Source organism: Panthera leo, chromosome F3 (genome assembly GCF_018350215.1).
Source record: "Panthera leo isolate Ple1 chromosome F3, P.leo_Ple1_pat1.1, whole genome shotgun sequence".
NCBI classification, from domain to species: Eukaryota; Metazoa; Chordata; class Mammalia; order Carnivora; family Felidae; genus Panthera; species Panthera leo.
This window is the reverse complement of record NC_056696.1, coordinates 4,069,057-5,029,681: the sequence shown is the minus strand read 5'-3', so window position 1 is coordinate 5,029,681 and position 960,625 is coordinate 4,069,057. Positions and strand designations below refer to the sequence as shown.

The window sequence follows — 960,625 nt, the reverse complement described above, 5'->3', positions numbered from 1 at the left end:
GGGCCCAGGGCTTTTGTCCAGGTCTTAGGTCCCAGCGACGTAGGACCTAAGCCTCAGATTGAGATGTTCATTCTACCACGACCCCCCCCCCCTTAGGGACTCTCATACCCACTGTAGTGATGGAACCCCAAGGCACCGAGTGGTCAGCGGATTATCTGAGACCAGCTGTGGAGGAGCAGCAGCCTCCTCTTACCTCCCAGGTCAGGGCCCTCGCCTGCTCGTGGTTAAGAGGGCTCAGCCTCTCAGAGAATACTACTCACATTTGCCCTCAAATGCAGCATAGCATCAGGAGCCTATTTCTAGGCTAGACAGCCCCTGCTTCCCAGCACCTCAGCCCCAGCTGCCCCCCAAGGAAACAGACCTGTGCGCATCTGTGCCGGCGAAACTCAGCCGAACTCGGTACATAGGAACCGAGGTCTCGTGAGCCCGGCTACCTGACCCTTTACTGGCCAGGACAGGCACAGATGGCGCTAGCGGCTCGAGGGTTTGGAAGTCAGCCCCCTAGACTGGAAGCCAGTCTCATGGATGACATGTCGAGCTCCACATTGTCAGAGCCTGCTCCTACACAGAGGGACACGCAGGATACGGTCTCATCGGAGAGCCTGATGGGCAGAAACATGGTGGAAGTGTTCAGGAATGGACCGATCTCCCTAGTTTAACAAGTCTGTCTGTCACGTGGGGAAGCAGGGCCTCCCCACCCCACTCCTCAGCCTTAACCCCAGCCTGTGGGGCAGTGCAAGGCTCTGGCCACGCCTCTGGTCTCACAGCACCTGTACGAACAGACTTGTTCAATGGCAATGTTGTGGAAGCTTCTGGATCTTGGCCAAAGGATGCCCATCTTCTGAGCCTTGAGTTTGCATCCCCTTGGGTTTCTGCTCTGAAATATACTGCTTCGTGCAAAGCCTTTAATTGGGGAGTTGTCAAAGGTGAGTATTCTGGTCTTCATTGGAAACAAATCACTTGACGAGCACCCCGCGTACTCAGCATTTTCCCCGGTGCGTCACCCCCAGCTTCCAGGTCACCACACTGCGCAGGCTTCCCCAGGCAAGGGGGTGCTGATGCTTTCCCTGGAGTGAGGCCAAGTGGAAACATCTACAGAAACTTAAAATCTCAATTAGTGGAATCTTTCCTCCTACCGAAGCCTGCTTTCGTACACTGGTAGCAACTCCACAAGAGAGCAAAAGCATTGAGTGAAACCAAGAGCTATCTTACTGAGTCCAGTTGGCTTCCCCAAGATGCCACGCCATGGAACGTCTCGTGGGATGTCGTCAGCCAGGCTGAGGACTACAACTTTGTGTGGAGGTTGTCCATTCTGGCTTTTTCTTTTCTTTTTCTTTCATTCTTTTAAACCTGCGTAAGCTGCAAACATCTTCATGTACCTAGTATTGATTAACTATGTGAAGACGTCATGAATTTCATGCTGTCACGTGCTGGTTCCTGGTTCTACCTGTGAGTTGACTATAGAGGATGCTGTTCGGGCACAAAAGAAAGCAGGTGTGACCAACTATCCCACTAACTGAAGAATGCCTTGCTGAATGACCAGATAAGTGGTTCCACATTTTGGTCTTGGTGACAGATAACCCAAGAAGGCAAGGAGAATGGCACAGAACTCCCATTATCCACACATAGAAGGACCGGAAATTTCTTATTTGAAATTAACATTTCGATGCATAAAGCCTTAATTCCTCGTCTGAAATCTGCCCTCCACCCTCCAAATAGTTTAGCGTGAGGTGTAGCATTAAGCAGAACAAAACGCAGGCAGACAAAGACAAAAGGGAAGTAGTGATATTGTTTCCCGCGGAGTAAATCCATCTTGCTTTTCATGATGCTGCTTTGTGCTGTGACAGAGTGACAGTTGGCTTTATCCCAGGCTTCTGGTCCCCACCTGAGAGCTGCAACCTTTGATCTTCTTGCCCTTGAATTCCTCCCTCCATCACGGAGAAGCTGTCGCTAACTTTCATCTCTTCCAGATTCGAAATCAGAACACCGCGTTCGTTGTTTTATCTTGTGTTGCTATTCTGAACACGGGGAAGTTGGTGCAGATGCGGGGAGGGGGGAGGGTCATACAAGGGACCCTGAGCTGGGGGGTGGGGAAGGGGGAGAAGATGGCAGCCCAGCGCAGGGAACCCTGCAGGCAAGAATCTGGCCAGTTGTCAGAAATTAGTCTTGAGCTTGAAGTCTGTGCTCCTGGAAGATGGCAGTGGCTTCACCGTGGCCACAAATACCATCCGGGAAGGTGGTTCCAAAGGTCCGACACACGCATTCGCATCTTGTGCCTGTTCTTGGATTTCTGTTCGTGAAGGGCAAGGGGCCCTTCTTCTCTGGACTTCAGATTCTAAAGCTGATGGTGAATTTGGATTAATCCGTAACCCTTAAGTGTCACCGTATGAAAGCAGTTCACTGACCTGGGCTTCATGGGACCGAGAGCCAGTCTTCCAAGAGCCGACCGACTGGTCACTGCAGACACAGGGGCCAGTCTCATTAGCCAGGGCTGATGTGTGGTTGAGGCACCGCAAAAACTATGCAGTGAATGTTTTAAAGTTCCTTATTCCCAAAAGGATTTCAGGCTGCAAAAGAAATTACTAAAGATGAGTCCGTGTCACAATTGAAACCAGAAGAAATCAAGGAGAATATACTCATTTTTCTTTCCTTCTGGAACATTCGTGCACTCTGAGCATATCCTAAAGGATTTCCTCACTTTTAAAGGCAACATCTTTTCAACCCTGAAACCATGTCAAGTAAGAAAGAGGTTGAAAGTCTTGTCACAACTAGTTGATGCTAAATAAACTGCCCGGTCCCGCCGTCCCCGGGGTCTCCCTGCCACTGCCTGGTGTCCCGCGACGAAGGGACGCTCCTCACCACTGCCACATGAGAGACCTGGCTGCACCGAGAAAGCCCAGCAGAGCCCACTGTCTGTCCCACATGAAACAAAGCCAGATGCCCAATTCCACGGACACTGCCAACAAATGGTCTAAAGGGGTTTTGGAGCTGGGGGGTGGGAGGTGGTCAAGAAACAGGCGGTAGAAAAACTATGTTTCTCTGGACTATAATATCTCTTTCCCCCTCCTTCAGCAGATATCCATCAACACTTGGGGGTAAGAACTCACAAATTTGTGTCACTTAGCAATTTTCCCGACAAAAATACATATATATATATTTTTAAATTACAAACTGTTCATTTCCAGATAAAAGCCCAATTCCAACCCAGGAGAAGCCTGTGTAGCTCAAGCCCTTCTTGTCAAAAAAGTTTTTTGTCCATTCTTAGAAGCTAGTTGATTCATTCCGGAACAAACACATTCTGCTTTTGGGTGGCCCTCCTCAGAACCGGAAATGATGTCATAATGTCGGACCCAGAATGGCGCTCGAGGCGGTAGAGAGCCTTCAGTGCACCCGGTGAACACTCTCCAGACGGACTTGTGCCCGTGCGTGGAGGGGTGAGTTCTCCAATACAGGCACTCACACGTCTGCTTCACGCAGACACAGCTAAGAAGGCTCATGCCTTCATTCCCCCCACGGCTAACCAACAGCCCACGGTCATGCTCAACCTAGGAGGAAGTTTAATTTCTTTGCAAACTCAGGATATTGTTTTATAGCATCACTTGTGTTTTATCCTTTACTTATACATCACACTTGGAAACGCTATCCAAGTGCTATGCATTAAAGTGTAAGTCGGGGGCATTGGCTGTTCTTTCCCCGCCCTCTAGTGAGGTCTGCTGATGGAGACACGGGCCCTGGGGAGGAAAGATAGATAAATCTGGAGAGCAGGGATTAGGGTCCAATCCTCAAAGTACAGGGCTAAGTTCAAAATCTAAGCTGTTTCTATAGCGAATAGCTGAGGGGGGGAAGGTCCCTTCAGTTTGAATTTGATGATAATGGGCTTGGAAATTGGCCTCCACAGGCCTGGACGGAATACCTGAGAATTCTGAGGAAAGTGTGGACGGTAGTAGGTTGACGCCGTCCCCAGAGAGCCCCACCTACCCGTCAGGCGCTACGGAAGGGGGTTTGGGAAAGCGACCAGATCTCCTTCCCCCGGATGTGGATAGTACCTGTTTTTCCTGGAGAAACCAAAGCACTTTACTGAGTCTTACAGCCCGTAATACTTAAGGCATCTTGTCCCCTCCCTGGGTCCCTGAGAGGCAGGGTGGGGCTGGGGTCAGTAGTCTCATTTGAGAGGCAGCTATACCTAGGAGAAAAGCCGTGAGCCAGGAGTAAGGAAGCCGGGGGCCAGGCCCCGTTCCCTCCCTCGCTATGCAACCTTGGGCCAGTGACTCCACTTGGCCGGGCCTCGGGCTCCCCAGCGGGAGATCGGGGGTCACCATAGCTGCCCTTCTGGGATAGTGTGGAGAGAAAATGGTACCATCGATGGGAAGTGCTTTGAAGACATTCAAGCTCTGTGTTAGGAGCTGGGGATAATCATTTATACATGAGGAAACTGAAGTCAAGAGTCCGTGAGCGGCCCAAGTCCACAGAGTAGTTTTATAGCGGGACGTGACTTGAGTCCGGCATCTTGGGCTCTTCCTGTGAGGTGTGTGAATACGTGAACGTCCGTCATGCCTCCGTGCTGGCGCTCATGCGTGCACGGGGTGTAGATGGGGGCATGTGTACAGAAGGGATGTGACGCAATGGAACAGCATAGGACCGAAAACCGGAGTTCTGAGTCCAGTTTTGTCGAAAGTCCTATGGCCTCGGCCACACTCCCTAACTCCGTTTTCTAATCTGTAACACGAGGACATTGTGCTAAACGATCGTCGTGGTTCCTGCCGCTCTCATCATGTATGTATGTATATAGAGATATGCTTATCTGTAGAAATGGGCCGGTTTGGAAATTGGAGACAAGGCCTGCCAAGTCATTTATTGTATCAGAAACAGCCAGTTCTCGGACGCGTCCACCAAATCTTGTTTCCAAATTCGATGGTAGTATTTAACGTCGTCGTTTTAAATTCACTGTTTGGATAAAAGATTGGTGCCGTTTGAAAAAATCAAGTTCTTCAGCTTACGAGTGTTTGCCGTTAAAACTTTTTAATAAAGGTCACTTGTTAAAGTCTGAAATTCACCGATTCTGTACTTGGGCAGGTCCCAGCAACCTATTTGCAGACAGGCTGGGTTTTGTGTATGGGCCCTCACGTAGCTATATACAAGTTAGCTGCTGGCTTGATCGTGATGAATATGAGCAGTCTACCCGGAGAACAGTCTGGAAAAGGAGGTTCTAGTTCTCAAAAACTGATGACATGAATCCATGAAGCTGTGTGCCGTTTGCAATGTGAAGATAGTGTTTGCCGGCTATGATCTCGGACCTTTTGTGGCATATGAGGTGTAAAATGTTGTCAAAAAAAGAATCTGGTGTTTAAAAAGAATCAAACTATAGTGGCATTAAATGTTCACTTCTCTTCTACTCAGAGTCCTGGATGCCTCTCTATCCAATGTATCCTGTTGAGAGGGGAAAACAGTTCAGGGTCTGGGATGTGGGTTCTGCACACTAGAGCAACCCCTTGGCTGGGGGTTTTCTCCCGGTCCCCTAGGGAGCTCCCGGGATGGGGCCTGCCTTATTCCGCTGTGGGGCTGGCCTCCAAGTTCAGATGCTCGGCCGGGGCCAGGTGCACGTGGGGGCTGAGTCACAGAGCTCCCCCCCACCCCCTCACTGTTCGGCCTCCCTGAGGGTCAGCCGCCGGGCTGGGGTCACACGTGTGAGTGTGGAGAGGCGTGGTCTTGATGTGGTATTTTCGTTGGCACGGTGCCTCTCCGCGGCCCGGTGTCGGAGGCTTGCACAGGGCAGAGACGCTCTCAGTCCGGCCTGGGCTGGACACACAACCCCTTGTCACAACCGTGCTGGTGTGAGCTGCAACCAGGTGCACTCAGGTAAGAAAGCAAAACGAGATCAGAGCCTAAGAAAAGGTCTCCGAGAGTACCCCTCCCCGGCAAGGACAGTCTCGTCCCGTCCCGACCCCTGAGGAGCAGCGAGGCACTTGCCAAGATGTTGGTACCACATCCGTGCACACATCCGCGTGCTCCTCCCCCCTCCCGCGAGAGAGGGCAGCCGGCCGCTCAGAGCAAACACACGCGGCCCTGCTCTGACTCCGGGTCTCCTACCCGGCAGTGTGGGCCTGGCACCCCCACCTCCCAGGCTCCCCGCCGTTCTCCCCGAATCACACACCAGACCTTCCTGGGCCCCCCTTGGGCCACTCCAGGCAGAAGCCATAAGTTCTTGAGAAGGTCTAAGCCATAAGCCATAAGGGTTTTCTAGAAATGATGCCTTCAATAGAAGGACAGTGGAGGTGTTGCCTGACCCTGAGCACCGCCCCACCCCTCCCCGAGAGAAGAGAGCATCCAGAACTGGTTCCAACCCCCTCACTCCTAACTTTGGGAAGAAATGGTCCAAATGTATGATCTTACTGTATTTGTCTCTAAAACCATTAAACTCTCAAAATTGTTCCTAGTGTTACTCTTATTCTTTTTCCCTCTTGATCCTGCGTTTTCATCTCAGAACATGAACACTCTGTCCACCATGGCACCCTCGTCCAGATGCCCCTGGACACTGGAAGGCCATAGAAATGGAGCAAGGCAACACCATTTATGGCAATAGGAGATTGGGCCGTCCTTGCACCTGCATGGAGAACAGTGTCTCTGTGGCTGACGCTTCCACTTGCTCTTCCAGGTGAAGGCTTAGTTTCTAGAAAACTCTTATATAGAGCACTTGGAGTGTAAATGCTTTGGCCTGTCAGCAGCTGGTGTGTTCCCAGCACCCATGGGAGCCTCTCGTTCTTCTATATCTTCATCTAGAACAGAGTCTGGGATGTAGTGGGTACTCAAGCAATATTAATTGGATGGATGGATGGATGGATGGAAGGAAGGAAAGGGAAGGAAGGATGGATGGAAGGTTGGAAGGACAGATGGATGGATGGATGGATGGCTAAATGGGTGGATGGATGGATAAATGGGTGGGTGGATGGTTGGATGAATGGATGGATGGATGGACGGGTGGGCAGATGGATGGATGGATGACCTTTGGGAGAAGAAGGCAGAACAGAAAACACCTGGGCAGAAGTCTGCTGAGATTTCCAACACCCTTAACAAAAGGACCCGAGGTCTGCATTTGCAAATGCCCAGTTGGGATTAAGTCCCCAATTCACGGTGCAGTAGAAGCACCAGGCCCAACACTGGGTCAAACCCATGCCCTTGGTTCAATACGTACATAGCCTTGACCTCCCAACCACTTACCAGCCTTGGCTTCTGGCCTCCTGAAGCCTTTCTCTCCAAGACTGCTCAAGCACTTGGATCCCTGCTGAACATTCATAAAGCAATCACTGAACAAACCCTTATTGGGCACTTGCTCTGTCCCTGCTTTGGCACTGCTGGCTGCTGATGAATTAAACACACTCCGGGCTTCAAGAACTCGGTTGGTTAAGCTGGCAAGATTGGCTGGCAAACGGAAACCCATTACAAACAGACAGTCCCCCTCAATGCAGGGTGAAGGCCCCACCAACCCCAACACATACCCGCTTTCCTCTGTTAGGCCCTTAGCCAGGCCTCACATGCAGAAGAATCTTAGGCCTTGGGGTTGGGAGGGCAAGGAGAGGGAGAGTGAGGGCGAGGGAACGAGTGCAGGTCAGCTGCAGGTCAATGCATCTCTGCTCTGGAAGTTCTCTCTCCATGGAGCCCCCAGGCAGGCCCCCGGCCCTGGGGCCCTCTGCTGGGACAGAGGAGAGGCCCCAGGCTGAGCGTGCCCCGTGCCTTCCCCAAACCACCCCCCCCCCCAACCAGATCTCCCAGCCACTGCTTGGGAGCCTCCCCCTGCGTTTGCCAAGAGTTCAAGAAGGATGTAGAAGGCAGAAGGGCTTAGAGGATGAGGCATAGCTGTCCCCCAGGGCCACCAGGCTTCTCCAGCAGGGGAGGTGACCCGGAGGCCACCCTAAGAAACTGCTTCGGTGCTCAGTGTCTACCTGCACGCTGGGTAAACACTGTGCTGTTGGGTTTTCATTCCCAAATCATCGAGGTGCCCTCCATCAGCCCATCCTTTGTGCCTCCTTCCCTCCCCGGAGGTCTTGGCTCCAGAGGTGTGCGTATACCTTGCGTGTGCTCAGAAGAAAAACTCAAAGTAAAGGCCACAGAAATCCACGAAGCAGCAGGGCCCCCGAGAGGAAGGCCTTTCGCTCTTTAACTGGACTTTTGAAAAGCTGGTAATAGAAAATAAAAATGGCCTTTAATCTCACTCCGGAGAGAATCGCTGTCATTATTTTATAAACACACACAGACACCAACCCTTTCGGAATCCGCTTTCTTCCCCCCTTAACAATCCTACCACGCACATTTACTCCCGGTCAGTTCATGTGCTCCTGCAATTGGCTTTTAAAAGCTGCAGAATATTCCATTGGGTAGACAGACCATCATTTCGGTACAATTCCCTGCTGTTAGACCTTAAAATTGTTTCTACTTTTTAGCTAGAATAAATTACACTATAACAAACATGTTGAACAGAAATCTCTTCTCCACTCTCTGACAAGTCCCTTAGGATAAACTCCTAGAAGAGAAATAGCTGTACCAAGAGGGATAAAACAGCATAAAGCATTTTATACACTGAGAGTGGCGTGTTTTGAATTGTCCACCCTGAGCAATGTTTGGAAGCTGTGATGGGCGATGGTCCCATCACAGTCACCTCTTCCTCTCTGAAAACTTCCACTTCCCTGATTCTGCTATGTGTTCACTCCACAGGTATGTGCCAAGGTTCCAAAGTGGTTCCAAGTTCTCTGTATACATGTACAGAATGTGTGTGTCTGTCCCCAAACAACAGGCTTGTGGAGGTGTAGGGCAGGCAAAATGTTACCTCTGTCCAACTAGGGTCATGGCTGAGCCTGGGAATTTAATTGACATAAGACGGATAAACGGGGTAAAAGCATATACACTTCAGTATAAGTTTGACATGACACTGAGCTTTCGTACAGAAATGAAAACCCAAAGGAGTGGCAAAATCAAAATGCTTTTTTGTTTTAAATAGTTTATTTATTGAGAGAGAGAGAGACAGAGCGAGACAGAGAGAAACAGACAGAATCCCAAGCAGACTCCGCACTGTCAGTGCAGAGCCCGGACTCACGGACCACGAGATCATGACCTGAGCCGAAATCAAGAGTCAGACGCTCAACCGTCAGCCACGCAGGCGCCCCTCGAAATGCTTTTCTGCTAGATTGAACCAAGAGAGGCAGTTGTGGAAACAAATACATGGAGAGACTGAGGAAGAGGAGTTATTTTTCTCAGGTCTGCTTGCTGGTTCCTCTCAGCCTCCACTCCCCCTGCCCTCACTTGATGATGAGAGTTCTTTTCTCTGGGTTCTGGAAGGGCATCTTTCACATGGGAGACTCACCTCCTGTTTTCAGGAAGAAAAGGAGAGATGAGAGCACGCTTCTTGCATTTGCTGTTTTTCAAGCACAGAATTTTCAAGCTCAAAATAGTCCTTACAGTCTGGTGGCATGTTGGGGGCGGGGCAGCTCTTCCCAGGGCAGAAAGAAGCCCTTCCTGCGGCCCCTGGTGTCTAAGCACGGGGCCGGCACAAAATAAGTGTTACGATACAGAGGGTTTGGGTAATCACTCTCAGAAAGGGCGTTTTAGGTACATAAAAAATATGCTTGTTCTGGGAAAGCTCCCCTGAGGATTCTGACATGCGTCTCAACTCCCGGCCAAGGAGTCGGGAAGCCTGGGTGCTGATTGGAGAACTGCATCTGGCCCTTGACTTTGAGGGAGATGCCGAGGGTAGGAGCCGCAGCTGTCTGCCCAGGGCCCCTGGGCTTGTGCGGAGGTTGAACAAACCCACCGTGCGAAGGATGTCAGATTCTGCGAAGTGCTCAGCGGATAGGAGGTAGCAGACCGACACATGTTGGTCCCTCCACAGACCACATGCTGCCGGACGCCGTGGGCCACTTCTCTCATTCAGCGCTTGTCCGTTCATTGCAAACGTCCGTGGCCCCCATCTGTCAGAGGTAGACAGGGCTGTACGGTCCCCTCTCCCTAAACCTCACTCCCAGGGGTATGGTTAACGAAGACACCGCAGGTGGGTCGCTGCCACATGTCTGTGGTTGTGAGTCAAGGAGCCCACAGTGGCACCGCCGACCTTGCCCTTGGGCACCCTGAGGACACCCTAGCAGGAAAGGCTCACGCAGGCCAGTCCTGGTGGCCGGGGTGGCCAGTCCTTCATCCGGCGGAGGGCACGTGCGATTGCGTGCAGTGCTAGACCCAGAGCCTCGCTCGGGAGGGGACATGCTGGGTCCCACACCCTCACCCAAGCGAGGAGGGTGGAGCGCATAGTTTTCGGGGCCGCCACGGATCTTCAGTGCCTCCTAGTTTACCAAAAAATATATAGTTTCTAAGACGTTAATTCACGAGCCTCCTGGTTCGATTTTGGTAATGAGATTGAACGCGCTTATGGAAGGGACGCCTGGAGGGTGATTCCCGGTCAGAGTCCTTCACAGGCTAACTGAGCAGGCCCCGCCGCAGGCTCCACACGGTCACTCCGAAGCCACCACCTACCGACTCGTGACGCGAACGTTAGCGTGCACACACACACACACGCATGCACGCACGCACACACGCACGCGCACACACGCAAGCGCACGCATGCCCCCCGGGCGCACACGCACACGCACAGACACGCGCACGCACGCGCACACCACCGCCGCGCTGACTGAGCCGAGAGGACGTCCGTCCGTCCACGTAACGCCGCAGGCCTCGCTCTGCAGCTGCCGCGGGGCAGCGTCCCCGGACCACGCGGCACACGCTGTCCGGGGCGTAAGGCGGAGCAGCTGGGGGTCGCCGTCCCTCCCACCCCGCGGCCACCACGTCCCCCTCCCCCTCGCACCAGAGCTGAGCAGGTAATAGCCTCTGCCTGATACGGTTCCTCTGAGCAGTAGAGACCTAGCTCTAGCCCACGCCGGGTGCGCGCACAGGCCCGTGGGGACCGGCAGGGACCCCCGGGAGCGCGCATCCCTCGTGGGGGCGGCTGCACGGCCCTGTCCCCTCCCGGCCGCCGGTGGGCGGCGCCGGGCGTCCCGGCGTCCACCCCGGGCACGAGGCGGCGCAGAGCCGGGCTAACGGGCCGAGAGGTGTTGGCCCAGTGCTCCCAGGGGCCCCTCACAGCCGGGATCCGCCCTCCCCCAGGGGCGCCCCCCTCAACGCGGCACCCCTTCCTCTGCACACAAGTGTCTGGGGAGCCAGGGATGAAGGCTATTTCTTCACCAAGGCCCCCTTCTCCCAACCCACCAGCAGCGCGTGACTTCGGGTAGGAACACCTGGGCAAGCCGCCCTCTCCCGTCTGCGCGCGGCTGTGTTCCTCTACCAGGACAACTGACGGAGAACCTTCCAGCTCGGGGTCCCCGGGGGTTGGGAAGCCCCTCCCTGTCCCACCACCCAGGCAAGTACTAAGTCACTCAGGCACAAACCAGACAAGGGACTTGCTCCAGGAGCTGCAGCTTCCTGAGCCGGCTCAGGCTGCACCCCCAGACACACACACACACACACACACACACACACACACACACACACACACACACACACGGCTCGTTATTTAAGCCTGGTCAGCCCCCTCCATATCCCGCGTGACCCAGTTGATGTGTCGGGGACCCGCATCCTCTTTCCATATGTGCGCACATCCTATTGCTTCTGTTTCTCTGGAGGGCCCTGCCTGACACGGCCTACCTCCCGCTGTGACCGCGGGTCTCCTCTTCCTCTAATAAGAGCCCCCTTGGGGAGCACGCAGCAAGAAAAAAAGAAAATCCCTCATTAGGACCGTCCCCAAGAGCGGTGAGTGCATGGAACCTAATTAGCGCACCTGAATTATTCCTTCCTGGTTGCAAAGGAAGGAATCTCTAAGGTCCTTATTAAAACCTACAAAACATCTAAAGAATGGTAAATCGAGAATTCTTGGGTCTGTTTTGCATTGACAGGAGCGTAAGTAGGTCCTGAGGGCATCTGAACCCCAAGCAGGTCAGCTCAGCACGACTTCAGCCGACGTATCCCCTCCAAGGGAAGACGCAGTGAGTACAAACTCCTGTTTATAGAGCGCTGCATACTATACTAAGTGCTTTCATATTTATTACTGCTTTTGATCTTCAGCACCACCTCCACTGAGGTAAGGATTAGCTCACACCTTTGGACAAGGACGAGTCAGAAAGTGAGGGGAAAGGCGTTTGAAAAACACAGGAAGGCCTTGGCTGTTAGTTCACGCGTGTGTTCACCGTGCAGATATTTACTGCTCACCACAATGTGTCAGCTCTGCTAGAGGTTGGGGAGACAGCAGTGAATGGGGCAGACGTGGTCCAAACCCGTGCAAACATTTCTTCAGTGCTTGCCCTGGCAAGGCACCATTGACAAAGTCCAAGGGCGTGTCGAGCCCAGTTTAATGGAAGGCTCTCCGATTGTGAAAGGCACCCTCCTGTGAGCTCCCTTGCCACCTCAAACTCACACCCTTCAGCCTCTTTTCTCATGTCTCTCCCCTCTCGCCTGAGAGCTCCCCGAGGGAAGGATCATTCTCCACCCAGCCAGCAAGGCACCTGGCCCTCAGTTCTTAGGACAGATTTGTCCAGCGCTGACCTACCATGAGCCAAACACGATGTCAGAGGCTGCGGGTACAAAGAGAGATGAAACCTAGGTCGCGTTCTCCAGAGACGTAGAGTCTGGTGGGGAGACAGATAAATAAGTGGCAGTTATTTCGATGTGATTAGTTTTCAGAGGAATGATAGATGATCCAACAGCACGGGGAAGAAAATGCTTGGCAAGGTCAGGAAGAATGAGCAGAAAGGAGCACGTCAACAACTTACTGTCAAATGGTTCAGGATTTAAAAAAAAAAAAAAAGTTTTTCTGGCTCGTACTTGCAACTTTTCTGGGATTTTTCAGTTTTTTGGGTTTTTTTAATCTCAGTAGAAATAACACTTAAGAAAGAATGCAGGTTTGCTCGGCCTGCGGTAACAGAACACCACAGCCTGGGGGGCGGAAACCACAGAGATGGATTTTCTCTCAGTGCGGGGGGCTGGAGGTCTAATCAGGGTCCTGCTGGGCTGGTTTCCTTGGGGACCTCTTTCCTTGGCCTGCAGATGGCCAAACTGTATGTCCAAACTTCCTCTTCTTCTTTTTTTAAAATTTTTTTTTTCAACGTTTTTTATTTATTTTTGGGACAGAGAGAGACAGAGCATGAACGGGGGAGGGGCAGAGAGAGAGGGAGACACAGAATCGGAAACAGGCTCCAGGCTCCGAGCCATCAGCCCAGAGCCTGACGCGGGGCTCGAACTCACGGACCGCGAGATCGTGACCTGGCTGAAGTCGGACGCTTAACCGACTGCGCCACCCAGGCACCCCGAAACTTCCTCTTCTTCTAAGGACACCAGTCAGATTGGATTAGGGCCCACCCTACTAACCTCATTCAGCTTAATTGCCTCTGTAAATGCCCTCTGTCCACATACAGTTACATTCTGAGCTATTAGGGTTTTTAGGAGTTCACACATTAACTTGCAGGGAGACAGAATTCAGTCTGTTACAGTTAATTTCTTCACTTTCCCACATCCTCTCTTTCGAGAGTTACATATGTGCTATTTTCTGGGAAATGCCACTGGAGAGTCTCTCGAAGGTCTGTCTTGTCTTCAGCACCCAGGAGATGGGTACTCGGTAACTGAAAAAGCCCCCTTTATCACATATTACTGTTTTGTATGCTCGCTGTGTCCTCACTGCTGGACAGTAAGTCCTGAGAGGATACAACAGTGTCTGGTTCCCCCAGGATCTAGCACAACACCTTGCAAAAGATAGATATCCAATATATTTACAGTGTGTGAATGAGTTCATTAGTCACATGACAAGGACTCTGAAGTCTTTAAGAAAACTGAGAAAGCAGAGAGCTAGAAAATACTTAATCTTTTGTATTAATTAGAAATGCGTACGCTACACATAGGACGTAGAAACCCAGAGTGAAGTCCCAGAGTACAGTTTCGTGTGTACTTGAGATGTACCGAGTCAGTGTTCTCTGAAACCTCATAAGAATTCAGAAATAGTCCGGTATTCAGGGTATGAAAAAGCTACCTTGGATCCCAGGGTGGTGTTGCTTACTAGGGCACAATTTTCTTTCTAATTCTTGTTTTTCCTTCACACTCACGATCGTAAGTGGATGTGCGTCTGCATGAACATCAGCCTTGATATCTGGTTTCTGGAGTAGATTCTTAAAAGAGAGGAAACCTATCTGCTTTCCGAGCATCTTCCAAACCTTAGCACGTTGCTCTGCACAGGTGCATGAGGATCCTGAAATCGCTCAGAAATTAAAGTATTCTGTGGGTGATGCTTATTACTTTTATGGGTTTTGCTTAATAATTACCCAGTCAGACTTCCTCCCTCTCTGTTATGCTAGAAGCACTGGTTTCTCATTTCTAAGAAGTAAAATGCCCACAGGAGAAAGAGAACAATCAGAGTGTTTGATCCTTTTTTTTTTTTAAGAATAAAAGAAAGAAAAAGGAATTCCAATTCACTCAGAGTGGGTCATGCTTCTTCACTTAGCTACAGGGAAATCCCAACTCATGCAAAAATAATTCTGTCTTCACTATTCCATAATCCAAGGGTGTCTACAGTAATTTCGCCACTCCTTTTATGAAAGGAGATCAGTGTATGTGTCTTGATAATACATTCTTCTCGGTCTTACCATAGTGTCGCGTTAGTAACTGCATTCGATTGTGGCATGACCCGGCTCAGGCCCCTGCTGTGCTCTTACAGACCATTATTAATGCGGACCCCTTCCAGGGCTGTAATTTGGGATTCAATTTGCCATAAAATTGTCCTAAGTGTCACCTTAGTAATCGGAGATCATGTGACCCATGAAACACATTGAACGGAGAGATGGCATCTCTTAGAAATTAATGTTAAATTGTCCCCAGTCGTAAAAAGGCACTAGCCATTACATCCCAAGTAAATTTCGCTGTGCTTTAGAGATAGCGGGGGGTTAAGAGGAAGGAGGATGCTCTACCCACACTCCTGAACTGGGCCTCCGAGGCCTCAGAGTGGACCTGCCTCAGCAAATATCCCAAGGCTTAGCACACAGACAGGTCGATCCAGTAACCCCTCTGGTTGATTTTGATGATTTTGATGGTACTTTTGATGGTATTTGCACACATTTCTCCTCTTTTTAACCAAAAGTCCTTATGTGGTCTAGCAAAGGAGTTTTAATCTAATTCCAGATAGAAAAGGCAGTTTAGATGTTAAGTCTGGCCAAACAGAAGGCAGTTGGGCTAATCACTAGGGAAATGCAAATCAAACCACAATGAGATACCACTTCTCACCCATTGGGACGGTTACCATTAACAAGCAAAACAAAATCAAGCAGAAAATAGCAAGTCCGTCAAGGATGTGGCACCTGCCATGGAAAACAGTATGGCAGCTGCTCAAAACCTTAAATGTAGGATTGCCGTGTGATCCAGTAATTCTACTCCTGGCTGTGTGTGCGCAAAAGAATTGGAGGCAGAAACCTGACCGGATATTTGAACGCCAGTGTTCATAACAACATTATTCACAAGAGCCCAAACATGGCAACAGCCCAAATCTCCAGTGATGGGTGAACGGATAAACAAAATGCAGCATATGTGGTACACACACTGGAATATTATTCAGCCTTAAAAAGGAATGAAATGCTGACACTTGCTACAGCGTGGAGGAAACCTAAGGACGTTACAAGGTAAATACGCCACACACAGGGGTGCTGGGTGGCTCAGTCGGTTAAGCTTCTGACTCTTGATTTCGGAGCAGGCCATGGGATCAAGCCCTGTATCGGGCTCTACGCCGAGCGTGGAGCCTGCTTGGGATTCTGTCTCGCCCTGCCTCTCTGCCCCTCCCCTGCTTGCACACACTGTCTCTCTCTCAAAATAAATAAATAAGCATTTAAAAAAATAAAAATAAATAAGCCACGCACAAAAGAACAAATCCTGGATGATTCTGCTCATATGAAGTACCTAGAGTAATCAGATTCATGGACACAGAGTAAAATGGTGGTTTCCGGGGCCTGAAAGGAGACAGGAATGGAGGGTTGTTGTTTAATGGGCAGAGAGTTTCAGATTTATCAATAAGATGCAAGAGTCCTGGAGATGGGTCGCACAGCAACGTTGAACGTATGCAGTGCCATGGAACTGCACATTTAAAAATGGTTAAAAGGGGGGCGCCTGGGTGGCTCGTTGGTTGAGCGGCCGACTTCGGCTCAGGTCACGATCTCGCGGTCCGTGAGTTCGAGCCCCGCATCAGGCTCTGTGCTGACAGCTCGGAGCCTGGAGCCTGTTCCTGATTCTGTGTCTCCCTCTCTCTCTGACCCTCCCCCGTTCATGCTCTGTCACTCTCTGTCTCAAAAATAAATAAATGTTAAAAAAAAAAAAAATGGTTAAAAGGCTATGGGGCGCCTGAGTGGCTCAGTCAGTTGAGCATCCGACTTCGGCTCAGGTCAGGATCTCATGGTTTGTGAGTTCAAGCCCCGCATCAGGCTCTGTGCTGACAGCTCAGAGCCTGGAGCCTGCTTCGGATTCTGTGTCTCCTTCTCTCTGCCCCTCCCCCACTTGTGCGCTCGCTCTCTCTCTCTCTCTCTGTCTCTCAAAAATAAATAAATGTAAAAAATATTTTTTTGTAAATTTAAAAAATGGTTAAAATGCTTAACTGTATGTTTTATCACAATTTCTTTTTTGGACATAACCCGAAATGTGTGCAATCTGGGAATGTGCTAGAAAAATCTAGGCATCGGGGCGGCTCTCTTGTAACTGCTGTAGGTAAGACAGGTCAAGCCCCGGACACCCCGGGATATGTAGGCAGAGCCATGGAGACGGAGAAAAGGGAGGTGTCTGCCTCTGTCCCTGCAGGTGGGCGCAGCTCACTGTCAGCCCCCCGGCTCTGCCTGCAGGGGCGGCCAGCACCACACCTTTGTCTAGCACGCTTGCTCTTCCGGAATTTTCAGACAAATCCACTACTTTGCAGCCTTATTTTACAGCGTGTGTTTTTTGTTTCTTCTTTCCTGGTGACTCTCTTGATTCTGAATTTGGGCGGGCAGAGTGAGGTGGCCTGAACAGGGGCCCTTCAATACATTGCATATACCCTTCTATAGCCTCACATATGTCTTCCCCCATCTCTCACCCCCAGTTACAAGGCACATGCTCCAACATTCCTTTATGTTCTGTAGCAGAGATCAGAGTCCATATAAACTGACGGTAATAGGACGTACGGGCCGCTACACACAAGGCACTCTTTGATGATTCTACTATAAAAAAAATTCCCGTGATTTATCTGGTCACCTGGAGGGACCGGACACAGTATGATCATGATGCTCTTAATAAACGCGAGAGTACTTTTAGAAGCAAAATCTTCCTGACATAAGATTAATATTCTTTATCACATTATTGAAGGCATGCTATATTTGGGCATTATCTGTCTCCATTATGCCTACCTCAAAACAGGCTATGAGAAACCAAAAAGATGAATGGCACTTTTGACAGCTTCTTGGGACTATGGGGCAAAAATTAGAGTCCAGGGCTCGGTAACAAGGGCCTGATAATCCCTTCTACTTAGGTTTTAGACAACAAAGGGTTATACCCTAGGAGGGAGGCTGAATTGGGGTAGACTGAAACAGCTTCACATCATCTCAGTTCTTGAAATTGCACTAAGGTAATCCAAGATTGCTAGTTTGCCTAGCCAAAGTAACGTTTTCCCACATATTAATTATTTCTGTAACTTTATATACAATGAGGATATGCAGTATTATATACTTAAGTAAAAAGAAGACGATCAGGCATACAAAGATAAAAACAACACAAAGGAAAACCAAAAGAAACTACAGATACTTCAAACAGTTACATAGAGGCCCAGATAATGGCATGATACAGATTTTCAAATAGGTAAGCTTAATATATTCAATAAGAAGAAAGACAAAATTGAGAATTTGTTGTAGAACCTGGCTATTAGAAAAACAAACCTTTGTAAGTAAAAAAACAAAGTACGTGAAATTTAGAACTATTAAAAAATAAACCTTTATGAGTAAAAAACAAAATAGTTGAAATTTAGAACTAAGTGGTTAGGTCTAACGGCAAATTAGACTTGCCTGAAAACAGAATTAATAAACTGGATGAAAATTCAGAAGAAAATATCCACTATGAAGTGAGAGCCAAAAAAAAAAGGACAATAGAAGAGAGGGTGGGAGACAAGGGGGCACAGAGAAAGGTCTAACACATATGGAATTGGAGTCTCTGAAGAGGCAATGAATGGGTCAGAAGCAATATTCAAATAGATATTTGCTGAGAATTTTCCATAACAGTGAATGACCTCAAGCCACCACTGGTTCAAGGAGAGCTACAAAGTCCAATCAGGATAAATGGAAGGAAATCCCAAATTGGACACATCAGAGTAAACCTGCGGAAGGAGGAGAAGAAAACAAGCTACATGGAGAAGTAAAGCCAATTATCGTCATAGGAGCAGTAATAGAACAATATGTGACTTCTCCACAGAAACTGTAGCAGTCGAAGGCAATAGAAGGAAATCCTCAAAGTGCTGAAAGACCGCATCTGCCCATCTAGAATTCCAGTGAAAATATACTTCAAATTTGAAGGGGGAACTGAAGCCATTTTCAGACAAATGACAGCTGAGAGAATTCAGCAACAGATCCTCCATTAAGAAAAGACCAAGTGGCATTCTTTAGGCAGAAGGAAAGTGACCTCAGACAGAAGTTCAGAAATGCAGAGAGAAACAAGCAACAAAAAGGTAAATGTGTCGGCAAATCTAAATGAACATCGATTCTGTAAAACAATCTCATGGGATTTAAACTGTATATGATACGATACAAATACACAGCAAAGCTAGCATGCAAATCAGGAGAGACAGAATGAAGTTAAGAAATGCTAAGAGGGGTGCCTGGGTGGCCGATTCTTGGTTAAGTGTCTGACTTCGGCTAAGGTCATGATCTCAGGGTTTGAGTTTGAGCCCTGCTTTGGGGCTCCATGCTGACAGGGAGGAGCCTGCTTGGGATTCTCTCTCTCTCTCTCTCTCTCTCTCTCTGTCTCTGTCTCTCTCTGTCTCTTCCCCTCCCTCTCTCCCTCTCTCCCTCTCCCCGTCTCTTCCTCTCTCCCTCTCTCCCTCTCTCCCTCTCTCCCTCTCTCCCTCTCTCCCTCCTTGCCCCACCCCCCACTCATGTGCATGCTCGTTCTCTCTCTCTCTCTCTCTCAAAATAAATTATAAAAAATACTAAGAGTTTTGCATTTTCTAGGAGGAGTGTGAAAGCACATGAAATGTTAGATTTTGATGTCAAAGATGCATGTTGAAATTTTGCAATCACCACTAAAAACAGTACGAGAGTGTCATCTCCAGCTGATAGAATAAAAAATGTAAAAAGACTAAAAGAAGACATGAAAGGATTATAGATCAGTTGATATAAATGGTAAGCAATAACAAAAAAGGTAAATTTAAACCCAAATAAATGAGTAATCATAATATTAAACTGCTTCAATTAAAAAAACAAAGTTTGTAAGCCTAGATATTTTAATGTTTATTTATTTTTGAGACAGAGAGAGACACAGCATGAGCAGGGAAGGGGCAGAGAGAGAGAGGGAGACACAGAATGTGAAGCAGGCTCCAGGCTCTGAGCTGCCAGCACAGAGCCCGATGCGGGGCTGGAACTCACGAACTGTGAGATCATGACCTGAGCCGAAGTCGGACGCTTAACCAGCCTAGATATTTTAAAAACAATAAACAATGCATGCTAAAAGAGACCTATCTAAATGATAAAAATACAAAAAGTTTGAGATTAAAAAGCTGGAAAAAGTTGACCTTCATTAGGTAAAGTTATCAAAGTGGTTGTATAAATTTTACTCCCTTGTATGGGTGTTTTAGTCCCTTCACATCCTGCCAACACTTGTACTATCAGATTTTTTTTAATGTTTATTTATATTTGAGAGAGAGAAACAGAGCATGAGCAAGGGAGGGACAGAGTGAGAGGGGACACAGAATCTGAAGCAGGCTCCAGGCTCTGAGCTGCCAGCACAGAGCCTGATGCCGGCTTGAACCCACGAACTGTGAGATCTTGACCTGAGCTGAAATCAAGACGTGGACACTCAACTGACTGAGCCACCCGGGCATCCCTGTACTGTCAGATTTCTAAAAACCTATCCAGTCTGACAAGCGTGTTGTTTAAATTTCCATGTCTAGGGGCTCCTGGGTAGCTCAGTCGGTTCAGTGTCCGACTCTTGATCTCAGCGCAGGTCATGATTTCCCGGTTCGTGAGATCAAGCCCCACATTGGGCTCTGTGCTGGGTGTGAAGCCTGCTTGGGATTCTCTCTCTCCCTCTCCCTCTCCCTCTCCCTCTCCCTCTCCCTCTCCCTCTCCCTCTCCCTCTCCCTCTCCTTCTCCCTCTCCTTCTCCCTCTCCTTCTCCCTCTCCCTCTCCCTCTCCCTCTCCCTCCCTCACTCCCTCCCTCCCTCTCCCTCCCTCTCCCTCTCTCTCCCTCCCTCTCCCTCTCTCTCTGCCCCTCCTCCTCTCTCGTTCTCTCTCAAAATAAATAGATTTTAAAACCCATTAAATTTACATGTCTAATTAGTAATATAGTTCAGCACAAGGTGATGTGCTTTCACTGGCCATTTAGATTTCCTTCTTGCCTCTTTTTGTGTAGGTTTTCTGCCATTTGAGTTACTTGCCTTTCTTCATTAATATGTATAAATGAGTTTGTTAAACCTTCTGGTCACTAGTCTTTTGTAATTTTGTGGCTATTTACATGTTTGAAGTGCGCTTTTTCACAAGTTCTTCTGTAAGAGATGTATATACTGGTCACTGATTCAAAGTACAGAAAACAGTCATAGCACAGGGCCAAGCTCCTGGGCTTGTGTCTAAGTCGGTGATTTAACTGAAAGCCCGTTGGATTGTATTGCTGTTCTGTCCGCTCAGTTACTTCTGGATGATGGGGTACCTAAGACTGTTGTGTTCCTTGGATTTGAGCACATGGGCACATTACCACGTTTGGTTTACTGTAAAATGAGTTAGGATTAACTCTAAGAAGTTAGAAGCAATGTTGTGGAGGATACTAAGCAAGTAAATAAGGCATTCTGCAAATACATGGTCAGTGGTTCTGGAAGGAAAACTAATCATACAAATACGTAAATACATATAAACATAAGTTATAGTTGTATATGTACGTATACATATATGTATATGTATAGTATATAGTTGTATATGTACGTGTACACGCACACTGCAATATATACATACGTACGTAGCCAGTAAGGGCAGATCATTTTCCCTTGCATGATGAAATGTATCCAGTATAACCAACTTCAGTCTGTCTCCAGATGACTGGCTGGTCTGTCTAGGAAATGGTGGTTTTTGCGGTCTCTGGACATCCCGCAGTGGCAGCAGCCAGGTCACCCTTAATAAGAGGCATTCTGTCTTATTCAGTCCATAAATGGTCTCCGTTCCTGTCTACACAGTCACTCTATACATAAGTTTATTGATCGCACGCCAGGGTGGCTGGGAAGAGACGCTGAGATGCCGAATAGGTCATTTTGTCCACCCGCCTACCGAGAACCACCTTTGTGGTAGATGTGTTTTATAGAGCTATCGAGCATAAGAGAGATACCTTCGTGTTCCCAGATTTAAGAGGTATATCCACGTCTCTTCCCTGTAACTCCTTGTTACCAATCTTCTTATTTAATATTTCTTACGAAGCACCTGATTACACGGCCTGGCCACTAGCCACTTCCATATGCATTAATGACTACAGCTCTGGACCGCAAGCTGTGTTTTCAGCCAGATAAGATGGAAAACTGGATGCACTTCTTGAAGTTCTGCCCATTGGGAGGATTTACTTTCATCGTCTTTCGGGAACACTCTTCATGCTGTCATACTGCACCAGTCTACCTCTGGCTAAGGCCAGCCCATCATGAAGAACAGTCTATACACCAGGCGCGTTTTTTCCTTCCTCTGCCCACTGATCATAAAGAATCCCTGTGAGGCCAAAAGTGTGACCTAATGGAGGCAGTAGTGCATCAAGAGTCCGTGTCATGAAAACCTGAGCCACCTGCTCATGGAACTTCCTTGTGCTTTCATGACTTACTTGTTCCTGATGCCTATTGTGGACCACTTCTGCTTGGTGAAGGATTGAATCTTCATGTGCCACATCTGATGTCTTGATGAATTAGATAATGCCCAGTGCATGTTGGGCAAGCCAGGTGCCGATTATCAAAAGAAAAATTCTCTGAAGAGGAAGCGTCTTTGCTCCTAAACTCGAGAGATCTTCACTGCGATCTTCCTCTTGGTGAATGGCGGAGGGTCTGTGCAGTATCTCTGTTTTCCATAAAGACTTCAAATACCCAGGTGAAGAGAATCCCCAAAATTCTCTACACTGTTATAACTTAGAAACTTCGCTTTTGTTGTGAGGTCCTAAATTTGGGGGAGGGCTTATCTCCTGTTTCTGGCACGTATGGACTCACTAAGTCAGTGACAGTACTTTGCATTTACTGTTCACCAACTTAACTTGGCGTGACATCATCATCATGGACCATTGTGATGCTCCAAGGGATGTCAGAATAATCAAGATCAGCAAAGGCTAGATTTTGGCAGGAGAATGGCACAGCCCAGAAGCAAAATGGTGAAGGCCTTTCAACACTAGCACCTCTCACCATTCTCCCTGGGTCTGAAGAGCACAGCCACCACAGAGTTTTTCTAAGGCTGTTGATACTTCTGTCACAACCGCATCTTTCAGTGATTAATAAAGGGGGTGTTCTCTCAAGGGTATTCTGGAGACTGGGTGGTCATGGGAATGTGGTAGCACATGATAAATCATTCCAATATTTTTTATCTCCTTAACTCTTTGGATTCTTTCTGCATTATACCAGGGAGGTTCTGACGTCCCAACCTCATTGAATGAGGCAGTTGAACCTACGTTTCAGTCAACCGAGCAGGCAGATTGTTAGAGTCACTCTCAGCTCTCAGGTTAAAACATTAAATCCATGATCTCTGCTTTCTACACCCATATCGATAACTGCAGCCTAATCCAGGATTATGTTTTGTTTTCCTTGCCCTAATATCTTTAGACTCAATTCCTACACTTATTCCTCAGGATATATAAGCTATCTCTTCCTGAGGCCCTCCCCATATGGTGTTTTGAGAGCTGATTCTAGTTATGGGTCTGGAGATAATGAAGGGTACTTAGGTTTTTTTCTCGATGAAAGAAAAAATCATTGTTTCTTCCCCTTCGATTCTTAAATCTTTTCTTTTCCTTGCCTTGCTACACTGATTAGGACCTCCCATACAATGCTGCGAAAAGTCTTGATACCAAAAGCAAACTTTCTATTTTTTAACTGAAATATATTTGACATATAACATGTGTAAGTTTAAGGTATCAGGGTGTTGATTTGATACATTTATATATTGTATATATTATATATTTATATATTGTAACATTGCCATTGTAGCATTTAGCTCCTTTATCACATCACATAATTATCACTTCTTTTCTGTGATAGGAATTATTAAGATCTAGTCTCTTAGCAAGTTTGATGATGATAATTTCTGCATTCATTATACTGTGTATTATTACATCTTCGGGACTTATTTTCTATCAAAAAAAGGCACACTGTAAACATCCACCATTAACTATGATGTTTGTTACATGTAGGCATTTATAGGTATCCTTCACCCTTTAAAAACTTTCCATCTGGGGCAACTGGCTGGCTCAGTCAGAAGAGTGTGCAACTCTTGATCTCAGGGTCATGGGTTTGAGCCCCACGTTGGATGTAGAGATTACTTAAACAAATTTAAAAACTTTAACAAAACAGCTTCCTCCAGTTCTTAGTTTGCCGTGTTTTTTTTTTTTTTTTTATCATGAAAAGGTGTTGAATTTTATCAAATGCTTCTGCACATCTGAGATGTTCACATGGTAATATCTTTCTAATGTAGTGAATTAGTGGATATATTATAGTTTTATATGTTGCTAACATTGGCTTAGCAACATACTATGCGTTGCTAACTTCTGTTTGCTATTATTTCTTTAGAATTCTTACACCTATATTATTGAGTGAAATTGGTTTGCACTTTTCCATTCTGTCAGATTTTGGTATTAAGGTAAAATGAATAAATTAGTTGGGAAATATTTCTTACTATTCTGTTCCCTGGGAAAAAAACTGTAAAGAATTGAATTATTTTCTTCCTTAACGGTTTTGGTAGACTATACTAATGAAACCAAATGAGCCTGTCATTTTCTTTGTGGAAAGAGTATTAAAGAGTATAAATTCTTCATCGTTTTCATTAATGGTTTTATGGTGTTTCAGATTTTTTAAAAATTTTCTTGAGTCATCTTTGATGATAAATTATATAGTTATTAAGGAATTTGTTCATTTTACCTGTCTTTTCAAAAATTTGGCATGAAGTTGTTAATATGCTCTTATCATCTTTAATGCCAAGGCATCTGGAGTGATGTTCCCTTCCATTCCTGATTCTAGACATACGTACCCTCTTTTTCTCTCCATTAATTTTACCAGAGGTTTTATTGGTCTTCAGAAAACTCACTTTAGTTTTGTGGTTTTTGTTGTTGATGCACTCTACTTTGAGCTTGCTTTATATTTCGAGTTCTGCTCTGATGTTTATCATTTCCTTTCTTGTATTTTTTTGGGGGGTGCATATTTGCTGAACTTTTTCTAGTCTCTTGAGATAGGGTCTTAGCTTATTTATTTTTAGCCTATTCTTGTATTTGTACAATACAAGGACCGTAGAACGTTTTTAGCATATGTATTTATAACTATCTATATGTAAGTTAGTATTCCTACAATTTTTTTGTTATCAGTTAGAATATGCTCATATTTCCGTTGTGATTTCTTCTCTGATTCATGAGTTGATATCCCATTATGATTGTTGATATTTCTTTTTTAAAAAAAAAATATTTATTTATTTTGAGAGAGAAAGAAAGAGAGAATGAGCAGGGCAAGGGCAGAGGAAGAGGGAGAGAGAGAATCCCAAGCAGGCTCTGTGCTGTCAGTGCAGGCCCCAATATGGGGCTTGATCTTATGAACCATAAGATCATGACCTGAGCCAAAATCAAGAGTTGGATGCTTAACTGACTGAGCCACCCAGGCACCCCTGATTTGTTGCTACTTCTGTTTGTTTTAATAATTCTGTTCATTTCTGCTTTTTATATACTAATACTATACTACTACATGCCCACAAATTTTAGAATTGTACCTTCCTGGTAGACTGAACTATTTACCATGATTAATATCTCTATTTCTAGTAATAATTATTGTCTTAAAATGTATATGTTATGTTGTTATTATATTATTAGTAGCCACACCAGATTGCTTTTGGTTAGTATTTGCATATTATACTTTTACTTTAAACATTCTGTATCCTTACGTTTTAGATGTATCTTATTAACAGCACATAGGTGGGCTTTTAAACTCCAGTCTGATACTGTTTTACTGGAAATACCTGCTCTGTTTATATTTACTTTTCTTAATAAAATACATTTAGTGTGATTAGTAATATATTTTGATTTAAATCTGATACCTTATTTTGTGCTTAAAAGTTCCCTACCTCTTATTTTTTTTAAGTTTTGCTCCCTCCCCTTCTCACCCCTTCCCCCCCCCACCCTATTTTTTTTAATGAGAGGAGATCTCTGAGTATTCTTAAAATCATTCCCTTTTGGGGTACCTGGGTGGCTCACTTGGTTGAGCGTCCAGCTTCTGCTCAGGTCATGATCTAATGATTCACGAGTTCAAGCCCTGCATCGGGCTTACTGCTGTCAGCACAGAGCCTGCTTCAGATCCTCTGTCTTCTTCTCTCTGCCCCTCCCCTGCTCATGCTCTCTCTCAAAAAATAAATGAAACATTAAAAATAAAAATAAAATCATTCCTTTTTTTCTTTAAGAGTTTGTAAGTTATACACTCTGACTCTCTTTTGGTACTTATCCTAGAAATTAAAACATGCATAATGAGCCTATCAAAGTCTCAAGTTAATCAAAATATTTCCCTCAATTTGGACGATAAAAAGACATTAGAACATCTCAAATTTATTTACTTCTTTATGTACTGTTATCATACTCTAGAGCTTATGTCTTATTTTTAACCCTAGTGATGTTATTATTGCTGTTTTGTAAAAATAAACTTCACATGTACTTGTCCAAGTATTCACTGTTTTCTTTCATTTCCATTTCTTCTTGCAACTCTGACCTTCCATTTGCGATTACTTTCCTTCTGCATCATCTCCTTTAGCATTTTTTTCAGCCCTCTTGGTTTTTGTTTTTAAATGTCTTCATTCCACATTCATAATTGATGGATCCCTTTGCAGGATATAATATTCTAGGGTAACAGTTACCTTGTTTCATCAACTGAAAACACCATTCCATTGTTTCTGACTTCTATTTTTTTTAATATAATTTATTGTCAAATTGGCTTCCATACAACACCCAGTGCTCATCCCAACAAGTGCCCTCCTCAGTTCCCATCACCCACTTTCCCCTCTCCCCCCACCCACCCATCAACCCTCAGTTTGTTCTCTGTATTTAAGAGTCTCTTATGGTTTGCCTCCCTCCCTCTCTGTTTGTAACTTTTTTTTTTACCCTTCCCTTCCCCCATGGTCTACTGTTAAGTTTCTCAAGATTTACATATGAGTGAAAACATACGGTATCTGTCTTTCTCTGACTGACTTACTTTACTTACCATGACACCCTCCAGTTCCATCCACATTGCTGCAAATGGCGTGATTTCATTCTTTCTCATTGTCAAGTAGTATTCCATTGTATACGTAAACCACAACTTCTTTATCCACTCATCGGTTGATGGACATTTAGGCTCTTTCCATAATTTGGCTATTGTTGAAAGTGCTGCCGTAAACATTGGGGTACAAGTGCCCCTATGCATCAGCACTCCTGTATCCCTTGGGTAAATTCCTAGCAGTGCTGTTGCTGGGTCATAGGGTAGATCTGTGTTTAATTTTTTGAGGAACCTCCACACTTTTCCAGAGCGGCTGCACCAGTTTGCATTCCCACCAACAGTACAAGAGGCTTCCCGTTTCTCCACATCCTTGCCAGCATCTGTAGTTTCCTGATTTGTTCATTTTAGCCACTCTAACAGGTGTGAGGTGGAATCTCAGTATGGCTTTGTTTTGTATTTCCCTGATGATGAGTGACATTGAGCATCGTTTAATGTGTCTCTTGGCCATCAGGATGTCTTCTTTGGAAGAATGTCTATTCATGTCTTCTACCCATTTCTTCACTGGATTATTTGTTTTTTGGGTGTGGAGTTTGGTGAGTTCTTTATAGATTTTGGATACTAGCCCTTTATCTGATACATCATTTGCAAATATCTTTTCCCATTCCGTCGGTTACCTTTTAGTTTGGTTTGTTTCCTTTGCAGTGCAGAAGCTTTTAATCTTGACGAGGTCCCAGTAGTTCATTTTTGCTTTTAATCCCCTTGCCTTTGGAGATGTGTAGAGTAAGAAATTACTGCGGCTGAGGTCAAAGAGGTTGTTGCCTATTTTCTCCTCTAGGGTTTTGATGGTTTCCTGTCTCACATTCAGGTCTTTCATCCGTTTTGAGTTTATCTTTGTGTATGGTGTAAGAAAGTGGTCTAGTTTCAGTCTTCCGCATGTTGCTATCTAGTTCTCCCAGCACCATTTGCTAAAGAGACTGTCTTTTTTCCATTGGATGTTCTTTCCTGCTTTGTCAAAGATTAGTTGGTCATACATTTCTGGGTTCTCTATTCCATTGGTTTATGTGTCTGTTTTTGTACCAATTCCATACTGTCTTTATGATTACAACTTTGTAGTAGAGGCTTAAGTCAGGGATTGTGATGCCTCCTGCTTTGGTTTTCTTCTTCAACATTGCTTTGGCTATTCAGGGTCTTTTCTGGTTCCATACAAATTTTAGGATTGTTTGTTCAAGTTTGAGAAGAATGCCTGTGCAATTTTGATTGGAATTGCATTGAATGTGTAGATTGCTTTGGGTGGTATTGACATTTTAACAATATTTATTCTTCCAGTCTATGAGCATGGAATGTTTTTCCATTTCTTTGTGTCTTCAATCTCCTTCATAAGTTTTCTATAGTTTTCAGCATACGCATCTTTTACATCTTCAGTTAGGTTTATTCCTAGGTATTTTATGGTTCTTGGTGCAATTGTATATGGGATCATTTCTTTATTTCTCTTTCTGTTGCTTCATGATTAGTGTATAAAAATGCGACAGATTTCTGTACATTGATTTTGTACCCTGAAACTTTGCTGAATTCATCTGTCAGTTCTAGCAGTCTTTTGGTGGATTCTGTTGGGTTTTCCATGTAGAGTAACATGTGTCTGCGAAAAGTGAAAGTTTGAATTCATCTTTGCCAATTTTGATGCCTTTGATTTCACTTTGTTGTCTGATTGCTGATGCTAGGACTTCCGACACTATGTTAAACAATAGTGGTGAGAGTGGACATCCCTGTCGTATTCCTGATCTCAGGGGGAAAGCTCTCAGTTTTTCCCCATTGAGGATGATATTAACTGTGGGATTTTAATATATAGCTTTTATGATGTTTAACTATGTTTCTTCTATTCCGACTTTCTTGAGGGTTTTTATTAAGAAAGGATGCTGTACTTTGTCAAATGCTTTTTCTTCATCTATTGACAGAATCATATGGTTATTATCCTTTTATGAATATGATGTATCACGTTGATTTGCAAATATTGAACCAGCCCTGCAGCCCAGGAATAAATCCCACTTGATCATGATGAATAATTCTTTCTATATGCTCTTGAATTTGATCTGCTAGTATCTTGTTGAAAATTTTTGCATCATTGTTCATCAGGGATATTGGCCTATAGTGCTCTTTTTTTGTTGGGTCTCTGCCTGCTTTGGGAATCAAAGTAATACTGGCTTCATAGAATGAGTCTGGAAGTTTTCCTTCCATTTCTATGTTTTAGAACAGCTTGAGAAGGATAGGTATTAACTCTGCTTTACGTGTCTGGTAAAATTTCCCAGAGAAGCAGTCTGGTCCAGGACTCTTTAGTTGTTGGAGATTTTTGATAACTGATTCAATTTCTTCACTAGTTTTGGGTCTGTTCAAATTTTCTATTTCTTTCCGTTTGAGTTTTGGTAGTGTGTGGGTATTTAGGAATTTGTCCAATTCTTCCAGGTTGTCCAGTTTGTTGGCATATAATTTTTCTTAGTATTCCATGATAAATGCTTGTATTTCTGAAGGATTGGTTGTAATAAGTCCATTTTCATTCATGATTTTATCTATTTGGGTCCTCTTTCTTTTCTTTTTGAGAAGCCTGGCTAGAGGTTTATCAATTTTGTTTATTTTTTTCAAAAAACCAACTCTTAGTTTCATTGATCTGTTCTGACTTTTTTTTGTTTTTTGGATTCTATATTGTTTATTTCTGCTCTGATTTTTATTATTTCTCTTCTTCTGCTGGGTTTGGGGTGTCTTTGCTATTCTGCTCCTGTTTCCTTTAGGTGTGCTGTTAGATTTTGTATTTCGGATTTTTCTTGTTTCTTGAGATAGGCCTGGATTGCAATGTATTTTCCTCCCAGGACTGCCTTCGCTGCATCCCAAAGGGGTTGGATTGTTGTGTTTTCATTTTCATTTGTTTTGATGTATTTTTTTATTTCTTCTTTAATTGCCTGGTTGACCCATTCGTTCTTTAGTAGGATGTTCTTTAACCTCCATGGATTTGGAGGTTTTCTAAACTTTTTCCTGTGGTTGATTTCATGTTTCATAACATTGTGATATGAAAGTGTGCATAGTATGATCTCAGTTCTTTTATATTTATTGAGGGCTGTTTTGTGACCCAGTATATGATCTATCTTGGAGAATGTTCCATGTGCACTCCAGAAGAAAGTATATTCTGCTGCTTTAGGATGCAAAGTTCTAAATATATCTGTTAAGTCCATCTGGTCCAGTGTATCATTCACAGCTATTGTTTCTTTACTGGTTTTCTGTCTAGATGATCTGTCCATTGATGTAAGTGGAGTATTAAGGTCCCCTGTAGTTACCACATTCTTACCAATAAGATTGCTTACATTTGTGATTGTTTTATATATTTGGGTGCTTCCAAATTCAGTGCATAGACATTTATAATTGTTAGCTCTTCCTGGTGGATAGACCCCATAATTATTATATAATGCCCTTCTCCATCCCTTGTTACAACCTTTCATTTAAAGTCTAGTTTGTCTGATACAAGTATGGCTACTCCAGCTTTCTTTTGACTTCCAGTAGCATGATAGATAGTTCTCCGTCCCCTCACTTTCAATCTGAAGGTGTCTTCAGGTCTAAAATTGGTCTCTTGTAGACAGCAAATAGATGGGTCTTGTTTTTTAATCTATTCTGATGCCCTGTGTCTTTTGATTGGAGCATTTAGTCCATTTACATTCAGTGTATTATTGAAATATATGGGTTTAGAGTCATTGTGTTATCTGTAGGTTTCATGCTTGTAGTGATATTTCTGGTACTTTATGGCCCTTGCAACATTTCACTCATAGAGTAGGATCTCTTGTAGGGCTGGTTTAATGGTGACGAATTCCTTCAGTTTTTGTTTGTTTGGGAAAACCTTTATCTCTCCCTCTATTCTAAATTACAGGCTTGCTGGATAAAGGATTCTTGGCTGCATATTTTTCCTGTTCTTCACATTGAAGATTTCCTGCCACTCCTTTTTGGCCTGCCAAGTTTCAGTAGATAGGTCTGCTACTACCCTTATGTGTGGACCCTTGTAGGATAAGGCCCATTTGTCCCTAGCTGCTTTCAGAATTCTCTCTTTATCCTTGTATTTTGCCAGTTTCACTATGATGAGATGTGCAAAAGATCAGTTCAAGTTACGTCTGAAGGGAGTTCTCTGTGCCTCTTGGATTTCAATGTCTGTTTCCTTCCCCAGATTGGGGAAGTTCTCAGCTATGATTTGTTCAAGTACACCTTCAGCCCCTTTCTCTCTTCTTCTGGAATTCCTGTGATACGGATATTGTTCTGTTTGATTGAATCACTTAGTTCTCTAATTCTCCCCGTGTGATCCAGGATTTTTTTCTCTCTTTTTTTCAGCTTCCTCTTTTTACATAATTTTATCTTCTAATTTACCTTTTCTCCCCTCTGCCTCTTCAATCTGTCTGTGGCTACCTCTATTTTATTTTGCACCTCATTTATACCATTTTTTAATTCATCATTACTATTTTTTAGTTCCTTGATCTCTGTAGCAATAGATTCTCTGCTGTCTTCTATGCTTTTTCAAGCCCAGCGATTAATTTTATGACTGTTATTCTAAATTCTTATTTAGTTATATTGCTTATATCTGTTTTGATCATTTCTTTAGCTGTCATTTCTTCCTGGAATTTCTTTTGAGAAGAACTCTTCTGTTTCGTCATTTTTGCTAGTTCTCTGTCCCTTATGTATTTTATTTTTTTTTATTTAAAAAAAAATTTTTTTTTTTAACGTTTATTTATTTTTCAGACAGAGAGAGACACAGCATGAACGGGGGAGGGGCAGAGAGAGAGGGAAACACAGAATCGGAAGCAGGCTCCAGGCTCCGAGCCATCAGCCCAGAGCCCGAAGCGGGGCTCAGACTCACAGAAGTCGGACGCTTAACCGACTGAGCCACCCAGGCGCCCCTGTCCCTTATGTATTTTAAATGCTTGTTATGTGCTCTGCACCTGGGAGCACTGCTATATTAAAGGGAGGTCATACACTGTCCAAAGCCTGACCCTTCAGGAGATGTTTATTAGAGAGGGTTACTTGCTGTCTGTTGTTGTGATTTGGTTATTTTATTTCCCTAATCATAGTGATGTTTTGGACCTCCCAGCAGGCGTGCTTTGATTTGTTCCTTGAAGTAGCCCTGGAAAGGAAGAAAAACAGACACACATAAAACAAAAACACGCAGACACACAAACAAAAAAAAAAAAAAGGAAAAAAAAAACCAACAAGAAACAAAAGCGAGAAAACAGAAACACCAGCTACATGTAAAGAACAGGATGGAGGTGGTGCTGATGGGAAGAGCACATACAAAGAGAGAAATGACAGGAACGGGGGCGGGGGGTGGGGGGAGAAAAAATAAACACTGACAAGGCAGAGAGACTAAACGGCTTAATCCAGAGAGAGAGAAAGGAAAATAAAGGAGATGGGGAAAAAGAAAAGAAGATAAAGTTGTCCAGACAGAGAAACTATATGGCTTAATTCTTCCAGCGAGAGAGAGAGGAAAGGAGGTGTAGAACATGTATCAAGAGAATGGATTAAATGTGTCTGCTTAAACAAACCAACAACCAGAGTAACCAGACTAGTGGAGGAAAGAGATAAGAAGGAGAAATGGAGGGCAGACTACATCTACATAACAAGAAGTGTCCTAGAATGAATCCAAGCAGTGCACCAGCGCTGGTCTGGGGGAGGGGGCTGTCTGGTCCCTCAGTATCTATCCCCCTCCAGTGGATTCGCCGTTACCCTGAGCGGAGGGGCGTGGTTTGGTGTAGGCTGGTCCCGCCTCCACTGTGGGCCCCCGCCTTGGTGGTGGTGGTGGTGGGGAGAAAAATGGCGACCCCCCCAGTCTCTTCTCCACGATCCGGTGGACTCTGTTCCAGCCGTCCTCACTGTGCTGTGGGTGCAGATGGGGTGGTCTGTCTCACTCTGCTGACTCCCGCATCCTGGAGCTTCCCTGGGATTCAAACTCCCACTCCGTGCCCCCCCCCCCCCCCCCCCCCCCCCCCCCCCCCCCCGGTACTGGGGAAGCACAGCTCCGGGCCACCTGATAGGTGGTCCCCAGGGAGGGGATCGCTTTCTCCTACTGCCGACTGCGCCCCTGACTAGCCCCCGAGCCCAGATCTGGCTCCCCTCCTGCCCAGGTGTGCAAACAGGGCAGCCGACCCCAGTCTGGACAAAGCTCCACAGTTAGAGATTGGATCTTTTTCTGTCCTGGTCCGAGGTTTTTCTCTTGTCCAGATACAATCCTATGCTTCCCCAACAGCTCTTTCTCTTCCCTTTGTCTCTCTGCAGAAGGGGATCCCTTCCCTACATTCGTTTTCTCTCTCCCAGTTCACAGTCATGCACCAGTGGCCAGTCAGGTTGTCCCGGTGTATCCCTGGTAGCGACTCAGTCTCTTTTCCTCCCAGATTCTTGGGGTTCAAAGTCCTTTGGCTTCAACCTTCTTTGTTTAAGAGACACGGGAAGTTCAGATACCCCTACTTCTCTGCCGTGTTGGCCCCTCCTCCTCTGTTTGACTTCTACTAGCGCTGATGAGAAGTCATCTGTTACTCCAACTCATATTCTTTTGAAAGTAATTTGTCCTTTTACTCTGGTTGCTTGTAGGATTTTGTCTTTTTCTGTAGTTTGCTTTTAGTTCCCAAGGTTCTATCTGTTGTGAATTTCTTTTTATTTATCGTGCTTGGGATTTACCGAACCTTAAATCTGTGGATTAGTGCTTTTATCGATTTTGGAAAATTTTCAACTATTGTTTGCTCAACTCTGTCCTGCGTGTTCTCACTCTTCTCACCTGTGGCCTTAGATCAAATGGACAGTAGACCTTCTTACTATTTCCTCCTCATTGCTTGACTTATTTATTATGTTTTGTGTATTTTTTTCCATGCTGAATTATGGGTTATTTCTTCTGGTTTATTTGCCAGTCCACTAACTTTCTCTTCTGTGATGACCAGTCTGCTGTGAAAGATGACCACTGCAGCTTTCATTTCAATTATTGTATTTTTCATCTTTAGCATCAATATGATGATTTTGTCAAATGTTACTTTTTTATAATTCTTTATTCATTGTAGTTTAAAAAAGTCTAACTTGTATTTATTTAAATAGTGAACTTAATTGTTTTAAAATATGGTTATGGTATTTCCAGTGTTCAGAATGTAAGTTTGTTGCTGTTGCCTGTTGTTTTTCTGGAACTCATGTTGTTTTTGTTCTTTGATGATTGATTACCATTGGCTGGTCATTCACTGACCTTCAAAAATGATCTCTAGGCTTTCCTAGAAACCTAGGATGAATGTATCCTTCTGCAGTGAAGTTTTTCATTTGTTTGTACACAAATTTGAGGGAACTACCAGTTGAGAACCACCTCAAGTCAGTTCACAACGAGATGTCCCCTCGTCAACCCAGGCTTCAACTACTTGGATGGCAAACTCATATAAAGGCTGGTCTTTAGTCACTAGTGTTATGGGGTCTTCTTTATCCTCTCCTTTCTTTTAACTTTTCATTTACTGCTCTTCTCATCACCAAGACATCCCTGAGTCTATTTCTCCTTCCAAAACTATTTAGTTTTTTGAGGTCCCTGCTCAGTATTGACAGAATTGCTTTTAAGTTTTACCACCTAGAATTTCACGAGCCTTAACTTTTGTTCTCTTTCTCCCATAAAGCCTCTGAAGTCCAAGTATGTAGCACTGACAAATGCCTTTAGTAGGCAAGCAGCTTTGATCCTGATACCTAAAACTCTGTTACAGACTTTTATCCAAAAAGTAGCCTGGAAGCTCCCCAGGGTTTGTTTTTTTGTTCTTTGTTTTTGGTTTTTTGTCTCCTCAGTGATTTAAGTTATTTTTCTGTGTTTTTCCCTTGACATTTTTTATTGTTTTTGATGGGAGAGTTGTGCCACAAAACTCAGCATTCCAGATAAGAAACCATAAACTTTTCTACCCTTCTAATGGAATCTTGCTCCAAAATATGAGCAAATAGCCAATGACCACCAGGAAAAATATGAAATGATACAGAGAATATGAAAGATAGAGACCAATATAAACAATAAGAAAAAGTAGAAACAAATTATGCAATGAAAAAAAAAATCACCTTTCTCCTGCTGTCATTACCAGACAGAGAGATAAGATAACCCATAAAACAAAAACCATGCTATTTAAAAAGAATATTTAGGGGAACCTGGGTGCCTCAGTTGGTCAAGCATCCAACTTCAGCTCAGGTCATGCTGTTGCAGTTCATGAGTTCAAGCCCCACATCAGGCTGTGTGCTGACAGTATTGAGCCTGGAACCTGCTTCAGATTCTGTGTCTCCCTCTCTCTCTGCCCCTCCCACTTCACGCTGTATCTCTCTCAAAAATAAACATAAAATTTTTCTTAAATAAAAAGAATATTTAAAGATAAAAATGTGCTTATGAGTACTAAAAATACTACTAATGAAAGTGAAAAAGTCCTATAAAAAATTCAGAAGTAAAATGGAGAAAACCTTTCATAAAGTAAAGCAAAAATACAAAAGATAGAAAATAGGAGACAGAGACAAGATAAGAAAATTAGAGAATTGGAGAGGGTCTAAGATAGCAATGTAGGAAGACCCTGAATTCACTTCCTCTGTGGACACACCAAATCTGTACCTATTTACATAGCAATTCTTTCTGAAGAACTGAGAGCTGATTGAACAGCTTCTACACAATAAAAAATGGAAAGACCACATAGAAAAAGGCAAAAGGGATGGAAACACAGTGGTGAAGGGAATACTCACCCCCGGTACTGTGAACTGCATTTGGAAGAGACAGAACTGAGGCACCAGGAGCAAATTCATTTGCCCTGGTGCGTAGATAAAAGCCATGATTTAAAGGGCAAGTGGACTATAAAGGAACTAGACCTAGAACCTTGATAAACAGCAGGGAAGCTGCTGAAACTCCCTGGGCTGCAGGGGCTGGTGAACACCACTACTTACATTCACCTTCCACCTTGACTGTGCAAATGGGAGCAGGGTCTGGGTGCCACAGCTGGCTGCCATTTCAGTGAGCCTGGGGCTCCTGCCCATACCAGCACTAAACACTCTGGGCACAGAAAAAAAATTTGTGGTTTAAAAGAGCAAGTAGAATATAAAGGATCCGTTACCCATTGAGAGATGTCCAGAGAGCTGCTGGAACTCTCTCCAGTTAGAGAGTTGGTGAGCACCACGGTTGATGTTCCCCTTCCACCTTGATAGCTTGGATGGGAACAGAGACCAGGTGACTCAGCTGGCCTACCACCTCAGTAATCCTAAGCCCCTAGTTCACACCAGCTTCAGCCATCCCATCAAGATGGTCTCAGCACAGCACACACCAGGACACCCCTGGTCAGCACTCACTAAAGCTCCAGCCTTTGTGTCAAGGTGACAAAGGTGCAAACCATTCTGGAACATTACAGGCCAACTTCAGTTCCAGATACATGCCAGGGCCCTCCCTGCATGGAGTGCACCAGAATCCCTCAGACTGCACCCACCTCAGCACCAGCCATCATTGGACACCCCAGCTTGCACCCACTTTAGCTTCACCTGTCCTGTCAGGGTACCCTCCGTATGGAGAGCCCTGGGACCATCCAGCTTGCACCTACTTCAGCTTCATCTGTCCTGCCAAGGGACTCTCTTGGTGGAAAACCCTGGAACTCCTTTCACCCATGCTTACCCTGGGCTATCCTACCATGGCAACCCCAGCATGGAGTGCACCAGGACCCCCAACCCAAGCCAACCAGCCAGCCAACATCACTGGGCACATACAGTCTACATAAGGAACAACCACACACAAAATCAGTCCCTCAAGTTTAAAGGAGGTAAGAATCCGTTCCATCTGATTCATAGAAACAGAGTCAAGCAAAATGAGACAGAAGCATATGCTCCAAACAAAAGAATAAGACAAAACCTCTGTGGGTGGGGAGGAATTGAAAGAAATACAGATATGCAATGTACCTAATAGATCGCAGAGTAAAGGTGCTCACCTGACTGAAGAGAACAGTGGATGATTCAGTGAGAACTTCATAAAACAGAAGATACAAAAAATCATTCAGAGTTGAAACAGTAACTGAAATGAAAAATACAGTATGGGAAATCAGCAGGACATTAGCAGATGGAGAAGAATACATCAGTGCTCTAGAAGAAAGGGTGAAGTGACTGAGCTGAACAGAAAAAAAAAAAAATTAGAAATTAGGTTGAAAACAATGAGGATAGATAAGAGGATCTCTGGGACAACATCAAACATATCAACATTCACATTATAAGGTTCCAGATGAAAAGAAAGGGGCAGAAAACATACTTGAAGAAAAATAGCTGAGAACTTCCTTAATCTGGTGAACAAAACAGACATTCAGGTTCAGGAAACAGGTCCAAACAAGTTGAACCCGAGAAAGTCCATAGCAAGATATATAATCATGAAAATGTCAAAGATGAAACATAAAGAGATAATTTTAAAAGCAGCAAGAGAGAAGCAACTAGTTGCATACATGGGAAACCCCATAAGGTTGTAAACTGATTTATCAGCAAAAACTTGGCAGGTAGGAAGGGACTGATACATTTGAAGTGCTTAAAGGAAAAAAAAACCTACAACCAAGAATGTCTGGCAAGTTTAATGTTCAGAGTTAAAGAGGGTAAAGAGTTTCTCAAACAAAAATTAAAAGTGTTCATCCCATTAAGTGAGCCTTACAAAAAATGTTAAAGAGACTTCTGTAAGCAGAAATGGCCATAATTAGAATAAAATTATGAAAGGAAAAAATTTCATGAGTAAAGCAATCATATAGTAAAGGTAATACAGTACTCATTTCCAAAGCTAGTATTAAAATTAAAATAAAAAAGTAGTAAATTCAATTACATCTAAAATTAGAGGACTCACATGCAGAAAGATGAAACATCCAACAACCCATATATGAAATGTGGAGGGAGGAGTAAAAATAAAATTCTTTTAAAATATGTTCAGGGGCATCGGACTGGCTCAGTCAGTTGAGCATCTGACTCTTGATTTTGGCTCAGGTCATGATTCCAGGGTCATGGGAACGAGCCCCATGTCGGGCTCTGTGCTGAGCATGGAGCCTGATTAAGATTCTCATTCTCTCTTTTTCTTTCCCTCCCTCCTTCTCCCTCTGCCCCACCCCTATTCACATCTCTCTCTCTAAAATAGAAAGAAAAAAAGAAAAGAAAGAAAAGAAAGAAGTATTCAAACTTAAGTGACCATCAATTTAACATAGACTGTATATGCTTAAGATGTATGTATGAGTGTGTTGGTAACCACAAACCAAAAACCTATAACAGATGCAAGAAAAGTAAAGAGAAAGGAAGCCAAGCATAACATGAAAGAAATTAATCACAAGGAAAGAGAGCAGGAAAAGGGAACACAGAAGAACTACAAAAGCAACCAGACTCCATTTTTTTTAATGGAAATAAGCACATATATGCCTATCAATAATTACTTTAAATGTAAATTGACTAAATGCTCTAACCAAAAGGTGTGGGGTGATGGAATGGATGGAAAACAACATCTATCTATATGTTGCCTATAAGAGACTCACTTTGGACCTAAAGATACGTACACGTTGAAAGGAATTGGGATGGAAAAAGATATTCTATGGAATGCAAGTGAAAACAAAAGCCAGGCATACTTTTATCAGACAAAATAGACCTTGAAATAAAACTGTAACAGACAAATAAGGGCATTAACTAATGATAAAGTGATTAATTCAGCAAGAAGATGTCACAATTGTAAATATCTTGGCGCCCAACACTGAAGTACCTAAATGCATAAAGCAAATATCACAGACACAGAGAAGGAAGCTGAAAGTCATACAATAATAGTAGAGAACTTTAACACCCATTTATATCAATGAACAGATCATCTGAGCAAAGAATCAGTAAAGAAACAGTGTCTTTAAATGACATATTAGACCGGATGAATTTAACAGATATCTACAGAACATTCTGTCCTCAAACAGCAGAATACACATTTTTTTTCACGTGCACATGGAAGAGTCTCCATGATAGATTACATGTTAAGACACAAAAGAAGTCTCAATAAACTTAAGAAGATTGAAATTATATCAAGCATCTTTTCTGACCACAATGGTATGAAAGCAGAAATAAGTCACAAGAAAAAAAGTGCATAATAATGTGGAGGGTAAACAACATGCTACTAAACAACCAGTAGTTCAATAAAGAAATCAAAGGGGTATTTTAAAAATACATGGAGATAAATGAAAATGAAAACACCATGGTCCCAAATCTTTGAGAACCAGCAAAAATTTTGAAGAGGAAAATTTATAAGAATACATGTCTACATCAAGAAACAAAAAGATTCTGAAACAATCTAATCTTACATGTAAAGTAACTATAAAAAGAGCAAAGAAATCCCAAAGTCAGTAGAAGAAAAGAAATAATAAAGATTAGAGCAGACATAAATGAGAAACGAAAAATACTATAGAAAAGATCAATGAAACCAAGAACTGGTTCTTTGAAAAGATAAACAAGGTTGATAAACTTTTAGCCAGACTCATCAAAAGAGAGAGAGAGAGGGAATGAACCCATATAAATAAAATCTGAAATGAAAGAGGGGAATCTATAACAAATGATACCACAGAAATACAAAAGATTATAAGAGACTGGGATGAAAAATTATATGCCAACAAACTGGACAGCCTGGAAGAAGTGGATAAATTCCTGTAAATATACAATCTTTCAAAACTAAACAGGAAGAAATAGAAAATCTGAACAGACTGATTACTAGTAATGAAACTGAATCAGTAATCAAAAATCTCCCAACAAAAAAAGTCTAGGACCAGATAGATTCACAGATGAATTCTAGCGAATATTTAAAGAAGAGTTAATACTTATTCTTTTCTTTTCATTCATTCTGTAGATTTATCACCATAAGTGGGATTTCTTCTGGGGATGCAAGAATGGCTCAATATGCACAAAACAATGTGACACACCACATTAACAAATTGAAAGATAAAAACCGTATGATCTCAATAGATGTAGGAAAAGGTGTTGACAAAATTTAATACCCATTTATGATTTAAAAAAAAAAACCCTCTAAATGAAGTGAGTTTAGGGGGAATAACCTCAACATAAAAAAGACCATATAGGATAAACACACAGCTAACAGTATAGTCAATGGTGAAAAACTGAGAGCTTTTCCTCTAAGATTAGTAACAAGACAAGGATGTCCATTCTTCCCCACTTTTTTTTGGGACTTAATATATATTTTTTATTAAAAAATTTTTTTTTAACGTTTATTTTTGAGACAGAGAGACTGAGCATGAACGGGGGAGGGTCAGAGAGAGAGGGAGACACAGAATCTGAAACAGGCTCCAGGCTCTGAGCGGTCAGCACAGAGCCCGACGCGGGGCTCGAACTCATGGACCGCGAGATCGTGACCTGAGCCGAAGTCGGCCACTTAACCGACTGAGCCACCCGGTGCCCCTATATATATGTTTTAAAATTTACATCTAAGTTAGCATATAGTGCAACAGTGATCTCAGGAGTAGATTCCTTAATACACTTACCCATTTAGCCCATACCCCCTCCAACAACCCCTCCAGTAACCCTCTGTTATCCATATTTAAGAGTCTATTATGTTTTATCCCCCTCCCTATTATGTTTTATAATATTTTTATATTATTTTTGCTTCCTTTCCCTTTGTTCATCTGTTCTGTGTCTTAAAGTACTCCTATGAGTAGAGACATATATTTGTCTTTCTCTAATTTCGCTTAGCATAATACCCTCTAGTTCCATCCATGTAGTTGCAAATGGCAAGATTTCATTCTTTTTGAATGTCGAGTAATATTCCATTGTATATATACACCACATCTTCTTTATCCATTCATCCATCGATGGACATTTGGGCTCTTCCCATACTTTGGCTATTGTTGATAGTGCTTCTGTAAACATTGGGGTGCATGTGCCCCTTCAAAACAGCATACCTGTATCCCTTGGATAAATACCTAGTAGTGCAATTGCTGGGTCATAGGGTAGTTCTATTTATAATTTTTTGAGGAACCTCCATACTGTTTTCCAGAGTGGCTGCATCAGTTTGCATTCCCACCAGCAGTGTGAAAGAGATCCTCTTTCTCTGCATCCTTGCCAACATCTTTGTTGCCTGAGTTGTTAATGTTAGCCATTCTGACAGGTGTAAGGTGGTATCTCGTTGTGGTTTTGATTTGTATTTCCCTGCTGATGAGTGACATTGAGCATTTTCTCATGTGTTGGTTGGCCATCTGGATGTCTTCTTTGGAGAAGTATCTATTCATGTCTTTTGCCCATTTCTTCACTGGGTTATTTTTTGGGTGTTGAGTTTGATGAGTTCTTTATAGATTTTGGATACTAACCCTTTATCTGATATGTCATTTGCAAATATCTTCTCCCATTCCATTGGTTGCCTTCTGGTTTAGCTAATTGTTTCCTTTGCTGTGCAGAAGCTTTTTATTTTTATGAAGTCCCAATAGTTCACTTTTGCTTTTGTTTCCCTTGCCTCTGGAGACATGTTGAGTAAGGAGTTGATGTGGCTGAGGTCAAAGAGGTTTTTGTCTGCTTTCTCCTCCAGGATTTTGATGGTTTCCTGTTTCACATTCAGGTCCTTCATCCATTTTATTTTTGTGTATGGTGTAAGAACGTGGTCCAGGTTCATTTTTCTGCATGTTGCTGTCCAGTTTTCCCAGCACTGCTTGCTAAAGAGACTGTCTTTATTCCATTGGATATTCTTTCCTGCTTTGCCAAAGATTAGTTGGCTATACATTTGTGGGCCTTTGTGGCCATTGATTTGAGTGTCTGTTTTTGTGCCAGTACCATACTGTCTTGATGATTACAGCTTTTGTAATACAGCTTAAAGTCCGGGATTGTGATGCCTCCTGCTTTAGTTTTCTTTTTCAAGATTGCTTTGGCTATTCAGGGGCTTTTCTGGTTCCATACAAATTTTGGGATTGTTTGTTCTAGCTCTGTGAAGAATGCGGGTGTTATTTTGATTGGTGTTGCATTGAATATGTAGATTGCTTTGGGTAGTATTGACATTTTAACAATATTCGTTCTTCCTATCCAGGAGCATGGAGTATTTTTCCATTCTTTTGTGTCTTCAATTTCTTTCATAAGCTTTCTCTAGTTTTCAGTGTATAGATTCTTCACCTCTTTGGTTAGATTTATTCCTAGGTATTTTATGGTTTTTTGGTGCAATTGTAAATGGGATTGATTCATTGATTTCTTCTTCTGTTGCTTCATTGTTGGTGTATAGGAATGCAACCAATTTCTGTGCATTAATTTTATATCTTGAGACTTTCATGTCGTGTGAAGAGTGAAAGTTTGACTTCCTCCTGGCCAACTTAAATGCCTTTTATTTCTTTGTGTTGTATGATTGCTGAGGCTAAGACTTCCAATATTATGTTGAATAACAGTGGTGAGAGTGGACATCCCTGTCTTGTTCCTGACTTTAGGGGGAAAGCTCTCGGTTTTTCCCCATTGAGGATGAAATTAGCATTGGGTCTTTCATATATGGCTTTTATGATCCTGAGATATGATCCTTCTATCCTTACTTTCTTGAGGGTTTTTATCAAGAAAGGATGCTGTATTTTGTCAAATGCTTTCTTTGCATCTATTGAGAGGATCATGTGGTTCTTGTCCTTTCTTTTGTTGATGTGATGAATCACATTGTTTTGCGGACATTGAACCAGCCCTGCATTCTAGGTACAAATCGCACTTGGTCATGGTGAATAATTGTTTAAATGTATTGTTGGCGCCGGTTGGCTAATATCTTGTTGAGGATTTTTGCATCCATGTTCATCAGGGAAATTGGTCTATCTATAGTTCCCCTTTTTAGTGGAGTCTTTGCCTGGTTTTGGAATCAAGGTAATGTGGGCTTCACAGAGTTTGGAAGTTTTCCTTCCATTTCTATTTTTTGGAACAGCTTCAAGAGAATAGGTGTTAACTCTTCCTTAAATGTTTGGTAGAATCCCCCTGGAAAGCCATCTGGCCTGGAGTCTTGTTTTATGGGAGATTTTTGATTACTATTTTGATTGCTTTACTGGTTATGGGTCTATTCAAATTTTCTATTTATTCCTGTTTCAGTTTTGTTAGTTTATATATTTCTAGGAATTTGTCCATTTCTTCCAGATTGCCCATTTTATTGGTGTATAATTTCTCATAATATTCTCTTATTGTTTTTATTTCTGCTGTGTTGGTTGTGAGCTCTCCTCTTTCATTCTTGATTTTATTTATTTGGGTCCTTTACTTTTTCCTTTTGATCAAACTGGCTAGTGGTTTTTATCAATTTTGTTAATTCTTTCAAAAGAATTAACAACCAGCTTCTGGTTTCATTGAGCTGTTCTACTGGTTTTTTTTTTTTTTTTTTTGGTTTTGATAGCATTTATTTCTGCTCGGATCTTTATTATTTCCTGTCTTCTGATGGTTTGGGGTTTATTTGCTGTTCTTTTTCCAGCTCTTTAAGGTGTAAGGTTAGGTTGTGTATCTGAGACCTTTCTTCCTTCTTTAGGAAGGCCTGGATTGCTATATACTTGCCTCTTACGACTGCCTTTGATGCATCCCAGAGGTTTGGGGCTATGGCATTATCATTTTCATTGGCTTCCATGTACTTTTAATTTCCTCTTTAACTTCTTGGTTAGCCCATTCATTCTTTAGTAGGATGTTCTTAGTCTCCAAGTATTTGTTACATTCCAAATTTTTTCTTGTGGTTGATTTCCAGTTTCATAAGTGTTGTGGTCTCAAAATATGCATGGTATGATCTCGATCTTTTTGTACTTGTTGAGGGCAGATTTTTGTCCCAGGATGTGATCTGTTCTGGAGAATGTTCCATGTGCACTAGAGAAGAATGTATATTCTGCTGCTTTAGGATGAAGTGTTCTGAATATATCTGTTAAGTCTATCTGATCCAGTGTGTCATTCAAAGCCATTGTTTCCTTGTTGATTTTCTGATTATATGATCTGTCCATTGCTCTAAGTGGGGTGTTGAAGTCGCCAACTATGATGGTATTATTATCAATGAGTTCCTTGATGTTTGTGATTAATTGATTTATATACTTGGGTTCCACCACATTTGGAGCATAAATGTTTACAATTGTTAGGTCTTCTTGGTGGATAGACCCCTTAATTATGATATAATGCCCTTAGTCATCTCTTGTTACAGTCTTTAAAGTCTAGATTGTCTGATATAATTATGGCTACTCCGGCTTTCTTTTGTCAACCATTAGCATGATAGATGGTTCTCTATCCCCTTACTTTCAATCTGAAGGTGTCTTTAGGTCTAAAGTGGGTCTCTTGTAAACAGTATATAGATGGATCTTGTTTTCTTATCCATTCTTTTACCCTTTGTCTTTTGATTGGAGCACTTAGTCCATTGATGTTTAAAATGAGTACTGAAAGATAAGAATTTATTGCCATTATGTTTCTTGTAGAGCTGGAGTGTCTCGTGGTGTTCTCTGGTCCTTTCTGGTCTTTGTTCCTTTTGGTATCCTATCTATCTATCTATCTATCTATCTATATTTATTTTTTCATCTTTTCTCCCCTCAGAGAGTCCCCCTTAAAATTTCTTGCAGGGCTGGTTTAGTGGTCATGAACTCCTTTAATTTTTGTCTGGGAAACTTCTAATCTCTCCTATTTTGAGTGACATCCTTGCTGGATAAAGAATTCTTGGCTGCATATTTTTCCAAAATCAGCACATTGGATATATCCTGCCACTCCTTTCTGGCCTGCCAAGTTTCTGTGGATAGGTCTGCTGCAAACCTGATCTGTCTTTCCTTGTAGGTTAAGTAATGTTTTTCCCTTGCGGCTTTCATGATTCTTTCCTTGCCCGAGTAAATGTGAATTTGACTCTGATATTTGTTGGTGGTCAGTTTTTGTTGAATCTAATGGGAGTCCTCTGTGCTTCCTGGATTCTGATTTCTGTGTCTTTTCCTAGATTAGGAAAGTTTTCCACTATGATTTGCTCATATAACCCTCCTACCCCTTTTCCCTCTCTTCATCTTCTGGGACCCCTATGATTCTGATGTTACTCCTTTTTAATGAGTCACTGATTTCTCGAATTCTTAAATTGTGCTCTTTTACCTTAGTCTTCCTCTTTTCTCCTGCTTCATTATTCTCTGTAAGTTTGTCCTCTATATAGCTGATTCGCTGTTCTGCCCCATCCATCCTTCCTGCCGTGGCATCCATTCGAGATTGCAGCTCAATTATAGCATTTTTTATTTCATCCTGACTAGCTGTTACTTCTTTTATCATGCAGAAAGGGATTCTATTCTATTTACGACCCCAGCTAGTATTCTTATTATCGTGATTCTAAATTCTGGTCCAGACATCTTGCTTGTACCTGTGTTGGTTAAATCCCTGGCTGTCGTTTCTTCCTGCTCATTCTTTTGGGGTAAATTCCTTTGTTTTGTCATTTTGAAGGCAGAAAAGGAATTAATGAGGTCAAAAAAATTAAAATTGAAAAATTAAAAACAACACACACACGAATCAAATAAATGATACTAGATCTTATGTGTGTTTTGGTCTGGATGTTGAAAGGGACTTGATAGATTAGAGAAAAAAGGGGGGGGGGAGGAAAACGTTTGAAGATTTGAAAAAATGAATACAGTGAAATAGAGTAAAATGAAATGATGAAAGTACAATAGAATTTGAAAAATTTACAAAAGTAAAAAATATAGTAGAAAAAATTAAAAATACTTTAATGAAAATCAAAAATAAAAATAAATTTTTTCTTTCTGTATTCAAGAAAAAGAAAAGAGAAAATTGAATAGATGTACCAGCGAACAGACTGAAATATGATTGAAATTATATTATTTTCCCCTAGAAGTCAGACTGTGAAGCACTTTATGGTCCATAAACTAAGCAGGCAGAAGGACTTGTGGTGTTCCTGAAGAGCAAGGTTGGCCCAGTTGGGCGGGGCTTAGTATAATGGCTCTGTTCCCTACTGGATGGTGCTGCTTAGCTTACTGGGGTGTATTGTTGTGGTGCTTGTAGATGTGTATGTGCATGCATGGGAGGGGTTAAAATGGCGTCACCCAGCTACCCAGTCTCTAGTATCGGAACTCTGTTCTCCCCGATCACCAATCACGCACCCATCCTTTGTCTCTGGCTTCTGGCTGCTCCCCGCTTTTACACTGTCTGTGACCAAGCCGTCAGGTTGACAGGTGGCACCTACCTCTTAACTTCATCTCAGATGAGGCTGTTTTTCCCAACCCCTTACTTCTGAGGGACTGCAACTTTGACCTGTTCTGCCCCTCTACAGTAGGGTCTCACCAAGCAATGGCTGGGTGCCAGGTGTACCCAGGAACGTTCACGGGACTGTGCTGCTGCTGATTCCCAGAGACTGTGGCTGGGTGCCAGCCCGCCCTAGAAGTAGTTCATGCGATCGTATAGCAGCCAGCAGTGTTTCAGGGATTATGGAAAATCACAACATACATCTGGCACCAGCCTTCACCCTTAATGACCTTGTTCCAGCACCAGCAAATGTGCTTGTTCTCTGGGCTCCACTGGGGCCTTTGCCTGTGGGGGGCACTATACAGCCTCTACCAGATGTCCTCCCAGCAGGGGAACCACCTCTCCCCGTGTGGCCCGAGGACCCCCGGACTTCACTCTGCTCCTGGGGATTCTCCCTTCTCACCAGAGCACCACCAGGTATCGAGCTACAGAGTTTTAGACTCTGTGCTCCCCCTGTTTATAGAGTCTTAATGGAATTTAAACCCTCTCCTTTCTCCCTTTTTAGTTCAGTCCCTGGGGATGTTTCCACTTTTCCAATTTGTCTCCAGCTGCTTTTGGGGGGTTCTCTTCCCATACTATCCCCTTGTCTCTGTCCTCTCTCCACAAGCAAAAATAGCTCCCTGCCCTCTGCAGCTTCTCTCTCCCCCAGTGCACCTCTCTGTGCTGTGTACCTGCTGACTTCTGTGGTTCAGGTTGTGCAGATTGTTGTGTTAATCCTCAAGTCAGTTTTCTAGGTGTGCAGGATGGCTTAGTGTTGATCTGGCTGTATTTCATGGACACGAGACACACAAAAACGTTCATGCTGTTCTGCCATCTTGGATCCTCCTCTCCACTCTTCCCATTTTTAATCGACATAGTATTGGGAGTCATAGCCATAACAGTCAGACAAGAAAAAGAAATAAAAAGAATCCAAAATGCTAACAAAGAAGTAAAATTGTCATCATTTGCAGATGACAATGCTATACACAGAAAACCCTAAAGACTCCACCAGAAAACTATTAGATTAGAAGTAATAAATGAATTCAGTAAAGTTACAGGATACAAAATTAATATACAGAAATTGGTTGTGTTTCTATATACTAATAAAGACATAGCAGAAAGAGACATTAAGAAAAATTTCCATTTATAATTGCGCCCAAAAGAATATCTAGGATAAACTTAACCAAGGAGGTGAAAGATCTGTACTCTGAAAACTACAAAACACTGATGAAAGCAATTGAAGACAACACAAATGGAAAGATATACAATGTTCATGGATTGGAATTAATATTGCTATAATATTCATATTACCCAAAGCAATCTACACATTCAGTGAAATCCCTAGCAAAACACCAATAGTGTTTTTCTTAGAACTAGAACAAATAATCCTACAATTTGTATGGAACAACAAAAGACCCCAAATAGTCAAAGCAATCTTGAGGAAGAGGAACAAAGGTGGAGGTGTCATAATCCCAGATTTTGAAATATATATAGAATCTATAATAATCAAAACAGTATGATACTGGCACAAACACAGACACATAGATCAATAGAACAGAACAGAGAGCTCAGAAATCATGCTTATATGGGCAATTAATATACAGCAAAGGAGGAAAAACTATACAATGGGGAAAAGACACTCTTCAGTAAATGGTTCTGGGAAAACTGGACAGCTACATGCTAAGAATGAAACTAGATCATCTTTTAACACCACACATAAAGATAAGCTCCAAATGTATTAAACACCTAAATGCGAGATCTGAAACCATGAAACTCTTAGAATAAAACATTAATCTCTGTGACATCAGCCTTAGCAATATTTTTTTACAGGTCTCTGCAGGCAAAGGAGAGAAAAGCAAAATTAGTTTCTAATGGCACTACACCAAAATAAAAAGCTTTCATACAGCAAAGGAAACCATTAACAAAACAAAAAGAGAACCTAATGAATAGGAGATATTTGCAAATGATATATCTGGTAAGGAGATAACATCCAAACTATATAAAGAATTTCTACAACTGAACACCTACAAATAATCCAACCAAAAATAGGCAGAGGACCTGGACTACCATTTTTTCCAAAGAATACAGACAAATAACCAAAAGATACATGAAAAGACACTCAACATGTCTCATCATCAGGGAAATGCAAATCAAAGCCACACTGGGGTGTCACCTCAAACCAGTCAGAATGGCCATTATCAAAACAAAACAAACAAACAAACAAAAAAAAAAACAAATAACAAGCATTGGTAAGGGTGTGGGTAAGAGGGAACCCTTACACAGTATTGATGGGATAGTAAATTGGTCCAACCACTGTGGAAAACAGTATAGAATTTCCCAAAAAAACTTAAAAGTAGAAACACCATATGATCCAGCAATTTTACTCCTGGGTAATTACCCAAAGAAAATGAATACAGTAATTCAAAAGATACATGCACCCCTATGTTTACTGCAGCATCATTCACAATAACCAAGATATGGAAGCAACCTAAGTATTCAGTGATAGATGAATGGGTAAAGAGGAATGGCATGTGCGTGCCCATACACATGGAATATGACTTAGCCATGAAAAAGAATGAGATCTTTTCATATTATCCTAAGTGAAATAATTTATACCAAAAACCCAAATACCACCATATGATTTCACTTAATATGTGGAATGTAAAAAACAAAACAAATAAACAAAAAGCAGAAATGCCCATAAATACAGATAATAAATGGGTGGCTTTTAGGGGGGTAGGTGGGGAGATGAGCAGAATGGTAAAGTGGAGTGGGAGGTACAGGCTTCCAGTTATGTAATTAATAAGTCACAGAGATGAAAGGTATGGGATAAGTAATAGAGGCAATGGTATTGTTATAGCATGTGGTGACAGATGGTATCTATACTTGTGGTGAGCATAGCAGATGTATAGAGTTGTTAAATCACTTTGTATACCTCTGATTGTATACCTCTGATGTAACATTGCATGTCAACTACAAAAAAATATATAAATATACTTAAAAAAGAAAATTAGAGAAGTCAGTCATCCAGTAGGTCCTATGAAAGTATTCATGGGAAGCACAATTGGGAGAGTTCCAGTCTTTATATTTACTTATTTTTTTTAAATTTTTAATGTTTATTTTTGAGAGAGAGAGAGAGCATGAGCAGGGAAGGGGCAGAGAGCGAGGGAGACACAGAATCTGAAGCAGGCTCCCGGCTCTGAGCTATCTGCACAGAGCCCAATGCAGAGCTCGAACCCATGAACTGTGAGATCATGACCTGAACCCAAGTCGGGCACTTAACTGACTGAGCCACCCAGGTGCCCCTCTATCTATATTTACTTTTAATATGCTATGTTGGCACATATTTTTAAAAAGGGTTGTAAGTCATTTTCTCTCACAATTACAGTTAATAATGCACTTGTGGAATTTTTGCTTCCTAGCCCTGTGACTTTTCGATCTGCTAGTTTATATGTCTAGGTTTCTAAAGGAGAAATGATTCCTCCGGGGAATACAACAATGGCTCCGTAATCACGGACAGTCTGCCTTATGGCCATTTGGACTCATCATGCCTCTGAATCAAAAGCCAAAGAAGCAGATTACTATTCTGGTTGAATTGACTGAATCCCAGTCTCTAATTGCTGCTATATAGTGGGGTGGAGCAAGTCTGAGCCAGGGGATTCTCTAACAAGTATATCAGTTTAATGGAAGATTGAGGCATCCCAACGTGGCAAGACCATTAAGTGTCAAGAGAGTTCAGGAGTGATAAACTGAACTTCCACCAGGTGAAGAACTTTGACCAGGCAAGGTGCTGGCTGAAGACAGGAGGATGCCAGAATGTTGGAGAAGAATGATTTTTTAAAATATCAACTTAACTCAGGAACAGCTAAGAATCAGGAACCATTTGAGGAGGATTCATGATGCTTAACTTTACAATAGGACCCCGGCTTACCCTAGAGTAGATTTCTTATGAAATGCCTTTTTGAAAATGCTATCCAAAGGAACTCAGGGCAAAATATTAAAGAAAAGTCAAAAAACAAGTGACAAACTGAGAGATGAAATACTACAGATAAAGGGGAAATCTTCCTAATATAGGAACGACCAAAGATGAGGGAAAAAAGACGAAAAGGAAAAAAAAAACCACAACAGCCTGATAGAAAATTGGACAAAAGACAGGCAAATAGCATTCACAGAAAGTTAGACAAAAGGCTTTTAAATATTTGAAGACATCAAACTTCGCCAATAAGAAAATTAAAAGTACACTGAGATACCATTTCTCACCCATGAGCTTAGCACAAATTCAAAAGCTGAAAAACCCACCCTGTTGTCAAGACTGGGGGGAGGCAGGCATTGTCATACAACCGGCTCAAGGTAAATGCCACAGTATTTCGCATATGCGTTTACCCTTGACTCAGGAATTTCGCTTGTGGGCTACTCTGAGTGTCACATCGTTTCCTGATTGGGCCAGAATTCTCGAGACAGAGCTCAGGGGAGAGCCCCCACGCAGGACTGTCTCTTTCATTCCCGCTGTGAAGCTTGACGGAGGGACCTCTGTGGTTTGTGGCTGTCTGGCCTCGACACACTGTGGCCGCCCTCTCTGCTGCCTGCATTCCTGCCCGGCTAGAGGAAGGCCGCCTTGAGCTCCCAGGGTGAGCAGGCCTTCCAGGCAGCCGTCCTGCCTGTACTCTTGGCATTCATATGGCATGGCCATAAATTATGCTCAGTGTGTTCATTTTCAGTTTAAATGTGTTCTTATCCCAGAGGAACAACTAATGGCGTCAAGTTACTGATGTGAAAAAAGCCTGCCGCTACAATCTATGGATTAATGGAATAGCAGTCCTGGAGGCTGGGGCGGCAATAAATCGTCAGCCACCGGTGACACAGATTTTAAATTATGTTCTCCATCCCCTTCCCCCTTCTCCAAAGTTATTTTGCTGTAAAGATGTTGGGTAAACATTTACCATTGCTTAAATGTTTGCTTTCTATTAAAGTTGATGCAAGCAGGGCCCCTCCCTCTTAGGGGCCCTTCTCGCAGACAACGGGAAGCGAGCTGAGAGGGATTTAAAAGCTTGTCATGCTTTCTCGAGGAGGCGTGAGGGCAAATCTCCTTAACCAGGATCATCACTGATAAATTTCAGAAAATTGGCAAACACAGGGTTCTATCAGCGAACTCTGCTCATTTGGCACGTGAGTTCCTACCCCGACCTTCTGTTACGGCTTTTTTCTTTCCCTAATGAATTTAAAATGACGAGCCAACGTAATTCCCATCAGTGCTTTTGAAAGGTAGCAAATCTACTTCTCATTAGGCGAAGGACTCCAGGGAGTCTGCTGATGGACCACAGGGAGCTCAAGAGTCCCTGATCCTAAAAGCAAATTGTTCATATGTACATGGGTTTCTGGAAAGGTCTATGAATTTCATCCAATTCACTCAAAGTTCTATAACATGGATTGCATAGATGGCCACAATACCTCCCTCTCTTTCCACACCTTGCGATTGGATGACTGAGAGAAGAGGCTCTCCCCACCCCAGACTCTGGACCGGCCTTGCGAATGGCTTTGGCCCGTGGGATATTGGCAAATGCAACACAAGCAGTTACGAGAAGTGCTTGCACATTGGGGCTTGCCTGCTTGCCTTTCCTGGAACCCTGCTGCCCCGCGAACAAGGCTGGGCTAACCCCGGGAGCTACAAGCCTCAGTCACCCCCGTTTCCCCAGCCGACCCACCTGCAACTGCAGACGGTGGTGTAGGCAGCCAAGATCAGCCACGCCTGGGCCAGACCAGAACTGTCTAGCTCAACTGCTAACGTACAGAATCGTGAATAAGTGTTATCTTGAGCCACTAAGCGTGTCACACAGTAAAAGCTAACGGACACAAATACTACACCAGAGAGTGTGCATTTTGAGAACAAGGGGCATAACTTATTCAGTCTTTGTATTGCCTTTTCCTAAACACACAGTAACTATCCAATATATATTTGCTGAATTGGGTAGAGTTGGTTGTTCATAAAGACTGAGATGAAGCCACTTTCTCAAGGTGACTTAGTAAATTAGGAGGGATTCCAGAGCACTGACGCTGGGCCTCTGTTTTCTTATAAAATGGGCTTCAGAATACCTACTGTGTTATGCTACTGTGGTTATTGGAGATCCTGTGTGCCCCGGAGATAAGGCTTGATACTTGCCTGCGGCTGGGGCAGAGGCCAGCTGACAGAAAGGTGCAGAGTGCACCAGCAAGCCCGATACTGAGCACATTTCCATGGTCAGAGTAACTGCCAGGCATTGGGCAAGTGGATTCCGGCTCCAGTGGCCAGCTTTTTCTGCCGCAGAGTGAGATTGGTTCCTTCCAGCCTGATCAGACGTCCCTGTGTCACTCTGGCACTGCCTGTGCCTGCCGTGGCCATGTGGCTGGAAGCCTTGTCTCTCCCTGTGTGAGGGGCCATGCCACAACTCCCAGTAAGTAGCTCCTTTCCTGGCTTGTAAAATAAGGTGTGGCTGACCGGGGCCTCCCTAAGAACGCCTGCAGCCGCCGGAACCAAGGGCTGCAACTCCTGCCCGAGCCCCATCCAACCAGGAGGGACTGAACTGCTCACAGGGTCACGGAGCCATAAAACAAACCACCTTTTTTCTGAATTTGTCTAATGCAGAAAGGTGGAAAAGCAGCCATGGGATTGGGAAATAGGAGGAAGCAAAAACAAACCTGATGTGAGCTGGGGTGCAGGGTGAGGGAGCTTCGTGGCACGCACGTCACATGGTCAAGCCACAGATGGAGGGAATTACAGAAAAAAATTCCAAGTTAAAAAAACATGATATATACAAAGAGTTACAGAATGCACAGAAGAATTATACAAAGAACCCAAGACATTTGAAAAAACATTTTTTTTCCCATTAAGACTTCCTATGCTTTTCTAATAGCACCTAAAATGACTTCTTTCTAGGACGTAGGATAAAACTTTCTGTGTTAGAGATGTATTGGGGTGTAAATAATGGATACATATTATTTACTACAAACAGTAAAGAAAACATTCTGTTTTTTTGACAAAATGGACATTAAGTTTTTGCTTGTAAAAACATTGATTTTTATCCAATTATACCCCCAAATATTCAAGGAGAAGATTCAACGTACTCTGCTATGCTTTTACTAGAACTTTCTAGCCTTCATGTTGAGATGTGGAACATTAAAGTCACCAATGAGTAAACAAAACAATTAGCAGATGACATTTTCAACCAATTTTTTGTATTTATTATTGTGCTTCTCTACAACTAATGATTCTTGTGGTTTGCACATGGTATGCCTGCTTATTTACCTACATAAACACAGCCTAGCATTCCCAGAGGGGAGGCCCACAAACAGTGCGGCACATGTGACCTCCACCAGGCATTCAATATGGATATAAGCCATCTTTGCCTGCGCCCATTAGGATGCTCTTATGTGGGCGTCACATTCTTCTAAGAGGAGAATCAAGTCTTCAATCAGGCTGTGCTCTCTGCCGTGTGTCACTCTCATAATATCAAAAGCCTATTGGAAAAAGAAAGAAGACAGATTATGTCAGAGTAGACAGTTAGTTAGGTTTCAACAGGACACCTGGAGACCCACAAAAGGGAGTCATGGCCAGCTCTTGGGGGCAGCGGTTAGAGACCTGTCGGCACCACTCCAAAACAAAGCCACAAGAAGCCAGATCTAACCAGATAGGCCCAAGACAAAGAAGGCTGGAAACCCTGACTAAGGGAGAAAAGGCATGAAATCCTGCTCCCAAGAGATCCCCCCCTCAAGTAAAAAGTATTCCACGTCTAGTTAACAACGGTCAATAAAGATGGAGACCCAAACTCCAGGGCACGCGGCTCTCTCTTGAGCTCACTTGCACTCACATCTTGAGAGCAAACACTCCCTTTAACAAACTTTCCTACTTGCACCTCTCAACCACTGTGTCTGGTATATCCTTGAATTCTTTCTTGTGATGAGACCCAGAGCCTTTGGCAACACTGTGCGGATGGGCCGGGTGGAGGCCTCAGGGCTCGGTGTCTCCCCAGTCCACCCGATAGCATCTTGATCCAAAAGTAGGTGGGCCCCTGCCTGCTCATCTCTTTCGCACGATGCTTTGGTGTGGAGAACCCGTGGTCTGCAGCGTGAGCAGTACTGTGATTCTCCAAGCCACACAGTAAGGGGCAGGGTGAATTTTTCCTGTGTTTGTAGACCGCACGCTCCCAATGAGTGGTGCCAGGTGTGGTGTCCAACAGTGATCTTCAGGGCTTGTTAGTGCAGGGGGTTGTGGGTGGTTAGGTTTAAGAATAAAAACTAAAACTAATTAAGTGGTATTAAAGACGAGATTCTATGCTGCCATCACCTTAAAATTTCAGTTTTGCATGCTGCGTTCAGTTCTCATCTGTACGCACTGGGCTTATGATGTGCACATATTTTTGTATTCATGTCATATTACAGTGTCAGCATTTGGACAATCGCTTCTTTCACTCCCCGTGTTCAATTCAGCCTCCATAATATTTCTGAAATCTGGGTGGGCTTGTGACCACTTCAGTGAGAACAGTATAAGGAATGCTGTTGACTTCCAGGGCTAGGTTAAAGAGGCCGTGCAGCCTCTGCCTCGTCCACCAGTGTGTTTGCTCCTGGGGCCGTGAGTCGCCATGCTGTGAGGAGGCCCACGGAGAGGCCATGTGTACGTGCTCTGGTAGACGGTCCTCGCCGAGCCCATCTTGCAGGTCCTCCGGGCCTAGACACCAGAAATTGGCATAAAGAAGTGTTCAGGGGTGCCTGGCAGGCTCAGCTAGAAGAGCATGCAACTCTTGGTCTCAGGGTCGTGAGTTTGAGCCCCATGTTGGGTGAAAGCATCCAGGTGACTCCAGCCGCTAGCCAGAAGACCTCCAGGTTCCTGTCTTCCTTGCTGAAACCCCAGACGTTGAAAGAAAAGGGCCAGCTGCTCCTGTTGTCATCTGTTTGAATTCCTGACCCACAGAATCTGTGATCATGGTAACGTTGTGGTTGGAACTTTGGAATAGTTTTGGAGTATTTGCTCAGCTTTGGAATGGTTTGTTACAGAGCAATGATATTTGTGCAGTAAATAAATTAGAAACCCTGTCCTCGTGCACCACCCGGTAGGGGGCTGGCAGGAAAGGGGAGGGGGGCACAGGTCCATTGTACTGAATGTGGACGTGTCTTCACACAGGCTCTAAGCCTTGGTTGCAAAGTATTATCAACCAGGGAGCCTCACAAGAGACCCTAATGCCCAGACCCCACACAAAGGATTAACCAAAACCTGACCTCTGGTGGGGGGAGGGTGAGGCTGGGGGTTCAGGGGATTGTGATGTGCCCTTGGGGTTGAGAATGACATACAGTGCGCTCTTAACAAACACTAGCAGCGTTTTATTATTCAATGTTAATTTATAGCCAGCATAATTACCATTTTAATGGTTGTGTGCAATTAATTCTATCATGTTTACAGACCATCAGTCACTAAGCTACTCTTGGAAATTCAGAAAAATTTCAATTTTTGACAAAAAAATGATATGATACAGATCTTCCAACTCAGGACACTTTTTGCCTTTGCTGAATATTTGCTTAAGATCAATTCCTAGGGATTCCTGAGTAGGAAGACCTTTGCAGCTAGAGACATAAAAACTGGAAGCAAAGTGGTCGCATCCTCAGACCGCTTCGTTCTGTGGGGGAGGAAACCTAGACCCAGAGAAGCAAAGCGGCCAGGGCCGGAAATGCTTTCAGCCTGTGTTCCTGGCTTCTCATTCCGGCCTCTTTAAAAATGTCTCCTGCACAGTAATAAAGGAAAACAGGCAGGCAGAAGGGTCTGGATGTAGCTGCTGGGAGAGAGAGGAAAGAGACAGCAAGAGGAGGACCCGCCAGCTTGGGCTCTGGTCTCCAGCCTGAAGGAGAGCAGTGCTCATCACAGAGTCCAGACACGACCCTGCCGACAGGCAGTCCTGTCACCCGGTGACATCCCAGCTGGGAAACCCAGAAGGTTCTGATTAACTTGAGTGGGTCTGGCCTGGGGGGGAGGGTGGTGGAGGCAGCCCCACCTTGCCGGCAGCCAAGCTCTGTGAGATCCCTCTGGACGGAGGATCAAAAACAAATGTTTGAAACCATTCTGGGAACAAAGGTGTCCCATTTCATCCTCCTCCCTTCCCCCCACTGGGGCTCCTCTCTGGGTCCTCAGTCAGTCTAGACACCTTAAGGTCTGAGGTAGAAAGCGGCCTGAAAGCAGGACTGCAATGAGAGATCACAGAGATGCTTCAAGTCTTTGACGGGAAAGCCTCTTACTTGAAAGCTCTGGGATGTTCTCGTCCCTTCTACTTGGCGGAGGAAGGTGAGTGGGCCAGAAGCACTGCCTGAACACCTCTCTGCTTAAAGGGAAATGACCCTCTGCCCTGCCCCACTAACCTGTGGCCCAGAGAAAGGTCAGGCCTAGCCTGGGATGGCTCACTTCCTTCCTGGCACCTCATGGAGGCCCTCTGCCAGACGAGGCCCTGGCCTTATTGCCCAGGAGGACGCCCCAATGGGCTGTGCGTTTGACTCTGGCTAAATGACAAATGTCATCTTCGTATTCCTCTGACAAGGTGAGGTTGATGTGCATGTCTTCACACACTATGGGCTGCAATCTTCCCTCCAGCCATCATTTGCACTTTCTTCCCCCTTCCAGCTTTAGAAATAAGGTCTGTTCCTCAAGAGCTGAGGTTAACTGTGGCTGATCCAGTGTCTTCCTGTTCATGAGAGGGACAGAGCTGCTTAGGACACGTGCCCAAGCGCCAGTAGGAGGCTTGCAGCCGTCCTGGAATCACAGAGCCCCAGGAAGGAAGGGGAAGCTGCCTGGCTTTCCCCAGGCCTCACTGCCACACCTCTGTGCCTGCTTCCTTACGGAAGGGCCGTGAGGACCCTCTGGTCCAGTCACATCGTGGCCTGACTCGTGCGCGCAGGGTGAGCGCCAGCTCTCAGGACGCGAGCCGGTGTTCACTCCATGGCTGCATTGTGCAGCCTCCACCTGAAGCCAGTCTTCATGACCGAGGGGGGGACCAGAGGTTCCCCTGTACCCAGACATGGCTTCTGAGACATCTAGAGGGATCTCCCAGTCAAGATGCTCTTGGTGGTGAACGCAGCAAGGGAAGCAAAGGCAGGGGCAGGGGGCAACCCCCGGACATTATGTACAAGATTTGAGACACTAAGATTAGAAGATTTTGTCCACGGGGGGCTGGAAGCAGAGAGCAAACAGGTATAGCTGGGGCACTGGACCGACTGGAAGACATTGAAAGAGCGTCTGCATCACTTGTCTAGAAGGTGAAACTGAGTAGAAGTACAATAAACAAGTAGGCGTTACAATTTATGAGGGACGGCTGGAGTGGAAGAGAACCAGAGAGAAAGGAAAGAAAGAAATAGCATTCAGTATGTGCAAAGTATGTCAGAGCCCGTCCTCTGTATTTGTGTGAAGGACCGGTCACTCTGGGTGGACAGAGAGTGAGTGGGGACTCAGACCTGGTGATAGAAGAGATCTGGTCCTAGTCTTGGGCGTCAGCCCTCATTGACGTAAGACAGGAGCACCGTGTGGCTGGGGCCCAGATCTCTACGGGGGCCACAAACCTTCAGCCCAGTGGGCGAGGAGGGCTTTGCCCTCCCAAATAAAGTTACAGTAAATCCCTGACAGACCGGAGCAGCCGTTTCCTGTAGCTCTGCGTGTCCCCTCAGCCCCTCCCACACATGCGCACATCAGACAGAAAGGACAATTTTAGTTTAATTTCCTGCAGCAGTATATAAAACAGATTAAGGAAATATAAAATTGGAGCCGGCTTGCGCTGGGAAAAGCTTATCTCTTTCCATTAAATTTTATTTTTATAATAGTAGCATTTAAAAAGAGCCTCCACATCATCTTCCACAGAGGACTCGTTTGGAGCCTCCAAGGGGGGCTGCTGGGCCATGTATGGACTCTAAATGTCACACGAGAAATGGCAGCACTGATTGTCTGCCACAGGACATGCGTGGTTCATTCAGGAATAAAGGCAGGGGCCCAGGACTGATTTAAATCTCATCACGTCTTTTTTTTTTTTTTTTTTTTTTTTGAGTAATTTTAAAATTGTGGTCTTATATTAAATAGGTTGAATCAAATTATGATTTAAAGTTGCAAACAATAGCTTTCTTATTAATTTTTAATACAAATATATTAAGCTTATCAAGGATCTCATATACTCTCTACCCGGAGCCTGAGGGAATCCAATAAATGACTTCCCCAAGCATGATTTAAATATGGATTTAAAATCAGAGGGAGGGGCTCCTGGGTGGCTCAATGGGTTAAGCGTCCGGCTCTTGACTTTGGCTCAGGTTGTGATCTCCCTGTTTATGAGTTCGAGCCCCACATCCTGCTTGGGATTCTCCCTCCCTCCTTCCCTCTCTGTCAGGATAAATAAACGAAAAAAATCAGAGGGAAAAGAAATGTGTGCCTGATAAGAAGCTCTGGAATCACATCACATCACACCCAGTGTACAGATGTGTGTATGTAGGTTTTTCTCTAGCAAGTCAGTGGTTCTTACGAGATTCATAAATAACATGAGCAAAGAGGTTAGCGGGTTAAGGAACAGGAGCAAGAGAACCCCGAGCTCCGAATCAGCCACGTCGGGGCTTACGTTTGGGGTGTAGGCAGGAGTGGGAGGTGCATTCAGCTTTCTCTGGCTGTGCCTGAATAGCTCATAGCTGTGTGGGGTAGACGGGGGGGTCCGGGGCTCGTGGCCTGTGCTAAAGGGATCCTCAAAACGTAAGATGCTTCAACAGAATGAAATGAGAAGGGAAACAAACAATATGGTGTAATGTAAAAAATTTACATCTAAATAACAAATGATTACCGAGGGGGAAGAAGTCTGTTTTCTTCCAGCCTGCTTACAGCTAACAGGGCACTAACAAAGCGGTTAGTCTAGCCCAGGGTAGGGGGATCAGCAGCTCGGAGAGCGAGCTTACGGGACAGAAACAGGCTCACTGAAGGACAGCCCAGCCGAGGGCGGCCGGAGGGGAGCTCCGAGAAGTCAAGTTAGATGCTAACAAAATCCTTCCAAGGAGTAAGTGGCAGGGAATGGAAACAGATTAGAGACAGGAGAAAGCAGCAGAGCAGCATAGCGAGGGGACCCCAGGACTCTCCTGCAGCAGCAGTCACAAGGATTTCAGCAGGGCCTGGTGATGAAAGCTTAAACCAAATCTGTGTTGGGCTAAGGGGATCCCTTTCCTGGAGGAGGCTGGCCTAATGGAATCTGTAGCAAATTTATGTTTCTGAAGCCGCACTCATTTCTGCTCCAGAGTCGGCCTTTGAAACCCAAAAGGGTTTCAAGCCCTTTCGTCCTATCGTTTCCAGAGTCTCTAAGAAAGAATATGTAGGGGTGCTAGCCTAAAGAGAACATCAGCTTCGGAAGGCAGAGAGCTTCCCTTTCCCCTCTCCGGGTTCCCTGAGCCAGGAGAAGACTCAGGAAAGGAGGCTTTCTGCAGGATGAAACTGGCCCGCTCCTGTTCCTAGACCCCCAGGTCCTATGAGCTGGCAAAGAAATGGACATGTGGCCTGTGTGATCCGGTACTTTGTAATACGGAGACATGGATAGATAGCTAATATCCTAGCTTCTCACAGAGATTCTAAAACCCTTTGGAATTTCCTAAGTGCTGAAAGCAATAAAGGGGTCTCATGTTAACAAGGTGACTTTCAGAAAGCGCCTAAGGATGGGGGCTGGTTGCCAGGAGAACCAAGCGCGTGACTGACCTTTAGGAGAAGGGAGAGGTTGGAGGCTGAATCACTTGCCAACAGCCAGCGATTTAATCAATCATACCTAGGTAATGAAGTCTCTGTAAAAACCGCTATAAAGGATGGGGTCTGAAGAGCTTCCGCATTGGTGAACACGTGGAGATTTGGGGAGAGTGGTGAGCTCTGAGAGCACAGAAGCTCTGGGCCGTTTCCCCAGACCCTGCCCTATGCCTCTCTTCTGTCCGGTTTATCCTGATTTATAGAATTCTACAACACACTGGTGAGCAAACTGTTCCTCTGAGTTCTGTGAGCCACCCTAGCAGATCAGTTGAACCTAAGGAGAGGGGGTCCTTGGAGTCTCCAGTGTGTATAGCTGGTCAGTCAGAAGCTCAGGTGACAACCTGGCGTGCCCTCAGCATCTGCAGTGGAGGGTGGCCCTGTGGGGCTGAGCCCCTAACCTGTGGGATCCGGTGCTGTCTCTGGGTAGACGGTGTCAGAATTGAACTGAACTTAGGACACTCAGCTGGTGTGGGAAAACCCTTGCCACACACTGGGATTGGGTGATCAGACCCTCACTCTGCCAGTAGGTGGTCAGGAAAGGTCCAGACAAGATCTGGTCCACTAGCCACAGACACACTACATATGCACACTAGCTAAAGGGACAGGACCAGGGTGGGACTTTTAAAGATCTCAGTTCATTAAAAAAATCTATTCATTCAAGTACGTGTTGAACAGAACTTGCTGTGACTGGGGCATGTGTGTCTATGTTAGGCAGCACCAGGAGATACACAAGGTAAAGTCGGGGCCCCTTGTGGAATCCTACACAACTTGGGGAAACAGAACATGTCCCTGTGGAATGCTGGGGAGCAGTTACGTGACATAATTGTCAGCAATGGAAACACCGTATTATCCCAAGCTACAAACATCAGTGCTGAAGGGACGGCAGGAATAGCGGCGGGAACGATCGGCACGAGGGTTCCTATAACCATAAACATCCTTGATCGTCTCAAAATACTTGGGACTTGGCAGAACAGTCTCACATACTACCTCATTTACTTCTCAGAACCACTCTGTGGAGTAGGTATTATCCCCGTTTTAAAACTAAGAAAGCTAGATTCGGAGCGATTAAGAGACTCGCGTCAAGGCATGGGACTGCCACGTGAACCTCCTCCCTCGAAAGCTGAGCGCTCTCGACCAGGCTACACTGCCAGGCACACGTCTGTCTGCATTCTGGTTGACGATAAAACCTGGTGAGACACTCAGTGACTTCCAGAGCCAAATGGGAAGTCTGGGGTCAGGCCATGGTGTAACACACGCCTCGGGGCAGACTTGCTGATCCTGCTCTGAGAATCTCATTCGTAGCTCTCAGGGTCCTTGCAGGGGTTCACCTTTGGTACCAGGGGAAGGAGATGCGAAATAAGACCGTTAACAGAGGAAACTTCTGGAGGTGAGGTTAACATCGCGAGAACGTGAGGAAGGCCGTATGGAATGGGGGCCTGAGGGATACAGAAGGGCAGAAAGTATGAGATGGGTGGGGATGGCCACAGCAGCCACCCAGCCCATGTGACCCCGGAAATCGACATGTAAATGTCTGCTTGGGCTCCTGTGTCTGCAGCTGAGGGTATCAGAGGTCCCCTTCCAGAGTTCTGCACACACAGGCGACATCAAGCCTCACTCGATGAATGAAGAGCTCCAAACCGCCCCCGGGGCTGGCATCGGGGGCTTGCAGATCAGAAGGGGTTTCTGCACACAGGGTCTTACTAGAGAGTCCCATCTATTTCACTGGGCCAGTGTAGGAGAAAAGAGAGCCTTGGACTCCAGCCTGGACTTAGTGACCTATTTGTTTACACGTTTGCCCCCTCCCCTAAATTGGAAGGACAACGCTGGGCCTTACTCAGATTCATACAAGAATTCCATCAATCTCCTAGTTGAAGAACCTAGAGCGGGCTCCACGTCAGTATGACTCTAGACAGGCTCCTGCATGCCTCCGTGCCATGACTCCTTTGTTTCTCTTCTTTTTCTTTCTTTTTAAATATTTATTTTTGGAAGAGTGTAAGTGGGGAGGGGCAGAGGATTGGAACTGGGCTCTGCACTGACAGGCTGACGGCACAGAGCCCAAGGTGGGGCTTGAACTCATGAACCCAACCGCGAGATCATGACCTGAGCTGACGTCAGACGCTCAATGGACTGTTCGGAAGCCATGGTTTGGGGGAGAGGAGCTCTCTGCTGGGGTGGAAAGGCCAGGACCAGAGAGCCAGCGGCACAGGAGCCTCATCAAGAGGGTGAAAATAAACCTCACCCTTTCCTGTCTTCCAACACAGACCCAGTTCTCCCATGTAGTTTCTCGGCACTTACTGCCACCGTCGTGCTGACCTCTCTCCCTCCACCCCCCCTCCCCCAACAGGGAATCCCTCCTAAGTTCCAGGTACCTTGTCTGCCCCTGAACTGGTTACAGAGGTAACTGCAAAGACCTCACGGTCACCTGGGCATCAGGTATTCTGTTTACAGGATACCTCATTTTAGTGCTTTACTGTGCCTCTCGGGTGCCGTGGTGGTGTTTTTTTAACTGAGGGTCTGTGGCCGTGCTGTGAAGCAAGTCTGTGGGTGCCCGTCTTCCGAGAGCATTTGCTCACTTCCTGCCTCCGTGTCACATTTTGGTAATTCTCACAGTATTTCAACTTTATTATTGCATTTGGTATGTGATCTGTGATCAGACATCTTTGATGGCACCATTGTGTAATTGGTTTGGGGCCCCACAAACCATGCCCATATAAGACACATATAATAAATATGTATATAATAAATATTGTGTGCTCTGCTCCACCAACTGGCTGCCCCCACCCCAGCCTCCCCGTTCCCTGAGACAGGGAATTAGGCCGTATTATATTGAATATACTGATTAATAGTCCTACAGTGGCCTCTGTGTGCTCAGGTGAAAGGAAGAGTTATACATCTCTCACCTTAAAAGCTAGAAATGGTGAAGCTGAGTGAGGAAGGCACGTTGAAGCTGATAGAAAGCCAGGCCTCGTGCACCAAGCAGCGAGCCAAGCTGTGGATGCAAAGGGAAAGTTCTTGAAGGAAATTACAACTGCTACTCCGGGGAACACACGAATGACAAGACAGCGAAACAGCCGTACCGCCGACGTGGACGAAGCGTCCGTGGTCCGGACGGAAGAGCCAACAGCCACGACATTCCCTTAAGCCACAGCCTGACCCAGAGCAGGGCCCTGGCTCCCTTCAAGTCTGTGAAGGTTCAGAGAGGGGAGGAAGCCGCAGAAGAGAAGTCTGAGCTGGCAGAGGCTGGGTCACGAGGTTGAAGGGAAGAAGCCGTCTCCGTAAAAGTACAAGGTGAGGAAGCAAGTCCGATGGAGAAGCTGCACCAAGTTCTCCAGAAGGTCCAGCCGAGACAATTGATGAGGAGGCTACACTCAACAACAGGTCTCAGTGTAGACAGAACAGCCTCACATTGGAAGGCGCCATCTAGGACTTTCATGGCTGGAGAGGAGTCCGTGCCTGGCTTCAAAGCCTCAAAGGACAGGCTGATTCTCTTGTGAGGGGCTAATGCAGCTGGTGACTTGAAATTCTGACCTACTACTTAGAAAAAAAAGATTCCTTTCAAAACATGACTGCTCATTGACAATGTACCTGGGCACCCAAGAGCGCTGATGGAGACGGACAATGAGATTAGTGCTGTTTCATGTCTGTTAACACGACATCCATTCTGTAGCCCAAGGATCAAATAGTGAATTTCCTTTCAAGTCTTATTACGGAAGAAATACATTTCATTAGGCTACAGCTGCCACAGATAGTGATTCTTCTGATGGATCTGGGCAGAGTAAATCAAACACCTTCTGGAAAGGATTCACCTTTCTATTTCATCTATTCTAGATGCCACTAGGAACATTTGTGATCTAGTGTGTGTGGGAAGAAATCAAAGTACCAGCATTCACAGGGGTTTGGAAGAAGTTGGTTCCAGCCCTCAAGATGCCCCTTCAAGACGTCAGGGGAGGGAGTCCCTGCAGCTGTGGTGGAAACAGCAAGGGAACCGGGGTCAGAAGTGGGGGCTGCAGACGGGACCGAAGGCCTGCCATCTCCTCGTCAAACCTGATCGGATGCGCACATGGTTTCTGGAGGTGGAAGGTCCTCCCGGTGAAGACGCTGGGCAGATCGTTGAAATGACAACGGAGGATTCGGAACAGGACATCAGCTGAGCCGATAAGGCAGCGGCAGGGTCTGAGGCAGGACTCCAGTCCCGAAAGAAGTTCCGCCAGGGGTCAGATGCGATCAGGCCGCGTCGCGTGTTCCAGAGAATTCGCTCATGAAGGCAAGAGTCGATCGATGAGGCGACCTTGTCTTATTTTCAGAAACTGCCCCAACCTTCAGCCCCACCACCCTGACCAGTCAGCAGCCGCCAACAGGGAGGCAAGACCCTCCAGCAGCAGGCAAATCACAACTCACTGGAAGCTCAGATGGTTAGGAGTGTTTAGCAATAAAGTATTTTTAAATAAGGTATGTATATATATTTAGACATAATGCTGTTGTATTCCTCATACACTATAGTATCATGTAAACATAACTTTTATATACACTGGGTAACAGTCCACTGGACCCTCTTTATTGCAATATTGGCTTTACTGTGGTGGTTTGGAAGCAGGCCCGCGGTGCGTCCGAGATGTGCCTGTACCGTGGGGTGAACACTCTGCTGGCAGGGTCGGCATGCGGAGAGGAGCACATGGGGAAAACCAGGTTGCAGCTGGGCCAGCCCAGGGAGTGGTTGGGGGGAGAGGGGGTGGGGGGGGCAGCATTTGAGGCACAGGAATTGTCTTGGTAAAGACCTAAGTGTGACCGGTTCAAGGTGTCCTGGGCAACCCCGGGGGGCCCAGTGAACGCTGGCCGTATGGAGAGGCAGGGGCGGCTGGAGGGGGTGCAGGCTGCAAAGGTGGACTGCAGACAGGTGGTCCAGAGGCCAGCCTGACAGGGGCTTACGGACAGTGTCCTGTGGGGACTGGGTGGGGAGGCGTGGAGAAGGGTGGGGCCCGAGTGCAGGGGTCCTCTGAAGGCCAGTTTGCACCAGTTGGCAAAAGCCGACCGTTAAACCGTCCTGATTTCTGGGGGCTGATTTTCCGTGGGGAGTCTGAATCAGCCACGGTAGGCACATTTCTACCATGGAAAGGGGCGAGCAGCACAAATCACGTGTTTTCGCAGCCGGCTGTGAAACACGTACAGGCACGTGCCTATGTGCACTCGGCAAGTGGCCCAGCGCACCGCACCACCAGGCCTCCCTCTCCACGTGCACACTCACCAGCCTCAGGTTCTTCATGGCCTGCGGGAACATGCCCTGGTGCAGCTGCAGCTTGCCGACCTTCATGACCTGCACACCTCTGACCGGGTGGCTTCCTGGGAAGAAGATCCTGGAAGAAAGAGAAGGGCATACGGCGTGAGTAGCTCTCACCTTTGCAGCCAGCATGCCATCAGGAGCCCAGGAGAGGGCGGCCGACCCTGGCTGGACACACTGGGGCCACCGAGAAAGTCAGCTGTGCGAGCAGGTGGAGGGTGCGGGGCTGGGGGAACAGACTCCCGGGATGACGGGGCTGGAATGTCGAATAAACACTGCAGAAGAGACACAAGGTGGCACCTGTGCGTTTCCAGCCGGGTAGGGGTGGGGGGTGGAGAGACCAGGTACGATTTCACCGTCCACCTCTCAGGATGCTGCAGCACCTGGAACATTGGAGCAGAAGATGGCCACTTGGTTCAAGCTGAGTCAACAAATCAACGAACGTTCACGGCTCCCCACAGAGATGCTCCCGTGCCCTCCTTTTCCCTGCAAAGCCCTTGGAATCCCAGTTGTAAGGTTCATCATGGCCCATCTCTCGTGTGGGACCTGTGTATTTATCACCTCACTGGATGACAGAGCTGGATCGCGGGGCCCCATCTGCGTTTGCCACAATGTCCTGCCAGAGGACCTCCATACACACTGACCTCTTTGCCGCATAAAAGAAGAGGGTGTGTGGCAGACTGAAGAATGGAACCTCAGGGCTACGTTCCAGACCTCGTACTAGGTCAGTATGATTCAACAGTTTATAGTATCAATAAAACGTGCTCACCATTTCTGCACACTGCACCCCCCCCCCCCATATCCTCTATCCTTAGAGTCTACTGAACCCCTGCTGTATGTACAGGCCTGTTCCTGGAGATGGGGGCTGTACAGGTCTGAGCTGTTCCACCAAGGCCCAATAATCCCACCAGACAAAGATTCCTACCACAGTTACAAAATATCACAGGAGAAGGCGAGATCTAGTGCCAGGATGAGACCTACCTTAGTACATGGCAATGCTCAGCTCAAGATGGCTGAATTGAATTGAGAGAATAATACGGTAGTTATGAAGAGAGACTGGTGGATGACGGCTGGTTGGACCAGGAAGGTTTCCCAGAGGAAGGAGACAGGATGTAAACCGGCTCCCAAGGATTTGGGCAAGCTTGGCTGGGTCCGGAGAAAGGAGGCACATTCTGACCCTTAGCAGAAGCGAGGGCGCACTCCCAATGCTGCTCGTCCAGAGACCATGGATTCTGCCCTGAGGGCCATGACTCACACAGGGCTTTCCCTGTGCCAAGCACTATGTAACCACTTTTTGCTTGTGAACTCATGGAACCCACGTTTAAGCTCTACTGTGTAACAGAGATGAGCTACATTTACCAGGAGACACAGATACTCTCTGATAGGTGTGCACATGTCTACAAACCATCCCTCCTCCTTGAACCTCAACTCTTCCCCACATTAAATGTAACACAAACTCCTCTCATTCATGCTCTTAAAAAAGCATAAAGCAGTACCTGAGAGGGAGGTATTTAAATCAACAGAAGGCCAGCCATGCTTCATTTAAAGAACCGCGAAGGGAGGGAAGGAGAAAAACAAAGGAGACACCTGGGTCTTGGATTTTTCTTTACCCCTTGAGGATGCCCGGACATCAACCACTTTACCTCTCACCCCCTACAAAAGGAACATCAGTATCTACTTGTGTGGAAAAGATTTTAAGATCCCCAGACAAAAGGCTTATGCACAGGACACCATTATCAGAAGGTGACTGCCCTGGACACTTTCCTCAAAAACACAGCTGGACTTGGGATTTTATTTTATTGCTATGAATGTGGACTAATTAAATTTAGAAGCCAAAAAGTAATTTTATACTAAAAATCATTCCACTAAGTGGATGTCTGTCATGTCTGTTAGGAGAAGGAAAGAAATCTCTGGTTCCGTGATGGTAGAGAAAGTGGCCCATAATTACGCCACGACAGGTACCTGGTCTGGTTGCTTAAAGGTATTAAAAAACCAAGCAAAGTTTCATCTGGAGAGGATGAGGAGAACGGGACTATGAGGGGACTTCCACGTGGCAGTGTGGGGGCCAAAGCAGGAGTCTGAGCGGGAGAGGGAAGGAACGGGGTGCCCGTGAGATGCCACATTCTGTGCCACATCCAAGGGCAGTCCCTGCCCTGGTGGGGACACTGGCCAGTTGCAGAAATAAGGCCAATAAAGTCATGACACAGGAGTATGAGAGCTGCCTTGGCACAGACATGGGATTCCAGAAGCGGCGGGGCCCTCGGTGACCAGGGAGCGGCTTGAGCTGGTCCAGATGGGAAGGGGTGACAGGCTCCCGGGACAGGCACGCGGGGCATGGGGAGACCCCGGCAGCCCGGGAGATGCCAAATACAAAGGGCCAGTGAGCGCACCGGTCCGGCCAGGCTGTGCAGAGACAGAAACGCAAAGCCAGGAAGTTCGGCCTTCAGCTTGTCGGCAGCTGGGCACGACCCAGCGGGGCCAGGAGTATTTCACCAGGACGGAAAACAAAACTGGATGAGAGACACTAGAGGCAGCCGGACCTGAGGTGGGACCACGTGAGGGGGACAGAAAAGAAAGCTCTGACACGGCTGGCGTAGCAGGGCTTGGGGGCTCGCCGGGTGCGCAGGGCTGCGGCAGACCGCGACACAACAGAAATGCCGCGGTGGAAACACAAAGTGTATCCACGGGAACAAAATCCACAGGCATTCTACTTGTCCGGCCTTATGAATGCCCTCTTCCGAAGTACACGCTAGCGATCACACGCTCCAGGATGCTGGGCCCAGAACGGAAAAACCGCCTTTGGGGTTTCCGTGGTGAGTGGGTGCATAGGCAGGAACGTGTTTAAACGAGCAGACAACCGCGGCAGCACGCGAACCAGCTTCACTCAGACCCACGAGCACCAAGGTTTTGCTGCCATATTTTGCGCAGAGGCCGAGAGTCAGGCAACTGAAAGGTCTCGAGTTAAAAGGCTGCAGAGAAGACCTGGGGGCAGGACCTGCGTTCCTGGTCTCACCGAAGTTTTCCTACATGATGTGATTACCAACTATGCTGTTCCACGACAGGTAGTTCTGGCATCGAAAGCAGGAGAAAAGATTTACTGCTCAGGATGATTTTTTTTTTTTTTTGTTTTAGAACTGATGCAAAAGACATTACCGGATTTAAAAGAAGAGCTTAATTATATTTCAGAGTAATCAAATAGCTCTAGTGTATGATTTTTGGCTGATAAATGTGAAATGGTGGTGGAATAAGAAAAATCATTAGTTTGCAACTCCTGGTAAAATAATTGATGCAGGAAAAACGTATCACTAGATGAAACCAGGAGGACAAGGAAGGATGGAGAATTTTACAATGGATGGATGACTCTGTCACCGTCAGAACCCACTGATCAACGTCAGCGTCATTAAAGTGTAAAAACCAGACGCCGCGTGCTATCTGATGCCATGCAACAGGAATCATTCTGCGCTACCTATAAAAGCATCCTTGCCAAAACCAACCAACCCACCAACCAACCAGCCCCGAATTTCATCAAGCCCATACAGTTAGATTCCGTTTCACAGGAAAAACAAGTGATAGAGGATCAAATAAAAGCAACCAGACATCTGAGATACGGGAAATTCTATAGGACCTCGACCCAGAATTTCAGCAGGTCTATGGCATGAAAAGAAAAAGATGGCAGGGAAGGAGAACACTCTAGATTAAAAGATACTCAAAAGATACAACAACCAAATGTAATATATAGACCTTGTGCATCTGAACTCAAACAAAATAACTATTTAAAAAAACGTTTCTGGGGCTCCTAGGTGGCTTAGTAGGTTAAGCATCTGACTCTTGATTTCGGTCATGGTCTCAGGGTTCGTGAGTTCAAGCTCCACGTTGGGCTCCACATGGATAGTACAGAGTCCACTTGGGATTTCCTCTCTCTCTCTCTCTCTCTCTCTCTCTCTCTCTGACCCTCTTCCCTGCTCTCCCTCTCTCTCAAAATAAGTAAGTTAAATAAAAAAAAAAAAAACATTTGAGAAAATCTAGGAAATCTGAACATGAAATGACACTGTAAGAAATGGCATGTAAGAAAATGTCCGTGTTTTTCCAAGATGCAAACTAAAGTATGAGTGGATGATGTGATATAATGTCCAAGATTTGATTCAAATTTCTTCAGCAGAATGTCTCCTTTCAGCAATGGTGGATGAGCTGATTTCAGACCAAAGTCCTTGCTAAAAACAAGAAAAGTTAGACAAAAATTACAAAAAAAAAAAAAATTGCTTGAAGGTATCACCCACTGAGGCAGGGGGATCTGGAAGAGTAAAATGGCAAAAAGAACAGAGGCTCAAGAAGGTGATCCTTGTATTTGTTGCTACTTTTCCCTCCACTGAATTGAAACCAGAGGCAAAACAAGCTCCACAGCCGAGCAGAGGTTCAGGCAGTCTCAGGGATATAGACACACAGAAATCGGGGCTCAGGGTGCAACAGTCTAAGAATACTGCTAAGCCAGAAACAGACCAGCCCTCACAAAGACTGAACCAGTTTGAACCCTGATTGGATTTGTGATCTGTTCCTACAGACTTGCAGAAGCAAAAGTGAATTCCCTTTGAAGTAAGATGTCATCCTGAACCTAAAATAGTCCCCCCAATTTTTTTGACAATGTCCTGCAGTCAGTAAAATTATAACCAGGCATACAAAAAGAGAAGAGCCATCTGAAAACCAAGAGAAAAAAAAAACACTGACAATGAAACACAGACCTATAGGTACTCAAACATTTAGGTTCTCATACATAGCCTTTAAAGTAAATGTACAAAGTACGTTTGAGAACACACAATGAAACACAGACCTATAGGTACTCAAATATTTAGGTTCTCATACATAGCCTTTAAAGTAAATGTACAAAGTACGTTTGAGAACACACAATGAAACACAGACCTATAGGTACTCAAACATTTAGGTTCTCATACATAGCCTTTAAAGTAAATGTACAAAGTACGTTTGAGAACACACAATGAAACACAGACCTATAGGTACTCAAATATTTAGGTTCTCATAGACTTTAAAATAAATGTACAAAGTACGTTTGAGAACATAAATAATCAAAAAGAACTTTCCAGAAAATCAGAAAAAAGAAAATCCTTAATGAAATTTCTGGAACTGAAAAATAGAAAACTGGAGTCAAGAACTCAATAGCTTAACATCAGATATGTCACAGCCAAAGAAAGAATTAGTAAACTGGAAGGCAGGTCAAAAGAATATATCCATTGCAAAACACAGAGAGGCAATAAAATGGAAACTAAAGGGCACGGGTCTCACATGTTAACTGGGATTTCAAATCAGAGAAGAAAGGATTGGGGCAGAAGATATGAAGCCATAATGGTCGAAAATTTCCAAAAGTAACAAGACAGCAAGGAACAGATTCAGAAATGCTAAAAACTGCAAAATAGAATAAAATAATTCAACAAAAAGGAGGGGGCTGAGAAATAAGGGTTGCAAAATTTTGCTAATTATTGAATCTGGATGATGGATAGAAGAAGGTTCATTATATTGTTCTATTTTGGGGTATGTTTGACAATTTTCATGATAAAAAACAGGACACTGGGTTTTAATTTTTCATTTTCAGGAATTATGGATTCTGGTAGGTAACTGCCTCAAGTTTCAAAAGAGTTTAGACTTTTCATGAATTCTTTTTTTTTTTTTTTAATTTTTTTTTTGTTTAAAAAAAATTTTTTTTTAACCTTTATTCATTTTTGAGAGACAGAGAGAGACAAAGTATGAGCAGGGAAGGGGCAGAGAGAGAGGGAGACACAGAATCTGAACCAGGCTCCAGGCTCTGAGCTGTCAGCAGAGAGCCCGACGCGGGGCTCGAACTCACAAACTGTGAGATCATGACCTGAGCCGAAGTCGGACGCTCAACCGACTGAACCACCCAGGCGCCCCTAGACTTTTCATGAATTCTAAGCCTTATATAGAAATGACGTGGAAACTCACGGGGAGCCGGAACAAGGAAGCGTGAAGAGGCAGAGAAGAAGGAAAGTGTGTGATGTTCCTCGGGGTCTGCTTACGTTAAACCAGCTGCTGTATGAGAGTTATGCTTCTGTGGTGGGGTAGCTTCATTTGTGATATAACACTTTTGTGTTGTTCTTAGTCCTTGTTTTTTTTTAAAAAGAGATCAAAACATTGGGAAACAAAACCAAAGAAAGAAAAGACCGACCATACTGTCCAAGAAATCACTTCAGAACGAGAACTATTTCTCACCATGACCTTAACTAATTACACAGGTAGTCTGGGTAAGCGCTGTTCCCCAACAGGGTGATAAATCCTTACTTCTCCATCACCTCTACTGGTCAGCTTTGTGGGTGACAGGAAGATCAGAGCCATGAGTTCTTATTTGTGTCCAAAAAAAGGAAGATCCTGAGTTCTCACCTCAACTGAACCCTCCCCTCCTACTTTGTCTATTATACATCCCGTTGGCTCCACACCACTGACAGGTGCATCTGCCACACACCCCTACCACCTACCACCTGAGTCTGAGAAAACAAAACTCATGTGCCCCTCATAATTCCACCACACAACAGCATTTTTTAACATTATAGTGAGATTTTGTCTCATTGCCATTTGATTTTTCTTGGGTTTATTTCATCACACAAATGAGTAAGCAGAATCACTTCCTTATGCAAAGAATGTATTTCTAGTTCTAAATAAGTCTTCCACCCCAAAGGGCAAGACTTTCTTACTCTTGGAAGTTTAAAAATTTATATAGTTCTTTGTACGTGACCTATTTATAGTATACGTTGTATTGTTAGAATCTCTAACTCAGGTTAAGAGCAAAAGAGCTTTTTGTTTATTTTAAATGTTCATGTAGTTCAGGCTCAGGACCACAGGTTTTACTGTGGATAAATTCGAATGAAGGGGTTATGATAATGAGGTTTAAGATCTTGCTTCTTCCAAGTAGTTTTGGTTGAGTGACCACTTCACATCACAATTAACCTGGTGCTGAGACAAGAGACGGGAGAACACTTGGAAATGTTCACAACTACGTACAAACACAGGCTAGTATCATTAAGTGTCGGGCTAGTGAATGTATGAGAATGCCCTGTTTACATCCACATTGAGGTAAACAAGGTGAAAAAAATTGCCTGATTTTATTGCAAAGCTTAAAAAAAAAAAAGCCCAGTAGCATAAAAAGTGATTTCCCAACAGCCAAAGACCCACCTGGCTCACCTGTATGTTTGCGTGTAGTTTTTTGTGTGTGTGTGTGTGTGTGTGTGTGTTTAATGCAAACTGAATGTAGCAATGCCAAAAAGCCTGGCAGGCACCGCAGTAGTTGAGAAGGTACCACCGTGTGAGTGGTTTGGAGCTGCCTTTGCTAAGGAAATACTTAGTTGCAGATGGGTTGAGTGTCCAATTTTGAACCTGAAAGTTTGTGTTTTCGTCTTCTTCTTGAAAAGTGAACCAAGAAGACACTGCCCACATCTTATTTGTAACTTTCTTTAAATTTTTTTTTTTTTTTTTTACGTTTTTATTCATTTTTGGGACAGAGAGAGACAGAGCATGAATGGGGGAGGGTCAGAGAGAGGGAGACACAGAATCTGAAACAGGCTCCGGGCTCTGAGCTGTCAGCACAGGGGCCCGATGCGGGGCTCGAACTCACGGACCGCGAGATCGTGACCTGAGCCGAAGTCGGCGCTCAACCGACTGAGCCACCCAGGCGCCCCTATTTGTAACTTTCAAATTGTGTTCAACTATTTTCGTTTAATTCTGGATCTGTGCATCGATTTTCTCACCCACTGGCCAGACCCGCTCACGCGCAGCCTGGAGCCCTTGGTGGTTTGGCCAGCAGCAGGGAGACCTCCTGGGCCTGTCCCCAGAGCTGGCGCTGCATGTGGCACAGTGGTCTGGACTGGCGGGAGTCCTCCAGGCCGGCAGGGCGGTCCTCTGTTGTATGTGAATAATGTCCTTTAGTGCTCATAATGGTGACAGTGCTGCCCTTCGCCTGGCCTTTGCACACTTCATATCACCCTCTTGTAGGGTGTGAAATATTTACAAATATTTTGAAATATTTCAAAAAGGCCAGCCAGCATGACTGAATTATACTATAACTGAGTTATCAAGCCCTTCAGAAAAAATGACCACGAGATGTTTATTACCGAAGTTGTACTTGTCCTGCATAAGCTCTATTTATACACTTACGTGCGCAGTAAAACACACCTGCAAAGTTCCAGATGCATACCCTAAGCCCCCAAATATCTGAGTACGTAGATGGTCACATCATTGTGAGATCACTGCCCAGGAAAAAACTTGTGAGCAGAAATGTTAACACTTATTTTCAGGGGTGCTGGAGTGGCTCAGTCAGTTAAGTGCCCAGCTCTTAATTTCAGCTCAGGTCATGGTCTCGCGGTTCATGGGGTCAGGCCCCTCATCAGGTTGTACGCGGACAGCACGGAGCCTGCTTGGGATTCTCTGTCTCCCTCTCTCTCTGCCCCTCCCCCCTTCAAAATAAATATTTAAAAAAATTTATTTTCATAAATTGATTTGTTTGATCCTGTTCAAATTTATGAAAGTTAGTTTGGATCCTGTTTCTGATAATATGGCAGGCTTAGTAGCCATTCTCATTCTGTCACAGAAAACAATGTAAAATGCTAGATAAGATACTCTCAAAAGTAATGTAATGCTGGCAAGATAGTAAAGAATTGTCAGGCCAAAACCTAAGTGAAGAGGGAGCCCTGAGAAGTAAGTAGAATGGCAGAACTATGGCACGTGAGAGCCTCTGGCTTCACCTGCTTTGGGGAGCTCGGGGGACATAGTGTCAACCCGACACTGCAGGGTCCAACAGAGAATCCTCCCTTCTTGCCAAATGCAGGAGACAGACTACATTCAAAAGAGTCACAGTAAGGCAACACAAAGCCACAAGCCAGTAGAATAGTATCTCCAATGTGCCTAGGACAAAGAATTCCTAATCTAGTGTATTTCCTCAAAAATACCTTTCCTGAATCTATATATACAGCTAAAGGGTTCAGGGTTACTTTCTGAGGTGATGAAAATGTTCTAAAATTTAATGTGGTGACAGCTGCACATATCTTTGAATATTCTGAACCGTATGCTTTTGATGGGCAAATTGTATGGTTCTATGAATTATATGTCAATAAAGTTATTTAAAAAAGAATGAGACATTAGCACTGAAAATAAAATACTAAGGTACAGATCTAATGACATATGTATAAGCTCTATTAAAGGAAAGCTACAAATCTCTGATGAATGAAATCAAATAACTAAATAAATGGAAAAGTTTTCCATGTTGATAAGAAGACTCAATATTGTCAAGATGTCAGTTTTTCCCAACTTGCTCTATAGAGTCAATGTGATCCCAATCAAAGTCCCAGCAAGTTATTCTGTGGATATCAATAAACTGATTCCAAGTTTATATGGAGGCAAAAAGACGCAGAATACCACAGCACTGGAGAAGAACAAAGCTAGAGGATTGATACTACCCAACTTCAAGGCTTACTGTAAAGCTATAGTGATCATGATGGTGTGGTACTGAAGAAAGAGCAGATCAACAGAACAGAATAGGGAACTCAGAAAGACCCACATGAATACAGTCCACTGATTTTTGACGAAGGAGAAAAGGTCACACAGTGGAACAAAGTCAGGTTTTTTCAACAAATGGTGCAGAAACAGCTGAACACACACATTGCAAAAAGTGAATGCAAACACGGGTCTTATGTCCTTCACAAAAATGAACTTAAAATGGATCACAGACCTACATGTAAAATGCAAGGGGCACCTGGGTGACTCAGCCGGTGGAGCATCTGACTTTTGATTTTGGCTCAGGTCATGATCTCATGCTTCATGAGATAGAGCCCGGCATCAGGCTCAGCACAGAGTGAGGAGCCTCCTTGGGATTTTCTCTCTCTCCCTCTCTCTCTGCTCCTCACCTGCTCACTTGCATGCGCGGTCTCTCTCTCAATAAATAAACAAACAAGAATGAATGAATGGATGGATGGATGGATGGATGGACGGATGGATGGAAAATCCAAGCCGTGAAACTGCTAGAAGATAGGCTTGTGCTATATTTTCAGATACAACACTGAAGACACAATCCAAGAAAGAATTAACTGATAATCTGGAAAACTGAAAACTTGTGCTCTGCAAACACAGTGTCAAGAGAATGGATAGGTAAGCCACACAGACTAAGAGAAAATATTTACAAAAGACACATCTGATAAAGGACTATTATCCTAAATATACAAAGAACTCTTAAAATTCAACAACAACAACAACAAAAACTACAAAAATGGGCCAAAGACCTGAACAGACACCTTACTGAAAAAGAGATACAGATGGCAACTAAGCACATGAAAAGATGCTTTCATTACGTCAGCAGGGAAATGCAAACTAAAACAACAGGGAGATACCACTGCACACATTTTAGAAGGGCCCAAATCCAGAACACTGACACCACCAAATGCTGGCGAGGATGTGGAGCAACAGGAACTCTCCTTCACTGCTGGTGGGAATGCAACATGGTGCGGCCACTCTGGAAGACAGTGTGGTGGTTTCTTCTAAAACTAAACATACCAAATAAACTCAACCATAGGATCTAGGAATCAGGTTCCTTGGTATTTACTCAAAGTGGTGGAAAACTTATGTGCACACAAACACATACATAAACTTACAGCAGCTTTATTCATCACTGCCAAAACGCAGAAGCAAGCAAGGTGTCTGTCAGTAGATGAATGGATAAATAAACAGTGGTCCATTCAGATAAGGGACTATTATCTGTTACTGAAAACAAATGACCTGTTACTTTCTGAAAAGACATGGACAACTTTAAATGAGTATTACTAAGGGAAAGAAACCAATCTGAAAAGGCTACATTTCAATGGTAGGACATTCTGGAAAAGGCAAAACTATGGAGACAATTAAAAAAAAAAAATCGGTGACTTCCAGGGTTAGGGAGTTGGAGAAGGACAAACAGGTGGAGAACAGAGGCTTTTTAGAGCAGTGAAAATACTCTATAGGATACCATCGTGATGGACACATGTCATTATACATTTGTCCATATTCATAAAATGTATGCCACCAAGGGTGAACCCTAATGTAAAGTATGGACTTTGGGTGACAATGCTGTGTCAGTGTTGTAACAAATGAACCACTCTGGTGGGAAATGTCCATAATGCAGGAGGCTGTGCAAATGTGGGGGTAGGGAATATATGGGAAATCTCTGTACCTTCCACTCAATTTTGCTTTGAACCTAAAACTGCTATAAAAATAAAGTCTCGGGGCACTTGGGTGGCTCAGTCAGTTAAGCATCCGACTTTGGCTAAGGTCATGATCTCACAGTTCATGAGTTCGAGCCTCATGTCAGGCTCTGTGATGACAGCTCAGAGCCTGGAACCTGCTTCAGCTTCTGTGTCTCCCTCTCTCTCTGTCCCTCCCCGCCCTCTCAAAAACAAACACTAAAAAAATAAAGTCTTAACAAAACAAAAGGAAGATGAAATAGAGACATTTTTGGAAAAAGAAAAACTGAGACTGTCACCAGATCTTAAAAGGAGTCTCTAAAGGATATACTTCTGGAGAAGTAAAAGTGAAGAAAGAAGTAAAAAGTAAAAAGAAAAGTGAGCCACGATGAAAGGTCTGAAGTGCAAGTAGGAATGAAGAACAAAAAGAATGTCTAATGTGGGCAAACCTTGGAATACCGACAAATGAAACAGTAATTGTGTGGGAGCTAAAAACATGGTAACAAAAATATACAATAATCAGGGCATACATCTCAGTAGTAAAGAAAACAGGATTCAAGTGCTCTGAAGTCCTTCTATATCCAAGAAGAACACACAGTGGTTACATGCCTATTTATGATTCTTTAAACAGTTCATGCATGCTTTATATAACCTTTGGAATGTATGATATATTTAACTCAAAAGTCTTGGGGGCGCCTGGATGGCTCAGCCAACTTTAGCTCAGGTCATGATCTCACAGTTTGTGGGTTCGAGCCCCGCATCTGGCTCTGCCTTGGGCAGGGGTCTGCTTGGGAGTCTCTGTCTCTCCCCCTCTCTCACTATCCCTCCTCTGCTCACGTGTGCAAGCTCTCTCTCAAAATAAATAAATAAACAAATTTTTTTAAAAAGAAGGGAGCACTGTGGTTTAAAAGATGTACGTGTCTTACCCTTGTCTGGAGGGAAAAATGGTACTTAGAAAAATTAAAACCTCATAAAAAAGCTGCATAATCTAGTGTTGAATAGTAGATGAAACACAGTTTGCCACTGATAATATTCCAAGTTGTGTGTCCGTGTCTCTAACCCCGCGTGTCTGTATCTAACAACACCAGAAGTGTTGTGGACGTGAATTCCGGAAACGTGACTGATACTTCTGTTGAAAAGAGCTGATACTGATGCCAAGCACTCAAGAGCCCGAGGCCCAGAAGGCTCAAGCTCCCGCAGCACAGGTGTTGGGAGGTGCTGGAGTGTGATGCTGGGAAGCAGAGACGTTCTCTTGTCTGGTTAATTAAAAAAATAAAATAAAATAGAAAAAAGTCTGTTAGGGCATAAAAGCTGACACTGCTTAGATACGGAATCGTGAGAAAATTGAGTCTATAGTGGGGATTGGCAAACTCTGGTGCCAAGGCCAGACCCCACCTATGCTATGTTTTCCCAGTTCTACTGGCACGCAGCCACACCCGTTCCTTCATGTGCCGTTGAAGGCTGCTTTCGTGACGCATCAGCAGAACTGGGTAGTTGACTGTTTTGCTTGCAAAGCCTCAAATACTTACCACCTAGCCTTTTATAGAAAAAGCTTGCTGACACCTTGTCTACAGTAAAGGACTTTCTAGAAGTTAAGAGGCTAGAGAGAAGATCTCAGACCAAAAAAAAAAAAAAAAACAACCCTCTATAATGGATATATATAATACCATTATAATGGATATAATGGATGTACTGGAAATGTGACTGTCTAGTTGTCTTTGTCACTAATGACAATAAGATGATTTTAACAAATCCAGTTAGAGCCCTTGCTACTTATCAGGCCCTGATCTAAGGACTGTACCTGCTTAAGCTCAATTTATTCTAAAACAACCGTATGCACGTAAACTTTGGTAATGATGATATGAAGTCATCAGAGAGTCTTCTCTGCAAAAAAAAACATTATAAAACTGGACACAATTGCCAACAAAACCCAAAAAACAAAAAACAACTCAGGGCATGAGAAATTGACCAAAGGGAGACAATAAATTATGAAAATTGTTCATTCTTAAGAAAAAAAAAATACAGCTAGAGCTTAGGGTTAGAAAAGGATCTAAGGCCTGCTTGCCTGGGGTTATGCCCACCCACCATCCTCCCCACGCCCACGATGTACCCAGAAGAACAGACACGCGCTCTCCACATCATCTATAGCTGGGAAACTGCACACACCTTAAGGGACATGCAAGAAAGCCTGGCAAAAAGTAGCAGCTAAGGGAGACAAGGGCCAGCTATATCTTTGAATGCATATACTTGCCCACACACAGAGGAGCGGGGACCCTTTTAGGTTGAAGGTGTTTGAGCAACACCTGTGTCCACATCGCTGGCTGACGCTAGACTATGTGGTCACAGAGGAGACCTCTAGGGAGCTAGGAAGAAAAAACAAAGAACTGAGCCAAGACCATGAACAAGGTCTACTGCCCGCTCCACAGTTTCTGTCCAGGCAAGTTACAAAACATTGCACGACAAAACCACCACCACCAGCCTTCAGGACAATAAAACGGAATGCAGAATGCGTCATCTTAAATGTTCGATTTTCAGTGAAAACATTTTTCCAGACTGGCTGTGGTAGGAAGCAAAGTGGCCCCCAGATAAAGCTACTATCTAATCTCCACAGCTCGTGAATGTGTTACCTTCCACAGCAAAGCAAACTTTGCACATGTGATTAAGGTTATAAAAAATTTGCGAGGGGAGAATAGCCGAGGTTATCCAGGTGGGTCCAGTCTCATCTCACGAATGTGTAAAAGCGGAGACCCGTTCCCAGCTGTAGGCAGAGAAGGATGTGATGGCAAAAGCAGGGTCAGAGAGTTGGTACGTTGTTGGCTTTGAAGATTCAGAAAGGAAACCATGAATCCAGGAATGTGAGCAGCCTCCAAAAGCCAGACAAGGTAAGGAAACAGGTTTTCCCATAAAACCCCAGGAAGGAGCACAGCCCTGATGACCTCTTGATTTTAGCCCAGTGAGACCCGGGTCTGGCTTCTGACCGACAGAACTGTAAGATAATAAATTCGGGTTGTTATAAGCCACTGAGCTAGTAATAATTTGTGACAGCAGCAAAAGAAAACTTGTAATGTGCATGTAAAAGACAGGGAACCATACTTAGGAACACAGCTGTCAAAAGAAACAGACTCCAGGTGGGCTCAGATACTAGATTTAGAAAGAAAAATCATTAAAGCAACTATGACAAATATTTCCAAGGAATGAAATTATATTCAAAGAATTAAGGGAAAATAGTAAAACAAAAACAAAAACAAAGCAGTGGGAGGAAGTTTTGATGGAAAAAAAAATGTAAAAAAGAGCCAACTATAAATTCTAGAGTTGAAATGAAAAGTTCGCTAGAGGGGCTCGATGGCGGAGCTGATATGAGAGAAGAAATAATCAGTAAACTAGATCAACAAAATATCAAATCTGCAGAACAGAGAGAAAAATAATTGAAAAAAGATAAAAAGAACACTCAACTATCTAGGAGAAAAGGTCAGGTATTTCAATGCGTGTGTAATGGGTATCCCAAAAACAGAAGAAAGAGAATGGGGCAGGAAAAATAGAAACAATTATGTTCAAAACCTTCCCAAATGTAATTAACACAAAATTTAATTAATACAAATTTAAAATTTAATTAATACAAAGTGTTAGCCTATAGATCCACGAAGCTCAACTATCTCCAAGTAAAATAAATGCAAAGAAAATCTCATCTAAACATATTGCAATTAAACTTTTCAAAGTTAAAGAGAAAATACTCAAAGGAGCAAAAAAAAACAAAACAAAAGCACCTCATCACATATAGGAAAACAGCTGACTTATCACAAACAATGGATAGAAAATGCAAAAGAATAATGCTGGAAGAAATACAAAGTCAACCAAAACATCTATACTTCAAACTATCTTTCAAAAGCAAAGGTGAATGTAGTAAAGATGTTGATTCTCCTCAAACTGAGGAGAAATAAAAATTATTCTCAATAAAAATTAGTGTAATAAAAAACTAGAGTTGTAATAAAAAATCCCAACATGATATTTGTAGATATAGACAAGCCGGTTCTGAAATGTACATAAAAACTTAAAGACACCAGAATAGTCTAAACAACTCTGAAAAAGAATAAAATTGGGGGACTCACATAACCCAGTTTTTAGATTTACTATAAAGCTACAGTAATTGAAACTGTGTGGTACTAACAAAGAGACACATAGATAAATGAAACACAACAGATATTTCAAAAATAGAATTACACACATACACATGGCCGATGTATTTTGGACAAAGACACAAAACAAAGTAGTAAGGATAGTTTTTTCAGTCATCCATCGGAAGAAAAATGAACCTGGACCTGAACTTCATACCTTTTACAAAGATCCTTTATGAGTCCATTAATTCAAAATGAATTATCAATCTAAGTGTAAAATATACAATTATGGAACTAAAAACAAAACAAACAAAAAAGCCAGAAGAGAAAATCTTCATGATCTTGTCTTGTGTTAGGCAAGTATTTCTTATATATGACACTAAAACACGATCCAAATAAGTAAACACTGACAAACTGGATTTCATAAAAATTAAAAGTATGTCTTCTCTAAAAGATACAGAGAATAATAATAAGCTACAGAGTGGGTGAAATTATTTGTGAAATATAGGTCTAAGACCTCTAACCAACATATATGAAGAACTCTTACAACTCAGTAATAATAAGACCTAAACAAAAAAGGTGGCAAAATGGGCAAAATATTTGATAGTATTTCATAAAGAAAATATGAATGGCAAGTCAGCACCTGAAGAGGTGCTCAAAATAATCAGTCACCAGAGAAGTGTTTTACAGTACCACTATATACCCACTAGAATGGCTAGAACCAAAAGCAACTGACAAAATTATTTGGTGTGTGTGTGGGCAAGGATACAGAGGAACCAGAACTCCTGTATATTGTTAGGGGAATGTCAAATGGGACACACTCTTTGGAAAACACTTCGGTAACTCCTTAAAAAGCTACACAGGAGACAAATAACCTGATTGAAATGGACAAAGGATGTGAAGAGACATTTCTTCCAAGAAGATATACGAATGGCAATAAACACTTGAAAAGATGTTCAAGATCATTAGTCATTAGACAAATGCAGATCAAAACCATAGTGATTTATCCCTCACACCTATGATTCTATTTATGTGAAATGTCTAGAAAAAGCAAAACTCTAGACACAAAGTAGTACTGTGGTGGCCTGGGGCTGGGTGTGGAGGTAGGAACCAACTGCAAACAGGTGCAAGGGAATCTCTGGAAATGACAGAAATTAAAAGAGAATTTTTAATGCTTATTTAGTTTTGAGAGAGAGAGGGAGCGAGAGAACATGAGCAGGGGAGGAGCAGAGAAAGAAGAGAGGGAGACACAGAATCCGAAGCAGGCTCTGGGCTCTGAATTGTCAGCACAGAGCCTGACGCAGGGATCAAACCCACCAACTGTGGGATCATGACCTGAGCGGAATCAGATGCTTAACTGATGAGCTGCCCAGGTGCCCCTGGAGATGACAGAAATATTTAAAAATTGGACTGTGGTGCTCACTGCACAACTGCACAAAATTTCTAACACTCCTAGAGCTGTATACACTTAGAGTTGTTGAATTTATGGTATGTAAATCATGCGTCAAAAAAAGCTGTTAAAAAGTCAAACTACCTATGAGCCTGGAACTACTATCATGGTTTCACCACAGAGGACACTGCAGCAGAGAGATTAGGGGACTAGCTAGAAAACAGTGGCACTGTGAACTGATCCCAGGCAAAACTGCTGAGTCCTTACCCACAGATCAGATCTGCGTCATCTGCTAAGTACAGACGGTACTGGGGACATGCAGAAAAGTCCTGCCCCCCTCCCCATAGGCAGTCGTTCGACATGACACAGAGGAAACTATCACACGGGGAGCTTTACCCTATAAGCCTCACTCGGCTCAAGGAACCTTCCTTGCTTCCATGCTCTGGAATTGGCACAACGATCTGCCAGGTACTTGCTATTATCCTCTAATGTACAAATTAGGAAAGTGGGCACAAAAATTTAAATAATTTGTTGAAAGTCACACAGCTAGTATGTCATGTGAGTGGAATTTAAATCAGGGACTGACTCTAAAATCTTTGTACAATACCCCAGTTTCTCAAAAAAAAAAAAAAAAATGGATTCCTCTTTTAAACATGTTATTTCCTCATGTGATAACAAACTATCTGGCCTTTTTACATTAAAATACATCATTTTTTAAAAAAGTAATGTACCAATTTTTTTCAGGGTGCCTGGGTGGCTCAATTGGTTGAATATCTGTCTTTGGTTCAGGTCATAATCTTGTGGTTCATGAGTTCGAGCCCTGCATCAGGTTCTGTGCTGACAGCTCGGAGCCTGGAGCCTGCTTCAGATTCTGTGTCTCCCTCTCTCTGCCCCTCCCCCGCTCACACTCTGTCTCTCTCTCTCTCCCTCAAAAATAAACATTATAAAATTTTTTTTTAAGTATTATGCAAATTTTCAATGTTTTCCCTGAATTCCACAGTGTCTGTAAGAGAAAATACATTTTTCTGATACCTGTGTATGCAAAGCTTTCTTTGCTAACGGAGGGATCCTGTAAACAGTCACAGGAGGCTACTTCTCTACCCCTCCCTCTGAACCCAAATATAGATCACTCCCTTTAAATTACAGAAATACACAGACATTTTATATACTTAACTATATTATCAAATCCCTACTTAAGAGGCCAAAATTACTTCAGTTCCTTTAATCTTGTTTCTAGATGAGCCACTGCAGCCATGACTAATCTTTTTTCATGCTTATCAACTTGTAAGATTTTGACATTTTTCAGTAATGCAGACATTATACACAGACATAAATAGTGCATACACAGAAGTTTTTCAAAGGGAGGAAGAAGGGAGAGGAGATCAGGAGGAGTAGATGTCCACAAAAAGAAGGATCCCTCTTCTGTGGATCTTGTTTATTCTGCCATTGTTGAAGGGGAAGTGAATCAAGAATTCAAACACAGTACAGAAAGAGCAAAACCATTTGGATTTAACCTGATGGCTGCAAGAAACGTCTAGCAATACTTTTCTTCTGAGGGAATAATTAATGATCTGCTTGCTATTTAATGCAGGGAGTATGCCTGCCTGTGACAAAATCGGTCAGGGTACTCACAGTCCAAAGAGCATCTAAAAAGTTACCTCTGATAGAATGCTCCCAATTTACTATCAAAATGCCTATTAGATACACATATAGATAAAAAATCACAATACAACTTAAAGCTAGTACTAACAGCCAACCTGATGCCAGAGTCTAGGAAGCGTACTTAGCCACAACTTGGCTCTAAACATGCATAGTGAAGCCTCACGTAGGTAAGCCTGTTTGCTGGAAGGTGTTGGAAGGTTCCTTCCTACTGCTTCAATCATAGACCAGAAATGCAAGTCTGGACCAAGCAGGAACTTGTGCGGTTGTCCATTCATTATTGGGGGGGGGGGGGGGGCGGGTTGTAGTAAAGTCAGTCATTCTGGATCCCTCTTTCTCCCTAACCAATTCAGACCTGTATTCCATGTACAGACTAGAGCTCCTAAGGGGAAAAATAGGGTAGAGAATGGGGTTAGGGGACAAGAGAGGAGGAGGAGGTGTGCTAACCTGAATACTGACAACAGCAGGTGCCCTAAATAACAACTGGTAAGTGGAGGCTGAGATATGAGGAACCCTGATAAAAGTGCATTGTGAGGTGTTCAGTTTTCACTACACTTTATCTGGTTCATGTCCCAGAGAGCCAGGATAAGGAAAGATGCCATTTAAGTCCACCTATTTTCAATTGAGGAAAATCCACTAGATTATGAGAACCAGCTGCACACTGAGCCTGTCAATCTGCCATCCAGTTTTAGATCTGATGAGATTCAAAGAGCCCTGGGCCAAGGGCAATTTATATACTATGTCCGTATAGTATATATGGCAAACACAAAATATATAGTGTTGGCAAACACTAATACTGAATACTTTCTCACTAAAATTGGGGAAAAGGCAAGGAAGTCTACTGTTGAATTCAACATAGTACTAGAAGTACTAGCCAGTGCAAGAAGAAAAGAAAAACAGGTTTGCAGAGACATAATCACCTATGTAGAAAATCCCAAGGAGGGGCGCCTGGGTGGCTCAGTCGGTTGAGCGTCCGACTTCAGCTCAGGTCACGATCTCACGGTTCGTGAGTTCGAGCCCCGCGTCGGGCTCTGGGCTGATGGCTCAGAGCCTGGAGCCTGCTTCCGATTCTGTGTCTCCCTCTCTCTCTGCCCCTCCCCCATTCATGCTCTGTCTCTCTCTCTCTCAAAAATAAATAAACATTAAAAAAAAAAAAAGGAAATCCCAAGGAATTTACAAAATCATTCCCAGAACTAATACATAAAATCAGTAAAGTCACAGGATATAAACTCAACACACAAAAATTAATCACATACGTACATACTAGCAATGAACACACAAAAACCAAAATTAAAGATACAATACCACTTATAATCCTCTTCCCTATAAACAATGAAATACTTAGGTATAAATCTATTAATATCATCTATAGCATCTATAGGCTGAAAATTATAAAACAATGGTGAAAGAAATCAAAGAAGATCTAAAAAAAAAAAAATGCTGTGTTCATGGTCTAGATCACTCAATACAGCAAAGCTGTCAATTCTCCTCAAATTGATCTATACATTAAATGCAATTCCTATAAAAATCCCAGTAAGAGTTTTTGTAGATATAGCCAAGGTTATTCTAAAACTTAAACAAAAGGTAAAGAAGCTGGAATAGCTAACATGATTGTGAAAAAAGAAGAAAATTGGCGGATTCACACCATCTGATTTCAAGCATGTCTGTGGAAGAACGGTAATAAAGACTCAGTAGCAAACCCTAGTTCTCTTCCTCGCTCTTGGCATGATCACGTACCACTTGTCCTCCTTGATCCCAGGTTTCCACTGTACCCTGGCAAAGCTCGTATGGAAGTAACCTAGGAAGAGTATCTAAGTGTCTATGGATGACACATTTGTTCAACATTCGAACTGTCTACTGCTGTATAATAAACCATTCCAAAATGTAATGGTATAAAAATAACCATTTTGTTATGCTCACATATTTTGTGCATGAGAAATTAAGAAAGGGCATAACAGGGAGGTCTCTGCTTATAATATGTGGGGCTGGGATGACTGAATGGCCAGAGGTGTCTCTGAACAGCTGGGGGCTGGAACGACTGGGTCAGAGGATATACCTGATGACACCAAGATACTAAGTTGGTTTCCTCATTCTCCTTCTGGCACCTGAACTGGAATGGCTGACGGAGAAGCTCAAGCAGGGACTTGTGACCAGAGTACTTATGTGGCTTCTCCACACAGCTTCTCAAAGCATGACAGCTTGGTGCTGAGAGGGAACATCCCAAGAGTGAGCATCTAGATGGCGAGTGTTCTAAGGGCCCAAGGCAGAGGCTGCCAAGGTTTGTGTTATCTGTAGAGAAAAGAACTCTGTAAGAATAAGCATCGAGTTGAGATTGGTGTTGGTGTTGGGGCCAATAGTGGCAACAGAGCTCTAAGATGCAAAGAAGGCTATGGAAGGGTGTCAGGGAACAAGGCAACAAAGACTATACTCACAACTCCTTGTGTACAACAAAGCAATTTCACATCTACAATTTCATCGATAAATAATTACAACTGTGCAGTTTATGATCTTTATACAGATGTACGGATGTAGATGCCAAGGTTCTGAGAGGCTGTGTGAGTTTCTCAAAGTGGTGTAGCCAGTAAATGGAGGCGCTGAGATCAGAGCCCGGCAACTGTTTCCTGAATCTAGTCTCGTTCCAGTCTATCTCAGTAAGCCTCACCACCAAACGATTAGATACCGTTTTGCCTTAGATTAGCTCTGTGCACTTTGTTAACTTCTTAGAGTATGACTAAAACATCTCCAATCAGTTCCCAACAGCCCTTAATACACAACTGATTCCACTGGGTACAAACTTGCCTGCAGGCTGGCATTACCACTCACCACCGGGACCCCACAGGTGAAACCAGATTCATCACTTAACTGGAAAGAACAGTGTTGGAAAAATGTGAAGCCAACGGATGTGCCAGCATGGTTGTCTTACATGGAAAACCTGAAATCCAGCATCCAAATAAATGGCAGAATACTGCTGCTACCAGCTGTTTCCATTTCAGATGCCATTTGTAGAAAATATTTATCACAGGCTTCCATTTTCTCTGTGAAAAATCAAAGAAAATTGAGAAATGCCAAATTACGTTGTCTTCAAAAATCCCATCACTGAGTAACTCCACTCTTACAAGCTATTTTCTGAAGACATTATCAATGTCCTACCAAGAGTAATATAATTTGCTGGCCGGAAAAAAGGCTGCCAAACAGAACTGTGTTCATTAGAGCAATGTCTTTACAATGCCTTATTCCACTTCCATTACTTTTCACGATCACACATCATATCACAGGGCAGAATGGTCGCCTTGCTATGCCCTGGATATTTCAGTACTTTTATAGCTGGAAGTAGGTTTTTAACACTTCTACAAATTATAGCTATTCTTGCTAGAAAAGGCTCATTTATGCTGGGGTAGAGAACTCTCTCTGAAGACCGAGTTTACAGGCAGCTACTCTTGCTTCAGACTCCTAAGTTCTGGTGGGGGCCATCTCTTCCATAATCACTTCATAAGTCCACTCCTAGCACTGGACCAGCTCACATCAAAGTTTTGAAAGAAGTATCATTTTTCTTGTCTCTCTTTTCCTCTCTCCTACTTTCTAGAAACTTCCCTCTCTCTTCCAAGCTGAAGGACTTCCCAGCTGGTCTTCCCAGTGGTGCCTCACACATGCCACCTTCCCCAGTACAGCTCCCCACCAAAGATCCCTCCTCACCCAATCAAAATGCCCAAGCTTCCTTTAGAAAAGTCTCATTTCATCAAGGTGTTAAGAGAAAGCAATCCTATTAAATAAAATTATAGCTGTGAATGATTGATAATTTCATAGAAGCATTTGCATTTAGAAGGGGAAATTCTTACCAGCTCAAAAGAATTTCCAATGGACAAAAATGAAAACAATGTAACCAAATGATGAGTTTCCATCAGGGGGAAGGAAGAACATTTTCCGGCGCAGGTACCTCCCAGGATTTTGCAAAACCATGGTGAGCCGAGGTTCACGTGTGTGGTACTCGACAATGAAGCACGGTATGGTCGAGGAGAGCAATGCTCGTCACACCCTCAGCCTTGCTGCTGAGATGTCCATGTGAGGAAACTGTGACTTGCCTGGAAGGGCTTGAAAGCACCTGAGCAGACGCCACCACAGTGAAGAAGGAAGAGAGGATGGGGCCTAGGGCACACTCTGGGGACTTCTTCTACTTCCTAAGCTGTTAGCATTTGCAAAGATTTTATACTATGGGCTCTGTTGTCTGAGTTCCTCTCCTTCTTACCAACCTTTCGTGTGACTGGAATGGCCAGATGGTATTCCCGGCACGTGTCTGGTAGTGTTAAGGGGTGGGAGGTGCTTTGCTTACAATGGTTACAATGAATAATAGATTGTTCAGAGCTAGAAAAAGTCAGGGATCACCTACTTCAATCCCTTCAATTTAAAGATAATATAAGAGCCTACAGAAGTTGCTCCTGGTCCACTGACTTGCTGTAGGTCACGCAACAGGATAATATGGCATCTTTTGGGAACTGAATGCCTAGTAGGATATAACTCCTTCTAGAGAGATTTTCATAGGCAATGAAGCAAATGTCCCCATCATTATGAGTACCTGTACACAGAAAGCTGTTGCATAGAGGGGATGAGGGCCTTTTTGACCGAAGCAGGGCAGGAATGGCACTAGAACCCAGTGCAATTCAGCACAGACCTGGAATTATCAATAGTTTGCAACACTGCAAGCTATGAGCAAACAAGGAGTCCAATTTAAAAAAAGCTTAAACCAATCAAAGAGCTGTAGTCAATATTTGATTACATTAAAGTCAATGGAGAGAGAACACATGGCTGGGTAATACAAAGAGGAAATGACCCTAAATCTTTTATGCTGGCTCCAGAATATTATTTTTCACTTTGAGTAGAATTGTGTGGTCTGTGTTCTGGAAATTTCCTTCAAACTAAACACTTGTGTCAGACAAGTGAGTTCCAAAGTAAAGAGAATTTCATAAGCTCTCCGTTTTACCTATTTCCACCATTTTCCAACTCCACTCAACACAGACAGCTAACTTCTCTTCACTGCTCTCAAAGGTTGTGGCGCAAGGAGTGTCCGTGGGTAAGTGGGTTTCCCTACTCAGGAGTCTAAACTTTCCAGCTAGAAAGCAAAGCTCCTTAATATATTCTTGATCAAAGAAAAAAATCTCATCTTTGATGTGGCATACATCTTGAAGGAGACCCACCAGGAGAATCCATTTACCTGGTCTTTCGTTCATTCATTCACTCAGTCATTCGCTCATATATATTCAACTCTGCTGAGCATCCATCAAGTGACAGGAGCTATGAAGTAGGAAGTGGTTCCATCCTTGTGAAGCTCACATCACTGTGGACACCGAGAAGCATTACCAAGTCTGGTAAATATGGGGTAGGCTTCTGTAGGAGTCTATAGCAGGGGGACCTGCTCTAAACTGGAGGGTCAGGAAAACTTCCCAACATTTTAGTTGGGGGCCGAGAAGAACATTCTGGGAGAAGGGACAGTTGGTGCAAAGGTCCTTGGGCACAGAGCACCACTAAGCATTTGAGAAACTGACACAACGTCCAGAGCATCCTGAGTATAAAGTGAGGGTTGTACAGAGAATACTGATTTGCAGTGAGGAAAGAAGGACAACTGCCTACCTGCCAGATCAGCTGAATGAACCCTAGCGACAAATGAACGGGGCACCACCAGACAGAGCCTGCCCTCATCCACCCCCTTATGTGGCAGGCAGGTCTCCGCAAGGGAGACTCGCCTGAGTTAGGGCCAACAGAGCTCTTCAAGGACAGGGCCTGGGACTTGATGGCACTCATACCTTGCACCCTTCACTCCACATGAAGCTGGTGCCCATCACTTGTGAATGCATTCAAAGAAGGGAGAGTCACAAGGCCGCCATTAAAGGAAGCGCCTTCAGGCAGAGCAGCAGCCAAGTTTGAGGCAGTAATCGCCACCGAGAAGCTCTACCCAGAGAGGAGTGTGCTCCACGACTCTCTGGCATCATCTGCATGTTTGCACCAAAACAGCTGAACATCGTCATGGGTCCACAAAATTTGAACCTTTAGGGGGATGGCTGAAATAGAATCCCAGACTCTGGACGGCTCTCTTCTCCATCCAAGCAGACCCATTAGTTTCCACTGTGAAATAATAAATTCTTTGCTTAATTCACTCTATATTCCTGAGTAAACTGTTTTTCAGTGGAAAAAGTAGAATATCTACCTCAAGAGCCCATGGAAAACGAAGGTGGGTGATACAGATGGACCCTTTCTGTAATCACGGACGTGAAGTTGGTGTTTGTCATAAGAAACAAAGCCCGGGAGACAGAAGGAGTGGGCAGCACTGGAGCTGATGTGGCCACAGGTCTTCAATAAGCTGTGCTGTTGAAATTCAGATGTCGCTATCAGAGAGGCAATTCCTCCCTGGCATCGAAGGACTCTGTCGTGTTCTCCAACCGGTGGCTTTCTTTCTCATCCACCAGGGATGTCTTTACTAAACTGCTCTGGGCATTTTGTAGAGGACGGTATCAGCTGGGAAAAAGAGAGCCTGCGATTTCACTGAGACAGAGGGGTCTGCCAAGCACAGCAAGAGTCTTTCCAAATCCCTCCCGGGTGCCGAAGTGCTTCTTGCCACACTTATTACTGCAATAGACTGGTTTATCCCGTGAACTCTGTGATGCTGAGAAATAGCATATGGAAGCGGCAGGAGTCCTAAACGCGGGGCATCGTGACACCGCGTCTCTGCTGGTCACCAAGGCTTCTGTGCTCGCTGTCTGTGTTTTTCTCGAGTAGGGCTGTGGAGCAGGGCTCTGCCAGACGGATTAGCATTTTCTCTAGTTAATGAGTTTATCTGTCTCTTAGGAAAGAAATGGAGAGAGAGGGAAGGAGGGAGGGAGAAAGGGCGGGACAGAGAAACAGGATGCGAGCACGCTCCCGTGAGCATCAGTGGACATTTGTTCTGTAGAAATTCAATTTATTGAACGGAAATTCTGGCCTTTCGTGGCCTCCGGCCAGATTGCTCCTGGTACCCAGAGGTCACATGTATTTGGGAGCCGGTGAAGAGGCGACAGTGAACAGCTTCGGCAGGATGGCCAGCCTCCTCCCTTCCTCCCTGGTTCTCTCTCCAGAATTGCTGCCTGCTGCCCTCTCCCTGCAGATCACTCTCAGGCTCTCTCGTTCCTTCATTAGTCCTCACGGCCAGGCCCAATGCCAAGAACCACCGCTCCATGCCTTTTAAACACTCTAATCTTACACGTGTACATGTGTACGTGTTAGCAGCATATGTAAATTTCCTCCTCAAAGGCTGCTCTATGGAATTCTGTTTCTGTCATGGTCCTTGGCTCCCTCCCTTCCGTCCGTATTTCTTGAGTACCTGCCATCGGCTGAGCACTGTTCTAGGAGCTGAGTACTGCTCTAGGGGAGTGTTGCCTCTGTGGATCCTCACGGCAAACACCGCTCTTCCCGATTTCTGTGCGAGAAGACACAGCTTGCAGAAGTTACAGAACTGTCTGTCACGTAACTGGTACAGTGCAAGACCGGCCTGCCTCTAACTCCTAATATGCTTTTGTGATGCTACACGCTGCTAGCAGACAGGGACTTTCCTGGGAGTCCGATTTGGTGAATTAACATGCCTCGTTCTTCATGCCACAGTCGACTCCAGAAACGGATCTGTTAATGATGGCAACCAATGAGCAAGATCCTGACCCCTTTGAGAACAAGTCGAGGGAACGGATTTCTGTCCCTCTTCGTTTCTCAGTAAGCATGGAATTTTGGCATTCTAACTTTTTTCATTTTAGGGGGGTACAGGACTAATGGGGAGCACTATCAAAAGTGCCTGCTGGCCAAGACTTCAGCAATATCTGAAAATGGTCTACAGTGAAGCTTCTAGATTGTCTAAACTGTCTAGAGTTGTAGCTTCTTTACAAACGGTGGCCCTAACAAGCAGCTGAGAGTGCAGGAGCCACCTGAGGGTTGGGCTGGGGGGGATGTGGGGAGGTCATGGGTGGATGGGGGGTCAGAGTTCAAAGAGCATGGAACCCTCTCGGGGTTCCACACAGGCTCGGCTCATTCATCTTGGGGGCCGCTGCCATCGGCACCATAAAAATGACAAAACATGTGCTGTAAAATACTGAGTTAAAAATAACACTCTCTGATAAAGACTGGAGTTTCAGAAGAGTTGTCTCACGTCCTGTGCTGAATTTCTCATCGGAAATTGTCTTCCATGTAAAACCTCACTGCACATCTCCAGGGGATGGCCCACACCCCACGGTGCTAATTTGGCCACGCTTTCCAGACCAGACGCAGGTGGGCGTCAAGACTGGGGCTACTTGCTTCCTTCTGGCCCAGCGCAGCGCCTCCTGGACCTGCACGCCCCACACCGCCACGCTGCACTGATCGCCACCCAGGGGCCCCCTGCCCTCCTCACCCCTCAGCAGCACGCCGGCTCGCCCCTTCTTTCCTCCTAACAGGCCCTCCTGGCATCGCTGAGATGCACCTCTTACTCCCCCTGCCCTCCAAACCACTATTTTCGGAAGTGACTGTCCACGTAGGAGGACGCACAGCCCCCTCACCAAGCCCCCAATGACCTGCTTCTGCTGACCCCTCTCCTTTGTAATTATAGAGAATTTTATCTTTGCTAATGCTTTTGTTTTTCCCTAAAGCCTACACTGTCTGATGATGATGATGACAACCAGCCTTCTTCTGGTTCATGCTGTCTTGTTACATCTGTCTCCATCTTACTCTTTTTAACCATTTGGTGTCCTTTTCTCCTGAGGCAGCATGCAGGGTGGCTTATTTCTTTTTAATTTCTCTGATAGCCCCCTTTTTAAAATGTTTATTTATTTTTGAGAGAGACAGAGCATGAGTGGTGGGGGTAGAGAGAGGGGCACAGAATCCGAAGCAGGCTCCAGGCTCCGAGCTGTCAGCACAGAGCCTGACGTGGGGCTTGAACTCACAAACCATGAGATTATAACCCGAGCCAAAACTGGACGCTTAACTGACTTGAGCCACCCAGGCGTCCTTTCTTTTAATATTTAAATTAATCTTAATCCATTTGTATTTATGGTGATACATATGAATTTATAACCTTCTTGTCATTGTTAACCAGAATGTTCAGTTTCCCCTTTTGATCTAAATACGGAGGAAATAGTTACTTTTGCAGTCAGTGTTAGTTATATTTATGGACATCTCAGTAAATTCTATGCAACCTACAACTTCCGTCTGGGATTACTTTTCTTCTTGTAACATGCATTGTTTTACCGAGATTCTTGGTGCTTCTTAAAATATCTTTATTTCATTCTTACTCTTGAAAGACCAGTAAACTACAGACTAAATTCTTTCTTGACAGTTATTTTCCTTACCACACTGAAGGTATCATGTCATGTGTCCTGGGATCAATGGCTGTTGATAAGAGCTGTTCTGTCAACCTCACTAAGATCCTTTGTCCTTCATGTTTTCTTTGAAGTTTCACTACAACTTGTCCAAATTGGGATTTCTTTTATTGATCCTACTTAGTACTTGAGAGTATGCTTTGTATTTGAGGACTCCTGTCTTTTTTAAATTCTGTCAAATTAACAATTTGCTGGCCACTGGTTCTGTTCTTTTGTTTATAACCTCTTATTAGAAGTTTATTGGAGAGTCTCAAAATAGCCCTCATGCCTCTTAGCTGTTTTTTTCATATTAAAAAAAAAATTCTTTTTTCTTTCTGAGCTGCATGCTGAACAAATTCCTAAGAACTTTTTTTTACACAAATTCCTAAGAACTTTTTTTACACTTGATCTGAGCCAAAAGGCCGAGAAGTGATGTAAGTACTATTTTTAAATGCAGTGTATCTGTACTGGTTTTTTATTTCAGTGACTACAGTTTTCATTTCTAAGATTTCTAATTGGTTCTGTTCCTATTCTCCAATCTAATTTCTTTATGTCTGCTCCCCACCATGGTAGATATTATTTTTCTCTTTAAGGCTTAAAATATATTTAAAACTTTTATTCTATAATTTTACTTCCATCTAGAATTTATCTCCTGACTTCAGATTTCACTGGTCCACTTCCTTGATGTTATATTTTCTTGTGTGTTTTGGAATTCCGGTGTGCAAGTCATTTTTGGTGGGACATTCTCCCATCTGTCTGTCTCTGTCTCTAGCTGTACCCTGTCCCCACAAGCATCTGGGCCCCCATCTTGAGCAGTATCTTCAAGTGATGGCTCAGGGACCCTACCCTCAGTGACAGGGGGTGTTGCAAATCCAGTCACTGAGCCAGCAGGTGGTTTCCCTCAGGTCCTGGTCAAGGTCCTGTGTCCAGGATGCACAGATACACAGACTTCATATAAGCCATCACTTCAGGCTGTGGGCAGCAGTCAGGAGAATGATGAAAGTGGGGGCGCCTCCTTCACTTATAAACTACCCCGGTTTTACGCAGGGAGCCGGACTCCATTGCCCAGTTCACAGAGTACATATCTAGTCCCCAGATCACCAGCCATTCTGCTGCTTCATCCCAGATCCGGGCAGCCATCCCTGCTTTGCATTTCACTTCTTTCCCTGGAGCATAGAGATGTCTGCCTTGCTTTGAGCCCAGCTAGATCTTTTTGTTTCCTCTTGTTATACTTCGTCTCTTGTGGCTTCAAATATGATCCACCAATGCCATGTCACCAAGAAATCCACTGCCTACCTTTATAACCTCATCTCGGGCCACTGAGCCATGTCACCTACCATGGCTTCTCCTCAGCTATCTGGTCAACCAAGACTTCTTCCAATCTTAGGAGACAGACTCATTCCTGGAGAAGAACAGCCAGGCACTGCAATCGCCGTGTTCCTCCTCTACCCAGATGCCAACCTCAGCCCTTCCATTTCAGCTTCAATATGTCTTCTCCGAGATTCCATGGCTGAGCACTCTATCTCAGCGGTGCACCCCCTACTATTTCTTATGGTGTCCGGTTAATTTTCAATTACAGTTGAAAATTACAAAGTTACAAGTTATCAAGCCAAGTAACAAATAGCCACAAGATCTCCAAAATAGCAGCCACAGCCCCATTTATGTCTTTTCAGCAAAACCTACCCCTATAGCTTACTCTGACAGCAGTGAGAGTACCTCACAGAGACAGTATCTACACAAATAAGGTCAAGAGTATGTACAGGAACGCCCTGATGTGAAAGGAAGCTTGCCTCCTGGATGAGGAAGTCTGATTTACTTTCAGGACTGAGATGACAGAATTATTTGGTATTATGTCCAATAAACAACAGTTTGCTATTTCAGCATTTTATCGAACAGAAAATAATAACACCTTATTAGTTAGGATTAACTGGGATGGTGAAACATCTCATTTGAAGGGTTATCAAATTCTAGATTCTTTCAGTAAAATAGAGTTTGATTTTTTTTTTTTTTGAGCCTGTACAATAACACAGAGTACTGGCTTACCGAACATTGCCACATAGACACTCTGCTGGGACCTGCTTTAATGAATAGTGAGGGACTGTCTGTGATTAATAATTTTTATTTGGGATTGCATACTGTAAAGGCAGTGCACAGATGGGTTAGTATTTCCCCTATAATTTCCTATGGATTCATCATTTGCTAAAAAACATGGTTTTTTCTTCCACAGACACCAGAAATGTGAACATCACCAAAACCCTTACTAAAGTGCCATAAATTCAAAACCAGTGAAGCCAGATCAGTGGGATTTGACATGCACACATGTCTTGCAGAGTTTGATCTGAATGTGGGAGCGCAGTGAAGGCACATCCCGGTCCCAGCCAGTCTCTGCGTGTGCAGCGTGCCCTTGGACCAAACTAGATCAGTCCACCTATCAGTTTCAGACACGCAGCAAATATCTGAAGTGAGGAGTCTCAGGGTTTCTCTCTCACACTCTCTCTGCGGAAGGCATCAGTGTTCTAGTAAGTGTGTCAAATATGAGAGGTGCAAGGTCCCCGACAATAATGATGCATTTGGACGGAAAGGAGGAGACGTCTGTACCAGCTGGTGTGCTCAGGAACAGAGCCAGTAGAAGGGAAAGGTTTTCAAAAACACTCACTACGGGAACTTTCTAGTCAAGTACCAAATTGCAGGACTCAGAACACGAGAAGATTTGGAGCATGTTTTCTTAGGAATGGGGCTTTACTTCAGACATCTGCTAGTGTCCGTGTAGGAAATGGCCGATTCTAAAGAGATTACGGGTCTGCTGTAAACACCCCCTACTGGCAGGTGTTCAAAACCGGGCCAAGATGTGTTCCTGCCATCGCTTCTGGGTTCCCAAAGAGAGCTGGACCAAGAGACTGTCAAGGCTCATTACCGGTGGTCTGTTTCCTGTATGTTCCAGGAAACTCCATTTTCAAAAGCTGCAGGGCTTTTCATGGTATGGGTTCAAGGATGCTCAGTATCTGAGATTAGTCGCTTGGCACACAGAAACCAGATGAAGATTAGGCATAAATGTTCCATGTCTCCCAATGTAAATGAATCTCAGTCTAGAAAGTAGGAACATTCTTACTTTAAAAATATATATAACTCTTGGCTGTTACCGGCTATTTCAAATTGTAAGAACCCACGGAGGACTCTCACTTCAAGCAGTTGTCCCCAGATCCCCCCATGCCTGCCCCACCACCCAGCCCGGCCTGTTACCTCACTGGGTGGGGCCCGTGCTGTGCTTGGAGGGAGTTCCAATGTCAGCAGGGGGTGGGGAGCCACTGGCAGGAACTGCGGTCCCAGGAGCCTCTGAGTGAGGAACCTTGACTACTCATCACGCGCCCCAACACACACATATACACCCTAACACACGCACGCATATGTACCCCCACACACATACACATCCCAGCACCCCCCAACACACACATACCCTAACACACACGCCCACACCCTTATACCCCCACATACACATCTCAACATAGACACCCTAACACACACACTCACACCCCGGAACACATGTTCACACCCCAGCACGCACATACACATGCTACACTCACACTCCTGAGTCTTCTCCAGGTGTGAGAGTCACTCAGCTTCTCAGACTGCCCCCTCCAGAGCAAGGACAAGAGGAACGTCTCAGAGGTCATGGGCTAAGTTCTCTCTGACCCCCAGAAGTGTCCCCTCTGGGCTAGGCTGTCCCAAGTGAGGCCAGGGGACAGCATGGCAGCCATCCCGACTCTTGCCATTGGTACATTTCCCACGTGCCCTGGTTTTCCTCACTCACGCCATCTGAACCTCTTCAGATCGCACTGCCTGCCTTCACTCCCCATTTTCCTCCTTGCTCCGAGGATGTGTCTCTTTCACTCCCCCAGGAGCAGACAGCCCTGTGCCCAGTGTCCTCACTCCCCTCTGACTGGTCTTGGCGTCCCCATCATGTCCCCCGCCCTCCACTGCCAGCCTCACTCCCTACAGCCTGACCATGTCCTTGTTAGGCTTTCTCCCTTTTTGTTGAGATGTAACTGACACACAGTGCCATGTGAGTTTAAGGTGTGCTGCACAATGTCCTGACATCTGCTGTGAAATGACCACAGTGCACAGTGCATTAACAACACACATCTCTCACACACACACACACACACACACACACACACACGGAGTGGTTTCCTCAGGATGAGAACCCTTAGGACCTACTCTCTTCACAGCTTCCTTGCACATCATAGGGCAGCGTCAGCCACTGTCACTGTGCTGTTGGTGATATCCCGGTGCTTATTTATCTTGAATTCTGTACCTCGGACCCCCTTCCTGCACCTCCCCCTCCCCACCTCTGGGAGCCACAAATCTCATCTCTTTCAGTGAGCTTTTTTAAAGCCTCCACCTCCAAGAAAGATCATACAGTGTCTTTCTCTTAGTTCACTTAGCATAGTGCCCTCAAGATCCATCCATGTTGTCAAAAACGGCAGGATTTCCTTCTTTTTATGGCTGAGTAATACTTCAGTGTGTGTGTGTGTGTGTGTGTGTGTGTGTGTGTGTGTGTGTGTGTGTACGTACACCCACCCCATCTCCTTTCTCCTTTCTCCATTCATCTGTCGATGCTCATTTGGGGCTTCCTTTCATGTCTTGACTGTTGTTACTTCCTCACAACCCTCATGTCCATCCATCTGACACCATTCTTCCCCCGTCCTCACACCCTCCATACTCCTCACAGAACAGCCTTCAGCCCTTCCCACACCCAGAGAACCTGCTACTCTGGGAAACGAGCATTCCCAGGGGAACCAAAAATGCCCGTGAAAGCTTCCCAACTACACTGGGTGCAGAGAGCACAACAGGAGGGGCTGAGCACCTAAGTCCGTGCTCCTCTGACACAGGCGTGCAGGGGCAGGGCAAGGAGGTCAACAGCACAGAGAGGGACGGGCAGCAGGGGTGGGGACGAGCCTTGATGACTCGGTAGGAAAGTCCACCCTGTGCACCACATCTGAAGACCCAGTCCCGCGAATTCTGACTCCTACACCCTGATGCAACTCAACTGCTAGGACCCCCAAACCTGGTCTCCGTGAAGCATCTGCAAACCGCTCATTCATCAGCATCACCGGCGCATGCTGTTCTAGGCGGGAAGCACTACCTTCCATTCTAGAAGTCCCTCTCCTCTCCTTTCTAATTAAACGAAAGCTTTATGGGTTTGGATGCATGGAGTCTGGGGTATTTATGACAAGAAGTAGGCTTAGCTGCCCTGGAGCAGACTAGATGATGAGTGAGTTTATGCAAATGAGCATTCTGATGCTTTGCTATAAAGCATAAATCACGTTAATCACGGGAGCGAACCGCTCGGCACATCGTTCCCTTTGCACGCGGGCTGCGGAGCCGACACAGGAGGCGTCCTTCCTGCCCTAGATGAAGTTCTCTGTGACGGCTGCTAGTGAAGCAGCGAGCCAGGGAGCATTTCTGTGGCATCTGCAGGCCCCAGCTGCACCTGCCCACCCACCTACCTCGTGGTGCAGTGCCGGAAGTCACGCCAGCCGCGGGGGCAGAGGGCATCACCTCCCAGACAGCCCAAGGTGGCACCCGCATTTACTAACAAAACCCCTGAGAAACCCACCATACAGCAGTTGACCCAAGCACGTGCCTCCCTCACCAGCCTCTTCTGGGGCCGCCCCTCCTGCCCTGTCCTTCATCCCCCCCTTGCCCCTGACCACACTGCCTCTGTGCAGGTTGAGGGTGACATACCCCTGCAGCCTCAGGGCCCCTGGACGAGTTTTGCTCTGAGGCTGTGGCTCGGCCCCCGGGTTAATCCCGATCATCCTCTCGGAACATCGGTCCCTCCCAAACACACCCCAGACCGTGGCAAGTCCTTCCATCTCAAGCTTTCGTAACAGCAGATCTTTCCTTCAAGCTCTTAACGCTGTTCGTCACCATACGCAGTGGTTTTATAATTATGTTAAGGTATGCCTCTCATGCTAGGGCGTATGCTACCTGGTGGCAGGATTCATACAACACTGTATACTGTATCTAATAGTGCTTGGCACGTGGGAGATACTCAATAAAGATGTAAATATTTGAGAAGTTAATATACAGATGGTAGCAAAAGTGCAGTCAGGGGGACCTCAGCAAGACAGCACGGCCCCATCGTGCAGCCATGCCTATAGAAACAAGCAGCGAACGTTTGTAGAGCATCTTGGCTGAGAAAAAGGAAATCTACGGATAACAACTGATACCCAAACTCTGTTCTTAAAAGACTGTATGTACAGCTGACCCTTGAGAAACACAGGGGTAAAGGGCACTGACCCCCTCCACAGAGTTGAAAATCCATGTCCAACTTCTGACTCCCTGAAATCTTAACCACTAATAGTGTATCGCTGACCAAAAGCCCCATTGATAACGTCAGTAGTTGATTAACACAATTTTCTGTGTTCTACATATTATACACCGTATTCTTATAACAAAGTAAGCTAAGAAAATTCTCAGGGGTAAGTGGTAAGCCACCTGGGTGGCTCAGTTGGCTGAGTGTCCAGCTTCGGCTCAGGTCGTGATCTCACGGTTAGTAGCCCCGCATCAGGCTCGCTGCTGCTGGTGCAGAGCTCGCTTCGGATCCTCTGCCTCCCTCTCTCTCTCTGCCCCTCCCCCACTCACACTCGCTGTCTTTCAAAAATAAAGTAAAACATTTTTTAAAAAGAAAATCATAAGGAAGAGAAAATACATTATAGCACTATACTGTATATATATAAAAAAAAAAATCCGTGTATAAGTGGATGTGTGCAGTCCAAACCCATGTTGTTCGAGGGTCTACTGTTTTCTCGTACGGAAGCTTAAAAAAGGCTGCCTTTTTTGGGTAATTAGTTATGGCCCTAAAGCAAGTACTGGACAAGCCAAACCACCCACAGGAGAATGAAAGACACCCGGGGGCAGGTCCCCAGGCCCTGGGAGAAGGATCCAGGGTAGCTGATGATAGAAACCCTTTTCTTGGACCCTGTGGCTAAAGACTGGCACTACGTTCCCGATGGGGAAAGAATAGAAACCAACACAGCAGGGCATATTTGTGCTATGATTGTGTACAATGAGATTTACATGGTTCTCATTGCAGAGCACAAGGAGTAGTGATTCTCAACAAATTCTCTCCTCATCACAGAACATCCTGAGTTGAAGAAGCCCTCTGGATATTCCTAGGTCGGGGTGCCAGAACTCACGGAGTCCGAGCTGGCTTTTAAAATCGAGTCTCTGATGGACAAACCAAAGAAAAAGCCCCGCTCAGAGAATTAATATTAAAGAAGTTTATTTGTGTCCGGGCATGCTATGTATTACCAGAGCCAGTGACAAATGTTTAAAATGGCGAAACTTTAAAAAATGTGTTTGATGCTTTTCTATGTGAAAGCGTTTTCAAAAACAATAATAATGCCAATAAAAAGAGTATCAGATTTGACAAGGTGGATTACTAAGTGGTTGGAAAACTGTTCCCAGAGGATGCTGATTAACGTTTCCCTCCGGCCCTGGAGGGCACTGGAAGCAGGCCATCGTAGGGCTGGATTTATTCAGCATTTTTAGCTACAATCTGGACGAAGATATTTGAAACCTGCTTATCAAGCCTGCAGCTGCTACGAATCAGAGGGAGGGGTAATAGCTCTCCAGTCTTGGCCACACCACCTAATCCCCTGGACTTGCCATTTCCTCATCTGTGAAATGGGGATGCTGATGCCTACCTCATAGGTTTCTGTGAGGAATTAGCTGAACGCATGCAAAGTGAACCAGTAAAACAGTTGGTTTTCATCCTTCACACACAGTGGTGGAATCAGGATTTTAAAAGAGCCTCAAGTTGGGAAAATGGGTTGAAACTAACAATCATTAATACTAGAATAAAAGGGGAATCCTGCATTTAATGAAAGAAAGAAAAAGACTCTCAAAAAGGATCTACACAGAATCCATAACACAGGCAGAAAACAAATGAATGGCAAAAACAAAACAAAAAACAAAAAAACCAAAATATCCCAAAATAAAACATCGAAAAATAAACTTGGAATGATGTCACCAAATCTGTTCTTCCAAAAGACAACAGTGCCATTTGCAGAACCTTGATTAAGGCTTTGCTGTGAGTCAAGCAATCCTAGGAGTTAAAGGAAGGGGCGTGGTCCACAACCTCAGCACCATTCCCCATGAACCGACTTCAGCAGGCATAAATGTCACTGCAAATGTATTCTGTGGTGTTCTATCTCATCACCATTGGATTTGTCTAAAGTAATCTGAGTTGCCTTCAGAGTAAACCTGTATATAGGCAAAGGTTACTGAAAACTCAGAATGGGAGAGATCAGACTTGGCAGTGCGCCAGAGATGGGCTTCTGGAAGTTTCTACCGGCCACTGCACCCTCATCCAGCACGAGTCCTGCAGTCAGGCCAGATACTAACCTCCCTTTCTCACCAGTTCACAAGGGGTGTCTTCTTCTTTTACTGTAAATTATGAAAATAGATTCTTGGTATGAAGATCTAAATGAATTCTATTTTATTTACTTGATCTCTTCCAAAAATGATTGGTTGTTTTCTTTTGTTTACCTCTTCTGCCTCTCCAGAGCAGAAGGACTGCTACCCTCAAGATGGGATTCAGTCACGGCTCATCCATCCCGGGTCAGGGGCTGCAGGAGGGAGTCTAGCACCTGGCTCTGGGCTCTGCCGGTTTCTGACTTCTAAGATGGTTCCAGTTTCCAACACTCCCTCCTGGGCCTGTCTGAGACCTCAAGCTCTGAAGCTCCTTTAACACAACAAAAGCCAAACCATGAAGGGAGTGGAGAATGAGCCCAACCCCCGACTCCGGAAGGCCAGCACTGTTCTCTGAAATGATGGACCAGGAGGGACAGGACCAGGAAATGGGGCCTTGAGCCCTATCCTTGCTGTGACCCTAAGCACGTTTCTTAACCCATTGAGACCTCACGGTCTCGTCTGTAACACGAGAGGCTGTAGCTAGCTCAATTTTATGGTTCTCTCTAGTTCTGAAAACCTATCATCTGTTGACTGCTTGGCACACAGTAGGTTAGCCTCCTGGGGATTTATGGACATCCACCCCCTACCCCAGCCCCACCAATGGTGGCAGAGACGAGTTAAAAAGCACGAAATGTTCAAGACTAGGACTGTCAGGGAAGCTTTATAGCTTCTAAAAACGTCTTCTATCTTTCTTCATTATCTGATTCACAGAACCTAATTTAATGGTGAAATTCCGGCACGGCATGCCAGAACCTCCGACTGTGACATGAAAGATGGTCATCTTGGGCACAGGGCTCAGTTATGAATGACTCTCCATATGTTTAAGCGCTCTGTCATTTGCCTCCAGCTGTTTATACATCACACCGAGGCACAGGAGAGGTACCAGGAACAAACCGTCAACAACAAAACAATACCAGTTCATGCAAGGGTTTTCAAGACAAAATCGCTACCCCTGCCGCATAACATTCCCCACTGCAAACCTGCTATCTTGGGTGGAACCACAGGGACTTGCCAATCTTGTAGATCAAAAGTGGCAGCCTGTTAATAGTTTCGTAAAGTTACATCCACAAAGATCCCTGAAGGCAGGGAAAGTGGGGCTGTAGAGGTCTTCCTCTGAGTGTGGTGACAAGAGGAAGGAGATAGCCACCCAACACAAAGCCCGGACACACAGATCATAAACGCCTCTTACGTGACGAGAGGACAATTATGGAAGAGCCTTCTGGAAGTGTTAGAATTAGGTGAGAATTCCTAAGGAAAAACACAAATTCCTTACTTCTAAGAGTTAACAAAGATGAATAAAGAAAATGACAAAGTCACACAAACCCATCAGTTTAAAAAGTTTGTAAACATTTGATGTGCTTCTGGTGCGGCCACTCTGGAAAACAGTGAGGGGGTTCCTCAAGAAATTAAAAACAGAACTACTCTACGACCCAGCAATTGCACTACTAGGTATTATCCAAAGGAGATTCGAAGGGGTACAGTCACCTCAATGTTTATAGCAGCACTATCCACAATAGCCAAATTATGGAAAGAGCCCAAATGTCCATCGACTGATGAATGGATAAAGAAGATGTGGCTTATATATACAATGGACTACTACTTGGCAATGAGAAAGAATGAAGTCTGGCCATTTGTAGCAACGTGGATGGAACTGGAGGGTATTATGCTAAGCGAAGTAAGTCAGAAAAAGATAAATATCATATGATTCCACTCATATACGGAACTTAAGATACCAAACAGATGAACATAGGGGAAGGAAAGCAAAAATAAGATAAAAACAGAGAGAAGACAAACTGTAAAAAACTCTTAAATACAGAGAACTGAGGGTGGATGTTGGAGGGGGGATGGGCTAAATGGATGATGGGCATTAAGGAGGACACTTGTTGGGATGAACACTGGGCATTGTATGTAAGTAATGAATCCCTAAATTCTGTTCCTGAAATCATTATTACACTCTATGTTAACTAACTTGGATTTAAATAAAAATAAAGAAACAAATAAATATTTATAGGCAGAAAAAAATTTTGATGTGCTTGATTATGAAGCCAGCAGACAGGTAAACAGAGAGATGGAGAGAGACAGTGTCCTATTATATCCTTTGAACCCTGTATCCAGCTATGCCTGAAGCCTGACACCCTAGATTTTCCAGTTACATGCAGTAAATCCCTTCCTATTAAAACATATTCACACACATACACCACATAAACAGCGACTATGATACAGATAAAAGCTTCTGATGCTAGACCAAAGTGTCTTAAACTTACTGAGCTGAATCCCAAGAGGTAGGACCCACTTCCCATCAAAAATTCAAGCAAGCTTAAGCTTCCAGTCTGATTCACAAACCCATGAGGTGAAGACCCAGGCAGCTGCAGAGATGAGCTGTTTATCTAAGATTCTGGGTGAAAGAAGAAAATAAATCTGTGTCCTGTCAGAACAGGAGAAATGACAGGGAAGCTTGTCACCTCCAGAGACTGGGCCAGCACCCTGGTGTCCAACGGAGAGCCGAGAAGGGCAGAGTCAGGCTATTCCATAATCGGGTCTCCAGAATGTGAGACAGGAGCAAGCTTGTTATGCCCTCCTCACAGGCACGAAGCTGGAGGTTGGGCGGGGTGTGTAAAACCGCCCAGGCTGAGAACGAAGGCTGGATTAAAATGATCAAGCTGCCATCAAGTTAAAGCTATTAGAACATTCCCATGTTATTTTAATAATGAAAATATCAGACTACAAACAAGTTTGCTCTTTCCTGAGCCGGTCAAACACGTGCAGCTGTGTGACACACGAAGCAGGCCACCTGCTCGTCGTGGCCTCGGCCCCCCTGCCTGCGTTCTGCTATTATAATTTATCTCCTTTGGCAAATAAAGGCTGATTTTAATTTACAGCCAAAATCGGCGGCACGGGCAAAGGGCATATTGGAACCAAAAAATGGTTTGCTTTTTTGCCACCTATTAGTCACCACTTGCAAATCAATATTCAGTGTTCACCTCATCCGTGGCTGCCGACAACCAGAAGAAAATTGTGAACCGCTCCCCATCCAGACCGATGATGCATCGTGCCATTATCCCGCGAGTTCATATGAGATTCAGTGGCTGCTGTCTTACCTGACAAATATGCCTTCAGAATCCAGGCGCGGGCACGTTACTTTCAGAATCTGTGGCTAGGACCTTAACATAATTTATACTCCCAAGTCCCTCACTGCCACTTCTGTGTGTGCAGCTTGTGAGTTGGGCTAGAACGATAAAGAAACCAGAGTGGTTCCCTTCTTTCCCAGCCCGTCGCAGAACTGGCTTTGCACCTTCCTCCCCTCCCAAAGCCATCTCTTACATACAAAGTGCCTCCTCTGTGCCCTGCGACAAGTCAGCCGCTGGGAAGATGGAGATGAATTCGACACAGCGTCTTTTGAGTTGTTTGACTTCTTTGCTATTCACAGGAAAGATCAGGAAGAGAATGAGAAGAGGTGCTAGGAAGTATTCTAAAATGACTGAAAGTGCGGATGTGGAATTAAAACCTACCGAACAAAGAACGCGGATGCCGGAAGCCCGTGGATCAGTCATGGAAACGTCAGCTGCTAATATCTGCTGAGCGCTCATTTTGTGCCATGCGCTTTGCTAAGATTTATCTCATTTGGGGCGCCTGGGTGGCTCAGTCGGTTGAGCGTCCGACTTCAGCTCAGGTCACGATCTCGCGGTCCGTGAGTTCGAGCCCCGCGTCGGGCTCTGGGCTGACGGCTCGGAGCCTGGAGCCTGCTTCCGATTCTGTGTCCCCCTCTCTCTCTGCCCCTCCCCCGTTCATGCTCTGTCTCTGTCTGTCTCAAAAATAAATAAACGTAAAAAAAAAAAATTTATAAAGATTTATCTCATTTAATCCTTCTTACAACCCTATGTGGCAGGTAGTGTTACTACACCCACTTCAGAGATGGGAAAGCTGGTGCTCAGGAAAGTTTAAAAATCCCGTGTCTCAAACAAGAGACCTCAAAGCGATGCAGTCGCAGCACAGCCCCGTTTGACTCCAGAATCCGAACTCTCACCTGCTACGCGATATTGTACTCACTGTACTCCCAAACTTACACGCTGCCAACTGGGGACATGCGGTGTTCCTCAAGATGAATTTTCAAAATGAGTTTCAAAACAGGTAAGCGGTATCTTTCCTGAAGTGACAAACAAGCAAAGAGAAACGAATCTGATGGAGGCCGGGGCGCGCAGGAGGGCCTCTGAATGCAGACCTGTGAGGCTGCCGTCACCAGCGGCATCAGGCCCGGCCCGCAGTGCAGGCAGTCGGGTCCCTGGCAAGCGGGGTGATCTGCGCAGGTGCACCGCGGTGGGCAGCCCTCACCCCTGCCCCTGACCACACCGGCCGGGGTTTCTCCCCTCAGCACGGAGACAGAAGAGCTGCCCGGGTCTCTGTGGGGCCACTAGCCTCAGATCAAAAGTCAAGAAATTACTTCCTGGCGTGGCTCCGCCACGCAAAAACGTTTTTACCAACAAAGAAACGGGAGAGCCGTGAGGACAGGGAAAGGAAAAAAGCATCTGGCCGAGGCCGCAAAGCGTCACCCAACCGAGCCCAACTTCTGGCCAAATGTTGCTACCCTTCCTGGTGACAACTCAGGACGGTACCCTAAGTTACACAAAGCTACCAGAGGGAAGCAGGCCTGGCGGCAGAGACAGAATTAGTAATGGTACCCATTAGAGGGAGCGATGGCAGCCAATTCAAAACCGGCCTTTTGTTCCTGCACTGGTAGTTATTTTCTGGTCTCTGAGAAGCCAAATAAAATTAAAATGCACCATTAATAACAAAACAATACTTTACAATCCCTCTTTCCCTTCCAGAGACCCATCAGTGACTGCATCTGATCAAAGCCGAATTATTAAATGTCTATAGATTAATCCCATAACTCTCAAGGGCCTGGAGTTTGTAATTTCCCTGAAAAAAAACAGACACAATCTCCACCGTGAAAAATTTAATTGCACTTTAATTACCAGTTAAGCTGAATAGCATGAGATATGGGTGCCTTCAATTTTTAATAGTCATTATGATTCCAAGAGAATTTTGAAGGGAAATAATTGAATCTCTTGGGAGTATTCTCTTCTTCTGCACTGCCAAAATCAAAATGAGAATGGGGGAAAAAAAAAAAAAAGGAAAGGGTGATTCAAATTCTTCCAGATCATAACCCAGGACGGCCCCCAGCAATAATAAACTGGCCGCTCCCAGACAGCTGCAGCGTACGTTTTCGTGATATGCTAATACCGAGATGCGTCTCCCGCAGTTGAGTTCTGCTACATTAAACAGATGAAGGCTCTTGGCTGGGGTGTTTCTTGGCTTTCTGCAAATCAGGTCCAAAGATGCCATACTTGTTTCTTTGTTTCTCAGAGGGAGACACCAGTGTGGGCAGGTCCCCCTGAGCCCCACAACACACGCATCCACGCTCACACGGTGCTCGCACAGATACACACACATTCTCCCACCTGTTTCCACGAGGCTTCCAAAATATCAGGCTAAAGGGAAACGGGAAGGAGGTGACCGCACTGGGCGAGTCTCAAGCAAAATGGAACTTGAAGGCCTTGGCGAGAACTCAAAAGAATAGAAGAGGCTTGGCCTTTGACCACTTCCATTTTCTCAGGGAGCTGACTGACTCAGGAGAGAGCAGGTCTCCTGAGAGCTGGTGCAGGAACAGGACGGGAAGAGACCACTTCTCCCTTTCCTCAAGTGCATGCAGGCCTTTAAAGCTTCCTGAGGTTCTTGAAGTATTCGATGGCTGTGTGTCTGTGTCCGTCTGTCTCCGTCTACACTGCAGGCTGCCTCACCCTCTTTTTGGGGATGCTGTCCCACCCCAGTACAGGGCTTTCCATATGGAGAGAAATCAGGCTGTGTTTACAAAAAGTCAGGCTGGGGGGCACCTGGGGGGCTCAGTCGGTTGAGCATCTGACTTCGGCCCAGGTCACGATCTTGTGGTTCACAAGTTCAAGCCCCACGTCAGGCTCTGTGCTGACAGCTCAGAGCCTGGAGCCTGCTTCTGATTCTGTGTCTCCCTCTCTTGCTCTCTTTCAAAAATAAATAAAAACATTAATTTTTTTTTAACGTTTATTTATTTTTGGGACAGAGAGAGACAGAGCATGAACGGGGGAGGGGCAGAGAGAGAGGGAGACACAGAATCGGAAGCAGGCTCCAGGCTCTGAGCCATCAGCCCAGAGCCCGACGCGGGGCTCGAACTCACAGACTGCGAGATCGTGACCTGAGCTGAAGTCGGATGCTTAACCGACTGAGCCACCCAGGCGCCCCAATGTTTTTTTTAATTTGAAAAAAATAATAAAAAGTCAGGCTGGGGTCACATGAAGACCCTTCATGAGGCTCCAAACAACTGAGCTCTGTCTTGCCACTGTGGTCGTTACGAGCAGATTCATCACAAGCGCACTCCTCAGTATTAGTGAACGTCTGATAATTGGATTGCAAGTTCATCTGTCAGGCGAATAGGAACAAAACACTGTGCAAAGCCATCTGCCACTTTTCTCCTCTCCAACTGTGCACCCATTTCCTTTCTCCCACCACCTCCAACCCTCGGTCAGACCCGTGCCAACATGCAATGCTGGACTGACTGGGCTTTGCGGTGATCTGCACGCATTTCTCGCGGGGACCCGACACCGGGTGGATCTGCAACCATCCTGCCGCGTGGTTCCCAGTCCACAGGGGAGCGGTGCAGGCCCCTGCTTCTGGAGCCCAGCGGGTTCAGGAGAAAAGAGTAGTGTTCTTCTAACTCTGTGCACCAGTCCTTAGAGGTCGCCCTTGTCGAGGCACCTGCTGCTGACTCCCTCGCGGCGACAGCTAGTCCCACAGACACAAAATACCCAGGCTGGCGAGACAGAGGGGGATCTTCAGGCCGCTGTTCTCCGGGTTACCAAGTGAAGCCTGCAAGTTGGCAGTGGTCCGGAAGCAAGACTCGGCACACGTCCCGGCTCAGGCACATCTGGCTCACAGGACAACGGGGCACCCAGAGGCCGGTCCCAGAGCCACACGGCTCAGTTTGATTCCCTGGGGACAAGGGCCTGACACCTGGCAGCAGAAGTGCCTCTGTACGCTAACAGTGTATCATGTGCGAGCACTGGGAGGAAGCTGTGTGGATGGTGAGCCCTCTCCCTCTCAACTTCACAAAGCCTGACGGTAAGGAGAACCTCTAGGTAGCTGACAGGGAGGTGCCCCACTCGCCACGGAAGCCAGGACTGGGTCTCCGAGGGGCAGACCTAGGTCATCAATGCTTCGTGGACACTATGCATGTCACCAGCCAGAGGCCAGTCTCACGAAGGTTAAGCCTTCTCCCTGCTCCCTGGGCAGAAGGAGGCCCGGCCTCCCCGGATTCATGCTCTTCGGGTTCATGCCAGGAGAGCACAGCTTCCGAGCACACCTTTTTTTAAAGTCTATTTATTTATTTTGAGAGAAAGAGAGTTGCAGAAGAGTGAAGGCTGCATTTCAGCGGTCACCCTCGGGCACATCACCGAGGCTCGCCCCTGCGGCCCCTCTGCTTTCCTGGTGTGACGCAAACGAACACTGCGGCAGGTAAACAGAGTGTGTGTATCCATGCACGCACACGGGGGAGGGGTGGAGAGAAAGGGAGAGAGAGAGAACCCCAGGCAGGCCCCACACTGTCAGCACAGAGTCCGACGCGGGGCTCCATCTCACGGACCACGAGCTCATGACCTGAGCTGAAACCCAGAGTCAGACCGTCAGGCTACCGAGCCACCCAGGTGCCGCCAGAGCCGCATTTTGGGGGCCAGCACTACCTCCCCTGCTGGGTGCCAAGGAGAGGCCCCTCGCCCAGCAGGCTAGGAGGGGCTGTGGTGGTCCTGCGCTCACAGAACCGAGAATCCAGAACTTCGAGAGCCCCTCGAGCACGAGAAGCGCTCACGGCACAGCAGCCTGTCCCGAAGACCTCTCCCCGGGGGAATCACCGCCCACAACCACGGTGCCGTGGGGCTTCCATTCTGAGTCTCCCCAGACGCTCCTCACTCCGTTCCCAGAAACGGGAGCGGGTTGACGCAACGACGGACCAGCCGCCGTGCTGCTGACGGCCCGTGTTTTCAGGAGCACCGAGGGGGTGTGTGCTGACAGAGCAGAATTTAGGTCCGGGAGGATGGAAACCAGAGGCCTGTTACAGCTGGTGCGTGTGCAGCTGTGTAAGCCCTGGGGTCAGCGTCCAAATGCGGGCACCCGAGTGGCTCCGCCGGGAACGCGGAGGGGGCACACTGGAGCGGAAAGCAGGCATGGTGGCAACAGGGTGCTGCAGAGGGGCTCAGCTGCCACAGCCGAGGGAGACGGAGGGAATGCAGACTGGAGACGACGACGTAAGCACCGGAGCAGGCGGTTCAGCAGCTACCGAGGCTACCAGACATTCCGGCCGAGGCCCCAGTGCAGATTCTCTGGACAGTGGTTTCTCACTTCCCTTGGGCTGGTCTCTGAAAAGAGGGCTCGTCCCTCCCAGAGTTGCAGAAGAGTGAAGGCTGCATTTCAGCGGTCACCCTCGGGCACATCACCGAGGCTCACCCCTGCGGCCCCTCCGCTTTCCTGGTGTGACGCAAACGAACACTGCGGCAGGTAAACAGAGTGCCGCCGCGCTGAGTACGGTGTTTATTTATAGACCAAACACCTGCCATCAATTTAAACAGTAGTTATCTAACTTGAAAGTTGAGCAAGAGACTGAATGCACCCTTGAAGCAAGTAATTTCCAAGCAGCAGTTCATGTATACAGATGTGTTTAAAGCCTACTTCGGGATGCTGTAATTATCATCAAAAAGACAGATTCCATTAAATATCTGTTATGCTTTTAGTATCTGTACTCCCAGACAGATCTGCAACACTGGGGTTTCTTAACATTATACTTTTAAACATTATTTCTTTAAAGGACCGGGGGCTTAGGATATGCAGAATTTGGAGAACTGACCGGTCAGAGGTTTCTGCAACAGTGAATGAGACAATTTGGTTGTTCCTGTCATGTTGTCTTTGCAACCACAGTTCTGTTCCCAGCCTCTCCCCCTACCAGATACACAACAAACTCAGTATCTGGAGAAAGCCATCTTCCTAAACACAAAGAATGAAGAGTAAACAAATCTCTAACCACAAGCAACTAATAAGCACAATGCCCCGAATGTTAAAAATTAGGGGACGTGCAGTATAGGTGCTCTATGGGCATTATTCCGTTAGCACTTTCGATGAACTGTGGGAGGCTCGGGTTGTTGTCTTCATTTTGCACATAAGGGAAACTGAGGTTAAGTACGCTGCCTGAGATCACTCAGCTCCTAAGTGGAAGGATTTGGATTTGAGTGTGCATTGGCCTGGCTCCGAAGCACCGTTCTTTCCACTATGTCATACGAGCTTAGAAAATGCCCCTTCTTCTTGGCACACGTTGTTTCAAAATTGATTTTCTATTTACAGGGGTAAGGAAGGTCATTCTGGAAGCAGGCGATGACTACTTTCCATGGCTCGAGACTGGCTTGACTTTGGGACGTGACGCAGACCACAGACACAATTCAGCTGCAAGTGACATCAGTCAGTCACGTGTGTGGGCAAGTCGTTTACTTTTGTGGATCTTCTTCTCTTCCAGAACATTGTAAAATGTGTTAGAGGACTTTTAGAGTCCCTTTTAATTCTAAAATTCTGTTTACCTCTGAGTCAATACGCTCTGCACCGATGAGGACCGACTGGTACTCAGAAGGGCCTAGACCAGTTCAGTTGCCAAACGTGCCATCCGTCCTCATGCAGGAGACGTTCCGTGGTCTCCCCCTCCACCAGGCACCACGACTGCCGTTCGACGAGCGGATGGGCACCGAGCGAGCACAGTTGTGCACACACTGGTACCACGCTCTGTGGGAGGGTGTGCTGAGCGCCTGGTCGGCGCCTTCCTTTATGACCAACATAACACCTACAGCCTCATTCAACCCCAAGTGAGGGACGTGTGTTTTCTGGGAGGACGTGCTCTGGGTCAGTCTAGGGGACCATCACCTTGTCGGAGTAACTGGACAGAGAACATTTCTCGTCGTTCGGCATGAATGAGAAACTCCCCTAGTGGGAGGAGCAAACAAGGAAAGAGGTGCTCACCCGGAAGAGCGGGGTGAGAGGGCAGCGCATGGTCATTCATCAAGATATCATCTTTTCTGTGCTGCAAAAACTGCTGCAAGTGAGCGAATCCCATCCGATGGGCACGGCAGAGTTCGATCGGAGCAAGGAACAGAGACCAGACCTGGCTGGGGTGAGGAAGAGGAGGAGTGGTAACCAGCCTTCTCCCTTGACAAGGTCCCCTCAGGTGAGATGTACCAGGGTCCACACACAACCTGAGAGGCAGACCCCCCTCCCAGGTGAAAGGTCAGCAGCAGCCTCAAGAGGAGAGTTAAATGAATCCAACCCTTGAATGAGGGAGGCTGCCAGGCCGAAGAATCACATCTTATAGATGGCAAGGAAGGAAGCCGTTCCCTAGCCTAAGGGGATTTGGGACAAGTACAGGAGTAGTAATGAGCTGAAAAGAGATAACCAACAAAGATTCAACCAAAGAGATGACCAACAAAGGGCAAGTCCCATCATAAGTAATCTATTCACCTTTACAGCAAGGCTAAGGACTGGGTGGGTATGGGCCAGCCCATCAGAGTTTCCTGGGATTTTTAAAAGCCCCACAGAAGCCTGGCCAGGAAGACCAGGAAGCCAGGGAAGCTTCCGGAAACCACAAGAACCCGACCGGTGGAGGAGTTGTCCCATGAAAAAGGCATGACTTAGCATTTACGTTGTCCTTTCATTAGGGTGACTCCATGGACACTTAGCTATGGGCAGATGAATCACTGGTATGAAATGAGCTGACATATTACTCGTTGCTTTTCGGTGATGGGATTGATTGTGGGTTTCTTCACAGCTTTCCCTTGCACATTAAAAGAAACCTGTAGGAATTTGACAGCGTTAACTTTTATAATCAGAAAAAAAAAGGGTGGGGAGAAATAAACAGGAGGCCCACTGTTGTCCTTACACACTGTGCGAGCTACAAAAATGAACAGAAGTCAATGTCAGTGCAAAGCCTGTCTTGCGAAGAAGTGAAACACGATTATTCAGTGAACTATTGACTACGGGTTGAACTGCAGTTCTGAGGGAATTCACTCGTGTTTCTGGTAGCCTCCTGCTCGGAGTAAGAACAATTTAATAATGTCATTTGTAGCTCTGTCCAATTATCCCAGCCACTGTCTTCACAGGAATATGAGAAAGTTATGGTGGAAAAATCTGTGAGGCAGCAACAAGTGTAAGCACAGACAGAGCTCGGCTCTAAAAAAGAAAAAAATTTCCTTCTTTCTTGATCTTTTCATTTAATTGGGGGCAAGGAGAGAACTCATCTGAAAGCCTTGTCCTTCTGGTACTGAAGGCAGGCAGCCCCAGGGACCGGAGAATGGATGCTGCTGCAGGATTTCATGTAAATGTTTGATTTACATGTTTGATCTCCTGTGCTGTGTGACTGGCACCGGGGAGGAGCTGCTCTTTCTAAGGGATCTGAGGTCACCTCGCTGGTGCCAGGTCTGGCAGGGATATGGACGAGGGAGACTTCAAGACCTTGCACCCGACAGAACTGTCAAATTCCCAGCCCGTGTGTTTTCACAGCCTCCAGATCTTCAGGAGCGACCTTACAGCACGGACGTGATCACACGCAAAGTCTCCTCACTGCTCCCAAGGCGCGTTCCTCACAAAAGGGCCTTCGGTCAGCGCTCGAGATGAATGGAGGGTGAACTAAGCTCACAGAGGTCATCGGGTTGAAGAAGGCCAGTGCAGGACGGGGGCCTGGATCCCTGTCCACATCTCCAGATTCAACCTCTAAGGAAGACGACTCTGAGGCAGGCCAGGCAACTTCCATGCGAGAGACAGGAGCTGCTCCTGCCCGTGACCCCCGCCGGGCCCAGGGCCTCGCGGGCGCAGACGCTCGGAAACCCCGTGGACTTCCCAGTTGTGGAAACTGTAGTTTGGGATGTGCTCCAGCCTGCGGTCCAAAGTCATAAATGGATTCAGAACTTGGTGGCAGAAACCTGCGAGCCCAGCGTTGCTTGTTGCCCATGACTGCAAGAAGCCAAGCGTCTCGGCCGGAGAAAAACAGGAGCCCGCACAGGAAGCTCTCGTAAACAAACAGGACACTGTGGTGGCTGAGCCAGGATCACTGCTGGCTAACTCAGCTCGAAGTGGTCCCCACCTGCACCCCAAGGGTGCCTCTGGACACTGCAGTAGACCCGCTCTTGTCCTGCACGCCCCATCCGCGGCCACGCAGTCCCTCTCTTTGCTCTGATTTTTCTCGAAGTATAACTTGGGGACAACCCACATTAGGACGGTTGGGAGCTAGTTACACACACATGGATCCCAGGCCAAGTGAGGTTTTCCAGCCGTGGGGCCTAGACGGTCTGCGTGCTTGATCCCCAAGTGATCCTGGTGCATCCCCCCCGGAAGTACTCTCAGCCCACTGTCATGGCATCCAGGTGAGTGTGAGAGAAGCGAGTCTGTCCCTGCAGTCCCTCCTCGGTGTCACTGCTGTCCTGCTCGACGGCGTGACAACACCCTCCATAGAGGAGGGTGGTGACAAAAGGGATTTCTTTAGCTCTTTACAGTTTACAAAGTTTGTCACTGCATCAACCCCCCTGACAGGGAAGTAAGAATCCCCATTTTCACAAACTCAGAAATTACAGGCCCTAAAAGTGTCACGCAGCCTGCTGGGAAACAGCGGGGGTTGAGGCCTTGGGCCCGGGCTTGTGATTCCTTATCTGACGGCTCTTCCATTCCCCAGAGCTGCCTCCGAGCACCTGGGTGCCTGCCCCGCAGCGCGTGCCTTCTCTGGGCGGCTGCGTAAGTGGCAGCCGCGATTCTCGTAAAGGGGCAGCGCAACTCCGTGGAAGAAGGTGGGCCGGAGCACCTCTGACACTGTGGTCGCGGCCTGGGGGTGTCGGGGAGGAAGGAGTCAGTGTGTCCCGTGAGGCTCAGAGAGCAACAACGGTTCCCGGAGCTCCCGCCACAGTCAGCCTCTCGCACGCATCTGTCGCAGGAAAGCCAGAATTTTCTCCAGATGGGTTATAACTGAGCATCTATCGACACAGAAGGGAAAATCGAGGCTGTCTCAGTGCAGACAGCCGTGCTACAGACAGCGCTCCTTGGAGGCACGGCACCGTCACCGTCAGCCCAGGCCGTGGGGCTCGCGCTCCTGCTGGCCGTAACCAAGCTGGCTGACAGGGCGCTCAGACACCCTTCAGAACGGGAAGATGGAAGCAGCGAGCCCCTGCAAGGCCAGATGTAACCCTTCCAAGGTGACCTCTGCCATGAGGGCTCCTCTTCAGCCAGGCAGAAAAAGCCGGAGCCTGCTGCCTCGGTCCCGGGGGCTCAGGGCTTCACCGCTGACACTGCGCTGTCGTGGCATCCTCTGCATGGCGCTCGCTTCCCCAGCTGAGGACCAGGACTCACCAGCAATCGTTCTCTACTGCGATCCGGCCGGCCTCCAGGCCACCGCCACCCACCGCCCCCCCAGCGTGGCTCCTGTACGGGCCCCCCTTGCACTTGGCCCTCTATGCCTCCCCTGACTCTTCAATCGGAAGACATCTTCACACGTGTGGCATAGAGCTCATTTGTATAAAACCCTCCAGCAAAAGCCTGCCTTTAAGTCTCTACTGGAACAGCGTGGAGTCAAAGTGAGGGCCTGACAGACACAACTGGACAATGGTGACGACAGGCTCCCTGCTGCGGTTCCTGTCAGTCCAGGGTGGGTGGTGCAGAGCGCTCAGACGCCACGAGAGCGACCGGGGGGGGTGGGGGGGGTCTTCATTCCCTGCCTCCTCCATCGCCACGTCCTCTGCCTGCCGCCCCACAGGCACGAGAGCCGGATGAGGGAGACCGCGGTTCCCTGGTGCGAAATACAGAGTGATGGAGGCTTTAGGAGAATGGGGCTGGATAAGGAAGCAGGAAAGGGAACACAGCTAGTTAGACGAATGGCATTTATCTTCTTTCCCTTTAAGATAATCTTATTTTTTACATTTTTAATCGAAGTATGGTTGACATACAATATTAAATGTCATAGTGATTCAACAATTATATGTGTCACAATATGTTCACCACAGTACGTGCACTGCAGTATTATTGACTGTATTCCCTATGCTGTAGACGTTGCATCCCCATGATTTATTTACTTTATAACTGGAAGTTTTTATCTTTTTAAGTGTATTTATTTTTTCAGAGAAAGAGAGAGAGAGCATGAGCAAGGAGGGACAGAGAGATACAGGAAGAGAAAGAATCCCAAGTAGGCTCTGGCCTGTCCGTGCAGGGCCTGATGTGGGGCTTGAATTCATGAACCATGAAATCATGACCTGAGCTGAACCAACGGTCAGACACTTAACCGAATGAACCGCCCAGGCGTCCCGGAAGTTTGTGTTTCTTAATTCCCTTCAGCCAGTTCAACTGTGCCCCCCCGCCCACTCCTTTGGCAGACACCCGTTGGTTCTCTATATTTATGAGTCCATTTCTCTCTTTTTATTGTTGTTGTTCATTTGTTTTGTGTTTTAAATGCCACATATAAGTGAAATGATATGGTATCTATCCTTCTTTGGTGTATTTACTTAGGTCCATCCATGTTGTCATAAATGGAAGATTTCATTCTTTTTTATGGCTGAGAAATATTCCCTTGTGTGTGTGTGTGTGTGTGTGTGTGTGTGTGTGTGTGTGTGTATGGCACCCTTATTATATCTATCGTTCTCTACTGCGATCCGGCCAATACACACACACACACACACACACACACACACACACACACACACACACCACATCTTCTTTATCTTAGCATAACAGTGAGAGGAAAAAGAAATAAAAGACATCCAAACTGGTAAGGAAGAATTAAAATTGTCTACAGATGACATGACACTCTATATAGAAAACTATACAGATTTCACCAAAAAACGATTTGATTTAATAAAGAAATTCAGTAAAACTACAGGATACAAAATCAACATAGAGAAATCTGTTGCATTTCTGTACACTACTAATGAAATAGCAGAAAGGGAAATAAATCAAACAATCCCATTTATAGTTGTATCAAAGCAAATAAAACACCCAGAAATAAATGTAACTAAAGACCTGTAAACTGAAAACTGTAAGTCATTGATGGAAGAAATCAGAGGTGACACAATAAATGCAAAGATATACCATGCTCATGGATCAGCAAAATTAGTATCGTTAAAATGTCCATAGTACCCAAAACAATGTAATTCTATCAAAATACCAACAGTGTTTTTCACAGAACTAGAACAAAACATCCTAAAATTTGTATGGAATCACAGAAGACCCTGAATAGTCAAAGGACAATTTAAAAATCCTTATTTTTTCTCTTGCCCTTTATCTCTGCTTCTTTCCTAAGCTTGTTTGTGCTTGAGTCCTCCCTCCCTCACTGGCACAGGCTGGCACTGTCTGTCTGTCTGTCTCTCTCTCTCTCTCTCTCTCTCACACACACACACACACACACACACCTTCTTCTGAAGCTGTAAGCATCTGTGCATGGACAAGCACACCTTAGGAAGGCATGAAGGGGAAATAAAAGCATGTATCCTTCAAAACGAACATCTAAGTTTGGGCTGCACAGTACTGCAATTTCTTGGGCCAACTGCTTCATCCAGGCAAAGCTCCCGTCCATGTCAACAGTCTCGGCGCGATTTACCAACTTTGGCCACGTGGACAATTTTCATAGATGTGCATTCAAGAAGCTCTCGCTATTCCTCCTTCCACTTCTCTCCTCTGTGACTTTCTCTCCTCTGTTTCCTCCCCAAGCCATTCACTTCCATTGTTGAGGGACCTTGAAGAGAAGCCTGTGACACAGGGAACTCTGCTCTCCTACTCTGCTGACAAGAGGACCAGCAAAATAATCAGGGTGCCAGCTGAGCAAAGAAACTGGATGAACCTCCCCGACTCTGTACCAAACTCGTTCCGGGATGAGACTGCACTCTACCACACACTCTGGCAGGGCGCCGGGCGCTGTGGGGGAGGCGAGGCTCCCGGGTTCAGCCTGTCACAGCTGACTGCGTGAGGGAGAGCAGCGTGCTGCCAGAAACGCATGGTGTGGGGGACGCGTGGCCAAGAGGATGGCAAGGCATCGGCTCCTCACACCCAGGGACCCAAAGGGCCCGGAGAGCACATGAGCCTCCTCTCCCACGCAGGGTGACAAGGAGCTGTGGCTTCTGCCCCTGGCATCACGGCAAGCCTGGGAGCAGTGTCTGGAGGGCATGGCGCCCACTGCTCCCGAGGTGGGCGGACACGGGCAGCAGCACCTGGCACAGGCCTGGCACGGTCTCCTCGCAGCTCCCTGGCACTTTACATAGTTGGCAGTTGGTCCGGACAGCAGTCACCGTTTGGGCCCAGAGTGTGGAAGAAGGGGCGGGCTGCGGCAGAGCATCTCGTCCACACTGGGCACCGTCTACATGCCGGCTGTAGAGATGGATGTGGAGACGAATGAGCGAAAGGGCAAACAAAAGGAGGCATTGTTCTCTCGTGCGAGCTGAGCACTAACCGGCTTGAAAATGAAGACCAGCAGGTGACGAGCAGGGACCTGGATACATCACCCTTAGGGAGACACCGTAAAAGACACGCCCACACACGAGAATACAGCTTTGCCTCCGGCCAGACATCGCAGGAAATTCTACCTTCTCTCTCAGCAACCCGTGCCACCATTTGGTATCCATCACCCTCGGGAAGCTTCTTCCATTTTCCTGCTTTCTCCCAGACTCAGCGGCCCCCAGCAGCTCCCAACAACCTCCTCCAGAAGGCTCCACACCTTCTGTCCGCAGTTTAGGGGCCTCATCAGTCATTCTTGCCTCTCCCTGTCCCGGATCTAGGAGATTCGACCACTGGTAAGTCCCTGGGACGGGTCCTCTTCCCGGCCGGCCGGCCGGCAGCCGGCTGCCTGCACACGGCAGAGAGCTGGCTCTCTGGTCTCTCTTTAAAATCTCACCACGAGGACCCCACTCTCATGACCTCTTCTAAACCTATCACCTGCAAAGGCCCCACCTCCAGATACTATCACACGGGGGGTCAGGCGTCAACATATGAAATCGACGGGGGCGGGCACACAGTCCGCCCATAACAGAGGCCCCTTCATCTGGCCCGCTTCCCTACGTCCAGCTAGAAAGGGCTCGTAAGGCGGATGGGGCCGGACTTGGCCCTCCCTGAGCGTTCACTTCTCACAATGCCTTCGTGGTCTGTCTTGTGGACATGCCTTTGTCTTGCCCGGCCCCCGAGACCGCGAGCCCCGTTGAGAGAGGAGTCAACGCCAAGCGCCAGAATGAGATAGATGGTGGCAACTGTGCTCACCGGGCACGCGGAGCACGTGCTCACGCCAAACACATTTTCATCCCGTGCCTCTGACGGTCCGGGAGATGGATCTGAATTATTCATACTTTTATCCACAAGAATGTAAAATTCAGCAAAGTTAGGTAACTTGCCCAAGATCACAGCCCCACCAGTGGCGCCTCTGGGATCTGAACGGAGGGATCTACGACCCTCTCCATTCCTTTCTCCCCTGCAGGCAGGGGCTTCCTCTGCGTTACTTACCTTTGTGTCTCTGCTCCCACATCTAGCACCTAGCACGGAGCCTCACATGTTGTATTTGAGTATTTATTAAATAAAAGTTAAGGAATATGCATCCTATATTCACTCCAGATATCTTTTTCTCCACCACAGTTCAGTGGTGTTGAGTATATCTACATCGTTGTGCCACAGATTTCCAGAACTTCTGCATCCTGCAAAACCAAAACTTTATACCCATCGAACAGCTCTCCATTTCCCCCTGCCCCCAGCTCCTGGCAACACCATTCTACTCTGTTTCTAGGAGTTTCACTACTCTACATAGCTCACCTAAGTGGAATCATACAGTTGTTTTTTTTTTTTTTTTACCATCTTATTTCACTCAGCATAACGTCTTCAAGGTTCATCCACGTACAGCACGTGACAACATTTCCTCCTTTCCCAAGACTGAATAAATTCCACTGCACGCTCCCACAGGTGTCTTTATGCCCTCAAGTTGTCTCCTTAGAACCCCCTTTTAATTCAGATTCAATAATATGGCAATCACCACTGCCATCTGCTGAACACTCACATTGTCCTAATCGGTCCTTCTCACACCATCCTCAGAATGCCCCTTGAAGGTCATGATTCCGCTCTGCAGGGGAGAAAACTGAGGCCCAAGGAGGTGAAATAATATATTCAAGGTCACACAGCTTCAAAATGCAGCCATCTAGACGACGTTCTCCCAGGCCCCTCTGACTCTCCAGCCTGCTGTCCACCATTATCTTTCAAGGAGTGACAGGACAGAGAGGGAGCCCGAGGCCCAGACACGAGGTGACACGACACACTGCCCGTTACTGTGCGCCTTTGAACCCTGAGCTCACAACTCCCGCCCACGGCTCTCTGCCCTGTTCAATTGCCTCCCACCTCACCAGGCCATTCCCTGGCTGGGTGACCTGTGCACGTGACTTCTCACTCAGTCCCCAGACTACCACTCACTTCCTCGGGATCATCAAAACCTCCCACTGACACTCCGTGTACTCTCCTCCTGGGCTCTGCACAGCTGAATCCAGGTGGCATTACCCACTGACGCAAGGGCCTCGGGAAGGGGTGTGCGTGCCCCTTCCCACCACCCCACCAGACTGCGCCATGGGGATGTGGCCCGGATAATTGAGCAGACACACCCCAGAACTATGTAATTTAAGAGCTGGACGGACCCTGAGGGAGCATCTGCCTTAAGATTCTTTTCCAGATGAGAAACTAGGACCCAGAGATGCAAAGTGACTTGTACGGTTAGAGAGCTAATTAATGAAGACCGGGGTCCAGAACCCAGTCTTCTGCCTCCTGGTGCTGGGCTCCATTTAATCAGGATTCTTTAGGATTTCTCTGCATCAGAATTTTGCCTTAAGGCCCTAAGTTGGCAGACACAAAGAACGAGAGGTTAAATCCGACATTCAGTCATTTTGGGAGGATATGAAAGTACTACTTTTTTATTTCTACAGGGAAAAACATATAAAAAGAAATATTGAACAGAAAGAAATGAATAATGAGCAATGCAAATTCTCAATCCTTATCCAGATATTAAATGGCTGGAAGACGAGACAGTGTCTCTCCCCATACTTTTCCCATTCCAATATTGCTTGCTCTTAAGGCTGGCCAGAGAAAATCCAATTCTCTCCAGGATGAAGTGTGAAAATCTAGAGGAGGGTGTTACGTTCGATGACCTAGAAATTCCTCAATAAATTAACTTTATTAAAGGATCGCTGGTTCTTTAGTACCTTGAAAATGAAATTACACCTTCTAGAAAACACATATTCACCTCATTTGCAGGTTTGCTATATTGTTATAGCTACCCACATCCCTCTTCCCGCTACAAAGAAAGGAAATCATGCATTTCAGTAGCATTTTATAGTTTATAAAATACTTGAACACATTATTTAAAAATTTTTTAAGGTATACTTATTTTTGAAACAGAGAGAGAGAGAGAGAGAGAGAGAGAAGCAGAAAGAGAGGGAGACACTGAATTTGAGGCAGGCTCCAGGCTAATAGCACAGACCTGACATGGGGCTTGATTCCATGAACCGTGAGATCATGACCTGAGTCCAAATCAAGAGTTGGCTGCTTGACTGAGCTGCCCGCATGCCCCGTGGGTTCAGATTCCAATTAGCTCCCCTTTCACGGGTGAGGCAAGCGAGCCCTAGATAGGGATTCAGTGATCTGCCCAAGGCTGCTCGGTGTGTGAGCAGGAGGGCCGTGGCTCCGGCCAGGGGTTCAGACGCCAGCCCCAGCGTGCTCTTGCTTCGGGTATGCAGGTGTTTGTTTTCCCCGAAATCAAGAGTCTTTATGTCCTTCTGACACCCGCTCCTCAACTGCGGGACACAGCTGTGCAGGGCGGGTAGTCCCTGATAAACCCACAGTGACTAGGTATGAATGTAAGGTAGGGCTAGACCCCTAGCTCATTCCATAGACAAAAGTTAACTCAAAATCAGTCGAAGACCTAAATGTAAAAGATAAACCCACAGAACCCTTAGAAGAAAACATACATCTTCACGGCCTTCTGTGAGGCAATGTTGTCTTAGATACGGCACCAAAAACACAAGCAACAAAAGAAAACATAAATAAATTGGACACCATTAAAATTAAAAACTTTTGTGCTTCAAAGAAAAAAGCAAAAATATAACCCACAGTATGGAAGAAAATAGGTGCAAATCATATACGTGTCCCTTGAATATATAAAGAACTGTATCAACTCAATAATGTAAAGACAAATAACCCAATTAACATACGGGCAATGATCTGAACAGGCCCTCCTCTAAAGGAGAAATTTGTGACAAATGGCCAATAAGGCAAATCAAAACTCCAGTGAGATGCCACTACACACCCACTAGGATCAGCAGAATTAACAGACAGACAATTATAAGTGCTGGTGAGGAGACGGAAGGACTAGAACCTTTATGTACTGCTAGCGGGGACATACATCTACTTTGGAAACCAGTTTTGCAGATCCTGAAAGCTTTAAATATAGTGTTAACAGAGGATCTAGCCATCCCACTCCTATGAATACCCCAGAGAGAAATTAAAACTTATGACCACAACACACGCAAAGATGCTCAACGTCACTGATCGTCAGGGAAATGCAAATCAAACCACAATGTCCCATCCCCTTACGCTTTTCAGAATGGCTGCTATCCAAAAGGCACAATAAGTGTTGGCGAAGATATGGAGAAAAAGATCCCTCGTGTGCTGTCGGAGGGAATGGAAATTGGTGCAGCCACTGTGCAAGAGTATGCAGGCTCCTCAAAAAATTAAAAATAGAACTACCACAAATCTCATAATTCCACTACTATTTATCCAAAGAAAACAAAAACATTGATTTGAAAAGATATATGCACCCCTCTGTTTATTGCAGCATTATTTACAATAGCCAAGATATGGAAGTAACCTAAGTGTTCATCAATAGATGAATGGATAAAGATGTGGTCTGTACACACACACACACACACACACACACACACACACACACACACACACACAGTGAAATATTAGTCAGCAATAAAGAAGGATGAGATCTTGCCATTTGGGAAAATATGGATGGACCGTATTGTGCTGAGTGAAATAAGTCAGAGAAAGACAAATACCAAATGAATTCACTTACATGGAGAATCTAAAAAAAAGGAGACAGACAAAAGCAGAAACAGAAACACAAGTACAGAGAACCGGTCGCTGCCAGAGCAGAGCGGGCGGGGAATGGGCAAAACAGGTGAAGGAAAGTAAGAGGCACAGGCTTCCCATTACAGAAGAAATAATTCACGAGAATAAAAGGCACAGCACACAGAATACAGTCAAGGGTATTATAATAGGTTGGGTGATGACAGATGATAGCCACACCTGTGGGGAGCACAGCAGAAGGTAGGGAGTTGTTGAATCACCATGCTGTACACCCTGAAACTAATTCAACATTACTAATTCAACTGCACTTCAATAGATAAATAGGTAGATAAAGTCATGCATATTTAGTTTCCAAAACAAACTTATGTCCACAAAAAATTTGTACACAAATGTTCCTAACAGTATTATTCTTAATAGCCCAAAGGTAGAAAGAGCCCAAATGTCCACCAACTAATGAATGGATACATGAAATGTGGTATATCCATAAAAAGGCATACCATTTTTCTTTTTTTTAAATTTTTTTTATTTTTACTTTTTTAACATTTATTTTTGAGACAGAGACAGAGCATGAACAGGGGACGGGCAGAGAGAGAGGGAGACACAGAATCTGAAACAGGCTCCAGGCTGTGAGCGGTCAGCACAGAGCCCGACGCAGGGCTCGAACTCACGGACCGTGAGATCATGACCTGAGCTGAAGTCGGCCGCTTAACCGACCGAGCCACCCAGGCGCCCCAAGGCATACCATTTTTCAATAAAAAATATGAAGTACTTATCTATGCTACAAAATGGGTGAATGTTGAAAATATGCAAAGTGAAGGAAGCCAGTCACAAGGACCACATGCTGTATGATTCCATTTACAGAAATGTCCAGAATAGGCAAATCTAGAGAAGAAAGCAGACTGCTAGTTGCCTAGAGCTCAGAGAGCCAGGGAGATTGGGATGTGAAAGCTAAGGGGTACAGGGTTTCTTCTGGAGTAATGAGAATGTTCTAAATCAACTGCATTAAAAAGATGGTTATATAATTCTGTAAATATACAAAAAGCCATTGAGTTGTACATTTTAAATGAGTGAAGGGCGTCTGGGTGGCTTGGTCGGTTGAGCGTCCGACTTTGGCTCGGGTCATGACCTCACGGTTCACGAGTGCGAGCCCTGCATCAGGCTTGTGCTTCGGATCTTCCGTGTCCCTCTCTCTCTGCCCCTCCCTTGCTCACGCTTTCTCTCAAAAAATAAACATTAAAACAAATAACAAATGAGTGATAATTGTATGCTGTGTGGATTACATCGCAATAAAACTCTGCTTAAAAAGCAAAGGCGATGCACGGCCTAGTATGAAGCTACGTTGAACACTAGTGAAAGCCCCAGTAGCTACGAGTGCGTGAGCAGGTGACTGGCCCGGGCACCGACTTGTCCTTCAACTTCTGAAGCCTGCAGACAGGGCTCCTCCAGGGAACTTTCTAGACCGAAGAAATGTGACACACAGGAATCAAGAAATATTTCCCAGACTATCGTAGGAGGAGAAAGCTTAGCGATGACTGCTTTTGCATGCAACACCCAGCCGCTGGTGACATTTGCAGTTCACCAGGGCGGCACAAGGTGTATGCGGGCCCGCTCATCTCTCCCTTGAGATAGCGAGCGTGCCTTCAGCCCAGAAGAGATAGATCTGTCTTCCTCCTCTCCAAATGTCCCTGACCCCACCCCCACAAGGCCTGCATTGAGCTCCAGAACTATCATCTGGAGGAAGACGCAGATTCCTGGTGGGTGGCCTGTGGGCCTGGCCCCCCTTCCCTCTGCACCTCAAAAGCCCTGGCCTGGTTTCTCTCACCACAAACAGCAGGATCGACAGCCTCGTCCAAATTCCGCACACCTCTTAACCAAACCTGCACTGATCCCAAGTAAACAGTACTTGAACTTCAGAGGTCTGGGTCCATACGTGTGTGTGAATGCCACACTGCTCAATATCTTGGCCTGGGCCCGCCCTCAGGTACCGTTTACCTACACAGTTCTGTGCAGTTCTCGACCTTGCAGAGGCTAAGGAGTGGCGGGCCTCCACGAGAGAGCTACACGTAGGAGCTCGGACAGCCGACTGGCTAACCTCTAGCTGCTCCAACGACACTGATGGAGCTCTCCCCTGACAGACGCAGAGCGGGAAACCGCCGTCTGTCATCTGCACCAGCGGGAAGGTGGGGCTAAGCATTCGGCCGAGACGTCAGTCTGAGAAGTGCTTCTGGGACCTCTCAGACCCGCCATCCGCGGCTGTGCCGGGGAAAGCATGTGCCTCAGTAGCATTCTCTCTCGTTTGCTATTCTGCCACGGCAGGGGTTGACGCTGCCCTTACAGCCTTCTCTCCGAAGAGCCGTTAATAACTCGAAGTTTCCATCAACTACAAACATTCTCGTCACACAGCCCACTTGACTGCATTGCTCACACAAAGGTTGCCAACATTTGGACCGAGTCCGACGGGATTTTTCATTTGGTTGAAGTGGTTTCCAATGTTTTCTTGTTTTCCAGTGACTGAAGGTCAAGTCTGGAGCAGGGGATTGTATTAATAGAGCCCTTGTGAGGCAACTGCTGAAGGGACATATTAACCCCTCACTGACCAGAAAACACCGCCAAGCGAGGCTCTGTGGGCGAACAACCTTCACATTGGCTGATTCTGAACAAGGTCAAGGATTATAAGTGTGTGTGTGTGTGTGTGTGTGTGTGTGTGTGCGCGCGCGCGCGCACGCGTGCACGCACGCGTGAAGGAGGAGAATCTTGGCTCACAATTAGGGAGGAGTTTTGAACTGGAAATCTTTCCAGACATCACCCAAGCCAGTGTTAAAGGAATACTTGCTTTCTCCTGTCAGTGACAGACCTGAGTTTCTACAGCTCACCGCCTTTCTCGCAGGAGGGAGGGAAGGCTTTTGCAAACCACGTGACTGCCGTGATTTGCAGGCATATTTTCTAATGAGTGGGTGGATTCGGGGCTTGCTTACCACACATGGGCGGTTAAGTTTGGAAAAACATACTCTACCCCTGCCTTACTCTGGGATTCTAAGACATCATCAGTTTTAAGCTCCTCATTGATTTCCTAGCAGGTTTTATTTTGAGGGGGAAATGGGAGAAACACTGATTACAGGTATATAATTTTGTTTTTAAATTACAGGAGCCTACATTCTTCTATACAGGCACTTAAGAGACTTTCTTCTTCAATAGTTCAATTATACATTGTAGCTAGTCATTCTCTGCCTTCAGAGTCTAAAGGTTTTCTGAGTCACTTTGACCTTCAGAAGTTAGGTTCAGTATCACTGTGCCTTCTATAAACTCTGCATGATCGTGATCTCTTTGCACCTTTAAGATAAACAACATAATTCTGAATCCTATAAAGGAATATTCGCTTAATGTGTCTTCTCTTTTCGTCAAGGTTACAGTTCCACATTTTCCTTAATTGAACACATCACTGGAAGGTGTCCACCTTCCAAGGGTCCTCATAAAGAGGGGATCATCATTCCAAGAATGGTCACTCCATCTTACTCGGAAGTTTCTGTGATCCATTCCTAGAAATCTGGCCATGTCGGTCACCTTTAACTACACTGCCCGGGCTGTGGCAAAATTTTCCTTGACAATGCTGATGCACAACAATCTTTTCTTTTTAAATACATATTTTGGGGCACCTTGGTGGCTCAGTGGGTTAAGCGTCCAACTTTGGCTCAGGGCATGATCTCACTGCTCATGAGTTCAAGCCCTGCGTTGGGCTCTGTGCTGACAGCTGACAGCTCGCAGCTCGGAACCTGCTTCAGATTCTGTCTCAGTCTCTCTGCCCCTCCCCTGCTTGTGCTCTCTTTCTCTTTCAAGTATAAATAAACATTAACAACATTTTTAAAAAAACATTATTTTGCTTGGGGACAATTATAGGTTCATTCACAGGAGAGTTGCAAAGATAGCAGAGTTCCCATAAACCATTCTCCAATCACCCCCATTAAGATTACCAAGGAACACTGGTCAGAACCAAGAGACCAGTGTTGGCATATCACTACTAAACAAACTGAAGACTTTATTTGGATTTTACTCATCTCTCTACCGATGTCCTCTTTTTGCTCGGGAATCCAATTCAGGGACAACAGTGCATTCAGTTGTTACATGTCCCCAGTCCCCTCTGCTTGGTGGCAGCTTCTCAATCTCTCCTTGCCAATGTGGAAGGGCACCAGCCAAGAACTCTGTACGTTGTGCCTCGACATGGGGTCTTCTCATGTTTATCTCATGTAAATGGGAGTTACGGGTTTTTGGAAAGAATATCAGAGGGGACATGACAGACTCACGGCATCACTGACATTGTGAACCTGACCCCTTGGTTAAGGTGGTAACTCACCAGGTGTTTTCACTGCAACCCAACAATCTTTTTATTTTTTTTTTAACATAACAATTTTTTTCAAAGAGGCAATGGAAGGATCTAAGTTAAAACTTACCCTTGGCAGCCTCTCTGTGTTAATAATTCACCGGAGGGGCCATGAGATGAACAGGCCCCCAGGAGGACGGCTGAGGCTTCACTGGGGGCAGGCGGGCACCTGCGCACATCCACACCCTCTGCTGGGGGCCAGGAGGGCTCATTCTGACAGGTGGGAGCGACAGGCAAGGGAGGAGCCGGGCACATGCCCTGCGTGACCCCGAGAGGGAGCGCCTCCTGAAACCCCTGTACCCCGCACACCCAGGCCCAGCCTGCTTCGGACACGGGTCCTAAGTCTCCAGGTTTAGAAAGAGCAGGTGTAAAAGGATGTGCTCTTTGTTTCCGAATGACGTTTACTGTCAGGCCCTGGGACATCCCACGGTACCTCATTTACCCCACTGTTTCTCAAATCAGCTTGATCGCAGAACCCTGATTTTCACTTACAAGCCCTTCTTCACCTAAACCGATTCCTGCTCTCCGAGGAAAGAAGGGAGGGAGGGCAGCGGCGAGGGTCCAGCCACTGGGGTTGTGGGCCTGAATCTGCCTCTCGCCCCAGCTGCCTGATGTGGCTGTGTTTCCGCATAAAAGAATGCTCTTCAGAGCCACGTTTGTGATGCAGTTAAGTGGATTTCCCTGACCTCTCACCGCCCCCTACACCCGGGAGGGCTGTGCCTGCACTCGCGTGAGCTGTGGACGGCCGACTCCGTCGCCACGTCGGGGAGTAAACGCCATCTGACAGGCAGTCCCGCACTCCAACACGACCCCCTTGGGACCAGGTCAGGACCGCTCAGGGCTCCGCCATGAAGGAGGGGGCACGGGGGCTCAGCACCCCACTAACCTGCCAGCCGCACACGCGGGCGGCTTTAGCGCAGCGGACTTCGGTCTCTGATACGGGGCTTTCACGTCCCCTGGAGAACACGGCGCTGGCAGGCTGGCAAGCGGAAAATTTAGGAAGCGAATCACGATAGACATCCTAGCCCACCTGACCGCACAGTGGGAAGGAGCCCCGATGCAGCCATCTGCGGGCTGGGAAGATGGCCACACGAGCTGAGTCATCAACCTTTCACCCGTGAGCAAGAGACCGAGGAGGGAGAGCCTGATGCCATTTACACCCAGGCTCCGTCTTGGCTACTGACAAGGTCCTTCAGGACACGAGGCTGGAGTGCCCCACGCTAAATGGCGGTAGCATTTGGCAGAGAGCATGCACACACAGGTGTGGAGGGCCATCCATCAAATGAAGGGCTCACGAGCGGGAGTTTCTGGGGGCAAATTCCACATGACGAGAATGGGGCCTTTTCAATTACAGGACAAGAAATGCGGATAATACCTATTTATGAGGATATTGTAAAGGATCAAATGAGATAATCTGCCTAAAGCTTTTTAGCCAGTGCCTGGCATAGAGATGATGACTAGCCTACACGAATCCCCTCTCGCACAAGCTTCCTTTTCACGGCAGACTGTTTTGTGGTTCGTACCATATGGTATGGACTGAATTCTGCAGAAGCGTGGTACTCTAATACCCCGGCCTTGGGAAGGCCTCAAGTTCGAACAATCGAGTGAGGCAGGAGACCTTTCAAAGCAGTCCCAGGATTCTATGGCACCATCCGGTAAAACACAGACGTCAATGTCCCGATGTGAGTCCATCTGGGCAATGCAAATGTTACCCGGGAGGCCACGGTGTCTTCTCTCTGGATGTGGTCAGAGTGGTCTTTCTCCCTCCCTCTCCCGATCTTCCTGCTCTCATGGCTTGTCAGCATTTACACTGCTCACGGGCAAGAATCAAGAGGGCAGCTAACACTTATTTTGCCATTGTAATCATGTCCACTCTGCTCTGAGTCGGAGAGGTGAGAAAAGTCAACCCCCAGGTGGGTTTCCAGCACAAGTGGGTCGATTTACATATACAGGTTTCAAGGCTTGAGATGGCCCCCAGACCACTGCTTGGCTGGTGCCTGGTGACAAGACTGTGGTTTTGCCATAGTCTTTGATTCCCTAGAACACGCAAGTGTCCTTGGGAAAGCCAGCTTAATGCTAGCCTGCCAGTTGAGATCCCACTGGGACAGGAGGATCTCCGAGTGCGTTTAGAAGGGGTATAGGGAGACCAGAGCGAGGCCTGGAGCCCCGAGGGTCTGGAGGGGCCACTGCTGTTGGGAGGCAGGAAGGGGTATGAGAAGAATGGCACCAAATAAGAGGGTGGACGCCATAGACCAAGCTTGTACCACAGACTCGCCAAGCACAGGATCAATGAAACTGGTTCCAACACTGACCTTCGGGACAAGTGACAGATCTCAGTCCTTCGTCCTGTTCCATTCCTCCCTCTCCCTGAGCACAGCTGCAGGAGGGCCTTCATTAGGTACCAGTTCCCTATTCCCAGTGGTCCTGGGAGGTGGCTTGGGAGCACAGCCCCTGAGCCCCTGGCACCTGCCTCCTTCCAGCCAGAACCCGGAGCCCGCCCCCCCGCCCCCCCCCACTGCAGGGCGTGACCCTCACAGCAATCTCTCAGGGAAAATGCCATCAGGCAAAAACAAATTCTGGCCAGTTTGGTTAGTTTTAAATACTTCTGTGGCCAGAAAGCAAGGATGACACCATTTGGGCTGGATATAAACCCAAGCGGGAGATTGAAGAAGAGGTGGGAGGCAGCCAAAGTCAGGAGTCAGCCCAGGATGGTCTGCCGCTCGCTGAGCTGGCCCTAGACTGCCGCGCACGACTGCGGCTTTGGGGGCCAGCCGCGGGGAACGCTCCTTTCGTGCAAGACATCTTCCTGAGAGAGGAGTCTGTGTTTACAAAGGTTAACCCCAGGCCCAACCAAAGGCCACCTAAGGCGCAAACGCTCTGAGTCAGTCAGACTTTACAAGTCCCATCTGGTGCCGAGCACCGCGCCGTGGCACACATTCCCAGTCAGCGGACCGTCCTAAACATCTTAAGCTGCTGACAGATGAGAGCTGGCCTCGCTCGTGGCACACATTCCTTAGTTCTCACGCATGTTCATATAAGGAAGTGGAATCCACTCGCTCCGGCTGGGGGACTACTCCTGCTCACAGCGGTGATCTGACCTGGACCTAGGGATGGCTCCAGCGCCTTTCTGTGTCTTTATCGTCATCACTGTTGGCGACACCTTAACGAAGCAAAGCTGGAAGCCGAGTGCACCCCGAGAGGAGCCTGAGAATTGACCCTGGACGGACAACTTTGCTTCTGATCTGCCAAGGAACGGGGGCGTCAGACAGGAGCCTCTTTTCCACTTCAACACCCCCAAGTTATCAAATTGCGTCAAGAGGAGGTGTGATGTTTCAAACTGTTTAATAACCTACAATATGGTACGGTCACAGACCAATCAGAAGAGATGCCGGTCACAGCAATGGAGCAGGGCCCCAGGGGTCACCTCTAGTGCATCCCTCTTCAGTTCCTGGGTTGTGGGAAGGTCACCAGAGGGGGGCCTGAGTAGCTGGCAGAGGGGCAGCAAGTATCCCAGTGCTAAAACGAGCAGTGGTCAGCACCCAGTCTTGTGGAGGGTCGGGCACAGAGGAGGAAGCAGAGAAGGAAGGCTCTGTAACCCTCGCTCTTCTGATCGTCCCATGTTAATACTCAAGAGAGTTTGGTTGCCTTAAATTGCTAGTGATCGATAACTTCGGAATAAAGAAGTCTAGTAAGAACGAAACTCTTCCCAGAGCCAAGTTCCACACTGGCCTGGGGGCCGGTGAGCCTCCCGAGATGCAGACCTGAGACTCCGGGAGATCTCTGGTCCATCTCGAGGGAGTGGAGTTCTGTCCTCCAACAGACTGAGAACATCTCCAGGCACCACCGGCTCATATTTCCACTCAGAACACATCCACTTGTGTCTGGGGAAAGGCAAGCATGAAATATACCTCATTGCAAAGTTGAAAAGCATGGAGGGTAAGTTAATTTCCAAAGAAGAAAGTCAGCGGCACAACACAATGGGCTGATTGATTTTCCCACCTGGGAGAGTCGCCGAATGGGCTGGCAGTTGAAAATACGATCTCTGACTTTTTTTTTTTTTCATTCCCTTTAGATCGTACATTTTATTTTAAGACCATGAAACAACATGAGATTAAAAGTCTCATTCAGAAACAGAAGTGGAAAGGAGGATTCAGTATTTCTCTTTGTTCAGAGAAAATACTTTCAAAGGTATTTCGTAACTAAAACTTAAATGTGCGGGTGAGGGTGTGTGTGGCCCTTCTCGCGTGGTTTGTGCTAGAGAGGCAGCCCGAGCTTCAGAGGGAACAGAAACCCCCCACCTACGGTCACTGCCAGGGCAGCGCTTGCTGACAGACGTCTGCAGAAACCCCAGGTCCTGCCCTGCTCCCGGCGGCTGGTGTTCTCGTCAATCAGAGGTTGTACCATCTTCTTGCAGGGGTGGGGAAAATAAGTAGGAGAAACCAGTCAGGTATGAAATGTTCTGCCACTTACTACGTGTGACTGTAGACAAGGCACCCAATTCTCAGAACCACGGCTCTTACGGTTCGAAATAGACAGATATCTTCTGCTGCTATCCAGAAAGACCCAAGTTCAGGTTTTCTGACAAAATGTGTTTTGTAGGCCTTCTCTAAGAAAAAGAATTCAGGGGCTCTTGGGTGACTCCGTCAGTTGAACATCAGACTCTTGATTTTGGCTCAGGTCACGATCCCAGGGTGGTGGGATCGAGCCCCATGAAGGGCTCTGTGCCGAGTGTGCAGCCTGCTTAAGATTCTCTCTCTCCCTCTGCCCCTGTCCCCAGCTTGTGTGCACACACGCACACGCACACACACACACTCTCTCTCTCTCTCTCAAAACAAAATGAAACAAAACAAAGAATTCCAAGTTGACAAATACAGAATTGAGAATAGGGTCTTGGAAGGGACTCATGCAAGTGAAGGGTCTACAGTCTAAGCCTCCTTAGCTCCACAGTGAATCCACTTTTGCTCATGGGCCTAGTCGAATGACATATAAGGATCCAAAGACAAAAGTGCTTTGCAAATCGTAAGGCATAACACTGAATTACTCTATGAATATATAATACCTACTGTGCGCCGAGTACAGTTGCGAACAAGCCAGCAGTGATCCCCCCTCGTGAAACCTAAGGTCTAGTGGCACAGTGTCATCACCTGTGGCCAAATATCCTCCTCTGGGTCCTGAATGCAGAAGTGAGGCTCCCCAACATGGCGCAGTCTGACTGCTCACCTGCCACACCAGCCCCTCTCGGGGCCCTCTGAGGCCCGGATGCCCGCACCTGACTTTCCGGAACTTGGGTCCTACTCAGTCTCAACCTCGGCCTTTTCCTCCCTCCCGGCCATTGTTTTCTTCTTGGCTTCCATTTTGAAACCCCCAGAGCAACAAGCCAGTCCTTCTAACCCCTTTTTTCAAAATATGAATAAGCAGTGGTTGCCTAGTGCAGAGGGGATGGGGAGAAGGTTAGAGGGCTAACAGGTAAGGAGCATTGGGTTTTGTTAGGGGGAGATAATAAAAATGTTCTACAGTTGATTGTGGTGACAGGTGCATAGATCTGTGAAGATACTAAAGCCCCAAATTATGAACTTTAAATGGGTAAATGGTATGGTACGTGAATTATATCTCAATAAAGATGTTTAAAATATGAATGGACAACTAAGAAGCCTCTAAAATTCAAGGAAAGCATACAGCAAGAAAAAGACCAGAATAAATAGAAAAAACTTGAAAGAAACCAAGATCATTCAGAAAATGGAAAAAAGAATTATTTTATTTATTTTTTAAAAATATTTTTTAATGTTTATTTCTTTTTGAGAGAGAGACACACACACACAGAGTGTGAGTGGGGGAGAGGCAGAGAGAGGAGACACAGAATCCAAAGCAGGCTCCAGGCTCTGAGCTGTCAGCACAGAGCCCAACGCAGGGCTTGAACCCATGAGGTGTGAGATCGTGACCTTAGCCTAAGTCAGATACTTAACCGACTGAGCCACCCAGGTGCCCTGGAAGAGAATTTTTAAAAGGCAAATTACCCTTAGAGAAGTTCAAGAAGATGTTGTGTCCACAAGATAACAGGGAGCTATGAAAAAGAAACCATTCAAGAACAAGAAAGAGTCTTGTAAATTTAAAAAACAAAAATTTGCTGAGATATAAAAATTCTATTAAAGATCTGGAAGAGAAAGTCAAGGATAACTCCCAGAATATAAAGCAGAAGGCCCAAGACATTGGGTACATAGAAGTTGAACATCTGACTACCAGGACTTTGAGAATGAAAGAACAGAGAAAAGAGAGCGACTGAAATCAAAAAGAAAAAAAAAAATAAAGAAAAATTTCCCCAGAGATAAAGAAAGTCTTTAATACAAAAGGGTCTAGCGTCAATGAAAAGTGCCTACGCCCAGACATATCCTACGAACTTTCAGAACATCAAAGAAGAACAAAACCTAAAAACTTACAGAAATATAGAATGGGTGATTGACAAACGGACATCAGAAATAACAGATCTTAGAAAAGACTGCGACAGGCTTTTAAAATTGTCATTGAACATGATTTTGAACTGAGAATTTCATATTCTAATTCTCCATCCAGAACGAGAGTAACTAAGCCTCTAATGCAGCAGGAGATCAAGGGACACTGCCTGAAGTCGATGACACAGGAAAGAGAAATTTCAGGATACTGTTTGAAGTTTTGCAGGGAGCCATTCAAAGAATGAAAGAATCACCATTTTTAATGGAAAAGGAAATGAAGGATAGAGAAAAAAAGAATAGTTTAAGCTAGATCTTTATTTTCTTATAGTTAGGAGTACGTAACTTCTTTAGCTAATATATAAGACACATAAATCCGAAGTTATTTAGAGGTACCAAAATAACCAACAGAAGTGCTGAAAACAAAGGTTTTTGGAAGTCACCGTTAAGAAGCAGGCCTGAAAGTTGGGAGGAGCGAAGCAGGAGTCAACCGCTTTTTATTTTAAAAATGAGATTAAGGTGGGGAAAAAAAAAGTTTAAAACTAATTAATGGGACTTTCAAACAGAGCCCGGAAGCATCTAAGCGGTTTCCAAAGTGAAGCGAACTCCTTCACAATCCATGGCTTTTACAGGCGTTTGAGCTCGGGAAATGTCATCTGAGAAGCCTCTTCACATTCGAAATACACCTTAGTTTACTAGAAATTGTGAGAAGTTCTGCAGCCAAGAAACCAGTTTAACTTCACTGGAAAACCAGGTTGATTCACTGGAAGATCAATTTGGTGAATTATTTGCTGATTTTCATAAATTTACCAACGGTCACTCAGACTTATGGCTTATGGGAACGTTTTCAGAGCTGCGACAGGAATGTGCGAATGGCCGAAGACTAGGAAAGAGGGAAAGAGTTTGTAAAACAAATTAATATAAATGGATAATTTGCTACGAATGAGATTGCTTAGGCTGTCTCTGGTTTCTTTTGGATGTTTCTGAATGTCGTTTTTAACTTGGTTTAAAATGTTACGCATTTGAAGTTTTTCTTTTCCTCAATTCCTCCAGTGGCCTGTCAGCTTTAATTTAGTATCTCTAGCAATTAACATTTAAATTAAACATAAATTCAAAAGCATCCCTGCAATATCAGAATTTTAAATCAATCTAAATCTAATTAAATTCTAAATAGACAGAAATGAAAAATTAGGGCTAATAAGTTACTTAGGAATTGGTGAGAGAACATTATAAGCGCTTAAAAACCGAAAGAAAATTACATTTCAAAAGCACAGAAAAGAAGCCAAATATAGCTGAAACAATCCTGACACATAAAAAGTGCCAAACCTGAATACAGAAAAAAATGTATCTCACAGAGGAAATTTTCAAACACTACTGAGTTTTGTTTTGCCAACCTTCCAGATTTTTTTTCTAGTGATGTCTCAGGAAGCATCTCAAGGTTAGTTTACTCCGAAAAGCATCTTTCAGTGTCCGTAAATCCAGACTGAACATTTCTGAAAAAGCTGCTAAGTAACCATTGGTAAATTTGGCATATCTCACAAATGGATCTTTCATGGAATTTGTATTTGGTGAACTGACTTTTAGTGAATTGGCTACTGGTGACCGATTTTCAGCAAACTGACCTGAAGCTATTTTATTTAACCTAGCTTTGCCTGAACTCATTTGACCAGGATCCTTTTTTCATATCGTATCAGTGGAACAGTTATCCCCAGGGAACAGACTTTGGAAAACACTACTTAACAGGAATGGAGTCAGATGCTTGCCGGGGGCCCTAAAGAATAGCAGATTTCGAGCATATTAATGAGAAACCGATAATGGGGGAGCTAATGAGAAAAGGAACTTGGCTTTTACCCAGATGTTCTACTTCTACAAACCTGCAGCCTCTACGTTCTATTCGGCCATCTGTGAGAGTGAATAATCCATATTTTGTATTAATTTAAGTTTATTTATCTGTTTTGACAAAGAGAACGAGAGAGCGAGAGAGAGAGAGAGGCAGAGACAGGAGAGAATCCCAAACAGGCTCTGCACCATCAACACAGAGCCCGATGCGGGGCTCCAACTTGTGAGATCGTGACCTGAGCCGAAGTCAAGAGTCGGACACTTAACCGACAGCCATCCCTGCATTTTGTATTAATTTTAAAATTAAAACGTTATACTTTCACAGCAAACTCATGAGTGAGAATGCAGTATTTGCTTTCTTCTCCTCCCTCTATGGCCTTTGGGTCTGAGAAGCAGACCGTCCTCACGTTTTACTACTCTCCTGCTCACACAGGCCAATGTGGTAGCTGCCAGCAGAGTGCCCAGCAGGGAACAAAGCAACATTTAGGGCACGGACACAGACTTGCAACCCCACCAGGACAGAGAGGAAGCGGACACTTGAAGCTTGCCTGGTAGGGAGTAGCAGGGACCTAACACCCTGCTGCTGCTGCTGCTGTTTGGGGATAGGAGTCCATTGTCACCAGACTTCCCATTTCCCAAGCAAAGATAGAAGCCTGGTCTTCCTAAAAAGTGTAAACATCTCCTACTCTTAGAGATTAGCAACTATTTCTTTTCTTAAAGTTTATTTACTACTTTAGAAACAGAGAGCGAGTCGGGGAGGGACAGAGAGAGAGGGGGACAGAGAGAGAATCCCAAGCAGGTTCTGCACCACCAGCACAGAGCCCAACGCGGGCTCGAACTCACAAACCATGAGATCATGACCTGAGCCGAAACCAAGAGTCCGACGCTAAACCGACTGAGCCACCCAGGCACCCCAGAGATCAACAACTATTTCAATTTAAAAAAATACCATGCAACTGGTTGGAAATACATACTTTTCAATACATACGAATGTATCCACGTGTGTGTATACAGGTAGATGTATATGTGCATAGCTATGTGATACTACTTTGTGAGATATCTACGTCTCACTTATCTTATTCCACCACCTCCTAAGTCACAGAAAAAAATGATGAGCTATCGAAGCTCTAATTGTCCCTCAGGATGTTCTCTTAGAGGCAGGCAGAGGAAGGAAAGGGCACACAGAACCAGAACTTAATGGTAATTGAAGCAACAGAGAGGTAGAACTGAGCTGGTTTGTTTCTATACTCCATTTGTAACTGAAACTGAAGAGGTTTTGGAGGGTTCTGGAACTCAGAATCTCAGCCAGAAGGGGCGATGAAGTTCATGTGGACAACCCTCCCACCCCGTACAGGAATTACTTCTAAAAAATCCAACAGATTGTATGAACACTTTCAAAATTGGGGAATTACTACTCTTCAAAACTCAACAATCCATTTATGGGCACCTGAACTATTATAAGCTATTCATGTCAATATCCCACCTGAAATGGGTCTCCCTCTGATTCCAGGTCCCACGGCCTGGCCCCTCCTCCTCTATCATGGGGGATCTACTTCCTTCCTGCTCGACAGCCCTTCAAATATCTGAAAGTTGATAGGACGTCTACTTGTCCTTCACAACGTCTTTTCACCTTGTGATGAAACATCCCCATTTCTAATATAATGTGGCTACAGAATTCTCATCCTGGTCACTCTCTGTCAGAAACTCTAGACACACTGTGATGGATGCATGCATCCAATTCCCGGAAGTTGACACTATCCATGCAACAATGCAGCCTAAGGCTGATTAGCTTTCCTGGCCACAGCACTGGCTGCCCTTGACACCCCAGATGTATTGGTTAGGATTTTTTATGTCGTATGAACCAAGAAATCCAACTGAAACTGGCTGACAAAAGAAAGAAAGAAAGAAAGAAAGAAAGAAAGAAAGAAAGAAAGAAAGAAAGAAAGAAAGAAAGAGAAAGAAAGAAAAAACTATCAGCCTAAGTGTTCATGTAGCTGCACAGTTACAGGGGTAAACTTGGTTTCAGGCAATGTGCGAATAAAGTGACCAGAATCTCTCCATCCCTCACCTCTGCTTCCTGGATTTGATCTTTCTCTCTCTTTGAGGTCGAGAGACCAAATAGCCTACATGTCCTGTGGCTGCATGCTTCCTCAGTTACGAGCAACAGGAAAGGGAAGTCTTTCTTAGTATCTCAAATAAAGTCCAAGAATGGACCATCATTGGCTCTAACTGGTCTGACTTTGGTCAGGTGACCAAGGAAATGTCCAGCTTAAGCTAATCGTAGGCTGCCCCCGTGGCCAGTAACATACAAACCACACAGCTAGGACATTTGAGGTCCTCTTGAAAAAGAGAGTAGAGGGATTAATACTAGTGTGGTGACCAGAAACAATCCGCTACAATATACTAGAAGAATTCTCCAGCCCGTTACTAAATTTTTAATCAGAAATTTTAAGGTCATCTTTTTGGTAACGACTAAATGTTTCTAATTAAGGAGGTAAGTTTCGAAGTTTGGATTAGTCCGCCAAAGCATTAGTTATTCTTCTCAGGTTCACAACCCTTACAAATTTGATATACACAACTTCTATCCTTTCATTCCATTAAGTCTTTGATAAAAATGTTGACTTAGGACCAAAAAAGAAAAAAGAAAAGAGCTTTGAGGCATCCGTTATGTTTCCCCAAAGGGGTCTATCAATCTGTTCATGACTCCTGCTCAGAAACAGCTCTCTGAAAGGTATCAGTAACCCTCGCTAGCTCACTAGCCCACATGTTTCCATCCACAGAAACCGTACCAGGAGACCCCCAATACCTTGCTGAGATCAAAGTGCACTCTTTCTGTCGCATTTCCAAAATGAATGCCGACCTCCGCCACGTGCCTCAGTGCCTCCAGGCAGCAATGAGCGACATACGCTGGGACTGAGGAGCCCTCACAGAACATGGCGCACACGGCCGCCAGGTACAGCGGGTCCCCCCGCCACTCCTCTGCCTCAGGTGGGCCTCACCGGCCTCCCGCTCCATCTTCTCCTCCTGTGGCCAAAAGACTTGTCCCAAGCTTCTAGCCCATGTCCTGGCACGAGAGGGTCCTGGCGCTCCCTCGGGGATCCTAGCCACCCGCTCTCACAGATCTCTGTTCCGACGTAGAGCTTGGACCGTGCGGGCTTGCTGCTTTTCTCTCTCTGCGTCACAGTGTTATCAGCCTTTGGGTGCTCTTTGCCACCTTTGATGAGTCTCCTGACATTTTTACTAGACCGTTTCGAAGCGAAACAGTACAGCGGACATCTGTTCTGTTTGTCTATTATCCCCACGCCTGCCAAGCTTGTGAACAACTTCTGTCCCTTGGGAAACGTGTGCTCCTGGTAAGGCTGCCAGCACCCCACCTCTCCTGGTTCAGGCCGGGGTGGGCGTGAGACCCAAACGTGCTACCAAAGGCCACCCCAAATGCTTATTTTAAAATCTGAAGCTAGTGGGAACAGACCTTTCCTTTTGCCACAGGGCCAGAAGATGCAGGCTGGGGCTGCCTGACACGATCTTCACTACCACACTGTGCAGAAGACTGTGTGGGAAAGAATAGGGCAAGACAGAGGAGAGAAGAACCGAGAGAGAGCGAGGAAAAGAGTGCACCATCTGATGACCCAGACCGTACCCCTGAATTCTGTCACCAGATCTGTCTACGTAGGACATGCACACAGCCGTGCGGGCAGCAAACTCCCTTCTCAGTCAGGCCGTCCGAGGCGGATTTCTGTCACTTGCGACAAGAAAAGAATCTTGACGGATTCATGTAGGAAGAAGGCGGGTGGCGTAGTGGGAAAGACCACTCAGCCCTCTAGAGTGTTGTATGGTCTGGACTCTTACGACCAAGCAAATCTGGGTTCAAGCTGATTCCAATGCCTTCTGTGTAAATGCAACAAAAATATGATACATGAACCTAAAGCCAGAGTTTGAAGCCTCGCAGGCAAGTCACATAGGCCTCGGCCTCCTTGCGTGGAAGGTAGGACTAGGCAAACTCCCTCCGCACCATGGCCGTGAAGGCTAACGGGCAAGCTGCTGGGTCTGCAGCAGGCTCTGAATAAGTAACAGCAATTCCTTTCCAATCTGAGAAAGCTGGAAGGCAGAGGAGAGTTCGTAAAGTCCTCTCACTGACTCCTCTGGAAAGATGCTGCAGATACTTTCACGATTGTGGTGCCCAATCTATCTCACTTTGGGAGGATACTGCGGTGATATTTCCCATTACAAGTGAAAGCAGATTTGTTCCTCTTTAACTCTGAAGGGCAGTGGATAGTATGATCGGTGTTCTTTGTTTGGAAAGAGAGATTTCCATCATCTGTTCCCTGGTGGTAGAGCGGGAGCTGTCTACACCCGCTCCCCGCCCCGCCACTGTCCCCAGGCCCTGCCCTCTGTTTGTTCAAGGGCCCAAGCTCACTGTTCCCCTGCATTTGTTTCCTAGAACCTGGCCAGGGCCACCCCCTTTGAATCTATGTAGCAGTAAGAATATTAGACATTTTTTCCAGCCAGTATGCTGTCATGAGCTCAAGAGCTTTGTACTATCTAGCCCAAAGGATTTTTGTGCTCACAATAACCTGGCTATCTAAAACACTGGGAACTATCATTTGTGGGCCATTACTCCCCATCTCTCATTTCTTTCAAGGACCTCTTACTGTTCCTTACAAATGCTCTCACCATCCTCTATCAGTGATTGGACTCAGGAGGGTTGACGAAACACGTTTACCTACAGTTTAATGGATAGCTCATTCATTTTATCCTTAGAGAATTTCTGAAAACTCAGGATAGAACTCCCTTAAAATACACAAATAGCATGTGTGTGGGCTGACGTTTTTTTAGATCACAAAACATGTACTTTACAGGAAGTTAAAATTGATTTCAATCAATTCTTTCTGAGCCTTTCAAAGTTATATGCATCCCTTCCCAATTCTCAGGCCTACCTGATTTTCTGCTGGCTCTCTACAGGGGAAAATGGGTTCCCCCCCCCCCACTTTCTCTTCTAAGAGCTGAGAAAAAGGAAAAGAGATAGCAGCTAGTTAGCGGCAGGGGCAGCCAAGCAAGAGATTGATTCAACAGGAGAAATTCAATGCATCCCAAAAGATTCTCTAGGATTGGATATCCTGCTGCTTAGGGTACAATTGGTTGTAATAAGGAACTGAAGATTTTCTGTTAGGAGAGTCAAAGTGCTCAGTGATGGCTTGTGAAAGTTAAAAAAAACAACAACAGTGAACCCCATGGGAAATGTTTTTATTTTGGAAATCCTTTCATGAGTAGGACGACCACAGACCATTTCTCAGAGTGCATGCTGTTCACATACGCTGGTGACCACAGAAGACTAAATGTTTTCCTGTGCAGGTGAGCTCGCCCCAGGGGTTAGAATATGGCTTTCATCCTGCTCTAAAAGGAGGCTGCTGACTGGGAATCAGGCAAAGGCAACAGAGGAAAAGTATTTCCTGTGTCCTGTCCTCGTCCTAGATCTCAGGAGTCACGGTAGGTACAGGTGTGGGAATGGATGGGGTTGGTCCGTGGCTGTGGGATATTTGAGCAAAGAGGAACTGGTATTCTTGTCCCAGATAGGAGGGGAAGCAAGGGAGGGTCTGCGATGGGCAGAGACAAAGTACGTGAGCCAGAATGAGGATGTCCTAGGAGGAAGGCCCAGGCAGGAGAACAGCAGGGACTTGGACACAGACCCTGGAATCAGCACTGGAAGCGTCAGAGGAGAGGAAAGGGAAGACTTCCACGGAGCATGAGCGTCCGCAGACTGGGTGAAAGCTACGAGTGGAAGCTTATGCCTTCCTTGGACACTGCCACCAAGGGGACACAGGGCTTGGGTCCCTTCAGGTTTGCTTGGAGAAAAACTCGAAGCAGGGAGTTACCCAAAGGTGGGACGCAGATGCCAGTGGCCCTTCTCCTGGTTTGAAGCCTTCCCAGTAGGCTAAATGCTAGAATGAGTCGTGCTGTCCGGAAGAGCCTGGAACCTTCACAGGACACGGTCCCGACTGGGAGCTTGAGTGTTGAAGGAGGGGCTCAGAGTATAACACGGAGCAGGATTTGGTGAAGGCCACACGGGAAAAAGTGGTGTCAGACGGGTATGCTACACGTTGCTTTAAAATAAAGGTTTGAGGGGCGCCTGGGTGGCTCGGTCGGATAAGCGTCCGACTTCGCCTCGGGTCACGATCTCACGGTATGTGGGTTCGAGCCCCGCGTCGGGCTCTGTGCTGACTGCTCAGAGCCTGGAGCCTGTTTCGGATTCTGTGTCTCCCTCTCTCTCTGACCCTCCCCCGTTCATGCTCTGTCTCTCTCCGTCTCAAAAATAAAATTTAAAAAAACGTTAAAAAAAAATTAAAAAAAAAAATAAAGGTTTGAGGACTACCGATGACTTTAAAGAGACCCAGGGGTTATGTTCTCCAACTGCCAGCAGGGGTCTGCAATGCATACAGACTAGAAGTTGAGTCTGATCACATGGCCACTTGGGTGATTTCTCTAGAACCTGGGGCTGATCAGGGAACTACTTACCAGACCTCAGACCTCTGTTGGCCCAGGTACTTCCCAGCAGATAAGTGAATATGAATCTGGAAGTGTCTTTAATAATGCAATTCAATGCAAAAATCCAAGCAGGTAGCCAAAGCTGGCAACTGAGTGGCTGGGTAACCCATGGGGACAAAACACTTTTTTTTTTTTCTTTTATTGGTCAGATGAACTGGACAGAAACGGTGTGGACAGGGAGTTCCGTTCAGAAATGTTACCACTACAAGGGTGGCATCATTTATGTGCAAAGGTAACTACAACCCACAAATGTGCCATGGGAAGAAGGGGATGTTTCTAGGCATGAGGCCCTGGTCAGCCGCTGGCCTGGGTTCAAGTTCAATGGAAGGTGAAAGTAAGGCAGGATTATTGGTCCTAATTTGAAAGTAGAAGTTCTGATATTCACTCTCTGATGATGACAGGGAAAAGGTACATGCTTCTTGGGTCCTGGCCTACCCTGGGGGCTCAAAAGGCAGGGAAGATTGTAGCAATGGAGAAGTCTGACTCATGGCTGTCGGGTTTTGGAGCAAAGAGGAATTGATATTCTTGCCCCAAGTAAGGACGGGAAATGAGGGAAGATTTAAAACGTAAAATGCAAGCAGTGTCATGCTGTCACAGATCACCCAGGCCAGAATGTATAGAGCCACCTAACTTGAACTACAGGCTTTCTTAACACCACCACCCACATGGTCCCCGGGTGCTCAGAAATGCCACTGCACTATTATGTACAATTTTTGTTAATATCTAACCACCTGGTCAGTTTCTGATGGGGCTGAAGAACCTGAAAGTGTCCCAGGCAAATTATCTCACAGGGAAGAACCTCTATTGTACACATTATCTTATAACAAAGGTAGCTGGGAGTTTAAGCATTTGGTTTTAAGGCTGTGTCAAAATGGTTGCATGAAAAATGCCAAGTCCAATCACTACCTTCTCTCATGAGTGTCCCCTGGAAGGCCAGCCTCTGGAAGAAGGATCCTCTAGTGACCCACTAGCACCCACTATTCGTACCAGCACTGGGTCGGTCGTGAGCTGAGAGTCGAGGTTTACCCTAGTTACTCCTAGAGACTCATGCATGCTGGCCCTTAGAGTTCCTGAGCTCAACTGGAAGCCCAAGAGGCAGGAAGTTCCTTTTCCGAGGCAGACGGGTGACTTCCAGTAGGTCCAAATACACCACGCAAGATAAGCGTGGGGGAGTGGTCCTTGGAACTGGTATTCTCCCAGAGTGGAGAATCAGGAGGCAGTGGCTGAGGCAGATACAGCCGGTGTTAGGAGCTGAACTCCGTCCCTCCAGAATTCAGACGTTAAAGCCCCAACCCCCAGTACCTCAGATTGTGTTTTTGGAGATAAGACTTTTAAAGAGGTGCTAAAGTCAAAGAAGGCCCTTGGGGTGGGCCCTAATCCAGTAGGACTGGTTGCTTATAAGAAGAAGAAATTTGGACACATAGAGACACCAGGGCAGTACGCGTGCTGAGGAGAGATCACAGGCGGACAGGGAGAAGATGGCCTAGTGCAAGCCAAGAAGAGAGGCCTCAGAAGGAGCCAAACCTGCTGGAACCCCGAACTTGGACTTCGGAAAACAAATTTCTGTCGTTAAGCCACTCAGTCTGTGGTATTCTGTTATGGAAGCCCGAGCAAACTCATACAGCCAGGGCCGGCTGGAGTGGGGCACGGCCGACCTACACGGGATGCGAGCTCCCAGAACGGGGTAGCGAGGGCTTTGGGAAACCAGAGCCACCAACTCTTCTTTCCACGCGAGGCTTCAACACAGGAGGCCGGTGAGTGAAGTCTTGAAATTGGCCAATAAACTCCACAAGGTACAGGTACTCGATCCACTGAAGGTACTCCTCCTCCAGCACTGCTAAAATCTCATTCAGGCCTGTCCAATCAGGCCAGCCTTGATTTGGCTCAAGAATTCCTCTCAGGTTCTCAAATGCCTGGATTTCTGGAAAGACCCAAGTGGGGCACACAGCTGGCTTCTGAGCACTGTCCACAAGCTCCACCGGAGTCAGGACTCTGCTTTGGTTTGCCAATATCTATCACAGTGCACGTAGTAGGTCTCGGTAAATCCTTCCCTTGAGGAAACGAGTATGTGCCTGAGCCAGGAGCTTGAGATATCCCCATTCAAATGATCCTATGTATCCAGAAGGCCATGCAGGATGCTGTTCAGCAAGTGTGGAGGGTGGGTAAAATATCCCACTCCGGCTCCTACTACCAGGCATAACGAAAAGACCGTCTTCTACTCATGCAGTCGGGGAAGGTGGGCTTCCTACAGATGTCTGACTTCCTACAGGCTCCCACTCACGGCGTCCACGTGGACAGACACGCACAGCGTCCGTGTGGACAGACACGCCCAGCGTCCATGTGGACGCACATGCACAGAAGGGCGGGGGCGTAGGGGTGCTCACGCGGGGGAGGGGCAGGAATGAACAGCTTCTTAATTTTCTCGTCTGAGAAGAAAGTGGTTGTGGACAATATGTGGATCTAATCCTCGTGGCACAGGGGGAGTCGGTGGGAAAAAGCTCAGCAGAGGATTTCAAAAATATGACCCAAAAGAAAACAGATAAGAGGCAGGGCCTCAGAAAGACGGTCAGGCGGTGGCCCTCCAGGAGCCAGGAGACACCGTGTGGAATTGTGTGGCCAGAAGCTGACAGCACAGGTTTTATCCGTGTTCTGCCACGTGCAGCACGCTGGAGGTGACGCGTGGGTCACCTTCCCCGCCCCAGTCAGGGCCTTACGAGTATCAGCAGCGCCCGATCACTTTGTGTCAGCCTGAAGTCAGGTGGGAAAGAGCCAAGTCGGATTAGGGCTTGGTCTGAGAAACTGCCAGATGTCCCAAGCGTGTCTGCCATCACCCGGGGCTCTGTCAGAACCTGGAACATTCCTTCCAGTGCCGGGGGCCTGGGGTCAGGGCTGCGGCCTACAGGAGAGTCGGGGGGCGGGGCACGGCCACCCACTCCTCTCGTTCAGAGGCACTGGGGGGTCAGAGCCCCATGCCAGGGCCCGGCACAGGCTGTCCCTGATTCCTCTTCCGGAACTGTCACGAGATTGTCACTACTGCTGTGCCCTGTTTTTCTTTTCTTCTTCCTCCTTCTCTTTTGTGTTTCCTTTATTGTATTTCTAGACTCTGGAGGAGGAGAGCCCTTGGGGACTGAATTAAAAGGCCTGATATTAAAAAGTTTAAACTGGAAGTTCTTGGGCCCCGACAGACCGGGTTGCCCACTGCCACGCAGGTGGTCACCACCCCAGTGTCCAGACGGCAGCCGAGGCTAAGAAACCAATGTGAAGAAACTGGCGGCAAAGAAAAGGAGGTCCTGGTTAGATGTTATCAGGCAACTCAGTATTTTACACACACACACACGTAGAGCTCAAAATCTTGGACACGGTTCTGGCCACCAAAGACACTCTAATTAAAAATTATAGTGTGGAAAAAATGACTCAGTGGCCAAAGGATTACTGTCCCCGTCAGCGGGCAGAGAATAAAACATCTGTTCACTCGCCGGGTGAGACAATTCTCACTTGTGAGACAAAGAAGGCGAGTGAGCAGGACACTGGGGGAAGTCCAGACGCTCATCTCCCCTCCTGGGTGGGGACCGGGCCCCAGCTTGGTCTCCAGGTGCCACTCTGTGGGTGCGGCTGAGGAAAGTTCCACGCCAGATACCCCGGCCAAGGCCCCTGCCCTCCAGGAAGGAGCTTCCGGACAGGGACACAGACACAAGCATCGTCAGAGGGCAAGCTAATGGCACCTGTGCGACGCAGGGATGAGGGGCTGCGAGGGCAGGCCCAGGTCAGGGCCGGGTGGGTGACGGCACCCACCGTTCTCCCAGCCCCAGCCGTGCCCACTCGCTCTGCTGGCTCCTGGACCACCACGTCACAGTGACTGATGACAAAAACCCACCAAAGAGCCAGCGCAGGCCTTGAGAAGAAAAGCCAGCTTGAGAACAGCAGCGGCAGGCGTCGCTGTGATGAAACCTTACATTTCATCAGCTGACCAAAGCTTCCGAGGAAAAGTTAAAAAATTGCTGGCAGAATGAAAATGGTGGGGCTGCTGTGTAATCGCTGGCGGTCTCGAGGTTACAGGCACCTGACCCATGAGCACGTCGTGTCCCCAAACCACCAGCTCCCTTCACTTCTGCGCTCCCACCATTTCTTCTGACAACAGGGCACAGGAAACTATGGGGGCTGAAGTCACTCTTCTCAGCCTTGGCTTCCACAAGGCGGGTTTCACGCCGCTCCCGTCTCGGATCCCGCGCCCGCTTGTTCAAATCCCTTCGTGGTTCATGTTCTGCGCTTTCCCAGGATGCTCACAAAATGTCCTTCCCGCCACCACAAAACACTGTTTGTCAGGTCAATGGCAGCAAATCTCACCCTGTAAGAGCAGGCTTTGGTCAAGGGAAAGGAGAAGACTCATATATTTTGAAGTGAATTTAGAGCAGATATATAAAAATCATGTCACCCATTCTCCGTTCTTTGGAGGAAACTGACATCTGGGTGGATGGGGGACACAGTTTGGTGACTGTTACCTCCATTTAAAATGAACGTACATTTTGGGACGCCTGGGTGGCTCAGTCAGGTAAGCATCCGACTCTTGATTTCAGGGCAGGTCATGATCTTGTGGTTGATGAGTTCAAGCCCTGAGCTGGGATCTGTGCTGATGGTGCAGAGCCTGCTTGGGACTCTCTCTCCCTCTCTGTGGGCCCCTCATGTGCACGCTCTCTCTCAAAATAAGTAAACTTGAAAAAAATTAAATGAATGCACGTTTTGATGCGGCAAGTTAGCATTTAGGAATTTACCATATGGATTTGTCCTATATATCTTTACACAAAGATCCAAGTACGTGGACGTTAATGGCAGCATTTCTTCAAATAGTAAACATAAATGGAAACAATAGGGACTAGTCTGCAAATTACGGTACAGGAATGTACATGAGAGGACACTGTATATATCTGTTAAAAAGAACAAGGCAGACATACAGAAGCTGATCTGCACCATGTCCTCACTCTGTAGTGAAGTGAAAACAACCACTAGTAGAACATGGGATTTTCTCTTCTCTGACCACTAAGAAGACTGCTTGGCTCCTCCCTCGCTTCTCTGGCTCCTCCCCCCTTCCCCACCCACCGCCTTGCGGGGCGCAGGTAACAGATCAAGACTGGGGCTGAGTCCCTCCACGACAAAGACAAGAAGAGGCAAGACAGAAAGAAAGGAGAGGAAGGAGAGGTACAAGAGTCCGACGGAGCAGTTTCAAGGGGAGAGTGGGGGGGAAATCAGGGTCTCCGAGGGTGTGAGAATCACTGGGAAACCGAGAGAAAGAACGGAGGCCTTAGAGAACCCCGTAAGTGTCCTGTGGACGCAGGTTTATGTATGTGTACTGAAAATTTCAGGGAAGAAACTCATCCTGCTTATCTCCAGGGAGTGGGACCTGACTTTGAAAAATGAGGGTGATCTTTATCTCGTGTTCCTTTGAAAGCACCCTTTCCTGGAAGTAATGCTATTCTCCCAACAAAAGTTATGTTACCAGAACACGTGTGAATGTACTGAAGTCCTCCTCAAAGCCTTAAAAAGCCTCTGCATCTCTAGCTCTTTCTCCGGGTCCTAAAGAAAATCAAGTCTAATTTATAGCCATCATGATTTAAATCTTAAGTTTAAGGTAATGCTCAGTTTTGTTTTTGTATTAGTTTCTCCTTTTTTATCTTTTTAAACTGTATGGTAAACACTGGTGATATCTGGGGCTGAGCAGACTTTCAAGGGCTAGTCTCGTGATAGCACCATAATCATGAACACCTTCTTCAACAGGAAAATGTTTCCCAAACTCTGAACTACCACCAGCAAACTGACTTTCGGAACTCAATTCATCTTGTGGTTAAGATTTTATTTAGGGGCGTCTGGGTGGCTCAGTCGTTGAGCGACTGACTTCGGCTCGGGTCACGATCTCACGGGTTCATGAGTTCAAGCCCCACGTTGGGCTCTGTGCTGACAGCTCAGATTCTGTGTCCTGCTTCAGATTCTGTGTCTCCCTCTCTCTCTGCCCCTCCCCCACTCATGCTCTGCCTCTCTGTCTCAGAAATAAACAAAAAAAAAAATCTTTTTAAGATTTTATTTAATCATTTTTTATTAAAATTTATGAAATACCTTTAAATTGCTTTCATTCTGCTTAATGTTCATAGTGCTACAGGACAGATGACCATGCATGTATAATCACAGAACGTCTCAAGAGGAAACAGTATGAGCTAAAGATGATAAATTCTGTTGGACGTGAATTAACGCCAACCTACTTTATGAAACATAAAGATTTTCATGCTGCGTTGCAACATAAAGGGAACTTATTTCTACTGAGTAAAAATAAATGACAGACGGGCAAGAAGGGAGCTGAAGGCAACGTGGTGATTTGGACAAAACCAGAATGTGGACACCTTCTCCTCTGCGGTCAGTAGTTGTTAAAATTTAGCCAAGGTCAGGAGTGAGAAAAACCACCCCTGGTGTCCTGACCTCAATCTAGCTGTTACAAACAGTATATTAACATTGTAAAACTGTTGGAGCAGGTGGCAATCCGGTCACCTCTCAGTAACTCCTGCCGAGCTAACTGCCCACGTCCTCGGCCAAAGGTGAACCCAAAGTCTACCTGGATCACCTGTGGGGAGACCGGGTAGGTGTTTGACGGCCCACAGCGTAAACTCCCTCGTGTACAGGCAGGGGGCAAAAAGCGTCACCAACTTCCAGATGCCCACCTCACAGTTAAGATCGCTGAAGGGCTTGCACCGCACCTGACCCTGTGTCCCTTATTTTCACTCTTGCTGCGCTAAAGCGAAGAAAGGCCAAGTATGACAGCGTCCACCTGACTTCTCTCTGTCGGTTCTCGGTTACTCATAGCATCTTCCTCTACGATACCGCTGCAAACTGTTCAGATCCCACTCGTTTGAAGTGGATCGATGCAGACTGGATTTCTGGAAATACAGAACACCACAGGGCAAGTTCCTAACAAGCTCCAGGGGAGGGAAAGTGAGGGAGGCTTTAGAAATCTGCCACCCAGCACGAGAACAGAGCGTCTACTTACGGAGAAACTGTGACCTGCCAAACACCAGGAAAAGAGAACCAAACGTATCCCCGATATACGGAGTCCATTCTGGTGGGCTTGGCCTCACTTCCAAGAAAGGCTTCTTTGTCTGACTCAAGTCAGTAAAACTGCCAGTTAATTAAGGAGTTAAGCAGTCCTTCAGAGAAGCCTTGATAGGTGGGGAGAGAAGATTCAAGAACACGCGGAGGAGCGCCCTTGAAGTGGGGTCCTCCTGCGTCTGTGCTGAGCGGCCCGCAGGGCAGCCCGGTGGGGGTAAGCATGGAGGGAGGGCAGGAGGAGAAGTGGGCGCATGTCCCGCAGCAGCCGGAGTGGGGGGAGGGGCAGCGGAGGGACCGCAGGCAGGATTTTCCCAGCCGGCGTCTCCTGGCCTCAGTCCATCCGCTCAGCCTGTGGTTTGGCTTCCTCACACCGAGCCCCGGAGTTCAGAGCGAGGTGACACCGACCGTCGCGGACCCGCCTCTCGTTGCAACACTGAGGCTCAGAGAAGGAAGCCTTATCTCTCTGTGCTCGGCTCATATGCTCTGCAAACCCACAAGATTCATCATACCAAACAGACGTTTCCCGCTCATGGGAAAGTCGACAGTCTCAGCCCTCAAGGCGATCTCTCTCAAGTTTGATTAGCGCTGACTCACAGTCTGGATTCCAGAGCTGTTCCACCACAAGCAGTGGAAGAAGCCACCTACGGAAGCTCTGAAAACACCCTCGGGCACCCCAGGGCCACGGCCGGCCTGCACACCCCTGCCGCCCACCCGGCCGGCGGGGTCTTCAGGCTCCTCTCTGCCGGCACCGCGCTCCAGGCCCAGGCCCGGCCTCCCGGCCTCGTGTCTCACTTCCTCGTGTCTCAGTTCCCACCTGAACGGATATCCTAGACCCTGGGCTTGCTTCCGTTCTCACGTGGAATCTCGTCACCTCCCCTCTCGGTCCTCTCCCGAGGCTCTCCTCGAGGCGGGACAGGCAGTACCCGGGACTCTGCCCCCCTCTTCACGTACAGCCCCTCCCCGGCCCGTTGACCCACGTGGCCTAGGTGGAGACCTGGTTCTCCCTCTGCTTAGCCCCTCGGGGCTGACGTCGTGTCCCCATGGTCTTCAGAGCTACCCGGAATGGAGCCTCCGCTCTCCAGGGACCTCCCCCCCTCCCCCACGCTCCCCAGGCTTCAGGGCACCTTCTCAGCAGTGGGTGATCTGATCCAACCTCAGACGGTGGTACGAACGGCTGTGCCCCCTCCCTTGGGCCGATCTATCCCAACTTCCACACTTGTGTCCTCAGCCCCACCGGCACCAAAGCGCAGCACTGGATGTCAATTCTGCCAAAGCTCCTCTGAGTTACCGCAACATCCACGGACAGAACGCCCACTGGTCCGAGGGAGCTGAAGTCAGTCAAGGAGCAATCAATCGCCAACAGCTCCTTCGCCTGGCTCGATGACACGTTTGAGCCTGGGTCATAAGGGGGCCGTGAGGCTAAACGGCTCCAGCGAAGGCACCCCGGGAGCCATCAAGGTGGAAGAGATGGTCACTTGTCGGCCGGACCGAGGGCCCCAGACGGGCCACCCTCACCTGGATCAGCAGAGGCTAATGCCGCGGCCTCCCCCGGCTGGTACGGGCCACGTGGCCCCGCGGCCGCCCTCAGCACTCCGCCTCCACCCCGTCGCCGCAAGCAGGACACCGCACTGTAACCACCGGCTCCACACCCACGGCGCCTGACACGCGCAGGAACGACGAGTGTACGAACGACGAGTGTATGCACAGGAGCCAACGCACAAAGGAGTGGACGAAACAAGGTCTGGTTTTGCACGCTGACCGAGAAGCGGATGGGAACGGAAGCGAACACTCGGGAAAGCAGAGTAAGCCGAGTGACTGGGGGATGTCGATCCCACGCCCACAGAAGACACCGCGGCCCTTCCTCCGGCCCTCTCGCTGGCACTCACCTGTACGGCTCCATGGTCCGAATTCCGTAGAACAAGGCCTCCTCCAGCAGACCCAGGTTGATGCAGGCGTCCATGGCGCAGTCGAGCACCTTCAGCTGGTAGATGTTGATATCGGGAAGCCGTTCCGAGTTGCTGCTGATGATCGCCTGGCACATGGCCAGAACCTGCTCCCACTCTGTTATTAACCTTAGTTAAGGATTCATTGTCTTCAGCCAGAAAACAAGCAAAGTGCGATTCTCTAACAGGCTGAAGAGCTCCCAGGCACAGGAGGGAAGGAAGAGCCCATTATTTTGCACAGATGAGCTGCCTGCAAACACACTCGAGAAACAAAAACATGTAAGTGGCGTCTCAGACAAGTAAATTCTGTTTTTACATCAACAAGCCGTCTTCCACGCAAGCCTGTACTTTGGGGGATTAAGATACCCAAAGAACCGTTCTTTCTTCCGACTCCTGTAAGCGTTCTCTTTACATCCAGGCACGGAGTGAATACAGCTGTTTATTAAACTGGACTACCAGTTAGGTCCAGTTGAAATTATGCATGCCGTCAGCTTCCGTTACAAAACTGGTCTGAAATTAAAGAAGCTTCAGGCAGATTCCGTGTCTAAGAGGAGGAGCTCATTTCTGCTTCTGTGTCGTTTGAACCTCGGGCATACGTGAAACCAAGCCCACAGCCACTCACTGGCCCACGGGAGGGGAAGCAGGTTGAACAAGTACATCCCCACTGGGCCTCATATTGAAGTTTCTTTTTTTTTTTTTTTTTTTAATTTTTTTTTTTTAACATTTATTTATTTTTGAGACAGAGACAGAGCATGAACGGGGGAGGGGCAGAGAGAGAGGGAGACACAGAATCCGAAGCAGGCTCCAGGCTCTGAGCCATCAGCCCAGAGCCTGACGCGGGGCTCGAACTCACGGAGCGCGAGATCGTGACCTGAGCTGAAGTCGGACGCTCAACCGACTGAGCCACCCAGGCGCCCCTGAAGTTTCTTGATTATAAAGCAAAAGTGATCCAAGCCTATACTTAACCAAAAAAAACCAATTCATATTTTGAGCCCCCAAAGCACAAGATAATATTAAGAACATGGCTCCTGCATGTAAACTGTGGGCAGGGCGAATGATGCTTTAAAAAGGGCAGGGAGAAGACCCGATACCCACTTAGGAGCAGCTCTGACTTTCTGACTCGTTGTGAACCCAAAACTCACTCCCGCGGGACTTCGGTGTGATCGCGCTTTTGACAACGGCTATTACTCCCCGTGCTGTTCCAGAGGGAGTCGGAGGACTGAGCGCACGGTGTATGGAGCGTGCTCTGAATCCCTCCCAGGTGGATCACTCCGGAAGCACGGCGGAAGGCAGCTCCCTTCCTGCACAGCCTCCACTGCTGGTGTCAGATGAGGGGAGGCCACGAGGATGCCGGCCCGGGGCTGGCCCTCCCCGCCTTCAACCTGTGTGGCTCCAATCCATCTGCTTTCATGTGCAGAATTCCACTGGGGCGAAATCTGCACTCGGTTTGCAGATTTCAGACGCGACAGAAATGGCATAGCCTTTGCAGATAAAGCTGGATGTCAGTGTGAGCTACTTCTGTCATTTGTCAGATCTGAGGCTCTGAGGATGTCACCCAGGTGAGCACCTAGGGGACAGGAGCCCTGATCGTGACCAGGCGTAAGGAAAACGGCTCAGCGGACCGAACCCCCTCCTACCCACGCCCCTCACCTCCAGCACACAAGCCAGTCTCTTCGCGATCAGTGCCCCTGACCGAAGCCCCCTCCATCCTCCATTGGGCTCTCACACCGCACGCCCGCCCTGAACGGTGCACTTCAGCGCCCCTTTATCCCACCCTCCAGCAACATCTACCGCTCCCAGCCTCCATGCCGGCCAGGCGGTGCGGCCTTCCAGAACGTCAGCAACACTTGTAATAAACCAATCAAGCTGCCTGTGTGAGTGGGAACTAATGTCTTCATTAACCCTCCAGGAAATACGCTTCTCTTCGCCTAGAGGCAGAATACTTCACCCCAAAGGCACGACTTCCTTACTTAGAATCACAAGTGCCGCAATGCACAGGTTTTACTTCAGCCTTCTGCACACTACGCTCTGTAATTTCAGCATGAGTCCTGTCTCTGAGGGGTCGACTCTGCTCTCAGAAGAGGTACATTCATTGAAGAAAAGTGAGTCGGTGCCTTTCTTTCGTACCCATCTGACACACATGTTTAAAGTGTGCCGAGTGTATCCCCAGAGGTTGGGGGTAGGCGGTAGCTTAGGCAGGGCACTGATTTTGTAACAGATTGCCGGGCTAACCTCTGTGGCTTTTCATTCCAGGATTAGATATATGACGAACGGTCAGGAGGAATGACTGTCTCTTACACAACGCTAGACATTTCTGTGGCAAGACTGTGCACCTTATTTTAACACTGTGTTGCTTGACCTCCGTTGCTATTTGCCTATTCGTTTGTATACACTCCGACTCATTTCAAAGAGGTTTGAGGTGACAAGCCTTAGAAATAAAAACCAGATGTGATATTCTGCAGCCACTGATAGGAACACATCCACTTTATCCCCCAGCAGGCTGGAAGGGAGCGCGTGCCAATTTCCCTTCGTAACATTGGCAACTGTCTCCTGGCAAACAAGGCCAGCCTTTCCTGTAAAACACCCCAGTGAGCAAAAAAATGGAATAATTTTAACTAAGAGGCTTTTCCCCCAAGCTAATGTTGACATTGTATTTGCTCGAAAATGCAGTCACCGGCATTTGCTTGGTGTCGAGTACGATCCGTTCTGTTCCAGTGAGGAATTGAGCTCTAGACCGGAGCAGCGTGGAGGGCCTACCCGAAGCGGACAGAACGGTCCCTCGGATACCCTTTTTCCTGCACGCTTTTCAATGACAGTAAGAGGAATGGGGGGGAGGAAAAGGGGATTAAAGGGAAATTAGTCAACTCCTTGGAACCACCGAGCTTTTACTCACTTAGTATCATATTATTCTGCCTAAGTCCTCCACGGGCCCCTCTCCCCTAGAAAGCATCATCTCCATGCACGGCCTGTAAGGCCTTGCCGGGATGCCCCCCCATACTGAACAAGCATGATCTGAGAACAGCACGTGATTTCACATTCTGCCCGTCTACACAGGCTCCCCGCTCTGGCGGGTGCCCTTCTTCACGGCGTCGGCCTGGAGAATTCCCACTGTGCCTCCCAGACACAACTCAGTGGTCACCTCCTCTCTGGAACCTTCTTTAACCTCCCAGAGCTGACTATTCTGCCTTTGATGCCTCTCAAATACATATTTACCAAAACAGGTATTCATTTACGTGTGAGAGTTGTGAGTGCAGGGTTGTGTCCTCTTAATAGACCCTCCGATCTATTCCACGATTAAGGGTGGACCAAAGGCTGGGTTGTGACTGGCAAGGTGGCAGGCACAGAGTCAGTTTGCAGTGAAACCCAACTGTAGCAGGGTCATCAGGGCCCTAATTCTACCGCATGGGACAACAGAGAATGACCCTACTTCTCTAACTGTAACGGTTCTCTGAGCCCAAGGAGGACCCCCTCTCATTCCCAGATTTGACTGTTTTCCTAATAATGCCAATCCTTCCTATGGACAGGGTTTCAAATTCCACTGGGATCCTGGCTCCATTCTTCAAAACCGATTCCAATTTTCCTACACCTTTCTTAACATGTCCTACCCTAAAGTGAACAGAAAACTACAGATAGGATCACACAAAAAGCATCACCTTTCTTACTTTCTATTCTCTATTAATACAGCCTAAGATCACAGTAGTTTTTTGAGGGGTTATATCATCCTTGTAAACTTTATTAAACTTTGCTGTTTACTAAAACCCTAAAATTGTTCCACATGTTTTGCTATTGCTAAGCTTTATGTATATTTACAGACTTAAGCTTTTTGACCCAGATAGAAGATTTTATATACGTTCTTGTTGCATTTCATCTTTTTGGATTCAGGCATCATTCAAACCTTCAGGGATCATATCAGCCCCCCTCTGCCATCCTCCCCACTATAACCTTTGGGAATGTGATGACCCTGTGCTCCATGTGTTCATTCAAGGTACAGAGTCAAAGGTGGAAGAGAACTGGAGGCGGGGGCGACAGAGAACTCCAGAGTGACAGGGACCCGGGTGGCAGCATTTTCTCATATGGCTGTTCAGCCATTTAGGAAGACGTCCGGCCAGGCTAGCATCCAGCATCAATTTCTTGGCCACTTCTAACTGAATCTCCTTCTGGAATCTACGTACAAACTTTGCCAAAGAAAGCTGGGACTCCCTTGTTCTTGGCAAACCCTGCAGCCTCGGGCTGATCACAGCTTCCTTTTTCCTTCCTTTAGTAACCAATTAGATTCCTTACCCAACCTGCAACAACAAACAAACAAACAAACAAACAAAACCCACCCACTGGGTACAAGATTTCAGAAATTACTTATTTCACCTTTGAAGGTAAGAACATCTATCTATCCACCTCTCCTATTCTTTACATTGCTTTCAAGAACACCTCGTCTGCAGATTTTCTTACTGATGGGGGTAAGAATTTCCCCGCGGCACCTGAATGACATTTCGATCTTTTTCATCTTGGTCTATTTCTTCTTACCGGGTGGTTTCCCTCTGTTGCATTTTTGCTCAGGTGACCTCCCCTACTGGAAGCGACCCCCTCCTCAGCCTCTGCCCATCCAAACCCTGTCCCTGATTTGGGCCACCTTTCACTCGGCATAACGTCAGCGTAGCCTCCCCACATGGCCTCCAGCATAAGTGCTCTCTCCTACTCTCTGAACTCTGACCCACTCATGGTCCTTACTGTTTATGCCAAGAAAATTTATTATGTGGTGACTCCCACTGCCATTCTAGTTGTGGTTAATTTAATATGAAGCTTCTAGATCTGAGGGTCAATGACATTAAGTTATAAGGATTCTGAGTTATTCTTTCCCAGAGATGTAGGTTATAGGCAAAGGGAATTTAGAAATTTGTTACCTTGTATACAGACTACTATTTACTGTCCAATTACTGGTCATGACTTTTGATTACTATTGAATGGTGGTGAGGTACTCACACTGACCCGGCCGGCCATGGCCTTCCCTAGCCATTACCCAAACTGTTGGCAGGGATTGGGATGCAGCCTGTGACCATGACACAGAATGAAGCTCACTGGCTCACACAGAGGTCAAACCGTGGACTTGGGTTTCATTAACACCAAGCTCCAACCAATAAAGAAGCAATCCCAAGGGTACAGCTCAATCCACAGGTAAAAGGATACTCCAATGTGCCTTCAGTTCCTCAATTTTTTTCAGCGATTCTTGAACTTCCTTCCATACTTGCTCATCACCAGTAAGCATATCAGCATCCTGCCCAGGCCAAATTAAGAGAACAGAAAGAAAGACAAATTATTTAATTAAAAAACAGGCAAAGGAAAAAAAATGGACAAAGGATCTGAACAGACATTTTTCCAAAAAAGATATACAAACGGCCAATAAGCACATGGAAAGATGCTCAACATCATTAGCCATTAGGGAAATACACATGAAAACCACACGGAGGTATCACTTGATACCCATCAGCTTGGCTATAAGGATGTCAAGAAAAAACATAATACCAATGTTGGTGAGGATGTAGAGATACTGAAACTCTCATGTATTACTGGCAGCAATGTGAAATGATGCAGGCACTTTGGAAACTAGCCTGGCAGTTTCTCAAAAGGTTGAGCAGAGCTTCCATATCATTTAACAATTCCACTCTAGATACCCGAGAGAAAGGAGAACCTGGGTTCACACACACAGTTGTGCGTCAATATTCATAGCAGCATAATTCTAGCAAATAAGGTGGAAACGACCCAAATGTCCCTTAGCCAATGAATGGATATATATATATATATATATATATATATATATATATATATATATATATATATGTAATATATATTACTAATTGGCTAGGGAGGGGGACGGGGTTGGGGAGAACTGGGCAAGGACCACTAATGAGGATGGAGTTTCTTCTTGGGACAATGAAAATGTAAAATCCACTGTATTAATGGTTCTACAACTCTGTAAAAATACTAAAAGCCACTGAATTGTATACTTTACATGACTGAATTGTATGCTATGTGCATTATATCTCAATAAAGCTGATATATATCAGGAAGAGTAAGAGGGGCAAGAGAAAGAATCATTTGTTTGGAGACCAAAGATAACTTAAATCAAAAATGTTGTTATCAATCAAAACGGGTCTAGGTAAGAGTAAGATGAGTACAATTACACCCATGTGAACGAATTTTGACTTCTGCAAAAACTAGAAAAAAGAAAAGGGAAAAAAGATACCCAACATTTTAAAAAGTAATTCAAAACAAAATAAAAGTGTAGGTTACCATTTATTAAATGTTTGTCCTCTGGGTTAGTAAGCAAGTCCTTTACTCTTCCTGTATGTCCACATTTTAGGAGTTCAGTAGCCACATGTGGCTGTGACCACCATACTGGGCAGCGCAGATACAGAATAGTTCTGGCATCACAGAAAGTTCTGTTGGACAGAGCTGCTTTAAGGAGGCTACTCAAAGCTTAAGAAATTGTCATCAGACACCATTCAAAACCAGGTATTCGATATTCATTAAACTCTCGATGGGTGTCAGGGAGAAGAACCATCTCAGGAAGTTATATCAAATCATGGCCAAATCACGGCAAAGGTGCGGGAGGCAGACATTTTCAAACAATGGAGGTCTCCCTGGAGATTTCTGCATGCCTACTAGAGGAGGTTTATACAATGACCCTTGTGAGAACCACCATCAGAGTAAGCCTGTGTTACCGGCAGGAAGATACACAGCACACAGGTCTGCCAGGGCAGAGAACAAATGAGGGCCACAGAGAGCCACAGAAAAGAGATCCCACGAACAGGGCGAGGCAGCAGGTACACATGTGAGGAAATATGTGAGCTTGTGTGATGTGTCTGTGTAGGAGGGCTTCATGGGTCTCTGTGTAGACATGTCGTGCATATGAATAATAATATTGGGTGGTTTTTAAAAGGAATCCAGTGTTTGCTTCGACAGTACACATACTAAAATTGGAACAATACAGAGAAGATTCGCATGGCTCCTGTGGAAGGAGGTGATGCAAATTTGTCAAATGTTCCATACTTTTTTGATTTCAGTTCAGGTCACGATCTCCTGGTTTGTGGGTTTGAGCCCCACATCAGGCTCCATGCTGGCAGTGTGGAGCCTGGATGGAATTCTCTCTGCCCCTTCCCACTCCTTCTCTCTCTCTTCTTCTCTTTCTCTCTCTCTCAAAGTAAATAAATAAACTTAAAAAAAAAAAAAAAGAAACCATAAGTGGACCCTGCTTTTTTGGGTAAATTCTTTTTCTTTTTTTAATATTAAAAAAATTTTTTTAACGTTTATTTATTTTTGAGACACAAAGAGAGCACAAACAGGGGAGGGGCAGAGAGAGAGGGAGACGCAGAATCTGAAGCAGGCTCCAGGCTCCGAGCTGTCAGCACAGAGCCCGATGCAGGGCTGGAACTCACGAACCGCGAGATCATGACCTGAGCCGAAGTTGGACACTTAACCGACTGAGCCACCCAGGCACCCCTTAGGGATATTCTGAGTAAGAACCTAGCTTTCTATACATAGGAGAGGAAACAAAAATGAATTGCTTTAAAAAAGGTAAACATCAATCTCCTTCTAAATACCTGCCCTAAGTCCACATTTAGCTCCTAAAGCCTCAGTCCCACCACTTCATTCCGAAGCAACTTGCTAGCACCTTCCAGATAAAGCCCACGTGTTAAATCTCAACAACCATGGCGGTTTAGGATGACATTTTCCTGTTTGATATTTTGCTACTGGCAGCTCAAGCCTTAGGCTCTAGGCAAAACGTCTTGCTTCTTAGACTCTCCGGTAGGCGGCACAGATGCCCCCAAAGATGTCCACATCCCGATCCCCGGAACCTGCACACAGGTTTGGGTACACAGCAAAGGGGAATTAAGCTGCAAGTGAGATTAAGGCGAGTGCCCTGGACTCCCCAGGTGGGCCCAAGGGAATCACAAGGGTCTTGCAGAGTGGAAGAGGCAGGCAGAGTAAGAGGTCAGAGCGATGTGACGGGAGGGCCCAACCTCACTGTTGGCTAAGAAGGCGGAGGAAGGGACCCACAGACCACAGAGCACAGGCCACCTGCAGAAGCCAGCAAAGACAAGGATACAAATTCCCCCTGGAGACTCTGCAAAGGAAGGCAGCCCTGCCAAGACCTTCATTTTAGCCCAGGGACACCGGTGTCAGGCTTCTGACCCGCAGAACTGCAAGACAATAAATCTGTGTTGTTTCAAGCCACTGAGTGTGTGATCGTCTGTTACGGCAGTCATAGGAAACTAACACAGTCCCACATACCTGCTGTTCTTCTGGTCACTGGACCTTGGCACATGCACCTCCCTGCAGCTGAAATTAATTTTTTTTTTTAATTTTAGAGAGAGTGGGGGGCGGGCAGTGAGGGGCAGAAAGGGAAAAAGAGACAGAATCTTAAGCAGGCTCCACGCTCAGTCTGGAGACCAACACAGGGCTCAATCCCACGACCATTTATCTATTCAGTCAGCACCTACTGAGGACCTACCTAGCACAATGCTCTAGGCACTGAGAATAAAGCGGTAAAGAAATCCTAGTGTTTTCGCTGAAGAGGTGGGAGGAGCGTGGAATGACCGAAAAAACACACACGTAAAATACTATTTGTCGGAGGGAGAGGGACAGGGAGCACTGGCCCCAGGGAGTTCCATTTAAGCAGGGTTATCCAGGAAGGCCTCGCTGATAAGATAAAGGTCTGGGAGAGGTAGAGGGGTGGGAGATAAGAACTCCCTGAAGAGGAGCCAGCAGCTAGTGCCAGGATGCCGAGGCAGGGCTGGCCCGATGTTTCAGAGATAGCAAGAAGGCCGGTGTGGATAGAGGTCCTCAGCTGCAGTGTGTGTGCATGTCATATCTTTCCCATAAAAATTTTTTAAATGTTTATTTATTTTTGAGAGGGACAGAGTGCAAACAGGGGAGGGGCAGAGAGAGAGGGGGACACAGAATCTGAAGCAGGCTCCAGGCTCCAAGCCATCAGCACAAAGCCCGACGTGGGGCTCGAACTCACGGACCGCGAGATCGTGACCTGAGCCGAAGTTGGACGCTTAACCGACTGAGCCACCTAGGCGCCCCGCATCTTTCCCATTTTAGAGTTAAATATAGGTCTTATTCTTCTTTGATCCTGCCTCTCCCAAATACCAGCACAGAGCATGGTATGTAACCAATGCCCAGTTTAATGTCTCTAGGATGGGTCTGGAAGATAAAAATTCACATTTATTTGGCAATGACCTGGATGTCTTGTGTATGTATTTCAATTGTTCGTCACAACATCCTCATAGGGCATCAACACCTATAACGCACAAATGAGGCACAAGATAGCCCTAATGCTTAATTAACTGCTACAAATGTCCTTCTGTCCCTAATTGCCAGAGGTGAGATTCAAATCCAAGTCTGTCTGGCCTCAGAGCTCAAGCTCTGAAAGATGCAACAGGTCTTTGAGGGGGTAGCTTCAAAATTCTCTTCAACCCGTGGTCCCAGGATCTTCCTAACAGCAGCACTTGGAAAAGGGCAATCAATCCACCAACATGGAACCTGTAGTGGATCTTGTTGTCTTCCACAAAACGGGGAGAGACCATGGCCCTCATGACCTCAGGGTGAGACAGAATAATTTCATATGGGAACTGTACTCACAACTAAACCTGCTCAATAATCTGACTAGCTATTCTTTGGGTTGAGCCTAAGACTTCATCACCTACCAGAGGAGAAGGCAAGCTTTGAATCTGTTTCCAAACACTCAGAAATCGCTCCTGAGAGCACTCTATATTGGAGTGAGACAAGCGGCATTCACTAATGGCTAACCATCAGTTCCCTGGAATGTTCCACGATGATGAGAGCGTGTGTTCACTACATGCTCAGGTTCCCAATTCCCCCCACTCCCACAGACTTTGTTATATTCTGTGACTTCTCCTGTGACTGTCCCCACAATAGGGTCTGTCTCTCCTCTCTCCACACCAAGGAGGGATACATTCAATAATGTGTGTACATATGCATATACACACGTGTTCATATATATAGGAAATATATGTGCATAGAAACTACTTAGGGAAGCATAATTTACATCTATTTCTTCAATTTGCAAATATAAGAGTAAATTATCATGTTCTTTTTCAAGGTCCCTGAGGTATAAAACCAGTAAACTTATATCCTTATTTCACTATTTCTTATCCGAACATTTCACTATTTCTTATCCGAACACATCCAAGATACTTGCTATCATTCAAGATAGAGTTATTTAGGGGGAAAAAAATCCTTTTTGAATTTTAGCTTTACTATGTAAACAGGGCTTGAATGGGTAAGTCCTGAAATTTGTTTCCAGTAGGTGGAAACATTCATTTTATGCATATATATATATATATATATATATATATATATATATATATGTGTGTGTGTGTGTGTATATATATATGTATGTATATATATATATATACATACATATATGTATATGTGTATATATATACGTATATATATACACATATACATATATACGTGTATATATGTGTGTGTGTGTGTGCATATATATATATATTTTTTTTTCTTCTTTTAAATCAAACGTACCATTGTTGAGTTTTCTATAAATGATAACAATAATTCAGACTATAAGCAGAAGGGCTTCTGAGAAGCTCACTCTGCTGGGAGATGATGTAGATAATTCAGGACATGTCGGTTCCAGGACCGGTAATAGCACCTCTGCCCTGACTGGCTAGACGTCCCTAAGCAAGCCTTCCTCTTCCTGGGCCTCAGCTCCCTCACCCAGAAAATAGGAAGTTGGCTTGGATAACCACCACTGTTCCTTCCACCTGACCACTCTAGAGGCTGAAGTAAAACACAGCCCGGTCAGCTCTACCTCTGGACCGCTCTCTTGCACAGTTCCAGAAAAGCCCTTAAAGAGCGTGTCTTCACTTGAACTAGTAAAAACATGGCAAGAATTCCTTGGAGGCAGAAGTATGGCGGCTGCTCCCAGGATGTGGTAAGAATGAGTCTCCCAAGTGTCTCCCTTCTGTGGCCTCCCAAGCTCCTCTACTCATCACCCCCATTTCCCCGCCGGGGGTCAGGTGCAAACTACTCCCCACAGTTCAAGAGTCCATTCTCTAGATACCTGGTTCCTTCTTACCCCCATTCTTTCCTCTCACAGCCCCACCCCAATCTGACACGCCCCGGGCTCTATCTTACTGCCACGATACCAACACCTACTCTTCAACTGCAATCCTTCCCTCTGGACTCTGGAAGGACCTGGACTGCAGTGCCTGTCCGTCCCCTGGGTCACCACTTCCATTCACTTCTTTGGTTTTCTTCCCATTTGTCCCTGAAGGACCGGCCCCAAACGTCCTCATCAGGAAATCTTGTTCTACTTCCGCCCTCTGAGTTAGTCCAGCCCCCCCTGGACAACTGCAGCTACCCAGTCACACTCTGCACACCTCTCTCAGCACTGAGCTGTCATTCGGGCTCGGCCTTACTGTGTCCCCCGCAAGCCTCAGAACTGCTCGAGGGACCACGACCCAATCACGTGTGTTCCCAGTGCCAGCATGGGACGTTACTTGGTACGTGTTTGGTGACAGAGTAAACGAATGAAGAGAGACACATGATCTTCGATCCACGGGGACCAGTATTACAAGAAAACACCTCGACTCCACAACAACAGGAAAGAGAATCTCAACCAAGGAAACGGAGGCTGGTTTGTTTCACACCATACTTGTATCCTGACCTGTTTCTCATATTACTATGTCACGACTCTGTGGGAAAAGGCTACGTTTCCACTGTAGCTGCCGGTATTTGCCGGAGGCCCAGAGACCAGTCTAGAACATAGCTGTGAACTCTCCCCCGGCATAAGAAATCCCTCACTGGCTCCGGAACCAGGCTCTCTGACAACCGCATCCCAGCCATCTGGGGGCAGACTGTGTTGATTCCTGGCTCCTCCCTCCGACCTCCTCCTGAGAACCCTGTTGCTCACTTGGCCCAGAGGCCCCTGCCTCCATCTGACCCTGAATGGATCAGTGAGGCCATTTAAGTTCCCTCAAACACAGCTGCTAAATCAATACCCTAGCATCATTCCCTTCGCTGTGGAAAAAAAAAAATAGGTGCCAGATGATATGAGATAATCTCACCGCTACATAAAAGGGTGCCACTCAACACAATTACATTCAATCGGCCAAGTGCTTCCTTTGGGTTTCAGAGTAGGAAGCATACCTGCCAGGCGCCAGTGGGGGATTAGAAATTCAAGTTTCTTCAACTGGATAAGGTTGGAATTCAGCAAGGCTGTCCGTCCTTGGGAAAAACCATGGGCTCTATCAGGCTCAAACATCGGATGCAGCCATCCAGATCTACTCTGTACCTGAAACACTTAAACAGATGTGCTCACTCGGCTCACGAGTGCTGGGTGCCGGAGCTCCGGCACTGGGCTGATTTCAGATGGTTCCCATTAAAAGGAAAAGGAGAAAAGCAATCTGCTTCCAGTACTTCCTGTTATCCAATCCTCCTGCAAAGCCTAATTAGATTGGATTGGAGGGAGATGAGTAGAGGATGGGAAATAAAATTACCGAATACTTACAAACTCTTCCAGTAATTCAATAATTCTAGTGTCTCAAAAGAAGGAGAGGCTTTCTTCATGTGTTTTGTTTTTAAAGCAAAGAGAGATTCAAACATAGTGTCTGCACTTAGGGGAGAGATGGAAAATCTTAAAGTTCAAAATCTCGAGGGGAACAAAGTTCAACCTGAAGAGCCTTGACTGAGGTACCCTGGTTCGTGGATAATGTACTGGGACTAACAGATTAATATACAACATCATTCAAAACCTTTGTGATTCACAGGAAACATCTCTGCTGGAACCAATTTCCACCTCCTCTGGCAAAAACAACTGAAAGCAATTCAGATTTAACTTGAGGGGGAAAGTGGCTCTTTCGTAAAGTGGAAAAAAGAGTGGTTAAAAATAGAGCGTTCATTCTCCTATCAACGGCCCACAAGTCAATGGGCATTATGGATTCGGGAAGAACGTGAAGGAAGGAATGTTCTCCGCCCGAAGCACGTTCAACTTGCAGCACGTTCTAATCAGCAGTTAACAAGCGATTGTACACAACAGTTAGAACGTGGCGAGAGGGGACACTGGATTTAGGGTCCTAAAACGTAGAGCCGAGTCCGTGTTCCACACGTGTGTGACCTTGGCAGGGCAGTTGTCCTTCCTGAAGCTAATCTTCAGTGTAGTAATTCTCTAGCAGCTGCGCCTTCTAACCCTTTCTTGTGCACCCTCTAGAAGTACCAAGGTCACGAATGGCACCGTGGTCTGAGTTTTCAATTCCCACCCGAGCAGGCAGGGGTCCCTGGAGGTCTGACTGGAGTCTGCTCTGTTTGGTGGGAGGGAGAAAAGTGGTCTTGTTCTACCAGAGGATGTGCCATCGAGCTCTGACTGCCGTGCCCCACATCTCTGCACGTCCCACTCCCTCTCCCCGGAAGATTCTTGCTCAACTTCGTCAACAAGCTTCTCCCGTTCACCAAGAACTACACCGAACGGCCCCTGACCTCCGCGGTCACAATCCCTCGTCATTTTCCAAGGGGTTCCATGATAACTGGAGCATCAGGAATGACTGATGCAGGTGAAAAGGTCCTCCAGGGGCTGTTAAGAGACCCCAGGTGAAATGACACGGCCTTACAAAGGTTATTTTCTCACGTGCTTTGTGAAATGGCGAGGTCTCGGAGCCTGCACGCGACTTGCACAAGCAGGATGCCGCAAGGCTCTAAGCCCTGTGTCCTCAACTGGAGCCCGAAGCTCCGGCCTCCCGCCCCTCACACCCTCCAGGCAAGCTGGGTGAGCCGGGAGCGAATGTCCTGTCGCCGGGGTGGTATGCCATCTCCAACCAGCCGGTCCCACCACTAGCCGGCATCCAGCCCAGGAGTATTCGGGCACCGAGGGGCACTGAGCCCAGTCCAAATAAATGCTGCTGTTGAAGAGGGCTCATGAAACACCCCGGGCCTTTAGCAGCAGCACTCCGTTCAACTGTCACCTGGTTTTATGTTCTCATTGTCACTGTCAGCATCGGCCAACGCCCATCTCACCCATTTATTTCTCAGATAGAAACAGGACTCTACTGGGGCGCCCGGGTGGCTCAGTCGGTTGAGCGTCCGACTCTTGATTTCAGCCCAGGTCACGATCCCAGGGTTGTGGGATCAAGCCCTGCATCGGGCTCTGTGCTGAGCATGGAGACTGCCTGAAATTCTTCCTCTCTCTCCCTCTCTCTCTCCCTCAGTCCCTCCCCCGCTTGCACTCTCTCTCTCTAAAATTAAAAAAAAAAAAAGAGAAAAAAAAAAGAAATGGGATTCTACAGCAACTACACATTTCCACAAGACCACAACATGGGAACCAACTGCAAGTTCAAGGTCAAGTCTCCAGGTACACAGAATTGCCGGAAGGGGAATGTCCCCTTCACCACTTCTAGGAAAGTGACAGCAGCCTTGTGAGGGTGAAGTTAGACCATCTAGAACCACTGTAGGCCTTTTCCAGCTCCCATCTCAACAGCTCCCCTCCCTCTGTCCCACGCATTCTTATCCCAGTGACTAAACCCCGTTCTCGGAGAAATCAGCTCATTGCTTGTAAAATCAGGTCACTCAGGGGAAATGAAAAGCACTTGGCAGTCACACACTTGGGGCAATTTGAGAGCCCACCCGGGTCAGTGATGCCTGCTGAAAATCTGCCTTGGGTGCAACATTTGGTGGAAAACGAGCACGACTGGCTGATACAGAAACGCAGCTCGACATGACACTCAGACATTTAGGGAGGAGGCCCTTCCCTGCACTCTCCTTCCAGCTGGAAAGATGTGTTCCTGAGAATGTATATCAGGGACTACGTGAGGCAGAAGGCTACTGGCTCAGCTTGCAAAAGCACATTCAAGCAAATTCTTTTCACATTTGTACAGAGATGATCAAACGGTGGCCGTGTAGCTGTAAACCCGCAAACCCCTCGAGGGGCCCTGCCAGCCCCGTGGGGGGAACCCCACAAGGTGGGAGGGTTGGGACTGGGGAAAAAAGGCAACGATTTTACGGGAACAATCGTTCTAATCGCAACAGTCACTAAGATCAAATACACCCCCAAGTTTCAGGGCGGGTTTTGTTTTAATGGAGACCCAATCCACGGCCCTCGGCTCCTCCAGCCCGCCACACCGCCATCTCTCGCGTTCCTTCTTTGGGAACAGATGCGAGCGTCTGCCACAGCAGCAGGGCAGAATCCCGCCGGGGAGAAGGGGCAATGTTCTGATAGCCAAGGTCAGGGTAACCCAGACGTGGTGTCTCCAGAGACATTTGAAACGGGAGGAACAACAGCAAGATCCCGGCTCGGCGCTCCTGGCGTACGTGAGGGCGTGACGGGCAGACCGGGGAAAATGGAAACAGGCAGGCTGCAGCCCCCGTCCAGCCTCTGCCGCCGGCCGCTGGGGGACCAGAGGCTAACAACGCCTCCCGGCTCAGCCTCCCCAGGTGAGCACCTGACGGAGGTTACCATGGAGATGGAAACTAATCATTCCGCTCCACCAGTCCCCTACGTATATGGTGTGTGTATTGCGCGTGAGGAGAGACCTGAAATTAGGGAAGGGGAGAGACTTTGGAATCGGCGGCTGGACAATAAATTGCAAATATCTCCCTGCTCTAGATTTTTCCTTCATTCTGTTTTAGGCTGAGTTTTCTCACGTGTGAAACACACCAGTCAGAGCCTGGAGAGTGTGCAGAGGACTGAACAAAGACGGCACCTAACCCAGCAGTGCTCTCTGCCAACCCAAGGATTTGACAATGATTATTTAATTCACACGTTCCCTCCAACATTTGTATGTAGAATGATTACAGCGGGAGACATTCCGGACTCACGCGAGAACACGGTATTCGTTCATCCGCTAAAGCAAACACATCCATCCGGTTATTTAATCTGTGCTCCCAAACCAAGGGGACGGTGTAGTTGGGGTCCACGCTAACAATTTCAGACGATGAGTCCAGGACAGAGGTCTAGACATGCTTTTTTAGGAGGTAATCGTAAGGGCGACCAAAGGAAAGTATTTAATGTCACATCAGGATCTGTCCCTTTACATTGGTTAATGCGATTTCTGACAGCCCCCCCTACCTTCTCAGAGCTGGCCTGCACAAATTCACCAGTTCTTATGACCGCCTTGTAAGGCAGCAATGACATCCTCAGACCATGTACCAAACAAGCAAAAAGTTCAAAGGGAGTATGTTCCAATTTGAGAGGAAGAATTAGTCCCAGAAAGGAAAGAGCCCAGAATTGCACTGGTCTCTCAGTAGACAAAAGCCAGTGTACCTCCAATTATTCAAAATCTGTCGTCCCTGGATTAGTCTGTGCCGAGTTCCGTTCCTGGAAGCTCAGGGGTGGGTCATTCCAAAGGGCAATCACTCATGGGCTGAGGGTCTGGCAGAGAAAACACTCTTTCTGAGGTCTGGGTGGAGGGCTGGGGGGTGAGAGGGGACAGAAGGGACCAGGTTCCGTGGCTCAGCTCTCCTTTCGCCCCACCCCATACCCGTCAGAGACCCTGCATAAAACTGCCAGGGCTCAGATGCTCTGCCTGGCAACCTTGCATCCTGTGGAAATGAAGTGCTGGTGGAATGCAAGGGGAGCACTCGCCCTGGCGCCCCACCAACAGGAGACCGCACGCGTCTGCATTCTATATCCCAGTAAACCCCAGGCTGGCCCTTGGCCAGGGGACCTCTTTATAACGTCAAAGATAAAAGCGCTGGCCACGTTTGGCACCCTGCCCTCACCTCCATTCTCTCGTAACCATCTCTCACAACGGGCACGCATTACTGTCGACAGGGCCTTTCAGACAAAGGTCTGGTGGGGCTTCATAAACATCACCAGATGATGACCAGAGGTGTCCCGGCTGCACAGGAAGAGAAAGGGGTACAGAGAGGGGCCAGTGACTTCACAGAGGGCATGCCGGAAAGCATGGGGAGACCTTGAAATATGTGCCTGTGTACTCAGAATACCCCTGCTCCTAAGGGGCCGAGTCACAGGCACCGTTCCTCAGGGCAGGCTGGCAACGGCTAATTTCAAATCTGCCCCAAACGGCGTAGGTATAGATAAAATCTGTGTATTGCTGTCTGACAAGGCCCTTATCCCAAGTCTGGATGTCCAAAATGGCATTTTGGGTGTACAAGGTGGTGTAGTTCTCTCTTCTCGTACCCCTTGCCTCCGGGAATGCCACGATGCCAGTCACGGAGAGTTTATGACATCAGTCTCTTTTTGAGTCATACGTTGTGGGTCAAAAGCATAGAGCCCAGCTGTTTTCCTTTAACATTTCTGTTTTACAATCTGTTTGACTTTCTAGACTAGGTGAGAATAAGATTCTAGTATCAGTCAATGCTTATCATCAATTAGAGTAGGCAAGGACTTCTTGAAGTAAACAAATAAGAAAATTCCTCCTGTTCCATGCAGGAGTAGACAGAACTTCATTCAGAGAGTTTAACCTAGGGGAAAACCTGGTTTTCATCACCACGGGGAGCTGAGCTATTCAGGATATGCCCTTTTTTTATAGATCTCGGAGGCTTGAATTCGCCCTAGGGCACTGGACTGGTCTGACTTGCTGCCCTACCCTACCAATCACAGACCCACCCCAATCCGTGCCAGGAATGTGCTTTATGGGGTCCTGAGGTCTCTGACTTCCCTTCAAACTCACACCTGTTCGTTCCTGCAGCTTTGATCCTGTTGTCAGGTGTGATGCCCTGGGTATATATTTACAGTCACCTGGAGAGCTTTTAAAAATACAGAGGCCCAGGCCCCACCTCGGCAAGTGACAGCAGAACCCCTGCCAGCGCGGGGGGGGGGGGGGGGGGGGCGCGGGAGGCAGAGATCTGTGTCTTTCACAAGCTCACCAGGTGATTGTGATGCACAGTCAGGAACAGGGACCCCAGCCTGGTGTGTGCTGCCTCACCCCCCCCCACCCCACTTCTAATCTCTGTGATCACACCTGTGTCCACAGCATCAAGATTTGCCACAAGCACGTAACGGTTTAGGCTTTTTCCTGGTCTCCTCAATCTACGACGGCATCTCCCATTGGCACAAATTAGTTTATTCATAACAGACACAAACAGTGATCAAGTTCACAGCACTGTCATACCGGGCCCTTGAGACTATCTTTAGTTCAATACACACATTTCCTCCCCACATACACGGGCCAGGTGCTGGAAACGCAAAGACATACATGGGAGGTGGCCTAGCCCTGAAGGGCTCACAGTCCTGTGGCTGACATACACGCATCATTTCTGAATGTCGTGCCATAAGAGATGAGTCCTGGGGATCTGGGGACACAGAGCTGGGGCATCCTTTACCCAATTAGGGCTCACCAAAGTATCCCAGGGAAGACAACAGTTGAGTTCAATCCTGAAGGCTCCAGCAGTATTAGCCAAGAGTCAAGAGAAGGAGGAAGCAGCATGAGAGAGGGGCAGAAGACGGCAGGAGGCGGAGATGGGGGGCAGGGGGGCAGGGGTGGTGACTCAGAGCATGGGGGGTGCACCTACCAGGTCTGCAGCAACTGCTGTTTTGAAGGCTGCTTTTTCATAGGTAGATGCTTAAAAAAATTTTTTTTAATGTTTATTTATTTTTGAGAGAGACAGAGCGCGAGTAGAGGAGGGGCAGTGAGAGGGAGACACAGAATCCGAAGCAGGCTCCAGGCTCTGAGCTGTCGGCACAAAGCTCGATGCGGGGCTCGAACCCACGAACTGTGAGATCATGACCTGAGTCAAAGTTGGACGCTCAACTTACCGAGCCAGCCAGGCATCCCAGTAGATGCTTTTTTTTTTAGGGGGGGGTGCTAACTGGGGATCTACTTCAGGATACGTCCACAGACCTGAAAACAAAAGGTCAGTTAATAGAGGGACAGGGGAGAAAGCAAGGGTCTCAAGATGAGGTTGAAGAGCAGGGCGGAGGCCCCAGGAAAGGATGAACTTGATTCTGTGTGGGCAACAGAGACATGGAAGGATTCTAGATATAATCTATGTTGTTCAAATATCTACGTGGAAATACACGGAAAGGTAGAGGGAGTGCGGGTGGGAAGAGTTAGGTAGATGTTGCAAGAGTCCAGAACGAGATGACATGAACCTGAAGAAGGCAATGGCCTTGGGGACAGGGTTGGGAGTAAGGAGCTAATTTAAGAAAGATGGTGATGGCTCTGGAGGGAGTGGCCCATGGAGGGGACACTAGAGTAACTAGTGAGCATTGACTCCATGATGAGGGCTGCAGGGGAGCCCAGGGTGTGGAAAGAAGGCGTTTAGGACACTTTTGGACCTTGAGCATGAGGTGTACAGGAGCACATGGCTGAATTCATCCATGGGTGGGACCACGGGGGCCAGGATGGCAGAAAAGAGGGAGTTGGGGGCGCCTGGGTGGCGCAGTCGGTTAAGCGTCCGACTTCAGCCAGGTCACGATCTCGCGGTCCGTGAGTTCGAGCCCCGCGTCAGGCTCTGGGCTGATGGCTCGGAGCCTGGAGCCTGTTTCCGATTCTGTGTCTCCCTCTCTCTCTGCCCCTCCCCCGTTCATGCTCTGTCTCTCTCTGTCCCAAAAATAAATAAAATACGTTGAGAAAAAAAAATTTAAAAAAATTTAAAAAAAGAAAAGAGGGAGTTGAAGCAAACATGAGCTTGGACGGAGAAGTAGGGGAAGCCAGACAAATGAGCGAATCACCTTTCTTCTCTCCAACTATGAAGCCAATGCATGCTCGCCTAACCTCCAGGAAGACCGCCAATGTTTCCCGGTCTCGCAACGCCGATGACAGATTTTTAGAACGGCTTGCCCATCTCTTTGCTCCTGCTTCTAATGCATTTTTGCATTTGAAGTTTTACATTTGTAACAAAGCAGCTGTGGTTTCGATAACGAGGACATAGTCATCACTAATCCATTTTGAGCTTGTATAAGGGCACTAGTCCACCTTCTAGAACAAAACCTGAGAACACTGATGACAAATGCCTGTTAAGCTCTCTAGTGGGAAGCAGGACTAGAGGACCAACCTCACAGGGCTGGTATCAGGACAGAATGAGACAGCAGCCCACGCATTACGCTCACTGCTAAACACACAAGCTCTATCATCACAGGAGGTGAGACCAAGGGCAGACGACCCCAGGACATTCACAGAAAAAAAGCAGTGATTTATGAGAATAGCGTGCACTTACCGCCTGGGACAAGTGGTCGAAGATCAACAGAGATGCTCGATTCTTAGTTTTTTTCCCTTTCCATTCTCCCCAAATTATCCCAAAATAAGACAGAATAGAACAAGGTATTTTAGAAAAGGTCACACATTTAATTCCAGATGAACTATATCCCAGAGAGGTCAAAGAACTTTGGGAAGACACCAGTGAAAGCACTATCATTCCTTCTGCTGAGCTGGGAGGAAGCAGTGACAGCGGAAGCCCAAAGTGGTAGCAAACAGAATCGCAAGAGAACGGTGAAAACGAAAGTCTGCATGATGGCAGCCTGTAGTCAGATAACCGACTGTCCATCTCTGACTCAAGCGTACTGTGACCTAAACTCGAAACAGCACGGCACCATCAAGAACAAATCTTGGCAATATGCACTCATTGTTACGTAAACAGATCAGGTGAATATTACCAACACCATACAGTTTTACTTCAACACGTATTAACAAGGTCTTTCCTAATATTCTCTGTCGGCGAGATGATGAAATCTAATGTCTACTCCACAACACGGTGCCTACAGTTGACAACAGTGTATTGTATTGTATTCGCTAAGAGGGTAGGTCTTAGAGAATCTTTTTGTGACAAGATTCAAGTGTTCTTGTCACCAAAAAATAAAATAATAAAAAAGTAGAAGAAACCTTTTGGAAGTGATGGATATATTTATAGCATAGAGTGTGGTGATGGTTTCCAGGGTGTGTGCTTACCTCCAAACTCCTCAAATTACCTACATTAAATGCACACAGCTCTTGGTGTGTCCATCGTACCTCAATTCAGTGGTTTAAAAAAAAAAAAAAAAAAAGACAACACAATCTGGTTAGGATGGGAATGCGTGTGTAGATTCCCGGCTGGCTGAACACCCAACCGTGTCTTAGGACTGACTGATGTCCACCCAGGACCATGCTTGGTAGGAATCTGTCTCCTTATTTTGCAAGTGGGGTGGAGTCTCGGAGAACCGGCCAGCTACAGGTGAAGTAACAGTAATAGTGTTTATTGAGGGTCCGCTGTGCTAACTGCTAAAACTGCTTTATCTCACGTAATCTTCTCAATAAGAGAATGAGAGAAGATCTATAGAGGACAGCCGCAGCTGGGGAAGACGATGGAACATCCTCAAGGTCAAGTAGCGAGGAAGTGGGGGCGACGGATCCCAGCCCCCGGTTGTGTGATCCGAAAGCCACCATGAATATTCAAGCGCTTGAAGACTGGAACAAGGAGCAGATTTACACTGCTCCACGGGGCACACAGAGCACTCCGACGTGAGTTACAAGAGGCAGTTTTTAGTTCGTGAGGTTAATTAACTTTACAATCGCGGCTGCCCAAGAGTCGAACGGCCCGACAAAGAGAGCGCATGGAGATCTCCGTTAAAATGTTCACACAGAGCAGGGACACCGGCCTGGCAGGCCCTGGAGAGGAGGGTCCTGCCCTGGCTGGTGCGGCTCCCATGGGCCCCTACGAAATACACAGACATCCAACAGGATAATGGGAGTAAGATGCTCCTGACCAGATCAGAAAACTCACAAACGTAGGTACACCACCAAGCCTGTGTTACCGAGGTCTAGTTTCACAAACGCCAGGAGTGTGTGCTCTCTTGGGGGAGATACAAATGTTAGGAGCACGAACTACAGACCGGAGGGAACCTTCCAAGCTGATAACCTGTCTTTCCATGGGGTGATTTACTTCTAGGTTTGTAAATCTTGGTGTGGGGAGCCGGGGTAGGTCATGTTCGGAGCTGAAAACTGTTGGAAGAAAGGACAAGAATATTCCTTCCTGATGGCCTACTACTGTTAGAGCTATTATAAAATTGCTTATGGACAAAAGTCATTTACAAGCTTCAAGTAATACAGTTACTTGGCACACCCTATAGAGCTTAGCTCAATGCTAGGTAAGTAACAGTATTTATTGACTTATCCATTCATGCAACACAAATTTGTTAAGCACTGTAATCGTTATGGAAACACTTTGTGGCCATTGAAGACACAACAGAAAACAAGACTGATAAGGTCATTCTTACTTTCTTCACAAGCAAGCCGACAGGCAACTACAAAGAGACAGACTCAGGACATGCTTGCCACAGCTCAGACAAGGGAAAATGGGGCTAAAGAAACACCTGTGGAATTACAGCTGTCACTGGAAAGAAAGAGAGACGATGGTCGGCCGTCCGTCATAAGGTCTTGAATTAACCTCAGCTGGTTGGCAAACACTGGTTTGGTTTACTGACCCAGCCCTGCTGCCCCAAACATCTGCTAAACCTTCCCCAAGGGTTCAACAACAAAGGTCCCTGTGTGTCTTCTGTATTCTTGACTCTAGGTCATCAGACCTTTCCCTCCTCTGAAAGAGAGCCCATCCACAGCTTGAAGTTCCCACAATAAGCCAAAAATGAGTTTATAATTCTGGATGATGGTTCTAAACCTATTTTCAACCCCAGTTCGGGGAATGGAAAAGAGAACCAAGTTTGGAAAACTTGCAATGAGGGGTCTGAGTCAACAATCTAACAACTCAAAATAAATAAATAAATAAATAAATAAATGTGCTCAGCGCCCTTGGGTGCCAGTTATTCCGTTACACATCTGTTCGGCAGTAGAATGAGGAAGTTAATTACTTTTCTGTGACATGTATGGATTTTGTGAGACACCGCATTGCACCAGTTAATAATGATCTACCTTCTGTTGACACAAAATGTTTAAATTAATAAAAATCTAAATGATACATCTCATAGCAAAGCAAACTTAATTGAAAGGCTGGATGGCAGGAGCAGTAATTTTCCTGGGTAAAAATTACTGAGATGCGCTTATGGTAGCGTGAAAAGCTCCATCAATAAAGGGACTTGTGTAGGCAAACTGCTTTCTAGAACACATACTTCATAGGAAGGGCCGGCTGTGCATCTCTCACTGCTAACGTAGTGGCAGTGGGACTGTCAGAGAAAGAAATGGAGGTAGATATCCAGTAATTGCCCATAATTGACAATATTAGTGATTTTACACTTAAACTTGTCTGTTCAATCTTTAGGGTCTGAAATGACAAATGCAAAAAGGGTAGAAACTATCCCTTGAAGCTCTGCTATTAATATTAAAAATCTGCCTGTTCTCCCCTGACTGTACCCTTGGTAACCGGATACTAAGCCAACAGCATTATGGAAACAGTTTATTCTTCCCAAACGATACAGTGATATTAGATTACCTCAGAAAACTCCAGATAGCATCTAAAGTAGGCTCCCAGCACAAAGATGGAGGGGCGCACTCTGAATAAACTTGGCAGGGGTGTCTCGTGTAAGCTCTGGAACTGCCGAAAGGGAAGTCTGAAACCCAAGACACCCTGTGAGAATTCTGCTTCCCACTGATTTGGGGTGAGGAACAAAACAGTACCACCACCTTTCTTTCATTTGTAAACTACTGCCCCTCACTTCTCTCTGCCACTTTCTCTTGCTTTAAACACTGAACAGAATACAAACTGAAACAAAACAAAATACTGGGGCTGAGGTCAAGAAGTAAATTTTATTTCCTGCATAACATAACTTATTTCTTTTTGGGGTGCTGATGCTCTAGGACCTGGGGAGGATGCTACCTCTTTGCACTGGCCTTTGCAATGGCCATTCCACATCCTGTACAGCACTGTCCTTGTTACTTAAAGCAGGCTTTGTCCATGGAGACCAAGAGACTATCACGACGTGCAGGCGGGCCTGATACAGTACGAATTTAGGCACAGACCTCACAGGCCTAACCCTTTACTCCTCATTTCCCTTTTTTGGCTTGCTCTTTGAGGGGTTCTGTTAACAGTGTCTTCTTTTAGGTCTTTGTTTTTTTTTTAATTTTTTTTTAAACATTTATTTATTTTTGAGACAGAGAGAGACAGAGCATGAGCAGGGGAGGGTCACAGAGAGAAGGAGACACAGAATCCGAAACAGGCTCCAGGCTCTGAGCTGTCAGCACAGAGCCCAATGCAGGGCTCGAACTCACGGACCGCAAGATCATGACCCAAGCCAAAGTCAGATGCCCAACTGACTGAGCCACCCAGGTGCCCCTCTTTTAGGTCTTTGAGTCACAGCAGGTACTCAGCAAATGCTTGCTGGTTGTCGGTCATGAGAATAGACCGATAAAGGTGAAACTGACCCAAACCCAGAGTGGGTGAATTTTTATAAAATATAATTAGATAGGTAAAATTTTTTAGTGGTAAAATATGTGATTTTTCTTTTTCTAAAGATTTTTTTTTCAATATATGAAATTTGTTGTCAAATTGGTTTCCATACAACACCCAGTGCTCATCCTAAAAGGTGTCCTCCCCAATACCCATCACCCACCCTCCCCTCCCTCCCACCCCCCATCAACCCTCAGTTTGTTCTCAGTTTTTAAGAGTCTCTTATGCTTTGGCTCTCTCCCGCTCTAACCTCTTTTTTTTTTTCCTTCCCCTCCCCCATGGGTTTCTGTTAAGTTTCTCAGGATCCACATAAGAGTGAAAACATACGGTATCTGTCTTTCTCTGTATGGCTTATTTCACTTAGCATCACACTCTCCAGTTCCATCCACGTTGCTAAAAGGGCCATATTTCGTTCTTTCTCATTGCCATGTGGTACTCCATTGTGTATATAAACCACAATTTCTTTATCCATTCATCAGTTGATGGACATTTAGGCTCTTTCCATAATTTGGCTATTGTTGAGAGTGCCGCTATAAACATTGGGGTACAAGTGCCCCTATGCATCAGTACTCCTGTATCCCTTGGGTAAATTCCTAGCAGTGCTACTGCTGGGTCATAGGGTAGGTCTATTTTTAATTTTCTGAGGAACCTCCACACTGCTTTCCAGAGCGGCTGCACCAATTTGCATTCCCACCAACAGTGCAAGAGGGTTTCCGTTTCTCCACATCCTCTCCAGCATCTATAGTCTCCTGATTTGTTCATTTTGGCCACTCTGACTGGCATGAGGTGATATCTGAGTGTGGTTTTGATTTGTATTTCCCTGATAAGGAGCGATGTTGAGCATCTTTTCATGTGCCTATTGGCCATCCGGATGTCTTCTTTAGAGAAGTGTCTATTCATGTTTTCTGCCCATTTCTTCACTGGGTTATTTGTTTTTCGGGTGTGGAGTTTGGTGAGCTCTTTACAGATTTTAGATACTAGCCCTTTGTCCGATATGTCATTTGCAAATATCTTTTCCCATTCCGTTGGTTGCCTTTTAGTTTTGTTGGTTGTTTCCTTTGCTGTGCAGAAGCTTTTAATCTTCATAAGGTCCCAGTAATTCATTTTTGCTTTTAATTCCCTTGACTTTGGGGATGTGTCGAGTAAGAGATTGCTACGGCTGAGGACAGAGAGGTCTTTTCCTGCTTTCTCCTCTAAGGTTTGGATGGTTTCCTGTCTCACATTCAGGTCCTTTATCCATTTTGAGTTTATTTTTGTGAATGGTGTGAGAAAGTGGTCTAGTTTCAACCTTCTGCATGTTGCTGTCCAGTTCTCCCAGCACCATTTGTTAAAGAGACTGTCTTTTTTCCATTGGATGTTCTTTCCTGCTTTGTCAAAGATTAGTTGGCCATACGTTTGTGGGTCTAGTTCTGAGGTTTCTATTCTATTCCATTGGTCTATGTGTCTGTTTTTGTGCCAATACCATGCTGTCTTGATGATTACAGCTTTGTAGTAGAGGCTAAAGACTGGGATTGTGATGTCTCCCGCTTTGATCTTCTTCTTCAAAATTACTTTGGCTATTTGGGGCCTTTTGTGGTTCCATAGGAATTTTAGGATTGCTTGTTCTAGCTTCAAGAAGAATGCTGGTGCAATTTTGATTGGGATTGCATTGAATGTGTAGATAGCTTTGGGTAGTGTTGACATTTTGACAATAGTTATTCTTCCAACCCATGAGCATGGAATGTTTTTCCATTTCTTTATATCTTCTTCAATTTCCTTCATAAGCTTTCTATAGTTTTCAGCATACAGATCTTTTACATCTTCGGTTAGATTTATTCCTAGGTATTTTATGCTTCTTGGTGCAATTGTGAATGGGATCAGTTTCTTCATTTGTCTTTCTGTTGCTTCATTGTTAGTGTATAAGAATGCAACTGATTTCTGTACATTGATTTTGTATCCTGCAACTTTGCTGAATTCATGTATCAGTTCTAGCACACTTTTGGTGGAGTCTATCGGATTTTCCATGTATAGTATCATGTCGTCTGCAAAAAGCGAAAGCTTGACTTCATCTTTGCCAATTTGGATGCCTTTGATTTCATTTTGTTGTCTGATTGCTGATGCTAGAACTTCCGACACTATGTTAAACAACAGCAGTGAGAGTGGACATCCCTGTCGTGTTCCTGATCTCAGGGAAAAAGCTGTCAGTTTTTCCCCATTGAGGATGATGTTAGCTGTGGGCTTTTCATAAATGGCTTTTATGATGTTTAAGTATGTTCCTTCTATCCCGACTTTCTCAAGGGTTTTTATTAAGAAAGGGTGCTGGATTTTGTCAAAGGCCTTTTCTGCATCGATTGACAGGATCATATGGTTCTTATCTTTTCTTTTATTAATGTGATGTATCACGTTGATTGATTTGCGAATGTTGAACCAACCCTGCATCCCAGGAATGAATCCCACTTGATCATGGTGAATAATTCTTTTTATATGCTGTTGAATTCGATTTGCTAGTATCTTACTGAGAATTTTTGCATCCATATTCATCAGGGATATTGGCCTGTAGTTCTCTTTTTTTACTGGGTCTCTGTCTGGTTTAGGAATCAAAGTAATACTGGCTTCATAGAATGAGTCTGGAAGTTTTCCTTCCTTTTCTATTTCTTGGAATAGCTTGAGAAGGATAGGTATTATCTCTGCTTTAAACGTCTGGTAGAACTGCCCTGGGAAGCCATCTGGTCCTGGACTCTTATTTGTTGGGAGATTTTTGATAACCGATTCAATTTCTTCACTGGTTATGGGTCTGTTCAAGCTTTCTATTTCCTCCTGTTTGAGTTTTGGAAGAGTGTGGGTGTTTAGGAATTTGCCCATTTCTTCCAGGTTGTCCAATTTTTTGGCATATAATTTTTCATAGTATTCCCTGATAATTGTTTGTATCTCTGAGGGATTGGTTGTAATCATTCCATTTTCATTCATGATTTTATCTATTTGGGTCATCTCCCTTTTCTTTTTGAGAAGCCTGGCTAGAGGTTTGTCAATTTTGTTTATTTTTTCAAAAAACCAACTCTTGGTTTCGTTGATCTGCTCTACAGTTTTTTTAGATTCTATATTGTTTATTTCTGCTCTGATCTTTATTATTTCTCTTCTTCTGCTGGATTTAGGCTGCCTTTGCTGTCTGCTTCTATTTCCTTTAGGTGTGCTGTTAGATTTTGTATTTGGGATTTTTCTTGTTTCTTGAGATAGGCCTGGATTGCAATGTATTTTCCTCTCAGGACTGCCTTCGCTGCGTCCCAAAGCGTTTGGATTGTTGTATTTTCATTTTCGTTTGTTTCCATATATTTTTTAATTTCTTCTCTAATTGCCTGGTTGACCCACTCATTCTTTAGTAGGGTGTTCTTTAACCTCCATGCTTTTGGAGGTTTTCCAGACTTTTTCCTGTGGTTGATTTCAAGCTTCATAGCATTGTGGTCTGAAAGTATGCAAGGTATAATTTCAATTCTTGTATACTTATGAAGAGCTGTTTTGTGACCCAGTATATGATCTATCTTGGAGAATGTTCTATGTGCACTCGAGAAGAAAGTATATTCTGTTGCTTTGGGATGCAGAGTTCTAAATATATCTGTCAAGTCCATCTGATCCAATGTGTCATTCAGGGCCCTTGTTTCTTTATTGACTGTGTGTCTAGATGATCTATCCATTTCTGTAAGTGGAGTGTTAAAGTCCCCTGCAACTACCACATTCTTATCAATAAGGTTGCTTATGTTTGTGAGTAATTGTTTTATATATTTGGGGGCTCCGGTATTCAGCACATAGACATTTATAATTGTTACCTCTTCCTGATGGATAGACCCTGTAATTATTATATAATGCCCTTCTTCATCTCTTATTACAGCCTTTAATTTAAAGTCTAGTTTGTCTGATATAAGTATGGCTACTCCAGCTTTCTTTTGGCTTCCAGTAGCATGATAAATAGTTCTCCATCCCCTCACTCTCAATCTAAAGGTGTCCTCAGATCTAAAATCAGTCTCTTGTAGACAGCAAATAGATGGGTCTTGTTTTTTTATCCATTCTGATACCCTATGTCTTTTGGTTGGCGCATTTAATCCATTTACATTCAGTGTTATATAGAAAGATACGGGTTTAGAGTCATTGTGATGTCTGTATGTTTTATGCTTGTAGCAATGTCTCTGGTAAAATATGTGATTTTTCTTTTTTTAAAGATTTTTAAGTAACTTCTACACCCAATGTGGGGATCGAACTTACATCTCCGAGATCAAGAGTCGCACACTCCACCGACTGAGCCAGCCGGATGCCCCGAAATGTGTGATTAAAAAAAAAGAAATCCCCAAATATCTAACTTATCTGGGGATTTATCCAAGTCAAAGGATTTCAGAACTTGAGGACTGGGAAGCTTCTAGGGAATTCGAGAGATCAGACAAATGGGAAAGGCTGTTCTTAGAAGACCCGCAAGAGAAAATGCTACCATGTCTTTAAAAAAAAAAGTTGAGAAAATCATAAGGTTCAGAAGATTCAAAAACCTGTAGTTTAAGTGTATTTCCCCAAGCTTTGCGAAGGCAAACACAAGCTGAAAGTTCCTGTTCACTCTGTCTTTCCTTAGGAGTCTCTGGTCCCCCCCCTTTTTTAAAAAAATATTTATTTTTGAGAGAGAGAGAGCACGAGTGGGGAAGGTTTAGAGAGAGAGTGGGGCAGAGGATCTGTTAGCACAAAGCCTGATGAGGGGCTTGAACTCACGAACCATGAGAGCCAACGTTGGAGGCTCAATCGACTGAGCCAAGCAGGCGCCCCTTTCCTGGTCCCTTTTTAAGTTACGGGGCTGCTGGACAGAGTGAATGGATGCTTCAGGAAACAGCTCATGAAGGACATTGTTCTGGGTCTTTTGCTGAGTAAGGAGGCAACAATAGGAAACTAAAGAGGTGAGTATTCATGATTTTTACAGTGATTTTAATGGACCTTCTTCATACCATGAAGCAGTTTTAAAAAGTAGCTATTCACTGACAGGATGCCAAACATGGGCAATTTTTCTCACCTTCTGAGGCTGCATTTGTTAATCCTACCAAGGAATTTCCCCACACTGAATGCGGCCTCACTGTTTAGAAATAATTAACGTGTTTTTATTTCAGTCGTAGAAAACATAATTTATTAATTGGCTGCTCCTTTATGTGTTCCATTTTAAGAGGCACAATAAATCGAGAAATTAGCATAAGAAGGTATTGAAAAAATGCCAAGATTGGCTAAACTGTGAAGAAAGGCAAGATGATTCTAGGTGAAGGATGAGTAAATGTACTGCATAGTGGGGATTCGTGACAAATGTTCAGACAGCTGTTTTTATGGGCGGTGAGCTGCAGCCTTCGAATTCTCATATTAGAGACGGAAAGGCATTATCAATGCTTTTTTTTTTTTTTTTTTAATTTTTTTTTTTTCAACGTTTTTTATTTATTTTTGGGACAGAGAGAGACAGAGCATGAACGGGGGAGGGGCAGAGAGAGAGGGAGACACAGAATCGGAAACAGGCTCCAGGCTCCGAGCCATCAGCCCAGAGCCCGACGCGGGGCTCGAACTCACGGACCGCGAGATCGTGACCTGGCTGAAGTCGGACGCTTAACCGACTGCGCCACCCAGGTGCCCCTATCAATGCTTTTAATAATTCCAGGATTCTATTCACGTATCGAAACAAGAGACAGAGGAAGCCCAGGTCTCTCTTTACTTTTTAGAGTTCTAGGGCCTTGAAAATGCCTTGGCAGCCAAGGTGGAAAGAAAAGAGAGCAGAAGATATGCTGATGTCCACAAATGAAGCACGATGGGGAAGTACAGTCCGATCGGAGAACCATCACCCCCCCCACCTGGGCAACGAATACTCCGTGCAGCCGGTAAACATCCTGAGCTTTAACTGAAGCTCCCAGAAAGAGTAATTCGCCACATCCCCGGGTATTAACTGGATGCAGTAACTTCGCATTCTTAGTGGGGAAGGGAGGAAGGCTGCCAGGACGGGGGTGGGGAGGCCGCTCTCTGAAAGCCCTCCTTCTGGGGGTAATGGTGTGAGGGCCATGCTAGTGTCCTGGCCTGTTTTCAGGATCTTTGAGTCTCCTTCCTTGTGCCACAGTTTCTGACTTTTTGTTCCTACGTGTGCCCCCGTGTTCTTTTGGCTGTTACCGGCCAAAAGCCCGCCCTCACTGTCCTTCACTGGCTTCCCAGCCTTCCTCCGCGATGGATATCCAAACTCTCTGCCTGGCATATCCGCCTCTCACCCCGGATCACCGGCCTTCCGGCCTGTATCCTTATGGACACTGAACACACGCAGTTCTTGGATCCACCGCCCTCTCCGGACCTCCGGGACATTTCACCGCGTGTGTCCCCAGTCTGAAACACTCCCTCTGAACCTACTGCATGGGAAACTCCTACACAGCCGTCGCACCCCTCTGTGCACCCTGCTCTCCTCCCCGACCGACGTGGGAGCCATCTCTTCCCCCTCTGCTCCCGCCGCACTTCGCACAGGCTGACGGTGAGATAACCCCACGCGGCGGGTGCTCTGTCTCTGTGCTAGAACGGAAGCCACCTGCAGGAAGGGGTGCCCTGCTCCTCTTAGAGTCCCACAGGCGGTATACTGTCAGTCACTCCTAAATATCGAGGAAAGAAGGAGGAAAGAGGGGAAAAAAGGACGGAGAGAAGAAACACTCAAGCAGGCTTGCTGAGAGACTGGAGACAAATGTAACTGCAGATGAGTAAAAAGCCCGAACAGGGACACTTGAGTCTTAACTTGTAAGCAACAGCAGAAGCCTGATTTCCAGACGGCTTATGCTCCGCCCGGGGACAGAACAGACTGCTGCAAATCACAGCCCTTGTTGGGAGCGTGAGTCCCCACTCCGTGGACGCCCCACGGTGGCTACCGGAGTAGTCTCCTCTTACAAGACCAACCGGGTCTCGCCCTCCCAGCTGGGCAGTGGAGGCTTTAGCGAATGTTCGTCCAGCGGCTTGGACAGACGTTATCATCAAAATGTGCTAACTTACCCAGTACCAAAACCAATCTAAAAACACATTTTTTCCTGATTTATTTCTGTAGTTCAATTATCCAAAGGGCTTGAGAGAGTGGATAAAGGTCAGAGTTCAAGCCCTCTAAAACGAGGAACAAACAAATGGAAGTGCTCTTTCAGGAAAAAAAGGGGGACTTTCTAGATCAATTGACTGTCTTCCCTTTCCCTGTGCCTCTGCACCCAGGGGCAATACCCACACTGCCTCATCAGGAGGGCCTTGCCGCAGGAGTAGGAGGCCCGGATTGCCTGGTCCTGACTCTCCAAGGTCACTCAGTTAGTGAGTGCCACAAGTTCCTTCTCCTCTGTGTAAAAAGAAAGTATTGAACCAGACACCTACTATTTCTTCCAGCCGTTCAAATTTAATTGACGCTTTCTGATACACCTCGTAGCCTCTGTATGGGTGCGAGCAAAAACCCTGCTCTCTCCTTTCCACCTTTGAGGCTCTGCAGCTTGCCATCAACAACACGGAGGAAGAGCCCAATCTGACTCTCACATCAGCAGGCTTCGGGGAGAGGATGCGGAGAAATGCGTGTGCTCGATCCGCCATATTGAAAAGGAGCCCAACGGCCACTTTTCATAGTGGGGGCGTACGTCTGTGGAACCACACTTGGTAGGGCATCGCTGAATCCACAGAGCTGCACCGTATATTCTCCTGGAGCTCACCCATGGCACCAAGTCCCCACTTTCACACGTCCGAGGAGGCAGTGTCACTGTAGGTAGCTGTCTATGACTAGGAAACAGTGACCCTAATAGTTCCAACATTCACTACTGAGTTTGCCTCCTCTGGAAGTCTGTGTGGCAGAGCCTCAGGAGTCCAAAGTTTTATGAAGTGAAGCATGTCATGTTGTCATATTTTAGGGTCTTTGGGCAGGGACCGTAGACCAGAAGTGTCCAGCTTCAAGTTCACTGTTGAGCCCAGCGAATAGGTTAGGGGGAAAATGCAGTTTTCAGGCAGAAGAAACCAAAGTTATTTTTGAATGGCAGCATATGTCCTCCATCTGTACACAAAGGAAGATGATTGAAGGGATGAGAACACTCCATATCCCAACTCCTGACCTCTGGGACATCCTTCCCGTGGTCGCTGCAGGGAAGCCACAGGTCTTGGACCCTCTGCTGCCACGCCCCCTGCAGAGTGAGGGCTTTCCACTTGTCCAGGAGCCCTAAAGCTGCTGTGGCCCGCAGGCGACCTGTTTTCCAGCTCAGGGCACGGAAGTGTGGGTGACTCTCCTGAACTGTAATGAGTAGGGAAAAAATGGCCAGGGAAGCCTCGTCCGGTCTCTGCCCCACATTGTTCCAGTATTTGTTTCATTGTGAGCAAGAGATTCCAAGTGTGGCCTCACTCAGAAAGGGACAAGAGTTCCTACATGGCAAATCTTCAAAGAGGCATCACCTCCACTTGGGAGAGAACTAGGGGAGACACAGGGTCCAGGATGACTTCTACTTTGTCCGGGGACGGGGGAAGGAGGGGTGGTCTGGCACGTGACTCTGTGCGGTGCCACTCAGGTGGGCCCTGTTGCCTTCTTAATCTGCCTGAGGGCCCCCCCAGTGCACCTCCCCCACACATACGCTCCCCCCGCCACGCCTCTACACTCAGCCCCTGCACACCATCAGCACGAGCAGTGTCCACAACAGCAGCTGCGAGCTGGCGTGACCACGTGAGTGGAGACGAATGGCAGTGACTCGCCCCCAAAGTGTGGACAAAGGTCAGCCTGCGTCTCAGGAAGGAGAGCCCAGGCTAGGGAGAGGGGCTATGCCAAGGACAACACAAGAGAGAAGAGCACCCACCACCCAACACGGTGCCCACAGAAACCACACAGAAAGCACTAGAGACAGAAATGGGGGAGGAAGCAGAGAATACAACAAGTTGGAGCAGGAAGACTTGAAAAGCTGCCAAGAAGATTATGTAAGAAGTTCAGAGACCCTGACTAGCAGATGATGGGAACTGAGGAGGCTATAATTCCTGGAACTTTTCGTATAGACTATGTCCTGAGAACATTCAATAACAGTAATGACAGCCATTATTAAGTGTTTACCAACTTCCAACCTATACTTAGATTGTCTTACTGAACCCCCAAAGCAGCTTTTGCTAGATACAGTGTTCTCATTTTATAAAAGAGAAAACAAAGACGAAGAAAGGGAAACTGGCCAATGTGAGATGGTGAGTAAGCAGCGGAACCGAGGACCATCAGACTCGAGAGCACGTGTTCTTTCCACCGTACAAGCTGTCCTGTTACCCACCACCCAGATTTGATCTCTCAGGCCAATGCCACTGATGTTACAAGTACAAGCTTAAGGACTAGGACCAAACTCTTCCAATATCTAATTCTGTACACTCTCTATAATATCCTACTGCCTTAAGTAAGATGTTGGTTCAACAAACGGTACTGGGAAAATGGGACCTCCACATGCAAAAAATGAACCCTGTACAAAAATTAACTCAAAATGGATCGAAGACCTAAATGCAAAACCGAAAAACTATAAAATAGCTAATAGAAAACATAGGAGAAAGATCTTCTCTTAGATTTGGCAGAGATTTCTTAGATATGGCATCAAAAGACTGATGCATAAAAAAATACTAAAAAGTGGACTACATTAAAATTTAAAACTTCTGCTGTTCAGAAGACTGTCAAGAGAATGAAAAGCCAAAAACACAGATAGAAAAAATAATTTACGAAGCACATATCTGATTTAAAAAAACCAAAAACAATCTTGTGTACAGAATAAAAAATTCCAGACTTTAGGAAGATGACAGAGTAGGAGGATCCTAAACTCACGGGTCCTTAGATACAACTAGATTACACCCACATCGGTGTAACTGAGAACACGACCCAAAGACTGGCAGGAAAGACTCTCCACAATTAAATGTAGAGAAAAGGCCAGGAAAAGGGTAGGAAGGGCAGAGACGTGGTTGGGAGCAAAACAGACCCACTAGACTTCACGAGAGGAAGGGACCCGTAGTCGCAGAGAGGGAGGAGGAGCAGACCCCCACACAAGGCACCCAGGCACAGGGGACCTCCCGTGCGGGAGATGAATCCCCAAAACATTAGGCTTTGAAAACCAGAGGGGCCTCACTTCTTACAATCAGTGGGGATTAACACCTGGAACTTTAAAAGCAGGGGGCGTGGCTCTGGGAGAGCTGGGAGGGCAACAGAAAACTGAATCCCTGCCTTTAAGAGAGAGCACAAGGAACAGCCAGCGTAGAAGCAGCAGTTTGGAAAACGCCTGGGGGATACAGGATGGACATTTATTTGCTAACCTCAGAGCTTGTGCTGGAGGGGCAGGGATCTTTGGAGACTTCTCCAAGAAAAGAGCTGGTGGGTGCCATTTCCCTCCCCTGCCCACCTGTCTAGATACACAGACACTCACAGAAGCCAGCGCAGCACCAACACTGTCCTTCCACCTAGCTTGCTAACAGCACACCCTGCCCCTGCGTGCTTCTGCGGATCTGCCCCTCCAGCCCAGCGGGGCTGAACAGGAGTCATCCCTGGATGCTGGAAGTGCCCCCCTGCCGCGGGCCAGCACTGACATTGCTGACACGGCACACCAGCATTCTCTGGAGGTCCTCCCCCTCCAATGCACCCCTGTGGAGCTCATCCAAAGCAGTACCACAAGTGTGGCAGTGTGCAAGCAGCTCCAACAGGGGTCAGCGCCACTCAAAGTGAGTCCTGCCCAGGGGAGCGGGGACGATAACCACACACCAGTCCCCTTGCCATCCCAAAAGTGGGCTGGGGGCAGACATCTGGTCTGACTGTAGGTCCCGCCCATCAACCCAAGCTTCTCAGGGGAAACACAAGGAAAGCCCCCTGCAGTTTGGTGCTACTGCACCTCTGGTAAACATCTGGTCTGACTCGACTCAAGCCCGAGGCGGCCCCATACTGACCCACTCATAACACAGGGACGAAACCCTCCCACAACAGCAAAGAGAGTCATTGCAGAAAACCGGGCTGAAGGCAAACGAGGCTCAGCCACAAAGGGGCACATGCATCACACAGGAGACACCCCTGAAAAGTCAGGGTCTGGTGAACGGGGGACGCTGCACTGCAAGGCACTGCGGGACCTCTTCTTCATCAGGCCACTATTTTCAAGAGCAGGAGATGTAGCTGACTAATACACAGAAACAGACGCAGAGAGTTAGACAAAATGAGGGGACAAAGGAATATGTCCCAAGTGAAGGAACAGGACAAAAATCGCATCAAGAGATTTAAACAAAACAAAGATGAGTGATGTATCTGATAGAGAATTTAAAGTAATGGTCATAAAGATACTCACTGGACTTGAGAAAAGAGTGGAGGATCTCGGTGAGGCCTTCGACAAACAGACAAAACATAAAAAAGAACCAATGAGAGATGAAGAACTCAATAAATGAAATAATAAAATACATTGCGGGAATACACAGTAGATGAGAGGAAGCAGAAGAATGGATCAGTGACCTGCAGGACACAGTAATGGAAGTAATCAAGCTGAACAGGAGAGAGAAAAAATGATAAAAAATGAAAATAGACGAAGGAAACTCAGTGACACCATTAAGCATAGTAAGAGTCGCATTAGAAGGATCCCAGAATAAGAAGAGGGAGAAAAGGGGTCAGAAAATTTTTCTGAAAAAGTAATAACTGAAAACTTCCCGAATCTGGGCAAGGGAACAGAAATCCGGATCCAGGAGGCACAGAGAGCCCCCAACAAAATCAACACAAGGAGGATCATATCAAGACACTTAGAAATTAAAATGGTCAAAAGTGGTGATAAAGAGAGGATTTTAAAAATAGAAAGAGAGGGGCGCCTGGGTGGCTCAGTCAGTTGAGCGTCCGACTTCGGCTCAGGTCATGATCTCACGGTTCGTGGGTTCCAGCCCTGCGTCGGGCTCTGTGCTGACAGCTCAGAGCCTGGAGCCTGCTTCGGATTCTGTGTCTCCCTCTCTCTCTGACCCTCCCCTGTTCATGCTCTGTCTCTCTCTGTCTCAAAAATAAATAAAAAACATTAAAAAAAAATAGAAAGAGAAAACAGTTATATACCAAGGAAACCACAGAACGCCTATCAGCTGATTTTTCAGTAAAAATTTTCCAAGCCAGAAGGGAGTAGCATGATACATTCAAAGTACAGAAAGAAAAAAACCTGAAGCCAAGAATATTCTATTCAGCAAGGCTATCATTCAGAATAGAAGGAGAGATAAGGAGTTTCCTAGACAAAAAAAAAGTTAAAGGACTTCATCACCACTAAACCAGCCCTACAAGAAACGTTAAAGGGGACTCTGAGTGGAAAAACCAGAAGCAAGAGTAAGAAAAGTAGAAAGCACATAGGGCGCCTGGCTGGCTCAGTCGGTTAAGCGGCCGACTTCGGCTCAGGTCATGATCTCGTGGTCCGTGAGTTCAAGCCCCACGTCAGGCTCTGTCCTGACAGCTCAGAGCCTGGAGCCTGTTTCAGATTCTATGTCTTCCTCTCTCTGACCCTCCCCCGTTCATGCTGTGTCTCTCTCTGTCTCAAAAATAAATAAACGTTAAAAAAAAAAAAAGAAAGCACAAAAGCAGTAAAACGAAGTGTATCTATAAAAATTAGTCAAGGGATTCAGAAAATAAAAGGATGTAAAGTATGATATCTAAAATGTCGGGCAGGGGGAAGAGAAGTAAAGAACGGGTTCAAATTTAAGTGACCATCAACTTAATACAGACTGCTATGGGGCTCCCTGGGTGGCCCAGTCAGTTAGCTGCCAGCTCTTGATTTTGGCTCAGGTCGTGATCTTACAGCTCGTGGGTTTGAGCCCCACATCGGGCTCTGTGCTGACAGTGTGGAGTCTGCTTGGGATTCTGTCTCCCTCTCTCTCTGCCCCTCCCCGGCTTGTGCTCTGTCTCTCTCTCTCTCTCTTAAAACAAATAAATAAACATAAAAAATATAGACTGCTATATACATGAGATGTTATATACAAACCTAATGGTAACTACAAATCAAAAACTGATAACTGATATGCAAAAAATAAACAGAAAGAAATCTAAGAATATCACTAAAGAAAGTCAGCAAACTGAGAGAAGAAAGGAAGAGAGGAGAGATACAAAACAACCATAAAACAAATAAAAGAATGGCAATAAGTAAATACCTGTCAATAATTACCTTGAATGTAAATGAACTCAATGCTCCAATCAAAGGAAATAGGGTGACAGAATGGATAAAAAAGCAAGACCCATCTATATGCTGCCTGCAAGAGACGCATTTCAGACCTAAAGACAGATGCAGACTGAAAGTCAAGGAATGCATTTACCATGCAAATTGAAGTGAAAAGAAAGCTGGGGTAGCAATACTTATATTGGACAAAATAGACTTTAAAACAAAGACTGTAACATGAGACAAAGAAGGACACTACATAAACATAAAGAGAATAACCGAACAAGAAGATTTAACAATTGTAAATATTTATGCACCCAACATGGAGGAACCCAAATACATAAAGCAACTAATAACAAACAGGAAGGAAGTAATAGATAGTTATACAATAACAATGGGGGACTTGAACACCCCACTTGGATAGATCATCCAAACAGAAAATCAACAAGGAAATAGTGGCTTTGAATCACACACTGGACCACATGGATTTAATAGATATATTCAGAACATTCCATCCTAAAACAGCAGAAACACGTTGTTTTCAAGGGTACACAGAACATTCTCCACAATGGATCACATGTTAGGCCACAAAGCAAGCCTCAACAAATTCAAAAAGACTGAAGTCACACCATGCATCTTTTCCAACCACAATGCTATGAAATTAGAAATCAACCACAAGAAAAAATCTGTGAAGAGCACAAATACATGGGGCTTAAATAACATGCTATTAACCAACAAATGGGCAACCAAGAAATCAAAGAAGAAATAAAAAATTACATGGATACAAATGAAAATGAAAACATGATAGCTGAAAACCTCTGGGATGCAGCAAAAGCTGTTGAAGGAGGGAAGTTTATAGCAATACAGGCCTACCTCAAGAAGCAAGAAAAAGCTCAAACACACAACCTAACCTGGTACCTAAAGAAGCCACAAAAAGAACAAACCAAACCTCAAACCAGTAAAAGGAAGGAAATAATAAAGATTAGAACAGAAATGAATAAAATAGAAAAATAGAAACTAAAAAAGGAATAAAACAAATAAATGAAATCAGGAGCTGGTTTTTTTGAAAAGATAAATAAAATTGATAAACCTCTAGGTAGACTCATGAGAGAGAGAAAGAGAGAGAGAGAGAGAGAGAGAGAACTCAAACAAAATCAGAAAGGAGAGAAAAAATATAAAAATGACATCACAGAAATTCAAAGCATTAGAAGAGAATTATGAAAACTTATATGCCAACAAATTGGACAACCTAGAAGAAATGGATAAATTCCTAGAAACATACAACCTCCCAAAACTGAATCAGGAAAAATAGAAAATTTGAACAGACTGATTACCAGCAATGAAACTTAATCAGTAAATAAAATACTCTGAACAAACCAAAGTCCAGGACCAGACAGCTTCACGTGTGAATTCTACCAAACATTTAAAGATGAATTAATACCAATTTTTCTCAAACTATTCCAAAAATTAGAAGGGGAAGGAAAGCTTCGAAATTCATTCTATGAGGCCATCACTTGCCTGATACCAAAACCAGATAAGAGACACTACAAAAAAAGAGAACTATGGGCTAGTATCTCTCATGAACATAGATGTAAAAATCCTTAACAGAACACTAGCAAACCAAATCCAACAATACATTAAAAAAATCATTCACCACAATCAAGTGGGATTCATTCCTGGGATGCAAGTGCGGTTCAATGTTTGCAAATCAATCAATGTGATACAACACATTAACAAGAGAAAGGATAAAAACTATATGATCATGGACAACAGATGCAGCAAAAGCATTTGAGAAAGTACAACATCCATTCATGACCAAAACCCTCAATACAGTAAGTTAAGAGGGAACGTACCTCAACATAATAAAAACCATATATGAAAAACACACAGCTAACATCATACTCAATGGTGAAAAACCGAGGAACAAGACAAGGATGTCCAATCTTGCCACTTTATGCAATAGTACTGGAAGTCCTAGTCACAGCAATCAGACAAGAAAAAGAAATAAAAGGCATCAAACGTGGTAAGGAAGAGGTAAAATTTTCACTATTTGCAGATGACATGATAGTATATATAGAAAACCCCGAAGACTCCACCAAACAACTACTAGAACTGATAAATGAATCCAGTAAGATTAGAGGATACAAAATCAATATACAGAAATCTGTTGCATTTCTATATACTAATCATGAAGTAGCAAAAAAAGAAATTAAGAAAACAATCTCGTTTATAATTGCACCAAAAGTTTATGCTTAGCAATAAACTTAACCAAAGAGGTGAAAGACCTTTACTCTGAAAGTTACAAGACACTGATGAAAGGAACTGAAGGTGACACAAACAAATGAAAAGCTATACCATGCTCATGGATTGGTAGAACAAATATTGTTAAAATGTGTATACTACCCAAAGCAATCTACAGCTTTAATGCAATCCCTATCAAAATACCAACAGCACTTTTCTGATATCACTACACTCTATTGGAATGATCACAACAGAAGAAAAACTGACAAAAAAATCAAGTGATGGCAAGCATGTAGAGTAACTGAAATGCTGCCTCACTGCCTGTGGGAATTCAAAATGATACAGCTACATTGGAAAACAGTCTGGCAGTTTCTTATAAAGTTAAACATATACTGACCATGCAAGCCAACAAGCGTACTCCTGGGTATTTACACAGATGAAACGCAAGCTTATGTTCCCCCAATAACCTGTGCGTGAATATTTACAGTGGCTCTACTGATAACCACCAACAACTGGAAAAGAACCGAAAGTCCTTCAACTGATGAATGGATAACCTGTGGAGTAGCCACATAATAGAATACTATTTGGCAATAAAAAGGTACCAAGTACTGAGATTCCATAGTCATACGTGTGTGTAAAATAACATAGCTAAATAGCAAATGCATTATGCTAAGTGAAGGAAGACAGAATCAAATGGCTTTTAGGATCGATTTATGTGATGTTCTGAGAAAGGTAAAGCTACAGTGACAGGAAGCAGATCAGAGGTTAGCAGGGCTGCAAGGGGGGGCAGGGGTGGGCTAGAAAGCGGTATGAGGGAATGCAGTGGGGGTGGGGCTGTTTCACATCTTAGTGGTGGTGGCTGCAGACGATATGCATTTGTCAAAACGCACAGCACTGTATGCTAAAAAGAGTGAATTCTACGGAATGAAAATACCTGAATTTTAAAAAGATAGGAAAAGTATACTTGTTATTCATAAAATGCTAGAGACAGTGAGGAGAGGTTAGGAATACAGCCTCTGCAGCTGACAGCTTCTACTTCATCTGCAAAAATGGGAAGAGGAGTGACCACCACCCTCATAAAGTCACGGGGACGAAGTGAGAGGAGGCAGCACCCAGCACGTGGGCAGTGCCCCCAAAGCTCCAGCAGGCATCGTAATGTAGAACATTCTCTGAGAATGAGCACTTCTTGAACACCGTGTGCCGCGTGTGGGGTGGGGACCACGCCCGGTGCACACGAACACACGCCGTGTGTCACAACAGCTGCTGTCCCTTCAGTCTGTTCCCCGAGTCAGAGCTTTTGTGGACCAAAAGCCAGAAGAAGAAAAGCATTTCTGCGCAAGAACTGGGAAGGTCGTGAGACAGAATTACGTCACCACAACCTGTGGAGCCACCCTCTCCTTACCCCGGGGTGGACTGTGGACAAACCGGAGCCACCTGCAAGGGCTCGGGGGCACAGCTGCCCGCTCTCCGGGGAGAAGGCAGAGCTGAGGCGCGACGTCCTGTCATGCGGCTGGCGGCATATTCCGAGGAGACACAATAGCTCCATTGTTCGGTTCCCGGGCCAACTTCAGAGCCTGTGGTACCCAGCCCAGAAGCCTCTCCCTTATTTCAGGGCAGCATCGCAGATGGGATTATGTGGTCATGAAGTCAATAAGCTGCTTTCCTACCTGAACATTAGTGACAGCCAGCACGGTGCTCACTCCGGGGAGAGCCTTTCTCCTGTGGTTTGCAGAAGGAGACGGTGCTGCGCCCTGGCCACTTAAAATCTGTCTCTGTCTCTGTCTCTGTCTCTGTCTCTCTCTCTCTCTCTCTCTCTCACACACACACACACACACACACACACACACACACACACACACAGTTCTTCAATCTCCTGCCAAACCTTCCTAATCTTCCCGAAGATAATGGAACTCCGTTACAATGCAAACATGAGAGACACAGGAACACTTCTGCTTAGGCTGTTAAAACCTGTGATAGAAAACAAGTCGGAGCCGGTGGAGTTCACGGTCGCACCACGAGGCATTTCTGCTTACAACTAATTTAGCAAAACAGAGGAAGGCAGCAGAAAAAAATCTTGGTTTAACTGATGACCTTTTAGTAAACGCTCATATTCGAAATAGACTCAAGTTACCATAGAGTTTGTCTTGGGCAGAGAACTCTCATTTCCTTTGACTATGGCTTTAATTCCAACATTCCCTTTATTGCTCCTTCAGTCTCCGTTTCGTCCTTGCCTCGCTCCTACCTCTTGTGCCCGGTTATCACAGCTTGGTCACGCTCTCGCTGGGGTGCAGTGCCTACGGAAGGTGCTCTGGGGAGGACGTCGGGCCACTTCGGGCTCCATGATGCACACGTGTTGCAGAGGGCCTCAGAAGGGACCAAAGAAGGGAAATTCCATGCTACAGGACAGGATCTTCAAAGAGGGGCTGAAATATTTACCCAGGACAGTAATTGACAGCGCTTTATGTCTACAGAAGAAAAGAAGAGGAATTGGGCTTAGCACTGGAGCATCAAGGGATGAGAAGCTTACTGGGGCTTCTCCCCTCCACAGAGCCATTTATTAAACTATTTTCAGAGGGCATATGTTTTCAGCACGACTACTCACGTCTCTGTCCTCAGAAGGCCCTGTGATACGAGATCTAGATCCCTTCTCACAGACAGGCTGGTGTTGGGTAAAAGGCTCACACACACTTGGGAGCCCTCAGGAGAATGAGATTGTTGTCTATCCTCACGGTTTCCCTTGCCTCCAAAGACCTGAATTCGTACCTATGTACTTGGAAAGCAAACTGCAGACGTCCAGTCAACATGCTATAAGGTCAGACTTTGGGGTGCTCCCCTTTAGCCCAAATCCTAGTAAGAGTGGGTAAAATAGAAAAAGAGAAATCAAAAATAGCTTTACTAATTCAAAGACAAGAGAAACTCTCCTTGGACCCAAAACAGAACAGAAAGGCAAAGGAATAAACCAAGCGGGAACTAGGGCCTCGGGTCTGGGAGCAGGCAGTAGCTGTGGTTGAAAGGGACGAGAAATGCTTCATGTGAGAAGGGTGAGTAGAGGGGCGCCTGGGTGGCTCAGTCAGTTAAGAGTCTGACTCTTGATTCTGGCTCAGGTCATGGTCTCACAGTCCGTGAGTTCGAGCCCTGCATCAGGCTCTGCCCTGGCAGCGCGTGGAGCATGCCTGGGATTCCTTCTCCCCCTCTCTCTGCTCTTCCCTTGCTCGCACTTGCTCTTTCTCCAAATAAATAAAAAATTAAAACAAAAAAGTAAAGGGGAATAGAGTCAGCTTTAAGGCTTAAAGCCAGGGGATGAGGTAAGGCTCCCTTGTAAAAAGAGGTTGAAGACACAGGGCTGATGACCTGGTCCCTTAAGCTAAATATGTTCCGGAAGCGCTGGGCCTGCACAGATCAGAAGACACAGACAGTCCTTCTGTCACCCATCACCTAAGTAACCAGATCTATAGTAGCCTCGATATCACTGTGGTGATTACATACCCCCTGTCCGGGGTAGGCAAGGGCAAGGTTAGCAGACAGAGGGGCTGAGCACAGAAGGAGAGAAAGGAACAAAACCAAAATACTTTCCCCTAAAAACAAGCCTGCAGTAGAAAATTCCAAGCCACTTCGTGAAATGCAACGCTAAGGAAGGTAACTGACCAAAGTCAACAACCGGAACATGATTTCAATCCAGTGAATAGGCTACAGCACTGACTGACTGCGACTCTTTGGGTGCGACTGAGATGTTCAAATACAGAAGTAACAGAGGAGTACTCAGTGGAGGTGAATAGGAAACTATGAAGCAGAAACAGGTGGAAAGATCTAAAACATAAACTGGGAGATATGGGGAAAAAAGCAAATATGAAATCCTAAGAATAAAAAAAAAAATAGTCATTAAACCAACTGAATAGCAAACAACAACCCTAGGGTGTGATTTAAGGGAGCTTCAGTTTAAAAACACGGAGTAAGGGGCGCTTGGGTGGCGCAGTCGGTTAAGCGTCCGACTTCAGCCAGGTCACGATCTCGCGGTCCGTGAGTTCGAGCCCCGCGTCAGGCTCTGGGCTGATGGCTCGGAGCCTGGAGCCTGTTTCCGATTCTGTGTCTCCCTCTCTCTCTGCCCCTCCCCCGTTCATGCTCTGTCTCTCTCTGTCCCAAAAATAAATTAAAAAAAAAAAAAAAAAAAAAAAAAAACGTTGAAAAAAAAAAATTAAAAACACGGAGTAAATCCCAGAAGCCAAAAGGGGGTTATCTCGGGAGTAGGATGTGGGCAGGAGCAAGGAAGGAAAGTGTACTAGTGTTCTGAACTGGGTTCTAGTACTCTGGCTTTTCAAACTATATGCATGTATCACTTTAATACAAATTACAATAACGAACTGAAAAGACTGTAAGAAATACCATTAACGGAGGATCGTCTAAGGATGCACAATCCTTGCTTTCCTCTGTACAGCCTAAATTTTATTTTTGGGATGAAGCAAACCATCAGAGAGAGAGGACACAAGAGCGTATGAGTTTTAACCCTTCTTGTTACTTCTTTTATTACGTTACAATGTGAAATGTCTATCAGCCACATTGGAGAATAGTATAAAAATCAGCTATTTAAATAACTGTGGCAGTCTGACAGAAAGCTGATCACTGAGTCTTGTGGGACCCTTTGGAGTGGCTCTGGCCTCAGGGCCAGGAAAAATTGCTTCGGCAGAGCAACAGGTGTGTGTCTGACCTCGCAGCCACTGTAACTTCTGAAACTACTCATTCAGATTTGGCCGCTGGGAAATTTAATTTGTGATTTATTTCCAGTCACTTTACAGGATCATATGGATTGCTTTTTGGACACTGACTTGCTTTCCTCTTATTTCCTGTCACTCTTATTTCACAAATCAATATAAGATTGACAGCTGTTAGAGCCTACATACACGTCTACCTATATTTATATACTTACATTTATATATAAACAGATGCGTGTGGATATGTGCCTGAAAGCCAGGTTGCAGGCTTCTGAGAGGTGAAAGGATGTGATCAGATAGAATGAGTTGGGGAAAGAAGAGAAAGGAAGGGAAAAAAGGGCAGGTTGGGCTGTGGGGTCATCACTTTGGAGGACACTGAATGCTAAGAGTCTGACATTTACCCTGAACATTAGAGACAGTGGTAAATGCTTTGAAAATTCTGAGCAAAGCAATGACATGGAAACAGCAGTAGCTCAGAAAACTTGCTGTGCTACAGGGTCGAGGCTGGGTGAACGAGGACATTGAGGGCCAGATGACGAGTTAAGGGCTATTTTGATCATGAAGGAGCGAGGCACGGATGTTGTTAGTAAGCTGACAGACACTGTATTTTAGGAGAAGGATTGGATGTAACAGGCTTTAGGAAAGAAAAGGTGACATGGCCAGTAAATGTAGCTTTTTCTTGCAACAAAGCGCGTGACATCCAAGGAAGCAAGCTCTGTACGACCCACAAACTTATGGAAACAATCAATCCCATTTGGTCTATTCTGCTTCCACTGCTGAGCATTCTGACCTGGGCAAGCCACAGGAGAAGCCAAATCATTCCAAAACCTCTCTTAGAAGGTACGTTTTATTCCTTCCAGAAATTAGGCTGCTGCTGATTATAAATGACAGCTAACTCCGCACATGCAAATTACACCCGCTATTAAAGGCCTCCTGCCTTCCTGAAACATGATACCATGTGAGCCCAGCACCTCGCAGATGGAGACCCCGTAATAAATACTTCTCGACACAGAAACCTGGCGAGATGAATTTCTTCGGCTCCAAGAAAAGCAGAAAAATAATCTCGAACACTTTGAATCTAGGAACTGAAGTAAATTGAATTTTGACCGAAGTAGTTTTGAATTTATAATCTCTGGGGAATGCACTAAGCTGGATTTACCTGTGCATGATTTTTTCAAAGCAAATCAGCAATACAGAGATTTCAGGAAGGACGTTTACATTACAAACAGAACAAAATTCTCAGATAAATAGAAGCCTGAAATATAACTGATGAGCTAATTGAAATCAAGTTTATATTCTCACATGAATACACACCCCACTCATTTCTACGGGGAAATATTTCAGAGAAACATGGTACAACAGAGGAGGAAGGGGCTTTATGACCACCTAGTTTAGTTCTCTCGTGTTACACACGGAGAGAACTTGTTTATCTTCCTCTGACTTATTTCCGTTAGCATCGTGCCCCTGCGGTCCATCCACGTTATTGCAAATGGCAAGATTCCCTTGTTTTCAATGGCTGAATAATATTTCACCACACACACACACACACACACACACACACACACACACACACACACCACGTTTTCTTTATTCATTCATCTGTCAGTGGACATTTAAGGTCATTCCCTGTCGTGGCTATTGTAAATAATGCTGCAAATGAGGGTGCAAATAACTTTTCAAGTTAGTGTTTTCATTTCCTTTAAATACCCAGCAGTGGAATTGCTGGATCATGTGGTTTTTCTATTTTTTTAAGGTTACTTATTTATTATGAGAGAAAGAGAGAGGGGTAAAGAGAGACAGAGAGAGAGAGAGAGAGCGCGCGCGCACACGTCTGTGTCTGAGAGCAGGAGGGTCAGAGACAGAGCACCCCAAGCAGGCTCCTGCCCAGCAAGGAGCCTGATGCGGGGCTTGACCTCACGACCCTCAGATCATGACCTGAGCCAAAATCAAGACTTGGACGCTTAACCAACTGAGCCACCCAGGCACCCCCTATTTTTAATTTTTTGAGGCACATCCATACTGTTGTCCACAGAGGCCGCACCAGTTTGTGTTCCCACCAACACTGCCCACGGCTTCACTTTTCTACAACCTCATCCACACTTGTTATTCCACGTCTTTTTGATTCTAGCCACTCTAACAGGTGTGAAGAGACACTGATGGCTAGGAGGTACATGAAAAGACGCTCAACATAGTGATCATTAGAAAAATGCAAATCAAAACCACAGTGAGATAGGAGTCCCTTGGCTACAGATGACAGGATAAATCAGAGAGCTTGAATGGCTTTCCCAAGGCCACCCGGGGTGTCAGATACAGAATGGAATAGAGTCCAGCAGAACAAGCAAGTATGTTTTCCATTTTACCACTTGGCCTGTCTCTAGCCCATCTGTGATGGTTAATGTTGTGTGTCCATTTGACTGGGCTACAGGGTGCCCAGATATTTCATTAAACATTATTCTGGGTATGTGTGAGAGGCTGCTTTTGGATGAGATTAACATTTGAATCAGTAGACTGCCCTCCCCAGTGTGTTAGTTGTTATCGTTGTTACCCAATCAGTTGAAGGCCTGACTAAAACAGAGACTGACCCTACCGCAAGAGGGAAGTCTTCCTGCTCAACTGCCTTTGGGCCGGGACACTGTTTTTGCCCTGCCTTTGGACTCAAATGGAAGTCTGGCTCTTCCTGGGTCAGACCGGAACTTCCCTGTTAGCTCTCCTGGGTCTCCCACTCACCAACTGCAGGTCTTGGGACTTCCAAGCCTCCACAATCACATGAACCAAATCCTTTTCATAAATACCCCCCGTCCCAGCTACTTTTCAGACACACACCCTGTCGGCGCTCTTTCTCTGGAGATTCCTAATATAGTATTAGACAAACTTTTAGCTCAAAGAAAAGTCTCGATGAATATGGCGGATACCGTGGATAGGCTACCCAAAAACCATTCCCAACCTTCTTCTCCCGTCTTCCTCTAATTTAAAGGCTGAAAACCTAAAGTGTAGTTTCCTCACCTCTTTCACAGTAAAGGTGATCATACGACACAGTTCTGAACAATAACATGCAGGTGGAAATCCCCAGGAGCCTTTTCCTTGGTTCTCTGCCTTCTTTTTCGGGTCCAGAGGCTGGACACACTGACTCAGCGTTGAGGGTGCCAGTCACCCTGGGGCCATGAGGACAACTGACACATGTAGGGATGGGTACGGAGGAAGGTAGAAGGATTCTGGGTCTGTGATGAGGCCTGTGAGCGGCTGCTCTGGTCTTAGACTGCTTCTCCAGAAGTCTGGAGACAAATGTACCGTACCGACCAAAGCCAGTTTTAGTTGGGTTATCTGTTATTTGCAGCTCAACCTTTCCCTAATATACTATTCTAGCCGGGTTTCAACCAGAACAAAAACCAAAAGGGAACATGACCCCAATTCTGGAAATAAATAAATAAATAAGTACTTAATCAAATTCTTTGTAGGTCTACACAACACAGATGGCATGGGAGAGGCACTAAGTCCAAGACTTCCCATCCAAGGGTGCTGGCGGGAAGGAAGCTCGCTTCCCGCTACTCCTGATTAGGGTCTGGTCTGGGGAGAAATCCCAAGGGATCCTCTAGAACTCCAGCATGCTTGGTTGTGGCAAAAGGCTAACACCGAGGTAGAATGAATCTTGGGGAGCTATGAGCAGGGGTTCCAACTTTTCCCATGTAGCTCATTTATTTCTAAAAGTTCTTGTTAATGAAAAACTAATCATGTTCATGGATTCCTGCATCATTAGAATGAGCTCAGGTCCTCTCTCCATCAATGCTGCCACCAGAGACCACACATGGCTGCGGCAGTGGAAGGAACGCTAGATTTAGTCAAACGATCCGGGTTTGAGACTGGGTTCTGCCACGTCTTGCTTCGTCCTTTCCCACAGGCAGATCTGTGAACGTTCTGAGTTCCACTTCCTAATTTACAATTAGTGAGTTAAACGACACTGGGATTACAAAAGAATTCCAGCAAATGCAGAATACTCTACCAAAGTAAGATTTAATCAGGTCACTCGACTGTGTGCAAACTCAAAGCAGATAGGTCTGATGTGAGGGAAGTACAGGAGAAAAGCTCATTCTTTATCTTTATGGCATTTTTTTGGCCCTTCTTCCTTTCTCAGAGAGACAAAGGTGCTGGATAAGTGATCTCTGTCTGACGAAGTGCTACAGCAAAAAGCCTTACAGAACAAACCCGAGGAAATAAAACACAGGCTACAACTTGGAATGCTTATTACCGAGAAGTAGCGGTTACCAGTCGTTAAGGTCACCTGACCCTCTCGTTGTGTGCTCTAACAGCACCCTGGCCTCAGTGTCCTAATGACCCGTTTAATGCCTCTCTGCCCTCTAGAACCTGAGCTCTCTAGATCCTTACCTGGCAGTAAACCTCTCACTGCTTCGTGGGGGATAAAAGTTCAAGAGGCTAAAATACATGCAGCACGATGCATCTTTTTAGTTTCCCCCTCCGCGCTGAGAGTCCTTCTGGATTCACGCAATAAAAGCAGAGTTCTCTGAAAGACCACAGGAGTCTTTCCGGGGAGATGTCCCGAGCTGGTTCCACACACATACCTTGTCTTGGGTTTGGCATCGAATACAGTCACATTCAAAACAGTACTGGTCCCTCAGCTGCTTCCGGCGCTCCTCGCTGGTCATCAGCATGTCCAGGTAGCAGATGGTGAGCTGGGGGGGCCAGAGAGAAGAGGGTCACGTGGCTGTGGTGCTCATTTTCTTTAGCAAATGGTTATTGTCACTGATTATTTAAGCAACACTTTTTTTTTTTTTTTTTTTAATGTTTACTTATTCCTGAGAGAGAGAGAGAGAGAGACATAGCATGACCGGGGAGGGGAAGACAGAGAGGGAGACACAGAACCCCAAGCAGGATCCAGGCTCCAAGTTCTCAGTACACAGCCCGATGTGGGGCTCGAACCCACAAACCGCGAGATCGTGACCTGAGCCAAAGTTGAACTCTCAACTGACTGAGCCATCCACGTGCCCTTCAGCAACACATGTCTTTATTACACACCAAAAAGTGCAAGAGGAAAGACACTACTAACAATCTCGCTACGCAAATAATCACATGTAAAATGTTAACGCCATTACCTTCCAGCATCCGTTGCGTGGTGAGCGCACGTATATTATATCTTTATTATAAAGAACTGGACTCGTGACCTCTCTACACTTGTACACCTCACTTTTTATTCACCAAATAAGAGACTACCGAGAGCTGTTGTGTTTGGTAGTACTAAGGTTGGGCAGTAAAATCGATCACCGCCAGCGATGGGAGAAGGTGGATCAATCCTGGCCCCCGAGCGGGTGGCGGACTGATGCACCCAGGCGCTCTTAAATCCTGACCAGTCCTGCAGCTGCCTCATGGAACGAAACGTCAACCAAATTTGGTGCCTCTGAAGTTGGAGACTCTTTTCTTACTTGTGATGAGATAGGGAAAGAAAGAAACCACTTCCAAGTAAGGAGAATTAATGTCAGCATGTGATCTTGGGGGGAGGCTCTCAAACTGACTTCCTTGGACACTTTCGAACACAGTAATTACACCATCTAGGATGAGGTTTCTCTGTAGCCCTCAGGTTCCCCTTCTAGTCACAGGTCTTCCGGCAACGTCACGATGTCCACGCATGCCTCACTCGACTGCATCTATGTGCTCAAAGTCTAATTCAAAATAAACAAAACGGAACCCCTGAGTCCCCTGGCCTGTTCCACCTGGGCTGGAGCCGTCCCAGTCCCCGCTGACAGGAATGCATCTTTTGTGTCTTTCAAGCAGAAACCCAAAGTCACCCTTGACCTCTCTCTCCCTCTCATGCCCTCACCTGATCCGCCAGGAAATTCTGTGGGCTCAATCTTAAAAACAAAACCAGGAACCCACCACTTTCTACCTTTCCCAATGTGACCACCCAGGTCTGAGTCGCCCTCCTCTCTGGCCCGTAAAACGCATGTCTCTGCCAGTCTCCCTGCTCCCCCCACAGACCCCGATGCCCCCTGTGCTCCACCCTCCAGGGCTCCCCGTGTCCCCTGCACTCTACCCTCCAGGCGTGATTCTCAGTGATCCTCTTCAAACAGAAGACAGATAGGCTCTTCCCTGTGCTCAAAACACTCCAACGGCCCCCGCTCTTGCTTACAGGCCAAGTCCTGATGAGGGATTCCTACAGCACAGCTCAGCCTGTGCTTCTGTGCTAAAGTCAGGAAATAATCACAAGCTAACATTTAGAAACTTCTACAGGAACCTGGTAAGAGAAACTTTACGGGACTCTAATAATAAAACATTAGACTTTTATTTCCTATGATTTTAAAATTTCATTTTTCTAGCAATTTTTGTCATTAAGTTCTACAAAAACATTAGTCTGCAATGGATAAGAACTAGCCCCACTCCCTCTGAACTCCTTCCACCGCCAGCCCCACTCCCTCTGAACTCCTTCCCCCGCCAGCCCTCACTCCTCCTGTCCCCATGCACTCACACGTGCCAGACCGACACAGGATGTGTCCCGGGGCGCTGCCCCCAGAACCCTCTATGGGGCCTCCCTCACCGAGGTCTAACCTGGACCCTCCCTTGCTTAAAAGAACACTCTGACTCCGGCCCCACCCAGGGTCCCTCATTCCCTCACCCTTTTCTAGTTTTTCCTTTTCAGTGTCATATGTCAGCTTGTGACATGTTGTGTAAAATACTTCTTTATTTGCTTTTACATGTAGAAAGTAATCATGGGGGCAGGTGCGGCAGGCAGGAGTGGAAGAAGGCAGGACCGTCCGCTGAAGGAGGTAACTAAAGCTCCCAAGAGCCAAAAAAAATCCCACGTGCTTTTTCTTAGACTCAATAGAAAGCATCTCACATCTACCAAGCCAGATCTTACATGCTGGAAAGTACGGCAGGGCTCTTGACAGAAAACATAACTTTGGGTGGGCCTCAGTCTGCCAGCCCTTGTCCCACCCGCCGTGGCCATCACCAGGGTGACAGAAGCCAGGGCCAGGTCCGGCCGGCTGGCTCTCTCTCTAGATCCTCTCGACGGTGTTACCGAGGATCCGCTATGTGCTAGGCACTCCCAGAGAGAGGCAGCGTGAGACTGTGGAAATCAGCAAAGGTCTGGGATCCATCTGGGATTTGCACCCACAGCCCTTGACTCAAGCCTGACACTCTTTTTCCAACACAGCCGCTTCTCATACTTCAGTGGGCCCAAGGGGAGGTTCGCTTCTTGGGGGGCTGTGCCAGCATCAACCCTAAAACGCGTAGGTCTGCACTCGGCAGTGTCCTGTGACCACTGGGCTCCTTTAGCCGGGACCACGGCCACTTTTTCATTCCCTGAGTCCTTTTCCTTGCTTTGTGATGTGCACCCAGGGCTGCCCGGGAGATGCAAGTGGCCATGATATCAGGCGAGTTCTTCCTGTTTACACACAACACTGTGTTCCAAATTCCAAGTAACCCATTTCCGACCACAGTTTTGAAACCGCCCGTTAGTAAGTCTGGGGCAGTACACGTATCCATCGGGTCTCAACAGGCTCTGAGGGTCCCGGGTTCCTTAAATGAGGTGATGGTAAAACGAACTGAACTCCGTGCTCCCTCTTGGGTTAACCCTGGGGCTCGAAGTCTCCATCTGCCCCGACGGCTCTCAGTCATCGCCCCCCCCCCCCCCCCCCAGCAGATCAGATCAACTCGCAGTAGTTCCTGGGAGACTACCACGTGCCCAGTGGGAAGCCAGTGAATCCAGGGCCGGAGAAATAACCTCGACTAACCCAAGACTAAACTGCGAGGGCCAAAACTCTGAGTGATCGCGCCAGGAGGCAAACGGGCAACAGGAGACTACTTGCTTCATTGAACCCCAACGAACAGACTCGGACAGCCTCCCGCACTACGCCGGAACTGCCTGCCACCGCTACCGCTATCGGGACACTGGCTTTCCAACGGGCCTCCCTGCTGCCCGCCGTCCACCTCTCGTCTTCCAGACCGCTCTGAAAGAGCTTCCTCAAACTCACATCTGATCACGTCTCTACACGAAGACTGGCGACGGCCTCTCGCTGCCGGCGGGGATAAGGCACACAAGGGCTTCTCCGCTGCTCTTCGGTCTGCCTTTCTGCCTCAGTATCTCTCCGCACACCCTCCCATCTTCAGGCACGCACACCACTAGGCCTCTGGAACAAGGCACACGGTGCCAGCGGGCGCTGCGCCTCCCTGCCCTGGCTAGCCAGTGCCTTCCCTACACTACCCACTTTTTCAGAGCATTCTCATCCCGCAAGCTTGGCTCCAAAACACTTCTCCAGGGAAGACTGCCCCGCTCCCCGCCTCCGTGCCTCCTCTGTGCCCTCTATGTCACCAAATACACCGTGTGAAAACTGAAGGTCTCAATGGCAAAACATTGTTATTCCTATTTTGGGGGAGAAAACACAGATTACTAGCTGGTAATGACAGTTAAATCATTTTATCAGCCAAAGATAAAAACCTTTATTGAAGACTGACTGATTCACTGTTCTCAATGAAGAATCTGCTCACTAAATGTTGGGCTCATTTAGCAGGAACGTATTTGTGAAACTCTGCCATTGATCAGTGGATGCCTTAATGGCACAGAACAAAATCGCATTAAAATATTAATGCCACTGACCATTGCTCTGCCATTTGAGAGCAGTTTTTATGGGAAAGGCAGTAAATCATCCCAACGTTAGAGTAATAACATGAAAGATATTTGCTGGATATCGGACCTGCTGCTTACTTGAAAATTTCAAGGCAAAATGAACGCTTTTTCCATGAAGCCCATCTTTTCATTATGTACAACAGAAAGGGTAAAAAGATCAAATTAAAATTAGACTTTGCTTCCATTTCTGGAATTACACTGTCACAATTATAAATTTTTCTGCTAATACGGGCTCTGAACTGAAAGATGGCAAATCTCACTTCTTTTTTAAAATCAAACCTGAGTGTTATTCTTTCTCTTCTCATTGTCACACCCTTGTACTCAGCCATTATCAAATCCTGCCAGTTTTAGCTTCCAGCATTATTCTCTTCAGATCCCCCATCACGAGCCCCCAGGTGAATGCCTCCCGACCTCAGGACACCACTGTCACCTCGCGCCTGGATTACTGCATCCACCTGACCCTCATGCTCCCACACTTGCTTACGCGTGCAAGGTCCGATCACACAACCCCTCTGCTTCCGCGGTGCCCCACTTTCCGTCCCCATCCCTTTGACAAGTATCTAATGAGGACCTCCTATAGGCCAGACGCCATAACGGGCCCCACGGGTCCCTATGATAATGTCTGGTCCCTGCATATTCCCTCATCTGCCAGTCACATTTGAAGTCTTCAGTCTATTGAGAAGAATGCTTCCTGTTCCTTGAAGCCACCATTCCGTCTCTTGCCTCTGTGCATTTGTCTAGGACGCCTTCCCTGTCTCAGCCAACCTGAGCTCTATGGGTCCTTCGAGAGTCTAGGAGTTACTTCTCTGGAAGTTTTTTTTTTTTTTTTTTACCTTAACTGGAAAAAGCAGGAATATTTTAATAGCCTTCACAGATAATTATCACGGATATTCTTCTATGGTATTACACCAACATTTTACAAGAGGTAGTTTCTTAAAGATTAGTAGAAATGTGGAATCTAAAATCACATAGGTAAATGTCTTGAACTCAGTTATGTTCAAATCCACTGGTCGAACTTGGCACGGATCTTCTATTCAAGCGTGATCTGGCAACATCACGCATCGGTCCACTGAACCATGGCAACCTTCCAGATATCGACACATTTCATCATCCAATATGAAAAAATCCAGTCACTGCCATTGCCACCAGTATCGCAGGGAAAGTCTTTCGAGGTCTGAGGGGCTGTCGTGCTACTGGTGGTGGATACAGGTCTTCCAAAATACTGACTTGTAGTTGAAAACTTCAGTTTTTTTCATTAGCAACAAGTACTGGCAGTTGTCATCCTTCAAGTGACAGGCTCACTTCAACCTCTTCTTCTCTCCCTCTTTTGTATTTACTTATTTTTTTTATTTAAATTCATGTTAGTTAACAGACAGGGTGGTCTTGGCTTCAGGAATAGAACCCAGTGATTCATCGTTTACATACGACACCCAGTGCGCATCCCAACAAGTGCCCTCCTCGAGGCCCATCACCCATTTAACCTACCCCATCTCCCCTCCAGCCACCCTCAGTTTGTTCTACGGAAGCCTTTTTCAACCGCTCCCCGCTACTGCCCCTTACCACCGCCTGGGTGCCCCCAGTCTGAATGTCTACAAAGCCCTATGTGTATTTATACCATTGTCCTCTTTATATTGTTATTGTTCGCTCTTTTCTGTTCTGTGTCCGTTTCCTCCATTATACCTCGAGCTCCCGAAAGCATGGGTGGGTCTTACTCGTCTTTGTGTTCCCAGTGCCCCCCACGGTACATGACACCCAGTTAAGTATGGAGTGAATCTGTCAAGTGACTTAGCACCTAAGCAAAGATGACTGAGAGGAGAAACACACTGCCTGAAACCCACAACGCTTTAGATCAAACGTTTTAGATCAAAACTAGTATTACAGATACTGATATACTCAGCTCATGCAAATCACGTTTGTCCTGAAAATGCTGGCAGCCAGAGGCATTATTCATAACAGCTACAGCCTCTTCTAACGAGGAATTCCCACAAGGGTGCCCCGGACTGTCCAGCTTTCTTCCCTGATCCATATTTTGGAAGACTGCCAGCCGATATATACATTTCATAGCGTAACACAACCCTGAAGCAGCCATCAGCAATCCAGCACGCGAACCATGCCTTAAACCCTACTTAAACATCACTGCTGGATGAGGAGACAAAAAACCCAAAAGCAAAACCAAAGCAAACCAAACCAAACAGACCTAACAACTCAACATCACAATGAAAATCCTTAAGTAGCAAAGTGTTGTAAATGGTGCTGGTTTGAAGGGAAATGGTCCAAAAGTGGTCGGAAGGGTGGCTTTATGTGAGGAGATGTCACGGGTAAGAAATTTCCATGGTGACCTTTGTTATTGTGGAGACTGTGCAAATTCCCAACTCTCCTCATTTGGGTCTAAGATGCTCTTATCTCAAACTGGCAGTGCCTGGCTTTCATGTTACTTTCCTCGTGGGGCCCATGGGATATACCTGAAAATTAGCAATAGTTTCAAAATGGCTCTAAGATTCTATCCCACTTCTGGTTGTCTTTAACAAGCTTTATTCATTCACTCAACAAACAGAGATTAAGAATCTTCCCTATTATAGACACTATATAGTCTTCCTCGTGGAGCCTACATTCTGGTACTTATATCCCACTGAGCACATAATAAAACTGGGGTGCCCACATGGGCAATAAAGCCAAAATGCAAAGTTGATGCTATGAAATTACCAAAATTCTTTTTTTTTTTTTTTTTTTTAACATTTATTCATTTTTGAGAGAGAGAGACAGAGGCGAGCAGAGGAGGGGCAGAGAGAGAGACACACACAGAATCCGAAGTAGGTTTCAGGCTCTGAGCTGCCAGCACAGAGCCCAATGTGGGGCTCGAACCCACAAATCATGAGATCATGACCTGAGCCAAAGTCGGACGCTTAACTGAGCCATCCAGGCACCCCAAAATTACCAAAATTCTTAAATTTGCTTCCTCACCCAACTTACCAAAAGCAACTATTTGCACAATAAAAAGGAATTACCTCTCTTAATCCACCTCAAAATAGCTCTTCTCCTGGTTCTCCCTCTGGCCCACCTCTGCCAGTTTTAAATGTGCAGGATGTATGTTAGTTCTTCGAGGCAGGTGGCTACAGGCATTGGCTGAGCAGGGACTCAGGACACCAGCCTTCAGTGACCCAAAAGTGAATGATGAACAGCGGATCCATCTAGAATGTCAACAGTGCCCTTGGTGAGAAGCACTCCTGGTCTTTACGGTAAGGGCCATTTAATAGGAAGTCAAATCAACAACGAGTAACGAAATGCCTCCTGGGTGCAAGGCCAAGTGCTGGGTGATAAAGGAGATAGAGAAGTATGGCAAACAGAGAAGTCACCAAAAGAGCCAGAATAACTGCACAGAAATATAAATAACCACCGTAAAGGAGATCTCAAAGTGAAAGACCTTCCTTTAATTTGGGACATCGGGAAAAGCTTTATTGACAAGATGATGTTTGAAAGGTCCTGGAAGGGTATGTAAAATGGGGGCGGGGGACAACTGTGCAGAGAAATGTCACCCACCAAGGCATGCGCGATGAGGTGGGGAAATTTTTATTTTCTGAAAAAAAGAAATCCAGCTCATTGACAGACAGAGAAAACAGACTGGTAGTTGCCAGAGGTGGGGTAAAGCGGGTCAAAAGGTGGAAAGTTCCAGTTATAAAGGTGGAAAGTTCCGGTTATAAAGGAAGTCCTAAGGCTGTGATGCCCAGCACGGCAACTATAGTTAACGATCCTGCGAAGCACATTTGAAAGTCACTATGAGAGTAAATCTTAAAAGTTCTCATCACAAGAAAAAAACGTTCTGTGACTATGTGTGGTGACGGACGTTAACCGGACGTACAACGGTGATCATTTCGCACTAGATGCAAACGGCGCATCGTCGCGTCGTCCACCTGAAGCTTACATCACGTGGTACGTGAATTATGCCTCAGTTACACCACATCATCTTCCGAACAGGATGGTAGAAAAGGCCTTGTAGGGAGAATCCTGCCTCTCTGGTAGGAGAAGCCTCTCTGGTAAGTGCCCGGCGGGAAAATACCCGAGTCTGCAGGGCCCGATGCTGAGCACAACTGTTCTGGGTGAAGCCGGAGGAGGGATCTGCTCGTTGCTCCAGAGATGTACGTGAAAAAAAGTGAAATAAGCACCAAAACATAAGACGCTTTTTCAACTAAATGAAAACCAACCCAGGAAAATAATTGGCAGCCACGCCTAGAAAACAAGACAGGAGAAAATCTCTTTGTCCTTCCTGAGAATTGCAACGGTTTCTAATGGTTTTTCTGTTTGCTTCTCATGTGGCCGATTTATTTTAATTCAGTAAAATCATCATGATATCGGCAGCAGCGTCGTCAGCAGCAGCCGGCCTTCAGCTCTGTTACTAACGCTGTCAAAAATGCACAGATCCCTTTCTCAGGCGCCCTGAAGTCACATGTGTCCCCAGGAAAAACCATGAGATTCTCCACATCACTGACAGATACCCCAGTGTACTGAGTACACCGTTCCTAAAAGCTGGAAATTCGGCAAGTGGCTGCATAACAGCTCATTTGGTTGAAAATCCCTTTGGAGGGAGTCTTATCAAAGCCAATTCCCTGTCTACGTAAAATCTGGTGCCTCTGAGTTCAGATTTTATTGGCTGGTTTTATTTATTTATTACCTGCATATATGCAATAAAAGAGTATGATACTCTGCTTTCCTTGCAATAAATATCCACTTTAGCAAATTGGAAGGTAGAAGGAAAGTGGGTTCTCACAAGCGTAGACACCGATAACCCCGCATTCAGGGTGGTGCTTGTGCCAACCTTGTGTGGGCCCCCGTTCACCCTCAGCTGCCTCCTGAGACCTCGGGCTTCTGCAAACGAGGCCGGTGCGGCAGGCTACAAACCCAAAGGGTCAAGGCTTAGTCACTGCTGAAGGTTCTACGCCCTGGCCTCTCTTCCCCGTCACATCTTTGCTTGAACAATCACGCAGAGAGGCTTTGTAAAGGCCCAATGACTACTTGAAAGAGTGCAATTTGCTTACTTTCTTAGCATGAAGGGGAAAATGAGTCACCTTCAAAATGTGAGGAGTGGCCTTGGGAGTAAGTAAGCCCTTGGGATCCATTCACAAGCCGGCTGCCCTCCTGCCCGTGGAGGGATGACGACTGGCAGAGAGTGAGGGGGCAGGGAGCGTCACACACGGGACACGTACGCTCGTCACACACTCTCTCTCTCTCTCTGGCACACGAACAACAGGAGCTACTGATACCCAGAGACAGTCCATCTGTCATCCTGGACAAGTACTGATGGGCACACGGGTCGCTGGGTGGACCGTTACGGCTCCTCTCCCCAGCAGGGGGATGATGAGGAGCTGCCCCTCAGGCACAACCGGTTTCCGGAAGGGCCGTGTGGAGAGCGAGAGGGTCTCTGATGCGAGGGCAAGCCAGGCGCCGGGAAATCTTACCTCCTCTCCCGCCTCGATGTCTCGGACCGCTCGCAGCAAGAGGTGGGGCCCGTTGAACACAATGGAGCAGTTGGGGTCACAGCTGTGATTGAGCAAAGACATACTGCAGGAAGGAAAAACGGGGTACCGTCACTCAGCAGATACAGTCCAACATGTAAATTTCATGACTATAATGATAATAAGAAGGCACTTCAGCCCGGGGTGCGGGGACAGGGGAGGCTGACAGTGCACCAGGGGCTGAGTGCTCTGGGGGAAGGCCCAGAGCTGTCACCAGCCCATGTCACGGTGAAATGCTCCCCGACACAACACGGAGGCTACTTAGGGAAGCGTGCTCTGAGTCCTTTCTGCGGGTGAACGCGGGGGACGGCTGTCTCATTAGACAGCAGCCGGGGACCCAACCACACGGCATCTGGTCCACGCGGCCCCTTTGCAGGACGCGCACAGCCACGCTGGGGCATGAGGAGAGTCCTCCCTCTTACACAGAACGCTGGCGGCGTCCTGCTGTCTAGATCCCGGCGTGTGCGGGGCCACGACACAGGCGTCTTAGTGCCGGTGACCATCCGGGAAGGGGACTGGGTTTAAGCCGCACCATATCCGATAGTACTCAGAGCAGGTGCGAGTGAGCATTTACTGAGCAGGGAGCACCCTCCTGGCCCTTGCACGTGCTTTCCAAATGTAGTCACCACGCTTATCTCATGAGGGTCATTTACAGATGAGACAGACACGGGAAGCACACGGCACACGCCAGCATGTGGGGGCCGAGCCGGAACCAGGCGGTGCCAACCCAGCCAACCCAACCGGCACGCCTGTGCCAGTGCTTTCGGACGACCCTCACCAACAGACCTGTGATTTTTCAGGCTTGTGAGAAATACGAAAGGAAGCCGACTTCTCAGGCTCACGATTAGTTACAAGAAGGGCTATATTTGCATCCGGACCTTCCCAGCATGCAAACAAACGGAAGCGAGGCGGGACTGCGCTCGCGGAACGAGAACTGTGCGCTTCCGCCCAGGGGGCTGCGGCGTCAGACCCGGGCAGGGACCAAATCCCGGGCTGTCGTTTGTCAGCAGCCACGATCCCCAACTTCTCAGGTTCCTGAGGGCAAGAATTTAGGTCTGAGCTCTGCCTAAAGCTCTTTGTTGACACCACAGCATATAAAACGGGGTTATACAATTCTTCCCTGTAAAGTTCACATTCTCCATTTTCTTATCGTTTATCATCAGGTTTCAAGCGTTGCTTTTGAACCCGCCGCAGCGATAGCCTTTCTAACACCTTCCGCAGGGCTGGGGAGCTGGCGGGAATTACGGTCGCTCCTCCCAGTAAAGGAGTAAGGGAGATACGTTCGCCTTACCTCGGATACAGGCCAACGCCAACTTCCTGCATCTCCGCATTACAGACGGTGAAGGAGTTGCAGATCACCTGCAAAAACAAGGGGGAACACCACCAGGATTACCAGAGTCACCTAAGGAAAGTGGCAGGCGAGAGAACAGAAATTTCCAAAAGAAAATGCAGGAGTTTAATGCTTTTAGTAGCTGCTTTGGAAAGATCCAAGCCAAACGTGGATGCTCTTTCACTTGCAAAAGAATGTACCTGGAACACACTTTCCACAGGAAGGTCAGGTGGGTAAGTGCAGAAATGTCAACAACCTGCACAAAAATTCAGGCTTAAACCAGCACAGGGCCTATTAATTTCAGTCTAATCCTCTCCCCCGAAGTTACACAGTTACATGAAAGGTTCAAATTTCAGAATACACATAATCTATTTACTGAGAACCAGACTCCTACCACATTGGATTTTTTCCCTCAAACTGCCTGCAGTTTCCAGATACTGTGTATCTGATGAGTAACAGCAGCCTGTCTTTCTCCTACAAAGAGGGAAGTACACCCCGAGAGAGCCTGTGATCTGAGCGGACGGGCCACAATGCGCTCAGAAAGTCCTTCCGTCAAGCCACAGCATTTTCTAGGCATGCGGGATGCCTCAGAGTAGATAGCATGGTCTTATACCCAACGGGGGTGGTGGGGCAAAAGGAATAAAAGGTGGAATCACTGTGCTCAAGGGACCTCAAAACCTATGGACAGCCACCCAGAATCATGAGAAGAGCCTTGACTTAGAATCAGAAAATCTAGATCCTGGCCACACATTGCTGTCTCAGGCAGGTGCTGGGGATGAGGAGTGAAGAAATTAAACAAAGATCCTGCCTTCATGAAGCTTAAATCCTAGTGGGGGAGACAGATAAAAACTCAGATAGAAAAATGGCACAGGTGAATAAAAGCTAAGGAAGAAACAAGGCCAAGGGACAGAGGAAAAAGTGCTCAGGAAAGCTCTTTAGCATAAGGTGACATTTAAACAGAGACCTAAGAAGCTGTGGAAATGAAATGTGCATATTGGAGTGGTGAAGGTTCGTGTCAGGAGAAAGAGCAAGTGCAAAGGCCCTGAGGTGTGAATATCCTTAGGTATAGAGTAACAGCAAGAAAGCTGGCATGGGCAAAGCAGAGTGAGGGAGAAGAAGAGGGGGTAAGATATGAGATCAGAGAGGCAGCTAGATCTTGTATGGATTTAGAGCCACATCTAAATTTTATTCTAAATGAGTCAGAAAGCCACTGGGCTGCTTCTGAGCCAAGGCATGAATGGATCTGATTTCTGTTTGGAAAGGATCACTCTCCTGTGATGTAGAGAATGGGGCTATAGGAAGACAAGGCCGGAAGGAGAGGAAATGAGCAGCCCCGTGAGACTGGAGGCCGGGGGTGCCGGTGGCAGAAGCGGGGGGCTGTGAGTGGTGCTGCTAACAGGATTTGCTCACGGGCAGCCTACATGGGAGCAGCAAGAGCCACGGATCGGGTTCGAGCGTGGGCCGGAAGGAGATTACAGTTGCCATTCGTTAACGCGAGGAAGGCTGTAGAAGAAACAGGTGCGACTGCGGGAGGCCGGGGGCGAGTCCAGTGGCTCTGTTTCAGCCGCTCAGTCTGACACGGCCCGTCACACGTCCCAGCCACGGCTGCGTATGCACGAGCACCCAGAGTTCAGGGCACCAGCGGGGCCGGAGATGGACATTTAGGACAAAACAGAGCAAAGCCCATCAAGGAGAGTGTAGACTCGAGAGGAAGCGGGGACTACAAAGAGACGCTGACTTCCTGTTATAGTTTCTGTAAAGGGCAAAACAAGTGACGACGAATTTCTCTAAATCAGGTTTATATGAAAGATGTCATGTACGAAAGAGCGTTCGGTCCTTTGAGACCCTTCCAACTGCTCTAAAGAGCTCTTCCGTGAAATGTAGAGCAACCTATGGCTTGGCGTTTGCTCTAAAAATCTGATCAAACTGCAGTTTCCAATCAGGAAATAAACTGGTTGGTGCACACGTACATATTTTGAACACATACTGGTTAAGTGGCTTTAAGGGCATGTGTTTCACATTAAATTGCAAGAGAGTACCGTCTGTACATATTTATGCATAAAATGGAGGGTGGAAAGACGGGACAAAAGATCCTGTGTTTTCTTTTTGAAACTTTAAACATTAAATGGGTGTGAATTTGGGGGTGGGGAACAGGAACTTTAACACTTATGTTTAAAGCATAATCAGGACTTTACCGAAAGTAATCCACCAATGAAAAACCAGATCAGACAGATCTAATTTGTTAACTTGGATCAAACCAAAATGTAAACATCTTTTCTGCACCATACAGCACATGAGAGGCTCTTTTAAAATCAGTTTACTCTGACGGAATTTTTAAAAAGAAAGAGCTAACAAGGGGAAATGTCAGCTTGCTGTGTCTTCCTCCAGGAAACTTCCCGATCCCTCGGACTTAGCCACTTACTCATCTCTTTGTGGCATTTCTCACACGGGGTCATCACGCACCCATTTACTCAGCACCACACACACCTATGGGTGTAAAATACACACAGGGCAGTGTTGGTGGTTCCTGACGTGCAAGACACTTCTAAAGGGTTTTCTGATGGATGGATGGTTGTGTGGGTGTGGTCCTCAGTGTCCCCAGAGGATCACTGTCTAGAACGAGGGTTGGAGAAGATGCCAGAAATCACAGGCACCCGGTAGGTGAGGAAGAGAGATGGATGTCTGTGCTCTGACAAGGAGTAAGAAGTTAACCTTCCATTTCTCTTGTCTTTAGCCATCCAATCTCTTGACATCCCTTTGTGCATTCTCTCTCTCCACTCTAGCTCATCTTCTGTTTTATGCTCTTTTCCATTAGTCTAGTCGATGACAGGCTTACACATCAGAAGAGCACAAGGGGCTGTTTGATCCTCTGCTTAAAATGCCAAGGGCCTGAGGGGCACCCGGGTGGCTCAGTAGGTTAAGCGTCTGACTTCGACTCAGGTCATGATCTCACGGCTCATTAGTTCGAGCTCTGCACTGGGCTCTGGGCTGACAGCTCAGAGCCTGGAGGCTGCTTCGGATTCTGTGTCTCCTGCTCTCTCTGCCCCTCCCCCGCTCATGCTCACTCTTTCTCTCTCTCTCAAAAATAAACATTAAAAAAAAATGCTAGGGGCCTGGTACACAGGGCACAAAATAACTGTGCAAAATGAATGAATGAATGATAGTCCCCACATCTCTTGCATTATCTTTTCCTTTGTTTACTTTCCTCCCTTCTTTTCCTTTTCCTGTCTTCACTGGTACCAGTCGGCTACCCTCCTCTCTCATTTCGCCTCACTCCACAATAGAGGTAGGAGATTTTAAATTTCTACTGAACAAATTCCAGACAAGTTCCTCATTCATATTATTCTGAGAGGCGCTGAGTGCTAGTGTTCCTGAGCTAAAACAGTTTAACTTTTTGCCCACTCTCACTTTTTTTAAATATATATTTTTAAATATTTATTTATTTTGAGAGAGGGAGGGAGAGAGAGAGAGAGAGAAGCAAAAAGAGGGAGAGAGAGAGAATCCCAAGCAGGATCCTTGCTGTCAGTAAGGAGCCCAACACACAGCTCGAGCCCATGAACTCTGAGATCATGACCTGAGCCAAAATCAAGAGTCAGATGCTCAACAGACTGAGCTACCTGCCTAAGCATGCCTGCCTACTCCCACTTTTATTAAAAATATTGATTTCACTCACTAGTATATCCTTATGTGCTCAAGTGAAAATCTGAGAATGAAGGAATTCATTCTTCAAATAAAAGGATGGAAATAAAGTCCAGAAATAAAAGTTTAACCACTTTTCAAAGCATTTCTTTGTATAAACTGTTTTCTTGGGGAATTACACAGGTTAAATAACCAATGAATGAATACTTCACACAAAGATGCCTTTCAAAAAGCATAGTATAGGGTGCCTGGATGGCTCAGTTGTTTAAGTGTCCAACTCTTGGTTTCAATTCAGGTCATGATTTCACGGTTCACAGGTTGGAGTCCCATGTCAGCTCTGTACTGGCAGCACGGAGCACACTTGGGATTCTCCCTGTCTCCCTCTCTCTCTGCCCCTCCCTCCCCGCTCTAAATAAATAAACTTAAAAAAAAAAGCATATTACTGGGATTATTTCAATAAAAAAGCAATTAAGTTAAAAAAAACTCTAAAACCTGTTGGATTATTACTTTAAAATATTTACTATGACATAAAATTACAACACACGTTTAAGTTATCTTCTAATTATCAAATATAGCTATGTATACTCTTCACAATATTTCTTTTGAAATATTCAGAAGCCTTCATAACATAACACTGTAGCCTTTCTATATAGTAAAGTTCTAGTGAGCTAGCACAAATGATCGCTGAACCTCTGTATTTTGTAAAAACAACTAAAGTAAAACTTTAAATGTTCTATGAACCATGATAAAAACTCTCAACAAAGTAGGTTTAGAGGAATGTACTTCAACATGATAAAGACCATATAGGAGATACACACAGCTAACATCTTACTCAATGGTGAAAAACTGATAGCTTTTCCCCTAAGATAGGGAGCAAGACAAGGATGTCTACTCTCACCACTTTCATTTGTCATAGTACAGAAGTCCTGGCCACAGCAACAGACAAGAAAAAGAGATTAAAGGCATCAAAATTGGTAAAAAAGTAAACCTTCACTATTTCTAGATGACATAATACTATTTACAGAAAACTCTCAAGATTTCACCTAAAACCTACTAGAACTTATAAATGAATTCAGAAAGGTTGCATGATACAAAATCAACATATGGAAATCCATTAACCTTCTCTTCATTATTAGTGTACAGAAAGAGAAATTAAGAAAACAATCCCATTTACAATCACACTAAAAAGAATAAAATACCTAGGAATAAACTTAAAAAGATAAAAGACACATACTCTGAAAACTATAGAACACGGATGAAGGAAATTGAAGACAACACAAACAAAGTTATTATATGTTCATCGATCTGAAGAACAAATACTGTTCAAATGTCCACACTACCCAAAGCAATCTACAGATTTAATGCAATACCTATCAAAATTCCAACAGCATTTTTCAGAGAATTAGAACCAACAATCCTGTAATTTGTACGGAAAGACAAAAAACCCAAATAACCAAAGCAATCATGGAAAAGAAGAACAAAACTGGAGGTATCACAATCCACAGTCCCAGATTTAAAGATATTCTACAAAGCCGCAGTTATCAAAACAGTATGGTAGTGCCACAAAAATCGACACATAGAGCAATAGAAAAGAACAGAGAACCCAGAGACGAATCCACAATTATATGGTCAAGTGATCTTCAGCAAAGCAGGAAAGAATATCCAATGGGAAAAAGACAGTCTCTTCAAAAAATGGTGGTGGGAAAATTGAACAGTTACATGCAAAAGAATGAAACTGGAGCACCTAGTTACACCGTACAAAAATAGAAGTTCAAAATGGATTAAGGACCTAAATGTGAAACCTGACACCATAAAAATCCTAGAAGAGAGTGTGGCCAGTAATTTATCTGGCATCGGCTGTAGCAACATTTTTCTAGATATGTCTCCTAAGGCAAGGGAAACAAAAGCAAAAATAAACTATTGGGACTACATCAAAATAAAAAGCCTCTGCACAGTAAAGGAAACAATCAACAAGACTAAAAAGCAAGCTACTGAGTGGGAGAAGTATTTGCAAATGACATAGCAGATAAAGGGTTAGTATCCAACATATACAAAGAATTGATACAACTCAACACCCAAAAAACAAATAATCCAGTTAAAAAATGGGCAGAAGACATGAATAGGCATTTCTCCAAAGAAGACATCCAGGTGGCAAACAGATACACGAAAAGACGCTCAACATCACTCACTGGCAGGAAAATACAAATCAAAACTACAATGAGCTATCACCTCACACCTGTCAGAATGGCTGAAATTAAAACACAAGAGACAAGCGTTGGTGAGGATGTGGAGAAAAAGGAAAGGAAACCTCGCGTGCTGTTTGTGGGAATGTGAACTGGTGCAGCCAATGTGGAAAAGTAAAAGTATGCTCAAAAAAAATATGGAGTTTCCTCAAAAAAATTAAAAATAGAACGACCACATGATCCAGTATTTCCACTGCTGGGTATATACCCACAGAATATGAAAACACTAACTCAAAAACCTATGTGCATCCCTATGTTTATTGCAGCATTATCTATGGTAGCCAAATTATGGAAGCAGCCCAAGCGTTCGCTGGTTGGTGAATGGATAAAGAAGCAGTGGTATGTATATAATGGAATATTACTCAGCCATCAGAAAGAACGAAATCCTGCCGTTTGCAATAACACGGATGGATCATGGAGAAATAATGCTAAGTCAAATGAATCAGTCAGAGAAAGACAAATACCATATGACTTCACTCATATCTGGAACTTAAGAAACAAGGCAAATGAGCAAAGGAGGAAAAAAAAGAGACAAACCAAGAAGGGGAGGTGGGCAGGGGGCTAAGAGAAGTAGGTGAAGGGTATGCAGTTCTCAGGATGAACACTGGGTAACGTACAGAAGTGTTGAATCACCATGTTGTACATCTGCAGCTAATATGATACTGTGTGTTAACTACGCTGGAATACATATATGTATGTATATTCATTCTACAAACCAAATTCTTATGTCATGTGGTTCAGGTTCTAGGTCCAGAACCTGACGTTTGTGTTCTGGGATTAAAAGTTCCCCTGCAGCAATCATACCAACACGCAGGTGAACACTTCAGAGAGTTATCTTATACACATGTTTAAAGTTCACATTTTTCCTTACATTTTCTGAATTAGAAGCTTTTTACTGTAGCAGAAGATAAATGAAGGCATTTGAGACACTAGGGAAAATCGCCGACATACCATTACCTCTTGACGGCGAAGCTGAACAGCCGTAAGAAAACGAACAGCCCGTTGCAAACAGAGTAATTCGACCCCATAGCAGAAGGAGACATCCACTTCCCAGCACCCCCTCGCCCTAATTACTCACTTCTACAAAGAACTTGGTCTGTGTGCAAGTAGCTATAGCTGGCTTCTAGCCTACTCTAAAGAATGCTTTCAATTTCAAAAAATATTAACTTTAAAACATTTGTAACAAAAGGGAACTCAGTTTCTAAACACAAACATAAGGCAGTTTCCTCAAAGACCATCTGCAACTCCTTTATAATTTCTCTATTTAAGGCATAAGTACAGTGTTCAGGACACAGAAGTCTGACACACAGAGTTCATTAATTAGAGAGGCTAAGGTAAATTTTCAAAAGAGAGCTTACTGTATTTATTTTATTGGGGCCTGTGCATAGAAGGAAAGGAAGGCGGGAGAGCTGGCAGAGATGAAAACCAAAAGCAGAGGTTTTTGTATAAAATAACCACCACCACCCCCAACCCCCCCCCCCCAGCACTATTAATTCTCTGCCTTTAGAAGCATGCTAAGTGTTTCAGTCAGGGTACCTTTTTCTCCTCCACGGCAATTGACATTTTACTAAACACGGAATTATTTTTTTAAGTCTTCTTATAAACCGCAAGAGACTTAAAATTGTACCCCCCCCCCCCCCCCGCCCCCGATCCCTCCTATCTGCGTGGCAGACACTGAACCATCTTCCATGATTCAACCCAGGCCTTCCCTGATATCCTGCTCCTGCCTTTGGTCACTGGCTTACACTCTTTCCCTGGGCCTGAAAATGGGCGGTCTGCAGTCCACACACCAGCGTGGGAAGGAGGTGCGCTCAGGCATGAAGAGGCAGCACTTCTCAGAGGACAAAAAAATCACAAATCCCCAAATTCACAAAAGCGTTCCAGGTTTACAACAGTAAGGATCGTTATGGCATCTTCTCGATTTCAGACTTTAAAAATGAATCCCTGGGGGCATCCGGGTGGCTCAGTGGGTTGAGCGTCCGGCTCTCGATCTTGGCTCAGGTCATGATTTCATGGTTCATAGGATCAAGTCCCGCATCAGGCTCTAAGCTGACATCATGGGGCCTGCTTGGGATTCTCTTTCTGTCTGCCCTTTCCCTGCTTGCTCTCTCGTGCTCTCTCTCAAAATAAACACTTAAAAAAAATCAATCAATAAAACCATTAATGCAATATATCTTCCCTTTGTTGGGAAATAGCTGGAGAGCCTCCACATTTCATCCATGGAGGCTGTGAGCAGGTGTGCTCAGGGCCCGTCGCTGTGCTGCACAGCCAGCCTCATGGAGTCTGATCTCACGGAGTTTCTTCTGGTTTCTGTCGTAGGCTATCCCGTTTGCAAACGTAATGGACCACTGGCTGAAGACAGCAAGTGAAGATGTTGGAAAAATGATGGCAAGCGAGGAGGAACATAAAAATGATAATTTTATAAACTTGACTCAAGGTGTTCCGTTATAATGACTTTTATCTGGTAGAAATTCTTACAAACCACCTCAAGATGTTTCTAGTATTTAGAAAATGCTAGAAGGAGAACGTATAATCTTATTTTTAGCAGATGGCATGAAAACTATTGATGTCTCCCATGTGTTATTTGAAATGTGCTTGCACCTCGCCACCTAGAACCTTCCCTTACCTCGTCACTTAGAAACAGACATGAAAATTATAAAATTTAATACCCTATCTAGTTTTCTAAATAGTAGACAGAATGGTAAACATCAACCTATAAAAGCACAATGCTAAGGCCCAAACCAAAAATATTCACTTAAACATTTATATAGCATTATAAATGATGCTTTTTCGAACAAAACTAATTTAAAGCAAATTAAACCACGTATGCCTCTTGTTAAGTGGGAAAAGTAAAAATTTGCCCTTATATTATGCGAATATCATTAAAGATTTTGAAAACAATGCAAGCCAAGTAAAAAATAAAATGATCTAGCTTGAGAACGCTTCTTACCACGTCCTGTATCACAACATACTTGGACATGTGTCCCAGACCCTCTATATTCAAGTACTAACTGTTCCCACAACTGTGATGGTGTTGGTCAGATTTCCAGCTGTGGTCACAAACAGCACACGCTAGACACACGAAATACTCAACAACGACTTGCAAAAGCTAAAATCAACATCGAGGCCAGTATCATAAGCGAGGGAAGAACAGTCATATGATTGCGTTTCCTGCTTTAAATCCTTCCCGAGGTCAAGCGACCCAATGTCAGCAAGTGAGGATTCACAAAATGAAGCCCTCTTGGACGACAGGTCTTCCAAAACCCACCCACGCTCTCCTATTTCTAAGGGCTTTCCTCACAGCAGAACCCATTATATCTTAAACAACTGTCCTTGAGAACAGACAGCAAAAACAGGAATGATATTCACTAATTTGTCCATTTTCTTCATGCTCCCCCTCAGGATATTCCCTGGCATCCTACGTCCTTAGAACTCGGCTGATGAAAACAGCACTTGCAAAAGAGGTCTGTCAAGTATGTATAAAAGTATAAAAAGCTCTTAACATGGTTTCCATTGTTTAATTTTCCTCCCACATCCCGAGGCTCAGAAATACTGATACTCTTAAATAATTTATTACAGGATATTGTTATAGTTTCCATAGCTCTGCCATAAGCATCCTTCCTGTCAAACATTTCGTGCAGCCACGCTCCTGTCCAGAAAGTTTATTATCGCAACGAACCCAACTTTCCCCCCCAGATAACACTTAAAGATTCGTTTGTTCAGCTTGAGTCTCTGAAAACGTTCTCTTACGTGATAATCTAGTTTTGTTATTCTTTTTCCACGTAATTGAACCAAAAACCTACCCCCAGGCGTGCCAGCACTCTCCACTGTAATTTTTGTTAGTTCTAGTGCTAAAATGCTAAACTAAGTATGCTGGGTGAACCACCTGACGAAGGCTGAACTGGATACGGCAGAGGGCGGCTCAAATCATCTGTGTTTCCCTCAAGTTAATGGAGAAAAAAAACGACAGGAAACACGTTCCATGTGGAAGAGAAAACTGAACACGAACCAGTGAAAGATAAGTTCTAGTGTGAGCTGAGGTTACGCTACACACAAATTAAGGCGGGCACTCTCCCCAGGAGCAGTTGTGCCCGGCAAGGGTTTGTCACCCTAGTCATACCTGACATCTCAGGGAGCGCAGCCCCAGGAGCACGTACATCACGTCACACGAAGTGTGCGTGACTCATCTACAAGCCGCATGGGCACGAGGTGTCTGGGGGGCTGGTACCCAGGCCTGTTTCCGGCCGGCAGTGGCAGTAGACAAGGGGGCACCTCAGTGGGTCAGTCCTTCTGGGGTGGCCCACGCACACCCAATCCCTGACGGTGCACACACGGGCAGGAGACAGGGAAGGATGGACAGGGGCCGGACAATGGTCACAACTCTATGCAGGGCAGAGTCTACAAGAAATTAGCCTCTGAGGTCAGACAGCCCCACTTATGATCTCCCAGGGGGACTCCTCTGTTCTGAGGAACACAGAAGGAAGGAAAGCAGAACATGAATCGTGGCTTCAGTCCCACCTCCCAGCCCCCATTTCTCTAGAGGTAGCTCATAATCAGCAGCCCCCCTTGCTTCCTTCCAGCCACTCTTACAGCCAGCCAGGCACACAAAACAAACGGGTGGGATTTCTAGTTGACTGTCCGCCTCTTTGGGCAGCACAGTCAATACACAGATGGCACTCTCCCCAGCCTCTCTCCAGACTAGATTCCTGAGCCAGCTGCTGGAGAAAACACTGTCACACCGCCCCTGCACCATTTCAGGGGTGACCTACAGAGATTCCTAAGGGAGGACGCCTCCCCCTGTTCAGAGTTCATCAGAACATGGAGAGGAGGGAATTTGGAAAAGCAGATTCAATGCATCTTTTCTTTTTTAATATCCACCGCAGAAAGTAAAGGTTGACAAACTCTTTTTTGGTGAGTGTGTATTTTTTTTATGTTTATTTATTTTTGAGAGAGAGAGAGCAAGCGCACACAAGTGGGGTAGGGGCAGAGAAAGAGGGAGACAGAGGATCCAGAGCAGGCTCTGCACTGACAGCAGCAATCCCGATGCGGGGCTCGAACTTGCAAACTGTGAGATCATGACCTGAGCCGAAGTCAGATGCTTACCCGACTGAGCCACCCAGGTGCCCTGACAAACTCTTATTAACTAGTTCGTGGGGCTCCCGAGTAAGAGCAAAAGAAAAGCACGGGTTTTAAAAAACACAGGCAAACCCTGACCTAGGTGGAGGCTGACCGCTGAGTTTGGATCTGGTCCCGACCTAATCTTCTCGTTTTCGTCTCTTCTCTTGCCTGCTCGTGCTGTCCTCTGCACTTTTCGCTCTTCCCACCTCGTGTCTCTGCAGGGCAGGCCAGCCCCTGTGCCTCGATGTCCCCCACTTTCTTCATCTACTGAATCCCCATGACCCTCTGAGGCCCAGCTCAAAACCCTCCTCTTGGGGGAGGCCTTCCGACTCGCTGGGGGAGGGAGGCTCTGCGGCCTGTGCTCCTGAGCTTGCCCACGAATCCACTCCCACATCCCGCACCATATGAACAGCCATTTCTTCGCATTCGAGTTCCCAGAGGGTCGGAATTCTGTTTCATTACTTTCCCCCGCCACCTGGACTCACACTGGCCTGACACGCTGAGTGTGCTCAAAGTATCTTTGCTCAGTAAACGGCTGCAGACAGAGTACGTTCAATACCAGTGACTTTGTGAGCCTTTGCGACGTCTCTATAGCATTGTTAATAAACCAAGGCAATCGCTATTCTGCAGCAGAAAGAGAGATCTCTTCTTGTTCTCTTTCCCTCCTTCCTCTCTCTCCCCTTCTCCATTCCTCCCTACAACAAGCACTCACTCAGTGACCTACACAGACCGGATTCTGGAGCTACAGGAAGGTGCCAGTAAGAACCAAACCATGCCCTCAGGGACTCTGATGCCAGCAGGGCAGACAGAGGCACGAGGCAATAAATCACGTGCAAACTGCACCAGAGCCCAGCACGGGGGTCAGTAGCTCAGCTGGGACAAGTCAGGGAAGGCTCCTTGAAGAGGGGACGCCAAACGAGGTACTTGCAATCTGGAATCGCAAGGATAACCCTTATGTGACACAGTGGGGAAATGTCAACCTAATTACATATCCTGGAAAATGTTTTCCTTAGATCAAAGAAAGTTGGCATAAACTTACTACCCATATAGATTACACTCTGGCTCCCAAAAGTTGAAGGTGGTGACATCTGATAATAGCAGACGTTACAAAAGTAAACAGTGAGAAGTAAAAGGAATAGAGACGCCGGGTTTGGCCACGGCTTGTGGAACAAAATGTCTGCCGCGCTCCTTGGTTTAAGAAAATCTTACAAACGTCTAAAATGTGTCCTGTTCTGGGGCGCCTGGGTGGCTCTGTCGGTTAGGCGTCCGACTTCGGCTCAGGTCATGATCTCGCACTCCGTGAGTTCGAGCCTCGTGTGGGGCTCTGTGCCCACAGCTCAGAGCCTGGAGCCTGCTTGGGATTCTGTGTCTCCCCCTCTCTCTGCCCTTCCCCCGCTCAGGCTCTGTCTCTTTCTCTCCCCAAAATAAATGAAGATTAAAAAACAAAACGTGTCCTGTTCTTATTCCACGTCACTGGAAGTGGAGAGGAGGGAACAGGCAGAGTGATGCTGAAGACAGTAGTGCCCCAAAAGCCACGATGCACCTCTTTGTGTGAAGAGCCAGGGCAGGTTGGGGGCAACCTGGTGGGGAGCGCCGTCTGGACCGGGTGTCAGGGGCGCCGGGACCCACGGCCCTCAGAGCTTTCCTCCCCCACCTGCTGAGGCCCTAGAAGTCACGCCACAGGACCCACCCTTTCCAACGAGGGGAAGCCCCCGAGGGCACCCGCCCCGCCTGGCCCTCCCCTGCGCTCATCCTGAAGCACTTCTGGTTCATGGCGTCTCGGGGTCTCCAGCCTCCTCACGAGGGAGCTCCGAGAACAGTCCTCACTTCGGACGAGGAAGGGAGGGCGAAGGGAAATCAACACGCTCTTTGTTCCAGGGCTCGGTCTTCACCTGCTCTCACCCAGCAGTGAAATTCAGTCGGTCAAAATAACCCTTGCAGCAGAGCACTCCGCCCTGCGCTGGAGGAATTCTACACGTCAGGCCGGGAGAAGGGGGGGAGCGCCAGGCGAGGTCTGGAACGGGCCGTACCCGGCCCTCAGAACAGAGCTCTGTGCATTCATTTCTTCAGGGCCCGTTTACGTAGCCCGCAGAGTCTAGGCACTGGGAAGGAAGGAGGAAAGACCACCCCTTCCACCAGTTTGCCTAGTGAAATGAGAAAAACAAGTCACGTTTTTCTGTAATTCAGACAAATTTTAGCCTTTCTCGGCCAAGATTGTTTTCCTATTGGCCATATTTCTCTGTAAGTCGACCTGTCAAGAAGCAGGCTGCGGGAACACAGGAGGCCCTCTAAACGGTCAGATCAATTCAGAAGCGCAGGATTCTGCTGCTCGTCCGCGGCCCTGGGGGGCACGCTGGCCGCCCGCACCCCGATCGCCCGCACGAGGCCCTGATGGCGATTCCCGAGGCCAGCTGGAGACGTGCAGGAAGATGGATGGCCTTGGAATTTTCCACTCTCCCGCTGTCTGACTGCGGCCAGCCACCATTACCGAATTAGTGCCACAAAGGAGGGGTATTCCCTCCCGGGGCAGGCGGGAAAGATAGATCAGCGACCCACAAGCAAGTGGCTAAAAAGGAAGAAAGAGACAATGAGACCCCGACGCTGTGGCACGTGAACGTCACGGGATTTACAGGTAGTCACACACGGAGCGATCAGAGAGAACTGAAAAGAATCCCTCCTCCCATCCCACCCCCCAAATAAGTTGTTTTCTCTCATTGTTCACCAAATGCCTTCTGCAGTCCCACTCGGCCACGTTTAAAGGCATCAGGGAGGATTTTTATGTGGGGTGCAACGTGCTAAGTTACACATGCGTCTGCACTTCTACATTACGGGCCAGTTAATTTTGATTAGGAAGAACCAGAAATAAGGAACGAGAATTTACCAGAAAGCTATGAAGCAGAAAAGCTGGGAGAACTCAGTGAGACGCCAATGCACGCAGGCCCTGATAGGACGCTTGGTAAAGAGCAGCGAGAGTGTCATTACCAACGTCCATCGCCTGGAAGATGCACTAGAGAAACAGAGGCACCATTTTATTGTGTTTTGCTAAGAAAAAGCATTAGCAAACTATGTCAGGCTATCGGCTATGCAACGGATTCCAACTCCAGAAATATAAAATTGTGAAAAAAATACACACTTTGGGATTCATGAAACCCGGTATGACCGTGTCTACCTCCATGTTTTGACAGAACATAAGCCATGCTCTGCGTAACTGACACCTGAGTGCAGGACGTCTGCGTCACCACAGCCACATCAGACTCCGAGCTCCCGACCAGCCCCCTGTCTCTCCGAGCTTCTCCCACTACACAGACTGGGCTGCTCTCCTCGACCCCTGGTATCGCCCAAACTCACTCACCACCGCTTCCAGTTCTCCCCTTCAGCGTCCTCTGAGTCGGCTGTCAGAAAGCAGACAATCGTAAGTCACTCCAAACCCAAACTACAACCTTGCTCTAATGTTACGTTGCTTATGCCAAGCTAATGGCCTTGCCAAATTTGGCTGCACGCAGGAGGTGACTTAATGCACATGTGTTCCCAGCATCTTCTTTCAATCCTGAGTTAAGCAGTGCAATTTCCCTTGGAACGGAATTTAAATTAGTTACTTTAAAGCCCACGTTCACATTTCTTCTTCCACCTACCACACAGCTCTCTCTAATTATCCAAGTGAAAGCACTTAGCAGGATAGTTTGGGTAGAGACGTGACAGATGGATTTCAAAGCCAGTGACAAACCGTACAGACAGGTACTGAATGCTCTGGAACCTGAGTTGGCTACTTTTCACAGGGAGCACTGGCCTTGAGACGATCTAACATATAAGGGAATGGAAGAGAGATCTGTAAAGACATACCAAGAAACTATATACGGCAATCAAACAAACACGGGGCACAAGTTTTCTGCATCACATTTATTACCTTCTATTCCAAGAAGGGGACACTCCCCTAAAACACCAGCCAGAGTCCTTGGTGGTCAAGAGTCCACTGCATTCCTTGACTAGAACAAAGATCTGAGAGTGACGTGTTCACTCAGTGATCATTTTTCCATGATGCAAAAACACTCTTCAGATTTTTTTTTTGAGAGAGAGAGCGAGAGAAAGAGAGAGGGAGAGAGAGGGACAGCATGAGCAGGAGAGAGGGGCCGAGGGAGAGGAAGAGAGAGAATTTTAAGCAGGCTACATGCCCAGCACAGAGCGAGGGGCTCAATCCTATTACCCTGGGATAATGAACTGAGCTGAAATCAAGAGTCAGATGCTCAACTGACTAAGCCACTAAGATGCTCCTTTTCAGATCGTTTAAAAAAATACTTTTTCATGACTATAGAAAAATCATAACTATGCTGGTCTGGTCGTGAAAACTCCCCACTTCCTGTGCACTGTCCTTCATAATGACTGTTCCCGGTATTGCCTCCATGAAGGAAAAAAACACCTGAACTTCCTAACTTGTGAGATTCAACAGTTATACTACTGCTCACCATCACAAATAAAAGAGGCAAGTTTTCCTTCTCTTGGGTTGTACGCAGATTTAATTAGTTACTTAAATAAAAAAGTGAAACTCCAAGTGATTCTTTCACTCCAGTCTTCTTTTGTTCCCCCAACATCTACATGCAAAATAGAACATATCTGCTAAAGGAATCAGGGTTTGATAATTACAGGAAGCATCACTGAATTTACACATGTGAAGTCTCCAACTTTGAATTCGGAGACAATGAAGAACGTAACAGTCCAAACAAGAATTAATCTGTTTATGAAAAAACTTTAGTAAGTTATCAATGGGGAGAAAAGAAATGCTGGTTTTAAAGAAAACAATAGAAATGCTCCCAAGAAAAGATTATTATGGGAAAGCCTGTTTGGAGGAGAAAAAGAAACCAGAGCATTATCTATAAAAGGTAAGCCTAAAAGAAGTGAGATGCATTTTTTCTCCATTTCCCAATCACCTTGAGAAGTGGAGAAAAAATGAAACCGAAGGAAACCAGGCACAACAAGAAGAGGCTTAAGAGAACAATGAGTTGACAACAAAAAAGTTACAAAGACTCACAGGAGTGAGAATTACTGACGGTCAGTATGTATTTGGATTATCGTGAAGAAAAAGAGATTGACAAGAATTGAAAAGACACAATGATGTCACATGGCAGTCTTGTGACCTAGTTCAGCCCAAGGAATCAGAAAGCTGATTTTCCCAAGCAAATGAATGAAGCTGCAGCGGCAGCTTAGAGATAAATGGGGAGGGAGCTGGTGATGGGGATCGCTGTCACCATCGTCCTAATCAAACTATGGAGAAGACTGTGATATTAGCTTCAGAGAAGCTCCTGTTAGTGACTGAGGCAAGGTGCCCTCCCGCTCCTAGCACAGCTAGAATTCTGGGCCCAAGAGACACCGAAAGTTGACATGTGCCAACAACAGGTTTTGCAGGATGGTGTAAACACTCCAGGTTTTAACTGGGCTAAAGGAGACACGACACTGGCTACGCACTGCAGCAGAGAATTGCAAAAACACTTCCTCAAATGGTGAGCCTCAACTCTCCAAATGTCCTCAACGGCACATAGAGTGTCCTGGCCCAAGAAAAGCCTTTGAACACATCCCACTGCCCTTCCTTATTCAGGGGTCAGTGCATACCTAGATGCTGTATCAAGATGAAGGTACTAAAAGTATCTTTAGTTTTCATAAGCCACTGGATTCCAAATGGAAAGGTAGTCATCAGATGGGGCAGGTAGCAATTAGAGGCTGAGCAGAAGGCTGTAAGAATCTAAAACAAAGGAACTCCATAGGCATGTAATCACAAAATCCCCAAAACATCCCAGAAAGTGATAAAAATACATACCTCTGGGTAAAGTGTTGTTATTTCCCCAAAGAGGAAGATAGACCTCTTTGGTCATAATATAAACTATTATCAGTGTATTCCGGAGAAAGAAATGAGGCAAGATGATATTCTTCTCTTCTTCCACATTTAAATTTATTTACCACATTGGGAACTTACTCACTACATTGTCTGCACATGGACAGACCGGACTCCAACTATGAGAAATCTTTAAATCAACTAACAATATTTTCCAGGATATTACTCTGAACAGAATAAGCAAAAGCAGCAAATCTCAAGATAACACGCTTACATATAGGGTTCAAAGCCAAAGAATGAATGGCAGCAGTAACAAAAACTGCTTGTACTTTCCCAAAGCACATTCTGTGATTAGCTCTTTGTCCGTTCTTCAACCATAGCATTATATATCACAAATGAAGCCCAGAAGTCTAACACCAAGTAAGATTAAAATGTGTTTAGTTGGGGCACCTGGTTGGCTCAGTCGGTTAAGCATCCGACTTCGGCTCAGGTGATGATCTCACGGTTCGTGGGTTCGAGCCCCGCGTCAGGCTCTGCGCTGACAGTTCGGAGCCTGGAGGCTGCTTCAGATTCTGTGTCTCCCTCCCTCTCTCTGCCCCTCCCCTGCTCGTACTCTGTCTCTCTCTTTATCTCTCAAGAATAAACATTTTTAAAAAATGTTTTTTAAACATTTAAACATTACAAAAACCTTTTTTTAAAAAAGGTTAAAACGTGTTTAGCAAATTGTACCTTAAAAGCACAATAGAGCTTTAGAAAGATTTTCAATAATGATTTTTGTTGAAATAAAAAAAGCACTTCCTGTTTAACTTTTTGAGCCCAATAATCCTTTTCACCTTGAATAATCAGAAATAAAATAGCTCATGAATGTAAAACTTTTATGTGAAAAGAAACTGACGTGTGCATAACAGGCACCTTTCCACACTAACTCATTGCTGTGATTAAACCACAGATAAGTAGTCAGCGTCCTGAGGGATCAATGGTGTAATAAGGAAAAATATATTTCTCCCTTTCCTCTCCCTGTCATTGGCCCCAGCATAAACATAGTATAAATATTTGTAGTGGTCAAACACTACTCATCTTTACCAGACAAGTGCTTAAAAAAATGGCGGCTAAAATGCAGTTGGAAAGCCCTTTCCTGGGGTGCCTGGGTGGCTCAGTAGATTAAATGTCTGACTCTTGATTTCAGCTCAGGTCGTGATCTCCCGGTTCGTGGGATCAAGCCCCAGGTCGGGCTCCTCGCTGACAGTTCAGAGCCTGCTTGGGATTCTCTCTGTCCCTCTCTCTCAAAATAAATAAAATAAACAAACAAAAACAAAAACAAACCCTCCCTTCCGGAGTTGCTTGCTACATGGCAATTACATAAATCAAGGACACAGATGGACATGAGACAGACATGGGAGTCAGTGTGGAACCAAGGCCACACGACAAGGTAAAGAAAGCGGAAGATCCTTCCGAGCTCACTTGCCCATCAGGTCATGGCTCTGTGTCACTCTCACATTCCCTCCTTTCTGTTCATTTCTGTCACCGTCACCTGTCTTGGAGCTTCATGATTTCTTGCTTGCAATTTTCCAAGGTAGGCTCTCTGCCTGCCCATCCCACGGTCTTTTGTCAATCCACTCTTTAAACTGCCACCAGAAAAGAGAGATAGGAGATCTACCCTGTGGCCGCAGCATAAAGACAAAATTCTTCAGCAGGACATCAAAGGTCCTCCACAATGTGCCCTCGAACTACCTTTCCACCACACCCAACGCTCGCTGTGTGTTTCCGTTACACTGGCTTCTTTGCCATTCCTCTGTCATGCCCTGTACTCAGTTTTATAGCTCTGTCCATATGCTTCCTATGTAAAAACTACTTTGAGGGGCGCCTGGGTGGCTCAGTCAGTTAAGCGTCTGACTTCCCCTCAGGTCATGATCTCAATGTTTGTGGGTGTGAGCCCCACCTTGGGCTCTGTGCTGACAGTTCGGAGCCTGGAGCCTGCTTCGGATTCTGTGTCTCCCTCCCTCTCTGCCCCTCCCTTACTCGCACTCTGTCTCTCAAAAATAAATAAGCATTAAAAATTTTTTTAAATACCTTGATCACTGTCTACGCTGCTCATAATTCTGTTCATCCCTCACGATACAACTGAAATGACACCTCCTTCAGGAAGATTTCCTACACCCTATGAATTTTACTTCTCTATACTCTCATGGTACTTTATGCACGTGTTAGCTACAGCATTTACCACATTCTACTCCAAACTGAAGCTAATTATGTAAAAGTGAATCTCTACGGCTACACTGTAAGTGCTGAACACCACACATCACACCTCATAAGCACTTTATGGCATTTATTTGCTTCTATGTCTTTTCTTTTCCAACAAACCATAAATTCCTGAGGTCATGATCTGTATCTCCCTTTAAAAAGTATTTCAAATGGGGGTGCCTGGGTGGCTCAGTCAGTTAAGCATCCAACTTCAGCTCGGGTCATGATCTCACAGTTCACTCTTATCAGCACAGAGCCTGCTTCAGATCCTCTGTCCTCCTCTCTGTCCCTCTTATGTCCCTCTGCTTATGTGTTCTTCCCCCACCCCCCCCCAAAAATAAATAAATAAACTTAAAAATGTTTTAAATGAAAACTTAAATACATATTTACATGATATAAATATAATGCTTAATATAAATACATAATACGTAAATGTATAAGCACACGTATACTCTGCTTTTTGAAATTTCACATTACGCCACTTTGCTTTTACAAAAAAACCTATGTTAAAATTAGTGTCTGTTTTCACTAACCAGAAGAAATCTGAAGAAGATCTCCACTTTCACTGAAAAAGGCAAAAAGCGAAAATAGGGGTCAGGTGTTTATTTTTCAGGGAGCCGTTACAAGCCCCCCACACCCCACCCGGGCCCCCAGCTGAGACAGCGCCCGCCCATCTCCCTCCCTGGGAGCTCACTACACTCAGCATCCCACCACCAGGATGGGCTGTCTGGGAGCATCTTTCTCTCTCTCTCTCTCTCTCTCCCTGTGTGTGTGTGTGTGTGTGTGTGTGTGTGTGTGTGTGTGTGTGTGTGTTTAACATTTATTTTGTGCATTTATTAGCAAGATGTGTCTTAAGATTATCAGAAAAGCCCGAGAGGGTGTTTTTTGGCTCAGAGAATGCTCGAATTTTTTTCCATATAAATTAACTATAATTGCTTCTCCGTTTTACACCATTTCGGATTAGTAAAGGTTTCATTAAAAAACGCTCTACTTTCAGATAGTGGGGAAAACCAGTATATTATACATGGAAGTATTTATAATGTACATCAAGGTTCCATTTACCTAGTACCCAATGAATAAACAGGATCACCCACACCTTGAGTATTGGTAGAACAAGACAATATCCCTTATGCTCCCGCCCACCTCATTCCTTCCTCATCTTCCGGAAGTAATCGCTATCTTAATTCTGTGTTTCTTATTCCCTTGTTTTTATAAAGTCTTATCCCATATGCATGTATCCCTAAACAACATATTGTTTAGTTTTGCATGCTTTTGGTTTCTTATAAACGGAATCATATCACATTTATTATTTTGCAAATTTTTTGTGTTTGTTTTTGCTTTTTAGCTCAACATTATGTTCATAAGATTCACATATGTTGATGCATGTAGCTATAGTTCATTCGTTTTCACTATCTAAGAGAACCTCTTGCAAATGAGCTCTGGGAGGCACACAGGAGAATGTCCACAGTAACACTGTTAACACAAAACACTGCAAATGACCCAAATGTTTATTATCAGGAGGCTACATAAATAAATCATGGTATTTTCTACACTTGCACCTGCTAATGTGTCTGGCATGTAGTAGGCCCTCCATAAATATTTTTTGGAATAGATAGACTTGAGGAAGAAAATATAAGTGACTTATCATGGCCTCCTCCTCTGAGCCCAGAACATGCTCAGATGCTCAGTAAACATCTGAGACATCCATCCACAAAATGTTGGCCCCTCAGGCTTGCAGTGGACAGATTGGCAGATAAACTGACAACACAGGCCATCTGAGTCGAGACAAGTAAGAGGACAAAATGGCAACTGTGACACGTCTGCCTGCAAGAAACTCTACAGAGTGAAATTTCCGAGGGTATTAATTCTGCCTGCTCACTTCTGAGTTCCTATGCACCACTGTGGCTCACAGGCACCCCTCCCCCCCCACTCCATCTTCTTTGCTATCCCCTCTTCAGATGAGTCTGCTCTGGTACACCTGGGAAGGATTTAGGGATGGGGCAAGCACTGACTTTTGATGTCCCATCGCTGCCCAGCTATATCAAGCTCTCAGTCCCATGATAATTACATTTTGTTAGACAATGATTTGTCTCTCACTGGGTCCCACCTGAACGTCGTGTATCCATTGTAAGGCAGTCAAGCCACCCTGCTTGTCACTTTTTCACCATATTTGATGTCAGCTCTTCGGCAGAAACAACCCCCTAGAAAAATGATCACCATCCCAGTATGCTATTAGTCTCTCTTGCACTTTACTGAAATAGAAACTAATTCTCAGGATAACACTGATGGTGAAGATTCAGGGAAGACAAATTAGACCAAACCAAATGAGTATGTGTTTATCTGCAGCGTTGGCCAATCACTTTCAAAAGAACTGGGTGCAGAACATAATGAAAAGGCACTGAATCCAAAGGTAAAGAAAAGACTGCCAACGACAGACAAGTTTCCCCATGAAAGTGAGTATTATTCACATAAGTTCATCTCACTTTGACTTGACTTCATCCTTTTATCATGGTCGTAATTCAGACCTGAATATTTAGCTCCCAAAAATGAAAAAGGAAGGAAAGAAGGCAGGCAGGGAAAAAGCCATGATTCTGATGCAGCAGATGTAATAAAAATACAAATAAAGCCCACCCATCATCCTTCCCTTCATTTCTGTTTCCACAACTGAGTCTTCCTCCTTCCCCTTTCCCATCACCCCACCCCCCACCCTCCGGCTTGCTCTCTCTTCTGTTTCTCTTGCTTCTCTTGGCAAAGACCCTGGGAAAGGATTAAAGCGGCCAGTCCTCACTCCTTAGATTCAACTTTTCTTTGGGCTTTTCCTTTCAAACGTGAACTACCATTGCACTGCAAATAACTAAACTCTTCCTTTTACACTCTGCATCTTTCCCAGGGTTGCTGCATTTCTGATACACGCTTGGGCTAGAGGACGACCTCTGCTCGCATATATCGCTACTATATTTGAGTAGACGCAAACCCGACTTCAAGCAAAATGTTTCTGTGCTACCAGTAGAGTCTCCTCCACACACTTCAGCCCAATCCAGCAGCTTCCCTCACCTTTTGTCTACCTCTTCCCAAAGACCCTCACCAGCTTACTCGTTAGCTAGCCTGCTTCAAAGCAGGAGACCTGGAAAAGCCGTAACTTACCCTCTGCTAATTACTTTCCCTCTCAAGCCTTAGGAAGTAATGATGGAGATCTTTACTTCAAACTTGATTTCATTCCAAAGTGTAGAATTGTGTTTGTGGGTAAGAAGGACAGTATCCTTGCGAGAAAATGCCAGTCTAACGTTAGGGCCCATAACAGCCAAGGTAGGAACTCTGCATGTAATTATTACAGAGACTTTAGGAAGAGAAGGGAAACCGACGTTTTTTTTTAACAGCTACACTGAGCCAGGGACCAAATGAGGTGTTTTCACACATTCCCTTATCTCTATAAAAGTTGCGAGGAGTTACTATCACCTTCATTTTGTAGATGAGACAGGCTCAGAGGGGCCTGCCGGTGGTGTCAGATTCCGAATCCAGGTTTTTCTGATCCTCAGGCTCCAAAGCAGGGAAAGTTAAATCCGAAGGCACCTTCAGAGGGCTGAAGGCCACAAAACACCGTTCTGACAGCACACCCTGCATGATGCACTCTGTCTACCAAGCAAGGCCCTCCATGCCCCAACCCCTGCTTCTTTCCTCACCTCCCCACCCTTTGCCATAAATCGCCCTTCCTCCAGCCACACAGGACACCGTGAGGCTCCCCGAGTGCCGTGCCGTGTTGATGAATGGTTCTGTGCCTTTCCCCAGGCTCCTCCCTTTTTCTGAGATGCCCCTCCCCCTTGCTTCATCCATCTACCTCCTTCTCTGCGATTCAGCTCAAGGGTGGCCGCCTTCAGGGAGCCTTCCTCACCGCTGCCCTGATTTAGATGCTCCTCATACCCCTCCGTAGTACTTATTCTACTGACCACAGCTGCTCCTATATTTGTAGGTTTCTCCTACTAAGCTACAAAGTTACCCTTTTTAACTTTAGCATATAATACAATGCTTGGTCCACCAAGAAAGAAAATGGATGAATGACCAGAAACCACAGGGTAGCACACTGGAATTAAAAACCAGCGTGGTGGAGTTCATGCCAGTACTTAAGCAGAAACCAGACAGTCACCTGCCGGGACCGTAAGGATCGGCTGACAGTACTCGAGGGTCAGGGCTCCATGAGCCCTAACATCCATTCGGGCTCTGATGGTCTGGGGCTGCAGACTGCTGCCGATTGTGGTTTTCTGATGAGGACGAGCCAACATCTCGGAAGTAAGTGAGGCAGGAGGGTGAGAGCACAGGTACAGGAGGCAGAAAACCTGGGAAACAGTCCTGACTACAGGCCTGACTCGGCCAGGTGTGACTTTAAGGGAGAGGAGTTTCCCCATTTGTAGAATGAAAGGGGAAGAGGTGAGTGGAGGTGACCAACTAGATGGCCTGTTACCCTATGTCTGAGAAATGTTCCCCGTTTTCCCGCCGTTCACGGTGTCCCCACGCGGCATGCCGATGCCCAAAGCCCTCTGCCTGCGCATCCCACACCTACGCTCCCTATGGCCTCATGGTTCCTCTTCTAAACAATAAGGTATAAGATGCAAAGAAAAAAATGAGTAAAATCTACCTATTTTATTGACTGCAGTGGACAGGATACTTTTGAAAAAAAAAAAAATAACGAAACGAATGAATGCAGGGAAAATGCGAGTCCAAAGGGAAATCGGTATCGACAGAAATTTTAATCAGCCACATGTCCCGCAGACACTCAGAGTTCATGGATGTAACGCTTGCATGTTTGACTATGAAGCTGACGGTACAAGATATGTAATCACTTGTAATTTTATTGGAAAAGGTATTTGCATCCTCCTTGTTGTAAGGTAGAAGTCCACAGGAAGATGTCCATTAACTAAGGACTGTGATTCACAGGCCTGGTTATTCTTGGCTGTTTGTATTAAAAGCAGAAACCATGGGGGTGCCTGGGTGGCTGAAGAGGCTGACTTCGGCTCAGGTCATGATCTCGCGGTTCATGAGTTCGAGCCCCGCGTCGGGTTCTGTGCTGACAGCTCGGAGCCTGGAGCCTGGAGCCTGCTTCGGGTTCTGTGCCTCTGTCTCTCTCTGCCCCTCCCCCACTCACACTCTGTCTCTCAAAAATGAATAAATGTTAAAAAAAAAAAAAAAAGCAGTAACCTGGCCGACATGGCAAGAATCTTTTCTCTGCCTGAACATGATCCTGAAATGAAAACCACCTGACAGTGTTGGTGACAGAAGTGAGTAGAAAGACCAGACAGAAATTAGCTGTGTGACTGGGTTTAGTACTGAATTTATAAAATCATTACATACTTGGATTACGTAATTTTTTTCATTATATTTTACATCTTTCAGGGAGAGAGAAAGACTTAGGTTATATGGCATTGTTACATTTGGAAATTCATAACTTGTCTTGGGACAGATTCCACCAATGCTAAAGGTCTCCTGTATGGTATTTAGCCCCTTAAAATGGCAACATAAAAAAACAAACAACAACAACAACAAAAAAAACCTAACCCCCTTCCCTCCAAAAATCAACTCAGTGTGTTAAAATTCTACCGGATTCCTGAGGGAAGGCACCATTAGGTAAGGTTCAAATGTTCATAGGCGACTGAAAAGAACTGTAGATAATCACAAAATTGTGTTCATTACGTGCTGCTCTTAATTCCCTCTCGGGTGCTACAACAAAGCCGTTTCTCTGATACCCTGCTCAGCAGAGCTGCGCACGCCCGTGCTTCTCAAATCAGAGTCAACCCTGATTTTCAGAAACCTCATTTTCAAGCCAACAATTTTCTGAAGTTCTCCTCTTCCCCCACATCAGCTGGCTGAGAGAAGATGTCTGGGTTATAATTTCATTTTTAAGGGTTAAGGGAATGAGTCTTTAGAGAATACACTTTGTCTTGCAGCATTTGGGATCCAAATTTCCTTCCCACCCTTTCCCTGGAAGGATCGGCTTGCAGAGGACGCAGAATGAGAACAGAGTTGCGAGTGCTCAAGACGGCTAAGGGAGGAAAAACAGACAAGTCGCTAATTTAGCTCTCCAAACTGGACCCTCAAACACACGGAGCATCCTCCTCTCCTACCTGGTGTTTCTGGAAGAGTTTATGTCAGTAATGGAAAATTTAAACACTGTCATAAAATCCCAATTTTTTTTCCACTGCAGCTCTGAACACCCTCCTGGATATTTAGCCGCGAGGCCTAGCGCTGGGGTTTCACACAGGGCCGGCAGGAGGCCTGGGGGCTGAGAAGAGAGGGGGGCACTGAAGGAGGCGCCTCATGTCTCCTACACCCAGTTTCCCAGGATTCATGTTTATGAGAACATAAGCTCCATGAAAGCAAGGATTTCTGTCCGTTCTGTTCAGCAGCACAGCCCCGTGCTTGGAACGGCCTGGACACGGGCAGGTGCTCAGTGAGAACTTTCCCAATAAAGCCGCAAGAGAATGGAGGGACTGCATCTGCCCCAGGCAGGCCCACTCTGGTTGACCTTAACAGCACAGCTCTGAGGAAGGTTTCAGAGGTCCCAGGGCTTGGCTCCCTTGACAGGCTGAGGGCAGCTTGGCTGCAGGGTCGCTCCTGGGACTCTGTGGCCCCCAGCACCTCCCACAGGGGCCAGCAGCCTCTCTCGCCACACCCCAGCACTTGACAAAGGAAAGGGTCAGTGGTGGAGAAAGAAAATATGCTTAAAAACCACTGACTTCGGGGTGAGATCCAAAGGCTGCAGGTAACAAATCTCGCTTCTCGCCATGTTTAGCACTCCCCTTGGGACTTCAAGCAAGTGGCTTAATTTCTTCCATTTCACTTTATCATTCATCATGCAGGGCGACGCTACATGAAATGACTAGAGAATCTGATGCTGTCGGAAACATAACTTTACTGATGCCGATTCCAGAACTGTAAAGGGCTAGGTGGCCGCTACACTCCTTCCGAAGTCCGATGCCTCTGCGACCAAAAACCTTGTGCAGGGCTGTCCGTGGGGTTGTGTTATTCCTGAACATCCTTTCTGACTGAACAAGCCATATGGCTTTCGGTTTAGTTGCCAGGCAGCCTGGCCAAGCTCCTATCAACATGTCAACCAGATGAGGTGGGGGGGGGGGGGGAGGAGAAACAGAACGCAGGATGCTGGTTGTGCTGAACAGTAAAGAGAAAACAGGGACCCCAGACCGTGGGCCAAGGTTTGACCTCAGCAGCTGCAAAACCAATCGCTTCTGAGTTTCACTGTGTTTCAAGGAACATCCACAGAGGAAAAATCACAGTAGCCCATAATATATGATAATGCCTCTTCTGGGCTTTGGTATGATATTTTAAATACATGACTAAACCCAAAAAGCTACAGTTTCAGATCTTGCCAGAAATTGGGGTTTTACTTGAACTATAAAAGAGTCAAGGGAAGTTCACTGGGCAAGATACAAGGTTCTTCTTTATAAGTTCTTATAAAACTAGAAACCACTGGGGCACCTGGGTGGCTCTGACTTCAGCTCAGGTCATGTATTCGTGGTCTGAGTGTTCGAGCCCCACATCAGGCTCTCCGCTCTCAATGCAGAGCCTGGAGCCTGCTTTGGATTCTGTTGTCTCCCTCTCTCTCTTGCTCTCTGCCCCTCCCCTGCTCTCACATGCTCGCTCTCTTTCTCTGAAAAACAAACATTAACTAACACACACACACACACACACACACACACACACACACACACACACCCAGGATGAGACTTTGGTCTCCAGTCTAGCATGTGAGGGGTGTAGAAGTCACCACTCCATCCTAACAAGTAACAAGCTAACAAACTGAAAATTCCACAATTCTCCTCAGAACTGTTAGACAAGGGAGGTCACGGGCAGACTGCTGCCTCCAAACTGGAGAGACGCACACAGAGAGCCACAGCTTGTGGAAGCGGAACCCTCTGCAGGACCAGGGCTGGGGCAGGAAAACCTGAACTCAGTAGCCAGACTGCTGGGGACTTAGTGTGCCCGAGTCAGAGAGTCAAGACATCCAGGGGGACCCAGTCTGAGGGGCCCCCACACTGTTGTGAGTTTTCACCTCCAACAGCTCCATCAGACGTTCACAGTTAATGCCAGAGAAAAACCGTCTCACGTTTCTAGCAGAGGGAGGGGAAAAGCAACCACCTTGAGAAACACCACAGAATTCAGTTCTTCACCAGGGCTGGCCTTGGGAGAAACTATTTTACCCTAGCCTACCCCCTGGGGTTTCACCTGAGCCTAACTGACCTGGGGGAAGGGAAATACCCGATTCCAGCTCACTTCAGACATCCTGTCCCGCCCAAGAGGGGAAAAAACCGAGAAGCACTGGTAAAGTTCACAGGACCTAACTAACCACTGCTGATGATTCCCAGTCCCTCAGACATTACCATTATGCTATTAAAGGCCGGTCGACAGCAGTTCTTTGACCCACTACCTCACATCCGCCTTTCAAAAAAAAGTACAAGGCATACTAAAAGGCAAAAACAGAATCTGAAGACTGAACAAGCATCAGAACCAGAGTCAGATACGGCAGCAATGCCGGAATTATCAGGCCAGGAATTTAAAAATACTGATTAATACGCTAAAGGCTTTAATGGGGAAAAAAGGAAACAATATGCAAGAATAGGTGGACAGTGTAAGCAGAGGAATGAAAATACTAAGAAATAATAAAGAATGCTGGAGATGAAAAACAATGTAACAGAAATGAAGAATGTTTTAATGGACTCCTTATTAGACTGGATGCAGTGAGGGGAAAAAACACAATCGCTAAACTTGAGGCTATAACAATAGAAACTTCCAAAATAGAAAACAAAGAGAAAAAAGGCTAGGAAAAAAAACCCCCAAAACAAAACCCAGAACAGAATTTCCAAGAACTGTGGGGCAACTACAAAAGGTGTAACATATGTGTTATCAGACTATCAGAAGAAGAGAAAGGAACAGAAGCAGTATTTGAAGCAATGATCTCAATGACGGCTGAGATTTTTCCCCCAAATAAATGTCAGACACCAAACCACAGGTCCAGAAAGATCAGAGAACACCAAGATCATGATACACGCCAAAAAACTACACCCAGATATACCATATTTAAACTTCAGACAATAAAAGATAAAATACTTCAAAGAAAATCCTCCTGTAGAGACACAAGAATAAAAATGACATCTGACTTCTTGGAGGCACTGCTTCAGGAGGTTTTTTTTAAGGTTTTTTTTTAAAAGTAGGCTCCAGGCCCAGCATGGAGCCCAATGTGGGTCTTGACCTCAAGACCCTGAGATCAAGACCTGAGCTGAGATCAAGAGTCAGACGCTCAACTGACCACGCCAGCCAGGCACCCTGATTTTCAGGAGCATATTAACTAAGCCTTGATAACCATTTTTTCCTCCTCTCTTCATCACAACTACTACTTTTCTGAATTATTTTGCTATTTTTAGCACGTAAGCAAAACATACACGGTACATAAAATGTGAAAAACAGAGGGAAAAAAGAAAAACAAATCGCCAAAAGTCGTCTAACCAAAACTAAAATTATGGAATATTTCCTTCCAAGCCTTTTTCTAACCATAGATCTTTTTTTTATAAATCTGTTTTAATCAACAGAAAGTATCATCCTGCCTGCTAATGGTCTAGCCCTTGGAGAGACAGACTTTCAGATAATCCATGGCCTTATTTCCTCCTTATCCTCAACCTCTGCCCTGCCTGAGGTGGGACCCTGCCCTAGGAGCCTGAAACAGTGAGGGTGAGACAGCACCCTCCCCCCAGTTGGAGGGATTAGAGGGACGACCTTCTGCATCTAACACCCCTTCCAGCTCCGGGCATCAACTCACCCTCTTCAGTAGCTGGCTGCTTTAGTTTCTGAGCCTTCCGGGGCGTTTTGCAGTAAATCTGCTGGCTTCTCCCTGACAGCCGCTGGTGTAGACACTTAGGTCTTGCCCGGCTCTACCCTGCTCTGCAGCCATCAGACCTCCAGGGACTTGCCGGCCTCACTGTTGGTGGACGAACATTTCAGCTGACTCTAGACCTCATTGAAAGTGGAATGTGTGTTTCTGTTCCTCGTTCTGTCACTGCAGGGTGATCAGTGAGTTCTGAGAGAGGAAAGGCTGCACCATAATTCTTGTTCTTACACGGTATCCTAGCACTGTATGATCTTCATTATTACAGCTTTTTATAGATTTCGCTGTCGAGTAAGGAATATACCAGTTTCAAATATGACTGAATGCCTCTGCAAGTTTTTTTGTTTGTTGGTTTTAAAAATTATAAACAAGTTACCAGCTCAATGAACTGGAAAAGAAGTTCAATATTCCAAACTCCAAAAATAATGCCAGGCACATAGCTGGTGATGAATACCTGTTGAGCGATTATGAACAATCTGTCTGGGAAAAGTCAATAGCACAGGGCCACTTATGGAAACCTGGGATTGTTCCTGAAAATCGGTTGTACTGTGAATCTGTTTCAGTCTGAGAAGAAATGTTGACCTGTGACCACATCTGGTGGCTATACCTAGTGCAATGTGTGTTGGGCCAAAAAAAAAAAACCAAAAACCAAACAACAACAAACCAAACCAAAAGAAAACGGAAGCATCTGTAACCCATACTTGGTTCATCTGGAAAGCTTACAACTGGGCTGCTGACTGCGTGACACAAACTTCCTGGGGCCCTTAGATGAGGGCAGGCATAACTCAAAATTTTCTTCTTAATTAAAGCAACAGGGATCAAAGACCTAAACAGAGGGATAATGGCAGAGCATTAAATGCAAAGTAAATGTATCATTCCTTGAATAATTCCATTTGTGACCAATTTACCCAAACAGCCACAGGAGAACTCAGGTTTCAGTGGGATGGCTGGTGTGAGGCAATACACGGGAGAGTGGCATGAATTACGTTTTCCTATTTCCACTGCTTACTCACCACTTCTAAGGAATATTTAATTTTTGAACATCTACCTCATGGCTTACAGGTGCCCCTTAACTTCCCCAAGCCTTGCCTCCTTGACCAGTGTGATACCGTGTTAATTCACAGCTCTGGGAAATACATGCAGAAAAGTTCACGGTTCCTGAACCAAGATAAATGAAAATCCAGATCCCGCTACCCCGGTAGCTTGTATGGATAATGTTACTTCTCCCTCAGTGTACGTCCACACTGCTTCAACCTACTCTTCTGTGGGAACGACCTCAGGACACGGCTCTCAGCACTGGCACCCCCTTCAAAATGGCGCCCCTCTCTTACCAGCTCCTGGCCGAGGTTTTCAGTCTCGTCAGGATGAAACCCGCCCCCACTGACACACACAGATCTCCTCAGGCTGAACTGCTTCATTCCCTGACTAACCCTGCAACTTTCTCACTCCCATGGCCATTGCCCATGCTGTGCCTTCTGCCTGAAATGCCTTTTATCAGACAATAGAAACGGCCACGGAGTTCAAGACCCGAACTCCTTTCTTCAGTTAGGACTTCTCGTTGCAACAAAATGATTCAGAATTTGCATTACATTAAAAAAAAAAAGTGCTATCCAAAGCAGGGGGTGAAAGAAGGTCGAGGCCAAATTAATTTTGTTATCAATATGTGGTTTTTTTTTTTTAATTTTTTAAAATGTCGATTTATTTTTGAGAGAGAGAGGGAGACACAGAATCCAAAGCAGGCTCCAGGCTCCGAGCTGTCAGCACAGAGCCCAACATGGGGCCCAAAGTCCCGGACCGAGAGGTCATGACCTGGGCCAAAGTCTGACACCCAACCCACTGGGCTACCCAGGCTCCCCTCCAGTACATGTTTTTTATTTTTTTTTTTAATTTTTTTTTCAACGTTTTTTATTTATTTTTGGGACAGAGAGAGACAGAGCATGAACGGGGGAGGGGCAGAGAGAGAGGGAGACACAGAATCGGAAACAGGCTCCAGGCTCCGAGCCATCAGCCCAGAGCCTGACGCGGGGCTCGAACTCACGGACCGGACCTCGAGATCGTGACCTGGCTGAAGTCGGACGCTTAACCGACTGCGCCCCCCAGGCGCCCCCAGTACATGTTTTTTAAACCACTGTGAGGCAAAGCAGAGAGTATGGACTTCGAAGTCACATACTTGTGGGTTTACACCCTGGCTCTGACGTATTTTAGTCTCATGACCATGTGCAAGCATTCACCCTTTCTAAAATGGAGTTTTCCATACCAGAAGACGGATATAACACAAATTTCCCATATTCCACTTAATAATTCTGTGCTGCCTACGTCCTTTCCGTGCTGTAAAATAGGACGGCTGGTGGGAGACAGCTCCACAGACTGCTGAGGAAATGTGCCCCCTTCCCATCCCTGATCACGAGAGAAGCTGATGATGTTCCGCACCAGGAAACTGGGAGACTTCTGGACTTGAGAGGTTGCTGCTGTGTTCCGTGAAAGCACCCTCCAAAATGTGTGATGCTGACGTTTTTCTCAGTTAATAATGTGTTACCTTGGTAATACTATTTAAACTGAACTTCTTCCAAAAAAAAAAATAAAGTGTTTGTGAATTCTCTTTGTTAAGTGAGAACAGAAGGCAAAATATAATAAAAATAACTGTGCTAGATTTTCTGTTTAAATTAAGAAGTTGAGAGCCTTGGATGAATTAAAATTAACTTAGGGTCAGTGTGAGAATTCGTCACGAGAATTAATTAAGGACTAGTCAGTAGACGGCACCTAGCAAAAGGCAGCTAGGAGTGACGTGACCATCTTTAACAATGTAACGAGTACAGCCACGGTGACAATGACGCTGACCCAGAGCTTACGCAGAGCACCCTGCGTCCAGACCTCAGCCTCTCTCTGCTGCAGGGGGAGAAAAAAAAATTTAAAAAAAAGCTCTCTGTCTGAATCAGCCGAGTCTCTGAGCCAGGGTACTTGTCTGACCCTGTTTTCTGGGATAAATTTGCCATCCTGTTATAAATCAGTCAGCGGGAACCCAGAAGCAGACTCTGTTCATTTACTTAAGAGCACACAACCCTTCAAAGGGCAAGGGGTTTTGAGGAAATCGCAACTAACTGACAGGGAAAAAGGCCAAGAGTATGGGTTCCTCCGTTGGGAGATAAATGGTATCTATCAAATGCACACACAAATCCCTGAATAAACACCCGCAGCATTCCTCTGTGTTGTTTTAAAATTCAGATCCCATTAGGAAAAGAGCGAGGTGACTTACTTTTTGCCACACCACTGAGTCTCTCCTCTGTCACAATCCTACTGGCATTAATGGGAGATTTTATTACCTCTCAAAGTGTGTGCAAAAACGAGTGTCTCTAAAAAGTACACTCTGTTGACGTTTATCATAAGGACTATTAAAACAACACATAAAAATGTCAATGTTTCATCTGAATACCTAGTTGCACCCAAGCTAGCTATTGTCCAATTTCGCCTTACGCCGTCTATTAACAGAACACACACTCTGGTATGATTAGACCGAGTTATTCTTCCTCAGGGAGAAAACCTGTCGCTAGTCCGTGGTGGGCCCTTTGCTGAGCAGATCACTGATCCTTAAAACAATGCCATGAAGTAGGTTCAACGGACCTTACCTTACAGATGAGAAATCGCAGGCTCGGGAAGATTGAGAACTTGTCCAAGGTTACACACTTGCTAAGTGACCGAAAGGACGCTGACCCCAAAGTCCAACTGAAGGCAAGTCGGAAGTGTGCCGTCCTAAGGGCAGACACGCATCACCGACCTGCCTCCTCCGAGACGACCGCCGGTCTTGCGGTGCCTCGGGGCGCCTCTGACCCACCCCTCAGTGTAACTGTACCACGTGAGTAGGGGGCACCAATCGCATGCACTCAGACCCCACGGCATCCCTAGAATATTTTAGTAGGACTGTGACAACCAGGCCGTCCTCTTGTCCTCACCTGGATCCCCGAAAGCAGAGGTCAGGGAAGCCAGATTCTGATGCATCAGGATCGCACTACATTTCGACGCCGATACTTGGCCATGAAAACACCGCGGCTGCAGAGGGAAGTCTGGCGGTCGGAGATGTGCTCCTTGAAGCCACAAGCGAACAGATATGCACGCGGTTCCACCGTAAACTCGGGGTCCGCGGCGAGGGCGTGAAAAGAACCCAAGCTTTGGAATGAGACCCAGCAGAGGACCTTCCCACTTCCAACCTGGTGATCTCGGGCAAACCAAGTTGATTAAGCTCTCCAAGTTCAATGTCCTCATCTGCAAAATGTGCAGAGGAACGTGCACCGTGGGACGTGCGGGACGCCAGCTGTCCGACGGCCCGTGGCCCCCCTGCTCCCGGGCTCAGGCCGGAACTAGGCTTCAAGGCTCCTCCCCACGCCTGGCCACGTGACTGAGTTCTCTCCAGTGGCACCTGAGCGAGAGCGTTCGCAGCTGCTTCTGGCCGAGGCCCTGAGACCGGGGGCTGGCCCCTCTTTGCTTCCTTTTCTCCTCCTTGGAGAGAGCCGATGAGGACGAGCCCCCGAGGGATGGCAGAGAAACACCATGGAAGGATTCACCTGGGCCCTCACAGCATGGAGCAGGGCCACTCGCCAACTGGGAACACTCCCAGGGTACCACCACCGGTGAGAAAGAAAAAATACCTATCTCTCTTGAGCCGCTTAATTATTGTCATGTCCCTTTGGTACAGGAGCCTGACGGTGCCTTAACCAACACAGTGTATCGCCAGCCATCACAACGCCGGGCACAAAGTAGACAGTCGGTACATAAACGGGGCACCAGGCTACTGTAGCCCCCACACAGAGCGCCCCACTGCCCACACAGGCTGGTGGCTCCATGGGCACAGACCCCGCTGCTGCCCTCAGCGACGGAAAGGAAAAGGGGTGAAATGAGGGTGCCTCACCGGAAAGACAAAACTTCCAACTGCAGAGGAAACGCCTTCGGGCGGTTTTCAAAGTGCACAGCCTTTGACAAAATAGCCATCATCTCCGCTGCTTTTGCTGGGTTTCTAATCATGTTTCTGAGGCTCCACCAGGAAAGTTTACAGACACAGCACTGGAAGGAATTTCAGGAGGCCCCAGAACTCGGGGCATCTGTGTCGTGCACAGGTGTTCCAATCTACGAATACTTGTTAAACACCAGCTAAGTCCCACGTTATCTGCTAAACGATGGAGGTGCAGACATTAGCTCCTCCCTCCTACTTCCACGAGACTCTTATCCAAATAAAGTCAGGTGAAAAGACTGTGTACATCTGGGAGGGGAAGGAAGAGGGGCAACAGGCACCCTCTTTGTAAGGCCGAGAGAGAGGGAACAAAAATACCAAAGAATCCTATTTATTTTCTCAGTAAGAGCCACATTCCGCCCATCAGCTGCTCATGTAAACAAACACTGTCCAAGGAGCCTGGGACCATCCTAATGCAACTAGCCACGCCTGATAAATCCTTCCCTCAATAACATCCTTTGATCTGCAGGAGGAACTCTACTTATATTAGTGCGTTTTTGGCTCACAGAATTGGCTACAGGCCTGTTTGTTACCAAATGATTCTGCAATTGAGTGCCCAGACACATCAATTTTCAATACTACAGAACTTTCTGGGTGTCAGCTTAACTCAGCTTCAGAATACTTTCCCACATGACAGTCACTCTGTAAAACAGATTCTGGCACCCTCACAAAATTGTCAGGAATACCTGTGCTTATCAGTCAGTTTCAGTCATGTTGCAGACCCACCCCAGGCCCCTCCTCCAGACTCTGGCTTCTGCTAAAGGCATCACTTCCCGGCACACGTCGTCTTCATCGCCCACATCTCTCAAGCTGTGTGTCCCACGGGGAGCGTCCTGGCTGTGACACTCATTTTCTTCAAAACTGGTTTGCGGTGACCATAAGCCTCTCTTCAAGGGACGTTTTTCAAATTTAACATGACTGCGTTCTGCCCCCAAACCTATTCTTCCCTCACTCCTTCCCATCTCATCGACTCAAACGTTCAGGTCAGAAACCTGACGTTTTAAAACCTTCCTCTTTCTCTCACCCACCACATCCAGTTCATCAGAGTCCAGACGATTCTGTCTTCGGAAAGCACCCTGAGTCTGTTCCCTTCTTTTCATCCCCCTAGCGCAAGCCAGTCTGTCTCCTGAGCTCCTGTAACAGCCTTGTGCTCAGCCTACACTCTTGACCCCTCAGACCCATTCTCTGCATCGTATCGGAATCATCTTCTCAAAACATGAATTAGATCTGGCCACGCTCATGTTCCAAACCTTTCAACGGCTTTCCGCTGTTTTGGATTAAAATGCAAACTTTTCCAAATGGCCGCTCTGCTGCTTGATCCAGCCCTGCCTGCTACCCAGTGTTCATTCCTGGTCTCTCTCCTCTTCACACACGCTCCCTCAGGCAGCTTACATACCACCTTTGTAGGGAGCCCACCGCTGGTCACAGAATCTAAAATAGTTCCTTTTTTAACATTCTCTCCATTGCATGATAATACTGTCTTTCATTTGCTCCCCCACTTAGCCCATTTCATACCTAGTTCTTTCTTTCTTTTTGACTTGTCATTAATAGCTCTGAAGTCAGGCTCCAGGAAGGCGGGGCTCATACTACTTTTGTAGCATGTGCCTGCCCTCACCCTCAGCTTGTCCACGTATGCTGATTTTCTCCTCACCCAGACCCCGCGTGGTAGGGACCAGTATCACCCTCACTTTGAAGATGAAGAAATCCGATTCAAAGAGAAGTTACACATGCCCTCCAGGTCAAGCAGCCAGGGAGAAGCGGAAGCACGCAGGAGCCGAGGGAGTCACGCCCCCGAGCCTGTGTCCCTCGTCACCGCACCATTTATGCCCACTCAAACAGGCCTGGTTCACGGTAGGAGCTCAATGACCAGTGCAGTAAACTTCTCTAAGTCTGAACATCCAGAGACACTTGGTATCTTTATACGTTCCTTTACCCACTCCTTGTTCTATCATTTATGTTCATATGCATACAGTCACCCTGATATATAATTTATATTATAGTTTATATTCCAGCTCCTCCATTTTTTTAAAACATATATACAGTGTACACATATGTAGAGAAAGAGAGAGTGTGCACGTGAACAGTGAAGGGCCAGAGGGAGAGAGAGAAAGACAGAATCCCAAGCAGGCTCCACACTCAGCCCAGGGCCCGACGTGGGGCTCGATCCCACAACCTGGGGATCATGAGCCAAAATCACGGGTCGGACACTCAACCGACTGAGCCATGCAGGCACCGCCACCCCTCCATCCTCATGTCTCTCGTGGTGCCCAGCATAATGGTGGGTGCTCTGAAGGTTGGCCTAAGGATGCTGGCATTTAAAGGTTAGTAGAAATTAACAAGAATCACAATAAACTAAAAGTCGGCTAAGTGTTCCTGTGAAAAATAAGTACAACAGTCGCCATTTATCACTGTAGTCACTTAGAGTTAATTCGATCCTACAGGAAACCCTTCTGGGGTTCTAAACTTAAATTTTACAGAGCCTGGCTTTCTACCCTGTGAGTGAGTAGGGATGGTCTTTATTAGCAAAACTTAAGCGGGGGGGGGGAGGAGGAGAGGGAGAACTCTTCCCAAAGCTTTCCTGTGGTCTGTCCTGAATCCTCCAGTGCAGGCAGGAAGCATCCTAGTTGGGGTGCTGACCCCTGTGAGGGGTCAGGACGGTGGGCTGCTCCCGGCCCCACCCCTGCCCAGGGTGCCCGTATCCTCTCCATCCTGGAGCTTCCCTCCACCTCCACCAACCCACACGGTGCTCAGGGCTGAAGAGTCTTTGCCCATATTAATACAGACCTCCTTTCCCGGGAAACACTTGGGAAGGGGACTAAAACTTCAGGGCGGTACAGCCTCGCCTCAAATATGCATCGTCTCACGGTGGGCGTGTACCTTCTAAGGTACGTGGGCGGAAACGGTCTTTAGTGAAGAGAATAAACTCAGCTTCATAGAGAAGCACATCAGATGACCGGAAGTCTGTCGTTCAATCCTTCTCTCTAACCGCCACCGCACTACCAGACAGAAACTTGTGGAAGGCAGGAGGAGTCGATTCATGGAGTGGACTCACGGAGACTTGTGAATCTGTTCCAGAGTAAAATAGCGGGAGGGGGGCGGGGAACAGGGCACTCTACCCCGTCTACAGGCTTCTGCTGACAAAAGATGTGAGGAAGCTCCAGCCCCCGCTATCTCGGAATGCGACCCAGCAGTAGGGTCACTGCGGAGGTGAGTCACAATGAGGTCATGCTGGAGCATGGGGCCCATACGCCAGTGGGACTGGTGATCCTTGGAAGAAGGACGTGTGAGGAGAGACACAGAACTCCACGGGAAGGTGGAGGCAGAGATCGGAGTGACACATCTATGCAGCAAGAGACAGCGAGGATGGCCTGCTGTCACCTGTACCGAGAGAGGGGACCAGAGCAGACTCTCCCCCAACCCTCACACGGGGCTCACTCTGCTGACACCCTGATAAGTTTTTGTTGTTTTCGGCTGCACGGTTTGTGGCACTTCGTGACGGCAACGCTGGGAAACTAATACAGTGTCCGAATTCAGATTTCTAAGAAAACCTGTGTCGGTCCAACAACATGTCTGTGGGCTGGATCCAGGCCCCGGCAGCCAGGCCGCCTCGAATTTCAGTGATCACTCTTCAAGGGCTAGTGAGCACTTTTGCTGAAAAACAAAAATGCTGTTAACAAACTTTTTTTTTTTTTTTTTTTTTTGGTAAAAGGATTGCAATGTGTCATATGTTACACGTTCACACACACACAAAGAGCAGAATTACCTTCTAGCGCCTGGAGGTGAGAAGCACGGGTGCTATAGTCAGACTGCCTGGGTTCGTATGCTAGCCCTGCCCCTCATTAGCTATGGGGTCTGAGCACTCTGGGCCTCAGTTTCCTCCTCAGAAGTGGGAATGACTCCCTGCTTCACAGGTGAGCACACGGCATGCTGGGAAGCCATGAGAATGACACAGAGCAGCGAGGACTCCACGATCCAAGCCATGCGGTCTCTACCACCGCACATTATTATTAGATTTATTGTGAACTCATCTAGGACCACGCTTAGGGCTTGGTCATTCTCACCCGGTTCACCTCGTTTGCACGTGACAGGTGGTCAGACACACCTGGGGAGGGAAGGCAGCACTTACTTCATCTAACTCCTGTAACTGTGAACTTCCCCAGGGCAAAACCCAAGTCTTGAATCATCCATGGCGCCCAGTTGAAAGGTTATGCTCAGAGTAAATGGAAGTCTTTCCACTGGAGGGAGGTCTGCGGCTGTACTGTTCCACCCAGCGGGAACGGGAGCGGGAATTAAATGCTTCATTCCAAGTTCAGGGTCTGGATCTGCGTTTGCCTGTTTCTTTTCTGCTTATCATACACACATGACAGGTAGAGCAAATCAGGCTGATACACCCTCACCGAGGAGTCTGAGAAAACCTATTAACCCAAGGCAGAGGAAATAATATCAAGCACATGACAAATGCAGCAGTCAGTAATTTTGCAATAACCAGCAAATGCTGAGAAATGCACTTAGTCTCTGTGGCTGCCTGATGCTGACTGGAGAGAGGCTCAGAGTACAGAAAACAAGATCCTAGTCCGAACTGCGTGATATGCAAGCTTCCCACTGGGTAGTGCCCACCGCCCACTGGCCTGCTGGCATTATCTTGACAAAGCCCATGATACGTCAGCCAGCTATTCTGTCAATAAAGTTTTATTGATGCTCAGCCCTGACCATTCACTTACATACTGCCTATGGCTGCTTTTGTGCTCAAGTACAGAGTAGAACTGTGGTAACAAAGACCCAGAAAGCCCAAAAAGCCTAAAGTATTTACTGTGTGGTCCTTCACAAAAAAGACTCTGAACCCCTAATCCGAACCATCCCACTGTGATTATATGAAAAATCAAGCTCTGAGGGAACAGAAACCTTGTTTGTCTGGCTCAGTCCTCTGTCTCTGATGCCTAGAAGACCTGATTTACAAAGGTGCTCAAAAACCCTTAAGTACAGAGTGAGTACATAGCCAAATAAATGTGGAATTTCTACAACAGGTCATACCAACAGCATCCACGGTGCTAGAAGATGCCCACTGGGCTGGGCCAGTGCCCATAAGCTCTGCCCTCTCTCTGAGAGGTCCAACCAGAAGTACCTAGGTCCTGCCACCAGATGTCCCTTGGTTGACTAACGAGGAGGCATCTGTGAGCACCAGCTTGGACAAACGAGTGGGACACAGTCATTACAAGAATTCAGTCATGCTGATGTGTCAGGGCAGATTAAACCTAACTACGAAGAACCTTTCCGAGTCCCTTTTGTCTCTACATAATCGTTTACGTTAGAAACGTCTGAAGGGAGTAAACACGGGCAAAACAGTACAGACTTCAGGTTTCCCTTACACACATGAACTCCAAACAGCTGCCAGAAGGCAAACATATACAAACACAAATGCTCCAGGTACTGAGCAAACAAAAAGATTTTCAGATCTGAAAGAAAAGGCCTGATCTATCCTGCCATAACAAAAGCAAAGAAAGAAACAGAGAAGCCAGACGTTTCTGAGAAAGATCCTTCAGTGTTAATATTAAAAGCATGTGCAAGTTCTGGCTCCAGTAAAATTGTTTATGGTTAGATTTATAGTAAGAAAGGGTCCTTTAACTTGGAAACTGATCACATAGAACGTGCTGCATAAAGAAAGAATTCACTATTATTTTTCTCTATTTTTTTTCCGCTCACTCGAAGAACTATTGCTTCCATACATGTCTTCAAGGCAGGCATGAGCAGGACACTCTTCCCAGTCTGTCCACCAGTCTGCTCTGGAAATATCCATGGTCACTGGCAGGTTTGTAGAGCTGTGACTCTCCCACAGAATCCAGGCATAATCTCCCAGGAGGTTTTTTTGGATAATGCTGAAGTACCATCTTTAAAGGCAGTAGGGGGTTTAATTACATTTATGATAAGATCTCATTTAGATTTGAATAAAAGAGGCATTTATGGTCTCGGTTTCTGACGAAACATGAAAAAAATCAAAATGCCGGTCTGAAGGCTGACCTAATATAACAGTAAAAAGTTCAATACTGTATCAAAGAGATCCCAATATAACAAGTTTTCTTTAATTAATTCCCTCTTAAACCCACTTAATTCATACTTAATTCATATCCCCCATAACAAAAACTCCAGGTACTAGGAAAAACGTGCATGGTCCATATAAACTGCTTATGCCATACTAAGAGAGTTCATTTATTCCATAGGATGAGCAAAACGAAATCAGACAAGGACTGACTCCGTGGACCTGATTTGAAGCGTGTTGCACTCCATTTAGAGAGGATTTCCCTACTGCTCTTGTAGTCACACCGCAAGACGTGGTTGAGCATTTCCTAAAAGACTCTCCAAGGCCCTGCGTCTCTGTGTGGCAGTAGATGATGTACCAACTTGACCTTGCTCCCCCGCTCCAGCTCAGAGCATCTGACACTGAAGGTCTCCCAGACACAGTGTGTCCCACTTCCTCGCCTTATCTTATTTTGCCACAGCCTCCAGGATATTGTTTTCAATTGTAACTTTTCGGACCCTTTCACCCTTGAGGGACAGTGTGCCTATATTAGGATGGACATAAATGCATTTTCATCAAAAGGAAACAAAATAAGAAAAGAAAGTTAATGGCTAATTACAGCAGATTCATTGCTTTTCTATGAGAACCAGACAGGCCCTTCACAGTACTGCGATCCAAGAATAAAATGACAACCACCTTTTCACAACCAGCTAAGAAACACGTTGGATGAGATCAGAAGTCCAGCAGAGATGGGCCACGGGGCCCCCTGACCAGATGCCCACAGCAGATTTTTTAATGGTTTGACTTTTGTTCTTAAACTATATGTCCGGCTTTCCCCTTATTTGTTTCAAACCCTCCGTGTGGGAGTGTTAATAAAATCTAACATCTGTAAGTCTCTCATATTGGTATGATGGATCCCTGCTTAAGTTTTCTTCTTTGTTCTAGTTCTCGATGATGGGATCTCAACAATCTCCCGAAAGTTTCCAAAGATGAAGGAAATGATGTAAAAGCCCCCACTGAAACCACAAACAAAAAGCCAAAACATGTGAAGACTAAGTCTCCAAATACAAACCATGATGGGATAGTTTGGGTTCGGAGGAATCAGAAACCAGTACATAAGAGGTGCCTGGGTGGCTCAGTCGATTGGGCGTCTGACTTTGACTTTGGCTCAGGTCATGATCTCAAGGCTCATGAGTTTGAGCCCCGTGTCGGGCTCTGTGCTGACAGCTTGGAGCCTGGAGCCTGCTTTGGATTCTGTGTCTCCGTCTCTCTCTGGCCCTCCCCTGCTCGTGCTCGCTCTCTCGCTCTCTCTCTCTCTCTCAAAACTAAGTAAACATTAAAAACAATTTTTTCTAAGTACGTAAAATGTATTGCTGCTGGTGAGAAGGGCCAGCAGAAATAAAGAACAGAATGAAAGAATAAGGTATATTTCAGCTTAAAACGAATCATATTCTAGTTCAACCAGAAGGCAGTATTTCCCAAACCCAAATGTGTATGCTTGTGAATGGACTCGACCAACCCTACTCTTATCCCAGGATCTTTCATAGTGGACAAAGCTGTTTCCTGTTTCTAAAAGAAAAATTACATAATCAGGAGCAAACTCCACCAGCTTCACAAAAAACCTACCACGAAGCCATTTGCACCTCGTGCCCTGCTAAGTGTCTCCCCTTCCTGTGCAAGGTGTGTGCACCCCCTGTGCTCTGGGCCCCACCTGCACCTCCCCTAGGACAGGGCTTCTCAAACAAGCGAGCATCAGAATCACCTGGAGGGCTTGTTAAACGTACTCTGGCCCAAACCCAGAGTTTCTGATTCAGTAGATCTGAGGAGGGTATTGATGATTTACTTTTCTAATGAATTTCCAGATACTGCTGATCCCAGACCAAACTTGGAGAAACACTATTCTAAGAACTGCTACACTGATTTTTCTCTTTTATCCCAGATTCTTTTTTTTTTTTTTAAGTTTATTTATTTATTTTGCAGGAGACAGAGACAGTGTACAAGCAGAGGAGGGCAGAGAGAGGGAGGGAGGGAGAGAGAGAGAATCCCAAGCAGGCTCTGTGCTGTCATGACCTAAGCTGAGATCAGGAGTCAGACACTTAACTGACTGAGCCACCCAGGAGCTCAAATCTCTCTCATCTTAAAAAATACAGCAAAAATTGGGGCACCCGGGTGGCTCAGTCAGTTAAGCATCTGACTTTGGCTCAGGTTATGATCTCGTGATTTGTTGAGTTCGAGCCCCATGTCCAGCTCAATGCTGACAGCTCAGATTCTGTGTCTCCATCTCTCTCTGTCTGCCCCTCCCTGGCTCATGCTCTGTCTGTCTCTCTCTCTCTCTCTCTCTCTCTCAAAGAAGAAAATAAAAATAGATATTAAAAAAATTTTTTTAAATACAGCAAAAATTTCCTTTGACCTCATCGGGACTGGACGAAGTATATTTCTCTCTTCTTTACATACACAAATTATTAAAAGAATGTTCTCCAGGGGCACCTGGGTGGCTCAGTCGGTTGAGCGTCCGACTTCGGCTCAGGTCACCATCTCACAGCCTGTGAGTTCGAGCCCTGTGTCGGGCTCTGTGCTGACAGCTCCGAGCCTGGAGCCTGCTTCTGCTTCTGTCTCCCTCTCTCTCTGCCCCTAACCCACTCGCATTCTGTCTCTGTCTCTCTCAAAAATAAAGAAACATTAAAAAAAATTTTTAAACAAAATGAGAATGAAAAAAAAGAAAAAGAATGTTCTCCACACACCACTTTCCTCCTTGCTGCTCTGCAACCTGATGTCTGCCCTCTCAAGGCCACTGCACACACCTGCAGGGTCCAATGGATACTTCAGCCCTGATCTTACTCACTCTGCTGTACCTGGCATCGCTCACCTGCCCAAATGGCATCCCTCCTCCCCAGGGTTTTGTAACATCTATCATGGGTCCCCTGCCACCTCTCTCCCTGTCCCTTTTTGGCCTCCTTTTTAGGAAAGCCTACTTTCACCATCCCCTTAAGATTGATAACCCTTCGGGCCCTGTCCCAGGTCTCTTCTTTTAGGGAAAAGACCTAAAAGGTCTTTTAGGGGAAAGACCTGTTTTGCCCGAGGATGCTCATCTGTGCCTGTATCTCAGCCCGATCCACATCCCGATGACCTCAACTCTAGACCTCTCTCCTAAACTTGCGTCCTAAGCAATTCAATCTGTCCAAAAGACACCTCGAGGACATCAACGCCTACAAGCAAACCCATTATCTTCTACCTCAGTCGTGTTCTCCCTCCTTCATTTTCTGCCTAACGAAATGGCTCCCCTAACTACTCAGTCATGTAAAGTGTGTCTTTCAGGACTTAAGGACAAGCACGTCCTCATGTCTCGTGCCCCATCTCAGTCTGTCCAATCTACCTCCTAAGTGGATCTTAAATCTGTCCCTTTGTTCCCATCTCTATGACCTCTGCCCCAACTTAGGTCAACATCAACTCATCTGGATGGGTGTGATGTTCACCGTTCAGGACTCCTGACTTCTAGCTCTCCTTCCTAATCTCCATATTGCAGAGACAGTAACCTTTGAATCACACCTGACGATCCTCTTTCCAAAATTACTCAGTGGCTGAAGTAAAGTTTTTACAACTTCTGCATGGCATTCAGAGCCTTCGATGTTTGCATCTTCCCTATCTCTCTAACCTCATTTCTAGTCACCCCTTCCTATTTTGAGCTCTAGCAGTACCAAACTATGTAATTACGCTTCTGGACATGTCACATTTTCTCACATCTAAAACCTTCTGTGTATCCTATTCCCCCTGCCTGGAAGACTACCTATAAAACCCCTGCACCAGCATTCTCTTCTTTCCAAAACCTTCCCCAGTCCGCTCGGATTTAGGTCCCTTTCCTGTTTCCACTCCACCTGGAACCTGCCTCCATTAAAGCAATCATCTGGAGGCCCCTGGGTAGCTCAGTTGGTTAAGTGTCTGACCCGTGATCTCAGCTCAGGTCTTGATCTCAGGGTTGTGAGTTCAAACCCCACTCTGGGCTCCATGCTGGGCTTGAATCCAACTTAAAAAAAAAAAAAAAAAAAAGCAATCATCTGCTCATAAGCCTATCACTGCACTAGACTGTAAGGTTCTCGTAAGTAAGTCTTTGAATCACCAATGCTGAGAATACATGGCTCAAAATATGAGCCCCACTAAAAATAATTTTTAAATAACATCTCAGCGACTGAACAAGGGAACACACACGTTTTAGGGTTACCTGAAATACTAAGTTTCAGACGGCCAATGTCATATATGTATTTCCCTTCAATTAGAACATGTTAAATCCCTTGTTCATGTCACCTCCTCCAGGAATTGGAGGAGACACAGACATTAGATTTGGGGATGCTTAGGAATCTGTTAAAATTGTTTTTGAAGAAGTTTTCTGGTTACAACAGTTTTCTCCTCTAGTCATTAGAAGAATGAGGGGAGCTGAGGGAAGCTGGAATTTGGGAATTTTCTCTTCTCTGTAAGTACCTGAGTTTGTTTTTCTGACGTTTTAATCAAAGACAGTCACCTCAAAATACATGTGTGCTACATAAAGCTGCACTGTCTCCCCACAGCTGAGCCCAGCTTTTCATACCACTTACACAGCCCCTTAGAGAGCCCTCCCTGCTCTTATTACAATACCATAAACAAAATTATATGAAATATTTTTTAATGTTTATTTTATTTTTGAGAGAGAGAGTGTGTGAGCAGGGAAGGGGCAAAGAGAGAGGGAGACACAGAATCCGAAGCAGGCTCCAGGCTCCGAGCTGTCCGCACAGAGCCCGACACGGGGCTTGAACTCACGAATCGCGAGATCATGACCTGAGCTGAAGTCGGACACTTAACCGACTGAGTCACCCAGGTGCCCCAAAATTATATGAAATCTTAAAGCCAGTAGTAAATGTCTCAATTAGCTGACCGAAACAGGTAGCATTTGGGCATTTTCAGGGTCTTTGGTAAAGGCTTTCCTGCTCCTGAACAGCCCGTCCTGCACAGACACCATAAGAGAAGAACAGAACTTCATTTCTTCACTCCCAGTCCCTCCGGTGCAAAGATACCCCACCCACACCCAAGGTGGCAAAGCCTCCTCATCGAGGGGCGCGTGCTAAGTGCCACGCGGCAGGCTGTCCGTGGCCTTCACTGAGCTTAAGTCAGTCTCGCCTCACAGATAATTTAAAGACAACCAGTTCGGACGGACACAGCAAATAAACGTGCATTTGGGGACCAAGAAAAAAGCTAAGTGGAACTAAGTGACCACACTTGCATTTTATGTCAATGTCACTGCACATGTGTGGCAGGCTGGAGAGAACACCTCATTTTGAATTACTCATCACTTGTAGCTGGATGGGGAAATGCTGACAGATCTGTGCTAGATGAAACAGATTGCCGCACTCTTGGAAACAGTCTACTTTTATGATGAAACCAACTCTGACATCCATGCCTCCAAACACAGCTTAGGCCTGAACCCAAGTTGAAGAATGTCCAAAACGTCTTGAAGAATCCAGATGTTCCTGTAATCATCACTGATAAATTTCCCAAGAGAGAAGAACTTAAACAGAGACGGGAAATTCCAAGATTTAATACCCAGAGAATATCTGCATGCAGAGAACTTTGCATTCAGACCACGGGAAGTCACGGTCCTACTGTTGGCTGACGTGGTCGGACGTCTGGGGTTTCGTGCTAAGGTATACCCTCCTGGAACACCACCCTTTCAGAAAGCGGAGGGGAATCACACAGGGGTAAAAGATACAGATGTAGAAAATACACTATTAAAAAGGACGGAAGGAACCAAGGAAGTTTTAACGATTATTAATAACAAGTGACATAAACGGGACCCTTTCTGTGCGCCGACATCGTGCTGAGATGCTTAACTTTTATTCCTCACAACAACTTACCTTCTACAGGCTACGTTATTTTTCCTACTTTACAAAGGAGGAAACTAAGGCTTGGAATTATTAAGAAACCTGCTGAAGATATAGAACATAGAAACCATGGGGAAGGCAGGTGAACTCTTTGGACTCCAAAGCCCCAGCTCTTAAGACAGAAGAGACTGGTTACGTTCCAAAGTAAGCGTTCCCAAACCCACTTGTGCTAGAGAACCACCTCGGGAGCTTTTTCAAGAAAACAGAATTTCCAAGGTCCCACCGCCAGATTCTGGTTCAGTTGAACTGGCATAAAGGCCAGGGAACTGTGTTTTTATAATGGTCTCTCTCAATGCTCTGCTGGGTCTGAGAACCACAGCTCCAGACTCCAGAACTGGAATAAACGCAGAGGAGACACCAGGAGGCACGTCTGACTCCACCTTATTATACAGACAAACCAAACCAAATTACACACAGACACACAGATGCACAGCCCACAGCCCTAACAATCAGAACTTCTCAAATATGGTTGCAGCTGTTATTAGAAAAGAGCTCAATCCTTGGAAATCGAGGCTGCCGGTCCCACTCCTGGTGTGGCCACTTCCTGGGCAGGCAGCCCTGGTCATGCCGTTTTCTCTGGGAGTCTCCGTTTCCTCAACTGGCAATGACAGATTGCTTCCCTCAAAACAGTGTCATTAAGAACTGGACACAATTAGGTGAAACTCCAAGCGTTGTGCTTGGTAGGAGATGGACCTTCAGCAACCACACTCCATCACTGTCATGAGCAAGTGATCCCTGCCCACCCACCCAGAATTCAACCGCCCAGCCAGGCTCCCATGGCAGGCCTTGGTGAGTGTTCCCCTCCCAGGAAGGGGCCTGTCCTATGAGGGAACCTGCTCCAAGCCCCAGTTTAGCACTGGGCCCTGACTGGCCTGATCTCCTCAGCCGACACCTGGCTCCCTTGCCCCAGGGACAGGCAATAACCAGGGCCTGAAGTAGGCAGCAGAGGGCGCTCATCCAGCCACAGAGACTGGTTTGGAAGAAAGGCTGATGGATGTGCCCTAAATTGGGTCAATCAGAATGAACCCAATGTCTTTGGTTGAGAGTTGGAGGGAGAGAGAATGGTTCCTCTTCCAGGTCGTGGGGTATGTCATGACACCTGACACTCAGCAACCCCTTGCCACCAAACGCCTTAATCAAACTGTATCTGAAGCCTGATCTCACTCTATGTTTTTTGAGATGTGTGCACCAATAAATCCCTTTTTTTTTTTTTTTTTTGTAGTTTAATAGTGGTTTGAGGTGGTTTTTCTATTACAGAGACTGAAAACATTCTAACGTAAAGAGAATCACCTGGATGGCAGAGGTGAGACATAACCACCAGATCACGTCTAACTTGGGTTCTGTGACTTCTTAGATTATTTCTACCAGTGCCTGTCGGAAGGTTCACAACACTTACGGTGATGAGTTTCTTCAGCCTGGAATGCCCTGCCTTCTTTCTCCTCCCTAAAAATCTTCCTCACCTTTTAGAGCCCAACTTAAATGCCACCATCACTGCAAGAAGAAGCGGTTAATCAATCTTCCCCTGCACTCCCACAAAGCTTTACTGTCCCTCTTTTATCCCTCATTTCCCTGTGAATTGTTCTCATGCTTACCTCCCCTTAAATGTAGGCTGGGAGCACCCTGTGTAGCAAAGAGCACGAATCTAGCTCATTGTGCATGCCCAATGCCTGATGTGGGGCCAGACACGCAGTAGGCATGCAGTCAACTTCCACTGATTCATTAAATGCCAGGTGACCAGTAAGTTGAATAAACGGGATGAAAATAACACTGCCATAGGTTCCTGGACGTCTTGCCTTGTCCCCTGAAGGAATCAAGGAGAAATACATCCTCCAACTGTCATGGTTGATCGTCAATGACAAGTGGAGTTTTTTTTTTTTTTCTTTTTTCCTCTCTCAAAGTTCAACTCAGGTGTGATAGGGTTTGTGGTGAGGTAGGTGGCTATAGTCTTTCCCAACCTTATTAAACCTACTCAGAGCTTTACATGTACAATCAAGGTGGAAAACTCAGGTCCTGCAGATGCCCTGCCTTAAAGTGTCTTCAGTGGCCTCTGGAAAGATATAAGGACACCATCATCTCTTCTGTAATACCTCACAGCTCTAAATTCTAACATCATCCTATATCGCCTATGTTGGCAGGTTATTTCTCCTACATTTGTTGCATTTCACTTTTTCTCCCCCCTTAAGTGAGAAAAGTGGTAAGACAGAGGAACACTTCCCTAGTCCTAATTCCCTGCTCCTAAATCTGGACCTTAAGTGAAATTTTTGGATCTGTCATGGTTTCATATGAAACATTCCCTCAAAGGAAGGAAATATTCAACCCGAACAGGAGTGGATTTGCTCTCACATTCCCACAATCACATTCTCAGCAACCAGGAGATTTCCTGCAACTCCCAATTCCTCACTAACATGGATCATCTTAGCCTGGAAGAATGGGATACGAGGGGCCTTTAGAAGCTGGAAGCAGATTCCCCCCCCCCTGAGTTTCCAAAAAGAAACGTAGCCAAGTCAATACCTTGATTTTTATAACCCAGTGGGACTTGTAGCGAACTTCTGACCTAGAGAACCCTAAGGTAGTAAAGGCGTGGTTTTTAAAGCCACAGAGTTTCCAGTAATTTGTTATGACAGTAATAGAAAACTAACATACCCGCCTTCCTCTACAGGTGACTGACTGCTAGCTCTTTGGTATCCATAGCTGCCACCTTCCAGATTGAGTGGGGCTGTTTACAAGAAATGGGTAAGCTTATCAAATATGAAGCATGATTATAAATCATGGTCATAAGTTGAGGTCAAGTTAGGAAAAAGAAAATACTACTTAAATTTATCAAGGATCCAAAGAGGAGGAAAGTTCAGATAGATAACTACTCAAATATGAATATGAAACATCTCTCTCATATTCACAAAAGACATGAATGGATAGATGCCTTCCTTTAACTAAAATGCTTTCTTTTCTTTGTGTGGGTAAAGTGAATTTATTCACTACTTCAACACATAATCACAAGCCCCTTCCATGTGCCAGACACCGTGGAGAGGCCTGAGAAGGTTCTATCTTCAGGATGCTTACAACCTATGTGAGCAAAGGCTGGCACAGAAATGAATTCTTTCATCCAGGCTCAATGGAAAACAGGAGTAGAATCACGGCTCACAAGTTGTATCCTAATAGACAGGTGTACAGACTAAGAGCTGAGCCGTGTGTATTTGTCACCTAGTGTTACCGGCTCAGAGCATCTCACGAAGCTCCAGTCAAGCTGACGTCAGCAGGGACCACAGCCCACTCGTGGATGGACCAAGCCTGAAGGAGGCATTCCCAAGCTCACTCGTGGGGTTGCTGGCACACCTCAGTTTCTCACCGGCTGTGTGCCCAAGGCTTAGTGACCGCCCCCCCCCCCAACCTGGGCTTCTCCATAGGGCTATTAACAAGAAGGAAGACTGACCAAAACAGAAGCCAATGTCCGTTACAATCTCATCTCAGAAACGATATACCGTCACTTCTGCCATATTGTATTGGCCACACAGACCAACTCTGGTCCAAGGTGGGAGAAGATACCCACGGATGTGAGGATCTGGAGGCGGGAATCCCTGGAGGCCATGACGGAGGCTGGCTATCACACCCTGTTCTTCCACAACAGCTCAACAAGGGAAGCCGTGTAGAATAAACATAGCTCTAGACTGGTGCTCATGAGGTCTGGAGGAGTCATGCATCTCTGGCTCTCTAGTCTGTATCAGTCTGTATCATCTATCAAGGCCCTCGTTTCGACAACTAGTCCTAATGCCGATGGCACCGCTGCTCCTGCTACTCAATGTCACTGAGTGCCTCCCACGTGCCAGACCCCGTTTGAAGCATCACGTCCTCGCCGACTCATTTAGTCCTCACTACACCCCTACGACGTGGGTACACTTTTCACCCCCGTGGGACAGCTGAGGAAACTGAAACACAGAGAAGTTCATCCATTTGCCTGAAGTTGCATCACTGGGAACAGGCAGTCAGGATTTAGGCGGTTTAGCACCTGAATCCCTGTCCTAAGCCACTGTGCTCACCTGGCTCTCGAGCAGAGTATGGAAACAAGGCAAATAAATAAACCAGTTATAAGAACATTAACAGTCCTACAATTTAAAAGGAAAAACCACATTGAAAATTCTGCCTCAAAAATAGTATAATTCTATGAGGGACCGAGAGCAGTCGCACTTGTAAAGACACCAAGTAGAACAGTGGAGGCCACGGCTGGGGGGAATGGGGAGTTACGGTTTAATGGGTACGGGGTTTCGGTCTGCAGATGAAACAGTACTGGGCTTGGGTGGTGGTGACGGCTGCACAATACTGTGAATGTGCTTAACGGCACTGGCCGTACGCTTCAAAATTGTGAAAGTGGTAAATTCTGTGCTAGGTATATTCTACCACAATAAAAACAACTCAGTTATCTGATCCTGCATCCAGAGGCTCACTCAAAATGAAAAATCCACACATCTCATCACTTTAGCGGCTTAGAAAATAGTTTAGTTGTACAGCGTAGAAAGCAATCCGGAAGGAGTTGCCCGTTCTGGTTGGTGCAACATCTTTCTCTCTTCTTCCGGCTGCTCCTTCCCTTGAAAGACATAAAATGTTAGAACAGCTTCCTTCACGCTTGTATCTCCAAGTCATGTAAGCAGCAATTTTCAAGTGGAAATTGCACTGGGTCCCAAACCCAGGGAAAACCTACCCACACTACTGAGTGCTCCACAGCCCGCACGTTAGGAGCTACTCTGTGATCACCATTATTTGCACCCTTCCCCAGGTGCATTTCAAGAGGCAGAGAGCGGCCCAACTAATTGAAGGCAGTGGAGTCAGCTGACAGGGAGCCGGGACTCTGGAGTAACGGCACATGATGGGGGGGCAAGGGGGTGGGGAGAGAGAATCCCAAGAAGGCTCTGCACTGTCAGCGTAGAGCCTGACGCGGGGCCTGAACTCACGAAAAGGGAGATCAAGACCTGAGCTGAAACCAAGAGTGGGACGCTTAACGGACTGAGCCACCCAGGCGCCCTGACACCTGGGCTTCTTGTTAAACTGCTGTCTTGGATGTGCTGGATGACGAGCGGAGAGATGGGAAGGTTACTCTCGCTCTAGATCAGCCCTCTGGTTTAATGCTCTTTCCGTCACTGAGCGGCTCCCTCACCACCGTGGCCATCTTTCCTCCTGCTTGGGGCAGGAGTTGTACTTCCCTGAGGCACTTCTGGTCTCATTTCAGAAACAGGAAGACCCGTCATAAAAAATGAGACATTATGCCCTTAGTCGAGAACACGTGTTGTTTAATTCACCCATCACTTCCCCTTCTCCACAGGCACGATCACAAACCGGGTCGTATGGAGTGACATAAAGTAAAAGGTACAGAAATTAAAAAAAAAAAAGATACTGTAAAAGGACACAGGTAAAAGCTAACTTTCACTAAACATTCTTTAAAACTATATAAGGACAGGGGCGCCTGGGTGGCTCAGTCGGTTAAGCGTCCGACTTCGGCTCAGGTCACGATCTCGCGGTCTGTGAGTTCGAGCCCCGCGTCAGGCTCTGGGCTGATGGCTCGGAGCCTGGAGCCTGTTTCCGATTCTGTGTCTCCCTCTCTCTCTGCCCCTCCCCCGTTCATGCTCTGTCTCTCTCTGTCCCAAAAATAAATAAAAAACGTTGAAAAAAAAATTTAAAAAAAAAAAACAAAAAAAAAAACTATATAAGGACAGATACCATGTTTTTACTCACATGTGGAACTTGAGAAACTCAACAGAAGACCATGGGGGAGGGGAACAGGAAAAAAATAGTTACAAACAGAGACGGAGGGAGGCGAACCATAAGAGACCCTTAAATACAGAAAACAAACTGAGGGTGGATGGGGGGGAGGGGAAAGTGGGTGATGGGCCTTGAGGAGGGCACCTCTTGGGATGAGCACTGGGTGTTGTGCGTAAGTGATAAACCACGGAGTCTACCCCAAAAATCAAGAGCATGCTTTACACACGGTATGTTAGCCAATTTGACAATAAATTATATTTTTTAAAAAACCAAAGAAATAAAACTACAAATAAATGAAATAAAAGACCTCCTTTACCAGGATGCTCCCGGTGCCCACTTACTGAGCAAACTGTCGTGATTGTTGACGCTGCCTGTCAGAGGGGCTCCACAGACCTGGGGGCCACCCGGGAGCACCCGGGGAGCACCGTGTGGCACAGACGGCGACCACGGGGAAGACAAGGTCCACACTAAATCGACTGCCACTTTGTGTGCTGTCCGTATGACAAGTGTCGAGCCTAAGCCTGCTTGTGCACCTGAACGATGGAGGGAACAGTAACGCACTTGCAGCGGCTGTGAGCAGTTATCAAACATAATTTACGCCAAATGTTTGATAAATCTTTACAGGCGATACAGATAAGAACCGTGGGGCTGGACGGCACTGAGACATTACTCTGTAATTCTTCTCTTGCTTTGGTTCCCGAGGGGGACTTCTCAGCACCTCAGGGGAGGCAGCAGGGCGGTCCGAAAGCCCAGATGAGTAGGGGGTGGGCCCTGACACCACCCAGGAGCACAACTAACCGGGGAGGAGGAGGTGGGTGAACAGAGCCACGTGCACCTTCACAGACACCCACGTCCTCTGTGTGACAAGGGGACATTGGGGAGCCACCAGGCCTGCAGAGGCTGAGAGCCCCAAGCCCCTCCTGGCTTGGTTCTGGGCGTGACCCCAGAAACTCCAGAGGGAGGTGAGGTTTTCCACACCCCAGGGTTAAGAGGAATCTGCCACAAATTGGACAGCTTCAGAGAAAAGATTTTAAACGTGATTTCTTGCACAATGCCATCTCTGGACTAAGATTTCTCCCCATTACCACGTCTAATCTTCCGACACCTAATACCTTTCTGGCTGTTAACGACGCTCGATGCATTGAATGTCTAATTAATTTTCTCATTTTACGTTAAAAATACATACATGAAAGCCATCTTCTCTGACCAGAAACACACACACACGGAGGGGCTTTAATGAAAAGGGCGTTTGCAGGCACATTCTGAAATGATTCCTCCACCCTGCTGGACACATGAAGGATGCTCGATGAAAACCTGTTGGCTGACCGGTGACGAACGGCCCAGAGCAGCTCCCCACCGCCCCGGACTCCAGCAATCAACAGCATCCACCTGCCAGCTCGCTGGCCAGGACCGGGAGTGCACTGTGTTGTGACGGATGGACCTCTTCTCTATGCAAAGTCAACGTGTTGGCACAGAATAGAATTCACGATGCGGGTGTGACTTCAGACGCTGTGAGCTAACCGGCTGAGGATGACACAGATAAACACGAGGACAGGGCCTCTGTGTATCTGGTTCCAGACACCGGAGGAATTCAGCAGGTATCTGACAACTGTGGTCAGTCAGAAGGCACAAGACCTCTACCTCCAAGTATGAAATACAAAAGACGGGGAGCTGCAACACATGCGGCCAAGCCCAGGATTCAGGAGCCCGACCAAACCCAGAACAGCGTGCAGAACGAGGGCTGGCTGGCTTTCCAGGGTCCCCACCCCAACTGGAGCTGCCTCTCCAGACACAAAAAGCTCAAAGCCTGCAGGAGGGAGGCAGAGAGGAGAGGAAAGAGCTGTTTCTCAGTCCCAGGCTTGAACGTCCCTCAGCTCCTTCCTCTTGTTTAGCAAGATGTTTCTGCGCTTCCGAAGGAGTCGGCCCCACATTCTGAAGTGCCAACACGACCTACGGTCCAGGAAAGTGCTGATTTATGAACCGGCGCTGAGACGACATCGGCTGGCGCGGAATGCCACGGCATCTGTTTTGGGGGGGGATGTGCATATGGAGTGACTTTCCAGGGGAACGCCACAGTCAGCTCCGGCGCTCTCAGGCCCTGTGAACTCGGTTCGGGGCGCGGGCTTTCATCAGAGAAATGACAGACTGGCCCTGAACGAGACACCGAATGAATTTATTTAGTGATGCCAAATATGGGGAGCCCCCTTTAAAAGGAGAAGCAAAACGAACAGGAAGAGAAAGACCCATCTGTTAAAAGACCTCTCAGGGCAACTGAGTCACCCAGTAGTTAATCAGAGGCCAGACCGGGAATGTCACTGGGGGGCGGGTCCCTGCAGCACAGACCTCACTGCGCAATCAGAGGTGTGAACATCTTTCTTTCGGCTGGAATTTCTGGAGCTTCTACGCTGCACACACTTGGTGCTGTAAGACGCAGGCGGCTCCCTCTCTCCTCAAGAAGCCTTGATAGATGTTAACGACTAGCATCTCGATTAGCAATGCGCTTTTCATCCCATGTGATCTCATTTCACCTCAGCCGTGAATCAGCACTGGCGGGGATTCCTGTCCCTGAGAGAAACTGAACGTGGGCTGGTGCGGGCGTGCCGTGCAGTAAGGGACCCGCTCGGGTCACTCGGCATTGCAAATGACATGGCCCCGCAGCCCCTGTTCGCGGTTCCCAGCCCTCCCCCAGAAGCTCAGAGCACCCAACGGCACCCGGGGAGCAAGGCCGCAGGGACTGTGTGAGGGCAGAGGAGGAAGTACAAGGGTGAGGCTAAGAGGGGGGCGGGGTGGCTCGCAAGCTGGGGAACGATCAGAACTGCTGGGAACGGGACCAGCCGCTATCTGGGGCATCTTCACGCCCTGAACTGCCGTGAAGAGATAACAGCTTTCTTTGGCGGCCGCTCAGACAGCAGGTCGTGCGTGGGCCCTTTTCTGGCAACGTCCGTCCAGACAAACCTCTCCCCATCTGAGCTGAGAGGTTTGACAATAGCGTAGTCTGTAGACAAGGAAATCCTCCGCGTGGCATCCCTCCAGGGAAAACGTTAGGCTGAGCCTGGGCCAGGGCTGCCGGCACCTGCCAGCAAGTGAATTCCCAAGTGAGGGCTCACAGGTAGGCCCCCCGGGCCCGGCGGCCGGCGTTTCATCAGAGAAGAGAAATGGAGACCCGGGGGGTATGTTTCTGCCGACAGCCCCGCTTGGGTGACCTCCCTCCCATCCCTCAATGGCCTTTTGGGAGGGCAAACATCATTCACCCTGCACACGAAGTACGATGAAACTTCATTTTCTGAACCCCCGGGGTTTTGAAACCTGATGCTCTTATCAAGACGCGCTTCTTGCTGAATAAATAATTCTAAGTCAGTGACCTAGGGACTCATGCCTGAACTACAGCCTGACGTCTTCAGTTTTTATTACTGCTTTATTTAATAGCTATGATTCTCCTAAGAGCCTCTGTGACCTCACAGCCATCAGGATGGCTGTTCACAAAAAAAACAAGTAACGAATGTTGGTGAAGATGTGCAGTGACTAGAGTCCTTCTGCACTGCCGAGGAGAACGTGAACGAGCACGACCGCCGTGGGAAACAGTTCGGTGGGTCCCCAGGGAACTGAACGTAGACCTACCGTACGATCCAGGGATCCCACGGGGATCTAGGTATACACCCAAGGGAATTAAAAGCAGAAACTCAAAACCTACTTATACGCCAATATTCATGGCAGCAATCTTCACAACAGCCCAAAGGTGGAAACAACCCAAATGTCCATGGATGGATGGATGGATGGATAAGATGTGCCGTACACGTACAGTGGGCTATTGTTCGGTCACAAAAAGAGGTGCAGTTCCGACACCTGCTACACCATGGGTGACGCTTGAAGACATGACGCTGAGTGACAGAAGCCAGACACAAAAGGATAAACAGAATCCTCCAATTAGAAAGTAGATGAGAGATTAGCAGGGCTGGGGGAGTGCGGGTGGGGGGATTACTGCTTCGTGGGGCGCAGTTTCTGTTTGGGGTGGTAAGAACGTTTGGGAAATAAATAGTGGCAGTGGTTGTGCAACACGGTAAATGGAATGAACTGTACGCGTAAAGACAGTTAAAACGGCAAATTTTACGTGACGTACACGCTACAATAAAAACAAATACACAACCAAACATGAAAGCAAAACGTAAGAGAAAACAGTGTGGAAATTTAAAAACAACAACATATAAAGAGCTTGCTCAAGAAACAGTTTTTAAAAGACTGTGCTAATGACACACGCTGTTGTCACACAGTTTACTTCCAAAGGCAGATAAAACGGGAAAGCGATAATCCTTGCCACAATGCCAAGTTAACCACATTTACATGGTATCTATTCTACACCAGGAATTCTTTCACGGGCCATACACATTCTAAGTCCTGCAATCCTCCCCATAACCCTTTGATGGAGGTTCTATTATTACCCCATCTCAACGTTGATGATTCTGAGAGCCCTACAGGTTAAGTAACTTCCCTAAGGTCACACAACTAGGACGTGGCAGAGACTGGATTTAAACCTGAGCCTGGACCCAGAGTCTACATTCTTTTTTTCAAAAAAATTTTTTTAGTGTTTATTTTTTCATTTTTGAGAGAGAGAGAGAAAGAGAGAGAGAGAGGGCGAGCAGGAGAGGGGCAGAGAGAGAAGGAGACACAGAATCTGAAGCAGGCTCCAGGCTCCGAGCTGTCAGCACAGAGCCAGACGTGGGGCTTGAACCCACGAACCGTGAGATCATGACGTGAGCCCAAGTCAGATGCTTAACCGACTAAGCCACCCAGGCACCTCCAGAGTCTACATTCTTTTTTTTTTTTCAGAGTCTACATTCTAACAAGGCTCCTCTTGTCAGGATAGGAGAATATAAACGTGAGTGAAACAAAAACCAAAAACCAAAAACCAAAAATGATAGGGATGTATAAATAATTACTGGCTAATTCAAGTTAAGGAGACAGATACAGGGTAATGAGGCCAACATACTCCTCTTCTTCCAAAATCAAACATTAACTGCTAAATAAACAGCACAGGACACGATGGATCTTCTGGGCTCAAGCAAGTCCCTTCGGGAAGATGAAGAAAAAAGCAGGAAGCGCGCTGAACTTGAGGTGACAGAATCTGGTTTTAATTCCTGGCTCTGTCGCTTACATCATCTGCTTATTCACTCAGCAAGCATTTACAGTCTGTCTGTCCGCTGGGCACGGACAACGGCCAGCTAGTGCGCTCAGCGTTTCAAATCCTAGTCCCTCCGCTGTAACATGGGCATTACACTGACCTCACAAGGTTGTGGTGAGAGTCAAATAAGATAGGCTGTGACTGTCCCCGACCCCCATTTGCACTGAATAATAGTCCATTGAAGACGTTTTCTCTTGCCTAATTCCTCAGAATGCAGATTCTTGATAATGATCAGATGTATAAATCTTGGTGCTGGTTTTTGCAATGAAAGCACCGCGCCTGCCAGACGAGGACAGATGCACAAACAGCTACCTTGTTGTCTCTGCCCCTCCCTGTTTCCTACCCTGCAGCCAGCCAGGTGATGACACACGGAGAGGCCCAGGTAAGTGTCAGTTCCTTTCTCTTCTTCCCAGAAGAGGTGGGAAGAGGAGAGTAGAGAAAGAAGAAAGGGAAAAAAGAGTGTGGAAGAAGAAAAGGAAACGGGATGTGAAGGCAGAGGTCGGGGAGAGGGGCTGCGGTCTGCAGGGGGCTCGCAACTTCTGTTTCTCTCTACAGTGTCCCACAGGATCAACCAGACCCCCACACTGGAAAGGCCCGGAAACTGCTTGGGACACAGGCCTGGGTCCAGAGGACTCATCCCTGTTTCCCAACCACTGCCTCCCCACCCCCGGCCTTCGACTACCACCAGACACACATTTAAATTACCATCCTTTAGTTTGGCAACAAGGCCAAAACAGTCATTAAGGAGTGTCACCTCCACAGTGTTCACCAATCAAGATAAAAGGGAACTCAAATCATTGGTTATTCATGGAGTGCATCTTGTCTAGTAAACTGCAGGATTCTGGAAGGCAGAGAGCTTGCTTTGATATAACATAACATCAGTGAGTATTTGTTAAATTCATCCTTGGTTTATGCAAGGATGTTCTGTTTTCCAACATAAAGATAATGTTTCTTTCAAAATATCTTCTGTACAGACTGAATGTCTAGGTAACTCAGAGACTGATCTATTTCAATGAAGCAATATTTTACTTAATTTTTAAAGTCCTGTGGTGTCAAGGGGAAAAAGTCACCAACAGACAACATGTGTACATTATTTACTCATGTCCTGTGCAATGGGGCCATTGGCCTTCACCTCTGACATGGGAGTGTGGCAAGGTTAACGCAAATGATACTCCTTCAGCCACCAGACAGAACCACATTCAGGATCATTTTAGGCCAGTTCCAAATATTGCCTTCCAACCTATTCACCTGAACTTCACTGTAATTTGTTAGTGTGAACGACACCTTGGAAAGTGTTGCTTCTGACTGGTGAGGAAGTTATATTTCAATAGAAGATGAATTACACCAAAGAGAAAATACGCAGGCCAGTCCAGACATGCCTGCCCACCTACCAGCTTGATTCCCATGAGACAGCCTCCTCTTGCCAACCCACCTTCAACCTTATAGACTGCAGATGTTTTGGAAGTTTCTCTCTGCCCTGGGTGCTATGAAGAGACCATGTCTATCCTCCTTCTAGAAACCAAAGGATATGAGGAATTCATCATGTTTTGAAGATGGGGAATTTTTACTTTAGACACCCTTGCCAAAATCAAAGAAACGCGCCTTTTCCCCAAAACATGATCCATGGTTTTGCAAAGGTGTGGTTTGAAGACAGGAACGATAGTAATCCCATCAGCAATGACAAACACTTTTTGGGGAAGACTGAAATACTTTAAATGATTTTCATGATCCTCTTTTGAACTACAAATGGTAGTCAGACATAGGTCACTTCTCTGAGAAATCTTCAGAATTGCAGGCCCTACAATAAGGAACATTCACAAACGGCTCCTTTCTTTGCCTACCAAGACTCTTCCTCTCTGGAGCTGGCAGCTACTCAGAATACAGTGGCAAACTGACCAGGAGGAGACCTGGGATCTTCTGGATCTTTCCTTCCCCACCTCAAAATAAGGCATTTAGACCAAGGCTCTGGCAGCTCCCTTTCAAGTCTTGTTCTGGATCATGGCCAAGAAGATCAAGGTATTTGGTTACACGCCTCACACTCTGTATCCATGTCAGAGTCCTTATCCTTCTTCTGATTGAATCTGCTAGAACCAAACCCATGATTTTTGAGAAAGCACCAAATCTATCATAGGGAAAAGCAGCAAGGCGAGCCCACAAGGAGACCATGCCAGGTGTGAGGAAAGATTCCCATCTGAAGGGCAAGATGATCATGTCCTTGCAAAGTAGCCCCCATGGTTGGTCCCATGTATGGCTTGCAGAGAAATGTCTCAGTTTACCACTGTACAATGTAAGGGTGTTGTGCACCAACCCGTCAAAGAGAACACACGTGTGAAGGGTAAGGGAGAGGAGAGGGAAAGTTCTAGGTAAAGAGGATTGGTGGGCAGGTCACAGGAAGACATACAGGGGAAGGTGGGAAAGGGGGCGAGGAAATAGGAGGTGAGGATGTGCAGGCACACAGAAAGAAATGGAACCAGAACCAGAAATGTGAAAAAAGGACATTGGCCCGTGGGCTCTAATTAGCACTTGGTTAGGCTTTGGGGCTATCCCAACAGAACGCAAAGTTCTCTGCTTCTCAAACCCATCCAGGGGGCATCAGGCAGATCCATGCTACCACAGCGCCATCTAGTGGTGTGGTGGGACTTGGCGTGACCTAACCAGAATTGTCTGAAAGTCAGTCTATATGGAAACAACCCAGTCAAAAAATACAGGTGACAAAACCTATCACCAAGGAATATGTGCCATTTTTCTGTCCTATGGATTGTCTCCTCTCAGAACAAGTGGAACATAACTTTACCCTCCGTACTCTGAAAGAACTACTCCCCATCCCAGCTACCAAGAAAATTTTTCATGAAAAAAACCATTGCCCTTGAGGAGATGTACTTTTTCTAGCAATATAAAGCCACTTTTCCTATTTTTCTAAGGATACTGATTTTAAGCATCTCTTAAAATTAGACAGGAAGATGGATGTCATGAAATACACGTGTGTCATACGTGACAGGAGCACTTCACACATACTGTTCTTCCTCCACGGTTTCCCATAAAATTCCCGTAAGAAGTTGTAACAGTGTAAATCTCAGTGATTTTCTGGACAACTGATTATGCTAGGAGTATCAGGACCCAGGACATGGGGCTCCATCAGTACTCTTGGTTTCTCTGTGGCTTCAGGTATGAGCTCTGGGAGGCAACCTAGCGTGGGGGCGAAGCACGCACTCTGGCTCTCATCTCAGCTGGAATTCAGGCACTATCACCTATTGAGTGACCTTGAACTTGTTTAATTTATTGGGCCTGCCTCATTCCCATCTATACAATGGGAATGCTAACAGTGACTTCACAGGACTGTCGAGAGGGTTCAGTGAAAACAGATTCGCAAAATGGCGGCACAACGCTGACACGTAGGAAGCACTAGGTAATATTCCGTCTTTTTCTGCTGCCCTTTCCTGAAGGGAGCCAGTAGACAAAGAACAACTCTCATGTTTATTCGAGGTATCAGAGTCAGACTGTTTCTCAAACCTGCAAAGATGAGGGAGAAGCAAAAGCCTTCCAAGGTTCTGATACCCTCCACCCCACGTTCTGTTGAAAGTCAACCGATTAACGAGCACTAGGGTGAAGGCGAAATTCTGCCAGCCGTGGTACCTGGGAGAGTTCATAACACACTTGACTTTAATTCATGTGTACTATAATCCTGTGGGTTAAAGGGCCATAAAAGTTGTTCTGGTTCTTCTTATACTTCAAAGGAAGCAATTTAATGGCCATGAATTACAGTCTCCTGATTACACTGTAACTATGAAACACAACTGTTCTGGTATGATTTCCAGCCCAGCTTCTTTGCCAAAGGAACTTCAAGGAAAGAATTTAAACAAAATAACCTTTCCAGGCTTCTATCCAGCTTCCTCATGCAGGAGACTCTATCCTTGGGAGCCCAAGGATACATGCGCACATAAGGAGTTACGTGGGGTTTGGGGTAAGAACAGGGTGGACCACAGTGTTGAGTTGGGGTGAGGCCAACCCATTAAATGGGAAGCAAGTAAACACCATTCTCTGGAAAGACCCATGAGATGACAGATGTTACCAGAAAAAAAATAATAATAATGGGATAACAATTAAAACATACAAAGGGAGGAGGGTCACATTAAGAATGTGAAAAAAGGAAAGAAGAGAAAGGCTTCCCAAATATGGGCTCTTCCTATCTTTCTACCATTTCTGAATCAGCCTGATAGGGCAGGTCTAAGATATTCCCCCTGGTCCTGAGACTCAGTAGAAGTATACATTTTTTGCACAGTAGCAAAGCAAATGCTTATAGCTGGGAAGTATCACATACAGTAGAAGAAAAGACTGTACTCGGAACTGGACTTAAATCTTGGTTTCTCAACTAACTAGCTTTCTGACCTTGGACCACTTCCCTGTACATTGGTTTGCTTATCCAAAACGGGCAGCCAGGGAAAATTAGCTAGTTTGTGCTGTCGGGGAGGCTGCTAATGTTTGGTCAATGCCAAAGGACAGCAGGTTAAGTCAATGAGGTCTGTTCCCAAGATATCTCAAAAATATATATGTCAAAACTAACCCGGATTCAGCTTCAGCATTCCTGGTATGTGAATCAACGAACACTGAAGTCCGCCACAGGTACCAAATGCTGACCTGTCTCCCGTAACAAGACACCTGTCTCTCCCGCCCACTGAGAACCCAGATGGAACACATACAACAGAAGTGAGTGGTCTGTGAAGGAACCTTCCATGCAGACCCCCTACTAAACTAATTGTACTGAACGTCATAAGCACAATGAACACATGATGGCGGGGCTACCGATGACCTGGCAATGAACCAAACAAGGAAGTCTGCAATCTCTGGACCCTGAAAGCAATTCACATCATGAGGTTCAAGAACAGAAACAGCCAGAGCTTAAGGAAAGACGCAGTGGGGTGTGTGGCCCAGAGAAGAGACGAGAAAAGAGTCTTTCCTGCTCCAGAACAAAAGAACACAAGGTCTGTCCCCTCCCCCGTCCCTCCCATGTCACTGGTAGGGGCTGAGGCATGAGCGGGGCTTTCCCTCCTGCTCCGGAACTGAGGCCCAGCCCCAAGTGAGGACAGAGTGCCAAACTCCCCACAGCCTAGAGAGCCCGTTAGCGAAGCTGCCAACAGTGGGCGCCCGACACCCTGCCCCAGGCTCCCTGAGCAGAACTGTGCTATCGAGTCTCCTGGCCACGTTGTCTTTCCCAGTCTGTAGAAAGCAACAATTTGAATGGCGTGTCTGTCTTTGGCCTTGTGGAAGGTTTATGTTCAAGATGAAAAGTGATTCCATGGGGGATGGGAGAGGGTGTTCAATGATCTGGGGTGCCTACCGGAAGGGACTCTGGGGTCGGTTCCCTGCTTAGAGCTACTTGGGCAGCCAATGTTCTGGTCTCCCCCCTGCCTTCCTGCGCAGGGACTAAGAGAACGAGAGAGCTGACAAGGAGGCAGTGGCACATCCCGTAAGCCACCAACTGTTCTTCCATGTGTGTCCCACGGGACAAGTGGATACTGCAGAGGCTGCTCTTACGCCACCTGCTACATACATCCCAACCCCAGAGGTGGCCACGGACCTGGGGCCAGAAATTCCCACATCTAGCACCTTCACAACAGAGGTAGGGGGAGGGGGAGGAAGGGGGGGCAGGGCACACCAAATTATCCACATTCACATGCAGCATTTGGACACCCGTTAGACAGCATGTTAGAGAAACAGGACAACCAGCACCTTCCTCGTGAAGAAAACACCACTGTTCCTGAATCGTCCCTCCTACTCACCCACAGCACAGGTTTCAGAAATATGGAAATATGAAATATGGAAAAGACTGGAGTTTTAAGTCTAATCTGTGATGGGGAGAAAGAGGTCTGAATCAGGCATTAAATTGGGAGGCTTATACTGGACTGGACTAATTTTAATAACCAAACTATGATGAGAAAAGATAACTGCCCAAGGTCTCATTAAGGCTCACAAAAGGGGATTAAACACAGAACAACTGGCAGCAAGAACTAACTAAGTAAATAACTAAATGCTCTAGGGAATATGAAGCTTCCTAAAAAAACAGATTCACAAGTCTAGCACTTTGGGTTTCCTATAGGCGGACAGATGGAAAAGTCAGAGGACGAGAGTGAGATAAGGAAAGAATGGAAGATTCTACTTCGTGGGTATTTACCCCAAACGACTGCAACCAGGATCTTGAAGAGATGCTAGCATTCCCACGGTCACTGACGCCTCATTCACAGTAGCTACAATGTGGGAACAATCTACATTTCCACCGAAGGATTAATGGATTAAATGAATGTGTACATACGTACAATGGAATATTACTCAGCTTTTTAAAAAAAGGAAATCTGCAATATCGACAATGTGGATGAACCCCGAGGGCATCATGCTAAGTGAAATAAGACAGTCACAGAAAGACAAACTGCATAATTCTGCTTACACGAGGCATCGAAGATAGTCAAACTCGTAAAAGCAAAGAATGGAATGGTGGACGGCAGGGGCTAGAAGGACTTGCTAATCAATGGATATAAAGTCTCAGATAATAATACTGCCCCGTACACTTCAAAATCCCTTTTTACCACAATAAAAGTTTTAAAGCAAAAAAGAATGGAAGAAAAGGCAGAAGGGTAAGACAAGAGATACACTCTAGGGCAATTTGTACTCAGAAGTCAGAAACTGAATTGTAGGAAAGAACCAAACGGAAACTTTGAAAAATAACAGTAATCAGTCAGTTAACAAGCTATTCCCCACATGCAATGGGTTGATTTTATAGAAGGAAAGAACAAAAAAGAAAAAAAGATATACATAAGTCATGGTCACGGCTCGCAGGAGCTTAGAATAACAGCGGGCCACTGAGTGGCTGGAGCTCTATGGTGCGGGGCGTCCGGAAAGGGAATCAATGACATCGCAGCTGTGAGACAGGAATAAAGTCCCTTCGCTTCCCTCAGTCTTTTCTTATCTGTAAACAGGGCAAGGGAGGAAGGTCAAAATACTCAGGGCTTCTACCTCTATGGCAATGAAGAACCACAGGCTGCATTGGTAGCTTGTCCAACCGACCTCAGACAAACAGTGGAGATCATGCCCTCACCCACACACGCTCGGAGCCCGTCTCGGGAAAACGTCTGTTACCACTAGGCTGCATGATGACCAAGAACTCCTACCTTCTACGACTCTACACGAATATGAAGTGAGGCTGGCCTCCGTGAAAGCCGGCGTGCCTCTGAGCTTAGCCTGAGTTTCTGGGGACGAGGTGGCCCATTACCATCCCTGCGCTTGGAAGTCCAGGGGGGGTCCTGCAGCCTGTAAGGGCTGGAGGAATGCCAGCGCTATTTTTCAAATGCTGAAAAGTAAATACTAGAAGCTCTGGCAAGGGAGGTGCTTTGGGAGGGGCTGTGCCTCTGAAGTTGTGCTGTCCTTTCTCCAGCGACACGGGGAGAGGTTCAATGAGAAGCCGCAAGCCAGGGACACAAAGCAGCAGTGTCTGCTCACAACGCGAGGTGCTGGCAGTTCTCGCTGCTTCTTTTTTTTTATGAATGCCAGAGTCATTTGTTTTGAAAATAAGAGCCTCTCCTTTGCCCTCAGCATGCCTGTTGAGAAATTCAACCACAGGACTGATTCTGTTTAGGCCTGCGGAGCACGGGCAAATCCTGAGATACCGCAGCAGCTTTTCCAGGAGAGACGGGAAATACAGGGGTGAAACGTTTAGACTCTGGAGTCCAAGAGACCCAAGTTCAGGTACCAGCCAAGCCACGTGCTGGCAGTGTGACCTTGGGCAAGTCATTTAGTCTCGTGTCCCGTCCTCACCTGAAAGCTGGGGAAAACGTGGATGCTGTGGAAGGCCTGACCCCTACACAGTCACCACTCAATAAACGTTAACTACAGACACAGTAGCAAAACCAACAACAAATCTCCAGGAGACGTAATTGTGGGCTGCGATGGGGCATTAGTCGCTCAGTGTTTAACGTGGCGGCATCTGTCCTAATGCTCGTGATGCTCCAGACTGTAGGGGGCCAGTTATAATGCCCAACAGATCCCTGCAATGTGGAAAATACAACATACAGAAAGTTTATGCAGTTCATCTAGTTTGCTTCTGGGGCAGAACCGCTAGAGGACTTAATGAATCTATACTGAAGTGTCCTTTCCATGCCTGGGAAGAGTCTACAAATCCTGATTTTCCCGCATTCTCAACTAAACAGGGAGTTTTCACACTATTTGAAGTCACAGAAATATTTATGAACCCTTACAGTTCACCGGAATGCTGATTACTCTCTAACATGTATATGTGTATATTTAGATGCAAGTACGAAAGGGTAACGAAGCAGAAAATAATACTGGTTTGTATATATAATAGAGTGGGAAAAATAAGAGATTCCAAGTTCAACGACCTGCTTCCAGCACTGAAGAAACAGGAGTCTTCTGACAAGTCCCAACCTCTCTGATCAGGTCTTGGTCTTCTCATTTTTTAAAAAAGGAAAGAAACATTGAAACATACCTTCAAAATACTGTTGTGACTCCCAGAAGAATAACTAGAACAAAGGGGAAGAAGCTATTGACAGGTGACACTGTCTCGTACAAGCCCATGTATGTCATAAAGTTGGCTGTGAAGCAATCTTGGTATTACCCCCCTCTAAGAACGAGCTTGAGATAATAATAGTAATTTTAAAAATAACATTACAGATGCTATTTGTGACTATTATAAGATGCTTCTCTCTGTTTTTCTGGATTTCTGATGAAAAACAGACCATAGAGTCACATTTTCTATTTGGAACAATGATTTGGTTGCAGTAAAAATGCATAAAATGAATGAAAAGGAACCTTTACAAATGGACCTCCGCTCTTCTCCCTCTTCTTCACCAGTTTGCTACCAGACTTCACACCAGGGATGAAGCTTCTCTACCCAGAGGAGTAAGGTTGGACCTTAAAGTCTTGGCCTGTCACCAGAAGGAGTTGCGTCTAGCATGTGACCCTGGATAGAAATGTCCACTAACTAAACATTTATCAACATGAATCAGAGCCCAACAATGTCGAAAGGAGAGTGTGTGCTGACAGCTCGGAGCCTGGAGCTGCTTCAGATTCAGCGTGTGTCTCTCTCTGCCCCTCCCTTGCTCACGCTCTGTCTCTCTCTCTCAGCGATAAACATGAAAAAAAAAATTTTTTTTTTTAAGGAGAGCCTAAATACAATTTAATCAGCCCCCCCCCTCTGTTTTCTTCATTTCCTATTATTTTGGTTTGCTTAAAGATTAGTTCTTGTAGAGAAATGAGTGCATTTTTGGCAAGGAGTTAACAGTATTATCTTTGTTGATTCATAGAATGAGTAGTTATGATGGAGAAAATCCAAATAGGAAAGAGAAAAGGAGATGAGGAAAGTTAATTTCTCCATCTTTAAATGTCCAGCATGAAATATTTCCTAGATTAAAGATAGTCTGATCCATGTTTAAGGTTTGGAGGTCTAAAGTAAGTGCTCCTTACTTTAGCTGGTTAGAAGGCGTCAGATATTAAGTATGGTATATTCTTTATGAACATAAAATTTGTGTCATCTATTTAGACATTCTGTATTGAAGATCAAAAATATCAGGGCTGAAGAGAGTTAAGGGAAAATGGTGTTTTTCCCAAAGAAAGTTATGTTTATCCTAGTTTATCTTTGAGTCTTCTAGGAAAACACAGAATGTTTATCATGGAAAGAGCATGTAACCTTCTCCCAGAATCGTGAGGCCAGGCAAGGACCGGAGAGGTCATCCTGTCACCACATGGGAACCAGGGGAAGGACAGTACTGCACTAACATTAGAAGCTTGCTGTTTTTCCTTTTTTAAGTTTCTTTATTTATTTTGAGGTTGGGGGAAGAGAGAGAGAGAGGAAGAGAGAGAATCCCAAGCAGGCTCTGCATTGTTGGTGCAGAGCCTGATGCCGGGCTCTGTCTCACAAACAGTGAGATCATGATCTGAGCCAAAACCAAGAGTCATGTGCTTAACACACCAAGCCACCCCGGCGCCCCTAGAAACCCGCATGTTAAGCAGGATTATACATTTAGAAGTGTAACCGCGTGTTAGCAGGACAAACTCCAAATAAACACACCGACAGGCACACCTTGTCCTGTTGTTCTTCACTTTATTACACTTGCCAGATACTGGGCTTTTTTTTTTTCTTTCTTTCTTACAAACTGAAGGTTTGTGGCAACCCGGGACCAAGCAGGTCCGCCGGCACCAATTTTCCAACAGCATTTGTGGATTTGGTGCCTCTGTGTCACATTTTGGCAATTCTCGCAACATTTCAAACTTTTCCATCATTACGATATTTGTTACAGTGATCTGTGATCGGTAATCTGTGGTGTAATTGTTGTAATTGTTTTGGGGGCTGCACAAACCACAGCCACAGAAGACGGGAAAACTTAGTAAGTGCATGTGTTCTGATGGCTCCACCAAAGGGCCGTTTCTCATCTCTCTGCTCTCCTCGGGCCTGTTCCCCGAGACACATTAATATCGAAAGTAAGCCAGTTAATAACCCTACGGTGGCCTCTGTGTGTTCAAGTGAAGGGAAGGGTCACACGTCTCTCGCCTTAAATCAAAAGCTAGAAATGGTGAAGCTGAGAGCTGATAGAGAGAAAGCCAGGCCTCGTGCACCAAGCAGCGAGCCAAGCTGTGGATGCAAAGGGAAAGTTCTTGAAGGAAATTACAACTGCTACTCCGGGGAACACACGAATGACAAGACAGCGAAACAGCCGTACCGCCGACGTGGACGAAGCGTCCGTGGTCCGGACGGAAGAGCCAACAGCCACGACATTCCCTTAAGCCACAGCCTGACCCAGAGCAGGGCCCTGGCTCCCTTCAAGTCTGTGAAGGTTCAGAGAGGGAGGAAGCCGCAGAAGAGAAGTCTGAGCTGGCAGAGGCTGGGTCACGAGGTTGAAGGGAAGAAGCCGTCTCCGTAAAAGTACAAGGTGAGGAAGCAAGTCTGATGGAGAAGCTGCAGCAAGTTCTCCAGAAGGTCCAGCCGAGAGAATTAATGAGGGGGCTACACTCAACAACAGGTCTCAATGTAGACAGAACAGCCTCGCACTGGAAGACGCCATCTAGGACTTTCATGGCTGGAGAGGAGTCCATGCCTGGCTTCAAAGCCTCAAAGGACAGGCTGACTCTCTTGTGAGGGGCTAATGCAGCTGGTGAGGACTTTAACTTGAACCCTACGTCCATGTGGCATTCCAAAAATCCCAGGGCCCTTACGAACTATGCTACATCTACTCTGCCTGTGCTCTAGAAATGGACCAAGGCCTGGATGACAGCACATCTGTTTACAGCATGGTTTACTGAATATTTCAAGCCCACTGTTGAGACCTACTGCTCAGAAAAAAGAATGCTTTTAAAACATGACTGCTCAGGGGCGCCTGGGTGGCTCAGTCGGTTAAGCGTCCGACTTCAGCTCAGGTCATGATCTCATGGTCCGTGAGTTTGAGCCCCGCGTCGGGCTCTGTGCTGAGGCTCAGAGCCTGTGCTCAGAGCCTGGACCCTGCTTCAGATTCTGTGTCTCCCTCTCTCTCTGACCCTCCCCCGTTCATGCTCTGTCTCTCTCTGTCTCAAAAATAAATAAACATTAAAAAAAATAAAAAAAAAAAAAAACATGATTGCTCATTGACAGACAATGCACCAGTTCACCCAAGAGCTCTGATGGACACGGACGAGATTCAGGTTGAATTCATGACTGTTGACACGACATCCATTCTAAGCCCATGGATCAAAGTTTCAGGTCTTGAAAACACACATTTTGTAGCACCACAGCTGCCGTCGACAGTGATTCCTCTGCTGGATCTGGGCAAAGTAAACTGAAAGCCTTCTGGGAAGGATTCACCATCCTAGACACCATTAAGAATACTTGTGATTTGTGGAAAGAAGTCAAAGTACCAGCATTCACAGGGCTTTGGAAGAAGTTGGTTCCAGCCCTCAAGATGCCCCTTCAAGACGTCAGGGGAGGGAGCCCCTGCAGCTGTGGTAGAAACAGCAAGGGAACTGGGGTCAGAAGTGGGGGCTGCAGACGGGACCGAAGGCCTGCGATCTCCTAGTCAAACCTGACCGGATGCGCACTTGGTTTCTGGAGGTGGAAGGTCCTCCCGGTGAAGACGCTGGGCAGATCGTTGAAATGACAACGGAGGATTCGGAATAGGACATCAGCTGAGCCGATAAGGCAGCGGCAGGGTCTGAGGCAGGACTCCAGTCCCGAAAGAAGTTCCGCCAGGGGTCAGATGCGATCAGGCCGCGTCGCGTGTTCCAGAGACTTTGCTCATGAAAGCAGGAGTCCAGCGATGAGGCCAACTTGTCTTATTTTCAGAAACTGCCCCAACCCCAACCTTCAGCCCCACCACCCTGACCAGTCAGCAGCCGCCAACAGGGAGGCAAGACCCTCCAGCAACAAGATCACGACTCACTGGAAGCTCAGATGGTTACCGTTTTTTAGCAATAAAGTATTTTCCAATTAAGATATATATGCTGTTTTTTTTAAACATAATGCTGTTGCAAACTTAATAGACCAAAGAAGAGTTTAAACATAACTTTCGTATGTACTAGGAAACGCCAAAAAATTCATTTGATCAAATTCAATGAGATAATCACTTTATTTAGGGGGTCTGGAGGTTTACCTGTAATTATAGGTAGCAAAAACCTCAAACTCTTCTGATCTGATCTGATCTGAATTTCCCATTTTATAAATGGGGAAATTAAGGCCCTAAGAGCTTAAAAATGTGTCTGAAGTTGAGAACCAGCCCTCAAATGTCTCCTGGCTCCCTTCTATTATTTCATACTATTTCTAACCTTTTCTTTTACTACTCTGCCTGAGCTTGGACTTTCTTGAACCTAAAAGGTCAATATGAACACCACTGGTTGGTGTTGGTCCTCAGCAAGACAACTTTAAGTTTATTGGTAGTGGTGTAGCAGAGTCATAAAGTGAGCTCCAGGTCTATCCTAGGAGTATCAGAAATTGAGAAAGAGGATGTAAGGAAAGGGGAGAACTGAGAAAAGTCACAGGCCCCCTGTCTATGCTACGGTTAGGAGTCCCTACCAACCATCTAGTGCAAGCTCCCTAAAAACCAGAAAGTTGAAAAATCATCTAAAAAAAAAAACAGCTATGGCTTCAGAGACTAGAATCCAATAAGGCTTGTGTTCACTTGGCCTTGTGTTTCCTTCTGGTCTGTTTCTAAATACAGACTACTTTAACTGAGTGAAAGCTAATGAATTACACCATGGTAACTGGTACTGAGGGCACTGATCTCTGGCCATCACAGTCTGATAATTCACAAGACTCCATGAAACCTACATGACCACACATCACCCGTCAGAAACCCCTCCTCCCATGAAGTTCACATCTGCTCCACTATATAAACTTAACACCAGCTCTGAAAGTTCTCAAGAGCTATCCTTTCCTCCCTACAGGACCCAGGAACAGAGCAAGACATCTGATACCCAAAGGAATCAATGCACGGACAGCAATAAAAGCAACTGATATTGGCTACCTGAGCTGTGGATGAACTGTTTGCTGGGAGAGAAAAATATGACTCTAGTCCCAGGCACTTTCCTACGTTTTCATCCATCATTAGCAGCTCTAGGGAAGAGAATTTCTTCTTTTGCCTTTGCTTTGTTTTCTTGAGAGAAAAAGCACCCAAAATCAAGAGCCCTAAGCCACACTGTGTGTAAGAAAGTACTGAAAATCACACACAGTGTAAACAAGGACCCAGTGTTTTCAACGTAAATACCTTCCTCTACGCTGCGGAAACCCACATTTGATAGCTCACTTCATAACACACACGTGACATTATAGATAAGAAGCTGGGGCTTCCCTGTGAGGGAGAAGAGATACGCTCACGGGGGTGCTTACTCCTAGGCTTTGCCCTTGACATTCCTGCAACAGAACTTGGAGCTATTCTCTGGTTTAAACAACAGGTGGCAGTGCCATTTCTACATTTTCCCTGGCAGGAAACCTTGGCAGTTTGGGGTTCCACCTTCCAGGAGGCATTGACAGTTGCTGTAATCACCTCCACTGATAGCATGTACATATGCTCCCATGTGGAAACTGCAAACACGAGCGGGAAACGAGTTTGCGTGATGGCAGTTTTACAACTGCCACCCCCTCCCCATACCCACGCCCCTCCCCACAGGGAAACACGGCAGCAGGAAAAGAGCAGAAGGGAAACAGAGTCTGTCACATTTGTTCTGATCTTCCATTACGATACACACGTATATCCCCCACCCAGCCCCCTGACACACACAAGAGAAGAACAACATCACAAGGTCCTGGGGCACATATCTGGCAAATCTGGGACCTGAGAAGTATGTTGTGTTTTTAATCCACATGGAGAAAAAAACACTCCACTGTCCATTTTTCATAAGCATGGTCTTCACTCTCTGCACCAAAAGCGCATGGCTTCATATTTGGAAAGAACGAATAGGTACACGAATTACATTTCCACAAGGAAAACACAGAATTCAGGACTGTTTTCAAATGTGCCAAGAAGACAGATTACCTTTCATAGGCTTCTTGTGTATGCTTAAAATACGAGAAAATTGTCATGTCAAAAACCTCTCATTTCACACCTACCGCTCATTTTTTTATACACGTGCATAATTTTATTATGTAGCAGCAGTTATTATATGATTTCTAGACTATAATGTAACAGTTATTGGTTTGACATATTAAATTTATTTAATTTTGAATTTGTGGGGTTTTTTTTTTTTTATTAGGACAACTTAACAATGGACATCTTGCCAATACAGCACAGCAGAGATAAAAGTGACTGCTGGGTGAATCACAAGCCAGAAGGGACGTGCCAGGTATGAGACAGGCTGGCACGCTTCACTGCAGAAGTACTCAAAAATATATTTGTGTAAAGATGGATGAATGGATATGAGGAAAATTACACTGAAAATCATAGCCCATACTACAAAGAGACGATACACTTTTCTTGTACTTTCTCTGTTATATAGCATCAAATGTCCATACTCTTGACTTCTGAGAACAGAGAGCTGAAAATTCTACCCGAGAGGCCTTCTGGCATAGAGTTCATGCTATCTTAATAGTATTATCTTATAAATGGAGAAAAAAAGAGAGAAGGATACAGAAAAATAAAAATAAAAATACATGACCGAGAACTCAAAGGCATTGAAGAAATCCAGCTTTCATTAGGGGTTTTGTCGTTAAGGCAAAGTACGTGTCCTAAGCAATAAATTGTGTAGCCCACACGATTCCCTGGTGATCAGATAACATTGCATTCATGCTCTCTGGATGAACAGGGTTTCACATGCAGCAAAGTTTGGTGAATTTTGAACTAAGAAATGAGGGCTCAATCCTGACTCTACTACTTACACTAGCTGGTTAACCAGTCTCATTACCAACCTTTCCAAACCCTATTTTCCCAGCGTATGACACGACAACATACCAAATCCTTCGTAGGGTTACCGAGAGTATTTTAAAGGATTATTTATTTATAGGTGATGCTTTTAGAAACAACCTCCTTCAAGGCTTTGTGGACGAGCAGTAATCTTTTTAATTTCCCACTGAAACATCCACAGAGATCTACAGAATTTAGTTAGAGTACTATAAACTAAAGAGAAGATCCCATACTCAACAGTCAGACGAGGGTTTCCTTGCTGCGGTGTACCGATGAATGAGTGCTCTAGCTCCTAACAACTGGCCAGAATTTTGAAATCAAAGATCCAGAAACCCAAGCGATCATCCCTGCTACCATCAGAGTGGGCATCCCGCATTGCTCTGACCCTGTCTGTCTACTGGCAGATTAGAAACAGTACAAGGGCAAGGGCATGTAACGTGACAGCACATGTTTGAAAATGTTTCCACACAGGAAACAGAGGAAATCCTGTCCTCAGGGAGATGCAAGGAGGCTGAGCCTCTCAGGAGGAGGGGCAGGGACAGGCTGAGACAAGGCAGAGTGAGGGAGCTGGGAAGCTAGTTCAGGTAAACGAAAAAGAAAACAGGGAAACTGGAACTACCTTAATGGAAATAAAATATATACTGAAAACCAGTAATGGGAAAATAGTTTAGCCAATGTGTGACCAATCAGAGCCCTCCTGCCTTGAAGGGCCAAGAATGGTGGGGGGAGGGGATGTCCAGTCTTTTCTGGTTATTTTTATAAATAATCAAGAATCCCCTGGATGGACAGTTTATTAAGATGCCTTATCCACGTAACACTATAATACAATTATCTTTCCAACATATTCTTTGTTCACTTAGGACAGAATACCAGATATCAGTCAGGATATGATGATTTTTTTTTCAAGATTTTATTTTTAAGTAATCTCTACAACGAATGTGGGGCTCAAACTCACAACGCCGAGATCAAGAGTCCTGTACTCCACTGACTGAGCCAGCTGGGCGCCCCTGGGTCTGATGGTTTTTAGGGCTTTGATACATATTGTTAGTTTGCTATTCAGAGGCTATATCAGGAAGACGACTGGCATTGCCATTATTAATTCTGGTAATCTTTTTTATGTTGAAAGAATCTCAAACTTAAGAGAAAAGATGCAAAACCAGTACACCTTATTCTTTCTGAACCATGAGAGTTGCCCCATCACCTCCAGACTGTGTGTTTCCCATACACAATGACACTGTCCTGCACACGACACGAAAATCAGGTAACTGACACTGACACATCAGTGCCATGTAATCCTTAGGCTCGATTTAAAGTTCACCAATCATTCCATAATCACCTCCTTAGCTAATGGATCCAGTTCAAAGCTTACAGTTTCCTTCATTTTCGTGACTTTGACACTTTTGCAGATTAAGGACCAGTTATTTTGCATGCTGTCCCTCAATTTGGGTTTACTTGATGTTTCCTCATGATTAGATTCAGGTTATGCATTTTTGGCAGGAATATCAGAGTAAAGACGCTGTGTTCTCATTATATTCTATCATGTGGTACATAATTTCAATCAGTCTTACCAGCGATGCTGTTAACTTTGATCACTTGGTTAAGGTGGCGCCTGCCCGGCCTCTCCACTGTGAAGTCACTCATCTTCCCTTTGAAATTAGTAAGTATTGGGGGATGGGGGAGTTACTCTGAGTCCATGCAAATGTCGCGTTTCTCATCAAACTTAGACTTCAAGCACTGTATTCGGATCAGTATGGACTCATGAGTTCCTGTCTTATTTAATGGGTTATAACCTATCACCATCATTTTGATGCTTGCCTTGCCCCAGATTCCGTTAGTGAGAGCCCCTTCAAGTTGGCTCCTAAGTCCTTTTGACGAATCCCCCATGTTTCCTTGAATATTTCCATGAGTTACAGAGCAAGAGACTCTAGGCTTATCTTCTGCTTCCTCTATCTCAGCCCTAGTGTCAGTCATTTCTCCAAGGAGCGCTTCAAGTGGAGACAGTATTTAGAGAACAACACGCTACACTAAGTGTATACCAGCTACTTCTGCCCCCATGGTAGAGAGCCAGGAAATACAGGCGTGTGCAACATATACACACAGGTTTACGTCTATGGTTAACTGTGCACATCTCTCTCTTGCTCTAGAGAATATAAGCTCACACCAGTACTGCCAATGAATCGCGTTCATTCTTGCTTCCTCCCTTCCGAGCCATGTCTGTGTGGCTCCCCCATGCAGCTCCAACATGAACTTGTGAATGTCCTCCTCTCTGCCCCTGAGTTCTGACACTTTCCTCCAGGCCTTTGTGGCTCTTTCCTCTCCTGACCCCTTCCCAAAGCACCTAATTTGCTCTACCTCATCTAATGACTTATCAACTGAATTGTAGAGAAAGAGTAAGAACAAGAGAAATGATCAGTTTTTTAGATGAGTTTGAACGTTTCACACTTGCCATTACATTTCTATTTTTGCTTATTTGTGTGGATTTCTGACAATTGCTTCGTGATTAGTATGATCTCGGTATGGTCAGTGTATTAATACTTTGGCTTAACTGTTGCAAATAATTTCCCAATGTCTTCTTTGGTTCTTAATTTCTTCTTATTTTTTTTTAAAGTTTTATTTATTTAATTAATCTCCACACCTGACATGGGCCTGGAACTCACGACCCCAAGATCAAGCGTCACATGCTCCTCCGATTGAGCCAACAGGCGCCCCTCTTTGTTTTAATAGAAACATTTGTTTTGTTGACTGAATCCCTTGCTGCTTCTCTACTGCCTCTTAGCCATACTTTTTTCTGACGTTTTTTGCACATCTCCCTTATTCTCTACCTCCAGTGGTTCTCCGTTGGGTTCATTGTGCCTCACAGTGGACATATGGCAATGTCTGGAGACACTTTTGATTGTTGTGATTGTGGGAGAAGGTGTATGACCGGCACCCAGGAGGCATAAGCTGGGGACGCTGCAAACATCCTACAATGCACAGGATAGCCCTCATGACAAAGAATTAAATGTCACTACTGCCAAGGTTGAAAGACTCTGCTCTGTACTCTGTCTGCTACTTTAGAGGCAGCCTCAGTTTCTTCCCAAACAAGACACTGAGTAGAAAGGCTAAGAAGGGAAATATCTTTATGCAGACAGTGACTTTCTCCAAATGCTGGTTTTATTTACAAGTGCTGGTTGTAGAACCTTCTATAATCCAAAGTCATTGTCAAATAAGAAAGAAAGAAAAGAAAAGGGAAAAGAAATCCTTTATTTCCACAAAGGATTCTCTCAGTTGAGGTCGTGACATAAAGACACTTATCTGCTCCATGAAATCTTGAATCTGTGTTTGTTATGTTGTCAAGAATTCCTCTCTGGATTATCTGGATGTGCTCTATCTTGAATGCTAATAAAAAGGGCAGGCAATAAATAATTTAATTTTTTCACATCCTATAAAGCCAATACAAAGGACCACAGCAGTAACAAAATACTAATACATATTTCTTTTTTTTTTAGAAAATAAAGATGGTATTCAAAATAAAATCTCGCTTTCTTGGAATTCAGGTCTTTGAGAGAAATTATTTATATAACAGAACAATGTGAAGAAATATAATAAGAGTCAATCATACCTCAATACAGCTGAGGGGAAAAATTTAACAGGATATATGAGATACATTACAAAGAAAGGAGATTTTAAAACATTTTTCTCTTTACATAGACAGCGTGCCTCTTCCGCTTACAGAATTGTTACTGACCCGCCAGAATAGTTTACTGTCATTTTCGCAAGCATTCAATTCTTTGAACCAAGGGATTTGGTGATCTCCTCTAGCCAATCGGAGCAGCCCTTTGTTCTGGATCCGTCTGGGCATAATCCTATCCCGCTGTCAGTTCTGACATCTACTCAGTCACCATGGCGCAGGAACAGAGTGCAGTGCTAAATCCAATAAGACTTCTCCAGGGGCTAACAGGCACACAAAAATCAATGCCAGCTCCCTTTTCTCCAGCACAATACCTTAAAAAGGACCGTAAATAAAATAATGTTCTCAGAAACTGTGACTTTCGGTGAGAAACTGCTAAACTCATTAGAGAGGCTTCTTGCGGTCCGGGTTCCCTAATGAACCTTGAGAACCTGTGCACTCAGAACCCTTGGCCTACTCAGATTTCACGAGCTACAAGTTTTGTAAATGGTGTGCTTTCCTACAAGCACTAAACCTAGCTTTGCGTTCAAACTCTTGACCAGTTTACTTCAAATGCCTTTGTATCCTTCCTGACTTGTTATAAGAAAGCAGCCTGTTAGAATGACAAAACAATCATTACTATATTGTAACACCATTAATAAAAATAACAATAATAGTAGCTGACATTTATTAAATTGAGGGCTTAATAGGTGCTTGATTCTGTTCTAAATGTTCCGCAGGTGTTAATTCACATAATCCGATGCCAATTTACAAAACAGACACTGTTATTATAATTGTGTTAGTCCCATTTTATAGATATGGAAACTGATGCCATGGGGGTTAAGTAAGTTTTTCTAGGTCAGAACCAGGAATGAAATCAGAGCATCTGACGATAAGATCCGTGGTCGTGACCACAATTATCCCTCTCTGTCCACTCTCCTCAAAGCATTATAGTCTCTCTTTCAGGTTCTTTTAAGTTATATGCTATAAGAAACGTTACTTTTTAATGGGAGAAAAGCAAGCTCTCTTCAGCTTTTATATCTGATTTAATCTGAAGCTTAAACATTATAGCATGAAACCCATAGCTCTTTTTTTTTTTTTTTTTTCCACGTGGCCTAACTGCACGAGCACGTACCCAACTCAGGTGCATACGGTCAGTTGTCTGCACAAATCTTTATAGGTTTGTCTAAGTCAATGGTCAATTTTATTGCAAAAGTAAAAACTAAAAAGGACAATGTTTGCTCTGTTAAGGTGATGGGCAACTATTCTCAATGCCAATGCCAGAAACCTGTGACTGTCACATGACGGTCATCAAATTAACTGAGAAAAGGAGAAATCAGAGGACATCTGTCCAACTTCAGACGAAAGCTCATCTCTTCACCTTGGGTGAAGGTCAGGAGGACCCTTCTGCAGCCAGCCCTTGCTGCCACTAGCAGAGATCAGGGAAGACAGACGAGCTCTGAGGTCTCATGACATGGGTGCAGAATTCCTTTATGTCTTTCTATTTCAGCACGGAACAGAACCCTGCCGTGATGAGGAACACTCAGAGGCAGCCTCCTGTGGTGGGCAAGGTATGATTTCTGTCCCACCCACTGCACCACCGGGCCTGGGCCACAGGGCAGGCCGCGGTCAGGCAGTGACAGAGTGTGAACTGGCCCCACACTCAGAAGGACTGAAGCCCACGGATTTGGATCCCGCAGCCACAAAGACACCTGGCTGGCCAACCAGCCACCCAAATCCAGTAAAAGGATCTGTTGTGGAGATACAAGGAAAGAAAGAGGTACAGGAGGAGCTCCTTGAGGGGGCAGGAAATTCGCTTATCTATCATTATATTATTGATCCGCCTCCACACTCTGCGAGGTAGTAATTAATCACTCCATTGATGAAAAGCCATCTCAGCTTCACAGCTCTGCTGCTTTCTCAGCAATACAGGCGAAAATTTCACAAATGGAATTTCTGGTTTGCATATTCTTATTCCTTTTTTAGCAAATCAAGGCCATTCAAATGGAAAAGTGAGAAGTAAGAGTGCACGCTTCGGTGTGAAACTGTGCATAAGATATCAGCACCCCACTTTGCGAATGCCGGGTTGCTTCGATACTCTGTGAAATCTCTGAAAGTGTGACTCCTGGGGAGTACCCCAAGTTGCTACACGATCAGGGTTTCCTCTCCGAGGCTCTGAATGACACTGATAGTAGAAAACATGGGGTTCCAGGAGGAACTGAGAGCACGTACTGCTGAATACAGCCCAAGACTGGTAGCTCTTGTGTTAAATAAATAAAAGCCTAATCAAATGACAAAAGAACTGAAATTCGTTGTCGGTATCCAGATGATATATTGCTATGCTTACTGCATAAGCTTCTCCGTAGATAAGCTGTAACCTTTCCACACAAGCCCACATAAGCTAAAATCATTTTTTAAAAGTAGGTCGGCTCTCAAAGATACACACCAGAAAAACATTTTCACAAGCATCTATGTAACAAAGATGTTCATTAAAGAAATACGTGTTATGGTAAAAAGTGAGAGAGCCATGGCCATCAGTAGAGGTCGGTCACATGAATTATAATGCACACATGGGTTCTGGTGCCACATGGCCTTGCTTTAAATCCCAGTTCTGCCACATACGGACCATGTAACCTTGGGCAAGTTATTTCACCTCTCTGAATCTTGGTTTCCTCATTTGTATATAAACGGTTTAGTACAACACCTGACACAGAATAAGAACTCAACAAATGTTAGCAATTATTATTATGCTATATTACTATTAGGCTATGTATGTGACCATTAAAAAAAGATGAATTATATTTGTACCTATTAAATACAGAAAGATGACTTTGAGTCACTGTTAAACAAAAACAAGTAAGTTGCAAGCTACAGATGAGGGTAAGAAACATAACTGCTTGTGTGTACACACCCATGTGTATATGTGTGCGTGCCCCTGTGTGTGTACACGCCCCTGTGTGTGTGCCCGTGCCCGTGTGTGTGCCCATGCCGCTCTGTGTGCCCATGCCCGTGTGTGTGTGCACGCTCATGACTGTGTGTGCACACGTGCCCCTGCATGTGTGCCTGTGCTGCTGTGTGTGCGTGTGCCCCTGTGTGTGTGTGCACGTGTGCCCCTGTGTGCACATGCCCGTGTGTGTGCCCATGCCGCTGTGTGCCCATGCCTGTGTGTGTCTGTGTGTGCACACAAGCCCCCGTGTGTGTGCTCGTGCCCCTGTGTGTGTGCCTGTGCCTGTGTGTGTGTGCACGTGTGCCCCTGTGTGCACATGCCCGTGTGTGTGCCCATGCCGCTGTGTGCCCATGCCTGTGTGTGTGTGTGTCTGTGTGTGCACACAAGCCCCCGTGTGTGTGCTCGTGCCCCTGTGTGTGTGTGTGCCCATGTGTGTACACATGCCCCTGTATGTGCTCATGCCCCTGTGTGTGTGCACATGCCCGTGTGTGCCCATGCCGCTGTGTGTGCGTGTGCCCCTGTGTGTGTGTGTGTGCGTGTGCCCCTGTGTGCACGTGCCCCTGTGTGTGTGTGAATGTACCCCTGTGTGTGTGCACAGGTGTAAGGTCTGCAGGGGTACGAATCAGATTGTTACAGTGGAGATCAGCAGACAGAAGGCTTTACTTTCATACTTTCTAGGGTGTTAGGGTAATCCCACATCACAACAGTAAATAGCAATAATACATCATCTTTACATTTTTCATCTAAATTTGAATTTTGTGAAGAATTTTCTGTTTTCCTTTTTCATACCAGAATGGTAAGATGTAATGTAGGAAGAGTAAAATCATCTGTTAGCCTGTGGATTTTTTTTAAATTTTTTTTTAACGTTTATTTATTTTTGAGACAGAGAGAGACAGAGCATGAATGGGGGAGGGTCAGAGAGAGAGGGAGACACAGAATCTGAAACAGGCTCCAGGCTCTGGGCAGTCAGCACAGAGCCCGACGCGGGGCTCGAACTCACGGACCGCGAGATCATGACCTGAGCCGAAGTCGGACGCTTAACCGACTGAGCCACCCAGGCGCCCCAGCCTGTGGATTTTTAAAGCAGCAATAAAGTATACCACTCTGCCTTTCTACCAACCCACTGTCTACACGGCCCAACCAAGTGTGCCTCGCCATTTAGGACACAGGCATGGTTTTGTTCCTCTCAGGCTCAATGGGTAACTGTCCCAGACTGAGTATCCACAGCGAATAAAAACAGCTAAGAGGCACAAGTGTTGAGGCGCCCGGGTGGCTCAGCCACTTAGGTCTCCAACTCTTGGGTTTCAGCTCAGGTCACGATCTCACGGTTCGTGGGATGGAGCCCCGCACTGGGCTCCACACTGACAGCACAGAGCCTGCTTGGGATTCTCTCTCCCCCTCTCTCTCTCTGCCCCTCCCCTGCTCTCTCTTTCTCAAAATAAATAAACTTAAAAAAAAAGAAGCACAAGTGCTGAGAATTAAAGCTGCATGTACTTAAAAAGCGAACTCTTGCTACTCAGTGGGAAGAGTCTCAAGAAAGGCTATGGGAGGACACTGATGGAAGGCTTTGTTGGAATGTGTGTCCACGCACATTCAACGCCAGCCATTAGAAAGCACAGGATTAGGTAAGACACCGGGCTCTGGCTGATAAATCCACGCATCTTGCTGCTAGATTACGGAATTCAAAGACAGGACAGAGAAAACTAGATGTCTGAAAGTGACCAAGGGACACTGCTGGCGTCATCTTCTCTCTTTTTTTTCTTCCCTTCCACGGTTTTCACTAGAAAAGGGTCATTCCTTGTCATCTTCCAAAGTCAATACTATTTTAGGATTGTCAAGAAAAGATGGTACATGTTTTATTCTTCCCACTGTACAGGATCATGCGGAGAGAACTGCTTCACCTGGGGTCACAGCCTTGCTTGGGAGATGAAGCCATGGGTTTCAACTTGGGACAAAGAGAGTCAGATAGCAAGGAACAGAGAGGGCATGCACAGGCTCCCCACCGTGTAGCTATGTGTGTTGGGCGAGTTATTTAACTTCTCTGGAGCTCAGTTTCTTCATCAGTTAAATGAGGGCACTACTAAAATCCTCTTCATGGGGTTGTTCTACAAATCATGTGAATATATATATATATATATATATATATATATATATATATATATATATGTAAATAAAGTGCTTAAAAGCAGCGCCTGGTGCACACTTTGCATCTGTCAGCTACTGTTTCCAAGAGACATGTGTCGATGGCAAATACCACTGAGTGAAAATCAACAAAGAATACTATCATTATAGGATGGCTACTATTAGAGATATTAGAGAGGAGGGGCAAAATAAGGGATGACGGAGACCATCGAATTTACAGTCAAATGTAGTGGCCTCGTCATCTAGGAGTAAGGGGATGAGAATCAGGTCTCATACCACAGTCCAGTATTTTCCAATCACACCACGTTAGATTCCACTTTCTAAGGAGTTCTAAGATACAGACATAGATACACAAGATAGCTTACACTTTATCTTTTGCCTGAAAAAGAACCTCAGTCTAATCTCTGTCTGAACAATGACAGGTTAAAAAGTCTGTACAGGTGGACAGCTTCTAGAAAGGAAGTTATGACAAATCTGATCCAGGAGGAAAAAAAGAAATAAAATATAATAGATCACCCTGAACTTAAAAGCACCCATCAAAAAAAATGTTCCCCTTCCACCCAGATATGTGCCAAAAACAGAGACACTGAACATGCCTCTAGAAACAGAAAAGAGGCAGGTGACTGGGGAGGTCAGGTCTTGGGACTGAATTGATTGAATCATGAAGAGAATACCCTTAGGTCAGAGAGCTCATCACCCAGGTGGGCCAGGAGTCCTGCACACTCTACTGGCCTAAACCACAAAGAAGGCTCAGACTTTCTTTTTTTTTTTTTTTTAAGTTTATTTATTTATTTTGAGAGGGAGAGAAAGCACGAGTGAGGGAGAGGCAGAGAGACAGGGAGAGAATCCCCAGCAGGTTCTGCACTGTCAATGCAGAGACCAACGTGGGGCTCGAACCCACAAACCGCCAGATCATGACCTGAGCTGAAGTCAGACACTTAACCGACTGAGTCACCCAGGTGCCGAGAAGACTCAGACTTTCGAAGACTCAGCACATTCACAGAGGGGGACTTGGGCCTAAGCTCAGCAACACACCATCTTGATAAAGACAGGGAGTATCATTTCTCCACTTGACCTCTGAGTAAATCTGCGCTTAAATTAGAGGGAGGGAGGTGGGGGGAGAGAGGGAGAGCAAGAGAAACAAAAGTAGAGATAGGGACGCGACAGTCATGGTGACATCACTGAGAGGGAGCACTAGGATTTTCAGTGACCTAAGGACACAAGTGCTCTAACAGGAGCCTTACCTCAGGAAGAAGGCTGCCTTTTCTTCAAAATAAAAAAAAAACAAAACAACACCAAAGCCATGTAGTCCTTTTAACCTTCCCTCAGTCCTGCAGAAGAGATCATGAGAACTGTGGGACTGAGTGTTCTCATTTAAATCAGTGCCTTTATTTATTGCCTGTTGGTCTCTAGGATATATACAGCTTCATCAGAGAACCTGAAACAAACTTAGAGTTTTCCAGTTTGTCTCTGGGACAAGACAGGTTGGAGGTTTTGTTTTGTTTTTGTTTTAGTACATTTATTAATCATACAGATAAAACTCAGAATTCCCTGGGACAAATACAATCAAGCAGATACTGGAGGCATTCTACGTCATATTCTAGGTAGCCAATCTGTGTAAGTAGCCTTAAAACAAACCCTATAATAAGCTTCTCCAAAATTCTGTTGTTGCCAAACTTGTCACACAGAAGATTATAAATATACCCTCACACAAATGATATGTCATTTACTATGTATCATTGATGACAGAGCCCGAGGAAGCCTTTTAAACATTCTATGGTTTTCAAACTTTTTTTGCAATGGAAACTTTGTATCAAACAATATATTACATAAACCATAAAATATAGAATCCCCCACCCCCAAAAAAAAACCTGACCCAATGTGACAGAAGGAAGACATGTGTGTGTTTTGGGGACAGGCAGGGACACTTCCCCAGAACATTGTTTGAAAAATCACTGATGCAATATAAGCGTTTTGTTCTCAGACAAAACGATTCCCCGCCAGGTAAGGAACGTCCTTCTACATAAAACGAGGACTTTTCTCTAGTATTTTTTCCCTATATGCTCCTAGCTATATTTTTTGACCCCATTATGCAAGGTCCTCACAGGAAATCACACAAACAAAGAAAGGATCACTGACATGATAATCTTTACAGTGGAGCATATAAACAATCCTGGTAGCAAATTATCTACCTGTCAAGAAAAGAGGGACAGCTTACTCAGACCAAGTTCTGGAATCAAAATATTGAGAGCAGAAACTGAGTTAAGTATATACTAGGAAAATCCATTACTATAACAGAAATAATATTAACCTCTGGAAATAAACGTTATTTCAGGTTAAAAAGATGTTAAGCTATGGAAGAAGCTGATTTCAAAAGGCTTTGCTATGAACATAAAATTAGGTCGTTTTCATTCTGGCTTCATCACTGTCTGCAGGGACTAAACTGAAATCAGCCATTTTAATTCAGAAACGATATTTAGTCTACTGAAAGCAATAATAACCTGCCTTTGTTTAAAATGTCTGAAACAGAAGGGATATTTCCGGTAACGGCATAAATCACACAGGCTCCGAAGTTATACGGAAAAGACTCTCTCACTCTTGCAGCAATGTGCAATTTTGTGGTTGCAATTTTCTCAAGCTGCTTCATAAAACCTTCTCCTTTTTATCGGAAAAAAGAGTTAGCAAAAACCAATCGCTCCATGATAGATGCCCAGGTAACATCACTTCATTTATCAGGGCATGAAGAATATTAATAATTAACTGCTGGTCAGACACACTGAGTGAGCACTCTTCTCCCCAAGGACAGCCTGCTGTCAAGATATCACCCAGAAATAGCCCTTTAGATTACAAGAAGGTCCAACAACCCCAACAGTGCATCTAATAACCATAAACACTGTCAGGGTTTCAGTACCTGCCGTGATCAGATCATCCACCACCTAGGACTGTCTCACTCTCCTGCTTCCCCACCACCACCCCACATCTTCCCCACAAACACAACAATAATTGATAGCATTGCTGGTCATCAGCTGCCTGCCCCAGCCCTGAAAGCTGTCCAAGCTGAAGGGTAAAGGGCAACCAGATGGGACAGGGCCAGACAGCTTATATCCATCCAAGTCCTGGCTCTGCCCTCGATTCACTGGGCAAGTAGTTCTACCCCTTGGACTCAGCAAAGGGGCAGATCATAAAACTTGCTTTGTACCAATATGCCAGGATCCCAATCTGATCACATCTATCATGGACTCTGGTGCCTTTGGTACTGATATTTGCTTCCACTCCTTGAGATAAAAACACATACAGTACTTTGACCATGAAATGACCACCTCATTTGTGAGTGTTCCGAGGGCAGGTGGAAACAGCACCCACAGTCACCCATTCCAAACACCATTACTTGTCAAGGCTACATACTCTGAGATTCCTTGACTGGGAAAGGTATGGCAATAACAGAGGCTCGCTAAATGTACATTTCTTTCCTCTAGTAAGTTGCTCATGGATAGAATGTGTTCCACTGGATTTCTGTTTGTGGATCAAAAGAAAATGTAACTCCATGAAAAGGGAACATAATACAAATGCTTCTTGGCCCACTTAGCCTTTTTCCTCCTATAAATCTGGCCTTTTGGGAAAACCTGTATTATTTCATACTAAATAGCATCAGCCCAATTCCCATAGCAAAACTGTGCAATTCAGCTACCACCAAATTTCTTCACTGAAAATGTGAATAGTGAGGAAGGCTGCAGTGGACTGTAATTCAGTTGGCCAAGAGCCATAGTCAAAAGAGAAAAATCATGGCCCCAAATTAATTAGTATTTTTGTTATAGACAATGAAGAAAGAAAACAGATAGGATAAAACCTAGTTTTATGTGTTCAAGAGTTCACACCTAGTTAAGAGAGGGAAATCTATGATGAGTCAGAGACCAACGAAGTGGAGAACAGACCCATCAGTACGACAAACCCGCAGAGAAGGGAGAGGTGAGCATGGGCTGGAGATCTGGGCATATGGCTGGAGTGGGGGGGTGGGCATATCTAAGCAGGATGCTAACTCCGCGTAGTACCACTGCTGTGCCATGGTACTGTTGGCTGGTACACGGCCTTGGCCTTCCGAAGGACTCTGCTGATGCTGCCCAGATCCCACCCTTCCCAGGGATCTCTACCCCCAACTGACCGCTGATGCTTAAACCAGCTTGTACGAAGCTCCTGGTTACAATCTGGGCGAGGGAAGAGAAAACATGCACACGTGGGCAGAGGAAAAAGCATCAGAGTGTTCTGGACTCAAAAATAAAGGAGCAAAGTCTTTGGCAGGGCAAACACTACCATGCCTTTCCTCCAGGTCAATCAGGCAGGTTAGATAATTACCACGTGGCCCTGCTTAAACCCATCAATTCTAAATTAAGCTTCAAATGGTCCACATGCTGTCCAAATCATTTTTAGCCAAAATTAAGACGGTAGGTGTGTCTTTCTTTCAGTGATCAGAACCTAGCAATTTGCTATGTTACACCCCTACCCCACTGTCATATATTTGAGGGACTCAGACTTCCAGAGTGACATTTACTGCATAAATGCCATCTTGTCACAAGCCTCCCAGCGAGGAGAGTTCCCTGTAAGCTGCTGAGTAAGTTCCCGAGTTGATGTAAATGGAAAGGAATGAGGGTCACAGCCCCTTAGTAAAGTTCTTGGGAGAACTCCTGTGACGCTCACTGAGCCTTTTGACTGACTCCAACATGAGGACACTATTGTCATTTCACGAAGTGAGCTACTGGCAGACAGATGCATCTGGATCCCATTAGTTGGAACTTCTTGTCACAAGATAGCAGCTTTTCAATTTCTCTATGAATGCTGCTGTGCTACACATGCTATCTGGCAGGTGTAAGAATCTCCTCTCTGATTGCCTATATTCCCAATCTACTTCCTCCGCCTAATTCGTAGTGCAAAGCAATTACGGTTGAAAATCAGTTTGCAACATGCGCTCATCCATATTCAGTTCTTTCTACTCCAGGCAAATATTGCCCAGAAAAAAAAAATAAATAAAAAATAAAAAGAGAGAGATTTGAGAAATCCAGATTTGTTCCTATATTTTGATCCTCTGTCCAAATGTTGACTTGTTGGTAAGCCACAATTTGCTCCGTATCAAAATAAATATTCAAGAGACACAGCTCCAAATAACTAAAACATATCTCTACCTGAAATAAAAAAGGAGAGGTTACACACACACAGAAGTGTCAAAAAACCAGACCAATAGATGGGGGCAGACTGAATTAGCTGGAAACCCAAATGATAAAGAACATTTAAAAAACAAATAGCGTTGCTGATTTCAAGTATACTGAGACAAAAGGCGACTTAAGAGGTGGTAACCGGGATCAATACCAACTGGCCAAGGTTGAAACTGGGATGAGGAAGAGATGAAGCTTCCTCTCCGAAGCTGCCAGAGTCACCACTGATGTGGATTTGCTGACCAACCTCTCAGATCTTGTTTGTGAAATTATTAGAAGTCACAAGCCAGAGGCTAGAATTTTGAAATCCTCCTAACGGGTCCACAAGATTATTCTTTTCTTTTTAAAAAAACAGATAAAATACTGCCATGAATCAAAATTTAAAAGATTCAGAAAGATGAGATAAATCTCCCTGCCCCTGGCCCCGGCTCCAAAGGCATCCCATTTTATCATTCCACAGGTTTTCTCTTTCATGCACACCGAAGAAAATGTGTATGTATTCTTTCCCTCCTATTTCGTACACAAATGGCTATACACTACACACCCTATTCTTATTTTCTTTGTACTCTCAACAACATTAAACTTAGAGTTCACTTCGTATAAGAACATAAACAGCTTCCTCATTCTTTTTTATGACTTCACAGTATTCCATTGAGTGGATGTAGCATAATTTACATGACCAGTCCCCTGCTGATGGACATTGATGCGATTTCCATTCTTTTCATATTATAAACAAGGCTACCGTGAATAGCCTTACTCATATGCCACTTCACGCACTTGCTAAAGTATCTGTAGGATAAATTCCTACCAGTGCAATTACTAAGTCAAAGGGTACACGCATTTATAACTTGGAGAGATAACTGCATTCATTCACACGCACACGCGCACAGCCCGTTTCCCTGGACGCTTGCTAACACAGGGTGCTATCAACCATCTTTGTTCTTTTCCCATTTGGTTTTGGTAAAAGGTAACATTTCAGTGTAGTTTTCATAAGGTTCAGGATCTTTTCATCTACGTCCCAGGAGGCTGACCCGCGAGGACAGCTTTATGTAGGTTCCCTTGCTTGGTAGTATCTGGTTAGGTCAGTGCCTGGGATGCACCAGCGAGAGACTGGAAGGCGGCAGGAGAGACATGTTTCTATTTCTCTCTTTCCAATGCCTCTTTCTCACAGTGGTCCCTCCATCCCTGAGAACAGCCCTCCTTTGGCAATCTACCGTGCCCTGCCCCAGCTCTCACTGAGGTCCGGTAACACTGTTTGCTCTTTGGCCTTCAATCCAGGGATGGTAATGGCTTCCCACTCTTGCGTGTCCCTGAGAGTCTCCCCATGCCTTGTCAATCCACTAATCCTACTCTTTCATTTGAACCATCTGGAAGAAATCTGTCTGCTGTTGTTTTGTTTTGCCGAGACACTAATGTACGTGCCTCTTGCCTATTCTTCTTTGGGGTTGTTGGGTCTTTTTCATATTGATTTGCAGTTATAGGAGCTCACTATTCATTAGAGCAAGGACTGCCAAACTTTCTCTGTACAGGGCTGAGAGTCTCCGTGGGCCATATGGTCTGTTTCAACTACTCAACTCTGCCACCGTAAGGTGAGAACAGCCACAAATGCTGTGCAAACGAGTGAGTGTGGCTGTGTTGTAATAAAACTTGACTTACCAGAATAGGAAGCTTGTCACGTTTGGCCCTGGGGCTGTAGCTGCTGACCCCAGAATTAAGAAAATTATCCCTTCTCTGTCATCTGAGCTGCAAATATTTTTCTCCCAATTTGGTTTCTTACTTTCCTTATAAGGCTGCTGCTGTGCAAAAATTTTTAAATTTTATTGTAACAAAGTAGAATTTATCTGCTATTTATGGCTTCAGGTTTTTGTGTGACACTTAGAAAAGGAAGAGAGTTGTAAAACCACAAGAAAGTCAAGGTGGAAAGACCTATACCTTAAGCTGGGTCAGTAGCCTATGCTATTATCCAGATTCTTATTACGGAGGCCACTACTTAGCCAGCTGAGGCCAGGCTGTTCCCAACATGTCCTAATTAGCGGAACCTATTTCTCCAGTAAAATCTCCCGTGGAAGGCAGAAATATGAAACAGTAGGAGCAAAGGTACATACCCCCAGTGAGTGGAGTGCTTGTGGGCCACTGGATTCTAGACCTTGAAAACCACTTCTCTAACGTGAACACTAGGGTCTCCAGAAATGAGAAAAGAGTTTTTTGCATTATATTCAAGTAAAAATTCCAAGAATTTCCCATTCCATCGGGTACAGAGCCAGACCGACTTGCCCACCCCAACATCTTTCTGTCAGTGGTGACACGGTGACATTTGCCACAATGCTCATCATTAAGGGGTCTCCCAGCATGTCCATTTCAGACCTACACCTTCATTCCTATACGATTTTGCTCCAGGGTATAAAGACTCTTAGGCTTAATTTGTAGTGAATTTATTTTCTGCCTTCTACAAATTAAAAAATAAATACCTTCAGGCAAATTTTGTAAGTAGAAACAGAGGGGAAGTAAAACACTGCTGATTTAAATACTTACTTTGCATACAGGCTAGGTTTTTCTCTTAGGAAAAAACACTGGACATTCAAGTCTCTAGTGGAGTTTAATATTTTAAAACCACAATTAGCTTTGCTTACTTTTTCCTACCATGAAGAGGCAAACAGTTATAGGTGAAGGAAGAAAACACAGACCATGGCAATATGGGGGTTTTGGCACAGATTTGCATCTTTTTTTAAAATGTTTATTTATTTATTTTGAGAGAGAGAGAGAGAGAGAGAGAGAGAGAGAGAGAGAATCCCAAGCAGGCTCCGTGCTGTCAGCACAGAGCCCTACACGGGGCTCAATCCCATGAACTGTGAAATCATGACCTGAGCCAAAAGCAAGAGTTGGACGCTTAACTGACTGAGTCAGCCAGGCGTCCCTCAAGGATTATTTTTATAACTAACTGAGAAACTTCAAATTGTTATTACCCATTGCTAGTATTATCATTTAAGATGCAAATCAAGGAGGGCCTGGATGGCTCAGTCAGTTAAGCATCCGACTCTTGCTTTTGGCTCAGGTCATGATCTCACAGTTCATGGGATTGAGCCCTGCATTGGGCTCTGTGCTGACAGCTCAGACCCTGGAGCCTGCTTCAGATTCTGTCTCCCTCTCTCTGCCCCTCCCACTCTCACACTCTGTCTCTCTCTCTCTCAAAAATAAATGAACATTAAAAAATTTTTCAAAAAAATAATTAAAAAAATCTCTCAGTAAGAGCCAGACAAATCCTTTTCCATTTTAATCTGTGCATGTTAATAATATTTAGATTGTGCATATGATGCAGCAAATATCCAGAATAGCCCAAATTAATTATAAACCAAAATATTAGAGTATATCCATTTGAAAGGTGAATTCTTTCGCATTATAGGATCTTGTAAGATTGATTGAATAAATTCAGTTTAATACTATCCAAGAGAAATGGTGTTCTTAATTTTACATAGCCACAGATTATGCTGGACATTAACTATAATTTATACTAAGGCAATGTGCCGATCCACTCTGAATTAATGTAAGTTAATTTTCTAACACTTGAAGTGAATTTGGGCTCAGCCACTCTCTTTTCTTCCCAAATCTCTTTACATCTTGTAAGATGTTGAGTACTCTCAGGCCAGGTCCATGTCTTTGAAATACAATAAAGGTGATTGGTAAAGAGAGGCTTGAACCTGCGGCCTCGCCTCCATTACAACATGACCTACTCAACTGAGAAAACTCCTACCACAGCTTTTCTGTGGAGGGTTCTCCTCTCTTTACTGCCATACGACTTGTAACTTAACTAAACTGTCACCAGTTCTGCCTACCTCTTAACCTCTCATGGTATTCTTACGTATTAGGGGCTTGGTAAAATTTATTGAGTCAATTAGTAAATGGAGACATGAGGTCTCTGACCAGTTTGCAAGCATGAGTAATTCCTTTGAGGAACACAGCAATATTATGATCACATTCCAAAGGCTGCCTCAGCTCATCCTCAATATTGTACTTATAATTGAACTTTGTCTTTCTTGTTCCCCAAAGTTTGCCTTGGTCACATTGATTTTATATGTCAACCTTTTATATATTTTGTAGGCAACAGAATGAGATGAAGCGGGTTATATTTGCATATACCTATGCTTACATCTGAATGAACATATATATAAAATGTACGTGTGTGTATGCACATATGTGTGTACACGGACATCGCAATATGAATCAATCTGTTCTGCCAAGGAAAGAGCAACAAATTATAGTTTCAAGGATTTTTTTTTATCTTTTTAAAAAAGTTTATTTATTTATTTATTCATTTTCTAGGCAATAAAGACATTTTATTCAATACACAAATGTTCCTCAAGCACCTACTATGGACACGTGGTAATTGGCAAAGGAGCAAAAGGAACTCAGGGAATGTAGTAAAAGTTTATGTATTTTGAGTGAGAGAGAGAGAGAGAGAATGCGTGAGCAGGGGAGGGACAGAGAAAGAGGGAGAAAGGGAATCCCAAGCAGACTCCGTGCTGTCAGCAGAGTCCAACACGGGGCTCAATCCCATGAACTGTGAGATCATGACCTGAGCCAAAAGCAAGAGTCAGATGCTTAACTGATAGAGCCATCCAGGCCCGCCTTGGTTTGCATCTTAAATGATGCAAACTGCTGAACAGCAGTTCCTCGACCTGGGAACAGCGAGATCATGACCTAAGCAGAAGTCAGATGCTTAACCAACTGAGCCACCCAGCTGCCCTTTAACGCTGTATTTTTTTGAGAAAGAGCTCACGTGTGTACAAGCGGGGGAGGGGCAGAGAAAGAGTAGGACAGAGGATCCAAAGCAGGCTCTGTGTTGACAGCAAAGAGCCCAAGGCGGGGCTCGATCTCAGGATCCATGAGATCATGACCTGAGCCGAAGTTGGACACTTAACCAACAGAACCACCTGGGTGCCCCATGTTTGCCTGCTACTGAGAGATGAAAGAAACAGTAAAACCACCAGGATTACAACGTCTGGCATGACACCCCACCATCACAAGTGGCCAACTGCTTGTGCTTCGTGACCACAAGCTGCTGTTGCTTATCTTTTCTTTTACACAAATATGAACTTGGGCTTCAAATGCCTCTGACACAGTGTTTTGCTCCTCTCAGATGAAATATCCCAATAAAGCTGACACTGCCTTCTGAACATTGCTTTCTGATGGGAATTTGACAAATCATTTCAAAATGCAGCCCAAAACAATCTGACTTTAGCCACACTGGGACAAATCCCTCTGGGTGTCCAAGTTCTCAACTAGGAGTTGCTTTCCAGAACCTCCTCAGAGTCCAACAGGCTGAGCGGCGGGCAACCAAGGAGCAGGCACCAGGCTCGCCCGCACTCTTCTCAGCAAGCATCTATGTACTCTCACCAAAATGGCTCCCAGGATCTCCTTCACTTGGAAAAATAGTGTTGTGCTAAAATATTTTGACAACTCCTCTACTGGCTCATTCCTAGTCCTGATAGGGCATTAACAGTTTGTGGTCTACACCTCACTGATTCTACTGCATCTTAACATCTTCTGCTGAGAATTTTGTTTGAAAATTGTTAAATATTGCATAAATGGCAAATAGCTGTAAGACAGATGGTTGTGCTTTTTTCATTTCTGACACATAAATGGGGAAGAACTACTTGCTAGGAACTACCTCCTAATTAGGACATACCCATCGTGAGAGGGGAAATAAAACCTTTACAGTCCTCCTGCAGTGAAAACACGTGGTACTCCTCACCCTCTTGCCTGAATATGGATGCAAGATAAAAACAATACGAAACATCAAAAGACAAAATGTTGCAGAAGTTGAAATTAACATTTCTCTAGAGTTTCTAATAACAAATTTCTGGTTACATTGTCCAGAGACTAGTATTTTTGTCAAAGAAAAGCATGTACACATGTATGCGCCTGTGCAGGTATCCCGGTGTTGCTGGGGGTCTAAGCACGAACACAGTAAGTCCCAAATCTGCCCTGTGGACGATTATGCAATGACTGTACAAGAAAGTAATCTTAAAGCCTGAGAAGCAAAATATTCACAGAGTGATTAAATACACTGGATATATCAGAAAAATCTTGGGGGACGTGGGTGGCTCAGTCGGTTAAGCATCGGACTTCGGCTCAGGTCATGATCTTGTGGTTCGTGAGTCTGATCCCCGCATCAGGCTCTGTGCTGACAGCTCAGAGCCTGGAGACTGCTTCAGATTCTGTGTCTCCCTCTCTCTCTGCCTCTTCCCCACTTGCACTCTGTCTCTCTGTCTTAAAAATAAACATTAAATTTGTTTTTAAAAACAAGAAAAATAAATGTGTGATCAAATACATATGCTTTAGTCAAAATTCATATTCCTAGATGAAACTACCAATTGAATAGCTACTATTTCTTGAGTCCTTATGAGTTCTTTTAAAACATTTTCTCTAACACCGTCCCCCCACAAAGTTGGCTTTAGTGTGTGTTTACTTCATGAGGAAATTGAGGGTCAAAAAGATTAAAAAATGTGTTGTAGGTCATATGACTGGTAGGTGACATTTTGAGATTGTGACCCCAGGTCTATCTGATGCCAATGCCATGTTCTTCCCATGACAGTAGGTTGCTCGGATAGGTTGTCGGTATGTTCTAGAATGCAAGGCTGAAAAAAAACCAATGGAGAGCTAACTATTTCCCTCCAAATTCTATCCATAGGTAGATCATTCTTTTAATTTCTGATACTCTTCAATGCTAAGTAATATTCATTAAAGGTTCCTCTGGAGCTACAGATATATATTACATATTGTAAGGATGAAGGAAAATTAAGGTTAGAAACAAATTTATACGACAAGAAAAAGGTGGGGGAAAAATTCATAGGGAAGTTATAGGAAAGTAATCATAATTCAAGAACTATATACTCGGACTCTCTGTAAGTTCCTAATTGCAAATTAACAGTGAGGAGCATGGTGGCTTTACACGGTACACACTCCAAACCGCAGAACATTCAATGGCAAGAGTTTGCTCTTGGAGGATATTATTCGATTACAGACTCATATGAAAGGATTTAACATGATTAATAAACCAATTCTAAAATAGGGACCTAGAGTGACATCTGAGGTTCAAAAGGTTTCTTCCCATGCCCCCAAGAAGAAACTAAAGCTGTATTCTTCAGTCACTGATATTGGCTGCTTCCTCTGCCCCCTTCTCCCTTTCTAGCAAGTTACTCCTCCTTAATCTTCAAGACTAAACCCAAGATTCACTTCTTGAAAGCCTTCTCAGACTCCATTCTCATGCGGATGCTCCATTCTACACCCCCACCCCAAACCCTAAAGTTACCTTAATCAAAGCCTTGACCACACGGTTCTCTGCTACTCCTCCTCTGGACCAAGTTCTTTGAAGCTGTCTCCAGGGCTCTGTGTAGTACCTGCTCTTAGTACATGCTTACTAAATGGATCTTGAGGGATCCATGAAAAATCAAATGGTCCAAATGGCCTAAAGCAATTTCCAGAACACAGTGAGATATTTTTGTCTCTTTTTTCTGCCATTCTCACTACTGCTTTGTCCTCACTCTTGCCTCCATACGAATAAATACATGCCAATGGACGCACATAAGCACACATACACACTCATCATCATCATCATCATCACCATCCCTTCTAACCTCCCTGTGGACTTACAATGCCTCACTTACTACTGTCAACATTAAAAACAGGCAAAGAGGAATTAAGAAATCTAAGAATTTCTGATAACTGACACAAAACTTCATAGTCCACCAAAGTCTTACCACGCATTCCTGCCATGTGATTGAACAAAAATTCACGGAGTACACACTACTATGTAAAGCACTAAAGGCAAATCGAATCAACGAAGGACACTCACATATTCTGAACAAAAAATGTTTAAACATCACGGATATTCAGAAAGGTCCGGAAAAGCAAAACTTTAATCACTGCACATTATTAAAACATACCCTGGGAGAGCACCAACACTACCCAAACGAGATGCCTGTTTCAATGCTGGGGATGGCCAGAAACTCAAGGGACAACTCAAAGGGACATGGGTGTAGCTCCCAGCTTGTGGACCTCTAACAAGACAAAAAAAGGAAACACGTGTCTCCTACGGGGCAGAGGTTTGGGGTGAAGACTCAGGGTGACTTGGAGTGGGATACCTGATGATACTCTGGATACACAGTTTGCCTTTAAAATGTAATTACGGGGGCGCCTGGGTGGCGCAGTCGGTTAAGCGTCCGACTTCAGCCAGGTCACGATCTCGCGGTCCGTGAGTTCGAGCCCCGCGTCAGGCTCTGGGCTGATGGCTCGGAGCCTGGAGCCTGTTTCAGATTCTGTGTCTCCCTCTCTCTCTGCCCCTCCCCCGTTCATGCTCTGTCTCTCTCTGTCCCAAAAATAAATAAAAAAAAAATTGAAAAAAATAAAATAAAATAAAAAAAAAAATAAAATGTAATTACGTAGCATTTATAATGAGCATGCTTGGAGAAGGATGAACAATGAACGTATCACAAGTGCCGTAAAGGATAATATAAAATAACTGTCTGAGGGGGTAGTTCTCCCCCCTCAGCTTCCCAGAGCTAATAGGGTACGTTTCCACCTTTCTCAGAAACACTGGGGTTAGCCCTGCCGCCAGAGGCAACAATCCTGAACACCAAGAGTGGACCAAATAATGCTTCTTGCCAACAATTTCTGGCAGCCGCAGGTAAAGGAAAACCTGTTAGAACACTCAACTTAGGAGGGGTTGCCTAAAGCTGCCGCGGGATCCTCATGTGGTTCCTGGTGAGAAAGGGCACACTTGTCAATGACGTCCTTTTGCAGCCTCTTTCATCCAAGACTTGTATTTAAAAAAATGGAAATAAACCATTCCACAGAATAATATGCATTACAATTTTCTTCCAATGCAGTTTTGTAAGTAATTAAACACAGATCTAACGTGAACTGACTCACAGTATATTTTTCTAAACTAGGGGGAGTTCATTGGACAATAAAAATTCACTACTTCTGGGTCCAGTTCTTTATGAAAATTGTAACGATTCATGGTTCAGTTTGCAAGAAATAGTTTAAATCAGTCCATGTCCATACACACGAAAATAACACGTTCTGGATGAGTACATTACTATTCATTAAAAACTAGAACTCTAAGTAAAAAGCAGATATTATATGATGTCCATTTTACCTTGAGAGAAACGTGCACAAACCTGTTAATGATTCTGCCACTATACAGAATGTCATATAAATGGATGGTTTGGGGTACAAATTATGTAGGTACACAAAGACGGAACTAATTTAGAGTTGACACAGCCTCTGTCTCTCGTTTCACAGATTGGCTAGAGGTCATAGGTCACTGAGATGAAATACGTCAAGTAAACAGATTCCCAGCCCTCTTCAGCAGGCATATAATTTTATGATGAAGAATTCTTGACTCTGATCAAATCTGCAGAACAGATAATAAGACCCCTTATGGCTCCCAGGATGTATATAACAAATTAGGTCAATAAATGTGTTAAAAACACTTAAACAGGAAAGATGAAAACTACCTAAATATGATAAAAACAAAGATATATTTCAGCAAAATTCAAGAGCAAACGATGCTAAATGCTGAAGTACATTTATTAAAATGAGAAATCCAACAAGGATGACTATCATTAATTCTTTTAAAATAATTGCTTTGATGACCAATGTAAGAAGAAACTACATATATATGCAAATAGTAGCAGATGATAACATTATAGGCTTTGAAAATGCAGACAAGATTATATACTTTGAAAATTCAACTCTAATTAAACATTTAAACTAATAAAAGAATTTACTAAGATGCACAGATGCAAGATAAATGTACCAAAAAAATGTCATTAAATTTATGCTCCACTAGAAATTTAATAAAAAAATATTATACAAGAAAGTAGCAATACATATTATATGATACGCAGGACAAATTTATACAAAGAAGTACCCATACATATCATATGATACACAGGACAAATTTAACAACAAAATATAAACACTATATGAAGAAATATCAATAAGGAATACGACTTAGAGAGTAGTAAGCAGCCTTTTACAAAATGCACTGGAAATGAAGGCCCACAAATTGTAAGCCAATGTTCTTTTACTTCAAAATGAAAGATTAGAGGTTTTCTATAGGCCACTCGACCCATAATTATGTCTAGACTTCTTATCTCTTTCTCCAATTAAAAGGAACATCAAAAAGCCTTAGCCCCCATGATGATCTCCAGTCAGGTAGTCTGAGTCCAAAACACAAACAAATTTAATAGACATAATCCTAGCCAACTATAAAGTCAAAGAGCCTCAACGTACACTGTATTTCTTAAGTGAGAGCTTCCAGACAAACTAAGAGGAGAGCAATATACACAGGGAGCAAATGAGGAGGGTCTCAAGGCCAGGTCAGACAGGGAATGCCATTCATGGAGCAAAACCAAAAGCAGCCAGGCTGGAGGGACAATCTTAGTCACTGCTGAGAGAGGAAGCGGAAACATATAAAAGAAGAAGTGGTTCTGCGTGTCAGGTCCAACATACAAGGTGACGTTGTAAAAAGGAAAAAGAATTACTAGGCCAGACACAAGGAAAATCAGGAGTTAAAGGGTATGGAGAAAAGAAATCAGGTGCCTGTAAACAGTTTGGAACTACAGTAGTGACTACTGAGAGGTTGTTGGGGGGTTTCTGCTATGTCACACCATTTACACAATGTGCTGTAGGAGTATGCAGAACGCGGGCCCGCAAGTGTATACAGCCAAACCAGGAGACAAGAAGAAAAGTACAGGTTTCATGCCTTAAGGAGTGAGCAAGACCAACATTCCATTTAAATATTAACCATCACTCAACACCCAAAAAACAAACAATCCAGTGAAGAAATGGGCAAAAGACATGAATAGACACTTCTCCAAAGAAGACATCCAGATGGCTAACAGACACATGAGAAAATACTCAACATCACTCATCATCAGGGAAATACAAATCAAAACCACACTGAGATACCACCTCACACCTGTAAGAATGGCTAACATTAACAACTAAAGCAACAAAAGATGTTGCCGAGGATCTCTTTTGCTGGTGAGAATGCAAACTGGTGCAGCCGCTCTGGAAAACAGTATAGAGGTTCCTCAAAAATTTAAAAATGGAACTACCCTACAACCCAGGAATTGCACTACTAGGTATTTACCCAAGGGATACGGGTGTGCTGTTTCGAAGGGGCACATGCATCCAATGTTTATAGCAGTGCCATCGACAATAGCCAAAGCATGGAAAGAACCCAAATATCTACTGACAGGTGAATGGATAAAGAAGATGTGGTATATATACACAATAGAGTATTACTTGGTAATCAAAAGGAAAGAAATCTTGCCGTTTGTAACTACATGGACGGAACAGGCAGGTATTATGCTAAGCAAAATTAGTCAGAGAAAGACAAATATCATATGACTTCACTCATATCAGGAATTTAAGACACTAAACCAATGAACATAAGGGAAGCAAAAATAATATAAAAACAGGGAAGGGGACAAAACATAAGAGACTGTTAAATATAGGGAAGAGAGGGTTGCTAGAGGGTTGTGGGGGATGGGCTAAATGGGTAAGGGGCATTAAGGAATCTACTCCCGAAATCATTGTTACACTATATGCTAACTTGGATGTAAACAATAAATTAATTAAAGTTAAAAATAAATAAATAAATATTAACTATCAAATCATATTTTCACATCGTCCCTTACTGAATGACAACTGAGAGTTGCTTGGGACCAGCTACAGTTAAACAGAGAGAAAAAATTATACAAGGAGGGAAACGCTATAAATGTCATTAGGATTACATGATCAGAGCTGAAAGGATGGGCAAATTCAAGGCCACAGACACACGTTGATTGAGAAAATATAAAATTATTAAGAAGCCATTCCAAGTACAATTCTTTGGGAAGATAAAATTTTGGGTAAGCACAGCTTAATATTAATTTATTTTTTACCATGACAGACTAGGGAGTCACATAGAAGCTGGTCATTATATCTATTTTTTTTAATGTTTATTTATCTTTGAGAGAGAGACAGAGCACGAGCAGGAGAGGGGCACAGAGAGAGGGAGACACAGAATCCAAAGCAGGCTCCAGACTCTGAGCTCTCAGCACAGAGCCCGATGTGGGGCTCGAACTCACAAACCACAAGATCATGACCTGACCTGAAGTCAGCCACTTAACTGACTAAGCCACCCAGATGCCCCCAGTCATTATATCTAAAACAGAGAGTAAAAATACCCTCAAATCTCTATATACAAATTACGTAACTAAGGCTAACATGAGTCACTTTCCCTTTTCAAATCAATTTCTAGCTTAGATATTTCTCCCTGACACTGAAAAAAGTTAGCAATTAAACTGAAGACCACAGAACTAATTTCTTCTCCAGCACAAAAACACAGCAAGCAAAATGTAATTTCATCTTTCTTTGACCTAGATTATGCCAATTACTTTAGATGTTTTATTTCCCAAATGTGCCAGGATGTTCAAATGATATATAGGCTTCTAAAAAGACTATACATCATTCCCAAATAGTACTCTCACTGAAAAAACAAACTTCACTTATTAATCATTCTGAAAACTGTATGTTCACAAAAAAGTGAACAAAATTGGAAGCAAGAACTTTCCAAAAATGAATGACCAAGTGAATCAGATAGGCAGATTTGCATTTTTTTTTCATCAGGCACTGCTGGCATGATTGCAGAATTTAAAAGACCCAGATGATTCTGTATAAATCTAACTCATCATCTTTCTTATAAAAAGTCCAGCTCTAATGAAGTCCATAATGATCTGGATAAAATACATTTAATTAGATTATAAACTGCAACATAAAACAGCTGCACCATGACTTTCAACATTTTCCCCTCTGAAGATCAGAGGATTGAAAGGGGGTTATAAAACAGCCCATTCATTTTTGTCTTTTAAAAGGAGGAAGAAAGAACCATTAGGCACAATTAAAGTTCCAGACAACTTTTAACAAGATAAATCCAAGTGTGCCACATTCTGAGACCTCACATGCAGGATATGATAATGGTGTCAGGTGACCAACACATCAATGGGATTGTATGCAATTAGACAACTTTGGGGAATTCTAATGATTTCCTATGTGATACTGATAGCCCAAGACTTATTTTCCATTTGATGGTATCTGGATGATAGAGACAGGACAAAAAATTTCAGGCCAATAACAATGCATTTCAGAGATAATCTTGACATGACTTTCTAAGGATAAGCAAGCCCACCATGAGTCTGTGATGGTGGCCTACAGATTTGCCTGTCCTTCCACAGGTATACCCATCTACTCATATAGTTTACATATCTGAGGGAGACAGGAGGTGGGGACAGCCATGCAACAAGAGTTAAGACTTTCTTTAAATAAAGTATCTGTAATTCCTAAACATATTATCTTGACTACTAGTAACTAAGAGCATGGCCTACCAGAGTCAGCAGATCTCTTTTAGATCCAAGTTCCAGCATTTATTAGCTCTGTGACTCCGGGCAAGTAACTTACCCTCTCTCAGTTATAGCTGTCCCATTGAACACAGTAAAAACAACACAATCTTCATAGGGTAATTATGGGGGATAAAGTATAAAGCACTTCATACTTTGCCTGGCCTAGAGTAGGTGTTCAATAAATTAAGTCACAACCAAAAGACAAAAGCACATTTGAAAAAAATTTAAAACCACTAAATAAATAAAGAGATATACCATGTTCACAGACTGGAAGATTCAATATTAAGATGTCAAATCTTACCCCAAGTAATCTACATCCAATGCCAATTCAAGAATCAGCAATCTTAAAAAAATCTAATGAGGGGCACCTGAGTGGCTCAGTCGATTAAGCGTCCGACTTGGGCTCAGGTTATGATCTCACAGTCTGTGAGTTCAAGCCCCACGTCAGGGTCTGTGCTGACAGCTCAGAGCCCGGAGCCTGCTTCGGATTCTATGTCTCCCTCTCTCTCTGCCCCTGCCCAGCTCATGCTCTGTCTCTCTCTCAAAAATAAATAAAATATCAAAAACAAATTTCAGAGGAGAGAGGGGAAATCATTATGACAACTTATGAGTTAAAAAAAAAGAAAAAATCTAATGAAATTATTCTGAAATTTACATGAAAAGGCAAACAATTTATAATAGCCAAATTGATTTTTAAAAAAGAAATAAAAAGTTCAAGAGCATACACTACCTGATTTCAAGACTCACTGAAGAGCCACACTATTCAAGATGGTATGTTATTGAAGAAGGGATAGACAAAGTCGAGAATCTAGAAACAGAGCCATACTTATGTGATCAACTGATTTCCAACAAAGATGACAAGGTAACTCAATGGGGAAAGGAAGTCTCTTCAACAAATGCTAGAACAACTGCAAAAATGAGCATTTATCTCACACCATATGCAAAAACTAAGAAGGATTATAAATTTAAATGTAAAAGCTAAATTATAAAACCTCTAGAAGAAAGTCTTTGTGACTTTCTATAGGCAAACATTTCATAAAAGAAATATAACCCATAAAAAGTTGATACGCTGGGGGCACTTGGGTGATTAAGTCCGGTAAGCATCCAACTCTTGATATCCACTCAGGTCATGATCTCATGGTTCATGAGATTAAGCCCACATAGGGCTCTGTGCTGACAGCATGAAGCCTGCTTGAGATTCTCTCTCCCACTCTCTCTGCCCCTCTCCTGCTCACACTCTCTCGTTCTCTCTCAAAATAAATAAAATAAACTTTAACAAATTGATAAGCTGAACTTAATCAAAATTAAAGAACTTTTGCTCTTCAAAGATACCATTAAGAAAACAGACAAATCACAGATAGGGAAAAAATGTCTGTAATGCGTATCTGAGAAAGAACTTGTATCCATGCTATACAAAGAATGCTTACAACTCAATAATATAAAGAAAAACAAAACACAATATAAAATAGGCAAAAGATATCAATACTGCTCAAAAGAAAATATACAAGTGGCAAAAAGCACATCAAAAGATGACCAACATCATTATCTAAGCAAAGAAATGCAAATTAAGGCCACAATGAGTTACCAATGCACACCTGTTACAATGGTTGTTAAAATTAAAAAGATTAGCAATGCCAAGTGTTGATAAGGACATAAAGCAACTAAAACTCTCATTTACTGCTAGTAAGAACATAAAATGGTATAACTGTTTTGAAAGGTGGTTTGGCAGTTTTTCACAAAGTGAAACATAAACATCTAGCATAAAACCTCGCCACTATTCCCCTTGGTATTTACCTAAGAAAACTGAAAACTTATGTCCGTCCATATGAATATTTTTATATGAATATTCATAGTAGCTTTATTCAAATTAAATGCCCATCAATCGGTGAGTAGATAAACAAAATCTGGTATGTCTACTCAATGAAACAGTAATCAGCAAGAAAAAGGAGTAAATACACCCAACAACAGGTATATCTCAAAACCATCATGCTAAGTGAAAGAAGTCAGATATAAGGGTGCACAGTGAATGAGTTCACTTACGTAAAATGCAATCTAATATACAGTAACATAAAGGAGATCAGTGGTTGCCTGGGGTAGGGGATGGAGGGAGTAAGGGCTGGACTGAAAAAGGTACACATGCAAAGAAGTTCTACAGACGACCATTATTACACACATGAAAAGATGCTCACATTCCTAATCATTAGGAAAATGCATATTAAAACCACAGTAAGATACCACTTCACACCCATTATAACTATCAAAAAAAAAAAAAAACCCAAAAAATAAAAACAGAAAATAATAGCTGCTGGTAGGATGTGAAGAGACTGGAATGCTTATAGAGAATGTAAGAAAGTGCAGCTGCTGCAGAAAACAGTAGGATGCTTCCTCAAAACATGAAACATAGAATAACTATATGACCCGGCAATTTTACTTCTGGGTATATCGCCCAAAGTACTGAAAGCAGAGACTCCAACAGGTCTTCGTATACCAATGTCACAGAAGCATTATTCATAATAGACACAAAGTATTAACAGCCCAAATATCCATCAACAGATGAATGGATAAACTAACTGAGGTATGTCCATGTGATGGAATATTATTCAGCCATAAAAAAGGAATGAAGCTGTGACAGATGCTACAGCATGGAAGAGCCTTGAAAACATCCGGCTAAGCGAAATAAGACAAAACACCAAAGGACAAATATTGTGTGACTCCACTTGTATGAAATATCTAAAAGGGGCAAATTCATAGAGAAGTAGATTAGAGGTCACTGTGGAGAATGAGAAAATATTGCTTTATGGGCACAGAGTTTCTGTTTGGAGCAATGGAAACTGTTGGCAACAGACAGTGGTGGTGGTTACACAACACTGTGAAGGTAACTGTGAATGTAAGGACATCGAATTATACACTTTAAAACAGTTAAGATGGCCAATTTCTTGTTAGGTATATTTTACTTCAATAACAAAAACAGTATAAAGGGTAAAGCAGCAGAGGGAATCTTTTGAGACTAGTGGAAATGTGTCCTGTATCTTGAGTGTGACTGTGGTCTCACCAGGGTAGAAAACTGTCAAAACCCATCCAGTTAAACAGATTCATTTAACTGTATAAAATTATTACTCAATAAAGTTGATAAGGGGAAAGACACCAACAAATTAACAAGAATGTAATTATGTCTCTCCTCTCTCTGCCTTCCTCCACTTCATCCTGCCATGCCTACTGGGGTTTTGGTTTTTTTCCTTCCCATGGGAAGCCGGAGGAGAAGGGAGTAAAGGGGAAAAACAATTCACTTATTCACAAATTATTTGGGGAGCATCTCTGTCATCTCTTACTCCAGTGCCACTGAGCACTGCAGCTTTAAGGATGAGGACACAGCTAAGTACTCTATTGAGGTCACACAGAGTCAACAGTAGAGATCAATTTGCAACCATTGTCTATGTTTGCGGTCATCACAGACGTGCACTGCACAAGCTTTCTCCCTATCTGCGACCACACCAGGCCTACACACAAGGGGGGAAAGAGGCACCAGCAGGATCTCACACAGGAGGGGAAGTGGTAAGAAGGATGACATCTTAAGATGCCATGACAGTCGTGCATAACCGATCAAAATAACACGTGTGCATGTACGGACCTCTCGTGAAGCGTTTAAAACCTTCTTTGGCAGTTTCTCCTTACTTATCAGTTCAGCGCAGAGGTTAAGAGCGTTAAGTTCCAGAGTCACACTTCGCAGGTCCCACACCTGGTGCCGTGACCCAATGTGATCTGTTCTTGTCTTGTCTCCCTCCGCTGCAAAATGGAAATTATAACGGTATCTACCACAAAGGGCTTATGGTGATGCATTTAGTATAATGTGGGGAACAAAATAAACTCTCAGTACATATTAGTCTTCTTCTTCCATAAACTCCACCTGTAAAATCCAGGCATAGAAAGTACAGAGTTGCATGAAACAATGAAAAGGAAACAGTGGCTTCTTGTCTTCCTTCCTTGGTCCCTCCAGTCCTTCCTCTCTTCCTTCTCTCCTTCCCTCGCCTCCTTCTAATGCACTGCTGTTCATCAAATAGAGTTTTTGCATTAAAAATGCATGATGGCAACTAGGAATGATAGAATCAAACCTCCGTCAGTAACCTAAAGTAGCACATTATCTTATGAAAGAATAAATGATTCATTTCTCTCGGGCAGAATTGGGTCTTTTCCCTGCATTTCTCTTTCTGGGAAAATAAAAATTTTATTCTTTCTCAAAAACAGGGAAGATTACTTTTGAAAAGCCAGTATTTGGAAGCTTGAGGAAGTCTTTTTATAGCCAAGTATTACAGCTGGCTCTAGGAAGAGCCGTGTGAACACATTTCGCTGTTCAGTACAGACACAGCAGCTCTCAGAGCAAAACCACTTTTACTGCGGAAACAAAAAAACTTGTTGGAAATTTTCAAAATTATATAGTAAACAACATTTGTATAATAAAAATAATGCATAAAGAATGCTTCTCATAGTTAACAAAGGTGTCCATTTGCCTACGCAAATCCACATCTCTGAGGAAGTCCAAATTCACTCATGGTCAAAGTCCATGAGAAGGGGAACAGATCCTTTGGGTCTGATGTGATATTCAAGTTGGGGAGCAAACAATCATCAGGTCTTCCAAACTGGCAGAGTCAGAGATAGTAAAGGAAAGAAAAATAAAAGAAAGAATTATTCAAATTAAACTGACTGCAAAGATTCTATAATAATAGAAGACCTTTGAAATTAAAAGTAGTCAAGTTTAGGGGTGCCGGCGTGGCTCAGTCAGTTAAGCATCCTGATTTCGGCTCAGGTGATGATTTTATGGGTTCATGGGTTTGAGCCCCGTGTTGGGCTCTGCACTCACAGTGCTAAGCCCTGCTTGGGATTCTCTCTCTTTCTGCCCCTCCAGCACATGTGTGCACACTCTCTCTCAATCTGTGTGTGTGTGTGTGTGTGTGTGTGTGTGTGTGTGTGTATAAATAAGTAAGTAAGTAAGTAAATTCATTGCTCTGAAAACTGAACAGGTCTCTGACCAACTGGAGGTGTCTCCTCTCCTGCTACCCCACCAGCATATCACTCATATTTTATTCTCAGGTAATGTTGAGCTGACCTGTATCATATCATAATGTTGCAGCATCTTAAAAACCAAAACTGAAAGCAATATCTTTCAGAAGTTATAAAAAGTAATTTCAGACTCGAGGCTGAGGGGATAAATGGGTTTAAGGAAAAGAAAAAAAAAAATCCTATCCCTCCGCTTTTTTTTTAAAGGTCTTACACTTTCTTAAGAAACTTCAGAAAAAGGCAAATAAGACAATTATCCTGTGGCATAATAATATTTCATTTTATGGAACTCAATTAGGAGAACTAATGAAGAAGAAATGTGTCTCTTGCTCACAAAAGCCAGCTTAAGCTGGTAAGAACCTAATTACTACCAATATTTGTGAAGCAAAATCCATTTCTGTTAGAAGAAAAAATATTTAAGCATTAATATGAAAGTTAAAATAGAGAAAACAGTGCAGAAAACTTAAGTTATATTTTCAAATTTGACACTGTTAACAAATGGAGCTACTTCAGAGATCACTAAATAGATTGCTTTTTAAACACAACATAGCTGACACAATCTGCCAAATATAAATATTTCATTCAAACAGATGGTTTAAGCGTTCTTTACATTTACATGAGGAACATATCGTAAAGCTATACCCTATCATTATCATATCTCAACTCTAAACATTTTTATTTAACAACACAAATGACATGACATTCCCCAAGGCAGCAGAATATCCTCCTTGATTTCTGGAGATAACAAAGGAAGAAATAAAAAGAAAAAGCAGAGAAGAAACAAACTGACTCTTGTTTCATTCTAAATAAATTTTTATGGTGCCTCAGTCACTCCTAGGTTGGAGCACATAATAATTTCTCTTTCAGGCATCATTTATATTGATAATTTTTAGTTGCTGGTGTTGTTTCCATTTGCTGAGTGAGTCCTAGACCTGAGCTCTGACATGAGGACTCGGTTCCCACCAAGAAAGACATCCAGGCAATCTTGTTACTTTGCTAAGCCAGGCAATCAGAAGCCGGGGAAGACGGTCCCAGTCAAATACCTATGGCCTTGGTGAACATTACTATTGATGTACTTAGCTTCTATTCCTTTTTTCTTCATTTTAACATAAACCTGATTTTATTCAGGTACCCCCTCCCCCATCATTAGAAAGAGACGTTTAGGGGCACCTGGGTGACTGAGTGGGTTAAGTGTTCGACTTCGGCTCAGGTCATGATCCTGAAGTTTGTGAGTTTGAGCCCCGTGTCAGGCTCTGGGTTGACAGCTCAGAGTCTGGAGCCTATTTCAGATTCTGTCTCCCTCTCCCTTTGCCCCTCTCCCACTCATACTCTGTCTCTCTCTCTCTCTCTCTCTCTCTCTCTCTCAAAAATAAACACTTTTTAAAAATTTTTAAAAAGGAAGTAGATGTTTTAAACTCTTATCAATGTTTAATGGCTAAATAACAGGGAAGGAGAGTTGCAACAAGATATGTAATGGGGGTTGGGTAACGTGTGAGTGTTTAAGCACATACGTATCAAAAAACATGCTGATTCATTCTCTTTTAGGATCATGAAAAAAATGTGTATGATTTTAACATTTATTTAGAATATGAACAAAACAAGAAAAAGTTAAACCACAGAGAAGAAGGCAGAGAGTACTGAAGTTGGCTTAATGGCCATCCAATATAAACAAGCAAAACCAAAGTTTCTTTCATGCATATGAGCATTCAGAATCACTCTTTTAGGATCAAGTGTGTGGTATGATAATCCACATCAAGGCCAACAGGTAGTAAAAAAAAAAAGTTATATTTAGTAAAATACACAAAAAACCCACCCAAAACCAGTGGTGTGAATATTACCTTGTGATCCACTTGTAATGAAAGAAAAACTGAGCTGACAGACTGGCCCTGAGCAACAGGCAGCACTGCTCAGTATGTGAAACAACGACTGAGTTATTTTTCTTTGAGGAGTGGAAAAAAGATCATAATATTAGAGTCTAAAGATCTGAATAAGGAACACGAGTTGATTTTTCATCTCTTTGATAAAATGGCTTATTGGCTGATATTTCTTTAGGATCTCAACAACCACAAGCCAGAACTCTTCATGGTTTCTCAGTGCAACAAAAAGGAATCCTGCAAGTTAAGTGAGGAACTGCTCGTTAGGACTGAGAGCCAGGCAAGATTCCTAGTGCATTTACACGTGTTTCTCACCAGTGACAGTGGCACCATCCACTGTTCTTAAGTGAAAAAAAACCATCTGAAGATTTCTCCAGGACAACGAAGTGGCTCATCCCTGATTTAGAGGTCCTTTGAGCCTACCTGATCTATCTTCAAAAAAATACCCATCAGAAGTAGTTCAAAACACTGTGCTGAATATGGGGCACCTGTCTCAACGGATGACCACTATACAACTCCTAGTAACAGCAAAGCCCGGAGTCTTAGCTGTAAACACATTGTGACATCAAAAGAGGAGAAAGATGACCCAAGTAATAATGAACCTGATAGGTGGCACATCCATTCTAAATTAAGTACAAATTTCCCAACTTCATATACTAGTCCTCTTGCCCATGAACTGACACAGGACCACTTAGGGTATTTGTTTTTCTCAACAGCCAAAACACTGAAATAGTTCAGTCCTTCATTTCTGAAATGAATGCTATGTTATTTTTCAAAGGCAAATGTCTTACCTTCCCAGTGAAATGACAATGTCTTTCAACACTCAACCCGTATTCCTAAGCACCATTACGGCCTGCAAAATGTCTACCCGGTTCCAAACACTGGTTTTCAACAAATATCTGCTGAAACAATTAATGAATAAATGTATGTCGCAAAAAATTAGATTTTCCCAGTAAATTAATTCTGAAGAGGCAACAAGAGTCAGTAGCTACATGCTAGCTCAGAACGGCTCTGCTAAAGCAACACAAGAACTAAAGTGGCACACTGGCAGGGTAGCTTCCCGCCCCCTCACCCCCGAAGCTTTCCTCCTCCATCTCTGGGCGATGTGCCACCATGTGGAGAGACGGCTGTTGTCGCGGGGAACCAAGAACACTCTGAGTCTTTTTTTTAAATTTTTTTTTTTTTCAACGTTTATTTATTTGTGGGACAGAGAGAGACAGAGCATGAACGGGGGAGGGACAGAGAGAGAGGGAGACACAGAATCGGAAACAGGCTCCAGGCTCTGAGCCATCAGCCCAGAGCCTGACGCGGGGCTCGAACTCACGGACCGTGAGATCGTGACCTGGCTGAAGTCGGACGCTTAACCGACTGCGCCACCCAGGCGCCCCAAGAACACTCTGAGTCTTGATGATTCACGGGAAGGACTCGCAAGACTCAGCAGAGTCATACTCACAGCTCTGTGATCTATCACAGTGAAAGGAGAGCAAATCGGCAACGGGAAGAGGCACATGGGTGAAGTCGGGGGTGGGGGGTGGGGAGCAGGAGTACAAGTGTTCTGAGGTCCTCTCCCTGTGGAGTCAGGTGGAGGGCGCTTCGCTCCTCCAGCAGGGAGTCAGGATAACCTGTGTGGATGCCATCAACCCGGGGAACTTGCAGGGATTCGGCGCCCAGGGTTTTCAGTGGGGACTGCTTACTAGCGCGGGGCAGCCTCTGACTTCGGTCGCGCAGCAGCAGGACAGCAGGTGTTCCGCAAGGACCACAGCGTCCACCAGCAGCCTGGGCGCCAAGAACCACCCGTGCTAGATGCGGGGAAAGGCCTCCCGGATCTACGCTCCCACCGTCAGCCGAGAACCAACCTTACCAGCAGGCCTTTGCACGCACGGTGGCGAGGCCTCTTGGGATACTCTGGTGTGCACACAGACCACACCGAAAACCAGAGCAACCTCAGGGCCTACTCCCTCTGCGTCCCTCTTCTATTCAAGGCCAAGCCCGCCCATCTGCCTCCTGACCTGCTCTCACACGACTCCCATCTGCAGACGGGAGGCCAGGCCTCTGTGTCCCTGCCCCGAGTCACTGCGGGTTCTTCCCTTCCTCGCCGCTGTGAGGTCTTACTGCTGTCGCACAAGGTGACAGAGCCGTTTCTCGTGTCCCCTAGTTACCTGTCTTGCTTCTCCACACCGTCTCTCCCCTGCACACGCTCTAGCCAGCCACACGGAACCATTGCAAGCCTCCGAAGGCATCACACTTCCTTGCCTCTTCGCCTTCCACAGGCTACTTGTCCTTTCCACCTGGACCATATTCTACTTTAGCCAGGGTTAAGTACCTATCCTTTAGAGCTCAGCCCAGGTTTCAACTCCTCCAGAAACCCTCCGCACAGATCCTCTCCCAGCCTGGATTAAGTCGCGATACCCTGAGCCCACTTCCCTCCACGGGATGTGTTGCACTGCCCTGCACTTTCCCAGTCCATCTGACTGATCTGAGGGGATGGTCCGTGCGTCCCGGTGTCCAGCTCGGGAACTGACAAACTGTGCGAGTTGAGTAAGTAGTTGTTGACTGACTGACAGGATGTCCCAAATTTAGCAGGGTATTCCTGGGTCAGCCCCATCCCTCCCCTTCAGGAGAGAACTACGCTTATTTCGGGCACAGACACGGGGAGTGTTGCATTCTCCTTGTTACCCTCTTTGCACTGGCTTTGTTCAAAAGCTAACAGCCAAAAGTGTGATCTACCTCTTTGACTCACAGTTTGCAACTTGTATACTCATCCCACTTCTGATTTCAACTTATTTTCCTTAACTTCTTATCCTAATTACTTACATTTTTTAATCTTGCTTTTTTTTTCATTAATTTATTAATTTTGAGAGACAGAGACAGAGAGAGCGAGCAGCATGAGCAGGGAAGGGGCCATGAGAGAGGGAGACAGAGAATCTCAAAGGCTCTAATCTGTCAGTGCAGCCGCACTGAGCCCAATACGGGGTTTGAACCCACGAACCATGAGATTGTGACCTGAGCCAAAATCAAGACTTGGACCCCCAACTGACTGAGCCACACAGGTGCCCCTAATTTGCATTTTTTAATGTTTATTTTATTTATTTTGTGTTTTTTAATGCTTATTTTATTTATTTTTTTAGGGAGAGAGAGAGAACAAGCAGTGGAGGGGCAAAGATAGAGAAGGAGACACAGAATCTGAAGCAGGCTCCAGGCTCCGAACTGTAAGCACAGAGCCCAAGGCAGGGCACGAACCCACAAACCATGAGATCGTGACCTGAGCCAAAGTCGGATGCTTGGAACCGACTGAGACACTGAGGCGCCCCTCTATCTGGCATTTTTGAACTTAAATTCTTTCTGGAACAAGGCAGAATAAACTAATATGTATACAGTCCCAGAGATGAAAACATTATCCTATTTTTCTCTAGAGAAGATATATCCTCAGTGTTTCCCAGTAACCCATTCCTGGCTGAGTCCAAAGTACCACAAAGCGCAGCTTACAAAAGGAAATATGTTCCTTCTGGTTCTTCAGCTCAACTTCATGCAATTCAGTCAAGTCAAATAAAAGCATGCACAGGTGTGCCTGTATTTTCCTCCCAGGATTTAGGAACAAGGCTCAAAGAAGCAAGTCCAGATGTGTGCCTTGCTTTATTCAGTCAATGTGCTACTGAAAAGCTACGTGTAAAATGAGTCATGTAAACAGAATCAAAATTTAAATTTACTTGAGATGCTCGCTATTTACAGGAACATGGCAAATCAATGAAGTAATTTGGGGGTAAAGGAAGCAATCATTCCAAAATTTATCTACACCGTAATCCTAGATTTATCAACGGAGGCTATTCAAAAGCGTGCCATTAGAAAACCCTTCTCAGATTCTACTGCACATAAATACAACATCTTCTTAATTTGTTTCAGCACCTCTAAACGGAACTCAAGTTCAAAACCAGCCAGAAAGATCAAATGAATATTAAATGCCAAAACACTGTTCTCATCAAATTTACACCAGAAATTATTAGCACCTCAAATGTGAGGATGTTCGCAAAGCCTTGTCAATTCCCTGCCAGCCCTCCTTCCCTGACAGCACAGGGTATCAAGTGGGATTCAAGGAGATTAAGGCAAGGATCCTGCTCTTGTCCTCAAAGAACTTCCTGCCTACTTAATGAGGGACTTCCTTCTGTTCCTTTTCCCATTTTTTCATTATTACAAGAATATCTATTACTGACACGACATGTTTTTCTTCTTCGATCCAGGTTTTTATTTTTTTTTTTTTTTCCTCTTTACATCTGCTTTTGTTTTATAAATTCCCAGGCAAGTGATAATTTTCACTAATTTGTTTTATAAAATTCCTAACATATAACTACAAAGAAAAGGGAACATAGAAGAAATATATGCAGAGATGGAAAAAGAAAACAAACTCTGAAGAAGATTTAAGGCTCATCACCATACAAATATCTACATTTAATACTAAATATTATTAATCTGAAATGCTGGATGAAAACTCCTTCTGAATTAATTACAGATCTGTATTTTTAAGCAATTCAGTTTACCTCAAGTGCAAAGACAGTACGTCAAACTGGGCTAATCAAAGGTCGCTTACTGGACATCCTAGGAGATTTAATTTTAACGAATTAATAGATTTGTAATTTGCTTCTCAACAATTTGAAGATAAACAAGATACTTCAGAAAGCTGTTTTCATGGAGGTTATGCCTCAGTTTTCCAGTATTTCTTACATTACTATTTTTTTCTTCAAATCATTTCTTACAAACACTGAAAATGTAAATGTTAGCTAATTTATACCCTAAAATTATCACAATCTCTACATAAGTATGATCAGACTGAAACTACCTTATGAATGAATTAGCAATGAACCATGACTTTGAGCAAAAATAAGACAGTACTGTTTAAGCTATTCAACAAAATGTGAGCTAAGCTCTACATTTATAAGCAAATACTTTCTAGAACATCTGATAGATCAATTTTTTAATGTTTATTTATTTTTAAGAGAGAGAGAAAGAGAGAGAGCAAGAGAGCACAAGTGGGGGAGGGGCAGAAAGAAAGGGAGACACAGAATCCAAAGCAGGCTCCAGGCTCCGAGCTGTCAGCACAGAGCCCGACGTATGGCTGGAACCCACGAATCATGAGATCGTGACCTGAGCCAAAGTTGGAAGCTTAACTGACTGAGCCACCCAGGCGCCCCTGGTAGATCAATGTTTTAAATGGTCCATTGTTTGGTTTTCCTTATTTATTATCTGTCACATCCTGTGTACTTAACCTGCTCACAGGTATTTATGCTAATCCATTAGCTCCCACAGGGTGGGAAGGGCAGCCTTGATCATCTTAAAGCACTGATGCATAGCTTCCTGGGTCAGAGACAAATAAATCTTTTAGTATAATTGCATGTTGCTTTATGTGCTGCTGTCTTCCTGCTGGGAAAGTGTTAAAATATTTAAGGTTTATTTTCTGGTGTGACACTGGTTTTATAATTAAAGTCTGGGGTGAGAGGAGAGAATGGCAGAATTTAGTACTTCATTTTAGTAGAACAATCTTTCTTCAAATTAGTAAACTTTTAGAGAGAGAGAGAGTCAGTAAACGTAAAAGTTCTGGGTGGATCAGAGCTGGCTGAGTCCTTTTGAGACCACTCGTAACAGCCATCTAAAGACAGTATAGTTTAATTAAGATAGAGCTAGAAGAATAAGGGAGATTGTATAGATCACAGAGATCAGGATTGCCATCGGTGAGAAAAGAAACTAAACCGATCATCAGCCCTAAATACATCGCCGCTAAATACGCTATGCTCCAATGCAACGACTTTTTGGCTCTCTCCATACTTGTCTACATACCCGACGGCCGGTGAGGAGAACAGTTTTGTTCCTAATTAGTGCTCTATCTGCAGCTGGAACTGTCTGACTGGCAAGCAAGCTGAGCGTTCCTTCCCCCCATTCCTCTAGCACACACACTCCCCTACCATTCTCCTCCTCCTCTGCATGAAATGAGAAAACGCTAGCCAGTGTGGGGAGCTGGGGAGGGAAGGGTGTGGGTTGGGGAGAACATCTGGGTTTTATCACCTGATGTGACAGGATCTGCATTTGCTTTGAATTCCAAATCTTAATGTTGTTCTGCAGACTTGCGTTTCCTGGTACAAACGACGGATACTCTCGCACTAACACTCTCCATGGCCCACAGCCCCGGGGCTCTCCAAGGAAAGAGGAGCTCGGTACCGTCGCTAAGGACAAATTATTCCTGAACATGAATCTAGCCAGCGACATCATTTTGATGAGACACGTAATTTAGAACTTGATTGAAATCGACTCGATTATCGTGTTTGAACGGAGAGCGTATGTAGAGCAGCAGAGCCTGGCAGACAAAGTAAAGACGTGGATGCACGTTGCTGTATGTGCCCATGCCCAGGAGAGGCCTGGCTCAGTCAGCATCGTGTGGCAGGAAAACCACAAGCAGCTATAAAGGCCACACACTCCGGGGCCGACCGGGCTGTGAAGCTGGAAGACAAGCAAATGGTCCTTAGCAAGATCCTACTCGGGGGGCACAGGAGACTGTGCGGAGGGTCTAGGAGAATGGATCTGTGGTTTGCAACGGGCCAGTCAGGTCTCAGTGTAAGTGAATCCACTGCCAGCGACTGTTTAGAAAACGAATTAAGGACGGTTAAATCTCTTGGCTATTTAAGTGATTCTCATCTGGAGGTGTGGTTCGGGGAAGGCGTCCCCTGGAAACTATGATCGGAAAGAAGTGTTTAGTGTGAAAAAAATCAGTTCCAGATGATTTTGTTTGTATGTTTTGTGTTTAAATCCAGACTATTAAGTCTAGACACTGGAAATTAAACTACAGGTCAGCAAAAAAAAAAAGAACACCCAAGCAGGAAAAAGCTGTCCTGTCCCTTTGCCTTTATTAAATGGGTACAATCCACTTTTTTCAAATCTATGTTTTACAGTGATTTTCTCCACAACAAAACCTCTTATGATACAAACAACTGAAAAAGAAAAATCAAATGTAATAACAAAGCAATTAAATGTGTAAGCTTAACACGTCTGTGCTGACACACGCAAGGCTCAGGAGGAGATGACTGGGAAGGCCGCAGAAAGGCTGAGCATGAGCAGAGACAGAAACTTGCTACCTAGCCAAATCCCAAGCCACCGTTTCCGCATCTCTCCCCAAAGTGTGATACTGTATATAGCACAGAGCCAATGGTACTGAACTACAGGAGCATTTGCTACTGCCACACTAGTAAAAACCACAGTAATTACCACTCTTACTAGTAACCAATCAAAGAATCTCCTTCATACCAAAGCAGTGTAAATGGCTCTTGACAGGAAGCCAGTTTTGCAGGCAAAACAGCCATACATTTGCAGTAATTCAGCCAGAAGTACACACATAGAGACAGCGGGGAAAGGGCCAATGCCTTCCATGCAGAAATTAAACATAAGATAAGTTCATAAATGCATGTATTATTTTTCATAATTATTTTAACGTTAATTAGCCAAACAAATCCAAACTCAAATCAAGATACAAAGCCAATGTAAAAGAGAAAGATGGCATCTTTAATCCCAAAAGATATGACCTCAAGCTTTTTCGTCAGGCAGCTTTCAAACGCCTCTCTCTATCCAACCCCAAAAGCGTGTAGACCAGTTTTGTTCCTTCTTCTGAACAAGGATTCAACATTCCCAGCAGGCTCATTCCTGAGCCAGAAGAAGGAGTATTCTCTCACTGCTCTAGTCACCTTTCAAGGCCTGAATTCCACTTGGGAGGAACTGGTCTAATTCTTCCCCCGGATGCTTAAGTAGGCAGTGGGCTATGGAAGTGCCTCAGACGCCATCACCCCCCAACATCCTCACCCCGAGTAGCCCTGGTTGTGAGAAGTGAATCACAACACTCTCCTCTTTGCTCTTCTGCAGTGAAGCATGCCCATGGACATAGCGGTCATTTGTTTGGCCTGGGTCTGTGCTCAGAGGGAGGACTTGTGCTTTTAGAGAAGCTCACCTTCCCTTCCTAACCCATTTTTAAGGCAGAGAGGCAGTGAGGACCCAGGGAGTCACAAAGACAACCAAAGAGGCATAGAAAACCAGCAAGGTGGGAACCAGCAATTCCTAAATCCATGGCAACAGCACGTCTCTCAGGCCCTCTGCCTTCTTTTCCCCTCCGTTCCGAGGGCTGGACTGATAGCATCCACCTTGACTCTTCGTGAAAGATGAGAAAGGATGCCACAAGTGAGTTCAGTTCTCATAGAAGGAGAGGGAGAAAGGAGTATTTAATACTGATCAGGTAGAATCATACATTTTTGGTGTTGAGCCAGAAATACATGCAGGCATTTCTGTAGCAATCCGTAAGAAGCTTTATAAATGTATCTATTTCAAAATAATGAGCTTTAAGTTATTAGTTCTCTGACATAGCCTTTATTCATTCCATTTCATCTTTTGAAAATGATATCCAAAAATGACAAAACCTTCAGGCTATCAGAACACCAAAACACAAAGTCCCTGGATTCCGTTCCCTACTACCCAGGAATCAGCTCCAAAGGGAGAAGTCCTCACCAAGAGGTGAACTCCTTACCCAGGGATCTGTCGGAACTCTAATCTGAAAGTAACAGAACCAAGTGAAGTGGTGTGATAAAATGGGAAGGTAATGATTATGTTTAAATTTACAAAGGCAGAGTACTAATTAGTGACAAATCTGACTGTGGAATTATTTTAATGGCATGCACCTTTTATTGCTTTCAAATGCACGGAGTAAACTGAACAAGCTACGACTTTGTTAGATAATGAAACACAGCTAAAAATTTATGTGTAATTGGTACATTTTAAACTAGTATTTAAAAGCTATTTACCTCTCAGAAAAAATATTCTTTTAAGTCATTAAGTGGCAACCATCCATTTTAATTCTGTTCTTGGTCTAATGATCACAAATTTCAAGTAAGTAGGCTCCAAAACAATGAAGCTTTACTGGTTCAATTAGAAACACCAGTCTGAGGGTTTCCTGAGAAGATTACAATAGGATAAATTAAATCTATCTATAGAAACACTGGAGTATAGAATATCCTATGTAGTATATTTGTACATAGGAAACATGGAAAGATTTCTAAGTCATATTAGTAAGTAAAAACAAGGATGTTAAAGATAGACAGACTGAAAGATAGATAGATGATAGATAGATGATAGATAGATAGATAGATAGATAGATATAATACTATGCTACTCATCAGAACAGCACAAAACAATTCTCAGTTTTTTCTTACTGGGTGTGTGTGGGTATGTGTGTGTCCACAAATGTGTGTATAATCTTATTTATTTACCTACATACTTACTTATTCACTTATTTATCTTAACTAAGCTCTATGCCCAATGTGGAGCTTGAACTCAAAACCTGGAGATTAAGAGTCGCACACTCTACCAACTGAGACAGACAGGTGCCTGTGTGTGTAATCTTTAAGGTCACATGCCAGAAAGCTACTGGCAATGGTTACTTCTGGGTGGGTGGGCAAGACAGGTAGGAGGAGAGGAAATAGCGATTGGGAACAACAACAATGATCAAGTGGGATTTCAGCTTTGTATGGATTTATTTTTAATAAAGTGATTGTGTTTATGTATTATTTTTGCAATTAAAAACTAATTTTTAAACTTCAGGTTATTGATAGCCCTCTGTACCTAATCACAAACAGGAACTGCTGAGTATTATAGAAACCTCACACCTAAAGGTGCTAGGAAAACACTGTGGTAGATGCTGTAGAAGTTCCTCAGTATTTCCATTTGTGTTCAGTCTCATAAGATCCATGTCTCAGCCACAATTTCTCAAGAAGAAATCAAGTGTCATGATTGGCAAACTGACCATGGTATAGGCCATTAACACCAGAGGGACGGATATCTAGAAAGAATCACACTAAATTAAGAAGTAGTCTGCAGCTCTTAAAACTTACTTGGATACTTCTGAGAGTCAAGCTAATTCTGAGTAAAATACTTTTTGCAAATAAAACAGGAGAAAATCTTGCCTTTCTTTTTTAGTGGCTTGATAAAAAGGCTGGAAACATATACTAGAAGGAATAGCTATTAAAAGTTACAATAAGGCTTCTGGCAATAGTGAAGCACCTCCTATCATAAGAACGGTCTACATGTAACAACTATAAACTCTACATAAATATGAAAACAACTATCTGAAGGCACTGGACAGTAATGAAAAGCAGAGAGAAGTTGGAAGGGAGTCGACACCTAAAATAAATGAACACCAACCACTAGGTGACATTCTTGTTCTTAAGGCCTTTTGGCTGAACAGTCTGTGCCACCTGGGACAACTAAACTTGAAGAAACAGAAGAAAGTATAAAGTATCCCAGTGAGAACCATAGAATGGAAAGCCTAAATTTACTGCATAAATAGTACCTGAATCTCTGGCTGATCCCTGAAATCCTCATGCATCAGGTCACGCCAAGGCTAAAGTCAAAGTAGCCAAGTTAAGGCTAAAGGGACTGAATGACTGCCCTTCACGTTAGTAACAAAATTAGAGCATGAGTTCAGCCACGTTAATAGCTTCCTAAAACAAACAAAAGTCAGTAGCCTTCAGAGGAATATAACAGAATCCAGCATCCTATAACACATGAAAAATGTTCAGGATAAAATCCAAAATTACTAGACATATTAAAAAAAGATGAAAGTGACCTGTTCTCAAAAACAAAAACAAAAACAAAAACAAAAACAAAAAACAAAACAAAAAACAAAAAAAACCCAAAAAAACAAAAACAGAAAAACCATGCAGTCAATGGAGACCAACCCAAGATGATCCAGATGTTGTAATAACTAAATAAGGATATTTTTAATCAGGCTTCATAACTATACCCAAGGAAGGAAAGTATAATATGCTTGTAAAAAAAATAAATAGGAAATATCGCCAGAGAATTATGTTTTAAAAAAAAACAAAAAGAGGGGCTCCTGGGTGGCTCAGTCAGTTAAGCATCTAACTCTTGACTTCAGCTCAGGTCATGATCTCACAGTTCATGCGTTCAAACCCAGCATCAAGCTCTTTGCTGACAGAGCAGAACCTGCTTGGAAATTCTGTCTCCCTCTCTTTATGTCCCTCCCTCACTTGCCCTCTATCTCTCTCTCAACATAAATTTTAAAAAATAATAAACTTTAAAAAAAAAAGAATGAACTGGAAATTCTAAAACTAAAAACTATAATATCTGTAATAATAAATTCACTGGATGGCTCAACAGCAGATTATAAACATTCGGAAAATTCCAATCTAAAAAACCATCTAATCTAAAGAACAGAGAGAATACTGAATAAAACTTCAGAAAGCCTGAGAGACTTATGAAAAAACATCAAAAGGTCAAACATATTTGTAATTGGAGTCCCAAAGAAAGAACACAAAGAGAAAGAAAATACAACAAAAAAATTCCTTGAAAATACATTACCAAAACTTTCCTAAATTTGGCAAAAGATATAAAAATATATAGTCAAGAAGTTCAGCAAACCTCAAGTAGTGGAAACAAAGAAAACAACATTTACGTATCACACTCAATCTGGTGGAAAACAAAGATGAGAAGACCTTGAAAGCAGCCAGGGGAAAATATACTGTGCCCACACATGGCAACACAGAGGAAAATTACTCTGAGTTCTTCTCAGGAACTATGGAGGCTGGAAGACAGTGGAACAATATCTTTAAAGTGCTATCATAGGCAGAATAATGATTCCCCCAAACACCTTCAAGTCCTAAACAGACCCAATGACTACGTTAAATTAAGTGGCAAAAGGCAATTACGAGTTCAGATAGAAGTGAGGGTACTAATAATCAGCGGACCTTGAGATGGGAGACTCCCTGGATTATCTAGCCAGCTGGCCCCATATTACCACAAGGGTCCTCTTAAGTAAAGAGGAAGGCAGAAAAGAGAGAGCAAGAGAAATGAAAACAGCAAAGACCCAGCCTGATGTTGCTGGCTTTGATGATGGGCCCAGGCTTCTAGGCAGCCTCTAGAAGCTGGAGAGGTAAGGAAGCAGATTTTCTCCTAGAATCTCTGGAAGGAACATAACACTGCCAGCTCCTTGATTTTAGGCTGCTGAGATCAATTTTGGACTTCTGACTTCCAGAAATTAAAAAAAAAAAAAAAATGCATTGCTTTATGTCACTAAGTTTATGGTAATTTGGTACAGCGACAATAGAAAACTAAAAGGGAAAAAAGAGGATGGGGGGAACTGTCAGCCTATAATTCTCTACCTAGCAAAACTATTCTTCAAGAACAAAGGCAAAATACATTTTCATATAAAAGAAAAGAGAATTCACTGCCAGCAGACCTGCACACCGCAAGACCTAAAGATGTTCTTTAGGATGAAGGAAAAATGATCCCAGATGGGAACTTGGAACTTCATGGAAGAATGAACAGCACTGGCAACAATAACTGTGTAGGTAAACATAAAAGACACTTTCCACCCTCTGCATTTCTTCAAAACACACAAGACTATTTAAACAAAATGCTAAAACACTGTATTGTAAGTTTCTAAAGTATGCAAATGTAATACATACAACATTATAAAGACTATAAAGATGGAAGAAGGATTCTACATTTTACACGAATTGGTAACATTTTACTCTAAGTAGACGGTGAAACTTTAACTATGTGTATTGTAATCCCTAGAGAAACCACTAAAAAAGAATACAAAGAGGTACAGCCAGAAAGTCAAAAGTTAATATCTAATTAAAAAAAAAAAAAAAAACAAAAAAACAAAAAAAACCTTTCAATTGACCCAGGGAAGGCAAGAAAGGAGGAAAAGAGGAACAAAAAACAAACAACAAACGAAATATAAAATGGCAGACCCAAAAGGTACAATAACCACAGTAAAATTAAGCAGCATTTCCCAAAATAAGTGACTACAGACTAAATACTTGTTCCTCCATAAAATTCATACGTTGAAGCTTTAATTCCCATCATGATGATATTTGGAAGTGGGGCTTTTGGGAGGTGATTAGGTCATAAGGGTGGAGCCTTCATGGACAAGATTAGTGCCTTTCTAAGAAGAGAGAGGATTCCCTTTCTCCAGCACAGGAGGACACAGGAAGAAGGCTGCCATCTGCAAGGCAGGAAGGGGGCCCTCACCACACGCTGAGCCCACTAGCATCCAGGGTTTTGATTTCCCACGCTCCAGAACTATGATACAAATATCCACAGCTTAAGACATGCGGTCTAGCATAATTGTCATCGTGGCCCAGACTGACTAAGACGGGAGTACTCTTTGAAAAAAAGTGCTCTGCCATCGTGTAAGAAACACTGAGATAAACAAAGTTACACAAGAGGTTTTTTTTTTTAGAGCAGAATTTCTCCTCCTTTACTACACGAATGTACACTGGGACCCTCGGGGGCTTACACCAGACAGCATCTCCCAAAGCCCTCGTCTTAACACCATCACATAGGGTTTCCATGGAAAATACTATCAGAAACGCTACTGTGACGTCTCAGCAAGGATCTCATCCGTTCCTTGCCAATATGTTCATTTGCATAAGAGGCAGATTCAAACATGTACAAAAATACCTGACTCCATTAAAATGTCTCAGCTTTCTATTTTTTTATTCAATTAAATAAGAATGGAACCATAAAAAGAAGACACCAAAAGGCAAGGTAACAAATCCATCTCTGGTTCTGCCATCGGCTCTGTTCCTAATTCTCACTGAGGGAAAAAAGAAAAAATGCCTGAGCTGGGACTTCATTGTCTACATATTCAGGCAAGCAATGATTCCTCAGTGTCTCCTACCTGCTCACCTACACTGAAACGTGTTGCCAATAGAAACACCAGAGGCAGAGAAATGCTAAGTTATGTTTCAGTGTCTTTCTAAAATACCTCATTTTATTCAGGGCAGAATCAAATTTGATTCGATGTCACTTGTCTGGGTCCTAAAAAACAGTTCAAAATATTAGACTTTACTGTATGGTTGATTAACCAACGTATAAGCTAGTAATTTAAGAACAGTAATGGTATTGGCTGAAATATTAAAAACAAAACAAAACAAACAAACAAAAAAGCCAGGGCACCTGGGAGGCTCAGTCGGTTAAGCGTCCGAGTCTTGAGGCTGGCTCAGGTCATGATCTCGCAGTTCGTGGGATGGAGTCTCGCATCAGGCTCTGCACTGACCATGCAGCCTGCTCAGAATTCTGTCTCTCCCTCTTTCTCTGCCCCTTCCCCACTCTCACACACACTCTCACTCTCTCAAGACAAATGAATAAATATTTTTTAAAAATAAATCAAAGGTATGTCGGACACCTGCCCTTTTTGGCTCATTTATTTCAACTGCTTCCACCAGCATCCTATAATTTTTTGCCATGGTCAAGCTAGATAAATTATTCAATTATCTTCCCTTCAGTTAACGTAAAATGCAGAAAAAAAGGCTTTGCTTTATAGTGAGTCTGCATTTATGGAATATATTTATGAGAGACTATCATTTGGCAGATCTAGATGGATATAAAGATGAGTAAGATAACCCGTATCCTCTCACACTTAAGTACAAGATACAGGCTATAAACAAAAATAGACAGAAAACAGGGCTGTCCGATGGAGCAGGAAGGAAGGAACTTTTTTTTTTTTTTTTTTCAGTTGGAGAATCAGGAGAAGCTGGGTAGAGAATCAAAAGCAGAAACAGGAGGCCGGGGAAGCACAGGGCTCTGGAAGGAAAGGCGGGAAGCCCGGTGTGGCTGCTGCTAAGCCAGGGGAGAAATGGGGGCCATGGAATCTGGGGTCTGGAAGCCAAGCTGGAGAGTGTGGACCCTACCTCAGAGGCAGCAGGGTTCACCGGAGATTTCTTCAAACTGTGGATTAACATGCTTCATCACTTACCAACAATATTCTTTGAGTTTTTATTATGTGCCAGCAACTATGCCCACAAGGAGTACAAAGCTGAACCCCACCAAGCCCCTGCTCAGGAAGACCACAGCTGAGCATGGCAGCTAAAAGCACCCACAGAAACAGCTTCCAAAGCAGCAGTGCGGTTCTGTCGGGCACAGCCGCTGGGCTGGGCCTGTCCTGCCGAATCCCAGCCCTCGGGTCTGCATGCGATGATGTTCACAGAAGAACAAATGATTCAAAATAGTAAGAAGAGAGAAAGGAGAGATTGGAGGAATCAATTTTTGCTGTAATCAGAATCCCCATAATCTAATAAAAGGCCGTAAAATAGTGCCAAACGACACCATTAGCCTGAGGCAAAAAAGATTTTTTTTTTTTTTGAGCAGAAATTACTGCAGAACCTCTTTTGCAAACAATGTAGTGTTCCTTTCCTGTTCTGGTGATATCATTTAAAAAAGAAAACAACAGTTTGTCAAATGAAAAAAACTAGTACCTTCTAACTTCTTTAAAGTTTCAAAATTAGTTCAAATAAAAATCTATGACTGTCAATGTTCAATAAAAGTACATTTTAGCAGCTTCTTTTAAAGTGTCTTCCATAAAGCAACACACACACTTAAAAAAAAAAAACTTTCAGGGGCGCCTGGGTGGCTCAGTCGGTTATGTGTCCAACTCTTAATTTTGGCTCAGGTCACGATCTTATAGTTCACGAGACCGAGCTCTGAGTCTGGCTCTCATGCTGACAGTGAGGAGCCTGCTTGGGATTCTCTCTCTCTCTCTCTCTCTCTCTCTCTCTCTCTCTCTGCCCCTTGCCTGCTTATGTGTGCTCTCTCTCTCCTTCTCTCTCAATAAATAAATAAAAGTTAAAAAAATTAAAAAAAAACTGAGACAATGTACGCTTTCTCACTGTAAAACATGTTTATCTGCGCCATTAAAACATGTTTCCCCCCAAACTCCTTATTGGACTACTGCTACCTCAATGTCACTCTCAGACTAAAGAAAAAAGGGAATGAAGTTCACTGATGATTCAAACGATACATACCACCCAGGGACCCTCCACCACAGTGTTCCCTAAGACAGAGCGCATTTCTAACAGCAACAGCTAAGCAAGCTGTCTCAGCTGGCTGTCCTCTCTCTACCCTGCATCTACGACTCTCCTGTCTCTAACAACACTCACTTCATGCTAGTCTTGAGAGTATGTGAAGGGAATCCATCTTTCAAGGGCATATTCAAGTCCCAGTGAATTAGTCTTCCACTTACATTCAATATTTACTGCACGTGTATACCTTAGGTCAGACCTATGTTAGTTTCTAGAGCTACAAAAAAATTTATAAGACACACAGAAATAACAAAATACCAGAGGGCGCAGATAAAGAAAAGGCAATGAAATACCACAGGAGAAGTAACCTAATTATAGGGACAGAGAATCAGGACACTATGGGAGCATAAAGGTGTGGCATCTTTCCCAGACCGGAGAGCCCAGGGAAAGCTTCACAGGTACGGCCCTGAAGAACGAAGGCAGAGAGTGGGAGGGAGGCAGTCCGGGCATGCAGCACGAGTTATAGCAATTACCCCAAGGACACAAATCATGGCGGGGTTGGAGAACTTCAGTAAGGCAGGAACAGGGGATGCAAAGTGAGGACACATCGTCAAAAAGACTGGAGTGATAAGAGGGGACAGATTAGGAAGGGTTTTATATTTATGCCAAGTTAAGGAGTCTGGCTTTTATTAGAAGCCAATGGAGAGTGATCAAAGGGTCTAAAGAAGGCTAGTTTTTCAATCCATTTGCTATAGAAAGATCTTTGGGTGAAAAGGGGCAGACGAGACTGGATGTATGGAAACCAATCAGGGGGTTGACTCGGTGACCAATGTAGTGGTGGCCCGAACTCAGGTGTTTGCAGTAGGGATGGAGAGAAGTGCAAGATTCAAAGAGAGTAAGTAGGTAGACCTGACACAAAGGCTTGATTGACTGGATGTGGAGATAAGGAGGAGGAAGAAGAATCAATGATGACCTTCAGGTTTCCTCTACTCAGTCATTCTAGAATGTATTTACTAAAAGCACCTAGTATTTTCTGCGGTTCTAGCTACCAGAGACACAGCAATGCACAAAAGAACGTCTTGTGCTCATGGAAATTATGTTCTAGCAAGAGAGGACAGACAAGAAACGAAGGCCCCCAAGAAGCCATCTCTGATCGTCCTATCCGATAATGGGTTCTGTCCTCTTACATATGCCAAAGTACACCTTACATTTTGAGTCCAGGTGAAACAGAAGACGATCACGTCATATATACACTGGCGGTTTAATGAGCTCAGCTAGGAATCCTACAACACTTACAGCAAAGAGATGATGGGCTGGTCAAGTCTGAAAAATGGCGTCTGTGTAGAAAGAATGCATGAATGATTTTAAGATTTTTCTGGCTTTTGGCAAAGAAGTAAGATATTGTCTGTACCTTTTGGACAATTTAAGGAATTTTCAAGAGAATTTTGACCTTTTCTTACATTATGGGATAAATTTAAAACCTAATTTACTTCCCATCCCCACTTCCCAAGCAGATGCCAAGTATATTATTTGTTATTTTTCTCTAATTGCTTCACGTGGGTAAGTAAGCAAAACCACTTATGTAAGTTTCCAAGTAGTTTTACACTCAATGGAAGACAGAAGCAGCGCCTTGGATGTCTTCACACTCCCCACGGCCACTGGCGGAGTCCCAGGCACATATAAAATGCTCAATAAACATGAGCTGAGTGGAAACTGATGGGGCTCAGGGTATAACTTTATTGAAATTCTGGTCTCCAGTGCAAAAGGAAAAAAAGAAAAAGAAAAAGAAAGGAAAGAAAACATACAATGGAAAAAAACCCAGATGTTAGCAACAGAGCTAATGAAATCTGTCTCATAAGAGCAGAGAATTTAATAAACATATCACATAAAATCATAAATGCTGATTTTAATTTCAAATGACCCTTGTCAGTCATAGAATGTGATCTCTAATGACTCACCTTGGAGCAGTTCAAGACCTGAATGATAACAAAAGAATGGGAGAGGTAGAATGAGGGAGGGAACATCAAGTAAGGAGATCTAACACAATTTGTAGGGGGCAAAAGGCCTTAATTTCAGATGCTGTGGGGCAATTTGGGACACTGGTGCAGCACAAGCAGGTTCGACTTGACCCCTAAATGTATCTTTTACTTTGTCAACTCAGCCTTCAATGCCTTGAAGGAGCCTTGAGGACAAGTCCTTACAGAAAGCAGGGAGCCCGAAGCACTATTACTGAAATAAAGACAGAGATGACCAAGGAGTCTTTTCCTCTCTTCACACAAGAAACCTTGAACTTTACATGTGGGTCTGAATTCAGTGTGCTCTTTTGTTATGTAATACACAACATCTTACTTATTTTGTTTGTTGTCTATCTCCCTGATTAGAATGTGAACTCTATAAGGGCAGATATTTTTTCCTGTTTTTCACTGTTACCTCCCCAATACCTGGAACAAAGCTAGATGAACAATAGGTGGTCAGCAGCAGCAGCTGAACGGATGAAAGATCAACACTTAGATGACTGAACAGCCCACTTGTGAATTGCATGTATATTTTCAAAAGGATAATTAGTGTGTCACTGAGAAACAAAACTACTCTGAGAGAAGTCCATCACCAATGCAAATAAGTTACCAATTTGTTTGATTAGTACACACGACAAAACAATGGGATCCACTAGGGGAAAAACTCCCATGACCTAATCTTTGAAGGAAGAGAAATGCCATCTAAGCAGAGTCAGTTGGATTCCACTAGAGAAGAGTACATTCCCCTTAAAAGCTGAAGTCAAAACTAAAACCTATGATCTAAAAGACTTCTCTGCATTTAAGAAGGCATTTTCCCCCCACTTGGTAGGTATCTGCATATAAGCTACAAAACATTCTATTTCTTATAAGCTATAAGTGCAGTTAAATATAGGACTATTTTCTTCTTTTCCTAGCTTCCTCTTTTATTTACTAGTGTGCCAGCTCAGAATTGAATACATCTTTTCCTCTGCTAGCAAAAATTTACAATAGACATAACTTCTCCTCTCCCAGGTTGGCCTAAAGGCCAAACAGCTCCAATATATTTTTTTTTAATTTTTTTTTTTTTTTTTTTTTAGAGAGAGACAGCAAGAGCATGTGTAAGCAGGAAAGGGGGGCAGAAGGAGGCAGAGAGAATCCAAAGCAGGCCCCAAGCTCAGCACAGAGCCTAATGCGGGGCTCAATCCCATGACCCTGGGATCACAACCTGAGCTGAAATCAAGAGTCAGACGCTCAACCCTCAACCAACTGAGCCACCCAGGTGCCCTTCGAGCTCCCGGATTTTAAAGAACTCCCTTCACACAGAATGAAAGCTCCAAACCAACACACAGCCGGTCCAGCTTACATTTTAGGTAAGTCACAACTATTAGCCCCTTCCTTTTACGGGGTCCTGAGTCCGACTTCTTGATTCAAACAAATAAAACAGCACACAAAACACATACAAATATCACAATTTGGTTATCTGTTTAAGAGCCATACAATTCATATAAACGAAAGCCAAACTAAAAAATAACCTTTGTTAGGAAAAATTATGAAAAACTTGGAAATAAGTCAAAAGGATAATTTCATGTCCTTTCAATGTCAGACTATATCACTAACATGCCCACCCAAGGGATTATTTAATAGGTTAGGATAATGTACCTTTGTTCAGCTTATATTTATTATCTACGAGGGTGACGTCTGTTAAATTACTTGTTAACTTGTAGATTTTTATCCACAGAGACACAAATGATTTTTCTGTTAGAAAGATAACCTCAAAGATTACAGTTTTATTGACTGAAAGATAATAATCAATTTACTAATCTTACAACCTTATTATAGCATTCTACAAGTGCCTATATATACACGCATACACACACACACACACACACACACACACACACACACATGGGGGAATTTGGGGGGAACTAGCTTTACTTCTGTTGATTCCCACGCTCATTAAGCAAATGAATTTATGACACATGCTCAGCTCTGTGTGTGAGAATCATACTTTTATATATTTTTTGGAAAATATAGTTTGAGGGGCGCCTGAGTGGCTCAGTCGGTTAAGCATTCAACTTCGGCTCAGGTCATGATCTCGTTGTCCACGAGTTCAAGCCCCACGTCAGGCTCTGTGCTGACAGCTCTTCTTAGACGCCTATGGAATAAAGGTAAATTGTTCTTGCTCTATCAGCTGCAACAAAAGAATGTAAACGACTGCATTATTTATTCTTCAGCACGCTGATTAGTGATCATCTTATTGTGCTACTATTGAATTATTTACTTTAAAAATCTAGTAAATAAATATAAATTATCAGGGATTATCTATATTCTTTAGAGCAGACTATATTATCCCCAAAGATGTACATTAATATTTTGTGATTAGTGTACCCAGAAGAATACGGAAACAAGAGTAAAGCTGTTGCTGAATGCTTCCTATACCTGTTATTTTCCTCTTAGTGCAGCTTTAAAGCTGAGCATACTGAAGAATACTGCATTTTCTCTTTAACAATCACTGGATTTCCTCCTCCAGCAAAGGCACTGCTCTACGTCTGTAGTAACTTTTAAGTACTTTAATACAGAGGTTTAAAGTGTGATTTATGTGTTTTAGTTGAGTTTCCATTCACATCCTAATGGCATTAGATAACATCTCAAGTACCCTGACGAGGAATTACTCCAGGAGTGGTTATTTATTATTTGACATGCTCTAATCATATGCCACAAAGCCAGAAATAGCTACGAAAATTAAAATATCTTTGTCTCTGCCCAACCTTAAGGATTTGTTAATCTGCACTATAGAGGATAGAAATGATTTTTTCCTTGGTGAAACAATGAATATTTAAGATTTGTGCATGGAAGAAACAGTATCTAGGTATCTTTGCTTTGCGTGAACAGAGTATAAGAATCCAGCATGCCCACTGCTCGGGTGACCATAGGTTCCATCATCTGGTAGAGTCCCAGTTTACACCACACATCCCAGCGTGATTATTAATAGCTCCCTCTTTAATTCTCAAAAATATTCTGACTTGAACAATATATTATATAGACACCCTACACTAGCAAACCCTACTTAAAGGCCCTCTATATTTAACAGTACAATGGAAACTATATGAACTTCAGTCAGTCGACTACAACTACGCTATCGCCGAATCCTATACTGAAATACTAGGCCGAAAGAGCATCACATCTGCTTCAAGTGAATGGCTCCTTGTGACGTACTTGTTGGGATACCTAAAAGGACAAAGAGCTAGGGGCTTTAAGAAGTTCACAGAATGGATCGTGACAGTTTTTGTGCCTGCTTGATAGGAAGTGTTTGCATTTGTGTGTGATACAGTCTGAGCCTTGCTTTCATCATGATGCACAGCCTGGAACTGGGGCTGCACATACCTCTAACTATTGGAGGCCAAAAAAGTATTTCCCAACAATCAGGAATGAATAAATAAATGCACTCAGGTCAGTTTGCAAAGGATGTACACTTTGAGGACATCTTGAAGTTTGTCACCGTGCACATACCTCCGAAAGCCACGGGGAAAAAGCTGGGTGGCAAAAATAGTGACATGCAGGGGCTGTGCATTTCCAAAACCGTATAGTGAGGAAGCCAGTAAAATGCTTCAGTATCTGAGACAACAATATGACAAGGACAAACAAAATGAATGAAATGCAGCTGACCCCTGAACAATACGGGGGTTGGGGTGCTGGCCCCCAAGGGCAGTCAGAAATCCCCGTGTAACTTTGGATTCCCCAAAAACTTAACTGCAAATTGCCTACTGTTGACCATAAGCCTTACCAATATCGTAAACAGTCAATTAACACACATCTTGTACGTTGCATGCATCGTATACTGTGTTCTTACAATAAAGTAAGCTACAGACAAGTAAATGTTATGAAAAAAATAATCAGGAAGAGAAAATACACTTACAGTACTATCATGTATTTACTGAATAAAATCTGCATATAAGTGACCTGGGCAGTTCACTCCCATGTTGTTCAAGGGTAACTTCAACTCTTGGAATGAAATCAACCTCTCTCTAAGTTGAAAATCTTGTGATGATCTGAATAATGACAGAATTAAATACACCATAACTGATCTACGGCAGCTACCAAGAACGTTCATCAGAGCTCTTCAAAGGAAACGTGGGTTTATTCCACAAAGGCCCCGAGCAGGTTCCTCTCTCCTTCCCTCATCCGGCTGAAGAACAAGACAACAGCAGAGCCAATGACACGAATGCAGCCCCTGGCTCACTTTTCTTTCTCCTCTTTCTCATGGTTATTACCTACAAACATGAGGCAGATCATGTTTGTGTTTAAAGCACATGTTTGTGTTTAAAACATGTTTAAAACACGGCAAAGGTAACGAAGTACTTTTATATCCATCCTGCCACCTCATTCTCTAATGACTATCTTGGGTCTTTCAGATTGTCCTCAAATCCAAACTCCCCGTTTCCCCAGTGTCCGCCAGATGAATGCTCTTCCCAGACCTCAAGAGTAAACAGAGCTTTTGGCCGGAAGTGATGTCAAATTCTTGCCACCAAATCTACAAATCTGTGTGCTTATTCCCAGATCCACCGTCACTCTTGTTTTAAGAGAAAACACTAGGCGATGGGCTATAACCTCAGAGATACTACATGTTCAGTTCCAGACCACTGCAATAAAGCACATATTCCCACAAAGCAAGTCAAATGAATTTGTGGCTATCCCATCGCATATACAAGTTATGTTTGCACTCGACTGTGGTCTATTAAGTGTGCAATACCATCGTGTCTAAAAAACAATGTGCATACCTTAATTATAAAAAAGTTCACTGCTAAAAAGTGCTAACCATCATCTGAGCTTTCAGAGAATCATTATCACTGATCAGATTACCATAAAAAAATAATAATGAAAAAGTTTGAAATACTGAGGGAGGGGCAGTTAAGCATCTGACTTGGGCTCAGGTCATGATCTCACGGTTTGTGGGTTCGAGCCTCACATCGGGCTCCGTGCTGACAGCTCAGAGCCTGGAGCCTGCTTCGGATTCTAGGTCTCCCTCTCTCTCTGCCCCTCCCTTGCTTGTACTCTGCCTCTCTCAAAAATAAACAAACATTGAAAAGAAGAAAAAAAATACTTTGAAATACTGAGAGAACTACCAAAATGTGACACAGAGATATGAAGTGAGAAGATGCTGTTAGAAAAATGGCAGCAGTGGACTTGGTCAATGCTGCGTTGCCACAAACCTTCAATCTGTAAAAAACAGCATCAGCAAAGCACAGTACAGAGAAGCACAATGAAACGAGGTGTGCCTGTGTAAGCTCCATGAAGTCTGGATCACCGTCTTTCTTAATCATCTCTGGATCCTTGGGTTCTGGCATATTCAGCATGTACTCTTACAGCCAGTAAATACTTGTTAAATGAGTAAATGAAAGAAAGATCTCCTAGCTTCTCCTCTGGACTCCACCAGTTGCTTTTCTCCTTTTGAAACACTGGAAAAGCAATGACAAGAAGAAAATCTCACGAGTAGAGGCTCTCGTAACAGCTGCAAGAGGAAACAGTTTGTCCTCTGAGGCACCCATGGTATTTTTCTAGAAACAGGCAATGTCCTATAGGAAATACTTTTCACCTACTGACACATCAACTCTACCTGCAAACAGGACATGACTGTACCTCCTGATTTTAATTTTTAATATAAATAACTCTCCATCTGGCAAAGTAGGGTTTCAACACTGCCATGATTAAAGATTAGATAAATAGCCATGATAAGATCCACCCTGGATCCCGCACGAACATTTAAACTCAAGTCCACCCCTCAGCACTTGCCACCTGTTAACCCAAACAGTCTTCATTTCTAATGGACCAGACTTACAGCAAGTCAAGGTTTAAATTTAAACTTAGAAAATAAAGTATCATCTCCAACCCGTTTCATACAATGTTCATCGGAAAAGAGAAGTTAGAATAACCACTGTCACTGTCCTAACAATAAATGGCGTGCACTTGCTCCTTTATGGACCCCTTTGATACATGTGTTGATTAACGTCTGTCATGTCCGGTGCAGACTGTCCCCATCTAAGGGAGGAGCCAGACAGATTTTCAGGAGGAAATACGCATCTGACAAGCCCAGAACTGCCACAGAAACGTAACCCATGTAACAAACACAAAGACATGCACGCACATAACACACTCCTCAGGATTTCTCAATTTCTTGTTCCTTCTGACTTACAAGTTGAGAGGAATGAGAAAAATTCCCAAAGGAGTTTATTTAAAATTTTGTTTTACTCAAGATGTAGGTCTGAGGAGACTGGTAACTGCTCATTTTTATTTTCAATACACCCCAAAATATTTTCAAAAAGTATCTTTGCATAGACCATAATACACTTCCTACGTTGCGTACCATTTTAATAACTTCAGGAAAGCTTGTAACTTCTATAGGAGGAAGTCACATATTTATTTACTTTATGAATATACATGTGTGTGCACACATACACGTGTACACGTGCACTATAGCCAGAAGGATCTTAACCATGCTGTCAGTTTTAGAGTCTTTGCACTCTTTGACTATTCTACGGGTAAGTACTAACCTACTTGAAATTTCAATGCATAAAGATTACACTTCCCTAGTACACTCCTTCTCCTGTAATTAAAACATTAGGCATCAGGAGTCAGTTTTGTTTCCATATCCATAAATAATATCTTATGATACTATATTTCCTAATATCTGTTTTAATTATAAATTTTAGATCCAGAGAATTATTATTTTAGAAAGGATGCATATCCAACCTTTCATATTTCTAGCCAGTATCTCTTAAACTGCCCCAAATCACTTAGACGAATCCTTTAAGACCTGTAGAAAGGAACATTTCCAGTCCCCATAAAACCTTCACAGAAGCTCACTGAAGTTAATCAGCTTCCAAAAATATTTGTTTCATCTGATCATGATTTTATATCTTAGATATCTTTTGTACATCCATGAAAACAAGGGAAGGAAGGAAAGAAGGGAAGGGAAGGGAAGGGAAGGGAAGGGAAGGAAGGAAGGAAGGAAGGAAGGAAGGAAGGAAGGAAGAAATAAAGAAAAGAAAAGAAAAGAAAAGAAAAGAAAAGAAAAGAAAAGAAAAGAAAAAAGAAAAGAAGCTTTGTGACTATTCAACCAAGGCCTCTTGCAGAAAACTGCCCCTTCACTTTACAGCGGGATGAGTAATAAAGGAGATGAGCAAACACAATGACAGACCTGTTCCCACTCCCAAAGCCAGCCACACACACACACACACATACACACACACACACACACACACACACACACACACACACACAGAGTACTGCGTCATCCTCCAAACTGCTCAGTTTCCATGATGCTGTTATCTAAGAGCTACTTCTTAGCATTTTTTTTGAGGGGAGGGGGTGTTTCTATAGAGGAGTTTGGGGGAAATGTGAGTAGGGAGAAAGTTTCTTCCCAATTCCCAGTGGCCAAGACATGAAAAATGTAGTCAGTTTTTTTCCTGCTCTTTTCCCCCTTGGTCCTGTAGGAGTTGCCCTCACCATCCAGTTTTCAATCTACTATCGTGAGGTAAGAAAGAAATCAAAGAAAAGGTGAAATTATTTCAAATCCAGGCCTAAAGCAGCTGATAAAATATTAAACTATTAAAGTAAACAATGGCAGAAAAATTCTACAGACGTATATGCAAATGGCTAACCTGACCGACATCTAAGCTTTCTCGTGAGCACTCTATGTGTCCTGAAAGAGAGAGAAACTACTTCTAGAAAAAAAGTTCCTGTCCTCACACACAAGAGCTCTTCTCTTCTATCTAGCCCCACAGTGACAGTGAAGTTGGTCATTAGATGGCACCGGGGAAACAGAGTATGGCATGCTCTTTCTGAACAAAACCCTGATGTCAGCCAAGAACTGAAATCAGTTCTGGGCTCATGCTGTGGAAATGTGCTTTAAATTTGGCTGTGGCTGTTTTCTCCAATGGTCAAGGAGAATATGCTACTGATTTGTGCTTTGGCATTTCCACTGCACACTGACAGGCAGCTTTGTTTGAACACATACTTGAGTGATTTAGACAAAGTTCTCTGTGTGACTACAGCCTCACTAGAAATCCTAATAGTTCTGGGAAAAGTATGTGCTCACTAAGTTAAATATAAGGCCAACAGGCATGAGTAATTAGCGTGGTGCTAACTCCACATCAGGAAAATTAATTTTGTACTTCAAATACTACTTTTATCTTTAATCCCAAAGGATATTTACATAAACATCAATCTTCCTAATACCTGTAACCTTTCTACTGGCCAAGGAAGACAAAGCCAAGAAGAAAATACGCGTCTTAACCAAGTTATTATCACTGTTCACCACCAGCAAAGCTGGTAATAATCACAGTAACAAAAACATCTGGATGCTTCCTCTAATCATTTAACAAAATTTTTTCTTTAAAAGCACATGTAGCTTTTTCTCAACTATATTATACAAAAGTCTGTCCTAATTATGCATGTTATCCATTCAAACATTACTTCAAGCATAAAAAGTCAATTTAGATTAAAGGCCATGTGTGTGGTATTATACCTATGATAAAACGGGACTAATTAAAAATGCATGACTGCGGTTAATCTTACTTTTGGGGGGTTGGGATCATTGTAAATGTTTGTTTTTTTCCAAAAGAAAAAATGCTGAAATCGCTTCAAAATTCTGACTTGGCACAGTGTGCCAACTTACACTGCTGTTTAAAATTACCCAAGACCTATCAGATAAGAGGAAACCACTGGAGAACCAGGAATAAACACATTTCTACTTCTTGGAAAACAACCCTATACATTAAAAATTTGAAGTTTCCACGCTAGAAAACAGTTACCTTTGAGCAATAATTTTCCACTTTATTTTTTAACTCCAACAGAAATTATATTAGTATGAGGACAAAATCCTAAAACTTTATCACAGGACCCTCTGCTTATTTGGATACACTTAAAATATAAGTGAATCTCATTTATTGGCACTCCCCCCTGGGCCCCCACCAACTTTTTAAAAAAGAAGAAACACATAATCTCTACAAATAGCCAGTTTATGTGCGGTGTGTGCCTTACCATCCCACATACGTTCCCCATCAGGACAGGGGCAGGCCTATGACAAACACCAAAACCCACTTGACCAGTGGGAAGGGAGGTGCCAACATGTCAGCATGGAAAGAACATGCTGGGGAAGGTGTTGAATTCTCACTACAGCGACGTCTCCAGCTCCCCTCACAGGAGCATCCGCCTGGGGAAGACCCCAGGATCATGCAGTGGTTTTAACATTCATGTTGTTTCTGGCCACAGGGAAGTGCCACCATAAAGCTGATGACAATCTTTTACTGCAACTGACAAAGAGAAAGAGACCTTGTGTGCCAAGCTCCTAGCTGGAGGTTTTCCATACTCTGCGCCCTTTAATCCCCGCACGCCCCCCACCAACTCTGAGAAGGAGCCCTAGCCATCCTAGGTAGACTTCAATAGGGTAAGTGACTTCTGCGGCTCGCATGGTAAGAAATGACACAGCGAGGACCAGAAGACAGGCCTGTCCTTGCATTTCTGCTCACCTGTCAATGCTACATCACTGACACGTTGCATAATTACGACTCAGAGTGGATGTCTCGATGCTTTGTGCTTCCCCACCCTGATCCTCTAGAGGGTGTTTTCCCTCCCACAGTCTCTAACTTTCCACACTTTCAAAGACCTTTGGGTTGTGGGGATCCAAAGAGTCATCCTTCATGGCCCAGGCAGGTACACAAAGGTCTACTAGCCTAACTGTTTTTTCTTCTCTTACTGGGGTATTTCTGGCTGTCCCTCAGGGCTTTAAAGCCATATACCACACCAGTCACACCTGGTTTCTCCAGAAATACCAGAAGTTGTGTCATAACAAACCTAACACACTTCATGGTTCCCATTTTTCATATCTAATCAGCCTGAAAATCTGTTGACTCTCTCTCTCACATTCTCCGACGTGGCTCTTCCTTGCCATGTTCACCTCCCTGCCCTGCTTAGACCCTCCTCTTCCTCGGCCTTGGGTATTTGCAGGAAGTGCCCGGCCGCTATGTCTCCACCTCTTCCGGCCAGTGGCTTCTCCGCACCACAGCCCATGATCCTCTTCCCCTCAGGCACTGTCTGCTCCCAACAGCCTTCTCTGGCCCCTCAGGCTGGACCGGGCGCTCCTCCTCTTGCCCTTCCCGAGGCCCTTGCACACATCATCATACCACTGGGGGACAGCACCATTACTTGTTTCCTTGGCTGTCTCTTTCTCCCACGGGCTTCCTGGTGGCCAGCACAAATACAACTTTATATGTCTTCCCTTAACAGGAAGGAAAAATTAAAAATAAAAAAACAGGGGTGAGAATGTTGGGGGAGAAGAAGGAAGGACCCCATAATCACCTCATATCTCTTAGACTCTCAGGGGCTTTAGCTATTTAATAGTTCATTTAACAAATGCTTAGTGAACTTACACTCTGCTAAGCACAAAAAGCACAGAAATGATTAAGCCACAGTGGCTTACAGTACAGTAAGAAGGCCCATCAAGCAAACATTACACTAAAATGATGATGTAAGCACAGGTTCCATGAGAACACAGACTGGGAAGGCAAATCATGTCTAAAGATTTGGAGGAGACTGCCAAGACGCCTGAGATGAAGCCTGGGGCCGCGGTAGGAGTCCAGCAGCAGGAGACGGAAGGGAAGGGCAGTCCAGGCACCAAAGTCACCAGTCAAATCAAGTGAACCAGTCCCGGAGCCCTGATGACTGCGCTCTTCGGGAGAAACAACCTGAAATGTCACCTCCACTCCCATCATTACAGTACCGCCATACACAGAACCATCGACACTCCTTTTACATGAGCTCTTCACACGAAGATCGCTTCTATCAGACCATGACTGAGACAGTGTCTCCCCAATACTCAGTGGAAACTATATAAAATATTTTTCCATATAAATACCGGAAAGGCAATTCCATGGGGACTGAGTAAGTCAACACCAAACACTGGTGGATACCAAACACTACCTTCCTACAATTGAGATACAAGCAGAAACAACTTTTCTTCAATGGACATGAAAACGTTAAGAAGGAATGCAGAATAGCTTGCTGAGAGCACGTATGTGTTCACGCTTACTCCTACTGGCTCAAGGGTCTGGACCCTGCTTTGTGTCTGAAGCTCGCTTTCTTCCATCAGCGAACTCAGAGCAAGCAGAACGGACAACCTGAAACGCTCTGTCCTTAACTGCCCTTGCCAGGGGGCAGCTGAGGGCTTAGCGGCGGCTCTGTGTAGACAGTCTCTTATTACCCTCTTGTCCAGGCCTCTTTGCTGGCAAAAAGCACAACTGAATAAACAGACAGACAAGATCTGCAATGCATCAGCACTAAGTAAATTACGACAGTGGGAAGAATGGCGATCTGAGGTCTAAATATTTTAAACAGCAATAATCTTTGCTCCACATAAGAAATCTGGCAACCACTGTATTTATGGGAATGCTTTTTAGATTCTCTGATTAACACAAGTACTCTGGAGCAGGACCACAAAGACCCAATCAGAGTGCACCGTGATCCTGAGCCTCGGTCTCCAAGTGGGTTATCGAGAGACTACCAGCCTAGGAAAATAACGTATATGAAAAAGATACCAGAACCAGCTTGCCCTGAACAAAAGGATTCATGGCTCTTGCGAGTGTTTATCACCTTCGCTCTATTTCCAATTACATGACAACAAGCACAGTTTATGAGAAGAGACGCTTACAATAACGGCCGAATGATCTGCCCATCTTATCAAAGGCAAGCAAACGATGGGCTCTGTGCTGGTGCATGAACAATTTCTTATCCAAGTCTTTGGTTTGGAGTGTTCAATCCACTTCCTCATACAGAATCCAGGAATCAAAGGAGTTTCCAAGTACTGGGCAGAGACACACGATTTAAAGTTGCCCCACAGGACCAGTTAGTGTTCTTTCCTTACAAAGTATTCATTTCTTGAGTTCTTAAGTATTTAGAAAATGGATAAAACGTACGAAAAGGTAGTTTTTCAAACAAAGATCCATCACGCTGATCTTATAGTTTCTAACCCCAGAAACAGAATTCGCTTCAACCCGTTCCCTTTAAATGCATTATTTTCCTGATTTGTGGCAAGCACTGAGCAGAAGTTGGGAGGGGGTTATAAACCATGCTGATACCCAGCTGTCCACCTCACTCTGGGCGAACCCAGCCCTCTGAAGGGGGAGCAAAGGCAGGAAGCGAACGGCACACAGCAGGCGCCTGCGTGATTCCAAGTCAGCTCCCACTGGGCCCCGGGGGGCCCCTCCACTGTTCCCCAGCCACGGTTGTCTCCAAGCCCCTCATGCTTCCCAACAAGCATATGCAAACTACACAGCTAACCCGAGTTAGCTGGAAAAGCAAAGGCTTTTGGTGCTCCAGTGTTCTCAAGCAGACGGGTCTAAAGACCCCTTGTTCCTCAGTCCCAACCTTTGAATCTGACTCCCTACCTCTGCTCCCATTTCACCTCAGATCCCAACCAGTGCTTCCCACTGGGAGGGCTGTACAGACATGGGCAGTCACACATCCCTCCCGCTCTCTGCCGAAATCAGATTTGACCACTCACCTCCTGACCTACAGTACCAATACGACGTGGAGACATATTTGGGGTCTGACACCTGGATTACCTTGTTCGGCACCTGCATTACCTTTCTTAGTGACAAGCCTGATTTGAGCTGGTTTTCTTCAAGACTTTTATTGCTTTTTCTAGTATGCTTCTGTGACTGGAGAGTGAGAAGTTTAGTTTCTGCTACCCTTAATAGACAGCAGTGGGCACAAGGTTTTTTTTACCTACTCGCTTTCCTATAGGCCTTACACTTCCTGTTGTAGCATTTGTTTTTGTTACAATCTCGTTTTTCCTTCCTGTGTCTACTGATTCTCAGTTACGATTAGACTCGTCGTATCTTACTTCCATCGGAAATTAGAGACACAAATACATGCCCTCAAAAAATAAGCAGTTGGTGGGGGGGTGGGGGAGGGGGGGATACTGTATCTACACATGTACCCAAACAGACACTGCCATTCAGTGCAAAGGTGTAAATTAAGAACAAGAAAGAAGATGGGATTCATTCTCAAACTACTGACCCTCACATTCATCTAGCTCTGGCAAGCCGATAAAGATATTTCAAATATTAGATCAACATCAACCTAAGAGAGCCTTATGTTAGAAGCCCTGTGTGCATTTGAGTTTTTCCAGGTATCCTACGTACTCAAGAACCTACTATGTACAGAGAGTTCACAAAGGTCCGGAAACACCAACCACAGACTTTAGGAGAAAATATTTTATATCTTTAATATTTAAATTTTTTAATGTTTATTTATTTTTGAAACAGAGAGCATAAGCAGGGGTGGGGCGGAGAGGGAGGGGGACACAGAAGCTGAAGCAGGCTCCAGGCTCTGAGCTATCAGCACAGAGCCCGACGTGGGGCTTGAAACCATGAGATCATGACCTGAGCCAAAGTCAGATGCTCAACCGACTGAGCCACCTAGGCGCCCCATTATATCTTTAATATTTAAAAAGAGCTCATTGAACATTTCACTGAGGAGCTATGGTTTTCTTTAAAAATATACCTTTCCAAAACTGTCCTGTAATGTTTTATTTCATTTGCAAAATAAATACATAACAAAACATTAGAAAAGTTTTCATGTCACATGACTTATTTTACCATTACTGCCCTGAATTTTACATTAAAAAATGAAATTATGTTCATCATTTACAATAAGGCATTGTAAGTCTTTAGGCAATAAGGCTTCCTTACTCTATTAAAATAGTTTTCAAATTATAAAATTTTTATACTCAACTTTTCAGAAACATTATATATAGACAGGTACGTCTATCTGTATATGTGTGTGTATATATACCCACACACTTTAATCCTTTGATTAAAACATAAATACATAACATAAACCTTACACATAAATACATGTTAAAATAGTGAAAAGAAGTTCCAGGGACGCCTGGGTGGCTCGGTCAGTTAAGTGTATGACCTCGGCTCAGGTCATGATCTCATGATTTGTGGGTTCAATCCCTGTGTTGGGCTCTGTGCTGACAGTTCAGAGCCTGGAGCCTGCTTCGGAATCTGTGTCTCTCTCTCTCTCTCTGCTTCTCCCCCACTCGTGCTCTGTCTGTGTCTCTCTGTCTCTCTCAAAAATAAGTATTAAAAAATTTTTTTAAATAAAGGAAGTTCCAAAAATAACTAGAACATCATTTGCCAAACTATTGTCAGGCTCTCTGTAAGCAAAGAAAAGTGGAATTTCAGTCAACCCTCCCAACCAGACTAAATCTTTACTATAGGAGACCTACAACAATTTTTAACTAACAGATTTGATCAGCGTGGTTCTGTGGGACTGGTGAGTGGAGAACAAAAGACTGTAGCCAGACAGCTTGCCCACTGTGATCCTTATGGGCACTGCTGTCGAACCTTCATTTGGCCAACAATTTTCAATTAAAAAGTGGCACCAAGTCTATGCTTACCGAAATGTCTGATAAACTGTTTTTCAGTATCTTTATTGATTTGAAAGAGAATCCATATTCACCATTCACTGCTTGATGGTGTCTTAAAAAGTATTGATGGAGGGGTGTCTCGGTGGCTCGGTCACAAGAGCACGCAGCTCTTGATGTCGGGGTTGTGGATACAAGTCCCACGTTGGGTGTGGAGATTACTTAAGAAAATAAAATCTTAAAAAAAAAAAAATGTACTGATGGAGTCTTTGAATCTAGGTCCAAAACAAGTACTTGAGACTTCAACAGAAAGTAGTTCTTATAAATTAATATCCTTGGGCCTAACAGGCAAGTTATTTCTTCAAAACAATATTCAACTTGATTTATTTTGATGTAAACAATTAGTCTGTGCCATGACTGGCTGTGAAATAAACAGCCTTTTCTCAGTTAGCAGTAAAGAAGCAGGAGAATTCGAGCACATTATCCACTGTTCTGCTTCTCTGTGGCAGCAAAGGGGTTTCTGTGCAGGCAGGACTACAGCAAAGCGGTCTGTTCAAAGGAAGTGAAACGGTGCCTTCAAGAGGCAATGGACCAATTATTAAAACTGAGCACTAAAGACAGTCACCAACGTCCAGAATAATAAAGGATGTAAAGAAAATCCAAGACTGATTCTGGTTTAGTCCCGGTGGAATGAAAAAAGCTATTGTCTTCTATCAAACACTGATTCACTGACAATTGGAGGGAAAAATACAAATTCCAACAATTATAACGTTAATAATCATTTCATCGGCAGCAATATTCAGAAGTTGATTAGATGATCCTAACGGGTGATTTGAAGGGTAAGGAAAAACACCCTTAGCATAATTTAATAAGATCTTCAGACTGAAGCATATTCAAGAGTTTCATGAAAGGCCTTCTCATGGCCTTTTAATAGCTCTTTCCAATTCCAATTAACTTGTAAAATGCCAACTCTCATTACTTCATCAGAAATCTAAAGCCAGCCCTTTCTGATTAAATCATTAAATTACCATTACTAGCACAATGCCTGGTAAGAATTTATGGACAGGCCAGCACACATAAGCAGATGACAATTCTCCACACCAACAGAAAAGAAAACGTGGAGTAGGTAATTAAAAATAATAAATTGTATTCATCTTTGGGGTGTGTTAGGTTATGTTTACCTACTATATCCCCCTTCCTAATTGTTTCACTGGGGTTAATATTTAAATTAGCATAATCTTTCTGTAGACCCTCAAAAGAGCAGAAACGTTGATCAAGAAAACCCATTTATATGAAAAAGCCAGGTTGGTACTGAAGGGATCAGAAAGCACAAGTCAACTGGGAGCTGGGCCGCCTGCCGGCTTCAGGAGTTAAATCACCCTGTTCCTGAGTCATTCAAACCTCTGCAGACTCCTCCTGGGGCACCAATCACACATGCAGGTGCTGCCTCATCAGTCCTGTGCTAACACCGAACTGCTCCCACGAATCTATCTGCCTGTAAGCTCCGCACCCCACCTTCCAGACGGCGTGCTGCCCCCCACCGCTGCACAAGCCTGGCTCAAGAGACCCATAAGCAAGCACATCCAGGGGTCTGGTTCAAAGTTCAAGGTTGCCCCACCCTCCCGGGTCAGAGGACACCCACCCACTGAGCTGTGAACAGGGGTCAGCTCTGCCACATCTTTCCTGAGACTTTAATCTCTTGTCATCCTGAGTGTCTTCAGACAGCAGCCCTCTGAGCAGGTGGGTATGATCCCCAAGGGAAGGTCCCTAACACCCTCAACACTGCCTGTGCTTACAACGTTATACAGGGACTCCTATGAATATTATAGCCTCTCTGTACCCCTCTTTTTTTCATGCAGTCTTACAAATATTATCATGAGAGAAAAGAGGCTTGGAAGATAGAAGACAAAATAAAATAAGATTGATAACAACAACCACTTAATTTACATTCTAGGTCACTATGTGAAAGCAAAGGCATTATTATTAAGTTCAGTCTCTTCCAGAAACCAGATAAATTGCTAAAACTTATTTCTTTTTGTTTACTATAAATATATTTAAAATACATAGGGGCGCCTGGGTGGCTCAGTCGGTTGAGGGTCCAAGTTTGGCTCAGGTCATGATCTCACGGTTGGTGGGTTCAAGCCCTGCGTCAGGCTCTGTGCTGACAGCTCAGAGCCTGGAGCCTGCTTCGGATTCTATGTCTCCCTCTCTCTCTGCCCCTTCCCTGCTCACACGGTCTCTCAAAAATGAATAAACACTAAAAAAATTTTTAGTAAAACATATATATGTTTTTAATTTTTAGAGAGAAAGAGAAAGAGAGAGAGAGCACAGGTAGGGGCAGAGAGACAGGGAGAGAGAGAATCCCAAGCACACTGTCAGCACAGAGCCAGATATGGGGCTTGAACCTACGAACCATGAGATCATAACCTGAGCTGAAATCAAGAGTCAGACGCTTAACTGACTGAGCCACCCAGGCGCCTGGCTAGAACTTATTTCGATGAATGTGTTACTAGTAACATTTTTGTTATTTTATGGATTAAGGAGCTTGACATATGCAAGGCTCTGTCAACGACTCCTTGAGATGCCAGGATTGGTTGTGCTTAGAATTATACTTCTAGTCAGAGGCAGCCAAACATGCCATTTGACTGTGAAACAAGTAATTGCAATGCTAGTGTAATTCTGCACATTCCAGTTGAGGACTAAAGTCAGCAAACAAGAACAAATGTAACGGCGTCACATTCGTTATCAATGATTTGGTGAAGACGGTATTATCCTAAAAAAAACTGTTAAAAATGTTACCAGACGTTGGCTATTTACCCTCCCTGTCCCAGACAGCATCTGGCAAAAGGGGGTGCTCCTAAAACGTGCCGATCCCCACCCACACATCCTTGAAACTGGCAGGAAATGTCCCTGATTAAATGCCACTTGCAGGATTTTTACCTTCCTCTACATCATCACGGTACTTAAAGGCTTACTCTATAACTAACTGTATCACGCTTTTAAAAATATGGCTTACATAAATTTTATAAACATTATGTAATCATATGCTGAAAATGCTATTTTTATGCGTAGATTATGTTAATATGTTGTTCCTCTTCTCACATTAGTTGGTGCTCACATTTTTTTTTTTTTTTTAGTTTCTTCAACTAAACAACCCAAGGAAAGGAAAGGTTTCCCCGTTTTCTCCTTTAGCGCCATCACACTCTTCCAGTAGATGATCCAAAGATAAACACCAGCCAGTTACACGTATACTGGCTTCTTTTGCCTTTTGAGATCAATTCCCTGAAATGAGACCTGCTTCCTATCTTTCAGGGTTATTGGGAAATTTTAGCTACAGAAGGGAACAGGATGAAGTTGTTTGAAATTCTCTCTGTTCCCCCTGTGGCAGCTCCTCCACGGTCAGTCTGAAGGATCGCCTCCTACCTAATGACACCAGACAGTCCTCTCTGGCCTTGACTTCCCCATAGTACTTCGCACCATGAACACCTGCCCACCGGCTGGACATCTCCAGGGGCCTGGTTCAGTGTCTGCGGCCGAAGTCCTCGTCTGTCTGCCTGACGTGGCAGCCCAGGATCTGAGTGACGACCCCACCACTCAAGTAGCTCAAGCTTGACCTGTGTCATATCGCACGTCCCACTCTCTCACCTCTGACCTGAATCGGAGTCACTGTTCCCCATTTCCAGTACTGACTCCCTAGTCTGTGCCCAATATTGCTCACCTGGTTCAGACCCTAGTTGTTTCTCACTGGAACCTTCGCAGTGTCTCCCAGCCGGGCTCCCTAATTCTGTCCTTTTGGGGAAGAACTTACGCCCACTCTCACACCATGGCCAGCACGATCTATCTAAACCTAAAGTTGTTCCCTTACTGCCTCTATTTAAGCCTTTCCTGGGTTTCCTCGCTCAACCACAAATTCTCACATGCAACACTGGGCCCTCAAGAACCTGGCCCCAACCTACCTCTCCCCCTACCCTCCATATTCCCTACTTCTTGGAAAGTCCCTCTTTTCTTCACTTACCATGTACTCATCTCCTGAGACTCACCTCAGGAGACTCAGGAGACCTAACACTCACCTCCTCCAGCGTCTTTCGTGGCCCCACAGACATGTTAGCGAGCTTCGCCTTCGCCCTGTGAGCCTACCTACCCAGACCATATACTCCACGGATGTCTCCATCCTCCTTTTGTAGCCTGTGAGCTCCTTGCTCATAATCCAATGCTTCTCGAATGGCAAGCCTTCAATAAATACTGAAGAATGACTGAATATGTGGAGTTCGAAAGTGAGAGCCAATGATCTACACCAGAAAATAAGTCAGAGATCTGAGCTACTAAAATAAAGAAAACCCCATTACGTCCCCCGAGGCAATTTTATATTTTTTCCTTTGTCACCAATTTCAGTGTTTATGCTACTTCTCACATTCCTGAAATAACTTCAATTATTTTGAGAATATCGAGGCCATTGAAAGCAATACTTCTTTTCTCTCTCCTCTTTGTAGCAAAAATTCTCTGTATCTTCATCCACAGGAAAACATGTCCCTCTGTGACTCAGTTTTCCATGTTAATGAGCCCCCGACCCTCCCCCAGCCCCTCTCCTCCTGCATTCCACTCCACTTCCACAAATGGTCCTTAGATTGATCCCCTGCTGTAAATTCTCAGAGCCAGGTCTTCAGCTTGGATTATTTTAACAGCCTCCTTAACTAGCTTCCCCTCTGTAGCCTCTCCCCTTATTAATCCACCCTTCATACTACCTGAGCCCTAACCACAAATCTGATAGTGCCTTGAAATCTCCTCACAGGAACAAGAAAAAGTTTAAACTTCTTAGCCTGAAATTCAAGGCCCTATAACATCTTGCCCTATCCTATCTTTCTAAACTCACCTTCCTTGGTGCATTCTAGAATCACCCTGATCTGCTGATTACTGATCACTTCTTATGAAGCTATGGCCTACCACATCTCTCCAATCTTGCTCATGATGCCCTTTGACTGTATTCCTTTGCCAGTTTGAAATCCCCACTCATCCTTCCAGAAGACCCAGTTCAAATAAGCTTCTCCTCGGTAAAAACTTTCAAACTGCTCAGTTACAAATCATGACTATTTTCAGGGTTTCCATAACATTTAGTTTATATACCTAGTATGGTACGTGAGATATTGGATCTATCTCCATTATAAAATGGAAACTCTTTGAAAGAAAAGTCTGTGAATTATTCTTTGAATATTCATGGCTTAAGGTAAAGCCTTAAGGCAAATCAAATGCTCAAAAAAAAAAAAAAAAAGTTTGCTGAATTATGTTGTCTTCATTACATAACAAACTCTCAAAGGCAGGAACAATACCTTATTCATCTCTGCATTTTTAGGAGCACCTACCATAACTCCAAGATCAACACAATTTGTGGAATAAAAGAATGACCCATTTTGGGGGCAAATACACAGAACAGGTGAATGAGCTAATGTGAAATATTTTCAAAATGTAAGGATTTCCAAAATGATTTAAACACTTCAATTATGGATTTCTTCTGGCATACAAAGACCAGAGCAGGGGTACTCAGAGTATCCCATCGGCCAGGAATTCTGTTGCGGGTCCAGTATGAGATAAGACCTACAATGAAGAACAAGCATTTAGAAACTTTTATGACCACCTGACAAGGCCGAGACACCCATACATTCCAGCTGGGGCCTGTCTCACCGAACAAAGTGTTGGCTGGTGTTGGTTTTGGTGGAATGCACGTGCTAAGCGGCATGGGGGGCAAGAGCTGCAGGAACAGTCACGGCACAAGGACCACGTGTCAGTCTGCGATAGATTGGAAATGAAAAACGAAAGGTCTTTCACCAGAGACAGTCTGAAAAATCCAAGCAAGGAGAATGATATAACAAACTCCCAATTTCTCTCCATGTACCTTCCATATTTGCTTGAGACCTTTCTCCCCATGACATAAACATTACATATGGAGCTAGAGCCACCTTTGTGTCCTTCCCCAGTCCTTGTGTCCTCCTTCCCCCTCAAGAGACGGCCTCCAATGTGACTTTTTAAAAAGGCTACGAAATCCTGTTCAGCAGTGTGAAATTTTCCTGCTGCGGTTTTAGAGCAATTAGAATTCCTTTCACACATACAAAAATTAAAATTTAACAATGCTAAGTGTTATTTTGAAAACTCCTCTCTATTAATATTATGTGAGAACCTCTCTCTGTGACCCTTCAGCAATGACTGACAGACCCGAACTCCAAGTAAAGGGACGTCTGCTACCTCGGCCTTCAGAGGGAGAAAGACCTTCAAAAGCCAGTAACTTGAAAAGAAAGATGAAAGCGCATGTTGCCAGGGCGTAGAAAGAAAAAGATTCCCACTGACTTCCACTAATAAAACAGGCTTTCCAAGAACACTGGGCCGGTGAGACTTAACTATGAGAGATGCTTACTGATGTCAGGGGTTAGCGCGGAGAAGACACAGGAGGGAAGAAATTCCGGAAGTGGTGGGTGGAAATCACGGGCTCTCCCCGCTTCATCAGATGGGCACGGCAGAGCCACCCTGCCCCCTGAAATTCACACCTTCTTTTTCTGCATCACTGCCAACTCATTTCCAAAACATCCACTGCTAATCAAACTTGTTTGGCTGCCTCCTTATCGAAACTTTACAAAACTTTAATTTTCAGCCTCATGAGCCCTGCAGCTGTAAATTAACTGAATAAAATTTACAAACATTATGCAGTGAGATAAAGCACTTTCAAAGTCTTTCCCCTGTTCAGTTGACTTAGCTGCCTAGCACACCAGTTTTGCTTGACATGAGTTCAGAGGCCCTGGAAACCTTCCTAATCCTACTCCCTAGGCCTTGTGCCATTCATGGAACCATGTTAACCCATATCCGGAAAATTAATAAACCTCACATGGGCTTAGGCACTCGAAATACTCCTGATACTTCTTGTCATTTATTATATTTAGGCACCCTTTGCAATGGGAGAATCCTCCTCAAAAGACCACAACAGCCGCAGATAAAATCCCCAAGGTTATTGGCATGCAACAAAATATCTCATTTAAGACTTCTGCGGCCTTGGGGCGCCTGGGTGGCGCAGTCGGTTAAGCGTCCGACTTCAGCCAGGTCACGATCTCGCAGTCTGAGTTCGAGCCCCGCATCAGGCTCTGGGCTGATGGCTCGGAGCCTGGAGCCTGTTTCCGATTCTGTGTCTCCCTCTCTCTCTGCCCCTCCCCCGTTCATGCTCTGTCTCTCTCTGTCCCAAAAATAAATAAAAAATGTTGAAAAAAAAAAATTTAAAAAAAAAAAAAAAAAAAAAAAAGACTTCTGCGGCCTCAAGCCAAAGCCAGGAATTAAATTCACTGAAGGTGAAATCACCTGTGCTTTGATTTAATACAGATATTCCCAAAATGGTTTTCTGAACTCCTCCATTTCCCAATTATCACAATTTTTAAACAGCAAGGGGAGTAAAACTAACTGCTCCCGGGGAATGCCAGCTGAGTTGGTTAATCAGCGCTGATGTGTCCCTACATCACACAGAAGACAAAAGACTAGTAAGTTCTCAAAATGGTAAGTCCTGATACACTGAGGTGCCATAATTCGTTTATGATTTCCATGGTTACCAAGAAAGAACTGAAAGGCCCCCTCTGGTTGGTTTTCACAGAACAACAGTCACCCCTTCCAACTGGGGTCAAGTCTATCAGTAGCTATGTCAGCAGACGGAGGCCCTCGAGCCAGGTGGGTCTCGGGGCAAAGGCATCTCTCCTACACGCGTGGGAGCCTTTGCTGGACTCAAAGACCTGGCTTTGGTGCAACTGACTGCAGGGCGAGTTCTGGGGACTTCTTCAGCTCTCTGAAACACTGTTCTCAACGGTAAAGATAACAAAATACAGCTCAAGGAGGGGTGGTGTGAGTGTGATATGAGAGAAAGTATCCCAAAAGCTAGGCACATAATAGCCTATCAATGAAAAGATCTTTGCAATGTAGATACGTCTATCTTTTCCTCCTTTAGAAAACAAACTTGAAAAGTACACCCAACATGTCCCACTGTCAACTGGTGTTTTTATACATGGCCTTACACCAGAACTAAGCAAGATCACAAAGAGATTTTATAATTTAATGTCAGAAAAGATCAGAACATCAGTGCTTGATGGCTAAGAAAGTGATCGATCTCCCTGCCCTGTCCAACCAGGCAAGAAAGGGATACAGCCCCTGAAATAAATGCTCATTTTCCTCAGTAATTCTTCATAGTGGGAAAATAAGCTAATTCAAACAAAGTCCATTAAATAAATAAAATCCCAACACTTGTCTCTTTAGACAAAAAGCAGATGGTAGCAATACAAAAGATCGCTAATGCTTTGGCAAACGAATCTTTCTTCCAAATACCATTTACAAAAGGCCACCAGACCGCCAGCCGTAAGGATGCCATGGGAAACCCCTGTGGCAATTAGAAGTGTATTTAACTCAAGACCAGAACCACAGAGTATAAAAATAAATACATAAATAAAACTCCCAAATAAATAAATCTAGAAAGAAATTATTTACATCACATAGGTTCAAACAGCCAAAGTTAAAGAAGAAAAAAATATATATACATCTATCTCCACTTTATTGCGGAATCTCAAAACAGTAAGAGCTTTAGTGAGTTGTCACCAATGAAACAGTCAAGTCTGAGCCTGGGCAGTTTCTGGAAAAGGGAAGTCCAGAGAAACTTGCTCACAATGAAAATCACAACTGGCCTGTAGAGCTGGGTGGTCTTATTTCTGACAAGAAACAAACACCTTTTTGGACAAAGGAAGAAGTCAACAGAGGAAATCCTGATGCATTCACCCAACACCAAGGTGCTCACCAAGCATCTACTACATTCCACACACGGTGCCAGGGTCTGGAATAGGGCAGCAGCAATACTGAAGTAAAACTAGTGCCCGACCATAGCAGATTACAGTCCAGGGAAGTCACTGGCAGCTACTATACAGAGTGCAACAGGTGTGTTAGGGCCCGGGTTAGCTATGAACACAGGTGTCCCGGGAAATAGCCCCACTTACAATTTCACAATCAGAGATGATGCCTTCCCATAGCTAATGCTATCGACATTCACCTGGTCCCTAAAGTTCACCCTCCAAATTCCGTGCTTGACTGAGTTCTTGATGTGCCTCTAGAATGTCATCCAAAGTGACTCTCACCACACAGTCAGGACCTGCTTCTTACCACCTACCTGACCCCTTGTATTATATGCTTCCTGATCAGATCAGCGTTCTCCCTGCCAGGGGCCACGGCCACACCCTTCAGTATTTACTAGTCAGCTTCTACAGTATTTTCCACAAACAAGAGTCTGATGTCAGTCCCTTATTTAAAAGCCTCCAATAGTTCCTGTTGGATAGAGGATGAAGTTCAAACTACTTAGCACAGCTCAGCCCGACCAGCAAAGCAAATACTAGCTTTACGTCCCGCCCCCAAGCAAGCTAAGACCGACAATCACACTGGATTAGTATCAGAGGAGGCCACGCTGTGATCTCTCAGGCCCCCACTGCTTTGCAGGTGACGTCTCTGTTCACCAAGGCCCTTTCCCCTCGGTCTTGCCCAGACGGTTCTTTGTCTTTCTTCGGGTGTACCGCCTTCCCCATACCTCCTCTGGCTGCAGAGATGTCTGCATCTTGGCCCTGTGTGGCTACAACACTGCGTGAGCCATACAACTGTACTCAGCACACTGTTGTGACTTTGTTGGCCATTTCTCTTCCTAGACAAGGACCATGTCTCAATCATCCCCCAGAACCTAGCACAATGCATGACACGAAAAATATATTTGATAAAAATCTGATGAACTAGGAAAATTACTCATCCACTCTAAATACAAGTCTAACAAAGGAAATTACTACCTATTAGGCTGGTACTATACCATCTTACAAAGATGAAATTATTCTGGGCCTGATAAAAAACTACGGTTAATAGTCCTGGAAACAGCTTGAATGAAAGGTTTTGTACAAATGGACTCCTTACCATTCGGCAGTGCCCGCCTGCTAAGGGGCGGCCCCACAGCACTCACTCTGTAGCCTGCAATGCATTCAGGGTCCGACTTCCCTCAAGGGAAAACAAGATTGGTATCTGACACACTTATTTTTAGGCTTGAGGCCAGAATTTATTAGAAAAAAATAAACGCTATGTGTCCTAATAATCAGGAAGATTTTTTTTGTTTGTTTTAATTTCTCTCTGCAGCTGAAATCTCTGTATGGTCAAGAAAACCTTAATTTCTTGCTTGCTTCCGGCACAGTCATTAACCTGCACTTAAAAATTCTGGCTTCATCAACAGCCTTGCACATCCAGCTGTCATGGGTAAGAGAACAGAAGCCTCGGACCAAGTTCTGACTTACTACCAAACCACTGATTGTAGGTCTCCTGGTCTCCAGCTTGATTTGTTTCACTAAAACAAATTCCTCCTGGGGCAGCAGGTGGACACGAGGGGCTGCTCAGTGGAAAGCAGAGGCCAACTTTACTGTGAGGATGTCTGTCTGCCATCTTGGAGCATGGAGAAGAAGCAGAGACTCTGGCAAGGGCTCAGGAGGGAGGGCCTTCCTTGCAGGCTCCCAGTTACCACCATCATAAGCTACTGGAAGGCCAGATCCTGGGGCTAAGAGTAGGAGTCGAGACAGGCCATGGTGATGCTGGTTAATATCGTCAAAGCTCCAGCTCCAGCCACAGTGGCCCACACAACCAAGCTATTTCTCAGTCAGCAACATACACCTCCCCCAGGGTAGACAAAGTCTTAGGAGTGGCAGACCTTGCCAACAAGTGAGTGGAAACTGCAAATTACATGCCTGGTAACAAGGGCCACAGGTGTAGAAATCACAAATCAGGTTCTGTCTTGGCTTAGTCTCCAGCTAGATGTGTGACCCTGGACAAGTCAGTTAACTACTTGGGGACTCAGTCTTTTTGTCTATAAAGAATCCAATTAGATCACCTTTTAAGTCCCTTTTAATTCTAAACTTCTATAATTCCATGTTCTAACTTGTAAAAATGAAGACACTAGGATGTTAGGTATTTTTCAAATACAGATTTCAGGGAGAAGGCTTCATTAGGATGTTGCCCACAAGATAAATCACCAAATCCCCTCCAAAGAGAAACAAATATAAAATACAACAGAAATTACAATTAGTCCTTACCAAAGGCCCTGACCCAGGCCCAGTGAACACAGCATGACATTCAAACATGGTATTCACACGACAGAAACATGCCTGGGCTTTCATAATCTCCCTGAACAGTTCAGCAAGAATTTCATCCTCAAAGAAGACAGCTCACACACTTATGTTTCTCTTAGTTAAGAGAATCCAGGTGTTTTTACCACTGATATACTCCACGGGATCCCACAGTAACCAGTTCTACCAGTGTTACACTTACTTCAAAGTCTACTAAGTGTCATGCCTTCCTGTTATGACTCAGCACCAAGTATCTCAAAGGTAACCCAGAGGGCCAGTGAGGCCCTCTCCATGCTATACCACCAATAAATTCCTATGGTGACAGAATTCAGGGCAGTCTGAAAAATCTTTTGTTTTGCCTAACACTATTCTGGATATCTGTGCTCAAGAAGAAGTCTACCCGAAGTATACATCTATCGTTCTTCCATATAAGCTCCTCTGTATCACCAGGAGTGGTTTTACTCATGTGGTCATATCTCCACACATGACTACATTGTATGAACCTTTCCTCTGGGCTACTCTTGACAGGAGGAGTGCCCGATGTTCACCAAAACAGTGGACATCCACTTTGCATCCCTCAGCATTCTGCTAATTTATGCAGTATCACAGTCATATACACCTATCTGAAGTGGACCCATGACAGTACTTTTTCCCATGGTACTTTCCCACATGTGGTAAACAGAACAGTGGGCAATAGGTATGTTCAGTTTAAGGCCAGTACGAGACCCGGCTTATGACAGATCTTCAGGAACTGTTCATTAACCAGGTCTTATTGACCAGTTAATTCATACAAATACTGCTTATATTACATGGTGTTTAACCTCCCAAAACATTGTTTTTTAAATGAGGCCTGTTCACCCTGGATAGAGTAGGCTGCATACTCTCTGCAAACTTAAAACTGTTAATTGCTAAGTCACCCTGGGATTAAGAACGGATTGCATGTCAGAAGCACCCTGAAATTTACAATCATGAGTTATATCTTCAAAAGATAAGATAGGGGCACCTGGGTGGCTCAGTTGATTAAGCGTCCAACTCTGGATTTCAGCTCAGGTCATAATCTCACGGTTTGTGAGATCAAGCCCTCTGTCGGGCTCTGCACTGTCAGTGCGGAGCCTGCTTGGGATTCTCTCTCCCTCTCTCTCTCTGACCCTCCTCCGCTCTCTCTCTCTCTCTCTCAAAATAAATAAATAAAACTTAAAAAGGAAAGATACGATAATTTATCAGGCAGAAAGAAAAGCCAATTCCCATTTTCTTGTTGTTGCCAAAATCTAAGCTGTTTCTCTAGGGTTTCCATTGACTATTCTGAAAAAATTTCAATTTTTGTCAATTTTGGAAGAAATATGAAAGTGACCAAATATTCTAATAAGTTCTAGGTTATATTTTTGGTTCTATAATGATTGTATTACTTTGGCTTACCCCAAAGCAATTCTTTTCTAAAGACTCCTTAATTGGTTTAATAATGAGTTTTCTTTAAGACAAGTCAATAACAATACACATAGATTTCTACCAAAAAAAAGAATAAGAAATACCAAACATTTAAAAAGAGTTAAGGGACACCTGGGGGCTCAGTCAGTTGAGCATCCAACCCTGCCTTAGGTGATGATCTCGCAGTTCATGAGTTCCAGCCCTGCTTCGGGCTCTCTGCTGTTAGTGCAGAGCCCCCTTGGGATCCTCTGTCTCCCTCTCTCTCTGCCCCTCGTGCACACATGCTCTCTCTCACTCTCTCTCAAAAATAAATAAACATTAAAAAAAAATTCCCGAAACAAATTCAATAATATATCTAAAAAATCATTCACCACAATCAAGTGGGATTTATTCCCAGGATGCAAGAGTGGTTCAGTGTTCACATATAAATCAACAATATACACCAGGTTAACAAGAGGAAGAATAAAACCATATGATCATTCCAATAAATGTAGCAAAAGCGTTTGACAAAATACAATATCCATTTATGATAAAAGCCCTCAACAAAGTAGGTTTAGAGGGAACATACCTCAACATAATAAAGACCATATGTGAAAAAACACACAGCTAACATCATACTCAATGGTGAAAAACTGAGAGGTTTTCCACTAAGGTGAAAACAAGACAAAAATGTCCACTCTCACTAGTTTTATCCAACATAGTACTGGAAGTCCCAGCCAAAGCAATCAGACAAGAAACAGAAATGAAAGGCATTCAAATTGGTAAGGAAGAAGTAAAACTTCCATTTGCAGAGGACATGATGCTACATATATACAGAAAAGCCGGAAGACTCCACCAAAAAACTATGAAAACTGATAAATGAATTCAGTAAAGTTGTAGAATACAAAATTAACATACAGAAATCTGTTGCATTTCTATACATTAATAAAGAAGTAGCAAAAAAAGAAATTAAGAAAACAATCCCATTTACAATTGCACAAAAAGAATAAAATATCTAGGAATACACTTAACCAAGGAGGTGAAAGAAGTATACTCTGAAAACTATAAAACACCAATGAAGAAAATTATAGATGACACAAATGAAAAGATATTCCATGTTCAAGGACTAGAAGAACAAGTATTATCAAAATGTCCATACTACCCAAAGCAATCTACAGATTCAAAGCAGTCCCTATCAAAACACCAACAGCATTTTTCATATAATAAGATGAAATAATCCTAATATTGGTATGGAACCACAAAAGACCCCAAATAATGAAAGTCATCTTAAGAAATAAGAACAAAGCTGGAGTTATCACCATCCCAGATATCAAGACACACTACGAAGCTGCCAGTATCATACTGGCACAAAAATAGACATATAGATCAATAGAACCGAATAGAGAGAGCAGAAATAAACACATGATTATATGGTCAGTTAATCTACAACAAGGGAGGCAAGAACAGACAATGGGGAAAAGACAGTCTCTCAAACAACAGTGCTGGGAGAACTGGACAGCTACATGCAAAAGAATAAAACTGGACCACTTTCCTACACCATACACAAAAATAAACTCAAAATGGATGAAAGTCTAAATGTGAGGGGTATCTGGGTGACTCAGTCGGTTAAGCATCTAACTTTGGCTCAGGCCATGACATTATGGTCTATGAGTTTGAACCCTGCATCAGGTTGTCTACTATCCATGCAGAGCCCCCTTCAGATCCTCTGTCTCTCTCTTTCTCTGCCCCTCCCTCTCTCTCTCAAAAAATAACTAAAAAAAAAAAAAAAAAAGACCGAAATGTGAGACCTAAAACCATAAAACTCCTAGAATAAACCACAGGCAGTGATTTCTTAGATATCAGCCACAGAAACATATATGTAGATATGTCTCCTCAGGCAAGGGGAACAAAGGCAAAAATAAACTTTTGGGACTACATCAAAATAAAAAGCTTTTGCACAGCAAAGGAAACCATCAACAGAATGAAAAAGCTACCTACTGAATGGGGGAAGATATTTGTAGATGATATCTGATAAGGGGTTAATATCAAAAATTAATATAAAGAAATTACACAACAAATCAATTGCAAAAACACAAATAATTCAATTGAAAATAGGCAGAGGACTTGAATAGACATCTTTCCAAAGATGGCCTACAGATGGCAAACAGATGCATGAAAAGATGCTCAACATCACTAATCATCAGGAAAATACGAATCAAAACTACAATTAGATATCACCTTACACCTGCTAAAATGGCTTGAAGCAAAAAGATAAGAAAGAAGTATTGGCAAGGATGTGGAGAAAAAGGAACCCTCGTGCACTGTTGGTGGGAATGCAAATTGGTGCAGCCATCACAGAAAACAGTATGGAGGTTCTTCAAAAAATTAAAAACAGAATTACCATAGGATCAAATAATTCCACTATTGGGAATTTACCCAAAGAAAACAAAAACACTAATTCAAAAAGCTACATGCACCCCAATTATTACTGCAGCATTACTTACAACAGCCAATATACAGAAGCAACCCAAGAGTTGCAACCCAAGAGTCCATCCATAGATGAATGGATAAGGAACATCCATAGATGAATGGATAAGGAACATGTGGTGTGCACGCGCGCGCGCGCACACACACACACACAGAGTGAAATATCACTCAGCTATAAAAAGGAGTGAGATCTTGCCATCTGGGACAACATGATGGACCAGAAAGTATAATGCTAAGTGAAGTAAGTCAAACAGAGAAAGACTAATTTTATATGATTTCATTCACGTGTGGAATTTAGGAAACAAAATAAATAAACAAAGATGCAAACAGAGACAAAAAAAAAAACCCAACAAACTCTTAAATACAGACAATAAACAACTGGTGATTGCCAGGGGGAAGGGGGGGGGTGAAATAGATCAAAGACATTAAGAATATACTTATCATGATGAACAGTGAGTAATGATTAGAAGTGTTGAATTATTATATTGCACACCTGAAACTAATATAACATTGTATGTTAATTGTATTTCAATTAAAAGAAAAAAAAGGATCAGAGCTAAATGGGTCCAGTTGTTCTTCCGCATGCTACTTAAGACAAGGCTACTAAAAGATTTGTACTGTGAATTATGTATGATTTGAAAACTCAAATTTTGAGAAGTTTTGTGTTTGTGTGTTTCTTTTGGTAACCAAATACAAAACCGGGAAAATTAAAAGCCAGGTATAGTAATGTTCTTTTTAAAATATACCAAAAACTATTTCATTTAATGCTACCTGGGAGAATAGTGGGCTTCAGTAATGCATTTTTACAGAAATAATTCTCCTGAAAGCATAATAAAGATACTAATGAAGACCAAACTTTTTCACAGTTGCTTTAAAAAAAAATGAAGAAATTTAATAAAAACAGTCCATCCAATTTTCCACTAAAACAGCTCCCAAGAAAAATACATATTTTAAAAATCAGAGTTTAAAACTGCTTTCCATGCGTCAAACAGAATAAAACCCATCGCCAGTCTGAAAAATTATATAAACAAACAACAGATTCTATTTAGGTGGCTATGAACTAGATACATTAATAAAAAATGTCACTTGGAGACGAACTCGGTCTCAGTAGGAAGAAATGTGTAAGATATTTTTTTGTTCAGGGCGCCTGTGTGGCTCAGTCAGTTGAGCGTTGGACTTTGGCTCAGGCCGTGATCTCGCGGTTCGTGAGTTCGAGCCCCGCATCGGGCTCTGTGCTGACAGCTCAGGGCCTGGAGCCTGCTTTGGATTCTGTGTCTCCCTCTCTCTGCCCCTCCTCTGTTTGTGCTCTCTCTCTCAAAAATAAATAAACATTAAAACAAATTTAAAAAAAAAACTTTTAAAATATTTTTTTGCTCTTTGATGATTTGTTGAGAGTTCATAAAATAGACAGCTTTGTTTTCACCAAGAAATCCAGAGTACGAAAAACTACCAGGATGGTATTGTTCTGCTTTTGCTAAAAACAGTATAAGGAGTGACAGGGAACGTCTGTGGCTCCTAAAAGTCTCAAAGTGGGAAAGCCGTAGCCTGTCACATCACATTACAGTTTTCTACTGACACATTTCTTTCCCCTGAGGACAGCGAGCTTCCTGTGGGCTGGGATTTTGCCTTCTCGTCCGTCCTCATCTTCGGCACCTGCCTGGTCATGATGGACAGAGAGACTTTAAAAGTACGGCCACTCATAATCTCGTCCTTGGACCTTTTCAGAAGGTGTGGGGAACAATAAACGTATTTTCTTAGAAAACAGCCACGTTATTCTGCTCTTCTTCCAACTGCCCTCTCTGTGCTAAGTCACCATCAAGAGGCATAGATGTGGTCACCCTCCTAATGCCCCCTGTGAACCTGTTTAGGAATCCACAAAGGGATGAGAAGCCCCCAGACAGCGTGGAGGTGGCATTTCCTGGGGATGCTATGTCCCTTTTCATGGCAGGGCCTACAGCCAGAACTTACACCACTGCTAACGGAACTCCGGCACCAAAAGGAAGGACAAGCACCAAGGTCACAAGGGCTCTGAGAGGGGACAGTTTTAAGAAGTTAGACGGAGACACTTGAGCTACTAGCCGAGATGGAGTAACAGTACCTGAAGTTACCCTTCCATGTGAAACAACCAAAAACCTGACAAAATACATGAAAAAACAGCTTTTGTGACACCGAACATCAGGAAACAAAAAGCAGTGATCACCGAGAGAAATGAACAAAAAGACTGCTCCCGCTTCCTAACCTAAGAAACATTCCAGACGGCACAGTACAGGGAGGGGGAGGCCCGGTGAAGCCTGGTGGATTCCCCAAGTTAAGGAGATGCTGTTGAGAGTACGGGGAGACCAAGAAGGTCAGAGTTCACAGGTCAGAACAACAGAAAGGAAAGAACTACGCAGAGACAAAACTCCAAAAATCTGCCAATGTCACCCTTACATATTAAACAGAGTACTGGTCAGCACCTGCACAGCAGGGCACTAATCGGGCCTGAGGACAGAACCAAGTGAAATGGTCAGAGGTAACAGTGCCAGGTACTCAGACAAGGCCAAGAATTGTGCCTCTTCCCACCCACCAGAGTAGAAAGCGTCCAGATTCGCAGGACATTGAACAGAAGTCTTGACTCAGTAGCTCACCCTAGACTAACACTGCTCGAGTGACGCCTAACAAATCTTAAGAAAGCAAGACTCCCTCAAATCACACTCTTCCCAAGTAACTTAACCATGTTCCAGAACAAAGCTCACTAATAATTTTAGGGAATACAAAACTATCCAACACCCATGAAAGTAAAGTAATAATGTCTAGCATTCAATCAAATATTATAAGGCAGAAACAGCACTGGGGAGCCTAGATGGCTCAGTCAGTTAGGCGTCTGACTTAATTTCTGCTCAGGTCAGGATCTCACAGTTTGTGGGATAGAGCCCCACATCAGGATCTGTCTGCACTGATAGCATGGGGCCTGCTTGGGATTCTATCTCTCCCTCTCTCTCTCTGCCCCTCTCCCCCTCAAAAATAAATAAATAAACATTAAAAAAAAAAAAAGAAATAGAGCAGGAAAATACACTATATTATAAACAAACCCAGAACCGACACAGATATTAGAATGAACAGACAAGGACAATTAACAGTGATTATAATTGCATTCCACAGGTCCCCCAAATTAAGTAGATACAAAAAAGACCCAAACTTCTAACGATGAAAACCACAGTATCTAAGATGAAAAGGAATTGGATGGTGGAGGTAAGATGGTGCAGAAAAAGAGATCAGTGAGCTGGAAGACACAGCAATGGAAAACGTCCAAAAAAAAAACCACACCAAAAAAAAATTTTTTTTAAATTTTTTTAAAGGGAAAGAGCATCAGTGAACTGTGGTACCGCTTCAAAGAGCAAATACACCTGCAGGGAAAGAGCAGTACATTTCAGCACACTCTCTCTAGACAGTGGTCCCACAGTGTAGACAGGGATGTGGTCTGGGGTCACAGATGACAGCAAAGGTGACTGTTTCTAGATGAGAGCACACCCGCAGTTCTGTACAATTAGCACTTACCGACCAACACCTCCCACAAAGGGAGAGAACGGAAAGGGCCAGGGTCAAGAGGAGATGGAAAACATGAGCCACTAAGTGCCCTGAGTCAGAATGAACCACAGGCCTGTGTGTAGAGCACCGTGAGACACACACACACACACACACACACACACACACACACACACACGTTCTGCTAAACCTAGGCCATGCTACCCATCCCCACCATCAGAGTACAACCAACACTTCTCACTTTGTAAATCACATTGAGGCCATTTATTTCACAGCTTCCCTTATAAAATAGGACTGTAACAAAGAAATCAATAGGTTAAATTTACCGCAATATAAAACAACACACATGATGGATTTAGAACAGAAATGTAGCTTTATCCTCATTGGTTTGGTTGCAGAGAAAGACACCTTGTGACTTCAAGATTCTTCTTTTCACGTGTAAAGCGGTGAAAAGACGCATTAGTGACCCGTTAAGCACTACACATTGATCTTTACCTTAAACACAGAATATATCGAAATACCAGATTGGGTTTCATAGTGAAGCCCTTAGTTATGCTAATCTACTATCCTGAATCACAGAGAAAGAAATATTGAACATTAATGAGAAACAGAATAGCTTTCACACAAGTAAATAAAATCAGTTAGCCAGGCCCATCAACAGGATTTAAACCATCCTTTACAGAAAAACAGTATTGCTTCAATTAATTAGGTAACACATGTTCAAAGGTCAAGAGCATGAAACCAATCGACTTCCTTAGATTTCATTCCTCTCAACAAATAGGAAAAAGAGTTTACAAAGGCGGTATTTTAAAAATAAAACAACAAAAAAATGAGACCATTAACTCCAAAACAAAAATTTAGTTGGAAGGCATTAAGTTCCCTTTGTTTTACGAAGTGGAATGGTTTTCCTCAGAAACTCTAACTCTGATGGATAAACATATGACAAGAAACCGCAAAAACCCACTGCAACATCTGCTGTTCTATAAACAACAGGGTATCTTCTGGAAAACAAGCCACATCGAAAGCTGAACTCCATTAAATAATCCACTCCACGTTCGCTTTTCAGATCTTAGAAGAACAACAAAACCCACAAACGTTACAGCCATTTTGCAACATCTTGTGTAACTAAGCCAAAACTAACAAGCAGAAATCCAGATCACGTTATTTTAACTTTTTTCTAGTAGTTTTTAGGTTTAAATAAATTTAAAAATATTAATTTCAGCTTTCATTTCCTTTTCGTACGGAGTGCACAATCGCTTCTATTGGAAGGAAGCAGCAGCCCTGGACATCGGCTCTTTCTGACTGGTTTCTCTGCTGCCCCCTTCTGCATAAACAAGACACAGGAAGCGTGTTCCCCCGATGTCAAAAATACCTCAAAGCCAAGCTAACACAAGGCAAAATCCAGACTGGCACGGAGACTTGATTATTTTTAAAGAAGCTTTTCATTTTGCAACAGAAATCATTTCACGTGCATCCTGGAATCTGCTCCACGCGTCAGGTTTTACAAACACGGGGATGACAAGGGGAGGTCCCCCCGCCCCCACACTTACTGGGCTCAAGTAGGAAGCAACTTAGGAATCCATTTTGTGCTGCCTGCAGCCAGCAATCTCACACTTACAGTAAAAATATCACTACTTTAAAAACTGGGTTCCTTTATTCCTAGAACACAGAGGAACAATATTCCTCATCACAGGTCAAATACATATTCTCCTTATGACAGGATTCCTTTCTGTGAGGCACATATAAACTGATAGTTAAAAAAATGTCATGATAGGGGCGCCTGGGTGGCTCAGTCGGTTAAGCGTCCGACTTTGGCTCAGGTCATGATCTCACGGTCCGTGAGTTCGAGCCCCGTGTCGGGCTCTGTGCTGACAGCTCAGAGCCCGGAGCCTGTTTCAGATTCTGTGTCTCCCTCTCTCTCTGCTCCTCCCCTGTTCATGCTCCATCTCTCTCTGTCTCAAAAATAAATAAACGTTTAAAAAAAAAATGTCATGATATGCACCTCACTATCACCACAAACTCATACGTTCCTGGGAGGCAAATAACAGTAACTGTCAATGCTGACACTGAACTTGTAAAAGAATGGGACTATAGGAAAAATAAGTGGTTCTAAAAATGCCTGTATATTATCAGTAACCACGTATATAAGAACCAAAGCACCATAAAATTTTACAAATAATTATTTTCAATATACAATAGAGAATAAATTTAAGGGACAAAAAGGAGCTGAACACAACTATGCCTTCTGGTTTATTTTTCCCAAAAGTCAAATATTTGACAAAAATTCAAAATAAAAGAAGCGGGAGACCTCATAAGTGCTATCCTGAAGGCCATTCAAAGGGAAAAAATTCAAAGACCTACGAGAGACAGCCTGGCTGGCTCAGTCGGAGGAGAATGTGACTCTTGATCTAGGGGTCGTGAGTTCAAGCCCCATGCTGAGTGTAGAGATTACTTAAATAAATAAACTTTAAAGAAATTTTCAAAGCAGCCTATAAGATTTTTCCAAGGATCCAACAAAACATACAACCACAGGAAATACAACTCAATTCCACCCTTCACCTCAAATACCCTGAAGACTCACGGAGACAGCCTACAACAGCTGCACTAAATCCCACGGGCAGTTACACGAGTAGGTCTACAAAGAATATGGCACATCTTCAGCCAATGACCAAACTAACGAGGCTAGAACTCTCACTTCTGCCCGCTCTGGAATGTCAGCGATGGGAACCATCAATAAAGAACAAACTGTGGAGTACCTGTTTCTGCTCTTCATGTCTGTCCTAACAAATCCTTCACTCCATCCCCTCCCGGGGAGACCAGTACAAATTAAAATCTGAAGGCACTCCACCTGGTGAGAGAGTACACCATTTACTTTCAGACACCCACTCTCCCTTCCTTAATAAGAGACCTTTGCCTTTAAATGTGTGTGTGTGTGTGTGTGTGTGTGTGTGTGTGTGTGTGTGTGTGTGTGTGTGAGATAGGGCGCCTGGGTGGCTCAGCTGGTTGAGCATCAGACTCTTGATATCGGCTCAGGTCGTGATCTTGCTGTCATGGGACTGAGCCCTGCGTGGGGCTCTGCACTGAGCGTGGAGCCTGGCTGGGATTCTCTTTCTCCCTCTCTCCCCCTCTCCCTCATGTGCATGCATGTGCTCTCTCTCTCACCCTTTCTCTCTCTCTCTCTCAAAATAAATAAACTTTGTGTGTGTGTGTGTGTGTGTGTGTGTGTGTGTGTGTGTGTGCGCGCGCGCGCGTGTGTGTGTCTTTGCGTGTTAAATAGAACTATTGTGTGAAACTTAAGAGAAGCTCACTTAAAAGACATAAGACATGTACCTTCTTTGGCTTTTCCACCTTTCTGCCTTCTTCCTCAAGGCAGGAATAATGGGTGATGTTCCATAGCCTCTTTCAACCATGAGGACCTTAAAGGTGAAAGCGAGGCACTGCACAGCCAGAAGACAGACCGAGCCAGAACCCCTGAGGACTTTTTAAAGCTGCTAGTCTAGCCTCGGAATCCTCATCTCCAGGCTTCTTCACATGATGGCATAAACTCCTGTGTGTTCACCACTGTAGTCTGGGCTCTGTTTCTTGCAATCAAATATTAGTCCTAATAGTGCACTAGTTTTCAGCAATTCTCTACCAATTCTCTACATCTATCAGATGTTCCCAACCCTGTGCCTTTCCAGCTTCATTTCCTGTCACCTTACTGTATCACCTTTCTTAGTATGTGCCCTAAATGTTCCCGATCGTGCCCTAAACGTTCACAGATAAGGTTCCTCTGCCTGAAACCAGACCCAACCCACCCACTCCGGGCTTACTGAATTCCTGGCCCCACCATCCTAAACTCAAGGGTCATTCCTGTGTGGTCTTTGCTGACCCTCCCTCTCCCAGCCCAAGTGAGGGTCTCCTGTGCTGTCTCTCTTCTCACCCTCCACCAGCATCCCATTCTCAGCTCTACTTGCCAGATTTTAATCATCTGTACCTGTGTCTGTCCTCCACAAATCCCTGTGCTTGAGAGAAGGAAGTATGTCATGTTCGTCTCTATTTTCTTAGCATTTGATACAGTGCCTTGCTCATGACCTTGATGGGATGGCCAATATTTTGATTTACAGATAACGGGTCACAGGCCAGCCAGCTTTGAATGTGATTTGTTCTGTGAAATCATTACCCCTAACCCAACCTCTCCCTCCTGTGTGACTCCAGAACACTCTGTACCTACCACTGAATCATGCGCTGGGACTAGCTATCCAGACATGTGCTTCTCTGCTAGACTGTGAGGGCCAGATGGACAGGGACCACATTATCATCCAAGCTGGTATCCCAACACTGCACCTGACTCACAACAGCTGCTCGATAAATACCCAGCGTGGACCACACATGACTGAATGATGTTCATTGCTACATTGGGGACACCGATGAATAAGATGTGGTCCTTGCTTTGAGAAGGCTGTGTCTAATACTAGTCAGAAAGTATGAATATACCTTCTAAGACAGAGCATCGGACTGGATCTGCGATCTTATATAGCCTGTTTTATGGACTAGTCTCTAAATATTTTGAAATACTCAAGACAAAAATAATCTTTTACTACAGCGTAATACTAATACATGATATTTCTTCTTCTATGAGTATTTAAAAAACCCACCTAGTAAATGTGTAGCAACAAAGAACCACTTGGATATTATTCTTGATGTTACAGATAAGAGTCAGACCATGGCTAACTGAGGTTCTTCCCTTGTGTTTGTTTTACTTTACTTTCCAGCATTAAGGTGAATTTTGAAACCCCACCCATTTTGTCAAGGACACCACTTTCCTAATTACTGGTCATTTTAATCATAATCTTTTAAAAATGAAAGGGCACAAAATTCTTTAAAATATGCCTGTTAGCATAAATAGGGGTTAATTTGAGATACTTTTGGTCTAGATATATTCTTTGGCCTAGATATTTAATTTTCAGTTTGTTCCCAGACAACTAACAATGTTGACTATTTTTCTTTCCTGTCCTAAAATTAATAGCAGCTAATGCCAGAATCTTTTAATGAAGAATAAAGACTTGCCCTATAGCACAGTAACCACAAAAAATGACTGCTGTAGTAAGTAGGAAGAATGTACTGTTCTGGGAACCAGCCCTAAAATGAGTACTCAGTGATTTCATTCTGGGATAAAAAAAACACAGTGTTAATGACAGCATCTGGGAGTATATCACCCATGACAGTAGTATCACAACACAACAAAGAGTTTTACTAAGAGATTTCTAATCAAACAAAATATCATGAGCTAATTAGAATTTTCCATGTTCAGAATAAAACCCCAGCACACACATACCTGTATCTTCTTTTATAGTAACCTACATCACCTCCAGGGAGCTATTGTGATATTCAAAAATATTTCCATTTTCAAGGGAAAATCCCCTTTTATTTTCTCAGATTTCAAAAATAAACATACTCTGTAGAATGCCTGAGAAGGAAGGACTGATCCTATAGAAAGAAAGAATGAAAAAAGGGAATTTCCAACATTTTACTGAGTCAAGTAGACACAGTATCAAGAATATATACTAGTTTTAACTACGTACATCTATACATCCTTATGGAAGTGTATTCACACATGGTGGTACTAAAAATTTTGAAAACTACTACTCGCTGCTAAAAGACAAATTGCTAATGCTCCAAACACCTGTCATGTATTTCAAAAATAATTCACTCAACATTAATCCTATTAAACGTTAATGAAGTATCTCCAGTTGCCAAGTAATTTTTAAAAATGTACCAACTCATCAAAGAAATCAATCACATACTTAACAAAAGGGCATGTCAGTTAACTTGTGGCTGAATATGTTCATTGAACTCTGGGTGGTTATTCCGGTCAGCCCACGTTTATGACATGGCTGCAGCTCAGTAACCAAATGCAAGATGGCAGCACGGGTGGTGAGTAGGCCAAACCCAGCTGATGCCCTAAAAGGAAACCAGGCAAATGTACCCCCACTGTCCAGGACTATTTCCGTATCTGTACTAGAAAACACAATGCAGGGGTGCCTGGGTGGCTCAGTCAGTTAAATGTCTGACTCTTGATCTCGGCTCAGGTCAGGAGCTCAGGATTCATGAGTTCAAGCCCTGCATCAGGCTCTGTGCTGGCAGCATGGAGCCTGCTTAGGAATCTGTCTCTCTCTCCATCTCTCTGCCCCTTACCCCCTCTTTCTCCCAAAATAAATAAATAAACTTTAAAAAATAAAAAATAAAAAATAAAAAACACAGGGCACCTGGGTGGCTCAGTCAATGAAGCGTCCGACTTTGGCTCAAGTCATGATCTCATGGTTCCTGAGTTTGAGCCCCGCGTTGGGCTCTGTGCTGACAGCTCAGAGCCTGGAGCCTGCTTTGGATTCTGTGTCTCCCTCACTCTCTGCCCCTCCCCCACTCATGCTCTGTTTCTCTCTCAAAAATAAACAAACATTTTTTTAATTAAAAAAATAAATAAAAATAAAAAACACAATGCAAAGCACAGCAATGACCAACTTCAGGCAAATCCTGTGGTTCCCAAAAGAGGCATAATTTAAACCTACAGACCATGGAATTTATTCACAGAAGTTTCTGACATGAGAAAACACACTTTTTTTTTTGTCTTTTATTTTGATTTTCAGGGAACATTATATCTTTAATATTCAGTGAAGTACTGTTAAAGAGAAAGATTAAAGGGGAGATAAGATTCTGTCCTTTACAGTGAATTCTCCTCCTTTCCTACCCTGTTCACTCACCAAACACTGAATAGCTTCAGTCAACTGTAGAGTTCAAAACCACCGAAATCCAGAATTTTAAAGGGTCAGAACAACTGTCAGATGATAACTGGAGCTGAGTATGTTCAAAGCAATCCAGGAGTAAAGAGAACCTTATGGTGCAGGCATCTGAGGGCCCAGGGGAAGAAAATCAACTGTATGCGACAGGCCAGACCATCCTGTGTTGTAAACTTAACGCATTTGCTAATGGCGGGAGTTCTTGGTTGGCTTCTTTCTGTTTTTGTTCCTAGTCAAACTGAGGCCATTGGGATTGTCTTCCATGCTTTCATTGTTTTATACAGGTAGGATGTTAAGTCCAAAGACCTAGTAAAACCAACACACAAAAATGCATGCTGTCTTGGGGCGCTTGACTGGTTCAGTCAGTGGAGCATCTGACTCTTGGTCTCAGGGTCGTGACTTCGAGCCGTATGTTGGGTGCAGAGATGACTTTAAAAAAAAAACCAACAAAACTCTTTAAAAATGCACGGCTAGCAAATGTTCCCAGTTTGTTTTCTCCTGAGATGTAGGATGTTATATAGGAACTGTCACAGCCATACACCTCCAGCACCAAAGGTTGGAGCTAATTCTCCATCTGGTCCCATCAGCTTTTCTTCCTATCAGTGCCTCACACCTATCAGGTCATCGCCATCCCTGTCACTGTCCTCGGTCACTGTGTTCATCTATAAATACGTTACATCTTCTTTATTTTTCAATCTCTCAGCTCAAAATCCTTTTCAGAATAAAATTTTTATTTGTATATACCTCACTGCTTAATATCACACCTTGTGCATAACAGTCAAGAAATATTTGTTGAATTAGTGATAAATTCCTCTACTATCATGATGAAAGCAGCACTCAGTTTCAGTAAGTGAAAAACAATCTCTTTCTAAGGTATTTAACCTCTATTCTGGTCTTAGTACTGTTACAAACTGGCTACTGATTTGGGGCAAGTCACCAACTTCTCCAGGTTTCGGTTTCCTTATCTGTTAAATGTGAAGTTCGCCAAGGTGACTTTTAGAAAACTTCTTTCTGCAATGAGAGTCCGTAACTACATGTATGGTTTTTTTTAAAAAAAAGATACATAACTGAATCAGTGTCTAAAATTATCTGAAGGTAATTAAAGAAATTGCATAATACTGAAAAATGCTGAGGGGCGCCTGGGTGGCTCAGTCAATTAAGCGTCCAACTTCCATTCAGGTCATGATCTCATGGTTCCTGGGTTCAAACCCCGCGTCGGGCTCTGTGCTGACAGCTCAGAGCCTGGAGCCTGCTTCGGATTCTGTGTCTCCCTCTCTCTCTGCCCCTCCGCTGCTCATGCTCTGTCCTCTCTCTCAAAAATAAATAAACATTAAGAAGTGGTGACGGGGACCCCGAACAATAGACAAATACCAGTATGTGGTCTGAAACTTAGATGACCAGAGAAAAGAAAACAACAAGAAACAGATCTGTGATCTGAAAGGTAGGGACTGGTACCTGGGGCTGGCTCAGCCAGAAAAGCATGTGACACTTGATACTGGGGGCCTGCAGCTTAGGGAGGACACAGGTCCCCCAGGACGGCTTTCGATCAGCAGTTCTCAGTGGGAGTGTGACTGTTCCTAAAGGCAATTTTGGGAGTTGTTAGTTATCACAACGGCATTGGTCAGGCTGGAGCCAGGCACGCCGGAGAGAACAGTCTTGGGAAATAAAGAATTATTCTGCATCCTGCAAGTCTTTCAAATGTCCCAACAAGCTCTCCCATAGATGAAAAATCCATGTTTATAATTATCTAAATTTAGAACCCAGCTCCTCTTTACTTATAGACACAAAGTATTGCCTGTACATTTTAATACATATTGAATTTCCAAACTACAACTTCCTTGAATGTAAATGGAAGAAGGATTATACTTTGTTTTGTTTGGAACTATACCAAGGCTCGTTCACCGTTGTGGAAAAACATGTCACCAACTCCTGGTGTTTAAGTTACTAATATAACACACCTGTATCAATGTACAGATGTTACGTTTACGTAATAGGGATGGAGATTACACAGTAGATGTAGATGTTACATTCAAGGTGATCCTGTGTGCTGGTGTCTACTTAGACTTTATTTCAAAGTTTCAAATATAAAGAACTTTTGCCAATACTTAGTTGAACATTGTCTTATTTCCTTTAACCCAAACTTCCTTATTGTAAGTAGGTTCAAACATCCGATTACTTCATTACGTTTCCTAGAACAGTCATTAGCAAGGATTTGCACAAATAAGTTCAAAATTATCTTTATTTTTTATTTACATTGCAATTTCAGCATTCTTTTAAGTTCAAAATTATGTATATATTTATATAATCTACAGATTTCCTTTCAGAACTAAAGGCGGACATTCTAAAATATGGTGTAAAGGGGGGAAACTATCTCCTAGGGTTGGTAACTACGACGGTAGCTACATCAGAGGAAAGCTACAGTGCATTCTGATATTCCCATAGAGAAAGGCAAAGGGCAAAACTATCAAACGGTGATGCAAGCACTGAAAGAGAAAACGCGGCCTGGTCCCAACCAGCAGAGGGAAATGCTAACAGATTAGCGCAGCACCAGGAACTGAACAGTAGCTTTCCTGCTCGTTCAGGTGCAGCCAGTCTGCATCCGAGGCCGGCCGCCTCTCACCTGCAGAAAAGGCATGAGCTCCTCTGTCAACATCCGAAGCTTACATGAGCCCAAGTATGTCCAGAAACACTGCTGTTGCGGGCCAATGATTCTCTGTCGGAAAGCATTTGACAAAAGACAGTTGGGAAATCCTCGAGCTGTAGAACGGTTCTCTATTTTCTGCTTTATTTTGTTTTTAAAGAACTAATTTCTTTTTTTTTTTTAATTTTTTTAATGTTTATTTATTTCTGAGACAGAGAGAGACACAGCATGAGCAGGGAAGGGGCAGAGAGAGAGAGGGAGACACAGAATGTGAAGCAGGCTCCAGGCTCCGAGCTGTCAGCACTAGAGCCCGACGTGGGGCTCGAACTCACGAACCGTGAGATCATGACCTTAGCCGAAGTCGGACGCTCAACCGACTGAGCCACCCAGGCACCCCTAAAGAACTAATTTCTAACTAGTCTAATCCGTAAACTCACTGCACTGGCCAGAGACACAGGAGAGACACGAGTCGGGAGGAGAAGAGGTAGCTAAAGTGGATGTATATACAGTGTACTGTAATTTCTATGATCAGGGTTACATTTTTTTTAATGTTTATTTTTTGAGAAAGTGAGACAGAGAACAAGTGGGGAGGTTCAGAGAGCGAGGGAGACACAGAATCCGAAGCAGGCTCCAGGCTCTGAGCTGTCAGCACAGAGCGCAATGCGGGGCTCGAACTCACAGAGAGATCATGACCTGAGCCAAAGTCAACCACTTAGCCAACTGAGCCACCCAAGCACCCCAAATGAGCGTTACATCTTATTAGTATTAGTATTAAGTATTGATTTTTTTATTATTACCAAGTTGCACTATACATGGCAAGGGCAGAAATGTAGACACAAAGCAAAACCCTATTTGGTAGCATTAATAATATTAATAATCAAATACCTTCAACTCTTTGCTCAAATGTCATTTCAGGGAGACCTAAGGTGACTCGCTATTTAAAACTACAATCTAGGGGCACCTGGGTGGCTCAGCTGGTTAAACATCTGACTTCAGCTCAGGTCGTGATATCACAGTTCGTGAGTTCGAGCCCCACATCAGGCTCTGTGCTGTTGGCACAGAGCCCGCTTCAGGTCCTGTTTCCTTCTCTCTCTGCCCCTCCCCCACTCACGCGCACATGCACATTTTCTCTCTCTCTCCCTCTCTCTCAAAATAAACATACAAAAAAATAAAACTACAATCTATTCCAGAATCCTTCACTCCTTAACCCCTATAATGATGCTCAATTTCGTCCCACAGATCTGCTCAATTTCTACCATGCTACATAATTTACTTTATTTATTACGGTTGTTGCTTCCTTGTTACTAGAATATAAGCTCCATGAGGGAAGGAACCTTTGCCTGTTTTGTTCACCTTATGTCCAAGAACAGCGCCTGGAACATGGTTGGTATCCAATACATATCTGTGGAATGAAAAACATCACCTGCCATTTACTGAGTGCTTCCTATGTGTTGGACTCATTAAGTGCTTTACACAGAGGAATCTTATTTAATCCTTACTAAAAAAAAAAAAAAAAGATAAGTGAATTGGAATTTAGAGGAATGGAGAAAGTTGTTCAATACAGTACAGCCAGTGGAGCCAGTATTCAAGTCAAGGCCAGGCAGTCTAACCTGAAATCCTATCTTACAATCAACCAAATGGATGTTAATAGAGCTCAGACAGTGTCCTTCTCCCCTCAGGAGATGAAAGAGTTCTCTGAATTAGTGAAGGCCTCAATGTCTATCCCATGTTCATTCACCGAGGCCCCTGGTAAAACACACAACATGAATAACAGCATCTTAATTTATCGGGATTTCTAAATACCTCAATTTGGGGGTCATGAAAGGTTTCATAGATAATTGCTGACATAACACCTTTAAAACAAAGAAAGACCTGCACCTAAACATTCCAGGAGACAAAAGAAAATTTATTCACCATGCAGTAAAAATGGAAATGAGGAACAGAGCAGAGCTCGGTTGATCTTGACATCCCAAATTGACATTTTATATTTTCTCATTTGGTCAAAGTGTCTTTGAGGGACTCACCTTTTGACACTCAGTGCCGTTTCCTTCCAACCCCCAGCATCTCCTGCTGCACGCTCGCTATTCACACTAGACCACAGGGAACAATGACGGTCTGCAGCTATTATTTTGCCATTTAATCAAAACCGAACAAAGCGCTTGTGCACATAAGGAAAGAGAAAGGTGTCAAGGGGCTCAGTGGAGGTTACGTGAAGAGGCTGTCAGGAGAGGACTCATCTGTTCATGTAAGACGAGTCACTTCTCTGCCAGGATTGAGGAACTTCTGAACACGTTTCTTTCTCCGTTTTTTAGGACCAGAAGTGGAGACAACAATTCCGCAGCACCCGTTAGCCCGCTTCATAGCCTCTGTCTCCCTCTCTCTCTTCCCCTCGCTGGTGGGGGGCACACGGTGAATTCTCGACATGTAAATAACCATGAAGCCACAGCAGAAAATAATTCTCTAGCACGCCCTTCCCCAAACTGTCTCAGGTATGTTCAAACGTACGGTTCTGATAAGTCAAACATACCACTGTGGCTACAGCTACTCCAATTTAAAGGCAGAGACAGTGAGAACATACAGCAGAGCCACAACTCTGGCAACAAGAGCATTTCCAGAGCAGAGGTTCTTCAGCGGCAGGTACCGTTCAGTTTTTCTAGCGCCACAGGATTCATCCAAGTTACCAATGGATGGAGTCCATCACCTGGGGAGGCTACAGTTTAGGACTAAAGCTTGAATACTTGACATATAGACAAAATTTATCCCCAAATCCTTAGGCTTCTGGGCTCTTCCATGTACTATTTCCCAGACCCCTATATCTTCAGTGTTACGAACACCAAAGAATTTTCTCAAATGGAACTTACCATTCACATGTACTGTACCAAACTGAGGGGTGCCTGGGTGGCTCAGCTGGTCACGCGTCTGACTTTGGCTCAGGTCATGATCTCATGCTTCCTGAGTTCAAGCCCCACATCGGGCTCTGCACTGACAGTGAGAAGCCTGCTTGGGATTCTCTCTGTCTCCTTCTCTCTCTGCCCTTCTCCTATTTGTTCTCTCTCTCTCTCAAAATAAATAAATAAATAAAAACCGTGAAAAATTAGAATTACAAAACACATAATGCACAGTGACTGCATCCCATAAGAAAACCAATCGATGCTAAAGTGGTACTGATTCTTACAGAGTGACTGCCCTTTTAAAATACATCACTCAAAAAAAAAATTACAACCTATATTTGTTATTTGAAAAGAAGTTATAAACTTTAAGTGAAAATAGTGCATTTTTGGTTTTGAAATCCAATTTTTACTCTGCTTGGATAACACAGAATTTTGATCTCTTCCCAATCACAAGAAGAAAAGGCTACTTGGATTAAAAGCAGTAGTTATGTGCTACTCGCTGCACTTCAGATGGTTCTGACCTTTCTGAAGGAGACCAACTTTGCATTTCCGTTTCTCCTGCCTTAACTGTTGCAATGGCCTGATAGATGGGCTCCTTCCCTCTGGTGCCTTGACTTTCTTATCTATCACTGACACTATTACCAGAATTATCTTATGAAATCATCATAATCATGATATTCTCCTGCTTACAAACTTTAAATTACTCCCTGTTTACTACAGAATAAAGTCCAATTTACATACCAGAACATTCGAGAAAACCCACAAAGCCTGCCTCACCTTTCCAATCCCTCATCTCACAACAAAGTTCCACATACCCAGGCTCCAAAGACCAGGAAGAACCAAGTCCTCTCTACGGGTCTAGGACTTCACTCACATGGCTCCCCCAGTCCCTCCACTTATCTGCCACTGACGTGTAAAGTCAACCTTACTGCAAACATAACCTATTTTTTTCACGAAGACATCCTCGATACTCATACTCAATTGTTCCTTTCTTTGCATGTCCAGCACACACGGGTTTTGCCTCCAGAATGATGCTGATTTTATTATGATCAGTATTATAGGTGGTTCTCGGCACTGTCCTTTTTCCTGCGACTATATGAGATCAAAGACCCTATCTTGTTTAACTCCAGATGACCGGAAGTACCTAACAAAGACCTACGTACATGATGGGTTCACAGTGAAAGTGTGCCGAATCAAAGAACGAATGAATCATGCAATCAACCATTCAATCTGTAAGAAGGGGAAAAGGCAAAGCTTTGAGTCAAAGACAGGGTTTTGAGCACCTGCACCTAACATATGTCATCACCACCATGGGTTTTCAGGATACAAGACAAACATACCAAAATTGTGGCGGGGGGGGGGGGGGGGGAGGGGGCTAAGCATGTGCACACAGACATATATATACAAAAACACATGGACACCCCAAATCTAATATTGAGTATTTATAATTGCTCAAAAAATGAAATACTTCATTATAAATCTGACAAAATGTGAACAGAACTTGTAGGGTGAAAAGTACAAAATACTGATGAAAGAAATCATAGAAGGTCTAAATAAATAGAGCAACACACCATGTTCATGGATTGGAAGACTCAATATAGTAAAAACATAAACTCTCCCCAAATTAATACATAAGTTTAACGGGGGCGCCTTGGTGGCTCAGTCACTTGAGCATCTGACTCTTGATTTTGGCTCAGATCATGGTCCCAGGGTTGTGGGATGGAGCCCCGCACTAGGCTCTGCAGTGAGCGTGGACCCTGCTTGGGATTTTCTCTTTCTCTGTTTCTTTTTTTATTTTATGTATTCATTATATTTTTAATGTTTATTTTTGAGAGACTGGGAGAGAGAGAGAGAGAGAGAGAGAGCGAGCAGTAGAGGGGCAGAGAGAGAGGGAGACAGAATCCGAAGCAGGCTCCAGCCTCTGAGCTGTCAGCGCAGAGCCCGATGTGGGGCTTGAACTCACAAACCGTGAGATTGTGACCCGGGCAGAAGTCAGATGCCCAACCCACTGAGCCACCCAGGCATCCTTGTCTCTCTCTCTCTCTCTCTCTCTCTCTTTCTCTCTCTCTCCTCTGCCCCTCCCCCACTCGCACACACACATTCTCTAAAAATTAAAAATTAAAAAATTAAATTAAAGGGGAACCTGGGTGGCTTAGTTAGTTAAGTGTCCAACTTCGGCTCAGGTCATGATCTCAAGGTTCGTGAGTTTGAGCCCCACATCGGGCTTTCTGCTGTCAGTGCAGAGCCTGCTTTGTATCCTGTCTTCCTCTCTCTCTGCCCTATCCCCCACAATCTCTCTCTCTCTCTCTCTCTCTCTCTCTCTCTCTCTCTCTCTCTCTGTCTCAAAAGTAAGTATTTTTTAATAAATTAAATTTTTTTAACGTTTTATTTATTCTTGAGACAGGGAGAGACAGAGCATGAACAGGGGAGGGTCAGAGAGAGGGAGACACAGAATCTGAAACAGGCTCCAGGCTCTGAGCAGTCAGCACAGAGCCCGACGCGGGGCTCAAACTCACAAACCACGAGATCATGACCTGAGCCGAAGTCGGCCGCTTAACCGACTGAGCCACCCAGGCGCCCCATTAATAAATTAAATTTAATTTAAAAAAATTAAAATATTTATAGATACAGGTTTAATGTAATTACCATCAGAATCCCAGCCAACAATTGTTTTAGATATACACAAGATTATTCTAAAATTTATTTGGCAATAAAAAGGAACCAGAATAGCGAATTGTGGAAAAAGAATAAAGGGAGAGGCATCAGTCTACTTGATTTCAAGACATTACATAAGAACAGTGATGAAGACTGTACGGTACGAGGACAGACACACAACAAAACAGAACACAGAATCCAGACATAATGATAAAATCCTTGGCTCCAGGACTGGGCAAAGAGCTAGCAGGCTCAACATGAAAAGCACTGTCCAGAAAAAGAAAATATTGATGAACTGGACTCCAATAAAATCTAAAACTTCTGGTCTGCATAAGACTAGCTAAGAGGATGAAAAGGCAAATTATGGACTACACACACCATTTGCAAACCATACACCTGATAAAGGACTAGGATCTAGGATATATAAAGAACTCTCAGCAGTTTGAACAACTCAAACAACTGATTTAAAGCATAAATGGTAACTTTCCCAAAGCATGTCATTTAAATCAACTCTGATGGCGTGACTGAGGAAAAGGCAGAATATCATGGGCCTTGCACCCCGAGGCTCTTGGAGCTCTTGAAAAGGACAGTTGGTCCGATTCTCACCAAGTCAGAAAAGGATGAGAATGTTTTCCCAGCAAACCTCTATACTTCAGTAAATGGAGAAGCCAAAAAGAAGTATTTTTTAAACCATAATAAACCTTTTCCAAAGGCTGAATGTTATTAAGCTTGCTATCTGATGATAATATCTCATTGTCCTTTCAGTGATTTTCAATTTTTTCTTACTGGAGAATGTATATGAAAAGGAAAGCCTGTTACAACTGCTTACCTCATCTAAACTAAACCCATGATTCTTGGTTCACATCATCACTATTGGCAGTGACTAATGAGGAGGGCTGTGGCTTTATCAGGAGAAGCAAGGAAATCTCTTTAAAAAATTAAAACCTTCTCTCTTTCATGAACATCTTTAAAAAAAAACAAACAAAGAGAATGAGAGGGAACAATAAAATCAACTGCTATCAAAATAATGCTTGAAAATGTTTCACTATCCTAATTACAGCCAAGTGAAGTTAGCGATTGCTGCTGTAGCCATTACTGTTATAATTAAAATTATACCCTAACTTAAGTTTTCATTTTAAAGTCTACAATTAAACTACGGCCATCGATAAGCTAATGGTACTTCAAAAAGAACATACTATTTTTACGATCAGCTATTTTAAAATGCATGATATTTGGACCAAAAGAACCCATTTCCATTTACAGGCAAAGATGGCCCCGAGGAAGGGCGTAGTGAACCTTCAGATAAAATGACATTTTAATCTTCTTTACAAACCACATTTCCTACCTAGCTTCATAAGCACGTCAGCTCACTTTGTCACTTGCTGTATTACATTAAGAAAAATGTTTTTATTTTCCCATCTTTCCTGCTGGAAGTGGCATAAGACTGACATTTCAAGAGGAATAGCCTTTACTTGAAAATACTTTCTTTTAGAAGTAATAACTCCAAAGGTATATTCCAACCTAAACTCCACTCTTATTATTTTAAATTGGGGATTGTCATGTAAAACATTTCATAAACATACATGTATTCACCTCAGCTATGTCATTTATGTAATTTATACATAATCTAGATAATTTATAAATTTTGTAAGCCAACTTTAAATTACACATCAATAACATAATTTTCATAAGATAAATTAACACATACTATTTATACGCCCCTCTCAGATCCACTAACATGCTTCGGGATCCATTAATCCTTTGAAATTACATGCAAATTATGTATGGGTGCGTATATGTGCTTAGCTTTTAACAGTTTCTCAAAAGTATCTATGAGCCCAAAAAGATAAGAACCACTGGCTTTTTCCCCAATGGCCATTATATTATTTACCTATGTAAGTAGCAATCTGAAAAGGAGACATAGTGTCTAACTTTTCAAGGGCTTAGGTAACTCTGTAGCTTTCCATTCATCCTTTGGAACTGAAATGGGTTTACCAGACATTCTTTTTTCCCCCACTCCTTTTTATGGACTCATTTTAAATTTCCATTCAAGCACCAAATAACAAAGGATGCTTGTTTGCATGTTAATCCAATCTAAAGATTATATCCCCTAGAAAATGTTCAGTCAAACCACACACACACACACACACACACACACGCACGCACAAAAGCGGGCATATCTGCCAGAGGGGCTGCTGTCTGGTCCCCTGGTTAGTGTTCAAGTGGGCAGGAAGAGCTAGAGAGGTAAGAGAGCTTCTCTGACTTAAAACTGTATCAGTATTTCAGTGCACAGAAACTACTAGGGTTTAGAACTCTAACATGCTCATACAAATTCAAAAAAGCAAACCTTCTGCCTTGATAGGCTGAAGAGCTACAGTGGTTCAGTGGGCTTTTCAATCCGAACCTGTTTAACAAGGTCCGTCTACACTGCTCCTCTGTATGCAATCTAGAGTGGGGCCTTCATCCCATTCATTCTTCGGTATCTAGTATTGAAAGGGCGGGCCTACGCCGGCCGACTCCATCTTGTTCTGTGTTCTCCACCTTGAGTGACTATGTCCCCGACATGACCCCTTTTCCGGGAAATTCACAGAAACCTCAGACTGCGCCTCCTCCCCTTGAGTAACCTCCCGCTCACCCGTTCAAACTTTCTGATCAAAACACGCCCAGCGACCTGCGTAACAGGACTCCGACCCTTCCCCAACCAATCGGCTGAGGCCACGACCCTTCCCCAGCCAATCGGCTGAGGCCACAGCCATTACCTCACCAACTGCCCCTAGACCCCTATAAAACCTTTGTGCTTTTGAAACTCGCGCTCTCTCCCTGGTATCTCACCGCTGCGTCGGTGCAGGTAGGGGATTGAGCTCGAGCTAGCTCGAATAAAGGTTCTTTTGCTTTTGCATCGGACTCGGCTCCCTAGTGGTCTTTGGGGATCACGAATTCTGGGCATAACAGTATCAGACATGTTAGTTCTAATAGCTTTGACTAATTAATACTGTATGACCTGATTAAATTCTATAATTTGAACTGTCAAAAGAGATCCTAATCCGTATAGCTTTAGTGTGCTCTAAAAATGATGGGGGGTCATAAATAAAACAAGCCATCTTAGGGACATGTGGCAAAATCTTCCAGAGAACCATCATTTTCAGTCACATTCCTTAAGTCATTTCATAACAAATCATTGCTAATAAACACAGGAGTAATTGGGCAAAGAACATAAACTTGCTTGAAATATAGAGAGAGTGATTCCAGTATCAATCATCCTAAAGCTTCTTAATGAAAATGAATGTGGCAATCGTCACCAAATATATAGAGAGATATAGAAACAGATCCAGAAACAGAATAGGAATACAGTTGAAATTCTTTGCATGTTGAAGCCAAAATGAAATTTAAAAATTGGTTTTTTAACGTTTATTTTTGAGAGAGAGGGAAAGAGACAGAGAGAGACAGAGTGTGAGAGGGGAGGAGCAGACAGAGAGGGAGACACAGAACCCGACACAGGGCCTGAACTCATGAGACGTGAGATCGAGACCTGGGCCGACCAACTGAGCCATGCAGGTGCCCCCAAGCCAAAATGAAATTTCAAATAAAAGAGAAGCATATAAGGTCATACAAACAGAAGAAATTTCTAGGGGTCATCTACTCGTCACTCTAAGTAAGTGTCTTAAAGGCCCCTAGGATTGTAAAACGCGTTATTAGGTGCAAAGCTTTCCAAAATGATCCTCTGTTCCATGCAAACAGGGAAGAAAATTGGGAAAAGAAGAGGGTCTTCAAGTCTGCACTGAGAACAGCACTTGGGTGAGTCACGTCAGAGGCGCAGGTCCTGGTTTCTTGAACACCTACTTGCTCTGAAATCCTCTCAGATATGTGAGGAGCTGCACATGTTCCCAAACGACCAGGGCAACAGTCCCAACAGACCGGGTGCGGTTACCACCCACATATGGAAGCTTAAGACTCGGGCCAAGTCTTACGAATATGTAGCTCTTCTTGATCTACATGTAGTTTCTATCCTGCAATAGCGTAAAAACTAGCCATCCAGGTGAGAAGTGGATCAGATATCACTTTGATAGCCATTGTTCATCATCAATTCCAAAAGCATAGGTTCCTCGTGCTCAGATCTGAACATTGAAAGAAAGGCACACACTTTAGACACCGTGGGGCAGAGCCCAGAGACAGTCCAGAAGAATGAATCTCGTGTCGTCTCCATTCCGGCTTTGAGATAGTATCTTCATTATTTTTGGACACTTTAAAGAGAGGACACGGTGGCTCTGCAATGGTGCTAAATAAAAACATAAATACAAAAGTGGCAAAGAAAAGGAGGCATGCAAGCAGGGTCTTCAAAGTACCTGGGGGTTGAAGGGAAGAGACAGGAAGGAGGCTGGGATGGAGAACTCGAGCTCTGCAGATCAGATAGAATGAACATAACAACCGGTGGGCAATTTTAAGATAAGGAATTCAGTTTATTGAATGAATGAGTTAATGAAAGAATGAGCCAACAGAGGAACCAGTGAACAAATACACAAATAAGTAAGTGAAGAGTGAGCCTGTAAAAGAATGAGGCAGACGAAAGGTAGGTTGGAACCAAGATGCAGATAGGTCTAGTTCCAAGCAATGAGTCTGAATCCATCCTAAAGAACAGGATGAGAAAGGCATACCTTACAGTTGTGCAGTACACAGTCTGACCTACTGTACACACAGACTTGCCTAAAAGCGGTGCGCGTTCATTGAAAGTCTTTGTAACTAGGAAGTAGGTGCTTGAGGAAGATTAATCAAGAAGCAGTAGGTGAAATGTAAGCCACAGAAGCCTTCTATAGAACACAGGAAATTATAGCTAAGCTACAAGCTATCCAGGAACCACAAGCTAAAACCACTGTTCTGACTACAGAAGACCAATGTCAGGGGGCACCTGGGTGGCTCAGTCGATTGAGCATCCGACTTCAGCTCGGGTCATGATCTCTCAGTCTGTGAGTTCGAGCCCCGCGTTGGGCTCTGTGCTGACAGCTCAGAGCCTGGAGCCTGCTTTGGATTCTGTCTCTGTCTCTCTCTCTCTCTCTGCCCCTCCCCACTCATACTCTACCTCTCTCTCAAAAATAAATAAACATTAAAAAAAAAAAAAAAAAGATGACCAATGTCAGATATGCACATAATAACTAAAATTTTGGAATTAATGATCTTTTTAAGAACTGAGATATAATTCGCATACCAAAACATCTATGCTTTTATAATATATAATTCAGTGGTTCTTAGTATATTCACAAAGCAGTACAAACAAAGCCACTAATTCCAGAACACTCCATCACCCCCATCAAAAAAGACCACGTACCTATCAGTTCTCACTCCCCACACTTCCTCCCTCCATCCCATGAAATTAACATACTTTAATCTTAATATGGGTTTCTGTTTTTCTAGATCTCCCCAAAGTGCATATATGGAGATTTGCACACAGCATAGTCTCAGTAGAAGATAAATGATTATTTACTGAAAACACACACACACACACACACACACACATTCAACTGCAACAACAAAAAAATAATAAACTTCCAAACTCAGGAAGTATAAAAGAAGACAATTTTCTTTTCTACCTACTTGATGTGGCATTTTTATTCTCCCTTGGTAAGTAGCAATTTTCAAGGTTCATTAAGTTTTTTAAAGTATCACCTAGTTTTTCAATTACAAAAGTTTGAGGGTTTTTCCTCCCCTTTGGATATCATAACAACTTAAATATAGTGGCCAGACCCAAAGATGGTTAAAGTAGATGGTGCACGACTAATCACCCACTTTAGCACCGACAGCCTTAGATCATAATCGATTTGCTCTCAAGCCACAGAGTGGAACTGTCCAGAGATACACAGGTATTTCTCTGCAGGTCCCCACATGGAAGCAGCAGCTTGTAAGGTTCAGTTGATTTCTTTTCTGTTTTAATTCCAATTAAGAACTTAACACCATTAAATTCTGTATATAACTCTACCATAGGGTTTGGGATTCTTCTTTGGCATTTGACAGCACATTTTATTTTTATTTTTAATTTTTGTTTAATGTTGATTTATTCTTGAGAGACAGAGACAGAGACAGAGACAGAATGCGAGCAGGGTAGGGGCAGAGAGAGAGGGAGACACAGACTCTGAAGCAGGCTTCAGGCTCCAAGCTGTCAGCCCAGAGCCGGATGTGGGGCTTGAATTCACAAACCACAAAAGATCATGACCTGAGCCGAAGTCAGACACTCAACCGACTGAGCCCTGAAACCTGCTTCAGATTCTGTGTGTGTGTGTGTGTGTGTGTGTGTGTGTGTGTGTGTGTGCGCGCCCCTCCTTTGCTCATGCGCATTTCGCTCTTAAACATTAAAATTTTTTAAAAAAAAAAGCAAATTTCCACATTTCTCTGAGATTATTATTGCTCTGAACTTTAGAAGAAATCTCATTTGGATTTATAGGCCTCTCTACCCCGACACACACACGCTTTCTTTTTCTCCCCGTATTCTTCTAAAAATGCAAAATACCTTTGTTAAAAAAGAAGCTATTCCTCAAGTTAATGAGATCATTCTGAACAAAAATGATTGCGACTCTTATTTTCCCCTTTCTATGAATACGACCCAAGAGACTACATTTACAAATAGGACAGATGTGGTACATGGCCCTCATCTCTCACACCCCTCACCCCTCAGCACGCATTCAGAGGACCAAAACAGTCACACTCCACCTACAAAGGACATCGGTATGAACACAGTTGTTTTAATGATATTTGGCTTCTGGGATGTAAAAACAAAGAAACCAACCCCAAATTAAAAAAAATATAAAGAATATGTTTAGGCCAATTCACCTTTTCCTATCAACTATTTTATTTTTTATTTTATTTTTTTTTTAACGTTTATTTATTTTTGAGACAGAGAGAGACAGAGCATGATCGGGGGAGGGTCAGAGAGAGAGGGAGACAATCCGAAACAGGCTCCAGGCTCTGAGCAGTCAGCACAGAGCCCGACTCGGGGCTCGAACTCACGGACTGCGAGATCGTGACCTGAGCCAAAGTTGGACGCTTAACCGACTGAGCCACCCAGGCGCCCCTCCTATCAACTATTTTAAAAAAAGGTTTTCTTTTTTAAAAGTTTAAATGCTTAAATTTCTTTGAACTGCTCTCCATAGACAAGTACAGGTGAAAACTCTTTTCTGAAGCGTTCAGGCCTTTCAAGTTTGCTGGGCACATGATCCCTTTTGTGTCTCCCCTAGGCAACCGAGGACCTTGCAGGGTGGGCAGACAAGGACCCAGGATGGGGGCCTTTACAAGCACGGCAGTCACCAAGCCCCAGCCTGAGCCCTTGCAGATGCAGCTTCCTCTTCCTCCCTCCCAATGCCTGCTCACCCTGAGGGGATCTGCCATCAATAATTCAGGATCAGCTGAAGGAGCAGGCTCTAATCAATACGGAAAATGGCAAAACTCACAGCAGGTTCTAGAGGACCGACTGGGTGTTATATTAATATCTGACTTAACTACCTCAGAAAATTTAATTCTTCATAGACCAAACACCTAAAATTAACCTTTTAACCTCAGGTTTAGAAAGGATCTTTCCCAAAAGAACAAAAAGTATTTAAGAAGCACTTTTAATAAAAGCAGGAGGCTAAAATGAGTATTTTAGTACCTAGGAGATTTGCTACGATCACACAGAAAAACAGAATTAGAACTTAGTTTACCTCCCACCTACCTAAAAATTCTTAAATATTTTTCGCACCTTTAATGATTATTCTCAAGATCACATTATAGGGGCTTTAAAACATACTTTCATTTTTCAACTGCCGATTCCCCATATTCAAGAAAATGAATTTTGAGTATTCTGCACCGGATTTCCCCTTTCTAGCATTTCCCCTTGTCCATTAAGAGCGAAACAAGCAAACTGCATCAGAGTGGCTGATTATGAAACATTTGTTAAACAAAAATGATAAATTCTGATTTTCTGATTACCTATCTATGCCTTTAAATTCAAAATTCTTGTTAGGTGTTGATGTTGCATAGAAAATCTGAAATGGTTAACAATGGTGAGTTGTAGAAGACCTTCATGATAGGTTTATTTCCCCAGTTCTGTTTTATTCAAGCTGATGTTCCACGGAATTTGAATTTTTCTGCATACCCTGAGGGGTGAAGCAGCCAAGAATCTTGCTAGAAAGTAAGGAGTGGCTGATCAAGGCTTTTAGGACAATCCTCATAAAGATAGGGGAGAGTCAGCTTTAATTCTTTGTTCAGTGAAGTACCTCTCCCCCTCGTTAAGCCCTGAGACCCTTTCCATTACTTACTGGTTGATCAGAAGACAAATAAACATAAGAATGGATAAATCATTCTTTAATTACATACAAATAATATCTAACGCCAACATCTCTTTGAAACGGAAGAACGAAGAATGCACGTACATACAAAATAGGAAGACATGCCAGCCATGGCCAATGAGGCACAAATATGGGATTCTTCCTGAAATGCTTGCAAGCATTACCTGTAAACAGGTAAGAGGGTGGGCTCTGGAGACTGGGAGCAGGGGATTCAACTTCAGCTCCACTGCTCTGACATGTATCATTCTGGGAAAGAAACTTTGCTCTTAGCCTCAGTTTCCCCATCTGGAAAATTATTAAAGGCACTCATCTTGTCCAACTGTTCTGTGAGACTAAGGAAGAATGTAACTCACGCACAAGACTTCACACATTGTCTAGCAGACAATGCAGCTCAATAAATGGTATTTGTCCTTATGAGTGCTAGTGCTGGGAGCAGCTGCACAGCAGAGAACCGAGTGGTGATGACCAGAATCCATGCACGCCCATCACCTTCAGCGAACAGATGTTCCACGGAGGGTCATTTCCCTGTTAACCAAAGCTTATGCTTTCAAGCATCTTTTTTTTTTTTTTTTTTTTTTTTTTTATTCCAACAACTTGGAAGAAAATGCTTTTTAAATGCACATCATGGTGCCTGGTTTAACAGGGTGGAGAGCCCTTCCTTGGTAATTCAGCGCCATGTTTAAGACCAACAGTTACTGTCCTGTGTCACTTATGACAGTATAGAGGGGCTTCCAGGGTCCACATGAGAAGCCTTCAGGTGGCCCATCCATTCAACTGCCGGGCTCGTCTTGAAGCTGGTGACTTTTCTGGAAAACGAAATCTTGAACCTTTGTTTGGGAGAAAAACTAAATTCTCCCAGGGCCACATGTAGCTAATATGCCAGGGAACAGTCACTTGAACCCCAGGGTGTCTGGCTTGGGAATCAGTGCTTCTCCCACATTCCACACTGTCCTCAGTGGTTTCCCCGTTCAGACTACAGCACTGGGAACTCTGCAAAGAGCTATCCAGATTTAAATTCCACTTGACTAAATGTTTGACAAGGTCACAGGACACAGCTACAAAAAAAAAAAAAAAAAAAAAACCAACGCTATATTAAAATGAAGACAAATGATCATTCCTCCAATTTTGTCTTCTTTGGGTTGATATTCAAAGGAATTTGAATTTCTTATGCATACCTTGACTGGAGGGGGGAATGTGATATACCACATAAACACATGGTTTTTCATGGTTATATAATGGCCCTCCATTAAGCATCCGGAAAGCCTGCTGCCTATTGGAGAGAAGCTGAGCAGGTGGGACATTTCTGTACTACCTCGCTGTCGCTATCTGTCCTCAGTCCTCCTTCACAGTTGTGGTGGCTAAGAGCAGCACAATGGCTTATGCTTATCAAACACGTCCAGCAAGCCAGGAACTGTGATGAGTCCTCTACACTGCCTTCCTGAATGTCCTCAGAATTTACGAAGCGAACGATTAACATGCCAATATAAATACATGCTTTTAGAAATCCTCATTTAAATGTACTAAACCATCCAGAATTTCTGAACCAATGTAAGAACACTGAAAATCTACATTTATGATTAGTAGTTTTATCTCCTGGATTCAAAGGCAAAGAATACCCTACCAGTTCCTGTTTAAATCCTGGTCACTGAGCTGTGCATCCCGTAGAGGCACCACTCAGAGGGACGCAGTAGAGGACTTATTTGGGAACAAAGTCAAGTTTCTTGTAAAGAAGAAAAATTACACTTATGTCTGGTTTTTTTTTTTTTCCAAAGTTTTCTTTTTAAATTACTTTCTCATTATGAATTTACCTTTAAGCAAGAAAGAAATGCTTAAAGTCAGTAGTCACCAATGACCAGACACTGCTACCGTGAAATCTAAGTGCAACGGTATTCTTCCTTCTTGCCTTAAGTCCCAGAAGGACAGGGCTCGCTCTCTTAATACTAAAACTGATTTTACTCCACCTTCCATCAGTGCTGGCAGGCCCAGGTCTTAGTGGGCAAGCAGGAGAAGCCTATTCTCAGAAGACAGTCTTGTAAGTATACTGTTCTTTTCTGAACATCTACAAACGCAAACTGGTCAGAACATCAGAGAGAACTGAAAGCAAAGACCAAGGACGGGGCTTAAAGACTGTAGTTCTAACCTTTGGGAGCTTCTCATGGAGACAAACACAAGGACAGGAAGTTCCGTACAAGTCACACTGTTTGCACCCAGCCTCTGGTAGTTGAGGGAGACCCAGCGGAAACCTTTGAGAAGAAACCACTGCCCTCACAAAGTCCAAGAAAGTCTTGCTACCATGTATTAGCAGGGCAAGAAGTCAGCCTGGACCGTAGTGTGCTTTTTAAAGGAAATATAACTGTGGTACATTTAATACACACACACACACACACACACACACACACACACACCCTTAACCAGACTGACAGTGTAGAGGGACTTGGGACCTACTTAAACAATAGGGACCGTTTCTAAGTCACATATTATTGCATGAAATATATCCTCCTAAAAGGCTTAAAAATAGTTGCCTTCCTAAGCATGTTTAAATGGTCTACTCTCAGTCTTGGTTATATAATGGCACTCCAAGTAAGATTCCCTTTATATTTTCGGGGAAGAAAAAAAGCCAACACAGTCATATATGAATCGTCATATAGGTCAAATTAGTAAAGTCTAAATATTCCCAAAATGTTGCATATTTCTGATTGGGACTCCGTAAGAACTCCCCTGGCCACTCTACCTCTCCAATTTGCCCTGGGCCCACCCTCCCCCCGCCCCCCAGCTGATAAGTCAGTAAACATCATTTATCTACATGTCTGGAGGAACGCCCAACTCTTCAACTCCGCAGAAGGGCACTGGATGAAGATATTGGAAATGCAATTTAATGCAGAAAAGGGAACTTTCCCAAAGCGTTTACACTTTCCAGTCAGGCATTTTCTTCCTCACAGAGCGGCAGCATGGTTAACAAACTGCTTCTAGAAGCTCCTAGAAAGATTTATAACTTCAGCAGGAAAAAAAGCTGCAGATTTTCTTTTCCACCGCCTGACTGTACTTATAAGCTACTTACTGCAGCCCAGCAAGGTTCTCCCTGCCTGATCGACAGGCTCTCGGCACAGCTGACAAGTGGGGATACACCCCCGCCCAGAGTATTACTGAGGATTTGGGAGGCTGCTACTGCTGTATCCTGGGTGCTTCCCAGGGCGGTCCTGGGGACTACACCGTTTCCCCTCAGATGCAGCAAAATTCCGAGATGCAACCAGCTTTGAAATTCTAACCGAGCACCTCTCAATTCAATTTCTTCTCTAAGTAATACTGAAGAGGAAGCAATGTATTTTTGGTAGTTGAAGCTCATTTTTATGTTTGCAATAGTGTCAGTTTGATTGACCCATTATTATTAAACGACAGTTTTTAATGAAACTCCATTTCACCGTAACATCTAAAATACTACAGCTGAAATTGATTAATTATACCCAAGAATAAAGTAATAACAGACTTCCCTATTTCAAATACATAATGGGAAGCTGTTTTATTCTTCTAATTATATAAGAATGGACAGAGTAATATGCCCTCTCTATCAACAAATTTCGAGAATCTGCTTTTATCTTTTTCTTTTCTCAAGTCAGTCATTGTTAATGGCAGGAGAATATCATGATTTAATTAGCTGACACTGGCTGGCAATCTATCCACTTGCTTTTAATTGGAACCCTCGCATCGAACCATCCATAAAGGCAGGCTCTGCATAACTAACAACCTTCATAAATAAGACCTTTGGAAATCTCATGAAGATACAAAACATTTAGACTTAGTCACTATGTTCCCACTTCACTAACGACCAGGGACACGGAATGTAGCCCGCTGTCTACATACACAGCTAATTCTGAAATCATGAAGCAGGTGCCCTGGGTAGCACAAAACTGCCAAAAAGTCAACTTGGCCTCTGCTTCACAGTAAGCATCACTTCCTGACGTCGAGTGATTCAGAGATGAGGCTCTGTCTGTGAGTGCCATGGAAAGCACCGCAGGAGACGGTCTTTCACTAACATATCAAACATAATTAAAGGGGAATAACTGCTTCTTAAAAACATGATGGGGGGGGGCACCTGAGGGGCTCATTCGGTTAAGCATCCAACTCTTGATTTCACAGCTCAAGTCACAATCTCACGGTTCGTGAGACTGAGCCCTGCATTGGGCTCTGAGCCTGCTGGGGATTCTCTCTCTCCACCCCCTCCTGTCTCTGCCCCTCCCCCCTCTCAAAAATAAATAAACATTTTTAAAAAACACGATGGGAAATGTACTTACAACCACATGTCATTCTCACAGCCTTAAGATAAAAATATATACTGAATCTTCCTGAAAATAGTTTGTAGTCTCTAAAACCCAGTTGTTATTCTGGAAACAGGAATAAGGAAAGCATGGGTGTGTGGTGTTGTGTGAGGAAGTAGGACTCCTGAAAACTGTACATGTCTCCTCTATTCGGAAACAAAGGCCCGTGGAACTGAAAATTGTAAAATAACTTTTAGGAAGGCTTATTCCTTCCTTACAATGTTAAGCTCCTTGGGATTAGATTTTCCTAAACAGAAATAGCAATAAAATAATTATTTAAACTATGACTCCATTCTCAATTCACAAGTCAATCTCCATCCATGCACAACTTCATAGGAACTAGACTAGTCAAACTGGAGTTACCCTAGGCAGCCGGTTCTTTCGGCTTTAGAGGACACCGATATTATGGCGGTTTCACTGAGAAAGCGCCAGCAGCCTGGGCTCTCCGGCTGCAGTGCTAATTATCAGTGTGCACACTGGAATGAACACAGGCTCGAGAATCAGATCTGAGCTTCCATCCGAGCTCCGCCACTGTGCCTACAACGTGACCTTGACCAAGTTCATTACCTTTTCTGAGCTAGCAGTTCTTGTTTGTACAATGAAAGCATGATATTAACACCTAACTAGCAAGGGTGTCTTGAAAATTAGTTACAAAGTATATAAAGTGCTTAGCTGCTCAATAAATAGCAACTTTTATTCTCCTAATGATTACACATTAATTTTGGCTAATAATACTCACTGAGTTGTCAGGATCAAATTAAATAATTTCAGGCAAGTGCTTGGACAATTAAAGGCACCATAGGCATCTCAGTTTCACTGGATCAAAGAAAACTTTTAAAGTGCACTTTATGCCCTTCATTTGTTTGGACCATCAAAGTGTGGTTATCACATAAGTACTATATTCTCTCCCAACATTCCTACCTTCAAGGAACCCACAAGCTAACACACACACAGGCTCTGGAGTTGGATGACTGGTGTTCACTTCAAGCTCGCTCACCTCCTAGCTGTGTCACCTTGAGTAAGCAGCTTAGCCTCCTGGGAGCCTTGACTTTCTCATCCAAAAAAGCAGGTGATAATAACAGTACTCACCTCACAGGCAAGATGAGGATTAAATGACACAACTCCATGTAGATTTCTTAGCACAAGGCCTGGCACTAGTAAGCAGCCAGTGTGATGGCTGCTATCACTAATCGGTGACAAGACAAGATCATTTCTGCTGCAGAAGGAACTGAGGCTTCGGTCACAGGGGCTTCCTGCTGCTGCCAACCAGGAGAGGCAGGAATCCTACCCCAGGTCTGTCTGACTTCAAAGCTCATGCTCAACTCTCACGCTAGTGAACCGCTCTTAAGCAGGTTCAATCTTTGTGGTTTTTTTTTTTTCCCCTCAATAACTTCTGTTTACTATCTTCCAAAAACACATATAGGAGAGAAAAACATACTTTTTAAATGGTATAATGAAACAGAGGAACTCCCTAGCCCACAGGCATGGCATCTCCCACAATCAGCCCTCCCACCAGAACGGTTCCTTTGGTACAACGGATGAACCAGCACAGGCACATCATTACCCAAATCCACAGTTTATAGTGCACTCTTGGTGTTGTACGTTCTGAGTTTGGGCAAATGTATACTTACACATACCCATCATTACAGTGTCACACAGAGTGTGTCCGCTGTCCTGAAAGTCCTCGATGCTATGCCTTTTCATCCTTCCCCAATGTCCTCCAGCCTCTGGCAGCTGCTGATACTTTTATTGCCTTCAGAGTTTTGCCTTTTCCAGAATATCATAGAGTTGGAATCATGCAGGACTCAGCCTTTTCAGATTTGCTCCTTATTATTAAGCGAACTTCGTAATATGTATCTAGGGCTCTTTCGAGTCTTTTCTTGGCTTGATAGCTCCTATATTTTTAATGCTGAATAATATTTCATTATAGGATGCACCCCAGTGTCTTACCCATTCAATTAGAGAAAGCATCTTGATTCCTTCACGATTTGGCAATTATGAATAAAGCTGCTTATAAATATCCATGTGCAGATTTTTGAAAACATCAATTTTCAACTCCTTTGGGTAAATTCCAAGAAGTACGTCCATCATTGTTTACTAATAAATACTTGAGTATTTGCAATGTCCTAATCAAAGTGCTAGTTGTGGAAGATATAATAACCAACAAGGTCGAGGGTACCCCTGGCCTCAGGGAACTTCTGTGTCTGGAAGATACAGACAAGAGAAAGGACAGTACAAGATGGTGTGCCGCCTGATGGCATGTGATCTGACAGGAAAAATACCCAGGGCCAAGGGGGCACCATGTGGGAGGAACAGGGACATGAATAAACAGAACATGTTAGAAGCCAAGAATACAGGTAATAAAACTGCTGACAGATATTACCTCACACTCGGCCTTTCCCTAAAATCAAAATTTCCAGAGACATCCAGCAGCTCAGACATTTGGGTGTCAAGGATTTGAACACCAAAAAGAAGGAAAATGCTTCTGGACTGAACTCAGCAGAGCAGGCACACGTAGGGTGACATCACGGGTCCAAGAAAGAGCCCCCTGTGCAAACGAACCTTTGTCTTCCCACCAAGTGCCAACCTTTTTAAACGAGGGGCAAAACTCCTTCCACAACCAAAGAGGAGACTTTAAAAGCAAGTGGTTTTCTTAGGACCGACCACACGTGGATCTGAGGAGCAGTAAGGCATGAATGACGGACAGGAAACCCTTCCTGCAGGTGGGCTTTGAGGAGGACAAAATAAGCAGGACTGGAAAGGAAGCAGAGAGAACAGATTGGAGATAAACTGGGGAGGAACCTAAACAATGGAGCCTATATGCGGTGCTGTCCAGAGCCAGGTACATAGAACTGACCTGTAATTAGCAAGGCAGAAAACGCATTCTGAGAGAGGGGAGAGGCGGACGGCAGAGGAAAGAGAAAGCAGCGGCTTGACATTTCCAGCATTCCCCAAACTGCTCCTAATCCAGGGAAGGCTAACGGCGTTGTCCACCGAATCGCTGAAGCAAACTGACAAAGACCCACCAATGGCCCTGTGTGGTTTCTGGAGTGAGACTCAGGCCGTTACTTGTTAATTTGCACAGGGGGATGACAGTGCTTGACAGAGGACAATCTGTTCAAGAATAATGAGATTCTTCCTGTGCCTTCCTGGCAAGAAGCACCCAATGTATTTACAATATCTCATTTTGCTTCCAGCCGCATCCATATGTTCCCCGATCAGGTTAAAGTGGGAGATACACGGCACATTCTTCACTGTAAACAAACTGCCTCGGCAAACCCTAAGGGAAAGGAGGGGATCTGGCTGTCTTAATTTCCCAGGCCTGGGAAAGGCTTGCCTTCAGGAACAGCAGCAGCTCTGATGATTTATTGCTAGAGAAAGGCCATACCTCAGAGGGTTTGTGGCATGAGCCGCAGGTACACCCCAGGAGCGGCCCTCATTTAGTGTGAGACAGGAGAGCTGGAAAAGAGCCTGGTGAAGAATATGACTTTATTACATGCTGAAAGCAATGTGAACGAGGACGTGCTCTGTGGCTATAATTCCACACAATGCTTTAGAGACCAAGACTGAAGGGTGGAGGAAAGACGGAAGGGGAAGAAGAGAAGAAAAATCTTACAGGTAGAGAGCACCTGCCAGTCAACAAGCACAGTGCTGGGCACCATCTCAAAGAAAAGGTTACTTGGTGACATCTGAAATTAAAGCACAATTCTCATTCCTAGCCACCCTCCCCGCTCCCCACTACAACCTGCTGGGATCAGCCCTTCACCTGTGTAACAAGGTAACAATGCATCTGTCACAAGCCTGCCACATGAATGACACTGGGGCACAGTTCCTGCACCACCTGACCACCCAAGGGCATGTGAAGGACTGGTCTGGGGCTCTCGGGTGGGGAGCAAGGGAACCTGACACCCCAGGGAGAGTCCTAGGACAAATGCACTGGGTTTAGCAATACGGTACCTTGGCAGGGAGTCTGAGTACTGTGCTAGGGACCAAGGGGTGATGACCTGAGTTGCAGAAAAAAAATGGGAGGAGCCAAGAAGTAAAACCAAGGAGAGAGACACTTCCTTTCAGAAGCTTCTGTAAAGGGAACTGGGTGGCTCAGTCCATGAAGACTCCAACTTCAGCTCAGGTCATGATCTCAGTCTGTGAGTTCGAACTCAGCGTCGGGCTCTGTGCTGACAGCTGGGAGCCTGGAGCCTGCTTCGGATTCTGTGTGTGTGTGTCTCTCTCTGCCCCTCCCCTGCTTGCGCTGTCCCTCTGTCTCTCTAAAAAACAAATAAACATTTAAAAAAAAAAAAAAGCTTCTGTAAAGAGAATTGGAGAAATGAGGCACTAGCCAGTCGGTCAAGGGTAGTGCCTGATTTAAAAGGATCTCCTGCTGCATTCTGATTAAATGATAAAAACACTTAGCACTAAAATGAACCCAGGAGATCTGAATTCCAGCCCTTAATTTCTGTATGAAGAATCGGACTCAGAGGTTAAGGGACTTCTTGCCCAAACCCCAGAGCTAATGAAGAGCAGGACTAGATTCTGAACTCAGGAGTTCGTCAACATCACGAAGCCTCTACTCCGTTCGACACCACCCCTTGCCTGGTCTCTCCCTTCACTGCGACCGGTACCCAATTTTACTTGTGGTTTTGCTTTCACTAAGATATTTCAAAAGACCTTAAGATGAGGTATCAGATTAACCAGAAGTGATTTTTTTTCCTTTCAGAAGGGAAATTTTAACTATCTTCACCAACAAAGGGATTAAGTCTGTTCTGTGACAGAACTGCATTAAAAATAATGAGGCAGATAAAGAAAAGCTTTTTTTATTTTAATGAATTCAAAAGCTGGAAGCATTATTGAGATGAACAATGTGTTCACTGCCCTAATCCAATATAATCATGTTTAAAAAATTATTCTGTTTAGGAATTTTCTGCTGTATCAGACAAAATCCAAAATGTGCCAAGTAGAATATTAAAATTAACTTCAAATCTTGAGTGCCTTTCAGATAGAGACCAATATTCTAAAGACCATCTTTTGAAAGTACCACATATAAGACATGAAGTTCTGTGATATACAAAGATGTCTTTCTGCCTAAAATTTAACCTGAAGATTTCTCTGTCTACCATTTAACCCACATCCTAAAGAAATTCATGATTCTACACATTTTTTTTAAGTTCACTCTATGCCCCGGGGCACCTGGGTGGCTCAGATGGTTAAGTGTCCAATTCCTGATCTCAGCTCAGGTCATGATCTCACCATTTTGAGATTTCAAGCCCCATGTCAGGCTGTGCATTGATAGTGCAGCCTTTCTCTCTCTTTCCCGCCTTCTCTGCCCCTCTCAAAATGAATGAATGAGTGAATGAATGAATGAGTGAATGATAAAAAAAAAACTTTAAAAAGGACGTTCTCTGCCCAACGTGGGGCTCAAACTCACAACCCCAAGATCAAGAGTCACATGCTCTACTGACTGAGCCAGCCAGGTGCCCCAACACAGTTTTTAAAATTCTGAATCAATCATTTACTTCTGTGTATAAGGAAGCCCAGTTAACCTGTTATTTTTTATCTGCAGCTATAGAAAAAGAAATTTCATTTCTGACTCATCTCACTGGGGTTGATTCTAGAGAAGAAAATACAATAGCAACTTTGGCATGAACCTACATTTGCTACACAAATGTTTGAATCTTTCAACTCTTCTTCAGAAGAAAACATCATTATCTGTTCTTCCCCACATAATTTGAATGCAAAGAAAAAAACATTACCCAAAGAAAACATAACATACAGAACACCCATAATAACATTTCTTTCTTTCTCAAAATAGATCACATTTCTTAGCTATTACATTCTCACCATTCTGCTACCACCTTGACACATTAGGCTTAGATATTCGTATTCCTGTAACTGTGGCAGCAAAAAACTACCATGGGGAAGCGAAGTTAATTGCATTTCACTCATTCACTCATTTTGTGTTTCTTACTATGGCTCACTCACGCTGAACACATTATTCAACAACAAAAATAAGCCGCCGATGTCAGGTTCAACTTTAATTTCAACAAGAGCACAGCAGTAGTAGGGTGCCTAGGTGGCTCAGTCAGCTGAGTGTCCAGGTTCCACTCAGGTCATGATGTTGCAGTTCATGAGTTTGAGCCCCAACATCGGGCTCACTGCGATCAGCACAAAGCCGGCTTCAGACCTTCTGTCCCCCGCCTCCCCCTCCCCAGCTCATACTCTTTCTCTCACAGAAAGAAAGAAAGAAAGAAAGAAAGAAAGAAAGAAAGAAAGAAAGAAAAGAAAGAAGAGAGAAAGCAAGCAAGCAAGCATAGCAGTGGTTACAATTAACGTTGGAGGAAGACTTCAATTCCTCTCTTCCTACAGATTTGTGACTAAAACCACTTATTCCAAATTACTCCAAAATCTCGTCCCAGCTATCAACAAATGATTATGCCATGTTCAACAACCCCCAAAATCTCACTAAAACTCTAGTCTAGAATACAGAACATTAATCATGTAAAATCTTTTATATCCCAAATTTGTCACAGAAGAATAGAGCATAAATTTCAAAATTAATATAAATATTAAAGGAATGAATGAATTGGTAATTAAGCCTTTTGTAATCAGGGGTCAACTACCTGATTTATCATTTTCTAGACTCTCCCATTATTATCTTACTGTCTGTAGTCTGTTAATGCTGCTGTTCTGAGTTTTCATAGGAATAAGGGAAAGAAAGCATCCCTATCCTCTAAGGAGGTCTAGTTTTACATCTACCGGTTAACGTGATTTATTACTATATTGATAACTCTAGACATACTAATGTTTCTGTCTGCATAAAGCATAAGAGTAACCCATGTGGACAAAGTAAGACCCCAACCAAGGATTTTTCCTCTGCAGCAATGGAGGGCCAAACCAAGTAGCTTGTCTAAGAAAAAAGAAAGCCTGACCCAACCAACAAAGGCAGCAGAGGTGGTGACACAGGGAAGAGACCACAGGGAGACAGAACCAAAAGAATACCGTCCATGTTACCATGGTTATGCCCCAATGGCTATTTCCCTGTCTAGAGCTCTGCCCCACAATGAAGATTTTGAAAGTAATGCCTCCAGTTTACCATCCTGAAAGGTACTAGAAGAATCAGGCTCATTTAGAAGCATGGCTCCAGGTTGAAATGATACTCTACAGAAGTCTCTTTATTATTTGAGGGGAAAAAATTAGTCCTACAACCTCCCGCTTCTTATATGTCATTATGTCCTCCTCCTACAGGATACAATTTCTATTAGGTAGTCAGTCTTTGTAATATAGCAGAAAAAGTACAGGATTTAAGCCCAAGCAGTTTAAAATCCTGGCTCTGTTACTTCTTTTTTTTTTTTTTTAATTTATTTATTTTTGAGAGAGAGTGCGTGCACATGAGCGAGCAGGGGAGGGGCAAAGAGAGAAGAACAGAGAGAATCCCAAGCAGGCTCCTCACTGTCACCAAGCACCCCTCTGTCACTTCTTAAATATAGTGCAGTGAATAAGTAACTTTAATTTCTGACCTTCAGTTTTCCTACTTGTGAAATGCAGATAATAAACCCACCTCGAAAGGCTACTCAAAGAATGAAAAGTATGACTTGAAAGGAACCCAGCCTAGAGCCTAGCACTGAGTAGACAGTAATTATTTCTTCATCTTTCCCCCATAATCCCCATCCCACCAGCAGATGGGTGCAAACACCACTTAATTAGATAAACACTTGGTTAGTTTAGAAAAATTTTCTTTGGTGCACCTGGGTGGCTCAGTCTGTTGAGCATCTGACTCTTGATTTCGGCTCAGGTTGTGATCTCACAGTTTGTGGGCTCGAGCTCCGCACTGCTAGTGTGGAACCTGCTTGGGATTCTCCTCTCCCCAGCCCCCCCCCCCCCCGCCCCGCCTCAAAATATATAAATAAACTTAAAAAAAAAGAGAGAGAGAGAAAAATTTTCTTTATGGTCCATTTCAACCCTGAAGGTATATTCGTCACTACATAGAGGTATTTTAAGCGCCTGCACTGTGTATACCCAGACACTAAGACACATTTAGGCAAGTTTGGTATTCCAGGAGACCTGCCCTCCAACGATTTTTATGTGAGAGGAACAGAGAACCTTCTGGAGGAAATAGTCATCCTGAGGGAAGAAGCAGATGCTTGTCAAGGGACAAAGCAGGAATAAAGAGAAGAGGTAAGTTTCCAGCAGGCCACCCCGACCCCCAGGTCTGAGGTTGGCATCCTTGGGTAGGGTTGGGGGAATAACGATAAGTGGGGGAACAACGATACTAAAATCGCAGTTTCTGGGAGCACAAGGCAGCACTACATCCTGTGGAGCCTATGACTCACCGGAGGTGAAGGATGAGCCTATGGGATGCTGGAGCAGGAGGCAAGACAGTGAGCCTGGACAAGAGACAGAAGCTCCCAGCAGGTAGCCCACAGCCTGGAAAGAGAAAAGGCAGCCGAGGACCTTATACCCGGAGAACAGGAGTGACGATGCTGGAGAAGTGGGAGGGAAGAAGGGAGGTCTGTGAACATACCGGAGGCAATGGTTGCATACTCTACTGGCTGGCCACAACCCTCCTGGAGGAAATAACAATCGGATGTGGGAAGACAGGGCATGACAAGAACCATCTTGTTACTGTTTTCATCCTAAACGAGTGAAACCTAAATGAGTGTAACTGCAAGAATTCTGTGTCTTTAGACTAACGTCACCTCAGAGTAGATGCTTATAAGAGGGAAGGGGAAGGGAATCAATATTAATATTTTCTGTGCACTTCCTATGTTTTAGGCAATGAGTAAGGCTCTCATTTCATGTTTGCAATCTCATTCTGAAGAAAAAATTAACCATTTTATTTGATCAAATATACTTCCCTCAATAATGGCTTTTGAAGGAAAGCAGATTCAATTTTTTTAAAATTTTAATGTTTATTTATTTTTGAGAGACAGGAAGACAGAACACAAGCAGGGGAGGGAGAGAGAGAGAGAGAGAGAAAGAGACACAGAATCGGAAGCAGGTTCCAGGCTCTGGGCTGTCAGCCAGAGCCCAACGCGGGGCTTAAACTCAGGAACCGTGAGATCGTCACCTGAGCCGAAGTCGGACGCTTCACCAACTGAGCCACCTAGGTGCCCTCAATTTTGGATCAGGCTATATTCTTTGCGCGTATCACCAAAGACATAAATTACCCTGGAGTTCACATCAGATATTTTTACTGATTTATTTGGAAAACATCACTGTGTAAACCAGGAGCTCTCAGAGACCCTTTCAGAGGACATGAGAAGTCAACATTATTTTTGTAGTAGTGCAAAAATATTATCTGCCCTTTTCACTCTCATCATCTCATGAGTGGACAGAGTTTTACAGAGGCTACACATTACACGGTATCACAAGAGACTGGATGAGCAAGCAGAGAAGAAGTAAGTTGTCATCTATTAAGCCATGTATTAAAGAGATTTGTAAAACAATGCCAGTTTTTCTCACTAATTTGTTATTGTTTTTGAAAACGGTTATTTTCCATCAAAATACTTACTATTAAAGGTTAATGCATTTATTACTTTAAATCAATTACTTCAAATTTCTCAGTTTTCATTTCTAACATGGTAAAAATTGACAGATACCCCTTTAAAAATGTATCTTTGGATCCTCAATAATTCTGAAGAGTATAAAAAGATCCTGAGACCAAGAAGTTCCGGACTCTGTGTAGACCACAGCCCATATTTCTCCTCCCAGTGAGAACTACAGGACATCAAGAAAACGGTCTGTCTCAATCCCAAGTCACCCCGATCTTGCCTGAAATGATGTGAAATCCAATCTTCTACAAAGATCAAGGAACGTATCTCTTCTTGGCCCTTCCCAACTGAGGTGTGTTTTTTCCCAATTGTGTAGGAAAGCATTTTTTAAATTAACAGGTTGTTAAAGTGGGTGTGGGGGGGGGGGCAGATTTTTGCTATTGTTTTTGGTTTTTCTTCTGTGCTGTTGTGTATTCTTGCTCTACGGATGCAATGTTTTCCTGAATCACACCGAGAACACCAATGAAACCAGTTTCGAAGTTTTCTCCTATTTCCTCAATTGTCAGGAGTGAGTTGCTGATCCTGGCAGCTGCCAAATCTGTTCACATGTGAAGTGACTGCTTTACTCTATACCTTGGCCTATATCCTTCAGACTGATCTGCCCTCCCAACCCACCATGCTGTGCCTCAAGGAGGCCTCCCTGTGAACAACCAGTGGATGAAGAAGGTGGCCCGTGAGTTTCCCAAAAGTGTTAATAAATTCATCACCCGTCCAGTGTGCCACAGACAACGTGAAGCAGTGTTCCTGCCTCCAGTCTTTCCTCCCCAACACCTCCTCCCTTATATTCTGTCCCTGGTCCAATGACCTAGTGGAACTTGAAAAATCTTAAGTATTTACTTAGTGCTTCTTCTATTCTTCTATGGGTAACAAAAGGGGTATATAGATTGAGCAGTCAAACACCATACCCTAAAGAATACCTAATAAGGCCAGAAGTTTTTAAAGAAAATAGGACAGCTCAGGAAAAGTAAACTCACAATCATGCATTTTGGATGAAAAACCTTGCCCACCCCCTCCAGAGGCACTGTGACCTTCCTCCTATCATGTAACCACCCCCTTGCACTCAAGTCCCCTGATACTCAGTTCTCCAAGGACACCAAACCCGTGACCCCTGTCCCCGCCCCGGTTTACCTCCCTTTCCCACCCAGTGGGTGGGAACCTTCTATTATCAACATCATCAACTCCCTTGATCTTTGTATTCGGGTCTTGACTCCACGTAACTCAACAGCCGCCCACTGTGTACTTCTGCTCTAAACCAGCAAAGCACAAGTGAGCGCAGGCTCTGGACGGCCAGCTGCTTATTAACTGGAACAGTGAACGGCACAGCTAACCTTCCAGCCCCCTCTGCAAAATGGGGATGGTAATAACGGGGGCTCACTTCAGAGAGCTGGTGTGCAGACTGAGCGAGTTACGACACGTAAGGTGCCTGGCACAGAGTAAGCACTTGACAAATGTTTGCTACTTTTATTTGTTTAACATCTGGCCACCAAACTCTGATGCAGAAAATCACAGAGCTCCGTGCCTGTGCCGCTACACATCTGAGGCCCAATTTATCCTTGTGACTGCGTATGACCCGGGAACCCGATCACACGGTCCAGATTCGTCCCCTAAGTTCCCTCACCCTCCACCTCCGCTCAAGCCCCAACCTCCTGTGAGTGCTCTTCTCCCTGAGCAGACGGTCTTGATTCTGGTTTCACAGAGGAACAGAGCCAGCTGTCAACCTTCTACCCAAACCCCGTGAACAACACGTTGCCCATCTTCCACCTTCTCCCCCTACTGAGAACAGACGTTCCCCCTCCTGGGGTTGCCGTCGGTGTAAGTCCTACATTTCACCCTCCTGCCTTCTTTCCAGATGGTTCTCCAGCGACCACCATGTCTGCCTCCCCGTCTTCGGTCCCTTTCTCTCCCAGTGACTAGTTTCCCTCAGCCTGAAACCTGGCTCCAAGTCTTCCAATCCTGAGACAAAGTTAAAGAAACCCACCTCTAATCCCAATCATCTGTAGCTACCTTCTTTCTCCCTTCACAGCCAGGGTGACAGAAAAATTCTCTGCACTCGGTGTCTCCATTTCCCAAATACCCAACACTATATAAATACATGCTGTGACCGCGGCAGGCGCTGCCGCTATGCTTTGGTTTCCAGTGACCGCTCACACCCGAAGTCCACAAGAACGGAGGTTTGTGCTTTTCGCTGCTCCCCCACCTTGGATCATTCTCTCACCCACAAGCTGTGCCTTCACTACACAGCAAGTTCACTAACAGCTGAGCACTGGCCTGGTTTGGTCGCTGTACCCAAGCACGTAACACCGAGCCTGTGCTCGCTGAAGGGCTCAGTGGAAATCATCAGTCTTGGTGCTTCGGAAGCCTCCAGTGTGCAATCCGCTCTGAGTCCCTCTCCACCAACAGCTTGAAAGTTACTCAGTCAAGGACTTTGGCACAGTAAGGTATCAAGGAGCCAAGGTTCCCCATTCCGCTCCATGCTTTGCGCAGGTGGGAAATCTGTTTATACGGAGGCTTCAACCTTCAAAGCCTCGCCCCTGCACAAGAGGGTGCACGGTAGGCACTCCAGGGCCATGCAACTTCATCGGTGCTGTTGCAGAAGCCAGTAGCCCTCCTGGTTATCTTTCCTTTAACACAATCTCAGACCACTGTCTTCTCCACTCTTTTCTTTTAAAAATAACAGGAAAGTACTTCATATTTTATAATTACCAAAGTAGCTATGCAGAAAGATTTCCTGAACCTCAGAGCCAAAAATTTTGCAAGAAACACCACAACAAAGAAGGAGCTCTTTCTTGCTCTATTGTTTCTACATAATTAATTTACGATGACAGTGTATTAAAGAAATGAAGTTTCTACAAAATGAACACTATATTGAACCAGCTTAATGACCTTGTTTTCTTCCCTCCCAAATTCCTTCACCCTAAATGAGCCATGCATCTCATGAAGAGTCTGAAAGTAACTAAGATATCTAATAATGATAAAAATAATAATAATAATTTCTGGCAATTAGTCTAGTATTACTCTAAAAAAGAAAGATTACTGCTTGATCTTTAGTTTCTTCTCCATGGCAAAGTCCAATTCTTTAAGGACATAAACTTTTCATCCCTTTCGTTCCACATTGTTCTCAATTCAAAGCAGCCACCTGGTAGGAACAGTCCACTGATTAAATAAATATATAAAATTTTGATTAAATAAATACATAAAAATTTGAGCCAGTCAACCAACTCTTCTCTATAGTAATCAAAAACTACCTTCACCATACAGAAAAAGTTAATCAACCAAATACCTTGATCAAATAATTTCTCATAAAAGCTGAAAAGGAAATATAATCATTCATTTACAAATCGTCTCTCACATTTATTGTGCCAGATGCTGACAATATCATAGTGAGTAAGGTCCACTTCCCGCCCTCCACATTTTCCATCAGTACTCAAACTACAACGTGGCAACAACCTTATCTATCCTCAGCGATCGTAGTTCTAAGGAGAAAAATGTTTTAATTAATGTTAAGATCTGGGAGGTTTGCCTTGGCCTTGAACTTCAAATACCTAATTTTATTTTTACATGCTTACCCCATGTAGACTTTCTTGTGCCTTCTCATCATTTCAAGTCAATGTAACTAATAATACCCTTTCATCAGATAGCTGTTAGTCCCAGGAATCTGAGAAATGGGTAACAAAACAGTGAAAGGAAATAAAAAAACAACATGAAAAGGATTTTATAAATCCTGCCACTGGGGCAAGGGCAGAAGACAAGCAATTCATCAGTACACAAAATTAAATTGTTCCAAGAGTTTAAACTCTAACCTTAACAAAGGAACCTGCAGAATACCATCTGCTAATACTCTAAAGCTTATAACAGTAAGTTATGCAAGAGATGAGACCTGTTTTCCAATGAAAATAAACTCTACATCACAGGTATGATGCAAGGCAAAGTCACAAAGACCCACTTCTCTGGTTCCTTCAATAAATATTGCAGTCCTATAAGGCACTGTGCCAAGAATTAGGGATATAAAGTCAAATAAGACCCAATCTCTGCCCAAAGGAGTTTTGAATCTAGTAGAGGAACCTAAATTAATGTTTACAGAAGGGTACTCTAAATATGCTCTAGAATATTTGCAAGGTGCCTTGGAGAGCAAAGAAATGGGGTGCCTGAATCAGACTAAAGAGGGAGAGTCACAGAATGCTTCCCTGTAAGAGGTCACCTCTGACCTGAATTTTGCATGACTAACTATCTAAAGTATTCTTTTAGCAGTGGAATGACTAATGGAGTTGAGTGGAATCAGCTATGCCTAAAAGGAAGACAAAAGGTACTTGGATAGCTGAACAGAAGATGGAGGTGGTCAGCTGACGTAGGTGGCGGCACACTGATCAGATGATAGATGTGGGCGTTCATTGCACTGTTCAGATGATGGAGGTGGTCAGATGACAGAGTGGTGGCACACTGATCAGACGATGGAGGTGGCGTCGCAATGATTGGATGATGGAGGTGGCGGTGCACTGATCGATGATGGAGGAGGTCGGATGATGGAGGTGGTCGGATGATGGAGGTGGTCGGATGATGGAGGTGGTCGGATGATGGAGGTGGCTGGATGACGGAAGTGGTGGCACAAAGGGGCCCAAATGAGTCAGGTGTCTGGTCTGGGTAACTGATTCAACGTGAGCACCAGCCATGGAGGAAGGAGTCTCAGGAGATATGAGGGCAGAGTTGGAGAGTGAAACCTCTGTCTTCCATCTGTCTGGAAAAGCAGGGGATTTTTATTGAGGACTTCTGTCGGCAAACCTGAGGAGCCACGTGCTGCGAGACAAAGGACAGGTACGGCCCCAGGCACCACCATAGTAAAGGGGCACAGGTGTCACTGCCCCTCCTCATGCTCCACACAGAATCACAATCTCCACTTTTCCTCGTTTGCAGCTTGAGCTTTGGTCTCATCGGCAAAATGGGCCTCAGGAAGCTCTGATTACTGAGCCGCCATGGTCTACAGATGAGAAGACTGAGGCACAGAGATGGTAAATCACTTGCCCACAGCGACACGACAGGCACATGGCCCTCACTCGGCACCAGTGCCCCTCACCACATGGTACTGCCTGGTTTACGCAGAAGCAATGATCCCTTTTCTTACAAACTCAAGCTTTCCAGAGACAGGCTCTCGGTCCCGAGATGTGTTCTCTTCTGGCAGATCATGAAGGAAACAGATGCTGAGAGATGCTCCCTCCCCAGCTGCTCTGCTTAGTCACACTCCTGCTCCGGGAAGGAGGCCTACTTTCACACGAGGATCCCTCTGCAGCCACCCCAGGCGCACCTGGGCAGCCCGTCTTAAAAGACTGGCGTCTCCTCTCACCACGAGCTTGGCCTTCTTTTCATGGGCTGGCTCCCGTTACTGCACCTGCTGCAAACGGGTGTTGTGGCTAATCACGCAGGAGACAAGCGGGACTACATCACCTCCGAGGGAAACTGCTTGGAGAATCTGCAAACCAGGCCGTGTATTATGGGGCTTCTAAAGTCTGATGTCAAAGAACCGCATGCTTCTGGTCACCACACCGGGGTCTGGGCCTACAGTCCAGATGGAAGAGGAGCTTTACGAAGAAGTATGTGGCCAGTGAGATCCCAGTGCAAGGTTGAAGGGTGCAAGAAGCTGAGATGCTTACATTATTCAAGGAAAGGGGCCTATTCTCCACTGGTTATGCACAGACTGAAGGGACAGTTGTACGTGCAAACCAAGAGGTAAACAGACCTCTAAATAAGTGAAGAGGCAGGGAAGCACAGGTTGCAGAATGAATTATTAAAGCCTGCAATGGTCTGTACTCGAGGGTCTGACTGATTTCTGAGCGAAACATCCTCTCCTGAATGCTGCTACTTAAAGGTAAAAATAGACTCGTCATTCCCCCGACTCTCTTTCTCCATCATTGATGAAAAATGAAGTCGCTCCATTGGTTTGTAATTGATGTGCCTGACACTAAAATTTCATCCTATGTTCTGCCATCCTTTGAAACGCACGGTAAGAAGAGAAGATCGTCTTGACGTGCAAAATAGCACATTGTGACACAAAGCCACTGAGATACGTGTGAAAAAGCATTTCTACTGGAGCAGAAATGCAGTTCTGTTTGAAAGTTTACCCACATTTCAAATTTCACTTTGAGCAAATGCTTTAGGATAAATAAACAAAAATACAGGGCTTAAAAGAGGAAACTGTTTATTTCTTAATTTTTTTTAGAAATAGTAAAAGCAGGTGAGATGTAAATTTTTACCTTTTCTTTTTCTATACAAACTATTGAAAAATACGAAAAGCTAGTAGGTGCTTAGAGTTCTCAACACATTGTAATATATGCTCAATTTACTGATCTGAATTATATAAATGTACAAACAAGCACAGAATATATAAATACACAGATGTATAAACACTCCAGTACCATTAATTCCACTTCAATTTTTTTCTTTACCCAACAAACTACTGACTAAATAAAAAAAGCTGCTTTAATTTAGATAATACATTTTCTATTTATTTGAAGAAATACTTACTGAGCACCTACTTTGAGTCAGACACCGCACGCAGAGCCACGAACAGAGCATGACACATGCAGTTCCAGAGGTAAAAAGACAAGGTCATTTCAGAGCATGTGAACATCGTGGTGACCATGAAACCACGCTGTCACAGGCATGGGAAAGGCGGAGCTATTTTAGGTGGGATGGCCCGGGAAGGCCTCTTTGTGGACACCATTTTCAACGGGGTTCTGAATAATGAGGGGCCAGTCATAAAATCTTTTTTTTATATTTAAAAAATTATAGGGGAAGATATATAACAGTCAGGCTTAAATTCAGCTGCTTGCTTCAGAATATATACCAAATAAAATGGCTTAGGCTAACAGGTGGCTCTTTTTCTCCCAGAGGCTCCACACTACCATGGGGGCGCCCAAACTCCTCATGACCTTTCCTTTGCCTCCCTGACATCCTGCTTTCCCTCTTTCTGCTCACCCAGAGCAGTAAACAGTATTAATGAAAAATGAGAAGGGCACAAGCCCCAGCCAGCCGAGTCAGTCCTTCCACATCAGAAAATAGTAGCTTTTCCAGAAGCCCTGACCATAAAGCCCTACTTACATCTGCTCTGAACACTGTCCCACACCTACTATAAAGTGGCTTCAAAAGGCGCATGCTTTGGGGCGCCTGGGTGGCTCAGTCGGTTAAGCGTCCGACTTCAGCTCAGGTCGTGATCTCACAGTCTGTGAGTTCGAGCCCCATGTCAGGCTCTGTGCTGACAGCTCAGAGCCTGGAGCTGCTTGGGATTCTGTGTCTCCCTCTCTCTCTGTCCCTCCCCTGCTCATGCTCTGTCTCTCTCTGTCTCAAAAATAAATAAACATTAAAAAAAAAAAAAAAAAAAAAAAAAAAAGGCGCATGCTTTGAACTCGCATGGGCTTTTGCAGAACTCCCCCCCTCCAACCCCGCAATTCTGTTAGTAGGAAGAAAGCATAAATGGGTGTTGACCTGTGACAAGCAGTGTCTGCTGAAGCGTTCTAGAGAGGGTGATGGCAAGTGCAAAGTCCCCGATGTGACAACCAACAGGTTTGGCTTGTAGAACAGAAGACCAGCCTGTACCCCGTGTCAGGATCACAGAGAGCACAGCTCAGAATTCGGTTAGTGAAATGAGAGCCACTGGTCTGGAGGGCTCCTTAGGTCCTACATACGGTGAACTCACTTAAATCTCCCCCACAACTCCATGGGGTGGGTACAACCTTTATTTTACAAATAAGGAAGCAAGCGCTTAGGTTAAGTGACTTGCCCAAATTCGGAAAGTGAGGAGGGAGAAGAGACACAATTACAACCCAGGGTGATCTGATTCTTAAATCCATGTTCCTAACCCTGCTGCCTTCACTTCCCTGCTTCGAGGATATGCCTCTGAATAGTGAGCTGACAGAATTCATTCTTCCGGATCCATTCCTGTCATTACCTGCTCTCCTATTCACTAACACTTAAGAGAAGTGCTTCTTTATTCTTTTAATATTTTCATTTATTTGGAAGTCTAGATAGAGGGATTTCCTTGTGATTCTTTACCTATCTAATATGCATGAGAAGGAAAAAATTCTAAAAATTGAAACTGACTATCTCTTTCTGACACTGAGGTTTAGAGGTGTGAACCTCACATTAGTGGGAAAATAAATTTCTACACGGCTGCTTTTCACACTGGGGAGGAAGAAAAGAAGGCAGGAGTTTCAAAGCTCCTGCCAGTTCTTCAGTGCTGGGAAACATTAATGAGCTTCTGGATCTGCAAAGGTGGGCCCAGAGCCTAAGGATGTTTGAGAGTTAAATTGCTCTGCATAATGAAGTAAAGGTAATTGAGTTTCCTGAAGAATCAGAGAATAAAGAGGCCGAGGAAAATGGAGGAGGCAGGGAGCTCTGAAGGCGTGTGGATCTCCGGCGACAGGTTCCCATGTGAGGGCAGCAGGGGAGGGCTCTGCAGCTGACCCCAGGGGGCAGGCAACGCCCAGGAGCAAGCCATCATTCTACAATCTGGGAAGATTAAAAGGGCGCAGTGAGTCCAGAAGAACCCCACGAGGGCTGGCAGAGCTCCCCCGAATTCTCCAGGCTGCAGGGGACAGGGGCAGGGCTGTTGGCTTAGGACCCTACCCTCACCCCCACGGGTACTGCCCTGCACACGGAGACAAAACAGCATCAGAGGATCCCAGAGTTCCAGCACTTGCTTTAGGGAAACTCTTCCCTCCATCACTTCTCTGCACCCCACACCCAGCACCTCACAACAGAGTCACTTGCAAAGGCAAACCAGCCGCCCTGGGCACACATGGTGCCCTTCCCCTTGGCCGAAAGGTCTGTGTCCCCACACAGCCTCTGCTCGGGCCCAGTGGCTTTCTGTGTGAACTTCAAATTCCTGTGTGTATCCCAGCACTTGTGACTGGCCCCTGCCTAGAGCCCAGCCTCACCTGTGACCCTGAGCACCAGTAAGACAGAGCTACGTTCAGTGTCCTCTGTGCTCCACGCTGCCACTCTCGCTGCCCGCACACAGCTGCTCTCTTACACGCCTCACCTACTTTCATAAAACCATCTTCTAGGAGGGCTTCAAAAACCAACTGAGGCATCATTGCCTCCAGAAGCCTCCCCGCCTCCACCTGCAATTCGGATGGCCTCCTTTCTCCCTGCCACCCCACCCGAGGACTCCCCTTCCACACCTGGCTGAGGTGTCATCACCGAGTGACTGGTCTCCCCAACACGCATCCACAGAGCCTAGCACTGTGCCTACAGGGTAATTATTCAATAAATCCTTGACTATAATAAGTGTATGACCTAAAAGCTTTTATTATCTATTTATTATCTAAAAAGATAATAAAACCCAGATCTGCCCAGGAAGAGAATATTTGAAATGACTGTCAGGACAGAATGCGTCTTCCCACACCTTGATTTTTCCTTCAATACAGCGCTGTAACTCTTCTGGCCTCTATCCAAACCCTCATGTTACTCTCACCCAGTTAAGCCAACAGCAGCCTTCAAAAAAACAGGAACACTAATTGTGAAAAGTTCATATTCTTTCATTCAACAAATAGACATCTTGTGCTTCATCACGACATGTGGTGCTTCACGAATGGACAAGACCGACGTTACTCGTATCCTACTAGAATTCAACCAATGAATAAACATCTAACGTCATGGTAGTGATAAGTGCTCTGTGATGAAAAATGAGAGTGCAATAGTTTATTAGACCTAATCTAACCAGGGTCAGGGACGGAAGGGGGGCTTGCCAGTTACCAGTGTATACGGACTAAGGTGGGCTCCCTTTGCAAGCAGGAGTTTGCCAGCAACTGTGTGTGTGTGTGTGTGCGCACGTGCGCGTGCACATGTTGGTTAGGGAAACATGAAAAGATGCCTATTACAAGGAGAGATAACAGCCTGCGGGCAGCCTGAAGGAGCTTGGAGAGTTTCAGGAACAGCAAAGGGGGCCGTGTGGAGGTCCTGTGAGCTCCCAGTGCGAGTGAGGGTGAATCTGGCTGGCGAAGCTAAGTTAGTTTTTCCTTGGTGAATCTGTCAGAGAACAGGCTACATGTGCGGAAGCAATGTTTCTAAGTGAAAAAGCAGCGTGATAGCGAAGCAATGCTAGGCAGAGATGATCATGGACTGAGGAGGAAGCATCTCCAAGTTGGCTAAATGAAGGAAGATTCTTACCTGGGTTATGCTAATGAGAATAAGCATGATGGGGGGAGGGGGGCTCAGGAAAGGAGCCTGTCAGAGCCTGGCACAAGGGACACTGGGAGGTGCCTCAGATATAGCCTGGGCTGAAGCCAGACAGACAAGTAATGCTGAACACTGTCGCCAACCGATCTGAACACAACAGCCACTCAAGACACGTTAATTCTTTCTAAACAACAGAATGGCTGTGAATGCCACGGAGTTATTTTAAATCCGCATCTCCTGTTTATAAGGGTCTGCAATCTTCATGTTATCTCTGAATCCACGTTTACATGAGGAGCCCTTTGTTTTCAGTCATCATTACAAAGTAACTAAGCACTTCCTAACGGCTGGTGGCAGCAAAAATCTCAATCTCGAGATCAGATTTCTTACTTATAACGCCTAGCTCAGGATCACCTCAAGCTCTCACACACAATCAAGTACGAGGGTTATTCCGGGGGTGCAGAGATTCCTGGTGTGTTAGGGTTCCCAGAAAAAGCCATGAACTACACCATACACCTGCATAATAAGCAACTTAGCCTTACTACTTCAATGCTACAATTGTCACTGTTATTGAAGACGTTCTGTTTACTAGGTATGCGTGTTGTGCGAGGAAAACTTATTTTCCTTGGTAGGGTGCAAGCAGCTTACTTCATATATACCTTAAGTGGCTTAGTGGCTAAAGTACATAATCTCTTCGGCTGTGTGCCTCAATTACATTTATTTTATTGTAGGTGCCTAATGCACAGTTAATCACCTTCATCCGTATTGTTAACCTGATCCTTGAAATATTTATACTTCCAGCACACATCGATTATTTTTTTGCCATTCTTTCATTTGAAAAGAACATTAATGGTTAGAGAAATAATGGATGCCATGTTCTTCATATCACAAATTATTGTGACTTTTATACTCAATGACTAGTTGTAACAAAAACTCAAAACCACAACTGTAAGTGACTAAAAAAGGACAATGAAAACAGAGTTCGTTCTACGGTTGCAGGCTGTTTGACATTTCCCAGCCTGCCCAGAATTTTATAAAAAGAAATGACCTTGAAAATAATTAAGCATATCAAGTGGTAAGGCTGCAGCTCACTGAAATATGACAATATATTCATATCTTTATAATGCTGCTGAGCTTTCATGAACTAGAAAGAAGTTTCATTGCTCTTTAACCAATTTGTACTTGTATTTTTATAGGCTGGTACATACTCACTACAAGGCCATTCTAATCTTTGTTTCCCTATATCCCTATGAACTTGGAAATAAAGGCAATCAGGTCTCAGCCCACTAGACTGGGAAAAAGATCAAGTATTGCAAGAAGCAAAAGAGGCTGGCTTATTTTTTTTCAGTCTGTTTAATTAGAGTGCTCTTAGTAAAACTACAAATTCAAAATAGCTTTCTCTGTTCAATGCTTATTAATTTAAATGCTCTTTAAAAGGGAACATGTAAGCATCTTAATAAATAAATTTAGCTGCAGGGCGCCTGGGTGGCTCAGTTGGTTGAGCTGGGTTGAGCATCCGACTCTCGATTTCAGCTCAGGTCATGATCTCACGATTTGTGAGATCGAGCCCCATGTCAGGCTCTGTGTTGACAGTGCAGAGATTCTCTTCAGAGGGATTCAGAGCCTACTTGGGATTCTCTGGATTCAGAGCCTACTTGGGATTCTCTCTCTCTCTCTCTCTCTCTCTCTCCCCCTCCCACCCTTCCTCCCTCCCTGCCCCTCCACCGTTCTCCCTCCCCCTCTCTCAAAATAAAAAAACTTTAAAGTAAATTTACCTGCTGTCACTTTATAAAAGGAGTAAATGCAACTAAAACAAAAACAAAAACACAACAATCACAAGTGAGGGGATGGACAGAAAACACTTCCAAGACACCATGGGACAGACCCATGATGCCCCAATGCCCTGTGCACTGCTGGGAAGGGCTGAAGGAAGTCCTATTCAGCCACACAGTAGGACCTCAGGACACAGGAGGACTGACAGGTCCTAGGAAAATCAGAATCTCCAAGGTGGAAACCAATCCGTCAGAGGAATAAAGAAGCAGACCCCCTAGTCCAACTTCTTGGCTGGGTCTCCTCCCTCCTCCTGCCCCAGCACAGTCATACCACAAAGTTTAAATGTGTATGAAGTGTTGAGCTGATTTCTCCCAACAGGTCCCTTTGAAAAGGGCTCGAAGGAGGAGGTTGTAAAAGCAAGGCTGCTCTCAGAAGGTGATGGAATGCCCTGGAAATCTGACATTTACAAGTGCTATCCGGTCCAGCCCCAGTGAGCTGAACCCTTTACACTTCATCCTTTCCTCTTTCTGTGCCAAAAACAGGGCAGGAGGTGGGGGAGAAGATTTCTTACAAAAGATTCTAACTTTCTACTTAGCACATGCAGGAGCAGCACTGCTGGGACTGGCATGAAATAAGAGTTTGACAGCCCTGGGGCCCCTCAGTGGCTCAGTTGATTACGCATCCAACTCGAGCTCAGGTCATGATTGCGTGGCTTGTGAGTACGAGCCCCGCATCGGGCTCTGTGCTGATGGCTTGGAGCCTGGAGCCTGCTTTGGATTCTGTGTCTCCCACTCTCTCTCCCCGTCCCCCGCTCACACTCTGTCTCTCCCTCTCTCAAAAATAAATAAACATTAAAAAATTTTTTTTTTCAATAAAACAAAAAGAATTCGACAACCCTGATTCCCAAGGATGTCCACGGGGAGTGCATATGGATGGGGAAAAGTTAGTAACGGAAGAGGTCAGGCCCATAGAAGGGCTGTTCCTAGAACCAGAATCTTAACAAATGAGCGGGGGACCCAACTGCTCATATTAAGTAAGTACCTGCCATGTGCAGGTGCAAGGTCCTTGCAGAAACAAGACTGACATTGTCTCTGCTCACGTGAAGTTTATATTCTTGTAAACAGTGGCGAGTAGTAACAATAGAATCTTTGGGAATGATTAGAAAAACATCTACCCACCAGTCATTCATTCACTCACAACAGACTGAAAGCATCATGCGCACCAGGCTCTGTGCTTGCTGCTGGGAGTATACCATGGTAAGTAACACATCAGCAGAATCTGGGAATCAGTCACACACAGATGGTAAATGGACCCACAGGAATTAATGAGGAGACCCAGAGCAAAGAAAGAGGGGAAAGGAGCCCACAAATATGGAAGGTGGTGGTGTAGGAAGAAATGTGGGAGAGTATGGTGTCACTCAAGCCAGTGTTAAGCACTTTAAGCAAAGTGTTATGAGAAGGGAGTCATCCACAGTACAGTTACAAAGTCAAATTCAAAGAGGAATCAGCACTCGCTGGGTTTTGCAGCTCTGAAGACCAGAACAGTTCTGAGTGACTTATGCACCTGAACACCAGACCACAGGCAGACGAGCCAACGACAAGGAAGTGAAGACTAAAAGTCTGGACAGTTTCATAGTCTTAACTGTGCAAAAAGACAAGATTCAAAGATAAGCAGAGAAAGAGGTCAGGCAGAGGAGTTCTTATTTTTTCCTCCTCTTCCTCCATTTCTCTCTTCTTCCCTTTCTAAAATAAAACAGACTTAACCACATGTAAAGGCTGAAAAGAGAAAATAATGGAGAATAGATAACTGGTGTTAAGTGAGGTCCCTAAAAGAATAAAAAAAATAATGGGATCTAGAAAGCAAAAGGAGATTCCCACTGAGTATTGAGGCACAGAAGGAAGAAAGATACTGCTGAAGGCAGGGCTAGGGTGGGTGGCACAAGTGGGGGTGGGGGGCGGGCAGGAGGCTGGGGGGTATGCAGGCCTGAGGGAAGGAGCACAGCTGGAGTGGGGAGCACAGGTAAGGTGGGGAGCAGGGCTGGGGTGGGAGGCATGGGTGGGGTGGGGAGCCAGGCTGGGGTGGGGGGCACAGCTGGAGTGGGGAGCATGGGTGGGAAGCACAGGAGAGGTGGGTAGCAGGGCTGGGGTGGGGAGCAGGGCTGGGGAGCAGGAGGAAATTAAAACTCTGAAGACTCTCTGACATAATGACTGCAGGCCAGGAAAATTCTCAGGCAACTTTCAGTGTAAGCGAAGAGGCCCCCAGAGACCGATAACCGATATTTTGGGTTAGCTTAGTGGACAACTGGTACAAGTGGTGGTCCGGGACGGGCACAGGTAGAACAGCTCTGATTACTAAACGTGCCTCACACAGGAATTTATAAAATTTGTCCAACTAGGCAGTGAAGAAACTCCCCGGGAGCACAGAGTCTCACACATTTTTAAGTAAATGCTTCCGCCTGTGGGAAACCCTGTCAATGGGGACACTGCCAAATCAGCATCGAGCTCAGTAACCTAAGAGGGCCGCACGAGAGCAAATGCATGCTGGCGTGCGTGTCTGAACTTCACCGCTGAGGAATCCCGGCCATGAGGACCACCCTCCAACACCCTCACCAGAGTCACGGGGCTCCAGGCGAACTGCTTCACCTCGCCGTGTCCCAAGCTTTCCTTTCGCTTCTTTAATTTTTTTTTAATTTTACATTTATTTATTTTTGAGAGACAGAGAGAGACAGAGCACAAATGGGGGAGGGGCAGAGAGCGGGAGACCCAGAATCCGAGGCAGGCTCCAGGCTCTAAGTTGTCAGCACAGAGCCCGACGCGGGGCTCGAACTCACAAACTGTGAGATCATGACCTGATCAACCGACTGAGCCACCCAGGCGCCCCTCCTTTCACTTCTGTAAAGAAAGTCCTATGTACTTTTCCTTCAGTCCTCAGGGTGCTGCAGGGATGAATGTGCATCTGTCTAAAGCTCTGGCCGTCCGAGAAAGGAGCCCACTCCGACCTGGAAGTCCCTTCCAGGCCACACGCTGGCATGGCCCCTTTGTATTCATGAAGAGAAAAGGCACAGATTGTACAGGGTTTTTCACAAGCGTGGCTCTCACCTGGCTCGTGTGTCCCTGCACGCGTGCCGGGACTTGCCCTAATCACGAGAAAGACAACACAGCGCTGCCTGAACACGCGGGGAGTCCGGCGACCCCCTGCTCGCGATTCGCTGGGTGAGAAGGCCTATTATCCTTCTGCTCACCCAGGACGTAAGCCCTTTATTTACCAAGTGTCTGCTCAATCAGCACAGAGCCTTCGTGTTCTGTCCCCTCTGCTCTGTTGACTCTTGGATCCGGCAGGGTGCTGGAGTCTAGGAACCACGTCGACCACAGCACCCTGTCCACGTTACGTACTCAGCATAATGTTAGCTGCTCCTGGTGCTTGCCAGAGTGCTACCTGCCCGCGGACTGCTACTTCTGTGTTTGGATGGAGTGAGTGCCATCACTTGTAGACACTCTATTCTAGCAGCTAATGGAGCACCTGGCACAGAAAAGAGTCAGCGATTATGAAGTTGTTCATTGTACCACATCTGTCTTTCTCCATCATACATGTATCTGGTAAGCATAGGTGCTTAATAAGATTTTCTCTGATCACTAAGCCATGGTTCTCTGCTACTCTTAAAATTTGGGATACTATAATACTATAAATTAAAATATCATAATACTTTCTCAGAAAGTATAGAAATAGGTTATGGACTGATGGGAGTGTGGGGTTACATGAATATCAATACTCAAATATCATCAAATTATATCTAAATATACACATTTTATTGTCTGTAAATTATAATTCAATTTAAAAAGGAGATTAGAGTGAAAAAACAGAAGTATGGTTTCAAGGAGTAGCTTTACTATGCCCCATGAAGATTATTGGCGATACAGACACAAACATAAATTTTATTTATAAAATCATATTTGTGTACCAACACTATCTCATGGTATTTTGTGACAGGGGAACTATCCCTTCATTGCACCAAAAACTAAAGATAGGTTGCAAGATTATTTTTACATAAATTCTGATGATAAACTTAGTGTTTTCCTAATAGAAAAAACAAAACAAAACAAAAAGTATCCCTGAGTTTACAAGTCAAGTAAAATACCTGCTTTGGTCTTTGAGATTTAGCATAACAATTGCCCACACAGTAAACAAACAGACAAAGGGTTTTTTTTCTGCAATAACTTTTATACTACAGAGATACCCTAACCTTTAAAACTCCCTCCTTGAAAATATTTCCAAAAGACATGTCTGATAAAGGCTTAGTATCCCAAATATATAAAGAACTTATCAAACTCAACACCCAAAGAACAAATAATCCAGTGAAGAAACGGACAAAAGACATGAATAGAGACTTTTCCAAAGAAGACATCCAGATGGCTAAAAGACACATAAAAAGATACTCAACATCCCTCATCATCAGGGAAATACAAATCAAAACCACGATGAGATACCACCTCACTCCGGTCAGAATGGCTAAAATTAATAACTCAGGAAACAACAGATGTTGGTGAGGATGCAGAGAAAGGGAAACACTTCTGCACTTTTGGTAGGAAAGCAAACTGGTGCAGCCACTCTGGAAAACAGTGTGGAGGTTCCTCAAAAAATTAAAAATACAGCTATCCTCTGACCCAGCCATTGCACTACTAGGTATCTATCCAACGGATACAAAAATGCTGATTTGAAGGGGCACATGCACCCCAATGTTTATAGCAGTGCTATCAACAATAGCTGAATTATGGAAAGAGCCCAAAGGTCCAATGACTGATGACTGGATAAAGAAGATATGGGGTGTGTATACAAACACACATACACACACACATACATACTATGGAATATTACTTGGTGATCAAAAAGAATGAAATCTTGCTATTTACAACAACGTGGATGGAAATAGAATGGATTACACTAAACAAAATAAGTCAGGGAGAGAAAGACAAATATATGATTTCACTCATATGTGGAATTTAAGAAACATAACAGATGAACATAGGAGAAGGGAAGGAAAAATAAGATAAAAACAGAGAAGGAGGCATATCATAAGAGACTCTTAAATATAGAGAACAAACTGAGGATTGCTGGAGGGGTATTGGGTGGGGGGGGTGCTAAATGGGTGATGTGCACTGCGGAGGGCACTTGCTGCGATGAGCACTGGGTGCTGTATGAAAGTGGTGAATCACTGGGCTCTACATTATTACACTGTATGTTAACTAACCTAAATTAAAAAAAAAAATCCCTCCCTACCCAAGGGTTAAAATTCATATTCAACTACTTAAGTTGAACCACACTTTCCATCAAAATCTGGAAGTACTTCACTTATGAAAAAAGACTGGGGCATTCCAGCACGAGCATTCATTCAACTTGCGGAAATAAAGTATCCTTCAGTCCCTTACAATTCTGCTCAACAACATTCGCTAGGGAAAGTTTCAAACATTTATGGGAGATACTCCTGGAAAGAGAGGGCAATTTACTGGTGTGTGAGATTGTCAAGTGGGAGAATCTGTCAATCACCTAATTACCAACTATTCATTGAGGAGGGCTTTTAAATACACTGTAAATGAAACATGTAAAATTAGCCATGATTCCAAATGTATTATACTGTATGAAACAAGAATAAAAGCCTTTTTCAAAATATGTAATTTATTCAAAGGAGTTCCCTACTTTAAATACATTCTCCACGAAAAGCAACTTGTATTGACCTGAGTCACTACATCTTCCACGGACCTTTCAGAACAACAAGATATTTGGGAATTTATTCAAAAGCAACAAGAGAATGGGAAACAAGTCTTCCAGTCTGAGCTAAAGTTACACAAAATCACTAAGGAGATCATTTTTTATTCCATTCTTTTACATTTCTTTGTCTCCTCCAGGCCACAACACAAGCCCCCGTACTGGGAACCACAAGATAATTCTTACTTTTTACATGACACTTAGTCTCAGAAACAAATTGTGGAGTTGCAAAGTTGAAGATCAGTAAACAACCAGTGTCCATCAACCACACTGATGAGTACCAGTGTATAAAAGACCATTCCTACTCGCTGCCATGCTCCAGATCCGAAAAGGGAACCAAAATTCAGGGCTGTATTTGTCCCCTCAGAGCCCTTGGCAGAGAGAAAAAACATGAAAATAACAGCAAAAACAACACATCACTTAAAATCGAACTGATACTATAATGAGAAAGCAATATTTTGTTTTTTAAAACAAAAATGACAGGACACTTGGGTGGCTCAGTCGGTTAAGCACCCGCCTTAAGCTCAGGTCATGATCTTGTGGTTTCTGGGTTCGAGCCCCATATCGGGCACTGGGCTGCCAGCTCAGAGCCTGGAGCCTGCTTCGGATTCTTAGTCTCCCTCTCTCTGCCCCTCCCCTACTTGCACTCTGTCTCTCTCAAAAACAAATAAACATTTTAAAAAATGACATATATGATCTAACCATCAGCAACAACAACAAAAAAAACCATTTTCAAAGCAATGAGAATAACACTTATATTTGCCTTTGTCCATGATACTGGTAAAGGCCGGCTCTTCCCTTGAGGCGGTGAGGTTAGCCACTCTTGAGTTAAAAGAACACATGAATAACAGACAAACATAATGCACGAATCCCCACACTACACACTTTCACCAAACTGGTGAAGTATATTTCTATTTAAAGTAAAATATATTTCTATATAAAGTAAAAGAAAGAGAAATTTAAAAATTTTTAAGCTTGTGATCTGAATATTACAGGCCACTGTGATTCATATTTGACCTGATGTTACAAAGATCTATGCTTATCTCCATGACATGGTCAAATATTTTCATAACAGCAGAGTCACCTATTTATGATATTAAGAAGAAAGTGATTTAAACCTTCACACACTCTGCTGATGTGCTGTGGTGTTGTATATTAAGGGCCATCTCTGGGTTAAGAGCAAAATTTATAACTTCACTGCTTTCTTAAATAAGATCCTATCGCTTACAATCCTCACATCATTTGAGAGTTTGTAAATTAAAAAAAAAAGAAAATCAAAACAATCCATCATTATCAAGGGCAGAATGGACCCACAGTTGCCATGGCAATTGTCTAAATTCTAGACTTAATTTATTACTGAATAAGTTTTAAAAATTCATAACCCCAACCACCAAGAGCAGACGAATATGATCTTCCCAAAGCTTGCTGAGTTTTAATTGCCCACACACTACTCACCAAATGAGGTAAAAGTAGCTAAATATCATTTATTACTAGTTCTGGGTACCATTACTCTATAATTTGAAAGGCATTTCTCCTTCTGAGTTTATCACTTTGAGTTAATCACTTTGGTACTGCCATTAAAAATTGGGTGTTTACATGTAAGTGATGAATCACTGAATTCTACTCCTGAAACCAATATTGTACTGTGCGTTAACCAAAATTTAATAAAAAAGGAAAAAAGAGAGACAGAACAAAAAAAATTACTAAATACTATACATGACAATGCCAGGCTAGAAGTTATACTGAGCAAGAAAAGTGTGCTCACTCTAAGGGACAGCTCAAAAAGACAACACAAAATCAGGAGACCACAGAGGAGAAGAAACATCTTTGTGGCAGAAGAGCACTGAATGGGCAAAGAATGAGCATGAAATTGTTGAAAAGTACAATCTGTAAAGGCTGCGAGCCTCTTTCCAAGAAAAGCCTAGGGCACAAAATGTCTCCTGACCAGATTGGTGTGAGTCCTACTTGAAATACGGAGAAAATGAGATACGAGAAACATGTGTGGCCACGGAGGGACAGTGGATGATGATAAGTGCACAGTGAAGCCACTATTTCTAAGGATTGAGATAAAAATGGTGCAACTCAAAAATTGATCTCTACAATGATGTCAATCTCATCCAGGCAGATTTTCTAAACACTCAACCCAGCAACTCTCCCGGACCATCCTTATACCAGTCTTGGGGACAGAGCCCCGTCTGGCTTTCCGCTTTCAGAAGGGGTGCTGCCTCCATTTAGCGATGTTTATAAAAATGGCAGCAGCTTCCTATTTGAATGTTAATTACTGTTGTGATACACAAGATAATTTAACTTGCTTCAGTAATTTATTCTTCCTTTTAATTAGATGCAGTAATTGGAAAATCTTCCAGAATGTAACAACAGTTCCAAAGGTGAAATGGAAAGGAAAGAGAGCTTTCCCAGAGCATCTCAACTATAAATCTGGGGCTGGCTGTTCAACTGGCCACCACCTGGATGAACCATGCCAGGAATCACAGATGGTCCTTCTAGAATCAAGTAGGTGGCACCCACCACCTTTAGAGTTGATGGATTCAAGAAGAAGGCAAAGCCCCAGCAGACAGTTCATAGCTAAACTGAGAAGAATCTGAAAGACAAACCTTGAATGAATCCAGGAACGATAAGACACAGTGCCGCTTTAAACCCTCTTTTCTGGGAGCTATTCACACACAGTTCAAAGACACTGTAGGAGTACTGGCCAAAAACACCACTGGGGTGTGACGGGTTCTATTCATATTACTTCATTTATGGAAGTATTCTGGTGCTTGCCACATCATACATGCACATAAATATTTACTGAAACAAGCAAATGAATGATTGGATAAGTAAATGAATGGGTGCATGCATGGCTTGGAAAAAATTATAGCCGATAAGTATTCAATACAGAGAACATATCAGATCCCATGCTAAGCACTGTTTCCTCCTCTCCTAATTTCCTTTTCATTGTACCCAAAGCTTTACTCCCTCTCTTTACCTCAAATCCTTTTTAAAAAACATTCTATGACAGATTATTTCAATCATATACATAAATAGTGAGAATACAACATATAACCATCTTACAGATTCAGTAATGATGGCCAATCTTCCTTCATTTCCACCCTGTAATATCAGCCTTCCTATAGTATTTTAAAGGAAATCCCAGGTATCATATTTCACCTGTCAATATTTACAGGACTCACTTTTTAAAAATATTTATTTTTGAGAAAGAGAGAGAGAGAGAGAGAGAGAGAGAGTATGAGCAGGGGAGGAACAGAGAGAGAGGGAGACACAGAATCCAAAGCAGGCTCCAGGCTCTGAGCTGTCAGCACAGAGCCCGACGCAGGACTCAAACTCACGAACCGTGAGATCATGACCTGAGCCGAAGTCGGACGCTCAACTGACTGAGCCACCCAGAAGCCCTTACAGGACTCATTTTTTTAAATCTCAATGTAATAATTCCTTAAATATATCAATAAGAATTCCTAAAAATCACTAAATATTCAGGTACTATACCTTTTCCCCAAATGTATTATAATATTTTACAGTTTGTATAAATTGGTATCCAGAAGAGGTCCAGACCTTAAGATTAGTTGATATATCTCCTAATCATTTTAACATACAGATTTGTCCTCCATCTGTTTTTTTCCTTCAGTTGCATTTTTTGTTACTATTATTATTATATTATTTTAGTGAGAAAGGAAATGCAAGTGGAAGAGAGAGGGAGGAAGGGAGGGAGAGAGAGAGAGGAGGAGGAGGAAGACGAGAGGGAGACGGACGAGTGGGGAGGGGAGAGAGAGAGAGAGACTGAGAGAGAGAAACAGAGACAGAGAGAGAGAGAGAATCTCACGCAGGCTCCACACTCAGGGCAGAGCCTGACACAGGGCTCAATCCCATGACCCTGAGATCATGATCTGAGCCAAACTCAAGAGTTGGATGCTCAAATGACTGAGCCCCTCAGGTGCCCTGCAATTTTTGTTATTATTATTGAAAAAAGTCATTAGCCCTGTAGAGTTGCCCAGTCTAGATTTTTAAAACGTTGTATCTCTATGATGTTTAACTCCCTCTGCTCCCCTCTCCTCTGGACTTACTGTTAATTGGTACTCAGAGGCCAGACCAGACTACACTTTGAACACTTTGAAATTTAGGAAGAATATTTCACAGCCTGTGTACTTCACCAGGAGACGTGTGGTCTCGGGCTAGCTCTCTACGGCCAGCAGTGCTCACCGCCTGGACCCACTAATTCACTGGGGTTGCAAAATAATGGATTCTGACTTTTCTGAATCCTTCCTCATCTGTTTGCTATGCTACTTCTCTAAAAAGACACCCTCTCTTCAACTAGTTGGTTAATCTGAGGTATAATATGTAAAGGAAAGCAAGTTAAACACTTGATTCTTTGCTTTTTGTTTGCCAGTTTTTCATAGCAATGAGAATATTCCCCAATATCATTAAAAAAATAGATAATGTGAATTTTATTTTTAACTCTGAGATTTCCTTAAGGGGAATATTCTGTGTCATAAATCCAAAACTTTCCATTATCACAGTATTTTGGGGGGCTTGGGGTAAATAAAGATATAACGTACTCTAGAAGTATCTGTCTCAAAAAACAAAACAAAAGAAAAAAAAAAAAACAACCCTACCTGTCTCATTAGGGCCTCTTCAATAAACAGACTTTTTTTAAATTTGAACATCCCCAAGTAAGGAAGTTTTAATAAACAAAAAATCCTGTGTATTTATTTAAGAACATTAATTATCTAACACCTTCCTCTCAAAATCATGATGCAGATGCTTGCCACCTGATTCTGGAACACAGAAGGACAGAATGGGTAGCAATCACTATACAAGTTTCCAGCAAGAGATGCTTCCCTTTGCAAACAATCCCCCAAACTGACCAACAGAGCATGTGATGTAAGGAGCCATAAAGAGATGTGATAAAAACAACCAAATATCATGCAAGAAACATATTCTACTAGAATGTGTACATCATATGGGTTCTATTTCCCCTAGAGATAAAGTAATCACTTAAGCTACAAAAATAAAAACAGAGACCCTACTCTCCACTTTAGGGGAGAACAGAGACACGTGTCCTCGAAATTACATGTAGCTGCAATGTAAGAAACCTGTCTGTTTACAAAATTAATGAGCAACTCACATCCTCTCGAGCCCCCAAAGCTGAGACCGCTCAGCGAGAGCAGTGCATCTGACGTCCTCTTTGCCACATAAAGGACGCAGGAAATTCAAGGGCAGTATGAAGTATGTCACTTCGTGAATGGCACTTTGGGCAACCAAAGATCCCCTCTACACACAAACCCACAGGAAATCTCAGAATTTCTGCTTCCCATGGGTATGGATGTTTTCTTCATTTGCATGGGTCTATTTGTAAGAGACGGAATTCAAGTTACCGACTTACGAAACACGTGTTTCATAGACCACCTGGGTGGTCTGGTTTGGAATCCCCTCCGCAGTAAGCGGGATGGACACCTACCTGTGAGACACAGTACGACTGTGCTAGCTGTGGGCCAAGCGTGTGTCCACACGAGGTGTCCTCCATACACCTACACACACACAGAAGCAGAAAAGTCAAACGAGAGACTTGAAAAACTGGATTCTAACACCAGCACATTGATTTCCTATGTAAATAGCTTAACCACCTCGTACCTTCGCTTCTACATTTTACAGACAGAATTATCTTTGCTTATACTGCAGGGCCATCGTGAGTAACAAAAATAACTCTTAAAATCTTCACAGAAAGTACAATTTGAACCTACAAATGAAGGAAACAAAGACAAACCTGAACAAATGGTCTCACCTATTTGTTCCAACTAAAAAGGGTTAATCCAAATAAAAAGAGAGGACACCTCCATGACTGGGGCTCCACTAACCGTCCTCCTCAGCTCCTCCCTACCGCTCCCTTTCACCTCCTTCCTTCCCCCTTTCCCCCACCACCAGGGCCTGCCTCCACCCGCCTCCGGCTCTTCTATCACTTCCACCTCCCCCATTGCAGCCTCTCCCTCCTGCACAATTAAAGCTCAGGACCTTAGAACTCTTCTAATCAAGCTCCTGCATTGTAAACCGAAAGGTGAGGCCTGCAGGGACAGAAACCACAGGCTCAGGGACAGCCCATTATTTGCAAAGCTGGCTCCTGGTGGAAGTGGGACTCCCGGTAGAAAGCTCTTGTGTGCTGCAATCACACCGTCTTCTACCTGGGACTATTCACCACTCTTAACGCAAGAAAGGGGCTTCAGGAACTGGTAAATGCATCTCATTGTTCTCCAACCATTATGAAGGGCTTCCAGTCATAAGCAGACAAACAAGGTGAAACCGACCGCATCAATCAGATTCAAATCCTTTGTCTGGAAGACACCTCCAAAGTTCAACTGTCTTCACCCTTAATCCATCTCACCCAGGAAGGAAGATTCAAGAGGCTGATCCCACAGCGACCCTCTCCCAGTTACTCCCTTCAGAGTTCAGCATCATATAGTCCATGGGTCAAATCCAAATCCTTCCTAAAGTAAGAAACAGCTCTTGATTCCTGGATGCAACACCCAAGCACAAGCAACACTACAAGGCAGCAAAGGCACCCCCCACCCCCCTCCCCCGCATGAGCACCATGATGCAGGGAGCCACAATTAGCACAGAGAATACAGGAGCTTGTGTTAAGAGCCCATTGCTCAATGTCTCCACAGCCTTACTCTTTAGCAAGTTAAATAATCTTAGCCTGTTTAACTTTATCAATCTTTTCATGATACTTTTGGCTCTTAAGACCCCTTGAAATTGTCCATGTTGCTTTTTGGAGAGAGTCTAGAACCAAGAGCAAGTAGATAAATTCCTTAGTACAAGAGAAAAGCCATCAACAAAAGTTATTAGAAAGTTTATATAAGTCCAGGACAATTAAGGAAATTTCCATGAAAAAAAGAGGCAGTAATCAAGGCAATAGTACTTTACAGATAGGCTAACTTGTCAACTTCCGGAACACCAGAAACTGAGGAGAAAACATCAAACACGGTCTCCCGAACATCATCTAACTTGATAGCTCTCACCATGGCTAAACACAAGAAGGCCTAAAACCCAGAGATGTCCAAGCTAAATCCTTCAAATATTGACAAAGTCAGGAAAAAGCAAGGTGAAGGAATTAGGGAAAAGGCAAATTCCTCTTCCTATAAAGTAAAGGAAGAAAATTAAATGAAAATCCTGACTGAGCTAGTAAAGTATGTGCAGGAGAAAAAACAGTAGTTGGGGGTGCGTTCTCGGTATAAAGTCTTGGAAATAATAAGACTGCTAAATTGTGAGCACCGGGGAGGTGAAGTACTAGCTCAAAAGATGATGGAAATTGAGCTTTCCAAGCTGAATTTGAAAAGGAGAGGTAAAAAGAGGTCAGCTCTTCATAGGCAAAGGGGAAGTTTGTATTATTAGGCTGGCTGTTTTAAATTAATATCCTGGAACATTAGCAGGTGAAAGAGCCCTGTAAAAACGACAGAGAGAGAAGCAAATGGAGTAGAAACAACAGTGTTTACACCTTACTAGTACAAAGGTATTTATTACTAGAAGGATTTACAAGGTGCTAACATGACATACATCAAAGTCAAAAGTCTAGCTTTAATAAATGATGAGGCATATGGCATAGAAGTGAAGCCAGAGGGCTTGAAATAACTCCATCTATGTGCATACTAGATTATTCTAAACCAAGTAAGCTACTCCAAGATCCACAAAATATCATGTTTTGTGATTCCCTAAGAGTCAGTATTCCCACTGTGTCAAACCAGTACAGGCGCTTGGGTGGAAAAACTAAGAGTGAGAAGAATATACGACACTGGTCTTTTCTGAGACACTATAAAGCATGCTCAAAGAATCTGAAGACACACCCTGACCCAGAGAGGTCTCAGCCTTCATATTCAAAATGACCAAAAAGCAAATGCATTGCCTTTTTTCCCTCCTATCCGGAAATATATGGAGGTAACAGTTGAGAAATCAGAGCAGATGAGGAACAAGGGGTCAGTATAACTGACATCTAAGTCAGCACACACGTCGGCAGCATGGCGGATGTCCTCAACACTCACCTGGCCTCCTCTGGGGACAGCATTTCCTGTCATCCCCCAATCTGTACCAAAGATGTGTGATTTCCACTTCTAACACATCACACCTTGTCACAGACTGAATGTCTGTGTCTCTACACACTTCCTATGTCAAAGCCCTAACTCCCAGTGTGGCTACACTTAGAAAAGGTGCCTCTGAGGAAATGATTAAGGTTAAATGAAGTCATAATGGTGGGGTCCTGATCTGATGGGGTTAGTGTCCTTTTAAGAAGAGCCATCAGAGAGCTTCTTCTCTCTCACCACGAGTATCCACGAAGGAAAGGCCACGTGAGGACATATCAAGAAGGCAGCTGTCTGCAAGCCATAAAGAGTCCTCACCAGAAATCAAATCAGCTGAAACCTTGAGCTTGGATTTCTAAGTCCCAGAACTGTGAGAAAATACATTTCTGTTGTTTAAGCCACCCAATCTGTGGTATTCTGTTATAGCGGCCTGAGCTAAGACACACATATTCCATCAATGTTTAATAACGACTTCCCAAACAGCAGGAACGGGATTTTTAATTTTGTTTTTTACATTTCCTAATGCAATGCTCCATGAGGGAGGGTGTTTCACAAATGGCTTTGACTATACTAATGGTTGAAAACTGCCACTGACTACAGTAACACCCACAACAGTCCAGCAGCAATGACAGTGTTATCAGCCAGATTACCGTTTTTACAGGCAAACACAGTTTTCTCCTTATTAAACAGCAGACTGTGGAATGCTCACCTTTTCTTCACTCACTACCAAAAACTATCAGTAACAATTCAAGTACTATAAGTCCTTTCTGAGAAATAAACACCAAAATAAAATACCATCTGTAATGCTAATTTATGTGCACATGTGCGCTAAAAATACTACCAAAAATTTCTATCATGATTTTTATGTAAGATACTTAAATTCCTTGGTTTTATGGCAATTCATCTTGATAATAATAAACTTGGTCACTATATGGTACACCTGAAACTAATTTAACACTGCATGTTAACCAACCGGAATTAAAATAAAAAGTTAAAAAAAATAAACTTAGGACAATACACTTTAGGCTTATAGAACACTAAAACATGGAATCATAGGATCACAAATTCAGAGAATCACAGTCTAGAGATAATTTAGGTCAACCTTTTTTTTTTTCTTTTGAATGAGGAAACCAAACTCAGAGATATGAGTAACAAAGAGATCCCTTAATTCCCAGAATCATGTTTTTCTACTGTATTGCTAAGGAATACATTTTTGGAAGTTAAATTCATAAATCTCAAAAAACAAAAAGCATAAATGTTTTTGTTAAACTCATTGATTAGGGAACCAGCAATAAGATGTTATAACCTGTTCAAAGGAGAATCCAAAGAGCAAACAAATATATAAGCCTCAGGAATGCTAAAAGAGGCAAAAATTGGCGAAGCTGGTCAGGATACAAAAGGCAATCATCTACTGCATTCTCTCATCATAATTAGCTGTCCATGGATGAGATCATTTCCTTCACTCTGATTACTACAACAGGGAGAGTTGTACAACTACTCAAAGATGATGACAGGCAGAGAGAATCTGGTTGGTTGAGCTACACAGAACATCTACTAATTTTTTTTTATAATTTCTAAGTCTTCCACAATTTCCCCTCCTGGTCTCTCCCCATATATAAATACTATAAAAATAGAGAACAGCACAGTCCGTAAGCCAAGAGACAGAATTCAGAATTCTTGGTTGGCTGTTCAGTCGGGAAGAAGTCCAACTTCATTTCACGCCCGCACAGAAATTCAGAGACACTGAAATCTCACCATGTTGGGCCAACACAGTCATCACTACAACTCTTTCCCCAGGATGACTCCTCGTCATACAACAATCTCACCAGGGTGACCGATTCAGGACAACAGTTCCTTAATCCGGGTGGGGGTAAAGCCCGTATTTTAACTCATCTTCCGACTCTACGTCCCATACCCTTTCCACAACATCACTGGTCTAGTTAGCCCACAAAAGAATGTCTCTGATGCTCCTTGACATTTATGAAGAAAAGGTCTACAAGAACAAACTTTCACTGTTATTCGGATAAAATGTAAAATGAGAAAAGACGGGAGAAGAAATAATCTGCTCCACAAACACAGGAAGAGCATAGAGTGGGACAAGGAGCTGACAGGTTGATCAAATGACCCCAGTTGTGCAGCGCTGCTCAGAGCATTTACCCTGAAGAAAGGAGAAGAACACGGGGTGAAGAGTAGAAAAGAGGGAGGAAAAGCACTCGAAAGCACAACGACGAACAAGAAGGTCTTGTCCTCACATACTGAGCGTAGGGAAAGAATCACAGGATGTGCACACGGGGAGAACAAGAATCGAGGACTGAAATGAACATTTTGTCCAATTCTTTTTCCTCAAAATGCTCAGGAGGATCACTACAGACAACATTCAGAAAACCAACAATAACATAAGTAGCTGAAGCGATTTTTCAATAGCTCCACTGTGAAAAAAGACAAAACACATCTCAAAATTACAAGCTTTGAAACTTAAATATTTTAATTAAGATGTTTCTGAATTCAGTTCATTCTTAAGTAAGACTGAAGCTCTAAAGGGACCAGCAGGTTTTGATCTATCTTTCTTAAGAAATGAACATGCTTATACTCATTGTTTAAGTAGGAAAGTATGAGTTAAACCAAGCAAACAAACACGACACAGTAATGGAACCCATTCCTTGGGAATAACAACGATACAAAGTGGAGGGGAAGAACGAAAGAATATTCAATTACCGAGTACCTACTGACGGAAATATTGTAGGCAAGTCTTAAGAATAGCTCTTTTTATTGCAGCACCAAGAAGGAAAAATACTGCATGGTCTCTGGCACACATTCTTCAACTGTACTCAGGATGGCCCTGCTGCAAAGTATCTAGCAGACCTCTTGGAGTTCAGTTGTAAAACTTTAACTCATTTGAGTATTTGAAAGAATGTTTCATAAATAACAATTTATTCATTTTTACAGTGAACAGCTAATGAGTGAAAAGATCAGACAGGCATCTTCTGACCAGACTGTTCTCTCCGTGCACCAGAAACCAAATTACAATCAGAATATCATTTTATCTGGCATCACAGTGGGTGCAGGAAGCTGCATCCATAAAATATCAAATAATGCCGGGACATTCATTCATTCACTCGGCAGGTGCTGGCCTTGTGCAGCTTGGTCTCTGGCGTGAAGTTCAAGCTCACAAAGGGATCTACTTGCTCCTGGCTCTGTACAGGGAGGACCCGGCTCCATGCAGGGAGGACCCCGCTCCGTGCAGGGAGATCTTGGCTCCGTGCAGGGAGGACCCAACTCCACGCAGGGAGGTCCCGGCTGGGCACAGGGGTCGAGGTCCCGGCTCCGCGCAGGGAGGACCCAGTTCTGCGCAGGGAGGACCCCTATCCACGCAGGGAGGTCCCGGCTCTGCGCAAGGAGGTCCCAGCTCTTCGTCACTCAGCCTAGACAATGCCCAAGAGAGCACTGTGACTCTGTATCTCACGGAGCCTGGTTTCTTTTTTCTTTTTGTCATTTTTTCATAACAAAATTTGCCATTTCAACCATTTTCAAGATCACAATTCAGTAGCATTAAATTCACAATACTGTGTGACCATTACCACTACTCCCAGGACTTTTTCATCACTCCAAACAGAAACTCTGTAATAAGTTTGCTTTTTTAATAAATTATATTTAGAAATTTTTTCACCCCCAGCAAGACAAAAGGTAACTTGGCCTCATTTCACTTCCCTCCTAGCCTACTCAGCACCTAGCCTACTCAGCACAAATCAACAGTCTGTGATTTGAATTTCACATTGTTATTATTTTGTAACACACACACCAATTATTTAGACTTTATTAGTTTTACCAGTATTTTTGCTCTCGTTGTTATCTGTATCCCCTGTCTTCCTCTTTTACTTCCTTTTGTTTCTACCAGAATACAGTCTCAAGTAATTCTTTCAAATGCAGTCAGTAGGTAAAAAATTTCTAAGCATGTTCAAAAATATCCTTAGCTTTCACTCGTGATTGTCACTTTGAGAACAGAATTCTAAGTTTAAAATAAGTTTGTCTCAAAAATAAATAAATCATTGATAAATAAATAAATAAGTTTGTCTCAGAATTTTAAAGATCTATTTCACTGTTTACTATAACCCAATATTGCTTAAGTAAAGCCTGATGACAATCTAATTATCAAAAAAAAAAATTGCTTTTTAAAAGGGGCACAGGTTGCTAACATTTCTGGTTCACAAAGCCCTTCTAAACACATCTCTCTTATCAGTCAGATTATAGGTCTGCCTGTAATCTGTTCCTTCGGCCTATATGTTCCTTTGCTATTGTGTTTTGATTTTGTAACTGTTTTCCAGAAGGCACACCTATGTATTGAGAAGAGGGACACAGTACTGACGTGCTGTTGCACCCACCCAGACGCTGCACAGAGGTGCTTTCTTGTATGGTGCACACTATCTCATCCAAGACTTACAAATACCTAGAAAGACAATACCATCAGCGTTTTATAGATAAGGAAGCTGAGGCTCAAATGAATGAATGATTTTTCTCAAGGCTACTCAGCTAGTAAGGGGAATATCCAGGAGTCAACCTGTTATTCTATATTGGAGCAACAGAGAAAGGGAGGGGGAGAAGGAGGAAAAAGGGAGACAGGAAGGAAGGAAAAAGGGAGGGAACATCTAAGTTTGGTTCTGTATACAATTACCATTAATAATATTCACTTATCCCTGGTTCTAAATCTGAATGCTGTATCAAATCTATTATTAAAATACATACTCCTACAACAAGAAGAGAAACATAAGAAGAAAGAACATAAGGATCTTTAAACATAAGAAAAACATAAGAAGAGGTGCCTGAGTGGCTCAGTCGGTTAAGTACCCGACTCCTGATTTTAGCTCAGATCGTGATCTCACGATTCATGAGGTTCCTGAGATTGAGCCCCGTGTTGGGCTCCATGCTGACCATGTGGAGTCTGCTTAGGGTTCTCTGTCTCCCTTTCTCTCTATCCCTCCCCTGCTCACAGTCTCCCTCCCTCTCTCTCTCTCTCTCTCTCTCTCTCTCTCGTTCTCCCTCCTTTCTCTCTCTCAAAAATAAATAAACATCAAAAAAAATAATAAATAAAAATAAATTAAAAAAATTAAAAAATAATAAAAAAATAAAAAAATAAACATCAAAAAAATAATAAATAAAAACAAAATAAAGAGAAAGAGCCCGATGTACACACTGCAAATTATTGTTTGTATCACAGTAGCATTCTGGTTTTAAATGGAAACTCCATCATAGACTGCTTTCAAAGACCAAGTGACTAGAATAAAAACTCCCACGTCCAGCAAAGTAACACACTGTCAGTGGGGTATGTTTAGGGGAGGCACATACTGCTGAAAACAGTGTAATTCCTTCCTTCTCTTATATACGATACTTTTTTAAGAACTGAAAAGGTAACAAGGAAATGGAGACAAGTTTAAAGCCAGGATCTTGTTTTAATGTACAGCCTACTTTATTTCAAGAAATCCAGGTTATTAAATGCAACCTCCATCTGAGTAATGGCCTCACAGGGGAGGTAATATAGCCTAGTCCTTAAATGCATAAGCTTTAGAGTCTGAAAGGCCTGAATTCGAGTCCCAGCTCCATCATGTACTAGGCGTGAGACCTTGGCCAAGCTCACAACCTCTCTGAATCTATTTCCTCAAAATAATACCTTATTAGTCTGATGAGAAGGTTAAGTAAGATACTGTATAGCATCACACACAGAGCCTAGTGCATATCAAAAGCTTAATATAAAATATAAAAAGAGTAGGAAGAGGAGGGGAGTAGATGAGCCCAGAATTAGTTTCCAGTGTGAAAGCATATTAAGATTAATAGTGTCCACAAAATGAATTAAAAAAACAAAAAACAAATCCAAAAAAAGAAAAAAAAAAAAAAAAAACAAGATTAAGTAAAATGTACCAAGGCTTTCCTTCTCCTACCAAATAGGGCGGATAAAAGACGACAATAAAATAATAAATAATAGGACATTGTGAAGGTCATGATTTTCAGTTTGTTCTCCAGACATTACTTTCCTCTGACTCCTTTTTTTTAATTTAAGTATTTCAAGGTCAAAGTTGAACAGAAGGAGGAAAGCCAGAGAACAGGACGAAGGAGCTAGGAAACAAATCAGAAATGCATAGCACCACCTTCATCACAGCATCAGTGAGGACCAGCACGAAGTGCACAAGCTCCTGGGTGGGGCTGGGATGTCCTGCCAAGGACACCGTATGGAACACATTGGACGAGTTCAGAGAGGCGTGGTGGGGGAGGGGAAGCAGACCCCACAGTTCGCTTTTGGAAGCCACTGCTCCCACACGGGGGTGGTTGGGTGCCCATGACAGAATCACAAACCATCAGTTTTCCGTGGAGGCTGGAACGGATAATATTATCCTTGGAATGAATCGGTTCAGGGCCCTCTGTCATGGGCTGTTCTTGTGATTTTCAGACCCCTTGTCCTGGATCATTCGTGGTCCATGTCATGTTCTGGGCCCGTAAGTCATGGTTCTGCCTGGAGCTACCGCCACAAGACAGAGTGGAAAATTGCCAGACACCAGGCAGGTGGGTAAAACCAACATCTGTCCTCGCGATTAGCCGCGGTGGCCTTACCAAGTTCTATAAGGCTTTCTGTTTCTAGAGGATGCTGCATTTGTAGACCACGGAGGTGCAAAAATCATTATATCTTTAAAAGGAAAGAAAATTTCGAAGATACGTTTATTAAATGTGAAAACTGGGGGGGGGGGGGAGGACCACCTAAATACAAAAATGGCTCTGGAAAAAAAAAAAGGGGGGAAAATTACCAAACATTTAAAATGAAGAGAGACGTTTTGGGGAACTGAAGCCTTACCCTGTGCAGGAGGAAACCTGAAAGGTCTTCGTGGGTCTGGTCTCTGTTCAACCACCAATTCACTATGTGCAACCAGAAAACTCATGAGTTTCTCCACGCCTAAAGCCTCTCGTGTCTATCTGCCCGAGACCACACCGAGTTCTTGTGAGGGGCCGTATATGACAACACCATCATTCCTCAAGTGTGGTGCCCACACCGACAGCATCAGCAACCTGAGAACTTCTTCACAGTGCAAAGCCTTGAACCCCTCGCCAAACCTACCAAATCAGAAACTCCAAAAACGGGTAATTCAGACACACCCTAAAGTCTCAGAACCACTGCAAAAACAGATACAAAAACAACCAGAAAACCTTCAAACACTAAATATGAAGTTGTTATTATGGAAAAATTAAGGATGTTACATTTGTTTGAAGATTTTAAGGACTTCTGTTAACACATAATTGGATATAGACAAGGGTGCGTGTGTGCACGTGTCTGTTACACCCAGACTCACATTCCATCAATTTCTTTAGTAAATGGTACTACAAAATAAAATGAAATATAAAACTATGGCATCTATCAACATTAAAATGTATTATTATTTAGTCACAACTTTAAAGGGGGGAAAGAAATCAAACTAATAATCATTATTCTTTGAAAGAGCAAATATTAGATTAAATTGATTTAAATCCAGTTATTAGTAAATAGAAGAGTAAATTTCAGATTCTCCTTTCTCTTGGGGAAAGGAGCAGAATAAATCTTACTGGGATCTTTACATTTTCTTGGCAAGAGTAATGCATTGTGCTTTTCAAAAGGTAAAATGTGGGGGTGCTCAGTCAGTTGGGCGACTGACTCGATTTCGGCTCAGGTCATGATCTCAAGGTTTGTGAGACTGAAATCCCACATCAGGCTCCGCACTGACTACATGGAGCCTGCTTCAAATTCTCTGTCTCCCCCCTACCTATCCTCTGCTTGTGCACACGTGTGCTTTCTCTCCCTCTCTCTCGCTCTGAGAAAGAAGAGAAGAGAAGAGAAGAGAAGAGAAGAGAAGAGAAGAGAAGAGAAGAGAAGAGAAGAGAAGAGAAGAGAAGAGAAAAAAGAGAAACACTTGAAGAAAAAAATAAAAAGGCAAAATGTGGGCGCCCAGCTGGCCCAGTCGGTGGAGCACGTGGCTCTTGATCTCGGGGATGCGAGTTCAAGCCCCACATTGAGTGCAGAGATCACTTTAAAAAATCAACAAACTGAGGACTGCTGGACGGGGGATGGGTGGAGGGATGGGCTAAATGGGTGATGGGCATTGAGGAGGGCACTTTTCATGTCATAGGCAAGAGATGAAATCACTGGGTTCTGCTCCTGAAGCCAAGACTACGCTATATGTTAACTAACTTTTGAGTTTAAGAAGAAAAAAAGGCCCCCCAAAAAAATATATCTTAAAAAAAAAAGTAAAATGCGAAATCAAAATAAAAAGAACATGGTTGCAATGTATGCATTTCAACAGCCAATGCAGGGCTTTAATGAAATAATTATAGGAAGTCTTCGAGTTCTAATAAGTATAACTAAATTAAGAAGAAAATATGCTAAGAAAACTGAGAGGTGGTGTTCAGATTATTTTTTCATTCTACATTCTAGGTAAGCCCAATGCAACATGTTAAACAAAAATATCCCTTATTAGAAATATTCTCAGCTTATTTTTAAGTTCCTATCTCATTTATTACCTCTAACTAAGGGAATCCACATTGAGGCCCCTGACTCGCTGGGGATGACATGAGAGTCACTTTGCTAACGTTATATACACGTCTGATGGAAAAGTGAGGAAGAAGAGATATGAAGAACAAATTAACACTCAAAATACAGGAAGATCATACAGGAATAGGAATAACTAATGAAATGTTTTGTTCAAAAGAGTTAGACTGCCAACTCTTTAGAGCTTAAAATTGGACTAAACTGATTTTTATACCATCAGAACATGTTTATTTTAACGTGCCCTCAGGTAAGAATCTAAGCTCTGCAATATACTGGCCAGGGAACCTGACAAGAAGAGCAGCCCCAGCAGGGAGTGAGTGGCCCTGTGGTTTGACCTGCTGTATAGATAGCAAAGCCCCGCCCTCCACTATTATCCCGGAGTTTCTCTCCAGGCCTCTTTCCCACAGTATAAACCATCCAAGTCAACTAAGACCATGGTCAGCAGGGAGGACCTACACTTTCATCAGACACGCCCCAGTCACCTTCTCCAACCTCCTCAGGGAGCTTCCAGAAGAACTGCCAGAAACCCAGCACAGCCAGCTCTCCCCTGCCGCAAAGAGCAGTCATGGAAGCAGGTACCTCCCTTTCTTTTTCTCCATCCTTCCTGGAATTCCAGGCCTTTTCTTTCCTTCTTACCTCTGTGTCCCTTTCAAACTTTCCCTGTTACTCAAGGAGGGAGGATACATACCAAAATGGCAAAGGAGCGAAAGCATCCTAACTCGTGCTCCTCCAATCTCAGACCAGCAGTGAGTTGTCAGAAACAGTGGCACATCTGGACTCTATTCCAGTGACCGACAAGGTGCCATGTCATGTCAGATGCACAGGCACATTCACAACATACCCTCCAAACCCCAAATGGCCAGGAATTCCTAGACCACAGGACATACTGCTCAAAAACACACACAACCCAAATGTTATAACAGCTCGCTTCTCTTCTAAATTTTACCTTCTGTGTTTCCCTATCCTGACCAAGTACACCCCTCAGTACGTTATTACTCTGCGGCCACTGGAATACACGATCACCTAGCTCAGCAGCAGGTTGGAAAGCTGTAGGAAAGCTCTAATTAGGCTGACTTTTTAAACAAAGGATTCAGAGACCTTGTCGACCTCAGCTGTGGTGGTGCCTGTGCTAACAGGCCACTTTTTTATCTTTAAAAAATGAAGGTTTTTTAGAGTAATATGTCACCTTACCAAGGACAACACTGTCTTAAAAGGTAGCAAAGAGACAGAGAGAGACAGAGACAGAGACAGAGAGAGAGGATCCAAGCAGGCTACACCCTCAGCGCAGAGCCCAACGAGGGGCTCGAACCCACAAACTGTGAGATCATGGCCTAAGCTGAGATCAAGAGTCTGATGCTCAACTGACTGAGCCACCCAGGGGCCCCAATCTTATTGTCACTTCTGTATTTTAAAAAAGCTTCCCTTTTAGAAATACCACAAATACTTTAAAAGACATTTACTTCCCACCACTTATAAGCCAAGAGTTCGCGTATCTTTGGCAGTTCTGTAGGCCTGGACGGAGTGCTGTTTGTCCAGAATGCACCTGACATGATCTCCTGGTGTTCTGGCTATCCTGCTTTGATGGAGCAACATCAACAATTCTGAAAATCACTCCTGGGTACAGATAAGAAAGCTTGTCTTTTTTTTTTTTTTTTCCATCGTGTAACTAAGAATAATAAATATCCAGCTTCCAAGTGCAAACCTCAATTGCCGACCTGTTTGCATTTCTAACTCTAATAATGAATTAGATGAACGGAAAATCCACTGTAAAAGAAAAACACAAATGGCACTCTTCAGAGTCACCATCCAGGGAATCACTGCTTTGTGTAAAACTTATTAAAAATTACCTTGAAAAAGGATAAAGGCAAATTTATGGAGACAATTATGCACTTCTAAGAGAAGTTCTTACAAAGTATATATTCTTGTTAAATTTCTGAGAGCTTGTTTGGAGGGTCTCCCAGGGGAGCACAGCTACTCATACAACCTTGACCAACGAATGGTTCTTGTCGGGGTGCCTGGGTGGCTCAGTCGGTTAAGCACTCAACTTCGGCTCAGGTCATGATCGCACAGCTCGTGAGTTTGCGCTCCACATTGGGCTCTGTGCTGACAGCTCAGAGCCTGGAACCTGGAGCCTGCTTCAGATTCTATGTCTCCCTCTCTCTCTGCCCCTCCCCCACTCGTGCTCTGTCTCTCTCTCTCTCCCCAAAATAAACAAACATAAAAAAAAAGAATGGTCCTTCTCTATTGGGGAAGGTTGTCCTCTTCAACAGAGCACACAGCTTTGGGAGGAGCACACTGGAACAGGGAGGGAAGCAGGGGACACCCATGTAGCCCAAGCAGCCAGACCAGCCAAATCAATCCTGCTAACCAACAGTGTGGCAGGTGTCACAGCCAGATCTCCCTTATATCCTACTGTTGGCAATTCTTGATCGTAACTACAATAAAACATTTTTTATCCAGGGAAAAACAAATTAAGGACAGAAACTCAGGAGGCTTTGAGAATGAGAGTTAAAGCTTTTATAGAAGGTCTGTTAGCAAAGACCCCCCAGCAGCAACCAGGACAGCGTTCAGCTCCTGGTTTCCAGCACCACTCTCTAATGAAAGAAACCAGGCTCCTGCAGGAGTGGGTGATTCTAGGATCAGAGCAGGAAACACACAAGGCAAGCCTGGAGTATTCTTTAGTGACAGAATAGAAGGACATGCTAAACACAAACAAACTCCACAAAGACGGGGATGTGTCACAGGCACACAGGAGCCACCTGAAGGAGCTCCCAACAGCCAAAGCTAGAACAGCTTGGCAACAACATAAACAAAGCGGTGTTGGAGTACAACTCAGAATGTAAAATAAACATCCACGAGACCATACTGATATAATTAAATGACTAAAAGAGAGGACACCGATCTCCTGTGCAGAAGAATTGCAAATAATTTATGTAAATACTCCTCCTTCAAGAAGGAGGACTATTCTCCCCACTCTTTAAGTGTGGGCTGTATAGAGCCACTTCCATCCAAAGGGGACCATGAGGAAGGGGGAAGGAGAAACTACACAAACACCTGAGCAGGTGACCAAGGTCAACACCAACAAGAAGTCACGTGACAAAGCACACCCTTGCCATAATGTGATGAAAATGGCACCTTACCTCTGTGGTCTTCCTCTCCAAAACCCAAATCTCCACTCTAACCATGAGACAACTTCGGACAAGTATTAGTTCCTTTTTCCACGTAAGGGACATTCTATAAAATACCTGACCAGTACAGTACTCTTCAAAACTGTCAAGATCATCAAAAACAAAGTCACAGAACAGCCTAAGGCAATATGATGACTACGAGTAAGGTAGTGTCCTGTGAGGGACAGGACATTAGGTGGAAAAAAGAATGAGGGGGTGCCTGGGGTGGGGGACGGCTCAGTCGGTTAAGCATCTGACTCTTGATTTGGGCTCGGGTCATGATCTCACAGTTCGTGAGGCTGAGCTCCAAGTTGGGCTCTGTGCTGACAGTGCAAAGCCTGCTTGGGATTCTCTCTCTACCTCTCTACCCTCCCCCCTCAAAATAAATAAATAAATAAATACACTTAAAAAATAAAATAATAAAACGGACATTAGGTATAAACTAAGGAAATCTGAATGGAGTACAGACTCCCATTAATATCAATGTATCAACACTGATAAGTGAGTCACTGATTATGACAAATGTACCACACTAAAGTTTTCATAATAGGGAAAAACTGTGCCCCAGGTATATGAAGGAACTATATTATCATCACATTTCTGCTGTAAATCTAAACTTTTCTAAAATTAAAAATTTAGTATAAAAATATATACAGGGGCTCCTCGGTGGCTCAATTAACCATCTGACTCTTGAATTTGGCTCAGGTCATGATCTTGCGACCCTGAAATCGAAACCCAAGTTGTGCTCTGCGCTGAGCATGAAGCCTGCCTAGGATTCATTCCCTTTCTCTCTTTCTCTCTCTCTCTCTCTCTGCCCCTTTTCCCACTCCTGTGAACATGCATACATAGACACTCACTTTCTCTCTCTCTCTCCTGCCCCCCCAAAAATATTTTACACAATCTTTCCAACACTAAATCATATTACATATTTTGGTTTGTTTTAAAACTATTTGTTTGGGTGCGCCTGGGTGGCTCAGTTGGTTAAGTGCCCAACTCTTGATTTTGGCTCAGGTCATGATCTCAAGTTTCAGGGGTTCGAGCCCTGCATTGGGTTCCACACTGACAGCATGGATTCTCTCTTTCTCCCTCTTTTTGCCCCTCCCCTTCATCCCCTCTCTCCAAATAAATAAATAAACTTTAAAAAAATGTTGTCTGTTTGACATTATAATTGTGGTAAAGAGTGTAGACTGATCAAATTGTCTGGATTTGGATCCAGCTCCGCTGCCCACATCAATTTTTACTACTGACGTGCCTGCCTGTACACAGTATACTGCTAACACGGGCCCAAGCCTTCAGTTACATTCAGCGCATCTGCTTTCCCAGCAAGAGAAAAGATGACAAATAAGTCCGAAACAGCATGACTTTCCTGTCACACAGCAGCCCCTGGAGTAATGACCAGGCCACTGTGCTGCACTGAATAACAGTGAGAAGGGGCCTTTGGCAACCTGGTCCCCATACACAGGCAGGCAGGCTCTCCTTCCCAAGAACAGATGTGCCCAGATGTGGTTAATGCCTCTGAGCAACGTGCAGCTCTGATTTTAATTTTTCGTGATATGAACACTACCTGTTTACTTCTGTTATTCAAAGGAGGCCAATGAAATCCTATTCTTTCCACAGGTAAAAAAATCATTCAAAAAAGGAGCAAAATGGATTTGATGAAAATATCAGAAGATGCTTTTAATAAAAACTGGCCAGGGTTTATAGTGTTATTTGTTGAAAAAAGAAAGAGTTTACATGTTATAAGACTTACAACTTCCCTACCAACGAAGGCTTCACAAATGAATCTTCAAGCGGCAACTGCAGTGACTTTTACCAGCTAAGTCAGTCATTAAAGGCTCCTCATCTTGGTCAACAATGCCTCAGGCTCTTCTAAATCAGTAGGTCCTAGTCTACAGCTTTGAATGCTGTAATGGCAACATAACAGAGAGAAATTAACGACCAGTGTGAGTAATCAAAGGCCACAATTTTCCACAAAAGCTCAGAATTTTCTAGTTTCATCTACGTCTTGATATAAAAGTACAAGGCACTTTCTTGACCGGGCTGAAGAACAAAAAAGACAAAATTAAGAGAAATAAATAAAAAGGCTGAGAGAAGCGGTGTTTCTTTAAAAAGACTATGATTAACCAATGGGCATTACAGGGTTTGGTTTCTTTAACATAAAACATCTTAATTAACTTTTTTCAGAGTTGGATGAACTGTCACTAGGCCTAACACCACACTTAATTTGGGATTTGGCCCTAAGCTGCACTCCGTGTGAGCAGCTGTGCGGAGAGAGCACCACCCCCACCCAAGCCCAGATGGGAGCTCCGTGAGCACCGCAAGGAGGGGGCAGGAGACCCACCTCTCCGCTCTGAACGCACCCCTGCACCACCCCTGCACCGAGCACTGGATGCGTAATAGAAAGGTAATCAGTAAACAGATGAACGGATCTGTGTGTGAAATTATTCCCACTCAGTCAGGGGACCGTGGATATGAGCAATAGAACCAACCCAGTTAATTTAAGTTTTGAAAAAAAGAAAAAAGCATTTACTGTCAGGGACCAGAGCAGCTGCAGGGCTCTGAATGGCAGAAAGTACCAGATTCAGAAGAACACATCTGACGGGCCAGCTTGGGTTGCACGTTCACCAGGGGATTTCGAACAACATCTATCCACGCTTCTATCCTGAGACAGGGGAGTCTCCAAAGCAGACGTAGGGTGCTATTTCTAGAAGAGAGCAGTGTGGTTGCCAGGCAGGCGTGAACTCACATGCGCGTCCTGACGGGGAAGGAGCAGGGCGTGGGAATAACAAACCAACCCCCAGGGACTGTAACAGGCATTTTGCTTTTCATAGACCTGATCCTCTTTTCCACACAATCCCGGGAGGTGCCTATTACAGCCTCGTTTCACTTGAGTTGAAAGTGAAGTTCATGGGAGAGGTCAGAAAGATGGCGGCGTAGGAGGACGCGGGGCTCACAGCGCGTCCTGCCGATCACTTAGATTCCACCTACACCTGCCTAAAGAACCCAGAAAACCGCCAGAGGATTAGCAGAAGGGAGTCTCCGGAGTCAAGCGCAGACTAGAGGCCCACGGAAGAGGGTAGGAAGGGCAGCGAGGCGGTGCGCGCTCCACGGACTGGCGGGAGGGAGCCGGGGCGGAGGGGCGGCTCGCCGGCCAAGCAGAGCCCCCGAGTCTGGCTGGCAAAAGCGGAGGGGCCGGACAGACTGTGTTCCGACAGCAAGCGCGACTTAGCGTCTGGGAGGTCATAAGTTAACAGCTCTGCTCGGAAAGCGGGAAGGCTGGAGGACAAAGGGAGGGAGAGCTGCTGAGCCACCGGACGGCAGAGCTCAGCTTGGCGGGGAACAAAGGCGCCAGCGCCATCTCCCCCGCCCATCCCCCAGCCAAAATCCCAAAGGGAACCAGTTCCTGCCAGAGAACTTGCTCGCTCCGCGCAACCACCCAACTCTGTGCTTCTGCGGAGCCAAACCTCCGGCAGCGGATCTGACTCCCTCCCGCTGCCACAGGGCTCCTCCTGAAGTGGATCACCTAAGGAGAAGCGAGCTAAGCCTGCCCCTCCAGCCCCCGTGCACCTTGCCTACCCACCCCAGCTAATACGCCAGATCCCCAGCAACACAAGCCTGGCAGTGTGCAAGTAGCCCAGACGGGACACGCCTCCCCACAGTGAATCCCGCCCCTACGAGAGGGGAAGAGAAGGCACACACCAGTCTGACTGTGGCCCCAGCAGTGGGCTGGGGGCAGACATCGGGTCGGACTGCGGCCCCGCCCACCAACTCCAGTTTTACACCACAGCACAGGGGAAGTGCACTGCAGGTCCTCACCACGCCAGGGACTCTCCAAAATGACCAAACGGAAGAATTCCCCTCAGAAGAATCTCCAGGAAATAACAACAGCTAATGAACTGATCAAAAAGGATTTAAATAATATAACAGAAAGTGAATTTAGAATAATAGTCATAAAATTAATCGCTGGGCTTGAAAACAGTATACAGGACAGCAGAGAATCTCTTGCCACAAAGATCGAGGGACTAAGGAACAGTCACGAGGAGTTGAAAAACGCTTTAAACGAATTGCAAAACAAAATGGAATCCACAATGGCTCGGCTTGAAGAGGCAGAGGAGAGAATAGGTGAACTAGAAGATAAAGTTATGGAGAAAGAGGAAGCTGAAAGAAAGAGAGATAAAAAAATCCAGGAGTATGAGGGGAAAATTAGAGAACTAAGTGATACACTAAAAAAAAATAATATACGCATAATTGGTATCCCAGAGGAGGAAGAGAGAGGGAAGGGTGCTGAAGGGGTACTTGAACAAATTATAGCTGAGAACTTCCCTGAACTGGGGAAGGAAAAAGGCATTGAAATCCAAGAGGCACAGAGAACTCCCTTCAGACGTAACTTGAATCGATCTTCTGCACGACATATCATAGTGAAACTGGCAAAATACAAGGATAAAGAGAAAATTCTGAAAGCAGCAAGGGATAAACGTGCCCTCACATATAAAGGGAGACCTATAAGACTCGTGACTGATCTCTCCTTTGAAACTTGGCAGGCCAGAAAGGCTTGGCACGATATCTACAGTGTGCTAAACAGCAAAAATATGCAGCCGAGAATCCTTTATCCAGCAAGTCTGTCATTTAGAATAGAAGGAGAGATAAAGGTCTTCCCAAACAAACAAAAACTGAAGGAATTTGTCACCACGAAACCAGCCCTACAAGAGATCCTAAGGGGGATCCTGTGAGACAAAGTACCAGAGACATCACTACAAGCATAAAACATACAGACATCACAATGACTCTAAACCCGTATCTTTCTATAATAACACTGAATGTAAATGGATTAAATGCGCCAACTAAAAGACATAGGGTATCAGAATGGATAAAAAAACAAGACCCATCTATTTGCTGTCTACAAGAGACTCATTTTAGATCTGAGGACACCTTTAGATTGAAAGTGAGGGGATGGAGAACTATTTATCATGCTCCTGGAAGCCAAAAGAAAGCTGGAGTAGCCATACTTATATCAGACAAACTAGACTTTAAATTAAAGGCTGTAACAAGAGATGAAGAAGGGCATTATATAATAATCACAGGGTCTATCCACCAGGAAGAGCTAACTATTATAAATGTCTATGCACCAAATACCCGAGCCCCCAGATATATAAAACAATTACTCATAAACATAAGCAACCTTATTGATAAGAATGTGGTCATTGCAGGGGACTTTAACACCCCACTTACAGAAATGGATAGATCATCTAGACACACAGTCAATAAAGAAACAAGGGCCCTGAATGATACATTGGATCAGATGGACTTGACAGATATATTTAGAACTCTGCATCCCAAAGCAACAGAATATACTTTCTTCTCGAGTGCACATGGAACATTCTCCAAGATAGATCATATACTGGGTCACAAAACAGCCCTTCATAAGTTTACAAGAATTGAAATTATACCATGCATACTTTCAGACCACAATGCTATGAAGCTTGAAATCAACCACAGGAAAAAGTCTGGAAAACCTCCAAAAGCATGGAGGTTAAAGAACACCCTACTAACGAATGAGTGGGTCAACCAGGCAATTAGAGAAGAAATTAAAACATATATGGAAACAAACGAAAATGAAAATACAACAATCCAAACGCTTTGGGATGCAGCGAAGGCAGTCCTGAGAGGAAAATACATTGCAATCCAGGCCTATCTCAAGAAACAAGAAAAATCCCAAATACAAAATCTAACAGCACACCTAAAGGAAATAGAAGCAGAACAGCAAAGGCAGCCTAAACCCAGCAGAAGAAGAGAAATAATAAAGATCAGAGCAGAAATAAACAATATAGAATCTAAAAAAACTGTAGAGCAGATCAACGAAACCAAGAGTTGGTTTTTTGAAAAAATAAACAAAATTGACAAACCTCTAGCCAGGCTTCTCAAAAAGAAAAGGGAGATGACCCAAATAGATAAAATCGTGAATGAAAATGGAATGATTACAACCAATCCCTCAGAGATACAAACAATTATCAGGGAATACTATGAAAAATTATATGCCAGCAAATTGGACAACCTGGAAGAAATGGACAAATTTCTAAACACCCACACTCTTCCAAAACTCAATCAGGAGGAAATAGAAAGCTTGAACAGACCCATAACCAGCGAAGAAATTGAATCGGTTATCAAAAATCTCCCAACAAATAAGAGTCCAGGACCAGATGGCTTCCCAGGGGAGTTCTACCAGACATTTAAAGCAGAGATAATACCTATCCTTCTCAAGCTATTCCAAGAAATAGAAAGGGAAGGAAAACTTCCAGACTCATTCTATGAAGCCAGTATTACTTTGATTCCTAAACCAGACAGAGACCCAGTAAAAAAAGAGAACTACAGGCCAATATCCCTGATGAATATGGATGCAAAAATTCTTAATAAGATACTAGCAAATCGAATTCAACAGCATATAAAAAGAATTATTCACCATGATCAAGTGGGATTCATTCCTGGGATGCAGGGCTGGTTCAACATTCGCAAATCGATCAACGTGATACATCACATTAACAAAAAAAAAGAGAAGAACCATATGATCCTGTCAATCGATGCAGAAAAGGCCTTTGACAAAATCCAGCACCCTTTCTTAATAAAAACCCTTGAGAAAGTCGGGATAGAAGGAACATACTTAAAGATCATAAAGGCCATTTATGAAAAGCCCACAGCTAACATCATCCTCAACGGGGAAAAACTGAGAGCTTTTTCCCTGAGATCAGGAACACGACAGGGATGCCCACTGTCACCGCTGCTGTTCAATATAGTGCTGGAAGTTCTAGCATCAGCAATCAGACAACAAAAGGAAATCAAAGGCATCAAAATTGGCAAAGATGAAGTCAAGCTTTCGCTTTTTGCAGATGACATGATATTATACATGGAAAATCCGATAGACTCCACCAAAAGTCTGCTAGAACTGATACATGAATTCAGCAAAGTTGCAGGATACAAAATCAATGTGCAGAAATCAGTTGCATTCTTATACACTAACAATGAAGCAACAGAAAGACAAATGAAGAAACTGATCCCATTCACAATTGCACCAAGAAGCATAAAATACCTAGGAATAAATCTAACCAAAGATGTAAAAGATCTGTATGCTGAAAACTATAGAAAGCTTATGCAGGTAATTGAAGAAGATATAAAGAAATGGAAAGACATTCCCTGCTCATGGATTGGAAGAATAAATATTGTCAAAATGTCAATACTACCCAAAGCTATCTACACATTCAATGCAATCCCAATCAAAATTGCACCAGCATTCTTCTCGAAACTAGAACAAGCAATCCTAAAATTCATATGGAACCACAAAAGGCCCCGAATAGCCAAAGTAATTTTGAAGAAGAAGACCAAAGCAGGAGGCATCACAATCCCAGACTTTAGCCTCTACTACAAAGCTGTCATCATCAAGACAGCATGGTATTGGCATAAAAACAGACACATAGACCAATGGAATAGAATAGAAACCCCAGAACTAGACCCACAAACGTATGGCCAACTCATCTTTGACAAAGCAGGAAAGAACATCCAATGGAAAAAAGACAGTCTCTTTAACAAATGGTGCTGGGAGAACTGGACAGCAACATGCAGAAGGTTGAAACTAGACCACTTTCTCACACCATTCACAAAAATAAACTCAAAATGGATAAAGGACCTGAATGTGAGACAGAAAACCATCAAAACCTTAGAGGAGAAAGCAGGAAAAGACCTCTCTGACCTCAGCCGTAGCAATCTCTTACTCGGCACATCCCCAAAGGCAAGGGAATTAAAAGCAAAAGTGAATTACTGGGACCTTATGAAGATAAAAAGCTTCTGCACAGCAAAGGAAACAACCAACAAAACTAAAAGGCAACCAACGGAATGGGAAAAGATATTTGCAAATGACACATCGGACAAAGGGCTAGTATCCAAAATCTATAAAGAGCTCATCAAACTCCACACCCAAAAAACAAATAACCCAGTGAAGAAATGGGCAGAAAACATGAATAGACACTTCTCTAAAGAAGACATCCGGATGGCCAACAGGCACATGAAAAGATGTTCAACGTCGCTCCTTATCAGGGAAATACAAATCAAAACCACACTCAGATACCACCTCACGCCAGTCAGAGTGGCCAAAATGAAGAAATCAGGAGACTATAGATGCTGGAGAGGATGTGGAGAAACAGGAACCCTCTTGCACTGTTGGTGGGAATGCAAATTGGTGCAGCCGCTCTGGAAAGCAGTGTGGAGGTTCCTCAGAAAATTAAAAATAGACCTACCCTATGACCCAGCAATAGCACTGCTAGGAATTTATCCAAGGGATACAGGAGTACTGATGCATAGGGGCACCTGTACCCCAATGTTTATAGCGGCACTCTCAACAATAGCCAAATTATGGAAAGAGCCTAAATGTCCATCAACTGATGAATGGATAAAGAAATTGTGGTTTATATACACAATGGAATACTACGTGGCAATGAGAAAAAATGAAATATGGCCTTTTGTAGCAACATGGATGGAACTGGAGAGTGTGATGCTAAGTGAAATAAGCCATACAGAGAAAGACAGATACCATATGGTTTCACTCTTATGTGGATCCTGAGAAACATAACAGAAACCCATGGGGGAGGGGAAGGAAAAAAAAAAAAAGAGGTTAGAGTGGGAGAGAGCCAAAGCATTAGAGACTGTTAAAAACTGAGAACAAACTGAGGGTTGATGGGGGGTGGGAGGGAGGGCAGGGTGGGAGGGAGGGCAGGGTGGGTGATGGGTATTGAGGAGGGCACCTTTTGGGATGAGCACTGGGTGTTGTATGGAAACCAATTTGACAGTAAATTTCATATATTAAAAAATAAAAAAAAATAAAAAAATAAATAAATAAAAAAAAAAAAAAATTCAAAATTAAAAAGCATACACTGAGGGAAAAAATTAAAAAAAAAAAAAAAAAAAAAAAAAAAAAAAAGAAAGTGAAGTTCATGGAGTTTCAGTTACTCAGCTAAAGTCACAGGGAATCAGACCCAGGCCTCCCATTCTCTTCTACCTCTCCACAGAAACAGAAGGTTCTTATCAGAGTGTCAAGATGCGAGACGTTAAATCCAGGCACAGTCTCAGAAATAGGAACTTTTCCTTGTAATCAGCGGTGCCTGAAGATAAGGACTTCTCGCCCTCATATTATCCAAGTTTTTTCACAGAATATATACAGAATCCCTTTCATTCAGTAAAAATGTTATTTGCTTAGGGGAGCCTGGGTGGCCCAATTGGTGAAGCGTGTGACTCTTGATTCGGTTCAGATCATGATCTCAGAGTCGTGACATCGAGCCCCGTGTCAGGCTCTGCAATGAGCACGGAGCCTGCTTGGGATTCTCTCTCTCCCTCTCCCTCTCTGCTCCTCTCCCACTCGCTCACTCTCTTTCTCAAAAAAAATAAAAATAAATTCAAAAAAAATTTTTTGAAATATTATTCGCTTATACATAAACCTGCAGTTTCCACGGCTAATGACAGAATATGCAGATACCAAGGTGACAAATACAATTCTAAAACAGGTTAACAAAATTGCTCGTCTCTCTACGCTCAGTATGCCCACTCACTAGCTCTGTCAGGACACATATCTGGTACTGGTAACAAGGGATAGCACGTGAGAACAAGGACACATTAAGCAAAAATCACTAATCCCTAATGGCGAATGGTCAGCCCTACTAGCAGGGGGCTGGAGCAGGAGCATTTTTTAAACCAGTGCAAGCCTAGCATTTTTCCACATGTAGAAAATGTGGCTTCATCTCTAGAGCAGCTGAAGCACAAACATGCAATTCACCGTATTATTTGGGTCACTAGTAACCTAAGCAGATGGTATATGCATTATATGTGAAATATTTAATTAGGCCATCGGGAATGTGGTGGTACCAGCTGTTATGGCCTGCTGACCTTGGTAAAGGAGGAGATATCAGCAAAATGAGGACGACAATGTTCAGACGAGTCCCAGACATGGAGCCTGTTTATGACAATATCAGCTACCCTGACTGTGTCACACTGCAAGGCAAGAAATGTCGGCCCAAGCACAGAGATCTGGCTCCCATCACTCACCTTCAAGTCCTCCGGAGTTATTAAAAACTGTTCTTAACTGATTTATACTAATATATACATAGGAAGAACTCTGGAAATACATACTTCAAAATAATAATGGTTCTTACTTATAGATGACGAACTTAGGGGTGATTTTTATTTTCTTTTTCTATGTGTTTTTATGATTTGAAGTATTTAATTTAAAATACCAATGACTTATACCCATATAATTCCTTTATATAGTACATGCATCCCTGAAACACTGCCTTATGAATCCATGTTTTGTTATAAATTTAAAAAACTCTATTCTTTCTCATTTACACTTAAGCAATTTTTCATTTTTCATAGCTGACTTCCCTAACTGGCCTATGAAGCCCTCCAGTATCTTAGTGCTGGGTTCTTCCTCCAGCTCAGTCAGGGGACCCCAGGCTGGGCCTCCAAGCTGCCCCAAGAGTTCTGCCAGAACCACATCAACTCCTCCCTTTTTCTCAGAGGCTCCTCCACAGATGTCCCCTTCCCCAATTCCTGTAACCCCTCATGTCTCTTCAATCAAACCATCCAGACGCGAATCCTTAAATCCACACAGTCTCTGAAATGCAAACCTTCCTTAAAAACAACAGCTCTTAAACAAGGACTTACTGCCCTCATCTAACAAAATAGAGTTCAAATCCTCTTCCACTCTCTCTGTATAATATAAATACAAAAATTTGCTTACATATAAATGTAAACTTTCTGTGGCTATTGACACACAATATGGTGACAAATCTGGTCCAATCTCTCCTCAACCTCTTCACAATGAAAAGAAAGGCTAGAAACTAATAACACCCTCAATTTCCTGCCCTTTTCCAGAGTGAATCCCATGGGGCTGGTTCAACAAGCATTCACTGAACCTTGAAACAGATAGACACAAGATGCTGGGGACTTTTCTAGACAACAGAGTTCCCTGCCCTCATGGAGCCAATGGTCTCTGCTGCCTCAATTACCCTGTCCTCCTCCTTGTCAAGACTCCCCTGTATTAATCAGCCTGGGTGGCCATAACAAAGAACCCCGAACTGGGTGGCTTCGACAACAGAACATATTTTCTCTCCCTTCTGGGTCTGAAAGGCTGAGATCATGGTGTGGGTAGGATTGGTTTCCACTGAGGCCTTTCTGCTTGGCTTGGACACTAACGTCTTGTCACTTCCTTACACGGCCCTCCCTGTGAGTGTGCACATCTCTAATGTCTGTCCCTCTTTCATAAGGACACTGGATTAGCATTCCACCCTAAAGGCCTCCTTTTAACTCAATCACTTCTTTAAAGACCTTATCTCCAAACAGATTTACATTCTGAGGTAAATGGAGATTGAGACTTCGACACAAGAATTTTGGAAGAACACAAGGTACCCATGACAAAGCCCCCCTCCCCTGGGTCCCTCTGGAAACACCATTCTCCAATAGCGCCCCCCTCCTCTGGGTCCCTCTGGAAACACCATTCTCAAATAGCGCCCCCCTCCTCTGGGTCCCTCTGGAAACACCAATTCTCAAATAGCCACCCCCTCCTCTGGGTCCCTCTGGAAACACCATTCTCAAATAGCCCCCCTCCCCTGGGTCCCTCTGGAAACACCATTCTCAAATAGCGCCCCCCTCCTCTGGGTCCCTCTGGAAACACCATTCTCAAATAGCCCCCCCTCCCCTGGGTCCCTCTGGAAACACCATTCTCAAATCCTTTTCATATTTAAAACACCAACAAGCCTCCCTAGGCCTTATCTTCCCCTAGTCCACCCAGCTGCTGTCCTTCACTGTAAGATATGAAAACAGCCTGAACTAGGAGTCTCCAACTCAAATTAGGAGAGCAGATCAGGGGTGGGCGGCCAGGTGGAGGACCGGAGAGGCCAGTCCCATCCACAGGGGGAAGCCGTGGGCCCACTGCCATCCTAACTTTACTCACGTGTGAAAACAGGAAGAAGGACATCAACCACCTCCATTCTGACCTCAATCCTTCCAGCTGATTAAGTTCTTTCCAGTTTACCCCTTAACTCAGGCAAAATGCCCTGAAGCAGGCAAAGCATCCCCTGTGGGAACCTTCAGTACTCCCTCAGGCCCTGAGCCAGCAAGACCCCAGACCCCAGTGACTGATCCCAAGACAATGATCGACCGGACATTCACCGCCCACCGTGTGGACCCACTGACCTTTGTCCCACATTTTCCTTAAATAAACATGGAAGTATTTCAGTACTTTGGAGACCGTCTTTGAGGCCTTAGTTGACTGTCCTCCTGGTGTTGGACTCACTGAAATAAATTCCTTTTCTGTTTCACCTCCACTTACTGGATTTTGTCAGCTGCTAGTGGCTGAACCTGATGTGTCTGGGACCCTTAGAGCTGGGTGCTCTTGCCCCCTGTGCCCCAGCGACAGAGCCCAGTGTACCCTGTTCTGACTTTCGAGAGAACCTAGAAATTGAATTGTGTGAAATTTCCCAAGTTTTATATGTTGGTGACAAAAATAAGAAAACAACTCTGGGGGGCGGGGGGGGGGGGGAGGCAAATGAGATAGGCCTGTTCTCCCAATTTTTTCCATTTTTTCGCCCCTATAATCTCTTACTTTCCTCGTTTCCTACCTGTCCTTCATTTCCAACGTTTCTGAAATCAGGTTTCTTTGCACCAAGTCCTTTCCCCGCACTCCAGTGAAACAGCTACAGCTCAAGTCCCCACTGGCTTTTCATTTTTAAACATCATTTTATTTGGAGGGGAAATCTATCTGGCCAGAACTACCCACTATATTAGCCTGAAAGACAGACTCCATTCCTGAGATGTCAGGTTGCTGTTCTGTGGGGATCTTTGAGCCCACTCTGCACTAGCGTGGAGTTATTAGCCCCCTCACCTGCCTCTGTGTTTGTGACAGTCTAAGTACTCCAGGAGGGCGGGGTCTATGAACTACAACAAAGAGGCTGTTGTACTTCAATGGGGGTGGCGACTTGAGCAGACATCCAGCCCACACCCAGCCGCAGCACACGTCTCTGCCGGAAAAGGGGGGTGTGAACAAAAGACACATCCTCACACAGCTCTGCGGGTTTTCCACTCCCATGTAACAGGAATCAGACAAAAATGGATGAAAATAGCCCTCGCTCCACCACCGTGAGGCCAAATTACTGAGCTTTTCCACACCTCAGCTTCTTCAACTGTAAAATGGGAATCATAATGTTAAATTAAAACCTACAAATAATGTTGGGAAAATATTCAATGTAAATGATACAACGAGTTTACCTGTGAAAGAATTTCAACCTAAAATGGAACTGGCGGGCGTAAGAGGGAAAGTCTCACGCGTGTGTCCTCTGGAAAACAAAAACTTAAGGACTGGAAGACTAATTTCCCTTAAATGTCCTATTTACAGAAAATGGAAAATATCAGAATTTTCTTAAGTGACAGTGAGTTGGTGACGGGCTGCCTCCTACTGACCTTCACAAGTTTTACTTATGGTGTCCAGAGGCATGAACGAGACATGACCAGGGCGGGCTGGCCTCACCAAGTAAGCTGCACTGAGCTGTTGTTTGTGACCGGTTTTGTCTCCAAGGGAATTTTCAGAATTGACTCTCATTTGTTTTTGAATTTGATGGATTCCAACTGGACTGTCTCCTCATTACATTCCCTGCCCATGAACCCCGCAGACCCAAACCCTCAGTGCACCTCCTGTAGTCTGCCGTGGTGTGCGTGTCCTGAATTGCAACTCCTATCCTATTCCTGAACAGACTCATCCTTTTGACAATTTGGAGCTTTCCTTGGTTTACCTCTTTATTTAGGTTGACATACCTAACATCTTATCTTCACTTTCATTTCAAAAGGAAAACCATGGCTCCCACATATTAGAACTACTATTTCAGCTATGGTTTTCATATCACACTTGGAAAATGGTCCTCATTCATCTCTGGTGTCACATTCATGGTAGGATTTCTACTTTTCTATGAAAATTTTACACGAAATAATATTCTTTAACTATTCTTAGGATAATTTCAACTACATGTGAAAATAATAAAATAGAACTCTGTAAAAATATATTTTATTAAAAAACTAGAAATGATTTAAAACTTAAATGAAAAGAAAAAAAATGTTATAAAATAGGAAAAAAAAACACACCTAATTTTATTTATCCCCTTTTAAAATTTTTATGTTGGGCCTTCCTGGAAATCTGAATTATGTATCCTCAAATGCTTAGATACTCTCAAAGAAATCAATAAACTATTGTTGACCCAAACTACTATTAAAACAACTATCATACATTAAAAAATAAAAACAGTCCAGAGGGTACATAACTAAACATCAGAACAGTGGAGAAAATCTACACTGAAATCAATATTCTTCCATAAACCAACATGAATTTTTCTTGTAAGAAGAAATTAAAAAGAGCTCTGGAATATCTTTTAAGAAAAAGATCACCTGAATTCTGTGGGTAAATGAACTAGCTAAATAAATTAAACAGATATTTGGGTATGCTGAATGTCCCATTCACAAAATAAATTGAGTTAGCATCATTCAGAAAGTTCCAGTGGTTCAAAAAGCCGCACAAAACCAAGGGAGAAAAACTCTGCACAGAATCTGTATGCTTCGAAAAAAGAAATTCAAGTAATGTTTATCTCTTGCTACAAATGCAAATCCAAATCAATAACCAACTTTATTCTAGATTTTTATCCACTGTAGTACATAAAGGTGATTTGGACACTGCCTGAACACAGCCCTTGACTCAGCATCTTCTCAGGCACGTAAATTTGTCATTCTGACCAATACGTAACTAATCATATAGTGGTAAAGACAGTAGTTTTTATTTAATCCTTTAATAAAACTCAGGAAGACTGGGAGTACCTTAAAACCTTAGCTATTTTAGAACAAATATATTACATTTTAATGCAGTTTTAGAACTACATCATTTCAGCTGACTTAACAACTATAAAAAGTCAAATTTATAGTAATTGAATCCATATTAATTTTTCAGAAATAGTGATTTGCCAAAAGTGCTATCAGACTCAGAAGCTGTCTAAAGAAACAAAACTGAATTTCCCAAACATTCCATTCCTGGGCATTACTGGCATGCACCACCATCCAACAGCAGCACAGCCTGTGGGCAGGTATCGTTAGGACTTCAAATCTCCTAAAATGAACACAATGAGGGCCCACTCCTGTACCAATGATGGATACTGGAAATAAAATTACATTTGAATTGTTTGCCTTACCCAGGTTATATGAATAAATGTTTTACCTGAAACATCACAAAATCCAAATCCTGGGTATAAGTTACTCATACATGTACTTCTCTCTTTTAAATTACAGACTTTCCCCAGTTTATGATATGGTTACACTCCAATAATCCCAGCACACATTGAACATTTTGGAAGTCAGAAATGCATTCAGGGCACCGAACTACCAAACAACATATCTTACTTAGCCTAGCCTACCGTTAACGTGCTCGCAACACTTCTGTGAGCCTATAGTACAGACGGGCAAAATAAAACAGCACACAGAGCCCATTTTATAAGAATACTGTAACGAAAGCAAAACAGGAATGCTTCTAGGAGTATCGAATGGTTGTTGTGTGTTGGTTGTCTACCATCATGATCGCGTGGCTGACGAGAGCTGCAGCTCATGGACCCTGCCCAGCGTTACAAGAGAGCATCCAAAGGCCTATATCGCTAGTCCAGGAAAAGATCCAAATTCAAAATTCCAAGTATGGTTTCTAATAGAATGTGTATCACTTTCGCACCATCGTAATGCCAAAAAATCCCAAGCCAAACCGTCATAAAACCGGGCCAGCTGTACTCTTCACCACCGTCAGATTCTCATTACCTGTTATCTGCATGTATGCTTCTCTTTCTCTTTATTTACACTGTCTCTTCTTCCACATCTTAGTCTTGTTTTGTAAATCTCAAGATCTCTCAGAGCTTCAAGATGTATCCTCTTATTTCCATCTAAAATTCACAGTACGGAGTGGAAAAGGACAAGGAATTGGGTGCTACTAACTAAAGCTGACAGGAAAACAAATCATATCCTAGGAATGTGACCCACGGGAAAGGGCCATTTATGGTAACATTTATCAAGAACACTTATATGAAGAGCAAAAGCTGAAAGTGCATCCAAAGAATCGTTGAAGAATATAAAAAGTTTAAAAAGAAAGAAAAAACATACATTCCAATGCCTACAAATTTGTAACTCTGGGACATGAAACACATTATTCATTTCTAAGCAAAAGAAAGACAAATACATCACATGTACCTGGTAGGGGTTGGGTTTGCTTAAGAAAACTTCTGAGATTTGCCTTTTCGGGTTCACATGCACTTCTTAACTACATGTACTATTCAATCTCGAGTTTTCACAGGAGCCCCATTAATAAGACAGACAAGGCCTGGAGACTACAGAGCAGGAAGCAGTCCACTGTGGGGGTTACTGGTTTACATTAACTGGTCTAGTTAAATAGGATGTGCAGACTACCTCTGGCAATACAGAAGTAGATTTGCATTCTCAAAATTTTAAACAACGAGAAGTGACAGGAAAGAATCAGCTTAATTTTGACAAAGTCACACCAGGAGAAAGGGTTGGAGACATGAGTGGGAAGTGAGGTGGAACCACACACTCTTGGCTTAAAATACGGGAAGGAAGGTAATGGGTGAGGGGATGAAAGGGAAGCCACGTATCTGTCTAATTGTTGACAGACTGCTTAAATCTGTCTTCACGGGAACAGGGCTATAAAGAGGACTTCACACGAGCCTATGAAAATCACAAGTTTCAGGACAAGGTGCACACTCCCCTGCAGGCACTCAGGGCATCATCTGAAAAAGACTTAAAACATGACTATTTTAAGGAGACTTCTGCTTTGTATTCCCAATGAAATCTAAAAAAACACGGGTCCAAAATGAACAAAAGCCAGGGATGAATATGATATGAAAAGTCAATAGGTTGAGTTTTAAAGGAAAACGGCTATGATTTTAAAAGAATAAATGGAAGTTTAAAACTCAGATCCAAAGCAATAAAAAGCAAAAAAGACAATACAGAAAATCAATCCTGAAAGGTAGAAGACAAATCGGAGAAATTCTCCAAGGCATTAGAACAGAGGTCGGCAAACTACAGCCTGAAACCCAAATCCGGCCCGTCGTCTGTTTTGCTATGTCCTGTGAGCTAAGGATGGTTTTTACAAATGAACATTTGTAATCAATTAATGATAAGGAACTTTGAACCCCAATTAAGCAAAAAGTTATCTCTCCCCAAAAGAATCATATTCTGCTCATTAGATCAGTATTACCAAAACAAAACAAAACACTACTCAATTATTATATTTTAAATTGCATCAATAAAAAATTTATAGAAATTTGCTTTCTCTTGTTATATAAATAGCTACATAATATCCTCGATTTTGCCTCATTCTACAAAGCATAAAATATTAACTATCTGGCTCTTTACAGAAAAAGTTTTTTGACCTCTGCTTTAGAGGAAAGAGGCAGATCTAAATGCTAGGGAAAAGATAATGGCCAAGGGGTCAAGGAGAAGAAATCCAACCAAAGAATAATGGGTGTTTCAAAGAGGCACCAACATGAATGGGAGTTATAAGCAAAGATATAATTCAAAAACTTTTTTCTGACATAAAGAAATATTTAAATTTGATATCAAAGGGGTTTTCAGAACTTTAGGCAAAAATAATTCAAAATGACTCACACCTGGACAGCCCTTAGCAAAATGTTTGAATTTTCAGGTTAAAGAAGAAAGTTCTAACAACATACGGGCAGGGTTGGGGCAGGGAGGAAAGGACAGGTTGCCCCTGAAGAAATAAACACCAGGCTGGCCTTAGACTTTCCCTCTGTAACAGTAAAACCACATGGCATGGCAGGGATTGTTTTACTTTACTCTTGAAGAAAAAAAAATTGTGACACAGGAAAAGACTCAAAAAAATCTAACATCTACCCTAAGTTTCTTAATATGTGTGAGTGTGTTTTTTCCCAGGCAACAGAGGGGAGGCAGTAGGAGCGAAAGTTTCAGAGCAGGGACTCTGGATGGAGACCTGAACATATCCGGAGTCCTGGCTCTGCATGGACAAATTATTTCAGCTCTCGGTGCCTCCATTTCTTCATCTGCCCAGTGGACTAATTAATGGACTCTACCTCAAAACGACACAGAGAAGATTAAACGTGAGTTAGCTCACATTTAAGTGCCTATACTCGCACTTTGTAAATACTTAATAAATATTGTATGTTGTTGTTGCTACTATTATCCTGCGTACTACGGATGAAAAGAAATCAGGAACCAGGAAAATTGGGGATTTAAAGTATTATAGCACTGATGATCAAAATGACAGTTAAATAGTCAAGTCTGGATATGATTATAAACATGGTAAAAGTAAAAAACAACTCTTGAAAAAGAAAAACATAACAAAATATTGAAATTCACTAATGATACAGTTCTAGAAGACTACATTTTAGAAACTGGGGGGGGGGAACATTAGAGTCTAAATATATTGTTTTTTTTTTAATATACTGAAAAATAAGCTTAGTTTGTAGGTTTTGAAATTAAATTTAAGTTCCAAACACATAAGAGCATAAGAGCAAACAAAACAAAGTTCACGATACAATATATAGCAAGGAAGCATTGAATGCAGAATACACGAAACACCTATCAGTTGCTAAAATAAATGTAAACCAGGGGCGCCTGAGTGGCTTAGTTGGTTAAGTGCGATTTTGGCTCAGGTCATGATCTCATAGTTCATGGGTTCGAGCCCCATGTCAGGATCTGTGCTGACAGCTCAGAACCTGGAGCCTGCTTCAGATTCTCTGTCTTCCTCTCTCTCTGCCCCTCCCCAACTCGTGCTCTGTCTCTCTCTCTCAAAAATAAACACTTAAAAAAAATCTTTTAATAAATGTAAATTATTTAAACTCTCTTTAACCAGGGCAAAGAACTTAAAATAGAGTCAAGAAACAAAATGGAACAGAAAGATTAAAAATTAGAGAGAAGGCAAAGATATGTAAAACATAATGAGAACAAAAGCAGAGTTAACAAATTAAAATTAGGTAACATAAAATCTGAGCAAAAACCAAGACCTTAGGTCAATTTGCATGGATACTGATCCTATAATTAAACATCCACGAACCTTTCATCTTTCAGGAATAGAACACCAAAACATGAAAATCAAAAGCTGTGAGAAATGAGGAAGAACAAAACACACTGGAACAGAAGACTGTAAGACACAGCATTTGATCCACAAAATACGGTTGTGGAAGATTTCGTCTACAGGGTTGGGTCATGAACCACACCAACTCCGTACCCACCAAACAGTATTTCACTTATGAAAAAAATGTCCATGAAAGAGTCTGAACGACTGTTCATCTGTGAAACAAAACAGCATAAATATATTGAAAACATTCCAAACGCTAGAAACTACTGAACTTTAATAAATACAAAATGCCATCTGCCTGAAAACTCAAAAAGCATCTTTATAATAACGTATTTCTTACAAAATAACAAAAAGGAACTTATAGATTGCAGCCAACACTGTGCTTATAATTAAATTCGTACACTTAAAGGTTTCATTATAAAGTTGTTTTTTTTTTTTAAAGCAAGGCAAATATACTAAACAAACAAGTTATCAAGAGGAGGGGGCCTTAAGGAAATCTATTCATGAATAAGGAGATGTTAGAACATACATTAAATAATGGACAGGAAGCTCAAAAACCTCAATGGTATTTATATTAGTGAAAAACTAGATGTAATCTAAACAACAGAAAACTGTATTGATTTTAGTGAGAATTTCCAGTTAGATTTCTTCTGTGATTAAAAATCATATTTACACATATTTTAACGAAATGCTACAAAGTCTTTAAATAAAAGGTGGCATATAAAATTTTATACATTAAGTAATACCAACCGTGTGAAAACAAAAAGAAAAAACACTTAAACATAGAAAAACCACAGTTACATCTACAGGTTAAAACATGGATAACGTTTCTTAACATTTTTCTAGATTTTCCCTATTTTGTAAAACGGGTAATTCATTACTTCGATAATCAAGGAGAAAATCACACTATTTTTAAACTGAGTGCCCAGTATGAGAATGCAGCTCTCACCTTTTCTTTTTTAAACTGAAGTATAAATGACATATAACATTATGTTGGTTTCAGGAGCAGAACAACAATTTGACATTTGTATACATTACAAAGTGATCACCACAGTGAAGTCTCATTAAACATCCATTACCACACACGGTGACAAAATATTTTTTCTTATAATGAAGACTTTTAAGATCTATTCTCTTAACAACTTTCAAATATGCAGTACAATATTATTACCTACAGTTCACCAGGCTGTACGTTAAATCTTCAGGACTTATTTATGACTGAAGTTTATATTTTCTGACCCTCTTCACCCATTTCAACCACCCTCCAACCCCCACTTCTGGCCACCACCAAGCTGTTCCTTGTATCTATGCAGCTCTTGCCATTCATATTAACACTATTCAAGCTCCTACTTCTGCTTTAAGTACTATTAATTATGCCTGGACATTTAGGGGAAAAATTGAGCTTGTTACTCAGATTGTTAAAAACAGAAAACTGAACTTGAATAATTTACAGAACAAGAAACATGTTATTTTCAAGTTTGCTGAGATCAGTGATCAGTAACTGTCCTGTGCCTACTAAGTCAGTGCTACATTTCAAACCACTCCCACTGAAACCCAGTTAAACCTACACATCCCTCCGTGACAATGGCTCTCACAAAGAGCTACACAATCAGGACTTCCCAGGTGACTCTTCAATACAGCTTATGGAGCTATTTTTCCGTCAAGATGCCAAATGTAAAAATAAGCCCAGCTATTTGGAAGCTGTCATGTTTTATTCGAAAAATTACGATTTCCCTATAAATCTGTGATTTCTAAAGTCTGAGGAGACTTGAGGCATTCTTAAATGTAATATTGCCTGTATCTTGGTGTAATGGCTTTTCATCTAGATGAGTATCTCTCTGCGTTTATAAAGAAAATATAAATGAAAATCAATTCAGTATCCAAAAATTCAGGTGACACGGAATTTCGAGGATGCATCTATTCTATAAAGTAAGATTATGCCTTTTTGTTTTGGGTCTCTATGATGAAAGAATTCTAGAACAATAGTTATCCTTGCCTCATACACTAATTGAAAGCACAGGGATCTCTCAGAGGGTACTTTCTGTTTCTGCACCAGAGCTCCTCCAAAAACCGTCACAACGGCAGCAAATTAAACCAGGGGAGTTTGAGAAGCCGGGGCATCGTGAACAGGGCCAAGACTGTCCCAAGCTGACTTCATGTGGTGAGGTGCGTGACAGGGAACTGAGATAACCACAAAATGTGCACGGATACTATTACGCTGAAGTACACTGATAACAGAGTTAAATATTCTAAATAGTTCATTTCTAAGGGATTACTACACTTCTCCAGACTCAAAGTCATTTATGCCTTTCAACTTATTTGAAAGCTTTTGGTAATAACTCCTCAAATATTCATTGCTTGTCATATTCTAAATAGTGAATTCCTGGATGCAAATACACAAGCCGTATTAGCACTAATGGACTTATGTATTTGCACCAAGGAAAGAACATACATCTAGAAACCTGTTCTCTGCTGCTCATAGGCAATCATGGTACATTTTCTCTTGTGGACAAAATAAAAATGCATTGCTATTTATGTGGAACCATTCAGGTGTTACAGGCATTTCTATAACGTCCAAGAATGCATTGGCCATGACCAACTAAAGTCGTTTTTGGCTTATCATCATTCAAGCTGAATTAATAATATTAAACAGCATGTGGGATGAGGGAAAACACAGTGCAGAGCAACATTAAAATCCCTTTCTACCCAAGCATAATTCATTTTGATCTTTACTACTTGATTCAGCTAAAGGTCAAACCATATATGATGGTTTAGATCCAGAAAATATATTATTTCGCTGTGCAGTATGGTCTGAAATGAGGGCAACTAATTTAAAAATGGATGCAATTTGGAAAATATAAATGTAATGAAAAATGCATCCACTATGAAGTATATAAATTAAGTTCTACTATTGATTACTGCCAACATTTAAAATCTCCCCACTCATACTGGTAATGCCTTTAGTGTAACTTAATTTTCTTCCTATTGTGTTGATGCCTCAATGAACATCACTCTGGTGAGGGACCAAACACAGGTCAGAAATGTTAGTGATGATAAATTACAGACCTTAATAACTTTTGAACAGTTTTAAATGTACAAGTCATCTAGGAGTCATTTAGCTCGATAGATGAATGGTTAACGAACTACATACACTAATAAGAACCATGTGTTAGTCTGTACCACTACATGGCATAAGCCCAAGATCTAATAAAGAATAAAACTGGGCTTTGGAGCATATACAACTGGAGAAAGAAAAAAAGTGAATTATCTTATTAAAAGACTGTATGAGCAAAAATCGCTCATGAATTTATACAAATAATTTATGAGCACAAAGGCTTTATTAAAAGACTGGCCAGATTCATAACTGACAGACGGCTGAAATGTGACCAGGTTTGGGATAGGGAAAAAACAGGCAATGAGTAGATTCAGGTGTTTGCTTGGTCATTTGGTATTTTTGCTTTCAATGAAAGGGGGTGTGAAAATCTTCATCTTTCTTGCAGACTGTTTGGACTGGGGCTTTTATACTTTACGTGTTACTCCCATTTTTTGCTCTTGGGTGAGTCACAAGCAACATGGGCTGCCCTCCAACATCCTCCTGAGGGACATCCACAGAGCAGGTTCTGGAAGGAACCCAAATCAGTCCAACTCCAAGAAGTCTAAAGCAGTTCTAATATGGAGAGACTTAAGAATCAAGCTAAAAGAGGCACAGATTGAACAAGTGATAGTTTCCCCATTACTGAATTAAAACTGACAGGTGACATCTTGCCTGGTGTAACAGTGAAGAAATCTTCACTAACCCACCCACTTCAGTCATTTCTCAAGAGTCATCTGCCTGCCGCCATATCACAATCGCCAAGGCAGCTTGTTTAAAATCTGTACTCCTACTAAATTACCTGCCAGGCCTCTGGTAATAAGATCGCCAGTCTTTTACAAGCAGCCCTGGAGATCCTCGGGAGCCCTGAAGCTTACAAGCTCCGGTGCTGGGAGGCAGGCCCAGGTGGTTCTTCTTTCCACCACACGTGCACGGCTCCCACGGCTCCTCTCACTTCCCACCATCACACCTACGGTGCACACGTCAGCAATACAAGACGCACCAGACTCTTTAAGAGCAGTATGAATGAACGGATAAATGCGCGAATGAGAAAGTTAATAGTATTTCTGAAACAAAACAGGAATTCTGATTCCATTAGAGTTGGCTCTACAAATCCATTCACAGCCTTCTAAAAATCCCCACAGTGCTCCAAACTACTCACTCTATATATTTGGCAGTATGATCTGAGCTTCTCAAATACTGATCACAGTAAACTGTGGGAAAAAGAAAGAAGAGGAAATGAAAAGCAGTGATTCTGAATTCTCAGAAACGTCATGATGCTGTGCTGCTCTCTACCCTGCATAGCTGGCTGGCAGACACCACCGTGGTCCCAAAGCACATCTGCTGCGAAAGCTGTTGCTTAGCAACAGCAATCAATGCTGTATTTCCTCTTCACCATTTGCCTAAAGATTGAGACACTGCTTCAAGGTATTATTTTCAAATACCTTCTGTTTCACTGACCAAACATGTTTGTTAATTTTTCTATTATGCGAAAAGAAATCGGGAACCAAATCAGCCTAGGAATTCAAGAAAAAAGAGAGAAGGTCAGTGTAACACAGGGTGCTTTGGGATTTGTTTGATGAAGAAAAATTCTTTGACAGCTCATTGACTTTATTTGCTATACCCTTTCATTCTGCCATTTTAGAATTGATTTCTGCTAGCTCATGGGATATGAAAGCCATTAGCATGAATTATCATTCTAAATGCAGATCCACAAGGTACTGCCATAAAACACAAAAAGCAAATGATTTTCAGAAACTGGTTTAATATACATCTCACATCTCCGTTAAAGCTCATGTCTTGGTTACATTCTTACTAACCACCAGCAGCATTTTCCAACATCTTTTCACTGATAGTACAAATCTTTCAGATAAGCAAGGCTTATAATCTAAATTACTTGGTGCTTCTGATATATTTACAAGGTAAATATATACACACCATACAACACCGACTTTGAAGAAGCAGATATGAAATTTTATTTTAAATACACCAATATGTCCTACCAATGAATGGGTTCTTCATACAAAAACACGAATGAGACCCAGGAACTTCATGTGATACTTTCTAATAAAAAGAGTTGATATTTGCTTAAAGTATGTGCACAATCAGTGGTGGACCCATCTGGGTGGGTATAATGTGATAATTATTTTCCACATTTATTGACTGCCTACTATGTATAAATCTCTATGGGCAGCATAAAGATGAGTAAAATGTGATCCCTGTACAAATCTTGTGCTAGAAACAGTCACATCAAGAAGTAATACAGAAGAACATAGATTTTACCTCAAGTATTTGTTTAGTTGCAACAAGTGTCCCAATTAATATGGATTATATCTGCAACACAGACTAGATGAATAAATCATAGTCCGAGACCTTTATTTTTTATGATAACATTCAGCATTGGTAAGGATGTATAGTGAAATAAAAATGTCATAGTTAACTATAAAAGACATCAGGCCAGGAAACTAAATCAACCTTTCTGAAATACTGGCAAAATGTAATAAAACTATTTAAAATATGCACATTTTAAACTTTAACATGATAATTATGTATCTAAGAAACTAGTTTAGGAAATAAAAATGCCAACAAGAGATATCTATTTCAGCTATATTTAAAACAGTAAATAAATACCCAATATTAGAATGAGTAAATGAATAATGATATAGCTATATGATGAGTATTACTAAAATATTTTTCAAGAATATTTTACGAGAGCATAAGTCAGTCAGAAAGACAAATACCGCATAATCTCACTCATACGTGGAATTTAAGAAACAAAACACATGAGCAAAGGAAAAAAAGAGACAAACCAAGAAACAGACTCTTAACTATAGCGAACACAATGATGGTCACCAGAAGGGGGTGAGGGATGGGTGAACTAGGTGATGGGAATTAAGGAGTGCGCCTGTCGTGATGAGCACTGGGTGATGTATAAAGTTGCTGAATCACTCTATTGCACACCAGAAACTAATATAATACCATATGTTAACTATACTAGAATTAAAATTTAAAACTTAATTTTAAAAGGAAGAGTATTTTGGGGCTCCTGGGTGGCTCAGTTGGTTAAGCGTCCAACTTTGGCTCAGGTCATGATCTCACGGTTTGTGAGTTCAAGCCCCGCATCAGGCTCTGTGCTGACAGCTTACAGCCTGGAGCCTGCTTCAAATACTGTGTCTCCCTCTCTCTCTGCTCCTCCACTGCTCATGCTCTGTCTCTCTCCTTCAAAAATAAATAAAAACATTAAAAAATATATTTTTGAAAAGGAAGAGTATTTTATGAAATCATTGCTATAATGTCGAGAGGAAAACCAATGAAAGAAAATAATCCATACTAAATGCACAGAAAACACAGTAAAGGAAAATGTATCATAATATTAATAATCAGAGGTGGTATTTATTTCTTGGCTTTGCTTTTCTATGCCTTCCTAGGTTTTTTATATTGACTATGACATATTTTGTAATCAGAAAAATATCCTAATAAATACATCAGAATCTTATTTCAACTTCTATTTACAGATTTTTAAATTTCATCACAGAATTTCAGCCCTCACTGGTCTCCTAAGCACTGGCAACTTGAATGATAAAGTACTTAAGCTTCACAAGTATTTTTGGATTAGCAATTTCATATTTCCATAAATGTCTGATAAACTTAGTCAATATTTTCCCAGAGGACAGTGATAATAAAAGCATATAATTTAGTCTAAACAAAATTATCTTTTATTTAACAATTCAACAAATATGCACCAAGCACAGGACATACAAATAAAATGACAGGATACTCTTGGGATGCTACGGATACATTTCAGGGGCTTGCTCTCTTCTGATGACCTTCCAGAAGATATAGGGCCCCAAGGCACAGCATTTGTCTTGTATCAGAATATACTGTGTGTCCACAAAAGAAGTTTCTACTACTGTCTGAAGCAGGTGATTCTGCAATCTACAACTGCTAACCCCCCTACCACCAGAGAGACTGAAGGGTCAGGGATGCAGACAAATAAAATTAAGAGAACTCTGTCAACAGAAATTAGTATTTCTGTAAATCTTCCTTCCATTCATATTATATAAATACACACACAATATTCTTTTTCTCAGTGACTAGAGGGGCCAAAAACAGCAGTTTTCTAAGCCCAATAACTGAAGTGCAGACTTTCTGATCTTTATACCAGCAGAGAATATGTTAATACTTCCAATATCAAAGAAGGAAACTGGAGTTTTAAATCATGAAGTAAGTTGACCAGGATCACCAGCTAACCAGCAAGGAGATAAAACTCAAGCCTAGGTCCGTTTACCCCCTGAAGTCAGTGCTCCTTCCCTTACAGAACATGTGACACTCAAGCAAATGGATCGGAGAGAGGTAACCACTTCCAAGGAGCAACAGACAAGAATGGGAGGCAGAAATAAGCAAGACGTCCTGAGGTCCCCACTCCCAGCCGGCTAGAATAGGGGCAGGGGGACACGGCTTGTGCCAGACGGCCCATCTCCTGCATTTCCAAGATGGAAGGGTGGCCCTGTTCAAAGGTCAAGATTGGTTGCACCTGATGCTCCTCTCCCTGGCTCCACACTCCCTTCCAACTTGATGATCTCCCCTTGACCCCTGGGACCGCTGAAATGTTTGTGGTGGCCATGAGCTCTGAGTACACCCCAGTTTTAAATCTGCCTATGAATAAGAAAAATTCCTCCTGTCCTGTTCCTTTCTCTTACTCAATATAGTTGCTCTCCCTTCAAGAAGTGCCTTTCGGTGACATCCTGGATTTCCTATAATCTGATCTGAACTCCTGCTATCAAGAGCTCCACAGAGCTCGCTCCCATAACCTGCCCTATTTGCTGGCTCTCTTGTACCAACAAAATGCCCCCTCAACAACAGGCGGCAAAGATATATTAACCTTTAGTTAATCTAAAGATACAGTTAATACTGCACTGAACACATGACCTCTGTCTCCCCACCCATGATCACCCAGACTTTCTTTTTTTCAAAAGAAGTGATGGTATTGGCCTAAAGGGAACATGGTCTTCCAAATGCCCAGTTGGGAATGATGATGTGGAAAATAACGAGGGAGGAGTCTTGAACTCCAGAGATAGATTTCACATCCAAGTTTACTAATCAGTAGAAGGTGAAATACTTTAAATAGACTTCTTTGGTAAAAGCATGCAGGATGAACTGAAGAGGACAGACACAAGTGTCCAATGTCAAATCTGTCCATTTCGTGCTAGAATGTTAAACTGAGCATGGCAAGAAATCTCAAAGGAAAAACAGGCAGGACTCTTACTTAACTGTACATGGTATAAAATAAAGAGAAAACCCAAAGAGGGGAGATCTGACACCAACATATCAGCTTATTATGGGATGAATGAACTACATTAAGGAGTTCTTCAAGATAAAACCCAAGAAAGTTAAAAATTAGCGTGCTGAAATAAATAAGCAAACACGCAATAAGTATGTTCCTAAAATTTAGGGCTAAGATAGAAACTGTTTTAGACCACTGGGTCCTGCCATGCAAAGAGATGTTTCCATTCTATCCAATGCTTTCCATAACGGTCACCGAAAATAATTTTAAAACTTTCCAAAGAGAGCTACCAGGATATTTAGGTATAAAAAATTAAGAAACAGAACCTTCTGATTACTGAAGAATGACAGTTAAAAAACACACAGAGAGATGCAGAAGTCACTTTGCAGCTAAGTTAGCTGAACCCCCAAACGTACATGCTCGTGTTTATGCTAAGAGCACCATACAATCACATATATATATATATATATATATATATATATATATATATATATATTCTATTATCAAAATCACTTTCTACTGTGTAGTAAGTTAAAATTCATGGATAGACCTTATTTTCTCTTTCTGTTTTCTTTTTTGTTTTTTAGGTTTCTACCTTGCTAAAGAACGTTTCTGCTGAGCTTTCTATTCTTCATTCACTCCAATTAAACTGCAGTGATTCACCAGTTATTACCACCACAGCCATACACGTGTTGAAGAGAAGATCATGATTATAATCTGCACAATTACCGACGGCTAGATAGCATGCCTACACACGGTGTTTTGAAAAACAGCTTCATTTCCGATGGAGATCAGGACAGCAATAAAAGAGTTCCACAGTCTCTTCACTAAATACATCTTTGTTTGCATGGTCTGTGTATACTGTCATGGGGCAGGTGCGGGAAAATGTAAAATATAAATATTTAAAATCCAACTGAGCTGCTGTGAAGTCAATGACAAAGAAAAATACAAACATGGGGGCTTCATGCACACGGCTAAATACATAAATAACTATGAAATCACCAAAACAAAGCAACACATCCCTATTTCTTACTGGTGCTTATTATAATTCAACAGCAATATATTTTCATTAATCCGGAGCCATCTGAAAAATATGTCAAGCAACACTTAACTTCATTGAGTCTGAGGCCCCAAATAAAGTTACCAATAGTGAGCAACATCATTAGATGTGCTTTGTATTTAAGAAGAAATCGTTCATTAGACTTGGTTTGTATTTAAGAAGAAATGGTTACCCAGCTCTCGTCACCCCACACAGTCACTTGAATCCTCCTTAGTCTTCATGCAGCCAGGCTGACGAGCAGCAGGACACAGTAGGGGTGAGCAGAATTCAGCTGCCCAAAGAAAAGTCAAAGGACAAACTGATTTTATTAAATGTCTTTTTTTTTTTTTTTAAGGCTACCCAGAGGTGGAATCCTGGGTGATGTCAGTCCAACTTATCTGACAAAACTTAAAATTGTATCTACTTGGATGAAAGTCAATGAGCTAACCACCTTTGTATCTTCCACTTGGGAAGTTACGACTCGTAAGGACATAAAAATAGTTTTTTAACCAAATTATAGTCCTTTAGCTACAAACCCAAATAATCAGCAATTCACAAGGAAAGTGAAGAGAAAGCAAAAGATGGAGGCATTCTGGCTACTAGAAGAAACAAAGAGCAGACTTCAGAAAAGCCAAACAATAAAGCATATTTCCATATCTGAAAATATGCTGAACCAAATAACCCAAAGAGCCCTCCTGAAACACATATTTTAAAATGCATCACTACATTATTTGTATTCTTACTTGGGGGTAAAAACACATAGAAGATATTTAGGGACAACGGGGGAATGTGAATACAGATTAGGTAGTAGATAAATATTAGAGAACTCTTACTCATGTGATACAGTAGAGTCGTTCTATAGCAGAATGTCCTTATTTTGACAAGATACACAGCAAAACATCCAGGGCAAGTTTCATGATACCTGCAACTGACTTCCAAATGGCTCAAGAAACACACACACACACACACACACACACACACACACACACACACACACAGCTGATATGGCAAAAAAATTAATAATTAGCGACTTTAGGTGATATCCTTCCTGTCTTATCCTTTTACCTTTTCTTCATGATTGAAAGTTTTTACAATAAAAGATGAAGAAAGGGGCCCCTGGGTGGCTCAGTCAGTTAAGTGTCTGACTTCGGCTCAGGTCACGATCTCACGGTTCGTGGGTTCGAGCCAGACATCAGGCTCTGTGCTGAACGCTTGCTCAGAGTCTGGAGCCTGTTTCAAATTCTGTGTCTCCTTCTCTCTCTGCCCCTCCTCCACTTGCACTCTGTCTCAGTCTGTCTCTCAAAAATAAATAAATGTAAAAAATAAAAAAGTGTTTTAAAGATGAAGAAAAGTTAAGGCATTTAAGAAGGTCTATTTAAAAACAGAAAATTGAAAAATAAAATAAAATTCATCATTGAGATGATAAAAAAAGAAAAGTATCCTTAGAGAACGACACTGAAGCAAAAGCAGTAAACCTGAGAGATTAGGTAACTTCTCCAGCTAGCTTTCTCCCTGGGTAAATCTGGCTAAGCCAGGGAACCCTGAACTTGCACCTGAGAGCCACCTGGGCCACACCCAGAGTGGGAACTCTAAAACCAGACTCCTGAACAGACCTGGGCTCCAGAGGATGACACCCTTAGAACAAATTATAACAAACCCATTCCACATTAGGAACAGTAGGGAAACTGCCAGTCTAGACCTAAGCACTAGATAGAGTGGATACTTTTTTCTAGAGAAATTATAACCGTAACTTGGCAATTGGCCAAGCTTGCACCCTAAATTAACATTAACTTTCTGGTCCAGGAAGCCTCAAGCACAAAAATTAACCTTCGAGAGATCTAGGGCTGTTAAAGCCCTCGTTAGCCACCAGAAGAAGGGCAAATTCATTCTGGATGAATACACTTCCAATACAAACTTCAACAAATTTCAAAAGAGCCTGAGCTTATGGTTTAAACACACACACACACACACACACACACACACACACACACACACAAAACAAGGAAACAAAGACTTATGAGAAAGTCTCAGCAGAAATACCACATAGCTGAATTAAACAGATCTCATAATTTGGATTGTCAGAATTTAAAGTAAGTGTTTAATATGTTTAAAGATACAAGAAATGGAAAATATGAGAAAGGATAAAAAACGTTATAATGTCTAAGCCAAAAAAACTTCCAGAACTGAAAAACACAGTTACAATTTAAAATGCTAATTTGAAAATTGGCAATAATCCTTAAATCCTACAATGTCAAACGTTGGTGAAGATTTGAAACAATGCAAACTCTGATACACAGATGGTTAGGTATAAATGTATACAGTCCCTTTGGAAAAGAATTTGATGTTATCTAGAGAAGCTGTGAAAAGCATACTTATGACCCAACAATTCCATTACAAGTTATACATCCTACAAAAACTCCTGTATACATTCAACAGAGGTAGGTTCATGAATGTTATGGCAATGAAGTAACAGTTAAAAGGAAAGCAAATTAAACTATGATACATTTACATAATAGAAAACTATACAGCAGTGAAACTGAATGAGCTACAGCTACATTCATCATGGATAAATTTCAGAATACTCAACTAAAAAAAGGAAGAAAAGGAAGTAGAAAACCAACAAGTAGAATCTGACTTCACTTATTTTTTTCAATGTTTATTTATTTGAGAGAAAGCACGTGTTCAAAGGGGAGAGGGGCAGAGAAAGGGGGAGAGACGCAGAGCTTGATCCCATGAACCTGAGATCATGACCTGAGTTGAAATCAAGAGTCGGATGTTTAACTGATTGAGCCTCCTAGGCATCCCTATATGTTTTTAACTTTGTTTAAATGAACTCAGATTGGAGCACCATAATGAAAAAAATTATTTAACAAAATCAGAAAACAACAAAATGCTTCAGTATCCTAGCCAAAAGCATAAAGTTATTACACTCCATAGCAAAAAAAAAAGAAAAAAAAAAAAAAGCCTTAGAAAAAAGAAAACCAGTTGACATTCAGGATGATCACAGCAAAACATCCATGTGCTTCAAGAATATATAAGATACTGCAGTGAGTAAAAGACCAATTTTCTCAAGGAGACATCCATCCCAAGAGCATCAACAGCCGTCCACGAATGCCTGGGAGGCAAGCCTGTGTGCAGTAGAAGCTGGCTTACACCAGCTAATCAGTGACTTTTCTTCTCCCGCTATTTCTGTTCATCCAATTCCAGCTCTAATGATACCTTGTAAGTGCAATTTGGGGCATCTGTTATGTTCTTCTAAACCCAGCCTTAACTTTATATGGTGAAAATCTTAAATTTTCCCCAACTGATACCACCTCTTTCCACATCTATTGACTAGGATATGACTTGTATTCTGGGTTGTACTGTCTCATCATAATTCACGTTAGAGCCAAATCTGCTATTTTGACTGTGATGTTTTGGCTAGAAGCTGAACAGATGGATAGTTTTTCTCTGGTATGAATATTTGCCAACAATTGGAAGGGTGTAAAACTTATTCTCAAAGAAACCCAAACATAACCACAAGGAGTCTAACAAATAATTAAAATATCTACTGTTACAGACAAGGCTCCACAGGAACACAATGCGTATTCAGAAATCTTGATATGAAATGACAGTTAATTAAAAGAACTTAGGTAATGTTGCTGAAGTAATGATCATAATAGAACCTGGAATCATATTAATGATCATAATAGAACCTGGAATTATACAGGTATTGTGTTCATATTCATCTGGTTCTTACAATTCTGTGAAATAGATATTGAGGTATTATTACCCTGACTCTATACAGACAAGGAATAAAGCATGGGAGGAACCTGTGTTACCCTAGAAAATGGACTTATCTCAGAAAACAGACCTGCAGTGGGAGCTTGTCTGTGCCTCGTCAGCTGTGTACCTCTGAGCAAACAACTTAATTTCTAAGAGCCTCCACCTTATTTGTAAACAGGCCGAGGAACACCTAGGGAGAATTATGTAAGATTTATAGAAGTTCCTAACAAGAGCACCTGTCACAGAGTAGGTTCTTAAAAACTATATCCTTCCTTAAATAGTAACTCGATAAAGAAGTCCCAGTTGACAAGAAAAATTCAAACTTTTCATCTTTACTCCCTTCAGAGTCAGAGGTGACTGAGACTTAGGGCGAGAGAAAAGTCCACACCTGAAACATCAGTATAAACTGGAGGTAGCCAGCAGCTCCACACTCTACAGTCCCACTTCCGTGGCTTCTCACAGACATCCTGAGGACTGGACAGAGTCTAACGAGTGGGTCATTAAGTAGTCGGAAAAGACAGAACTGCCCTAGCAGTAATGCTCATGAGTCATTTGATACTAAAGCACATATCCTCTAATATTGTTATCTGACATCTAAGGCAAGCATACATTCTCTACACAGTGCGGCAGTCACACTGTGTCAATCCAAACAGCCCTCGACTCACAGATTCCCAGTTCTGTTATGGGTGACCTGTGACTGACAGATACTCCCTGGAGCTTCGAGCAGATGCCCTTTGGCCCAACTCCTGTGGCTCCTGGGGGGAGGGGGGGGTGGGCAGCAGGGGTCTCACCAGGAACAACCATCTACCTTAGCCAGGGACGAGGACAGAGTGGGCAGGGGAAGCCAACGGCTGCAGAGGCACACATCTACCCACAGCTGCCTCATCAGACAAAAGACACAGAAGTCTCCAGGGAGCAGAAGTGGTGGCGTTCTCAGATCAACTACACAGCCTGAATGAAAATCTCAGAAACCTTCCCACCTTCATGATTTTAGTTTCTTGTCCTTGTGTCTCCTGCTTGGGGGTGACACACAGCCCTTCGCAGAGTATTATTTGTTCATTCCACCATTTTGAAGAAATACCAAACAATGGAGTCACGGTCACTAGGAAGGAGGCCTAGTACCCCCTTGTTTCTCTTAGGGACCCAATACCAGGCTGTCGCTATTGAAGGCACTCAAAGATTTGACCTAACCTTGATGTCACTTCAGTAGGCCTGCCCCTCCCAGGGTCCCCATCTCCACCACACAGCATGTACTACCCGACAAGCACAGTGCATTGGAATCGTGTCTCTCGAATGGGCCTTTAGGATATGGAAAACTTCAGTAATTATTCAGTAAATAAGCTGGAATTGCTAAAATCTGTTATTTCATTAGGTAAACATAATCACATTGTAACATTCGGTTTGACTTGCTTCCAACATCAGCTTTCATTATAACCTGAAAAGAACTGAAAAATTCTTTTGGTTGTCAAGACCTCCTTCTCACTTATAAGAGGATTTTAATCCTTTTATGTAAGAGCATCATGCAAGCATCATGCATTGAACTCACGGGCTGGGTTTTTTTGCACAAGGCTACCAGATGAAAAAGATTTGCAAGCTCTCTGTCCTCATGCAGCAGAAAAATAATAAACAACTGAACGATAACGATAACATTTTAGACAATGCTAATGCTCAAAGAGAACACAATTCAGCTTTAATGGGGGAGCCCCTTTAGATTGAGTGGTCAAGAAAGCCCTTTCTGAGGGGCTATCATATTTAATGAGACCTGTACACCTAAGACATTCCTATCAGAGGAGCCAACAATTGTAAGGATCTTCTGTTGAAAACAGACTTGGCATGTTAGAGGGACAGAAAGAAATCCAGTGGGGCTCGAATTCACAACCCCAAGATGAAGACTCACATGCTCTTTCAATTTTTTAACCTATGTTTGCAATGAAGAATAGAAACTCTCTTATAAGAATACCAAACTAACCTTTGAATAGACTGAAGATATAAAAATACTCCACTAGGCAACAAACCAAATATATCTTCTATGAATCGCAGTAAAATAAAAAGTGTCTATTAATCATCACTGAATTTTAATTTTTTTAATTTATTTGTTTTGAGAGAGACAGAGAGAGAGAGTGCAAACGGGGGAGGGGCAGAGAGAGAGGGACAAAGGATCTTCATGAAGCAGGCTCTGCATTGAAAGCAGAGCCCGATGTGAGACTTGAACTCCTGAACTGTGAGATCACGACCTGAGTTGAAGTCAGATGCCTAACCGAGTGCACCAGCCAGATGCCCCAATCATCGCTGAATTTTAAAGCTCAGGAAAACCTTATGAATCATATAGTTCAACCAAGATAAAAGGCACAGCATAGGAAACATAATCAACGGCGGTGTAATAGCATTGTATGGTGACATATGGTAGCTACGCTCATGGTGAACACAGCATTAGTGTATAGATTTGCTGAATCACTATGTTGTACACCTGAAACTAATGCAACATTGTGTGTCAATTATACTTACAAAAAAATCATATAGTTCATCCTCCTTGATTTCAAAACACATTATTGAATTTGTTTAGCATCTACTATAAGGGGACGTTATTTGCTCTCCCTAATTTTCTTTAATATTAATGATTAACACTTAATAACTACTTGTGATAATAACATTAAGTCCTATTCCTCAACAATTCACATAATCTTAGCTCATGGGAAATATGAGCCAAGTCCCATCTCCCTTACACTCCTTGGTAAACTGGTAGACCCAGAGAAGGACTAGGGTGATACTTTCTTTGGAACATATCACAATACATGATTAGATGCACTTTTCCCTTTTTCTACTACTAGAGGACAAAGTTTCTCTTTTAGGAAATGTTGATTATATATTCTACACTTCTCTGCTTCGTCTCCAGCTCATGTGTTTAAGAGCCTTTCAAAGGACTAAATAACACAACTTTGATAGTGGTAGAAACTCCACCTTAAGACAACAGGTTGGAGGACTGGGTTCCTTTACCAACAGTCTGAATTTGAGCAGATGACCTTTCGAGCCCCTTTACTTTTAAGCAGGAGATGAAAATAATACAAGTTTACACATAATCATTCAAATAATTTTCTAAGGTCCCATCTGCCTCTAAAAACTATGATAAATATATTTACAAACTAGATTTGGCAGGACGTCGTTATTTACACTTATATAATATATTTTATTGTTTCAAAGTTTACTTCAGGGCAATGAAGTTGCCTTTAACTTACCTCAAGTAGGGCAATTCAACTGGCTTCCCTGATTAATTCCCATGAAATAGCTTATTAGAGGACTCTTGAGTTTATAACATTATTAGGGGAGGGTAAAGTTGATAGAATACTAGACTCCAACATTTTGAGGCATAAGAAAATCGAGTATTACAACAAAAAGAATTAGAAGACATCCAAATCAGTAAGGAAGAAGTAAAACTTTCAATATATGCAAATGACTTAATAGTGTATATAGAAAACCCGAAAGACTCTACCAAAAAGCTACCAAAACTGATAAATGCATTCGGTAAAGTTGCAGGATACAAAATCAATGTACAGGAATCTGTTGCATTCCTGTACACTAATAATGAAGCAACAGAAACAGTAATTAAGAAAACAATCTCATTTACAAATGCACCAAAAGTAATTAAATATCTACGCATAAACCTAACCAAAGAGGTTAAAGAACTGTACTCTGAAAACTACAAAACACTGATTAAAGAAACTGAAGACAAAGGACTGCCTGGCTGGCTCAGCTGGTAGAGCACATAATGTGTAATCTCAGGGTCATGAGTTCAAGCCCCATGTTGGGTGTGAAGAAAGAAAAGAAAGAGAGAAAGAAAAAGAGAGAAAGAGGGACAGAGAAAGAAAGAAAGAAAGAAAGAAAGAAAGAAAGAAAGAAAGAAAGAAAGAAAGAAAGAAAGAAAGAAAGAAAGAAAGAAATTGAAGACAACACAAAGAAATGGAAAGACATTCCATGCTCATGGATTGGAAGAACATTGTTAAAATGTCTGTATCACCCAAAGCAATCTATACATTTAATTCATTCCCCATCAAAATACCAACAGCATTCTTCACAGAACCAGAAAAAACAATCCTAAGATTTATATGGAACCACAGAAGACCCCAAATAGCCAAAGCAATCCTGACAAAGAAAAACAAAACTGGAGGTATCACAATTCCAGACTTCAAGTTATATTACAAAGCTGTAGTAATCAAAACAGTATAGTACTGGCAGAAAAATAGATACATAGATCAATAGAACAGAATAGTGAGCTCAGAAATAAACCCACAATTATATGGTTAGTTATTCTTTGACAAAGGAGAAAAGAATATGCAACGGAAAAAAGTCTCTTCAAGAAATGTTGTTGGTAAAACTGGACAGCTACATACTATGTAATGGAACTGGACCACTTTCTTACACCATACACAAAAATAAACTCAAAACGGATTAAAGACATAAATGTGAAACCTGAAACCATAAAAATCCAAGAAGAGAACATAGGCAATAATGTCTCTAACATCAGTCATAACAACATTTTTCTAGATATGTCTCCTGAGACAAGAGAAATGAAAGCAAAGGTAACTACTGGGACTACATCAATATTAAAAGCTTCTGCACAGCTAGGAAAGAGTCAATAAAACCAAAAGGTAACATAAGGAATGGGAGAAGATAATTGCAAATGACCTATCCAATAAAGGGTTAGTATCCAAAATATATAAAGAACTGATACAATTCACCACCCAAAAAACAAATAATCTAACTAAAAATGGGAAGAAGACATGAACAGTTCTCCAAAGAAGACATACATATGGCCAACAGACATAAAAAGATGCTCAACATCACTCATCATCAGAGAAATACAAATCAAAACCACAGTGAGATATCACCTCACACCTGTCAGAACAGCTAAAATCAAAAACACAAGAAACAACAGGTGTTGGCGAGGATGTGGAGAGAAAAGAACCCTCATGTACTGTTGGTGGGAATGTCAACTGGTGCAGCCACTGTGGAAAACAGTATGGAGGTCCCTCAAAAAGTTAAAAATAGAACTACCCTATGATCCAGTAATCACACCACTGGGTATTTACCCAAGAAATACACAAACACTAATTCAAAGGGATACATGCACCTCTATGTTTATTCCAATGTTATTTACAATAGCCAAATTATGGAAGCAGCTCAAGTGTCCATCAATAGATAAATGGGTAAAGAAGATGTGGTGTGTGTGTACATATATATGTGTATAAATATATGTGGAGTATTATTCAGCCATAAAAAAGAATAAAATCTTATCATTTGCAATAACATGGATAGATCTAGAGAGCATAATGCTAAGTGAAAGAAGTCACAGAAAGACAAATACTGTATGATTTCATTCTTACGTGGACTTTAAGGAAAAACAAACACAGGGGAAAAAAGACAGAGAGAGACAAATCAAGAAACAGACCCTTAACTACAGAGAACACACGACAGTCACCAGAGGATGAGGTCGGGGTTGGGGCGGGGAGGGGAACAGGTGACGGGCATTAGAGAGCACACTTGTGCTTAGCACTGGGTAATGTGTGGAAGTGTTGAATCACTGTATTATACCCCTGAAACTAATATATAACACTGTTAACGGTACTGGGCTTAACCTAAAAATTAATAATAAAAAAAAAACAGAAAAAGAAAAAGAAAGTCAAGTATCTGATTGTGATTTCCACACGCCCTTTCCTGCACGTCTAGTCCCAGCCGCTGACACCTGACCTCTGTCACCCCGTCTCAGGACCTTCCTGTACCTTCAGGTGAATGGCAGCATAAAATCCAAAATGGCCATAAATCTTAATATCAAGATCACATTTTTTATAGTAGCTGAAGGGCAATTTAGGTTCCAATGGTTTAAAAGTTCAAAAACCTCCATTCTACTGATATCCCTTTATGTATGTGTTTCTCAGAGAAAAACAAAGGTGTCTGTTTTCTTGGATATAGTCACCTCATTTTATGAAGAGAATTAGAATTATCTAGACTCAATGTTTCTTCTAAAAGAATGACTTTTTTAATCATATATTATTTTGGATACTCTTAGAAGTTTTTAGAAATTCCCATTATCCTAGGAAATACCCATGTAAAAATGAATGAATTGATGAAATGGGATTTTTGAGCCAGATTTCAATTTGTTTCCAGATAAATTTATAAACTACATTAATATGATTTAGACCAAGGACAGCAATTTAGTGGCCTGAAATATTTTCTCAAATAAAGCTCCAATTTTCTTTTTACATTCATTAATGATAACTATTATTCTAAATCTTCAATTAGTAGCTCATTAATCTAAAACTTAAATTCATTACAGGAATAAATGACGTTAGAACATCTCCTAATAAATTATCTTGCTTATATACAAAAATTCTACACTATCATCCTCCTGAGAAACTCTGCGTTTGGTTTTGTTCATCTTATCATCCCGCTAAAATTCTTTGAAATCAATTTGTCTTACTAATTAAAAAGAAAAAAGATTAGTGTCAATTTAAATGAAATAATTAGCTATAACCTGTTGAATAATGAGTTTAGTGTTAATAATAGGTGTTACATTGTTTCAATCTGCCTGTCACAGAACAAAGTAACACAAATAATTTATTCAATCCTAAAAATTTTTTAACTTTTTATAGAATAATTATTATAACTGGCCCTTATCCATCTCATAGAGATGTTGTAAAATTAAATAACACACCATTCAAGTATTTTCAGCTTTTGAGAAAATGACATGACTAGAACTATTTCAATACCACGAAAACCTACAACAAACTTATATGTATCTTCAGCCCGAAAACTCTGGGCCTTATAGATTTCCCCAGATGAACCTCAAAAATGAGGCACTAACTTCACAGAATTTTTCAGACACATAAAACATTTCAATATCATAGTATTTAAACACTAATTTGAGGAAGGATTTTTTAATGTGATAATTCACCAAACTTTAAGTCACTGCTTTTGTCTCATCCAGATATCTCTGCTACAGTATATAAGGTTTAACATTTTTCCAATTGTTCCCTGTGATATAATCGATTCATTACTTCTCACACTGCCATGATCTGTGGGTTAGTAATATCAATACTGTTTTGTTTTGTTTTGATCAGGTAGGGAAAACAAGGTTGAAAGAGAAAGAATAGATTTCTCTCTATATTCCACATCCACCCCCAAAAAGATGTAGTTTGCATGGACACATTCAATGTAATAAAGCTAATACAGATATTTTGAGGAGTACATAAACATATCAAAAGTTAAGGAAAATGAGGGGCTGAGTGGCTCAGTTAGGCATCCGACTTCAGCTCAGGTCATTATCTTTTGGTTCGTGAGTTCAAGCCCTGCGTCGGGCTCTGTGCTGACAGCTCAGAGCCTGGAGCCTGCTTCGGATTCTGTGTCTCCCTCTCTCTGTGCCCCTTCTGGCTTGCACTCTCTCTCTGTGTCTCAAAACTAAATAAAGATTAAAAAAAAAAGTTAAGGAAAATGAGAAAGGAAGCAGGGAGCCAGGAGTTAGACTGGTGTCTAGGCAGTCTAACCAGGCAGGTCACAAGCTTGGAGAGATCCAAAATAGATCTCAGATGTCACTGAGGGGTTCTAGAGCAGAGCTGGGGACAGGTTCACTGTTTATGACTCTCAGGTTACCATTATGTATGTCCTCAGGCAAAGTTAGGTGCAAAATATAGCTACTATTACACTCTTCAGCTTGTTTTTTATAAGTAAGGAATACTATCACCCTTGTGTCTCTCCTGATTAAGAAATTATTTTCGGGCGCCTGAGTGGCTAAGTCGGTTGAGTGTCCGACTTCAGCTCAGGTCACGATCTCACGGTTCATGAGTTCAAGCCCCATGTTGGGCTCTGTGCTGACAGCTCAGATTCTGTGTCCTGCTTCAGATTCTGTGTCTCCCTCTCTCTCTGCCCCCCCCCCCACTCATGCTCTGTCTCAAAATTAAATACACACTAAAAAAAAAAAAAAAGAAAGAAAGAAATTACAGCAGACTTTATGTAATGACAGAAATGTTCTATATCTGCACCATTAAATGTGGCACTAGTTACATGTGGCTATTAAACACTTGAAATATGATTAGTACAACCAAAAAACTGATCATTAATTTGATTTTTTTAATTTTAATTAATTTAAATTTAAGTAGCCAACTATGGCTAGTGGCTGTATTTGACAGTGAAGTTCTAACGCGTGTGTGTGTGTGTATAAATTTCACTCTTATGGTGGTATTTTTCTCAGTTACTCTGCTTCCTAATTAAGACAGAAATGTTTTTCACATGTGGTATATTCTCAGCTAAACACTTCAGTCAAGTTTCTAATTAATGCATTTTATTCCACAGAATTTTTCAAATTATAGACTCAGTATTCTTAGTGAGGTACCTGAGTTGTTGGTAAGCATGATGTTTGATATGCTCAGATTCTGGTCTTCCTTCATTCCTGAAAGCAATCTGACTTTCTCAAACTATGAATCATTTTTACCTCCCTCTCACTCCAACCGACATTGCACGTTCAAAGAGGTATGTCTGCTCTCCTGTTTCCTGCTTTTGTGATATAGCTTGTGGATACATGCAGAGTACAATAAAGATGCTGTCCAAAAAGCAACTTGTGTAATCACTGGGCAGTTAACAGCAGCACTAGCAATACACGGATTTAATAAACTAAGTAAACATCTGTCCCTGTTACAGGGAACAACGTATCAAAATGTGGCTGGAACATTTTTAAAGACTCAGACAAGCACTGACATAATAATTCTAAACGCATTAAAAGCTAGCTTTTTGGAGTTACTAAAATGCACACACCCACACTCACACACTCACACTGACATACAGGGAAAAAAAGTGCTGCTTTAAATCGCAAGGGAAAATATCAAAATAAGATCATAAGACATTTCATAATATCCTAGAGATAATATCCCTATCCGGGAGCCTGTTGTTCATCAGATATGGCACTGGACACAGAAGGGCATGGCATGAATGACAATTACATATTTTGGGTACAAATCTGTACAGATCACAACCAACATCCAATACCGGTCAACTCCCCACAGCTAATCAATTTTTCAAAATGAAGGGTGTGCTCGGTGTCTACTTTGTGTTAAGGATGGGAAATCAAATGAAAGGGGACCAAGTGACATTAAAATCCTTATGCCCTAGTTTAGCTTTTCCGTGGGAGCAATGAGCAGGTTTTATTAAATTTCACCTGATTTTGCTATGGCAACAGTTGTATTACTTGAGAGCATCCTATAGGAAAAACATAGCATTTGCTCTCCTAGTCTAGCACTTTGCTCTTCTCCTAGTTTGACTTAAAAGCCATAGTTTTTAATTCCAATGAGAATACGTATATTGGGATTAGAAATGATTGGGACGTTCACATTTATAATAAACCCACGCATGTCTCCTCCTTCGGAAGCTCTTTTCCGACACGAAGCTTACTCAGTGGTTAGGGGGTTAATGAGCGAAATGGATCACTGGACTGAAAATAAAAATCACTATTAAAAAAACCGCAACGCCAAGAGAATTAGGCACTACATAACACTGTAACCACTGAGAATTCTCAACAGTAAAATAAAGCCTGGTAGCCCCAGCATTTTCATTAGTTTCCAGTAGCGCTGGATGCAGGGTGAATTACAATGAGGTCTGGGAAAGCGATGGCCGCTACCTTAAAAGCACATACACTGTGCAGAGGAAAGCACCCCTTCGATCCACACTGGGCTGCTCACTGGCCAATCATACCACTATGTGAAATTTTAGTACCTTAAAATAGCTCATGTAACAGAATGCTGCATTTAACCTGCAAGACGGTAAATGCTAAATAGCTGATAGAGGGAACTACATTGAACTACGCTGCATTGTAAATGCTAGCTCGAAAATGCAGAATTCTATAAATCAGTTAAAACTTGTGCAAGAAACCGGGGCGCCTGAGTGGCTTAGTCAGCTAAGTGTCGACTCTCGGTTTCGACTCGGGTCTCGATCTCAGGGTTCGTGAGTGAGTCCCAGGACGGGCTCTCCTGTACTAACAGCACACGGCCTGCTTGGGATTCTCTCACTCTTCCTCTCTCTCTGCCTTCCCCTGCTTGTGCTCTCTCTTAAAATGAATACACTTGGGGGGGGGGGGAGGAGGGAACTTGTGCAAGAAACCATTATAACTACACAATTTGGGTTTTAAATTATGTTTAAATTATGTGTCTATTTAACCAGATGTAAAGTAAAAAGAGTGATTAAAGCCCACACAAAGGAAGGAAAATCACCTATGGGGAAGGCACAGAGATGCACAGAGTCCCACAAAGTGAAAGGTGACATGAAATCAGATTTTGCAACAGAGGTTTCTATTTCACTTTGCATGAGACTCCTATTCTCCCAGTTCTCAAAATAGGAGGTGCTGTGAACAACTAACTTGGGGCGGGGGGGGGGGGGGGTCACACATCTTATTAACACATCTTCTCTTACCTGTAAGGCTGTGTACAATCACAGAAAACAAGAGATAACACTGTTTTTATCCACCGTAGTTGGCAAGTGTCATAAGCCTACACTGGTTTCTGTCCTTATCCAACATGTAATCCCTTCCAGTTCACTGAAAGTGAAGAGTTGTTCTCAATTTCTACTGGAAAAGGAACAACACTTTGTCTTTGAGCCAGATAATGATGTCCTCCCCGTGGATGTGCTTCACGGAGGAAGACGCAGAATTATAAAACACAATAGCTACTCTCTAGTTACTTACAACCCGGTTAGGAACAAATAACATCCAAAACTATACAGGCTAATGAAGTCCAGCTGTGGTCCCCGGGGGGGTGGGGGGGGGCAACGGGAAGGTTCTGGGGGAACATTTATTCCCAGTGAGGCTCAGGGTACTGCCTCTTCCTACCACAGCTTCCCCTGCCAGGCTCCAAATTCCTGACACTGCCCTAGAGCCTCTGCGTGGACTTTTCTGGAGCCAAGTTCTAACCCCTCCACAGAGAAACACGGGGAAAAGAGTGCTTGGTCCTGACCAGGGGTTCACGGATCCCACCTCTCTCTATAGATGCACCTCCCGGCACAGGAGCCCTGAGGCTGCTGGCCTGTGCAACTGAGGAACTGAGTATTTAATTTAATGAACTTAAAATTAAACAGCCACAGTGGCTACCAGCCGCAGCAGTAGAAGCAAGACATAAAACCTTTCTATCCCAGAAAGTTCTGTTGGATAGCCCTGCTCTCTAAGCTAAACCGGGGGTTTATGATACTTGCATATAGGCATTCATAAATACCTCGTGTCTGTAAAGTCTTACACCATGAGGAATTATAAGGGAGAACACTCAAAACCTACACAATATTGTAACCAGAGTCCTAAAGAAATCCTAATGTTAAAAAAACTAGCACCATTTTAAAAAGACATTAAATTCTTACTAAAGAAATACAACACTAACTGCACAACAAAACTTTTAAGGTAAAGTTACCTTGAAAAAAAGCTGTCAGGGGTGCCTGGGGGACTCAGTTGGTTGAGTGTCTGACTTGATTTTGGCTCAGGTCATGATCTCATGGTTTGTGGGTTCGAGCCCCACCTTGGGCTCCAAGCTGATAACATGGAGCCTGCTTGGGATTCTCTCTCTCCCTCTTTCTCAGCCTCTCCCTCCCCCTCTAAGTAATTAAATAAACATGAAAGGAAGGAAGGAAGGAAGGAAGGAAGGAAGGAAGGAAGGAAGGAAGGAAGAAAGCTGTAAAAAAAAAAAAAAAAGTTGTCTATGCTACAGAAACGCAGAAAAATGCCACAAGTGAAGGAGAACAGGTCACGACCGTAGGCTACTGCACTTTGGGTTCAGCGGCTATGCTTGGGGACAAAACCCATTATCATGCCAACAAAAAATTACCTGTAAACCAAAGAGACTGCCACATTCAGTGTCACTGCCCTACCTGTCAAATGTATATGAATTAATTCTGGGATAGAAGCACGAATAGTAACAGAACAGGCTTCATTTGAACAACGCCCATTGTTCATGGCTTTTCTCAATTGCAATGACTAATTTCTCAATTACGAAGCCTTTCCTGATCATCCCGACCCCCCCACCAAAATGTCAGGAATGTATATTTTTTCCTGAAGATACTTTTATTCACACTTTACATAAAATTTAATACATATATTATAGTCACAACTACTGTTACAGTTATGGTTATTGACAGGGATGGCTTCGGAGAGCTGCCAGAAATGTGGACAGGAGGCCAACCTTCCCAAGTCCTGGAAACACCGCTACCCACAGGATTCCAGTTCCGATCCTGCTCCTTGCTTCCAGGGTGATCTGGGGTCGATCATTCCCTTCTCTGGGCTTCAAACACTCTCACTTATCAAAATCTCTTTGCTGAGTGTTATAGCTGCAAAAGCGGCAAGAAGCCCCTGAAAACATACATGCACAGAACTGAAGAAAGAAGTGAGGGCAGCTACATAGCCTTCCACACTTTTTTCCCACGTGAACACGTATACACATAAAAGCATTCTAAATCAAATTACAGTGTGCCGTCCATTTCATACTGCAGGTTAGTTTATTTTATTCACTTAAAAATCTCCACTTCAGGGGCGCCTGGGTGGCTCAGTCGGTTAAGCGTCCGACTTTGGCTCAGGTCATGATCTCGCAGTTCGAGAGTTCGAGCCCCACATTGGGCTCTGTGCTGACAGCTCAGAGCCTGGAGCCTGCTTTGGATTCTGTGTCTCCCTCTTTCTGCTCCTCCCCGACTCATGCTCGCTCTCTCTTGCGCTCTGTCTCTCTCTCTCTCAGAAATAAAGAAACTTTAAAAAAAATTTTTTTTAAATCTCGACTTCAGAACATATGGTTTCATATGCTGCATTATAAGGAAGAACTATAATTTAACAATCTCCTACTGATAAAAGTGACCTTTAAGTTTTTTAAGCTTTTCTTAAAACTCGGAAAGTAATATATGCACATAAGTTGTTTTTTAAGTATAAAATGAAATTTTTCCTTTCTCCAAAACCATTCTGGGGGGGGGGGTTTAAAATGCACATTTTTTTCGTTCTTCTAATGGTTACTATTTCTTTTTAAATAAGAGAGAGAGGGAGAGAGAGAGACCAAGAAACAGACTCTTAACTGTAGAGAACACACGATGGTCAGCAGAAGGGAGGTGGCAGGGGATGGGAGATAGGTGATGGGGATTAAGGAGGGCATTTGTTGTGATGAGCACTGGGTGATGTACAGAAGTGTTGAATCACTATACTGTATGTCTGAAACTAATATGACACTGTATGTTCACTAACTGGAATTAAAATAAAATAATGAAAAGATAAAATACTGAAGCAACAATAAAAAATTTTTTTTAGTTTTTTAAAAATAAAAAATATGGTCATCCTGTATTTCTGGATTTTTGTTAAAGTATTATTTTACACTGTCAGGGTTTATTTACAAACCATTAAATTAAACCATGTTTATTTACAAAACATCTTCTGTAACTCGAACTCAGTCCTCTGTACTTTCTCAGTAGTTGATTTTAGGAGACTAAAAACCAACAAACAGCACTTAAGTAAACAATAATTATATAAATATTACCAGCCATAAAACTACTGTGGACAGACCCACCGAGGAAAATTTAAAGAAAAGTGTCCCAAGAATCATGGTTGCATAGATTCCATCTTTTGTTGTTGTTTCTTTGCTTCAATTCACCCACATCTCTTTCTTATGTCTCAGGTTATCTGCTTTCTTGGATTCCTTTATCATGTTGTTGAAGTAATTCCTCAAATATATTTCCTCATATAGAAGCCTGGATAAATACATAGCTTACATCCCTGCATAAATGAGTACATTTTATTGTTGCCTCCTTAACTAACAGATAGCCCGGCTATATAGATTTTTGGTTCAAGTTATTATTTTCCCCGAGAAATAGCCTCGCTGGATTCTAGAAGATAATGAAGCAATACTTTGAGAAATACTGGAAATCCTAAGAGAGAGGTGTTGATCTGCCAAGATGTTAAGCCTCTTACTTCTCCAATGATCCACTACTTAGTCTCTTATTCTTCCCTATCCTGGGAGTTTTCCCGAACTTCCCTTTCAAAATCAGTCTTTGGCTATATATATTCCAGTAGTTGGTCCATACACTGCCTTTATTTTTGAGATCATACTGCCCTTCTTGAGAAAATGTTTGACTCTGTTAACACTGCTCTGATTCCTACTCTGAAAGATGGGTATATTCCTAAACCAATTCTTAGATCATGGACAAAGAACACAACACACTGAGTTAAGTCACAAAGAAACATTTTAGAGGTTTAAAAAAAATTTTTCCTCTTATTTGGAGGTAGAAGATGATTTTTTTAACTATAAAAGTCAACCAACCTCCCCATCTAATGTGACAGATACCTAAAATATAACCTTTATCAATAAAACCCTCATACTCTGTACCTGCATACTTTTGAGCAGTCAAATTTGAAACATGTATCCAGGCAACCACGGATCTGACCAGAGTGACAGACATTGCCTAGTCCTGTGGTTTAGAAGAAGGATAATCATAGGAGGAAAACAGGACAAAACAAAACACACATACACACACACACACACACCTTGCTAAATTTCCATGTAAAAAAATGTATTTCGTTATCATCTCTTACACACAGGAAACATTAACACAAAACACTTTCCTCTTTTTTTATTGGACTCTACAATACACGATGAAAGGGGTTCATGAATCAGCTGTTTGTCATTCACCTCCCATACCTGAAAGAGTCCAAACATACTCACATGTGAATAAATTCGTTGCACTTTTCACTTTCTTAAATGACCCCATTTTAAAGTGCACCTTGGGATTATTTCATCTACATATCAGCATTTTCAATTCTGAAGTGCTGACTCACTCCACTGGAGAAAATGAGGCTTCCACTTGTGAATGTGAAAAAGTCCTGATTTTCTGGATCATTTTCTCCCATTCACTTTGGATAATGCCACCCTAAAAACAGAATTCATGCAAAAGAGCAAGCTGAAAGCTTCAGTGGTGTGTACCGTATCATTTATTTATATATTTTTAAATGCCTTGCTTTTAATGTAAAAATAGCTTTAGAGCCCTCCGTGATCTGTACCACAGCTAACTCAATTTGACAGTGGAAGATGTCATGCTGGTCCGTAAGAGCAGAGAGAAAACACGCGCCATAAGAGTAGATCTCCATTTAAATCAAAATTCTTTTTGCTTCACATTTTTTAGTACTATAAAAAAAAGCCAGGAAACACTACTAATACTAGATTTTTCCAGTGTTATCTGTTGCCCAATATAAACATTTAAATATGCTTTTGTTTACTATTTAGTTACAATAGCTTTCTGTACAGAAAAAAAAGTATTTCAGTTCTAATGCACATTGGGTTTATATGGAGCCTATCTAAACATTATTCATGAAATATTCTGAACACATACAAAAACAGTATCTCAGTGATCTTCGAAATGCTGAGGTTTTAAGTTTCTAGAATTCTGCTCTCAGGGCAGGCAGTGCGTTCATCTCTGGGTGGCAGGCTGCCGTTTGGGCATCATTAATGTTTTAGATTTTCATAAGTTCATCTATGGCCAAACAGACCAAGAACCTGGATTCTGCAGAGTTCCTGAAGGAATTAAACAGTTAATAGATTTTATTTTTCCTTGTAGTTTCATGTCCAAACAAAATAAAAATAAATAAATAAAAATTGGGAACAAAATTACTGTAGAACATGCTGGAATATATAGTTTCTATCATATTAAGGAAAGAGCAGACACTTAATGCTCTCAGGATAAGCTCCACCCCCAAAAGGGAGAGATACTTGAAAGAGATATTGTATAAATAAGAAAAAAATGTTTAAAATATTTATCAAAATAATACAGACTTTTATCTAAGAAATTAAAACTTTAAAGTAGAGAATGTTTGAAAAATGCTATGATTCTGAGTCTTTTTTTAAGATTTTATTTTTAAGTAATCTGCATACCTAACATGGGACTTGAACTCACAGCCCCCAGATCAGGAGTTGCACACTCCACCTACTGAGCCAGCCGGCTCCCCCAGGATTCTGCCTAAGTTTTATGACATTTCCACATCACTGTTGGCTAAATTAACATTAACTGATTAACATTCACTCTATACCAACAAACCACAGGGGGTCTTATTCCTCAAGATTACAACGGTGATTCATTCTTGCTCACACTTGCTATGAATATTCCAAACTGGGTGAAAATCTACAGCTACATTTTCTTCAACTTCTCTAAGTTTAGTAAGAATGCAACCATGGAAACACAGAAGGTTAAGGTCTCCATCAATTACTAACTTAGCCATGTTTTCCTCCCCAGGAAATTCATTTGTTTTTTTGGAGATGGTGATAATGAAATTATTTCTTAACTTACTCGTTTATCTGTTTTTCATTTGTTACTTAATCATATTTGTTCTCCAGTTTGTTCCATACAATGTTTGAGAAAGCCTGCAGCAAAATCACATATGATGCATTAAAAACGTCCAGGATAAGGAAAATAGAATTTAAAAAGGAAACCAAGACCAGAGGAACCTCAAACTCAAAAACAGGATCTTAAGTTCGGCAAGTATTTTCTTCTTTTGAGAAACTGGGATGCTAGCAATGACTTCATTTCTTTTCTAGCTTCTGGGAACATTGAATTATTATGGCTTTCTCCTTAGTCAAAAGAAATTTCAATGTAATTATTCTCTCCCCTCCCCTTTACTACCTGGCTTCTGTCTTTGTCCTTGTGGTATGATCCCTGATCATCCTGGCCCTGCAGTTGCACTGTAAGTTAGAAGTGAGGACTCTAAGCACAGCACTCACACTCTCCAGGGTCACCCCACGGCTGGGAGCTGTGGCACCTGTGGGAGAGTGGCACGGCAGGAGATGCTAAGGATCCGACAGAAGAGGCCGAGCCGTGTGAAAAGGTGCTAAAGCCCAGGAACCAATGCTTCCACCCATAACCACATCTCAGGGTCCCTGCTCTATCTCCCTTTTCCTGAAATCAGTAATGCAAAGTCCCCAAACTGGTGTCACTCTTTTGAATTCTTAAAGTTATCTGAGTGTTTTCTTGCAGGTAGCATACAAGCAGTCCAGCTATAGTCCTTGACAATTCTAGGGCACAAGCAAACCAGTAAATGATTGTCGTCACCTGATTCCATTCTCAGTTCAACGCAGCATTTCTCGCCATCTCAGTACAAGCTTGACGGGGTAGGTTGGAGTAAAGCCAAGACACAAACATACAAAGCTAGGTATATAATGCAGAACAGTGTTCTAAATTAAAGGCTTAAGTAATATGCCGTGCGAAAGCGCAAGAATGGTGTAATTGTGACCAAACGGTCAGGAAAAGCATCACAGACGTGGGTAGATGACGGGCTGCCCTGAGAAGATTTTGAGTGCCAGAAGGAATAAAAGCAGGAGGAACATACAAACACAGAGATGAAGACTGGACAGCATCCGGCATATACATAAAAAAGTCAGGACAAGAGGTAACTGCCTCAAGTTTAACAATCTCCCCTTTTCGAGATACGCTCACCAATGGTCGTTTCTGGGCTACATGGCCCTGGTGACTGGTGCCTAACCCAAATGGGTCCAGATTCCTATTCTGGGTGGAAAGGTCTGAAGCAGAGACACCGAGAGACGAAACTGGTGGAGTAGTCGCATCTCTGGTAGCATTGTGGGCAATGAGCAGGTCCACAAGTTCTGCCTTGGCTGCCACGGAACTCCTTTGATCTTACAAATTTTTCCAGGGTCCAGCTAACTAATTCCCCTTCTACAGAAGCTCCCCAGAGCTGGTTTCCACTGCTTTCAACACAAGGTCTCTTAATAAGCATACCCTCCAGAGGAAATGGTTGTGGCTGGGTTAGAAGACAGCAGTCCTGAGGCCTTGCATGTGGGACCAAGATGAGTCATTACAGTCCAAAGGACAGAAATTAGCTCTGGTTTTCTGACTTTAAAGCAAGATGTATCCACGAACACACAAGCTTTCGGTGTTGCTGAGCCTAGGGCACGTATCTTGACTACAAAGAAAAATACCTCGTATCTCTTTTTTAACCAAACTTGCAGGGTGCCAGACAAGAGCAGCAGCTCAGGGATGAGCCCCATCAAACCGAACTGTAAGCCAGGTATGTTCAAGCTTCCCTTCCCCTCTCCTTTTCCCTCTACTGGTTGAAACACCTCCTAAGTTCAGTAAGGTTTCTGATTTAAATGAATACAATGGTGCCTCCTCCTATATCACAAATAATCACTTTCTTAATTTATTTTATAAGTCAAGGATGTTTGTGAATGAGAATCTTCTCTAGTCAGACATACACATGACAATTTATATACACCAAAGTCCTAGGTAATGAACTCATTACTGGGACCATGCTGTTAGAAAATAAATAAGTAAAATAAATAATGGCCACTTCTCTCACTGATTATGTTTGGTTATCACAAGATCTATAATTTGTAACAATGGTTTTACCCCAGGGAACTCGGTGGCCGTGGAGCCTGGATGACCCAGGTCACATGGGAATCAACCACTGATACGGCATGTAAAACAACAACAAGCAATTCAAGGGGTGATAAAGCCTGGGAGATTACCAAAAAATTAAATCAGAGAACGGGAGGTGACAGCTAGATTCTTTGCCTCACATACCAATTCAGCACCCGAATGAGCAGAGTCAAAGGTACAGCTTCATCCATGACAAGATAACTGGGTGAGAAGCTTATGATCAAATGTAAGGGACCAGACTGAATTGAAGAGCAATCTTTTTCACTATGCAGGTAACAAATGGCTAAATAATTAGGGAATGAAGGCGTTTCTCTTAATAACCTAAGGGATTTAGGGCCCTCACCTTCTTATCATGTCACCACCTGTGCCCAGTTTGAATTACACACCAGTATAGCATCCTCGTTCAAGGTGCAGCATTAATATTGATGAGATGTTCTGACCCAAGAGAGAAACAGGATACGGAATGAAAGGAATTTCTTTCCCAATTGCTTAAATGCACGTGCACGCACACACACGCACACCAAATCAGGGTACGGTACTCATTTGAGACAGTTTGGGTGGGAACTAAAGTGGCTAAATAGGTACTTTTATTTCTTTCTGATAAAACTACTTTCTTGATGTAGGCACCCAGGGTGGTAGCAGGCTACGAGTAGGTATAACGAAAATGAACAAGCCAAGAACACAACAGCCACCACCAAAGAATAAGAGCCAAGACCAAGATTCCAATCAGGCAGGAGGAGGGCACCTTGAAGGAGACTCACTGATTGAGTGAAAAAAAGCTGATTCCTTGCTAACCATGGTATGTGGCTCAAAAATGTATCTCCAGCTCACAAGCCCCAGCCTAAACAACAACCTTGTTTATACCAACAAAAAGAGAAACAAAAAACACCGAAACACTCAACATGATAAAGGTATTCAAATATCCTTATTATATATGATGCACAAAAAAAGGAAAATAGAGAATTCTAAATATAATCAATAGAATTTCTGGCTCAAGAGTATTCTTTACATTGAAAAAAGTTTATTAATATAAACGGCTGCCAGGGAAATGTGCTTATTATATTGAACTAGTCATTGTTATTCAAATCGGAGTCTACCTGGAGTGTAAACGTATTTATTTTTCTACTAGACAGTCCAATGAGGAGTCTGAGTAGCGAGGGTTCCTGTCATAGTGGAAAGGGCACTCATCCCAAGAAATAAGGTTTCCAAAGTGGAGTCATTATCATAAATGAAGTTCAGTTGATGCTTTGCATTATTTCAGAACAAGTGGCCCCACTGAGCCACCCAGGTGTCCCAGAACAAGTGCAACTTATGAAAAGAGAATTGCTCATATTTTTATATATGCATTTGTCATAATCAAAGAAGTTTTGAAGCTTCATATTTGTGAATGAGTTATATCAAATGCAAACAGACTATCACTTTTAGGAATTTTATAATGTGCATCAATAGCATATCTATGATTTTATCCAATCCCCACAAAGAGTCCTATGAAGTTACTATTCTTTGCATCCTCATTTTACAGATGTGAAAAATGAGGCATGGAGAAGATGCCCAAATGACACAATGTTTCCACAATGTGGTTGTGTTTCCACCAACACAAATGTTCAAGCCAATTTGCCTGATTCCAACATTCACACTGCTGAATATGATTACGGTACTTCAAAAGGGGGTGAAAATATCTAAATTCCAATTTTCCAGACAATTAAAACATTTTTAAGAAGAAAATAACATGCAGCATATTTCTTGGTTAGTTACAGATGTTAAAATACCCAGATTCCACCTCAAACTACTAAATGGATTAACAAAACGAATGCTTGGTAGTTCAGTAAACAACTTCCTTCTCAGGCCTAAAGGTCACAGAATTATAACTCACTTGGATCTGATCTGAATTCAGGCTGCTACTCCTCTGTGCCACTTGTGCTGTGTGACTTTGCACTAAGCCCCAGAGGAACCGCACTGAAAAATCAGCTGCTTAGTACAACAAATTGCTAGACGCTGGACTGAAGCAGGTGATGGCATTTCAAAGTATGTGTGAGGTTTAGGAGGAAATAGCTCAGGCCCCAAATATTGAACTTCATGTGTTACAAGTACAATGCTAAAAACTCAAATTTCATTTATTTTTTTATTTTTAATGTTTATTTTTGAGAGAGAGAGAGAGCACAAACAGGGGAGGGGCAGAGAGCGACGGAGACAGAGAATCTGAAGCAGGCTCCAGGCTCTGAGCCGTCAGCACAGAGCCCGACGTGGGGCTCAAACCCACAAACTGTGAGATCATGACCTGAGCCAAAATGAAGAGTCAGACACTTAACCAACTGAGCCACTCAGGCGCCCCTCAGTTCTTTGATTAAATACATGACCTTTTGTTTAACAAAACGCTTCTTAAAGAAAGCAAAAGCTATGGTAACACTTTCTAGCTAAGCATTACCTATTTTCTTCAAAAACGTAAGTTCTTTTAGTGGGTTACAATGTTTGCTCTGAAGAATTCTGGTAGTCTTTTCCTCCTGCAAGAAGGAATCTGGATACCGACAAGATACCTACAAGAATCCGGATAATTAAGGCCTGGACTGGGTAGCTGGTATGGGTAAAGGCTACCTCAGAACTACACTGTGTCTTCACAGGCAATGGGAACACACCGTTTCCTGCATTTACTGTCCCTCATCACCAAAATCCCTCACACCTGGTTAACATAAGGTTTGGGACTCAATTGAAATAGTTCATGGGAAGTGAGGGGATCTCTTTTGAGAATAGATTTTAAAGTAAAAGATTAGGACACTGAGCCACTGATGAGGTGTTTGTGAATATACATTGTTTCACAGAACTGAAAAACAACCCTAAGAAAGTGAGGCTGTGGCCACTAAGACAGAAACTAATGATTTAACAGTTCTGCCCAACTGTCCTTGACCACATAATCACATCAGGCACTCGTACCGAGTAATATAATACACAAAAAGTCTGGTCACAAAACAGATGCTGGGCTCTGACACACTGATTGTGGATGTTGAAGATTTCACAAGATTTAATTACAATCCTCCTGCCTCTTCTTTCCAACTTGAAACTTCTCTGGAAGTGGAAATGGTCAAATCAGTATCCATACGCCAAATTCTTTAAGTCTGGAAACCTCAGTTCAGATCTAGGTGTATGCTCTCGCTGGTTCACAAAGACTGCTACTCTGCATGATCTCCCCTGATGAAGCTTAGCCAGACTCATCCGTCCCAACATCAACTACCGATCAACATTTAAAGACTTATCTTCCAGGAGCGCCTGGGAGGCTCAGTCAGTTCCTTTTGGCTCCGGTGATGATCTCACGGTTTGTGAGACTGACAGCAGGAAGCCTGCCTGGGAATCTCTGTCTCCCTCCCTCTCTGTCTTTTCCCCCACTCACGCATACGCTCACTCTCCCTCAAAATAAATAAACATTTAAAAAACAAAACTTATTTTCCAAAATCAAAGCTGTTGCAGTGCTCCCCCTGTGCCCCTGTTCTCCACTTTACACAATCACTCTGCAGTCAGGCTCTGAAGGCCTGGGCTGTGGACTCACACCTACTACTCCCCGGGGCAGGCCATGCAACCAATGTGGCCTTGGTCCTCATCTGAAGAATGAGGAAGCCACCTACCTGATTCATGGTGTTGCTCTGAGGACGGACTGAAATCATGAAGAAGATGTGAAAATTGTGACATATAATAAAAAATATAGGATAAATAAAAATTTATTTGAAGGCATGTCTGAGAATCAATTGTGCAGCATGAGAAAAGTTTTACCCAAAACAACATCAAAACTACAGAAATACATATATATGTATATCTGTGTGTCTCATGTACATGTGTGTACGTGTATGTATTTACGTATTTCCAAAACTAGATTTTCTTATCAGTTAATAAGACAAGATCATGTTAAGTCTACTGTCCTTACTTTTCATTGTAATATCTGTTTTGGCAACTGTTTCTTAGATACAATGTTCTACGACCTCTCAAGTTATATCCCCCTCAGATAAGGGATCTTGTCCTTTTTATATTAAACTGTGTCTCTTATTCTGCTGAGAGCAGCACCCCCCCCACCCCCCGCCCCAGGCAGTCATGTCTGCTCCAAGCTAGCTCGCTTTCAAACTAAGTCACCTTTGGCACAATGCATTATGGATCTGTTAATAATTTTAAGTACTTGCAGGATAAATTCAAAGCGTTTTCCTTCCCCTTCTCCTTTTTTCTCCATTCTCCCCCATCAACCCTGCTTTCCCCTTTCTCTTTTGATACATACCTGCAAAACTGGCTCAAAAATCTTATGAAATCTAAGATGCAAAGCAGACTTGTCTATATTCGCATGTTCCTCCTCACAGACTCCCCAACATAACACCATCTTCTCCACAACTTCAGCGGTCCTATCTGATCTGCCCTCACTCTTGGTCGACTGTCACTCCTTTGAAATCTCATTTTCATAGTTCAATACTCACATCTTCGACTGTTTCTTGACAAATTTGGCTGTCACGGTATATCTACTTAAAGAAAAGCAACTAAGCTCACAATACTACTTTTAGCGACTGAAACTATAGCACACAAAGCAGACAATTTTTCACATAAGCTAGGTGTAAAGGCAGATAATGTTCACACTCCACAAGAGAATATTTTCTCTCAAAAAATATATCTTCACCAAACCAAACACGTAAGTTTACAGAAGTCCAGAAAGACATCATTACATTAAATAGCACCTTGAATATCCCCAGAGCAGCACACTTAGAACACCAGAAATAGTCAATCCACTTATAACACTACCAAAATGGTAGCAAAGTATCATGTGTTTATTGAGTTGGAAATGAAATTACTGCTGAAGTTCCATTTTTTTTTTATTTATTTTGAGAGAGAGCGAGCATCTGCAAGGTGGGTAGAGGGGCAGATGGGGGGGGGGGGGGCGGTGACGCTGAGAGAGAGAGGGAGAGAGCAGGAGAAGAGAGAATCCAGGCAGGGTCCGTGCTCAGTGTGGAGCCTGACACAGGGCTCAATCCCAGGACACTGGGATCATGACCTGAGGTGAAATCAAGGGTCAGATGCTTAACCGACTGAGCCATCCAGGCGCCCCTCAAGTTCCATTTCTTAAAGCTATTTTCATGCATTTAGAATTCTACCAAACAAAAAAAAAACTAATTTGACAGTCACTTTTAAAGATGATTATACAACTTTGGACTGTAAATACAATCCTCCTAAATCAAACTTTTAAAAGGCAGCCATCCGACACCAAAGGCAAAGGCAGCAAAAGCAGGGACGCCTGAGTGGCTCAGTCAGTTAAGCATCTGACTTCAGCTCAGGTCATGATCTCACAGTTCGTGGGTTTGAGCCCCATGTCAGGCTCTGTACTAACAGTTCAGAGCCTGGAGCCTGCTTCAGATTCTGTGTCTCTCTCTTCCTCTGCCCTCCCCAACTTGTACTCTGTCTCTCTTTCTCTCTCTCTCAAAGATAAATAAACATTGAAAAAAAAAAAAGGCAGCAAAAGCAAAAATAAACACTGGAATGGCATCAAACCAAAAAGCTTCTGCACAGCAAAGGAAACCATCAATAAAATGAAAAGGCAACCTACAGAATAGGAGAAAATATTTGCAAATTGTATACTTGACAAGGGGTTAACATCCAAAATATATAAAGACCTCATGTAACACAATAGTGCATGCACACACACAGGATCTGAGCAGATATCTTCCCAAGAAGACATCCAGATGGCCAGCAGGTACATGAAAAGGTGCTCAACATCACTCATTATTAGGAAAGTACAAATCAAAGCCACAATGAGCTATCACCTCACACCTGTGAGTGTAGATAATAGAATGGGTCTTATCAAAAATACAAGAAATAAGCACTGGTGAGGATGTGGAGAAAAGGAAACTCTTGTGACTATTGGTGGGAATGTAAACTTGGTGCAGCCACTATGGAAAACAGTATGGAGATTCCTCAAAAATTAAAAAGAAAACTACAGCAATTTCACTTCTGGGAATTTATTTGAAGAAACACTAACTTGAAAAGATATCTGTACCCCCATGTTCATTGCAGCATTACCAACAACAGCCAAAATATGGAAACAAACCAAGTGTCCATCCATGGCTGAATGGATGAAGAAGATGTGACACATACATACACACACACACACACACACACACACACACAGTGGTATATTATTCAGCCATAAAAATGCAAATCTTTCCATTTGCAACAACATGGATGGTCCTTGAGGGCACTATGCTAAGTGAAATAAGTCAGACAGAGAAAGACAAACACTGTATGATCTCACTTATTTGTGAAATCCAAAATAAAAACAAAAACAAAAGCCAAAGCTCACAGATACAAAGAATAGATTGGCTGTTGCCAAAGGCAAGGGTCAGGGGGAAAGGGTGAAATGGGTGACACAGGTCAAAAGGGACAAACTTTCAGTTGTAAAATAAGTAAGTCATGGTGATATAAGGTACAGCATACAATATATAGCATGAGAGACTACAGTTAATAATACCATATTGCATATTTGAAAGTTGCTAACAGAATGCATCTCAAAAGTTCTAATCACAAGAAAAAAAAATTTTGTAACTAAATACGGTATCAGATGTTAACTAGACTTAGACTGTGGTGATCAATCTATACAACATACACAAAGGTTGAATCTTACGTTGTACATCTGAAACTAATATGTCAATTATACCTCAATAAAAAAGCATTCACCTTTCAATGATAGTTAATAGTTTATGAGATCAATAACCTAAAATGAAAGCCTAAAAGCCAACTACCTTAAGCTCTTGTAGAAATTCAATACACCTTATGTATATAGATTTTGAAGTTTGTTTCAGATGTTATTTTTGAACAGAAAATCAATTGGTATAACCAATATAGATTTGAGTGAGGGGTAGTCTCTTTGAGTTTGAGGTAAGGACTGCACTGACTAGATCTGGGTTTTGGGGGTGGGGTGAAGGGGCTGATTTCAAATGGTAGCATCTTCCCTGAGATATTTACAGGTAAGCTGTAGATATAAAATACCTTCAACAACACGATATCATTTTGTGACTGGGGCTCCTCTCAAGTGCAACAACATCCAGCCGGCGTCCCTAGGCAGGTCCCTCAAACAGCGGGCTATTTTAGTTGATCCTTCTGTTCCCAGTTCTGTATCCTACTGTCACATGCATTAATAATAAAATATAACACTTGTACATATCACATGTATTAATGATAAAATAACACACTTCAGTAGTGTTTACTAGGTGCCAGGCACAATTCCAGGTATACCATATCAGGCAGGAAATACTGCCATCTCCATTGTTTCAGATGAAGAAACTAAAACCCAGAGAGCTTATTAACTTGCCAAGGTCACATGGTTGGTCGTGTGAGTACGTCATACGTCAAACCACATCGACCCTAAAATATAATGAAATAGGTTCATTCCTGTTAAACGTTTCTGTTTAATTCTGCTCCAAATAGTATATTCTATTGTTTTAGATTCATTCCCTTTACTGCAAGCAGCTTTCTTTTCGGATTCCTTTATAGCAAGATTTGACTTCAGATATTAACTCCTCACCGGGCACAAAGCACCTGCTTTTCATGCAGCCTGCCTTGGTTACTGTAAGCAATGCAGTATACGAGGCAGAGACATTGTTTTATAAAAATCTCCTTAATAAAAGAAACAAAGACAAATTTTCCAAAAGTTACAGAATTTGTGGATTTCAGTTACAGACTGTGTGTGAAGCAGGCATATTCATACGTGACTTATAAATTATATTTAAGTATGCACTAGCAGAACAAAGCCTATTAATCTGTAGTAAATAAACACACACAGTTCTATCACAATACATAGAAGTCATCAAGCAGACAATCTTTTTTTCATTAAACATTGAATCATTGTGACCTGCCAGCAGCATGGAATAAATTAATGTTTAATATTTAATACCATGTGATGGCAATACTAAACCAAATGTGTGTCTTAAATTTTATGTTATTTGACATTTCAATTTTAACTGAAAAGTATTGCTAAAGGGTTGCAAATGTGCCCGAAAGTAGCAATTTAAATTTAATAAATATTTCTGGCTTTTTAACGTCACCATATAGTCATAGCATTTTACCCTTTAATGATGATTCAATTCCAATTTCAGAAAATGAGGGGGGGGACAATTAAAGATATGACAATTTTTGAAGACATTCAAAAAATATAGAAAGCTCATCAATATGACCTACAGCATTTAAGCAATTATATATAAAATGATTGGCTGAGAGATCAAATTTTTTAAATGATAAACTCTGAAAACAGACAAAACACAAAACACATTATTAAAATATAAATTGACCAAGTAAGTAAACACATAGCTTTGCACCTAGTATAATTCACACAAGCGATTTTTCACAAAAACAGTGATAGGGACCAAAACAAATCAGCTCACTGTTTTCTGGAAGGAAAAAACAGATCATTTTCTTTTCTGGTTGGAAAGAGAGGAAAAGAGGTCTTTAAAATGAGTGGCATTTGTACAGATGGGCACAAACAGCAGTCTACGTCACAGGTACATCATACCCCTTTGGTATTACTCAGATTCATGTCTGTCAATTTTCAATTAGGACAGAAAAATGCAATAAGTGTGTTTATAGGAACCACACTGTAGAAGTGAGTGAAAAATTAGCTACTGAAATTTGAATGCCTACACACCTCTTTCTGTATCCAAAGTTTTACCCAGTAGTATAATTCTGCTGTGGCTGCTCACTTCCCATGTTCTCGTGTTATTACAGAGGGCATCTAAATGCAAAAATATTTGATGGTATGAAGCAGTAAGTGCGTGAGCTCACAGAACAGAAGAATTAGATATGAGTGCAGATGCTGGGGGGTGTCTGGGTCTGTGTGTTTGTATATGTGCATTTTCTTCTTGGAGCCCAAAAACCTTTGGATTATCAGTGAAGCGCAAACAGAATTTGAAAGCAAATACAGGGATATAACAACTAAAGTCCAACCTCACAACACAGAAGAGTCACCAGTGCTAAACCTTGACACTCTTCGAGAATAATAATGTGTTATTTATTTTACTATTTACTATTTGACGAACAATGATTAACCATCTATTATGTGCCAGCCACAGTCCCTGGCATATTCCCATATTTTAGCTCATTTAATCTTGACAACATCTCTCTGATGTGGATTTTAATACCCTTTATCTCAGATGAAGAAACAAACTTGGAGACATTAACCAATGTGCCCAGTTTAAATAGACCACAGTTTCAACTTGGGTCTTCCTTTCAGTTAATAAACACTTGTTAAGTGCTTTCTGTATGTAGCAGGCCCTATGCTCAGCATTGTCCACCCAGCATGTATCTTTCTCTTTACTGCACACACAGCCAGTCCCTGACTCCAGCATGGAGCCTGGCCCACAGCAGGTTCTTGGTGAAGGTTCACTGAATTTTTTGGTTAAGTTAGTTATTGTCTCTACAAAATAAACTTTTAAATAGGCATCTGGCTCCAGGTTTACGTTATCTTAAAACATACTGCTATTCAACACTAAGACATATTTTTAAAAATTATTTCTTAATGTTTATTAAGTTTATTAAGTGAGACGGGGGACGGGTAGAGAGAGAGGGGACAGAGGATCTGAAGCGGGCTCTGTGCTGACAGCAGAGAGCCTGACGTGGGGCTCGAACTCACAAACTGTGAGATCGTAACCTGAGCTGAAGTCGGACACTTAACCGACTGAGCCACCCAGGCGGCCCTAAAATTATTTTTAAAAAGGGATGTAAGTTCACTGACTAAGGGTACCCAGAAAGCCCACATCAGGTGGCAAAGACCTGCACTTTACTACTACCGCAGGGAGGAAGTGTGCAGACTGGCACATGCACCTGCATATTTCACTCAACCTAATGTGCAAATAAACCGCCACGCGTTATTTCAAGAGTGTGTGATCTGAATACCCATTCAATTATAAACATCACATGGGTATGGTCTTTGAATGATATTTCAAGCCTCAAGGCATAATGCATAGTGTTGGCCAAAACCACAACATAAGGGAGCTACGTAACGTAAAGACTAATGCACGCATTACTTGTGGTCAGACAGAGAAGCCTTTGGATGCCCCTCTGCCGTTTCTTTTTTTTTTTTTTTGGATGCCCCTCTGCCATTTCTAAGGTGTCTTATCATAGGCAAGTGCTTCACTTCTCTGAACCTCACGTTCTGTATCATAAAATGCAGATAATTACAATCACTTCTAGCCCACACTTCAGAGATTATTGTAAGGGCTAAATGACACAATGCATGTAAAATACTTGGCTCATTAAATATTAGCTTTGCATTGGAGGAGGAAGCAGGGAGGCTAGGAAATAAATTTTCTGGTAGGCATGGGGTAGAGCAGATGAGACCCTGGTCACCATCTTTCTCTTCTCTAACCTTCAAATCTTCTCAGTCCGCGACAAAATGCCTGCTCCTGAATCAGCTGATCTCCATAATGTGGGGTTCCAAAAAACCCACCTTATTTGTTTTTCTTCATTTAACAACATTCCGCTTCTCACACACACACACACATTTTTCATAGTACCATTCAAAATAACTGCTGATGATAGAATAGTAAAAATGGTAAAATTACTGATTTCCTTCTATAGGAATCTATATTCCCTCAACAAATTTTGCCTTTTCCTTCCGAAAAGAAAAAAACCATTCCTTCAAAAGGCATGAGTAAATCCCAAATATAGTTATCAATCCGAACTTTTTTTTTTTTTAATGTTTCAAGGCACCTGGGTGGCTCAGTCAGTTAGGTGTCCAACTCTTGATTCTGGCTCCAGTCATGATCTTACAGCTCATGAGTTCAAGCCCCACATCGGGCTCTGTGCTGACAGCTCAGAGCCTGCTTGGGATTCTCCCTCCTTTTCTCTTTCAATAGCTCTCTCTCTCTGTCTCAAAATAAATAAACTTAAAAAAATTAATAAACTTTAAAATAAATAAATACATGCCTGTATACATACATACATACATACATACATACATACATACAGGCTTCTGAGGGAAACCAAACAGATGGAAACTTTTCCTTTTAGAAACAAAATCTATTTACCATAACCAATAGGTCTATTTGAATCTATCACTTGAACATTCATCTCCCTTTTAATTAGCATACCAATTGTTTTGAGTACAATCATTCAACACCAGGGCCCATTTCAGTGTCTTTCCCAGCAGGCCACAGTAGACAGGAACAAAGCACAAGCTACAGCACGGCTAAAAACTAACCCTGTGACCTATTTAAAGACTTGCCAAATGTGGCCCAGGTACACTAAGTCGCACAAGTGCCAGGTCCTGCCAGCCTGGAGTATTTAGTTAGTCGTCAGACATCCAGATATCCCGCTAGTAGCACAGGCCAGCAAAACAGAAACAAGAACTGTGGAAGAAGGTGGGAGGGCAGGCAGCCAGGAAAACCGTTCAGCGGGACTATCCTTGAACAGTGGCAACGGTTCTGAGGAAGTCCAAAAGAAAGTCAAGGAATTAAAAAAGAAACCGCACACCCCCTCCAACCTCTCTGTCCCGTGGCTGCTCGATGTGAGACAGCTGTCACCGAGTTATTCTCCCGCACAGAAGGTTGATGCTGGACCTGGGGCTCACAGATTTTCAAACCTTGCTTCATGGAACCCCAGCCATTCTGCCCAGGTGCCAAAGCAATGGTAACGGGAAACAGGGAGCACTCAGGGCAGGTGGGAAACCAGTGTCTCCACCAACCAAAGCAACTCGGTCTCTACCTTTCTGATGCACTGTGCTCTGGGTGTAAAACTGGGAGAAGAAAACTCTGCTGGTACATAAGAACTGAAAACGGTTGTCCTGACACGATGGGTTCCAACTTCTCTGGCTGCCGAAAGGGGCTTCGTAACCAGATGCTACTCCACCTCTCAAAACACATTTCCCCCAACTTTCCCAAACACACTGGCCATTTCTGCCAAACAACCAGACACTCTAAGTTCCCATCTTTGCCACCATCAACCCCAACGTCAGAAACGTCATTTTGCTTGCCTTCATGCACTCTGTTCAATTCAACACATTCTACACAACTTATGTGGACAAAATGCTTTGTTAAATTAGACATGTTACTACCTTTGAGTAGCCTTCAACTTAATGGATAAGAAAACAGATAAAACGACTACCACAATATAAATCAGAATAAAATCAACATTAAAGAGAAGGCCAAACACCTACAACTTCTGGGAAGAAACGGGAAAAAGCAATTTTTTCTAGTGTAATCGGAAAAGGCAAGGATATTGGAACTGGGTCTTGCTGAATGTGGACAGAGAATACAGTGAAAAGTCAAGTCCCTACAGCACAAAGATACAAAAGCAAAACCTGCCCAAGTACGTGGCACATGCTGGAGATAAACAGGCAGGTATGCGGCTGGAGCAAATGGAGAACTATGGCACACCACTCGAAGAAAACCCTGGAATCAGTTCATTAAAGCTCTAGCAGGCTTCAATAAAAATAACCCCGAGGGACGCGTGGGTGGCTCAGTTGGCTAAGCATCTGACTTCAGCTCAGGTCCTGATCTCACGGTTCGTGGGTTCAAGCCCTGCACTGGGTTCTCTGCTATGAGCACAGATATCCTCTGTCCCCCCCTTCTCTGTCCCTCCCCTGCTCATGCTTTCTCTCTCTCAAAAATAAAACATGTAAAAATAAAATAAAAATTAAAAATTGCCTAGTTAAGAAAAAAAACCCTAATTTGACAGAGCACTTTACAGTTTATCAAATAGATAAAAACAGTAACTTTAAAACAATTTTTAAGTCATTTCCATCAGTCATCACAACAACCCTACGAAGTTAAGGAGAGCAAAGATTATCAAGGCCATTTGACAGATGAGGAAATAGAGGTAGGCAAAACATCCACTATGTACCAAGGCCTTTGCAAAGCGGCTGGCAAACATTATGACCTCCTGAGATGAAGTGGTATCATTACACCAACTTTACAAACAGGAAAACAAGTTCAGAGAGGTTGAGAACCGTGTCCAGAGACATATAACCAGTAGTGGTAGATTCAGGACTGGAACCAGATCAGCTTCCAAATCACACTGTGCTCTGACAACACAGTGTCCCTTTTATTGTGGAGGCAAAAGGGGGGGGGGCAATTTTCAGAGGCCTTTAAGAGCAGTAACAAGATCTGAACTGTTTTTAAACGTTTTTTTTTAAGGTTATTCATTTTCGAGAGACGGATGGACACAGCAGGAGTGGGGGAGGGGCACAGAGAGAGGGAGACACAGAATCTGAGGCAGGCTTCAGGCTCCTGGCTCTGAGCTGTCAGCACAAGAGCCCAACACAGGGCTCGAACCCACGAACCGTGAGATCATGACCTGAGCCGAAGTCAGATGCTTAACCAACTGAGCCACCCAGGTGCCCCTGATCTGAATTGTTTTTAAAAGGGACTCTTAGCAGATTACCAAAGTAATCCTGGTGAGATACCCAGACTGGAAATAAAACAGAAGCAGTTAGGATGATGCAGCATGAGCCACAGAGTGGAAATGACCCCAGGGGGTTAGACCACAGTCAGAAACACAAATTATAGCCAAGTCCCGCGACTCTGTCATAAGGTCTTCTCCTGACCCTTTTCTGGACACTTGCTGTGCTTCCTGGGAGTACCACACAGTTAAGCATTGACCAGATTTCATCAAACCTTAAATGCCATGATTATAAGACACATTTTTTAAAATGTTTATTTATTTATTTTGAAACAGAGAGCAAGTGGGGGAGAGGCAGAGAGAGAGAAAGGAAGGGAGAGAGAGAGAAAGAAAGAGAGAAAGAGAGAGACAGAGAGAGACAGAGACAGCAAGGACCCCAAGCAGGCTTCCGAGCTGTCAGTGCAGAGCCGGTCACGGGGCTCGATCTCACAGACCACGAGATCATGACCTGAACTGAAAACAAGAGTCAGACGCTTAACTGACTGGGCCATTCAGTTGCCCATGTAAGACCACACTTATTTATGACCTACAAAGAAAAAAAAAAAATGTTAACGTGTCACTGACTTCAAAACACCTGCTGACTTCAGATATAAAAAATACATACAAAGAAATCTGCAGTTGGAATTGATGAAATATGGTAAGTTTTCTATATATTTTTTCAATGTGATTTTATTCTCACCCTCAACAAGATTCTGAGACCTTGTCTTTCAAGGAATAACCGTTTAATGCCATGGCCTCCGACGGAAGGCAGTGCAGCATAATTCATCATTCTGCGAGGATACATGCACTGTCTTTCCAGACTAAGAACTTGTGGCCTGGACCAAATCCTTCTCTGTCCAAAACTTGAAGGGATTCGTAAGTGCCTGAGATCTGGCACCTACGTGTCTACTCTTCTACATTACCTGTCAGCGACCCCGCTGTAAATGAGAAAGAGAAATAAGCATTTAGCAAGAAAGGTGATGGCGGTGACATGGATGGCAGTGGTAAGAATGACAACTGGTGTTTACCGAGTGTTCATGACGTTGTACACATTTTACATGGATGCTTCATCCTCATGATTTTATTGCCAGCACTCTTATTACTAGATGAGCAAAATCAGGTTCCAACTGATAATTTGGAAGAAAGGAAAACCTAGAGGAGAGTGAATTTGAAATCAAAGATCCCCGTGGGGAGAAATCTGTCCAAAAAGTAATCCTCCTAGCTTTTGTTTCTCTTGACTTTATGAAACATTAACTTAACCCTTAACCACCACCCCCCCGCCCCCCCTGCCACCCAATTGCTCTTGGACAGTTCTTTATTGACAATGAATCAAACTGAGGCATCAGATGGCCAGCATACATTTATTTTTAACTTTTTAGAAAACATTTTGTTTCACAAATACAAGCCAGCAGAAAGAGACAAGGCCCCGAGAGCCCACAGTCCTCATTCTTAAAAAATGTATCTTTCAGTAAGGATGGCTCTTGGGGTATGTGCATGTCCACAAGCCTCAATGGAAACATGAGACGACAATGAAAAGCCAGCAAATCAGCAGGAGGAATAAACATGTCAGAAACATGGTGGCATTCAGTGACCAGCACCTATCTTAATAAATAAAGCTCTCGTCCAGCTTATACAAGCCTTCTCCTGTGGGGACAGCTTGACAAACCAAAGAATCAACAGAAAATACTCCCATAATGCCTGCTTTTTAAAGAAGCAATTCGTGAAAGTACCTCAGAATTACTCCCATGCCCTTACATTGGCAATCTTACAGTTCACCAGAAAATAGATGTTTTCTCCCCAAGGTACTGGATTTGAGAATCTTCTGTTCTGCATCAGCTAGTCTCACAAATGTCTACACTCAAGGTCCGCATATTTGCTATTCATAGAAAAAGTACATGGAACTGACTACCTCCTCAGAACTTTGAGCTTGTTCCTCAAGACACCGCAAACTTCTTCAGTCCTTCTGTGCCCTGAACATCTCATTTCCAAAGGGGATCACATAAACCCCCTTTAACAACCGTTCCATTTAGGTCCATCCCTAACAGGCACCTAATCAACTTTTCTGCTCGCCACATATCAAAGCTTATGAGCTCTAAAAAGCTCAGTTTTGTGTTTTTTTTTTTAAAGGACAGGGCAAGAACTCCACCAGGAAAGCCATGCCTTACTCTTCCTACCCATCTTCTCCCTCCTGCCAGGCAACTTTACATTCGTCCTGCAAGGACCAGTGCAAAGGTCATTTCCAAACCATCCTGAAAGAATTAACAGTCCCTTCCACCACATCCCCAAACTATCTTGTTCACACTACCACTGGAGAACTAGTATCTTTATTACAGTAAATTCATACGCCAGATAATGAAGTCTATGAAGACAGAAAACAGCATTTATTCACCTTTATCTTTCTAAAAAGTATCTGACACAGGGTAGTTATTCAATAAGTTTTTGTTAAATAATTTTACTAATGTGACTCAAAATCTTTACTAATAACTTTATTTCATTTAAGGAAAATATTATAATAGCAGTCTTTGAAATAGTAATGAGAAAGAAATTATCTTTTTAAGTGAAAAATCGAAATGGAGTAAAATCCCCCAAGTAAACAAAATAAATTGCAGAAAATAATATTTTCCCTTTTTTATCCATTTTCTATGGTTTCTTAATTCTCTTCCATGAAACGACTCTTGAGGCAATTTTATTTATGAATAGTAATATCCAGTTTTATGAATCTGACAAATGTTTTGCCCCAAAGTATAGAAATATGTATTCAGTACTAAATAATACAAAATTCACTTTGGAACTTTTTATCAGAATATTTGCCTGCCTTTGGAAGACAGAACAGAACAGTATTAAAATGAATCTGCATAGCGTCAATACAAGCCAGCCTGGAGACTGCTGAGTGAATGCGTGGCCAAAGGGAGAAGACGGACCACAGTTATAAAAATACCTAAATAATTTACAAAGCTAGTAATCATGTGTTAACATATGAACTGAAGCCGATGAACTGACATTTTATCAGGTGATAAAACATCAGTGAATCTATATTCTGGACCTACTTCTAAAAATACAAAAAAAAAAAAAAAGATAAAACATCTGTAAATCTATATTCTGGACCTATTTCTAAAAATAGAAAAAGAAAACGTGCTTTATGTTATTTGGCTACTTCCAGTCCACACGAATAATGCTTCAGAGAAAGTTTCAAATTTTCACTGAGCATACTCCTTGTATTCCTCAAGTGCCAACAAACTGTTCCTGGTATATAGGAGCGGGGAGCTCTCATCAAAGAAAGAACTCACTGTTTACATGAGGAAGCCTCCCACCTCCTCTCCTGTCTGTCCAAATCTCACTCACTTGTTAAAAACCAGCTCCAACGTCACAGGCTTGTAAGCCAGCCCTAATTCCTCTCACTATCCAACTGGAAATCATGTCCATATGTCACCAGACCACTTTTTCTACATCTCTCTTACAACCCGTGAAATATTCTTCCTGGAATGTAACCCCAAGGCAGAGACAGCACCATAGGAGCTGAGCACAGACTCACATGCTCAACAACACTTGTGGAGATGAAACAGGCTTTCAGTCAACCTCAACTCCAGCTCCTCAGGTCAAGAGACTATCCCCAGACCAAGCCCAAGGTCCTTCTCTGTTCTGAAAGTCCCTAAAGAAGTAAGGTCCTTTCTGTCTTTTTCTAGAGCATAAGCGAGGATAGGCCTGGGATACGATATTCACCATTCCCAGGTGTGAGGTTATATAACATGATACACACGCAGATTTCTCTCCAGATATCTTTTTTGAAGGTTCTCTTTCTCTACCATTTCTCACAGAATGTATCACTGTTAATAAAATGGTCCAAGTTGTAAGTAATATCACCATTAACGTAACAACTTGGTTAATTTGAAGTAGCTGAAGAATAAAAATTTACAAGTTCTCTTTACTAAATTAGAATCAATAAAAAAAAAAGTCTATGGTTGTCTGGACCTAATTAATAAAATCTTCCCTTTGTCCATCCTGTTACATTCCAGTAATCCCACTGTGTCCCACTGTGTACCAGTCTAACACACACCTTTCCAGGACCAGGGCTAAGCCCTATTTCACTGGACAAATCTCACAGTTTCCTCTCTTCCCTCTGGGAGTGACATCACCCCTCAGATCTGCCTTTACACTTAGTAGATATACTTAATAACATGACAATGGCCTACATCGACAACTCAAAGAATATTAATGACTTCTATGTTATCACCATAAAACTTTAATCCTCGTAATATTGTGATATTAATGTCATATTCCTATTTTCTAGATGAAGAAACTGAGTCTCAGAAGCTAAATCATTGGTGGTAAGTGATGGAGTCAGAAATGGAATCCAGATCTAATTTATAAATTCATATTCTTTCTCCCATACCACAGTATGACTCTTGAATTTATTCTGTCAAGTATTATTCTTGAATGACTCTAACAGTGTTGGCTTACCATTTCTAGTGCATTACTTGTTTTGTTTTGTTTTGTTAACTTAAATAATCTGAATGCTTACATTTAGTTAATCTGTTCCATTAAAAAGTTAGTTCAGGGCAAGTAGCCCGGTCCTTTGAGGAGTGGCATCTGTAAGTCAGTCATTTGGAAGCTGGAACATACTCCCCATGGGAACAATATCCCATACGGTAATTAAGTCAGGGAGCCCACGGATCACTCCAGGCCACGCCACCCACCTTTCCATCAAGGCCGGTGCTCCCGGGGCCTGTCTGTGATCCACAGAATGGTTTTAACACCATCCACCAGACTACTTGCCATGAATGTGGGACTGGCCAGTCACTGGCCAATCATCAATACCCTCCCATGAGTGTAGACCCTTGGTTTCATATCAATCGTTGTTAACATAAGAGAGTCTGTTCTAGTGCATTACTTGTAAAACTAAGTTCTGACTGAGCAAAGAGCAGGAAGGCAAGGCTGAGACCACAGTTACCAGCTCTCTGTGTTGTGGCCCCATGGGACCTGATTGACTTCCAGAAGGCCCGCATCTGTGACGAGGCATTTTGTTTCAAGGGTTTACAAGCTAGTCTGTAAAATTTGGATAGATTTGGACTGGATGGAAGGGACTCACAGCTAGAATTAGTGAAAATCCTGAGTTAAAGAATGTTTTAAAAGTCACTATATTGCTTTCAATTACGGAGAGTAATAGCTATTTTATTTTTTTATTTTATCTTTTAAGTTAACTCCATTTTAAGTACAGTTGACACACATGTTACATTAGCTTCAGGTATACAACACAGTGGTTCCACAACTCTATACATTATGCTGTGTTCATCACGAGCATAGCCGCCACCTGTCCCGATACATGACTATCACATCACTGATGGTATTCCTGGTTCTGTCCCTTTTATTCCCGGGATTTATTCATTCCATTACTGGAAGCCTGCATCTCCCACTTCTCTCTGCCTACTTTGCTCATTCCCTACACCCTCTCCCCTTTGGCAACCATCAGTTTGTTCTCTGTATTTATAGGTCTGACTCTGCTTTTCGTTTGTTCATGTAGGTTTTTTAAAGATTCTACCAGAAGTGAAATCATATGGTATTTGTCTTTCTCAGTCTGACTTACTACACTTAGCATAGGGTGCATCCGTGTTGTCTCAAATGGCACAATCTCATCCTATTTTATGTGTAATATGTCATTATGTGTATACATACTTACATATAGAGGAACCTCCATACTGACTTGCAACTTACATTCCCACCAAGAGTGTATGAGAGAGTCTTTTCTTCCACATCCTCACCAACCCTTGCTGTTTCTCACCTTTTTCATTTTAGCCATCCTGACAGGTGTGAGCTGATACCTTATTGTGGTTTTGATCTGCATTTCCCTGATGATGAGTGATGCTGAACATTTTTTCATGTGTCTGCCCGTCATCTGAATGTCTTCATTGGAAAACTGTCTATTCAGGTCTTCTAACCATTTTGTAATCAGGCTGTGTTTGCTGTTGAGTTGTAGGAGTTCTTGGTATATTTTGGAAACTAACTCCTTATTGGATATATCACTTGCAAGTATCTTCTCCCATTCAGTAGGTTATCTTTTTGTTTTGGTGATGGTTTCCTTTTCTGTGCAAAAGCTTTTATTTTCAGACAACATGATACTATACATAGACAATGCTAAAGATGGCACCAAAAAACTACTAGATGTAATAAATGAATACAGTAAAGTTGCAAGAAACAAAAATTAATACCCAGAAATTGGTAGCCTTTCTATACACTAATGATAAAGTAGCAGAAAAAGAAATTAGGAAAATAACACAATTTACAATTGCACCAAAAAATAAATAAATAAAATACCTAGGAAAAAACTTAATGAAAGAAGTGAAAGATCCATATTCCAGAAACTATAAAACACTAATGAAAAAAACTGAAGATGATGCAAACAAATGGAAAGGTATTCCATGCTCGTGAACTGGAAGAATTAATATTGTTAAAATGTCAATATTATTCAAAGCAGTCCACATATTTAATGCAATCCCTAACAAAATCCTAACAGCATTTTTCACAAAGTAGAAGAAATGATACTAAAATGTGTAAGGAGTCACAAAAGACCCTGAACAGCCAAAGCAATCTGAAGAAGAACAAAGCTGGAAATGTCACAGTCCCAGATTTCAAGACATACAACAAAGCTATAGTAATCAAAATAGTACGGTACTGGCACAAAAATGACACATAGATTAATGGAACTGAACAGAGAGACCAGAAATAAACCAACAATTATATGTTCAATTAATCTATGACAATCAATATATACATCAATAAATGGTTCTGAGAAAAGTGGACAGCTACATGTAAAAAAATGAAACCGGACCACTGTCTTACAACCATACACAAAAATAAGCTCAAAATGGATGAAAGACCTAAATGTGAGACCTGAAACCATAAAACTCCTAGAAGGGAACCCAGGCAGTAATTTCTCTGACATTGGCCATAGCAATACTCTTCTAGATAGGTCTCCTAAGGCAAGGAAAACAAAAGCAAAAATAAACTTTTGGGACTAAGGGAGCTATTTTAAAGCAAGATATAAACATGCACATTTGGAGAATGGAGTCCTCACCATCTGGTAACAGTGGCTTCAAACAGGAGCCCCAGGATAAAACACTGGGTTGAATGTTAATGTGCTCACATCAGTGGTTTATTTATTTATTTATTATTATTAATTATTATTATTATTATTATTATTATTATTATTACTATTTTCTTTCTAGAAAAGTCAGGCATTATAAGAAGCCCAGATGTGAAACTTAGAATAAAAACCAGAGGAAGAATAAACAGAGGTCTGTAAAACTTAGATAATATGTAAGTAATTAACTATTAGAATCACAGAAACTATAAGAATCAATAAATATGTACTATTTTAAGCCAGTAAGTTGGTGGCAGTTTGTCACTCAAAACAGAAAGTTAATACGGACAGAGGAAATACTTTGGTTGAAAAGAAAAAACTTAATGCACCCAACAAAGCTGGCTTTTTCAGAACACAAGTGCTAGGCACGCTGCCTGTCTGTGGTCCAGGCCATATAACCAACCACCTCTTTGTTGAACCCTTCCTAACGCCGTGTTAGCCCAGCATCTCCAGGCCCTGAAGTGTTGCTGCATGTGGATCACAGGCTTCACGAACGTCCCCCTAAGAGCACTCCAGGAAGTAAGTTACTGTACTTTCAAGCCAGAGCCCTATTCCCTCCTCAGGAGACACACACTCTTCTCGGCTCTAGAGGCTCCAGCAGACCCAGTTCACAACAATCCCAAAAAGAGGTTAAAACCCAGATGGGAGACCATAGTAACCAGTCCTTACGTGCATGGAGCTCTAGTCTACACCTAAAGAAGTGTGCTGCAAAACAGAGGCAGGTTCTCAACTTCTGCATTACATTCAACATTAAACTCAAATATGCAGAAGAGTGAGCAAACATGCACTATGGAGAGAAAAAAGGGTGGTATCATGGAAAAAGAACAATGCAGGAAGTAGGAAGCGTTTTGTTGGCAACAGCCCTGGCCACAACGCATCACACAGCCTCCCATCAAACGAGGGGCTTATGACCCTTCAGACATCTTCCAGGTGTAACAGTCCATTATTCTCCAGTCTCAGCATAACAATCTTTAATTCAATAGTTACAACAAGTAACAAGGAGCCGCTATCTTGGGAGGCGGTGGGGGAAGGGGGGAGATAAACTAAGGCATCAAGGAAACAACTTATTCTATCTGCTAAGAATACTTATTCTCAGTAACCAAGATTAGCCTGCAGGACTCCGAGTTTTAACACACACTGTTGTTTTTAGCATTTGGGAGCCTAGTTTTATAAATGTCAACCGCATACATCTAGGTTGCAAAGAAAAGTCCATTCCAATTCTCTAAGATAACCTGCAGCTATTCTATATATATTCCTTTGTTATTCTACTCATAGTGCCCAGAAGTAATCATTCCATGCCCAGTTTCTTATTATAAATATAACTCTGTGAAATATGGACATTTTATATGCAAGCTATGACTAGCAGTAGTTTATCTTTATGGCTAGCCAGCAAAAAAAAAAAAGGGGGGGGGGGGGATAAATTAAAATACTCTGTTATAAAAAGCTTACCAAGTAAGTAAGATCAAAGAAAGGCACACCATATTTCCAGGCTGCTTCTAGCCTTTGCCAACACAAAATCATCGGTAAGGAAAAGAAGTTTGGCTGAAAGTCCTACGCTGCCATGTCAGAGAACAGGCAGCTAAACCGCCTCCTTTTCTTCGTTTACCTTCTGTCACTGACAGTCTTTATCATCCAGTAACAATGGTTACAGATTGTTACCCAAACTTTTGGCAATTCTTTTCTATAGCTTGAAATAAAAATGATCACATTCGGACTACACATTTCAGTTTCTCTTCTCATTGTACTTTACAGAGAAGCAAAATCTAGCATGCTTGCAATTTAAGCTGGTCTTGAACTGACCCCTGCTGGCCTCCTCTCTTCTGTTTCTGCATTTATCACAGAGCACAACACCTAATCGCATCCTATAGTTGAACCTGTACTTGATCAGTCTGTCATAGCAAAAACATGACATAGGAAAGAGACAGTTTGTCCTACCATTGGAAATGGAAGGATGCCTCCCTCCCTCAGAGCTTTGGCTATTACATTTGCAAAACCTAGCAAGTAAAATCACACTAATATTCCACAGAAGTGTTTCCTAGAGGCTACCTATATATTCTACAAATGAATTCAATCAACAAAGATTTCTGAAAGACCACAGAGAAGCAAAGATACTCAGAATTACATCACCTGCCCTCCAAGAATTCCCAGGCACTCACAAGTCCTTGAAAAAGATACATTTCAGAATTCAACTCTGGCTCACGACTGGGGACTGGAAAGGTCAGAAGGAAACAGGGCTACCATAAAAAGTGATGGCATATCCTGCCTCCTGGGCCTCAATTCACTTGAGATTCTTTAATAAACCAGCACGGAAATTTGATCTATTTTTTTTTTTAATATATTTTTTAAAGTTTATTTTTCAGAGAGAAAGTATAAGCAGGGGAGGGGCAGAGAGAGAGGGAGAGAGAGAATCTTAAGCAGGCTCCGAGTTGTCAGCACAGGGCCCAACACGGGGCTTGAACTCATCGACCATGAGATCATGGCCTGAGCCGAAGTCAGACACTTAACCAACTGAGCCACCCCAGTGCCCTGTATCTCTTCCATTTTTATGAACCCACTGTACTTCATGAATAATAACAGCGGCCATTTATTGATGATCTACTATGTATCTGGCACTATGGCTTGGTGCTTTCCAGACACGATCATATTTACCCCACTTGATAATTCTAGGAGATAGGTATTTTTTTTTGCTTAGTTCATGGATCAGGAAAGCTCTATTCTAACACTGATCATAGCACACTCCAATGTTTTTCTTCTAAACAGACGTTTCTCCTCTATAAGAGAGTGAGTGTCTTAGGAATAGGGGATTACACCATTGCCATCTTTATATCCCTAAAACCCAGCACATCCCCAGGAACTGGCCCATATCAGGCACTCAAAACCTGCCAGCAGAATACATGAATGGACATATTATTGAGTGAACATGCCTTCTAACTGCATACGATGTGCACGATCTGTGCTCAAGCACTGAGAAAGGAGTGGAGGGAAAAAAAGACAGAGGTTTGATTCCCGAACACAGACATTCATATTTAACTATGTCAAGAAAAGAAGCCTCCAGATATGAGTAAACAGAATGCTATGGAAATGTGACTTAACATTAGTCAGTTAAAAAGCAAATAGGAAGAGGACTTCTACATCAGAGGATGATGACACACACAGGTCCTGGACTTTACTAGAACCTGAAACCAATTAAGAGAAAAAGAAGAAAAGCAAAGAAAATCATGAAAACAAACACAGGGTAGAAATCCAAAAAATTTTTTATGTTCCCAAAAAAGCTAATGCATTTTTTCTCTTCCTTCCTTCTCCTCATTTCTCAGCATCTCTTTCCTTCCTTACCACTCCAGACAGATGAAGATAAATGATGTACAGTAGTTAAACTTCTTTGTTTGGTTACAAATGATCTTTTGTATCAACATTACTGTTATGTAAGCACTTTTAATATTGCTTCTAGCAGATGAGACTTCTGCTTCAACATATGTTATGGGGAAATGGTAAAAATGTATACATGACTGAAATAACTAAACAGTCCACACAAAAAAAAATGCCTAGAAAATATTGTAAATAAATCTGATTCACTGTGGTTGTTAAATAAGGTAAAACTGAAGATCCAACCCCTCTCCCCAAACCAGAATGAATAACCCCTGAGTCTCAGGACTATCAATACTTTCCATGGCTTCCTACCCTACACACCACTGCTCCAAATCATTCCTTAAAAGAGACTGGAGTGAACCTCCTCTTTCGGCATCATCCCCGGCACAGGAGAGCAGGAATCAGGCGAAATCGGGTTCCCCTGTTCAACAATGGTCACCTGAAAAACCTGAAGTTTACCGAGGAAACATGTAGAAAATAAAGCAATGGTCGTTTCTGGGCTCTGGGTTCAGACTGCAATAGTAATCTTAGCCAAGCCGCCTACCTTTCTAAATCAAATAGAGTAAGATAGACTGGATTGTAAAACCAAGCTCTCCCATGCAAAGGGCTTAGCATGCTGCCTGGAACATCAGTGTTGAATAAATACAACCCCATATGACCTCCCTCCTAAAGTCTTGTCCTCAACCCTCAGTCTCAACAGATAGGCGCTCAGAACACTTACTCTAGCAGGACTTGAACTTTCCATATGTTAAATGAGTCCATCCTGCCTTCTCTCCTTCCTTTCCCTTTCCTGCCAATAATCAACACGACAGGAAAGTTCCCTTGCTCATGTATAAAGGAAGCTCCTGTTCATATATGCTTGTGTACTTGGATATGTCTTATTTTGGTAACTGGCCAATACGGGTCAAATCTCAAATACTCTCGTCCACTGGTCCCTTAATGACACCTGCTTCTATGGACCAGAAAAAATCTAAGTGCCATACCCATAACGTCAAAAGCACAAGACTGTGCACAGAAGTTACAGCCCTCACGGAAATCTTCCAGGATCCCTGCTTGCTGCATCTTTAGAATTTATACCTCCCACTCTTCACATCACCCCGTCATAAACAAAGACCACAGCCCATTGCAGATTTCAGACCCCATACCAGTTGTGACCTACACGCAACCTGCAGACATGCCGTCTGGAACAGTCCAGCTTCCAACAACTGATTAAATAAATAACAAAAGGAGGTGTTTGCATCCAATTAAGTTTACATTTCACACATCAATATTTGAGTAAAACAGCAAACCAACTGATGTAAAAATTAAACATTATAAATTGCTCTGGGAAAAAAAAAAGACTACGAATATTTCTTAGAAATGAAATTTTGCTACGAGATGTGTCCCGCGTCCCCCCCCCAGCCCCACGCACATCCTGGCAGCCAGTGTGCAATGGCGGTGAGCGCTGCACAGGGCTCCGCGGGCTGTTACACTCGGATTTCCCAGCAGGCCAGCACTGCAGCACTTCTGCATCTGGCATCTGGCTCCGTGTGGCAGAGCAGAACAAAGGAAGCGGCAGGTTCGGGGCGGGGTCTTTGAGCTTTCCTGTGACCACCTGCGACACTTAGACACTTACCTTCCCGGGGCCACGTGGTCTACAAGGTGAATTCTCCCCATATCAGGAGAAATTTCCGTCCTCTGAGGTCTCGGCATCTAAAGCTGAGCCTCCACCCCACGAGAAGCTTCATGAAGGACGACAGATAATAAAACCTTGCCTTCTGGCACTTGCCAGAACTTGTCTTTAACGTGACAATCACAAACCCTGCTCCCATCAATGCCTCCTGCAAGCAAATATTTTCCACAGGTTTGGGAAGTCCAAGTGTATATAAAAGTTGCCTTACAAATTAAACTAATCTCCCAAGTTGCCACTCTGGGTGACTTCTGAGGACGGCACCGGGCTGACAAACGTTCAGGGCTCACGTTCTGAGAGAATTAGTGCCCATTTTCTATCAACTCCTTGAACGTCTGAAACAAAATCTTTATTTCAGAAATTCGTATGTAGTACTTAATAGTTTACCAATACAACTGGGAATACAAGACCCCACTTTTGTTCATCTTTTGCCTCTTAAATGTTTGATAATCAGACTTTTTGAATTCCAAATCCAAATGGAAACATTTTCTCCCATTGACTTTCTTTATAAAATTGGAGTTGTATATCTTTACAAAATATTTGACCCTAAGACATAGATAATAAAATCTATGGTAACAATCATTTTAGAACTTCATGAATATTAACTGGTTAGAAAATATTAATAAAGGCAATTTCCAAAAGTCTGATATTTAAAGTCCAAAGCTGTTCTGAACTTAAGATATATTTTCTCATATAAATGGTGTTTTGAATAATGATTAGGTCAGATGAGCTAAAGATTTCATTTTACAGTTTCATTACAAGTTTAAAAGCTTTTCTAGTAGAAGCTCATGACTCTCATCACTATTTAATAGTTTGTATTTTCTAAAAATACATTTGCCATTTTATCTCTTAAGTCAAGATGCCAGAAGAACTTAGCTTCATATGCAAACAGGGCTAAGTGAAATAGACTGGTTCAAATTCCAGTCCCATCATTTGCTAAGCGACCTTGGGCAAGTTGTACTAAACCTTTCTGCCTCAGTTATCACCCCTCTAAGATGGGGACAACAGGAAGTTGGGGGACTATCATTCTTGAAATATATTAATTAGATTTGCTTTTGCGTGTTTCCTTATACTTGACTCTGCCTCTGTTGTCAAAGGCATCCATTTGCCCAAGGGATTTTTAAGTTTGTTGAAAGACAACTACAAAGGGAAAGGATTGATACTAAGTTTTGACACTCGGAAATCATTGTTTTAAAGCAACAGCAAGACAACATTCTTAAAAGCCAAGTCTTATAAGAGAAAATGTGTTTTCTAAATCCCTTAAGCATTTGTTTTAACAATTAAGGATGAGGTAGTTATAAAAACCTCAGCACTGGCAGTGACCTGCCTCTCTGAGCCTACCTGAACACCAGGAATACCAGGATCACCTGGGAAGCCTCTGGAGCCTTCTACTGCCTGACCCCACCCCCAGACATTTTGATTGGTCTGGGATGAGGTAACTTTTTAAAAGCACCATTAGGTGATTATAATGTATAGCCTGGATTTAGAATAAGCTCTAAGAGAAGCCTCCCATTTGGTTCAAAACCTTGACCAACACAGAACAGGAAGCAAAACTCAGCGAAGGCCTCCTCTAGCCCCCTACAGCCATGCACGTACAGTGTAACGTGCCCGGGACCCTGAACTTCTCTGCAACCCAGTGGGTCATGTGGACACAGGGACAGGATGGATGGAAGCAGAAGACCAAGGCCAGGGTGGAGTGATCACAAGAGCAGAGGCTTAGGCCAGTTCAGGGACCAGACTAGATAAACCACCTGGCACGGAAATAAGAAAGGACCAGAGGACAGATTTGTTCCCAGAGAAAATGCAAAGGGTTGAGCATTTACCTAAAAGAAGCTGAGCTACACAAGAGAAACAGTTGAAACCAGAAGGAAGAGAGGCACCATCAGTTGGCAAGTCTGTCCCAGTGCTGCACATTCTTTCCCTTAACCCACCCCCAGTCCCGACCGAGGTGGAGGCTTAGGAGGAAAAGTAACTCAGTTATAGAATATGAAGAAGTCACTGTTACAAAGAACAAACTGATGGGGGCGCCTGGGTGGCTCAGTTGGTTAAGTATCCGACCTTCAGCTCAGGTCATGATCTCACCGTCTGTGAGTCTGAGCCCTACATCGGGCTCTGTGCCGAAAGCTTGGAGCCTGCTTCAGATTCTGTGTCTCCCTCTCTCTCTGCCCTTCCCCTGCTCACGCTCTGTCTCTGTCTCTCAAAAATAAATAAACGTTAAAAATTTTTTTTTTAAATCAAAGAATAAACTGATGGTCACCAGAGGGGACAGGGTTGGGGGGATGGGCAGAGTGGGTGAAGGGGAGTGGGTGAAGCAGACTTCCAGTTACGGGAAGAACAAGTCATGAGGACAGAAGGCACAGCATAGGGAATACAATCGATGGTATCATAACAGCATTGTGTGGTGACACCGTAGCTGCACTCGTGGTGAGAACAGCGTAATACAGGGTTGTTGAATCCCTATGTCGTATATACCTGAAACCGATCTAACACCTTGTGTCAACGATATTTCAACTAAAAAAAATTTTTAAACAAGCCATTGTTATGAAAACTATCCAAAACATGGAAAAAGCCACATGCCCTTGCAATGTCATATGAGGTACCATTTAACAGGCTTGCCCAAGGTTTAATTCTCTAGAGCAATGTCCCTGGTTTGACTGTGTTATTTATTATCCCATTAGAGTGTAGACATGTAGAACCACAGGTTAACTTGTAGGTTCCTGGCCCACAGAAAGGATAACCCTAAAAGTTGTGGATTTACTGCCTGCAGAACATTGCCAGCTTTGCCTCTCCAACCTAGCGGTCTTACTCCAACATTGTTTTTTAATGCCGAAACACTCTTGGAGCCATCATTAATCCTTACCAGTTTCCTTGTTAATAAGTTAATAAATCACGGACACATTACAGTCTGTATTTCTATGAAAGCCAAGTTCTAACATTCGGAAAATTATATTTTAATAGTATATTTTCTTTGCAGACTTAATAGTGCATATAAATCTGTCACCCACTGACAATGATCACAAGTGGATATTTTACAAGATAATTCAAGTAAAGTACTTAGCACAGTGCACAGTACATAGTACATGCTCAGTCAACATGTTATTATTCATAGCTGCTGATGGCAAAAGGAGATTTTACCCAAGCCCTGGCAGTAGCCCTGAATTCACCAACAGGGGTCCACAGCAGTAACTGACGGCAACCCAGATCAGTAGTCACACACATTTGCAAATATTACGAATACAGGGAGCCACTCTGCTCAAAATAATTCCCAAATGATTGGTGCAGATGGTGACAGTCACTTGTTTATTTATCACAATGTGTGTGATTTCTCTCCTGTGTGGAGAAAACAACCCTAACTCAGCAATGCTAAGTACAAGGCTCTGAAAGAAGCCATCTCCTCAGTGACCGAGTGTGGTCCTCCACAGCTTAAGGCATGTCTGGATGATGACATTCAAAACTCAGTGACTGATCCGGATTATGGGAGAAAAAGCAATGCAGCAAACTTAACTATATTAGCATGTGAGCAGAGAGGAAAGTAGTCAAGGGAGGGAGCCAAAGCTATCAAGAAAGAAAACATATGATTAATTTCTTAAGTTATCAGCTCCATGGGTATGATTCTTCTACAGGAAGTTTCTTTACAAATGAAGTGCTCCTGGAAAAACAGTAACTTGTCCAACCTTAAAACTGGGCTTATAGGAAACTTCACGGCTTGACTTTGACTCTAATTTAGAGCGTGAGAGTCTCAGACACATCAACACACTGCCAAGGCCATCACTACCTGGTGATCTTTCATTCAACTGCTTTTCTTTCAGTATCTGGAGGTCTGATTTCCTAGTATCAATAACAATACCATGATCGGCCAAAAAAAAGTAAAAGCGCAAACGCCTCACAAAATGAAGAGAAAAAAGTATTTCTTCTTTTTCTCACTCTCTCTCCCCTTGCACAGAGAAGAAAAATCTAGCTTTATTCTGAAGCAAATACACATAATTATACACAGTTATCATAATCTCCTTCATCTCACCCACTCTATCACCTGTCTACTACAAAGCAGTTCAAAGTAATAATTAATAAACGAATCTGAGGTTATGTACTTCTTTTAAAACAGGCAATTTTAGACACTGTAAAATAAAGACCATTTGCTATCTTGTGATGGTACAATTAAATGAGATTTTAATTTGGGGCACCTGGGTGGCTCAGTCGGTTGAGCGTCCGACTTCAGCTCAGGTCATGATCTTGTGGTTCGTGAGTTCAAGCCCCGCATTGGGCTCTGTGCTGACAGCTTAGAGCCTGGAGCCTGCTTCAGATTCTGTCTCCCTCTCTCTCTCTTCCCCTCCCCTGCTCATGCTCTGTCTCTCTCTGTCTCAAAAATAAATAAAAACATTAAAAAAAAGTTTTTTTAATGAGATTTTAATTTAAGAAAAACAGAAAACACATAGGTTAATAAAGTGACTTCAATAAAAAGAAAAGAAAGATTCGAGAATACTGGCATCTCCATTACCTGCAGAATGCTGATGACTATATGGTCAAGATGAGCATCAGTTACAAATTATGTGTACAGCTTGCTAACAAATTAGGGAAATGTTCCCCTTTGGTTTCTTTCCTGACTACTTGTAAAATAATATTCACACACAAATTTGCAATTCAAATTTGATGTCTTATGAGTACATTTTGCAGATCATGCTCTGAGAAGGGAGAGAGTGTGCTAACAGTTGCACAGAAAGTATAATTTGCTGCTGGCTTTTAGCCAGAAACACGAAAGCAAATGTTTAGAGACCAGGAGGCATGTAAGCAAGCCCAGGGCATCTGGACTCCTCAGAACTGGTCACTGCTGTTTATATGTGGATCTCCAAGTACAGGGGCACATAAATTTGAAATTCATGCATTTAAAAATGTATTAATTTTATTTACAGAGGACAAAAAGGAAAGCAATTTGAAGGCCCTTTGAGAACATCTGTAACAACGCTGACAAAAAGTCCCAGTGATTTAAGCAACACTAATAACCATATGTCTGGACCTATGTTCAGCTGTAATTTACACATTAAGTATAAGCTTTTATTTTCATACTTGAGAAAACATGCCAAGTATTCAGTATTTATTATCATAGTTAACTTGCAGAATGAGAAAACTAATTACAATAGAAAGAAGAAAATATTGGTCTTGGGAAAAAAATAAATGTGATTTTCACACAGGTCGGTGGGTAAAGGAGTCACTGTTACCTCCCCAAACCAATCCAGAATGGCTGTATCTTAAACTTACTGTAAGTGTCACATATTAAAGGAGATATGATCACTATATGGGGCAAATATATTGCTCATAAAAATCCACTCCAACATACTAAGTCACTCCAGCACAGCACAATATAATTTTTGTAGGTCTACACTGCAATAAACCAGGTGACATAATGAAGGGCCTGACACAGTACAAGGTTTCCTCAAAGTACTGTCAGCAGGTACCATCAACCTACGACTTAAGAGCTTTCAGGGGGAAAAAGGCCATGCTGAAATAAAAGTCTTTGCAACATGGGCACCTGGGTGGCTCAGTCAGTTAAGCATCCGGCTTCAACTCAGGTCATGATCTCGCGGTTTGTGAGTTCGATCCTCGTGTCGAGCTCTATGCTGACAGCTCAGAGCCTGGAGCCTGCCTCAGATTCTGTCTCCCTCTTTCTCTGCCCCTCGCCTGCTCATGCTGTCTCTGTCTCTCAGAAATAAACGTTAAATAAAAAAGATTAAAGTCTTTGCAACAGAAAGCAACATAAGTTGCTGAGCAAATGGTGGAGGGAAATGCCTATTTTAAAAAAACATAAGGAAAAAAGTCAATAGCTAACTAGCTTCAAGAAAACAATTTTAGCTGACAGTAAGAGTTATGACTGAAAACGGAAGCACAAATTGAGAAAACCTGTAGAAAAAACCAAGGAGGACCACAAAGAGCAAGCATCAGAAGCTGCCACACCTGGGGGTCAACGCCTGTCCTTTTTACCGTATCTGTACCGCGGGAGCACTGAGGACAAACTAGATCATACGTGACGTCATTCTATGCATGCTGGGAATTATGAGGACAATTTGCAGGTCCCCATCAAGAGAGGACCATGAAGCATATCACCCCCTACAGAAAATTAATGGGTCTACAATCTGGTGGACAGTCTTCTCATGAGGGCCTGGCATCGGCAGGCCACTTCTGAGTGGTGTGCGTTGTGCAGTCTGTACAACAAATGGTTCCCTTCTTCTACCTTGTCTACGTGTACCTACGTAAACACCCGAGGGCACGTGGAGCTTTTAGAAGGCTATGCTTTAATGTAATGGTCAGTCTGCTTTTTATTAAGTTGTGATTTCTTTTAAGGCATTATCAGAAGGTGAGTGAAAAAACTAGGGGACTGTGACCTCAGAGTAGTGTTACACACACATCGTCACAGGCACGTGTGCATTCCAGGCCCTCCGACTGGTGAGACCACTGCACTAGCTTCTGCGGTTGGCCCCATGGGACAACCCACAACAGGCTCAACGGGCCATCGGGGGATTCAGGGTTACAGTCCTCTGCTCTCACCTTCTCGGACATCTTACTTCATCACTAACAACCCGGACCCCAACTTGTCTTTAAATTTGCATTACTGGCTCCCAAGCTTCTAACACATTACAACAACCAGTCAACCATCAACTTCCATTCCCCTTTCTAACTGCCATCCTACTCTGCTCACTCACAGCCGAATTTCCTTAGACGACCCAGCACTCCCCACTCTAACTAAGGTGACCTAGCAAAGCTCACTATAGAATTCTTTACTGAAAATGATGAGCACTTCAGTCCTCATCATAACTGACCTCTCCACAGCGGGAAACTGTTGACTTGCTTCTGGAAAGGTTTTCTCCCTTGGTTTCTACAACATCTTTCTCTCCACGGTGTCCTCCGACTTCGCTCCCTCTCAGTCGCCTTAGCTGGCTGCTTCTTCAGCCAGCTTCCTCCCCAGCCCTGTTCCACAGGGTTCCCTCCACATGCCCACCGTCTCCATTTCCACCCTCTCCCTGTATTATTCCCACTTCTGCAGTACCAGCTAGCCGCCAGCAATTCTGAGTCCTCACGTCTCGATTTCCTCCCCGCCAAATCTCTCTTGAGACTCAGTCTCAAATGTCCAGCTCCCTTCTGATTGCATCACCTGATGTCCCACCAGCACGAGTTCAGAACAGAACTTAGGATCCACACCAGCACTCCCTCTCCTCCGTTCCCCCTGCTGTCAGCGACTCTTGCTGGACCTGCTGTCTTTTTGAAGGGCGCTACCACCCCCTGCCTGGGTCTGCCAGGTTAGAGACATCCTCTCGGCCTCCGTTCTTCTGCCATCCACGTGGGCAGTCTCCAAGCACTAGCTATCCTGCCTCTCCACTGTCCTCACCCCCTTCCTCCTCCTATGGCTGCCCACCGCGGCCACCACGGCCACAGCCGCAAGCCCCAGGCCACACAGTTCCTCGATCCGATTGCTGCAGCAGCTTCCCAGCCTTAGCCTTAGTCCTGCTTTCTTCCAACCATCCTCCAGGCCTCTGTAGAAAGAGATTTCTAAAGTGCACATCAAACTCCCCAAATCCCACGGCTCTTGTCAAATTAAAAACCTGCAAATGGTTCTCCTTCAAGACAAGGTCCAACTCCTTGGCTCCTGCCTATCGTTCGCCTCTTTTCTAAGCAATTTCCTGCCTCCTGGCCATGTTCTGGCCATGCTCTGGCCGTACTGAATCGCTCAGTAGTTTCTCAGAGGCAACATCTTTTCTATCTGTGTGATGGCATATGCTGTCTCCTCTACTTAACAGCCCTTCTCCCAACCCTGTCGAGCTGCAAAGACTTACAGACTTGGCTAAGAGGCCCTGCCCCACCAATCACCATCCTAGACACTCACAGCCTGGGGGTGATGCCCTTCTGGTACACTGTGAGGGCAGGAGCCCCCTGTGTACAGTACACTTCATGTGACTGTGACAATCTTATTAGAGGAAATGAACCAACAGCAATAATCTTTATACGAAGATTGTAACCAAATATAAGTGGCTAGCACAAGAAGCACTCAACAACTGGACAATGAACAAATAACAATTTGCCTTGAAGTTTGCCCCTGAGATGCTAAGGTGTCTATGTCAAACTGTATTTATTCAGAGCTTCAGAGTAGTATGCCTCTTGCGGTCTCTTAATTACTAATAAAGTAGCAAAGAGTGGAATAGTCTCTAGGTCTTAATAACAAAGTTATTTGGTGATGACGTAAATGCTTAACAAAATATTATATATACTTGAACACATTCATGCACCTTCAAAAGAGCCTGACTACAAAAACTGCCAACCAGGCTGTCAGCTACAGAGACGGTCTTAGTCATCTCTGTGTGTACAGGGCCCTGGCACATAGTATTGGTTCAGTAAGGTCTGATGAAAGCCTGATGGATGAGTGACTATGAAGAAAATTATAGGGGCACCTGGGTGGCTCGGTCAGCTGAGCATCCAATTCTTGATTTCAGCTCAGGTCATGATCCCAGGGTCGTGGAATTGAGCCCCATGTCAGGCTCCGTGCTGAGTGTGGAGCCTGCTTACAATTCTCTCTCCTTCAGCCCCTCCCCTGCTTGCTCGCTCTCAAATTAAAATATATATATATATATATATATATATATATATATATATATATATATATATATATAAACAACTAGAGCCTACCTTCTGCAGAATTAGTGATTTCTCCTTTCTTGGCTAGTCTAGATCCAGCTCGTCTACAAATGAAATGGTCAGCCTTATCAAGGGCAAGCTACCACTTCCCAGAAGTATTCACTGCAGTATTCATTTATTCAACAAATATCCAGCGCCTACTATGTGCCAGCTACCATGGCAGGCACAAGAATTAGTGAGAAAGCACTGGAAACAGAGACAGACAACTCTGGTTCCAAGTCCACCTAGATATTTAGTAAGTTGTGTGATCTGAGCAAGCCAATTAAGCTCTCTGCCTATAAACATCTTCCTACATAAATTGAGAATAATATATTTATTTCACAGAGTTATTGTGGGGGCTAAATGAGGTAATACACAAACCCAATACAATGCATACATGTTATGTATGCATTTAACCTTCCTTCTCCACTGTAAATAAAAAGGAGTAATAAATATTTTACGTATTACTTTATTAAAACACGCTCATGAGACAAATAAGACAGGGACTAATACTCCCACCTACAATTTTTAGAAACAGTCCCAAAGACTAAGCAGTTTTCCCAAGACCACTCGTGCCGTTAGTAAATGGCAAAGTTCTTTGATGTCAGATACAAAACTGTGATTCTCTTTAGTGTTTCTTACAAATCTCACTGGCATCTACCTGTAAAAGACACCACAGCAAAGAAGGACTGGAGTTGAGAAAACATAGGTCTTCCTATCATAGAAGCAAAGAAATTTTGAGCAAATGTTTAAAATTAACTGTTTTCTTATTAAAGAACAATAATGTTGTTACTGGACACAGGGTAATACCAACTATAAGAGGCAGCATAAAGTTTTCACAGTCAGGGAAAGGTCCCCAGTGTCATAAGTTCTGCTTTAACAAGAAAATTCTAATATTAAAAACTGTCAGGTTGCCACGGTAACAATCTATTTGCGATCATGATGCTGGTAGTATTCTGTTATATTTCTCTCAAGGAAAAGTAAACTAGATGTGGCCAAGGAATTTAATAAAAATATTGCTGGACCAAAAGCCAAGATATGACTGTTTTTAGGCAATATGACAGGATTAAAATATACAGCAGGAGACCCTCAGGTTACAATACCAGTTCTATCAATAAAATTAAAAGATTTTGACCTTGACAACAATACAAGGTATAGCCATATGATCTGGAAAACTCCATTCTCTGAGCAAGAAAAATAAATCGTTCAACAACTGAGATGGCAGCCACAGAACAAGAAAGTCAGAATTCATCAAAAGGAGAACAAGATCACTTCTCAAAGGAAGCAGGAATCATGAAGACCGAATTTCTCACAGAAAGCTCAAAGGTTCCAGTTTAGTGTTTTGTTTTCTGTGTGTGTGTGTGTGTGTGTGTGTGTGTGTGTGTGTGTGCACGCGCGCGTGTATGTCTGTGTGAAGGGCTGGGTTTTGAACTCCACGATATCCTTGGATAATTTAACCTTCTACTTTTCTCTAGAAAATGTCAGAGGACATATTCAAAACAAATTGATTCCAAACAAAAAAGGAAGGAAGTTATTGTTATTAATTAGAACATTCTGAAGTCTGAACACACAGACTGTTGCTGCACACAGGGGCAACTTCTATGTAATCAGCACAGCCTTGGTCATGATCATGAAAATCACACAGATCTTCCCCTCCTGGGAAGCTTTTCTAGTACTTGTTTCTCAACTATCCAAGAAATGGTAACAATGTCCCCAAATATGATTTCTTTCCTATTTGTAATGATTTTACAGAATAGCATATACATGCTCAATGCCCTCAAAGACAGCCAGAATAAAAACTGCACGCCCTTTACTTCAACAATAAATTAGCTTTGTAAGAAAATATCAACATCTGTGCTGGAAGAAATTTTTTTCCTCGCTGGCCAGCTCTGAACTTACACGTGGTAAGTACAAATGTGTGTGTGTGTGTGTATAGCTTTATTTTAATAATGTATATTTATTTTATTTATAACACATTTACATCATATACAACATATTTTACAAATGAATATTTATATATAAAAATAAAAAACTAGGGGCGCCTGGGTGGCTCAGTCGGTTAAGCGTCCGACTTTGGCTCAGGTCATGATCTCACGGTCCGTGAGTTCGAGCCCCGCGTCGGGCTCTGTGCTGACGGCTCAGAGCCTGGAGCCTGTTTCAGATTCTGTGTCTCCCTCTCTCTCTGACCCTCCCCCGTTCATGCTCTGTCTCTCTCTGTCTCAAAAATAAATAAACATTAAAAAAAAAATTAAAAAAAAAAAAACTAAATACATTTACATTTAAACATAGTTAATTTACTGAAATACAGTCCAGAAAACAACATGAAATCAAATCTCCCATGTAATAAGTCATGAGTATAAAATTAGAGAACTGTTGTTCCCAAAAAGGAACTATTGTTCCTGAAAAGGATCAGCTGAAGATACACATTTTTTTAATTACAATTAAGTTTACAGCCAACTTCATAAGATCAAATTATTTTAAATTTTATTAAATCTAGGCAAAATATTCACAAGTTACCTAATGATATCTACAGCTAGCAAAGGCAACACACTTTTGCCCGTTTGCCTTAAAGATCATGGAGATATTAGAAATATTAAGACCAAAAGTCTCTATGTTGAGGAACTCAGAATGGAGGACAACATTAAATGGTAAAGGAAATACATGAGTGAGTACAGACTTGAGCGGAAGGAGAAATAATCATCCACACTTTAAGCAGACTGAATAGTGAGACGGGGATGTGTTGTAATTAGGCAGCAGATGGAAACAGGGTTGGCACTCAGGACGGGGTCCTGAAACAAAGATTCACTCTCATTGGTGAAAAAGCAATAACTCAATCTACAAAAGAGGATGACCCCCACCCCTTGGAAAACAACGTAAAGACAGTAATAAAGAGGAACGAGGCTAATGCTTGGGGGAGATCAACATGTAAAGGTCTTAACAAGCAAGGCGACAAGCATGTCTTGAAAGTCTGGGGAGAAGGGTCTCAGGAAGGGACCATCAACAATGCAGGCCTCAGGGAGCTCTCCCAGAATGCAGGAACAGAAAAGATACTGGAATCCGCATTAGGATGTAACTACTTACATCAGTGTAGTAGTGGAGGCAGAAACTAGCCCACCAAGGCTGGATGAGTGAGAAAGTGCAAACAGTGCATCAAACACAGTTATCCTGGGGTGCCTGGGAGGCTCAGTCGGTTAAGTGTCTGACTTCAGCTCAGGTCATGGTCTCATGGTTCGTGGGTTCGAGCCAGGCTCTGTGCTGACAGGTCGGAGCCTGTAGCCTGCTTCGGATTCTGTGTCTCCTTCTTTCTCCCTCCCTCCCCCACTTGTCTGTCTCTGTCTGTCTGTCTGTCTGTCTGTCTCTCTCTCTCTCTCTCTCTCAAAAATAAACAAACAGGGGCGCCTGGGTGGCTCAGTCGGTTAAGCGGCCGACTTGGGCTCAGGTCATGATCTCGCGGTCCGTGAGTTCGAGCCCCACATCAGGCTCTGTGCTGACAGCTCAGAGCCTGGAGCCTGTTTCAGATTCTGTGTCTCCCTCTCTCTGACCCTCCCCCGTTCATGCTCTGTATCTCTCTGTCTCAAAAACAAATAAACGTTAAAAAAAAATTTTTTTTAAATAAACAAACATTAAAAAAAATTTTTTTTAAACATGGTTATACTAAGCTCACTAAAATCAGGAATCCTCAAAAAATAAAGGTTAGGGATTCTGATTACACAATAACCTTTCTTGTAAGAAAGAAATAGCGGCAGCGTTTGTTTCTGAAATCAGGAACTTGAAATTACTGACTTATAATGGGAAGCAGCAACCCATCCTTTTTTCCCCCTTGCAGCATTAATAAATTTCTTGGCAAAAAGGAGAATATTTTCTCATGCATCAAGTGTCAAAAGTTCATTTATTTTATTCTGATGTGTAAATACCATAGATCCACTGCATCGATCAGAGGATGCCGTGAATCTGTCTGGAATCTGTAATGCTGTTTAATTAAATTAAAAGATTTTTCCTTCCAAGACTTCCATTTTAGTCCTAAATATGTGTTACATCCATTCATCCTTGTCTCAGAGGACAATGCTCTCCATATTTTAGAGGTAGACAGTTTTACTTTTTGCTTCCTGTTAACAGGACATCTTGGATTTAATTGCCAATATTATTTATTAATTCATAAATAATGGAAGTGGCTTTCTAGTATGATGAATATTCCATCATTTTTAATTTTTAAGAGATGCTTAATATGAAGAGGGATGGGACAATGTACTTGTTCTTTCCCTTTCTTGCTACACCCTCTTCTGGAAAGACAACAAACAACATAGGCTTTTTCCTTTGTCTGTTTAAACCTGCAGGTTCAGAGACAGTTTTATTAATAGCCAAACAAAAATAGGAAGGAACTTCTAAGAAGAGATGTATCCACAAAAGGCAAGAAAGCACTTACTGAGACAAAATAACAATAATTAGCAGCTATTACAGCAGGAATAAAATGTAACTGCATAGTAATATCAAGCACTACAAAGACAGCAAATTGAAAAAAATCCGAATACTAAATATTAACCTTTTTCTATAACAAAAAGCACAGTTAAGCTTACAAACTCATCTAATGTCTAATGAACTGCTTTAAATTTAAAGTCTTCGAATATAAAAAAGAAAGCTGTGAACAATACAGGGGGTTCTCCTGTGTTTGCAATACAATTTCAGATACCCTACTAAGTATTCCTTCATAAAATAACAGAGGCAAATTGGGAAGTTTGGCTCTAAAAGTAAAAGATATACCTCCACCAGATGAAAACTTTCTAGACCTAAAGCTTTAAAAATAAAGCTGTACAGAGGCGCCTGGGTGGCTCAATCGGTTAAGCGTCCGACTCTGGCTCAGGTCATGATCTCGCGGTCCGTGAGTTCGAGCCCCGCGTTGGGCTCTGTGCTGACAGCTCAGAGCCTGGAGCCTGCTTCAGATTGTGTGTCTCCTCTCTCTCTGCTCCTCCCTCACTAGCGCATGTGTGTGCTCGCTCTCTCTCAATTATAAATTAAAAAAAAAAAAAAAAAAACCATTAAAAATTTTTTTAAAAATTAAGGCTGTACGAAAAGCTCTCATTATGTAGCGATAATGACTGGACCATGAGGAACATACACCACTCCTTGTGTACTATACTCCATCATACACAGAAGGAAGAAACATCTCTACTTTGAAAAACCGGAGGAAATGTCTAGGTCTGCTTAGAATTCCCATGGCCTCAAAAATTACACCAGGAAAAAGAGTCAAAGTCTCAAGGTTTTAACACGCAAAATTCGAGGCTTAAAACCCATCAGAATTTAAGAACTAAAAAAATTAAAATTACAAATTGATATTACTTGTAGCACTTATAAGACTGGTAAGGATTAAGAAGAAGAATAATATGCTAGCAAGCTTGTAAATAAACAGTGCACTCATACATTATTGGTGGGATATAAAATAATATAATATATCTTGGAGAACAATTTGGCAACCAATATAAAAATGTAAAATCTACCTCAGCAATTTCATTTTTATTAATTTATCTTATGCAGACGATTATGTAAAGATAATGTATACTGATGTTCTTTGCAATGAAAACAAAAAAACTGATGTTTCCTACAATGGAAGAGTACACAACCATTAAATAAAACCATAAGTGGTGTGACTGCTGGAGTGAATACGTTAAATATAGATACAGGCATAGACCTAACTGTTAACAGTGGCGGGTTCTAAGAAGGATGGTTCCTGGGGCACTTCAATTTCTAATCTGTATTTTTATTTATTACTTTTTATAGTGCACATAAAATTCTTAAAACACCTGAATGTTTAAAGTAAGTGATGAATATTAGCACAGTTGAAAAATACATATTTGCCTATGTAACAGACCATGGCTTCTGTCAGTGTCAAAAAATTAAAGATACGCACAGATCTGAAAGGCAATGTGTGGGCTACCTACAGTCTACTGTTGTTAACACAGAAAAGATAAAAAATACACAAAACTGCCTTCTTGGGAATATACGTGAAGACATTAGTCCAGCAAATGCTTAATGTACAACCAGAATCAAGGTGCCACCAACTTGGGGGACAGAGTACAAGGTATGAATTTGGGACTTTTAAGGGCCTTGGTGCTGTCCAGGTGCTAAGAGCATGGGCTCTGGAGTCAGAGATACCTGGGTCAGGGCCCAATTCTGCCACTGACAAGCTATGTGACCCCTGGCAGGGTCCTTCACTTTTCCAAGCCTCAGTTTATATCTTGCAATACATGGATAATAGCAGCACTCATCCCACAGAACTGCCGTGAAGATTGAAAAGCTAATCTACACAAGGCACAGTACCTGTCATATGGCCGCACTCAGTGTTGGCTCTCATCCTTCTCAAAGCACAGCAAGTTTGTTTTATTCATTAGCAATTACAAAGACCCCAGGAAATCAAAGCCTGAATTTCATTGCAAACAAACAGAAACAAGGCATATTAACTTCAGATTGGATAACAGAAAGCACCCAGCCTGTCAGTGGAGTTCATTTTCCTCCTATAATAATGTTGCCAATCGTAAGGATAGTTTTAGCTTTCCAGAAATAGAAGTCCTCTGTGTTTACCGATACCAACCCTGACTTTGTGACAAGTATTAAAATAATATCAGCTACAAAATGTACACACAGCTGAGAGAAGAGTAAAACCCCAACCTGCCTATTACATGTAAATGGGAACTTGAGGGAAAAATTAGACAAAATCTTACGAACAAAAAGAGACAGTGAAAAAAGAACTGAAACTCTTCCCCCTGATCGAAGCACACACACCCCACACCCCCACCCCTCAACAGATTCAAATCAACAAGCATTTATTAAGCAATCCACTGCCCTCAAGAATACCCAATTCTAGGGGCTCCTGAGTAGCTCGGTCAGTTGGCGCCTGACTCTGGATTTCAGCTCAGGTCATGATCTCGCGGTTTGTGAGTTTAAGCCCTCTGTCGGGCTCCATGCTGACAGTGCAGACCCTGCTTAGGATTCTCTCTCTCTCTCTCTCTCTCTCTCTCTCTCTCTCTGCCCCTCCCCCTGCGCTCTGTCTCTCTCTCTCAAAATAAATAATCAATGTATTTAAAAAAAAAACGAAACCCAAATCTACTACAGATACGCCCACGAGTCACTGTGACACCAGCATTACCAAGCTCCACAGGAGCCTGACAGAGAGCGTACTTCCTGCTGGGTGAAGAACAATCCAGCTACAATGCTCTTCAGTCGGAGCATAAACAAGAAAGTCAGAAATTAAGATTCTCATCCAGCAAGTTTGAAGGAATGAAAACCATGCTTTAATAAGATGCATGCACATATTCATATTATCTATCAAGAGCCTATTTCGTGGAAAATATTATGTTATGTGCTATAAGAAAACACAATGTTTCTGACACCTCCTAAACTTCACAATCCAGTTGGGGAGCATTTCAGACACGTCGTATCGTGAATTTCCGAAGGCAACTGACGCGTCTTTTCTATCTTTGTATTCCCATCCCCTCGCGCAATGCCTGCAACATTACTGGCACTAAATAAATGTCTGGCAAACAAGTGAATAAATAGATGACTTTCATACAAAGGCCAATATTATAGGTGCCACTGATAATCAGTATTTGAGAAGTTTATCGCAGGGACAGAGCACCTGCAAGAGGGTAAGATGAAGATATGTGTTGTTTTGTCATCCAGCTGTCACTCCCCATATTCCTCTGGTAATCATCTTTTCCCCATCACCTGCCTCCCTGCTCCCTAGGAGCCCACTCTAGGGGTGAGCATGTGACCCAGGCTGAGCAAACTGAAATAGTACATCCCACTGCTCACAGCCACTGGCGAAAAAATGCATACCTGACCTAAGCCATGCGTATTAACACAATCACCGCTAATCTTTGGAATCTTGTTTAAGTAACCAAAAAGAGAAGTTATTTTTCATGCTGGATTTGGAGTGGAGAGGATGAAAATTGAGCTTCTGACCACGGTGCTGCCACCACACATGGGAGAGAGCCTGCCTGGGAATGGAAGCAACTCACAGGAGGAGAGCCCAGCGGTGGAGGGAGACTAATCCTAATGACATCATTTGAGCCTCTGGATTTAGCACTGCTGAAAGGAGGCATTTTTCAGTTCAGAGCCAACAAATCTCTCTTTTGCTGCATTCAATATTAGACTGGATTTTCTGTCATGTGAGACTGTACGAGTTTTCATTTAAAGATGGAATTAGAACTCATTAATAAAGAAAGCGGCAACTTTTCAATAGGGAAAAGACCCCAGGTAGACAGGACTGGATAAATGGTAAGGTGGAGTAAAGAAAGAGAAGACTACTTCAGTTGTAATGATTTTTTAAAAAACCTATAGCTCAAGTTTAAGTATTGTTTAAGTCTGAGAGAATGGGGTGGGGTCAGCCGAGGGTGATTGGTACAGGAAATGGGACTTCTCACAGGTTACCAGAAGCAGCGGCTGAAACCCACCTCAAGCAAAATGTTGCCATGAGGCAACGAACCCAGTCCAGCCACATCTCCCAGTTTTTCAGCAAAAGTCTCAATCCAGACGTTAAAAGTGTTGGCAAGAATTAATATCAAAAAATGAACTGACGGTGACGTACAGACTAACTAAACAGGATCCAGCAGTTGGGGTCCTGACTTAGAGTTTGTTAGAAAGGCCAAGAAATTAAATTCAAATCCATATAAAAGACATGCTGACCCAAGTAAAGGTTTTCTAAAGTACACAAATATGTGTATATTCTAAGGAAAGCTCTGATGACAAAAGAACAGAAGAGAGAATCACAGATAAACAGAAGGAATGACGGAATGAATGCCTATGATACTGTGCTCCTAGCACAGAAATAGCTGTTGAGTAACATGAAAATAAGAGTCTAGGCTTCCAAGGAGGGTGGCCTATCCAGGCCCTCCTCCTTTCCACCTCTGTAATATACCACTGATAATAGTGCCTACTTTGCAGGGTTGTTGTAAGGAGTAAATGAGTGGATACTTACTGCAACTGGCAGAATTCTAAGGTGGCTCCCAAGATCCCTGCCCCCTGGTGTACTCACTTCCATATAATACATGGCAGCTGTTTTAAGCTCCTACATCTACAGCAATTTGTTCTCCAGCAACAGAAAACACACTTACAAGGCACTCAGAACACAGCCTTGTAACACAAGGTCCTCAATAAATATTAGCTATTGTTATTACAGGAGTCCATTGAACTGTATATTCTTCTGATGTATTCAAAATAAGACTCTGATTACAAAACTTTGCCCATTTCATATTTGCTGGCACAGAAGAGGAACAGGTACATGAGATGCATCCTGGGATGGACAGTTTTATGGGTCAATTGGACTGGGCTGAGGGATGCACAGACAGCTGGCAAAACATCATTCCTGGGTGTGTCTGTGAAGGTTTCTCCAAAAGAGATTGGCATTTCTATCAGTAGACCAAGTAAAGAAGTCTGCCTTCACCGATGCCGTGGACCTGCCCCAGGCCACTGAGGGCTTGAACAGAACGAGAAGGCAGAGGAAGAGTGACACTGCTCTTTCTGCCAGAGCTAAGACAGCCACCTTCTCCTGCCCTCAGACCCCTGTGCTCTGGATTCTCACAACCCCAGACGCAGACCAGGACTTACGTCTTCATGTCTCTGGGCTTGGACTAATCCTTCTAATTCAGCCTGAATCACACCCCTGGCTTTCCAGGTTATCTAGCTTGCAGATGGCAGATCATGGGGATTAACAGGATCCATAATTGCATGTGCCAATTCTTAAGATAAATCTCTTTTATATATCTATCTGTGTACGTATATCCTATTGGCTGTTTCTCTGGAGAATCCTCATATACCTCCCAAGGATACAAGGAACTAGGAAAGACAATTTGTAAAAGTACTTTTTATAATACATGTATATCAAGAGTGGTTTCGAAATGATTTCATAGGAGGAAAACTAATTGTTATGTTCATATACTGTAGACTAAAATCCAGGTGGAAATAAGTTCAGGACATGCGACGACAGTCTACTAACCTAAAAATAAAATACATCATAAAGTTGTCTTTAAAAGCATATTGGATCAACAAATACTTAGCACAGAACAAAGCATAATAACTTTACTGGAAAGTGAAATCCCAGGGCACCTGGGTGGCCCAGTGAGTTGAGTGTCTGACTCTTGATTTTGGCTCAGGCCATGGTCCCAGGGTGGTGGGAGTGAGCCCTGCATCAGGCTCTGCACTGAGAGTTCTGAGCCTGCTTGGGATTCCCACTTGCTCTCCTTCTCTGTTCCTCCCCCACTCATGCACGCTCTCACATACGCATTCTCTCTTAAACTTTAAAAAAAATAAAATATTCTTAAAAAATTTTTAAAAATAAATGAAATCCCGTTACACACATCGTATTAAATAATGATACTCTATTTTATATGAAACTAGTAAGAAAACAAGCCATAATTTAAAATATATTTGAACGAATTCCTATAGAGCACATACACGAAAGAATTAGTAAAAGTCTGTAGAAAGCAGGTGGTAAAACATAATTTGAAAAAACTTCTATGGAGGTAACCATAGCGTATGTAGAAAATATATTTCAGGGGCACCTGGGTGGTTCAGTCGGTTAAGTGTCCGACTTTGGCTCAGGTCCTGATCTCACAGTTTGTGAGTTCGAGCCCTGCATTTGGTTCTGTGCTGACAGCTCGGAGCCTGGAGCCTGCTTCAGATTCTGTGTCTCCCTCTCTCTCTGCCCCTCCCCCGCTTGCACTCTGTCTCTTTCTCTCTCTCTCAAAAATAAATAAATGCTAATAAAAAGAAAAAATATTTCAGTTAAAAAATAAACCACCTAGTTCAAAGCATACAGAAATGTAAGGAATTTGAAAAATATCCACCATAATGTACAAACATGCCATGAAAGCACGTATTTCACAGAATATTAGTAAATGACCAGCAAGAGACAACAACTGAAAATACTATTAAAACAGACTTCATGGAATATATATGAGGAAAAAAACAGTGAGAAAGAAGTTTCATAATGATTTTTTATTTTCATCCTCGAAACCAAGTAAATCATAGCTCAAAGCCTAAAAAAGCCCACCCACCAAACTGGAACTGGAAGAATTCTCTTCATCCCCAGCATTCACGTTAGTCACAGTCATCATAACCTTGAAACTACTTCACAGCACGATCACTATAGAAATCTGGGACATTAAGCTTGAACTTAATCTTCTGTCAATATCTGTTACTTTTGAGCCATAAGCTGCAAACTAATACATTTATATCTGAAGCAATAGATGAATGGCCCTAAGATAAATCTCTGTGGGTTGAGGCCTGTTTTTGGTTTTTTTTTTTTTTTAAACTCCCAATGAGACCAGAAACTTTGGTCTTGGTTGAAAATCCCTGTGTTCCCGGACTCCATCACATGAAGCAGCCCTGAGAAGGACCGCCCACAGCCCCCGCACGCGTCTGCTGGGTCCTGAATCCCTAGGGCAGGACGGAAGATGTGGGATAAATTCTGATACAATCATCTGGAATAAGAAACGTGTAATCTTACAGAACTGTATCCACTGCCTAATAACACTTCACTTCTCCTGAGGTTGCTTCAGGCTGATGTAAGAAGGTGTCATAAATTAATTGCCGAGTCCAAAAAAGTTCAGAGCTCACGTTCTAAGGAGCACAGACTTCATTTAGTGAAACAATGATTACAGATTCTGTTTCACATTTAAGTCTAAAATCATACAAGAAGATATAAAACTGCCTGAAGAAAAACATTCAAGTCAAACAACAATTTAATAGAATTAATGAAAAGCTCATTTCAGCACAAGCCTCCACATAAGAGCTGCCTAACTTATCTTCAATATAACACAAATCGTCCTTTTAACATTAAATATTATGGGTCGTGATAATTTCACAGCTTTATTACTTTAGAAAAAAATTTTAATGGTCAAGTCAGATTGCTTCCATTTTATAATACACAGATAAGAGCTCCTTTCTCATAAAGATGTTAAGAAATGAATATTAAAGAGGAACGATAAAGAAAAATAAAACCATTTGAAAAAGATAATTTGAAATTAACAGCTAAGCTTCCATAGTTATATTTAGAAGGAAAATGCCCACCAAAGTTGGATGTCTTATTAATTACCATAGAATGTGAAATTAGAAAATCTAATACAAAAGAACCAAAAAAACTTTAAAACTGCTTTCTTTAAAAAGCGCACAAAGTTAGCTTGTCCTATGATTTTTCAGCTATTATCTTGTCTTAATAAATGAGGGTGATATTTAACAGCCCAATTCTCCCCTTGAATATGCTCCTGATATTCAGCATTCAATCAAACCAGATTCTCATTCCCTTCAAGCTGGTAAAGAGCCAGACGTGACAGGTGAGTCAGGCACTCCCCGCCAGTGACTCGGGAAACCCTCTCTGTGGCGTCTGCTCCTGCTTTCATTACAGATCAAAACTGCAGGCTTACACAAATCTCTGAGTTGAGTTCAAAACATTCAAAAGAATGCATCTTCAAGCTTTTACTTTGGCTGTGCCATTATTTTCCTTCAAAATATTCCTAATTTTTTAAATGTTTATTTATTTTGTGAGAGAAAGAGAAAGAAAGCACTAGCAGGGGAAGGGCTGAGAGAGGGGGACAAAGAGAAAGAATCCCAAGCAGGCTCCCCGTGCGCAGTCGGCTTAGAGCCCAACGCAGGGCGCAAACTCTCGAACCATGAGATCACGACCTGAGCCAAAATCAAGAGTCAGGCGCTTAAACAACTGAGCCATCCAGGTGCCCCAAAATATTTTTTTAGCTGAGACAGATACATTTTACTGTGTTAATGCTCATGAATTAAATGATACTCTCTATATGCAAACGTAAACATGTCTGGCTACTGAAGCAGCTCCCTCTTCAAAACAGCACAATTTGGGGGCGCCTGGGTGGCTCAGTCGGTTGGGCGGCCAACTTCGGCTCAGGTCATGATCTCGCGGTCCGTGAGTTCGAGCCCCGCGTCGGGCTCTGTGCTGACAGCTCAGAGCCTGGAGCCTATTTCAGATTCTGTGTCTCCCTCTCTCTGACCCTCCCCCATTCATGCTCTGTCTCAAAAATAAATGTTAAAAAAAAAAAAATTTTTTTTAAATAAAAAAAAAAAACAAACAGCACAATTTGGTTTACATCCTCTCCCTCACCTACTGGTAAGTAAGGGTTTTCATAGCACAATGGAGCCACTAACAGGTATGGCTTTTCAGTGGATAATAACTTAACAGATCACATGACATACAGAAAAATAAGCCTATGTTTCCAATTTACTAAGGTGTAAGTAATCCCCAAGTTAAATTTGTGCACCACTTTTCAGGTCAATATTGTAAAACTGCATTTAGAAAAGATTGAATAAGGCAAATGACTGCTCAGACAAGACCATTTTGACCTTCCTTCTTCTTCATCCTGGGCACTTGCATTGCAGAACACAACACAGTCATCAAGTTTACAAAATTCTGAATCACCAGGACTCTATAGCTCCTCATGAAATACTTCAAAACAAACAACTCATCGTTTTGGTAAAAATACCAAAAGCCTAATCACCCAACTTCTACTCTGAAGTAACAAAATAAAAATAAACATCTTCATACTTTTAGTCCACATGGAAAATAAAAATACCACCAGTGAATTTCTAATTGCTAAATTCAATGCTGAATTTATTCCCTCCCCAACATCTCTGAACCTTCGTATGTTGACCATCTCCTTTTTGAAACTCTCTTCTTTCACGGATCCCAAAAACCTGAGACCACCGCGGCTCCTGAGATACCTAAGGCTACCCTTTCTCCTCATGTCTTCTAAATGACCTTTCTCGGGTTATGAAAAGCAGAAAACAAAAAGCAAAATAAACTCACAAAAGCCTACAGCCAAGTTTCCCACTCGAAAACATTGTTATCAGGAATTAGGGGGTTCTGTCAGGGCAGGAAGGAGGGCAGGTGGAGGGCTCCCGTGGGGAAGGCAGTCTTAAGAGACACTGGGGCAGCCTCAGGTATTTTAAGGAAAATCTTAAATCGAGTGCTCCTGACCAGACATGGTCACTTTCATTAAGCATAAAACAGCAGCAACAATCTTGGACGGCTTCCTCCTTTGGCATCCAGAGGGGTAACAGTCTAATTTTTATCTCTAGAGTCCTCAGTGGCCCCCCCAACTTCCGGGAAGTCAGCACTGATTCTTCCACCTACACTAGCTTTCATTAAAGCCCCAAATCAAATGACCTCTGCACACAAACCTCCATCTCAAGACTGTCCTCACATTCTCACAGTCTGAGATAGAATATTCGAAAATCTGCAATGCATGGAGAAGAAGGAGAGGAGGAGAAGGATGACACAGTCTTGCTTTCAAGAAACTTTCAATGTAATTATATTTATTATATATGTTTCTTTTACATCTCCCACCAGATGGGGCAGAGTCTTAACTGTCCCTTTCCCAAGTACTACTGTGGATAGAGTCGATACAGATTTGTTGAGCTGAAATTTATTAAGCTAGTTCTTTCTGACCAAACATATCCAAGTAAGAATCCCACTGCTTTGTTTTCGATCCTTCCTATTTCTATTTCTCCAATACGTTCCAGAAATCAAGGGAGCTTAAAATGACAAGTCAAACCAATTGTTCCCCACTTCTTTACTGCCAATATTAAATATCATAGTGACGTACAGGGCCGGGGAAAGAGTTGAGTCCCAGAAGAACACCCTCCTAGCCAACAACAATAGCAATCTAGCAAAACCGCCCAGCAAACTGACAAATTCAAAACAACAATACCATATGATACTTAAAAGGAAGAATGGTTCCTATTTAAAATTTATGATAGCACAAAGGCAGTCTAGAATTTTATGTTCAGTGTACTGAATAAAAAGCAGCTGTTAGGCAAAGAACGATTAAATGACTTCAATGTGTGAGAATTAATCACATTTTCTTATACTTGGGACTCTGCTGTCACTTAAAAATAAAGACGGAAAGAACTGTAATGTCAACACTCTAAAAAACAACTTCAAGATAAACACTGTAGCTAGTATTCATCTAGAAAAATGCAAAATTATTTATTTGCCTAAGATTTTAAAAGCTTAATGACACCAAAAAAATTTTAAGTATTTCTTCTATATTAACATAATGAAGAGAACATCAAAGTTGTTTCTGAAATCAATAACTATTTTTGAACTGTTTAAACATATTTAGTGTTGGCAGGGTTTTGGCCTACAATCTCCTTAAAGACTCTGCATTTCATAACAGGCTCAAATTCCAGCAAAACAGTGCATTTATGAAACATGTTATCATGTTACAACATGAATGGAAAATATATGCATATGAAACCATAGGAACAGGTGCTTGGCTGGTTACATGCCTCCAGTCTCGCACCACTACAGTGAACTGGCCGGTTTAATCACAAAAGGAAACGGAAAAGCTCCAATGCATGAAACACGCCAGAAGCGAACTGAACGGCCGCCTGGAGAAACATGGCAGGCGCAAGCCACCCTGCTTCCCTCCACTTACCAGGCGGAGCGTCTCAGGAGGCTCCTTAGTCCCTCACGCTCTGTGTGTGCTGTGGTCGATCTAAAAACCTGAAGTTATTGGGCTTTGAAACCCCATTTAGAAAAGAGCAAGCTGGAGTGTGGAATAGGTATTTCACAGAGAAATGCTCCCAGGGACACTAATCAGGTTTTGGAAAAGACAAAGCCACTTGCTGAGAAGCTTCCTGGCCAAAAGGCTCTTGAGCCAATTCCCTAGCACTCTTCCTCTGAATTACAACTTAGTAGGGCAGATCCTACCTAATTCTATAAATATAAGTGAAACAAGCCCCGAGAGTTTAAGTCTAACAAAGAAACAGGTCCTTGCAAAAGAAAAGAAAAAGAAAAAAAAAGCAGATGTCACTAATTGCAAATGTACTCTGCTTTAGGGAAATCTAGACATGACATGCAGAAATCCAGGTTTTGAAACAGCAATGAGCTTTTACCAAAACAAACCTTCCTCCACAAAAAGAATCTTAATAGAACCCTGTTAATCCAAATCTTCCTACTTCACATAACTTGATTATCTTATTTATAGAAATTAAATTTATAAGCACAATTTTCAGGGAAAAAAAATACCGTACAATATACCAGTTAATCCTTCTGTTTATCATCTTGCTATAAGGATAATTACCATTCATCACTTGGCAGCTTTTCTAGATCTGCGTTTTCAAAAACCACGAATCCTTCGGTTCTCCATAGAAAGCTAGAATAATAAGAGACACAACTGCCTAAAGAGACTGGATGGCACGAACAGACTGGGAGGAAAGACTTCCAGAATGTCTGGATGTGAAACACTGCCATCCATCCTGGGCAGCCGCTCAATTCTGATGGACGGAAGCTTCTGGCTCTTTGAGGAACTGGCCAACTCCCGATAGCAGCACCTGGCTGGAGGGATCGAATAACACAAGTGCCTGCTCTCACGTGTTTATCCACTTATATGTTCTACTTCTACCTTCCCATCCCTGCCGTAATGGGACACACCCCAGGGAGAGGGAAAAGGCCTCTTAGAAAAGGGGGAATTTGAAGGGAATCTTGAAGAAATTAAAAAAAAAAAGTGCTGGGAAGAACGGAAGAAACTATACATGTAGAGTTTGGAATTAGGAAAGGGATCTTGAGTGTTGGGGAAAAGACAAATGGCAAGGCTTCAGAGTACTCTGAATCCTACTCAACTAAAGCTGATGAGTACCAGTAAATGTGGATGATCACACTCACTGACACACTACGTTATTTTGTAACTGAAAACATGAAGTTGTTTTCAAAAGGACTTTCAAATACCAAAATCATCCAAGCCCAGACATTCCTAGTCATGTGGAAAATACTCCTCTATTCCAGTCATCTAAAAAGTGGTTATTTTCAACTACAGAGAATAATGCCTGCTTCCATAAAATGCAAAGGACTTGGCAAGCTTCTCTTGGTTGACTTTGAGAAGGTAAGAAGTGACAAAAATCATGCAAATCTCACAATATGAAGGAAATATTTTCAGCTCAAAAGAGTTATCTTTAAAGCAATCACATTGCTCTAAAGAAAAGCTAGACGTCTGCCAGCCATTAGCACCACACGTGGATATCTTCCAGGAATGGATTTCCAAAATATGATCATATCCTCGTATTATCTAATATCAAACCCAGCAGTGTTGACAAAGCACAAGCCCACTCAACCACTGCTGACGATCCTTCTTCAAAGCTAAAGCCCCTTCACCAAATCAGAATGGCTCATAAGTACAAGCTCACTACCTCAGGAGCCAAAGGAACACAATGATCTCCACCTCCTTGCTTACACGTTTACACATGCATCCGCGCGCACGCACACGCGCGCGCGCACACACACACACACACACACACACACACACACACACCAGCTGTAACGGGGCCTTGCTGACTTGTCTCTGGCTTTGCATGTTCTCATATACACGGGCAGCTTTACAAGCCAGCCAAAAAATACCCCACCCCACCAAAACTAACTCCCTATCCAGAGAACAATACTTGCCCTGCCCACGTTTATTTGTTACTGTCATGGCAACATGCTACCGTTAAGATTTGGTACTGTGAAGAAACATATTGACGATGCAACAATGTAAAGGAGTAAAAGCTATGTTGATTAAATCCCTGCAATTTACTGGTCACTCTGCAAGGTGCTAGGAAAACGGTTACAGCTTTCAGGTTACTAGGAGAATGGTTACACTTCTTGAGTTACATGGACCCAGTTCTGGGAAGCCAGTATGGGATGAGGCTTGCAGAGTCCTCAAATGTCTTATTTTAAAACCTTGATTTTACACAATAGGCAATAGGGAATCAACAAATATTTTTAAGAAGGGGATTCAAATGATCAGATATACTTTTAAGTATATATATGCATTTATACATGTATTTATACACACACACACACAAATGAACTAAGGTCCAGGAAGACAGTAAGAAGCAAAGAGATTAAAGCCACTTAGGCAAGATAAAAAGGGCCTGAAGTAGGTCAGTGGCAAAAAATATAAAAAGAAAACATGGTTGAGAGATATTATAAAGGCAGCGCGAGCAGGGCATCTGGAAGGAAAAAGAGGGAAGAAGCAGAGGCAGCCCTCGGGTGTCTGGCACAGATAACCCAGGAGGTGACTACACCAAGAGAAAAGACAAAAATGTGAAGAAGCACGTCTTATTGAGGACAAGCTAGAGTTTACATATCATTCATGATGAATTTAAAGTTAAAACAGATCAGGCAGGGGGAGTATTTTTGTTACTAAGTAGAAAAGAGAAGAATGGAGAGGAGAAGAAACAGCATGACTGGAGATGGGGCTCTGGGTACTTTCAACACACAGGGAGGCAAGTCACGCCAAGAATACTATCACCGAATAGGTAAAAGAGAATAAGCAAATATTTTTTTTTAACAAAATGGTAAGACATGTAAGAGAATCAGAGGTAGATCATGCCAGAAGTCAATTAAAAGATTTCCAGGGGCACCTGGGTGGCTCAGTCAGTTAAGTATCAGACTCTTGACTTTGACTCGGGTCAGGATCTCACTGTTCTGCACCAACAGCACAGAGCCTGCTTGGGATTCTCTCTCTCCCTCTCGCTCTGCCCCTCCCCGACTTGCACATACGCATGTACATGCTGTCTCTCCCTCTCAAAAAACATTTTTTTTTCATATGTTAGACAATACAGTATCACACCTTTAAGATCTGCATACTCCAGGTTTTAGTTGATGCTGTTCTATGGAATCTTGGACAAATGGAAAACAAGAAAACCCACATACTATTACAAAGACTTCTTTTTTTTTTTAATCCACACAGTTTTTGTTTTTGTTCTTTATATGTAATTTTTTTGTCAAATTGGTTTCCATAAAACACCCAGTGCTCATCCCAAGAGATACAAAGACTTCTGAGGCACCAAAATAACATTCTTTACCAACTCCTGCTCTAAGCCTGAAGACCCCAGGACTTCAACCAGCAAGTCCCGTGGGCCTCTTCAGACAATGAGCTGGCTCTGCAATGTTACCAAAATGCTGCCACCCACAAGGGGAAAAAGGGTAGGAGAGAAAGTGCCGGAGGGATATTTTTCATCCTGATCCTAATGAAATAGCTCTGCATTAAACAGTGCCTTGATAAAATTTTCCTACAAACATCAAAACTAAAAGCAAATTATTAATTAAAACTTGAAATAGGGCCCACAACTGCCAAGTCTGATCAAACGTAGTTCCAATGCTTTTCTTTTACTTGACAAGTATTTGGTCAAAAATAATACTTCTAAATTACTCGCCTAGGCCACTCACATCAAGTAGAAATTTTAAGGTCAAATAAGTACTCCTAAAAGAAAAAAAGTGCCCAGAAAGGCCAAAGAGGATTTTCTTCTATACTGCACATATATTCTACATTTTTAAAATACTTTAATCTGTAAATGCAAATATTTATAGAATCGTAACACACACACACACACACACACACACACACACACACACACACACACATCCAATAATGGCTTGCAGGCTAAAGGCTCTTGAATAATTAATGTTTTAATATTCAGCACTTCAAGGTTATGGAATCCAGATTTCAAAAAGTAGCTTAACTCCATGCAAATTCCTATTTCAATCACCTTTATTTTCACCTAGAGCTGTGGCAGCATCAGTTCAGAAACATGTGATATGAAAAACCCACCCTCTTCCCCACACACCCTGCCAGCACTCACTTAGATCTCAATAAGGGAGGGAAGTAAAACAGGATGCACCACCTGTATGAAATAGCAGGAATCCTAATTAAATAATTCAGAGCTTTGCCTATAGCCCTACTTTAGTATTAGTGATAGAAATCTCATCAAATATTTTCATTTCCCTCTCTCTGGATTTCGCTCCTAGGGCTTATAATAGTTCATGATTAGAGCTCTAACACAGAACTAACAACTAACATAACACAGAATCAATATGGTGGAATAAGGGGAAAATTGGAAATTAAGGCAGTCAAGTTAAAGCTCTAGTCCTTGTGTTTAAAAAGTGTGACCTTAAGCATTCCTCATCTGCAAAAGGAACTATAACAATACTAAGAAGGCTGTTGTAAGATATACATGATACCGTATTTGTTAAATTACTTTGTCAAGTTAAAAAAAAAACTAAAAAACTAAAAATCAGGGTAGCACAGCACAGGGCAACTCATGACAAATCAATCTCTCAGTTGTCTCTTGACCTACTAATGAAAGACAAGGACCAGTATCTAATACTCTTGGTTGAGTATGGGACAAAAAAATAAAGAACAGAAGTCTACATAATGTCAAGTATAAAATAGAACAGTTCTATTTATAACTGAGTTATTGAAGAAAGGTTACCTAGCTGGTTTGGAAAGCCACAATCACTTAAACATACAGTCCCTGTGAGACGGAAACTCATCGTTACAGAGACTATCTAATCTTATCCAGTTTTAAATGCTGACATGAATAATCCTATGGTGTAACGTACTTTTAATTATCTGGCCTTATACAGTTAACCTTCAATATAAGGAATGGTTGGGGGGGTAAAATTGGTGGGTATTAATCAAAAGGCACATACTTCCAGCTATAAGATGGGTAAGTTCTGGGGATCTATTGAACAGCATGGCGTTTATACTCAATAATACTAAACTATATACCTAAAAGTTGTTAAGTTCTTAAGTGTTCTCACCACAAAAAAACAAATGGTAATTATGTGACATAATGAAGGTGCTAGCCTGAAATCATTTTGCAATGTATGCATATCAAATCAATGTTCTATACACCTTAAACTTACATTATGCTATATGTAAATTACACATCAATAAAGTTGAAGATACCTATATATAAAGAACAGATTGCTAAAAATTTGTTTGTACTGTTAAATTGCTGTATCACATTTTTACTTCAACTTAGAAGCTAATTCTTGGGCATCAACTAACAGAAAGAGCATTTGACTGAGCTCAAAAACCTAAATTTTAGCAATCTCCCATCAGCAGGTGACTACCTGACCTTCTCCGAACCACAACTGATGCAACATGGCAAGAAGGAGAGAAGGGCAGCAGGGAGGCCATGGAACTGGATGCTTCCTGTGATCCTGTCAATCCTAAAACCATTATGTTTCTGCACGTAAGGAAGGAATTGGGTAACATGATTCTTGTTCTTGCTAAGTATAGGAAAGAAGACACAGAACCAAATAAAAATAGAGAATATTCACAGTTGCCAAGCGGTTGGCATAGAAAATACCAGTGACTACTGATTTTACAACAGGAAAAGAGCAATCCTAGTCAGGTGGATTTCATCCAAGATCTGCACTGAAACTTTGGGAATAAGCAGGGCCTGGACAGAAAGGGGAGGATAAACTACCCTGCTTCCACATCACCATGAACACCACAGACTCAAAGAGCACTAGCCCTGCCTTATACTCATGGACAGAACTCCTCCCGACAAACGGTGTTGATCCAGAATAAAGCTCTTCCAGGGACAGGTAGCCCCCAGCTGTGCCAAGGCAGCCTGACACATCGCTGGACACTCGAATAATAACGCTCTTCCAGATAATGAGTCATAATCAGCTTGCCTAACAGGACAAGACTTTCTGTCCTTCTTTCATCGTTTCATAAACAAACACTTTATCTGAATATGTCTCTTTAAACATCTAACACTAGGTACTGAAAATGCAAATGTTAATGAAAATTGATTCTTGACAGAGACTAGTGAGGCTATGTTCTCTCTTGATCAGGACACATTTTTTAATCTGGCTTAGGGAAGCCATCCCCAAACTCGTTCATCGTTGTAATATACCAAGTCGCCTTATTTTCCATATCAAATAGTAATGTCTAATTTCTGCTATTAAACTATCACCCTGTTTCTGATTATGAAATATAACAGATCAGTTCATCACGACTGTTATTACTATTAACAGTATGTCCGGACACTAAAACATATTTGTTTTTTTTCTCCCGTGAGAGGTCCTTCTCATTCCAAATAGAAATAGTCAAACCACAGTATGTCAAGTCTGAGTGCAATATCCATAATCTAAAAAAAGACCTAAAGAAGCAAACAAAAATTTTCTGAACTTGAGTAATTTGGTCAAAATATTTCTACTAGAAAATTGTCTTTACAATTCATTTCAGGGCAAAATAACAAAATATAACACTGGCAGTTAAAAAAACAACTAAGAATGATGGTGTACGTATATGAGAAATTAATAAAGTACACATTTTTTAAAATGTTTATATATTTTTGAGAGAGTGAGAGGGAGACAGAAGATCCACAGCGGCCTCTACACTGACAGCACAGAGCCCGATGTGGGGGCTTGAACTCAGGAACCATGAGATCATGATCTGAGCCGAAGTTGGACCCTTAACCGACCAGGCCACCCACGCACCCCAGTACACACTTTTTCCTATTTAACAATTTCATTTCTTCTTATACTATATCTATCCTACTATATTACTGAATTCAACTATTTTTTTAAGTTATTGAATTAAATCTTATTGGAGTAGAAAATAAACTCAAAATTCAATTATTGTAAACATACTGTGCTTACAAATGGGATTGGCAATGTATAACTGTAGAACTAATGGCTCATTAGAAGGTAACAGATAAAATATTTTCTATCCTTTTCAATTAGAGAATTTTCTGGTAGCATATATTCTGTTTCCTTCTGTGTGCAAAAAAAATCTTCTGGTTTCCAAAGAATAATTCAAGAGTTGGCAAACAATGGTCCATGGGACGAATCTGGCCCACCACCTGTTTCTGCACAGCCTGCAAGCTTAGAGTGTTTTCTTACATTTTTAAATGTTTGGGAAAAAAATAAGAAGAAGAATATTTGGGGATAAGTGAAAAATCTATGAAAACCAATGTTCAGTGTCCATAAACAAAGTTCTGTTAGAACACATCCAACCCTGTTCACTACACATCGCCCAGAGAGGCGGTCAGGTGGTAACAGCAGAGCTAAGGAGCTGCCACAGAGACCATCAGTGACGCTCTCAGCAAGCACAACAAATTGCCATGACGTGGTAATAATGCACTTTTGCCTTCTGGCCTATGAAGCCACACTGACTATGCAGGCTTTTACAGAAAAGGAAAGCTGAACTTTAAAAACACTAACATGATTCGGCATTTCCTGAACAAGTGAAGATAATGGCAGCCTCTGCGATTCTGACCTATCAACTAACTTACTGAACTTCTTGAATTTTACCACGGTAAAGACTTCTTTTTACCTGATCTTATATGTTTGCAGTAACGTATTAATTTTAAAATATATTTAGGGGCGCCTGGGTGGTTCAGTCGGTGAGTTGGCCGAAATTCAACTCAAGTCATGATCTCATGGTTCATGAGTTCGAGCCCCACATCACTCCCTGTGCTGAAAGCATGGAGCCTGCTTGGGATTCTCTCTCTCTCTCTGCCCCTCCCCAACTTGTATATGCACTCTCTCTCAAAATAAATAAACTTAATAAATAAATAAATAAATAAATAAATAAATAAATAAATAAATAAAACATATTTAACAAAATATACTCCATAAATCCAAACACTGGACGGTTTTCATGCAGTCCTTCATTCAGTCATCAATTAAATACCATGCCCTAGCATACCATGAAGATTGCTAGGGATTCAAAATAAAATTCCTGACTCTAAAAAATATCACACTTGAATAGAGAGACACAGTACTCCACTTTCTGCTACTAAAGGGATGGCCAAAACAATGAATGTAACCTCTGCCATTTCACAATGACATACCGTCATTTAAAAAATATTGCCTCTATCTGAATTAATGGCAAGTTATACACTCAAATAGATAAGGCAACAAGGCTTGGCAAACACATTTATCCATCAGTAGATTTAATTACAGCATTAGCCTTACATAAGCAATTAACCTTGACCAACACAGGTTTGAACAAAAATGCTGATTAAGAATTTACTAATTATCCTTCCCAACTTCAGAAGTTAGCTAACATCTGGTCTTTATAATAAACATACACCAACTCAACATAGGTTATTTACAGTTAAATGAAGATAAATATTAACTGAATGGCTAAAAATGAAGAACATGAAACACACATTAAAAACACAATAACTTGTTTTGTTTTGAAAGCCCAAGTGTCCCACAAATGTCACTTTACTTGGAAGAACATTTTTGAGAATAATGGTCTTTTGAATCTATGCAGAGATTCCATTTATTGTAATAAAGAAAAAAACATATAAATCATAAATGCGTCAGCATTTCATAATGAGAATGCCAGGATCTGCATGCAGTTAAGCAACTTGGCTGTTTGCCTGCTTTACTTAAAACCAGAAGAGAGGTATAATCCCGATACCCAAGTCTTCTAGCAGCTGTGCTGAGCAGACAAGAGCGATGTCTCATGTAGCAGCTACCTCCAAATGTACAGATACATGCACCCTGGTGATCAGAGGTTAGCAATACTGTGTATCTGCTCGCTTTCAGTGTTAAATATTTAATGGCATATTTTTCCTTAATGGAACTCAGGCACATCTGATCAGTCACTGGGATCATTTGGTAATGCAGTCAAAGTTATCATACTGCCATTTCACATCAACTTTGTAATTAGATAATTCATCACTTTATTAATTCAAAAGATTGCTTTCTTTACTACTTTATAGCATGCTACAGTAGGGAAACCCAACTGAGCTGATCAACAAAAAGGCTCTAAAATTTGGTCCTAGATGAACTTGAAACCCTCATGTGGCAAACACACACACACTCCCGACCTTTCAAAACAATGGAAGCAATATTCTTTCCACAAATCCGCCTTGCAGCAACGGTGAAATGATATAGCACCAGTACCTCTAGAATAAGAGGTCTAACAAAACTGAAACTTGAAAATTAAAAACTGAATATATCACAAACACCTTTGTTCCTACTTTCTACTGAGGCACACTGCTCTTCCGAACAAAAAGGACCAAAGAAGGAGTTATTTGGTAATTTTTCCTTCTTGCTGATTTTATACACTTTACTAAAATCATGAGGTTATGGCAGAATATCACATAGATTATAGTAATACTCTTGGTCTAAAGACACACACCAGCCAAATGCAAGTATGTAGTCTCGAATATAATAATATCATTACTATTGTCTTGTGTCTTATTTCTAACGTATCTCTATCAAAAATATTAAATCACGGGGCACCTGGGTGGCTCAGTCGGTTGAGTGTCCGACTTCAGCTCAGGTCATGATCTCACGGTTTGTGGGTTCGAGCCCCGCATCGGGCTCTGTGCTGACGGCTCAGAGCCTGGAGCCTGCCCAGGATCCTGTGTCTCCCTCTCTCTCTGCCCCTCCCCGACTCACGCTCTGTCTCTGTCTCAAAAATGAATAAACATTAAAAATATATATAGATAGATATTAAATCACTATTCTTTTCCTATTATGAATTTGCAAGATTCTTGTTTTAATAATTTCCCACTGTTTCTGTAATAAAAAAGAATTCTCTCCCAGTAAAAAAGAATCTGCACAGAATGCAAATCAACGTAAAATTTAAGTATCATAATACAGAAAACCCTTCCACAAAACTCATTTTCAAATCTGTACAAGCACAGTGTATACTGAAAAACCAGCTGCAACTAATAACATTAACATTTAGAGTTTAGAAAGACAAGCTGTGGAGGTCACATATGTACCCGAAAGAATAAAAATAACATGCTACCAGAATTATTACTTTGTTTGAAAGGGAAAGGGAGAGAACATCTTCTCAAACAGATGTGGAATTTCTAATAAAAAAACTCTGTGGCAGTTGTACAATATTATAAAATTAAAGAGTCCTTTGCAGAACTCTGGAAACATAATGACACATGTTTTATGGTCAGGAAGGACACTTCTAATATTGTTATTTCCAATTTAACAGGTTTTTTTGAGACATTTCAAGCAACTAGTTCATTCTGTATTTTATTACTCAGATCTTATCACATTTCTAATTGGTCTACCAAATGCATTTTTAGAGAAGGAAGCGGTAAGTCCAGAAAAAATAATTAAGTACATGTTTAAACAACTCTATGCAATAATCTCTAAATATATATATATATAGATATATATATATAGATATCTATCTATATTTAGAATATATATCTATATTTAGATAAAATTAGATAAATTTAGATATATTCTAAATATAGATAGATATCTATATATATATATAGATATAGATATAGATATATATACTCTTTGCATAGAAAATAAACTCAAAACCATCTCTACTGACATTAAGTTTAGGCATTAATAACCATTACCAATAATAATCAATATATATTTCTAGGGATGGAATAGAGAAATAGTACTCATTCCATGCCATTTCAGTGAATTATAACATGATGACTAATGAATCTTTTAATTTCAGCTTTTTAAAATGCATGTGTGGGAAACATTTCATTCATCATGGAAAGCTTACTTTTATGTTTCCTGTGTGACATCCCAAGGAACTACTCTCAAGTCACGGAGTTGTCATGAATGCAGGAAACAGTAAATGATTTTCGTCTGCCATAACTACGGGCTGAAACCAAGCCCATTACTAGGGGAAAGGTACTATTTCCTGTTCGCAAACTTTCTTCTCAACAAGATAGGTAATTTTCAGCATCTCCAGAGACACCAGCGCTGGGCACGACTGTAAGCCATGGTCTGAAACTCTGGTTTACAATGAGCCACACTACACTCTTGATAATCCACATGACAGCACAGGGAGACCTAAAACACTGAACTTTTAGACTGGAATATAAATAAAGCTGGGAGGTGGGGCCAGCAGTAGTAGAAATTTATAACATGTGTTAGACACATGAAGTACTTTTGATTTAATCCTCACTTTCATCTGTGAAAGCAAATGAAAGTTATTGTTAGTATTATTCCCATTAACAAGATGAGGACATCAAGCTTAAGAGAATTTTATTTTCTCGTCTAAGAAAGCAACTTAACCATCATACTATTTGGCATCCATTTAAATTAGTCCTTCTCTTAATTGCTATTGTCTCACCACTTAAAGTTTTTATTTATTAGTTATAGTATAAACATTTTTCTCTATTTGTAGCAAATATTTAGAACTCAAACAGTAGATTGAACCACAGCAGTGGTCATGCTAAGATAAATCCATTTTGAAACCTGACCCGAAATTTTATTTGAAGGTAGAAGGGGAAGAAAAAAATTGTGGGCTGGGAAGGAGAAGGGGCCTGCGGAGACAGACACACAAATCTTCTCTCAACGATCTGACAAAGAGTCGGCAGAGTGAATCTAGCCTCCACCTCTCACGAACATACAAATAACCACACCTCTCCTGTGTGCTCATTTGTAAGTATCTCCAATGCAGCCCACACTTTGGCCACCGCAATTACTCTCAGCAGTTCCCATCGCTTTCCTCACACTTGACACCTTCATTTCCATTCAGTCAGGCCCTTCAACCACCCCCACCCCCAGTAACATACAATCTAATTTAAGTTTCTAGGGTTTTTTTGCTGGGGTAGGGGGGCCGAGAGAGAGAATTCCAAGCAGGCTCCACACTCTCAGTGCAGAGCCCAATGCAGAGCTTGAACTCATGAACCATGAGATGATGGCCTGAGCTGAAGTCAAACACTTAACCGACTAAGCTGCCCAAACACCCTACATACAATCTAATTTTTAAAAGACCAAGCAAACTATTGTGCAAATAGAGCTCCTGGCCAATTCCCCCAGACCCTCCATCCAACCACATCACCGCTCTGAAGCCCCTTCTGTGGAAAGTCTGGAGGTGCTATTACCTTCACTAATTTTCTATTACCAACTAATGCAAAACAAACATTTTAAACATCAAGCTTTTATTCAAACTCTTATTGTATCACCAAATATAACAGAAACATATATTCCACAGAGAACAACCACCTTTTCAAATCTTCTCTTTCAAATCTTCAATGTGTTTTTCTCAGTTCAGGGGGTCAGAGGAGCCAGCACCCTTCACTCCCCACCAGCATTTCCAGACCATTTGTCTATGATTGTTTCCCTATACCACCCTCTCTTCTGAAATCCATGCCATCAATTTCACTTTCTATGTGAAGTCTTCCTGGATACCCTCCCCTAGAAAAATTTCTCCTTCATATGCCTCATGCTATTTACTTTTCTATAGCCAGGCAATAAATTAATAAGTGGATAGGATGTATTTATAAAGCAAACTCCTACAATCTAAACCCCAACTGGTAATTGCTATCCACAAGTCTGTTTGTTTATGTGGGAGTGGGGAGCAGGAGACTAATATTGGTGCTAAGTGGAGAAAAAAGAGGCCTACTTGGAAACAAGATCCACCAAAAATGACTATCCAATAATGTCTTTGGAAGAAGGGGTTGGGGAGGGAGGGTATGGAAGGTTCTAAGTAAAACCAAGTCTTAAGTAGCAGAAGCACATTCCGTGCTAAGAATCTAGTTCAACAGGAGATACATACACTATTTTCAACAGAAAATCCCAGAGTGTTCAAAACATAAACTGCCAACTTTTAAGGAATTACTCATGGTCTTCTATTAGAAAAAGCCACCAGCCTGTTTATAGCAGCATTATCTACAACAGCCAAATTATGGAAACAGCCCAAGTGGCCATCAATTGATGAATAAAGAAGATCTGGCATGCATGCATGCGTGTGTGTGTGTGTGTACATATATATATATATATATATATACATATACATATATATATACACATATATATATAATGGATTATTAGTCATAAAGAATGAAATCTTGCCATCTGCAATGACATGGGTGGAGCTAGAGAATATTTATGCGAAGTGAAATGAGTCAGAGAAAGACAAATACCATGATTTCACTCATACATGGAATTTAAAAAAATAAATGAGCAAAGGGAAAAAGACAGAGAGAGAGAGAGAGAGAGAAACCAAGAAACAGACTCTTAACTACAGAGAACACACAATGGTCACCAGAAGGGAGGTGGTGGGGGGATGAGGGAAACAGGTGATGGGGATTAAGGACTGCACTTGTCATGATGAGCACAGAGTAACATATGGAAGTGCTGAACCACTATATTGTATACCTGAAACTAATATTACACTATGTTAACTAAAAAAGGAGGAGGAGGAGGAGAGGGAGGGGGAGGGGGAGGGGGAGGGGGAGGAGGAAAGGAAAAAGAAAAAAAGGCTAGCAGGGAATGAAACATGCTCTCAGGATTAAGAACCCTTTCATCCTCCACTGAGTCCTTTCATTTTCTGGCAAGTGCAAGTTTAATACGCATATCCCCAAGTAAGACTTTTGGCTTGGTAAGGTTTTTTTGCCATAGTAAATAATTTTCAGACTTATAACAACATATTTCTATAACTTGTATCAAGAATGCTTTGTACCAGGCCTGAAAAAAAGGGTCTGCTTAATTTAATAACTGAATTTACTAACTTCTCAAGTAGCCGAGAGGCTTCATAACAAAAGACTAATTGTAAGGAGTATTTGGAAATATAAATGAAAAAAGAACATTTGTCTGAAATCTAAGTATTAAAATATCAGATATAAAACAAGTGTGAAAATTACTGAAACAAAAAAAAAAAAAAAAGAAAAGAAAATTACTGAAACCAGGTGATGGAAACAGGAGGGTTCATTATACCAGTCTCTACTTTCATGCACGTTTGGAAAAGTCCATAATCAAAAAGTCCAAAAAATGAAGATATAAACAAATTTAGAAAAGCTCTCAGAGTTGCTTACGCCATAAGTGACCATGAGATGAGCTGACACATAAGCTCGGCATGGCCAATGCCTGCACAAACCAGAATGAATGTTAATGAAGGGGACCAAAAGTAAAACATAAAACAGGACTTCGTTTATTGAGGCCAGGTGACGCCAGCCTTCTTCAAAGCATGAATCCAAAAGGCTGAGGAAGGCAGGGCAGCGCGGACCCGCTCTTGACAGCCTATATGTATGAAAGCAGCAGCGGTGGGCAGTACGCCCTGTGGGGCCCACTTCCCTCGGTGAATTCTATGCCAGGGACACAGGGAGGGGCAGTTTCAGGGATAAAACTGTCTGCCCGATGTTCTCCATCCACTTCCAACGCACTTGTGATCTGCACCATCACACATGAGCAGTGGTAGGAGCTCAGCAGCTCATCCCTGAGGTGTGCAGGACGCAATCAGCTTAACATAAAACTACTCTATAAAAACAATGACAAAGAAGAAAGTAGGGAGAAAATGAGGAGGAGGAGGAAAGTGACCCCTTTCAAGGACATATTTGTAAGCAGAAAAGTAACTCAACAAAACTTTTAAAAGGAGGTACAGGGGGTCTTAGGTTAATGCTGCTTTAACCCACATTTTAAGGCAGAAATCACACATCTGAGTCCAGTTCCCCTCAAAAGCTCAAAGGTGAACACATGTTCTACTTTTGTGGCAATGTCAGATACAACCACGTGGGGAGGAGAGAATATTATTAAAACTTTGTCTGCTTATCCACAGAGACGTAACTTTCCCCCTACACGGCATGGAAAGAGTTTCACTGTAAGATACATGAAACTAAATTTTTTAAAAGAAATTAGAGAAATAAGATAGTAATTCACATTTTACACTGAGCAATAGAAAGGACTTTTCAGTGTTTTTCATAAAGACTAATAACACCAGTAACTAGCACTTGAACATTTTCTAATAACAGAAAAACTGTCACAGAAAAGCCACAGACTTTACACTAAGAATAAAGTTATAGTCATGATAAGGCACTTTTTTATCTTTCAGGTGTTACTTTGTATAGTGTTTAAGCACCTGTGTGCATTGTACACATGGTACTCCTAAAGGTTATAATTTTCAGAGGGATGTGAAATAAAAACACACGAGAAACTTCTCACATGTGTTATAAGTAACCATTATATTTTAAAATCAGTTTTAAATTGAAGACAAATGAAAATTTAATGCTAAGATGATATTACCAGAAAAATCATAAAAACATACCCTAAAGAATACAAATATATTTGGGGAAAACAAGAATAAATCTCTAGCAATCACATTAATCACATTTAAAATCTTAGAAAATAGACAGATTGTAAAACACACCTTAAAAATATTCATGGGATAAGTACGTTAGTAGATGTGCACTTACAAATTGTAACATCAGTGGCAAAATCACCCTCGAATGTAAAATTTTACTTGTTATTAAAATGTGATCGATATTTAAGCAAACCCAAAAACACACTATGAGAAGGCAAGGAGAGCAAACACACAGCATTAGTGGGGATGTATCTGGTCCTTTGTCCTGATCCGAGGACAGACAGCAAGGATCAGTCAGCGCATTCTTTCTCCTTGAGCCCAAACAAACCCTCAGAATCATTCTAAACAAAGCATGTCAGATAGTGTCTACCAAGAGACCGCAGATAAAATATTGAATTAAACCTATTTTCTATCCCTAGTCTAGGATTTCAGTTGACATAAAACACTTAAACAGATTTTTAGACAATTATTTTTAAATCAGAAATGGTTATATTTTCATATTATTTAGAATTCACTTAATCAAGAAATGGATTCCAATAAATTTTTCACTTTAAAGACCAAGATCTATCACAGAAACAACCACAAAAGCAAATGAATGTAATTGGCAAACTTGAATCCATTAGTAAGAAACAATGGAATAATATACTGCTTTCTTTTAGAAAAGAAAGCAACCCTTTCAAGAGTGCAGACAATGAACGTACTCGGCCATTAATAAGTGTACTGATGAGACAGAAAAGGTAATACCCTTTTCAACAGAAGCAATACATTCTCTCATTCTCCACTTATTAAGGTGGGAGAGTGATTTAAGGCTTGAAAATCCTGGATTTTCAAGGATCAACAAAAGAAAAAGTAAAGGGTTGATTTATGGCATTAACAAAGATTTCAAACACTTAACACTTACTTTTGCAAAAGCTTCAAAAATGTCAAAGGAAGGTGGCAGCTGAGAAGCATCCTGTATTTCTTCTCTCATGAAATGTTGAAATGTCATTACAAGTTGCCTGAGGCCCTCTTTCTTATCTTCGGTCAGTTTGTTAATATCTTTTTTAAAGGGAAAATAAATAGCACAATCACACAGTGAATTTTTAATGGATAACTTTCAGGTGTTCAATGTTAGCTATTAAACCAGATATTTCCTGCTCTAGATTTCATTCTGACAGAGAGCAAATATGTTTCTTTTTATTTGTTGACAACTACAAATTATGATACATATATTATCAATTAAATTCTGCCAAACTTCATCGACAATATAGGATCAAATGCCTATCAAAACAAAATAAATACACATACAGATGAAAACCACTACAACCAGAATCGGTAAAGATGTGCATTACAGATTCTCCACATTATCCTGTGCATGTGTTCAACCCATCATAAATGCTTAAAGTCAGTGAATTTAAGCAGATTTTCCCATGAAACAATTTACAACCCAGAGCATAACTAACTGATAAACAGTGTATCTCAAAGGCAGGAAAAAAAAATGAGAAGTAAAAAGTTCAGCTAAAGTTCATTTGGTGAAATGTGTCACATAGCACATTGAGAAGGAAACAGGGACCAACCCAAGAAACCCCAACTTCAAGTTATTTCCACACTGAATGAACAAGATGTGGTGCTGTTTACAGCACTGTCCACAAGAGCCAAAGTCTGGAAAGAGCCCGAATGCCCATCAACAGATGACTGGATAAAGAAGATGTGGTGTGTGTGTATAATATATATGTGTGTGTGTGTGTGTGTATATATATATATATATGTGTGTGTGTGTGTGTGTGTGTGTGTATATATATATATATATATATATATACATATACACACAATGGAGTATTGCTTGGCATTCAAAAAGAAGGAAATCTTGCCATCTGCAACAACGTGGATGGAACTAGAATGTATCATGCTAAGTAAAATAAGTCAGTCAGAAAAAGACAAATACCATATGACGTTACTCACATGTGGAATTTAAGATACAAAACAGATGAACATAAGGGAAGGGAAGCAATAATAATATAAAAACAAGGAAGGGGACAAAACAGAAGAGACTCTTAAATACAGAGAACAAACTGACGGTTGCTCTGGAGGGGTTATGGGTGGGTGTTGGGCTAAATGGATGAGGGACATTAAGCAGGGCACTTGTTGGGATGAGCACTGGGTGTTATACGTAAGAGGATGAATCACTGGAATCTACTCCCGAAATCATAATTGCACTATATGCTAACTAACTTGGATATAAATTTAAAAAATAATTAATTAATTAATTAATTAAAAAAAAAAAAAAAAAAAGATGTGGTGCTGCTAAAACCCAAATAGAAGGAGAAGGTTCCAAAGAGTAGTTATCCAAATATCACCCCTTTGAAAACTCAGTTTAATCTGTACCACAAAAACGTGTTAAGACTAGGGAGTGTACAATTAATAACATTTGAGAACACTGTACTTAAGGCAGCACGTGTGAAACCACTACTGAGCAGGGCTAATGTTAACAGTAAAACTCACTGCAAGAGATGTTAATTACCTAGTCATAATATAACACGAAAAAATGACTAATTACTTTTCTATTAAAACTTGAAAACATACATCAAGTTGAACTATAGCATAATTCTCCTGCTCGTGTCAGGTCTACATATTCTCTTTAAATTACTTGTTCAACGGAATAATTAACCCCATGATTTCTTGAATAATAATTTATTATCACTGGCACTTAGGATCCCATAACCATAAATCTATACAAGATCATCTTCTTACTGGTCTCCACCCAGAAATACTAAACTGTGTGGCAAAATTTACCCTACAAGGTCTAGCTACTTTGGGGTGAAGTCATTTACAACCTCACTGAAGAGGGTCTGTGCCAATAAGAAGGAAAAATAAACCCTACATTTACTGAACACTCTGATTTGGAAGGCCGTTCAGTGTTCCCAAACAGCACGGCCACCACTGTGGTAGTTCAAAAGAAAAACAACACTCAATGCTGTCAGACAGCCCAAGTCAGCCATACCTTCTACTTTCCTTATTATCTAAAGGACCAGTGGATCCAAAAATTCCCTGGAACCCCCTTGTTCACATCACTCTTCCTGGACATCAAAAAGAAACTAAGAGTGGGTTATGGTTCTTTACAAACTCCTAAATCGCCAAAACTACCCTGGAATAAATAAATAAATAGTCAGTCGTAGATAAAAATATGAAAAGTGTTATTAGATTTGCCTCACATAATAAAGAGAAAGAAAAGCAATGTTAAAAAGAAAGCAACACACAGGGTCAGCAAATAAATGATAGGATTCTTTTGATGGTGATATAGACAACCACTTACTTGACTCCAGATCATAAAATGAATAAAGTTTCTCCGATTCAGAGGGTGTTTCTTCCATCTATGAAGCAAAGGGGGAAAACACCAAAAACAATTTCAAGTGCTCTAATATATAAATGAATATATTTGACTATCTTTAGATATTTTAATAAAAGTCCGTTTAAAAAGACAACTTTCTATATATTCCTTCTCTTCATCACTTTCTTAGAGTTGAATTATTTAATCAGTAACAATTGTAAAATAAAATCTAAGTTGTGACTTAATCTACCAGTTTAATTTCCAAATGGAAAACTCTTTTACAACAAATTTCATACTTTTATTTCTTTTTCCCCAGCTCTACCCACAGATTTATATCACTGTAAGGATTCTGCTACTAATGATTATAGAAAAGCAGAGATGGATGAATAAAATAATAATTTATTACAAACTGTAAAACTTTGAACAAGCTATCTCACCTTTCCTAATCTAAAACATAGTAATCATAGCACCTGATTCTCTGGGTTGTTATGGGGAAAAATGAGGTCTATCGTGTAAAGCAATTAGGACAGGGCCTGGAAATAGGATGTGTTCAACAGAAGGTAGCTATTACTATAATTGCTTTCTATTAGATTCTGATGCAGTGGGTCCTGGTTCTCTATCTTTTCAATATTAATAAAGTAAAAAAAAATTTCAGACTCAAATATTATAATGATCACAGAGATTAAAGAAATGCATAATAACAAAGTTGATCTGAATTTATTATCGCTTTGAAATAAATTTGTATTTTTTAGTTCAACACAATATATACATTTGCAAATAGTGGTTAATTATACGATAGATGTCATATACTCAGTTCAAAGACAATGCCCATTTCATATTCCACATTCATTTTTTGGAAATTGAGATGTTACTGGCACATAACATCTTGTTAGTTTTAAGTGTGTAATCATACTTTTACATTCTTAAAACTCTCTATTAAATTTTATAGCCCCCCCCCCCCCAATAAAAGTCAATAACCAACAGGACAGAACAAAGCTGGAGACTGAAATAATTTGAGAAAGAGATATTCATGTGAAATTCTGGCCAAAAAAAGGTCTGGAGGGTATTGCCAGAGGTTTATTTCAAAGAATCTAGTGAGTGTTTTGGTAAAGTAGGGGAAAGGGCTGAAGAAACAATTTCAGTGAAACCTGGCTATTAAAAAAAAAAAAAAGATAATCACACTTTCATGTAAGATTAATTATCATCTAATTAAAGCCTCACTTGAAGAAGCAACCAAAAAGTTAGTGCATTAGTTCACAGTCGAAAAGTAATGAAGGGAACATAACAGACATCACTGGCATCTCACGCCTTAGATACAGGACCTTGTGTTTCTATTCCCAGGAGGTCACACACAGAGAGGGCCCTCAAAGGTGGTGCTGCCTCACCACCACTGAGGCTGACTAACAGCAAAACAGCAAGTTTCTGTCTTAAAATACTCCCTGGAGTAATCTACCTTCTCCCTTCATATGCGTTTAAAGACAGCCTTAAATATGAATAGTACCTGCAACTTCAAGAGCTTTGGCTAAATTAAACCCCTAGCATATTTCACGAATTTTATACTCACAAGTTTGAAAACAACTCTGCCAAGAAGTCGAACGGAATCCGGGGGATACCTGGGTTTGCAGCTTTTAAGACATTTACATTCCCGCTTGTGGTCTTGCCAAGCTTTTTTCTGTTAAGACAAGAGTGGGGAGGGAACATGTGACAGAGAAATGTAACTTTCATTTACAATGGCTTTGAACATTGAGAGTCATCAACACTAATTTAATTTCAACAGCCTAAATAGAACTGCGTAATAGAAAATGAAAGCAATATTCTAATACTGTTAATCATGCAGGATCCAGTCTTTGCCAAGCATGCAATTACCAGGCTGGACACCAAGGCTTATGCTCCCACTCTGTCCTTTAATATGCCCCATGGTTATTACCTGGCTGGTGGAGTCCAAAGAAAGAATCATTATGGCTTACTTAATAATGTATAAGATAGTCTTTTAGCTGATTAAATAGAGTTCAATAATAGATGGTAATTTTGAACACAAAAAGAAAATATCTCACCAAATTAGAAAATAAACACATGGTTCAGGAAAATTAAAAGAGGGCAGACAGCTTTCTGAGTTTCTGTGCTGCTACAGTGAGTACAAAAATATCAGGAGAGCCAACATACAATAAATATGAAACCTTCCGTATTTAAAGACAACACAGAAAAGGGTTATTAGCTAAAATGACTAAATGTCACTTGCCCAGGACCGTTGTGTTTTATTTATTTTGTGGTCCTGGCTTAATCATTAACAATTAATAGTGCCTCTTTTCATTCTGAAAAGTGTGGTCTGGATGATAAATTTCTTGGTCGCTTAACCGATGATCCTAGCCATGTGCTGGCGTGGCTGAAAAGACTGAAAAGTGAGCCAGTCACCAATCCTGCAACACTGTAGATTATGGACTCTCCCTGAGTCTTAGGGTCAGAAATGTTAGAGTATCCCCCTGTGAGCGGGAGACAGTTCGACCAAACGTCTAATATGTTCTATTCCAACAGGGCTGAAGTTCCATCACTGAAATGCCTGATGCTCACAGGCATTCTTGCTTCACAAACTATAAACGTGCCTCCCAACTTCTGGCCCTATTAACATTCCTCCAGGAGGAACTCCCTTTTCCATCCACAGCACAAACATGCAGTGCAACCAAAAATTTCAAAAGTGCAGCAGCTATTTTGAAAACGGACTTTGATTCAAGTTGAAGCCAGCATTTTGTTCAGAATCACTGCCCCTGCTGAGTTGCTGTATGAAACTGTGGCCCGTGTGCTATTTCCTCATAATTCAAATCTTGAAGACATTGCTTACAAGGGGTGTCTCACCTCTTTTACCAACTCTACCCATGGTTGCCTCACTTCATTTCTTTATATCCACCATGGAAATGCTTTTAATGTGATGTTTGTAACCTTTTTTTTTTTTTAGTATTTATACTTCACTCATTTCTAAATAAGACTGAGTTGCTTCGAAGGATGTATATAAAATAAGTTTATAAAATTAGAAACAGAAAATGTTAAATCTATAAAAAAAAATAGTTCTCTAGCATTTATTGAGCATCCTACAGTATGTCAGACACATGGGTGGGCAATTAAAAAACGGTATTTCACGTGATATTCACAAAAATCCAAATGGTAGATATTATCTTCTATTAAAGATTAATAAAGTAAGGCTGGGATCTGACTACCAAGCTATATAAACATAAAAGGGGAGTAAAAATTCTTAGTATGCCAAACAGGAGAGCTAAGTAAGTCCCATGTTCATGCACTAAATTGATCTGGGCTAGGCAAAAAAAAAAGCATAATGGCTTATATAACTCTCATCTGACAGGAAAGAAAAACACACGGCCTTACCAACTATCAAATCACAGGAGGAATTTATCCCAAGAATGCTAATTAATGTACTGGACAATGTCTTCAAAAACAGTTTATAGTTCTAATGGCCTTCATATAGCTACTTCTAATGTCCCTACTCACTAAAAGGCATACTATTAAACTATAACTCAGGGAAAGAAAATGTTTCTATTTGTTTAAGGGGCTAGTCTTAGACTAGCAATTAGCAATTTACCAACATGTGTAAGATCACTTAAAAAAAAACATGGTTCCGGGGGCGCCTGGGTGGCTCTGCTGATTAAGTGTCCGACTGTGGCTCAGGTCATGATCTCATGGTTCATGGGTTCCAGCCCCGTGTCAGACTCTGTGCTGACAGCTCAGAGCCTGGAGCCTGCTTCAGATTCTGTGTCTCCTTCTCTCTCTGTCCCTCCCTTGCTCACGTTCTGTCTCTGTCTTGCAAAAGTAAATAAAATATTTTTAAAAAACACATACTTCCATTGTCCAATAAGTTTGAAAAATGCTACATAATGTATACCCCACTTAGAGATCTGAAGTAATTTAGTTTGTGAGAAGTTCAGTTTGCTAAAAAGCTCTGCATTAAAGAAACGTATAAATTAGCTAACACAAGTTTCTCACGATTGTTACTGCTATCCTTTGGGAAGGTAGGTTGGTATATATGGGCTCAGATAAACTAAATTAGTGATATATTAGCTATTACATACTTTCCTTCATGTGATCTTTGAATTCATAATCATTCACACTGACAGGAAACTAGAGTGCTGATATTTTTTACTTCTGATTGAAGGGAGAACCGTGACTTTGGTGGAAGACTTTTCATTCAGTATTAAAAGCTGAGAAGCCTGACAGATGCCTTCATTGGCCATGTGGGCACGAATGAACCACAAGTGCCAATGGGTCTCTGAGAAAGCACTCTGGCCCTGTTCAAAACCCGAGCAAGTGTCCAGATGACAAAGGACTGCACCTACCAAAATAAAGCTGAGACCATTTGGACCAAAAGATCTTAAGAACATATTTTAATCAATACTTGCTAGTATAAGAGATCATCCATAACCCCCTTACGTTTGGAGCAGCTCAGTCTCCTGACAGCTCAACCAGGGTTAGGTAGCTACAAAATGTACCCCTAGGTAACAAACCAGTTGATCTGTTAGGGGACATTATTTAGAAATAAACATCCAAATTTTGGAGAATTCTTCTCAAAACAACTTTAGGTATTTAGCATAATTAATATTGAGTTCTTATTTCTTAACAGTAATTAGAAACTAAACAGTATGTTTCTTAAGGCTATTCCTAAATTGCTGCAGGTGAAAACACCAGAGAACATATGTATCTCCCCATTTCTTCAGCAAAAAGATATTCATTCTTTTCATCTAAAAGCCAAATCAAATCTATATAATAAACACAGAAAGCAATCATACCACTTAAAACTGGTCTAAAGCACAGTGTCAACTTTACAGTCTACTTCCTATCTTACCATGATATTAAAACCATGTTTCTAAAATGTTAATTATTAGGATTTATTGTTCAGCTTCACCATCATATCTTACTATGAGGCTCACTATCAGAGGCAAACCACAGAAAAGGCTAAGAAAGCAATCTTGTAAGGAACTGCATTTGACTTTGAAGCAAAACTCTACAATCTTACAAAAACATTAGGCATTATCTTCACTCTACAAACTATAACCTTGATCTAGACCTCAACAGCTCATAATCTATCTGCCAATTTTCTCAAAGACAACCTTCTTGATTTACTTTTTCCTACTTTTTTCCATTACTGAAATGCAGGATGTAATTAAGATTTTGTTCACAATACTGGCTGTAATGTTTTCTGTTCTCATAGTTGAAAACTAACAATAATGTACAATAGGCACAAATTAGCATGAAAGACAAAGGAAATTTAAATATTGCATTAAGACACAAAGACAATGGGAAAAAAAGAGTCTGAGATGAAAAAAAAGGAAATGAAGACATCTATGACTCAATTCCATGTATTGGTAAATGAATGACTCAAAAAACAACTTCAGAATCTCTACATTTTCATGTTTGGTAGTATTTATATTGATACAGAACATAAACTAAACCAGTAGCTCCCAGGGTGCCTGGGGGGGCTCAGTCATTTGAGAGTCCAACTCTTGATTTCAGCTCAGGTCATGATCCCAGGTTCCTAGGATCGAGTTCTGCATTCGGCTCCATACTGAGCAAGGAGCCTGCTTAAGATTCTCCCTCCTCCCCCTCCCACCCCTACCCTGCACATGCATTCTCTCTCTCTCTCTCTCTCTCTCCCTCTCTCTCTCTCTCCCTCTCTTTCAAATAAATAAATAAACAAGCAAACGAACAAACCAGTAGCCCCAAATGGGGGTAACCCTAATGTTGAGGGTTGTTTGGGAAATTTATGGAGGTGATTTTATTTGTTAGGATGCTTGGGGAGAAAACCATGGGCACTTAGTGGCCAGGAACCAGAGGCGTCGGGCACCCTGTATAGGATAATTCCACACGATGAAGAATCGTTCCAAAACCAAGATGAATTTTAAAAGTCCAACGGGGGTGCCTGGGTGGCTCTGTCAGTTGAGTGTCTGACTTCGGCTCAGGTCATGATCTCACAGTTCGTGGGTTCGAGCCCCGCATCAGGCTCCGTGCTGACCGCTTGCTCAGAGGCTGGAGCCTGCTTCAGATTGTGTCTCCTTCTCTCTCTGCCCTTCCCCCATTCATGCTTTGTCTCACTCTGTTTCTCAAAAATAAATAAATGTACAAAAAAAAAGATTAAAAGTCCAATAAAACATTCTACAGAGGGGAAAAACTTGTTTGTAATCATCCAAGCCTGGAACTAAGCCTTGTTTCACATAAAAAAACGAAGAGCCTGTTTTTACACAGCCTTGATAGCACTGAATTTTCTAGGTAAATCAAGGAAAGATTGCATTTTAGGAACTCTAGTGAAAGCTATTTAATATTTTATAAAAGCATATCACTGAAGGCAACACCACCGGTGGTATTTGGAGTTAGCAATAACACACGCTTTCTGATCCTGAATTTTGTACTTCCCTTTCCAAGGTGACTGTACAGACGCAAGTATATGACTTCTTAATTATGTCTTCCAGTCCAGTCATGCCTGAGCATGTATGTGTGTATGTGTGTATGTGTGTATGTGTGTGTGTATACAGAGAGAGAGCACACATTATATAATATAAAATATATTAGTTTATTGTAAGTTATCATCATTTTCCTTCTCCTTTACATTCAAGTTATGGAATTACATTGATATTGAATTTTAAAAATATGTAACTAGGTAGATTGTATTTACTACAGAATTTCATTTCAAGATACTACAGAGGACCAAAAGTATTATTATAAAAAGCTAGAGTTAGGTCTATGAGAGCTCAAAACTGTAGAACTAGAACAATGCTACACAGCACACACAGACATAAAAATATTTATTTAAACACACAGCCTGGGACAACCTCAGGGATTCTGACGGTAGTAACGAGACAGGATCAGGTGTCTGAATTCTTTTTATTCACTGAGGGTGATTCCATATGTAGCTAAGTTTGAAAAAACCACCGATCTAGACTAAATTAAAAAGGCTACTGTATATACTAATAGAAGAAACAAAAAAGTACTTTTCTATACTTATTAAACTATTATACAGTCCTATAAGAATGAACATTTTATAATACTGACGTAGGGAAAGTGTTTCTAAGCAGGACATAAAACCCAAAAAGGAAAAGAAGTACATATTAAACTACATTAAAAATAAGTAACTTTTGTACATCAGAAAGAACAAACCTAATACCACAAGCAAGGTTGAAAGATAAAGGCCAAACCAAGAAAACAAAGTCTACAATGTATAAGAAAGACAGTGTTAAATGTCTCTAAAATAAAAGGAGGTCCTAACAAAATAACTAAAGAAAGGATGAATATTTCAATTAAGGAAGGAAGGAAGGAAGGAAGGAAGGAAGGAAGGAAGGAAGGAAGAAGGAAGAAAGGAAGGAAGGAAGGAAGGAAGGAAGGAAGAGAGAGAAAGAAAGAAAGAAAGAAAGAAAGAAAGAAAGAAAGAAAGAAAGAAAGGCAAGCCGGCCTAGGACATGAATAGGAAATTCATGCCTAAAAAGGAAAGAAAAAATAAACAAAAAAGACAAACCACACCAGGGATCAAAGGCATGCTAACAGAAAGAAGGTAATACAGGTGGTCCATTAGTGTAGCAACTATGAATGAAACTAACAGCATTTGGAAGAGTCTAGGGTCTACGGTCTAGATCACTCCAGCCTTATCAGTAGAACTGTAAGGTTCTCTAATCTTTCTCATAGGTGTATGGTAATGAACACCAAAAATCTTAATGTGCATATTGTTGGTATACGAATAATATTTACAATACACTTAATCCTAACAAATCTAATTGGTGTACAGAAATAAGTGTAAGAATGCTCATCATACATTTATTTAAAAAACTGAAAAACTGGTGGGGCGCCTGGGTGGCTCAGTCGGTTAAGCATCAGACTCTTGATTTCGGCTCAGGTCATGATCTCACAGTTAAGGGTATCGACCAGCATCAGGCTCTGCGCTGACAGAGCTGAAAGCATGGAGCCTGCTCGGGACTCTATCTGCCCCCTCCCCTGCTCATGCACACACACTCTCTCTGTCTCTCTCTCAAAATAAATGAACATTTTTTTTTAAACTGAATCATAATAATTTTTCAGCTTTTCCTAAAAGAAAAAGCTATTTTTGCCTTTTTCCTTATGCTGTCCCAATATTGTTTGAATTTTCTACAAATATCATGTTACTATATTTACAAACAATAGCGGATATCATTATCTTTCTTATGTCTGGTAACTGTGATTCAGGGAGAAGCATTTTTATATGAAAGAGAGAGCAAAATTACTGTTCAATAAACTCTTTTAAATATTTTTGAAAATCTGCTTGTAACTCAAAGAATAGCTTAAATGTATTAATTTTTAAATGCTAAAAAAAAAAACACGCTTCAATGAAACCATTTGTAATGCAAAGACTTACTCAGTAAACTGTTTTATCAGTTTATCTTCATTCACATCCATTTTTTTAAAGTAAGTGTACTACCAATTAGGTACATCTTGCATTTACCAGATGACAGACATCTGATGATTTCTTCTAAAGCCAGTACCATTTAGAGAAGATATAAGTTACTATATACTTATCATTGATCATTTGAAATTAATGCCATCTAAAAGGAAGAAAGGACAGTAAATCCTAACAACTCTTTCTCTGGCCAGTCTCACATGGTCCTGATTACTAAAGAAGAGAATTGATGAGATGTTAAAACGGAAAGAGAAAATCAGTTTATTTCAACTTTCTTACACAAAATAGCCTTTGCACTACTATGACATTCCCCTCCCCTCCTTGGATATGATCACTACAGCTCAATAACCCATTTAAATGCCACTAAACATTGGGGACAAATGGGTGGCTCTGTCAGCTAAGTGTCTGACTTCCGTTTTTGGTTCAGGTCATGATCTCATGGTTCATGGGTTCAAGCCCCACATCCGTGCTAATGGCACAGAGCTTGCTTGGGATCTTCTCTCTCCCTCTCTCTCTGCCCCTCTCCCTTCCCCCACTCACACTCGCCAGCTTTCTCTCAAAAATAAATAAAAAATAAACTTAAAAAAAATACTGTTAAACACTGGGTTTTGATTACAGTAAATACTCATCTTAGGGCAGTTTATTATTGTGTGGGATAGAGTATTACAATGCATATCGAGACTGGTTTCAGTAAAACACATCTAATTCATGACCGGGGCTCCCCAGACATTCATTTTGTAAGAGGACTGGATTCAATAATGTCTAAGGCAGCCTCTCAATTATAAAAATCTATGATTCTGTAAAATCACAGGAACATATAATCTGAATTATGAATTATGTCAAAATAGGTCTGAAGCCTGTCCACATAAGGCTTACATAGAGCTGAAAATTTTCCTCAAATTTTAGATCATTTAGAGAGTATTTTCCTCAAATTTTAGATCATTAAAGGATGAAGAAATTGGCTTAAAATGTACAAAAAGAGAATTCTTTTCAGCCATTTATTCAACAAACGTGTTTGTCATTAATAATTGAACACCTTCGGCGTGGAAGATTGTTACAATTTTTTTACCACATTTTCATGATTCATTCCACTCACAATCAATATTTACAGAGATTTCCTATAAGCAAAACTTAGAGAATACCTGAGTTGCCCTGCAACTTGCAGGAAGGAAAAGAGACCCAACAGTTTTCCAATCACTTACAGACCATTTAATAGCAAATAAACAATATCTCTATCTTCATGCCTCAAAAGTAGTCTAGTATTGAACTGCAGGTTGATAGATACATGAAGATCAAAGCTGGATTCTGGAAAAGGAAAACCAGAAAGCTAAGCCAGGTGTCTAACAAGCTACAGCTGACTGACAGGTATTGATTAAAATCTTGCATAAAATCTCCTTACAGCACAAGAGAGACCTAGTGATAGACGTTAGACTTATCACCTTAAAAGCTTACTGAGTGCTATATCAAATCTAGACCTTCCCACTAGGCTTAATCAAATTAGATAGGGCCAAATATAAAGATGGAGTAGGGTAGGAGAATGGTCGTAGGGCATCAAGCTGACAAAAGAAACAACAAGTATTATTTCTCGGGAAAATAGAAATTACAGTTTCCTGATTAACTGAGGAACAGTTAATAATATTAGTGCCCCAAAGTCAGTCAGCCATCATCTAGTGCAGAATTCAGGTCAAATCCATTCTGCCACCTGCTTTTGTAAAGTTTTACTGAAACACAGCCACATTCACAGTTTATACTCCCTCATTTCACACTATGACGGCAGAGTTGAATAGTTATGACAAGAAATCTACGGCCCACAAAGCCTAAAATATTTATCACCTGGACCACTACAAAATAAAAAGTCTGCCAACCTCTGATTTAGTGAGAGGTCAGATCAGGATGGAATGGCCTACGTGACATATTTTATCTAGAAAGGCAAAATAATTCACTCACCTCTACACACTTCCGATCTTCTGTGAAAGGAACTTCCACGCTAACCCGAACGTCAGCACTGTGTTCTAGCTGAACATGGCAATGGAGCACATATATTTTGTCTCCCCAGCCCAAGTAAGCATCAGGTTTTTAACTCCCAAAGTGGATTAGAAGAGCCATCAACGAATGAGGAGTTTAACGTCCTTTCTACAAGTCAGAAACCAGGGGTAAGACAGGCTGCAGAAACAGGGCAGCGGAGGCCGCCTCAAAGGGCAGTTACCTTCCGAGTCTTTTCTGAGAAGGCAGCCACCTGCCAGGGAGAACTCCAGCTGGGACCTGGCAGCAAGAGTAAATGCCAGGCACAGAAGGGGATTGAAAGTAGCCGAAAAAGAGAGACTTACCCAAAAGTCTTATACCAAACAGTGTCAAAATACCTCCTTGCTATTGGAATGACTGTGAGGAAGCACAGGAGGGTCAGAGTCGAGAATCTAGCTGCATCTGACGCTCCTGTTTCTGATGCAGAGATCAGAACTTCTACTGGGTCTTCCCGCCCCACACTCACCCTCCTACGACGGCCGCCTCCGCAGCCACCTCATTCTTCAAGTGGCGTAAAGGCTGTGAGCCCTTATTACAGAGGAGGAAATGATACCTCGGCACACTTCAAGGCTCTGCGGTAAGTGGTATTTTTAAAACAATTTATGGAGCACTAATTTACAATAAAATGTACCAATTTCAAGAGTGTAGCTTGATGAGTTCTGACATATACACACATCCTTGTAACAACACCAAAGTTAAGACAGAGACTGTCATTACCCCCCAAAGTTCCTTTGTCTCCCTTTCCATCCGAGCCCTCCAACCCGAGTAAGCGGTGACCTGGTCGCCATCATTATACACGAGCTGTGCCAACTCCAGAACAGCACTACGTCCTTCGGTCTGGCTTTATTCCCTCCATGTAACGTTTCTGAGATTCACTCATGTTGCCTCAGGTAGCAGTAGTTGGTTCTTTCTTATGGCTAGTTGTGTGTATATGCAGTGTGTGTGTGTGCGTGTGTGTGTGTGCACGCATGTATGTGTGCATGTGCATGTGTGTGCATGTTCCACCTAGGAGCAGAGCTGCAGGTTTATGTGGTGAGTGTACACTTAACATTTTTAGAAACTACCAAACTTTCCCAAAGCAGTTCTATATTTACACTCCCACCAGCGGACTATGAGGTATCCACAACCCGGTCTGCACTCGGTGTAGTCAGCATTCTGCATTTTAGTCTAATGGGTATGTAAAGGTATCCCAATGGGGTTTTAACTTTCATTTTTCTGATGACTAATGATGTTGAGTATTCTTTGCTGTATATCTTACTGAAGTTCAAACCCATTCAAATCAAACCCATTTTACTGTGCTACCTTACTAAGTTGCATTTTCTGTTTTTTTACTGTTTGTTTATTTATTTATTTGAGAGAAAGAGAGAGTGCACATGGGTGGGAGAGAGGCACAGCAAGAGAGGGAGAGAAAGAATCCCAAGCAGGTTCCACGCTCACCACGGAGCCCCACATGGGCTCAAACTTACAAACCACGAGATCATGACCTGAGCCAAAGTCAAGAGTCAGAAACTTTTTTTTTTTTTTTAACATTTCTTTACTTTTGAGAGACAGAGCACGAGCAGGGGACACAGACAGAGGGAGACAGAATCTGAAATAGGCTCCAGACTCCAGGCTCCGAGCTGTCAGCACAGAGCACAACGTGGGGCTCAAACCAATCAACCGCGAGATCGTGACCTGAGCCGAAATCGGACACTTAACCAACTGAGCCACCCAGGAGCCCCAAGTGGTGAACATTTTAAATAAGTTATGGACACAACTCCTTAGCCAATTCCTAGAAAAGCAAAGAGCTCAGCAGGGGGTGTGCCTATAACATGCAAACTAACCAATCCAGAGCCCTACCTTGGCTCTCTGCTAAAGTCCTAGAGTAAGTAGACCCAAGTACCAGGCAACTAGAGACCATGCCTATAATCCAAAACCCTCAGGAATTACACAAACTAGGCAGTCCTAACTGGTTTGGCCTGCTCTGCTTTGCCTTTCCCACAGAAACCCTAATAAAGGCTCCAGCCTCAGCTTCCCCCTGCTCCCACCTTCCCTCTGACTACTGTGAGGGTTCTACATGTGGCCCTGTATGGCAATCCATGCCTCCTGTTCTAGGGCCTAGGAGTATAAGAAACTTTGTTTTCCTGAGCTTCTGCTTTCCATCTTGTGACTGCACCTGACTATCAGATGAAAGAAAACAGAACGGCGTCTATTTCTGGACTCTATTCGTTGCTCTATACATCAATCCTAATGCTAGTACTATATTCTCTTCATAACTGTGGCTTTAGATTACGTCTCCAAGTCAGGTGGTCTAAATCCTCCAACTTTGCTCTCCTTTTACATAAAGGACTCAGTTTAAGTGTTCTGCATTTCCATATAATTTCAGTCAGATTATCAATCTGTGGGTCTTTGAATGAAACTTCACTGAATATGAATCTATACAGTGGTATTTTCAAAATCACTTATTATAAGTGCTTATGGATTTTGAACTTTTAGAATCAATTAATAGATAGGACTTAATTTTGTGTCCCAGAACAGAATATAAATATTAGTCTTGACAAAAGTGAAGGTATAGGTGGCAAGTTATTGGACACAGAATGATAAGAGACAGAGGGATGAGTGGGAATACTAATATCTTAACCTCTGAAAGTAGGGAATCGAGAGATACTATCTATACAGTAAATCCCCCTTACCCAGGGGGGATCATTACAAGACTCCAGTGGATGCCTGAAACTGTGGATGGCACCAAACCCTCTATATGTGACCAACAGGCAGGTAGTGTAGACAATGTGAACCCGCTGGACAAAGAGATGATTCACGTCCCACGTGGGACGGAGTAAAACAGCTGGGACAGCGTGAGATTTCACCACACCACTCAGAACAGTATGCAGTTTAAAACTGATGACCTGTTTACCTCTGGAAGTTTCCATTTAGTATTTCTGAGCTGCGGCTGAAATATAGAAAGGGAAACCACAGATAAGGGGACACTACTATACTTGATTAAACATAAATAAAGGCTTGCCCATATTGTTTAAAGTTATAAATGCAAGAAGGGGAAATTGAGCCTAACAGATTATAACAGTTAATCCCAAACCAACATGGCCGAAGCAGATTTTCCCCACCTGAGTCTCTTATACAGTCTTCCCCATGTCATAAATGGGGTCATCATCTCACCAGTTACTAAAGCCAAAAACCAAGGAGTCTTTCTTGATTCTTCTCTCCCTCTCTAGCCTATATTCATTCCCGTTCTATTTTTTTCAGCCCCTCCTCTGAGTGCCACACAAGCATACCAGCTGCCTATTCAACATCGCCACGTGTGTTCAACAGGCACAAACTCAAAACCTGTAGGCTAGACTTCTCTCTGAACCAGCTCTTCCCTCAGATTTCCGTAAGTCACAAAACAGCACCACCATTCATCCGAAGTTGCTCAGGCTGGAAACTTAGAAGTCACCTGTTACTATTCTTTCTGCCTCACTTCTGACATCGAACCTATTGGCAAACTTTCACCTACACCTTCAAAATATGTCTCAAATCCAATCATTACCACCTCACTGCTACCACTCTACCTGAAACCATCCAAGCTTTTGACTAGATCAGTGCCTTGCATATACTGAGTTCTCAATTTGAATGAATGAATGAATGAATGACTGCATGCATGCATGAGCAAATTCAGTCAGTGCTTCCTTCAAAAGATACCCCAAATCTGACTGATCCTCTTTGCTGCCATTACTACAGTCCTAGCCACCATCATACGGTGACCAGACTACTGTAATAACCTACTGACAGTTTTTCCATTCCCTACCTTTACCCTATAACCTATCCCCACAGCAGTCAGAAAGTTTCCTTTAAAATCTTAGTCACACCATAATATTGATCCTCCTTCCCCCCCTTAGAACCCTACAGTAGCAGCCCATCACATACAGAACAAAATGTGTATTTTTTAACCATAGCATATAAAGGACTTATCATAACCTGGAACCTCTCATCTCTCCAGTCTTATCTCCTACAACTCTCTGTGTCGCCTCCTCTGGTCCAACCTCTGGTCTTCTTGTCCTTCCCTGAACACAGCATATTCACTCCTGCTTTTACATTTGATGTGCATCCAGCCTGAAACTCTCTCCTAATCTTGGCATGTCCTGATTACTTCTTTCAGGACTTGACTCAAATGCCACTCCTGACAGGTTTTAGATCGACAGATGGATAGACAGATTATAGATCGGCAGGCAGACAAATAGACAGATCTCCTTATAAACTGTATAGGTATATCTCTCTCTCTCTCTCAAAATCTATTTGATGTATAGATATGTTTACACTATATGTATATATGTATGTGTACACACATACACACACACAAAACAGTCTCCCAATCGCTATCATTTTCTCTTACCTTCTTTATTTTATAATATAAAGGTAATATTATATATTGCTTTATTAACTTACTATACGTCTCACCTGGAAAATGTAAGCTTCACTGGGCAAGGGCTTTCCGTGTCTTTTTTAATACTATTGTACCAGAGCCTAGAAAAGTCCTGGTGTTGAGGCCTGGGTGGCTCAGTCAGTTAAGTATCTAACTCTTGATTTCGGCTCAGGTCATAATCTCACAGTTCGTGGGACAGAGCACATCGGGCTCTGTGCTGATAGCACAGAACCTGCCTGGGAATCTCTCTCTTCCTCTCTCTGCCTCTCCCCCACTCATACCTGCGCTCACTCGCTCTCTCTCTCTCCCCCCTCAAAATAAATAAACATCAAAGAGAGAAAGACAAAGATAGATAGATAGGAAGGAAGAAAGAAAAGAAAAGAGAAGAGAAGAGAAGAGAAGAGAAGAGAAGAAAAGAGAAAAGAGGAGAGATGGAAGGAAGGAAGGAAGGAAGGAAGGAAAGTCCTGATGTTGGGGTCCCCAGAGGCTCAGTCAGTTAAGCATCTGACTCTTGATTTTGGCTCAGGTCATGATCTCTTGGTTCCTGAAATCAAGCCCTGTGTCAGGCTCTGAGCTGACAAGAGCCTGCTTGGGATTATCTCTCTCCCTCTCTCTCTGCCCCTCCCCCATTCACACTCACATGCGCGCGCGCGCGCTCTCTCTCTCTCTCTCTCTCTCTCTCTCTCAAAATAAACAAAGATAGAAGGAAGGAAGGAAGGAAGGAAGGAAGGAAGGAAGGAAGGAAGATGGACTGACTCTGGTGTTGACACTAGTATTTGCTAAGGAAATCAATAGGTAAAACCATAATCAAGTCCTTCAAATCTTAACTCACTAGCCTCACATCCAGCTGCTTTTCTTTTCTGTATTTTTTTAAGATTTAATTTTTTTAGAGCAGTTTCAGGCTCACAGCAAAACTGAGAGGACAGTACAGAGGCTGCCCATTCACCTCCTACCACCGCACATATTATCAACATCCTCACCAGATGGCGCATTTGTTACAACGGATGAACCTACAGTGACACATCATTATCACTCAAAGTCCATAGTGAACATTCAAGTTCACACTTGATGTTGTACATTCTATGGGTTTGGACAGACGCAAAGTCTATCCACCGTTATCCAACTCCTTTTTATTCCTCTAACATGAGAAGTTTGTTCCTCCTTCAGTTCCTTTACATCTGCTGTTCCTTTTATGTAAAAAAAATCTGTTCTAGATCTTTCCATGGCTGGCTACTTTTGTTGTCAATTAGACCCCAGGTCAAATGCCACCTCTACAGGAAGTCCTTCTGTAATTACCTATTCAAAGGGGAGCTCGGACTCACCCAAATCATATTCACTCATCTAATTGTGGGTATTTGGTATTCTCGTCTCCTCGCTCTATAATATGAACTTTATGAAAGCCAGGATCATGTTTACTTGTCACTGCTAATTGCCCACCACCCCAACACCCAGAATGACTAGCTAGTAACTACTCAATAAGTATCTACTGGATAAACTTTGGATGAATGGAAGGTTCTCAGACAATTATGTAAGAAGAGGGAGAGGAAGTAGGTGCTGATGTAGGTGAGCTAAATTCCCTCACCTACCAGAGCAGGAGGTGAATCAATAATGTCTACATAGACGGCTCAAGAAGTATTTCCCCATCTCACTTATATGTAGAATCTAAAAAGAACCAAACTCAGATACAGAGAACAGATAGGTGGTTGCCAGAGGCAGGGAGTGCAGGGTAACGGAAATGAGTGCAAGTGGTCAAAATGTACAAACATGTAGTATACAGGGTGATGACTATAGCTAATAATTACTGCATTGTATATTTAAAACTTGATAAGATGGTAAATCTTAAAAGTTCTCATCACAATAAAAAAGATTATAATTATGTATGATGATAGGTGTGAACTAAACTTACTGTGATGTTCACTTCACAATAGACACATAGATCACCTCATTACATTGTACACCTACAACTAACACAATGTTATACGTCAACTGTATCACAACTAAGAAAGTAAAGAGATATTACTATGGACAGATTAAAGATAACGTAACGTTTTAAAATCTAATTTGAACCAACAAGTATCACTCATGAATGTATTCATTCATTCGCTCGACCACTTACACTCCATGTACAGCAGAGTACAATGCAGGGAGCACCCCCACCCCACAGTGAACCTGGCCTTCTAACTGCAGAAACAGGCAATTAAACCAATAATTAAGATAATTTCTGTGTGAAAAAGGAGAGACACAAACTGGTCTCGGGAGTTTAGGAAAGAAGGGAGTGACATTTAACCTGGGTCATAAAGGATAAGTACTAGGAGTTCAGCAGATAGGGGGCAGGTCTGGGTCCAAGCCCAAGGACTCATATATCCAAAGGCCCAGAAGTAAAAGCGTAGCCAAGTCCACAAAGTTGAATTTCATCCTGAGGAAGCAGCCAGGGCTTTCTGCTGGTGGGTGACAGATCATGCTTACGCTCTGAAATAAAACAGTCACTCTGGCTCCGGGGTGGAAAACAGAAAAAGAGCTGGCAGGAGCACAGAGGCTGCAATCAACTTAGGAGGGAGCTGACAGTGACATGCACACAAGTGGTGGTAGAGAAGCTAGAGAGAAGCGAGCCAAGTTAGATCTTCAGGTGGTAAAATCAGCAGGACAGGGTGATTAACTGGGCATGGGGCCAAGAAAGGATATGAGCCAAAGACAGTGACACCCTGAACGCTCAGCCTGCTGGGTGCTTGGTGAAATAACTCACTGAGGCTAGAAAAGCAGGTTTGAGCGAAGAAAGTGCACTCAGGTCCAGCTATAGGGCATTTGAGATATGGGTGCACCATCAAAGTAGACGTACCAGGTAAGGTATGGGGCTGGTGGCTGAAGCTGGAGATGGGAGTTTCAAGGAAGATTAATATACAGATGCCGACTGACATTGCGGAAGGGGATGGGATCACCCAGCAAGTCAACGAAAAGTGAGCAAAGACCAGCTTAGGGCCCCAGACATTTGTAGAAGTCAAAAACTTAAATAAGAACAAATAATTTCAACCTTATAGAGTTTCCTCTTTTTATTTACAATTAGATATGAAGCCAACTTCTCTAGAACACTCAGTGCACGTCCTGTGCACTGAACTATTCCAGTGCACAGTTCCAGTGCACAGAACTATTTGTGAAATAAACTAAGGGCTTGGCTTTCTTCATTATTACCAGTAGTGAGTGTAATATTCTAGACTCCAACTTATTAAATCACCCTGTTAAGGGGTGCCTGGGTGGCTCAGTCAGCTAAGCATCTGACTTCGGCGCAGGTCATGATCTCATGGTTCATGGGTTCGAGCCTTATGTCGGTCTCTGTGCTGACGGCTCAGAGCCTGGAGCCTGCTTCATGGATTCTGTGTCTCCCTCTCTCTCCGCCCCTCCCCTGCTCATACTCTGTCTCTCTCCCTCTCTCTCAAAAATAAGTAAAACATTCAAAAAAAATTTTTAAATCACGCTGTTAAATGTTGACTAACGTGAGATTCATCAAAAATGAATCAAATCATGCTGTAACTAAGCATAAAATGTAAACCCACAAATAAGATTAACATTGTTAAACAGGTCTATAATTATTAACATAAAATAGAGACTCTCTCTGCTAATATAGTACTTTTAAAAGTATATAAACTGCAGTCTGATACAGTATCCCTGCTTATTTTATTCAGCAATTATTTCAATTAGAAATGTACATCTATGAATCAAATTAAATCCAGCAGAGGTAAAATAATAATTGGTGAATTTACTTGAAATTGGTGTACTTTTTAACAATATTACAAATTTTGAGCATGCTTTTTTAAAAGAAAACTTAGCCCGCTCGTCCTCTTTGACCTCAAAATCCTCTGTGATGTTCTGGTTATGACAGTATAGAAATAAGACTGGTTCCCACAGATAAGCCCTCTATTGCATCATATGGCACATCATAATACGGCAGACACAGAGGAATACAAGGCCCCTGATGACAAGATACTCTGGCCAGGATCAGAAACAGTCCTGAACACAGCAGTCAATGCATACGTGTATATGTACACTATAGACAAAGTGCAGACTGACAGCTTAGTGTGTATCCTCCACTCACAAAACAAACATACAGAGATTACCTCTGGAAGATGGAAGTAGGAATGGGGAAGGAAGCTGGAGGAAACATCCACTCTTGTTACTTCACTTTTCGGTTGAAAGATGAAATGTGAAAATCAACGACACTGAAAGCATCCTCATGGGCACCAGGGACATGAGACCTTAGAATGCCTCAATAGCTTCTCTCAGACAACTCGTGGGCGCCATGGCCCCACACATCAAATGCTAAGCTAATGAAGCAAAGTTATGTCCCTCCAGGGTAAATACATTATAGATTTTATGCTACAAATTCACGTCCTCCATATCAATTTCCATTCCGAGGGCGTCTGCCTCCTGTTCATTACTGTTCCTAGTTCAGTTTGTCAGTTTAATTTTGTGCTGCTTTGTAGGAATCCACAATAATTACAACATTTAATTCTGTACCTGAAGGGTGAGCTAAACAGAGCAGTTTAAATGCATATGTTCCAGCCAATCTTTGACTCCCACCCACCTCTGCATACACCCCATCCCCCACACACATACAAGCACATGCACTAGCTGGCTTATATAGGATATCTTTCACCTCACTAGCTCTTTTCCCATTACTTTCGACAGTATATCTGACGATGACATTATTATTGATGCTACAGTAAACAGCTAATATATGTGGTAAAAGTACATGCACTATAATGAATCAAAATGACACACCCACCCACCAAACTCCCTCTACTCATTCTAATCAGATAATGGATTTTTTTCTTTGAGTGTACTACAAAAGGAGGAAGTAGCATTGGAGAGAAAAAAAAAAAACATTCATAAAAACGGGGGAAATAAAAGTAAATGTTTAGGTCATTGAGATCAGAAAGGAAGTTCATCAGAAGGTTTGTGTCAAGTAACATGTAGTCCGTCAGTTCTATATAGAGTATAGTCTTCTTAACTTAAAGTTTCCTGAAACGTAGCTCAGTTTCACATGAATAAGCTCGATAACATCACTACAACACAGTCTATCTAAAATTTATCTTGCAGAAAAAAAGCACAGCCCTGTTTCATTTTTTTGGTTTTTGTTATTATTATTGCTAACGATCTTACATAAATCTGGTAGCTTTCTAACTGTGACAGAATTTTTGCTTTACAAATGAAGTGAAAATAATCCAACTGGTTTTTACATTCCCTATTTTTATTAAGGAAGTTTTACTTCTAACCTTCTATTTTTGTATTTTTTGTTTTGTGTTCCTTGACGATAGAACGCAACAAAAGCCAGGAAAAAATGTGAATACGATAGGAAACAGAAAACTATATCTAATCAGAATGATAGAACAAAAATTCCTGAGATAAGCATGGCTTTAAGCATGGCTTAAAAAGGAAAAGAGGAACTCTGGGTGCGTGTGTGTGTGTGTGTGTGTGTGTGTGTCCACTCACGTGTGTGTGAGACGTTCTGGTTGAGAGCAAGGGACTCAGACACAAAACCTCCAATTAGACTTTTTATTATGATGCAATTCATTACAGCATAATTACATTTCTTATGAAATGATTAATCATAAGGTTAGAAGAAAAGGTTATGTTGAATGTTAATTATACATCCTGTAAAGAATTTCAAAGCCATGAACGGCGGTATTCTCATAGACTGTCAGTTGCTGTAAATTAAACTCTAGGAAGGCAATTTGGCACTATCTTTAAAAATCCAAAATCTGGGGCGCCTGGGTGGCTCGGTCGGTTAAGCGTCCGACTTCGGCTCAGGTCACGATCTCACGGTCCGTGAGTTCGAGCCCCGCGTCGGGCTCTGTGCTGACAGCTCAGAGCCTGGGGCCTGTTTCAGATTCTGTGTCTCCCTCTCTCTCTGCTCCTCCCCTGTTCATGCTCTGTCTCTCTCTGTCTCAAAAATAAATAAACGTTAAAAAAAAAAATAAAAATAAAAATCCAAAATCATATATCCTTTTACTAATCAATACAACTGGGAAGAACTTATCCTACAACTAATTTGTGGAAGTGAGCAGAAATGTGCACAAAAAAGATGCCTGGTCCATTACTGGCAACACCAAATATCGAAAATAATGTAAGCATTCCTTACTGAGGAAATTATGACCATGGTGCATTCATATAAGGGAATCAATGGGATGGTACCAAAAGTTCCTCTAGACAGATGATAAAACAAAAAGGAGAATGAAGGTATACAAGAGTAACCCATATCTGTTTTTTTTTTAACAAAGAATATAAATATATGAATGTGCTTGCGTGAGAAAATGCAGCGAAGCACACAAGAAACTTAACAGTGATTATCTCTGGGCACTGGGATTGAGATCAGGAGGACAAGGAGATAGGAGTGAATATTTGTGTGTGATGTATGTGTACTATGTATTTAGTGTATATAGAGAGATATCATATATATATATATGATTTTTTACCATACACAACTATTAATTTTTAAATTGAAGGGAAATAAGTTAAAATAAATCAAAGATTGTAAAGAAACAGAAACAGGCCAACAGGCATCACAGAGCACAATTTTAAGAGCAGAGAACTAAAGGGGCGCCTGGGTGGCTCAGTCTGTTGAGCATCCGACTTCAGCTCAGGTCATGAACTCCCGGTTCATGAGTTCCAGCCCCAGGTCAGGCTCTGTGCTGACAGCTCAGACTCTGGAGCCTGCTTCAGATCTGTGTCTCTCTCTGTGTTCCTCCCCCACCCCTCTCTCTCTCTCAAAAATAAATGAAGATTTTTTGTAAAAATTATTAAAAAAAAAAAAAAAAAGGGCAGAGAATTTAAGGTATGATTTACATACAGCGGAGCATTCTTACCTGGCACTTGGCACTGCAGTATTTGGCAACTCGGCATTGAGAGCATCGCATCAGTTTTTCCTTCCTGTTTAAAAAAAAAAAAAAAAAAAAAAATTCCCATTAGGAAATGAGTGACACCGATAGGTTCTGCTCACCCCATTTGTATGGTCCCTTAAGACTGAGATTTTCACACTGATGGACATCATCTTTCATCCTCAATGTGAGATACGGACATAGTAATAACTCTTTTTTAAAATAGTGGTGAGGGGCGCCTGGGTGGGTCAGTCGGTTAAGTGTCCGACTTCGGCTCAGGTCATGATCTCACGGTTCGTGGGTTCGAGCCCCGCGTCGGGCTCTGTGCTGACAGCTCAGAGCCTGGAGCCTGTTTCAGATTCTGTGTCTCCCTCTCTCTCTGCCCCTCCCCCACTTGCACTCTGTCTCTCTCTCTCTCTCAAAAATAAATAAACATTAAAAAAAATTAAAAAAATAAATAAAATAAAATAGTGGTGAAATGTATATAATATAAAATTTACACATTAAACATTTTTACGTGTATAGTTCAGTGTGTTAAAAAGATAATTCAAGGGGCGCCTGGGTGGCTCAGTCAGTTAAGTGCCTGACTTTGGCTCAGGTCATGATCTCCAGGTTCGCAAGATCAAGCCCCACCTGGGCTGACAGCCCAGTTCATATCCTCTGCTCCCCTCTCTCTCTGTCCCTCCCACACCTGCTCTCTCTCTCTCTCTCTCTCTTTCTCTCAAATAAACAAACATTAAAAAAAAAAAAAGATAATTTGAGGCACAAAATGGAGTCACTTATGCTTAGCACTATATCATGTTTGAGACTTAACTATAGTTTTGACTCCCCCAAAAGTGGATTCTTAAACCAGTCTATCAGAGATTACTAGTTAGGTAATCTGCTTGATAGACCACTGCTCTCCCCTGATGAAAGCGATCTTGCAGTAACCAACTCATTTTTTCACCTACTGTAACTGCTCTCTTCTGCCCACAGAAGTCTTTCATTTTGTACAGTATCTCAGGGCTACTTTCTGTCTGCTACATTGGATCCCACCCAATTCATGAACTACTGAATAAAGCCAATAAGATCTTTAAAGTTTACTCAGTTGAATTTTGTTTTTTAGCAAATGGCATTAAGTATATTCATTTGATGTGCAACCATCACCACCACTAATGTCCTTTTTAATAAAAAAAAAATCAGTTAAAATCAGAGATTCCCACTGAAACCGGAAGTTTTACTTCACAGAGATTTTAATCTCTCCATTTGAAATAGAGAATTCAGTCCCCGTAACTACTTGGAATGGAAGTATCCTATACTCTTCAAATATAAAAAAAATTGTATACGTCTTAACCTATCATATAGTTTAATTATGAATATCCTCCTCTGGAAAATGATTTTAAAATTCCACTAAATCCAATTACTACTTTAGACATGCTGAATTGAGATGCTCCAAAGTTACATCTCCCCCAAATCACCTGCATAAGAAAAAAGCAAAGATGAAGAAAAGGTTGAATTATAAAATAAAAAATAAATGAACCTGATGATAAAATTAATAGTGACAAATAAAAGGCAGGAAGGAATGTGGATACTTTCAGGGCAGCCAAGAGCATTAAAAAGTCAAACTGTAATTTTAATATCAACGACAAAACAAAAACAAATCCTTCCAAGCACTTCTAATGGTCCTGGTACTATTCAAAGATTTTTACATCTATAGTTTATACTTAATTTCAAATAGTCCTATAAGTAAACAGTCTTATTATGACTACTTTGGGGATACACCAATACATTTTTCAAAAGATAAAAAAAACATAGTCCAAACTAAGAAGACACACCATAAAGTGCATGGCAGGTGATACTGAAAGGGTAAAAACAAAATCCTAAAGAGAATCACAACCTAAATATACCAGGTACTTACCTCTGGGACAGCAAGGGTCAGATATGGAGCATAAAACAAGGGCAGAGGTTAAAATCTAAATAAAGGGAAGCCAAAATGCCTGCCATCCCCAAGTATAGAATTGTGGCTGTCACATATCAACATCCCAGGCAACAATGCAAACCCCAGCAACCTGGCCTTCAAGCTCTTACTATGACTATCACACTGGACTACTGCTCTTGGGTAAAACTGGATAAAACCAAAATCTACCCATAAGCTGTTAAGAGACACACATCAAATAAAAGGACCCACAAAGGAGGATGAAATGGATATGCCAAGCAAATATTAACTAAAGGAAAAGCCTATGTAATTACATCAATTTCAGGGGGGAAAGCACTTTACAGTTAAAGATCTTGTTAGAGATAAATAAGGTAAATACTCAATGATAAGAGACTCCAGTCACCAGGTGTTAGGTACCTAGTGACAAATGTACCCAGTCTCAAAATATATGAAGTACAAGAAACAGATCTCAGGGAAAAATGACCGACACAATAAGTTAATACATGTAAGGCCCTTAAAATAGTGCCTGGAATATAGTAAACACCATATAAGTATTAGTTATTGCTATAAAAAGATACAAAGTCTTTTTCAGGAATTCAAAACCAAGCACATAAAGAACAGGGGTTCAGGGCACCTGGGTGGCTCTGTTGGTTAAGTCCCACCCCCATTCACACACTGTCTCTCTCTCCTTTAAAATAAATAAACATTAAAAAAAATTTTTTTAAAGAATAGGGGCTCAATAATTTATTCGATCTCAGGCAATACACAGACCCTTATCCCTGTTATATGAATGTGCATTCACATATTCCTGTTCAGCACCCACTGACCATTTATAAACCGCAAAGCAAATCTCAAAAATCCCAAAGAATCAATATCATATAGATCATCTTCTCCAACCATAAGGGAATTAAATTAGAAATCAGTAACAAAAACAAACCCAGTGAAATATCATATGCATGAATATTTAAAAGCATGCTTTTACAGAATTCAAGGATCAAAGAATCATAATGAAATTAGAGTATACACACACACAAACACACACACTTTTTTTTTTAAGTAGGTTCTACACCCAAGTCATAGGGGATGGAACTCCCCTTGAAATCAAGAGTCACATGTTCTACTGAACCAGCCAGGCATCCCAAAAATTGATTAAATAATGGAAAAATATCAAAACTTCTGAGATAAAATGAACACACTACTTACAGGAACATTTATAACTTTAAATATTTATGTTAAAAAAACTGAAAATAAATGAGCTAAACATGTAAGTCAAGACTTTAAAAATAACAGAAAACTAAGGACAGCATCAGCAGGAAATTATACAACATACGAAATAGAACACAGTGATCTAAGAGGACGAGCAAAACCAGAGGCACAAATAACATCAACAAATTTCTTGCAAAATCACTTAAGAGAAAGTTTCCAAACAAATAATACTGAAAACAAAATGGAATGGAACTCAAGATTCAATAGATTGAAAAACAGACAAGAGAAAATTCTGAAGGAACGGTAGCAGTGACATAATTTTCTAATCTCCTTAACTCTCCCCATTAACAAAATGACAGCACGAGTTAGAGAACAAACCTGAGTATTACTCGCCACCCAGGAAAACATCACAAAACGTGACTGGGCAGAGGAAACCACTAACAGCTCTGAGACTTAAGTCAGTGTATTTGTGGGAGAAAACCAAGAAGGCCACAGGGCCTCCAATAAGCCTGAAAACAGAAGAAGCCCCAAGCGGCAAAAAGACGCCCAGTGTGTCCAGCCAATGTGACAATGGGAGCCAAAACTGGGACAGGATGCTTTCTGCAAGAATCTTCCAGAGGAGGAAGTCACTGGGACTCCCCTGAGTGCTGCCCTCCTCAGACCCGACTTCTCAGATTTTCCCTCCTCCTCCTTTTCTGGTGTAAGTTATTCAGAGGTGGGATGCCTGGGGGGCTCAGTCAGTTAAGCCATCCACTTTGGCTCAGGTCAGGATCTCACAGTTCATGAGTCCTAGTCCCAAATCGGGCTCTGTGCTGACAGTGTGGAGCCTGCTTAACACTCTCTCTCTCTCCTTCTCTCTCTGCCCCTCCCCAACTTGCTCTCTCTGTCTCTCAAGATAAATAAATAAACTTTAAAAAAAGGCAATTTCTGTTACTTGCAAATATAAAGCCCCAGCTATATGAGGTGTTTCTTCTTGATTTTAAAAATTAATGGGCAGAATCAAGCTACCTCAGAAGATCAGCGATGAACAGGTTAGCAAGCAAAACTGTGTCCTCTCCCTCCCATAGCTACCAACCACAGGCTTTCATGAATTTTCACAGAATGCTGGCAAAGTGAATAGCAAGATTACTCTAAGTACCTAAATAATTTAATTGTTGTTTTGATGGGTGGAAGAAATTCCTTAACATGAGTTATTTAAATGTTCAGGGTTACATATCGAATAACAAGTTCTCAAGTTTCAAAAACAGGTCAAATGAATCCAAGAGAAAAGTGGTGTGCGTTTGATCAGACAACCACTGAGCCCCGGAAGAGGTCCTGCTTCTCTCTCGGGCTCAGGCTGAGAACAGAATCCTGTGAAGCAAATTCCACCACTGCAAAGGAGAATGAGTTAGAGGAGTTTCCTTCCAATACTGAAATTATTTGATTCTGCTTCTCTTGTGCCAGTAACAAATATTAACTAAATTTGAAGATGACAAAAGTTGTACACGTTTTAGGTGAATTACGGTAGTCTCAGAGGCACAGAAATGTGATGAATATAGAATTTTCAGATCACAGAAACATCCGGTTTACAAAATGATTAGCTCAAAGTCCAAATGGACTTTCTGAATGAAAAGTAATCTAAGGAAATAGGTTAGCAACATATCAGTAACAGAAAATGATTAATTTACCTCTTTTCCCCTCTCCACTCAAGAGAGAATAATAGCATTCTAACCCCAAATAGGAAAAGCTATTAAAATTATTTTACACCAAAATCAGTGTTATCTTTAACTATGTCCACAAAAAAAGCAACAAGGAATCCCCTATTACTCATTCATACAAACTGTGACAGGCTGTAGAACACAGTGTCAAATCGGAGAAAATTCTCAGGTAGCTCAGTGCCCCAAATACAGTGGTTCATGGAGCAAAACAAGTCCTCTCTTCCAAGTAAAGGCTGGGACATAATTAGCTTCTCCAACAGCACAGGCAAAGGAAATGTAGAAAGGAAATAAAAACAGAACAAAATTACTTGTTCCTCCAGTATACAAATCTAGAAGTTGTATATGGGTACAGGAGAAATCACTGTGTCTAAAAAATCAAAGAAGAAATGAGATTAAGTGGCTCCTTCAAATCCCAACAACTGGGGTAATATTTAAGGGAATGTCTCTCTGTCCTTGGTTATCAGCAGGAGGGGAAACTATCGAAGGGTTTAAAACTCTGCCCTAGGGGGCACCTGGGTGGCTCAGGTCATGGTCTCCCAGTCTGTGAGTTCGAGCCCCGTGTCAGGCTCTCAGCTGTCAGCACAACCTGCTTCCGATTCTGTGTCTTCCTCTCTCTCTGCCTCTCCCCCACTCACACTCCTTGTCTCTCTCTCTTTCAAAAATAAATAAACATTTTAAAAAATACAAAACAAACAAACAAACAAACCTCTGCCCTAAAATAATATGGGCAGTTGCCAGATGAAGGAAAAGAAATTTCCTGGGAAGGATATAGAAAACAAATCCTAGTGATTCAAATTTCCCCCAGCCCTGGCAGCTGCAGAATCCATTTTAAACTCTGCAGAGAAAACAACGCATCCACAACACATTCATACACAGGCAATATGTCTCCACCCCTCAGAAGTCTCCTGGTGTCCCTTGCAGTCAAAGCTCTCCTTCAACAGCCACCCGCACACTCACTGCTGGCCAGGCAGTTCGGGCACCGCAAGGAAGCCCGGCCACCCCATCAGCCTCCGAAGCCACTCATCTGGATGGAGCACAGCCCTGTACAATCTGAAGCAACCCAGGACCCAGCGTGTGTCTTTGCAGCCTCTTCTGGGCTAAAGATCCGTGCCCAGGAATCTTTTGCACACTTTTGTCCTTTTTCAAGGCTGATCACTATGAGCTTTGAGAAGAAATGTGAGCTGAGAGAAAGAGCAGACTTCATCAGATAGAGCCTGCCGGCACCACTCACGCTTGCTAAAAAAAGAGGGCTGACCGCAGGATGTCTGATGGAGTACCCCTGCCTGAACACAAGTTTTAAGGAAGATTCTCCAGTAACAATTCCTATGAAAATATTTCTTCACATAATCAGGACAAAAGATGCTCTGTGGAGTATGAGGAATATGGACTGTTTTAGAATAAAGAGCTCTATTTGTTTAAAAGGCAAAACCCAAAATAAGCGAAATCTAAATATAATTTTTAAAAGAGACCACAGAAATAATATTTCTTTAAAGAATCTTTGTTTGTAAACATCTCCAAAATCTCAGACTCCTGATTCATTAGAAACGTTAGTGTTATGTACCCAAGTACCTGCCTGTTTCCCCATGGAAATTTCTGGAGCAAATGAAACTCTGCACTATGAAAAGGAGATTATCCCAAATAAAAAGTCATGCTATTCCCTCCAAGGGTAGTACAACTGTTTTTACTCTGACCAAATAAAATACACCGCAAAATGCTAAACAGAAAGCATTCTCTTTGGCATAAATATTCATAAGAATACAGAAAAGGAAACTTCCATTTTTGTTTCCAGATGGTAATTATGTTGGTATGGGCCTAAAGGCTTTTTTTTTTAATTAGAGATTCTCATCCACAGTCCACCTAACTATCAAATAGTGGGGTTTTTTTTTAATGTTTATTTATTTTAGAGAGAGAAAGAGAGAGCAAGAAAGAGAGAATGAGTGGGGGAGGGGCAGAGAGAGGGAGACAGAGAATCCCAAGTGCACTCTGCTGTCAGCGCAAAGCCCAAGGCGGTGCTAGATATGACCTGAGTTGAAATCAGAGTAGGACGCTCAAGCAACTGAGCCAACCAGGTGCTCCTCAAATACTTTTAGTACAAAGTAGCAGATGTGGTCAAAGTAATACAGACTCATAACACAGAAAAGCAGAATTGGTTTGGATTCATTTTTCCACATCCCTTATCACTTTATTTCAGACTTCTAACATTCAAAGTACAAAACAAGAAAATGCAATGGTCAATTATTTCAGAAAACAAAAAAATCTATGATCCCCAGGCACCATACCTTCCTGGGCAAAACACAAGCAATTTAAACTCATATTAGCACTTACGGAGGAAAAAAAAAAAAAAAAAAAGCACAGCAACTGACTTCAACTTAGGTCACGATCTCATGGTTCATGAGTTTGAGCCCTACATCGGGCTCTGTGCTGACAGCTCGGAGCCTGGAGCCTGCTTTGGATTCTGTGTCTCCCTCCCCCCCTTCCCCCCCCCCCCTTGCCCCCTTCCCCTCCTCCCTCCTCTCAAAAATAAATAGGCACCAAAGAACTGGTGACTTACAGCTGGTTTTTAAGGCAAAGCAGTTTAAGGTAAACTGAAGAAAGCTGTGACCAAAAGGCACTGAAGAGGGATTTGATCTAATAACATCTCTGTTCCTAAACGGGAAACCTCTCAGCCTAGTCAGGTAATAGGACTCTGGTAAGTCAAGAGATGTGTTCAATTTCCCCAAGTCTTCTTGAAATCCAAAGTAATAAAAATATGAGAAAGAAGAAAAAATATGATTTTGCCCAAAGAGTGAAATCAAATACCCTTTAAACAGGTAAGCATTTAGTATAAATACCACACAGCATTAACATGAAAATCAAAGTACCAATGGGTAAAATTTCAAATAAGGTATAAGGATAGCTGATCAACATTTACATCAATAGACTAGGACCTAAGTCTTCAAACTGGCAAAAGATGGTCACCTTGATTTCGGTTACAGGAAACAGTGTGTCACAAAGGAAGAATTCTCCATCATCTTCCTCTTATTAAAAAATGAAACTTAAAAAAAAATTAATCTCAACAGCACTGTGACTGTATTTTAGCTTTAACAGTGAGAAAACCAAAAGCCAAATTCACTATCTAATTATAGTAATCTCTTCATTTCAGAGGCCCAGAAGCATCTCCTCCTTCCGCCTGCCTTAAAAATTTGCCCTTCTATTTTATAATTAAGTCTATTACTTTGTTTAACTTTTAATTACAAATTTCCTGAAGTCCTCTGGAAATAAGCATAATGAAATCTCAAGTAACTCATTCTCTCTTTTGGAGAACAACATGAAACTTGAAGTTGTTGTGGCTGTTGTTTTTTAAGTTTATTTATTTATTTTGAGGAAGGCTAGCATGGAGCCTGATGAGGGCTCAAATCCATGAACCATGAGATCATGACCAGGGCCAAAATCAAGAACTGGACACTTAACTGAGCCACCCAGGTGCCCCTCAATTTAATTTTTAATAATTTATTGAGTTTAATCTCATATTAGATGCATGCTTTGTAAATTAATTTCCCACAGACTGTGTCTGCATTATTTCTCAACTAGACACTGTAAGAGAATATAATACAGTGGTGAAATCATTGACACTGGAACCATATGGCCTAGAACCAAATTCTAGTTTACCACCTAGTAGCTGTATGATGCTGAGCAATTTAATACCTCTAAACCACGACACTAAAATGAGAATGATAATAGTACCAACACTACTTGGCTGTAATGAGAATTAAATAAAATATGTAAATCTCTCAACATTGTGCTTGATTCATAGAAAGAGCTAATTTTTCTTAGTACTATTATTCCTTTAAGAGATTTTTTTTAAAGCAACTCTCAAAAGAAGTTCCTAGATATCATTTGAAACACTTCAGTGTTGAGTAGAAGTATTTTTAAAAGTTCAGCCATTCTAGAAATTCAGAATTTTAGAAACCTTTAGAATGTTTTTCCCAGTTATTTTCAAGTTCTTCATATAGTTACCTCTACATTATTGGAAGAGAGTACAGAAACAGTACAAGTTATTTACTGAAATATTCATGTATGTAATTAAATGGTAATTACTTCTTAGCTTAGACGCAACCAAACATGAAATGTAACAATGAAACTAGTGCTTTTGGGGAAACTGTTGGTCAACGTGAGTTTTAAATGTTCTAGAAGTTAACACCTGGACCCAAATAATACAAAACTTGTATACATTTTTCTCTTATCTCAAAAGAAAAAAAGAATCAGATATATTAAGGTTGCATTGAACGCTTTTATTTTTCTACATAGGTCAGAAGAAAGGCTGAGAAAATCTTAATGCATCAAGTTCCCCCTCCCCTCATTAGGCTGGTAGAGAAAAGTCTGCAGCACAGGAGAGAAAAGATAATTAACTCTTTCTAGGTAAGCTAACCCATTTTACTAAAAAGTAATTTCCCTGTTTATAGCTCATTTACAATAATCTTTAGAAGACGGAAATTTGTAACTGATCAACCTTGACTAAACGGAGAGAATCCCAACTGCAATACATGATATCACGCATTTTCCCCCAGAGAAAATGGGAAAGAAAACAATTTTTGAAATGTCATTACTCAAATGGTTTTTAAAAATTATACGGTGTTTTCAATGGGAAATTTTAATTATCTTTTTTCTAATACAAAGATCTTCTGGGTGCCACATCCTTCCTGTTGTTGCTGCTCTTTACTTCACTGGGCCCATAAAATCACTGAAGACTCTTTGTACCATGGACTGTGACGGTTCTGAAGAAATTCGGATCAAAAGACATAGTTCTTGCCTTCAAGGACTGCTGATGCTACAACAGAAGCACACCAGCAGCAGCACGTGGTATCACCTCCTGTGCTAGAGACCCGTAAGACGGCAACAGGTGACGAGTGGTAAACTGAGGCATCAGTCGTAATAGCTTTTGGTCATCACAGGTCCTAGGGTATGGCCCTAAGAAGAGGCACCTAAACTGGGGGAAAGACAAAGGCAATGAGAAGTGGAGATGAAGAGGCCAGGTGTGGGATGGACGTTCACCCAGGAGTAACGACGGAGACAGAAAAAGTGAGCCAGGATGTGAAGAAATCACTGGAAGGCGGTGAGGTCATGGGGGTATGATGGCAAATGCTTCAAAGTGGCTGGCAATTTTGAGGGAGAAGAAAAAATTATCTAAAAACAGCAAGGGGAGAGAGGCCTCTGTTTCTCTGGACACTGAGGTACTGTTAGGGTAGGGAAAAAACAACCAGAACTTGGAAAGACAGAAGCACTGTCCTCAGAAGGCAGGCAGGTTTCAGTTAGAGCAGGAAGGAGAAGGGAACATTCAGAGACTTTCAGGATAGGGAGGTTTTTAAAATGACAGAACATGTTCCAGGTGATATAGAAGAGAGGATGGGGCAGGGAGTGCAGTGTTGAAAAAGGGTGAGGAGCTGAGTTAGATTAGGGTAGACACAGAACCATAAGGAGCCAACTCTGGTATTGACGGATAACTTCAGATGTTATCTGATTTCAGAGGCCAAGCTCATTTCACCAAATACTACTCCTAAAATGCAGTTAATGCAAAATGACAAAATTTTTAGTCAAAATATGCAACAAAATTCCAGGAAATTTCAAGAGCAGAAACAGCTACCAGAAGCCAGGTAATAAAAGATGACCAGTGAACCAGAACTACAGAATAGTAAGAATTAGCTAAGTGATTGAGGTTAAAAGGGAAGGAGGGTGGCATCCGAGACAATGGAATAGCACTTAATAAGTACAGATTTCAGCCCAAAGGCAATCCTTACAGCTGCTGCACAGGGGATAGCAATAGAGAAAACTGTAAAAACATTAAGGGGCCAGACATGAGTAGTCTATAGATCCTAAAGGCCTAAGCTAAGAAAACACTGACGGCAGTAATAATAAATAATTTCCAAGTAGGTGTGGCTACAGAAAACAGAAAACCCAGTATTACAGTGGTTTGACCACACAGGGTTCTGTGGTTTCTCTCATGTAAACTAAGTCCATAATTGGGATTCTCAAGCTGGAATGGCAGCACCATGATGATCAGGAATCCAGCTCCTCTCATAGTCATTAGTGAATCCACGGTGGCTACTGGAGCTCCAGACATTTCCAGGCAGCAAGAAGGAGTAAACACAAGAGAAGTACACCATCCACCGCAGTAACCACCCTCTGAAGACCCTTCCTAAAATCCCACACACGACTTATAACTCGCTGGCCGGAACGAAGTCGCAAGGCCACACCTAAATGCAAGTTAAATAAGAACATATGACCCTTAGCTGAGCTTGCTGCAACCTCAAATTAAAGTGGGATTCTATTATTAAGGAAGAAGTGCCCAATAATCATTAAATAACCAGCAATCTTTCCATAAAAAATGACAACAGAACCTAATATTTTTTGAATACTTACTGGAATCAAGCATGTACATGTATATTTTATCTAATGCTAATTATAAGAATTTGCATGGTAGATCCTTTCATTACACAAATTTCTATTATAGATGAGAAAAGTGGGGTATACAGAAATTAAGTAATTTTCCAGGGTTACACCCGAGGTACTGTTCTATTCAAATTCCATAGTCTACAGCCTTAAGCACTGTGCCAAATGCCTAGTTATGAGCTTCTTCCAACAGTCAGGGAAGGGGTGTCAGGTCCCGAACCAAAGCAGGGAAAAGTGAAAATACAGGTGGGAAAATGGCTACCAAAAATGATCAAGAGCCACTTTGAAAACAATCTGGCAGTTCTGCAAAAGGTTAAATACAGAATTACTATATTACACAGCAATTCTAGTCCCAGGTACACAGCTAAGAGAAATGAAAACATTTGTCCACACAAAAATATGTACATGAATTTTCACACCAAAGAAGTGGAGAGACTCCAATGCTTACCAACTGATAAACGTATAAATAAAATGTGGCATATCCATGCAATGGACAATTATTCAGACATAAAAAAAATGGTAGTATTGATATATGCTACAACATGGATGAACCTTGAAAACATCATGCTAAGTGACAGAAGCCAGTCACAAAATATCACATATTCTATGATTCCACTGATACGAAATATCCAGAATATCCAGAATAACAAATCCACAGAGAAAGAAAGTAGACTAGTTGCCCAGGACTGGAGTGGCAACAATGACTGGGATAAATGGGAAGTGCCTCTAATGGATTTAGAAATTTCTTTTGGGGTGATGAAAATGTTCTAGAATTAGCTGTGGTGATGGTTTCACAACTCTGTGAATATAATAAAAACCAATGAATTGTTTACTTTAAATAGGTAAACTGTAAGTTAAGCATCCATCTTTGGCTCAGGTCATGATCTTGTGGTTCATGAGTTCAAGCCCCACATCAGGCTCTGTGCTGACAGCTCAGAGCCTGGAGGCTGTTTCGGATTCTGTGTCTCCCTCTCTCTCTGCCCCTCTCCCCCTCTCCTGCACTTGCTCGCTCTCAATCTCTCTCTCTTTCTCTCTCTCTCTCTCTCTCTCTCTCTCTCAAATTAAATAAACATTAAAAAAAAATAGGTAGGGGCACTTGGGTGGCTCAGTCAGTTAAGCATGTGATTTTGGCTCAGGTCACGATCTCACGTTTCGTGAGGTCAGGCCCTGCATTGGGCTCTGTGCTGACAGCTTGAAGCCTGGAGCCTGCTTCAGATTCTGTGTCTCCCTCTCTCTCTACCCCTCTCCCGCTCTCCCACACTCGCTCGCTCTCTCTCTCAAAATGAATAAACATTTTTAAAAAATAGGTAGGGGAGCCTTGGTGGCTCAGTCAGTTAAGCATCTGACTTCGGCTCAGGTCATGATCTCACGGTTCATGGGTTCAGACCCCGCATCGGGCTCTGTGCTGACAGCTCAGGAGCCTGGAGCCGGCTTTGGATTCTGTGTCTCCCTCTCTTTCTACCCCTCCCTGCCTTTCAAACATAAAAAACATTAAAAAAAATAGGTAAACTATATGGTATATGATTTATATCTCAACAAAGCTGTAGCCAACAGAAACAAGACAACCAAGAGATGGCGTAATTAGCTACATTCTTCTGATTAGTTCAGTTCTATTCTAATGTCTGAGGAGAACAGAGAATGTTGGACAAGGAAAATTCTTTACTTCTAAGGTGAATACAGCCCTTTGCTTCCATCAGAAAGGGAGAGCAATGGGACTTCCACACAATGGCTAGGTCCCCCCTGGACGGATTCCAAACTCCCACCCCTCAGGGCTCACAGTCTGTTCTAGAAATGGAGATAAAGCCTGTTCCACCCTTCACACTTCCTGAGACAGTTGTCTCGCCTTCTCCCTACACAGCTGCTAGAGAACTGAGTCAACTTTATCCCACATGAATAGGAATATTCACAAAATAGTCACTAGTTTAGGGAGTCCCAGGAAAGGCTTTCCTATTAAAATTAAGGTTTCAATGCAATCTGAACCAATAGATTTCTTAACTTTGTTAAGGATGAAAGCCTTGGAAGAGATTGTGAACCTAGGATATGCTAATATGCAAATGAAGATATATCATATAACTCATTTAAACTGTTTTAACAACTTAGCAGATACAGATGACAAAATAAACCAAGGATAGCACTGAAGAGACTAAAGACACTGCCTGGTGACAAAAAGCGGGGAAGAGACCTAAGTTTACCAATGCTTTTGTGTAGAGTATCATACACAAACTGAAATCAAGTTAAATCAGAAGACTTAAAGATTCTGTCCCACCATGAAGAAGACCAGTGAACTCACTGAGACATGTACTAAAGGCAATGAGGACTTCCTGGAAAGGGAGCTGCACCTGGCCAGCAGTATCTCTCACACTGCCTTGCATATTTTACACAGTGAATAAATGCCTGCAAAATGAATAAATGCATTTACATATATAAGTACTTTCGACTAGACCACCAAGACCAGTAATGCTTGAGACCTTTAAAACAGAATCACAGCAAATTCTTCCAAAATGGTTCTCCTAAATGTCAAGAGGCAACTGCTAGAATAGTCTAAAGTTAGCCCTTCATGCCTCTCAAACTTAGTACTGTCTCAAAGATAAAAGTAAAATAGTCTCTACCTTCATTCAGGTAAATATCCCAACGAACATAATACAGTTTTCAAAATTTTATGTTCAAAATCCTTGGTTTAAGGGCAACCTCAAAATTCTAACCTGGTAATCATGCATACTACTTACTGACTGAGTGTGCTAGGAGGAAAAAAAGTATGCACCACCATGTTTTTCCCATCTGCTTATTTATACAGATTTTAAAGTTTATAAAAGTTCATAAGTGAAAATATGTGCACACACAGAATAAACATCTTTTAAAAAAAATCCAATACTCAGAAATATTAGCTGCCAACAATGGCTAGGGAGTAACTGTCGTCGTTTTAGAAAAAGAAGTTCCTCATATGCACTTTTCAAAAACTTTACTGAAGTATTCTTTTCAGTGAAACTGCTTCTAGTACACTTAACATTACTAGACTGATTAAATTTTATTTGCACTTATCATGCTAAGACTATGTCTCCCTGCTAAAATAAAAATCTGCTTCTATATAGATCATAACTACAAATAAAGTTCCTAGCATTCTTAGACCACAAGTCAGCTCAATAAACAACTCCAGGCTATGGGTCCTCTTCCCAAGTGAGGGGCCCTGCCCTCCTCCCCTTTCCCCAGGAAAGATGGTAGTGCAGAGGAAGGCAAAGGAGCCTCACAGGCATGAAAGATACCAAAGCAATCACCAACGTGATCTCTCTTCACAGCAAGTGCGACCAGCTGGGTGGGCATCTGAGCGAGCGAGAAGATCCCAGGAATCACCGAAAGGAGCCCTCTTGAGAATATCCTCCTCCCAAAATGACAGAAGGCAACAACAACTGGTACCAGCAGCCTGGCTTCATTTGGGTGCTTGACAACACATCAGACCTACTGAATCCAGAATGAGCATCTCAGTAAGATCTCTAGGTGATTCTCATTTTTTTTTTTTTAATTTTTTTTTTTTAACGTTTATTTATTTTTGAGACAGAGAGAGACAGAGCATGAACGGGGGAGGGGCAGAGAGAGAAGGAGACACAGAATCGGAAGCAGGCTCCAGGCTCTGAGCCATCAGCCCAGAGCCCGACGCGGGGCTCGAACTCACGGACTGCGAGATCGTGACCTGAGCTGAAGTCGGACGCTCAACCGACTGAGCCACCCAGGCGCCCCTAGGTGATTCTCATTTCATTAAAAAGTACAAAACGTAGCCATACCTGAAACTGAATTACAGGCAAATATTTTGGATAGGAAGCCTCTTTGGTTTAAAAATATATTCTCCTTGGGGTGCCTGGGTGGCTCAGTCAGCTGAGCATCTGACTTCGGCTCAGGTCTTGATCTCATAGTTTATGAGTTTTCTAGCCCCGCGTTTGGCTCTGTGCTGACAGCTGGGAGCCTGAAGCCTGCTTCAGATTCTGTGTCTCCCTCCCTCCCTCCCTCTCTCTCTCTCTCTCTCTCTCTGCCCCTCCTCCCCCACTCATGCTCATTCTCTCTCTCTCTCTCAACAATAAAACATTTTAAAAATTAAAAAAATTAAAATATTTTATCCTTGAAATGGTAGGCAGCAAAATCTAACGTGTCACATGAAATAAATGCTGTCATGGTGCTGCGTTTTAGAACATGGTCAAAATATCAAGATGATTTATCCATGATCTGTAAAAGTTAGAACAAAATACACATACACACACATATTTACACACATACAGTATTATGTTACAACAAACTGAATCAAAAGTGCAGAACTGTAATCCACCAAATTATTTAATTTAAAAGTTGGTAGTTCAAAGCATAAGAGACTCTTAAATACTGAGAACAAACTGAGGGTTGATGGGGGGTGGGAGGGAGGGGAGGGTGGGTGATGGGTATTGAGGAAGGCACCTTTTGGGATGAGCACTGGGTGTTGCATGGAAACCAATTTGACAATAAATTTCATATTAAAAAAATGTATAGCACAAAAAAAATAAATAAAAATTCAAAGAAAAAGTTGGTAGTTGTTGTTTTACATAAATTTGTTTGAAAAAATAGTGATAAAGGAAGGTCTAATTTATTTCAGCAACATGGAGATCCACGTATAAAACACCTAAGGTTTTAATGAAGCATGCGATATAGGAAAACAATTACTAGTAAAAGGTGATAAATATAGCCCAAGAATAGAAGGCATTAAACATACCCAGACGAAAAAAAAAAAAAGAAGTAAAAAAGATGCTATCAGGTATAGGAGAAAGATTCATGATGTGGAGAAAGGCAAGCAAAAATAGAAACGAAAGTGAGTTACAAACTTATCAAAGCAGTACAATTGTGCTGCGAAGATTACAGACAACAAGCAAAATGATTAGCGTGTACTTAATAATGTATTACTCCTAAAAACTTTAAATTGATGTTTATGGTCATGTTTTCCCCTCAGCGGAGCAATTCTGAGATGAAGAGACAAGTAAAAATAGCAAAGGCTTTTAAAACCCATCCTACAATAAATTTTCCAAAGTACATCAGTCTTCCCCAAGATGCACCTGCCATAAAGTCTGACAACCCTAAATATTTAAACTTCAAAGATAAACTAAAGAAAGACATGCTGGAGTCCTCCACTCACAAGGTGACTGTGTCACTGAGCTATATTTAGTGCAGTACTCGTGTGCTCTTACCCCATCCACATCCCTGTGTGTATTTCATCACACAGGACAAAGCACGTAACAGGTGCTCAATATTTAGTAACTGGATGAATGGCTCAGATAGCTTAGTCCAATGATAATGTTTATAACAAAGACCATATACATAGAAAAAACTGCTAGTCCACAGCCAACCCTCATTTAGCACTGGGTACCTTGCGAACACGTATCACTAGTCATGGGGGACATGACTGTAAGAAGTAACAAACCTTAAGGCCTAGTACTGTCACCTTCATACATAAAACAGCAGTATCAAAATGCATTTTGTCTCCTCAAAGACAAATCATTCAAGGGAAGGGCACATGAAAGATCATCCAAGACGGACCTCTGGACATAAACACCAGCTGCTGATCCACACCCAGCATGGATAAGCATCTGATTCCCCTCATTTTTCCTCCTGCATCTCTGCCCACGTATCCCTGATAACTTCATCCACCAGAATTGACCAAAAAAAAAAAAAAAAACCTCTTATCACCAAAACCTGGCTCCTCTTCTTAAACCACACTAAATACCAACAGCTTTGTTTCTACTGCCCTGCCATGCACATTGCAAGCATGACAGCTTTTATTCTTTCTTTAACATTTATTCATTTTTGAGACAGAGAGAGAGCACAAGCCAGGGAGGGGCAGAGAGAGGGAGACACAGAATCGGAAGCAGGCTCCAGGCTCTGAGCTGTCCGCACAGAGCCCGACACGGGGCTCAAACCCACAAACCATGAGATCATGACCTGAGCTCAAGTCAGACGCTTAACTGACCGAGCCACCCAAGTGCCCTTGTATGTTGATATACACAATATATAGAGAGGAATGTGAAAGATATGAGAAAAAGATCTATGGTTAACGAGAAGATGAAGGCATTAAACAAAATTAAGCCATGTGGAACAATGGGTGTGACTGGTGAGAGAAAGTAAACACTTGGAGGTGCCCGTAACCGTTTCAGAGGAGAACCTTGCTAAACCTGGTTTATCAGGTCAAAAGGAAGGAGGGAGGATGGAAAACGTATGGCTTGCTTTCACTATACATCCATCGCATATACTTTCTTCTGGGTAAACTGGAAAATAACATGTATCTATTTTGGAGCAATATTATAATATGGAAATATCCAGGAAAAATATCCTGAGAGATAATTATCTTTTGGATTTTTTTTTTTGGATTTTTTTTCGGATTGTTTTGACTTTTGTATTATTTTCTATAATGATGCTATAATGATTTTTATATTATATTCTATTTTTATATTATATTCTATAACTGATTTTTAGAGCAGCTTGCAGCTCACGGCAAAACCGAGAGGAAGACAGAAGGAATGCCCGTATACTCCCCACCACCCCACATTCAGAGCCTTCTCATTATCAACATCCCCCTCCCCAATGATTTCTCAGTCAAAATTGATGAACCTACACTAATACATCCTAATCATCCAAAGTCCATAGTTTACATTAGAGTTCACTCTTGATGTTGTACATACTATGGGTCTGAACAAATGTATACTAATATGTATCCATCATTATAGTATCATACAGAATACTTTTCACTGCCCTAGAAGACTTCTGCTCTGACTATTCATCCCTCTCACAATCCAACCCCTGGTAACCACTGCTTTTTACTCTGCCTGAAAAGTTTTGTCTTTTCCAGAAGGTGATATGGTTAGAATTATACTATGTAGCCTTTCAGGCTGTCTTCTCTCATTTCGTGATATGCATGTACATTACCTCCGTATCTTTGTGATGGCTTGGTACCTAATTTCTTTTCAGTGCTGAATAATACTCCACTGTCCGGGACTACTAGAATTTATTTCTCTGTTCACCTACTGAAGGACATTGTGGTTTCCTCTAACTTTTGGCAATTATGAACAAAGCTGCTATAAACATCCACAGCAGATATTTCTGTGAACCTAAGTTTCTAACTCCCTTGGGTAAATAGAAAGCAGTATGATTACTGGATGATATGGTAAGAGTATGATAAGTTTTGTAAGAAACTGTCAAACTGTCTTCCAAACTGGCTGTTTCATGTTGCACTCCCACCAGCAGTAAATAAGTTTCTGTTGCCCCACATCCTCACCAGAGTATGGTGTTTTCAATGTTCTGGATCTTGGCCTTTCTAATAGAGACATAGTGTTATTTTATTTCACTGTTTGTTATCTCATAATATCTGTTATTTTAATTTGTGCTTCTGGGATAGCATATGATGGTGGGGTATCTTCCTGCATGCGTATTTGACATCTGAGTATCTTCTTTGGTGAGATGCCTGTCAAGATCTTTACCTATTTTTTAATCAGGTTGTGTTCTTTTTGTTAAATTTTAAGAGTTCTTTGAATATTTTGGGTAGCAGTCTTTTATCATATGTAAATATGATCTTTTGCAGATATTTTCTCCCAGTCTGTAATTATGCAAATATTTTCTCCTAGTCTGTATTTTGTCAGTTCGTTCTCTTGACGTTGTCTTTTGCAAACCAGATGTTTTAAATTTTAATGAAGTCCAGTTTATCAAGTATTTGTTTCATGAATCGTACCACTGTATTGTAGATTTACTCCTGTGCTATCTTCTAGGAGTCCTACAGTCTTGTGTTTTACACTTACGTCTATTGACCATTTTGAGCTAATTTTTGTAGCATGTGTAAGGACTGTGTCTAGACCATTCCCTTTTTCCTCTGAAGTCCAACTGCTACAGCACCACCAGTTGAAAAGACTGTCTTTGTTCCACTGTATTGCCTTTGCTCCTCTGTCAAAGAGCAGTTGACTGTTTTTATGCAAGTCTATTTCAGGGCTCCCCAGTCTGTTTCCACGGATATATTCATCTATTATTTTGCCAGTAATACATTGACTTAATTGCTATAGCTTTATAAGTCTTGAAGGTGAGTAGCATCAGTCCTCCAACTTCGTAATTCCACAATAAGGCATTGGCTATTCTGAATCTTTTATATCTCTAAACTTTAGAATCAGTTTATTGATATCCACAAAATAACTTGCTGGAGTTTTGACTGATATTGCATTGAATTTATAGATCAACCTGAAAGAACTGACATCTTCACAATATTGAGTCTTCTTATCCTTACAATGTGGAATATTTCTCCACTTATTTTCTTTTATGTTTATTTTTGAGCGAGAGAGACAGAGCATGAGTGGGGGAGGGGGAGAGACAGAGAGGGAGACACAGAATCTGAAACAGGCTCCAGGCTCTGAGCTGTCAGTACAGAGCTTGACGTGGGGCTCGAACTCACAAACTGTGAGATCGTGACCTGAGCCGAAGTCGGATGCTTAACTGACTGAGCCACCCAGGCACCCCTATTTTGTTTCTTTTCATTTCACTAAACAAAGTTTTGTAGTTTTCTCCATACAGATATACATATTTTGTTTGATTTATACCTAATAATTTTGGGAGTGAGTACCAATATAAATGGTATGGTATTATATTTTTTGTTTACTTATTTTAAGAGAGAGCAAGCAGGGGAGAAGCAGAGAGAGAGGAAGAGAGAGAGAGAGAGTTCCAAGGAGGCTCCACACTGTCAGCCCAATGTGGGACCTGAACCCACAAACTGTGAGATCATGACCTGAGCCAAAACCAAGAGTTGCACACTTAACCGACTGAGCCACCCAGGCACCCCAGTATTGTGTTTTTAATTTCAAATTCCACTTACTAATTGCTGATATGTAAAAAAGTAACGGACTTTTCTATATCAACTTTGTATCCTACAACCTTGCTATAGTTGCCTATTAGTTCCAAGAGGTTTTTGTCACTTCTTTCAGATTTCCTACATAGCGGATCGTGTCATCTGTGAACAAAGAGCTTTATTTCTCTCTTCCAAATGTGCATCCTTTTTATTTCTTTATTTTGTCTTATTTCATTGACTAGGAATTTCCAGAAGGATGTTGTAAAGGAGCAATGAAAGGGTAACATCCTTGATTTGTCCTGCACTTACTGCAAGACCTCTGGTTACTCACAATTGAGTATGTTAGCTGTAGGTTTTTTATAGATATTCTTTTTCAAGCTGAGGAAATTTCTAGTTTACTGACAGTTTTTATCATGAATATTAGATTTTGTCAAATGCTTTTTCTGCATTTACTGACATGCTAGTGCAGATGTAATTTTTCTTTTTCAGCCCACTATTTTTTGTATTGTGGACCAACATTGCAAACCTGAGACATATCTCACTTGACTGTGCTGTATAATTCTTTATACATATTGATGGATTTGGTTTGTCAGTATTTTATTGAGAATATGTACATCTATGTTCATGACAGATACTGGTCTGTAATTTTCTTCTCTCATAATGTCTTTGATTTTAGTTATCACGGCAATGCTGACCTCTTAAAAAGTATTCCCTCTGCTTCCATCCTATTAGAGATTGTGAAAAAAAAAAAAAAAAAAAAGGTGGGGGGATAATTTCTTCCTTAAATGCACAATAGAATTTACCAGAGAAATGATCTGGGCCTGGCTGTTTCTATTTTAGAGCAGTATCAACTATTGATTCAATTTCTTTAATAGATACAAGCCTATTCATGTGCATTTTGTGTGCTTTGGCAGCTCTGTCTTTCAAGAAATTGGTCCATTTCATCTAGATTATAAAATTAATGGGCATAGTGTTGTTCATAGTGTTCCTTTATTATCCTTTTAATGTTCGTGGGATCTGTAGTGATGTCCCCTCTTTCATTTCTGTTATTAGTAATTTGTGTTTTCACTCATTTTTTTCTCAGTTGGCCTGGTTGGGCTCTTGGGATTTTATTGATCTTTTTAAAGAAACAGCTTTTGGTTTCAATGATTTGCGCTATTAATTCCTTGTTTAGAATTCCACTGGTTTCTGCTCTAATTCTTATTATTGCTTTTCCTCTGCTAACTGTGCAATTAATTGCTCTTCTTTTTCCAACACAGAAACTCATATAATTGATTTAATATCTTTCTTCTTTTTTAACGTATGCATTCAATGCTATAAGTTTCCCTGTACGTAGGATTTCGCTGCACTGCAAAAATTTTGAAACTTCTGTTTTCATTTTTATTCAAAATATTTTTAATATTTATTTATTTTAGACAGAGAGAGAGCAAGAACACACAAGCAGGGGAGGGGCAGAGAGGAGAGACAGAATTCCAAGCAGGATCTACACCATCAGCACAGAGCCCAATGTAGGGCTTGAACTCAAAAACCATGAGATCATGACCTGAGCCAAGATCAAGAATCAGACCCTTAACCAACTGCACCCCCCAGTCACCCCTAATTCAAAATATTTTTAAATGTCTATTGAGATTTCTTCTTTGACTGATGAGTTACTTAGAAGTGTGTTGTTTAATCTCCACATATTTTAAGATTATTTTTCATCGATTTTGAGTTTAATTCCAATGTGTTCTTACAACAAACACTGTCAGATTACTACTTTTAAATTTGTTCAGGCTTGTTTTATATTCTAATATGGGATCTCTGTTGGTGAATATTCCAAGAGAACTTGAGAAGAACGTGTATTTTGCTGTTGTTGGATGAGGCAGTCTATGAAGGTCAATTATATTCAGTTGATTGATGGTATTGTTAAGTTCCGTTATGTCCTGATTTCCTTTGATGGATCTGTATATTTCTCCAACTCTAAAAATAGATTAATCTATTCCTCCTTGCAGTAGTATGAGCTTTTGCATCACATAGATGAGCGCTCTTTTGTTGGGCAAATACCTGTTAAGAAATGTCCTATCTTCTTGGGGAACTAACGCTTCTGAACTTGAGTAACACCCTTCTTTATCCCTGCTACCATTCCTTGTTTTGAAGTCTACTCTGTCTGAAATTAATACAACTACTCCTTTTTTTGATTAGTATCCGTGTGGTATATTTTACTCCATCCATTTTACTTATTTTAATTAAATATAATTTATTTATTCACTTTTAAATTTCAGTATGACAAACATACAATGTTATATTAGTTTCAGGTATGCAATATAGTGATTCAACAATTCTATACATTACTCAGGGCTCATCATAATAAGTGTAGTCTTAATCCTCTTCACCTATTTCACTCATTCCCTCACCCACTTCCCCTCTGATAACCAGCAATTTGTTCTCTATATTTAAGAGTCTGTTTTCTGGTTTGTCTCATTTTCCTTTGTTCATTTTGTTTCTTAAATTCCACATATGAGTGAAATCGTATGGCATTTGTCTTCTTCTTACTGACTTATTTCACTTAGTATTAAACCCTCTAGATTCATCCATGTTGTTGCAAATGGCAAGGTTTCATTCTTTTTTATGACTGGGTAATACTCCATTATTACCACATTATTTTTTTATGACTGGGTAATACTCCATTATTGTATATGTATATGTATATGTACATATATACCACTTCTTCTTTATCCATTCATTTATCAATGGAAACTTGGGTGGCTTCCATAATTTGGCCATTGTAAATAATGCTGTAATAAACATAAGGGTGCACATATATTTTCGTATTGGTGTTTTCATATTCTTTGGACAACTATCCAGGAGCACAATTACTGGATCATATGATAAATCTATTTTTAACTTTTTCAAGTACCTCCATACTGTTTTTAACAGTGGATTCTTTAGTCTGCATTCCCAACAACAGTGTACAAGGGTTCCTTTTTCTCCAAAACCTCACCAATATTTGTTGCTTGCGTTTTTTATTTTAGCCATTTTTTTCAATGTTTATTTATTTTAGAGAAAGAGGGTGGCGGGGGAGAGGAAGGGAGAGAGAGGGGACAGAAAATCTGAAGCAGGTTCTGTGCTGAGAACAGCAAGCCCGACATGGGGTCCAAAATCATGAACCACAAAATCATGACCTCAGCCAAAGTCAGACACTCAAATGACTGAGTACCCACATGCCCCTGATTTTAGCCATTCTGACAGCTGTGAGTGGTATCTCAATGTGGTTTTAATTTGCATTTTCCTGAATATTAGTGAACCTGAGCATCTCTTCATGTGTCTGTTGGTCATCTGTATGCCTTCCTTAGAGAAATGTCTATTCATATCTTCTGCCCATTTTTAAATTGGAGTATTTGTTTTCTGGGTGTTAAGTTCTATATATATTTTGGATACTAACCCTTTCTCAGATATGTCATTGGCATATATCTTCTCCCATTCAGTAGGTTGTCTTTTAATTCTGTTGACTGCTTCCTTTGCTGTGCAGAAGCTTTTTATCTTAATGTAGTACCAATAGTTTATTTCTGCTTTTGTTTCCCTTGCCTCAGGAGACCTATCTAGAAAAATGTTGGTATGGCCAATGTAAAAAAAAATTACTCCCTGTGCTCTCCCATCCATTTACTTTTAATAAGTATGGGTCTTTATGTTTAAAATGGGTTTCTTATAGAATATATATACTTGGATCTTGGTTTCTGACCCATCCTGACAATCTCTTTTTTTTTTTTTTTACTGAAGAAACTAATTGACATACAATGTTATATTAATTTCAAGAGATCTGACAATTCTGTACGTCACACAATGCTCACCACAATAAATGAAGTTACACCTGTCACCATATAATGTTATTACAATATTATTGACTATATTCCCTATATTGTATTTTTAATCCATGTTATATGTTTATTTTATAACTAGAGGTTTGTATCTCTTAATCCCCTTCATCTATTTCAGACATCTCCCAACCCCATCCCCTCTGGCAACTACCAGTTTGCTCTCTGTATTTATGAGTCTGTTTCTGTTTTTTGTTCATTTGTTTTGGTATTTAAATTCCACATATAAGTGAAATCATGTGGCATTTCTCTAACTTATTTCACTGAAGCATAATACCCTCTAGATCCATCCACTCTGTCATGAATGACAAGAAATCACCCACTTTTACAGCTGAGTAAAATTCCTTTAGACGCATATGCACAGATATGTATCACATTTTCTTTATCCGTTCACCTACCAATGAACATTTACATTCATTCCATATCTTGGCTATTATAAATAATGCTGAAATAAACATAGTAGTGCATATATCTTTTCAGTTAGATATTTTCTTGTTACTTAGGTAAATATCCAGAAGTGGACTGTATCATATGATAGTTCTGTTTTTTTAATTTATTTTTATTTTAACAGAGAGATGAGGGAGGGGCAGAGAGAGAGGAGAGGGAGGGAATCCCAAGAAGGATCTGCACTGTCAGCACAGAGCCTGAACTCACAAATAGTGAGATCATGACCTGAGCCAAAATGAAGGGTCAGACGCCTAACCGACTGAGCCACACAGGCTCCTCGGATATTTCTATTTTTAATTGTGTGAATTTAATTTTCTTTTCCACAGTGCCTGCACCAATTTATATTAGCACCAATAATGCACTAAATTTCCCTTTTATCCACACCACCGCCAACATTTAATTTTTTCTCTATTTGATACTAGCCGTTCTGACTGCTGTGAAGTGATATCTGTGGTTTTGATTTGCATTTCCCTGATGATTGGTGATATTGGGCATCTTTTCATGTGACTGTTAGCCATCTGTATGTCTTCTTCGGAAAAAAAGTCTATTCAGGTCCTCTATCCATTTTTAATCAGCTTGCAGTAGTGAGCTGTAAGAGTCCCTCACCTATTTTGGATACTAATCCCTTTTCAGCTACATCATTTGCAAATATCTTCCCCCATTCAGTACAACACCTTTCATTTTGTTAATGATTTCTTTTGCTAAAAAAATAAAATAAAATAAAATAAAAGTAAAATAAAGTAAAATCTTTTTGTATTGATGTAGTCCAAATAGTTTATTTTTGCTTTTGCTTTTGTTACCCTTGCCTGAGGAGAATTATCCAACAGATGTTTCTAAGGCCAGTGTCCAAAACATTACTGCCTATGTTTTCTTTAAGGGGTTTTACAGTCTCATGTAGCACATTTGGAACTTTAATCCATTTTGAGTTTATTTTTGTGTATGATGTTAGAAACTGATCCAATTTCATTCTTTAGCATGTAGCTGTCCAGATTTCTCAGCACCACTTATTAAAAAGACTATCTTTTCCCCATTGTATATATTCTTGCCTCTTTTTTCATAGATTAATTGACCATATAAGCATGGGTTTATTTCTGGGCTCTCTTTTCTGTTCCATTGGTGTATGTGTCAATTTTTTGTGCCAGCACCATACTGTTTTTTTTTTTTAAGTTTTTTTTTTTTTTTAACGTTTATTTATTTCTGAGACAGGGAGAGACAGAGCATGAACGGGGGAGGGTCAGAGAGAGAGGGAGACACAGAATCTGAAACAGGCTCCAGGCTCTGAGTTGTCAGCACAGAGCCCGACGCGGGGCTCGAACTCACAGACGGCGAGATCACGACCTGAGCCGAAGTCGGCCGCTTAACCGACTGAGCCACCCAGGCGCCCCCATACTGTTTTGATGACTATAGTTCTGTAGTATAGCTTGAAATCTGGGATTGTGATACCTCCAGATTTGTTTTTCTTTCTCAAAATTGCTTTCAATACTCAAGACCTTTTGTGGTTCTAAAAAAGTTTTAGGATTATTTGTTCCAGTTCTGTGAAAACTACTCTTGGTATTTCAACAGAGATTGCATTCAATCTGTAGACTGCTTTGGGTGCATGCACATTTTAACAATATTAATTCTTCCAATCCATGAACATGGTATACATCTTTTCATTTGTTTGTGTCATCTTCATCATCAATGTCTTATGGTTTTCAGATTATAGGTCTTTCACCTTCCTAGGTATTTTATTCTTTTTGATGTAATTACAAATGAAATTATTTTTTCTTCTACTTCATTATTAGTGTATATAAACACAACAGATTCCTATTAATTTTGTATCCTTCCATTTTACAGAATTCACTTCTTAGAACTGGTAATTTTTTGGCGTAGTCTTTAAAATTTTCTATATGTGGTATCATGTTATCTACAAATAGTGTTTTATTTTTTCCTTACAAATTTGGGGAAATTTTATTTCTTTCTGCTTTATTTCTGATTGCTGCAGCTAGGACATCCAAGATAATGTTACATGAAAGTGGCAAGAGTGTACATCCTTGTCGTGTTCCTGACTTTAAGGGAAAAACTTTCAGTTATTCATCGTTCAGTATGATGTTAGCTACGGGTTTTTATATATAGGCTTTATTACATTGAGATTTGTTCCCTCTAAACTCATTTTGTTGAGAATTTTTATCATGAACAATTGTGAGATTCTGTCAAAAGCTTTTTCTGTATCTATTCAGATGATCAACTGATTTTTTACCCTTCATTTTGTAAGTGTGGTTTATCACACAGATTTAACTTGGGGATAATGAACCATCCTTGCATCCACAGAACTCCCAACTTGATCAGGGTGAGTGATTCCTTTTTTTTTTTTTTTTTTTAAGTTTATTTAATAATTTTGAGGGCCTGGGGGAGCAGGGTGGGGGGAGTGCAGAGAAAGAATCCCAAGTTCTGACAGCACAAAGCCCAACACAGAATTCAATCTCACAAACCATGAGACCATGACCTGAGCAGAGATCAAGAGTCGGACTCTTAACTAAGCCACCCAGCTGCCCCAGTGAATGATTCATTTGATGTACTGCTAAATTTTATTTCCTAATATTTTGTTGAGGATTTTTGTATCAACGTTCATCAAGGTATACTGGGCTGTAATTTTCTTCCTTTGTAGTGTCCTTCTCTGGTTTTGCTATCAGGGTAATGCTGACCTTTTAGAATGAATTTGAAAGCTTCCCTTTCTCTTGATTTTTGGAATAGTTTGAAAAGGATAGGTATTCACTCTTCTTTAAATATTTGGTAGACTGGGGCGCCTGGGTGGCTCAGTCGGTTAATCATCCGACTTCGGCTCAGGTCACGATCTCACAGTCCGTGAGTTCGAGCCCCGCGTCGGGCTCTGTGCTGACGGCTCAGAGCCTGGAGCCTGTTTCAGATTCTGTGTCTCCCTCTATCTCTGACCCTCCCCTGTTCATGCTCTGTCTCTCTCTGTCTCAAAAATAAATATTTTTTTTTTTGTTTTGTTTTTTTTTAATTTTTTTTTTTTTTTAACGTTTATTTTTGAGACAGAGAGAGACAGAGCATGAAGGGGGGAGGGGCAGAGAGAGAAGGAGACACAGAATCGGAAGCAGGCTCCAGGCTCTGAGCCATCAGCCCAGAGCCCGACGCGGGGCTCGAACTCACGGACCGCGAGATCGTGACCTGAGCTGAAGTCGGACGCTTAACCGACTGCGCCACCCAGGCGCCCCTGTCTCAAAAATAAATATTAAAAAAAAAATTTTTTTTTTTAAATAAATACTTGGTAGAATTCACCTGTGAAGCCATCAGGTCCTGGACTTTGTCTGCTGAGACATCTATGATTACCAATTCAATTTAGTCACTAGCAATCAGTCTGCTCAGGTTTTCTATTTCTTCCTGATACAGGTTTTAAATATTGTATGTTTTTAGGAATTTCTCCATTTCATTTCAGCTGTCTTACTTGTTGGCATATAATTTTTCACGGTAGTCTCATAATCTTTTGTATTTCTATGATGCTGGTTGTTACCATTCTTTCATTTTTAAATTTTACTTATAAGACATCCTTTTTACATGATGAGTCTGGCTATTCAAAGAACCAGCTCTTCGTTTCATGAATCTTTTCTATTATTTTTTAGTTTCCACTTCATTTCTTTGCACTCTGATCTTTATTATTTCCTTCCTTTCTAAATGTGGCCTTTGTTTGCTCTTCTTTTTTTAGTCCCTTTAGATATAAAGTTAGATTGTTTGAGATTTTTCTTGTTTCTTGCATCACTGCATCACTATAAACTTCCCTCTTTGGGGGCGCCTGGAGGCTCTTTGGGGGCTCAGTCAGTTCATTGTCTGACTTTTGATTTTGGCTCGGGTCATAATTACTGGGTCATGAGATTGAGCCCTGTGTTGGGCTCCATGCTCAGTGCTTAAGATTCTCTCTCTCCCTTTCTCCCTGCCCCTCCCCCACTCCTTGTTTCTCTCTCTCTCTCTCTCTCTCTCTTCCCCCCTAAAAATAAATAAATGAATAAATAAATAAACACGTATTTTTAAAACTAAACTTCCCTCTTGGAACTGTTTTTGCTCTGTCCCAAAGATTTGGATCCATGGTGTTTCCATTTTCATTTATCTCCAGGTATTTCTTTTATTTCCTCTTTGATTTTTCATTGACTCACTGGTAGGATGTTGTTTAGCCACGATGTTTGTGTTTTTCCAGTTTTTTTTTTTTTATTGATTTCTAGTTTTATACTCTTGTGGTTGGAAAAGGTGTTTGAAGGATTTCAATCTTCTTGAATTTATTGAGACTTGTTTTATAGCCTAACATGTGATTGATCTTGGAGAATGTTCCATGTGCACTTGAAAAAAAAATGTGAATTCTGCTGGTTTTGGATGAAATGTTCTGTATGCTTCTGTTAAGTCAATCTGGTCTCATCTGTCTTTCAAAGTCACTGTTTATTGATTTTATGTCTGGATGATATATCCATTGATGTAAGTGGGGTATTAAAGTCCTCTACCATTATTGTATTACTGTCAGTTTTTTCCTTTACATCTGTTAATACTTGCTTTATGTATTTAGGTGCTCCTGTGTTAGGTGCATAGATATTTATAATTGTTATATCTTCTTGTTGGATTGACCCTTTTATCATTTTGTAAGGCCTTGGTCTCTTTTTTTTTTAATTTTTATTTTTTTTTTTTACATTTATTCATTTTTGAGAGACAGAGACAGAGACAGAGCACAACCCAGGGAGGGGCAGACAGACAGGGAGACACAGAATCCGAAGCAGGCTCCAGGTTCTGAGCTGTCAGCACAGAGCCCGACGCGGGGCTCAAACTCACAAGCCACGAGATCATGATGTAAACCAAAGTCGGACGCTTAACCAACTGAGCCACCCAGGTGCCCCAGGCCTTGGTCTCTTGTTAAAATTTTTGTTTTAAAGTCTATTTTGTCTGATACAAGTACTGCTACCCTGGCTTTTTATTCGCTTCCATTTTCATAGTGTATCTTTTTCCATCCATTCATTTTCAGTCTGCTTATGTCTTTAGGTCTGAAGTGAGTGAGTCTCTTGCAGGCAGAATATAAATGGGTCATCTTTTTTTTCTTCACTCAGCAACCCCCCCACTCATGTTTTTTTATTGGAGAACTTGTATACTTTTAAAGTAATAATTGGAAGGTATGTACTTATTTCCATTTGTTACTTGTTTTGTGGTTGTTTTTGTAGTTCTTCTCTGTTCCTTTCTTCCTCTCTTCCCTTGTGATTTGATGACTTTAGTGTAATACTTGGATTCCTTTCTCTTTATTTTCTGTGTATCTATTATAGGTTTTTGGTTTGTGCTTACCAGAAGGTTCACATATATAGCAATCTATATTAAGCTCATGGTCACTTAAATTCGAACATATTCTAAAGACACCAGTTTTACTCCCTTCCTCCACATTTTGTATCTTTTTATTTTGTGAATTCCCCAACTAATTTTTTAGATATGATTTTTACTGCTTTTGTCTTTTATCTTCACCTAGTTTTATGATAGATCTACTACCTTTCCTATATGTTTGCTTTTATCAATGAAATTTTTTCCTTTCATGATTTTCTTAATTCTAGTTATGGCCTTTTCTTTTACACTTAAAGAAGACCCTTCACCATTTCTTCTAAGTCCAATTTAGTGGTGATGAACTCCTCTAACTTTTGTCTAGGAAACTCTTTATAACTAAACTCTGAGTGATAACCTTGCTAAGTAGACAATTCTTGGTTGTAGCTTTTTTCCTTTCAGAACTTTGAATGTATCATACCACTCCCCTGCGGCCAAAAAGTTCCTGCTGAAAAATAAGCATAACTCTATGGAGTTATGTATGTATGTAACTAGTTGATTTTTTCTTGCTGCTTTTAAAATTCTCTTTAGGTTTAATTCTAAACATTTTAGTTATCATATGTCTTATTTTATGTCTTGATGTAGACCTTCTCAGATTTACCTTGTTTTGAGTTTCTGTGCTTCCTGGACCTGGATATCTGTTTCCTTGCCCCAGGTTAGGGAAATTTTCAGCAATTATTACTTCAAGTAAGTTTTCTGCCCCTTTCTCTATCTCTTCTCCTTCAGGGACCCCTATATTGCAAATGTTAGTACAGGTGATGTTTTCCCAGAGGTCCTACAACCTATCGTCAACTTTTTAAATTCTTTTTAATTTTTGCTTTGCAGCTTGGGTGCTTCCCATTATCCTGTCTTCTAGATCACTTATCCATCCATGTGCATCTTCTAATCTGCTGCTGACTTCCCCTACTACATTTTTCATTTCAGTTATTGTGTTCTTCAATCCTGGTTCTTTTTTAGATTTCCTATCTCTTTGTTGAAATTGTGAGTTCCTCCACTCTTCTCTCACGTCCAGTGAATATCTTTATAACTATCACTTTGAACTTTTTTGTTATTTTTTTAACATTTTATTTATTTGTGAGATAGTGTGAGTGGGGCAAGGACAGAGAAAGAGGGAGACACAGAATCCGATGCAGGCTCCAGGATCTGAGCTGTCTGCACAGAGCCTGACACAAGATCATGACCTGAGCCAAAGTCAGACGCTTAACCAACTGAGCCACCCAGGTGCCCCCTTTGGACTGTTTATCATATAAACTATTTACCTTCTTTTTGTCTAATATTATTTTCTTTTTTCTCCAGATGTTTTGTCTTGTACTTTCATTTGGAGTGTATTCCTTGTTTCCTCATTTGCTTGAATTTCTATGTTTATTTCTATGAATTAGGTGAAACAGCTACTTCTCTCAATCTTGAAGGAGTGGCCTTGGTAAGAACATCCTCTGTGTAGACGTGCCTGGCAGCTTTGGCTGGCTGGCTGAAACTGTAGGAAGTACAATTTGGGGGTCCCAGGACCCTCTACTCATAGGCCACCTTGGTGAGAAACCTCAAACTGTAGTGAACACAGGCCAGAAGGTGTCTTTGCATGCACCATGCTGGGGCTACCTTAGTGGGACACTTCAGCTCATGTGGGTGTGGGTGGGGATACCTCCTTAGGGAGACAGCTGGAGTTGGTGTGGGCTAGGATCCTGGGGTTTGCTGAAGCAGCAGGCCAGCTAGAGTGCCCAGACCCTGCTCCTGCCTACACTATCAAAGTAGAAGGAAACATAAACAATGGCGCTCACCAGCACCTCTATCCCCTGAAGAGTTCAAGTAGGTCCCTTATCATTTCAGACATGCCAGGGCCAGTGAATGGGTTTTCTTAACTTCTAGTCTATTTGCCCTTTAAACTACAGCTTTACTTTTATGCCCCAAGGTAGGGAAATCTGCACATGGGTCCCTCAGCATACTATCCCTTCCCACTGAAGGGGTTGGGGTTCCCATCATTACTACATATCCATCTCAGTCACTATTCTCTATGTGGTCCCTGTATCCTTTGTTGTGCAAAGCTGTTCACTAAGTCAGCAATTCCTCTTCAAAAGAAATTGCTCTATATACAGGTGTAGATTTACTGTGTCCATCAAGGACATGAGTTCAGGGTGTTCCTATGCCACCATCTTAGACCCTGGCCCAATGTGATATTATATGAATGATCTGGTCACCTGGTTCCCTTCAGGATGCTTGTGACAGCTGGTTGGGCAACTCTGAAATCTGGAGAGTAGGCCATCAGGAAGAATAGGCTGGAAATTCTCAGGCACAAACCCTCTGTCTTTTAACTGATCTGTATCAGACTACTAATAATCCTCATGATTACTGATACAGTTAGATTAATATCTACCATATTTGATACTTTTTCTGTTTGGTACCCTTGTTCCTTTTTCCTATTTTTGTCTTCTACTTTTTCTGCCTTTTGTGGTTTCAATGAGCATTTTATGTGATTCCATTGTTTCTTCTTTCTTAGCATGTAAGTTATACTTCTGGTTTTTACTTTTTATACTGGTTGCCCTGTATTTTGCAACATACATTTACAACTAATCTTAACCCACTTTCAAATAACATTATACCCCTTGATGGGTAGTGTGAGTACCTTATAACAATATAATCCTAATTCTTCCTTCCTGTTCCTTGTATCGTTTCTGTCTCTTATGTCACTTATATATAAATGTGTGTAAAAATATATACATACAAATATAAGTGTACACAATTACATTGTTGATATTATCATTTTGAAAATCTGTTACCTGTTTGATCAACTAAGAAGAAATTAATTTTTTTTTTTTTTTTTTTTTTTTTTTTTAAATTTTTTTTTTCAATGTTTTTTATTTATTTTTGGGACAGAGAGAGACAGAGCATGAACGGGGGAGGGGCAGAGAGAGAGGGAGACACAGAATCGGAAACAGGCTCCAGGCTCCGAGCCATCAGCCCAGAGCCCGACGCGGGGCTCGAACTCACGGACCGCGAGATCGTGACCTGGCTGAAGTCGGAGGCTTAACCGACTGCGCCACCCAGGCGCCCCAGAAGAAATTAATTTTTATTTTACCTTCACTTATTCAGCTGACCTATATTATTTTTCTTCTTTCTTTTTTTTTTAAGACACATTTATTCAGTGTCATGATCAGACTACTGCATTTAGCAATCAACAGCATAGGTGCAAAAAAAAAAAATCTACATTAAAACCCTTTGTTGGAATGCTTTACACTTTCCACAGACAGAAACTAAAAACACCTGTTCTACAGTCAGTCACAAATACAGTCCTTGAGTTTTTTGTCCATGCATGGAGTATTGTCTAAAACACGTCTCCTCTGTAGCTTGACTGAGTTCACAAATCTGTTATAACCTGTACTTCCCTGTCACGTCTCTGGCTCCCCTCTCCTGCTAAGTGTTGTTTCCTGGCAGTAATTAAAACCTTCTGCCCCTGACACAGCTACTGCTGCTGCTGGAACCACCACAGCCACCTTGGTTTCATGGTTTGGCAAAGTAACTGGCCTCTACCGCTACAGGGGCCAGAGCTTCTGCCTCCAAAATTTCTTCCTTTCATGGGTCCAAAATTTGAAGACTGTTGTAACTGCCAAAACCATTATAGCTTCCACCACCTCCAAAGTTGCTTCCATCATCATCAAATCTGCTACAGCCATCCCCACTGCCGCCATATCCACCACCACCTCGACTGCCACCAAAGCCTCCTCACCCACTGAAGTTTTCTCCACGACCAAAGTTGTCATTCCCACCAAAAGCACCTCCAGGACCACCATCGAAGTTTCCAGAACCACTTCACCCTCTTTGGCAGGAGGAAGCGCTAGCCATCTCCTAGTTAGATGGAGCCTTTGTTACTTCACCACTGTGGCCATTCACAGCATGGTATTTTTGAACAACAACCTTCTCTACAGAGTCAGGATCATCAAAGGTTCCAAAAGCAAAGCCTCTCTTTTTACCATTGCCTCAGTCAGTCATGACTGCAATCGCTTCAGTTTTCCCATACTGAACAATCTCTTAAGATGAAGTTCTTCAGTGCCTTCTTTCATGCTACCAACGAAGATCTTTTTCACAATTAAGTGGGCACACCAAGCCTTTGGGCATCTTCTCTCCAGACAGCCCTCTTTGGTTTTACACTCTTCCACCCACCTTGTGTGGCCCTGCATTCACGGCTGCATCCACCTCCTCCACAGTGGCATTTGTGAAAAATCCAAAGCCCCTGGAGCACTTGGTGTTTGGATTGCTCATTACCACAGTCCAAATGCACCCCCATTGCTCACAATGGCTCCTCAGACTCTCGTCAGTTGTTTCAAAGCTCAAACCTCTGAGGGACAGCTTCCACAGTTGTTCAGGCTCTTTAAGAGACTCTGACTTAGACATGATGGTGGTGGGAGGAGAGACTTTAACGATGCTTCCTCGGCAGCATCCATGGGCACAAAGCAATTTTTCTTCTTTCTAAAGAACTTCTTTTAACATTTCTTGCAAGGCAGGTCTACTGGCAACAAACTCTTGCAGTTGCTGTTTGTTTGAGAAAGTATTTCTCCTTCATTTTTGAAGGATAATTTCACAGGCTACAGAATTCGAAGTTAGTGGGAATTTTTTTCCTTCAACACTAAATATTTCTCTCCCCTCACTTCTCCTTTGCATGATGTCTAAGAATTCAGATGCAAATGCTTATCTTGGTTCCTTGATAGGTGAAGTGTTTAATGCTCTTGCTTCTTTCAAGATTTTTTCTTTCCCTCTGATTCTCTGTAGTTTGAAAGTGATATGTCTAGGGGTGTCTGGGTGGCTCAGTCAGTTAAGCATTCGCCTTCAGCTCAGGTCATGATCTCACAGTTCGTAAGTTTGAGTCCCGCATCGCACTCTACAGAGCCTGCTTGGGATTCTCTCTCATTCTCTCTCTCTGCCCCTCCCCAACTTGTGCACTCTCTCTCTCTCTCAAAAATAAACAAACATTAAAAAAAAAAAAAAAGTACTTAGTGTAAAAAAAAAAACAAAAAAACAGGCAGATTAGGAAAATGATATGCCTAGTCATAGTTTCTGGCATTTATCCTGCTTATTTTCTGAGCTTCCTGATGTCTGGTGTCTGATATTATTTTAAGGAAATTCTCAGCTGCTACCGTTTCAAATATTTTTTCTGCTCCTTTCTCTCTTCTCTGGTATTCCCATCATGTATATGTAACTCCTTCTGTAGATGTCCCACAATATTTGAATATTCTGGTTTGGTTTTTTTTTGTGTGTGTTTCAGTCTTTCTCCTCCTTTGCTCATTAGTACTGGAAATTACTGATGACAAGTCCCCAAGCTCAGATTTCTTCTTCAGCCATGTCCAGTCTACTGATACTCCTATTAAAGACACTGTGTATTTCTGCTACAGTGTTGTGGATTTGTTGGTCTGCTTGTTTGCTTCCAGAGAGAGAACGCAAACAAGGGAGGGGCAGAGATAGGGTGACAGGGAGAAGCCCAAGCAGACTCAGCACCATCAGTGCAGAGCCCAATGTGGGGCTCAATCTCATGACCCATGAGATCATGACTTGAGCTGAAACCAAGAGTCACACACTTTGCCGGCCAACTGAGCCACCCAGGTGCCCCTCTATTAGTGTTTTTCACCCCTAGAATTTCTTTTTGGTACTTTCTTAGGATTTCCATCTTTCTACTTACGCTGTACATCTACTCTTACATCCTGCCTACTTTAGCATATTAATCATATTAATCAGAGTTGTTTTAAATTCCCACAGCTACAAATCGGACTTTGGTAATGTGGCAGTAAAGTGTGGGAAGAGGAGAAGTGTTCTGTACTCTTATGATTATGCATCAATATTTTAGTGAGGCTACGCCTCTGGACTGTGAACTTCACAAGGCTTTCTCAGAGGTGCTTTCTGCCCCCTTAGGTGCAAGAAGACAGCTAGAGCTTACTGGAGTTGGGTGTTTCCCTTCTCCCACGGCAGTCAGTCTCCAAAACCACCGCAGCAGGTTGGCAGATGGTTAACTAGGTTCTCCTGAGGGAAGGCCTTGTCAGGAAGGGCAGAGTGCTCTGGCATATTTCAAAATGATTCCTCCTCCCCCCCTGCCACCCCACCCTGGCAAAAGCACAAAAAGGTTTTTCCCTAATACTTACCGTGAGAACCTGTTCAAGCTCCTGGAGGTAAAATTCACAAAATTGGGGTGGGGGAGGGGCCCCTCTATAACAGGATCCCCCTAGAGTTTTTTACTCAGCTTGGTCCACACAGAGCCTCCAGCAATTCGTCAATCCTAGGTCAAGTTTTCCTACTACAGCACTGCTTCCCACCCATGAGTCTGTGCTCTGGTGAGCCGTGACTCACTCCCTTGATTCTCCTGTCTCTCTTCCATCTGAGGGACAGTAGTTTGCCCTGTGTCCTCCCCTTCCTTACAGATCCAAGAAGATGTAATGATTCTTCAGTCTTTTCAGCCTTGTATTTGTTAGGATATAGTGGTAACTTCTAAGCTCCTCACATGCAAAACCAGAAACCAGGAGTATAATGTGTTTGTTCATCTTTCTCTAAGGTCAGGTTTCAAAAACCTTCCAGATCCCCATTCCATTTAGTGAGACTAAACTTAGAAAAATTAATTCCCATAATGTTTCAAAACATAGATGAATATAAAAGGAAGAAAATGTAACTGATGAACAAGATAAGACTGTATTTAAGGACAGGAACTTTGTATATAACATAAGTGTGTGTTCAGCAAAAGAAGTATCACTAGTCACTGTCCTTAAAAATCCTTGGTTTGGAAAAGAAATTATAATGAAAGACGTACTTAAACAGCTCAGTAATAAAAGACAAAGGTAGTTAACTGACCTACCTATTTATTAGCTGTCTAACGACATTATTTGTAGTAGCTGAATACAGAGAATTTTCTTCCTACCTTAGAAATACTGTACCAATGGGACATTAAATACTACTACCCAGGACTTACAGGATGACAAAAACCTGACCAAATTTCTAATCAAGAAATCTTTCATTCACACATTAAAAAAAAATAGAAAATAAATTGGTTAAGTTGTGGAGGGCAAAGTTTAGATGTTTTCTGTATGGTTATTTTATTGAATAAAATCTTCCGACACCAGGTTTTTCTCATGTGCTGAAATATTGAAAATTTGTCTTTTGTCTCCAAAATGTCTTTCAAACTGAACTTAACAGCTCAACTACTTAAATTCTATGTGTATAACACAATACTTAAGATGTGCAAATTGATCTGAGTAAATAATAAGCATAAAACATTTGACAGAGATCAACAAAATATGCATATTTCCTAAGTATTTCAATTTATCCTTACTACTTGAAACTCACATGACTCTATAAGCTTTATAGAAGCTTACATTAAGAGTAAATGCCTTATTACACTGTTACCTCCTTATCAAATCCTGACATAACTGAATTAAGTCATGTTCCTTGGGAGAGAAAAGGAGCCAGCCTACACTACTTAAAATAAACACTAGAATGTTTCCCCAAAAAGAAACAAAACAAGAAATAAATAACTTGAATGAAAAGATTCAATTAAAAACCCTGTACACGGGGCGCCAGGGTGGCTCAGTCGGTTGAGCATCCGACTTGGGCTCAGGTCTGCGAGTTCGAGCCCCGCGTCGGGCTCTGTGCTGACAGCTCAGAGCCTGGAGCCTGCTTCGGATTCTGTGTCTCCCTCTCTCTCTGCTCCTCCCCCACTCGTTCTCTGTCTCTCTCTCAAAAATAAATAAACCTTAAAAAAATTAAAAAAAAAAACCTGTACAAATAGCACTCCCTCTCCACACTGTGTACACTATCATCTGCACACAAGAAATGAAATAGAAATGGACCAGCAGAAATGGGAGTCCAGTAGGCCAACTACTTTTCAAACAAATCACCTGGGAGTCTTCTTTAAAATGCAGATTCTAATTCCACAGGTCTGGAGTGGGGCTTTTATCCATTTCTAACAAAGTTCCACGTGCTACAGATGCTTGTTTCCATGGATCACACACACTTCAAGCAGTAAGGAATCAGGGTATCCACATATTATTCGAGGGTGCTAAAATCATGCCCAAAGATGACCAGTTAGGTTCACTGGCATGCTGCAATCAGGGAGCATGCACACCACTTCTGTGAGTTGGACTTGTGCAGCGTGAGAGAGCTAAGGAAATGAGAGAGTTAAGGACATGGAAATCTGTTCTGCATTTGTCAAGAACCAAAGATAATTTGGTGCAGCCATTATGGAAAACAGTAGGGAGATTCCTCAAAAAATTAAAAATAGAAATACCATACAATCCAGCAATTTCACTTCTGGAAATTTATCCACAGAAAATCAAAACAGTAATTTGAAAAGGTATGTGCACCCCTATGTTCACTGCAGCATTATTTACAATAGCCAAGATATAGAAGCAACTTTATATCCATCAATAGGTGAATGGATGAAGAAGATAAGCACGTGCCTGGACACACACACTCACACTCACACACACACGCAGGAATATTATTTAGCCATAAAAAAGAATGAAATCTTGGCATTTTTGACAACATGGATGTACTTAGACAATATTATGCAAAGTGAAATAAGTCAGACAAAGACAAACATCTTTTGATCTCACTTATATATGTGGAACCAAAAAACAAAACAAACAAAACAAAACAGAAACAGACTCATAGAGAACAATCTGGTGATTGCCAGACAGGAAGCAGGTGCGGAGAAGGGATGAAATGGGTGAAAAGAATTAAAAGGTACAAATTTCCAGTTATAAAATAAAAAGACATGGGAATGCAATGTATGGCATAGGGAATATAGTTAATAGCATGTAACGACTTTGTATGATGACAGGTTGTGGCTAGATTTATCATGGGGTCACTTGCAATGTATATAAAGTAATGTATATAAATGTTGAACCACTATATTGTAATCTGAAAATAACATAATATTGTATGTTAACTATACATCAATTTAAAAAATGATCTCAAAGTTTCCAAATCTGTTGAAAAATATTAACACATCAGAGAAGATGAATGAGTCCCCAAATAAGATAAACACAAAGAACCATACCTAGGTATATCATAGTCAAACTGTTGATATTCAAAGACAAACAGCAAATCTCAAGAGCTACAAGAGAAAAACTACTTCCTGTACAGAATAACACCAATACAATTAATGGTTGGCTTCTCATCAGAAACAACGAAGGCTAAACAGAAATGAAATGACATACTCAAAGTACTGAAAGAAAAAAAACTCTCAACCTATAATTCTGTATTCAGAGAAACTTTCCTTCAAAAATAAAGAAGAAATGAAGACATTCACAGATAAGCAAAAAAAAGTGAGAGAATTTCTTGCAAGCAGACCTGAATGATATAAAATGCCGTAGGAAGCCAAAGAGTATAGTTCAGATGGAAACTCAACTCCATAGGAAAGAAAGAATCGGAAATGGTTAATACATAGGTAAATGTAAGACTGTACACACACACATCATTTTATTCTCTTAATTTCTTTAAAAAACCTGATGGTTTAACATAAAACTTATGTATTGTTTGGCTTATAACACACAAATGTTCTATATATGACCAAAAAAAGCATAAAGAAAGGGTGAGAACATAGAGCTATACTGGAGGAAGTTGCTGTACCCTCCTGGAATTACATCAATATTAATGGAAGTAGATTGTGGTACATTAAAGACGTATGTTGTAACCCTTAAAGCAGTGCTGTCTGACAGAAATAGGAGAGCCACAAATGTAAGTCACGTATGTAATTTAAAATTTTCTACTCAAATTTTTTAAAGTTTTTAAATTTCTGTTTGATTTAACCCAAATATCCAAAATATTATTACTACATAATCAATATATAAATTGCTAATGAAATATTTTATATTTTGCATTTCATAATAAGTCACTGAAGTCTGGTTTCTATTTTACTGTAGCACATATCAATTCAGACTAGCCACAAATCACGTGCACAAAGCCACACATGGCTAGTAGTTATTGCACTGGACAGCACAGCCCTAGAACAATCACTAGGAGAAACAATTCAAAAAAAGATGCCTTTAAAAAATCAACAAAATAAAATGGTACACTAAAAAAATATGCATTTAACACAAAAAAAGGCAGTAACAAAGAAACTGAAAAATAAAAAACATTAGAACAGCAAAATAAATCCAAAAAAATCCAACTACATCAAAAATTAATGTGAATGGACTAAAAAACATTCAAATCAAAGGGGAGATAATGTCAGACTACATATAAAAAAAAAAAAAAAGCACAATCCAACTATATGCTGTGCACAGGACATATACTCTCGATTCAAAGACACAAACCAGTGGAGAACAGTCTTTAAAACGGGAGTAATCGTAGAGATGAGGACAGTTGATAATGAAAAGACATTTCATGATGAACAACAGAACATGTTAAGGAGAAAGAAGAATGCTCTGAGCGTTAAAGGTTCATAAGCAGGAGAGTGCTTTCCTGGTGTTGCTGCCCTCTCCCCAGCTGATAGTACAAACCCGAACCCTCGAGCCCCAGAGCCCCAGATCCCTCTCAGGACTGCACAGGCCAGCAAGATCTGTCATTCTCATGGGGCTGAACATTCCAGGCTTCCACATTCTTGTACATTTCAACATGCCCTTGTCCCGCCCACGACACTGACCCCAACATCCTGCAGGAGATACTCCCAGTCACATGTCAGGTGTCAGCTAGCCCACCTGAATTCCCTGAATGCTTCACCTGGGCTGCTGCATCCCTGTATCAAAGCACTGGCTGCTCTACAATGATCACTTTGTATCTCTCTCTCCAGACTTCCTGAAAAAAAAAAAAACCATCATTTTTTTTTTGGTTTGCATTTTTCAGGCTCTTTCATACTCATAATAGGTGTTCAGTAAATGCTTGCTGAATGAAGGAATAAATGAACAACTGAACATATGTAGCAAACACCAGGGCTGGCAGAACTGGGCGCTAAAAATAAAAAGCAAGTTTATTTTTCACAGCTCCCGTTGGCAAATATAGAATAGAGTCACTAGGAAGCATTAAGCACATGAAGAAACCATGGTAAGTGTTAAAAACAAAAAAAGTAACCAACAAAGGAGCATTTACCATGTGTCAAGCACTGACCTAAGCATTTTGCATATACTAATTCTTTTCATCCTCAAAATAACTCCATTAGAAAGGTACTAGTTTTATTGCCACTTAGATACGGGTCAAGAGCAACAAAAAGTCAATTAAAATAAATGACATTTCTCCAAAGAAGAGATACAAATGGCCAGTAAGCATATGAAAAGATGTTCAACATCATTAATCATTAGGGAGGGAAATATAACTACAAATCACAACAATACACCGCTTCAGACTCAGTAGGAAGGTTATGGTAAAAGAGGGTTAACAGGGTCAACAAGGATGAAGAGAAATTGAAACCCTGGAGCATTACAGGTGAAATGTAAAATGGTCTATCAGTTTAGAAACAATTTGGCAATTCCTCAAAATATTAAACATCAAGTTACCATTGATATCCCAGATTGTGGAAAGACAGATAATGTTAACAGGTTTTCTTTTAGGGAGGAGAAAAATGGTTCTAAAATTTGTGATGGCTGAACATCTCTGAGAACACACTGAACACTGAACTGTACAATTTAAGTGGGTGAATTGCACAGGGTGTAAACTGTGTAACAATGAAATGCTTCACCAAATTAATAAGAGAAATGTTGTAATCAACTCATCTTCAAATAGAACTTCATCTAAATATCTAAACCAAAACAATATGTTTTAATATAAGCATTTTTCTACTGATGTAACTTGTTTAAAACAGCTAACTAGTATGAGAACACAATTTATGATGTTAAAGAAATTTCTAAAGGAAACAGTTACTTTATTTTTGAATTAACAACCTTCGTACTTTGGTGACATCCTATGGTAAAAACTGAAAACTATCATTGTCTATTGACAGCAGATTATTTCTCAATATGGCTTCAGTTTTTCTTAGTTTTATTTTTATTTATTTCACAGAAACAGAAAGTAAGGAAAATCGAATCAGCTACGGTACTCCTCTCCAATGTCACATCGTAATAAATAACTGTTACTCTATGTCCTTCAGGAAGAGGGTTATACTAGTAGGCAAATGATACATGTTTTTTGATTCCTCTAACCAGTCTTTACCTAAAATATTAGACAAACTAACTCACACAACACAGGTGTGAAACTGATAAAACCAACGATCTCTAACACATCTGAAACTGAGTTAGGCAATAATTTCCTTGAGGAATGAAATCCAAACAGCTAGTTCTGGGCAAAACACGCTGCTGAGAGACCTCCCATGTATCTCCTCCTCATAATGAAAGAAGTCAGACCCCACCGTGCACAAACCTGTCAACACAGACAAGACCCTGATGTCAGCACACCAAAACAGAGCACCTTACAATATAAACATACAGCAAGGCCATACATCACCTGAGTAATTACTATCTGACAGAGGCAGAGCCTTAATCTTTCCACCAGCCTTTGGGATCCTGCTTTGAACTTTGCAGGAACACGGGCTTTTGATACAGAAGTCAGAATGTATCAGAACAAGAAAATACCAAAATCAGATACTCCGGCCTAAGTCCCACTGCTCTAAAGAGACTGAACCATAAACAGCAGCAATCAAATCATGATTTTAGCTCTGCTTTATTATGTGAAAGTGACAATTTGGTTGCTTGTTGGGTAGAACCACCAGGACAAGCATTTAACACCAAGAAAGGGGTTGAAATCCCTTCCTTTTTATTTTTCTACAATACTATTAACTATAGTCCCTATGCTGTACTTTTCATCCCTGCGATTTATTTACTTTGAAACTGGACGTCTGAATCCCTTAATCCCCTTCACCTGTTTTGCCCATCCCCCCACCCAGTTTTAGATTTCTAGAACAGTTCAAAGACAGTGCAGGAGCTGCGTGTACTCCATTCCTAGGTCCCCCTCCTGTTAACATTTTACATTTGTGTGGTGCTATGGTCACAACTAACAAGCCAACATTGATACATTATTATTAACTAAAATCCATACTTTATTCAGATTCCCCTAGTTTTTACTTGATTCTCTTCCTCGGTTCCAGGATTCCATCCACACAGACTATCATATTACATTTATTTGTCAGATCACCCTAGGCGACCCTTGGCTCTGACGGTTTCTCAGACTTCCTTTGTTTTTTATTTCCTTGACAGTTTTAAGGAGTTCTGATAAAAGTATTTTACGGAATGTCCTTCAATGTGGGTTTGTTTTCATTTTTTTTTTCAAAGGTTACACAAGAGTTATGGGTTCTGGGGATGAAAAGCAACAGGTGTACAGGACAATTCTCATCACATCATATCAAGGGTGCACACCATCAACAGAACTTACCGCTATGGATGTTAATCTGCATAAGCTATTAATATACAGTGTTACATTACTTTCAGGTGTACAAATAAAGATTCAACAATTCTATACATTGCTCAGTGCTTACTCATCAAGATAAAATGTACTTTTAATCCCTTTCATCTGTTTCACCCATCCCCCTAACCCACCTCCCTCTGGGAACCACCGGTTTGTTCTATGTATTTAAGAGTCTGTTCCTTTCTCTCTTTTTCATTTGTTTATTCATTTGTTTCTTAAATTCTATGTATCAGTGAAATCATATAGTATTTATCTTTCTCTGACTTATTTCACTTAACATTATATCCTCTAGGGGCGCTGGGTAACACAGTTGGTTAAGCATTGGACTCGATTTTGGCTCAGGTTATGATCTCATGGTTCACTGGTTCAAGCCCTGCATCGAGTTCTACACAGACATTGTGGAACCTGCTTGGGATTCTCTGTGTCCCTGTCTCTCTTCCCCTCCCTCGCACTCACTCTTTCTACCAAAAATAAATAACAAACATTTTTAAAAAATTATACCCTCTAGGTCCACCCATGTTGCTGCAAATAGCAAGATCTCATTCTTTGTTATAGCTGAGTATATACCACTTCTTTGTGTGTTCATCTATCGATGGACACTTGCACTGCTTCCATATCTTGGCTAGTGTAAACAATGATGCAATAAACATAGGGGTGCATGTATCTTTTCGAGTTAGGGTTTTCTCTTTCTTTGGATAAATATCTAGTAGTGCAATTACTGGATCATATGAAATATTTTTCCTGGTATGTCTCCTCAGGCAAGGGAGACAAATGCAAAAATAAACTATCAGGACTACATCAAAATGAAAAGCTTCTGCACAGCTAAGGAAGCCGCAAATAAAACAAAAAGGCAATCAACCGAATGGGAGAAGATATTTGCAAATGATATATCCAATAAGGAGTTAATATCTAAAATATATTAAGAATTAAACAATTCAGTACCAAAAAAAAAAAAAAAAAACAAATAATCCAATTACAAAATAGTCAAAGGACCTGAAAAGACATTTTTCCTAAGAAGACATACAGATGGCCAAATGACACATGAAATGATACTCAACTTCACTCATCATCAGGGAAACACAAATCAAAACCACTACAAAATATCTCCTTTCACCTATCAAAATGGCTAAAATCAAAATAACAAGAAATAACAGTGTTGGCAAGGATGTGTAGGAAAAGGAACCCTCATGCACTGTTGGTAGGAATGCAAACTGGTGCAGCCACTGAGAAAAACAGAATGGAGTTTCCTCAAAAAATTAAAACTAGAAATTCCCCCCATTTTAAAACAAAACAGAGCACTGCATTTCTACCACTAATCCCAAGAAAAAATCTATAACTGAATAGCATGGATCTCAAAACATAAATGTTTGGAATTAGTCAGTTTAAATATATTAATATACAAATCCACACATACAGGCAAAGTACAAAGAACAGAAATAATGTCATTTTTTCCCATTCCTGAAATGTTCAACATCAGCCAAACAGCAACCTCACTACCAACACCACTCATACAGTCCTAATCGAAAGTATTTTTTCTATTTCCCCTCAGCCTGAGACAAACGGACTCTTTTCAGACTTCTGTGAATTGCCCTAAGGGGTTCTCTAAAAGCAGACAGGGCCAAATCACTGGCTGCTAGTGTGCCTTTGAAAAGTTCCCCCGTTTTCTCAAATGGGCTATGTGAACCACTACTTCGTGGGGACCATCACTGCAAGACAGGGAAGGGGACCCCAATCACTGGCTCTATGCTCTGCCATGACCTAAAGAATATGAACAAGGACATTACACATCAAGAGCCTGCAGATGTCAAGACACATGTCAGTTACATGAGAGGCAGAATTAACTTTTAAACACCTGATTTTAAACATACAAGGTAAGTAAAATGTAAAAGTAATAGCTGAGTATATAAAAGGAAGATAAAAGGAAGATGTTTGTTGCAAGTAAGAACCTGGTGAAGATTCTTTATGGAGTGACGATTACTGTACCGCATCATATAGAGGGCATTAGGAACACATCCCCACATACAGGAGCCTTTGGGCAAATACTATTTAAGACTGGGATGAAAGTATACCTAACTGATACAGATATATAGCTTTTACAAATTAGCCTTTACATGTAAAAACACCTATATCTCACTGCCACAACATGTCTCCATTTTTCTTGATCCTACAGTCTTCGGGAATTTTGGTTTTACCTTCTCACCTAGCAAAATTATTACTTAAAGCTGACTGTTTCCATATTACTACTTACACCTCAAACCATAAAGCTCTGTGAGTTTCCGTTCTCTTTATCACCCTATTTGGATCATTGGAGAGGTTCTGAATCAGAATTGGATAAATGTCATTAAGGCATATAAACACTCCATTTTCTGTATATTCGACTAATTTAGGATAATCTTCATAAAGCCAAAGAATAAACTATTATGCAATCTTAGTTTATTTTGATACTTATAAGATAACCAGCCCTTTCATACACTCATCAAGGATAAAAACTGCACTTAACCAAGTGAACAGACAGCAACAATATTTACTGACCAAATGGGACTGAAGATAAGTAACAAGTGTGTTACTGTGATCCCAATCTTCCAGAGATTTTGAGGAATCCTTACAATTTACACTGTCTTGGGGAAACTATTCAATTTCTTATCTGCCTGTTGGACTATGAATTTTTAGGACATAGTCCACAGCATATACTAGCCCTGTGGTCTTCTTAACCACCTCAGATGATCCTTTTTATGGTCTAAGTTGGAAAACTGTCTGTGAAGATAGAACCCATTCTAGACAAGCCATGAATCCTTCACTCATTCATTGTAAAAAATAATGAAAGCTTATTGTTGCCAGGTCCCCAAGAAGCCTATTGTCTAATAGGGAAAATATACCTAAATATAAACCACTATAATAGAGTGTGGTAAAAGTTGTAATAGAGATATGTACAAGATGCACTGGTAATGAACTCTACTTAAGGAAAGCTTCACAAAGAAAATACTTGAGTAGGGCGCCTGGGTGGCGCAGTCGGTTAAGCGTCCGACTTCAGCCAGGTCACGATCTCGCGGTCCGTGAGTTCGAGCCCCGCGTCAGGCTCTGGGCTGATGGCTCGGAGCCTGGAGCCTGTTTCCGATTCTGTGTCTCCCTCTCTCTCTGCTCCTCCCCCGTTCATGCTCTGTCTCTCTCTGTCCCAAAAATAAATAAAAAACGTTGAAAAAAAATTTTTTTTAAAAAAAGAAAATACTTGAGTAGTTCTTAAAGGGTAAGTAAGAGTTCTCCACCAAGCAGACAAGGAGAAGAAGGCCATTCTAGGCAGAAGGAAAAGCATGTGCAGAGGTGCAGAGGTTTGAAAAAGCACAGTCCACTCAGGAAACTGAGTCATTCAGAACGACTGAGGGGCAGGGCACCTGGGTGGCTCAGTCAGTTAAGCGTCTGACTCGATTTCAGCTCAGGTCATGATCTTGTGGTCGTCAGGTAGAGACCTGTGTCAGGCTCCCCACTGACAGCACAGTGCCTGCTTGGGATTCTCTCTCCCTCTCTCTCTGCCCCTCTCTTGCTCACATGTGTGCACGCTCTCTCAAAATAAATAAATAAACATTAAAAAAAAAAAAAAAAAAAAGAACAACTGAAAGAAAGAGCATGAATAGGAGAACACTGGGGGCTAAGATTAAGAAGATAAGCAGGAGCCCTAATGGAGGAGGAGACCAGCCAAGAAAAAGTAAAAAGGAGATATGTACGAGAGAGGAAGAAAAGCAGGGAGATCTCTCGTGGAAGCCAAGGAAATAGAGCCTTCAGTCTGAACACAGCTGCTTAAAATAAATGGAATGACAAACTGGATCTAATACCCAGCCTTCTTTCCACCAGTGGAGAAAACACTGACTCACATGACCAGATGCCTAGCAAAACCAGCCACACTGTAAAGGAGTAAGCTTGAGATTGCTGTAGATTGTCTCTTAAGATTTTAATTATACACATATTTTTAACATATTTTAAATAACTACTACGAAAATGGTACTAGAAAGAGAAACAAAGATGAGTAAGACACATGCCTACTCTTAACGATCCTGTATCCTAAGGCTATAAAGTCATTTATGGATTTATACCACTATGTCATCCTGTAAACTCTATTACAAAGACACATTCGATGTCCATAAAATAAGATTTCCATTAACATCAATTTTAAAATTATTTGTGTGAACAAACATAAAATTCAAACATGGAAATTAATAATTCTTATCTAAAAATCAATACGCTGTCATTACAAATTTATGCAATGATCTCATGGCCTCCAAATAATCAAAACTCTTATATTAATAAGCCATCCAACAAGACCACTGAGATTACAGACATATTTTTATGCTTCTTTATATTCACCTGTTTCTTTTTTTTTTTTTTCTTAGACTACTTTTCAAAAGAAATAAAAGGCAAAGAAACCTCTCTAGGATCAAATGCTACATAGTTAAGAAATATCCTAAAAAATGCTCAAATCCTAGGGGACTAATTTGAGGATGCTGCTATCAGTTTAAGAAGTGATTCATTCATTCATGTATTCACCTGATAGTTATTTACTAAGCCAGATACCATGATAAGCGGTGAGGAATAAGCACAGAACAAGAAGAAATAGTACCCACCTTTACAAAGCTTAGTCTCGGAGGAAAATAATTTACAAGGAACAGAACACGGTATAGTAAGTACTTTCTACCAATAATCTTTGTAGCTACACCAGAGACCATTACACCATTACAACAATTACATTGCAACATTACATTACACCAATGCAACCAATGTTTTGTTTCAACATCTCACTTCAAATCTATTTTTAAAAAGTACTTGAGATATTCAGACAACTTTAAGAAACAATAACATGATTGGAACCAATCATTAATTGTGCTATTTTACGACTTTTAACATTTTGATGCAGTATACCTGCCCTGCCATTTCCAAAAGATTAATTCTTGCCCCTTTCAGGCTACTGCAGTTGAGACGGAAAACAAGACATTTTTAAAAACAAAACAAACAAAACAGCTATGGGAAACAGTATTAGCCATTGATACTAGATCCAACGCACTCAACTTTATTCTAGTCACAAGAAAAGAACTACAAATTACATGGTATCTGGGCATGTATTCTTTGAGAAACACTGAGAAACAAATACATTCATGTGGAAAGAAATTATTTCTGCCACTGTCTTTTTCCATAAACACCTGACATTCATAAAATCGTAATATCTGAAGTTTACAAATCAAAAGACACTGGTCATACTCAATAAATACATTAACTTTTTTAAAAAAAAAAGTGCTTCAGGCAGGTGAACATCATCACAGCACCTTAAGACTCATATTTCCCTAGATTAAATTAATGATCGTTTCAAAGCAAAGCTTTCCTTGAAAGATAAAAGAATATTTGAAGTAACAACCAAGGAGAGTCATTACAATGGAAAACACTGATAATATTTAACTCTAAAAATAAGGTATAAAGTAATTATACACAGTTTTAAAACACCCCAGTAACAGTGTTTTTACAGCCAGTAACCCAAATGCTGTATTAAGATTCCTATCACAGGGCATTCTAGCCCAAGATCAGAATAAAATCTCCTAACAGTACATGCCACCTTCATCATTTCCTTTTCCAGGAGAATGGCAAAAAACAGAATTGCAATATTTTTATTGTAGTCATAAGAACACTAATTCAACACATACGTATCATATCAAAGTAATACGGTAAATATCAAAATAACAGGAGTTTCTTCATGCTAGTAAGTAAACTGAAGATTCGATTTGTTGATTACTTATTTTCTAAATTTATGAAATACCATAAAATATGAAGCAAAACTGTTCAAAACCACTTAAATTGAGTATTTATCTGCTAAAATGATTAATAACATCAGCCTAAAGATGATCCCAAGTGTGAGCACGTGGTGCCTCTGTGATTCCAGGGCACAAATCCTTCTATCCATCAAACTAAATGGAAGGGTTAGAGAGGTTAATAGAGACAGAGCATCTGTAATAGACTTCTGCATTTCATTCTCCACTCAATATACTCCAATGATCACTGAGCTATTTGTAATGTTCTTATGAATCAATGTTCTCTTTACATTCAAGAATAGAGGCTAGAAGCCACTGTGTGAAGCAATAAAGCTTACCTTTGCAAATCCTCATCAAGCTGATCTTATGATTAAATCTATATGAGGCTTCATAAACAATTGAAGTGCGGGCACAACTTTAATTAGAAACTCAAATGGCACTGCTAAACACCTAAATAAAACATGAGCAAGTACAATAAATAACTCCCTGCAAAGAGCCATGCCAATTTCCAGCCTCTGTTTACCAAAGAAGATTTTTCTCTATTTAGTTGCACAATCACTCAGGCTGTATGAGCCCTGGGCTAGCAGCAGCAGTCAATAATTTAAAATCATGGAAATAAATTTTGAATCTGCACTTACGTTCTATTATGGCATGCACTCATGACAGCCAAATACGTCACAGACTGAAAAAAACAAAGTTCTCTAATAAGCTACGCTGGTGCCCCATTCTATCCTAATTCTCCATAAAGATGCACCTTAAAACAACACAAAACAAAACAAACACCTTCACATGGTGGACTGCTGATAAATTGGGGTCAACTTATTCTATTTGTAGCTGATTAATGGTAAGCCTGGGACTACATGGCTTCTCAGTTCATCCCTGGCAGAAGGAATATTACTAGAAGAATAAGGACTACAGAGCTAGCTGGGCAGGTCACAGCCACGTCAGAATGATTTGTGCTGGAAAGCAGGACGCAGAGGCCCTGAACATGAAATTTCTTTTGTTTGTTTTCCTTCATTTGTCTACCTTGAATTCAAATTTCCCCAGTGCTATGCTTACTTTGCTGTTTTAAGTGACAGAGCCCATGACAGTAACCTTTTTCCATTCACACCCTGTCTCCCCTCTTTAACCCTGACTGTGTCCGTCAGCTGAAAAGACTGTGGCCAGGAAAACTCAGGTTGAACATTCAGCTCTACCTCTTTCTTACCAGCTGCATGATCATGGAGAAGTTTTACTTTCCTTCTATGTCCATTTCTCCACCTGTTAAGTGAAAATAAAAGCTCTCACATGACTGTCAGGAGAATTAAATGAGGTGGCATATGTGAAGCTCCAGACAACCCGAAGATAGTATGTCAGTTCCCTTCTCTTCTCCCTATTTTAAATACATCCTATATTCCTGATCGCTCTTCCCACTGGTCCCTCCTTCTGAGATGTGAATAACCTACGCCCTAGCCTCGCTACACTCCAACAATAATGCAAGAGAAAACATAAACAACTGAAAGGACATTTAACTGTGAAAAAACCCCAAAGTCCACTTTCAGGAGAATGGACAGAGTGTGGTATATTCCAAACAACTGAATATCACAGAGCAGAGAAAATGGATAAACTAGAGCTACGTGCAATAATACAGACACATCTTGAAAATGCTGCGTGAAAAAAAAAAAAAAAAAAAAAAAACCTCCCAGAAGATTGCATTCAGCAATGATACCATCTTATGAAGCTCAAAAAGTAACAAGAAATGAATATGTATGTTTAAACATACACACATCTGTGATAAAACTAAGCACAGGACCATCTCAGATACCCTGATTCAAAGCTAACGTTTTCACAGAGATTTGTGTTTGGATATGGACCCTAATTGGAACGTATATTACAATACACATGGACACAACGAACACGAACGACCTACTTCTGTTTTAAGGCTGTTGATTTTTTTTAATAAATAAATAAAGCTAGCAACATATGCTACCCTTCACTTACCTACCTCAAATTCAAATCATAATAATGGCTATAAATGGAGGTTTTTTGCTGTTTATTCTGAAAGCTCTCTATACACCGTGGCAACCACAGCTGTTGAGGTCAGCAGCATCGCGGCAGCAATGAAGGGTTAGCAATTTAGTTCTTTCATGTTGAGGCCTTGGCTCAAGATCCCATCTGTGCTGACTTCAGGCTGAAGGGAATAAATTTCTTGCAGCCCGAAAACCAAAACATATGCCGCAACAACTAAATACTTCTTAAAGCCAGTCCAGCAGTCCCACGAGTACCTTTGAGCACACCGGAGGACTTCACCCAGGGCCCCTGCCCACTGGACACAAGGCTTTGGAGACGTGCAATAAGGCCGCCGTGTCTAAAGCAGAAGTCGTACTACCTGTACATATTATTTGTACACCTTAGAGCAGGCACTGGCTCCCAATCCCATGCAAAGTGGTGGTGTTGCAGGTCCAGGAGACAAAAAAAGGTAACACAACAACAGCATTTAGAATGTTACCGCAAGCATTTTCTCTTGCATCCCCCTTACATATCTAGACCTGCACTGTCCATTACCAGCCAAGTGTGCTATTTATATTTAAAGTAATTAAAATCCCATAAAGTTTCAAAATTAACGCCCTTGGACACACTAGCCACATTTCAAGTGCTCAACAGCTACATGTGGCTATGGTTAATGACTGCTGGACGCAGCAAATAGGTAATATTTCCATCACTGCGGGAAGTACTTTTGGACAGTCCTGATCTAGACACTAATCCACTTGTAAAACAAAACCAAAACCTCCACCTGCGTGCTGAACATAAAGATCCCAGGGTCAACCAGAAAATGTCAGAAATTAGTCACCCACCACAACTAATCTGAGACTAATTCACAGGCTTGGATGCTCCAGGCTTCCCTTGAGTGGCGTCTTTATTTGCCCGTTGCATTGTTTGCTGATCCCCAGTGATTAAAAGAAGGGGCTCTGGAGTCAGATGGTTTGAGTCTGACTGTAAAGCATGACACTCCGAATTACTCAACCTGTCCCATTTTCTCTATATAAAAATGGGGATAATAATGGTAGCAACTTCACAGGTTTAAAAATTCAATGATACAATACTTGCAAACCTATTAGTGCCACGGTAAGAGCTCAATAACTGTCAGCTATTAACAGTTATTATCTTTGCCAAGAGGGAGAAAAGGAAAAAATGATGATGAATTTTATTCACTGAAATCTACATAGAGCTTTGGTAAAGATTCATTACCAGAAAAAAATCAAAATAAATGACTTTTTTTCATTTTCTGCCCTGTATGTTTATAATTTTTTTTTAATTTTTTTTTTTAACGTTTATTTATTTTTGAGACAGAGAGAGACAGAGCATGAACAGGGGAGGGGCAGAGAGAGAGGGAGACACAGAATCAGAAGCAGGCTCCAGGCTCTGAGCCATCAGCCCAGAGCCCGACGCGGGGCTCGAACTCACGGACCGTGAGATCGTGACCTGAGCTGAAGTCGGACGCTTAACCAACTGAGCCACCCAGGCGCCTTGTGTATGTTTATAATTTAATAATACCCTTTCTGTTTTAAAAATCCTGTCCTCCCTGGGACTGCTGGCTGGCTCAGTCAGTGGAGTGTGCGACTCTTGATCTCAGGGTTATGAGTTCAGGCTCCACACTGGGTGTAGAGGTTACTCTAAAAAAAATTTTTTTAATTAAAAAAAAATCTTAAGGGGCACCTGGGTGGCTTAGTCAGTTAAGTGTTCTTCCCTTGATCTCAGTTGAAGTCTTGATCTTGGGGTCATGAGTCCAAGCCCTGCACTGGGCTTGAACTGGGCATGAAGCCTACTTAAAAAAAAAAAAAAAAAAAAAAAATTTAAAAACCCTGTCCTTGTCTTTTTACTATACAAGTCTCTCTTCTACACACTGTGTGCACAGTGCTGTGTCAAGAACTATTCAAAGCACATGACACGAAGCAACTTACTAAAATCCTCACGATGATTCCACAAGGTAGGTAATGATGTACGTACCCATTTTCAGGTGAGAAAAACTGAGACACTGAGAGGTTAAGTAACTCATGGGAGATCCTACAGTGGCAGTGACTGGACTGGAATGCAGGCCGGCTGGATCCAGAGTGGTGGCTCGTTGCCATTAGGCACGATTGTCTCTACATGAGGACTCTCCCTTCCAAAGCAAACAAAACATTTCCAAGCTATTTGTTATGTAAGAGTATTAGAAACAGTTTATGCAACAGGGTTGGCAGCGACTGAGAAGAGGATGTGAGCACAGCAGTAACCACTGTCCTGTTTTCTAAATCCCCTGGCAAATGTAGATGGAATCAAGCCCTGCTTCTCATCTGGCCCCCCAGAGTTGGTAGAAAGTTGTGAGCATGGTGAGCGTAGTCTGCTTTTCCCACTGACGGGGTGGCACCACAGGCACGCACTCTGGAACAGACGAGGGTCTTTACATCCTACAATATACGCCACAGTCCCACATAGCTTTCAAAGATCCAACTGGGACATTTAAGTCTAAAACCAAATCCCTTTTTACATATAGGCAGAAGTAATCCTTATATTGGTTTAGTATAGTTAATAGATGGTATTTTCTACTGCTGCATCTATTTAGGTAACCAGAAGGAAACTGGTACTTTTTTTGGTCCAAAACTTTACCAAGAGTTGTTCATCATTTCAGATGATAATGTCATGCTATTTGAATCACCAACAGCTCACTTCTATCAGTGCCCATAAGAGCTGTAGTTTCAGTAATTCAGCATGAATTCTATTAGTGCCTAAACATTTATATGTGGTAGCATATACTATTTTATGATAACTTTCCATTTATTTCTTCTTTATGTTATCATGAGGGCATCATATTGATATTTTGAAATTGTGTGCATAAGTAAGTAGTTCTATTAGTTAAGATGCTTTCTTTAGGATTTTGTGTGTGTGTGTGTGTGCATGTGTGCGCGCGCGTCTGTCTGTCTGTCTCAAAACACATGTTTACAAACAGGATAAAGGGAGAGGGGTGCCTGGGTGGCTCAGTCGTTTAAGCACGCGCCTCTTCATTTCAGCTCAGGTCATGATCTTACAGTTCATGAGTTCGAGCCCCGCATTAGGCTCCGTGCTAATAATGCAGAGCCTGCTTGGAATTCTCTCCCTCTCCCTCTCTCTATGCTCTGGTTCCCTGCTCATGCTCACTTTCTCTCACTCTCTCTTGCAAAATAAATGAATAAACTTTAAAAAAAAGAGAGAAAAGCACAAAGGGATATTGAAAGAGGCAGTGATTCTGTGAACCTCGTGGTCTTCACACTGTGTGTAGGGCTGGCACCGGTCCCAGTATGAACAGATACACTGTCGTCCAACATCCTGGTTTGCACCTGACCTTCTCAGTGCAACAACAGCAAAAAATCAAACACTCTGTAGCAACCTCTATGTATCTCCACGTTTACTTGGTTTGAAATACCTTGCCAACCACATTTTACTATCTCAAAATACTCTGATCAACGCAAACAGAAAGAAGACTATGATATCCTAGAGAAGGTACCCCTGATATATAATGTCACTATACACTTAAAATTTCTATTAAACGCTGGGCTCATTTAACCTCAGCCCACTGTTTCCAGCCCTAAATTCCTCTGATTCATTTATCACTGGTAAGAGTGCAGTAAGATGAGGAACTTGTTTTCTTGTGTTAAAAATGCTTCACAGCTTTGTATACAAGATCTGTATATGCAGAAATAAAGTGCCTTGCTCGAAAAGTGTAGAGCATTAAACCAAGTGTGGGATTCTATAAGCCTGGGGCCCTTCACATGCCCATGAAGCTAGCCCTGGTCAAGAACTGTCCCTATGACTTGAAGGTAACTGTGATTTTCTGTCCTGAATTTCACGGTCAGGAAGAACTCTGAGAAGTAGTGGGAGGAGGGGGGACAAAAACAAAAACAAAATACATGTTTATAAAAGGGGGACACTGTGCCTGCCAGGGTTGATGTTCTGTGAAACTGGTAGTCCACAGAATGAAAGCATGTGATACCTTGCTATTTCCTATCAATATTTTACTATACAGTAAAAACAGAGCTTCATGTCCCCAACACCAGCTTTCTGACTGCCCAGGAGTATTGATAAAAAGAGTGGCAATGAGGGGTGCCTGGGTGGCTCAGTCGATTAAGCTTCTGACTTCGGCTCAGGTCATGATCTCATGGTTCCTGGGTTTGAGCCCTGCGTCGGGCTCTGTGCTGACAGCTCAGAGCCTGGAGCCTGCTTCGGATTCTGTGTCTCCCTCTCTCTGCCCCTCCCCTGCTCGCTCGCTCACTCTCTCTCTCACACACACACACACACACACAATTTCACTCTCTCTCAAAAGTAAATAAAAACATGAAAAACAAATTTTTTTTTAAAAAGAGTTGCAATGAAACTCCTGAGTTCTCCATAGTAGAGTTCTGGCCCCTCCTTATTCCAATCTCTCCCTTGAAGCAAATCTTTGAGGAACACACGCTACCATCTCTGCTCTTTCTATTATCACTGGCCCACTGGCTGAGTCAGATTGGTTTGAGTTAACTACCATTCACAGCACAGCCCTCCTAGAGGCGGCAGGGTAGACCCATGACCTTCAACTGACCATCATCGGATCAGCCTGAACTGCTGGCACCTCTACCCGTCCAGTAAGTAACAAGGGCTTTTACAACCCCTTGGGTAGTTCCTATAGCACTCTCCCAGCTTGAAGATAGTTTCCTAATGTTGCTCACATTTCCGTTAGTGAATCCAAGTCAGAACACGGGATTGCCAAACTCACTTCCCTGAATTGGGTGCCTATCTCCCATTTCTTACCCTCTTAGCTTCCAGTAACAATAAAACTGCAACTGCCTTTTTTTTTTTTTTTTTAAATTTATATCTAAGTTAGCTAGCATATAGTGAAACAATGATTTCAGGAGTAGATTCCTTAATGCCCCTTACCCATTTAGCCCATCCCCCCTCCCACCACCCCTCCCGTAACCCTCAGTTTGTTCTCCATATTTATGAGTCTCTTCTGTTTTGTCCCCCTCCCAGTTTTTATATTATTCTTTTCCCTTCCCTTATGCTCATCTGTTTTGTATCTTAAAGTTTTCATATGAGTGAGGTCATATGATATTTGTCTTTCTCTGACTAATTTCGCTTAGCATAATACCCTCTAGTTCCATCCACGTAGTTGCGAATGGCAAGATTTCATTCTTTTTGATTGTTGAGTAATACTCCACTGTATACATATATACCACATTTTCTTTATCCATTCATCCATCGATAGACATTTGGGCTCTTTCCATACTTTGGCTATTGTTGATAGTGCTGCTATAAACATTGGGGGCAACTACCTATTCTTTTATTTGCTAATTCTTCTCCAGCTATCAAACCTTGAAGTTCTGAAAGACTTGATCTCTTCTCAATGCCTTCTATTTGTTTCGTGTAATTCAGCCAAAAAGTAGGGCAGGGTTTAAAAGAACAGAGTCCAATAAAATTAAACCAAACACACTGAATGACAGCCACTTACCAATTGTTACAAAAGAATATTAGCTAATTGTCCCCCACCCCCCAGGGAATTGAAAGGTTTTCTGAATTTGCAGCACTCCTAAACTGGACTAAGAACTAGAAAGAAAGGAACAAGAGATTTTTAAATTTTGCTTCATATGGCATCTTCCCAATTACCTGATAAGAAAGGTTACCAACTACTGAAAGATGGAAGATAGCAATACAGAGAGGCTGGACAGTTTGCTCAAGGTCATGAATACAGACACTTCCATGCCACCCACCCGCACTAGAATGGTAAACCATGTATGTGTAACTCTATGACACCACGCTGCCTCTAGACAATGACTGTTGTTAAGTTGTGACAGCAACATACCAGGAGCTGTGCTAAGTATCTCATTTACTCTTCATCCTCACCCAATGAGATAGGTACCAAATTTACCCCATTTTACAAATGAGAAAACTAAGATTAGAGAAAATAAATTAGGTTGCCCAAACACACACAGTAAATACTGCAGCTTATATTCAAAACCAGGCAGTCAGATTCCAGAATCTATCCTCCAAATCACTGGGCCATACTCTGCCATGACTAAAACTCACTAGGCAAAATCTAGTAAATAGCTAATTTTCATCAGTAAAGAGTTCTACTCCCAGCACAATGGCTTGTTTATTTAATAGTAGCTGTCTTCATAAGGATGTATTAGCAAATCAAAGTAGGATTTTTTTTTTAGTCCACAAATGATTAAAACTCTTAAAAAACATAGCCATTAACCTTAAGACTTAAATATCCTCTTTTGATGTGCTAATGTAAATACTGAACATGAAGTGATTTCAGAATAATTGCCTGTAATTGCTATTTTGGGGTAGGAGGGGAGGGGTGATAGTTAATGTTGCAACACAGTAACGTCTCCCTATATCTGCCCAGTTGGAAATCCACTTTCCTCCTGGGACTCCAGGCCCCTCCTCACCCTAGAGCAGGCGGAGAGAAGGGGCTACAAAATACAAAATAGAGAGGCAGGCAGGCTGAGGTATCATACAGTTATTTACAAGCAAAGGCAGCAGTGAGAAATGTGAAGCATATATTAATGTATCAGAGAAAAGCAAAAGATTCTAAATAAATCAATTTTTAAATGACATTAAAAATGTTTTCTGATAAGTGAACAAAACCCTGAAGCAAGAATCAGCTATTCTAACTCAGCCATGTGGGACACAGAGAACAATCCAGATAAGAAGAAAACGATTCTCTTCTCCACACGGGTTCAAGTTTAGTACAAGTCTGCTAGAAAAACAGGGAGATTTATAATGTAGATAGTTACCACTGCCACCATTCTGAAGGTGTCTATTTCATATTTTACCTCCATAATATACATATAGACAGAACACATACATACCTAGTCTCACACATATTCATACATATATATTCGCAGATATATACACCTGTATAAATGAAAAAATGTATCTGGATTAGGCAAACCATACCTGAAATGCCAGAGCCAGGTTTTTGACATCCACTTCTCCTCTTAGAATGCAATGATATTGACAGGTGTAATGTACTACGTACTCAGAATGTTCCAGACAGTTTAAAATGCTTTCCATACTCCATTTTTAATCCTTACAACAATCCCACTATGAATGCCGTATGCGAATAAGGAAATTGAACTAGAATTCGGCTAAGAAGTCCCAGGTTATTAGCTGTTATTAGAACTGGTCTGGAACCCTACCTTCTAGCAATAAAGTCCTTTCCCCCCCCCCCCTTACATATTTGGGTTTAGTTTACGATTTCATTCAGAAGAAAGTGGGGGGTGCATTCCTCTACTTAAAATTATTGAACAAGACTGGTCTACACAGTTCACTTAGTTATTATTACTTATCCTTTGATATCACTTTTACTGTGATTTGGATGAACTGTTTAATTCTGTGCTGTTCTTTAACTTTCTACATGTTTATGATAAATAGATTTATGTCTTGAATGGCATCCATTCAGGTAAAAGCTCCCCACAGGTCAGTTCACCAGAGCCAAGTTCCTGGGACTTGTACTACTTGTGGGTCCTCTGTGGCACCCAGCACAGCACCTTCACAGACACGCTTTTCAACAAGGAAACCCGGTTTGACTGGCTGACTAAATCCATATTTCTGGTCCTGGGAAAAACAATTTTAATTTTGGTGCAAAATAAGTTACTGATAATAATGAGCCACCCTGAAAACTTCATTTGAGCACAGCAACTGTTTGCCACCGCCCCCCCCACAATTTCTTACCCATACCGTGACACCTATCAGTTTATAGGTTCAAACAAGAAAAAAGTTTCAAGCAACAAAATGAGTAGAACATACTTTCCCTACTGAGGGATGGCTAATGTGACTCGTGTATTCTAATTAAGCTTTTTTTGAAGCTTAGCGTTCAAATCTGCATTCTCACTTGATTAATATTCATCACCACTATTTTTATGCAGATCACATGAAAAATGAATCCTACATGCCAGGATAACTTGCAAGAAATTACTATTCATCAGCATGAATCAACAAGCCCACAATTATAATAGTATCCACTGGGAGAAGTTAAAAAAAAAAAAAAATTAAAAAGCTGTTGCTACTAAGGTCATATGATATGAAAGAAAAGAGAAAAATTAAAAAATTTATCTTTGCATTGAAACCACACAAACGTTTCAAGAGAAAATGAGTATGGCCATCCAAAATCAAAAACTAATAAATGAAGTTCTGATACAATCCACAACATGGGTGAAGCTTGAAAACATCAGATTAAGTGAAATGAGTCAGGCACAAAAGGACAAATACGGTATGATTCCACTTATAGGAAATCTAGAGCAGGCAAATTCAGAAATAACAGAAAGTAGATTTAGAGGTTACCAGGGGCCAATGGGGTTAAGGAAATGGGGACCCACTGCTTAATGGTTACAGAACTTTTGTTTGGGGGGATAAAAAATTGTGAAAATAGATAGTGGTGATGATTGCACAACACTGTGAATGTGATTAAAGCCAGTGAATTTGGACTTTAAAACGCTTGAAATGGCAAACTTTGTTATGTGTATTTTACCTCAATTTAAAAAAACAAGATGTTGGGATGAAAATTTACAAGTTTTCTTCAATGCTGGAATGAACACAGTAACTGATTTCACAGACAGAGGACCAGGTCTTTCCTAACCCAAGATATACCCTCTGCCCACAAGTGAGCTGTGTGTAGCATGCCTCAGGGGTGTGCGTGGTGGGGGAGACCAAGGGCGCAGGTCAAAGGGACAGAGGAATCTAAAAGCGAACAGCTTTGGAGACACTGTGACTTGGCAAAGGAGGTGGCTCACCCAGAGCGGGAGACTTAGATGAAGCTTTGCGAATTGAAGTCTTAAAAGAATGAAAAGGGGAAGAAAAAGAAAATGGGACCCGTGATGCTGAGGAACCAGGACCAAACGTGCAGGGGGGAAAAGGCCACAGCTTCCTCCTCTTGCTGTCGCCTCAGACACCTGAAACACAAACACTGGGTCACATCCATCCCTGAACCAGCAGAGTCTGGACACAAGAGGGACTCAGGAAGGAGATAAGGGGTCAGGGCCCTGGGCTGAGGAAACGTTGACCCCCAAGTTCTAGAGGAGCTCTGCTTGGCACAGACTGCAAGGAGAGACATGCACAGCAGTTTCCAGGGAAAGTGGCCCAGTGAATACCTGCATCTACTTCATCTCTGTCACAGTTCTGATAAAATAACCAAAAAAAAAAAAATTTTTTTAAGGGAAGGAGGGGAAATGTGCATAAACAGACAACTTAAAAAATGGGCAACATTAACAGATAATAATTGTGGAAGCAGAGTTTAAAAGACTCATTTAGAAGGGGGGGGGGGGGGCAGCAAATGCTGAAATCTAAACAGAAACTGCGAAGGAAAGCACCCAGAACTTATTAAAGTGAGGGGGGTTGGGGAGGAACGTTAAAAGAACCTTCAAAGAAGGCTGAAGAGCTGCTGGAGGAAGAACAAAGAACTGGGTCCCAGAGCAACCCTGAGGCTGCAGAGGCAGAACTGACCCTCAACCCAAACATTGAGGGGAGAGGGGCATCAGGCAGGGGGCAGGCTGAAAACAGGGACAGTAAGCGAGAGTCCATCCTGAGCTCCCACCCTCCTTGCACCTGAATCCCACAACCAGAGCAGACAGGCCTGCACTCCCACAGCAGAAGACAAGACGGGAAGGCACTTTGGTGCCCTTCTGGGCCAGCTGACCAGCCCCAGATCCACCAGCCAGGCTTGCCCCAGATCAACCTCGCCCTGCATCGTCCAATATGGCAGCCACACAGCAGACTGTGGCTCCTCAGCGTTAAAAGATAGACAGTTTGAGTTAAGATGGTCTGTAAGGATAAAAAGATATGTATTTATATTTTAGGGTTCATTCACTTGAAAAATATTTATTCACGGCTTATTCCACGGCCTGATACCAGGCCTCTAAAACTTAAACCATGTTTTTCTCCCACGAATCCTGTCATATCACCAGCTACTTATATTTTAACACATAGTAGTAATAGTAGTCAATAAGGATTTAAACAGAAATCACTTATTATAGAAAACATATTGCTGTTAGTCATTAATACTGCTCTTCTCATAATTTGTAATATTATAAACCAAATCCATATGCAAATAAGAGTAAAGCATTTTTTTAATCCTTTTAAAACAAAGTTCAAAGTCAAGGCTATCCTGTAGTTGTATAAGCATTCCATACAAAAATTCAGATCATGAGGGCACCTGGGTGGTTCAGTCAGTTGGGCATCCGACTCTTGATTTCGGCTCATGGTTCATGATATCAAGCCCTGCATCAGGCTCTGCGCTGACAGCGTGGAACCTGCTTAGGATTCTCTGTCTCCCTCTCTCTCTGCCCCTTTCTAGCTCGTGCTTTCTATCTTTCTTTCAAAATAAACAAACTTCAAAAAAATCAGATTATGTGTTAAAGTTACTAAATCATAATATATTCAGTTATGTTTAGAAGATTTGGAAAAGGCTCATTTTTTTTGGCTGCTGTCTGTATACTGTTGCTCTCTGATGGGCAGTGTTTAAACTTAGTAAGAAAAAAAGGTAAAACATCTCAATAATTGTTATGCTGATTATAAGTTGGAAATAATGTCTTTGATATTTTAGGCTAAAGTATTTTACTAAAATTAATTTAACCTATTTCTTTCAAATGTTGCTACCAAAAAAAACCTTAAAATAATGTACTTCTATAGAGTAAAGCCCTCCACTCAACAGTCTTTGTTGCAAGAAGACGACTAAAAACAAAACAACAAAAACCACCCTGTCATTATCCTTAGGGAAAAGTTACTGCAATCTCAGTTTTAAAAAATTGAAAAAACCGAGATTCTGGGAAATTAAAGCCCAAGAACAGAAATGAACTGTAGTAGGTGGAAAAGCAGCCACCCAAAGATGCCCTCCACATCCCAGTCCTGGAACCTTTGAATATGCCACATGGCAAAAGGAATGAAAAATGAAGAAGGAATTAAGTTACAAATCATCTGACCTTAAAATAAGGAGATTTTTCCTGGATTACCCCCATGGGCCTACTGTAATCACAAGGGTCGTTCAAAGAGTGAAGGAGGAAGAAGACCAGTGTCAGAGATTTCAAGATCCTACACGGTTAACTTTGAAGATGGGGGAAGGGACTTCAAGCCAAGAAATGCAAGCAGCCTCGAAAAGGTACAAAGGGCAAGGAAGTAGGTTCTCCTTAGAACCTCGAGAATGAATGCAATCTACTGACAACTGATTTCAGCTCAGTGAGTGCCACTGCTGAACCCCCAAACTGTCAATTAATAGATGTATGGTGGCTTAAGCTCACAAATCTGTGGAAATTTGTTGTAACAGCAATAAGAAACTAACATACAAACTACTCAATAAAAAGGTTAGAAGATAAAGTTGAAGAAATTTCTCAGAAAGTACAACAAACAGAAACTCTGACTCCAGAATGCAAGATACTGCTCTTTAAGTTTGGGACCAGAAATGAACAAAACCATCACAGGCACAGTGAACATGCAATAAATGTGTACTAAGCACCTACTTCCTACAGTGCACCGTGGTCAGTGATCATTCAGACTACAGTCAATTTGGAATCACCATCATCTAAGGTTCATTTATAAATAATTTAACAGGTTGGAAAGGATATGTGAAGAATTATAGTTGTATTTCCAAGAATCCATGACCCAATCCAAGCTGGTCTTACGAATGGGCAGAGGAGATACTCACATACGTGGCAGTATTTCCCGGGGAGCTAAAAGTCTCAGCAGCTCAAAAATATCCGATCCATCAATTTACTCTGACGTATCACATTCCCACTAACAGAAAGCTTTCCAGGTAATAAGTCTCCAGAAAGAGTACTGAAATGGAAATATTAACAGGAAAGGTAGAACCCACTGAAATTGTAGCATACATTAGGTAAGATAAGCTGTCATGGAGAACAAGAAAAATGATTAACTGTAAAGACAAAAAGCCATATTTGGTAGGAATGCAGAAATTGATAAACTTTATCATTTTCTTTGTCTAGGTTTTGGAGTATGCCTATTTTTATATGGCAGATCTTTTTTTTTTTTTAAGACAGTCCAGTTATTACTTATTAAGACATGGTCTTGGGGCACCTGGGTGGCTCAGTCAGTTGTGTCCAACTCTTGATTTCAGCTCAGGTCATGATCTCACGGTTTCTGGGTTTGAGCCCCGCATCAGACTCTGCACTGACGATGCGGAGCCTGCTTGGGATTATCTCTCTCTGCCTCTCTCTCAGTCCCTCCCCCACTCTTGCTCTCTCAAAATTAAATAAATAAACTTAAAAAAAACAGGCCACAGTCTTGCAAAAGTATAATATCCTACACTGAAATAAACTCTAAATTCAAATATCCATTCTTCTCCAATGTTTACACTGTTATATGTGACAGACAAGGGTCAACTCTGCATCATTACCTGACGAGGAGTAATCTAAATTACTATTTATAATAAAAAGCTTCTTTACATCCAGATTATATTCAATATTTTACTTTATTAAGCAAACAAAACTAACAAAGCTAAAATAGACGTACATTTTTATTTACCTTACAATGAAAAATAGTAAATGGCTTGATGAATTCCTTTTCTTATTGAAAGATTCCTTTACTGACAGCTGAAAACCAGTAAAAGTTATCAAAAGAACTTGAACAAAAGGATATCAAGAGAGGCCCTTTGTATAAAAACACTAAAGGCGATAAAATGTCATAAAGTGATAAAATCAAAAAGGCAACCTTCAAATCCATGAGAGAAATGGGAGAAAAAACCAAGATGACCTTAAAACTGAAGTCCCAATGTGATTCTATTTTACTGAAAGTCCTACAGCTGCAAGGTCTGTATTAAAGGCAATCGTACAGGACTTAAAATGCTAAACAAAAAAAAAAGTAAAAACAATCGTAAAAAATCGTAGAGTTATCTGAAAATAACAGAGGACAACTAAAAGGAATAATACAGAAAAGAGATTTTTAAGCCTAAAAAGGAGCTCGTAAAGGCCTACAGCCAGGGCAGCCACTCAGGAAAAGGAAAGGTCAAATGCAAAGCCTCAGTGATCAGGTGCAAGGCGAGAAACAGAACACAACACTGGGGGAGCGGCCAATGCTCCTCCAAAGGAAAAAGGAGGAGATTGAGAAACAGTGTCATTTAATTCTGAGCATTGGGAAAGATGTCCTGAAGAAGATAGCATTTGATATGAGACATGAAAGACAGGTAAGATTTTGATAAACAGGAAAAGGAGGCAGGAATTCCTAATAGAAGGAACAACTAAAGGGAAAAAATGTAGAATATATGGGATAGAGAGTAGGAAACACATGAAGGGATGGCAATAAAGAATACTGGAGATAATGGGGCGCCTGAGTGGCTCAGTCGGTTAGACATCCGACTTCGGCCCAGGTCACGATCTCACGGTCCGTGAGTTCGAGCCCCGCGTCGGGCTCTGGGCTGACAGCTCAGAGCCTGGAGCCTGCTTCTGATTCTGTGTCTCCCTCTCTCTCTGCCCCTCCCCCGTTCATGCTCTGTCTCACTCTGTCTCAAAAATAAATAAACGTTAAAAAAAAAAAAAATTAAAAAAAAAGAATACTGGAGATAAGACGGAATGATGCTGTGAAGGCCTTTTGGTGACAGACCAAAGATCAAAGAATTCTAGGGCAACCGAAAACCAGCAAAGGTTATCTGCACAGGAAAATGGCAGGATTAATCTCCCTACTGGATATTTAACCTGATTATAATGGACTTTTGCAGAGAAGACTAAAGAAGACCTCATTAAAACCTGTTTACAATAAGTAAGTGGACACACACACGTGCACACACACACACATAAGATAGTTGGAAGGGACTCCCTTCAACCCTTTTCTTTATTTATCAGGGTTAGAGTTTAATCTGTTCATGGTCAGCTGTAGAATGAGTAACACAGGCTATAAGATTTCCATGCAATTAACTCATAAGCACCTTATATTTAATGTAATTTTAAGAATAGAAATAGCTTTTTTTAATCCTAAAATTTATACCATCAATCACTTCCTTAATGAACTGAAGTCTTTCATTCATTCATTCACTCATTCATTCAACAAATATTACTGAATCCATATTGTGGGACAGGTACTGTTCTAGAAGATAAGGACAAAATTAACTCCCTCCCTTGTTGTATCTAAAATCCAACAGAAGAAACAAGACAATGAACAAATCAACACAAAATATGTCCCACAGTAGTCAGCATTATGGAAGTAGGGTCACAGGGACAATGAGTTCAGAGTGGAAGATATTATATACAGAGTAGCCTCGGAATGCCTTTTGCATAAGGTGACCTATCTGAGGTGAGAACCTGAGTCATAAGAATATCTGAGAAGAAGAGTGGTCCCCACTGAGGAACATCATCAAAAAGATGTGACCTCCAACTGAGCCACGAGCTGAACCTAGGAACTCGGAGGCCCCTTACCCCCATCCCCTGTTCTTGGAACGTGGGTTCCTCTCTTAGAGGATGCTTCAAGGACACGGCCTTGAGATGGTGATATGGTGTTGAGAACACCTGCACAATATATGTGACTGAACCCAGTCAAGGCCGCCTTTTAAACTTTTAAGATGAGGGGCACCTGGGTAGTTCAGTTGGTTGAACATCCGACTTTCGATTTTGGCTCAGGTCACGATCCCAGGGTCACAGAATCAAGCCCCATATCACACTCCACGCTCAGCATGGAGCCTACTTAAGATTCTGTCACTCCCTGTGCCCCCCTCCTCTGCTCGTACTCTCTCTCTCAAATTAAAAAATAAAAAAATTTTAACTTTTAAGATTTAATAGGAGGTTGGGGAGATCCATTCATCTTGCTGCCTGCCACTAAAGACAAGCCTTTTATATAAGCTCCCTTTGCTTATTAAAACCGCCACCTACAAACCTGGAGTGGCCTTCCTCTCTCCTCCACCTTTCCCTGCCCTCGGCATGCAGGGGCCAATTTCATTTCAGATTTCACCTGGGAAGTTCCCGTGAGGGTTGCAAACCAACATCCCCAAAGATGGAACAATAAATTCAAAAACCTGGAGCAGGTACACACTTAGGTTATTTAAATGAGGTAGGGAAGGGGACACCTGGGTAATTCAGTCAGTTAAGCATCGGACTCTTGGTTTCGGCTCAAATCATGACTTTTCAGTTCGAGCCCTGCATCAGACTCAGCACCGACAGCACGGAGCCTTCTTGAGGTTCTCTCTCCCTCTCTCTCTGCCCCTGCCCCACTCGGGATCTGTGAAGGAAGGAAGGAAGGAAGGAAGGAAGGAAGGAAGGAAAGGAGGGAGGGAGGGAGGGAGGGAGGGAGGAAGGAAGGAAGGAAGGAAGGAAGGAAGGAAGAAAGAAAGAAAGAAAGAAAGAAAGAAAGAAAGAAAGAAAGAAACTTAAAAAAGAAATACTAGGCATCATCAAATAAAAATAGTAGTTGGGGATCAGTAAGAAGAAAGCCAAGTAAAATAATGAATTAAAATAGTTATTTGCAAAGTCCTGAATCTTTGATTCATAGAACCATTATGTATATCATATACACCATATCATTTCTTGATCAACATTCAAAAAGTTGCCATATCAGTACACTTACCATGATGAGCACTGAGCAAACTGCAAAGCTGTTGAATCACTATATTGTACACCTGAAACTAACATAACATTGTATGTTGACTACACTGGAATTAAAATCAAACACTAAATTTTAAAAAAAGTTGCCACATTAATATTGTTCACAAAGATGCAAGTATGCTTTCCTTATTTTAGACAGTAATAACAACAAGCGAGTACCAAATATATTAGAATTCATGTTGGCAGAGCCTAATGAAACAAAAACATTAAAATCAGTAATTGGCTTGCCAATGTTACAATGTACCCTATTTGACTAAATTTAATCAGCAAGAACTCCAGACCCCATGTAAAACCCGGCCCAGCTCCTTTTCGAAGAGCTGGTCTAGACTTCCGAGCAGGCAAGGACAGAGCAGGTGTGGAGAAGCCCACTGTCTCTTGCAAGCACAAAAAAATGCAAAACTGCTCCCTGACTCCTTTCCGGTCCCATTCAGAGAAGACCACAGTTCTGCAGGTCCTGGAGATATGACGCTGAAGAGACTACAAAGGCCACCTGGTGCGTCCATCTCCTCAGTCTGGCCTGTATCAGTCACATAAACTGACGATCTGCTGAACACTCACCAAACCTTACATGCTTACGGCTTTCTACTATATCTCAGGGGGAAACCAGCCACCATAGCTGGACAGGAGTTGGTGAATAAAACCCCAGCTTCTTTGTCCTCATGAAAGAATTCTAAGGTGGGTTCTATGCAGCTTTACAAAAGTCCCCAGTGGGACCGAGCTCCAGCCGCCAAGGCGACAGCCCGCTCATTAACACACCTTGTGTGGGCGTCATTCTGTCCCGTCTCACTACCCCCCACCTCACCCGCAGCCCACTCTCCCGCAGGTGCTTCCGAGGATGGACTCCCTGCACCCAAGCCCTTGATTACAACCTCAGATGTTGTCGTCGTATCCTGGAACAAGGCAGGACTTTAGTTCTGTTCAGTTTTACCATTAAGCCTTTCAGGAGTGTTTTCTTCAAACAAGTTGTGCACATTTTTGAAGTTTAATTCCTGAGTATTTTACCTTTTTTGTTCCTTAATTGTAAATGGGGTTTTCTCTTCTATTTTATGTTCTGATTACAGTTTTTGTATGTTAATTTTATATCCTAATACCCTATTGAATTGTTTTACTGTTTGAGTTAGTTTCTTAAGAAAATACACTTTATAGGGGCTCCTGGGTGACTCAGTTGGTTAAGCGTCTGACTCTTGATTTCAGTTCAGGTTATGACCTCATCATTTGTGGGATCGAACCCACGTCAGGTTCCTCGCTTACAGTGCAAAGCCTGCTTGGGATTCTCTCTCTCCCTCTATCTCTCTCTCTGACCCTCCCCTGCTCGTGTGTGTGCGCTCTCTCTCTCTCTCTCTCAAAATAAGTAAACTGAAAAAAAAAAAAAAAAAAAAAAAAAAAACGACCTTATAAGAAATAATTTACATACCATAAAATTCACTCCTTTTAAGTGTAAGTTCAACAGGTCTCAGTTTATTTATAGAGTTGTATAACCAACACCACAATCTAACTTTTTAAATTTTAATTCCAGTAGAGTTAACATACAGTTTCAGGTGCACCATACAGTGATTCAACAATTCACTACCATCTAATTGTAGAACAGTTTCCTCATCCCCAAAAGAAACCTTGTGCCGATACAAAGTCACTCCCCATCCCCACCTCCCAGTCCTGGACAACCACAGATCTACTCTCTCTCTATAGATTTGCCTACTGTGAACATTTCATACAAATGGAATCATATAATTACGTGGTCTTTTATGTCTGGCTTATTTCACTGAGCATAATGCTTGTTAAGGTCACTGTTTTCAGTCAGTTTTACCAGTGATTCACTAGAGTTTTCCAAGTAAAATGCCACATCAACCGCAAACAGGAAATAGTGTTCCAATGATGACGCCTCCACTTGTTTTCTCGTCAACTGCATTTGTTAATACCTCCAGTACAATGTTTCTGACCTTTGTGGGAACACCACTAGTATTTTCCTATTAAAGTAAGATGCTGGGGGCACCTGGCTGGCTCAGTAAGAGGAGCGTATGCAACTCTTGATCTCAGGGTTGTGAGTTCGAGCCCTATGTAGGGTGTAGAGATTACTTAAATAAATAAACTTCTTTTAGAAGTGTAAGATAATGATTATTTGACAGCTTAACTCTGACAGTGCAATCATATTTCCATATATCCCACCGGCCATACTTTTTCCAGACCAGGAAACTGAGAGAAGTTGGTGTTACTTGCAGAACAGTCCAGAGCTGGGCTTCTAACGCCAACGCTCTGCTGCCTCTTCACAGACTTTCAGGCCGCAGCTCAGTTCTCTCCGCTTCTGCTGGTGCTGCCCTCTTCCACAGCCAGCCAGAAGCTCAGGCTCACTCCCTTCTGGCATCATGGCTGCCAGCAGCTCCATGGGCTATACACTACCACCTTGTTCTTATGGAAAAGGAGAGAAAGTACTTCTTCCCACCGAACAAAAGCCCTGGTCTCACTCTAATCAGACACACACAGGCACTGTTCAGCACAGAACCAAACACTGTAGATAGGAGGTGAGGCTGCCCTAAGTTACCTCTACCAGTAGGAACCCACCATGGACCACGGGGTGAGGGGAGCCCAGTGTACCCACTCTGCACAACCATTGTGTTATGTGTCAGGGCCGGAAAGAGTGTTGACTAGAACCACAATGGCCACTACAACCAATCACACTCTTGGGTGACACAACCCCATGAATGGAAGTCACCTCATACACTAAGTTACTGAAGTTCATCGAATCTAAGATGCTATGGATCATATGACATGTTATTAAAGATACTAACATAAATAGTATATACAACATTGTCAGTTATCACTGTAAGAGACCATCCGCTGTAAAAATGCATCGTAATTTCAGGAATGTTGAAATGTGGGGGGAAATGTTCATCTTAGAGTCAGTTAATATGGTAAATGCTATCAGCCAGAGCTCTAAAGCCCCACAACCACTTCCCCACATACAGCCGGCACGAGTCTAGTCTGACTCTACATGCAGGCTAAGTAGTACAGAACCTAATCCTGCTGTGTGCCCAGAATTTAATATGAACACTGGCTGAAAGAGTGGTCAGAAGTATCACTCCCCAATCCCTCAATCAAATTACCGTATCAGGTCGGGCAATGCCCACCCTACGTCAGGCCCAATGTTTGGGTCCTGTGAGGGAAGATGTCTTAACTCCAGCCTCAAGGATCTGGCAGACTAGTGGGAGAGATAAGGAAAATACAAAATTATACAAGTAGCAGAATGAAGTAATGTCATTAAATGGGTTTCAGTGGAACATAGGAGTTTTCAAAAAGGACAGAGAAATATAGAGAAATATAGAGAAAGAGGAATGCAGCTTCCCTAGATCGGGGAGAGTTCCGGTAGCAAGCTGGCAATGAACTGTCTGAGCATCTGTAAGAGATGAGAATCTGTTTCAGAGAGAAAGGCATGAGGCAAGCAAAATAACACAGATATAGGCAGGTTCAGGACGCACTGGTAGCAAATCAAGTATTTCAGATTCACTAAAGCCAAGGTTAAATATGGCACAATGGGAAATGAAGCGGGAAATACAGTTAGGGCCACAGCATGTGGACAGCATGAAGAGGCACGGAACATTTTCAAGCAGAAGAATGATAGGACCAGAAAAGGAGGTAGGGGGTAGGGAATCCCTACTAAAGAGTTATTTGGAAACACTGGGTTTCAAGGGTTTAAGGTGGCATCTTAGCGATTTTTCTCACTCACTGAACTACCCAGAAGCCAGCTAGATAGAAGTCAGAAAGATCTGGGCTGAGAATTTTTATTTGGGAGTCATCCGGCCCACATGAATTTGAAGCTCCAGAATAAAAGACATCTTCCTGAGAAGATCTGACACATAAGAAAAGAAAGGAGGGGGTGCCGGTGGCTCAGTCAGTTAGGCATCCGACTCTTGGTTTCATTTCAGGTCTTGATCTCACAGTTTGTGAGTTTGAGCCCCACCTCAGGCTCTGCACTAACAGTGTGGAGCCTGCTTGGGATTGGCTCTCTCCCTCTTTCTCTGCCCCTCCCCTGCTCATTCTCTCTCTCCCTCTCTCTCTCTCTGTTCCTCCCCTATGAGTGTAACTGTGCGCTTGTGCTCTCTCTCTCGCTCTCTCTCAAAATGAATAAATAAATAAAACGTTAAAAAAAAAAAAAAAAGAAAATTAAGAAAGGAGCCCAGAGAAACAACCTAAAAACTTAACATTAGTGGACTGAGCAGAAGAGGAGCTCACAAAGAATAAGCAGCAGCAGCCACATTAGTAGAAAGAAAATCAGGAGAGCAGAAAAACAGTGTTTTAAAAGAGAGAAGCCAATACTGACAAATTTTACAGCAGGATGAAAAAAGGTAAGAAGCAAAACCTATCCCGTGGGATTTTGGTTGCTGAAGACCAGGCTGCAAGCAGTTTAAGCAGAGTGGCAGGAAAAGGGGTGCAGTACACACAGGGAAGTCAGAAAAAACTAGCCTTGAGCTGAGCTGAAGTTACCCAGATGGACAGGGAAAGTCATCAGATAGAAGGAAAGGAAAACAGTATCTGAAAAGGATGGGCTGGGTCCAATTCCAAGATGTTAATCCTATAGGGGAAAAAAAGCTGTAAAGTACACATAAAAAGACCTTCAAATTTAACAAGCATAACTAACTTGTTATTTTGAGTAAACTAACCTTTTATTTTAATCACAGTGCTAAATTTTGAAGAAAAAGAAACCAATCAAAAATCTGGCAAACGCTGCTCAGAAAAATTTGACAAAAAGGTGTGTACAAAGGGCTATGCTTTTCACGTGGCCGCTAAAAGGAGCAAATTTATGTGTATCTGCTACACAAATGACTCACCAATTCTGCCCATCTGTTCTAGCTGACTGTAGGCAACCAAACTTCAGTCTTAATCTTTATTTTTATTCAGTCCCTCTTTTCTTAAAAAGAACTTAATTTTTTATAATAGGAGCCATTACAAAACTCAAAAATTGACTTAAGAAAATCAATCAGTTCCTAAAAACCCATATGTCTGGCTCTACTGTGGGGAAAAAAAGCCAGTACAATCTGCACGTATGTTTTGACCTCACTGAGTAACCGCAGATGCCACACAGAGTGATGTAAAAGTTCTGCTAAACTCAGACTGGACTAAAAGTATTGCAATACTACTCCTCTACCAGTTTCTCCAAGGAAACTACCAGAACCGTTTATTAGCAACTGCATATTCATAGCAGAACTATCAGTTACGTGACACCCTATAAAAAGACAGACAATTTCTAATTATATTCATTCTTTCATTTTAATTACTCTGGAGAGTGATTACATGTTTAACTTGGCTATCTTTAAAACATTAAGTCGCTTTAATGAAAGTATTTTAGATAGCTATGCCACCATACATCAATTAGAAAGTTAATCATTCTCCTTGTTCTCACAAAAAGATTTTAAAGCGGTGGGGAGGTGGCACTGTTTGGCGCTTTTTAAAAAGTTAATTAGAGGGCACTCAGCAAGAGAGATCATCCAGGAAATAAAGTTTATCAAAAACTCAAAATATGTACTCTGCATAGAGTCAAAAAACAGTAAGAGATTCTCTTTAATGAGTCTATTCATGTTCGCTTGAGAATAAAAACCACTTCCTTGCATCAGGTTTAGTTTTCAGTATGCTGTAAGACTTCACTACAAAATGAAACAACTATTCCAGAATTTTTCTTAGAACATCTCTAAAGGCAAAAAAAAATCACAATCTATCCCTAACAAAGCTCCAAATTAGCTGAAACATGTTACAAGTTCAAGTCTAAATAAAAAAAAGTTTCATATAATAGAACCTAAGACATTATTGATCATTAAGTAAATCATGTATGTGCTACAACTGTAGCATACATTTCTCTCGTCCTGGATTCATTAATAATAAAGTAATTTATTTCTACAGATGAAAACTCCATCTTAAAATGTAAATCATTATGGTTTTATATAGGCAAAGGTGTAATCACTAGCATTTAGCGTTAGAGGTGACTGCCAAAACATACAACCTTATCTTCCGCAGTCCTACTGGCTTTTCCATAGGTTACTTTATACAAATTTCACACCATTCTTCCATAATCCCATTAGCAACTCATAAAATACCAATTCAGGGGTGCCTGGGTGGCTCAGCCGGTTAAGCGTCCGACTTCGGCTCAGGTCCTGATCTCACAGCTCCTGAGTTCAAGCCCTGCATCGGGCTCTCTGCTGTCAGCACAGATCCCACTTCAGTTCTTCTGTCTCCTTCTCTCTCTGCCCCTCCTCCACTCACGTGCACTCTTTCTCAAAAATAAATAAACATTAAAAAAAAAAATACCAATTCAGGTTTCACACATACTTCTTCTCTCAAGACAATTCAGCCATGCCATAAAATGTCAGTGTGCCCCAGTTATATTTCAAAACCTCATTTACTTAAATAAGATCAAATGAAATAAGACATATGAAAATGGATTTTGCAGAACACCACATGGCAGGCATTTATTCCATAAGCAACTGGAATCTGAATTCAGCACAACGTGACACTGAAACATTAAAAACTAAAAGGTTCACCTTTAGCGTCAAATGAGACCAATATCACAGCAACAGCAGCAGGGCAAATGGAACATGTCAGGAATGGAGTGGCAAGAAGTCACGCAAGGGAGACACAAGAGTGATGCGAAAGACTCCAAGGCTATCACCCTTCAGTTTTACTCCTTGCTCCTCCCACTGGGGAAAAAGAGAAGAGCATCACTTGCTTGCTCTTGGCTGCTTACTGGATGGCAGACTCTTTTCTAAATCACATTCCTACTCTGAAGGCAGCCTGCTACTGTTAGATGATCCTGCTGTATGTCCTCAGAGTCACCATTACAAAACATAACATGGGCTTTTTTATATAACTTTTCACTGTTCGAGTTATCATAGTCACCACCCCACCAAAATTATTTACTAATGCATAAGTACCAAACCAAGTAGCAAGATAAAATGATACCTCACTTTTGCCCCAAAACATGGTTCTTAACCTAGGGTCAACTGAGAAGCTTCAATGAGATCTAATTATCTGACATTATCGCAAAGGTGTATATATACTTTTTTCTACAAACTTGGAACTTAAAGTTCCAAGATTTCTTAAGTTATTTTATTGTTCCATGAATAGACCTTGGGATAAACAAAACAGAGAAGCAGAATTTTTTAAATTGTTTATTTATTTATTTTTAGAGAGAGTGTGTGTGCAAGCAGGGGAGAGCAGAGGGAGAAAGAGAGCAAACCCCAAGCAGGCTCCACACACAGCATGGAGCCCGACGTAGGGGCTTTATCTCACAACCTTGAGCTCACAACCTGAGCTGATATCAAGAGTCGGATGCTCAACTGACTGAGCCACCAAGGCACCCCCTGCTTTTTTTTTTTTTTTTTTTTTTCTTTAAGAAAGAGAGAAAGCATGAACAGGAGAGGGGCAAAGAGAGAGAGGGAGAGAGAGAATCTTAAGCAGGCTCCATGCTCAGTGCAGAGCCCGACAGGGGGCTCAATCCTACAACTCTGGTATCATGACCTGAGCTAAATCAAGACACTCAACCTACTGAGCCACCCAGGTACCCCAGAGAAGCAGAATTTTAAGTAAAGGCATTTTATTTATACTCCAAAGTTTCTTTGGTAAAAGCAGCGTGTTAAGCAAGGAAGTATTCTGAGTAACTGGAATACTAGGTAAGTTGCAGCCAGGACAAGAACTAGTGTCCTTCTCTGTGTTAGGAAACTTCAGGAACTACTGAGAATTCCAAAGTGGCTTTAATCATGGGGGGCTGGGGGCAGTAATGGAATTGAGATTCTAAATGACAGAAGAATTTCAAGCAGAAGGTACAAGGAAACTGGAGAAAACATGCTCAGTAAAACCAAACTGATTAGTAAACTTCACTATAGTTTGTTTGTTGGTTTGTTTGTTTTCCTAACAACCTCCAAATAACTGCAAATTTGTCCAGGGAAGAGACCTACCTTAATTATCTTTGTAACATAGGTCCCAGCTCAGCACCTGTCACCAGTTGTTACCCAACATTTCATGAATCAATAATGCAATTAAGAATTGGAGGTAGCTATCAAGTTTTTAAAAATTTTTAGACTTGAAGCCTGTAGTAATAGTTACATGTTCAAATTTCCTTCACACAACTTGCAAGATAATGCGAAGGCAGTAAAATATTTCAGGAGAAATTTATGAAATATTTCTCCTTGTTTTAGTGAAACTATATAATAGTAGGGGATTGGAAAAGAGTTTAACCATCCTTGGGCACAGGGCTGGCTCAGCTGGTAGAACATGTGACTTTTGATCTTGGGGGTGTAGGTTCGGGCCCCACGTTAGGTGTAGCCATTAAAAATATTTAAAAAATAAAATCTTTAAAAAAAGGAATTTAATCTTCCTAAAGTGAACTAAAACTTACAAATTTAAATTTCCATTAACTGAGGGTAGGAGCTTTGTTTTTATAGACTATCTCCAACAGCAGGCAGCACAGGAGGAGGAGGAGGAGGAAAGAGAAAAAAAAAAAAAAAGTTTTTAAAAGTTTTCCCTTTAACTTTTTAATTTTAAAATAAAATAATTGTAAACTGACAGAAAACACAGAAAAGTTACAAGCATACTAGAGAGAATTCCCTATGCTCTTCACTTTCCCTAATATTAACATCTTACTTAACCATCAAAACTTGTCAAAACTAAGAAATAAACACTGATGCAATCTACTCAGATTTCACCCAAGTGAATTTTCCCACTAACATCCTTGTTCTGACCAAACTTCTACAATGCATTTGGACATGCATTAGTCTCTCCAATCTGTGACAATCCCTAAATCTGTCCTTGTCTTTGAGACTTGATACCTTTGAGGACTAATAATCAAATATTTGGGGTCTATCTGATGTTTTCTCACAATTAATTGAGGTTATGCATTTTGGCAAGAAACCATAAAAGTGATGTTCTCATCTCTTGGTATCTACCAGATTTATCCACTATTAAGTTACTCTCACTTGTAATTAAGATCTTGGAAGAGATACTCTGAGATTCTGCAAATATCCTGTTTCTACTCAAATTCAGACAATCCCAAGCAGGTTCTGTACTGTCAGCTCAGAGCCTGATGAGGAGCTCAAACTCATGAACTGTGAGATCATGACCTGTGCCAAAGTTGGACACTTAACCGACTGACTGAGCCACCCAGGTGCCCCTGTCCCATTCTTTTTTTAAGACCTTCCTTAGTTGTAGCAAAACAAGATGCCCCAGGCCTATTTCATGTATCTCTAACCTAGCCATGGAATCGACCACTTCTCCAAGGAACCCTGGTTCCTTTAACTGGAGAATGGTATTTAGAAAAGATATAGGGACCAGGTGTGCTTCCTGGGCTATCTCTGCTTCTAGGGCCTGTCAGCAGAGATCAGAAGTATATGCATGTATACTAACCTATGCATGCACTATACTTTTTATTTATAGAGAATAATTTATTTCTGTATCTATGTACATATATAGCTAAAATATTCAGAATGAATTCATACCAATATCTCTGATTGCAATCTGACACCACAGGGTTCATTCTAACCTATTACCTTTCCTTATTTGTAATTTCTCTGATTTTCTCTAATTTCTCCAGCTCTCTTTAACTACTGTATCTATTTTTTCAACCCTAGCAAACAGTTTCAGAATTGCTAATCTCTACTTCTGTGAAAAACAAATTTACTAAACAGAGTACAGTACTTGTATGTAGCTCTTTTTTTGTCTTTAGCCTAACAATACTCAACCTTAATTAAGCTAATCCTTTTCTAGGAGTAGTCCCCCACTCCCTTCAGTGAAGTTATGCTGGTCATTTGTAACACAGGTTCATTACTAATAGTCTGTATTTTACTTGGGTTTCCCTTCACATCCTGGGTTTTCTAAGTTTATTTATTTGTTTTGAAAGAGTGTGCGCGTGCAAGCAGGGGAAGAGCAGAGAGAAAGGGAGAGACAGAACCCCAAGCAGACTCCACACTGTCAGCACACAGCCCCACTCAGGGCTCAGACTCATGAATCGTGATGCAGGTATTGAACTCACAAACCACGAGATCATGACCTGAGCCAATACCATGAGTCAAATGCTCAACCCACTGAGCCACCCAGGTGCCCCCCGTACATAGAGTAAAATTCACTCTTGGAGGTTTTGGCAAATAGAATCATGTTTAGACTTGTTGAAAGGCAAAGTAGGGACAGTAAAGTATCCACCAAACCGAGAAGGCACTTTGAGACCAGAAAATAAAACAGGCCACTCCATACAGATACACAGAGTTTTATTTGGGGGTAACTTCCTGACCGGGGGAACAGACTCAGGATGACCCACAGCAGCTGCACAATTATTCTTTGCAAAATCCAGACCTTAGTTCCCAGATTTTACAGAGCAAGGGGACACACAGGAGGGCACTGTAATGAGATCAAAGGGCTTGCACGCACCTGACAGCTAACCTTTAATTAGATCTTATGGCACCAGCTGTGTATCAGGAAGGGGAAAGACTAAGTTATCTCTAACTGATTTTTGGGAGGCAAAAACAACCCTCCCTCCATTCCAGCCTTGGCGGGCATTTTTTTTTCTTTTTTTAATGTTATTTTTGTTTTTCAGAGACAGAGAGAGAGAGAGAGAGAGAGAGAGAGAGAGAGAGAGCGAGCGCGCACATGCATGCACAAGCAGGGGAGGGGCAGAGAGAGGGAGACACAGATCCGAAGCAAGCTCCAGGCTGTGAGCTGTCAGCACAGAGACTGATGCGGGGCTCGAACTCATAAACTGTGAGATTATGACCTGAGCCAAAGTTGGACACTCAACTGACTGAGCCACCCAGGTGCCCCCTTGGAGGGCATTTCTAAGGTATGTACGTTAATCTCCCAGGGGGCCTGGAACACAGCCCGAAGACAAGTCACTGAGAGAAGGTGAACAAGACAGAGGGCCAGAGATGGAGTCAGTATTGTCAGCACTCCTACCTACCTCACCTTACAGAATAGCTTCATTACCCAAAATAAAATCCCTCATTTTGCCCCTTGCAATCAACCCCTTCCCCATCTCCAACCCTGGAAACTGCTGATCTGGTTTCCCTCCCTATGGTTTTGCCTTTTCCAGTTTAATTTTTCAGTGGTTTACAGTACTCCAGCTGTGCTTATGTTTAGATATGTTGGCATTGTTCCCTAGCTCTGAGACACTCTGTTCTGCTTTGCATTTTTTCCCTACCCTTTTTTTCTTTAGTGACTTTTTTTCTCTTTTTCAGTTATTTCTATTCACCTACTCTCAAGCTGACTGATTCTTTCCTTGGTTCTGTCAGAACTACTCATATGCAAACCAAAGATACTCTTCATTTCTGCTTTTTCTCACTTGTAATCTTTTTATTTAATTCTTCCTTACAGTTTCTATCTTTCTGCTAAAACCACCCATCTAATTTATCATGCTGTTAACCTTTTTCATTAGAGCTTTCAATATAGAAATTATAGTTATTTTAAATTCTCTATCAGATAGTTCCAGCATTTGTGTCATATCTGAATCTGATTCTGTTGATTGCTTTATCTCTTGACAGTACTGTGGGTATTTCTGTTGCCTTTTTGTAGGCCTCCTGATTGGTGAAAGGTGAACATCTTGTGAAGAAGAGGAAGGAATGAGGTAATATTTTTTTTCAAGTGGCTCCGCTCTGGGCGTGGGAGCTCCCAATGTAGAGCTTGAACCCATGACCCCAAGATCAAGACATGAGCCAAGATCAAGAGTTGGACACTTAACCAACTGAACCACCCAGGTGCCCGGACATAATTATTTTTATGCCTAGGAATGGACATGTCTTTTCTTTTGCTATCCCTTTAGGGTAGGGTTTTGAGTTAGTCCCATCAGAAGTCAGGCTGGGTTTGAGGTTTATTATGGATATGGCTGCCCTCAGCACACAGTCTTCAAATGCATCTACTGGTAACTTGTGTTTAGAGGGAGGGTACATTTGCCAAGGTTTCTCTCAATGTCTGCTATACTCTCAGCTTTAGGTCCTCTGTTTGTGCTGTGCCTCGAAGATGGTCTGTCCACATGGTCTGACCACTCTTCCAGCAGAGCAGTATTCCACTGTTACTTGTTACACCGACCACAGTGGTAACAGAAGGTAGGAATATAGAGATTTTGTTGTTCTGATTAAGCATCAATCTTAGTCACTGAATTCTCAAGTTTCAGTGGTATGTCCTCAGTGCACCTTCCCCTCACCCAGCTGTGGTTCTGGATCCAACACGCCACCCATGGGTAGGTTTGATCCTATTCCCTAATCCCAGATGCAATGGGATTTTACCAGTGCCCTAAAGGCAACAGTGATTTTTTTTTTTTTTTTTTTTTTTTTTTTGCTTTCCCCACTAAATTCATTTGGTAAAGGAGAAAGGGAAGATAAGGAAGGAGGGTCCTGGCAGAATTTCTGGCTCCATCTGTAGCAGCTGCTGTTCTCCCCAAACTCTGCACTACCAAAGGACACTTTCTCGGGAATCTCAACTATCATTTTTGGGAACAGCCGGTAGAGTTCATAGAGAAAAAGCCTGGAGGTGGATATAAACTCTCCTTCTAGGTGCAGCCTCCAGGGACTTCACACTTTCTTGCCAGCCCTCATTCAGCACCCATCATTCCTTTCACTGCTCTAGCTAAATTCTTGCCAGTGCCCAGGTAAGCAAGAGCTCATGTCTCTCCCTGCAGGCATCTGTTTCTCCTCAGACTTCAAGCTAGCTGGCTGCCTGTAACTTACACTCTCTGATGGGTTCCAAAAAAGTAATAAACCTGCAGTTGTCCAGCCATTTTTTATTTTGTTGCGTCATATTTTAAGGATAACAGCAATGCTTTTTCTGCAGCACAATTCTGTTGTTATTAATGCCTAAACTTCTTTGCTAAAGGATAAGAGTATGAAACCAAATTTAAAGTTTATTGAGAAGTCAACATAAAAGCAACATTCCGAATTCCAAATTAAAATACCCTAATACAGTTTTTAGTCTTAAAACCTAATTAAAGAGTTTTGGCTGTTCAGTGATGTGATTTTTTTTCCAACTGCTGATATAATCAAGAAAAGTCTCATTATTTCCCTAACAATAAATTCAAAACTTAAGTTGTAATAATGCAGCTAGATATAAACCACACTGAGAATTCAGCCTAATAAAAAACACATAACAGCTGAAATGATTTCTTAAAAGCATTTACTTTACATTTGACACAATGCTTTGAGAATAACAATTATGTATTCAGAGTCCCCATAATTTTGTTTTACAAAATATTTCCTCAAATCTCTCGGGAGATTACTACAGGGTTAAAAGCTGTCTTAAGATCAAAGATCAAATAGAGAAAAAAACCCTATAATTCTCTGTAGCAACTCATAGATCTTTCCCATCTGCTGTGCAAAAAGGAGGTATATGTTAAGTTTGAAAAAAGAAAACCTTTTTAACTAGAAATGACAGTAAACTGAATCTGGCAAATGTTCAAAGAAAATTTTTCTATATGAGATTCAACTCCTTTTTGCCAAAATATAAAAGATGTCAACAATGGGAAAATAAAATCAAGTCAGTAAATTACTGCCTCTTATTTATAACTTTCTTCCTGCAAATACATGATCAGATTTCTATTACAAAACTACACATAGTAAATGAATTTTCAACCATGAAGAGGACTTCATAAGCACAAGTTCACGGGTGAACGATAAGAGACAGCTGGAGCAAGACGTGAAAAACGTAGCTCACTCAGGGCCAGAGAAATTACTTTCCTAGTATTGGCCAACAATTCACAAGTTTCCCTACACTTTGCTTAATGTAAAAACCTAGAAGCCCTGTCCTGTATCTTTACCTTGGAAACAATCAAAAAATTCCCAGAAAACAAATCTTTTAGGACAGAAGAAGCACTTTTTTGTCTCCTGAGTCAAATGCTCATGAGCATACCTACAATTACAGCCTTTGATACCCATCAAAGCATTCTACAATGGGGTCTGGTTCTTTTTTTTTAACGTGACTTTACCTTCTGTCTCCTCTCATAATCATGGAATTGTACACTTAAAATGCGTGAATTTCATGGTGTTTAAATGATACTGTAATAAAGTTGCTTAAGAAAAAAAGAAAAATATTACTGGATCCAATGTTACTGAATCAATGAGTGAATCTACAAATAATTCCCATTCTCCTTTCCATATACAGAGGTGTAGACAGGTCTCAAAAAAAGATGAGGTAGGTGGGGAGAAAAGTCTTTTCAATAAATGGTACTGACACAACTGGATCTCCACAACCAAAAGAATGAACATGTACTCCTCCTTCACCCCCTAAGTGAAAATTAACTCAAAATGAATCAAAAACTAAATTGAAGTACTATGACTCTTAGAAAGAAATGCAGGTATAAATCTCAGTGACCTTGCATTAAACAGTTTCCTAAATACGACACTAAATGTGCAAATAACAAAAGAAAAAAATAGATAAGCTGGACTTCATCAAAATTAAAAACTTTTGTGCATCAAATGACACTATCAAGAAAATAAAAAGGCAACCCACAAAATGGGAGAAGATATTTGAAAAATCATATATCTGATAAAGAACTAATATCCAGATTATATAAGGAACTCTTTCAAGTCAACAATAGAGAGACAATAACTCAATTAAAAAATGGGCAAAGGATTTGAACATTTCTTCAAAGAAGATATAAAATGCCCAAGAAGCACATGAAAAGATGCTTAATATGATTTATCACTAGAGGAATGCAAATCAAACCACAATGAAAGACCATTTAACACCCACTAGAATGGCTGTAATAACTTTTTAAAAAATGGAAATAAGTGTTGAGGATGTAGACAGCTGAAACCCTCACACACTGCTGTGTACAATAGTGCAGCCGTTACGGAAAAGTTTGGCAGGTCCTCAAAGACAGAGTTATGATATGACCCAGTTATGGTATGATATGACCCACTCCCAAATACACACACACACACACACACACACCCACACACGAAATAAAAGCATTATATTCACATAAAAACTTATTCACAAATGTTTCCAACAGCATTACTCATAATAGAAAATGGAAAAAGAACTCCATCAACTGATGAGTGGATAAACAAAATGTGGTGGTATATTCATACAATGGAATATCACTCAGCCATAAAAAGGAATTTATTCACAATATACACAAAATATCAAATCATTACTATTGTATACCTGAAACTAATATAATGCTATAGGTTAACTATAGCTCAGTTTCAAAAAAAAAAAAAAAAAAAAAAAAAAGGAGGAATTAAGTCCCAACACACGCAGGGTGGCTGGCTGGCTCAGTCAGTGGTGCACAACTCTTAATCTCAGGGTCATGAGTTCGAGCCCCACTTTGGGTGTGGAGCCTACTTACTATAAAAAATAAAATCAAATAGAGGCACCTGGGTGGCTCAGTCGGTTAAGCGTCCAACTTCGGCTCAGGTCATGATCTCGCAGTTTGCGAGTTCGAGCCCCGCGTCGGGCTCTGTGCTGACAGCTCAGAACCTGGAGCCTGGAGCCTTCAGATTCTGTATCTCCCTCTCTCTCTGCCCCTCCCCTGCCCACACTCTGTCCCTCTCTCTCTCTCTGTCTCTCTCTCAAAAATAAACAAATAAAAAAAATTTTAATAAAAATTAAAATAAAATTTTTTTAAAGTACTAACACATACTACAACATGGATGAACCTTGAAAACATTATGCTAAGTGAAAGAAATCAATCCAGAAAGTCACACATTGTATGATTTCACATATGAATTGTCCAGAAAAGGCAAATCCACAAAGACAGAAAATAGACTAGAGGTTGCTAGGGGGTGTGGGAGAGGAAAGTTGGGAGGTACAGCACTTCTTTTTGGAGCGATATAAATGTTCTGGGATTAAACAGCGCTTGCACAACACTGAATATGCTTAAGAAAAAAATGTACACTTTAAAATGGCTAACGTGAATTTTATGTTATATGCATTTAATCTCGATTTTTGTAAAAATGGGTAAAAAAAAAAAAAAATTGAGGAAGGAGCGATGGCTCAGTTTGCAGACTCTCCCTGAGAACAACTGTGACCCTTCCCTTGGACCACAATAAACACCTAGTCACAATAAAGTGGGCAGACTTTATACCGCTGTCAAAGTTTTAAGCAGACACGAGTCAGGCAAGATTAGAGAAGAATGGCCACAAGATGTAAAAGGCAGTAGGAGCTCATGTGTTTGCTGACAGGGGCAGATCTGAATTTGGATGGTCAACAGTGGCCTTGAAGAGGAACAACTATACCAGCAGTCCCACATGTAGATGCTGGAAAGCAGGGTTCCTTAATAATTAGCAACTGCCAAACTTTGGCTTCTACACAAGATTAGAATAGGATTTTCAACATAGACAGCTGCAACTCATTAGTGAGATGTAAAATCAATTTCGTAGGGCATTTTTTAAGGGAACTAAACAAGAGATTAAAGATGAATAGAATAAAATATATACCACATCACAGCAATGGAGGTGTTATTTACTGATTTCAGTTATAAACATACGTGTGTTTGTACTAACTCAAGATATAAAATACATTTTTATGATTTCTAGTCCAAAAAAAATCTGAAAAGAAAGTCTATAATAGATAGTAAAAAGCTTTGCTGCAGACCATTAACATACATAGGATGAGAAGTATAGCATAGGGAATGTAGTCTAATATTGTAACACACTTATCATGGTGAGTATTTCATAATGTGGAATCACTATGTTGTACATCTGAAACCAGAGTACCTGTTGCATGTCCGACTTTGGCTCAGGTCATGATCTCCTGGTTCGTGAGTTCGAGCCCCGTGTCGGGCTCTGTGCTGACACAGCTCAGAGCCTGGAGCCTGCTTCAGATTCTGTGTCTCTCTCTCTCTGCCCCTCCCCGGCTCATGCTCTGTCTCTCTCTCGAAAATAAATAAACATTTAAAAAAAATGTAAAACCAATTTAATACTATGTCAACTATACTTCAATTAAAAATTTAGAAAAGGAAAAAAAAAACAACCCACAGATACAAAACAATCTATTAACTTCTTCAGTAAATAGGATTTAAAAATTATGTATTAGCCCATAAGAAATTGCATCTAAAGATTTATTACATGAAATATCTATAAAATAAATTGCTAAAATTAAAAACTTTCACGTGACTATCATTTTCCTACTAACTTTCCCATTTTTGGAGTTAAGTATGTAGGTACAAAACAAAAAGTCTAGAAACCAATCAGTTTCCATGCTTTGGTTTTTCATCATCATCAAAGCCCCAAACTTTGCATGTTACAACTGGAAAAAAACTAGTATTTTTATTGTCCCCTTTTGAAACAGTTTAGTATATGTGCTACCGAAGTAAACATTCTTTTGGGGACAGTTTAACCACTCTAACTTATTACATTCATTGGTTAAATATTTATTTTAATCCTAAATCTGAAGTGAGTCTGTAGGTTCCTCTTCTTCAGTGCACATGAAATGGAATTCTGGCAATTCACAGAAGAACTGGTGGTTCCCATGTGTCCCAAGTGCAAGTGCTCCTTCAGTGACCAGGAGGGATTAAACATTCAAGAAAGTTTCTCTCAGGGAACCCGGGTGGCTCAGTCAGGTGACTGACTCTTGATTGAAGCTCAGGTCACAATCTCACAGTCGTGGGATCAAGCCCCACGTCCAGCTCCATGCTGGGCAGGGAGGCTGCTTGGGTTTCTCTCTCTCCCTCTTTCTCTGCTCCTCTCCCGCTCATGCATGCTCTCTCTCTCTCAAAATAAATAAATAAACATTAAAAAAGAAAAGTTTCTCTCAAATGTTCACAAATAGTGCTTTTGTTGCTTCTTACATTCCTGTTTAATTTTGTTTCACAAATTAGAGACAGTATTTATACTACAGAGGATTGGAAATACAACCTCAATTAAATTTTATTTCAAAATTTAATTTTTATTTCATATTAAAGAGTTTTCTTATGACATAGTATCTCAAGTCATTTAATATTTAAAAGTAAAAATACATTCCTTAATTAATAAGCAAGCTGCAACACTTTCAACACAAAGGAAGGCACACGGTGTGCCAGTGACACTGTGGTGTTCAATTTGTAAAAGTGCATCAACCTGTAACACATGCTTTTACAGGAACTGTATATATATTAGACATAGATACTATATACTATATAAGATGGTTCAATAAAAGGTTTTTTAAAAATTGATGTGTTTATAAACAAATCCCTTGTGTGGGTGTTTTGAGTTTTGAAGAGGATATTGTTGCTATTGTTCTATTTTGGTTTTTATTTTTTATTTATTTTTTAAGGATTTTATTTTTACGTAATCTTATGCCCAACGTGGGGCTCAAACTCACAACCCCAAGATCAAGATTCGCACATTCCACCAACTGAGCCAGCCAGGCACCCCTTGTTTTGTTTTTTTAGATACGTTTATTTTCTGTTTCTAAATTTCTCTCTTCAGATATAAAGAAAACTTCTCTGGCTCCATGGTTTTACTCAGCAAATCATCTCCACAAATGACATACAGCAGTTCTGACACATTCATGGGTTACACAATAAACCATAACCGTGTTTTGGACCCTCTAGATGGTCGTGTCCAATAGAACTCTCTGCAACAGTAGAAATGGTCTATATCTTCACTGTCCAGTACAAAAGCCACTAGCCATATGTAGCTACTGAACACTTAACATTTAGATATGTAACTAAAATACTCAATTTTTATATTTAAATTAATTTAACCACAAGTGTCTACTAGCTATTGTACTGGACAGTGCAGTTCTAGGTAACACCTACCATATTCTGCTTTGCAGACAACAAGCTATGCTTCATTTTTGTTACTCATAGAACATTCTGAGGTACCTGACTCACAGTGACTACTACAGTCACAAGAAGCAAGGATCTCTGGATATTTCTTCCCCACGCTTGAACACCATCCTTCTGTTTTATTAGTATCAAAAGGCTGCATTTAATAAGTCTATAAATTTAAGACTAAAATAATTAAAACAATCTAGAGAAACCACCAAAACATTCCACTAATTATAGGCAAACAGGCTGCTGTATGTACACAGAAAACAGGAGACCTCTTTCACATGGGGAATTGATACTTCAGGCCTGAATATGTTAAGTAAGGCTGTAAATTACTAAGTCTAAGACTTTTCAGCAGTAAAACCATGAGATCATGACCTGAGTCGAAGTCAGATGCTCAAGCTACTGAGCCACCAAGGTGCCGCCCCACATTCTAAGATTTTTAATATCTTAACATGAAGACAATAGTTACTACTTTGTATTTTGAATTTTAAGTTCTGACAGAAATTTTATCACCATAGCATAAGCCAGGGTTTTGATCCTTTAACCCAAATATAATTCATGAGAAATAAAAATGTGATTGGCAGATCGCCTAGTATTACCTCAGACAGCTAAAAACCTAATTCAGATACTTTTCAAAATGGATTTTGAGAGAGGTTTATGATGATCAGCCATCCAATAATTCTACATTTTTTCCATCAATAACTTAACTATCTCAACACCAAATGTCACCCCTATATGTTGCAATACTACCTCAAAGTACAGGGGGGGTAATCCTCAATTTACCCTCTGGCTGAAAAAAGGTTAAACATTATTTCTTTTTTTTTTTTTCCCTTTTCTGTTTTGTTTTTTTTTTTTAATCCAGTATAAATAACATACAAGTTAAACATTTCTGAAGGGAGTTAGAGTTTTCAACAGCATTCTTTAAAAAAAGAAGAAACAAAAAACCTTTCACTCAAATAGTCACGTTTAGAGAGAATGCGGAAAGTGTTACACTGTAAACTAATAAGAAAAATAAACAGAAGAAAATAATGCCATCACCCAGAAAGACAACCACTGATAAATCAATACACACACAAAAACATATTTACTTTTCAAGACCTAGGATACCATTTTGGGATACCATTTTGGTGGCTCAGTCAGTTATGCATCTGATTCTTGATTTCGGCTAAGGTCATTATCCCAGGGTCATGGGATTGAGCCCGTGTTGGGCTCCGTGCTGAGCATGGAGCCTGCTTAAGATTTTCAATCTCTCTCTCTTGCTCTCTCTCCCTCTGCCTCCACCTCCCACTGCCCCTCTCCCCCACACACACTCTCACTCCCTCCAAAATAAAATTTTAAAATTTTAAAAAAAGACCCAGGATACCATTTTGTAATTTACTTTTATCATTCAATATGATCATTTACCTATGTCACTAAATATCATTAAAAATGAACAATAATAGGGGCTCCTTGGTGGCTCAGTAGGTTAAGCAACTGACTTGATTTTGGCTCAAGTCATGATCCCAGGGTTGTGGGATCGAGCCCCACATTGGGCTCCATGCTGAGCGTGGAGCCTGATTCTCTCTCTCTCTCCCTCTGCACCTCTCTCCTGTTCACACTGTCTAAAAAAAAACAAAAAGAATGAATAATAAAAGATACCTGTGTCATATTGACTACCTACCGTATGCCAAGAACTAGACTTAGCATTTGCCATTAGTTCTTTCATTCTCATAAGAATGCCTGTGAGTTTCTGTGCTCACTATACTGATGAACAAACTGAATACAAGTATTTAATGATGTTTAGAGTCACAGGGCAAATAATCAGAATATACTTTTTTTTTAATTTACAAACTCAAATTTATAGAAGTCTTTTCAGGCAGAACCTATTGATGTAGGAACCCTCTCCTCAAATCAACAAGTACATGTCTATGAAAAAAAAGAAAGACTCTGGAGGTCCAACAACTAAATTAAAATAAAGCAAACATATTTAAGGTGAAGCTGAAAATCTTGATTTTGATGCAACAAGAAAGGAGAGTCTCATGTTTGACTACTTTACTGGAACACAGAAGGTAATTCAAACGACTGCAGCAGCACCAAAAGCTTTCAGAGAAAAGGTTCACGAAATCCCCTTCATAATTATAGGGTTGGCGCTTTCTCATCTGTGACCACCTTTCTGAATGTCCTGGTATACCCTTCCTTTGTACTTTCCTAAGAGAGGAAGAAATCCTTCCGTGAATGGAACAATACCCTCGATGCCATGTGTGGTAAGGTTATCTCTGCCTGTTGCTTGGTTTAAAGGCCACTGAGAATGATGCACGCCTGTTGGTGGGGTAGGAACACGGTCCTCCGATCTGGCCATATTATGCGGAAGCAAATTATAGGTAACCCTTAATCTCGTTCTGTGCCCCTCCCCTTGGCCTTTCACAAACAAGCACATTCATGTGCAGACATGCATAGAAGGAGGAACTTTTCTTCCCCCAAGACTTTGGAAGAGCTCACTAGGATACCCAGAGGAAGAGCCCTGAAGAGTAATTATTAGAAGTAAAATTCATTCTACAGTGGTCCTTTCTTAGATCTTATTCACGTATACTAACTTATTCAAGTAAAAAAAAATACCTTTGTTTCAAGGTCACTTCACCGCCAGAGCAAAGTCATGGTCTGTAACAAAGCTGCAGAATTTATGATCACAGTGGCTCCGGGTTATCCCATTTCCCTATCACCAGATTCCTGTGTGAAAAGTACCACCAGTGCACCACCTTGACGAGCAAACGGAGGTAATTTTAAAACAGTAAGTTGATATTACTTGTTACTAATGACCTTTATTCAAGAATTGGCCAGGTCACTCACTCCTTTTCTGAGCTCATGGGAACTTTAAAATCTGCAAGTAATTGGACAGCATCCTAGTGGCTCACCAGAAGCACTGAAACAAAGAATGGCTTCTCATCTTCCCTAAATTAACAATATTGACATCTTAGGGTCTAGTAACTTCACATTCATATAGAAAATACACTCCCCTAAAGCCTTCTTGTCTGAAAAAGCAAACAAAGAAGATAGCCAGCAGTAAGACATTCAAAACACTTAATTGTTATGTAAAAATAATAATATTGTCATTGATGAAATAATGCTTAACATTCAGTGGCCGTTCACTTTTGCAAGGTACCACCTCAGCATGTTGCACACATTAACTCATTTAGTGTCCACAACAATTGCCTACGCTACATTTTACTGTCAACCCCTTTTTGCAGATGAGCAAATCAAGGCATACTTGGCCAATAAGTTACACAGCTAATGAAAGTCACAGCCAGGATCTGAACCCAGAGAGCCTGTCTAGGGCTCACAGTCTTCTGCCAAAATGCCCATGCTATCATGCCACCTAGACTCCAAAGGCTTCCTTTGTATTTTCCATTTAATAATGAGTTAAAGCTGAGTTTCCAAGCCACTCTCACTTATCTTCAATCTATGAAATAGAATTTGAGAACTCATGGAACGGTTGTGAGAATTCCATGAGTTAGCACACACAAAGCACTTATTACGGCACATAATGAACATACTATAAACACTGACTAATACTATTACTAGTCTCTTTTTTTCACTACTTTCTCTCGGATGTCTTTGATGTTTGCATATCCATTCATTCAGTCAACAGGCATATAATTCCTCCCATGTGACAGCCTCTACGGGAAGCACTGAAGAACCACAGATAATACATGCTTTCAGAGTTCTCACATCTTGGCTGAGGAATCCAGTTCACACACCCCCACGTACTGTGTCATGTGACAAGTGCTATCATATAGGAGTGCTATGAGAGCACAGGGGTGCTGCTGAGTCCTATCGTGACGTGCCTTTTCATCAGGCAAGGAAGGGGTGATGTAATAATCCATTAGAACTAGAGCACAGGGGACAAAAGAAATGGACCCTTAAGGGAAATTTTCCATTAAAAGACTATTGAAAAGGTTTGGTGAGAAGAGGTAGAATAAGTAAAAGTCGTCACATAAAAAAATGAGAAAAGGAAAGACAATATTAAGATAAAGAAATGTACTGATGTGGACATGGAAAACAGCCGGAGGTCAAGTTAACTCTTTCTTTCTTTGAACTGGGTATTCAACTAGGCCAGACGTCTACGGCTTCAAACGAACACATGCTATACAGGTCACCGGTGAAGCACAATCATTAAGGCAAACACTGGCTCTACTCTCTCAAAGCTTCTGTGAGATGAGCAGGGCAAAAAGGGAATGAGTGGATGATCACAGGACATAAACTCAGGTAGGAATCTAATGCCCCGGGAAGGAAAGTTAGCTTTCCCGCTCTCTGCACATGCTGGCGTGTCCCCCTAACTTCAGGCCACCCACTGCACTTCTCCTAGGATTCTTGCCTACCAACTCCCCATAAAAAGCGTTCCATGTACCCAACTCCAGACTTGAAGTTCCACTTCAAGTTCCACTGTATTGACAATGTTCTTATTTAAATGAAAAACTTGTGGTAGCTCTATTTTGGGTATTCCTTGTAGTTGTTTTGTTTTTTACTCTCTTACTTCCTGCATCAACATTGGAGTTCACCTACACATACTCTGGCATAAAAAATTTGTTCAATTTCCTCTTGCTAATTAGTTCCACTAGTTTCAGCAAGGAATAAGATTATAATAAACGCTAAGCTCTGTTTAATAATTTTTAGTTTGATCCTCCAATTTGACATTTCTCCATGTGCTGATGTGGGGGCAGGTGAGAGGACACAGTTGTCTAACAACATGTGGTTCAAGTCCTCAGCTTTTGCACCTCTGAGAGAATCTTGTACTCTTCTGATATTTTTAAGGTTGACAACTTAAATTTTTATCATAAGTTTAATGAGGATGTAATTTCCATCACAGTATGTATGTATTTCGTTTTATTTTTCCAGCTTTATTGAGGTATAACTGACAAAAATCATCTATTCATAAAAGACATATGGACACATCCATCACTTCACATGGGGGGTGTGTGTGTGTGTGTGTGTGTGTGTGTGTGTGTGTGTGATGAGAACATTTAAGATCTACAACCTTAGCAAATTTCAAGTATACAATACACTACTATAAACTAAAGTTACAATGTTATTCATTAGAACCCCAGAACCTATTCATCTTATAAATAAAAGTTTGTACCCTCTGACCAACATCTCCCCATTTCCCCTATCCCTTAGCCTGCCCTTGGCAATCACCATTGAACTCACTGGTTCTGTGAGTTTAACCTTTTTAGATTTCACATATAAATGATATCATACAGTATTTATCTTTCTGTATTTGGCTTATTTCACTTAACATAACATCCTCCAGGTTGATCCATGTTATCTCAAAAGGCAGAATTTCATTCTTTTTTATGGGTGAATAATATTTCACTATATATATATATTTATATATGTATTTATTTAGATACATGTACACACACATACATATATATGGGCATACATATATGTACATATACATAATAAATATAATTATATACATACCAAGGAATATATGTATTTTAATCATATTATTGTTGCAACCCTGGGAGCTGTAGATTTCACTCATTTAATGAAATATGTCCACTAAACAATCTAATTGCTAAGTCTGTCCTCATTGTCAAATCAATAAACCAAATCAAACTTACTTTCATTCAGAAAAGCCTGACCTCATTTTTCAATTCAAATAAATGTACTAATCTGCCTTCTCTGCAAATTTCCCTACCCCCTATACACACACACACACACACACACACACACACACACACACGCCAATCAAGTCCAATTCTAAAAGAAAGAAATAAAGCATGGAATCGTGCCATGAATTTGTCACCAAGATAAATTAAGACTCTGCCCCATCTATGATTCTGACCAAAGCTCTCTCTGCTTTACTATTTATAAATTCTCATTCAGGAGCTAAGAATTCTTAAATGGTCCCTTTATTGGGAGAACCAGAGGATTTTGCTCCCTGAGGCAATCAACTATTGAAAGATTCATGCTGGGTAAGAAGCATGACCTTCTCTGTCAAGTGGGAGAAAAGCAATTTGTGAATGGAAAGGTAGGAAAGGAGAATCAGCCAGCCACAAGAGCTCTCAGGAAACCAATTTTAGGAAAGTAAATACATACATTGAGCATCTAAATACCATTAAAACTATTTTTGCATGTAAAATCCCTGAAAAGTTTCCATGAAACCCCAGGCACACATATACCCTGGTTTAAAGACTAATCTAAGAAACAGCTCCAGAGCTGAACTCAAATTGAAAGCCAAGGAAATGAACTGTGAAAACTGTCCAACATAATGTCCTAAGCACAGAAGCAGAATTACGACACAAGACTGAAATCTTTAAATATGTAAGTACAACACAGGGGTGCAGAGTTCAGACTGGAATCACCAAACACAGAGTCTGGATTCCAGCTCTACCACTTATGAGCCATGTGACTTTGAATAAATTCCTTTATCCGCCTTTGTTTTCAGCTTTATTGAGATATAACTGACAAATAACACTGTGTAAGTTTAAGGTACACAACGTAATTATTTAATATTACCACAATAAGGTTGGTTAACACATCCATCACCTCACATAGCTACAGTATTTTGCAGGGGTGAGAACCTTTGAGATCTATTCTCCTAGCAACTTCCAAATACACAATACAGTCCTGTCAACTATAGTCCCCATGCTGTACATTACATCAGATTTTATATCCTATAACTCTACTGAATTCACTTATTCTAACAGTTATTCAGTGGAGTCCTTAGGACTTTCTATATATAAGACCATGTCACCTACAAACAAGTAATTTTATTTCTTCCTTTCCGATTCAGATGCCTTCAGTTTTTGTTCTTGTCTGACTGCTCTAAGACTTACGGTTCTATGTTGACTAGGAGTGGAGAGATCAGATTTCCTTGTCCTGTTCCTCATTTTAGAGAAAAAGCTTTCAACATTTCACCATTTCAAAAATACAAAAATCATACAATCATTTCAACAGATGTAGATAAATCATTTGACAAAATTCAATATCCACTCCTGAAAAAACTCTCAACAAACTAGGCTAAGGATCATACCTCAACATAATAAAGGGCACATGTGATAAGCCCTTTATTTCCTTAAGGCTCAGCTTCCTCATCTATAAAACACAAGTGATGATGATGATGTCATGAAGAGGATGGTGGCAGTGGTGACATAGTGATCTTATTTTAGTGGCGCACTGAAATGTTATGAGGATTGAATGAGATAACATGAGGCACTTAACACCAAACCTAGCATGTAGTAGACACTCAGTAAGTACTAATGGCCAGCAGTTTGGGCTATGAGTAAGAAAAACCTTGTTAACAGTCAACGCAGACAAAATGGAAACATACTGTTTTCAATTGCAAGTCTGTCCTATGTCTCTACAACTGCCTTCCATGAGTCTAACCCCAATCAGACCACAATTAAGGAAGAACATAAAAAGTTTCCCTTCTTACTAGTCACCTGAGGGATAATAAATAGCACTAAGAAGATTCTACTATTTTAAGCCATTCACAAATCTTTATCTGAATTTCAAATTGTTTAAGGTGCCCAGAGTCTAATAGCATATGACATGGTTAACTACAAAGAAAATGAACTTAAGAGAGCTGAGTTAGAAAACCGCTACAGGTGTTAAGACATAGTCTTTTGCAAACCAAGAGATTAGGAATTTAATTTGCGGAAGTACGGAGGGGACTTCCAGTCATTTGTCTGGGAGAGCTTAGTGCAGATAAGAACTTAATTTGCCTGAATGACCCAGACTTAATATCACAAACATTCTCACTTCTGAAATGTGCCTGGAGCTTTGCCTTTGAGAGGACATCCAAAAAAATCAACAAAAAATTTCTAGAAATGAAGGCATTACCTTAATAAGTCATAAAAAAAGATACTACTAGACGTCTGTTAAGACTGAATAACATGAACATATAACCAATGAATTTCTCCACAGATCAAGTTCACTCAAGATTATAAGCAGTTAATTCCATTCCATTTCAAACTTTGCTACCACTGGTTTGTTTTTTCATCTATACCTCCTCATTTAGTAAGGTAAATCAGAAGACTCAATTATATCAATTGCCTCTAAAAACAAAGAACAAATAATTAAATGGTGAAGAAGATTCGGCAACCCAAAATCATGGCTTATTTTACTACAGAACAAACTATGATACTACGTGGAGTACTCCACAGTATCACTCACTACATGGAGCAAACAGCCAATAGGCAGAGAATCGAGACATCACAATGCTACACCCATAAGATAATGTGTTGCACCTGGGTCCTAGAGGCAACTCTGGAAATAATTAGATTTCTCTAACAAGGTGCAACAATTTACTATATAAATGAACATAATCCTCCAAAGAACATCAAAAGTAAAAAAAGATATATTATCCAATAAACTGATTTGGGAGAGAACATGTGCTCATCGTAGTAAATGTAATTTTCACATTAGAGATACGATCTAACAGGTACTGCTTTTCTAAACCCATTCAAGCTGGTGCTTTGAGTCTACAAAGGGATGTCTATGAAAGGCTTCGTTTCTAAATTTTCAATTAAAATGTATCTACGATTTAGACCGGTACCACACGGGGACAAATTTTACAGACTTTTCTGAAAAGTTGAGGCATGTAATGACACTGATGACACTGCATTATTAAAAGGAATTTCCTATTACTGCAGTAAGAGTAACTTAGAAATGGCATCCTAATGTTATGATACCATAACTCAGAGCAAGTTCTAGATCTTAAGCCAGATAGTTTTCAAGAAGCAATACCAAATCCTACAAATAAAAATTTTATTGAAGTGTTAAAAGCATTATAATCATCACGTCATTTCCTCTGGAAACTAGAATTAACTGTAAGGTAATCTGTGATGTTTTGCCTTTATCTGAGAAATTGGATAGGTGATTAAATAAGCGAATTACAGTGTGCACCAGACTTTTTTGGTCCTATTAACTTCCTTAATGTTGAATAACGAAATGCAGTAGGAGAAAAGAATACTTGTAAAATCAATACCATAACTGATTGCTTCAAAACAGAGAAACTGACTACTGGCTATAAAAGCCAGAGGAAAGTATCAGGCTTATGACGAGGTTAAAAAAACAAACAAAAAAAAACAAAAAAAAAATATTTGATATTTGCAAACAAACATAACCCCTGTAGTTTCTTTCCCAAATATCTGAGAGAGAGAAACAGTGAGAGAGACTGAGTCACAGCCACAAACCTGAAGTGGTTTCACCTGTGCTTTAAGATTGATTCTCTCGATACAAGGATGATGGTCTTTCCAATATTTCTTTTTCAAGCTTATAGTCTACAGAAATACCCCCATGTGTGAGCTAGAAGGACACGCACACATCATAAATCACGGTGGACAGACCAGCTTCATGCTCAGTCAATTCCTCAGTCAACACTCTTCCCCAGTCCAAGGCAGCCTCACCTCCTCTGAGGATTAGCTGCCACATAATCACCACTTGGATTGCTCAGTACTCTTCTTTCACATGCAGCCTTCTAAGAAAACCTTTTTCCTTATTTTCCTCCCACTTTTTTCAGATAAAAAAGTTGAAGGGAAAAAAATACAATGATCACTAATATGTCCTCCCCCAGATTCAACATCTGTTAACAATTTGCCACATCTGCTCCATCGCCCCAACATACACACGTGTATGTTCTTTTGCTCACCCATTTGAAAACTGCAGAAATCCTGATAACCACGCCCAAAACCTTCAGCATGGGATTTGTAAGAATAGCATCTCTAATACGATCACATGTTATCCCACCCAAGAAAATAAATAGTAATTACATATTATTTACTATGCAATCTGTGTTCAAATGTCTCCAATCGGTGACAGAATGTTTGTTATCACTTCCCCCTTCAACCTGGATCCAATCTAAACTCATACATCACAAGTGGTAATTATGTCTCTACAGTTTCCTTTAGTCCAGAAACTCTCTCTCTCTCTCTCTCTCTCTCTCTCTCTCTCTCTCTCACGCACACACATACACACACGTTTTTTTATGACAATGACTTTTTCAAACGTTCCAGAAAACTGTCTTATTAAATGTCATGCATTTTGAACTTATGTGACTTTTTTCCTCTTGAGGTCATTTACCTTCTCTATCCCCTGTGTTTCCTAAATCCTTGAAGTTCAGCACAGGATTGATTAGATTCAAGTGAAATATTTTTGCAAGAATATCTCAAAGTGGTGATTTTCTATCATTCATCTATACTCATGAGAAGGCATTCTTCTGCAAGGTAGAGGTTTCCTTCTTGTTTCTCTCTCCCCTCCCTCCTCCTCCCAATCCACTACTCTTTTTGAGTACCACTATAGATCAAATACTTTTACTTATTCCAAAAGCTACAGTCAAATATTCAAACTGTCCCAAATTTGACAACTAGGAACTTCTTTAAGCTGCTGGGTTTTAATACAATGTGATTTAAAAAGTCATCTCCTTTTTCAAAGGTTATTTCTCTACTAAAGAAAATCACCACTCATTCATTTAAATTAATTCAAAATTATCTGCTAAATATTTACCATGTGCCAGAGACTTTTTAGGTGCTGGGGGTATATTAATAAACAACAGAATCTCTACTATCATGGGCTTACATTATAGTTTCTGGAGACAAACAACAGCCAGAGAAATAATTAGGTAATATATCAGATGGCGGTAAGTGCACAGAAGAAAAATAAAGCAGCAGAGTGATGAAGAATGATACAGAGTATACATATTTTAGAGAGTACCCTTCTGATAAGATGGCATTGGGGAGAGACCCAAATGAATTTGAGGGAATAGCCTGTATCATCTGGAGGGTGAGAAACCCAGGCAATGGAAACAGGACAAAAACCCTACTTTGGGCGTTTCAAAAACCGTAAAAAGATAGTGTGGCTAGAGTCCAGTAAGCTGGGGCTACTTGTAGGAAGTAAGATCAGTAAAGAATGGACCCTAACATTTTCATATACTTGACGTGTAAACAAGATTGGTTTGTTTTGTATTTTTACCATAAAGTAATAATTTTTCAAGCAGGGGACTGAGCATGGTTCTTGAGTGGGTTGAATGGTGGCCCTCAAAAAGATACTAACATATCCTACCGAAACCCAGGAACTTGTGAATGTGACCTTATTTGGAAACAGGGTCTTTGCAGATCTCATTAGTTAAGATGAGGTCATACTATATTGGGTGGATCCTAAATTCAATGATTGATGTCCTTATAAGAAAATAACACACAGAGAAGACAGGCAGAGACACAGACACACAGGAAGAAAGCATGTGGCAGCAGAGGAAGAGCTTGGAGTCTTGGAATTGCAAGCCGAGAAACGCCACGGAGCTGGGAGCCACCAGAAGTTCAGAAGACTCAAGGATTCTCCCTACAGCCTTCAGAGAAGGCCCTGCCAACAGCGTGGTTTCAGATTCCTGATCTTCAGAACTCTGAGAGAATGAATTTCTCTTGTAAACCACCAAATCTGTGTTAATTTATTAAGGCAGCTCTAGGAAACTGATGCAGTATTTTGTTGCATGAAGCTTGACTGAGCATGGTTTTTCCGGTCCCGCTGGCCTGGATTCCACTCCTGCCTCTACCATTTCCCTACTTCCCAGAGCAAGGTGCCAATCTCATTTTCTTAACTATGAAACAGGACTATAGTCTAACCTGCCTGTGGTTATTAGGAATCCTCAGTATAAAGCAGTGGTTCTCTACTTTAGCATGGGTCACAGCCACCTGCAGGGCTTGTGAAAAAACCAACTGCTGGGTCCCACTCGGGGTTTCTGGTTCCATGGGTCTGGGATGAGGGCTGACTGTCTGCATCAGTAACAAATTCCACATGATGCTGAGGTTGCTGCTCCTACGCTTGATCTTAGCCAAAAGGCTGAGAAGTGATAAGGTTGCTGCCCCTGAGAGCACACCATGAGAACCAATTCATGGAGACAGGGATACGACAGATGTTCAAGAAACTATTCCCTCTTCTTCCTCTACTCTTCCCTTTCCAGAAGTCAAACTGTCATAATCCTATGAAAATACATTTGAATATATATTATATAATCAATCCTATAGCAAGAAATACCCATCCCCAACACATACAAAATTGGATGATGGCAGACCATCTATAAAAATAGAATTATGACCCACAACTTGCAGCAACCAGCCCAGGAAGCCAACCCATTATCAACAGTAACCAGTACAGGAAGCCAGAGTACAATCTCTCACAACCAGTTCAGGAAGCCAATCAATAACTTCCAGAACAATCAGCCCCAAATGACCAGGATTAATTAATAACGGACAGCTTCCTTCATTTGTCCTGCTTCTAATTAGCCTGCCTCCAGCTTCCTCATGCAAACAGCCCTAATCAGAGCATACCTGAACCGCCCTTTTTTTCCACTATGAAGCTTCCCCACTCCACTGCTTGCCTTCGAATCTCTGCCATCTGAAAGTGATGATGGCGGACCCCCTTACTCTACCAAGTTCTGAATAAATAGCCATTCGTTGTTCTCATTTGGATGGTGTTCATTTTCTTCCACAACTAGGAAAAAAATAATTTAAAATCCTCATTTTATTTTTGTGGCATTTAAAAAAAAATTTTTTTTACATTTATTTATTTTTGAGAAACAGAGTGAGACAAAGTGTGAGCGGGGGAGGGGCAGAGAGAGAAGGAGACACAGAATCTGAAACAGGCTCCAGGCTCTGAGCAAGCGGTCAGCACAGAGCCTGATGTGGGGCTCAAACCCACAAACTGTGAGATCATGACCTGAGCCGAAGTCAGATGCTCAACCGACTGAGCCACCCAGGCGCCCCTGTAGCATTTTTATTCTGTAACTTAAATATTCCTTCCAAGACAGAACAGTATAGTTGGGGGGTTAAGGGGGAGGGGCGAGGGGAGGTCTTGCTTTAGAACCAGAAAGACCTGGGTTTCAAAAGTTGACTCCTTTAGCTATGATGTTACGCAAATTCTATAATCTCTTTCAACATGAGTTTGCTCACTGATGTTCCCAGCGCAAGGAACACTGACCACCTACTATTTAGGGCTGCCCTAGAAAAGAGATGATGACAGTGCCCAGCACAGAGTAAGGGCTCAGTGAAGTCAGCTGTTTTGAGTAGGCTATGATTTTCACCATTGAAACATTTAATCCTGTGATTCAATAACCTTCTGCCATTAGGTTTGGAAGGTTTTTTTCGTTTTGCTTGTTTTTTAAATTAAGTTACTTGGAGTATAGGACCAAGTCCCCCATCTTAGAAAGTAAAGGATGGGCAGTCTAGCATGGATATACTGTCTTGCCTACAAGTGAAAGAAAACCACCAAAACCACTTCATGTAAAATCTCAGGGACAAAACCAAAGTACATCCAGGATTCACAAGGGCTGAATCTGAACTGATAAATAAACCAGGTTACCCTCTCAGTAAATGCTTGGTTTGATCATCGCCATTTATCTCGCACCTGGCTTCCTCTGCTTACTCAGTCTGCACAGGGCCCTTAAAATAGCCACCCCAAAATGGTAATGATCTGTAACTCGAGGTGGATTTGGGTTACACAGGTGCAGCACCTGTCAGGTCTCATCTAATGGCTCAATTAAGACACAGACATTTCACTGCATGTATTGGATCTCTTTTCCCTCATCAAATTGTAACATACCAAAGACAAAAAGGGGATCATACTCAACTCCAAATCCCCAATACTAGCACAATGCCTGTCATGTTGCCAAATCTCAATACATTTTCATTATTACACAAAGAAAGACAAACTTAAAATTTTGAGAAATTTTACTTATTGGGATTCATTCTGAAAGATGTGTTAAAAGTTCTTATTTTAATTAGTGATTACATTCGAGTGAATTAATATAAACAGATTTAAATTTTACTTACTATAAAGAGAACTGTATTTACAAGCAAACAATTAGTGATTTAATTACGGCGCAAATTAATCTGGGTACATGACTCTACCACCACCTAGTGGAAGTAGATGTGTATTACCATATTTGAAAACAAGACAAAGACTCTAAATGAGTTGATGGGCCATGAGCAAAAATACATTTCGACCAGGCACCTGTTGGATTCTAGAAAGTATCCCAGGTTCCATGAGGACAGGCTTAGCTCACGTCTGTCTTGATCACTGCTGTATCACCACAGCCTAGGAGAATGGCAAAGCACTTTGTTGGATTCCAATAAATGTTTGTTCACTGACTGACTAGACTCTGGGATTAAGAGGAGACTGAGCTATGATCTTCAGGAAAGACATTCAGCCATCTAAAACCATTAGAATTTTATTGAGACAATGGAATATAATGTAGCGATTAAAAAAAATACTGAGCTATCCATTGAAAAGGCACAGAGAAAACTTAAATCATATTACTAAGTAAAAGAAGCCAATCTGAAGAGGCTACACATTATATGATTCCAATTGTGTGACATTCTGGAAAAGGCAAAATTATGGACATAATAAAAGTATCAGTGGTTCTGGAGCACCTGGATGGCTCAGTCGGTTAAGCCTCGGACTTCAGCTCAAGTCATGATCTCACAGTTTGTGGGTTCAAGCCCTGTGTAGGGCTCGGTGCTGACAGTTCAGAGCCTGGAGCCTGCTTTGGATTCTGTCTCCCTCTATGCCCCTTCCCCACTCATGCTCTGTCTCTCTCTCTCTCTCTCAAAATAAATAAATGTTAAAAAAAATTCTTAAATATATATTGGTGGTTTCCAGGGGTCAAGGGAAAGGGAGGGATGAATAGGCAGGGCACAGGATTTTTAGGGCAGTGAAACAATTGTGTGCTACTCTGCTGATGGACACATGCAATCATACATTCGTTCAGACCCACAGAATGTACAACCAACTCCATGAGCGAACCCAGTGGGGGGATGTTGACAGTGGGTGAGGCTGTACAGGTGCAGGGGTAGGGACATATGGGAACTCTCTGTGCTTTCCACTCAATTTTGCTATGAATCTAAAACTGTTCATTGGGGGGAAAAGTCCATTTTTTTAAAAATCAATAAGATTTTATACTCTTGACTATAGATTTCAAATGAGCAAACCTACATTTAACGCATACATCAAAAGTATGATATTGTTTTCAAATGCCTAAGTCTATGCTTAATAAATGTTACTTCTTCACCCCCATTGCACAACCCCAACTGCTAACACCTAGGTAGCTACCATCAAGTAGCTATAAACAAGCCACTGTTTCTTCATCTATAACATTAAGACAGCTAGACTAAATCTCTCACTCCCTTCCTAATTTAATACTCTTTTAATTTAAAAAAAAAAAAAAGAAACAATACAATGTAAACTTTCCTAGCATATAGAAAAAGAAAGAAAACTGTCAAATACTACAGCATCACACAGACACCAAAACCTGACAAGGAACAGATGACAAATTACTGTCAAATCTCACTTACAAACATTAATGCAAAAACTTTAAAAGTAACACCGAAAGAGCACAGAAGTGCTCTAAGTCAAAGATAAGCTATGAGCACAATGTATTCATTCCACTGATGCAAGAAGAGTTGAATAGTAGGAAATTTACTCATATAAAGAACCATATAAATAGAAAAAAGAAAAGTTAATGATCATCTCAGTGTATGCCAAAAAGCATAAGACAATTTTTTTTTTAACGTTATTTATTTTTGAGATAGAGAGAGACAGAGCATGAACGGGCGAGGGGCAGAGATAGAGGGAGACACAGAATCTGAAACAGGCTCCAGGCTCTGAGCCATCAGCCCAGAGCCCAACACGGGGCTCGAACTCACGGACCGCAAGATCGTGACCTGAGTTGAAGTCGGACGCTTAACTGACTGAGCCACGCAGGCGCCCCAAGACAAAATTTTTAAATCATTCCTGACTTTTAACACTTAGCAAAGTAGCAATAGATGACTATTTAATATAACTGAAAAACGCAAAATTTTATATCGGTCCAAAACTCTCTAATGTTTCATTGGAAACATGACTGAAACATTAAAATAACGAAGCATCAGAAGGAATGAAGCAAGCTCACCATCATTTTTTTTTTAAGTTTATTTATTTTGAGAGAGAGAGAGAGAGAGGTGCATGCATGTGCACGGGCATAGAAGTCAGGGAGGGGCAGAGAGAGAAAGAATCCCAACCAGGCTCCATACTGTCAGCACAGAGCCTGATATGGGGCTTGAACTCATAAACGATGACATCATGACCTGAGCCAAAATCAAGAGTCAGACGCTTAACCCACTGAACCACCCAGGAGCCCTCACCATCATTTTTTAACTTTGATCTAGAAGTATTAGCCAATGCAAGGGAAAAAAGATATGCTTTTTTTTATTCATCAACCATTTTTATGGTGCTTACTATGTGCCAGACACTGTTTTAAGCACTTTATAAATATTAATTTAATTCATATAATCTTCATAACAATCCTATAAAGTGTACTATTATTATCCCATTTTACAGATGGGGAGATGGAAGGACATAGAGAAATAACTGGCCTAAAGTCACACACTAGCGAGTTATTGAAAGTGCCATAAAAACCCAGCCAGGGAGTGGTTCAAGAGCCCAAGCTCGTCACCACCACACTATATAAATCTTTATACTGGAAAGAAGAAAAAAGTACCTATACATTCAGATGTTATGACTGTAGCTAGAAAACCCAAGGGGGAAGAAACCAAAATGCTGTTAGAAATGAGTATTTAGTAGAGTGGTTGATTACAAAACATCAAATAAATAAGCAATAGTATTTTGATATGTTAACAACAAAAACTTAGAAAATATATTTATAATAAAGGTGCCCTTTATACTAGTGACAAGAAAAAAAAAACCTAACTGGAATTAAAAAGAAATATACAGCTCCTATTTGAATAAAACTTTACATCTCTGCTAGTTTATCAGTGAATACGACCTCCAAATGAATAGGAAGTGAGATATTCAAAAGACGCCAAGGGCTCCTCAAGCACCTAAGCTACAAGAGTAACTTAAAAGAAGGTACTTAAAAGTACCAAGCTTAAAAGACCCACCCTTCCCTTCCCCCACCTACCTGGATCAGGTAAGTAATCTGTTTATATCCAATTTAAGGCCAGCCCTCAACAACTGTAATGTCTTGTGTCACCAGCCCAAGAGCATGGACAGGATACAGAGGAGCTTTTCGGCAAATTATTAGTAAGCCTCAACTGCTCACACAACAGTGAACATGTTTACTACCTGAAAAACACCAACTTTCCAAACAAAGAGACAGAAGGGGAAAATCTAAAAGGTACACGTGGATCTTCTCATTGGCTCCTATTCTAGTTAAGAACCTTGACTAAAGTTGAGCAGTTAATGCCCAGATGAAGACAGCTGCTTCCGCCCAGCTGACTCACATTAGGTCCATGTGTGAGAAAATTGTTCACACTGCAGAAAGAGAAATCCTGAAGAAATACAGAAATATGCTCCCTGAAAAGTAAGGCTCATTCAGCTATGAAATGAGTTGAGAAGGGAAACTGCAATTCTCTCTAGGAAATATTTTTATAGGACAGATATGCATCCATAAAAAGCTGTTGTGCATTTTGATAGGGTTAAATGCCTTCAGTGTCAAGGTGAGGCCCATAACTTCTCAGTCAGCCAAGCAACCAGTCAACAATTTACACAGTTCCTACTATGAGCACAACTCTCTGCACCACTTATAATGAAACATAAGATATGGTTCCATCAAGGAAAATACTGATTATATGGTTGGAGACATAGAATAAACACACAAAGAGAACACAAAGCAATGCATGAAATAAAATAAGGCTAACTAATAATAGAAGAATTTCTCTCTGCTTTCCCATATATGTTTTAGGAATGAGAATACAAAAAGCAGTCAATCAGAGCAGAATTTTATTTCCTCCAACTTTTAGAAGCCGAGAGGATTTGGAGCTTTTTAAGAATATAGAAGTAAATAACCTATAGCAATGGTAATAACTGATCAGAGATTACTGAAAACACACTAAAACCTCAAAGAAATCTCAGTAATATTTATTCTCCTGCTTCATTAAAGCAGTCACTAAGTAATCTAAACACTTCTATACACAAGTCACTGTGCACGGCTCCTTTGAAGAAGCCAAAATGAAACAGATAAAAATACACCAAGAATTCTTACATAAAACAACAGGACCAGTTGTTCTGAGGGCAGCTCTTTAACAATGAAAGAACTGGGACTGAAATTCTTAAGTCTGTAAATGAAAAGAAACAGTTAGCTGTGCGTCTGTTTATGTTGTGAGGATAAAACCCACATACGGGGTTAAATCACTGTCCTCCCTAAGTATGGGACACTTTACAACACCACAAACTTACAACTGAGGAAGTAGAGTGACGGTTCACATTAATTCAATTCAACAAATATGTACTGAATTATATTATGCTCAGTGCCTGAAATGTGAAGTTGCCTAAGATATGGACCCGGTTTGTTGTGTTGCTGTCTTTAAATAAGGATACAGCCAAGTCCAAGTACTCGATCTGGAAAAAGCTCATGTTACAGAGTTCTCTTTTTTGGGAGGTGGGGAATTACCTTTAAAAAGTAAGGTTCCTTGAAACAGTCCCATTTTTCCAATCATTAACTACCTAACCAAGAAGCTAGAGAGCTGGAAAATCACTACATTTTACTTGTAAGAACTGAGCAGAATAATGAATTGGAAATAAAAATTAAATACCTCTAAACCTAAAATGCTGCATTGGTTCAATGTAAAATTATGGCATCCGACATGTACAAGAAATTTTATTTACACAAAATCTATCACACAAAGCAAGATATACCAGCTAATATTTCACTGCACTATTAGAAAGTGTAAAGAGGTTTCCAAGTAAGAAATGTGCTCTGTTAAAAGCTTTAGGGAGACGGAACCTCCCAATCCTGCAGAAAAGGCAGATACAGCCTTGAGGCAAAAATGCTAGGAAGTGACAGAATGCCTTCTTTACAATTTGCAGCTAGGTTATTACCCATGATAAATTGATAACCATTCATTAACTTTGAGAGCAATAGACAACTGGCAGGCTATTTCATGCCTCAAAGAATTTATGGCAAAAATGACAGGTGACTTTGAATTCAGAAAATAAAATGGATTCTTGGAAATTGTTACTTTCATGCATTCTTCTTCTAAATAAACTTGGAGGCAGATACAGATATTTGCTGTGGATGAGAATTAAAGGTCATGATTTTCCACATCAGTGACAAAAGGATTAATGTTTATCAGTTTCATCAGCCTGTCAATCAAAATATATATGTGAATCAGGCATTAAAGGTATCCCAATACAAAATCACTCCGGATCATAAGAAAGAAGATTACACAAAACATACATTAATAACGTAAATTAAAACAGGGTGCAATTAAGATTTAGGGACTGTGTTTGCAGGTTCCCCTCAGCTGGCACATCCTTGCCTCCAACCACAATGCTGGCGTTCCCTAATTAGGGTTTTTGTCTGGTTCTTTTTTCTTCTAATTCTCCCTGTTCCCAAACTGATCTATACATAAGGCTTCGGCTATCAGCTATACTCAACTATCTCCAAGAAAACCTCTCCCTGAAATAAAATGACTGTCACCTCTAGCTGCATATTAGCATCACCTCAGTCATTTAGAACATACCAAGCTGGGTCCCTATCCCAGGTTAATTAAATCAGAGTCTCCATGTGTAGTGACAGGGCCTGTTTTGTTGTTGGTTAGTTTCTCTGATGAGCGGTCACGGTCCAGGCCTACTGCTCCTTCACATACATCCATCACGCCAACCCTCTCCTGATAATCTCCACCTGAATATCCCATAGGTACCTCAAATTCTCTCCTAGCTGACATACTCATCCACCAGCACTAAACTAGAGCTTTTACTCTCCCTCTCTCTTAACTGACCACAGGAGCATCAGGCAGTCCTTCCTCTTTGCTTCCACAGTACTCTGTCCATACCTTCATGAAAGCATTGAATACGATTTATAGTAACTATGTGTATGCCTATCTCCCCTGTAAGACTGGGTAGTTGTTTTCTGTTTGTCTCATCTTAGCCCTCAAAGCATCCACATATGACTGGTATGAGGGTGAGTGATAACCAAAAGCCGAATTTCTATAGTCAGGTTTAAGAAGTAACTACAAGACTGGAAAACTGGAGACACGGCTAAGGAATGATGAACCAGACAGACACAGGATCAGAGTCATGAAGGACACAGAGGAAGGGCATGGTGTACCTAAGACCCAGGTTCATTAGCCTCTACCGTGTACATGGAGTGGACCTGACTGATGAAATCTGACCCTGCACTGAAGCCAAACAGCCCTAAAATGTCTACCTCCCCAAATTTAAGCTCTTTTCACCCTCAATGCCACAGCCTGTAAGCACCTCCATCACCTCTGCCTAGACTTTTAAAAGAGCATCTTAATTCATGTCCATATGGCCAATTTCTTGCCACCCCAGGCTGAGACTGACCACAGAGTGACCTGTAAAAACCAGTCTCCTCCCATTACTCCTTCATGGGAAATTCTCATGTGGCTCTCAGAGAATGATGTCCAAATACCCTACCATGGTCCAGAAGGCCTTTTTCAACCTAGTTCTGACCAGCCCCTTCAGCTATTCTCTTACCATAACCAATTCACACTCAAGTGCTCTCCATCAGGCCACAACCTGGTTCCTGTACATAAGATGTTCTTACAGTAAAAATGCACAATCCATTACCCACACACACCCAAATTTTACAAAGTCTGCTCAATTATTATCAAAGGCATACGATAACCTCTTCGATGAGGCTACAGCAGAGGAACACTCCCATGCATTTACTTTCTCTTTCCAAAAGTTTTTCTGGAGGCCCTACTATGTGACAGGCACTGGCATAAACAATCCTATAGCACTTGGTTCAAACTTGAATTATGATGTTTATAATGTTGTACTAAAAATATTTGTGTTTTTACCTCCTCCATCAGTCTGTGTTTCCTGTAGATAAGAACCATTAATTTCTGGTCCAGCTCTCTGATTTTTCTGACTTCAGTCCAAGAGCGGCCCAAGATGCACGAAGACTCCCTCGAGGGCAGTTCATAGCTATAGCGGCCCCTGGATCAGACTACAAGGACTGATATTGAAACAAAGGCTCGAGCCCACATGGAGAATACAAATAGTGAACCGAAAAGTGAAGAAAGGTCGAAGCAGGTCTTCATCCCAGATAAGAAGGACACAGGTAAATGTGACAAACAGGGCATGGAAACTGGGTATGGAAAAAACTAAAGACTAATTTTGAACTAACATCATGAATTCAGCTCATCTGTGCGTGACTTGATACACTTTGCTGGAACAGGCTCACAACCTTCAAAGGGCAAAACCACTCTAAATACACTACATTCATCTTTGTAACCATCCCACAACCTAACCTAGTACTAGGAATGGATGCTGCAAAGTGTGCTGAATTGCCACTTTTGCAAGCAATGATCAAACACGTACACATGCACACAATGCATTCATATGACCCAGAAGGTAAAACAAAGCCATGAGAAACACTAAGCTTCAGAGCAGGATGACAGAAGAGATCTAGTCTAAAACTAGTGACTTGAGATTACTAACACCTAGCACACAGTACATATCAAAAGACGAATTTACTAATTCTACCATATACAAATCACTAAAGCCTGGACTGAAATATAAAATCAGGAGCCCTGGACATAAATTGTCTGTCATATGGACTGAGCATCACAGAAAACCATTCCATAGCAAGGAAAAAAAAAAAAAAAAAAAAGGCAGCCAAACAAAGAAGAGATGAAAAGAAGCAGAATAACATGCCTGGGTTCTTGAAGGCTTTCCAGTCCCTAGTTTCCAATCCTTTCCCAAGTCACAAGACACACACCCGCCCTTCAGTTCTGACAGACACCCTGAATCCTTTTAATATATTCTTTGCTTAAGCTAGCTCCAAGCTGGTTTCTGTTACCTGACAACAGTAATACCACAAGTACTTTGCCTCCGCTGCCTTAATCACATCCAAGCACCATATTGCCAAAAACATCTACTCCTTTTATAGCTCCTATTTCATTTCTTACTCTTCTTTCCAACCAATTTATTCTATTAATATCTACTGATCACCTGCTTCATGCCAAACACTGCTAGGACCTGGCAACAGAGTCCCTGCACTCAAGTTCCCAATCGGCATAAGGACTTCTTTCAAACCACAGTCCCTGACCAATTTGTAAAATCAATTTAGTCAGTCCCAAGAAGCACTTTTTAAAAATTTGAACATAAGAGAAAAAAGACAGAGATAAAAGGTAAGGTTAAATATTGTTTTCTACAACTTTTGCTCCAGTTACATGTATGTTGGTACTGGATAACAATGCAGTATGTATTTCTTACTGTGAGCCATGAACAAACAATTTTAAAACGACCAATGGGTCCCTATTTCCTAATAACCTCAACAAACTCCAAGGAAGAGGGCAGACAAAAGTTGTGCCTTAGAGAATCCATTAATGCTTTAAATAATAATAAATAATTTTAATTGGCATATCCTTAGTTTGTGTTGATTTTACATGCTTGAAAACAGTTATCGGTTTGCCTCAAGTAGATTAAACATTCCTTCTTGTTTAGTTTTAATTAGCCAACCAAATCCTTTTCTCTTTGCTTTAAACAGTACAGAGAAAGTTCACATCAGCATGTCAGAATTTTTATAAACTCTTAATTAGCTAAGTATAAATTTAGTAAATTTCTGCCATACTTACAATGAATGCTGACCAAGCAAAACCCAATCATCATCAGGGTAACTATTCAGCTACAAGAAATGACAAGTTAGCCTGGAAAAAAGAGACCATGAGGCAGAAGACAGCTATGTTAAAATATTACTAAAGGCATATAAGGACTCTAAAGCGTTTAAAGTAACTTCTGAGAAACATTAGTTGAAGAGAATGTGAGAATAATACATCAAATAAGCCTTGGCCATATTCTCATATTTCTTATATTTTCCAAGTATCTTGAGCCTAAGAATCTGAGTTCAGTTCAAGGAAAATGAATTAAAACATGTTTATTCTCTATTGGCTGCCAATCTTTATCAGATAGAACTTATGGTACATTAGTCCACAAGAATATTTACTGAACACCCAGTATATGCTGCTCTAGGAATTACACAGAATGCCATAAATGACATGGAATGTCATGAAATACTGACATGTTAAAATCCATCATAAACGTTTAGGACAACTTTAGTGGCAGAAAATAATCATGTCATAAGAATGTTCCCACAGAAAAACAAAAACCTATCATACAAAGCATGGAAGTCTATTTTCATGTTTTTCAAAAACATATACATATACATACCACTTATTCATCCATTTGGTTACAAAGAAGTATGTAACTGAAGGTGAAGAAAAATATGTGTAAAAAACTGAAATTGAGGGGCCCCAGGGTGGCTCAGTCAATTAAGTGCCCAATTCTTAATTTCAGCTCAGGTCCTGATCTCATGGTTCATGGGTTCAAGCCCTATGTCTGGGTCCCCGCTGATAGCACAGAGACTGCTTGGGATTCTCTCCCTCCCTTTCTCTCTCTGCCCCTCCCTCGTGTTCATGTTCTCTCTCTCTCTCTCTCTCCCAAAATAAATAAAGAAACTTAAAAAAGAAATTGAAATTGATAAAATGTACTCATATTTTTTTCTGCCACAAGGAAAGTACTGCCATTACCTGATTTTCACAGTGGCACATACTTCTAGCTTCACAGAACATCCATGTACATTCTTGACATCTGAATGAATGAGCATTCATTCTCATTTAGTCTAAATTAATTGCAGGTCTGACTAATTCTAGGTACATAAAGATGAAGGCAGTCACAATTTAGAAAAAGCAAACACATAAACCTAACTATAATTTAATTCACAAAGTACAACAGAGAAGAATATCTCATATGGTGTGATGGGGAGGGAAAGGAAGGCTTTTCCATGAAAGAAGTGAATTTAAAACAAAGGGGAGGAGGCACCCAGATAAGGTATGTGTGGAGACGCAGGGAGGCCTGGCATTCTGAGCCCAGCCAAGAGGAAAAGAATCAGCCTGCTGGGTGTGCAGCAGGGCAGGAGAACCACCTCCAAGCAATCTGGTTATAGCTGAAACAAGTTCAGGGCAGAGACAAGATAAGCCTGGAGTTAAAGAAATGGTCAGATTTGGGGCACCTGGGTGGCTCAGGGAGTTCACCGTCCGACTTCGGCTCAGGTCATGATCTCGCTGTTCGTGAATTTGAGCCCCGTGTCGGGTTCTGTGCTGACAGCTCAGAGCCTGGAGCCTGCTTTGGATTCTGTGTCTCCCCCTCTCTCTCTCTCTGCCCCTCTCCCACTCAAGCGCGCTCTCTCTCTCTCTCTCTCTCTCTCTGTCTCAAAAATAAACATTAAAAAAAATTTTTTTTAAGGGTCAGACTTTATGACCCTTTTTGGACTTCATAAGAAATCAGGATCCAGAGAAATTTCAAAAAGCTCATTCTGATGGCTGGCAGAGGATGGATTGGTGCATAAGAAATCAGGAGGGAGTAAAGTCACTTGTCAGAGTTGCTGCATGGGGTGGCACCCAGGTGAGATAATGAAGGCTGGAACTGACAGTGGGAGGAGGCAGGAAAGAAGGAGAACTCGAGATAAACTTAGTAATAGAGAGTAAAGTTAGCCAGGCTTGCTGACTGACTGGAAAGAGAGGAGAGAAAAAGTCAAGAGGTGGTTCAAGATGAGGCAAGGAGGGATACATGGGCACAGTAAGGATTTTAAGCCCTGAACTACAGACAATAGCTAGGAGGGCAATAAGAATGGGTACCAGGTGATGAGTCAGGAAACTATGGCAGAAATTTAGGCAAGAGGCTATGGGATGATGGAACGATGGTTCTGACTAGGGTGATGACAGTGGTGATAGTGAAATAAACATATACTTGAGAAATATTTCGTCGCTAAAATCAATGGGATTTGCTGTCCATCAGGTTGATGGGGCAGGAAGGAGAGACGACGTCAAGAATGCCCCCCAGATTTCTCATAAAGGCAAAACAGTGGTACCAATCACTGAAAGAAAGTGGAAGAAGCAGATTTAAGAAAGTTTGAGAATATACAGTGTTTTAAACATGTTGAATTTCAAGCACCTCTGAAATATCCAAGTAGAAATATCAAGTAGACAGCTGAATATAAAGGGCCGGAATTCAAAAGAGTGGCCTCTTCACACTGAAAATACAGTTGGGGGAATTATGTGTATATAATCAACTGTAACCATGCCTGAAATCCAGAGGAAGAGGAAGAATATGGACCGAAAAGATGGCCTACAAACAGGCACTGAAAAGGGCTAAACTTCTGACCTTTGGATGCGAGGTGAGGGTAACCCTACCAAGGAAACCAAAATGGCATCTTCACCTGTAAAAAAAACCTCTTGAGAAATTTAATTGTGAAGGAAAGGAGATAAAACAATACATAGCCTTAAAAGGAGATGTATAAGGTAAGGAGCTGCTGTTTTACTTGTTTCTGATGGAAGACAATGGAGAGACAGGTTAAAGATAAAAGAAGGGACACTCAATCGCATAAATTCCAAGACGGTTGACATATAGCATCCAGCAGCCCCACAGAGGGATCAGCCCCTCCTCTCCAAGAAGGTGTCTGTTCAAACAACAGTCTGTGTGACTCTAGGGTGGTGGCTGAGGAAGCGATCCTGGAACCACACAGTTTCCTCCAGATTCTCACAGTTCTTCCAGCCTGTTGCCACTGAGGTACAAATGGTCCTCTGTGGCCTTTTTTTTTCAGGGATCTGTGAATGTTTATTTATCAATAGTAATATCTTACTTGGTGCTGTATGTGAAAGCAAAGAAAGACAATGGTTGTGTCATACAATCTTTTTTTAGCTTGATGGAGGGCATCTGAGACTGTCACTTATTATATCTTCTTGCTTTAGGAAGTAAATTCCTCAAAAGTGAAGAGCACAAAACGCAGGGAGGGACAAAATATAAATAAAATGAAAGCCTCTCAACTAAACCTCTTATTTGGTTTTCCAGATGCTGTATCTTTCAAGATGGTAATAAGAAGAAGACAGAAAAATACCCTCAACAACAACCAAAAATCATCACATGGTACACCTTAAACTTACACGGTATGTCAATTACGTATCCATAAAGTTGGAGAGAGGGGAATGCCCGGACACCAATTAAAGGTTTCTTGTTAAAATCTGTTTCATTAGACCCAATGGATATGACAGGAGATGGTCTTCTATCAAATAATTTGGATTCTCCATCTAATGACTTGAATCACTTTGGGAAAAATAGACTAATTCACAAATCTGGTACTAATGCACATGTAGGAAAAACTGTCAAGTGCTATCACCTGCAGATGACCAAAACCTGACAGCATCTACTTTTGAAACTATGCCAGAAACACTGCTAATAACCTCTCCCATTGCACAGGAAATCAATACTGATATTAAAACATAAGGAAAGAAGTTCAAAGTTGGGAAGAAGTGCTGGAAGAACACCTATTGCTGAAACAATGGGGAGCTGGTATCACTCCATTATTTAGGACAAGACACACACAACACTGGACAAAACTGAGTTTTCATATATAATAGTATGGCCCCTCTTTACCCTGACAAAAACTACACAATATGCCTTTTTTACATTTACATACAGTTAAGTTTTTGATATACAGTTCTATAATTTTTCATGAAATGCATAGATAAAAAACAGTTCCATTATCCCCAAAATTCCCTTGTTGTACTCCTTTGCAGTCAACCCCTCTCTCCCGCCCTGCCCATGCCAAATGACCTTTTGGGACACTGTGCGCACACTACTGGGGTCCACAATCACAGTCATTTGTCTTTGGCCATTAAGAGATGGTACCACAGAGATATAGGATAGCCTTTTCGTCCTATACCCAGGCCACTGCCTACCTACTGCCCATTCAGTGACTTCACAGTCCACTACCAGAGCAAAAGACAACTTCTAGAATCACAGTATGACAAGTATCTGCCAAAAAGAACAAAGAGTATTGTCATAGGTGGTCAATTTCCTTGCCCAACCACTGGAGCAGCCTTTGCTGCTGGCCATCTGCTTTCCACCATCACCACATCGCCTATCTACTACCTCCCGAAAAGGTGAAGTCTCATCAACTACTTCTTTAATCTGTATCTTTTTACTTTTTTGACAATTTCTCTTGGTTGGAAAAAGCCTTAAATATTATAAATTTCACTATCTCCTAGTCCAGGCTTGGTGTTAGTTATATTAATAAAAGCTAAAGAAATTTACAAAAATGGCTGGCTCCAGATTAGGGAGGCAAGATACAGGATAAACCTGGAACATTTTCTTGTGCCAGAGAGTAAGAAGGTGTTCCAAAAAATTATGGAGGAAGATCAAAAAATGCAGGAGCCAACATGAAGGGGCTCCCATGAGTCAAATCTGTGACAATTTCAGCATCAAAACAAACAGAACAATAATGGATTGTAACCCACTGAATAAAATAGGTTTATTATTTCTAAATTATCAGTATGAGTCCATACCAATAAAAATTAGATAAATGAGAAGGGGGGACTCCTCCTTTGAAGGAAATAAACACTAATAAATGTGGGAGTGAAGAAGTTAGAAAACTATTATTTTACAACCATCACAGTAAATACTGGTTCAGGCAAAAACCAATCATAAGCAGATGCTAAATAAGGGGGGGGTGGGGGGGGATGATGAGGATTTGATGTTTTCACTGTCTCAAAGTGTCTACCCACAGACTGGCTTGTTAGTTACAAGGGGAAAAACTGTAACTACTCATCCCAGACAGTACCCTAACCAGATGATGAAAATTTCACCAATGAGGAACACAGGGACATTGTGTGCCTCCTGATGTGACATCCTGAAAAGGAGCATCACTTATGCAGTACTCTGGCTGGGAACGAACAATCCAAGTCTCATCATCAGAAAACATCAGACAAATCCTAGTCTAGGAACAACTTATAAAATAACTGATTTGCATTCTTCAAAACTACTGACATCAGAAAAATATTAACGTCATAACAGACTAAGAAAGGCTAAGGGACTATTCCACATTAAAGGAGACTAAAGAGTCATGGCAGCTGCATGAAACATGGGATCCTAGAATGGATGCTGGACTGAAAGGAAAAAATGCAACAACGGACATATTTGGAACCAGTGGCAAAACTGGAAATATGGAAGAGATACAAGTATTGTGTGAATGTTAAATTTCTTGGATTTGATTAAGCATACTGTGGTTATAGAAGAGAATATCCTTGTTCTCAGGGAACACACACTGAAGTATTAAGTAAAGGGAAATTATATATGCAAATGACTCTCAATGGTTTAGAAAAAAAAAAAAACTGTGTATGTTTGCAGATAAAGAAAAATAAATACAGGGGCACCTGGGTGGCTCAGTCAGTTAGGCGTCTGAATTCAGCTCTTGATCTTGTAGTTCCTGAGTTTGAGCCCTGCGTCAGGCTCTGTACTAACAGCTCAGAGCCTGAAGCTTGCTTCAGATTCTGTGTCTCCCCCTCTCTCTCTCTGTTCTTCTCCCTTGACTTCTCAAAAATAAACATTAAAAAAAATTTTTTAAGAAAAATAAATACATATAAAGCTAATGTGGCAAAATGTTAAAATTTGCTGAATTTGGGTAGAGGACATATGAGAGTTCTCGGTACTATTCCTTCAACTTGTCTATAATTTTGAAATTATTCCAAACTAAAGCTTTTTTAAGTGGTTTGCCTAACTTTAAAACATTTTTAAAATAAGAATACATTTTAAAAAATAAGAATGCATTTACACTTCATCTATAATTTTAAACATAATTAGCAAGCTAACAAAAGATACTTTCCAAAAGATACTTTCCAAAGGAAAAGATCTAAAAATCGACGTGATATAAAGCACAGATAAATATTTTATGAGAGGATTAAAGCTCCAGCTAGCACAGCAATTATGCACTGGTGCTCAGCTTATTGTTTCAGTTGGATTTCATTTTGGGCTCATCAGGGATCCCCCGAGTAAGATTAAAACACTTTATCTCTTATCTATAAATAGATCATTACATTTGAATACAAAATACTTCTATAAAAATGTAGGAAGACTATTCCTAAAGTCAACGAGGTTAAGAACAGCACAGGCACCAAATCTATCTCCTAATCTCATTAGCCTCTAAAAGCTAATTAGCAGGAAGCACAATTCAAATACTGAAAGTGGAGGACATTCACTCAGACCAATCTTGGGAACAAAAACCTAAAGAAGGTGTTATTTATGATGTCTTCTGCTATGAATAATTCTATTTCAAAAAATGTAAGCATCCGACCGAAATACTTGATTTTAGTCTTCTAATGAATCCTGATGTTTCAGTAATAAAAATATGGGAAGGATACAAACTAAAGGTTAATTACTGAACACAAGCCACAAAGGGCCTCAAAAACAAAAAAACAAAAAAAACAAAAAAAAAACAAAAAAAAAACAAAAAAAAAACACTCACCACATTTCTACAAACACACTCACCTGGCACCCATACAGAAAGTGCCACAGGAGCACCTGGGCAGCTCAGCAGTTGAGTATCCCACTTCGGCTCAGGTCATGATCTCACGGTTCATGGGTTCGAGCCCCACATCGGGCTCTCTGCTGTCAACACAGAGCCCACTTCAGATCTTCTGCCCCCCTTCCCTCTCTGCCCTCCCCCACTTGGGCTCTTTCTCAAAAATAAATAAACATTAAAAAAAAAAAAAAAAACAGTGCCATATGTAAAAACAATAATCAGATGCTTTCGACCTCGTGAAAAAGGGCCCAGAAAAGTGACAAGCAGCCTTTTCTGCAATTTAATGAGTGGGCATTCGTCCATAATAGACCGAAGCACATTTTGGTTTTAAATTTTTAATCAAAGAATATATAGCATATGGTTAAAAAGTCAAAGAGTACAAAAAGACTCCCTTGCCTTGCTCCCCCAAAGGCAATCATATTTTAACCATTTCATTTTGAGAAGGTAGTTGCTATCCTTGATTTTCTAAATGATAATATACTTTTAAAACTATTTCTTCATTCTTCACCTTTAGATATTATGAGACATTATCTGTTAGGACGTGACGCTAGAGCCACCTTCTACTTCCCAAGAATGCTCTTCTCCCTTTCTCTCGACATATATCACTAATTTTATGTTATTATGTTGGTTACCTATAAAATATACCTCCGTTTCATTTTTTGTTCTATCAACTGCAAAAGATCTTGACTCCTTCACAAACTAAGGCTGTCAGAACCTGTTCCTGTTCTTCTACATGTCTTCCCAACTTCTGTCAGCTGTACCTTTTTTTTTTTTTTTTTTACATTGTCACGAGTTAAAATTCATTACACAGCCATAATAAGTTTTACATGCAATGTCTGTAGCAGTTCTTAGAGTGCAATGTGCATCAGAAGCACCTGGAGAACTGTTAAAATACAGACTAACAGGCCTCACCCAGTGAGTTTTTGATTATGTCTGGGGTGTGGCCTGAGACTCTGTATTTCTAACAAGTTCTCAGGTAATGTGGACACTACCAGTCTGTGAATCTAACGCGGAGAACACTGCTCACCAGAGGATCAGACAGTACGTTAGTTAAGATTACATTTCATTCCCTATGGTGGTAATGTCAAGATCCTTCTGCCACTGAAAAAAGAATGGTCCTAGTGCCACAATGAAATGCAGTCTTTCTGCCTACTACCAATTGCTCCAAAGCACACTACACGTTCTGATTCATACTTAGATCACAATTTGTTGCACTATTTCCCCCTTGGAATTTGTTTTCCTCTATGCTTTGTGTGGTGTGTGTGTGTGTGTGTGTGTGTGTGTGTGTGTGTGTGTGCGCGCGCACACGCGCATGCGCGCATGCTTTTTACTCATTCTGTCTATACCTTAGATTAGGAAAATAATGGCCTTCTCTCCTAATTTGAACCAAATGCATGTTGCAAACAGTCATTGTGGGATTTCATTGCACCACAGAGAGGTTTTATTGTTTCCTGTATATTTAAGAGTCATCAGTTTATAGGCAATGTATTAAGAGATAGCCATGGGTTATCATTAGGGCATACACTTGGTAATAGATCTGTCTCAGGCTCTTTACCTTCTGATGTCACAGAATGACAAGGAAAACTTGCCGATGAGATATACAAACTTACTTATAATTGACTCTCACCTGTCCTTAACCCAAAAGGAGAAGAAAGGATGGATCCGCATCAGAAGGAATGTCCCGCAGTGTCACATAACCAGTAAAAGGCAGCACATGAAGGGAAGGTAAGCCTGTCTCAGCAGTCTGTGACACAAGGCTCTTTTGGTCAGATAAGAAACAAATCTTCAGCACAGTGAGGAGATCCTAACAGATGAGCAAATACCCAGGCACTCTGGAAAAAATGCTCAGAATTTCCAGCTGCTATCAAATGTGTCCAGAACCTTCTCTCTCCAGGCCCCCTTACAACTCATCTAAAGTTCAAACCAACACCTAGAATACCATAAGCAAACTGCTCACAGTTTTAGAACTGTATTCTAATTTGGTCAGTCACCTGGTGATCACCTTAAGGGAGTCTCATATCATACTTAAAGCCAAGAAAAATGGACCTAGAAGGATTGCCTCCACTATGGAAGGTACTTAAATGCATGACACTAGATGAGCTCACCTATGAAAAGAGCACCCAGAGACAAGAAGATCCAAGACGGTCCCCTGAGACACTCCATATTTCATGGGCAGGTACAAGAGGCAGAAGCAGCAAAAGAGACTAGGAAGACAGGGAGGTAAGAGGGAAACTAAGAAGGTGCAGTGTCACATGCAAGGCAAGAGAAGTAGGTGTTTCAAGAATAAGGGTGACATTAACCATCAGGGAAATGCAAATCAAAACCACAAGGAAATACACTTCTCACCCCCTATGGTGAAAATAAATGTTGGTGAGGATATGGAGAAATTGCAACTCTTGCACATGTTGGTGGGAATGTAAAACAGCACAACCACTTTCAAAAACAATCTGGCAGCTCCTCAAATGATTAAACATAGAATTACTATATGATTCAGAAATTCCAGCCCTAGATACATGCCCAAGAGAAATGAAAATATATGTCCACTCAAAAACTTGTCCATGAACGTTCACAGCAGCTTTACATACAATAACCAACAGGTGAAACAACCAGCATCCATCACCAGATGAATGAATTAACAAAATGTGATATATGCATAAATGGAATGTTATTCAGCCATAAAAAGGAATGGAATTGATACATGATACCTGATACATGGATAAACCTTAAAAACATTATACTAAGTGAAAGAAGATGTCCAGACGATACAAAAGAAAAGGCTGTCCAAAGTTTTCCCTTTCCATAGACATTATGTGCTACGTGATAGAACATAAAACTTCCTATGAAATATTCTTGCAAAATACTGAACCTGACACTGATCAAGCCTAGATCCAACTACCAATTTATAATTTACAGGGAAGGAGGAACATGTTAAATAACAGCATGGAGATATAATCAGAAAAATCCAGATTTGGGGAAACTCTAGAGGCAGAAAGAAAGAAAGAAAGAAAGAAAAGAAAAGAAAAAGATACAGAATGAATCAATAGAGTTAAAAACGAGTATTAAGAGGGGGTGGTTGCACAACACTGTTAATGTACTAAATGCCACAGAAACATTCAAATAAAATGGTTAATTTTGTGTTGTGTAAATTTCACCTGGCAAAAAAAAAAAAAGCTAAAAAAAAGTATCAACAAATTACAATGTATTCCTTATTTGATCAAACAAAAAATGAGATAAGTGAATAAATTTAAATACTTAATGTTTAGCCATATTAAAAAATTATTGTTAATTATTTTAGTTATAACAAGATTTTGATTATTCTTTAAAAGAGTCCTAGGAAGAGAGTAATCCAGTCACAAAAGGAAACTACTCATGAATAACAGCTGCATGAACGAGCAGCTTATTCTGAACAACCTCTCCAGTATCATTTCCACAGAAGCAAGGCAGTCTTGGTAAACTTTTCCATTCCACTGAAGTGTGCAACTCTAACCCTACCTGCTCGCCTCCTGATGCCACAAAAGGAGGTCAGTCAGCATGAATTCCCAAAATAGCTCCCTTCTGCCTCCAGACTTCACCCGTATCTTCACCAACACTGACCTCTTCCAAACAATCTAACGTGCCCTCACCAATCAATCTATGAAACTGCTTCCCCACACATCACTAACAGCCCCTGGATTTTCCAATCCAAAACAGTAATCAGTCTCTTTTCTTATTGTCACTCTATTTGACTTCTCTAAAGGATTTACACACTGTAAACCACTCCTCCTTGTTGAAACGATCTTCTCTTGGCATCTATGACCATCTCCTTATTTTCTGCTTCCTTCTCACTGTCTCTCTTCCTCCACTACCCTGTAGCCGTACAATGCTCCCTTACACTTGGTCCCCACACCTAATCTCTTCGCACCCTCAGGTCTCCCCTGGGCCATGTCATCCATGCCCATGACTAGCACAGTACCTGGAACACTGCTCAGCAAATGTTTGTTGAAATAAATACACCCATGCAGGCAACGTAGAGTTGGCAAAAGAAGGCAAAGGGACCAAACATGGAAACAGCAGCAGAAAGCAGATCTATTCAATGACAGACACTCTAGTAAAAACACACAGAGGAACGAAAGGGTGACACCAAAATCCAAAGAACTATCTTTCCTTGCAAAGAGCCTAGTCATATACTGGTCTTTACAAGAAATGAATGCAAACAAAGGATCACTTCAATTGACAAACATATTCTTCAGTATAGCATGTTTTCTCCCATGACATCACTGAGTTCAGATGCCTTATCATGCACCAGTGACGCTGCTCAGCTTAAAGCTACTGTGTATCAGCCTTCATCTCTCAATTCCTGTGCCCTGCATGCTTTAAACATCTCAAACCTTTCTCAGACAAAGAGAATTTAATAAGTTTAAATTTAGTAATTTAAGCCCTTGTCAAAATTATAGGAGGGCTATGAAATTGACTAATTGTAGGTCATGTTTTTATCCTATCACCAACTCTAACTAGTTCATTAAATAATACTCTAGCTGCCTGATAATCATTAGGACTTCTCATAGATTAAATTACTTAAATCTCACACATTTTCCATTTAAACCAACCTAAAAGCATTTGCTGAAGAACTACTTTGTGAAAAGCATTGTTTCTAGGCTTAACACTTCTATATAACTCCAGGTAAGGAAGGTATTAAGAGTCATTTTAAACTCATCAATTATTGTTCATTTAGGTTGGTTATTATTCTTCCCCAGTTGGATCAGAGCCTCCTTCTATAACATATACATCCCTGAATACTCCAATATCCAGTAATCACACAGATCCTTGAACTGTGTATCATCTATACCACAAGAATTAAGGGTATGGTAGATGAGGGAGAAGGAAAAATAAGAGATGATACCCAGGGTTACAGCTTGAGCAGGTAAGATAAGAAAAGAGGCGGCGGTATTGGTTTGAGGAAAAGATAAGGAATTGAATTTCAGAGTGAGTTTTAGGTGTCTATGAGCCATCCAAGAAGAGGTGACCAATAGATTACCTGAGATATGAGTCTAGAACTCAGTGGAGGCACATGGAATTCAGACAAAGATGTAAACATCACTTATTCATAATAGCCAAAATGTGGAAACCCAAATAGCCACCAAATGATGAATGGATAAATACAGTATATCTATGAGATATAAATTATTCACATATAAAAAGGAATGACATGATGACATGTGATACAATAAGGATACACAATGAAAAAATTACCTAAGTGAAAGAAGCCAGACACAAAAAGCTGCATACTATCTAATTCCATTTATACTGAATGTCTAGAATTGGCAAATCCATGAAGAGAGGATATACACTACTGGTTGCAGGGGAGGTTGGGAGTGGCTCCTAATGGCTACAGGGTCTCTTTTTCAGGCGCTCAATATGTTCTAGAATTAGAGAGTGGTGATGGTTACACAAAAAGAAAAAAGTCATGGGTAACTGCCCCTATATGGAGCAACCCTTCTGCCAACAACAACTTATAAATTCTGAGCAAAATATAAAAAGCAACTATGCAAAGGCACTGGAGAACAACAGAAAGCAGAAAGAAACTCATAAGAGAAGGCAGGAGTGTGAGAAGGCAGGGAACAGGGGTTACAGTTGAATAAGGGAATGGCACTGGAAGAAACTCCGGGCAGGCTGGTGGGGTGGGTGGCTGGGTAGTTGGCTGGGTAGTTGGTCAGATCGCTGGTATGAATGACTTTTATTGTGAAGGCAGGCCCTAGTTTGGGCCATATGGGACAGCTGAAAATAGGATAGAAACAGTGTTACTGGCATAAAGAACCAGAGTTTGGGGGCAACCACAACCGGTAGAAAATGAAGGGGGGACCATAAAAGGAGACACCCAGAGAGAGTGTGCCCCAAATTCTAAGTATCAACTCTACCCAAATTTTTGGCTGAACCCCAAACTACACATGAACAGGACAAGTTACAAGCAACCCAATAAAGGTAAAAGAACTGAACAGATTTCAACCGCTGCCCACTGAAGAGGGGAGTTTAGAACTTCAATACAGCATTGCAACTATGATCAAAGATGTAAAAAAATTGAGAGTTACAAAATAGGGATGATATGTGAAGCCTTAAGGATATATGAGATCCCCAGGACCCTTACTTATATAATAAGTAGAAAAGGGTTTCTTATTATATTCTATATGCAGCTGATAATGGCCTACTAGCAGGCGAAAGGTATTAAGAAAGATTCTGAGGCCAATTCCAAAATATCAGAGATCAGTCAAGCTTGCTCTGAGAAAAAGGAGTCGTAGCATGTATGGCATGCATTTGACATCTGTGGTCTACAAGTTCAAAATCATGATTTCTCTACACTCAGTGAAGCTCATGCAGATTCCTATACACAGTGGGTTCACTCTTCTTTGATGACATATCTACACCTGTATGTTTTAATGCTCCCGCTTTCTGCTCTAAGATAAATACCAACTTCTGGAACAGGACAGAATACACTTTTTAGGTTTACTTCTCCCAAACCCAAATATAGTGCATGTAGTTTTCTTGGACCATTTCCTCTGTTAAAATATGCACACACACAAAGAGAGACATAGCTATACAGATGCATATCCGTGTGTACCTAAGTGCCACCATATGCATGTGCCTGCTTGATAAGGCTGGCTACAGTGAAAACAGAAATGTACAAATTCAAGCTAATGTTTGCCGGAATAGCTGACAAAACTTGATGTGTAACTGAATGTACAGATTGAGCCACGCACTTTAAAGATTTTCTATACTTTGTACAGTGTGATTACTACTAAAGAGCCGTACAAGAATTTCTACTTGAGGGGTGCCTCGCTGGCTCAGTTGGTTAAGCATCTGACTTTGGCTCAGGTCATAGTCTCACAGTTCATGGGTTCAAGCCCCACATCAGGCTCTGTGCTGACAGCTCAGAGCCTAGGGCATGCTTCAGATTCTGTGTCTCCCTCTGTCTCTCTGTCCCTCCCCCACTCATATCTCTCTCTCTTTCTCGCTCTCAAAAATAAACATTAAAAACATTTTTAAAAAAAAGAATTTCTAGTTGATCTGGTCTTCTCTGATAAATCTTTTTCATTCCCTTATTTAGTATGTATGTTAATTTTTTACTTAATCTTTTCACATGACTTAAGTTCCAACATTACGGAAAACGAGTAAACCGAATCTAATGTGTTTTACATTTTGGAGATAAGTACTATATTAGCAGTTTGGGTCTAGAATATATTTAAAGTAAATCTGATTTATTATGGTATTATTTGTTATTTTGTTGTTGTTGTCATTTTAACTGGGAAAAGTTGGCTCCTTATTACTTTTGCCAATGGGTATTCTGTTCATCTCAGAGAAGAAATGTCTTTTACAACTAGTTCTGTAAATTACCACTGTAGGCTTATTTCAGAACCATTTTTCTAAAAAACACTGTTTTACAAGTTCAGTTGCTTCTAGCTAGGAATATTACTAACTTTCTAATAGGCCTAGTAGAGTCTGAAAAACATGTTTTCTGTACTGAAATTGCCCCCCTCCTATTGAAGACGGACACTAATGCATTGGCAATCAAAAGCCATTTATGACTTACATGACTGGTGAGATTGGGAAGCTGGACACACATGCCTCAATCCCTTTACAGTTTTTTTTTTGGGGGGGGGGGGGCAACTCCCTCATACCATAACTTTTAGAGCAGGTTCTGCCTCTCAAAGGAAAGCCTGTGCTTGTCCAGCATTGCCAAGAGACTAAGTATGTCTCTGTTACCCAAACCTGTATGTTGCTGTACATCAAAGCCAGGTTTTCCAAATGTTCTATCACTAATAAGGCTGAAGTTTCCAACTATAAAAAACAAAACAAAACAAAACAAATCTGTAGGGCCACTGAACTTAGGGTGAACTCAAATTCACTCAAATAGTACCTTGGGCCTACCAAAAGTTACTGAGGACTGGGGCACCCGGGGGGCTCAGTCGGTTAAGCATCCAACTCTCGGTGTCAGCTCAGGTTGTGATCTCACAGTTCATGGGTTTGAGCCCCATGTCAGGCTCCATAATGACACCACGGAGCCTGCTTTGGATTCTGTCTCTCCCTCTCTCCCTGCCCCTCCCTGGCTCTTTTTCTCTCTCTCAAAATAAATAATAAAACTTTAATAAAAAGTTACTGGACTTATTTTTAACCTAATCCTATATATAACTAATCATAATTAACACCTAACTAAATTAACTGGAACAGATCACAAAAATATTCTAATTCTACATTAGGATGCTTTCAGCTTTTACTTAAACTTTGAAGGCTGTAGCTTGCCCCCACAGATAAGAAAGAAATTTGTTTTACACAGTTCAGGAGTAATGAGGTTTACCTACTCTTTTTAAAAACTCACACTAAACAAGTTTTTAAGCTTATTTATATATTGGGGGGGGGGGGGGGGCGGGGAGAGGGAAAGAGAGACTCCCAAGGAGGCTCCATGCTGTCAGCGCAGAGCCCAACGCAGGGCTTGATCCCACGAACCATGAGATCATGACCTGAGCCAAAACCAAGAGTCAGACACTTAACCGACTGAGCCACCCAGGCGCCCCCCCCCATACTAAACAGTTATTAACAGCAAAACTTAATTCTTTGTGTAGAATTACAAAACGTAAGCACTGGGATTTTCTTTTTTTAAGCTTTAATATGCATAGAGGAGTTCAACATTTACGGCAGAGGTCAGCAACTCTTCGAGGTAGATGAAGGGAAAAGGAGAGTCGAGGAGAGGCAACAAGGGGGTGCTATCTGCAGGTCCTTCTCCCCTTCCTTCCATATCTCCCTCTTCTCCTTTGTCCCATCCTTCCAGAAAAGCGTGACTGCATGAGGCAATTCCGTCAGGTATTGTGAGACGGAAGCTGCTGAGCCTTAGAGCCAGGACTGGTAGGAGAGAAGCAAGGAAGCTGGTCCTGTTTGTGCTATCAGGATAATTAAGGTGCTGCCTTTGGTACTTTGGCAAAGAAAATCAAATTGTCACCTCAACCTTATAGAGATTAAAACTTTTAACTGTAAAGCAACAAGTTAAACTTATTTTATTCATGCTCACAAAAGTTATGTTACCTAGATTTCGCTTTGTTATTCTATGACAAGAAATACAGAAATAGGATATAGAAAGGTAAATACTAGCATGTGATCCTAAGCTCTTTTTTAAAAACTCTACCTAGGGGCACCTGGGTGGCTCTGTCGGTTAAGCGTCCAACTTCAGCTCAGGTCATAATCTCACACAGTTCATGGGTTCAAGCCCTGTGTTGTGCTCTGTGCTGACAGCTCAGAGCCTGAAGCCTGCTTCAGATTCTGTCTCTGTCTCTCTCTGCCCCTCCTCTGCTTGCACTCTGTCTCTCTCTGTGTCTCAAAAATAAATAAAATTTAAAAAAAAATTTTTTTAACTTTACCTATAAGTGAATAATAGAGTGCATGCTAATGAATATGGGTATTTTATCCTGTAATTACACATCTACTATATACAGTGTACCCTACATCATAAAAATATCTTGTTAATTCTAATAGAGCACTTCCTATTAACTACACTCCTCTAGACATTGCACACTATGCCATTTTTATCCCTGTTTTACAGATCAGGAAACAGACACAGGAAGTTAAATAACACCCAATGTCACAAAGCTAGAAAGTATCAGAATCAGGGGCACCTGGGTGGCTCAGTCAGTTAAGCGTCCGACTTCGGCTCAGGTCATGATCTCATGGTTCATGAGTTCAAGCCCCACATCGGGCTCTGTGCTGACAGCTCAGAGCCTGGAGCCTGTTTCGGATTCTGTGTCTCCCTCTCTCTCTGCCCCTCCCCTGCTCCTGCTCTCTCTCTCAAAATAAACAAATGTTTAAAAAAAAAAAAAAAAAAAGAATCAGAATCAGGAACTCTGGTAGTCTAGCTCCACAGCTCATATTCAATCCTTATACTCAACTGGTGCTTCTCAGACTTTAATATGTACACAAGGTACAGGTACATAAGGTAGAGACCTTATCAAAATGTACACTCTGAATAAGATGCGTTAGGGTTGGGCCTGAGATTTTACATTTCCAGAAAGTGTCTTTTTATACTAATGCTGCTGGTCCACGGACCACACTTTAGTAATATGATTCTAAGCCACTCTGATGCCCTACTAAGCACTAAGAAAAGGGTGCCATTTAACTTAGGACCTAGTGACCTAAGCAAAAAGGCATTTATATCCTAAATTCAACTCCTGAACCAGGCTATGTGAAGAGTTTCAATTTACAATGAGGTTCAAGACCCCCCTAAAATCCACTTGATTTTTGCAATGTCCTTTTTTCCACTCTTAGGATAAAAACCCATTTCCTCCTATTCCAATGCAAATATACAATACAAAAATAACTCTTTCTTTGCAGGTGGGGGGGGGGGCATAACAAGCATTTCAACTTGGCATTGCCTGAACATTACATGTAAAAACAGACACATCATTAAGACACAAAACTCTTGACTATTCAATTCTCAAATATGCCACAAAAAGCTGCAAATGACAGCTTGCCTCTGGATTACTCCAACTCAGCAACTTTTTAAAGGAGGGATTACAAAAAGAAATTGTTCCAACTAGTCATGTTTCTCTATTAAAAACAACATGCTTCAGACTCTTACATTTTCAGACATCTCTGATGTGAACTGAAACCGATTTACCTGTTTGAATCTACACCAACATTGAAATATGGTTAATCTGTACTATACTTAAACCTAATTTCTCTTTGTCAAAATCAAACTGTTTCTAAAAATTATCTTGTAGTCTCTTTTAAGGACTATTCAGAGTTTTCTCTGTTTATGCATTCTATTTTCCCTTCTTATATGATACCTGGATAAAGTAATCAAGGAGTTTATTAGATTTTGAAATTAAAATTTAGTCTGACCAAATTAACTGTAATAGCTTTCTCCAACAAGTATCAGACTTTCTAAAAAAAAAAAAAAAAATTCCGTTAACATGATTCTAATACTCTTTATGAAACATGGAGAACCCCCTGAAAAAAAAAGGCAGAGGGAACTCTTATTTATTGCACACCTGCCAGAAAGTAGGCAGAAAGTTAGCAAGTAGGCAGACCTGGGTTTACATTCCCCTTGAGTGACTATGTGATCTATGGGCAAGTTTACTTAAACCTACGTCATGACTCTTTGTTTTGTATATAGTAAACACTCAATTACATAGTTATTATTGCAACAGATATTTTTATAAAACCCTTTTTATAAAAGAGAAAATGAAAGCTCATGCAATTTATACAACTTGCTGAAGGAAACATAGTAACTCAAAAAGCTGGAATAAGTCCAGCCCTATCTGACTCCAAAGCCCAGGATTTCTCTTCTGACCCATATACTACATTTCTAACGTGTAGTTATTGATTGCTTAGCTGAGATCACTAGTGCTTTTCACACACTAAAAGTGGATCTTTAAAAAAGCCTATACCTATAACTATAGCACCAATGCCATCTATATCTACACTATTGGTACTAAGACAACCAATTATTAAATATCAAGTAGCTGGAGAAAAAAAACCCGTAAAAGTCAATCTCAAGTAACCTAATACATACTTATGTAACAAAGTATGAACAAAGATGACTGGGAAAATTAGCTACTGAGGCCCTCCCTCTTTTTCATTCTAACAAACACCTGTTGAAAACCTATTACGAGAACATGGTACTGGGTACAGAGTTATAATTTACCAAACATGACAAGGATTAAGACTAAAGACCAGGACATCTTAAAACAAGAAAAACAGGGGCGCCTGGGTGGCTCAGTCCGTTAAGTGTCCAACTTCAGCTCAGGTCATGATCTCGCGGTCTGTGAGTTCGAGCCCCACGTCAGGCTCTGTGCAGACAGCTCACAGCCTGGAGCTAGCTTCAGATTCTGTGTCTCCCTCTCTGCCCTTCCCCCACTCATGCTGTGTGTATGTCTCTCAAAAATAAATGAAAACATTTAAAATAAATATATAAGTAAATAACAAAGTAACCTAAACCACAGCAAGGATATCTAATAACTAATGCTTTAAATGAGAGATTTAATTTAATTGCATCTCAGGACATACACTTAAAATACAACTAAATACTGAAGATACTCTGTATTAAAGTGCTGGCAGGTGAGGAAGTGCCTGTCTATGTACATGCAAGTGCTCACGTGCACACCTGCCCTCTATTCCAGAGGCAGGAGGGGGTCATGGTTCATAGCTTGGGTCTGAGGTCACAAGGACCTGACATACAGCTCTGTCACTAATGGCTGAGTGACTCTGGTCAAGTAAATGCTTTAAGCTTCAGTCACCTCAACTGTCAAATGAGAAAAACAGCACTTATTTTAAAATAAAAACACTTTTATTGAAGGTACACCCTTCCATATAGCATTGTGCTAGGCACTGTGGACTAGGTATAAAAATGTATGTGCTTGAGCACTATTGACAACAGCCGAAGTATAGAAAGAGCTCAAGTGTCCATCAACAGATGAATGGATGAAGAACATGTGGTATCTATATACAATGGAGTATTACTCAGCAATCAAAAAGAATGAAATCTTGCCATGTGCAACAACATGGATGAAACTAAAGTGTATCATGCTAAGCAAAATTAGTCAGAAAAAGACAAATATCATATTACTTCACTCATATGTGGAATTTAAGATACAAAACAGGAGAACATAAGGGAAGGGAAGCAAAAACAATATAATAAAAACAGGGAGGGAAATAAAATGTAAGAGACTCTTAAATACAGAGAATAAACTGAGGGTTGTGGGATAGGTTGTGCGGGGGAATAGGCTAAATGGGCAGGGGGCACCAAGGAGGACACTTGTTGGGATGAGCACTGGGTGTTATATGTAGGAGATCAATTACTGGATTCTACTCCTGAAATCATTATTGCACTATATGCTAACTAACTTGGATGTAAATTTAAAACAATCAATCAATCAATGCATGTGCTTGGCATGTGTCAAGAACAAAGCAAGGATTTTTGCCTGTTTTGTTCCCTGCTGTATCTTCAGTACCTAGAACAGTGACTGACATGTAGAAACCTTGCAGTATATATTGTGATAAATGATGAATAAATTATTTTTTTATGTGATTTGTGTATATGACTATGTTAGGAAAGATACCACTTGGGAGTGAAGTCTAAGGAAAGATGTATCTTCTTTATACTTTAAGTCTGCTCTAGGTTACAGCAGATATTACAAATAAAATTGGAATTTGTTCAAAGCTAGAGATTTAAAAATTATACATTTTCTAACCACAACATTTAAATAACAACAACAAAAAATCAACAACAACTGCTATTCAAATGAAATAGTATGGTTTATAGAAAGAGCCAAGGACCAGGTATAGGAAAATTCAGGTAAAATCACTTTACTATACTAATTATCAAACACTAATTTCTAGGATAGTTCCTGATTTGAGGGAAATTTCAGCTAAAATGTGTGAATGGTATGTTATCCAGAAGAAAAATAATTTCTAATTTTCCAGTATTATAGGTCACAGCCCACAAAATAATTTATTTAGTCAAAACTTCCCCAAAAGACTTGTGATACAAAGCATCCTGCTGGAAAAGGAAGTTTCCTACCAGTTACTCACCCATTCCTACACACATGGATGGGACACAGAGCAGGGCTTCTTAATTCAGTTAACTGTGTCTTTTTTGTTGTTGTTTTTTGTTTTGTTTTGTTTCGCTAGAACATTTTAAATGTTCTGTTAATTAGGGAACACATAAAATAGACAAATAAAGTTTCTTTTTTTTATTTTTTTTATATTTGTTTATTTTTGAGAGAGAGAGAGAGAAAGAGTGACAGAGTGATAGTGGGGGAGGAGCAGATAGAGAGGAGACACAGAATCCAAAGGAGGCTCCAGGCTCTGAGCTGTCAGCACAGAGCCTGACACAGGCTCGAACTCACAAACCATGAGATCATGACCTGAGCCGAAGTCGGACGCTTAACCAACTGACCAACCAGGCGCCCCAGATGAGTAAAGTTTGTAAAGTTCAACGCCCAAAAAATAAATAAATGCTTTAGTGTCGGGTGAGGCAGAAACTATCCCCTCCCCCACGACCTTTGTTTGGATTCCGCCATCTTGAGCATATACATTTGTTCAATGTCTCTGATTTCTTTTTAATTTTTTTTAATGTTTATTTATTTTTGAGAGACAGAGAATGAGGAGGGGAGGGACAGAAAGGGAGGGAAACACAGAATCCAAAGCAGGCTCCAGGTTCCAGGCTGTCAGCACAGAGCTCAACGTGAGGCTCGAACTCACGAACCATGAGATCACAACCTGAGCTGAAGTCAGTTGCTTAACCAACTGAGCCACCCAGGCGCCCCATCAAGTCTCTGATTTTTAATAGGAGTTAGAAGTCTAGCTCCTGAGACTCCATGTGAGATTTTCTATCACACATGCTTAAAGTACCTTTAATTGAATATTTTATAAAATGAAACATTACACACACAAAGAAGTATAATGCACCTTCAGGGGCTCATAAACCAGCTTCAACAATTATCAACACATTTTTTACTATATTAAAGTGTTTCTAAAATCTTAGCAAGATAAGACTAATAAACACCTCTCTATTCTATGTTTCCCAGAGAAGCATGTGTTTACATTCTCTGACACAAGAGTAGCTCTCACATGAGCTCTCGTACAAGATGGCACTGCACAGCAAAAATCAGTTTTACTGGCAATGAGTACTCAAAAAGCATAGTAACCAACCCTCTTTTGCTCCTTCCACTCTGCTACTTTCAGTCTGGTAAAATGAAAGCAAATCTTAATGTAATCCAAGTAACCTTCCCCCCACCCCAAGGATCTCTTGATAGCTCAGTTTTTAAAATACCCAGCAGGGGGCAGGTTCCTGACTGGCTCAGTGAGTAGAGCATGCAACTCTCAATCTTGGGAGTCATGAATTCAAGCCCCACGTTGGGCATGGAGCCTACTATCAATCAATCAATATAAAATAATAAAATAAAAAAACCAACAGGGAAATAGTGCGATAAATACATTATGGATATAAATCTGCTCTAAACACCATTAGGTCCATATACCATGTCCTTTCTCAGGAACTCAAAAAACTTCTGTAATTTCTAAGCATTTTTCCATAACATCAGAGTGACTCTGAGTTTGCCACTGGATGGGACACGACATTCCGGGACAGGCCAGGGCATATAATCTTTATACGAGTGGTCTCACTGCCAGGTGTTGTGTGTAAAGTTATGGCAGGCCTCCTCGCTAATCTAATCCTCAGTGTAGCAGACTAGGCCTAGCAGGTGCTTCTTATCACTCCACAAACTGATTCATCATGTCTCTATATCCATCACATACATAAGCATCCACAGGGTACAAGCTGGTATTTTATCCCTCAGATGTTTTTCAGCTACAATGCTGATGAACCACCCTACCTCCCTTCCTGGCCTAGACCAGTGGCAAGTACAAGCCCTGTGCCTCACCTCAGATCAGCAGCCACGGTGGGCTCTCTACCACCTTCACTCAGAGGCACAAGTACACATCCTCTAACACAGCAGGAGACAAAGAGCTACTCAACCTCAGGACAGCACCTTCGTTTAAAGATCTAATAAAAACACATAACTTTAGCCAATAAAATTAAGGTAACAAGTTCCATATGTTTTATAAGCACAATAACCCAGGACACAGTGAGGAACAAGTATTGCTCTACTTTCAGGGGCGGGGAAATGAAAGCTGTACACCTCTCAGTAAGTAAGGGAAACATCCCATGAGATCCTGGAAAACTACCAGTCGAGGACAAAGAGAAGAAAACATTGCACCACAGGCAATGATGAACCTGGGAACCTCCAAGATTGCCAACGGTGTATGGTTATATAAGTAGATTTCCCAAAAAAGATCAAAGTAGTTACCCCAAATTTCAAGTTTCTTCTGACTTAGACCATATGTTCTTACATCACTGAGTAGATCTCAATGCCTCTCTCTTGAACCTAAACAAAACCCATTTGTACTTAGAAAGGATTTAGTGTTCACAGCAACAAAACTAATTTTCTACTACACCCAGATGACTTTTTTGTAATGTTCCATTTTAAGTTACCAAAGTTAAGGTAATCAAAGAAGGATTTCCCCCTTGATGATATGTATACCTCAGCTGATGTGCTTTAATATAAAACTAAGAATTAAGCTGTTGATAAGTCCTTTAAATCTGGTATTCTCCTAAAACATTCACATTAATTCAAGCAAAACATTAAAGAGCATTACATAATGAGTCAGACTAAAATGGCAATGAAAAGAACAACCATTAAGGTACCCAGAGCATCAGTTTATCACAGATTGTCATTCACAGCATGAAAGAAAATGTTTTAAGACTAACTTCAAAATACTTACCTGAACCCCCAAAGGTACTCTATTCTTCCCCTTAAATACACAACATTTACCAAAGTATTGTTGTATGCAAATAAAAGATTTCTTTCTCTCAAAATGAAACTAAAGAAGTTCTTTGGGAGAAACAGCCACTAAGTTATCTGTATTGCTGACCTACAGGCTTAAGGGACCGCTTGTGCGAAGGGGGAGTGGTGGTCAGTAATTATGTTCTCTCGTACAACTGTGACTCTCACATCAGCTTTCATATAAGAACACAGAGCTATTAAGATGGGACAGCACAGAAATATAAATATATATTTATGTCAGCCATGAACATCCACACAAACAGTAATTAGTTTCTCTTTCCGTGTCATCCACCCTGTTATTTTGGGGCCTTTCCGATAAAAGGAAAGAACATTTCAATGCACTCTGAGTAGTTTTGTGGTTAATTCCAAATACTATTTTCATATTTCAATAAGCCTAGCATTGTGTTTTCACTATTTTAACAGATACCATTCACAAAAATGTCTTAAAGATACTAAAGAACACAAAAATATGTAACTTCAACCTAAATCTCTAAACTATTGGACTAGCTACATATTACCAGAAAGGGTCTTATGTATCCAACCCTGTGTGTACATTTTTTTCTAACCTCTGAGAAATATGTTATGACCAATGTTACTGCATCACAGACTGCATCATTACCATTGATATCTGATACATTTCCAGCAGGAATGAAAAGCTTAATTACTAATAAACACCATGGGTTCTGAATTCAGGTAGAATTAGCTGTATAACTTGATCAATTTACAGCCTATCTAAACTTCAGTTTCCTTTCCTACAAAATGGAATAGTAAGAAAACCTATAGAGACTTCAAGAGATTTTGCAAGATTATATGAGATAATGCACACTAAAGCCCTTGGCATTTTTCCTAACACATAGCAAGTATTCTGTAAGTGTGAACTAATCATCACCCTCTATGCTGACTACTATCATCATCAACAATATCCTAGGCACTGCACTGAGTGCTGCATACTTTATCATAGATTTACACATTTATTCCCTTCAGCAGCCCTATAAGCTGGATGATTTTGTTATTTATTATTATTATCCTCATTTTATCAATGACGAAACCAGATTCAGCTAGCAATTTTCCAGGTTCGTACAATTAGTAAACAGCATAACCAGAACCTGAAACAAAATCTGACAACAGAGCTCCTTAAAAGATATGACTTAAGTATTAATAGGTTCAAATTTCTCTAGAATGGGTCACAGCAGATTCGTTACCCAAAAGACATTATAGGTGATATTCATACAAATAAGTACATTAACTTCTGAATGTTTCATCCAAAAAGAGACAAAACTCCATTCCAATTCTTGATTTATTAATTATCTTTCACTTCTAAAAACAATTTCAGGGATGAAGGTGATGGTTATGACAATACATCACATTTATATAATGCTTTGGTATAGTAACTATTTGATCTACACTACAATCCCATGGATATCGGTAGGAATTATCACCTCCATTTCGTAGATGAGGAAAATGAAAAGTCACAAATCTGACAAAAAGTGGAAGAAGGATGCAGGCCTAAGTCTTCTTGCTCCAATGCAGAGCTATTTTTCACTACTCCATGCAGACAAACAGACATACAAATAAATACTAATTAAAAACTAATCTCAAAAAAAGGTAATATCCCCTGCCCCCAACAAAAAAGGAATCCATACATACTCATTCTCATCAATGATCACAGCCTTAGAGACAGAGCAATGAGGCAGTTCTCCAAACTACAGCAGTTAAAGAAAGAAGAACAGATTTAGAGGGGCATAACACTGTTTAAAAAGGACGGCTACCGGGCCTATTTAAGGAAGGCAGAGAGGATCAGTCTCCAGGATAACAAAATAAATAAAGTTATCTACCTCTACTAAAAGAAAAATGAAGGAAATATGACTTAGAACTACACCAAGGAATTTAACTTACATTCTGGAAGAATAGTCAGAATTGGTATATATTGGTAGCAGTACAAGACACAGTTCCTGCATCCAGAGCTTCCAAGGACGACAAAAAGTTAATATATATTGGTTCAAATAATTAATTAAAATACAATGTAGCAAGTGGGATAAAAGATACACACTATGAATGCATATAAGAGAGAGGTCTGCTCTAAGCAAACGGGATAATTAAGTAATTTGTTCATTTACAGAAAGAAAAAGAAAGAAAAATAAGAGATGCCCGAAAATACAAGGAAAATAGTTATAGGAAGTATCAGTTTGCAATGGAAAACTATGCTCAGTTTTTAACTTAGACTCCACCTGTTTGCCTTTTACCATGTCCCATGCATCGCAGCTACATGAATCATTTGGCCTCTCAATACGATCTTCTGCAAGTACACTGCTCATTAAATCCTGCTCATTACAGGGCTGGGCTCCAAATTATACTTAAATCAATTTATTTGATCTGTGACTGATAATTAGTGACTGAAGACAGTTATTACATGGGTAATTTCATTCAAAATCAGTCTGAGCATTTTAAAGTAGACTTACAGAATCATCTGGCAGTTTGAGTTGTGTATCTTGACTGAAAGCAACAAAAGAAAGGTCTTCCTTTACATCACTTACATACAAAGGTCAAGTTCAGGAAATTTTGTCAAAAAGCAAAGTTAAGACAGAAGACAGTGAAGTTTGCTAAGAAGAAATCTGAGCTAAGTTTAAAAAAATACTGAAGACTTTAAATTTTCCAATTAAAAAAGTATTAAAAACAAACCACATTGAGGGGAAAAAAATCTGTCCTGAAGGAATAATCTGAATTACAAACCACTGTTTTGTATCTGTTAATATCATGGAACCATTATTGAAATTAAAAAATAGGGTGCTGTATTAATCCAACAATAATACTCTGGTTAAGTAAACTATCATGTAACCACACACACACAAAAAAAACTTTAATCAGGCTGTTACTGAGAATAACTGCAAATATTCACTTTCAATTTAATATTTATTTGGCCCTAGTGTTCTCAAACTTTAGTGCCAACACGACGATTAACGTAGGCAAACAACAGATTCCAAAAGGAATGCATCCCTGTCCCGAAGGTAAGCAGGTGTCAAAATTTAGTAGGTACCAGCATCACCCAGGTAGTCTGGCAAGGATGTTGTTTCCTGGACCTAAAATAGTAGCTATTCTGAGGAGAGACACAAGAAAACAGACTTCTGTAAGCCCCGCCCCAGCTAATCCTGACAGAGGTGAATGGTGGCCACTGTTTTGAGAAGTAACACAAGATTCCAGACACTATCCTGGGTACTCTTATGTGTTCTTTCACGTAATCCTCATAAAACCACACGAGGTAGATATTATCCTTACTTTATGAATGAGGAAACAGAAGCCCATGGATTAAGATGCCTAAGATTAAACAATTAAAGAAAAAGGACTGAAGAGAAATTTCCCTTATTAGATATCAGTATCCGAGGAATGTAGATAAGGAAGCTGGCATTCCAAAAGTCATTAAAAAATAAAAGTAACAGTAGATCTGGGGCGCGTGGATGGCTCAGTCCGAGTACTGGCTCAGGTCATGATCTCACAGTTAGTGGGTTTGAGCCCCACGTCGGGCTCTGTGCTGACAGCTCAGAGCCTGGAGCCTGCTTCAGATTCTGTGTGTGTCTCTCTCTCTGCTCCTCCCCTGCTCACACTCTTTCTCTCTCTCAAAAATAAATAAACATTAAAAATTTTTTAATAAATAACAGTAGATCTGAGAGCTCATCTTGTGTCACTCAGAGATACAGAGGAGAGGCCAATATTAAAAATTACAAATAACTGTTTTAAATAATTATTTTAAAATGCTCTGTGTATAGCTAGCTGTATGTAGACTAAGGTAGAGTAAAAGTACACTGATATGAAATTATCTATGCTTAAAACTTACATTGAGGTTTAAGTCATTTCTAATAGGTAAATTAAGTACTCATCCATAAATATTTATTTTGATATAAACTTTCTGGTAACCAAATGGAACTACAGTTTTGATACCAAGAATTCAGCCTGTGGCCCAAACTCTCCTAATCAGCAGTACAAACTGACCAAGTACAGTAATCATACACTGACCAAGTGCAGTAATTATTTAAGGAAAGGAGAAAGTTTAAAAAAATATCAGTAACATGACTCAGGTGTCATCTACAGACACAGTGCTCTGATAACCCTGCAAATCTCAGCCACGGAGATGTTTATTGTCTGTGTGAACACTCAGCACTGTGCTAAGCTGTGGAAACACCCAGAAAAATAAGACTAGGTCTCTGTCCTTAAGGAAGCTAAAACCAGAGGGGAAATAACTAACAAGACCTAATAATAACCAAATTAAGAGCTAAATTATGTAACATTACCTAATGCCACCGATCAGCGAAGGAAATCAATGCCAAGTAAAACAAGGAAAGCTCATGCAGTATGCGTGCCTACTATATACCAAATGCTTTCACTTGTGTTACCTCTTTTAATTCTAAAAATAACCCTGAGAGACAGGGTTCAAGATGAAGAAACTCAAGCTCAGAGCAGTTAAGGAGCTTGCCCCAACTCATGGAACCAGCAAAGACAACACAAGGGAAAGCACCAAAGCAGAGGAAAGATGACTACACTGAGGAAACCAGCCTGGCTGAAACAGCACACTGGGAAACAGAGCTGGCCAGAGCTGGGTCAAACTATGAGGAACCACTATTTATGTCTGATGAGATAAGACGGTGAGTAAAGGGATGTTTGCGAAGACTAACGTGGCAGTACTTCATGGAGCAGACTGAGGAGGCAAGGTCTACACAAAGGTGGAATTAGCTAAGAAAGGGCTCTAGGAACAAGCTGCCCCAAACTGCCATAGCTGGCCTGGCACTACAGCTGTACCCTGGTGCTGCCAGGTGCTGGCTGTCAATCACAGCTAGACGGTGGTGTCCTGCTGATGAATACAAGCGATTTCACAGAACATCAATGTCAGACCAAACCACCCTATGGCCAGGATGGATCAAGATAAAAACACGACCTCTCTGGAATCATGTCTGAACATGGACAAAACGTGAACACTGTCCAAGCCACAAAAATGTCCCCCATCCCAGCTAATGTGATAGCTACTGCTTTACCAGCCATAGGTTTAGCCTCATCTCACTCCTGCCTCCTAGGTAAGATTTATTAAGATACTCAATCATAGAATTACACCCATCACTTGACGGCCCCCAATCTAGAGCAAAGCCCTACTTGAACCCTCCCCCAAATCACCTAACACAAGCCAAATCCTATAATAAAACCCTTCTAACATCCTCTGAGACCCCCTAATTCTCCATGGTTAATAAACTCAACTTTGTTCAACTATAAATGTGTTCCTGGTGGTGTGTGGCTGGAGAGCACTGACAGAAATGGGAGCCTACAATAGGCTGGCAGCAGTGGGAACGGAGCAAAGAATGAAAAGATCTAGTAACAGACAATTAAGGAGGGAACAAAAGATGACTCATGTACCCCTTGTGACAGTAAAGGACATCAATCAGACTGAAATATCACGAATTCAGAGTGGACCTAGTTAAACTAGCTCATTTTTTAGGGACTTCATAAAAGATAAAGGAAAACAGAAAACTATTTGAAAAGTAATTTAGAAATTTAAAAATAATGATGTGTGGGTCCCACCTACAAAGATTCTGGTTTAATACATCTTCAGTGTACCCTGGGCATCAATATTCTTAAAAGCTCCTCAGGTGATTCCAACGTGGAGTCAAAGTTGAGAATCACTATCTCAGAGAATGCTCGTGGCTCATGGCTGGGAAAAAGGAGGAAGAGCAATGGCAAGAGTGAAAAGAGACCCAAGGAACTATCAGGAGAAAAGAAAAGAGAAAAGAAAAGAAAAGAAAAGAAAAGAAAAGAAAAGAAAAGAAAAGAAAAGAAAAAAAGGGAAGGAGAGGGAAGGGAAGGGAAGGGAAGAAAAAAGAAGAGAAAAGAAGAGAAAAAAAGAAAGAAAAAAGAAGAAAGCAAAGCAAAGCAAAATTGGCTTGAAGACTGAGCAGGATTCCCAGATATCATGAGAACAATGAAAATGTTAAGCGTCACTGCATTTAACAAATGACAGAAACCAGACGGGCATGTTAAGATAGGTTTACATGACTGGCAAACCTGGCCAACTGGTAAAAACAATTTTCTGCATTAGCAAGATCTTCAAGAGGAAGACCTGCAGTCCTTTGAGGCTGCCTGCGTGAACGACTACACCTACTACCACAAATAGAGGTAATCGTGGACCACCTATCGGAATTGTGTAGAGGTGGAGTCCCCTGCTGACTTTCCAGCGATGGTCCCACACTGCCATCTAGTGGGTCACGATGGCAAGGACCGATTTGAACTGGAAGTGATTTCTAGCAGGCTGTGAACTCATCTGGTTACAAGGCAGGTGGTAAAGAGTCTAAATTCAAGGCTTTAATCCTGATGTTTTCCTCTAGAGCAGAAGACAGACGTAAGGTACAGGGTTTCTTTGACGGTGATGAAGATGTCCTAAAATGGTGGTGATGGCTGCATAACATTTTAATGTAGTTAATGCCACTGAATTATACATTTAAAAATGGATAAAAATGGTAAATTTTATGTTACTTTGTGTCATTTTCAATGGCTGAATGGTATGATCTAGGAATTATATCTCAATAAAGCTGCTGGAAGCAAGGAGGAAGAGGTGGGAAATACAGAAATGATTTAAGAACTGTAGAAAGCTTAAAAGAATGTCAGAAATCATTCAATCCCTTCATTTAGAGCCCCCTTCATTTTGAAACAAGTAAAATTGAGGCTCAATGGATGAAACTACTTATCCTCCTCACCTAGACAGTAAAACCTAGGCCAAATACAGGGAGAACTATTAACTTATTTAAAAACTGTCTCTGTCTCCCAATCATGAGAAGTGATTTTTCTTAAGCTGGGTCCTCACCAGCGCCTATCTTTTGCTGGGCAACTTATTACCGGGCGATCTCACACACACCAGTGATTTCAACTAGCAGTAGTATCACCGTTATTCCAACAATTCAAGCTCAAAACCCTGCACTCATCCTTCACTCCTTCCTCACCTGAAAAATCACACAACGAATTGGGTCATCTCTCCTTGCAAAAGACCTGTTCTCTTTCTGGGCTACCAGCACCCTCCTAACACAGGCCTTCACTAATTCACACCCAAGATAAAGCAAATATTCTCTTAACTGGAATCCTCATCTTCAGTCTTTCTCCTTCCCTAAGCAGGTTCACCAAATCAGTGCTGCTGCACTAATCTAGAAGTCTGTGCATTTTGTACTGCTACTCAGAAATCTTTATGGGCTCCTCAATACCTACAAAATAAAGTTCAAATTCTTTAGCCTGGCCATCAAGGCCCTCCATATTCCAGAATCTATCCCAATCTTCTCCCTTATAGCCTTTTACACAGGTAACACCCTGATACTAAATCTACTTGAGAACCTCTATTCATTTCGCCATTAGCTACCCCCTCCCAAGGACGTTATCTATGCCACTGATTTCCACTATTATCCTTTTTTTTTTTTTTTCTCAAGCTATGCATCAGCTTCACCCACAGAGCTTCAAGGATGTTGCCCAGATATCTGGTTATTTTTCAAAATTCTGCAAGTAAATTTTCATGAAAAGTGAAAACCAACGATTCATAGACTTTAAGAAAGTCTTCCATAAGGTGGTTAGTTTTCAGCACCTAAATGGAGTATCCAATATTATACGGTCAAAAAATTTTAAATTAAATTGCCCAGAGAAACCATTACTTAACTATCCAAGCATTCTTTTCCTGATCACCTGCACAACATAAATCTTCCTAATTAACATCTACTTCCTAACAAAAGGTAAACACAGTAACTGAAAAATGCTAATAAGAATTAAATTTTTATATACTCATCAAATTTGTGAGTAACATCACAACCATTCAGATTAAAAATTCAATTTAATACGCATTTGTCCTATATATGACAATCATTTAAATGTGAACAGAACATGCTAATGTGAACATCCAGTTTGAAATTCAACATGCAGAATTATTTATGGACATCATGAACAGCCTGAATGAACCCAGCTGTGGCAATTTCACCTTAGCCCTTGAATATAAAGATGTAAAGAAGGGAGTCAATTAGGATGAAAAAGAAAGATAGTTCTTGTCAAACCAGACTGCACATTACAATGACCTGGGGAGCTTTTAAAATTTCCATGTACAAGGACACTCTAAACCAATTAAATCAGATCTCTGGGGTGGGACCCATGCATCAGTATTTTTTAATGCTCCCCAGGTACTCCCAATGTGTAGGCAATGTTGAGAACTAATGAAATCAGAAGAGAATCTCTCCTAGAGATGCACCTGGGTGGCTCAGTCAGTTAAGTGTCCGACTTCAGCTCAGGTATGATCTCATGGTTCGTGAGTTCCAGCCCCACGTTGGGCTCTGTGCTGTCAGCTTGGAGCCTGGAGCCTGCTTCCGATTCTGTGTCCTCCTCTCTCTCTCTCTCCCTCCCTCCCCCCCCTCCTCTCTCTCTGCCCTTCCCCTGCTCATGCACACTGGTGTGTGCTCTCTCTCAAAAATAAACATTGAAAAACAAACTAAAGGAAAAAAAGAATCCCAGAGAAATCTGAAGATCAGAACTGTTCAGAGACAAAGAAGAAAAATCCCAGAAAGCAGGTAAGTAAGCTGCTTTCTCTTATTAAGTTACAAATTATTTCTATATATTAAGGATATGTCTTTCCATGTTGCAAATGTTTTCCTCAGTTTCTTGGCTTTTCCATAAGTCAGTTCTTTGACACACAGATGTTTTTGACTTTTATGAAGTCAAATCTAATGGTCAAACTAACCTTTTCCCCTTATTTGGTTTTTCTTATTTTTGCCTTGAAGGCTTTGTTTGCCTCGAAGGTTTTGTTAAAACAAAAGCAATAAAAAACAGGGGACTTCCTAACATTATGATTCTCAACCAAAGTAATGAATAAAAAAATTATTATTAACCTGAAACTATAAATGCCCTTAAATTTTTTTTTTTAATGAAATTTATTGTCACATTGGCTTCCATACAACACCCAGTGCTCATCCGAGCAGGTGCCCTCCTCAATGCCCATCATCCACCCTCCCCTCCCTCCCACCCCCCATCAACCCTCAGTTTATTCTCAGTTTTTAAGAGTCTCTTATGGTTTGCCTCCTTCCCTATCTGTAACTTTTTTTTCCTCCTTCCCCTCCCCCATGGTTTTCTGTTAAGCTTCTCAGGATCCACATAAGAGTGAAAACATATGGTATCTTTCTCTGTATGACTTATTTCACTTAGCCTAACACTCTCCAGTTCCATCCACGTTGTCAGGAAAACAGTGTGGAGGTTCCTCAAAACATTAAAAATAGATCTACCCTATGACCCAGCAACAGCACTGCTAGGAATTTACCCAAGGGATACAGGAGTGTTGATGCATAGGGGCACTTGTACCCCAATGTTTACAGCGGCACTCTCAACAATAGTCAAATTATGGAAAGAGCCTAAATGTCCATCAACTGATGAATGACAAGCTGTGGTTTATATATACAATGGAATACTACCTGGCAATAAGAAAGAATGAAATAAATGCCCTTAAATGTTTAAAATTACACATGACTATGCCATGTGTAAGACAAAATGGCAACAAGTTAACTTTAAAAAGGATACCTTTCTCGGGCACCTTTTGGTAGCTCAGCTGGTTGAGTGTCCAACTCTTGATTTCAGCTCAGGTCATGGTCTCACAGTTTGTGGGATCAAGCCCCACATCGGGCTCTGCCCTGGCAGTGTGAAGCTTGTGTGGGATTCTTTCTCTCCCTCTCAAAGTAAATATATCAACATGAAAACATTTTTTTAAAAAGGATACCGTGCTCTCTCTCTCTCTCTCTCTCTCTCAAAATAAATATATCACCATGAAAACATTTTTTACAAAAAATATACCTTTTGATTTTACTGTATTTAAACAAGTAAATAATGACTTTGTCAATTTTTATTTTTTTAATGTTTAATTTTAAGAGAAAGACTGAGAGCATGCCCGTGCAGGAAAGAGACAGAGAGAGGGAGACAGAAGATCCCAAGCAGGATACGTACCCACAGCAGAGAGCCCAATGCAGGGTTCAAAGTCACAAACCACAAGATCATGACCTGAGCCGAAATCAATAGCCAGACGCTCAACTGACTGAGCCACCCAGGTGCCCCCAATTTTCACTTTTAAAATAAAATATCTAAGATGTTTATCCAATGGGTTACGTGCTTTTTCAGGAACTGTTCAGAAATATAGCTGTGTTGCAGGGAAAGCAAACATTTGAATTCTAAGATTAGAATGAGATATGATAAACAAGGTTATTCCACACAACAACATTTATAATTTTCATCCTAACAAGTAATTATCACAACAAAAACTGAGGGGGTTGGGATCACCGCACAAAATATTTTGTAGTAATAAATCCCATTGTAAATAGGTCAAAGGCACAATTCTCCCCCAGATCATCACAAATTCCAATCTTACAACTAGTTTCAAACATGATTTTTCGCTTTTAACATGAATAACAGGCTCACTATTAATAAGGCACTATTACCATGTTGATTTGTCCAGAGTTCTTTCATTATGGTGACTTTTATATAGAAACTTATGACAAAATTTTGTTTTTATGGTTCAAATTCAAAACAAAAGCTATGGTGAATGTCAGAAGTTGAGAACAGATTGGAAAGGAGGTTCGTGAAGATGATCACTCAGGGATATTAAGTTTTAATAGCTGACAACAAATTCACTATACTGAAAAAAATGTATGTGCTTTTAATCCCAGTGTCCACCAGAGGGAGCATCACATCTAAATTAGACTACTTGGGAACTCCCAGATGGAAAGGAGAAAGAAATCACCTGAAACTTGACCAACAAAAATTTTAGATGTAGCATATACAGAATTAAACATGAAATCAAATCACAGCATCCCCAAAAAATTTTTCAAAGGGAACATTTATCAAATAACCAGACTGCTGAGAACTTTAAAAGTACCTACAGAAATCCATTCTTCTCAGTTTAAAGTAAATACACATTACGCAGAGAGCTCGAAATTAAATGAAGCAGAGATATGTTGATTCAGTAAGTCTGCGGTGTGGCACGAACCTGCACTGCTAACAAGCTCCCGTGGACAATGGTGCTGCTGACCCACACGCCACACCTGGAGTAGCAGGAACTGAGTGACAATGTAAACTGAATTTCCAAACTCACGTTTTAACTCTTACATAAAGTTAGGAAACTGGTAAGGAGTGGGACCCTAAATCTTGGATGTAAACCCATGAAACTTGGTGCCTGAATTCCTAAATTCTGTTGAATTCCTTTTACCAGTAAAAACACTCTGAAGAGGGTGTCTTCCCCTATGGTAAGGGCTGTGTGAAGGACTGCTGAGCCCCCTCAGGAACTATCTCCACCACCTCTCAGTGCTTTAGATCTAGGACACTCAAGTCCTGGCAGACCCCAAAGGATAAAGCTAAAAAGTGTGATGCATTGGGAGGCTCATTACACACCAAAAGAATTGCAAGATTTTGTCAATTTATATCAACAAAAACTTGAGGAACACAGGAAAGGACCCGAAGGGTGTTGGGAGTATTGGATTCAGGTGGAAGATAATGCTGGATTAAGATGAATTCACTGATATGTGTGTGCTAAGCAGAAACTGTGCTCAACAGGTTGGCCCAAACAGCTAGGAACGACTCTAACAGTTTGGTTGGTTGGTTTACTGAAAGCTGGACCCTAAGGTGACCTATACTAAGTGAAGGTGAAACATCAGAACTTCTCTAGATACTAAAGAAGATGGAATCTGATGGCTTACGAGATCAGAATGCTGAGTGGATTTAATATGTAAGACTTGCTTACCTTTAACCATGTCCCCAGGAGGATCCAGAAAACATTCCATTCACCAAGCTATGAGAAATGTATTCATGAGAGGAACCCTGGCCTCCTTCAAGAGCTCTGTGATGGCTAGCCATGAGAAGCCAGGAATAAAAGTGGTAACTCCTGCCATCGAACTGGGCTTCCTAAATTGAGCAGGAGATGATGGGATCCTGTGGTGGCAGGGACCAAGTAGCAGCACATAATCATCAAAGACACGGTGGGAATGAACACCATAATGGTAGCCAAAACAGAACTAGAAAGGTTTTAACTGCAGAGATCTCTAACATTGGCTAAGTAATCAGTGTCCCCAGAACTGAAATAGATGGGCAATCTAATTAAGTCTTGATAGTGTAACTGGTAAACAGAAGTATGACTTAAATCACCAAAATAAGAAAGTTATGGCCCCTCTACCAACTCCCAGATGTGAGGCACTTCACAGACCCAGAGTCTCTGGAATGAAGACAAGGTCAGGTCCCGTAAAGGAAGAATGCTACCACAGAGCCAAATATGGATACTGTAAATTTTCCACCTGGACTTCCCAAAGAGATCTATAGCTATTTATAAGGATGACTTTGGGGCACCTGAGTGGCTCAGTCAGCTGAGCATCCAACTCTTGATTTCGGCTTAGGTCATGGTCTCACGGTTCAGTAGTTCGAGCCCCACACCAGGCTCTGCACTGACGGGGAGGAGCCTGCTTGGGATTCTCTCTCTCCCTATCTGTCTGCCCCTCCCCCACTCGATCTCTCTTTCAAAATAAATAAATAAAATTAAAAAAAAAAAAAAAGAGGATGACTTTGTACTGGGGAAGACAACATAACCAGACTTTGGGAGGTCTACTGGAAACCAGCTCTGAACTAAAGTTAATTCCTGAAGACCCAAAATTACCATTGTGGTCCAAACTTGCAGGAATAGCACCATATGCTGTGTTGACTTTGTGGAGCCTGCTCGGAATTCTCTCTCTCCCTCTCTCTGCCCCTCCCCTGTTCACACTGTCTCATAAGTAGAAAGAAAGAGAGAGCGAGAGAGAGAGAGAGAGAGAGAGGAAGAGAAAGAAAGAAAGAAAGAAAGAAAGAAAAAAAGAAAGAAAAGAGAGAAAGAGAAAGAAAGAAAGAAAGAAAGAAAGAAAGAAAGAAAGAAAGAAAGAAAGGAGTGTGTAGTGTATGGAAGTCAGAGGATCAATGCAGTTTGGGCTCACATTTACCTCACAGTGAGTCCAATAGGTCCCAAATCCACCCTGCAGTGATATTCAGTCCCCAAATATATGGTCGAAACAGACATCCTGAACAACTGTCAGAATCCCCTCTCTTATTCCCTTACGCACACAGTAATAGCTACTGTGGTGTAAAAGTCCAAGTGGAAGCCACTAGAATGCCTTTACCTACCTAAACAGTATAACAAAACCAATACTGCAATTTCTGGAGGACGTACTGCCACCATCAATGTTGAGAAAGATGCAAAGATGGAGAATACTTTCACATCCTCACTTAACTTGCCTGTTTGGCCAATGTAGAAGACAGATGGATCTTGGAGAATGACAGTGGATTATAAAATACCAAAGTTACGGAATATCAAAGGGAGAATGTGATTCAGCTACAAGAGGAACAAAATCACCCAAGGATGGGTAAAGAGATTTCTTTTAATTTTTTTAAGTTTATTTATCGAGAGAGAGAGAGAGAGAGAGAGAGCGAAAGAGCAAAGGGGGGGGTGGGGTAGAGAGAGGGAGAGAGAATCCCAAGCGGGCTCCACACTGCCAGCACAGAGCCCAAGACAGGGCTTGAGCCCACGAACTGTGAGATCATGACCTGAAGCGAAATCAAGAGTCAGACACTTGACCGACTGAGCCACCCAGGGAACCCTGGTAAGGGGATTCTGTATGTGCTCTTTTCAGGAGAGGGTGAGTGTTTTCAGCTGTGCAAAGGATAGTTCGGTGAAAGAATAAACTAGCTACATTCACCAAGTATGGTTAAGGATGGTTAAATAGGTATGCATGGTCGACAAGGGATGAACTACGATGGCTTCTATAGCACAGCAACACAGCAAGCTGGAACTACAATCCCCAAAATCTCTTCTCTGTATACTCTAGGTTAAGGTTGGCCAAAAAAGACGGGTGACATTCGGAAAGCAGAAGTGAAGTGACCGTCATTACGTTCTGCAGGGCGTGCAGGGTTTGCGTAGGTGCCAGGTACTGCTGCAGCCTGTGTGCATGGTCACTACCTAATGGCCTGCCTTGTTGGCCTGGGGCACCTATCAGGCCCTCAGCTCCCCTATCTCTTCCTGAACCTCCTCCCAGTTGTGGAGCCCAGTACAGTAACAGTTCTGTGGCAAAGAGCATTAGCAGTTTCTGCAGGCCATCAGTGTCATTGAGGGTGAAGGCAGTGACTGACACCGCTTTCGATCTGTCCTCATTAGTTCCAATTGGATTCCAATGTGTTCTTGCTTCCCCCCACTCGGTATCTGGCTTCTCTTTCTGCCAGCCCCACTGACTTGAGGGCCACCACGATGCAGAGCAACAGCATCTTTACCAACCCCCACAGTTATGTAAGCTGTAATCTCTGTAATGCTTAACCTTTGTCATTCCGTGATTCTGCTTCTCTGATCAAACCCTAAATTGATATAACCCCCTTCTAGAAAAACTCACCAGTCCCAGAGAATAACCCTGACAGTTGGGAGACACCAGATGACCAAATATACAGATACCCACTGGGCAAGAATCTGAATATACACCCAGAGTTGTTCTTTTTCAACCTAAAACTTTTTTAATGCCTCATTCTTAAATATGACTAATCAAAAATGACCAGACACTTGAGGACAGTTCTTTTATCTTTTCTTTCCTTTTACTATTATCATAGAAAGCATTAATCATTCCCCAAAGTACAGAGAACAGTATAATGGAACCCCACACATTCATCAACCAGCTTCAAAAATTATCAACATATGGCTAAACTTACACAACCTATACGCCCACCAACACCTCCCAACTACATTACTTTAAAGCAAACTCCAGGGGCACCTGGGTGGTTCAGTCAGTTGAGCGACCAACGTCAGCTCAGGTCATGATCTCACAGTTCGTGGGTTTGAGCCCCGCATCGGGGTCTGTGCTGACAGCTCGGAGCCTGGAGCCTACTTCGGATTCTGTGTCTCCCTCCGTCTCTGCCCCTCCTCCGCTCGCACTCTCTCTCAAAAATAAATAAACATTAAAAAAAGTTTTTTAAATAAAGGAAATTTCACAACACGGATTTTTGAAACATGGATTTATTTTGATGCTGCTCTTTACCTAAGCAAGCAAGCCTGAAATATAAGGAGACTTATATATAACTTGGTTCTATAGTCTTTCTTAAGTAAACTTACAATGGGACATTAAGTCTACAAAGAAAAAAAAATCAGAGGACTCTCCACAGATGATGAAATGCTAAAGCAGAATTCAACACCTATTCTTTAATTTTTAATGTTAATTCATTTTTGAGAAAGAAAAAGACTAGGAGCAGAGGAGGCGCAGAGAGAGAGAGGAGGACACAGAATCCAAAGCAGGCTCCAGGCTCCAGCTGTCAGCACAGAGCCTGATGCAGGGCTCAAACCCACAAACCACAAGATCATAAACTGAGCCAAAGTAGGATGTTTAACCAACTGAGCCACTCAGGAGCCCCTTCAACACCATTCTTAATTGAAAACTCTTCACAAAATAGAAATGGATACATGAGTATACAAACAGACCAATGGAATAGAGTAGAAAGTCCAGAGTTAGAGCCAACTAGTATATGATCTAGAATATGAACACTTTCTGTCCCAGTGATTTGCTCCAATCTTTTTAATAACACATGATGGGACAGCTAGATAGCCATTTGGAAAAAGATAAAATTAGATCCATACCTTATACTATACATAATAAATTATTTTTTTTTTAAGTAGTCTCCATGCCAGTGTGGAGACCAACACAAGACTTGAACTCATGACCCTGATATCAAGACCCTGAGATCAAGACCTGAGCTGAATCAAGAGTCAGATACTTAACCGACTGAGCCACCCAGGCGCCCCATACACAACAAATTCTAAATGAATCAGAGATCTCAATGTAAAGATTTAAAGTATACAAGTTCTAAAAGAAAACATGGGTGAATTACTCTATCATAATCAAAGTTAAATGAAATAATCTGAGAGAAAGTATTTCCAATATTTATCAAAGATAGAGGGCTAATACTGCGAATGTGCAAAAAAAGTGCTTAAAATTCGAAGGGGGGGGAAAAGACCAAAAATCTCACAGATAAATGGACAAAAGATATATACAGACAATTCACAAAAATATATAAATATGGCCTTTACACATATGAAAAAATGTTTAACAGGGGCTCCTGGCTGGCTCAGTCAGTGGAGTATGCAACTCTTGAGCTCAGAGTCATGAGTACAAGCCCCACATTGGGCATAAAGCTTGCTTAAAAGAAAAAATAAATTAAAAAAAAAAAAGATGTTTAACTTTAATGATAATGCAACTTAAATGCAAATTAAAACTATACTGAGATGTGTGCCTGAGTGGCTCAGTCAGTTAAGTGTCCCACTCTTGATTTTGGCTCAGGTCATGATCTCTCAGTTAGTAAGTTTGAGCCCTGTGTTGGGGACTCTGCACTGATAGTGTAGAGCCAGCTTGGGATTCTCTCTCTCCCCCTCTCTCTCTGCCCCTCCTCCGGTTGAGCACGTGCTCTTTCACTCTCTTGAAATAAACGTTAAAAAAAAAAAAAAAAAACCTATACTGAGATACCACTTTTCACCCATCAAATTGGCAGAAATTCAAAAGCTTAACAATACACTCAGTCCACAAAACTGAGGGAAACAAGCACTCTCCTACATTGCTAATGGAAACATAAAATGGTACCACCCCATACAGGTATTGACACTTTGGCTTAGCAATCCCACTTCCAGGAATTTACCCTGAATATACACCTGTAACAGTACCAAAACACTTAAGTGTGAGGTTATTAATTACAAGTATTATTCACATTTGCAAAATACTAGAAATTACACAAATGGCCAAGCAGAGGAAATCAGAAACTATGGAACATACACAAAAGAATAAGAAAGATTCGGGGCACCTGAGTGGCTCAGTTGGTTAAGCATCTAACTCTTGATTTCGGCTCAGGTCATAATTTCATGATCTCATTGAGCGTGGAACCTGCTTGAGATTCTCTCTTTCTCCCCCTCTGTCCCACTGGCATGCATTCTCTCTCTCTCTCTCTCTCTCTCTCTCTCTCTCTCTCTCTCTTGCTTTCAAGAAAGGCGGGCAGGAAAATCTAAAACTGAAAGCAAAGTAAAACAAATGAACTCAATTATATTTCTAATTAATACCAGTAAATACATTAAAGGGAAAAAGAGAAAGAATACAAAACGGGCACAGTATTTAACTATACACTATCAGTCTTCAGCAGAGCAGCAGGGAAAGGTACACTGTAAACAAATTCAGTACCAAGTAGGAGCTTTTATTTTTAATATGTAGATGTAACAATTTGGAACAATTTTAGATGAGATACAGAGTTCAATAAATGAGTAAACAGGTTGATGTTGTTACTAAGAGAGTCACTGAAGCAGAAGAAATATACAATTATGTAATGGAGAAAGGCAAGAAAGAACCCTAAAGAGACAAATCTGACTTGAAAGTATTGGTGTGAACCCATGATATTCTAAAGTATATATACATATATACATAAGTATATATGTACACACATTTTCATGAACCTGCATACTTCACAACTTTGTCTGCTAAAAAGGTCAAAGCAAAGACATTCCAGTAGCAGTGAGCACACCCAGCATCAGATCTTGGTATCCAATATTATTCCCCACTAAAAGAATCCAGGAGTCCTCAGAGATATACTGATTCCAGGGTTGGGCAGGATAATTACCAGATAAGTCTAAAACATTTGTTATACCAGAAAGTAAAGAAATGCTTAAAAAGGCGGGGAATGGGGGCTCCTGGAAGGCTCAGTCTGTTGAGCGTCCAACTTCAGTTCAGGTCATGATCTCACAGTTCCTGAGTTCAAGCCCCACATTTGGATCCTCTTCGGAATACTCTGTCTCCCCCTCTCTCTGCGCCTCCCCTACTTGCTCTCTCCCCGCCCCTCTCAAAAATAAACATAAAAAAAAAAAAGTTAAAGGACAGAATATCCACCTTTAAAGCTTTCCTACTAAAAAAGTCTGGTACAGGGATGCCTGGGTGGCTCAGTCGGTTAAGCATCCGACTTCGGCTCAGGTCATGATCTCACAGTTTGTGGGTTCGAGCCTCACGTAGGGCTCTGTGCTGACAGCTCAGAGCCTGGAGCCTGCTTCACATTCTGTGTCTCCCTCTCTCTCTGCCCCTCCCCCACTCGCACTCTGCCTCTCTCTCTCTCAAAAAAAAAAAAATTAAATAAAAATAAATAAATAAACATTTAAAAAAATCTGGTACAATTTGAGCACCAAAATAATTAGGTATGCAATTAATTATAAACCAGTGGAAAAAATGGAAATTCATAAAAAGACAAATAATGAGGAAGAAGGATGTGCCCTTGCTTATGGTAAAATGCTAAGCTGAATGCTAACTGCTAAGTGTGGGGGGAGTGCTGTAGTTAGAAAATGAGCATTTTGCAAATGCCATACCACAGATTCAATCAAGAATCATCCATGGATGCTCAATCTAGAGAGAAATGTTAATGAACAGGAGTTTCCATGGTCTTAAAATGTCTTCCCACAGATTATTAGTTAGGAGATGATTAGTTAGGAGATGTTTCCACTGCACACAGTGGAAAACAAGACAACAGCTTGACTGGGTTTAACACCACCAATGAAAGGCAGCTAAACCTTGTGAACCTCCAAATAGGATACCCTAAGGATACCCCAACCATGTACCATCACAGCTGAGAACACATAACCAAATCTAACCATGAAGCAACACTAGATAAACCCAAAATGAGGAAAGTTATATTAAAACGGAAGGGAAGGGAACAGGGAGGCAAGGGGAAGAGGGGGAGAGGAAAAGGGGGGGAGGGAGAGGGAGGGGGTGGGAGAAGGAGAGGAGGGGAAGAGAAAGGGAGGGGAGGGGGAGTCAATATTCAATGACAAAGAAAACTTGTGAAATGTTAAAGAAGGCCAAAGATAAGACAAATAAATACAAGACACGACCCTAGACCCTGTATAAAAAGGGGAAAAAATACTATGAAGAACATTATTTGGTCATCTGGCAAAACGGAAATACAGATAGTAAAGTATTATGGTAATGTTAAATTTGAAGTTAAAGATACAACTTTCCTACTTGTTGAGTATACACATTATTTAGGATAAAGGGCCAGGATATATGGAAGTTACATAATCAGAAAGAACATATGTACATGTGGATAAAGATGGGGGCTTAAGGGAGGACAGGGAGGAGTGTGTAAATGATATCAAATGTTAATAATTTAATCTGGGTAAAGGGAATCCATATTTTTTTTGTCCCATTCTTATTCTTGCAACTTTTCTGTAAATTTGAAATTATTGCCAAACACAAGTATAAAAAAAAATTTTAATTATAATGAGAAGAGGTTACTTTTCCATGAAAGTAGCTAAAAGAAACAAGTAACAATTTGAAACACCAAAATGATGGTATGTCAAAAGGCAAATGTTCAAAATGATCTTACAAATAACTCCAGGTTCTAATTTCACATATTTTCTGCACACATAATACTAAAACTAACTCACAGCCCATGATACATAAGACAATAGATATATACTTAGGAATAATTCAAATACTTGATTATAAATGCAGAGTCCCTAGTTGCTTTTCCTCATATTCACTGAATATGAGCTGTTTCAGGATGCTATCCTATCCATTTGGTAAGTGCTTACTGAATACTTACAGTGGGCTATATGTCATCTAATTTAACCCTTTGAAGTCTCTGCTACTCATATGTGATCAGCTTTAGCATCACCTAGGAGCTTGTTAGAAATGCAGAATTCCAGGGTGCCTGGTTGGCTCAGTCAGTAGAGTATGCAACTCTTGATCTTGGGGTTGTGACTTCAAGCCCCATGTTGGGTGTAGAGATTACTTTAAAAATTAAAAAAAAGGAAAGGAAAGGAAAGGAAAGGAAAGGAAAGGAAAGGAAAGGAAAGGAAAGGAAAGGAAAGGAAAATCTCATACCCAACCCAGACCTTACCAAATCAGAATCTACTTGAACAAAATCTTCAGGTGATTTATTTGCACATTAAAGTTCAAGAAGGGCTGCTCTAAGTGAGCTGCTCTAAGTGACTCAACTAAATAGAGATTTATTTCTAGCTCCTACTAAATCTGATGCATGTAGGGCAATTCATCAGAGCAACTCTCCTCCAAGCTCTGACTCATGCTTGTTTCTCCAACTCAATTCATGGCCTCCACAAGGCAAGAGAGAGGGAAGAATGCACAGGATATTTTATGGCAGACCCAGAAATGGCTTATATAACCTCCAGCCCACATTCCATGGCCAAAAATGAGTCACAGGGTCCCAATCAAACTGAAAGGAGGCTGAGAAATGTAGTCATCTTGTGTGCTCGCTGAGGAAAATGAGTAAAGTTTAGTAATGGATACTGAGAACACCAAGGAATACCAAGGAAAAGTTAAATAACCAGGCTCACACAGGGGCTGACTATCATGAGGACTGGCAGCAGTTCTACCTTCCTTAGTTCAAACTCTAAAGCCTATGACCAGCCAGTCAGTGAGCTTACTCACCTTCTAGCAAGAGGTTCACTCTCAGTCTAATCAACTGATGCTTCAAAAAAAAAAAAAAAATGGGACATAAGCTGGAAAGCGTTTCTAAGACATCTTCAGCCCAAGCTGCACACACTGTTCTATACAATTTCAAATGAAACAAAGTCTAAGAAAGACTTTCTCAAAGTGTATTTAAATTTCTAATTACAAAAAAGAATACAAGCTTGACTGGGATAAAAATACAAAATATAAAAAGTACAAAGGAATATCTTCCCTCCCGCCTCCAAGTCCCATTCTCAAGAAGTATTAGAATTCCGGGGTGTTCTTCCAAACTTCTTCTATACACACAAGTACATATACGATCACACAAAGATTTACAGGAAATACATACATTGTCCTACAACTGTATTCACCCAGGAATGCGTCATGGACATCCATCCACATCTGTACATATGGATCTATCAATCTGAACAGCTAGACAGTATTCTACAATATGGCTACGCCATAACTTAACCAGTCCCCTGTTAACAAACATTAAAATTCTCTCTCCCTTTTTAATTATCAAATTGCTATGCTAAGTATCCTTGTACAACCACTGGTATTTGTATTTCTGTCAGAATTCCAAAAGTAGGGTCAACAAAATATAGTGCTCAATTTTTACAGGTACTATAAAATTGCACTCCTACAAGCGTATGAATGTTCTCTAGTCCATATTTGTGTTTATAAGGAACATAATAGACACTTTTTTCAGGTTATCATGAGAATTAAGTGAAATAATACACAAAATAAAGCACTTAAAATCATGTCTGGCATTGCTAATAGTAATGAATATTAGATACTGAGTAATAATATTCAATCGTCACATACCGTGGTGACAAGTAAATAGAAGGTAGCTCTCTTACTTTCCCTTGATAATCCATATTAATCACCATCCCAGGGCACATGGGTGGCTCAGTCACTTAAGCGTTCAGCTCTTGATTTTGGCTTAGGTCATGATCTCACGGTTCGTGGGATCAGGCCCCACGTCGGGCTCTGCGCAGACACTGCAGGGCCTACTTGGGATTCTCTTTCCCTCTCCCTCTGCCACTCCCTCCCTCACTCACTATCTCTCTCACTCAAAATAAATGAATAAACTAAAAAAAAAATTTTTTTTAACGAAAAAGTTTGTTTCACTAAAAACTTTGTTAAAATGTAATAATTATGTTTGAATACATATTTTCAAACTTACCAGTTTTTTTTATGCAGTAAAGTCAATAGAGATAGCCACGTAAGTAAAGCCTCTTCAGTCCTAAATAACTGTTTTTATTTAAAGACTCTCCTATGAAATCCTTCCCAATTTTTAAGAGTGGGTTCTGACACTGAAAAGTTTGAGAAACACTGCTCTATGGTATCAGGTACCTTAAATGACAGCATATGTCAATAGCAGGCAAACCACAGACATTAATCCATTGCTTCAATTCTCCTTCTGTGAAGGTCTGAGGCAACCTTAGAAGCTCTACAGAAGACTGTTAGTAGGTTTCAGAGATGGTAGCACAGGTAGAGAAAGGCAAATCAAAGTGCAGGGGGAAAAAAACAGAATGTTTCAATACGAACAAATCAGTGATCCTTCCCATGACAAAAGGGTCTATGATAAAAACCTGACACCAGCTGGCTGGCTGGTCCCAAAGATGTGTTGCCATGTGGGGAAACCCAGGATCCCAAACTGGGCACTCTGTACCAGCAGAAGCCACAATGACCATGGTGAGGGGAAGTCTGAACTTTTGAGTTCCAGGCACCGATCTCCACCCCTGTCCCCACAGTTGCTCTGTTCATGAGACCTCTGAACAATCACCAGACTGTCTGAAGAATAACTTACTGCTATCCACAAAGCAGGTCGTCCTGTCTGATTAAGAATGTCCTCTGCTGTGGCATTCACATGGACCAAATGTGTGCAGGCTCAGAACTCTGCCATACAGCCCTTTCCCAAACTTCCTTGCAGAAGAAAAAGAAGCAAAAGAAACAGGAATTATAACTCTCACTCAAAAAGAAAAATGGAATTCATATCCATAGAGTCCTTTCCCACCCACCTTATTATCAGTCCTTCCTTGATGCTCAGGTATATCCACTAGCCAGTGCCCAGGAACCTGCAAGTCCTGACTTCAGGCCATCTCTCAAGGTTCTACTCTTTGAGGTCCTTCCTTCAACCTCCAAAGCCCACCGCCCCCCTTCCCAAGAAGAGTCTATAACACAACAACAGTTCACCAGCACCTGTTGCTGACTTATTTCACTAAACCAGCTGAAAACCCACAGAATGCCTTTTACCCATTACGTGAACAGAGGTGAGTGCCCATCTGTCTCCACTTGGCTCGTTCTCCACAGGCCCTTAAATCTTGGCTTAGGAAGCCAATGTGAGAATTCTGCCTTTGCCGAAACTATTCATTCCAATGCCTAACGTTCCTGGTACCTTCACGTAGAAAATTCATCTAACACCTCCGCCTCTCAGTTTCCTGCTCATTCTAACAATCTTCTCCCCTATCTCCGCCACCTTCTGCCACACCCTAAACCCTCTTGCTCCAGCACACACACACCACTTCTAAAGCACACGTGCATGTATATGCACATCAAGTCAGCCCACTCTGGCCACTCCACCTCTTCCTTGACCACATCCTGTCCCCTAATCCACGGATTTCATCCCAGCCCACTGTCCATCACCCTCCCCTCCTTATGACCTAAGTCCCTTGCTCAAAAATCATGGTGCCTGATTATCCCTGCCTTGCCTACAACTTCAACTTCCTTCTCCCACTCTCCATCCACTAAACTAACCCGACAATCCTGGGTAAACCTAACTCACAGTCAAGTAGCTAGCTGACCGCGGGGTGAGAAAAAAGCCCTCCCCTGACTGCTCTCACTTTAAATGAATGAACACAAGTTTTAAGTGGACCCTCGGCATGCCCAAGCTATCCTACTATATTTCACTAGGCAATTCACTCTTCTAGAATATTTCAAACCTTCTCTTCTCTAAGACTGAGTCACTCAGCAAGACTAGTCACTTTCCTAGCTGTCCTCAAACCTTTCAATCACCACCGTTGCCTTCTCTGGCACTCTTCTTCTTACCTCAGTACATGAAGGTATTCCTGCCTCCACGCTAGGTTCAGTCCTTAGCCAAGATGGATTACATCATCTCACCACACACTGTTCCTTTTTTGCCCTTTATTGCCTGGTCATATCTATCCACACTGTAACTCAAATGTAGCTGCTTTATTTTCTAGAACAGATCAAGTCTGTATCATGAACATAGGGCTGTTTTTTCTAATAATTAATCTAATCTTCCTTTACGAACACCCACCCTAGGAAATGGCCAGAAACTTAAAATTCGCCAGATAATATGTCGGTCTCTTCCAGTTAATATTCAGACATTTAAGTTTATCTCCTTACCAGAGCTGGTTTAAATAGTTGCTTTCAGGTAAATTTTTATCCAAATGGGGCTGAAGGGACATCCTTATGGTGGCAAGAAGACCTAGGATCTTCGTGTCTCTGTGGATGCTCACTGAGCTCTGCTGCAAAGAGGAGATCACATCCCATGGCTGGACTGGTGCCATCTCATCTCACCTCTTGGGATGTCATGCCTGCTCCTACCCCTGTATCCATGATCCTGACCTTCAGTCTAGAATGGTATGATGCCTGCTGTCTACCAGGCCTCTCAGCTCCTCCACATCCCTCACAGTGGCATGAGAACTATTTAGCTTCCCCAGGCTCATCCATCCATCTATCCACTTCCTTCTACCCCTACTGTGCTCTATCCCCGTGTTGTCACAGCACTAACCCACATAGCTATGCCCTCTAGAGATTCCAAACAAGGAGCACAGCCAAAGACTTTCTCCTTTCGAGCTTTTTATTTGTTTGTTTTTTAAGTAAGCCCTACACCCTATGTGAGGCCTGAACTCATGACCCTGAAATCAAGTTGCATGCTCTACTGACAGAACCAGCCACAGACCCCATCAAAAGCCTTCTACTTTGGACTGTCCCTTCAACCTATTTAACACCCTCATCCTAACCCCAGAACTTTGGCCAGACAAGGAAGCTCAAAACATGTATTTCTGGAGCAGCTGCCTGTCTCAGTGGACCATGGGACTCTAGATTGCCAGGTTATTGAGATTACTCTTTAAAAAGTAAAATCTTTCCAAAAAAAAAGAAAGAAAGAAAGAAAGAAAAAAGAAAAAACATGTATTTCTCACAATCTGTTTTCCCTACCTCTGTCCCCCTTCTTCCCATAATTCAGGGCTGAAAAAGATGGACTTTCCATTTCCAATTCATCTTCCGTCCTCCTGAGAGGCACTAGCCTCAAGTTCAGCCATAATGACAGAAGAGATATCATATCCTCCTTAGCCCATAGAAGAAACTATCATTAGAGTATGTCAGAGGAAGTTCTTGATAGGAAGCTACAGGCAACTTGGAACTTTCGAAAACCAAAAACAAACATACAGTGACTTAAAATTCCCTAAAATACTATCCTTTCACAACTTCAACAGTTACCATCTCCTGTGTGCTAGGCTCCAAGGACATAACAAGAGAGAGTTAGGTCACTAAACAGGTAAGTTCTACAAACAAAATAATTACAAATGGAATTTTAAATGCTGCATTTACCAAAAGAGAAAACACAAATAACCTGTTTGTCCATCTGTTCCAGCTATCAAACTAAAGAGGTGAGGAATACAGAAAAAGGATAATATAAATTATTTCAGGTCACAATTTCGTATTATTTAATCCTTCCCCAATTTATATACTTCATTTTTTTTCACTTGCAACATAAAAAACCAGAAGCCAATCCTTAATGAGAGGAAAAAAGCAAGGGAAGCCATGAAGCAAATTCAAGTTTCTCTGTTAATAAAAATAACTAGGCATATGGAAACTAATTTGACAATAAATTTCATATAATAAAAAAAATATATAAAAAATAATAAATAAATAAATAAATAAATAGGCAAGAACTAAAGTACTGTTCAAACACCCCAAGGCTAAAGGAAATCAGGTAGAGTGAAGTAATAAAGTAATTATAATAAATATCTGTTATTTTATGTTGCCACCCCCACCCCAAAACTGTTATTGCTACAAACTAATATTTTCATTTCATTTCTTTTTTAATTTTTTTTAATACTTACTTATTTTTAAGAGACAGCACACAGGCACAAGCAGGGGAGGGGCAGAGAGAAAGAGAGAAAGAGAGAAAGAGAGAAAGAGAGAGAGAGAGAGAGAGAAACAGAATCCAAAGCAGGCTCCAGGCTCTGAGCTATCATCACAGAGCCTGAGACGGGGCTCGAACTCACCAACTGCGAGATCATGACCTGAGCCAAAGTAGGATGCTCAACCGACTGAGGCACCCAGGCGCCCCACCATTTCTTGATTCAAAAGGAAGACAGAAGGGCAAGGACAGCTAGAGGAAAATTCGACAAGATGTCTGTAACACAAACTAAAAGCTTACTATGTGTCAGGCATTAGGGTCTCAAAAATTGAAAGATTACCTAATACATACAATTAAGGATGAATGAATTTCACTTACAAGATGACAACACAGAAACTTTATCCCAGTGATGGGTCATTCAGTTGTGGTAGAAAACTTGAGAAACACGACAACCACTTACGTGGAAGTGTTCAACAGAGCACCTAGTACGACAGCACAAGTGAATATATCCTAGCAATCCAAAATGTGTTTTTTGTGTAGAGCGTTACTAAATGTTAGTTAACTAACTAACTAACTAACTAACTAAAAGTTAGTATAAAACTTCCTTTAGTTCGTTTTAGTTTGGATGCTTGGCATTTACTGAGATCCCTTTTCCTATGTTTACGTTTGCTAATTTCCCCACTATCTGAACATTGGTGGAAACAGAGCCTGCCTCCTTTCCTAAAAGCCAAAAAGGCCTAATACTCACCTTCTCAAATTCCATTGCAGCTAGGATGCAGGCAGTGACCTAATCCCAGCCAATCCAAGACACCCACTGACGATTTTGAATCAGAAGCTAATACCACAAAGAAACATGGTTGAGAAAGCAACTTTCCAGCAATACCCAGTTTCCCAAGCAGCAGTGGCAGCAGCAGCAGGGCCCAGGATCAAGGTGCTGGTAACACATGCCGTAAAAACCAGTATTACCAGACAGCATCAAAAGCGACCCACTCCCCGGGTCTCAACCCCAGCTGCTTCTGAACTGTAATCCTGACTGTGCAACTTTCCTTGGTTCCTGCCCACTGGCAGAACTGGAGCTCCTCCAGACCTCAAACCAATGCTACGATCTCCCCAATGCTCTTGCATTTAATTCCTTTTTAATTCCTTTTTTGTTTAAAGCATAACTAACAAGTAATTTCTTGCCAATAAGAAATATGAGTGATAGCCAACAGGAATGAAATAGTATGGTAAATAAAGAAGCATCCCACCCACAAAGGACTGGGTCTGTGTAGTCTACTTTGGAAAAGAGACAATTCTGTGTGTCATATGACTCAAGTTCCGCTCTGACAATTCAGTTAATAATGTGTCACGTATTAATTCCAAAACGTTTCCATCCCAACTACTAAATAACGTTGCCAGTCTGATTTCATCTGGAAGATGACCCACACCTTCTTCATCAAGCAAGTTCCCTACTGTGGACTAACTACCTTCAAACTCTAAATATACCCACAGATGATTCAGCAGGATGAAGAGCCCAAGTCTCCAATTTGCTTGAATAAGAATTAAAGATCTGTAACTTTCAGGGCGCCTGGGTGGCTCAGTTGGTTAAGCATCTGACTCCTGATTTCAGCTCAGGTTATGATCTCATGGTTCCTGAGATGGAGCCCCACGTCTGGCTCCACGCTGACACTGGGGAACCTGCTTGGGATTCTCTCTCTCTCCCTCTCTCGCTGCCCCTCCCCTGCTCAAAATAAATAAATGAGCTCTTTTTTTTTAATGTGTAACTTTCAATGTGGGGGACTTCAGCAAATAGTTAAGTCTCTTCTTTTTAATGTTTACTTATTTATGGGGGGGAGGGACACAAGTGGGGGAGGGGCAGAGGAACAGGCAGAGTGTGAACCCCAAGCAGGTTCCTGGCTACCAACACAGAGCCTGAGTGGGGCTCGAACTCACAAACTGTGACATCATGACCTGAGCTGAAATCCAGAGTAGGATGTTTGACCTGCTGAGCCACCCAGGCACCTCAAAAGTTAAGTCTTCAAAGGAATTAACTGTTTTCAAAACTTTTATAAGTTCTGAAGTTTACAAAAACTTCAAAGTGCTCTCTCCTCAACAGATTTTTTGTTGTTGCTGTTGTGGTTACATCAGGAAGATACAGATACAACTGTTATTTAGTGATCTTAAAATACGAAAGTTAAATAAATTCCTCAACTACAAATCAAATTAGGACTTGGTAAGATTTTATTTTTTTAATGTTTATTTATTTTTGACAGAGAGAGAGAGACAGAGCGTGAGTGGGGAGGGGCAGAGAGAGGGAGACACAGAATCCAAAGCAGGCTCCAGGCTCTGAGCTGTCAGCACAGAGCCTGACTTGGGGCTCGAACTCACGACCCGTGAGATCATGACCTAAGCCGAAGTGGGACGCTTAACTGACGGAGCCGCCCAGGAGCCCCAAAAATGTTTATTTATTTTGAGACAGAGAGAGAGCAAGTGGGGGAGGGGCTAGAAAGAGAGGGAGACACAGACTCGGAAGCAGGCTCCAGGCTCTGAGCCATCAGCACAGAGCCCCACGCGGGGCTCGAATTCACAAACCTCAAGAATATGACCCGAGCCCAAGTGGGACGCTTCACTGACGGAGCCGCCCAGGAGCCCCAAAAATGTTTATTTATTTTGAGACAGAGAGCGAGCAAGTGGGGGAGGGGCAGAAAGAGAGAGGGAGACACAGACTCGGAAGCAGGCTCCAGGCTCTGAGCCATCAGCACAGAGCCCCACGCGGGGCTCGAATTCACAAACCTCAAGATTATGACCTGAGCCCAAGTGGGACGCTTCACTGACGGAGCCGCCCAGGAGCCCCAAAAATGTTTATTTATTTTGAGACAGAGAGAGGGCAAGTGGGGGAAGGGCAGAGAGAGAGAGAGAGGGAGACACAGAATCCGAAGCAGGGTCCAGGCTCCGAGCTGTCAGCACAGAGCTTGGCCCGGGGCTCGAACTCACGAACCGTGAGATCATGACCTGAACCAACCGGAGCCGAGGTCGGACGCTTAACGGACTGGGCCACCCAGGCGCCCCAGGCCTTGGTAGATTAATGGTCAACCTACCCATTTGAATTCCGCAACCACCTCCTCACCCCCGTCCACCCAAACCCCAGGCTAAGCGGTCTGCAAGAGCAGTCCTGGAGAGCTCTCCCCTCCGGCATACCACCGGAGCTCAGCGACACTCGCTGCCTGGCTACAGCTCCCATGACTGTGCCTGTGCACTGCATATTCCCACAACCTGCGTTCGCACAGCCCTTCACATCCGCCCAGGGCCTCAGGCTTGTGACTCCCGCAGCCCGCTATGTGGCTGAGAGTTAGCCATGACGCGCACAGCGCTGCACGCACCCTCAGTAACTCGTGCTCCCATAGCACTGCTGCGTCTCTATTTCAGCCCTTCTGATTCGCTGCAATTCATTCTCGCTCTCACTTATGTGCTCCTTCAGGATTCTTAAGGATGTCCCGTTCATCTCCACGGGTCCCCAGGCCACACACAACCTGGACCCTGGAACGGGTTCTGTAAACACCGAGATTCTTCCGCCTCCCGCAAGCCCGGTCCTCTGCTGGCGGGGCCTCAGCCCTGGGCCGGGTTTTTACGCACCCCTGCACCCGCCCACCCCGACCCCCGCCCATTGTGACTTCCAGGGCCGCCCAGGACACAGACTTTTTGTTCCCCAGGAAAATTACCCGCAGCGCAACACCGCCCCTCAGCTCTGCCCCCACCGGCTCCCTCCAATTCCTAGCGCAGCCCGGGGGCGGGCGGGGGTGTCAGCGGGTCCAGCTCCGCAAACCGCACACCCCCCCCCCCCCACCAGAGCTGGAAGGGCTGAGCCCGGAACGCCCCCAATGCCCGGCACGCAGCACCCTGTCAGCCGCGACGCGCCTCCGGGAACCGCGCGGGGCTGCGCATCGGGGCAGCGCCCCCATATCGGCGCACCCACGGCCGTGCGGACTCGCGCGGCGGGCGGCCCCACGATGTCTCCCCGCGCCGCCCCGGACTCGGGTGGGCGAGGGCGCTCCGTACGTACCCGAGGAGGCAGCGGTCGCAGACGACGCCACGACTCCCCTTGCACACCGTGTACGCCAAGGGATCCGAGCGGAAGAGCAGCTCTCCGGGGCGCAGCTGCACCAAGGCGCGCAGCCCATTTCCCCTGTTGGCGGAGCTGAACTTTTCCACCTTCGGCGGCTCCATCACCTCAGGTCGGCACCTCAGTCGTCCTCCGCTTCCCGCAGCTGGCGTCTCGCGTGCAGCCGGGAGCCGCGCGCCTGCGCTCTGCGCGCTCACGTACGCCCGAGGGGCGGGGCGGGCGCGCGGGGCCTCGGCGCATGCCCAGACGGGGTCTGGAGGCGAGCCGGGGCGGGAGCCTGGGGTGGTCGGCACGGGCCCAGCCTAGGACTCCCAGGGTTGGCGGCAGGTTCCAGGGTGGCTCCGCGAGGAGCAGCGGTGTTCACACACACTCGGTATTTTGTTGGGGACCCTACTCCCTAGATCACACAGTTCTTAGCATTTTGCCATTTCTGTCCATTTTCTCTCCCCAAGTATGTAGGTAGGGTTGTTGAACCCTTTGAAAGTAAGTTGTGTTGTTGAATCATATAAAGGTAAGCTGCAATCATCATGAAATCTCATAACTGATGCATTATAACATTTCATAATTAAATACTGCCACATGCATTTCCTCAGAATAAAAATACACAATAGGACTACAATATCATCACCCCAAGGAAGATTATTCTATGCTACCAAGTAAAAACTATATTCATTTTAAGAATGGCTCTTGTAGCTTTCTTTTAAAAACCAGAATCCAGCAATCCCTATCAAAATAATACCAGCATTCTTCACAGAGTTAGAACAAATAATCCTAATATTTGTGTGGAACCAGAAAAGCCCCCGAATAGACAAAGCAATCCTGAAAAAGAAAACCAAAGCTGGAGGCATCACAATTCCAGACTTCAAGCTGTATTACAAAGCTGTCGTCATCAAGACTCTATGGTACTGGCACAAGAGCAGACACATAGGTCAATGTGTCCTATGAACAGAAACGGACCAGAAACGTATGGCAAACTAATCTTTGACAAAGCAGGAAAGAATATGCAGTGGAAAAAAGACGGTGTCTTTAGCAAATGGTGTTGGGAAAACTAGACAGCAACGTGCCGAAGACTGAACCTGGGCCACTTTCTTACACCATACACAAAAATAAACTCAAAATGGATGAAAGATCTAAGCATAAGACAGGAAGCCATCATAATCCTAGAAGAGAAAACAGGCAATAACTTGTTTGACCTCAGCCACAGCAACTTCTTACTTGACATGTCTCCAGAGGCAAGAGATACAAAAGCAAAAATGAACTATTGGGACATCATTAAGATTAAAAACTTCTGCACAGGGAAGGAAACAATCAGCAAAACTAAAAGGCAACTGACAGAATGGGAGAAGATATTTGCAAATGACAAATCAGATAAAGGGTTAGTGTCTAAAATCTATTAAGAACTTAGCAAACTCAACACCCCCAAAAAACAAATAATCCAGTGAAGAAATGGGCAAAAGAAATGAATAGACACTTCTCCAAAGAAGACATCCAGATGGCTAACAGACGCATGAAAAGATGCTCAACATTACTCATCATCAGAGAAATACAAATCAAAACCACAATGAGATACCACCTCATTCATGCCTGTCAGAATGGCTAAAATTAACAACTCAGACAAGGATGTGGAGAAAGGGGAACACTTGTTCACTGCTGGTGGGAATGCAAACTGGTGCAGCAATTCTGGAAAACAGTGTGGAGGTTCCTCAAAAAATTAAAAACAGAACTACCCTATGACCCAGTAATTGCACCACTAGGTATTTATCCAAAGGATACAGGAGTGCTGATTCGAAGGGACACATGCACCCAATGTTTACAGCAGCACTATTGACAAGAGCCAAAGTCTGGAAAGAGTCCAAATGTCTATCAACTGATGAATGGAGAAAGAAGATGTGGTACATATATACAATGGAGTATTCCTCGGCGATCAAAAAGAATGAAATCTAGGGGCACCTGGGTGGCTCAGTTAGGCATCTGACTTCGGCCCAGGTCATGATCTCATGGTTCGTGAGTTCGAGCCCCGCACCGTGATCTGTACTGATGGCTCAGAGCCTGGAGCCTGCTTCAGATTCTGTGTCTCCCTCTCTCTCTCTGCCCCTCCCCAACTCATGCTCTGTCTCTCTCCCCTTCAAAAATAAACATTTAAAAAAAAAGAATGAAATCTTGCCATTTGCAACAAGGTGGATTGAACTGGAGTGTATTATGTTAAGCAAAATAGGTCAGTCAGAGAAAGACAAATATGATTTCACTCGTGTGGAATTTAAGAAACAAAACAGATGAACATAATGGAAGGGAAGCAAAAATAATAGAAAAACACAGAGAGAGACAAACCATAAGAGACTCTTAAATAGAGAAAACAAACTGAAGGTTGCTAGTGGGGTTTTGGGTGGAGGGGATGGGCTAAATGGATGATGGGCATTAAGGAGGGCACTTGTTGGGATTAGCACTGGTGTTATATATAAGTGATGAATCACTAAATTCTACTCCTGAAGTCACTATTACACTTTATGTTAGCTAACTTGGATACAAATTTTTTAAAAATACAAAAAATAAATAAATTAAATTAAAAAAAGAAACTGGTATTATAAAATTATTGTCTTGTAAAGAAGTGATCAAAGAATATGCAAGCTAAAATGTAGGGGGGGGGAGTATCAAGGGCTCTATCACAGTTAATAATTTTTTTCTGGATTTCGTGATATTTGTGGTACTTATCAGCTTTAAAAATTTTTTTTTGTTGTAACTTCTTTTCTCATGCCAAATACTCCCTTTTGTGCTTACAGTCATATTCATTGTTTTGATTTTGTTTTTTTCATTTGAGAGAGAGAGAGAGAGAGACAGAGAGAGAGAGAGAGAGAGAGAGAATCTTAAGCAGGCTTCAGGCTCTGTGCAGAGTTGTATGCAGAGCTTGATCCCACGACCCGGGGATCATGACCTGAGCCAAGATCAATAGTCAGACACTCAACAGACTGAGCCACCCAGGCGCCCCTGTATCCTTTTTCTTTTTTTTTTTTTTTTTTAATTTTTTTTTTCAACGTTTTTTATTTATTTTTGGGACAGAGAGAGACAGAGCATGAATGGGGGAGGGGCAGAGAGAGAGGGAGACACAGAATCGGAAACAGGCTCCAGGCTCCGAGCCATCAGTCCAGAGCCTGACGCGGGGCTCGAACTCACAGACCGCGAGATCGTGACCTGGCTGAAGTCGGACGCTTAACCGACTGCGCCACCCAGGCGCCCCCCCTGTATCCTTTTTCTTAAAAGAAGTCCCCCAATACCCAAAAGATTTGAAAGCAGGAACTACAAGAGATTGCACGCCCATGTTCATAGCAGCATTATCCACAGTAGCCAAAATGTAGAAACAATCCAAGTGTGCGTCAACAGGTGAATAAACAAAATGTGGTATATACATACAATGGAATATTACTCAGCCTTAAAAATGAAATTCTAATACATTATAATGTGGATGAACCTTGAAATCATGCTAAGTGAAATACTGCAGACACAAAACAACAAATATCATACGGTTTCTGGAATAGACAAATTCATAGAGACAAAAGGTAGAATATCAGTTATCAAGTGCTGGGGGAAGGGAATGGAGAATTAGCACTAAATGAGTATAGAGTTTCTATTGCTCGCTAAAGTTCTATAAACCTGCACCCCACAAAATTTGGATCTGTTCCTACCAATGAAATAAGCGACTCCACAATAATGCAATTTACCATCCTATAAGGAGAAACACATGTTCAGTAACAGAGTTAAATTCTTTTACTTAATAAAAAAGATCCATTTAATTATTGTAAGATGGGTTGTTGCTTTTCAGAACTCTTAAATGATAAATCAGAAGCATCAGGTTCCAAATTTGCTATACAAAACCACTCAGAAACTGGAAAGATGACTGACTCTTAATATTATTTAAAATTGCTTGGGAGGGAACATGTTATGTTTAGATGTATTTTATTTAAAAAATTTTTTTACACATTTATTTACTTTTGAGAGACAGAGTATGAGCAGGGGAGGGGCAGAGAGAAAGGGAGACACAGAATCCAAAACAGCCTCCAGGTTCTGAGTTGTCAGCACAGAGCCCGATGCAGGGCTTGAACCCACGAACTGTGAAATCATGACCTGAGCTGAAGTCAGATGCTTAACGGACTGAGCCACCCAGGCGCCCCAGATGTATTTTAGAAACAGAAGCTCAGAATCCCTGGGCCCTCCATCTTATCTTGCAACTCAATAAGTTCTTTTGGTGGTTTCTCTCATATGAAAACAGTAAAAGAAGTTTAAGGAGAACTGGAAGATGTTAAGAGGTTCATGATGTATGGAGTACAGGTTTTTATACCATAAGTAATAAGGAAATCCTGGGTAGGATCTTGAAACCATCTTTCTCCAAGTCTTGGAGATTTGATGTTTCCAATGAAAATTCTTACTAAATTTACAATCAGTTTCATCATGAATCTAAATTAGATTTTTAAAACACAAAAAAAGCAATGCTTTCTCACCCTAGTTTTTCCCTTTCATATCCTTGTGCTTTTTATTTTTGAGAGAGAGAGAGAAAGAGAGAGAGAATGCTTGTGAGCGGGGGAGGGGCAGAGGATCCGAAGCAGGCTCAGGGCTGACAGCAGAAAGCCTGATACAGGGCTCAAAACCATGAACCCATGAACTGTGAGAGCCGAAGTTGGATGTCTACCCAACTGAGCCACCCAGGTGCCCCTCATATCCTCGCTTCTAATGAGCAGATAAAATCCAAGGAGAGCACAGAATGTGCCTCAAGTCCCCATAAACCTTAATTGAAATTTTAACACGCTGTTTTATTAGGAAGAGGTAAATTAAGTAGTAGCTATAAATGTTTAATACAGAACTACCCAGCAGTTTTAGTAATAGACAAAATGAACTTTTAACCAACACTTACTGGATTATTTTTTAAAGTGTATTTCATGTCTCACCAGGTAACTAGGATTCCTCTTTCAAGCCTTAGAATGGTGCCAGTAATATACTAATAGGACATGGAACTTAAAACACCCCTTCCTTCTAGTCCAGGCATGGCGTGGAGGTCTCCAACTGGTCATCACTCGAGTATTGTGCTAATTTTTAGTCGTTAGAAGATCCCCATGTTGAAATGGGATGCTATTGATGAGTGCTACTGAGATAGTATTTATATAAAGGAAACTGATGGGCTTCAGGCATTTGCTTGGCTTTGGACACGTATATGGCTTCAGGTATGGCTGGAGCCAGGGGGCTCGAATGTTATCAAAGTGATGTCTCCTAATTCCATGTGTTAGCTCTGCTTTTTGTATGCTGACTTCATTCTCCAGGTTTTCCTCCCTGTAGGAGTACACTTTGGTAATACAGTATCACATAATTATAGAATATCACAGATAAAAAGCCACAAAGTCCAATCTTTTTCATTTTACACACGCAAAACCAAGGGCCAGATAATTAACCTGTTAAATGCCATTCTACAATTTAGTGATGAGAATGATTACTCCACAATAACAGAATATTTTTAAAAATTCTAATACAGAACATACCTGTTTTGGTCCCAATCACCTTCTCAATTTACACTGACTGGGTTCTTACATATTCTAGAGAAAAACATCTATTTTCTTATGGGAAAGTTATCAATATTCCAAAAGCAAACACACAAAAAAAATCCTTAAATACGACTGAGTCTCCTCTTGTAATAACTCAAGCTCTTACCTCTTCTACTGGTCTTTAGCCACCATGACTTTACCCAGAGATAAATGTATGGACAACTATTTTACTCTTCTAATAAGAACTTTCCTTCAGAGACACCAGGCCATGCTCCTACTATTCCATGTGAACGTTCTGCTAAACTCATAACGTTTGTGGGATTCAAATGAACCAGAAGACCAACCATGAGGTCCTTTGACAAAGTGTGTGTTTAACCCTGAATTACCTGGTACTAGGCCTTGCCATCACCAGGAATCACTCCACCTTCAGTATCTTATTCTTGCCCTATTATTATTTTAATGTTCATTTATTTTTGAGAGAGACAGAGCTCAAGCATGGGAGGGGCAGAGAGGGAGACACAGTTTCCAAAACAGGCTCCAGTCTCCGAGCTGTCAGCACAGAGCCTGACGCAGGGCTAGAACTCACAAACCTCGAGATCATGACTTGAGCTGAAGTCAGACATTTAACTGAATGAGCCACCCAGGCGCCCCTATTATTATTTTTAATGTTTGTTTTTGAGAGAGCAAGCGAGTGTGAGCGGGGGAGGGGCAGAGAGAGGGGAAGAAAGAAAATCTGAAGCAGGCTCCACGCTGTCTGTGCAAAGCCTGACGCAGGGCTCAAACCCACAAACCACAAGATCATGACCTGAGCTGAATGAGCTGAAGTCGGACATCCAACTGACAGCCACCCAGGCGCCCCTGGTATCTGAATATTAGAGTTTAGTTACGAAGCTTCAGGAGGAATTTAGGCTGAAGGTCTAGCAGTGGAAGACTGAATGGTATGACAGTTTGGCAGATTATACAGTGGCAGGATAGGAATTACAAGAGGAAAAAGAGGATTCAGTTTCCAGCCAGATTGAATTGTAGACCAAGGACAATAGCAGGGAAGAACTGGTTTGGCTGAATGTTATTAAGAACATGTCTTGCAAATAGTTACTTAGTAACTCAGGTATTAAGAAGTATCATATTAAGAAGTATCATAATAGCAAACAGATCTGAGATTTGATGTCTCCATTAAAACCTAGTGGCTTCTTCAATCAAAGATCTAAGAAAATATTCTTAATTTCATTTAGTTTCATGTAAAGGTCTAACTTCAAATGAACTTTCTTGATAGAACAAAAATTCAAGCGACTTTTGAATAGCAGAGTGAATTACTCACTGAAAGCACATTGTACATAACAGTTTATTTTTTTCAACGTTTTTTATTTATTTTTGGGACAGAGAGAGACACAGCATGAACGGGGGAGGGGCAGAGAGAGAGGGAGACACAGAATCGGAAACAGGCTCCAGGCTCGGAGCCATCAACCCAGAGCCTGACGCGGGGCTCGAACTCACGGACCGCGAGATCGTGACCTGGCTGAAGTCGGACGCTTAACCGACTGCGCCACCCAGGCGCCCCTTTTAAAATTTTTTTTTTTTCAACGTTTTTTATTTATTTTTGGGACAGAGAGAGACAGAGCATGAACGGGGGAGGGGCAGAGAGAGAGGGAGACACAGAATCGGAAACAGGCTCCAGGCTCGGAGCCATGTACATAACAGTTTAAAATGAAAAGCTTAGGGGCGCCTGGGTGGCGCAGTCGGTTAAGCGTCCGACTTCAGCCAGGTCACGATCTCGCGGTCCGTGAGTTCGAGCCCCGCGTCAGGCTCTGTGCTGACGGCTCGGAGCCTGGAGCCTGTTTCCGATTCTGTGTCTCCCTCTCTCTCTGCCCCTCCCCCGTTCATGCTCTGTCTCTCTCTGTCCCAAAAATAAATAAAAAAACGTTGAAAAAAAAATAAAATGAAAAGCTTAGGGTCAATTTAATGTATCATTAGATAGAGACTAAAAAAAAAATCACAAAATCTTATTACTTAAAATATTTTAATTTCTAAAAAAGTTTAAAGCATATTAAAATTGAAATAATTTCATTGTACAGCACTTGATAATATAATTCAACAATTTGCAAAGTAAAACCACTTAAATCATTTTAATTTACTTTCTAAGCTTAATAATGTACAGTCTTTTGCCCTCCAAGAGGAAACAAAAGATCAACAGTGTTAGTGGGCTATTTAAATTAATACAAGGTAAGATACGGGCGCCTGGGTGGCTCAGTCAGTTGGGCATCTGACTTCAGCTCAGGTCATGATCTTGCAGTCTGTGAGTTCAAGCCCCACGTCAGGCCCTGTGCTGACAGCTCAGAGCCTGGAGCCTGCTTCAGATTCTTCTCCATCTCTCTCCACCCCTCCCTCACTCTCAGTGTGTCTCTCTCTCAAAAATAAAATAAAAACATAAAAAAAAAATTTTTTTTTTTAAATACAAGGTAAGATATTTGGCCCAAGGGATTTTTTTTTTTTTTTCAGTAAGCTCTACACCCAACGTGGGGATTCAACTCACAATCCTGAGATCAAGTCACACATTCTACTGACTAGGCCAGCCAGGCACCCTTGGCCAAAGGGATTTTTAAAACTAAATTTCATCTGGCAATACCCTACATCTACCAGTATACCTACAGGAGATAGAATTCAAAACAAAACAAATGCAATCTGATCAAATCCACAAGTAATACGGTGTTCATTTTATTTTTTGTGAATAAAATAGCAGTCGTTGTTTCATCCAATATACTAAAGGTATCAACTTCAGAAGAAATTATCTGCCCACTCTGCCAAACAAGAGCAGTTATCTTCTGCTAAAAGCCTGCAAGCTTCACAAACCCAGTTCTCTTCCACTGGTGCCATAATTTCCAAATAAATAAGCAGTTCTTGCCAGTATGTGGGCAATCCAGTTCCCTACAAGATTATGTCTTCTAGGGAGTCATCAAAGAGCCACCTACAAGATTCTCTGAAAGACTCTATAGTTTCAAAAAGCAGTTTAAAGTCTTCAGGGTACAGATCTGTTATTTTCATGTCTCCATCTTTCTCTATTTCCTTCAGTATAGCTACTGCATTAACTGGACTCAATGACCTGCAAAAGAAATACAAAGTAAGTCTGCTTAATTCCATCTTAGAACTGCAATTAATATTGGTAGAGATGGCTTCTACGCCCAATTTAAAATGCTTAACTTACGATATATAATCAATCTTGTTTGGCTTAAGAGCTTGCGTATAATGTACAGCTTTTACTATTATTTCTAAAGTCTCATGGCTTACCTGTAACAAAAAGAGCAGATTTTGGCCTTCACGTGTTCTCATCAATTCTTACCAAAAAATCCAGTTTAACACTGCCCTTCAAAAAAATTCTTCTGCCTACCTCTTTCATCTCTTAGCTCTCTTTGCAAAAACATCCGTAACATTTAGGTCCATGTAATAGTTCAAGAAGTACAAAGAGCAGAAACTGCTGTCCAACAGTTTTCAAAGAGGGAATAGTTTTCACCTTTTCACCTTTTTATGTGAAAATTACTAACGAATAAATTTTAAAGCAGAAAACTGCCTTATATATTAGCCTAGCAAGAAACCATCACTGAGCCTATGACAATAACAAGTAAATATTTATAATAAAATATTTTGGTGGAAAATTTTTCCAATACTTTTTGATTTTGGACAGAATTCTGGTCACAGGTGTAAACATGCTTTCAATTCAGAGGTTGCCAAGGGATTTTAACATTTTGCAACATGTTTACCATATTTATTGCTTATTTTCCTATATTCCTGATATTTTTATTCAAAATAGTCACTACCACAAGGTGATAAGATGAAAAGGGTAGATTACTTTTACTGGTCTGATGCCACTTTTAACATTTATTTTTACACAAATATTGTTCAACCAACAGCTCATTCAGAGTCTCACCTATTCTCTGACAATACTTTGAATGACTATGGGCTGCTGATTCCAAGGTGCAACGCGTAACTTATAAAATTGTACACATCAGCCCATGTAAAAGTTATAAGGATACGAAGTAGGTAGTAACAGCTAGAATGTTAATAAAGCTTTAGGTAGAACCATGAAGTCGGGTCCAGGACAAGAGGACTAGAGGGCTTTGGTTGGGAAGTAAAACCACTAAGGAGAGACAATGACGAAAGGTAGATGGTGGGTACACCAGAAATGATGCTGCCTCCATCCCAGTCACCAGCAAGGAGTTCGTTCTTTTTATTAAGAAAAAGGCTATTTTAATGTTTATTCATTTTTGAGAGAAGAGATGACTGGGGGACGGGCAAAGAGAGAGGGAGACACAGAATCTGAAGCAGGCTCCAGCCCAGAGCCCGATGAGGGGAGATGAACTCTGGGAGATCATGACCTTAGCCGAAATCGGACACTCAACTGACTGAGCCACCCAGGTCCCCCTATTTTATTTTTTTAAATGTTTATTTTTGAGAGAGAGAGAGAGAGCACGCACAAGAGTGGGGTTAAGGGCAGACAGAGAGGAAGACAGAGAGGATCCAAAGTGGGCTCCGCGCTAACAGCAGAGAGCCTGATGTGTGGCTCAAACTCACAAACCACGAGGTCATGCCCTCAACCGAAATTAAGAGTCGGATGCTCGACTGACTGAGCCACTCATGTGCCCCTCTTATTATTTTTTTAAATTTTTATTAATTTTGATAGAGCAAGTAATCAAGAATGAGCAGGAGAGGGAGGGAGAGAGGGAGAGAGGGAGAGAGGGAGAGAGGGAGAGAGGGACAGAGGGGGAGAGAGAGAGAGAGAGAGAGAGAGAGAGAATCCCAAGAAGGCTCTGCACTGCCAGCACAGAGCCCGATGCAGGGCCTGAACTCACAAACAGGAGATCATGACCTGAGGCAAAACCAAGAATCGGATGCTCAACCAACTGAGCCACACAGGCACCTGCCCCATGGAGCCAGTTCTTCCCACAGGTCAATTCTGGGCATATCTCTGACAGAGATAGAACTAGTAGGCATCCCGAGTTGTTTTTCAAAGGAAAAAAAATTAAGCTTAGGAGATTATGTGGGAAATTGAACTTTATTTTTCTTGAAATATGCACCAAGGAAGGGTTTGGAAGATCTGTAGGAGTGAAAACATGGTATCTCACTCTGTTAATCATGATACAGATATAGAAAATGGACTTCTAACATGAAAATCTAATTCTTATATTAAATTGCTACTTTATACTTGCTTTTATTCTTCTTACTTACTGTAAATGGTCCATTAGTGTGGCATGGCGCTTCATAAAACACTGCTTTAACATGTGAAAAAATATGTCATAATTAACAGATGTTAAATTTTCTGTAAATAAATTCTGAAGAGGAGTCAACTGAATAAAACACATGTTTTGTTTATTTATTTGTTCTAATGATTCCTGGAGAGAGAAAGAAATAAGTTGTGTTAGCCACAAAATGTTGCCAGAGCGAGACATAGTGAACCTATTCACACAAGCTGCCTGCTAGAAGAGGCAATCTCCAGAGCTGGAGGGCTCCTATGTGCTCTCGCTGTCTGTGTCAAGAATGCAAGGCCCTAACCACTGTTTACTTGGGCAGTTTCTCAGGGGGGTTTGCAGTGAGCCAGCTTGAGGGAGGAGATCATGTCTCTCCAGGACAAAGAAGCGGCTTGCTTAATGTCTGCTAGAAAAGAAGTGGGTTCCCCCAGCCCTGTGTTTCTATGTTGCAATGCAAACCTCTGCATTTACACCATCCAAATAAGCCATGGCACATTACCCCATAGGACCTGAGGGCAAATACATTCTTTTGTCTGATGCAGGAGTCTGCCCTGGGGTAGTATCCTTTAAAGAGTAACAGGTTATTAACTTGTAAGCAGGGTAAAACCAAATCCCAAACATGACACCAACATGTACTGAACTTCTTTCTATACTGAGCAGATTGTAATGTTAAAAAAATATACTATGGTCCATGGCCTGCCTGGTTTTCATATAGTATGAATCTACAAATGGTTTTTACATTTGTAAAGGATGGTTTAAAAAAAAAAAAAGAATATGAACATGAAGACTATTATGTGGTCTACAAAGCTTAAAACATTTGCAGATTGGCCCTTCACAGAAAAAGTTGGCCAGCCTGCTCTAGTACACAGTAGTCAGGTTAAAATAAAAACTGCACATGCCTTGATGTAAGGTGAAGATGTTTTTTTCTCTAAAGTTATCCCTCACAAAGGAGGAAGGTCATCTGTTTAAGTCCTTTGGAAATCTCATGTGTTAGATAGTGATCCCTTATTTACTTATCCATCTATATATACACACATACACATTTATATTTTTAAATTTTTTAATGTCTTAGTTTAACTTATTTTGAGAGAGACAGAAAGAGAGAGAGAGAGAGCATGAGCAGGGGAGGGGCAGACAGAGAAGGAGAGAGAGAATTCCAAGCAGGCTCTGCTCTGTCAGTGCAGAGCCCAATGCAGGGCTCAATCCTATGAACCGTGAGATCACAACCTGAGACAAAATCAAGAGTTGGACATGCTTAACCGACTGAGCCACTCAGGTGTCCCTTTCTTTTTTATATGTTTTTATTTATTTTTTCATTTTATTTGAGAGAGAGAAGAGCATTTGTGTGGGGAAGGACAGAGGGGCAGAAGGAGATAGAGACATCTTAAGGAGGCTCCATTCCATGCCCAGCTCGGAGCCCCAACACTTGTGAGATCATGACCTAACTTAACTTACTGACACTTAACTAACTGAGCCACCCACCTCCCCCCACAATTTTTATTTGTGGAAAACAAATTAGCCTGAAAAAGAAAACTTCAATCAATTTTGGTTTCTAGCTGTGGATGCCTACAGTTGATTGTGGGCGGGGGGAGGGATCAGTGAAATTAAAAACTGCTTACTGGGTGCTATAATGATAAGCTGGGACTAGGGCATCATTAGCATTTAATCCTAAAGTGAAACTTTTGAATTGACTTCAAAAATTATTTTTGAAAATTCAACTACTTTGTTCCAATTTCACTACAAGCACCCCTAACATAAAGTAAATGGAGGATAACTTTAGAACATCACCACTTCGGTTCTTTAGAGAGGAAAAAAAACCAAACACAAGCCCCACCCCCACAGATAAGAAACAAGACATACTGATTCATCAAACATATGACAAATTCAATCATTATAATTAGTAATATTACAAATTTCTGACTTTTAGTTTATCAAATTAGTTGGACACTAAAATGACCATATTTTCCAAATCTGAGATATACCTTCTATTTCAAGAGAGATAAAAATGAAGTCAAATTCTGTTTAAGCTCTTACTATGCTAACTAGGATCCACGTACAATCAGCTGACAAATACAACTCTTAAAAAATAATGAGAATTGTAAAAAAATGTTTATGATTTATATCGATAGAGACAGCAGGAGAGAGGGCACGCAAGCAGGGAAGGGGCAGAGAGAGAGGGAGAGAGAGAATCCCAACCAAGCAGGGCTTGCACTGTCAGCACAGAGCCCAACACAAGGCTCAATCCCAAGAACCAGAGATCATGACCCAACCTGAAATCAAGAGTCGGACACTTAACCAACTGAGGCACTAGGTGGGTCAGTTGGTTTAGCGTCCGACTTCTGCTCAGGTCATGACCTTACAGTTCATGGGTTCAAGCCCCGCATCGGGCTTGCTGCTGTCAGCACGGAGCCCTATTCAGATCCTCTGTCCCCCTCTTTCTCTGCCCCACTCCCCAGTGGTTCCCTCTCTCTTTCTCTCTCAAAAATGAATAAGTTTACTTAAAAAAATTTTTAAGTAAATACAGAATACCAAATGTTCCATTTAGAGGAAAAAAAGGAAGGTTATTTATTAATTCTTACCTTATTCTTCGACTTTTTTGGTCCCCCAACTTGGTTATATACACTGAATGAGGACCAAGGCTCCTTGAGGGAAGATAAACAAAACCAAAACATTTCTTTGAGTTTTCTGCAGTCAAAGTGTCCCAGATTATTACTGCCTTTAAACAACAGAACAAATCAAATCTGAGTCATCATTCTAACTGGATTTAAGAAAAACAACTGGGATAGTTAAATCATAAATATCCCTCTTCTGTTTTTTTAGATAAAGAGAAAGAAAATCAAAGGTCTATCCAGATATTGGGAATTCCCTTATCTGGAAAGACTCATCCTTAATACAGTTATGCAAATAGGTCCTTAAGTTATCTCAATAGCTAAGATTTCCACATTAGACTCACAATCAGGTTAGGGACCATCACATCAACACTGAGGTTAATGAATGGCCAAAGTCAACATAGGCCTTTGAAAACAAACACTGCAGAACCACCAAAAAGACTCTCCGGAAAGCTAACTTTGCCAGGAGGCCTTTATGAAGAAAGCAGCAGATAGCCTGGATGATAGAAGAGGCCCAGGTAAAAAGGCAGGCAACAGAATGAGAGATCACTGAGGTAAGGAAGGATTTCAGGGACACCAAGAACTACAGTACCAAGGTCACAATATACAAGTGCAGGGTCAGTGCTGTGAACGCTAGTGTGAAAAGAGTTCTGCAAATACAGGAACATGACGAGAGCATGACAGATACAAAAGACAAGGAACAGAGATCCAATCTAAGAACCTCACGTATTGGAGAAGAAAAAACCGAATTGGAACAAAAGCTGAAGTCGAATGGGTAACATTCTAACAACTGAGTATGCACACTGACCGGCTTAACGTGTTCCTGGACAAAAGCAGGGAAGGGATTACGTGGAGATGCACATGGCAAATTTAAAAATGAAACCAACACCTCCCTCGAAGCACAAGGGCCCATATATATTGTATGTATATAAACATACATCCAATAAAAACTCTAATCTACTAAAATAAAAAAGACAAAGGACAAATTATGGCATGAAAGAAAGAGTGGTCATCAGTTTTTTCTTCACTCCGGCCCCTTGCTATGAATAGAGGAGCCACTAGTCCTATGTGGCTATTGAACACTTGAAACATGTCTAGTCTGAATGGAGATGTGTTACGTGTGAAATACACACGGAACTTCAAAGGCCTAGAACATAAAGAATGCAAATTATGTAATAACCAATCGTAACATACTGATTGTACACTGAAATGACAGTATTTTGATCAAGAAGATTAAATCAAATACATTAAAATTAGTTTCACCTTTTTTTCCTTTTAATGAATGTTGCTACTATTAAACCTAAAATACGTGGCTCACGTTATATTTTTATTAGACAACTCTGATCTTGCTGAAAGAAATAAACTAAAAAGGGGAATACTCTGTAGTGAGGTTTTAAGTGGCCATTAAAAACTTACGAAAAATGTCTACTGACAAGAGAAAAAACTTACCATTAACTATTACTAGTGAGTAAGAAATACAAGATACAAAGTAATATAATCTCCACTATGTAAAGAATAAAAACAAAAACTGAGGAACAAGAAAAGGCTACAAATATGCTACAAATGTCAATATTGACCTCTGGGTGGCAGAATGGTAGTGGTGACTTTTAAAAAATTCTTCTTTCCTTCCTTCCTTCTTTCCTGGTCTCACATTTTTACAATAAGCCCATATTATTTTTATGATCTGAGAAAAATATAAATATGTGACAAAAACATAATTATCTTCAATAGCTAGGAAAAAATAAAATTAATTTTTAAATTTTTCTCCATTTATTGGTCAAAGAAATGTAGCCTCTTTTTTTTTTCCTTAGAGAGGGGGTGCACATGAGCAAGGGGCAGAGACAGAGAGACAGAGAGGGAGAGAAAGAAGTGGGGCTTGAGCTCACCTGATGCGGGGCTCGAACTCATGAACTGTGAAAACATGACCTGTGCTGATGTCAGACGCTTAACAACTGAGCCACCCAGGCGTCCAAAATGTAGTCTCTTTAAAAACAATGAAGTTCTGGGGCACCTGGGTGGCTCAGTCAGTTAAGCATAGACTTCAGCTCAGGTCATGATCTCACAGTTCGTGAGTTCGAGCCCTGCATCGGGCTCTGTGCTGATGGCTCGGAGCCTGGAGCCTGCTTCGGATTCTGTGTCTCCCTCTCTCTCTGACCCTCCCCTGCTTATGCTCTCTCTCTCAAAGGTAAATAAATAAACTTTAAAAAAAAAAATGAAGTTCTGTTGCAATCTAGAAGGATTTTACTCACCACATGCAGAAGCTTAATCTCACAAGCTACTTGCCAGAGCACACTTAATGGTTGATACAGGTTATTTTGGGGATCTGCCACCAGTTTCTAATGAAAAGAAAATAAGTTGCACGTATACATGACTATGATCAATCAAATTCAAATTTTGATCTTAAAAGTATTATCTTAATAGTATCTGGAAATTGAAGAAAATTAGAATTAAATGCAAAATCTTAACTGTAACACTTCAAGGAAGAGAAGGTCTTTTTAAATTTTCACATTGAAATACATCACCATGTACACTTAAAATATAACGTATGTGGGATTGATTTCCTTTAGCCATCCCTGATAGCCATGCCCCTACCAGGGCAAAATCTCATTAAAGCAAAAAATGAAACAAAAATATCTAATTACATGGAGAACAAGGGTGTTAGAACTATGTATCAGGTAGCCTAGTAAATACTCAGTCAAGAATTGTCCAGGCTGACACTTGAAGGCTGAGCGCTTGACAGTGAATGAGAGGGCAGCACACAGACAGAGCAAACCACATGTGAAAAGGCCCACAGTAGAAAAAAGCATTAGAACATTTCCTAATAGCAAGATGAAATCTGATGAAGCACTTCCCGTTTCTCTTCCTTCACGTAGATGATGTACGTACAGCCTCAAGGTTCTGAGTCCCCCACGCTTCTCATGGACAGTCACTATTTCTCTACTGAGTCTTGGGGAGTAAACCACCTTTTCATGTCTTGCTCCACCATCCTGACCCATAACTCTTATAGACGAGTAAGCATCTTGTGTTACAATGGATTAAAAGATTTTTTTTACTCTCATTTTTATTATTTTTTAATATAATTTATTGTCAAACTGGCTTACATACAACACCCATTGCTCATCCCAACAGGCGCCCTCCTCAATGCCCATCACCCACTTTCCTCTCTTCCCCACCACCCCCATCCACCCCCAGTTTGTTCTCTGTATTTAAGAGTCTCTTGCGGTTTCCCTCCCTCCCTCTCTGTTTGTAACTATTTTTTCCCCTTCCCTTTCCCCATGGTCTTCTGGTAAGTTTCTCAAGATCCACATATGAGGAAAAACATATGATACCTGTCCTTCTCTGACTGACTTATTTCACTCAGCATAATACCTACAATGAATTAAAAGATTAATAACATGAAGCATTCTGAGCAGAAAAGAAACATTACTCTCAAGACACTATCAAGAACTTCAGAAGGTCCTTGAATTTCAGAGAACAGAGTCGAAAAACCCTAAGTATTCCTGTTAGAATACATGAATTCAGCAAAGTTGCAGGATATAAAAACAACACACAAACGTCAGTCATATTTCTATGTTCAAGATGAACAATCCGAAAAGGAAATTAAGAAAACTTCATTTACAACAGCACCAAGAAGAGTAAACTACTTAGGGATCAACTTAACGAAGGAGGTGAAGGATTTGGACACTGAGAACTACAAAACACCTAATGAAAGAGATTAAACACAAGTGGAAAGACAACTTGTGTTCACGGATGGGAAGACTTATCAATGTTAAGATATCAATGTTACCCACAGTGATCTACGGATTCACTGCAATCCCTATCAAAATCCCAAGGGTGTTTTTTTCACAGAAACAGAAAAACCAGTCCTGAGATTCATATGGAATCTCAAGGGACACTGAATAGCCTAATGTAATAAAATAAGAGAGCCCAGAAACAGACCCTAATGTGTAGGGTTTAATGATGTTTTGAGAAGGGCATCAAGATCATTCATCGGGGAAGGCACAGTCTTTTCAACAAAAGATGCTGGGAAAACTGAATACCCGTATGCACAAGAATGAAGTTGGACCCTTACCCAACACCATATAAAAAAGTAACTCAAAATGGATCAAAGACCTGAATGTAAGAACTGAAACTTACAAAACTCTTAGAACATAAGAAAAAAGCTTCCTGACATTGGATTTGACAGTGATTCCTCAGCTATGACACCAAAGGCACAGACAGAAAGAAGAAAAAAATAGACAAACCGGCCTTCATCACAATAAAAAACTTCAGGAATCAATGTGCACAATCAACAGTGTACAGCGACACCCCACAGATGGGGAGAAAACACCTGCAGGTATTTCATGTATCCGAACAGGGATTTATCACGAGAATATATAAATAACTCCTAAAGCTCAACAACAACAACAACAACAACAACCCCCAAACGGCAAAGGACCTTAGCAGACATTCCTAACACAAACGGTCTACGAGCACCTGAAAAGATGTTCAACATCACTAATCAAATCAAAAGCACAATGAGACCTCATTACAATGGGTATTATAAACAGAAAACAAATGTTGAGAGACAACGGAGAAACTGGAATTCCTGTGCACTGCCGGTGGGAACGTAAAATAGTGCAGCTGCTGTGGAAAACGGTAGGGTGGCTCCCCCAGAGTTGAAAAATAGGATTGCTGCACGATCCAGCAATGCCACCCCTGGGTAGGCAGCCACATGTACTGCAAGCAGACCCTGGAAGTCAGACTTGCAACCAGAGCTCACGGCAGCATCATTTACGATAACCAAAAGTGGGAGCGACCCAAACGTTCGCTGACACATGAACGAATAAACAAAAGGTGGTGCGCGTGTATGTCCATATATGATATACAATGGAGTATTTCTCGGCCTTAAAAAGAAAACGAAATTCTGACACGCTACAGCTTGGAAGAACTCCAAAGGCGTTACGTACACTCAGTGAAGTCGGACACTAAACACGCTACTCTATCATTCCACTTACACGAAGGACCTAGAATAGTCAAATTCATGGACTATTCTGTGAACAGTCATAGAAGTAGAACACTGTTTGCCAGAGACTCGGGAAGGGGGAGGTGGGGAGTTGATGTTTAATTCGGTATGGGATGATAAACAACTTCTGAGAAGAAACAGATGGTGGTTAATGGCTGGACCACAACGTGAACAGACTTAACGCCACTGAACTGGACGCTTTGAAACTTAAAATGATAAATACTGTATCTTGTATGTTTAACCACACAAAAAAAAAAAGACTTAAAAAAATCGAACCTAAAGACCGCTCTACAGAAATTTAAAAACAATCTCAACACTCTCAAGTGTCATGAGCTCAAATTAAAGCCACACAGATTAAGACTACGCAGACAAAAATCACAGGACTCTTTCAAAACAAAAGCTACTCAGTGACTTGTTAATAACCTACCTCGTATTCCTTCTCAGCAATAAACATATTTAGCTGTACTCGTCCATAACTGTATATAGAAGTAGAAGAATACAGGTCATACAAAAGTTTCCAAAGTATCTTTTTCTCGTTTTTAGCTGGGAAGATTCCAACTACTCTTAATGGGTTATCTGTTAAGAACACAAGCAAAAATATTTGAATAAATTGTTTAAATTTCTTCCAAAGATCATATTTTATGGAGTCAAACCAAGTTAACAAACTATCATTTCAGTTACAACTCAGGTACGGCATCTTTCCTCGATAGGGAACTTGGCCTCTGCAGAATGGCTCTAAGTGTATCCATGTGAGTGGAAAGCCATAGTCAACACAAACTATACCATCTGGACAGTACACGGATCTCTTTAACAGACAAGGTGTACTGCTAGAGAAAGGTGGCAAATTATAAGGCATTTGAGACAGTGAATGACAAAATTACCTTCTGACCAAGGAAGTGCTTCTATTCCCAAATTCTGAAAAAGTGTTTCTGAAAGCATAATGGGAGGTTTTACTATTCCAGAATTTCTAGGATCCAGTTTAAAGAAGTCACAGTGGACCACTTCTAGTTTTCTAGTCACCTTTGTTCGCAGCGACTAAAGAGAGACAGAGAGACATGTTTAAGATTTTCAGTGATATGCAAACTCGGTAACAATTCAAAGACCTACTTCAAAAAATTTACCCTAAAAATTAACATAATTAAGAGAAATTAAATAATGCCAGAAAAGTGATGAATGCACAATATTACTAAGAAAAAGCCCCCAACACAAAAATCTTTCAAGAAATTCTTACTCATCCTTTTTTCTTTTTAAATTTTTTTAATGTTTACTTAGTTTTGAGAAAAGGAGAGAGAAAGAGAGAGAAAAAGAGAGAGCACGTGAGCCGGTGAGGGGCAGAGAGAGGGAGACACAGAATCCGAAGCAGGCCCCAGGCTCTGAGCTGTCAGCACAGAGCCCGACGCGGGGCTCAAACCCACCAACTGTGAGATCATGACCTAAGCAGAGTTGGGCGCTTAACCGACTGAGCCACCCAGGGGCCCCTCATGCTTTTTTCTCTAATCTGAAGTTACAAAAAAATCAAAGAGGGCACTACGATGTGCGATATATAACGAGGTTCTCATGCACAGAAAATTCTGTTGATATATACCAAAGTTTCAAGAATGTGCAATTTACAGTTACAAAACAAAAAACCTAACTATTTTTAAGTGCTTGATTACAACCTCTAAATATTATTTAAATCTAGTAAATTCTAATGATCATTTTCAAGGGGACCCTTGAGAATGGCAGAAGCAACAGCCTGGGTGGAAACCATTTACTTTTGCTCGTGTTAGTCCTGAGACACCTGTTAGGCGGTCCAAGTGGAGACGTCAGGCAGAAAGTTGTAGGCCTGACGGGGGGGCGGTCAGTGGAATGGTCCAGGCTAATGACATAAAGTGGTGAGAACTGGCTTGTTGAAGGTTATTAAACCCAGGGGTGCAGAGGAGACCCCCTAGGGAGAATCACAGGAGACTAGGCCTGAGGATGGAGTAACTAACCCCAAGGTCTCACAAGAAGCTGAGAAGTAAAAAATGTGAGGAAGAAAACCAGAAGAGTGTGGTGTTAGGCCAGCTAGAGAAAAAGAACACTCACTGGATGGATATCTTACAAACAGATCATCTTGAAAGTCCTACAAATTGTTCTATGTATACAGCAATAAAGTAACCTCACAAGTTACTCAAGCGTCGTATTTTAATCTTTGTAACTAAGAAATCTAATGAATTTTGGTTTGATAGGAATGTAAAAATACACACTTTAAGACTTTGTTCCCAGGGCGCCTGGAGGGCTCAGTCAGTTAAGCGTCCAACTTTGGCTTAGGTCATGATCTCGCTGTTTGTGAGTTCGAGTCCTGCATTGGGCTCTGTGCTGACAGCTCGGACCTGGAGCCTGCTTTGGATTCTTTGTCCTCCTCTCTCTGCCCCTCCCCACCCCCAGCTCTGTGAGGGGAAAGTCTCTCTCTCTCTCAAAAATAAACAAAAAAGACCTTGCTCCACTCGCACTTTGAAAGTACATGTTGGTTTTTGCATCTATCGCTTACCATGCAATAATGGTAATGACAATAACAGCCAAAACACCAAAATAATTTAGTTCCACAGTAATAGTGAAATCACCTTTTAAAATTGAACTTGGTTGCATTTAGGATTCAAAGATAGGAAGCAGTTTATCTTATTTCAATTGCAACAAGAATCTTTACAAGTAGGTATTACTGTCTCTATTTCCCGTAAGAGAAAAGGAAAAACCAAAGTCAAACAGGTTAAATTACTTAATTGCCAGAGAGTCTTAAAGGTAGCGAAGGCTAGAGCTGACATTCAGGCTGATCTGAAAAGACTGTTCTGTCTCTGCTGAAATACCATACAGCTTACCACAGAAGCTATCTCTTCAGCTGAACATGTACAGCTATTTCTGCAACAACAGTTTCCATTTTCAGCAGGGATATATTATGATTTATTATCATAGGCTACAATTTGAAAACTATCTCTAGCACATCCAGACAGGAAAACAAACTGTTCCCACTCGAAACACTGTTAATGTGGAGTCTTGGGAATTTATGAGAGGGTAGGGGATTCTAAAGTTAGATAAAAATCCTAAGCCTTCATTATCTTTGAAAAATCTTTTCTGTGTTTAGAAACAAACTCTGGGGGGCTAGAAGCAATATCTGCTAAAAGCACCACTTTAAAGCTGGGATTTAGGGCCACAAAACTTCTATTTAAATGGTTCCTTCTCGTTTATTCTGGCAGATAGATGAATTCACACAAAACCTTATTTGAATGGTTTTTCACTCCATCATAATGATGGTTAATAAGAGTGAAAGAACAGGTTCTAAGGGCTGAGCTCAAGTTAGTGTTGAGCAGAGAGGGGGAAAGAGGAGTCAGAAAGAAAATAAAAGCCTGAACTGGAACATGAACTAGTTCTAATCAAACACTGGATTTAGTCAGAGACGGATTTTGTTCTTACATTGTAGTTTCAGGAAACTTTATGACTAATATTCCTGTAAGAAATACTGTATGTCATGACCTTTCTAGCCCCCAACCTTCCATCTTTCACTCAATCATTGTGTTCAAATGAACACTTTCCTCGATCGTACAAAAAAGCAACTATTGTGTTATAGGATAAGAAAGTAAATAAAAAGACATTTTAATGCCATCTTATTTTGTGAACATGCAGATCACTCTTCAAAAGTCGGCCTTTTATAAAGGATCAAAATAAAAGCTTTCAATTCCCAAAGTGAAACTGAAATTACAGGTGGCTATGTTTACTAAATCACACTTCATGATCTTGTTATTTATTTAATTATTTATTTATTTGGTCGGGGGTAGAGAGGGGGAGAAAGAGAATCCCAGGCAGGCTCCACACTGTCAGTGCAGAGCCTGATGTGGGGCTCAAACTCACGAACCCACACTTCATGATCTTCAGTCTTTTAATAATCTTGTCTTTTAAACTCTTCATGTTTTGGAATTCCAGTAGATTCAGCATCAATTCAATAACCTGGAAAACCTTGATTTCTTTTCAAAGCAATCAGTTGTACAGTAACAACCATCTAACATGCACAGTTGTATTAAAAAATTAAGAAAAAAAGGATTTGGTACATTTTCATAATTTTTTTGTTGTCATCCTGCACTTTTAAATCATTCCATTTCACATGGTTTCAGAAATTTAGCACAGAGAGGTATAAGGTTCCTAAACTGAATCCAGAGACTTGAGGAGGGAGGGGAAAGAGAAGGAAGGAGGCTGACAGTGAGGTAAGGAATGTCCACTTCACTGTTCTGTGAAGGGATCTGCTATACAAGGAAGCAGAATTCACTGAAAAATCCATTTGGATAATGCTTTCACTGCATGCAATTGTATCTGACTATACCACACCTTCCTTGCCTCTGAAGCCCTAAATCCAGAGTTAACAAGAGTCCCGTTGATCTAATCGTCACACTCCAATTAGATTCTAAGTTCACAGAAAGCAGAGGTACGGGATACCCTACTAGAGATGAGGAAAGAACCCTGGAGATACCAGTTATACACTTTGTTCAGTCACCCATCTAGTCTGTAGCAGAGGTACACCCAGAGAATAAATCTCAGGACTCCAATCGTTTAGTCATTCAATGAGCATAGATACCGTGATATTATCACTTACTGATACTTACTATACTATGCTCTAGTCACCGGGGATAACAATGTATGTACAGCATGGCCCCTAAAATTGAGTCTAAAAAAATAAATTGTGTGCTTGTTACTTTCCTAAATACTCAAAGATAGCTGACTGAGCAATAAATTTCTTTTTTTTTAGAAACTAAAAATATACCTGCAAATGTGGAAGAAAAGTTCTGTTACACTCAAGGGCAATCACTTTGGCCTGGCTTTCAAGTAATGCTTGGGTCAGGATTCCAGGACCTAGTATATTAACAGAACAAAATGTTCATTTGCAAAAGAAACAATTTCTTTCAATATCATTTACTAAAGTAGATATTTTACCTGTATTATCTAATTTTGATTCCCACAACATCCCCAAAGTAGATATTACACTTTTTATTTACATGCAAGGAAACTGGGGATTAGATAACATCATTTGTCTCAACACAGCTGATAAGCAGTGCTGCTGGAATTTGAATCCGTTCTGTCAAAGCCTGAAAAGCCTCTCAATCACAAGTTTTACTATGTCTTGGAAAACCAAACAAGAAAAGGTGCCTTTAGCACACCAATTATTCATGGACTACCCAGATACCCTAACCACGAAAGATACTGTAAAACCTAAACAAAACAGACCCACGACAGAAAGTGCTACTTTAAACAAGGATTTTTCAGGAGCGACTCGCTGGGTCACTCAGAAAACTGTGAGACTCTTGATCTCAGAGTTCGAGCCCCACGCCGGGTGTAGAGATTACGTGCATAAATAAACTTTAAATCTTATGTTCTGACATCCTGCTATGGTCTCTAGGACACCTATACAAAGGTTAGATAAAAGTTCTGGGCGGGGGGCGCTTGCAAGTATTTTGAGGAGATGGTAAAAGCTAAGAGCACGTATTACCAAATGTTGTGTAAAGTGCAAATTGGTGCAGAAATATTTCATGGTGTCATGATTACCACAGTCCATACAAGCTGCTTCAAGGGGCCAGGTCTTAAACAGCACCGCGTGGGCAATCAGTACAATAGGCACTAGTCACGAACGTCCAAGAAAACGCAGTCCACGACGGACTCACCAGGATTGCACTCCAGGAAGAGCTGGTGACGGTTCCTGTTCTCTTTCTGCAGTATCTGCACCAAGGTCGTGGCGAGTTTCGGATTGGTTATGTAACTCCGGGGCTCTGAGCGGTTCTTGGGCATCCACGAGGGCGAGTCTCTGAAACCCTGGCTGGGCGACAGCTGCGGGTGGAGGTCAGACAAGCCGCGGCGGTTCCACGCCCGGACGCTCTTCCACCTCGCCGCTCCTGACCCCAAAACGCAAAAGCGACCGGCGCCGGCCAAGGATGACAGCATCAGCCGCGGGACCGACATCCTCGCCCTCTAACGTCTGTCCCAATGTCGCCCGGGGTCGTCACATCGTCAACGAACTCCGTACAGGACACCCCACGTGCCACACCTGCCTACCACCCTGCTAGTGCGGGTGGTACTAGACACTACAAACCGCGCATGCGAACGCTCCCTTCTTCTTGCCACTTCCCTCACTTCCGCTTCCGGCCGGGTGCAGTCGCCGGAGGATTGTGAGTGGACGGACGTGGAGAGAGACGGACCATCCGGGTTGTGTCTGGACCTGTTACTCTATGGTTGTCCCTGCGCTTCCTCTCTAGCCGCTCGCGCTCTATGCTCCGCGGTCGCGGGCTGCCCGCCGCCAGCCGGCCCGCCGGGAAGGGTGCGCAGAGAGAGGCGGGGCGGGAAGGCAGAAGGTGTCTCCACCGGAGCGGCGGGAGACCCGAGCAGGCTCTGTGACAGCGCTTCGGCCGCCATGTCAGCGAGCGGGGCTGGAGACAGACCCGGCGCGCAGCCGTAGCCCTCCGGTCGCCTCCGACTCCCAGGTGAGGAGAGGGAGAGGGAGAGCGGTGCGGGGCAGCGGCCGGCTCGCGGCCGGGGTGGAAAGCCCCCGGGACCCCGCGCGCCTCCCCCGCGCTGTGCGCCGCGCGCCGCCTCTGCGCTCCCGGGGAGGTGTAGCCCCGCGCCCCCTGCGCCCGCCGGCGCGCCTCCCGTCCCCCCGGCCCGGGTGTCCGCGCCTCCTCCCCGCGGCAGCAGCCCACGGCCCCGGCTCTGGCTCTGCGCCCTCTGGGGTGGCCCCGCTTTGCCTTCGTACCTGCGCCCCCGCCTCCACCGAGCGCCGCCGAGTGTCTCCCTGCCGTACCTCCTTCTGGGCCGGTATTTACCTTATGTTCGTCTGTAACTCGCGTGTTGATAAGATTTAAAGTTCAGGTTATAAAAAAATTACAGTTTGAAAGCTTTAAATCCCCTTCTAGGCTTAGGAAGGTTGCGACCTTAGGATGCTTATTTTGATCCCTCCGTAAACTTATTCAGATACGTGCCGCGGAATGCAATTCTGAAGACCAATTCCAAGGACTCTAAAAATAGGATGCTCTAATGGAAATTTTGGCAGTCTTTTTACCTCTTGGGCAGTGTTAGAAGACTCGATTCTTTGAGAGTGATTTCAGTGTTTAAGGATTATGCTCAGAAAGAGATTGGCCCGTCACTCTTTACACCAGGACAGGAAACCGCATCCAATCAACACCCTGTGAAAATATGTACAATCCTTTCTGCTTACTGTGCTCGCGGCGTAATTGAGCTTGTTATTTAAATGCACAAGAAAAAGGTTTCTGAGGAATGTATCACCTGGCGAATTGAAGTCTGAGGATTATACCCAGCTGATGAATCTCAAAATGGATAAAGAAATTGACAAGCATATATGCCCCCCCCTCCTTTTTTTGGATGATAAATTTGCTAGGACACTGTAGAAAGTATCTGATCAGCTGTTGTGGAAGCCGTGTGGACTCGTTGATCTAAATTTCCTCAAATTCATTTTTTGTATTGACAGTTTTCTAGAAGTGATTCTTGCATGCTCTGAACACGGAAGGACGCTTTCCCCACGATTCTTTAATGAGCTGTCACCTCCTCTATCCTTTTAAAGATATTTTCATAGATTCCGAAATACACTGGATTTTTTTCCCTTAAAAGTCCCGGAGGCCTGAATATTTTTAAATCAAATAAAGAAGAAAGATGTCATGATAGAGGAAGAAATGGTTCACTTCTAGAAATTGATTTTGAATTTTTCATGTTTAAAATACACTTAAAAAAATTGTGGTACAGGGGCGCCTGGGTGGCTCAGTCGGTTGAGCGCCGACTTCGGCTCAGGTCACGATCTCGCGGTCCGTGAGTTCGAGCCCCGCATCGGGCCCCTGTGCTGACAGCTCGGAGCCCGGAGCCTGTTTCAGATTCTGTGTCTCCCTCTCTCTGACCCTCCCGCATTCATGCTCTGTCTCTCTCTGTCTCAAAAATGAATAAAAACGTTAAAAAATTTTTAAAAAAAATTGTGGTACAAAATATTTATTTTAAAATATGTTTTCTTATTTCATAAGATTTGTGGAACAAAGGTAGCCTGCTCAGCCCTAGAGAAGCTGATGTTTCTTATTTTGCTTTTCAGTCGTTTGGGGTTTTGGGGGTTTTTTTTTGTTTGTTTGTTTGTTTGTTTTGGACAGGAGCATGAGGTTATGATAATTATTTCCCTTTTTATAATGCTAATGGTTGTTTGTGGTTGAAGGTGCTTCAATAATAAAGACACAATCTTACACATTTTATTTTTCTGAGGCCCTAGGTACTGGAAAGGAAATTTTAATTTGGAAAATGGAAAGGAAATGTTAATTTCCCTTTAAAGGTGTGCCTTACAATCAGCATTCAGATCTACTTTATTAGAAAAACATGATTTGCTTATTTCCCATCATAGTTTCTTCAGAGGTGTGGTTTTTGCGTCCTGTGCTATTTTTTCCCCTTTGAAGTAATCTTTCCTTAAAATGGTGTCAGGGCAAAGTGATTCTATTTTTATACTCTTCTTAAGTTATTTTTGATAATATCAACTGATCGAGAAAATAACTGCTTTTCTTTGGGCTTTTAACTGGCAGTTGTAATTGGGAAATGTCCAGTGATAGATACTCCTATTTGCTATCAGCACTAAGTCTGTAGGTCTGTAAGCAGTGCTGGAAGGGACGGCAGGTCTGTGACAATCCAGCTGTAATGCAAGCCACATAAGCAATGTAAAGTTTTCTAGTCTCATTCACAAGGTAAAGAAACAAGTGAAATTAACTTTAATATATGTTACTTAAACCATACAGTTTCAAATGGAATGTTTGGAAAATTGAGAATGAGATATTTTACATTCTTTCGCTGGTGTTGATACTTAGAGTACATGTGAGTTCAGAGTACCCACATTTCAAGCGCTCAGTAGCCACATGTAGCTGGCAAATGGCTAGGATCTTATTGGGCAGCTCGTAGCAACAGTATTGCTACATGATTTTTAGGATGTCTTCCTATCCTGAGAGTCTGGGGTAAATCCAATAGGGTAAGTTTAAAAATCCTTTTCTTAAAGTGCTGTGATAGTCAAACTAAGAAGCTTCTTTTCTTTTCTTTTCTTTTCTTTTCTTTTCTTTTCTTTTCTTTTCTTTTCTTCCCCAAACTGAGAAGTTTCTGTGCAGGAAGAAAGTTCCAAGAAGTCTCTTCCTCTTGGAGATGACTGTCTCCAAGTCATCTTAACCCTGAGTAGGATAAACAGGTGGACAAGTGCATGTTTGGTGGAGGTTGTAAGATGACTAGGGTGCTCAGTCATTTCCTGGGGTGTCATTGTTACAGTTATTTACATCTGCATGTCAACAATGTGTCAAGATGCTTTGTGACTCTCTGTTTCCTTTACCTGTGTTACTAAGTAGGGAGAGCTTGAATGGGTATAAATGTGCTTCTCCGTATGATGGCATTTCTTGTCAAAGGAAAGAGAAAATCTTTTCAGCAAACTTCAGAAAGAAAGGGTATATTTTTTGGTTCAAAAATGCTAGGAGCCTGGTTACGAGCAAACAAGTAACTCATGTATGGTGGTTTAGATAAAGTTAGAAGGAAATACGGCACTTTTGATACAAAACTACGACATGCTGACTATGTATGAGCTTTAAGTTGTTTTTGCAACAGGGATGGTGATTTGCATGGAACGATCTCTTGTTCAGAGCTATTAAAACCGAAGGATAACCCTGTTGGAAAACTAACCTTATGGCTAACTGACCTCAGTGGGATCAATAGGACCTATCATTGTTCTTCTCTTATATATTCTATTAAACTTCCCCAAATACTACTTTGCACTGTTTACATCTACATTTAATATTAAAATTCATTGTCAAAATTCATCTGGAACCCTAATTAATATTTGGTGTAATCTAATATAAGAAATATGCCTCCTCCCCAACCCTTATGGTATAAAGAAATCTTAAATTACCCGTTCAGTAAGCAAAATCCCTCTAAAATCTAGTCATTATAGAGCTGTCACAGTGTTGGCATTGTGTGGAGTATTAAAAGATCAGAGACAGACCTGGGGAATACGTAATGATTGGATGTTGCTTGTTTCCTGAGACATACATAGATGCACATTATAGCAGGAAAATACAGTGTTTTCATTTGTATCTAAATCTAGATGACTGTCTATTGGCACCATTTTCTTTGGATAAGAAAGAATATAGTTCCTACAAATTAGTCTTAGGTTTTTTTAATTTGAGGAAGAATAATTGAGTTTGGCAATTTTCATTTTTTAAAAAAGCTCTTAAATGATTTAAGTGACCTCTCCAAGGATTATATTTTTATTCAGAAATTCTACACTCAGTGTATCTGTGTCTTGATACTGTTGTGAGCATTCTCTCCAGTTTAGGGCCCTGAAGATTCACACAAATACAGGCTTTTCTTTATCTAGGAATCATTCCCTTGGGGGAAATTATATTCCTTTTTACCGAGGGAATACTTTTGTTTTTCATGCATTTCAAATGATTTATTTATAGTATTCTTTGAAGAAATACATCAATAGTCAACTGCATCTCAATAAAATAAAAATAAAAGCCCTGTCCGAGCAATCTAAAAGACAAAAAAATGTAACACTTCTGAATCTTATGATAGCTTGAGATTTCCTACATTGTTTTAGTCACAGTTGGGAGATTGTGCCAACATGTCTGGAGATGGAAACTTTTTGCCATCACATCACTCCTCCCTGCCATCTCTTACTACTTCCTGTTTTCCATCATTAGCCATGTGGAAAGGAAAGATAGTACGTGTCTGTCAAAATACTGACACATTAAGTTTATTTTTCCTTTTGACCGTAGGAGGAATTGCTGGAGCAGTATGTGACAAATATTGTCACCTTTATTGACATTGGCCTTTTGACATTTGAAATGACGGTACCTACGAGATTTCAGGAATTAGCAATATCTTGTAACTGTCCTGTTAATGCTCCTAATTACTTAGCCTGTTTTTCCTGTAAGACCACTACCTAAGTAATTGCTGTTTTTTTCTGTGTTCGCTGCATCTAGAAAACTCAGTGAATTAAGTGGCTGTGGGTTTCTAATTTGAATGAAGGCAAACTAACATTTTAAAGATCTTTTATATTACAGATTTTGAAATAAATAATTTCCTTAAAATATGTAAACTTTATGATAAAGTTAAGAATCGGGGCGCCTGGGTGGCTCAGTTGGTTAAGCGGCCGACTTCAGCTCAGGTCACGATCTTGTGGTCCATGAGTTCGAGCCCCGCGTCAGGCTCTGGGCTGATGGCTCAGAGCCTGGAGCCTGCTTCCGGTTCTGTGCCTCCCTCTCTCTCTGCCCCTCCCCCGTTCACGTTCTGTCTCTCTCTGTCTCAAAAATAAATTAAAAAAAAAAAGTTAAAAAAAAAAAAAAAGAATTATGTTGTTCCTGGGTCACCAGGATGTTGTTCTGGTTCAGTCGGTCAAGCGTCCGACTTCGGCTCAGGTCATGATCTCACGGTCCGTGGGTTCGAGCCCCACGTCGGGCTCTGTGCTGCCAGCTCGGAGCCTGGAGCCTGCTTCAGATTCTGTCTCCCTCTCTCTCTGCCCCTCCCCTTCTCACGATCGTCTCTCTCTGTCTCTCAAAAAAATAGCATTTAAAAAAAAAAAAAAAGAAAAAAGAATGATGTTGTTCCTGGGTATTTGAGAGCATACCACTGACTTTATTTTGTGCATGCATTGCTTTTTCCGCTGTTTTTCCCTTCTGCACATATTACCACTGTGCAGCTAAATCTTAAGAGTTTACAGATGAACTGAAAAACATTGCTTATGGTTTTTTTAATGAGAACTTATTTTTGTGACTATGTATTTTATTTACTGAAGCCCCCTAGTGGAGTTGTTTCTTCTGTACCTTATGAAACACCAAAGTTTACTTCAGTTTGTTTTTCCCCTGCTGGTGGAGCATGAAAACAGTTTACTTAGGTCTTCAAAGGACTCTTACCCACTAATCTGTGATTTCCTCCCTCAAATTCAGCTCAGATGAAAAGGGAAATGGAAGTTTGTAGAAACTATTCTGATCAGAAAGGAAAAGGCTGTCTGCCCATTTGTGACTTCTTCATCCAGATTCAGTCAGCAGGCTTTATTTTCTTCAACAGCTTATAATCACTTTCTTCCTTTTGCTCCAGTAGTTAAAAAATTGTTGTGGAGTTCTTTGCCATGCTGACAGAGTCATACGTAAAGCATCGTGGAAGCAATGTAAAGAGCCAGAATTAGAAACAAGGTTCTGTGACTTGCTTATTTGAATCGTATATGTTTTGTGACTGAGAAGAGAAAAAATGGTTTGTCTTCTTCGTCTCACATCTGAACTCAAGCTTAAAAATTGATTGCCTATGTCTTTATCAAGCAAAGCTCATATTTTCACTAGCCAAAGGACGATCTATTTCTTATTCACCCGAAATAAAAGAGTATGTAATCAGGAGGTAGTTTTTACTTATATCAAGTGGCCTCTTATTTAATTATAATTTTGTAGATTTTGATGCCTACAGACTTTTTGTCCTTTTTTAGCTGTATACCTGGGGATTCCCTAGTGAACTCCAACAGACTTTGACCTTTGTCAAAATGGCTTGCCTTGGCTGACAAGTTCAAAGAGTATACATACCTACATGTGCAAAAAGCTTATAAGCAAAAATTCTGCTCCAGAAACACTTATCAAGACTGAGGAAACAGTTATCAATATTGAGGAAACAAATATTCTAAGAATGTCTGTCTTACAACTAAAGCCTCCGTGTACTTGTCCAGTGCTTTGTATAAAACCGTGTACTTTGTGCAGCCTTTGCTGGAGAGTTTCCACTCTGTTCTAGCTCTCCAGAGTATGTGAGGTGGTATCCAGAATGCCACTACAGCATATCCTGCCTTACCTCACCTTTTGGTTTCTTTCTAGTCTTCTATCTTCTATGGAAAGTTCAAAAGTCGGAGCAGGTCATAGTCTGTTATAAACTTGAAGTGGGGGAGGAATACAAATGTTACTCCTTCCCTCTTGCCTCTCCTTCCTTCCCTATTACAAAAGTAGTAATGCTCCAAAGAGAAGAAAAGGTAGATAAATTTTAAGTTGAGGAAAATGCGGTTATTCAAAGATTCGTATTTTTTCTATAATTAAAGTTGAACAGAAGCTTTACTTTAGAGTCAAAATCCATCGATATCTCTCATCCTGCTGAAGATGTCTGATGGATTTGTCAGGAAGAAATTCTGAGTGCAAGTATACTTTGAGTGCACAGACCTAGGCTATACTAGAGTATATGTAATAGTACTGTCTCTTTTTATCATGTATGTTTTCATTAGGGAATACTTGCCACTGACATAAAACATCTCTGGGGAAAATCGTATGCTGCCAACAATCTTTTTTTTTTTTTTATGTTTATTTATTTATTTTGAGAGAGTGAGAGCGAGCAGGGGAGGGGCAGAGAGAGAGGGAGAGAGAATCCCGAGCAAGCTCCATGCTATCAGTGCAGAGCCCAATGTAGGGCTTGAACTCACAAACCATGAGATCAGAGCCAAAATCAAGAGTCAGTTGCTTAACTGACTGAGCCACTCAGGCACCCCTCTGCCAACAATCTTCTAACACAACATAAGGGATCCTTCTCTGGGACAAATTTTTTTCTCTATTGGTTTATCCTTTTATTAGAATTTGTTACCTAGAGTAAACTGCCTTGCTCTGGCATTTTTTCTTTTCCCAAAACCCCATCAAAATACATTCTCTTGAATAACTTAAATCATAGTCACTTTTACACCCGTCTCTCTTCCTGCCTTTCAGTTAACTTTCAGTATGCTCTAGATATAAATCAATATGTCACTGTTAGGTCAGACGGAATTACAGGAGTCTGCAGTCCTTGATGTGCTCGGACTGGGAAATGGAGGTGGGAGTGATTGACAGTAAAAAGGACCGGAAGTTAGGGCCACATAATGGGACGTTGGTAGTGGCATGTTGGAGATGCTGGGACTCATCTGAAGCGAAGAGATTGTTTGGGTGCCAGTAACAACATATGACTGGGATGATACTAGCTACGCTGACCGGACGGTGAGATGTCCCGGTGGAACTTTGAGACTTGGTGAGATAGTCATTCCACAAGTGTATCAAGCCACTGCTTTTGTTGTAAAACACAAAGTAATTGTTTTCAAATGAATGATCTGCCCCTTAGGTATGCAGGATGCATTGAAAGGGCCATGTGAAACAATGAGAGCCTTAATTAAAAGTAAATATAGCAGCCTCAACTCATACTGAAATTTCCTAATAACTTTGGAAATGATAGAATTAGTGAGTTTTTACTTCTTGTTCAAAAGAAATATAGAAACTAAGCTAGAGAACTCCTGGCTTAGGTTTTGTAATTTAAAAATAGTGTTAAAATTGTGTTTGATGCTGTATGGATTATGTTCTTTATCTTAGTTGGGTTCATTCCTTAATTTTACTAATATCCATATGAACCTGCACATTACAGTATACATGTGTGTGTACACATTACAACATCCATACCCATTTTGGTGAATAATTTTGAAATATGGTGGCTTGTGAATGAATCCAAACCTAGCATTGGTTCCTATCAGTTTAATGGTTAATGTTTGAACCCATAGGTGATCAGTATTAATAGTAAGTACTGTGAGAAATGCAGTGGAAGTCAGCGTTTAAAACATTTGATGAAAAATGCAAGTCCCAAGAATGTATACAGCTTTATGTATGTAGATTCATTTTAACTTTTTTAGAAAGTAAAGGAAAACTGCATGAAAAACTTTTTTGGTTAGTATAATTTATAATTAATTCAGTAAATACTGTGTAGAATTTTATTTTTTCATTTTACCAGAATTTCAAATGCCACCTTTTTGACTTAGGATTTGGTAAACATATAGGGGCAAATTCTGTAACCATTCAGATGAGTTTATTTCTAAGATCTGTAATATTCCTCCATAGAGATCTATACTTTGTGCCCTTGAAAACTGGCTTTGTAGAAACTCCTGTTTCTCAAGGTTACTGGCAAATATATAAGGCAACTCTTTGATGGTTCTCAAACAGAGCAAATGAAGCAATGACTTACTTCTGAGACGATGGATAAACACACGTTCCAAAATTTACACGAGATAGTACATGTCAAAGTGTTTAACCTCCACAGTGTTTAACCTACAGAAAGCACTTAGTAAATGGTGTGTTTTAAATCCAGGGGTGCTTGGATGGCCCAGTCAGTTGGGCATCTGACTTTGGCTCAGGTCATGATCTTGCGGTTCATGGGTTCAAGCCCTGTGTCGGGCTCTGTGCTGACAGCTCAGAGCCTGGAGCCTGCTTCGGATTCTGTGTCTCCCTCTCTTTCTGCCCCTCTTCTGCTCATGCTCTGTGTCTCTCAAAAATAAATAAACCTTTTTTTAAAATTAAAATAAATAAATAAATAAATAAAAACTTTAAGGTCAGTCCTTTTGATAAAATCATGTCTTAATTTCAGTATGGCGACCATAATTCTTTATTTTCATTTTGCCTTTTAAATGGGCATGGAATGACCTTTTATGGTTTTCTCTAGTGGAGAAATCCAGTCAAGAATGTGAGAAGGTGAACCTTTCTAGTAAAATTGTAGTTGAAGAGAAAGAACAGAAAGCCGGTTTAAAATAAATTTGATGTTGGTCTCATTCCATCTGTCTCATTTCTATCTTTAAAACAGTTCTTCTGTATTTTCTTTGAATATTTAACCTTTATTCTTTCATTTGTGTAGCATGAGCAGCAAGGATTTATAATTACAAAGTCAGAACTTCCCAGGTCAGAAAATAGAGTAGTCCCATTTAATTTTTTTGCCTTTTTTAAAATTTTTTTAATTTTTATTTTATTTTTTTTTCTTTACCAATTCATGCTTCTTTTTTTGGAATTTGCTGACTTGTTCTTATCATATTTAGTCTTTCAGAGACAAAAATACTCTTGGAGTTTCTCCTCTATTTCTATTTCCTACCAGATAATATTTGTGGGTTTTTATTGTGCAGTAAATTTTAAATATCGTCTTATATGATGTAACCACTTTTTCTAAACTGATTTCCTTCGGTAAGAGGTGGTGAAAGAGAAACTCGTTCAGGGTTTTAATTCAGTTAAGCCAGCATTTGTCCACACCTGCCGCATGCCTCAGGAGTGCAGTGGTAAGGGTCACACAAAAAGTGGCACTTTCTCTTGCTTCAGACACTTGAATTCCACTTGGAATAATCTCCATGCATGAAATAACTCGTGAAAAATCCTGAAGCAACAAATATGCAAACACAGGACAGTATCCACCGGATACTTTAAAAACTACGGTATTTATTGCATTTTAAAAAGTAAGTTTTTGAAAATGCCATAACATAGAATCTGTATTACCTATCATCTCAAACCACAACTGGGCTTTTCTAAGGCCAGGTAATAAAATAAAGACTCTCACAGTTTCTTCCTCCCCCTCCTCCTAACTTGTCCAGCTGCTTCCTCCTCAGGGCCTTCCTCCGATTGTACCTTCTCTGTGGCCATCAGAGACAACACAGCCCCTCAGCCCAGGTTCGAGCCCCAATTCCGATAGCTGTTTGGCCTGGGATGAGTTGCTTAACCTGTCAGTGCCTGGGTTTGCCTCCCATAAATTGGAGGTGCTGATAATAACCGCCCAATAGAATTGTTGTAGAATATGAGGAAGTATATGCATGGCCCAGAGTGAACGCTGTATAAGCATTTGCTTTTATTCTCAGACTCCATCATTATGGTTATTCCCAACAACAGACAAACATCCTATGACGTCATGTGTTTGAACCTAAAGATTTTTTGGAATTTTGTATTGTTTTTATTCTGCTCTGTAACATCTCTTTTAACATAAAAATAGTGTCTGCCCTCCCACCCTCAATTTTTGGAGTGAATTGGTGTTACCAGAAAAGGCACAATAATCATCCTTTGACTTTGCAGATCCTTTTTGTTTATTTATTTATTTTGAGAGAGAGAGTGCAAGCAGGGGAGGGGGAGAGGGAGAGAGGGTGAGAGTCCCAAGCAGGCTCCGGGCTGTCAGGGCAGAGCCCAGACAATAGGGCTCAGTCTTGCAAACCATGTTGTCATGACCTGAGCTGAAATCAAGAGTCAGATGCTCAACCGACTGAACCACCCAGGCGCCCCAACTTTGCAGATCCTTGATCAGCTTTTACTGTTTCCTCTTTAATTTTTCTTCTTCTTCCTTTTTTTTTTTTTTTTAAGAGAGAGAGAGAGAGAGAAGCAGGGCTCACCCGAAGCAGGTCTTGTGCTCATTCAACACAGGCCTCAAACTCACGAACCTTGAGATCATGACCTGAGCTGAAGTCAGATGCTTAACCAACTGAGCCACCCAGGCACCCCTTTCCTCTTTACTTTTTCTATTAAATATTCGTTAATCATGCCTTGCTGCCTACCATGTTCTGTCCCTGTGCTCTCCACCAGCTTACAAGTTCTTCTCAAGGAGGGATTCCATCCTGTTGGTGGTGTTGACAAATACAAAAATTATTGAACACAGTGTGTTCAGTCTTGGTATTACTAAAAAATTCATTTTCACAGTCAACAAGACTGGCATTTTAATGTAATAATTTAAATATAAAGCACGACTATAAGTACCACTCAACATTGTCTCTACTCTTAGTAATCTGCCAAATACTTGATTATTCTCAGGATTTCCCATAACAGACGTCCACACTGGAGGAGAATATTCATTCAACAGACAGTCCTTGAGTGACTGTTCTGTATTTAGCACTAGCCTAGGCACTAGGAAGAAGTTCCAGGAAGTGGCAGTGTATGGTAATTAACAGTGCACACTCCAAATTCGCAGAGATCTGGGTTCATATCTCAGCTACTTACTTGCTACATAAGCTAGAGCAAATTGTGTCTCTGTTTCCTCATCTGTAAGGTGAGAAAATAGTTTCTGTGAGAATGGAATGAAATAAGATGTGAAGTGTTTGCACAGTACCTGGCATTCATTAAATGTTCCATAAATATTGTGTATGATCAAAAGCACTTTTAGGAGAACAGGGTGGGGGCAGTTACCCAGTGGGCTTGAATTTTAACTGCCACGTGGGGATGGAAAAGGAGGCCGTTAAGACTGAGCCAAGGAACCCAAATAGGGCATTGGAGCTGAGAGCTTCATATACAGCCAGGACCCTTGAAGATCTCTGTTCTCAAAAGAGATGGTGGGGCGCCTGGGTGGCTCAGCAGGTTAAGCAAGTCCAGCTTCGGCTCAGGTCATGATCTTGCAGTCCTTGAGTTTGAGCCCCGCGTCAGTCTCTATGCTGATGGCTCAGAGCCTGGAGCCTGCTTCAGATTCTGTGTCTCCTCTGTCTGCCCCTCCCCTGCTTGGGTGTGCAAGCTCGCTCGCTCTCTCTCTCTCAAGAATAAATAACCATTAAAAAAAAAAAATGGAAAAGTGATGGATTGGAAGGTGGGGGTAGTAATCTGCCTAGTAGCAAAGAGATATGTTTTTCTGTTTCCGCTTTGACATTATGTGGAAGAGAGAGGCTTCCCTGAGACATTGTAACCATAGGTCTATTAACCCTGAGGTTTGGGGTTCATATGAATGTTTTCTTCAGCTGAGAATTAATATAAAAACTGGCCCTGGCTGGTAACACAACCCGGGATACCTGGAGAAAGCAACCTGGAAAGAGTGATCCTTAATCAGCCTTTACAAAACTCCCACCAATGAAGCCCCTCACTGCAGAGGAACTCATTGTGGAAAACAAAATCACCATGCGTTAAGAGTCGACAGAAACAACAAACAACAATTCAGACTCCTAAGAATCTGAAAGAATGAGCATTTTTTGACTTTAAAAGAATGGGGGATAAAAAATATGGAAAATGGTTGTATTAAAAGTTAATGACATTATTTTTAATGTTTATTTTTGAGAAAGAGAGCATGAGTGGTGGAGAGAGAGAGAATCCCAAGCAGGCTCCCCTCTGTCAGCACAGAGCCTGATGCAGGGCTCGATCTCAGGAACCATGAGATCATGACCTGAGCCAAAATCAAGAGTCAGATGCTTATCTGACTGAGCCACCAAGGCACTCCAAAGACATTTTAAGTAGTACTGTATATATGACTTCTAGAAATAAAAGATAGTCACAGAAGTAAGCTGATGGGACAAATTAAGCAGCAAATCATGCACAGTTAAAGACAGAAGTACTTAGCTGAATACTGTGCATTTTGATTATGAATTCAAGCCCCCAATTACAGTACAAAAATACAAAGAAACTATAAAAGACAGGCTAAGTAATGTGGATCACAGAGTAAGAAAATCTAATGTACATCTAGCAGGAGTTACAGAGGGAGAGAGTAACGTCAGTGGGGAAGAGACAGCCTAAGGATATACCAACATTGATGAAACACAGACACTGGGAATCGGAAATCATGCAGAGTCCTAAGCAGAGTAAATAAAGGTAAATTTCCACTTGGAATACATGGCGAGAAATGTCTCTTACCAGGCAGTTGACTTTTTAATTGGAGCACAGAATTTTATGACTGTCTCAGCACACAGGGACTATTTACCAGAGCAGTCTTAATTTATCTTTATGGACGGGGCACCTGGGTGCCTTGGTTGGCTGAGCCTCTGACTCTTGATTTGGGGCTCAGGTCATGATCCTAGGATCATGGGGTCAAGCCTCCCATTGGGCTCTGTGCTGAATGTGGCGTCTGCTTGGGATTCTCTCTCTCTCTCTCTCTCTCTCTCTCTCTCTCTCTCTCCCCCTAACTCTCCCTCTTCCCTCCTCCCCTGCTCTCTCTAAAATTAAAAAAAAAAAAATTACAGATGGCCTTAGAAGTCGTCCATACATCACCTCATTTTATCCTTACAGCGAAGAAATCCAGGCTCCTAAAGGGGAGCTAATTTGAGGACAGTTACCCAGCTGAGATGTATAGGAGCTTTTTCAAGTGGAGGAGGGAAGGATTCCAAAATCAAAAGGTCGCTTCATTTTGCTCTATTCTGCCTCTATTAAGATGTAATATCACCAGTTGCCTGTTTTATTGATGCTTTCCTTACATTAAAAAAAAATAACCACTTGGGGGTACCTGGGTGGCTCAGTTGGTTAAGCGTCCAACTTCAGCTCAGGTCATGATCTTGCGGTTTGTGGGTTCGAGCCCCACATCCGGCTCTGTGCTGACAACTCAGAGCTTGGAGGCTGCTTCAGATTCTGTGTCTCCCTCTCTCTCTCTGCCCCTTCCCTGCTTGCACTCTGTCTCTCTCTCTCTCTCTCTCAAAAATAAATATTAAAAAATAATAAAAGCTGCTTACCTTTTGAGGCCTGAATGTGGATTTCATTCTTGACATGTAAAAAATGAAGCCTTTTGCAGAATTTAAAGTATGTTCATCAGAAAATAAATGAATGCATAAAAATATTGAAGTCTGTTTCTGAGCAAACTAAAACTAATCCCTTAACATTTTATCACAATCAGCAGGACATTATTTTGCCATTTACCAGCATGCCTTCTTTTTTTTTTTTTTTTTTTTTTTTTTTTTTTTTTTTTACATACCTTAGTTTAAAGGACAAAAAGTTAGGAACAAGTTGTTCTCTGACTTGCAAAGACTAATTCAAGAGGACCCAAAGCCCGATTTTCAAACATATTTCTCTTTCCAAATGGATTCTATTAACTGTTACGATACTTTGCATGGAATAGACCTTTCAATATTTGATTGACTCCATACCAAAAGGAGCTGGGTTTTTTTCAGTCCCTCTTTTACTGTTCCTAATTGAATTATTATTTTCTAAAAATTGAGTATATTATATATAGGTTTAATTGGTGTCTTTCTGAAGATATCTTCATAGCATTGAAACTATTTTTGGTTCGGGGCACCTGTATGGCTCAATCGGTTGAGCATCCGACTATGGCTCAGGTCATGATCTCACTGTTCATGAATTCAGTTCATGAGTTAGAGCCCTGCATCAGGCTTTCTGCTGTCAGCACGGGGTCTGCTTCGGATCCTCTCTCTCTCTCTCTATCTCTCTCTCTCTCTCTCTCTCTCTCCACCCACCCAAAATAAATAAATAGATAAATGAATAAACATTTAGAAAAAATTTTTAGTTCAAAACGCCCATTCACACCCCAATGTTTCCCTGAGTAATTTGCCTTCAGGTGCTATTTCTGTCCTGTTTGGCCCCTGTGATTCTATGCTTTCATTCCTCAACCGGTTCCGTCCACAGATAAGGTAACAACCACATTGGCTAGATCTTCATCAGGAACTCCATATTGTATTCCCCATCACGGTTTCTCGGAGAACGGATCCTGGGGCCTTGTAAAGTATGTGGTTTAAATGTTCTCCCTTGAAGCTGTAAACTCGTTCACAGGAAGGCGACGTCAAGCTGCAAATCACAGGGTAGAAAGCTCCCCCCGTACCACCCAGTTTTCCTTGTACATCATCTGTGTCTGTGCCTTTTTTTCTAATGACACCTCCCCAACCAAATCCCCACACGCTTTTTTAAAACTCAATTTCTTTTGCCAAATTTCTGTCAGACCCTGTGAAGACTTTTTTTATATGGAAATAATTCAAGGAAGATTTTATATAATGAGAGTGGTTGTACTGTGTTAATACTTTTCTGAAGTTTTTACTGGAAATAGAACTTTCTGAGTGGAATATACTTACAAAGGAGTTGTGTGGGAAGATAAAAATTCCTTAAAATTAGATAGAGTTACTTAGCTATAGCTATGTTCAGGGTATGTACTTGAGAAATAATTTATTCTGAAATACTGCTGCCAATTAACAACAAATTGAATATTCTTGGAAAACATAGCTTATTCCTATAAACTTTAGGAGAAGATATAGGATGTACTTCAAAATGGATTCTTAATACTGAAGATGATGAATTAGACTTTGTCCTAATTGATGTAAAATAAAATACGTGAAAAATAAAAGAATCCTTTTTTAAAGGTAGCCAGAAAAAAAAAATTAAAGAGGTTTTGAGGGGTAACTCTTTTTAAAACTATTTATTTTGGGGGTGTGGAGAGAGAGAAAGAGAGAGAATGTGCATGGGAGAGGGGCAGAGAGAACCCAAGCAGGCTCCGTGCTGAGAGTGGGGCTCAAACCCACGAACCATGAGATCATGACCTAAGCTGAAAATCAAGAGTCAGACATTCAACCAACCGAGCCACCCAGGAACCCCTGGAGGGTAACTTTTTAAGATGGTTTCAGGCTTATAGAGGGGTTGCAAAAATAGCGTAAAGAATCCCCCTTTCCTTTACACAGATTCCCTGATGATTTCAAGCTTGCCCCTTGGCTTTATCATCGTGTTCTGTTCTCTGTGTGCACGTGTATATGTACGTACATATGTTTGTGTTACACATTTACACACATACACACAGACTTTTTTCTGAACCATCTCACAGTACATTGCAGGCATATCTTTTACTTCTAAATATATCGGAAGGTGAATTTTCTAAGAATCAGGACATTCTCTTATATAACGACAGTGCAGTTATCAGTCTGGAAATGTAATGTTGATATAAGACTGTTACCTGTTTTGTAATCCATATGTAAATTTTGACAGTTTTTTAAAATTTTTCTTAATAAAAAAATATTTTTTAAAACGTTTATTTTTTGAGAGAGACAGAGCGTGAACAGGGAAGGGGGCAGAGGGAAAGGGAGACACAGAATCCGAAGCAGGTTCCAGGCTCTGAGCTGTCAGCACAGAGCCCGACATGGGGCTCAAACTCACAGACTGTGAGATCGTGACCTGAGCTGAAGTCGAACGCTCAACTGACTGGGCCACTCAGGTGCCCCCCCCCCTCAATTTTTTAATGTTTATTTTTGTGACAGAGAGAGGGGCAAAGTTTGAGTGACAGAAGAGCAGAGAGAGAGGGAGACACAGAATCAGAAAGCAGGCTCCGGGCTCCAAGCTGTAAGCACAGATCCTGACACGGGCCTCAAACCCATGAACCGTGAGATCATGACCTGAGCCGAAGTCGGACGCTTGACCTTCACCGGCTGAGCCACCCAGGCACCCGACAGTTGCCTTGATGATACCCTTCGTGGTTTTTTTCCCCAGCCCAAGATCCAACACATCACACTGCATTCAGTTACTGTGTTTTCTTAGCCTCTTTTAATTTGGAATGGTTCCCTGTCTTTCTTCTTTGTTGATCTTGACAGTTTTGAGGACAGCAGTTATTTTGAAGAATGTCCCCAAATGATTGGATTGAGGCTATGCATCTTTTCAAGAATGACAGAGAAGTGGAATTATGTCCTTTTTCATGAATCACAATCAGGAGGCACGTATCCGTTTGTCCCATTTTTGATGATCTTAACTTTAATCATTTGTTCAAGGTGGAGTTTGTCAGATGAATCTTATACCCAGTTGTTTCGACATCCATTAATGATTCTTGCCTGAATTAGTCATTACTATGATGGTTGCAAAGAAGGTATTTTTTAGTAACCATCATCCTTTGAACATTTATTAGTTGGTATTCTATTGAGGAAAGGATTGTCTCTTCTTACCTATTCATCTGTTTATATTACCTATAAGCCCATGGATTCCTACCTTATCAGTGGATTGTAATCTATTACATTTTGCCCTTGGGAGCCCCTTCAGGCTGTTTCCATCATCCTTTTAACAGTTCCCCATCTTTCTGGATTTCTTCACTTTCTGGCACCACAAAGCATTCCAAGTTCATCTTGTACCTTCCTTTCCTCCCAGTCTTGGGACCAATCATTCTTCAAAAGATTAATGGTTCCTTTTAGTGGAGGACAGTCTTTAGAAATTAAGATCTGGGTGCTAGGTGTGTTCATTGGTACTGGGTCATTACTTCTAGAATTTTTCAGTGCACGAAGCTAGGAAATATATGTTTGTGTCTGCATATATTTATTTCTATATCTATCTTGAAAACCATGAGTTCAAGTGATCCCTTAAACTAAGATCCCAGGATTTATTCTAGTCTCCATTATTATGGAGGGTTTTTTTTTTTTTTTTGCTCTATGTTAATTATAAGTGTGGCTTTATTTAAAATTATTGAAGGTCACATACAAAGATAGCTCTTTAATAATTATTGTTAATGAGTTCTTTAATTAATTTATTTTTTAGATTAATTTTTTTAAAGATTTTATTAAGTAATCTCTACACCAAATGTGGGGCTCAAACCTACAACTCTGAGATCAAGAGTCGCATGCTCCACCAACTGAGCCAGCCAGGTGCCCCTGATTTTCTAGAATCTTAATAGTTGAGTGATTTCTTTAAAGTTTTTATTGAAATTCCAGTTAGTAAACACAGTGTTTGTTTCAGGTGTATGATATGGTGATTCAACAATTCCATACATCACCCAGTGTTCATCTCAAGGGTGCTCCTTAATTCCCGTGACCTGTTTCACCCATCCCCTCACCCACTTTCCCTCTGGGGACCAGCAGTTTGTTCTCTAAGAGTCGATTCCTTGGTTTGCCCCTGCTCTCTTTTTTCCCCCTTTGCTTGTTTGTTTTGTTTCTTAAATTCCACATATGACTGAAATCATATGGTATTTGTCTTTCTCTGACTGATTTCATTTAGCATAATATACTCTAGTTCTGTCTGTGTTGTTACAAATGGCAAGATTTCATTCTTTTTTATGGCCGAGTAATATTCTATTGTATACATACGCCACATCTAATAGTTAAGTGATCTTTGGATGCAAATTGAAACTTTATAAAGGAAAAGCTATCTGTTGAGTTTGTCAAATGATTATTTAATGTGCACAGAAGATTTAGAGACACAGTTGAAGATTATTTTTAACTTTTCATTCTATCCTTAGAGGCCAATTCAGGCTATCCTTAAATACAAATCAAAGCCAAAAAAGTTAAGGTATTTTAGCACTTACCAGTGGAATAATTAAGGAATTTCTTTACTACTTTGCTTAATGACTTTTTAATTTGACCATAATATGCAATGTTCTACAATATAATCCATGCACAACCTTTCCTGTATTAAGGCTGTGGCTTGGAAATCTAAAGCGTGAGCTCTGAAATCTGGATTTGAATCCTGACTTGGTCACTTCTGGTAGCTCTGTGACCTTGATCAGGCTACTTAAGCTTCTCTGTCCCCATTTCTGCATCTGAAAAATGGGAAAATTTTGTTCTTCACTGGGCAATTTGGAGGATCAAATGAGCTAATAATATAAGGTACAGTGCTTAGCATATAAAATCCAACGCTTGGGGTGCCTGGGTGGCTCAGTGGTTAAGTGTCAGACTTCGGCTCAGGTGATGATCTCACGGTTCGTGAGTTTGAGTCTCGCCTTGAGTTCACTGCTGTCAGTGTGGAGCCCACTTTGAGCACTCTGTCTCCCTCTCTGGCCCTCCCTGTGCCCCATGCATGCGTTTTCTCTCTCTCTCTCTCTCTCTCAAAAATAAATAAACATTAAAAAAAATAAAATGCAATGTGTGACACATACTAATTGCTTAATAAGTGTTAGCTGTTAGTGTTATTTAGCTAAGTGGTACAAATTAGTACTTCATGTGAAATAACTCCGCGCCAACGCCTGCACAGTGGAAAATCCCAGTATAACTTTTAACTCCCCATATACTTTAATAGCCGACAGTTGTTGGGAAGCCTTACCAATAGGTTAAATAGTTGATTAGCATATTTTATATTGATATGTATTATGTACTGTATTCTTACGATTAAGTGGGCTAGGGAAAAGAAAATGTTATGAAGAAAATCATAAGGAACAGAAAGTAGATTTACACAACTCTATTTATTAAAAATCCACATATAAGTGTACCCATGCAGTTCAAACCTGTGTTGAGGGTCAGCTATATATATAGCATGTTTTTTTTTCTTCTGTTTTGTTGAATTCTCCTTTCTCATCAAAATGTCTTTCTCCTTCATAGCCCATAGTAAATATTAAATTTTTTCCCTTTAGAAGTTAGTTATAAATACCATCTCATACCAAGATTGAAGTTTTGGGTCCTAAGTGTAAATTATAGTTTAATATCTTTCAATGTGTTTTTCTGTAACCTTTTTGAAGTTAGAAAATTCTGAACTGTATCAGCTAATAGAATAATAAAGATAATGGTGAGAGAAAAGACAGAGAAATAAGGTAGGGGAAAGAATAATAGAAATAATCTAGAATCATGATTTTGTTTTGATAGAAATTTGTTATCAAACAAGAGATGGTGTGAATAACATGAATAAATCCACTTCAGATTTTGTTGGGGCAGATCATGAAACAGATTTTAAATACTATTTTTGTATTATGGTAGAATTGTAAATTACTGAGAAACCTGTTTAGGAGAAAAAAAAAAAAAAAAAAAAAGCACAGTGGAAAGAGTCCTAAAGGCAGAAATATGAGGACTAAAGAAAAAAAATAACAGTGCTTAAAAACTTACCTTTACTAGGATTTCCCAGGGAAAGCTCTTATAAAATAGCATTTCACATTTTGCCAATATTCTCAGTTTTCAAGAACTGTTTTTCTGTTTTAGACCCAAGAGGACATTGCACTTTACAGTTTTACGTTTCTTACAAGGTTTCACAAAGTGATTTCAATAAATTTGGCCTTTAGTTCTGTTAGTTGAAAGAAACATTATTTAGCTATTAGCTGATTCTCTTTAACACTTCACACAGCCTGCCTTATGTAATTTTCCTCCGTGTGTCTGAACCAGATTCTGTAGGGAGAAAGGAGAAATATTTTGCAGGAAAGTGTTCTGAGATATCTGCTAATGTCAGAGGCAAGAATATTTTTTCAGTGTGTATTATTTTTCATGATTTTAATGGTACTCAATATCATTTAATACCTTTGGAATTTGTAGATATGTTTCTTGGTTAAAGTTTAAAAGACAGTTGTAAACTTTTATATCCACCAAGAGTAAAATTGTTAATATTTTATAAGTACTCTGTCTTTTGGAAGGTGAAACTTTTAGATATCTATGCTTGAGAATGATCAGATTTACTGACTTCACACAAAGAATGACAGCCTTCACAAAAATGGAAAAGCTTACGTGAAGCACAACTTCAAGGTTGCTGTTCGTCTTTCGTCTACCTTCTCCCACTGTAGCGTGTCCTTGAGGGAAGAGGGATCTGTATCTGGAGGTGACGGGAGAGGCAGCTAGAGGCCGTGCCTGCTAAACACATGGCTTCTCCTCCTGTGCTCTCTTTCAGGGCACTGCTGTGCCCCCAGACTCTGGCAGCACAGTCTGCTGTCTTTTACCTTCCCCGTCCAGTCAGGAGTCCCCACTGTGAACTCTGCCTCCGTGGTCTGTCATGTTTCTGTCTCCAGTGCCGCCGTCCCGAGTGCAGACCTCTCTGCTCACCTCATCCCTCGTCTCCTCCTCCGGTCCCTCCTGTGTTTCACCATCGGAGAGTCTGCACAAAGCACGGTTCTCAGCCCCGGCCCCTGGTTCAACAGCCTTTAATGCCTTCTCGGTTCCATGCACAGGAAGTCTGAATCAGAGCTGCTCAAATCACAGCCCTTGGTCTGGTGACAGTCCACCAGATAGTTGTTACCTGCCTGCAGTGAAAGCATTCCAGGAATTGAGTGTCCAGAAACTTCCATGGCCTTTCAACAGGGTAAATTTTACCTGGATTGAATTAATTTTAAATATTGGGTTGTGTCTAAAAAAGTTTAAGTTTATATATTTAATTTGAGAGACAGAGCATGAGCAGGAGAGGGGCAGAGAGAGAGAGGGAGAGAGAGAGAGAATCCCAAGCAGGTTCATGCTGTCAGCAAGGCTTGAACTTGAACTCACAAACAGTGAGATCACGACCTGAGCCAAAACCAAGAGTCGGACACTTAACTGACTGAGCCGCCCAGGCGCCGCTGGGTTTGTGTTTTAAGTGTCTTTTCCCTCCTCTCCTTTTCTTCTAGTAAGTGATTCATGGCTTGTTGGAAGAACAAAAAAAAAAAAAAGCTGCTCTTTCCACAGCAGGTAGTGTGGGAAGCACTGGTTTAAATTCCTTTGTCATCAAGATACAGCCCCGCCTCGGTTGATCAATCTGATCACTCCCTGCTTTCCTACAGTCCTCCTTTTCCAAAGTCCAGCAGTTTGTTCTTAGAACACATCCTGTGTTTGCTCACTTTTGTGTTTTCCTTATGCTTGTTTCTTCTCTTGAAATTCCCCCTCCGCACACTTAGGGTGCACGTGCAGACCTGAGAGCTGAGTTACAGTGTTCACACATCCTGTCCTCTCTCCGCTGTGTCAGACTTCCCGCCTGATGGCGCGGACCAGAACGGAGGTGAGCAGGACAGCTCCTCAGGCTGTTCCTGGAGCCAATACTCGCCCTCCGGGAGAAACGCTGGCACCAGTGTGCCCGGCGAGTGCTGTTAGCGTGAGCGGCAGCTACGTATTTCATGTGTGTTTCTCAGGCAAAGGGTGTGTCGGTCTTGAGTGGCTGTCACTAATGGGTGGCTGAATTAAAGTCATTAATATCAGTACCTTCATGAATACTCGGTGCTGTCCTCTATGATGTCATGAACATTTGGTGATCTTTGATGCTTCCATTCCCTCCTGTCTGTATTTAGCACAAGTGTGCTCTATTTACCTTTCCTCTATCTAGCATGTCAAGCTGTGTGATTCTACTCTTAGTTTCATCTCTCTTCCCTATTTACACCATTTTCTGTAATAGAATATTCTTTTTATAATTTTTTTTTTATTTATTTTGAGAGAGGGAGAGGGAGAGAGAATCCCAAGCAGGCTCCATGCTATCAGCAAGGAGCCTGATGCTGGGCTTGAACCTGAACTCAAGAACCATGAGATCATGACCTGAGGCAAAATCAAGAGTCAGCCTCTTAACCTACTGAGCCACCCAGGGCCCCCTGTAGTAGAATATTCTTAAATATCCACACATTACACCCTCCCTACAAATAAAAGTCTTTTTCCTTCCTCTGAATTCTCAAAGAACTTGCCTGTGATTGGTCACACTCCTCTCTGCAGAGGGGAGAGGGCAGTTTAGGACAGGGTCGGTACCCATTTCCTGTGGGAGCATAAACTCCTTCTACCCCCAGTTTTATTGAAACATAATTGACATGCCTCACTGTACAAATCTGAAGGTGTTCAGCATAATGGTTTAACTTGCACATTTTGTGCAGTGGTTACAACAGTGAGTTTAGTTGGTATGCATTGTCTCATATGGGAACAATAAAAAGAGAAAGCAAAAAAAGGAAAAAATATTTGCCTTATGATGAGAACTCCTAGGATCTACTCTCTTCACAGCTTCCCTATGTACCAGGCGGCCAAGCAGCCACCGTCACTCTCTGTATACTACCTTGCGGGTTATCTGTCTTGTACCTGGAAGTTTGTGCCTTTTCCCAGCTTCATACGGTTCTCCCGCCCCACACCCCTATCTCTGGTAGTCACAAATCTGATCTCTTTAACTATGAGTTTTGTTTTGTTTTGTTTTGTTTTGTTTTTAGGTTCCAAATATAAGTGCGATTGTACAGGATCTGTCTTTCTGTGTCTGGTTTATTTCACTTAGCATAACCTCCTCGAGATTCATCCATGTTGTTGCAAGTGGCAGGATTTCCTTGTTTTTGTAGGACTGAATTATATTACATTGTGTGTGTGTGTGCGCACGCACGTGCGTGTGCATATAACAATGTCTTTATCCGTTTACCCGTAGATGGACGCTTCGTTGTTTCCATATTTTGGCTATTATAAAAAATGCTGCTGGGAACATGGGAGTGCAGATATCTTTTCAAGTTAGTGTTTTCATTTCCTCTGGATACATTCCCAGATACGGAATTGCTGAATCATATGGTTGTTCTATTTTTAATTTTTTGAGGATTCTCCATACTGTTTCCCGTTGTGGCTGCACCAATTTACATTCCCACCAAGAGTTCCCTCTTTCTCTACATCCTCGCCCACATTTGTTATCTCTTGTCTTTTTGGTGATGGCCATTCTAACTGATGATATAATGGTTTTGATTTGCATTCCCTAATGACTAATGATGCTAAATATCTTTTCGTGTGCCTGTTGGTTTTTCATAAATCTTTTTTTTTTTATTTTTTTAATGTTTATTTATTTTTGAGAGAGAGAGACAGAACATGAGGGGGGAAGGGGCAGAGAGAGAGGGAGACACAGAATCCGAAGCAGGCTCCAGGCTCCTGGCTGTCAGCACAGAACCCGACATGGGGCTCGAACCCACAAGCTGTGAGATCATGACTGGAGCCGAAGTCTGATGCTTAACTGACTGAGCCCCTCATAAATCTTTTTTGAAGAAATACCTATTCAGGTCTTTTGCCCATTTTTAAATCAGATTATTTTTTTACTAACCTGGTTTTGTTTGTTTGTTTGTTTGTTTTTACTATTGAGTTGTATGAGTTCTTTTTATATTTTAGGCGCTAACCTTAGAGTGTAAGCTCTTAGGTGACAGTTTCTCATCTGTGTCTGTCTTTGCCCCACTGTATCTAGGAAGTGTGTCTTAGTCACAGTAGACAATCATGGTTGATACATTAACATCGGTTAGCTCAGTTAAAGCACTCTACTTCTGGGGTCAAGGTTCAGTCTCCACATAGAGATGGATTTGCTTTGTTTTGGGTCCTGGTACTAAGCTTTCAATGCCGGCCAAAGATGTGATTTCGGGTACAATGAGCACTAGGTAAGAAACAAAGAATTAGTAGCGTGTTACATAAACAGTTCAAACTAGCATCCTCCCGGATGTGGGGCAGAAGCATCGTATTCCCACTCAAGGGGCAACCTTGCATCACTGTTTTTCAAGATAAGGAAAGACAGGCAGTGTAAGTCGCAGAAGAATTTGTCTGTAGCTATCATTTTTGCCTAGATCAACAAGTGATTACAGCTCACATAGTAGTGAACCAGAAAGTAGTATTTGTTTTAGACTTGAAGCAGTAAAAGGCAACTAACAGAGGACTCAGGAACTAATAACTAAAATCATCAAACATTAGAGTTTGGAGAACTCTTAGAGGAAGCTTAAATCCTAAGAAAAGAGCTAATATCAGAACTCGTGTTTCTTGATTCATTAAATCAGTATGTGGACTGTCGTACAAGAATTTAATCTTGTATATATGTCAGAAAAATCCGTGCTGAGAAATAGGACGAATCTGAATGAGGCGCTGGTCTACACTGAGAACAGTTACAATATGGGCCAGGACTCGAAGAATTCATTTTGTTCAAGTGAAATAAACCAGAGGCAAGGATTTTACAAACTGCATTTTCTTGTTCACATAAAGAAGTAGGAAGAGGAGTGTCAGAGCTGTGCAGGACAGAAAAATGAGAACACCAGTGAAAATTTGCGTTGAGATAGGCTGAAGAAACCTCTTTCCATTACAGTGAGAACATTCCAGCATTTCTCTTGACACATTGCACTCATGTAGAAGGTTAGGTTAAAAGCATCTCCTTTCAGCTGCTATTTTGAGGCATACGTGTACCATGAGATTGACTTGAAGGCAACATATACAACCAGGTAGACTAGAGACTGGATTTCTCGGAGTGAACTTCAGTGGGGTTTTAAACCTTTTCTGTGCGATTCGTCCGGAAGATGGCGGCGTAGGAGGACGCGGGGCTCACAGCGCGTCCTGCCGATCACTTAGATTCCACCTACACCTGCCTAAAGAACCCAGAAAACCGCCAGAGGATTAGCAGAAGGGAGTCTCCGGAGTCAAGCGCAGACTAGAGGCCCACAGAAGAGGCACAGGGGAAGTGCACTGCAGGTCCTCACCACGCAAGGGACTCTCCAAAATGACCAAACGGAAGAATTCCCCTCAGAAGAATCTCCAGGAAATAACAACAGCTAATGAACTGATCAAAAAGGATTTAAATAATATAACAGAAAGTGAATTTAGAATAATAGTCATAAAATTAATCGCTGGGCTTGAAAACAGTATACAGGACAGCAGAGAATCTCTTGCCACAAAGATCGAGGGACTAAGGAACAGTCACGAGGAGTTGAAAAACGCTTTAAACGAAATGCAAAACAAAATGGAATCCACGATGGCTCGGCTTGAAGAGGCAGAGGAGAGAATAGGTGAACTAGAAGATAAAGTTATGGAGAAAGAGGAAGCTGAAAGAAAGAGAGATAAAAAAATCCAGGAGTATGAGGGGAAAATTAGAGAAATAAGTGATACACTAAAAAAAAATAATATACGCATAATTGGTATCCCAGAGGAGGAAGAGAGAGGGAAAGGTGCTGAAGGGGTACTTGAACAAATTATAGCTGAGAACTTCCCTGAACTGGGGAAGGAAAAAGGCATTGAAATCCAAGAGGCACAGAGAACTCCCTTCAGACGTAACTTGAATCGATCTTCTGCACGACATATCATAGTGAAACTGGCAAAATACAAGGATAAAGAGAAAATTCTGAAAGCAGCAAGGGATAAACGTGCCCTCACATATAAAGGGAGACCTATAAGACTCGTGACTGATCTCTCCTTTGAAACTTGGCAGGCCAGAAAGGCTTGGCACGATATCTACAGTGTGCTAAACAGAAAAAATATGCAGCTGAGAATCCTTTATCCAGCAAGTCTGTCATTTAGAATAGAAGGAGAGATAAAGGTCTTCCCAAACAAACAAAAACTGAAGGAATTTGTCACCACAAAACCAGCCCTACAAGAGATCCTAAGGGGGATCCTGTGAGACAAAGTACCAGAGACATCACTACAAGCATAAAACATACAGACATCACAATGACTCTAAACCCATATCTTTCTATAATAACACTGAATGTAAATGGATTAAATGCGCCAACCAAAAGACATAGGGTATCAGAATGGATAAAAAAACAAGACCCATCTATTTGCTGTCTACAAGAGACTCATTTTAGATCTGAGGACACCTTTAGATTGAGAGTGAGGGGATGGAGAACTATTTATCATGCTCCTGGAAGCCAAAAGAAAGCTGGAGTAGCCATACTTATATCAGACAAACTAGACTTTAAATTAAAGGCTGTAACAAGAGATGAAGAAGGGCATTATATAATAATCACAGGGTCTATCCACCAGGAAGAGCTAACTATTATAAATGTCTATGCGCCAAATACCCGAGCCCCCAGATATATAAAACAATTACTCATAAACATAAGCAACCTTATTGATAAGAATGTGGTCATTGCAGGGGACTTTAACACCCCACTTACAGAAATGGATAGATCATCTAGACACACAGTCAATAAAGAAACAAGGGCCCTGAATGATACATTGGATCAGATGGACTTGACAGATATATTTAGAACTCTGCATCCCAAAGCAACAGAATATACTTTCTTCTCGAGTGCACATGGAACATTCTCCAAGATAGATCATATACTGGGTCACAAAACAGCCCTTCATAAGTTTACAAGAATTGAAATTATACCATGCATACTTTCAGACCACAATGCTATGAAGCTTGAAATCAACCACAGGAAAAAGTCTGGAAAACCTCCAAAAGCATGGAGGTTAAAGAACACCCTACTAACGAATGAGTGGGTCAACCAGGCAATTAGAGAAGAAATTAAAACATATATGGAAACAAACGAAAATGAAAATACAACAATCCAAACGCTTTGGGATGCAGCGAAGGCAGTCCTGAGAGGAAAATACATTGCAATCCAGGCCTATCTCAAGAAACAAGAAAAATCCCAAATACAAAATCTAACAGCACACCTAAAGGAAATAGAAGCAGAACAGCAAAGGCAGCCTAAACCCAGCAGAAGAAGAGAAATAATAAAGATCAGGGCAGAAATAAACAATATAGAATCTAAAAAAACTGTAGAGCAGATCAACGAAACCAAGAGTTGGTTTTTTGAAAAAATAAACAAAACTGACAAACCTCTAGCCAGGCTTCTCAAAAAGAAAAGGGAGATGACCCAAATAGATAAAATCATGAATGAAAATGGAATGATTACAACCAATCCCTCAGAGATACAAACAATTATCAGGGAATACTATGAAAAATTATATGCCAGCAAATTGGACAACCTGGAAGAAATGGACAAATTTCTAAACACCCACACTCTTCCAAAACTCAATCAGGAGGAAATAGAAAGCTTGAACAGACCCATAACCAGCGAAGAAATTGAATCGGTTATCAAAAATCTCCCAACAAATAAGAGTCCAGGACCAGATGGCTTCCCAGGGGAGTTCTACCAGACATTTAAAGCAGAGATAATACCTATCCTTCTCAAGCTATTCCAAGAAATAGAAAGGGAAGGAAAACTTCCAGACTCATTCTATGAAGCCAGTATTACTTTGATTCCTAAACCAGACAGAGACCCAGTAAAAAAAGAGAACTACAGGCCAATATCCCTGATGAATATGGATGCAAAAATTCTTAATAAGATACTAGCAAATCGAATTCAACAGCATATAAAAAGAATTATTCACCATGATCAAGTGGGATTCATTCCTGGGATGCAGGGCTGGTTCAACATTCGCAAATCGATCAACGTGATACATCACATTAACAAAAAAAAAGAGAAGAACCATATGATCCTGTCAATCGATGCAGAAAAGGCCTTTGACAAAATCCAGCACCCTTTCTTAATAAAAACCCTTGAGAAAGTCGGGATAGAAGGAACATACTTAAAGATCATAAAGGCCATTTATGAAAAGCCCACAGCTAACATCATCCTCAACGGGGAAAAACTGAGAGCTTTTTCCCTGAGATCAGGAACACGACAGGGATGCCCACTGTCACCGCTGTTGTTTAATATAGTGCTGGAAGTTCTAGCATCAGCAATCAGACAACAAAAGGAAATCAAAGGCATCAAAATTGGCAAAGATGAAGTCAAGCTTTCGCTTTTTGCAGATGACATGATATTATACATGGAAAATCCGATAGACTCCACCAAAAGTCTGCTAGAACTGATACATGAATTCAGCAAAGTTGCAGGATACAAAATCAATGTGCAGAAATCAGTTGCATTCTTATACACTAACAATGAAGCAACAGAAAGACAAATGAAGAAACTGATCCCATTCACAATTGCACCAAGAAGCATAAAATACCTAGGAATAAATATAACCAAAGATGTAAAAGATCTGTATGCTGAAAACTATAGAAAGCTTATGCAGGTAATTGAAGAAGATATAAAGAAATGGAAAGACATTCCCTGCTCATGGATTGGAAGAATAAATATTGTCAAAATGTCAATACTACCCAAAGCTATCTACACATTCAATGCAATCCCAATCAAAATTGCACCAGCATTCTTCTCGAAACTAGAACAAGCAATCCTAAAATTCATATGGAACCACAAAAGGCCCCGAATAGCCAAAGTAATTTTGAAGAAGAAGACCAAAGCAGGAGGCATCACAATCCCAGACTTTAGCCTCTACTACAAAGCTGTCATCATCAAGTCAGCATGGTATTGGCATAAAAACAGACACATAGACCAATGGAATAGAATAGAAACCCCAGAACTAGACCCACAAACGTATGGCCAACTCATCTTTGACAAAGCAGGAAAGAACATCCAATGGAAAAAAGACAGTCTCTTTAACAAATGGTGCTGGGAGAACTGGACAGCAACATGCAGAAGGTTGAAACTAGACCACTTTCTTACACCATTCACAAAAATAAACTCAAAATGGATAAAGGACCTGAATGTGAGACAGGAAACCATCAAAACCTTAGAGGAGAAAGCAGGAAAAGACCTCTCTGACCTCAGCTGTAGCAATCTCTTACTCGGCACATCCCCAAAGGCAAGGGAATTAAAAGCAAAAGTGAATTACTGGGACCTTATGAAGATAAAAAGCTTCTGCACAGCAAAGGAAACAACCAACAAAACTAAAAGGCAACCAACGGAATGGGAAAAGATATTTGCAAATGACACATCGGACAAAGGGCTAGTATCCAAAATCTATAAAGAGCTCATCAAACTCCACACCCGAAAAACAAATAACCCAGTGAAGAAATGGGCAGAAAACATGAATAGACACTTCTCTAAAGAAGACATCCGGATGGCCAACAGGCACATGAAAAGATGTTCAACGTCGCTCCTTATCAGGGAAATACAAATCAAAACCACACTCAGATACCACCTCACGCCAGTCAGAGTGGCCAAAATGAAGAAATCAGGAGACTATAGATGCTGGAGAGGATGTGGAGAAACAGGAACCCTCTTGCACTGTTGGTGGGAATGCAAATTGGTGCAGCCGCTCTGGAAAGCAGTGTGGAGGTTCCTCAGAAAATTAAAAATAGACCTACCCTATGACCCAGCAATAGCACTGCTAGGAATTTATCCAAGGGATACAGGAGTACTGATGCATAGGGGCACCTGTACCCCAATGTTTATAGCGGCACTCTCAACAATAGCCAAATTATGGAAAGAGCCTAAATGTCCATCAACTGATGAATGGATAAAGAAATTGTGGTTTATATACACAATGGAATACTACGTGGCAATGAGAAAAAATGAAATATGGCCTTTTGTAGCAACATGGATGGAACTGGAGAGTGTGATGCTAAGTGAAATAAGCCATACAGAGAAAGACAGATACCATATGGTTTCACTCTTATGTGGATCCTGAGAAACATAACAGAAACCCATGGGGGAGGGGAAGGAAAAAAAAAAAAAAAAAGAAGTTAGAGTGGGAGAGAGCCAAAGCATAAGAGATTGTTAAAAACTGAGAACAAACTGAGGGTTGATGGGGGGTGGGAGGGAGGGGAGGGTGGGTGATGGGTATTGAGGAGGGCACCTTTTGGGATGAGCGCTGGGTGTTGTATGGAAACCAATTTGACAGTAAATTTCATATATTAAAAAATAAAAAAATAAATAAAATAAATGATTATATCAATAAAAAAAAATAATAAAAAAAATAAATGTTTGTTTTGCTTTTAAAAAAAAAAAATAATAAATAAACCTTTTCTGTGCTTCCCTCTAGAGCAGATACCCTACTTCCTGTTTCCTGAGAAAGATGCATTATGGCCTAGAAATGTCTCTAACTCAACTCCAGTGTTACTCTCCCGCATCCTTCTGGGACAACGGGAAACGTGCCCCTTTTCTCCTCTTTAAGGGCAGTGTCCCCGCCTGTGTCCTGGATGCCATACCACCCCCCAGTCTGGGCTGTCGTTGGTGCAGGCACCATGCTCTGTTCTGTTATCTTAACTCCATAACTGCTCCCTTCCAGCTAACCCTCTCCTTTCCTATCGGCAGCCCATATCTCACCTGGAAAAAGAAAGGAAACCTCATATTATTAAAGATCAACACAAGTGGGGCACCTGGGTGGCTCAGTCAGTTAAGCGTCTGACTCTAGATTTCGGCTCAGGTCATGATCTCACCATCCGTGAGATCGAGGATGGGCTCCTCACTGACAGCGTGAAGCCTGCTTGGGATTCTCTCTCTCCCTCTCTCTGCCCCTCCCACCCCAATAAGTAAACATTAAAAAGATCAACACAAGTGATTTTTCTCATGTATAAACCTGATCATGTCACTCCTCTGATTAAAAATCTTTCAGAGGATCCTTACTGATACATTTAATGATTCCCACTAATGATTGAGGATTTGGAGCAGTGGTTTTATTATAGCTATTAGCCAGCTTCTTTCTGTCTTGCTGTTTCTCCCTGCAAAGTACAGCACAGCATTTATTTATCTGTGAGAAGTTAATGTGGCAAAAAAAAATTTTTTTTCTCCAGATATTTTGAATGTAATTCCATGTTATCCATGGCTATCCTTGAATTCAGTGTTCTGTTTCTTGTCTTAGGACCTGCAAAATAAACCATTGGGACTCAAAGCTAACATTTATTTACTAAACATCAAGGACATTTAATGCAAACAACACAGTTGGGCCTTGTGGCAATGTATCAGCTCTCCAGTTACCCAGGACCACAAATACATAGCAAGTATGTAGTCAGTGTGCTTCTGTGAAAGACAGTATTTGATTATTATCTTGCACGCACGTTAATTTAGTTATAACTTAGAAGTTTGGGAATATCAGTTCTCATTGAGTCTAGTATTCTAAAATGATCAGAGATAGAAAATACTCATAAATCAGTGTAAGGCAAGAAATAGGTATTGTGGGGAAAGATTTGTTCTTGATGGTAAAGTATGCTTAGCCAGGCCCAGTCTGTATCAGTGACTGGATTTAAGCACCAGGAAATAGAGTGTAGGAAAGTTACTCTTTTTGTTTTTCCCCTTAACAACTCATTTAAATAAAAATTTTCTAGATTTGATTAAAAAGTTCATAGACAGTCTTGAATGAATTCAAAAGTTGTCACACACTTATTTCTTTCGCTCTAAACTGTTTTAGAAATTAGTATATATTAAAGGTTAAATATACCCTTGAGTTCCATACTTGGAATAATTTCAGTTACTGTGGGGCTTTTTAAAATGTTTGTGTATTTATTTTGAGAGGGAGAGAGCTCAAGTGGGGGAGGGGCAGAGCGAATCCCAAGCAGGCTCTGCGATGACAGCATAGCGGGGCTCCATGTCGCGAACCATGAGGTCATGACCTGAGCCAAGATCAAGATGCCTAGCCCACTGAGCCACCCAGGCACCCCTCAGTTACTGTATTTTTAAGATCTAGAATATCTGATCTGATATCTAATAGAATATCTGACTTTTGGGGGAGGGGTGCAAGTGAGCGAGGGGGCAGAGACAGAGAGAAGTGAGGCTCACCTGAAGCTCGAGCTTACCCAAAGCGGGGCTCGTGCTCACCTGACGTGGGACTTGAACTCATGAACTGTGAGATCATGACCTGAGCCGAAGTCGGATGCTTAACGACTAAGCCACCCAGGCACCCCTAGAATAGTTGATTTTTAAAAATTCAAATCTAATGATTTGATTAAAAAACAAAGTAAACTGTTTGCTTCTGCTGCTTATTACCAATTCTAGTTCTCTTCTGAAATTTCTGTTACCCGTCTAAGTCCTTGAACTTTTTTTTTTAAGTGATTATTTATTTTTGAGAGACGGAGCGCAAGCAGGGGAGGAAAGAGAAAGGGGCGACAGAGGATCTAAAGCAGGCTCCAGGCTCTGCGCTGACAGCAGTGATCCCGATGTGGAGCTCGAAGTCACAAGCCTTGAAATCATGGCCTGAGCCGAAGTCAGACACTCAATCGACTAGCCACCCAGATGCCCCTAAGTCCTTGAACATTTTAGCAAGAGTTATTTTTAAGTTCCTGTAACGTAACTCCCAATATATAGATCTCATGTGAATCTGTGTCTCTTAACTGCTTTTTCTCTCAGTTTTTTGTCCAGTCTTGATATCTTGTGTGCCTGGTTACTTCGAGTTATATACTGGACCTTATGGTTGAAAACTTGTGGAGGTAATCTGAGCCTTCGTTGGATTTCTTCTCCCAGGGGGGATTTATTTATGTTGCCGGCAGATCTACCTGACTGATCGGCAGATGAAGATGTTTCTGCTGAGCTTTAGTCCCTGTGAAGCTAGTCTCTTTTACAGGCTCACCTTCACCTCTAGGGAGTAGCCCTTTGAGGTCTTACATGAAAGCCTGAGGCTCCCCGTTTCTCGGCAAGCCCTGAAGTTCAGTTTTTCCGCCAGGTCTGTAAGTTTGTTAAAAGCTCTGCTCAGCTTTTTTGGCCTCCAAATTGAAACTTTCTGCCAGTTTTCCTAGTTGTTACCAGCGGGAGGGTTTGTCTGAAATGAGCTAGTCTGCCTTTGCCAGAGGTAGTCTGCAACTCTTTCTTAATGTGTATTTTTGCATGTATGTAAGAGTGAATACATACACTTATGTGAGCCCAGTATGCGTCCTTGTAAGTTACGAACAAACGTGCGTACAATGGCTATACGTGTGATGAATTTCTCTGCTCATTAGCGGTGCACTGTCAACAGTTTGGAGACTCGTACTTGATTTCTTCTTCTCCAGCTGTGGTGTTGGTTCAGGAAATATGTGAGATCTGCCTCGTATTAGTTACCCTGTGTGTACAAGGGTACATGTCAGATTCTTGAAGATGATCTCTCACAGGGCTTTATATAGATTAATGTGTAACCTCAAAGAAACAAATTCATCATGTTTGAGGAGTACAGCAACCGAACCGTCTGATGGGTGGGTTTTATTTTGTCTTAATCTATTTTCTGAACTGGAAAGCCTTTGAAGATACAAGAAATTGTTTATGTTGCTGTCTCCTTCAAGCTAGCAATTTGTTGTTTACAAAATGTGTATCTGAGAATAGTTGATTTTTAAAATTAATATAAAAATGATTATCGTGGTTAAGGGTATAGACTCTGGAGTCGGGACCTTTGAGTTTGAATCCTGACTTTGACACGTACTAGCTGTGCGACCTTGGCCTATTTATTTAATCTTTCTGTTGCTGTTTCCTTCTCGATAATACAGATCTAATTATAGAATTACCTTGTAGGATCTGTGTGAGGATTAAATTTTATATATATATAAATGTCTGCCTGAAACACTTCCTGATACTTCGTAAATATTCAATGACTGTTGATTACTGTTAATAGTCAGCATTTTATTCAGGGAATGCTATTTGGTAAGGCCTCTTAAAGGAAGGTTTTAATGAACTATGTGTTTGTGTATATGTAACGATGAAAGTATAGTTAGCTTGATATTACTAGCTGTGTAGCAAAGTGCTCTAAGTTTAAAAGTTAGTAAGACAGCTTCCCTGAAAATATTTAGTAGGTATATAGTAGTAAACATAATTTTTATTTTAAAAGGGGTCATTATGGTCCGAACCAAAAAGTATTTTGCAGTTCTTATTCTGTTGGTTGTGGCTTCAAAGTATGGTTGCAATATGTTTTGCGGCAAAGAAGTGTTTAAAACCAAGAAAGCACAACTTAGATTTGAACCTAGTGAAATGCCCTCTGTGTGTGGCATTAACTGTGAAACTAAACACAATGCGTCTGTTGTACTGATAACTTTTTTTGAGAGAGAGACAGCTGGAAAGCGGGGCAGAGGGAGAAGAAGAGAGAGAATCTTAAGTGGTCTCCATGCTCAGCACAGAGCCTGACTTGGGGCTTGATCTTGTGACTCTGAGGTCATGACCTGAGCCAAAATCAAGAGTCAAAGCTCAACCGACTGAGCCACCCAGGCGTGCCAGTACAGATAACTTTCTATGTTATGACTTTGCTCACCCTTTATCTTCAGATGGAGAAGTCATTAATTTCTAGGAGCATCTTGATTCATAAAGTCGGTCACCCTGAGGTAGGCAAAATTTCTACTGATTGTTAAATGAAAATATTGTTAGAAATTATTGCTAAATGTATCTGTTTCTGGATGCCTGAAGATGTCCTTGAGTTGATACTATTTTAGAGATTTGCTTCTGTTTTGTTTTTTTTTTTTTCTTCAAGTAAAACTTGTATATGTCTGGGTCTGAGAGAGAGGCAAAAGAGGAGGGTGGTGACTGCCACGGCTTGGCTGTACCCACAATGAGCCTCTTGACCCATCATTTCCATTCATGTAATGGATTTTGCACTCAGAGGTTCTGCAGATGTGTGGAACCCGTATTGAGCTGAGGCCCGTTGTGAAACGGAGAAAGATTAAACAAATTATGCTTTCTTTCACTTAGTTTATCTGCCCCAAGGTTGTTTGGGGCTTAAGAGTCACATAATTTCGGTTAATTTCTCCTCCTTCTCCCCCTCCTCCTTCTCCTCCTTTTCCTTCTTGTGTGGGAGACCCATTTAAGGTGGACACTCAAGGCCTGAGCGGAGTGGGAAGTGCCCCGGAAGTGGGCAGGCAGGCAAGGTGGGAGGGCAGCAGGCCCACACCTGATTGAAGGAAGGGATGCCGGGCGCTGGGGTCTGGCCCAGGCAAGCAAGGGGAGTACCGGAAGGGTGGCCCAGGCAGGCTGGAGGCCAGCCCTTGAGAGGGTAGCTAAGCCAGGTGCTGAGTGCCCAGGCCAGAGCCTAGCCTGGAGAGGCAGGGTTGGGGCTGCTTGGGGGCTCCCCAAGCTACTGCTGGAACTCAGGGCTCTCCTGGCGGCGGGCGTGGTGGAGGTCCTTCTTCCCCAGGTGCTCCAGACAGGACCTGACCTGCTCCAGCACGATTGACGGCCCGGTATTCTGCTTCTCCGGGGCTGTGGTCCTGGCCGTCGCGCCCACCTCCACCGGCACGCCTAGGTCCCCCTTGGGGCCCAACATTGCGGGCTTCGTGTTCTAGACTCATTCTCTGTATAAATAAACATCCATGTTTGTTATTTTCTTCCTTAGAATCATTACCTTACGTTTGACTATAACTGATCATTTTTCTGGTGTTTTCTTTTACAGTCTTGTGGTTTTGTCACGTACTTTGTCATGTTTTTATCCTCCGTCCTACAGAATACATTTTTATGACCTTTCTTGTTTCTATATTGAGAATGAATTTCTTATTATGAAATTGTTTTTTATTCTTATTAAAGAAGTATTAAAATAATCTGGTTAACTATTGTACTGTACCATTACATAGAAATCAAAGTATTTAGAAAGATTACCGTAAGCCTGTCCCACTAGTTAATCTGGACGTCAAGAAGTACCTAAAAGAAAGGATGGCGTGATCCTGGGGTTTACGTCCTGAACGTCCATGTGGACAAGCAGATGCAAAGTGATTTTAAAAGCATATAGAGTCTAGGGGTGCCTGGGTGGATCAGTCAGTTGAGTGTCTGACTTCAGCTCAGGTCATGATCTCACAGTTTGTGGGTTCGAGCCCCGCATCGGGCTCTGTGCTGACAGCTCATATCCCAGAGCCTGCTTCAGATTCTGTGTCTCCCTCTCTCTCTGGCCCTCCCCTGCTCATGCTGTCTCTCTGTCAAGAATGAATAAGCATTAAAAAAAAAAAAATCCTTTAAAAAAAAAAGCATATAGAGTCTGTTTCCTTCAGTAACTATTTACCTTGTTTAATCATAGTAATAGCAACATCTATGGCCAGGAAATGCCTACAGCATAACATGTATAAGCAAGAATGAACCCGGGGTGGAGTGATTACCGTGAGCCATGACTGGCTACTGTGGCACTTGTCCAGACAGTGTCCTGGAGAGCAGTGTTGTCCAGTAAAAATAAAATGTGAGCCATATATAGAATTTTGTTTTCTAGTAACCACAGTAAAGAAGCTTTTTAAAAGGTGAAATTAATTTTAATAATTTTTGACTTAACCCATTAGATCAAAATATTATTTCAACGTATAATCAATATTTAAAAGTATTGATAAGCTGTTTTACATTCTTTGGATTCACAGTGATCTTTGAAATGAAATATGGTATGTATTTTACAAGTACAGTACGTCTCAATTTGGACACATTTTTCATTGGAAATACTTGATCTGTATTTAGACTTTTAACTTACAGGTGAGAAAACAGATTCAGGGGCACCTGGGTGGCTTAGTGTGTTAAGTGTCCACCACTTGATTTCGGCTCAGGTCATGATCTTACAGTTCATGAGTTTGAGCCGCACGTAGGGCTGTGCACTTACAGCATGGAGCCTGCTTGGGATTCTCTCTCTCTCATTCTCTTTCTCTCTTTTTCTCTCAAAATACATAATCATGAAGGGGCACCTGGTGGCTCAGTCGGTTGAGCGTCCGACTTCAGCTCAGGTCATGATCTCATGGTTCGTGTGTTCGAGCCCCACGTCAGGCTCTGTGCTGACAGCTCAGAGCCTGGAGCCTGCTTCAGATTCTGTGTCTCCCTCTCTCTCTGCCCCTCCCCCACTCGCTTGGTCTCTCTCTCTCTCTCTCTCTCTCTCTCAAAAATAAATAAATGTTAAAAAAATAATAAAGAAATAATCATGAAAAAAATTATAAAAAAGAAAGCAGGTTCACATACTCCATTTGTTCCAAACATGTATAGGTTTTTCAATAGCTGAATTGATACCTGTTTTTAAATTTAAATTAATTGAAATTTAATAAAAGTAAAAATTCAGGTTCTGAGTCTCACTGTGCATATTTAAATGTTCAGTAGCCATTTGTGGCTTGTGGCTACCACACTGAACAGCACAGTTATAGAATATACCTCATGCTGAAGATGTCGGTTAAGGGACCCTGGATCAGGCTTAATATTTTAATTAAATTTTAAGGGGAGGAGAATGATATAAATTAGCAAAAATCATGATATTAAAATTATAGGGACATTTTAATGAAGTTGATGTCTGAGTTTCACATGATTGTCATCGTCTTCAGAAAACAAATTGGAGATAATCACAAACTTCTCTGGTCCTTGGATGGTTGTCCTCAGGTTAAGATACTATTAATTCCTAGAAACCACCTCATAACATGTTGCTGTGGTCAGAGTTCATTAGCAGAGTATGAAATCAACCTAATGGATCTCAATCAGCCTTTTTAAAATGTGTTTAATGTTTATTTATTTTGAGAGAGAGAGGATATGAATGAGTTGGGGAGCCCAACACAGACTCAGTGTCATGAACTGTGAGGTCATGACCTGAGCCAAAATCAAGAGTTGGATGCTTAATCCACGGAGCCACCCAGGCACCACGATCAACATTTTTAAAAATATGAAATAGTATCAAATAGAATAGAGAATGTATCAGAATGTGTTTAGTTTCAAGGAACCTTTGTTGCCATGATAGATACATATTTTGTGTGTACAGGATCTCAGTGAAAAATGAATTTCTTATTCTGGGTTGCAAAATTTTTGAAAATCATTCCTCTAAGGCATACTTTTTATTACTGATACACTGAATATTGCCTACAGGTACGTGTATCTAAACAAAGCATAAATCACAGAAAATTTGAGATTTAGCACTGGGAAGTAAGGGTATTGGAATATGTAGTAAGATGGTAAAATGTAAAGTGATGTTTAATCCCCATAGTAAATACAACATATGTGTATGGTGATTTTCTTCTCAATTCTGAACTGACTCAGAGTAGCCAAATTTGAACTTGTGGTTAATACAATATCTTATTGGTTAGGGAACTGCCTTCCTTCAAATTTTGGTTTGACTATGAAGTCATCAAATTTCAACTCGGGGTTACATCTTAATTCTTAAGAAGGGGCACCTGGCTGGCTCAGTCCGTAGCACATGCAACTCTTGATCTCAGGGTTCTGAGTTCAAGCACCACGTTGGGTCTAGAGCTTATTAAAAAAAAAAAAAAAAAAAAAAAAAAAAAAGTGGAAGTATGTATTGAGGCCTAATTGGTATGGATTATAGAAAAACGTCACTCAAAATCTCCTTCAAGGGTTTTAATAAAATAATTGGGCATTATATGTTTAACCATTCCTATAAAGTTTTTAGTTTTAGTGACATCTGATATTTAATCTCAGCAGATATCCATTAGGATGTATCAAAAAAGGAAGTCAAATTATACCTGGGATTGAGAGTATTTTTGACAAAATGTGGGTTTCTTTTTGTTAGTCTGTTACTCTGAATTATTGCTTTACTTAAAGCTTCTTCCACAAAGCCTTGTGGTTTTTCAAGCTTTGTCTAAGCCTGACTTGGATATGAGGGCTTGAAATTTTCAGCTGCACAGAGTCAACCCGTCAGATGACTTTAACACAGTGTACATATTAGGAATGCTGTTTTCACCCAAGAGCCTGGAAACTTGGGCAGTGCTCACAACCATGCTGTTAAAAGCCAAAATATGCCGGAGTCAGTCCTGCACACTTATTGTGTCTCAAAACCCCAAGGCCTGGGGCTACGTATTATGAAAGATAAAAATGATCTGTGGCTGGGTTATGGGTAGTCAAGCGGCTTAAATCTAAGAGGACACTTGTGCAGAAACACATAGTGCAGAGCAGGATTTGGAAAGGGCTGTGTGTGTGACACAGAGGTAAAGAGCAGTAGGTTCTGCACGGGTCTTTTGGAATGGAGACCTGGGATGGGGGCGGGGGGGGGGGGTGTGGACTTTGGAGCCAGGCCTTGAATAATTGGTAGGTACCCTGTAAGAATAATTATAGGACATTCACACTTTGGAAAGACTGTGAGAATTAGTGTTGGAAAGGAGTTTACAAAGTTACCTTTTGAGAATTAAATTACGTTATCACGAAATAGTAGGCAGCAAAACGTCTTGAGGCCCGGAAGAGTTCTCAACACAAGAAGGCGAGCCATAGGAAACGGTGTTTCGTGTGGATCCGGAAGTTCCCCGGAAAAGAGAGTACTTCCAGGAACTTGAACTCCTTGGTCGTTACAGCCGTGTCCCCTCCTGTAGGTGGAATGTTTTCATTGAGGTACACCACAGCTGGAGTGAAATGCTCTTTCAGTTGTTTTCTCCCCCTTTGTCCTTAGAACATAATGATTGAGAGTATGGCCTCAGAATCATAACTGGTCCATGTTCCATTTCTGACCTCACTAGCAGAATGAGTCTTGAAGACATAAGAACCTTGGTTTCTTCATTAGTATTATGGTACTAAAAGTTACCTATTTGCTAGGGTAATTCTGAGAACTGAATAAGAGTATTGGTCTGAAAAGTTGAACACCGGGCTCGGTACATGACATTCAACAAAACTGCGAAATGCGATCTGTAATTTTATACTCACCAAGAAGCCTTAATCACTAATTTCTAGGTAGCTTAATCATTTGAAACGGGATGCACAGAACTGATGCTTAGGTGTTCTAGTAACCAAATGAAATATTCCCATGATAAGTTAAACTCCAGCATTTTCAAGTGATGCTGGTTAGCATTAGTTTATCATTTCTGGAAAGTCTGGAAAAGCTCTGTTTCTGAACCTGCAGGAAGCCTAGGGACCCACTTGAATAAACCTACCAGTGTTGAACACCGGCTTATGAGGTTTCTCAGGGAGTAATGATGGCTAACTTTGAGCATTCACTGCGGGCCAGGCACTCCACTGAGTGTGTTACCTGCCATGATATCTGAGCCTCACAAATGACTCTGAGGTGGGTACAGTGGTTCTCCACTTACAGATGAGAAGGTTGGAGCCTGGAGAGGCTAGACAGCACCAGCATTTGAGCCTCAGTCGGCCTGAGTTCTCAGCTTTTGGATACTGGACTGCACAAGACTCCTGTGAGAAGGACCCGGTTTCACATCCAGTTCTACTCCCCTCCAGGAATATGATCTTAAACAAGTTGTTTTTGCCTGTCCAAGCCTGAGATTCTTCATCTGAAACACAATATGAGTACCTCCTGTGTAGGCTTGTGTGGAGGGTTAGGTCTAAAATGTGTAAAGTGCCTGTCACAGTTTCTAACGCATGATGGAAACTTAACAGGAGGTAAGTGTGGTTGTTTGCGGCTCTCTAGACTGCTTTCTGCTCTCCACTTCCTCCTTGGCACGTGACCTGTCTGTACTTTCAAATACATGTCAGAATATAACTTGATTGTTTAAATCAGAAATAACTAAGGCTGTTACTAGTTTTAAGGGCTGACATTTTTTCCTTCATAGCCACACACATTTCTTTTCACTATTGTGATAATATATATGAAACATAAAATATGCCATTTTCACCGTTTTTAACTCTACAACGCAGTGGCATTAATTGCATCGATGCTGCTGTGTAACCATCACCACTGCGTTTCCAGATCTTTTCCATCACCCAAAGCAAACACTCTGTAACCAAAACTCCCTCTTCTCCCCTGCCCTCAGCCCCTTTAATCTGTTTTCTGTCTCCATCAATTTGCCTATTGTAGAATCATACCGTTTTCATCCTTTTGTGTCAGGTTAATTTCACTTAGCATAACGTTTTCAAGGACCGTACATGTGTTAGCATATATCAGAACTTCATTCCTTCTTAGGGCTAAATAATATTCCCTTTATGAATAATACCACATTTTGTTTATCTACCCATCCATCAGTGGACATCTGGGTAGTTTCTACCATATCAGCCACATGTACTTTACTTGTTTATTTATTGAAGTAATATCTGACATAAGATGTCATATTAGTTTCGGGTGTACAACATAATCTCCAATTTTATGTATTGCTACACTACCATTGTAAGTGTGGTTACCATCTGTCACTGTACAGAGTTATTACGGTATTATTGAATATACTCCCTATGCTGTACTTTTCATCCCTGTGACTTACTTATAACTGGAAGTTTCTGCCTCTTAATCACCTTCACCATTTTTGCCCCTACAACCAACGCCCTCCCTTCTGGCAACCAACAGTTTGTTCTCCGTATTCGTGATTCTGTTTCTGTTTGCTGTTGTTATTGTTGTTTGGCTGGTTAGTTTGGGTTTTAGATTCCACACATAAGTCAGATCATATGGTATTGGTCTTTATCTGACTCATGTGACTTAGTATAAGACCCTGTTGTCACAAATGGCAAAATGTCATTCCTTTGTATGGTTGAGTTTCATTACGTCGCATATATATATACCACATCTTCGGTATCCATTCGTTAAATCAGTGGATACGTAGGTTGCTTCCATACTTGGCTGTTGTAAATACTGCTGTGATAAATGTAGGGGTGTATACATCTTTTCAAATTAGTGTTTTTGTTTTCTTTGGGTAAATACCCAGCAGTGGAATTACTGCATCAGATGGTAGTTCTATTTTTAATTTTTTGAGGAACTTCCATAGTGTCTTCCATAGTGACTGCACCAGTTTACATTCCCACAAACAGCGTGCAAGGGTTCCCTTTTCTCCACATTCTTTCAACACTTAGTATTTTTTGTCTTGCCGACACTAGCCATCCTTACTGGTATGACGTGATATCTCATTGTGGCTCTGATTTGCATTTCCTTGGTAATTAGTGATGTTGGGCATCCTTTCATGTTTTCTTGGCCATCTGTATGTTTTTGGGTTGTTTTTGGTGTGGTTTGGTTTTTGGCAGAATGTCTGTTCAGGTGCTCTGCCCATTTTTTAAGTCAGATTATTTGGCTTTTTGGTGTTGAGTCGTAGAAGTTCTTTATGTATTTTGGATATTAACCTTATTAACTCCCATTCAGTAGATTGCCTTGTCATTTTGTTGGTGTCCTTTGCTATGCAAAAGCTTTTTATTTTGATGTACTCCTCATAGGTTTTTGTTTTTGTTTTTGTTTTTGTTTCCCTTGCCTGTGAAGATATATCTAGAAAATGATGCTAAGGTAGATATCTAAGAGTTTATTGTCTTGTTTTCTTCTAGGAGTTTTATGGTTTCAGGTTTCACATTTAGGTCTTTTTAATCCATTTTGAATTTATTTTTCAGTATATTTGGTGTGAGAAAGTGGTCCAGTTTCATTTTTTAGCATGTGACTGTTCAGTTCTCCCCACACCGTTTATTGAAGAAATTATATTTTCCCCATTATGGATATTCTTGCCTCTTTTGTCATAGATTAGTTGACCATATACATGTGGGTTTATTTCGGGGCTCTCTCTCCTGTTCTGTTGATCTCTGTCTGTTTTAGCCACAGAGATTTTATTTTTATTTTTTCAGTAAGTAGGCTCCGTGCCCAGAGCAGAGCCCTGAGCTAAGAGTCAAACGCTTAACCGACTAAGCCATCCGGGCTCCTCCAGCCACAGACATTTTAACAGTCATTTGAGGCTGAGTTCTCTCATGATAGTGATCTCAAAGATACCTCATTAAAATAATAGCTTTTTAAATTAAGAACTATACTCTGTTTAGAATTTATTTTAGGGCTAAACCTAAGCTAATAGAGATTATGTGGTATAAGGAAAGTGATACCGTCCAGATTTAGATATTTTTATCTCTGCCAGCCAGTACTTTTATGTTTGAATCAAATAAAATATTCCAGTTGCAAAATATGTTGAAAACATGTGATACAATCCAGGTAGGGCTGATGTTTTATTTTGTACTTTGTCTTCATGTTTTAAAAGAATTACACTTTATTTACATGATTCTAAAGGCCAAATAAGCATTTCTGTTAATTTGAAGAATTAAAAAAAAATCACTAAACTTTTTCTCAGATAACTGGAATATTATATTTGATTCAAACCCAAAATAATGATTGGCAAGCAAAAAATTTTAAATTCTAGCTGGCATAATTTTTCCTTAAAATGTAATATACTTTCAGAGGATAAGAGGGGACAAGACATGTCTGACAAGAGAGGCTTAGAATCTGTTTTGTGTAGTTTTAAAATGTTAGAAGGATCCTTGGAGCAGATTTAGATTTTCCAAGTCTAAACTAGTCTAGAGTTAATTGTGGCCCTCCTTTTTTTTTTTTTTTTTTTTTTTTTTTCTCAATTGTATAAAAGGAATTTGCTGACAATTCTAAGGTACTTTCCAGGGCTTGTTTTGTGGAAATAAATGATGTAATGAGACTATGGTATAAGCATATACCCCCTAAATTTTCTATGTACCTTTTTTTCAATTTATTTAAAAAATATCTTAAATGTGCTCGTTGGCAAATATTGCTGTTTTCAGCCAGATGAGGACTTACCCGGCTTTCATTTGTCTGGTAAGTATCCAGGGATAACATATGAGTGATGGATTTTAGCAGATGACCTCATTTAACCAGTAGTTTCATTGCTTTCATTAAGATAGGGGTCCCAACATCATGCACGGGACAATAACATGGGGAACTTACCTACGTATGTCAGTACCAGGGCTCCATCTTGGACAGGCTCTCCAGGTAGTAAACACGCAGCCAGGGTTGAGAACGCTTGTCTTCAAGCAAGAACCAGTGGAGGTTGGGTGGGGTGGTGAGTGAGAAGAAGTAGTAGGAATGAGCTGTGGTCATGTCCATCCTTTCCCTGCTCACAGCGAAACGACCCAAGAGACAACGATCACTGAGAACCCAGGGTTTAGAAAATGAAATAGCTTTTTTTCTCTGTTGTCATTGTAGACATGGAAGGACTTTGATGAAACATAAATGGTTCAACAAAAGATGCTCTAATGGATGACAGCGAAACTCCTACATATAATCTGCAGATAGAACCACAAGATGGGTATCATCCTGGTGACGGCGTGGGAAGTACAGTAACACGCTTAGCTTCTGCATCTGATGAAAATGAAAATCAGCTTGACGGGGACGGGCAGGAGCGTCTGAGCCCGGGTGCCAGTGCAATGGGCAGACCTGCAGTGTGCGAGCAGGACAGTCTCAACAATAATGAGCGCTGCACCCCCAGCTGTGAGGTGGCTGTGCGTGAGAACCTGGGGGACACTTCCTATGAAAGCCCCAAGGACGGGCAGGCCTCCGTGGGAAAGGACAAAAAAATACCTGGAAAAAGAAGCTCCAGAACCAAAAGAGGCACCACTAAGAAGATAGCACAAGGTACTTTTAAAAAATCCTTTTTTATACCGTTCTCTACCTAAAAATAAACTGTCTTCTCTCCCATACTCTGTATACTGTCCTACATCTTGCTTTACTTCTCTTTTTTTTTTTTAATTTTTTTAACGTTTATTTATTTTTGAGACAGAGAGAGACAGAGCATGAATGGGGGAGGGTCAGAGAGACAAAGGGAGACACAGAATCTGAAACAGGCTCCAGGCTCTGAGCCATCAGTACAGAGCCCGACGCGGGGCTTGAACTCACGAACCGTGAACTTCTCTTAATAGACTCTGGAGCTGTTTCTCCAGTAGGACATATGGATCCAGCCGGGTGACATGTCACACATGTGACGTCTCGCACGCCTGTACCACTTCTTTGTGCCTCTTCCCAGTAGTTTGCTGTAACAACGTGCTGAAATTTTAATTATTTTACATGCTTTCACACCAGGTACTTTAAACATATGTTGTCTTCTTCCTTCCCATAAAATTCTTCATGGGATCTTTCCAACTCCAGAAGTGAATAATTGTGTTAGCATATATTAATATACATCTTACATCAGTGTTGAATAAGACATCTAGTTTTCATTGTATCACTTTGGTTACAAAGTAATTCAGAGTATTTCTTTCTCCCCCTCCCCCCCCCCCCCCAGAGTATTTCTTGTTTGGTGTATAGTTTGGCAGTTAAAGGTGGGAGCTTTGGACCTTGTTTTCCCCTGAATCACAGGCACCCCTGAGAACAGGCAGCCCCTGGTTGTTTTTCATCAGAAACATGTGGGCCTGCAACATTCAGGCACATCTTAGGCTGGGACTCCTAGTATAGCCCTGCTTCACCCAAGTCAGCCGTCTTTGCATGAGGCTCAAGAGGACGAAGGAGAACGTCTCCTCTCATCTTCTGCTTCTTTGCCTGATTAGAAATATAGTCATTGTATCCATATCTGGTATTTTTATTCGTTTTTTCATTTGGAGTAAAAGATGAAACTTTCCGGTTCCTACAGACTTATCCTTATTATTTCAATAAAGTGATTTGATAACTTTTTTTAAATGTTTATTCACTTATTTTTGAGAGAGAGAGAGAGTGCACGAGTGAGGGAGGGCACAGAGAGAGGGAGACAGAGGATCCAAAGCAGGCTCAGTGCTGAGAGTGCAGAGCCTGATGCGGGGCTCGAACTCACAAACCATGAGATCATGACCTGAGCCAAGGATGCTTAACTAACTGAGCCACCCAGATGCCCTCATTTGATAACTTTTTACTGTAGCTTATAATTAGGCTTTCCTGTTGACTGATCCCTTCATCCTTGCTTTTCCTTAGTAGGCTGAAATTAAAATAATTTTTTTTTAATGTTTATTTATTTTGAGAGAGTGTGCAAGTGAAGGGGGAGGGGCACAGCAAGAGGAACAGCGAGAATCCCAAGCAGGCTCTGTGCTGCCAGCACAGACCCTGACACAGGGCTCAGTCCCATAAACCGTCCAGCGCAGACCCCGACACGGGGCTCGGTCCCACAGACCGTCCAGCGCAGACCCCGACACGGGGCTCGGTCCCACAGACTGTCCAGCACAGACCCCAACACAGGGCTCAGTCCCACAAACCGTGAGATCATGACCTGAGCCGAAATCAAGAAGAGACACTTCAACCGACTGAGCCACCTAGGTGCCCCTAAAATGATTTTTGAAAAGAGATATGAAAGCCTTTTCTTAAAAGATCTACAGTAAATCAGATAATGTATGTAGTGCTATTTATATATAGATTGATTTATTCAATAACTGTAATCCAAGAGCAGTTTGTGCCTCTCTGATATGTTCTTTTGATGTTTTTGAGAACTGAGACCTAGTTGCATATGTATGTGGGTCAATCATAGCTTCAGGATGATGGCTGCTTTTATTCCTTCCTTCCACACATGACCTTATTCCATTTTCCCTAGGTGTGATGATATTATTTAGTTATTCAGTACTTACTATCCAGCAAGCAGATATGTGTAGAATTACTGCCTCCTAATGCATTTGAAATATATGATTTATAAAACCTATGGATAGTCTTTATACAGATTAGCTTTAAGTTATATATCTTAAATGCAATGAGTTTAGAAGTGTAAGAAAATGGAGTTGGCAGTTGCAAAACCTAAGTTCAAATCTTCTGGTTCTAGGTCACTTGGTGAGACTTAATGATTCTGTACTTCAGTTTCCTCAACTGTATAATGATGATGTTCATCTGTATATATATCTATAAAATTCCTTTCTGAGCTATGAATTCCTAAGATTTTGAACAGAGGTCGTATGGTCTAAACTTGGTTAAAATTCAGTGACTCACCTCTGTATCTATAGAGGATTTTTTTTCTGTATATATGTAAGGGGTACGTTGTTATTTGTACTTTAAGTCTTGTTGTTAAATTTGGGTGAGCGGTAGAATTTTAAACTGGGTAGAAAGCTTCTCATGAGGACAGAATTACTTCTTTCTACACCTGGAAAGGACCTGGAATGCAGCTTCAGGATGGCCTGGGAGCCTTCTCCCTGTACCCTGAGAGATCGCTGAAGCTCAGGCTCTCTCAGTGCGTGCCCCGTCACCAGATCTGAGTGATCCTGTCTCTCTGACAGCTCCCTGGTTAGTCTCTTTCTGTCCATCTCCGCTGCCACAGTTCAGCGTCCTCCTCCTTAGCTGGAGTAAAGCTCCCTAAAGATGTCTCCATCTTATCGCTCCGGATCCAGTTCCCATGTCAGCACAAACAGTGCAGAGAGTCCCTGCATAGGTGTCTACACGTGGGCATGTTAGTGCTTCTTTTTACTGGGAAATCCCAAGATCCTAAGGAGATGAAGCCTCAACATTTTGCAGATGGGCGCTTTTCTGATAATGCGATAGCTTTTCAAATGTGAAATGACGTATAAAGCTTGACACTCAGTCCCAAACCAGCAATAGTAAGGTGCTCTCTCAATACTTTTTTAAAAAACATATTAAGGGGCGCCTGGGTGGCTCAGTCGGTTAAGCGTCCGACTTCGGCTCAGGTCACAATCTCACGGTCCGTGAGTTCGAGCCCCACGTCGGGCTCTGTGCTGACAGCTCAGAGCCTGGAGCCTGTTTCAGATTCTGTGTCTTCCTCTCTCTCTGACCCTCCCCCGTTCATGCTCTGTCTCTCTCTGTCTCAAAAATAAATAAACGTTAAAAAAATTAAAAAAAAAAAACATATTAAGGTGAATTTATTTACTCTCATGCCTCTTTACCTAGGTTAATTGGTAATAATGTTTTGTATTTCCAAAAGCTAGTACTGGAAAAAAAGGTGAGCAGTAGTATGAGGAGACATGTCATTATTTACAGGTTTTCTGGAGCTAACACTTGTGTTGTTTTTTTTGCTTTAATGAGCAGCAGGCTAAAGTCTATTAGAGTATAAAATGAGAACGTAAGAATAGTATGAAAGTGTCTTATAGAGAGGGGGCATTCGGAAGTGAATACCCAGAGGCAGCACTTCTAAAAACCTTGAACTTGGCCTCACAGAAGTCTGGTTGCCATTTTATGTATTATTTTTACTTATTTATTTACTTATTTATTTATTTATTTATTTTTAATGTTTATTTTTGAGAGACAAGAGACGAGCACGCGTGGGGGAGGGGCAGAGAGAGTGGGAGACACAGAATCCGAAGCGGGCTCCAGGCTCTGAGCTGTCAGCACGGAGCCCCACATGGGGCTCGAACTCGTGAACTGAGAGGTCATGCCCTGAGCCGAAGTTGGAAGCTTAACTGACTGAGCCCAGGTACCGCCGGTTGCCATTTTATTACGAGACTGTTTCCTTTAGAGAATTGAATCTCTTTAATACCATCAACTAAGCAGGATTTCAAGCTGCATCACATCACGTTCTCACTATAGTTGAATCTGGCATGGCTTTAAGTAAATATCCTAAAAATGAATGAAAGCGAGCCTATAAATTTTTAACAGCTTTGCTGAGATATTCACATACCATACACTTCACCTAATGTGTATAATTCACTCATTTTCGGTACATTCACAGAACTGCACGACCATTACCACCATCAATTTTAGAACATTGTCGTCATCACACAAAGAAACCCCATACTTGCTAGCAGTCGCTCCCCATTTTCTGCTGAGACCTCCCAGCCCTAAGCAGCCACTAATCTGCTATCTTTACAGATTCGTCTACTCAGGACATTTCATGTAAATGGAATTGTACAGTATATGGCCTTTTGCAACTGGCTTCCTTCACTTAGCGTAATATTTTCAAGATTCACCCATGTTGTGCCCCCATGTATCAGTACTTTATTTCTTTTTACTGTCGATTAATATTCCACTGCAAAGGATGTATCATATTTCACTTATCTGTTTGTCAGCTGATGGACATTGGGACTGTTTCTACTCTGGGGCTATATTGAATAATGCTCCTGTGAACAATCAGTTTTTTGGGGGCTTTGGGTTTTTTTGTTTTTGTTTTTTTTAGAGTACGTTTTTTATTTATTTAAATTCAAGTTAGCTAACATACAGTGTAGTGCTGGTTTGAGTAGAAGCCAGTGATTCATCCCTTACGCACAGCAGCCACTGCTCATCCCCAAAAGTGCCCTCCTTAATGCCCATCACCCATTTAGCCCATTACCTCACCCGCCTCCTCTCTATCAACCCCCAGTTTGTTCTGTGTTTAAAAGTCTCTTACGGTTTGCTCCCTCTCTCTATCTTATTTTTCCTTCCCTTCCCCTGTGTTCATCTGTTGTGTTTCTCAAATTCCATATGTGAATGAAATCATATGATATTTGTCTTTCTCTGACCTATTTTGCTTAGCATAATACACTCTAGTTCCATCCATGTCATTACAAATGGCAATATTTCATTCTTTTTGGTCACTGAGTAGTATTCCATTGAACATTCATACTACTACATCGTCTTTATCCATTCATCAGTTGATGGACATTTGGGCTCTTTCCAGACTTTGGCTCTTGTCAGTAGCACTGCTATAAACATTGGGGTGGTGCATGTGCCCTGTTTTCCAGAGTGGCTGCACCAGTTTGCATTCCCATTAGCAGTGAAGAGGGTCCCTCTTAGTCTGCATCCTCGCCAATACCTTTTGTTGCCTGAGTTGTTAATTTTAGCCATTCTGACAGGTATGAGGTGGTATTTCACTCTGGTTTTGCTTTGTATTTCCCTGATGATGAGTGATGTTGAGCATCTTTTCTTGTGTCTGTTAGCCATCTGGATGTCTTCTTTGGAAAAGTGTCTATTCGTGTCTTTTGCCTGTTTCTTTAATGGATTATTTTTTGGGTGTTGAGTTTGATAAATTCTTTTTTTTTTTAATGTTTTTATTTTATTTTTGAGAGAGAGAGAGAGAGAGAACAAGCGGAAGAGGAGAGAGACACACACAGAATCTGAAGCAGGCTCCAGTCTCCGAGCTGTCAGCTTAGGGCCCACTGCAGGGCTTGAACCCACGAACCACGAGATCATGACCTGAGCCGAAGTCAGACGCTTAACCAACTAAGCCACCCAGGCACCCCAATATGTTCTTTATAGATTTAGGATATTAACCCTTTATCTGATAAGTCTTTTGCAAATATCTTCTCCCATTCCCTTGGCTGCTGTTTAGTTTTGTTGATTGTTTCCTTTGCTGTGCAGAAGCTTTGTATCTTTTTTTTCCCTTGAGAGAGAGAGAGCAAGAGCGAGCTTGTGTGCACACACGTGCACAAGTGGGGGAAGGGCAGAGAGGGAGAAGGAGGAAGACAGGATCTGAAACAGGCTCTATACTGTCAGCGCAGAACCTGATGTGGGGCTCGAACTCAAGAACCATGAGATCATGACCTGAGCCAAAGTTGTCTGACGCTTGACCAACTAAGCCACCCAGGTGCCTCAGAAACTTTGTATCTTGATGAGGTCCCAATAGCTTATTTTTGCTTTTATTTCCCTTGCCTTCAGAGAGGTGTGTAATAAGTGGCTGCGGCTGAGATCAAAGAAGTTGCTGCCTGTTTTCTCCTCTAGGATTTTGATGGTTTCCTGTCTCACATTTAGGTCTTTCATCCATTGTGAATTTATTTTTGTATGTGATGTAAGAAAGTGGTCCGGTTTCATTCTTCTGCATGTTGCTGTCCAGTTTTCCCAGCACTACTTGCTAAAGAGACTGGTTTTTTTCCATTGAATACTCTTTCCTGCTTTGTCAAAGATTAGTTGACCGTATAGTTGTGGGTTCGTTTCTGGGTTCTCTATTCTGTTCCATTGATTTGAGTGTCTGTTTTTATGCCAGTACCATAGTGTCGTGTGGATTACAGCTTTGTAATACAGCTTGAAGTCCGGAATTTTGATGCCTCCAGCTTTGGTTTTCTTTTCCAACATTACTTTGGCTGTGTGGGGTCTTTTCTGGTAGTGTACAAGTTTTTATGTGGACGTATGTTTTCATTTTTTTGGTTATGTGTGCCTAGGAGTAGAATTGCCACATTATAAATCAGTACTTCATTTAACTTGTTGAAGATCTGCTGAACTGTCGTCCAAAGTGGCTACACCATTTCACATTTCCTACCAGCAACATATAAGGGTTATAATTTTTCCACATCTTCTCCAACACTTGGTAATATCTGCTCCTTTGAATGTTTATTTTTGAGAGGGAGAGAGAGAGAGTGCAAGCAGGCGAGGGGCAGAGAGAGAGGGAGGCAGAGGACCAGAAGCCATCTCCACACTGACAAGAGAGAGCCTGATGTGGGGCTCAAACCCACAAACCGTGGGATCACAACTCAAGCCAAAGCCTGATGCTTAACCAGCTGAGCCACCCAGGCACTCCTCTGTTCCTTTGATTTTAACTACAGTCTTTTTTTTTTTTTTTTTTTTTGAGATATGACTTACATGCCATGAACTTCACCATCATAAAGTGTACAGCCTCTTGGTTTTATATATTCTCATAGAATATACAATTCTATATATTTTGCTGCTATAATATTTTGCTGAAAAGCAAAAAATAAAGATGTTGCAAGTATTAAGAAAAGAGTGACTCACAGTCTTCCACTTCAAAGTGAAACCAAACAATTTATTTGTCCTGAATGAATGGAAATAATGTATTCAGAGTATACTTCTTTGTACGCTGCACTTGCTTATAATATATCATTCTATCTAATTCTCAAACATTTTATCCCCCTTAAAAGAAATCCTTTACCCATTAGCGGTTACTCTCCATTTCTGTTTCCCTCCAGCCTAGCCCCTGGCAAGCATTAGACACATACATTTTGTGTAGTTGTAAAAGACAAGTTCCGATTATTAAGTGTTTGGTGGTTGCCATAGAACATACTTTATTTACTCAGTCACCCTAGTATTTAAGCATTTAACAAAAACAGTTCAGCAAATGGCAGGAAGCCAGAGATAGGCAGCAGATGGAAATTGGGAAAGGAAGAACTTCCAGACTGACTTGCCACTGGCTGTTCAGTGCCCTGACTTGTTCAGCTGGGGGCCTCCAGCTGGGAGGTGACCAGGAGGGCTTGAAAGCTAGAAAAAAACAAATCTGGGAAATGCATCTGTGGCTGGAGTCAGGCTTTCAGAGGGAAAAGAACAAAGACTTTGGCCCTGCCTGTTCCTACCCAAGTGATCTTAGGAAAGTAACTCATTTCCTTATCTGTTAGAGGGCTAATCCTACCATTCCTGAAAGATGGTCCTTAGAATGAGTGATCCTGTAGTTAAGCTCTTTATCAAATACTCAGCCTAAGATAGGTGCTTCCAAATGGTACTTGTAGTCTTTATGTATGTAGCAGGATGATTTTGAGGGGCATGATCAGGGGCAGCATTCAGTAAAAGTAAGCCGTTGGTTTAATTTGACTTTAATTCCATCTTCCCTCTTTTGTCAGTATCGCCTTATCTCCTAACATCTTTCTAATGCTCTCTTTTCAGATTCACCTGTCCCCCTTGCTCCCCTAAGGTATATTCCTAAAAATGTGTGCCCAGTGCCCCCCTGGTTTAACGTCTGGTATAATGTGCCTGCTGGCAGGTTAACTGATCTCTAAAGTAAAAACTGATGATGCAGGTGCCCAGTTTGCATTTTACATATCTGCCTTCAACCATAGTAGAAATCTTTTTAGTTCTAAACTTGAATGCCTAACGGAGTCAGCCAAGTAAGTTCTATACTGTGGTTTTGGCCAGGATTGGGATACTGGGATTGATGAGAACTTTGATGGACAGGACTGTGCATACCTAGCTAAATGTGTTCCAATTAAAAAATGTAAAGGCCTGCATTTCTCAGCACTTGGCTGCCCTTCCTACACTTTCAAAGGCAACAATGGCATACCGAGCCCCTCCATATGTAAGGACCATTGTGATTACATTGGGCCCACCCAGATAGTGTCGCATAATCTGCCTTTTTCTAAGGCCAAATGACTAACGACCTTAATCCCATCTGCTTCCTAATTCCCTTTTGTGACTTAATGTGACATATTTATGGGGATTGGGACATGGATGTCTTTGGGGGCCATTATTCTGTCCATGAAAATACTTTAAGATTGACTAGATGATGACTTTATATAGCAGAATTATTCCCTTTATAAAAAATGTTTTATAGAGGCGCCTGGGTGGCTCAGTCAAGCGTCCGACTTTGGCTCAGGTCATGATCTCACGGCCCGTGAGTTCGAGCCCCACGTCGGGCTCTGTGCTGACAGCTCAGAGCCTGGAGCCTGTTTCAGATTCTGTGTCTCCCTCTCTCTCTGACCCTCCCCCGTTCATGCTCTGTCTCTCTCTGTCTCAAAAGTAAATAAATGTTAAAAAAAATTTTTTTTAATGTTTTATATTATTTTGTATACCATACAGGGTTACTTAGTTAATAGATATTTATTGAGCACTGTATGTATGCCAGGCACTGTTGGCAAACCTGCCTTTGAGTTTTGTATGCTTGAGTATGAGAGCTTAGTAAATAACAGGTTCTGTCTAGCAAGGTGGGAGTCAGGACTGGTACTTAGCAAGCACAGGGCTGTAGAAATGCTGGCCTAGAGCGGCTATGGGAGGCTTCCAGGAGGAAACTTGGATGTCCAAGCTGAGAGAGGGACAAATAAGCACTAGCCAAGTAAAGGAGATGGGGATAAGGGGACAGGAAGGACGTAAAAGGGGACAGGCACAACACAGACTAAAGCCACGTTTCAGAAACTGCCAATATTCAGTTTGTCTGGAGCAGAATAAAAGGGGAGAAGGAATCTAGGGCAAATAATGGAGAATAGAACAGTAGAGAGATTGAAGCTCGAAAGATCAGCAAGGTCCAGGTTATGAAGGATTGTTGTTTCGTGGTGACCACTTTGGGCTTTGCCAGCAGGTTTGAACAAGAGTGATGTGATGTGAGCTGCAGGGCGTTAGAAAGGCGGCTCCCTCTGCAGTGTGGAGAGTGGGTTAGGATAGGGCCAGATAAGAGGCAGTGTAGCTGGGAGGGGCTTCTGCGGTAATCTGTGCAGGGGATGCTGGTCCTTCTGACCGGGTGGCCTTGGGGCTGGAAAGAAGTAAGAGGAGTGGGAGTTATTTAGGGGGTGGAATTGACGGAACTAGGTCATAGAGTAGGTGTGAGAAAGTCCAGGATTATCCCCAGTTGTGCGGTTTAGGCACCAGATGCGCGATGATGCCGCTTAAGGGGGGTGTGAATGTAGAGAGACAAGGAGCAAGTGTGGGGAGAAAAGGGCAGAAGGCAATGTGGCGATCTGGGGCCAGGTGTCTGGAGTCCCTTAGACACCAAAGTGACCATGTTGAACAGGCAGTTGGTCTAGGTCTCGGGACTGTGATCTTGGCTAAAGTAGTTTTTGGAAATAGAAAGGATCTTGAAAATGGCCTACCCAAACCCCTTAATTTTTAGTTTTTAAAATTTTCAATTTTTTTCATTGATTTTCACTTACTAGATTGCCAGTTTATTGTAAAAGGGTCTAACTCAGGGATGCACAAGGCAAGGAATGGGGAAAGTACGGGAGCTTCTGTGCCCTCTCCGGCACACCACCCCACATCTCCATCTATTCACCAGCCCAGAAGCTGGTCCCTTAATATATTTGTTTGACCCCTTAATTTTTATAAATGAAGTTCAGGTTTGATCTACACAGTACCTTTGTTTTGCAGGAGACGGGGGAAGAATTAGGGTGTGAACCCAGGGCATCTAAAGAGCCGGTGTGTTTTCTGTGCAGCAGAGTTTTACTTGTCCTACTACACAGTGAGATTGTCTCCATAGGATTAATAGTGATAACGATGGTGGGGTGTCTGGGTGGCTCAGTCAGTCAAACGTCTACCTCTTGATTTCGGCTCAGGTCATGATTTCCTTTTTTTTTTTTTTTTTTTTTTTTTTAATTTGTTTTTAAATTTACATCCAAGTTAGTTACCTTATAGTGCTATAATGATTTCAGGAGTAGATTTCAGTGATTCATCCCCTATGTATAACACCCAGTGCTCATCCCAACAAGCGCCCTCCCTAATGCCCCTTGCCCATTTAGCCCATCCCCCCACCCACAGCCCCTCCAGCAACCCTCAGTTTGTTCTCTGTATTTAAGAGTCTCTTATGTTTCATCCCTCTCCTTGTTTTTATTTATTTTTGCTTCCCTTTTTGACTTTTTTTTAAGGTTTTTAAATTTTATTTCGAGAGAGACAGAAAGAACGTGGGGGGTGGCAGTGGGGGCGGGGGGAGAGAAAATCCCAAGTAGGCTCCACATTGTCAGCACAGAGCCGGAGGCAGGGCTTGATCTCAGGAACCTGTGAGATCCTGACTAGAGCCAAAACAGAGTTGGATGCTTAACCAACTGAGCCACCCGGGTGCCCCAGAAGCCACACTTTTTCTACAATGTAATTTTATTTTTTTTAATGTTTACTTATTTATTTATTTACTTATTTATTTTGAGAGGGAGGGGCAAGACTCCCTATTTGAGACTATTCGAGAGGGAGAGAAAGACTCCCAAGTAGGCTTCGTGCTGTCAGCACAGAACCCGATGTGGGACTGGATCCCACGAACCGTGAGATCATGGCCTGAGCCAAAATCAAGAGTTAGACACTTAACCGACTGAACCACCCAGATTCCCCATAATGTAATTTTGAAGGTGATATTCTGTCACTTCTGCCATATTGTTTGTTCGATGCACGTTATTAGGTCCAGCCCACACAGGAAGGGGCTTGTCCAAGGGCACGGATACTAAGAGGCAAGTCACTGGGGGCCATCTAACAGGTTGCCTCCCACAGTCTGCCAGGGAAGGGCAGGGTCTCAGAGTGTGGCAAGGGCCCTGAGAGCAGGTAACGGTAGATAGACCCACATTCTTTTTTCTCTGAGTGCCTTTCTCAGAGATTGCTCGTGGGACCCAGGATACCTGGTGGTACAGACAAGCCAGTCCGACAACTTTCTACTTCTTGTCTATTGTTTCATGATTTCAGTTGTACTCTTAAAATGTGATAGCTATGTAGGGGCTCCTGGCTGGCATAGTCTGAAAACCTCAAGCCCCAGATTGGGTGGACAGAGTACTTAAATAAATAAATAAACAAACAAACTGTAAAAAACTGAAAAGAGTGTACGGTAGCCATATAGAAAGAAGGTGAAAAAGAAGAGAATTACTATCAATCTGGCCTTTCACATTTTGTCCGGAAGCCAGCCTTCTCCATCAAGTCTCTGTAATGTGATATTTTATATAAAGAAAATCTGAGAAATTTGCACCCCCAAAATTTCTGTATTTCTATGCAGTTACACATATATATTAACACAGGTGCGAATGAAGACTTTTATCTTTATTTTCCTAAGAATATGTTGTTACTGATTTCACAGAACTCAACTTAATGGAGCATAAATTCAGGGAGGATATTTAGGGACTTCGCTTCCCAACTTTCTACTGTTAAAGTCAAACTTCCCAATGTTAAACAGTTTTCTGTGTAGTCTCCTTTTGTTTTGTTTTTAACTCTAACTTTTGTTTGTTTGTAATCCCTACAGAGAGTGGATGTCTTTTTACCTTTATTTATTTAAAATAATTGTTTCTAAATATCATTCACAGAGTCAAAAACTGTAATTAACTAAAAGGGCTTTTTTAATTTTCTTATTGTTTTATTGTGTTTTTAACAAAGTTATTCCATCCATCTGGCTCTCTAATTTTGAAAAAAGCACGCAGGTAAGCATTTGAAAAGTGTAGCCACAGGATCAAAAGCAGGTAGAGAGAGTACAGCCATATGACAGAATATTATTTGGCAATAAAAATGAAAAATTGTTAATAATACTGCAAATGAAAACCTTATGCTGAGTGAAAGAAACCAGTCACAAAAGACTATATGTAATATGATTCCATTTTATGAAATGGCCAGAATAGGCAATTGCATGGAAATGGAAGGCAGGTTAGTGGCCGCCAACGGCTGGGGACATTGGGGGAAACGCAGAGATGGGACGCTGAGCAGTACAGGGCTTCTTTTTTGAGCGATGAAAGCTTCGTGACATTGGTTGTGGTGATGGTTGCATAGCACTGAATAAACTCAGAGGTTGAACAGTATGGACACTTGAGATGGGTGAATACTATTTTATGTGAATTAGAGTCTCAATAAAACGGTTTTGAAAAAAGCAGTTTGGAGTGGTGGTTGGTTTGGCGACGGGAAGGAACACTAGTGCCATGGTGCTTTGTCCCTGCAAAATGTGAAGATGACCGGCGTAATGGGATTCGACCTAACATTTTTTTGTAACGTGCAGTGAAGTGCTCTTTTAGCCTGTTTCTCTGGTGTTTTTCTTTTGACTTACAGGAAGTTCAGAGTTAATTCCTGGTTTTCTACATTTTTCTTTCTCGTAAATTCGCCTAATGGAAAGACAGTCTGCTATCAGTAGCTTTAGAGAATTCTAGAATATTGGGGGGGAGGGGTTGTTTTCCTTTGGATATTTAGGTTCTCCCTCTTCCTCCACAAATAGGCACTATTTTTAAGTTTTGAATTTATTTTTTATTTTAGTTTATTGAGAACGAGACAGTGCAAGCAGGGGAGAGGCAGAGAGAGAGGGGAACAGAGGATCCAAAGCAGGCTCTGCGCTGACAGCAGAGAGCCCCAAGTGGGGCTCGAACTCAGGAACCATGAGATCATGACCTGAGCCAAAGTCAGACGCTCAACCGACTGAGCCACCCAGGTGCCCCAATGAAGTTCATTTCTTGAAGTGCTTTTTCATAGCCACTGTGTGTCTGTAAAAATCTAAATATTGAATTTGGATATTCACACAGTTTGTATCCTAAGTAGGTGAGCCTTTTATATTAAAGGAGAAAATAAATAATGGCGTTTGAGCTCAAGCCTCTCTGGCTGGAGGCAACAGCGTGTAAATACTGAGGTCGGCTTATAGATCTAGACAGTGGTTCGGTGTGGCTCACTACGATTTCAGATGAGTGATCAGAGCTCTGCTTTCCAAGAGCTCAGCAAAGCAAATGAGCTGTGAAAAGGACTGCTCCTTCCTCTTAAGAAAGGTATCCTTCGTGGCATCTACCTGAGAGGAAAATAAGAATATTCTTTTGGGGCACCTGGGGGGCTCAGTGGAGTGAGCTGCCGACTCTTGATTCGGCTCAGGTCATGATCTCACACTTGATGGGATCGAGCCGCGGGTCGGGCTCTGCACTGACAGCACAGAGCTCGCTTGGGATTCTCTCCCTCTTTCTCTGTCCCTCCCCTGCTCGCTCACACACGCTCTCTCTAAATAAGTAAATAAACCTAAAAAAGTAAAAAAGAATATCTTTTGAAGGTTTGTGTGGTGCTGTCCTTCAGAGTCTATGATGGCACATTGCCACTTACAGCACCTAAAACACAGGTGACAGCTAGGGAAAGGGGCAGTCTTTCAGCCTTGTTTGAGTTCAGTCCGGAAGCATTTGGCAGTTGTCAAGAAGGTGCCTAGAATAAAGTCGGGTGGCTGTTTTCATGTGGTCCCATCTGACACTGATTCCCCTGCTCGACACCCAGTGGAGAGACCGGCACGACCGCTTTGCTTGCAAAGCACTGGGTGTGCGCTGTGTGATGCTTTGTGTCCTCAGTCATTCGTTTGCAAGCCTCGGGCTGGAGGAGCTGGGCCACTTACTTCAGGTCACAGGGCAGTTGGACTGCAGCCCAGGAGCCTAACCCCGGCCGTGGGCAGCAGAGGCTGCCGCCTGAGGGCACAGGACAAGAGTGCCACGCAGAACGGATGCTAATTGTGCCCTGATTACATAAGGTGTCCCTTTGACCCCGGGTCACAGCAGAAGGAAGTTGGCTCATTTCCAGATTTGTCTCACCCATGATAACTAGCGTGGAGGAAAAGGAAGGAATTTTCCTTTTTACCACTTTATTGTGCTTAGCCGATGATCAAAGATACTGAAGTATGAGCACGCTCCTCTCCATCTTCTTTTTTTTTTAATTTTTTAAATGTTTATTTATTTTTGAAGGAGAGAGACAGAGACAGAACATGAACAGGGGAGGGGCAGAGAGAGAGAGAGAGACACAGAATCCGAAGCAGGCTCCAGGCTCCGAGCTGTCCACACAGAGGCGCACTCGGGGCTTGAACTCACAGACCGTGAGATCATGACCTGAGTGGAAGTCGGACGCTGAGCCACCCAGGCGCCTGTCTCCTCTCCATTTTCTTGGCACTAACCAGAATCTTGGAGAGAGGAAATGTGGGAGGAAAACCAGGAGCCAAGCACAGAGTCTGCCATAGGAGCTACATAAGCCATGATTAAAAATTATTACTGACGCATCTTCCACAGTTACAGCCAAGGTGTGCATCCGCATGAACGAGTAAGGCAGTTTGTGATGTAATGGCTCCAAGAATCACAACAGAAAAGCCCGGAAACGAAGGCATTTTTTCTTTTATGATTTTAATATTGCAATAAAATATGTATAATATAAAGTTGCTATTTTTTAATGTTTATTGTGAGAGACAGCGAGTGTGCTTGAGCAGGGAAGGGGCAGAGAGAGAGATGGGGACAGAGGATCTGAAGCGGGCTCTGTGCCGACAGCAGCAAGCCCGACGCGGGGCTTGAACTCCCAAACCGTGAGATCATGACCTGAGCTGAAGTCAGACACTCAAATGACTGAGCCACCCAGGCGCCCCTCAATTTGCTATCTTAAGTGTACAATTCAGGGCGATTAATCACACTTGCAATGTTGTGTAACCATCAGCACTGTCTGTTTCCCACACCTGTACCCCCCAGGCAGAGACTCTAAGTGTTAAGCAGTGGGTCTGCGTCCTTTCCCCCTCTGCCCGGTCACCTCGGTTCTGCTGTCTGCATGAGTTCTTCCACTGTAGGTATTTCAGCTAAGTGCGGCCTTGCGATACTTGGATCGTTGTCGCTGGCTTCTTTGACGTGCACGTGTCCGGCCTCACCCACGACGCAGCATGTGTTCAGCACGGTTTGTGTGTCCATCCACCTGCTGAGGCATATTCTTTCCGCTTTTGGCTAATGTGAGTGCCGCTGCAGTGAACGCTGGCACGCGTACGTCTGTTTGGGTGCCTGTACGCCTGGAAATGTGCCTGTTCTGTGTGGACACCTGGAAATGGGATTGCTGGGTCATACGGTGATTCGGAGTGAGTGTGACCCTGAGGGGTGGCCGCGCCGTCTCCCACAGCAGCTGCACCTGCACGTTCCCATCAGTGGCGCACGGGGGTTCTGCTTTCTCCATATCCTCACTTCCGTTTTTCTGATAATCGCCATTGTTTTGCGTCCGTCTCGGCCTGTTGATAGCGATGCCATGGGCTAGAAAGTGTTGTGCTACTGGAGGCAGCCCCCACAGGTCCTTCCCTGACCAGAGCCCGTGTCGTGGCCAGACAGGCCCTCGTGGTTCTTGTTATGACGATCCCCAGACACACCCCAGCAGCGACCGTTTGTGAACTTTGAAAAAACACGGTTTATCATTTACAAGTTCTAGAGGGTACATTGCATGCCCAGGGCCATCTGTAGAGAGAGAGAGAGGGAGCAGATTGGGGTTCTGCCTTTATTGGGGTCATGCGTGGAGCACCTAGGACTACATGGGTGGATTTAAAACATAAGAGCAGGAAATAAAGCACAGAAAGGGAGGAGGGATCGGTTCAAATGGTCAGTTATCTAGGTCAACCAGGGCTTTCTGAAAAGGGGAACCACATGGGTGGGTGGCCTGGCTCTTCATCTAGTTGTGTAGCTGACAGCATGTTCGTTCCAGACCATTGTCTTTGAACCGGATGCCTTGGCAATGAGAAGCTTAATGTCTGCAGCTTACATTATAGTCAAAAAATGAATTGTCAGGCTTATGCTACAGCCATAATAGTAGGTATAAACTGGTATCTCATTGTAGATTTGATTTGCATTTCCCTAATGACTAGTGATGTTCAGCATCTTTTTGTGTGCGTATTCGCCATTTGTATATCTTCTTTAGTGATATGTCTGTTCAGGTCCTTTCCTCATCTTGAATTAGGTTGTTTGTTTCAGGTGTAGGAGTTCTTTATGTATTCTAGATGTCAATCCCTTATCAGATTTATGATTTGAAAATATTTTCTTCCATTCTGTGGATTGTCTTTTCACTCACATTATAGTGTTCTGGGCTGCCGAATGCTTTTAATTTAGATAAAGTCCAATGTATCTATTTTTTTCTTGTATTTGCTGTGCTTTTGATGCCATACCCAAGAAATTATTGGCAAATCCAATGTGAAGAAGATTCTCCCCCATGGTTTCTTCTAAGAGCTTTGTAGTTTAAGCTCTTACATTTAGGTGTTTGATCCATTTTGAGTTCATTTTGTATATGGTATTAGGTAATGGTCCAACTTCATTCTTTTTTTGGGGGAGGTGGAGAGAGGGTGCAAGTGAGTGAGGGGCAGAGAGAGAGAATCCCATGAGGGGCAAAAAGGGAGCGGGAGGGAGGGCAGGGGAGAGAGAGAGAGAGAGAGAGAGAGAGAGAGAGAGAAAGAAAGAAAGAAAGAAAGAAAGAAAGAAAGAAAGAAAGAAAGAAAGAAAGAAAGAAAAGGGAAAGGAAAGAACAGAGAAAGAGAAGAGAAAGAAAAGCAGGACTCACCCAGGGCTCATGTTTTACCCAAAACAGGGCTTGTGTTCACCCAAATCAGGGCTAGACCTCACCCAATGTGGGACTGGAACTCATGAACTATGAGATCATAACCTGAGCCTAACTCAGACGCTTAATGACTGAGCCACCCAGGCACCCCTAACCTCGTTCTTTTACATGAAGATGCCCAGTTTCCCCAGCACCGTTTGTTGAAAACACTGTCTTTTTCACGTTGAATGGCCTTGGACCCTTCCTTGTCAAAAGTGAATTAACTACGGATATGAGAGTTTATTTTTGGGTTCTCAATTATGTACTGTTCGTCGAATGCAATAGGTCTATCCTTATGCCAGTACCAGTGTGTTTTTCCTGTAACTTTATAGTAAGCTTTGAAATCTGGAACTGTAAGTCCTCTAATTTTGTTCTTTTTCAAGACTGTTTTGGCTATTCTGGGTCCCTTGATATTTCATACATATTTCAGGATGGGTTCTTGTTTCGGCAGAAAACACTATTGGGATTTTGTTTGGGATTGCACCGAATCTGTAGATTATTTGGGTGGAATTCTCATCTTCACGACTTTAAGTCTTCCAGTCCACAAGCAGGAGAGGTCTCTCCATTATTTGTATCTTCCAATTCCTTTCAGTATTGTTTTGTAGCTCTCAGTGTACAAGTCTTGTTTCCACACATTGAATTTATTCCTAAGTATCTTGTTCTTTTTGATGCTATTGTAAATGGAATTATTTTCGTAATTTCCTTTTCCAGTTGTTCACTGCTAGTGAATAGTGTATAGAAATACAACTGGGGGGTGCCTGGGTGGATCAGTCAGTTGGGCGTCCAACTTCGGCTCAGGTCATGATCTTGTGGTCTGCGAGTTCAAGCCCCACGTTGGGCTCTGTGCTGATGGCTCAGAACCTGGAGCCTGCTTTAGATTCTGTGTCTCCGTCTCTCTCTGACCCTCCTCTCTCTCTCTCTCTCTCTCTCTCTCAAAAATAAATAAATAACTTCAAGAGAAATACAACAGATTTTTTACATATTGATTTTTTTATGCTTCAGCTTTGTTGAATTGATTTTCTAGGTCTAATAATTCTTTTTTTATGTTTATTTTTAGTGTTCACTTATTTTTGAGAGAGACAGAGTGTGAGCGGGGAAGGGGCAGAGAGAGGGAGACACAGTATCCAAAGCAGGCTCCAGGCTCCAGGCTCCAGGCTCCAGGCTCCGAGCTGTCAGCACAGAGCCCAACACAGGGTTCGAACCCACAAACTGCCAGATCATGACCTGAGCAGAAGTTGGACACTTAACCAACTGAGCCACCCAGGCACCCCATTCTAATAATTCTTTATGTGTGGAGTCCTTAGTGTTCTCTAGATATCAGATCAGGTCGTTTGCAAATAGAGATAGTTTTACTTATTCCTTTCCAATTAGGATGCCTTTTATTTCTTTTTGTTCCTTAATTACTCTGGCTAAAACTTCCAACATTATGTTGAATAGAAGTGGCAAAGTGGTCATCTTTGTCCTATTTCTGACTTTAGGGGGAAAGCTCCCAGTCTTCACCTGAGTACAGTGTTTGCTGTGGGTTTTTCATAAGTGGCCTTTATTATATTGAGGAAGTCCACTTCTCCCGATTTATTGAGAGTAGTTATCAGAAAACGGTGTTAGATTTTGTGAAATGTTTTTTATGTATTATTTGAGACAGTCATGCGGTATTTTTTTTTTCATTTTATTAACATCGTATATTACATTGATTGCTTTTATGTTGAACCACCCTTGAATTCTTAGGATAAAACCAACTTGATCACAGTGTACAATCATTTTAATATGCTGCTGAATTTAGTTTCCTAGTATTTTGTTCAACATTTTTGCATCTATATTCATAAGGGATATTGGTCTATATTTTCTTTTTTTGTGATGTCTTTGTCTGGCTTTGGGATCAAGGAAATGCTGACCTCATAGAATGATTTAGAAAGTATTTCTTCCTCTTCAGTTTTTGGGAAGAGTGTAAAAATAATTCATGTTAATTTTTCTTTAAATGTTTGGTTGAATTCATCAGTGAAGCCATCCATTCTGCTAACATCTGCCTTTTAATTGGAGAGTTTAAACCATTTACATTTAAAGTAATTGCCAATAAGGTAAGGAGTTACTTCCGGCATTGAGGGTTTTTTTTTTTTGTTTTTTTTTTTAAGTTTATTTATACACTGCCCACGAGAGGGGCAGAGAGAAGGGGAGAGAGAAAATCCCAAGCAGGTTCCATACTGTCAGCATGGAGCCTGATGTGGGGCTTGAACTCATGAACCGTGAGGTCATGACCTGAGCCAAAACCAAGAGTCTGAAAGTCAACTGACTGAGCCACCCGGGTGCCCCTGGCATTGAGCTATTTGTTTTCTGTCTTGCGTGTTTTTTGCTCCTCAGTTCCTCAATTACTGCCTTTTTTCCCTTATTAAGAAATTTTGTATAGTGTCCCATTTTGATTCCGTTCTTTTCTGAATATTTTTAGCTGTTTGTGTAGTTGTTTCCTTGGGGATTGCAATTAACACATTAAGCTTATAACAGCCTAGTTTGATACCAATACTCTGCCCGTGTATATCGGTCTCCTCCTTTTTATTATTGTTGTTGGAGATTACACCTTTCATATATTGTTTGCCAATTAACATAGTTACAATTATTTTTTAATGCATTTGCCTTCTAAATCATATGGAAAAAGGAGTCACAAACCAAAAGTACAGTTATGCTTTTATTTTTGCCTGTGTTGTTATTGTAACCAGTGTTTTTTATTTCTTCGTGTGGATTTGAGTCACCATCTAGTGTTCTTTCATTTCAGCCCAGAGGACTCCCTTTAGCTTTCATTGTCATATAGCTCTTCAAGTCCCATCCCCTCTAAGCATTTGTTTGTCTGAGAGTGTCTTAATTTCGCTTTCATTTTTGAGGGATAGTTCTCTTATAGAATTTTTGGTTGACTATCCTTTTCTTTCAGTACTTTGAATATATCATCTCTCTCAAAAAAAAAAAAAAAAACAAAAAACAAAAAACAAAGAATATGTCTTCTCGTTGTTTTCTGACGTCCATGGTTTGGGAAGAGAAATTAGCTGTGATTCTTATTGAAGATTCCCTTGTTTATGAGTCTTCTCTCTCTTCTTTCAGAATTTGTTGTTTTTTTTTTTTAACTCTATTTGCAGATGACATATTATACACAGAATATCCTAAACACTCCCCCAAAAGGGCGCCTGGAGGGCTCAGTCAGTTAAGCTTCCGACTTTGGCTCAGGTCATGATCTCATGGTTCATGGGATAGAGCCCCATGTCAGGCTTCCCACTAACAGTGTGGGGCCCGCTTGGGATTTTCTCTCCCCCTCTCTTTGTCCCTCCCATGCTTGCACCCACTCTCTCTCTGTCTCTCAAAAACAGATAAACATTAAAAAATAATAAATTGAAGATGATACAAATGGAAAGATATTCAGTTCAATCCCTGTCAAAATACCAATTGCATTTTTCATAAAACTAGAACAAATAATACTAAAATGTGTTTGGAACCACAAAAGACCCCAAAGGTCAAAGTAATCTTGGGAAAGAACAAAGGTGGAGGTATCATAATACCAGATTTCAAGATAGACTATAAATCTGTAGTACTCAAAACAGTATTGTACTGGCAGAAAAATAGGTACATCAATGGAACAGAACAGAGAGCCCAGAAATAAACCCGCAATTATACGGTCAGTTAATCTATGACAAAGGAAGCAAGAATATACAATGAGGATAGGCAGCGTTTTTAATAAATGGTGCTGGGAAAACTAGACAGCTAACTGTAAAAGAATGAAACTGGACACTTTCTTTTACCACACACAAAAATAGCTCAAAATGGATTAAATACTTAATTGTGAGACCTAAAGTTTTACATACGGAGTAATCTCTTTGACATTGGCCTTAGCAACATTTTTCTAGATCTGTCTCCTCAGGCAAGGAAACAAAAGCAAAAATAAACTATGGGGACTACACCAAAATAAAAAGCCGTTTTTGCAGTAAATGAAACTGTTAACAAAACAAAAAGGCAACCTGTTGAATGGGAGAAGATATTTGCAAACAATATATCTGATAAAGGGTTCGTATCCAAAATATATAAAGAATTTATACAACTGAACACCAGAAAATATATACATGAGTAACAATCCAATTAAAAATGGGCAGAGAAGGGGTATCTGGGTGGCTCAGTAGGTTGAGCGTCTGACTTCAGCTTCGGTCATGATCTCACAGCTCATGGGTTCGAGCCCCATGTTGGGCTCTGTGCTGACAGGTCAGAGCCTGGAGCCTGCTTCCGATGCTGTGTCTCCCTCTCTCTCTGCCCCTAACCCACTTGCATTCTGTTTCTGTCTCTCTCAAAAATAAATAAACATTAAAAAAAATTTTTTTTAGTGGACAGACGACCTGAATAGACATTTTTCAAAAAAAGACGTCCAGATGGCCAACAGACAGATGCAAAGATGCTCAACCTCACTCATCATCAGGAAAATGAAAAAACCACAATGAGGTATCACCTCATACCTATCAGAATGACTGTAATCAAAAAGACAAGAAATAACAAGGGTTGGCGAGGGTGTGGAGAAAAAAGAACCTTCATGCACTGTTGATGGGAATGGAAATTGGTACAGCCACTGTGGAAAACAGTATGGAGGTACCTCAGAAAAATTGAAAATAGAAATACCATATGATCTAATAATTCTACTTTCCTGTACTTACCCAAAGAAAACAAAAACACTAATTTAAAAAGACATGTGCACTCCCTTGTTTATTGCAGCATTATTTACAGTAGCCAAGGTATGGAAAATGGGGTGTGTGTGTACACACACACACACACACGTATACATACATATATACATACAGTGGAATATTACACAGCCATAAAAAAGGATGAGATCATGCCATTTGAGACAGCATGGAAGGGCCTAGAGGGCATTGTGCTAAGTGAAAAAAGTCAGACTGAGAAAAGCAAATACCATATGATTCTAGTCATAAGTGGAATCTAAAACAAACAAAACAAATGAACAAACAAAAAGCAGAATCAGACCTATAAACATAAAGAACAAACTGATGGTTGCCAGAGGGGATGGGGAGTGAGAGAAGAGGCAAGTGGGTGAAAGGAGGAGGGAGATCCAGGCTTCCAGTTATAGAGTGAATAAGTCAGGGGAATAAAAGACACAGCATGGGGAATACAGTCAGGCTACTGTAAGAGCGATGTAATGGGGCAGATAGTAGCTACACTTGTACTGAATGTAGCATAATGTAGAGTTGTTGAATCAGTAAGTTGTGCACCTGAAAATAATTGTCAAGTGTACCTAAATTTAAAAAAAAAAAAAAAGGAAAGATTCTTTTTTTTTTTTTTTTTTTTTTTGGTGTCTGGGTTTTGATCATTTACCTATAATGTGTCTAAATGTGGCTCTCCTTACTGTTAAAAACAGAACAAACTGAGGGTTGATGGGGGGTGGGAGGGAGGGGAGGGTGGGTGATGGGTATTGAGGAGGGCACCTTTTGGGATGAGCACTGGGTGTTGTATGGAAACCAATTTGACAATAAATTTCATATATTAAAAAATAAAAATAAAAAATAAATGTGGTTCTCCTTGACTATAGATGCTGGAGAGGATGTGGAGAAACGGGAACCCTCTTGCACTGTTGGTGAGAATGCAAACTGGTGCAGCCACTCTGGAAAACATTGTGGAGGTTCCTCAAAAAATTAAAAATAGACCTACCCTATGACCCAGCAATAGCACTGCTAGGAATTTACCCAAGGGATACAGGAGTACTGATGCATAGAGGCACTTGTACCCCAATGTTTATAGCAGCACTCTCACCAATAGCCAAAGTATGGAAAGAGCCTAAATGTCCATCAACTGATGAATGGATAAAGAAATTGTGGTTTATATACACAGTGGAGTACTACATGGCAATGAGAAAGAATGAAATATGGCCCTTTGTAGCAACGTGGATGGAACTGGAGAGTGTGATGCTAAGTGAAATAAGCCATACAGAGAAAGACAGATACCATATGTTTTCACTCTTATGTGGATCCTGAGAAACTTAACAGAAACCCATGGGGGAGGGGAAGGAAAAAAAAAAAAGAGGTTAGAGTGGGAGAGAGCCAAAGCATAAGAGACTCTTAAAAACTGAGAACAAACTGAGGGTTGATGGGGGGTGGGAGGGAGGGGAGGGTGGGTGATGGGTATTGAGGAGGGCACCTGTTGGGATGAGCACTGGGTGTTGTATGAACACCAATTTGACGATAAATTTCATATTTAAAAAATAATAAATACATAAACATTAAAAAAACAAATAAATGTGGCTCTCTTTGAATTTATTGTGCTTGGAGTTTGTTGAACTTCTTGGATGTGTAGGTTCATGTTTTTCTTCAAATTTGGGACATTTTCAGCTATTATTTCTTCAAATATACTTTTTTTTTTAATGTTTATTTTTGAGAGACAGAGTGCAAGCAGGGGAGGAGCAGAGAGAGAGAGGGAGACACAGATCCAAAGCAGGCTCCAGGTTCTAAGCTGTCAACACAGAGCCTGACGTGGGGCTTGAACCCACAAACTGCAAGATCCGAGCTGAAGTCAGATGTTTGACTGAGCCACCCAGGTGCCCCTTCAAATATACTTTCTAATGTATATTTTTTGATAGTGCAAGCAGGGGAGGGGCAGAGAGAGGGAGACAGAGAATATGAAGCAGGCCCTGTGCTAACAGCATAGAGCCCGATGTAGGGGTCGAACTCACAAACCATGAGATCATTACCTGAGCTGAAGTTGGCCACTTAACCTACTGAGCCACCCAGGCACCCCACTCATATGTGGAATTTTAGAAACAAAACGAACAAAGGAAAAAATGGCAAACCAAAAAACACTTTTTTTTTTTTTATTTTTTTTAAACATTTATTATTGAGAAAGAGAGACAAAGCAGGGGAGGGGCAGAGAGAGGGAGACACGGAATCTGAAGCAGGCTCTGGGCTCCGAGCTGTCAGCACAGAGCCTGATGCGGGGCTCGAACCCACGAACCACGAGATCATGACCTGAGCTGAAGTCAGATACCCAACTGACTGAGCCACCCAGGTGCCCCCAAGAAACACTTAACTATAGAGAACAAATTGCCCGTTACCAAAGGGGAGGTAGGTGGGGGGATGGATGAAATAGATAATGGAGATTAAGAGTACACTTCTCATGATGAGCACAGAGTAATGTATGGAACTGTCGAATCACTATATTGTACACCTGAAACTAATATCTTAACTATAACGGAATTAAATAATTATGTGTCAAAATAGAATTCAGGTGGTATGATAAATTGAATAAAACCTCTCAATCAAGATAATTCTTTTAATTTGTGGCCCAAGGTAGTTCAAATAATTTTTTTAAAAAACCCTCAGTAGGTGCATATAAACTCTGGTGTTGATTTTGGAGCTTGATGAAGTTGACAGGTATCAAGTTAGGGCCTATGAGTTTGTCACCATCTGCATCTGCTTATAAATAGTATCATCAAATTGCTTAATGCGGAGTTTTAACTGTAACTCATTTGACTTTCATAGATGAAAGTTAAATAGAATTTTATGTTCCTGTCTAGATGTATAGATCCATATCTGGCAAAACAAAGTTTTATTTAAATGGAACCATCTACGTATACTTTGTAGCAAAGATGAAATTACATGTTGCACAGTATATGTTTTTATTTGGTTTTGCTTCTTAACTACAAACATCCTTACCAGAAAACTTTTATGTATCAGAAGGAATTTTTGTACTAAATGCGATGTATTATTACACTTAATTATTTTTTTTTTTAATTTTTTTTTTTCAACGTTTTTTATTTATTTTTGGGACAGAGAGAGACAGAGCATGAATGGGGGAGGGGCACAGAGAGAGGGAGACACAGAATCGGAAACAGGCTCCAGGCTCCGAGCCATCAGCCCAGAGCCTGACGCGGGGCTCGAACTCACGGTCCGCGAGATCGTGACCTGGCTGAAGTCGGACGCTTAACCGACTGCGCCACCCAGGCGCCCCTACACTTAATTATTTTTAAGAAAACTTGTGTAAGCCTCATGTGACATCACAAGTAATGACATCAAAATTATTTTGAAATCCAGCATGTCGGACATTGTTCCATTGTCTCCAGGCCTGCAGTGTATGTGTCCTGAAATCCGTGAATCCCTGGTGTGTGAGGGAATTTGTTTTTCTCTTGCTTTTTTTTTTTTTTTTTTTTTTAATTATTACTATTTTGTATTTTCTACCTAGTTTACCAATGTTATTACAGGAGCTTTGGGAGCTGGAAACCTACCCTGAGGGTTGTTTTTTTCTTTTTCATTTTCTTTCTTTTTTTTTTTTTTTAAAGTAATCTCTACACCCAGTGTGAGGCTCAAAATCACAACCCAAAATCAAGAGTTGCATGCTCTACTGACTGAGCCAGCCAGGTGCCCCTCTCTTACTGTTTTTTTTTTTTGTTGTTGTTGTTTTTTTTTTAATGTTTATTTATTTATTTTGAGAGAATGTGAGCAGGAGAGGGACAGAGAGACAGAGAGAGAGAGAATCCCAAGCAGGCTCCATACTTGCTTGTTTTCCAAATACTCTTATTTCTTTGATGTTAGATGGTTTTATTATTATTATTATTATTATTATTATTATTTTAATTATTTATTTTTTAATTTACATCCAGGTTAGTTAGCATATAGTGCAACAGTGATTTCAGGAGTAGATTCCTTAGTGCCTCATACCCACTTAGCCCACCCACCCCCCCACACACACCCTCCAGCAGCCCTCAGTTTGTTCTCCATATTTAAGAGTCTCTTATGTTTTGTCCCCCTCCCTATTTTTATATTATTTTTGTTTCCCTTCCCTTATGTTCACCTGTTTTGTCTCTTAAAGTCCTCATATGAGTGAAGACATATGATTTTTGTCTTTCTCTGACTAATTTCACTTAGCATAACACCCTCCAGTTCCATCCACGTAGTTGCAAATGGCAAGATTTCATCCATTTTGATTGCTGAGTAATACTCCATTGTATATATACACCATATTTTCTTTCTCCATTCATCCATCGATGGACATTTGGGCTCTTTCCATACTTTGGCTATTGTTGATAGTGCTGCTATAAACATAGGGGTGCATGTGTCCCTTCGAAACAGCATACCTGTATCCCTTGGATAAATACCTAGTAGTGCAATTGCTGGGTGGTAGGATAGTTCTATTTTTAATTTTTTGAGGAACCTCCATACTGTTCTCCAGAGTGGCTGCACCAGCTTGCATTCCCACCAACAATGCAAAAGAGATCCTCTTTCTCCACATCCTCACCAACATCTGCTGTTCCCTGAGTTGTTAATGTTAGCCATTCTGACAGTAGACCGTTTTATTATAATATGTCTTAGGGAAGATCTTTTTAGGTTAATCCTTTTGGGGAACCTATAAGCTTCATAAACTTGGATGTCCAAATCTTTCTTTATATTTGCAGAGTTCTTAGTCACTATGTCTTTAAGTTAGCTTTCTGCCCCCTTTTCCCTCTCTTCTCTTTCTGGGACTCCAGTAATGCGTGGATTGTTTCTCTTAATTGTTTCCCACAGTTCACATAAGGTTTCTTCATTCTTTTTTCTTTTCGCCCTTCTGACCAGGTAATTTCAAATGGCATATCTTTAAGTAAGTTCATGGATTCCTTCTTCTGCATGGTTGAATCCACTGTTGGAGTTCCCTATTGAAATTCAGTGCATTCAACTCTAGGATTTCTGTTTGATTTTTATCATGGTTTCTATTTCTTTGCGTTAAACTTCTCATTTTGTTCATACATTATTTTCCTAATTTTGTTTGTCTATCTGTGTTTTCTTATAGTTCACTTAATTTCTCTAAGAGGATTATTCTGAATTCTTTGTCAAGCAGTTCATAGATCTCCATTTTTAAGGGCCTTTTACTGAATCTATTAGTTTCCTCTAGTGATGTCATGTTTCCTTGATCATTTGTGATCCTTGTGGACTTGTGTTGGTGTCTGCACATCTTTACAGAATGGCTTCAGCAGGGAAACCCTCCACTAGTCAGACTCTCCAGAGACTCTGGGTGGGCCATATGGTGATGTCCGTGGGCAGGCTTGGTGCTGGAGTCCTCAGGTGTGCAAATCTGAAGCCTGGGTCAGCAGGTAGACAGGCCTGCTGCCTGGGTCCACTGGGATAGGCCTGGTGCTCGAGTCCATGTGGGTGGGCCTTGGATCCTGGGTCCATGGAGGTAGGTGAGGTACCAGAGACCATGGGGGGTGGGCCTGACAACCCCGTCTGCAAGAGCCAGCCTGACTCTGGTGCTGACTGGGAGCCTGGGTCCATGGGACTCAGCCTGAAGCCGGGTCAGTGAGGGGTTGCTTGGACCTAGGGTAAACTGGAGCCTGGGTCCATGGGAGCTGGCCCAGAGTCTGTGGTCATGGTGGCCAGCCTGGCTACATTTCTTAAACGACAGAATCACTGTGGAGACTTTGAATGTTTGAGATGGTCAGATTTAGGAGGAATCTGAAGTCTCATCTGGCCAGTCCCTTCATGTTAAAGATGAGGAAACCACAATATAGAAAATAAAATGTCGGGGCGCCTGGGTGGCGCAGTCGGTTAAGCGTCCGACTTCAGCCAGGTCACGATCTCGCGGTCCGTGAGTTCGAGCCCCGCGTCAGGCTCTGGGCTGATGGCTCGGAGCCTGGAGCCTGTTTCCGATTCTGTGTCTCCCTCTCTCTCTGCCCCTCCCCCGTTCATGCTCTCTCTCTGTCCCAAAAATAAATAAAAAACGTTGAAAAAAAAAATTAAAAAAAAAAAATTAAATAAAATAAAAAAAAAAGAAAAGAAAATGTCTAATCCAAGGTCACTTGGAAAAATAGTGACAGAACTGATATCTCTTGCTCCTATTCCAGTGCTCTTTGATTTATACTACCCTGTCCCAGCAAGGAATGTTATCTTAAGAGGTAAGTTTTGTAATTAAGTCCTCTCTAAAACTCATGATCTTCAACCTTGATAGATAATCCTTTTGTGGTATGAGCCTTTCAAGTTTCCCTGACATCTTAACCCATATGAGCCCGGTTCTTATTTTCCACTCCCTCCCTATACTTGGTGATTAACATACTATATTCTAATTGTTGACATTAGCCTTCCGTTACTCTTGGAATCTTTAGACTTATATATATGCTTTTGGAACTTTTGTTGGCTTTGTTTTATGACAAATACTCTTCTTTCTGTTGTGATTTCTTTTGGTGGCTACATAATTTTATTTACCAAATTATTGCATGTTGACAAATAATATGTATCCACAGCATATCCATAACTTAGAAAACGAATCTAGCAGGAACCATGACCATTATGAATCCACACTGTCTAACTAATTGAAGTGATCATAATGCATGTTTCTATTTCCATTATCTGGGACCCTGTTTTGACCTCCTTTAGATAAGAGAGTCCTAAAATCTGTCCTTTTTCTTTACTTTTGAGAATCTTGTCCTTCTCTGGTAATACTCTTCAAGGGTTTTATTTAACTTCCCTTTACTGAAAATGACCATGATCTAATTCCAGCATTTTTTCAAGGAGGAAGCACAGAGTAATGTTTGATAACTATGTGGGAAGAATTCAATCAAGAGAAGTATAGAACTTGGGAGGCTGGCTTTATCACAAGTCTGTATCAGATTAAATGTGTGTTGGCGGGGAGGGACAAGGGAAAGAAATAGTAGTTCTCTATGGAACGCTTCTCTTCCCACCTCATCACTACTGTCATTCCATTAGAAAATTAGAAAGCAGAAGGATCATCCATGTTTTCACAAATACTGTCCCTGCACAATGGCAAGCCATCACTAAGCCTTGATTCCAAATGATATAAACTTCATAGAATTTCTAAAATATAAGGAATCATCCTAAGTGACTAATTTTAGAAATCACAGCACTTGGAATTTTCGTGCTGAAGATCTGCTGATGATCTAACAACCATGCCCCATAAAATAATCCCTGTGGTGCAGGAGTTATGATCTAATGAAGATGAGACCTTTCACCACTCACTGTTACACAGTCCAGTGTAATACAGGGCTCCATACAGGATTCAGAGGAAAGTAAATGTACCTTAGGCTGCTGCTATAGAGAAATACCTGTATTTTGTTAGGGTAAAACACAAATAGGCATAGTTGGGAGGAAAATATTCCAGGTGTTAGAATCTGTAATTGCTCAGAATGGCACAGAATATGTTACTAGGAAGATGAAGAACGGACCCCTCTGGCTAGAGCATTGGGTTTATTTACATTTTTTTAAATGTTTATTTATTTTTCAGAGAGGGAGAGGGAGACACAGAATCCAAAGCAGGCTTCAGGCTCCAAGCTGTCAGCACAGAGCCCAACGCGGGGCTCAAACTCACAAACCACAAGATCGTGACCTGAGCCAAAGTCAGACACTTAACTGACTAAGCACCCAGGTGCCCCGAGCAGTGGATTTATTCAGAAGGCAGTAGAAGACTGGGTTCTGGGCACACTCTGGAGAGCTTGCAGAGAGCATCCTCAAATGTGGTACCCACATTGACTTACTGAGAAAGATCGTTTTCAGAGGCCAGTCAGCTGAATGTACAGATGCAAACAGTCTGTTCAATTTGAATATGAAAATCAAAACGGAGACTGAGATTTCAGTGAACGGTGAAGTTATAATGTGTAATGATTAAATTTGTGAAATTTCGTACATCGTTTCAGGAACTGTGGGGTCAAACATGTATTCATTGATCTTTTTTTTTTTTTTTAAGAAATTCATGTTACTTAACTTGTTTTTATTATGAAAGAATTTTCCATGGTCATTAGATCTGGCATCTGAATTCCTGCTGTTCTCCTGGGATCCAGAAGTAGTTGTAAAGTTATCAGACCAGAGTTTAAAGAGGAAGGCTTAACTTCTTTAGCCATTTTATATGATAAGCGCATTTACCTTCCTATTTAATTCTGTTTTCTTTTGAGCAAGCCAAGACTTCCAATTACAGCTAATCCGTTTTTCCTTTGGGAGAATCAAGTTTTTGGTCAGGTTTTAACCCACATTCTTTCCTTTAGAGCTCTTTTTATTAACACTCTTAATAATAGTTCTGCAAAACAAAAAAAAAAGATGATTTATGTGTGTGCTAACAGAAGCAATCAGAGGATGGCACAATTTCATGAAGTCAAAACCTTGTGGTTCTAGGCTTTTTTTTTTTTCATATAATTAGTTTTATTTGGAAATTGTATGGTTAACAGACATAATTATTTTAAGATATTCACCATGGCAAAAATTTATCCTAACCTAGGCATTTTATTTACTTCTTCAAGGACTTTCTTCAGGGGACACCACACCTTTGATGCACGAAAACGTGCTGAGTGCGTCCACGCATGCTGTTAGTGACGATGAGTCTGCAGAAGTAAATGCTAATGATCCAGCAGAAGCCCCGAAGCCAGTTCTTCAGTATCTGTTCTCGCTTATCCGAGGTGAAGTTAAGCAGGTGGATTCAAGAGCACTTCCCCTTTGCCTTCACCAGGTACTCCATTACACTCTTGCCTTCCGCCCTCAGCATTTATAATTGCGTAAAATACAGTTCTCTGCGACCGACTCTCCCCCACCTGTCCTTGGTGAGCCCGGGAGGTGGCCCTGCCTCAGTGGCTGGTGGGCAATTTAGCATGCGACTACTGGTGGCCACACATGGGCTATGGATGATCAGTCCATTCAAATAATCACTGCCTTCCTTTATTTGGTGCATATGCTGTGTACGAATAGGAGTCTGTGTAGCAAGTGCTTAGTAAGTACCAACTGGATGCCGAAAACTCTGCTAGACTCGGGGGGAACAGAGATTCCTTAACAGTTGAGTATGTCCTCAAGAGAGCCACTGTGGAGTAGGAGCAACACTTACAGAGGTAAATAATTGTAGAAGCGTGTACTAAGCGTAGACATATATCTAAGATTCAACAAAAGCACAACACGTGTGATTAACTTTGTCCTGTGGGCATCAGCAGAAAAGAAGGTGACTCTTGAGCTGGGTTTTGTGGGGTATGCAGGTGCTCACCAGGGCGAGCTGGTTCAGGAAGACAGATCAGCTCCTGCAAAGACATGGCGGGGATGTTGTTGGAGATTAAGTTGGAAAAGAGATGGGATAGTGGGGGGCAGGGAAGCCTTGCTTCTAGGGACTGGGAGTCTTTAGTGAGGGGAGTGCCAAATCAAATTTGAATTTTAATGTTTATTTTTTTTTTTTGAAAGAGAGACAGAGAGACAGAGTATGGGCAGGAGAGGGGCAGAGAGAAGGAGACACAGAATCCGAAGCAGGCTCCAGGCTCTGAGCTGTCAGCACCGAGCCCGATGCGGGGCTCGAACTCATGAACCGTGAGATCATGACCTGAGCCAAAGTCGGACGCCTAACCGACGGAGCTGCCCAGGTGCCCCTCAAATTTTGATTTTAGAAAAATAGCTCTGCTGATGATTGGGAGGGTAAGTTAGGAGGTGAAGAGCCTGGACACTGGGAGGCGTTCCAGACGGTAGAGAGGAAGCTTTTTTACACAAGAGCCCATTCAGAAAAATGAGATATGAGCTGCATTTTATTTTTCCTTTAAAGTGAAAATAATAAAATAATGAAGAAACTGAGACTCCCTCACAAAACAAATTCCTTATAATTCTGGGGTCAGAATTTGTTTCTTCCATTCAGAGCATCTGTTTTTGGAACATCATGAGAGAAATTTGAACATAGCCAGTATGTTACATAATATTATTTATTGCTCTAATTTCTTGAGACTAGTAATAGAATTTTTTCTTGTTTTTTTTTTTTTTTTTGACTATTTATTTATTTTTGAGAGAGCAAGCAGGGGTGGGGCAGAGAGAGAGGGAGACAGAATCCCAAGCAGGATCCTCTCTGTCAGTGCAGAGCACCATGTGGGGCTCGAACTCACGAACCGTGAGATCATGACCTGACCGAAACCAAGAGTCAGATGCTCAACCGACTGAGCCACTCAGGTGCTCCCCACCCCCTCCCCCCACTTTTTTTTGGTCTTTTTCTTTTTGGTAATAGAATTGTAGGTTTTGTAGTATATAGCGTCCTTGTTCTTGAGAGATACATGCCCAAGTGTTTGGGAGTAAAATGACATAGTGCCCATATTATGATATTTTCACTTATCATGACGTATGACATTTCAGTAGGAAAAAGTATGTAAGAGGGGGAAAGGCAGAGAAAGCAAATTTGGCAGAATGTCAACATTTGACAGATCTAATAAGAGGTAAATGGCTGTTGGTTTCACTCTTCTTTGAACTCTTCTGTAGAATTTTGATAAAAAGTTGAGGGAAAGGACATTTGGAGTAAAGAAGGAAATAGCAAATGTAGTCAAATCTTTTCAAGTTTATGTCACTGGGCTGTTGTTTCGTTAAAGGTAAGAAGAATGTTCTTTTCTACTCCTATATGATCCTGCAGCCGAGGCAGTTCTAGGACTGCTAGACCTTGATCAGGCCGCAAGATTATTTAAAACAATTTTTAAGTTTGTTTGTTTATGTGTCTGTTTGTTTGTATTTTTATTTACTTATTTTGTAATCTCTGCACCCAGCATGGGGCTCAAACTCACGACCCTGAGATCAAGAGTCACGGGAGTGAGCCAGCCAGGCTCCTTTTACTTAATTTTTTGACGTCTCAATATAAAATTCCACCCCTAATCCCCCAGGAACATATCAGTTTGCTGAGTCCTATAGGCCGTGCTTCTTACATGTCTGAGCAATCCGTCCTCCCCTGACAGAGGGGCTTAGGGGACATGGTGGTGGTTTAAAAGTGGGGCTTTGGGCTCCCCCACTAACAGTCTCAGTGGCTTTCAGTTTCTTCTGTAAATGGTGGCAGAGGACTCAATGAAATAATGCACGTAAAAGCACTTGACGTAGTGCTTGGTACACAGTAAGAGCCAAGTAAATGCTAAGCATTATGACTGTAGCCTCACTGTCACTAATTCAAAGACCGCTTGCTTGGAGAGAAGGCTGGGGGTCAGCAGAGGCGCTGAGGCAGCAGGAGTGAGCTGCAGGGTGTGCTCTTCAGCCGAGAAGACTTGAATCCATCCGCCTCCCAGGGGAGACACAAATCAGGGAGAGGTGGAGGCCGTTTCGTCCATTTCAGTAACTCCCAGCAAGGCACATTGTGTCTTTCCCCTGGAATTGCTAGTTACTGACATTTTGCCGAATTTTCATGCCCCCTACCCCCTACAGACATGTATTTGCCACTGAAACACCGTAATTTTTAGGTATTATATCACATCACCCCTAAATACACACGCATGTGTTTCCCAACACCGTGGGTACCCCTCTGCGTGACCCGTATCAACCACAAGAAACGAGATGCTGGTAAAATAGTATTATTTCACGTACAGCCTGTATTTGAATTCTCCTCACGTTGTTCCACAAATGTGACTAGTTTTCCCCGAATCCAGGATCCCATGAAAGACCACACATTGCATTCGGTCGTCAAGACTCTTTAGTCTTACGTGATCGGAAACAGTCTGTGCCTGAAAAATTTTTGTTTTTAACTTTCGTAACATTGACCCTTATGAAGAGCCCAAGACTTCTTGTAGAATGTCCCATAATTAGGTTTTGTCTGATTATCTCTCCACGGTGTGATTCAGTTTAAACCATTTTGGACAAGGATTCTGCTTGGGTAACATTGCATACCCACTTCTCTCTTGAACCCACTCTGGTCTGGCTTTTGTCCCCACACTCTACCAAAATGACATTCTGAAGGTCGTAGGTGGCCTCCATGTTGCAAATCCAGTGGTCAGTCCTCAGTTTCCATCCTGCTGGAGGCATTAGAACCTTTGACAGGTTAATCACATACTCCCATTTTGAAGCACTTTCTTTATTTGCCTTTGGGACCCTTCCTTCTTGGCTTTCACGTCTTGCCTCACTAGCCATGCTTTCTCTGGCTCGTTTGTTGAGTCCTCCAAAGATTACTCAGTTTTCAGCATTGGAGCACTTCACTAGGCAGTTCTGAACTCCGGGCTTCAGTATCTGGCCTCCCGAGGTGTCTACAGAGCATTTCAAACTTAAGATGTCCCAAATCAAACTTCAGTTTTTCTTCCAAATCTTCTGCTCTCCTAGTCTTCCAGACCCTTTTGTTAAACGGCAGCTCCATCCGTTTAGTTGCTGAGACCAAATACTTTACAGCCAAATTTTATTTACCTCCCCCCACATCCAGTTCCAGTCAGAAAGTGCTGCAGACCTATTTCCACATATGCCCGGAATCTGAGCCCTTCTTCCCTCCTTCATTGCCCCCACCCCGGTACGGGACACCGTCACATCTCACTTGGTTCTCGCAGTGAACCCCTCACTGTAGAAACCCTGTCCTGTCCCTCTTCCATGTTATCACTGTCCTCCATACAGCAGTCATTGTGACCCAGAGAAGATGTGTCACGTCATGTCAGCCTCTGCTTAGAGCCCTCTCGTGGCTTCTCATCAGAGTAAAAGCTAAAATCCCTACGTGGCCTAGAAGACCCTGCACGGTGCGGTGCTGTTCCCTGGTACACCTCAGTTTCTGAAACTCTCCCTCTTAGTCACCCCTTTCCAGGTACACTTGCCTTCTGGTGTTTCCTCAGATATCCAAGGATGCTCTTACTTCAGGGCCTCTGGTGTCTCCTTTCTGCTCTTTCTGAGGAAACCACTAGAGGCTGCACCGAAACAAAGGACTAAACCAAGGAGCAGGATGTGAAGTAGCTGAAATTGGGGATCTTGCCTAGGAGAGAGGCGAAGGGAGTCTGTAGGTGAAGGAATGTCCTAAGACGACAGCTTTGTACTGAGGAGAGAGTAACCAGTTCCGTTTGGAGGGGATCAGAATAGTCTAGGGAGAAACTTCTATATCATTTTCCTATTTCTGAGTATTTGCTGTACCTGAGTGTATCAAGGGCAGATTTAGACTCTTGGTGATGTGTTTGGAGTTGTCTAAGTGACAAGTGCATGGAAAACTGTGTCCCCCCCCCCACCCAAAAAAAAAAAAAAAAAAAAAGAAAAGTGGGAGGGAAAAGGAAAGAAAAAAGTAACTCCAGGGAAAACAAACGGTTTTCAGGAAGGGAAAAGTAGTAAGAGTTTACTATCTGGATAGGCTCATGATAAGGTACGCATTAGATGTTATCTACCCGTAACAGGCTAACAGTGCGTGTGTGGGCGGGGGGGGGGGGGGGGGGGGGGGGGGGGGGGGGGGGGGGGGGGAGGGGGGGTCACAGAATGTGTACATGTAGCGTGTGTTTGCAGGGCTAGGCTGAGGGGAGCAAAAGACTCAGTCCTCATCTTCTAAAACTGAAAAATCCAGAAATGACCAAAATAAGCATAATGTGTAGGGAGACACAGGTTAAAAGAAAAAAACCGGAAGGACTCTGAATGCTTGCTCCCGAAGAAAGGAGAAAAGGGCAAGAGTGCCAGGGCTTTGTGAGCACATATTATAGGGCTCTGTGACTCCATATGCCACAGGCACGCACGGTTTTAATGAAAATAACTGAAAGGAGACACTGATCATTCAAACATAAGGTGAGGACAGCCTGGGGGTTACGGTGGCGGCGATGGATACGGAGAGGGATGGATCGCAGTCCTCTTGAGGGGATAGTCACTAGGATTTGGTGGGGGTACAAAGCAGATGAGAGAAGTCAGAGATGACCAGGAGATGCGGCTGGGCGAGGGGTGGTACCATTAACAGAAATGAGGAATTGGAGAGGGAGAGTCCCTTATTTTGGAAGTGATGTATCATTGAATATGTGCTAAAGGCTGTTGGAAACATGACTACAGTTACATCAGATACATCCTTGTATTTTTAGCTCTTGAAACTCTTGAAGATTCCACTTAAAAATTCTTGTTCTCGGTATGAGTAATCTTTCACACACTTATTTAATATGACTGCAGGCTAGCTTTAAGTATATAACTGAACTCATAAACTTGGACGCCTTTCATATAGAAGTGGGAAGGGAAACACCAAGCGGGGTGCTCTGTGCTCAGTGAGTTGATACTGAACTGGTGTCAGACTCAGACAGGAAATCGATGTGCTGGGATCCTTGAAGCCAGTCTCTGTGACTGGGGTCAAAAAATACACCTTCCTACTTCCCTTTTCTAGTTCCTGGTAGGTGACTTAAAACTGTTGCCCTCCCAAAGTGACTTTCAGCTTACTTCTTCCCATGATTCTACTCTGCATCTTGTACTTCTGGGTCAGACTCAGACTCAGAAACCATTCTCAGCACTTGCTGCTGTGTGTTGACCACTACGCTAGACACGTACTCCCTCATTACCCTTTACAGCAGCCTAGCAACCTGGTCTCAGAGAGTTGTAGTTGTTACTGTCCCTGTCGGACGCATAAGGGAAGCTGCGGCATGAGACAAGAGATGACATATCTGTCCAAGGTCACATGGCCAGTGGTAGCAAAGCTTGGACCAGAACACAGGTCAATTACTCACCTCCACACTCCGCGTTCTCTCTGCCTTTCCAGGCTACCTCCAAGATTTAGACCTGGGATATCAAAGGAGAGCCAGTCTTCTCTTGGCCTGCTAGACTGGCCAGGGGCGGGCTTCTACCGGGGCAGTGTATTTATTTTCTCAGATGCCCTTTCACCTGGAAATGCCTTTTACTTTTGAGGCATTGGGTCTCATGACCCTCTGTCTGTGGTTGCTTTTAGGTTACTGGAACTGTCACAGAAATCTGGAAGCTAATTGAAATGTATATTTCTGTAGTGCCAGAAAGTCTGGTTTGTAAGCGTGTGCAGCTTTTTATAAATGACTGTGCCAGTGGTGCACAAATGCAGCAGGCAAGGAGAATAGCTTTGAAGAGCCAGAAATCTAATCATCGTGGGCAACCAGAAACCGTGTTGGATGTGATGGGTAGTCGATTTTTCACGAGAAGTTGATAAACGAAATGACACTGGTTTCTGTTAGGTGTAACCCAGTGGTGCTCACCACTGCTGGCTCATGAGAACCACATCCAGTGACGTCCATCATGCTGGGAGCTCAGGATTGGCCGTGATGGAAGTATTGACACCACAGAAACGAGCAAATGCTACAAATCAGGGCTCTCTCCAGCACTCAGGGGCCAGAGGTTAGACACGGACCAGCACACTGCCAGTTGTAGTATATGAAATTCTTGTTTTGGGAGTAAAAAGTGGTCAAATATTGACAATCTGCTGTGGTTCCAGTAGGACCAATATAGCACACCTTTAGATTGATGAGCTGATAAAGACAAGCAGTTTATCCTTTGCAGAGTCCTGAGAATAGAAAATAAGTGTGGGCTCAAGCTTTAGGTGAAATTAAAACTTGACAGAGAAGTGATTGAGTCCAGTTACGTATATCGCCCATAGAAAAATGTTAGAGCTGTCGTATAAATTTTAAGCTAGGCAAATATTTTCTTTTAAAAGTATGCTGTTGCCACCATAGGACTTGGGGGAAAACGTTCTTCTTTGTTGCTTGATTATAGGTTTGACAAGGACTTCATTGCTCTTTGCATTGGCAGAGAGCTGGAAAATGGAGATAGGGATCTATAAATGGAACACCTTTTTTAACTAGAGACTTAGTAAGAATGAAACGGTTTTACAAGTGTAAAGGACTTGTGTGAAATACTCTAAATATGACAACAGTTTATGCAAATATTTCTCAGTGAATACTTTCAGTTTTACTGTTCTATTAATGCCATATCTAAATAAAGAGAAATGAAAGATCCCCGCGTTTTTAGAGGCCAAGAATTTTTCAGTTGAAGTATGCGTTAGAATGAATCTGGTAACTGATCAGCCTCGACTGGGTCCAGATCCTGAGGCTCTGGACCACCCCCCCCCCCATCCAGTGCCCTTTATACTGTGTGGCACTTTGTATATATTCCAGCCATCGTTGCTCAACTGTTTAGCACTATTGGCCTTTTGTGAAATATCGAAAGAGAACCAAAAGTCAGTGTCCCGTGAGGTAGTTTGTGAAATGCACATGAGTCTCATGTGACTTGACGCCTTTTAACTTTGTGATTTACAATACATAGTCAGTCACTCTTTCCCTCGCCCTATATCTTTACAAGCCCCTGTAGCGTTTTCCTCATTCGTTAGAGTTCTTACTTCTAAACTCTAACAAATCGGTGAAATTTGCTTTGATGTGAAGTAGAGTAGGAAGAGAGGTTGTGTAAAGACCAAAGAACATCTATGTTTACTCTGCTTGTGATAAGTGACTGCAGAAATGTGTCCTGTGCCTACAGTCAGATTTCTTCTCATCTGGTGAATAAGAGTTTTCTTAGTTTGATGACACTCTGAGAGTGTCAAGGTCTTGATGTTTTCCAGGTTTGCCTTTTCATCCAAATATGAATCTAATTTCCTGTGTTTGTTTGTTTGTTTGTTTGTTTGACAGATAGCAGAGTCCTATTTCCAGGAGGAAGACTGTATCCTTTTCTTAATTTCAGGAAGAAATTCATAGGACTGACTCATAGAGAACTGCCCATGTTTTTAAAATTGAGATTTACATACAACATGTTTATATCTGTTGTTGTCAGTGGATTTTAACAGCTGTGTCCACCCATGTAACCACCTCAGAAAGCAAGATGTAGAGAATTTCTGCTACTCCGGAAAATTCTCTAGAACCACCCAAATTTGACCTGACATGTAGAAGCCCCAATTTTACCATAATATCAATATTTTCGTGTTTAGGAGAGGGGGGGAGAAGCACATTGCTGAAAAGTATAATTTGAAAATCTATTGGATTTTCTTTCTTCTGAATTAAAACAGAAGTCCAAGTCAAGTGATATTCATTTGGCCATACTACACCTGGTAAATCTCAGGACTTTCTTATTATAACTTCTGGCTGCAAAAGGAAGACCGAATTCTTCATTTGTAATAGAAACAGGATAGATGCTGTCAAGTGAGACCGCCCAGGCAGGAGCTTAGCTCCTCTATCGGAAACATTTCTTCCCCCAGTTTTCCACTTGGCCTTTTTATAAATGGCTTCTCTTTTTCAGGGATGGCCCAATATCTACTCTCTAGAAAGAATATGCCCTAAACTTACCTGTATTTCCCCATTGGTGCAATGTGTTTCTCCTGCTAACCTTGTTGACTTTTACCACGTCTCTAAGCAGACTGCGGGAGAAGCAGCTATTATCCCTGTCAGACAAACTGTGGAAACTTGAGACGGTGGCAGTTCATGACTAAGCATGTGGGAAATCTAATTCTGGTGGAAATGTGGCTAGAACGCTTTTCTAACCAAATAGTGAGTACTTCGTAGTGCATGAAGACCAGCACCCACATCTCGGGGAGCTTCTTGGTATGCGAATCCAGGGGCCTGAGAATCAGAGCTTCGGGGATCCGACCCAGGAATATGCATTTTGGCAAGTTTCCCAGATACTGTTTGTGTCCAGTAAAGTTTGAGAAACATTGGTGTACTTTAGGGCAGAGGGAAATGGAAAATGGAATCACCCCGCTTCCCCCTGGCCTACTTGATGATCCCCCGCCTAGGCGGCGGATAAACCTCGGTTATCGTGGGAAGGGCAGAAAGCTAAACAGCGAGTTTTTTCTCTTCCTTCTTTCTGGGTCAACATTTAGAACAAGGCCCAAAGGAAGATAGACAGCTGGACAATTTATCACGACCTCCTATGATGCTAAATGCATGATACGGATGGAGAAGGCGGAAGTTTATACGAAAATCCCACAAAAGAGTAGACGCACGTAATTATGAGAATCCCTCTGGCCAGTTGGGTAAATTTCCACAAAAGACCCATATAATGTTGTGCTCTGTCCTTGTTCAGGCGTGTAACCCTTTGGTGTTGTGGGAGAAAAGCCTTCGGTGGGAAATAAGTCGAGGGTCAAGGTGAGTGGATTATCAGGAACACACCTGACTTAGTGGCACAGTTGCTTGACAGAAGGTGATTTAAGGGGGAAAAATGGGAAACACTTAGACTCTAGGATTCCCTGTGGGTGCTGTTTCCAATTACATTACTTTTAATTGATTCTTCTAGAGATATATTCGCAAGCAGGCATTCCTTCAGCATTAAAACCTTTTTGTTTCTGTTTGCTGCTGGAACGGAACCCACATAACTATGGCATCCCACGCTGTATGAAAACTTACCTACTCCAAAACCAGGAAACCCTACTTAAAAAGATTTGTTTAAACCTAAAAATATTTAGAGTCCTTTCGTTTTTTGGTAAGCTCCAAATTTCCCAATTTCCATAGAACATTCTTCTTAAGATATTAGGCTAAATGTAAAGAGTCCAGATTTCTATTTTCCTCAAATTTTCTATTCAGATGAGAAAGCAATGAAGTTCATTCAGCTTGAACGACTGTATCATGAGAAATTGCTCGCAAACCTCTCTGCCATTCAAGAAGAGTGGGGTAAGTACGGACTGACATGGGATGTGCAATTATCAGTAATCTAGCATGTTCCTATCTAGACATTTAACATATTTGACCTGGTTTTATAAATCAGGAAATAGATGTTTCCACATTCAAGTTAATGTTGCAAAGAAGGTAGCGTTTTTACCCCAAGTCCGGGTCACTGTGAGAAAATTTCTCTCTTTGTGTTTTGCTTTTCCTATCAATGGCAAGAAGAGAACACTTACAACTCTGCATTTCTTCTGATCCCCTGGCAGGGCCTATTGGCTAATTTAGTCTCTGGGATAGTATTTACTCCTACCGAAAAGTAATCACTTAGCTATTTGTAACTGTGTTAACTTGGGTTGTGTGAGGAGATAATTTTGCATGGTGATCTTTATCAGTGACACCAGTCAACTACTTTTGCCCTCCTAAATATGTTTCGTAATCGCCAGTAATTAACAAATATCTTACATTTAGAAACAAAATGGAAAACTGTACAGCCACATACAGTTACATCTGTAAGGAATTCAGAAAAAGGATTTAATGGTGAAGATTTTGAACGGCTTACTAAATTTTGCACAACACATCAAGAGTAAGTACATCAGTATTTGTGTAGAATGAGTTGGAATAGAGCATTGAAGAAGCATTGTAGCACTGAATATTTGAAATCCATGATCCATTTTTTATTTCTTTGTTAATATTTTCAGCTGGAGAAATTAAAGCAGGTAAAATGAAACGATTAGATTTCTTCCTTAGCTTTTATCTCAATTTCTTAGCCTGAGCATTGTAAAAGTTCAACTTTACGTAAGTTCGAAGCACCTTCTGATCAGAAATTGTAAAATGTAACATCTAATTTTGGTCTCTTTTTGACTAAGAGATTAGGTGATTCAAATGGAAAAAAAAGCGTGTATTAGGATTTTTTTTATTGTAGTTGTTTGCCAGTGTTTGTATGTTGTAGAAAAAAAAACAACTGTAAGATTTGTCTACTAGTGGGAAGCAAAAACAGTACAATATTTAACCAAAATACTACAGAAGGAAAGCTACGTTTACCATATAATTTTTTTATATTTACCAGATAATTTTAAATAGCTTTATTTGTATCAAATTGGATTTTTAAAACTAAATTGTAGTGATAACAAAGCACTTGCATAGATTTTTTGAAATCATTATTTTAAGTCTCGAAATTCTCAAGGTGAGGGGGCATGACTGTCTTCAAACGAATGCAGATTTCTGAGATGCACAACATCCTCCATTCAGAAGCTGAAAGGTTCCATTCTGTTGATAACTTCATATCCTTTTCCTCCAGAATCACAGAGTAAACTGAAACTCAGTTTGTTAATAATGCAACAGACCCAAGTAATTGTTGTTTAGCTCAGGTAGCAGATGGTTGTTTTGGGGTCTGATTATTTTGGAGATCAGCCTTTAAAGAATCACTGTGGATTCAGAAATGATGCTCATTCACCTCTCATGGTAACAGTTGCCTTCTGTTAATTTGAACCTTTGAAACAGTATTTTTAGGGACTGTGCATTATAACCCAGTTTCTTAGCATGTTATAAATAGATCAACTTTCAACTTCATAGAGGTTTAAAATAATGGAATCTTTACAAATAGATAAAGGGGGGATTGTTTGTTTGTTTGTTTGTTTGTTTGTTTGTTTTAACAAGGCACTGCATGTGGCAGTCTGCCCTTTTTTTTTTTTTTTTTTTTTGTAATGTTTATTTATTTATTTTGAGAGAGCATGCATGCATAGGAGCAGGGGATTGGGGCGGGGTGGGGGGCGGCGGGCAGAGAGAAAGGGAGGAAAAAATCCCAAGCAGGCTCTGCACTGTCAGCGCAGAGCCCAACATGGGGTTCAAACTCACGAGTCAGATCATGACCTGAGCCAATATCAGGAGTCAGACACTTAACCACCACCCAGGTGCCCCAGGAGATTGTTTTCTTACTTTCAAAATATTCAGTGTAGACACTTTCCCTGCCTTTCCCATGGAACTAATAGTTTTTAATGTGTTGCAGATATTTTAATTATTTAAATCTCTTTTTTTTGTTTTTTTTTTTTTTTACTGTTTATTTTTGAGAGAGAGAGAGAGAGAGGGGGAGGGAGGGATGGAGGGAGACAGAGGATCTGAAGCAGGCTCTGCACTGACAGCAGAGAACCTGATGCAGGACTCAAACCCACGAACCATGAAATCATGACCCGAGCTGAAGTCAGATGCTTAACTGACTGAGCCACCCAGACACCCAAGATGTTTTGATTATTTAAAAACAAATATTTATTTAATATAATATGGGCATGATGTGTTTATGCTATAACTGTAAATAATCCCCCCAAATTGTTACTCCTAAATTTCTTAATATGTATTTCCATATACAATGAAGTGCATAAGCTCTGTGAGTTTTTACATACACATATATGTCCCTGGAGCTACACTCTGACCAAGATACAAAATAGCCCAGCCCCTCACGGTGCTCCCTCATACAGGTACCAAGTCAGTACCCACCCCCTAAAATAACCAGTGTCTAGGTTCTATAACAGTATATTTGCCTGTTCTGTGATTCTGATAAATGTAATCATACAGAATGTAGATTTTTGTATTAACTGCCTTTGCCCATCATTATGTTACGTCTGAGTTACATGTTGATGCATATTAATGGTAATTTGCTCAGTTTTATTCCTGTGTGGATTTGCTATATGTGTAGCAATTCATTTATCCATTATATTGTTAGTAGACATTCAGATTGTTTCTGATTTTTGAGTATTTGAATAAAATATCTTTTTGTGCATACCTTCTCCATGGACATATCTTTTGTGTTATCTCTGGTATTCCCTAAAAGATAATGTTTCAAAATTACTTTTTTTGTTACCCGTTTCCATGGATAATGCCAATCAAATTATCTTTCATCATAACCTATTTCAGACCATAATGACATAAACTAAAATTTGAAAAGTGTGTGTGTGAAATACTCTTTGTATTATTAGCACAATGTTGACATTTTTTCCCCTGGATCTCAGCTTCTTTGGGGGTTTTCAATAATATTTGGTTATCTGAGGAGCTACCACATTATATAGCTGCCCTTTGAACTGTGTGAACCAGTGCTAATGTGTCAGCAGTGGAAATGTTCTGCACTAATTTTAGAATCCGGAGAAGCTATATTTTATTTTTACAGCCATTTCAGTGACATTTGTTTGGAAGCATATTGCTGCTGTAATTTTTCAAAAATCTTTTTTTTTCTCTTTTCTTCTACAGTCCTGTTTTGTCCGAACATAAGGTAAGAGACAGTTTCCTTGAAAATATTGATGGAAAAAATGTTAAGTGTCCTATGTCTGTTGTATGGACTGTTTTAGGAAATAATGAAACGCTTCTCAAATTATTTTCAGATTTCTAATTTAATGTAGCAGTTTCCCCAAAAGTTTTTTTTTGTTTTATTTTGTTTTTTAACTTTTTAGATAGCAGCCGTAGAAAAGCCTCTGGGAAGGAAATGCTTTACACCATTAATAGTTTCTGAAGATCCAAATGAAAGAGGAACCACAGCCAAAGAGCCGGGTATGTTTTCACATTTAGAGAGGGGCGTAAGAGACGCCTGCCTCTTACATTTTACAAGTGTTACAAGGACTGTTTTTGCATTTACATTTTTTTGCATGCGTATACCTCTCCTACCAGACAAATTGCAAAGCAAAATTTTTTTTATATTGTGTAACTCTATTTTTAGATGCCTAGTAGTAGAAATTATAACATATAAATTCTTATAAAAACAAACTTATTTCTGTGTGTTCAGTAGGTAGCTATATATATCTAACAGACTGACAAAACTGTACAAAAATGCTCTGAAACAGAGTTAGTTTTGGCATATTTGCACACCCTTTTTTGTTTAAAAACCAGCAATTATTATAGAGACTTTACCAGGAATTTGTGCTGTAAATCTAGATATTTTAAGAAGTCTTGTTTCTTGGTAATTCATCTATAGCGATTTATTCTCTTCCTTTTTGTATTTTCTAACACATGGTGTACTTTAACTTGCACGTGTACATTTTTGAAGTATTTATGATATATTTTACACCACTTCTTGTCTTACGCCCAAAGTTTAAAGATTTTCAGAAACTCTTTCTTGCAGTACTAATGGATGTACACTACAGAAACTTCAGAAAATAAAGATAAATAAATACACTTTTGGGTGTTTATTTTTCCTGAAATATGATTTTAGTACTGACTTCTACTCTGAGGCTTTATGTCCCTGGACCTGAGAGCCCTGCTTGTAAACAGGCAGCATCAGGTGTTTTGACTGAGTTGCCTGAAGACATAGGAAGAGGAGGAGGGGGAGGGGGAGGAGGAGGTGAAGAGGAGGGGGAGGACTGAGAGGGGGAGGAGGATGCCTTCAATTGAATTTGCCTTTCTCTCTTTACAAGCCTTTTTCCCCCCTACATCTTTACCCCCTATTCTTCATGAGGGGAATTTGGGATATTGCCTTAGGTCATTCCTACTATATACTCTGTTCTTCCTGTCTCTTCTTTTTTTTTTTTTTTAAGAAATTGGATCTTTCTCCAAATAAAATTTTATTTTATATTTTGCATTTTTGTTTTTTAAAAAAATTATTTTAAGTTTATTTATTTTTTGAGAGAGAAATAGTGCAAGCGGGGGAGGGGCGGAGGGAGAGAGAGAGAGAGAGAGAGAGAGAGGGAGAGAAAGAACCCCAAGCAGGTTCCGTGCTGCCTGCGCAGAGCCCAGTGCAGGGCTTGAACCCACGAAACTGCCAAATCATGACCCGAGCTGAAACCAAGAGTCGGATGCTTAACCAACTGAGCCACCCAGGAGCCCCTTATATTTTGCATTTTTAAATGCAAACTTCTCTTTCTACTTTTCATCCCTGATCTTTAAAAGAAAAAAAAAAAAACAAACTCCTACAAGTAAGCACCTGATTTTTTTTTTTTTTTTTGAGTATACTTGACACAAAATGTTACATTAGTTTCAGGTGTACAACATATTGATTCAACAATTCTGTACATTATGCTATGCTCACCACAAGTCTAGCTACCATGCGTCACCATGCAATACTGTTACAGTACCACTGACGATGTTCCCTGTGTTGTACCTTTTATTCCTTTGACTTCTTCATTCCATAACTGGAAGCCTGTGTGTCTCATTTCCCTTCACCCATTTTGCACAACCTCCCACCGTCCTCCCCTTTGACAACCACCAGATTATTCTCTGTATTTAATAGGTCTGATTCTGCTTTTTGTCTGTTTATTCATTTGTTTTTGTTTTTTTAGATTCTGCATGTGAGTGAAATCATGATTTTGTGTTTCTCAGTCTGACTTGTTTCATTGAGCACAATACCTTCTGGGTCCGTCCATGTTATTGCAAATGGCAAGGTCTCGTTCTTTTTATGGCAGAGTAATATTCCCCTATGTATGTAGACCACATCTTCTTTATCCATTCGTCCAGCAGTGGACACTTGGGTTCCTTCTGTATCTTGGCTATTGTAAAGAATGCTGTGGGGGTGCCTGGGTGGCTCAGTCGGTTGAGCGTCCGACTTCAGCTCAGGTCACGATCTCGCGGTCCGTGAGTTCGAGCCCCGCGTCAGGCTCTGGGCTGATGGCTCAGAGCCTGGAGCCTGCTTCCGATTCTGTGTCTCCCTCTCTCTCTGCCCCTCCCCCATTCATGCTCTGTCTCTCTCTGTCTCAAAAATAAACAAAAAAAAATTAAAAAAAAAAAAAAAAGAATGCTGTGATAAACGTAGAAGTGCACATCTTTTCAAATTAGTGTTTTCATTTTCTTTGGGTAAATACCCAGTGGTGGAATTGTTGGATCATATGGTAATTCTATTTATAATTTTTGGAGGAATCTCCATACTATCTACCACAGTAGCTGTCTCTTTTCCAGTCATTTCTATATGGCAAAGCACAGTACAATGAGCTTTATAAAGATCTTAAAGAGGAGACATTCACAGATAGCACCCAGTTTGGACGTGGATGTGTCTCCATGGCCCGTTGTCTGGGAACAGTGGTGTTACTGGCTGATTGACTTGACCAGTTAGTACTGGTTGCTGCACAGGTCAAGCTCAGCACTCCTTGTAGCGGCATCTGCTGGGAGATAACGTGGTGTACAGATGAGGAGACGCTGAGCTTCCACATTTAAGTAGCTTGCTTGTGCTTTGATTAACGTCTAGAACCTGGGTCTTCTGGTTTCTGACTGAACACAGCAGCCTTCCGCTGAGTAAGTTGTATGCATTCCCAAAGGCTTTCACAGCACGGGCATCTCACTGACCTCCATCTTATGAGGAAGGTATGCAGGAAATTCTGGGCAGAGAAATCTTGCCAAGTCTGATGAAACAGTATCTTTTAAAGAATCATGTCCCCTTTCCCAGAACTGACTGGTTTCCTCAGATTGGTTATTTTCTGAATAAATGCACAGAAATGTAAGAACGTAAGAAAAAGAAATATGAAAATAGTCCTTGAAATGATTGGTATTTGACACTCCTTGGTGGCTCAGTCAGTAAAGGCCCAACTCTTGATCTCAGCTCAGGTCTTGATCTCAGAGTCATGAATTTAAGTCCCACATTGGGCTCCATGCTGGGAGGGAAACCTGCTAAAAAATTTTTTTAATTAAAAAATGAAAATAAATGATTGGTATTAAAGATATTTTTGTTTTACCTCATATTCCTCATTTTTACCAGCGTCCAACGTATAGTACCATGTAGACGTTTGTTTCCCTTTTCTTTTTCTCCATATTCCTTGCTCTTGCCATTTTTTTGTGTAGTGGTTAAAGATATTGTTTCTGGAGCCAGATTTGTCTGGTTTGAATCTTGTCTCCACCACTTAAAACTGCGTGATCTTAGGCAAGTTGCCTAATTTCTCTGGGCCTCCCTTTCCTCAGCTCCACAATGTGGACACGAATAGTACTTAACATCATAGGATTCTTATATGGATTAACGTAGTCATTTCATGGGGAGCCTGGGTGGCTCAGTCAGTTGAGCGTCTGGCTTCGGCTCAGGTCATGATCTCATGGTCCATGAGTTCAAGCCCCATGTGGGACTCTGTGCTGACAGCTCAGAGGCTGGAGCCTGCTTCAGATTCTGTGACTCCCTCTCTCTCTGCTCCCCCTCGCCCCACTCATGCTCTGCCTCTCTCTCTCTCAAAAATAAATAAACATTAAAAAAATTTTTAAGTAGTCATTTCATGTTAAGAGTTTAGAACAGTACCTGCACAAGGTAAGAACTCCATATATGTGCACTAGTCTTTCTCCTCCTCCTCCTTCCTTCCCATGTTAGCACTGCCCCTGCCACTGGTGTTCTGTTAATGTTCTCTGTTATTCATACTTTTATAATTAATCGACATTATTATGTCTTCAAGTAATTTACATAGTATTTTATATTTTCAAAATAGTTTTATGTGTATTTTTGCATCTGTTCCTCTTACCAACCAATATAAGTTAGGCTGAGTCAGTTTTAAGAAACTCAAGGAAGTGACTTATCCAGGAATAGAATTCATTAGAACCCAAAGCTAGATCCTGGTTTTCTGACCGTAAAGTCCCTGCATTTTTATTAATTTTATATTTTCTTTATTTTTATCAAGCAGTATTTTATATGTAAAAAATAATATTCATTACATAATACATGAAAACAAAATGAGGACCTGTAAACCTAATGCCCAACGAAGGATTAAATTACTGTCATTTCTGTTACGAGTACCTTTGTGTTCTTGTCTGTTCTGTCTCCTGCTTTTACCCCACCTCTGAGAAAATTATCATCCTTCCTGAGTTGTTTTTGTTAATGTTTACTTACTTATTTTGAGAGAAAGGGAGTGTGTGTACGTGGGAGGAGCAGGGGTGGGTAGAGGGGGAGAAAGAGAATCCCAAGCAGGCCTCGTGCTGCCAGTGCAGAGCCAGATGTGGGGCTCATTCCCACAAAGCATGAGATGATGAGCTGAGCTGAAATCAAGAGTCAGATGGTCAACCGACTGAACCACCCAGGCGCCCCCATCCTAAGTTTTATACTTATCTTTCCCTTCTCATCTTTTAGCAACTTCATTGAGGTACAATTTCCATGCAATAAAAATATACCCATTTTAAGTGTGCAATTTGAGGAGTCTCTACAACTGTATACACTCATGTAACTACTACCCCAATGAAGATGTAGCACATATTCATCACTCCAGAATCTTCCTTCCAATCCTCTTTACTATTAGTCCCTCCCACCTCTAGTCCCAGACAACCCAGTGCTTCCTGTTACTATTGGTGGGTTTTCCCTGCTTTAGAATTTGATATAAATAGAATTTATCAGCATACTGTTTTTCAGAGTCACCGTATTGTTATATGTGTGACTGGTCCATTCCTTTTCATTGCTGAGTGGTATTCTGCTCTTTGTGCCACAATTCGTTTATCCGTTTGACTGTTGACAGTCATTTGGGTTGTTTCCAGGTTGGGGGTATCATGATTAAAACTTCTAGAAAGTCTTTAAGTCTTTTTGTGGATATATGTTTTCATTTCTCTTGGTTAAAGAATTGAGGGTGGAATTGCTGGTCATAGGGAAGGTACATGTTTAGTCCTAAAAGAAACTGCCAAGCTGTCTGCCGTTTATACCATTTTATAGCCCCCCCAGCGGTATATGAGAATTCCAGTAGCACCACATCCTTGCTGACATTTAATGTTGTCAGTCTTTTTTATGTCACTCATTTTAGTGGATATGAATATCATTGTGGTTTTAACTTGCTTTTCCCGGATGACTGGGTATGTACATTTTTAGTTTTGAATTCGCTTCGGTAGAAGCTGTACATTATCAACATTTCGTGCTTAGTTTATTTTTTTTAGTGGCCTGTGAAAACTTCTTCAGTCCCAATACCACTCAAATGTTTGTACTTAAAGTTAATTAATGAGGTATTCAGAAAGTATAAGATGTGCTAATTCATGCATGTTTTACTCTTATTATCATGAATTGCAGGGGGGATTTTAACCCTAAAGAGAATTCATGGGAGGGTTGCCTAGCTGGCTCATGCAGAAGAACTCGAGACTCTGGATCTCAAGTCCTGAGTTCGAACCCCGCATTGAGTGTAGAGATTCCTTAAAAAAAATAAATAAAACTTCAGAGAGAGAGAGAGAGAACTCATTGGGGAAAGGGTAACTCAGAGACGTGGACATTTCTGAGATTATGTATTAGAACTTAGGTTAAGTCTAACTTCTCCTTTTAGAAATACTCTTTAATTCATTACGTATGAAGCATCTGTCATGCACTCAGCTATAATTCCATTTTTATTTCATCAGAGTTCTTATTAGTAGGTGTGAAGTGAATGCAGTAAGGAGTGACAGGCTTACCTCACCAGATCCTTGAGTTCAGGAGCACCGGGTAACAGAATTTCGTGCTAAGTGTTAACACAAACATTAACAATAATAAGTGTATACTAGAATGCATACTTGTCAAAAATTCAGAAAATATTTTTATTTATTTATTTTTACAATTCTTTTTTTTTTAATGTTTATTTTTGAGAGAGAGAGAGAGAGACAGAGACAGAGCATGAGCAGGGGAGGGGCAGAGAGAGAGAGGGAGACACAGAATCTGAAGCAGGTTCCAGGTTCTGAGCTGTCAGCACAGAGCCCGACATGGGGCTCGAACTCATAAACTGTGAGATCATGACCTGAGCCAAAGTCGGACACTCAACCGACTGAGCCACCTAGGGCCCCCTGGAAAATATTTTTGATTAAACATAGTGGATCATACATTTACCTTCACTTTTTCTTGGAACACCACTGAAATGTCAGGGATTTTTTTTTTTTTTTTTTTTTTTTTTTTTTTTTTGAGAGAGACAGAGGTGGGGAGAGACACAGAATCTGAACCAGGCTTCAGGCTGTGAGCTGTCAGCACAGAGCCCAGCGTGGGGCTCCAACCCACGAACCATGAGATCATGACCTGAGCTGACGTCAGACACTTAACCAACTGTGCCACCCAGGCACCCTAGAAAGGGATTCTTAACCCAGAAACCCACAGTGACCGAATCGGTGAGGAAGCAGCAGCAGGAGATGTGACATCCAGAAAGTTCTGGAAGCTGGAAAGCAAGTGGATGGGTGGCAACTGGCTTATTACACCAGAGAAGGTGGATAACTGAGCGTCTACAGAGAGAATGTTGAGTTCCACCTGGAAGGATTTGGGAATGGGAAACATGGAGGTGTCTCTAGGATCAAGCATACAGGGTTGGGCTGGCAACAGGAGGTTGGGCCAGAAGACTATACAGGAAACACTTAGATGTTTATATGTCCTTTCTGCCAAGCAGGAAGCTGAGGTTTATTTCTTAGAGCACCTGAACTAGAGGCGATGTGGACTTGGATGAGGCACAACTCAAGGAAGGGTATTCTACAGAAAATGAGGATGGAGTGAAGATCTTATCCCCCGAATGGCAAGCACCTTAGCCTGCCTTCTGCAGTTAGTATCTAGAACTGTGGCCGGCTGGTCTCTTGCTTCCTCTGGGGGAAACCAACTGCCTGTCCAAGAGATAAAACCTCCAGATACTCACATTGAAGGCCTTCCAGCAAACGGCCTAGACCCTCTTTGTCCCACACTGAGGACCAACTCCTGGAGAAGACTTGCCTTTAAGCACAGAGCTGCTTGTCGCCTCGGATAGGAAAGACAGAAGCCAAGTCAGCCGACAAACCGAAAGCAGCTCAAAGGAAACAGAATGGAGAGAACAGATGAAAACCTTTTAAAAAATGAATGAACAGTGTCACAAGTTAGAGTATTGTATATATGAAAATAAGAATAAGCTGTTTTTTAAAAAAGAACATTCAGAGAATTAAAACATTCTTAGAAATTAAAAGATGTGATGACCACAAGGAAAAATTAATTAGAAGAGGTGGAAGGTTAGAATTGAGGCAGCATCCCTGAAAGTCCAGAGGCGGAGAGAGGAGTGGTGTGGCAGAAAAGGTAGAGACGGTGAGTCCGAGAGGCCCGAATCCCAATACAGGCCTTCTAGAGGGGTGGGGCGCCTGGGTGGCCCAGTCCGTTGAGCATCAACTCTTGATTTTGGCTCAGGTCCTGATCTCAAGATTCATGAGCTCAAGCCCCGCATCGGGCTCTGGGTTCCGTGTGCTGACAGCACAGAACCTGCTTGGGATTCTCTCTCTCCCTCTGTGTCTGCCCCTCCCCTGCTCATTCTGCTCTCCCCATCCCCCACCTCTCTCTCTCAAAATAAATAAACTTAATAAAGAAAAAGGAAGCAATAGGGGACAAATGATTAAGCAAGTTTTATAAGAAAATTCCCAGAATTGAAGGTCATGAGTTTCCAGGTTGAAAGTCTCACCAAGCACCCAACACAAAGAAAGAGAAATTTCACGAAGCTTCAGGGCACCAGACGTAAAGAAAAACAACCAAATCTTCCAGGAACAGAGTGTAGGTGACAGGGACTGGTATTCACATTGGCAGAGAGACTCTATGACCCTACCAAGCACTCAACACGGCACAGCAGTGCCTTCACAGCTGTGAGAGGGAATGACTTCCAATGTAGAAAACTCAACCCAACCAAAGTTTTAGTCAGGGGTGAAGGAATAAAGACTTTCAGATATGAACAATCTTAAGTTTACCTTCCGTGGACCGTAAAAAAATTTCAGCAGAGAATAAACAAAGAGGAAGACCTGGGATTCAGAAACAGTGTTCCCAACACAGCCAGAGGGGATTCCAGGAGGAGGCCTGTGTAGCAGGCCTAGAAAGCCGCCCTGGTTAGGGGCTCAAGAATATGTTGTGGGTTTTTTTTTAAGATTTTTTAAAATTTTAAGTAATCTCTATACCTAACGTGGGGCTCAAACTCACAACCCCAAGAACAGGAGTTGGATGCTCCACCAACTGAACCAGCCAGGTACCTCACAAAAGATATGTTGTGGGGTTTTTTTAAGTTTCTTATTTTGAGAGAGAGAGCATGTGCCCATTAGCAGGGGAGGGGCAGAGAGAGGGAGCGAGAGACTCCAAGCTGTCAGCGCGGAGCCCGACACGGGGCTCAAACTCATGAACTGTGAGCTCATGACCTGAGCCAAAATCAAGAGTCAGACGCTTAACCGACTGAGCCACCCAGACACCCCCCCCCCTTTTTTTTTTTAACTGAAGGAATGAGGCGGTTATCACCAAGCAAAATAAGGCGGAAATGAGAAAGGAAAATGTATCACAGTGCACAGTGTGGGTAGGTTGTGAATAATATTTACAAAGCCATAGCAGTGTGAACATGTGAGTATTGATTTGCTCCAGAATTGTGTTGCACTGTAGTGGGAGGCTAGAGCCAGAGGGGGCAGATTATATATCTTTGGGGGAAAGGAACAGAAAGAACCAGAGAACTGAACCTCTTCCGTGGTGGGTAGTGTTCAACACCGAAAAACCAATAGAAATAACAGCATAAATCTAATGTACAAACATAAGGTGAATATGAGAGGAAATAGAGCCAGTAAAGTTCAGAAAAATACCTTTTAGCCTTTGAAAAAGGGCTTTTTCGATAATCATGGAGACGAAGTTATTTGTTCATATTCTTAACATTTTTTGAACAATCTCTGTTAATTTCTGTATGTAAAGGGTCACTCACTGACTACTTGGGGTATTTCCTGTGTCTAAGGACACCCGTTAATTCCAGCAGACGCAGCTCCCATTGGAGAGGTGTAGAATTGTCGTGTCACACGTATTACTCGTACGTCCTTTCTCTTCCACCCCGTGCAAAGTGTTGTTTTGAACCTTGAAACAACTTGTTTTTTCTTCGTCTGCAGAGAGTGAAACTTGTCTTGGCAGGGAGCCCAGGAGAGCAAGCCCGGAGAGCGGCGGCTGCTGTAATCAGATGGACAGGCAGGCGGATGCCTGGAGCCTTCTGGTAACTGCAGGCAAGGACCACACGGCGGCGGAGCCGCTCTGCCGCGCCCAGGCCGCCCTGGAGCTGCGCGCCCAGCCCCCGGGGGCGGCCGGGAGCAGGTCTGAGGACGCCCGCCAGGGTGACAGCCGCCTGCAGCCGGCTCAGACGGTCGCCTGCCGAGATGCGGCCGAAATAGAAGGCCCCGCCGCGGACCCCGGAGCGTCGCTTCCCAGCGAGTCGATGATCGAGCCCTCGGTCTTCCCAGGCTCTGACCTCACGCCACCTGCGTTGAGTTCCGAGGGAAGGTATTCACAGACTCAGAGAAAGGAGCTCCGTTTGCCACTTAAGGATGCTTCTGAGGCGTTGCCCGCGGACCGGCTGGAAAACAGTGAATTAGATGAGCCGCAGCAACCTGATCTCACAGACAGCGATGGAAAATCCCCACGGGGGCCGGCCGGCTCGGAGCGCTCCCAGAGTGTACTTGGTGAGAGCACTGGGGTATCCGACTTAGGCGCAGGGCGTCCGGAGGGAGGGGGGGCTGCCGACGAGCGAGTCAGCAAAGAAACCGAAGACTATTTGAACAGCCTTCTGCAAGGATGCTTGGAAGACACCGAAGACGCCCTGTCATGTGAAGACCGAGAGGAAGACTCGGACCTCCTTCCAGATCTTTCTCCTGAGGAAGCCTCCTACAGCCTGCAGGAGAATCTGCCTTCTGACGAGAGCTGTCTTTCCCTTGATGATCTCGCAAAGAGGATAGAGATTGCAGAGGTAAGTTTGGCATCTAACAGAAGCACAGTGAAAAGTCAAATGGAATTTCAGACGCACATCTATGCTAAACAGTGCCTGGTTTGGGGAAATTTTCCCTGGTTTCAGACATGAGAGGAGAATGGACTCAACGTAAACTTTTAATAATTAGTAGTTTTAATTTTTCTGTATGGATCAAATAAAATGACTTTTGATCGCGATGTTTATACTTCAGGAACTTAGTGTATTGCATGCCTCCGGGTACAGTAAGCATTAGGAACACCGTTATTTACACTGCTGTGGCTTTTATTTGACAATTCTGGCAATTATGATCAAAACAAGATTCGTTACAATCTTGTAAGGAAATCTCATCTTTTTTCCTCAGACACCTAGAAGATAAAATACATACTATTTCTTCTTATTATTAATATGTTTTTTTAATTCTTTAAAACAATACAGCAGAACAAAGGAAACATTTAAAAATTTTTTTTAATATTTACTTATTTTTGAGAGAGAGACAGAGACAGAGTACCAGCCAGGGAGGGGCAGAGAGAGAGAGAGGGAGACACAGAATCTGAAGTAGGATCCAGGCCCCACGCTGTCAGCACAGAGCCCGATACGGGGCTTGAACCCACAAGCCACGAGATCATGACCTGAGCCGAAGTCGGATGCTTAACCGACTGAGCCACCCAGGCGCCCCTAAAGGAAACATTTTAAAATACAAGAAGACAAGGAGGTACTGGATAGATTTTTAAGCCATTAAGTTGTATGTTGTGAATCTTCTCTTTCTGATTGTATTCGTTTATAAGCTGTAGGTCTGAACAAACTTAATACTTGCTACTTGGCTAAAGCCAAATGTTATAAATAATCCAGAGTTTCAAAGTTTCTCCAAACAGTCATGAAGCTGGTCAAAACAAAACAAAAAAATGGTGGAGAGGATCAAGGTGACCATTCTCCTTTGTTTGATAATACCGTTTTTTAAAGCTCAAGAGATCAATAAAGCCATACCCGAACCGAAGCCCCTCAGGAGGGTGGCCCCTACGAGGAAAGAGCGGAGTCTTATAGTCAGCTGTGGGTCAGAGATGGACCCCACTAGCCACCAGCCTACAGAGTTACTGTTCACCTCTCTAAGCTCTGTTTCCTCCTCTGAAAATTAGGATACTAACTGCTTTTCTTTTTATCCTTATATATTTTTTCCAAGTAACCTTTTGAGTCCCATGAGTCCCATTTATATCTATTGTTTTCTAATTCTGCATCATCACTGGGGGGAGGAAGGAGAACTTATAAGCAGAAGATGGAAAAGCAACAGAGCCAGAGTAGGCGACAAAGTACTCACGAAAATGGAAGCCGGCGAAAGCTTTCCAAGATAATTAGCTGTTACATTACTGGGCTTCCTTTATTGCCACTTCTAGTCCATTTCCCATCAAGTATTCTTAATTTTTTCTTCACAAAATTAGACAGACTAGTAAAGCACTTGGTCCAGTATTCATTCATTTCTTTTATTTATCTTTTTATTACATTTACAGTCAGTCCTCTATAACCTGTGGTTCATTCTTGTTAATTTTCTCTTGAAATTATTTAATAGTGCTTAGTGAGTGCAGAGTTCTGTTTGTGTCGATGAAAATTTTAGAAAATTTTAGAAGTAGCTACTGGTAGTGGCTGCACACATTGCGAGTGTAATTAATGCCACTGAATTGTTAAAATTGCAGTTACATATTACACTTGCGTATATTACAATTGCAGTTATATATTTCTTAAAGTTAAAAAAAATTAACTAGAGGGGCACCCGGCTGGCTCAGCCGGTGGAGTGTGCAGCTCTTGATTTCAGAGTCATGGGTTCAAGCCCACGCTGGGTGTAGAGATTAGTTACAAATTAAAAAAAAAAAAAAATCTTTAAAAAAAAAAAAGTCTTCGTTTAAATAGAATTAAATAGAGCTAGTAGTACAGGACTGGACCCAGTATTCCTTCCCTTGTTTATTTCACCAGGCTTCTGATACAGGGAACTATCAAAACAGAAGTCCCACCCATATTCAAATCTAACCAGAATGCCAAAAGGTCACCCTTCTCTGACTGCTGCTTTTCATGCCAGTAGTCAAGATGACCCTGTGGGGAAAAGACGATGATCTAGTACATCTTCAGGTATAAATAGTGAAGAAGGGTCTGAGCGCCCCTGTTGTGTCTCCCCCGCTTATAGAACAATTACAGTGGGGGTTACGGTTGAATTCACGTTGTTTTACAACCGAGTGGGGTGTTCCTTCCTCAAATTCATAATGTTTGTTTTCCTACGTAGGTAACACCTGGTGGATGGTGGAAACTATTTACATTTTAAAGTTGTCTTCCCTGTGAAGTTATTTTTAATACGCAATGGTTCCCTTTCCTAAAATTCTGTTGTTACGTAGTGCTGTTTCAAGAAGCTCAAAAGCTATGTACAATTAACAGAACTAATTTGCAGTCCTGTGATGATTCTGAATACTTCCTTCTCCATTCTGAGGAACAGACTTTAATACATTCTGCCTTACTGTGTCAGGAAAAGAGTTTTTTAAAATTTCAAAACTTCTTTTTAATTTTTTCTAAGTTTATGTATTTTGAGAGGGGGGATGGAGACAGAGAACGAGAGAGCATGCACACAAGTGGGGAAGGGCAGAGAGAGAGAGAGAGAGAGGGAGGGAGGGAGGGAGGGAGGGAGAGAGAGAATTCCAAGCAGGCTCTGTGCCTGATGAGGGGCTTGATCCCATGAACTGTGAGATATGACCTGAACTGAAATCAAGAGTCAGAAGTTTAACCAGCTGAGCCACCCAAGCTCCCCAGTACAAACTTCTTTTTAATCCAAACACCATTTCGTGCTCTCAGGAGAATTCTATTAAGGATATCTACTGTGAGTCACAGCTGAGGATACAGTAAAGAATCAGATGAACTTCTGGTTTCATCTTTTGGCGGCTTACTTGGGTAATTTTACCCAAATTGTTTTTTAAATATTTTTCATGCTTCCATACTTTTGTGAGAACATGATTTTTTTTTTAACTTTCGTTTATTTATTTATTTTGAGAGAGAGAGCAAGTGGGGGAGGGACAGAGAGGGACAGAGAATCCCAAGCAGGTTCCCTACTGTCCGCACAGAGCCCCATGTGGGACTCGAACTCCCTAACCGTGAGATCATGACTTGAGCCAAAATCAAGACTCAGACATTTGAGCGACTGAGCCACCCAGGCGCCCCAGAACATGATTTCTTAATAACTAATACTTAAGAACAGTATTTTTCATGCCCTTCGGAGCCACTGTGGCTGGTCTTTCTTCCACGTGCTGTGCTGTCCTTGCGAGTCCTCTGTTCTCTCTTCCAAACCTCTCTTCTCCCATGAGTGACTCTGCCCCTCACAGATTTCCTCACCGCTCGTCACTCTTTCGATCTCTCTGGTTACGGTGGAATGTGGCAGTACCTTTTATCGTCGCCAGGTTTTCCCTCTTTGCTGGTCTCCCTGCTTTCATTCTCTTGCCACTTCTGCATTGCTCTGCTCTGGCTGCCGCTGAACTTGGCTTTGACAACTGCTGCCAGCCCAGCGGGAGTGTTTGCCGTGTCTTTTAAGCAATTAGGTTCATCACATCAAACGAAATAATTTACACAAAATCTCCTACTAGAGACCTAAAAATATCTACACTAATTTGGTTCAAAAATGTAGAGACTGTATAAATGAAACTTTTCTGGGTTCGAGAAGCATTTTTAAATCCAGAATAACTTTGCTCAGTAAAATGATAGCTTAGTATCCAAAGCACTAATATTCTTTCTTTTGTAAAAAAGAGCATGACACACTCTCACCAAAAGTACAACCTGCACTGTTTTTAAAAAGCTTCAAGGGGTGCCTGGGTGGCTCCATCAGTTGAGCATCCGACCAGGCCATGATCTTGCCGTTTGTGGGTTCGAGCCCCACATTGAGCTCTGTGCTGACAGCTCGGAGCCTGGAGCCTGCTTCAGATTCCATGTCTCTCTGCCCCTCCCCTGCTCACGCTCTGTCTCTCTCTGTCCCAACTCGTACTCTGTCTCTCTCTCTCAAAAATAAATAAACATATAAAAAAAAAAGAAAACATAAGAGGCTTCAAAAACATTTATGCTCGTTTCATAAATTTTTAACATAAAAAGTTTACCACATGTACAGGGTCCGTGAGGCAGAGAGAGATTCACTCTCTTGTTCCCTCCTCAGTAATTTTATGTGACTCCTTTTATGCCATGACATTGCAGATACAGTGGCTAAAAATTCAGATGGGGGCACTGCGTATAAAGCCTGCATTTCAACAGTTGTCCGACTGCAAGAGTTATCTGTTTGCTGAATTTGACTATCCCAGTTTGGGGGTGAAAGGTGAAATTTTATTGCAATACTCATAATATTCCAACATGATTATTTTAATGTCAGGACCCAAACTCCCTTTACCCAAGGAGCTTGTAAGTCATTGCCAAGAAATCATTGACTTGCTTGGGTCTGGAACCTGGGAGCACTGTATTATCTTCTCTTGAAACTCTTCAGCTCTTCGCAGCATAAGAAATATTTTATTCAAATTCAAGGTAGCATCATGATCCAACCCCATATTGCTAATAAAAGTCTACTCAGCCTGTAGTAGATTGTTCCATGAGGGAGTGGGGGTGAGGATGGTGTTTGTTTCCTGAATAGGTGACAGTCACAGCAAATATTGGGTACATTTTATGAAAATTAATCTGTCTTTTCACCTTGAAAATAATCATAGTATGTCCTTCAAGAGATTCCCTTTGGGAGCACATTTTAGCAGCATGATACGCCGAATGGAGTAAACCATTCATTTTTCTTCATTAATATGTACCTGTGTAGTCTATTTGTGGGGATGTCGTATGTCCACAAAACTATATTAAATGCTTCAGATACAACTGATACTTGTTTTTAGAAATAATTCAGAATGTGGTAGCCGGGGAGGAAGCCACATTGCCACTTGCTAGGGACTCTAAAAAGTTTTTAATCTGAAAGAGGGCAAAACATGTTCCCTGCTCTGTCTGTATTGGCAACATTTGCTTCGATATCTTCAGGTCTGCCCGTGTCCCAGGAAACAAAATAGGGGAGGACACAACCTAGACCTTTCTGATGGGGAGAATGATGGCAACTCAAAATTGCTGTTGGGCTTATCTTCGGAGAAGCTGTCTAAACAAAGTGACTTTTGTGCAGCCTTCCTGTCTGTGTCTTGGCTAGATCGCTGGCATCGGGGAAGTTAGGCGAAGATGAGCCATCGTGTTAACTCCTTACTGAGTCAGATGGGAGGCCAGGACCAAGCTGCAGCCTTTTATGAAATTGTGTGGCTAGCTGTTCATGGATCCTGGACAAAGGAGCGTTTTAGGAATGTCAATCATGGCTGTTCTGCCCAGAACGGCCCTTCTGGGGGGAGCAGGGCAAATCCAGCTTCCTCCCAATGGAGGAAATGCAGTCTTGCAACCACAGAAGAGGGTTCATGGAAAATGGTTCGTCCAGGATTGATGCCAGAGTCTCCAGAGGCTCCTGACGGTTATCCAGGGATGACCTACCTTTTCTTTGTGCCAGATGGCCTCATCTTTCCCTTTCCTTTTTATCCTGCCCTTGAAGCCTCCTCATTAGTGCGTTACTGCACTTGCTTGTCGGGTCTCTTGCACTTGGCTTCTTCTCTTTTCCACGTAATCATCCTTTCAGTTTACATCGTTACTGCCCCTTCTTGGACTTTTGCAATAGCTCCTTAGTAAGTTTCCCCGTCCCTCGTGTCACCTTGTCTCTCCCTCCAAATGGTCTTATATTTGCACTGTCTAAATTTGGGGTCTCAAACGATACCCCAAGGGGCCAATCAGGTACTAGAAGTAAATTAATGACTTCATCTGTCGAGAGAAGGGGAAGGTCCCCAGGCCTCATCTGGAGGTACCCACCTTCGTAAAACACTGTGGATGCCATCAAGCACAGCTGAGGGTCTGGGTCTAACACAGTCAGTTGAAACCTCTGTTGTGAAGTGGTTTTTTTTGCCCTGTCAGTCTCTTCCCACGACTCCGTTGGCTCCGTAGAAAGGCTGTCTATGTGGCTCGGTATTCAGGACACTTGGTAGCTGGCCCACTCCAGCTTCCCGGCATGCCCCCTGCTGCCCCTTTGCGCTCACCCTGCACTGTGCTCAGTTGGCCTCTGCATCCCAGATGCACTCAGGCCTGGTCACCTCTGATCTTTACCTTCTGTGTTAGGGTGCCTTGGAATGAGGAACCTCCTTTCTACATATTTATTTTTTACTTTTTTTTATGTTTATTTATTTTTGAGAGAGAGAGAGAGACAGAACATGAGCAGGGGAGGGACAGAGAGAGAGACACAGAATCCGAAGCAGGCTCCAGGCTCCGAGCCATCAGCACAGAGCCCCATGTGGGGCTTGAACCCACGGACTGTGAGATCATGACCTGAGCCGAAGTCGGACACTTCACGGACTGAGCCCCCACCAGGTGCCCCATCCTTTCTACATATTTATGTCTTGCTTACCTCAAGATCTAAGTCCGTGCCCTTTTTGTGGGTGGAGTGCCCAGGACAGCGCCTGGCTCCCGGTCGGTCCTCAGTGAATGCTGGCTGCTGCCATTATTCCTTGATCCCTGAGCTCTTTAGTATTTATTCCTTCCAGACTGCTCTGCACCTCAAACAAGGGAGGGGCTTGAGCATCATCCCTCCTGAAGTCCTGTCTAGGACTGTCCTCTTTCTCCATTATCATAGGGCACACAGCAGTCTTCTACAGACTCATTGCAAACTCCTGATGGGTGGGGATCCTGTTAAATACATTTTTGTATTTTCTGCAAAGCCAACACACAGTGTTGTCAATAACAGTCACCTACACAGGGCAAGGTTTTGTTTTTAAACCTAGTTTACTTAGAAAAATAACCTTTAAAAGACATATTTAATTTTGATTATTTTAAGGGAAAAATCTGTTATCCAAATTAAGTATGAGCTAGGTGCTGTCTATATGTAAACTGCTCATCTGTGTATTCATTTTCTCTTTGGCATATTTGTTAAGCGCCTACCATATTCTAGAAACTGAGGACACACCAGTGAACACAGGTCAGGTCCCTGCTCTTGTGAAGCTTACTCTCTAGAGGGAGTGACACATAATAAGTAAGTTCACATAAAAATGAACAACGTAGGGGGCACCTGGGCAGCTCAGTCGATTAAGCTTCTGACTTCAGCTCAGGTCATGATCTCACCGTCCCTGGGTTCCAGCCCTGGGCTGGAGTCGGGCTCTTTGCTGACAACTTGGAACCCGGAGCCTGCTTCAGATTCTGCGTCTCCCTCTCTCTCTGCCCCTTTCCCACTTACGCTCTGTGTCTCTCTCAAAAATAAACATTTAAAAACAATTTAAAAAAACAACGTAGGCTCAGATCTTGGGAAGTGCCGTGTGCTGACATCTCAGCAGGGTGGGGGAGGGAGATAGAGCTGGCCGGCAGGGTGGAGGAAGGCGCTGGGAGAGCCAGTGCAGCTGGGGCGCAGAGAACGGGTTAGAAGGAACCGCAGGGTGTTCCGGGTGAAGAGGAGGCTGAAGCTGGGAACCCGCAGGGCCTCCGGGCCAGGATAAGGAGCTGGAATTGAATTCAAATGGAGGTTGAATGCCATGATTTTGAGCAGCAGGTGTGGCCTGATCTGCTTCCTGGCTGCTCCGTGGAGACTCGAATGTCCGGGGGCGGGGCCAAAGAAGGGAGACCGGTCAGGTTAGTGGCTTGGTTGAGGTGAGAAGCAGTGCAGGGTCGGGTCAGGGTAGCAGGGGGGTGTGGTGAAGGTGCACTTTTGAAGGAGAACAGACAGGACTCGCTGATAGAGTAGATTCGGGTGGGGCTGGAAGCAGCAGTTTGGAGGGGAAGAAAATCAAGTGTTTTGGAGTCTGTTTATTTCAACAGTTGACTGGGGGTTAAGAAGTGGAGTGGTTCTTGACATTCTTACCATTTCTTTTCCTATTCTGTACTTATTAAAGCGTCCTGTTATGCAAACAAAAACAAATTACAAAAACACGAGGTAGTGCCTTACCTAGAAACTCAGAGACATTGTAAAACTCCTGTTTTTATTTTTTAAAAAAGCCTTTTTCCTTTCAAAACCACTCTTCTAAAGTTCAACATTGACCTGCTTCATCATTATTTTGTTCCTCTTTTGTTTTTTGTTTTTTTTTTTTAACGTTTATTTATTTTTTGACAGAGAGAGACAGAGCATGAGTGGAAGGGCAGAGAGAGGGAGGGAGACACAGAATCGGAAGCAGGCTCCAGGCTCCCAGCTCTAAGCACAGAGCCCGACGCAGGGCTCGAACCCACGATCCGTGAGATCATAACCTGAGCCGAAGTCGGACACTTAACTGACTGAGCCACCCAGGCGCCCCGATTCTGTTCCTCTTTTTTGCGCTGCCCACATCGCACTGTTCTAACGCACGTCCTGGGATAGGAGGTCACCATTGTGTTCTTCCTGGATGATGGCTTTCCTCCATATAGCTGCCTCCTCCTGCTCCAGCTGTGACTTGTTACATTACTTTGCTGTATTAGAAGCCATGACATTAATCTACTTGCAGATTAATTGCACGACCCAAAAGATCTTTCATCCACCCATCTCCTCCCCCATGTCTCTAAATCAATGGATTTGGCCATTAGTTTAAGTATCTCTTAATTGGGGTGATGTGTAAGATAAGGATTTGTTGCTAGAGATAGAAAATACTCTCGAAAGACCAAAGCACCTGATTAGGTTTATTTGAAAATCCTGTTCATCTCACTTTAATTGTAATATGTAACAGACTATATGCAGCCAAATTTTAATAGCCCTAGAAAATAAGATCTTTTCATGTAAAGGAAATGGCAGGAGGTTTAATGAGTGTGTATTCAAACTCTGCCGGTAACTGGTGCTACAAGGTAGGCGGGTTAGGTTAGCTGTCTGAGCATGGCCTGTTTTGTAAAAGGGGACCAATAACTCCTACGTAACGGAGTTGGGAAGACTGTGTACAGATTCACTGAATTATGCCTCTTATTACATAAAGTGTCCCGATTCACAAAATAAGGGTTCTTGTTATGGAGCCCAAGTCTAAAGGAACAGGCAGGGAACGTTGCTTACTCCTTCGGTGAAAGTGGCATTGAAGCTGACACGTGCTTCTAGAGTGAAATCACTGGCACTTAAGCTACTTATGATTTGCCAATATGATTTGTGAATGTTAATTCTCAAGTTAGAAACCGTGTGTTCCTGCTCCAGATTCACCAGCCTTGAAGTTCTGGATTGAGCAAGCCCATATCACTAAAAGAATATTATTTGGTATCTGTTTTCTCCTTTAATCTCGTGAGGAGGCAGTTTAACGGGAAGGCCTCTCTGAGTGTTTTTCTTGTCACGTTAGGATTTACTGTGCCAGGAGAGTTGCAAAATAAATTTATTTGTTCGACTAGCTAATTCTTAAAACGCTCTGTGGGCTGATCACTGATATTTGAGGGGAAGTGCAGAAGAACTATTTATTTGCAAATATACAGACTAGGCCAGATGGATGTCTTGTTTTGTTTTTGTCCTTAATTCTGCACTTATTCATAGAGCACCACCAGTGACAATTACATTAATTACAGCGTAGACATTCCTTTTGTTCTCAGTGGAAGCGCTGTTCTATTTTGGCTGGATAGGAAAGGAATTTGGTAATTGAAGTGGGAAACTAAATTTGGTTCTTAAAGCTTTATTTTTTCAAGATTAAGAAATTAACCTTTTTAATGCCGACATTATGGAAAAGAGGGGGGAAAAGGCATACAAACTTTTTTTAGGGGAGTTTGGAGAAGACACATTTCTTGGTGTCCGAAATCAACTTCTCTACCTGCTTCGAAACACTTGGCAGTCTTTTGAGTGAGACCCCAAACTAAGACCCTGACCTTGTTTTGGCTTACTTGACTTTGTACCATTAATTTTTTTTTTTTAATGTTTATTTATTTTTGAGAGAGAAAGAGTGTGAGCAGGGGAGGGGATGAGAGAGAGGGAGACACAGGCGGCTCCTGGCTCTGAGCTGCCAGCACAGAGCCTGTCGTGGGTCCCGAAGCCACAGACCTTGAGATCATGACCTGACCTGAGCTGGAGTCAGACGCCTAACTGACTGAGCCACCCAGGTGCCCCGACTTGGTACCAAAAAAGACTAAAAAAAAAAACTCTGCCAAAGTTGTTTCTTAAACTTGTTATGTTTGACTGCCTTGGTGTGGGAGGTAGAATTTCTGTGCTGGGGGTAGATTCTAAGACCCCTGCCCCAAACTCTTGCCAGAACAGAAAGGACCACACCCACCTGTCTTCAGAGTTTCCCCCTTGGCCTGTGTCTCCTGCACCTAAACTTGGTCCTACCATCCCTTGCTCTGTATCTGTAGACTACAGGACTACAGGGCAATTGGAAAAGAAAGATCCCTGGAGAAGGTCCCTCAGCAAGACTGAAAGGAAATAATGGAAGAGGGCACACTCCCTCACTTCAGACGCTGGGGCCGGCCTGCTGAAAGAAACAGGTTTTGGTGGGAGAGAAAAAGGAAAAGAAAGTATAAGGTGTGGTTAGATTTTTAGCCAAGAATTAAGGGTTGGGTGGTGGAGGGTGTCAAAACAAAAATGTTGGCCCATCTCACACAACTGTAATTTCTTCCCTCTTCCAAAAATCTGCCAAAGTTCACCGCCACCCATAGTAAATAAGGAGCGGGGAGCCAGTTAAGGAAGGCTTGCATTACTTACCTGGGTGACTTCCGGGCACATACTCCAGATTAGGCCAGGCGGGGGCTGAGGTAGCGACCTGACAGCCGGTGCACCATGGCTGGCTGCAGGGTCTCAGAAGCACATCTGTGTCTTTCCAGAGGATGTCACCTTGAGTTTCACCTCATCTTTCAACATACTTTTATTCATATTCACTGTCTTTTGATTTATGATTTGAGTCTGTTTCTTGAATTGATAGATTCAAAATTCATATCACAAAGATATAAAGGTAACGGTAATGCCATTCTGGGGCTCATCCTCACAATTCTTTTTTTTTTTTTTTTTTTAACGTTTATTTATTTTTGAGAGAGAGAGAGAGACAGAGTGTGAGTGGGGGAGGGGCGAGAGAAAAAGAGAATCCGAAGCAGGCTCCAGGCTCTGAGCTGTCAGCATAGAGCCCGACACGGGGCTTGAACTCATGAACCAGTGAGATCATGATCTCGGCCAGAGTCTGGCGCTCAACCAACTTAGCCACCCAGTCGCCCCCCCCCCCCCCACAATTATTCTTAATACGATTGTTTTTTCCCTGGTAGTTAAAGCGACTTGAAAACACCTATGGTGAGTGAATTCACTGTTGGTAATTGTACGACTTTATTTTATGCAGACAATAGATAGTGAATGAGTCTATGAAAATTCCCTTATTTTTTTTTACATTTACTAAAAATAAAAACATCAGTGATACATCATTGGTAGTAATATGGCCATTAAAACTAGTTTCCATTTTCCATTTCTCGCTCTTCAGAAACTTCTCGGTTTCAACATGGTACTTGTAAAATCATTTTTCTTTGTTGCATAAAGGGGCTCTTTTAACGTTGTATAAAGGGATGTTTAATGTCATTGCTTTCTAAAGAAACATTTGAAAGACCATTCTTTCGCATGTTTGTACTTTCCATTTTAATGTCACTAAAGTGCTTCAGTTTTCTCAGAAGAAAGACATCATCTGAAATACCCATTTCCTATAAAAAGATTAAATTGCTAACATTGATTTTTTTTTTTTTTTCTTTTTGAGATAATGGTTTCTGTAGACCCACGTTCAGGGAAGCTCAGAGATTATATTGAGTTATTTGGCCCTAAAAGCCTTGAGTTATAAAAAGAACGAACAGAATCAGTAGTATTTATGCATAGCACATTAGCAGAGATGGCTGGCTGGAACTGGAAATCGTATTAAGGATTCTATGCCATCGATCAGATAAATGACGTGACTGGCAGTCCTCAGCCTCCAGTGACCTGACACCAGCAAGGTATCATCTGGCAACACGCTGACATCTGCAGTGTTAGGCCCACAATGCCCACCTGTGTCATCACCTGCAGCCTGTCCAAGCAGGCCAGCTCACAAGTTCACTTCTTTGAATCAACCTGCTGCTTGGAGGGGGGCTGCCTCTGCTTCCCAGTCTGGCTCTACCAACCGATCCCCTTCTCCCTATACCGCGGAACCTCTTTAACTCCTAAATGGCAAGAGTTTTTGCTTTTGTCTTTGTTCCCAAATAAGGGGTGGGGAGGAGGCAGGAGAGGGGTCTCCAGAGGAAAGCAGAGGCAGCTTAGAAAGGAGTTGGGGTGGGGGGGACAGGAGATACTAGCAAACTCCAAATATTAAACATTTGAGACTTCAGGCCACTCAGTTCCGCTGTCATAGCAGCCCTACACTGTGTGTGGGTGAATCGGCTTGACTGTATCCTGATTCAGTGTTATTGACAAAAAAAAGGCAGGGGCCTTTGGCCCGCCACCCATAGTTTGCCAAACTCTGTATATGCCAAAGTACACATCCCTGGGAAACTGGCTCTGAGATGTTCCAGAAGAGAAGCCCTTAATATATTTTGGGCAGCAGAGCATCATTTTATAAATAACATAGTTTCGCAGAGGGACTGAGCTTAGCACTCATTTTGATGTTAAAAGTTGGCATCGGGGCACCTGGCTGGTTCAGTCCATAGAGCATTCAACTCTCAGTCTCGGGTTCCTGAGTTCATGGCATCAAATATATTTTGAGTCTCACACGTTCATTTCTTTTTTTAATGTTTGTTTATTTTTGAGAGCGAGCACAAGCAGGGGAGGGGCAGAGAGAGGGGGAGACCCAGAATCCGAAGCAGGCCCCAGGCTCTGAGCTGCCAGCACAGAGCTGGATGTGGGGCCCGAGCCCACAAACTGTGAGATCATGACCTGAGCCGAAGTTGGGCGCTCCACCGACTGAGCCACCCAGGCGCCCCTCACATGTTCATTACTTAAAAACTGCTGGTGAGTGAAAAACGAAGTGTTGGACCATCAGCCTCTGTTACAAAACAAAACCCAGCACTCGTGACTAAGCAGACAGGGGCCGTGAGTGATCATCTCACACACACCCTGCCTGGAACATGGAGCTAAGAGCCGTGCCGGGCCCAGTCCCTTGCACCCTGCATCAGGTCCCCCGGCCCTGGGAGTGGTTGGGGGCTGTGTTTTCACACGTGTGTATTTGGCAGTCATCTGCATAAAGTAAAAGCGTTATTATAACGATTCTGATGATCAGTTGTGATTTTTTTTTTCCGTAGGAGTTGGATAAACCTACCATAGAAATGCAAATACCTGTTGGATGGAATTAGACTTTTTACCGTTACATGTAAACTCTCTCTGACAGGTTGTTCCTGCAGAAGGACTGGTCTCTATATTAAAGAAGAGGAATGATAGTGTAGGAGGCCATCCCGCCCAGATGCAGCAGAAACCATCGAAACGAAGAGTGAGGTTCCAGGAAATAGACGATGGCTTAGATCAAGGTAAAGCACCCGGGCTCCCTCTAGCACGGAGCTGGCTCTTGGTGTCGCTTGAAAGAGTGGGTCAGACGTGGTAGTGTGTTTGGTAATAGGATTTGTAAAAGGACACACGTACTTAGTCACTTTATATTCTGTAAAGAAACACGTGGAATCAAGCAATCATCACCTCTTCCCTCATTCCTGAACCTTTTGTTCAAATAAGTGAGCAAGCAAGTTGTAAAATTCAACGCATGGTCTCCCTGTCTCACAGACCGTGTGTTTGGAGCTCATTTTCAATTTCCTGTTTTACACGTTTTTTTAAATTATTTTAAAAATTTTTTTTTAACATTCATTTATTTATTTTTGAGAGAGAGAAAAAGCACGAGTGGGAGGTGTGCAGAGAGAGGGAAAACAAGAATTCCAGTCGGGCTCCACGCTGTCAGCACACAGCCCGACATGGGGCTCGAACTCGTGATCTGTGAGATCATGACCTGAACTGAAATCCAGAGTCAGACACTTAACGGACTGAGCCACCCAGGTGCCCCCAATACTTTATTTATTTATTTTTTTAAGTGAGCCTGCTATTGTCTTTTTTTTTCAGGGGCAGTTAATACTCCTTTTTTGTAGGTCTGAGAAATGTTTATGGGTTACAAATATATTCCCTGGTGATTTTTTTCTTGGCTCGATAGAAGTGCCTCTGGACGGCGCGTTTACACTGTTGCTGTTGTTTACTTTTCCCTCCTGGGCTTGTATTTAAGGTAGTTGCTAGGTTTACGGAAGGCCTAGGTAAATAAGGATGGAGGAAATATAGCCAAGAAGCTGTCGTTGTGTTTCTCAAGTTTATAAAACAACTGCATTGTTACGAATAACAGTGTAAGCATGCCTTCCAAGTATGACATAAAGGGATAGCGATAGAGGTTTCTAGAGTTTTACAATAGAAAGCTTCTAATTTACACTTACAGAGGAACCTCAGAAATAATCTGTTCCCATCCCTCATTTCACCTCTGCACCTTGCTTGTAACTACCCGAGTCTTCACTGGATATAGTGCTACGCTCTGCATGAATGACACTGAATCGTTGCTTACCAGGAGGAGCCCTGGATTTACAGATGACATTCATTCGTCCGCACTCAGTGGCCATCTCGTCTCTAACCAGGCCACTCCGCTGGTGCCTTGTGGCCCCCAGGGTGACTGTGCCTCTCTAAACAGTTTCAGTGCGTGTTGATAAAACAAACAGGACAGGTGTTTAAAAATATACTGCGTTTAAGTGTTTATATATAAATATATATGATCATGAAAAAGACATGGAAGTACATGCATCAGATTGTTCATATAGATGAGGGGGTGGGAGAGCATGATGCTAAAAAACAGAAGAGATGGTGAAAAAAATTGAACTGAGCAAAAAAACAAAAACCCCAAGAGATACATTAATGATATTCTAGTTATTCGTGTGTCTAAAAATATATTTGCATATATATAAATTATTAAACCTATTGATTACTAAAATTGATTAAACTATAAATTTGTAAATCACAGAACAACATAGTTACATAATCGTGTTTATATGGGGGCGCCTGGGTGGCTCGGTCAGTTAAGTGTCCAACTCTTGGTTTGAGCTCTGGTCATGATCTCACAGTTTGTGAGTTCGAGCCCCCCATCAGGCTCCATGCTGACAGGGCAGCTCCTGCCTGATATTCTCTCTCTTCTTCTCTCTCTGCTCCTCCCCCACTCGCTCTGTCTCTCTCTCATAAATAAATAAACTTTAAAAAAATGATAATTCTATTTATATAAAAATTCTGAATCTGTGTCTTTCATCTGAAAGGAGACACATCATATTTGAGTGTTTGCCTCTAGGGTAGGAAGGGAATATGCCTGAGTAGGTGAAACATGTTCGATATTTTTGGATTTGAATTTTACAGGAAGAATATCTTCACTTGTTACTGTAAAGTCCTTCAAATAAAGTCGATTTGGTTTATGATAAGTTTTATAAAATTTGGGGGTTTTTTCATCATAAAAATAATATATGCTAACCATGAAAAAACTCCTACAGTAATGAAGTAAAACAATGTCCAATCTTCCAACCTTCCCTTGAGGGTTTCTCCCAAGGATTGATTGAAGTTTCTTACCATCTTTGCAGGATACATTCTGTATATATGTGTGCACACATGTATATACACACCAACACACATTTTTGTTCTAATACAAATGGGTTCATTATATACTGTTCTGTCGCTTCTTTTTAATTTAACCATCAATCTTGGATATCTTACTATGAGAGAACATATTAAATTTACTTCATTCTTATAAACAATTGCATAGTATTTCATTATATGAACGTCCATGATTATTTAACTGGAATAACAGAGTCATTCTCAACTTTTGTTATAACAGACTTTGCCAGACTTTGAATGTGCCCGTAAATACGCTAGTGTGTGGTGCAAATCTGTGAGCTGATTCCTAGAAATTAATTTGTTGGACTGAGTGATAGGGTCCAGCTGGCCTGAGACAGTCCTGGTTTACACCTGTTCTCCCAGCTTCTTTCCCCACTCTCTCTTGCCGTCAAACATGTCCCGTCAGGAGGATAAATTAATTTCAAGTTTTAACGGATACTGCCAAATTACCTTCCAAGAAGGTTCTGGTACACCCTCATCGTGCTGATCATACAACTTTTTAGTCTTACTCCAAAATTAAAAATTTTTTCTTTAATCATAAATGATCATTAAGACTTTCAACCAAAGGATAGTTATTTTCTTCAATATAGAGAGACTTGTATGGACATTTGTATTAAAAACCAACCTGCTAGTCGTTTTTTTTTTCTAATGTTTATTCAATTTTTGAGAGACAGAGTGCAAGCAGGGAGGGGCAGAGAGAGAGGGAAACACAGAATCCAAAGCAGACTCCAGGCTCTGAGCTGTCAGCACAGAGCCCGACGTGGGGCTCTAACTCACAGACCGTGAGATCATGACCTGAGCCGAAGTCAGACACTTAACTGACTGAGCTACCTAGCTACCCCCCAACCTGCCAGTTATTAAGCAAAGTAAAAAGAAATCACCCTACTAGCTAGAACATTGCTGTTCCACGAAATGATAAGAGTAAAATTGAGTAATTAAGATGCAAAAGTGATCTCCCTTGAAGACGTTTTTTATTGTTTAATATCAAATTGACATTGCTTTACGGTGGACTCATGATGTGAACTCCAAAGATGGTGTAACATCGAGGTGGTAAGTTGCACCCTAAAATAATGCTATGATCACATCGGAGAAGTACTGTCCTTCTTTTCTTTTTTAATGGAAGTGGTCATATTCATCGTATAAGTGAGCTAGCTTTCATTTTAGCGCTGACAGGCTCCACAAGTATCTTTGTGGTGACTAATAGGCGGGTCCTGTGGAGCCCTCAGGAGCACTGGCTTCCTGTCAGTGACTCCGCCTGTAGAGGCCCACTATTGACCAGAAACGTCTTGAGAAGACCTCAGATGCTAGGATCTCAATTCTGAGCCAGTGTAACCTTACTCTCTTCTCACGTTTGCAGATGAAGTTGGAGGTGGTTCCTGTATTTTACTGGTCTTGCTGTGCATAGCAACGGTTTTCCTTAGTGTCGGAGGAACTGCGTTATACTGCACTTTTGGTGACAGGGAGTCACCCGTTTGTACGGACTTTGCAGACAACATGGACTTCTATTACACTAAGTTCCTGCAGGGAATGGCGGAACTTAAACACTGGATCTACCTCTCCTAGCAGCACTCCAGAGGCACGGGCGTGCTGGCAGTGAGAATCAAAGAGCGAACCTTTCTAAGCAGCTTTTATTTTAGGAGTTCTGTAACACGCGTCCCCTTCCCCCAGCGAGGAACCCTGGACATCAGCAGCAGCAGCTTTAAATGGCAACACAGAGGGACTCTCAGAATAATCTGCATACTGAGCAGATGTCGGTCTGAGCATTGTGGATGGAAGGAATGGCCTTTGGAGAGCATGTGCCCTCCTCCATGCCGCTCCCTGGTGTGGTGAACTACACCGAGCAGAATTAAAAGGGCCGTGTTGGAGCCCCACCATTTTTAGCTGCCTTGTTCAAGCTAATGGTTATAACCAAGGACGCTTTTGGTTTACATTTGTTGGTCCAAAGACATTGCTTCCAGCCATCACGCAATAAGTTTGTGTATAATCAAGAGGAGTTACCTTACAGCTTCATTGTCTTTTTTTTGGTTAACCTTGGGCGCTGTGTAATCTAGGCTTTGTGCGTTAATGCCACATTCCGTTCTCCATTTGTGAAATGATTGTGTGCGTGCGTGTGTGCACACGTGGGTGCGTGCATGTGTGTTTCAGACAGTTATCACGAGCAGATACCCAGCACAGACTCACAAAGGTTATCTTGACTTTAACCTGACCTTAGATGTGCAGGCGCAGATACAAGGCATAACTGTGGAACAGATGAGTTGTAGAAATCTTGGCCTTGAAATTAGAAACCGTGACCAATAGGTGACAGTTAATTTGATTAACTAGCCAGAATTTAATCACAGGCCTGAAGGTAAAGAGTTAAAACTAAAGAACTCCTGCCGAGTGTCAGGCGCCCAGCTTCATCATGGATTCACTGCTTCCTGAAGTATGATGAATACTGGCCTCCGTTCTCAGTAGGTGAGCACCTACCATTACGTTCTGAGGATCTAAGAATCAGAATAGAGATAAAGGAGATACTAATTCCTGCTCTAGATGCTTCAATTCTGGTCACATGTAGGATAAACTGACACCTTGGCAAATGAAATGAAATTATGATACATAATTCAGTATTAACAAATCCCGCAGTCAGGTGTTTGAATGTGCATTCATATCATGGGCTTGATTGAGACCCGGTTATGGGGTCATTAAGCGAAAATCCAATCAATCCTATCTTAAATAAGTGTCTGATTTTTGTTTAAGTCCGTCAGTTTGGTGGCATTTCCTTTTGTAAGGTACAGCGGTCTAACATTTAGAAAGTCTTGCTTTGGCTTTTTATATCCTAGGCAGCATTTGAACAGAAACAAAACACATGAATTATAGTTTTTTAGCAAGTGATCATTATTTCTTGTTTATTTGTTAGGATCGTTTGAAAGAAAAAGGGAGAAATTACTTTCTAGTTGTTACTGGCTGGTACAGTACCTCCCTTGGTATTTCTGCTAATTTATTTAGATTATATGAATTTTAAAGGGCTTTTTATATGAGTTGGAAGTGTGTTGTTGAGCATGCATTCGGTTTTCCAATGCTAGATATTTAATTGCTATGTACTTAGTGTTTTGATTTTCTATCCTTTCAGTTCAGTGTATTTTTAGGACTGTTAATTTTTAAATTGATGTTTTATTTTCACTTAATAATACTGTTGGACTTATCTCTATCATGTCGCCATAAACTGTAATATTTTCAAGGATTATAGATTAAAGATATTTATTTAGAAGTGTACATGATACTGAAATTTAGATTCGTTATACCTAAGGCTGATTTTATTAGAAGATTATTTTAATGTTCTATTATAAATTTTAAGAATTTGTATTCAGATTGTATGTAAAATATGTAAAATGTTGATGGTACTATCTTTCGTGGTTCTACAAGAGACATTCACAAAGTCTACTGTGAAGGGCATCCCCATCATAGACAAACCTCTTCTGTTTAACCCTCATGATTTCTACTTACAGGAATTCAGTGATGGTGATTTCTGCCAGTTTTATGTCAAGATAAGTCAGAATTTCCCTCCTCTTCACCTCTGTTAGGTCACTGTCGAAGTCCTAAATAATCCGTAGTGTCATATTTGCCTAAAGGCCACCAGGGCCACTGTAAGACCCCCATCAGGGTCTTACACTGATCTCACAAGGAGGTGCAAAGACGGAAACAATACCCAGTTCTAGAGAAACCATGTGTGTCCTCACCGCTTCCTGGGGGTCTGGGGGTGAGGTGAGCCCAGGAGCATCCTGATATCTTGACTTAAAATAAGCATGAAATCTCAACTAGAGAAATTAGGGCAACTTTGAAAAATGTAGCAGTCATTTATTGCATGAATTGGACTAATTCCGCCTGGTGACGAAAAACCTGTTGTCTCACGCGTGAAAAATTCATTCCAGTTTTACTCTAATGTGATTTTTTCTGTCATTGGCAAGTGCTGACAACCATTTGTAACTAATCTTCCTTAAAGACTGTGTTTGAGGGTAACAGATCAAGCTTGTAATTTAAAATTACACCAACAGAGTGTCTCAGAGAGTTTATTTGAACCCCGGGGTGCTGAGAAAAACAGCTTTAATGTGACAATAAAACGCTTTGAGAAATTGGTCTGCCCCCCAAGTGGATGGCTGCCTATTTGGGGACGTCTGCTAGGTCCCTGCGGAAAAGCTCTTCTGGTTCTAAAACTCCTCCCCTATCTGCCTGACACAGTAATTGAAATTTACTCTAAGAACTTATTCCTTCAGATTTAAAAATCAAAATCCTCTGAGCTGCAAAATTGTGTGTTATGGTAAAAAGAATTTGAAATGTGAAGGTAGGTCTTATTTTGAAAGGCCAGGTGTGAATTGGGTCATGCTGGGGGGGCAGGGTGTGGAAAGAGGGACGGTCTGCAAAGAACAAAGAAATCCTCTAACTGTTAACCTGCTTTGCTGAGACTGGCTTGGCAGCCACCCAGCTCAAAGAGAGGCTAGTTTTTGTCTTCCCACTAACATGACCTGCATACCTCTTGTTTATTTCTGTGGATTTAATGAATATTAACGCACCTTTGTGTGCTTTGAGCAGTTTATACAGCGTTTTCACGTCCATTCATTTGCTGGTTCCATCAGGAAACACACACCCCTCACTACAGGTCTTGGGTCTCCCAAATCCAACCTGTTTTCTATTCTGCCTCCATGCCTCCACCGTCCAAAAGAACGAGAGCAATCTAGGGTTTACGGCACAAATTCTAGTGCCATCTGCTATTTTAACAACCTCAAAGATAAAACATTTATTGAGCGTCATGCACTAACCCTGTAAAAGCTACAGCAAGTGAAAATTTTCCTGAATGATTCTAGTACGATTTAAATCTCTCTGGGTTTAGGGTGCTGAGAGAAAAGGTTAACTGTTCACGCTGGTTCTAACAGGAGTTACTCCTAAATTCAACTTTTTCCCTGTTGCCCTGAGATTGGAACCGTGAACGGTGTTTTTATCACTGTCTGTACCTTGACAAACATTTGGATGCTTGCGGTGTGTGCCTGGAACTGAGCTGGGGGCTGGAGCTCCAGAAGCAAGAAATCCTATCAGCTTAAACGGGGTGCCTGGGTGGCTCAGTCGGTTAAGCGTCCAACTCTTGGTTTTAGCACAGGTCGTGATCTCATGGCTTGTGAGTTCAAACCCCACATCGGGCTATCGGGCTCTGTGCTGACAGTGCGGAGCCTGCTTGGGATTCTCTCTCCTTCTCTCTCTCTTTGCCCCTCCTACACTCTCTGTCTCCTGCTCACAATAAATAAATTAAAATTAAAAGAAAAAAAATTTAGTGTCTGGTGAGGTTCATGCATTTGTGAAGGAAGAATCAAAATGCAGAAATTAAGGATCATGCCTCCCATGGGAGTAGAAACTTGGATTCATTCTTTCCCACCAAGCATCATGCACCATAAGGAATAAAAGTAAAATTCTGTCTAGGCATCCTTCACAGCACTGTGATATACAGGAATCTTTTCTCACAGCCAACGTTCTAGTAACTATGACTTTTCACTTCTAGTTAGAATTTGTGGCATTAATAGCTGGTGGGCTTTCTGGCAACGGAAATCTTCCTCAGCAAGAGCCAGACTTCAAAGTCTGCAGAGCCCTGAACAGCGCAAGTGAAGACCTCAAAAAACTCTGGGTCCAGATGCTTCCTCAGTAAATTCTGTCAATCATTTAAGCAAGAAATAACACCTATCCTACAAAGCACCTTGGAAAGAAGAATATGCCTGCCAGTTTGTTTCATGGGACCAATGTTACTCTGAGACCAAAACCAGGCAATAAGAGAGCCAAAGACCAAGGTCACTCGTGAACTTAGACATGAAATCCTTACCAAGTATTAGTAGATCCAATCAAACAATATACACAAAAGATGATAGAGCATCACGACCAGTTGAGATTAATCCCAGGAATACAATGTTTTCACATTCAAAAATCACTCCATACAACTCCCCATTCTGACAAACTGAGAAAAACCATATTGTCGTAGCAATAAATGCATATAATTCATACACCATCCATGATAAGAACTTTCAGCAAACTAAGATTTCCTTAACTTGATCAAGGGCATTTCTGAAAAGCCCACAGCTAATATCAAATACCTAATGGAGAAAGACCAAATGCATTTCTTCCTCAGGTCAGCAGCAAGGCAAGAAATAAAATGCAATACCAATTAGAAAGGAAGAGGGGAGCCTGGGTGGCTCAGTGGGTTGAGCGTCTGATTTCAGCTCAGGTCAGGATCTTGCAGTTGACGAGTTTGAGCCCCACGTCGGGCTCTGTGCTGACAGCTCAGAGCCTAGAGCCTGCTTCTGATTCTGCCCCTCTCTCTGCCCCTCCCCCGCTCATGCTCTGTCTTTCTCTGCCTCAAAAATAAAGATAAACGTTTAAAAAAAATTTTGTTTTTTAGAAAGGAAGAAGTAAGAGGCACCTGGGTGGCTAAGTTGGTTAAGCGTGGGACTCTTGATCTCAGCTCAGGTCTTGATCTCAGGGTCATGGGATCCAGCCCTGAGTTGGGCTCCACGCTAAACATGGAGCCTGTTTAAGATTCTCTGCCTCTGCCCCTTTCCCCTGCTTGTACTCTCTCTCCTGGAAAACAATTAAATTTGGGCACATGGGAGACTCAGTAGGTTGAGCATCCAACTTCGGCTTGGGCCATGACCTTGCAGTTTGTGGGTTCAAGCCCCGCATTGGGCTCTGCTGACAGCTTAGAGCCTGGAGCCTGCTTGGGATTCTGTCTCCCTCTCTCTGACCCTCCCCCGTTCATGCTCTGTCTCTCTCTGTCTCAAAAATAAATAAACGTTAAAAAAAATTTTTTTTTAAATCAATAGTATTTCTAGGTACTAGCAATGAACAATTGGAACATGAAATTAAAAATTCATGAATAAATGAATAAAAATTCACTTCACCCGTAATAGCACCAAGAACATAAACTCAAATTTAACAAAATGTGTGCAAAACCTGTGCAACGAAATCTCTAAACCATTGCCGAAAAAAAGAGAAGACCTAATAAATGAAGAGATGGAGATCTGCTGGTGCATTAGAGGACTTGGTGATGTGAAGACGTTTGTTCCCCCCAGATCGATCCACAGACCTGACACCATTTCAATCAAAGTTCCAGCAGTGTTTAGAAGCTAACAAGCTTTTTCAAAATTCGTGTAGGGATGCAAGTGACTTGGAAAATCGCCAGTGAAACTGTTAGGACAGGGGCACCTGGGTGGCTCAGTCGGTTGAGCATCCGACTTCGGCTCAGGTCGTGATCTCACAGTCTGTGGGTTTGAGCCCCACATCCGGCTCTGTGCTGACAGGTCAGGGCCTGGAGCCTGCTTCAAATTCTCTGTCTCCCTTCCTCTCTGCCCATCCGCCACTCACGCTCTCTCTCCATCTTTCAAAAATGAATAACGTTGAAAAAACATTTTTTTAAAGAAACTGTTAGGACAAAACCGCAGGACATGTACTTCTTGATTTTAAACTGAGTGTGCCACAGTAATCGAACTGCCATGGCGAGAGGACAGTGCAGACATGTATCTTCGTGTACAGGCACCATCGATTCTCTACAAAGGTGCTAAGGTAATTCAGCCGAGCAAAGAGAAGTCTTGCAACACATAATGCTGGCACCACTGCGTATCCCGCTGGGAATAAAATATACTCAGACCTTTACTCACACAACACTTCAAAATTAACTAGAAATAAATGGATCTCAATATAAACCCTAAAGTTATAAAGCTTCTACAAAAGAAAACAAGAGGGGCGCCTGGGTAGCTCAGTGGATTGAGTGTACAATTCTTGATTTTGTCTCAGGTCATGATCCCAGGGTCATGGGATCAAGCCCTGAATCGGACTCCATGCTGAGTGTGGAGCCTGCTTAAGATTCTCTCTCTGCCTCTGCTCCTCCTTCTCCCACTCTGCTAGCATGCTCACTCTCCTCTCTCTCTAAAATTAAAAAAAAAAAAATTGAAGTTTAAAAAAAAAAGGAAAATATTTGCAACCATTGGGTAGACAAAGATTTCTTAGCACACAAAATACACAAACCATAAAAGAAAAACAATATATTGACTTTAAAAGCTTCTACTCCTTGGGGCACCTGGGTGGCTCAGTTAGTTAAGCATCCAACTCTTGGTTGCATCCCTACTTGGGATTCTCTCCCTCTCTGCCTCTCCCCTGCTTGTGCTCATGTGCTCGCTCTGTCTCTCAAAATAAATAAACTTTAAAAACATTTTAAAAATAATAAAAACTTGTCCTCTTTGGGGGCACCTGGCTGGCTCAGTCAGTAGAATAGACTCTTGATTTGGGGGTTGTGAGTTCAAGCCCCACATTAGGTCTAGAGATTATTTAAAGATAAAGACTTAAATGAATACATAAACAAAAAAATAGGCTGTACTCTGAATAACATGGTTAGGAAAATGAAAAACAAGCTGAGAAGCAGAAAAAATATTCACAATACATTTATCTGGTAAAGTCCTTGTAATCAGAATACATGAAGATAATCCAACTCAAGATTATGATGAACAATCCAGTTAAAAAAAAAACAAAACTCTGGACGTCCTTTCCAAGGGAAAATATACCAATGGCTAATGGGCACATGAAAAGATGCTGAACATCATTAGTCATCAAGAAAATGCAAATTAGAACAAGGAGAAACCTGCTAGAATGATTAAAATTAAAAAGACTGACATTACTCCCGGATGCAGTAATCCCATTAATAGAACAAAGGGGAAAACCACCATGATTATGTAAACTGATGCAGAAAGGCATTGACAAAAATCCAACATTCTCTCATGATGAAAGTTCTCAATAACCTAGTAAAGAAGGGAACTTCCTCAACATAATAAAGAGCATTTATAAAACAAAACCCACAGCTAACTTGGTGAAAGCTTTCCCCTTAAGATCAGGAACAAGACAAGGATTCTATTTTCACCACTGCTATTCAACATAGTACTGTAAGTTCTGGCCAGAACTAGACAAAAAAATAAAAGGTGTCCAAATTGAAAAAGAAGATGTAAAACTATTTGCAGAAGAATACACACACACACACACACACACACATACACACACACGCGCATACACGTATTTATACATATAATCCCAAAGAATCCACAAGAAAGCAACCAGAGCCAATAAATAAATTCATTGAAGTTGCTGGGTACAGGATCAACACACAAAAATCAGTTGTGTTTCTAAACACCAGCAATTAAAATTCCAGAAAGGCAACTAAGAAGGCAATTTCACTTATAATGGAATCTAAAAGAATAAAAAAATCTAAAAGAATAAAATACATAGGAATAAATTCAACCAAGGAAGAGAAGACTTGGACACTGAAAATTATTAAAAAAATCATTGAAGAAATTAAAGAATATCTGAATAAATGGAATGTTATCCTGTGTTCACAGATAGGAAGACAATATTTATTAAGATGTCAATACACTGAAAGCCATTTACAGATTCAATGCAATCCCCATCAAAATTTCCATAACCATTTTTTTTAGCAGAAATGGAAAAACTAAGTATCAAATTCATATGGCACTGTAAGGGGACCCAAAGAGCCAAAACAGTCCTAAAAACAAAAACAAAAGCAAAAACAAAAGCCTGGAGGATTCACATTTCCCAATTTCAAAACATATTACAAAGCTACAATAATCAAAACAGTGTGATATTGACATCAGGATAAACACATAGGCCTATGACATTGAATTGACAGTCAAGAAATAGGCCCATACATACATCAATTGACCAATTGATTTTTGGCAAGGATTTTAAGTCCAATCAAGGGGGAAAGAATACTCTCTTCAACCGATGGTTCTGGGACAACTGGATTTCCACACACAAAAGAGTGAAATTAGACCCCTGTCTCTTACCATATACAAAAATTAATACAAAATGGATCAATGACTTAAATATGAGCTAAATCTGTAAATCCCATAGATGGAAACAAAAGTAAATCTTCATGACTATGGATTTGGGGATGGATTCTTCGATATGACACCAAAAGCATAAGCAACAAAAGACAGGTAAGGTGTTTTTTTTGTTTGCTTGCTTTGTTTTTTAATTTTTTTTAATTTATTTATTTTTAAGAGATAGAGATAGAGCACGAGTGGGGGAGGGGCAGAGAGAGAGGGAGACACAGAATCCGAAGCAGGCTCCAGGCTCTGAGCTGTCAGCACAGAGCCCGATGCAGGGCTCAAACTTACGAAGCATGAGATCATGACCTGAGCCAAAGTCTGACGCTTTACCGACTGAACCACCCAGGCGCCCCAAAAGACAGGTAGGTCTGACTTCATGAAAACTTTAAAATTTTGTGCATCTAAGGAAATTATCTAAATGAAAAGACAACCCATAGAATGGGTGAAAATACTTGCAAATCAAACATCTGCTAAGGGTTTAACATCCAGAATATGTGCAGAACTTCCACAATTCAACAAAAACAATCCAATGAAAAAATGGTCAAAGAACTTGGAAACACATTTTTCTAAAGATGATATACAAATGGCCAATAAATACATGAAAAGATGCTCGGTGTCATTGATCATTAGGGAAATGCAAATCAAAACCACAATAAGTTAAGTGAAATGAATGAAGATAAGTGAACACGAATGAAGCTTGACGACACCATGTTATGTGAAATAAGACGACACGAGCAAGTATTGTGTGATTCCACTTGTGTGAAATATGGACAGTCGGCAAACTGAAAGAGACAGAAAGCAGAACAGTGGTTACCAGAGCCGAGGGAACGGGGAAGCGGAGAGTTATTGCTCACTTGTTAGTGTTTCTGTTTGGGGTGCCGACAAAGTTTTGAAAATAGCGGTGGTGATGGTTGTACGACATTGGGAATGCATTTAATGCCACTGAATTGTACACTGAAAGGTGGTTAAAACAGCACATTTTATTTTTTTTCAACGTTTTTTTTTGTTTTTTTTGTTTTTTTTGTTTTTTTATTTATTTTTGGGACAGAGAGAGACAGAGCATGAACGGGGGAGGGGCAGAGAGAGAGGGAGACACAGAATCGGAAACAGGCACCAGGCTCCGAGCCATCAGCCCAGAGCCTGACGCGGGGCTCGAACTCACGGACCGCGAGATCGTGACCTGGCTGAAGTCGGACGCTTAACTGACTGCGCCACCCAGGCGCCCCTCTTTTTAAATTTTTTTTTTCAACGTTTTTTTTTTTTTTTTTAAAACAGCACATTTTATTTATTTTTTTTTATTTTTTAATATATGAAATTTACTGTCAAATTGGTTTCCATACAACACCCAGTGCTCATCCCAAAAGGTGCCCTCCTCAATACCCATCACCCACCCTGCCCTCCCTCCCACCCCCCATCAACCCTCAGTTTGTTCTCAGTTTTTAACAGTCTCTTATGCTTTGGCTCTCTCCCACTCTAACCTCTTTTTTTTTTTTTTTTCCTTCCCCTCCCCCATGGGTTTCTGTTATGTTTCTCAGGATCCACATAAGAGTGAAACCATATGGTATCTGTCTTTCTCTGTATGGCTTATTTCACTTAGCATCACACTCTCCAGTTCCATCCATGTTGCTACAAAAGGCCATATTTCATTTTTTCTCATTGCCACGTAGTATTCCATTGTGTATATAAACCACAATTTCTTTATCCATTCATCAGTTGATGGACATCTAGGCTCTTTCCATAATTTGGCTATTGTTGAGAGTGCCGCTATAAACATTGGGGTACAGGTGCCCCTATGCATCAGTACTCCTGTATCCCTTGGATAAATTCCTAGCAGTGCTATTGCTGGGTCATAGGGTAGGTCTATTTTTAATTTTCTGAGGAACCTCCACACTGCTTTCCAGAGCGGCTGCACCAATTTGCATTCCCACCAACAGTGCAAGAGGGTTCCTGTTTCTCCACATCCTCTCCAGCATCTATAGTCTCCTGATTTCTTCATTTTGGCCACTCTGACTGGCGTGAGGTGGTATCTGAGTGTGGTTTTGATTTGTATTTCCCTGATAAGGAGCGACGTTGAACATCTTTTCATGTGCCTGTTGGCCATCCGGATGTCTTCTTTAGAGAAGTGTCTATTCATGTAAAACAGCACATTTTAAATTGCACGAGAAGGCTGACACTATAAAGGGCTGGTGAGGATGTGGAACCATCAAATTCTCACACACGGCTAGCAGGAATATGAAACAGCACAACCACTTGGGAAGACAGCCTGGCAGTTTCTTATCAAGTCAAGTACAGATCTCCTGCATGACCCAGCAATTCCACACCTAGGGTCTTGCTTAAGAGAGATGAAAACGTGTCCACACAAAAACGTTTACATAAATGTCCATGGCAGCTTTATCTGTGATACCCCAGAAGTGAAAACACCCTAGTTCCCACCGCTACGTAGAACACTATCCAGCAATAAAAAACACAAACGTGTGAATTCACAAGTAACATGGATTCATCTCAAAATAATTATTCCGAGTGCAAGAGGCCAGCAACAAAAGAGTGCCTGTCACCCGTTTCCATTTATATAAAATTTTAGAGAATGCAAACTAATCCATGGAGACAGAAGCAGATCAGTGGTTCCCTGAGGGGCAAAGGTTGGCGGTTGTGGACTGCAGAGTCGCATGGCAACTTTTGGAATGGATGGAAGTGTTATGTATCTTGATTGTGGTCATAATCTCACAGGTGTATGTATCTTTCAAGATGCATTCAGTCATACAACTTATATAGATACCTTTATGTGCATAGATTATATCTCAATAAAGTTGTGGGGTTTTTAATTCAGTTTGTGGCTTCATGGCATCTCAAGGTGTTATGAGGGGCAACGGAATCCGTACTGCCTCTCACAAGGAATACCTTATTCCCTTCCACTGATGTTGCTTCATTAGGCTACGCAAAGCTGTCAACTTCCAAGGGCCACCCCTCATTTGTACAAGACCCAATTACTCATGTGGGCGCTTACAAAATATTGCAATAAGGCCACTAGTTCAAAATGCCCTGATTTCACTCCTAATTCTATCCAGAGCTTTTAGAGCCTCTGGTTCCTTCTGAAATATTGAGATGGTGATTTAAAACTATGCTTTTTTTTTTTTCCCCTACTCAATACAGCAGTCCAAGTTCCAAACCCAATCTAATTATAGATATTCTGTAAGGACAACACGATCTTCCTCTCTCTGGCCGGAATGCATTGATCAAAAGTGAGGTTTTATGATTTTAGTGCTTTTCTTAATTGCCTTGGATCAAGGGTCAGGAAGGAGATACGCACTCAGGGAGCAGAGAAGGCTCACATCATTCACCGTAATAACCACAGCCGCTGTTTCTTTTCCAAATACAAGACTGGGGTTGGACAAGATCCATACAAACTAAACAAAGAAACATATCCTTGCCTAAGCTTCTGGTGTGGGTAGGAACTTGGTCCAAAAGTGACTGCACATATAGGCAATCTGATTTTTTTCCCCCATTTCATTTTTTTCTTGATTGGAAAAACTAAATTGTTGGGATGGGAATCGGAGTTTGGTCAACCCTGGAGCAGAGAGTCAGGATACAGGATAGTCTGGTGGTACAGAAGAGCCGAAGAAAGGGAGATGGCCCCAGAGTTGGAGTCTCATTGATGAATGAGATGACATTAACTGGATGTGTCGGCCGGCTGTGGGGACTTCAGTTTCCTCATCTATATAATTTCTAAAACAACATCAAACTTTAAACCATTCTGATTCTGTGGCTACCCAAACATTTCATTTTCCGTCATTGAGAAAAGACTGTAGCTGTTGGGTTGCAATAGTTGGGTTAGGTTGGATGGGGGTCCTTTGAAGCTGTTGGTGGAAGTAAGAGGTACTGATTGATGGGTAGACTGGGAAGCTCCCACGGTGCCCAACGCCCCCTTCTGGGGAAGAGATGGCCACAGGTGGTTCCTTCTAATAAGTTGCTATGCTTTGTACTTCATGGTCCTGCCACCCTCACCACAGCGGATCAGATGGGCGAATGGTGCCCTTGTCTGGCACTTTTCTTGGAGCCTGAACATAAGGGAGAATAGCAAACTGGACAGGAATGGGCTCTTTAGAGAGTTTTTAGTCTCCAGAACAACATAGAATTGGGAGGTTTTCATCTATTTCTTTTTTTGTTTTTAAGTTTATTTAGAGCAGAGGAGGGCCAGAGAGAGAGGGACAGAATCTCAAGCAGGCTCTGCTCTGCCAGCACAGAGCCTGACGTGGGACTTGAACCCACAAACCTGTGAGATCATGACCTGAGCCGAAATCAAGAATCAGATGCCCAACCGACGAAGCCACCCAGGCGCCCCAGAATCCGGAGTCTTAGTAAATTGTGTCTGCCCATACAGATGTTTCGAATGTGGGGTGCTGAGTCTACATCTACTCCTGGCAACAGGAAAGAGCAGAGGCCCACCAGGCATCGGGGCGATAACTAAGGCTGGAGTCCCACAGACAGCGGAGCCTCTAGAATAGAGAATTGCAAAGTCTGGCTCCTGAGAGACACCAAGACCCATATCACACAGGACATTCCAGGTCCTGAAGGCCTGGCTCTGGGGAAATATCCTTTACTAAAAGTGCCCCTTGTATGAGGTGACCTGGGAAGGGGTCTTTTCCCTGGGAATCAAGAGAATCCAGCTAGGGGCACCTAGGTGGCTCAGTAGGTGAAGCATCTGACTTCAGTTCAGGTCATATTCTCACAGTTCATGAGTTTGAGCCCCTCGTCGGGCTCTGTGCTGACAGCTTGGAGCCTGGAGCCTGCTTCGGATTCTGTGCATCTCTCTCTCTGTGCCCCTTCCCAGCTCATGCTCTGTGGTGTATGTGTCTCTCTCTCTCAAAAATAAAAAATAAATAAAAATAAATAAAAAACAGCCACACAGCAGATCTTACACATTAGCATTACCAGGCAGTGTAAAATCACAGTGTAAACACTGACTAATTTGCTCTGTTGTGTCAGAAATAAAGCTGGGATCAAAGCACTTCAGTGACTGACTCCCTTAAGGTCAAGATCAACAGGGCTAATGAAAGATTTTCTACTTTTTTTTTTTTTTTTTTTTTTGGAGAGAGAGTGCATGTGAGTGAAGGGCAGAGAGAGAGAGAGAGAGAGAATCCCAGGAGGGGCAGAGGGAGAGAGGGGGGGTGCAGGTAGAGAGAGAGACAGAAAGAGGGAGAGAAAGCTCTGCTTACCTGATGGGGGCTCGTGTTCATGTGGTGTGTGGGACTCAAACTCACGAACTGTGAGATCATGACTTGAACCGAAGTAAGATGCTTAACGACTAAGCCACCCAGGCACCCCCAAAGATTTTCTACTTCTTTTTAAAATTTTTTTTTAACATTTATTTATTATTGAGAGAGAGAGAGAGAGAGAGAGAGAGAGACAGAGCATGAGCATGGGAAGGGCAGAGAGGAGGAGACACAGAATTTGAAGTGGGCTCCAGGCTCTGAGCTGTCAGCACAGGGCCAAGTGAGGGGCTCGAACTCACAAACCGCTAATACACGACCTGAGCCAAAGTCAGACGCTTAACAGACTGAGCCACCCAGGCACCCCAAAGATTTTCTACTTCTAAACAAGAGGTTGGAAATATCTATGGGGTATTTCTCCTAGGATTGCCACCACATCCTCCTCCTTTTGCTCCTTTGTTACCTACAACTTTGTACCCTGGATCATCGTGACTCTGTCTTATATCCGGAAAAGAAAGCAGGAGTAGTTACCCCATTTCCGCAAGGCCCAGGCACTGGGGACCATCCTGTGCTTGTGTGAGGGACTCTCGGGGACCCCAGGAGGCGCGCCCCCTGGCAGACCCCATGCACACACTCGGTGCCTATGGATGCCACAGAAAATACAGCATGCCCGATTATGCACGAGACCTACTGAAAAAGTATTTGTTTTTTACCTGAAATTGCAGTTTAAGGGGGCATCTTACATTTTTCTTGCTAAATCTGGCAACCCTGGTGGTGCCACGGTGTGATACCAATGCTGAGGACCAGAGGGAGAGGCTCATCAGGGCAAGAGAAGCAGAGGGGATTGGACCGGGGAGCCCTGGGGAGAAGCTCTCAGCTGCCCTTTCTGGATTTCCTAAGCACCTGCAACGTCTCAGTCTGTAAACAGAAGACGTGTGTCAGCGCAGCTGCGCGATCCGTGTGTCTGCAAAGGGGCAGCAGGTGGCCGGAACTTGCTGGCGTCTGTGGTACTCAAAGCTCCGAGTCCGTAGGATTTGAACCGTTTTTAATATCTCACAAACATGAGAATTTAAGCAGAGCCTAGACTGTAATGCAAGAAATGAACTGAGCACGGGCACCTCAAGTGACAAATCTTCCGAGTGTGGCTCTGCGTGCTCTTTGTCTGTAAGGGCACATCGCGCTCTGTGATCCAAACTGGCGGAATTGTGTTTTACGCCCGCTTTTCACACAGCACCAGCTAGTAACACAACGATGAGAGGCGGCCCACGATACCCATCTTGTGTCAGCTCTTGGGTCATCTTGTTTTTATTCAGGCCTTGTTCCAGATACAAGACTGCTGGCTGTACCCAGCAGCAGCTAAATTATTCATTTTCTCCCCTCGTGAAAAAAGATGGCTTTTTAATCGGGCGGATTCCTATGCCTAGCTTTTGATGCCCTGCCTTGCACCAATGACTGTTAGCCCCTCTGCCTTTTTGTTTTCACCCGATGAGACCAGCTTCTCACGATGAGAGGTTTAGTCTCCATCTGACCTTCTCTCCAGGACAGCCAATCCCATTTTCTGTTAAAAATGATTACTCATAAATAGAAGTGCATTAGTATTAGCTCTGGCCCCAATCCATCTGGTCTCTTCCCTTCTGTGCAGGATGATAAATTGGCAAAGGGGCAGAAAGAGCAGGGTCGGGGAGCAGGCCAGGCCGGTCCCTGCAGAGCCGCAGCCCGCGTGCACAGACACCAGGCTCTCTTGCGGAGCGAGCTTCCGTGTGTCCTGGGAAGTACCCTCCCCAGCTCCTTGGCCACTGCAGGTTTTCATTTAGGACGCAAGAAATGCCACATTCACCGACGTGTCTGCAAAGCATCCTGGATTTGTTAGAGGAAAAGGCAAGTAAGAATAGAGGGAAAAGCAATAAAAGATAATAGAATTGTAGAAATCATGCATATTGATGAGTGTGTGTGTGTGTGTGTGTGTGTGTGTGTGTGTGTGTGTAAAATGCCCCCCCCCCCCCACTTAGCTACTTACTACTCAGTCTAGCAAGGTATGAACACTTAATGGATCATTAATTTAAATAACAGTACATACTAATGGAAAACACTGAAATGGTAAAAGTACAAAAGTCACAAAATGCAGGCCTGAGAGAGGGCAAGGTCTGGGAAAGATGACAGATACCTGTGTGCAAAAACCTTCCTAGGGACAGTGTCCAGAGGGCTAGCAGCCCCTGGCCCAGCACCTGCGTCTCCCTGCCCCAGAGGCTCAGAGACAATTCTCCTGGGGAACCTGCCACAGCAACCTTTCTGTGACCTCACGTGCTGAGTGGTGTCTTAGCTACATCAGCAGAATGCAGCCTTAGGTCTAGGCTGTCTGATGGGATACAAACCCTTTCTCGTCCTTCTCTGCTGAATGATTCCAGGTCCCATTTGTAATGGGATTGCTTTTTCCCCACATTATTTCCAGTAGGATTTTTTTTTTTTTTTTTAGTTCTCCCATGAAATACTACGGTAAAAATGAAAAGAACATTTTTCTTTTTTCCAAAAAGGACAGGTCAGAAGCCTTCGAAGATCTTAACAAGAAAGCAAAACCAGTTTTCAATTCCTGGATGCCTCTGTGAGACTCCAGCCCTTGTCTGGCACAATGACAAGGAGGGGTGTTTTGTGGGCACACGAGTTGAGTGGAAGACCCCTTGGGAGAGCACGTGGCCCGCCAGAAGGGGTGCTGGGAGCGGGCTGGAAAGAGCGCAGAGTCCGTCCTCAACAATTACTGCTGCATTTCCCAAAAGTCATTTAAGCCAGAGGGAAGCCAGGGACTGGAAAGTGGGTTTTTTGCCTTCCTTGGCAACGTTTCTAAAATCTGGAGACGGTGATGAGGAGTGATATGCATTATTTTTCATATTTCCTAATAAGTTGTCGCCAGAATTATTGATGTGCCATTTTTTTTAAGTTTATTTATTTATTTTGAGAGTGAGAACAGAGGAGAGGGGGGAGAGAGAATCCCAAGCAGGCTCCCCACTGTCAGCGCAGAGCTCGAACTCAGGCACCGTGAGATCATGACCTGAGCTGAAACTGAGACTCGGACGCTTAACCCACTGAGCCACCCAGGCGCCCCTTGATGTGCCATTTTAATGCGTGCTATCTTTCCTGTGGTCACTGGGTCACCTCCGGTGGCTGTGGCTAATCACCGGGGGCCAGACGGGCCTTGTCCTTGAACAGGTGCAGGTGTCTTAGAGCTAGCCTGCCTTACACTAAGGAAACCTGGGAGGGCTGACACCACAGCAGGTGCCCTCTGGGGTGGGGCGGGACTGGCACGCACACAGCTTCCAAGGTGGACCACGTGCTGGAGAGATGCGGAGTCAGGGACACGGGGCTTGGGACAGGCTGGGAACAGGCAGGGAGAAATCTCAGCCAGAGGAGCAGAAAAACCTGGTTGCACCGGAGAGCTCCCTGCCAATCAGAGCCGGGCGCCCCTCTCATCTCCACCAATCAGGGCTTGCACCACCACACCCTCCCACCACCCTCCTCCGGCCAATCAGAACTAAGCTTCCCACTCCTCTCCACCAATCAAGGCTGCGAACTAAGAGAGCCCGATCTTGCCATCAAGCCCACTCGGATTAGCTTCATCCTGTAACCTCACCGTGAATTTCCGCTCCGAGAGCTGGACCTCTAGGTCTTTGTTGCGATGCTCCTGTTGTTTAAAGGAGAGAGGAAGAGAAGACCAAAGGGAAGGGAGGAGGGGGCAATCTTTAGGGTTTAAACTGAAGAGAGTTGTTCTGTTTTGTTTTCTAAAGATCCCCAGGTGTGTCCAGGAAACACGCGCAGGTAGAAGAGGCGGGTGGAAACCTCCCCTCCTTCCTGCAGGTGTGGCTGCGAGCACCCGCTTCAGAAAGCCCCAGGTTGTCCCACTTGGCCTCCTCAGGACGCTGCACTCTGGGCCACATGTTCCACTATCATATTCCCCTCGTTCCAGCAACTTCGGGCTGGTGCTGTTTGGGACTGTGTGGTTTGGCCGCAGTCCTACGACTGCAGGAACACTGTCCTTCAGATTCCCCTTTGCTGCCATGAAGCCAGATTAATGGAGAGCCTTCCAGACAGCTGACCGCTTCACCCGCCCGGGAGGGGCTCACGCATCACAAGAATAAATTGAGAACATGTCACTGCAGCTCAGGTGTTCATGGGACTCCTGACATTGCGGGGTAGAGAAAACGGTTTCTTATCCCATTCAGTGAGTGTACTTTATTTCCCCTTGAAATAAAAAGACCTGATTTAAAAAAATTAATCTTGTGCCAGCCCCCATCCAAAGGCCCCCAAGTCATCGCCAACTAATATTTGTGTGCAAATGAAATTTCATTTTGAGGGGGCTTGATGAGGACAAGGGGAGAACCCCATGCAGGTTATAAACGTGAAGAAAAATTCAATTTTTATTCTAAGAAAATAAGTCCTACAGCTTCTCTGGTTTCCAGGACTTCTGTCTAGGAAGAGATCTGCATATGTGGAAAAGAATGAGGGGTCTAATGGATGGTCGTGAAAAGCCAATAGTGATCATGCGAGTCTATATGCTGATGACATGGTGCAGGCTGCATGAGTACACATTTACCGGATAAAACCAGGAGTGTAGGGTGAAGGCAGCGATGTGCTTCCGGAACCCCCTTCGAGGAAACATCTGTTGCTGCAATTGCTGGGGTGCTGACCACAAGGACTCTACTTGGTGACCCAGCTCCAGCTCCAGCTGGGCAGTGATGACTCCTGGGGATGGGCCCTCAAGAATGCTCTGTGGATCTGTTTCATAAATCAGCTCTGTGGCAAGTGGCAAGCTCATGTCTTTCCCCAGTAAAAGATTCCAAAGACGAGGTGGGCCTTGACTGAGCACTTGTTTTTCCGCCTCCTGGTTAGAGGCTTTGGGAATTGCCTCAGCCTCCGAGAGCTGCCTCTCCAAGACCCCAGCCCTGCTCAAAGTGGCCCACATATGACGATGGATCAAAGCCAGGGTATGAACAGCTGGCCACCTCAGCCCAAATGCTCTGGAGAGCATCTAGCTCGAGATCCCTGCAGGCTGGCCACGGCCAGCCTGGAGTCTGTGCTGGAGATCCACCTCTCCTGCTCACTCCTGCTTTGGTCCCTTCTCTCCCACAGGCGTTGGTCTTAAGGACACTCCTTTATAACCATCCTGCACGGTATTACTTCAGAGTCCACTTCCCAGGGAGCTAGCCTGCAAAGACGTCGTGCCCGTCCTCTGCTCCTTACTCGTTCTATCACATGTACAGAGCCGCCTTCAGAATCTGGACAAAGATTCTGTTCAATCTACGGAGGTTTCTACCACTCAAAGCTGCCCAAAATGAAAGAGGCATCCCATGAAGATGAGATCTCCAAAGAGGAGACATGTTCAGACAAAAATGCTACTGGAAAGGTGAGGGATAGGCAAAGGAGGGACATCAAGAATATTAAGTGTCCGGGGCACCTGGGTGGCTCTCTCAGTTGAACAGCTGACTCTTCATTTGGGCTCAGGTCATGATCTCATGGTTTGTGAGATTGAGCCCTGTGTCGGGCCCTGCACTGGCAGCATGGAGCCTGCTTGGGATTCTCTCTCTCCCTCTCTCTCTGCCCCTCCCCCACTTGCACACACACTCTCTCTCTCTCTCAAAATAAATAAGCAAACATTAAAAAAAAAAGAATACTAAGGGTGGATTGACCGGATGTCCTCCAGAGTCCCTTCCTACACCAACGCCTTGATATATGTAGCAGTTCGCTGAAGCTGCCATGACAAAACACAGCAGACAGGGTACAAAATGCAACAGAAATGCATTTTTCTCACAATTCTGAAAGTTAGAAGTCCATGATCAAGGTGTCAGCAGGTTTGGCTTCTTTGGTGGCCTCTCTCCTTGGCTGTGTTCTCCCTATCTTCAGGTGGTCCTCCCTCTGTGTCTGTACCCTAATCTCTTCCCTAAGGACACCAGTCATAATGGGTTAGGGCCCAGCCAGATGACCTTACTTGACCTTATTTACAGGTTTAAAGGCCCTATTTCTAAATATAGTCAAATTCTGAGGTAGTAGGGCTTAGGACTCCAACATAAGAATTTTGAGGGGCCACTATTCAGCCATAACAATATCCCAAGGTTTTATTGTATCCCAGATATAGAACACCCATGAGCATACATCCAGCCCAGTCTTACTATAAAAGACCAAAGTCAATATTTAACTACATAAGACAGGGTTGGCCAAGGTTATGTTTAAAGGAGTAATCCTGGGGCGCCTGGGTGGCTCAGTCGGTTAAGCGTCCGGTTTCAGCTCAGGTCATGATCCCACGGTCCATGGGTTCGAGCCCCGCGTCGGGCTCTGTGCCGACAGCTCAGAGCCTGGAGCCTGCTTCGGATTCTGTGTCTCCCTCTCTCTCTGCCCCTCCCTGACTCGTGCTCTGTCTCTGCCTCTCTCAAAAATAAACATTAAAAAATTTTAAAAAAAATAAGGAGTAATCCATACAGTTACATAATTTTTAATAAGTAGTTAGTTGGTAGCCTTTTAAAAATAATGCTTCCTTCCTAAGTCTAGTAGCTGTGAATATCATCATATCCACCCTACTTAATCCAGGTAATTTGAATATTGGCCGGAAAAGCCAGGGCACACACACACGTTTACACCAACGTATATTCACACACAAACATGGACTCCATACCTAAGGCACAAGGGGAATTTCTAGAGATAATAGAGATAGCTGGATTTTTCTGGGGATAGTAACTGAGTACAGGGGGAACAAAAGGCTACTATGATGGCTTTACCTCTTGTATTCACTCAATATTCATTTATTCATCCATTCAAACAATATTGATTGGGTTCCAACTACATGGAAAGATGTGCTCATGGACTTGGGAAAAACAACCTGGTAAAAACCCAAATCCCATAAGCTTTCAGTAACGATGATGCCATAAAGCATGGGCTTTGTCACGACAAGGCCTGGACTCAAGACCCAGCTCCATCCTGTGTCAGCTGTGTGACCTTGGACTAGTCAGTCACCGTCTCTAGGACTCAGTGTCCTCATTTGCACAATGAGGACAATAATAACACCGTATCCATTGGCATCCCCAAGCGGTGGCTCGGGGAAGATTTTGTCCATCCTCCGTGACAGCCACCAGCATCCTCCAAAGCCACCTTGAATGAGTATGAAATCTAAGTGAAATCAGCACCTTCACCTTCACTTGGCACTCGTATCTCCCTCTTCCAATTAGATGAAGATTCTCCTGTATTGAAATCTTTGAGCTACCAATTTGCCTTCTACACTGAAAATTGAGTGAGGTAATGCATGCACCATGCTTTCTCGTATCACTGGGTGGGAAATGTTAGCCATTATTAAGGCATTTTGTGGTAAGTGCCATAAGGATGTGGTGACGGACTCATCCCGATTTCCCCTCATCCATCTCAGGACACCCCCCTCCACCCCTAGGGCCCGACAAACCTATGTGAGGATGTTAAAGAATGTCACATGTAAGGGACATGAGGATCCAGAAGGAGAGAGGATCACTATTAATTTTTTTTTTTTTTTTTAAGAATAAGGAATACTGTGGTGGAAGATGTAAGATTTGACCTGGTTCCTGAAGGATAGCCAATCCAAGTGGAAAGAGTGACCTGAAGATATGTAGATGAGGAAGAAGAAGGCACGTTTGAATAACAGGCAGGTGCCCTCACAGGGATGGAAAGTGGGATCTTTGCAGACGTGCAGTGGGCATTAAGGCTAGAAGAGACCATCAGTGTTACAATCCAAAGTGTCTTTATAAGATAGTCTGGAGAGGTTGAGGTTGGGATTCAGTAGCCACTGGGAGAGTGTGGAGAGGTCCTAGGCTGATACATGAGATGGTCAGAAATGCTTCAAGGGGATGGTCAGCTACAGACTTCAGTAACCACTAGGAGAAGAGCTGAATCGGAGACGGGAGAGGTTAGGGGAAGGTGACCAGTAGGAAGGAAGCAGATAAAACCGCCCAGAGGAGACCGATGAGGACCTAAGGCAGTGACGGTGAAGCTGGCAGGAGGGCTGTGGATAAAGAAACCTGCCAGGAAGATGTCCTCCTGTGCGACCTGCAATATGTAATGGCTACTTTAACCAGAAAGAGTAAAGAAATGAGGGGCTCAGAGGGAGAGGGAAACCTTGAACTTGACGTCAGAGTTGTTGACAGAACTGATGGGTGGCCAGACCCCCAGACGGAGATGCTCAGCAGACATGGAAATGGTCCAGGTCTCAGGTCTGAGTGGACTTGGGAGCCAGCTCCAGAGATGGGAGCCCCCAAGTGGGGCAGAGGAGGGGCGGGCTGTGGATGGCGGTGGGCACAGGTGCGAATGTAGTCAGAGCAGGGATGTAGAGCGAGTAGGAAAAGCCAGCGAGAGAGCAGAGGACGCAGATTTTTCATGCATTTATCCATCCAGATGTGGGGTGTGTTAGAATCTGCCCCAGGATTCTGGCTTCAGGGCTCCAGGGCTGGAGTGGAGAGCATCCTGGGCTCAACAAAATAAAGCAAATCAGAGGACAAGAACAAGCAGCACTGAAGAGTTTTGAATTAGGAAAGCTGTGAGATCAGAAGTCAGTTTAGAAGCGATAGAACAATAGAAGGTGAGGATATGGGGACAGAACTAGATTCACAACTTGTTTTTTAAAACAATAATATCCCAAGGTGCCAGGGTGGCTCAGCCGGTTAAGCATCTGGCTTCGGCCTCAGGTCATGATCTCATGGTTCGTGAGATCAAGCCCTGCATCAGGCTCTGTGACGACAGCGCACAGAGATCCTTGGTCTCCCTCTCTCTCCGCCCCTCCCCCACTCACACTCTACCCAACACACACTCTGTTGGGTAGTTGCCTCTACCCAACTCACACTCTGTCTCTCTCAAAAATAAATAAATAAACGACAACAACAACAAAATAAACCAATAACACCCAGTTTGGGCTAGCGTGTCCCCAGGGGGTGCTCAGAAAAGGCAAACACATCCACAACTGGGTGAAGATAAGTTTGCACGAATCCTCTGGCTAATAATTTGATAAAATATCAAAAGCCTTAAAAATGGTCACATACTCCTGACCCAGTAATTATATTTCCAGGAATTTATTCTTTTTTTAAACTTTTTTTTAAGGTTCACTTTTGAGAGAGAGAAAGGCAGACAGAGTGTGAGTTGGGTAGAGGCAGAGAGAGGGACACACACACAGAGAATCCAAAGCAGGCTCCAGGCTCCAGGCTGCCAGCACAGAGTCCGATGTGGGGCTTGAACTCACCAACCGTGAGATCATGACCTGAGCCGAAGTCGGAAGCTTAACCGAATGAGCCACCCAGGCGCCCCTAGGAATGTATTCTTATAAAGAAAGATTTATATAAAAAACAGTAAATATCAATAATGATTGGTTAAGATAATTTTGAGATACTACTATGCAATCATTAAAATATACATTTTGGAAGCATCTTATGACAAAATGTCCATGATTTATTAACTGGGAAATTATATTATAAAGTATTAAATGCAATTTGTCACCAATTTAAAAAAATTTTTCTTGTTTATTTATTTTTGAGACAGAGACAGACAGAGCATGAGCAGGGGAGGGGCAGAGAGAGAGGGAGACACAGAATCTGAAGCAGGCTCCAGGCTCCGAGCTGTCGGCACAGAGCCCGACGTGGGGCTTGAACTCACAAGCTGTGAGATCATGACCTGAGCTGAAGTCAGATGCTTAACCGACTGCTCCAACCAGGCGCCCCCTGTCACCAATTTTATGAAGATATATATTGTGTACACACACAAACACACATACGCAAGTTTAGGCATTAAAAGAACCGATAATGAATTTAAAACTGGTTGTCTTATGGAGCGCCTGTGTGGCTCAGTTGGTTGAGCCTCTGACTTTGGCTCAGGTCATGATCTCATAGTTCGTGAGTTCGAGCCCCGCGTCGGGCTCTGTGCCGACAGCTCGGAGCCTGGAGCCTGCTTCGGATTCTGTGTCTCCCTCTCTCTCTGACCCTCCCCTGCTCACGCTCTGTCTGTCTCTGTCTCAAAAATAAACTTTAAAAAAAATTAAAAAAAAAAAACTGGTGGTCTTATGGTAGTGGAATAATCAGTCACTTTTTTCCTCTGGATACCTTTGTGCGTTTTCCAAATTTTTCCAACAAACAAGTAACACATTTTAAGCAGTAAAAAATAAAGCTTGGGATTGACAAGAAAGAGGAGGCTCTTGGAGGGAGTAGCAGTATCCAGAGAAGACTGGGGTAAGAGAAGGTGTGTGGGAGGAAGGCTTGGAGCGAAGGGGAGGGAGAGAAAGGAGGAGCGTCAACTTCGTCAACTCCGGCAGAGAAGAGAGGTGAGAGCAAGAGGAGGGAGAGGAAAGGTGAGAGGATGCCTGGGGCACTTTAGATCTTCTCCACCAGGGGTAATGAGTAGATGGAATGTGGGGAGTCTACCAGAGGTGGCTCAGAGGACCCTCAAAGCCCTCAAATCCTTCCAAATCCTAGCTGTGCAAATTCGTGATCTGGAGAAAGGCCACTTCCCCAGGGAGCACCCTGGGTCTTCAAATCGTGTCCACTCCCTGGTCAGCTCAGGGACTCATTAATCAGCATTTTAATTGGGACAAAGACTCACTGTCGCTTCTATCTCAACCGCTTGGAGTAGATCTTTTTATTCAGGGTGTCATCTCTCATCAAGCTCTGCCTTCCTCTGAGGCTGGGCATCTCAAGGGAGACGTTTGTCTCAGCACGGAGACCGTGACCGCTGCCCCAGCCAGCATTCAGGATATGACAACACGTGGCTTTGGCCCCTGGACCGCATTGGCCGCCACTTTGCAGCACCGCCCTGCAGGCCAGGCTGGTTTTCCTCTCCAGGAGGAGCCAATGCCCAGGCAGAAGACCTCAGAGAACTTTGAGAGGCAATTTTGGAAGGAGAACCAACAGCCTACCGCAGCCCCACCACCACGGGCATATGGCACCTGCTGTGTGAGGAGATATTGCACTAGACTATTCATCCCGAGCACCTAGCCTGGGCGATTTCAATTCATGTTGGTTGAATGAATGAACGATTCGATAAACATGTGCCCGCATGGACCCGACACATACAATTGTGCTCTGTTGTTTATCCTTGTATGTCTCCTCTACTAACTCAGGAGTGTCTTGGGATCTGGGAACCTGGCTGTAGCCTGCTCTCTGCCTCCCCCTCCAGTGGGTGTTTATTACTAATGGTGAGGGCCCTCTGCACAGATGAGCTGTCCTAGTGACAGACTTACAAGGTTTTCATCTGTCTTCCTAGGAAGTAGGCACCGGCTCCATTTCCCAAGGCCGCACCCCCTGGCTTCCTTCCCTCCCATCCCTGCAGGCGACCTCAAATGTTAACCCCTCCACCTTGGGGTCCCCAGAGGGTCCTTCTCTAGGGTCAGCTGTGGCTGGGATAGTGTAACGAGCCTCCTTAACCAATGCAGAGCAGGCTTATCGTGAAACACAGATACCAGGAATGGGTAGGACGACCCACCACGTGGCCCGCAAACCAGGACACTTAGGAGCTGGTGTAATTATCCCAGGACAGCCGCTGTGAACTGAGATGCCCCACCAGTGGGTCCAAGGGCCTGGCAGAAAGGAAGTGAGTGTTTACTGGGAAGTGGAAATGCTTCAAGCCTGTGGTTAGGGCAGTTGGTGAGCCCAGAAACCACCCTCCGGGGCCTCCCGAAAGCTCACCAATCGCCTGGGGAACTGAAATAAGAGCGGGACGCTGTCCCTAAATACTGAACGCGCGGAATGGCTTTTCTCCTGCAAATTCACAGCTCTGCCTTGTTTACCCTCTCCCCTTCCTTCCACAGGGAAGCAGGTACACTGCAGATGGGGGATCGTGCGGAAGGGACTGTCCTTCCAGGGACAGTAAATGCAGCCCGGCGTGTCCCAGTGTCCAGAGGGTCTGTGTAGGCGCACCTGCCCGCCTGTGGTGCGCACGGATGGGTGCCCCTGGGTTGGGTGCTGTGCGGGGTCAGCGGGCACAGCCCTCTAGGTGTGGTGACAGCCCCCCCCTAGCATGAGTTCCCGGCTCTTCGCTGCACCTGGTGGACATGCCCGGCTGTGAGATGATCCCAAGAGCCACTGCCCATCCGGGTGCCTAACTCAGGCTTGGGCAACACTTTCCATCAGCCGGGATCTGGGCTCAGCATTCGCCCCTGGCTCCTCTCAGCTCAGAGTGACCCCGACGAGGGTGTCCTCGACCTCCCACAAGACAAACGAGGGGCAGAGACTGACCGAACAAACCGGTTTTTTTTTTTTTTAACTTAGAAAAAGATTCACATTTTAACACTTTGGAGAAAAACATAAGCACAAACATCTCCTTACCTTACCACAGAGATGGCTTACACATCTCCAGAGCCTCGTTTAACATTTTTTTAATCAAGGAAAATTCACTTATCATTAATCATTTAAAGTACACAATTCAGCGTTTTTTTAGTACATTCATTTACTCTTATGTATAAAATTTCACCCATAGTTGTAATCATGATATGTAAACATCTTTCTGCTCTATATTCTTCATTTTGCCTAATTTTATCCTTGTATTTTTAGAAAGATTTTATTTAAAAATGCTTAATGTTTATTTACTTTTGAGACAGAGAGAAAGAGGCAGAGCATGAGCAGGGGAGGAGCAGAGAGAGAGGGAGACACAGAGTCCGAAGCAGGCTCCAGGCTCTGAGCTGTCAGCCCAGAGCCCGATGCAGGGCTCGAACCCATGAGCAGTGACATCGTGACCTGAGCTGAAGTCAGACACAACTGACTGAGCCACCCAGGTGCCCCTAAAGATTTCACTTTTAAGTAATCTCTACACCCAATGGGAGGCTCAAACACACAACCCAGAGATCAAGAGTTGCATGATCTTCTGACTGAGCCAGCCAGGGTCCCCCTATCCTCATATTTCTATGTTTCTATATAGTTGTCACATTTATTTTAAATTGGGGAGATAATAGTCCATCATATCAATATACTTTCACTTACATAACCATTTTCTATTCATTGGACACTTGGGCTTTTTACTTTTTAATGTATCATAATTTTTAATCATATTAATTATCATAATATATTATCATATATTATTATATTATAACAGATAATTTATTATATATCTGTTATTATATTATATATATATAATATATTATATATCTGCATATATCTTATATATAAGATATTATATATCTGTTATTATAACAGATAATTTAAATATACAATACATTATAAAATTATTAATTATAATAATACCACCAAAAACATTATTGCACAGATATATCTTTATTTTGAATCATTTCCTTAGCGGGGGGCGCCTGGGTGGCTCAGTCAGTTAAGTGTCTGACTTTGGCTCAAGTCATGATCTCATGGTTCCTGAGTTCGAGCCCCTCGTCGGGTTCTGTGCTCACAGCTCGGAGCCTGGGGCCTGCTTCAGATTCCGTGTCTCCCTCTCTCTCTGCCCCTCCCCTGCTTGTGCTCTGTCTCTCTCTCTCTCAAAAATAAATATAACATTAAAAAAATGGAATCATTTCCTTAGGAACATATTATATTAAGATGCATTTGATTACTGAATAAAGGGATGAGATTCTTTTAAGGCTCTTTGGGGTATTCTTCCAGGAATCGGAAGCTCTTCAATGAACTCAAGGTGCTATATCGTGGCGTTTGCACCTGTCTGTATCAACACCTGACCAGCACTACATTTCATTACCGCTTTTATTTTTGCCAGTAGGTGTAAAATAGTGCAGTGATAGTAAATTTCATTTTCAAAAATTAATTACTGGGGAAGAAGCAAACTTGCCCACACAGTGATTTTCAGTATCTCAACATAGTCTTGTGGTCTAATGTGGTTGAACTACACACACCATTATCACAACGCTGCTCAGAAATGACCACGCACCTTATCTCCACCTGATTCAAATCTAAACATGGCACATAAAAGACGCTAAATACCTATTGGTTGCTTTATGGCTTTTAAATTGAAATCAAAACCAATCGAAATAAGTGTTTGTCTAACAGGGCGTCATTATCTTAGGTATTGCACCATTTATCGATATACTGACTGGGCTCCGAATTAGTCACCCTTTTGGATTACAGACTGAAAAACGGATCTGGGCCCTTATTTTTCCGTGGAGCTGGCACTGAAGTTTGTCAACAGAGGGCGCCAGAGAGACACTGCAGAAGGAAGAGCCGTGTGTTTGCTTCCTGGCTGGAGTGTGCACAATCTGAGGTTCCTGAGTGTGTGGGTGTGTGGGTGGGTGCGTGAGTGGGGGGGGGGGGAGTCCTCTTGTGCAAGGCTCACAGCACCTCCCGCATGCAGCCCCCGCCCTGCACAGCAGCCAGGAGGACCCCACAGCCGACGTCGCCCCCACCCCGTGCTGGGTACCCCCACACCTTGTGCTCCTGCAGCGGAGTGCCTCGAGGTTCTCCAGGCAGTCCTGGCGAGCACCTTTCCTCCACACCCCAGAAGGCAGACTTCCCCCAAACGATCACCGGGTGGCACCACCATTACCTCCCTGCTGTGTGGTGAGTCTGGATCTCAGTCTGTAATGGGAGTGGGGGCTCCTCCCCGAGAGCTCTCTCTCGGCCAGATGGGGTAGTGGCTGGTTCTTCTATCTGCACTCCCCTGTTAAAGTTAGTAGCTTTCTATCAAACATCCCCTGTTTACATCACCATGCTTTCTCTCTGGTTGGGCCCAGACTGATCCAGGTGGGCTCCTCGAGAAGGAACAATGTATTTCGCCATCATCTGTACACACACCCTACGCAGAATTAGTTTTTTAGATCCTTTACGACACCTAGCCACCTGGCAGAAAGCTTGACCAAGAAGTTGATGGGCCCTGGGCAGGGACTAGCCCTTCCCCACTCCAGCTACACGGTTTTGGGGGGCTGTTCCTCTTCCTTATTTTTATCCTTACCTTATCCTTCCTTATCTTATCCTTACCCCAAGGTGCATGGTCCTGCCTCACGTGCTTCCCTCACGGCAACTGGCCCGAGAGCAGGCGAGAGCAGGCGAGCCCAGCCTGAGCCCGTCAAACCCAACGGGGAGGGTTGTTTTATCCTGAAGCCAGTGTCTCTCCCTGGAACCGAAATAGAAAGAATGGGAAGATACGACTTCAGAACCGCTAGTGAGCACATCTTTGCCCAGGAAGAGCCTAGAATGAGGTCTGCCCACAGATGGACACCAGGGTAACAGACAGCAAAACAGAGATACCCTTAATGCCATTTTTAGGCCCCTGAATGATTTTTTTTTTTAATAATTGTTTTTTCAACGTTTATTTATTTTTGAGACAGAGAGAGACAGAGCATGAACAGGGGAGGGTCAGAGAGAGGGAGACACAGAATCGGAAACAGGCTCCAGGCTCCGAGCTGTCAGCCCAGAGCCCGACGCGGGGCTTGAACTCACGGACCGCGAGATCACGACCTGAGCTGAAGTCGGCCGCTTAACCGACGGAGCCACCCAGGCGCCCCAACCCCTGAATGATTTTTAAGACCACTTTTGCCCTCCCGCCATACAAGCTAATGAACCTCGCCTCTCCTCCAATTTTCCTTACGGAGCCTAGGTTGACTTAGGTTTAAGCCTCTGGCCATTGAAAAGAGCTCATGCAACATTCCTCTTGCTGCATTTTTAGAGTCTGTGTCACCAGAAAAGAGAAACAGAAACAACATTTCTAGCGAGGCAGAGGGGAAACTTCTAGGCCTGTTCATCCAGGTTCAAGATAGTTTCCATTTTATTTTATTTTAAAAAAAATTTTTTTTCAACGTTTTTTATTTATTGTTGGGACAGAGAGAGACAGAGCATGAACGGGGGCGGGGCAGAGAGAGAGGGAGACACAGAATCGGAAACAGGCTCCAGGCTCCGAGCCATCAGCCCAGAGCCTGACGCGGGGCTCAAACTCACGGACCGCGAGATCGTGACCTGGCTGAAGTTGGACGCTTAACCGACTGCGCCACCCAGGCGCCTCAAGATAGTTTCCATTTTAAAAAATAGCTCCCATCAGAGTAACTTCAGGCACTCTTCACAAAGCTGTGGGTGCTAGGATTTGACGCCTCGTCTGGTTTCCATGACTACCCTCAGCAGCTATGATAATACCAACACAAAACCCAGAGGACTAGATGGTTTACCTTTATTTTGTGGTCAGATCATTGCCAATTTTATTTTATTATTTTTAAAATTTTTTTATTTAAAAAAATCGGGGGGGGGGGCGGTGTGGGTGGCTCAGTCGGTTGAGCATCCGACTTCGGGTCAGGTCATTATCTCACCATTTGTGAGTTTGAGCCCCGCATCCGGCTCTGTGCTGACAGCTCAGAGCCTGGAGCCTGCTTTAAATTCTGTGTCTCCCTCTCTCTCTGCTCCTCTCCTGCTCACTGTCTCTCTCTCCTTCAAAAATAAATAAACCCTTAAAAATTAAAAAAAAATTTTTTTTAATGTTTATTTACTTTTGAGAGATAGAGAGAGGACATGAGCAGAGGAATAACAGAGAGAGAGGGAGACACAGAATCCGAAGCAGGCTCCAGGCTCTGAGCTGTCTGCACTGAGCCCGATGCGGGGCTCGAACCCATGAACCGGGAGATCATGACCTGAGCCAAAGGTCAGACGCTTAACCGACTGAGCCACCCAAGTGCCCCTATTTTATTATTATTTTAAAATGTTTATTTATTTTTGAGAGAGAAAGCGAGCACACGAGTGAGGGCGGGCAGAGAGATAGGGAGACAGAAGATCTGAAGCGGGCTCTGTGCTGAGAGAGCAGAGCCCAATGTGGTGTTTGAAGTCACGAACTGTGGGATCATGACCTGAGCCAAAGTCGGATGCTTAAGCGACTCAGCCACCCAGGCGCCCCAGATTGTCATCAGTTTTAAAGGAAAACGCTCAGTCCGCTTAACTCCTGTCTCTCTTACATCTTCTGTTGCCTCCAGTAATGTGGATGGATTAGCAGGAGGCCGAGGAAGGGCTCCCTCCCACCTTCCTGAGTCTGTGTTCTCCCTCCCAGATGCACGTCTTCCGACCCTGGCGAGGTGACTTGGGGACCTCGTTCCAGTTAGACAAGCAGGATAATGATTCTTGGGCACAGTTGCTCAAAATAGCTCCGTGCGTTTGTTTCATAAATAAGTTTCCAGGGCAGGCTCACGTTATTTTTTTCCAAACAAGAGATTCCAAAGGCCAGTATCTGGGTCATGGGCCGTGGGTTTCGGGCTTGGGACGGAGGACATGGAGGCATCTGTCTCTCAGGAACGCCAAGTTCAACTCCCACATCCTCGCGTGGCCCTTCTGCCTTCCCCTTGCCTTCCTGTGTGCTCCCCTGGGGAGCGGACCTCCCGGGAAAGTCGTGCCTAACAACCACATCATTGCAGGAGGCACCACGTGCTTGGAGGGGAGCTGCAATGTCCCCTTCTCACATCCTGTACCCCCCCCCCCCCCCCGCCCAGCCTCAACCTGTGACGGGGTTGTGTATCACCTGAGGGGAGAGAGAAGGTCTTACACCCACCAGATTTACCACCGGAGCTGTTTCAGCCTAGACTCGGTAGACAGACTTCTTGATTGAAGGGGGACAGCCAACCTTTACGGAGGACCCGTTTGGTGCCAGATGCTCTGGGAGGTGCTTGCCAGCTTCCCCGGGAGACAGTATGGCAGAGTAGCCTCAGGCAAGAGCTCTGTCATCAGAAAGACCCGGATGTAATCCTCAGTCCTCCTACTTACTGGCTAGCTGTGTAGACCTCAGCTTGTTCCTCACCCTTCCTCCGCCTCCGGTCCCTTATCTGTAAATGGGAATAATAATAAACCACCCCATAAGGTCGTTACGGGGATTAACCAAGCGAATTCACATAAACCACATTGTCTGGTCCTCAGTAGACATTTATTTATTTATTTTATTTTTTTATTTTTCTCTTTACTTATTTTTGAGAGAGAGAGAGAGAGAGAGAGACAGAAAGACAGTGTGAGCAGGGGATGGGCAGAGAGAGAAGGAGACACGGAATCCGAAGCAGGCTCCAGGCTCCGAGCCAGCAGCACAGAGCGCAACGGGGGGCTCGAACCCACGAGGTCGAGATCATGACCTGAGCTGAAGTCGGACGCTTAACCGACTGAGCCACCCAGGCACCCCCTCAGTAGACGTTTAATAAAGTAGTGACAGCAGTCGTCGTAGCCACAGAATTCCTCTGTGGTCCTGGGAGCAAGTGACGTGATAGAACTTTGTTATAAAGAAGGTTCAAGTCCTTAAAAGGAAAAGTTCCAGAATTTATAAGCCTGAACGTAGCAGTTCCTCAAACGGTGGCGGATCAATGAAAGGGCCAAGGTCTGAGTATGCTGGCATTGCTATTTGGCACAGAGACTTGTTTATTCTGTGCTTACTGTGTGCACGGTGCTAGGCAACGTGATCCACGACCTTACGAAGTTTAGGATGTTGTTGTGGAGACAAGGCCAACAAACATGACATTTGGAGCAGTATATGGCTAAACGGGTTTTCTGGCAGAAGGGCGGCTATGCAAACACCCATCTTCCAGGCCCTGGATTAAAAGCATCACCTTATTTCAGTTTGCACGCATCCCAGGAGGCAGATCTTATATCCCCATCGTAAAGGTGAAGAAACTGAGTTTCAGTGACCTCCCCAGGATACACAATTAGCGAGTGGCTGAGCCAGACTTGAACCCGGGCCTCCTGGCTCTTACACCCAGAAGGAGACCGCCCTCCCTGTGAAGCTGGAGTTCAGAGAAGTTAAGTGACTCGTCCACGGTCACCTCAACAGTAGCTGGCTGAGCTGGGATTTGAACACGGGTCGCTCTACCTCATGGTCTCGGGCACTCCTTTCACACCTGGCAGCCTGTTCCGGGGAATTTCATTTTTCTGGATTAGAGCAAACAAGAGTGACACATCCGAAGAATCAGGCCTCTTGGCTGCCCTCAATTTGGTGAGGTGCCCACAGGGCTTCCTGGGGGTGTTGGGGGGTGAGGTCGCTGAGGCCTGGGGGGCGGTGAGGACGGTGAGGCCCAGGGTGGGGGGGTGGTGAGGTCGCTGAGGCCCTGGGCGGGGGGGGGGGGGGGGGGGGGGGGGGGGGGGGGGGGGGGGGGGGGGGGGGGGGGGGGTCGCTGGAGGGGGGAGGGGGGGCAGTGAGGACGCTGAGGCCCTGGGAGGCTCATTCCAGGCCACTGTCCTCGCTCTCCCACCCTTTGCCTTGGGCCCTCTCACCCACAAGCCCCTCTATTCCCACTGAGTCCTCAAGGTCTGGTCTCCCCAGCCTCCCCAGCTGCACCTGTGGGCCTGGTAGCTCCTGAGGAAGCGTTTATAAATGGTCAGCTAATGCACCACTGTGAATTAGTACCAGTTTCCATTCCTTGACTCCTAGTAGACTCAGTAAATGTTTGCTTGAAGGGATGGTAAAAGCAGCGAACAATCCAGAGCACTAACAGCCAGCCAGGTGGGGGGAGGTGCTGCCTACTTCGAGGAAGTGGGCGACTCCATTCGGGCCTTGGTGCTCAGGAGCGCCACCTCCTGGCTTCCAAAAGGAACTTCATCGGGTTGGGCCCGGAGGCGCCGGCCGGGGAGCCCCTGGGGAGGGAGGGGGCAGGGGGTGGGTCCCCCACTCAACGAGCGGTGCCTGCTGCTTTGCAAACCTCTCCTGGGGTCCTAGGGTCTTGTCTATTTCCCCATATACTTCATGGAGGGGCCCAGCCTCACCGGAGGAAAATAATGCTGACAATCGAACAAGAAAGGTTTTCCTAGGACCCATGCTAATGTGGAGAATCCTGTGAAAAGTCCAGATGGAGACTACACAACCGGGAAATTAACTTAGCCGATGGATGAGTCACTTTCTTTAGCTGATGGCGTGAGATGAGGACAACCCCCTACAGTTGTCACCCAAATTACGTAAAGGTGGATCCGGGCACATGTGCGGCAACGACCAGGTTCATTTCCCCATGAACCTGCCCAGCCTCACCTGCTCCTCTCCCTTCAGGAATGAGAGAGGAGGAGGCAGCCCCGGGGTGAGGACTGGGAAGGCTCAGGGACAGCAGAGCAGGGCCCTGCGGTCGGAGGTGAGCACGTGGCCAAGCAGAAAGAGGCCGCCCTCTTCCCAAGGACACGGGGGAACACAGAAGTTCTATGGGGAAGCCCCTTTGTGACGCAGCCCCAAAGCCCCTCTCTCTATCGAATTCTTCATCTCATTGTCTTCAACTCTAGGATTTCTGTGTGTGTGTGTGCATGTGCGTGTGTTTAATGGTTTCTATTTCTTTGCTGAACTTCCCATTTCATGCATGCACTGTTTTCCTAAGTTTGCATAGCTGTCTGTGTGTTCTTGCAGCTGCTGACCTTCTTTAAGAGGATTATTCCTTTTTTAAAACAATGTTTATTTAATTTCTGCTGGAAAGAGAGAGTGGGGGAGGGCCAGGGAGAGGGGCACAGAGGATCCGAAGCGGGCTCTGTGCTGACGGCGGTGTGCGGTTCGAACCGTGAGATCATGGCCTGAGCCGAAGCCGGCCGCTCAGCAGACTGAGCCACCCAGGCGCCCTGAGGATTATTCTTAATTATTTGTCAGACAGTTCATAGATCTCTGTTTCTTTAGGGCCGGTTCATGGAGCTTTGTTAGTTTCCTTGGGTGGGGTCGTGTTTACTTGCCTCTTTGCGATCCCTGCATCCATGTGCTGGAGTCTGTGGTTTTGAGCACCTCTTCCAGGCTTCTACGGGTGTGTTTCGGCAGGGAAAGGCCTCCCCCAGGCAGCTCAGCTCCGTGTACTGTGTGGGTCAGCTGGTAACACTCACAGGCCGCTGGGACTTGCTGTTAGGGGTCTGTAGTTGGCGCAAGGCCACTGGCTGGGCTCTGTGTTCAAGTGGGGCCCCAGGTGGGCTCCCTGACCCGACGTGGCTGCCGGCCGGGCTCCGGGGCCATGTGGAGCCACCAGCTAGGCTCTGTAACCACCTGTGGTTGGGCAGAGTCCCAGGCTGTGTTCCCTGGCAAGGCAGTGCTACCGACTACCGGAGGGCAGGGCTGTGGACAGTAGCTCCTGCTTGGGTGGGGTCTCAGACTGTGCTCCCCGACTGGACGATGCTGCGGGCTGGGCTCTACGTTCACGCTGGGTGGGAGGGGGGACCCATAAGCTGGGCTTTGCCATCAGGTCGGCCCCTGGCTGTGCTCCGCTATTAAATGACGTTCCTGGCCAGGCTCCCTGGTCTGGCAGAACCTCCAACTTTACCTCACAGTTGCGGGAGGGAGGGGGGTTGCTGGAGACTATGCTCAGCAGTCAATTAGGGTCACCATCTGGGCTTCCTGGTCAAGTGGGGCCAGAGGCTATGCTCAACAGTTGGGCCGGGCTGCTGGCTTGGCTCCCTGCCCCGGAGGGCCACAGAATGTCCTCCAAGGCTTCCAGGCATCTGTGGCCACGCCTTCCAGAAGGGCAAGACCGGAAGCTATGGTGAACAGGTGGGTAGGATGCTGAATTTGCTTCCCCACCCAGGCAGGGAGGTAGAATGTGCCCCATATCCGGTTCAGCCCAGTTGACTGGGCTCCAAATCAAGCAGAGATGCCAACCGAGGTCCCTGGCCAGAAGGGGCCACACCGGCTCAGCTCTGCAGATGGGCACTGCTCCCAGCAGGAATGTAGTCCTTCAAGATGTAAGCACTGGTTGCTTCAAGCCCCGCCTCCTGGTCCTTCTGTCTCCGACCCCTAGTGGTCGAGCCCCATGGCTTCCCCTAGTGACCTCCATGAGGTGAGACCCAGTGGGCTCCCCCAGGAGCGTCCCACAACATTGGGAGAGCTGGGTGTCCACCTCAGGCTCTCTTTTTCCCGCTGGAGAAATGGCAGGCCGAGGAGGCCCTCGGTGCTGCGTCGCGTTGTCCGGGGGAAGGAATGATGTGATCCAGATGGAACTGTCCCTCTTACTCTTCTAATGTGGTCCTTCTTGTTCTGTGGTCCGGGGGCTGCCTCAGCCTCATCCCTGTGTTCTGGGATTTTAAAAACGATGTCTCGCCTGTGGTTAGTTTCCAGTTGGTCTTCTTTGTGAGACGGACCGAAGTCGTGAACAACTCCATCTTGATGATGACACTGTTCTTCATTTATTCTTATTCTTATTTAATTCATAGAGACAAATGATGCTTTCAGTCTAATTTGGATGATGGGGTCTCAAGATAAGGAGTAGATATGTCTGATGGTGGCTTACCTAGATCTTGCCACTAATCTCAGTTTCTCTGCTTTGACTGTTTTTTTTTAATTAATTAATTTATTTTGAGGGGGGCAGAGAGAGAGGGAGAGAGAGGGAATCTCAAGCAGGCTCTACACTGTCAGCTCAAAGTCCCACACAGAGCTTGAACTCACAAACAGTGAGATCATGACTTTAGCCAAGATCGAGTCAGATGCTTAACTGACTGAGCCAGCCAGGCGCCCCTCTCTGCCTTGATTCTGCGGAGTGTGGCTGGAGAGAGAAAGAATTGGAAAGAAACAGGTCTGTTAGAATGGTGTCAGCCAAAGAAAATGGCAGGCACACCCCATTACTACTGAGTCCCTATACTCCTGGCAAGGCATTCAGAACTCGTTCCTACCCGCTGATGACCAAAGACACACCCAGTTACTTATCTATTATTCTTCTTAGGTGACTGTCCACCCTTTAGATGCTAAGAGGACCACTGGGGCAAGGGTGGGGGTGTACCTTGAATCCCCCTCTTTCTTTTCTAGTCTCTCCCCTCTACCCTTCCTGCTTCGCCTCCCATGGCCACCTGCAACCTGGCCATTCTGGAGGCCACTTCTCCGCTACCCTGACCCCCAGTACTTTGGGATTGCTAGATATTCCTCGGTGTTTTTATGATGTCTGCGATGCGAGGAGACCCCCTTCCTGCTGGGGTGAGGAAAGGGCAGGCATCTCCTGTCTCACACGCATGAAGTGACATACAACCAACATATAACCAAAATGGCAGCTTGCACGGTATTCCCCCCATCCCATTTAGTGTTTCTTTTTCTCTTTTTATTTTATTTTTAATGTTTATTTATTTTTGAGAGAGACAGAGTGTAAGCAGGGGAGGGGCAAAGAGAGAGGGAGACACAGAATCTAAAGCAGGCTCCAGGCTCTGAGCTGTCAGCACAGAGCCCAACATGGGGCTCGAACTCACGAACTGGGAGATCATGATCTGAGCCAAAGTCAGACGCTTAACCGACTGAGCCACCCAGGCGCCCCACCATTTAGTGTTCCTTATATGGCAGCATGCTTAAAAACGTGGCAAAGGCTCATGGGACTCACATTTGGTATTTCTGCTGGTCTAAAAATGATTTTTACGTGCAGGAGGATGGTCTCCGGAAGAGACTGGAACAGAGATTTGGATTGGCTCCTGAGTGAATCCCAAAGGATTAAAGCCTGGCTTAGGCTATGGGCACCGCGGTGTGAGTGCCACTATTTATAGCCAAAACGGAAAGCGTTGGCCGAGGATGCCCAGGGATGTTTTCATGGGAGCGCGCAGGCCGATCAAAACACGCAGCCTTCGGCCAAGGAGAACGGAAGAGCGCCACCTAGCGGCCGCTGCCGTCCTGTTTCTGGAGAAACTCCCATGAGAAATCGGACCCCCTTCCCACAGCAGGTCAGGGCCAGAAGGAAACCCAAGGCCTTGGAAATAAAAGAGTGCCAATGGTCAGCAGAGGTCAGAGGATCCATTCCACGAGGCTGTTTCATAATTACATGAGGTATTATCTTTTTCTCTGGGCTGTTTTGTGTTCATATAACAAAAGTAGCAACTAACTAATCTTCATTAATTTAGGAACCCCAGCCATGTGCCCGGGTATTGATCAGTTGGTTCGATATATCGTATCACCTTTGTGATTCCAGAATATTTATTATTTGAAACGTTCCAGTCTGCAATAATTGTCGGGGGGGGGGAATTTCCTACTAGAATTTAGGGGAAATCTTGTGCAAAACAATGCTATTAGGTTCAGAGAAAATGTAATAAATAAATATTTAGTAATTAATAGTTAATCTAATTATTGATTTAAATTAAGTTGGATTAAAATAATTAATAAAAACTATGTTGGAAATGAAGTTTATGCTTGGGTGCGTGTTTGAACACCTGCGTGGGGTGGGGGTTGGGGAGAAGAGAGCAAGCCCAAAGACACAAGGAATAAGACAAAGCAAAGCCAGAAATCAGCGAACCCCACCATGTCCTGGAATATTTACAAGGGTCAGGAAGTCTAAACGGATGTCCCACGGAACAAGGCAAGCCTGGGTCTGGGAGAGAGCGAACCTGGATTCCTCATGTGTCTGCTGATATTCCTGGAAAGCAGACATGAGAAGCATCGTCTAGCAGCTGAACGCAGCCTCCCTGATGACTCTGGTCACCTCCTGCTTGGAGATGGGCGCCCCTCGGGTGCAGACAGCCCCCTCCCCAGCACCTACAAGGGCGTGCCTGACACCTGCGTGTGGGCATGCAATTAGCTGGAGTCAGCACATGGCTAAATAACCTTCCTTACTCATCTTGAGAATATTGTAATTCTCACGACAAATGTATCCAGATTAGAAGAAATGACCATTACAGGTAGCGGTACAAAACTGTTTTGACTTTTGATGTCAATATGCATCCTGGATTATTTTGAAACCAGCCCAGACATTATGCCATTTTGTCTGTAAAAAATTCACTACATATCTCTAAAAAATGAGAATTTTAGGGGCGCCTGGGTGGCTCAGTTGGTTACGCGTCTGACTTCGGCTCAGGTCATGATCTCACAGTTCGTGGGCTCGAGCCCCATGTCGGGCTCTGCACTGACAGCTCGGAGCCTGGAGCCTGCTTCAGAGTCTGTGTCTCCCTCTCTCTCTGACCCTTCCCTCCTCGTGCTCTCTCTCTCTCTCTCTCTCTCAAAAATAAATAAACATTAAAAAATAAATAAATAAATAAGGGTAGAAGGAATAGATTAAAGAGACTTACAAGGCTTATCAACAAATAATGTATATTGTTTGGAGGCTGATTTAAAATGTATATTGTTTGGAGGAGTATAAAAAGGCAACGTGCGGCATTCATGACATTTGAACATGGACTGGATATGACATCATGGTAAGGGATTATTGGTAACATTAACCGTGGTGAGACCCTGGGGCTCGGCTTCCCACATCACTGCAAAAAGTCAGGGAATCCAACGGGAGTTTTCATGAGCTCGTTAGACCTATCCATCAACCTGTGTTTACGCCCGATGCTGTAATTCCTTCCCTACCATCGCCTCTCGCCTAGGTTATTGCAAAGCCTCCTGACATTTCCCAGAAAGTGCACTTGGTCTCTGTGTAGTCTGTTCCCAACAAAGAAGTCAGAACAGGTGTTCAAGAGTGGATGTTGGGAAAAAAGAGAAAGAGTGTGCCTCTTCTGCTCAAAAGTGACTCCTGTTTCACTCAGAGTGAAAGTCTGGCTCCTTACTGTGCCCTCCAAGCTCCCGCATGCTGTGCCCTCCGGTCAGCTTTCTGATGGCATATATCCTCCTGTCGGTCATCTATCTGCTCAAACTACAGTCTTTTTTTTGTTGTTGTTTATTTATTTTTGAGAGACGGAGTGTGTAAGTGGGGGAGGGTCAGGGAGAGAGGGAGACACAGGATCCGAAGCAGGCTCCAGGCTCTGGGCTGTCAGCACGAAGCCCCACACGGGGCTTGAAGCCACGAACCGTGAGATCACGACCTGAGCCGACGTTGGACACTTAACGGACTGAGCCACCCAGGGGCCCCGGCAAATTAGTCTTCTTGTGGATCCTCTGATATGCCCAGTGTGCTCCCACCCTAGGCCCTTGTTGCGTTACTTGGTCTGGAATGTTCTCCCAGATGTCTTCTCTCAAAGCTGCCTTCTGAGTGATGCCTACCCTGGCCATTCCATCTAGAGGTTCACACACGACCCCACCCTGACTATTCACATCTCCTCTCCATGTTTCTTTCCTCCACAAACCACTTAGCATTCTGTATACTCCATTTAGTTGGTATGTCTTCCTTACTAGAACGTGAGCTGCGTGAGGGCAGAGAATTTTCTCTTTTTTTCCCTCCTACTGCTGTATCGTGGGTGCCCAGAGCAGCGTCTGGCACAGAACAGGGTCTCCATGAGGAAGTGCTGAGAAAATGAGAGCAGGCAGACAGGCCATCTGTAGGGGGATCAAAGCCGTGACAATAGTGTCATCAGGTACGTTTGGGACTCTCACATCAGCAACAAAGCTGTGCCGAGCCAGCTGGAGTCTGAGACCAAAGTCAAAATCAGTAACGCTGGTCTTATTTTTATTTGAAAAGCTCTTGTTTTGTTCATCATGGATATCTTGCCTTGATTTTTAAAATGATTTATTTATTTATTAAAAAAATATTTGTTCATTTTTGAGAGAGAGAGAGAGAGAGAGCACAAGCTGGGGGTGGGGGAGAGAGAGAGGGAGACACAGAATCCGAAGCAGGCTCCAGGCTCTGAGCTGTCAGCACAGAGCCCAACGCGGGGCTCAAACCCATGACCCATAAGATCGTGACCTGAGCCGAAGTCAGATACTTAACTGATTGAGCCACCTGGGTGCCCTTATTTATTTATTGAAGTAAACTCTATGCTCAACATGGAGCTTGAACTCCCGACCTGAAGATCAAGAGTCCCATGCTCTACCGACTGAGTCAGCCAGGTGCCCCTGCTTTGATATGAATATATATGTGTTTTTTTTTAATTTATCTTGATTATTGAGTGTTTTTTTGATGGCTCCTTAAATGTTACACATTTAACAGAGAGGCCCCTTGGTCCTGGCCTTGGCACTTTGAAAAGTGCCTTTGACGTGTGATTTTTAATGTTTATTTATTTTGGAGAGAGAGTGCATGTGCGAGGGGGGGTTGGGGGCAGAGAGAGGGGGGACAGAGGATCGGAAGCAGGCTCCAGGCTGTCGGTGGGCAGAGCCCGGTGTGGGGCTCGAACCCATGAATCGTGAGATCATGACCGGAGCTGAAATCTGACGCTTAACTGACTGACACCCAAGCACCCCTGTGATCTTTTGATACAATGAGAAATAATAATTGATCTCCATCCCTGGTCCCTGGCCCAGAGGCCCTAAAACTCTTGTAATTTCCGGAGTGAAAGAAATGAGAAGAGCGTCTTCTGTTAATCCTAATAACCTTAAATACCTGCATTCACGCTAGTGAGGTGACTCCTGGCAGCTGGAGAGCTGCTGGGCGGGGTCGCTTGCCAGAGACAACCACGCCGCCAGAGGGTGGGAATTTTCGTCTCCCTGCCAACGGCCAGCGATGTGATCCGTCCTGCTTCCAGGCGGGTTGGTGATGGTATTTATTGAAGACAGCCCAGCTCCACAGGAATAGAAGCTCCCGACCTTGGGACCCTTCCGGACTTCGTTCCACGTCCCTCTTCATCTGGATGTTCCTTTGTAGCCTTTATAATATCCTTCATAATAAACCTGCAGTGGTAAGTGAAATGTTTCCCTGAGTTCTGAGGCCTTTCCAGCAAATCATTGAACAGAGGGGAGGGTTTATAGCCAGTGGGTCAAAAAGTATGGATGGCCCCAGGCTTGTAGCCTGAGCCCTTAACCTGGGGGGTCTGCACCACTAAATACGCCCACCAGGGCAGATTTCAATTACCAGTGTGACTTCAACGGCCTAATAAACTTTCTGGAAATTTAACAATCGGCTCTCGTGAGCCAGTATGAATGGCTTCCTTGGGCCGTTGGGTACCTAGTTTTTTAAAAATAAAAACATTAAAGGGGTGCCTGGGTGGCTCAGTTGGTTGAGCCTCTGACTCTTGATTTCGCCTCAGGTCATGATCCCAGAGTCATGGGATCGAACCCCACATCGGGCTCTGCACTGGGCATGTGGCCTGCTTAAGATTCTCTCTCTCTCTCTCTCTCTCTCTCTCTCTCTCTCTCTCTCTCTCTCCCTTTCTCTCCCTCTCTCTCCCTCTCTCTCCCCTTCCCTCCCCCTGCTCAAATGCACACACAAATGCACACGCTCTCCTTCCCTCTCTCAAATAAAAAAAATAAAATAAAAACATTAAAAAATAAAGCATAAATTTCTAAGGATTTGAATAGAGAACTTTAACAGATTTTTAGTTAGAAAAAAGGAGAAAATGATATGTAAAAGGGCAGGAAAAGGGTAGAAATAGCTACCTAATTGCCCCAAAGAAGGACTTAGTGGCTGCTGCTTTCCTAAAACATCAGCCCAGACTAATTTCTTTGCAGAGTCATTTTAGCATGATGGACAGAGGTTGGTAGAAAGAATGGGCCTGGGTTCTGAAATGTGGCAGCACACAAGGGAATTTCTGACTTATATCGGCTACTTTCCTGCCTTCTGTTTACATGTAGAGGCATGGCGTTATCCACTAGAGATCAGCAAATAATCTGGCAATTATTTCCTTGTGAGGTGACTTCCCATTTTCTTCTCTTCTCATTTAGCGATAGCTTCATACCAGCTCCTAACAGCGGGTCATGCCCACGTCTGCTTTCTGCCTACGGGGCCCAGATTCCTGGAGCCCAAGCACCACCTCTGTGTTCTGTTAGTTCTCTCTGATTTGCTATGGCAACGATACACAAAGCTGGCTCGGTCAGTAGAGCATGAAACTCTTGATCTCTGGGTCTTGAGTTCCAGCCCCATGATGGGTGTAGAGGTTATTTAAAAAAATTAAAAAAAAGAAAAAAGAAAAACAAAGAAAAAAGAAAAACAAAGCCCGACACTAGTTAAAATGGACAGATTTTAATCATTAACACCTTATCTCACTAGGGAAAGAGTCCAATGTGAACTGAACTCAAAGCGTGGATATTTTAAAGAGAAAATAAGGGAATAGGGAGGGGGTGAGCGGGGCCTCCATGGAGTCAGGGAAGTGAAAAATGACAAAAAGTGGGAAGAAGGGGTTGGTCTATGTGAAACTCATCTGGGTTTGCTAGTTAGAGCTTACTCCCCTCCTGCAGAGCTGGGAGGCAGGGTTGGTTGGAATGAACAGTAAATTCCTTGGTCAGCCTTGAGTTTTTTCAGGCAGGCACTTTAAGGGAGTCCAGTGTTATCCTAGGAGTGTGGCCTTGAGCTCTTAGAAGTTATGATGGAGTTCGTTCAAGTCTTTATAGGCCAAGACGGAGGGCCTCGTGGAGGAGAGGGCTCGCAGGAGCCTGGCCCGAGTCGGCTCAAGGAGAGAAGCTGTGTCCCCTGGCGGACGTTCACAGCTGATATTCTAGGAGTTCTCCTCTCTCTTCAGGCCCCAAGTCACAGAGGGCTGGGTCTCTGACTTCACGAAGCCGGTGGCCCGCAGCCTTGCCCGCAAGCCAACCTTGTCCTCTCTTGTAGAAACAGGGGTCTTTGCTTCTCGGTGCCGCCCTTAGAGCGGAAATGAGCCCCTGTGCTGCTCCCCGCGGAGGGCGAATCCCTGGGCGATCTTTCAGACAGAGGATTCCTTGAAGAGAGCCCGACCACCTGGGACTGCTCAGTGCAAAACCGAATTCTTCCAAGGCGCCTGTCACCAAAGACCGGTGTTGTCTGTTTTTAAATAAAGGGACTTGCCCAGATTTACTCTTTCTTGGCCCGATTTTCTTTGCTCGGATTAGCATTTGTGAGATTTATGCATATTGTTGTGTGTTAACACGGGCCAAACAATGTGCCCCGTTGCCAGCAGGACTCAGTGGAAGGACTGCAGGTGGTGAGGGTCATTCCCACAGCTTCCCCTCTGCCCCGGGCGCGAAACCAGCCTCTGCTCCTTCGTAAAAATTATGATGATAAAGGTAACACGTGCCTGTTTTAGAAGCCCAAAAGTTTTAACGCAACAGAAAGGTAAAAAATTTAAAGTACAAGTCTCTTTCTACTTACATAATTCATACAAATCCACTTCCCAGTAACAGTCACTATTATTGCTACCAAGAGCTCACATTTATTGAGCAATTACTATGTGTAACATATGTTCGGAAGGGGCGCCTGGGTGGCTCAGTTGGTGAAGCATCCAACTTCAGCTCAGGTCATGATCTCATGGTTCGTGAGTTCGAGCCCCACGTCAGGTTCTGTGCTGACACCTCGGAGCCTGCTTCGGCTTCTGTGTCTCCCTCTCTGCCCCTCCCCCATTCATGCTCTCTCTCTCTCTCTCTCTCTCTCTCTCTCTCTCTCTCGAAAAGAAATAAACATTAAAAAAGAAAACATATGTTCCCAAGCATCTTACAGCTATTGTTTTGCTGAGGTTTGTCATGTGTTCTTCCCGATGTTTTATAAAATATACACATATCCTTTGCATCTTAAATAAAGGACTTAAGCTCTCATATTGTGAGTAAACTTGTTCTTTTTACTTACAATGTATCTTGGACAATTGCCATGCCACGATACATATGCCTCCTTCATCTTAACTTGCATGGTCAATATTGAATGGATAGGATACCATACTTTATCGAACAAGTCCTCTGATGAAAGACATTTTAGTTGTTTCTAGTCTTTTATTACAAAGAATGTTTTGATGAACATTCTTGCATAAATGTTCTTGCAAACTTGTACATATCCGTAAGGTTATTTTGTTGGTGTTGATTTTTCTACTGCATTAGAATGTAAATTTTAATGTGGGCAGCGGCTTTGGTTTGTTTATTTCAGTATCCCTGGTATTTTATTCCTAGAGCCAGGCATATAGTAAGTGCTCAATAAATACTTGACCACTTACCATTGTACACCCATCAGACGGTCAAAAATGAGGAGACTGATAATACCAAGTGCTGGCAAGGATGTGAAGCAACTGAATCCTCATATCCTGCTGAGAGTGTAAATCAGTATTTTGCTTTGGAAAGCACACTGACAACATCTCATATGTGTATACTCTAGGACTAACCATTTTCCTTCCTAAGTATATATTAAGCTCTACTCTTGCACGTGTGCTCAAGGAGACCTGTACAGGAATTCTAATATAGCACTCTTTGTATTGTACAAAAGCAATGCACAAAGTTGTATAAAATAATCCAAAAGCATTGTAACATTGTATTACTCTCCCACCACACACGCATACCACCCATTATTTTTTGTTCTGAACCATTTGAAAATAAGCTGAGTACATCATGATTAAGTAAGCAAGCTGCAGGAGCACCTTGGTACCTCAGTTGGTTACGTGTCAGTCTCTTGATTTTGGCTCTCTCGGTTCGTGAGTTCGAGCCCCGCATCGGACTTGACACTGACAGTGCAGAGCCTGCTTGGGATTTCTCTCTCTCCACCTCTCTCTGCCCCTCCTGCTTTCTCTCTCTCAAAATAAATGAAACTTAAAAAAAAAAAAATGAGAAAGTTGCAGAAGGATTAGCATTTATAAAAACTCAAAATACATAAAACAATACCATAATGTTTAGAAATGCATACATATACAACAGAAATAGAAAGATACGAACTAGAATGACAAACGCCCGGTTTAAGCTAGTGGCTACATTGAGCATAGGAAAAGAAATGCGCAGGGATGGGTGCCCAAAGTTTCACTACCTGGAATTTTCTTACGTTGTGTGGTGAGTGCATATTTGTTATTGGCTTTACTTTTTTTTTTATGACTGACATATTTCATAATTTTAAAAAGCATTATTCTATTCTTATTTTAATGAGCGTTAAAACAAATCAAGACCGCACGTTAAATCTAATCAAGTGACTTCTTGGTGTTTTATTAAAATACCACTTTACTTCAAAATCTGGCCCTGGTTTCTGCACCTGGTAAATATGACACACCCGATAAACGTTTATTGGATGAACACATGAATACCCATCTCTCGATCTTTCTACATCTAAGCCCTATTAATGTGAGTCAAGGCCAAGTTCCTCTTGAAGATGCCCTCTTCAGGGTCCCTGCCATAGTGTTGGGCATCACCAATGGCTATAACCAAGGACAAGAGTCTTTTCTTATTTCTTGTGCCCCAGAGAGTTTCTTTCCTCATTTACCACACGTTCTGCAATTAAACTAGTGATCTCCCTGGGCGCCTGGGTGGCTCAGTCGGTTGGGCATCAGACTGGTGTAGGTCACAATCTCGTGGTTTGTGAGTTTGAGCCCCACATCTGGCTTTCTGCTGTCAGTTTGGAGTCTGCTTTGGATCCTCTGTCTCCCTCTCTCTGCCCCTCCTTCACTTGCTCTCTCAAAAGTAATAAACATTAAAAAAATCGTTTAAATGAAAATAACCTGTTTCTCTTCCAGTTAGGGAGGGCCTTGTCTTATTAATCACTGTGTCTAGTTGAAGGTTCACACATAGCAGGTTCACTGGAAATGCTTAAACAGCATTAAATGAAACGATATATTTCCATGTGTCCAATACAAAGGTATACAAATGGTTTTTAAGCTATGTTTTTATTTTTGAATAGTTTTAGATTCACAGAAAAGGTGAAAACATAGTACAGAGTATTCCCCTTTACCCGCTTTACCCTGGTTTTCCCCATTGTTAACGTCTTATACTACTTTGGTACATTTGTCACAACTGAGAAATATTGGTACATTGTTGGTACATTGTTATTGATGAAATGCCCCACTTTATTGGGATTTCACTAGCTTTTCTCTGATGTCCTTTTTCTGCCTCAGGGTCCCATTGAGGATACATTACATTTTGTCATATCTAGGCTCCTTTAGTCTGTGGTGTTTTCTCAGATGGTCCTTGTTTTTGATGGCCTTTGGATGCTTTTGGAGAATGTTTGTAGAATATTCATCATGCTTGGACTGAGGTTATGGGTTTGGGGGAGACAGCTCACAGAGATAAAGTATCATTCTTATCACATCATATCAAAACTCTGTGCCGTGAACATGACTTATCATTGATGATGATCATTTGGCTGAGGTAATGTTGACCAGGTTTTCCCATTGTAGAGCTATCCCCTCCCCCTCTTTCCATAGTCTATTCTTTGGAAGGGAGTGTGAAAATTAAGATTTATTTAGAATGGAGTGCGGAGGCCAGCAGGGGGAGCTCTCGCTTCCCTCCACTCTTGTCCACTGCCAAGACCCAACAGGGACAGAAGGACCTTGCAGGTGGACGCCATTCCAGGAGGAGGAAGAAAGGGTTCCTCCTCCACCCCTCCCCTCGCTGCAAAGCGCAGCCGATGACACACTGTCACAGCTCAGCCAACGGGAAGCTACTACACTCTGAGCTCCCGCCTTATTCCAATGGACTTTTTGTTTATAAAATCCTTTCCAATCTCCCCTTCTCTTCTATAAATAAGGGTTCTCCTCCTTTGTTCTGGGGACTTGCATACGGTTTTGCCATAGCTCGTTTGTCCAGTATTGCAATTCTCTGCTATCCCTGAATAAACCCATTTTTTTTTGCTGGTGAAATAGCTGGCGGGATTATTTTTAAGATTAACACAAGTCACTAGGCTCCTCTGCTGGAGGAATTATTACATAATTTGGAATTATGTACTGGGAGAGTTGTCTCTTCTCCCTCGTTTATTTATATTAAAATGTTTCTAGACATATATGAATAACACAGCTCAAGAACCTTCTTTTGCATCTTGAGGCTCTCCCTAACCTCCCAGCTCAAAGGCAGATTAGCGCCTGGAGTTATTTCCCCAGGGAGCCTCAGGGCAGTAACGGTGTCTCGACCGTGATGGGGGGGGGGGGGGGGGGGGGGTCTGGGGGGGGGATGGGCACCAGGGCGGTGGAGTCAGGGGCATGCGGCACAGGGCACTGCGAACGGGGGCCCCGGAGAGCTTGGGGGCTCCCTGGGGGCCCAGAACCCGTTCACTCTCCACCCGCCCTGGCTTCGCGAACATCCCTTGGCCAGCGTGCTTGGAAAATAGTTCTTGGAGCGAGCAGTCTGTCCAGTCATCGGAAATTTCTTCCGTCTCTTCCCTTGCGCAACGCCCTGGTGCAACAAGAATAATGGAGGTCGCAGCCGCCCTCAGCCCCCAGGAGGGGAGACGACGCCTTGGGTGATCAGAGCTACTTGGGACCCGCAGCAGCGCAGAGGCGGCGCGGCCGCAGGGCGTTGGGATCCGCCGCGAAGTGAAAGGGGCGTAGTCATGACCGTGGGCGCGGCGGCTGCGCAATGGGACTGGGAGGGGGTGGCGGGGGCGTGGCTGTGGGCGTGGCTGTGGGCGTGGCTCTGAGCGCGTCGCCGCGCTCGGGGCACCGGCTGGCTGCGGCGGCGGCGGCGTCCACGCCAGAGGCGGTTGTTGCTGCGCCCGGTACTGGGATCGCTGCCCGAGGCGCAGACGCGGTGGACTTCGCCCGCCCCGGCCCTCGGCTCGCTGTGGGCTCGTCATGGAGACCAACCAGAGGCCGTACCACCTGGTGGTGTTTGGCGCCTCAGGCTTCACCGGCCAGTTCGTGGCCGAGGAGGTGGCCCGGGAGCAGGTGGCCTCGGGGCACAGCTCCAGCCTGCCCTGGGCCGTGGCGGGCCGCTCCCGGGAGAAGCTGCAGCGAGTGCTGGAGAGGGCTGCTCTGAAGCTGGGTAAAGGGGCGGGGGGGGGGGCCGCTTCCGGGGCCGCAGGGTTGGGGTCGCCCGCCGCGAGCGTTTGTCCTGCAGGGGGGCGCCCCTGGGGCTCCCCGGGCCCAGCCGCACGGCCGGAGGAGGAGGCGAGGCTGGAGGATAGCACGGCTTTGTTCCACTCCCTGAACGAAATACAGAAATAAATACGTTTCTCCTCCGTGGAATTCCTCCTCCTCCAGTTTGGCGAGTCCCACTGGCCGCGAAGACGGGGACGCCAGCTCCTCCTGTCTGCGCCCCGCTGAGCAGGGCACCCGGTGGGGCTGCAGGTCTCCCCGGATTTGGTCGGATGGCAAAGTAGGGCTTTGCTCCCTTCGGGTGTTCTGTCCTCCCCCCTCGCCCTGCCTTTCTGGAAGTGTGCGGGGAAAGCCTAACAGTTTTTTTGATAACGATGTTGTGGCTTTCGTTTCTTAATTTATTTTTTGCCTGTTAAGAATCCTCTTTCTTACGCTCTCTCCACCCTCCCGCGTTCGTATTTCTGGTTTGGGCGTTTACTTATTCTTTTAGCACTCATTCAACATATTTTTACTGCGTGGTCTTTTCTGTGCCAGGTCCTGTTCCGAGAGCTGGGGGTACAGATGTGACAGCACACACAGGGACCCTGCCCTCAGGATCGGGGGAGGCATCTAACTGAGGATTCTTGCCGCCTGGTCTCCCCTCATACAGACCCACAGCGCCTGTTAGAGTTCGGGGTGTACTGTGTTCTTGTGTTTAACCTTCATCCCACGCTTCCTTCTAATTCCACCCTGAGCCTGCGTGTGGTGGGAGGTGTAGACTGTTTTGTTTGTGATTATGTGCAGAAGATCTCACGTAGGCTCAGTTCTACAACTCTTTCTCCCGCTAGCCACTGCCAATCTACAGTCTTGACCAAAGAGCTTGTTGGTGTTGTCTGTTTTAGTTTTCCAAAAGAAATAATTTCACTGTTAAAATATATTCTTCCATTTATTTTTCCTGCTCAACAAGACTGTGCAGGCACAGTCTGATTATCGTTTGTAATGCCTAGATTGAATTATTGTGAGGGATGCACCTTGCACCACCAGAACCTGCATTACTTGATTTTGTTAATTCCAGTTATTTACTTATAAGCCCATCATGAGTGTCCTTTTTTTTTTAAATTTTTAAATATTTATTTATTTTTGGGAGAGAGAGTGCAGGTGCGTGCATGGGGGAAGGTCAGACAGGGAGACACAGAATCTGAAACAGACTCCAGGCTCTGAGCTGTCAGCACAGAGCCCGGTGCGGGGCTCGAACCCACAAACCACAGGATCATGACCTGAGTCCAATGAATTTGGACTCTTAACCGACTGAGCGGCCCAGGTGCCCCCTATCATGAGCGTTCTTACCTAGACTGTGCCTTCTACCCCAGAGTCCTTTTTTTGTTCTCGTGATGATGATCTTAACAACCCCTTTTTACCCCCATATTTTATCATATGTAGTTGGTTAGTAGTTGATGAGAAACTTCATCATGGAATTCCTGGCAGAGAGGAAATCAGGACAGCGATCTACTCAGTACCTAAACAATCGTAAAATTGTCATCTTACACAGGGTTATCATTTACACAGTGCTTAAGTTAGTTTTTTTTTTTTTTAAGGTTAGTATTGTATTTTTGTAGCAATTCTTAGTATTAACTCCATTTTCATCATAGCTTTTTCTTTTTTATATCGCCTGGTTTAAAAAGTTCTTATCTTTTTTCGGTGCTTTTCCTGAAATTACCATCACTGATTAGTATAAAGAGAAGATCTGGAAGATTAACACTGTATCAGATTTGTTGAAAACGATTTATGTCTTACTTTAGGAAGACCGACACTGTCCTCCGAAGTTGGAATAATAATTTGTGATGTCACTAATCCCGCCTCACTTGATGAAATGGCTAAGCAGGCGGCAATTGTCCTCAACTGTGTAGGACCCGTAAGTAATCAGCCCTTGTTTGTATCAGAACAAACAGTCTATTCATTTCTAACAGAATCTGGTATTTTATATTCTAGAGGAACATAAGGACAGGGTGCAGAAGAATTGGTTCAGGGCCTTAACCCCATCTGGGGGAGTTTTCACTTCCAGTGAGAGCAAATGGGTGTGACCAAAGTGTCCCAAGAGAGAGACCAGGCCCTCTGGGACACCATACTCCAGGAACGTGTGCTAGTTTGGTTACTGGTTACGGCTATAATTGCCATTTTTTTTTTCTCACCGTACGCGCTTTTTTTTAAGTGTATTTATTTATTTTGAGAGAGAGGGCCGCACTTGGGTGGGGGAGGGGCAGGGAGAGAGAGAATCCCAAGCAGGCTCTGCACTGTCAGTGCAGACCCTGACTCCAGACTTGATCCCGTGAACTGTGAGATCGTGACCTGAGCTGGAATCAGTCTTAACCAACCGAGCCACCCAGGTGCTCCCCTTACTGTGTGCTTCGTAAGTGAAAAAAAATGTTTGAGCGTGTACCCCCGATACATGTTTTTACTTTGCTTGTGAATGATATTCCTCTGTTACTGTACCAATATGTATGTTAAAAACATGTACAAAAATAGACTAAAAGAGGATTCGTTCATTTACTCAATGAATATTTATAGAATGTTTATTACATGTAAACTGCACTAGTGAAGGTACCTGGGACAGAATGGTGAACAAAACTGAAAATCCCTCATGGGGCTTATGGCCTGGCGGGGGTGACAGAAAAGGAGGGTTCTAATAGTAGGTAATGATAAGTCCTTTGAAGAAAAATAAGGCAGGGTAAGGAGTTAAACTGCTAGTTAGAAGGGTGGTCACGGAAGGTCTCCGTGAGGACCTGACATTTGTGTAGAGACCTGAATGAAGTGAAGGGGGTAAGCTACGGGAGCGTTTGAGAAGGGTGTTCCAGGGAAAAGCACATACAAAGGTCCTGAGGCGAGCCTGTGTTTGGCAAGACTGAGGCATGTGAGAGAGGGCAGTGCGGCGGGGCCCGGGCAGGACCGAGGTGGAAGTTAGGTTGGAGAGGAGCCCGTGAATTAGGTCAGAGGGTGATGGGCAAGGTCAGGGTTTGAATGGTTGAAAGCAATAGCACGATCTGCTTTCCAGTTTTGAACTTCTTTGGCTTCTGAGAGGAAGAAGAGGTGATGGGGACCGACAGGGGGATGATCGCGGCAAGCCAAGCACAGGATATGGTGGGAAGTGGGTAGGGTCAGAGTGTACTTCAAGAGATCCACAGCTTTTTGGTATTGTTCTGGACGTGAAGGAGGCACCCTTGGCCTGTGCAGCAGGCAAAAGTTGGTGATGTTTACTGATCTGAAGAAGCCATCCCAGGTGGCAAAACATTTGAAAACTAAGCATCTCGAAGGTTGACGATCATGTTTTCATTGAAAGCAGGAAGGTGTTTTTGATTATCAGGTAAAACTGTAGGTGAGTTGTTTATTTAGATTAACCTCACTTCTGACTGGCTTGGATTCTGTGCTCTGCTGCTCCCATCACTCTCTCAGACACGTCCTTAGCCAGCTTCCTTGCCCTTCCCTCCCCAGAATTCTGGAAAAATCCAAACCTGGTTATTCCAGCCCCGCTTGCTCAACCCGTGAGCCCTCAACCCGATTATCCAGTAATCCAGTAACCCCGAGGGTCTGGAGACACCCTTGCTGACGGTCCTACTTTAAATACGTGGTTACAAACCCCATGTGGGGGCCTCAGCGCCTTAGAAATCCTGCACCCTTTTTTTAAGAGAGAGACAGAGCATGAGCAGGGGAGGGGCAGAAAAAGAGGGAGACCAGGATCTGAAGCAGCCTTCAGGAGCTGTCAGAGCCTGACACTGGGCTCCAACCCAGGAACCGCGAGATCGTGACCTGAGCCAAAGTCGGACACTTAAATGGCTGAGCCGCCCAGGTGCCTCTAGCCATTTTTAAGTTTGCAATTCGATGGCACGAAGTGCATTGGCAGTGCTGCGTGATCATCACCATCTTATCTCCAAAACTCGTCATCGTCCCAACAGAAACTCTAACTGGGTCAGTTTTTGTTTTTTTGTTTTTTTAAGTTTGTTTTGAGAGAGCAAGAGAGAGCATGCCTGGGCAAGGGCTGGGGAGGGCTGGGGGGGGGGGGGGAGAGAATCACAAACAGGCTCCACCGACATCGAGGTCTATCCCATGACCCTGGGATTATGACCTGAGCCGAAATCAAGAGCCAGATGCTCGACTGAGCCACCGGGTGTCCCCAGTTTTTGTTTTTGTTTTTTTTTAAAGAGAGATCTTTGGTGTTTCCTACTTTCCTAATTGGGCCAGTATTTTATAACCGTGTAGTGCTAATCAGGTTAGTGAGTTGAGGCTCAGCAGTAAGAAGAGAAAAATCGGGTAGCCTGGAATAGAACACAGGGTGAATGACACATGATATGGATAAGTAAGGGTTCATGAAACTTGTTTCAGTTAGATACATTGTGTGGGGGCTGCTATGTGAAGTGAATTTCTTAGCGTGGGTTGTGGCCAAAAAATTTTGAACGCCAGGGCTTTAGGGGCGCCTGGGTGGCTCAGTCGGTTAAGCGTCCGACTTCGGCTCAGGTCATGATCTCGCGGTTCGTGAGTTCAAGCCCCGCGTCAGGCTCTGTGCTGACGGCTCGGAGCCTGGAGCCTGTTTCAGATTCTGTGTCTCCCTCTCTCTCTGCCCCTCCCCCGTTCATGCTCTGTCTCTCTCTGTCTCAAAAATAAATAAACGTTAAAAACAAATTAAAAAAAAAATAAAAAAAACAAGTGATACCTGTAAAACTACTTAGGCATGTGTAAACGGGCGTGGGGCCGAAATACAGTGAAAAGGGACGAAAGAGGGTGTCACCATGGCCCCCTTTGCTGGTGGAGCTCTTCCTCCACAAGCTACCCTCAGGATACCTTTTGTGTCTTCTGTTCGACGTGTGACCACTGCGTGGGACCCAGGGAAGCAGGCCGAAGTCAGTTCATGTATTAACCACTAATAAGACCTCATTTTTTTCTCTGTGCTTCCCATAAACGTTAGCATGAATACACAGATTGCTCTCTCCACAGCTGAGGGATGGTTCTGTGGTTGCCTTGAGGTCAGCATGCCTACTTGGGGACCACTGGGTCGGAAGGTGGGGCGCTCAGAGCGGGACTGTGGTTTCGATCCGGAAGCGCGCTGGCTTCTCTGGGGAGAAATGCCTCCTCTGAGATCAAGGATCCTTGCCGTTTGTCCATTATCTCCTACAAGCCCAAGGGTAGACGGTAGAGAACACCCTCAGAACACACGAATCCAGGGGTGTCAGTGCACAGGCCTTCGTAGCACTTGTGCCAGAGTGCAGTGTGAGGCCGGGGGCGCTGCGCTGAAGGGGGGTGGGCGTGCTGTTTCTGGAAGGAGCTGCGGTTACCTAACCCGGAAGGCTGGGGCTGGAGCCAGCCTGGCAGCCGCGAGCAGGGGAGGGTGAAGCAATAGCGGGTTTAGGAAACTACGAGGTGTTTCGAACTTCTGCGACATGGGACTAAGGGCTGGTGGTGTGACCTGAGGCTTGAGCACTTTTTGTGACATGCTAAGAAGTCTGGAGATACAGGCACTGCAGAGCTAGTGATGCATGTGTGTGTGAGAAGGAGCACACGTGACCTCAGCTTTTTATTCTAGAATAACGATTTGGTGTTTCTTTGGCGATGGGGTGGGTTTGGCTGCCCGAAACCAGTCACTGTAGTAAACTGCATGAGAGGGGGCAAAGGCGTGACCTCGGATTCGGAGGCGTGGAGGGGAGGGGACTGATTTGATGAAACGTGGTACCTTCCAGGGTTGATGGAGTCAGAGACAGCTTCTGGGTTTCTCACTTGAGGATGCGGTTAATCATGACACCCAAGGGTGGGTTCTACTGCGTGCTCTGTGCTAAGCTACTTGTGTCGTCTTATTTCGTCCTGACTACAGCCCTGAGACATAGGTGCTGTGATTATTCATCTCTTTTGATGAAGAAATCGAAGCTTAGAAGGTGAAGTACGCGCCCAAGTTCGCACAGCCGGTGGGTGCACAGAATGGACTCAGTCAGGCCCGACCGTAAAGCCTGTGCCCTAGACGGGCTGCTGGTCAGCCGTTTGCACAGTTCTGTCTCCTCAAGGTCCCTACGTGCAACAGGTCAGGACAGGAATGGCGAGTGGGGCCCAGGCGGTCTGAGCCACCACCTACGCTTCTAATCAATACACCCTAGTCACCTCTGTTACGAAGTAGAGGAGGAAAACAGGTTTGTAAGAAAGATGATGGATTTGAATTTGGGTTGTCTGCTCAGTATTCTTTTTTTTTTTTTTTTAATGTTTTATTTATTTATTTTGAGAGAGACACAGCGTGAGCAGGGGAGGGGCAGAGAGAGAGGGAGAGAAAATTCCAGGCAGGCTCCGTGCTGCCAGTGCAGAGCCTAATGCGGGGCTCGAACCCACGATCCATAAGATCAAGATATGAGCCAAGAATAAGAGTCCGATCGATGTTCAACCGACTAAGCCACCCTGGCAACGCCCCCCGCCATGCCCCTGAGCATTCTGGAATTAAGACAGGAAATACATAAAATACAGTAGAATTATTATTTTTTTAATAAGTGAGGAAATCAGGGTGAAGAGAAAATAGGGGAGGGACAACGAAGCCAAAGTAAAATCAGTTTTACGCACGAATCATGCCCTGTGTCCTGTGCTCTTGCTGGTCCTGAACTTTCTAACAGAAACCAAAGATACGGAAGCGTCTGTTAGTTCTGGAGATAGACGTTGAATGTCATCAGGATACCTGTTGTAGGTGACATCAGGAAGGTAGAAATTTTCCGGGGAGATTCGGCAGCCCTGGCGTGCAGAAGAATCACCCATGAGGAATGTCCCTGGAGTCTACCCTGCCTGTTGACATGCGTGTTACTGGGCTCCGTCCCCAGAAACTCTGATTTAGGGGGCCTCTGGGGTGGGATGGAGTCACCATCCATACTTAACATACTTAACGAGTCACCTAGGTGACTTTAACACAGGTGGACACCTGGCCAACTTGAGAAACTTTGGGAGAAGATAACCAAGAGAAAGGCCAAAAGAGGCTCCAAATGAGTTTCAAAGTGGATGTGTGTAAATCTTAAGGATTGCCCAAGATGAAAAAAGAGCTTTGGGGCACCTGGGGGCTCAGTCAGTTAAGGCCCTGACTCTTGATCTCAGCTCATGTCCCAATCTCAGGGTTGTGAGTTTAAGCCCCAACTTGGGCTTGACCTCTTTCATTTTAATTTCTATTTCTATTTTATGTATATTTAAATTAAAAGATTTTTTAAAAAATATTTTATTTATTTTTGAAGGAGAGAGAGAGACAGAGCATGAGTGGGGGAGGGGCAGAGAGAGAGAGAGGGAGACACAGAATCCGAAGCAGGCTCTAGGCTCTGAGCTGTCGGCACAGAGCCCAAGGCAGGGCTTGAATTCACAAACTGTGAGCTCATGACCTGAGCTGAAATCAAGGGTTGGACACTTAACCGACTGAGCCATCCAGGCGCCCCTTAATATTTCAGTCATGGTAACCAAGACTGTACTTATAAAACTCAGTGGCATTTCATTCATTTAAGCTTGCTAAGTACGAGTTAACTGCTGGCTTTCTTTATCCTTCCCCCCCAGTATCGATTTTACGGAGAACCTGTAGTAAAAGCGTGTGTTGAAAATGGAACGAGCTGTATTGACATCTGTGGAGAACCTCAGGTACGTAAAATGCAAAGGAAAGAATGGAATTAGCGACACAACTCTCTGTTAGCGTGGATACTTAGTGCAGTTTCGCAGACCTATTTTAGAATTCGATGTCCCCCTCCCTCGTGGTGACAGATGGTGTTCTGTGGACGGCTCACAGGAGAGCCCGATGGGAAGGTCTCTTCTTCCGTTTTCTCGAATTTTTTTCTTCCTTACCACCTCGTTGATTTCAGGTCTCTTGTAGGTAGGCTGTGCTGATTTTTATAGGTCCGGCATGCCGTGAATGGAATGAACGAAGCGGTGGGGTGCGCGCAGAGTTTTGGAATCGCGCTTTTGGCACTTTTTCGTAACGAACTCCCTTTTTGTGAGCAGACACCTTTACAACATTGAAGGAGAGTACGTGCGAAGTCCTCTCCACCTAAAGATGTTAGATATTGCCGCTTGTTGAGTGCTTATTACCACGCTGGCGCTATGCTAATTAAGCATTTTACGCCATCTGAATTTTCAACCTTCCTGCGCGGTAGGTATCCTCTTTCCTCTTTTGTGGATGAGGAAATCGAAGCTTAGGAAGGTTAAGTCAAGCAGCTCAAAGTCATGCAACTAGTAAGTAGAAGGACGAGGACTCGAACTGAGGTTTGCCCGATTGTGGGAAGTGGAGTGTTAGTGAGCACCGAGCTCGGCTGCCTCCCTTTAAACTGTACCTCATGTCCCTGTAGTCTCTGCTGATCACCGTCACCAATGTACCCTTGATAGAATGTCGTGAGGTGACACTTTACCCCTGTGGTCTTCCACCCCAAACCCGTCACCCCAGTCTAGTCTTGAGAAGAATTCCAGTAGAGGGGCAGTCTACAAAGTACCTCATCAGAAGCCCTCAAAACTGTCAAGGTCCTCAGAAACGAGACTCTGAGAGATCGTCATAGCCAGGAGGAGCCTAAGGAGACATGACCGCTAAATGTCATGTGGGATCCTGGCAGAGAAAAAGGATGGATAAGGATGGACTGTAGCTAATGATAACGTTACCACCATTGGTTCCTTAATTGTAACAAATGTTCGTGTCCAAGCTGTCACGACGGGAGAAACTGGGTCGGGGTGCGTGGGAACTCTCCGCTACTCAAATTTTCTGTAAATCCGACACTGTTCTGGAAGTAATTGTTAAACCCAGGCAGAGGATTTGAACAGACATTATTCTCCTCTTCCATCCCTCCTTCCCTCCACTTGTTTTACTCTAACTGTATATATGCACAGATACATGTCCGTAATCGTGTCCGTCTGAGTAATAGGTTTGGGTTAGGCTTTCTTGCTTTTTTTTTTTTTTTTTTTGTATTTTTTTTGTATATTAATTTAATTTTTCATAATACATGTGACTCTGACACTTAAAAGGCATTTTGAAAAAATTAATAGTGTCGTTAAGTCACACCAGCTTATCTCCTGCACTAGTTGGCATCGGGTAGATATCCAGTCAATACTTGCTGAATAAATGAAAAAACATTTCGACACTTAATATTTCACTACAAAGCCATACCGGTTAGCATTTTCAAAATGCAATTGCTTTGTCTTTTAAGGTCTCTCATCGAATTCTGATGTAAATGTTTCTGATTTAAATAGCTCTGATTCACATTTTTGTCCTGGATTTTTTAGTTTCTGGAACTAATGTATTGGAAGTATCACGAGAAAGCTGCAGAAAAGGGAGCTTATATCATTGGAAGCAGTGGCTTTGATTCCATTCCAGCAGACCTGGGAGTGATATATACCAAAAACAAGATGAATGGTAATTATCAATCAAGAAGCAATAAGAGGATTTACAATAGAAAGGCTTCATGTTTGTAGTGTGGAAGAGAAGCAGAACTATTTCTGTGGGTAATGTGAACACAGATGCTTTGTTTGTAATATAGCGGTAATTGTTATAAAATGTGACGGGGCACCTGGGTGGCTCAGGCGGTTAAGCATCTGACTCTTGATCTCAGCTCAGGTCTTGATCCCAGGGTCGTGGGTTCAGGCCTCATGTTGGGCTTTGTACTAGGCATGAAGCCTACTTAAAAAAAAAAAAATACTACTGACGCTATTTTTTGAGATGCATGTTCTAAAGTGAGGAATTATCCATTGTCTCAATTTAGTTACGGTTAGAGCTGTAACATTTCTGGAAATAGAATTTCTGACAGTCATTGTAAATTCAAACTTGCTTGGTTTCAGAATTAATACCTTTAAGAATATGATTTATATAGCTATTATAATTGAAGTTTTAAAATTTTTAATCAACAAAGCTGAAAAGTATTGAACAAATTTTTTGGTTTCTATTTCACCCCATTTGTAAAAGGAACCAATAATTTAAGAGTGGAAAAAATCATGTTGACTTGGGCAGCACATAATACTAAAATTGGGGGCGCCTGGGTGGCTCGGTTGGTTGAGCGACCGACTTCGGTGCAGGTTATGATCTCGCAGTTTGTGAGTTCGAGCCCTGTGTCGGGCTCTGTGCTGTTGGGCTCTGTGCTGACAGCTCGGAGCCTGGAGCCTGCTTCGGATTCTGTGTCTCCCCCTCTCTCTCTGCCCCTCCCCTGCTCATGCTCTGTCTCTCTCTCTCAATAATAAATGTTAAAAAAATTTTTTTTTAAATACTAAAATTGGAATAATACGGAGAAGATGAGCACGTCCCTGCGGGAAGATGACACACGCAGATATGTGAAGCGTTCCATATTTTTAAGACAAGAGGTGTTGGCGAGGATGTGGAGAAAAAGGAGCCCTGTGCACTGTTGGTGGGAATGCAAACTGGTGCAGCCACCGTGGGAAACAGTAGGGAGCTTCCTCAAAAAGTTAAAAACAGAGCTACCCTGCAATTCAGCAATTACACCCCCAGGAATTTACCCAAATAGTACGAAAACACCAACCAATTCCAAGGGATACGTGCACCCCTCTGTTTATTACAGCACTAGTTACAGCAGCCAAGATGTGGAAGCAGCCCCCGTGTCCACTGATTGATGGGTAAAGAAGATATGGTGTATACACACATATATCCATATCTGTGTGTGTGCATACACACGCACACACACTGGAATATTATTCAGCTGTAAAAAAGAATGAAATCTTGCCATTTGCAATGACATGGATGGAGCTAGAGAGTATAATGCTAAGAGATGTAAGTCAGAGAAAGACAAATACTATGTGATTTCACTCGTATGTGGAATTTATGAAACAAGCAAAGGTAAAAAAAGAGACAAATTAAGAATTGAACTCTTTTTTTTTTTTTTTTTTTAGCGTTTATTTATTTTTGAGAGAAACAGAGAGAGACAGAATGAGAGCAGGGGAGGGACAGAGAAAGAGGGAGACACAGAAGCCGAAGCAGGCTCCAGGCTCCAAGCTGTCGGCACAGAGCCTGACGTGGGGCTTGAACCCATGACCCGGGAGATCATGACCTGAGCCGAAGTCGGACGCTTAACTGACAGCCCCCAGGCGCCCTAGCAGACTCTTAACTATAGAGAACACAATGATGGTCAGGGAGGTGGATGGGGAATGGGTTGAATAGGTGATGGGGATTCAGGGGTGCACTTGTGATGAGTGCTGGGTGATTAACATAAAAACCTGAAAAAAAAAAAAAGAAATGGATGACAGCAATAGATACACAAGTAAAAAATGCAGGTTACTGACCTTCCAAAGTCGACTAGAAATGCCAGCTCTACTTTCCACTGAGAAATGAACAAAGTTCTATGCCTTAACAGTTATGCTCTTGAAAGCTTTTTGATGCAAATAATAGCAGCTTAGAATTAAAAACCCTTTATTTAAAAAAATGAGAAAAATAAATATTATGGTAAACAGGAAGTTACTAATGCCACGCTTATTTTAAAAGGGTCCATTTAGAAAATGACATGAAATAGGTAACTCCAATGTCCTATAAACTGTTCTAGAGCTTGACCAGGTGGAAAGTGTTTCAGTTTATATTAAATAGTTAACGTAACTCTGGGTGCCTGGGTGGCTCAGTCGGTTAAGCATCTGACTTCAGCTCAGGTCATGATCTCACAGCTCATGAGTTTGAGCCCTGCGCCGGGTTCTGTGCTGATAGCTCAGAGCCTGGAGCCTGCTTCGGATTCTGTGTCCCTCTCTCGCTCTGCCCGTTCCCCCTCCCCCCACTCATCCTCTGTCTCTCTCTCTCTCTCTTTCAAGAATAAACATTAAAAAAAAAAGTTAACGTAACTCTGAAACCAAAGCCCCAGACAGATAGCACTTAAAAAGATAGCACCAAAAAAAAAGGCTCCAAAGCAGTCTTGCTTAGTGAAATTAGTAGTAAAAAAATGCTAAATAAAATTTTAGTAAATATTCAATGGCATTTTAAGAGAATCATATATCAACACCAAGGTTTTTTAGGAAGTTATGTAATCATTACATCAGAATATCGAAGATGAAAAGCTGTATGACCATCTCAATAAATCATCTGAAAATTCTTGCCATGTGCTGATTCCGATTTTTAGGAATTTAGGAATAGAATATTTTATTAACATAAAAATGTCGGAAGGCAATAGCCAGTATCATACTCGGTGATGAAACACTAGAACTGTTCCTGATAAAAAGAAGAACATGAATTGAACATCTTTAAAGCATTCAGTCTTGCAATCATGAACCTGGTCTTCATTTCTCAAAAATCTTCTTTTAAATCTATACAGTTTAGACATCTTCGTGATAGTTTTGCATATTTCTTACTAAACTTGTTTTTAAATATTTAATAGTTTCTGTTATTTTGAATAGGTCTTTTTTCCTTTTAAGGGAAAACATTACACCTTGTTTAAAAACTTTGTTTTCATGATCTCAGGGTTTGTGGGTTTGAGCCCCTTGTCAGACTCTGCTGACAGCTCAGAGCCTGGAGTCTGCTTTGGATTCTAGGCCTCCCTCTCTCTCTCTGCTCCTCCCCCACTCCTGCCCTGTCTCTCTCTGTCTCTCAAAAATAAATGTTAAAAAAAAAAAACAAAAACACTTTGTTCTCAGATACTGAAACCTGAGTCAGTGTTTTAACAAGTGTCCCAGCTGATCGTTTGATACAGCGGGCCGCATTTTATTGCATGTTGCCTTCGGTGGTCCATGTTCTTTCTGTGGATAGGTTAGATCACAGAGCCATAAATCCTGACTGCGTTCTCTTAGCAACCCGCAGAATCCTCTCAGTGACTTGTACTGTAATGATCTGTTTTGGGCTTTGTCGGTGGCCCCCTAGCGATATTTATATGGCTATAGTTCTCATCAGTCTGGATGACGTGGTTATTCATTATCTTTCTTTGTCAGCTTTCTAGGGCCCCGTAATTTGGTCCTCTCTTGGAATTAAAACAAGGAAAACTGTCCTCTTAAGAAATTGATATACTTCTTTTTTTTTTTTTTAAGTTTACTTAGAGCACATGCACGCACAGGAGTTGCAGAAAGAGGGGAGAGAGAGAGAGGGAGGGAGAGAGAGGGAGAATCCTAAGCAGGCTCTGCACTGCCAGTGGAGAGCCCAGCGCAGGGCTCCAAGTCATGAACTGCGAGATCTTGACCTGAGCCCAAATCGAGAGTCGGACACTTAACCAACTGAGCCACCCAGGCGCCCCTTGATATATTTCGTATGATCAGATTTTCGGAATTTGCGCATTACGTTTTTCTCTTGTCTTACTGCTCTTGAGAAATTCAACAATTATGTAACTACTATGCCTATATATTAGTCCCCATGGTTACATGATTGATTTCTCCCTCTTTTTCTGGCTTTGGTTTTCTGTTATTATTTATGCTTATTTCTTTATTTCATTTTTTTTTTTAATTTTTTTTTTAACGTTTATTTATTTTTGAGACAGAGAGAGACAAAGCATGAATGGGGGAGGGGCAGAGAGAGAGGGAGACACAGAATCGGAAGCAGGCTCCAGGCTCTGGGCCATCAGCCCAGAGCCCGACGCGGGGCTCGAACCCACGGACCGCGAGATCGTGACCTGAGCCGAAGTCGGACGCTCAACCGACTGAGCCACCCAGGCGCCCCTATTTCATTTTAACAGCCTTAAGTATTTTATAAGCCATCACACAGGCCATTTTGATAGGCTTTCTGTGCATTTATTCATGGTAAATCAGTACAAACAAGCCTTCTTGAAAGCAGTCATACTGGAAAACAGAATTAATCCCACAGATGTAATTTTGAGAACTGTGTCCCAATGGGTGTTCAGAGTGAGTGAACTTGTTGCCTTGTTGCCTTCAGAGCGAGTGAACTTGTTGCCTTGTTGGAAGAGATTTTTAGTGTTTTCAGTCTGAATACTAGGAAAGATCTTATTAGTACTAGCACTTGGAGTTTATTCTAAATGATTCTTTCTGACAATTTCCTTGGCTTCAGTTGCTTCTTAAGTCTGTTTCCAGTAACATACTAGAACTGTTACCAGTATTGATTTTCTGACTGTATCGGCTATAGGCTTAGTAAAAGTGGTCCCTAATGGAATAGGAATAGTTTATTACTACACGTCTTGGTTACATAGATCTTACTCGATTTACTTTTGCTATTCTACTCTTTTAGGTATGCTGACGGCTGTGGAAAGTTTCCTGACTATACATTCTGGACCTGAGGTTAGTTTCTGTTTGTCAGGTGATTTTTATAGTTAAAAAGCATTTTGGAAATGATAAAATGCCTCCTAAAAAATATTTAGATTAATAAAATTTTATATCTATTTGTAATTTTTAGTATATGAAAGTTACTATGTTTAATTTTTAGAAAATATTTATTTAGTTTTGAAGAAGAGAGAGACACAGTGCAAGCTAGGGAGGGGTAGAGGGAGACACAGAATCCAAAGCAGGCTCCAGGCTCTGAGCCATCAGCACAGAGCCCGATGCGGGGCTTGAACCCACGGCCGTGAGATCATGACCTGAACTGAAGTCAGGTGCTTAACCGACTGAGCCACCCAGGTGCCCCCACTGTGTTTAATTTTTAAAAGTATATGGTAGATTGCTGGGAATTACTTAGACTTAAAATAGAATTTTGTTAAAAACAACTGCATAGCCCATTCTGTTAGAATGAGTTACCAGCATCCGAACACCAAATTATATATTGTTGTTGTGCAATAAATGTTGTCAGCCAAGACGATTGTCACCTTAGTGCAAGTCAGGGCACTTCTGTTATCTGCTTCACTTGGAGTTAGGTGCTGTTGTGGCCGTAAAAAAATACATGATGTAATTACTGAATTTATAGTTTATTTGGGAACCTAAGACAGTTGTGTTTCTGGGGGGACCATGCTTTTTGATAGCACTTTTATTGCCGGGTCTACACTTGAGGCTTCATAAATATTGTTGTCTTTAAAACACATTCGTTCAACAAACACTGTGTAGTGTGACACATAAATGAATCAGATGCAAACCTGTCCTTAAAGACATAAAAATTTAGCTTGAGGGGCGTCTGGGTGGCTCAGTCGGTTAAGCGTCCGACTTCAAGTCGGGTCATGATCTCGCCGTCTGTGAGTTTGAGCCCCACGTGGAGCTCCGTGGTGACAGCTCAGAGCCTGGAGCCTGCTTGGGATTCTGTGTCTCCCTCTCTCTCTGCCCCTCCCCCACTTGCGCTCCTGTCTCTCTCTCAAAATGAATAAACATTAAAAATTAAAAAAAAATTAAAAGATGAGATGAAATACCATCGGATTCTGAGAACAGAGAGTAAATCTAGCTGGGAGGCCAGAGATAAGAACTTTTAGTTATTTATTTTTTATATTTGTTTTTCAATGTGTATTTATTTATTTTGCGAGCTACAGAGGCAGTATGAGAAGGGGAGGGGCAGAGGGAGGGAATCCCAAGCAGGTGCCACACGGTCAGCGCAGAGCCCCACGCGGGGCTCGAGCTCGCAAACGGTGAGATCGTGACCCGAGCCGAAATCAAGAGTCAGATGCTTAACTGACTGAGCCAACCAGGCGCCCCCGGAGATAAGAGCTTTTAGAGGCTGTGACGTGGACTGAATTTCTAGAGGTCGATGCTGTGGAGCCTGGATGAGGGAGAGGGAGCAGTAGAGTCAGGACATGGCTGTGGGACGGTACAGGGCCCGTCAGGTAGGATAATGGCTGCAGTCATCTGGATCTTGGGTTCGGATTAATACACGCAAAGAATTACATAAACATGCTAAAATTCGTGGGTAAAGAGGATGTCCACAGGGTATCAGAATAAAGGGAAGGGGTAGTGGGCCTGGGGAACTGGGAAGGCCTCCTGGAGGCCTCACCGAGTTCAGCCTTGAAGAGTCGGTAGCCTGTGGAAGGTCAGGAACAAGCATGAAGGACGTGCCTGGATCTGTGGGGAGCGGGTGTGGAAACCCAACTCAACCGGCTGAAACCGGCAGAACGAAACATGAATTTACAGGTTCGTGTAACCAAATGACTGCAAGTAAGTAGTATGGCTGGATCTGGATGTTCGGATGGTTATTCTCCGCCCCCCCCCCCAACCCCCCATATCCTCTGTTTCTGTCTCTTCCATCTCTTCTGGACTCGTCTGCGTAGGCTCTCAGCGTGCCCGAGAAGGTGCTGGCAGTCCTAGGTGCACATTGTCTTAATGTTCCTGACTTCCGGGGAACAGCTAGCAGAGCCGATGTATCACGTGACCGGGAAGTAGTGGGCCATCTGGCTGTTCTTGAGCCAGTCAGCGTGACCGGTGTCATGAGTAGTCAGATTGCCCAGGTGGTCACGGGCCCCTGGAGGGAGACCCTTGGAGTCAGTCTCATCTGCACCACGTGGAACGACTTCCGGATGGGAAGGAGGCTTTCAGAAGCCGAGGATTGCAGGGAGCTGCTGACTGGGAGAGTCGGACAAGAGGCTTCTTTTGACAGAGCAGCGGGAGATGGGATGGGAAAGGCGAGGTGGATGTGAAGAAGGCGTCTTCCCTTCCCGTGAGGAATACAGGAGCCCCTGAGTGGATGGTTCTTAGGAGTCGAGTCAGGAATCCCTCCTAGAACGTACAGATTTCGAAACTGGGTTGCGTGGGCTTGAATTCTGGCTCTGCCACTTACCAGTGACGTGCCCGTGGCCAAGCGGGCCGTACTTCCCCTCATCTCTAAAGGAGACGATCGTCGTATCTGCTCCATACGGTCGTTACGAGGGTTAACTTACTCAGCGAATGTACATCAGAGCCGTGGTTGGCAGCTGGCAAATCCCTCAACTAGTGTCAGTAAGTATTATTTGTATTAGTATTGTTAGAACTTGAAGTTGGGGCTTCACTCAGGACAGCAGAGTTGAAGCATCCATATCAGTGCAGCCCCCTCTCGCTCCCCCGAGGCAGAGTCCACAGCCTGACTTTTACAGGGACGGGGAGATTCCGTGCACCCCGAGTCACTAAGCTGTTCTCGTGCCCCTCCTTATCTTATGTTTCCCCTCGATAGAGGGCAATGAAGAGGTAACGTGGAAAGCCCTGTGCATTTGGGTATTATGAAATGTATTTTAAATTTATGTCATCAACCCAGAGCTTTCTTCTAAACTCAGACTTAAAACGTCCCATCACTAATTGACATCTACACTTGAACGTTTGATAGATACCGCAAACTGTACTTTTTTGTGCATAGCTGACCTCCCGCTTTTCCTTTCCAAACGGGCGCCAACCTCAGCTTATTTGTATCAATTTCAGCTGGTCGCGATGCGTCCGTCCACGTATTCAGCTCAGATGGTAGGATCGTTGCTATCTCTGTCTCCTGAACCCCAAGTCCGGTCTGTCAGGAAACCCTGTTGATTCTGCCTTTGAGATCTGTCAGAATCCGATCACTTTTCACCATGTCTCTTCCTACAACCCCGTTCTGGCTACCACCTGTTCCTGTACAGTCCTCCCTCGACACAACATCCTGGCTGGTCCTTTCCAGACATAACCCGATCACGTACTCCTCAGCTCATAATTCTTTAGTGGCTCCTTACTGCATCTGGAGTGCAAGCCAAACGTCCTTCCGGTTAGTGATAACTGATCTGGCCCTGGTTAGTCTCCAACCTCCTCTCTTACAGAACGCCCCTCATTCATTCTTCTTCATTTATTTGTTTTTTTTTTTTTAAGTTTATTTATTTATTTTGAGAGAGACAGAGACAGCATGAGTGGGCGAGGGGCAGAGAGAGGGAGACAGAGAATCCCAAGCAGAGCCCCTTGCAGGGCTTGAACTCACTAAACCGGTGAGATCATGACCTGAGCTGAAACCAGGAATCTGACGTTCAACCGACTGAGCCACCCAGGCGCCCCCATATATCGTATTTTTTATTGAGTTTATCACTCTCCCTGGAATGTGAGCACCACAAAAAAGGATCCTTGGCTGTTAATTCACCAAGCACCTAGAACAGTGCTGGTCACGTAGTAGGAGCTCAGTAAGTGTTTTTTGGCTGACTTGAGTGGACGAGGCTAACTTAACCTTCATTCCAAAACTCTGTGGGAGTAATTCCAGAATGTAAAAGTGTAGTCCGGTTTCAAAGGAATGTAGAGGTAAAAATCCTAAATAAAATACTAGCAGATTAAAAGCAGTAATACAGGGGCGCCTAGGTGGCTCAGTCGGTTAAGCGGCCGACTTCAGCTCGGGTCATGATCTCGCGGTCCGTGAGTTCGAGCCCCGCGTCGGGCTCTGTGCTGACAGCTCAGAGCCTGGAGCCTGTTTCAGATTCTGTGTCTCCCTCTCTCTCTGACCCTCCCCCGTTCATGCTCTGTCTCTCTCTGTCTCAAAAATAAATAAACGTTAAAAAAAAAAAATTAAAAAAAAAAATAAAAGCAGTAATACATAAGACAAATAGCGCATTTTGACCAAGTTAATTTTACATACGAAATGTGAGGTTTAACATTATATAGTCACTTTGATTCACTCCACCAACAGGTTAAAGGAGGACGGTCATAGGATCATCTCAATAAATAGAGAAACAGCATTTGATAAAATGTGTCTATTCATGATTAAAACTTGCAGCAAGCTAGGAGTGGAAGGGAAGATGATCTTTTTTAAAAAAGCTATACCAAATATGATACCCAGTGTTTAACATTGAAAACTTTTGTTCTGAGTTCAGGAATGACTCGGGAGCCCTCTGTCATTACTCCAGCCAGATTCTAGCCAGAGCAGTAACACACGAAAAAAGAAAGAAACTGTATAGAGGTTAGAAAGGAAGAAACGAAACTATTTTCAGCAGATGATGTAATTGTGAATGTAGGAAATTCAAAGGAAATCTGCAGGTAGTATTACTAGAATTAGTAAATGAGTTTCATCACCTACTGGAAAAATTCTTTTTCTCACCTGATTGCCTTGGCTAGACTCTCCAGGCCAGGACACTGGGGAGCAGAAGTGGCGAGAACAGACATCCTTGTCTTGTTCCTGATCTTAGAAATCTTTCAGACTCTTGCCACTAAGTATGATATTAGCTGTGCGTTTTTATGGATGCCCTCTGTCAGGTTGAGGAAATTTCCTTCTTTTCCTGGTGTGTTGAGTGTTTTTAACGTGAAGGGTTATATTTTATCAAATGCTTTTTCTGCATTTATGGAGACGATCACGTGGTTTTGTTTTTTATTATCTTCTTACACGGCATCACTTAAGATTGATTTTCCTATGTGGAGCCAACCTTACATTGCCGGGGTAAATCCCACTTGATCATAGTATATAATCCTTTTTATGTATTGCTGGATTTAGTTTGCTAGTATTTTGTTGATGGGTTTGCATCTGTACTCATAAGGAATATTGGTCTGTAGTTTTCTCATGATGTCTTTGTCTGGTTTTAGTATCAGGGTAATTAATACTGGTCTTTCGGGAAGAGATTTTTGCAAAGGATCAGTATTAATTCTTTTTTTAAAAAAAATTTTTAATGTTTATTTTTTATTTTTGAAAGGGAGAGAGAGAGAGTGAGCAGGGGAGGGGCAGAGAGAGAGGGAGAGAGAGAATCCCAAGCAGGCTCCACACTGTCAGCACAGAGCCCAGAGCTCAATGTGGGGCTTGAACCCATGAACCATGAGATCATGACCTGAGGTGAAGTCAGATGCTTAACTGACTGAGGCACCCAGGCACCCTGGGCATTTCTTTCCTTTTTTTTTTTTTTTTCCTTTTGTTTAAAAAAATGTTTATTTTTGAGAGACAGAAAGAAACAGAGCACAAGAGGGGGAGGGTCAGGGAGAGAGGGAGACACGGAATACGAAGCAGGCTCCAGGCTCCGAGCTGTCAGCACAGAGCCTGACACGGGGCTCGAACCCAGGAACTGTGAGATCATGACCTGAGCCAAAGTTGGACACTTAACCCACTGAGCCACCCAGGCGCCCCATGAATTAGGGCTAATTTTGAAAGAATATGGCCAGCTGGTTGAGTGAAAATGAAGTGAAACTCGGTGGCATATTAAAAAGAGCATAAGTGATGGTAGGAAGGCAAAAAGAGCACGTGTTGGTGTAAATATCCAATATGATCAAGCTAATGAGTGTTCATGCTGCCTGAAAATTCATCTCAAGATTGTTAAATAAGGGATTATGGCTTGCTCAAATAGAGGTGAAATGTTCTCTGTAAATACTTATAAGTTCCTTGGTTTTACATATTAGTAATTGTCCCTTAAGATGTGTTTATTTCTTTCTTTTTTTAGAGAACAGAATTTTTTTTTTAATGTTCATCTGTTCTGAGAGAGAGAGGGAGAGAGCGAGCATGGGGGAGGGGCAGAGAGGGAGAGAATCCCAAGCAGGCTCTGCACTGACACGTGGGGCTCAATCTCAAGAACCGTGAGATCGTGACCTGAGCCGAAAGGGAGTCGGGTATTAAGACGTGTTTCTTTAACTCTTGAATTATTTTTTCAGGGGTTGTGTATTCACGATGGTACCTGGAAGTCAGCAGTTTACGGTTTTGGAGATCAGAGTAATTTGAAAAAACTACGAAATGAAGCAAATCTGAAACCCGTCCCAATTATTGGTCCGAAATTGAAAAGAAGGTATATTGACTCAAAATCTGTTCTTTGGTACATCTGGTCTCAGTATATTGTCATTGATCTGATTATTAATAGAGTATGCTACTAGAAAATCCTGAGACTGTTCTATAGTAAGTTCAGGATTGTCTTCATAGCTACATAAAATACAATTAATGCATTATTCTAAGCTTAAGTACTTTGATATTAATATATTTGGACTCGGGGAAAAATTTTTTGAATGTTGTGACTTTTCCATATCAAAATCAAACATCAGCTAAATTTTATGCAGTAAAACCTCCATTTTAATTTTTTTTTTTTTAACGTTTATTTATTTTTGAGATAGAGAGAGACAGAGCATGAATGGGGGAGGGTCAGAGAGAGGGAGACACAGAATCCGAAACAGGCTCCAGGCTCTGAGCGGTCAGCACAGAGCCCGACGCGGGGCTCGAACTCACGGACTGCCAGATCATGACCTGAGCCGAAGTCGGCCGCCCAACCGACTGAGCCAGCCGGGCGCCCCAAAACCTCCATTTTAAAGGGTGATGATCTTGTGTAGATTATCTGTTAATAGCACTCTTCTGTGAAAACTTTGTATGTGAGAACTCTAAACTGGCCGTAGAGTTTGGCTGTTGAAAGGAGTGTCGTCTAGGGAAACTGGTGGGCTCAAACGTAGCTGCACTGTGTTCCGTGCCCTCGGAATGCTGTCCCACCTGTCACTTGTTTGGTGTAGTGGGGAACGCGGACATTTTAATGAAGGACAGGTCTGCCATCTTTGCGGTTGTTCCTGCTTCAAGAAAAGTTGACTGTTTGGTTCACAAAGTCACCAAGTTAGCCGTAAGTGGAGAAAATGCACCGCGGTCACGGGTCTGCCTTGCAGGTGGCCACTTTCCTACTGCAGAGAACTCAGCAGCTACTCGGTCCCTTTCCTGGGAGCGGATGTGTCTGTCGTGAGGCGGACCCAGCGCTACCTGCACGAGAACTTGGAGCAGTCTCCCGTAAGTGTGCCCGATTCAACTCCTGAAAAGAGCACTGCGTCCGTTCCAGCCCCCCTCGCTGTTTAACGTAGGAGCTTTAGGTGTGTAAAGCAAAACAGGAAGGCCAGCCAAGGCGCGCCTCAGTTTCTGGAAGTGCACGGAATGGGGCGCGGAGAGCACTTTGCATTGTGGGAGTGGAGGTAGCCTCCCCACAGTTCAGACCTGGCCCGCCGAGTACCTTGTCAGTGCAACAGAACAGCAGCAGATTTAGTCCAGAAACGCTGGGGTCACGAACCCCCACCAACCCTGTCTAGAGTTTTAGCTGCTGGGAGGGAGTCTCCCCTGCCTGTGGACGCGTCTGGGCTCTTCTGGCCTCGCCGCCCGCCCCCCACCCCCCGGGGTATCGTCTTACTCCTTTTGGTGAGGGAGCTGCTCCCACTTTTGAGACTTGAAGGAGACAGTGAATCTCAAGTTAAAGGATTATTTTCTCGTGGGAGGGGTCGTAAGTAGCATTCACATATCTACATCCTATAATGTGTCATCACTGAATGTAGCTACGTTCTTGTGGACTTCTGTGTTCAGGCAGAGGAAGCTACAATTTCTTTAAAAAATATGCTCCCAATGTCTGCTTTCTGAACAAGCTTTTAGAACGTAACACGTTCATAAAGCGGAGAGTGCTTTTGCTCAGCATTTTTGAGGACAGAGTAAGTTACAAGTAGCCGACACGCTTGTGTTACTGAGTGTGCAGACGTAGGGTTGACATTCTGACTTTGTCCCTCTCCTAGGTTCAGTACGCTGCTTATATAAACATGGGAGGCATCACCTCTGTTATTAAGCTGATGTTTGTGGGACTTTTCTTTTTATTCTTTGTGAGGTTTGGCATTGGAAGGCAACTTCTCATAAAGGTAAGTAATATTTTAATGAAATTAGGTCTTTAGTAGTATTTTCCGTGAGTTTTAAAAAAATGTCACTGAGCGTTTTTTGTTTTTTGTTTTTTTTCCCCTTAGTTCCCATGGCTCTTCTCCTTTGGTTATTTTTCAAAACAAGGCCCAACACAAAAACAGGTAACCCTTCCTTTTGTATACAGGTCTTCAAAATAGTAATTTTCCTTAATTTGTTTTTACTTTTCCTCAGTGCATTTACAATAACAGATAAGACTTGATGGGGCACTTACCATGTTGACAAGTGCTTTTATGTTCTTTTCATAAGTTAGATCACTTAGTCTTTTCAGACACCCCTTAAGGTAGGTATTATCTCCACTTTACAAATGAGGAAACTGAGGCACAGGGGCCAAGAACCTTGCAGAATTTAATTTTTTGAATCAGGTTTTTATATCTCCAAGGGGGGCAATTCTGTCTGGCCTGTATTTCCATTACTTGTTGGCTAGTTGTTCTTTTTTTGAGAAAGAGAGAGAGAGAGAGAGAGAGAGAGAGAGAGAGAGAGAGAGAATCTTAAGCAGGCTTCATGCCCAGTGTGGAGCCCAACGCGGGGCTTAATCTCACAACCATGAGATCATGACTTGAGCCAAGGTCAAGAGTCAGATGCTCAACCTACTGAGCCACCCAGGTGCCCCTACTTGTTGGCTGTTTTTGTCTTGTCTCCTCAAACAGCTATGTGAAACCAGATTACCACGTTCTGCCGTTACCCCCGTCCTAAAATAAAAACTGCCTCCAGCTTGTCCTCTGAAACGACTATTTCAGTGGTGCCGTCCTTGTCTAGGCCACAGCCTAGGAACCGAACCGTCTGTACCGCACCCAAGTTCCTCACCACCTCCCTCCCCTGGCAACACACCCGTCATCAAAACTTGTGTCTTCAAAGAACTGATTTTTGCCCCATGCTTAAAGGATGATAGGGTCTTCTGGCAGAATACTGATGTTTTCACCTGCTGAAAATGTCTCATACGAAATAGAATGTTTACTGTGTTTAGGAAGGAGATGACATCTTTAGTAAATAAGGCCTTTGCTTTTTCCTCAGATGGATGGCTCATCGTTTACATTGAGATTCTTTGGTCAAGGATACAGCCAAGGCTTTGATCCCGAGAAGGGCAAACCAAATACGAGAATTTGTACTCAGGTGAAAGGACCAGGTATTTCACATATGACATAAGAGTGCTGGGGCGTTTTATGTTGTCCTAAGGTATAAAGCAGTATTATATTTTTTTCTTAGAGCTTAATTATTTAGAAATAAATTGCACAAGTTATTTAAGTAACAATATAAATTATTCTGTTAAAGGAAGGATTGAAATTGTTATAATCTAATTGTCTTAGTGTATCCCTCCCCCTGGTTTTCTTTTTTAGTATTATTTAATAATTTTCTGAACAGCATATTTTAATATTGATAAGAAAAGGGGCTGGTTGATATATATTCTCCTACTCAAGGGTCATTTTAAAGCAGTATAATTGTAATATAAAGCTGTGGGCCAAGGTTTCTTTGCAGTCTTTGAACAGCCCTACATTGTTTGTAAAATGTGTGTGCTATGTGCGTTTTCCTGGGGAGGATGCAGGCTTTTGATGGGTGGCTAAAAGGGTCTGTCACCCAAAAAAGCTCAAGAACTTTCGCTGTCAATTTTACAGAGCGGTGCGGAGACACTTCTGCTTGTGAATTACAGCCTAATTATAAGTGTAATTACCAGCACCTCTGGTAGATCAAAGGGGGTCTGCTTTGCAGTTTCAGTCAAGCCAGATGGCAAAGATATCGTTGTGTCTTGCCCTCTTTTCAAATTCCCACCAGGCTTCTTAAGATAAATTGACTGTATTTTTATTATTTGACCGAACTGTAAACACTGAGGTTCCCCTTGCTTAGAAACTTTTTTTAAAGTTACTCAGTTGTTTTTCTTTAAGAAATTGAATCTTTTTTTTTTTTTAAGTTTATTGATTTTGAGAGACACAGCGTGAGCTCTAGTGGGGGAGGGGGAGAAAAAGAATCCTAAGCCGGTGCCGCGTTGTCATCGCGGGCCCCGATGTGGGGCTTGAACCCATAAACTGTGCGATCCTGACCTGAGCCAAAATCAAGTGTCAGAATAAAACCTCCCATTTGATTTTTGAGTGTTGCCGAATGCATTAACATCTTTCTTTGATCATCTGTCTTCCGCAGAGCCTGGCTATGTGGCTACCCCCATAGCCATGGTCCAGGCAGCTATGACTCTTCTAAATGACGCCTCTGATCTTCCTAGCATGTAAGTCTGGTTTTCTTCTAATTCGAAGAGGCCTTTGTCATCCGTGTTATATTTTCGCTTCTTTTGATGCTGTTTTCAGGCAGTGGGTCTGCACATAAGCATGCACGTGCCCTTTGAACCAAAGATAGAGGTAAATTAAATTTGTAAGAAGGACCGTGTCTTAGTGGCCTCTGAGAACAGTGCAGAGATAGATAAATGAGAGGAGACAGGAAGTGTGAGAGTCACGTAAGTTGACTTTAGTTCCTTGTAAAAACGGCTCAGGTCTGGAGTCAGCTACGCTATAAAGGCCCTCGTTGTTAAATAGTATTATCAGGAGCCTCTAGTCAGTGCTGATGATACCCAGCTGGCCATGGGCGGCCCCGATATCGTGTGTGGATTCATTCATGGCAGCTTGGCTAGATGATTATCGACTGGGCTCTGTCACCGGAGCCTTTAACTGTTCCTGTAGAAGTAGGCCAGCTTTACAAATGAGCCATCGGCCCGCAGACTCAGAAACAAATAAATGTAGATATGACCCGAAACGGTATTAAGTGACAGACATAAACAGTGTATAAAGTGAAGTCTCATTAGATTTTTTTCAAATAATTCTACAGTTGACCCCCCCTGGGCAGTCGAAAATCCATGTATAACTTTAAAATTTTTTTCTAACGTTCGTTTATTTTTGAGAGAGAGACAGAGTGTGAGTGGGGGAGGGGCAGAGAGAGAGGGGGACACGGAATCCGAAGCAGGCTCCAGGCGCCGAGCTGTCGGCACAGAGCCCGACGTGGGGCTCGAACTCACAAACCGTGAGATCGTGACCTGAGGCGAAGTCGGACGCTCAACCAGCTGAGCCACCCAGGCACCCCATTCGTGTGTAACTTTTAACTACCCATCCCAAACTTAACTAATAGCTTACTGTTGACATATATTATACTACATTCTTACAACCAAGCAAGCTAGAGAAAAGAAAATGTTAAGAAAATCATAAGACAAAGTACATTTATAGTACCACACTGTAAAAAAATCACGAGTAAGTGGACCCACGCAGTTCAAACCCATGTTATTCAAGCGTCAACTCTATACCCTTTGAAAATATTTAACATTTTTTAAAATGTTAGTCATTATAGTTAAAGAAACTTCTTCCATCCAGTTTAAGCCTTATTTATGCTTTCATAATAATTTATTGCCTAAGTTTATTTCACTCAGGTCCTTTTTCTATCCTCCTGACTCCGAGGACTGGCTTTATGAGCAGCAGGAGTCCCTTGGGTTGACGGCCCTCACTGCCCCTCGAGCACACAGCCGTGTCCTGGGGGCTGGGCCAGTCTGGACGGGTTTGCTGGGGCTGCTAGCTTCGTCCCGATTTTGTAGCTCCTTTGTTCGTTGGCTCATTTTCAGAATGGAACCCAAACGTGTCCATGAGGGAACAAGGGTTTCAGGAGTTCTGCTGGCTCAATAGCTGCTTCTCCGGTGGCGGGTCATGCTAGCAGAGGGGAGGCCTGGAGAGCAGCCTCGGGCACCGTTTTCCTTGTTCTGTCTTACAGGGGCGGGGTCTTCACCCCAGGAGCCGCCTTCTTCAGAACAAAGTTGATTGACAGACTCAACCAACGTGGCATCGAATTTAGCGTCATCAGCAGCTCTGAAGTCTAGACATTGGAAGAATTGACTGAAGGCAGGACATGCATGAATTCATGGCTTTTTTGTTTGAAATTTGAAATGCTACACGTGAAAAAGTTGTCAGCTCTAAAATACGTGCCCATTAAAAGCAGGAAGTTGTACTAGCTTGCCCTAAATTTCAAATCTTTGTTGATTTTGTGATTTTATTGCTCGTGGAACAGAACCGATATTTGACTTCTCCATCGAAGAGTTCATCGTCGATGCTTGTAAGTCAGCTGGCGGCCTAGAGGGTGGGGGGGTGTCTTGATCCGTGTTGCTGACAGACCCCCGATGAGGCACTCGGGCTGGTGTTCCTGTAAGTCAGTAACTGCTGTCTTCCTCACCTTGATTTTGAGTGGGATCTCCCCTTCTGATGAGTGTCTCTACATATTGTTTGGGCCTTTGCCAAAGGAAACGCACTTTTTTGCTGTGGTAGCCTAGTTTTTAGCCCATCCACACTAACTGAGTTTTTGACTATTACCTAAGTTGAATAATAAAGGGTTGTCAATGGAACGGTGGTTTTGTGCTTGGACCTAAGTATTTGAGGTGGTGGCAGACACGCCCCCCCAAGTGGTCTCGCCTGTGCCGCAGCTTTCTCTGCTTCCCAACCTGTGATTGGTTTCATGGGTATAGCTGGTAAGTTTCCACCCACTTTCACCGCCTAACCAGGATTTTTCGTATTTAACCAGGTTGTCCTCTGAAGCCCTAAAATAAGGCAGAGACTTTTCCTTTTGTAATAAGCGTAAAATAAACACATACCTGGGGCTCTGTGCCACGAAGAGGGCAGCCGCTGCCTTCATGAAGCTTCTGCTCTGCAGGGAGAAGCGTGGTATTGAGAGGAGTATTAATGGTGTTGAGCAGCCCTTCTGTGCTACCTGTACAGAAGAGGGCGTCTAAGTGAACACGGAGATTCATGCTGGCGGTGTGGGTATTGCCCATCCTCTGCCCTCAGCTCTGCCCTAATTTGGGGGACCTTGAACTAAGTTCTTATCTTCTCCCAAATCAGGAAGGTGTTCGGGAGCAACAGAGTGGCCACGTGCCAGAATCCTAGAATGACACTGGGGTCCGCGGCGGCCCCCAGCAGTTTGCATTCAGGGGGTCTGCAGGTTGGAGCCGACTGATCCGGGTTAGATGTGCATCTGGGAGCCGCTGGGTGAGGCCGCACGTTGTTAGGTGTTCTCTCCAGCTTCGCGGTGTGTGGGCCGTGTCCTGCTCTGAGGTGGATGCCGGTGCACACAACCTGCCTGGGCCTCCTCCAGCCTGAGATACAAGTGTGTCTCATACAGATTATCTTTAAAAAAATTTTTTTAACGTTTGTTTTTGAGAGACAGAAACAGAGTGCAAGTCGGGGAGGGGCAGAGAGAGAGGGAGACAGAATTCGAAGCAGGCTCCAGGCTCTGAGCTGTCAGCACAGAGCCCAGTGTGGGGCTCGAACTCACGAACTGTGAGATCATGACCTGAGCCGAAGTCAGATGCTTAACTGACTAAGCCCCCCCACCAGGCACCCCCAGAGTATCCTTTTAAACCTTGAGGCTCCTCCTGCCACCCTTTTGCAGAAAACCTGTTCCTTCTGCAATTATTTCTGCAAACTGGCGAAGAACGCCGGGGCTCAGTCCACGAGGTATTAGCCATTCCTGCTTCCCTCGGCCTCTCTGCCAGGCTTTCCAGGATTCCCTGCTGCTTTTCAGACCCGGTCCCTGCGGCCATCAGCACGCAGAGCTCCACACTTGGGCTTCACTGTTTCAGGTTACTTTTTAGTTGGTGTGCATATACTGGTCCTGCCCCAGAGCCCCTGGTTCCCCGCCCAGGCCTCCTCGATTAGCCCCTGGTTCCTAGTATTAAGCAGAAATCACCAGCCCAGACTCCCTGCTTCTGGGAGGCTCCTCTTGGAGGCCTTGATAGCTGGCCTGCCATAGAGTTTGTTTCATCCTGTTTGATCGCCCTAACTTCATACTTTAGGGGGCAAGGATTGGGGCTGTCACGTCTATTTCCTCCGTCCTGGTTTCTTACACAAATCAGCCCAGCTTCCCTCCCGCTGCCCCAACCTGGGACAGTTGTGCACAGGCCACAGGTGGTCCAGAACGCCACCTGCAGACTTCTGCTCACTCAGAGGCGCACAGGCCTTGCTTATTTAAAATCTCAAAACGGGGAGATAACTGTGCCAAACTCATAGGATGGTAATGAGTGAAATGGCCTAATGCGTTGGTGCCCGGCACACGTACATGCTCACGGAGTCTCAGTATCCTTAGTGCTGCTGTTACCAGTAGGGGCTCTCTGGCCACAGGAGGTCTCTCTACAGCCCTCCCCACCCCCGCCGGAGCGCCCAGTGCGTCAGCCCTCGGCGGTGGAGACCCACCCGGCAGTTCTTTGTGGAACCAGGGTCACCTGAGATTGACTACCTGTCAGGAGATCTTCCCGAAGGTCTCAACCTTGGCCCCGCGGACCCGCATTGCATGGGTGCACGATACAGCACTGAACCATTTTCAGATAAACTCATGAAGGCAGCAAAATAAGTGGATGTTTTCAGAGCAAGGATAACAAAGGAGAGGCTTGAAATAACTGTTAAGTCTCCAGGTCTGACAGCAAGAAATTCATCACAACAGCTTTATTTGAACTTTCAAACTGTTTACCATCAAAATATCAATGGCAGATGCTTATCAGCTGCTTTGGTTTGTGGGGTGCTGTGTTAAGTGCTTCCCAGCCCCGGGTGCTGAGCTAAGTGCTTTTCTCAGCCCAGGGTGCTGTGCTGAGTGCTTCCAGCCCCGGGTGCTATTCTAAGTGCTTTTCCCAGCCCAGGGTGGTGTGCTAAGTGCTTTACAGGTGCTTTGCATCCGTTACCCATCTGCAGTTAGTGCTGCTCTCATTTCCACCTAACAGGGAAC

The 960,625-nt window shown here is 42.6% G+C and overlaps 4 protein-coding genes, 6 long non-coding RNA genes and 2 other non-coding genes across 24 annotated transcripts; 7 read left to right on the top strand and 5 right to left on the bottom strand.

The window, feature by feature from the left end:
- Positions 1–9,097: 9,097 nt before the first annotated feature.
- On the bottom strand, positions 9,098–22,491 carry LOC122211463. 4 transcript variants are annotated; one of them, XR_006198685.1, is made up of 4 exons: positions 21,232–22,489; positions 12,575–12,653; positions 9,800–9,956; positions 9,098–9,355 (listed from the first exon to the last, which is right to left on the bottom strand). It is a non-coding gene; the product is annotated as an uncharacterized LOC122211463 (long non-coding RNA). The 4 variants fall into 4 exon arrangements; XR_006198686.1 differs by lacking the exons at positions 9,098–9,355; positions 9,800–9,956 and adding an exon at positions 12,048–12,252 and having other exon boundaries at positions 21,232–22,488; XR_006198684.1 differs by lacking the exons at positions 9,098–9,355; positions 9,800–9,956 and having other exon boundaries at positions 12,048–12,653; positions 21,228–22,491.
- A 30,425-nt stretch (positions 22,492–52,916) lies between these two features.
- Positions 52,917–743,868, bottom strand: SMYD3 (SET and MYND domain containing 3). Of its 7 annotated transcripts, XM_042924637.1 has the most exons (12): positions 743,617–743,866; positions 583,093–583,156; positions 562,963–563,070; positions 561,384–561,441; positions 558,993–559,129; positions 210,291–210,358; positions 208,943–209,045; positions 199,435–199,545; positions 155,677–155,764; positions 150,439–150,613; positions 64,843–64,951; positions 52,917–53,335 (listed from the first exon to the last, which is right to left on the bottom strand). In XM_042924637.1, exons 1-12 carry the CDS (start codon positions 743,778–743,780, stop codon positions 53,234–53,236), a joined length of 1,287 nt encoding a protein of 428 aa, XP_042780571.1. In that variant the 5' UTR covers positions 743,781–743,866; the 3' UTR covers positions 52,917–53,233. The 7 variants fall into 7 exon arrangements, with proteins under 7 accessions (XP_042780571.1, XP_042780576.1, XP_042780578.1 ...); XM_042924638.1 differs by lacking the exons at positions 52,917–53,335; positions 64,843–64,951 and adding an exon at positions 148,005–148,383 and having other exon boundaries at positions 743,617–743,868; XM_042924642.1 differs by lacking the exons at positions 558,993–559,129; positions 561,384–561,441; positions 562,963–563,070; positions 583,093–583,156; positions 743,617–743,866 and adding exons at positions 408,330–408,418; positions 454,919–455,538 and having other exon boundaries at positions 52,919–53,335.
- On the top strand, positions 157,439–157,543 carry LOC122212552. The gene has a single exon (XR_006199221.1). It is a non-coding gene; the product is annotated as a U6 spliceosomal RNA (small nuclear RNA).
- On the top strand, positions 463,345–470,730 carry LOC122211465. Its single transcript, XR_006198689.1, has 2 exons — positions 463,345–463,608; positions 470,405–470,730. It is a non-coding gene; the product is annotated as an uncharacterized LOC122211465 (long non-coding RNA).
- On the top strand, positions 528,133–549,232 carry LOC122211466. Its single transcript, XR_006198690.1, has 3 exons — positions 528,133–528,578; positions 528,728–529,156; positions 548,156–549,232. It is a non-coding gene; the product is annotated as an uncharacterized LOC122211466 (long non-coding RNA).
- LOC122211464 lies at positions 660,268–662,473 on the top strand. Of its 2 annotated transcripts, XR_006198688.1 has the most exons (4): positions 660,268–660,422; positions 661,061–661,112; positions 661,472–661,590; positions 662,163–662,473. It is a non-coding gene; the product is annotated as an uncharacterized LOC122211464 (long non-coding RNA). The 2 variants fall into 2 exon arrangements; XR_006198687.1 differs by lacking the exon at positions 662,163–662,473 and having other exon boundaries at positions 661,472–661,811.
- On the bottom strand, positions 669,885–672,064 carry LOC122211467. Its single transcript, XR_006198691.1, has 3 exons — positions 671,982–672,064; positions 670,833–670,972; positions 669,885–670,424 (listed from the first exon to the last, which is right to left on the bottom strand). It is a non-coding gene; the product is annotated as an uncharacterized LOC122211467 (long non-coding RNA).
- Positions 743,869–751,876: 8,008 nt separating the features above from the next.
- On the bottom strand, positions 751,877–768,137 carry TFB2M (transcription factor B2, mitochondrial). Its single transcript, XM_042924465.1, has 8 exons — positions 767,713–768,137; positions 766,818–766,906; positions 762,931–763,084; positions 762,477–762,625; positions 759,294–759,380; positions 757,015–757,077; positions 754,416–754,579; positions 751,877–752,295 (listed from the first exon to the last, which is right to left on the bottom strand). The coding sequence occupies exons 1-8, from the start codon at positions 768,005–768,007 to the stop codon at positions 752,121–752,123; spliced, it is 1,176 nt and encodes a 391-aa protein (XP_042780399.1). The 5' UTR covers positions 768,008–768,137; the 3' UTR covers positions 751,877–752,120.
- Positions 768,138–768,398: 261 nt separating this feature from the next.
- Positions 768,399–884,124, top strand: CNST (consortin, connexin sorting protein). Of its 3 annotated transcripts, none has more exons than XM_042924462.1 (12): positions 768,399–768,525; positions 812,400–812,828; positions 840,601–840,651; positions 843,001–843,206; positions 851,026–851,056; positions 852,910–852,996; positions 853,456–853,570; positions 856,225–856,246; positions 856,425–856,521; positions 865,699–866,546; positions 879,839–879,974; positions 883,478–884,124. In XM_042924462.1, the coding sequence occupies exons 2-12, from the start codon at positions 812,450–812,452 to the stop codon at positions 883,681–883,683; spliced, it is 2,178 nt and encodes a 725-aa protein (XP_042780396.1). In that variant the 5' UTR covers positions 768,399–768,525; positions 812,400–812,449; the 3' UTR covers positions 883,684–884,124. The 3 variants fall into 3 exon arrangements, with proteins under 3 accessions (XP_042780396.1, XP_042780398.1, XP_042780397.1); XM_042924463.1 differs by lacking the exon at positions 768,399–768,525 and adding an exon at positions 785,088–785,203; XM_042924464.1 differs by lacking the exon at positions 840,601–840,651 and having other exon boundaries at positions 768,405–768,525.
- Positions 884,125–898,811: 14,687 nt separating this feature from the next.
- LOC122212249 lies at positions 898,812–899,465 on the bottom strand. Its single transcript, XR_006199071.1, has 2 exons — positions 899,394–899,465; positions 898,812–899,086 (listed from the first exon to the last, which is right to left on the bottom strand). It is a non-coding gene; the product is annotated as an uncharacterized LOC122212249 (long non-coding RNA).
- A 31,715-nt stretch (positions 899,466–931,180) lies between these two features.
- SCCPDH (saccharopine dehydrogenase (putative)) lies at positions 931,181–957,887 on the top strand. Its single transcript, XM_042925700.1, has 12 exons — positions 931,181–931,495; positions 933,327–933,439; positions 939,073–939,153; positions 940,777–940,906; positions 945,638–945,687; positions 951,856–951,986; positions 952,840–952,957; positions 953,722–953,841; positions 953,944–954,000; positions 954,911–955,022; positions 956,030–956,111; positions 957,632–957,887. The coding sequence occupies exons 1-12, from the start codon at positions 931,306–931,308 to the stop codon at positions 957,735–957,737; spliced, it is 1,290 nt and encodes a 429-aa protein (XP_042781634.1). The 5' UTR covers positions 931,181–931,305; the 3' UTR covers positions 957,738–957,887.
- Positions 941,731–941,834, top strand: LOC122212491. Its single transcript, XR_006199170.1, has one exon. It is a non-coding gene; the product is annotated as a U6 spliceosomal RNA (small nuclear RNA).
- Positions 957,888–960,625: the final 2,738 nt, after the last annotated feature.

Excerpts from the sequence above, each read along its gene's own strand:
- SMYD3 (XM_042924637.1), bottom strand. The coding sequence starts at position 743,780 with ATGGAGCCGCCGAAGGTGGAAAAGTTCAGCTCCGCCAACAGGGGAAAT. Across the intron at positions 155,765-199,434 it reads GATGCCAAACCCAAGACAAG|GATGCTGATATGCTTACTGG; the intron begins GTATGTGTGTGG and ends TGGCCTGGGCAG. Across the intron at positions 53,336-64,842 it reads CCATGAAGAACCTGAGGCTG|GCTTTTGATATTATGAGAGT; the intron begins GTGAGTGTGCAC and ends TTTTTCCAATAG.
- TFB2M (XM_042924465.1), bottom strand. The coding sequence starts at position 768,007 with ATGTCGGTCCCGCGGCTGATGCTGTCATCCTTGGCCGGCGCCGGTCGC. Across the intron at positions 759,381-762,476 it reads TTGCTGAGAAGGAATACGAG|AAACTGGTGGCAGATCCCCA; the intron begins GTAGGTTATTAA and ends TCTTTTCATTAG. Across the intron at positions 757,078-759,293 it reads AGATTAAGCTTCTGCATGTG|GAGCCTTGGTCCTCATTCAG; the intron begins GTGAGTAAAATC and ends TCTTCCCTCAAG.
- SCCPDH (XM_042925700.1), top strand. The coding sequence starts at position 931,306 with ATGGAGACCAACCAGAGGCCGTACCACCTGGTGGTGTTTGGCGCCTCA. Across the intron at positions 954,001-954,910 it reads AAGGCCCAACACAAAAACAG|ATGGATGGCTCATCGTTTAC; the intron begins GTAACCCTTCCT and ends CTTTTTCCTCAG. Across the intron at positions 955,023-956,029 it reads TACTCAGGTGAAAGGACCAG|AGCCTGGCTATGTGGCTACC; the intron begins GTATTTCACATA and ends TGTCTTCCGCAG.
- CNST (XM_042924462.1), top strand. The coding sequence starts at position 812,450 with ATGGATGACAGCGAAACTCCTACATATAATCTGCAGATAGAACCACAA. Across the intron at positions 840,652-843,000 it reads AAGGAATGTTATCTTAAGAG|GACTTTCTTCAGGGGACACC; the intron begins GTAAGTTTTGTA and ends TACTTCTTCAAG. Across the intron at positions 853,571-856,224 it reads TTTTGCACAACACATCAAGA|TCCTGTTTTGTCCGAACATA; the intron begins GTAAGTACATCA and ends TTTCTTCTACAG.